The sequence below is a fragment of the Peromyscus maniculatus genome, chromosome 14 (assembly GCF_049852395.1).
Source record: "Peromyscus maniculatus bairdii isolate BWxNUB_F1_BW_parent chromosome 14, HU_Pman_BW_mat_3.1, whole genome shotgun sequence".
In the NCBI taxonomy this organism is placed as follows: Eukaryota; Metazoa; Chordata; class Mammalia; order Rodentia; family Cricetidae; genus Peromyscus; species Peromyscus maniculatus.
The window spans coordinates 38,424,461-39,380,051 of NC_134865.1; the positions used below are offsets into that span (position 1 = coordinate 38,424,461).

Consider the following 955,591-nt stretch of genomic DNA (forward strand, 5'->3'; position numbering starts at 1 on the left):
GGCTGCCCGAGTTTGACAAGATATAGAACAAAGAAATGTGAGCTCTGATAACACCATAGCTGCTGACTTTTCTTCAGAAAAGCTGGAATGAAATGGAACCTGGAGCCACACTGCTTCTGCTTCAGTACAGGCTCCTTTAAGAAAGATGGTTCCTAAGAGCTGCACAGAAAGGTTTTTCTAAGATCTTTACAGCAGCACAGTACAGTAATTACTCATGATTTGCATACTCTCTATCTTGTTGAAAGAAAATACAACAGGAACTCATTGTGCTGGGGGTGGGGGGCAATAACTGAGAGGAACTCACTGTTCTGGGGGTAGTAACTGAGAGGAACTCCCTGTGCTGTTGGGGAGGTGGCAACAGTACCTGAGAAGAACTCACTGTGCTGGGGGCAGTGACTGAGATGAACTCACTGTGCTAGAGAGGAACTCAGTATCTGAGAAGAAACTATGTGACTTGGCAGGGATTATTTGCTCAAAATAACATTGACTTTCCATCCAGAGTGCAGCTCTCCCATGATCAGGAATCTACTTCTCAGAGTCACATGACCCCATCAGGGCCCTATTGACATAGTGTGATCATGGCAAGCCTCTTTACAGAAATGAAGATCTATAAAGAAATCTGCTCACTATGCTAAGGTCAGAGAGGTTACTCAAGGGAATAAATCCTGCCCTTTTCTCAACAAGCTAATCTAGGACTTTAGAAAATTCAGGTCCTCAGCTGGGCTTCCTGCTGTTTACCTCTTAAACTGGGAATGATATTACCTTAAGTCTGTTAAACAAGCTTCATGTTTTTGACTGGTTTTGCTTTTACTAGGCATCTCCTTGAGTTTTTTTAGTGATTAGGTTAGGCGCTGTGTCTTCAAGACTCAATTTTTCTAACTAGTTTCTATTGAAAGCCTTGTCTTTGGAAGTACAGGTTTTGGATTAGGGATTGCTTCATGTTATGAAGGAAACAATCACATCAATAATTTAACTTCAAAAACTGACAATAATAAAACTAAACAGAAGATACAAGACCTGTGGTTTATAAATCTATCTTTAATATGTCTATACAAAATTTATTATCTACATATACTTATGTTTTATATTGTTTACATGGTACCAAACTGACTTATGAGTGAGTAGTCTCACGGACTGAAATTGTTAAATTAGCCCAAATTCATTTTGGTCCATCATGTAACTGGAGTTTTAGGGCAAAAGTCCTGGCTGTGACAGCTCCCACAGGTTAAGTTTGGCCAACAGTTCCAATGGACAAAGATGACTGTTTAATCATTGTTACCATGCTGCCAGAGCCAAAGAGAGATCTGACGGCTCAGGTCTGTCTTCAGGGTACTGACATACTGCAGGAGATCATTGCTCCTGCTCCAAAGCAGAGTCTCATCTCACGGATAATCGCCCTCAGCTGGGGGTAGTCTCACTAGTTTCTGTTATTCCTGGAATTCAAAGATGGGGAAAGGACTTATCTTTGCGCTCTAACATGCCTTTGTAGAGAAAAGCAGAAACCAAAGAAAGAACAGAAGTAAGATGAAGGAATAGCCCCTACACATTCACTCTGCCTTCAGTAGAACAGAAATAGGGATATCTGGAGGACTGTGTTTCATTGGAATACTCTAAAGATAAATAAGACAAAGGTACCATCACATAATATAAAAAAATGTTTTAGTATTAAAAAAATAAAATGTTAAAAAATGTTTTAGTATGAAATACATTTTTGGTTTAAAAAAAGGTTAAAGAGAAAGAGTAATGCTTTTAGAACTGTATGTGGTAGTTGTGTATAAAAATAAAGTATTATTCCAAAATGAAATTAGAAAGAACTAAGAACAAAACCAGAAAGCTAAAGATGTTACAGAAGGCCAGAGTAATACACACACACACACACACACACACACACACACACACACACGCATGCATGCACTCATGCACACACCCACATGCACACACACACAGTTATTAAAGATAAAACTTAAGAAGGTATGTATATAATAAAGTTTATTATGGTTAAAGATTAATAAATTATTTTCTAAGGATATTGTTAGATGTTCATTTCATCAGCCAATCTGCTTAAGACCTAAGAAGAAAAGTGTAAAAGTAAGCAGCAGGACTCCAGGCACTCCAAGTTTATTTTTAAATTTGTGTTTGGGGTATTCAACAACAGAGATAACGTATAAACAATCCAAAATGCCCAGGAAAAGTGACTACAGACATAAGAATAAGACCAAATAATAACCTTAGCCCTGAAAACAACACATCTTCCAGACAAAGAAACTTAGAGAAATCCTGGGCTGAAGAGGAATCTTAACAACAACAAATGAAGAAGAGTCTCAAAGCAGTACCAGTCACAGCTGTGGGAACCCTGGGACCTGGAAAAATAACAACAACAGGATTTTGCCCTTCTTATGAAGAGGAAAACCGTGGTAAAGTATGATGTCCTCCCCACCCCTGTGAAGAGAAGTTGGGTCTTCAGCTCCAGTGATGCTTGCCCTTGAAGGTTGATGCTCTCTAAGGATCCCTATGAAGTCTCCATCTAGTGTGGTGGTTCTCAATCTGAAAGTCGTGATCCATTGGGGTGGAATGACCCTCTCAGGGGTAGCCTAAGACCATCGGGAAACAGAGATTTACATTACAATTCATAACAGTAGCAAAATTACAGTTATGAAGTAGCAGTGAAAATAATTTCATGATTGGGGGTCATCACAACCTGAGGAACTTTGTTAAAAGGATGCAGTGTTAGGAAGGTTGAGAAGCACTGCTCTAGAGAACTCAAACATGACCTCCCTCTCTCTCTGAAACGCCTACTTCCCGGGTGTATACACCCATTATTGAAGCATTGATTTTTACCAAGTTCATCAGAAACACTTGGGGGAACCTATAAAACATACATTTCTGGATTGTACTTCATGATGTTTTGATTCTACTTGGGTGGATCCAGTTACCTCAGATGCAAGTAGACAAGAACCTTGAGGGATCCTGATGAAATTTGTCTCCAGACAACAATGGAGTAAAGCTTCATCAGTGACTGAATTATGATTCATCATGCAGCATTCATCAGTCCATTGAGGACCCTTCAGCCACATTATAGGTCTCTCTCCACAGGCTTCAGGCATTTTCCTCTGGTTGTAGCTCAGTCTCCAGTATAAGGCAAGAAAGGATGAGCTCTTGCCTTTGGGTTTACATGTTTCTGTGATGCCTGGTTTTGGGTGTTGATTTGAGACAATGTAGAGTCATCTGAAAAGGGAGTTTCACTAGAGAATTGTCTAGATAGATTAAAGCCTTTAGGTATGTATGTGGGGAATTGTTTTATTTGGAACAGAGGTGCTGGTGGTTTTCTAGGGGATTGTCATTCCCTGACATGGGCAAAGAATTGAATACTGGGGGAAAACAGCTTTATCCTTAGGGATGGTGGAACAGCTTTATCTTTAGGGGTAGGGGAGCAGCTTTATCTTTAGGGATGGAGGAGCAGCTTTATCTTTAGGGATGGAGGAGCAGCTTTATCTTTAGGGATGGAGGAACAGCTTTATCTTTAGGGGTAGGGGAGCAGCTTTATCTTTAGGGATGGAGGAACAGCTTTATCTTTAGGGGTGGGGGAGCAGCTTTATCTTTAGGGATGGAGGAGCAGCTTTATCTTTAGGGATGGAGGATCAGCTTTATCCTTAGGGATGGAGGAGCAGCTTTATCTTTAGGGATGGAGGAGCAGCTTTATCTTTAGGGATGGAGGGGCAGCTTTATCCTTAGGGATGGATGAACAGCTTTATCCTTAGGGATGGAGGAGCAGCTTTTTCCTTAGGAATGGACAGGTCTAAGGCTGAAAGTCCAGAAGTTGGAACAGAACAGAAGCTGGTTTGGGTGTTTTATAGAGCCCTTAGGTCCTTCCCTTTACCCTATCAGTCCTCTTTGGGTAACTGCTCTGCCTCCACCACACACACACACACATCCATCCCACCTAACCCCCCCCCTCCTTTCTGCAGTTTTCTCATGGAAATGCCTTCTAGGAATAAGATACTGCTGTTTCAACCCTGTCCACCTGTATCCCTCTAACTCTCTGCCGTTAGAAATATGCCTGGGTGCTGGCCATCTAGCAGATTACCAAGTTTGTTCCCTGGTATAAACAAAGGATTGAATTAGGAAAGACATGTTGCGAGGAAGGGAAAATAACTCCATCCCTTCTGGATGGGGTTGGGGAAGCCTAAGACTGTATGTCCTCTAAGCAAATTACTGGCTTGGGTATTTTATGGTCCTCCCTGAGTCCTCCCCTTTTCTTATTGTTCCTGTTTAAATCCATGCCCCCTCCTCTGTGTTCTGGCTGTTTCTCCTCAAATTGTCTTCTGGGGACAAGAAGCTGCCATTTCAGGGAGCCTGCTTTCACTTTCCCTTCCTCCCATGTCCTTTTTACTCTCCTTTACATCGAGATGAGAAGGCCTGCTGTGAGGGCTGCCACTCCCTGAGTTTGTGTGCAGAACTACCTGAGAGTGCAGACAGTGTACTGAGAATTAGTAAGTGTAGTAGGACAGGTCCATAGCGTCAGGGAAATTGGCTCAGACCAGTTCCAAGGCGTGTACTCCTTAAGAGCCAACCTGGAGTCTGCCTGAGGGCCTAGCAACAGGAGCTATCAGAGTTCCTGATCATGCCCAGCCAATGAGGAATGACCACACAGCCTGGGTGCTGGGAGTGGGGTAAATAAGGCCTTCCCTGTTATTGACTGAAGGAGTTTGTTGTTTGCCTTGAATGGACTCCTGGTGTCTGTGCCATAGACACCGTGCCTTCTCACCCCCTCCCCCGAGGGAGCAGTCATGATCCAAGCTACATCTGGCACCCAACATGGGGCTTCTGTTTATTTGTTTCTCCCAGCACAGGTTCTGATCTCCCTCTCTTAACTCTTGGTTTCTTGACAGTGCCCCCAAGATGGTGTGTTTCAGTGAGAAGGCCCCTCAGCGTTGTGTTCTTTTGGTCCCTTTGGCAGGTAAGCACTGGAACCCCCATTTCTTTCCTTCTTTTGTGTTGTCTGCCATGTTTGTCTGCCCATCCTGTTAGGAAGGCACAATTTTTGTTTTGGTTCACCCAGCACCTCCACGTAAGGATTGACTCTCCCCCTCCAGGAGGTGGAACCAAGTCTTGGCTCCCAATCGCCATCCCTTGTCCAAAGAAACCATGTGGGCATACCATCATGGCCTAAAAAAAAACCATGAAAGTCCCCCTCGATACAAATTTTTACCCCATTGAAAAGATGGGTAATCTTTTCATCACTTCCCTGTCAGATATCTGGACGATATCCAATAAAGAGAAGACAGACAGTTTGGTCCTCAAGAAATCTGTCAGTTTAGGCCCCACAAAATCTGTCAAGGAGAACATAGCTGTCAGTTTGGGCTCTGGGAAATCTGTCAGTTTAGGCCCAGCAAAATTCATCAAGGATAAGTAAAGTAGCTATCAGTTTGGGCCCTGTGAAATGTGCCAAGCAGAACGTAACTGTCAGTTTGGCCCTGAGAAATCTGTCAGTTTGGCTCCTGAGATATCCATCAATTTGGGCCCCCTGAAATCTCTCAAGGAGTATGTAGCTGTCAATTTGGGCCCCACAAAGTCTGTAAATGAGAACATAGCTGTCAGTTTGGGTCCTGTCAAATCTGAGCTGTCATTAAGTCATGTGCAGCTACCCCCGCCCCTGCTGGCAGCTACCCCTCCGCTGCAGTATGCTTGGGTCAATCTACCCCAATACCAGCCTGCCTCAGGAGCTGTCAACTCTCCCACAGTGCCAGGCATCTTACAGCCCTCACAGCCTGCACCACTGTCAGTCCACAGGCACATAGAAGCCTTCCCAGTCAATGTGAGCCCAAATGCCCAAGCTATAAGGAAGCAAGCATGTATTTCTTCATGCTCTCTGGTCTCTTGACTGTGGTCTAGCCTCTTCAGGTTCTTGCAGCCTTGACTTCCCTGAAATGAGACACTGCAACCTGAGAGAGCTTATTAAACCCTAGGATAGTTTCCTGTATGGTTTTCTCTTGAGTAGCCATTTTTATGATGTAATTTGATGGGGATTTAGAGTTATATAAATTTTCCCATAAAGACTTTAAACTGTTCATATGATAAGAATTTTTCCTTTCTCATATGCTTGATTTAAAGGTACAAATTCGAAAATTATTAGAAAATTAAAAAGCTACTAAAGTGGGTAACAAATTTAGAATATATGTTTATGAATACCTTTTCAGTTTAAGAACAAAACAAACTAGAAAAACCTTAAGGACTGTGATCAGTTTGATCAGTTACCTCTTGAAAACAAAACCAAAGCCAAAACCAGCTTTGGGGAGTGGGGAGATGGCCACGCAAGCCTGATGACCTGAGTTTGGACTGGCAGGACCTAAGCAAAAGCTAGATGTGGCAGCATATTCTCAGTGCTACTGTAGCAGAGCAGGGGAGTACAGACAGAAGAGTCCTTGGAAGCTCATTTGCCGGCTAGCCTGCTGTGTACAGAGGTCAACAATGAAAAAGACTCTGATCTCAAACAAGGTGGAAGGCAAGGACTGGGTCCCAGTCGTCCTCCAAGCCAAGGACTGGGTCCCAGTCATCCTCCAAGGCAAGGACTGGGTCCCAGTCATCCTCTAAGCCAATGACTGGGTCCCAGTTGTCCTCCAAGCCAAGAATTGGCTCCGAGGTTGTCCTCTGACCTCCTTATACATGTCACATAAGTGTGTGTGAGCAGCTACAAGGAAAGCAAAATCAGGTAAGATTTCATCTTAGGTATGCCATGTGTCAGGCAAGCCTCTCAAGAGTCTCCACTGGTTTTATGACTGTACCTTCTCCCCACCAGAAGTAATGCCTAATACTGATAGTGTTGGAAGTTTAGCCCGTTTTATATCTGCAATATAGGAATTAAAATGATTCAAAGAAAGTACAGTGGCTTCATTAAACCAAAATCTTCCATGTTTTCTTGTTTCCAAATGTTTTTCAATCATTCTTTTGTGAAGATGTGGTCCATTAAGATATCTGAAATGTGTGTCCCTTAGGTGTGCTTAGACAAACTCTGCATGGCTGCCCTGCCAGACACTGCCTCTGTGAATGAAGTAGAATATACTCGAATAAGCAATAGTGTGTAGGGACCAGCACCAGTGGCAGAGCTCCAGCCCCATTGTGAACACTGAACACTTCAGCATGCAGTAGAGCAAATTCTGCCTCCTCAGATGCAAACACATATATAGACAGTGGGATCTACTTAAACAGCCAGAAGGTACATGCCTGTGATAGGCTTACAGTGCACCCTTAAGAAAAAGAAGAGTCAAGTTAGGAAGTATTTAGTAGGCATCCTCAGAGAGGAAGAGTATTGATGCAAATGTTTATCTCACAGCAGGCCCAAAAAAAGCTATTTTGTTCACTGAGATATATTTAGCTTCTAGGGTAGGCCCCAGATACCTTGAAGGAGGTTGCCTGGTCCAGTGTAAGTTGGACTTGCCTGCACTACCCTTAAACATCTTCCAGCACAGCTGTCCCAATATCAGTACTGAGTGGGAGTCAGGAAGCGTTCTTGATGTCCATAACATCAACTATTTGGACTGGATTAGTATCTTTCAAATGATAGGTCACTAAATCAATTAGTAAGACACAACCCACATAGTTTCTTAAAATGATTAATAGAAAAGGAATGTGTAGGTTTTTTTCAAAAGATCATATCAGTAAACCTAAGGGTTGTTTTGTGAAATATATATTATGACATTCAAGGGTGAGAAATAGTAAGAGAGTTAGAGAGGTGGGGGGGAATAAGTTGATGGTCTTATATAGAATATTGTATTTATTAGTGACTACCAAAGAATGTGCGGTCTAACATTTTTCAAAGAGGTTCTATAGTTCTCAGATTTTCCAACTTCTGCATGAATTTTAAGTTAATTTGTACTGGTTATGCTTTCATGTTTTAATAGACTTGCAATCACAGGATTTAGGTTCCCAAAATTGAGAGAGAAGTCCAGGGATTTTCCTGCATACTGACTGCCTCTACACATGCACAGCCTCTCCTGTTCAACATCTTTCTTCAGGGTGGTATCTTTGTTATATTGACATTTCATCACCACTCAAAGTCCATAATGTACATTAGAGCTCACTCAGTATTACACATTTTATGTATTTAGAAAAAACATATTTCCAGCAAAATATCTCATTTGGGTGTGCTAATATAAGTGGTAATATATTTTTAATCTTAAATACCACTTGTTCATTCTTACTACATAGTGAAATGGTTGGGCTTTGGATATTAACATTACATCCTACAATCTCAGCATAATTTCTTATTAATTCCAGAAAATATTTATTTCTTTCAGATTTTCTACATAGCTATTATGTCACTGATGAACAAGACACTTTTATCCTTCCCATTTATACACCTTTTGTTTCCTTTTCTTGCTGTGTTGCCTGGGATTTCTGGTACAATTCTGAAAGGCAATGGTATAAGAAAATACCTTTCCTTGCTCCTTCTCTTAGTAGAAAAACTTTCCCAAGTGTCTTACCATTGATTATGACATTAGCTATAGGATTTTGGAGGGTTAAGCCCAAATAATTCTATAATTCTGAATGCTGCAATCTTGAAAGACAAGAAAATCCCTGAAGTCTAAAATCCTAATTTGGATTTTAGTTTGCTCTTTTTTTCAAGTTCCTATGACTGCATACATGAAGTATGAGATAAATGGAGTTTCTTCAGCTAGGCCATTTGAATAACTTATTTTCTAATATATGCACTCAATGCTATAAATTTCTGTCAAAAAATCTTTACAAATGTGTTGTTTAATTTCCAAGTAATTGAGAATTTTCGATTTCTACCTACCTATTTCTATCTTTCTGCTGTTGATTTCTAAATTAAATCCATTGTGGTAGAACTTCTTGATACATGACTTACAGATCATAATGTGCTTTGTCATGATGTCGCATGTGAGCTGAAGAAGAGTCTGCCTTCTGCTGCTGGACAATGCAGTCTATCAATGCCCTTTACATCCAGACAATGGATGCTGCCATTAATTTGGTTCAATTATATCCTTCCTGGTTTCCTACTTACTGTAGGTGCTCACCTCTGATATGGTCCTATTGACACTTGCATCTGTAACAGCAGAGAATTAGTCTATTTCTCCTTGCCACTGTCAACTTTATCTCATATTTTGGTGCTCTGCTGTTGGGCAAATACACATTGAGGGTCTTCATATCATTCCATAATGCCTGACACCTTTTCTCATGCTTTCTAATTAGTGTTATAATAGGTATCCTTCTTTATCCTTTTTCTTTCAGGCATATGCTTTATTATATCCAAAGTGGGTTTCTGGTAGACAATACGTGGTTTGGTCTTGTCTTTGTTGTTGCTGTATTTGTTTGTTGGAGATAAGATCTTGTTATATATAGTTCAGGTTGGCCTTGAATTTGATATGGGACACAGGCTGTCCTCAAATCTGATTCTCCTGCTTTGGCCTCCCAAGAGCTGAGATCATAGTCATGTTGCACTATCATACCAAGTTGGAGGCTTGTTTTTTTTTTTTTTAATTTCTACACTGCCTTTTAATTGATACATTTAGATCACTGCTATTAAAGGTAATTATTGAGACAATTGAGTCAACAGCAAATTATTAGTCTTTTATACCTGTTGTTCATGTTTTTTCTGTTTTCATCTTTTGCTCTTTTTTTCTGCCTTTTATGATTTTAACTAAGCACTTTATATAATCTATTTTCTATCACTGTTAGCATATCAGTTACTTTTTAATGTTAGTGGTTTCTACGGAGTAGTCAACATACATTTACAATTAATCTAAGCCTACTTTCAAATAACAACGTAACAAGTACAGTTTCAGAGGCAGTACCACAGCCTTACAGCAACAAATGCATCCTGATTTCTCCATCATTCACATCATCACTGTCATTAGTGTCCTCATACAAAAGGAAACTATGCATGCATGTATCTTCACATATACAGTGCCTTGATGCTGCTGCTTAAACTATCTGCTCAGTCATTAAGAAAGAAAATACTGCATTTGCTTCACTTATTCATTCTCCATGGTCTTCCCTTAAAAACTTCTTTCAATATTTCTTGGCAGGCAGGTGTGTTAACAGCAGTTCCCCTCAATTTTATGTTTGCCTGAGAAGGTCTTGGATAATTTTAAAGAACACATACTCTTAGGTTGATAGAGGATTGGGTTTTTGGTTTGGTTGGTTCAGTTTTTGTTTATTTGTTTTTGTTTTGGTAGTGTTGTTGGGTTTTTCTTCTTCAAAACTTAACATTTCCCTAAAGTGAGCATGGTTTCTGGGAAGTCTGGAGGCACTCTTATCTGTGCTCCCCCCCACACACACACCTTTGGCTTTCTTCTGGACTTTATCATGGATTTCCTGTTGCTTACTATGACATACCTAGGCTCTGTTTGTCTGACCTTTGTCCTGCTTGATGTCCCCTGAGTTTTCTAGAGTAGTTATTTGGTGACTGACATTGGCTGACTCTCTGTTCTTGAATATTTTCTGTTTTGTTTTCAGCTTTGCACATTTGGATTGATTCATAATCAAACTCAAGGTTCTTTCCTCTGCTACACGGAATCTAAAGATAAGCCCACCCAGGGCTTCCTTCCTGTCTACCCAATGCTTCTGATCTCTAGATACATTTCCTGGTTCTTAGAATCCCCATTCTGGTTACACTGCCCATCTGCTCTTGCATGCTGTCAACTTAATCCACTTCAATAAAGTTTCTCAAAGGAACTTTTTAGTATTAGAGTCCTTAGTATTTTAATCGTAATTGTTATAAACCCCCCATCATAATTTCAACAACGTATTGAGTCTCAGTCTTTTGCTTTTTCTATCTCTTCAGTCCCCTACCCTTGGTGTCTTATAAATTATTTTGATTGTATACATGAAGTACGAGGTAAATGAAACTTCTTCAGATAGGCCATTAGAACGAAAGAGTTGGGTGGGACAGAGGAGGGATTGTTCTTTAGTCCTCTGATTAATAGTCCTCAGACCTTTGGTGTGCATGTGCCTGCAGACTCCAGACTTCACAAGCATTTGTCAGTTTTCACTCTTAGGTGGGAGATGATGAGGGTGTTTTTCTAACAGTTACTGTTGGAAACTAGTAGAAAGCAAGGAGGTGAAATGCAGAGAGCATGGAGGCTACTGATGCCTGTAGACTTTAGCTTCCAGGTTTGTGCACACACAGCCTCAAGCAGTTCTTTAGCTACAATCATGTTTCTTCACTGCGTTGCTGGTTCTCTTAATCCCTTAGAGAGGTTAGTGGGCTTTCAGACTGCCTGCTTCATCCCTTCTAGCAGAACCTGGTGGCATTCCCTGAGCGCCTACCTCTCTGTGTGTTGTACTCCCACTGGGGGTCTCCTTGGCAGAGCATGGTCAGTTGCCTCTGCCCTCTGGTCATCAGCACTGAAGCTATTCTGGGGAGTGCTTCAGGTGCTTTCATGAGAATCTGTTCCCTTTCTTTGGTAGTGCAGAGGGTACCGAGAATCTGCACAGTGGTCCCACATTAGGAGATAACTGAAAAAGATGGAATCAATTAGATAAATTAAGGAATCAGTGTTAGTGCTGAAAGATGGATTCTGGTTCTTCCAGATGTAGAAATCTGTGGTGGAAAGGGGGACATACAGGTAACAGTTGTCAGGAAATGGCTGTTGGGGAGCAAGGACTAAAGGAAGTACCACCCCAGAACTAGAATTGGAGGAGGAGTCCAGAGGGCCATTTAGGACTCTCTGGCAGGTGTGGGGAAAGGAAAGACAGAGAGGTAGGAAAGAGTGGAAGAGCAGGGGCTGGGGGGGGTACAGTGTAATAGGGGATAGGCGGAGGTAGGGAAGAACTAGATGGTGGGGTATGGGTAGGTGCAGACAGGGGAACAGAGGGAGGAGGAGGTCTTGCTCCTGTGAGTCCTGAGAGTCCTGAGAACAGTCTTTAGTGGGTCTCATTGGTCTCCTCTACAGGGCTTCAAAGGGTCCATCTGCTAACAACTAGGGCTTGGCCTTCTTGCCTGTTGTGAACCATACAAACCTTCATCCAGGGGTGTGGGTTGGAAGTTGCTTCAGCCCAAGGAAAGTTGTATCCAATCTGATCTGGATGGCTGGGCTTATTGTGGGTGACATTAATCTCTGCCCAGGCTATCTGAGAATCAGAAGTAACCAGGAGGGCCAGCTAACCCCGGATGTGGGCCATTTAATTTCACAGAATGTTTGGAAGTTGTGGGGCATTTACCCACCAACCCCACAGCTTCCCAGAGTTTTCTTGAGTGTGAGCAGCAGGAAATATTAGATAGAAGGATTTATTGCAGAGAATCTTGTGCAGAGAAACGGATAGAAAATAAAGGATAGCCTCAAGAGGGCCTGGAACCTATTCCAACGGGACCCCGACTGTCTCTACCCCAGGGTTTTTATAGAGACGGGGTGGAGCAAAAGACCTCCTCCCCCAGCACAGCCAAGTGCAGACCATCTCAGACACCTGCACTCAGGCCTGTGGTCCTAATCATCCTCTATGTGGACCTGCTGGGTAAAGCCACAAGGAACCCGAGAATGGTCTCCCACAGGAAGTGACACTTGGTGATAGGATAACCATAATCCTCCTTAACTATAGGGGGTTAAAGTTTATCAAAATTCTTTAGAACACAGGTTAGAGGACTGTTAGGCTTGCTAGTCTTATTACCTATACTGTCCATCAGTTCAGTCACCCCAAGTTCCAAATAGACCAATTAACACAGAAAGTACAAGAGGCAGCAAGAGGACAGTAAAAATGTCCCAGAGACAAGACAGATGGGACATGAAACCTGACTAAGAACCTCAGTGGGCCATGCAACATCTAGCTTTTTACCTGGATGGGAGTGTAGCCAGACTTTTCTTTCCCACCTGGCAATCCCCAAGTAACCAACACAGATACTTAATATTAAATATAAATGTGTAGTCATAAGTTTTCCTGTGTCCTGCCTGGTCCCACAGCTGCTCAGACCTAAGTAAACACATAGAGGTTTATATTATTTGCAAACTGTATGGTCTATGGGTGGCTGGTTTGCATCTCTTCCCTTATGCCTTTCTTCTTCCTGTCTATCTGCTTGTATTTCCTACCTGCCTCTAAGCTGCCATAGGCCAATACAGCTTTATTCATCAACCAATCAGAGCAACACATATTCACAGCATACAGAATGACATCCCACAGCATTTCCCCTTTTCTGTCTAATCAAAAATGAAGGTTTTAACTTTGACATAGTAAAATTACATATAATAGAACAGTTATCAAGCAAGAATTACAGTTACAATATCTAGTCTATTTGTATTTAGCAAAATTAAAGAAAATATTCTATCTATCCTATACTTGTGAGTCTAAAGTTTCATATCTAATTTATCTTTTATCATAACCAAGGAAAATTATTATAACTATTTAGTCTTCAACTACATCAAAGACTCAAGAAGGATGATATAATATTACCCAAGTAAACAGGAAGAGCATTGTAAGCAACTTCCAAAAATCTAGAATGACAGAGACAGCTGCCTGGACAGTTATCCAATGTTCCTCTGTAACATTGGGGCACCCATCTTCAGCCTACAGGCCTAGAGTCTCTCAGTCACTTCTCTCTGTGTCCTGTAGAATATCTGGCAGTCTCCTCTGCAAAGCAGGAACCTGAAGGACCATTTCACCTTGTTTTGGCAAATTCAGTGGTAATTTTTCCATGAGTCCTGCATGTCCCATTGATACATTTTGTCAAGCAGTCCAGGCAAAAACAGTCTATTTAACCAAAAGGCCATTTTGTGCCAAGAAGAAGATAAACTCTGTATAGAGCGTCTTTGATGCCCATCTTTGTCTTTGAAGTAAATGGTGCTGCCAGGAGCAGACGTGTCTCACTATCCAGAAAAGTCTGTTTTTAAAGCATTTTAAATGACATATTCTGTAGGTCTTTGAAGTATTTGAAGATAGCCTATTGAATTGAAATATATCTATGTATGCTTAGAAAACTTAACTAACATGACTGTAAATGTGATTATCATAGATGACTATTAATCTGTATTTCTTAATTATACATTATAATTTCAAATGAGCTGTACAAACATAATACCTTAAACAAGAGTAGAAATATACATACAGTATAACAAAATTAACTTTAAATTTGCAATAAACTAAAATCTATAGCAAAGTAAAACATTTTAAACAAGTTGTTGCTCTCCAAAAGTAGGTTCAATAATCTACTCTTTCATTCTATCATATCCATACCCCTTTTCTTTTTTAGAAAGAGATTGCATTTATAATCAACCCCATTTAAATAAAAATAAACATTTATAAACAATATTTTGGGGATTTGGGCATAGCTTTTCATACTACTTCCTGCTGGATGGGAGCACTGGCAATCTTTTTGGGACCCTGAGAAAATTAAGAATTATGATCAAGTCCTGACTGGAGTAGTCTGTGAGGCTGCATTGTCTGAGCCAGTTGTCTTGAAGCTGATTTTGGATGTTGGGTCATCTGGGCTGTGGTATCATCAGAGATCTTTCAGGGGGTCTTGGATGATCAAACCATATTGGCCTAGAAGCAATCCACAAGTTCTCATCTTCTGTGGAAACAAAAGCAGAACCTCTTTTCCAAAGCAACATATCCTTAGACGCAAATTTTGAAGTCAAGATACCTTTAAAATATACATATTGGTTTAACTTAGTAGCTTTTATAATCAAATGTCTTTCTGCAGTTAAAAATCCCAAAGACAATATAATTAAGACTCTCTGTGTGATTTCCATCTTTACATGGCTTATTTTTTATATTACTTTTACTATCTCTTTTAAGACTTTATTTGTTAAAACTAACTATTTCTTTATATAATGCTATATATTCATTTTCCTCTCTCTTCCAAGCCTATGTACATTTTACACACATTGTAAACTGTTTAGAGGTTTATTCTGTCTAAATTCTGTCTTATTGTGTGAATCTATTGCTTTAAACTGCCGCATGGCTAGGACAAAAGTGGCAGCTTTGCCCACCTCAGCTTCCCAACATGGCAGTAGTATGTTTACCACCAGATCCGGGAGCCTTGCTCACTGCCAGCTCTGGAAAGCAGTGGGCCTATGCTTACATCAAGGAGCATGTAACCCAGAAACCTATTTTTTTTTTTTTTTTGTACTAGCAAAAGCTAAATCCACCACACAGTGCACTACACAGCTTGGAGAAACCTCTGTGTACCATGGCAGGAATCCTCCATGCTGCACTCAAGCCCACATGCTGTGAACCCACCCACATGCTGTAGCTCAAGTCTACATGCCATGGCATCTCTGTACCTTGGCATCTCTATATCTCGGCCCATATGAGACATGAATTAGAAATCTGTTCTTAGTTCAATTTTAGAACTTCTTTTTAAGTTCTCTCAAGTTTTAGGTGGAAAGTCTTGCTACCATGTCTGGGTGCCATTTGCAGTCATAAGTTTTCCTGTGTCCTGCCTGGTCCCACAGCTGCTCAGACCCAAGTAAACACGCAAAGGTTTATATTATTTACAAACTGTATGGTCTATGGAAGGCCTCTTGCTAGCTAGCTCTTACATCTTAAATTAACCCATAACGATTAATCTATGTATCACCACATGTTCTGTAGCTTTACTTGCATCCCATTACATGTTGCTCCTTGGGTGGCTGGTTCGCATCTCTTCCCTTATGCCTTTCTTCTTCCTGTCTGTCTGCTTGTATTTCCTACCTGCCTCTAAGCTGCCTTGTCATAGGCCAATACAACTTTATTCATCAACCAATCAGAGTAACACATATTCACAGCATACAGAAAGACATCCCACAGCATAAATACTAGTCCAATAGCTCAGGATTATTACTAACTAGCTTTTATAACTTAAATTAATCCATTTTTATTCATCTATGTGCTAACATGTGGCTCATGGCTCTCCAGCTCTCCAGCATGTCTGTGTCTCCTGGTGACTCTTCTGACTCCACCCTTCTTCTTTCTAGAATTCTCCTAGTCTGGCTCTCCCACCCAATCTCTACTGCCCAGCTATTGACCAGTCAGCTCTTTATTAACCAATGAGAATAGTACATATTTACAATGTAGAAAGATTGTTCCATAGCACAGGAAAATATTGGGGTCTTGTTGAACCCCCTTCACATTCCAGATAGGGATTCCCCAAAACAGAATCAGACTGACTCACCAGGATACCTCCATAGATGCTTGCTTCTTTTCTCAGCATAAAAATTCACCCTGATAAACTGAACTGAAGGCAGCCTTGGAGCCTTGGACATGCCTCCTGAGGCAGCCCCTCAGGCCCTCAGAGTTCCAGAGTTCCAGAGTAAAAGTCAGGGTTTAGAATTTGGGTGGTTGGTCTGAATGTCTCTGGGGCTCTCCAGAAACTGTTAATCCCAATGGCAAGAATAAGACCACTACCACAATTTGAGCCAAATTTGAAGCAAGCTTGATTTTTTTATTGAGGTGCACCCAAGAGCTGGTTAAAGTCAGGTTAAAGAGAGCAGCCCTGAATCCATATCTTGAGCCCCCTTTAAGGAGTAAAATCACAAGTAGTTTTATAGAAGAGAGATAATGGGCAATAAGGAAATAAAAAAATCTCAAAAAGAAAATATCATGTGGTCACCATATGATTAAGGAGATTCAGGGAGGGTAAGGGTGTTCTCAAAAACAAGTCAAGGTTGAGGGAAGTCAGATTTCAGGAAACAGAGAGCAACTGAACCCTTAGAGTAAATAGAAACTTATTTTTTACAATAGAGCATAATGTCTCCTGCCTTCAAAATGGAGTCAGGCAGGTTCCTCAGTTCCTGTAGAAATTCCTGCCAAAGGAGGTTGTGAGTTTCTGTATCTGCCAGTCTCCCCAACTATAACCTCTATCTCCTACAGTGCTAAGGACAGAGCTATGACCTCATATCTCTTATAGTGCTAAGGACAGAACTCTGACCTCCATCTCTTAGAGCTCTAAGGACAGAACTATGATCTCACATATCTTATAGCATTAAGGACTGCCATTGAGTTTTCAGTTTGCTAACTTGTTAGGGCAACTTCCAAGCTTCTTTTGAGAAGACCAAGCAGACACCATAACAGGCTGCTCATTCTTCTCTCAGAAATCAGGCTTCAATTTCAGTTTCCTGAGACTGAGCAATCAGTTTCTGAAAGAGCCACAAACAAAAGACAATCAATCTCTAACACCTCTGACAGCAAGGACAAGGAGGCCTGGTGTATGCAATATCAGGCCAGGCCTAAGCCATAGTCAGAAAGCTCAAGGTGATAACAAAATAGGGACAAAGCCTGGGACTTGTCCAGGCTTGCCCAAAAATGGAATATCTGTACCCCTAATCAGTCCCTGACTAGTCCTGGCCAATTAGAACATACTAATATGATTGCCACTTGTTTAAGCCAATCATTTCTAAAATGACCTAACTGCCCTAGGAACTCCCCTTCAGCTGTGCTTAAAAGGAGCCTGTGGGTTGGGGATTTATCTCAGTGGTAGAGCGCTTACCTAGCAAGCGCAAGGCTCTGGGTTCAGTCCTCAGCTCCAGAAAAAGAAAGAGAGAGAGAGAGAGAGAGAGAGAGAGAGAGAGAGAGAGAATGAGAGCAGAGAGAGAACGAGAGCAGAGAGAAAGGAAAGAAAGGAAGGAAGGAGGGAAGGAAGGAAGGAAGGAAGGAAGGAAGGAAGGAAGGAAAGAAAGAAAGAAAGAAAGAAAGAAAGAAAGAAAGAAAGAAAGAAAGAAAGAAAGAAAGAAAGAAAGAAAGAAAGAAAGAAAGAAAGAAAGAAAGGGGAGCCTGTGAGCTCCTTTTGGGGTCATCTCCATTTTGCCTTTGTGTAGGATGGCCAACTCTAGCATGCTGGAATCTTTCTTGAGATAATAAACACTTTTGCCGATTGTATACATGGATAGCATTTTTTTTTGTGGGACTTCTCTAGAATCCTAACACTTCCATGATAGATGGAAGCTAGAAACTGAATGCTATAAATAACTTTAAAATCCCCATAATTGAACTAAATAGTTTCAAAAATCAAAATTTCAACAGATACCTGATTTCCCATTCAAATTTCTACCCTATATGGAAATTGGTAAAGATTTCTGTTAATTGTGAGGTGAGACAGACTAGTTGTCTGTTTTATAAATGTTATTCTAGTGGTTACTATCATATCTCTAAATAGTTATCTATTGATTTTTCTAATAAAAAAAAGAATGTAACTTTCTGTATACCCCTACACTCATTAATCCAGTATCTAATCCCACTAATATAAGTATAGCATATGTATATAACATTATATATATACATATATGTACATACATATAATATTCCATTACTATCATATGACTTTATGGCTGTTATTTCCAGATTAACCAGTAGACCAGTAGGACAATGTAATTATATTTCTTTACTCACTTGTTGTTTTTTGTTTGTTTGTTTGTTTGTCCCTGCTTTCTACATATTTCTTACTCATAAGTTCAAACAGAACAATATGTCTTCAAAATGCCAATGCATTTGGATAAATGTCAGATTTGCTACTTATTAAGGATTTCCTGCTTGGCCTTGTCATAAAGCCTCTCAAGCTAATGTGTCCCTGCTGTCACCCTGGGTTGTCCCTTTACCCCAGCCTGCATGGCCTTCATGGCTCTCCTCTGCTGGGTCCTTTGATGTCTGGATCCTGTGGCATCACCTGTTTTGGTTTTATTCTATTACTTAGTAAATACTTCCAGTGTTCTTTCTTAAATTCATTCATTCATTCATTCATTCATTGAGGGGAGGTATGCCATGTCTTACAGGTAGACACTAAGGACAAGTCCCAGGAGTATATCCTCTCTTTCTACCATGTGGATCTCAGGGTTGAACTCAGGCCACTGGGTTTGACAATTAGAACCTACCCACTGAGACATCTCACTGGCTTGCTAGAAGTTTCATGAAAAAAGTGGTGTTTGTAAGTGAATTCTTTGAGAGCTGTCCTACTCAGCAAACAGTTACAACTGATAGAAAGCTGAACTAGATACACAGTTCTGGGTTAGTCTTTCACCAAACATTATGAGAGGAGGTGCATAGGCATCATATTTCATCCATGAGGCTCCCTTAACTTTCTTCTAATAAATTCCTATCACTGAGTGAAGTTTAAAATTTTTTGCAGTTGGTAAGGCCATGCCAGAAGGCCACCTTGCTCTCCAGATCATTGGACCCTCACTGGTGAAAAGACCTAAGCACACCCCATTGTGGGGACCACCAGCCCTCCAGGCAGAGATTCCTGGCCTTGTCATTTTTGCACTGGCTTGAGAGTGTGGAACCAGGTGCAATGCAGCAGAAGCTGAACACTGTGCAACTCAATTGCTTCCTTTCTCTGCCCTTAGAAAACATGGAGCTGATGCAGCATTTTGCTGCATGTGTCCAGTAGCATCTGAGGTCACCACGAAGAGCTTTGCACTTTGTTTCCTTACACAAGTGTTCACAGTGTTACATTACTAGTGGCTCATTTTGTACTTCAGTTTCCGTTTTGAGCCTGGCCGTCCCTTTTGCTGACTGAGGCTGCCTTGTCTGTGTGTCGTGCTTGACCTTGTTTCCTGACTCTGACAGTTTTGCTGGGTGAGTTTTGTGATAGGCTGTTGATTCCACTTGCTTTTATTTCTTCTTTCTATGAGAAAGTACATGATATCCTAACTGCTGCATTTTGAAGTATAGGTTTTTTTTGACAATTATTGTAAAAGCAGAAACAGAAAAAGCTCCTTAAGTTCTCAATTCAAAAGAAATCAGCTTCTACTTCCTACTCCAGGGTCTAACCTGGTAAATAGATAAAACTGGAATAGATCATATTGAGTGAGGTAATCCAGGCCCATAAAGACAAACATTGGATGTTCTCACTCATCATAGGCTCCAAATCTTTAGATGTGAGCATATATTCTGGAATAACTTCAGAAACCAGGAAAGTACAAAGGAACCATTGCCGGGGTAAGAAGTAGAGAAGCAATGGGAGGGGAGGTAGCAGGGTGTAAATGATCTGATCAAGGAAGTGGGAAGAGGAAGCTCTAATTTGAGAGGGATGAGGTTGATAAATGCAGAGGAGAGAGGAGGGTAAAACAACAGTAAGGATATCTGGGAAGCCATGAAGAATCATACTATTAACTATTTACCAAAACAACTATATTACACATGTCTATATATAAATATACATATATAGTTTAAATGAAAATTTTTTTTATCTGGGATGACAATGCTCTTTCCAAGAGCCAAAGACCATATAACAAAAGCCCACCAGGCATGAGAAGCCTTGTCTGAGTTGTGGGTCTGGGATGTCCAAGAGACCCCCACCCCAAACATTATAGGCTATTGTTAATGCCCTTAGTTGTCCCCAAGAGATGGAATATAAGTCCCTATTGCTGAAGACACCATACATTTCAAACATAGGACTCAGAGGCCTCTAAGCTGAAACTCACCTCAATGCCTCCTCCTCATGAAAGGGGACTAGCTTTCATGGGATCAGAAGCTTCCAAATGAGGGAAGCAACAAAGAGTCAGCTACAATGTCTACGACCCACAACAACGACCAGCATGGCACCATAACCTTAAGGATGCAGTAGTGGCATGCAGACATCAGCACTAACCAGCAGCTCTCTAATTAGGCTTCAAATGTCCTCAACAAAAAAGAAGTCATGTCTGGTAATGAAAACCTAGCCAACTACCCAGGACTAGTGAAGAACCAGAAGATCAGGAAGTTTGCTTCTAGACTGTGTCTCCCGGAAATGTCAGAATCTACACCTGTGAAGTCTCATTAACATGGCTGCCCAAACATGACCTGAACCAAGAATGACACCAGTAGGCATGCTAACATGAAAGGACGAGATCTCATAGGGCCCTAACCCTAGACAAAGAACTACAGTCAACTTAAGAATGTTGATGTCTTAGTTAGGGTTTCTGTTGCTATGAAGAGACACCATGACCATGGCCACTCTTATAAAGGAAAGCATTTTATTAGTGTGGTTCATTTAACGTTCAGAGGTTTAGTCCATTATTGTCATGGCGGGAAGCAAAGCAGCATACACGTAGACATGGTGCTGAGAGTTCTTACATCTTGACTCAGAGGCAAGAGGAAGTGATCTTCTCATTGGGCATGGCTTGAGCATGTATGAGACCTCAAAGCCTACCTCCACAGTGACACACTTTCTCCAACAAGACCACACCTACTCCAACAAGGTCACAACTCTCCTTAGTGACTCCCTTTGGGGGCCATTTTCTTTCAAACCACCACAGCTGAGAATGGGAGAAATAAGTCTTCCTCAGAAAAGAACACACCAATACCAAATAGTCAGCCCTGGAAACATACATATGTATAACATTATAAAGACTGAGCAAGTTATATTTGGCAGTATGTACATATATACACATAACAGCAATCAGTGAAAAGAGAGGCCATGAAGAGGGCAAGGATGGGCATTTGGGAGGTTTCAAAGCAGGAAAGAGAAGGGAGAAATGATGTAATTATGTTGTAACCTCAAAAAGAAAAAAATCAAACCAGTTTAAAAGCTAATGAATTTGACTTGAGATTACTATCAGGAATTTTTATATGGTTACCTGTACAAGACCTGCACAAGATCAAACCAGTTAATAATTCTACCATGAAGAGAGAAGGGGTTCATGAGGCCCACACCTCGCTGATGAGTTACTGGCAATTGATGGCTGCTAGGGAATGGAGAATCACTTTCCTGTGGGGGTGTGCCCATTGGTAGGTTCCCGATGCACCAGTGCATATGGGCAGCACTAATTGGAATCAGTGGGTTAAAAATAATACATAAGCAAAATCAAAAAACAAAAATCCAGCCATCAAATGGCTTTTTAAGTACAAAATAAATATAACAAGACCACTGGTTAAATGATTCTCCTGACAACAGTGTGGAAGACAAATGGAAGGAAGCCATGCTGGCAGAAATGGCAGAGATGAAGGAGAACAAGAACCAAGTCGAGATGATGACAGTGGAAACATGAAGAGAAAGGGTCCTTTTAGTATGTTTAGACAACAGAGTCAACAATATTGGCTGAGCAAAAGCATCGAGGAGCATAAGACCACATCCAGGATTCTGACCTGTTACTGGTTCAGTGAGGCTCTGGTTAGTTACCACTCAGTTGATGGTTGGTGGACATATCATGACAGGAATGGTCACTGACTCTCCAGGTGGACAGACATGTTTCTTCTTACGGCTCATGCACCTACCCAAGAGATCAAATGGCATGACTTAGAGGCCTAATACATATATTTGCTCTAGAAAAAAAGGAAGATTTTATTTTCAAGTCAATCCCCATGAACCCCAGGGAGAAAAGAAGCCCTGGAAATTGAGAGGGGAGATAAAATACATGGCCATTGGATGGAAAAGTGTTCTTGCAGTCAAATTTTGCATCAAAGAAAGGGGTTTCCATGAAAGGCATCTCTATATCTATCCCAAGAAAGTTCCCCAAAATCGGCACAAAATTGATAAACAAATGCAACACTGTGTAGAAAATGTAGCCAAGTAAAGATTCTGACTTCTGTAGGTCACACACTGGTCCGCACAGTTAGAGCATGGCAGGGTGAGTTTAATCTACCATTACTCAGGGGTGAGAGGGGAAAGCACCAAGATGATGGGGGCCACTTGTGTTTCATTAGTTAACATGGAACAGAGAAGCCCCCCAAAGAATGTCCAGACATCAAGAGGAGATCAGGAAGGAACATGTCAGTACAAACCAAAGGAGTGTCATGGAGGAAGTGAAAAGTTAAATGCGATGAGGATTTTTCAGCACTGGAAGGTCCCTTCACTAGACTTATGGGGCCCAAGCCTTTCCAGTGAATGCAACAAAGAGGTACAAAGTGCTTATGTCCTTTCTTAGAATCTGACAACAAAGTAAGGAAGCCAGAGGTCTGTAAGGGTCACTGCACACATCACGGACAGGGTTCTTTAACTTGATAGAAGACAGAGTGTGAAGTACAATACTGAAAATAATCCAGTCTAATAGAGGACACAGGAGTGAGCAGAAACTAAGAAACACCACCAGAGACATCGCAGGCAGACTGTTGGCTCTGCTGAGTGACAAAAACAATTGCCCCAAACCAAAAGGACAGAAAATGGTCTGTTGTGCTGTGGCAATTAAACCATCAGTGTTTTTGCTTGTTTGGCTGGTTGGTTTATTTTTGTTTTTATAAGAAAGATTCAATTGACTGTTGGAGACTTAAGCCAGAACCTAGGGACCAAGAACCAAAGGCTTATGGGGAAATGAAAGTCAAAGTCTGAGACCACATTTTCCAAACATGTGGCTGAGACTTTAAGAAGACAGCAGATTCTTTTGAACAGGTCTGTGGTAAGTCATGTTCTCCTCTGAATGGACAGTCCTCCTTGGAATGGATGGGCACCAAGCTAAGAGAAGTGAGTTTTATAGACAATACTGTCAATCAGTTTAGAACAGCTAGAATAATATACAATTTTGTTTTTTCTTTCTGGCTTTTGTTATTGTAGTTTGAGATTGGGCCTTACTATGTAGCCCTGGCTAGCTTAGAGCTTGCTATGGATATGAAGCTGGCCTTGAACTCAGAGATCTGCCTGCTTCTGCCTCCTGAGTGCTGGGATTAAAGGCTTGCACTACTATACCCAGCAATTTGCATTTCCTTGATGGAAACTCTTCCCAGAAAAAATGCAAAGTACCCGTGACATATAGAGTAACGGGACTGGAGGAGATCCTCACTTGAGTTTACAGTTGTGAAGGATTTCTCTTGGAGATCAACTGTTCTCCATGGTAACTGGACAACAAAACAATGTTCAGTGACATTGTATCTGTTAGATTGCCTTTCGCAGATTATATCTTTCCCATTTGTGGTGCTTAGTGTTCATTGGCAGAAGAACAGAACCTAGTATCTCCTGGGAGACAGGCCTCTGGGCCTGCCTGTGGGGGGGTTATCATGATTACATTAATTGAGATGAAGAGACCAAGCCACTGTGTGTGGTACATCCCCAGAATGGGATTCTGGACTTCACAAGTGGAGAGACAGAGCTGGGCCACATGCACTCATTGCTCATTTCTGACTGGACATAGTGTAACCAGCTGTCGGCTGCCTTGACTTCCCCACCATAATGGACTGTACCTTGAACTGTGAGCTAAAATAAATCCTTTCTCCTTCAATTTGTTTTTGTGAAATATATTATCATGACAGCAGGAAAGGACACTAAGAACCACGTCATCATTATTGTGAGTCATGGATAGAGTAGGGAAGCAAAGAGCACAAGACTCTACAAGCCAAGTTCTCCTCCTCCTTCTGCCTTCTTCCTCTCCTCCCCTCTCTTCTTTTTCCACTCTTCTCCTTCCCCCCTTTCCCCTCTACCCACCACTTCTTTCTCATTTCTGCAGGATTAACAATTAATTGAACCCAGGGTCTCACACATGCTACACACTCTGCCACTGAGCTGTATCCCTAGACTTACAAACTAAATTCTTCATACTGTCATGACCTCAGACATGACTATTAAATAGTCAGCCAGTGTATGTTTTTTAAGTTAAAAATCATTAATCATCTAATCTCTCTCTCTCTCTCTCTCTCTCTCTCTCTCTCTCTCTCTCTCTCTCTCCAACTTATAGACATAGCTCAAATCATCTTACTCATTGTGTAAGCATAAGTACTTATAATTATGTACTCAAAGCTAACCAGGATTTTTGAAAGTCAGGTATAACCACGGGCTGTGGCATTTATTAGTCACAGCCTCCGGAAGTGTTGATTCAGCTGAACAGGAAACGATAGGATTCACTCTGACTTAGTCAATAGTCACTGTGGGGGAAGGGTATAGACTGGGTAGGGGTGAAAAATGAGGAAATATTTAAAAGAATTGCATTTTTAAAATACACCTCTTCCCATGGTTAGGAAAGTAGCACTCATGTTTCTTATGCTATGTGATTAATTATGGGGTGGAGAGCTGTGAGACCAAAGTTACATTTTAAGTTTTGATTACTATGCCTAAGAGATCCATGAAACAAAAAGACCTGTGATCTGCAAGCCCCTTGCCCAAGGACAGATATCTGGAGGCTGCTGCTTATGGGAGATAACAAGCCACATATTTTTCACTCCCCTGAACAAGTTTGTTTGACCCATCTGCACCAATGTGCATATGGATGGGAGGTTCACAGGCTGGAGGTGTATCAGGATGTATGCTTGCCCCTGAATGGACCTAATGGAAAATGCAATGAATTATGGGTTTTCCTTCTTAACTGGCTGCAAACTGTGATTCTGGGCCATTTCCCAGAAACCTGGCCAGAGCCCATCCACCTGGCCAATATTTAACTAAAGCTTGCTTCAAATTTGGCTTTAAACTGTGATGGTGGTCTTATTCTTGATCAGTGGGAATAACACAGTGCTCTGCCAATAACATCTGAACAGAGCAGGTGCAGGGAAAGAATTACTGTGCAGCTGTTGGCAGTTGGGGTCCACACTTTACACATCTGCCCATGAGAGATGAAGAACACAATTCCATCAAGGAAACATTTGCCTATCTGGAGTACCACACCTTTTGGAATATTTTAGATCATTACTAATTTTTTAAAAATAAAAACATACAAGCAAAAGTCAAACTTACAAAAATTTAGGTCTAAGAATCTCTAGGGATGTGGATTGACTTAGTATTTCTGAGAGAAAGTCTTCTGCAAAGATGAAGAAGAGGAGGAAGAAAAATGAATAAAGGAAAAAAGGGAAGGAGATCAGTGGAGAGAACTGGGGCAAGGAAGTGTAAATGGGATGAATGTGGTCAAAATGCATTATATACAAGTATAAAGCGTGATAGAACTCACTATTATGTATAATTGCTATATACTAGTAAAAACTCCAAAAGACAATAAAAGGGAGGGCTTCTATTTCTCCCCAACTCACCCACTCCATAGCCTAAAACAGTTCCTCACCTTGTTGTCTATTTCATCAGGAGAATCACCAATGTGTAACATCTATTAAAAGAATTCTCCTGTATTGTCTTTGGAATTTTCTTCCACATCATTATCTCCTCTCTACTTTGATACCGTGTCAGAAGGTGTTAATAGGAGGTTACTACACAACAATAGGACTCATAAATTTTTTTTCTCCAAATGGAGCTTCAGTGATTGTTTAATGAAACATCAAGAAATTGTAAATATCCATTCATGACACCTTAAATAACACCCAGGTTTGTGCAAGTAGAACAGTCAGAATGTAAGGATAGCTTCCTGGCTGCTAGCAAGTGGTATCATATCAGCTGAAAAGTGTATTCCTAGTTCAAACGTAATAAAATATAATTTCTTTTTATTTGAACATGCGTTTTTAAATCCAAGTGAAAAGAAGAAGAAAGATCTGGAAAAGGAACAGAAAAAGGCAATCTAGCAACCCAGACAAGAACTAAGACACCAGCAATTGGGTAACAGGTCTGGATTCATTCACAACATATTTGGAAGTTAGTGTCAGCAAGTACCAGTCATGATGAGAAGTTGGGAATAGGGACAACAAAGGAGCAGAGGATAGCACCAAAATTCCTGAGTCATAGATCTGAACAGGAAACAAGTTATTAAAAGAAAAACATTGTGTGGTTCCAAATAAACAGAGTTTGAGGTTCCATTTGATATACAGAGAGATGTAAAGCACCAATGTGAAGTCTAAACCTGAAAGAGTTGCTTCTTCTGAGGATGTGGAATTAGAAGGCCTCTGCCTACAGTTCTGTATAATATTGCTCACTGACAACCCATTGAGTTGAAATCAACAACAAAATCAGGCAAGTTTCCACTAAGACACCCTTGCCAGCACTTCAGCGAGCCCACGGCAGGGAAGGCACGAGAAGGGAACACTGAAGAAGAAAGAATGGGCTGCAGGGTCAGCAGCTGCTAAGAAGTGAAGATTCTGAACATCTAGACCAGGTTTAAAAAAGCATTTGTTGCACAACGCAAACTAAACTCCTCCAGTGACCTGGGCTGGAATGGTTTCAGTCATGTATTATTGCGAAAGACGTTTGAAATTGGTTAAAAGAAAAGGAGGGCTTGGGGAGATGTGTCAGTGGTTAAAGTGTTTGCTGCATTAAAGCAGGAAGACTTCAGTTTTGACCCTCAGAACCCACCAAAAAAGCTGGGTGTAGTAGTGTGTATCTGTAACCCTAGGGCTGGGGGACAAAGATAAGCTCACTGCCAGCCAATCTAGCTGAAACAGAGAGCTTCAGACCAGCAACAGACTCTGCCTTAAAGTAATAACAACAACAACAAGATGGTATGTGACAGAGGACACCGGACGTCAGCCTTTGGCCTCCACATGTGTATGAGAGCAAGCACACCAGCACTCATGTTCCTTAGAATTACAACATTCTCTCCAGATTGAAACGTTCCCTCTGCAGCCTCAGATGGTAAACCAAAGGTCGGGCAGTACAGCTTGGGAGAGTCATGAAGGCTGCTGCCCACAGTATGGAAGGGAGTAAACAATTGCTGGGAATGGAGACTGACCCTCAAAGGGTGGGAAGGAAGAGCCAGCTGTTCAGATGACCAAGCAGCCTACAGGCTGCTTGGAGAGCTGCAGGGTTGCAGTTGGGGGAGTCCTCACGCTTGTTGGGGTAGGCTTTCTGCTGAAGCAGCTGCTTTTGAGTTAGCCCTGCTCCTTGTTAGTAGCCCCTCACCCACACTCCAGTTAGTCTCCGAAGCCTAGCTCAACTCATGTTCACCAGACCGAGAGTGGTGCAGTCACTGCTCTGAGCTGTTACCAGCTCCGTTTCTGGAGTCAGTGGAAATAAGTGTGGCATCTACCCAGGAAAATTCTGTCACACACACACACACACACACACACACACACACACACACACACACACACATCAATAAAAATTTTTTTAAAGAAGTCAATGAAAGGATTGGTATTGGCTCAGGACACCCCAAGACCAAGTTTTCAGCACAAAGGAGATTTACTTGCCCAGAGGGACAAAGGGCAGGAATAAGAGGCAAAGACAGGAGGATGGAGGATGAGGGAGAAGGGGAAGGGAACAGGGAGATGGGGGAAGGGACACTTGCCCTGGAGGGACAAAGGACTGACTCTGAATAGAGGGAGACAGATGTGGCCCATGGGAAAATGGCAGTTTATAAAGGTAAAAGGGGAAACCCCCATATTAGGATAAGGTGTTTAATTTTAATTGGGCATGTTAATTAGGGTGGCCAAAGCGGGCTTTTGATTGCTGGACTTCAATACTTTGATAGCTGGACCTTGGTGGTCAGCCTCAGGGGAGGAAGTGGCCAAATAAAGGTATAGATCTTGGAGGCTGGCCTTAGGAGTGTAATCTAACCGTTTAGCCAGGCAGAGAGAACAGGGGAGGGTGAGGCCTGCCAGAGCCATGTTTGCCATGCTCAGGCTGGCCAGAGTCCCTTCAGTCAATGAGAAGGGTAGCCAGTGATTTCAAGGACTTTAACCTCATCTTCAAAACAAAGTAACTTCTAAGGACCTGAGGGTACTCATATGGCAGGATGGAACCACTCACTTAGCAGGCTTCTTATAAGTGGAAACCAGAAGTGCTGACCCCACTTTGCACCCAGAATCTCTCCAAGTACAGGTATCAGAGTGTTGGATAGCTCTGTTACTCACCTCCCTCACTACTTCCAGCTTCTTCTTCCAAATTGGAAACAGTTCATGAGCTGAAGGCTTTCAAATATGAGCCTTGCTAATGGTATGAGAAGAGTGAAGAACTCGGTATGAGCTTTGTGTTGGCTGGTTTGTGTTTGAAACAAGCTAGTAGTGTAGGAACTCCAATCTAGAAGATGCTTCCATCAGAGTGGCCTGCAGGCAAGTCTGTAGGGCATTTTCTTGATTAATGATTGATATGGGAGGCCAAGCCCACTGTGGGTGGTGCCACCCCTGAGCAGGTGGTCATGGGATTTATCCTAAGTTAGGCTGAACAAACCATGGAGCATTCCTCTATTCTCTGCTTCATTTCTGCTCCAGGTTCCTTCTTTGAGTTCTTGCTCTGGCTTCCTTTCATGATGGACTGTAATCTGTAAGATGAAATAAACCCTTTCCTCCCCAAGTTGCTTTTGGTCATGGTGTTCATCATAGAAGTAGATGAAGCTAGGACAAGCTTCCAATCAAAGTATTTTCCCTGAAACTGAACTCACACACCCGCTGATGTGCTCACTACATCGGTATCTCAGTTTGCTTTATGTTGCTGTGATAAAATACCATGACCAAAATAAAATTTAAAATTTTCTTAAAATTTTAAAATGTGCCATTTCTTGTCATCCAAATCAATAAGCAGTTTTCACCTTCTCTCTTCCTATAATTCCCTCACCAACTGATCAGGGAGGCAGGCTGAGCTTTTATCTCCTGATCACTTCACCAGATGTGCAATAAAGCTTTTCAAGATGGAAAAGCCCAGCACCATTGTTTCAGCTTCCATGTGTGTCAATGCGCCTCATGCTCATGGAGTAGAAGACTTAACAGTATTAAAAAGTCACCACTCTCCAAATTTATCTGCAGATTCTAGATCATGTCTTTGAAAAAACCTAGAAATCTAACCCTCAACTTCACATGGAAATACAGGAGCCCCAGGACTACAAAAGGTAAACAGAGTTAGAAGGGTAGCATTCCCGAACTTCAGAATTTACTGAGAAGCTAGTGGTCGAGATGGTGTGAGCTAGTCAAGTCAGGCTCAGAGGTCAACAGGCTAGACCTGAGAGCCTAGGAATAGACTCTCACCTCAATAGTCAACTGCTTTTCAACAAAGCCAAGAAATAAGTGGCATTGACACACTTACAGTTTTTAAAAAATGAAGTCAAATCCTACCTCATGCTATATGCAAAAATTAACTCAAATAGGATTAAAAACCCAGGTCTAGCTGGGCGGTGGTGGCGCACGCCTTTAATCCCAGCACTCGGGAGGCAGAGGCAGGCGGATCTCTGTGAGTTCGAGGCCAGCCTGGGCTACCAAGTGAGTTCCAGGAAAGGCGCAAAGCTACACAGAGAAACCCTGTCTCAAAAAACAAAAAACAAAACAAACAAACAATAAAAAAAACCCAGGTCTAAAATTATAGACTTCTTAGGAGAAAACATAGGTGTAAATATAGACCATAGATTAAGCAATGGAGTCTTAGCTATAATATCAAAAGTACAGTTATTACAAGAAAAATTTATAAATGGGAATTACAGAATTTAAAGGGGAAATGGTATGTCAATGGATTCAATAAAGAAAGTAAAAGAACTCACAGACTTGGAGGAAAAGCCTGCAAATTGCAAATCACTTAACTAGCAAAAAGAATTGTGTATGTAATATATAAAAAGCTCTTACATCTCAACAATTAAAAAGGCAAATAATCCAATTTTCAAATTAGCAAAGGTGATGAACAGATAAGTTTTCAAAGAAGATGCACGAATGGCTGATGTGGGCATGAGAGCAAGATCAACACCTTTTGTCATCAGCAAAATGGAGTCAAACTATAAGTGGTTTCTTGGACATTATGATGCTGTAACAGAAAAGTCCTGTATGTATTACTGTTCCCAGTGGGAGAAATTTTTTTCTTTCCCCCAATCAGAATTAGATGCTACTTTAACAACACATCACATAAGATACATTTTCTGTTTTTCTCATAAATATCCCAGTAAATCGGTGTTTCTAAGGGAAGCACTGAGAGCATGAAGGGGTTTTGTGTTTTATTTAACTTAAAACATTAATTTACCCAGAATGGTAGCAGGTCAGGTATCTTTAGCAAATGACCATGGCCTCAACATACCTGTCCATTCCCCCACTTTTTTTTAAAGACAGAATCTCACTATGTAAGCCAGGCTGGACTAGAACTTGCAATCCTCCTACCTCAGGCCCCTGAGTGCTGAGATTGGAGGTGTTTCCCACCATACCTGGCTATACTCCATTTTCTAAAACAGATTTTATTAAATGAGTCCAGACCATTCTATCTCTTTGTTACAGATTGTCTATAGAAATGTTTTAAGAGAACAGTGATGTTGTACATTTTAATTGTTGCTGCATTGAAGGTGCCATTCCACCTTTTGAAAGATGCATCTGGTGTGCAAGTTTGTGGAGTTCTTGAAATGATTGTTACAGGGACGTTTCAGTGACATTCTTGGGCATGTTGGCAGATGTGCCATGTGTGTAGATGTTAGTAAGGTTTTTACGTTTCTTTGTAAAGTATGTGGAACATAAGGCATTCCTCTAATCCACAATTTCCTGCTTTCCCAAATGCTCCAATGTGCTGTTTCTGCAGGTAGTTCACACTTGGTTCTTCAGAGGGCAACCATTATAACTTGAGAAGTCATTACACTATTTAAACATCTTGGTAATATCATGAATTTAACTTGCTTTCAGATTTAGTACATGTCATAACTCTTGCACTCTTAATGAATTTAGTTGAGAAAAGAATCTTTTGTTTTGGGAAGGGGGTGTGGCTCATCTGGCTCAATGCTGGCCCAGCTTATAGGAAGCCCTGGGTTCCAGTCCCAGCACCACAGAAACTGGGTGTGTGGTTCACACCTATAATTCCAGCACATGGGAGGTAGAGGCAGGAGAAACAGAAGTTCAAGACCCTTTCACTAACCTGGGATGCCTGAGACACTGCCTCAAAACTAAAAGCCTTTGTCAGTAGTTATTCCATCCCTAGCAAGGCACTGTTGTTTTTATTTGGAATAGATAATGTTTTATGACGTATTCTCAACAAGGTTCAGAATCTGTACCTTAGTTCAAGATCAATCTGTTGAACTTTAAAATATATTTGAGCTAATATTTAAGTAGGCATTCAAAATTATAAATTAGATGTTTTTAAATCTCTATATAATAATTTTGTAGTATAAAATATAGCCCTTCTACCATTTCCTTCTTCCACTCTGCTATGCTTATTAAATATTTTTGTAAACATAAAAATGTTATATATTAAAAGTAATTGGCAAAAATGTGAACAAAATGGAAACCTCTTACCTAGTATTGGAAATGTAAAATGCTATAATTATTTTGGTAAACAGTATGGCATAGCCTCAGGGGTCAATATAACATTACCATATAACTCAGCAGTTCAACTCATAGGTATAAATATAATCAAGAAAAATGAAAATACATGTCCTACACAGACCTAGTATTCGATATTGACAGTAGTGATATTCATAATTATCAAAGGTGGATACAACTGCAATGTCCATCTACTGATGGATAGGCAAAGTAAATGTAGGCTATTTCTACATTACAATATAACCCGGCATAGAAGAAATGAAGAGCTAGCCTGTTCCAGTGTGGATGGACCTTAACAACTTTATGCTAAGTAAGAGAAGCCAGTCCAAGAAGGCCACATGTTCACAGTATGAAATCAGAAAATCTACAGAGCTGAAGCAGAGTAGTATTTTCCTCAGATTAGGAACAGAGGGACCAGAGCAAGAACTAATGGGTTTCTTTTAGTGGTGATGAAAATTTCTACAAATCAATTGTGGTAATGCTTGAACAACTCCAAACATGCTTAAAACCATTGAATTGTGTTCTTTAAATGGATGTATTGTATTTAAATTATATCTCAAAAGGATCTTTTTCTTTAAAATGAACTTATTTTTAGCACATATACCTGATGTAGAATATTATTTTAAGGTGTGTTACATTTGTTTATGCTGTAGAACATTTGTTTAATGATGTAGAGATGTGTTGCGTTCTTTTATGTTGCATTTGTCTAACTCTGTGAAGCTGTGTTACTGTGCTTGTCTAAAACACCTGATGGTCTAATAAAGAGCTGAATGGCCAATAGCAAGGCAGGAGAAAGGAGAGGCGTGGCTGGCAGGCAGAGAGAATAAATAGAAGGAGAAATCTGGGAGAGAAAAAAGAAGGAGCCAGAGAAGGAGGAGGACATCAGGGGCCATCCACCTAGCTACACAGCAAGCCATGGAGTAAAAAACAAAGAAATGTATACAGGAATATAGAAAGATAAAAGCCCAGAGGCAAAAGATAGACAGGATTATTTAAGTAAGGAAAGCTGGCTAGAAATAAGCCAAGCTAAGGCTGGGCATTTATAAGAAAAAATAAAGCTCCATGTGTATTCATTTGGGAGCTGGATGCCAGGCCCCTCAAAGACCAAAAGAGCAAAAACAACCAACAACATTTTGGCATTCCAATGTGGGCCTAGAGTAAAAGAAAGTCCAACAACATATACCAATTTTGAAAATTGTTGGCTTTCAGGGTGGCCATTCACATATTGCATGTGGGTCATATTCACCCCCTTTTAGCCTTTCTTATTCCCAATTCTTCTCTCCTTTACTTGGTGTAAACCACATGGAGATCAGTACTGCTTAACAAAGTTCTAGCATGTCAACATTGTGGACCATACTTCTCTAGAGACTTCTTTCATTTTCAATGATTCTCAATATTAATGCCTTTCTCTTTGGGAAATTTTGTGTGGGCTTTGGTAAAGGATGAAAATATATACAATGGTAGCCTCTCTAAACAAAATAATTCTTTTTTAAAAAAAATCCCACTACCATGGAACCAGGAATCCCATTGTGCCCTCCTAATTACACCAAGAGCATGAAAATTAGAGATTTACTAGACACACCTGATCCCAAGGATGAAATGCCTAGAATTCAGATCCAGAGTCTGAGGCCATTAAGGGTAGAAGTTCGGTTAATAAATATAGAGAAATCAGAATGGTATGGAATAACGGAAAAGAGGGCCTTTCCTTTTGGGAGCATGTGAGGGGAACAGGCTCATATTGTAAGACTAAGACACAGTTAGGGAACAGCTCAGGGGTTATCTCCTTGAGGAAGGAAAATTGTAGTATAGTATTTGGTTCCCCAGAAGAGGTCCTTTTCCCAAGGTCAGGCATTTGGATAAAGGCCTCCATTCCCTCCAGGGCTTGAGGAAAGTTCCTGCTTGCTAAAGCAGCCATTCTTCTTATTTCTGGCAAGAGGAACGTGTGGCCCTTCCATTAACTTACAACTGGTGCATGTCTTCAAGGTCAATGCTAGATTTCTCAACCCCGATCTCAAGCCACACACCAGCTCGCATGTCCCTTTACTCCCATTTGATCCTATGTGCAACTATAGATTATAAAAGGTGTATTCTTTTTTCAATAAACACTGCTGGCAGCCATCCTGATTTACCCTGTCCCCTCCTTCCTGCCCCACCCATCTCCCACAACTCCACACATTCTCTTTGGGACCTGAAACCCACCAAAGTGGGTCTCTGACATTTACTTGTTGCTGGAGGGCTTCTCTCCAGGTTCCACCAAGCCCTGCAGTCCCACAATCCACGTATAAAATAATCACTCAGACACTTATATTACTTATAAACTGTATGGCCGTGGCAGGCTTCTTGCTAACTGTTCTTATATCTTAAATTAACCCATTTCTATAAATCTATACCTTGCCATGTCGCTTGTGGCTTACCGGCGTCTTTACATGTTGCTTATCCTGGCGGTGGCTGCAGTGTCTCCCCCTCCTTCTTCCTGTTTCCCCAATTCTCCTCTCTCCTTGTCCTGCCTACTTCCTGTTTGGTCACTGGCCATCAGTGTTTTATTTATATAGAGCGATATCCACAGCATTTACTTTTCTCCCTTCATATTCCTAGCAGTCCCACTTTACCTTCATGTCTTCTTAGTTTTCTCCTGAAGTCCACATAGAGAAAACATTGGACTTAGCTCTTGTGAACAGTGCCTCAGGAGGGTATGCAGGTCTCAGTGTTGTAGTGGACATACAGTCATGCGTGACATAGCTGGACCATCTAGTAATTCTGTTCTCAATTTCCTTGAAGAATTCCCATAGTGGCTGAATTCTACTCATACCAGGGTACCTGCCTGCCTCCTTTTCCAAAATTGAGGGGTTTTTATTTGTTTTCTTGATGACTGAAGTGATATAAAATTTCAGTATAGTTTTGACTTGCATTTCCCTGATGCCTAAAGATGCTGAACATTTTTTTCATGCATTTATTAGTCATGTATTCTAAATTATTGCTTCCTGGTACCAAGTAACAGAGATGGAAGAAGTAGTGACTATAATAATTTGAGGGGTTGAAGTAAAAACATTGTAGATTTCTGAATGTACATATCTAATTTCCCATTGAAATAGAAGCAAAGTCGTGTATAGGAAGGGGTCTACAATCATAATGGTGTCAGAAGCAAGGACTACAGAGGTTATTCAGTTACAAATGATAATAAATTCCATTTATTATCATGAGAGTGTCACAAGAGTGGGTGTCCAAGGTGGAGTAAGGGAGAGGTTCCAAAATCATAGGGTGTCATAAGTGCAACATCCATGGGAAACATTTGTGAAATTAAATCATGAAGGACTTCTGCTGTGAAATGGGCTTTATGTACACTGTGAATATGTGTTGCTACCATTGGTTAATAAAGAAGCTGCTATGGCCTATGGCATACAGAGAGATGTTTGATTGTGGGGGCTGCTAAATTAAACCAACATACATATTTTAAAGGTATCTTGACTTCAAAATTTGGGTCTAAGGATATGTTGCTTTGGAAAAGAGGTTCTGCTTTTGTTTCCACAGATGAGAAGCTGTGGATTCCTTCCAAGTTAATATGGTTCCATCAAGGAAGAAACCCCTGAAAGGTCTCCAGTGGGATCTATGGCCCGGATCATCCAACATCCAGAACAGCTTCAAGGCAACTGGCTGATATGATACAGCCTCACAGACTACTACAGCCAAGATTTAACTATAATTCTAAAATTTTCTCAGGATTCCAATAAGATTGCAAGTGCCCCAATCAGTAGGAAGTAGCATGAAATACTACACCCAAATTCCCAAAATATTGTTTATGAATGTTTGTAGTGATATTTTATTTGTGCTTTAGTAAATAAAGTTTACCTGAAGATCAGAGAAAATAGCAAACCATTTTAAGTAAACAAAAAAGTTAGGCAGCGGTAGCACACGCCCTTAATCAGATCACTTAACAGGCAGGATCTCTGTGTGTGTTCAAGGCCACACTAGGGAACAGAGCCAAGTGTGGTGACCCATGTCTTTAATTCCAGTACCAACCATAGAGGCCTGGAGGTCTGTACAGAAAGACAGAAAGTGACAGAGCTGTGTAGGAAGAGGAAGTGGCGTAGCTGGGCTAAGGGAGCCAAGAGAGGGCAGAACAGCAAGGCAATAAAGGTGTGGGTAGACAGGAAGTAACTCACATTTGGAAGCTGCAGAGTTGGTGAGGTAAGGTTAGCTATGACTTTCCCTATTTCCCTGATCTTTTTCTAAGGCTTTCACCCTATATTTGACTCTGTGTTTTGTATTTAATAAAACCACTTAGAAATTAATCTACAAATATTTGTTTTTATTTAAAGGGGCTTGATTATAAATACAATCTCTTTCTAAAGAAAAAAAGGGTAGATACAGTATAGAAATGATTTTTTAAAAGGGTAGATTATTGAATCTACTTTAATCCAAACAACTGTTTATCTCAAAATACTTTACATTGGTATGGATTTTGGTTTATTGATACAAATTTTAAGTCAATTTTGTTATACTGTATGCATATTGCTACTCTTGTTTAAGGTATTATGTTTATGCAACTCATTTAAAATTGTATAATTAAGAAATACAGATTAATAATTAGTGATATTTTATTTGTACACCTCAATAAAACTTATCTGGGAATCAGAGGATAGAGCTAGCCACTATATTAAACATAGAAGTCAGACAGTGGTAGCACACTCTTTTAATCCTAGCATTCAGGAGGCAGAGATCCATCCAGAGCTCTGTGAGTTCAAGGCCACACTGGGAACAGAGCTAGGCATGGAGGTCTGTACAAATAGACAAGAAGTGACAGAGCTGAGCAGAGAGAGGAAGTAATGTAGCTGAGCAGAAAAAGGAAGTAAGATGGCAGAAAGGTTTATAAGTATGAGTATACAGGAAGTAGCTCTCTGTTAGCTGAGGGTTTCCTAGTGGTAAGAACATGGCTGGCTTCTTTCTGCTTCTCTGATCTCTGAGTTTTCACCCCAATATCTGGCTTCAGGGTTTTTTTTTTTATTAATAAAACCATTTAGCAATTCATTTATATATGATAGTCAAACCCACAGTCATGTTAATTAGGTTTTCTAGATATGCAAAGATAGCTTTCAATTAGGTAGGTAATCTTCAAACACTTCAAAGAACTACAGAATATGGCATTTAAAATGTTTTAATAACTTAGATCTTTTTGGACAGTGAGACACGTCTGCTTCTGGCAGCACCAATTATTTCAAATAGGATGATGGGCATCAAAGAAACTACTTATGGAGTTTGCTTTCAATGTGGCAAGGCTAGCCATTTAGGCAAGAAATTGCTCTTGCCTGGACTGCTTGGAGTATGTTTTATAAACTGGACAGCTGGACCCATAGGAAAGTTACCACATACTCTGTCACAAAGCAAATATCAACAGATACAAAAAAAATTGGAATAACCTCCTGTATTTTATTGGCCCACCATGGCTTAAAGTTGGACTTCAACAACAACAAAAATTACACAAAGCCCACAAACTCATGAAAACTGAATAATGCCCAATTGAATCACCAACGGGTCAAGGAAGAAATAAAGAAATTGAAAACTTCCTAGAATTCAATGAAAATAAATGTACAATATACCCAAACTTATGGGACACTTTGAAAGCAGTGCTAAGAGGAAAATTCATAGCACTAAATGCCCACATAAGGAAATTAGAGAAATCTCACACTAGTGACTTAACAGCAACTGAAAAGCTCTAGAACAAAAAGAAGCAAACTCACTCAGGAGGAATAGACACCAGGAAATAATCAAACTGAGAGCTGAAATGAATAAAATAGAAACAAAGAGAAAAATACAAAAAGTCAATGAAACAAAGAGTTGGTTCTTTGAGAAAATGAACAAGATAGACAAACCCTTATCCAAACTAACCAAAAGGCAGAGAGAGAGCATCCAAATTAACAAAATCAGAAATGAAAAGGGAGACATAACAACAAACAATAAATCCAGAAAATCATCAGGTCATACTTCAAAAACTTGTACTCCACAAAATTGGAAAATCTAAAAGAAATGGATAGTTTTCTGGATAGGTACCACATATCAAAGTTAAATCCAGAGCAGATAAACAATTTAAATGGACCTATAACACCTAAGTAAATAGAAACAGTCATTAAAAGTCTCCCAACCAAAAAAAAAAAAAAAAAAAAAAGGATCAGATGGTTTCAACTCAGAATTCTACCAGATTTTCAAAGAAGATCTAATACCAATACTCTTCAAATTGTTCAACAGAATAGAAACAGAAATGTAACCAAACTCCTTTTATGAGACTACAGTTACTCTGATAATCAAACCACACAAAGATGCAACAAAGAGAATTACAGACCAATCTCCCTCATGAACGTTGATGCAAAAATATTCAATAAAATATTGGCAAACCCAATCCAAGAACATGTCAAAAAATAAATCATCCACCATGATCAAGTAGACTTCATCCCAGAAAGGCAGGGATGGTTCAACATATGAAAATCTGTCAATGTAATACACCATATAAACAAACTGAAAGAAAAAAAACCACATGATCATTTTATTAGATGCTAAAAAGGCCTTTGACAAAATCCAACACCCCTTCATGATAAAGGTCTTAGAGAGATCAGGAATACAAGGAACATACCTAAGCATAATAAAGGCAACTTACAGCAAGCCAACAGCCAACATCAAATTAAATGGAGAAAAACTCAAAGGGATTCCACTAAAATCAGGAACGAGACAAGGGTATCTGCTTTCCCCATATTTATTCAATATAGTACTTGAAGTTCTAGCTAGAGCAATAAAACAACAAAAGGAAATCAAGGGGATACAAATTGGAAAGGAAGATGTCAAACTTTCACTATTTGCAGACAATATTTTAATATAAAAAAGTGACCCCAAAAATTCTACGAGGGAACTCCTACAGCTGATAAACACCTTCAGTTATGTGGCAGGATACAAGATTAACTCAAAAAATCAGTAGCCCTTCTATATACAAATGATAAATTGAATGACAAAGAAATCAGAGAAACATCACCGTTTACAATATCCACAAATAATATAAAATACCTTGGGGTAACTCTAAGCAAGTGAAAGACCTGTATGACAAGAACTTTAAGTCTCTGAAGAAGAAATTGAAGAAGATATCAGAAAATGGAAAGATCTCCCATGCTCATGGATAGGTAGGATTAACATAGTAAAAATGGCAATCTTACCAAAAGCAATCTACAGATTCAATGCAATCCCCATCAAAATCCCAACACAATACTTCACAGACCTGGAAGGAACAATACTCAACTTCATTTGGAAAAATAAAAAACCCAGTATAGCTAAAACAATCCTATTACAATAAAGCAACCTCCAAAGGCATCACTATCCCTGACCTCAAGCTCTACTATAGAGCCATAGTAATAAAAACAGCTTGGTACTGGCATAAAAACTGACATGTGGACCAATGGAATCAAATTGAAGACCCTGACATTAATGTGAACACCTATGAGCACCTGATTTTTGACAAAGAAGCCAAAAATGTACCATGGAGAAAAGAAAGTATGTTCAACAAATGGTGCTGGCATAACTGGATGTCAACGTGTAGAAGGCTGCAAATAGACCCATATCTGTCACCGTGCACAAAACTTAAGTCCAAGTGGATCAAAGACCTCAATATAATTCTACTTACTCTGAAACTGATAGAAGAGAAAGTAAGAAGTAGTCTTGAATGCATTGGCACAGGAGACCACTTCTAAATATAACACCAGTAGCACAGACACTAAGAGCAACAATAAATCAATGGGACCTCCTGAAACTGAGAAGCTTCTATAAGGCAAAGGACACAGTAAATAAGACAAAATGACAGCCTACAGAATGAGAAAAGATCTTCACCAACCCTACAGCTGACAGAAGGCTAATCTCCAAAATATATAAAGAACTCAAGAGCCGGGTTGCTGTGGGATGGTCTGTATGTCAAATTGTTCTGATTGGTCAATAAATAAAACAGTGGCCAGGCAGGAAGTAGGTGGGACAAGGAGAGAGGAGAATTCTGGGAAGCGGAAGGCTGAGGCTGAGAGACACTGCCAGCTGCCGCTATGATGAGCAGCATGTAAAGACGCCAGTAAGCCACCAGCCACGTGGCAAGGCATAGATTTTGGAAATGGATTAATTTAAGCTATAAGAACAGTTAGCAAGAAGCCTGCCACGGCCATACAGTTTGTAAGCAATATAAGTCTCTGTGTTTACTTGGTTGGGTCTGAGAGGCTGTGGGACTGGTGGGTGACAAAGATTTGTCCTGACTGTGGGCAAGGCAGGAAAACTCTAGCTACACCGGGTGGCGGCGGCGGCGGCGGTGGCGGCGGCGGCGGCGGCGGCGCACGCCTTTAATCCCAGCACTTTAATCCCAGAGTCAGGTGGATCTCTGTGAGTTTGAGGCCAGCCTGGGCTACCAAGTGAGTTCCAGGAAAGGCGCAAAGCTACACAGAGAAACCCTGTCTCGAAGAAAAAAAAAAAAAAAAAAAAAAAAAAAAAAGAACTCAAGAAACTAGACATCAAAATAATGAACAATCCAATTAAAAAATGGGCTACAGATCTAAACAGAGAATTCTCAACAGAAAAATCTCAAATAGCCAAAAGACATTTAAGGAATCACTCACCATCCATAATTATCAGGGAGATGCAAATCAAAACAACTCTGAGATATCATCTTACACCTGTCATAATGGTGAAGATCAAAAACACTGAAGACAGCTTATGTTGGAGAGGATGTGGAGCAAGTAGAATACTCCTCTACTGTTGGTGGGAGTGCAAACTGCTACAGCCACTTTGGAAATCAGTATGGTGGTTTCTCAAAAAATTGGGAATCAATCTACCTCAAGACCCAGCTATATCATTCTTGGGCATATACCCAAGGAATGCTCAATCATACCACAAGGACACATGCTCATCTATGTTCATAGCAGCATTATTTGTAATAGCCAAAACCTGGAAACAACCTAGATGCCCCTCAACCAAAGAATGGATTAAGTAAATGTGGTACATACGCACAATGGAGTATTACAGCAGAGAAAAACAATGACATCATGAAACTTACAGACAAATGGATGGAACTAGAAAATATCATCCTGAGTGAGGTAACCCAGTTTTGTGGAATAATGCTTTTGTACACTAGTTTAATAAAATGGTGATTGGCCAGTAGCCAGGCAGGAAGTATAGACAGGATAAGCAGACAAGGAGAATTCTGGGAAGAGGAAGGCTGAGTCAGGAGATGCCAGCCTGTTGTTCAGGGAGCAGCATGTAATGACACACAGGTAAGGTCACAGAAGATGTGACGGTTTATAGATTAACAGAAATGAGCTGAGTTTAAGTCTAAGAGCTAGTCAGTTGTAAGCCTGAGATAATGGCCAAGTAGTTTTAATTAACATAAGCCTCTTTGTGTTTACTTGGGTCTGAGCAGCTGCAGACTGGGCAGGACACAGGAAAACTTCCAGCTACAACCCAGACTCAGAAGGACAAACATAGTATGTACTCACTCATAAGTGAATATGCAAAGGATAACCAAACTACAACCCACAACTCCAGAGAAGCTAAGTAACAAGGAAGACCCAAAGAGGGACACAAGGATTGCCCTGGGAAGCAGAAATAGATTGTATCCCCATGAGTAAATTGGGGATGAGGAGTGGGCAATGGAGGGCAGGGGATGGGAGATGAGAACATAAGGGAGCAGGATGGTCGAGCTGGAACAGGAATGGATTGGAAAGCAATGAAATAGATACCATGATAGAAGGAGACATCATGGGCATAGAGAGAAACCAGGTGCTAGGGAAGTTACCAGGAATCCCCAAAGACGACCCCAGCTTAGACTACTAGAAATAGTGGAGAGACTACCTGAACTAAACTGGCTTACCCCAGTGATCAGATCGGTGAATACCCTAACTGTCCATCATAGAGCTTCTTTCCAGTAACTGATAGAAGCAGATGCAGAGATCCATAGCCGAATACCAGGCAGAGTCCCAAGAGTCCAGTCAAAGCGAGACAAGGGATTCTGTGAGCAAGATCATTGAGATCATGATGGGGAAACCTGCAGAGATGACCAAACCAAACTAGTGGGAACTCATGATATTTGGATCAACAGCTGTGGAGCCTGCATGGGACTGGGCTAGGCCCTCTGCATAGCAAGACAATTGTGTAACTTGATCTGTTTAAGGGGCCCCCTGGAATTAGGATCAGGATCCATCCTTGATGGCTTTTTGGAGCCCACTACCTATGATGGGACACCTCACACAGCCTTGAGGCAGGGGGAGGCTTGAACTTGCCTTTACTAAATGTACCTCCCCATGGGAGGCCTTGCTTTCTTGAAGGAAAAATGGGGGAGGAGGTATGGGAGGGGGAGGCTAGAGCGGCAGGAGGAGGGAAGAGGGTGATCTTTGATTGGTATGTAAAATGAATAAAAAAATTGTTAATAAAAAAAGAAATATACATATACACCTCAATAAAAATAATTTAAAAATGCCTAATATATACCAAGCAGCCATATCCAACACAAATGTGATCACTACCACAGCTGATGAGATTATCAGACTTTTTATTATACAAAATTGTTTTGGCAATTCTAACAGGGCACAATATAAATGCCAAACATGGAAATGAAAAATTCTACAAAATTTCATAAGACTGTGGAGACTTGGCCTCAAAAGTCCCTGGCTGCTGATTTCATCTCAGAAAGGAAGCAAGCAATTGTCCTCCATGTGGCCCTAGACCTTCAGTTCTCCTGTTAGACTGGTCCACTGAAGTGCCCCAGCACTCTGTAAAAAAAGACTCTCCATTTTCTGATAGTCAACTGACCCAGGGAACATTCACATATGAGAGCCAAAGTTACATTTTAAGTTCTAATTACTATGCCTTGGAGATCCATGAAACAAAAAGACCTCTGATCTGCAAGTCCCTTGCCCAAGGACAGATAGTTTCTGAAACAAGGAGGCTATCGTTTATGGGAGATAACAAGCCACATGTTTTCACTCCTCTAAACAAGTTTGTTTGACCCATCTGCACTGGATGTGCTTGATCACATGTGGGAAGGGAGGTTCACAGGCTGGAGGTACGTCAGGATGTATGCTTGCCCCTGATTGAACCTGATGGGAAATGCAATGAATTTTTTTCTTAAGCCACTGCAAACTGTGATTCTGGGATATGGACCTGGCCAGAGCCCATCCACCTGGCCAGGATTTAATTAAAGCTTGCTTCAGATTTGAGTTTAAACTGTGGTGTGGTCTTATCTCGATCAGTGGGATTAACACACTCCCTACCACTCCCACTTCCCTTCATGCCTTACATCAGAGCAAGTGGATAAGAAAGCATGGACACACTCTTCAAAGTTCAAAGTTCAAATTATGCAAGCCTTGGCCAGCTTGAGGGAACTCTCACCCAAATCTCCATTCCCTGAACTCTCCACACCTGAGGGAACCTTCCCTGATCTTCCTAGAGAGCTTCATCAATGAGTGACAACTCTTCCATACTATCTCACATATGTGTGATTTCATGAGTCTCAACATCTGAACTGAATCTTGTGTGGGAAGTCAATCTTATCCTGAGTGCATCCACAAGGTCCTCTACTCCAGTACCTGCCATCACTTTTCACATGCCATGTTTTCTCCCCCATGACCCCTGTTCCCCACCTACAGACACCATCAAGGTATAGTGATGACTTTTTACACCATAGGAAAGTTGGCTTCTCTGCAAAACAAGACTGGGTAGGGTTCACTTGACTAGGACTCTGATTTGTCCAAGAGGGTTCCTTTCAGAGCACATGGTCCCAGGGACCACCTTAACCTTAACCAAATGCAGAGAGTTACCTTCTGCCCATGACAGCCTTCCTTATCCAGCCATTCTGCCCACACCCTCTTGCTTCTACCATTTATACCTATCCTTTCCTGTGTTCCCCTTTGGGAATCTGATGCCTGTACAGATGTCTGTCAATAGACAAATGAGCAAAAGTGTAACATATAGGTAAGAGAATATTATACAGTCTTTAAAAGGAAGGAAATCCTTAACACAGGATAAAATGAATAAGCTTGAGGATACTGCAGTAGAGATTTGAGCCAGTCAGGATAAGATGATCACCATCTGATTCTACTCTCATGAAGTCTTTTAGGTTGTCAGACTTAAAGGGAATAAAATAATGATAGTCAGGACCTCATAGAGGGAAGAAATTTGGAAACTTCTATATCAAGCATAAAAGTCCAGTTTTGTAAAACAAAAGGCTCTAGAAATCTGTCAGACAAAAATATGAAAATACTCAACACCAATAAACCATTTCAAAGTTAAGAGGGTAACTATTGTGTCCTGTGGGTTTTTAAAATGTAACTAAAAATTTAAAAATCAAAAGTCTAAAGCTCTGAATGCACTGAGAGGAATTCTCCAAATCACAAAAGGATCAACAACCTTAAGCTTATTTAGAGTTGGAATGGGCTGCCAGACCCCATAGACAATAGTGCTGAGTTTGGGACGATGGTAGAAATTTTCAAATGAATAAGATGAACTTAGAATTCTTACATAGGGTAGTAGGATTTAACAATAAGAATGATTCCTTTGTTCTCCAGACACTTATTGAATCCTACCAGCTGCTACTTGTGAGACACTGAGAATACAAAATTACTGATCCTGCCTTCAAATGTCTTATATCCTGAGTAAGGTGATTTATTTGGAGTTTAAAGAGTATTAAGATTAAGGATTGTACAGGGAAGAAGACAGACAACCCATGCAGTGTCTTCCAAATACATTTGTGTGTAAGGATTTTCTAGTGCTGCTTCTGTTAATGAGTTTTAGTCTTGTCCACTGCAGTCAGGCAAGCTTCCTGGTACGATTTTGATCTTACATTTTTGAGACTTATTTTGTGACCTCCCCTGTGATCTGTCCTAGAAAAGGGTCTCTGTGCTTAGAGCATGTGCATTCTACTCTCTTTGGGTGCAATGTCTTCTGTGTGTCTATTATGTCTTTTTGTCTATATGTGTGTTCAAGTCCCCTGTTTCCTTACTGATTTTTCTGTCTATACATTCTAGCCATTATTGAAAATGAAGTATTGAAGTTAGAAGTTAGAGACCATCCTTGTCTCCATAGTGAGTTCCAGGCCAGCCTGAGCTACAGCATGAAACTATCTCAATAGACAAATAAATAATCACAAAAATCACTCAAAATGTTCCCCAAAAAATCTCTATTACTTAGAAATACCTTTACCACACAAATTGCATATTTTTACACTTGTGCAGTTCACATTAACATTGTTAATTTAGGCTGGGCAGCCATGGCCTTTAATCCCAGCACTTGAGAAGCAGAGCCAGGATATCTCTATGAGCTCTAAGCCAGCCTGGTCTACAGAGCAAGATCCAGGACAGGCACCAAAACGACACAGAGAAACCCTGTCTCCAAAAACAAACACTGTTATTTACTGAAAGGCCTTTCCTAACTCACTGTTTTAAAGTGCTGTTTTGCACACGCTGAATTGTCGCAGTTGTTTTAGCTAGCGTTTCTCTTGCTCCGAAGAGACACCATGACCACAGCAACTCTCATAAAGGAAAACATTTAACTGGCGCTGGCTTATATTCAGAGGTTAGTCCATTGTCATCATGGCGGGAAGCATGGCGGTGTGCAGGCAGACACAGTGCTGGAGAGGTAGCTGGGCGCTCTACAGCCAGATAAGCAGGCAGCAAGAAGAGAGAGACGCTGGGCCTTGCTTGGGCACCCATACTCCTCACCCCTGAGTAACACACTTCCTCCAACAAGGTCACATCCACTTCAACAAGGCCACACCGCCTAGTGTCGTTCCCCAAGCATCCAAACATGAGTCTGTGGGGACCGTTCTTATTCAAACCACCACAATAGTTGACTCTCTTACTGCATTTATGGATCCATAACACCCATTTGTTTATTTATTCTTTCACCATTTCATTATTGCTCTTCTCTACTTTTTCCTGGGTTCTGATGAACTGGAAGTTTGAGGCTCTAGTATTCCAGACATCCCTCAGTTTGGCAGTGTCTTGCTGAACCTCAGCGTCCAGAAAGCTGAAAACTACATTTCCCATATTCCACAGTAGATAGGTTATTTGGGTTTTGTTTTGTTTTGATTTTTAAATAGGGTCTCATGTAGCCCAGGATGGCCTCAAACTTGCCCTGTAGCCAAGTATGACATTGGATCCTCATCCCCTTGCCTCAGTCTTTCAGGAGTTGGGCCTAGATTTGGTTTTAAGTGAGTCTTAGATTTAGCCGGCTGGATGCATCCATGCAAGCTTCAGCTGGCAGGCACCTCTGGAACTGGTTCTCTTTGCCTTTGAGTAGACAGCGGTCTCAGGGCCAGTCACTTCTGTTGTGGATGTCATGAGTCTACAGGGCATTGTTTTCCTGGTGCAAGGCCCGAGGAGTGGAGTAGGAAGCAGTATTGACAACTTCCTGATTACAGCAACATCCTCACCAGGACTCTGATACACAGACAAGCAGCTGCCATTCTGCAGTGTGGTTTCCAGAGTCATTTCTAGCGCCATCTAGTGTCTGGTCCTCAGCACACTCTCAGCATTTCTACAAGACTTTCAGCTTCCTGCAGTGACATCCTAAGCCGAGTGAATTCTGTTCCCTGTAACTGAACTTAATAAATTAGCAGCATGGCTTATCGTGAAGGAGGGCTGCTTACATTTGCCAGGCCCTGAATTTTAAAAACTGCTGCTATTTAAAACTTACAGCTTTAGATTTCTCTATAAACAAACAACTGAGTGGAGAATGAGAACTTGTGCCTCAGTACAAGCGTTCAGGAGGAGAGGCAGGCCAATTGTGGGTTTGAGGTCAGCCTGGGCAAACGAGTGAGACTCTGCTAAGGAAGGAAGAGAGGGAGAAAGGAGGGAAGTAGAAAGGGAGGGAGGGAGCAAGAAGTTGCCTGTCTTATTGTACAAAGCCTGGGCTGTCTGTGTGGTTTTGCTTAGCCATTCCTAAGTTAATGTCCTCATCTCTGTGGCCCAAGAGAACTAATCCCTGTGTCAAGATTGTATCCAGAAAGATGTAGAAGAAACCTGGGTATTTTGAAGTCAAACCAAAAAGTTACACCTCATTAATGGTCTCATCCAATTGGCCAGAACAGAGTCTAGTGGCCCCTCCTTGGTTGCTAGGAATGGTGAGCCCTTTTTGACTGATTCCTGCTTCTTGAAATACCTCAGAGAATGTCCTGTACTAGAAAGGAGAAACACCTCTGTCATGTTCTTACTTCTAACTTTCTAAAAATGAAAGCGATTGGAGTCTTCAGTTCTCCAGCAGCACTGACTCAGACTCCCCCATCAAGATCTGTTTCCAATGGATCTCACACAAGGCGTAGAGGCTTGGAAGCCAGAAAGTTCCCCCCACCCCCAACCCCCCCAACCCCCCAACCCCCCCTCCCACTCCCCCCCACACACACAACATTGCCGGCTAGCAAACAAGGAAGCAGGGTTGTCTAGCGAGTCAATTTCTGGAGAGTGCCACCTTGTGGTGATAATGGGGTACAAGAAAGGGAGGTGCCCTAGAACTGTTCCTGCTCACCTCCCCCGTGTAAGTTTATCAGCTTGCACGGCTCCCGTTTTCCTGTGGCCACTTTCCCTCACCCTTGCTTTCCAGTTCTCTTTTCTCTTCTTTTCGTTACTGCAAGGGCTTACATGCCCCGGCCAGGAGGGTCTTCAATGGGGACCTGAAGGGGGGGCGGCGAATGAGAGGGACAAGAGACACAAAGAACGAGAGCAAGACAGGATGTTTGATCAAGCTCCCAAATTTTATTTTCCTCTTAAGGCATCTATAGGTGGGGGCAAGGGCGGGTGCAAGCAGGAAGAGGACTTTAATCATGAGTTGTTCAGCCAGCAGAGAACATTGCTCTGGGGGTCATCTATCTACCCTTGCCTAAATGCCTGTCTAACTGCAGCGCGGTCACCTGATTTCTGAGAAGAGGTTCTGGTGCTACGGAGACTTAAAGAAGGCCTAGATCTAAGAAAAGAGGAGAGAAGCCCAAATATGGTGGCATGTGTGTCAAGGGTCACTTAGGCTTATAGCTCCGGTTACTTACAAATTGTCACCCAGTATATTTTCCTTGGTTGTGTTTTAAGAAAGTCTGTGTTTGAATGGCAGATGCTCATAGGCCAGCAAATTCTCCACCATTCTCTGAATTAATTCACCCATCACTGCTTTGGCTCCTGTGGGCACCTTGTGGGCTCTCAACCTGTGCTCTTTCTGCTTTGAGCTGTCAAAGTCTTTGAGTTGGTAAAGAATTCACAGCTCTTCCTGGCAATGAGCCTCAGAATACCCCTGCTGACCAGCTGCTTTGCTTTCTGTTTAACTGTTTATGTGTTGTGTGTTGTGTGCTCAGAGGACAACTCCAGGAGGGGATTCTCTCCTTCCACCTTGGGGGTCCTGGGGGTCAAACTCAGGTCATTGGGCTTGGAAGCAAAGGCCTTTACCAAGGGAGCCGCCTCACTGACCCTCCCTTGTTTTTATTTGGGGATTTTCATCATTTTTCCCCTTTCTTGCTGAAATTCAAGCATTACATCATCTCTAGCCCAGTCTACATTACCCCATGCGCTAGGAATGTGAACCTGATAAACCGGTGTTGCTGGGTGGTGGAAATATTTCAGCAGTCTCTGAACTAGATTCCTTACTCAGCAGAATGCGCTGTGAAATTTAATCACAGCCTTTTGTTCACTGTGTTTTATCACAGTGTTCTTTATTTTCCTGACAACCAGTTTCCCTCTCATATTCAAAATTCAAATAAGACACATAGAATGACCCAGCCATTTCCATCCTGGCTGTATGCCTCGAAAGTAATAGGGACTTCTGTCCACACAGAATCTTATTGACAAGTAGTTACAGCAAACATGACTCTCTTGTCTTATTGCTCTTGCTAAGCCTTTGTATACTGTATGGAATAAGAACATGAGTATCCTTCATGCCTTCCAGATTACAAAATAAATGCGCTGAGCTTTTCTTCTTTTAGTAACTATTGACTGCGGGTTTGTGCATATAGCCTCTATTGTGCTTAAGTCTGTTCTTTCTATTCCTAGTTTATTCTGGAATTTTATTATGAAGAGATGTCGAACTTTGCCAAAGGTCTTACTTGCATTGATTGAGATGATCATGTGATTTTTTTTTTTTTTTTTAGTCTCAAGTCTATATACATGCTGTGTTATACTTGGTTTGTATATGTTGAACCTTTCCTGCATCTCAGAATGAAAACAACTTGGTCACAGTATATGATCTTCATTTTTCTTTTTAAGCTTTTGTTGATTCCTTATGGATTTCACACCATGCATTCCAATCCTACTTATCTCCCTATCTCCTGGCATAGGCCCTCTGCCCTTGCAACTTACTCCCCAAATCAAAACTAATTTAAAAAGAAAAACCAAAAGCTAAACCAATCAAAGGAAGAGGAGAAGGGGAGGAGGAGGAGGGGAGAAAGAATAATCTTGTTGTGGAAGCTGTAGTGTGGCCTGTTGAGTCACCTAATTTACCCTTTAGCCCATTATCCTTTACTTGTAAGTGTTTATGGCCACATGTCATTATTCTGGCTTGAGACCTCTGGTTCAACACTACCAATAATGGGCTCTCACTGGGGCTCCTCTTGGACATCCTGTTGTTGTTCTATGTTGTGGAGATCCTGCTGTTTTGGATCTGTAGGTTCTTCCCCTTTACATGCTCCAACATTCATAGATGAGGTGGATGTTGGGGTGGGCCAACTCATAGCCCTGGTTCTGGGCCTGGGTGGTAGCTGGGTTGGTCAATCTGCCAGCTTTTCCTCATCATCGATATCTAAGTGAGCTCTTCAGCACTGCCTCAGCTAGCTCACCCAATGTAGCCTGCAGGAGCAAGGCCAGTTCTCCTGTTCCCTGGTCCTCAGATCTGGGTCACCCACATTCACACCACCATGGCCAGCTCTACTGCTTTGCCCAGGCAAAGTGCAGGGCCCTCTCTCTAATTGCTGCAGGGGGCATACAAGGTAAGGGGCAGAGTCGGCTCTTCCACTCTCATATCCTCAGGGCTGGCTCACTTGTACCTCCAAAAACATGGTTAGCTCTAATGTGCTGCCCAGGCAGTGTACAGGGCTCACTCTCCTGTATGCTTCAGCTGGTGTGGGACAGGGCTAGTTCTCTCACTCTTATGACCCAGGGGCCACTGAAGAGGTCAGGAAGCAACTCTGGCTGCTCCCTGTCCTCGGATCTTTCAGGTACTTACCCCAATATTTTACTCCTGATTTATTAGTGAGACGATTAATTAGATTAATACTTCATCTAACATCCAACTTTTGGGGCAAGAATTCATGAAATAGCCGCTTGCCCATGGCTTTGCAGCCACCAGCACCACCAGAGCTGGATGCAGGAGCTGCACTGCGGGAGTCACTGCACCACTGGATTTTCTTTTTTCCCCCAAGCCCTCTGAGCGAGTCTGGGGTTGTCCTGCTGCAAACTCTCTGTGGCTATCTCCACAAGTCCCAAACTCCACAAGCACCTGGGCTCCAAACAGCACCAGAGTTAGCCTGTCACCACAGGAGAGCTCTGCCTTCAGGCACCTCTGTGCTTTTGCTTCCTGCCTGTCACACATGCTGCTTTCACAGGATCCCCTGTGTCTGCCTTTCAGACCGCTGGCTGTTTGGCTCCTTTTCCCCATGGGTTGTGGCCTTTCTCAGACTGTGGACACTTGATCAGTGGCAGCTGTCTTCAGCCAGGCTGTGCACCATCTGTGTTCTCTGGCCAGATGTGCTACACAGCAACAGCCAGCCTTACACTTCATTGTCATCATCAGCAGATTTGATGAGACAACTTGGACATCTTAAAGGAGGAAATTAGTTTTAAAAAAGAGAGAGAGTTTTTTCCCCCACATTAAAAAATGGGAAACACTACTACAATGGAGGGACTTAGGTCTCTATAATGAATAGTTTAAAAATGAGACAATTAAATGAGAGGATAATTAACTTAGCTAAGTTTTATGTTATGTCAATTATAAACATTATCAGTTTGGTAATTCTTGTTTTATCCCTAAAAAAAAGGTGGTTGATATGAGCACCAAGATTCGGGCCTTAGAAAAGGTTACTAAAGAAAATAATGCAATTTTGACTGGTAAGTTACAAGACTTAGAAAAACTTACTAAAACAAATAATAGAGATATTCAAACAAAGACAGAGAAATTTAAAGGAGAACCAACCTCACCATTATGTTATAAAATTAGAGATGATCAACCCAAGATTATCAAAAACCCAACCTTAATTTATCCAGTTACCCTATAGGAATAATTGCCAAATGACAGATATCCCCAAGGTTATGTAAGAGCTGACTGGATTCCTGTGGAAATGTCACATTTGAGATTTAAAGAAGCGATAGTCTCATATGGTATACATTCACCTTTTGTGAGGCAGATGTTAAATTTATGATCAACTAGTAACAGAATTGTCCCACAAGACTGGAAAGACTTGGTTACAGCAGTATTAGAATCTGGTCCTCAATTACAGTGGAGTACCTAGTGGAAATACAAGGCTAAGACTATTGAACAATGAAGTAGAGTTAGAGGTATGGAAATTTCCCAAGAACAACTTCTCAGAGAGAGCAATTATGTGGATATACAAGACAGTCTACATATGGCATTTCCTTGATGCCTGTCATCTTCTCTGAAGTAGATTGGTGCTGCCAGGAGCAGACATGTCTCATTGTCATAAAAGGAAAGAACCTTGTGTTATTAAAACATCTTAAATGCCATATTTTGTAGATTTCTGAAGTGTTTGAAGACCAGCTGTCTATCTAAAATATATCTGTTTGACAATGAAAACATACCTAACCTGACTACAAGTTTGATTGTAATAGGTGACTATCTCCTGACTTGAATTTGTTTATTATCTTAAGTAGTTTGTAATAATGACTTTCAAGGATTGAAATTTATATTACATTGTTAAATGAGCTGCATAATGAGCTGTATAGGTACAATACCTTAAACAAAAGTAGAAACATATGTACAGTATATTCTAACAAAAATAACCTTAAATTTGTATCAATATACAAAATATCTTAAACAAGAGTAGAAATATATACACAGTATAACAATAATAACCTCAAATTTGTATCCATATACAAAAATCCATACCAATGTAAAATATTTAAGACTAGTAGTTATGCCAGACCCTTGGCATTGGTGTGGTCTTCAATGGTCTCAGGTACCACAAACATCAACACAGACCCTGGCAATAGCACAACCACAAACCCAGACATGGTCCTCCACTGCAGTCCTGGTCTGTGTGATACCATGGCCCCACTTGACAGCACTGGCCACCCAAAATCAGCCTGGCCCCGGTGGCAGCACAGCATTCAGTCACCAACATGATCAGAGGTTGTGGCCCAGATCCTGGACATCCAACTGGCCCCTAGTGACAAAATGGACCAGGGACATCAACACAGACCTTGGCCGAAGCAGAATCATGGACCCAGACATGGCCCTTGGCAGCAGCCCAGGCCAGGTTGTCGCCATGGCCTCAGGTGCTGGTGCAGGCCACCCAGATTGACATGACCCAAGTGGCAGTGTATCCCTCAGACACCAACTTGGCTCCAGATGGTAGCCCAGACCACAGGCCCCTACACGGACCCAGCAGCAACAGGAGCAACAGACATCCACACAGGCCCCCTTAGCTGCTTCAGGGCCCCAGATCAAGACCTGGCCCTTGGTCATGGCCCAGGCCCATACACCTCCCTGGACTCAGTGGCCATCTGACCTTTCATGTCAGCCCATTCCTCTCCATCCTCACCTCTCCAGATCTGCTTCTCCCCCGAGCCCACATATCATTACACCTCTCCTTCTCTTCCACCTCCCCACCCTGTGCTCTCTCACCACAATGATGCCCAACTGCCTAGCACCCAGGCTTTTGGTTGAGTCACAGGTGGAGCTTGGTTGAGTACTGCCTGTCCCATTCATAAGGGATGGTGAGAAGCTGTTGCCTTTCCTCTCTCCTGTGCCCAGGCCCAGAGACCTTGGGAAGTACTTGGTATGATGGTACCTGGTTGATTGTGAGCCCTCAGACCAAAAACTCTGGGGTAGCACCATCTGTGTCTCCTGCCACTTCAGGCCCAGGGTGTAATCTTCTTACTGCATTCTTGAATTCAGTTTGCAATAATTTGAGAACATTTGCATCAGTATTCACCAGGGAAATTCGTGTATAGATTTCTTTTTTAAAAAATGTTTATTATTCACCATTCCTTCCCTTGTTATTTTATAGAACAGCTCAGAGCATTCACATTAACTCTTTTAACCCTTGATAAAATCTAGCACTTGCTGTGGGATAATGCTTTTTTACACTGGTTCAATAAAACATCGATTGGCCAGTAGCCAGGCAGGAAGTATAGGTGGGGTGAGCAGACAAGGAGAATTCTGGGAAGAGGAAGGGTTGAGTCAGGAGTTGCCAGCCACAGAGGAAGCAAGGCAGAACTGAAAAAAGGTACCAGGCCATGTGGCTAAACATGAATAAGAATTATGGGTTAATTTAAGTGTCAGAGCTAGTCAGTAATAAGCCTGAGCTAATGGCTGAGCAGTTATAATTAATATAAGCCTCTGTGTGCTTGCTCGGGGACACAAGTGGGAAAAATTTGTTGCAACTGCTGGCCAGGTGACACACAGGAAAACTTCCAATTACAGGCACTGGATCTTTCCAGTCCTGGGCTTTCCTTTGTATGGAGACACTTCATTACTGCTTTAATTTTTGTTTATATACTCTTTGTTTTTATATGAGTATATATATGACTGCATATATATCTACACACACACACACATATATATACATATATATATATTCATATATATATGGTAGGTTATATGCATATGGGAATCTATCAGTTTCTTTCACAGTTTTCAGTCTTTTAGGATATAAGATTTTGGAGTATTTAATGTTGTCTGGATTTCATTGGAATTTTCAATACCCTTCTCCTTCTCTTGGTCACCTCTATTTTTATTAATTTAGTCTCCTCCCCTTTTTGTTGGCTTAGAGAGTTGTCAATCCAATTTATTTTTCAAAGAACCAATTGTGTTTGATTGGGTTCTACACACTGTTCTCTTGATCTCAATTTTATTAATTTCTACTCTGGTATTTTTCCTTGCTGTGTACTCCTTGGAGTTTAGTTTATTCTACTTTTTCTGCCAAGCACATTTGATCTATGGTAGAGTTTAACTGAGTTTTTTCTGATTTGTAGTTTAAGGACCTATCTGAAGTTGAATTACTCACTTATCAGTGCTTGTATGTCCTTTTATGTATATTAGTGCATATTTTGTGAAATTGGGAGCCCAAGGATTGGTGTGTGTACATCTACAGTTATATCTTCTTGACAAACTGTTTCTTTTATTAGTGTGTATACATCTACAGTTATATTCTTCTTTTGTCTTAAACTTTTTATTGATTCTTTGTGGTTTTTTCATCCCGCACATCTCCCTGTCTCCTTGCCTCCAACTTCTGCCCTTGTGACCTCCCCCAACAAACAAAATTTAAAAGTATAGCCTAAAAACAAAACAAAAAACCACAGTATACCCTTTAATGCATACATCTTTTCTTGTAAGTGTTCTTTGTAATGGATCCTTGGTCTGGCTCAAGGCCTCTGGCTTCTGCTACTCTGTTGGCAGTGGGCCCTCATGGGACCCCTGGATATCCTGGTGGTGTCCTGTGTCATGGAAATCCTGCTGTTTTGGATCTACAGATCTAGCTCCTTCACATACTCCAGCAGTTCAAAGGTGAGATGAATGCTGGGGCAAGCTAACTCATAGCCCTGGGTCTGGTAACTGCCAGCTTTCCCTCGTTGCCACCACCAAGGTGAGCTCTCCAACACTGCCTTGGCCAGCTCACCCAGTGCAGCAGGCAGCAAGGAGGAGGCCAGCTCTCCTGCTCTCAAGCCCTCAGGTCCCGCTCACCCGCAGTCACACCACTAAGGCCAGCTCTCCTGTTTTGCCCAGGTAAGGTATATAGCTGGTTCTCCCAATTGCTCCAGTTGGTGAGGGACAGGGACAGCTCTTCTGTTCTCTTGACCCAAAGGCCAGTTCTCCCACCTTCCACAGTTGGCAAGTGTAGGGGGGTGGAGGGCATATTTCTGCCACCCATGCCACCACATGGCATACAAGGGAGGGGGCAGGTGCCACGCTCCTGCTTGCATGTCCTACAGGACCGGCTCACCTGTGCCCTTGCCAACAGGGTCAGCTCTAGTATACTGCAGCCAGTGAGAGGCAGGACCAGCTCTCTCACTCTCCAGCACTGCCCCAGCTAGCTCACTGAATGAAGCAGGCGGCAAGGAGAAGGACCAGCTCTCCTGCCCACCATAGGTGGCAAGGAGTAAGGGAGAGAGGCATCTTTCCCTCATCATGCCACCACATGGCTGATGGGGGTGGGGTGGGTCAGCTCTCCTGCTTTCATGCCCTCTGGGCTGGCTCACCTGCACCGCCCACCCCCACTGAAAGGGTCAGCTCTACTGTACTGCCCAGATGACGTGCAGTATTGACTCTCCCACTCTCATGACCCCAGGGCAATTATATCTCCATGATAAACTGTTTCCTTTATTAATCTTTATCTCTTATAATTTTAGTTTAAAGTGTATAGTTTGTCAAATATCAGGATAGCCACATCACTTTGTCTTCAGCTTGACTCTCAGTCATTCATTCTTTGACTCTCAGTCTTTGAGTGCCTTTTACCATTGAGGTGTGTTTCTGTAATGATCTCTGTCTGCTGAAAAAAGAGGCTTCTTTGATTAAGGATGAGAGCTACACTTATCTGTAGGTATAAGAATAAATATTTAGAATGCAGTCAGAAACCATACTATTTAGGGAAATGGTAGTAATAGGTTCTCCTCTGGGGCCATGACCCCACTAGTCAGGGGCAGTTAAAAAAGTTTATAGTACTAGGCATGGATTCCTTCCTATTATGTGGACCTTAAGTCCAATTAGATCGCTATTGGTTATTCCCAAGATATAAGTTCCACTATTGGAGATACCTTGCTGTGCTGAATATATCTTTGCTGTTTAGGCTTCACAGCTGGATAGGACTGTAGGTTGCTTTTCTCTCTTGGCGGCTTGCATAGTGCCTCCAGATACTATGATAGAAAGTCCTCAGGGATACTTCTAGGTCAGTTCCAGCTCGAATTCTCCAAGTCCTGTGTCTAAGGAGGATGGTGTCTTCAGCAATAGGCAACCGAAGGCAGCAGCAGTAGCCTATACTGTTTGGGGAGTCTCTTGGACTCCCTTAACCAACAACTTTCCCATGCTAGGCACTGAGGATTATATTAAATAGTCTTAGAGAAAGCATTCTTACCCCCAAATGGCATAAGTTTATTTAATATATACATAATTATATGGTTTATTGGTATAATAAACATTGCATAAATTAATATAATTTAGTATAATTATATAATACAAAATATGTGTTTTATTTAAGTAAGCATCAATTAATATGTTTCTCTATGGCTTTAAAACATCCTTAGAGTCATTCACCCCTTTCCCTCCCCAGTTAAAGTGCCCCCAGTTTTCTCCAGTTCCCTTTAACAGCCCTTGTGTTCTGCCATCAGTCTCTCTCTAGAGCTCTTTCTCCTCGAATGCATGGTCCATTCTTACTTTCCAGGTGTCTGTGTGGCTTCATGTTGTATACTCCCATCTGAACATTTGGAGCTAGGATCTACAAATAAGAGGATATGCAAAACGTTTGTCTTTTGGGGTGTGGGTGAGTTAACAGGAAGTAATTCAGTTCTAAATTTGTCCTTCTTAGCCCTCTCTACCACTTTATCCTGTCAAGCTTCCTTAAACAGGGCCACTCCACATCCCTTGAGCCCCAGCCCCTAAGAACCCCTTGCGGTGGTGGGCGGTGGTGGGCCTCTGCTGTAGAACACCAGTATAATGTGCTTCCTGTCTGCTCTCAGGAGAGATGTATACTCTACTGATTCAGAACTCTGTTGGATTTGCCCTCCCAGCTCTCAAAAGTTCTACTGTTCCTATCAAGGAAGCACAGCTGTTCTATAGAACTCTGTTCCTTTTTTAAAAATTACTTATTTGTATTTTATATACATTGGTCTTTTGCCTGCAAGTATGTCTATATGTGGGAATCAGATTCCCTGGAACAGGAGTTACAGACAGCTGTGAGCTGCCATGTGGATGATGGGAATTGAACTCAGGTCCTCTAGAAGAGCAGCCAGTAAGCCATTTTAACCACTGAGCCATCCCTCCAGCCCAGCACTCTATTTTTAAACTGCAGAATCATCTTGGCCTCTCCCATCATTCAGTGATAATGAACTTACTAAAATCCAAATTAAAAATTAGGGTGTAAATTCTCATTTATATGTAAAAATATTTATACTTGACATATAATGTATCTAAATAAAAAGTGATTCTGATTTATATAAGTATATACATATGTTTATAAATCCATCTATGCTCTGCTCTTTTTAAAAATGACAAAGCTATCCATAATACTTAGGTGTTATGCACACTACTGGAGGAGAAAAGTAAAAATCAATCTTGCCCAGCTGTGAACACTGGAAGCTCTGATAATGGCTTGGAAAGATATGGTACAATAGTGTCATGAATGTTACAGGGGTAACCTACCACTTTTAATTGAATTTAAAGTCAGCTCCACCAGATGGAATTCATACCTGACCTTATTAAGGAGGCCATGAGCCTTTAAGTAGATAAAGGTAAACCTAGTACTATTTTTCTGCTAAATGGATATAACAATAAAATGATTCCTAATGACTTATTACTGTGCCCATAGATCAGTGCATCTCTCAGCTCTCATCAGAGAAGCTTCTTCTTGTAGTTATGGCAATTAACAGAGATGCACAGCTCATTTGTTCATAGAATAGAGACTTAGGAGTATTCAGCCCACTCAAGGCTTAGAGATATAAGTGGAAGAGGGGGTGTCTTAGTAAGGATTTCTATTGCTGTAATGAAAACACCATGACCAAAATGGAAGTTGGGGGGGAGGGTTTATTCAGCTTACATTTCCATATTGCTGTTCATCACCAAAGGAAGTCAGGAGAGGAACTCAAACAGGGCAGGAACCTGGAGGCAGGAGCTGATGCAGAAGCCATGGAGGGGTGTTGATTACAGGCTTGCTTCACAAGGCTTGCTCAGTATGCTTTCTTAAAGAACCCAGGACCACCAGCCCAAAGATGGCACCATCCACAATAGTCTGGGTCCTCCCCAGTTATCACTAATTGAGAAAATGAGCATTTCCTTAACTGAGGCTCCTTCCTCTCTGATGACTCTAACTTGTATCAAGTTGACACACAAAACCAGCCAATACAGTGGGTGAAGAGCGTAAGAGCTAAGGTGGTTGATGACTGCAAGGAAACAGGGTTCTCCAGACACACAGGGCAGATGCACACAGGAACCCACAGCAGTTGCGACAGCATACACAAGACAGGCACAAGTGCGAGCCAGACAAAAGTCCAGCATGGAGAAGAGGTCGGTGTGATGTCTCACCCTTAGCCAAGGAGGTATTGGCATTTAATTGCTACTGGGAGAGGGGGTGTGAGCTTTCTATAATGTTGTGACACCAGGTATATTGACCACACTCCAGGGCAGGCTCCATACCCAGGAGTAGTGAACTAACGCAATCTAGACCCAATGGGACACTGGGGGAGAAACATGAAGTTGGGTGGGTAGAAATGTGGGGGAGGATCTTGGAAGGGTTAGGGGAGGACTTGGGGGAGGGGTGTGAATATTATCAAATTACATTGTATGAAATTCTTCAAGAATTAATAAACATGTTATTTTAAAGAATAACAAAGCTGAAAATTTAAAACTAGCAGTTGTTGACCCAAAGAAATTTTTAATGTGACCTAGGTACTGAAAATGCACAGAATTAAAAAATTATTTTTTAATATTTATTTATTTAAATGTTAAGTTTATGGAGTTTTTTGTCTGCACATACATAAGTACATCATCTGTATGCCTTATACCCAGGGAGGAGGTAGAAGAGGGTGCCAGATCTCCTGGAACAGAACTCATTGACCATTACAAATGGTCATGTGGATACTGGGACCTAAACCTGAATTTGGAAGAGAAAGCCAATGCCATCTTCCAAGGCCCCAAGGCTTTTATTTTTAAAAGTTACAGTCATTCTAGACCTGAGCTACAAAACCACAGAAGTCAGCTACTCATTTCCTCCTGTGGTTCCCGTCTTTGTAGATGGTCACATCCTCACCATCTTCTCTCACAGCAGCTTGCATCCACAGTCATGAGCTCTCTCATCTTTTGGCTACACCAAAGAAAACACAAGAGCCAGGAGGACACTGACTTTCTTGTCATGTGAAGTGCAGGGCCCAGGGAAGCTTTAAGGTTTCCACCCAGGGACTGGTACACAAAGAGAATTGTGTCTAACTCTTCTTCTCTGGGGTGTTTAGTATTGAAGGACACAGTTGGCCTAACTTTCTGGCTTAGTCCATCCAAACAAAAGGCAACTCCAAAGATGAACACAACTGGAATGTGGCTCAGAACCAGACACACAGTGAAAGAAGAGCGACGGGAGCCTGCTCTGACAGACTGCGTTACTGGGATGGAAAGCGCAGACCTTGTGCTACCTTCTTCTCTAGTTTTCACCTGTCTGCTCCTGACATTCTCACCTCTACTTCTGCGGTAGTCAGTGCTGTCAACATGACAAGATCTAAAAGCAAGCCTCTTGGCATACCTGTGAGGGATTATCCAGATTTAGGTTGACTGAAGTAGGAAGACTCACCTAACTGTAGACAGTGCCATTCCATCATCTAGGATCCTAGACCTAACCCCTTCTCCCTCCTGTAAGTGGAGGTGGAAGTTCTGTCCCACCAGCAACCCCAAAAGACCCAGCAGCCGCTTCCCAAATAATTGACTCTGAGGCTTAATATTACTTATAAATACTCGACCAGCAGCTCAGGCTTATTACTGACTAGCTCTTATACTTAAATTAACCCATAATTCTTATCTATGTTTAGCCACATGGCTTGGTACCTTTTCTCAGTACACATTCTCATCTTGCTTCCTATGCATCTGGCTGGTGACTCCTGACTCCGCCCTTCCTCTTCCCAGCATTCTTGGTTTGGTCACCCCAACTACACTTCCTACCTGGCTACTGGCCAACCAGTGTTTTATTAAACCAATTCAAGTGACAAATCTTTTCAGTGTACTAGAGAATTATTCCACAGCATGTCCCCCTTTTGTCTAATTAAAAAGAAAAGTTTTAACTTTAACATACTAAGATTATATACAACAAAAACAGTTATTAAGTAAGAATTACAGTAACACTATCTAATCATTTACATTTGGCAAAATTAGAGAAAATAATTATCTATCTTATCTTGGTGAATCTAAAGTTTTGCATCTAATTTACTTTCTACTATAACTAAGAAAATTATATCTATTTAGTCTTCAAATCCATCGAAGACCCCAGAAGGATGTAATGTTATCTAAAGGACAAGGACCTCAAGCTGCTTGGACAGTCACCTGAGGTTCCTCTGCAATGTTGGGGCATCCATCTTCAGCCTACAGGCCTAGAATATCTGACAGATTTTTCTGTGAAACGGGATTTTTGAAGGACTTTCCTGCTTTGTTTTAGCAAAGTTTAGTGGTCACTTTCCTGGTGCCCAAATGTTTAGCAAGAATTTCCACATAAAACCTGAGAAAACTATTTTTTTTAAAAAAGATCCCAAACACACAAAAGAACAGAGTCAAGCATGGCTTTTTGGTAGCAGCTTTTTCTTGGGTAGGCTCTATTTGCTGGCAGCGTGCAGAGGGACAGCTCCTTTAAGAGATAGCTTCCTGACTCAGCCTTAGTGACAAAAAACACATGGCTCTTTTAAGAAGCCCTGCAACCAAACACTTAAGTGGGATTTCTGAGCAACAGCTGGCACACTACTCAGTGGCAGTATGGACCCCCAAATTCCCCAGATTTGGTGCATTAAATGTGGCCCCCGCCAGTACCTCCACCATGAAGGTAGGCACTCAGAACCAAGGAATTGGGTGGAGCCAGCTTTAGTTTCTAGCCTTGCTGCTTAGCAGATTAAAGACTCATGTGGTTAGAAAGTGCTAGAGATATGCATCAAAGACAGATTCAGATGGGGAAAAAATACTCTGAACAGTTTACAGTATGTTAAAAAAATATGCAGAGGCTCAGAAGAGTAAAGAGAATGTATAGACAGTCTTGAAAAGAAATATATAGTTTTAAATAACAAGTCCTTAAAAAGGGAGTGAAGTAATACTAAAACAACCATATAAAGATGAAAAAAACACAGAGAGTCTGGATACTGTATGTTATTGTGTTATCTTTGAATGGTTTGACTGCTGAGGAAGAAGCAACAGCTGTTAAGAGACATTTGATTATAAATGTTGCTGGATTAATCCAACCTATTTATTTTGAAAATACTTTGACTTCAAAATTTAAGTCAAAAGGCATGTTACTTTGGAGAAGACATTATGCTTTTGTTTCCACAGAAAATGAGAGGCTGTGGATTCATTCCAGGTTAAGAAAAATCAGGTTTGATTGAGGAAAACCCCCTGAAAAATCTCCAGTGTGAATAGATGGCCCAGATGATCTAATGTTTCAGACCACCTCTGTTGCAGTTTCCTCTGAGTTCTGCTTCCAGAAAGGCCTCAAAGCTGCTGGCTGAGATGATCTAGCCTCACAGACTATTCCAGTCAGGACTTGACCATAATCCTAAATTTTCTCAGGATCTCCCAAAGATTACCAGCACACCCAATCAACAGGAAGTAGTCTAGAGAACTATGCCCACATTCCCCCAAAAATGGGTTATGGATATTTTACTATCATTTAAGGGATGATTGGTTACAAATTGTTACTGGTAATGGTTAGGAAAAAAGCTGAACAAAGGAGATTAGATTCAGGGATCTCATTTTAAAAAGAAAAGGGGGATATAGAAATGATGGGATAAAAAGGTAGATTATTAAATCTTTTTAATCCAAAAAAACAACTGTTAATCTTACATATTTTACATTAGTATGAATTTTGGTTTATTGATACATATTTAAAGTTAATTTTGTTATACTGTATGTATATTTTTACTCTTGTTTAAGATATTGTGCTTATGCAGCTCAATTAAAAATGTAATGTATAGTTAAGAAATACAGATTAGCCAGGCAGTGATGGTGCACACCTTTAATCCCAGCACTCAGGAGGCAAAGCCAGGCAGATATCTGTGATTTTTGAGGCCAGTCTGTTCTACTGAGTGAGATCCAGGATAGGCACCAAAGCTACACAGGGAAACCCTGTCTTGAAAAAAAAAGAAAGAAATATTAATAATTAGTTATACATAATAGTCACCCATATCTATTAAACTTATGGTCATGTTAGTTAGGTTTTCTAGGTATATAGAGATACATTTCAGATAGATAGGCAATTTTTAAACACTTCAAACATCTACAAAATATGGCATTTAAAATGTTTTGATAACTTGGGCTTTTTATGACAGTGAGACATGTCTGCTCCTGGCAACACCATCTACTTCAGAGAAGATGATAGGCATCAAAGAAACTCCATATGGAGTTTACTTTCTTTATGCCAAAAGTTAGCCACTGGACAAGAAATTGTCCTTGCCTCAGTTGCTGACATTATCTGTCCAAACTGGTCCAGCAGGATACAATAAAGACAACTGCTGAAGTTTACCAAGATAAAGTAAGACAGTCCTTTAAATTTCTCTGCTTCACAGGAAAGTCTGTCAGACATTCTAGGCCTGTAGGCCAGAGTTGGATGCCCCAATGTTGCAGAGGAACTTTGAGTGACTGCCCAGGCAGCCTGATGTCCCTGTCATTGGGTAACATTTTACCCTTCTGGGGTCTTTGATGGAGTTGAAGACTAGATAGTTAAAGTTTTCCTTAGTCATGATAAAAAAAAAAAATTGGCATAAAACTTCAGATTCACCAAGATAAGATAGATAATAGAATGTTTTCTCTAATTTTGTCAAATACTAATAGACTAATATTGTTGTGATGGTATTCTAATTGTACTGAAATGTGATTTTGATTGTATGTTAATAAATAAAGTTGCCTGGGGGTCAGAGCTATTAGAGCCATAACAAGAGTGTGGCAGTGGTGGCACACGCCTTTAATCCCAGCACTTGGTAGAAGAGCTAGGTAGATCTCTGTGTGTTCAGGGATACAGCCAGCATTGGAGACATATGCCTTTAAGACCTGGGGGGCTGTACATAAAGACAGTGATGAGGCAATCACATGTTTGGGTTTACAACCAATGAGAAGGCAGAACAAAAGACTATGAAAAGACTTACACACAGGAAATAGGTCTCTTTCAGGAAGTAAGGAGCTCCCAGGAACAAGGGTAAGATTTTAGCTCTGAGCTCTGACCTCTCGGCTTTCTCTTTTACATTGGTTCTGTGTTTCTTATTTAATAAGACGGTCAGTTACATCTACATATTGTAACTGTTATTCTTACTTGATAGCTGCTTTTGTTGTATATAATTTTACTATGATAAAGTTAAAACCTTCCTTCCAAAAAAGGGGAAGTGCTGTGGGATGTCCTTCTATACACCGTGAATGTGTGTTGCTCTCATTGGTTGATAATACAGCAAAATAATGTTAGGTGGTTCAATCAAACTGAGGACTGGGAGGAGGAAGGGTGGATTCAGGAACTACCAGCCAGATGCAGAGGAAGCAAGATGAGAATGTTGTACTGAGGAAAGATACCAAGCCACATGGCTAAACACAGATAATATTTATGGGTTAATTTAAGTGTAAGAGTTAGTTAGTAGTAAGCCTGAGCTACCAGCTAATCATTTATAATTAATATAGGCCTCTGTGCTATAATTTGGAAAAGGGCTGCTGAGTGTTTGGAAATTGCTGGAGGGACAGAAACTTCTACCTACACCTCCCTCTGCCTCTCTTTTCTGACTGGATGCAACGTGGCCAGCTGCCTTAAGTTCATGCCAACATGGCTCCCTTGTCATGAAGGACTGAACCCTTAAACTATGAACAAAGACAAACCCTTCTTCTGTTAAGCTGTTTAGGCCAAGCAACAAAACAAGTGCTGAGTACAACTTCCTTCAGACAGCCTCATCTACAGCAAAGCCTCAAGGTGCTGAAATCTAGAAGCAGGGTTGTGAGGTGAAAGGTCAATTACTAATTAATTCTTAATAAAAACAAGGTGGAGGCTGGAAAGATGACTCCCTGGTTAAGAGTGCTGGTTGCTCTCCCAGAGGACCTGGGTTCAGTTACCAGCACACAGGGCAGGTCATAGTCTGTAAGTCCAACACCAGGGATTCTGATGCCCTCTTTTGACCTCTGAAGGAACTTCATGCACATGGTGCACAGACACTTTCTGGCAAACACAAATAGACAAAGTAAAATAAAATAAAAGGCACTCCTACCTTCAAGACAATCAGGAGCGGTCTTTCTGTCCACAGGGACCGCTGCCTCTTACCTCTTCCACAATCATCTTTCTGCTCCACCTCTTCTTCAGACCATGCTCTACATAACCAAGACTGAAATCGAGTCTGGTACACTGCGGAGAGAAACCCCAACTCCCCCAGGACTTCTTCATCATCACTGTCATCAGATCAGTGTGAAAGGAGACTGCTGCCAGCCAGGTTGCTCAAGTTCTAGTGTGGTGCCCATAGTGTGAGGATATTTATACTGAAATTGGCAGCGTTACCAATCAGGGTGCCGAGGCTGGAGGTGTTGCTCTTCCTAGGTTCATCCCCTGCACCTCCTAGGATTCTTGAGCTGGTTCCTCTCATCTCCAAGCACCAGAACTTCACTGGTCTCATACGATGCTTGACCAAAGGCCTCAAATAGCCCCAATCACTATTTCTAAATGCAGAGTTCCAAAAATCCCGCAATACAGGAAAGTGTGGAGATTATATATTATTATACTGTAAAGTTACTGGTTTAAGGATAAATCCTCTGATATTATTGTCAATTTGCAGATAAGTGAGGGGGTATCTATATTCTCATACAATTATTATTCTAATGTTTTTACAAACAAACACACTTACTAATGGAAATATTTCAAGAAATTTCTGTGTCTAGGCAAAATGCTGGACTCACCTTGCCCTTTTTCTGCTCAGTTTCCAAACTCCCCAGCACTGTCCAGGTCTGTGGAATATTCTTTCTGACTTTCCAGACAGTTTCTTTTATTCTCTAAAACATAAGCAGCATCAGCCAGAGAAATGTCTCAGTCACTAGAAGTACTTATTTCACAAGTCCACCAACTTCCATTTGATCCCAGGAACCCACGAAAAAGCCAGAGGCAGCAGAGTGCATCTGTGATCTCAGCCCTTCTACAAGATGACAGAGGCAGAAGAACCAGCCAGAAGCTCCCATACACAGCACAGCCACAGAAACAGAGGTCCTGCCCCAAAACCAACTCCTGAAGACTGGTCCTGTGACTCCCACAACTCTGCTGTGGTATTTGCAACCCCATGCACACTCTCAATAAATTATAATTTTTAAAGTGGCACAGAACATGTGTGTTATCTCACAACCTGCTTTCAACTTCATAATAAAACAGTGCAGATGTTTCTCCACTCAAACACACACAAGATTGTTTTGGTCCTTAGCACCGGAGTTTCCTAACATGAACTTCCTGTATCTCACCCAAGCATTCCTGCACCACTGCAGATTTGATTGCACCTTTATTTGTTCATCATGTTACATATACACTGGCTACCATGGCCATCCCTGTTCCCATACTCCAAGCACCTTCTGGGGAGCTCACATCTGTCTGGAGCCATGGGCATGGAGGGCCAGATAGATGGCTGGTGGTCTGGATTTCCCCACAGGAGGCAATCCCATTTCTCCCTGCATGAGAACTAAGTTCAGGCTCCTTGTCTCTGGATTTCATTAGGTTGACTCCCCTGCAAGGCCATGGTCAAGAATACCAAAGTGAGAGAATCTTGAGCAAAAAAACACTTTTAGGGGAGTTTTCTTTTCCTTCACCATTGTCATGGACACCTGGTATTAATTAGCTCCAGGTTAGTTCTGTGTATTCATCAAACTATAGCTTCCATCCATCATGCCCCTTTCCTTCTCAGCCTGATCCCCTACATTCTTCAGAGGGGAGGCTCAGATGTTTGGACACAGGGGCACATCCATGGGTCTATTTTCTTTGGGAGGAGGGGTCTGAAATCAAGCTGATCCTCTCTCTTGAATGCCCATTAATACCAGTTTATGGCCCCACGATGACTTTATAAACCACCCACTAGTCATAAATTCTGACTTTACTCCCTCCCTGGTGTCTTTGGGAAGGCTCTCCATTGTCTTTGAGCTTTGCTTGGTTTTTCTTATTCTGCTTTCTCTGTTGATTTATATATTGATCTTGTCTGATTTCTAGCTTCTGGAACTTTATAGATTATCTGGTCTAGCCCATGCTGTCTCTTCCTCTATTGCAACATTATTCTTTTATGTATTTTTCCACAAATGGAAGTTAAAACAAATGATCTCACAGGAGTAGAAAGTAAAAATGGTCACTAAAGGCCAGATGGATTGCGAGGAGAGAATACAGAGTTAGAAAAGGGGGAACATTCTCATGTTCCACAGAGCAGTGAAAAAATGCAGTTTATTTATTATATATTTCAAAATAGCTGCAGAAGAGGTTTTTAAATGCTCCACACACACACACACACATAATGACAAATGTCTAGGGGATAGAAACACTGGTTATCATGGTCTGATAATTACATATAGTAAACCATTTACATGCTTCATACTGCACCCCACAAATGTCTATAATCATTATATGCTTATTGATTTTGTTTATTTAAAGTGAATTTTTCTAAACTTTCAATAGGGACTAGAGAAAAGAGTAGCTTCTGAAAAGTCTCAGTTTGCCATCTTGAATCTGGTAGATTACTAACTTCTGATTTCAAAAATAAGAATTCACCTAAATATTTAAACAATATGTGAATCTCCTTGTAAACTTTTCTTTACCTATGCACACTAAACTTCACACATGCCTCCTTGCCTGCCAATCCTCCCTTCTAAACATATCACAAGCATTGCTGCTTTTCAAGGCCCATGAGCAGGCAGGCTGGAATGACAGCTCAGTCAGTAAGAACTCAGGCTACTCTTCTAGTGAAGCTAGGTTTGATTGACAGCACCCCCATGGCAGCTCATAGCCATCTGTAACTCCAGTCCTGGGACCTAGTTCTATTTCTGGCCTCCTTGGACACTGCAAACACATGGTGTACAGACATGTTTGCAGATTAACATTCTACATATCATAACAAAAATTAATTTAAATAGATAAAGTTCCATGAGCAGTAGTCCAGATTCTGTCTATGAATACACTCCACCTACTGGCTTGACGTAAATGGGATCCCATCGTAAGTGCTGTTTTTACATAGCTTTTCACATACAATACTTGCTAAAGGTATTTCCTTTGGTGGATACAAATTTATCTCATTTTAAATGGCTGCATGGCACTTCATAACACAAATTTCCTGGTTTTTATTGAACAATAAATGGCTACTTGCTTGTTTCTCCCTTTAAAAGTGTTATTAGTATGTATTAATTACACACAAGATGAATTTCACTGATATTTTCATGCATTCATCTTTTTTTAATCGTATTCACTTCCATTACCTTTTTGTGAGCCCCCCCACACACACTCCTTTCAATCCCTTCCCTCTTTCCAACTAGTTCCTCTTCTGTCTTCATGACTGAATGTTTGTAACTCAATGAGTTAAATTAGGGTTGCTATTACAAGAGTGGGAAAGTGGTAGGGAGGAAGGGAGAGAGGGAAGGAGGGAGGGAGGGAGGGAGGGAGGGAGGGAGGGAGGGAGGGAGGGAGGGAGGGAGGGAGGGAGGGCGAGGGTAGGAATATGGGAAACTTACCAACTTACTGAGGATACTGTAGGTCTGGCTGGCCTAGGACTCCCTTTGTAGACCAACCTTGCCTCAAACTTGCAGCACACCCCTGCTTCTGTTCCCCAAGTGCTAGGATTATAGACATGTGCCACCACCCAGGTTGGCACTGACATCTTATTCTTCCCGTTGTTATACTGTGTCCCTCCACTTACTGAGGGGTTTTTCATATTGTCCCAGTAAGTTTCAGTGTTGTCTTCATATTTCATATTAATTCTATGCTGAGATTTCAAGGTTTTGATGCCATTGTGATTTTTTTCCATTGCAATTTTATAACTATTATTGCTAATTGTGTTTTGTTTCTTGATTTTCTTTTCTTTCTTTGTGTGTGTGTGTGTGTGTGTGTGTGTGTGTGTGTGTGTGTGTGTGTGTGTGTGTTCGTTCCTTGGTTTATAATTGTTCTCATACTTTGAACTTTTATATGAATTTGAATAGCTTTGCTATTAAGCCTCTAGGATTTTCTGGGTAAGAAAATATCACGTGCAAGTGGTGACTCTTTTGACTCTTCCTTTCCAACATTATCCCTTTTTTATTTGTGTTTTATGAAGTCCAACATAGCATCAGTGGGAGCTGAGATACTAAGCTTGTGTCTAGGAGAGATCCAGGATTTCAGTGCTCATCATTGTCCACAGTGTTCACTGCATAGGTGGATTTCCATTCATTTCTGGCTTATACATAGTTATTTTTGTTGTTGTTGTTGTTGTTGTTGTTGTTGTTGTTGTTATAAGTATTATTATTATAAATGAATGTTGAGTTTTTGAAATCTTCTTTTATAGTTACTCCTTTCTCAGCCTGTTATATTAAAAGATAATTGAGATAGATAGATAGATAGATAGATAGATAGATAGATAGATAGATAGATAGATAGATAGATATAGATAGACAGACAGATGGCAGATGGCAGATCTGTCTACATATATATTATACTATCCACACTTGTAGTCACCCTGATGTCATAGTCACAAATTAACTGATATATGAGTAAACCATATATATGTATGTATTATATGTGTATATATATATATGTGTGTGTATGTATATATATATATATATTTATATATATTACACTATCTACACCTATAGTCACCTTGCTGTTATATTTACAGATTAGCTGATGTAGTATTATTGGCCCCTATTAGCTCATAGGGAGTGGCACTATTAGGAGGTGTGGCCTTATTGGAGTAGGTGTGGCCTTGTTGGAGGAAGTGTGTCATGTGGAGGCAGGCTTTGAGGTCTCATATATGCTCAAGCCATGCCCAGTGTCTCAGACCACTTCCTGTTGCCTGAGAGTCAAAATGTATAACTCTCAGCTACTTCCCCAACAACATGTCTGCCTGTATGTCACCATGTCCCACCATTATGATAACAGACTAAACTTCTCAAAATGTAAGCCCCTCCAATTAAATAGGCTTCCTTTATATGACCATGGGGTCATGGTGTCTCTTCACAGCAATAGAAACCCAACTAAGACAGAAATTGGGACCAGGGACTGGGTATTGCTATGAGAGGCCTGACCATGTTTTTGTTTTGCAGAATTTGGACTTTGGTACTTTAGGTTAGGATAGCAGTGGAATGCTTTAAGCACAACTTAATGGGCCATGTTAGAAAACAATGGTGCTGAGAATGATTTGAACTGTGGGGAGCTGGCTCAACGGGTTTCAGAGGAGAAGAATATTAGTATGTTGCCTAGAGATCGTTCTTGTGATATATTGGTGAAGAAAGTGGCTTCCTTTTGCCCATGTTGGAAGAGTCTGCCTGAGGCTACAGTGAAGAGTTTTGGATTAATTCCATTGGCAGAGGAAATCTCAAAACAGCCTAGTATTATAGACTCTGTTGTATGGTTATTAGTGGTAACTCTAATGAAGATTTATAAGGAAAAGAAGTGAGCTGAGCAGGATAAATTACAAAAAGTACACTTTGAGGAGAAAAAGAACACGAGGAAACGGAATGGAGCTAAGTCCTGTGTTCAAGGAGGTAAAAGACTAAGAAATGGAATAACAGGATTACTGACCTCAGGGCAAGGTCACACCCAGCTATGTTTCCAACTTGTGGAAAGAAATTAAAGAAAATCTTAGATCTGGGTTTGGTAGTGCACAGCTTCAATCCCAGAACTCCAGAGGCAGGGGCTGGCAGATCTCTGAGTTTGAGGTCAGCCTGGTCTATAGAACAAGTTCCAAAACAGCAAAGCTTAAGGAGTGAAGAAAACCATTGAAAAGAGAAAACTGGTAAAGATGTAATTGAGTGAGGGGCCATGTTCCAGCCCCAGCAAGCAGCAGAACTTAGGAGCTTTGGCCATGTGGTTCTGACTTTAGAGTCAAGGATAGAAGAAAGGGGTTATGGAATCTCCCTCCATGACCATGGAAAGCTGCTGAGGCCAGGCATGTGTTAGGGGTGTCCCTGAATGGAGACCTAGAAAGTCCATTTCATGAAGCTGTAAAGTTGAAGGCTGGATTGCTTTGGAGACCCTAAGATGTTGGTGATGCCAGAGTTGTGGGATATCTACTGAAGAGAGCATCTAACAGGGAGTGAAACCAGCCCAAGAGAAAGAAGTATGTTGCAGCCAACAGAGCTGAAAGAAGTTGGAGATCTGAAGAGCATTTCAACATCAGACATGATGGAGTTTGAAGTTTGCCCAGCTGGTTTTCAGTCTTGCTTTGGTCTAGTATTTCCTCACTATGCTCTATGGGCCCAGGGCAGCTTAGCCACACAACTGCTCTGACAGGCTTAATAAAAACCAGCTAAAAAGCAGGCCTGAGTTTTGGTTTACTGGCAGGCAGCACACAGATCCAGGAAAAGCCATAAACTGACCCCACTCAGGGATGAGCCAACATCTAAGGAGAAGTACCTAACATTCCAACTGTTAGATAAGATTAGATAAGAGCAACAGATGTCCCTGAGCCCAGCATATACCCCAGACAAATGTCAGCTAATCAGGGTCTTGAACCCTGGAAATCCCCTCACCCCCAACCTCTACTATGATAAAACCCCTACCCTGCCCAGGCTCAGGACTCTCCAGTCATACCTCTGTGTCAGACATACAGAGGGTCCAAGCTCAAGTGTGAAGTAAAGGCTCTTGGCTTTTGCATATGGATTCAGTCTCTGTGATGTATTTAGAAGAGACTTTGAACCCTAGACTTTTAAATAAATTTGAGACTGTCTTAAATAAGTTTGAGACTATGGGGAGTTTTGAAGTTGGACTGAATGCATTTTTGCATTATGATATGGCTATAGGCCTTTGGGGGCCAGGGAATGGAATGTAGTGGTTTGAAAGAAAATGGTCCCCAAAGGGAGTGACATTATTAGGAGGTGTGGCCCTTTTGGAGGAAGTGTGTCAATGTGGAGGTAGTCTTTAAGATCTGATATATGCTCAAGATACCACCCAGTGTCTCAGAACACTTCCTGTTGCCTGTGGGTAAGAATGTAAAAACCTTCAGCTCCTTCTCCGGCACCATGTCTGCCTGCATGCTACCCTGCTTCTCATCATGACAATAATAGACTAAACTTCTGAACTGTAAGTGAGCCCCAATTCAATGTTTTCCTTTATAAAAGTTACTGTGGTCAAAGTATCTCTTCACAGCAACAGAAACCCCAAGTAAGATATCTGATATATGTGTAGATTATATATATATATGTGTGTGTGTACATATATACACATATATAACTATATTACATATATATTACACTATCCATACCTATAGTCACCCTGCTGTTACATTTACAGATTAGCTAATATATGTATAGATGACATATATCTATATTATTCTATCCACACCTATAGTCACCCTGTTGTTAAGCAGAACTCCAGAACTTTTCCTTATCTAACTATAGCACCTCTCAGTACCCCTTAACCAGCTTCTCCTCATTCCTCCCTGCGTGCAGACCTCAAGAATATGTAATAGAGATTCAGCAATATATGATAAAGCTACACTTAGAAAGGTCAAGGAATCCTTCTAGAGCTCCCTCTAGATATCAAGAAATATTTGATGTTATTTGCCTTTTACTATATCAGCCTTATCCTATTATCAATTTCGTGTGTGCCCATAACTCCTAGGCCATAACAGCAAACAGTGTAAACTTCTCAGACCTACTGCTGACCTGGACTAGGTAACACCCCTACAGAGACAATGCCTGTCTCCTACACCTAGGAGAAAAGAAAGAACAGAGAAGAGCTGAATGTGAGGAAGGAATTGAAGCTATGTAGACAGAATTTTGTCTTATAGAAATAAAGTAAATGGATGATATAGCACAGTGTACGTGGATTCTTTTCCTTCAGAATACCCCCACACTGGCCAGAGCATCTTTCCCAGGACCCTGGTAGAACTTTTCTCATGGCAGGCCCCTGGGAGAATTCTGATACCTCCCTCCCCTTTACTCTTCTCAGCCTCTGGTATCCAACTTTCTCTGAAGGACTATGAAATCAATACTTTTAGATTCAACAGATGATGTAGAGTGATATCTGTCCACTTGCCCCTGGCTTACTGCACTTAAGGTAATGACCTCCAGCTTCATCCACACTGATGGAAATGACAAAATTCCATCCATTTTGTGTCCAAGTGTACTCCATTGTTTATATGAGCTACATCTTCATTGTCTTTGTCTATTCAGCAGTTAGTAGACACTTCAGTGTCTCCATTTCTTTGCTTTCATTAGTACAGTAAAAATGGAAGTTTGGAGCTGGGTATGGTGTTCAGAGCTGGGTGTGGTGGCATACACCTTTAATCCCAGCACTTGAGAGGCGGAGGCCAACCTGGTCTATGGGGCAAGTTCCAGGACAGCCAGAGCTACACAGAAAAACCCTGTCTCAAAAATACAAAAATAAGTAGATAAATAAATACATAAATCCATAGATAAAATATAGGGGTAGCATGCTCCAGAAGCCTAACAATACACAGTTGGGTTTATAACAGCAGCAACTACAGTTCTCATTTTCTCTTTTCTTTTTTAATTATATTAAGCAAAATTAGTCAGAATCAGAAAGAGAAGTATGACATTTTCTCATAGACATACAGCCTGAGGGGAGAGATACAAAAGGAGGAGAGGGAAGATGAGGGGTCCCTGCAGGAGGGAGAGCAAGTGTAAGAAACAAGGAGGGTGAATCTGAGCAAACCACCTAAACATATATGGAAATGTTGTGATGAACCCATTAATACAATTGTGCACACAAAAAAGAAATATATGTTTAAAACATTTAGGGTCAAAAGAGAATCATAGTTTCCTTGGGAGGAGGTAAGGAAGATGGTGGTCCTGGCAGCATGGCTCTTGCTGTGCCCCTTTCTCTCTCTCAGGGCCTTGGACACTAGAGCTGCTAAGCAGGTGCAAGCACAGGGTGGAGACATTGTCACAATCAAAAGCACTGGCCTGATCCCCATGGCACTAATCACATGGCCCTGACTGACACAGTTAGCATTGGCATACTACATTCCCTTTATTATTGAATGTTGTAACACCATAGGAAAGGGTAGTGCTTGTTTGTGAATGGTTAAAGATGAAAGTACTATCTATGCCTGTTCTATGGCCTTGACAGAAAATAATGGGGAGGGAGTTTGTTGAAACAAATGGAAAAAAGGAAGGAATTGACTATAAGTGGGAAAGAGAGAGAGAGAGAGAGAGAGAGAGAGAGAGAGAGAGAGAGAGAGAGAGAGAGAGAGAGAGAGAGAGAGAGAGAGAGACCAGCTAATGGTACTTTTAACTGAGTACATATGCTCTGGACCAAATACCTGTAATTGTTCACAATTTGAATTATTTGCTTTTATGGTGCAATGGAAATAAGTTAACTGGGAATCTGGTGACATTACTGCATTCCTTCCCTGTATGGCTTTACATCTTTAGTCTCCCAGGACAAGGAGAGGTTAGCCACCACCAGCAAGTCTTAGGCTTCTAAAACACCAGTCTACCCTTCAGAGGAGGAGAGCCATTTTACAATTGTCTTTACAATTGTCACTTGCTGAATACTCATAGATGTGGATGAATGTGTGCCTGTAAAATTACCATTAAGAAAATCATAGTATAATTGGGTTCTTGTGAATTCTTAGACTTTCCCTAGTTCATATTCCCATTCAGTGCTTTCCACACTTAAGAATGAAGGTTATCTTCCTAGGCTCTAAGATGGAGAGAACATAATACAAAACAACCAGTATAAATGTCATATTACATTTAAAGTAAAAAATCTGTTTTATATATGCATAAAAAATAAATATGGGTAAACATAATAATTCACTTATTGCCTATGAATAGAGCATCTGTGCGGTATGTGCTATCACAGAGCTGTGTAGGAGAAGCAGCCATCTTCTTCATCCCCTCAGCAGCCTCACAAATGGGTCTTTATCTTACCTGCCAAGAAAGAGCCCTTTAATAGCATGCTGCCCAAGAATGATAGAATTCGGGAGAAAAGCAGACTTTTCTGAACACAACTTTCAATATCATTATTTTACAGAATATTAGTAGTGATGCATCAGAAAAGCAAAACTAACACTAGAAAACTGATATTCTGATCCCTACTCACGGCTTCTGTTCTGCAATGCAGCCTGCTTATTCTCTTTATGGCAGATGCTATCAGTGATAACATCTTAGGTTCCCATCTCCGCCCCCGGCCTCCATTCCAGGCCTCCACCTGCATCTGCTGAGTGCTGGTGCTCTTCAGCTGTGCCCCTCCTTGCCTGATAATGCTTGTAAGAGCTGTACTTTCCCAACTACTCCTGGGCAGTCCATGGGAAGGGCACAAGGGACCCGCCTCCTTGTCACTAGGCAGGACAACTCCTCAATGCCACCTGCTCCAGAAAACCCTACAGGATCAGGTTGAAGTTCAACTTTACCAGCTTCTTCCTCTCCCTGTCCATCTTCCCTGACTCCTCCCCCTCTGTCTGGTGACTACTCCCTCCCATGATTCCTCCTGAGCTATTCTCTCAGTGAAGCACTTGCACAAGAATCTCCATTCCAGGCTCTGCCCCTAGAGACCTGACCTAAGACTCGTGAACATTCCCAGAAGCATATGGGTCAACCACACAAGCCGTGACATGCATATATTTATAGGTGCATGACATCTGTCAGCAAAATACTTCTAAGAAGAACTGGAAGAGAGTTTCAACTCCAAAAGAATGGCTGGACTTCAATATTTATCCAAGGCTCTGTCAGTTATTAACACCGTAGCAAACACTTCATTACATGACTGTGATACTCACTCACTCAAACCTGTGCAAATTCAGCAGCTGCTAGCTGAGTCATGTCTACAGAGAACATTGGCAAAGGCAGACCTAGGTTCTTGGTGCTGGCATGGTACCAATAAATGTCCCTGATCCAGGAAGAGCTTGGACTACACTGGCCTCAGTGCTTCTCCAATTTTCAGTGGTCTTTATGATTTGTTTAATTTTTTTGCATATTTTATACATTATGTAAGGTTTTCTAAGTATGCAGAGAAACCAGGTATTTAGACATCAGTGGCAGGTTCAGGGTTTGTTCTTTTTGGGTCACCAAGAACCCCAACAATGTTTCTTTTCTGCTGTTCCTTATCTGTTTGTAAATATTTCAGTTAAACAAATCCTTATGTGAGAGCAAGTAGTTGGTTCTTTGGGGGTTTAAAGACTTAAGGAAGTGGCTTTTCATTAGCAACCCCCAATTCTCTACTGCTCCTCTCCTGCAGATATGGGGGCTTTTAAGGGAGAGGTAACAGGTGCCATTCAGGAGTCTGTGAAAACAACAGAGATTTAGTCATTGACTTATATTTAAGAATACTTGTGGAGCTGGAAAGATGGCTCCATGCATAAGAGCAATAACTATTCTTCCAGAGGACCTGGGTTCAATTCCCAGCACTGACAGCTGCCTGTGACTCCAGTTTCATATCTGGCATGTGCAAGCATAGTTTTATGTACACAGACATGAATGCAGGCAAAACACCCACACACATAAATATAAATAAGTTTTCATTTAACTTTTTTGTTTTGGTTTTTTGAGACAGGCTTTGACTGTGTAGTCCCAGCTGTCCTGGACCTTGCTTTATACAGCAAGATGGACATAAACTCAGAGATCTTCCCACCTCTGCCTCCTGATTGCTGGGATTAAAATTATGTAACACCACACCCAACTTTAAATTTTAGAAGAGTAAACAACGTTCAGTTCCCCTAACAATCAAATTACACATCACCCTTTATCTAAAAAGTCTTAAACAATGTCCAGAAAAAATTCCAGGATGGCTTTTCTGTTTCTTGGCAATTTTTTTTTAACATCAAATTCACAGCCAAGTGTGTTCTGTTCCTTTTGTGAGTTGGTTTTCTTTTATTGCCTAGTTCCAACTAATTTTCCATTCACTCAACTCACCAAATACATGTTGAGGACTTACAAGGTCTAGACATATACCGGGCTCAGTGAAGAAAAAATACCACTTAAATCTTGGAACTTGCATTCTACTGGAGGGGCACTGATTAACCAATGGACATGAAAACCAATGGACATGAAAGCATCACAGCAGGAGCTTAAGGAGAGGGCAGTCTGGCCTGGTGTCGGGGAAGAAGAAGAGACCAACATGGTGTAGGAGAGATTAGGAGGAAAGGAAGCAGGAAGGAAGAGCTAAGAGGTCAAAGCATTTCCAAGATCCCATGTGGCCTCCTGGTGCTGTTAACCCTCGTTCAATGATAAACAAAAAGCCACTGGAGGGTAATAGAAGAGGAGGCATCTGAACTTATGGAAATGGCCTGCAGGTCACAATGGCTGCCACCTCTGGAACCGGCCACAGGAATGGGGAGAGTAGTTAGAGACCATGGCCTCATCAGGGTGATGGCGGGTGGACTGGGTGATCGCAATAAGGGCGGTGATGAAACAGGAGCGGGTTCAAACCTCAGACACACTCTTCCAAAGGACATGGAAAGTAAAAGACTCCAAGGTGTCTGACCCAAGCTAAAGGACAGGCAGAGCTGAAGGTGTGGCAGGCAAAACTAGCAGTTCCTCCAGGGAGGAAATGGTGGTTGGTCAAGCAGCAGGAAAAGCATGACTCTAAGGGTGGCAGTGTCCCCGATTATTAAATTTTCTATGCTAGCCTCTTTAAGTCGGAGTCTAATCTTCTCAGAACATGCATATAGTGATTTGAGATTTTAGACTTTCAAATAGAAAGTTAAGGAATAGGATGTAGTGTTCAGAAAGAGCAATTCCAGAGATATAAAATTGAGGGGTGTGTAGTATTTAAACACACAAGACTGACTGAGTTAACCAGCAGAGTGAATATGGATAGAGAAGACAAGATATTCACAGTGCACAGTCCTGGGTACTTAGAGGCTGGGAGAACAGGAGGAAACAGCAGAGGGACTCACACTGTAAATGGACATGGGAATAGTTCCAGAAAATCAGAGTAGCTTCCTGGACACTGAAAGAGGGAAGTTATTTTTAGAAGGCAAACATGATCAACTGTGGCAAACATGAGTTTCAGGCTATACACAATGAAGACAGAAACTGACCGTTAGATATCACAACTTAAAGGTCTCCAGTAACATCAACACAGGAACTTTCTGAGTAATGGTAGGAGCAGAAGTTTGTGGGGAGAGATTAAAGACAATAGGGGAGCTAAGTCTGTAGCAAACAGCCTAGAAAGCTAGCACAAGAAAAAGCCCAATCCCAGCTCCTGGCCTCTGAGCCCTTTTTCCTATGGCTAGCCTTTTTAAAGAGTGTCCTCTGGTCATTAATTGACATAACCCAAGAAATGCCCTCCTCTTAGCCACTGCTCAGCCTACAGGCATGCCCAGCAGGATGAGCTCTCCGACAGTCAGACCAGGGAAGTCCACACACTACTAGGAACCAGCTCAGAGACCATGATGGCGACTGTATGTGGTGACTTGTCTAGCCGTGGAATGGCCAGATCAAGCATTATTTCTGGTGTGCCAGTGAGGGTGTTTCTAAATTAGCTTCGAATGGATGTAAACAACAACGCAACTGCCCACCCATATGCAGATGTATGTCACCTAATCCACTGAGGGCCAGAGAAGAAGGAAAATCAGAGAAAGCAAGAATTACCGCTGCTTGCTTTCTGCCTGCCTGTTTATGCCAAGACATCTCTCCCAGGTTTCTTCTCTGGGCCCCTGACTGGGAGTTACGCCATTAGTGCTCTTGGGTCTGAGGCGTTTTGACTCACACTGAGTTATATCACCAGTTTTCCTGGGGGCGCCCAGCAGTCAGCAGGAGGTGGGACTTCTCAGCCTCTGTAATCATATGAGCCAATATCTTAAAATAAATGAAAAATGCCCTCTCCTCTTCCATTTCCTGACTTAGGATGCTAGTCACAGTCTGCACCATGCTGAGGTCCTTGAGCCCTACCTTCCTCAAATGTGGAGTATGACATGATCAGAAGAGGCCCAGAGCAGAGGGTAAGAACAGTCTGGCTTGGATTAAGGGTGGTAGTGCCCCTGATTATTAATTATGTTATTCTTGCCTTTTTAAATAGAAATCTAATCTTTAAAAATCACAGTTTAGAAAGACCCATTAGTATGATTCTCTGGATGGAGTTTCCAGGAATCTACATTATTAAACAATCGTTCTAAATGACTCCTGTTAAAATTTGAGAACTATACTAAACAACTAGAAGTAGGTAGCAAGGGTTTTCCTCTCACGTGGAGTCTTCCAACCCTATGTCCACAGGACTGACCCCTGGATGGGCTGCTCCCCGTTCTAAGGTGTCATCATCCAGACAGCCCATTGGTCCTCTTGGCCTGGACTCCTCACAATGTCACAGAAACACTGGTGACTCCTGCTCTGCAGTTCCAGGAGACCTATGACAAAATTCCTGGAAGCTGTCAGACGACTCACCATGCTGTTTCCCCAGCCACTTCCCCATCCAGCTTCCTGGAAACGCTGCAGGCTTCTGTTGGGAGACCTCTTTCAGAAACCATGGCTTCTCAACTCAAGTGGGACAGCTTTCTAATTTTTTTTTTTTACTTACTCCTGTAAAGTTCAAGGAGTTGCTTTTTTGTCTATCAACCTTTCTTTTCTCTTCCACTCAGCAGTTACAAGCACTTCTGTATACACCACCCTCAGGGTAGGATCACCAGGCAGAACAAAAGCCATGGACAACAACCTCAAAGGCTGGCTTTGAAGGAACAGAAGAGGGTTGCTTCTTTTCTTTTCTTTCTGTTTTTAAACTTCAGAGGCTAACTTTAAATATAAAGAGAATATCAGAGAATAACTTTAAATATCAAAATCTTAACCCCAGGGATTCAGAGAACCTTATAGTGTAATCCTTCTGTGGGGATTCTCCAGAGAAATAGAACCAATGAGAGATGATGGATAGATGAGTGGATGGGTGGGTGGGTGGGTGGATGGAAGGATGGATGGATGGATGGACAAATAGATAGGTTGACAGATAACAGATCCTATCTATGGAGTCAACTTAAACAAATAAGGAGAATAAGTCCCTTCATCTATAGTCTAGAATTTGGAGATTCAGGAGAGCCTGGAGAACAATTCAGATCAAGTCCAAAGTGCTAAGAACTAGAAGTTCAAAGTGAGCAGGAAAAGTAAGTGTCCTACCTCCAGAAAAGCAAACTCTACTTTCTTCCACCACTTTGGTCTATCTAGTCCTCAACAGATGTTTGATATCCACACATATGGGTGAGGATGATTTTCTTTACTGTTTCAAATTCCTTATAACACAAATATAGATTCAGAAAAGTTTCTTGACAAAATTTAACACTCCTTCAAGTAAAATCCCTAGAGACACTAGAAATAGAAGAAACATAGCATAGTAAAGGCTATATGTGACAAAACTATGGCCAACAATATTCTAATGTGGAAAAACTGAAAGTATTTCCTCTAAACTGAGGAACTAGGCAACCACGTTGTAGTTGTTTGAATAAGAATGGCACCCCATAGGCTCATATATTTGAATGTTTAGGGAGTGGCACTTTTTGAAAGGATTAGTAGGCATGTTCTTGTTGGAGGAAGTATGTCACTGAGGGTGCACTTTGAGGTTTCAGAAGCCCAAGCCAAGCCCAAGACTCTCTTCTTGCTGCCTGCAAATCCAGGTATAGAACTCTCAGCTCCTTCTCTAGCACCATGTCTGCCTGTGACACCATGATCCTTGCCGTGTTGATAATGGACTAAAACTCTGAAACTGTAAGCCAACCCTAATTAAATTATTTCTTTTATAAGAGTTACCATGGTCATGTGTCTGCTCACAGCAATAGAGCATTGACTAAGACACATGTCCAGGCAGCCCTAGCTGCAGGCCAGCAGGCAAGACCCCTGAAGGCAGACCTGCCCCCCCACCCCCCCATTGGACCCTGTAATCTACAAGCCCCACTCCACTCCCCAAGCCCACCCATTGACCAAGAAGACTGCAGCTGCTCTCTAAGACACAGACTCCACCAGCTCCAACTGGACCAAGAGGTGAGTGACTGCTCTCCCATCTGGTCAGCCCAGCCTCTAGGCCCTAGGCCCCCGGGGCACCACCCAGCCCCCACCCATTGCAACCCCAGTTGCAGGCCAGCAGGCAAGACTCCTGTGGGTAAGGCCTCCCCCCCTCATTGGACCATGCAATCTAAAAGTCCTACTTCATCCCTCAAAGCCAGCCATCCCCCAAGACCCCAGCAGCTCCCTGAGACACAAATGCCATTAGTGCTGATTGGAGAAGAGATGGGTAGATGCCAGAACAAGAATACATTCAACAACATAAAGAGCAATATGGTATCACCAGAACCTAGCAGTTCTACAACAACAAAACCTGAATACCCCAACATAGAAGAAGCAGAAGAAAATGACCTGAAAATGACTTTATGAAGATGAGAGGGGTCTTTAAAGAAGAAATGAAAAATTCCCTCAAGGAAAAGACAAAATTGGAAGAAATCAATAAATCCCGGGGGGAAAAAGCCAAGAAAAAGCAAACAGGAGATGGGATACAGATCATGACTTGAAAATTGAAATACAGACAATAAATAAGACACAACCAAGGGAGTTCTGGAAATGGAAAATCTGAGTAAATGAACAGGAACTACAAGCAAGCATAACCAGGGAATGCAAGAGGTGGAAGAGAGAATCTCTAGTGTTGAAGATATGACAGAGGAAATAGATTCATCAGTCAAAGAAAACATTAAAGCCAACAAAGTCATAACACAAAACATCCAGTAAATCTGGGACATCATGAAGAGACCAAACCTAAGAATAATAGGAATTTAAGAAGGAGAAGAATACCAGATCAAAGGCACAGCAAATATATTCAACAAAATCATAGAAGAAAACTTTCCCAACCTAAAGAAGCCTATGAAGATACAAGAAGCTTACAGAGCACCAAGTAGACTAGACCCCCCAAAAAGTCCCCTCACCACAAAATAATCAAACCACTAAACATACAGAATAGAGAAAAAAATATTAAGAGCTGCAAAGGAAAAAGGCCAAGTAACATATAAGGGAAGACTCACCAGAATAACACCTGACTTTGCAGTGGAGACTCTGAAAGCCAGATGTTATGTAGACAGTAAGATGCTGTGAAATGTCATTCTGTATGCTGTGAATGTGTGTTGCTGCTAGAGATAGAATATGAAAAGCCTGACGTGTTACCAGTGGAATCTGTGCTGGAGGTACCTGAGAATGAGGACATCAATCCCTCCAGACCTGCCCCACCGGATATTCCACTAAGCCTGCCTTCTGCAGGCCAGGGATAAAACAACCTTGTATTCTGAGGGCAGACTTTATGGTGTATGCATGTCATGGTCTCACCCATCCAACTGTTACTGGTTCTTGATCCTCCTACTCCATTTGCTCTTTATGACTTTCTCTCTCTCTCCTGCGGTGATTTCCATGATATTGAGATTGTGACAACGGCAGGAGTTAAAGCTGCTCTGCAGGTCATGGGAAAAACCCAGAAGGCCGGTGGCAGAAAACTGTAGATGGAGTGACATACAGATAGGATAGAAGACAAGAGGTGTCCAGAACTAGTTAGAAGACAGCTTGACGAATTGCAGAAAGATGAAGGACTTGAGCTGAGAGGAAGCTGACAGTCTGGCACCTTAAACCATTGCTTGTATTTCTGTGATTTCTGGGAAACTTCAAGTAGATGGCCTCTGGGGTGATCAGATGTTCTGATAATTATTAACCTGCCAAAGAATAAGCTGGCATGCTTTGGCTTTCTTCCTGGGAACTTCTATGTGCAATCAAGGGGTACGGGTATACTCTGCTGATTTCCAAAAAAGAACTTTTGAAACTATTGTGAAGAACCTAATCACCTGTTGAATTTTCTCATCCCCTATTTCCTTGTATTATTATGATAAAAGACTGAGTTTGAGTCAGATTGAGAGAAGGCAGAGAAGACTCACATCTCTAGATCTGACAAGACAAGCTTGCATCGACTCATGTGTCCAAGTCTTTTCTTGAGCCTGCCAGACATCCCTGCCCATCAAGACCCTCAAAACTGCTGAGGCTGGTCCCCAGCATGTTGCCCTGATTGGCTAATAAATAAAATGCTGACTGGCCAGTAGCCAGGCAGGAAGTATAGGTGGGAAAAACGGACAAGGACAATTCTGGGAAGAGAAAGAGTTGAATCACGAGTTGCCAGCCAGACACAGAGGAAGCAAGATGACAAGGTAGAACTGATAAAAGGTACCAAGCCACGTGGCTAAACAAAAATAAGAATTATGGGTTAATTTAAGTTTAAGAGCTATCAGTAATAAGCCTGAGCTAATGGCCATACAGTTAAAATTAGTATAAGTTTCTGAGTGATTATTTTATAAGTGGGCTGCAGGACCACAGGGATGGTGGGACCAGAGAAACTCCAGCTACAGTAAGAGATCAAGGATGTCAGCCCAGACAACTATACCCAGCAAAATTTTCAATCACCATAGATGGAGTAAACAAAGTATTCCATGATGAAACCAGATTTAAACAATACCTATCCACAAATCCAGCCCTACAGAAAGCACTAGAAGGAAAAATCCAACCTAAGGAAGTTAGATACACCCATGAAAACACAGGTAAGTAGATAAACCCACAGCAGCAAATCCCAAAGAAGGCAAATGTACATGTGTGCATGTGTGTGTGTGTGTGTGTGTGTGTGTGTGTGTGTGTGTGTGTGTGTACGTGTGTGCACGTGCACACACACACACACATACACTACCATAAAAAAATAACAGGGATACAGGGATTAACAATCTCTGGTCATTAATATCCCTTAACATCAGTGGACTCAATTCACCTATAAAAAGACATAGGCTAACAGATGGATACAAAAACAGAATCCATCCTTCTGTTGCACACAAGAAACACACCTTCACCTCAAAGACAGACATCACCTGTAAGAGTACATGGTTGGGAAAAGATTTTTCAATCAAATGGACAAAGAAACAAGCTGGTGTAGCTATCCTAATATCTAATAAAATAGACTTCGAACTAAAATTAATCAAAAGAGATTGAGAAGGGCATTTTATATTCATCACAGGAAAAATCCATCAGGATTAAGCCTCAATTCTGAACATTTATGCCCCAAATATAAGGGAACCCACATATGTAAAAGAAGCATTACTAAAGCTTAAATCACATCAAACTCCACACACTACCAGTGGGAGATTTCAATGCACCACTCTCACTAATGGATAAGTCTGCCAGACAGAAACTTCACAGAGAAATAAGGAAATGAATAGGTGTTATGACTCATATGGACTTAATAGACATCTACAGAACGTTCCACCCAAATACAAAAGAATATACCTTCTCAGCAACCCATGGAACTTTCTCTAAAATCAACAACATACTCAGTCACAAAGCAAATGTCAACAGAGAAAAAAAAAATGGAATAACCTCCTGTATTTTATCTGACCACCAAGGCTTAAAGTTAGAATTCAACAATAACACAAATTACAGAAAGTGTACAAACTCATGGAAACTGAATAATGCTGAATGGAATCACCACTGCATCAAGGAAACATAAAGAAATTAAAGACTTCCTAGAATTCAATGAAAATGAATGTACAATATACCCAAACTTATGGGCACTATGAAAGTAGTACTAAGAAGAAAGTTCATAGCACTAAATGCCTACATAAGAAAGTTGGAGAAATCTCACACTAGTGACTTAACAGCACACCTGAAAGCTCTAGAAAAAAAAGAAGCAAACTCACCCAGGAGGAACAGATGCCAGAAAATAATCAAATTGAGATCTGAAATCAATATAATAGAAACAAAGAGGACAATACAAAGAATCAATGAAACAAAAAATTGGTTCTTTGAGAAAATCAACAAGATAGATAAACTCTTATCCAAACTAACTAAAAGGCAGAGAGAGAGAGAGAGAGAGAGAGAGAGAGAGAGAGAGAGAGAGAATCCAAATTAACAAAAACAAAAATGAAAAAGGAGACATAACAACAGACAATGAGGAAATCCAGAGAATCATCAGGTCATACTTCAAAAACCTGTACTCCACAAAATTGGAAAATCTAAAAGAAATGGACAATTTTTGGACAGGTACTGCATACCCAAATTAAGTCAAGACAATATAAACAATTTAAATAGAACTATAACTCGTAAGGAAATAGAAACAGTCATTAAAAGTGTCCCAACCAAAAAAGGCTCAGGGCCAGATGGTTTTAGAGCAGAATTCTACCATAATTTCAAAGAAGAGCTAAGAATACCAATACTCCACAAATTTTTCCACACAATAGAAACAGAAGGAACATTGCCAAACTCTTTTTATGAGGCTACTGTTACCCTGATACACAATCTCCCTCATGAACATTGTTGCAAAAATAATCAATAAAATACTGGTAAATGAAATCCAAGAACACATCAAAAAATCATTTACCATGATCAAGTAGGTTCATCCCAGAGATGCAGGGATGGTTCAATATATGAAAAATCTGTCAATGTAATACACCATATAAACAAACTGAAAGAAAAAAAACACATGATCATCCTATTAGATGCTGAAAAAGCCTTTGACTAAATCCAACACGCCTTCATATTAAAGGTCTTGGAAAGATCAGGAATACAAGGAACATACCTAAACATAGTAAAGGCAATTTACAGCAAGCCAACAGCCAACATCAAATTAAATGGAGAGAAACTCAAAGGGATTCCACTAAAATCAGGCACAAAACAAGGTTGTCTACTCTCCCCATTTCTATTCAATATAGTACTTGTAGTTCAATTTAGAGTAATAAAACAACAAAAGGAGATCAAGGGGATACAAATTGGAAAGGAAGAAGTCAAACTTTCACTATTTGCAGATGATATGATAGTATACATAAGTGACCCCAAAAGTTCTACTAGGGAAGTCCTACAACTGATAAAAACATTCAGTAATGTGGCAGGACACAAGATTAACTCAGAAAAATTAGTAGCCCTCCTATATATAAATAATAAATAGGCCAAGAAAGAAGTCAGAGAAACATCACCATTTACAATAGCCACAAATATTATAAAATACCTTGGGGTAACTCTAATCAAGCAAGTAAAAGACCTACATGGCAAGAACTTTAAGTCCTTGAAGGAAGAAATTGAAAAACATATCAGAAAATGAAGAGAGCTCCCATGCTCATGAATAGGCAGAACCAACATAATAAAAATGGCAAGCTTACCAAAAGCAATTTACAGGTTCGATACAATCCCCATCAAAATCCCAACACAATTCTTCACAGACCTGAAAAGAATAATACTCAACTTCATATGGAAAAAAAAAAAACCCAGGATATCTAAAACAATCCTTTACAATAAAGCAACCTGTGGAAGCATCACCATCCCTGACTTCAAGATAAAAGTAATAAAAACAGCTTGGTATTGGCATAAAAACTGACATGTGGACCAATGGAATCGAATTGAAGACCCTGACATTAACTCACACACCTATGAACATCTGATTTTTGACAAAGAAACCAAAACTGTACAATGGAAAAGCATATTGTACAAAAGAAAGCATATTCAACAAATGGTGCTGGCATACCTGGATATCAACATGTAGAAGATTGCAAATAGTTCCATATCTATCACCATGCACAAAACTCAAGGCCAAATGGATCAAAGACCTCAACATAAATCCAGCTACACTGAACCTGATTGAAGAGAAAGTAGGAAGTAGCCTTGAATGCATTGGCACAGGAGACCACTTCCTCAATATAACACCAGTAGCACAGACACTGAGAGCTTGAGAGCAACAATTAATAAATGAGACCTCTTGAAACTGAGAAGCTTCTATAAGGCAAAGGACACAGTAAATAAGACAAAACAACAGCATACAAAATGGAACAGATCTTCACCAACCCCACATCTGACAGAGGGCTGATCTCCAAAATAAACAAAGAACTCAAGAAACTAGACATCAAAATACAAAACAATCCAATTTAAAAATGGGCTACAGATCTAAACAATTCTTAATAGAAAAATCTCAAATGGGCGAAATTTAAGTAATTGCTCAACATTCTTAGTCACCAGGAAAATGCAAATCAAAATGACACTGAGATACCATCTTACACCTGTTACAGCTTATGTTGAAGAGGATATGGAGCAAGGGGAACACTCCTCCACTGTTAGTGGGAGTGCAAACTTGTACAGTCACCTTGCAAATCAGTACGGCAACTTCTCAGTAATTTGAGAATCAATCTACCTCAAGACCCAATGATACTACTCTTGGGTATATACCCTAGGAGTGTTCAATCACACCACAAGGACACTTGCTCAGCTATATTCATAGCAGCATTATTTGTAATAGACAGAACCTGGAAACAACCTAGATGCCCCTCAACCAAAGAATGGATAAAGAAAATGTGGTATATATACACAATAGAGTATTACTCAGCTGTAAAAAGCAATGACATCATGAAATTTGCAGGTAAATAGATGGAACCATAAAATATCATCCTGAGTGAGGTAACCCAGACTCAGAAAGACAAACATGGTATGTACTCACTCATAAGTGGATACTAGATGTAAAGCAAAGGATAACCAGACTACAACCCACAGCTCCAGAGAAGCTAGGAAACAAGGAGGACCCTAAGAGGGACACATGGATCACCTTGGGAAGGGGAAATAGATGAGATCTCCATGAGTAAACTGGGGTGAGGCGTGGCAATGGAGAGGAGGGGATGAGGGATGAAAACATAAGGGAACGGGATGGTCAAGTTGGGGAAGGGACAGAGTGGGAGAGCAATGAAAGATATCTTGATAGAGGGAGACATTATGGGGTTAGGGAGAAACTTAGTGCTAAGGAAATTGCCAGGAAGAGAGGGAAGAGGGATTATATGAGCAATGGGAGTCAAGATCATGATGGGGAAATCTACAGAGACAACTGAACCAAGCTCATAGTAATTCATGAACTTTAGACTAACAGCTGTGGAACCTGCATGGGACTGGACTTGACCCTCTTCATATGGGAGACAGTTGTATAACTTGGTGGGTTTGGGGGGGCTCCTGGCAGTAGGATCAAGATCTATCCCTGGTGAATAAACTGACTTTCTGGAGCCCACTGCCTATGGTGGAACACCTTGCACAGCCTTGATGCAGGGGGAAGGGCTTGGACCTGCCTCTACTGAATGTACCAGGCTTTGCTGACTCCCCATTGGAGGCCTTACCTTTTGGAAAAGGGGATGAGGGGTCGGGGGAAGGGTGGGAGTGAGCAGAAGGAAGGATGAGAAGGGTATCCATTGTTGGTATATAAAATGGATTAAAATTTTTCTTAAATAAAAAAAGGACAGGTGACATGCAAAAAAAGACACATGCCCATTTTCAGCACTTTTTTAATTTAATTTTTTTCTTTTTACATTTACTTATTGTGCAATGTGCGTGCATGTGTGTGTGTGCATGCACATGTGCATGTGTGTTTGCATGTACACACATACATACACACACACACACACACACACACACACACACACACACACACACATTGACCAAACTTAGGCTGTCAGGCTTGGCAGTGAGGTCTTTTTTCTTTTCTTTTCTTTTTCCTTTTTATTTATTTCTTTTCTTCTCTTTTTTCTTTGTTTGTTTGTTTGATTGTTTGTTTGTTTGTTTGAGATAGGGTTTCTCTATGTAACTGCCCTGGCTGTTCTGGTTTTGTAGACCAGACTGTCCTTGAACTCTCAGAGTTTAGACCTGCCTCTGCTTCCCAAGTGCTGGGATAAAAGGTGTGTGCCACCACACCTGGCTTTGGCAGTAAGGTCTTTACTCAATGAGATTTCTCACAGGCCTCACCCTACAACTCTTTAAATATACTTCTTGAATTAATAGCCAAAGCAATAATGAAAGTGAAAGAAATACAATTGGTATAAATAGGAAAGGAAGAAGTCAAATTATCCCTGTTTGCAACTGATGTGATCCTACACTTAAAAACGCCTAGTGGCTCCACAAGGAAACCCTAGAGCTGATAAACACAATCAGTGAAATAGCATGTCTCTCAGTTAGGGTTCTATTGCTCTGAAGAGACACTGTGACCACAGCAACTCTTGTAAAGGAAACAGTTCAGAGTTTCAGTCCATTGTCATCATGGTAGGATAAAGGCAGCATGCAGGCAGACATTATGCTGAAAAGGTAGCTGAGAGTTCTACATCTTGATCTGCAGGCAGCAGCAGGAGACTGTGTGCCACACTGCTCATAGCTTGAGCATGTAAGACCTCAACCCCCAACTCCACAGTGACACACTTCCTACAACAAGACCATGCCTACTCCAACAAGACCACATCTCCTAATAGTGCCACTCCCTACAGGCCAAGCATTCAAATGCATGTTCTATAGGGGCCATTTCTATTTAAACCACCACAGCAAGACACAAAATCTGCATGCAAAAATCAGTAACTTCCCTATACTCCTATAATGATCATGCTAAGAGCAAAATCAGGAAAACAATGCCATTCATAATAACAAAAAAATAATCTAGGAATAAACCTAACCTAGTAGGTGAAAGCCCTCTACAATGAGGAAATGGAAAAACACACCAAAAGATGGAAAGATTTCCTTCATCACATATTATCAGAACTAGTATTGTGAAATAGCTATGCTACTGAAAGCAGCCTACAGATTCAATGTAATCTCCTCTAGATGCTCAATGGCACTCTTCATAGAAATAGAAAAAGTATATAAAATGAAAGCAATCACAAAACAGCCTGATTATCTAAAGAAATCCTGAGTGGAAAGAACAATGCTAAAGGTATAACAATACCTGATTTTAAATTATACTACAGAGCCATAGTGACAAAATCAGCATGGTACCAACATAGAAACAGACACATAGACTAACAGAAGAGAAGAGTCAGAAACAAGCTCATGAAGCCAACTTTTTATAAGGGTTGCTGTGGTCATGGTGACTCTTCACAGCAGTAGAAACCCTTATTGCTTTAGTTAAGACTATACTATACTGACTAAGAGTCAAGAAAATAGACATCCTCCTGATTTTAATAGCAATTTAGTATAATGATGGCTATGTTTTCAAGGCTTGAAATATAGCTTTATATGTTTTCATGGGTTTTGGGCTACCTTTTGAGAGGTCTGGTGTTATTCTGATATATCTGGCTTTGTAAATGAGTAAGCTGTTTTTCTTTTTACTGTGGCTTCTAATATTCCAATACCACAATGTGCCATGAAGAGGTTCTTCTCTTGTTATACCTATGTAAAGCTGTAATGCCTTTTGTGCTCAGAATCCTGATTATTACCCTAGATTTAGGAATTTTTGTATGATTTTATTGAATACATTTTCTATGACTTTACGTTTCATATCAGCTCTTCACACTGTATGGAATCTTGGATTTTATCTCCTGATACACCAGAGTTCTTGGAAGTTGTGGTCATCTTCATTTTATTTCTTCCATCTTATCTTTTTAACATTTTTTATTGTGTGTGTGAATGTGTTTGTGTGTTTCAGAGGAAGAAAGAGCAACAGAGAGCAAGTGCCCTGGTAAGTGTGTGCAAGTCCAGGACAACCTTAGAGAGTTAGTTCTCTCCTCTCACCAATTGGGTCTTGGAATAAAACTTAGGTCATCAAGCTTGGCAGCATGTGCCTTTACCCAATAACCATGGAATAATGGAAAGTGAAAAAACAATATACAGTGTGGTATGATGTTAAAAAATATTTAAGATAAATGTAGATACAATAAATTAATGAAATAAAGGAAGGGGAAAGGTAGAGATTCAAGTGTAATTAAATGAAAAAAGGGTTAGTGGAGAAGGATGTTAGGCTGAGGAAAGAGAAAAAGTCAAATAAATAAATTTTAAAATGATTACCTCAAAATTTTTTAAATGCATAAATAAAATTAGCTGCATATCAGAAGTGGAATAAAAAATAAAAATATATTTTAAAACTAAAAGATATCCAAAATACTATTAAAAGAATGTAACTTTGTTTTAAAAGGGTGCATCTACTGTGTCTCCAGGACACAGCAGGGTCTGCTGAGTAGCGTTTGTCTCTGCTGGTATTCTATGCACCTGCAAAGCCTGTCCTGGAGGGGTTCAGAGGTCCTCCAGAGTCCTCTTCACCTACTAGCCTCCCTTCTCTGCTGGCCTCACTTAGCTTTGCAGTTTGTGGGACTTGAGTGGCTTAAATTCTAACCTGGTGTGGGGGAGCAAAAAGCACTGATATCCTTGTGAGCAGACCCAACTCTCCTATTAGCTTACTAAGCATTGAGCCTCCACTGCTGGAGGGGTGTCTGAGGCTGCAGGTCTCATCTTCACTGCTGAAGAGTGAGTTCTCCCTCTCTACCTCAGTGAAACTCTTGGCAAGTAGGTGGCTCCAGAGGTTGATTCATGCTCTGACCACAGACTACAGCCTATCAGATTCCAAGGTGATGACATCAGCTCTTAGCTTCTGATGGTGGGCTGCCTCCGCCATGCACTTCACTGCCTAAACCCAGCCTCCTGCCTCCTGGGTCCTTTGGTTTGTCCTTGGCCAACTCTTCACAGTTGTTTCTCACCCTAGGTCTGGCCTGGGTGGTTGACTTGAGTTCTCTGACTTGTAATTGTTCCTCAAATCCAGGCCCCCAGGATATCTGTTTTAATCCAAAGATTTCCTTCACAGATGATACCTAGTCAAAGCCCTCCAAGACATGGATAGTGACAAAATTAACTTTTGACCCATCATGTGACACAGTAACTGTCTCACCAAAACTCACAATTGGACTTAAGGCCTGTGATTACTATGACCTGGTCCTGTCAGTGGGAATACCCACTTTTTTTTTTGCCAGGGCTTCCTGGATGGAACCCTTCCTCTCTCACCCGGGAGCCCTGCACCTGAAGCTGTGTGAGGCTCACACCTCACTGGGTCACCCTTCTCTCCCCATTGGTGAGCTGTCTGTCATCACTTGTGCTTTCTGATGTGCTTCTCTATCTCTTTGGAATACATTCTTTTTTTTCTTTTGAGACAGGGTCTTTCTGGGTAGTCTCAGCTGTCCTGGAACCCACTCTGTAGATCAGGCTGGCCTCAAACTCATAGCTATCCACCTGCCTCTGCCTCCCAACTGCTGGGGTTAAAGGCATGCACCACCTTGCCTGGCTGGCCACCATCATCTGGCTGGCCTATAACTTTAATCCCTGCACTCAGGAAGCACTATAAAACCTGTCTCAAAAGACCACCACCCAGTGGAATAGTCTATTCTTTATTATCCTGACTCATCTCACCTCAGCAACTTCTAATCTGCCATCTTCTAACTCTTCCCTTGTGGTATTTCTTGATATCACATCTTAGTTGCTCAAGGGAGAAGGCTTATAACCTGCTGGGCTCTACCAGTGTCCTGGGTACTCCCTTGTGCTCCAAAGAGCAGGACGGTCTTCTGTCCTTCGCCTGTCACTATGGTTTTTAGGACACAAGCCTATACCCAGGCAGCACCAGCAAGCTAGACAGTCACCCATCTTATTACAGCAATTGGAGAGACAGTGCTCATGAAAAGCAGAGACTTATGTAATGTGGCTACACTGGAAGGAGGAACAAGTAAAGCGGTCCAGTGACTCCTACCCCACCCAGTGCCCTAGAGTTTAGGATTAAATTGAGGGCAGGAGGTATGCATAAGTAAGCAGTCCTGCTCAAGAGGTATGGTCTCACCTATCATCGGCCTGTTGTCATCCAGGCTCTGGTCTAACCTGCAAGGTGATCTGACAAGTTGCGCAAACCATGGGAAATGTCTTCCTGAGAGATAGGTTCCTCCTCTGACTGACATCAACCTTTTCCTTTCCCTAGCAGAAGATTCTTGGGGAAATTGGAGTTCATTGTTTAATAGTCTAGAAGCCAAAGGGAAGGGCACAAGTGTCTCTCTTTAAAATGTCTTTCAAAAGGTCCCACCTCCCGTACCTCCTCTCCTCACCTCCATTCCTCTTCTGCCCTTCTCATGTTAGTCAAGCCTGCATCTTATTTACAGTCTCCACTCCCTCTTCCATCACAAGAAATAAAGGGGGAAGGATGAGGAAAGCCCCCATTTCTTTAGGATCCTCTAAGATCGGAGACTCCATTCCCACATGCACGTCCTCATCATCTTTGACAGGAGTGAAGGGGGCAATGTGTATGCTCCTGGCTAGGGCACAATCTACCAGTTACCCAGCTTCGCTCTCCATACCACTACCCTCCTGACACCAACAAGATCAAACTCAGTGGACTTTTAAACCTATGCATGGTACCACAAGAAATGCAGGACTCCCAGCTGAGCCCAAAGCTCTCCATGAGCATTGAGTCAGTCACCTTCCAAAACACACATGCACTCCTCTCTCTCTCTCTCTCTCTCTCTCTCTCTCTCTCTCTCTCTCTCTCTCTCTCTCTCTCTCATCTCTCTCCCTCCCCCTTCCCATCACCCTTTCTACCTTCTTTTACTTAATGAGCATTTGACAAACCATATGTTTTATTATCCTAGATTTCTGTATTCCTCATCTATAAAAGTAGGAGTTTAGACCTATTGTGTTCACTGCTCTATTTGCAGTTCTAGTACTGTACAAAAGCTGAATCAGCAAATCCCAGGACCAGTTTTAAAGTCTGGAAACAGACATATAAAGATCAAAGTGTGCCTGAGAAGGTAAGAGCAAATCACTGTCTGTGGCAAGGCATTGCAGCAAGCAGCAAGCTTGCTCAGGCCTTTCAGGATCTCTCAGAAACAGCATCCACCATTGTGAGCATGGGCAGAAGAGTGGGCCCAGGCACATGTTGGGGACCAGCACCCACTTTTTCCCCAGGGTGCTCTTGGGCAGGGAGAAGTGGGAAATATTTATATAGAAATATAGAGGGAGAGAGACAGACAGAAACACAGTATAACCTCCGGAGGGCCTGGGTCAAAACCCACCAGTCCAGAACTTTATTCAAAAGGACTTTTTATAATAATGCCAATGGTGAGGCAAAAAGACCTCCCCCTGCTAGATACAACCAAGTGTAAACCCTTCCAAACACCCAGTACTCAGGCCCATGGCCCAATCATCGTCTTATGCAGTCCTGCTGGGTAAAGCCACTAGGAAACCTTTGTAGGCTCCAACAGGTCACCCTTCTTAATACTTTAAAGGGTTCCCCATTAAGAGCTCACAGCAATCTCTATAGCTGTCACACCTCCCAGTATAGGAGTAAAGGATGATAAAGATGGAATATCCTTTGTGAAATTGGCCTAAGATGACTACAGCAGTCTTAGCAGCACCAAGCCCTTTAAAAAAAAAATCAGAAAACTCTTGATGCAACCACATCAAATAAATCAATAAATGCCTGATGCAACTGCATCAAACTTAAAGACTCTCTCAGTTTCATCATCCAAAAGCAAACTTACATCCAAAAGCAAACTCTTAATAGAACATGAACACTTTAAAGATCTTTAAAGCAATCTCTCAATAGAACTATACAAAACATAACATTAATCCACTCAAGCAACAAGAAAATATTTTTTAAATTAAATAGACTGAGGAATACTGCCATAGTAACTGAGCTGCTACAAGCTCTTCCCAAAAGCTCTCTGCACAGCAAGCAAACAGATGCTGTAAGGCTTTGGACTCCTGGCTTTCACAGTCCCGCTCTGTCTGTGCCTCCTGTAACCAGGCAGTTTCCCCCCACCCCCCACCCCTGTGTCCTGAGGCTAGAGCACTCTCAATCGCCTCACACCACACAGGCTATGGGCTGAGCCATGGCTTTCCTACAGCAACCCTGGCTCTGGGAGGAAACCCAGCTGCTACAATCTGTGGTTTCCTTGGGTCCCATTACCCTGCTTCACCAGTTGCCCCATGCTCAGCACCTCAGGTCCTGGAAACCTCCATATGCTGTCCTGCTTGCAGGACCGAATGTAGCCCCAGGGCAACTCCATGGTTCCAGCCACACCCTGCTGCTAGGAGCTCAGCCTGTATCAGTCTCAGCAGTTCCCACAGAGCCCTGGTCTGGCTGTCCAGCCTGGAGCACAGATCTCACCTCTGCAGTCTCTGCTGCTCACCACTGCTTGTTGTTCACCTACCTACGGTGTGACCTCTCTGCTGGGCTCTCCAAGCTGCTGCCTGCCATTCACCTCTCTCATGGTAGCATCTCTACTCCACTCCTCACTGCAGCTTCCTCTCGGTGGAAAGCTTGCAGATCATCACTGCTCGAACTATCTCAGGAGTGTGCCACCTGTGCTGTGCTGATGCCCCAAGGGTCTCAGCTGCTGATGCCTGGCTGCTGTGGCTTGCGCTGGCTCTAGCATCCACCATTGTTGGTGGCTTCCAGAGCTAAGCTGGAAGTTTGCTATGGATGCTACTTTCTGTGTCCCAGGTTCTGCTTGTACTCAGGAGGATAAAAAACTACTCCAAATTTTTACTAGACCTAAGTCTTATTCTACCTGATATACCTAAGCCTACCCAATATCTTTATGCATAAAGCTTATTCTATCCTAATATACCTAAACCTACATTTCTCAAACTAAACTTATAACTTAGTTGACTAGAAAGAGAGAGAAACATAGACAGAGACAGACACTTGCTGCAGCCTCAGTTGGGCATATTTCAACCTTTCATCTTCACTCCCAAGAATAAAAACTCCTGCCTTCATTTTTTTTTTTCTACAAAACTGGACTGGTCCAACTGCTTCTCACAGGGAACTCCCCAGCTTTTGCCAAGTTCCTGGTTTGTTCTTGTTTCTGGCACCATCTGTGGGGGACCAGCCCCCCACTTTTTCCCCAGGGTGCTCTTGAGCAGGGAGAAGTGGGAAATGTTTAGACAGAAATATAGAGGGAAACAGACAGACAGACAGAAACACAGGATGGCCTCGGGAGGGCCTGGGTCAGAACCCACCAGCCCAGAACTTTATTCAAAAGGGATTTTTTATGTGAAGACCCATATAGATCCAAACCCCATGTCCTTCTCTCTCCCTGAGCTGGCCTGTTCTGTCCACCTGAGGCACTTACACTACACATTTTCTTTTCTGTTTCTCAAAGCCCCAAATGACCACAGAACCCTCAAGAACCTAACAACTTCCCGCCAGAGGCTCACATGTTGAGAACTGTTTTCCTCACCAATCAACCTTTCTTTTTTCACAGAAACATCTAGAAAGTACACTTCCTGATTAAATTTATGAAATAAGCAAAAATAAAATTTATGAATGGAGTTCATCAAAATATAGCCAATTGGCACATGGTATCGCTTTTTTTGAGTACCGATTGAGTAGGACACTGACTTTAAGGAGAAACTGAAAGATGATGTGTTTAAATAGAAGCAGTCAGATTATTTGAAACAAAGTCTTATTTGGTGGCTCCCTGGAAGAACCTGCAGAAAGCTATTTCTGTGTTTTTTTGTTTGTTTTTTGTTTTTTTGTTTGTTTGTTTGTTTGTTTTCGAGGCTCTGCCCAGATCTTACAGCTTCTCGCAGTATTCGCCACCTAGATGATTCTACTATGAAGCCTGGTTCTGGACGGTTCCTTGGGCCCACTTGATTGAGTGGTGCTGAAGGGCACGCATGTGGATCTACGGCCATGTGCAACGACTGTAGCTCAGCGCTAAGCATTTAGTACATGGCATTTTTTAAGTGCTATGGACTGTATCAATAGAAATTCCACACTCCATAAACCTAAACTCTAATGCGGATCTCTGGGTTTAATAGAAGAAAGTGCTAAAGGCAAGCCTAAACCTGACAAACACAGTGGGAGATGTTTCCCTGCCTTTAGTAGGCTACAGGTACCTGTTATTCCCTACCTGTCCAGCAGGGGGCAGCATAGGACAATGTTCCTAGGACTGATAGTTTATATTAAAAAGTCTCAAATTTTAAAATAGATGAGTAAATGAAGGTGGGATGACAGAATTTCCACATGAGCCTATAAATGGGGTTTTTTTAAAGGGAGCTAGGCTCAATTCTGAGTGAGATGATAAAAGTTAGAATAAGATGGTTGAAAAACCCACCTGACTTTTACGTATATTCCTCTTCTTCCCAGGAGTTCCTGGAGCTTTGCAATGACCTAGAAGGACTCAGCATGGCCAAAATTCAGTTGTCAACACAGTAGGCACTGTTCCCCCAGGCTCCAGGAACCTTGGGTCAGAGGTGCTGGGAGAAGGTCGCACCTGCACTAAACACACACATGCTCCTTCTCTGAATGTTATGGAGATGTTAGAGTCAGGGCCTGGGAGCCCAGACAAGCTAGGTTTCAACTGCCTGTCCTCACTAGGCTGCAAGTACTATTGGAAACCAGAAAGGGAAGAACAAATAAAGAGGTCTAGTGACTCCCAAGTCTGTCCTCGGGATCTTGACATCAGGGTTAGGTTTAAATAGAGAGCAAAGGGATGCTCAACCAGGCAGTTCTGCTCAGACTGTGGTGCTGCCCATCATTGGCTCATTGTTGTCTAGGCTCCGTCTGCCATTCAAGGCGGTCTGACAAGCTGTCGGAACCATGTGGAATCTCTAGCTAGTATCAGGTTTCAGATTTCCCCAGCATGAGATTTCCGGGGAAACTGAAATTTCTTGAGATCTGTTATCTGAGGGCTGAAAAGAGGGCCATAGACAACATCTAGAACACCTTCTTTCCTGCCAGGATGGTTGCTTAAACAATGCAGTATTAGAGTTATTACATAGCGTTCACTGGTATGAAGTGTTGTACTTAAGCCAGAGATGTTAAAACATTCAACAGAATGTAAATGTTCCATTTTACAAAAGGGACTTGAATATCCACAGATGTTGGATATCACAGGGCCAGTGCCCAAGCACAGCAAGGAATGACAGAGTAATAACCAGTGACTGTCCCCAGGGAATGAGATAGCAAGTGTGTGTCTGTCCTTGGCGCCTAGCAACAGCCATCTTAGGGAGTTCGGCTGCACCCTCTGCAAATGAATTATTGTCCCAGTAGGGGGCGATGGTGTCACAAAACCCTCTCCAGAGCCACTCTCCACCACCTGTTCTTTCCCACCCTGCTTCAATTGCATGTGGCCCTGAAAGGGACTGGAGAATGCAGGTCAAGGAATCTAGGGGAGTGGGCTCCATCTGTACTCCTCCTTCAATGTCTCACATAGCATCGGCTAGAAATGGCGAAAGGCTGACAAGCCAAATATTAAACATGGGCTTTGGCTTTAATGGCAGCCTCCACACGGCCTAGAAAGGGCAATAGGAACCCACTCCCGGGGCAACAGTTGGTTCAGGCATTTGAGTTATTTGTGACAACTTAACCACTGCATGCCACACACTCACCTCACAGACTACGAGCTACAAAAGGTGCTGTTTAGGCCATATGCTGGCCTGTTGGGTACTGTAGAGAGTGCTGCTTTTCACTTGGAAATTGAGTCAGCTTATGGCTTTCTCAAAGTAGTGAGAACAGCAGAATTCCAGCCAGAGTAGCAAGAAATTTCTCGTACTTCTGCTTGGATTCAGAGAACAGCCGACTTGACAGAAGGCAGGAAGGCAGCAAGTTTAGCTCACTCCGTGACAAGAGAGCAGAAAGTAACAGCAGCTTTGAGTGTTTCAGCCCCTCTCCAGCATTGCCTGCGACAGTGAGCTGAGAGACTGCAGAAGAGGCCGCGAGGAAAGGAAGACACAGGCCTAGCAGTCTCGAAGTAGGTGGCTGATTAAAATTCAGAACCGATCTCCCTCAATGCAACAACTACTGGCCCTCTGTGCTTCTTTACCTGGTTAGCCACTCCTCCTGAATACTTCCTGGTTGCTGCCCTGCTTAATAAAAGCAGCTGAAGCCTCAGTTCAAGTTCTCCCCCATGAAACTGTCTGTCCCCGTCACCACTTGGACCAAAAGTAATTCCAATTTTAATTCACATTGCACTCACATGGAAGCAGGGATTCTCCCCATGTGAGCTGTGCATAAGAATTACTCAGTGTGCCTGGTTAAAAGACAAATGCCTTGGCTTCAGACTGTAGCCCTTCTGGACACCAGAAATGGACAGGCCCACAGTCTGCATTTCATGTCTGTGATGGCTCATCTTAGTTGGCAACTGGACACACCTGGGAAGAGGGAGTCTTGATTGAGTGATTGTCTCCATCTGATTGGCCTGTGGCCGTGTCTCTGAAGCACTTTCTTAATTGCTAATTGATGTAGGAGGGCCCAGCCCACGGTGGATGGTGCCATCCTGGGGCAGATGGCCTGGATTAAAGATAGCTGAGCGAGCCGGGGAAAGCAAGCAGTGAGTGGCTTCTTCTACGATGGTCTCTGCCCCAGCCCTTGCCCAGTCCTTGCTTTGTCTTCCCTGGATGATGGCTGTAAACTAAATGAGCCCTTTCCTCCTCCCCAGGTTGCTTTTGGCCAGTGTTTTCTCACAGTGACAGAAAGCAAACTATGACCGTGTTCATAAAACACCCCCAATGCAATTGACCTGCAAAGGGGTCTTAGGGAAGAACGGACAGGGTAAAAGTAGCATACTTTCAGCCTTGTGAGGATTCTCCAGACTGACTTCCAGAGTGGCTGCCCCAGTTTGCAATCCCACCAACAGTGAATTTGTTGTTGTTATCTTGGCCTTTTGAGGGTAAGATGAAATCTCAAGTTTGTTTTGAATTGCATTGCTCTAATTGCTAGGAATGATGAACATATTTTGAGATATTTCTTAGACACTCCTCCTCCTCTTTTCTGCTTTATCCTCATCTTCATCTAAATCTCTTCCTCCTAACTCCATTCAGATCCCAGGCCCATTTTCTGAAAGGGTTGTTCAGGTTTTGATTCATTGGTTCTTTGTGTGTCTTATATATTATGGATATTAATATTATGTCAGATGTGTATCTGGCAAAGATTCTCTCCCATTCTATGAGCTTCGTTTTTACTCAGTTTATTGTTTCTTTTGTTTCTTTAGCTGTGCAAAAGCTTTTTAGTTTTGTGAATGTACCACCTGTCAGTTGTTGGCCTTAATTCTTGGGCAAATGGAGCCCTATTCAGGAAGTTCTTTCCTATGCCAGTATCCTGTGTAAGGTACTACTGTGTTTTCTAATAGTTTCAGCACCTCAAGATTCACATTCAGATCTTTGATCTATCTACCACATGACCCAGCTCTGCCACTCCTTGGCATATGCCCAAAGTGAAGAACCAAAGCACCCCCATTTCAAGCAAGTCCCTCACCCCAGCTCGAAACAGGTCTGAGTTTCAAAATTCTCAGAGCTGCTGACATAAATTGCAGGACAAAGTCAGATATTTGAAGAGCCATCTGATAACAACTGATTAACCATAGAATGCCCCAATGCCAGAGATGGTCAAAACTACAAAGTCAGGATGTTTGAAGGACTATCTGGTAGCAATTGATTGACCACAGAATGCCCCAATGCTAGAGGTAGTCTATAAAGCTTGACAACCGGTTATTACTACAAAGTAAGATAACACAGAAATTCTGAAACGCCCCTAAAACTTGAGCCAATCAGAACTGTACCTGTACTAGCACCCCTAAATGATGTAACCTTGTGGCTTTGCCTTTAAAACAAGAACTTGCAGAGGGGCGGGCACCTCCTCCAGCCTCTACTGTGTTGGATGGCTTGACGAGGTCCCTGCTGCAGCTTGAACAGCTTCAATAAACCTTGCTTTTGCATTTGGGGAGTTCATGTCTCTGGTGGTCTCTTTGGGGGTCTTGTGCCCAGGGCACAACACAAAGGACTAGACACTCATCCCACTTCATAGATACTTGCTCAGCCATGTTTATTACTACTCTATTCACAAAATCTAGGGAATGGAAACAACCTAAATGTCCTTCAGCTGATGAGTAGATAATGAAAATGTGATATATATACACTATGGAATGCTATTTAGCTTTAGAGAAAAAAAAATTGAAATTTGTGGGTGAATGGATGGACCTATAAAAGATCATATTGAGTGAGGTAACTCAGAAATGCAAGCACCAGATATTCTCTCTCGTTGGGGGTTCCTAGCTCCACATTTTCAGATGTAAGTACATACCTGAGTAACTATAGAAACCAAGAAAGTAACAAGGAACCATATGGGGGGGACAGAGAGGGGAATAATGGAGTACAAATGATCTGAAGGGGAAAATGGGTAAAACAAGGGAACTCTAATTAGAGAGAGGGGAGAGAGATAAATACGAAAGAAGGAAAAAATATGTCTGAAAAAGTTACAAGAAAGCATACTACTAATTTTCTATCTACAAATGCTTATAATACACTTGTGTGTGTGTGTGTGTGTGTGTGTGTTGAAAATTTTCCATCTGGCCTAATAATGCTCCCTTCAAGAGCCATAGACTATCTAATAAAACCCCAGCACTAGGCATGAAAAGTCCTATTTGAGTTGTTGATCAGGGTTGTCCAAGAGACCCTCCCCCACAACATTACAGGCTATTGCTATTTCTTTGTTTTCCTCCAGAGCTAGAAAGTAAGTTCCTATTGCTGAAGATACCAACCCCAGCTGGATCTAACCTGAAAGCCTCTTCCCTAAGGACTACCAGAAGGTAGCATGCAAGCTTCCAAAGAGGAAGGCAATGTGAACCTGTGAACCACAACAGTGATAAGCATGAAGCAATCACCCTATGGGTGCAGTAGTCATGGTATAACCTGGAAGTAACCAACGGCTCTCTAATTGGACCTAAGATCCAATCAATAAAAACAAAATCGAGCCTGGTACTGGAAGCCTAGCCAACTCCTCAGGGATAGTGAACTCGTGGATCTTGAAGGAGAACCTACAGCTGCCACTTTTTACAGCCAGCATTGTTTATTCCTTTACACTGTGTGAAGATGTGTTACTGCAAATGGTTTAATAAAGAGCTGAATGGTCAATAGCTAGACAGGAAGAGGTTAGGCAGGACTTCTGAGGACAGAGAGGCCTTGGGGAAGAAGAAAGGATGGGTTGCCAGGAGGACAGAGAGGGAGCAAGACATGCAGAAGGAGAGGTAAGAGCCACAAGCCACATAGCAGCACCTGGACGAATAGAAACGGTTAGTTTAAGTTGTAAGAGTTGGTGAGAAACAAGGAAACTTCCACCCTCCACCCTTCCCTCAACATGAAACTTCTCTTTGGAAAAGACAGAGAACATTTCAGAAAACCTGAATTTATTTGGGACACAATCCAACCAAGCTATCTACAACCAGTCAAAATGCAGTTGTGGAACCCAGTCCCAAGTAATACAGCAACCAAGCGGCTCTTACACCCAAGGCTCAGGGAGCATTTCAGAAGAGGGGACAGAAAGGTAAAGGGCCAGGGGGTTGGGGAGCATTTCAGAAGAGGGGACAGAAAGGTAAAGGGCCAGGGGATTGGGGGGTTTGTCATGAGATTCTGTTTCCTACAAATGTCAGAGAAGCCATACCCGTGGTCTCATCAATATGGCTGCCTGAACAAGACTTGAACAAGGAAAACACCAAGACACGCTAACATGGAGGGGACAGGGGACATTGTATGGTGCCTCAACCCTAGACAAAGAGCTACAGTTAACTAAGGAATGCTGGGATCAGGAGAAATGGTCTTCCCCAGGGAAGAACTGGGTTTCCAATACTAATGGTCAGCCCTGAAATCACACATATTTAAGTAATATTCAGACTAATTAAGTTGTATTCATATATTTAGGTGTGTGTGTGTGTGTGTGTGTGTGTGTGTGTGTGTGTGTGTGTGTAATATTGAATAGAGGGCATGAATTTGAAAGAGCAAGGCAAGATATGTGGGAGGGTTTGGAGGCAGGAAAGGAAAGACAGAAATTCTGTAATTGCATTATAATCTCAAGAATTAAAAATGTATTCTTTAAAAAATGACCCACTGCCAGGTGGTGGTGGCACACACCTTTGATCCCAGCACTCAGGAGGCAGATGCGAACAGCTGTGAGTTTGAGGCCAGCCTGCTCTACAGAATGAGTTTCAGGATAGCCAGGAATACAACAAGAATCCCTGTCTTGAAAATATTAGTAATAATAATAACCCACTTACTGTCAGGGCCAGCTTCCCCTGTACTTTGCAAGTGGATTGAGGATGGGTACATCATCTTCATCAGAGCTAAGCATCCAGTGTCTAACAGCAATTCGCATATCACAGGTGTTCGGGTACTTGTTGGTCAGCTGAGACTATTGCTGGTGTCTGGATTTTATTTTTATTTTTTCAAATAATAGAGTTTTTCAGACCAATGTACCTCTCCCCCCTATTCCTTAGTCATCACCTCCACACGCCTCTAGGATTAGAGGATCTATTAACCCCCTCTTCATCCAATTCTGTCTATCCCTTTTGGACCCTTGATGGACACCTGTTTGGCTGGAAAGCTGAGCATGGTCTTTTATACTGGTTTTTAAAATATCTATGTCTATTGTGCATCTTCTATAAAGTTAATGTAACAAAGATACATGCATTTAAGGACTTGAGTCTGAGCAATCCCAAGGATGGCATTGCCATTAAACCGATCAGAAAGCTATTACACAAGTAATTTACAGTAGATGACCAGGAATTTGTTTGGGACATAATCCAACCAAGCTATCTACAACTATCCAAATAAGGTGTCTTACAGGAAGGAACTGAGTACTACCTGGTGGACTTGGAATCATATGATGCAGGCTAGTGCACTTTCTGCTACTCTGATAAACACCACAACCGCAGGCGATGGGGGAAGGAAGGGTTTAGCTGACTTACAAGTTACCGTCCATCGTTGAGGGAAACCAGGGCAGGAGCCTAAGCAGGAACCTGGAAACTGGAACTGAAGAAAAGACCATGGAGGAATACTGCTTACTGGCTTGTTCTTCATGGCTCACTCAGCTTGCTTTTTTAAAATACAACTGAGGACTACCTGACCGGGGGTGTCACTACCCACAGTGGGCTGGCCCTTCCACACCAACCATTAATCAAGGAAAGGGCAAATTACAAGGCAATTTGATAGAAGTGTTTTCTCAACTGAGGTTCTCTCTTTCCAGATGACTCTAGCTTGTGTCAAGTAGACAAGATCACTAACTTGAACAGCTAGATAGGCAGGCATAGAAACAAACAGGAGTTAAGCTGTGGACTGTTAGACACTGGCAGGACAGCAATGCCTTTAGGCTGGTGCCATCCACGGCCCTGTCTTTTCATTCATTATAATGCTATCTCCATATTACCAGCTGTGAAACATTTTTCCCATCATGCATCTGATAGTATGTTAAATCAAAAAACCTACTTAAAGAGAAAAAGAGAAAAAAAATCTTAAATCCAGAAAAATTCTAAGCCAATCTTTTCACCATAAAACTAGGTATCCAAATTCCTGTAGTGCAATACTCTTGAGAAGCCCAAGACCACCCTGGAGAGTTTGCCTTTGCCTTATAATAGACTGCCTACCAAGGCCTTTCTTTGTGCTGTCTCTGAATTCTTTTACACAGACAAGAACCTGGAAACACTGGATAAATAGAAGTCTCACCCTATCTGTCTTTAAGACTCCACAGCCTTCACTCCACTGGTAACACAATATCTGGACTAGACACAGATGTTTGCAAAAACATTGTCTAAGAGTTGCTATTTAAAGCTTTGAGGCAGATGTGATCATCAAGAATTGATAAAAGTAGCAGAGAAAAAGCTAGACCTGAAGCACCAACGTGAAGAATTAAGAAAGTTGAGGAACTACTGGGGGGGGGGGTGGACAAGGGTTGAGTTAACCCAGGACATTATGAAGGCCAAATGATAGCATCTTGTGGAAGGAGAGGGACCAGTTGCCTCATATCCTACTGAAGACTGATCATTTTGCCACTGATTTAATAATATGGAGGCCGCTGGGTGGCCTTGAGAAGAGCAGTGTTCGTGGATGGCAGGGAGTGGCAGCCTGCACTGGATGGACTTAGCAAATGGGTAAGACTAAAGCCTGAGGGTACAAACACTTCGAGTTTTGCTATAAAGAAGGAGAAATGACACTAGTAGGAAGTGTGGACTTAAGGGAAGCGTTTTATTTTCCCTTTAAGATGGAATACAGAGTAGCATTTTAAAAATGGCTGATTGGAGTGGATCTAGGCATCTGTAAAAATTATGTAAAAAAGGGAAAAGCCTGACTAGTGTGTAATCCTTGACAGAGGTGGATGGATGGAAGGGCGCTGCTTAGATAAGACATAGACAGATGTCTACACACAGGCAGGAAGTTTGTGCAAACCAACACTGGCACGTGTGTACAAGTGGGCAGGGAGGAGTGTGTGTCTTGCGAAAATAAAATCATCAGCTGAGAGAGCTGAGAATGAGGATTGGGGAAATTTGTTGGAAATTTGAGGTTAAAAATGTGAGGAACCACTCTGAATAAAAGACAAAAAAGTTACCGCTAATGTGTATGTGTGTGTGTGTGTGTGTGTGTGTGTGTGTGTGTGTGTGTGTGTGTGTGTGCGCGCGCGCAGCATTGGAGCCATCCAGGGCTGTGGTTTTGCTGGACAGGGAGTATGAATCAAGAGAGATTTGGAAGGAAGTGTTTGTGATGACTGATCATAGAAATTGCAGTCTCCAAAATTGCAGGCTTTATGTGGATTTTTATGTCAAATCAATTAACAGAACAGGCTGTGGCTATCAAAGGAAATCCTGGCTCGTGGCTCTGTCTTGTAATCAGCATCACCCAACCTAGAAATCATTTTTAATTTCATCTCGTTCTGCTAAATGAATTCATGTGCTCCTTGGAGTTAACCTGTGCCAAGGAAAAGGCTCTCCCTTGGGAGGACAGTCAAAATGCAGACATGTTTTCTGGCTGTCTGCCTTGGAGGCCAATAACCCACTCTGCCTTCTTGGCTTCAAATAGCAAGTTATCTTGTGTCATTTGCCAAGGCTGACCTTACTGTAGATTAAGTCAGAGCCTTAGCATGCAGTTCCAGCAGTGCAGCCAACTTATATTCCCGAGTACATACATTCTTGTCATTGTCTTAGCTAATATTCAAATGTCACCAGCATGACAATCTTCTAGCATAAAGTGTTAATCATAAATTGAAATTCAAATGGTCTTGTCAATCAACTGTACTTTACATTTGAATTTATCATATGCTAACATGCTGTCCCTCAGGTGTGCGGGATGGTGACTTTAAGATCCACATGCACTCCCACTTCAGTAGTCAAAAAATTTCAACATTCAGGTAAGATCTGAGGAGTGTGTGTGTGTGTGTGTGTATGTGGTCATGTGTGGTCAGGCACTGGAGCCCATGTGTGCATGTGGGTATGCATGCAGGGGCCAGAGATCAACCTCAAGCTTTAGATACTGTCCACCTTACTGTCTGAGACATGGTTTACTGACCTGGAACATTCTGGTTAAGCTAGACCAGTTGGCTGACAAGCCCCTGGGATGTGTCTGTTTCTGCATCCCCAGCACTAGGAATACCAGCATGCACTACCACATCTGTCTGCTTGTTTTTAATTTTGGAGATCAAACACTTACCTCATGCTTACAGGACAATCACTTAACCTATTGCGCTATCTCCCCAGGATGTTTTTTAAAATATTATTAAAGTATTATTGAAACACAGCTGTGAGCATTGATTCAGGTATTGTCTATAAGTTCCTGTCTCAATTGCTGAGTAACTGAAACAGAGAGTGCAGGACCAGAAACCTAGATACTTATTACCTGGCCCTTGATAGAAGGCTTGTCAAGCTTCCCCTATTGCTCCATTTATTTCCATCACAATATTTGCCATAATTTACATGAGTGTCTAAATCTTAGCTCTGGAATGTAAGCTCCATGAAGGTAGGGTTTTGATGATATGGTTTTTAAAAAAAACTGTCTGAGAGATAATGTCCAAAGAATAGTGGCACTTGGGAATAGCAGCATAATAAGGCTAGAGGGCTTTGCAGTGAAGATACAGCATGGGAACTGTGGGTCTATCAAAGAGGTTGAGGTACTGGGACTTTTCAGAGACAAGGGGAAGTTTGCACCGAGAGTTAGAGACAATAATCCTTGAGTACAGTGACTAGTATCAAGAGTGGTGTCAGCCCAAGGTTAAGCAAACAGTTGCTGGACAGGTGTCCTTTTGTGGAAGGATGTGGCAGTCTCCACAGGCTATGGCTAGAGCAGTCTCTTGCGAGCATTATGTCTGGCAACCATGTAGGAGCATGTCCATTACAACATCTCAGCTTTGTCTCCACATTGGGTGCTGTAGTTAGGGCTGACAGAGACTCCCTCTTGATTCTGACACCATTCACGAAAAGCTGCTTTGTCTGCAGTCTTCACCACTGGATGTACAGCACCTTGATAAGTAGGTGATCGATAAATACTTGTTAAGGGATAGCTGCCTCAATTTATTCTGACTTCACAAACCTTCAGCAATTTCCCATTTTCAAAAAGTTAGACAGACTGAAGAGGGCAGATATCTGACCCCTTTTCAGTTAGGATGTGAATGTGGGAGGTCCAGAGTTCAGGAGTTACCCATTTACAAAAAGATGAGGCCTCTAAGTGGTAGTTAGATCATGAGGCTTCTCTCTCAAGGAGGCAATTCAGGCCTGTGTACAAGAGACTCACTCTGCATTTGGCTAGCACACTTTCTGTAGCTAGAGTTTTCCTGCCTTGTCCACAGTCAGGACAAATCTTTGTCACCTGCCAGTCCCATAGCTGCTCAGACCCAACCAAGTAAACACAGAGACTTATTTTGCTTACAAACTGTATGGCCATGGCAGGCTTCTTGCTAACTGTTCTTATAGCTTAAATTAATCCATTTCCATAAATCTATACCTTGCCACGTGGCTTGTGGCTTACCGGTGTCTTCACATGCGGCTTGTCATGGCGGCGGCTGGCAGTGTCTCCCTACCTTAGCCTTCTGCTTCCCAGAATTCTCCTCTCTCCCTGTCCCACCTACTTCCTGCCTGGCCACTGGCCAATCAGTGTTTTATGTATTGACCAATCAGAGCAATTTGACATACTGACCATCCCACATCACTTCCCCTTTTCTTTTTTTAAAAAGGAAGGTTTTAACTTTTACATATCTCCAAAGCCAGCTTGGTATATTTGGGAATTTGGGAGTAGCTTCTCTTACTACTTCCTGCTGGAGGGGGGCGCTGTATCTTATGGGGACACAAAGAAAATTTTAGGATCATGGAGTAGTCCATGAGGCTGTATCATCTGAGCCAGTTGCCTTGAGACGATTCTGGATGTTGGATCATCTGGGCCATGGTGTCATCAGAAACCTTTCAGGTGGTCTTGGCTGGTCAAACCTGATGTATCCTAATCTGGAACAAATTCATAGCCTCTGGCTTTCTGTAGAAACAAAAGCAGAGCCTCTTTTCCAAAGCAACATATCCTTATATCCAAATTTTGAAGTCAAGGTACCTTTAAAATACACATTTTGGCATAACTCAACAGCTTTTGCAATCAAATGTTTTTCTTCAGTTACGAATATCAGAGAGAACATAATCCAGATTCTCTGTGTGGCAGCCATCTTTACATGGCTTATTTTTTATATTACCTTGAGCCTATTGCTTTAAACTGCAGCCTTTTAAGCCTGCTGACTCCGCCCACTTCAGCTTCCCAACATGGTGGTGGTACGTTTTTCCGCCAGCTTTGGGAGCCATCAATTCTCAGAAATAGTGGGTCTATGCTTCTTATCAAAGCAGCGTGTAGCCCAGAAACCTCTTTTCTTTTGTTTTGTACTAGCAAAGGCAAAATCCACCACGCAGCTTAATGTGCCACTTGCAGAGGCCTCATTCCCGCCATACTGCAGGTCAAGCACACACGCCAGGAACCCGCCAGGAACTCAAACCGGCAGCTGCTGCTCATTTGAGAGAGACAATTAGGAAGCTGTTTTTAGTTCCGTTTTAGAATCTTTTCTCAGGTTTTAGGTGGAAACTCTTGCCAACTCATTGGGCGCCATTTGTAGCTAGAGTTTTCCTGCCTTGCCCACAGTCAGGACAAATATTTGTCACCCGCCAGTCCCATAGCTGCTCAGACCCAACCAAGTAAACACAGAGACTTATATTGCTTACAAACTGTATGGCCGTGGCAGGCTTCTTGCTAACTGTTCTTATAGCTTAAATTAATCCATTTCCATAAATCTATACCCTGCCACATGGCTTGTGGCTTACCGGTGTCTTCACATGCGGCTTGTCATGGCGGCGGCTGGCAGTGTCTCCCTACCTCAGCCTTCTGCTTCCCAGAATTCTCCTCTCTCCCTGTCCCACCTACTTCCTGCCTGGCCACTGGCCAATTAGTGTTTTATGTATTGACCAATCAGAGCAATTTGACGTACAGACCATCCCACAGCAACTTTCTGCTTTCCATGGAAGCAGAAAGCACACCAGACAGCCAAATCTGTCAGTGCCTTTTTTTTCCTGGCTGCTCAGGCTCCCAAACTGTGGAAAAGTAAGTTTTAGTTTTGGCTTTCACTAACAACTTGGTTCAATTACTCTGTCACAGCAGCAATAATCAGAGCTGGGTACTCCTGTACATGTCAGCCTGCTTTTATTGTGACTTTTAGAATGGTTGCATTGCTTGAAAATTCCTCTCAATCTGAGGCTTGATTATTTAGATTGTTGGATGATATTTAATTTTAGAATTATGAAATACTAATATGTTGATAGTGATAATGAATTTTTGTTGATGGGGTTTAAAAACCACTTAACTATAGATATTGAGCTATCTCCCCAGGCTGAGATTTTACTTTTTGTTTTATATTATAAAGTATTATTTGGAACACAGCCATAAGCCTTCATTTCATGTGTTGTCCATAAACTATTTTCCTGCCTCAGTTGTGGAGGAGTTGAAACAGAGAGTGTTCTATAACACAATATATATGTTTAAAAAGAAAAGCTGGAAAAAGTTACCTAAGAAACATCACACAGTGGGACAGTTTTTGCCTTCCTTCATCTTCTCCCTTTCCTGCTAGAAGGGCCCTAAAGCATTTCTTATGGAGCAGAGGGGAGAGAAGAGCCAGTATCTGCCCCACTCACAAGCTCTGTTGGATCTGTCCACCACTTGCTCATCTCCCTGATCCAAAGCCAAAGAGCAATTAGGAAGTATTAAGGAAATCATTGCCTGAAGTCACCAGATATGACTTCTTGTAAAAATAATCTGGAGGAGGAAAAATATCAAATGGAACTTTGCAGTAAAATGTCCCACAAATATATCCAGAAGCTAACAGACTGGCAGTCATTTATGAGTTTTAGTAAATCACCTCTGAAATAAGATCCAAGATTGGACCTGGCTGTTACTTCTGCAACAATATACCTTTCTTAAGGTTTGGTCTGTCAATTAGACTCTTGGATTTTCAATTTAAAAACATCAAAGAGAGGGCTGGGGATTTTGTTCAGTGGGAGAGTGCTTGCCTCGTGTGCACATTGCCCTGGGTCCAACCCCCATTATGCCTCCCAAATCCCCCCCCACAATGCATGCAAAAAAAAAACCACAAAAGATATTTTTATGTTCCAAGACAGGTGAATGTATTTCCTTCCTCTTTGCTGTCTGTTGTTATTCCCTTTCACATAACACACTCTTTATGTGTTCCTAAACAGGACTGAGATGACTACCACTGTACATTTTCAGAATTTTTAACATGTTTTCTTTTTCCCTTGCTTTTCCAGATATCTAAACATTTAGAAACAAGTGTGTGTGGAGGTGAATGTTATAAATTTTATTTTTTCTATGTCAAGAATACCTATTGTGAAGGCTTTATTCAAGTGGAAGATCCATTTCCCTTCCACCATCTCTAGTGAGAGAAGTTCCCAGGGCTGAGGAGAAACAATACACAATGCTGGTACTTCCCCATGGAAGTCATGGAAGCCTGAAGCACTTTTTATAGAATTTGCTTATTTGACCTTCCCTAATTACTCTGTAATGTGGCACCTCTAGCCATCCTTTCTTCCCTCCCCTGATTGCTCGTCTCCATAGCACAGCTAGTCCTGGTGTATGTTATTCCTGTATTAAATATCACCTGCCTATTCCCACTGGCATGAGAGCTCCAGTCTTACATTCCACCAAATTCCCAGAATTTTGAGCAGTAGCCAACATATAGAAGGTGCCTGACACCATCATGCCTTAGCTCCCTTAGTGGTTAGTTCTGTGACCTCAGGCAGATATCAAAAGTTCCAGGATGCTCAAGTACCTGTATAACATGGTATGGCATTTACTTATAAACTACCTACACACATCCTCCTTTATACACATATCATTGAAGTATGATCCTAATTGATCCTATCAATAAAAACTAGGAGTCAAATATTGGGGTAATACCCTGAAAGATCAGAGAAGCAAAGGAGCAGCCACTAGTGACTTCTTACCTCTCAAGATCCTCAGATGGAAAGGGCCTGAGATTCTGTCTCCAGCTGCCTTGTATTCCTGTCTCCACTTCCCAATTGTGCTGATATTAAAGGCATGAGCCTCCCAAGTGCTGGAATCAAAGGCATGAGCCTCCCAAGCACTAGGGTTAAAGGCATGAGCCTCCCAAGCACTGGGGTTAAAGGCATGAGCCTCCCAAGCACTGGGGTTAAAGGTGTGCTCCACCACTACCCAACCTCTATGGTTAACTAGTGGCTAGCTCTGCCCTCTGATCTCCAGGCAAGCTTGGTCAGAACACAAACAAAATATCATACAACACATCATCTCTGCTTTATTTTAGTACTTAATACAATGTAAATAGCTGTATGATTTGGGGAATGGTGACAAGAAAGAGGTCTGCATATGTTCAGTACTAATGACATGTTTTGTAAGTATTTTTGGCTCAGACTGGTTAAATACAAGGGTGACAAATATATGACTGCTGAGAACTGTGTGGTTATTGACTCCAACAAATGTCTTAAGTCCTCATTCCTGATTGTCCCATGTCTTGTTTCCCTTGCAATGTCATTGTGTCGCTTTCTTCGTTATTTGCCTACAAAGTGTCCACCCATCCAGTTCATTTTAGTAACCTAGCTCTGGGGGTACTGGAACTGCTTGCTACCTCTCACAGAGTGCCAGGACACTGACATCTCCACTGGGCCACCTGCAGCCAATGGCTGATTTAGAAGTATAAGAACTCCACTCACTTGCCCACCAGTTCTGCTCTGCTTTGAGGAGCCTTGTCTGAGACACTGAATGACTGAATGAGCACATGGTCCTATTTCACACAAACTCAAATTATCCCTTGAAAATGTCTCAATAACAACAAATACTTCCATCTCATTTCTCTCATTTCTGTTCAAAGCAGTAACAGATTGATATTTACCACCTGAATTTGTGGTACAATTAAATACCAAGAGAACATTTTAGAAAGGGCTCAGCTTCATAAGTAATTTCAAAAAACAGTAATTATAAACCAGTAGGGGGAAAGATTAAGGCTTCTTTGAATTGTGCTTATGATTTGAAAAGCATTGCTCTTTTACCAACAGAACTACAACACAGGACATTTTTAAATGCATTTGTCTGCTTCTCACAATGTTTATACCTTCATTTCTCAGTCAAAATGTAGGTAAAAATAAGTTCACTTTGCATTCTTCAGAGTGTCGCTAGCAAAGCTGTACACACATTTGCATGTTGCACTGTCTCTGAATACCATGTTTGCTTTGCAAATGTCATCTCTAGGTTTGCATTGTCCCAGCAGTTCACAGTGGCTTGCACTTTAGTCAAGAGTTTCCCGGATGCTTACTATAGCTCCAGACTTCTCCAGGTAATTCCGATCATTTAAAATATCTCTCTTTGGCTTTTATTTAATCTCAGTTAAACTGCATTTCTTCTGGAAAGAACTGTCCCCATCTAGTGGGCCAATGAAGACACTTAATGGGAAGACATGATTCACAGCCAGTGAGGCTCATGGACTCCCCCATCATCAGGCAGGACAGTCTGCACTCCCTTGGGATGCAGTACTAAAGCTGGCTAAAACTGAGAACTAAAGTGAGCCAGCTTAGTAACTTCGCAGTGTTTGGGATACTGAACTAAAGGAAATGGCTTGGAAGGAAATGTTTACAATAGTATGTACAATAGTATATACATATTTTGCTTCTCTTTTTTTCTACACAATTTTCTCATGAATGCAAAAGTTATGAGCAGATCAGCCAGATAGCTGAGTGAGTATAGGCACTCCCTGCTTACACCTGACAACTTGAATTTGATCCTTTGATCCCTGGAACACATGGACAGTAAAGGGGAGAACCAACTCCACAAAGTCCTCCTTTGACATCCATATACACTCCATAGCAGGAGCAGCACCCACATATGAACACATGTGAGTGAGTGCACACACATGCAGGCACACACACACACATGCACACACGCACACACGCGCACACACACACACACACGCGCGCGCGCGCGCGCGCACACACACACACGTGTGCGCACAAACGCACTCACGCACGCACACACACACACACGCATGCACACGCACACATACACGTGCACACACGTACACATGCACGCATAAATAATGAACTAAAAGTAAAAAAGTATATCTAGAAATGATTGCTGTTTGTCACATATAGCAATCTATGCCTGCCTTTACACATATGCATACTGTATAAACAGCCATTAATAAAGCAAAAAGTAGGTAGTCACTATCCCACACTTACAGGCAATCTTACTACTACCCTTAAGACTCTCATAATTGAGTGAGCCTATAAGCAAGATATATAGATTTAAGACTTGCTGGAGGTATATTTGAAAAATTATGTCATAAGATACAGAAAGTCACCAAGATTTATTTTCATTCTTCTTGTAATTTGACAAACACTGACTAAAAATATCCAGGCCCCTCATAACCAAGTACACCACAGCTCTTAAAGCTTGTGACAAACACATTGACTCAAAAAGGACAGTAAAATATTAAGCCCCAGTGCCATATAAATGTTTTTAATCAGATTGGTTTTTTTTTAAAAAATAACAGCTGCTTAATTCTTTCATTTCTGCACACATCTTCCCTCCAGCAATAGTGACTCATGTCTACAGTGATTTTTTTTTCCTGAGGAACCCCATCTCCCTGGGAGTTATATATCTGAGGAGCAGGTTTCAGAATGGCTGAGGATGAAGGGAAAGGGAACCTATCCGCCTGCTGACAGTGTAAGCTGAGCTCAGCAAAGATGAGGAGGGCTCTGAAGAGCCAGAAAAGCTACCTGTGGCGATATTTTATTGTGCTGAATGTGGTGATATTTTATTTGTGCTTTAATAAAGCTTGTTTGGAGATCAGGGGAAAAGGCCAGCCGTTTTTAGTAAACAAAGTCAGGCAGCACACGCCCTTAATCTGATCACTTACCAGGCAGGGTCTCTGTGTGTTCAAGGCCACACTAGGAAACAGAGCCAAGCGTGGTGACACACACCTTTAATCCCAGTACCAACCATAGAGACCTGGAGGTCTATACAGACAGTGACAAGGAAGTGAGGTAGCTGGGCTAAGAGCCAATGAGAGGGCAGAACAGCAAGGCAATAAAGGAGTGGGTTAGACAGGAAGTAGCTCACATTTGGAAGCTGCAGAGTTGGTGAGGTAAGGTTGGCTGAGGGCTTTCCCTATTTCCCTGATCTCTCTAAGGCTTTCACCCCTATATTTGGCTCCTGTAGTGCATTTCTGCTGAGCTCCTGGCCTGGTCCCAGAGAGCAGTACCTGGCCCTAATCCTTCCTTTGTTTAACCACACCTTTTGTTTCTCTTACCTTTTGTTTCTCTTATCACCCTATGTGACTCTTGTTTGAGAGTCAAGGATCAGAGAGCCCACCAAGGATCAAAGGCCTATGCAAAACTTGGTTCAGGAAACCTGGAAGACCCTGGTACCTAAGAAATCAAGTAGTTTGTACTTGGCTTTTGGTCTCTGGGAGCTCCTTTTAGGGTGCTTTGAAGGTACAGAAATTAACTGGCTAAACTGTAATAGAGAGTAAATAAAAATGCTCTAGGCGAAGGGAAAGTGCTTCAGTCCCTTGAGGCTGGACCCCCCTGCAGCCATGAAAGGCTATATTCATTCTTAAGATGCCTCTGAGTCTTCATTCCACAGATCTGTGTGAACCCACACACCCGTGCCGTGACACACAGTTATAGGCTCCGTGTTTTTTATTTAGTAAGACCAATCAGAAATTCATCGGCAGCCACCCCTCCTTTTGCACCCCATTTCAGGCCCACAAATAAAAGAGGAAAATCCGTGGCACTGTGCCATGTCATGTTATCATTTAGCTATAACCTGATGACCATGAGTGCGAGTCTCCAACAAGCCCCTGTTTCCAAACGAAGGTAGGTCATAGTAACTTCTCGAGGTGATGAGTAAATACTGCAGAAGGGAAAGAAAACTGATAGGTAGGTCACAGATAACCCTAAAGCAGAGGGCAGACATGATAGATTTCTACCAACATATCTGGAAGTTTCTGCAATCGCTCCATTTTGCTTTGTTTTTAAGACAGGATCTCATATATCCTAGACTGACCTCAAATAACCACGTTTACTTTGAACTTCTGATTCTTCTGTGTCCACTTCCTAAGTAGTGGAATCACAGGCACAAATCATTAAACCCAGTTTTGTGTGTGCTGGAGACTGGAATTGGGACTTTATGCATGACAAGTGGACACTCTATGAACTATGGTATATCACCAGCTCCCAGATTCGCTATTGTAGATCTGTACATTTCAGTCAGGTGTGGGACACAAATGACCCTCCTGGAGTGAAGTGACACCAGGACCATCGGTCTGAAAAAGGGAATTGCTGACCAGCTGGAGTATTCACTCCGAACATTTCACGTGCCAGAAAATAACTCGACAGTTTCCACTGTGAACTTTCAGCATTGCTTCTGTTCTTTAGCGTAGGTATTACTATTAATGTTGCTGTGCATAATTAAATGGGGAGGGAGAAAGGACAATAAAGGAATAAAAGATGCAAGGCAATCAAGTCAGTGTGACAAAGTAGCAATCTGGGCTGGAGTTTTGACTCTGGGACACAATAAAATGGATACAGTTCAAGAATTATTTTGGAGTTATAAGCAACCAAACCTGTGGTCAGTTTGATGCAGTTTTGAGCAAAGGAAAAACCCCTGAGTTCTGCCATGTCCACCTAGACAGATGCTGATGTCATGGACTACACAAGAAACACAGGAGGAGGAGAGGGTCTAAGGGTGGGGCTTAATGCATTCAGCTCTATACCATCGAGAGGCCTGTGGGGCGCCTTGCCGTATCTCCCATGGCATGGCTGTAGACTCTCAGAACACCGCAGCAGCACAACAAAGAGCACCTGTGGACAGCTGAAGGCCAAGTTCACATCCAGCATATTCTGCAAATCAAAACTTGTCTTTCAAGTTTGTTTCTCAAGCATGAGAAACAAAGCAAAAGGGCACTCCAAGCTAAGTGATATCTGAACTCATGGACTCACCTTACCATTCATGAATCTTAGGAGGTTTCTCCTTGACAGTGTACATTAATCCACCTGCCTCTCTCAAGCTATAATGCTAAACCCTGAGCTAGGTTGAGCCTGGGTCACCTTACAGCACAAATCAGAGAAAAGATGTGGCTCAGTGTTGATTAATGAATGATGTGCATTATGTTGCATGTCACATCCTCAACAGCAATTGTCACTGTGTGTGCAAATATTCTCCCAATGGGAATTACTTCTGATAGTGTTGTACTGAGGAAGTATATCAATATTTTGGTGTTGCACCCAAGAATAGGACAATTTGATCAATCAATAACCATCAGATTAGAAGTAAGCAACAGTATCACCTCTACAAACCCACTTCAAAGTGGATGTGTTGGCACCAGATCAATTTTTCTTGTGTACAAATATTCTAGTATCAGAAGCAAAACTTGTTTACTCTGAGAAATGTCTCTGCTATTGTTGGCAATACAATTGCTTGAGAAAAAATTTAAGGCAATTTACAAGGATTTAGAAAAGGTATATAAGGTTTATCTAGACAGAGGTATTGATGAAGGGACATTATAAGCAAAAATAACACACAGGAAATGCAAAAAGGTGACATATTCAGAAAACCATAGAGAGTTCAGCACACCAATATCACAGTGTATGTTCTGAGGCAGAAAAGGAGTGAGAGATCACAAGATACCAAGAAGTATCAAGTGTGTAGCACACATCCTGAAATCTACGTAGCACAGGTAAGACTAGACCCAGGCAGGAGCAACACAGATGCAGGAGCCAAGCTACAGAGGCTCACGGGATCATTATCTCACTCAACATACACATCTTCATTTGTGACCTCATCAGAGAGGTCCTTTCTAATCAGCTCACCTGAGATAGCTTTAACATTTTCCTACAGTAGTGAGATGTGAGATATGCTATGAGATAGGCCATAGAGATACAGACACAGAGATGGCTGTAGGAAAATATTAAAGCCAATTAGGCACACCTTGGAGACATGTGGGTGGTGGGAAGGGAGAGCCTAAAAGATCATTCCAGTTTCTAGCTCAATTATCTAGGAATAGATAGTTCAGGGTTTGGGGTTTTGTTTTGTTTTGTTTTTGCTGTTGCTGGCTTAGTGTTTTGCCATGGGGTGGTGGGGTTTCACATAGCCCAGACTGACCTTGAAATCACTATGTATCAGAAAATGAGCTTAAATTCAATTGAGAACATGACCAACATTTAAGGTGCAATAGAAGCCTGTCACAGGAGAACTGATGAAGAAGTCCAAAGGTAATTCCTACAGTATCCCAGTGAGAACTCTTACTCATCACTGCACACAGTTTACAGAATTGCTAAATCTCCATATCTTGTTTACATTGAAGTTTCCTTCTGAACTTAGATAAAGAGAAAAAATTAAAAATAAAAAAGATCCATTTTGGAAGTTGTCAGCCTCTGCTGTCTCCATGAACAGACAGCACCATGTTCTGGGGGCTAATACCCAAACTGTTTTAATTACACCACACCAGCAACTCTGTGTGCAGATCATTAGTGTGTAGTCATTATCTAACGAGCTGCTGTCTTGGCTAATTAATGGGAACAGTATATGAAGTCATTGTTTTGAGCATGATTTACAGACGTGACTAGCTTGCTTGTCATTGACTGGAGTAAATGAGGCATTTCTGGATAATCATCAATGATTCCCTTGAATCCGGCTAAAGGTGATAAACTGTTTGCAGAATTGCAGCCATCTTTATATTCTCCTCTGCTCTCAAAGTCTCTCATTCACATCTACTGCTACCCAACCATGCTGAAACTGCTATCTATCCACATCAGGATGAAACACTTCCTAAGTTCAATGAACTCTGAATCTGCTTTTTTTTTTTTTCCTGATCACTCATCAGCTCTACCTTCTCTTATAGGCAGAAATTTTTCTCCCACCTATAAGTGGATTTCTCTGGTCCTGCCCAGCCCCACAGACCCCACAGCCACTTATAAAATAATCACTCAAAAGCTTATATTAATTAAAACTGCTCAGCCATTAGCTTAGGCCTACCACTGACTAGCTCTTACATTTAAATTAACCCATAATTCTTATTTATGTTTAGCCACATGGCTTGGTACCTTTTCTCAGTTCTGCTTTTACATCTTGCTTCCTCTGTGTCTGGCTGGTGACTCCTGACTCTGCTTTCCTGTTCCCAGAATTCTCTTCTCTGCTTATCCTGTCTATACTATACTTCCTGCCTGGCTACTGGCCAATCAACATTTTATTTATCAACCAAATCAGAGCAACACACATTCATAGCATACAGAAAGACATCCCCAGCACCCACCTGCCTGTTCTCAAATAATTGACTCAGAGGTTTAATCTTACTTATAAATGCTCAGCAAGTAGCTCAGGCTTATAACTAACTAGCTCTTACATTTTAATTAACCTATAATTCTTATCTATGTTTAGCCATGTGGCTCAGTACCTTTTCTCAGTACAACATTCTCATCTTGCTTCCTCTGCGGCTCACTGTTAACTCCTGACTCTGCCCTTCCTCTTCCCAGAATTCTCCAAGTCTGGTCACCCCACCCCATACTTCCTACCTGGCTACTGGCCAATCAGTGTTTTATTAAACCAATTTGAGTTATAAATCTTTACAGTGTACACGAACATTATCCCACAGTATTCTCTCTTCTTATTTTCTTAGTCAAGTACCATGGTGAATGCTGTGCCCCAAACCCCCAGCCTCTTTAGGTGAAATCCTATAATGTTAGGAGGTAGGTCCTTTGGAGGGTGCTAGGATTTGAGTGAGTGTAAATCCTTCTGAACAGTGAAAGAAATAGATTTCTCTGGTCTGTTTCAGTATGAGGTGTGGATAGAGCTCATCAAAGAGTCACAGATGGGCAGGATAGGCCCTCTCTCCCCTATCTAGCAGCTGGTGCCTTCTTGTCTCAGAACTCTGAAAGTGGGAGAGTTGTTCATTCTTTGTGAATGAGCCTATGGTCTTAAAGGTGGCAATCCCAAGCCCCAGGATATTCGTTAGACAAAGCTTTATATCCTGAAGCTGTAGAGTGGGGTAATTTAAGGAAGGGGACCTTATTAGAAGAACAAACATGAAGTTGTAATTATCTGGAGTGTCAGCCTGTGGGAAAAGAGAGTAGAAATTTCTTGAGACAAAGGACTCTAAAAACTACTTTCTCTGGGCTAGAAAGATGGTTCAATGGTTAAGAGCACTGAATGTTCTTCTAGAGGACACAGTTTCAATTCCCAGTACCCACATGGCAGCTCACAATCCTCAGTAATTCCAGTTTCGATATAATCCAGTGCCTTCTTCTGGTCTCCACAGGCACTGCATGGATATGGTGCACAGACATACATGCAGACAAAACACCCACACACACACACACAAAAAAAAAAAAAACAAGTTATTTAAAAAAAAAAAACTACTGTTCCTTGATATGTTGCACACCAGTCACTCTGCCTATTCTCTATGCTGGCATCCCTTTCTTCAGAATGAGCATTAAAAAACACTTTCACTTTCATTGGTCTCTTAAATTTGTCATTGCAGAGTGAGGGTCTTGTTTCTCACAACAAGGTTGGTGTGTGTGTGTGTGTGTGTGTGTGTGTGTGTGTGTGTATGCATACATGTGCACACATGCACACTCTTGTCAAATATTTAAGAAAAGTGTCTTCGTTCACTCCTGCCTTTTTATGACAGGTCTCTCACGGAACTAGGAGTTCACAAATTCTGTTAGAATAGCTGAACAGCAAAGCCAGGGCTCCTTCTCCTCGGCATCCCCAGCACTAGATTACATGTGCATTCTGCTCTGCTCAGCTTTGACCTTTGCACACAGGTTCTAGGGGATCAAACATTCTCTTCCTTAGGCAGTGGGCACTTTACCAACTGAGCCTTCTCCCTAGCCAGAGTGGTTCCTTTCACTGTTTAAGGACAAAGCACTTTCGATCCTCCAGCAGTCCTTACACTCTTACCTAGAACCAACCACATCTGCCACTGGCTTGATCTTTACTTCACAACCTCCATAACCATGAGAAGTAAACTTATTTCTGAAGGTTCCAAGCTAGGATGGTGTGTTGTGTGGTATCCCAGATGGATTAGATAGGGCTCTCCTGACTATTAGCTTTATCATCTCTTTGAACAGCTGGATTTTCCTACTCAACTGTTATTGTCTCATGTTCATTCTCACATCTCTCTACCAAATGTTCCTTGTTCACTGTTTCTCAAAAAATTTCCACCTCCTTTGACTATACACAGAATATACACATAATTATGTACAGAATTTTGCATGCAATGTATTGTTAAGCATCTGGCCCATTAAGTCAGTCATCATGTTAGAAGATTCTTTTACATTAGTTTTAAAGAGGATATTCTGCCTCAGGATCCATATTAGCAAAGCATTTTAAGATAAATATTTGAGGACTGGCTAATTAATTCAGATTAAGGACATTTCTGAGCCAATTTGACTAAGAAAATATTAACTCAAGTAAAGTTATATTAAAATTAAAGGCCAATTCTTTGATGGCATGCTGGGTGTGAAGGTACATACATTTAAAAAGGCAGCCATACTGAAGCTGATTAACACTATTTCCAGAGAAATCATAAAAAGGTAGAAAATTCATTATTTAGCTCAGATAATTTCTTTAATGAGACTGACACAGGCTTATTTTGTTACATGCTTGAACTTTATGTCTTTGAATGTTAAGACTTTAAAGGGATTATGTAAATATTTCAGACTCTGGAGTATAAGTAAAAATTATTCATTTCTAAGCTGAGTGAATTTTCAGTTACACCTCTGATACCAGTTTTATCCTGATACCTAGTATCACTGTCAACAAATCCTTAGAAGCACAAGAAAGCATTGACTTGTTTAAAGGAGTTTAGGATGGGTGGAGTCAGGGGAGGATGGGTGGAGTCAGGGGAGGATGGGTGGAGTCAGGGGAGGATGGGTGGAGTCAGGGGAGGATGGGTGGAGTCAGTTGAAAGCAGTTAAAAACCGTGAACAAGCTGGGTGTGGTGATACACACCTTTAATCCCAGTACTAGGGAGACAGGGGCAGGTATATCTCTGAGAATCTGAAGTCAGTCTAGTCTACATAGCAAGTTCCAGGCTAGCCAGGGAAACATAGCGAAACCATGTCTAAAATAAAACTACATTTTAAAAAGTTTAAAGTCTTAAGCACAAATGCAGTAGCCTTTCGAGGACTTTTTCCAGTTTTCCCAGTTCTGCTCAACGTGCCATAGTTTTCTTGGTCACAGGCTTAACACTTCTGTCTGCTCCATACTTCCTGATGTCCAGACTACCTGTCCTTAGTGCTTGTCCCCTCTCTCTTCAGAGCTAGCATCTGGTCTAGGCCATGAGCACTACCACATGGATGATATGGTTTTGTTAGGTACATCCCAAAGGTGTAGGGTAAAAGGGCCAGCCAAAGAAACACACCCTGACCCTGAAACCAGAGCCAAAAGGTTAAAAAGGGCCAGTGAAAGAAACATACTTTGGCCCTAAAACCAGAGCCAAAGAAACCCCCTCTGCCCCTGATCAACTCAGCACAAAAACCAACCAATCCCTAAGCAGAAAAAAACAACCAATCCCTGAGCACAAAATCCAGCCAATCTCTGAGCTTGGACAAGTTCAGGGATTGAAATCCTACCAATTCTCATCCTGAAAATCTTCACCCTGGAAAAACTCCACCCCTACAAAGCCCTATATAAGCCCTGTACCTGTTCAGTTCGGAGATGCCTTTTTCCACCCTGGCAGAGGCAGCCACTTTCCTGGATGCTTCCCTCCCAAAAAATCTCTTGAATGAGATTTGGGTGAGACCTTTATTGTGGAATGGTGGAATGGGGCAGAGCAGGGACTGGAACAACTTCGCTGGGGAAACCCTTCCCTGCCAGAGCAGTTGTTACATTGGGAAACCCTTTCCCTGGAGCATTGCTATAAGCTGCTAGGCTTACAGTGACTTTGTGGTACCCTTTGGCTCCTGACTGCCAGGATCCCTTTCCATCTGAGCTGCAATGCCTACAGTGACCACACAGTTAGGGGGAAAACCAGTTACACATGGTAATGTAACCTCAAATAATAAGAGGTAGGATGGTGAGGAGGTTGGGGGATTGCCAGTAGGAACAGAAACTGAAATTTAGAATATGAGACTTGGATTAGCTACTTTTCCAGCTACTGTAATAAAATCACCTCACAAAAGCAACCTAAGGGAGAGAGGATTTATCCGGGTTTGCAGTCCATTATGGGGGAAAAGTCAGGACAGCAAGAGCTCAAGGTGGCTCACACTCCATCTACAGTCAGGAAGCAGACAGAGATGGAGGCTGGTCCTTTGTATGCAGTCTTAAGACCAAGCTGGATGAATGGTCCATGTTGGGGTTGGTCTTCCCACCTGAATCTAATCAAGAGAACCCTCACTAGTATGCTTGGAAGCTTGAAACTTAGCTAATTCTAGGTCCTGTCAAGTTGGTAAGCCATGGCAGGGGTTAAACTGAGATGATTTCAATAACCATCTTGTTTGCGTTGGCCCTATCCCAGAAGTTTTCAAGAAATAATTTTGACCCATACCTACCATCAAGTTGTGTCTGGTGTGTAGCTCCCAGGACCTGTCTTTTTGCCCAAGGGCATGCTTCAAGTAACACAGGCAAACAGGAATAAATAATTGGTGTACCCACAAGTCACTCCAAGCCAGTGAAGGATAAACACCAGCTTCCTTACCAATCAATATGATTCTGAGACATGTTTTGCGTATTATCTTGAACTATCCCAGAAGGACTGACCCCCTCATGCCAAGAGTGGTCCTCAATACACTCTTGATGGGCTGTGACCAGTTCTCCCTTACCATCTTAGTTGTCTACAGTGTTCCCTGAAATCATCACTCAGATAAGCTGCCTCCATTCAAATCCTCCTCTGCTTTGGTCCTCCCTGTTTGGATGGAATCCAAACTAGTTCTCTAAGCCTTCCCTTCTATTTGCTCATTCCTAACCCATTTTCAGAGCTTCAGCCGAAATCAGCATGGCCTTATATCCTCCAGAGCAGCTATGAGATAGTGAAGACTCTGACCTTGCCTTTGGGGGAAGCTACCAGTTGTACGGCAGCAATTTATACAATTCTAAACCACCCAAGTCTCCATTATTCAAAGGGATACATTTCCTGTGAATACTTGAAACTGTGACTAGTACCAAACCCATTATATACTATATTTACTATATTGTTTTCCACATAAACATACCTATGATAAAGTTTAATTTATAAATCAGGCACAGTAAGAGATGAATAATAACAAAACAATCATAATAATATATTAGCATGAAAATATGAAAGGTCTTATCTCCATTCTTTCCTCTCCATTTCTACAAGGGAAGTGATGGATATGGCTTTGTTATGCTAGACAAAGGGTTGATTCATTCCCAGACAGAAAAGAGCCAGAAGGTGTACAACTTAAGATTTAGGAATTGTTTACTTCTGGAACTTTACACTGTCTTTTTCTGACCATGGTTAGCCATGAATAGCTGAAAACACAAAAAGCAAAACCACAGTTAAGTGGGGCTGTGTACATAAGCACACACACACACACACACACACACACACACACACACACACACACACACGTGGGTGGGGTGGGGTGGAGATAACCTGGAACAATGTTTTTCAAAATATATTCTAGGAAACAGTCATTCCCACAGAATTTTAATCACTCTTAAAGTATCATCCTAATGCTAAATAAATGCTGGAAACACAGGGCTGCCTGAGGAGTGAAGGAAAACCATGTGTCCCATGATTCTTTGTTTAGAGACAAAACGGCGTCTATCACTGGCCTTATCTAGCTCTTGATCCTATTGGCAGGGAAGCAGTAAATTCACTGTTAGAGAACCTCAGCCTTGGGAACCTGGAAAGAATCTTTTCTGGATATTTCACTAAAGCAAAGCTCAAATGCCCACCAGAGCTGTCCTTTCTTCTCACAGCTCCCACCACTAGGACCCCTGGTGGCTTTGGACAGAGGTGAATGTATGAATTCTAAGGGACAAAGAACTGGGGCACATGCATTCTGACTCCTGGGGGGTCTTCTGCAGCTGGTGTGGTTCTGCAGGGTTCTCCATAGCTACAGAGTTCATGTTTTACAGGTCAGCCCTCACGTAGAGCACAGGACCTTGAAGGAAGGAGCCCAATGGGAGGTCCCTGGGGTACTGAGGCCACTGACAGCCTCAGAATTGATTGGAGCAGTCCTCATAGGACCTGGACTTCACTTTCATGAAAGCCATTGTTATAAAAACCCTTTGTCCCCACTCTGAAACATTCTCTGGCTTCTTGTCATGTCATACATAGTTAAAAAGAAGGTTTATTTGGGGGGTAATTTATAGCTAGTAAAGGGGTTGGTTACAGGATCTGGCAGAGGTGAGGTGCAGTCCAGCGGGGTTCTCTGGAGAACTCTGCTCAGTCTACCATCCAGCATCCAGAATCACCATGAACAAAGAGAGCCAACACATCTGGATCTCAGGTCTTAAAGGCTCCTGTCTCAGCCCTGCCTCAGGGGTCAGTCATAGGTAGGTGTGATAGTTATAGGAAGCCTCACTGGGGGTGAGGTCAAAGCTGTAACAGCTACCAACTACCTCTCCCATTTTGTCTAAATAAGAAAGTTCTAACCTAATACAAAACTTATATACAATAGGAATGATTATCAAATATTGTCCAGGAGGAATAAAGGATAATGACCTAGACAAGATGGAACTACAACCAACATGAACAACATCAAACAAGACATACACTAAAATCCAGAGAAGTCTGGAGCATAGGTAAATGGCATGTTACAAAGATCATTCTAAAAGGTGTCCTATCCTAAATAACCTAAATCTAATACTTAATATGTTCTAGCTGAGATACAAGAAGATTGTAACTATAACTATTAGTCTTCAATCCCATCAAAGACCCAAGAAGGAATATAATAATACCTGAGAAATGGGAGAAGGATGCAAGCAACTTTTGGGAGTCTTGTGAGAGTAGACAGAGACAGCTGGCAGCCTGGACAGTCACCTAAAGTTTCTCAGCATCGCTGGTGCATTCAAATTGGCTACAGTCCTAGAGTATCTGTCAGACCATTTTACTGTCAGCAGTAGAGGCAAGGGCAGTTATTTGCCCAGTAGGCCATTTTGTGCCAAGGTGAAGACAAACTTCCAAACAGAAATGTCTCAGAAGCCCAACATTCTCTCGGGATCAGATTGGTGCTGCCAGGAGCAATTGTTAACTTGAATTCCAAGTTATTGAAACATTTAAATGCATATTCTCCAGGTCTATGAAGTATTTGAAGATTACCTATCCATCTGACCTATGCATCTGTAAATCTGGATAACCTAACTAACATAACTATAGAGATGACAATCATAGGTGACTATAAATCTATGTCTTATCTATCTAGATAACCTAAGGACTAAAGCTTCACGTAAACAGGGTAAACAGTCTGTAAGCAAATGTACAGTAAAAGGACAATGATTTCAAAATTATGACAATACACAAAATAGCTAAAGCAGAGGTAGGAATGTTATAGTACAATATGCAATATGACAATAATCCTAAATATGTATCAGTATGCCAAATATCCTAAACAGGGGTAGAACATACATACAGTATGACAAATATACCTTTACATTTGTGTCAATATACAAAACATTTCAAATAAGAGTAGAAATTATATGTACATTATAACACACACATGGTTCTGTATTTGTATCAATATACAAATTATCTGGAATAAGAATATAAACATAGTTTACACTTGTATCAATATACAATAATTCATAACAGTGCAATATATCTAAGACTGAAAGTTTACTAAGTTTACTAGTATATACAATAATCTACCTTAATATCCTATGCCTATTCATTCCCCCTTTTATCTTTCCTTAAGGGAAATACCAAGTCCAATGTTTTCTTCCACCCCCAACCCTATAACCATTATCCATAACCCTCAGAAACATGAAACCTTTCAGGAAAAAGGGCATTGTTTTAGAATTGTTTCCTGCTGTTAAGGAGGCGACGGTATCTCTGTGGGGTTCTGTAAGAAATCTCAGATAGTTAAGTCTCAGTTGGACTAACTGTAGATTCTGCAGCCAGTGTCAGAGTAATGGGTAAGATTGTCTGAGATTCTGGCTAGAGGTGTAGTATGATGATGCAATCATTCTGGACTGGGTAGAGTTGTTGTTGGGGCCCCATCTTCCTTCTGGAGACTTCAGAGATTACTATTGGAAAAACTTATTTTTTACTGTGAAAAACTTGAACATTATTAATATCAAAATGGAAAGTTTGGATGTAAAGATGACATGACATGTAAGAAAGGATTCCAAGAAATCAAGAATAAGTATGGAGAGAATTAGAATCTTGAAGACAATACTCCCTTTTTATTGGTTTTCTTCTGTCCCACATCAGATGGCTCTTCTGATATGAGACAGAAGAATCCCTCAACCTTTTCTTTTAGCAATATGCTTGGGTTTAAAGAAGGAGTGAGCCAATTCTGATTCCAAAGCAAGCTTGGTACATAATTGGAACCATAACTCTTTTCTAGAATTAAAGAGATATAGATGTTAGGCAGTGAGATTTTTTTTACCCTGTGTAGAGTGGAACCAATAGATTCTTTCCTTCTTCTGTAGATGTCTAGATATCCAAGGCTTTATGATTTCTGGAAGATGGGTATTTCTATTATCCTGGAAAGACAAAAATGGAACCCTATCCCAACCCTTATTTGTTAAATTTTTCTTACAACTTGTAGAGATGTCATATTGGTGGATGAGCTTTTACTTCTAATAATCAAGGGGTTTCTTTTTTTTTAATTGAATTTTTATTAATTTTTTTGGTATCCTGATTTGTGTCCTGCTTTCCCTGATTTATTTGCATCAGTATAGAACATGAGGACTCCAGAAGTTGGCTTTTGTCATACAACATGAGGAAGGACTCATTCAGTCATCTGTATGAATTCTGTTCTCCTGCTTTTGGTATAACAATTGTTAATCTCTCCCCAAAAGTTACTGCAGACTCTCGGCTAGTATCCATCATCTTTCCATAGTGAGGAAATTTTCTCATTAGTTAAAGGTACTACAAATTCTGGTAGGTCCATTCCTGTCAACTGGCAAAGTTTTAATTTACCTTTTTGAATCAAATCAGAGATCTTTTCTATATAAGTCTTTAACTTCTTACTCAGTTTACATGGTAGAAATATCCATTCCAATATAATATCTTCCCTCTGCACCAAATACCTGTGGGGAAGTGTCTGGAGGGGAGTATGATCAGAATGCATTTAAGTTCTGGATCCACACAATCCACATGTACTTCTCAAATTGTCTTTTCTACTAGAGCCAATCCCTCCTCAGCTTTGGCTGATAATTCTCTTGGACTATTTAATTCTTTGTCCCCTTTTAGAGTATTAGTCAAATTATGTAGTCCATCTTTGGGTATTCCCATGATACCCAGTAAGTTGGAAATGCTTCTTAACAATTTTTGAAAATCACTAAGAGTCTGCAATTGATCTCTCCTTAGCTGTACTTTTTGGGGTCTAATTTTTTTAGCTCTATCTTATATCCTAAGTAATTAATAGAATCTCCTCTTTGTATTTTTTCAGGAGCAATTTGCAGTCCCCAGAGAGGCAAGACTTTTTTTTTTACTTCTTCAAACATGCTTTCTAATGTGCCTAACTTTGGGTCAGCTGATAAGATATCATCCATATAATGATAAATTATGGATTGTGAAAATGTCACATGAATTATCTCCAATGGTTTTTGCACAAAGTATTGGCATGGGGAAGGGCTATTTAATATTCCCTGTGGGAGGACCTTCCATTGATATCTCTTGACTAGCTGGGAATTGTTATAATTAGGTACTGTGAAGGCAAATTTTTCTCTATCATTTTCTTGTAAGGGTATGGTAAAGAAACAGTCTTTTAAGTCAGTAACTATTATAGGTCATTCTTTTGGAAGCAGAGAAGGCAAGAGCATCCCAGTCTGTAGGGAGCCCATAGGCTTAATTACTTTATTAATAGCTCTCAGATCTATCAGCATTCTCCAATTACCAGACTTTTTTAAATAACAAATACAGGAGAATTCCAAGGGCTGGTAGATTCTTCAATGTGTTGAGCATTTAACTTCTCTTGAACCAGCTGTTCTAAAGCTTGTAGCTTCTCTTTTGTCAAAGGTCATTGTCCAACCCAGACAGGTTTATCAGTTAGCCATTTTAAAGGTAAGGCAGTTGGTACTTCTGAGAGTTCAACAACAGTCGTGCTCTGTTTATGTTCAGCCCAAACAGTTGGTGATTGTTTTTTATAGCATGTTATGATATTATTCCTAGAAACATTAATTTGGTCTGTATTCCTTTTCTGAGAGTATAGGAATTTTAATCTGAGTATTCCACTGTTGTAGCAGATCTCTGCCCCAAAGATTCATTGCTATATTTGCTACATATGGCTTCAACATTCTTCTCTGTCCTTCTGGCCATATACATTCAACCCACCTCGAACTCTGTTTTATCTGAGATAGGTTTCCAATCCCTAGAAATTGAACATCTACCTCTTGAAGAGGCCAATTCAGATGCCATGATTTTGGTGTAATTATAGTCACATCCACATCCATGTCTACCAGGCCCTCCAGAACAATGCCATTAATTCAAATTCTAAGTTTTGGTCTTTGTTCATTTATGGAAGTCTGCCAAAATATTCATTTTATCATGTTCTTTGGAATTTTTGATTCATCTATCAGAGCTGTTCTATTATCCAGTGCAGTATCATTCTTTACATTAGGCATTGATTTATTCAGTTGTCCTGGAGAGGAATTCCCTCCACAGTGGCTGGAAATGTTTGGACCACGTTCACTTCAGGGGCCTGCAGGAGGCCTCCTGAGGCATTTCCCACTGGTAAAGGGTTGCCTTGTATATCTATTATTGATCTTCACTCACTGGTCCAATGTTGGCCTTTGCCACATCTTCTACATAGTCCAGAAGGTTGGGGTCTCCTGTTTGGGTTATTTCTAGAAGGAGTATTACTTCTAGGAGCATCCCATGTACAGTTTTTACTTATATAACCTGGTGTACCACATTTAAAACATTTGGTATCACGGGGCCTTCTTCCACCTCTGGGAATTGACTCTCCTATCCAAGCCTCATTACTATAGTTAAGAGACTCAACACCACTAGTAGACTGAATCCATTCCTCCAAAGGAGCTGATCTGACCTTTAATGGTGCATGTATTCTTTTGAAGTCTGTATTAGCATTGTCAAATGCCAAGAACTCAGTTAATTCTTTATCTGACACACATTTTGTTATAGCTGTTGTCAGCCTTTGTAAAAAATCAGTGAAAGGTTCTTGTGGTCCCTAAAATATCTTTGTGTATACCTCGGTTGGTTTTCCTGGTTCTGGAATTTTTCCCTAAGCATTTAGAGCTGCTGTACAGCATAGGGATAGTGTATGCTCATCATAAGTGGCTTGCACATTCCTATCATCAAAACATCCCTCACCAAGAATTTGATCTTGGGAGATCTCCAAACCTCTGAGTTTACCTTGTTGCTCTAAATTTCTTGCCTCTTCTCTCAACTAGCTTTTCCACTGTAACTGCTGGCTATGTTCTAGAACAGCTGAAATTAACTGATGCCAGTCATCTGGAATGATTCTATGTGAGGCAGACCACCAATTTAACATCTGTCTTACATATGTTGGGTGTATTCCATACATGACTATCACTTCCTTCATATTTTAAGTACCTCATTGAAATCGGTTGTAATCTATATTCCACATATGGCTCAGGGCATCTATCATCTGCTGGTTTCTCATGGGTGATAACAGGATAAGCCATTGTATGAGAGCCATCTGGAGATGTTACAACCTGTATGGCCTTGCACTTCTGCTTATTAGGTCCCCTGTCGTGTTTACTGAGAGTTTCTTCCAGGGCTTGCAAACAAGCACCTAGGGTCTGTTCTAGGGAGTGAAGCTCCTCTATTGCAAGGGATTTCTCATGCAACTTCTTATGTTCTTCTGAAACACATGGTTTCATGGACCTTATCTTATCAGTTAATGATAATCTTTCTTCCTTATAAAGTGTCTGAGTAGCTACAACTTCACCCTGGAGAGTTATTGTTCTATCCATTAAATATTCATATTTATTATAAAATTTTTTCTATACATTTATTTTTTTTTACATTTAATGTTGTTACATTTTATTATAAAGTTGTACATTCCAGTTTACTTGTAAACAAGTAAAGAATTTTCATGCAAAATGGATAAGAAGAAGATGCTGCATTTTCTCATTCCATTTTTATCTATTAAAATATTTCATATATCATGTCCATGAAAATTTCTATGATTAATAAAAGATAATATCCCCCTTTCACAAATGAATCCAGTATTCTGACTAAAATGTTTTGTGGTTAGAGTGAGTTGGAAAGAAGAAAATAATAAAGGCAACCTTTGAGCTGAAACAAACAGCAATATTTTCTGGTTCCTAAAATATAGTCCTTTTAAAAAATGTTGCCGGGCGGTGGTGGCGCACGCCTTTAATCCCAGCACTCGGGAGGCAGAGCCAGGTGGATCGCTGTGAGTTCGAGGCCAGCCTGGGCTACCAAGTGAGCTCCAGGAAAGGCGCAAAACTACGCAGAGAAACCCTGTCTCGAAAAACAAAAAAAAAAAATGTATATTGCTAGTATAATTTAAAATGCAACTATAAGGAACTAACTACTGGGGTAAAACTATACATTTATTATTAATGGACTGAAGTTCTTGTGTTAAGTTAGCAGATTCCTAACTAAGAAGCCTGTCTTGTAAATCTTTATTACTATCTTGTAAATCCTGGTTAGCAGGTTCCAGAGAAAGAATCTTTTTATGAAGCCTTCATTGCTATCTTTTAAAGCCTATATCAGTCCCAATAATGACTCATCCTTGTCATTATCAGTAAATCAGTATTTGAATGCTGTGTGAATTACTATGGTAAATGCCAAAATGGTACAGGCCAGATACGCCTTAGGAAGGTCATATATTTTCAGGAAAATGTTGTTCATCATACAGGCAAAAAAAGTTTTTAAATTCTTGTGAATTAATGTTTTTGGCCATACTATAAGAATTACTCAGAATTTGTTAGTCATTTTCAAGGTGTAAAATTGTCGAATACTCTTACCTGAAATAAGACACTGGCTTGCTTGTCTTACCTTCCTTTCAATGATTTTTTGGGTGTAGCAGTGCTTTTTGGCCAGCAGGTGTCACTGGTGTAACTCTAAGGCAGGTCCCGCTGAAGGCTTTGGCTGGCAGCAGCTGCAGGCAGGAGCGGATTGTCCCGTGTGCATGAGGCAGCATCCAGCATGTGTGGTTGAGTGGCCTGAGCTCAGGGTGTGGATAGCTCCAGGCCACAAAGATGACAGCTCGCAGCCACGGCTCTGAGCCTCTCAGCATCTTTGCAGCTGCGAACCAGGCAGCCTCTGAGCAGCTTCTAAGAGAGATGGTGAGATGGTGGGCACCATGGGCTCAGGCGGGAGCCCGGTGCAGGGGGCGGGGAGGGGAGGGGACACCGACACACGACCCCACGGAGGCTTGGAGGCTTTTCACTGGTCTGGGGGCTAAGCTCGCCAAGGGAACCTGACCGGACTCAGCTGCTCCCTTGCTTTGGGAATGGAACCATGGAGGTGCTCCCTGGTTATACGGAACTCGGCAGGCAGGAAGGAGGAAGGAAGGAAGGGAAGGGAAGGAACAGTACCGTACCGGGAGGCTATGGGCTGAATGGGTAAATGCTTGGTCCCCAGGAGGGGCAGGATTTTTTTAAAAGACAGAGAAGAAGAGACAGGAAAGTGTGGTAAGTGTGGAAACCTACCACAGCAGCCACAGAGGAGCCTGAGGGCAGAAGCCACCCAGCCCTTTGGAGTTTGCCTCATGTGAGCACCAGATATTGGGGGATTATTAAGGCAACTCCACATAGTTAAACAGAAGGCTTATTGGGGGTGGGGGAGCGTGTGACTTGCAGCTAGTAAAGGGGTTGGCTACAGGATCCGGCAGAGGTGAGGTGCAGTCCAGCTGGGTTCTCTGGAGAACTCTGCTTGGTCTACCATCCAGCATCCAGGATCACCAGGAACAAAGAAAGCAGGCACATCCAGATCTCAGGTCTTAAGGGCTTCCATCTTGGCCCTGTCTCAGGGTCAGGTCATAGGTAGGTGTGGCAGTTACAGGAAGCCTCACTGGGGATAGTACTTCCAGGTCAAAGCTGAAACAGCTACCCACCTCAATACTCTCACACTCACTATCCATATGTGATTTGTACACCTGAAGACAAGGCCTCTGGACTTTCTGCAACTTGAGATAAATAAACCGCTTGGTGCAATGATAGAGCCTCAAGTATTTCATCCCAGCAATGAAAGACAGACACAATAGCCTTTCTGAGAAAGACCCAGTGTCAGCAGCCCTATCTAGACAAATCAGACCCCATAAACTTCTTCAGATGTTTTGATTTGAGACTGGAGTGAAACCTGAGACCCAGACAATTCTGTCATAACCTGAACCACTGCCATAGTCCATTCTGTCTCCTATCAAGCCTACAACTTCTTGCTGCACTATGAACACAGAAAGATTCTTGAGCTTAGTATTGTTGTCACTTGTATTGACTGGGGTCTATTGGAGTGTACAATGTAAGAAGGCATCCATCCATAATGAACCTTTGCACCATTGGCAAAGAGTAATACAGCAACTGACTTTTCCTCTGTTTTTTGACTTGACACATAAAAATTGTACATTCTAATGGGGCATCGTGTGTTGTTACTATACATATATACATTAAATCAGGTTACACATATTCATCTCCTCAAATATTTATCATCTTTCAATATGAAAATGAATCAAAATGCTTCCTCTGCTTTTTGAAATGCACAATCCTTTTCTGTAATCTACAGGCAACCTCCTACGTAACAGCTAACAACTATGGTGTAGCGTCTATTGGTAGAACTCTCTGCTTGCCTGAGCAATAGGTCTTCCAGCCTCCGGCAGTTGCCGTCCTAGTCTACACTTCTATGAGATCAGAGGTTTGAGAGTCCAGTATAAGTGAGGTAATGCAGCATGTGTCTTGTGTCTGGCTTATTTCACTCAACATAATGATTTCTAGTACCATCCATATTGTTGAAAACTATAGGACTTTATCCTTGTTTGTATTGTGTGTGTGTGTGTGTGTGTGTGTGTGTGTGTGTCTGTCTGTCTGTCTGTCTGTCTGTCTGTCTGTCTGACTGTCAGTCTGCAGGTGCATATGTGTGTGTGCCCGCATTTATGTAAACCAGAGGTCACATCAGATGCCAGTTCTTAGGAGTTTTGTTTTTGAGACAATATTTTTCAGTGGGACTAGCCAATTAGGCCAGACAGGCTGGCCAGTGAGCCCCAGCTTTTTACATTGGCTCTGATGATCAAATTCGTGACTTCATGCTTGGGTTGCAAGCATTTCATCAACAAAGCTATCTCCCCAGCTTGGGGTTTCATCCTTCTTGTGGCTGGATAATATTCCATTTTATACATATACCACACAGTGCAGACTTTGTCTGTTTATCTATTGATAAACAGGTTGATTCTGTATCTTGGCTATTATGAATGGTGTTGCACTGAACGTAGGCATGCAGATGTCTCTTTGACATACAGTTTCATTTCATGTGTGTGTGTGTGTGTGTGTGTGTGTGTGTGTGTGTAGAGGCATTGCTCAGTCATAAGATAGTTATATTTTTGATCTTTGTGGAACTTCCATACTGCTTTCCATAGCAGCTATACTAATTTCATTCCCAAAGGGTTGTAGGGCACCCTTTTCTCCATGCTTTTGCCAACATTTGTTGTCTTTTGTCTTTTTGAGAACCACCATTTTTACTGGGGTGAAATGATGTTTCATTGTGGTTTTATTTGCATTTTTTCATATACCTATTGGTTCCTTGTGTGTTTGCTTAGACCTATGCCCATTTAAAATCAAGTTTTATTAGCTTTCTGGTGAAGTTTGTAAATTCTTTACACAGTCTGGATACAAAACTCTTCTCAGAAACAGTCTGCAAATATTTTTACCCATTCACAGATCATTTATTTGCTCTTTCTGATTTCTTTTGCTGGGAGGAAGCATCGTGGTTTGATATGTTAGTTTTATCATCATTTGACCAGATACCTAACATGAAAAAAATAAAAGAGAATTTACCAGCTTGCAGTTTCAAATGTATCAGGCTGTACTTGGTGTCTCTGTCACAAAAGAGGAACATGTGGATGTGAAGGCTACTCACCTCACAGAGGACAAGAAGCAGAGAGACACACAGAAGGGACTGTTAGAGGCCTCAGTCACTTTCACCCTCTAGATACGTCCCACATCTTAGAGTTCCCAGAACTTTGCAAAACAGTACTCCCATCTTCAGGCCAAGGAGTCAGTGTACATGCATACAGGGGTAATTACACTCACACAGTAACTCATGTAAGAGGCTTCCTCCACTGTGGGAGCTGCTTTGATGAGTACTTCAAGGGTCAAGATCTGTTGGAAATCCCAGGTGGCAACTTTGAACTATTTTATGCGTGAAAACTCAGAGGAGGAGCTGCATGACCTAAACACAGCACTCCAGAGCTACTGGAACGGGTCAGGGTACTACTTGGCCCCTTAGGCTGATGACATCATGGGTGCTGCGACCACACCCTGGGGCTGCTGATCCAGATGGTGGAGGCCCAGAGTCGCGCTGGATCACTTCAGACTGAATGACGTGGACACTGAGCAGAACCTGGCGGCATGCCTCTGGCAGCTGTGCAGATACCTTCTTGCTCAGCTGAGTCTCACAGGTACAGAATAACCTGGGAATCTTGTAGTCTGAAGGAGAAGAAATGGAAACTGCACAGGGTTTTCTAGATCACCAGGAGTACTGCATAGTCAGCATATGTGAAGATCACTGGGAGACCTCCTCTTGCTCCTACTGAGCATTTTCTTCTTGAGGATAAAAACTTACAAAGGAAGAGAGAGAAAAGGGATTTCAGGAGGCTTACACACATAAACTGTGTTACCGGATCAGATCTACAAGACATGGCAATGTTTGAGAAGACTGTTCACTATTACCTTGTACACTAAATGTCAGTGTGAGCCCAGGCCTACCATCTACGTCTTATGAAAGCCAGATACTGCTTAGTGGTCATGTTATTTGTGGTTAAACTGAAAAAACCTTGCCACAGACTAAAGCTGAAAGATATATGCCAGAGCCTTGCCATCAAAGGATGAGGACAAAGATCTTCATGCCCAGTTCTATAACAGGAGAGGGATATTAAGACTGTTCCCTATGGGTGGCCTGCAAGCTTGCCAGGGGTCCAGCCAGGTTTTCATCTGATCTCTATAGGATATGGAGTTTGACCTGATCAAGCTCAGGACTCAGTGGTGCAGGGTAGTCTCTGGGTAAAAAGAGAAAAGCCACATAAGACAGGAAGTCAGCCCTCAAGTCTTCATGTCAAAAGAAGAAGTGAAACAGACAGGCTAGGTGGGAGTGAAGACTGGACTGGTGGTGGCCAAGGAGGACAAGCAGAGGAAAAGAGTACTTGTGCCAGAAGGGAAACAGGCATCTTGTAACTGGAAACACTGCTGAAGACAGAGTCCATTAGGACATGAGGCCAGTGAGATGTAAGAGGTGAACAGAGTCTTCACCAAATACCCAAAGAGCACAGAGGCATAATGGTCTCAGCGGTTGATGGAGTCCATTCCACTGATCTCTGAGGACAGTGTACTGTAGCCACAGCACTGGTTATGAATGGATGGGGATAAATGCCCCCTCTAGAGTCCCACAAAACCCCAGCAGGTGTGTCAATTCTTATGCTCCTGAAGGAGAATTCGCACTGAGACACAGGTAAAGTGAGCTGGTGGTGAAGGTCGATTTCAGCAAGTGACTGACAAGCCACTACGACCAGCTTAACACTGATTGTAAGGAAGGTTCGTGCTGGTGTGGGCTGAGGAAAACTCAATGGGTCAGTCCTTTGAAGGCAGCCACAGGTGATGCTATCTGGAATGGAAGCCTGGTAAACTGCACCTGCATATCTTCTGCTGGCCTGGATCTGTTCTGAAGTTTGGGATCCAGACATCGCTGGGAAGTGAGGCCATTAGGTTTCACCAGCCTTCACCCATTTCAGAGTAAAGCCTGGCGCTGACTGCTCTGCCCAGTGTGTGGTGTAGCTGGAGTTTTCTCCAGTCCTGCTCAGACATAGGAGATAGATAGGATAGGATAAAAGGGTGGATTGTTGAACCTACTTTTAAAGAGCAACTTGTTTAAAATGTTTTACATTGAAAAGGATTTTAGTTTATTGATACAAATTTAAAGTTAATTTTGTTATACTGTATTATATTTCTACTCTCATTGGAGGTATTATGTTTATGTAACCCATTTAAATTGTAATGTATAGTTAAGAAATACAGATTAATAGTCTTCTATGATAGTCAAACTTATGGTCATGTTAAGTTTTCTAGGTGTACATAGATTATAATTCAATTAGGTAATCTTCAAACACCTCAAAGACCTACAAAATATGGCATTTAAAATGTTTTAAAAATTTAGACTTTCTGGACAGTGAGACGTGTCTGCTCCTGGCAGCATCAATTTACTTCAAAGAGGAGGATAGGCATCGAAGACACTCTATATGGAGTTTATCTTCTTCTTGGCAAAAATAGCCATTTGGGCAAGAAACTGCTCTTGCCTGGACTGCTTGATTGACTGGATATGCAGGACACATAGGGAGGTGACCACTGAACTTTGCTTGGCAAAATGGTCCTTCAGGTTCTTGCTTTGCAGAGGAAACTGCCAGACATTCTACAGGACACAGAGAAGTGACTGAGAGACTCTAGGCCTGTGGGCTGAAGACAGATGCCCCAACTTTACAAAGGAACTTTGGATGACTGTCCAGGCTTCCAGCTGTCTCTGTCTACTCTTGCAAGACTCCCGAAAGTTGCTTGGATCCTTCTCCTATTTCTCAGGTAATATTATATCCTTCTGAGGTCTTTGATATAGTTGAAGAGTAGATAGTTATAATTTCCTTAGTCATTATAAAAGATAAGTTAGATATGAAACCTTAGACTCACAAATATAGGATAGATAGGGTATCTTCTTTAATTTTGCCAAATACAAATAGACTAGATATTATAAATAGACTGGATATTGTAACTGTAATTCTTGCTTGATAATTGTTTTGTTATATGTAATTTTACTATGTTAAAGTTAAAACCTTCCCTTTTGAAAAAAAGAAAAGGGGAAGTGCTGGGGATGCTGTGAATTTGTTGCTCTGATTGATTGATAAATAAAAAGCTGATTGGCCAGTAGCCAGGCAGGAAGTATAATGTAGGTGGGATAAGGAGAGAGGAGAATTCTGGGAGGTGGAATGCTGAGTCAGGAGATGCTGCCAGCTGCCACTGCCATGAGAAGCAAGATATAAGGTACCAGTAAGCCACAAGCCATGTGGCAACTTATAGATTAATAGAAATGGATTAATTTAACTTATAAGAACTAGATAGCAAGAAGCCTGAGCCATTAGGCCAAACATTTTAAATAATATAAGCATCTATGTGTTTACTTGGGCCCAGGTGGCTGGCCACAGGGCCACAGGAGCTGAACAGAACCAGGAAAACTTTAGCTACAGTGTGGGGTCTTGCATCATGCTGAGATTCCTGAGGTTTGGGCAGTGTTAGTGGAGGCAGTCAGTCCCTTGGCATGCTAGGCTGATCCCTGCTGGGTTATATCTGAGCCTCACAGCTCCAAGGACTTGTCCAATCACTGGGGTGCAGAGAGTCCCCATATGGCAGCTAGATGTGAGATAGGCTGAAATCAGAGTCAATTGCACTGGGCACAGGCGTCTGACCAATGCTGATGCAGTTCTAGGGTCTCGCCTAGGGATCCTAACCTGGCAATAACTGTGCAGCTTGGAGGACAGGTGGTGTAGACAACTCCTTAGCCATCAAGGCTCACACTACACTGGGTGGTTCTCGCTGTCACAGAGGTCAATGCTCTCATATGTAGAGTAGGTATGCCTCAGACTTACTCTAAAGTCAGAATTTATGAGAACAGCACTCCAGTCTGCCCTACTGGCACACGGGTCTCTGCATTATGCAGGGGAGCTGAGAGACTCCATCTGTGACGTCTACTCTGCACACAGGTCCTCAGTTTCTACTAGAACCAAGTCTCACTATAATGAGACTAGCACTGGGCTCCAAAACAAAGCATGTGCTAGCTTTAATGCCCTGCTCTCCAGATCTTCTACCAAGATAGAGGAGGCCTTATTCAGTTCCAGTGGGCCAGTTTATGGGTATCAGTCTGGTGGTAGTAGAGTTCTAGATGTCTTCCAAGTACTGAGGTAAGCCATAATGGGCAGCCTGGAACTGCATTTCAGGTGTAAGGCCTGAACTCAGTTCTCCCTCTCCCTAAGTGGCATGATGGACTGCCTATGGTTGAAGAAGGGATGATGCAGGTAATCCTTTCTGCCTTATTCTATATGTCCTTGCATTTTCTCCTACTAGAATTGAGCACTATGACCCTGATTTCCTCAGCAGAGGTCATTTGGTGCATAAGCAGATGTCGAACTTGCTGCTTCTGCGAGAGGATCTTCCTTAGCCACCGTCTTGCTCACCTCTGATACTGTAACTTTCAGGCAGTGGTAGGATTTTCCAAGCAGAACTGAGGAGACAAAAGGAGAAAGGACTGGAGGAGGACCTTCTGAGAAAAGCCACACAAAATCCTTGTAAAGAAGGGGAACAGATATCACAAAGAAAAGAAAAACCTAATTTGGTATAACTTAATTTTGCTAAAAGCTGTCAAAAACTAAAAATATTTACTCTTTTTAAAAAAGCTACTGTTAAGAGGCATTTGCTAATTATTTTTACAAAAGCATTTACCTTAAACACCACATAAATGTTTGTTTCTCCACTATAAAAAAAACAAATGATAAAGACATTTATAGCACTTTCTGATGTATTGGAAATGAGGTGCTGTATTTAATGAATAAATAAACATTTTATTGCCAATTTCTTAATGCCAATTTCAACAAACCTCCAATAAAAAGGCTTTAAATTTCACCAAGGAAAAATTAGCCATATAAAATGCCTAACATGCCAGCCTTTTTCTTAAAGAAGAAGTAACCTATTATGTCATGTTAAATTGGATCATGGGTTTAAAACAACCCAAGATTTCAGTAGTTCAACCCAATCAAATACATTTTTTTTTTTTTTGCTCATAGATGTGCTGAACATGGGCCAGCCAAGGAAGTCTGTGGATCCCTGTTTTCTAACTAAGAAAGCCACAGTTCTTGTCATGGCTTTGTCAAGAATTGGTGACCTGGACTGGAGCGATGGCTCAGTGGCTAAGAGTACATATTGCTCTTCTAGATAACCGGAGATCAGTTCCCAGAACCCATGTCAGGCAGCTTACAGGACACACAGGAGTTACAGGTGGCTGTCTGACATGTCTCCAGGGTGTCTGACTGCACAGGCAACTTCACTCATATGTACATATCCACATATACACAATAATTAAAAACATAATAATTGGCTATAGTCCAGTTTCTATTAGCTTCTCTTAGATTATTGATTTCTTACATGAATTTTGTTCTTTCAAGAACTGACTGTCTTTCAAGATTCATTCTGTCAGAACGTTTTATCCCATGACCTCTGCCCACTCATATTCTACCTGCTTTCTTTGCCTCCCCACTGAGGATTTCCCTCTGGAAGAACTGTCTGAAAAAGACACCGTCCTGCTCTGCATTCTTCAGCCCTTTCCCTGTGTCACTCCAATGACACATCTTATGTTCTACACTGGGTGGTAATGAGACCAGAGCATCTTCTCTGCCCTGCTGAGTCACGTGTTCTTTTCAAAAACATGCCAATACATTAAAAGTATTCAATAATCAATGTTAAAAGAATGAATGAACAAATGGAAATAATGCATAGGTCAATGGATAAGTGGGTGGAGCTCTATAGCATCTGCTTGAATGGAAGACCCCCTTTCCCTCCAGATGAGCCCCCAGAGCAAACCTGTTCCCTTCATGATACCCTTCTTAGCCACATGGGTCTACAGCTAATACAAAAATGGAGCAGCTATGTAGAGGTCAGAGTTGGTAAGAACTGCCCCCACTTGAAACAGGACTCATGGAGGAATTTGCAAGAACAATGGTTACTCGGGTGTTTAAGGAAGTTTAAAAGTGGCTTACTGATTAGGCAGCTGCAAGTAAAATGACTTTGTATCTAATGCTCCTAGAGAAAAGTGACCACGGTGAGTGTGGTCAGATGAATCTTAACACCAGTGAAGGCAGCGGCCCATCAAGAAACCACAGCACCAATGAGTCAGAGGGCTGTCCTTCAAGTCAGAACACACCTCTTTAAAAGTTAAGGAAGAGAAGTAACAAGGGAAGAGAAAGGAGAGTGAGCACCACAAAGAGAGAAGAGGGACTATAGCTGCAGGAGGCCAGCTCCAAGGAACTGAAGTATACTCACATGTGCACACACACACACACACACACACACACACACACACACACACACACACACACGGTATTTCCTGAGCTGCACAACTTTCTCATGTGATTAGATAGACAAAGATTATTTCCAAGCTGTGCTCCTTCTGGTACAGCACAAAATTAGCAGGTACAGACAAGGCCTTGGCCCTTAGCCACCCTTCAATGAGTAGATCCTTTGGGGTAGATCTCACTGTGTTGTCAACTGTGTTGCAGAAGGCCAAGCTAGCTATGGAATCATGGAGGAAAGGGGTTGTCACCTTCTCAAGGCCAGGAAACTGCAGCTCTGGCCAGCACCATCCTGCATACCCTAGCCCCAGCCTCATCCACTCTCTAGAGCCCCTTTTCTGAACCCCGAGAGGCTGAGTGTCCTTCTGGCTTTCTTCCAGTGGGATGTGACTCCTGCTATAATCAAAACGGAGAACTCAGGGGTTTGGAAAGAACTACACTCAGAAAGGTCTGAGCAGCAGCTGCTGTAACAATGACACCCGAGCTCTGGGAGCAGGCTCCAGCTCCATCCTGTCATCCTTCTGCCCCTGTCTATGAGCAGGAAAAACCCCACACATGAAGGAACCATAGCTGATTTGGAAACTAGAGTCCCTTCCTGCAGTTTTGTCTGTCAGGGAATGTGTGAGAGAGGGAGAGACAGGTAGGAAGTGGACTGGAGATGCATGTAAGCAGACAGATAAAATCCTTAACACTCTGCAGATGATCTTGAAGGCGAGTGTATAGGGAAGCTTTACAGGGAGAAGTAGCTCTTGCTCACAAGGATATGGGGGCAACAGTTTGGGGTCTTTAAATTCCATCATCTATAGCAGGAATCTTAAAAGTTCTTATTAATAAAATCAAACCTGAGGCCAGTTATTGGGGTGAAGGCTGGAAGATCAGAGAGACAGAACAAGCCACAGCTTCCTCACCTCGCCAAATCCTCAGCTGATCCTGTTTCCTCAAACTGGAAGCCTCTGAGTCCTCATCCAGAATGAATCTCAGCTGAACTGCTGCTCCAAAGCCTGAAAGCTTAACCAGCTAAAACTTCTAGTTCCTGGTTTTCATGCCTTATATATCTTTCTGCCCTCACTCCCTGGGATTAAAGGCATGTGTCATCATGCCTGGCTGTTTCCAATGTGGCCTTGAACTCACAGAGATCCAGAGGAATTTCTGCCTCTGGAATGCTTGGATTAAAGGTGTGAGTGCCACCATTTTCTGGCCTCTATATCTAGTGGCTGTTCTGTTCTCTGAACCCAGATAAGTTTATTAGGGTGCACAATATTTTGGGGAACACAATACCACGACATTTTCCCTTATTTTGTCTAAAATTTAAAAAAGCTTATAACTAATACAAGAAAAATTATATCCAATAAGTATATACAATATACACAGTCAAGATTACATTAATGATATCTAGTCCATTAATATTTGACAGATTCAGTCAAAAAAAGTCCATTAATATATAACAATGTCTAGTCCAGTAACATTTGACAAATTCAGACAAAAAAATTCATTACTTATCTTATTTAAAACAAGTAGTTCCTTTTTAAAAGTATTTTTTCTTCTCATAATAGATTTAGTAATCTACCTTTTGTCATTTTTATATCTTCCCCATTTTCTTTTTAGAGTAAATTCAGTCATCTACCCATTTATCCTATTATTTCTTTTTTTTCAGAACAGACTCAATGATCTACCTCATATCTATATTCTTTTTCCTTTTTCTTTTTTTTAAACAAAAACTCTGAATCTAATCTCCTTGTTCATCTTTTACTGACCATTAACAATTAACAACTTGTAGCCAACTGTCATAAACAATGACAATATTCGTAACTCGTAAAATAACCAAAAACTACCCACCTCACCTCTTGGAAATGTGGGCGTCTTTTTCTTAAAATTACTCCCTGCTTTCTGGGGGTGAAGACATCTTTAGGGGATTCTGAAAAGAAAATTTTTGGGTTAAGTCATTTGTCCTGTCGCTGCATAATGAGAAAGTGCAGGGCTTGTTTCAAGTCCTTGTTCAAGTAGTCTGTCAGGCTGGATCATCTCAGCTGATCATCTCAGCTAACCATCTCGAAACTGTCCTGAGCAGTTTGTAGTCCAAAGCAGATCTTTCCGTGGTGTTAATCAGCTTAATGGCTTTACTATAGTCCATGTGGAATCATCCTTGTGGGATCCTGTCATCTTTTTGAAGATTTCAAAGTCACTGTTAGGTGTGGTCATGGTTCCCTGCAGACTTTGTGTGTGTGTGTGTGTGTGTGTGTGTGTGTGTGTGTGTGTATGTGTGTGTGTGGTTTGGAGCAATCACAGTCTGACAAATGTCTGTCTCTCGGAACCATGAGTATTCTTCCTTAGAAGAGCAAATCTTCACAGCAATTTCTCCCCACCATTTGTCTTGCCAAACTTTTCCAAACTGGCCTTTGTCGATGGTTTCTTGTAATGCAATGGTCTTGGCAATTCTTCTCTGAACCAGCAGCAGTAAACCCTTTACCCCAGGTAGCAGCATCACTGCAGTCACCAACAAGATGAGACGAAACCAGCAACTCGGAGCAGCAGCCACTGCCTCCATGGTCCCACCACTGTTTGTGGCTCAGCCCCAACTGAAGGTTCTCCTAGGTTGGCCTCAAACTCAGGATCCTCCTGCCTCTGCTTCCTTCACTAAATCAAACCAGTGTGCTTCACCACAACTGGCTGAGGGTAGCTCAGGTCTGAGCAGGGGCCCGCAAGGTCACAGGCAAGCAGCTTTTTCATGAATTTGTAACACGAACGTTGGTGCTAGATGTAGCAGGAATCTTAAAAGTTATTAATAAAAACAAACCTGGAGCCTGGTATTGGGGTGAATGCTGGAAGATCAGAGAAGCAGAACAAGCCACAGCTTCCTCACCTCGCCAATTCCTCAATGATCTACCTCAATCGTCACTAACAAGAGAACGGCATTGAAGGCTATCAGACGGGATCAGCAGAAGGGCTCTGAGAGGTTTGTGGCTCTTCATGGTGTTAGTCCAACTGGGTTCCCGTCTAATGCCACACTCCCTTCCTGATTCCATGTTCTGACACTGGCAAGTGGGTGCCGAGTGGGGCTAGGTCAGATGGTTGGAAGGAAAGAGGGAGCTATCTGGATTTTGAGTGGTCTGAAAAGATGTAGGAATATCCCCTGGGACTTAACATTCTGTAAGAGAGAGGAGTCTGATGACCCTTCCAGAAATACGAACTATCTATTATGCAAATATTTATCTAGGTCTTTGATTGCTTTGTATCAAACCCTGGGAACAGTGATGAACACAGCACTCACTCATTTTAAAAAGCTCAAGTGTCTGGTGGAGATGAAAGGAAGGAGACGCCTTCCCACGGGAGACACAGTGACTGCCGTTGACCAGCTGCAGGCCTGGAGTGGCCACTTGACCTCTCTGTGCCAGGTTTTCATCATCAGTAAATGGAAATCAATAGAAATCCTCTCCTTGGGATGATGCAAGGGTTACATGAATGGATGTGTAAAGTGCTCAGAACTGTGCAGGACATGCACAGTCATAGAAAATTGGCCTTGTGGTGTTGGCAACCCTGTCACTGTGTCCTTCAACAGTGTGCTTTGCCCAACAAGAAAGCCCTCCCAGAGGAGCTTACCCCACCTGAGCAGCAGCAAATGGCTAGGGGGATCAGAGGACCTGGGGTTTCGGAGAAGGGAAATGAGAGAAAAGCAGGGAAGGACAGTGGTTGCACACAGGCGGAATGCGGAGGAGCCCAGCCTGTGGGAAGCAGAAAGCAGTTCCCTTTGGTTGTAGAGGTAATTATGAAGATGAGGCAAAGGGTTAAGGATAAATCTTGAAGAGGCCATGATTCTTTATGCTAAGGAATTTGGATTTTTAAAATTCCATTTACAAAGGAATTATTTCTGGATATTTCTGAAGTACTCCTTAAGCTGTGATAGCAAAACTGAACTGAACAAGGAAACAAAGGAAAGGGCATTTCGTTGTCCATTTCTGCCAATCAGAACAGAAAATTAAGTGTGATTGATGCCCATAGGCACCTGGCCTTGGCTACTGTAGATCTCTGGGGTTTGGTTGACAATAATTGCTTTCCTGTGGGTATTGTTGCTGCTGTTGGGATTTGAAGTGGTTTCCCTCAACCCACATGCCATGATGATAGTCTGCTTCTCCAGTGACATTGTCATGCATACTAATGTTCTGGGTAGCTGATCACTCAGGGGCTAGCTCCTGATTAACTCAAATTAATAATTCTCTCCACTCCCCATTGATTGGCTAAAGTATGGATGGGCACTTGCCAAAATTCTGACCAGAAGCATGAGGGAACACTTCTGGGAAAGTGTTCCTCACTAAAACAAGACAAAGATGTCATGATCTTTTCTTTCTCTCTATATTATGACTCCCAGAATCACATGTCCTCTAGCACATCCAAAATATGTAAGATATTATGTAGGTATGGTTAGATTAGTTTTGTTCTGCTGAAAATTGAAGGTTTCTAGCCACTTTCTAAGATGTAAATAGGGGGACTGTGGCATTTTGAGCAGATTAGAAAGCTAAGATAGATGAATTGGTATATATTAACCCCAAAGAATGAGCAAAAATAACACTATGTACTACAAATGTCAGTGCTTCTGTGGTGCCAGGATGATGACTGGACCACTGGACCAATGACATTGCATACATCTTTTTCTTCTGCATGATGAAAAAGAAAATGCATCTGCATGATGTTCTGCCTCTCCAACGACACTATAAATAACCTCCGAAGGTCAAGTGCAAAGAGCACTCCTCGTACTGAACAACTAATTCATAATCTGTTTCCTGATGAATGCTGCCTACTGTGTTTTTGGTTTTGAATCTATTCTGTCTTGTCATTCCTATGACAGCTGGATGTTATGTAGGATGGGGTCTCTGCATTTTTTATTTGGTGCTGGCTGCATAAGACTCACAGAATGGACAATGCAACAGCATGCTAGTAGAATAAGGAGGAAGCCTGGGGATCTGCTGACCTAAAAATTCTGAGGATAAAATACCCTTATTAGGAAAATGAGGCTGTGTGTGGAGAAGTACCCACAAGGAAGAAGGTATGAGGCATGTCTCATTCTTCTGCCTATGAACATTCACCATAGATAGTAAAATGTTAGCGGCTATATGAGGAATTGAAGAAGATCAGGGTACTTTTAATCTCAAACCACCAATAAGCCTGAAGTATTTGATAGTTTAGTCATAGAATTGACAACATTTGCACAGGTAAACTTAGCTGAATAGTCAAATGAAAGGGACCCAAGAGAGTCTAGCATTTCTGAAATTGCTCATGTGCTTGTGTATATGTGTGTGAAACCCAGGAAGTTGAGAACTAGCCGGCTGATGGTCCCCTCAGGTCAACACTCCCCCTGAAAAACCCCTGCTCACCTCCCCTGCTGCCACACGCCCTCACACATACTCTAGGTGAAGCATGGCTTGGCAAACCTTTCCTTCTGAACAAATAAGGCTACCTTGAGACTTGTAAAGACACCAGCCTCCCAAGGAAGTGTTTTTACAGGAAACACACTGTGGGAAGCTGAGACGCACCCTCTACATATCTGGAAGGCAGCCTTTGAATTTAGACTTGCCTGCTGACAGTCTCAGACCACTATTTTAAAAGCCTAAGGACCTGTACTGTACTACAGAAGCGATTTAAGGAGGAAAGTATTGGTTTGGGCTCAAGTTTGAGGTACAGTTCACCATGATGGCAGGACAATGGAGCTGCTTCTAATGTTGCATCTGCCATTAGGAAGCAGAGAGTGATAGCTGGCTGGCAATCCACTGGCTTGCTGCAATCCAGAACTGCAGCCCACGGGTGGTTCCACCCATGTTTAGAGTATGTCTTCCCACACCTCACTTAACCCAGTCTAGAGACTGGCTTATAGCCATGCCCGGAGGTTTGTCTTCTGGATTCTAGATCCTGTCAAATTAACAATCTGTATCGGCCATCACAAGGACTATGTGAGAGGAAACAACAGATCAGGGACTCATTTATCTTGTTATCAGAGTAGCTCAGAGAAACTCACTATGTTGTGCTTCTAAGGGGCTTTGTGAGGCTGCCTCTATCCTTCTCTCTGTTCTTGGGGCCCAACATGACAGTCTATTGGGGAGAGGAAGCTCTGGTATTGAGACCTCTGAGGCAGAGGGGGAGTTGGCCATGTTTATGATTCTAGAAGGAATTGAGGTTACTTTGAAAATACAGGACTGCTTTAAAACAAATTCAGAACTGATTTCCATGTTCTCTAAGCCTGTAGGAACTGGAAGCCATCTCTCAGTGATTACCACCTGATGCTGACAGTTTTCAGCTTCCCAATGTCCCCAGGATAACTGCCTCCTCCTATTTTGTCTGATTAATCAGTGCCCCACCCTCAGCATGCACCAGCACATACCCCCCAACACAACAGCAAGAGGCACATGCAAGCTACAGGACTTTCAGTTTGAGCCTGTGATATTTTGAGACCTAAATCATCTGTCAAACAGAGAGAGGAGGAGGAGGAGGAGAGAAGGAGAGAGAGAGAGAGAGAGAGAGAGAGAGAGAGAGAGAGAGAGAGAGAGAGAGAGAGAGAGAGAGAAATCTCTTACCAGTGTAAGGAGGCAGGCTCATAGACATTGCTCTTGCAAACATCCAGATTGAACCAAATAGTCCATGGGGCTCCTCCCCACCCTGCCTGCCTCAGTTAGCACACACCAGGGGTTGTATGAATTCTCAGAGGATAGCAGGTTTTACCTGGCTATTAACTCTTCGTAACAAGTTATGTAATATTGTGGCTGTGCAGCCTCTTCTGCTTATAGCTACACACATGCATGCTTCATTTGTTTATTCCTTGGGTGTATCTTTGGTTTGGATCTCCATCATTTGTCAGAGCCTCTCACAAATTTTGAAAAATTAATTCAAAGAGTGAGAAAAATAGTGAGGGAAACACTGCTCTCTGTCCTGCTCTGCTCTCTCTGTGCTGAAACAGGAAATGCATTTCTGACACTTTGAAAATGAGCAATCACATGTATAATCAACTTGGTTAAGACTTCCTTCCTGGTAACTGCAACACTTCCTTTGCATCTGGATATGAAGGGAGCCCCAGAAAAGCAGAAGAGTCAAGAGGTGCCCTGGGTAGGTTTGAATTTGTTTTGTTTTTATAAAGTAAACAAATGACCCTTCAGCATCACCACCTCCAGGGCTGTCTCAGGTACTACTGCTTTCTATTGTTTGCTCTTTGTTCGGTCTGACTCAGAACAGTCACACTTCCTTCTCAGCTAGAATATTTTTATCTGGAACCGTTGCCAGTTCAAGATGAGCCCACCCCTGAACGTCTGGGTTTCATTGTCTCGCTCAGTTTAGACTGTGTATATCCACAAGGTTCCGGCAAGGGCTAGCAGGTGCATCAACTCTTTCTGTTTTTGTTTGTGAGGAAGGGGGTGGCTTCAGAGCCCATGGCGGGCAGGGTTCATAGTCTTACAAGTACGTGCTTAAGAATTACTGTACAGGCTGTTGCTTTAAGAGGACAAAGCTGCTTCGTCCCAGCCATGAGGAAAATCAGTGAGTATTTGGTCAGTCTCTTTTCTTCTGCATCTTGTATCATGATGTAATATGAATTCTTGGTGTCACTGTGGCAGATACTGAATTATATTTATACGCTTAAATTTGGACATATTTTATTTTAAGTTCATGTCAGTATTAATGTAGCTTATGGTTCTTTTTTTGTTAGTTATTCTAAAATGTAGCTTATGGTTCTTTTTTTGTTAGTTATTCTCATGTACCAAGAGAATTCTTTAAGCTACAGAAACAGTTGTTTGGGACAGTTGGTTTCATTTATTTACTAAGTATAACTTCAATATATTTTAAGAGAAGAGAGTATTGACTTTAAAAATAACAACTCAAGAACTGAGCATAAGTTGAAATCCAATGAAACTGTCTTTTATAACTTTTCATCAAACTTTCCTTTTTGGTATATATAACAAATATTCCACTGTTCTTCAGAAAAAAACTAATTATGGATCTCATTAACATCAGTTAGAAAGTAAATGTTATTTTCTGAAATATTTTGTTTTAGTATTTGAATGTGGTTTAGAGTATAATGTAGAACCAATATAGCAATGCTTAATATTAAATTAAAATGTTTTATGAATCATTTTTCAATTTTAGTACTCTGAACATTTCAGTCATTGTTGAGTTCCTTAGTGGAAGAGGTCATATTTACTTGTAACTGCTTTGTAAATACTTGTTCATTGTTAAATATTAAATAAGGATAAATACTTACTAAATATTTGCAGAAAGAGTGGGTAACATGATGAGAATACATTTGTAAATTTTTAATACAGAGATGAAAATATTAGGACAAAAAGAAACTAAATTATTGTTTAGGGTCTAAAAATGAAAGGTCATTGGAGGGCAGAAATCGTGTCCTCTCCCCGGGGCTCCTCTTCTTAAAGCAGAGGCAGGTCAAGTCAATTGGCTCAGTTAAAATGACCTAAAAGTTCTTATTGGCAGAGTCCAGGTGTGGCGACTCCTCTACTCTAACACAGCAGTGACAGCCAGAATGCTTCACATTCCATGCTAAGTGTCTCCACAGGACTTTGATTACAACCTTTACCAAATTGCTGTTTTTGAGTTTTATGAATGAAATGACTGGCTTTCTTAAATAGAAAGAAAAAATGAAAAGGACAAAAAAAGAGAGAGGAAGTTGACTAGGGAGAAGATTCTTGGTTCAGACAGTTTGAAAATAGAGAAGATGAAGCAAGATTAGGTGTCTGAGTTAGAGAAGTGTGAGACTGAAAAAGGAAATACCTTGGCTTGTTTTCAAAGTGATGTTCAGGGCCTCACTCTACACCTTAGAAACCAGGACTTCATCCTTGACTCTATTGCTTTATGTGTTTATGTGTTCAGGATACTTAGTTACCATTTTGAGCCAGTACATGTCGGATACTAGGTGAGTGTTTTGCATGTTTTTGCGCACATGTGTGTGAATATGGTCTATGTGTACAATGTGGCCATACGTGTGTGTGGCTACAGCTGCAGAGGCCAGAGAAGGAATGCTGAACCTTCTTCCTTTCAGACAGGGTCTCACTGAACCTGGAGCTAAACTGATGACCAATAAGCCCCAGTGATTTCTCCCATCTCTGCTCTCCTCCCTTCCAACACACACACACACACACACACACACACACACACACACACACACACACACACACACAGGCAGACAGACAGACAGACGCTTGGGGTGACTGGCCCATGGGGCTTATGTGGTTGGTAGGATATAAACTGAGGACAGCAAGAGCTTTTATCCACTGAGCCATTTCCATAGTCCCATGGCATTTTTTGAATTTCTAATTAAAACATCACGCGTGTGCGCGCACAAAACCTAGAGAAAATGTGCCCACATGCATGCATCACCCAATCAAAAAAAGTACACCCCCTTATTTAACTTTTGCCTCCACGCCCTAGGTGTAAGTAACCAAATTAACAGATAAGGAACAGGCTCGGAGATTAAGTAGGCCACATCACCTAGACAGTAAGTGGCTGACCAAGAACCACGCTGTTAAAGGCAGCGCTGCCTCCGGCTTCCTTGGTCCTCTAGGCCTGGTGCTCATATCAACCCACTCCACCTTTTCTCAGCCTTTGTACAGCAATCTACAGTCTGTCTCCTGACAAAGCTGTTTCTCCACTCCCAGGTTGCTTAGGGCATGGAGCTGGAGAACTATGAACAGCCGGTGGTTCTAAGAGAGGACAACCTCCGCCGGCGCCGGAGAATGAAGCCGCGCAGCGCAGTAGGCAGCCTGTCCTCCATGGAGCTCATCCCCATTGAGTTCGTACTGCCCACCAGCCAGCGCATCAGCAAGACTCCAGAAACAGCGCTGCTGCACGTGGCTGGTCACGGCAATGTGGAGCAGATGAAAGCCCAGGTGTGGCTGCGCGCGCTGGAGACCAGTGTGGCTGCGGAATTCTACCACCGGCTGGGCCCAGACCACTTCCTCCTGCTCTACCAGAAGAAGGGACAGTGGTATGAGATCTACGACAGGTACCAGGTGGTGCAGACCCTAGACTGCCTGCGCTACTGGAAGATGATGCACAAGAGCCCCGGTCAGATCCATGTGGTACAGCGACACGCACCTTCTGAGGAGACCCTAGCTTTCCAGAAGCAGCTCACCTCCCTAATTGGATATGATGTCACTGACATTAGCAACGTGCACGATGATGAGCTAGAGTTCACTCGCCGCCGTCTGGTCACACCTCGCATGGCAGAGGTGGCTGACCGTGATGCCAAACTCTATGCTATGCACCCTTGGGTGACGTCCAAACCTCTTCCAGACTACCTGTCAAAAAAGATTGCCAACAATTGCATCTTCATCGTCATCCACCGCAGCACCACCAGTCAAACAATCAAGGTCTCTGCAGATGATACTCCTGGCGCCATCCTCCAGAGCTTCTTCACCAAGATGGCCAAGAAGAAGTCCCTAATGAACATCCCAGAAAGTCTAAGTGAGCAGGATTTTGTGTTGCGGGTCTGTGGCCGCGACGAGTACCTGGTGGGTGAAACGCCTCTCAAAAACTTCCAGTGGGTGAGGCAGTGCCTCAAGAATGGAGACGAAATACACCTGGTGCTCGACACGCCTCCAGACCCAGCCCTAGACGAGGTGAGGAAGGAAGAATGGCCACTGGTGGATGACTGCACTGGAGTCACCGGCTACCATGAGCAGCTGACCATCCATGGCAAGGACCATGAGAGTGTGTTCACAGTGTCTTTGTGGGACTGTGACCGGAAGTTCAGGGTCAAGATCAGAGGCATTGACATCCCTGTCCTGCCTCGGAACACCGACCTCACTGTTTTTGTGGAAGCAAACATCCAGCACGGACAACAAGTCCTTTGCCAAAGGAGAACCAGCCCTAAGCCCTTCGCGGAAGAGGTGCTCTGGAATGTGTGGTTGGAATTTGGCATCAAAATCAAAGACTTGCCCAAAGGGGCCCTGTTGAACCTGCAGATCTACTGCTGCAAAACACCAGCACTGTCCAGCAAGGCTTCTGCTGAGACGCCAGGCTCCGAGTCCAAGGGCAAGGCCCAGCTTCTCTACTACGTGAACCTACTGTTAATAGACCACCGGTTCCTGCTCCGCCATGGGGACTATGTGCTCCACATGTGGCAGATATCTGGGAAGGCGGAAGAACAAGGCAGTTTCAATGCTGACAAGCTCACTTCCGCAACCAATCCTGACAAGGAGAACTCAATGTCCATCTCCATCCTGCTGGATAACTACTGTCACCCCATAGCCCTGCCTAAGCATCAGCCCACCCCTGACCCGGAAGGAGATAGGGTCCGAGCTGAAATGCCCAACCAGCTTCGCAAGCAACTGGAGGCGATCATAGCCACAGATCCACTTAACCCCCTCACAGCAGAGGACAAAGAATTGCTCTGGCATTTTAGATATGAAAGCCTGAAGCATCCGAAGGCATACCCTAAACTATTCAGTTCAGTGAAGTGGGGACAGCAAGAAATTGTGGCCAAAACCTACCAGCTGTTAGCCAGAAGGGAGGTCTGGGATCAAAGTGCTTTGGACGTTGGCTTAACCATGCAGCTCCTGGACTGCAATTTTTCAGATGAAAACGTAAGAGCCATTGCAGTTCAGAAACTGGAGAGCCTGGAGGATGACGATGTTTTACATTACCTTCTCCAGCTGGTGCAGGTAGGGACTGGAGGTGTCAGCAGGAACTGCTGTCTCAGAGAACTTATTTGCATGTGTACAGGAACCCCCTTCAGTAGTCATCCCATATTCCTGGTTCAGCTTCATAATCAGACCAGAGCTGATGAAGCCACGTCAAAAGCAGTAAATGCTCCCATTGACATTTTTTTAGTGTCTTTGAGGGTTTGCCAGCAAGCATTTGAAAGACATCAGTGCTGTCCTTCACATTTTAGGAGGATTGCCCCGGTGGGAATCACACTGTCCTCATCAATCATTGTAAGGATGAACTGAACTGGTCGCAAGCTTCCTTGTGCCAAGGCTCCAAGTGATTTCCATGTTTTTGTTTACTGTGTCACTTGATTCCACCAATAACTGTGATGGTGGTCAAATTAGAATCTGGATTTGCATTTGATACATATGGAAATCGAGATACCAGGAGACTAAGTTATGTATTCAAGACCACATATTTTAAAAATAAACGAACTAGAATTGGAGGTCTCACTAGCCCCAGGCTTTATCATTTTCACATCTACCAAATACCCTGCATCAATATAGTGGCAAGATAATGCAGGTTAGAAAAATTTTAATCTCTGCCCATGTTTATTACAGTTCATAGAACAACATATCTTGGTAGAATCTCTTAAAAGATTTTCTTTATTCTTGAAAATTTTATACAGTTATATAATGAAATATGATAGTATATACCCCCTGGTTCCCCTTCAAATTAACTTCCTATCTTTATTAATATATCTCCCTCTTAGGTTCATGCCCATTTTTTCTAATAACTGATAAGTCAAATTATCACTGTCCATATATGCATGGGTGTGGGGCCATCCCCTGGAGCCACATCTTCCAGAAAGCATGACTTTTCTTCTCTTGGCAACTACCAATAGCTCCTCATTAAGAGGTGGGCCTGGAGATCCTCTGCCCTATATATGACAGTACTTTGGCTGATTTGATCATGTGCAGACTGTGTGCAGGTAACCACGGTTACTATGAGTTCATGATGACTTTGAGGCCTGCTCCTCAGGAAGAAATGTTATGCTTGGTACTGTAATCCTGGTCAAAAGTCTATGGATGGGGAAGTCATAGTTCCTAGGGTAGAACTTGCTATTGTTATTTTGCTAAATGGCTGTGCTGGGCAGAATCTTGACAGCTGCCCTCTTTAAACAGACATGGGACTATGTTTCACTCAGTTCCCATGATGCTCCCTATGGTCCTGTAGGGTCAGCGATATGCCTGAGGTTTAGCTGGGTTGTTAAAGAACTAAGGATTTGTCAGTAAGAAGGCAAATCCTCCAGGTTTGCTGTAGTACACACACACACACACACACACACACACACACACACACACAATGTATTTAATAACAAATTATGACAAGGGCTCTGGGAAAACCATAGAGTACTAGAGTAAACAGGGTCAGGTGACACTCAATTTTGATTAATGTATCTAGGGAAAGTTCTGAATAGGGAATACTTGATCTGACAATTTTTCATTGTCATTTTCTAAAGTATACTTTGCAGGATTCAAACATGAATAACATTTTTCTTGGAGATATTTTGGGTGAAAGAGGTCAGTCTTATTAATATTGGATGTGTGGGCTTAAATTTGAAGAGTAGTGTTCATTTGTGCAGCGATTTGAAACATTTCAGCTCCAACTAAATGACTCACTGTTGGTTAAAATGGTCTCCTGGTTGCGATTTGCATCATTGTTACAGAAGTGAAACACGAAGAAAGACCGGCTCCAGGGTTAGAAACTTAAAACACATTTAAAATGAGTTCATTTGACTGAGGAATCACATTCTCAGAACTCAGCTTAGATGCAGCTTCTATGGCACCTATTGACCACACCCAAGAGAAGCACTTTTGAAAGGGGGACTAAGATTGAAACATAAGATCAGTATTGATCAGATCAAACTTGGAACCAGGAGTGAGAACTGTGAACATACCAAGAAGACTTCAGGCTCCGAAATGCATGCTAGGGTGGGAATGTCTTCTGTTCTTTGTGGGAAAGAATGACTGTTCCTATTCATAAAGGAACTATTCTAAGATAGTTATTTTAGACTTATATACACTACCTACCTTCTAGCTTAATATATGCATTGGTAATTAAATAATTTTTTTTCTTTTAAAACTATTAACTATTTCAAGCTTATTGAAAAATAAAACATGAAAAATAAGCAGGTACCCACAAAGATTTAGTTTACTTTTCCCATTTTATTGTTTTTTCTTCAATAATAGAGCTGTCGTTTCCCTTGTGAATATCCACCCCAGAACCAACACTGTGAAAACAGTGAAGATCAAGCTCTGCCTGAGGGAGCAGAGACAGTCAGGGATACTTGGCACAAGCTCTGTACTGCAGTGCAGCAGGGCATGGGCTGCCTTTTCCTACAGTAAGAAGGGGGAGTTGCCCAAAAGGGAGAGTCCAGGGCTCTAGGACCTCCACACTTGGCCTGCACTGCCTCTGTCCATTTGCTCTGTAACCAGCTCCCTTACTTCCGCTCCAGATCATTATTGTAGCCCTGTCTGCTTCTCCCCTTCCAATAACTCAATTTGTTCTGACTCAGAACTTTAGCTCTGGTATGACCTTGACCACAGTACTGAGCAGCAGGAGTCCTTCAGCCCACTCAGTCCTCTTCTATTCTAGGATGCTGAGCCAGTGCTCCCACTCATATCCCCAGTGTCCACTAAACAGGGGACTGGATATGAGTGGCTTAGGAGATTCTTATCACCCATTCACACAGAACCATGCTTTTTCTCCATCTCCTTTTTCCTGACTGACCAACATAGAGTATAATCCTTCAAATGCCAATGTGCTCTTCCTTTAGGCTGTGAAATTTGAACCATACCATGACAGTGCTCTGGCCAGATTCCTGCTGAAGCGTGCCTTGAGAGTAAGTATTTCCACTTTGATAGCAGCATGACAATTTAGGCTACCAGGAATTGCCTGCTAAGTCTACAGCATTAGTCATGATCTCAACCATCTTGTACCCATCTCAGAACAAAAGAATCGGTCACTTCTTGTTCTGGTTCTTAAGAAGTGAGATAGCCCAGTCCAGACATTATCAGCAGAGGTTCGCTGTGATCCTGGAAGCGTATCTGAGGGGCTGTGGCATGGCCATGCTGCAGGACTTCACACAGCAGGTCCAAGTGATCGAGATGTTACAAAAAGTCACCATTGACATCAAATCACTCTCTGCTGAGAAGTATGACGTCAGTTCCCAAGGTACAGTGGCTGCATTTTCTCAGTTCTCTTTCTAAGTGCCATGATTGCTATGATTCTTCTTTCTGGAATTAAAGTTGTATTTTGCTAACAGTGGCCAAGAAAACACTTTTTTTGGTCTCTTGTCTGCATGGAGTAAGCAGATTTAAAGTTCTCCTTCTACAAGATGTAATGTTTTAAGATCATAAATTCATATCTTCTTAAAAATGAAGTTATACATATGAAATTTGGAGAAATTGAAGAACCATGTGTGGTTGGAAGATTTAATTTTCAAAAACAATTTCACATGTGAAAAGTTATTTCCAAATCCTCTCCTTTCCCCATTTTTGAATACATTCATGCTGATTTAAAATTGTCAGAATATTGAGAGATTAGGTTGATTTTAAAATTTTATCACATACATATGTTTATATCTCAGAGTAATATATATATGTAAATGTATGTCACCTTCACACACACACACACACACACACACACACACACACACACACATACACACACACACACACCCCTCCTCTCTGTAGCTATGTTCAATATCCTGTCTCTGCTCCAGAAAAATTAATCACTCCTGTAAGGTTTTGGTTGATACCACATTAAATTGCCATCATTGCATTGACACATCTTTCTGGCATGATAAACTATATGAAGTTTGAACCTAGAAAATATCATTTACTCACTTAATAAGCTAGTATTATAACTTAAAATAGATACTAACTTAAAATAGACACTAACATCCCTGCCCATTGATTTAAGCTTTTGAATATTTTAAATTTCTAACCTTCCCTTTGATTGTTTCCTAGTACATTAATCATGCTATCATCTAAAACTACTAATGGAAGTAATAACAATCTTACATTTGGACTGGACTCTTCCTGTTATCCAGGCAGTAATCTGTACTGTGTGTTTTGCCTTGAGAATTTTGAGGTTGCCACATCTTTTGTACATAACCTAGTTTCTTCTTTTAAGAAGAATTTACAGAACTCTAACCCAACTCTATTTAATAGTGTTCAAACATCAACTCTGAAAACCAGATGGTCATTGAAAGTCTCAGGCTGGAAAGATAAGGGCAATGTTAGTGCCTTAGACTCACGCTCAGGACATCCTCCTCTGCTGTGGTGATGGAAGTTTTCCCACTTGTGTTCACATATCACTTCTGCCTGTGAAGGGACATTTCCAATTAAGTTGATCACAGTAATCCTGACTTACTTGGTCCCTAAAATCAGAGCTCTGCTTCTAGCCCTTTTCCTACTACTACTTTCCAAACAAGTACGTAGAATACTAAGGAAATGAGACCTCAGGTTACACTGAGATAGTAGATGGGACTGATGTCTTGTGCTCACTTAACTCCTGTATGCTTTTGACAATTGCAGTTATTTCACAGCTTAAGCAAAAGCTTGAAACCCTGCAGAATTCCAGTCTCCCCAAGAGCTTCAGAGTCCCCTATGACCCTGGACTGAAAGCAGGTACCCTGGTGGTAGGTATCAGCGATGTCTCTGTGTGTCACTTATGTCTTACCAGTGTCTAGCATGCTTTCTAGAGTCAAGGCCTTCACAATGGATCTTCTGAAGACACAGGAAGCTAGAGCACCCCTGGATGAACTTCTGGCAAGCCCTTCTCTAATCACTAGCACCCAATGCCCCAATATTTAGTAATTCCCCTTCTATTGTAACAATCAGCTTATTGGTATATTCTTCACATAAAGTTGTCTGTAGTGTGAATTCAGTGAGTTTTCACACATAGTGCTTCTGTACAATCACCAGCAAAATCAAGATACTCAACATTCTAAAAATGTTACAGAAATCCTTCAAGTCAATATCAGCTGACCATATTGTAGGTGGGCCTGTGCCTCACTCTCTGATCTCTTCTATTGATCTAAGTGTCCATGAATGTCAGTACCACACACTGTAGTAACAAAACACTTTGCATGCTTATAAGAATCTTACAGAAGTATATCTCCACTAATCCACCTTTTCTGCATGTATTATAAACCCCATAATATATTATTTTTGCTTTAAACAAAATATATGTATAGCTAAATAGTTTAAGCCATTTTAAACATTTACCCACATATTATTATATTAGATACTCTCTCAATTCCTCTTTTCTTGGATCTTTAGCAATTTATCCTACAAGCTGTTGACAATACATTCTTTCAGAACCAACTTAGCTGAAAATGTTATTTTTTGAGCACTTTATTTTTTGAGCAATATTTTCACTAGACAGAGAAACCTAACTTACCATTTTTCTCTTGCCATACCATTTTCTTCTGGCTTGCCTATGTCCTGATGAGAATACTCTGACCTTGTCTTTGATGTTCTGTTTATAATACATCCTTTCCCCCCTGTTTTCAGTGGTTTGATTATGATGTGTGTTGGCACAGGTTTCTTGTATTAAGTGCCAGTCGATGTTGCTCCTTGGACTTGTGGGCATCTGTTCTATCACACTTGGAAATTGTTCCACTATTATTGTTTTCTGTCACCCTCTTCTGTCCTCTCTTTGAGACTTCAGTTACTATACTCTAGACTGTGAGGCCATAAGCTCAGCAGGGTGCCTTTTCCCTATCCTTTTACCAAGAAACAGCCCCCAACAGTAAGCTGGGGCAACTGCAAGGGTACAGTCATCTGCCTTCTTTGCTTGGGGCCACGGAGTTCCATTGTCTGCCACTTAATGTCTGACAAGGGTTGTCCATGTGTTTTTCCTGCTCTGGTTGCTTACAGGACAGAAATGCTTGTAGCAGTTAAACCTCATGAAAAGAAGGGGAAACACCTCTTTCACATCTCTAAATTTATAAACAGTTACTAGTAAGTGGCCTCATAGCAAAAGCACATACAATCTACTATCACTGTTTAGATATCAGTAGGAATTATGATATATTAATACAGCTTTCCAACTGTTTGCTTTTTAAAAAAAAAAGACATCATATTTTTATTTCTTTCTTTTTATTTTATATGTTTGAGTATTTTGCCTGCCTGCCTGCCTGCCATGTACATGCAGTGCCTGAGGAGACCAGGAGAGAATGGTGGGTCCCCTGGAATTATAGGCTGTTGTGAGCTGTCCTGTGTGGGTGCTGGGAACCGATCCTAGGTCCTCTGCAAGAGTAGTGTTCTTAACTGCTGAGCCATCTCTCCAGCCCTCTACATTGTATTTTTGACTCGTGGTGCATCACTTTTGGCTAAAACCCAGAAAAGATCTGGGTTCGGTTTTATGACTGCTTGTTTAGATATGGGGATAGGAAGGAAGAGGATAGAAGTCCTGTGTCCAAGTGCCAGATTTTCCATGTATTCATGTTAAATCTGAGTTAAGTTTAACCTATGTCTGACTCTTGAGTAATAATATTTCAGACACTGTGGTAGCTCTACAAGTCCTTTTTCAAATTAAATCTCAGGAAGGGAATGCAGAAACAGATACTAGCATAAGTGCTCTGAGCTAATGGCAGTGTGGGAGTACCAGTGTCCTGTCGGGGTAGGGGGAAGGTACCTGCTGCACCCATGGGCTTTCCACAGACCCTTAGAGTTTCTTGGGTACAGTCGGATAACCATTGTTCAAAGGATTGTGAATTTTCTCACATATAAATAGCATTTTCTGTTTAGATGAGGATACCTTCTGAATTTTTATCCAAATATTGAAAATTATTTTCCAACCAGGATTTTGCCCTGTGTACAGAAATGCTTTGCAAAAGAACCAGTGCCTCCCCAGTGTATATTCATTGTATGTGACATTATAACCATGTCCTTGCAGATCGAAAAATGTAAAGTGATGGCTTCGAAGAAAAAGCCCCTGTGGCTTGAATTTAAATGTGCAGATCCTACAGTCCTATCCAATGAAACCATTGGAATCATCTTTAAACATGGTGATGACCTTCGACAAGACATGTTGATCTTACAGGTAGGCTGATGTGAAGGTGTGGTGGTATTCTAATTGTACTGAAATGTGATTTTGATTGTATGTTAATAAATAAAGTTGCCCGGGGATCAGAGCTATTAGAGCCATAGACAGAGTATGGCGGTGGTGGCACACGCCTTTAATCCCATAGATCTCTGTGTGTTCAGGGATACAGCCAGCATTGGAGACATATGCCTTTAAGACCTAGGGGGCTGTACATTCAGATTCAGACAGTGATGAGGCAGTCACGTGTTTGGGTTTACAACCAATGAGAAGGCAGAACAATAATACTATAAAAAAGACGTACAGACAGGATATAGCTCTCTTTCGGGAAGCTGGGACAACAGAAGGAAGGGTGAGATTTTAGCTCTGAGTTCTGACCTCTTGGCTTTCTCTTTTACATTGTTTCTGTGTTTCTTATTTAATAAGACGGTTGGTTACATCAACATGAAGGAACTGGGTGTTTTGCAATTATTTGAAGAAAGAATTCTGTATTTGTCTGAAACATGCCTTCCTTTCTGTTTTTTTCCCCATATGATAAACAGCAGTCAAATGGTACTTAATAGAGAAGTTTTACTTGGTGAATGTAGCTTTGGATCATTAGACATACCATTGAAAGAGCATCATAGCTCTCGCTATCCTTTCAAAGATGTGTATTCAACATTCCCTAGTAGCCAGATACACTTGCCTCACCTAGGCTCTTTAAACACTCCATTCTGTACATGGTGGCATAGGTTATGGGATGACTTGTTGGCAGTACCCGGCTTATCCCTTTACAGACATACCAACCCACCAGTAGGCATACTCCTTAAATACATCCCTTTCGGTACTCATACACAGCTCAAGAATGACTTATACAAAGGAGAAAATGATGAGCAGATAGGTGATGGAGTGATCACACGGATGATGAGCACAGAATGTGAATGGTGAAGGTATCAACACCCATCATTTTTAGACCTTGTGTTTAAACATTTCTGTGCAGACTTTAGCTTCACAAGTCTATAAGGCTGTGATCTCCAGCTTCTAGTGCCTCATCATGGAAGAAGTAAAAAACTTCTAAAACCTAATATGATTTGCTTAGGATAGACAAAGCATACTAAGTTAAAGGCAGGCCATTTATAAAATGATATTTTCAGTTTTCCTTAAGATTCTGTTTCTTTTTTTTTCTAATATAGTATTCAGCTTTCTTTTCAAGAATAGTTTGTTTTATTGTTGTTGTCTTGTTTTTGTTTTTGTTTTCTGTCCAAGAAAGATTTTTAAAAAGAAAATAAAAGAAATAATTATTTAATCTTTTTAAAGGTGAACTTAGTTTTAAATAAATCTGTAGAGTCTTTTGAATTTGCAAAGACAAGCATTTCAAAGTCACAGAAAGTTGCTTTCCTGTCCTCTCATTCTGAAGGACAGGATGCACTTTGACTTGGCTCGATTGTTGAAGCTCACTGTTTACAACTCTCTAAGCTTTTGTTCCTTTGCCCTCTGAATGGAAACAGTAATTATATTCCCAATATAAGGTTAATACAAGAATCACACATAAAAGAGAAACCAACTAATATTTGGTATTAATATCACCATTACTGAGTTAACTGCCTTGGTGGTAGCATGGGTCTTGTGGCTATCAGAATAGAAAACACGTAAAAGGACATTGCAGTTGTTGTGGGGAAACATATATAACAAAGTGGAATGTTTGATAAAATAGTGAAACATGGCAAAAAAAAAAAAAACCCTCCCCCAAGTAAAAACGCTTTATCTCTTTCTTCAACATATACCCCAGCAGCTGAAATTAACAGATTTGCAATGGCAGGAATTTTTGAGTATCAGGCTCATCAATAAAAGTTGAGTTGCTACTATGTATTTTACATTTGCTCATATACTGTGTGTAACCGAACAAGATTCCTGACTTTTTAAGAGAGAAGAAAAATGTACTGGCCAACATCTATGTATAGTAGAAATGTCTGTGTTTTGGCTCCCAGATTCTACGCATCATGGAGTCCATTTGGGAGACTGAATCTCTGGACTTGTGCCTTCTGCCATATGGTTGCATCTCAACTGGTGATAAAATAGGTATGTAGTTACATCAGGCAATGAGCACACCACTCTCTGTGAAAGAATTCCATAGGTTGGAAGTTACAGTTAAAATCAAAAGGTGGCAATGTCCCCAGGCTGCTGAAAGTGACTCTCAGTTCATTTGTTTTTGTTTTCTGTCCAAGAAAGATTTTTAAAAGAAAATGAAAGAAATAATTATTTAATTTTTTTAAAGGTGAACTTAGTTTTAAATAAATCTGTAGAGTCTTTTGAATTTGCAAAGACGAGCATTTCAAAGTCACAGAAAGTTGTCTCAGGCCCGTGGTCCCAATCATCCTCTATGCGGACCTGCTAGGTAAAGCCATGAGGAACCCGAGAACAGGCTCCCACAGGACATACAGAACATCCCACAGCAGAAAGTTGCTTTCCTGTTCCCCTAATTCTGAGGGACAGTTTGCACGTTGACTTGGCTCAATTGTTGAAGTTCACTGTTTACTGCAACATGTTGAAGACGTGGATGCCTGACTCAGGTCTGTGACCACACCTGGGAATGATCGTCCCAAGAACTTGCTCCCTTCCCTAACTCCTCTCCATCACAGCTCATTTCATTGAACATTAAGCTTTTCTCTCGAAAATAACATTTAAAATTAGACAGAAAGAGCTGTCACTTCTTTTGAAATTCTAGAATTCACATTACTGAAGCTATTACACACTCCACTCAGGTACTTTTATAGACATTTAACATTTTAGTTTCAATCACACTTATTTTTATTCAAGGTTCTGATATGAGAACTGCACAAAACATTTGGCCATGTTACCTAAAAAGGGAAAGGTGCCAACCACCAAGCAAGAAGGCTAAGCTTGGCCTTCAGAAGTAAATATCTTTATTTGTTACTCCTCAAAAGCAGCCCTTTTCTCTCCTTATTCAGGGATATTGAGAGAGTATTCCAGTCAAATTCTGTAGTCATTGCCTGTTATTACCTTTCCTAAAAGCAAACAAACAAACAACAACAAAATAACTCAGACCTTGAAAACAGGCCTTGGGCCTAAAAACAACATCAAATAAAAGAAAAAACCTCTGCTCTACTCAGCCAAGACTTAGCATCACCAGCCTCCATTGAACTCTGTGACTCTTCACATAGGAATGATTGAGATCGTGAAGGATGCCACAACAATCGCCCAAATCCAGCAAAGCACAGTGGGTAACACGGGGGCATTCAAAGATGAAGTCCTGAGTCACTGGCTCAAAGAAAAATGCCCTATTGAAGAGAAGGTGAGTTCCTGCTCTGCCCTCCCCCCCCCCACCAGTCCACTCCTCCGTCCAGCTTGCCTTATATCTGACAGTCTTGATTTCTGGTCTGGGCAGGCTCTTCCAAAGGAAGTCTGTTTCCGGCACATTGGTGAAGTCTGTTACTCCCGAAGCAGTGGTGGTTTCAAGGGTTTTCCCCCATGACACAACTTATCTGAGAGACAGAGTGCCTGGCTCTAGACCCGGGAAACATTTGCTTCAGTATGAATTACCAGTCAGGCTTTGCATAGAATTTGTTTCTGTGAAATAGTCTGCTAGCACTTTTATGGCTATTTTTGTTGTTCAACACAAAGATTTAGTTATATACATTCTTTCATACCAAACAAAATAACTTGCAATTTACTACCGTGGATCTAAATGGTAAATTACGGATGTTGAAAATGTCCATCTTGCTGAAGAGCATTTGCTGGATCCTTCACAAACTGGTTGGTTGGTCTGTCTGGGCGCTGTTTAAAGTTCTACTGCACAGAATAGCTCTTCACATGTGCATGGCCAGCAGCCTTTGGTGGGGGGATATAATTAGTAGCCTTATTAATCTGTTATACATGAAGACTTGTGAAACCATCCACTTAAGTGATTATAAGAAAAGCATAATTGCAGAAATTTCTGAGTTCTGTCCAGTTGTAGGCAAGGAGAGGATGGGAACTTTGAATAAATTACTGTGGCCTTTTGCTTCTTGGGTCTCCCTCATGCCATGGTGTTTGGGTGACTCTTCATTGATAATACAAGCAGAACAATATGACAGTTGGCACTTCCTTGATATGAAACTAGTGAGACTGGACTCAACTTACTTGCTGTCTGAAGTGGTTCTGGAAGGCATAGCGATGCTCGGCTGCTCTCTGCAGCTGGGAAGCACTGACGTTCCTGTGCTTCTCATCAGTTTCAGGCAGCAGTGGAAAGGTTTGTTTACTCCTGTGCCGGCTACTGTGTGGCGACGTTCGTTCTTGGGATAGGTGACAGACACAATGACAACATTATGATCTCAGAGACAGGTGAGTTTGCCCACTGCAAAATGAAATCTCTATTGTAGTCAAATATACATAACATAAAATATCCTGTTTTAATTGTTCCCAAGCGTTCAGTGACGTTAAACACAGGCACATTACTTTGCAGCCGTCACTGGCGTCCATCTGAAGCACTTGTCCTCATTAAACATCATCTCCCCTCCACCCCACCCCCTGGCACAGAGTAAGAGTCTAAGCTGGAGTCCAGGTCTAGAAGTCATTGTGAATAGGGACACTGGTCACTTTAGACAGAGGGTTGATGGGAGAGGGAAGAAGGGGCAGGAAATGAGACTGAGAGAGAGAGAGAGAGAGAGAGAGAGAGAGAGAGAGAGAGAGAGAGAGAGAGAGATCCAGTGGGAGGTAGAAAGAGAGTGTGGGAAGTGTATCCTGGAAGCTGGTAATGATAGGAAGGATCAACAATGTCAAATGTAAAAAGCAACTAGAACAAATAATAAAACATATGAGATATCCTCCAGCTAAAACACCCGAGTCCCTAACTCTCTGAACTTTTCTGGTTCATGCCACTTTGAGAGTGGCTAGTACCAGGCAGTGGTGGCGCCCAGCACTTGGGAGGCAGAGGCAGGCGGATCTCTGTGAGTTCGAGGCCAGCCTGGACTACCAAGTGAGCTCCAGGAAAGGCGCAAAGCTACACAGAGAAACCCTGTCTCGAAAAACCAAAAAAAAAAAAAAAAAAAAAAAAAAAGAGTAGCTAGTAATGGCCACCAAAGCATGAGATGTTCATATATGGAATTTCAACAACAGATTTTTATACTCTTCCAGGTATGGTGGCCAATGCCTGTAAGTTCAACACTCTGGAAACTGAAGGAGAGGATTGCAAGTTCAAAGCTAGCCTGGACTACATAGACTCACAGAAAATTTTTTAAGAGTAGAGTTTAGAAAAAGCACCAGAGGTTGGAGTGAATTATTTATTCTTTGCAAGAACAGGGTTAACACAAAAGAATAGTACATTTGTGAATTAATGAAGTGATAAAAGACCAAATAAATAAAAACTAATGTGGCCTTGCTGATAATGATGGTAATAGTGATAGAAACTGACCCAAAAGAAATTCAAAATGACTTTTCTATAGTACTACTTAAAAGTAAGAAGCTAACACCCCTCCTGCTGGATGAAATACAGTATCAGTCTGTCAGTAACATGAAGGACATGGCATCTCTTAAACATGATACTAATATATTAGCGAGAGTTTGACTTATCTGCCTAAGAACACTTTGGAGAAAAGTATTTTGAATGACACTTGGTATCATCTAAAGAACAAGCCTATCAAAGGATACTCGTGGCTGCTGCTTTCACACACCTGGTTAGACGGAAAATATCAAAGGCTCATAAAAGAGTATAAAATGCTTTCATTCAAAATAGTTCATTTTCAGGCAACTGCAAAATTATTTCAAAAAACCAAAATGTTAATAAGCACTTGTGCCATGTAATAATGTCAGGCGTTTTCTTCTCTCAAGGAAACCTATTTCACATAGACTTTGGACACATTCTTGGGAATTACAAAAGTTTCCTGGGCATCAACAAAGAGAGAGTGCCATTTGTCCTGACCCCAGACTTCTTGTTTGTGATGGGGACCTCTGGGAAGAAGACGAGCCCGCACTTCCAGAAATTTCAGGTGTGTTACCCATCTTCCTAATCTACTATCAAAGCCAACAAAACACACTGTAGAACTCACCTCTTCCTGCCCTTATAATGTGACCACCCTACTTCCTCCTCCTTACCTCTGTTCATCCCCCCAAGTACATGCAAAGTGATGCTTTCAGGGACCTGCTCACAAAACCGAACAGCAAGCAAAATTGTCCCATAAGGGATGGCCCTGGGGTGGGCCTGGTACTGAGGTCAGCTTCAAGAAAGGACAGCCGTGGAGATTGGGCTACTCAAGGTTTTGACTAGAAGAGTCAAACTTCAAGTATGGTTCAGGGCTCACAAACAAGTGTGAGTTTCACATGGTTTTTGCTACTGTGTGTGCATTTATCACATTACCAACAGGGAATTCTTGTTGCACATACTAGTTTTGTTTGTATGAAGGATAGTCTCTTTTTCATTGGAAGTCTCATCAGCTTGACCACAGGTTCTTCAGTGAGTTCTGGTTCCACTTGTCTGCAAAGAAGCCCCCGCAGGAGTCTCCTTCAGAATGTTCAGATTCAAACACACAATTTTATACATGCACATTTAATAATTGTGAATGAGCACAATTCAGAAAAGTTGTAAGTACACCTATTTTATAACAATACGTATACAAAACAGAAACCAAGAGTGATTACTTGAGAAGTCCCCTTGCCTTGGGTGGTCTGCCATAGCCAGTTTCCTTAATGTACCGTTAAGGTGGTTTGAGATGCACTCCACATCTCAGGGACAAGGCTTTTCTGCGGTTTCCTAGAGTCCAGCATGACTCTTAAAAGATGCCATGAGCCTTGAACTGCAAGGGAACAGCTGCTCACATGTGCTGATCTGTAACTGGTGTCTTGATATACTGGCTGATTGTCTGGTTGATAATGATGGGATACACCCTCTCTGGTTAGATGGTTTTAGGAATGTGGATTTGTGCTTTTCTCCATATAGTCAGTTGGGTTTCAAACAGTTTCCAGGAACTGGACACATTTGAGGGGGCAGGGTGGAAGAATTTCACTATTTAAAGAAGAGAAAGCACTCAGTTATACTCTCTTGAGAGTGTGATCTGCCTAGCTTGGACAGGACATGACAACAGCAAATAGTAACTCAGAGCATTAAACAAATGCATGGAATTTTGCCTTAGTCACAGGGTCTCTTCCTTCCTATAGACACACAGCCGCTTCCTTTTACCAGTGGGTGATGTTCCCTAGAGCCTGTCCCTTTTTCCAGTTGCTGATAATGTCTTTATGGACCCACACAGAATTCATGTCACTCTACCACATCTCAGCATCTCTCCCCTTTAGCTTTCTTTGTTCCTTCCTGCCATTGTTTTTCAGTTTAAAAAATTTGCGATGAAAAGATTTTTATAATGAGGAAGCCAGGAGAGGCTCCTTGACCATCCCAGCAAAATTTACCTAATGCACTACCTGGTGGGAAGTTTCTCAAGTCTGTGCTCTTTGATCTAAGAACATTTCTTCATCCTTTGTGACCAAAGCATGTTTCTTAAGCCACTTACCCCTACCCCCTCAGTCACATGGTATCCATATAGTGTGTATCACCCAAAGCACATCTCTGTGAATTGTGCTGTACTATACACATCTGTGTTCAGAAGACTAGCCAGCATTGTACACACCTGTGAGTGTCACCCACATAACAATCATAACATAGGCATCAAAGGGTGGCCTTTGTATCAGGCAGACTTGAGTATGCTTTCCAGGATGAGAGTTACTCATCCTTTCAGAGCCTTGCTTTCTTCATCTGTAAAGAAGGAACATAGCCTATGTATGATATTTCTAGGTACTATTTATTTAGCTAGTATCATGAAGAGAAAGCTTTTATTTAGCTCACAGTTCTGAAGGTTCCAGACCAAGACCACCAGCCACATGGCTTTAGAGCACTGTGGATGCAGCAATGGTGCGAGAGCATGTCAGAGTCAGCTGCTCAGCATTAATGCAATGAAATATACAGAATGATTAGCTCTGACCACAGCAGAGACTCCATTACATTGGTTTAGGCATCAGGCAAATCTCCAGACTTTGGAAATGTCTAAGAAACTGCCTTTTAAATGAAGTCTCAGACAATATATAAAACTTGACAAAGTAGCTTGCTATGGTAAAAGGGATAGTAGAATCCCACCTCTACCTATTCTCCCGCCCCATCCCCCACTCACCCTCTTCACTCATAGCAAGAAAAAGCTGACCACTAAGCAGGAAATCATCCACATGCAAAATTCCCAGTCTTGACAAAGATGGGCAACCAAGCTTTGTCTTTAACTCTGAACTTGGGCAAATTTTCTTTTGCCTTTCTTTCCTTCTTTCCTTCTTTCTTTCTTTTTCATATTGATAATTCAGGGTTTTGTGTTTCTTTATTTTATGCTTGTTATTGGAAAAGTTCTTCTACCCCAGGAACTACATCCATAAATTCTCTCAGCAATGTTTCGAAGTCTGGTGTAAGAAAGCTATTATGTTTAGGCAAACTAAGAAATGTGCACATTTGCATTTTGAGCTAAAAGTCCCTTTGCTAGTTTTGACCACATGACAAATAACCTGTTGGGCAGGGTAGAGAAAAGCTGACCCCCTTTTTGTTAAGAGTGAGGTGAGTCTTCTCTATCTACAACACAAATATGTGAGGCCATGGGACTGGGGAAAGCAATGGGGAACCAAAGAGGATGCCTGTGCCCTGTCCCACTCTCCCCTGTCCAAATTAGCAAGCCTAGCCTGGGCTCGTATCTATCAGTTACTTCTGGGATGGGCGTGGGGCATTAGGAACAAGCTATGATTAGACAGAGACACAAAACTGAGGCTGACCATTTGAATCTGTGGAAATCTGCAGTCTTCAGGGCAGCCTCCCGCAGGCAGGGGTTAAATGTGTTTTAATGACAACAGTTTCCATCTCTCTTTGACTGAGTAGATTTTTTTAAACAAGGTAACAGTTTTAGCACATGGTGACAGTTTTATATTGGCAGCAGTGGCAAGGACAGAAGTGCAGTGCTGCGCTGAGGAGCAGCCTAAGGAATTGCCCTTAAATGTTATTTTATTCTGTTATTATTGTGTGTGTCCATGCCACAGCATGTATGGAGTTCAGAGGACAACTCCTGGGAGTCAGCTCTATCCTCCCTCATTACGTGGGTTTGGGGATCAGACTCAGGTCACCAGGCTGGCAGGGCCAGCACCTTCGCTGCTAACCATCTCTCCAGCGTTCCTTGCATCTCTCAGGGGCTGCAACTCAGACAAAGGCAGATCTTTGGCTTCACTGTAGAAAATACTTGGAGGACAAACAAGTATGAAACAGAGTTGAAGTTTATTAAAGATATTTTAATATAAATTTTAAGCGTGGCCATTAAGGAAAAGAAAGGTGCTGTAGAGAAAGATACATCCCTGAGCACAGGTTAGGGCCTCTCTAAGAGCTTACTTCATTGTCTTCATATGTGTGTGTGTGTGTGTGTGTGTGTGTGTGTGTGTGTGTGTGCACATATATGTGTGTATATATATATATGTATATATATATATATATGTGTGTGTGTGTGTGTATATATGTATGTATATATGTGTGTATATATGTATGTATGTATATGATAAATTATTCTCGAAGCTGTTGTGTTCTAAGGTTGCTAATGGACCTCAAATCACAGGATGGCTCCTGAGTTGTATGAGACAATGGATAAAGCACAAGTCTAGAATCTAAACTCTAGATCATGGGATACAGGAAAGTAGGGCATCTTCATTGTAAACAAAGTCAACAGTCTTATTTAAGATTTTCAGAAAATGTTGGTACAGCAACGAGGCTAAATCCAACACCGTGCACTGCGTCTCCAGCCTGGCTCCTTGTTTTTTAAACATAAAATGTCTGTGTATGAAAAGAATACTGCCTGTAAGTCAGTACCATTCACAGCAAATATTAGCTGTGCTATAATTCTTGCTTGTCATTTAATCAGACTCTGGGCTGAGAAGTTCCTGTTTGTTCCCATGCCCCCATAATTTTTTCTCTGTCTCTATCCTGCCTCAATATCACTAGATTTTAAATTTCAGTGAATAGACATAAACATATATAACACACAAATTTATTTAAATCAAGGGCAAATGAAATTTGGATTCCTACTTTATTTTAATAAGAATTGCATTAGCTTTTTTCTAAGCAGTAATTTTTTATTAAAAGTAAAAGCAAAAAAAACTTTAGGTTTATTCTTTTGCTTTTTTGAGACAAAGTCTCACTATGTAGACCAGGCCATCCTCGAATTCGCAGAGATATGTCTGTCTCTGTCTCCCAAGTGTTAGACTAAAGGCATGCACCATCATACCACCTAAAAGCAATTTTCTTTTAAATATCAGACATCTAAACCTCATCCTATCTTCCAGAGACAATACTGCCAGCATTTCAAGGTTTTCCCATCATTTATATTTATCTTTTCAAAGGTTGTGGGTAAGTTAGAATTTGCTTTAAAACTTAATGTAAGAGCCTGGTGGTGGTGGTGGTGGTGCACACCTTTAATCTCAGCACTTCAGAAGCAGAAGCAGGTGGATCTCAGTGAGTTTGAGGCCAGCCTGGTCTACAAATTGAGTTCCAGGAGAGCCAGGGCTACCCAAAACCCAAAACCCCAAAAACATAATATAAGAAATAGACATGGTTGGTTAGGGCAGAAGAATAATAGGTTTGAGGTCAGCCTGAACTATCTAGACTATTTACCAAGATCCTGTGCATATGTGTGCCTTCCTCTGCGTGTGTGTGTGTGTGTGTGTGTGTGTGTGTGTGTGTGTGTGTGTGTGTGTGTGTGTGTGTGAAGCAAAGCATCCATCTACATCAGAGAGCAGGCTATGGGATACATTCCTATAGGACATGTTCAATACAAGTTCATTTGGGAGCATGAGCAACTTGATCTCCTATGGACAGACCTATAGAAAGGAAGATGGTCTTTGCACATTGCAGGCACTGAGCAAATGTGTTAGATAAAGCTGGTCATCTGGAGAGCCAAACAGCACTCATTTGTGCAGAGAAGATGGTTTGAGGAGTGTCCCTAAAGGCACCTTCCCCCAGATGTCACTGTTAAGAAGCATTTCCCAGGAAGCCCAGAGTTTGTTAATTGGATCGACATTGATTGAAGTTTTCTTGCTAGTGTTACCAACCAATCTGCCCTGTTTCACCTACCTGCCATCTTGCCCCAATATCAGAGTGCACCAGACCTTCAGCCTACAGCTGCAAGCACATGGCCTGACTCAGGAAGTTGCTAAGAACCTGGAGGTTCCTGACTGAAATCCTATCTGCAAGAGTCAGGCTGACTGGCTCCGGGGTTGTTCTGTTTCTGCGTCAGCATCTCCACCAGAGGCACCTGCTCTAGGAGTGGACGGCTCACTTCTTGCTTTGCTTCTCTGGAGACACAACTGTCTTCCCCAAGCCCAGCCACAGGCATCATGGAGACCTTACCCTCTGATGGTCTTCTGAGTGGTCATCTCTTACCCTTCTTGGACTTCCTTTCTTTCCCATGGGATGTCTGACCTGTGTGTGTCTGTTGCCTGATGACTGCACTTCCCCAGCCCCTACCCCATCCTGTTGTCATCGAGCTGCATTCACCCTACGTAAGACAGGACATGGACTCAATATGCACTTCCTAAGCCCCTGCTGTGTGTGCTTCAGGGCACTGAGCCAGGCCACTATTGTTCTTGAAAGGCCATAGGGGGTCTGCCCAGTTTAATCTCATTCAAATATTCTGCTCTCTAATTGCTTATGATTTTAAAGCAGTTAATCTTGCCCAAGACCTAACTTGGCTTCTGCATAGAAATCTTTCAGCCATTTCACAAGGGCAGATTATCTGTATTGTGTTGAACATTGTGCTGGGCACAGGTGGTCCAAAGCAAAGGCACGGGAGCCTCAGAAGACAGGCTGGCACCACTCCATGCTAAGGAATACTTTGTGTGAAGAACGCACTGAGAGTGGTTTGCAGAGGAGCAATTAATCCTGCCTGGAAGACAGAAGAGGGTTATTCCTAGAAGGAAGCTTTTAGGAGTGAATTCAGTTTCATCTTATCTGGTAGATGCAGTGAGGGAAGGAACATTCAAACAGAAAAAACATCATGAGCAAGTACATACTTGGAAAAGTACACACAGTAAGTATTTAAGAATAATAAGTACAACTGCTGAGTCAGGGTGCAGCACAGGTCTCTGTGGAGTGAGTCCTGGAATCCAAGCCAGGAAAGGAAATGCGTGTCAATTGAAACAGGGCCCTGGGCTGGATAAGGAGGGGAAGAGCAGAGCAAAGAGAAGTCATTTGGAACACAATTGGTCAAGAATGAATTACCCTAATTAATGCCTAATATGGATCAAGTAGGAGATGACAAGTGTACCTATTACATTAGATGGACAGAGCTGGCAATAGATTCCTGTGCAGTAAGTATTTCCCATCTCTCCATGGAAGATGCATGCAAAAGAGGGTAAGAGTTTGAATATGTTAATATGGTATCTCCCTCAGACAAAGGAGATTTTCATAGTCTTAGGACTTGGTTTATCTGTTGAACTTAATCTGGAAAATATACAAATCTAAGAGTGAAGGCCTGGCATTGAACACCCATAAATCTGTTTATGGCTTATTCTACCCACATGGAATATTATTCAACACCCAAGATATTAGAGTTCCAGTATTTTTAAACACTACTCAGCATGTCAACAAAGTCATTCTCTAGATGTCTAGTTTCTTTTAAAGGATTGCTGTGTCTCTGTGGCAATACTATGAGGTATGTGTTTCATTATCTCCCGAGTGTGCTCTCTACAATAATCCTCTGGGGAATTTCCATTGGCCACGGTTTCTATAAAAGCACTGCTTCTTATAAATAAGGTTTGGCTTTGTTTTAACTTCTCAAAGTTGGATGGAGAAATAGATTAGATAGTCCCTTTGGCTAGAGGTGTAGTTGAAAATCACTTGGTGTAAATATATGGGATCTGTGGGAGTTCTTGTTTTGTTTGTTTTGTTTCTTTCTGTGGCCTATTAAGAGTTCTTCCCCCTTTCCACCTACCTTTGTTACATTATTTGTGCTCTTATATATCCAAATACATCACCTCAAATCTTTTTGGTACAAGGCTGAAAGATACATACATAACACACACACACACACACACACACACAGAGAGAGAGAGAGAGAGAGAGAGAGAGAGAGAGAGAGAGAGAGAGAGAGAGAGCGCTAGTCTGAGAGTCATGTTCAAGTCCGTAAATATAAAGCTACTGATTCTATCTCAATAAATGAACTGCCAAGGGTCAGACACTCTCTCCGTTTCAGACTCACCACAGAGTGCTTCTTCCTGCATTGTTAGGTCTACCGGTCAACAATCTTTTCTGGTTTGTCAAGATAAGTCCTAAGAATCTTGTCTGGCCAATGCAGTGACCTTTATTTTAAAATATATATAATGTATGCCTTGGACTGGACTATTTTTCTCTACTGTGTCCCTTTGGCAGGCAGAGACAACATTTTTTCGTTCAGTGATGAACATTTGTCAGTTCTTCCCTCCCATCCCAGCTTCAGAATCTCGCCCTGGAGTTTCTGTTTCATGGTTCTGACGTCAGTTGTTTACTTCAGTGAACACGTACAGTTCAACTCTGGGGGAGAATGGAGGGTTTGGGTTGTTAGAAAAAGTATCCATATGACCTTGAACAGTCTAGAACTACTCTTCAGTGGTTAATAATTAGTTGATGGTATGTATAAAATCAGTTGGGTTAGTGAACCAGCAGCTGGGGTGATTAATAAATCAATGCAAGGTTTAGGTTCTGAAATGGTAATGAATTTCTTTGTTTCCAAGATGTGTGGAGGTGGTAGCCTGTAAAAACATCTCTTTCTTCAGGGTTTAGATGCTATAATTAAGGCATTTAAACAACAATGAAAACAAGAGCACATGTCCTATGCAGGCCCAACCTGTTTATTAGCTACTAATGGAGTGCTCCAGCTGATGTCCTCAGTGGTAAGGAATGTTTTCCACATACACAAGTCTTCCAATCAGACTCTTCCTTCTTCACTCAATAGCACACAGCCTCTCACAGGCAGATGAGAAGAACAGTGTTTGAGTCCTGAAAGAAAAAAAAACTCACTTTCAACAGCCAGTAACTTCTGTGTTCTGGGTTTTCCCCTGAGCTCCCCAGCCACATCCTTGTACCCACTCAAGCCACAGTCCTCTGGGCTGAAGTAGTGTGACCAGGACACGTTCACAAGCATTGTCACTGAGTACAAATGACAGAAATGAACCTTCTGGGGCTTAGGTGGGTGGAGCAATATCAAACCATGACCCCCAAAGCAAAAGAACCAGCTGTAGATGCCCAGTGTGTGACATCCTATGTACCCTTCCTCAGTGGGCCAGTTTGAAGGCAGCCCTCCCATACACATTGTAAAAAATCCTAATCACCCACTCTCACACTCCTCAGCACTAACTGAATAGTCTAAGGAATCATTTTGGACAGATGGTTTGCGTAAGAAAATGATGCCCTTAGCATTGAGAAGTGTGTTCAATGATGCAACTCTTCATTGTATTTAGTAGTAAAAGTCAACCAGTTACATAGCACTTAATTCTCACCCAAGCCACATGAAATGGCTATTGCTCTTACTATTTTCCTTATCCCACAGATGAAGAAAACACTGAGGTCCAGAGAGATTCAATTACTTCTCTGATTACCAATAAGAAAGACAAAATTTGAGTTTATACAGCTAGGTGTGAACCTGCTGATAGCCACCATTCCACACTACCTTCAACAAAGAGCAGTAACATCTGCTCTCACGTTCTAAGTCTCTGCAGCCAGCCTGCCTGTGAAATCAGAGCTGGCAAACAAGCTAGAACCAACAAAGGTCATTCATGCAGGCCAGATGCAGTGTGGTATAGTGTTCACCAGGCACACGTAAGGCTCTGAGTTCCTCTTCAGCATGCACCAAAAGATGCTAACTCATCAGGGTGGGTGGCCTTCAGGAGAAGCAGCTCCTTTCCCTTTATGTATCTCTTTGGGCACAGGCATAGTTGAATCTACTTATCATCACCTGAAAGTATTTACTAAGCACCTATGGATTGGCATGGCAATAACTTTGCCTAGGGTTAATTTTCCTCCTTGAAAATATGCCATTAAAAAGAGATTGACCACACAGTGGGCTCCCATAGCAGGGGATTTGCCTGGAGCCCCAGTGTATAGAAGGATAGAAAATAATTAAAAATCAGAACGGACTCTGGTTCCAAATCAAAAGACATCTCCCTAAGTCTGTGTGAAAATCATAAGAGTTGGCAAATTAATGAGACTATAGCCTGAGGTGAAGTCTGCACTTAGCCTCTGTAATTACTAAGAAACTCGAGATGCCTCAGTGGGTTAGATGAGCAAAGAAAATGATTTCCGGACATCAGTGGCATCATTTAGAATGCAAAAGCACTAATGTACTGGAGCTGCTGCCAGGGGACAGTTGAAATCTGGACTGCAGCTGGAACAGCCAGACAAGCTTTGGGGACTGCTTGAGCCTCCTCCTTCATGGTGAGCAGAAAAGAAGTTCTGGTAGGAAAGGAAGGCAACTGGCATGCCCTGCAGCCACAGTCTGGGCAGCCTTCTGTGCCTGTATTTTATATAAATTGCCTTACTTGTGTCAAAATGAGCTGGGTCACGTCCACCCTCCACTGTCTGGGGTGACACAGGCCTGACCTCTATTATAATTGTGGTTACTGTGCCACATGCAAATGATACAGTGTTGTGGTTTGAGACTGAAAAGTCCCCCAACTGCATGTGTCTGAACACTTAGCCCCAGGTAACAGCACTGTTGGGGAAGTTGTAGAACTTAAGGACACAGGTACAGCTAGAGGACACATGTCACAGGCTCTCTGAAAATAATACCTTCTTCTGATTCCAACCTGAATTCTCTGCTTCCTGTCTACTGCAGTGTGAACAAGCAGCCACCTCAAGCTCCTGCTGTGCTGTCTTACCTGCCATGATAGACTATCACCCTGTGAAGATGTGAGCCAGAACAAGTCCTTTCTCTGCCTTTCACAGAGGATAGTAACACCTGCTCTCAAGTGCTAAGTCTATGCGGTAATGATGAGAGAGTTAATAGTAGATACAGATGAAGCCATCTTGTGTTGGTTGACAAAGATGGGAAGATACTACATACATTCTTTTGTTCCTCCATAACAGGCTGTTACATGTTTATTTACTCTCCTATAGCACCATTTTCTGAGACTCAGAACCGGTGACTTCTACTCCATCTCCTATTACAGGACACTGAGGTTGCTACCTCCTTGCATGATTTTCTCAAAAACTTTCTCTTATAGGTAAATCAATTGAAAAAGAGTCCAACTTTTTTAAAAGTTCAATTCCTAGAGGTGTCTGGGGGGAACATATAGATCCTTTTTTTTTTTTAATGAATGGCCAAGGTTGTTTGTCCACAAGCAGAATTTCTTTCTTTTTTTCTGTATCCCATTTTTTTAATTAAGAAAATTTTTTCATTCAGTTTACACACCAGTCAAAGATCCTCGTCTTCCCTCCTCCTGCCCCACCAGTCTCCCCTCCCAACCCATCCCCCACTCCCTCCCACAAGAAGGCTGCACAAGGTGTCCCATCATAGGTAGTGGGCCCCACAAAGCTCGCTCATGCACCAGAGATGGATTCTGATCCTACTGCCAGGGGGCCTCCCAAGCACCTGGGAAATCAAGTGTACTAATGTCACACATAGATTCTTTTAAAAGTTAAGTTTTTGAAACATATTTCAGACAGAAATTATCACTGACTTTATATGTACTATTCTGAGCTTTGACAAATGTGAGATGCACACCACAGTTAAGTCCTGTCACTAAAGCAGCTACATGTTATCATATGGTCTGCTGTAAAGTCACACCTGTGCCCTTTGAGCACCTGGGACAGACGAACAGGTTCTATCTGTAAGAAATTGAGAACAAAACATTTCCACTGTGTTTGTGAATGCTTCTGTCTTGCTTTATTTTTCTTTCTTTCTTCTTTCTTTCTGTCTTTATTTTTTTTTATTTTTTTGTTTTGTTTTTTGAGACAGGTTGTGATCCTACTTAGTATGGTGTGAGGGTTTGTTTGTTTTTTACTATTTCGGTATCTTATATGATATATTTATATCTATAATCATTAGCATTAGTTTTCTGTACATGCTGTCTTCCAGATCATGCTGTTAAGGTTCAGTTCTGATTATAAGAATAAGCATCTTCTACATTTACATATGCTTTAGAATGATTTAATGACATAGACCAGCCTGTTGCTTAATAGGTAGGCATGACTGTCTCCTGCTCCAAAGGTGTTTATGGAGGCAACAGCCTTTGATTGATCCTCCCTCCCCCTCCCTCCGTCCCTCCCTCCCTTTCTTCTTTCCTTCCTTCCTTCCTCCCTCCCCCTTTCTTCTTTCCTTCCTTCCTCCCCCCCTCCTTCCTTTCCTTCTTTCCTTCCTTCCTTCCTCCCTCCTTCCCTTCCTTCTTTCCTTCTTTTCTTCCTTCCTTTCTTTTGGTTTCTTGAGCACGATCTCACTCTAGGCCAGGCTTACATGGAACTTACTCTGTACCCTAGGCTTACCTCGAACTCTCCCTGCCTCAGCCTCCAGAGTGCTGGGATAGCAGGCATAAGTTGCCATGCTTGACTAGCCATCAGTTTTAAAGCACTCTCTTTCACTCACTGTTGGGAATTTGCATTAAAATTTCTAAGTTCATTCAACAATTTAGAAAATCAGATGGTGAAAAGCAAATTCATCTGTTTCTTAAAGTATAACAAAATGTAAAAGAAAAATATGAGGTCTAAATTCAACATATTTCCTGCATTTCTTTGGATTGATTTCATTAACTCTTGGCAAACATTACTTTCGCTTACATAAAGTTTATTGATTCCAATATGGTGTTCAAAAGTGACTAATTGTAGTTGGAGTTTTCCTGTCCCAACTGCCTGCTCCCAAATAACTGACCCAGAGGATTAATATCACTTATAAATGCTCAGACAGCAGCTCAGGTTTGTTACTAACTAAGTCTTATACTTAAATTAACCCATATTTCTTATCTATGCTTTGCCACATGACTCATGGCTAATTACTTCATTTTCTATATGTCCTGCTTCCTTGGCAGCTGGCTGGCATCTCCCTGACTCTACCCATCTTCCTCCCAGAGTCCTCTGTGTCTGGGTGTCCTGCATATACTCCCTGCCTGGCTACCGGACTTTCAGCTTTTTATTAACCAATGAGAGTAATACATACTCACAGTGTACAGAAGGATTATTTCACAGCATTTCTCCTTTTTGTTTAATTAAAAAGGAAGGTTTTAACCTTAACATAGTAAAACTATATATGACACAACAGTTATTAAGTAAGAATACAGGTACAATATCTAGTTTTTCTTTGTATTTGACAAAATTAAAGAAAATACTCTATCATGTATCTTAACTTTGTGAGTTCAAATTTTATCATAACTAAGGAAAACTGTAACTATAACTATCTAGTCTTCAATTCCATCAAAGACCCTGGAAAGTTGAAATGTAACCTAATGACAGGGAAATCAGGCTGTCTGGACAGTCACCTAAAGTTCCTCTGCAATGTTGGGGCATCCAACTCTGTTCTACAGGCCTAGAATGTCTGACAGACTTTCCTGTGAAGCAGGGAATTTTTAAGAACTGTCCTACCTTGTCTTGGCAAAGTTTGGCAGGTACCTTTTATGTATCCTGCTGGTCCAGTTTGGACAGTATCTGTTAGCAATTGAGGCAAGGGCAGTTTCTTTGCCCACATGGCTAGTTTTTGCCATAAAGAAAACAAATTCCATATAGAGTTTCTTTGATGCCCATCATCTTCTCTGAAGTAGATTGGTGCTGCCAAGAGCAGATATGTCTCACTGTCATGAAAAGCCTTATGTTATTGGATACATGAAATGTCATATTCTGTAAGTCTTTGAGGTATTTGAAGACCATCTACTTAAATATATCTGTGTATGACCTTGAAAACATACCTGACATGACTATAAGTTTGACTAATATAGATGACTATTAATCTGCATTTCTTAATTATACATTATATTTTTAATGAGCTGCATAAACACAAAAACTTAAACAGGAGTAGAAATATACATACAGTATAACAAAATTAACTTTAAATTTGTATCAATATACCAAAATCCATACCAATGTAAAATATTTAAGATTAATAGTTGTTTTTGGGATTAAAGTAGATTCAGTAATCTACCTTTTTATCCTATTATTTCTATATCCCCCCTTTTCTTTTTAGAACAAGATCCCTGAATTTAATCTCCTTTATTCAGCTTTTTTCTGACCATTATCAATAACAACTTGTAACCAACCCCCCTTAAATGATAATAAATATCTATAACCCATTTTTTGAGAATGTGGGCATAGTTTTCTAGACTATTTCCTGATGATTGGGGGCACTGGTAATCTTTAGGGGAACCTGAGAAAATTCAGGATTCTAGTCAAATTGTGACTGGAGTATTCTGTGAGGCTGGATCACCTCAACAAGCAGCCTTGAAGCTATTCTGGATACAGAATTCTGAGGAAACTGTAACAGAGGCATTTTGAGATGCTGGGTCACCTGGGACATTTGTTTTCATTGGTGTCTAGTCCCCTTATTCTGAAAATGCATAAACTTTTAAAGGCAACATACATATCTCTGCATTAATACAAGTATAATAGACTTGCATTATACCTAAATCAGTGAAAAATAATTTTTTGTTTTATGTTTGAGCAGGTAAAATATACATAATGTGTCTTGTAGTTCTTTTAGGTTGTTTTTCTTTATGTTTGTAGCCAAATTTTTTCAGGGGGTCTTCCTCAATCAAACTTAATTTTTCTTAACCCAGAATAAATCTATAGCCTTTCATTTCCTGTGGAGATAAAAGTATAACCTCTCCCCCAAAGTAACACACCTTTTGACTTAAATTTTGAGGTCAAAATATTTTTTAAATATATAGGTTGCTTGAATCTAGCATAATCAATGTCTTTTTCATAATCCAATGTCTCTTAACAGCCAAAAAATTTAAAGACAACACAATAACATACAGGATCCAGACTCTCTGTGTATTTCCCATCTTTATGTGGATTATTATTTTTTTATTATTCTATTCCTTTTTAAAGTACTACCCTTTTTTTCTCTCCCAAACCTACATATATTTTTAAACACACTGTAACCTGTTTAGAGGCTTTTTCCATCTGAATCTGTCTTTACTGCATATCTGTATCCTTTTTTGTCTGCATGAGAAAAAGTGCTAAACCCACCATGCATCATGCTGATAGAGCTCTCAAGCCCACAAGTAGTGGCTGGGAGAAGCTTCTCTGTACTGAGGCCCATGTGAGAGACTTCAGGAACCCACCATGTTGCTTAGCTCATGGTCATTGGTGGCCAGCTCCATATCACAGGCAGCTCTAGGGAGATGCATCTCTGCATTGCAACTGGCGTGAGACTGTAAGACTAGGAGGCCGTGTTTGTCTCTGTTTCTATGCATTTAGAAACTTTTTTAAGCTTTCTTGGGTTTCCTGTGGAAATTCTTGCCAAACATTTGAGCACCATATGTAGGTAGAGTTTTCCTGTCCTAGGAGTCACTTCCAAATTACCACACAGAGGCTTATATTAATTATAAATGCTCAGCCAATAGCTCAGGCTTGTTATTAGATAACTCTTATACTTAAATTAACCCATATTTCTACTTATGCTTTGCCACATTGCTCATGGCTTGTTACTTCATTTTCTATATATCCTGCTTCCTCAGTGGCTGGATGGTGTTCCCCTGACTCGCCCCTCATTCTCCCAGAGTCCTCTGTGTCTGGCTGTTCCACCTATACTTCCTGCCTCACTACTAGTCTGTCAGCTTTTTATTAACCAAAGAGAATAATACATATTCACAGTGTACAGAAGGATTATTTCACAGCAACTTATACCTCTTTAGATAAGACAGGTGTTTCTACCCTTAATTTCCCAAGAAAGATCTTTAATCTGAAATATACACTAACAAATAGCATGAGACTTGTTTGAACCTGTCAGTTTTCCTTGAGCACACTAGCTGTAACACACTGATGTGTTTACAAGATTATAAAAGTAGTTTATGTTCTTGCCATGTTTTTCACCTGAAGCAGAGACCTGCCTTGTTCACAAAGAGTTCTTTGCATGAACAGTAACATGTAAATTCCAGCACAGCCAGCCTAATGTTCTTCAGAAACTCCCCCTGATCACAGACAAAGGCACCATCGACCCAGAGCACTTCAGCTTCAGCTGGGACATTGATAATAGCAACTTTTTCTCCTTTGTCCAGGACGTCTGTGTCAGGGCTTATCTAGCTCTTCGCCATCACACAAACCTGCTGATCATCCTGTTCTCCATGATGCTGATGACAGGAATGCCCCAGTTAACAAGCAAGGAAGACATTGAATATATCCGGGATGCCCTCACCGTGGGGAAAAATGAGGAGGATGCTAAGAAGTATTTCCTTGATCAGATTGAAGTTTGCAGAGACAAAGGATGGACGGTGCAGTTTAACTGGTTCCTACATCTCGTTCTTGGCATCAAACAAGGAGAGAAACACTCGGCTTAATATTCGGTGCTAGAGCCAAAAGCAATTTTGTGTTCAAAAGCTTTGAAATTAGCATGTGTCAGTCATCAGACTTAAATTTAAAATGCAGTAGGACACTCTGAACACTGGCACTTTGGAAATACAGTTTTTTCCCCAGCTGAACTCTTCACCAGAGGAGAAAACGTTGGCATTGATGATGGTTTGGTTAAATATTCAGCATGCAGCTTCTTTGCTGTTTTTCTTTTCCCTCTCAGGCTCCATAATGTTGGTGAACATTCTAAGTTTAAATAGCCTGGTGACTTGCTTATTATGCCTGATGATCTTATACTGAGTGTCTCTGGAGGTTCTTTAGTAGAATAATTGGTGATACCTGTTGCCACGTGTGTTTACTATGCATTTTGGCTTTCTAGTGTTCTTTCAGCTCCTGGTAGAAAAGGGTGCAAGCACTGCTCAGCTCTGTAGCACTCTTTAAAAGATGTTTCTAAGCATCCCCTCTGCCCACAGATGCTGGGGATATGCTAGAAGCAGGGAGTGCCAGTTGCCTTCTGAGTGCCCTCAGCAATTAGTCTCACAGTGTGCAGCTGGGATGCGCAGATGCTGAAAGCACACTTTGAGCTTGAGCCTTGGCCTCCCCTGCTGGGGTAGCTCTATGGTTATGGATATGAAAAATGGAGGTAAGACCTTTTCCCAGAGTGAATAACCTAGTACAATCAGTGTCATCTCCTCTGGCACAGAAACAGGAAGTGACTAAAGGACCGTTTGATGCCTGCACACTCATCTTTCCCCTTACCCCACCTCCCTTCTTCCTGCCTTGCCATCTCCTGCACTTAGTCCTGGACTTGAGAAATCTTTAAGGACAGTTTTTCCCAACAACTCAAATGACTTGAAAAAGAAAGTCTGCTCTAGGCTTATGGGAATTATAGACACTTATTTGTGAGCTGTTCCATGGATTTTTAAAAAGTATATTACTAAAAGATGGGTTCCAGAAAATATTAGTTTCTAAATGTTTTAATTTTACATTCTGAATCTGAACAGTTTTTTATTTTTAATGGAAAAAGATAGTTGCTATCTAATGTATTCTAAGCTTATAACACACTTACTTGCATATTCATTTTCCAGCTTAAAGGACTTCTAAAAATTGAGGCATCCTGGAGACCACTGAACCATCTTCCTTTAAAGTATTTTCTCATTTCTCAACTATTATATTGTTTGTTATTAGCGTTGATCTACCTTAGAAAGAGATCAGTAAATTATTTAATCAAATATCTTTACCTGTCATTAATTCCATATAAAGAACTATGTCATTGGTGTCCATATTTGAATACAATCAGATACAACTTTTTCTGACTTTTAAATTTTCAAAATAGACACTTCACATAGATGGAGTCCAATCTTTCTTTTGTGTTTGCAGAAGCCAAGTAGCACCTAATTCTGCTTCAAATAAGAATCATCAGGGACACTTTAAAAATGCCCTTGCATTTTTAAACCATCCCACTTTCAGTACATCATAATCTCATTAGTGTGGGATGAGCCTGGGCATAGTATTCTAAGTACTTGAGTTGAATCTAATATACATGCAGGAGAAGAAGCCTTATGCAGCCCATGAAGGTACAGATAACCCTCCTTGCTCACTGGGCCTTCTGTGGCTCATAGCTATCTACAAAAATACTCCTCATTCCTGGCAGCTAACCCCTTTAAAATCTTGCTGTTTCCTGTGTAGAGGGCCATGCCCTGTGCTGAAGTTATATTCTCTCTATGAATGGAGGTTAGGTGTTTTATGGCATTTCCAGACCAAAATTCCTGCTAATCTAAGAGCAGGAAGAATGGTGCATACCAGTTCCAACCAGAAGCCATTCCTGTGCTTCCAAAGAAGAGCCATGCAGACTTTGCACAGACTTTGCCTTTCATTTGAGTTGCTGAAATGATCATCTTGATGATAAAAACAATTACAGAGTGTATCTATATTTAGCTTCTGACACACATGCATACAAATTAGTTCTTCAAACGAGCCAGCTTTTTCATAGAGCTGGAATACATGACACCACATACTGGGTTTCGTTCTTCCATTCTCCAAAGAATGTAATTTCAACTCTAGACTTGCAGATAAGCAAAATTCACCTTCACATGTTTGCTTCCTTCACGAAGTTCTTGCAAATGATCAATTCCTGTGATTTTCACACCTTTGAAAATATTCTAGACCTGGGGTCCTCCTGCCACTGGGTAAATAAATACCAATGTCTCTATCTTCAGTGCTGAAGTGCCTAGTGAAGAACACACAGATCACAGGTAGATGGGTCAGGTCAAAGCAACTTACAAGTGTATCTAAGAGAAGCCAAAAGAAGAAAAAAATACACAAAGCAGCTGTTGTAGACTTGGCCCAATATGACTGTACTTCACTAGCTTTGGTGATGCTCTAAAAAAAAGCCAGAAAGACATTATGGATAAAATATATCAATTAGAAAAAAACTCTTGATTTGCAAACAAATTAAGTATAGTAAGTATATCGTTTTCAAGAGATGGGTTGTTTTATTTTTATTAGTTATTTGAGAATTATGTACAATGAGTTTTGTAAAACGGCAAGAGAGACCTTGGTGGGTTATAGCCAAGGTGCCCCACAGCGGGTAAGAGACAGAGACATGCCATGCAGACCAAGGCCCGGTGGAGAAGGGGGAAGGGAGAAGGGAGAGAGGAAGGGAGCACAGAGCTGCCTCGTGGGGAGAGAGAAATGGAGAGGGAGAGGAAAAAAAGAGCAGGCATGTGGCTGAGGAGAGAAGAGAGAAGTGAGAGAAAGTGGGCGGGTCCCCACCTTTTATGAAGGGACTTTCAGGCACATGTGCAGAGAGACCACAATGAGCACATGACATTACCAGGACCCAGAGTGGGCCAAGGTATTGCTTGCTTATGGGCCAGGTCCCAAGGGGCGGGTCTGAATGCTGACAATGAGTTTTGGCCATAATCACCCAATGCCCCATCTTCTCCCAGATTCACCCCACTCCCCTACTCACAAAACTTGTGTCCTCTTTTTTTTTTCCGCCCATCTATGGCAACACTCCTCAAGAAAGAAAACTCTTCCTCCCCCAGCAGCTATGAATTGCTAATAGTTCCTGGCTAGGGGTGGGACTTCGGACCCACCTCTCCTCTCCATGCTGGAATTGAGCTTTCATGGAGCTTATCATAACTGCTTCGAGTCCATGTGAGCAGCTGCCCTGCTGTGAGCAGAGGACATTGTTTTCTTGTATTCATTCACCACCTCTGTCTCTTGAAGTCTCTCTGGTCCCTCTTCATATGATCACTGAGCCCAGAGAAGATGGTGCAGTATAGATGTTCCATTTAGGGCTGAGTATTGTGCAGGCTTTTATTCTCTGCACCATGGCCATTTGTGAGTCTCTGTGGTAATCATCATCTACTGCAAATAGACACTTTCTGATGTGGATTGAAAGATATACTTATCTACGGGTGTAACAACAAGTCATTAAGGGTTAGCTATGGGAATTCTGTAGCATGATTTGGAAGCTGTTAGTCCTATATTAATGGTCATTGATTGTATTTTTAAATAAATTAGAAAATAAGTTTCCGAAATTACAATTATTGTCTTTTGCAGGATAGGCTCTGTTTTCCATAACTGGCAATTACATTTAACAATAGGAAGAAAATAAAATAAGCTGGGATTTCTTAGCGATTCTGTTGACTAATTTCCAGTTTTATCCAACCTAATAATTCTGGTGAACACATTCAGTTCTACTCTTAGTGCTTGTTCACATGTTTTCAAAGGCTCATTTCAGGACAGATGCCAGGGAATTCTAAAGCACATGCATGGCAAGCCCTATCTGGCATCCAAGATGGTCTCTTGGATTTTAATTACAACTGTTAATTTAAATAAAAAAGAAGAATTTGACATCTTATGTATCTTTTCATGTTTAAACTTCCAAATGTGTCTGAAACTCAAAGTCTTTATTTTAAAAACATCATTATTGAGTGCCCATTGCCTACAAGACCCTGCCCAGTGTGCTCAGGAATCGAGTGTGCTCGGTAATCGAGTGTGCCAGCAGATGGACTGAGTCCCAGTTCTTTCTGTGTTCCTCACATGCTGGTGATACAGACACTGTGTGTGTGTGTGTGTGTGTGTGTGTGTGTGTGTGTGTGTGTGTGTGTGTGTGTGAGATTTGTGTGTGGGGGAGTGGTTCCTGTGTACGTATGCCCCTGTCTGTGCTGGTGCATGTGCATATGTGCACCTGTGTGTAGGCCAGTGGTCAACACTCGGTGCCTTCTATTACTCTCCACCTAATGTCTCAAGACAGACTCTCTCACTGAAACTGTAGCTCATGGATTGGCTAGAAGAGCTGGCCAGTAAGCCCTAGAGACCTCCTGTAACTGTGACCCATTCTGGCCTCCCTCCCTCTTGCTTACATGCTGGGATTACCCATGTAGACTACTGCACCCTGCTCTTTTTGCTGGGAATACTAACTCAAGTCTTCATTATTGTATGGCAAGCACTTTACTGACTAAACCATCTCTCTAGCCCCAAAGTTGTATTGTCAATGAATTTCAAGTCAATGGTTTCCCTTGAAGGGCAGCACTGGAGTTTACACATACAAGGCACACTCTCCATGACCAAGCAATAGCCCCAGTCTCCAGTGAGTAATCTATTTCTTAATAGGTTTGTTGTAAGTTTGATTGCGTCCCACCACAAAACATACATTGAAATACTGGCTCCAGTCTCTGTGGGTGTAACCTTATTTGGAAATAGATTATATGTATATATATGATCAAGTTAAGATGAGTCCAATGACTCATATGAGATTGAGATGAAGCTTCTGCAGGCCAGGGAACATGTGGAGGTGACAGAATCCTCCTTTAGGCCCTTCCAAGGATGCATGGGCCTGCCAACATTTTGATTTTATACTTCTGGCCTCCAGAACTGTGGCAGGATCTATTGCTGTTATTTTAAGCCACCCAGTCTGCAATACTTGGTTCTGATATGCCTAGGGTACTGATACCAAGTAGATAGCTCAACATTCCATAGAACTGTATGGGGCTGGGGAGGTTAAGTGGTAACAGAACTTACATAGCAACTTGATTGATGGTTTTTGCTGTTATAAGAAAGATTTGAACATATATAAAATGTGACAATGGTAGTAATGATGAGAAACACTAATCACTTAGTGGGTAAAAAATACTTTTGAAAATATTGAATTTCCAGAAGAATAAAATACATGTGTCTAGTAACCATAACAAGAAATCCAATATATTATTTACTAAACATGTACAATCAAGATAACTTAAATTCATCTTCCCTGTCAGCAAAGATTGGTTACTGCCCAGAACTGGTGCTGACTTGAGAGAAAGGGCACTCTGTCATATGCTGTCTCAAAAATAAATTGATTAAAAAATGTAATGGTAGTAAGAGAGTGTGCACATAACACATTTGGGAGGATATACACACACCATACTGTTTGTTTGATGGTACTAAGGAACTGAAGCTAAGTCCTCACACATGGAAGACAAGCGCTCTACCAGTAAGCTCTATCTCCAGTCATTTTTAAATGTGTGTACTTCAAGATATAACCTCATAAGTTACACAGGCTTGCTTTGAGCTCACTGTAGCCCAGGCAGGTCTTGAGATTGTGATCCTCCTGCCTCGACATCCTAAATGGCTGGAAGCTATAGCTTATACTATTAGTAGTGATTTTTGTTTTCTATACATTCACTTTTACATTTGGATTTTGGAGAACTTGAGTTTCTTAACCAGGAAGAAGGATTAATATTTTCATTTAAAAAATTATTCTGCACAACAATCATCTTTGAACTTAGATCATGCCTCACTAAAATCTCAGAAAAATGTTTCTCAAAAGAAAACTAAATTTGAAGTGCATATTATCAAGCGGTGGCATCAAAGCTATTATTGGAAATTTGGGGCATGAAAATGGCCACGTTCAAGTTTCCTTCCTTATCCAGCCCTATCTGATGGTGACCTCTTACCACTGAGACTAGCTTTGGTTTGTCTCCAACAATAGCAGTGCGCTGGAGAAGGCGGACCTGCCTGTGGCTGCCATCTCAGTCAATAATGTCCTGCCTGCTGCAGCCCCTCAGTTCTGCAAACCTGGGCTGCTCCTGGTCACATCTGAAGTCCCCCTAGGAGGTGCAAACAGCCTCATTTTCACTTCTTATGAAAGTCAGATTCTTTTCTAAGCATTTGCTCATTAACACAAGTGAGTAAATCTCCCTGCCTGCTGCTTTGAATTACTCCTTCAATGTGGTTCTGAGTCAGGCACTTGGCAGATGTCCTGGGGACAGTAGCCTACCAAGGAATGCAAGGTCCCTTTGTGGTATAGAGCAGCACTTCCGTGTGCCTCACAGCAGAGGAAGTATCCTAACAATCAAACCCAGAATCTTCTGGTCATATTTTAAAATTAAAATAGGTTCCTATTGTCTAGCAGAAAACCATCCACCATTTCCAGCCTTTGCCCGGTTTACAGCTGAACAGTGCTTTCTGTAACCAGATGTGTTTGGTGGCCAAGTCTACACTAATTCTCAGTACACACACACACACACACACACACACACACACACACGCACACGCACACGCACACGCACACGCACACGCACACGCACACGCACACATGCACACACTCACACACACACACTCACGTGCACTCACACAAGCACACACTATACCTTTTCTTTGCATCATCACCAAACACTTGTTCTATAAAGCCACCAGTCCTGTGGCTACTAAGGGCTTCCCCTGAGGAAGTCTCATAGTCACACAAGTGCCAATTCTTTCACCCTCCACCCCCACCCGGCTCTGCTCAATCCCCAGTTTCAGTTCTAGAAACTAGAGAAAACAGTCTCTCATTTTTAAAGCAGCTCCTTCCTCAGGCACAAATTGCTCAATGTGAATGGAAACATTCGTGGGCTTTCAGGAAGTAGATGGGCTTGATACCTAAATCTCCAGAAATTTAAAAGATTCTGAGACTCATAAGGTCCTAGAAGAGATCCATGTTGATCCAGCAATTTATGAACAGTCATTTTTGAGTCTGAAGAAGGGAGGCAGTGGCAGTTTAGAATAGATGGGACAGTAAAGAGAGTGAGCACAGGCTTTGCATTAGACTGTCCAAACCAAGTGCCAATTTTCACTTGAATAAGTTTTCCAATCTATTCAGTGTTGACTCTCCCACATACACAACAGTAAGAAGTAGAGACAGCAGTCCCCACTCCACAGATTTGCTGGACCAATTAAATGAAAGAACAAATGTGAGGCATTAAATTATCACTCAGTAAATGTTGTTTATTTATTGTTTCTGTTGATTTATTGTTTCTTTCAAGACTAAAGAATGGCAGAAAGCACAGTGTTTGATGGCTTCCTCCTTGGCATGTGACTCCAGGAGCTCTTGACAGATGAGAACCTTGACGGTGCCAGTATGCTAACTGATGTCTTCTCAATAAGGCTTCAAAGCAAAAATAATTTCCATTCAATATCAGAAAATAAGAAATCCTTGAAATATCATCAAACTTTTCAGAGGAACTATTCTAATCAATGTAAATTAGCTCATGGTTCTAGGCCTAACATAGATTAAATAGAGATGCTGCAATCAATTTTAAATGTTACTCTCATTCATTTTTTTATCATCTTGATGGAAGATTTATCTATGTGAAATTCACTAATTTTTAAATGTATAATTTGATGAGTGTTAATGAATCTATATGCTCATGTATTCACTACCATGGTCAGGATAAAGAACAATTTCATCATTCTGGAAGGGTCTCTCATATCTCTTTGCAGTTAATCCCCTTCCATACCTCTCTTTCTTTTTAAAGATTTCTTTACTTCTATGTGTATGTGCATGGATATTTTAACTACATGTGTGTCTGTGCATCATGTGCATACAATGCCAGTGAACACCAGAAATGAGCATTAGATCCCCTGTAACTGGAGTTACAGATGGTTATAAGGCACCGTGTAGGTTCCGGGAAAAGAACTCAAGTCCTCTGAGAGCAGCCAGCTCTTAACTGCTGAGCCATTTCTCCCACATCTCTCATCATTTGAGACCAACAACTGAAGGCTTTGCTTTGTCCAGTGTTTCCTATCAACATCCTCCTGTAACACATTGTTTTCAGTGCCCGGCTTCTTTCATATGGTGTAATGCTTTAGAGTCGTCTATGTTGCCTAAACAAAATATCATTTAGAAAAGCCCACTTTCCCACAGCTTTACTCTAGAGCCATACACCTTCAGGTTTAATTGCCTGCTGTGTGGGATAAGCCATGCCAATGGCTTGTGCTCTGTCTAAGATTATTAAGGAGGATCCCATTATTACTTTTACTTTGTTCTACTTATACAACATAGGCCATGTTCATGAACCTCCCACACTGCACAGGTCCAGTGTGATGGCTGGTTTTTATGTCAACTTGCCACAAATTAGAACCACCTGGATAGAGATCCCCATCTGAAGAATTGTCCTGATTGCCTAAATCAGCACGGGAGACCAACCCACATGTGAGCAGCATCTCTGGTAGCTGCTCAGATTTTTTTTCTCAAGACAAGGTTTCTCTGTGTTTCCCTGGCTGTCCTGGAACTTGATTTGTAGACCGGGCTGACCTTAAACTCAGAGAACTGCCTGCCTCTGCCTCCTGAGTGCTGGGATTAAAGGTGTGTACACCTGGCACAGCCCAGATTTTGCAAAGGACATGGTGAAAGGACCATTACTACCCTCTTGCTCTCTTGGCCTTCCCTCCTGATGCCCAGTTGCTTCTGAGAATGGTTCCTTCGCTGACATCATTACCAGCACTTCCAGGCTTCAATCCTTGACCAGCAGCTCTCTAGGAACTTTCCAGGTTTTCAGTCCCAAATTGGGATTGTTGAGGTACCCAGCATTGTGGACTGAGCAACTACAAGGCTGTTGACCTCTCTGGTGTAAAATGACCACTGTGTGGCTGCCAAGACACCCACTTCAAGGACCAAGCAATTTCCAGATTCTGAGCATCTTTGGTATGAAACAACTTTAATATCAAGTAGACTCTCCTCCCCCAGGTTCATTTTGGTCAGTATTTATCACAGCAAACTAGGACATCAGGGGTGAGGACTGACAAATTCCAAGAGTCTGATTTTCCACAAGTGAAGCCAAGACTACAGCTTTGCAACACACTCAGAACAGCAAAACTCTACAGATGTCTAGCAGAGTCTGTGAAGGAAGAAAGTCAAGCAAAAAGGGTGAAGAAATGAGACGTTCAATCTGTGCTTAAACACTACTCAGAGACATAGTTTTCAACATATGTGAAAAATACAGACCTCAGGCAATCCCACAGTGCCTTAGGCAGTAAGTATAAGATCTACCTCACCTTGGTGACAGGTCCTATAGTCCTTGGTGACATCTGCCTCCTGGTATGCCTGCCTTGTGTGATCCACTTGCCTTACATTTGAACCAGGCTTTGCAATATGTTCCTGGCAAATAAATGATGGTAGAAGTAACATGGGGACATTCCAAATGAGGTTTTAAGAACCTGTGCCTTTCATCCCATGGGCATTCTCTAGCTCTCTCATTCTTACATGCTCAACTTGACAGGAATCTTCAGTTGCTCTGTGGGAAGTTTGGTGTGACAAGGAATCCAAGGAGGTCTCTAGCTATTGACTAAACTCCACCAGCAGATACATCAGTGAGTAGGGACATGGACATTTTCAAGTGGGAGCCTTAAGAGGTCTAGAACCACGGCACATCTAACTCATGCATGGAGTCCTACCCCGTGGAAACAGAGGGTTGGCAGAATGGCTGAGCCTGAGGCCCTGGGTTCTCTCTGCAGCCCCACAAGTAGGTAAAAAATATAAGAAAATGGTGAAATAATATTGTGCTTTCAAACCATTAAGTTTGGAGACAATTTACTATGTGTTGATAAATAGCTAATATATTTAAGAATTGTTTTGAAGATTAAAACAAGACAAAATAATCCAGACAATGGTGGCTCACACCTTTAATCCCAGTACTCAGGAGGCAGAAGCAGGCAGAGCTCTGAGTTCAAGGCCAGCCTGGTCTACAGAGTGAGTTCCAGGACAGTTAGGGCTTCACAGAGAAACCTGTCTCCAAAAACTGAAAAAAAAAAAAAAGACAAAAGAAATCAAGGGATAGGATAGAAGCAAGAGTGGAGTCATTGCCTGGTAACGTCAATCAGAGCTGGAACTATCAGAGTCGCACAGCAGCTGCGGCCACCAACCTAGGAGGGAGCCACGTGTGGAAGGTGTGCTGGGTCACACTGTCAGGGGGCCTTCAGACTGAGAAACCTGCCTCCAGCAAATAAATATAGATACAACAAATGCCCCAAGTGTCTCAGTGCCTATGCTGACAATCCGCCTTGCCTATAAAGCCTCACACATCTTTCATGGGTTTACTTTTTCTTTGACTTTAAAGCTGGATCCTGCACCCAGCAAGCTCACAGGTGATGGTACCAGTGATGACAGCGCATAGAGGCTTGTGTTTCATAAAGTGATCATCCACTCTTTGCCAGACACAAGTTCTCTGGCAAGCGTGAAGCCACATGTAAGCTAGCAAGAAACATGTACGGGCTCCCGGTCCCCAGCTTGGAGCACTACACTTGACAAGTGTCAGCCCTTAACCTTCAATTAGAAAGAGGCAATGACAGCCTGAGCGACGTGCAGACACCTTGCACACTTGAAGAATTGTTCAATATGTTTTTGCCTTTGTCTTCCTTTTGATTTTGGTCAACACCACCACAGATCCCCCAGAGGCAGCTAGAACAGGCCGTGGGCTTATTTTAGAGGTAGCATTGAAGGGATGGAGTGCAAAGTAACAGGAATATTGAGACCAATAGCTGAAACAGGCTCAGTGTCACCAAAACCTGTATGGAAGTAGTTCCTGAGACCACAACCACTCTCCTCAGAGGACCTTAATTCATTGCCTGCTAGAAGATACTGGGAAAGAAACATAAGGCAGGACTGTCTGGTAGAGGTCAGATGCAGCACCTCTGACCAAAGGAGGGAACCTGCGACAAACCAGTGTGTTCTGATGTCTGCCCTGCTGTAACAGGGGACAGGGATACACAGACAGGTCTCTAGACCAGGAAGACAAGATAGATCATGATGCACTGAGCTTTAAATAAAAAGTCAAGGAAATACAACTGTGGCAAGAGTTCACTCTGACTAAGAGACCAGGAAAGGTTTTATAAGGAAGGTGACATTTGAATTAGCTCTTAAGATACTAATAGGATCTCAACATCCTGGAGCGATGGCAGAGGTGGCAAGACACAGGTAATTAGGCCTGAAGTGCAAACTGAGTCAACAAATACCAGTGGAGAGCCATGTCAGGAGTGTCGACTGGAGGGCAGAAGAGTGAGGCAAAGGGGAAAATCTCCGCCTCTTGGCTGAGCAGAGGAAGTTGGATTTACTTGAGAGGTAATTGGAGAGCAAGAGCAATTTCAGACATGCTGGCCATCTGCACATGTGGATGACGAAGATGCCCCCTCATTGTGAATAAACATGGTCCTGCCTAAGATCAAAAAAAAAAAAAAAGAAAGAAAGAAAAGAAAAGGGAGGAAGGAAGACAGAAGAAAGAAAGGAAAGAAAGAGAGAGGGAGGGAGGGAGGGAGGGAGGGAGGGAGGGAGGGAGGGAGGGAGGGAGGGAGGGAGGAAGAAGGAAGGAAGGAAGGAAGGAAGGAAGGAAGGAAGGAAGGAAGGAAGGAAGGAAGGAAGGAAGGAAGGAAGGAAGGAAGGAAGGAAGGAAAGCATGACCACTTTTTTAAGGCCAACAGTGATCTACTTGAATATAATTGGGAAGAGGCATGGGGTACAAGATCAGAACTCAGATTGCTGTTGCGATCATGTTCCTACCCACACTAATAAAATTTAGGTGGCCTTAGTGTGTGACCAGGGTTTGCTGTATATCAGCATAGACACAGCTTATGGTACCCTGAATTGAAGTAAAACACTCTACATCAGGATTACTAAAAGAAAAAGATCTCTTTCACCGTGGACTCATATTTTCCCTCAGTTGCTTTAAAAAATAAATGCAATTTCCTTATGTGAAATCTATAGCCTCATATGTGTCATAAGACATACTATTGCCAAAATTTAAGGCCTACATATTCTACATATTGCAGCAATAGCCCAGAGTAGAAGACCCTGGAACTCTAGACTCTTTTCATTAAGAAAATACTCAAAGCAGAATGTGGTTGGTGAAAGAACACAGAGAATAGGAGAAGACTTGTCTGTCTCCCTGGGATAAGAATAGACGGAGCTAGATTCTGCAAAAGGTTCCCTCTCTAGTGACCCAAAAGACCACCTAAGTGTGAGAGACTGTTAGGAGCTGTACAGCTAGTCACTTCTTCCCTGTCTTAGGACCTGAACCAGAGCTAAGGCTGGACCCTGGACAGGCTTTGGATCTCCTCCATGGCATCCTTGCCTGGGCAGCCTGTTCTGTGTCAGTTCTATGAAAAGCCCATGAACATTCCCATCAGAAGCCATCACATGTATAGAGAGCATTCCTATGTAGGTTACCTACCAGGTCACCTACCCATGCCCAGTGTGAAGAGCCTGACCAGTAGCCAGTACAGAAGGATGTCTTTATAACCATAAAAAGGATATTGACCACAGCACCAGTTTAAACCAGAAATGGCAGCATTAATTCACAATCCAGGGCTAGTTGGAAATAAATAGAGTAAAAGCTGATTCTGGAAAAGCTGGGTGTTTTAATGAGGGGCCTTACAAAGGGCTAGAAATACCAGAAAATCTTTCTACTAGGTATAAATCTAATACACAAAACCCTCAATCCAAAAAATATACTCAGCTCCTAGATGGAGAAATAGAAACCAGAATCCCTCAAAACCCTTTCCAAACTTTGTCCCTAGCTCATTGCCCCTCCCCCACACCACCTCATCTTTCTCTGCATGTCCCTTCCATTTTTTCCCTGCACAGTAGCTTTCCTCTTTGGGGCTGAGCAGGTAGTTTAGCATGGCTGCCTCTCAGCTCCTCTCTGGCTTGTTTACTCTTGATTTTACTTCCATCACCATTTTATTCCAATTCAAATAACCTTGACTCTACTTGGTCAGGAATCCACCTCAAGGTCATTCCATTATGATCTGGAGGTGGCTCACTGGATAGAAACACAGCTACCAAGATCTACCCACCCCCTACACTGGAAACACAGACATGGACAGACCATTTATCGCAAAATCTTTTACTATCAATGAATACATACAGAAATATTTTGGTCAAGTTTTCTTTGATATTATTTGTATATACTTACATCCCTATGCTATTGGGATATCAGTGTTTCTCTGCATGTTAAAAATTGAACATAGTCAGGCAGTGATGTTGTATGCCTTTAATCCCAGCACTCAGGAGGCAGAGGCAAGTAGATCTCTGTGAGTTTGAGGCCAGCTGGTCTACAAAGTGAGTTTTAGGACAGTTTTACACAGAGAAACCATGTATCAGACAACAACCAAAATTGAACATAAAGATATTCTCTAATAGTCACATTCTCTACTATATAGCACCTAACTGGAAAGACACAACTGCTCAATCTACGCATGACTAGCATTCATTCCAGCCCTCTTAAGAGCAAGGAAGAAGAGCAGTTCAGCCACAGGAGTCAATCCCCCTATCTTTCTTCCACAAATGAACCCAGGTCATCTAGTTCTTCCCTGCTGAGTATGCAGCTGACATTTACTGGGGGAAGGAGAAAAATGATCTCTGGGTATGTGGGTGTGTTTCAGGCAAACACTTTTTCCCAGCAGTTTCTGATTTCAAATGAAAACCCCAGGCACACAGGCACGTTTAGTGCTTAATAATATTCAGGGGGGAGAAAAGAATAGAAGTTACATGGTTTCCCTGGAAACCTTTTCTACAGGGCTTGCACATGTCTTCTCTCAAGAAGCAGGTGAGATAGCCTAGAGATGCTCCTGGGCCCTGGGTCCCTCATTGAAGGGTGAGGGCCATGGCCCTTCCACTGTCTCTACATGAGCAATAGTTGGGTTTATGTTATTCAAGGTTATTTAATATCAAGTCTCTCATACCAGTGGACTTAATGAGAAAAACATGCTCAGCTTTGTTTCAACATCTTCCAAAGTGTTTGTGAGCCCTGGCACGTAAGAGAGAAGCAGAGGAAGGCCTCCCTGTCAGTCAGTAGAAGGGGGATTCCTCAGGGAACAGAATTTGATAGCTCAGTAATTATAAAAAAACATTTTATTTTCTGTTTTATTTTGAGACAGGGTCTTTCTATGCAGTTCTGGCTGTCATGGAACTCCCTACATAGACCAGGCTGTCCTCAAACTCACATAGATCCACCTGCCTCTGCCTCCTGAGTGCTGGCATTAAAGGTGTACATCATCATGCCTCGAAAAAAATATCTTGACTTAAACTCTCACTGCAGTTATATTCAGAATGCATTACAGATCAGAATAAAAATGACATTGAATAGGGTCATACAAATAGTTATCAGTCCCAAGATCTGCTTCTTTAAAAAACATAGTATTTAATTTATATGTATGACTTTTTGTCTGTTTGTATATCTGTGAACCATATGTTTGTATTTATGTTTGTATGCCTGGTGCCCATGGAGGCTGGAAGAGGGCATTAGATTACTGGAACCGGAGTCACAGACAGTTGCGAGCCACTATGTGGGTGCTGGGCATCGAACCTAGATCCTCCATAAGAGCTGCCGGTGTTCTTAACTACGCCATTTTCCCATCCCTCCACATTTAATCCCAGCGTTCTGGAGGCAGAGGCAGGTGAATGTGAGACCAGCCGGGTCAACATAGAGAGTTACAGGCTAGGCAGAGTTACATAGTAAGGCTATCTCAAAAAAAGAAAGAATCGTACCCACCTGGGTTAAAAGTAAGTATGTCCATGAATCTGTTTAGGATACTCTAGTAAAATGCCACAGACAGGGCAGCTTACAGAAACTCAATGCTCATACTTCTGGAATCTGAGAAGTCCACAATCCAGTGAATAGTAGATTTAGAATCTGATCAGAACTCATTCTGCAGCTGGTAAATGGTACCTCTCAAAGTCTCCTCCCATGGTTGAAGAGATGAAGGGTCTCTTTGGCCCTCCTTTTTAAGGTCCTGAATTTTCCTCATGAGGGCTCCACTTTGATGACCTAATCACCACCTATGCCTCTTCTCTGACTGCCATCATTCTAAGGACTTCTTTCATCATCTGAATGCTAGGACACAAACACCGAGACCACAGCAGTAGGCAATTCCTTCTTCCGCCACACTGCATCATTCTCTCACCGTTTCCTTCTCTCAGCCTAACTCCCATGGCACTTTAGGAACCAATCCTCTAAATGCTGCAGCCCTGGCGGCTCTCTGTCTTATTTCCTTCTTCATAACAGCTAATGTTTTGATGAGGAAGAAAGCAGCCTGCCTCTGTGAGCTGTGCCTCTAACTTGGGAAGGGCCTCATCTCGGAAGGTTTGTGTTTTTATTTCATGAAATTCTGGCATTTTCAGGCATCAGCTGTAGGTCTTGGCATTGAGCTCCTCATGTCTGACATCATCAGAGCAGGTAAAAATCAGGCAAATCACATAAGAAAAGAGGGACTTCGTTCCCAGGTCTGGAAGAGACTGCCCCACACTAAACAACTCAGGACCGTCAACGCATCTAGAACATCGATACATCTCACACACGGGTTGGAAATCAGTATCAGTCCAAGCACTGTGTCACCAGGACTCCTTTATTAGCCGAATCCGTCAAAACAGGATGCTCATTTCCACTGGAAACTGTCGCCAACACTTAGGATCATGTATAGCTCCTGCTGAAGGTTCCCAACGTTTTCAGGAAAGCATCTTTTCTCTTTCATTATGACTAGAAGACTTCTGTGTGCCAGGAATCATGAGATATTTGGGACTTAGAAATAAAAGCACACAATCCCTCCAGATGTAGAGTAGTTTAGGTCTCCTGCCTGTATGCTTTCATAGCTCATTTTAGGGAAAGTTCAGTCATATTCCCTAATTAACCTGGATAAGATATTGTTTCTTTTCTTTTTTCCTTTTTTGTTTGTTTGTTTATTTGTGTTGTTGTTGTTGTTTTGAGACAGGGTTTCTCTGTGTATCCCTGGTTTTCCTGGAACTTGCTCTGTAGACTAAGCTGACCTCAAACTCATAGGTCCTCCTAACTCTACCACCCAAGTGTTGGGATTAAAGGCATGTGCCATCATGTCCAGCTAGCATTAACTTTTTCAAATCAGCTGGTCTTATTAAATTTTCTAATGATAAAATCTGAAGGCACCCAAGTGTGCATATCTGGTGACTGGTTTATACTTGCCCTTCCTGACCTGTGCTCCTCTCAGCACTAAAACTGATCTCGTCTGTGGGAACAAGAAATGCCACCAGCCTCTCTGCAAAATTCAGAACAAAGCTGCTTTTTTCCACATTGGCCCCACCATCTAGCCTCAGTCCCATTTCTGTAAATCATAAATAAAACAGCAGTGAGTTCGTAATAAAAACCTATATTTTCTTTTTCTTGAAATTCTCAGAATGTGCTCAAATGTTTTAGCTTAGTGAAGTAGTGGTGTGTATTCTGAGTACATGGAATATTTTTCTTAACAAAATCTGTCAAGTGACTTGAGGATAATTTGGAGTTGCATGAATCTAAGTGCAGAAAGTACAAGGAGATGAGAGGACCTGGGTTCAGTTCCCCACACCCACATCCAGGTGACTGGCAGTTGCCTACAACTCCAGTTTCAAGGAGACTGATGCCCTCTTTTAGTCTCCATGGCACCTGCATGCATGTGATACACATACTGATAAGAAGGCACACACATAAAAATAAATATTTTTTAAAATTCATCCATGAAGTTCAGAGTAGACAGAAAGATTTCAGAATGTTTGATTAATTGAAAATACAATCAAATCATTCATATTACTTTGAACTAGAAGTACTACAATCTAAATGTATACATTTTAAAAACCCACTCAAAAACAGACACAAGGACACATGCAGCTCTGATACCTAAGAATTTATTATTAAACAGCAACCCTTTTTATGTCCATGACTAATATAAACTGATCTATTTTTGTAGGGAAATAACTTTGAGTCTTGACTTTGAGGGTTGTGAGTGAGTCTTTCTGACCAAGAATCATAATTGTATTCTCACAATTCTTCTGTGTGTGCATTACTCCTCAATAAGTGATTTTTTTAATCAAATATTGAATGAATGAGACATTCACATACTCAATGGAGACTCTAAAAGCCAGACGGTCCTGGACAGATATTTTTGAAGACACTAAGAGACCACAGAAGCCAGCTCAGACTACTATACACAGCAAAACTTTCAATCACCATAGACAGAGAAAACAAGATATTCCATGACAAAACCAGATTTAAGCAACCTATGCACAAATCCAGCCCTACAGAAAGCACTAGAAGGAAAACTCCAACTCAAGGAAGTTAGCTGTGCCCACAAAAACACAGGCAATAAATAATCTCACACCAGCAAAACCCAAAGAAGGGAAATACACACACACACACACACACACACACACACACACACACACACACACTACCACTACCACCAACAACAACAACAACAATCCCCCCCCAAAAAAAACCCCAAGAATTAACAATCATTGGTCATTAATATCTCTTAATATCAATGGACTCAATTTGCCTCTAAAAAGACACAGACTAGCCAGGCAGTGGTGGTGTATGCCTTTAATCCCAGCACTCAGGAGGCAGAGGCAGGCAGATCTCTATGAGTTGGAGGTTAACCTGGTCTACAAAGAAAGCTCCAGGACAGACTCCTAAGCTACACAGAGAAGCCCTGTTTCAAAAAAAAAAAGACACAGGCTAACAGAATGGATACAAAAACAGGATCCATCCTTCTACTGCATACAAGAAACACACCTCAACTTCAAAGACAGACATTACCTCAGAGTAAAGGGTTGGGAAAAGATTTTCCAGTCAAATTGGCCTAAGAAGCAAGCTGGTGTAGCTATCCTAATATCTAACAAAATAGACTGCAAACTAAAATTAATCAAAAGAAATGAAGAAGGACATTTCATATTCATCACAGAAAAAATCCATCAAAATGAAGTCTCAGTCCTGAACATTTATGCCCCAAATACAAGGGCACCCCCATTTGTAAAGGAACTTTACTACAGCTTAAATCACACATCAAACCCCACACATTAATAGTGGGAGGCTTGAACACCCACTCTCACCAATGGACAGAAACTTAACAGAGAAATAAGAGAACTAATAGGTGTTAGGACTCAATGGACTTAACAGACATCTGTAGAACATTTCACCCAAACATAAAAAGAATATACCTTCTCAGCACCTCATGGAACCTTCTCTAAAATTGACCATATACACTAGGTCAGAAAGCAAATATCAACAGATACAAAAAAAAATGGAATAATCCAATTTTTCATATCAGATCACCATGGGTTAAAGTTAGAATTCAACAACAACACAAACTGCAGAAAGTCTATAAACTATGGAAACTGAACAACTCTCAACTGAATCACCACTGGATCAATGAAGAAATATGAAAGAAATTAAAGATTTTCTAGAATTCAGTGAAAATGAATGCACAACATACCCAAACTTATGGGACACTTATAAAAGCAGTGCTAAGAGGAAAGTCCACAGCACTAAGTGCCCACATAAAGAATTTGGAGAAATCTCACACTAGTGACTTAACAAAACACCTGAAAGCTCTAAAACAAAAAGAAGGAAACTCGCCTGTGGTAGCCCAGCTGGGTGACTGGCTCCCACATCTTACTACAGGGTACTCTTGAGGAGAGAGAAATAAGAGCTATCAGATAGAAGGATAGAGGGGAGAGAAACAGACAGAAACACAGGATAGCCTTGGAAGGGCCTGGATCATCATCCACTGGCTCCTCCTGTCTTTTCTAAAAAGCTATTTATAGGAATGCCAAGGAATGGAACAAAAGACCTCCCCCTAGCACAGCCAAGTGTAGACCCTTCTAATCACCTAGTAATCATGCACATGGCCAAGCAATCCTCTAATGCAACTCTGCTGGGTAAAGCAAGCTTAGATCTCACTAGGAAACCTTTGTGGGCCTCCACACTCACCCAGCAGGAGTAAATGGCAGGAAACAATCAAACTCAGGGCTGAAGTCAATAAAATAGAAACAAAGAAAACAATACAAAAAAAAATCAATGAAACAAAGAATTGGTTCTTTGAGAAAACCAACAAGATAGACAAACCCTTATTCAAACTAACCAAAAGGCAGAGAGAGAATATCCAAATTAACAAAATCAAAAATGAGAAGGGGGATATAACAACAGACACTGCAGAAATCCAGAGAATCATCAGATCATATTTCAAAAAATCTGTATTCCACAAAATTGGAAAATCTAAAAGAAATGGACAATTTTCCTGATAGGTACCACATACCAAAATCAAATCAAGACCAGATAAATAATTTAAATAGACCTATTACCCCTAATGAAATAGAAGGAGTCATTAAAAGTCTCCCAACCAAAAAAAAAAAAAAAAAAAAAAAAAAAAAAAAAAAAAAAAAAAAAAAAAAGCCCAGGGCCAGATGGTTTCAGCACAGAATTCTAAGCTAAGACCAATACTACTCAAATTGTTCCACACAATAGAAACAAAAGGAGCATTGCCAAAATCTTTTTATAAGGCTACAGTTACCCTGATACCCAAACTACATAAAGATGCAACAAAGAAAGAGGATTACAGACTGATCTCCCTCATGAACTGTAGAGACCCACAGAGGTTTCCTAGTGAGAACTTACTCAGGGTCCAAGAATCTGAGCTTGCTTTATCCGGTGGGGCTGCAAAGGGGGATGATTTGACCACGAGCGTGGTTACTAGGTATTTGGCTGTGCTTTAATCTAGCAAGGGGTTGGCATTGTTATAAAAGCCCTTTTGAATAAATGGAAAAAGCAGTTGGGTAATGACCCAGGTCCCCTCAAAGTTATCCTGTGTTTCTGTCTTTGTTCTTGTCAACTAGGTCTCTCCTTCTACCTAGTATTTTCTTATCCCTCTCTCTTTCTCATAAGAACCCTTGAAAAGCTGGGAGCTGGCCTCCCACAGATGGCACTAGAACGTGGGGCTTGGGTACAGAGGAGATAAGTAAGGGAGACAATGGGTCACCGTGGAAGCAGTTGGACATGTCCAGTTATAAATTAAAGGTTAGGCAGTGGTATTCTATTATTTGGTAGTAAAATTGTAAATATAAAGCAAAGTAAAGTGAGGCTGCAGCAAGTATCTCTCTGTGTCTCCTCTGTGTACATTTCTCTATCTCTCTCTTTCTAAAGTAAAAAAGTTTGGTGAAGTTTAGTTTGAGACGTGTAGACTTAGGCATATTGGAGTAAAATAAGCTTTAGGTCTAGGGATGTGATGAAGGTTTAATCAGAAAGTCACTTAAGGTAAGAGCAGATTTTGCCAAGTAGGACCTGGGATGCACAAAGCAGCATCCAGTACCTAGCACCCACTGCCAACTTAGCAGTCCGAGTGGCTTCAGAGGCTCCAGAAGCCACCAACAATAGCAGTCTGAGAGCAAAAAGCCACTTCAGAGATTGCCAACTTCAGAAAGCAGCAGCAGAAGAGCATGAGTGACTGCCCAACCAGGTATCTGTGGCTGAGACCCATGGGGTGTCATAACTTACTAGACAGCAGACACCAAGAGACAGCAAGAGCAACAAAGGTCTGCAAGCTTTCTGCTGAGAAGAAGCCACAGTGAGGAGCCAAGCAAAGATGCCATGCCAAGAAAGAGGCAAATGGCAGGCAGTGACAGCGGCAGCTTAGAGTGCAGCAGAGAGGGTAGATTCTATCTCATATTTTCTTATCCCTCTCTCCTCCTCATAAGAACCCTTGAAAAGATGGGAGCTGGCCTCTTACAATGAACATTGATGCCCTGCTGGGTAAAGCAAGCTTAGAGTCTATGACCTTGGGTAAGGTCTCACTAGAAAGCTTCTGTGGGTCATCACAGTTAGGGAGAAACCTGGCTCCAGAGAAACCCCCAAGGAATCCACAAGGATGACCCCAGCTAAGACTCCTAGCAATAGTGGAGAGGGTGCCTGAACTGGCCATCTACTGTAATCAGATTGGTGATGACCCTAATTGTCATCAGAGATACTCTATCCAGTAACTCATGGAAGCAGATGCAGAGGTCCACAGCCAAGCACTGGGATGAGCTTCAGGAGTCTTGCTGAAGAAAGGAAGCAATGATTGTACGAGCTGGGGTATCATGACAGGTGACCCACAGAGATAGTTGACCTGAGCTCATGGGAGCTTACCAACTCTGGACCAACAGTAATGGAGCCTGCATGGGGCCAATCTAGGCCCTCTGCATGTGTGGGACACATGTGCAGCTTGGTCTCTTTGTAAGGCTCCTAGCAGTGAGATCAGGACCTGTCCCTGGTACTTAGCTGGCTTTTGTCCCAGGCCCACAAGCTGGCTTTTGGGAACCTGTTCTCCATGCTGGATTACCTCACCCAGCCTTGATGCAAGGAGAGGAGCTTGGTCCTGTCTCAACTTGATGTGCCATGGTTTGTTCAAGCCCTGGGAAGTCTGGGCTTGGGAGGGTAAATAGAAAGAGGGGAAAGGGAGGAGAGGAGGGAGGGGAAACTTCAGTTGGTATGTAAAATACATGAAAAATTATTTAAATAGAAAAAAGACATCCACAAAAAGAATATCAAGTACTAAGGCTGCCTATAGGGGCTATAGAGGTTCACAGATAAAGTTTAAATATTTAAATAAGTATAAATATTAAATTCAGCATGGTTTCAAATGTGTGATATGAATGATCATAGTCAGTGTTCCACCATTTACATCTAGACATGCCAAAGGCTGCTCTGTCTCTTGTGAAGTGATATCTCTGAGAGACATATAGGTGCAGCTCTTCCAAAGACTGACAGGTGATGTTGTATAAGAAAGGCAGCCAAGTAATATGTGGACTTAAGCTGGCCACATTTTAAAAATGACTTATCCAAAAACAATTGCAAAACACTTTTTGACAACCTGTAAATATTTTTTTCATTTATTTATATATTAGTGTCTATGTATGAGTGAGGGTACCTGTGTGTGGCATTCTAGGGACAATAGTGGGAATAAGTTCCTTTCTTCCATCACGTGGGTCCTGGGACTTAAACTCAGATGGCAAGGATTGGTAGCAAGCACGTTAACCCACTGAGCCACTGGACCATCTTTCTGGCCCACAACCTGTAAATCTTGATGGAGGTCTGTCCATCAAAAGCATGTACAAGCATGATGTCATTGTATTTGTTTATTTCTTCATCAGGTTTTTTAGTTTTTTATGATGTGTTTTTCTCGTTAGAAAATGTATGTGTTCCCTTGCACACAAAAACTTACTGTAAGTACCCACTGTGCACTAGTCACTGGGCAAATAGTGACTAGGGAAGGTCTCCATTCTGTGCACCAGTCACTGGGCAAATAGTGAACAGGGAAGGTCTCCATTCTGTGCACCAGGCATTGGGTAAGCAGTGATTAGGGAAGGTCTCCATCCTCTGTTTTTACTCTAAGAGAGATAACAATAAAATCATAAGACAAATACCAATTTTAAGAAGTGTGCTTAAGGAAATAAACTAGTGATATATTAGCAATTAAATAGAACAATGAGAACAGATGAGGAGGAAAGAACTTCTGAGGAATCAAGTTCTGAGTTTGGATTTGAAGATATAAGGAAAATAATTCAATTTATAATACCATCACAAAGGATAAGTTCAAGTATGAAATGTGAATTTATGAAAACTCTTGAAGCTACATAGCAGTGTTGAAAGGAAATGGAAAAAAAAACTAAGTGAAAATCCATGTTCATAGATCAGAGACTTGTTGGTTAGCTGGCAGTGGTCCTCAAATAATTATGCATTTACAATATGATGCTAACACAGAGAAGCATGGACCCAGAATTCAGTCATTTGTGAGAAGTGAATTTTGAGGACTTGTACTTCTTGCTTTTAAAACCTACTACAAAGGCAAATCAAAGCCCTCTGGTACTGAAATAATAATGGGCAGATAAACCAAGGGGTTATGATCAAGAATCTAAGTGATTTCCAGTAAAGGTAGTAAGATAATTTCATGGGGAAAGAATAGTACTCTCAAAATTGTGCTCAAAAAACTATATATCCACATGAGAATAATTATCAAACCTGTCCCTCAAAAATATACCAGAATTAACTCAAATGTATCAAATCTCTAAATCTAAGAAATAAAAGCACAAAACTCGGAGGATGACACTTAACTATAACCTCATGACCTTACACCCAGCACAGGCTTTGAACTCTGACACCAAAGGAGAGAATGACAAATTTATCAAAACTAAGAATGTTTGCTTCTAATGACACCATCAAGAACTTAAAAGACAACACAGAGGAGGAGAGTAATTTTTTTGATTTTTAAGATTTATTAATTTACTTCATGTGTATTTTACCTGCATGTATGTATGTGCACCACATGCATGTTTGGTACCTGTGGAGGTCAGAAGAGGGCATTGGATCTCATGGAACTGGAGTTATTGATGGTTGTGAGCCACCATGTAGGTGCTGGGAATCAATCCCTGTGGTGATATGTTATATACCCTAATAAAAGTCACCTAAAGATCAGAGAACAGAATAAGCCACTAAATAAACATAGAAGCCAGACAGTGGTAGTTCACATCTTTAATCCCAGTACTTGGGAGTCAGAGATCCATTTGGATCTCTGTGAGTTCAAAGCCACCCTGGACTACATGAGATTGACTCAGTCTAGGAGAGAAACAGAGCTAGGCAGTGATGGCACACACCTTTAATCCCAGTACTTGGGAATCACACGCCTTTAATCCCAGTAGTTGGCAGTCACAAGCCTTTAATCCCAGCACCTGATACCTCATGCCTTTGCTTGGGAAGCACACATGCCTTTAATCCCAGGAAGTGATGGCTGGGCAGAGAAAGGTATATATGGCATGAGGAAACAGGAACTAAAGCTTTTCAGCTGAGGAACCCCTTTTGGCTAGAAAGCTTTTTCAGGCTGAGGAGTCCTAGAGGTAAGGTGTGGCTTGTTCTTTTGTCTCTCTGATCTTTCAGCATTTACCCCAATATCTGGCAATGGGTTTTTATTGTAAGATCATTTTAGAATTTGCACAACAAAGCCCATATCCTCTGGAAGAACAACAAGTGCTCTTAATCACTGAGCCATGATTTCCCTCCAGCCCCAGAAAGTAAATATGTTCAAATCATTTTTCTTATAAAGAATTTGTATCTAAGACACATAAGGATCTCTCATAACAATAATAAAAAGTAAATTCAATATTAAAATGGATCTGAATATATGTTTCTCCAAAAATTATTAAAATATCAACAAGTAAAATAGAAGATTTGAAATATAATTGGACATTGGGGAGATGTCACTCAAAACCCGATGACATAGCACTTCACACCTACCAGGATGGTGTGACAATGGAGAAGTGAGTGCGCGTGAGGATATGATGGATCTAGAGCCTATCTACTTCTGGTGGAGAATAAAACTCATGCCTACTTTGGAAGAGTTTGGCTGGTCCTTAAAAGGTTAAATATCAAGTTATCTTATGGCCTAGCAAGGTGCAGTGTTCTAACTAAAAATGCCCCCCCCCCATAAGCTCATGTCTTTGAATGTTTGGTTTCCAGTTGGTGGAGTGTTGGGAAAGACTAGGAGGTGTGACTTTGTTGGAGGAGGTGAGTGTAAGATGAATTGCTAAATGGTCTTATTAATTAAAAATGAAAAACCTGAGCCAGATATTGGGGTGAAAGATGGAAGATCAGAGAAACAGAACAAGCCACAGCCAACCTCACCTTACCAACTCCTCAGCCTCCAGAGCAAGACTTCCTGTTTACTCGGCCTTATATACCTTTCTGTGCCCTGCCTTCCTAGTGCTGGGATTGAAGGTATGAGTGCTTCCCAAATACTTGGTAGCAAAGATATGAGATCTCAAGTGCTGGGATTAAAAGAGTGTGCCACCATGCCTGGCTTTTCCAGTGTAGCCTGGAACTCACAGAGATCTTGATGGATCTCTGCCCCGCAGAGTGATAGGATTAAAGGCGGGTGTGCTACCACTCCTGACCTCTATGTCTAATTTGATGGCTGGCTCTGTTCTCTGATCCCCAGATAAGTTTTATTGGGGTGCACAAATAAAATATCAGCACAGGTATGTTGCTAGGGATGGGCAAATCAACAGTCTTTCCTAGGACCAGCCTCTTGTTAAATTTTAGGCTAAGACTAGCTGCCCTTGAAGAACAAAGATTAATATAGTAATTATTGTGTTTGCTATTTTTCTAAGTACTCTTTTCTATTCTCAGACAAACTCTAGTACTAACTTATAGTATCTCGGCTCTACTGGCGTCATTTCAGGCTTTTATTTGTTTGTTTTGTTTTTAAGCTGATACTGAATAGAAGTCTCACATTTTAATTTAAGGCAAGAATGATATTGGGACAATATGAGTTACTCTCCCCCTGCTTTTATTTTTGCCATTATTTCTAAAATGAAATTACCTGATCCTATCAATTTAATAAGATGTCATATAATAAATGAGATAATTTTCCAAAAGAGAGTATTAATCAATAGTCAAGTATTGGTTTCACCCTGATATGATATAGGGCTGGGTAGAGGGCTCTGGTATTTTAAAATCTGCTAGTAATAAAGTACCCAAGGAGTCAGACAAAGAGAAGTTAGGAACTTTCATGTAAGGCATGGAGAGGAGAAGAGGAGCTTCAGGGTCTGAAAATATTGTAAAGTAGAAATTGCCCACCAGCATGAAAATCTGAGTTCAGACACTGAGCTTGTGGAGTTTACCCACATAGAAAGCCGGGAAGTGGGTGTCTGGGGTCCCAGTGCTGGGAAATAGAGACAGGAGGACACTTGGGGCTTGATGGCTAGCTAGTTTAGTGAAATTGGTGAGTACCAATGTCATCCTATGACCTACACACACACACACACACATGCACATATATGCACATGCACCTTCATGCATGCATGCATGCACACACATTCAACATACATACATACAAATGATACACTAATTTCTACTTTACAATATTTTCAGACCCTGAAGCTCCTCTTCTCCTCTCCATGCCTTACATGAAAGTTCCTAACTTCTCTTTGTCTGACTCCTTGGGTACTTTATTACTAGCAGATTTTAAAATACCAGAGCCTCTGAAGATCTGAAGTAAGTGACTGCAATATGGAGGGAAGGGACTGCAATGGTAGATGGAGGGTCCGTAGAAGAATGGAAGACTGTGCAACGGGCTATGCGTGATTGTATGTGCTTGCAATCCCATGGGTGAAGACTGTAGGGTTATGAGTTTGAGGCAAGCTTGTGCTACATAGTAAGACCCTGTTGCAAAAAGCCAAAAACAAGCTGGGCATGGTGGTGCATGCTATAACCCCAGAACTTGGTAAAGTTAGGAGGATCAGAAGTTCAATGTCATCTTCATCTATACAGTGAGTTGGTGGCTTGCCTGAGCTACATGAGGCCTTGTCTCGAAAATACGATTTCAAAAGCTGAAGACAAACAAATAAGAAGGATTGTATGTCACTTTTTAGTTGGGGTTTGTGTTGGTAACTTTTGTATCACTGTGACCAAATACCTGACAGACAGTTTAAGTGAAGGTGTGATCGTTTTAGACTCAGGTTTTTTGAAAGGTTTCCATTCATCACAGAGAAGCCATGACAACAGGACAGTACAATACAAGGTGACAGGAGCATAGGGCCACAGCCTCATGTGATGGCTGTACCAGGAAGCAATATCAACTTCTGAAGCTAGCCCCTAAAGAGCTCCTCCCACCAGCCAGGGCTGAGCCTTCAAAACCTGGGCCTGGGGGAGTCTACTCCTCTTCCTGTCTTCCATCCAGCGTATTTAGATGCTGGTCTGCCCCTAGGTTACACTTTAATATTAGAGCCTCAGAAAGCTCCTCTAGAAAGTTTGGACTGAGCTATCTCTCTATTTAGAAAGAGTCAATAATAGATAATGGGGTAATTGTGCATTATTTTAACCCAATGAAAGCTTGTCACTTTAAGAGGCCTTTCTCTAGCCTGTTCTATGCCTCTTTCATATTTCTGGGCTGATAGGATCCTACTTCCCCTAAGAGAGTGAGGAAATTCCATTCTGGCACACGGATCACTGAATAACATGGGAAGTGCTGTGGCAGTCAGGATGGTGAGTCAGATGTGGCACCAAAGGACCTGAGACACTGGAGAGATGAAGGACACAAATGACTTGGATACAAGGCAGCATGAGCAGCGTCCATTAGCTCTGTAGTTAGCTGATGATTTACTTCCCAAGCTTGCCTTCCCTGTTTAGTAGTCCCTGTAACTCCTAAGAATTTGAATAAAATGCAAATATTAAAGCCATCACATGTGTGGTCACCCTCTATCAGGATCATTTCTTCCAGTTTCCTGATTCAGTGAAAAACATCCAAACCTGATAATGCTCCAGTATTCAAATCTTGTTTTCAGGGGTGGGGGTGCCCCCTGACAGAGAGAACAATGCAAAGCTAAAATAAAGAGGAAAATTTTAAAAAGGGAACCAGAAACTGATGACCCAAACTCTCTTTCTTTATGACCTCCCCACTTCTCCTCTATCCCCTATTTGGAAAAGTTCACACTAGAGGCTTCCCCAGCCACCCTGAATCAATAGTTCCCTTTCCCCAACTCCGGCCTACCTGTGCTTCATCCGCCCACACAGCTTTCCACATGAAGCACTGTAAACAGCAGTAGCCAATGTCCTGGTACTGACAGTGCTTGGAATGTGTGAGCCCTGAGAGCAGAAGTTCCTTCTGAGTCTAGAGGCGAGCCGGCCTATAGAAAGCCTTGGGTGAATGGTCGCACTGTGCTCCGGTCACGGCAGGTAAGTACATGCTTCCCTTTGACCAAATCTTTCTTTTGCCCTAACTTCAAGGAGCCTTGTTACTAGATCTTGAACCCACTCCAGTCTTTCCCAGCACGAGCTCCATTTTGTCATGCTAGTCTGCTCAACATTCCACTCTTCCCTCTCTCCTTGTTTCAGTCAGAATGTCCATTAATGTTTACAGTCCTTTATTTCATTCCTTCAATACAGTATTGATTTCATCAGAGTTGGTCATGTATCTTAGCACCAATGCCTAACACAATAGATGTACACTTTTTAAAGGTTCAAAGAATGCTCTGGAAGGCTTTGCAGTTTTGATTAAATTCTGTTTGATTTCCATTATTTAATTTCTGGGGTCAAACTAAATGGAAAATTCCCTAGCAGCCGCCACAGGGCTCTGCTTGTCATGTCTGTATTCATACTGGAATTTTTCCTACCCTTCCTTCCCCACATTGAGACCCTGTCCACCAAACAGCCTAGCTCAGGGGTAGTTCTGTGGGTAGCCAAGTTTGTCCTGTCAACCATGGCTGAACAGCTGAGCTGAAAGGGGAAATTTTCTCTGAGGGTTTTTAAGATGCTGTCAATTACAGACCTTCTTTCTCATGATCTGTGCCCGAGTCTAATGGGAATGACTTCCGTTATTTTGACTCGAAACCATTCAATTCCTTGTGAGGACATAGCATCTGAAGCAATTCAACTTCAGCTTGTACAAACCGAAGGAGTTACCTTCTTAAGGACACATCCTCCTGGACCAGGATTCCCTCCAGCCTCTTCTTGTATTTTAAACCTTTACATGCTCACTTATTTTGCCTTTTTGAAGTAAAATGACAAGCTAAGTTTTTACTTCTACTAATTCTATCTATTGTCAATACAAATGTGTGCAGAGCTTATGGCTTGAGTCTTCACCCCATATTACATGGACCTATGGCAATACATTTGTACCTGGCACACAGTCAGTGCTTGGTAAGTCCTTAGCATTCTTAAGTTCTTAGCATTCTTAATTTGCTGCTATTCACCCACAAATCTTTGTTTTATGAATAAAATCGACAAGCGTATATATGGTTTTGTCAATAATGCATACTTGTCTGGGACATGATGATTACCGGTAAATTACAAAGTTCTTTTGAATTTATTATTTTAATGAGTTCTCCTTTTTTAGGTGCCTTTTTAGTGACATCTTTCCTCTCTGCTTCGTCAGTTCAGTGAAAGTTCTCTTTAAGTGCAGGGCTGGCTTCGTTTGCCAGACCTGCATGGTCCCTGTGTGCTTCAGTGCAATTGCAGAAACCAACCCCCAGGGGGCAGAGTGAACAAACTAGACGCGGCTCCAGAATGTAGGCATCCACTCTGGAACCCTCAGCTCTTTCTTTGGAATGTGACCTCTTCCCATTAGGGAGAGAATTTGGCTTTTCCTCCTTACCTGGTGATGTAAGAGTGGCTCTGGACGGCAAAAGTGAAGGTAATGCCAATACTGTGCGCCAGCTTTTGTACACAGCCCGAAAGTGTCCCTGGTCTGACAGTCCTGATACCTGTTTAAAGGCCTTCCCAATCCTGTAGCAAGAAAGTTCTTCGCTGATGTTCTTAGACTAAATACTTCCTATATTCACAATGCCAATACGCATCTCTACAGAACTAATTCATTCGTTTGTGTTATTTTTTGGTTAACAATTGACCAAGATCTCTTCAGAAAACCATTTTTACAGAAGTACATTTGTATCTGACCTCAGCCCTAGATTATACTGAAGGCCAAATAGTAAATATTAATAATAATAATTATTATAATAATAATAATTACTATTATTATTATTATTATTATTATTATTATTGTTTTATGGAATGGGCTGGGGATGGCTCAGTGGATAAAGTGCTTGCTCTGAAAGCATGAAAACTGAGTTCAGGCCATGAAATGCAAGGTGTGGTAGCACATGCCTGCAATCCCACCATGGTGGGAGGCAGAGACAGGTGGGTCCTGGGGGACTGGTGGCCAATTAGTCTAGCTGAAACAGTTGACTTCGGGCTCGGTGAGAGCCTGTCTCAAAAAGTAAGGTGGCTCCCGGTGGTGCTCCAGACAGTGGTAGCACATACCTTTAATGCCAGTACTGGGAGCAGAGGCAGAAGGATCTCTCTGAGTTCAAGGTCAGCCTGATCTACAGAGTGAGTTCCAGGACAGCCAGGACTACACAGAGAAATCCTGTCTTGAAAAACAATGTGAAGAGTGATAGAGGTTAACCTCTGGCCTCCACATGCACCACATAGAACAACACACCAGCACACACACACACACACACACACACACACACACACACACACACACGCTTATGGTATTAAATTAATATCTTCTCCAACATTCTCAGAAGATATTCCTATTAGAGAGAGTTGTTTCCTTGGATTAGAGTGAAAAATTAGCTTTAAGGGACAAATATCTCAGAGTTTTCTATGACCCAATTGACTTTAGTGTTGCCCTGTGGAAGGAAGGACATACAATAACATCAGCCACCATTATGGTAAGAGGCAATCATGAGGACTAGCAAAATCCCAACTCCTATCAAAGTTCCAGCAATACCTCTGTCAGCCTAGAACACTGACCACTGTTGTGGTATTGTGTTCCCCAAAATATTGTGCATCCTAATGAACTTATCTGGGGTCAGAGACAGAACAATCACAATATTAAACACAGAGGATAAGCAGTGGTAGCACACACCTTTAATCCTAGCATTCCAGAAGCAGAAATCCATGTGTTCAAGGATATAGCCAATTATGGTGACTCACACCTTTAATCCCAGAAAGCAAGCCTTTAATCCCAGGGAGTGATGGCAGAAAGCAGAAAGGTATATAAGGCATGAAGACCAGAAACTAGAAGCATTTGGCTGGTTAAGCTTTCAGGCTTTGGAGCAGCACAGTTCAGCTGAGATTCATTCTGGATGAGGACTCAAAGGCTTCCAGTCTGAGGAAACAGGACCAGCTGAGGAATTGGCAAGGTGAGGTAGCTGTGGCTTGTTCTGCATCTGATTTACCAGCATTCACCCCAATAACTGGCCTCAGGTTTGATTTTATTAATAAGAACTTTGAAGATTCGTGCTACAGACCACCTTGTAGATCCTTCATCTATCACCTTCCACAGCCTGTTCTTCTCCTTCCTAAATCTTACTGCCATTGAATTCTTAGAGATAGCAAACAATATGTGAAATCACTTCAAAGAAAGTCCCTACCCTCCATTGTTGGAGGCACAGAGGTCTTTGTGGTCACAGTTAGCACTAGAGGAACCTGGAATGTTAAACACACAGGGCTGTTTCTTCAAATGAAGGGATAAACTGTTATCCATCCCGAAGGCTGAGAGCAGATGTAGTTAATAGCCTGGTGACCTTTGTGCTGTCTGTGTGGCCAGACCACACTGGATCCTCCCCAAGACCTTTAACATGAGCTTGTTTTTCTCAGTCAATCTATAGAACCCATCTCTACGGAGGTGTTACATGTAGTCAGTCTATAGAACCCATCTCTATGGAGGTGTCACATGTAGTCAGTCTATAGAACCCATCTCTATGGAGATGTCACATGTAGTCAGTCTATAGAACCCATCTCTACGGAGGTGTCACATGTAGTCAGTCTATAGAACCCATCTCTACGGAGGTGTCACATGTAGTCAGTCTATAGAACCCATCCCTTTGGAGGTGTCACATGAACTTCACAAAGAGTTTTTGATGTAGTCACATCTGATCTTTATTAACTTACTTTATGCTTTATTGTACACATGGGATTGAGTTAAATATCACCAGGAAAGTTTTTACCAAATTGTGCTGTGCTTAAATATGCCTAAAATAAACTGCCTTGGGTCAGACTCCAGAAGTTTGAGCCAACAGTGGCTACTGAGTCCTGCTGAGCCAAACCAAACTGCCTTCTTGCCTCCCTCAGATGGTTACTCTGCTGGCAATAGTGGTCACAGAATCCCCCTGCACTCTTGTCTTAGTTAGGATTTCTATTGCTGTGAAGAGACATCATGACCACAGCCAGTCTTATAAAGACATTTAACTGGGGCTGGCTTACAGGTTCAGAGATTTAGTCCATTATCATCATGGTGGGACATAATGGTGTGCAGGCAGGCATGGTGCTGGAGAAGGAGCTGAGAATTCTATGTCTTGATCTACAGGCAACAGGAAGTGAACTGACTTGACTTTCTGAGACCTCAAAGCCCTCCCCCACAGTGACACACTTCCTCTAGCAAGGCCACACCTACTCCAGCAAGGCCACACCTCCCAATAGTGCCACTCCCTATGGGCCAAGCATTTAGACACATATGAGTCTGTGGGGGCCATTCCTATTGAAACCACCATAGTTCTGTTCTCCCTACGCAACAGGAGACTTCGTTCTTCCAAGGATACAGCTTTCCTGAAGTCTTCTAGGACAGAGCTGTTCTGTATTTTGAAGGACTGGCGGTGTAAGGCAGAATTCTCCTGTTTCTACTTCCAAGTCCTTAACTAGACTTCCTGTTAGTCCCTCATGTCATTCTCACCTCTGACCTCACTACATGTCCACTGTAAACTCAACCACTTGAATCATCATGTCTTCCCCCCTCATGACTTTAATCTCTGTGCATCATCCACCTTTGTCATAGTACCTTGACCTCCCTGACCACAGGCAGAACTGAACTAATTACTTCCCTGAATTACTCTACTTCTGAAATCTTAGACTCCAATACTCACTCACCCCCACATCCTATTCCTCCAGATGCCAATACAGATATCATCCAATCTGACTGCTCCCTCCAGCTGGATCCTACCTGCTCCCCACAACTAGGTTGTGTCCCTTTGCTGTTCTTTTCAATCAGCTCAGACCTTTGCCTCCTACCTGCTTCCTTCATCCAATTCCTCACCTATTCATGCCCTTTCCTTCCCTCAACTCTTCCACCTCTGTCTTTCCATCACATTGTCTTCCTGAGTGACCGCTTCTACTCCCACAGCTCTAACTGCTACTGATAAGCTGATGCTGTCTAAATGAGTATCCCTAGCACAGCTTCTCTGTAAATTCCAGAGTCAATAACTGAGTGACTACTGGGCATTCCAACTCAGCTTGTCAAAACCGAGTTACTCATCAGTCCCCCGCAGAGGGAGTGGGAAATGTGGTCTTCCTCCAATATCCTTCAAGTGAGTGAATGGCATACCACCTCCATAATGTTTCCAAGGAGCACCAGGAGTCCTTCATTGGTCTCTTTCCTTTAGCAACATGCACTCTTTCAGATACTCAGTTTGGCCAGTTGTCCTCATTCCCAACTATCTGAGGAATGCACCCATTTTATGAGCCTGATTAATGTCTTATGTGATCAGAGTTCTTTGATTGTAAACAGAAAATAGCTCTCGATAATTTGGTCTGCGTGTGTGTGTGTGTGTGTGTGTGTGTGTGTGTGTGTGTGTGTGTGTTCAAAAGCACACAGTGGCTCACAGAGGTAGGAATCCTAAGGTGCACAATTAATTGATTCAGCCCCAAGTAGCTTATGACACTGTGTACCTCATGACTAATCTGTCTCAGTCCCTCCCATGTCACCTTGTCACCTTGGCAATTCAATCTACAAATACAAAAGTACTCTCTTTTTATAAAATATATATCTAGTTTTATCTCTGTCCTACTTAAATTTCTTCAGTAGCTAATCAGGCCTTTCAAAATAAAACCCCTAAATCTCCAACATTCAGGAACTGGCATCTATTGGCCCAATCTCTGCCCATACATCTGCTGTCCTTCTACCTTACACTTTATGTTAGCTAGGGCCTATGAAACAACATTCAGTCTCCAAATGTACAACCCCCCCCCCTCACGTTTGGTGCTTGTACCAATAAGGGCAGTAAAATACAACCAAGATAGTGTAAATGAAGAACTACATTCAAAAGCATGGGAAGCATTGAGTGAGAAAAAAAGCAAGGGAAGACGCAGCTCTCACAGGCCAGCAGGGATGGAAGCAATGGCTACCACAGGCTGAAGAGACAAGGGGAGAAATCCAGACAACAGAACTGCCTAGAAAGGAGACCTGCCATTAGCCATTGCTGTCGGGATGCGATGCAGGTACTCCAGAAGGCCAGGCTGTCCACCTATATCTAGAATTCCTTCCATCTTTGTCTAATGTTCTGTCATGAGATTTCCCACACTGTTTAGCATTTGGCTCACTTGTGTGACTTCTACATAATCAGAGATTTTTCCTACTTGACCATCCCAATGCGCCTAGATCTGGCCTAGAGAGTACTCAACAGATGGTTGCTGAATTGATTTTTAAAATAATTTTAAATTACTTTTACATGTCTCTAGGTAGACTCTGAAGTCAATAGGTTCATAGGCAACATAAGAGAAGCAGAATATTTCAGGTAGGGTTGGGGAGATGTTTTTAAATTTTAGTTTATTTTTATATGTATGTGCCTGAGTGTATGTTTGTGCATCACATGCAGGAGCCCATGGAGATCAAAAGTGTGTGTTAGGTGCCCTACAACTGGAGTTACTGCTGGTTGTGAGCTGCCACGTGGCTGCTGGGAACCTAACACAGGCTCCTCTCCGAGAGCAGCCACGTCTCTAAACCACTGAGCCATCTCTTCAGCCCCCAGAGATGTTTACTGAGGGAAGAAAGCCACCACTGTACTAGGTTCCCTCTGTCTGATTAGGAATCTCCTCCCCCAAGAAAACCACCTTCGTTCAGTTACAGGAACAACGGTTTCTCTGACCTTCCACAGAAACAGGGGAGAACACTGTTTAACATAAGCCAGAAGGTGAGGAGTGGCATCGGCCTGCTCACTAGACACAGGAGAGTCCCCAGACAGGAGAGTAACTGGAACAAAGAAGGAGGAAAAATCAAGCTTCATTGAGAATGTACAGTCCGCCTTTGGCCTCGTCAGTGACTCATGGAAACGACAGGAGGACATAAGAAACAAAAGTAGGTTTGCCCACTGAGAGTAAATTAAAGCCAAGATGTAAGGCATGAAATTGAAGACACAGAAATCTGATATCTCTTAGAACTGTACAATTTGACAAGAGTCTGATTATCTTTCAAACTATACAATTTAGGGGCCTGGAGATATGGCTAAGTGCTTGTTGAGTACTTGCTGCAAAGGACTTAGTTCAGTTTCCCATACCCAGGTCCAGAGATTCACAACCACTGATAACTTCAGTTCCCGAGGATCCAATGCCCTCTTCTGGCCTCCTGGGCTAACCACACTCACATGGCACATATACACATAAATACAAATAAAAGTAAACCTTTTTTTTTTTTTTTTTTTGGTGGTGCACACTTTTTTATTGTATTTTTTAAATTTTATAATTTAATTTAATTTTACATATCAGCTACAGATTCCCCTGTCCTCCCTCCTCCCCTACCTCCCCTGTCCACCCCCTATTCCCATCTCCTCCAGGGCAAGGACTCCCCTGGGGATTCAGCTCAACCTGGTAGATTTGGTCAAGGCAGGTCTAGTCCCTTCCTCCCTTCACCCAGGCTGAGCAAAGTGTCCCAGCATAGGCCCCAGGTTCCAAACAGCCAGCTCATGCACTAAGGACAGGTCCCGGTCCCACTGCCTGGATGCCTCCCAAACAGTTCAAGCTAATCAACTGTCTCACTTATCCAGAGGGCCTGATCCAGTAGGGGCTCCTGGTTGAGGAGTTTAAGTAGGGTATGTCCATCCATCAACACCTGACTATCCCTGAAACACAGACAAGACTTAACTTGTGAGCCTCAGATCCAAAGACTCACTAACTTTTTGACCAAAGTGAATTCATTAAGATATAGACTGTGCTAGGAGCCAGTATCAATATCAGCTCTAACTTGAAATTTTATCATAAACTCTAACACAATGGAGATTTTTTTAATGAAAAAATTCAGGATCACAGCTCAAGGACAAATGTGGCATCCATAATCTTGCATTTCTTCCTCTATAAAATGGATAGTTGAGACAATCACTTGCCAGAAGTCCTCCTGCAAACATGGTAGTGCCATGAAATGTGAGTGTTGTTGAGCCCTGACTAGCTTTTACCCCAAAGGAGTCTGAACATTATGAATACTGACCCCTGGTTTTCTTTTTTATGCAGGAAAAAAAATAAAACAAACAAAGGAAAAATCGGCTATCATAACTTCTGGCTGGAATAATTAAATGAGAACAGTTTTTAGCAGCAGGAAACCTTCAGACATAAGCATGGGAAGTCTCCAGTCAGACTAGCAGTAAACCCTGGAAAAACTGGAAACAGAGAAAGGGGCCCTCAAGCAAATATGCAACTGAAAAGGTGAAAAGAACCAAACATCTCAGAGAACTCCTCAAGGGAAGCAGGAGTTTTCGACTCCTGTGGCTGTGGAGGTTGCAAGGAGGCAGCTGTGGATGAGAATGGAAAGGAGAAAGCATTTCCACTGAGTCTGCACACACAGGAAAGAAACAGAGAGAGAAGAAAGGGCTGAGAGCCCGAACTTGGACTAAAGTAAATCCTGTCAGCATGATTAAATACAAACAAAGGAACAGAGCAGAAGAGGAGCCAGAACCCAGGCTTGCACAGTGAATTTGCCTGGGCGTTCAGTAAAGGGATGCCAGTCCAGGAGCCTCATGTCAACTCCAAAGCACCAGACAGAAGCAAAAATGAAATGTGAGCAAACCCCAAATGACCCCTAAGTCATCATCCACAATTCAACTCTCACTTCTTTAGTTCAAAGTCCAGACACAGATAACTGGCTTTCTTGGACCCCGGTTTTCCTCTTTATAAAATGGTTCTTAATAATACCAATTCCTCTGACCTTGCAAGGTTGTAAGGTCAAATGATGCCACAAATGGTGGAAAGGTAAAGTATTGATGTTAAGATTAAGGGCTCTACAAGTGTGTCCCTTTGCAGAAGCATGTGTGCTGTTAGATGAGCACTAGGCCTGGCTTTGGTTTTCTTCACCCCCACAGCACACAGCTTTCTTCCTTCTTTTCTGTAGCCTAATGATGGCAACTCCCTACTCATGCTTTTCTTCCTCTCTCCTCAGAGTCCTGCCCAGCAACAGCTAAATGCTAACCTTATAGGCTATGGGAGCCCAACCTGCTTCCTCATGCTGAACTGCCATCCCTGCTTCCCTATAAATCACACCACTCCCCGGAAACCTGGCCTGGTGCAGTGTCCTGGGAACATGGCACCTTACTGCACCCAGGTGCAATGGAAAGAAGGACCTCCTTCCTGTGGCCAGGGGGAAATGTGCTCCTTAATAAGGATGGTTGGCAAGGAGTCTGTGCTGGTCCAGGCCCTTGTGGAACTTTGCAGGGCTCTTTATGCCTCACAGAAGTAGGCACAAAGGCAGCTGAGCCTTTAGATGGCATCTCAGAGGAGGCCTCACCCTGTCTGTGTTCCCTTTCATCCACTTAGGTAGTTGCCATTGGCAGCTACTTGTCCTCTGTCCCAGCACGGCAATGCTCTCCTACCTTCTGCCCCTGAAACAAGACATGAACAATGACAACACCAGTTGACCTGCCATTGCAGATGGGGAGATGTCACAAGACCCCACCCCTAAATGAAGAGCTACAGGCAAGTAACAGCCATTGGGAGAGGGAGAATCAGTCTTTTCCAGGAATGAGTCCCCTGATAGGCTGACCCAAGTGGTCAGCCCTAAACACACACATACAAGCAATACTAAATGGACTTAACTGGTTGTATTTACACACACACACCCCTGCCCTTTCCACCCCTATCTCCCTTACCCTGCTCTACTTCAGCCTTTTCCTATAGCGCTAGCACCTTTAACACACATATTCTACCTGTGCCTGCTTTGTGGCTTGTTTTCTCTCTCTCCTGCTAGAACATAAGCTCCACCAAGTACGGTTTGATGTAGGCCAAATACTCAGAACAGCCTGACAGCTCTCGATGTTCCAGAACTCTTGGTGTATGGGAGAATGAACTGAAAATATGCTTTACATTCTGGATGTCCTGGTCCGCCCGTCACCCGGGATCTCCCCTGTAAACATGCACTCCTTGAGTCTTCTGCTCTGACCTCTTGCCACCATAATGTAGCCTGTTGAAGTTTTCTGACTCCTCGCTTCAACTCAAGCTTGGCTCCATGTTAAGAATGTCATTCAGCCTGTAGCCCCTTCTCAGAGAGGTGGCTCATACTCAGGTACCTGAGGTTTTTCCACAGTGACTCCTTCCCAACCACATTGTCCATTGTACAGCCAGGTCCCTGTCCACTGTTTTCCTCTTTCAGATCTTCTTTATTTCTTTTCTTTGGGCACAGGCACTTAGAGACTGCCTGGGGGGGGGGGCGGTAGAGATGAAGAGAGGAGTGAGCTACACCAAGATTTCTCCTTATGTATTCCAAACCCTCCTACTTTATTCAATGCACAGGAGAAAATGACTCCATTGGGCCTAGAGTCTAGTCTATTTTAGAAAACTAGTCAAGCTTGAGATAAGTGGGAATTGCAGGTTATAAAGAGAACACGGTACAAGATCCACTAGGAGCAGGTGGAAACTGGCTGTAGAGGAAAAGGGGTCCTGGTCAATAGGAAGAGGAAATTAGGGCCATGCCCAGCCTCACTGGTGTGCCTTTGCCCACTTGGCTAAGAGATTTGCAATGGCTAATTCCAACATTCATGCTGTGGACACAGATGGCAACCAAACATAGCTGTCCCAGTACAAATAGTGACAACACTGTCTCCCTGGCCTTCCAAACAGAGCAGGAGTATGATCTTTGGGCAAAGACAAATGCAACAGCGTTTTTCTACAATCTGAATAGCAAACTTGCTCTGGGCCCATGCTAAGTGCCAGCTCTCCCCCAAGGGCCTAATGTGCTGAAGCACTCCTACATTGTAGATCAGTGATTCTCAACCTGTGGGTCATGACCCTTTTGTGGGTCAAATGAACTTTTCATCAGGGTCACATATCAGATATCCTGCATATTGAATATTTGCATTAACAGTAGCAAAATTAACAGTAGCAAAATTAGTTTATGGAGTAGCAATGAAATAATTTTGTGGTTGGGGGTCACCACAACATGAGGAACTGTATTAAAGGGCTGCAGCAATAGGAAGGTTGAGAACCACTGCTGTAGATGAAGGAGCCTTTCAAGTGTGTGGGGGAGTGTGGATTGGTGGTCATGCAACTTAGTTCCGAGGCTTGCAGGCTTCATCACATTGGGCCTCTTCCCTGCACAGCTATTTTTCTGAGAAGAGGAATTTTTTTTGAACAGATTTCTCTGTGTATCCCTGGTTGTCCTGGAATTCACTCTGTAGACCAGGCTGGTCTTGAACTCAGAGATCCACCAGCCTCTGCCTCCTGAGTGCTGGGATTAAAGGCATGTACTACCATGCCTGCACAGCTATTTTCCTAACACTGTGTTCATTTACAAATAGCCTAGGACCTCTGCATTCAGACCCAAACTGTACCCTGTATACAGAGCTGGCCCTGCAGCTGTCAGTAACAATGAGGTCCTAGTTCACAGGTCAGTAGATATTTAAAAAACACCTGCCAGGCGGTGGTGGCGCATGCCTTTAATCCCAGCACTTGGGAGGCAAAGCCAGGCAGATCTCTGTGAGTTCGAGGCCTGCCTGGTCTACAGAGCAAGATCCAGGACAGGCACCAAAACTACACAGAGAAACCCTGTCTCGAAAAACAACAACAACAAAGAAAAAAAAAAAAACCACCTTCAACAACTGCTGCTGTCTTGGGAACCAGGCTCCTTCTTTCTTCTGATCTTGTGAAGGTGGGAAAAGCCCCCACAGCTCAGCAGCCTAGGTGGTCACCAGGTGTTCCCACTGAGTGGGGCTCTTCTAGAACCACCTGCTACAGGAAAATCAAGTAGTCAGTCAAGGATGCTCTCCCTTAGGAAGAAGTTTCTATGTTGTAAATACCAGCGCACCATTTACTTCTCCTATCCAAAAATAGAACTTTTGTTCAGTTCAACTCATTCTCCTTCAAAAAGAAACTGCATTTGAATAAAAGCTGAAGTGTCTCCTGCAGCTCTGAGGTACAGGCACACTGAAGTTCCTCTCAGATGAAGGCTGAGGGCACGAGGCAGGGTTGCTTCCTCCCCAAAGCTTCAAAGCAGGTTCACTGCAGGATACTCCTTGAGATTCAACCATATTCCTTTAATCTGTAGCCTTCTATGAAGGGGGCCCTGTCCTCCTCTAGATATTTGGACAGTAGGTGTCTTGGGGTTTCTAAACATGATAAAACACCTTGATCAAAAGCAACTGTGGAAGGAAAGAGTTTATTTCATCCTACAGCTTATAGTTCATCACTGAGAGAAGCCAGAGCAGCAACCTGGAGGCAGGAGCTGATGCAGCAGCCATGGAGAGAGCTGCTTACTGACTGGCTTGCTCCGTCTGCTTTCTCATAGAACCCAGGACTATGAGCCCAGGGGTGGCCCCACTCACAGAGAGTTGAACCTTCTTACATCAATCATTAATCATTATGTGATAGCATCTCTAGCCACGCCCCATGACCACATGCACTGACAAGATGCTTAGTCATTTCCAGGGCCTTACATCCTACGTACTCTGTGCAGGTGCTGTGTGGTCCTGTAATCTATGCTCATGCGTGGCGTAGCCACATAAGCCCATATGCACATGTGGGGGTGGGGAGGGAGGATATCCATAAAAGGTGGATCCCACATACCTTCCCCCCTCTTTCCACACATGTCTTCCAAATAGACTTAAGCACGTTCTTTTCTGACCCTTCTAATAAACTCTTACAGTGGGTCTTGTGCCTCGTCACTTTTTCTCATAGGGTGGACAGCGTTGCATAAGACTAACATTGTACACAGGCCAATATGGTGGGGTCATTTTATCAATTGAGGCTTTCTCTTCCAAAATGACTCTAGCTTGTCTTGCACTGACATAAAACTAGCTAGCACAATATGTAAAATAGGGATTCTCAGAAGCGTGTGGTCTTGTCCCTATGTGTACCTGAATCATCTAAGGATATCTAAACCCATCTCAAATCTATTGCTATAATTTGAATATTTCTTTCACATTGGAAATAATCTCTACTATTGTGTGTTAGTGGTACTTCAGAAGTGAGACCTTTGGGAGGTAACTGGGCCATGAGCATTTTGCCCTTGCAAACTAATGCATTTGCATTATCAATGTATAAAGGGGTTCTTAAGAACCCCTTTGTAAAAGTGAGCTCTCTGGCTCCTTCACACCCATGCTGCCATGTGTTGCCCTAAACTGCCTCAGAATTAAGCAGAGAACACCACATTGAGAAAGTCCTCTGTTGACCATGGACCCTCCCAGTGTCTGGAACCATGAGTTGAATAAACCTTATTCATTACAAATTACCAAATATGTAGATAGTGATAGTAACACAAAATGGACTGAGATGCCAACTAAGTCAGACTCTGTGAGGTAGGATCTGGGAAACTGAATATGCAAGATTTAGGGGATTCTGAGGCAGATTGGGGTTTGGCAGTCACTGGATTTGATAATTAAAGATTTTTAACTCTTAGGAAAAGTGTGACCCAAGTGGGATGAAAACTGTTTCAGACAGATTTTTTTCAAGTGCTTTCCTGCAATAGTATTAACAATCAGGCCCCGGGGAGATGCAGATCCATTACAGAACAAAAGGTCTTCAAGCAGAATGGTGGCAACCAGCTCACTTTTTAAATGTCTCCGCCTTGCTAATAATGCTGGCTGCTGCTTAATGGGTGTTTGCTCTGAACAAAAGGAGCAGAGAGATGAGGTGTGCAGGTGAATCTGCCGTTGCCATGGAAACAGCAGCCACTGTCTCCAGAGAGGATCCCCCTCATGGGCAATCCTGCCATTCCATTTTGAAAGTCCCTGTTTCGTTACTTCAGATTAGGCATCCTGTCTTCTTGGTGCATGACTCTGATGGTTTGTAAATAGGGAATGATAGTTTTCTACCAGTCTGGTTTCTTCCTTAGTGTGTCTTTCAAAAGCATTCTGGTATAATCCAAACAGGGTGGAAATTTTTCTCATCTTGGCAAAAATCTCCTGTGTGGTGTACAGAGGAATGAGGAGATGGAGTGAGTTTGGAGCTGAAACAATCCTCCCTTCTCCCCCTTCTTAATTAGTAAGCCCAGTGAAAATGCACCTGCATCAGGATTTTAATGAAGTTAGTATTTTTATATGGTTTTATGCTGTTAGGAGAGAAAACTTAGGTATCACATCCTAAGACACCTTCATGCTCATGTTGAACGTGCCACACCCAGTGACTCTGTGCCTTATGGAATAAACAGAGCGTTTCATCCTTGCCCCCAAATGGTCAAACAATAGCAATTAGATGCACATGTGTTTATCCCATAGGGAACAAGGCCCAATGGGTCACGTCCTTTGCAAGAGAGCTTCCCACACTCCTGACCAGGCCTTGCCTTTCTGAGCTCCGAAACCTAATGCTTCTTGAGTATATCTATCACCTCCCTCCCCAGAGTGGGGCAGCACACACCCACTAATCTCTTAAACTAAACAGCAGATTTTTTTTATATCTGCAATATCTGTTCTCACAGGAGCACGCACTCATGCACTGTATAACCACTCCTTTCCCTCCCTGAGACAAAGATGAACCCAAAGAGGAAGCTAAATAATATAGTGGTCAAAGTGCTATTTTGTTCATTTATGATGGGGGAAAACTCTCTGATTAAAAAAAGAAGAAGACTAAAAGCCCCTGTGACAGATCCATGCCCATGGGCTGCACTGTGGAAGAAATCGGGTAATGAATGGAGATGAGTGGAGGGAACTAAATCAGGACAGAGAGTCGATGCCGAGAGGCTCAGGATTAGCCTAGGGTTGGTTTAGCTGCCAGGTGGCAGTTATTCCCTCTCCCCTGATAATGTTTTGGAGGAACATGCCAAGGCCATTTGCCTCACTTCTCTGTGCTTCCATACTGGTCACCATGGCTCTGATTTCCACACTTGATCTTTGCAGTGTTGACAATTGTCCTTTAAATGGCTTTGTATCTTCTGCATTCTACGTAATGTTGTGTTGATGTGACAGTTTCACTCTGTGCCAGTTATGTTAATTTCTTCAGAACATCTTTTCTAAAGCTCCCCATAGGTAAGCAATATTGCTGAGTGCAGTGTTCTCTTTGCTCAGATTGCAAGGGACTCACTTGTACTTGGGAAGACAGCAATACTCCTATTCCATCTCTTCCTTAGCATGGGTTTGGGACCAACTGAACCAGAAGCAAGACTGAGCCCCTTTAGATGCCATTGCTAGGATGTCATTGGCTGCTCTAGGGATGAGGCCTTTTTAGTAATTGTGCCTGTCTTCTCTAGTTACCGTTCATCTGGCATCAGCCATTGAGTGAATACTTGTGCCCTGAACTAGTTAAGAAATTTGATTCTCAATTTGTTCTGTTACATTTTTGTTAGACTGAACATCTATTTCATTAATGTAATTTTGTATATAATTTATTCATTTTGAAGAAGGTTCTAGCAAAGCAAAAGAAAAGGGAGAGTAAACACTTTATGTAATCCCCAATGGCCTTTAGCCCTTTTAGTTCTTTTGAAAGCTTTAGCCTATAATGAAGCTACCACCCAGAAAAACGGGCAACAAAACAGAAAAGAAACGAAGCAAAACAGGACTATCTGCCTCTTAGATTCCAAGAGATACGGAGAACAGAGGCACCAGGGGTGTGGCTCCCTGCCTCCTGCTCTATGACATTTTCTGCTTAAGAACGGGGTTCTCACAGTGGAACTGGAACCTGTGTTCTTGGCTGCAGGGGCTTCTGCAAGAAAGTATTAGCTGAGTTTTTGTGCCCTCAGCTTTCACACTGGAGAAACAATGGACACCCAAAATGGCCACAGCTCTCCCTGGGAGGAATGTGTGGGCCTTGCAGCACACTAAGTCACAGAAATTTCTGGTCTGAGTTTCTACCATCTCCAGAAAACCAGGAGCCCAAGATGCTTCTAGAAAAGTTTGGGACTCTTTTTTCTTTTTTTGGCCCAAGTCACTGTCTGTGTAAGAACTACTTAGATCAAGGCTGAGCAAAAAGAACCAACTCCAGGGACCTCATCAGCTTGGACTATCTGTCCTCCAGATTCTACTGTTACCAAGACAAGGAAAAGAAGTTGCCTCTCAAAACTCCCTCCCCTCAAAGGGATAAACTAGGAATCAGGTACTTCTAGCAGGCAAGAAGATGGAAAGAAATTAGATGATGCTAGGTAGCATTCAGGGTTCCTGTCACGAGTTAGGAAGAACTGAATGGGCTGGTATCTCTCTGAAGCACTGTTAAGCTTCTAAAGGTAGCAAAAAGAAAGAAATGGTAACTCAGAAATATGTCATTGGAACACACCCAAGTGTTATCCCTTTTTAGAACATAATCAAGGAATCATTAAGAGTTATTCATATGTATGTATAAATTTATATATGTATATGTGTAAATTTGGGGGCATAAAAGGTCTGGCTGCCACTATATACCATGAAACAATGCCCAATAAAGATAAAGGTGGTGTGTAACTTCTTACAAAATGTCTATGGGGTGACAATAGAGCACCCTCCTTTAAAGAAGCCATTCAGCATAGCTTCTTTCTTCTCCAACCAGTACATATGGTTCAATAACTATCTGGACCAGAGAATTTATCACCAACCAACTACATCAGAGTAAACAAATGCTATCAATGTCCCTCACATCAGGAAGGAACAAGATCTAGAAAATGTAGGAAGTGGTAAAATCTAGTCAAAGTGTACTACACCGGAGTCATCTTTATATTTAGATTCAGACGCCATTTTGGTGGTAGCCATTGGTTTGGGAATGATGGGTGACTCCTGGGACTATGTAAAGAGAAATGAGCTACACACAGACTTAGAAAAAGCATGGCCTCATGTGAGAAGACAAAGACCCAAGAACAGAGGGAGGACTGGAAAGGTCAACCCTGGTGCCAGCAGAAAAGGAGCTGGAGATTGGATAGAAAGGAAAGATTGCCACAGCGTGGTCCACAACAATAGTGTTGATTCCTGAGGAGAATAATCAACCGTAGAGAATTACACAGTCAGCCATAGCATCGAGTCCACCCTGCATCTACATGCTCCAGCTAGGAAACGTTCCCTACTTAATTCATATTCAAAATTTAGAGAGTATCTTCATTTCCAGAAAAAAATAATAGTTTGAGGGGGGTTACTAATTTAGAAAGAAAACTATCAACATTGGGACCAAGCTAGATTATCAGAAAAACCAAACAGTTCTAGAAATAAAACTGTTATAATTATCCCCAAAGAGATGAGCTGTCCCTAACCCAAGGGCAAGGTGCTGCAGAAGAAAACAGAAGACAGAGGATCATTAGAAACTGATAGTTACCAATATAAAAAATACAAAAGTTAAAAAGACAAAGAGACCAGGGAACAAAAAATAAGAATTAAGACAATTTAATGCTTTGCATGGTTTATCATACTTTTTTTAAAAATTGAGAAACATGCTGGGATAGTGGTGTGTACCTATAATCCCAGTACAAGGGAGACTGAGGCAGGAGGATCATGAGTTTGAGGCCACCCTGGCAAGACTGGTCTGTCAAGTCTGTTATTGAACAAATGCAAGTGCATCTGAGACCAAAGCAACGAAGAAGCTATAATTTGCACAGACACCGTGGAATCATCAAGTCTTTACACTGAAGTACGTCCTAACTGGACAACTCAAGAACTTTAAAACACCTATTCCTAGGTACACCAAGCATAAATACAATGGTTTAAGATCCTCCAGGACACAAAGCCAACTCAAATGCAAAAGAACTAGCCAGAGCAACATCTGATTGCTTCATAGAAACCAAAAATACTGGACAAGCCGAGCAGTGCTTTCAGACATCAAAGGGATTGGGTCTGAAGAACTGTCAGTTTCCTGTGTTCCCTCCCTCTTCCCTCAGTGAACCCTGGGCCCTGTTTTCTTCCCTCCATTCTCCTCAGATGGATGTGGGTCACCCACTTAGAGGCATCAACAAAGACTATAAAATCAAAAGAATGAAGCTTTAGCTGAGCAAACCGATGGGAAGATACACTGGCAGGGCTGGTCTCACCAGTGCAGGTAGATGGGAAGATAGTCAACGGTGCTTGCAGAGCCGGCCCCACCAGTACAAAAGCCTCCTAAACTGATGCTGGGGAAGAGGAAGAAAGGCAAGAAATGAAGAAAACTCAAAATACAAGAGAGGGAAATGTGGGCTAGGGAAGGTCTTTTATCACAGGCACTCCTGATCACCTGGAAACTGTCTGCTCATCCCACCACACTGGTCCCAGTCTCCCATGAGGACCTCTACCTTCTAGCCTAGTGGTGGATCACCATCCATAGAGTGTCTGTTTTAAAGGAACCATTAGTTTTACAGGGTAATCTACTGCCTGATGGTGGACATCTGATACATTTTATGGTATGTTAGTGACATAAACACAAAGCATTTCCTTCTGATCTAAACAAGGCTGGGTAGAACCAGATGAATATTACCCTGTGAGCAATTCTTTTCCCTGACAGACTACCAAATGTGTTGGAAATACTAAAGTACTTTGAGGCATTCAAATCTTAGCGTTTTATCACTTGTAGGTTTGTGGATCTCCTCAGAAAAATCAAATGGGCAATCAGGAAAAGTGGAAGATGCAGAATTCAGCAAACAGCAGATGCAGGGAGAAAAAAAACAAAAAACATGAAAGGAAGCCCTGTATTCCCAGAATGACAGCCATAGCACAGGCCTGAAAAATACACTGTTCCTGTCGGCACAGAAGACGATGAAGTGAGAATGCCCGCAGTCAACACTTAAGGGTGAAGAGGGTATAATCTGAGTGTCAATATGATAGAAAGGATTTGCTGAAGTCAGGACTTTCAGAAAAAAAAAAAAAAAAAAAACAAGGAGAGGGAGTCATTCAGAAAGTAAATAATGAAACTGTATAAGAAAAGGCTACCCAGATGTAGCAATCTCAAATGCACAATGATTTCAAGACCTCAACAAATGAATAGTAAAGGAAGATGTGCGATGCATACACAATAGAGTATTATTCATAAAGAACAAAATTGTGTCATTTTCGGGAAAACATATGGAAGTAGATAGCATTGTACCTAGTGAAGTAAGCTGGACTCAGAGAAATGTGTTTTCTATTATATGCAAAATCTAGATTTAAAAAAAGGCATAAAAGGTTATTATTTGGGAGGAAGGACTCATGGGAGAAGGGAGGAAGACCAGGAAAGGTAAAAGAGGTGTTGAATGTGATTAAAGTCCATTGTATATGCCTGTATGAAAATGTCATAATGAAACCCGTTATTTTGTACAAATAGTCTATGCTATAATAAAAAGTAATGGAAAATGAGTGAACTAATAAACAAGTACACTTATAACATCATACAATAATTCCTATTTTAATCTAGCATCAATAAAATACAAACATGTAATGGAAAGAAATGAAGAAGCCATTTGACCTGAAAGAGGTAAAACATCCCTCGTGGATAACTGCAGTCAGTATTTGCATTACCGTAGGAAGACTAAGTAAGGTTGCTTTTGTGGCTTTCAAGGATGTTTGTGGGTGGGAGCAGGATGGAATTTGAATTGGCAGTCTTAATAGGGTAAAGGGGGAGTTGGGAAAAGGAGGGTCAGAGGAAGGGGAGAACAGGGAAGAGTGCAGGTACCAGTGTCTTTTCACAGACCCAAGGGTCTGCAGGACTGTTGAAATTTACGGCATGAGAAATAGGGGTGGCTGGGCAGCTGCTAACCCATGATGCTGGAGTTTGTGCAAATGGAAAACAGAACAGCATAGGGCTTTGTTTTTACAGTCTTTCTCTCTATACCTATCTATCTATCTATCTATCTATCTATCTATCTATCTATCTATCTATCTATCTCCGTTCTGACATAATAAAAAAATTTAAATTTCTTCGGACTGTGTTTAAGGTAAGGCCAACTTAGCTTTCTTAACTTTTGGCCCAGGAATGCAGGACTTTCCAGATAATTTTGGTATGATAAATATGTGTCAGTAGCTTCTCAAAGCAAAGAATATTAATTCTCTGAGTTGGAAACACAATGTTAATAATGTAAGATGGGTAGATAATTTTTCATGTAATTGAATTAATTCATTTTCCTTGAAACCCAAGAAGACTTTCTGTTGTAACTACACAAAGTCTAAATCGATATTTGTTAAGCTATAGCTGCTGAGAAGTTCACATCAGATGTAAAGAGGAAATCCAGTGTGGAAGTCAGTTCTGTGTGTCCGTCCTCTGCCGTCTCCCAGCGTGGCCAGCACTGTTCCCATTTGGGTCCACAGCCTTCCTATTCCTCCAGCTAAACAATGGTCCTGCTCTCGCATTTAATAAATTAGCATGAAGCACTTTATATCTAAATGCTACATAACAGACAGTTTCAGCTACCCACATGCTGCATGCATGTATGAACTTAGGGAGACTGTCAGTCACTCATTTCCATTCATCAACCAATACTTTGTTTAGTGTATTGTTGGAACACAGTCAAAGAATGGAGTCATGTGAGGAGAATTCTGTGCTTCATGCTCCTCCCCAGTGTAGCTGATAGGAGTGAGTTCATTTCAGATTATTCACTACCACTGGCTATTGTTATTGTTTATATGCCTTTATGGAAAAACATGTTTTTGCCATGTGCAGCTTGTCCTTGTGATTGTACACTTTGCTCATGTGATTCTTCTTAGCTCTCAGAGTATAAATTGTCTGGTGCTCTGAATAAAGTTAGCTATTGTACAAGACTTTGGTCCACCTTGTTTTTAGGCTCCATTCTCCTGGGTTCTACCACCTTTAGAGCTGTAAACAGTGTATGATTTATTTTTGAAATATGTAGTGACATCACACTGATGGCAATTTGCCATGGAATGGAGCAGAATAAAATAATTAGACTAAATTAGAAGGAAGGGAGGGAGGAAGGGAGGGAGGGAGGGGAGGAAAGAAGTAGGAAGAGTTAGATGAAGAACAGGCTATACACCTAACATGAATCTCATCCAGTGGCTTTTTCCTCCACTTCTGTACAGTCCATCCAAGTCCACTGTCTCACCATCACACGTGGAATTCCCACTCCTCTGATAGCATAGTACACCACATTCATTATCCTTTCCTTTCTCTGGTCCCTAAAAATGGTCATTAGCCAGATTAAGAACCAGCACTTGAGAGAGTTCTTACCACAGAAAGACATTATAACAAGACAAAAAGCATTTGTGGGGTGTGGTAAATTGTAGATGAATTTCTAAATGGTCTTATTAAATAAAAAACATGGAGCCAGATATAGGGGTGAATGCCTGGGAGAGATCAGGGAAATAGGGAAAGCTGCAGCTAACCTTACCTCACCAACTCTGCAGCTTCCAAATGCGAGTCACTTCCTGTCTACCCACACCTATATGCCTTGCTGTTCTGCCATCTGATTCGCTCTCTCTGTCCAGCTACATCACTTCTTCTTCCTGCCCAGTTCTGTCACTTCCTGTCTGTCTGTACAGACCTCCAGACCTCCATGGTTAACTAGTGTTGGAATTTACAGTGTGTGCCACCACGCCTGGCTGTTTCCAGTGTGGCCTTAAACTCACAGAGATTCAGACAGATTCCTGCCTGACAAGTGACAGGATTAAAGGCGTGTGCTACGTTGCCTGACTTCTTTGTTTACTTATAATGGCTGTTCCTATCCCTCTGATCTCCAGGCAAGCTTTATTTATTAAAGCACAAATAAAATATCACCACATTTCAGAACAAATAAAATATCACCACAGTAAACTGTCAAAGGGAGCTAAATTTTTCCATGAAGGCTTTACCAGAACAGAAGAAAAGGTAAAAACACAATATAAATATATTTCAAAGTGAGAAGCCAGCATGATCACAGGAAATCAAGACATTTGGCCCTTTACCTTACAACATCTGACTTAATCTTTGCATACATCTAAGAACTAGCATCAAAATACCCACCCCTCACAGAATTATTCCATGTAGCCTTTCTGCCTCAGCTACTGCTTGTACCCCTCTAAAACAAAGTAGGGAACCTAGGACCCAAAGACCAGGTCAGGTTCTGTGAGGGAAGGAGTCTGTCCACTGGGCATTCATGCAGTGGCGAAAGCGAGAAGGTATACAGTGCTGGTTTGGTCTGGGCAGAAGAGTCACGAGTGGAAGAGTCACGAGCCATGGTTACCAGAGTTAGAATGGGCTTTATTGGAGAGAAGAGGGATAGGACAGAGAGAGAGACGCAGAGGAAGAGCGTGGGGATGCATGTCCGGCTTTTAGGCTGAGACGCAGTTGCCGGCTGATGATGTAATAAGGCACCAGACGAGACCCCAGCTGTGAGTGTGCACCCTCAGTGTAGTTCTCTCTAGATCCAGGCGATTCTTATCTCACAGGGATGTGGACAGATGTGGGCAGGTGTTGGCAGGTGTGGGTAAACCTAGCAGTATCACAAATTATAAATATTCAAAACTGATTTTAGTAAATTAAAAACAAACATAAACTGTTTTGCGGGTTGGATAAAGGCTCATCAGCAGTACTTGCTGCTTTCACAGAGAACTGGAGTTCTGTTCCCAGAACCTACACTGAGCAGCTCATACCACCTGTAACTACAACTCTAGTGGTCCAACCCTCTCTTCTGGCCTCCTAAGGCACTTACACACATGTAGCACATACAAAGACACACATACACATAGTTGTTTTTTTTTTTAATCTTTTTAAACTGTTCTGGTTAGATTTTAAAAAACTGTCTGACTTTGGAAATAATCATAGGCCCTTAGTTTGAACCCTGTATGACAAAACAAAAACAAAAACAAAAAACACCCAATTTCATTATACAAAATTGCATTTGAGATGAGAAGGTCGAATACAAAATCCATCACCATAGAAATGCTCAGGTGTCCAGGATGCTCACATTGAGAGCATTCTAATGCAGTAGATTTCAAATCTACCATGCATGGAGACACCTGCCAGAGTCTGGGTGCTAGCATTTCCAGCATCCCCTAGCCAGCCCCAGGGTCCTACAGTCACATGCACTGTCAGTATTCAGGCAAATGCTTAGTCAGCCAAGGAGGACATACTCTATGTGCATACCCTGCAGGCTGCGTAGTCTCTATGCACATGTGCTAAATCCCCTTATTAAAGGCGAACCCCTCCCCATCTCTTTCTCTCTGCACACTAGGCCCGGTTCTTCCCATCTCGTCTCCTCCTCTCTCCTCAACTCTTATCTCCAGAGGCATACTCTGCATCTCTTCCCTCCTCTCCTCCAATGAATTCTCCACGAGAGTGGCATGACTCTCTAGGGTCCCTTGGCTCCAATCCACCAAGGTCACCTCCCACCAATCAATAACACTGGGGACATCTTTGTTTGTCACAACTGGAGGGAACATGGTAATGCTTCTGATATCTAGTGGAGAGAGGCCAGGAATAATCTACTATATTGAGAATAGCCTGAAATACTCACCTGACCAAAATGGCAATTATACGGAGGTCGACAAGCCCTGTTCCTAGGTAAAAGGGTCCCTCAAAGTGTGGACCCCAGAACAAAGCTTATATATTCTGAAAATCTTCCAGACTCAACTCTATCAATGAAGTCATCTGCTACATAATACTAGATAATGTATATTAGAAAGCTTCCCAGGTGATGTGAACGCATGCCAAAATCTGGGCACCACTGGACCAGAAATGGCAAAATTGAGTTCATTTCTACCTTGGGAACTCCCATTGTGGATTTAGCAAAACTGCACATTCAACAATAAAAACTGAAAAACTTCCACTTTTAAAAAACACTGCACAGGCCAAGCAATGGTATTGGAAGACACCACCCCCAGCAATAGCCTGCTCCAGAGACAGGGGAGGCTGTTACAGAAAGAAGGAAATCTGTTGCCGAGTCTTGGCCCCTCAGCACAAGAGGGGACGCCTTAAAGTTCTGCCGCATTTTTTAAAGCTTATCAACGGGGAAAGCAACCATGAGAATTCTAATTTTAAAGGCAGTTTACGTTCCTTGGGATCACATCCAGGCATTCCAAACAATGACACATGAAATTATAGAGAATAAATCATAGGTCTACCCACTGACACCTCTGTCTCATTGAAATTAGAGACTAGTTTAAAGCTACATCAAGTAACATGCATTGTACATTTCTTATTTTCTTTTAACACTGAAAAATATTTTAAAAGAGACACTGCCTGGAGCCCTGCCTCCTTTGGAGAGTGTATGAAATGCTTCCTGCCCCCAAAGGCCAACAGATGTCCTGTCAAGTTCCCCCGGAATGGGCCACCACTACTGACAGAAGTGCATCCCACCACCTAAAGGCAGGCACATGCTGGGGCCACCGTCCTTGGCAGGCATCACAATAGAAAACAGCCCAGAAACTTAAGTATAGATAAGGAGAACTGTATCCCAGGGCTGACACAATACAAATTTCAAGGCTGTAAAACCAGGCAGAAGAGCTTCCCGGGTAGTAAAGTCACCGCCTCATGTTCCAGTGCAAGTTGTTGGCTTTGTTTGCTCCTTTGGTTAGTTGGTTTGGTTTTCTTATTTTTCTGACTTTGCAGCCTGGTGACAGCACTGAGCTCTGGAAAGGCCTCCATAAGTCACATAAAGGGAGACATTGGGGACCCTTTCCACACTCCATCAAATGGATCACATTTTCATTGTTGTGCTTTTCTTCTCTGATTTAGGAGAAAATCAAAATGAAAATTAGTTCTATCTAAGCCATCCTGTGGCTCCTTCTCCTTGTAGCCAAATGAATATCTGTATGTGTCTAGCTCAAAGTGGGTATCTCTGAGGCACACAGCTTAACCTGAGGACACAGCAGTCGAAGGGATGCCCAGAAACAACACTGCAACCCTTGACATCACAGGAAGTCAGAACAAAGCCCCTGGGACAGAAAACACAACCTTTAAAGTCTCCCTTTGCCCTACCAATGTCACCCTTAATGACATCCTCAGGATCACAGTCAGCCAGCCTTGGCTGGTCCTTGAGATTATCACACTGATTTCTACTGGAGGCCCCTCTTATCTTTCAAGGTTTTCTGCCTCCCCTTTTACAAGGGAAGTTTAGGGTTCATTCTGCCCACTTCTTTCTGATAGACGCGACTGACGTAATAAAAGTCAATAATGTTTAAAGTTAAATATCATCTCTTCCTAGAAAGCATTTACATTTTAAAAAGTTGTTGAAAGGTAGATGCTAGATGTTCAGCCCAGTGGCAGAACATATGCTTAGTCAGCACTCACGGGCCTTGGAGTCATCCCTAACACCTAAAGGAAACAAAGAAAAAAGGTTAATATTTAATCCCAAGCAAATGATCCCTAAAGGCAACTTTTTGAGGACCCTATCTTCCACATGGACCAGATCTTACAGCCCTCAGATTGGCTTTGGTCTCTGGGACATGTACCATGGAAAGAAAGAAAACAAGGGTTATAAGGAACCTTGGGTAAAATGTAAGTCAACTCTCTACTATTCAAGTACAACAAATGGAAGTTGGACATAACAGTTTGTACCTGTAAGTAATCCCAGCATTTGGGAGGTAGAGAGGCAGAAGAAATGCCACAAGTTCTAAGACAGGCTGGTCTACATGGTAAGTTTGAAGTCAGCAAGCACTACTGCCTTAGTTAGGGTTTCTATTGCTGTGAAGAGACACCATGATCATGGCAGCTCTTGTAAAGGGACACATTTAATTGGGGTGGCTCACTTACAGTTTAGAGAATCAGTCCATTATCATCATGGCGAGACATGGCAGTGTGCAGGCAGACATGGTGCTGGAGAAGGAGCTGAGAGTCCTACATCCTATAGGCAATAGGAAAATGGTCTGAGTATCACATTGAGTGAAGCTTGAGCAAAAGAGACCTCAAAGACCACACACACGGTAACACACTTCCTCCAACAAGGCTACACCTACTTCAACAAGGCCACACCTCCTAATGGTGCCATTCTCTATGAGCTTGTGTGGGCCAATTACATTCAAACTACCACAACTACATAGCAAGACCCTGCACAAATAACAAAAGAAATGGAGATGCCCTTTCTTACACTTCTGTTAGAAGAGAGTTGAGTTGGAGAGTGGTCTACACAGACCCCTAATATAAATACCTTAGTTTTTAAAAGTGATAAATTCTCAAAGAGAGTGTGTGCTGACCTGAAAAGCAGTCATTTTTTTTCACTGCCTTTTCAAGGAGCGAAAGGAAGTAAGGATGACTCTATCATACTCGTTGTCAATGGTTACAAGCTGTAGCTTAGAATGAAAACATGTTCCAGAGGCCACCTCCTGCCCTTCGGATTGCACAGTTCCAGGAGAGACAGAAAGGGGGTAGTTACCCTTCTCAGTTAAATCCACAGGTGTGTCTCCTAGGTGATTCTAAATTCTGTCACGGATAAATCATCAGAGTATCCAGGAATGCCTCAAGAGAGAAGAGTGTGGGGTGGTGGAGGGAAGTAGGCCAAAGACACAATCTGTGTGTGTACATGTGTGTGTGCATATGTGTGTGTGTGCATATGTGTGTGTGCATATGTGTGTAAGTGCCCACAGAGATGAGAAAGAGCATTTTGATTCCCTGGACCTGCCTGATATGGGAGGAAGTATTGGAAGCAGGTCCCCTGGAAGAGCAGTATGTACTCTTAACCACCACTGAGCCATCTCTTAGCCATATTTGATTTTTTTTTTTTTGAGACAGGGTCTTGCTATGCAGCCCACACTGGCCTTGAGCTTGAGTGATTCCCCTTCCTCAGCCTCCTCAATGCAAGGATTACAGGTGTACATGTGAATCTCAAAAATCAATTTTAATCATGAGTCAAATATTAACAAGCAAAGTTAGTGATAAATAGATAAAGTTAGTGATAAAGACTGGGTGCTCTTCCCACCTTGTCAAGAGAATGAGATGCAGGGGAAGACTGCAGTGAGCAGCCGTTAGCCAAAACTCTGAGGGAGAAGCATTTGAATGTAAAGTTGTTTTGGACTTGCATATGCATAATGAAAAATCTTGAGGTTACAGCCCAAGTCTAAACATGCGATTCATTTGTAATTCATATACATGTACACACATAGCCTAAAGGCAATTTTCTAGAATGTTTGTGCACCTGCATTTTGACTGTGGATCACCACACGAAATCGGGTAAAACTTTCTATTTATAATACCATATCAGTGGTCAAAGACTTACAGATTTTGCAGTGTTTGGATTTCATATTTCCCACTGAGCATGCTTAATTTATATTTTAGTTTTTACCTGAATGTATGTTTGTATACCACTTGCATGAGGCCAGAAGGAGACATCAGAACCCCTGGGACTGGAGTTACAAACTGTTGTGAGCTACCATGTGGGTGCTGGGAATTGAACCAGGTCCTCACAAGAGCAACCAGTGCTCATAACTGCTGAGCTATCTCTCTAGCTCCTTAACCTGTATTTTAGAAGAGATGCAGTATTTGTGTCCAACCTCTGTGACTAAATTGCCATTTCCTGGACTGTAAGCCACATGTGGGCAGGAAGTTCTTCTCTGTTTCATTCAGTGGTATTTACCTAGCACCTAGAAGAAAGAGTAGCACATGTTTAGCACACAGTAAATGTTTACCAAATGAACAACTTGTAATCTTGAACAAGCCAGGCAGCCCTCTAGGACTGCTCCGCTGATCAGCTGCCCTCGTGTTTCATGGTATTACTGCTTCAATCTAAAGAGCTTGCACAAGTGACTGGTGTGACAGAAGCCCAAGTGTGTGGGGAGAGCTGCCAGGCAGAGAACACAGACAGGAAACTCAGTAGCAAGTGGAGCTAGGTCGGAAGGTCAAGAAAGGCTGAATCTGCAGGAGAGCTGTAAGAGCAGCAGTAACCACTGCCCAGCCGAAGTTGGTTTAAACGGAGCAGGAAAACTGTTTGAACAGCTCTGATTTCTTCGGCTTCTGTCGAGGGGGTGGGGCGGGGATGGGAATGCGGGAGCTAGTAAGGATGAGCCATTAGCTGTAAATGGAAGACTGACAGAGAAGGAAAATGGAAGGGGGTTGATGATGTCAACTTCAGGGTGGCCGAAAAATCAGAATAAATGTTGATAAAGGATTGGGTCTCCACCTCCAGCAGGAAGCCAGGTCAAAAAAGAAGAAGAGGAAAAGGAGGAGGAAGCTGATACTGGAGTAGTTATATGCCTTCCACTGAAATGGAGAGAAAACAATGGAGTGTGGTGGAACACACTTGTACTTCGCGCATTAGTGATGTAGGGATGGGAGGACTGTGCGCTTGAGATCAGCCTGGGTCTCATAATGAAACTCTATCTATTTCAGATTTTTAACAAAATAAAGTAGAAGGAATGAGGGGCACTGCTGGAGTCTGCATCTGAAACACTCAAGTGTTAGCCTCATGGGAGGTCTTTGGAAGGTTAGGGTCATCCTTAAGGGGCTAGAGACACCTGTGGGTCCTTCTTTTTCCTGTTTTACCTCCTAACCATGAAGTGACTGTTTGCTCAACTCTGAGTTCCCATCATGATGTGCTGCTTCTTCGCAGACCTAAAGGGATAGGGACAATTGATCATGTGTCAGAACCTATAAACTATGAGCCACAGTAAGCCTCTTCTCAAGTAACATGACATACTTGGTTATTACCATAGAAAGGTAACTAATAGACAGAGAACAAAGGCCAGCAGAGGGTCTCATCACCAAAGGAAATTCCCTGGATTTTCCTTGCTAGTCCTAACTCTATGTGGTCTCACTTAAAGGCATCTTAGCCTGAGTTGTGTTTAAAAATGAGTGAATGGTGAGCAAGTAATTTCTTCATGAATGTGATTCCAAGAGTGGTGGGACAGGGCAAGTGAAAGACAGAAGGAAGAGAGAACTGCTCACGGATGTATAATTCAGCAGGCTTTGTCAAGGACATCTGGTGCCGCATCCTGCCAGGACGTCTGAGGAGCTAATGAAAGCCTCTCTGCACTGCTTGCCGAGGGGCTAACCTGTGGTCAACTCCTCTATACATCTAGGCTGTGCACAATCACAGAGCAAGCTCTCACAGGCACCCCTTGTCTCCACAGCAGCAGAGCTAATGAAGTTCATAACATATGTTCAAGTTCATGGGTACAGAACCCATCAGAGCCTGAAGGAACTAGGTCATCACGACAGAGATGGGGCGGAGGGGGTGGACACAGAGCACAGGCCACATCTGGCCCTTTCCTGGCCTGCTGATCTTCTATCTAGGAAGCACAGACCAATACAGATACCTCTCAAGTATCTGCAGTGGTTGCAGCCCTTGTAAAGACTTAATACAGAAGATTAGTGAGACAAGCTGAAGCTGTTCCCATGGCCTTCGTTGATAGATGACTCTTTCCTCCTTTACTATGTTGTTAGACCTACTCTTAAATCTCACACATTAGGAAGCATAGCTTTAAAAAACCCAGAGGCTTCAGCTATAACCTAGACAGCAAATCAGTGCAATGATCCAAGTTAGAAAACAAATATCAATAAAGTTCTCTCCCCAGATTTCACCAGTTGTCCTCCATTGTCCTTCTTGTCCAGGATCCAGTCTAGGGTCACACTCATTTGGACATCGGTCTCTTTAATCTCATCCAGTATGCAACATTTCCTGTCTTTCCTTGTCCTTCATTACCTTGGCAGGTGTGAAGGGCCCAGTCCTTGGTACTGGTCAAGGTCAATGTTATCACAGGAGGTCCTTCTATCTGACTTTACATGATGATTTTTCATGACTAGATGGAAGCTGTAGCTTTTGCCAAGAACATCACAGAAGGAAACTGTACACTCTTGGGTGAATCATATTATGATTGCCTAATGCTATTGTTATTAATAGTGGTGCTGCTAATCTTGATTGCTAGGTTAAGGAGATGTTGTCTGGGTTTCTACAATGCACAGTTACCCATATATCTTTCGGGAAATTCTTTGAAACCACAAACATACATACACACACACATACATACATACATACTTGTTATAGTTTATCCAGCAATTTTAGCATTCGTCAATGGTTCTCAACTGCAATAATTATTATTATAGTATTTGTCCAACACTGACTTTTCTATATTCTTCACTCCTACATTTATTAACCTGGAATTATAATGTAGGAAAGAGTGCTATAATTTCCCCTGAATGGCTGTGAGAATTTAACAGGCCCAGATAAAGGAACTGGTCTGACTCTTGGAGAGAAACAGAATTGCTGGCACAAGGAAGATTAGTTAAATACTTGCTGTGTTTTTCATCTTTGAACTGATTGTTTGATTTGATACATGGGACAGCCAGTGCTGAAAGCAATAAACCATCAGAGCAAAATATGACACCAGGAAATGTTTAGGATATAAAACATAACAGAGTATCATCTTTTGTACTTTAAAAAATACATTTAGCAAGAGTGTTGGCATGTAACAGCCATGTAAAACAGGAACATGTTTTGCAAATGACCTGAGTTTGAGAAGAAAAACGAAGGGTATCAGCTGCAAAGATGGACAACAAGAGTCAAAGCGGGAGCTGAGGTGGACGTTTCTGCTTAAAGGAAAGCAGGGGTGTAAGGGGAGGGCACAGGGGAAAGTAAGCAGAGGCTTGGGAAGAAACGAGGAAGAAATGAAGACGTTACCATCGGTGAAAGCAAAGACAAAGGAAACAGCCTGGAGGAAAAAGTGAACCCAGAAGAGAAGAGAGGCAGGGTCCAGCAGCCCTCCTCACTCCTTTGTTCTAGAAAGAAGGGCACTGAAGGAAGGGAGGCAGAGGGTGAGCACAAATTCAACATGAAGGACTCAAACTGCTGTAAGCCAAGAAGGAAGTCTCGGCATCCAGACAGGGAAGGTCTGCGTAAGAGGGGCTTTAGGAATGCCAGCCCCCAAACTCTGTTATGAGGCTTTGTTCTCTTTCTGTCTTTTCCCTCGTACCACAAGGCCTCTCAGACCTTTTCTCTTTGGCTATCAGCCTCAGTAGTTCCGTTTCTGATGAGCTTGCTCTGTGCAGACAGGCAGGATGGCTGTTCTGTTGCAAGGCTTTCATTATCTCAGTGCAGCAGCAGCTGCAGAGTGCAGTCTCATGCTAGCGTCTGCTTGCCACACTGAGAGGTGCTCCAATTGGCCCTGTTTGGATCCCAGCCCCACACTTTGAACCAGTCAGCCATTGCAGAGATGAAGTATCACGATTCCCCTGCCCTGGTATCTGTGTATGACCAAGCTCAATAAAGCTACTTTTAACAGAAGTTCCCTCAAATAAAGAGACACATCATTATCAGACCAAGAGAGGGCAGGTCACAGGTACCAGTAGATTCTCACTACATCTCAATTTGAAGGAGACTCCAACAAAGCACTTCTAGAGACGTGACAGTGACTGACCCTTCTGGTGACAATAGTCCACATTCACAGTGCTTGGAGCTTTCTGCATGACAGGTACTGTCCAAAGTCTTTTACAAATACTGAGTCATTTAAAGTTCACAGGATCACTACACTGTTATTGTCACTACAATAGACAGAAAGCCACAGGCACAGGAAGTGAGGTCCTTGTCCAACGGCATGCTGTAAATGAGGAAAATGAGGGAGAACTTAAGTTTAGGCCGTCTGAATGGAGAGCAAGCAAGCAGCACCCTTAGCAGCTGACACAGACTCTCAGAGAGGAAGACCTGAGAGAGAGAAAAATGTGTGTGGTGTGTGTGTGTGTGGGGGGGGTGTTAAATGTCAACAAGGAGCTGGCCTGATGGTACACACCTGTAATCTCAGCCACTAGGGAGGTTGAGGCATGATCCCAAGTTCAAGAACTGCTTAAGCTACAGAGTAAATTCAAGCCCTCTTCCAAACAATTTAGTGAGCCCTTTCTCAAGTTTTTTTTTTTTAAAGCATTATTTCCAGAGCCGGGATCTTGGACTGTGCATACACAGCGTCACCAGATGGCTGGTGTCCCACCATTCTCCCTTCCCTGCCCTGATGGACTATACCCCCAAATTCTAAGCTGGAATGGACTCTTCCTTCCTACTCACCCCCTCCCCAGAAAAGTAAAAAGTAGGCTGGGCATGTGTGAGAACCAAAGTTACATTTTAAGTTTTAATTACTGTGCATGAAACAAAAAAGCCTCTAACCTGTAAGCCCCTTGCCTAAGGACAGATAGTTCCTGAAATGCTGGAGGCTATTGTTTATATGAGATAACAAGCCATGTGTTCTTGCTCCCCTAAAAAAGTTTGTTTGACTGAACTGAACCAGAAATGTTTGATCGCATGTAGGTGGGAGGTACGCAGGCAGGAAGCACATCAGGATGTAAGTTTGCCCCTGATCGAACTTGGTGGGAAATGCTTAATCTTATGGGTTTGCCTTTGTAAACCTTGGCAAAGTATGACTTGTTGCCATTTCCTGGGGAATCTGGGATGGACCTGGCCAGAGTCCATCATCCTGGCCAGTATTTAATTAAAGTTTGATTCAAATTTGGCTCAAAATTATGGTAGTGGTCATATTCTCATACAATGGGATCAACACATGGAGGTATAGATCACTGGTAGAGTGATTGTCAATAGTGTGAAAAACTGTGGGTTCACTCCCCAGCACCTCAAAAACAAGACAAATGCCCTAAAAACTCTGTATAAAATTATCACAATGCAGGAACAGGCACCAACGGGCCTGAGGATGTACTAAGACACTCAGGCTGTAGATGGCTGGAAACACTGCTTGGTCAAGCCAGAAGGAGAGTTCTGGGAAATAAAGAAACAGGGAGAACTTGAGAAGGCTGGTCCACTGTGTCCCTGGGGATCTTAAGTGAAAACATTGATTTGCAGTTGTTCAGGCAAGAACCTAGGGAAGATTACTGTAGTGGGCACAGCAGTAAACAGGCCTGGAGCTGCCTGAAAGATGTCTCCCCAGGCTTGCCTCACCTTAAATTAATCACAATAGCTCTAGAAGGAAAACAAATACACATATATTTTAAACCAGAGTAGCCCATGATGTAGGCAGGTGACTTGGGTGGCATATCTATCATTAGAAGACATCTGAGAGGACAAGACCAGAGAATGCCCATGACAAGCTGTTACAGATGTGCAGCTGTGAGGCTCAGCCAAGCACTGCTGTCCTAGGAAATCTGCTGCCTGAGGACTATTTGCTTTAGAAAGTGCATTTTGGAGAAGTCGGCCTGGCAAGCTGGGCAGTGATGGCCCCAGGAGGCTCTGACCCATCTGCCAGTCTCTGGAAGTTAGCCTCTGCCTTCGCCACCGGTGCCTCAGAGCCCTGTTACTCTGTGCCTCTGGTAGCATGTTGCAAGAGAGCACATACACACGAGCCCTCCATCTCGCCAGCTATTTCTTCAGCTTTGAACTTGCACCCAGTTTGCCCTTGAACTTGTCATCGGTAAATTTTCCTTGCTCTTTTCCCTATCTTCTTTAGCCTCAAGGCCTCTCTGACCTCCTTACAGGCCATTGCATTTTCTACAAAAGCCCAGAGGAACTATCGGGCAGGCATGCTGGCTTCTGCCGGACATACAGTTCTGACTGTAGCAACCTGCCCTGAGAAAGACCTTTAAACTCTCACTCGGTCCTGTCCTTTTCCCTGCTTATTTGTGAATATAAACGTTAACAGTGGAATTAAATACAAGTTGTCCCTCTTCTCAACAATGTCATTCTAAGTAAAGAGTAGTTCTAGCTTTAAGTCAGTTCTCCAAATCAATGTTACAGTGCCTAGCAACTCTAAGAGGAAGTTCTCCTGTCCACATACTAACCAAGACTGGGACCTCAGAGAAAATATATCATGCTCACATCTAAGCCTGTATGCTCAGGTTTCAGTCTGCTACCTTGAGAAGCAAGGACAATGGATGAGTTGTCCGCTGAAGTTTTACCCTCCTTTTCTGTAATAATAGAACCTCTCATTGGTAAAATAATACCATGAAGGCTCAGTATGAATACCGCATCCTCCGACCTTCTTAGAGCTACCTATGGCCATGTCACTAACAATTGGCCAATTGCATGTGAGAGAAATTGAAATGTTCACCTCTGGGATAAATCTTGACAGATGTAGATACCCAACAGGTCTTCATTTTCTACCCTCCTGCCTAGAATGTGGATGTGGGAGTTACTGTATGCCATGCTGGACCATGGAGGTCAGGGCAATGTTGTATTATAGATACAACATATATATCTATAGATAGAGATACTTGGATTTCTGAATGACCTTGTGAAATGAACACTCCTTAACCATATTTGGTATTTCTACTTCTTGACTTTAACAAGTGTTCCTTACTTAAAGCATTATTTTGAGTGTCATTTATATACATGTAACAGAACCTATATGACAGTAAGTTCATCTGCTGCTCCGTCTTTGGATCTTCTATTTTGTTTTACTTTTAATTATGCATATATTCAAGTGGGTATACAAGGAGGCCGGAAGAGGGTGTCAGATTCCCTGGAGCTGGACTTATTAAGCATTGTGAACTGTCCAATATGTCCAGTCACTGAACTCAGGTCCTCTGGAAAGCAGGAATTGCTTTTAGCCACTGAACCATCTCCAGCTTGTGTGTGTGTGTGTGTGTGTGTGTGTGTGTGTGTGTGTGTGTGTGTGTGTGTGTGTGTGTGTGAAGGTTCAGGTACCCAGAGAGGCCAGAAAAGGGCATCAGATCCCCTAAGCTGGAGTTACAGGATATTGTAAGCCACCAATGTAGGTGCTAGGAACCAAATTTGATCCTAGCCAACCAGCTACCTCTTCAGCCCCACTGGGTCATTTTTAAGGACAAGTCACATCATTCTTTAGGTCTCAAAATCAATGTCTCCTTTCCCCATCCCTTACAACTTTTTTTCCTATAACTTTCTTTGGGTAGCCTATATTTTTTTTTTCTTTATGAGTTATCCTAGATAGACCTCCTAAAAATTACAAATTATATTTAAAAGACTAGTTCTACATTTCATGCTCTATCCTTTTTCCTTCCTTCTTCCTTCTTTCCCTCCTTTCTTTCTTCTTACCCACTTGTCTTTCCAAAACCAATAGTTACTGTGTTTCCCTGGCTATCTGACAATACAGAGAGACGACACTGAAGTGTCTGCCAGTGCCACCAACTGAACCTACTGTGGCTTATTCAGACTACAAAATTAACCTGTCTGTCTCCTGACAGAACTTCATCTAAGCTCCCTATGCTTATTGGGCTGTGAAATGTGAATGCCTGGAACAGTCTAGGCTGTTACCTGCCTAGAAAGTGAAACTCTAAATAGAATCTTCCTATGTGCAGAATATGATGACTGGCAAAGCTATCCATTTACTTCTGACCTCCAGACTGAAGGGCTTATCCTCAAGCTACTGGGCCTCCCAGAGCTAGCTGGGAATCTGAAGAGCCCTCTCTGTCACATTGTCTTAGTGGAAGGGTCTGATTTGTTGTTGTTGTTGATTTTTTTTTTTTTTTTTTTTTTTTACTTTTTGCCATCCCTGGAAGTTTAGGCCCATTGTAGAGCCAGTCTTGACCAGGGAGATGCTCTTGGCTAAGCCTTCAAATTTGGCATGAGTTGAAGTTGGTAATAAGAGAACATATGTTGCCGGGCGGTGGTGGCGCACGCCTTTAATCCCAGCACTCGGGAGGCAGAGCCAGGTGGATCTCTGTGAGTTCGAGGCCAGCCTGGGCTACCAAGTGAGTTCCAGGAAAGGCGCAAAGCTACACAGAGAAACCCTGTCTCGAAAAACCAAAAAAAAAAAAAAAAAAAAAAAAAAAAAAAAAAAAAAAAAAAGAGAACATATGTTAACCCTCATCCCTCACAGCACTTCCCTTGTGCTTAACATGACTAGTCACATGAAAAATGAATTCTATCTGATGCCACACAAGTGACCAGGTGGCATGTTTAGCTCCGAGTGCTTAACTTCCCATGAGCCCATCCTGTAAACATAATGTGACTGTGGTGGAGATTTCAAACTAGGTGTCATAGACATTGGCATTTCCTATGGCTTAGAATTCCCTGTCCTATAACTGTCATGTAGGAGGCTGGGCCTTGATTTCTGCCACCTCCAAAAGTTCAGGCCTGTGTTTGCAAGCAGTCCCAGCAGCCTGACCCAAATAAAGCTGCCCCAGACAAGCTGCGCAGGAAAGGCCTATTTATATGTACAAAACAAACAGATTTTCCTTTTGTCTCCAATTATTTCCAGCTCTTCAGAAAAAGTGCTTGTCACCCTACCATGTTTTAAAGAGAATGATTTCATCACGTTTCCCTCTGTCTTGAGCTGTTCCCAGGTGCCTCCAGTTTGTTACTGTCTCCAGCTCCCACGTGCTTCTGTATCAATTAGATTAAGATGCCATCTTGACTTAGTTCATATTCAAAGTCCCAAATGCCTCCATCTATGTATGATTTAGAATTGGGCTCAGCTGTAAGAAAGAGACAGCTCCTTAAGTAACAATGGCTTCAAGCAAGATAACACATTTATTTCTCTCATTTAAACAGAGCCTAAAGGTACCACCTTATGTCAGTACGGTGATTCTGATGGTCAGAACTCAGACTCACAATGACTCCTTGCATAGCAGTGTTCACATCTATTTAATAATAATAATTTTTATCATTTTAACAGTATAAAACCTCTAACCAGCCTTTGTAATGCTGTGTATTTTATTGTACACAGCTGAAGACATTCTGCTGAAACTTCACTGAATTGCCCAAAAGAATGCATGGCAAAAAGGGAAGAAGGAAAACAGAGAAGAGCCAGGCATGGTGGTTTATACCTGTAATCTCAGCACTTAGGAGACTGAGGCAGGAGAATTGCCATGAGTTTGAAGCTATCCTGGACTACACAGTGAGTTTCAGATCACTCTGAGTGGCAGAATGAGATCCCAATATCAAGGAAACAGATCAAATTACAAATCCCTGCTTGGGGGTGGTAGAACCATCTGAGCAGAGGACCCTAGTGCCTGATGACCCTGAGCATCTCCTCAGACTCAGAGAGGACCATGATATGAGCTTACAATACACCTTCGTTATGTTGAACCATTGAGATTTCAGAGTTAATTTATCCAACTCTTCCTAGAATAGTATCTAAATAAAAGAACACATTTACACTTGGTTTTTGTTTTGTTTTGTGACAGGAGAAAATATAGGGACAAAAGCTTAGCCATGTTCTTATAGGAAGACCAGAAAGATTCTGAAAGGCCAGTGGTAATAACTGTCTCATGACCACCTTGGCCTGGGTCTGACTACTGGGATCTCTGGCCAAGCTCCACCACCCTCCCAATGCAGCCTTATTCTCCTTATCTTTCCCTCCACCCCCACACTCACCCTTGGCCTCCTCTTATCATACCCAGGTTGTCCGAGGTCTGCTGCTATTGCTCAGTGCTGACGTTGGAACACTGGCATGCGTCTCTCCTTGGCGCTGGCTCATCTCCTTGGTTTCACCCTGGGCCTCTTCCTTGGCCTTGGCCCTACCTCTACCTGGCTCCTACCCAACAAACACCCAGAGTGCCCCCTGCCCAACACCTCCAGAAGCTTCCATGTAACCCAGCCACCCTTAGGTGAATGACCTTCTCAGGGTTAGAAAAACATTCATTAGAATTGGTTTTCTTTCTCATACCTATTTGGAGCAGTTAGAAAAATGTTCACACTCCCAATTTTCAAATCATCTATTAAATGAAAAAGGGAAGCAGTATTTACTGAGCACCTTGCCAAGGGGCTAAATACTTCTAAATTTTACTTCATCATTGTCAAAGCAATTCTTGGAGGGAGGTGTCATAATTTCACTTTCTGAAGGAAAACAAACAAAACTAAGATCCTGCAGGATTGAGTTACTGCCTAAGATCACCCAGCACTAAGAAGCAGGGCTGGAGTCTGAACTAGGTTCACTTTTATCACCACCATGGAGCTATGCTCATTCACAGCGGCCTCAGAGTTCCAGGTGAGCCAGGGGAAACCGCCAAGCGTGAGAGGGAGGGATCTGATTCAGACGTGAGCACACTTAACACTTCTCTTGACAGCTCAAATCATGGAACGCACACATGCTTGCCATCTGTCAGTGACATTAACTTGAGCGTGGTTTAAAAAAATAATGTTAATAAAATAATAAGGACACGCCTTTAAATGGAAAAGTACAAATGCAAAGTTCAGAGGACTTGTCCTGGAACTCACTCTGTAGACTAGGCTGGCATCGAACTCACAGAGATCCGTCTGCCTCTGCCGCTCAATTGCTCTTATCAGAGTCATGTGCCACCATGCCTGTCAAGGGTTAATTATTTTTTAATTCTTTTTTTAACTTTCTTTTTATTTATTCTTTGTGTCTTTCACATCATGCATCTTGATCCTAGTCATTATTCTTTTTTTTAATAATTCATTTTCATTTTTATTTTGTGTTCATGGGTGTCTGTATGTCTGTCTGTGTGAGGGTGTCAGAAGCCCTGTAATTGCACTTACAGACAGGTGTGAGCTGCCATGTGGGTGCTGAGAATTGAACCTAGGAGGACTAATTATCTTTTAGTTAAAGAACACTTTAAAATTCACGGCAGGCAAATAGTTAACTGTGAACTGCAAGGCAGTCCCGACAACACATTTTGATGTTGGTGACAGGGCTAAATGTGATGCTCTTGCTTTCTGAAGCATGACTCCAGGCTTTGTGACTGAAGGCATGCAGTGGAGAAGCCATGATCCAGTCTCTGTGCTGTCTGGCTACAGTCAGGACTTCACTGGTCATTCTGGAACCATTCATCATAGGTGACAAGTGAGCATCTTGGGTATGTTTCAGAAGCAGTTACTACTCTAGGGTAAAGAACCTCAGGGACGAGGCCCAGAGGACCAGGTTTATTGAGAATCAGAAGTGCTAAAGATAAAACACTGGAGATGTAGATAGTATACAGTAGTCACATGTGCAGAAATTATGTGTGTCAGCTTCCCCTGAGAGTCATACAAGGCATGGAGAGTTGGAGCCAGGCCTGGAGGCACACACCTGTAACACTAGTATTTGGAATGGTGAGACAAGAGGACACAAACTCAGGACCAGTCTGGCTGGGAATTTAGCTCAGTGGTGGAGTATTTGCCTACCATGGATTAAGCCCTGGATTTGATCTACGATATGGGTCTGGGCAGTGGGGGAAGCAGTATCACTCCTGCTAAACCAAATTCCTGTGGAGCTGGTGAAGGCAAGCCTTGCCAAAGATTGTGCACACAGAAACTGGAGCATGGGGTTTTCAGCCTTAGCTGAGTATGGGAGTCACCTGGAATAAGCCACCTGGTAGAGTCTGAGCCCTCTGAGATGACCCCAGGGCCTCATGCTTTAGGGGGAAAAAAAATCCTCTCTTCTCTTTTTATGACTTCCAAAATATCCTCCCCCACCCCAAGTCACCCTGACAGACCACCTAAAGTGGAGACGGCTCTGTGCTAATGTAAAACCTGCCAGCAAGCAGCTGTCTGACGTCCACCACATAACCGAGAACGGACTGTCTGGGAAACACTAACCGATTTCTCCAGCACTCATTGACAGTTACCTTCCCAAGACAAACGTGTTTTTTGTAACAGTGACTCTTCTGCCCTGGTAATCCACATCTGCACATCAAAGTCACTGCGGCTAAAGTGCCATGCTTTTCCCAGGGTTCCGTGACTGTCCACTCCCTCTCCCTCTTGCCCTCAGTAGCTGTAAGGGATGAAAAATCAAATCAGTGTCAGAGGTTGACGTAGGCTCTTGGGCTCTCACTGTGGTCTTCATTTTTGCCATATGCATTCAAGGCACAAACATGGGCTTTATCTCCAGAGACTCCTAGCCCCAGAGGACAGGGAAGTAGTGTTCTTGGCAGCTGTTCAAACCGTGGGTAACTGTCCCGCAGCAGAATGAACAATAACTGGGGCTGATGTTAGTCACTTGCACTTTAGTTTCAGCTTACGCCTAGGACCAGGATCTCTAAATTCTGAGGTTAAATGACTGTACATGTAGTGTCAGTGAGTGGCCCTGCAGTATTCAGCTAGGTTTCTGGCAGAGGTGCTTTTTTTATTTTGAAATATAAGTAGATGTTTTCTCAATTTCTCTATAGATCCATAGTTGTGTATATTATCTTTGTATTGGAGTATGAGTAAAGTAAACATTTTAACCTTCTCTTTTTTGCTTTTGGTTTTTGACAGTGCTAGGTGTCTAAGCCTAGGGCCTCATGCTTACTAGTCAAGTGGCCTGCCACTCAACTGCACGGCAAACCAATCATTTTGAAGAGCACTGTGCAGTGGTGGTGTGTACATCAGCATCATTGTCCTAGCAGACACCATAACTCTTCTCAGCTTGCAAAACTGAGACTCCATACCCACTAAATCCTTCCCACCCTCACCTGCAGATTGTTTTTTAAATATAAACATTATTATTTTAATGTACTCCTTGAAAAGATGCCTTACCCAGCAGTATGGACCTATCATACCAGTTACTTTGGAAAACAGAAGCCAGAGGACTGAAAGTTCAATGGAGTCTTGGCAACTGAAGGAGCTCTTCAAAATACAAAGTGAAAAACGCTGGGCAGTGGTGGTGCATGCCTTTAATCTCAGCGCTTGGGAGGCAGAAGCAGGCAGATCTCTAAGTTCAAGGCCAGCCTGGCCTACAGGAAATTCCAGGACAGTCGGGGATAGCAAAGGCTACACAAAGAAACCCTGTCTCAAAAAACAAAAATACACACACTAAAAAATTTAATAGTAATAATAATTTTATAAGGTCTGGTGCTATGTCTCAGTGGTAGAGGGCTTGTCTAGCTTTTGTGACACCCTAGTTCAACTCCTAGCATAAAAAGATTTCAAAAAACAAACAAACAAACAAAAAACATTGATTTACAAAGCTCTACTCTTCTAGAGACATAGTAACTCTCAGTATTGGTGAGAATTAAATTCATGGAGCAAATTAGAGAATAGCCTATCAAAATTTAAAACATGGCCTTTTTTTTTTTTACAACTATGCAACGTTGAAGTCTTTATGGCTTCACTCAAAAAATTAGAAACAACTTGAAAATTCATTAATATAGAGGTTTGATCACATATATGCAATGAAGTACTTTGTAGCTACTAAAAAGAGTAAGCTAAGGGCTAGAAAGATGGCCCAGCCATTAAGAGCACACTCACTCTGTAGACTAGGCTGTCTCAAACTCACAGAGATCCACCTGGCTCTGCCTTCTGAGTGCTGTGATTAAAGGCGTGTGCCACCACTGCCTGGCACACGTTACTCTTAGAGAGGACCCTTCTGTTCTTAGCACTCATGTTAGGTAGCTCACAATTGCCTGCAACTCCAGCTCCAGGGGATCCAACACTCTCTTTTCACCTCTGTAGGTATTTCACATGCCTGTGCACAAACACACACACAGAAACAGAAACATATATACATAAAGATAAAATTAATCTTAACAAAATAAGTTATAAAAATTTTTACAAAAGAGTAGTAACCTCCTGTGTGTTGATATAAGAAACTATATTTCTAATGATACATTTAAAAATTGGATACGATTGGAAGAAATGTAAGTATATACCTGAACTCACACACACAAATAAACACACACATATGCCACTATCCAGGGAGGCAGTCCATTTTATCGTAGGGTAATCAAGCAATTACTAACAGTTTCTCCCCTTGGAAAAATGGACTGGTGATTACAAATAAAGAAAGGGGAGGGATTCATCCAGTTTTACATGTCTCCATATTATTTGAGTTTTTATTTAAAAAATATGTAATTTTCTTACTTTGAGATTTTTTTAATGTAAGCAGGATTATTGAGGGTCTCTGCAGCTCATGGCCTGTAGACTGCACAAGATCAAACACAAAATCATAAACCAACTTAAAATATTTTGAGACTTTGTATGTGGGCGGTTGTTTCAGTTTGTTTGTTTTGCAACTGCTATTTCATCCCCAAGAGTAAACTTTATAGATGACAACACCATGCTGCAAAAAGGCTGAACATACTTCTCATGAGCAGACAGTGTCCTGAGCCACTAAGATTTGATTATCTTTTTTCTTATATTTTACAAAAACAAGACACTTTTTTTAGTGTTTTATTGGTTTTTGGCAAGAGGGTTTATCTTATATAACTTTTTTCTTTTTTAAATACTTCACCCCCCCCCCTTTTTTTTTGTCTTGTTTTGTTTCTTAGTGCTTTGAAGTTACCATTATAAAAGCTTTGTGGTCCCCCCTCCCCTGGCCCCGGATTCATCATTTTTGAAAGATTGTACTTAGACTGCTGTTTACAGAGTGGAATATAGCATCCATGACCCCTGAGTGCCTAAGACACTCAGAGGCTCTTTCTTATAACAAGATATTTTCCTCCCAGTTCCCTGAGTAAAGTTTTGTTGCCCTTGAGAATGATCAACTTTTCTCAAGGTCAAGAGTCACCCAGCAGAGCAGAGCAAGAGGTCTTACCACCTCTGAGAACAGACTCAAAACATCATGCTTCAAAAGCGAGATGTCAAAACGTCTGGAGTTTTGTTGTTGTTTGTTTGTTTGTTTGTTTGTCTGATTTTATGTTGAGAATAGGAACAAATGCTGTTAACAGATTTTTCTCTGTGCATGAACATAACTGACCTTGGGAGAAAAGCATTGTTTTGGTTGAGGGGGGAGTACATTCTGAAACAAGATCTCTCTATAGAGCCTAGGGTGTTCTCAGACCTGCGATCCTTGCCTCAAACTGCTGAGATTACAGGTGTGTACAATCCCAGGTTTTAATGACATTTTAAACATAAAGCTGGAAGGATGACTAAACGGGTCAGTGCTCTTTCTGCCAAGCCTTAGCAACCTGAGTTCCATCCTGGAAGCTACACAGCAGAAGTCAAGAAGTGACTCTTGCCAGCTGTCCTATCACACACACACACACACACACACACACACACACACACACACACACACACACGTCCAGGCTACATTATATCAATGTAAAATAAAATTTTAACTAAACTCATCCCTACCACACCCGTCAGTGCAAAAATGTAGAATGTACTTAGAATTGAGTAATAGTCATTGGAAAATAATTTTCTGGCAAAGGTACAAAATATGTGTGGTTCTCATAGAATTAAACAAAAATAGATCTGGTTCAAAATAACAATAAAATTCCCCAGGGTCTGACTAATATAAGATGGCTGGCACTACTTGAACTCCATTGGAAAGACTAAAATTTTAAAACACAGTCACAGAGTAGAGGCATTAATCATCCTTTGAACTATGGCAGCCATCTTGGAAATATCCTGGTGCCCATGGCTTCAGATGGGAACTTGAACCATCAATTCTGTAGCCAACAAGTTCCAACAAAAACCAAAAGTGGTTTCTTTTATATTTTGACACTTTGAAACACTGAAAGTAGCCTGGCCCAATACCACAGGTAGGCATTTCTGATGATCACACAAAATTATCTTTAAGTTATATCCTGTGGGTTTGGTGTTCATATGTGTACTGCATCTCTAGAACATTGTCTCATTGACTGAAAATTATTTCTTGCTATCAGATTCTAAAGTAAGAATATGATCAAAATGTATAGTTCTTTAAACTTCTTCACAGAAGGATGAAAACGGCCATGTTGTGAGATTTTTAATTGTCTTTGTGTACTATAAACACAGCATATTCCCAAATGACTTCCAATTTCATACAATTTTTATTCTTTTCAATAAAAGTAGTTGATTTGAACCCATCGATAAATGATTATGCAGTCTTTCTATCTTCTTAAGATTTTTTTATATAACAGCTTTTGTAATTAAATTAACACAGAATGTGTGTCACAGAAAATGTAGCCATTTGAAACATGGCAAAAACAAAAACAAACAAAAACTCCCCAAAATGTGCATATTTTTCCTAAGAGAAGAATTCTCCTTAAAGTGCATGGTTCTAGAAAAGAGGTCATGAAACACAAACCTTTTATGTGATCTGCAAGTGTGTGTGAGCTGCTTTGCCCCTGAGAATGGTTGGATGGAATTCCAGTCTTTTCCCAGTTGGATTGGAAAAGGCCCAGCTGGCTGGGATCACTAGGTCAGGTCGGCATGTCCGGGCCCCAGGAGACTCGGGAGTGAGTCTCCACGTGGCTCTCACACCTGCTGGGCACAAGGCACCCACCTTCCCACCCTATGGCTTTTGAATGACCATGAAAAACTGTCACACGGTGATATTTTACTTGGAAAACATCCAATTTCCATATTCATTTTGGAATCATTACTATATTTAAAGTGACTATGTTATCAAAGACAATTATTCTGTACAAAGGACTTTTCCTGATGTTTTTATATGAAAATTCTATAAAAGCAATAAAAATTGCATAGATGTCACAGATTAATAGCCAGTACTGGGAAGGTGCTATCTCTAAAAATGTCATTTTGTTTTCAGAATGGCACTCTGTGTGGTAGAGTAGAAAGGACATGGATTCTGCTATAGACAGACCAAACTCAAAATCTTGGGTATACTTTTTTCTCCCTGTGTTAACTTTTCTAAGCCATGTTATATCTTAGGATAATAGTTTCTTCTTAGATTTGTATGTGGGGGGCGGGGAGGGGCGCTCTAGGTTCCCATAACAAATACCATAGACTAGGTAGTTTAAATAACGAATAGTTATTTGTCATAATTCTGGAGGCTTGAAAGTCCAAATTCAAGGCACAGGGAGACTTTAGGTCTGGTTATCCGAATCTGCCTTCTTGTTTATCATCACACTTGGAGACAGGTCAGCTCTCCTGTCCCACTAAACACATTCTAGATGGCCCCATCCTCACAGCTTTCTCACCTTCTAAAAATTCACCTAATATCAACATATTGGAAAGGAAGATTTCAATCTATAAATCTGAGGCAACACAAACATTCATAGCAAGGAGTAGAGAAAACGACATTTTAAAAAAATGTCTAGACTGCAATAGAATCTTAAAATTCTCAGCTGTCCCTGGCACTGTTGCTACTGTCAGCATAAATTCTGTCCCCAATCTTCACATTTAGACTTTGCTGTCTCTCCTCGCCAGTCCAGAACTGTAAGTCCATCACAACACTGGCATTTTGGTTAAGAATCCATGTCTTCTAGCCAGGTGTGTAGCCTTTAGTCCCAGCACTCGGGAGACAGAGGCAGGTGGATTTCTGTGAGTTCCAGGACAGCCAGAGCTACATAGTGGGATCCTGTTTCAAAAACAAAAAACAAACAAAAAAGAGTCTATGCTCCCTGCTCACCCAACTTTCTCTCTCCCTCTCCCCGATCTCCCTCTCTCTCCTCCCCTCTCCCTGTCTCTTTCCCTTTCTCCCTTTCTCCCCCTCTGCCCTCCTCCCTTATCTCTTCCCCCTCTCTCTCCAGGTTGGAAGGGCCTTTGAGAGCAAAGGTCTGTTTAACCTCATCTTTGTTTCTCTCCTCTGCCATGTCATTCCCAGCTAGAAAGATTTTCTATGCTGAACTCAGCTGAATATATCAGGGCGTAATAAAGCTTTCTTGAACTTTCCCCATCAGAAATCACTAAAAATGTGCAGTATTTCAAAAAGTCTAAATTCGCCTCCAGAAATGCTTGTGAAATGTATTTCAACACACATACCCAACACTAAGAACATGCTGACGATGTCAATCCCCATAGCTGCCCTTTATTGCGGCTTATTGCTGTTTAATCAGGAAATAGGTTATCACTTCTATGTAAGGGTTCCAGTTTGAAATTTTCTTGAACTATAAGATAAACACTCATTATGCAAATGACCACTAGTAAATTATTTACAAGAGGTGTTATTCTATCAACAGTGATGCTGTCACAGAACCTTTCTCTCCCAAATTCTCTCCCATTTAAACCAGGACATTTCCATCTCACATGAGGCGCTGGTGTATATTTGGGCCTAAGTGAGTAGTTGAATAAACAGAGCTACTGTTATTGTTACTGTGAATATAGTTTCCTTCCCCAGTTGAAACTGATTATTTCCTTTTTTCCATTTCAAAACATTTTTGTTCAAATGTTCAAATATGGCTGATTGTAAGCCATATTCCTTCTGAAGCAATGTACCTTTTAATTTTCAACCTAGAATACACAGACTGTCATCTACGAAGTAGGATGCTATTGTTAGAGAGATCAGGTGTCCCTAATTGGTGATTTTTCAGGGAGATAAGGGATTACAGGGAAGGGGTGCTTCCTGCTAATTTATGCAAAGCCAAGACAAGAAAGTCCATAGTATATAAGAGGCACTGTTACTACAACAAGAGTTATGCATTTCCTAGACACATGGACTAAAAGCAGTTCCCTACTCAATGTACTTTGCTACTTCTGCTGCAACTTACGTAACAAAATGTTGTTTTGCTTTCTTTATAACAGAAAAGACATAGACCAATGCCCCTTGCAGATAGAATGCCCTACCCCAATCCAGGATAGACATCTACTAGGAAACACCATTCTATGCCCTGGAAAATCTAATAGATCCAATCTTTGAGACAGAGTCAGACTGGAAATTAGGTAATGTCTCCTCTTCTCGGCCATTTATTGTGACACACAGCAGACATGCAAGTATGACTTCCAAGGAGGTTATGAGGGAGGCATCTTCCAGCTTATTGGAAACAAACAGGGACCAGCTTCCCTCAGAGGAAGAGCCAGCCAGAGAAATCAATAACATTTTCCCTGCTGCTCCAAATACCTCCCCACCAGGCTCACTGATATTTACCATTTTATGACTACAGTTTGTTCCTTAGTATCCTCATAAAGACACTCCTGGGCCAGGTGTGGTGGTACATTCCTGGAGTCTCAGAACTTGGAATGCTGAGGCAGGGAGAACATACATGTGTAGCCAAGACAGAGGTACATAGCCAGACCCTGTCAAAAAGAAGAAGGGGAAGGAAAAGGAGAAGGAGGGGGAGGAGGAAAGCATCCACCCTTTACTCTCACTTTGGGGAAAGAAGTTGATCAAATCCATCCTTCAGAGCACAAGAACATGGACGAAGAGGAAGAGAAAAGTTGCTGGCTAGCCACTCCCTGGCTTTGCCTCCAGCCTTGTAGATCGACCATCTTGGTCAGTCCTGGGAATGTCCCCATCATTAACAGAACAGCAAAGAGCCCCCCAACTAGTGCTTCAGAGGAACTAGTGTGGCCTTGGATATAGAAATAGAATGTCATTTTCTGCAAGTCCCCATAAGTGACTTGGCTTTCTCTTAGAATTCTGTTGTCATGAGTCATATCCTAGAGGCTTTGGGAAGGCACGGAGATCTCTCAAATGCTCACTGTGGCCAATCTATCTAAAATAAGAGCACAAACTTTTTTTTTGGAGGGGGGGATCTGGAGACACCAAGGAACAGATCCAACTCATTATGGCCACACTCAGCTGTTGTTAAGACAGGACGATGAGTCCCTTGCAGCTGCTGCCTTTTTCCTCCACCTGTCCATCAAGGCTCCAGCTCAGGCTAGTTTCCATCTGCCTGGCTTTATCAGGGCAACTGCAGCTGCAGTTACAATACCAGAAGCTTCGATAGCATCCCTCTGTCTCTGTCCCTCTTTCCCTGATTCTAAATTTGGACATAGTCTCCCCTTTTCTTTCAGAGGTGCCCAAGGGAACGTGACAACCTAGGCAGTTATTTTACTGCAAAGCTTGTTCAATCATATTTTGAGCAACTGGAAATAAACTGGTAATCTATGTCTGAAATACCCATGAAGATGTGTGAGAAAAGCCACAAAACTAAAGGTGATAGTTACTCTTTAAAAGACCACTGGCCTTTCTACTTCATCAGGAGTGAAAAAATAATAACCCAATTTCTGTTTGAAGAGCAATCTATGTGGGATGCTCTGGACTATGATCCTTAGCAGAAATATTTTTGTCACTTCCCCAATATTGTATGTAAGTGAAGTTGGCATGTTTCACAGGATGTCTGGAGCCTGCCTCTCATTCTCAGCTTACTTAATCCAGAACCCGCCTTCATTCTCCATGAGAACCATGGAAGAATACGAAAGCCCTGTTACCTCCCAGCCCTGCAGCTATGGGAAACAAGCTACACACCTGCAGCTGGACGGTCAGAGTTCTTTCCAGTTGTGCCACCTTAACTCCTGTCAATCATGCAGCTCTCTAGAAACAAAGTCACTAATGTATGACCTCACTATCTCTGGAGACGCTGTGTGCTATAGAGACGTTTCCTGGTTCAATCTGCAAGACCTCTAATAGACCTGGGGGAACATAGCCTCACTCCTGGAGCCAAGGAAACCATAAGCACAGAGCCTAAAATGTTTGCATGCCCAGTGATAAAGCTGAGGTGAGAAGCAAAGCCTAACCCATAAGTGATGATTGTCTTATTTCTTGATGACCTCTGTGTGTGTGTGTGTGTGTGTGTGTGTGTGTGTGTGTGTGTGTGTGTTCCCATGTCAGTGTTATGGTTATGAAGTATGGATAAATGTTACCAAGCACATGGGGGGAAAGCACTTGAATTTTTCTAATAAAATTCAGGAATGATTAGCTTGTCACAATTAGAACCAGTTGACTTTTCCAAAATTAGATGACCTTTTTAACTAGAGCAACTGAAGTCTAATTAAACACAAAGATGGTGAGGTTTCACTCAAGAATCAATTTCTAAGTTCAACAATTATTTTAGTGCCACGGTCCTGCTTACTTTCAATTGAAAAGAAATTGATAAACAATTGTTTAAGTATCAGCTATACCCATCAAAGCATTCTTTCGTGGTTTTCATTATCTATTTTTGAGATATCAAAGTATAAAGGCCTTGAAAAGTAAAGCTATCAATAATGCAGCCAAAATCAACTTTGCAAGACAGAGCCAGTGGCCTTGTCATGCAGGAGGTCACAATGCTCAGACTGAGCCTTTCAATGCGACAGGAAAGAGGAATGAGCATCAGCAACCATCGTTCTAGCAATGTCCAGATCTACACCAAAAGACTCACCATAGGATAATCTGGGAAGAGTCTAACATGTTCTTTCCCTTGACCTTCCAGAAGTAAATGAAAGACTGTCTTCAGGTAGGGTGTGTCAATGTTTAAATGAAATACCTGTTATTATTTTAAGGGTATTTAAAAACAATAATAACTTCTTTTCCACTTAAAGTGTTGCCAATGCATTTTTATATTCATTTTTGTTTTCTCCTCTCAACCCTACAGACAATTATGTTCAATAACAACCCATTCTCTGAAATTCAGGCTGAAAATCTCCCTGACACCATGAGATGCCATGTTGAGGTACAACTCGGAACTTGAGGATAGTCAGAGAAAAACAGGTATGTCCCACCACACCAGTGGCCCTCCAGGGCAGAAAGCAGGGCGGATACCAACAGGAAATAGTGGGGTTATTAGATATGGCTGAACAGGAAGCAGGCTTAGCTCATCTCAGTAGGGGTTCTGTAAGGGGAAAAGTCTAAGACTGTAGCTATCCTGGAGGAGGAGGAAACTTCCATGGACGTTTTCTGAACACATTAGCATCCACACAAAGATCAGGGAAGAAGCTTTGCCGTACCCATAGGTCTGAGGTACTGGGGTCCTTGACATGTTGTGCCCATGTGAAACATTCCGAATTCACTCAGGGGTTCCTCTGTTCTCCACGGTGCATGTAATCAAACCGCAGCAGAACAAAGAACACAACAATCCTTGGAGCTCATGCTGTATCAGACACTGAATGGAGAATCCACGGAGCCCTACTACAGCAAACTTGAGTCTTACTTTAAGATGTTCTGTGGAAGTTGGTTCCACTTCTGGGCTCATTAAGTGAAAACAAGACACATTGAATGTTTTTAGGCAACAAAGCATGAAAGCGTCCATTTTACAGACCAAAGAATGCCAAGTCACCAGACCAGGGAATGGATTTCGGAAGAACAGAGCCCTTATTTGAAACTGAGCCAGCATTCAAAATGGAGTTTTGCCAAAAATCACACAAAGAAAAATTTTGTTTCATTTAGAAAATTGCTAGTTTTGAGTCACAGTGTTTAAATATGAAACCTAAGTATCTATTGAAAGAAGCTACTGAAAAGAACAATGTTCTTCGATGATGGTGTTACTTCAGACAGCATCTTAGCTTCCAAATATCCCAAAGGAAATGTTTTCCCTTTGTCCACGCAGTCTAAATGTCTGCCTGTTACTGAAGCATTTCCATGTACTGTTGAAATACCATTGTCTTCTCATTTCTTATTAAAAACAAAACAAAGCACAACTATCATATGAAAAGATGCTGAGCAAATGGAGCAGGTTTGGGACTGCAGTTCTCAATTGTGGGCAGAGGATCTCTGGGTATCCCTGAAATTGCCCAGGACAGCTGCCAGGGTCTCCCTTCTCCTACCACACAGCTGTGTGAAGCTGGTCTCCCCAGGGCAACACTGTCAGTGCATGAATCCAGCTGCTTTTCCTTAGACCAGACATCAACGGGAGTTGCTAAAATGTAAAACAATGTCATTATTCTCACTAAACTAGCTTTTACTTTGCAAACATAAATTTGATGTTTTTGTTAACATGTGATAGATGTCATATTACAACCTTAAAATGGAATGCTAAAAATATTAACTTTGCTCAATTTTTCATCCTAATACATTAAATAGCAATAGATTCCATTCCAACAGAGACTCTGGCATCCTCAGAATTTCTAAAGGAATTTTGGTACTAAAAATTGTGAGACTTCAATCGAAAATAAAACATAGCATAAAAAACAAATAATAGAAATGAGTTTAGTATTATAATAAAGAGATGGTGTCTCAGTTGAAGGAATAAAGAATCAGAAAGAAAAAATATTTTTTCAACAAATTTGGAAAGGGGGCATGACATTTTAGGCAAAAGTCTTATATAAGAGACCAAAGAATATGGGAAAATACAATCCAGACAAGTGCTTTTCCTGTTGAGAGTATCATGGGAATTTGTTGAGGAGCTTTGGGTGTATTCGTTCTAGTTCACCCACAGAGAGAACTTTCTATGGAAGAGAATATTACAGTACAAGTGATGACATGGGTGGACAAAAATATTTGTAGATTTGACAAAGTTTCAGTGAAATTAATTGAAGACCCTAAGTCAACAACAAATGAATTGATTTTAATTAACAGACAATTCAAGGCACAATCTAAATTTTAAGTAATTTTGAATTGGTTACATAAATTGCTGTATCCTGATGATGCACTCTGCCAGTTACTTTCTATAATAATAATGACTTGTAAAAGTGATCACAAACGAAGCCGGGCGGTGGTGGCGCACGCCTTTAATCCCAGCACTCGGGAGGCAGAGACAGGCGGATCGCTGTGAGTTCGAGGCCAGCCTGGGCTACCAAGTGAGTCCCAGGAAAGGCGCAAAACTACGCAGAGAAACCCTGTCTCGAAAAACCAAAAAAAAAAAAAAAAAAAAAAAAAAAAAAAAAAAAAAGATGAAAAAGTGATCACAAACGAGAAACTAGTCTAGGAATAGAATATTTGGAAGTCTAGAAAAAGATGGGAAGGCTTGATAGCAATGAAACGATGCTAATATTGTTTATGTGTAAATGATGTGGTTATTATTATATTTTGTCCTTTTGTAGATTTATATTTTCCACAAATAATAATAATGATCATAACATTACAATAAAGTTGCTTTGTAGAGCTGACATTCCTGTTCCTTTGAGATGGTCCCGAGTTGGGATCCTTTCCACCCCCATCAGCCACTCCCAGGGACTCCTCTGTGGTTTCAGTAGGAAGCTAGTCTCTTCCTCTTTATTTAAACTTCATATTGCTTGTGGATTCAATGGCTCCAGGGTGTGCTAAGTGATTTTATTCTGCAAATTGAGAACCAGATAGTTTGGAGTAGCATGATGAAGCCTTCTAAGATAATGAGTGTAAATTAATGAGAAAGTATGCCCTCTAGGTTTCCCTAAGAGTCTTTTCTTCTGTGACAGGAGACTCTACAAATGCTTATCATAAATAATGTATTGCTCTGTGACATACTAGATACCTGACATGAGTGTTGCCATGGGAACATCAATGTTCATACACAGTTTAATTCTATTCCAGAAGCTGAAATGAAAGTTTGAATTATCTTTATGTTACAGATGTGGTAATGTAGGCATTGGGGATCCAAGCAGCTGGCCCAGGTCCCACAACAAATCCGAGGAAGAGCTGGAATGAGTCAGCGGATGACCAGGCCATGCCACTCCACATTTGCAGGTGTTTTGAGTGTGAGTGTGACTGGGCAGGACTCTCCACTAGGACGACATGAGGACAACATATACAAGTTCAAAGTGGGCATTGGTATCCTTGTTACCTGGAGCAGCTCCTGATTCAGCTCCACAGCTCAAAATTACTCTTAGGAGTGGAAGTCACCAAACCACCAAAATGACTCCCCTGGCCAGAGACTCTCACTGGGCAAGCAGAAGTCTGGGCTAGCAGGAAGGAAAGGAGGCAGAGTGCACCCTCCAGGGAGAAGGGCTGGAAACATCTAGAACTCTTAGTCTAACAAGTAAGCCCCATGAGGAGCACACAGTAGGGATGTAGTTGAGAAGGTTAAGAGATTTTGAAGTAGTAACCACCAAAGGCAGTAACAGCTGACTTGCTTCTCTTCTCCCCTGGGTTTTTCCTTACAAAGGAGAAGGGAACATCCAGGGTTGACTTGGTGCTAGTGTGTCTAACCACTCATTATTCATAACCCACATATGGCACTGGAAGGTAGAGCATTAACATCTTACAGGTACAAAACAGAATTGTGGGAAAGTTGACTCCATTTGTGCAATATCATCTACTGATGCCCACTTAGTTTATGAAAAAAGAGAAATGGCAAAAGATCTGACTGGAGAACAGCAGCATTTTATGTAGAGGTTGTAGGCTAGGAAAACAAAGTAACAAATAATCAAAGACTTAAAAAAAAAAGCTGAATTATTATTCCATGAAATTAATATAAACAGGGTGTCTGCCCATTCTTGGTCACATTGTAGGAAATAATACTTAATTTTTCTTCATACAAATAGCAAAGGATTAATAGGAGAAAAGACTCTAACAGCTAGGTTTCAACTGTTTGTTCTGGATCTGGAGAATGGCATAGATCTCTGGACCAAAAGTCTGCATATGTTCTACAAAGGGTCAAATGGGAGACATTCCAGGTTTTACAGGCTACAAAGGGCCTCTTCCAAAATGTAAAGTCACCCACAGCTTAGCTGCTCCAAAACATAATTTTCTGTGCTCTGCTCTGAACTATTACACCAAGGCTAAGTGCCACAAAGGGCAGCAGGGCAGGAGGGAGAGAGTGGAGCCATCAACTCCCCAGCCCTTGCTCACACTTGGGCTATGTTGCTCACACTGGTTCTCTAGCCCCTGGAACAGTGCCTGGCATGTACACTTGCTGACTAGTGAATGAGAACTGTGTTTGGAAGGCTGGGGAAATGTTACAATTTATCTCTACCTCTCTCTGCCCTCATCTTTGTAAGGTGAAACTAGGCAATGGCTTGGATTGGCTCTTCTCTGCATTCTAGAATTCACAGTAACTGGCCTTTGCTCTCCTCTTCCAGATCAATAATGAAATGACTAAATATTATGATTTGAAGACCATGTGTTTTATAGTATAGTGTCTATGTATATATTACCAGTGCTTGGGTCTAGAAATTTAGCTCAGGTTTAGCATGCCTGAGAATCTGGGCTTCTATCTCCAGCAATGAGAAGAGTGTTTGTTTATGTATACACACACAGAACTACACTGGGCGGGGGTTAACATGGTACAGAGGCTTCTTTTATGTGAAAGTGCTGTGCCTAAGGGGACCTGGGTTTTTCCTTACGAAGAAGAAGGGAACATCCAGGGTTGACTTGGTGCTAGTGTGTCTAACCACTCATTATTCATAACCCACATATGGCACTGGAAAGTAGAGCATTAACATCTTACAGGTACAAAACAGAATTGTGGGAAAGTTGACTAATTTGCTCAAGTTCCCACAATAAGTAAGTTTCAAACCAAGTCTCTCTCTCTTAACTCGGGCTCTTTAGGAGAAAGCTATGTTTGCTAGAGTTGAATTTCTGGTTCTGCCTACAACTTTCCCTGTGACCTTTGTGATGATCATATCCAATAAAAATATAAGTAGCTTCCTCCTCTGGGGCCAGTAAACTTCCCAAGTGTTATAAGATAGATCACAGCACTTCTTGGTGTTCAATAAATATTTACTGAATCTGAGTTTTGTTGACCACGTGAACTGACACTCTCAAGCAAGAAGGAAGTGTGTAGAAGAAATGCCCAGTTCATCACCCCTTGACTGTCTACCAGAGAGGATAAAGAACAGGGGAAGCATAGTTCAGTGACTGTGCTGGTGGGGCTGTCAATACAGCCAAGAGAGAACAGAGATTCGATGAGAAGGGTCCAGCTTCTGGAAGAACATTATCATTTGATCAGTGAGATCCAAAGATTGTTGGTTTCACTTTTGTTAAGAACAGAACATTAGTCTGAAATCTCATACACAAACAAATACAAAACTATTCTTAGAATAGCTCCCATGGATCCCCTCGCTTAGTGCTGGGTTTGGAATGCCTTGCTCTTTCATCTCCCTCTTGCACAGACACACAAGCTACACTGTTTGCTCTTCCTCTTCTGCTCTGCAGAGTACTTACCAGCTGAAGGTTCTCCTGTGCAGCGGTGGAGAGAACTTCAGGCATTAACTTACACGATCAGGAGTATGCATCTCTCCATTTTTGGATCCAGTGTTCTCTGAAAAGGTCCTGCTCTCATGCAGGCTCTCTCCATGTGCTGTGGAACCACCACCTGCAGTTCAGTTTGATTCATCCTGGGTACCTGCAATTTCAGGAAAAGGAAGTTGCCTTGTGGCACAAGTGCTTTCAAGGCCTTGGACTGTCATCAGCTGTGTGCCACCCTGACCTTGTGGCAATGACTGGAGTAATTAGAAGTTATGAGGCCTGTCCTGCTTCATTGGGCCAGTACTGTTCCCAGACACAATCCAAACTTCACTCCTGCAGTTCCCAAAGACAAAAGCTCTGAGGTTTAAAATCCTGAAAATAACAATCACAGAGGATCAAAATCCTGAGTATTAAAATCCTGAAGCCCTCCCTCCACCCACAATACCCATAAAAACTACACAGGAGGGCTGCAAGGCCAACAGGCCTGCACTTAGCCAAACAGCCCAGGAGTGCTGGAAGGCCTCTGCTCTAACTTCTCCATTTGTGCTAACATTCCCTCCAGCTTGATGACACTGCAGATTTTAATGAATTAAAGCTGCTTTTGCTTGAAGAATCCAGTGAAGTTCCTGGCTGGTTCAAAAGTAATTACATGCACGGGAGCATCAGAGAGCACACTGCCACGCTGCTGTTCAGTCCCCAGAGCACTTCTGTAAACCTGGGGTCTGTGTGAGAGTGCATGCTGGGCAGAGTCTGCAAACACAACACCTGCACAACACAGCACAGAAGACTGACAGCGTGCAGACTAGAGGATGCTTGTGTCAGGGCCTTAGTAGAATGTCAAACCAAGAAGAAAGCAGTTATGATTGTATTTTCTAAGGAAACACATGCCCGGAAGGAAAAAAGAAATCAGCGTTTTGTTGTCATTGTGTGAGACTGTGGCACTAAGGTAGGACTTAGCTAGGTTGCTATTGCTGTGTGAAATATTGTGGCCAAAAAGCATGTTGGAAAGGAAAGGGTGTATTTGACGTGTGCTTCCACATCACTGTTCATCACTGAAGAAGTCAGGAGAGGAACTCAGAGCAGGATCCTAGAAGCAGGAGCTGATGCGGAGGCCAAGCTGGGGCCCTGCTTGCTGACTTGCTGCTCATGCTTTGCTCAACCTGCTTTCTTATAGAACCCAGGGCCACAACCCCAGGGACAGCACCACCCACCGTGGGCTGGCCCCTCCTGCATTGATCACTAATTAATAAAATGCCAGGCGATGGGGATTTAGCTCTTGCCTATAGAGCTTAAAGCCCTGGGTTCAGTCCTCAGCTGAGGGGGTTGGGGTGAGGGGCGGGGATACCCTACAGACCTGCCTACAGCTGGATCTTATGGAGGCATTTTCTTCATCTGAGGCTCCCTCCTGGTGACTCTAGCTTATGTCATGCTGACATAGAACTAGGCAGCAGAACAGCTGTCCACTGCACAGCAAGCCTTCAGAGTAGTTTAGCTGGGGAGCATGGGGTAGCCCTCCCCTGTGCGGTTGACTATAACCTGTCTTTTTGTACATCCGATTAGCCTTTATGTGGAAGGGCTGCCCTCCCTCCCATTTTCAGTTTTATGTTTTCCATCATTTTAAATCGCCAGCTTTGTTTTTTATAATTTGCTACAATCTATCATTTCATCTTTCCATCACATTCAGTACTGGAGGTATGAAATGTGGAAAGACTTCTAGAGAGCCCTCTTGCGTTGTGTGGGTTTGTTTTACACATTAAAATTAGTGAAAATCATAATGTTACTTTTTCTATGTGATTACAATGCATGTTTCTAAAATCATTGAAACTTGGCTGGAAATATGACTCAGTGGTTAACAGCCCTGGTTGCTCTTGTAGATGACTCAGGTTTAGTTCCCAGCACCCACATGGTGGTAGCTCACACCACTCATTACTCCAGTTCCAGGGGATCCTCTTCTGACCTCTGACAGTGTGGGCCTATCTGCTACACAGACAATATACAGGCAAAACACTCATACACAACAATAAAATAAGTCTAATTTTTTTTAAAAAATTGAAATTTTTTCAAGAAATGAAGAGATTCCCTTTTTGTACATCTGTATCTTCGAAAAGCAAATTTTCCAAAATCCAAGCTCCTGGGCAACTGCATATGCAGGCTTGACCCATGGAGCCTTGTGGTGGATCTTGCCAGAAGACTCTTACTGTCAGTTGTGGTATTTTGAATGACCACAGTTACAAAGGCTGGTGCCCACAGTAATCAACTACACTGAGCTGTGTCTACACATTTCATCATCTGACCTGCTTCTGTGTGAATATGCTCTGTGAGTTATGTCAATGCAACTGTCATTAGTGCACTTGAGTGCTTCTACTTGACAACTACGCATGTTAGTGTTGCTTATTCTATGATGTAAGGTATCTAATAAAATTGTTTTTCACAGAGATTGCCAAACTCTACCTCTTGAGTTTGGGATTAAATATGTGCACTACCATGCTCAACAATACTTACTTTATTTCTGTGTCTCCGTGTGGGATGCTTTAGTTACTTTTTTATTGCTGTGATGACGAAGGCATCTTAAAAAGGAAGTGTTTAATTTGGCTTAGGGTTTCAGAGAGTTAGAGTCCACGGAGGCAGAGCAGAGGAATAGCAAAGAGCTCACATCCTGACCCACAGTTAGGATGCAGAGAGAAAGAGAGAGAACACTAGGAAGGGCACAAATCTTTTGAAACTCCAGAACCTGCCCCATCCTCTCCACACAGTGACACACTTCCTCCACTGCCTCCAACAAGGCCACACCTCCTAAAATCCTTCCCTAACAGTTCTACCAACTGGTGACCAAATATTCAAATATAGGAGCTGTACTCAAACCATTCTCCTTCAAACCACCAAATGGGGTAGGTATGTGCTCATAAGAGCAGGTGCCTACAGAGATTAGAAAAGGGTGCTGGATTCCCTGGAGCTAGAGTTTCAGGTGTTTGTGGGCTACCTGATGAGGATGCTGAGCCACCAGCTCAGAGATGACACACACATGTTGTCATACCTGTCTTTTTATATGGATGCTGGGGATATAAACTCAGGTCCTCATGCTTTGTCTTGGTCAGTGTTCTATTGCTGTGAAGAGACACCATAGCAATTCTTAAAAAGGAAAATATTTAGTTGGGGCTGGCTTGTAGCTTCAGAGGTGTAGTCCATTATCATCATGGTGGGAAGCATAACAGCGTACAGGCAGACACGGTGCTGGAGAGGCAGCAGAGAGCTCTATACCAGATCACCAGGCAACAGGAAGAGAGTAACACTGGGCCTGACTTGGGCTTTTGAAACCTCAAAGCCCCACCCCTCCCCCATAACACACGTCCTCTAACAAGGCCACACCTACTCCAACAAAGCCACACCTCCTAATCCTTCTCAAATATCGCCTCTCCCTGATGGATAAGCATTCACATAGATGAGCCTATGAGTCATTCTTATCCATGCTTGTATAACAAGCACTTTACCAATGGAGTTCCTCTATCACATTTTCATGTCTCTTAAATAAATTCTCTATTTAAAATATAAATAAATATATTTTTCAAAATTATTAAATTATTTTTCCAGAGTTTTACTTACTGAATTTTGATGTCTTGGTATTTCATCATTTGGGGTTGGAGCATTTGATACTGTATCTTTCAAGACTGTACCTCAGAGCCAGGCAAGTTTCAACCCAACATGTGGATGGAGAATGCTATACTGAAGTAATTCTGAGCACACAAAAGTTTACATCCACCCTGAGGTTACAGACATGAAGAAGTAAGCAACCCAAATGGAAAACTGAAGAGCAGATTGGCTGAGGTGACAGCATACAGAAGAGTCAGAACACTTCAGGAATGAGAGAGGAAGGGAGGAGATGGAAGATGTGATCTGTGGTGTGGACTTGTGTTTAGACAACAGTCCCCAAGGGAAGTGGGGCTAGATTGCAAAGCCATCAAAGGATTATTTATCATCAGGATAAGAGGAAAAGTCGTCAGTGAGTGCCTGCATAGGATGCTGTGTGGGAACCCAGATTACAGAGTCACTAGGGAAGACTGCAGGAGACGTTTTTGCTGTGGTCAGTGGCCAGGGGTGAACGAGTACAGCAGGACTTAAGCCTCATGAGTACAGCAATTTCTTATTTATTTTGGACAAAGTATCTAAAGGAAAAGACTTAACAATTGTTGATTGGCTACAAATAGCACAGAGCCAATCCAAGAGAAAGGCCATTTCCACCATATCAAGCTAGTAACTATAGTGGTTCGATGTTTTAGAATCAAAAAGATCCATTTATATACTGACTTCTTCATACATTGGTGATAAGATCTTGGCAAGTTATTTATTCACGTACCTTGGCTTCTTTCCTTGGAAAGTAAGGATTGTCAAGTTCAAGGTGTTTTGTGGTTTATAGTCAACAGAGATAACATTAGCAAAAGGTCTTTGTGCAAAGCCTAGCACACAAATGCCAACTCAACATTGGTTATTGTCTCAATCTGTTTTGTACTGTTATAAAAAAAAAATCTGAGGCTGAATATTTTATCTAAGAGAGAGAGATTTGTTTGGCTCACAATTCTGGTGGCTGTAATATCCAAATAAACAGCGTGGTGCTGGTGTCTATCTACCTCATAATGTGACAGGAAAGACGAGGAAGTGGGCTTTTGTCATGCAGGTGAGGAGAGATGTCACATTTGTTCATAACACATGCTGCTCTTATGGTAACCTGCCAAAGTGGGGATTCCTTGTAAGAGAAGACCATTATTCTTTCTTTCATGATCAGTATCCTCATTGTCTAATCATCTCTCATGAGGTCTGAAAAGCCCTCCATTGTGGAACCACCATACTGGGTATCAACCTTGTAACACACAACAAATATCTCACACTATAGAAGTGACAACATTACTTAGAAACAAAATTATCGCTCTATACAAATCAGTATGACATAAAAATGACACCAGAGCATGTAACATAAATCAACTGAGTAAATAGCTCTGCTGGGAGCTGGGTGTTGACATTTGTTTTATTTGTTTGTTCTTTTAAGACAGGGTCTCACCAAATAGCTCTAACTGTCCTGGAACTCAATATTTAGACCAGGCTGGCCTCAAACTCAGAGATCTGCCCCAGGATTAAAGGCATGTGTGTGCCACCGCCACCCAGCAAACTAGAACCTGAACTAGAAGTTCTTATAGCATTTTTTTTTAAAAAATTCACTCATTCAAGAACATTTGAACATTACATGCTAGCAAGCAGGTGCCAGGAGTTTCAGATACAAAGATAAGGAAGATAAAGCCTCTGCCCTTAAAGGGCCCACAAACCAGAAAAATTGCAAGGCTTCAGCATCAAGCTGAGTACTTCAGGGAGAGGTTTGCTCAGCGATGGGCCAGAGCAGTCCGCAGCCAGTCCAACTCAACTTTGCAAGGCTCAGGCGCATGGGTGTGGTCAGCTTCATCTTCCTGGTTGGAGTTAAGTAGGGGTTCCAGATCTATAATCATGGAAGGCCCCTTTGAGAAAGAAAACTGACAAATGCAAATCCAGGTGATGCAGGTGGGTGCGTCCCTACCACTCTCCTGACCTACACATCGCTTCCGAAGGTTGCACTGCAAAGCTTTTCATTTTTTATTTTTTTGATGGTGTATTTCATCTAATTTCTCAGATGGGGAAAAGAACAGCACAGAAAACAGACAGTTAGCAGCAGCCATAACCACGCTTTTAGACTGGGGGGTAGCAGAAAGGCAGGGGGAAAAAAAGGTGAATCTGCGTGGGTGGGCACGCAGTGATGGGGCAGCCTCTGGGAACAGAAATATGGTCAAAAGGGGAAAAGTAATACAAACCAGAGATTTGGCACATGCACTTACAAAACAAACAAAATGACAGAAAAAGAATTGGAAGGAAGGGAAAAGAACATCTGATCAGAGAAAGCTAGATAAAAGCAAGATCAGAAAGGACAAGCAGGAATTTAGGAGCAGACAGGAAGTTGAACTGAGCTCCAAACCCCAGAACAATCAAAAGAAACAGACAGTTGAGGACTGAGAACAAGAGTTGGAGGTGAGCCCTTCAGCAGGGTACCAGTCTACAGCGGGGACGTGACTTGGAAAAGACTACAGATACATTTGATAAGCCCTTCCATGCATTCATTTCAACAGTCACAAAGTCAGAAAGTCCCTGTCCTCACAGAGCGAGTCTGACAGCTGAGCAAGCAATTAGTACAGACTGTGGTATACCAGGACGCAGCTGGAAGGCAACTGTCCATCCAGTAAAGACTACCATTGTCCCCCTAAGCCCAGAGGTTGCTCCTGAGTCTGTTCCCAGGTTCATATCAACCAGTTTAGAGTTGTGCATACCTTAGCCAAGCTAACAATGCCCCCAGAACACAAACTTGTTAGTTTATAGTAAGAAAAATGAATATGAAAGATTTGGATATTTGTATGCTGTGATTGGTATAGTCCTTCCTGATAGACAATCTGAATGGGGGTGGATTGCTCTCGGAGGACTGTTCAGAGACAAGTTCACTAGAGAATAATGCAGATGAACTGAAGGCTCACACAGTCCAGGGCCCCTTGTGTTCCTCTATGTGCCTGCACGTCATATACCTCAGAGGAAATGCCTGTGCTCATGGCCAGGGCATCCACCCTGGGTACCATGGGTGGAGCTGTTGTGAAGTCTCTCTTAGTTTCCCTGTACCCTCTCCCACTTCAATATAACTCACTGGATAGAATTTTTCTTAGGCAGTCTTGTCCTCCTAAGGTGACATGAGGATTGTCAGGTTATATTTGGTACTCAAAACCTGTTAGAATCAGACTTTATCTAATATATAAAATATATGCTATATGTAATATCATACTTTAATAATTTCTAGGTTCATGTGTGAGATATAGTATTAAACTCATTTTGGGAGTATACTGCTTTTTTTCATTCATCAGATCTAGACTACAGTAAGTATAATTGACTTTGGCCAATAAATAGGGTAGCACAGAGAAAAGAGGAGGAAGAAACTGAGGTTGGGTATGTAGACCCTCTGTGAGGGATCTCTAGTTAGCTGTTGTTGACCGGAGCCTCCTGTGGTCGAGTTTGGCTGACAGTCATCTTCCCTTGTTCTTTTCCGTCATCAGAGTGGTAACAGCTCTTGGGTATGCACTGTCCTCAAGACTTGTACCAAGAAAGCTGGGCAGGGTAGCACTCTCCTGTAATTGCTCACTTGGAAAATTACTAGTTCAAGGTCATGCTTGAACATATACACAGAGAGAGAGAGGGGGGAGAGGGGGAGGGGGAGGGGGAGGGAGAGGATGTGTGTGTATGTATTTAGCATAGTGATGCACACTTTTAATCCTGGCACTGGGGAGGCAGAGGCTGGTGAAACTGAGTTCAAGGCCAGCCTGGTCTACAGAAGAAGAAAAAGGAAGAGGAGGAGGAGGAGGAAGAGAAGGAGGAGAAGGAGGAGGAGGAGGAGGAGGAGGAGGAGGAGGAGAAGGAGGAGAAGGAGAAGGAGAAGGAGGAGGAGGAGGAGGAGGAGGAGGAGGAGAAGGAGAAGGAGAAGGAGAAGGAGAAGGAGAAGGAGAAGGAGAAGGAGAAGGAGAAGGAGAAGGAGAAGGAGAAGGAGAAGGAGAAGGAGAAGGAGAAGGAGAAGGAGAAGAAGAAGAAGAAGAAGAAGAAGAAGAAGAAGAAGAAGAAGAAGAAGAAGAAGAAGAAGAAGAAGAAGAAGAAGAATTAAATCAAGATACTGTAGTGTAGTAGGTAGCTGTTCTAGCTATGACCTTGAATAACTGTTACACCTGCCTGTGACCTTGAAGTACATAGCCCTGGGGCATGGCCTCTCAGGATCCTTAAGACCTGGGTTGCAGGTAGGAGGCTCTCTCTTTACCTCCTCATGGTATTGGATGCTGAGACCTTGGACCAGGCAAATCAGTATGGGACATAGCTCAGCTTTCTCAGACCCTATGAGTTAACCCCCAAATAAAGTCCTTTGCTCATTAAATAGACTCTGTGGATTTCTCGAATTACTGTAGGTCTCCTTAAAGCCTGTCTAGGCATCATAAACAATGCTTCATTAAGCATTCCTCGGTTATTCACCTGAGATGGCAGCATGCTGACTTTTTAAGCATTTGTTTAACATCATCACTCTCATCTTCATATGTGGCTAACTGTATTTTACAGTGATTGAGATCCCAAAGTCTAGAAATTTCCATTTTTTACTTCAAAAATTTCCTATAATATTGACATAGAAATTAAAATCAAATGCCGGGCGGTGGTGGCGCACGCCTTTAATCCCAGCACTCGGGAGGCAGAGCCAGGCGGATCGCTGTGAGTTCGAGGCCAGCCTGGGCTACCAAGTGAGCTCCAGGAAAGGCGCAAAACTACGCAGAGAAACCCTGTCTCAAAAAAAAAAAAAAAAATTAAAATCAAATTTTGAATTGAAAAAGCATGTTAAAGAGTACCTAAGTCTGAGCAAGTAAGGCCTGTGAGTGATCGGCCTTATAGAGGCTATCCACTGTGGAACTGGAGTAAGTCAGTGTGCTGAAGAGTTTCATGTCAAGTTGACACAAGCTAGAGTTATCAGAGAGGAGGAATTGAGAAAATGCCTCCATAAGATTGGGCTGTGATGGTTCCTGTCCCTGGTGCATGAGCTGGGTTTTTGGAGCCCACTGCCTATGATGGGACACTTTGCAAAGCCTTGGTGCAGGGAGGAGGGGCTTGGACCTACCTCAACTGAATGTACCAGGCTCTGCTGACTCCCCATGGGACACCTTGCCTTGGAGGAGGTGGGAATGGGGAGGAGTGAAGGGGGAGACTGGGAGCAGGAGGAGGGAGGAGAGGGGAATCTGTGGTTGGTGTGTAAAATGAATAGAAAAATTTCATAATGACAAGGAAAGAAAGAAAGAAAGAAAGAAAGAAAGAAAGAAAGAAAGAAAGAAAGGAAGGAAGGAAGGAAGGAAGGAAGGAAGGAAGGAAGGAAGGAAGGAAGGAAGGAAGGAACAGAGAAAAAGATTGGGCTGTAGGCAAGCCTGTGGGGCATTTTCTTAGCTAGTGATTGATATGTGAGGATCTAGCCCATTGTGGTAGCACCAACCTGGGTAGATGGTCCTGGGTCCTATAAGAAAGCAGGCTGAGCAAGCCATGGGGTGCAAGCCTGTAAGCAGCACCCCTCCATGGCCCCCAGGTTCCTGTCTTGCTTGAGTTCCTGTCTGTACTTCTATTGATGATGAACAGTGATGTAGAAGTGTAAGCCAAATAAACTCTTTCCTCCCCAACCTGCTTTGGTCATGATGTTTTGTTGCAGCAATAGAAACCCTGACTAGGATAGCCAGTTATCTGATTCTTGGGCTTCTGCTACTCTCTTCTCATTGGAGGTGTTATTGTGAGGCCTTAGGTAGTAGAAAGCAATACTGGAATTACCTTATAGTTTTCTTTCATCAAATAAGAATTGATATGTGAGAGCTAGGTGTGACAGCCTGGGCCTGTAACCCCAGCTCAGGAGAGGAGGAGGCAGGAGGATCAGAAGTTGAAAGCTAATCTGAACTACAGGACACTCTAGCACAATAAATAAATAGAAATAAAACAGCAAACAACAACAAACAGAATTACTATAAAAGGAGGAAGATGGCGGTTGAAATGGTGATTTCTTTATTTTCTTTTCTTTTTTCCACTTCTTTCTGTAAGAGGAAAAGTGATGTTCTTCCCTTGAGGACAGGCTCAGTTCTCTGAGTTGCACGAAGGAGGGAATGGAGTGTAGCTCCCAAACGAGGAGATGAAATGAAACGTGACTTCCTGCTTGCTTGCTTTCAGATACATGCAGGAAAGGAAGCTGCCCTGCTGTAAGGAGACCGGAACTATCAACTATCAACTATCAACAGCTCTTGGTGGATACTGTCTTCCAACTGGGCCTTCAGCCTGCAAGTTAATGAATCCTGGGGACAGCTTGACCCTGCTGAGCCAGAGCCTGCTCCAAACTGCTCTTAAGTTCCTAAGCCCCAGAAACATTAGCAGTGGTTTAGAGTGCTGCATGTAAGGGTAACTAGTTACAGCACAATAGCTAATTGATAGAACAGGAGAGGGGAAAAAAGACAAGGCAAAGCAAGGGAAGAGAAAACAAAAACATGCTTCCTGTAAAACATTCTTACACAGCACCAGTAAAATTCACTCAAAGAGGAGTGCGGACACCTGATAAATTGCCAAAGCAACAGACGTAGAGCCCAGAATGTCATGGTTTCTGGAAGAACACAAGAAAAAAAAAATGTTTTACAGTGGAAAAAGTTTCCAAATGACACTCTGGATGAACTACGGTGTGTAGAAATCCATGAGTAAATTTGGTGAGAGGTCAGATAAAACAGGGAAGGCAAGGAGGGGAAAGGCAGGCTGGGAGGGGGATTCCTTGTGACACCCATAGGCAGCCAGGGAACCAGGATTCAACAGAGAGAAGAAATCACTGAAACTAAAGAAGAAAGGCATACAGGTTTGTGAAAGCTGAAAAAAAAATGGCACCAACTCAAGCAAGACTTCCCTCAGAGGCAATGCGGATAGAGAGCAACGCCAGTGTTATGGTTTGGAGAGGACATGGCCTCTTCATCAACGGCTCATCTCTGGAAGGCATTGGTACCCAGTGTAGTGTTCAGGGATGGTATTCTGGGAGATGTGAGCAGATTCATGAATACAGTCACTTGATCAATGGATTAATCGATTGATGTTTTCACACTGAATGGACCACTAGGGAGTGGTAGAAACCCTGCAAGGTGGGAGCTGATTGGAGGAAGTAGATCACTAAGAAAGAGCTGTGAAGGGTATGTCTTATCCTTGCTTTTCCCCTCTCTGTCTCTCTTTGTTCCCACACCAGCAGCCTCTTCTCTTACAAGCTCTTGTCACCATGATACTCTGCCCCCCTGCAGGCCCTTTGCAATAAAACTAGCTGACCATGACCCTGACACTCTGAGACCACGGGTCTACATACACCTTTCCTTCCTCAAGCCTTCCCCTCCTCAAGAATTTTGTCAGTGATGCAAAATGACTCATAGAATGAGCAAAAAGAAAATGTGGGCATAGTAGGAGAGTTTACAGGGGAAAGAGAAGTCTGCGAGAACAAACTGAGCACACCAGGCCCACGGCCACACAGTCCACCTCTAAAATGATTCTCTTGATTATGTAAGCAACTGAGATAAAATCAAGCTCCTCCTGATGCTCCAGGCTCGTGCTGTGCTGTTTCTTTTCTTAAGGGGAGGCTGTAGTTTAAGTGGCGATGGCAAATGTCTGAGCATTAGAGAATGTAATGAAGTTGAAAACAGTTCCTGGAAGGCTGGCCTACCACTCCATTTGCAGTATGTCCCCTCCTGCTGAATAAGGCTTCAGCAGACAAATTTGGTTTGATCCTGGAGAAAATGGAAATGAAATTCCTGGCACTAGTGATTTCCCATCTCAGGAAGCTAACACAGCGTTGCAGTCATAGGAGGCACTCAGGGCTTTGAATTTAGACCACTTCCTTCTCATAATTTATTAGTTTGCCAGTGTCAGGAGATACCATAGGCCTAAAATCACATGAGGAAGAAACTTGACTTTGAGGATTATAAGCCAATAATAGCACTCCTAAAAAGAGCTGGAATGAGTGCTTCTGTATTAGAAGATAATCATCAATACAATGGGGCATAAATCTCTTAAAAATAAACCCAGTCTACGAGCTGCCTTTTAACAGTGTAAATATACAAAACCTTGAGGCAAATGTGACTAGAATTCGATGCTTTACAGAGAAAGCTTGAAATAAGGCACGAATATTCATGCAACCCGGTACAATATGCATAACAATAGAAATGCTGAAAATATACTGCCTGGGAAAATGCTAATGAAACATTAATAAGCAAAAAAATTCTGTGCAGAGTCAGTGAAGGAAGAGGGCTATCAGGATGAGGAATCTAATGTTTATGGAGAAGCAAAGGTTTAGAAATGTAAAGAGGCAGAATTAGAAGTGCTCGAGGTAGTCTGTTTTATTTTAGAAAAACACCAGGAGAGAAAAAAAATAGCAGTTTACTACCTCTCAGTATTAGAAATCTGCAAAATTCTTTATGCTTTTTTTTGTTTTTGAAATACCTACAATCAACCACATCATTGTTAAAAATATCCTTTTTATAAATTGTATTTTAGGTTTAAAACCAGTATTGTGTATAAATAAGGAAAAGAGCACATGTAAGTTGTAGCCTACAAAAATAATATTATTACAAGGATGACAGGAACAGACAGATTTTGTTTTCATTTTGGTGACAAATATGTAGGTCTCGATTCATTATAAACAACTATAGAGAGAATCAGGAAGGGAAGAAGAAAAATATAAAAAGAATAAGAAAAGAAAAAAAATTCATTAGACTCACAAGAGTATGGTTTTTCAAAAGGTAAAGCAAAAACTGGCTGGGTCCTACTTCCCTGACAGAGGACACACCATGATCAGAAAGGCGGCTTCCCAGGCAAAGCTCATCCATTGCATTCCAGGTGTTCTGACCCCTGCGTTTTCCCCAGACATGGGAAACTCAACTACACAATTTGTGGTAGTGGAAAACTGCATTGGCATGCTCCCTCAAAAAAAAAAAAAAAAAAAACCTGGGCGGTGGTGGCGCACGCCTTTAATCCCACGTGGATCCCTGTGAGTTTGAAGCCAGCCTGGGCCACAGAGTGAATTCCAGGGAAGGCACCAAAGCTACACAGAGAAACCCTGTCTCAAAAAACAAAAACAAAAACAAAAAAAGTAATTGGAAAATCCACTGAATAGACTATTGGGAGAGCAGTTTACTTGTATGGAATTTTAACTTATGATGTGTATATATATACACTGCATTGATTGTGAGGTATTTCTACTGAGACACAAGTAAAACACATCTACAGGAATCTTAGAAATGGTCTAGTATCCAATTCTACTCAGAGAGGTATTGTGATCCAAGAGTAAGTCTGAAATGTGAACTTACTCTCTTATTCTCTGGCTCCTGCTATGTGGGCCTCCAAGAAGAAAAGGAGCAGTCATTAGGGTTAGCTGGGACAGATGAAGGGACGTGAGCAAGCTTTCTAAAGCTGAAGAGGATAAGTTAATTTAGAGAAAACGGGCAATGTTGGGGGCGACACGGGTGAGTTCCTGTTAACAGAATAAGGGCCAACTGAGGACCATTTTACTGGAGGGCTGGAACAGCTGGAGCATGACAGCTTTCCCAAGCGTTAGAGAAAGTGTCACTTTGGGTTTAGAGTTCAAGTTTGTAGAAAGGTAGAAACAGATTTACTTTTGTTGATGTTGTTTTAAAAAACTGACACGTTGCTTCTCTGAGCTCTAGCTTTTCCCACAAGATAAAAGTCTATTGTTCTATGATTCTTGTGCTGCTTAGGTTTTTGTCGACTTGAGACAAGTTAGAGTCATCTGGGAGATGGAATATCAATGAAGAAAATGCCTCTGGCAGACTGGCCTGTAGGCAAGTCTGTTAGGCATTCTCTGGATTAATGATTGATGTATGTGGACCCAGCCCACCGAGGGTGGTACCCCCTCTGGGCATGTGGTCCTAGATACTGTAAGAAAGCAGGTTGATGGCTGGCTCTTGGGAACCTATTCCTCATACTGGGTTGCCTTGCCCAGCCTAAATACAAAGGGAGGTGTTTAGTCTTGCCACAACTTGATATGCCTTGCTTTATTGATACCCACGGAAGGCTGCCCCTTTCTGAGGAGGAGTGGATGGAGTGGGGAAGGCCAATGAGGGAAGGAATGGGAGGAAAAGAGGGAGGGGAAACTGTGGTCCTGACATAAAATAAGCAAATAAATTAAAAAAGGAAGGAAGGAAGGCAGCGAAGGAGGGAGGGAGGGAAGAAGGAAGGGAGCAAGCAAGCAGGTTGAGCAAGCCATGGGGAGCAAGCTAGTAAGCAGCACTCCTCTGTGGCCTCTGCATCAGCTCCTGCCTTGAGTTCCTGCCCTGCTTTCTCTCAGTGATAAAGTGTGACCTGAGAGTTGTAAGATGAAATAGACTCCTTTCTTCCCCAGGTTGCCTTTGGTCATGGTGCTTATTACAGCAATAGAAAGCAATAATTCTGTTTATGTCCCAATAGGAAGAAGCTCAAATTATGGTCCATTTGTAGAAAGATGGGTAGGCTTAGAAACAGCTTTTTTTTTTTTTTTTTTTTTAGACGGTTTCTCTGTGTAGCTCTGGCTGTCCTAGAACTCACTCTGTAGACTAGGATGACCTCAAACTCACAGAGTTCCACTTGCCTCTGCCTCCTGAGTGCGGACATCAAAGGCGTGTGCTACCACCACCCAGCAAGTTTTCTGTTTTGAATGAAGAGTGGGCTTCTGGTCAAAGAAAAGTTACTTATATAAAAAGTAGGAGATGGAAAATGGATCGATGCAAACAGTTTGCAGGTGTGACAGCAAACACTACACAGGAACCCAGAAATCATTTGCTAAGGAATTGCTTGACCCAAAATAATAAAACCAGCTTTGAGAAGAAAACCTTTCTCTAATGAGTAAAAATAAAAGTTAACAATAAAAATGTATAAAATGAGTAAGTGAGGATATTAATATTTAGGTTATGTTATGTTGACAAGTGTAGATTATAAACATGAAGAGAATCTCACTGAAGATACGTATTAATATATGTCAATAATGAAAAGATTGGCATTTGATAAATACAGTTGTGAATGTTTCACATCCTCTCTCTTTTTTATATCAAACTTCTGAATGTTTTAAAAGGAAACATAAGTCTTGGGAGTAAAGCATTGTTAGCTTGAGAGTAAAAAGAAAATTGTCAACTATTTTTTTATGAGTAATGCTGACCTGTGTCCCATTTCCTGTCAGCATTAGAGGCTCTCGCCATTATGCAATTAAGGCGTCTGGGATGACCACCTGACCTTGCCAGCTGTGGGGAGATGGAGGCGCTTTAAAAGAGGCCGCCGTATGGAAAATGGCTGTTTTGCTAACTGCTTTGGCAGGTGGGGATGGTGAATCTGAGCCAGCTCTGCATAATGGTATCAGCTGCGGAGTTCCTCCTGTTCTACCTAATGAGGAATAATGGAGTGCCCAAGCCTTACCCCAGCAACCAATGGAGGAAGCGTGGCTCCTTGCCTTTCCCGGTGAAGTCTTCCAGTGTATTCTTTTATATCATCCCATTTTTCCTCATAATTTCATAATTCGTTCCTTGTTTATTTGCTTCACGCTTTTTCTCCCAACCAACTACAAAGACAGGAGAATTTTTGCTTTATCCCAATGGTCTTTCTGTGCAATGACAACTCCTAATGTGGTGCCTAGAGCTGAGTAGGTAATATACAGAATGTTGAGTTCATGGATATATTCTCTTTCAGAAAGCCCCTGCATTTATTAAAAGAAACACTCCTTAATCTGTGCCAAATAGGTAAGTCTCCACATTTTTTAATCCTGGGAAGTGGTTGCACTTCAAATATTTTCCAAGGCTTCTCTGATTCATTTTCTTGGTGCAACTTTCAGCATTAATATTTCTGACTCATAACTTGGTCCATGAGATAGTATCCTGGACAAATTGTTATTTCACTGATGACAAACTCAGGCCTTGACTACCTACCTAAAAGCTTCCCAACCTCTCTGGACTGGTGCATACCCCCAACGTCATGTTTCAAGGAGCTCTTTAAAGTGGCAGGTTCTATTTAAACAACTCAAGAAGCCAGGTCAGGCTGTGCTGCTGCTATCAAGACTGAACTGCTACTGTGCAGTAAACACTGCAGTGCAAACAATATTTTTGCCCTCACTCTACACTCCTTCAACCCTTCATTTTTTGGAGACCTTGTGAATACAAGGCATGGTTCAAGAGAAATTTCCAAGAAAAACAAGCCAAAGAGCAGCAACAGTTAGAAATACTAACATTAACTTTACAGCCAGGCCTGGTGGCAAGGCCTGTAATCATAGCTACTCCGAGTCAGGATAGAAGAATCTCAAGTTCAAGCTCTGTCTGGGCTACTGAGTGAGTTCAAGGCCATTCTAGGTAGTTCAAAGAGATCTTATCTCAAAATAAAAGGTAAAAAGGGGGTAGGGTGGGGGAAGGACAGTGCCCAGTGAAGGAATGCCTGGCTAGCACGTGTGAAGCTCTAGGTTCAGTTTCTGACACCTCACAACTTTTTAACTTAATCACACGTGCAAGCATACACAAGCACCAGATAGAGCTATTGGTATTCTAATATTGATGATCTCACCTTTATATGGTCACTGAGGAATACCACACAATAGTACTTGATCACAACCTCTCTCAGGGCTTGTCTATACTTCATAGACTTCATGTGGTTTTCTTAAAGCATCTGTCTTTCTGAGACAGCCTTATTCTATCACAATCTACTGTGAAAACCAGATCTTCCTAACAGCTGTGCTTCATATGGTCAGTGTCTGCAGGAAGGGGTTGGGACCCACGTGTCCCTCACTGAGTTGTTAGGATTCCCTGAAGTGGTTCTCTTCATTTTCTGTGTAGCAGGGCAACATCTTTGAAAAGGATGTGGACACTAAGTAGATTTCTAGTTGTTTGAGTTTGCATATATTCTACTGATCTTGTTTCTACCACTCAGTATTTGGGAACACTTAGGGAGGCCATTTTAAATTTCTATTTGTCCTCATGTACAAAATGAAGACATTGAATAAAACCAATGATTTAAAATACTTAGCAACAAAACCCCTACTTCAATAAGATGTTTTGTCAAAGCCTGAGAAATATATGACCAAAAGCTTGAAATAGATGATAATTTTAATTACCTTACACTGAAAATTTAAAAATTATTCTGTGTCCATTTGAGTATTAAATATACTAATTCCCATGTGGAAGGTATGGTTCCCTGGACATTTGTACCTGTAGGAACCCTCCTACAACCCTGAGTAAGCAGGCTAATAACTTATGGAATCCTCCTGCAACCCCCAGCAAGCCGGCTGATGAGTTTTTTCCCAGATTAGTTTCCAGAGACAGACTAAGTAATCCCACAACTAGAAATATATATAAAGTAGGAGTGAATGATTACTTCTGGTCAGAGCATCAGAAGTAATCATGAAGGTGTCTATGATACAGCACTCGTCCAAAGGTCAGATTTATAAATGGGCAAGGCAGGTGAAGATTTCCAAGTGGATAGACACAAGTGACAGCTTGGAACAAGGAAACTGAAGAGCACTGCTCAGAGAAGATACGTTTTTCTATGTGTTGGTGGCATAAATGAAGTATGGAGAATTTGAGCTAAAGCTGAGAAATTAGACATAATCAGTTTATAGTTCATAATTATGACATTGCTTTTATTCTCTAGGTAACTAGAAAGCTATTGGAGGATTTTTTGTTTGTTTGTTTTTTGTTATTGTTTTGTTTTTTTGAGACAGGGTTTCTCTGTGTGGCCCTGGCTGTCCTGAAACTCACTCTGTAGATCAGGCTGAGCTCACACTCACAGAGATCCACCTGCCACTGCCTCCCACGTGCTGGGATTAAAGGTATAAGCCACCACTGCCCATCTTAAATTTTAATTGCTCCCTCCCCCCCAGAAATGGGGTTTCTCTATGTAGCCCTAGCTGGCCACTGGAGGTTTTACTGCTGCATTTTTCTTCTTCCTTCCTTTCTCCCTCCCCCGTCTTCCTTTCCTGCCTCTTCTTCTTTTTTTTTTTTCCGGTTTGTTTGTTTTGTTTTGTTGTTGTTTAAGCCTAAAATGATGTAAAACAAAATAACTAACTTAGAAAAGATTTTTCAAGTAATGTAAAAGAGACTAGAGACAGAGGACTAACTAGGAGACCACAGTCTTGGAAAAAAGTGACAAAGACCCATTCAAGGACATGTCTTGGACCAAATAGTGTCAATTTCCACACTCCCCAAATTCACCCATTGAAACCTCATCCTTCAGTGTGGTCGTATTTGGAAATGGGCTCTTAGTGTAGAGGTGGATTAAACAAAGCTGTAAGGACCGGTCCAGTCAATAGCAGTGGCAGCCTGAGAAGAAGAGGAGACACCAGAGCGCTCTCCTTCCATGTGCATATCACATGAAAAGACCAGGTGAGCACATTGTAAGGTCACCTGCAAGGCAGAGAAGAACCCACCAGAACCTGGCAGGCAGGCCCCCTACTGCTGAACTTCCATCTTCCCAAGTGATGAGAAACCCCATGTGTGGTGTTTGCTGTACCAGACTGAGCTCATTAAGATGAACAGCGACATTAGGGGCACAGGGAGCAGACTCAGCAGGACTTGACAGTTAATTTACTCAGAAATGTGGGCCATGGACGTCTGTGACTTTGAGAGTCTAGGCCAGTGTCATGATGTCATGAGGCCATTTACAGAGCCAGAGAATAAAAGAGGGGGGAAGAATCATTCTGAGGAACAAAACTTGATTTTTATTTCAAACAAATGGGTTGTTCAATTCGAGGTGGAGGTCCTTCCAGCAGACAGAGTTAAAAGGCTGAACACAAATCTTACCTCCTCTGCACTCATCTGCCAATGTGTGCCAACACAGACTTATCATATATGGATAAAATCATCAGGGTACAATGTACCACAGATGGAAGAAGCTTTATGTCCAGTAAGAGAAGGTGGCTATTTCTGTGTGCTGGGTAGGCCTGACTTACATGTGTTTTTATGACTCTAGAACTTCCTCACTGAAGAACTGGAAAAGTTAAGTCTGGCTTGAAAATGGTAAAGAGAACAAACATGATTTAGACACCCTCAAGGACCCCCTTGTGTTCTGATACATGTTTCATTTGTTTCTGTGAATGAGAAAGACTAAACAGAGTTTAGTGGACCACACAGTTCAGCAAACAAAAGATACTATGACCTTGAAGTGGGGTAAATGGCAAACTGTTTTCCAAACAAAGTACACATTTACTCTAAAAAAGCTCAGAACACACAAAAAAGGCACATTCTACCCCACAGGAATACAGATTAGCAAGAGAATTCTACATCTAGGAATCTTGAATTTCACTAGGGCAGTGGAAATACCTCTGTTAGAGAAGTTGAGCAGAAGAGGAAACTACTGAAAGAGAACATGAGAAACAAAGGGGCGCTTCATAAACATTCGACTAAGTGAGGAAAGAAGTTGGAGTTAGAGAACGCCGTAAGGAGCCTGGCCCGTGAGAGCCTGTGTGAGCTAGCCCTCTGACACCTTCAACTTGCAGAAGCCATCAGGGATTTCCCACTCAGCAAACAGAGCAGCCTTCTCAATATAGGAGCTGCAATCCCTGTTTTATGATTTTGTAACCTGGACATGCAGTCCTTGTAACCTACTAACTACTGTAGAAATGGATTCAAGCAAACCCATTTCTCAAAGGGCCTTGCAAGCTCCTTCCATAAGCTAATTCTCCTACTGTTTAAATGGCATGTTTTTGTAGACTGTATATTGTTGTTTCTTGATTCTCCAATTTAGAATTCTCATTGACTATATATTACAGAATATCAGGATTTACTGTTTATAGTTCAAAATTCTACCGCATCTCTCTCTCTCTCTCTCTCTCTCTCTCTCACACACACACACACAGAGAGAGAGAGAGAGAGAGAGAGAGAGAGAGAGAGAGAGAGAGAGAGAGAGAGAGAGAGAGGAGTCATACTACACTTTTTGGTGGTTTCCACACTCATATTTTACATTATGACTACATGTCTAAGCCATGCAGTATTCTGTGAGAACTTGGATTTCTCCAGAGTGGACTGTAGTGTTTTCAATGTCTAGTTTTCTCTGAATCCATTATTTATTTGCTTTCCAGACTGTTTTTCAGAGATGAACACGACCAAACCCATAAGATCACTTACTGCTTCTTTTCTCTTCCTTTGAGGACTTCTTTGGATGTGTCTTCCATTTCCCACTCCACTGAACCCAGATGATATACAGACCTGCCAAGTGCAGCTAAGGTGGTCCCTCCTCACTGCCACTCCAAGAATCATCTGTACAGAAACGGTTAAAGCTACTGGGTTTGATGAGATCACTCGAAGTGTAGAGAAAGATGTCAGGGGGCTTTGACATTAGAAGTCAAGAGGGTAAAGGCATGTTCACTAAAGGAGACTGGAAAGACTAGCTTTGGAGACAGGAAAAGAACAGAGGGGGAAAAGCCCTGTGAGCTAAGAGGAAAAAGTGTTTCCCTGGGATTCTCAGCAAGGCAGCCTCCTCCATCAAGCTAACAGACAGAACCTTTTGCTTCTTAATTGCTTTCCTCTGACTAAGTCAGGCCCAAGATAATCTCCCTTTTGATTAATTGAAAACCAACTGCTCTGAGACTTTAAGTCATCTGCAGAAGCCCTTCCCCTTGTCACAAAGCAAGTTGTAGTTAGCACTCCCACGAAGGACAGGGAATTATTCAGGGCCAGACTAGGAGGGTATCTCAGTCAGCTTGCCTCAGAGAGGTTCAGTTGGAGAAGAAACTGTGAGGCCACCGAAGAGGTAACAATTGCAGGAGCAATGTCCCCGGCAGGTCAGAGGAAATGGGAGCAGTCACTGACTTGAGGGGACAGCGGTGTGAGCACCTTGCCCATTTAGCCCATTCGGTCAACTCCGTCCCCTTCCGAGGCACCCAGTGCATCTGTGCTCTGTGAGACACATATGCTCTTCCTGGTTGGCTTCTTCTTGCTGACCCCTCCACCCAGGCCCAGCTTTCTGCACTCTCTAGTTTTGTTAAGTGTGCTCAAAATTCATGCAATTTTCATTTGTTCTTGTCTCTTTTCCTGTTTCTTTTTCTTATTAAATTTTCTGTTAAAAATTAACTATAGGGAAAGAGAAGGTGTAGCCAGGTCAGGGTAGAGCAGAGGGGAGTTAAAAAGAGGAACTGAGAGTGAACAGGATCAAAATACATTGTATGACATTCTTTAAGAATTAATAATTTAAGCCGGGCGGTGGTGGCGCACGCCTTTAGTCCCAGCACTCGGGAGGCAGAGCCAGGTGGATCTCTGTGAGTTCGAGGCCAGCCTGGACTACCAAGTGAGTCCCAGGAAAGGCGCAAAGCTACACAGAGAAACCCTGTCTCGAAAAACCAAAAAAAAAAAAGAATTAATAATTTAAAAATTAACTATAAGAGGGGCTGAAGAAATGGCTCAGAGGTTAAAAACAATGACTGCCTTTCCCAAGGTCCTGAGTTCAATTCTCAGCAACCACATGGTGGCTCACAACAATCCATAATGAGATCTGATGGCCTGTTTTGGCCTGCAGGCAACATGCATATAGAACACTGTATACATAATAAGTAAGTAAATCTTTTAAAAATTAATTGTGACAAAATAAACATAATACAAAATTGTCACTTTATCCATTTTAAGAATACAATCCAACAATGTTAAATATATTCACATTGTTATACAACCAATTCAAAACTTTTTCCTTCTTAGAAAACCAAAACTCTTTCCCTGCTAAAACAAGAAGTCTACCTCCTGCTGTCCCCAGGCCCTGGCAACTGCTTCTTTCTATTTCTATGAATTTTGATGATTTAACTTACCTTGTATTTGTAGACCCAAACTGTATTATTTTATTAGAATTAGCTTATTAAAATTAGTATAATGTCTTCAAACATGTGCTAGAATTTTTTCCTTTTAAGACTGAGTAAGTTAAAAGCAATTATTTTAATTTTATTGGGGTTCTCTTATTTTTCTGCTTATGAGATCCCCCCAGTGCCTTTAATTATTTATTACTTTTGTGGGATTTTTAAAAAGCAGAGATAAATGTGTGCACAATCTGTTCTTCAAAAGGAAAATCATATTCTATTTGTGAAATGTGCTGTTTAAGAACACACTCTATGATACTTTTTAAAATCACCTTAACTTTTCAGGACCTAGAATAGAATTACAGAATAAGTTTGCATCTAGTCTGCCTTGAATCTAAGAGCATCTTATGCTTTGATGTTAAGCAAAGAACTCACTTCTGGGAGATATCTTTCAGCATGAGTATAAGCACTTGCACAAGGAATCTAGTATAGTGTTTCATATATTGGTGTTCCCAGACCCCAACATATGAAGCATCTAGGAATGTGAGCAATGCATAAACTCTTAAGGCCCACATCTTGAATCTAAAAGTCTAGTAGTGGCCCGAAGCACCAGTATTTAGCCTGGTGCTTCAGCTAGGCTAACTAGGGAATCAGATTCTTTTAGGATTTGAGAACCTCTAGTCTTTTAGACATCACCCTGCAAAACTTCATCTAGAAATTCAACATTGCTTAGGTTAGTCCAAACTCTAAGATTTATAGGCTCCAAGGTAAAAATCTTTGGCAGACATGTTGTGAGTTGCCTATGTCATTTCTAATCCAAACACTTGAGACTTTTCTTTGTAGATGAGCCAGGCCCTGTCAAGTATGTATACTGTCACATTCTCGTCCTACATGCCAGTGGCTGCACTTACTAGACCATCTTGGTCAAGGTCAGATAATCTCCAGGATGGTCAAGAGCATGTAGTTGGATTTGATTTCTTGAGAACCTTAATAGATAAAAAAAAAACCATAGTCATTGATGAAATTCTGAAGGTGTATAAAATCAAGGTCTGAGGCGAGCACAGTTCCTATATGCTTTCAACTGCTTATTTTTTGTTTCTTTTTTCCTTTTTCTATGAGTGCATATTTGTTTCTTGTACCAGATTGATTTCATTAAGATACACCCTAACTATTGATAGGACATGCTAAGTGATTGATTGACCATAGTTATTATTCTGCATTATAAAGCTTGCTCAAACCATTGGCTTATTCTTGATACTGTCTTGTCTTAGCAGTTGTATTAAAGCAATTTGATATCTCTGTGTCCAATTTTTGCATGTGGAAATAAATTTGGTAGTATTCTTATTGCATTCAATCCTGAGCACTTAAAATTCTTTTGCATCTGCTTCTAGTCTGATTATCTGAGAAACTATTGCAAATTGCTTTGTAAACCAACAACCAAAGAATCAGTAGCACTGATGTTCTTTTAAAGAATTCAAGATGAATAGTCCCTATACGACACTGTCATTCACTCAAAGGCTCAAAAGAAAGTATTTTACAATGAAAGCAAAGGAAACCATAAAATACCGTCTCAAAGGTCATGTGGTGGTGATGAAAGCCTAGAAGATGGTTTGAGAAGTAAAAATTTGTTCTGAGAATAGTTCCAGCATAACATAACAGGTACAGGGGAACGAAGCCTTTCTTTCCTGCTTATGGTTATTGACTTAAGAATTGAGCAAACAAAAGTTATCACAGCACTGATTGCAAAGATAGTTTAAACATACTTGCTCTTAATATTATACTCTTGGAAAACTTCCAGGATGATAGACCAAAAGGTCATCTAACTCAATTACTAATTTCATGCCCAAGCTACTTCTATAGCCCTAAAGAAATGAGAGCTCCTGGTGTTGTGACTCACAGGAGAGCCATCTACCATGCCTCATATAAGCAATCTATGAAATTGGGAACACATGTTGAAGGATACTTTAAAACACAGCTCTTGCTAATGTTTGCAAGAAGAGTTCCTTCTGTCCTTGGGGGAAAGGTATTGAACATCATGGCAGAGACTAATAATTGCTCCCAGACTTGGTTTTTCTTCATCTCTAAGTATTTGCATTCCCCAAATTTTCCCATTGTAGCGTTGAATTGCTATTGTTGTGCAACAAACTACCCCAAAATTTAGAGGCTAAAACAACCTTATTTTTTTTTTAATTTAATGCTCACTAACTCTGTGGACCAGAACTTTGGTCAGGCATTTATTATAGGGCTAGCGTGACTTCTAAATACACCATTGGCCAGAGTGGTCACAATCCTACTTACGTTCAGCTCCTGATTTAGGAATGGCAACACATGGGCTTCTAGGTACCATTACTTTCATTTTCAGGAAATGTAATTTGTACAACTGATAAGTCCAAGCCAAAGAAAAGATGAGGTGTGTTTGCTGTGTGTATGTGTGTGTGTGGTGGGGGGTGTTCCTGTCTCCTTCCCACTTTCCTCTCAGCTGATTTGGACTACATGACTGGAGGTGGAGCAGCCATAGGCCCAGAATTACAGAGCAATGAGCTTGAAGGAGTGTGGATTCCCAGTTACCACTGACTACCACAAAGGCTTTCAATAGGTCGCTTTACAAGATAGAGAAATACAATTCCATCTTGTTTTAACTTATATAGCTTGCGTTTTCTGCTGCATGTGAACAATGACATTCATAATTAATGTAAACATCATACATGAAGAAAGTTGATAGAAATGCATCTTAGATTATTGGATCTGTAAAACACAGTAATGCTTATATGGTAGAGAACTTGACTAATACTGTATTCCATGTGAAGATCACCACATTTTCTGTTTATTTGTTACACACTCCCCAAATACAATTTAGAAGCATTTTAAAAAACAAAACAAAACCAGCATTATTATTATGAGGTTAAGAAACTGAACTTGAGAAATGAATTCCCTTATGGGAAAAATACAAGATGCCCCTTGTAAAGATGTATTTTTTTTAAAAAGTGGTATTTCTGATTTCTAGGTTTTGGCTTTCCCGAGTCACGTAATTTGTCTTTTGTGTGGGCAGGAAGGTAAATGAGAATAACTAAAGGAAGAACAGCTAAGCGAGCTTGCGCTTGGAGTGCTTTCCGATGAAACGAGTATCTTAGAAAATGAAGTATGTGTATTTAAACAGCGTTTAATTTGGCAAAAGATAATTTTTTGTGCTTCAAACTTCTTAGAAGAGGCTCGTTTTAAAGACAAGGGCTTACTTTAAAAAGCACAAATGTAGTTCTGTTTTCTTTGTTTTGCTATATTGGAATTGAAATGAGTCAAAGTGTCAGGACAGGTTTTTTTTTTTTTTTTTTTTTTGGTTTTTTGAGACAGGGTTTCTCTGTGTAGCTTTGCGCCTTTCCTGGAACTCACTTGGTAGCCCAGGCTGGCCTCGAACTCACAGAGATCCGCCTGGCTCTGCCTCCCGAGTGCTGGGACTAAAGGCGTGCGCCACCACCGCCCGGCAGGACAGGTTTTAAAAGTAAGCGGTGAGGCTAACCATGCAACACACCTGTTGTCTGACCACCCGTCCTGAAGACCCTGTGTCCTGTCTGGAGGATATCCACTAACTTTGGTAAGTGCTTCACAATAAAAGCTGCCTTTGTCTCAGCAACCAGTAGGAAATGCACCAAGCACACCATGCAGCACATCTGTAATGCAGGCTATCACAGCCAGGTGGCTAAAAGGCGGAATAAAACCTAGTGAAAGTATGTTGTAACAAACAAGGGGCAGTATTTCTTTTATCCAAAAGAGAACCAGTACAGCTGTATGACTGTAACAAAAGATATCATGCACATTTTTCTTGCGGTTGGATTCTAGGAAAAGAAAAAGCACCACCAAGGTGGAGGCTGAAGTTTCAGAACAAATTGCGCGACACCAACTCTGAGTGGGCTTGGGCAGAATGATGTGTAGGATTTGCGCAGGGAGCTCCGGTGGAGCGCGCGGCCTCGGCCCCACGCCCTAGGTTCCCGCTGCCTCCACCCGGAGGCCACTTGCAAGGCGGCACTGCACCCGCCCTCCCGGTTGCCATGGTTTCCGGGGACCACGTGGGCGCGCGGGCGGGGGCGGGGCGCCGGGCGGGGGGCGGTGCAGCAGCCGCGGGAGAGGGAGCGGGAGGAGCTGGAGATGCTGCCAACCCTCCCGGGCTGCGCTTGCTCTGCCGCTGCCGCCGCACGGAGCAGCCGCGCCGGGGGCCCAGTGCGCCGCGCTCGCAGCCGGTAGCGCCGGGGGCGCTCGCTCGGGGGCCGCGCAGCCCGAGACCGGACCGCGGAAAGGGGGCGAGGGCGGCGCCCCGGCGTGCACAGGCAGCATGAGCATCGAGATTCCCGCGGGGCTCACGGAGCTGCTGCAGGGCTTCACGGTGGAGGTGCTGAGGCACCAGCCCGCCGACCTGCTGGAGTTCGCGCTGCAGCACTTCACGCGGCTGCAGCAGGAGAACGAGCGCAAGGGCGCCGCACGCTTCGGTCATGAGGGCAGGACCTGGGGGGACGCGGGCGCCGCCGTCGGGGGCGGCACCCCCAGTAAGGGTGTCAACTTCGCCGAGGAGCCCATGCGCTCTGACTCCGAGAACGGCGAGGAGGAGGAGGAGGCCGCGGAAGCAGGGGCGTTCAACGGTGAGGACCGGCCCCCTCGCGCCCTGAGCCCTGACCGCCGCGCCCGCCTCGCTCTCGAACCCCGCCTTGCTCTTGAACCCTGCGCTGAGCTTCCCACCTTCCCCACCTTCTCTACCTTCCTATCCCGCCCACCCCCTCAGCACCCGTTTCGGTCTCTCCCACTCGCCCACCTTCCTACTCGGCTCTCTTGTCATGCCCTCCCTGGAGGTGGAAAAATGAGAGGTTGAGCTCTCGCAGCCTCTCTGTCACCCCTCTGCTCTGGCCGATTTGGGGTGGGCATCTTGCTGGAAGGTTAACTTTCCCGTGGTTGGAGATGTCTCAGTCTCGGAGAGGACCATTGTGCATGAAGGGCGCTTGACGCCCTCTTTTCAGCCCTTAAATTTATTAATGGAGTGTTCGGGGAGAAAAGGCGAAGCGTGTAGGACTCAGAGGAGTGTGAAATCGGACTCACTAAAGTAAAACAAATTAACGATAATAGCGGTGACATCGTTGGAATACGAATAATTTATTATTTTCCAATACCATGTGGTAGAGATATTTTTGGACGCATAACAAAGGATCATATTTAGCCAGATATCTACGGGGTCTTTGGAGTGAGGAAATAGACCAATGATTTTCTTTCCTTAAAAAAAAAATCGAAACATATATTGAATGGTTTTGATTTTTTTTAAGTGTATGGGAAAAAATAACACCATAGGAAGCTCTAAGAGCATGTCGGCTGTCTTTAGAATGAAAAGCCAGTGAGTAGCTGTAAGGACCTAACCAGACACTGAGGCTAGAAAGAATGAATGAGAGAGAAAGGAATTTTCTTAAATAGCTGCTTTTGGTGAGTCCCACCCCTTGTGCTTACCAGCCTCTCCTTGACACACCAGATACACACACATGTTTACCATGACCTGTATTTACACAATGTACCAAATCCCAGGCTTTTCATGAACCCAGACTAAAATGCCATGATGTGCACAACTGTTTTCTTTGTGGTGTAAGGCAAGCACACATGCTGCTTTTGTTTATTTATACTGCTAGTGATTTGTGTGTCCACAATGCATTTCATACAACGAAAACACTTACATGCTTTTCATTTCCTTGTGTCCCTTCCTAGGAAGAGTTTTATTTCTTTGTAGAATTAATTACATGTTGCATGGGTTGTAAAATTAGTGCATTCTTAGCTTGTCTAAAACACAGAAACCCTGGACATCAGTGCTCTGTGAATGTAAAAGGGAGGATGACTATTTAAAAATCTTAATTTGGGACAATTGGGTGCTTTTGAGGTAGGGTAATCATGGTTTTAATTGTTCCCACACCAAATCAAATATGTGTCCCACCGGGAAGGAGAACTAGACAGCATTTTATGTAAATGAGAAGGGAAAGCCAGTATAGATGGTGTAGAAAGGACAGTGGCATCTATGGCTTGCATGCACATGCACTGTGCATCTGTGACATGGGGTGCACATGCAGGCCAGCCATACACAAAGGAGAAAGGGACTAGTGGCCTAGATGGCAGGCAACAAGGAGAAGCCGGCTTAGTAAAGGACCTCTGCACTTTAGAGTGGGATGTTAATACGGCCAAACCTTTTTAATTCTCTTGGAGCATGTTGCATTGATTCAGTTTCTCCTTGCAAGAGTGTGTTCTGCACATTGGAACAAAGAAGTGCGTTTGTAAGCAGTAGGAGTATTTCTTATGAAGCTTTATATTCTTTGAGTCATCTTTCCTACAAAAATGACTCAAGGTCAGTCGTAATAAATACTTAACCGGTTGCACCATTTATTCCCACCTCTACCTCCAGGTGTTTTGGAAGTTTTGACTACCCTAACACAGTTTGATCTGTGTCCAGCAGGTGTGTGTTTGGCATTAGTATAACCTCTATTGGGGACAGTTCTTTTTTATTTTTCTAACCAACACTCTCATTCTCGTGTAAGTAAATTGTGTGAAAAACAGTTTAAAAAAACAATTGTATGCTACAGAATGCTTGGCAGACTTTTTTGTGAATGGCCCTTTCTTACTGTGGACATCTTATAATCTGAATCACATTTTTTCAAATAGCCCTTTAACCAAGTGCACTCTCTGGAGCTTGAATTTATACAAGGCCATAATTTACCCAAACCTGGTCAAAGGAAGGAATGTGTGTGTGTGTGTGTGTGTGTGTGTGCATACACACACACACACACACACACACACACACACACACTTTAAGATAGAACCATTTGTGGGAAAAAAATACATGGGGAATCGCCCAAAAACCTACAAACCTATTAAGATTATGTCTATATCCAGGAGAATGCTGAAGAAAACCCCCTAGACATTGGGTCATTCTTTTGACACAGCAGAGGATAAGCGTTGGATGACCTCAGTCCTTGAGGTACAGCACAGGGTTGCAGGATCAATGCTGCTTATACTTCACATGCAGCTTGAAGTTTGATTGAGAAAATAACATTATCCAGTACCTATCTTAGAGAGCTTTCATGAGTAGGTAGGACATAGCTTTATTCTTTTCTTTATTCTTTTTTTTCTTTTTGGTCAACAAACATCTCAGGTTTTCTGACCACACTTTGAAAACACTGGTTGGTGGATCGTGCTGATCATGACCATAAAGGTAGCCTCTCTTACTAATGGTTAGAGAAAGGGCTGCCATTCGTTGACAGTTTTGGTGTTCTAGGTCCTCTGTAACTGCCTTAGTCCATCCTCCCAGCTCCCTGACACTGATGAGGCTGTCACTTCTTCTGTGTTTTATAATTAGTGTGCTGCAAACCAGAGCCGCCACCGATGAGCCTTACTTCATCCTGTACTCGTCTGCCAGGGTTATCTGGGGTCAACTTGACCTGTGCTAGTCCCTTTATATCAATTCTTCTTGATACTTAATGTATTTTCTCTAAGACTTTGTAAAATTAGCTTGTTCAAGGTCATTTGCAGAACTCATAGTAGCACTGGTTTTTTTACATGTGTTTGATCTTGAGGCCCAGATCATCAGGAAGTTCTTAAATGAAATTTGTTCCATGGGTTGACTCACAGGTCGTGTCCCAGGTTTTTTTCCAGTACTGGTAATGGGTTTGCATTGTTGGCTCTTGACTTCTCTCATGAATCATTTCATATAAGTGATAATATTATGATAGCTTGAAGGTAAGAGGCAAGCTTTTGACGATGAAACTGTTACCTGTTAGACTGATAAAGATCAAGTCTGTGACCTTGACCTCCCGTATTGTGGTGGTTTAATTAGAAAGCCAGGCCCCTGTAGTTATTGGAAAAGTGGTCTAATCCACTGTTGCAGTGATGTGGCCATCCATGGAGCCAGAAGTGTAAAGGTGGCCTTTTCCTCCTACTTGACTTTCCCATGGGTTCTTTGATTTGTTGGAAGAGTTCCTATCTATTCTTACTTATTCATGTAATGACTTTTTTTTGGAGGGGAGGTTATCCTCTGATCCTGGCTTTCAGGCAACCATAGGTAGTAGAATGTTAGTAGTTTATGGTGACTCTCTAGGGAAATTTCTAGAAGCTAGAAAGAAGCTGGAATGGAGACTGCTTGTCATCTACTCTGCCTGCTTCATCCTGATACGTCTGTCCTCTGTGCAAGGGTAGTATCCCTAAAGCTGGCACTGACTAATAGGTTTACAGTAGGCCAGATTGTTGAATCACTATTTAAATTGGAGTAAAATGAGTGGTAATTAGACAGTCATCATGGTTGGATCTTGTGTAGCTCTGAATTTCTCAGATGGTTAAAAATAAAATAAACATAGTTCAAATTACCCTGATGGATTGACAAATGGTAAAGAACAAATTACAAAGGGTCACTGGCAGAGCAGACAGCGTGGGATGAAACCTAAGCAATCTGTAGAACTAGTTTTCTGTGCTACAGGGGAAAAGAACTAAAATTAAAAATAAAAACAAAGCCAAAAATGTAGAACCATACCTTATACAGCAAGAATATCAAAGGTGTGTGTGTGTGTGTGTGTGTGTGTGTGTGTGTGTGTGCGCGCGTGCGCGCGCGCATGTGAAGGGAACTGAAATAAGCATAAGTGTGCACACATGCGCGCGCGCGCACACACACACACACACACACACCCCACCTTCCAGGTAGCAACTGATTCTCTTAAACATGTGAAGTCTTTGTCTGAAAACCTTATCTCACTTTAAGTTTTTTGGGCGGGAGTGGTGGTGGTGGTGGTGCAGGGTTCGAGACAGGCTTTGGAAAGCCTGTCCTGGAAGTCACTCTGTAGACCATGTTGGCCTTGAACTCACAGAGATCCTCCTGCCTCTGCCTCCTGAGTGCTGGGATCAAAGGCGTGCGCCACCACCTCCCAGCTCTCACTTTGATTTTTACAACTTAAAGTAGTAGGGACTATATAAGATACAGTTAGGTCTTTGTAAACTAGTTTCATAGGTATGTGCACTGCATTCCAGTGACTGCCCACTGCTCTTTCTCCCACGGCCATCGTACCTGTCAGGCTCTTGCCCATGTGTGTGACTTGCAGTTTTGTTTATAACCCATTGCATTTAACCAGGGCCATCAGTGGGAGCCTTGGGTAGAACTGTCCATTGGAGGCTGATGAGGACGCCAGGGGGAACAGCTAAAGGCAAGCACACTCCTCTCCCCGACTCTCTATATCAATTAGTTTAATGGTGAATGGTTGAGTTCTTTATGTCTTTAAGATCAAGTGAAATTAGAAAGAGTCATTGTGGTCATGGTGTGGATTCAGAGAATAAGGCTCTTTATCATGAGAAGAAATGACTAAGGAGGGGTGGGGAGTATCAGTGTGTCTGAAGAAATTCCCTCATGTAATTTTGAGCAAATGTTCTTTACTTCTGACACATGTGAGGATTTTGTAACTTGCTTAAAAGTGGAAGCCTGTCTGAATGGCCCCCGTGATTTCCCTTAAGCTAGATGGCGGAGGCAGGGGAGACAGTTCGCTAGCTTCACAAGAACGTGCAACCTGTTGAGTTCACAGTCAATTGAGGGAATCCCTGTGTGGGCTAACTCTTGGTCTGGCCTTGAGCTCCACTGTCTCTGCCTCCCAAGTGATGGGATTACAAGCCAGCACACCATGTCTACCTCCCTATACGCTTCACTCAGAACTGCTTTCTCTGGTGCCATTTGGCCGTCAGAAGATACGAGACAAAGCCAGTCATCAGCTCTTGCCTCCTAATGTGTTTCAACAACAAATGAAAAAAGACATGTATTTTTGGCTTTCTAGTTCTTTTGTACAACAGACAAAAATTATAAGAGCCTTTAAAAAATTATATTAGATGTGTTTTTATTTTAAGTGTATGAATGTTTTTCTCACATCTACATATATGCATACCACGCGTGTGACTGGTGCCATCATGGGTCAGAAGGTTTAGAATTGCCTAGAACTGGAGTTACAGATTGTTTAGAGCTACTATGTGGGTGCTGGGAACTGAACCCAGGTCCTCTGTGAAAGGAGCAAGTGCACGTAAACACTGAGCCATCTGTCCAGCCCCTTAAAAGTTTTGGATATGTTTTGGATTTTTCAAATGTGTTTAGTCAGTTTGAAAACATGTGTAAAGGTTGTATTTTGGTAGTAACTTTAAATTCAGGCATTCATGGAGAAGTACCATGCTGATTGCACTTGATGTGGCATCGCTGTGTTAGTCCAGAATTCACACAGTTGTTACAAAAACAAGTGAGTTAGTGTTTGTGGGGTCGTTAGGGCAGTGTATACAGCAAGCACTGATTACATGTTAAAAGACCTAGCTGATGGGGACCCTTGCAGAGTTATAAACTTTTATTACAGAGTAGCATTATCATTGTTTGATTTGGAAGCCAGTCTGGTCTCACTTTGTAGAAAGCTGAGGTAGAACATTTGGGGTGATTCAGTGTGAAGCTACATTGCATAGTTGTAAATGTATCCTTTCAGCTGACAATTGTAGGTAAGCGGTTTTTGTAGTTGAGGAGACTGTGTGGTCATGGGTTGTGATAGCTCCAAATCCTGAAATGGATTATAATCATTCAGCCAATCGGTAAAATGTTGAAGGCATTGTTTTAGTTGTGAGTGTAATCCAGTAGTAGTATCACAGATTTGTGATGTTCAGAGTAGAACAGTTAAAACCCAGGATTCTTTCAGTTATAAGTATTAGGGGTTGAAATTGGAACATCAATGGCCTTGAAGTAGTCTCCGTTCTCCTGTTATCCACCAGTAACTGCTTTGCAGAATGACTCAAGGGAGAAGCTGGGGGGAGGGTGAGAGGGAGAAATTTAAGAGGAACATCAGTGGGACATGTGAGAAACTGAGGCAGGGCCCTAAGAGACAGTGGTGGCTTGAGGTGCTTGCTGCCCTGTCTGCATTAAAATCGAGGTTCTTTCTGTAAGACAGTTGCGAGCTTTCCACTGAGGCTGCACTGTTCAGGTGTGGAGAGAGGAGTTAAGTGTTGCATGGTTATTTATTGTTACAAATCTCAAAATCTCACTCCATGGATTCCAGTACATTTCCAGCTGTCAAGATTTTTTTTTTTATAGTTGTGTTTAAAAAAAAAGTGTGTTTTCTTTTCAGCCTCTCAAATACCATCAGAAAAACACTGAATCAGTCTATTAGGAATTTATTTATGATGCCTTAAGCAAGCCATTTATCAGCAGTAGTAGCATTAGAGAAGGCTCCCAGTGGACATCTCAGAGTGAGGAGGGGAGGAACTGAGCACAGGAGATTGAAGTAATTGGCTAGAGAGTCTCTGTCAGGTGTCCAGAACACCGGAAGGAACCATCTGTTGGAAGGAACAAGTGGACGGGGAAAGCAGAGAGCTAGGAACTCCAGATCCCTCCTTCCCTCCCCCCTCTCCCTGCTTCCTCCCTCCCAGTCTCCTTCTCTCCGTTGGTTAATTTCTTCCTTTTAAAAAGAGACATAATAATTCTCTTAAGTTTACTCTGGATCAGTGAATTAATTCTTTTCGAGAGATTGTTCTTAGAGCTTGTGTGTGGTGCCTTTGTTTAGATGAAGCAGTTGAGAGGCAGAAGTCTCTGAGTACAGTTGGTCTAGGCTTGTAAGTTTAGCCTTGTTCATATGTCAGTTTGTGCTGTTTGTATCAACTTCTATGTTATGAGTTCTTTTTCCCTCCTTTAGGTACATTTTAAAAGCCTTGACTAAAGAAAGGAAGTATATGTTGTTTTAGAATTTCTAGGGTTTTGTTTGCTCTGACTGCTTTTCATTGCAATGAAATTTTATAATAAAATAATAATAAACCAATAATAAGTAAACAATAATAATAAATAAAATAAACCTAAGAAACATGGGAAAAGCCAGAGTGCTGGTTCTGCTCATGCTCTAGCCTTTTGCAGCCCTGTCCATACTGTCTAGTTGTGACAAACCCCACAGTAAACCCTCACTGTGATGTGATCATTAGTATAATTGTTTCATGAGACCAAATTTTTTTGTCTCAAAAATTCCAAATGACTTAGACTTTTCATTATGTAATTTTTGGAAATAACTAAAGCTAAGAATTTCAGGTCAAGCTTTAAATGAAATAAAAACAATTGTAAAATATCAGCTGTGAGTCTGAGGTCAGCCCTACAGAGGGAGTTTCAGGGCAGCCAGGGCTGCACAGAGAAACCCTGTCTCAAATTAATTGATTAATTAATTAATTAATTAATTAAAATAAATTTTAAAATTGTAACAAAAAATAGCATGTGAAAAGTCAGCTACAAACACAGTTGGTACTGCATTTATGAATGTTCTGGCAGTAGGCTTTACCATGTGTGGCTTAATATGTTTGGAAACTTTAAAAAAGTCATTCCAGTTGCTGCTGTTTAAAAATGTTTCTTAATTTAAAAAAGACAAAAGATCAAAATATAAACACACATTCCACATGAAAGTGAAGCCAAGAAGATATGCTGTGTACAGTTATTCCTGTGTCTGTTTGGTTTGGGCCTGACATTGTTTAGTTAACATCAGCTGTTCCAAGAAAGAAGAGTTCATGGTAGTGATATTGAGGGATTTTTCTTTCAGGGAAAAAAGCTTCCATTCAGTTAAGTACTAGTAGACCCCGAAAGCATCATTTCAAAAGGTCAAGTTAATTTAAAATATGACTCAGTCATTTCATTCCCAGTATTGTAAAGGGCTAATGTTAAATGGTCTCTTTTTTATTTATCAATAATTATTCTGAACATCTGGGGCTTCTTACATCCCCTTGCTAAACAAGGACTGTTAGAGACATGTTGCTTCATCTTCCCCAAAGTAAGTGGTGGAGTCAGGATTTGGAGCTGGCAGCTGTGGTCCTAACCCACCTAGGTCGTGCTGGGTGGTGCCTGTGATCCATTTTCAGCTCTCACTGAAGTAATAGAGTTTAGAGAATGGATCAAGAAATGAGCTACTGGGACTGGAGAGATGGCTCAGTGGTTAAGATCACTGGCTGTTCTTCCAGGGGACCAGGGTTCAATTCCCAGCACCCACATGGCAGCTCACAGCTGTCTGTGACTTCAGTTCCAAGGATCCAACACCCTTACACATACATACATGCAGGCAAAACACCAATGCACATTAAATAAGTAAATCAATTTTTTAATAAAAAAAAGAAAAAGAAAAAAGAAATGAGCTACCTACCCATGCCCTGGAAAGCATACAGCCCAGCCTTGCTCTGATCTCTCTCTACTTTTACAATCTAATGATTTCAATTATTCCCCCCATACTTCAGTAACATATTTTGAAAGTACGATATTTAGAAATATATGGAAATGTTCTGTTTTGCAAAAATTCACTGTATTATGCCTTAACTAGAAAAAATGTATTTGAGTGTATACTCTCAATATATATTTATAAATTTTATAAGTATACCAATACATTAACTTAATGTGTGTATGAGGAAGTGTCCCACAGTATGTGATTCAGAGAGGAGGAAGTCTCTGTAGACATGTCCTCATTTTTCCCTTTGCCTCAAAGGGTTGCTTTCTATACTGCTTCACAGTGCAGAAGCTACACTTGGAGGATTGCAGCTGTAAAGGTCACAGCTGGGACTCTGTTAGCGGGTACCTGGGGTCCACGCTGGTGTCCAGACTTAAGCGTCCAGACCACAAAGGACCCATAGAGAGCCATGGTGCTAGTTGTGTATGTGCTCTAGCCCAGAAGTTTGGTGGAATGTAGAGGGACATTTTGTCTTATAATAAAGACATAAATCACTTTACATAAAAAGCCTCTTGTAAATCTGTATTCCTATGTGTACCTTGTACTCTGAACTAACTTATAGAGTACTGCCTTTGTGGGCAAGAAGAGAGAATCATGTCATTTATGCTTAATTAGGGATCACTAAGTTGTAAGAATGCCTGTCAGTAGTGGATAGAATAAAGACAAAACTTTGAATGCAGTTTTCCTAGAAGATCTCAGAAATAACACCCTATCCCCAGCCTGTTTCCTCTCCATGTCCTGAGCCTGCTTTCTCCACACGCTGGGCCTGCCTCCCACTCTCTGTCTTTGAGCAAAATCAGATGTCACTTCAGGTTTCCTTGTTGGTTCTGATGGTGTCACCTGTCCTTAGTCACAGGGAGCTTTGCAGATTGCAAACAGCAGGAAGGGCAGGGAAACACTGTACTTTGCCAGTTGTAGGTGGTCAGTTTTTCTTTAAATTAAAATTCGGCTGAATATTAAATGCCCAATATGAAATACATGTAAATGTAAAAGGAATGAAACTTTCTGATGCATGTAAATGATGTGCCTGATGTTAGTCTGTGAATACTTATTTACATCAAAGCATTTAAAGATAATTTCATGAAATAGAAAAGCTTTAGTCTATTTTCAGTTCAGTCTCATAGATTTAGGTTTCATTATATTGAAAACAAGGCTATTTTAATCTCTGAACCTGACCTTTGATTGCTCTACAAACTACAGAGAACACAGGCACCCAGTCATGACTTGCCTGTAAAGGCTTCACATTCAGGGTAACAGTTGAGGTAACGTTTTTGTTCACACCTCAACCCCCCAAAACAGAAGAATGGTAAGAAAGCCACGAGTTAAAGCATCATTTTTATACCACCCTCTCCTTTGAGAAACAGGCTTAATTATTAGAATAAATGAGTTTGTGTTTATAAATCCCCAAGCTTTCGTTTTTACCTAAGCTTTAACAAGTCATTTTGAAACAACTTTGGACAGGGTGGATGGAAGATGAAGATCTAAAATGCTACTTTATTTAAATGACAGGAATGCATGCCTGAAATATAAAGTAATTGGGGAAATCTTTGTGCTACATTGACAGCTTGCCTCCATTTCTTCCTATTGTGGTATTTATAAAAAGAAAGCTCATTGAGGGACAGACTATTACCTCTCCAAGTTATCATGACTTCGTGGTTTATTACTAGAACCCATAATTCTATACTTACTCAACTGTAAATCACTAATATCTTGGTATTGTTTAGAATGAAATGAAAGGTCCTTCTGGGTCTTAGCTTACAGACCCAGTTGTTCACAGATGTTTGATTTTTATATTTTTGGTTTTGAGCCTACCCTTTAATGGTTGAGCCATCTCTCCAGCCCCAGATCTTTGATTTCTAAATTAACTATATTAACAAAAGGTTACACTAGGTAATATTAGGGCTTTCAGTTTTTACTAATTTTATGGTAGTTGCTTTATAATTCTTTAAAAATGATTCCAAAGGTATTTTAGTGTTTGAATTTAGCAAAAATTCATTTCCAAAAAGAGTATTTTGGGGGCTGGAGAGAAGGCTCAGAGGTTAAGAGTACTGACTGGTCTTCCAGAGGTCCTGAGTTCAATTCCCACATAATGGTTCACAACCATCTATAATGAGATCTGGTGCCCTCTTCTGGCTTCAGGCATATATGCAGGCAGAACACTATATACATAATAAATAAATAAATAAATAAATAAATAAATAAATAAATAAATAAATAAATGAAAAAAAAAGAGTATTTTATGGCTGAGTGACTTTAGCACACGCCTTTAATCCCAGCATTCGGGAGGCAGAGGCAAGTGAGTTCGAGGTCAGACTGGTCAACAGAGCAAGTTCTAGGGCACCCAGGGCTGTTACACCGAGAAACTCTGTCTCAAAAAACAAAACAAACAAACAAAAAAGTATTTTATGAAAAGACAATGTGAACTAATCTGACAGAGCTCAGGTCAGAGCATAGTGAGATATTTTACTTGCAAGAAAAGTAGAACAGAAAATTAATGTTTTTGTTGTTGTTTGTTTGTTTTAGATTATGAGATACTTCCAATACACTCAGAGAAATAAATGTATTAAGTAGCATTCACAAAATTCATCCCTTCACCCTAACAATTCTTACCATTTTGGTTTCTTTAGGTTTTTGTTGTTTTGTTTTAAAAGAATATCACATGTAGCCGGGCGTTGGTGGCGCACGCCTTTAATCCCAGCACTCGGGAGGCAGAGCCAGGCGGATCTCTGTGAGTTCGAGGCCAGCCTGGGCTACCAAGTGAGCTCCAGGAAAGGCGCAAAGCTACACAGAGAAACCCTGTCTCGAAAAACCAAAAAAAAAAAAAAAAAAAAAAAAAAAAAAAAAAAAAAAAAAAAAAAAGAAGATCACATGTATAACATTCGGTATTTTGCACCACCTAGGCATGTATCTTAGTTAGAAATAGTGCTATTATAATTTATTCCAAGTTTATTTGAACTATACACTTAGAAATTTTTTTTGCATAATTTATCACTCTTCAGCTTGTTTCTAGAGCAGTGTTTGGGAGGTTACATTGATTCATGTAGTGTCTTTAAACTGCTATGTAGTATATTCTGTGTAATAAACACTATACATTCTGAAGTGTAAATCTAAATCTTATCAATAAAAACCAAGAGTCAAAGATCGGGGTAATAACCTGAAAGATCAGAGAAGCAGAGGAACAGCCACCAGTGACTTCTTACCTCTTCAGATCCTCTGACCAGAAGGACCAAGATCCTGTCTCCGTCCCGCCTTATCACTTCCTTTCTCTGCCTCCCAAGTGCTGGGATTAAAGGCGTGAGTCACCACCACCTCCGCTTCTATGGTTAACTGGTGGCTAGCTCTGCCCTCTGATCTCCAGGCAAGCTTTATTTGTCAGAACACAAACAAAATATCACACAACAGTTCCTGGTAAATGTTGCAATTTCTTGCTAGAGTACTGTAGTGGATATTGTGTGTGTGTGTGTGTGTGTGCGTGCGCGCGTGCGCGCGCGCACCAGCTTATAAAGATAGCTTCCAATGTGATCAGGAGACCTCTACAGGACTCTTTTCTCCTACTCTCAGACCCTTTCAGCAATCACAGGATGAAAACTATCATATTAAAAATAATAATTTTTATTTTTTATTTCATACTCTTAAAATACACAGTGAAGTTCTCCTGAGGACATGTAATATCTGATTCTGCAGTAGATTGAATGCAGAGTCTATCATGCCAAATTTGGAAAAATATAAAGTAAAATCATTCTAATATTTACTAAAATTTGCTTCTTGGCTGGAGAAGTGGCTCAGCCTTTCAAGACTAGGCTCACAAGAAACATTAACATTTGCTTCTTTTGGAAAATGCAGTTTTTAAATTAAAGTATGTTATTTATAGTATGTATTTGTTTATCATTAGCTTTAATATATAAAATAGTTGTAACTTCCAGTGCAGTAAATATTGATGGACATAATCTAGATAAGCAGAATTTTTAAGTCTAAAGAACCTTTGAAATGAAGTTTTGACAAGTGTTGCCCCCAGTCTCTGCATGAGAGGAATGGTGAGGTTCCTTCTCTTCTTCCACCACTTGAGTTCCAGGGATCCAGCTCAAGTCATCAGGCTTAGTAACAAGTGCCTTGTCACACTGAACGATCTTACCAGTCTGAGAATATAATTTTCAACATGCATAATTTATTGATTCATTTTTCCCATTGTTTTTCATTGCTTTTGTTTTGAGATAGCACTTTCCTATGTTGCCTAGGCTAGTCTTGGAATTTCTGAGCTTAAGCCATCCTCCTGCCTCAGCCTCCAAAGACTACAAGCATGATGCAGCATCACCATACATAGATTTCCCATTAATTTTTAAATTCAGGTTTCCATGGATGCATAATTACAACTGAGGTCTCTTCCATTTTATTGATTTGGCTCTCTTTCCATTAATACCTCTCTTTCATAATTAGTAGGACTTTATAATGGTCTGTTGCATGATATGGTAAATAATACCACCTTTTGTCTTTCAAAATTGCTTAGTTGAAGGCCTTTATTCTATAGAAATTTTAGAACAAACTCCCATTTTGTATAAAATTTTCAGTGAGTGTTTTATTGGAGTTGCATTGAATTATATAAATTTGTAGAGAACAAATGTTTTGATTATATTGAATCTCCATCCATGAACATAGTATCTCTCTTTTTATTCTGTCATGCACTCAGATTCTTTGATTTTATTTTGTCACTAGAGGAGTTTTCTATCTTTTATTGGTTTTATTCTTAAATATCTTGTCACTATTGTTATGACATCTGGAATTCTATCTATTGCGCATTCTAACCAAAGATAGAAACTTGGGGCACATCAACAAAGAAGTCCTAAAGTAGCTGACCTAGCTGGGCGGTGGTGGTGCTTGCTCGCCTTTAATCCCAGCAGAGGCAGAGGCAGGCAGATCTCTGAGTTTGAGGCCAGCCTGGTCTACAGAGTGAGTTCCAGGACAACTAGGGCAGTTACACAGAGAAACTCTGTCTTGAAAAACAAAAACAAAACCAAAACAAATGTAGCTGACCAGCACATGGATTTGAGCCCTGTGAAGATTTAGAGTTGTGAGGAGACACCATGGCATGTGCACCAGAAGGGCTGACTAGACCGTCTGTGTTGGCTGTGATGGGGGCGGCTCAAGCCTATCTCTGTATCTGTAAGAGGACAGCAAAGTAGATAGGAAGACTGTGTGCCCATTTCACACAGTCACCTATGGCGACCCGACAGCCCCACGTCTCAGCATTTCTTCAAGAGGTACAAAATAATAGACCTATATTTTTGTGAGAATATTTACTGAAGCCTTATTTGAACTGGAAAACAACTCAATGTCCATCAACAGGACAATAGAGAAATAAAGTATGACATTCTCATTCAAAGGGGTACTACTAAGCAATAGAAACAAATGAGTTGCAGATGCCACCAGCAGCAAGAACATTCAAATGAGGTTCCCAGACAGGTAAAATGCAATGGTTGTGTGGAAATTATAATAGAGGTTCCCATGGGATGGTAGGAACTGACTAACAGGCATAGAAACTATCCAGTGTTGAAATGCTTAAATCTGCATTGGGATGTTGTGTACATGGCTTAGGACATTTGTCAAAGCTCATCAAATAGTACATGTCGTTGAATGTTAATTTTGCCTCAACTAAGAAAAGCAGAAACATGGATGGTGTTGGAATCCTGTTTTCTGGTCTTTAGCTGAGAAATGCCATTGCTGTGATGGTTCTCTTGTGAAATGTTTCATTTTTTATGTTGTAGACCAAAATCCAGGTTCCCTTTTCATAGTAATGGGGCATAAATGAGAATCCTTTTTGGTATTTGAGAGAAACAAGCCAAAGGGTTGTCAGTTTTTGCTATTTTTTAAATCTATTGAATCTTTCCAATCAGTACTGTAATGTGTGGGTTTCACTAACTTAACACTTTGAAACTATCTCCTTCATTTGTCTGAATGATCTTTAGGAGTCAGGGAGTACCTCCTTTGTTGGTAATTTCCTGTCAGCATAGTTCATTCAGACTTGTTGGTCCTAATGTGTACATGTAAGTGCTGGGGATTAGTGGCCAAGCAGACCAGGGAAGACCCTAGCCCCCTGGAGCTAATGTAGGGAGAAATGAGCAATACAAATACCAGATATCTTTAGACAGCTGTTTGCTCTGGAGGAGGTGAGATGGGGTGGCATGACAGAACAGTTAGAGGCACTGCTATACACAGTCTATTTCCGAAGGCTTCCCTGTGTTACGGCCACAGTGACAGGAACATCAACTGTGGGTATGTTCTAGGACTATTTCGAGGAGGAAGTCAGTGTCACACCCCTCCTTGTTTATGTAGCTATTCATTTCAAAGCTTTTATATTTTTCAAAATGGCCTTTGTAGTGACTTTATATATGTGGGGCAATTTGAACTCTGAACTTCTGGAATTTCTAGTCTAGTCTGGGTTATTCACCCTTCCAGATGGAAACAGCCCTTTGCAATGTTGACTTTATCTTGCCGTCCCTGCTGTATACAAGCTTGGGAGGAGGGCTGAGTGGAGGAGATGCAGAGGTTGAACTTCTGTAGTTAGACAGTGTCCTTTTCCTAAGAAGAGAGTATTTAAAATGTGGAGGTGGTTTGGAAACCTTTCCCTTGGCCTTTGTCCCTGCCTTGTGTCTGTGTGGTTAGTCTTGTTGGGACTCCCTGGCTGAAACTCTTTTCTCTGTATAAGAGAACATGGTTGGCAAGGTCCTCGTGAATTACGAAGTAAAGAATCATGTTCAATCATAAATAAAAATGTGCTTTCCTAGTTAGTTTGTTGCTTCTTATAGTGATATTTTAAAATATCAGTTATATTTGGAGGCATTTGGTTTAACAAATAGAACAAAATTGTAGGTCTTTTTAGTGATCACTCAGGTTGGATCATTCTGAAAGCTGAAGCACTGTATTTCATTTCACCCTGTCCTACTTCCAGCCATGGTCCATGTGAGTAGGTTGGATGGACACTGGTCTGAATCCTCCTGCTGTGTCAGCAACAGAAAACAGTGTTCCTCAAATGCCCACACCTTACACAGCCACCTAAGGCTAAGGCATACTTGGAGGTGTGCAGGTTATAATCCATGTCTCAGCAGTAAAGGTTTGGAGAAGCCTCTGCAATTGTGATTCTGCCCTGGTGTCCCCTCAAGAGGCCAGTTCACGGTGTTTCTGAAGTACATGGCCAGGGCTTATGGGACTGTAATGAGTATCTTCAAGTATTTTTAGGACTGATAGAGACCCACCAGCTTTCAGTAGAATAATAGAAAATAAATGCTATTTTGGGGACCAAGAATTGAACATGTACAGAGTATACATGAAAGGACCGGAATCAGCACAAGACACCCAAGACCAAGTTCTCAGCACAGAGATGAATTTGCCCCAGAGGGACAGAGGGCAGGGAATAAGAGACAAAGACAGGAGCTAGAGGACAAGGAGGAAGGGGAAGCGAACAAGGAAGAGGGGACACGGGACTGCCCCCAGATAGAGGGGACAGGCGTGGCCCATAGGCAAATGGCAGTTTATAAAGGGAAAAAGGGAAACCCCTTGTTAGGATAATTTGGTTTGTCTTGACTGGACATGTTAATTAAGGTAGTGAAAGGGGACTTTTGATTGCTGGACTTCAATACTTCCATAACTGGACCTTGGTGGTCAGCCTCAGGAGGAGGAAGTGGCCAAATAAGGGAATAGACCTTGGAGGCTGGCCTTAGGAATGTAATCTAACCGTTTAGCTAGGCAGAGAGAACAGGGGAGGGCAAGGCCTGCCAGAGCCATGTTTGCCATGTTCTGGCCACTAGAGCCCTTGAATACATACCGTGTTCTCCGTGGCAAAATATTTGTTTTGTTGCTGTTGATCTTTTAAAAATTTAATTTTTCTTGGTTCAAGGGTGAACTTTATTTAATTTTTCAAATATAGACGTAAGTTAATTTATTCTGAACTGGGTATTCTGTCAAAAACAATTAGCTTATGCATTTCCATTTACAATTTTTCCAATCTTTTATTTAGGCAGCAAACATATAAAAAGTGTTTTATTTCTTAAAAAAAAAAAAAGCAACTATTATGAGGACAGGGAAGCTAATTATTTTTGCAGAATCTAAGAGGGTTGAATGTGTTTTACTCCAGGGCATATGAACACTTTTCAGCAAAAACACCCATTCATTCAGTGTGCCTCTAGTACAGATGGTGTGTGTGTGTGTGTGTGTGTGTGTGTGTGTGTGTGTGTGTGTGTGTGTGTGTGTGTATGTATAAGAGAGAGAGAGCACGCACAAATCATGTTTTAGAATGTCTCCCGCCCCAGCATGTTCAGAGATGAAAACTGTCCATGCGTTTTGAAGACAGGTCTCATTGCTTTGTGCTTTTAACTGACTGCTTCTGTTTTGTGAACTATCTTGCTTTTCAGCCTTCACTGAACTCCTCTTCCATTTTTCTCCTAAGTTAGGTAAGCCCTGGAAGCAATTGTATGTGGAAATATGACCCAGGAATTAGGCAGAAGCAGAGGCTTGCTCTGTGTACTTTTCAGGTTATTGATCCATTTGGTGGGTATTAACTCAGCATGTCTTCCATGCCAGGGCAGCCTTGGGTACGAAGAGTAAACAGCAGTTTCTGTGGACAAAGGGAGAGCCTAGGCAGCTGTTTAGAGCGAGATGGAGACGGGCCTTCAGTTCACCTCAGGTGTGGGAACTTCTTCTCTCAAGGATGCTCCAGGGTGGAGGAGGACGTGAGTCAGTTGCCGGGTTTCCTGGGAGCACAGTGAGTCCAGTGAACATAGTGTGTCAGTAGGGGGATCTTACTGTAAATCAGAGTTAGCCGATCCATTGGTTCTGTGGTGTGATTCATCCAGCCTGCAGCACAGCCGGGCTCCTTGGTGAGGGCTTCCCACCTTCTACCACAGAGAGGTGGCCTTGCCACTCCTGCCTTCCTCCTGCTCCTTCCTGGTGGCTCCTGAGAGAGAGCGCGCGAAGGTCGTCGCTCAGCCCAGTGTACACTCTTCTTCCCTATGTTGCTAACTAGATTAAAACTCCAGAAAAAGTGTGACGTCTTAACTTCCTACAAGTGTATGTAGGAAAGACTTGTTGCTTCTCTCTCTCTCTCTCTCTCTCTCTCTCTCTCTCTCTCTCTCTCTCTCTCTCTCTCTCTCTCTCTCTCTCTCTCTCTCTCTTTCCAACACAGGGTTTCTCTGTGTAGCCCTAGCTGCCCTGGAACTCGCTCCGTGGACCAGGCTGGCCTCGAACTCACAGAGATCCGCCTGCCTCTGCCTCCTGAGTGCTGGGATTAAAGGTGTGCACCACCACCGCCCAGCCGCTTTTGTCTCTTTAAAGAGAGTGTGGGGGTATAGATGTGAGGGATTGGAATTTTGCTGATTGTCAAACACTGTTTGTATCTTGAATATTGAAAACCGCCTGCCCTGTGACGACTCATCTTGTTAACTGTCCATCCCTAGGCCCCATTTAGTGTCAAGCAGCGCTAATCATCATCATGTAGCTTAAATGCTCACGATTCAAAAGTAGGTTCAGTATCTAGAAAGCCTGTCAAGGACATACAAAGGAATGTAATTTGTGGCGTTTAAGTAGGTATATAACTTAGCATGTGAAGAAGAAGACAGCATGGTTAGATACTCCCCACTGTGTAGGACTCCAAAGAACATGAATGTTGTGGGTGGAGTCTGGTCATTTTGTTCTGGTCACTCGTGTACCTCAAATGTCAGGACAGCAATGGCATAGTTTTCTAAAACCATGTAAGAGTAAAATTCCAGACAAAACAAAACATAAGAAAGAAAGAAAACTTAATCCTGTGATCCATACTGTTGTTCTGCTGGGGAAATTAAAAAACTATTATTACTGTGCATATGTGTTCACAATGTGTGTGTGTGTGTGTGTGTGTGTGTGTGTGTGTGTGTGTGTGTGTGTGTGTCAGTGTACATATGGAAGTCGGGGCATTATGAAGTTTATTTTTTCCTCTGCCTTTACATGGTTCTGGAGATGGAACTCAGATCTCCAGGCCTGTGTAGCAAGTTCCTTTATCTACTGAGCCATCTTGACAGCCCATTACTGTTGACATCTATCAAAATTGCATGTAGCAGTCATGTGTATATGTAAACACTGTTAGGATGTAGGCTCAGGTGGTTACAAATAGACTTTTGTAGATGTGAATGTCTAGCAGGTTATTGGAAAGCTGTACAGGGGCTAGCAAGATGGCTTATTTGTGAAAGAGCTTACCATGCAAATGTGTAGACCTGAGTTTGAATCTCTGAAAACCACATAGAGTCATGTGAGATGGGTCTGGAATCCCAGTGCTCCTATGTGGAAATGGGAGGCAGAGGCAGGAGAATTCTCAGAAGCTTGTGGGCCAGCTAGCTTGGCCTATGTAGAGGGAAAAAAAACCACAGCCACCAATTCCAAGAGACTGTCTCAGACAAGGTGGAAGGTGAACATGGAAACTGAAGGTTCTCCTCTGCTATATGCAACACACATGCATGAACACACACAAAGTCATACAGAACATAGCTCTGGGATGTAGGACTTCACTTCCTGTGCAGGAGCGTTCTGGAGGTTGACTGTCAGGGTTGTGCTCTGAATTAATGTGACAAACAAAATAGTTCCCACAAATTCAGAAAACATAATCCGGTGTATAGGAGTGTGGCACATGAATAGCATGGTCAGGACCCTAGGCTTTGATCCCTCCCAAAAGGAAAAGATGTTCTAGATGATAGGACCATTGTGGGAAATCTTCCTTGAAGGAAAATGCATACCACACCAGAGGCCACAGTGGCTTCATCTTCTGAACAGGCTAGTGGGGTGGGGCACAGAGCAGGGAGTCTGCATTCTGTTGCAGGGCTGTGATGGGCCTTTTACCTTCACTGCACTCACTGTCCCTCGCCTGAATTCCTGTGGTTGGATTAATCTGTGCTGTCTTAAGTCATTGTCCTTGGAAGCCTTGAAGGGAGGCTCTGTTAGGACTCCCTTCTTAAGGATATAAAAAGGAGTTTAAAGTATTCATAAAAACCGTGGTGTGTGTGTGTGTGTGTGTGTGTGTGTGTGTGTGTGTGTACAGTTTACCTAGTTAAAGTTGTTTGCATAAATAATTTGTATCTGCTGAATTGCTGAGGTATATGCAGTATAAATAAGAATTTTGTATCTTCGATAATTTGGAGGATATAATTTTGCTACCATATACTAATTGATTGATTGAGACAAGGTCTCACTGTGTGCCCCTGGTTGACTTGAAACTCCCCATGTAGACAGGATTGGCCTTGAACTCAGAGATCTGCCTGCCTCTGCTTCCTCAGTACTGAGATGGGCACCACTACGTCCAGCTTATACATTGTTATGTATTGTACGTGAATTTTTTAGTTATTTCACAAAGTTAACCCTCTGTGTTAGTGAAGATTAGTATGGGGGGAAAAGTATTGACTTCTTACTGTGCAGTTTCAGAACTCAGTCCCTTCTCTTCCCTTCCCTCCCTCCCCTCTCCTCCCCTCCCAACTCCTTCCCCCTCCCCTCCCCTCCCCTCGCCATCCTTCTGCTCTCTCCCTCCCCTGCCCCTCCCTTCTGCTCTGGCAGTGTTTCTAGGTTTATTAGCCTCCAGCTTTGGTGCTGGGTGTGTTTGTGTGTGTGTGTGTGTGTGTGTGTGTGTGTGTGTGTGTGTGTGTGTGTGTAATCTTCCACAAGTTCATCTCTTTCTAAAAACTTCATGGTAGCATTTCCTTATCAAAAATACATAGAGATAATGATGTCTAAAGCCTGGAGCATCGGCCCCACATAGCCTTCTCCAAATCCTTGTTCCTGTACCAACATATTCTTCATGAAACCACAGTGCTAAGGAGAATTGGGTCTTCTCTGTCCCCATAGCATAAACGGCATTCATAATTGCTGCTTTAAAAGTCTTAAAGTGTTAACATGTATCACAGCAGACCATGACTCTTTGGATATACATGCTGGCCTTTCTACGTAATGTGAAACACTCATTTACCCACTTCTCGTAAGAAAGGAAATTTTTAAAAGAACATCAAACCTTTTCCATTTCTTGAGATATTTATGTCTGCAAATCCAAGAAGAAACCCAGAACTGAGTGGAATCAGGGTGTGGGCAGGTAGAGGAGTGTGGCATGCACCAGCCTGTAGCCTCCGCTTTCTGTGTGCACATCTGTATGTCGTGGACGTCTTACACATTCTTCAGTCTAAGACTGACAAGGATAGACTACCTTCACCTAAGCATGAGTTGATTTTCCATGAACATTTTCAGTTTTGTTTCCTTTCAGAACGGCTGCTGCTTAAAAGGTCTATTTATATATTGCCTTTCCCTTTCTAGGAGCACTTCGAGACCCACCTCCCAAAGCAGATTGTGAAAGGACACAGAGCTTAGTTCGCACTTGATGTCATTGCTGCATTGTTTTCTAGTGGCATTTATAGATTTATTCTGTTCCAGCTATGTGGCATCAACATACTTTAACAAAGGGTTTTTATTAAAGTCTTTAGGGGAAATTAATTTGATAGGTGAAACACTGATTTTTTTGTTTTGTTTTGTTTTTCGAGACAGGGTTTCTCTGTAGCTTTGGAGCCTGCCCTGGACTAGCTCTGTAGACCAGGCTGGCCTCAAACTCACAGAAATCTGCCTGCCTCTGCCTCCCGAGTGCTGGGATTACAGACGTGCGCCACTACCGCCTGGAGAAACACTGATTTTATGTTATGTTTCTTTAGAGACTTTCATCTCCTTTATTGGTAGCAAATGCTTTATTCTGAGCATTTAATTTTATATGGTTTATATTCTTATATTATTTATGCATTCTAATTTATATTGAAATTATGGAATTATGTAACTGATTTGAGTCTTTTGGTTTTGGGTTATATAAGATTTTTAAAAATCTAATCCTATTATTCTGCTCTTCTCTTTTAGCTCCAGTTATAAACCGGTTCACAAGGCGTGCCTCGGGTAAGTCTGACTGTCCTACGGACTTCACTCACTAATGGTGACATTTTAAAGATGATAGTTGTATTGGACAAAACTATACAAAGAATAATTAATGGGGAACAATAACCTATTTGTTCATCTTTTCTCTAAGAAGAACCCCAGTGTGATGTAACCATATATTAGGAATTAATTGAAAATTAATTAAGCCACAAGTGGCTGTGTTTAAGCCCCTCTGAGGCCCAGGCTGGAGTAGACGTCATCTCACTCTGCACATTTCTTCCTCAAGTTTGACAAAATAGCTACTTGGGTGATTTCTCATTCACCAGTAACAGTTGAGAAGCAGTGATTTAAGAAATGGGCAAAGGAGACCTGGGAACAGTGAGAAGGGAACATTTTTAACTATTATATGGAGCCCTTCAGAGTGGGGATAAGCCAGTTAACATTTTTAGTTGCTGTCTTAAATATTCCCTGGCACCCTGATACATGGCCAGAGGAGGGCTGTGTACCAAGTACCTAAATGATAATCACTGTGGACCCTGTGACCTGTGGGAAGAAGGGTATACGGTTAAAGGTGTTTCTATCCACACTAGTTTCAGTAAAAGGAGTTGGGATGTAGAAATGGATCAGTGACTTTCTGGAAAATTCACTCTGTGGAGTATCTTCTCTGAGAGAGGACTAATGAGCATACTGCCTTTACTTTGGGAGGGTTACTCTTCCTCTTAAGTACAGGTAGAATTATATTACTCAAAAATAGAAAATAAATATTTCAAACACTTCATCTTTGGAGTCAGATATTAGAAATTAGTTCTTTATTTTATAAAATGGCCTAATTTCTACTGTTGTAAAACTCAGAAAGCTTTAAGCCTGATTTTTTTTTTAATTTGCCAGCAGTTAGTGGAATAATTTACTCTTTACACAATGACCAGGTCTGTAACGAGAGAACCTAGAGAAGTGTGCTGCACTGGGACCGTGGCTCCCGTTCTTAGCTGCCGGTAATCTCAGTGCATATTTATTTTAAACAGTGAATGCAAATTTCAGGGTTTAATGCCTTCTGTGGAATAGGGTTTTGTTTATGTCTGCAAGGCAAGAGCAGAGCTGTGAAACAGGACTTTCAGAAATGGTAGAAACCAGGAAGAAACAATTGGAATCAATGTTGTGTGTCTTGTCTTTACCCGTGAAGTTCATTCAGTAGAAATGGGTCTTGGAATCATCATCCTTTCTGCCCTATGCTGTATGAGTGATACATTTATTTATGAGTAAGTTCCATTCATATTTTTATATGATTATTCATCAGTAATTGATGACTTAGTATATAGATTAGTTTTCAAACACCATTGTTTTACCTCTCCTCCCCAAATGTGTATCCACTATATCTCATTAAGACCTGGCTGGAAATGTAGAGCTGATGGAATACTAACAAAGAAATACATTTAAAATGTATTCATTTCCAGGATGACAGACAATTGGAAATGCCAGTGAAACCAATCAGAAAAAAAAGTCATTATAAAATAACAGTAAGCCAGCTGGGCAGTGGTAGCACATGCCTCTATTCCCAGCACTCAGGAGGCAGAGGCAGGCGGGGTTTGAGGCCAGCCTGGTCTACAGAGAAAGTTCTAGGACAGCCACACATACACAGAGAAACCCTGTCTCAAAAAAAAAAAAACAAAAAACCCCACAAAACAGAAAACCAAAACAATAACAGCAACAACAACAACAAAATCAACAAGCCTAAAAGGTGTAAAACCATCATAATGTATGCTGAAAACCATTGTAAGAATGACTCTTCATGTTGATTGCAAGAACCAGAGATACTCTATGGAGTGCCTGGCCAGTCTGTTACTGTGTATCTCATACAAACTTTCAGTCTTTTGACTGAGAGAAATAAAATTATATGTCTTAGGAAAACAACAGTGTTGTGTACAGGAGAATAAGGATATATTTAATCATTTACACCTCTATATTTTGCCTTCTTATAATCCTTATGAAAATTTGTGTACATAGTTCCTGGCCAAAAGCCATAGGATCAGTCTTAGGTACTCTGGAGTCTTAGAACTCTGCAGTTCTGCAGTTCTGTTAGTTTGAAGCAGTTTAGTGGAGGAGCCATGCTTCAACTCCTTATAAAGTAACAGTTTTTGGAAAAAAAAAAAAAAAAGATTGATTGTCAAAAATGTAGAAAATTGTGTGTAATTACTGAGGTTGCCTGAGGAGTCTTTTTGGTCAAATTTAATTTCAGTCATACTTTCCTTTTAGAATTAAACTGTAAAACTCTAAGAACTAGATCTAGTCCATGGGAAAGACAGTCAGATAAAATCATCCAGAAGTCTTTGAGCTTGTTTCTCATAAAATAATATTTCAGAAAAGAAACCTGTACTAGTTACAGAACAGAATAGAAACACTGTGTGTTATAACGGTGTGGGGTGCTGGTGCTCGGTCACTGCTGGTTCCATGAAAACAGTGAGATGCAGTAGTTCTCATATTCTCAGTTCCTTAAACCCTTGAGCTGCGAGCATTTAGTATTTATACTGCATCTATTACAAATAATTTTCAGACTTGAATAATATAAATAAAACATTCTTCCTTTTATATTTTATTGTTATGGTTCATGAGGATGAGAAGTATGTTTATGATAATTTACAGCAGGCACATTATTTAGGTTCATGCTTTTCTCTTACATTCACATCTTTGTGTACTAATGTATTGTGGGGTGGGGGGTGGGGGGGGCTGAATGTATGCTGTGTGTGGCGTGCCCTCAGAGGGCTTCCGAGCCCTGGAACTGGAGTTATAGAAGGTTGTAAGCCACCAAGTAGGTGCTGGGAATGGAATGCTGATACTCTGGAAGAGGAGAAAGTGCTGTTAACTGCTGAGCCACCCCTCCAGCCCCCATTTTGTGTTTTTTATTGTTCATTTTCTGATAACTTCTTGAGTCATCTTCATATAGTTTTAGTACTTACCCAGTATCTTAGTTAGGGTTTCTACTGCTGTGGAGAGACAGCGTAACCACGGCAACTCTTGTAAATGAAACATTTAATTGGGGCTGGCTTACAGTTTCAGAGGTTCAGTCTGCTATCATTATGGCAGGAAGCAGGCAGATGTGGTGCTGGAGCTGAGAGTGCTACGTCTTGCAGGCAACAGGAAGTCAACTGGCTGTCACACTGAGGGAAGCTTGAGAGAAAGACCTCAAAGCCCCCATAGTGACACACTTCCTCCAACACGCTACACCTCCCCTTCGGGGGCCATTTTCTTTCAAACCACCACACCCTTAAACCTGTCCGTTATTGGTTCTATAAGTAAAAGAGCCAGGTTTAGTCAATACTGCTAGACAGAATTCCTATGGTTTTAAGTCTTTAGTTTTCAGAAGCCAGTTCACTACTTAATGCAGAGTGAAGGCTGTGGCAGTGTCAATAATGGAATGAGGGAGATGCTGTTAGAAAACAAACTGGCCTTGTAGGCCAGTGGCTAAGTTCTGTCAGACATGGAGGTGGTTGTCATCTGTCTACTGACATGCAGCTGCAATACACGTTCGGTGTCTTCCTTGCATTGCCTCATTAAACCTATTTTAAAAACAGCATTTTATAATCCTGTTATTAAAAGATGAGGCCAGCTTTTGGTCCTTGCTTGGGGGGGGGGCATGCATTTGTAAACCCTTCTTTAAAAATATAGAGAAATGTTTTCTCTCTTCTCCTTTCCTTTCTTCCTCTTCCTTCCTCCCTCTCTCCTTCTCTCCCACCCCTCTCCCTCACTGGGAGGTTAACAGTAATATTCAAGTTTGTCCTAAGGGTTAAGTGGTTTCAAGAAAACCCACAACAGAAGTCTACTCTCTCCAAAATACTCAGTGTTATACAAGACACTGAGGCCATGGGCCAGGTAATATTTATTAAGGAATGGGATCTATAAGGTCTACTCACAACACAGAACAACAAGGTAAACGCTGTTGCTTATCCAGCTGTCACCGTCCTGCCATTCTGCCCACAGTCCATGGGAACCAAACTGCAAGCCACGCCTCTCTTCAGCTTGCTCCTGCTCCCACTACCCAAGAACACAAGAGAGCGAGCAACCCCTGCCCACATAAGGGGTCACATATCCTAGAGAAGACCATGCCCATAAAGCAAAACACACACACACACACACACACACACACACACACCACAAAGCAAAAAAAACAAACAAACAACAACAATAAAAAAAAACGCTCCATCCAATTGGTCATTGGGCCAAATGGCGGAATTCCCACAACACTCGTGTTGAGCGGTCTTTTGCAAAGAATGCTTAAATCCAACCAACAAAACCCTCAAGAGACTTTGTACCTTAGCCCATCAGAGAAGAGTGTTAGCCTTGGAGTCCTAACACTGACATCAGTCTTTAATCAGAGCATCTCTTTCTTACTGTTTGCACATTACAGGTTTCCAGTAGATACAGTGTTTTCCATGTAGTTTTATTTCTGAAGTGGGAGAGTGGGATCCAGCCAGTGCTGAGACAGGGCCTTGCATTGTGAAGACAGGTCTCTTTTGTTTTTTCTAATCACAAGATTTTATTTAGAAAAATATCATATTTATAGAAAATTTCAAAGAATGGCTGAATGAACACATTTACCCAGATTCCTTGATTGTTAATTCATTATTTTGACACATTTGCACACTCTCCCTTTTTTATACACCCCCACACATATGCACACATTTTTAGTTTTTGAGATGAAGGTCTCTGTGTAGCCCAAGCTAGCTTTGAATTCATGATTTTCCTCCCTTCCTCAGGCTCCTGAGTGCCAGCATACCCAATCACACTTTATTTTTTATTGACCCTTTCAGGAATTCTAAATACTTGAGTGTCTATCTCCTAAGACCTTCTACAAAATGTATCACTCCTGGGATTAATGGCATGTAGACTCAGTATACTATAAACTACTGTTGTTAGAGTTGGACGTTTTCTGTTGTCCTACTAAGGGCTCCCTCCCACCCCCATTAAACACTTTTGCGCCTTCATTTTTCTTCTCTTTCATAAACTGGCTTCCAAGAATTTCTAAAATTTGCTTTTTTGGAGTTTTGAAGGTTGTTCCTGGCCCATTATTAGCTGCTGTGAGGTCTTCAGTGGCACAGACTCTGCCGCTGTTGGTCAGCACGTCCCACTGATGCCCGGGAGTCTTCGCATTGATGTTCGGCATTGCTTTCAGGATCTGCAACAGAGCAATCTGTGTTAAAAAGCACTTGTTTCTTGTAAGAGAATTTCGAGAGCACGAGTGAACACACACACACACACACACACACACACACACACACACTTAAATAATGACTTTTGTTGTAAAGATAATTCATTCTTTAATGAGTGTTGAATTGTGTAATATATTTTTTTGCAATTTTTTTAAATTTTATAATTTAATTTAATTTTACATATCAGCCACAGATTACCCTGTCCTCCCTCCTCCAGCCCCCCCCTCTTCCCCCAGCCCACCCCCAATTCCCATCTCCTCCAGGGCAAGGACTCCCTGGGGATTCAGCTCAGCCTGATAGATTCAGTCGAGGCAGGTCCAGTCCCCTCCTCCCTTCACCCAGGCTGAGCAAAGTGTCCCTGCATAGGTCCCAGGTTCCAAACAGCCAGCTCATGCACTAAGGACAGGGAGAACAAAGAAAAAGAGACCATGATAAATGAAGACCCCATGGGAATAGGAAAAAGCAAAGTGCTAGAGAGGTGCCCAGAAATCCACAAAGATACCTCCACAATAGACTACTGGCGATGGTCGAGAGAAAGCCCGAACTGACCTACTCTGGTGATTGGATGGCCAAACACCCTAACTGTCGTGGTAGAACTTTCATCCAATGACTGATGGAAGTGGATGCAGAGACCCACGGCCAGGCCCCAGGTGGAGCTCCGGGAGTCCAATTGGCGAGAAAGAGGAGGGATTGTATGAGCAAGAATTGTTGAGTCCATGATTGGAAAAAGCACAGGGACAAATAGCCAAACTTGTGTAATACAGTTTTAACAAAGATAAAATTTCATTACTCTTTTTTAAAATTAGCACTAAGAAAAATTCAGAGCTGAAATTAAAAGCTTTTAAGTCTCACATAGTCAGTGTGTAAAATAATGACATTAAAAGTTCCTGTAAAGTCAGCTCAAATGGAAAAAATGGGGGGAAAAGAAAGCAAAATTCTCAAGAAAGTAGTGAAGTAGCAGAAGTTCACATCTTATCTTGAATCGGGAACTTATGTTTTGCCTTTTTTGGAAATATTTTATAGCCCGGTGTTCATTTGTGTCTCAGTGGTGAGAGCGTTTAACCCATGGTCATTATTTTCCCCCAAAGACTATTCTCATATTGTGAGTACACTCTGATGAGATGATGGAGTTAGGTTTTATATTCTGGCCTTGAAGTAAAGTCTATCCTTAAAACATTTGATGCAAGCCAAGTGGTGGTGGTGCACGCCTTTAATCCCAGCACTCAGGAGACAGAGGCAAACAGATCTCTGGGAGTTCGAGGCCAGCCTGGTCTGCAGAGCGAGCTGCAGGCAGGTACCAAAACTACACAGAGAAACCTTGTCTTGAAAAACAAAACAAAACAAAACAAAACAAAAAAAACAAAGAAGTTTTTTTTTTTTTGAGGCTGATCATCACCTGCACTCCACAGTGCATGCTGAGAAAACCCTGCTTCGTTAATTAGTTCACTAATTTATTCTGCAAATATTTACTAAGAGTCTCCTGTGTCTAAGGTGTACTGCTAAGGATGCAGGAATAAGATGCAGTCCATATGAAATTCACAGTCCAGCAGGGAAACTGGCCATGACTCACATTATGACAGATATCATAGTGTCCACATAGCGAAAGGAGAAAACATACTGTGCTGTTAGGACATGGCTCACAGGAAGATTGCCATTTGAGCTGGTCTTAAAGCTTGTGATAATATGCATTTGACAAAGAAAGTAGGGATGTTTGTGCTCTATCACCAGTCCATCTTCAGAGTCCTTAGTAGCCTTTCTAAGACTCAGTTTCTCCAGTATGTCATAGTTAGAATTTTATTGCTGTGAAGAGACACTATGACCACAGCAACTCTTATAAAGGAAAACATTGGGGCTGACTTACAGTTCTAAGACTCAGTTTCTCCAGTATATCATAGTTAGAATTTAATTGCTGTGAAGAGACACTATGACCACACCAACTCTTATAAAGGAAAACATTGGGGCTGACTTACAGTTCAGAGGTTTAGTCTGTTATCATCATGGCAGGAAACATGGCAGCCTGCAGGCAGACATGGTGCTACAGGAGCCGAGAGTTCTACATCTTGGTCCACAGGCAGCAGAAGCAGACTGTGGCACACTGGGAGTTGCTTGAGCATATGAGACCTCAAAGCCCGCCTCCATAGTGACACACATCCTTCAACAAGGCCACACCTCCTAATAGTGCCACTCCCTATGGGCCAATCATTCAAATACATGAGTCTATGGAGTCCATAACCTATTCAAACCACCATATTCCACTCCCTGGCCCCCATAGGCTTGTAGGCATAACATAATGCATGCATTTAGCCCGACTTCAAAAATCCCCATAGTCTATAGAAGTCCAAAGTTCAAAGTCTCTTCTGAGATTCATACAAAATCTCTCTCTCTCTTTCTCTGTCTCTGTCTCTCTGTCTCTGCCTGCCTTTCTGTCTCTCTCTCTCTGCCTGTCTCTGTCTCTCTGTCTCTCTCTCTGTCTCTCTCTCTCTGTTTTTGAGACAGGGTTTCAACAGCTCTAGTTATCCTGGAACTCACTTTGTATAAAAGGCCAGCATCAGACTCACAGAGATCCACCTCTGCCTCCTGAGTGCTGGGATTAAAGGCGTGCACCACCACCTTCACCAACCACCCAGTGAGATTCATGCAACCTCTTAACTATAATCACCTACAATCAAAATAGAAAACAGATCACATACTTCTAACATATAATGGCACAGGATATATTGTTTTTCCAAAATGTAGGGAAGGAAACATAGTGTGGAAACACTGGACCAAAGCAAGACTGACTACCAGCTGGGCAAACTCTGCATCTCCATGTCTGAGGTCCAAATGTTCTTCAGATCTCCAACTTCTTTCAGCTTTGTTGACTGCAACACACTTCTTTCTCTTGGGCTGGCTCCACTCCCTGTTAGCAGCTTTCCTCAGCAGGTATCCCACGGCTCTGGCATCTCTAACATGTTGGGTTCTCCAAGGCAATCCAGCTTTACACCATGACCTCTTGGGCCTCTGTCTAGGGACACTCTTGCCACACATGTGGCCTTAGCAGCTTTCCTTAGTCTCAGAGGGAGATTCTATAACCCCTTTTTGCTATCCTTGACTCTAAAGCCAGACTCATGTGGCCAAAGGTGCCAAGTTCTGCTGCTTGCTGGGGCTGAAACATGGTCCCATTGTTCAGTTACATCTGTTTTTGGTGGTTTCCTTCTGTTCTGGAACTTACTCTGTAGACCAGAGCTGGCCTTGAACTCAGAGATCCACCTGCCTCTGTCTTCTGAGTGCTGGGATTAAAGGCGTGTGCATCACACCCAGCTCTAAGCTTTTCTTTAATTCGTTTTAACCAGTTGGAACCTTAGCTGGGTTGAGTCTTGCGTTGAGGTCACTACTCCCTTTATTCCATTTAACATCAGGCTTTTCTTTAATTTCTTTAATCTATTTATCTCCTTGAACACAGGATTTAGCTACATTTTACTTCCTGGTGCCCCCCTTTCTTTTCTCAATCTGTACATTTTGTATTTTTCCCTGCTCAGCTTGCTCCTTTTCATTATGAATCTTTATAAAAGTGAACTTGAATAACTACATGACAGACTCAATACTAGGCTGTTTTGAGATTTCCTTTACAAATGCAATTAATCTAAAACTCTTCACTTTAGCCTCAGGCAGATGTTTCAGATGAGGGCAAAAAGCAGCCACATTTTTAGCCAAAGTATCACAAGACTGGTCTATAGGCCGCATACTAAAATTCTTCTCTGAAACCTCTCGAGCTGGGCTCTCCCAGTTCACATCCCCCTCAGCACCCCTGTCTTCCATGTTCCTGCTATTATGGTCCATTAAGTAGCACTTAAAGCACCCACTGCATTAAGCATTTCCTAACCCAAGGTCCCAAGGTTCACATTCCTCCAAACAAAAGCGTAATCAGGCCTATCACAACAATACCCCAGTTCCCGGTACCAACTTCTGTCTTAGTTAGGATATTATTACTATGGCGAGACACCATGGCCCTAGCAACGCTTTTAAAGAAAAATATTTAATTGGGGATGGCTTACATTTTCATAGATTTAGTCCGTTATCATCATGGCAGGACATAGCGGCATGCAGGTACACATAGTGTTAGAGAAGCTGAGAGTTCTACATTTGATCTGCAGGCAGCAGGATACTCTGTACCATTACTGAACATAGCTTGAGCATATGAGACCTCAAAGCCCATCTCCATAGTGACGTACATCCTCCAACAAGACCACATCCACTCCAACAAGGCCGTACCTTGAATAGTGCCACTCCCATGGGCCAAGCCTTCAAACACACAAGTCTATGGGAGCTATACCTATTCAAACCACCACAAGGTATAAACTAATAATGCTCCTCTTAGAAGATTTTTATAATAATTATGCAGTATATAGTCCATGAAAACATGGGACCCAGGACTTTTCCCAGTTTTGCTTTCGTTTTATAGTACCAGCCTGCTGTTCACATGTGTCCTGAGACAAGGTGGGGGCTTTCAGGAGCCTGGGCTGGGTGTCCAGATGAGTCAAAGCCGCAGACAGTTCTAGCAAGGCAACAAAATGAAACCAGAACTCTCACACTGGGAAGGGAGGTGGAGTGGGGGGGCCCAGGGGGGTTTGATGAGCTGGTGTCCAGGCCTTTCCTCAGGTGAGAGAAGTCTCTGGGGATCCTAGGACAATCTCATTCTCTGGTTACTGTGCTAGGCCCAGAGAGTAGTATTAAACATGTTCTTCCCATGTGGGTAGAGCGGGTGCTGCCTGTCTCATCTCTGGCTGCTTGCCTGATTGACTAAGAGTTCCTTAATATGTTCCCTGCATGTCTTTTTGTGATATGGAACTTGGACCCCAGTGGCATCTGGTTCATTTTTAGTAATTCTAGGAACACTGACAGACTTTCTCAAGGATATTGAGGGACTTAGTTGCATTTCTTCCAGAGTTGTTTGAGCCTCTGGAGCAGGAAGAAAGGAAGGTGACGGTAATATGACAGGATTGTCAGTGCTGTTGAGGGGAGAGGGATGAGGAGGGCTCTTCCCGTGTCCTCAGACCCTGTACATCAGTGTTTGTGCCAGGAGATGCTAAGAGCCTTGGAGGTGGCCTGGCGAGTACGTAGCCCATGGAACCCCAGCGCATCCTGGTTACTAGGACACGGCCCTGGAGCTGACCAAAATGACTCCAGGAGACAGGTGGCTTTCCAAAACATGAGTAGAGAAAACAGACCAATGGACTCAGCACAGCTCTTCTTAATATTATCAGGGTTTAGATTTCTGCTGCACAAACAGAACCATTTTTTTGTTTCTTTGTTTTGTTTTCCTAATGCATTGTAGACCAGTGCTTCTGTAAAATATAGAATTTCTATAGAAATACTCTCGTTTTTGGTTTTTATCTTATTATAGATTGCCATGGATTAGGTGACATGACCTTGGTATGACCTACAGGAGATGTGAAAGTTCTCATAGAAAACTTTCATAAAGGAAAATTACAAATTTAATCAAAGAATTCCTTATTCAGAAACCAAACATCTTATTTTTCCAGAAGGGCATTTTGTCAGCATGTCTTGCCCCGGGAGTGAGTGGAGCCCTTTGTTGTAGGTGGCACATGACACATGTAGGTTGTGATGCACACGCTGTCACTTGTGCATGGCGCACATGCCTGTTCTTGTTGGAGGTGTATCACAGGCTTCTCTTGGTTAGCTTCGCTACAGTGCACCCTTACACGCATTTCCTAGCCCTAGCATGTGGGCGCTATGATGCTGTCACTGTCACATGTCATTGATACTGTAATTTAATTATTTTTGGCCATTCACCACTTTCTAATACATGAGGTCCCTCCCTCATTAATGAACAGAGAAAAAATGTACTTCTGGATGAGGTCGAAATAAAGAAAACGTCAGATTTGTCTCTGAGGGTCCATGCTTGGCTGGCATGGGTGACACTCTAGATTCATTCTCCCCCAGCTCCTCACAGAATGTGAACTGTAAGGGAATGAGAGTGTTGGCAGGATGTGAGTGAAAGTGAGGCTTGAGATTTCTGAGGTAGAGTGTGCTGGGAAAGAATGAGCATGCCATAGTTAAGGGTCAAGAAGTCCATGTGAAGTTGCATGAAGTTTTATTGGAATTAAGGAAGCCCAGCACAGATTGAGGATTGACTCTTTTTTGTTTTTTTGAGACAGGGTTTCTCTGTGTAACAATCCTGGCTTTGTAGACCTGCCTGGCCTTGAACTCACTGAGATCTGCCTGCCTCTGCCTCCGAAGTGCTGTGATTAAAGGCGTGTGTTACCACCGCCCCCCTGAGAGTTGCATCTTAAACAGTCTTTAGTGATGATGATAGAGATGGAGTTACTCAGGAGGGTGTACCTGAATGATGTGAATCTTGGAGAAGGATGGCAGTGTAGGGAACCCTGACAGCCCCACCGCAGCATATAAGGAGTGGCACTCTCTAAGAAAAGTAATATTCTTGGTCAGAAATGTTTTATAAAAATATAGACTCTGGTTCTCTGTGGGAAAAGAATTAGAAAGGAGGGTAGGAGTAGACAGGAAGAGCCAACAGGTCAGCAGTTCTACTGAGCACTCAACATTGTTGGTGACTAAGCAGTAAGTATTCCGCATTCCTGAGGAAGTTGCAGGCAAAGGGGAAGCCCAAGGAGTGTGGAAATGAGTTTGGTGAAAAAAGATAGTTGTGGTTGGGTGGTGGTGGCGCACACCTTCAATCCCAGCACTCGGGAGGCAGAGGCAGGCAGATCTCTGTGAGTTTGAGACCAGCCTGGTCTATACAGTGAGTTCCAGGATAGTCAGGGCTGTACAGGGAAACCCTGTCTCAAAAAAAAAAAAAAAAAAAAAAAGGTCTGAAGAAGCTTCATTGTATGGATGACCAGGGGTAACAGAACAGGGCATGGTTGGACTGATGGGGTGTGGGATAGAACTGAATGTCTGTAAATGCTTGTTTAAACTGAACTTAAGGCTAGGTTTAACCTCCCAATATTTAACTGCAGAGGGCAGTAAGAAGTGAAGAGGTCCTAAGTGGGGCAATCTTTTCCACCTACTGATTATTCAGTGAGAACTTACAGTGTGTAGCTGCAGGTTCAGCCCAAGGAAGACACTGATGAGGGTCTTAGATGCATCAGTTATTAAATATGATCTGGACAAATTACTTAAGCCGTCTCCTGTAAAACTTGCTTATTGTGATGATTCATGAAGAGAATGCTTAGAAAGCTTTCAGCATAATCCCTGCCTTGTACTAAGGGCTAAGTGTACATTTATTAGTTCAATGTATCAAAATTTAATAGAACAGAATGTCCTAATGTTCATTCTGGTTTTTTTTTTCCTTCTGTATTTTTGGGTACCACTTAACACTATCCCAAATTTGGATTGACTTATCATTGTAATAGTATGTGTGGAGGATTTCTTTAGCTAAAAGCAGAAAAGCAACTTCTCTCCCTTAAATTATCAGCTGGATATATAGACTATTATTTTGAAAACAGAGATTGTCTTTTAAATTTCAGCCTGATATTTTGACTTGTATATAAATGCTGCCACACCACCTCCCCTATCCAATTTATCCAGCTGCGTCTTTTGAGCCAGTACCTAGAGAAGGAATGATAGTGTCCTTGGGTTCTGAGTCTCTGAGCTCAGTGAGCTATTTCATTCTCATTTACAATTTGATCAGGTTTTTTGATATTTAAAATATTAATGCTTCGGTTAAAAAACAAAATGTATTCAGGCTTCTCTTTCCTTTATTAGTTAAGAATCAGATTTTGCTGGTTCAGTTGTTCACACCTGTAGTTCCAACACTCGAGAAGCAGAGTTAGGTAGAGTTAGGTAGCAAGTTATAGGCCATCCTGTTTTACATGCAGGCCAGGCAGGGCTACACAGTGTGACTTTGCCTTAGAGTGGAAAACATAACCCAAAACATCCCCAACCCCTCTCCAAATCCCTGTTTCCACTTTTCTTCCTTTTTTGTGTATTTTTCTTTCTTTAGTTAGGAGTTCTTCAAAATAGAGAATGTTGATTTTATTATCTTACAGATGACTTCATAACAAGACTGCTAAAAATTTAAGACAGAAATGAGTGGTGTATTGTCTTCATAATGATGAAAAGAATGCACTTCACCTAAGAGACTTGAGTCATTGTTCCTGGGGTCCATTTCAAGGCATTATGAATGTTGTCTCCATTAACCGTCACCAGAAAAGGTGACAGTGACCTTCTTAGATGTTTTTAAAATATTTAAAAACTTAAATATTTTGTCATGTCTTTTCTTTCTAAGTAGACATAAGTAATTTAACATATCCCTCGCATGGCCCCACGTGGTAGTGAGGCGTGGACCTTGAGTGCCACAGGGGCTTTGAGCCAGGAGGTTATTTTGTGACAGCCCTGCCCAGATGCAGTGTGGGGTCTCAGGAGGCTGTGAGAGGCAGCTGCAGCAGAGGGGAGCTTCTGTCCACCATGTCTGCTCGGTGGCTTCCTAACGTAAACTGTCGCCTTCAATTGCATTTCTATTTGGTATTTGTATTTTAGATTTTGTGAATCTATTGACTACATCATTTTTGTTTTTTAAATGGCACGTTTAATACAAGGGGGATCTATTTAGTGTATTTTCAAACAAAACAAACCAGAATAACAAGAGACTTAAAATCTAGAATTACATATTATTGACTAAAACATGGATATTATCTCTTACAATTCGGAGTTAGATGAAATTAAAAATGTTTCCTTCAGTTAAGTGGTTGCTTCAGAGAGGGTTCATGATGTTCCGTTGTGGAGTTGGAAGATGTAGCTGAAGGGGTCAAAGTGAAAGACCCCCGAAGGCAGTCTTCCCTCTGGAGAGACCCTCGCCCAGAGATCACACCGAGACCACAAGTCAGATGCAAACAGCAAGAGGCTTTATTCAGGAACACAGGTACCCGGGGCAACACAGTCCCTCAAGAGGCTCAAGAGACTGGCGCCCCGACGGGCTGGAGTGGAGGGTTTTTATAGGGTCTGGCAGCAGGAGCACGAGGAGCATGGTTTACAGGGTTCTGATTGGACGATTCAAATGAGGCCAGGTTCAAACTCAGGACAGCTCGTGGTTCCCCCCCCCCCCCCCCCCCCCGAGCTTGACACGCCTGCTGTCTGGCTCCAAGTTGTTTTTCTGACCTTTAGTACCCTTTTCTGGGGCCAGGTGGCCGGCCGTAGACACCCCGTGCTTTTCAGATCTTACTCGAAATGGCGTTAGGCTAAGCTAGTATGCTGGGGTCTTTCAAAAGTATGTGTCCAAATGTGGGCAGAGATAGCTCATTAGTCACAAATTATTCACCAGTTTTCAGTTCCCAGTCTTTATTCATCTGTCATTTTGTAAAAGTAAAATTCTCTGGTAAGGATAAGGACTATTTGATGGAGGATCAGTTAGGCTGGTTTTGAACTCTAGTGGGTAATGTGAGAAAGCACCATGCTGCTGCTGTGATGAAATGATTCAGGCTGAGCGTGTGCCATCAGCTGTTCTTAATACCCCTTCCCCAACGGCAGCTAAGGAGAGTCATTGCAGTTCTTTGCAGGGGGATTTTTAGACCATCTTTATTGAATAGGTATAAAATTGAAGCACAAAGAGTGATTCGGTTCCCAAGGTTATGCCTAAGGGTCATATTCTTTTTATTTTCAATATGATTGAAATATTGAATCAAAATAGTTTCAGATATTTTATGAAACAGGAGTAGGAGAGGTAGAATTATAAAAATGTTGCACAGTTCATCGTCAAATCATGCAGGTATTTGTGAATGTTCTGCAAGAAACAAGTCAAAGCAGTTTTAGCTTTTCTTTTCTGAGACAGGGTCTCATGTAGCCTAGGCCTCAAGGATGACTTTGAACTTCAGACCCTCCTGCCTTTGCCTTCTGAGTGTGAACTCTGGTGTCTCACTGTCGTCCCCAGGTTTACACGGTGCTGGCTGGTAGCCTTGTTCTTGCTGCGCGTGCACTCTGTCCTTCCAGCTCGTTGTTACTGTTCTGTTGCGGTTTTCATCCTGAATTTTGAGATTATATTAAGTATATTTATGCTGAATTCCAACAAGTTAATTGAATTGTTGAATAATTTCTAATGCCAGCGTTGTCTTTTCTATACAGGCTCTTCTAAGTGAGGCAGTTAAATTAGTGTTATTATTAACATGGCTATAGGTATTTCTACTATTTTAAAGACATTCTTTGAATTTTATCCTATTCTTCACTAAATTTTCTGTGCTCTGAATTATAAGAGGTTACATATTTATGTTTTTAGTTCTTAATAAGTGATTCAGATTAATTTCAATCTAAATTTAACTGTTACCCATTTTTCTTTACAGTTAGAAATCTGAAAATACCACATTACCATTCAAATTATTGAAAATGTATTACGATGTTGAAATTATGATATTGATTATCTATACATAGCCTTATCTATATTTCTAGAAATTACTTGTTTGCATTTTATGCAGATTTATTATTACTCATTATTTTTCCCTGAAGAAAGCGAATAAAATCTGGAAAATTCAATTTAATTTATATACATACTCCTTTTGTTTGTTTTTAAGACAGGGTTTCACTGTAGTCTGGCTGGCCTTGAACTCACAGAGATCCACTTGGCTCTTCTTCCTGAGTGACAGAATTAAAGACTTGTGCCACCAGGCTTAGTTTGTGTACTCTTCATATTCTGCAAACCAAGCAGTAAATTAATGGTATAGGTGATGCCCAAGGATGACATTGAAAACTGAATGTGTTATGCTTGGTTGGTTTGCAGCATTGTAATTACTAAGTTTATATTCCTTTGTAATGTGGATCCTATAAAAGATGAATCAACCTGCTTCCATCTGTATAACACAGAAGCTGATGTGACAAGCCTTACAGTCCAGCAGCTGTAAATGGTAGATGTGGTCTGATGACTTGGAAAAGAGATGAGGCAAGGGGAGGGGCATAGGAGGTCAGACTCTGTGAGGGGTGGGGCTTGGCTTCTCCATGTTTTTAAATTTGAAATGATTCCCAGCTTCTATATTGTCAGAAACAGTGAGTCAGAATCTTTTTTTAAATTTAATTTTGGCCTTTTAATAATGAGGTCATATTTCCTACTATAAAGCTGAAGTATTAATGCTTTTGGAATTCCCCAGTCAGAATCCTGTGGATCAATATTGATGTTATGGTAGTTGTGATCAGTATGTGTGGCATACGGGAGACCCACTCCCCGGCACCGCTCTTAGGGAGCCCAGGTCCTTCTGATCGAGGCCCAGCCCGTGGACAGCATGCGCCACCACAACCGACTTTTTTTTTTTAATATGGTGATTTTTTAATTGTACTGAAATGTGATTTTATTTGTATGTTAATAAATAAAGTTGCCTGGGGGTCAGAGCTAATAGCAAGCCTTAGCAGAAACTGGGCTTTAATCCCAGCTCTTGGGAGGCAGAGCTAGGCGGATCTCTGTGTGTTCAAGGATACAGCCAGCATGGAGACACACGCCTTTAATCTCAACACCAACCATAGAAGACCTGGAGGTCTGTACAGACAGGCAGTGACGAGGCGGTCATGTGGTTGGGTTTACAACCGAGGAGAAGGCAGAATAGAAAGTCAATAAAAAGCACAATCACACAGGAAGTAGGTCTCTTGCAGAGAGGTAGGACAGCAGCGGCAGTGAAGGGTAAGGTTTTTAATCTCAGCTCTTAGCTATTGCTCTGACCTCTTGGCTTTCATCTCTGAAAAAAAAAAAGAAAAAGACAATTACTAAGCTGGGCGTGGTGGCGCACGCCTTTAATCCCAGCACTTGGGAGGCAGAGGCAGGTGGATCTTTGTGAGTTCGAGGCCAGCCTGGGCTACCAAGTGAGCTCCAGGAAAGGCGCAAAGCTGCAAAGCTACACAGAGAAACCCTGTCTCGAAAAAACCAAAAAAAAAAAAAAAAAAAAAAAGACAATTACTAGTTTTAAATACTTTACATTGGATTGGATTGTTTTTTATTATATACAAATTATATATATAGAAATTGATATTGTTAGAAAATATATGTATATTTCTAACTGTACTTATACCGTTCATTTAACAATGAAATGTAATTTTCTGATCCTTGAATGTTATTATTACCAACTATTAGGATATAAAGAAATGAAAGTTAGTAGTTAGGCATTATAATAGAACTTGTAGTCATATTAGGTATGTTTTCAAGATTGAGCAGATATATTTTAGATAGACAGGTCATCTTCAAACCTTTCAGAGATCTACAGAATATGGCATTTAAAGTGTTTTAATAACTTAGAAATTTTTTATTTTTTGTTATGACTATGAGACATGAGGCTCCTGGCAGTACCAATGTATTTCAGAGAAAATATGGGCATTCAAGAAACTGCATATGGAGTTAACTTTCATTGTGGCAAAAGTTAGTCACTGGACAACAAAGTATCCTCGAGTCAACTGCTGACAAACAGGACAGACAGGACATGAAACAAAGGACTACTGATTCTTGCCAAGACAAGTGTGGTTGCGGCTTTAATAACAGGCATCCTCTGAGGCCAGGACAATATGGCACCGTCCCTGAAGTGGCCTTTGCAATCCGGAAAAGGTACAGTGTCCTTTTCTTTGGAGGCAGCTGAACAGGCAGTGGGCTGGTGGCTTCTGAGGTGCAGTGGAACAGCAGCTGAAACAGTTATTCTTGAAGAGTAACTAAGCTCACACCTCTCAATAGTAGATTGGCATTTAATAGAGGGATATGGAGAACAGGATGCTGAGATGAAGCCACACACACACATAGCCAAGAAGAATGGACTGCTGAATTCAAAAAACATCAACAATTTCCAGAATTTAAAATCCTGAATCATGACAGGACACTAGTGGAATTCAGGTGTTTCTGGTACATGGACTGCTCTCACCCAATGTGAGGTCGAACTATTGACCTTGTGTACATCCTACTTCACAAATTAGTCTGTCAGATACGCTAAGCCTATAGGCTGAAGATGATGCCCCAACACTGTGGAGAAACCTCAGGTGACTGGCCAGGCAGCTGGCTGTTTCTGTCAACTCACATTTTTTTTTTTTTGGAAGCTGCTTGCATGCACTTCCTGTTTTTATTTTTTATTAGGTAATACTATTTCCTTCTTGGGTCTCGGAGGGAGTTGAAGATTAGTTATAATTGAAGGCTAATTAGTTATAGTTGAAGATTAGTTAGGATAGAAAGTAAATTAGGTACATTTTGGACTTACCAAAATAGGATAGATAATGGAATTATTTTCTCTGAATTTGTCAAATACAAGTGGACTAGACATTGTTTAGGTATTTATTACTTGTATATATGGTATATAGTTATTGAACTTTTGTATATAGTTTTTCTTATGTTAGTTATAACCTTTTTCCTTTTTATTAAAATAGAAAAGGGGAAATATGGTGATATTTTAATTGTACTGAAATGTGATTTTATTTGTATGTTAATAAATAAAGTTGCCTGGGGGTCAGAGCTAATAGCAAGCCATAGCAAAAACTGGGCAGTGGTGGTGCATACCTTTAATCCCAGCTCTTGGGAGGCAGAGCTAGGCGGATCTCTGTGTGTTCAAGGATACAGCCAGCATGGAGACACATGCCTTTAATCTCAATACCAACCATAGAAGACCTGGAGGTCTGTATAGACAGGCAGTGACGAGGAGGTCATGTGGTTGGGTTTACAATCAAGAAGAAGGCAGAACAGAAAGTCAATAAAAAGGACAATCACACAGGAAGTAGGTCTCTTGCAGAGAGGTAGGACAGCAGCGGCAGTGAAGGGTAAGGTTTTTGATCTCAGCTCTTAGCTATTGCTCTGACCTCTTGGCTTTCATCTCTGAATCGGCTCTGTTTCTTATTTAAAAAGACAGTTACATCTACAAGTATGTACACTACTAAACAGAATTTCATTAGATCAGTGTTCTGAAACTTGTTCAGTAGCAGAGTTTAGAGTGTAGACATAATACGGTCTTGCATAATTGTGCCATAAAAATGTGTTCATACATTATGTAATTACAAGTGGCATTGCTTAGTCAAAGCTGTAAGAATGTGAGGTTTGTCCAGATGTTGTCAGATGTCCTCTGAAACAGAACAGTAATTCATCTTCCTTCCTTGCATTTAATATGTGTGAGACAGCATTACAGAACATTTAAATGTTTCTAATTTTACAGGTGAGTTACTCGGTTGGTATTTCCTTATTTACCAGTACAACTTAGCCTCTGTGCATATCATTTACCACTTATATTTATCTTGAGTGGCCTGTTCAGTCTCTTTCTTCATTACTCAGTTGTGTTTGGGCTCTGAGTCCTAGACTGTGAATTCAGATTCCAGCTTTGCTGCTTACAAGGTGCTTGACCTTGAGAGGATTGCTTAGTCTCCAGACATCAGTCTAATATTGGTAAAATGTAGTAGTGGATGCACCAAGCTCACAGAGTATTGTTATTAATGAGAATACAACTGTAAAGTACTTAACACATTTCATGAAGTGTGTTGAGAGTATGATGTATGCTTGCTAAGCATTATTAATACGACTAAGCTTTTTTTTTTTTTTTTTGGTTTTTCGAGACAGGGTTTCTCTGTGTAGCTTTGCGCCTTTCCTGGAGCTCACTTGGTAGCCCAGGCTGGCCTCGAACTCACAGAGATCCGCCTGGCTCTGCCTCCCGAGTGCTGGGATTAAAGGCGTGCGCCACCAACGCCCGGCACGACTAAGCTTTTTTAAAATGAATAGAATGTCAAATGTCGTCATAATGTCCATATAATTGTTGGGCTTTCCTTCTTTACAATATAACAATCATGTTGTATGGTATTTTGTTTGTGTTCTGACAAATAAAGCTTGCCTGGAGATCAGAGGGCAGAGCTAGCTACTAGTTAACCATAGAGGCCAGGCCATGGTGGAACACACCTTTAATCCCAGCACTTGGGAAAAAGAAGCAGGAAGATCAAGAGTGCAGGGCCACCCTGGGCTATACAAGATTGATCTGGTCTAAAAGAGAAACAGAGCTGGGCTGTGGTGGTGCATGCCTTTAATCCTAGCACTAGGGAGGATCAAGCCTTTGATCCCAGCACATGGGAGGTGGAGACAGGAATATGAGGCGGGTGGAGACAGGATCTTGGGCCCAGTCAGTCTATGGATTTGTAGAGACAGGAGCCCCATTTGGTCTGAGGTTTAGTAGAGGTAAGGAGTCTCTGGCGGCTGCGGCTCTGCTTCTCTGATCTTTCAGCTTTCACCCCGATATCTGACTCCAGGTTTTTATTGTTAAGACTAATTAGGATCAGGATTCACAATCAGATAGATTATATTAATGTATTTTCTAGTATTAGAATATCCTCATATTCATATAATGAGCTGTGCTTCAAATAATTAGCTATGGTCTTAAAGTGGAAGTAACACATGATAACGGTTGTTTTAGCACACACAAGAATAAACATCTGAACCCAGAATTAAGCTCTTGAATCTTAGGCATAATTCAGAAAGCATTGTTGGATGAGCACTTCTGCCTTAGGGCTTGAAGCTAATGATTAAACAGCTAGAAACTTCTTGAAGAACCTGGTGATCACAGTAAGGGGTGTTGGTCAGATGCAAGATGTACTAGTAGTGCAGATAGCAAGCGTCATGTCTTGTAAGAGACTGCATGAAGAGTGGTATTCTGTGTCTGTCTCACAGTTTCGTGTATATTAAGGTTATGTATACCATACAGCATTTAAAATAATAGTCACAGTGTCATTTTCTAAAACTGCAAAAGAACTTTACCCAAATGTAGGAAAGTGTTGTTATAATTTGCACCTTTTAGCACCTTTGAAATCCTTGATAGCACAAATCTTTTTTTTTTTTTTTTCTTTTTGAGACAGGGTTTCTCTGTGTAGTTTTGGAGCCTGTCCTGGAACTCACGCTGTAGACCAGGCTGGCCTTGAACTCACAGAGATCCGACTGCCTCTGCCTCCCAAGTGCTGGGATTAAAGCTGTGTGCCACCACTGCCTAGTAGCAAAAATCCTTTTATGTTTGATTTCATTTTAAACTGAATATAACAGTAAAGTGAAATAATTAACCTGTACATTTGCACAAATCATGTTTGTATAAAGTGAGGACATGACTGTTCCAAGGTCTGGTTTAGGAGAAGCTTCTTATTTTTTTTCTTTCTTTTTTTTTTCTTCTTTCTTTTTTTAAATAGATATGAGGGAGTAGACAGAAACATCTGGAAGAGTCCAGAGCAGGGAGAGAAAGTGGTAGGCTAAATGTAGCCAGCAGATCGGATCAGACCAGGCCATGAGGAGAGAGGGAGAGAGCACAGGGCACTACAGAGAGTGAGCTCATGGCTGAACTGGCAGGGTTACATGGAAATGAGAAGCTGGGGACCCCTGAGCTGGAGAAGTTTGGGGTACGGGTAGAGTGAAAAGAGCCAGGATACCAACATGGACTCTCTTAAGAAGTATTCATGGTGCTGAAAGACCCAGAGGCCAGCATACACTCTGACACGCTAGTACGCACCAGGGGTAGCCATTTGTCTTCAGATTTTCCTTCAGAAAAGCATGCTCATTCATTCATCAAATACTGCCTTCTTTTTTTTTTTTTTTTTGTCTTTTTTTAAATCTCAAAACTACTAAGGGCATCAGTAATATGATATGACATGGGGTAAAGAGAGTTTCTATTGAAAATATAAGTACCTGGTTCTATACTTTGAGTACACTTTATATATAAACTCATTATATAATTAAAGCCTGGCATTTCAAAGGGAAATATTTCAAGTAACATAATAGTTAATCACTTACTGGCTGCTTACCTCAATTTGGGAACTTTTCTAAGTTTTGTGTTACTGATTTGACTTACTCTTTTTTGTTTTTTTTATCTTTTTCATTTATTTTATATACCAACCAGTTTCCCTTCCCTCCTCTCCCTCTCCTCCCATTCCCTCTCCCCACCTCCCTTTTATCCCCCCATCCTCCTCATCTACTCCTCCACTGGCTCCATTCAGAAAGGGGCAGGCTTCCCATGGGAGTCAACAAAGCATGGCACATCAAGTTGAGGCAGGACCAAGCTCCTCCCCCTGCATCAAGGCTGGGCGAGGCAACCCAGCTTGGGGAATAGGTTCCAAAAAGCCAGCTCATGTGCCAGGGACAGGCTGGAGAGATGGCTCAGTGGTTAAGAGCAATGGGTGTTCTTTCAGAGGTCCTGAGTTCAATTCACAGCAACTACATGGTGGCTCACAGCCATCTGTAATGAGATCTGGCGCCCTCTTCTGGTCTGCAAGTATACATGCAGACACAATGTTGTATACATAATAAATAAATAAATCTTTAAAAAAAAAAAAAAAGAGCCAGGGGCAGGTCCTGATCCCACTGTTAGGAGCCCCACAAACAGACCAAGCTACACAACTGTCACACACATGCATAGGGCCCAGGTCCCATGCAGGCTCCCAGCTGTTGGTCCAGAGTCAGTGAGCTCCCACGAGCTCAGGGCAGCTGGATTTGACTTATTCTTTAAAGTAACTCTGTATAACAGGCACTGTTCTAGTGTTAAAGATAAACAGATTCACTGGCCAAATCTTTGCCTTGGTTACATAGCAACCAGGGGGAGGGACAAGACTGAGATTCAGATATACTGTTTGCACAGTTGTGAACTGCATACCAAAGTTCTGTCAACACTGAGTATATACCCAAGGGTGGCTCCTTATTTTATAGATGAGCACTGGACTTATAGTGGTTAATAATGTGCCATTATTATTGAGGCCTCAGGCGGGAGGGTAAGGAGCTCAGTCTCTGTTCTGAGGTCTGACTGCTTGTTTCCCTCAAAACAAACAAAAGCCAAAAAAGTCTTGGGGAAGAGGAGGGAGTTCTCTTCAGAATGGCTGCCGCTGGGAAGGGAGATCTAAGAGTTCTTTTCAGGGGTGCTGAGCAGAGCTCAGTCCCCAAGAGGGAAGGAGCAAATGCAGGACAGAAAACACGCACAGCTGAGCAGTCTTGGTCACACTGTGGTCTGATGGGTCACGATCAGCAATTAGAAAGTTGATGTCTCTGGACGTGGTGGTGCCTGCCAGCGGTCCTAGCACTGGGAGATGGGAAAGGGAAATTGTGCGCTTGGATCCAGAGTGGCCTATTGGCCTATGCAGCAGGACCTTGTCTTGGAGACAAAAGAAATGGAACTGGCTTTGATATGGATTAGTTGTGATTCTGCCACAGGGTGTTTGTCAGTTGAGCCTGGTGTCCCCGGTGACATGACTGGGAGAAAAGTACGTATCAGAAAGGCAAGATAGAGTTAGTAAGGCCTCCAGGTTTAGGACAGTGACTTCTAGGCATTGTTCTAGTGGTCTGGAACACAGGATGTTGTGGAAATTGGCGATGGATAATGTCAGCGATGGCTGGGGAGACACAATGTCTCCAGTAGCCTGAGAAGTCTCCTCCCTCCTAGCAGGGAGTCAGTAAAGCTGGATCTTTGTGTCACAGAAAAGAACTTCAGGAAGAATCAGTGTGAAGCAAACATAGCAAAGTTATTCAACCCAAGCTCCTGGGGGAGGGAGAGGAGGACAGATGCCATGACTTAGGAGGACAGCCACACCTGACAGGGATGTGTGTGCCTGTTTGGTTTGCTCTGCTTCTTTTAAAAAAAAAATATTTTTATTTTTTGAGACAGGATTTCCATGTGTAGCTCTGGCTGTCCTGGAACTCACTCTGTAGACCAGGCTGGTCTCAAACTCAGAGATCCACCTGCCTTTGCCGGGATTAAAAGTGTGCTGGATATGTGGGCTTGTTACGAGTCTCTGCAATGGCTATGCACATAATTCTGTGGCTTTCTGACTTACATTGCTCAAAGGATGCCATTTTCGACAAAGTAAAGTTTAAATAATATGTAAAAAATATGGGCTGCTTTCCTTATTTCTCTTATCTGAAAGTTAAAAATGAAATTATAAGGTGGTTTTATGAAGTGTGTTATTTAGATTTATGGATGAAAGGAGTACTGGCCACAAACATCCTGGCCCTAAGTAAACAAGGTTTGTTGTTTTTAACTTCTCTTTTTGAGATGTCTTTAGGAAAACAAGCATCAATTTTATGCGTAATTTAGAAGTTTCTTTACCCAGGCAGCAGGTAGATAGATCCTGTTAGGTTTTAGGAAAGGGATCCGAGAGGAAAGTGCAGGTTCTAGAGAAAGGCCAGGATGAATGTCTTTCAGTTTCATTAATTCCATGAATGTAAGCGGTATGGTAAGTGGTGTGCACGCCTGTGCTCTGGAGCACCTGCCTGACTGCCTATCTATAGGTCTTTGTCATTGTCTCTGTGTGGTGGTATTGTGTTCCCCAAAATATTGTGCACCCTAATAAACTTATCTGGGGTCAGAGACAGAACAGCCACTAGATACAAAGGCTAGAAAATGGTGGCACTCACACCTTTAATCCTAGCACTCCAGAGGTAGAAATCCCTCTGGATCTCTGTGAGTTCAAGGCCACATTGGAAACAGCCAGGCATGGTGACACACACCTTTAATCCCAGAGAGTGGTGTTAGAAGGCAGAAAGGTATATAAGGTGTGAGGACCAGAAACTAGAAGCATTTGGCTGGTTAAGCTTTTAGGTTTTGAGCAGCACAGTTCAGCTGAGAGCCATTTGGATATGAGGACACAGAGGCTTCCAGTCTGAGGAAACAAGATCAGCTGAGAAGTTGGCCAGGTGAGGTTAGCTGTGGCTTGTTCTGTCTCTCTGACCATCCAGCATTTCACCCCAATACCTGGCCTGGGTTTGTTTTTATTAATAAGAACTTTTAAGATTCCTGTTACATCTCTGTTGGCACACTCACTTGCAAATGAAAGAAACTGGCAAATCCAGAGGTCCTGGTATGAAGGATGCTCACTGCACCTGTTTTATCACTTGCCAGTGTGACTGCAGGTGACCCATTTGAATGTGTATCTTTTTCTGTTGAGAAACACTGTTGTTTATAGTAGAATATCACTTCATGTAGAATGACAAGAAATAACAGTATAGGGCAGATGTCACTGTTCTTTAGAAGAATGAGACCATTATCTTGCCTATCAATTCACCCAGCTACTGAAGGAAGAATTCCCAGAAGAGAAATAGTACTGTACTTTTATGTCAGTGTCTTTAAAGAGATACAGTGGGGGACTCAAGGTCAGTCTTTCATCTTAGAAACTATCTTTTTAAGTTAAATAAAGGCTTTGTTATCTGTACTTGTGTTTGTGTTCATGCCTGCGTTCACCGTGTGTATGCAGGTCCCTCAGAGGCCAGAAGAGGGCATCAGGAAGTGAGTGGTGGGACCCAACTGAGGTCCTCTGGAATAGCAGCAAGCACGCTTAACTACTGAGCCATCTTTCCGGCCACCTTAGAATTTATTTGTAATGTTATTTTCTTAAGCAAACAACAACTTGGTTCCATTACACTATACAAAATAAAATAATTACACTTTAAAACCTGATTTTTTTAAGTTGTAAATACTTCCACTTTGTAAGAGAACTGTTGTTTTCTGCAAAAAAAAAAAAAGGTAATTATAATTGTGTGGAATAACTGTATTTTCATAACTACAGAAATGATGGCTTTATAATCTGTTTAGTTATGGTGCTGTCATTTTAGTTAAATTAACAATCACAGTATTTATTGTTTGCAAGACCCTGTCATCTGCATTTTTTAGACTGTTAGGATGAGGAAGGTCAAGCTTGTGCCCTGGAGCTTTGCTGGCCCATTCTTGAGTGCTCCTGTCCAGGCTTTACAGGTACTGTAAATGCTAGGGGATTTCCCTGTCTCTTGCTCGGATCCTCTCTCCATGTGGTAGGGATACAACCAGCCACAGTCAGTGTCTTACAGCAGTGGCGCCCGCCAGAGGAGCTGGACCTTGTGTTTTCTAAACTCCCGTAGAAAAGGCCTTCAGAGGAGGGCAGCAGGAGGGCCCATGCTCAGGAGAACAGTGCTCAGGTTTGTGTTGGGTGCAAAGGAAGTGTTTCAGACTCTGTGGAACTGTGTCTGTGGGGTTTATGAGAACAACACTGACAAGTAACCTTTTTCTTTGCATGTTGGTTACGATTTATCCCCTGTATAAAATGAGGTATGGGTACAGTACATTCTGTTTCTACAACAAAAGGTAACCCTAACCCGAACTGATTGTTCATTTAGTGGAAAGTGTCAGGGGCTGATGTGGCATTTGGGTATAGCTTTGATGGAAAACCAGGATTTTAGTAGGTTGTGAATAAGTAGTGGAAGAATAAGTTTCCAGATATGTAAATCACGTAAGGTTAACTGTGGAGTTCAGGAAGTAGTGATCTCAGGAATGTCAAGTCTGTAGACTGTTGCAGACTAAGAAGAGGAAAGCCCCAAATGAGAGCTGGACCCAGGCCAGTGGCGGGGACCTGTGAGAGCCATGGCAAGAGTTTGGGTGTGTCTTTGTTTTGTTCTTAGTTTTATAATTAATTCATCTGTCTATTTCCTGAAGGGTTTCTTTTTAAGACAGTCTTGCTCTGTCACCCACACTGGCCTTGAACTTACCGTGCATGTAGCCCAGGCTGGTCTCTAATTCATTCTTTGTGCCTCAACCTTCTGAGATCTCCAACTATATGCATACATCACCAGAGCTGCTAGTGTGTGTGGCAGACAGTGAACTTAGCAAATGAGTCAACCCCAGGATGATGGGCCTGTAATCTTAAAGTTTCAAAACAGGTCCTCTAGTCCTTCTTGTCACTGATCTGGAGGTGGTATAGGAAGCTGCTTTGAGGAGATGGCCTCTCACGTGTGTGCAGGAATCCAGCTGTCCTTCAGAAGTGGGGGTGGGCGGGGCCTGAAGCAGCAAAGAAAACAGTCCATGCTGTGTCACCTGAGTTAGAAACGCACAGCTGTGGTGTTCTAATCATTCTTTTTGAAATCTTTTAAAGAAGAGAAAAGGAAATGTATTTATGTAATCTTATGTTTACTCAAATATTTGTCATTTCACGACATTTAAATTTTTCATTGAAAAAGATTTTTTTGTGTGGCTTTTGAGACAGCATGTGTGCGTGTGTGGAGGCCATTGATCAACCTCAGCTGCAATTTTTTTTTTTTTTTTGAGATAAGTTCTCTTGCAGGGACCTGAGCCTCACCAGTGAGGCTAGCCAGGGGTCTTACCACAAGCACTGGCTTTATAAGCGCATACCACCTTGCCCAGCTTTTCACGTGGATGCTGGATATTGAACTCAGGTCCTCAAGCTTGTATGGCATACACTTTACTAGTCCCTAGCATCCCCCCAGCCCTGAGATAGGGTCTCTTAGGCCAGGTTGGTCTTGAACTTGCTAGATGACTGAGAATGACCTTGGACTTCTAATCCTCTGTCTTTACTTCCCAAGGAATGAGATTACAGGTGTGTACCACTACCCCTGATTTGTAGTACTGGGGACTGAACCTGGGGCCTTATGTGTGCTGGACAAGCATTACACCATCTAATCTACATCTCTACTCCATTTTCATTATTTTTTACAAAACAAAATTTAGTGTTTAACCATTATCAAGTATTGGGTTGCATGGCATTAAGTATTCACATTGATGTGCACCAATCACCACCATCCACCTACAGAACTTGACACCTTAAAACTGTATGCATTCAACACTGAACTCGTCATCCCCTTCCTACAGCCGCCGACAACCACCATGCCACTTTCTGTCTCTATGAGTGTCCTAGGCATCTTACTAGCTACACTCAGTCCTACTGTAACTGATTTATTTCATTTAGCATGATGTCTTTAAGGGCCATCAATACTACAGCCCATAGTAGAGCTTCCTTCATGTTAAGAGTGACTAATATCCCATTCTTTGTTTATACATTGATTTCCTGATAGACGCTGCCCCTGCATTTTGACTATTACGCTGTTATAAAAATGGATGCACGAATACCTGTTTTTGTCTCCACTTTCAGTTCTTTAGAGTATATTCTCCAAAGAGGAGTTATTGGAAGATGTAATTTTTTAAAAAACTTTTTTGGAGGAATTGTTTATTAATCCTGAAGAAAGCAACTTAGGGGAGAAAGGGTTATTTTGTCTTGTGATTCCAGAGGAGATATGGTCCACCAGAGCAGGACAGGTATGGTAGCTGCATGTGGCTGGGCTGGTCCCTCGTTGTTTCAGAAGTACAGAAGCCGAGAGCAAACAGGAGATGTGGGTAGACTATTAAAACCTCCAGACTGGTAAAGCTCCCCTGAACAGTGCCACCTACAGGGGACCACGTGTTCAAGCCTTGGTGTATGGGGGGAATTACACATCCACAGCACAGCAAAGTGTCCTGTTGGTTTCCACGGTGCCACGTGTTACCTTTCCTGCAGCAGTGTGCAAGCTTCCAGATTCCCCATAGCCTCACTCCTCACTAGTGCTTGCCTTTTTTTTTTTTTTTTTGTAAATGCCAACCTAAGATCTATGAAGTAGTGTTTTGTAGTGGTAGTGATTTGTGGTGCATGAAACATTTTTATGTGCTTATTGATAATTTTCATACTATTGAAGAAATGTCTATAAGTTCAGTCTTCATCTTTAAACTAGGCTGTTTGATTTTTTTTTCTCGTTGAGTTCTTTATATATTTTGGGTAGTAATTTCTGAAGTCATGGTTTGTAGTTTTCTATCTTTTTGTTTTGTTTTGTTTTGTTTTTTGAGACAGGGTTTCTCTTCTTTGTGTATAGCCTTGGCTGTCCTGGACCTCGCTCTGTAGACCAGGCTGTACTGGAACTCCACCTGCCTCTGCCTCCCAAGTGCTGAGATTAAAGGCATGCCCCACCACTGCCAGTGTTTTCTACCATTTTTGTGGGCCAAATATTTACCTTTTCTGGCGCTCTTCACTTTTTTCCTCTGGATTTCAGTTTCTGTCCGGTGTTACCTCCATAGCCTGAAAGACTTCCCTTGACCCCTTGTGAGGCACATGTGCTAACAGTGCTCACAGTTTTCTCCTCACTAGCTTTTTTCCCCCCTTTTGAGTCAGGGTTTCTCTATGTGCTTTTGGAACCTGTCCTGGAACTCTGTAGACCAGGCTGGCCTTAAACTCACAGAGATCCACCTGCCTCTGCCTCCTGAGTGCTGGGATTAAAGACATGTGCCACCGCTGCCCAGCTCTTACTAGTGTTTTAAAAGCAGTTTTTCTAGATACAGAGTTGGTGGAGGCAGATGTTTTTCAGTAAGCACTCAGAATACATAATATCCCTGCCCTTTGACCTCCCTTTGTTACACTATCACTTGGAAGGTTTTCCTCTGGTTTTGACTTTTAATAGTTTGGCTAAACCATGCCTAGATACAGTTTTGTGTTTTGTTTTTTGTTGTTCTTTTCTTTTCTGGTTTCTTGAGACAGGGTTTCTCTGTGGAACAGATCTGGCTGTCCTGGAACTCACTCCGTAGACCAGGCTGGCCTCCAGTTCACAGAGATCCATCTGCCTCTGCCCCCCCAGTGCTGGGATTAAAGGCGTGTACCACCACCTGGCTATTTTTCTGTTTTTCAAATAAGATTTTCTGTTGCTCTGCCTTTCAAGTTCTTTGATTCTGCTTTTGAACACTGATTGTGTTTTGTTGTTGTTGTTGTTGTTTTGTTTAGTGTCTGTGCATCTGCATGCATGTGTACACATACATATGCAGGTTTACTTGCCCGTGATGTGAGTCAGGGCCAAAGGCTGATGTCAGGTGTCTTCCTGTATCGTTTTCCTCTGTTTGTAAGATGGGGTCTCACACTGTACCTGGAGCTCACCGTTCTGCTGGTGCCGGGGTTATAAATGTGTGCCGTCACAGCTGGCTTTTACATGGGTGCTACCTCACCCACTGACCCATCTCTCTAGCCCATACCTTGATTCTTCCTTCTGTTGAGCCATCCTTTAAAAAAAAGGCAAAAAAACCAAGCCAAAACAAAAACAAAAAACGAGTTGCTACATTTTTCAGCACAATTTCCCTTTTATTCTTTCTTGTAATTTTCTCTTGAATGAGGCTGATTCTCACATCACTGTCATTATACTTTATCTGATCAAACACAGTTTCCTTTGCCTCAGTGAAGGTAACAGCCAGGCTGGCCTCGAACTCAGAAATTCGCCTGCCTCTACCTCTGGAGTACTGGAGTTAAAGGCATGAGCCACCACAGCCCAGCTACTTTTAAAATCATAATTCCTGCTTATGAAGTGAGAAAAACATAGAAGGGTACAGCTAGGGTAGTAGAATGATCATAGTCTCACGGTAGAGCAGTAGCTGCTGTGTGAACACTGGTGTGCACCTGAAGCCACCTTTCATGCAAATATGCTATGCATCCGCCTTGCAAACTACTACAAAAATAAAGACTTGGTGACCATTTTCCTGCATTATAAGATGTTCCTATCAAACATAATTCTTAATCAAAAATGAATTTTTCTTTTATTTACTTACTTTTTAAGACGGTGTCTTATGGCCTCAAATCCACCGTGTAGCCTTGAATTCCTCATCCTCCTGCTTCCAGCTCCTCAGTGCTGGATTTAGAGACATTCGCCACCACACCCAGTTGGTATGACTCTAGAAATTGAATCCAGGGTCTTGTGCTAGACAAGCGCTCTACCAACTGAGCTGCAGCCTCAGCTCCTTAAAATTTAATTTAAAAATATTAATAGCATACAGGAATACATATCTTAATTCTTTCTTGTTTATTTTGGGGGACTCTTCTTTTTAGCTATCATTCTGTAGATGAAATGACTTGAAGAGTACTTAATGAATTGAGCATGAGAATGTTCAAGGCTTTTATTTTTTGAGATAGATAGGACCTCACGTCACCCAGTCTGACCTCCAACTCAGCTAAGGATGACTTTGAACTTCTGACCTTCCTTGCTTTCATCTCTGGGGTGCAGAGATTGCAAGGGGGCACCCCTGTAACAAGTGTGTGTGGTACTGGAGGTGGAGCCCAGGGCCTTAGGCACCCAGGAGTCTCTCTCCTCACCTGAGCTACACCCTCAGCCACCTTTCCAGGTCTGTAGTAGTCTTTGAAGCTGGCTTCTCCCAGTCTGTTCCCACCTCTCAGCAGCAGTACTGAGAAAGTCCATTCTAAATAACGCATTCTTTGTAACACTTTTTTAATTAAAAAACAAAAGACCCTAACAAGTTTGCTAATTTATTTGACATAAATGTTTAGTAGTTTGTTTCTGGATTTTAATTTTTTACTCATCATATTACTTTATCTTAATTAAAAAATTCATTAGAACTTGTTTTTAATATATCGTCTTACAAATTGATTGGAGAAAAATGACAGTAAATAAAAAGAATTCCCAACAAAGGAGAAATGAAGATATATGTTTGTGGTAGTTTGAAAGAAAATGGCCCCCAAAGGAGTGCCACTATTAGGAGGTGTGGCCCTCTTGGAGTAGGTGTGGCCTTGTTGGAGGAAATGCGTCACTTTGTGGGTGGGCATTGAGGTCTCCTATGCTCAAACTATGCCCAGTGTCACACTTTCTTCCTGTTGCCTATGGATCAAGATGTAGAACTCTCACCTCCTTCTCTAGCACCATGCCTGCCTGCATGCCACTGTGTTTCCTGCCATTATGATAGTGGACTAAGCCTCTGAAACTGTAAGCCAGCCCACTTAAACATTTTCCTTTATAAAAGTTGTTGTGATCATGGTGTCTTTTCACAGCAATAGAAACCCTAAGACATGTCATTATATATTATTGCTTCCTTGGAAGCCATTTAAAAATTAGACTTTATAGAAATATGCCATGACCTACAAAGTGTCACCAAATCTTATTTTTTAAAAAGCAATTTCCATGAAATGGTGTAGTTTGAACCCACAGAAAATATGCACTTTTTAAAAAGCAAAATAAAAATGGAGTTGGGTGTGGTAGTGCAGGGCTAATAACCCTAATACTTGGCAAGGATGAAGCAAGAAGCTAGTTTATTTTGACAACTTTAATTTTTTTGTTTTAAATAATGAAGGAGCAAGATTCTTGAGTTCTGTTTTCTTTTCAACATGTTCTGTATTTTGAGTCTTTGCATCTTTATGAGCATCGTGCTGTCATGCTTTGGTAAGCAGCGGCAGTCTTGCTAGACTTCTGATAATTGCATTGAGAGTCTTGATTGGGAGAATCCCCCAGTGCTACTGTTGAACAGTTTCATTATGACATTTGTAAGGGTCCACTAAGCTCTTCTTATGACTTCCCTGCTGGGTTAAGTTCTGGTTTCCCATCCCAGGACAATCTGGTCAAATGGTACTTGTTCTGAAAATGTACTAGTGAGCTAGAAGAGTCCTGGTAGCCTCTCTCTCCTGTGTGTATGCTGGTCACCATTCATCTCAAAACCAGAAATGTCCAGGAATACTCTTCTGAGTAATAAATGAAAATATGCCTTAAGTGGTGATAGACCTACTATTTGAAGGGCAGATTTACATTGTGATAAATGCGACTATATTAGTTTATTTTATTAGAAAAGTTTTTTGGTTTTTTTTTAGTTTTTCGAGACAGGGTTTCTCTGTGTAGCTTTGCGCTTTTCCTGGGACTCAGTTGGTAGCCCAGGCTGGCCTCGAACTCACAGAGATCCACCTGGCTCTGCTGGGATTAAAGGTGTGTGCCACCACTGCCTGGCTTAGAAAAGATTTTATATCAAAATAAATGCCAAGAGATAATTATATTCTTTGAACAATGGCAGCCTTTTGATAGATTTGGGAAACTGTCAGTTGGTATTTAAACCAAAAGATCATAATTCTTTGAAAATTTCTCCTTGGCTATCAATTTAATTTTCAAGCCTGATCTTAGATTTATTTTTGTTTTTTGTGTATTAGTATTTTGCCTATATTTATGTATGTGTACTACATGTATGCCTGGTGCTGTGGAGGTCAGAAGATGGCACTGGATCCCATTGAATTGTAGTCACAGATGGTTGTGAACCATCATGTGAGTACTGGGAACCAAATCCAGGTCTTCTACAAGAGCAGTAAGGTGCCTTTACCTGACAAGCCGTCACTCCAGCTCCTCACTCCCCTTTTATGAGACAGGATCTCCCTTTGTAGCCCTCAGACTAGCAGAAATCTACCTGCTTCTGCTTCCTGAGTTCTGGGATTAAAGGCATGCACCAGCACACCTGGCTCCTTATTTAAACACGAAATAGCCATCAAATAAAATGCTCAGACATACTTACTGGACCAGTACTATTCTAGTACTGTTTTCTGGTATAAATTAATCCATTTACTGTTCACTGCTTGGTGATATTTTGGAGAGACTCCTTGACGGATTCTGGTGATTAATAGCAAACATGTCAATGGACTTTATAAAGTTAATATTAAGTGAACAAGGGATGTGGTTCAGTGGTAGACCAGTTGTCTAGCGTACTCAGTGACTTGGGTTTGATCTCTAGTACCACTAAAAGCCACAATAGTTCTTTTCCAAAAGTACTCTGATGAATTGCTCCTCAGGCTCACTTGGCTGTATCATATCTGTTATTCTTTGAATAAATAGAATGTTTGTAAAATACCCAGAAAATGGGTCCTCTAGCCACATGCATCTGTCTTTACTTGGTTTCTACATGTTGTTGTTGTTGTTGTTGTTTTATGTCTTTATATTAGCACCATTGGAAGTACAGGGGAAAGGAGTGGGACTTTTATTCTGAAGGTGGGCTTATGTAGAATATTGGAGCTTATCCTACACTGGAATCATCTCCTTAGAAATGTTCCCTGTTGATCGGAGCTGTAAAGATGTTGAATGCATGATTTTTTTTAATTATGCCACACTAAGAATCGAAATATATGAGCCTGTGGGGGACATTTTCTTTTAAACCATCAGAGTAGCCTAGACTGGCTTCAGACACAACTTCTTCCTGCCTCAGCCTCCTCTGCACTGAAATTATAGGCAGGCACCATCATACCTGGGAACTTTAAATATTTTGGTGAAGGAAATGTAAAATATTAAAAGCAAATGATTATTTAAAGCCTGAGATAAATGTAAGGAAATATTATTAATAATTTAAATCATTATTTAAATTTAATTACTCAATTTCAGAGTTTACAAGTTGTAATTCTTTATAGAATTCTATAGATGTTTTAGTTTAAAAACTTACCCTTTTATGTTCTTTTATCTTTTCCCTTCTTTCTTCCTTTTTTCCACTATAGACTGAACCGAGGCCTTGTGTCATGGTGCACTGCTGTTCTGCACCGTGCTCATCTTCATGACTTCCATTTTAAAGTAGAAGGTTGATTTCAACCCTTCTTCCACTTGCTCTGTAAACCTGTAAGAGGGAGTGAAAAAGAGAAAACAGAGAGGAGGTGGAGGCATCATGGGCGTCATCAGGGCCTAATCACAACAGACTAGTGTTCTTACCAAGACCCTGGAAATATTGCACTTCCCTGTCTCCTTGAAGTCAGCAATGCTTGTGCCTTTTATGCAATAAAATACCTTATACATTCCTTCTATACATACATCTTAGCAGAAGAGGTTTTAGGGTGAAGCTTCCAGAGCCCCTGAGCAGTATGCCACTGCTATAGGGTCTGGTGACATTCCAGATTGTGGGGACTCCCAGCCTCTGACTTCAGTAAAGACTGTTCAAAACAAAATGCTCACTGTGTTGAGGGGGATATACCTTGTGAGGAAGAAGTGAACCTGTATTGTCACTGAGATTTGAGATACCATTTCATCTTTGCAAGCCAGTCTAACTTGACATGTAGGTTCTCTATGTCCAAGGGTAAGGAATCTTATTTTTAAATCTGAGGTGGTCCCTGCTATAGTGGATGGAGGGCATGAGATACTCTAATTTTGCTTATAAGATTGATTTTTTTATAATTTATTTTTTATTGAAAATAGATTTTCTCATACAATACATTCTGATCACTGTTTCCCCTCCCCTAATTCCTTCCAGATCCTCCCCATCTCCCCACCCACCCAAATACCTTTCTCTCATTAGAAAACAGGCAACTGAATAAACAAACAAAAAGCCAGAATAGAACAGAACAAACAGGAAGGGGGAAAAAGGAGCAAAAGAAAAAGCACAAGAAACACATTAGGGACCGAGACACACATGCTTGCACATCCTGAAATCTCATAAGAATGCAAAACCAAAAATCCTAATATATAAGCAAAAGACCTGTGAGGTTTAAAAAAAAAATGCCCAGACAAAGCATTATGAAACAACCCTTCAGAAACACCGTTGAGTGAGTTTTATGTCAGCACCTTCCATCTCCACTAGCTCTTGCAATTTTCCTTCTCTTCTTCCACAGTTCCCTGAGGGGAGGGATCTGATGGAGACATGTCCTTTAGGACTGAGCAGTCCAAGATCTCCGACTCTGCACACCATCCAGTTGTGGGTGTTTGTTCCCACCTACTGCAGGAGGATGCTTCTCTGATGATGACTGAGAACGACATTGGTCTATGAATATGTCATTACAAGTCATTTTATGGCCATGTTCCTTTAGCAGAAAAATAACATTTAGGTTTTCCCCTAAGTCCATGGTCTATCTAGTCTCTCGCTCTTGGCTACCTGATAAGGAATCTTAAGAAAAGATTGGCCTGTAGGGGAAGCCCTGTAGGGCATTTTCCTGATCATGGCGGCAGTGTTGGGTAGTCCTGGATAGTATAAGAAAGCAGGCCGAGCAAGCCACCAGTAGCAAGCCAGTAAGCAGCACTCCTCCATGGTCTCTACACAAGTTCCTGACTCCAGGTTTCTGCCTTGAGTTCCTGCCCTGAAACCCTAGTGATGGACTACACGCTGTAATAAATAAACCTTTTCCTTCCCAAGTAGACTTGGTCTTGGTGTCTTAACACAGCAATAGAAACACGACCTATAAGCTGAGAGCAGATACATGCCACACTGCCTGACCCAAGATGAGACCAAAGTGAAGGGAAGCCTGGCATCACCTCACTGCTTCCCTTAGCCAGAGCGAGTACATTTTCATACTGGTGTGCTCAGTCTCTATCACCTTCCCCAGGTCTCCCCCTCCATTGCCTCAATGACATTTTACTGTAGATATACTATGCATCTGTTATGCAGTTGGTGTATATTTTGTACTTTCACTTTTTTTTTAAGTAACACTTTTTTTTTGGCCCCTGGGAACCGTTTTCTTCACTGATAATTATAAAAGTTAAAGTTTTTTCTCATGTAGGAGGGCATTTCAACTCCAGTAAGCTAAGTTTAACCATCTTGAGTGAGAACTCTGTTGTCTAATACACCTGTCCTTTTATATGCACTTTATTTTAAGCTAATTGTTATTTAAATAAGTATGCAAAAATTTGAGTGCATTGAAAACACAAAAAAAAAATCAACTTTTGTATATTGTGCAAAAGATAGTTTTTTTTCTAGATGAAAAGGTCTCTGAACCAGTCTTTGTGTAGAGGCCATATTTGCCTGTCATTCTTCCAATGAATATTTATGAAGGGCATACAGCATCAGCGTTGAGTACCCAGTGGCTCCCAGAGTTCATTACTAGTCTTTGTCAACCAAGATGCCAGTGTGGTTTTATTCTTGCCAAATATCAGGTTATCTGACTGTATTGAATCTCAAACATAACCAATGGAGTAAAGAGGGATCTTGCTTTTAAAAAAACAACAAACTTTGGAGTTGGCATAACCCTTTGTCTACCACACTATAAATAGAGTGTAGGAAGATGGAAGGCCAAATTCGACAGGATGGAAAGTCGATGCAGATCTTCTCTTGGGTCTGCTTCTGCAGTCTGTGACAGTTGTCTGGCTACACCAGTGCACACACTCAGTGTGGAGATGTGCTTCAATTCCCAGACTCTTCTCCACAGCCAGTATACTGTCCAAATATACAGATTGCAGTAGAACAGCGAAACTTAAATAGATCTTAAGACTCTCTCTCTACTGTTTAGTTTCCAAAGAGTAAAGAATTCGGTTTGAGGACGAGTTTCAGATTATCTGGAAGATAAAAGGCAACTGTGTTTCTGGTAGAAGAAGAGGCAGCACAAATTACATGAAGACTGTCTCGACAAGCCATCCATCCAGAGTCCGATACGCATTCATTTTACACAAGTATTTACCAAGTTCTTTAATCTCTGCCCTTTAGTGAGTAAAATAGAAGCCCTTATTTTCACTCACTCTCTGTGTCCCTGTTTCTTGAACAGATAACCTAGAGCAGCTTTTCTTTGTCTATTCAGAATGTGCCTGGGTGTCTGTAACACTGGTGTGCTGCTGTGGCCTAGAAGAAAGAAACAGCTTCTCCATTCTCAAGGCCCGTGGAAGACTGTTCACCTGTCAGTCTCTCACATGTGCACCAAGCCAGGCAGTGTGCCCTGTCCCCGCTAGGGAACAAGAGTACCCAGTCAGTCCCTAGAGGGTGGCAAGACAAGCAGTTTACCATGTTTGGAAGAACATCGTGTGTTAAGTGCTGACAGTGACTCCTCCCACACTCTTGGAGAAGCACAAAAGGTTCTCAGTGAAATGAACACACCTAAATTAGCTCTGTGTGGGTGAAAGGTCAAGCCCTCTCCTCCCCGTGTGTGTGTGTGTGTGTGTGTGTGTGTGTGTGTGTGTGTGTGTGTGTGTGTGTGTGTGTGTTAGGGGTGGTTGAGGTAGAGAGTAAACTCAGGGCTTCATGGGTACCATGTCCATTTGTGTGGGTGGGGTGGGTGGTAGAGAGTAAACTCAAGGCTTCATGGGTACCATGTCCATTTGTGTGGGTGGGGTGGGTGGTAGAGAGTAAACTCAGGGCTTCATTGGTACCATGTCCATTCGTGTGTGGGGGGTATGTGGTAGAGAGTAAACTCAAGGCTTCATGGGTACCATGTCCATTTGTGTGTGGGGGGGGTGGGTGGTAGAGAGTAAACTCAGGGCTTCATGGGTACCATGTCCATTTGTGTGTGGGGGGGTGGGTGGTAGAGAGTAAACTCAGGGCTTCATGGGTACCATGTCCATTTGTGTGTGGGGAGTGCATGGGTATGTGGTAGAGAGTAAACTTGGGGCTTCGTGGGTACAGTGTAAGCACCCCGTGTCCCCAACCCATGACTCTTGATCTGACTTTTACCTTGGGGCTGGGGAGAAGAAGGAAAATAAGGTAGGTTCTAATTAAAGGAAACAGTTGGGATAGCTCAGCAGACTGTAAGGCCCACCACAGTAACTCTCCAGAGTTACAAGTGTCATTGGGGTATAGGAGGTAAATTCTAGTCCAGTGAAACAACGGCAGTCCTTACAATATTGACAAAATAAAGACTTTAAAGATATTAAAATAGCCCACCACAAACACACCTTGTATGATAAAGTAGATACTCAGATTAGAGGGTTGTTAAGTAATACACGACATTGAGACAATTGGTAAGCTGCTTGGAAAATAACAGAATTTTTATTCCAAGTTGTTTTAGGTAGGGGATAGTGACCAGCAGGTTAGAAACAGAGGATCAGGATGCTTTCTGTGAACTGAAACTTAAGACAGCACCAATGAGGCAGGGCCATAGACCACAAGTCACTGGAGGACTGAGCATGTTCACTATTTCATTTCCTGTTGAATGTGTTGATCATATGAGCTTGTCACCTTCGTGGTCCTCATCCTCACAAGCACCCTCCATTTGGATTAATCTCCCTTTGTAACCCTCTGAAAAGTCAAAACCTTTAACATTGGCCCGTGCTTTCCTTTTTCACTGTACAAACGATAGAGCATCCTGTTCCCTGTCTGACTGTCGTTCACAGGAAGGAAAGGTTACAGAGCTTCACCTAGAAGAGATTTTCATGCCTGGTGGAAAGTTGTAGCCAATCTAAATAAAGTGTGGAAACCAAATTAGCCAGATGATCCATAATGTATGCGTGTGCATGTATGTTATCCAGCCTGATATCATTAGACTTTTCTTTGATAAATTCTTAACTTCCCATTTCCTGATCACCAAGCAACTTCTTAATTATGGTTTGGCTGCTTCTGTGGTTTTCTGCAGAGAGAGAACTGACTGGTCATGCTGACTTCATACTTCGTCCAGGAAGTTACTTACTAAATTCACATTTTGGTTTTATGAATCATTAGAGGTCTTTAAATCTGAGCTTGTTCCCAAGAAACCCTGTTTCTGCTGGAATTTCTGAGACAAACTGAAGTCTAGGCATTGTGCTGGCAAGTTTTCCCAAATTGTTTAGGTATAAACAGTGGTTGACAGCAAGGGTTCTGGAGTCAAGACAGACAGTCCTAGGGTCAGATATGGGTCCTGTCACTTACTAGAATGTTTGACCCTGACCTTTCTGTGTCCTGGCGTTTCATCTGTGGAGTAGCTGCCTTCTTGGAGGATTGTGAGATTGAATGGGAAAGAGTACTCTAGGTCAGGGATTCTGAGCCTCAGTACTGTTAGCGTTTGATACCAGATAATGCTGTGTTTGGAGATGGTTAATTGCAGGGGAGGGGGTTACTGTGCCTTGTAGGCTCTTTAATTAGCATCCCTGACCCAAGTCCACTATATGTCTGTGGCCTCCTCTAGCCCCTCCCACTTGGATGATCTACTAATATGGCTGCACAGACCAAGGCCTGCAGAAAGGAAGATTATGTTGTATTTTATAGTAATGATGATAAAGGTACTAAAGAGGATAGACATTATTATTGCTGCCATCCTGAGACCCTGGGGAAGGCATTTGTGATCCTTATTTTTTATTATTATTACTATTATTATTATTATTATTTTGATCTTTCAGTTTCTATATTTTAGCCAAAATAAACTCTCTATATAGACTCAAGTAAAAATTTTAAAAAACATACCTTTTTAAAAAATGAAAGAAAAGTAGCAAATCTTTAGATTTGCAACTGAGAAAATGGTGTCCAAGCTCATAAAGTGGGTATTCCTGTGATAGTTAATGTTGGAGTTAAGTCATTAAAGTTAAATATTGGGGCAGTTCCTTCCTCAACACACATTACTACATTAAGCATAAACAAACATGCATAATTTGTGAAAATTTGTAATAAACATTAACAAGTAAGTTGATTTAAATTATTTTGAGCAGTCTAAGTGTAAAATGATGTACAAAAACTGGCTATGTCCAGGTGTGGTGGTGCATGTCTTTGATCCCAGCATGTGGGAGGCAGAGGCAGGTGGATCTCTGTGTTTGAGGTCATCCTGGTCTACATAGTGGGTTCTAGGACAGCCATAGAGAGACCTTGTCCTTAAAAAAAGAAAAAGAAAAAGAGAGAAAGAAACTAGCTTTAGTCAAAAAGGAAATAACATTCCCATAAATGACAACAAAGGATATATATATATATATATATATATATATATATATATATATATATATATATTCAAAGGTATTTGGTAGTTGTTTGTATTTAATAGTTTAAATATTTAAATCCTTTTAAATTGGCAAAGATTTTAAGTGTGGGCACCCAGCTCTTTTATTGTATTCTTTGTAGAACAATGGATGGGTGCAGCCTTTTGTAATAAATATGACTTAAGATTTGTCATGCCTTTTTGGCTCCCAGAATAACATTTGGAATAGTCTAAAATGTCTACATGTATTTATGGTAAAGAAGTACAATATTGCAAAAATATTGTAATAAAAAGCCAGTTAAATGCTCAGTATTAGGAATGGAGTTAATTATAGCAAGGCAGCATAATTTGTAGTCCTTAACAATATTTACTGTTTCTGGTGACACAAACATCCTTAGTGTTAAGGGAACAGAAAGCAGATTTTCAGACTGTGTATGCAATGTAAATTCAACTCTGACAAAGACCAGGAGGAAATACTCCCAGTATTAGCAACACTTTCCTGAGAAAGTGGCTTATAAATAATTCATGAAAGTTTCTCATAGCTATATGATTAAATTGATTATTTCATGGCAAACTTAGAATTTTTTTGGTTCATGTTCTCTTAGGTAAATTTTAGGTCATAAACATTCCTTTGCCTTAGAAATACAGTTTTGAAAGGAATAAGCAAAAAGCAATCACTAGTGTCATAAAGTATGGATTTATCTTATAAAAATTTCTATAAATTAAATGTAATCAATTTTAGGGGGTAGGTTTCTGATGTAGTCAGAAGTTTTCCTGTGTCCCACCCCTCCTGCAGCCGCTTGGACCCAAGTAAACACACAGAGGTTTAGTATTATTTATAACTGCTCAGCCATTAGCTCATGCTTATTACTGATTAGCTCTTAAATTAACCTATAATTCTTACCTATATTTAGCCACGTGGCTTGGGACCTTTTCTCAGTTCTGCCTTGTCATCTTGCTTCCTCTGTGTCTGCCTGGTGACTCCTGACTCTGCCTTCCTCTTCCCAGAATTCTCCTCATCTGCTTACCCCGCCTATACTTCCTGCCTGGCTACTAGCCAATCAGCCTTTTATTAAACCAGCATACAAGAGCATTATCCCACAGCAGTTTCTTGCTCTGTAATTAATGGATTTTTTTTTTAAAACCATCATGGTACTCTTTATCATCATTAATTAAAAAAATTTCTTTTTCATTGAGATTATAATATAGTTATACCATTTCCCCTTCCTTTTCTTGCCTCTAAATGTCCCACATTTATATCTCTGCTCTCTTTCAAGTTCATAGCCTCTTTTTTCATTAATCGTCATTAACATGCATGTGTGCATGCACACATACACACATTCCTAAATAATCAAATACAACTTGCTCAGTTTGTATAACGTTACTTGTATGTATATGTTTTGTTAACCACTTGAAAGTGGTTAACCAGTTGGTGTGTTGGGGAAGACTGTTTCTCCCACTCTTGGCAGTCTTTGTTTGTCAGTAGTTCTTTGTGTAGAGTTGAGGGCTCCTGGGCTTTCCCCATCTACGTCAGCATGTCTGCTGGTGCCATTCTTGGTCACCTCATGTTTACATGTTTAGGCAGTTGTGTTGGTAAGACTGTGTGTAGCAGAGTATTATTTTAGGGTGTGTTACTTTTGTTTATGCTGCATTTGTTTAACTCTGTGAAGCTGTGTTACTGTGCCTGTCTAAAACACCTGATGGTCTAACAAAGAACTGAATGGCCAATAGCAAGGCAGGAGAGAGGATAGGTGGGGCTGGCAGGCAGAGAGAATATATGAAGGGAAAAACCTGGGAGGAGGGAACTAGAGATCTAGGAGCCAGAGGAGGAGGAGGATATCAGAGGCCAGCCACCCAGCTACACAGCAAGCCATGGAGTAAGAGTAAGATTTACAGAAGTAAGAGAATGGGAAAAGCCCAGAGTCAAAAGGATAATTTAAGTTAAGTAAAGCAAGCAAACAACAAACCAAAATAAGACTGGGAATTCATAATTAAGAATAAACCTCCATGTATGATTTATTTGGGAGCTGGGTGGCAGGCTCCCCCCAAAAGAGCCCAAAAACAAACAACAATTATGGGTGTAGCTTCTGACATTGCAAGAAGACACAGTCTCACAGCAAACTCCCTAGTCCTCTGGCTTTTACAATCTTTCCACAATGTTCCCTGAGCCTTAGGTGTGGGAGTGTTTTGTAGATGTATCCATTGTGACTGGGCTCCACAACTCTGCATTTGATTGGTTGTGATTATCTGTAATTGTCTCTGTCTGTTGCAAAGTTTCCTCGATGAAGGGTGAAGACTAGTTATACTTATCTATGGGTAAGGACAATGTTTAGAATGTAATTAGGATTTATGCTGGCTTAGTAAGGTGGTGGTTGTAGATCTCCTCCAAGATCCATGACTTCACTATCCCTTTGGCTAAATTTCCGGTACCTGGCATGATTTCCTTCCTGTGGACAGATCTTAAGTACAATTAGAGAGCTTTGGTTACTGCCAAGGTGTGCCTGTCACCACCGCACCCTTGGAGTTATCGTGCCATGCTGGTGGTTGTTGTGGTTCCTAAGTGTCATATCTGGGTAGGACTGTTGGCTGCTTCTCTCCTTTGGAAGCTTGCATGGCATCTTCTGGTTCCATGAACTCTAGTTCTTGGGGACAAGGCTTTCAAAACAGTACCAGCTCAGGGGCCTCTGGGTCCTGTGTCTGAAGTTCACAGATTATTAATTTTTAAAGATATTTATTGCATGTATTTGATGAACAGATGTTTAAAATGTCCCCTTTTATATTTGCAGTTTGTGCAGAAGCTTATAATCCTGATGAAGAAGAAGATGATGCAGAGTCCAGGGTATGTAATTTACTGAATTAGGTAATGTTTAAATGCATTTATGTAAGAAAAATAACAATGGATACACAGACTTTCAGGACAGACATTGAAATTATTTTTTTTCCTCATCTTATCTTGATAGACTATTTCTACTTCAAATTCTGTAGAATTATTTTTATCTCTCCCTACCCCCCCCCCAAAGTCTCTTTTGAATGAAATGAGACAGGAACATAAGTGCTCACTGAAGTTATGGTGTAGTTCTTCAGTAAAGGTATCCTGATGATGAAAAATGTTTTGAGCTATTTATTTTTCTTATAGCCATAGTTATTTATAAGAAGTGTTTCTACTATGGTGAGATCTAGTGAAGACCTTCTGCTCCTGTCAGTTGGTAACAGAAGGTTCCTCAGAAGCAGACAAACCTCACTAGAATCACACCATGCTTTGCGCAGACTGGTTCTTGGAGGCCCTGATGATTCTGTAGAATTTGCCTTGTACGCTTTTAAGCTGTATCCTTAGCTTACTTCTCCCATTAGTGATCCAGTAAGAAGTAAACTTAATAAGAGATCACTGTGCCTGAACATGAGTTAATGACCTCCCTCCCTCCCTCCCTCCCTCCCTCCCTCCCTCCCTCCCTCCCTCCCTCCCTCTCTCCTTCCCTCCCTCCCTCCCTTTCTTCCTTCCTTCCTTCCTTTCTTTGTATACACTTTAGAAAAATCTCTTGCATCTTCACTCTTAAAAAGAGTTTTTTAAAACCTCTATCTATAGCTCTGAAAAATGCAGAATAGCAGACAGCAGATTCGGAGTTTTTAGGCTGTTAAGCTCCTGAAGTATATTTGTACCCTCGGTGTATACCCATATACATATGCAACCAAGTTCTTCTGTTGCTACTCTAGACCATGCTGTTACTTGCTCTGTGTGTGCTCTACAAAACTACCTTGCCTATCACGTGCTTCATCTGTATATCTGCAGAAACAGTAATGCATGACAGTTGAGGAGTACACACATTCCTTTGTTTGTGGTTAGTTATATGGTAAAATTTAGCAATCAAGATAATGCAGTTTAAGGTCGTTTTAACAATCTAAAACTAAACTGGGTGGTGGTAGTGGTGGATACCTTTAATCCCAGCATTTGGGAGGCAGGAGGATCTCTGTGAGCTCAAGGCCACCCTCGTCTACAAGAGTGAGCTCCAGAACAGCCAGGGATACACAGAGAAACCTTGTCTTGAAAAACTGACAACAACTAAAAAAAAATAAATAAATAAATAAAAATAAAAACTAAAGCTAAGGAACATGGTTTGAAAGCAACATGACTCTACTCAGACCTTGAGAGGGATTTTAGATACCATTGAACCTTCGAGTTAGTTAAGTAAAATGTTTTGGCCAGTTCATTCCCATTCTAGTTAATATTCACTTAGCAACCAATCAAATGGAATTAAACATAAAAAATACCAGTGAGAGCTTATTGGATACATGTTTGGATGTATTACGAATTCCAGAAGGAGTTCAGAAGCCACACGTAGACAGGGGCTGCCTGCCTCTAGGGCAGCGGTTCCCAGCCTGTGGGTAGAGACTACCTTGGGGGTCACATATCAGATATCTTGCATATCAGATATTTACATTATGATTAATAACAGTATCAAAATTACTGTTATGAAGTAGCCATGAAAATAATTTTTTTTTTTTTTTTGGTTTTTTTAGGCAGGGTTTCTCTGTGTAGCTTTGCGCCTTTCCTGGAACTCACTTGGTAGCCCACGCTGGCCTCGAACTCACAGAGATCCGCCTGGCTCTGCCTCCCGAGTGCTGGGATTAAAGGCGTGCGCCACCACCGCCCGGCTCCATGAAAATAATTTTAAGGTAGGGTATTGTGTGGTATTTTGATCATGTTATAACAAATAGAGCTTGCTTGGCGTCAGAGGGCAGAGTTAGCCACTAACTGACCAAATTAACCACAAAGGTTTTGGAAGATTGAGGACAGATCGGACAGGAGGAAAGAAGTAAGGCAGGGTAGAGGGGGGTCTGTCTGTCTGTCTGGAGGAAGGAATGGGGCAGGTAGAGAGGACTGGTGTCTTCTCTGCTTCTCTGATCTTTCAGGCTCTTACCCCATTATCTCACTCCTGAATTTTTATTGATAAAGAATAATTAGAGTTGGTGGTCACCACGACATGAGGAACTGTAGTAAAGGATCTCAGCATTAGGAAGGTTGAGAACCACTGCTTTAGGGTTCTTCAGCGGCAAAGGTGCAGATGTTAAGGGGGGTTAGCGGTGCTCACCAGCCACACTCTCCTTATTGTTGGCTTTCAGTTCAAGATCCGGTTTCCCAGGAGCTTCTAATAAGCCCAGTGCTGGCCAGTTGGGGCAGGACCAGGAAATCAAGACTCAAAGACCAGTTATATAAATAAGGGCAGACATTTTCTATGGAAGGTGGGTGTGCTGGCTAGTTTTATGTCAGTTTGACATAAGCTAGAGTCAGTTTTGGAAGAGTGGACCTCAACTGAGAAAATGCCTCCACTAGATTGATCTTCGGGCAAGCCTGTGGTGTGTTTTCTTGATTGATGACTCATACGGGAAGGTCCAGCTCACTGTATGCAGTGTCATGCCTGGGGGCTGATGGTCCTGGGTTCTATAAGAAAGCAGGCTGCGCAAGCTGTGGGCAGCAAGCCAGTAAGCAGCACCCCTCCATGGCTTCTGCATCAGCTCTTGCCTCCAGGTTTCTACCCTGTTTGAGTTCCTGTCCTGAACTCTCTGGATGATGGACTACAGCTGTAATATAAATAAACCCTTCTCCCAAAGTTGTTTTGGTCAAAGTCTTATGGCAACAGCATCGACTCTAAGACGCACTGGGGTCTGTGGGATGGGGCCTCACTCTAAGACTTGTCCTCTCTAATACTTTAAGTTCCTATGTAATATATTAATAACATAGTAATGATTATGGTAAAATGCTTTAGGATTCTGATTAGATTGAAATGCTTTTCTGTAGCATACTAAAAATTTTCCTTGCCTTTGGCCTTAAAACTATAAGGCAAATTGTACCATAGTTTCTAGGAATGATTATTACAGATGTCAAAATTAGTTAGCTCTAGATAGATATTGAAAAACATCTGTGAGGAAGATACATACTGCATTTTGATAGAGTAACATTTCATAATATTTCTGGAATTCTTTATAATCATGAAATCTGCAAACTCCTAATAGAAATGAGTATTTATCTTCATATGAATTGAAAGAAAATCAGAATACTTAAGACTAATTTTGGAAATTAATCTGGGTTTTAGTTGAAATACCAGTAATAAATGAGAATTTAAGAGTTGTATACATCTAGCATGTGATGAGAGGGAAGCCATGTATTTCCTCATTCTCTTCGACAGACTCACTCTGAAGCACCTCTGCACAGCTGGCCAGCTGCTAGGTAGGCCGCAGTGAAGCGGGCCCCGCCCCCTTCCTCAGAGGCTAGTGGCAGATGCAAACTAGTGAATTAATGAGTAATTACAAAACATGAAGTGTCAAAGTGCAGTGAGACATTGTATAGGAATTGAAGGCTTGTCTGCTTGTCTGAAGTGAGTGGAGGTCTCTCGAGGTAAGACGTGAGACAGTACAAGAGTCTGGACTCCCTGTTGCATCTAACCATGAGCAGCCCCCATCAGTGAAGTTCTGATGGGCGCAGGTGGACTGTCAGCTCAGTGTGGGGTCTGTTAAGGTTTGTAGCTGGAGAATGGAGTGCTCTCATTGGATGGTTGATGGATCTCCTCTATGTTGTCCAGGAGAACGGAGTGGGTAGTGTGCAAGGTTGCCTCTGCAACAGAGTATGAACTATTAGTTTAGCAATTAGAACCGTATTAGTTGCTTTGCTGATTATTTTCCTTGAAAGGCAGTAGAAGTTCAGAGCAGGAGTTGGCAAATGTTTTATGTGGGGATTTTTTTTAACTGAAAATTCACTATTTCTGAACATGAATGTTTTTGTATTTAGGAGTCGGAAGCTCTTTTAAAGCTACTCAGCTATGCTGCTGTGGCTCAGAATCAGCACAGTGAACAGATGAAAGCATGTCTGGGTTCTGAGGACACTTGAATTTCATTGAATTTCCATGTGTCAGAAAGGGTGTGTGTGTGTGTGTGTGTGTGTCTGTGTCTGTGTCTGTGTGTCCGTGTGTCTGTATGTGTCTGTGTGCAGGGGTAAGGGAGAGAGAGACAGAGGGAAACAGAGAGAAGACAAAGGTAAAGCCATTCTTAGCTCAGAGACTATTCTCTACAGATGTGCTTGCAGGTGTGGTTTACTGTTCTGGGGTGTGAATGTGTTCTCATAACCAGCTTGTCAGGGATGAATCCCAGCTCTGCAGCTCATGGACTGTGAGTTGTTGAAGAAGTTAATTGAGTGAATCCACTCTCTCACCTCTAAATGACCACCTATTTCCAGGGGTCTGTTACTAGTTTAAAAAGAATTGATATTTATGGGGCCCTTAAAATACTACCTGACTCTGGGTGATGGTGGCACATGGCTTTAGTCCCAGCACTTGGAAGCAGGGGCAGGTGCATCTCTGTGAGTTCAAGGGCAGCCTGGTCTACAAAGTGAGTATACAGCCAGGGGTATACAGTAAAACCCTGTCTCGAAAAAACAAAAAACAAAACAACAATAACAAAATACTACCTGCCATACGTCAAATGCCACATAAATGCTTGTTTAACAAGATTTTTATCCTGAAATGAGAAATTTTAATAAAAATTAAGAGAGCCTATGGGCTAGCAAAAGCTCACACTTTGGGTACATTGTTAAAGCTGAAGAGTTCCAGAGACAAACCTAGTATGTAGAATGATGTCAGGCCTGATGGAAAGATGAGGCTGAGGAAGCAGGCAGCATCTTCTGAGCCATGAGAACATCAGGGGAACATTTGAGGGCTCCCAAAGCACAGAATGTAATACACCGAGGGTCTTCGGAAAGAACTGTGTCAGGGAGGGGTGGGTGATGGGCAGCTGCAGCCCTGGGGTGGGCCTGGAAAACACACTTTAGAAATGTTAATGGGTTAGAGCTAGGGGACCAGGAGAAAAAAATCAAAGGGCGCTTCCCTGTTGAGACCTCACAGGAAGAGAAAATGTGGGGAGAAAGGCGAAAGACTTGAATTGACAGAGGGTGAAGCATCACAGAGTGGAGAACAGACTGTAGGTGGCACCCCCCCACACACACACACACACCCGGCTGGCAACCCCCAACCCCCCATGGCTGGCTGGCATTTATACACACACACCCATGTGGCTGGTGGCTGCCTGGCAGGCACACCCTTGCTGTTGATCCTCAGTCCCCACCCCACCCCCTGTCCCTTGTGGCTGCCCCACAGGCACACCTTACTGTTGCTTTCAGAGTGAGAAGTAGCACTCAGCTTCATCTCTTGTATTTCAAGTAGGAAGTGAGGAACTCTGGTTAGTGTGATCTGAGGTTTGAAGGTTTCTGTGTAGCACTGGTTAGTAGCATTGTGTTCACCTGTCATCTTAGGGTCTAGGTTCAGATGAGCATGGGTCAGATAGTCAATAGGTTCACATACTTTACCCCTTACATAGTGACTTCTCATATCAAGAGAAAAAAAGCGTGGCAGAAATAATAAAAGGGAATAAGGTTTGTTTTGGATCCAGTTTCTGGGCTGTTTTAGTCCATCATGTGGGTGAGAGGTGGCTGTGACAGTGACAGGAATGTCACAGGGCACCAGCCAGGAAGAGAATGCTGGTCTGGAACTACAAGGAGTTATAAGATACCTGCACATACCTATCTGCTTATGCTAGCCAGGCTTCACCTGCCAAAGACTCCACAGCCTTCAAACACGGGATTCAGTCTGTGAGGACGTTTAGTCCCAAGTCACACACTTTTATTGAAAAACTGCTGAGACTTGTTCACTAGCTGATAGTCTTTCGTGTTATCTGTAAATCATGGAAGGCATGGTACCCATCAAGGCGATCTCCTTATACTATAACTGCCAACTCTTTCAGGCTTATATTTCATTGATTTGTTAACTGTCTCTTCGGTTGAGTTAAATGTCCCTGTGTATTGTTGGTTGTTTTTTACTCCTTTGAAGGACTCACCACCCAGCTCCCAAATAAATCACACATGGAGGCTTTTTCTTACTTATAAACGCCCGGCCTTAGCTTGGCTTGTTTCTTGCCAGCTTTCCTTAACTTTAAATTATTCCATCTACCTTTTGTCTCTGGGCATTTCCTTTTCTATTCCTGTATACCTTTCTTTGTTTCTTACTCTGTGGCTTGCTGTGTTGCTGGGTGGCTGGCCCCTGGAGTCTTCCTCCTTCTCTGCCTACTTCTTCAGCTACTTCATACCAGATTTCTCCTTCTATCTATTCTCTCTGCCTGCCAGCCCACCTACCTTTTCTCCTGCCTTGCTATTGGCCATTCAGCTCTTTATTAGACCATCAGATGTTTTAGACAGGCACTGTAACACAGCTTTACAGAGTTAAACAAATGCAACATAAACAAAAGTAACACACCTTAAAATAATATTCTACAACACCTGTGGGTGCTGATGTTTCTGTGGGCACAGATTTACTGCTGTCTGATTCTGGCTACTTTAATGAGAGAGGTGAGACATTCACTTATCAGATCCTATAGTCCTTTTTTTGTTGTTGTTGTTTTGTTTGTTTGTTTGTTTGTTTTGGTTTTTTGAGACAGTTTCTCTAGCCCTGGTTGCCCTGGAAGTCACTCTGTAGACCAGGCTGGCCTTGAACTCAGAGATTCACCTGCCTCTGCCTCCCAAGTACTGAGTTTAAAGACATGCACCACCACTGCCCGGCTATAGTCATTCTTTGAATGAACATTGGAATAGGATAAAGTCGTGTGTTGGTCTCCAGGAATCTACTCCATGGCTGCTTTAAGAAGTGTCTTTTACCACTTTTTTTTTTTTTTATTTATAAACTACCAATGTTCACAATAAAAAGAGTCTTTTGGTGTTAGGGATATAGCTTGGTGGTGGAGCATTTACTAGCATGAGCAAGGCTTTGAGTTCAATCCCCATGTCTTAAGAAAGAAACTAGCCTCGCTGGTCTGAGTCTGAGGTTAGTCAAAAGGGCCTCAGAAGTTAGCAGGCTCCTCTCAGAGGACCTTCTGACTGCTGTGTTGTCCTGGAGCAAATGTTCAGTGAGAATATGGAACACCAGCTTCTCTTAACTTAATCTTAAAATGAACGCATCAGTATTTCCTGGGCCCATTTCCTCTGAACGCACATTCTCTGGGGGCAGTACATGGTTGCTTGTCCCCTTTGTAAATTCCTTGCCGGCTATTGGGGCAGTTACCTGCAATTTTCCTAGAATCTTACTGAATTTTGATGCAGTATACACTGAAGAACTTCCTTGCTTCTGCAGACATTATCAAGTTTTAAAGGAAAGTCCTGTATCCAGAAGAGTTTGAGTCATAGCAGCGGAATGAAGGCAGGGGCTAACTATCCAGTGTAACAATAACACTTTGTCCTTTTGTACATGTCCACAGAGCCTGGGATGTTTGTTGTCTTTCTTGATGCTCATGCATCTTCTCATAATGTGCTTGCTGATCTTGGGGAGAGCTCTCTTTCCAAGAGCTTCTGAGCACAATGTTGGTGTGTTCTGTAGACCAAGGGACTGCTTATGGGCTAACACTTGTTAGCCACCCAGAGTGAATGTCATGCCAGCTGAGTGAACTTGAGTGTTAACCATTATTCTCTTTAGCACTCCTTTTTTTGTTTGGATTTTACCTGGTATTAACTGTTGTATTTGTTTTCTTGATTTTGGTGTCTTTTCAGATAATACATCCAAAAACTGATGATCAGAGAAGCAGATTGCAAGAGGCTTGCAAAGATATCCTGCTGTTTAAGAACCTGGATCCAGTAAGATAAATCATAGTAATAGAAGTGGGTTACGACCTGGGCAAGGACCTGCATTTCTTCCTTTCTAAGCTCAGATCACTCTGGGATCATGTGGAGGCAGATGGTTGCATGCACTTTCTGGTCTTGGATCTATGGATACTGGATATTCTGTGTTAGAGCTCCAAGGGAAGATAATGTCATATTCTTAGACCCAGCCCTGGGGTGGTGCAGGGGAGGAGAGGCTAGACCCCTGAATTCTCTGTGTACATCAGAGGCCCCTGGAGGAGGTCTTCCCTGCTGCTCTCAACAGCCAGTAATAGGAATCATATTTGAATGTATTTAAGCTCTGCATTGATCATATTTTAAATGTAGCATATTACTTGGCTTAAGGCAAGTGAATGTTTGCTTCTTTGAAAGAATTTTGACATCTCTAGTCTCCACGGAGGGAGTCTCTAGCGTATCACTTGGTGTGGCAAGTGTTCAGACTTACTCACACTGTTGGCTAAGTGTTCTGCTTTGTCGTCACATGTCATGTTGTTTCTATTTAGTGATTCAGGAAAGAACTTCTGCTTTGTTCCAAACATGAAGGACCAACTTTATTTATTTATTTATTTATTTTTGGTTTTTTGAGACAGGGTTTCTCTGTGTAGCTTTGGCACCTTTCCTGGAGCTCACTTGGTAGCCCACGCTGGCCTTGAACTCACAGAGATCCACCTGGCTCTGCCTCCCGAGTGCTGGGATTAAAGGCGTGCACCACCACCGCCCGGCGAAGGACCAACTTTTATAGCTTACTTCAACCTTAAATTTTTCAAACACCCACCTCTTCTAGTTTTCAGATTGATGTCTGAAAACTGGTTTCTAGATGAGGGTTTTTGTTTTGTTTTGTTTTTGTTTGGACATTTTTTGAAACATTAAGGTACTACATCATACCATTTTATATTAGGTCATGTTTATACCCTGAAATATTAAGGAAAAAAAATGCTCCATGTTTTCTAGGACTTTGGAGCACACAGTAAAAATTTGTATGTCATCCCTGAGTTCAAATTATTATTTTGACATTTTTTTTTTTTTGAGATAGGATTTTTTTCTGTAGCTTTGGCTGTCCTAGGACTCGCTCTGTAGACCAGGCTGGCTTTGAACTCACACAGATTCATCTGCCTCTGTCTCGGATTAAAGGCATAATATACCTCCACTGCCTGGCTTCGTCTTTGACATTTCTGAGTAACCAAACAAAGATCTATGTATTGCTTCATTTATTCACTTCTTGAGGGTAGGACACACCTTTTCATTCAGTTCTTTAAGTAGTGCAGGCCCCATTGTTTTCTGTTTTTGGAGACATGCATCTATGTCTCTAAAAGAAAGGATGGTCTGAAACCAGAATATTCTGAATTACTAGTTCTTATTTTTCTAGTTATGCATACTTGGCAGTAATATTTTGAATAGATTTGGTAATTTTAATAGAGTAGTGGTGTTTAAAGACTGAGTCGTGGGCGGGGGTGGGGCAGGGGCAGGAGCTCAGTGAATAAAGTGCCTACTGTGCAAGCATGAGGACCTCAGTTCAGATCCCAAGTAAGAAACCAGATGTGGCACATGTGCCTGTAACCCAGCACTGGAGGGAAGGAGGTGATGTGTGGAGACGGGTAGATTTCAGAGGCTTGCTGACAAGCTTGTCTAGCCAAATGATTCACTGCAGATTCAGTGAGAGACTGTGTCTCAAAAAATAAGATGGAGAGTGAGAGAAAGACACCAACATTGACCTTTTGGCTTCCACATGAACATTGGCATGGGCAAGTGCATCCCCACAAACACACACACACACACACACACACACACACACACACACACACACACACACACACAAAATAAATAAGGCTCAGGCTGATCTTATTGAAACTTACTGTGATCTTTGATTGCTTTGAGAAAGGTGTGTCTTTTTCCAGATGTGTAGCCACTCCATGCTCATGCTAACAACCTGAATTAAACTCAGTAGGTCACATAAAAGAAGAAGAAAAAATAGGAGGGGACTTGTTGGATATAAAGTGTTCAGAGGGAGGGAGGTAAGGGAAGGTGATTGGGGGGTGGAATTGGCCAACATTCATTATACATTTTTACATGTATCAAATCGTCAAAGAATAAAAAACACTTAATCCATTTGAAAGTTAGCAGGAACAAACAAGTGTAGCTAAAAAACGCTACAGCGACTCTTACTGCAGTTCTGCTCTTCTGGTGTGGATTCATGTGTTCAGAGTTAGTCTGCCTACACACTCAGTTCATCAACTCCATGTCTGCTGAATGCAATACTGAGCCATTTATATTTAGGAGTGGGTTTGTATTAAGTATCCTCTAGTTTTTATTAGGTCTTTACATGGGAAAATTTCAGAAGCCATTGTGAACAGTGCCTTTCAAGTTTTTAATACAACTGTGTAGCATTAAGAGGTGTTGGTAAATGTGGGGAACCTGATCCAGTAGGTCTGAGTGGAGCCCAAGAGTCTGCACTCCTCACAGGTACCCTCCCCTCCCCTCCCCTCCCCTCCCCTCCCCTCCCCTCCCCTCCCCTCCCCTCCCCTCCCCCCTTTCCCTTCTTTTTCTTTTTCATTTTGCCTGGTGCATGCTGGGCAGGTGCTCTGACACTGCTCACATACTCAGCCCACCTTTTACTTTCATTTTGAGACAGTGTCTCATGTACCAAGTTACCCAGACTGAGTTTTACCTCATTCTGTAGCCTAAGCAGGCCTTGAACTTGTAATTGATCCTCCAGACTGTTTCCCAAGTAGCTGAGATGAAAAGCCTGACCTACTAGGCATAGCTAAATGGACTCTTTTATGAAACGATTTAAAAAAGACTTGCACTGTCCTGCTAAAAGTCTTCAATGTGTAATGTAAAAGTCAGTTCATGGGAGAGAAGCAGCACCAAAATCATGAATTAACATTATTATTTACGGAAAGAATACCTTTTACTTTTTATTTAGAAAAAGTCTGTTGTTTTGAGGTAGGCTCTTTCTATATAGCCACATCTGACCTCAAACCCAGGGTCATCCTTCTCAGCCTGCCACCTGCTGGGAGCACAGGCATGGTGGGCTGTCATCACCACCTGCTGGGAGCACAGGCATGGTGGGCTGTCCTCACCACCTGCTGGGAGCACAGGCACAGGTGGGCTGTCCTCACCACCTGCTGGGAGCACAGGCACAGGTGGGCTGTCATCACCACCTGCTGGGAGCACAGGCATGGTGGGCTGTCCTCACCACCTGCTGGGAGCACAGGCACAGGTGGGCTGTCCTCACCACCTGCTGGGAGCACAGGCACAGGTGGGCTGTCCTCACCACCTGCTGGGAGCACAGGCACAGGTTGGCTGTCATCACCATCTGCTGGGAGCACAGGCATGGTGGGCTGTCATCACCACCTGCTGGGAGCACAGGCATGGTGGGCTGTCCTCACCACCTGCTGGGAGCACAGGCACAGGTGGGCTGTCCTCACCACCTGCTGGGAGCACAGGCACAGGTGGGCTGTCATCACCACCTGCTGGGAGCACAGGCATGGTGGGCTGTCCTCACCACCTGCTGGGAGCACAGGCACAGGTGGGCTGTCCTCACCACCTGCTGGGAGCACAGGCATGGTGGGCTGTCCTCACCACCTGCTGGGAGCACAGGCACAGGTGGGCTGTCATCACCACCTTCGGGGAGCACAGGCATGGTGGGTCACCGTCACTCAAAGTTTGTCTTTGAGCTCATGCCAGCTTGATCTCCCTCCTTCTCCTAAATCCTTTTCAAGATGACATAGACTATTTAAAAAACAAAAAAACCTTAAGCGTTTATGTATGCCTGCCTGCCTTCCTTCTCCTTTTCCTCTCTTTCTATTTACTGAGGCAAGTTTGTACTGCCCATATGCTCCTGGGTACAGGGTCATCCATGGGGGAACCGTCCAGTGACCCAAAGACAGTGGTTGTCAACTGCAGCAGCTTGTCTGCTAAGGACTGGGCCTCAGCGTGTGCAGTGACCACAGCTGCTGTGAGTTTATATGTGAACAGCTACATTGTGAGCAGAGGGATTTCACGGCTCTCCTCCCTTCCTTCTGTTCCTTTTTCTCTTCTTCCCCGACATCCTGGGCATAGTGGGAACAACTGACGTATTTGGAGCAGAGGATTTAACAGTCTTACTTGTTCCCCGTGGCAGATAAAGGGGGAAATGAGAGGGACATGGGGTAGAAGGAAAGGATGGAGCCCATAGAGGAACCGTCCCAGGAATCTATGGGAGAGAAGTGGGCCTGAGCTGTGGCAGGGAGATGAGTAGGCAGAAAAGGACGATTGCTGACAGGCGGGATTAACCGGCCTTGGTCCTTGACAGTTGGTCTGATTGGAGCCTGAGGTCGTCTAGGATGGCTGCCCCACTGCAGTGACCATGAAGACAGTGCCTTTCCAGACCTGGAAGAACTCCAGAGAGGAAGGGGAAACAGTAATTACCAGTCAGCACAAAGACTAATGTTGGCTTTGTAACTACTGTCTCATTTGAATTTCCTGAAGTCAGTGTTTAGTTTGAAGATTTCACACTTCCCAGACCTCTGCACACTTTTTCCCTTGGAGCACTGTATAGGCACAGATTTTCTAATTATTAATGTCTTTGAAGATATTCTTCTCATGAATATTTTAATGTTCCACTCAGTAGGCTGTTTTCCTCCTGAAATAGTTCTAATTTGAAGCTAACGGGAACACTTTTCCTTTGCTCTTTGGTAGGCGCTTCCATTAATGCAGAGTAGATTGCCACTGCCTGAATGAGTCAGAGCCTTCCTGAGCTCTGTGAGGGAGAGAAAGAGGTGTGGATTGCCTACAGTACCTGTCAGCACCACCCTCAGCCTCTGCCTGTTGTATTTCCCAAGTTCTTCTCACTCTGTGCACAGTTATGGGAATTAGATTTTTGGTTGACTAGAGCAGACACCTGTTACCATAGGTAAATCTCTCTATTTTATTAGGAAATTTTCAGATACTGGTATGAGTTCTTTAGTTTCATAATTTAAAAGTAGTGTTTCATATGTCTGCTTAAACTGGAGCTAATTCTAACATAACCAAAAATTTTATTGTAGTAATTTATTTCATTTTCTCCATTTGATATTTAGAATCAGAACTAATCAATAAAGCTGATAATTCCCCTCTGCCTTCCATAAAAGAAACAAATCATAAGTGACAAGTAAAATGCACTATTGGTAAGCCATTTAATTAACCTTCAGAGTTTTGACAGGGGACCATATGCTGCCTGAGGTAGATGAACTCATTTGGGTAAAAGGCCCCTGCAGGGCTGATTAGCGTCATGTCTGGAAATCCTTGCTTCACAGCCCTCCTGGCTCCATCTTCAGCCCTGGCTGCTGCCCATGAACAGGAGCCAGAGCTCACCCATGATGAGGAAGGAATGAAAACCACTTGCAAACCTATCACCATCATTTCCTCACGCTTCTCTTAGTCCATGAGAAGATTCAAAATTTTGTTCCTTGTATAGAGTTTTTTTTTCTTTTAAAGATTTATTTTTATTTATGTGACTATGGGGTGCATGCATGCAGATTTTCTCTGGCATCAGAAGGGAGTATCAGGTTTTTGTTTTCAAGACAGGGTTTTTCTGTGTATCCCTGACTGGTCTCAAACTCAGAGATTTGCCTGCCTCTGCCCCCGAGTGCTGATTCAAAGGTGTGCACCACCACTGCCTGGCAAGTTTTTTTTTTTTTTTTCAGTCAAGAAATTTTAATTTCACATATATTTACTAGAATTCACAATGAACAAAAGAAACTTCTACAGCTCTGTCTCCCAGGAGCCCCATCTCTTGGTAGACTTCTTTTTCCTGCCAGCCAATTCCCAAATAACCATACTGAAACTTATGTATTAATTATAAATGCTCAGTCAATAGCTCAGGCTTGTTACTAGCTAACTCTTCATTTTAAACTAACCCATATTTCTTATCTATGCTCTGCCATGTGGCTTGGTACCTTTTCTTAGTACAGCAAGCTCATCTCCTCTCTGTCTCTCTATTCTGACCTCCTCCCTTTCTTCTTTGTGCTCTGTTTTTGTCTCTAAGTCCTGCCTAACCTCTACCTGTTCAGCTATTGGCCAGTCAGCTTCTTTTTTAACCCACTCACAGAGACACATATTCACACAGTATAAAGAAGATTCCCCAGTCTTGTTCATTTCCCAGGACTGTGTAATGCATATGTGGCAGCAGTATTTATCCAGGACTTGGCTCTGTTCTTATCTTACTTAATGTATTAGATACCATAGAGATATATTTTAAGTTTTTTTTTATTAGTTCTTTGAGAGTTTCAAGTTCCCTGCACAGCATGTTTAATCACCTTTCAGCTCTTCCCAGACCTACCCTCCTTACCCTAAGTCATCCAACTTTGTGTCAAAACAAACCAACCTTTCAAGACTAGTTTGTGCTGCCCAAAATACTCTTGGAGTGTGGTTTTCTCCTACAGCGTGTCTTTTCCAACGTCTAACACCTGCCGATCACCGCACATCCAGGGGTGGGATCATGTGCCCAACCTCCCTGTCTTGCTGGGATTTGATCTGGCCTACGCTTGCACAGATTTTGCATGTGCATCAAGCTGCTGTAATTTCATCTGTGGGACTGCCCTGCTGTGTCTGGAAGTTGTTACCTGGCTTTTATATTCTTCCTGCTCCTCCTGCAATGATCTCTGAGCCTTGTGGGGATGGTGCAGTAGACATAGTCCTTTTAGTGCTGAGCATTCGAGAGTTTTTTACTGTCTGCACATTGGCTGATTATAGGTCTCTGTGCTTGTCACCATCTACTGCAAATAGAAACGTCTCAGAGGAGAGTCAGTAGATGCAGTGATCTATGGATATATCATATATATGGATATAATGATAAGTCATTAGAGTAAGTTTAGAGTAAGTTTAATACTGTGTCCATTTAGAAGCACAACAGGAAGAGGTTCTCTCCTAGGGGTTACGACTCATGCAGCTAAAAGTTCTTGGCCCCAGCAATGGTATCAGATAGGGTTTCAGTGGTTGGTTACTTCTTTGGGTAGTCTTGCTAGATGGGCTGTGAGGAGTTCACAGAGGGTATAATTGATAGTTACTGTTTACATCTAGTACCTGCCTAGCACCTGCACTGTGAAAACTAGCTGGGAGGAATGAAGTTTCTAGGTCCCTAGCATCTTGATCCTGTTCTATGTCATGTCTTCAGTATACATTCTTAATGTCAGGTTCTGGAGGGTAACCAAGAGGAAGGGTAATGCCTATAATGTTTGAGGGTCTATGTGGCCCTCAACAACTCCAGAAGAAGAAACCATTTCTGGACCTGAGCTTTTTGTTAGCATATGTTTAGTAGGGGCATTGTTGCCCTATTATAGGATAATTCCATTTCTGTATTTTACTCTCCGTGTGTGTGTGTGTGTGTGTGTGTGTGTGTGTGTGTGTGTATACATGTGTGCACTCAAGCTGCCCACACACACTTATAGTTCAAACCACCACACAAGGTTAAGTATTCACAACTTGGATTTAGCAGTGGATTTTTAGTTACCAAAATCAAGAATGAGAAAAGATATATTGAACTTTGTATTACCATAACATTTTATAAGTCACAAGGCATTACCCCCACAAAAAAGTAAAAAGACAAATGAAAAATATTTGTTGATCATATACTTGAGAAAAGATATATAGTGTTCAAGTATATAAATAATGTAAGAAGTACAACAATCAAATGAGTGAAGTACTCAAATAGCTTTCTCTGAAGAAGATAAATATTAAGCAAGCAGATAAAAAGATTCCTAGCATGGTTAGTCATTAAGAAAATGCAAATCAAGACCAAATAAAACACTACTTCATCTCTACTAGGATGGTTATAATTAAGTAAAAGAAAAACAACAAATGTTGAGGACATGAGAACATTAGAACACTCACAATTGCTAGTAGAAGGTAAGTGGTTCAGCTGCTGGGGTCTATCACTTGGGAACCCCTCAAAGTGTAGAGGTACTGTGCAGTTCAGTAATTCCTCTCATAGGCATTCAGAAGAATTGAGATCAACTATTGGTTGAGACAAGTACTAGTAGTATACAAATGTTCATAGCAGCACTTTCCACAGTAGGAGGTGGAAACAATCTAAATGTCCATTATCAGAATGTGGGACCTGAGCCCAGCATGGTGGCACATACCTTTAATCCCACCACTTAGGAGGCAGAGACAGGCAGATCTCTGTGAGTTCAAGGCCAACCTGGTCTACAAAGTGAGATCCAGGACAGCCAAGGCTGTTACACAGAGGGACCCTGTTTCAAAAAAACCAAAAAGGGAAAAACAAAAAGCATGTGAGATCTAGGGGTCATCAGGCCCATGTGCAAGTGCCTCTGAAATGGATTCTAAAATTTACATCCAAAATAGACAAATCTGGAGAGGCAAAGTCCCAGAGAAGCCTACACAGTGTTGAAAGCCAGTCAGTGAATTGACAGTGACTTCAACACACAGTAAGATATGACACCAATACTGGCAGGAAGTTGGGCAGTGGAACTGAACAGAGCCCAGGAAAAGCTCCCCGTGAATCAACTGGAAAGAGGCAGCGAGTGGCACTGGGACAAGTGAATGCACACCCCAAAGAATCTAGACAGGTTTTACACCTCTCACAAAAATGAACCCCAAATGTGTCAGAGACCTCAGTGTAAAATGTTTAAAAGTCATAAACACTACAGCTATCTAGATGATCTAGAATCTGATGGCTGTTTAGAGAGGATGCAAAGTTCAGTACATGAAAGAAGCGATAAGCTGGACCTCCTTAGAATCAAATATTTCTAAGACCAAGTGTGGTGCTTAGTCCTGTAGTCCCAGTACTAAGGACACCACGGCAGGGGGTGCGAGGTACAGGACCTGTGTGACTACACAGTGAGCTACTGCTTCAAAAGAAAAAACTGGAAGATGCTGTCAGCAAGCCTTAAGCAGAGAGAAAATATTTGCAAAAGGTACACCTGATTAAAAATAAAAAACAGCTACACAAAGTACACTAACAATTGTAAAAACATAGCAGTAAGTAAAAACCTGGTTGAAAATTAGATCAAGACTGTGAGATAGGTCAGCAGGTAAGGATGTCACATAAGATGGAATATAACTCAGGCTGGGAAATGTATATTATTTATTACGCTACCGTGGGCATAAGCCGTGAAGGCATTATGCTAAGTGAAATAAGCTAGATACAAGAAAACATATTTTATCATTCTATTGTATTGAAATATTCAGAAAATAGGAATCTACATAGAGAATGAACAGATCCATGGTTTCTAAGGAGCTAGGAGACCATGAAAATAGCAAATGACTGCTTCATAGATACAGGGTTTCCTTTGGGGCTAATGAAAATATTTTGGAAGCACATAGGAATGGTTGATGTTCAGTGTCCTATGTCTCCAGAGAAAAGCAAATCAAAATCAGAACAGTGAGATACTGCACACCCATCAAAATGGCCCAAATCAGGAACCCTGATACCCCAAATGCTGGTGAAGGCGAGGACAAGAGGAACTCTGGCTCATTGCTGGTGGGGATTCAGAGTGGTATAGCCACTTTAGAAGTGGTTTGGCAGTACCTACCACACTATTTTCCTACACGCCAACCCTTCTGCTCCTCTGTAATTACCCAGAGAGGTAAAACTTAATGTTCACACAAAAACCAGGGTACAGTTGTTCACAGCAGGTTTATTTATAATTGCCTAGTGTTGGGAGCCACCAAGATGTCCTTCAGTACATGAATGGATAAACTATGGTACATTCAGGCATCGAATAGTATGCAGTAAAAAAGGAAATGAGCTGTGAAGCCATGGAAAGACACGGAGGAAGTGTATGTGTTAGAAGTAAAAGAAGCCAGTGTGAGAAGTCTAGACCTACCTGATTCTAACCATCAGACATTCATAACAGGAAATGATGGGGTCAGTAACACAGACTCAGTGGTAACCAGGAGTTGAGGGACAGGAAGGATGAGTGACAGCTGGGTCAGAGCATTGTTGGGGTGGTGAAGCCACAGCTGTGTTGTCATGGCACCTGTAAACTTGACTGAGTGGCAGTGATGTGCCTGCGTAGGTTCAGAGCAGCAGACGGAGCTCTCTGGTGTAGTGGCTAGAGGTTTGAGGATGAGGTTTAACACAACTGATATAAATCTATTCTGGGAGAGGCTTGTCCATGTGTGGGGGCAGGGAGCATATGGGAAATCTGTGCATCCCTCACTGTTTTCTAGGAACCTACAGGCCCTCTGAAAAATAATAAAATCTGTGTATTAGTTCAAACATGCTGATTTCTGTTAGTTTTATCATTTACTAGCTGTTGTAAAGAACTAAATCATGACATTTTCAGGAAAAAGGATAAAACTGGAAATCATTATGTTGGGTAATAAAAGCCAGTCCAGATACTTCTAGAATCCATATATGGAAGGGGAGCGTTGAAAGGGGAATCAGTGGGTGAGGTGGATGTATCTTAAAGGAGAAGGGGTAAAAGAGAGGTAAGAGAGTGTGAGTGACATGAAAGCAAAGGAAAGACTGGGAGACGGGAAGGAACCAGCCGCTCAGAGGGGCCGTGGGGGAGAACAGCTGGAGTAGTGATGACACTATAGGGAAGCCACGATGAAACCCAGTTGCTTGTACTCAGCTTTAAAAACTAATATGAAAATGTAAACCAACTGTTTTCAGAGTGATGTCCTTCCTCAGGAAGCCCTGAGCGCAGCACAGTTTGAAAAGCGTTCCCTGCTCAGGAAGTCTGCATTTGAACATAGCCTGCAGCTGCGGAGCTCAGTCTTCACAGAACAGCTCTGTGATTGCCTCACGGCTCTCATTCTCTTCCTTCCTTCCTTCCTTCCTTCCTTCCTTCCTTCCTTCCTTCCTTCCTTCTTTCTTTCTTTCTTTCTTTCTTTCTTTCTCTCTCTCTCTCTTTCTCTCTTCTTTCTCTCTTTGTTCTTTCTTTCTTTTTCTCTTTCTTTCTTTCTTTCTTTCTTTCTTTCTTTCTTTCTTTCTTTCTTTCTTTCTTTCTCTTTCTTCTTTCTTTCTCTCTTTCCCTCTTTCTTTCTTTCTCTCTCTCTTTCTCTCCTTTCTTTCTTTTTTTTCTTTTCTTTTCTTTTTTGTTTTTGGAGACAGGTTTCTCTGTGTAGCTTTTGGTGCCTGTCCTGGATCTCACTCTGTAGACCAGGCTGGCCTGGAACTCACAGAGATCCTCCTGGCTCTGCCTCCTGAGTGCTGGGATTAAAGATGTGCGCCACCACAGCCCGGCTCAGCTCTCATTCTTAGGCAGGTCTTTACACTGTGTTAAAACCTCCATGACACCCTGTGGTCCCCATGCTGGCCTCTGGACCTGACCAGTGTGACAGAAGATGGATGATGTGTTCCTATGTGGGACTTCTCTCTCCTCTGAACGCCCCTCCCTCAGCCTAGTCCTCTAATGGCAGGTTTTCACGTTTCTTGTGCCCCCTTTCTGAGCGTCCCGCCACTGCCAGTGACTCCCTTGAAAGGTGGATGTAGGAGAACCCCCGCATGTGCTTTTAAAGTTGCCGAGTATATGGGAACATAGTATATGTACCCAGCACCCGTAGGGAAGCATCTGTCTTGTTTCCAGTCTTTTGTTAGGATGATGCCATAAAAAATGCTGCATTACATGCCATCTCAAAGACGTCTAAAGAGTGACTTCCTAGAGAGGGAGTAGTCAGGGTGGAGGTTGTGCATTTGAAATCTTACTAAATGTTGCCAGGTTGTGTTCTCTCTCTCTCTCTCCCCCTCTCCCCCTCTCCCTACCTCTTCCTCCCTCCCTCCCTCTTTGCCTCCCCTGCCAAGGTTTCTCTGTGTAGCCCTGGCTGTCCTGGACCTCACTTTGTAGACCAGGCCGGCCTTGAACTCACAGATCCTCCTGCTTCTGCCTCTAGAGTGCTGCTGGGCTTAAAGACGTGCACCACCACTGTGCAGCACCAGGTTACTTTCTGTGTCGTTGGTTCTCTTTACATAGAAGACAGCGGAAGTGTCTCTTCTTCATGGTGACTCCAATACAGAGTCTGAATTTTTTCAGATCTGACAAATGAATGTGTGAGAGAAGTGATCTTATTTCTGTCTTAATTTGCATTTTTCTTCATTTTGAGAGAAGCTGGGCATCCTTTTTCAGAATTATTTTAAGACACACTCCTCCCCAGAAGCACTTTGGAACCCTAGACCCAGGTTTGGGGTTTTGTTCATTGGTTTAACTGGGCTCCTTAATGCTCTCGTCCTGCCTGAAAAACTTTCCATTCTGGAAAGTTTGTTCCATTTCTGTTTTTGTTCTTCATTTTCTGTTTTCTCTGGACTCTTTCCTTTCTTTGTTGACTTTGTGGTTTAAATTTTACTCTTTCTTATTTTATTAAAATATTCAGTCAGGTGGCATTTGCCATATGCTATACCTATACCAAGAACAAACCTTAATGTAAATGCACACTTTGGGTCAGTGAGTCTCTGAGCCTTATCAGTTGTAACAAACCTACCACTGTGCTGGGGGTGTTACTAGTGGGGGAAGCTGAGGAAGTGTTAAGCTCTGTGAGACTGTCTCAGTGCACCCATAAACCTAAAACTGCTCAGGAGGTTGATTTTAAAGGGGAAAAATTAGCAGTCATGTTTTAAGTTTTTTGTCAGGATCCTTCTTTTATGCCTGTGAGTATAATATCATCCTGAGCCTTCTGTGGGTGCACAGGCTGTACTGTCTAAAAGCTCTCCTCGGCTGTGGGGACTGTCAGCCAGCAGCTGGCTAAGAGCCCTGAGGAAGTAGGGCAGCCGGTGAGCTCAGCTGCCATGCCTTGGGGGCCTCTTCCTAGCAAGTGAAGGGCTTGCATTCTGGACCCTGGCATTTGGTGTGTCTGTTCAAGCTCTCTCTGGTCTCTTGTCTAGGAAATTAAGTCACGTCTTGGCCACTAAGCTTGTGTCCAGGGTAAAGGGCTTTACAGGAAGCACCCGATCCACATTCGTCTTTGTCTCTGTGTCTTAGCTCCACCCTGATGGGCCACATAATTTTAGTCTGAATGTTTTCTGTGCTGTGCTCATTGGCCCCTCTAACACCATTAAATGCAGTTTTAATGATTTGTGAAGATCTTTCCTAGGAGATGTAGATGGTTGGTTGTTGAGGAGAAATGCACCGACAGACAGACAGACAGTGACAGAATATTCGCTGCAGTCTTCTGTTTCTGCTGTTTGACTGCCCCGCCCCAACTGCATTCTGTTCTGTCTTGTTTTGGGTACTGACATAAACTGTAAAACTGAAGTTAGGATGTAATTTCACCAGGTGTTTAGGGGACCTCCACACTAATTTTATCAATTAGTACTGGGAAGTTTTAAGAACAGATAGCTTCAGGAAATTTGAAACAGTTCTTTACCACTCTGGTTATTTTCGGTTTTTCGGTTTGGTAGTTCTTTTTCCATGTGAAGTGGTTATAGTTACAAATGTTCTAACGTATGCTGATACCATTCCTCTCATTCAGATGTTGAATATGAGAATAAATAATCATCTCGTTTGTATGTGGTGAGGGGTACTGACTTTTCTGATAAAACCCAATGATAATCATATTCTGATTTCTTTGAAATCTTTCACAAAAACTAAGATTATATGATTCCTTCAGAAACTATGTTCTAGATGCACATAAAGATATCTTATCTCTTTAAAAAATAGGAGCAGATGTCTCAAGTGTTAGATGCCATGTTTGAAAAATTGGTCAAAGAAGGGGAGCATGTAATTGATCAAGGCGATGATGGTGACAACTTCTACGTCATTGATAGGTAAGTTTTATCCAGCTTTACTACTAAAGCTTTAAAAACCTATCCTGTAAGATCTCAGCAGTCACTGTGACAACTGATAGATTAATCTGTTTGCAGTTTCCCTTCACTCTTAATACTAGATAATGGGCACTGTAAATGTCTCGTGAATATATACAATAAATATAGCCATGCTAAGTCATGCAAGGAGCCATGGTTTATAGAAGAAGTGCATCTGTAAGTCTTAGTCATTAATGTGCCTTGATTTGCTAACTTCTATTTGGTGGGTAGAAAGTAATAATATTGCCATGTGATAGATGCCTATTACAGTGAGAATAGTGCGTGGATACCTGGCTGTGGTGGCACACGCCCTCAATCCCAGCCCTCAGGAAGCAGAGGCAGGTGGATCTCTGTGAGCTCGAGGCCATCCTGGTCTACAGAGCGAGTTCCAGGACAGCCAGAGCTGTTACACAGAGAAACCCTGTCTCAAAAACAAAAACAAACACAACAACAAAAGATAAGGAGTGGAAGAATAGAAGTGGTGTGTAGTTCCCTCAGTATTGCTCCACTTTTTAAAAGTTCTTACTGTTAACCATAAAAGAACCCAGGTGCCCCAGAAGGTGTGAGATGAGGAGGAAGCCTTTTTTCTGCTGTTTTAGCATTCTTTAGTCAGTAGAGGGAGCAGCTCATGTCTCCTTACAGAAATTGTGTAGCATTTTCTTTGTCTTTTCAAATGTTTCAGGGTTTGGGTTTTTTGTGGGGAGGGGATTGTTTTGAGGAAAGTGCTAGCCTAGTATATATCCAACAGGATATAGCTAAAGAACTTCCCCTGTCTGCCTCACAGGTGTGCCAGGCAGCCTGGAAACCATGCTTTTTGTTGAAGCACAGAATTGGAGAGGGTGGTCCTGTGCAGAAGGAAGGGCTGGCTTGTATGAGTTAGGCCTGCCCCTGAGCACAGGGACTGTACAAGGAGGCTGCTGGCCCATAGAAAGCACCTTACTATGCAGACTGGGCTGGCCTTGAACTCATAGAAAATATTTTACTAAACAGAAAGTATATGCAGTTATTTGCATTGACAATCAAATTGTCAATTTGAATTGACAATTCAGAAATCTTAAACTGTGTTTTACTTTATCAGAGAACAATATGGCCTGTGTGATGAATAGATGAGCCTCAAACCATACTTTCCGCGCATGCTGGGCAGGGTATTTCTTCACCTTTGTAGAGTGAGGCAGGGTTCACGGGCAGTCCGTGTCCCTAAGCTGTCCAGTTTTGTGTGGAACACAGATCATCTCCCCACCTGATCTACTGATACAGTTTTGCTCCATTTGATAGGATTGTGGTCAGCTGATAATTAGACCTCCTCTGTCTCCTTGGGCCCCTTTCTTAACCTTGGCTCTGCTTTCTTTCATACATGAGCTATGCGTGACTTTCAGTCAGCAGCAGGTTTGCTGACTTCCCTAACCCCATCCTGGTGCCTGAGTGACCTACTGCTGCAGCTCTGCCAGGGCAGGGGTAAAGCCAAAGCATGATGTGTTCCCTTGTGTGAGGCGGAGTCATGGTTACGATGTTACAGCCTTCACCAACAAAACAGCCTATAAATACACTCAAGTGTTTTCATTGAATTGTAGGTGAGAAGACCATGTTCGGTCCAGCATTGACCTTTCTTTCAGTGGGTATTTTTGACTACAAAACCTGCTTTACGTTTGAGCATAGTACATTCTCTTTCAGTTACATCCTAATTATCCATTGACAGATGAAGCACTCTGGTTCACAGACGTGACGGGGCTTGATTGAGGTCACCCAGATAGTCAGTGCATCTGACCCACAGCCAGGTCCTCTGTCACCCACTTCTGTTCATGCTCATTGCTCTGGCCTGCACTGCCTGAAGCCTCACAGCGTCAGGGAGGGAATCAGTATGAACAGCAGTCTGCCTGTCTAACAGACTTCCCACCATGGCCCCCAGCTGGGCTGGTAGCATGTTTTACTCTCACCAGGGCATTTTGTTACTAATTTTATCCGATTCAGAATGGCAAATCTAGAAAAGAATGTCAGTGACACAATACAAGGGAATAAACTGCAAATTTTAAATTAACAGTTTAAAAATTATTATCCATGGAACAAATTCTAGGATGTATTTTCACATGTGTCATTCTATCCACGAACTATGTTTAAAAGGCAACAGTTTTCTTCCTTATTAACATCTTCTGTTTCTTTACTCTTTAATAATCCTTTTCTAGTCCTTAAAAGCTGTCCCGTTTTGCCACTGCCACATCTGTTTTCTAGGATTTAACCAACAGGATATAGCTAAAGAACTTCCCCTGTCTGCCTCACAGGTGTGCCAGGCAGCCTGGAAACCATGCTTTCTGTTGAAGCACAGAGTGGGGGAGGGTGGTCCTGTGCAGAAGGAAGGGCTGGCTTGTATGAGTTAGGCCTGCCCCTGAGCACAGGGACTGCACCCCGGGAAGCCGGCGAGAACACTACCGGAAAGGCAGCAGTTTGGGGTTGACCTAAAGTGTACAGGTCAAGGAGGGCAGGTTAAGGCTTTGTGGGCCAGTGTGGTCTAAGAATTCAATTCTGCTTATAATACAAACCAGCTGTGTATAATAAGTAAAGAACAAGTTTGTTTGTTTTCTAATAAGACTTTTTTGGGGGGCCAAAATTGGGAGCTAGCTGGGGTACCAATTCCTGCTATAGTTTATAAAAGACTTGTCAGCAAATTAATAGAGCTATATGCTTTTAAAAAGTAGTCATTTTCTTTTGATCTCAAAAGCAATATACATTTCTTTTAGAAACAAAGTATTGTTACATGGTCAGTGCCCTGGAGTGCCTCACAGTTCTTCCTGTCTGAGATAAGTACAGTAGTGTTTGACATATGTCCCACAGATGACTTACTGCACATATTCTATCACTGATTTTAACTTTTTATTGTTTAGTTCTTTCCCCATGCATTGTTCCTACCCTAGCCTAGTTGGTGGTCTTTTTCATAGGTCGCTGTTATCAGAGGGTATAGGAGGAAGGAGATCAGAGTGTACATACGGGCTCTTCTCTGCAGTAACGCCTCCTGTAATTAAATGCTACCTGAATCTCTTTGTCTCTAATTTAATATGATTTGTATATGTCCAACAGAGGAACATTTGATATTTATGTAAAATGTGACGGTGTTGGAAGATGTGTTGGTAACTATGATAATCGTGGGAGTTTTGGAGAACTGGCCTTAATGTACAATACACCCAGAGCAGCTACAATCACTGCTACCTCTCCTGGTGCTCTGTGGGGTTTGGTGAGTAAAATATTTGCTTGATCAAAATGTTATTTTTTTGAAAATTATTATGACAGTAGATAGGCAGATACCCTGAAACTATATTTTAATTTTAATCAGTAAATTTATTTGGGAATCATGAGTCATTGGCATTTATTAGATGTTGCACTGTTGGACACAAAGACTGTGCTGAATCAAAGATTTATGTCCTGTCTCTTCCCAAGTCAGGAGCTTGAATATACTGGACCTTAGAATGACATCAGATCCAAAATGCTCCTCTTGTATCCATACTTAAACTTTGAACCACAACAGCTGGTGAGATGACTCAGTCTGAGAGCACAGCAGCTTGTGCCTGTCACTCCAGAGTAAGGGAGGGGCACGGGGACCAGCATCCCCGAAGCTCATTGGCTAGCCAGTCTAGCCAGGTCAGTGAACTTCAGGTTCAGTAAGACACCTTGTCTCAAAGGTGGAGAGCAACCCAGAAAAGACATCTGGAATCAGTCTCTGGCCTCTGTATGTAGGTGTGCATAAGCATTTGGACACACATATGCGCAAAGCCTCACTAACAAGTATGAATTCGCAGGCACTCACACACACACACACACACACACACACACACACACACACACACACACACACACACACACACACACCCTTCTGTAGTTCTCTCAGCTAGCTCTCTGAGGTAAAATGGTATAGTCAGATAAATTAGTGCTTTTCCGAGTGATCAGCTGAAAGTCACAACTGGGGCCTTGTTCGAAGCACACACACTAGGCCCCTCTGTTGATTCTGACCCCTGCACCAAAAGCTCTGGAGAAGGGTCCAGCACTCCTGTGCTCCTGGAAGCTTCCATGCAATTCTGATGTTGCCACAGTTTGGAAAGCACTAAAAACGGTTCTCCTGATGGTGTCAGCTGCTTGGTAATGTGTTTGCACTCAAGAGCAGCTATGTAGAGTAAAAATATTTGGTACCTGTGCTTTTCATTTAAGATACTAAAAAAAAAAAAAAATCTTGCTTCAATTCTACATAAATCTAATCATTCTCTTTGGGTGGGACCTGGATGTTGATTTGGTGGTGTATTCCTAATCTAGAAACTTTGAAATGTCACCAATTCAGAACTTTTTGAGTACCAACACACAACTGTAAAATTCCACACATGTACAGATCAGTCAAAATGCAAGCACATTGTGAATACTTATAAATTACCTTCAGGTCATGCATATGAGATACACATGAACTATGGATTTTGTGTTTAGACTTGAGACATGCTCCCAAGCTATTTTGTTAGGAGTTTTCAATATCTGGGTGTAGTTGAGTGTGGGAGTGCTGATGTCTAAAATCTAAAACACTTCTGGTCTCAAGACAAGAGATCCTCAGTCTCTATCTTTAAATAAATGTCTTAATGGTAGAAATTCTGTTAAGCATTGGTTCATAGACACATTTGGCTGAGAGGCTAGAGGAGGCTTGGGGCCTCTTTTCACATGGTAACATAGTGCAGAACATAACAGCTGCTTCTGGAAGACTGGGTTTAAGGTCAGGTTCTCAGACTTTGTTTGGCAAGTATGCAGACTACCCTGGGAATCCACTTACCACCCTGTAGGTTGCGCAGATTACACTTCTGTGGGTCTAAGGTGAGCCAGAGCTGGCTGTATTCCAGAGCTCCCAGGAGGTATCCACACTGCCTGGGGTCGCACTTCACTTCCTGCAGCACTGATTGATGGGAGTGTTTGAAACACAAAAGCAGCACATCCCATGTTCTTGACCCACAGTTGTTAGGTTATTTCCCCAGGCCTTTGTAGAAGAGGTTGTTGTTTGTTTGTTTATTTGTTCATTTTGGGGACATCTGCTGTCCTGGAACTCAGATCCACCTGCCCTTGTCTCCCCAGTGCTGGGGTTAAAGTTGTATGCCAAAGCCTGACCAGAAGAAGGGTTTTAACTGTCCAGTTTCAAAGGGGGAAGAGTTACAGAATGTACACATTATTTCTGCATTTCACTCAGAATTTGGTTTAGCTCATAAAAACATCTCACTCAAAGATGCTGGTTACTTAGAATTCCTTTTTATTGGAGCCAAGCAGTTCCTGTATACCTATTAAACAGTTTCATGAGTTATGGGGTAGAAATGGAGATGCTTTCATGTGGAAAGAAGTGATCACTGGAGTGTGTTAAGGGCACTCAGATCTGAGTGTCCAAAGCCAACAGAGAGCAGCCACACTAGGGCAGACCTGGGCAGGAAGCATTTGCCAGTTCTCACAGTTAATCTTGTGTCCTCCATGACCTACCTATTACAGAGGGTGTAGCTAAAACTGGAGCCATCTCACTAGAGGTGCCAGTCAGGGTCAGAGTGTCAGATAGTAAGGAGGCCGCCTCACACATCCTGGTTCAAGATCACACATTTTCAAATTTGCCCTGAGCACTGATGGTTTCTGCTGTGGCATGGTCTGTATGTCAAATCTGTTGCTCTGACTGGTCAATAAATAAAACACTGATTGGCCAGTGGCCAGGCAGGAAGTATAGGCGGGACTAACAGAGAGGAGAATTGAGAGAACAGGAAGGTGGGAGGAGACACTGCCAGCCACCGCCATGACAAGCAGCATGTGAAGATGCCAGTAAGCCACGAGCCACGTGGCAAGGTATAGATTTATAGAAATGGATTAATTTAAGATACAAGAACAGTTAGCAAGAAGCCTGCCACGGCCATACAGTTTGTAAGCAATATAAGTCACTATGTTTACTTGGTTGGGTCTGAGCGGCTGTGGGACTGGCGGGTGACAGACATTTGTCCTGAGTGTGGGCCAGGCAGGAAAACTCTAGCTACAAGTTTCAGCCCCAGTGGTAATAGTAACTAACATACGAAGGCTCAGAGTTTTCATGTGCACAGTTCTTAAGCATTTAAGGAACATTTTCTGAGATTTTTTTTTTTGGTAGCTTATGCATGTTACTAACATTCATAAAAAGGGGTAGTTTCTGATTCATGTATAAATGCAATATCCTTAAAAAGTATAATCACATACTTTCATTGTATTCAAACTTGCTTTTTAGGAGCAATTTGCATAAGCAGTCCCTTCTGGGGACAGTTAGGGGGAAAGGAAACTTTTAAGATGCACAGCCCGCAGCCCTGTGGTTGTCAGTGCCGATGTAAAGAGGAGCATATTGCAGAGGGGTCCTCAGCACAGCACTCTGCTGCTGTAGGCCTGGACGTTAGCATTTGGAATTGGGCTTCCTGAACTTGTCAGGTCACAATGGGTGTGGAACAGTAGGCCATTCATAGACAGTTCTTCCTGAGAGATAGAATTCATGATTTATTTCTAAATGGCTAAACTATTTCAGGCCTTTTCTGTTTTAATGAAAACAAAAAAAGTCTGTCCATAAAAAATATACCTGATTCCCAAACCCCTCTATATATGACAGTTACATGGGACACTTTTATTGATGCAAATTATGTAGCCAGACGTAGAGATTTTGAGTTACTCAGGTCTTAGGTTTTAGAAATTACCTCAGCAAATTCTGATGTAGAGCCAGTCTTCAAAAGAACTCAGTATTTTTGTGAATTAACTCATAAAATTAAAAATAGAATTTTTCTTTTCTCTTTCTTTCTTTCTTTCTTTCTTTCTTTCTTTCTCTTTCTTTCTTTCTTCCTTCCTTCCTTCCTTCCTTTCTCTTTCTTTCTTTCTTTCTTTCTTTCTTTCTTTCTTTCTTTCTTTCTTTCTTTCTTTCTTTCTTTCTTTCTTTCTTTCTTTTTCTTCCTTCCTTCCTTCCTTCCTTCCTTCCTTCCTTCCTTCCTTCCTTCCTTCCTTCCCTCCCTCCCTCCCTCCCTCCCTCCCTCCCTCCCTCCCTCTCTCTCTCTCTTTCTTTCTTTCTTTTTTTTTTTGAGACAGGGTTTCTCTGTGTACCCCTGGCTGTCCTGGAACTTGCTTTTTGACTAGGCTGGATTCAAGCTCACAGAGATCCACCTGCCTCTGCCTCCGGAGTGCTGGGATTAAAAGCGTGCACCACCACTGCCCAGCATACATTTACTTTTTATTTTGTGTGTATTTAGGGGCATGTGTGGAGGTCATTTGTGTCCCAGTGACTGAACTTAGGTCATTAGGCTGGGTGCCTTTACCTGGTGAGTCATCTTGCTGGCCCAGGTTAAAAAAAAAAAAAAAACATTAGGAAGTACAAATCCAGAGTACAGCTGGCATCAAAATAGTAATTAACTAACTTGGAAACAGGATGTTTAATTTCCTAGTGTCTCATTCTGTCTGGCTGTTACCACAAATCACCATAGGTGGCGCAAGCATTCATGCCTCACAGTTTTGAAGGCTGAGACCCACATGAGCTTTTGGTGTCTAGGGCCAGTTCCTAGAGGGCCATGTTCTTACTCTGCCCTTGTTTGGTGGAAGGGGCAAGACAGCTTTCAAGGGTCTTTTATGAGACTTACCCAATTCTACTCATGACAGCTGCACACTCATGGCCGAATCACCTAAGGCCCATCTCTTCATACCATCATGCTGAGGTTTAGGATTGGGGCTTCAGGGAGGGGACACATGTAGTCCATCATTGTTAGAGTCATATCCATAATATATTGGCATAGTAAGGTATTAATTAAATAATACCCAGTTTCAATTTTACTAAAGTGTAATTATTCATTGGTGAATGCCAAACTATGTGATTATGAAGCTTAAGAATAAAAACACTTTGAGAATTTTTGCAACATAAATTTTTTTGAGGAAAAATAGCTTTTGAGCTGCTATGTATAAACATTTCTGTCATTCCTAAATTAAGTTCTGCCTCCTGAGTGCTGGAATTAAAGGTGTGTGCCACCACCACCCGACATAAATATGTATTTCTAAGAATGCTTACGTTATCAATTCTTTATGGATGACTTCTCCACTAGTGGTTCCTGTAGTTTTTACTTCAGTGTATATATACTTCACGAACATCACATTTAACTGAGTCTGTGTCTGACTGAAGTAAATACTTAAGGAAACAATACTACAAAGAATGTACTCCAAGACTGTCTGTCCTCCTTTATTTTTTATAAACCCAGGTCTGGTCAGGTCTGTCTAATTGATTTTGCAGCCCTGCCATCTGCAGTGAGGGAGGGTACTGGTATTTGATGGTCTGACAGTGCCCCCATGTGGGCATGAAGCCCAGTGTGCTGGTCCCAGCACGGTTGTCTAAAGCAGCACTTATCAGCCCTCCTACCACTGTGCCCTCTGATACCGCAGTGCTTCTCAGCCTTCCTGATGCTGCGACCCTCTATACAGTTCTTCGTGTTGTAGTGACCCCCAATGATAAAGCCATTTTTGTTGCCACTTAATAACCAATCTTTCTACTATTATGAATCATAATGTAAAATCTGATATGCAAGATATCTGATCTATGTGAAACCCATGTGAAAGGTCATTCAACCCCCAAAGGGGCACTACCCACAGGGTAAGAACCACTGATCTAAATAAATGCTGTCCTCCCTCTCTCTTTTTCTCTCTCCCTGTCCTTCTCCCTCCCTCTTTCCTTTCTTTTTCTTTTTTTTTTCTTTCTTTCTTTCTTTCTTTTTGTTTTTGTTTGTTTGTTTGTTTGTTTGTTTTTTTGAGACAAGGTTTCTCTTGTGTAGCTCTGGCTGTCCTGGAACTTGCTCTGTAGACCAGGCTTGTAAGATGAATTGCTAAATGCTAAATAAAAATCCCAGAGCCAGATATTGGGGTGAAAACTAAGAGCTCAGAGGAATAGGACAAGCCACAGCCAACCTCACCTCACCAAACCCTCAGCCTCCAGAAAGAGCTACTTCCTGTGTACCCACGCCTATATGCCTTTCTGTTCTGCCATCTCACTTCCTCTCTCTGCCCAGCTACATCACTTCCTGTAGGTCTGTACAGACCTCCAGACCTCTGTGGTTAGTGCTGAGATTAAAGGTGTGTGCCACCATGCCTGGCTCTGTTCCCAGTGTGGCCTTGAACTCACAGAGATCTGCCTTTCAAATGCCTTCCAAATGTGCTACCATTGCCTGACTTCTATGATTAATTGAGTGGCTGGCTTTTCCCCCTGAACCTCAGATAAGCTTTATTAGGGTGCAAAATATATTGGGGGACACAATATATCACCATACAGGCTGGCCTCGAACTCAGAGATCTTCCTGCCTCTGCCTCCTCAATGCTGAGATTAAAGATGTGTGCCACCACTGCCTGGCCAAATGCTTCTTTTTCTAAGAAAAAGACAAAATTTTATATGCTAAATTTTGTGCCCAAGGAAATAAAAATATGAAATTAATTGAGAGTATAATCATGCCATAATCTTTTACTTCAATTATTGTGTATTCCTTGTAATGAATGAAACTATTTATTCAGATTTTAACTACCTTTGTATTTGCTACTCTCTCTTTAGGACAGGGTAACCTTCAGGAGAATAATTGTAAAAAACAATGCCAAAAAGAGAAAGATGTATGAAAGCTTTATCGAGTCACTGCCATTCCTCAAGTCTCTGGAGGTGAGTTGTGCTTTACAATAGTCTGGTAAGGTGCCCAGCTGATAAAAAGGCTGACCATGCAGGGAATCCCAGTTCATACATAACGATGGAAAGGGGTCCCCTGATCTCTACACATACTGTGTGCTATAGTACCTCTGCAGTAATAATAATGATAATAATAATTTTAAAGTCTATTCGTATTTTCCTATGAAAAGAACAGATAGTGATATTAGGTCTTATTGTTATTTTTTTTACTACTGTAAGTACATTTTATTCTGGTTATTTGAAAATAAGGCTCTTATCTAAGATCTATAGCAAATTTATAGGTGCCATTTATCTGATAGCAGACTTAATCAATCAAATGTCATGAAGAACTACTGGTTATCCCTTTACTGGGGGGGGAGAGGTTATCTCAACACAGAAGGTCCTCACTGCCGCACCCCAGCCCCCAAGTCATCTTTACTGCTTGTTCCCATTTCTCTACTTTTAAAGTTGGCCTTCCTCAGCCTTAGTTTCTTCTCCACCTATACACACTTACTTGGTATGTGAACATTTGAAATATGAATCAAACCTATTTCAAATATCAGGTCCGTAAGTACTATCTACATGCCAGTACCTCCTAAAATTGTCATCACTATCCACTACTTATTTAACATCTTCTGTCAGATACCTGTGCACGTCCTAACCTGGACCAGATGCCTCAAATACTCCTCTTGGCTTTCTGTCCTACTTTTGTATCACTGTGATAAGATACCCTGACCAGGCAATTTATAAAAGAAAGCATTTAATAAATTGGGCCTGCCATTCTCGAGTCCATGATAATGGAGCAAAGACATGGCAGCAGGAACAGCTGAGAGCTTACATTTGGATCCACAGATATGAGACAGAAGGCACACAGAGAATAAATAGCCTAGTCTTTTGAAAGCTCAAAGCCTTCCCCCAATGACACTCCAGCAAGGTTAAACTTCCTAATCCTATCCAAGCAGTGCCACCAACTGGGAACCTATGGGTGTCATTCTTATTAAAATCACTAGACTTCTCTTCATCTTAGAAGGCATTGTCTTTGCCATTCTGTTGTCTCAGGGCAGAAACTTGGGAGTTAGCACCCACTCAGCTCTCCCCACCAGCGGTCAAAGTGTTGACAATCTTCTCTATCCTGTCTTCAGAATATCTGTAACACTCAGTCATTTTCCATTACCTTCACCAGTATCACCTTCTGTCTGTATCATCACTACCCCTGCATGGCTTTTATCACCCACCTACAGGGTCCTGTGAGTCTAGACCATCCCAGTCTTTCGTGATCAACCCTCCAGGACAGGATAACTTTGGAGGCCACTGAGGACCTGCCCAGTGTCCTGCCCCTAGTCTGTGTCCTTCTGACAACATTCTAACTGCTCCACATTTACCCTGCCAGCGACACTAGCCTCTTGCTGTTGCACAAACAAGCCAGCCCTCACCTCAGACCTGTGTACTTGTGTCTGCCTAGAACAACCTCCTGCACAGCTCCATGGCTCTTCCATGAATCTCCTTCATTTCTTAGCCCAATGTCTTCTCAATGAGACCAGTTGTTTCTTATTTTTAAGGGCAGACACTTATGAAAGAATTGTTACCTTAAGAATTCAGCTTTGCCATAAATTCATTGTTAATTGTTTTTTCTAGACATTTTATAAAGCCTCATTTCTGAACACTCTTGAAAGTGGTTATAGAGAAATAGGTGTGCGTACTTTGGGTTGATACCTGGGAGACCCTTGGCCGTAGTGGAATGCACAGGCAGTTGGTCTTCTCAGCAGCTCCTGTCCTCAAGTGGAACACACCAGGGAGGCAGTCTAGTCAGATGGAGGCATGGGACATGACAAAAAGCAAATTGGGAAACATGTGCTCCCTCTAGGGAACAGCTGCCGTTCCTCCATAACTTTATTGCTGCCGTATGGAGATTTGGGCTGGGAGTTTCTGAGTCTTCTGGTATTTTACAAAAAACTAGAGATACAAATTTTTCTATTTCAGAATTCTAACAGTTAATGTAATAATCAAACAAGCAAACACTGTTTAGTTTATTTAGCAGTATAGGCTACCCCTTTAAACATGTAAAATAGGTAAGGTTACCTAATTGGTCTGTGTATTACCCACGGTTCTCTAGAGGAAGAGAGAATTTATATAATACATATATTATATATGCTGATATGTAACATATTACCTATGTGCCCATGGTGAATATGTAATATATAGTACATATATTTGTATATGGCAATTTATTAGAATGGCTTACAGGCTCTGGTACCGCTAGATCAATAATAGCTGCCTACTAGTGAAAAATTTAAGACTCCAGTAGTTGTTCAATCCATGAGGCTGGGTGTCTCAGTTGGTCTTTGTCTATGACAGAGTCCTGAAGAAGCGGGTTCTAGTACCAGGGAAGGAGATGCCTTCTTCCCTGTCCTTTCTATAGGCCGCAGCAGCAGTCAGATTAAAGGTGGGTCTTCCCACTGCAAAGGATTAAAAGAGGGTCTTCCCACTTCAACTGATTTAATTAAGGAAAAAAAAAATCCCTCACAGGTGTACTCAGCCATTTCAGTTTTAGTTAATTCCAGATGTAGTTTAGTTGACAACCCAGAACAGCCATTACAGTCTGTTTCTTTCTAATATTGTATTTTCTTTGTAGGTTTCTGAACGCCTGAAGGTGGTAGATGTGATCGGCACCAAAGTTTACAATGATGGAGAACAGATCATTGCTCAGGTATGATACCATGTCAGTCAGTTTAGGGGTACATTCAGGAATGTCTTAGAAATCTTGTTAAACTTTGTTTTTATAATTAGTGTGCAATATTGGATTAGATGAATATTACTTCTACCAAACAACTTACTAAAAATCCTTTTACAGCCAGTAAGTAATTTGAATGTTTTTGTTTATATAATTTACTCCTAATGAATATGCATTAAACTGTTACCTGACTTTCTGAGTAGTTTTACAATTTGTAACATGAAATTCACATGTGTAGTAGGAATAAGATGTCATATGTAAAAGGGGGAAACTGGTGGCTATCCCATGAAATTACTAAGAATCCAGATCCATTGTTTTGCATGATCTGTTCTCGAGACCCTCTGAGGCCACTTTCAGATAACATTCACTGAGAAGATCTCACATCGCACCATATCCAAGCATTGAATATGTTAATAAAAATCTTCTAGTCCTCATGCTTTTCTGATATTTCAGTGGGAAACCAATTGTGTACAGTGCCTCAGTCAGCCAGAGAGCCTAGAGAGTAGGCTTTGTAGACAGTTGAAACATGCACATGACTTGAGGGGATTGGATTTCTAATATTCTGTGGTTGTTGTTTTTTTTAATCACAACAGTCTATGGTACTATTCTGTTTGAATTATTGTCTCTTCCTTTACATGTGAAATAAGATTCAAGTGCTGTTTGAAGAAAAGACCATTGTTTAGAAGGCAAATAAGTATCTTTCTATCCCTATCCCTACCCCATGCACACATACAGACATGTTGTCAAATGTCAGGAAAAGTAAAATCAAATTAGAGAGTGTTAAATGGGAAGTAGCAAAGTCTGGCATGCTTTTCAGATGCTTAAGTTGATTTGGGAGTTGGTTGTTGGTTGAATCCAGGATCTCATCATACATGCTAAGCATGTATGTTACCACTGAGCTACAGCCCCAGGCTCTTAAATGCTTCTTTGTAACTTTTTTATTCTGGAAAAAAAAAAGATTACAAAAAGTTGCACAAAAAGTCCTGGGAGTTTGCATAGACTCTCCACTCAGTTTCCCTGAGTCCATCTTCTGTCACTATTGCACTGAATCAGAACTAGGGAACAGACATTGGTGCAGCCCACAGACTGGACTCAGAGTTCATTGGAGTTTTCCCAACATTTGCAGCACATCTGCCCGGCAGCGGGTAGACCTATCAGGAGTCATAGAACTTCAGATTTTAGTGTGAAGCTCTTATAAAAACTTGATACGAAAATGAAAGAAGGGGCCTAGAGGTACAGCTTAAGGATAGACTGTATTGTTTGCATGTATGGGGCTCTGGGTTCATTCCCTAGCATTAAATAAATAATTAGCTATATTTTGAGTTAATTAAAGACACCATTACATACCCTGGCTTCATTCCCTAGCAAATAAATAGTTGAATTTTATTAAAGATGTCATTGCATACTGTTTTGAGCATCTGTAAATATATATCTATCCTATATTTTTAAAATGTAGGCCTAATATTTATTTTTGTGATATAATCTGTGGTTTTGTTTGAGGTCCTAGGGATAAAGGTAAAGGTCAGGCCCTTAGTGTGTTGGTTGTGATATCATCTCATGCTAAGTGTATAAATTGTACCAAAGAGGTTTGCAAATATTTGTGTTTCTCTGGATTCACAAAAATCTTCCATAATACCATTAATTTATTATAATATTTTGAGGGGGCAGCACTAGAAATCAAGAGTTTGTGCAAAATCTAGAAATACTGGGCTTTTAGTTAGACGTGGCATTAGACTTTTCAGTCTAGCAGTCTTTTCAGAGCCTGGAAGTCCATTGGCTGTGGGCATCCATTGCCTCTGAATGTTCCCAGGTTGTCTGCTCCTGGCTGGTCACTGTGCTAATGAGAGTTACTTTAGGGGGCACAGGGAGCATGTTGCTGCTTTCCAGGAAGCAGAGAATGTACTGACTGAGCTGCGGATGGAAGGTGCTGCCGGGACACACAGCTGTGCTGTCCTTCTGTGGGTACAGTTCAGCACAAAATTCAGGGCCAGATTCCTAATACAAACAACCTAGCCCAGGTTATTTGCCATATTTTCTGGTAGAGACTGTAAAAACATTATTTCAAATGGTTTTACAAATAAAAGTGTTGTTACATAATTATCAGTTGTAACCTCTGAATGTGGAAGATGAAATAGTCTCTTCAGTATGACTTTACTTACAGACTAGAATCTATAAGCTGGCTTCAGGGCACAATTTCAGGGTTGCTATGGAATTTTCATTTTCACTCTACATTTTTGTTTTCTTTTAATAGGGAGATTTGGCAGATTCTTTTTTCATTGTAGAATCTGGAGAAGTGAAAATTACTATGAAAAGAAAGGTAAACTTTTATCAGTCCTAAAATTCCTCATATTAGCAAGGAAAATAATGGATTTTTTAATGATGTTAGACTTAAATGTAATTCATTCCAATTGCCTTCTCAGGGTAAGTCAGAAGTGGAAGAGAATGGTGCCGTGGAGATTGCTCGGTGTTTTCGGGGACAGTACTTTGGGGAGCTTGCCCTGGTCACTAACAAACCACGAGCAGCGTCTGCACACGCCATCGGGACTGTCAAATGTTTAGGTGGGTCACAGTGGCGGGTCTGGTGTGTCTGTACTCCAGGCACTCAAGCCATCTGGGACATTTTATTGGATTCACAAGTGCTAAAGTCCTCACAAAATAGGACCAAGGTTTGGACTTACTTTAATTATTGAAATAAGAACTCCCAGTTAACAAGTTTTATATTTAACCTGTCAAGAAAATGCCACGTGTTGTGTCCCACAAAAGAGAAGTCTAAAACGACACTTTTTGTGAAGTTCATCATTAAGCTCTGCTGGGAAGTTGGAATGTCAGTGAAAACTGCAGTCATCCTCCTGCCGGGATGGGGTTCAGGTCGGTTGGAGCACAATCGATGGCTGTTATTCAGCTACCAGGCAGCTTGGCAGAAATGCCACTTCCAGTTGGTATATACAGAGATTTTGTGTCTGAGAAGTCACTCAAATAGTGAAAACATAGTTCAGAAAATAGTAACATAAATGACATTTAAAAAATTGATCCAACAATAATTATCCTCTGCATGTTCCTCACAATTCAAAAAGGTAAAAGTTAGTTTCAGTGATTTTTAAGATTGGCAAGGCTTGTCAGAATTAATTCTTTACAGAGTCACTTTGTAAAAGGTTTTCAATAAGTGCAATATTAGAAAAATGATACTTTGGTGAAAGAGAAGGCAAAACTGACAGATTCTTCTCACAGCTGTTGACTGTAAGATAAAGGTGATGTGAGAGAAGCTGCTTATTTTATTCTGTGGTAACTGTATTAAAGGCAGTGGGAGAAATGCAGGAAGTATAGAAAATCCGGGGAAAGCTAAGGTACACCCATGTCCTCACCATCTGCCCATGTTTCCACTGTGATAATTCCTTTTTGTTTGATTTGCATGAGTTTTCCACTATAGGAATTTTATTACTACATCAAATTTTGACATTCCATTAGGTAAATATATACACAATAAATTATCTAATCACTCACTGGTAAATGTTTATGAGCTTTGGGTCTAGTTTGTATACATATATATGCAGAGGTGATTCTTACTTTTTCCTTAGAAATGGTCTTCTGACTAGGTCTTTTAAAATGATTTTCTTTAATTAGTACGTATTACTTGTATAAAGTTGTAACATTTTCATGAGCAGCATGTGCTTTGCATATTCACCATAATTACCTTCTCCTTCTCCCTGTTGGTCCCATTCTACTTTTCAAATAGCCTCCTTCCACTTTCATTGTTGTTCTTTTTTTGTTTGTTTTTGTTTTTGGTTTTTTTTTTAGATTTTACTCCTTCAACTGAAGAAAGACATACAGTGTCTGCTTCACTTAACGTGATTTTTCCAAGCTTTGTTTTTCTGCAAATGTTACAATATCTTTTTCTTTATGGCTGAGTAACACTGCGTTGTGTATATACATTTACTCTTTCCATTTGTTGATGGACACTTAGACTGATCACATAACTTGGCTGTTGTGAATAGTGCTGCAATATACACAGGCAGGTGTATATCTCTATTGTATGCTGCTCACTTTGGCTCCTTAGACATATGCTTAGGAGGGTGGCGCCTGGAGAAAATGGTGGGTCTAGTTCTATTTAGTGAGGAATTTATATACCAATTTGCTAGTGCCTACATTAATCTGTAATCTTATCACCTGTGGACAAGGCTTCTATTCTTCAAGAGGCCTTGTCAACTTTTGTTGTTTCTTGATGTGGCTGCTTGACTGGGGTGAGATGGAAATCTCAATATAGTCATGATCTTGCATTTCTCAGATGACTGTTTTTATGTATTTATTGGTTACTTGTTTTGAAAAGTAGTTCATTTGCCTATTTAATGACTCAATACATACAGGCCACTTTTATTTTTTCTAATGTGCCTGCCTGCTATACCATGCAAGAATGGCCATAAAGCCTTATAAAACCTACCTTTTTTAACCTGTGCAAATTTGACAGAGAGATTTTAATATGTTAAGCAGTATACTATAACCTCAATTTTAAAATTTTTATGAGACAGCCAGGTCTGGTATCTCCTGTCTGTAATTCCAGTACCTGAAGTGGGATGATCATAAATTCAAGGCCAGTTTATTCAAAGTCAGTGTGAACTGCATAATCAGGCTGTCTCAAAACAAAAATTGCAAAATAGAAAATGCATGAGGCAAAGTGATGCATGTATTGGTAGGGCAGAAAAAAGCACTGTGTTGATCATGATTTTGAATTGCATAGACAATGGTATAAAAGTGTATATATAAATCTTCGCAGCATATCATACACTCTGAGAATTGGGTAAGAAACATTCTTGTACCACTTTTGAAGGTTTTGTGTTTATTTTTGAAAGCTCTGAGGCCGTACCATGTTAGGTTTTCATTTCCTCAGCATGGGTCAGGCTCCTTCCACCAACTTCACCTCAGGACTGTCATCTGTCGAAGCATCCCACACTGTAACCAGAGAAGGTCCTGTTTCCTTTCTGAAGTGGAACATTTTCACCTTTATTTTCTCTCATTTTTTTATAATATCTATCTAAAAATTCTCTTGCATTGTTAATATATCAAAACTGCAAAATCATAGTAGAATATCATAGTAGAAAGCAATAGCTTATGAATTTCTGAGTTATGCAAGGAATGGTATTTTTAATTTATTTTTTTCTTTTCTCTTAGCCATGGATGTGCAAGCATTTGAAAGGCTTTTGGGACCTTGCATGGAAATTATGAAAAGGAACATCGCCACCTATGAAGAACAATTAGTTGCACTGTTTGGAACAAACATGGATATTGTTGAGCCCACTGCATGAAGCAAAAGTACAGAGCAGAAAGAGCATTAGTGAGACAGTTATGCCTAGTGGTTAGTCCACTGAGAATGTGTTCGTGTAGATGCCAAGCATTTTCTGTGATTTCAGGTTTTTCCTTTTTTAAACAAAAAACATTTACAATGTATCAGTAAACAGTAGTGATTTAATAGTCAATAGGCTTTAACATCACTTTCTAATGGGTAGTTCATTAAAAAAATCAACATATTCATAAAAATGACTTTCAATTCCATAAAATTATTTGAAAGATTTATTCAAATGGTTATAATATATTGAAAGCATACATGTTTAAGAAGATAATTAAAAGATGTAATCATAGGCCAATCTATGTGTTTGGATTATTCAAATATCAAGTTAGTGACTATCCCATTTAAGAGGGAAGTTGGTAGTGACTCATGCGATCAAGCATGGCATCATTCTTTTTATAATTCATCATACAGTAAAATGTCAGTCATTTCATTTTCTGGCTTGATAAGTTGTGTGTTAGCCTTGGCCTATTGGTGAAATGGTATAAAACATCATATGCAATTTTAAAATTTTTTGTATTTTTGCAATAAAGTACATTTCGACTTCTTTGACAAATGTCAGTGAGTAGCCTACATAATTGAGTGCTTTTGAGGTGTGGCAACTTAGTCATTATAATTGGGCAAAGAGTCTTTTGAGATGAAAGCATAAATGCATTTTTCTGTCGTCTTTTTTTTTTTCCCCTCAAGACAAGGTTTCGCTGTGTAACCCTGGCTGTCCTGGAACTCACCCTGTAGATCATCAGGCTGGCCTCAAACTCAGAGAGATCCCGCCTGCATCTGCCTCTTGAGTGATGGGATGAAAGGTGTGTGCCACCACCGCCCAGTCCATAGATGCATTTCTCATCATCAAATATATAGTATCACTGCTTCCTTTTTTATTTTGCAACCCCTGTATTCTTTATAAATTGCTTGACATTTAGTGTGACAAAGATTTTTTAAAAGCTATTTAAACTTAATCTGACATTTTTTTTGTACTCTGAATGTTCTGAATTTTATATTTAGAAAAAGGAAAACTTTCCTATTAAAAAATCATTTGGGATTCTTATCCACATGCCCATGGGATATTCTGTGCCCATGGCCATGTTTTATTTTTATTTTTATTTTTTTTGTTCTTCCTTGTCACCAACCAGCAAGCTCATTGATCAGCAGCCAATCAAGTGTTTTATCTTTTCCAACCCTCAAAAACTACCACAGTGGTGGAAATAAGTTTATATATAAGCAAAGCCATACATAATGATTAATGAAATTTCTGTCTACACTACATATCATTAGGCCTTGTCCTTAGCTTTAAAGTCAACACAGAGTTAAAAGTACACAAAGTACAAAATTTTATTAGGTTTTCTTTGGTCACTTATATACTTATTTTTATGCCAGATAACGATGAATTCTTATGTACAACCAAAGCAATATACTTTTACATGACTTTCAGGCCCCATGACCAAATATCTAGAGACTAATTCTCACCAGTTATTCACCTTTAAATGGGTAATTTCATTTTGGGAAACGTGTTCTAAGGAACAGAGGATCTATATATGTGCAATTCATCTATGGCTGTTGTGATCTTATAAGGGAATGTTTTTAGTCCTACTTGTACATGAAAACATGGCTAGAATGTTAATTGGATAATGCATAAACAAGTTAAAGTATGTAAACTATAGCTTTAGCCATGTTTTAAAAATTTTATTTTTGCAAAAATCTGTCTTTAGGGAAAAGAGCTCTCTCTACATGAAGGTAACATGTTTTCAAAAGCCATGTGTTAAACAAGGAAAAATTCCAAAAACAGAAAAACCAGAAAAAAGCCACCCAAATTCCTGGTTCATCATTCTGTGTTCTTTATTCACTATTCTGAGTTCTCTTCTGTTGCATTGCATAAGCTAATTGTTAATGTTCATGGAACAGTAAACAAATGCCTGTTAAATAAAGAACTCCAACCAAGGCTATAAATGCCAGTTACATTATTTTCAGTATTGTCGGTTATATTTAAAATTTACTTATAATAAAGCACACTTTTATAATAAATGTTTTAAGCATTGTTTTCTTTATTGTGGCTTGTCTGGTGTATAAATGTAACAAAAATCATGAGATATGGCCTATGGAAATTATAATCCCATGGCATATAGCAGTAAGAAAGTATGGTTTTTGCATGATTGTAGGTCTCGGTAAGATTTTAAACTACTGATTAAATTTTTAACTATTGTGGTATGTTGCACATTATTTTGGTCATTTAGAGTAACCAAATACCTGGGGAATTTATGTGTAAAACTTTCTAATTAAAACAGCTCAAATTTGGCTTGTGGATGTCATTATTAAATCACCAATGAGGAATCTTACTTCTTGGGAATTCCTTGATGAAGTTTCCACTCAAAGATGGCACCTCTTAAGTACACCTGTGGCTAGGAAAGTGTTGAGAATCTGTCCTGGAGAACAAGATTCTTCATTTTGTCTTAAGTAAGATTAGAAGGGTATTGTGTTTCTTGCTTATCGTATGAATTAGGGCTTAGCCCCTATATTTTAACAAAAATACTACCTGCAATAGAAGTTGGATAAATATATTTGGGTTACTGTTAACATTGGCTACTAAGCCATGTAAAATGTTTTATGTGGAGAGTTTCAATGAAAAACTTGTGATTTTACTGAGAAGTGTAAGAATCAGAAGTATGTGGAATTGTCTTTATTTTCAAAGTATGTTTAACAATACAGATAACTTCTTTGACAAATGTTAAGATAACTTTCTGTGGTCCTAAAATACTGTAAGCATGGAGGGATTGCTCTGGGCCTTTGTTAGGCAGCTGATGAGCTTTCACAGCTAAATAAAATGCTAACACTCCAGAGAGAGACATGGAATGCTGGTTCCCAAAGTTAATAGTGAGGTGAGGCACACACTAAAGGAAGAAAACTGTATTAGGGATTTAGACAGTTTTACCTGTTCCAGAATAATTTTACAGGCAGTAAAACTGGCTAAACAAAGAAAAGTATAGTTGTATTCACAAATATTTTAAAAAATGTATTACCAGGCAGTGGTGGCGCATGCCTTTGATCCCAGCACTTGGGAGGCAGAGGCAGGCAGATCTCTGAGTTAGAGGCCAGCTTGGTCTACAGAGTGAGATCCAGGACAGCCAGAGATATACAGAGAAACCCTGTATCAGAAGGAAAAAAAAAACCTAAATAAATAAATCCTAACATTGTAACTCATGAATTGTGAAAATGTAAGCAGCCAAATATACTAGTTATTTTCAGAAGACCTGCGAGTACCCAGCAGTAACCACAAGATTATCTCTGTTCACTTTGCACACCAAGGAGAATCCATTTTCACCCAGACTGTGGTACGTCCATGGCAGACTCACGAAGAATCCTTTCTTGTCAAAATTTTGGCCTATAACCCAATTAATATCAGTTAAAAGCCTAGTCTTATATAATGTAGAGTCAATTTTGAGAGGAAAAATTTTTACTAACAAATGTGGGTCTTTATTTTTTGCATATGTTAAGTTTACAAACCTAAAACTTCCCTAGAAATCTTTAGTAAGCATCTGTCACCTAAATATGGTGGGCTGTGGTGATCTATGACACAGGATTTATCATTTATATTAAAATGAAGTGCCGTTTTAGTGTGGTTTCTTCAGATTTTGATTTAACTATAGCCTGAATCTTGCCATTCTCTTAAATATAAACATGACACTACAAAGTGGTATGTAGGTACATATGGAATACACACATAGGTGTACATACATTTATACATACATTGTTAGCACCATTTATAGTTGTGTCATAGTAGCATGTTAGTACATTTTTTACTTTTAACTGAAAACAAAAATGACCTTTTTTTCCCTATGCACAAGGAAAAGTTAAAGAACCAATAACAAGATGCGCCTTGGTCATTTCCTGTCCCTTCCATTTGCCTTTCCTTAGTAGATATATATTTATTTTAGTAGAATACAGCAAGTGTACCAATACCCATGGTGAATGGGACACAGATGCCTTTCTAGAACTCCAATCTTCTCTATGAGCTCCCATAATGTAGTTTCATCCATTTATTTATAAAGGAAGTCCTCTCTTAAATGGTGCAGGGATGAAGGTGTAGTGCTCTTAACCAGCCAAGCCTCCCCCCACCCGAAAAATTAAAATGTATGGGTGAGATGGCCTGAGTCTAATCCCTAGGACCCACAGGTGTTAGGAATAAGCCAGGCACACGAATGCACACACACAAACATGCGCACAAAAAAGAAAAAAACTGCACAGATTGAGCAAACTGGGCAACTGAGAACATTTGGTGTCCAGCTGCTAAGTTCTCAACCCTGCACTGGGTGCAACATCCTGATACAAAACCCTGAATTATCTCCATTACCTAATTTTGGCTTCTACAGACTTGATCTTGCTATGAAGCCTCAGGTGGCCCGGAACTTAAGCATCCTTCTACTTCTGCCTCCTTAGTGCTTGGGTTATGGGGCTTTATTATTGGTGAAATTATTAAGGCCACTCCACATAGTTAAAAGGAAGATTTATTTAGTGGGTGACTTACAAATGAAGGGATAGGTAGATCGTGGGGGGGTCTGGGGAAGGTGTATCGCAGTCCAGCGGTGTTCTCTGGAGCTCTGCTCGGTCAACCTCCACCGTCTAGGGTCCAGGAACAGAGAGAGCGCTCGCCCATCCAACTCTCAGGTCTCCAGATGTCTCCCCTGGCCCCGCCTCGTAGGTGTGACAGTTGCCAGAGTCTCAATGGGGGTTGGAACTTCCAGATCCAAGCTGGAACGGCTACCCACTACACTCTATCTGCCCTGCCTGACCTGACTTTTCTTTGTGAAGTGCTGGGGATCTAACCCCAGGGCAAGCACTCTACCACTTATTTCATTTCCAGCCTGTAACATTTTATATTTAGTGTGAAAAGGCTTTAAAAGAAGAGAAATTTAGTCGAAATATTGAAGTTACTTTTAATCCTTCATCTTCCTTTTCTGTCCTAACTGGACACCAACCTATATCTTTCTGATCAACAAGAGAATCAACTGCACAACTAACTGCACTGGAAGTTTACCTGCCTCTTCTAGGCTAGCATTTAGTACAAGTGTACTTTACATGACTATATTCTTGAAATGTGAACAAATAATTTCTTTCCCCCCATCTTGAGACAGCCTCACTATGCTGCTCTGTGCACTCTTGGATTCAAGCCATCTTTCCACCTCAGCCTCCCAGCAGGTGGGACTATCGACAAGCGCCACTCATCTCTATCACAAATGACAATTTTAGGACTGGCATATTTTAATTATTTTAAGATAAGTGTCCACTATAAAAATATTGTTCCTTGTTCATATCAGCATTGTTTGTAATAGCCAGAACCTGGAAACAACCTAGATGTCCTTCAACTGAAGGATGGATAAATAAAATGTGGTACATATACACAAAGGAATACTACTCAGCAGAGAAAAACAATGACATCATGAGGTTTGTAAGCAAATGGATGGATCTAGAAAAAAATCATCCTGAGTGAGGTAACCCAGACTCAGAAAGACAAACATGGTATATACTCACTCATAGGAGGATACTAGATGTAAAACAAAGATGACTAGACTGCTACTCACAACTCCAATCTAGAAAACAGGACCCCAAGAAAGACACAGGGATCACCCAATGGCAGAGAAATGGATGAGATCTACATGAACAACCTGGACGTGAGTGGGGGTAATGAAGGGCAAGGGTCAAGGGAGAGAGAGCTTAGGGGAGCGGGAGATCCCAGCTGGATCAAGAACAGAGAGGGAGAACAAGGAATAAGAGACCATGATAAATGAAGACCCCATGGGAATAGGAAGAAGCAAAGTGCTAGAGAGGTGCCCAGAAATCCACCAAGATACTTCCACAATAGACTACTGGCAATGGTCAAGAGACAGCCCGAACTGACCTACTCTGGTGATAGGATGGCCAAACACCCTAATTGTCGTGCTAGAAACCTCATCCAATGACTGAGGGAACCGGATGCAGAGATCCAGGGCCAGGCCCCAGGTGGAGCTCCAGGAATCCAACTGGCCAGAAGGAGGAGGGTTTGTATGATCGAGAATTGTTGAGACCAAGGTTGGAAAAAGCACAGGGACAAATAGCCAAATGAATGGAAACACATGAACTATGAACCAATAGCTGAGGAGCCCCCAACTGGATCAGGCCCTCTGGATAAGTAAGACAGTTGATTAGCTTGATCTGTTTGGGAGGCATCCAGGCAGTGGGACTGGGACCTGTCCTCAGGGCATGTGCTGACTGTTTGGAACCTGGGGCCTATACAGGGACACTTGGCTCAGCCTGGGAGGAGGGGACTGGACCTGCCTGGAGTGAATCTACCAAGTTAAACTCAATCCTCAGGGGAGTCTTTGCCATGGAGGAGATGGGAATGGGGGGGGGGGGGACGGGAGGGGAGAGAACAAAGGAATCTGTGGCTGATAGGTAAAATTAAATTAAATTAAATTATAAAATAAAATTTAAAAAAAGAATATTGTTCTTTAAGTGTTCTTTAAAGTGCCACTAGAATATTGTCAACACTTCAAAACTTTAGAGAATTATGACCATCTATATGATGGTGTTAAGGTGTGATAATGAGATACATATTCTGTTTGCATGATTGACATGGTGAAGGAGACAAAAACAGTATTTAACACAGCTGGAAGCTGAGTGTCTTATTAGAAATGCTGGGAACTAGAATAATTTAATTATTATATACTAACATTAGTATATAATAATATTATTAAACTATTTAAAGTTTATGATCTTTTTTGGAATTTGGAGTATTTACATGCTTTAATCATGAAGTAGTGCTAATTTGAAGATGTGAGATCCAGAAAGTGCTGGAATCTGAAAAATGAGAGCTGACATAATGCTCAGAGTTTCAGCACTTAGGAGTTGTTGATTAACGGTGTTTAGCATGTAATGGCTACACAGAGGAAGCAGCCTTTAAAGAACATAGAAAGTATTTTCAAAAGTCCATGTTCAAAACAGCACATGACATATTAGAAATCCACACTGCTTATTTCCCCTTAACTTGTTATTCATTGTTTATCAGATACCTACTTAATTGCTTATTTGCCAGACAAAAAGATGGTTACAGAGATGAAGAGTAACAGAAAAGGAAGTGATGGGGTAGCTGTGAGAGGAGGATGCACTGTTAATAAAAGTATTAGTTTATTAGTAGAATACTATGAAAGCTGTGAACATACATACACAACAGTTTGTATAAGCTATTCCTATGGTTTTAAATGTTCTTTATGAGACTTAATTATCCTTAAAATGAAGTACTTTTGGCTAGCAAATAAAAATGTATACAGAACCTCTGAACAGAACCATCAAAAATATTGTAAGAACTTCATTTTAAGTAGGTCAGAAAACAAGAATTATCCATTCTAAGCCGGGCGGTGGTGGCGCACGCCTTTAATCCCAGCACTTGGGAGGCAGAGCCAGGCGGATCTCTGTGAGTTCGAGGTCAGCCTGGGCTACCAAGTGAGTTCCAGGAAAGGTGCAAAGCTACACAGAGAAACCCTGTCTCGAAAAACCAAAAAAAAAAAGAATTATCCATTCTAGAAAATTTTCCACAAAAGACATAAGAATTGTTATTTCAGCTTGAGTTTATAAACCATATGTGAGATGAAACATTTTTTATTCACTACTCTTATTTCATTTATACCAAATTGAGCAAATATGCAAGAACTTTTGAGAGCAAATAATACCAAAAGTAGCAGTCTCCTCTATTTTCTGAGGGTACTCAACTTTATTCTTCTAGCCCAGTGGTTCTCAATCTTCCTAATGCAGAGACCCTGTAACACAGTTCCTCATATTGTGGTGACCCCCCCAATGATAAAATTATTTTTTCTTTTTAAAATTTTTAAAAAATTTTTATTTATTTATCCCCCCCCCCGCCTGCCCCGCCCCCAACCCCCAACCCCCACCCTCCCACCCCCGCCAGAGCTGAGGACCAAACTCAGGGCCTTTCACTTGCTAGGCAAGCGCTCTACCACTGAGCTAAATCCCTAACCCTATTTATTTTTCTATTATCAGTTTGATACAGTACAAATTCTTATCCTAATAGTGAAATGTTTCACTGAGGCTTTCCCAGTAATTGAGTAAAACCAAAACTTATTATAAGCCACAGTCATCCTAGGGTCCCCCCCTGCTATATAGCCTCCTTGGTTCTGTAGGTTGCAGTCTGATTGTTCTTTGCTTTATATCTAGTATCCACTTATGAGTACATACCATGTTTGTCCTTCTGGGTTTGGGCTACCTCACTCAGGATGATATTTTCTAGTTCCATCCATTTGCCTGCAAATTTCATGCTGTCATTGTTTTTCTCTGCTGAGTAGTACTCCATTGTGTATATGTACCACATTTTCTTAATCGATTCTTCAGTTGACAGGCATCTAGGTTGTTTCCAGGTTCTGGCTATTACGAATAGTGCTACCATGAACATAGTTGAGGATGTACCTTTGTGGTATGATTAAGCATTCCTTGGGTATATGCCCAAGAGTGGTATGGCTGGGTCTTGAGCTAGATCAATTCCCAATTTTCTGAGAAACCACCATACTGTTTTCCACAGTGGTTGTACAAGCTTGCATTCCCACCAACAGTGGAGGAGTGTTCCCTTTGCTCCACATCCTCTCCAACATTGACTGTCATTGGTGTTTTTGATCATAGCCATTCTGACAGATGTAAGGTGTTTTGATTTACATTTCTCTGATGATTAAGGATGTTGAGCATTTCTTTAAATGTCTTTCAGCCATTTGAGATTCTTCTTTTGAGAATTCTGTTTAGCTCTTTAGCCCATTTTTTAAATTGGATTGTTAAGTATGTTGATGTCTAGTTTCTTGAGTTGTTTTTTTTTTTTTTTTTTTTTTTTGGTTTTTTGCGACAGGGTTTCTCTGTGTAGCTTTGCACCTTTCCTGGAACTCACTTTGTAGACTAGGCTGGCCTCGAACTCACAGAGATCTGCCTGCCTCTGCCTCCCGAGTGCTAGGATTAAAGGCGTGTGCCACCACTGCCCGGCTCTTGAGTTCTTTATATACTTTGGAGATCAGTCCTCTGTAAGATGTGGGGTTGGTGAAGGTCTTTTCCCATTCTGTAGACTGTCTTTTTGTCTTATTGACTGTGTCTTTTGCCCTACAAAAGCTTCTCAGTTTCAAGAGGTCCCATTTGTTAATTGTTGTTCTCAGTGTCTTGTGCTGCTGGTGTTATATTTAGGAAGTGATCTCCTATGCCAATGTATTCAAGACTACTTCCGACTTTCTCTTCTATTAAGTTTAGTATAACTGGATTTATGTTGAGGTCTTTGATCCACTTTGACTTGAGTTTTTGCAGGGTGACACATATGGATCTATTTGTAATTTTTTTACATATTGACATCCAGTTATGCCAGCACCATTTGTTGAAGATACTTTCTTTTTTCCATTGTATAGTTTTAGCTTCTTTGTCAAAAATCAGGTGTTCATATGTGTGTGAACTAATGTCAGGGTCTTCAATTCGATTCCATTGGTCTGTATGTCAGTTTTTATGCCAGTACCAAGCTGTTTTTATTACTATATCTCTATAATAGAGCTTGAGGTCAGGGATGGTGATGCTTCCAGAGGTTGTTTTATTATACAGGATTCTTTTAGCTATCCTGGGTCTTTTGTTTTTCCATATGAAGGTGAGTATTTTTCTTTCCAAGTCTGTGAAGAATATACTATTTGAAGTTCTAGCTAGAGCAATAAGACAACAAAAAGAGATCTAGGGGATACAAATTGGAAAGGAAGAAGTCAAACTTTCACTATTTGCAGATGATATAATAGTCTACATAAGTGATGCAAAAAATTCTACCAGGAAACTCCTACAACTGATAAACACCTTCAGTAATGTGGCAGGATACAAGATCAACTCAAAAAAATCAGTAGCCCTCCTATACACAAATGATAAAAGGGCTGAAAAAGAAGTCAGAGAAACATCACTCTTTACAATAGTCACAAATAATATAAAATACCTTGAGATTACACTAACTAAACAATTGAAGGGCCTGTTTGATAAGAACTTTAAATCTCTAAAGAAAGAAATTGAAGAAGGTATCAGAAAATGGAAGGATCTCCCATGCTCATGGATAGGTGCTGTGGGATGGTCTGTATGTCAAATTGCTCTGATTGGTCAATAAATAAAACACTGATTGGCCAGTGGCCAGGCAGGAAATAGGTGGGACAAGGAGAGAGGAGAGTTCTGGGAAGGAGAAGGCTAAGGAGAGAGACACTACCAGCCGCTGCCATGACAAGAAGCATGTGAAGACACCGGTAAGCCACCAGCCACGTGGCAAGGTATAGATTTATGGAAATGGATTAATTTAAGATATAAGAACAGTTAGCAAGAAGCCTGCCACGGCCATATAGTTTGTAAGCAATATAAGTCTCTGTGTTTACTTGGTTGGGTCTGAGCGGCTGTGGGACTGGTAGGTGACAAAGAGTTGTCCTGACTGTGGGCAAGGCAAAAAAACTCTAGCTACAGATAGGTAGGATTAACATAGTAAAAATGGCAGTCTTACTAAAAGCAATCTACAGATTCAATGCAATCCCCATCAAAATCCCAACACAATTCTTCACAGACTTGGAAAGACAAAATTATTTTTATTGCAACTTCTAACTGTAATTTTTCTACTGTTGTGAATCACAATGTAAACATCTGATACGCATGATATCTGATATGTGATCCCCCAAAGGGGTTGCGACTCACAGGTTGAGAATCACTGCTTTAGACTATTAGCGCTTAAAAGTCCAAATGAAAATGAGTACATACAACTGTTATAGGATCCCTGTAATCAAATTTCTCGTGACCGTAGCAAGCTTAGCATCTAAATTTGAATCCCACTTTTCCCTACTCCCAGGACCTACATCTCTTCCACATCCCCTATTTCAATTCGAGACACAAATAATCTCAGTTATGTAAGCAAGAAACCCAACAATCTTTCTTGCTTCATCTTCTGTTGTTTCTTCTTCCCGATGGGTGTAAGGACAAGACCCTTACACATCAGCTGCCAAAGGTTTTGCCATAAAGGTCATCTGAACAAAATCTAAACTTTTAGTTGCATCATGAAGGATATGCAGTACATAATGATTCATTTCCACAATGATGCTCATTACCTTCTAGGCATTTCATTGCATGTGTTATAAGAATACTTTGAACTAAGTTAATTATAAAATAAATGTGTTTTCAAGCAGTAAGATAATATGGGGAGGCATTTGTGTGAGTTTAAATATTCTACCAAAAAGTTATCTGAAACTTTTGAACTATATGGTTTGGTCTTTTTCTCAGTTGTAGAATTTGTTGAACCGTTTGATAGTGAGAACAGTGATATCATGGATATTCAAGTAGATGTCATGTGGGCTTTCTCAGTTTTTGTTTGGCAAGTAGTAATTGTTCAAGATATGGTGGCATCCAGGGAATTTACTTATTTTCACCTCTGAATAGATGAGATAAGTTCTATGTAGAGGTTGTCTAATTTCTAAACTATTTTTAACCATCTTTAACCAACCAAAACTTGTTTATAACAATTGTTATAAATATTCAAATTGCTGATAATTTGATTTGAGATTCCCCCATATTTTTATTATATATTTTATGCATGTGTACAGTATACATACTAAGCAAGAGGAGGTATTAAAATGATTTTTAATGTTAATCTTGTCATAAAAACATCTGAAGATGACTGGCTATATATCTGTTTTAGTCAGAGCCTAACATATAAGGTTTTACTAAGGTCTTATTGGTCTTTATTTTGGTTCTTTTACTGGCTACTTTTTTTGATTGACCAAGAATTAATAATGTTCATGGTAAATATGCATAAGGTGCTCAGGTGCCCAGTCAGTTCCCCAAGGAAGTCAAAAGACAGGATTAAATATCTGCTAAAAGGTGGGGAAATTCTAGTAATTACATTTATTTATCTATGATTAAACTATCCAGATTTAACTTATATTTAAAGACTTGGACATAAGATAAAACATGACAAATTTAAATTGTATTGTTGTTAGTACAGGGGGTCAATAAATAGTACTAAATATGCCATGGGATGTTCTATATGTTAAATGTGTTGCTCTGATTGGTTAATAAATAAAACACTGATTGGCCAGTAGCCAGGCAGGAAGTATAGGTGGGACAAGGAGAGAGGAGAGGTCTAGGAAGTGGAAGGCTGAGGCTGAGAGACGCTGCCAGCTGCTGCCATGAGAAGATGTTAAGATACTGGTAAGCCATGAGCCACATGGCAACTTATAGATTAATAGAAATGGGTTGATTTAAGATATAAGAACAGTTAGCAAGAAGCCTGCCACGGCTATACAGTTTATAAGTAATATAAGTCTCTGCGTGTTTACTTGGTTGGGTTTGAGCAGCTGCGGGACTGGCGGGTGAGAGATTTGTCCTGACCGTGGGCCAGGCAGAACCAGAAAAACTCTAGCTACTCTAAATATATGAATGAATGGAAAAAAAATCTATGGAGTCAGCAAGGGGTAAGCCTTCATAATTAATGTACAGTATCTTTATCAGAGCCGAATTTATTCTTCCCACCCTGGTTACTTCCACCGCTAAGGCTTTCAAAACTTTATGCTTGTTTCCCCTTCCTTTCTTTTTGTAACATTCAGGGAAGTCGGTATTATAGTTTACATGCTCAAGAGGGACAGAGAAATCCGTGGTTCATAGCTTGTGTTGATTTAATTTTTGGAAATTACAACTTTTTACTTTCAAGAACATGCAAATCTTACAGATATTAAGTTTAAATGATTAAATATACTCCAAGGATAGAAAATAAACATTGGTATTTCAATTTTTTTTGAAGCATAAATATTTATATGTAACACCCGGAGGTGGTGGTGCATGCCTTTAATCCCAGCACTCGGGAGGCAGAGGCATGTGGATCTCTGTGAGTTCAAGGCCAGCCTGGGCTACAGAGTGAGTTCCAGGACAGACTCCAAAACTACACAGAAAAATCTTGTCTCGAAAAACAAAAAACAAAATAAAATAAAATTTATTTGTAACAAAGGAGTTTGTGTACAATGTTGAAAATCTACAAAAATCTACAACTTCTTGTTAAATTCACATTTGCCCTCTCCTTTTTAAACAAACATTTATACTCATTATTTTATACAGATATAGATATGTAAGTAAATACACCATCGAGTTCAGTGGTCCTTCAGCATTTTCCACCTAATTTTTTTTAACATAAAAACAGGTTATAATTCCAAAGTCCAGAGTTATTTGAAACTGGAAAATATTTTCTCTGTAGAAGATAGTAAAAATGATAACATTTCCCAATAAGCCCCTTTAAGCCAAATAATAGCTGAATTATACATATAAATATTGATTAGATTCTGGGATACAGGAGAAACCTATCTTCATCTGTTCAGAGAGTTATGCTTTACTTAAGTTGTGTAAGTGAGATTCCTATTTATCTTCCCCTTCACTGTTTGATTTACAGCAGACATTTTTCTATAGGCTAATCCATAATCTAAAAAGATTTTAGCCTCCCCTCCTGAAAGTACACCCAGCATACTCTTTCATCAGCTTGATATGGTACAAATTCTTATCCCAATAGTGAAATGTTTCACTAAAGCATGCCCAGTGATTGTGCAAAACCAAAACTTATTATAAGCCACAGTCATCCTAGGGTCCTCCCTGCTAGGTAGTCTCCCTGGATCTGTGGGTTGTTCTGATTGATCTGTGGGTTGTTCTGATTGTCCTTTGCTTTATATCTAGTATCCACTTATGAGTGAGTACATATCATGTTTGTCCTTCTGAGTCTGGGTTACCTCACTCAGGGTGGTATTTTCTAGTTCCATCCATTTTGGCATTTCTATTTTTAAATTATGGATCATGATCACCTTCCATTAAAAGAAAAAGAAAACAAGCACGAAATGACTGAAACACAGTCATGCTTTTTGGAATCACTCTACAGTATCTGAAAGATGTAAATTAAAATCTTTTACTTTTTTATTTAGGGAGAAAATTAGTTGGGTTTCCTCTGGATTATTTTGAAGAAAACAGTGCTTGATCACTACTATATGTGAGCACAGAATGTAAATCTCTGCTCACTTGAGAGGGCTATTTTAGAAACAGTTTCCATTTGAAGAGTCCAAATGTAGAACTCAAAGAAATTTGAAACTTTGTTTCAATCATATACAAGTTGTCTAATTTAATGATTCTCTTATTTAGCTTTTGGGTACATTTGAAAATTCAAGCAATGTGGCAGCTTTAAAGAAAGATGATTTCGAACTCTTCCCTAAATCAACTTTAGCAGAATTCTTGCTCATTCCCTTCCTCTCGATTTTCAGCACATCTCTAATAATCAAAAGAAATAAAACCTAACCCATAGCCTAAATGACGAAACACTTCAGGTTCAAAGAAAAAAAAAAAGCTCAATAATGCCTATAGAGATGCTTATAATGTGAATAGTAAAAATACAATTACAGATTAGCTGCACCCAGCTGCTATGAGCAACCTCCTTTAAAGGGAAGGTCACTAACTAAAGCAGAGAAGACATTCCCCGCTTCTGGTCAGACTGCCTTAGAAACATGGGAAGAACCCCTAGTGGAAACAGAGTGGAAAGACAGTTTTCTTTCTGAACCCTTTGGGCGGGAGACACTGTTAAAATATTCACCAAAGAAGTAATCCAGCAACTACGTAAGTCTGGACTTACCTATACCCCTTTGTGTGAACTTAAAAGAATGTAGGCCTATACGGAAATAACCGCTTCAAACGCCTCAATTTCAAAGCAATCATCCCTTTAATAGCTGTGTAAATCTCGAGACTGAGACTGTCTCATCCCTAAACCCTACAGTGCACGGCACTTGGCTGTGTCTCAACGTATCCTGGTCAAACTGAACATAATTGGTAAATTTTCCCGAGTTGTTGTGGGCGTGATGAGGCAAGGGTTGAGTCAAAGAATCTAGCTCATCGGCTTCGGGAGGGCAGTCCTGAACCAACCTTTGTCATCCCCTCGTGCATGGGCCGTGATTCGTGAGTGATCAAGTCCCTGGCGTGCCTACACTGCTTCCGCTTGTGCAGTCATCTTCTTCCCCTCGCACTAAAACAATACCTTGGCCACCCGCCAAACTTTGAGCAGCAAGCGACTCTGGCTGTTTATGGCCTGGAATGGGTGGGTGCTCGACAGACTGAGGCTGCTCTGAGTGCTCCCGGAGGCCCAGAGGAAGAGAAGAGGCCCTAGCTCTAAAACACTCCTTTCCTCCGCCCCCTCCCTTTTGTCTGAGACACCAAAACAAACGAGCTGATACACGTGTCCCTATGACTCTTGTTTACTATCAAGACTGCGCTGTACACGCACCTCTGGGATGTGTAGTTCAAGCAGCTCCTCCCACCGGCAATTTCCTGAGCTAAGGAGCAAGGCTGAGACTACCAACCCACAATCCACTTCGAGAACAAAGTTTGGCTCCGGTCCCCAGCGTCTCGGCAGCAATCCAATCCAAAGCGCTTTCTGTAGTGATTGACAGGCCACCTTCTCCAGTAAACACAACAGAAAAGTCAATACATACCCGCCCACCGAGACGGGCCACGGCACTGCCCAATGGAAAAGCGGAACCTTAGAATGGCAGTTCTTCAGACCAATTAAAGGCGAAAAAGATGAGCGAAGGCTCAGCCCCCGGGGGCTTTAGGGGAGGGGGAAGACGAAGCTTGAAAGACTTGGTAATGGCGACGGGTTTGGTAAGTAGGAAAGTTTCGGCCGAGAAGTGAACGCTGCGGCGGGAGTCGCGGCGCGCACCAGGGAAGCGGGCGGCCGTCAGGGGATGCGCAGGCGAGCTGCTGGCGGCGTTGTCGCGCCCGGCGGCCCGCGTCCCGACGGTGTGTGGTCGCTGGGTTCCGGAGGGGTGGGGGCGGGTAAGGGAGGGGCTGGCCGCTCGAGCGGGGACCCTCGGCCGCTGGGCTCGGGACTGCCTGCGGCGAGCCTGCCGGCCGGGCCCCCGCCGAGCTCTCCGGGGCTCCGGGTCGTGGCGGCCAGGCTCCCGGGGGGTGGGGGGGGGCGCTGGCGGAGGCCGCGCTCGGCCGCGCTCGCGGTGGGGGCCGGCGGGGAAGGGGCCGGGGCAGGGGAGGGGCCTGGCGCTCCGGAGGGCTCCGGAAAGTTTGACTCGCCACTCCCAGCTGCGGGGCCGAGGGGCGGATACCGGCCGCGAGCCCAAGCGGGCCGGGGGCTCCAGGGAGGCGAGGCTGCCTCCGGGACCCGGGCCGGGCGGGGGAGCTCGCAGCGCCGTCGGTCCCGGGGCTCATTGTTACGCAGTTCGAATGAATGGGCTGCGAGGCGCGTGCGCGGTGGGGCTGCGCCGAGGGGGAAAAACAAGCCTGGCGTCCAGGCTGTGGTCACATGATGGGGGGAGGGGAGGAAGCGATGAATGGCGAAAGAGGTGGGGGTGGACTTGGCCAGCTCCGGGCGGCGCTGCTCGGACTGACCCGGCGACGAGGCCTGCGGGCGAGGCCAGGCTCCTCCCTCTGCAGGCCGATTTAAACAAAACAAAAAGGAGTTCGGGCGAAGCGGGGTTTCGGAGTCTCGCTCCTCCGTGCTCCCTGCGCTGTGCACCCTGCACTTCACCCTGGACTTTTCAGCTGGGGTCGTGTGAAAGCTCTGACAGCTGGGCGGGACACGTTTACTGGCGCAGTGTACCTGATGCTGGGACTCAGTAGGGCTTAAGTGGGGTTTCAGGATGAGTTACGGTCTGAGAATTAGAGTACTTTTAACATTTATAAATACTTTAGTATTCTAACTACAACGGTGATCTCCCGAGCTGTAATTCTGTGTTTTTGTTTCCGGCGTTCAACCTCTCGAGTTAATCCTCAGCTTTGTTTTGTAACCTGAGTATTGGGAAATTTTGATTTATGTTCAAAAGAAACTTCATCAAGTTTTTGCCTTACCTGAGGGTTTTGAAGAAGAAATGGTTAAACGTTACTTCAACTCAACTAGTAAACTTAAGAATCTTTTTAACACATAATTTTATAGCTCGCTGCTTAGTTTTATAAACCTAGTTGCTGTTTCTTCCTGGGAAAGCCCTTTGTTCATTTCCCGACTGTTAGAAAGGATGCCTTCTCTGATTTTTGGTCATACCTTTCTCGGTTGTATTAAACGACAGTTGTGTTTCTCTCTTGAACACCATACCACCAAATCGTCTACTGTACTTTATCTCCGGGCTCTCCCAGTGTACAGTGAAGCAGGCATATGGCGTGAACTTAGATACTGAGCCTGAAGGCTCTTTGGTGTGCATTACAAACTGGTTTGTGTATCGGTTGAAAATAAAGATATCATAGTCACATAAGTTATCTTCAGAAGTCACTCCCTAACAGTATTAACAAGGGCAGATATTTTATGTGTTTTAAATTTCACAGTATATACTGAGAAGGGGGAAAGAAATTACAAAAATTAAAGTTAAACTGACAAATGCCTGTATATCAAACAATTAAGAAAATTTGAAACATTTTAACTTCCTGATGTTAGTAATTAATCATGTACTTTCATATTTTCATCTGTATTTGCTTTGCACGTCCAGTCACAATTCCTATTACATTTTCACTATGAAAATTAGAAAAGTTTATTTTCAGCCATGTCTGTTTGTAATCTCAAGCACCTTGGGAGGAACAAGTAGACCTCAGCTACATAGTGAGTTCCAGAACTCACTATGAGTGAGCCTGAACTATGTAAAACCATATCTTTAAAAAAAAGAAAGAAAGAAAAGAAAAAAGAAAGAGAAAATAAGAAAAATTTCCCTGTAATATGACTTTAGACAAATGGCATGGTCTTAATTGAACAAAGTTACCTGTCCTGAAGATTCTGAAGTCTTTATAGCCTAGGCTGGCCCTGGATTCTTGGCAGTCCTCCGTCCTTAGCCATTAATGCTCCTCTAGAAAGCCCCTCCCCCTTCTTTAGGCAGGGTCTCATAATCTCACTATATAGACCAGGCTAAAATGGAACCCACAGTGATCTTCCGGCCTCTTCCCCCGGAGTGCTGAGGTTTAAGTTTTCTGCCATGTCAGGACAAAAAAAAAAAAAAAAAGAAAAGAAAAGAAAAGAAAAAAAAAAAGCTCTTTTCATAGGTTGTAGAAATATGAAAATGTTTAAGAGTATAATCAAGTTAGAAACTAGGTTTCTTTCATATAAATTTTAGATTTCAACCATGCCTGGCCAGAAAGAGTTGTTGTAATAATATAAAAATGGTTAAGATTATAATTAGGTATAGGGAAATAGTTTCATTCATGTAAAATTTAGATGATTTCAAGTTTCTCATAAAAGGATGTTTAAGATTTTTTAATTTTATGTGTGTGGGTGTTTTGCCTGCCTGTATGTCTATGTACCGTGTCCATGCAGTACCCAAGCCAGCCAGAAGAGGTAGTTGGAGTTAACAGACAGTAGTGACTTGATGTAGGTGATGGGAATTGAACCCAGGGCCTCTGAAAGAGCAGTCAGTGCTTTTAGCTGCAGGACCATTTCTTCAGCCTCCAGAATACCTTGCCTTAAATATTCTTTGAATTGACAGTACTGTTCACAGAAAGTTTTATGTGATCAACATTAGTATTTCATGTTGATTGAGCATGAAAATAATTGACTTTGATTTGATTTTCAGTGTTCAGCAAAGGAAGAATGTGAGATATATTTTTATAGCTGTAATAATTTTGAGGAGTGGGTAGGTTTGATTCTGTTGACAAATAAGGAAATAGGCACCAGTGGTTAAACTGTCGAGGAGCATGAAGGTGCTGAGTCGTAAGCCACAGTTGTGCAGCTTACCAAAGCAAACCCACTATATGGCTTCTTTTTGGTTTTCGAGACAGGGTGTCCCTGTGTAGCTCTGCGCCTTTCCTGGAACTCACTTGGTAGCCCAGGCTGGCCTTGAACTCAGAGATCCACCTGGCTGTGCCTCCCGAGTGCTGGGATTAAAGGCGTGCGCCACCACTGCCCGGCCCATGTGGCTTCTTGTTTGCATGTTTTAGCTCAGCGGCAGAAACATTTGTCAAAGAAGTGACATTTAGAATATGTGATGTTATTCTAAAAGGACTTCAGTAAGACTTTCTGATTGCTTTTGATGTAAAAGTTGAATTAATATTTGTTAGTTGAGGTACATTGCCTTTTCTTCACCTCCTCTTTGAAACAAGTTGAGTAGCCTAGGAGGTGCCTGGAAGTCCTGGAGGATCGAGGGAGAGTAGAAGGAGGGTCTTTCACAAAGTTGGTAAGGACCGCTGAACAAAACGGAATCTAGAAACAAAGGCTTGAAACTTGGAGTCTAACATATTTTGGGCTAAATGTTTATGATTTTGTCTCTTCATTTTTTTAGAAAGAAAATGGTCCCATTGAGTGGTCAGAGTCCTGCCTTCCTCATGCATTATGTTCCCAGAGCTGTTTGCCTGATGACTAAAATGAGAGGAAGTATGTGGCAGTGCTCTGGAGGGCGGGAAGGAGACGGACAAGCGTTTTGAAAACCCAGTTTCTTGTCTTCTGTTCTCTTCTTTCTAGAGTTTGCACATACTTTGTTACAAAAGTTTGTAGCAAAAGCATTAAAATTTGAATTTTTGAACATATCATTTAAAGTAAAATTAGAGAATTGAAGCTTTGAAAATCATCGATTTAATGAAAAATTGACGTGCATATTTAGCTTAAATACAAGGCAAATCCTGTTGCACATTCTAATAGCAGAATAGTGTATACAGTGTGAATGAACAATAGGGTTAGCTCTACCAGGAGGTGTTTGAAAACTGAGCTTGTTTATCAGAATAATATCTAATTGCTGTCATGTATGTGGGGATTGTTTTGAGGATAGGCTGAAATGGTGTTCCTTTACATTTTCAGAGGTCTTGCTTTGCCCAGCGTGGATTGTAAGAAGACACAGACCAACATTCTGTATGTGACTTTTGTATGTGTGTGTTTTCATGTGCTTTAGTCTTATACTAGCCCCATGAAATAAGTAGCACTGTGGGAGTTTGAAGGTGAATTGCTATTTCCAGGGTATGTAACCAGAAGAGTAAAATGTGAGTCTATTGTCTTGAACTTTAGGCATTTTTTCCCTGTATAGGAAATAAAAACCTTAAAAATCAAAACTTCATAGGAAAACAAAAAACAAAACCTGTGTAATAAAAACTTTTATCTTAGCAAACCATCAGTCAAAAACCAGACTTCACCAGTGGGAAGTCCAAATGTCAAGAACAGTAAATATTTACTTGGTCTGTCAATGGTAGGTAGTTCTGCTTTGACATTAAAATTAGTGTTTGCCCCCCAAAAGTATGTCGTGATGAGATTCTAAGTGGGAGAAATTCTATGGTGAATGGTGGGCACTGCTGATTGGGAAAGGGGAAGGTCTAGATGTGCAGAATGGCAAAACCAAAGCCCTCTGCAGAGGGAGAGAAACAAGACAGCCACAGTAGATTCTGTGGCTCAGAACAGCACTGTTAGGACACAAAGGCTATTATCTGAGAATGATGGCAAAGTGGGGGTGTCTGAGGTGCAGCTAGAGTTGACAATTGACATCCAGGTCACAGTATGTGGAATGGAGTGTGGATGTTCAGGAGCTGACATGAAAATTGGATTATTTTCTTTAAGCTGTTCAATAGATTACTATAGGATGAATTAAAATCTGATCTAAACTGTTAGTGTTAGCTGTTTGAGAGAACTTGCAGAGTGACCGAATTCCTGTGTGTCTTAGGAATTGCTAAATAAGGAATCTGCATTATTACTACTTACCACCTTTTACAAGATTTTGCAAAGGAGTCTGGAAGCAGTTGGCTTATTCAGAAATTAAGAATGTGAGTGTTCTTTAAAAATAAAAAATACCAGCCGGGCAGTGGTGGCGCACGCCTTTAATCCCAGCACTCGGGAGGCAGAGGCAGGTGGATCTTTGTGAGTTCGAGACCAGCCTGGGCTACCAAGTGAGTTCCAGGAAAGGCGCAAAGCTACACAGAGAAACCCTGTCTCGAAAAAACCAAAAAAAAAAAAAAAAAAAAAAGAAGGCCGGGCGTTGGTGGCGCACGCCTTTAATCCCAGCACTCGGGAGGCAGAGGCAGGCGGATCTCTGTGAGTTCGAGGCCAGCCTGGGCTACCAAGTGAGCTCCAGGAAAGGCGCAAAGCTACACAGAGAAACCCTGTCTCGAAAAACCAAAAAAAAAAAAAAATAAAAAATACCAGCTGGGCGGTGGTGGCACAGGCCTTTAATCCCAGCACTCGGGATTAAGACTTATTCTAGCCAGCATTTGGGAGACAGAGGCAGATGGATCTCAGTGAGTTCAAGGCCAGCCTGATCTACAAAGCTAGTTCCAGAACAGCCAGAGCTGTTAACACAAGGAACCCTGTCTCAAAAAAAGATCCACTGTACTGCACCTTACAGTTTAGTATCCATGGTCACAAAGTGCTCAAGGCTGTCATGCTTCCTGGTGATAATAAATTTCTCTATATTCTCTGTTTTCCTGATCTCATCCAGTAGCACTTTGCCAGGTCTGTTAGCTGATGTGAGCTTCTCTTGTTGGGAGTCCACACCACCCCCACCCCCATTGACAGCTAAGCCTTATTCTGTACAGCGAAAGCTATTTACTTGTCTTGTTCAACTAAAGCCTAGATCCTTAGACATTCTGTTTAACTGTTGTTGCAGCTAATATGATGCCTTGTATATGATACTTGATGAAAAAGGAATGTAGTGTCCCTGTGCCCAGGACCAAGCCCTCGTTTGGCATGAGAGGCAGGTGACCTATCATTGTGTTACATTACCTCAAATTGTTAACAGTCTTTTTTGTTGTTGTTGTTTTGGTTTGGTTTTTCGAGACAGGGTTTCTCTGTGTAGCTTTGCGCCTTTCCTGGAACTCACTTGGTAGCCCAGGCTGGCCTCGAACTCACAGAGATCCGCCTGCCTCTGCCTCCCGAGTGCTGGGATTGAAGGCGTGTGCCACCACTGCCCAACAACAGTAGTTTTTTAATCTCAGTTCTTACTAACACACTTGGATTTTTTGAAAACAAAAACCAGTAAACAGGGCTGGTACAAATCATTTCCTTTTTGTTTCTAAGCATGCATCGGATTCTTTGCAGAGTTAAGTGAGAGTCACTGGTAGAGCTGAATTTACTCAATGTTTCAAGGGCTGGGCAGAGGCACAGAAAGTGTGATTTAATACTTGAGAAGGCACATTTCACTTGACCATCACATTTGTGGGAAGTTATCATATCCCAGCAGTGTTGGTAACTTATGTGCTAAAACGTTGATTCTCCAGAGTGCCTCTCTCAGTAGGTGGAATTTTTCCCACCCTGGCAGCCATTATGTGTTTGAGCAGGTAAAACACATCATGTGTTTTGTAGTTCTTTAGGTTTATTTCTTTATGTCTAGAGTCAGGATTTTAGGGGGGGTCTTTCTTAAAATCAGACATGATTTTTTTTTTAACCTGGAATGAATCCATAGTTTTTTCATTTCCCATGGAAATAAAGTATAACCTCTCCCCTGAAGTAACATATCTTTTGACTTAAATTTTAAAGTCAGGATATTTTTAAAATACATACGTTGGCTTAATCTAGCAGTTTTTATAATCCAGTGTCTCTTAGCACCCCCAAAAATTAAAAAACAACGTAATAGCATATAGGATCCAGACTTTCTGTGTTTTTTATCTTCATGTCTTTTATTTTTTATATTTACTATTTTAAAGTTACATATTTATGATTGTCTATACCTTCTCTCTTCTCTCCCAAGCATATGTGTATTCTTAAACATATTGTAACCCATTTAGAGGTTTTTTGTTTTGTTTTGTTTGGTTTTTTTTTTTGTGTGTGTGTGTGTGATGACTGGATCTGTCCTTTACTGAGCATCTGTAACCTTTTTTGTCTGTATGAGTAAAACTTAAATTGCTATGTAACTTAGACCATGGCGTGTGGCGTGTTGGTGGCTGGCTCCTCCCTTTGGTTTCCAAAGAGCCTACTCTAATGGCGGAGGCATGTTGTTTACATCCCCAACTCTGGGAAGTTTCTGGGTCCGTGTGTCCACTAAGTGGCGTGCTACCGGCTGCTCATACACCATCAAGTGTCTGATTGCAGGGCCTCTTGAGAGAGCTGCCCATTTTGGCCACTAGCATTGAGCCAGGAAGCTGCCTCTTAAAGGAGCCACGCCTCTGCTTACCGCCAGCAGACAGAGCCCATCCAAGAAAATGGGGCTACCAAGAAGCCATGCTTAAGTCCATTCTTGGGTGCCTAGAATCTTTCTTTAAGCTTTGTTAGTCTTATGTGGATATTTTGTGCCCCACGACACGTTAGGTGCCATTTGTAGGCGGAGTTTTTCTGTCCTGGCAGCTGTTTCCCAAATAACCATTCAGCGTCTTAATAATTATAAATACTTGACCGATAGCTCAGGTTTGTTACTAGCTAACTCTGACATTTAAATTAACTGATTTTTTAATCTATGTTTTGCCACATTGGTCCCCTTTTTTTAGTACAGCACGTCCATTTTGCTTCTTCCTGCATTTCCTTGTCCCTTTCTGACTCTGCCCTCCTCCCCCACTTAGTTTGGTTGTCTCACCTATGCTTCCTGCCTGGCTGCCTACCAATCAGCTTTTTATTAACAATGAGACCAGCGCATTTTCATAGAGTACAGGATTATTCCACAGCATGCCTCAGACTTAGATAAACTGTTACGTACTCCAAGTAATAGCGTGAGACATCACTGTTCCAAGGTGTGTATGGAGAGCTTGTCAGGTCTTCCAGGAAGAAATTGCCCAAACTGGATAGGTGTGTGGTTTTTTGCCTTCAGTGAGTATTATAGGACATGAAGAACCCCCACAGCATATTTTTATTGTCTCATAGTCTAGAGCTTAAAAACTTACTTCACATTTTAAAAAATTTTCATTCATAAGGACTTACGGAGAGAAAGTAGGGCAGGTTTTGTAAAATGATTTTGATAACTGAGCTACAAGTTCAGTCACTTGGTTCATAAAGTAAAATAAACTAGAATCAAAAGCCATATTTCTTAAATCTGAGGGTCCTTCCACCACAGAAACCATGTCTTCGGTTGATATGAATAAGCCTTTAAAGTAGTGCCTAGACAAGGGTCATTTTTTAAAACATTGATTTCTGTTGTATGCACATATACTGAGGTCTGCTCTAGAGAGCACATTGATTTCTGTCATATGCATTTATACCAAGGTGTGCTCGCAACTATGCCTTTCAGGAATCAAACTATTTTGAGGGAAAGAACTATAGATTGTTGAAAAATCACAATTTGTTGTTTCTTAGAATTAAAAAAAAAAAATTGGAGTAGAGCCTGAGAAGTCTTGGTTGCCATTATGTTAGTATGTTAGTTAGATCCTGATGTAACTGTTGTCAAGGCTGAGAGTGTGACAGGGATAATCACATTAGGATTTTGCTGAGAAATGCTGTGTTAATTTGTAGCCCTCTTCTTTGTGATAACTTGACCAAGGCTTTCACAAAGAATCTCTATAAAGGAAGGTAGCTAGGAATTAAAGCTGAATCTTTATCTCCAATGTGATTCAAAAATTTGTGTTTCTCTGAAAAGGAATTTTGAGTGGTACTGATTTGATTTGAAGGTAGTTTTAGTAATTGGTTAGCTAAATTTACTACAGGGTTTGCTTTTTTTTTTTTTTTTTTAATCTTTCTGGGAATAATAGTTAATATAGAATGACTCCCTTTCCCCCCTTAAGACAAGGCTCCTCTTTGTATCTGTGGCAGTTCTGGAACTCTCTCTGTAGACCAGGCTGGCCTTGAACTCAGATCCACCTGACTCTGCCTCCTGAGTACTGAGGCAAAAGGTGTGTGCCACCATGCCTGGCTTAGAATAACATATCTTTTTGTCATGCTATGTTCCAAATCTTTCAAAGAAAACATAAGAATGTATCAATTTTCATGAGAAGTATAATGTAATATAGCCATCATAAGACTCAGAAATGTTTAAATGTTCATAGAAAATATAATTTTAAGTATATTAAAATTGTTCACTTTCAGAATATGAAGAAGCAAAGTATTGAGCAATAAATGAAAAATCTTTAAAAACAGAAGAAATGGATTATTCCTCTAGGGTTGGTTTGTTTGTTTTTGTTGGGTTCTCACTAGGTATACCTGGTTGGCCTGGAATTGGCTATGTAGACCAGACTGACCTTGAACTCAGAGAAATCTTCCTGCTTCTGCCCACTGAGTTCTGGAATTAAAGGAGTATGCCACCACCCCACCCAGCTCCTTTAGTCTTTTTACATAAGGAAAGTTGGTTGGGCTTGATTTTCTTTTGATTTTGAACACAGCTGAAAAATGAATTGTTAGTATTTGTATCTGAAAAGAAAGTTACTAATTCAGAAAACTGAAAGCATATATAATTGTGCCGTTAGTGGTGAGAAAATTCTGAATTAACAATGTTAGTACTTGGAGGTGTCTGTATGATTTAGTGTTGAGCACACAGTTGTGGAGTTGTCTTGGAGGGGGTTGAGGAAAATCAAGCGGCAATGTATGAGTAAGTTGAAATGCGGCATGGTGCTGTCTCTCTCACTGACACATGTGACTGGACACTGTCCTTCTTTCATTTCCAGTCGGAGCACCATAACATGGTGTGGGAAGTGAAGACAAATCAGATGCCTAATGCAGTACAGAAACTCCTGCTGGTGATGGACAAGAGAGCGTCAGGAGTGAATGACTCGCTGGAGTTGCTGCAGTGTAATGAGAATTTGCCATCCTCTCCAGGATACAACTCCTGTGACGAGCACATGGAGCTTGGTAAACAAAATTCAAACCTATATAAGAATCTTACTTAGATTCAGATGAATTGCCGTATTTAATCACTTTCTCTGTCTTGTCTGCCTAGAAAGTATATAAAGCGCTTGTGTAATAGGAATTTTTAACTTTCTCTTCTTAATGCTTTTCTTTTTAGTATGTATGTGGTGCATGTACACTGCCTCATGTGTGTACCATGGTGGCCAGGGGTCTGTGTCAGGTGGCTTCCTCTGTCAAGTTCCACCTTACTCTTGTTTATTCAGTGAACTTAGAGGCTCATAGTTCATCTAGACGGGTGATCCAGAAGGAGCCCCCATAATCCTCTTATCTCACCACCCCAGATACCTTCAGCCACAGACAGGTCCTGGCCTGCTATCTGGCTTTTGTGAGTGGTAAAGATCCAAACTCAGGTCCTCATGCTGTGCAGCAGGCCTAGTGATCCACCCTCCCCCAACCTTATGGAGGAGATCCCTTGTTTTACAGTATAGCTGAAAACAGTGTGAGCTACTTAGGTACTCAGAGATTGAAAACTTATTGAAGTAAATAGTTTTATTTGTGTACTAAGATCAGACTAGTACACAATTTGGTTTTGAAAACCCTGCCACGTAACTTGGTACCTTCCCGGTGAGCTCATCATGGTTGATCTGATACAGAAGTGACAATACCTATAAGACATTTGTAGTGATCATTGCTGATGAGCCACTCCAGAGAGATATTTGTAGAATGTTGAGGTTTATTGAGTAATGATTTTAAATCTACTGCTTGTAGACTGCTGTTCTGGAGCAGAGTTAATGAGCGACTTTGGCTTGCTGTTCAGCTTTTCACCATGCCTTTGTCTTCCTGTAATATGTTTATAGAAACTGAGAGGGTGTGGCTCATGATCATCTTGGCTTTACAAATGATGATATTGTGGTGATGCTTGGCAATTTTGAAGTCCTGAAGGTCTCAGGACATAATGTGTAAATTCAAGTGCCACATATTTTCTGGATCCTAATACTTGTGAGTAGTGATTACTATTGAGCAAGGAGCAGTGCTTTTGGCAGTGGTTGATTGTCCATCATCATCTTCACATGTCCAGAGGAAATGAGGCCCGGGAGCTTCTATTTATTCTATTTCTATCTGGCTTCATTTTAAAAGCAGTTAATTTTCTGAATCTGAAAAACAGAAATAAACCATTCCTAATAAAGAAATGGTTCATTTAAAGGCAGAGTGTTGACAGTGAGGTAAGGGATATAGTTACAACAGCCTAAGGATTGGCAGTTGGAATTAGCATATGGTGTGCTTTATACCTCATTTATTCAATGAAATGGATACTGTGTAGTTAGTGTTAAGAATGAATGGATAACCTGAGTTACTGCTTTTAGCTAAGATACTTTAGTTTTAGAGGTCTGCTCTGGAATATTTGCCTGCATATAGGCCTTTATGGAGATACTTAGTGGAGTAGGAGAGGTTGTGTGTTTGGTTTTTTTCCCTAGTGTGGTATTGGATACTTTTTGTATTCTCCATTGTCATGTGGAAAGAAGACATCACAACATCATTAAAAACATATGGTAAAGTGTGGTCACTACTACATAGCATAAAGCAAGATAATTAGTGTTCACAGAGGAATGTCACAGAACACTTATTACTGAGATTGGAGTCTACGTTTTCAGTGGAGGATCTAAAAGAGGCGATGACACAGCTATAAAGAAACACATTTTTGGTAGGGCGGTGGTGGCACACGCCTTAATCGAGCACTCTGGAGGCAGAGGCAGGTGGATCTCTGTGGTTCGAGGCCAGCCTGGTCTAGAGTGAGTTCCAGGACAGCCAGAGCTACATAGTGAGACCCTGTCTCAAAAAAGCACAGGAAAAAAAAAGAAATGAGTTTTCTTAGCTCAATTTACTTTCATTAGTGACATTTGTAAGTAAGTTCAAATATTTTTATTTTTAAATATTTTTTATTTTTATCTTATTTTATGTGTTGTGTATGGCTGTTTTGCCTAAATATATCTCTGTGAACCAGGCGTTGGTGGTGCACATCTTTAATCCCAGCACTCAGGAGGCAAAGGTAGGCGAATCTATGAATTCGAAGCCAGCTTGGTCTACAGAGTGAGTTTCAGGACAGTCAGGGCTACACATAGAAACCTGTCTGGAAAAACCAACAGAAAAACAAAGAATGTATCTCTGTGAACCACATGTGTTCCTGGTGCCTACAGAAGCCAGAAGAGGGCATTAGATCCTTTAGGACTGGAATTACAGACAGTTCTTAGCCTCTGTGTGGATGCTTGAAATTGAACCTAGGTCCCCTGGAAGTGCTCTGAACTACTGAACTGTTTCTCCATCCCCCAGAAGATTTTCTTGATTTGTGTATTTAAGGGACCCCGCAGGTCTGTAGGGTGTGTGTATGTGAGTGCTTTATACGGGGGATTTCTGGTTTTTGTTTGTTTTGTATTTTGTCTTTTGTTTTTCTGAGACGGGGGTCTATTATGTGGCTCTGGCTGTCCTAGAACTTGCTGGGTAGACCAGGCTGGCCTTGAACTCACAGAGATCCATCGACTCTGTCTCCTGAGTGCTGGGAGAGTGCCATACCATGCTTGGCTGTTTTGTTTTTAAAAAAGGCATATGAGATCCCCTGTCTTTTAAAGAATTTCATATTTCTTTTTGGATTGTTTCCTAGTTTTTTCTTTGAAGAGCTAGGTTTTGTGATCTACTTTTGGGGAATGCATTAAGAAAAGAATACTACTAAATATATTTGAATTGAAAATTCCTGTTTTATGTTCTGTTTTGATCTAGGGTCTGTGTTGCTCAGGCTGGCCTTGAACTCAACCATAGTCTTCCTGTATCAGCTTTCCAGATGCTGGTTTACAGCCTGTGCCAGCAGCTCCAGCTAAACCAGAAACTGAAGAAAGACTTACGGAATCTATTCCATTTGTTCCTTTGTTGTTTTGAGTTAGGGTTTTGCTGTGTGGCTCAGGTTGTTCTCAAACTTGGAGTCCATCAGTCTCAACTTCCCAGATGTTGGGATTTCAAGCATGTACCGCCATACCCAACTCACAGAAATTAACATAGACTTGTGTTGTGTTACTACCTAAAACCTGATAGCACAATCTCTGGGCTCATCTTTAGAAGCTGGTTTCAATATTGCAGTTACTTGTGTGTAACAGGTTAGTAAAAAGTTTATGCATCACTAATGTACACATTAAATGCCCCTTTCTTCATTTATATAAATCATTCCTAGATGAGGTATAGAAAACAAACTGAACCTTGTTTTTTCAGGTTCTGGTCTCTTGTGATAATTGCATGGTTTAAGTAGTAAACCATATTCACATCCATTGAGTTATTTTCCTTTTTTTTTTTTTTTTTTGGTTTTTTTTTTAATTTGAAATTGTTTCTTTTGAGAAATCATTGAATTTAATTTTGAATATATTTTTCCTTGAAAATAAGTTAAATTTGTATATTCCTAACTGAAGTTACTGTAGTATTCATTATATTAATATTTAAGGAAAAATAATCTTGTACTTATTTCCAGATGACCTTCCTGAACTTCAGGCTGTTCAGAGTGATCCTGCCCAATCTGCCATATACCAGCTAAGTTCAGATGTATCTCATCAAGACTATCCAAGACCATCTTGGAGCCAGAATACCTCAGATATATCAGAAAATGCTCACCGTGAAGATGAGGTGGACTGGCTGACAGAATTAGCAAATATTGCCACAAGTCCACAAAGTCCACTGATGCAGTGCTCCTTCTACAACAGGTGGGGAGCACTGACCATGTTTGCAGTGTGAACTTGTGTCCTTAGGGCTGGCAAGTGGGCTCAGTGGGTGAAGGAGCTTGCTGCCACGCCGGTTTTCGTGCATGCTGTAGTGCATGTGCATACACACTCACGAATGCAGAAGAAATTTAAACTTAGTTTCAAAAGCTACTATTTTAAAATCTCCCAATTTTATAATAATGGGATTAGCTAATTAGCCATTAGAGGATGGTTAATTTACCATTTAAAGTCAGAATTAACATCCATATAATGATCCAAGATGATTTCATTGTTTTGAGAATTAGATAACAATGTATGGGAAAAAATACCCTAAAATATTTGTGTTTACAAATCAAAAAATTAGTCTAAGGAATACATTTTTATAAAGTTTTACTTCTAGAAATAAAAATTGTATTTATTTGAAGAACCATAGTTAAGTACTGTATTTTAAACTTTTATCAGCTGTACATTTGATTCATTGTGTTCTGTATTTTTCCACAGTGCCTGTAACCTTGTTTATCTTTGCCAATTCTAAGGTTTGTTAATCTTAAAGTAGGAGATGGAGAGGTGGCTTAGTGGTTAAGAGCACTTGTTCTTTAGAGGACCTAGGTTTGATTCCCAGTACCTACATGGTACTTTACAACCATCTCTCTATAATTCCAGTTCCAAGGGATCTGATGCCCTCTTCTGACCTCCTCAGGCACCAGGAATGCACATGATATACAGATGGACATGCAAGCAAAACACTCATATACATAATGGAAATAAATCTAAAAATAAAATAAATTAAAAAAAACCTTAAAGTAGACTTCCAGTAATAAAAATCACTTCATGTCTCAAGACCAAAGTTTAAGAAAATGGGTGAATCTGTGGTGAACCTATGGAAAATGCTAGTTGACGATCCTGGGGAGACCTTAGTGGGTATCATTTCACTAAATACAGCTTGGATAAATGCCCCACTTCACTCTGTTGGTAAGAATAGACTAGAATTTACTAGGTAAGTAGGAGGAACTCTGACTTGGGTATAGTTTCCACGTTGTAGAATACTTGGCCATAGCATAGTTGTTCTGCATCCTATTGAGGTACTCTGCTTTTCTTTTTGCAGGATATTGGTTTCGATAGAGCAGTTTGGTTCAGTTAAATTCTGTGTCAATTTCTATAGGAAAGAAAACTTTTCTTTCAGCGTATCATTTCCTTTGTATCCCTAATTTTCACAGTAATCTGTTTAACCTAGGACATTTTGCGTGCTAGGAGAGCACTTTACCAATTAGCTGCATCCCAGTCCCTTAACTGTAATCATGCGTTTTTTTAGAAAAACCCTGATTTAAGTGTTGTTCCTCCCTCTAACTAGAGTTAGAAGATGGCAGTTTTCATCTTCACATTGATGTTATAGCTTATAGAAGGGCTGGGGAGTCACAGCCCTTTGTAGAACAGTGCTTACTGGGCATGTTAAAACCTGAGTTGTATCTGATCTTGCAAAGAAAAGGGGTAGGGGGAGCTCATGGGGAGTAAGTAAACCCTCCAGAAGAAAGTGAAGGTAACGAGAGAGATGTCATTTTATTCTTGGAGGCATTTTCTATGCTGCTCATCACAGTTGTGCTCTGCTTTCCATCATTGTTAGTGGCTATTGGTGTAGAGCTTACGGAGTGTTGATTGAGTATTTTAGCTATTGAAGGTTGAATGTCTGAAGTATCCTGTAGTACTGGTTATGAGGGAAGGATCTTAGTGTGTTCTTGGGAGCCCTATGTAGTTGAAAGAGTACAGCTCAGTAGAGACTTTATTATGGGAAAGGAAAGAGAAGGGGCCAAGGTGATCCTTGTAGGAAAGGGACTGGACTATCTTAGAATGCAAGAAATAGTGTTGCCTTTTAAGAAGTGACAGTGTTTTTGCTTAAGGCAAGTCATGTCTTCCCAGTGATGCATGGCTGCTGGACAGTTTAGCATTGTTCATTTAAGCTTGTAATCCCATGCTGAATGGAAGAAATGGATGGATATTTCCTTCATGATAATATGCATATTTTTCTGTGTTGGGATAAAAGAGATGGGAATCCAGTATGGTATGCATGCCTGCAATTCCTGTCCTTGAGGCAGGAAACTACTGAGTTTTGGCTGGTTTGGACTATAGAGCTGTCTGAATTTTAAAAAGTTGTAAAAGAATGGGATGAATATGTGATAATAGCACTTTAGCATCTCTTAGTAAATTTGTATGTGAAGAGGATTTATGATAAGTTCAAGGCACAGCATGTTATTGCAATGCAATCTTGCTGTCTTTACTCCTCGTGAATAATTGTTGGCACTATGTTGTTATCAAGAGAAAAGATAATCTCTAAGGGCCTACACTGTATAGTAAAAACTGCTGCTTTATTTTAGATCATCTCCTGTACACATCATAGCTACTAGCAAAAGTTTACATTCCTATGCACGCCCACCACCAGTGTCCTCTTCTTCAAAGAGCAGGCCAGCCTTCCCTCATGACCATTGGAAGGAAGAAACACCAGTAAGACATGAAAGGGTAAGTTTCTTCATGACATTAAATTTCTACAAAGTTTATATAATAGTTGGAAAACATTACCTTTCCCCCATCTAAGAAATTCTTTTGGAGAATATACAGATGGAAAAAAATATTTCATTGTTTATTAATTATGTGCATTTGATTTTGTGTTTACTTCTTATGTTAAGAAAGTTTGTTACAGGTCTGGAGAGATGGCTCAGAGATTAAGAGGCTCTTCCTAGAGATCCTGAGTTCAATTCCCAGCACCCACATAGTGGCTCACAACCATCTGTAATGAGATCGGGCGCCCTCTTCTGGTGTCCAAGCATACATACAGGAAGAACACTGTATACATGATAAAGATTTATTTAAAAAAAGAAAGATGGCTAACAAATGACAGTATTTAACTAAAACTTAAAAAAAAAAAAAAAACTCTTCGGTATTGAAAACGTATTTTCCTTAAGCTTACAATTAAGTTATTTGAGATCTTGAGTTTAAAATAGGTATTAAAAGAGCTTTAAAAGATAACAAAATAGAGGTTTCTGTTTCTCTGTACAGGCGAACAGTGAGTCTGAGTCTGGCATTTTCTGCATGTCCTCCCTGTCAGACGACGATGACCTGGGCTGGTGCAATTCCTGGCCGGCAACTGTTTGGCACTGTTTTCTGAAAGGTAAAGAAATACTTGACTGTTCTGCAGCTGCCTTGGGTGAGATAGTAGTCATATTGTCTGATACCTTCTTTCTTAATTCAACTCTAGGCACACGACTGTGCTTCCATAAGGAAAGCAATAAGGAATGGCAAGATGTTGAAGACTTTGCTAGAGCCGAAGGCTGTGATAATGAGGAAGAGATTCAAATGGGCACTCACAAGGTTCATTCATTTCAAACCCTTCTAAAGAATTTCAGAACCAGTCAAACTTGAGCGTTATCTACAGGAAACCGCTTATATTCCTGTGTAAATGGCACCCTGTGCTCTGTAAGCTCAGTGCCTAGAGAGGGGGCTATGAAGCACGACCCAGTCAACTCCTAAGATGGGGTAGTCTCTGTTGCTTAGCAGCTTTGTGCTCTAAATGCTTATGTTCTGGAAAACTAGACTGGCATTAAACATAAATAGTAAACTAGTTAAGACTTTAAGTTCTCAGGTGTATAATGCAGTTAATTTCCTATGTAGTTAATTGGGAGTTTGTTGTTACTTTTTAAATGACTCCAGCAAACTATCATTTTATTTATTGATGAATAGAAACGGTAGTGAACAACATTAGGATAAATATCTGTCGATACATTTTACTTTTTTGTTTTGTTGTTGTTTTTTGAGACTGGGTTTCTCTGTAGCCCTGGCTGTCTTGGAACTCACTCTGTAGACCAAGTTGGCCTCAAACAGAGGAGATTTGCCTGCCTCTGCCTCCTGAGTGCTGGGATTAAAGGCACGCACCACCACTGCCCAATAACACATTTTACTTTTAAAACTTACAACTTCTGCATCTCTACTGCAGACTAAATAAAATAAATAAATATGGAAGAATATAAAATTGACTGGTTGAAATTCCTTCTTGGAGCCTACTGTCTCCTGTTGACTTTCTTGAGAAAAAGTCTTAAGTCTGTCTTGAGTATAGTGTCCTCATCTTAATGTTACTCTTCATTTAGTAAGGTGTGCAGTCTGACTTTGCCTTCTCCTACTTTCCAAAAATTGTCTTATAGTTTGAAATATGCAAGATTTGCTACATTGGATTATCCCTGACTTCCTGACATTATCTTCCCTTAGTGTGTTCAGCAGCAATACCCCAATTCCCACATCCTGACTATTGCCAGCAGTGTGAGTGTTCTTCCTCTTCAGCCCAACTGATGGTAGTACCAGTGGCACCCAAGCATCTTGTTTGTAGAGAGCATTCTGAACTTAGTCTGTCCTCCAGAAAATCTTTACGTAATTGTTGTGGCTTCCTAATCTGTAATGCAAGATCAGATAAAAATCTTATGTAGCTTTAAGGACTAGAAAATCCTGAGCTGTGGTGGTGCACGCCTTTAATCCCAGCACTCCAGGCAGAGGCAGGTGGATCTCTGAGTTCGAGGCTAGCCTGGTCTACAAAGCAAGTTCCAGGACAGTTAGGACTATTACACAGAGAAACCCTGTCTCAAAAAACCAAATAAACAAAAAGATCTAGAAGATTGATTTGACTATTGTCCAAGTCTTGTTAGACATCACTAATGCATAATGATAAATCAGTTCTTCACACTCAGCCTAATATTAGGTGGTCTACATTTATTTCACTCTTTTTTTAATTTCTACCTGTTCCTAGTTATTCTTGATGACCAGATTCAAAACCAAGGAATTGTCTTTGATTATGTTCCCTTTCATCCCTTCATGTTCAGTTTACTATTTCCATAAGGATTTTCAACATTCTTTTCTCTCACTCGTTATTTTGTTCATCCACTAGTATAAAATTGCATGCTGTAGCTAGCCATGATTATGTTTATTTTTCTATGAATGCAAGAGTAATAAGCACCATGTTTTGTTTATGTCATTTACAAGCCTGGCATGTGTTGCTCAGTAAATGCCCATTGAATTTAAATTTTATCTGGTTCTTCTATCATTAATTGTTAACTCAAGATGTATAATGGGTTTCTCATAACCTCAAATAGTTAAAATGTAGAAGCTGGAGGATGGCTTAGAGTACTTGCTGCTTTTACAGAGACTAGTACATGTACATACACAAATACACCTTTAAAAAGTAATTATCAGATTCTCCTTCTGCATCATCCTCATCATCTTAAAATTGACAACCGCATTAATCAAACTGCTTCATTGACTTCCCAACACCTCATAAGGGACATTTAATGACTTTGCCTATCTTACTCTGTAACTGGCTAGTTTTTAGCCTTATTTGCCTAAGTTTGAACTTACCTTTTATTTTTTTTTCCTCTTTTTTTTTTTAAGCAAATACTTAGATACTCAAAGAAGTTAAATGCAAACTGTTCTTGGTCTCCTTTCCATTTCACTTCAGATGAAATTGAAAGTCTTCCTTAATATATCTCAGAATAGTGTCTTTACTTATTAAATTTCATCATAGTATTTATATTTGGGTTAAAATGCATATTCCAATCTGCCATATATCCTGTGGCCATTTATAATATGTGTTTCTTTGCTACTAGGTTTGAAAGTACTTGGAAGCTGAGAGATACTAAGTTTTACATGTAGTCTTGACATACATTGGGAAATTCACTGTGTATTGAACATTTAAAATTCATTTACCCTATGCATATGATTATATGCTTTCAGGGCTATGGTTCTGATGGTCTAAAGTTGTTATCCCATGAAGAGAGTGTATCATTTGGTGAGTCTGTGCTGAAGTTGACATTTGATCCTGGTACAGTAGAAGATGGCTTGCTTACTGTGGAGTGTAAGCTGGACCACCCATTCTATGTTAAAAATAAAGGTAGGGTTCCAGTTGAATTTACAAACTTTACAATTATTTTCATGCGTGTGCGTGTTTTCTCTCCATGGATATCAGTTCCCCTCGGACTAGAGTTACTGAGCTGCCAGTTGAACCCCAGATCTCTGGAAGAGCAGCCAGTACTCTTTTAACTGCTGAGCCATCTTTAGCCCTGAGTTTTACATCTGTTTTGTAGCTTTGATGATTAAGAAAAAAATTGAAAATTGATTTCAAACCAAATAAAACTACAAAGGAAATGTTTCTAATTATATTTAATAATGTCTAAGCGTCTTGGTCATAATCAGATAAAATGTCCTTGTGTATATGAGAAATTTCATTCATACTGAAAGCTCTTAGTTTGGTATAATGTGGGGAGTGGCATCCTCAGTAGTCATGCTTTTGTTTGTAGTTATCAAGTAGGCTGTAGCGGGAGTTAGTCTTTATAGCTTTTCTTTTTGCCTCTTGATTTTTCGAGATAAGGTTTCTGTGTGTAACAGTTCTAGATGTCCTAGGACTTGCTTTGTAGACCAGGCTGGCCTTGAACTCACAGAGATCCACCTGCCTCTGCCTCCCGAGTGCTGGAATTAAAGGCGTGCACCACCGCTGCCCAGCAATCTTTAGGGCTTTACTACAGAAGTGTCATGTTAAGCATAATTTAGTAATTCATAGGCAACTACATAGTTTCACTATTTATCCCTTAACTCTCTTTGCAGATGGATAGAAGTGCTGACTGATAGAGATTTATAAATAAAACAGTGGATCAAACTAGTTTTGGGGGCTTTTACAAAGCTGAAACAAAATACTTAATCTAGTGATTTATTATTTTAAAATCACACTCGACGCGTCAGACTCAGTAGTACCTGTTCTTTCTAACGTGTTCTAATTAGGGTGCTTTTTGTCATTCCTCACTCTTTACCTATTGTTTAACTTTAGGTTGGTCATCATTCTATCCAAGCTTGACTGTGGTACAGCATGGCATTCCATGTTGTGAAATTCATATTGGTGACGTATGTCTACCTCCTGGACACCCTGATGCCATTAATTTTGATGATTCAGGTGTTTTTGATACATTTAAAAGGTAATAGTGCTTTTCTTTCATGTTAAAGTTTATTCTCTAGTGATTGCTGAGTCAAAATTGAAGCTAAGTTTTAAAGGTTTTAAAAATTTAAAAAGGGCTGGGGGAAAGGCTCAGCAGTCAAAACCACTTGCTGCACAGGCACGTCCATCCCAGAGCCTGGAACTGCTGGGGGAGAGTGGCCTACCTATAATTCTAGCACTGGGGACAGCTGGTTAGCTAGTCAGCCTGGGAGCCCTGGGTTCAAGTGAGGGATACCACCTTACGGAATAGCTAGAGAACAGTTGGGAAAGACTTTTCCATACTCAAGAAGGCAATTCTTGTAGATGAGTATAAAGTCATGTCAATGACTTTGTAACTGAATTGTTCACAGCAGCAAAAAGGCTGTGTCAGTATTGCTAATTGTGATATAAACAAACAATGGAATTCTTATCAGAAGATGAATGAACCTTAGCTACACATTTAATGAATTGGATCAATTTAGGAAATAACTTTTAGCTGGGTGGTAGTGGCACACACCTTTAATCCCAGCACTTGTGAGGCAGAGGTAGGCAGATCTCTGTGAGTTCCAGGCCAGCCTGGTCTACAGATTGAGTTCCAGGCCAGCCAGAGTGGTTACACATAGAAACCCTGTCTCAAAAAAACAAAAAGGAATAATTTTAAAGTAGAAATTAATCTGAGAAATATATATACATATATATATATACACATATATACATACATATATATATATAGTTATAGTTCCCCTAATAAACTTAGGTTTTATTAAATACTGGTGTCAGGTGTTCCCTGGGACTGTCCTACATTCAGTGATGTACTAGGAAGACTCCTGAGACACAAATGCGCTTGTGTTCATGCAAAAGGATCCAGAGCACAGTCAGGAGAGGAAACCTTCCAGCTAAGGTAAAAAGCCAGGCTCGGCCAGGAATGAGTAGTGCAAACATAAGAGATGTTTCTGCCAGAGAAGTTTGTTAGACTTTCAAGACATAGGGTTTTTATTGAGAGCCTGGCCCAATAAGATTCTCTTCTTGACATGTACCAAAATTCCGGTTTCTAAACACCAGTGCTCATAGTTCAGGGCCCGGTACGTTCTCTTCCAAGTTGTTGGAATGAAATTCAAGTTCTAGATGCCAGTCAAGGACCAGTGCTGTGGATAGATTTTTTTGAAAGTACAGTAAACAGGCCAATAGTGTGTTTTACAATAAAACCCCACTGTTATGTTATTAAAACCTAAAGGTGATTCTCTGGGGTAACAAAGGTGCTGTGTTAGTGGTGTTAGAATCTCTGTAGATTAGGAGTTCACTGCTTAGTTTTATGCTTCATAACTTAGGTTCATTTTTAATACACCAGGCATTGCATGGTATAAAACTTAATTTTTTTAAAGCAAAAAAGGGAAATTTAGCTGCCCAAGTCTTGTTTTTCTAAGATAGCAAGTTTTCATTTCTCACTCTTAGTGGGACAGTTGAGTCCATCTGGAGGACCTTAGCCATTAGTCCCATCTACTGTTGAGTGACTGTAATGTGACAGCAGTTCTTCCTCTGCTACAGTAGCTAGTTAATTTTCCCAAGGTCACATTACTAGTAAGTTGCAGAGGCGAGATTTGAATGCTGTTAACATTGTGTATCATCACATACTCTATAATTAATTTAGAGTGCACTTTAAATACTGTTGATATTGCCTCTTTGCTTCCAGTCTTCTGAAGGAAGTGGGTTGATAGGTATGGAGTGTGCTCGTGCTGACAGGCCTTGGGTCTGGTAGAAGCATGACTCCAGAGCTGGACCGCCTGCCTTCACATCCTGATACTTCACTAAGCTAGTTGTGGAAGCTTAGGTCAAGTTCATTAACTTTGCTGTAGTGGGTTTTTTTAAACCATAAAACAAAGATAGTGATTTAAATACTTATTAATTAGAAAAGACTAAATGAGCTTGATTAATAGGCTCTACATTATTGTAGTATTTGCCTTTAAGAGTAATGACTGAGGGTGTGAGAGGTGGCTCAGTGGCTCAGTGGCTAAGAGCACTTCCAGAGGACCCAAGTTCTGTTCCAAGTACCCACATCAGGTGGCTCACAACTGTCTGTAACTTCAGCCCCAGATTGCCTCTGGCCTCCATAGGCATCTGCACACAGTTAAAAGTAATAAAATAAACCTTTAAAAGAAGAGAGTAATGAAACATGAAGGTGTTTGAAGAATAACATGTACCAAGATAAAAGGTGTTTCCATGGTAGGAACAGATGCTTACTTACAAAGGGGAGGGGGTAGTAAAACTAAGCTATCTAAGAAGATACTGCCATTGCGTTAGCTGTCAAAATCCTGGCTGTTACTGAATAGTGAAACCCACTTAAGTTGTATCCACAAAGAAAGTAGATGACAGATTTCTGCCACTAGATGGTGGTGTTTTCAAATTTTAATAACTAGCTTACTCTATTGGGACTTTAAATGATAATTTCTTCAGTAAAGGTGAACAGTTATGCATCACATTCTTACACAGTGGCTATGTTTGGTAGTTTTCTAAACTTTATTTGGTAGGGGCTTCAGATGTTTTACAAAGCCTTAAGGACAGTTCTAGCTTTGCTCATTTAGCACTTTCCTGTTTTTAGATTTTCTGATCTCCTGTTTGACATTATTTCTACTTTGACGTAGTACCCAGAATTTCTCTTTTGGAGAAAGCTCAAAATAAAAGCCAAATAAAAGGTTTTGTGCTGTCAGAAAGAGTTCACAGAGTTTGAGGGTCCTTTTGGAGTCCATCTTTAGGCTGTGGTCTACATTAGCTCTGATTTTCATCTAATATTTTAATTAATATGGTGATTGCTTGATTACTCTTGAATTTGGCCATTGGTAGTATGAAGGTACTGGAATGTGGGTGAGGAAGTCTGGGCTTTGCATTCTAGCACTGTCCTAGGGTAAATTACACTTCGTATCTTTTGGCTAGCCTCTTTCTTCATATGAAAGGGGGCAGTGGACTCCACTACCCCCAGGCTTGTTGAAGACTGAGACTGTGGATAGTTTGGGTGGTTATGCAGATTGAATTTACATAACAAATTGTGTTCTTTACTGATGATAGTTTAAGATACTAGAAATATATAGGTGGACCTGTATATGTTAGAACTTTTTCTACCTATACAAATTCTCAAATTGCATTGTATTTTAAGTCAGCCACATTTAATAGCTTTTTGGAGACAGGGTCTCAGCCCAGGTTGGCCTTGAGCCCATGGTGTTGCTCAGGCTTGCCTCCACACAGCCTTCTAAATGCTGAGTTCTAGGCTGAGTGGCTACCCTTCTCAAAATGGCTTTTGTCTTTCAAAGTAGTTAGCTCTCAGGCCTGGCATGCTGCCCACTCCAGTTTAGTTTCCTAGGTCCAGAATCTTCTAGGCAAGAAATGAGATTATCAAATTCATTATTAACAAATTCATTTGTTAAAAATAATCTAGAAGAATAAAAAAGGACAGGTATGGGGTCTGGAGGAGTTACCTTCTGTGAAGGACATGCTGGTTATAACTTTCCTGGGGCTTTAGAGGTTGGCTTTTAAAAGTTTGCAATTGCATCCATGAGACTTACCTTATAAGCATCAGTGGCAGAAGTTGTGCCGGTAAAGTAGTACAGTGAAATTTTCACATGGTAGGTTTTTAAAATTTGTGTTTTAGTACTGTATACTGTCTAATTTGAACTGTGTTTTTGTTCATTTTCTAGCTATGACTTCACACCTATGGACTCTTCTGCAGTTTATGTTTTGAGTAGTATGGCTCGCCAGCGCCGTGCATCTTTGTCTTGTGGAGGACCTGGTAGCGCTCAAGAGTTTGCCGGCTCTGAATTCAGTAAAAGCTGTGGTTCACCTGGGCCATCACAGCTCTCCTCTGATTCTCTGTATGCTAAAGCTGTCAAAAGCCACAGCTCAGGGACTGTGAGTGCCACTTCTCCTAATAAGTGCAAAAGACCAATGAATGCCTTCATGCTTTTTGCCAAAAAATACAGAGTTGAATATACTCAGATGTATCCAGGGAAAGATAACAGGTAAATAGTAATAATGTAAGTACAATTACTGACATGTCAGTGCAGTTAACAGTAACTGAGGCAGCGAAAATAAACTCAAGAGCTCTTGTTGACTTCTTTCCATTTTCTTCGGTTGGCTTTAGATACATTGTTTTTATAATACATAGGTTTTACAGACTACCTTCCGGAGAAGGGTCTCCCTTTGACAGTAACAGTAAGTTTAATGTTACCTGTTAGAACATGAACAGTTCTAACAACTGATGGTTGATGTTTTTTTTAGAAAAGACTAGTATAGTACTTCCTTGTGTCAGATTTGGAAGGTTTTCTATAACCCGAGTCTCACTGTGGGAAATGAAGCATTAACGGTTTATATAAACAAGCTCTGAGATTTGTCAAAACTCAGCCAATGGAACTTGAGTCCTGTCTGCTCTTGCTTCACCTGCCTCAGCATTATGCTATCCATCCAGCTCAGTCTCGCACTCACATGCTAAAGGTACCTCTTGCAATCTTCCTATTTCTCTGAGAGTCAAAATTATTACTTCCTTTGTCTTTGGGACCATAAATCAAAAGACTATAGCTTTAATTCAGATTGTAATGTCTCAATGCACTTAACTGTAAACACTGCCTACATTTTAGAAAGACGCTTTGCACTCCAACTGCATCGGACTTGATTGTTTGTACAAAATGGCCTTGTCCTACTTAGTACTGGGTTATTTCTTTAGAATTGGAATTGAGGGCAGCCAGGGCTTAAATAGTGAGACTATAATTTTTTTAAAAAATTCATGTTGGAAATAGTCTCTGGTCAGGAGGATGTAATAGTTTAGCAGAAAACATACTTCTAAATTTGAAAAGCATTTTCAGAATACCTTAGCCCACCTCCCCTCTCCCCTTTTCTGTGATGGCCATGCAGGAGTCTTCCTGACAAGTGCAGGGTGTGTTGCTTTTTTTACACCTGGCTCCTACTTGCTTATTAGAAAGAGTACCTATGTCCTTGTACTGTATTAACAAGCCTAACAGCCGAGTGCTGATAGGTTCTCCTTATTAAAGATATCTCCCATATGGCTCATAACTCTTGCTTGGCTTTGCATTTCAGTATGGTGATTGATAGATCAGTAGTCATCTAACACGAAAGGATGACTGAAAAAAAATATTTTGGATTTTTTTCTTCTTCTATAGAGGTAGATCTTTATTCCGTGAATAAAGATGTTCTTTCTTAGGGGCAGAATGTAGACTAAAATAAATAGGTTAGAGAGATACTTAGCCAGTTGTTATAAACATTAATCGGGCTGAAAAATTGTGAACTTGTGAAAGGAGGGATTCTGGTGTTGAGCACTGTGTGCGTCACACTACCCATCATGTTTTAACTTAAGGGGAAACTAACACCCCAGAACATCCTAACTTTGGGAGACAGAGACGGGTATGTGCCAATTTCATGTCGGTTTTAAATAAAGCATGCTCGGTGGCTCTCACACACTGGATTTGACAAGACAAATAAACTGCCGTGTATTTCAGTAGGAGGCTCCTATCTATGCTTACCATCCTCCTGAAACATCTTAGTACAAAGATTGTTTACAGACTGCAGTTACCCCCAGGATTCTCTTGTTTGAGTGCCATGAAACGGTTAAAGGTTATTCATAGAAGGAAGTGATGATAGCTGTATATTCTGGGTGAGATTACTTTAATAGCTTTAGTATCAGAATGACTTGGAAAAACTAGGAAAATGTCAGCTTGGCTCCCTCTTCTTTTTTGAATTTACTCCAGTGTCTCATGTGCTAAGTACAGATCTGATCTAGTGTACTTTTTATCATTAGACATAAACTGAGGCAAAGAAGTCTTTCTCACTTGACTTGCATTTGTGTGGAGAAAAAGCTTTTATCATAACCATAATAGTTTGAGTAGCTACGCGCACAAAATAAGTTCTTAATACAAGTTGACTGTCTTATGCTGCCGATACTGAACTTTTCTTGGGAAATATCCATTTTTTTGCCATTTTGAATGTATTGGAACAAATATTAATACTGGGACTAGACACCCAAGATTCTGATAAATGTGACAGGCTTTGCTGAAATGACTGTGATTGTCCTTCTCTGTGGTTTTTGCATTTTGGGCTGAAGTAACAGCAGTCGGTACACATCTATGAAAAATTAACATGTTAGTATGTATTTTGCAGAGCCATTAGTGTGATCCTTGGTGACAGGTGGAAAAAAATGAAGAACGAGGAAAGGAGGATGTACACATTAGAAGCAAAGGCTTTGGCTGAAGAACAGAAGCGTTTAAATCCTGACTGTTGGAAAAGGAAAAGAACCAATTCAGTATGTTAGCATTAGTGCTTTTACATGGTGCTGTGTGGCCCTGTATGCCTGTGTGCGTGTTGGCACGTCAGAGCCTTTAAAGATACCTCACCATTATTATACTGCAAACCTAGTAATGTTTGCAGAACATAGCAGCAAAGTCTGCCTTTTCCCCTTTTTTTAATCATCATCAAGAACCACTTATGGCAAGCAGAAATCTCTCAAGCCAGCTTAAGAATGTCCTAAGTGCTGAGGTGGAAGATAGTTTTGGAATATAGTATTTCCAATTTGGTTAAAAGAGAGACACCAAGCTGGGCAGTGGTGGTACATGCCTTTAATCCCAGCACTCGGGAGGCAGAGGCAGATCTCTGTGAGTTCGAGGCCAGCCTGGACTACAGAGTGAGATCCAGGACAGGCACCAAAACTAAACAGAGAAACCCTGTCTCAAAAAAAAAAAAACAAAAAAAAAAAACAAAAAAAGATGGACACCAGGTTAGGCAGTGGTAGCACACTCCTTTAATCCCAGTACTCAAGGAGGCAGAGGCAGGTAGGTCTCTATGAGTTTGAGGCCATACACAGAGAAGCCCTGTCTCAAAAATCAAAAATAAATAAACAATTAAAAACCGAGGACTATTAACTTGATTAAAAACATTACAGTAGAAAATTTCTCTAGTTCTTGGTGTCTTCCCTCAGATTCATTCAGTAAGTAGTAACATCCATACAGATTTCTGCCATTGACAAAAACTGCTAGATTAGGAATCTGAAGGAATAAGCATGGTGGAAAATAAGTTTCACAGTGCTATCGTGGTTGATAAACTCCATTAGTAGAACTGCTGATTGGCATCCTTTATGTTCGGTTTTTAGGTTATTTACTAAAAAAGTACATATGATAGAATAGAATGAGCTTGTGTTTTAGTGAGGAGATGATGTGAGTAGTTAACAGAAGAGGCTTGGTGAAGGTGTGATGATCTCGTCCTGTTCACTTGTAGGGTAAATGGCTCAGAGATTTACTCTAAAGTAGTCAGCTGACAAAAGTAGTTGAACTGTAATGTACAAGTTTGCTCTGTGCTTTTTTGGGTGTGTGTGTGTGATAGAGAGAGGGGGTTCATGCTTTGTGCTTTTTTGGGGGGTGTATGTGTGAGGGGGCGGGGTTCATGTAGCCTGGGCTGGCCTCAAACTTGCTTTTGTACCCAAGAATGATCTGCAATTTGTAATCGCCCTGCTTCTAACCCCTTGAGGGATTACAGGCGTACAACACACACCCAGGTTGTGTGTGTGCATGTTTGTGTGAGTGCAGCCATGCACAGTGAAGTCACAGGACAAGCTCAAGTGTTGGTCTACCGCCTTCTGCTTTGTATGCACAGGCTTATGTAATGTAGTGCTGGGCTTTGAACCCAAGGCTTTGTGCTTGGTAGGGAAGGCCTCTACCAGCTGAGTCACATATCCGCTTCCTGCAAATTCTCTATTGTTTTGGAACTTCAGATGGGACATGATGATTTCACTTTTTTGTGCATGCTGCTCTCAAAATTTGTATAAATTTTTCAGATACATGAGCCATGAGGAAACTTGAATCTTGACCGTAAATCTGAGCTTACCCTACAGGGTTAGCATTCGTTGTTTTGTAAGCATGTACTGTTTTATTTCCACAGGGCTCTCAACAACATTGAACCTGATGCTTGCATTTTTAAATCTGTACCTGCCTAAGTACTGACTCTGGATGGAAAAGCCTGGAAGACCTTGGTCTCACTGATATCCTGAATTTGAGTGACCATAAGATACTGATAGCATTGAGTCCTGAAATGATTTAATGAGTGAGGATTTGCTTTCTCCATTAGAGCATTAAGTAAGCTACAACTATCAACATTGTAAACCAAATTGCCTTATTTTCCTTCCAAACTTCATATATGTCTATCAGGTAATATAGGCTTGAAAATTGATATCCTGTGGTGCTAAAGTACAGTAGAAAGAAAGATGTGTATACATGTTTTATTTTAAATTGTACGAAGGGGAATTAAAAAATATGTAACTGCTGTTTATACATCAGCTCCTTACTGCTTATTAATCTGTATTGTACCCACGATATCAGGAATGAAGCAGAAGCTGGCCTTTTCATGAGTAGCCATCACATGGCCCAGCATCTGTGCCAAACACAGTCGCTTCTAGTCTGGCCAGTGCCAAGAGACAATATAACATGGCAGGTAGATGGTGTCATTGTCCTAGCTAAAAGAGCCACCTGCTTCAGATACCACGGGCATGTGCTGAGTGGATGCACCAGGGGGCAGCACTCCTCCATGATTTCCAGTGGGGGCCAAACCTGACCGAGTTGGTGCAGTTGGTTAATAGCATTGGGATGGATAGTCACTGTAATGGTGCTGTTGACAGTCGACACCATTGTATTTTAACATGTTCTCTCTCCTCAGCCACACATGGACATCTGTTTGTCACCGTTCTCTATGGTGGGGCAGACTTTGCACTTACTGAAGTGCAACCCTTGCACTTTACTTCCCTCAGCTTCTAAACTAGCGCAAGGGCTGTGGCAGGACAGTTGCTGCTGCTCTGAGCTACAATCATGGCTTCTCATGTTACTTACCAAGTGGTATTTTTGGTTAGGAATCACAGCTGTAAAATTGATTTCAGTTCATTACACTTCTTCAACATGTTGCCCCTCAATTTTGCACACTATATTCTTGTATATTATTTGAAATAAAATGAAAGAAAAAACTCTCTCTGATTTCTGATTGAGTTTATGTATAACTATCAGAACAATTGGACCAGCAGATGGAAAACATTCTTGATAAAATGCATTCTGGTGTTATAATTAAGTTCCTGGTAGGATTTTAAAAATTAAAGAATGTTAATGGAGTAAAGACAATAGAAAAATAAGGACTTATATTTATAGAGAGCCTTTGTAGAAATTTTTATTTTTTAACTTGTCTTTGTTCCAAAGCCCAAGTGACTGTTTTTAATAAAATGACAAAGTATAAAGGAAACCCTGGCTTCATTTAAAGATGTAGCAACATGTCATAAGAACACTGACTGTGCATCTGTCTCAGCTTGGTTCTGCCAATCACTTGTCTTGACTGTACATCAGTATCACTTTCAGGATAGTCTTCTGTCAGGTGTTCACTCAGGGACTCCCCAGTGTTGATTCTAGAGTGAGATTTGAAAACCACGTGGTTGGGGAAAGCAGGGTGAGTGAGCTTGTCCCTTTAGAAGCAATGCAAGTGCAGGGAATCAACAGCATGATGGCACAAAAACAAAACAAAACAAAAAAAACCCCACCTAATTAATAATTTTCCTTGTTCATAAATCTAAAAAAGGAAAAAACGGGTATCTTTAGGGGGAAAAATCAGGTGTATGCAATTTAAAGTTTATGATCTATTTTGACATTGTAAAGTTAGAAGTACTGGAGGTAACAAGGAAAGATCAATAGGAAATACAGAAAATCAATTATCTTTAGTTGCTAGTTGCCATGTTTAGATGGGTTTGTGTGTGGAGCCTGCATGTCACTGAAGAGTAGACATAGCCTTTTGAAGCAGCTGGACCATAATGGGATAAACTGGTGCAAATTCTTTGCCTTCTCTGCTTCTCACTGATTGAACATAAGCTTCCAAGGCTCCCCTGAAAATGCAAAGGAAAAATGTCACATAAATCCAAGTTTCAGTAGCACCAATATGAAAATAACATGTCTGTCCCATTTCTGGAATTGCTCTGCCCAGAGCCACCGACTGGTACTTCAAAAATGCATTGGAGTTACAGTAGTTAGGCCAGCTGGGTGATTCAGCTATGGCCAAGTCAGTCTTTCACATTTCAGTATATGCTGTTCCCTGTGTCCATCCTGAAGGCATGTGAGAGAGTATGTGGGTATAGCTTGTGCTTGTTCATGGAGTTCAGCTAGGGGAGAAAGCACCTTGTACGCATGCTCAGGAGGGCCCATGGGCACACACAGTAACTACAGCATTTTAGAGCTCCCAGTCTTCGTGTGTGCCCATGGCAGAGAGGTGACAAGGAGTCTGAACTTAGGCACTGATTTGTGTGATGCCAGATGGTTACTTTGGTAATGTTCTTCTGAACTGCACTGGGAACAGTAGTCGGCAAATGGTATTTGCACCCTGGGCTAGTTCCTTTACCCCAGGGCCATTTTCCCACAACCACAGCAGAGCAGTAGGCGTGGCCACAAGTCCATAACCGGTCTCCATGGGAAAACCTGTGTATCTCCAGCCATTAAAGCTTAAAGAATGGTTTGTACTTCTTTATAAAGAGGAATAAATTACCACTGTTCTGCTCACATCTTTGTTGTTTGTTCCAAAACTCTGGAAATAGGTGTGTTCTTGCCTCTTCACCTGTTGTGGGCTGTCTCTGGTTCTGTCTGCATTCTGGACATCTGAAGTAACACTTGGCATCTACCAAATGCTTGGCACTGTTCCTTTGGTCTTTCCTTTCTGAGCCCAGGGAACCAGCTCTGAAACTCTGATTCCCATCTATGTGCAGTCAAGTACCATGGTCTCAAGTTCATCCCACCACAGTTGCCCCCTCCCAACTTTGTTTCATTTTGAATGCTTGCTATCTTTTCATATAGCTGCTGGCATTTCTGGGGTACACCCTGGTACTGGCTCTCCAACATCACCAGCTATTCCTTGTTTGCAAAAGGATAGCATCCAAACAACCCAGCCGTGTGATAAACCACTGCCCAGCACTTTATGCTTCTTGGGCTCTCAACAGTTTGATGTAGACTAAAAAGACCTGCAAATCACTCCTTTATACTTCACTCACTACTGGCTGAGCCCATTGCCCAGTCTGGGAAGAGATCGATAGTTTTCCACTCTGAAATAGGATGTCTCTCCCAAGATAGGGGTTGGCCATCCCACATATCCACAATTAAAAGAGATATGTTCTCCTTATCACCTGCACATCGCCTCTTATCCTTGGGATAAATGCCCTTTCTTGTGTTCTCCCTGGACAGCTCTTTACCATTTAGGACTTAGCTTTAAAATTTTCCTTTGGCATAAAAAGTCAGGTAGCAAAAAGCTACCCTGGGAGTCAAATAGATGTATATAAAGGCCTGACTACACAGTGTCCAGCATTCTTAAATTCCTGGCTTCATGCTGTGTTCAGGGTATGAGTGAGTCCTTTAGCCCTACAGAAGCATGGGCAAGCCATTAAGAAGCCAGATTCTCAACAGCTGGGCAGTGGTGATGCATACCGTTTAATCCCAATACTCTGGAGGCAGAGGCAGGTGAATCTCTTGAGTTTGAAGGCTGCCTGGTCATCAGAGTGAGTTCCAGGACAGCCAAAGCTACACAGCCAAAGCCTGTCTAAAAACAAAAAACAAAAAACAAAAAAACAAAAACAAAAAAACGAGCTTCTCTAATAAGATAGTACTCAGGTCTTAGGCTCAGCCTCAAGTCTCATTTAATAAGCAATTCTTAACTATTAGAGTGGAAGTCAATGCTCTTAGCAGTATTTTGTGAGATGTTTCAGTGCATATGAGAGCCAACCCTTAGTGAGTTACTTCTCTATGAAGAAAATTGTTTCTTTTCCAATTGCCATGCCCATTTAGGCAGGTGCCCCACAAATGTCCTTAGAGACTGCTGAGAGATACAGTAGAGAGTAACCTCCAAGAGCTTGGGGTGTGTGCATGCACATGTGTACACACATACATATTTGCCAGTCTAAGAAATAAGTGTGGGAAATCTTATAAATGTTACAGAGTGGACTCACTGCAACTGCTCTATTCACAAAATGCACTTTAAAAGCAACAGCAGTCTTTTGCATTTGAAGGGAGAAGGCTATGTAAATCATACAGCACATAGATGGAGACTCAAAACGAGTTTGGTTAGCTTTCTTTTCTCTTGATACCCATCAAAAACACCATCAGAACTACAGTAAGAAAACAGATTAAGCTGCCCTCCCACATACAATCAGGGCAAGGTTTTCAAGCACTTATTAAATTACTTCATTTGCTTCAGCAAAACATTAGCTTTCTTGGAAGTCAGGCCAAGCATTATGTAAGAGGTTTGTTTGTGACCACATAAGATTGCTGAAGTTCTCGTCAGTGAGGAAAGGCAATGAGTGTAAGAACTGAAGGACTGGCTTGTGTTAGTAGGGTACACTGTTACATGATACACCAAGTAGATGTTTTATAAACAGCAATTTATTTGTCAGGCATTAAAATTCATTGTGATTAGTACTGAAATCCTAAGTGATCTCTTGTACCTGTACCCCAAAAGGCATTTAGGACCCAGCCTTTCCCTGGTTTCACAGTTCATTACACATCTATCTCAGGCGCTTAGTTCCTGGAACTGGCATCTATTGGAAGGGATAGGCACAAGGAGGCACCTAACACTTTAAGACTTTTAGAAACAGACAATCTGGGAAAATAAGGTTCCAGCCTGTCCACAGATTCATGATACCAATTTTTTTTTTTTTTGTAACAGATAAATGCCATAAGCTTAATAAAGTCTAAATGGTTTCGACCTCAGTGTCCTCAAAGGGCTACAATAAGATGCATTACTTCTCTCCTACTAAGACACATAGATTTGTGGCAGATCCAACCATTTCTGCAGACCCTGGGGAATTTTTGATCCAAATGTCTGGAGCACCTTCCTGGTGGCTGAGTACTGCCGCTCCCCCTCCTCCAATTCTCCACATGGCCTGGATCAGTGATTGCAGACTTGAAAGTCAACTTCACTGTTATTGATTCAAGTTCCAGAAAAACACCTGATGTCAAAAGGCAACGAACAGGGCAGAAGAGAACTCTCCATCTGCAGTCTATTCTGCAGCAGTGCTTTACTGTTGAGCACTTTGCCCCACTTCTAACAGCCTAACAGATGACTGGGAGGAGCAGAATGAGGTTCCACCAAGGCTGAAGGAAATGCTGACATCAGACTAACACTTGCTCTACAGGGAGAGAATCATCCAAAGATGCTTTGGTAGGTGGGATCAGAATTCCATTTTGAGGTAACAGATAAGAAAGCACAACCTCTAAGACAAAGGCCTTTTCTTGCCAAGAGCCAGGCTGCTGTGGCAGTGCAGTTTCTTGCCAAGGCAGGCTGCACTTCCTGCTCGAGGCAGGAAGGTTCTGGGATCTGCACATGGAGGGCTGATGAGAGGTGGCTCTTATGAGCATGGCTTTCACTTGCTAAGTATGGACTTAGTAACAGCACTGCTGAGGGACATTTTAAACAGCAGCAGCAGAAAAACAGATCTGTGATCACCTATAGCAGGACAGCCATGTGGATGAGCTCATTCCAAGACCTTAACATGGCAAAATCCTGCTGACTCCTCTCCTATTACCAAGTATGTTGAAGCTGAGTGACTGGGACTCAGACAAAAAAGTCAGAGACATGGTAAATCAGTGAGTTAGAGGAGATCCAAACTCCCTCGCCACATCTGGAGCCTTTCCCAAAGGCATGTTTAATGAGGCCTGGGTACTGACAGGAGGCTTACCCAGCAGCCTTTCCCATTTCGGGGTCAGTTTCCTAGTGAGGAAAATAAGCCTAGGCTCAGGGCTGGGGATTTAGTAAATCTACCACTGATTTAGCTCAGTGGTAGAGCACTTGCCTAGCAAGCGCAAGGCCCTGGGTTCGATCCTCAGCTCAAAAAAAAAAAAAAAAAAAAAAAGCCTAGACTCATGCTCCTTGTCCCACACGGGTTTCCCGAGGCTCTGATGCCACACCCATGGCTTGGTGCCAGTCTCAGAAGCTGATGGGCCCTCAGCTTCTTCAATGGTGTGCTTTATCTGAAAAGTGCACTATGTCCCACTGTGACAGTGGGTGGCACCTTCTTGTGTGCACACAGCTGAGAACGACCTTCCCATATGTGCTTCATACCTACAGGATCAGATGGGCTAGCTGGCCTGCCATGTATCCACGGACCTTCAGGGGCTAAAGAGCAATGCTAGCTAGAATCAGAGAATGAGCTGGACAGGAGTTGACTCATGATGTTTCCCAGCATGGCTGGTTAGATGATGGTAACCTCTCATGACAGGGCATATAGGAAAGAAAGGTGTGTGAGGGAATGATTAAATTAAAACATTTGGGGGCTAAGATTCCTGTGGTGTATGAGTGCAGATGCTGAGAGCAAGTTTACTGGCCTAAGGCCCCATGCAAGTGAGTCCCACACCTGGGATTTATGGGAGGCGGGGGAGAGGCTACAAGAAGCATGCGTTTACACCAGCTTAACTGAGAAGGAAATGTCTATATAGACTGAGACAAAAAAGCTAGAAACAAAATGTGGACAATGACATTTAAGAAACAGATAAAAGGAAGCAATTCAGCAGATGGAATGGACGGGGAAGAGACCAGAAAAGCAGAAACAGGTGAAGCTGAGAGAAGATGGGGCCACTTAAGAGCTCGGCCTCACATGTCAGTAAAGTATGCTGAGTCAGCTGAACTAAAGGACATGCTGGCCAACTCTGGCAAAGCTATGGGGTTGGGGAGGAGGTCTCTGGTGATGTTTTCTAATGAGGGCTGAGAAGGGAGTATTGACGGAAGAAACATGGTCAAGCTGCACGCACAAATGCACCTCACCATGCTCATGGCTGGAGATGTACACACACTTGGGCACAGGTGCACACAGAAATGTATTCACAGATCACAACCAGAGAATGTGTACGGTCCTTTCCTGCCGAGAACTGTTACTGTTCAATTTTCACTCACATCTGAGTGCTACCATTTCAGTGACTGCAGCACATGAAAATGACACATGAAATACACAGCCAAAGTGAATCCTTTTATAGCTGAAGCTGTTTTAAAGCTGGAGCTCATGCTCTAGGGTTGTATCAGGCAAAGCACAAAGGAGGGTGTGAAGATCTGGAAGAACTAGACAGCCCTATGCCTCCCAGTACACTCCATAGAGACCACCACGCGAGTACCTAGCCAATGAAGGCCACTTGAAGATACACAGCTGCATGTCTGCGCCCACACAATCACTGCTCCTTTACCATCCCCAGCCCAGATGGCACTCCTAGAAAACACAGCTTTACCTGAGGAGGAGGAGCCTGTCCTTTTCCGACGGGTGATCGTCCAGCCACTGGGAGAAGCGTGCGTGGGACCACTCTGCCCTCTTCAGGGTTGCACCAGAGAAGAAAGTACATTCTTTAGCACAAGAAGCACTCCATGACTCTCAAGGTGAACTCACCTTCTAAACTTCCTGAGCTTCTTGAAGGAAGCTGAGAAGGTGGCACAGGCCTTCATGCAACTGATTACCAGAACACCTTAAGATCTGCCAACTGACATGGGCAAAAAAAAAAAAAGTAGCCTGCATCACCAGAGCTTTATGAATAGAAATTACTTGCATGCTTGTTTTGTCTGATGATGATTTTTGAGATAGGTTCTCACTCTGTAGTTCAGGATGGCAAGGAATGCATGCTAGTCCTCCAGCTTCAGCTTCCCAAATGATAAGATTACAGGCCTGTCCACCTTAGTAAGCTGAGACCTTTCTTTCTGAGGGCTAACTCTGGACTCCTGAGGTAAATTTGACTGCCTGCTGAGCAAACAATTGCGGGCACTGGAGTTTTCTTCCACCTCTGCACTTTCAGAGAGCCATCCGAGACTAAGGAAAGCAGGTTAGCCAGGACCCCACTCGTGAGGAGACTTGTTTACAAGCTGACTTGGGAGGAGTCCATGATGGTTTTTACCGTCACTTCATTACCTGGAAGGGGGATTTCAGCTCAGCCGGTGCTCTTGTGAACAGAAACTGAATAATGATGCTGAATGGAATAACATCCCCCACTGCTGGACTATCGGCCACATGTTCACTTGTCTGGAAGAGCAGGGGTCTAGAAGGAAAAGAGGAAGTTAATTCCTGTGGTTCAGCACTGAAAGGGGTAGTCTGGTAGGAGAATCACTCTGCTTGAATATTCTTCCATCTTTTTTGTGGGGAGGGGGATTCAAGACAGGGCTTCTCTGTGTAGACCTGGCTGTCAAGGAGCCAGTGAACCAGGCTGGACCTCAGAGATTTGCCTGCCTCGTCCTCCCGAGTGCTGGGATTAAAGGTGTGCACCGCTACACCCAGCCCTAGGTTAGTTTCTGAAGGCCCATTTTAAAGCCTCCATTCAGCCCAGGACACACATGCTCATAATCTTGCAGGCTGACTTACTTCATGCTCTTTCTTTGACACTTACCACTTATCAGTGGGTCCGACATTACTTCACTAAAGCAGCAAAATTCCTTCTAGGATCATTTAATGGACAAGCTACAATCAACTGAAGCACAAAGCGAAGCCTAAGTTGGTGTAAGCAGCAGGTGCTTACCTCCATTGGCGCTTGTAGCTTTCATCCTATGTAAAACCCTTCTTTAGGCTATAATCTAACACGGATGAACTCAATGTTTTCTATGCATTCTTTCTAAATAGAACTTGAGTCTTTAATGCAAAGTAATTACTTTGCTGATTATTCCAGTAATTTATGCCAGCTCCCTTCAGTCCTGAATCTTACCGTCACAGTTTCATAGGAGTGGTGTGAAGGGAAATCGACTCCACTACCAATGCCTGGCCACTCTGTGACAAAACCAGGGCAAGAATGATGTGCAGCTGCCTTGGCTCTGAGTTCTGATGGACACAGCTCGTGACTTGATGGCTGGCTGTAGAGGTTTTCCTGGTAGTGCCAGTGGCAGTCACACTTCTTGGCAGTTCAGATGACTGACATGAGCCATGGAACACAGCTCTGTATCCTGTTCTCTTTCCTCAGCCATCCAAACTACACCAATGTGTGAAGGCAGGCAGGCCTATGTGAGACAGCCCAATCCCTCCCTTCCTCTCACTAATGAACATTTATTCCAGGAGCCAGGGGAGTGTGCTCAACACACACTTGATTCTTGTTGGAAACAAAATATTAGGAAAAGATAAGGATATATATATATATATATATATATATATATATATATATATATATATACACACACATATATATACATATATATCATATAAATTGCTATAGCCCACGGCCAATGCTGTATGACTAGATGGCTTCTGGTTTCTGCCACACATATGCAGGTGCCTGTGCCTGTGGAATCTAGAAGAGGGCATCAGAGTTCTTGGAGCTGGAGTTACGGGTAGTGGTGAGGCACGTGAAGTTGGTGCTGGAAATTGAATTTAGGTCCTTTGGATGATTTATAAACATTCTTAATTGTTGAGTCTCCAAACCAGGATCCAAGGTTTTTGTTCACTACTTTTATAAAAATATTATTTCATTATTAAATATAATTTGGATTTTTAAAACTTTCATTTTTAAATCAGCAAAGGCATGTTAAATATTCCAAAAGGCATTCTACTTAGGGATAACTGTATTTTAAATTCAAGCTCTTAAAAACTCCAATAAACAAGCTGGGCAGTGGTGGCACTTGCCTTTAATCCCAGTACTTGGGTGGCAGAAACAGGGGGGGGTCTCTATGAGTTTGGGTCCAGCCTTGTGTACTGATCAAGTTCCAGGACAGCCAGAGCTATACAGAGAAACCTTGTCTTGAAAAACAAACAACATCAACAACAAAAGCCAATAAACTGTCCCTTACTAAGGAAATGGAAAAGAATTTTAACTTGGTCCAATCAATTTGATTACTATGCTTGTACTAATACTTAAAATGTTATACGAAGCCGGGCGGTGGTGGCGCACGCCTTTAATCCCAGCACTCGGGAGGCAGAGCCAGGTGGATCTCTGTGAGTTCGAGGCCAGCCTGGGCTACCAAGTGAGTTCCAGGAAAGGCGCAAAGCTACACAGAGAAACCCTGTCTCGAAAAACCAAAAAAAAAAAAAAAAAAAAAAAAAAAATGTTATACGAAATAGATTAAAGGCTCTGAAAGTTCTGGGACAGACTTCAGCCTCAGATTAAAGTAACTCTGACCTCATTTACTCTTATCAGGACACCCAAAAGTTTAGGTTAATTATTGTAATCCAAATTATAAAACAAAACAAACCTAGTCCCTAATAACAACCCTCAAGGTATTTTGTACTTAAGAATTCTATGTTTCCTGGGTTAACTTATTCTATGTACTTAAGAATTCTATGTTTCCTAGGATGCTAACTTATTCAGTAAAATGCTTGCCATGCAAGTGTGATGGTTTTAGTTCATATCCCCAAACCACATGTAAATGCCTGGCATGGTGGTACATGCCTATTATCCCAACTCTTGGAAGGCAGAGGCTGGTGGTGCATCCCTGGGGCAAGCTGGACTAGTCAAATCTGTGAGCCCTGGTTTGGGTAAGACCTTACTTACCTCAAATGATAATGTGGAGAGAAACTGAAGATGAAGAGGGCAGGCAACATCAACCAGTGGACTCCACACACATAAGCATAAAATGTGGCGCGCGTGCGTGCATACACACACACACACACACACACACACACACATAAAATGTACAAACACACATACAAGTTACACACTACTTTAGCTACTTTTTTATTGCTGTGATAAGATACTGCTGTGGGACGGTCTATATGTCAAATTGCTCTGATTGGTCAATAAATAAAACACTGGTTGGCCAGTGGCCAGGCAGGAAGTAGGTGGGACAAGGAGAGAGGAGAATTCTGGGAAGCAGAAGGCTGAGGCGGAGAGACACTGCCAGCTGCATGTGAAGACGCCGGTAAGCCACCAGCCACGTGGCAAGGTATAGATTTATGGAAATGGATTAATTTAAGCTATAAGAACAGTTAGTAAGAAGCCTGCCACGGCCATACAGTTTGTAAGCAATATAAGTCTCTGTGTTTACTTGGTTGGGTCTGAGCGGCTGTGGGACTGGCAGGTGACGAAGATTTGTCCTGACTGTGGGCAAGGCAGGAAAACTCTAGCTACAAGATACCATAACCATTGCTACTTATAGATTTTATTTGGGGCTCACAGTTTCAGAGGGTTGGAGTCCATGACCAGCATGTCAGGAAGCACTGCAGCAGGCGGGCAGACTTGGCCCTGGGGCAGTGTCTGAGAGCTCACATCTTGAGATACATGTGAGGTCGAGAGAGCTAACTGGAATGGCATGACCTTTTGAAATCTCAAAGACCTCTACCATCACAGCCACACCCTCTAGTTCTTCCAAATAGTTCCACCAACTGGGGTCCAAAAATATATGAACCTACGTGGGCCATTGTCATTCAAACCACCACACATATTCGTACACACATGCAAAAAAGTCCATGTTTCTTGATTAAATCATTATTTAAGTTATCCTATAGTATAATTGGCAGGCTTTCACATTTTAAAATATTTCTATTTTTTTTTTAAGATTTATTTATTTATTATGTATACAGCATGTATGACTGCAGGCCAGAAGAGGTCACCAGATCTCATTACAGATGGTTGTGAGCCACCATGTGGTTGCAGGGAATTGAACCCAGGACCTCTGGAAGAGCAGTCAGTGCTCTTAACCTCTGAGCCATCTCTCCAGCCCCAAAATATTTCTATTTTACCAATAAAAAGTAAACAGACTATTATACAGAGACTCCTATTGGAGTTCTATTTTTCATTCTGATAATGCCCTGAGATTTGGTTATTCCTAGACGGTGCATGAAATTCTAACTTCTTATAAGTCTGAGCTCTCTTTTTCAGCCCTGTCACCAAAAATACTTGTACATGGGAAAAGACAATTTGTATAAAAGAGAAATTAAAGGAATGCTATATATATATATCTGATTTCATCTGGAATATAAATCTCTCAAACTGAATTTGGTATAATACTGAGAAAATGAAACATATCAAATTATTACCCAAAACAAGAATTATAATTTATACTTCAGAACTCAACATTTCCTATTAGAACTATCCACCCTTCATGAGGTTACAGCTATAAAATCAAACTGATTAAAAAGGAAATCTATAATCAAAAAGTAGTAAGTCATTTTTAATAACCCAAACATCAGTTAAACCATCTTATCAAATACAAATAACTACAGACAGGGCAATGTCATCTACGCAGTTTAAATACACCATTTCTGTTTAAAATACCCTTTTCTCTTATCAGCTGCCTTCAACTCCTCAGGCCAGACCGTATTTTGATTATGCTGACATTAGGTGTAATATTCCTATTTTTACATGTCACATGTATGCCAGATACAGAGGTTGAAAAAACTTAGACCTGGATCACGACAGCTGGAAGAGTTGGTGGTGTGAACTGTTTAGTATTTACTGCTCCTGGGGACTGTGCTCCTGCCTACTCAGCCTCTCAGGCTAGGGGTGAAGGAAGTTTCCAGCACACTGGGACACAAAGTAATATTGGTTTTTGAGTGCACAAAATGTGATTGTTCGACCAAAAAAAGGAACTGTGAACTGATGATTTTAGAAAACAAACAAACCAAATGTGGTGGGTCCCAAAACAGCTTGACCACACAGCAGCCATGACAGGGTTAGGGGCCCAGACACAGCTTCTGTGAAAGGCTGACTGGCAGGCAACACCCAGATCCAGGAAAAGCCTTAAGCTGATACCACCCAGGGATGAGGAAGTACCTGACACCCCGAACATTCCAACCATTAGGTAAGGTGGCCAGATGTCCTATTTTTGTTTTACAGATACCCCTAGACAATTGTCAGCCAATCAGGGTCCTGGACCCTGGAAATCTCCTCACCCCAACCTCTGCTATGATAAAAACTCTGCCCCACCTGAGCTCAGGGCTCTCTGCTCTCACTGCTGCATCTAACAGACAGAGAGACCAAGCTCGGAGCTTGAAATCAAAGGCTCTTTGCTTTTACATGCGGGATTCAGTCTCCGTGGTGGCCTTTTGGGGGTCCCTGTGATCCGGGCCTAACACCAAACAAAACCACCAAACATGTGAAACATTCTACAAGGTTGAGGGACTGGCTCGCATGGCTGTGACAGTGGAGAGATAGAATGTTAAAGCTGGCAGACAGTCTTGGGCTACCTTTAGCCCCCTAAAGAGCCATTTATTACCTACCTACATGTGGGAACTAACATCCTCCTGACTCACAAGTCAATCCTTTCAGATTCACAAACAGCTCCCTCACTCCACCAACAAAAGGTCAAGATGTCAAGATAACCTCTGAGGCCTATAACAAAGAGTCCCTCTGTTTCAACCCACACACCTGTGTTGAACAATGCCGCCCAGCTTAATCATGCCTTGATTTATAACTTTACAGAAACTTTGTGAAATCAATAGCATGTTAGAAGATGGTATTTGTAGCAACCTGAAGCTGTGTTCTTGGACCATGGCCAGTTATACTTGGCTCTCTTATTCTCTTTGAAAATGAATTTTAAAAAATCCTACAGATGAAGAACACAAGGACTAAATAACGCCGTCAAATATAACCAGCAAACCCGAGTAAGCATAAGAAACCAGTGGCTTTAAAGACAATATTTAAAACATGAAGTTATGCCAGACAGTGGTGGCACACATCTTTAATCCCAGCACTCGGGAGGCTGTGGTAGGTAGATCTCTGTGAGTTCAAGGCCAGCCTGGTCTACAGAGTGAGTTCCAGGATAGCCGGGGCTACACAGAGAAACCCTGTCTTGAAAAACAAAACAAAAAAACAAAAAGCAAAAACCAACCAACCAAAGAAAAAACCCATGAAGTTACAGGAGCAGAACGAGAAGGAATAAAGAAAGCCGATGCAATCAGTACAGACCAACAAGGCCCTCAGGATTCATCTAATCCAAGAGGGAAGAGGAAAAGGAAGAGGGCTGGAAAATGCTTACAGAAACAAAGTTTACCATGTTAGATACCAGCCTCTAGGTACAGAAAGCAGAATGCTCTCTAATCACCCAGCCCGAAGAGAAGCACACCAAGACACACAGGAAGGTAGCTAAAGCCAAATACGAGCTCAGGGAATGAGACTCAGGAGGGTCTCAGCGCTGTCAGGAAGCAGGCAGGGTTAGGTGCTAAGAACAGACATCCTCTTCAGCTTCCATACATTTGCCTCATTTCACTCTGATATGGAGAACTAGGCAGCTGGCTTTGTTTTACCTTCAGCTACAGAAAATTTAAAGCCAAATCTGAAACTTAGTAAGGAAGTTAATTTTATGATTTGAGTATTTGTTTTTTATAATTATCCTTCAGGACATTTTCAATTCAAACTACAAAAGATATAAGGGGGAAAAGCAGGCAAGGATGGAAGATTAGAAGAAACGGAGGGACGGAGGCAGGCAGGGAGGAAGCATCCAGGCCCAGGTGCACAGGACGAGCTGTGTCTAGGCCCACAGACAGGGTAGGTGAGATGCTCATAAACCAGGCCTGGTAAAAACCAGTTGTTTTGGGGGTCAGTCACCTGTCCCTTTGGAGCTTTAAACCACAAAAGCTGTCTTTCTGACAAGACCAGTCTTCCATTGGTCACTGACAACTGTCTAAAGAGCTCTGAAAGCAGCTCTGGGTCTGCATGCGCATGGGGACCACTCACACATTACTGCCTGTCAGCTCTGGGTCTGCATGCACTGGGGACCACTCACACATTACTGCCTGTCAGCTCTGGGTCTGCATGCACTGGGGACCACTCACACATTACTGCCTGTCCACTCTGGGTCTGCATGCGCACTGGGGACCACTCACACATTACTGCCTGTCCACTCTGGGTCTGCATGCGCATGGGGACCACTCACACATTACTGCCTGTCCTCTCTGGGTCTGCATGCACTGGGGACCACTCACACATTACTGCCTGTCAGCTCTGGGTCTGCATGCACTGGGGACCACTCACACATTACTGCCTGTCAGCTCTGGGTCTGCATGCGCATGGGGACCACTCACACATTACTGCCTGTCAGCTCTGGGTCTGCATGCGCATGGGGACCACTCACACATTACTGCCTGTCAGCTCTGGGTCTGCATGCGCATGGGGACCACTCACACATTACTGCCTGTCAGCTCTGGGTCTGCATGCACTGGGGACCACTCACACATTACTGCCTGTCAGCTCTGGGTCTGCATGCACTGGGGACCACTCACACATTACTGCCTGTCAGGCAGCACAGCTTCAGCCCTCTATGCCCTGATTCCTGGTGGGACCTGAAGCACCAACAAGTTAAAAAAATAACCACCAACTAAAGTGCTTTACAAAACAAAAGAAAATTAATTAAGATGCTCTGAAAAGCAGAAATTCCATACTGTCATTCTTAGAGATTATTTTAAATATAGCAATACTTCCAAGGTTACACATTCTAGCCAGAAGGTAGAGTTAATTAGTCAAGTATTAGATCCCTTAGAAAAAAATGTCTATTTCTAGTCAGGGAAAGTCACATTGAAATGACTCACGGCTGCACAGCTGTCAGTTTCCAGACAGCCTGTTAAGGCTGATCATGAAAGGCAGGACAAGAGGTCCTGGTGCTCCTGTCGCCATATCCTGCATCAATGCTGGTCCCTTCCAAGCCATCTGCCACCAAGTCTACCCTCCCCAATTCTGAGTGAAGAGCCTGAGAAGGTAGCAAGATCACTGAGTACAATGCTCAGAAACTCCCACAGAATTGAGTCAGAGAGAGGAAACATGACCCCATTGTGGGACAGGATGCAGCACAGGACATGGGACTGCCATTGAGAGAACAGATAGCTGTCCGAAGCCTGCAGGAAGTGAGTTTCTCTAGAAGACATTTAGGGGCATGAGGGCTGCAGAAGAGAATCGATGCAGGAGGATAATGACTTGGAGTAAACAAGGACTCGAAGCAGAGGTCAGAAGGGCTCCTGTTAGAGTTTATTGTTCCTGGTTCCTGTTAGCGGCACGTATGACTCTTTCGAGAGGTCCTGCTATGGAGCACTTAAATGAGGTTTGTGGGCAATGTGCTGTAAGCTGCTTGGTGGCGGCGTGAACCCACTGCTTCCCAGAGTTGGCAGTGAACGTACCTCCGCCATGTTGAAAAGCCTAACGGGCTGGGCAGTTGTGGTGCACACCTTTAATGCCAGCACTTGGGGACAGAGGCAGAAGCAGGTGGATCTCAGTGAGTTTGAAGCCAGCCTGGTCTACAAAGAGAGTTCCAGGACAGCCAGTACTGTTACACAGAGAAACCCTGTCTTGAAAAAACAAAACAAACAAAACCCAGAAAAGCCTAACAAGGCGGAGCCAGCAGCGAAAGCTACTGCTTTGGTCCTAGCCACACAATTTAGCAGTTTAAAGCAATGGTCAAAAAAGGATTACAGATACACAATAAAGACAAATTCAGACAGAAAAAAAAACCCTCTAAATGGGTTACAGTATGTATAAAAATGTACACAGGCTTGGGAGAGAGGAGATAAAGGATCTAGATAGTCATAAAAATAAAATAAAGTGTAGCACGACTCCTAAAAGGTCTTATTAATAAAACCAAACCCAGGGCCAGGTATTGGGGTGAATGCTGGGAAGATGAGAGAAGCAGAACAAGCCACAGACACCTGACCTCACCAGTTCCTCAGCTGATCCGGTTTCCTCAGACTGGAAGCCTCTGTGCCCTCATCCGAATGGATCTCAGCTGAACTGTTGCTCAAAAGCCTAAAAGCTTAACCAGGCTCTATTTCCTTGTCCTCACACCTTAAATACTTTTCTGCTTCCTGCCATCACTTCCTGGGATTAAAGGCGTGAGTCACCATGCCTAGCTGTTTCCAGTGTGGCTTTGAACTCACAGAGATCCAGACGGTAATGGGCATTGAAGAAACCCATTAAGGAGTTTGCTTTCAATATGGCAAAAGCTAGCCATCTGGGCAAGAAACTGCTCTTGCCTGGACTGCTTGACAATATGATTTATAAACTGGACATGCAGGACATGTAGGAAAATTGACACCGAACTCTGCCACAACAAGGTGGGATGGTCCTTCAGGTTCCTGCTTCACAAAAGAAACTGCCAGACATTCTGCAGGGCACAGAGGAGAGTGACTAACGAACTTTGCCAAAATTGGCAGGATTTCAAATTTCCTGCTTCACTGAAAAGTCTGCCAGATACTCTAGTGTAGTGGGTATTTGCTCTACTCATGACCTGAGGCTATCTATCTGGCCTGATAGAGGGAGTGCATCTTGTCTGCCCATGTGACCCCTTAAAAGTGAAGGGGGAGGGGATCACGAGCTCTCTTGAATGTGGAAAGCTTCCTGATGCATAGTTCAGAGAACTGGTCTGGAGTTTTCCTCATCTTTACCTGGGAGATGAAAAGATAGTGGCGCCGCTTCATTTTGTATTCATGATTGTGTGATCCCCATTTCATTACTTAATAAATGAGTCTTCTTCCCAGACATTATTCTAGACCTATAGGCTGAAAATGGATGCCCCAACATTACAAAAGAACTTTGGGTGACTCTCCAGGCAGCCAGATCTCTTGTTATTTCTAGAGTTTTAGAAGTTGCTTACAATTCACTTCCTGTTTATTCAGGTAATAATACATCCTTCTGGGATCTTTGATGGAGTTAAAGATTAGATAGTTATAATTTTCCTTAGTTATGATAAAAGGTAAACGAGACATAAAACTTTAGATTCACTAAGATAAGATAGAGGAATGTCTTCTCTAATTTTGTCAAAAACAAATAATTATTGTAACTATAATTCTTGCTTGATAACTGTTTTGTTAATGCAATTTTACTTTAAAACCTTCCTTTTTGATTAGACAGAAAAGGGGAAATGCTGTGGTATATCTTTCTGTAGACTATGAATATGTTTTATTACCATTGGTTAATAAAGAAGCTGCTTTGGCCTATAGCAAGGCAGGATACAGCCAGGTGGGAAATCCAAGCAGAGATACAGGGAGAAGAGAGAGGAGTTGGGGAGACACCAGCGAGCTACCCAAGAAGCACTGGTAAGCCACCAGCTACATGGAGATACATAGATTAATAGAAATGGGTTAATTTAAGATGTAAGAGCTAAAAAAAACCCAAACAAACAAAAAACCCCACAACAACAACAATAAAAGAGCTAGCTAGTAGTAAGCCTGAGCAATAGGCCAAATAGTTTGTAATTAACTAAGCTTCTGAGTGATTATTTTACAAGCTGCTGTGGGACCGCGGGACAGAGAAAAGGCTCTGGAGAACAACCTGTGGAGCAGGCTCTCTCCCTCCACCATGTAGATCCCAGGCACTGAGCTCAGGTACAGGCCAGTGGCCAATGCCTTTACTAAGCCATCTTGCCAGCCTGTGGGCTCATATTTTAGGCCGTCTCTTCACAATGATGAGTATTTCTCTTGCTGTGTAGAAGCTTTCTAATTTAATGTCGAACCATGTCAACTCTGGGATTTCTGGGCTGCTAGAGTCCTTTCAGAACATCCTTCTCTGTGCCTAGCTTAAGTATTTCCACTAGTTTTCTACCAGTGTTTCAAACTTGTAGTCCCTTATGTTGATGTCTCTGACCCAGGTTGAATTGATTTTTGTGTAGGATGAAAGACAGGAATCTAGTTTCTCTATCTACAGGTAGAAATCCAGTTTTCCATTTGTTGGAGACGTTGTCTTTTTCTCTAGTACATGTTTTTGACACCCTTTTCAAAGATTAGGTGGCTAGTGTAGCTGCGTCATTGGTTTATGTATCTTTTTTCCCCACTAGTACCTTATAGTTTGTTACTATGGCTCACGATATGGATTCACAACATGCCCCCATGGTTGGGCATGGCCGCCCATGCCCGGCAGGACCTAGTCACTTCCAGGTCAAAATGTCTCGCATGGCCAGGACCCCATGTCTTTGCATGGTTGTGTAAAGCACGGGGAGCAACCATGTGATCTATGCACATGCATGGAATAGCCACATGGGCCTGTGTGTGCAGGTGCTGCACACACGTGTCTTTCTGCAAGCCTGTGTACATCTGCCCCTCTCCCTTATCTTATTAAACTCTTGTTAGTGGATTCTGTCGTGTTTCATGACTTTTCCTCGCAGGTTAAGAGCGCCGCAAGAACCAACAGCTCACTAATATAATCTCACAATCTGATAGGCAGGCTCCAATATTATTCTTTCTGCTTAGGATTGCTTTGGCAATTTGGAACTTTTTATGCTTCTATGTCAATTTTCATTATTTTTTAATAGTTCTGTGAATAATGTTACTGGAATTTTGATTAGGCTGTTGACTACAGCGACCACTTGGTAACTGGCTCATCTTTTTTTTTTTTTTTTTTGGTCAGAGCTGAGGACCGAACCCAGGGCCTTGCGCTTGTTAGGCAAGTGCTCTACCACTGAGCTAAATCCCCAACAACTGGCTCATCTTTATGATTCTACACATCTAGTTGGCATGGCAGGGCTTCCTCGATAATGTCTTCTTCAGTGTCCTCAAAAACTCAATGTCTTCTATTCAGAGGTCTTTACTTCCTTGGGTGGGTCGTTATGGATCTGTTTTATGATAAATACGGTTTTTCCCGTTATTTCTTTCTTAGGAAGTTTGCTATTATATATAGAGAAATAAACAATATTTCTGTATGTTGGTTTTATATTCTGCTATTTTGCTGAAGTGTATATTAGGTCTCAGGGTTTTCTTACTGAGTCTTTAGAATCTTTTAAATATAGGATTATGTCATCTAAACACAGGCATACTTTCTCTTTTCTATTGGTGAAATTATTAAGACCACTCCACGTAGTTAAAAGGGAGATTTATTTAGTGGGTAACTTACAAATGAAGGCATAGGTAGGTGGCAGGTTCTGGAAAGTCTGGTGGTGTTCTCTGGAGAACTCTCCTTGGTTTACCTCTAGCATCCAGGTCCAGGAAACAAGAGAGGCAGCGCATGCCGATCTGGGGTCTTCAGGGCCCTCCCTTGGCCCCGCCTTGTAGGCGTGATAGTTCCTGAAGCCTCAATGGGGGTTGGAACTTCCAGACCAAAGCTGGAATGGCTACCCACTACACTTTTCCCTTTATTACTTGTGTCCCTTTACTTCTTTCTCTTGGCTTGCAGTCCTAGTTAAAACTTTGAGTACTGTACTGATGAAGAGCAGAGAATGGGCGCCCTTGTCTTGCTCCTCATTTAGAGGAGATGCTTTCAGTTGTTTTCATTTAGTATAATGCTGACTAAAGATCTGTCATGTATAGCCTTTATTATGTTGAGATATATTCCTTTGATTCCTACTTTCTTCATTAAGGGATTCTAAGCTTTATCTAAGGCCTTTTTGCATCTGAGTTGATCATGTGGTTTATGTCCAAAAGTTTATCTCTATGCTGTATTACATTTATTGATTTGAACGCCTAGGTTGAAACCCACAAGGTTATATGACTTTCATTTTATGAAGTGTATGGATGTTTTGCCTGCATGTGTGTCTGAGCACCATATGCATGTAGAGGTCAGAAGGTGGGGACCTGCTGGAAACGGAATCACAGACATTTGTGAGCTGCCCTGTTGCTGCAAGCCGCAGGAAAGCCTATGGAGTCCAGCGACTATCACAAAAGCTACTGCTTGGAAAGGACTTTTCTGAAGGTCAAGCCATGGCTTAAGAAGTCTTGGTGATATTCTAGCTTTTGTATATATACTAGCCGGTTCCTACAATAATTTTCTTGTATGCTATGTATGCTTCCAAGAACTTCCATACCTAGTATCCTAGGCATAGCTTTGTTTCTTGTGCAAATGAAGCTCAGACCCTTCTTTCTCTCACAGCCCAAATGGCATTCCAGAGCAACTGACTCAACAAAAAGAGGTTTTTGCATACCAGGTGCAAAGTAGTTCTGAGACAGGTTTCCTAGCTCTGAGCAAAGTTACCCCTCCCTGCCAATATATGGCAGTACAGGAAAATAGAGGCAGTTTTATTTTAGTGACTTATAGACTCTTTTACCTAACCACCTGTAAGATTGTGTTTGAGCACATTAATGATAGATTCGTAATGTTTCACCTAACCACTTACAAGAATATATTTTGAGTACAAAAATTCCCTTTCTGACTTATTTGACCCCACCTCCTCTACTCACTCCCCCTTTGGATTGTAAATGAAGTTGGCTATCACAGCTCTTGTAGGGACCTTGGAGGCTTTGCTTTATATTCTAAGAGTCAGACTGATGATAAGGGAGAGACAGGTTCCAGGGGAGAGGGAGGAAGGAACCAAGATGGAGAGGAATGAGGTTGAAGATGAAAAAGTTATGAGAAGACAGGAGAACAGGGGACAGAGAGGAGCTAAATATAAGAATAGCATTAAAGCTATGTATATAGAATTTAATTTCAGAGGAATAAAATAGACGGACAAAAGAGCATGGTGTACTTAGATTATTTTCCCGCAGATTACCCCTGCCATTAGTAGCGTCTCTTCTAGGCCCCTGGGAGGGAAATTAAAGAGACTGGACCTCAATAATTTCTGAAACCATGTAGGTGCTGGGAATCGAACCCAAGTCTTCTGTAAGAACAGTGCTCTTAACTGCTGAGTCACATCTTCAGCCTCATTATTTTTTAAATGTCTCTTAAATTCAGTTTGTTAGTATTGCATCAAGAGTTTTGGAGGATGGAGAGGTAGCTCAGTGGTTAAGGCTGTTTACTATTCTTGCAGAGGACCTAGGGCTTAATACCTATACTGACGCTTACAACCACACACACATACATAAAAATAATAAATCAAACAATAAAAAAAGAATTTTTGCATGTAGGGCCTGCAGAGATAGCTTAATTTGTAAAGTGCTTGTATTGCAAGCATGAATACCTGAGTTCTATCTCCAGAAACTATTTAAAATATCTGGGCATGAAGACATGCACTTGTAATCCTAGCATCTAGAGAGAAGTTTGCTGATCTCTAGAAGCTGCTGGCTAGCCAGCCTAATAAGCAAGCCCCAGCCAGTGAGAGATATTATTTCAAAACAAAAACCTGAAGATGAACGGCACCCGAGGAATGAATGACACCCAAGGTTATTCTCTGCCACCCCAACACATGCACATGCACACACATACGCAAGTGCACACCCCCATACATGCACACACGTACACCCACACAAAAGTGCACACGCATATAGTTTTGTTTATCAAGGAGTTTGGAGTTTGGCTACAGTTCTTGTTTTTTTGTTTGTATTTACTGTGTTCTGTTTTCAGGATAATGCTGTTTACTCCGTGAAATGAGTTCAGTAATGTGCCTTCCTTTTCTAATTTGTGGGATAGTGTGACTAGCATAGGTAGAAGCTCTTCCCATCAGGTTTGTTAGTATTTGACAGTGAACTCATCTGGTCCTGGGTTGTTTTTTTTTTTTGTTGTTGGAAGCCTTTTTGTTTCTTCTTTTTTATAAATTAAAAAAAATTTATTCATATTTTATGTATGAGTGGTCTGCATGTATCCCTGCACACCAGAAGAGGACAGCAGATCACATTGTAGATGGCTGTGAGCCACCATGTGGTTACTGGGAATTGAACTCAGGACCTCTGGAAGAGCAGCCAGTGCTCTAAACCGCTGAGCCATCTCTCCAGTCCCATGTTTCTTTTTTAATTCATTGACTACTAACTATGGGTCTTTTTGAGTTATTATATCTACTTTGTTTAGTTTTAGCAGGTCATGTCTCTAGAATTCATCCATGTCTAGATTCTCTAGTCCTTGGGATGTCAGTCCTCAGAGTGTTCCCCGATGTTCTGTGCATCTCACTGGAGTCTAAAGTAAACTTCCCTTTTCACTTTCAATTTTATAAACCATGGGTCTTTTCTTTCTTTTGGTTACTTTAGCCAGGGGTTCACTTTTTCAAAGACCCAACTCTTTGTTTGATTGATTTTTTTGTTACTCTTAGTGTCTATTTCATAAATTTTTGCTCTGATCTTTCTTTTTTTGGTTTTGGTTTTGGTTTTTTGAAACAGAATTTCTCTGTGTTGCCCTGGCTATCCTGGAACTTACTCTGTAGACCAGGCTGGCCTCTGCCTCCCAAGTGCTGGGATTAAAGTCGTGCACCCACCACTGCCCAGTTCTGCTCTGATCTTGATTGCTGTTTCTCATCTGCTTTTGGCTTTGGATGGCTCTTGTTTTTCTAAGACCCTGAAGGATACTGCTGGCTTATTTATGTGGGATTTTTCTGATTTTTAATGTAGGCACTAGAGCTATAAACTTCCTGACAGAGCTACTTTAGCTAAAGCCAAAGGTTCTGGTAAACTGTGCTTTCATTTTCATTCGATTCTAGTAACTTCTAAATGTCCTCCCTAATTTCTTCAATTAGCCACTGGTCATTCAACCATGTTCTGGGAGGGGACTGGCAAGATTGCTCAGTAGGCAGTGTTACTTGCTGCCAAGCCTGATGGCCTCAGGTTAATCTCTGGGACGCATATGGTGGTAGGTGAGGACCAACTCCTCCAAGTGGCCTTCTAAGCTCCACATGCATGCTGTGGCACACACATGACCACACCTACAGAAAAATGGATGTTATATAATATGTGTGTATGTTCTATTCTAAGTCACTTCATAGCGTCTAAAATAGTTTCTAGGTTGTACCTTGCCCTGACAGACTCCAATTTACAAACAGATTTTGACTCCCATTTTGAGGATAGAAGATAATTACATGCAGGGTGGACTCATAAACACCACCATCTGTCCAGTACCACCCACATTGCACAGACAGATAATGACATTATCTTAGCAGTAGAAGTGGCGCAAACCTATAAATGTATGAAGGTGAATTGAGACTGTAGGAGCATGCGGGTGCATTAAAAGTAACCAGCAAGAACTTATCAGACATGCTAGACCAAGGAGAGGGTATAACTAACTCCTTTACCTCTACCCCATAAAATGGAAAATATCTAGCATTGTCATTGCAGGGGTCCACACCCACCTGTCATTGGTAACTAGAGTATGCACCAAGGAATGACAGGCAGAGAAGTCCCAGTGGTCCCTGGGCTGTCAGCTCAGTCCTCTATTGCTGACATGGCCATCCACATGCATGTCCCTCTGGACTTAGACCTGCTGCTCCTGTTGCAGATTGGGCTCTGCTCTTTGGTCTCTGCAGCTGGCCATATCTTCAGTCTCAACTCAGACTCTTTCATGCCTGATCTCTACAGCAATGGCTTCTTCCTTGGAGGCTGGTTTGGATTTGTTATCTTATCAATATATGCATTTAATGAGATATGAGATTCAATATGCATTTCAATCCACCAACTTCTGAAAGTTCTTGTACTACTACTGTTGTTACCTTGTATTCGATCTGTAACTCACATATACATGTGGATCTATATAGATACCTTTATTGTATCCTGTGTGTGGTATGATATGAGTTATATTAGTAAGTAAGACTGGAATTAAAAGAACCAGCATCCACCTCAGCCAGACTTTTGAGGTAGGTAATTATCTGGCAAATTGCTGCCACCAAAACCGATGCAAGTAGTAAGTATATTGTTATTCAATAAATTCTCACACTATGAAAACACACAGAGTGTCCTTTATGTTTCTGGCATAGGGTACTCTTGACAGAATCCCTACATTTGGCACAATATGTATTTACAATTGTCTACATTTTCTTGATGAATCATTCCCTTTATTAACATGTGCATGGCCTTTACCTGATCAGATATAGCAGCATTTGTATGATCAATAGATCAAGGCCTTAGAAAACCCTTAATAGCCAGGTGGTGGTGGCACACACCTTTAATCCCAGAATTTGGGAGGTAGAGGCAGATGGATCTCTGTGGGTTCGAGCCCAGCCTGTCTACAGAGTGCGTTCCAAGACAGCCAGCCAGGGCTGTTACACAGAGAAATCCTGTCTCAAAAAACCAAACAAACAAATAACCAAACAATTTCTTGGTAACCCTCAATACCCCTGCAATGAAAATCAACACATAGGAGCATTCTATTTTAGTTACTGATTTGATGATGCCCCTTTCTTGAATCTGCTCCTTCTCTCTTGCTCTTTTCTTCCCTGCTCTCTTGCTAAAAGCTTCAGCATAATGCAGTTCCATCCCCTGGCTGTTTTTACTCATCTCTGAAACCTAGATAGGAAGGTTCTGGCAAAGCAGGCAGTAGACATCCCTTCAGGAGGGAAGGTGAAGTGCTGGAAGGCAGGTTCTGCATCTCTGGCCTTCCTGTGTCAGCCCACAGATCCACACTGGATCTGCAGTGACAGTGCCAAGAGGCAGAGTTCACGACTTCTGGTGCTCAGGGGTTAATGTCATACTGCAAACAGGCAGACAAGAACAGGGTCTTGACAGTTCTGACATGTGTGCCATGTGTAGAAATACAAAGCCTCTAGGGGCAGATCAGGAATGTCAGCATTTTTCTGAGGCAGCATTCTGTCCGAGTATGAAAAGGTTCTTGCTGCCCAGGGAACTCTAATGGAGATAGCAAAATGCAAATGTATGCATGAAGCTTGCTGGCTTAATTAACTAGTCCACTGATATTACCATCAGAGAGAGTGCCCAGAAGCAGATGGCAGCATGCTGTGGAAAGGGAGAGCTTGCTAAGGCTTTAGGGGTGGGAGGAGAGAGGGATCTTAACTGGAGAAAGACTTTCTGGCTGACAAGGTCCTCCTCCTTTGCAAAAGGGTCCCTGCTGCCCTCCGCTGCTCCACTGTTTCTAATTCAGGCAGTTCAGAATGAGGCCTTCTGTGGATTCCACAATATGCCTGAGTTATTGTTTGGCTTGCCTGCCCCCCACCTTGTTAGAAAATGTTCTCATGTATGTTATATTATTCTTTAGCTCTTCTGTTATTTCTAGAAGAGAAAACAATGTGAAGAATTTAACAGTAAAATTTATTGGCTTTTCTCACTAAAAAATAAAGCTGAAGCAGGAAAACTGAAAAATAAAAAACTGACCAAATTTTGATGGCTCTTCTTTTTTCTCTTCTCCACACAAACACACACGAGTGTCAGTGTTTACAGTACAACAGAGATCACAGACACACACCAGTGTTTATAGCATAGCAGATCTCTCTCTCTCTCTCTCTCTCTCTCTCTCTCTCTCTCTCTCTCTCTCTCTCTCACACACACACACACACACACACACACACACACACACACACACACCAGTGTTTACATTACAGCAGAGGTCATAGCAATCTCCTTAGTAGCCTATTTTTTATTTTTTGGTTTGTTTTTCATTTAGTGGTGCATTAGAGAATATATTGTTTTTGTTTTACAAACTTTTAAGAGGCAATCCAAAATCCAATACATGTCCATTTACCTGGACATGGAGAAACAGTAACTTTTAGTGACCTATGAATTATAGCCAAGATCCAGCATACATATGGTTACTGGTTGATGCCTAGCTCTTGTCAGAGGGTTCAGCAACAACAGAAAAGACACAGGTTAATAACCACAGGTCCTAGGGCCTGGCTGTGGTGGCGCACAGCTTTAATCCTAGCACTCAGGAGGCAGAGGCAGGTAGATCTTTGAGTTCAAGGACAACCTGGTCTACAAAGTGAGTTCCAGGACAGCCAGAGCTACACAGAGAAACCCTGTCTCAAAAACAAAACAAAACAAAACAAAACCACCAAATAAACCAAAACCCAAACAACAACAACCTCTGGCAAGCACTGTGGTGCATGTATCCTTATAATCCTAGAACACAGGAGGCTGAGGGAGGAGGTCAGTCTGGGTTAAATAGTAGAACCAAGCCAGGAAAAACAAACACAAAAAAATTAAGAAGCCCTAAAATTTCTTACCATGCGTGATAGCCAAAAGTCTGAAAAGTCTGATTGACTATTACTCTATCAAGAGCTAGATATAAAAATTATGATTTTAAAAATGTATGCATTTATATTTTTTATTCTATAAATAGTTATAAAAAGAAGTTACCCAAGCCTGAAATTGTTCCTTTGTGGTTCTTTTTCTCAAGTGAGATTAACTGGGAGAGTTAATGGGAATTTCCTATCTTTTTTTAAAAAATAATTTATTTAACTTTATTTAACGTGCATTGGTGTGAAGATGTCAGATCCCAGGGAACTGGAGTTACAAACAGTTGTTAGCTGCCATGTGGGTGCTGGGAATTGAACCTGGGTCCTCTGGAAGAGCAGCCAGTGCTCTTAACTGCTGAGCCAACTTTCCAGCCCTGGGAATTTCCTATCTTAAATGGTTAATTAGTCTTATGTTAAACTTAGCCTCAGATTTTATATTTCTGTACTGTCATACAAATTTAAAAGTGCCGAGGGAAAAGCCATCCTACTTTTCGAATATTAAGATTAGTGCTATTTTAATATATGCACAATAAACCTCAATATGGAATTTGGAATTATCAAAAACAAGAGCCTAGTCCTACTATGGTAAATGAATGCCAGATAAATATCTTTCTCAGATCTTTATCAAAAGCTACTTGACTAATGCCCTCAGAACATTTACTGACCCAGCCATGACATCATTCTATTACATAGTACAGATTGCTATTTATAATGGTTAAATGAGAATGCCCTCCCACATAAGTTGAGATATTTGAACGTGAGGTCCCAAGTTGATGGTACTGTTTTGGAAGGTTAGGAGGGGTGGCCTTGCTGGAGGCAGGCTTTGAGTTTAAAGACTCACACCACTCCCAGTGAGCTCTCTCTGCTTCCTGTTTCGGGATATTTGATCACACTGTGAACCATGAGATTTCATTTATTTAAATAAAATCAACCATAGGTCAAGAGGTGGAGCAAGCAACCAGCTGACTGGAAGTTAACTACAGACAGTGAGGGAAGTCAGGAGGCTGGGGAGAGGCACAGGAAGTAGAAGAGTAGGGGCATCCAGTTGGAGGAGTTGTTGTTTGGGATGGATAGGAGAAAAGTCTCTTTCTGAGATGATGGCAGAGGAGGAAGGTCAGGTGGTTGCTTTCTCTGCCTCTCTGAGCTAGCAGGTTTTCATACCAGCATCTGGCTCCCAAGTCTTTATTGGTAAAACAAAAAGAGAGAAACTTAGTTAAAAGAACATTTGCCTCCCTACATGGAGGTGGCTGAGGCGGCAGAGGCAGACTTGAAGGCCTCAGCAGAGGTTGCAGCCATGAGGAGCAGGCAGCGGCTCAGGCAGTGACAGGTTCAGGTACAGCCGCTGTGCTAAAGATAAAAAAACAACAGCTTTCTGCTTGAGTTGGAAGACGTGGGCTCTAAGATTCTATCTCCTGCCACCATGTCTGCAACTTGTGTCCATGCTCCCTATTATGATGGGCTCTCTTTCCCTCTGGAGCCATACATCAAAGTAAACTCTTCCTGGTGTAAATTCCTTGGTCATGATGTTTTACCACAGCAAGAGGAAAGTAATAAACCGTATCACCATCTTGCTCAAAGAACAAGAACATGATTGGACAGTTGTTTCAATATGGCTATTTTTAAAGTTCAAGCAGATAAGTAACAGACTGGTAACCATGGGATCTTACGTTTTAACTTAGTGCAGAACTAGAATTTAATACAATACTTAGAGCTTTATCTATTTATTTTAAAGAACTCAACAGACCCAAAGAAGATATTTGAAAACTATACAAGATCTCACTTGAAGTTTTCTTGCAATCATGGACGTATGTGCAGTGATTATCCACTGCAGAAAACACAGAACCCATGCCATGTTGTTGGCAATGAAAACAAGAAAGAAACTCTGTTGACTGCAAATGGGTAGGGTAAAGTGCATGGTCTCTGTCGGCAACACCGGCTCCCTATATGGCTGTTACAACAGTTTGATGATATAAGAGAGCACACACAGCCTTCATTGGAAGGGCACACACTTATTGATTACTCAGGTTTTCAGATAGCCCATACCACCTTATTTTACAGAAACACACTCAGGGATCATTATGCTTTTGGACATTTGATTAGTTTGTGTCAAAGCCTTCTATGCAGTATGCTATACTCACAAAATTGTTATGTTTATTATGTAGATCTTTCCAGTCTGTAGAACTGGCTACATTTTTTTATGAGTATTTTCTTTGTGCTATTACATGAAAAATTTGGAAATTCTAGTTTACTGAATAAACAGCCATATGCACAATATCACCCTGTCTTCTAACATCTACTACTGAAGTCATTAAGTTACTAGATATTTTCAGAACAAAGTGTCCAGTCATAGAAAGGGCAGCTTCCTTCATTAAACTGCTATATTATTACATCATGAGTATGAACTAGTTCACTGTTGCTCTTTTTTCTTTTCTTTTCTTTTTTTCTTCCTTTCTTCCTTTCTTTCTTTCTTTCTTTCTTTCTTTCTTTCTTTCTTTCTTTCTTTCTTTCTTTCTTTCTTTCTTTCTTTCTTTCTTTCTTTCTTTCTTTCTTTCTTTCTTTTTTTTTTGGAGACAGGGTTTTTCTGTGTACCCCTGGCTGTTCTAGGACTTACTCTGTAGACCAGGCTGGCCTCAAACTCACAGAGATCCACCTGCCTCTTCCTCCCGAGTGCTGGGGTTAACTCACGGTTACTCTTTTTGAGCTGGTTAGTAAGAGGCTCAACTGCATCAGTCTCAGCTGTCTGTCTACTCCATTCCCTAAGTTCATCACCGAGCTCCATTTTAGCCAATAGTTGTGTTTGTTTATATTATATTCTATGATACTTTTAGAAGTAGGTTGGATTAAAAATATACATGAATAAATGAAATTTTCAGAAAAAAACATGCCTATATTATAAGGAATTTCTGTAAGAACGTATCCATCAGTTCAACCTGTGAGTTATAATCCAAAAAGAACCCACCCCCATGTTATTAGTTACTGCATATAATTCTAGATGGTTCTCTAAACAATACCTTTTAGGATGATTCATCACATATTGGCACTGTTATAGGGAGAAATGAATGTTGACAATTTTATAGAGCTTAACTTGAATAGGAGAAAAGGAGGAGCACCTGCTAGTAAGATGGCATATAATAACAAAAAGTTAGGTCTTACCTGAATGACCTCAGCATTCGGTAGGACTTTCCCAAATCAGACACTCTTCTGCAAAGTGGACCCACAGCCAGCTCCATCTGAAATATGAAGAGACAGACCACAGCTTTACATGGCAGACTCTGAAGGCTGAACTTGAGAAACACTCTCTATCAGTTCTTCCTTGTTGTGACAGGATACCTGATGTGAACAATCAAGAGGAAATGACTTATCTGGGCTCATGGTTTCTGAGGTTTCAGTCCATGTGAATGTCTGCTGGGGCAGAGCAGCTCCCCCGATGGGGGCAGGAAACAGGAAGAGAAGCCTGTGCTGATGGCACCCCTTTTTATCTAGGCCCCAGTTGTGGATGGCAAGACATTCAGGGCAGGACTTCTCCCTCAGTTAATTCTCTCTGGAAACACCCTCCTAGGATACCTAGAGCTGCACTTTACTAATCTCCTAGTACATTTTCAGTCTAATCCAGTTGACAGTCTAACCATTATATATAACTAACAAAGTTGTAGTCTTTGTAACCTTAATGTTAACGGGCTGTGATACAAGTTTTGGAAGTCACTTAAATTTACTAAAAGGTAAAGACTTCAATGACATTTACACTTTTTCACTAAAGAGGCCCAAGATGAGATATTTTTATGCTGTTACATAAGAGAAGGAGTTCAGGTCATGTCTGAGTTGGGAGAAGAAGGTTTTCTAGACTATGTACTTGCATTCTTCACAGGCATCACAAGGCTCTCCGTAGTCGATATAAATGATGAGAATTTTTACCAGTCAGCAAGGTCCAAGTGATTATATAAAGTTTTAGCTCTGGGGATTTCTGTGCCACATAAGTGGCAGAATTTCAAACTTTAGTCAATATAAAATGACCCTGAACAAGTAACTTAACCTTTTTCATATGTCAAATGGATATGGTAATATCTGCTTAGTATAACAACAGAAATTAAATGTAAAAGCTCTACTTATGTGGCATATAAATACTTAGTTGTAAAATTGGTGCTGCACAGATAGCTCAGGGCTTAACAACTCTAGAAGAAGACTGGGGTTCAGTTCTCAGCATCTACACGGCAGCTCATAACTGCTTGGAACTCCAGTTTCAGGGATCTGGTACCTTCTTCTGGCCTCTGCAGGTACCAGGCACACATATGATGCGTATACACACATGAAGGCAAATGCTCAAACACATAGAATTAAAATAGGTCTTTAAAAATTCTGAAATTATCAGTATTTAATTTTTTCTCATTTAAACTATTAAATTAATCTGCCCCATACAAGATACTAGCAAAGGTTGGCTTCACTTCTTTTTATTTTTCTCTTTTGACTGGAAATTCTACTTGACACAAACTGGCTCCTGGTACTTTATCTTCCACATGCTCATGCAAATTCTTTGTAATATGTGGTACTCAGAAGAAAACTGGTCCTCCATGCTCACTAAAATTGTGCTGCATGGTGAAGACCAGTTTAGAAAATGGCTGAGAGGAGATTATTCCCTGATGGTGCAGCATCTTTACTCAAACACATGGGGAAGGAACAGTCACAAGGTTCACCACCCTTAGGAAAAACTGTTCAAAGCTCCTTGCCAATGATGACCACAAACCCCTAACTAATCATTCATTTGCAAAGCAAGTCATATTCCCTACTCACAGCCAGGTACCAAACTATAGGGATAAGGTGGAGAAGTAGAAGTCTTTCCTTCAAGAATTCTCAAATTTAGTGAAGGGGATTTTAAAAAAATGCACCTTTACAATAACAAAACATGTGTAAATGTGTACATGCAGACACAAATATACATGCCCACATATCTTTACGATTTTGTTGAATGTTAATTGTGTTACTGAAATAAATGCACATATGCATATCAATTACTATTAGGCAAAATGAAAGTGCCACTGAGAATGCCTGTGCCTTCTGCGAACCGCAGGGCAGCTCCCTGAGATGCTTCAGTGTTAGCTAACAAGGCAACATCTCTTCTGGTACAGAGGTTCACAATAACACAATAACATCTTACATGGTTAGAAGACTCTAAACTACACAAGCCTAAACAAACATAATTCTAAAAAAAAAACACCAGTCTTCTTGCTGACAAACCAAACACGATGCTGGGAACCAACTACTCAACAAAAGACAGGGACGATGGGCTGCTCTTGGAGCCCTGGGTAGTTTATTCCCTTGCCAGGGAGTTCTGGTTTTCTTCTGAGCGGAACATTTATTTTACATTGAACACAAATAAATATGTAATTATAAATATGTAAACTAACTGTGGTATGCATATAAGGGTTTCCAAGCTCGTATAACCTTTGACTTAGCCCTGGAGTGAGACTAAATGTTAAAATAATTAAATAGCAATGGTAAAGTCCTATATGAGAGATTATCATCCCAAATGGTTGTGAACTCCATGATGACATATAAGATTTCTACACTACAGGGCGATTTCAAAAGGCTAAATGTTGAAGATGAATTTTTAGTCTAAAAAGGACCCCTAGGAGACTGAAAAATCATTTCCCTTTAAACAATGACGTTCATGTTTAAAGAGGGAGTGTTCTGTTAGAGGAGTCTGCAGAGCTCCAGATGGACACTCAGTGACAGGCACCTAGGCTGCTCCCTGCCCTGCTGCTGCTCTGTGTCCACCAGGAATTAGTTAACCACAGGGCTCATCTAGATGTTTCAGAGGCATTCTTGCCCTGACAATGTTCAAGATAAGAAAAGGCAAGAGGAATCAGAACCAAAATGAGAAATTTGCTTTCTTTTCTAACTTTACATCTTTGGGCAATGTGGGAAAGATAAAAATGTGTGTATTTAAAGGGTACTGGAAAATTTATGAATAGAAATTGCTACGAGTACCACTAAATAATTTAATTCCAACTTCAATAGTTATCCTTTCCCTCAGAGAAAAAAAGAGACAAGTGGGGCAGAGGGGGAGCCGGTGCTACAGCAGGGGCATCGTGAGCATGTCTGCGTGAGTGGGAACCAGCGGAGGCCTGTGGGCCTTGGACAAGCTCAGGGCTTTTTGAACTGCTGTATGATTAGTGTAGACACAGAGGCCATGTGGTCACAGCAGGAAATTAATTACCTGCAGGAAGCCACCGCATGCTCATGACCTAATTCTCCACTGGGCTGTATGAAGGCACTTCCCTCACTGTGAGCCCTCCAGATGGCAGCCTGCAACTGCTTTTCCTATGCACAGGTGCCCCTGAGGAGGTTAGAATTGTTTAAAGAACACTTAAAATGCTTCATTATTTGTCTTTATGTCTAAATGTTATGTCAAAATCTTCCCAGATTCTTTCTGCTGATCTTTTCTTGAGCTCTGCTTATGGCTAAACAGCAGATTCTTTCATCTCAAGGACCCTTTTCAAACCCACAGAGAATTGTGTGTTCTGGATTCCAGTAACCTCAGTGGCCTTGTTTAATTGTGATTACAAATTGATAAACCTTTCAACAATGAGCCAGTTCAAAGGCTATAGTCCTCAGCTGATGCCTGTCAGGCATACAAATTTCAGAGAAATGTTATTTTAGTATTTTGACTAACCCAGACAAAACATTTCCCACTAAACAGGACTCTGAAAGCTCAAGTTCAACACATAATTGCAGCTGTGGCAAGAAACAAAACCCAGTGAGATCAAAACCCCAATTCAAATTTTAATTAAAAAAAAAAAAAGAAAGAAAGAAAACAAAAACGGAGTTGCAACCATTTCCTAGTACCTGGGAAATGTTTGCTAACATTATTGGCCACAAATAGAGTGCTTTAACATGTCTTTCCTGCACCCGTGGCTAAGACCTGAGCCAGGCTAAGAGGAATGGTGGGATCTTCTAAAACTGGGACACACTGTGCAGGAGCAAACAAGGGTCGGCCACAGGTGCTGAGCCTCAGCACCTCAGCCCACTGCAGGGCTGGAGCGCATTCAGCACAGTGTGTGCCTTTTCTACACACAAGTTAGTAACAGAGAGCAGTGAGTTCCACTTATCTTAAGGGGAAATGGTTTCAGAAGGTAATGTGTCTTAAGGAAACAGGACGGCAAACACGACTCTGAGTGCTGTGTGCAGCTCTGGGCAGGTGGGAGCTCACCCTGCCACTGGAGGTTGTACACTCTGGGGCGCCAGCTGCAGGAGTGTGCCATCTTTCGAGAGAAGACACCATTAAAATAAAAGCCCAAGCGGCAAGCCTCTCTCCTCCAGCCCTCTCCTTCTGGCCATCTCCTGCTCAGCTGCCACTCTAATTGGACTTGAAGTGCTGCCTCCAGGAAAGTGACTCAAGAACCAGCTGGAGAAGAATGCAAATGAGCTGGTGCTGGAGGGAGCCCAGCAGAGGGAGGAAGACAGAAGAAAAACAAAACCTAGGAGGAGCGGAGACAGGACAGACCCACTGGAGAACAGCTTACGATATGTTTAAGGACTACAATAGGTTGTCGGACACACGGACACAACTGTTTCTGTAAGTCATTATTCACAGACAGAATAAAGGCAACAAAAATGGCCAAGGTTAAGCCAAATTAACAGGCATTTAATTATTTCTGTTCTCACATGTGGCTACTAAAGGTACCTTTCCCAAAGGAAGGCTCTTTTTGTATGCCACAGTAGTTTCACAGACATCATTTGGGGGATGAAAATAACTAACTGCTGGGTCAATAAGAAAGAGAATGGTTTTTGAAAGCCAGGTTTGGGATTGCTGTTTGTGTTGTATGTGTGCTAGGGCATGGGAGCATCTGGCAGCCATCACCCTGAACAGGCAGTTCAGGGCCTCTCCCAGACACACACTGACATTAGCATTTATCTTTATAAGCAAGGAGGATCTGGCAGGCTTATATGAAGACTCCATCTGAATAACTATTTAGATCAGTAAAGCTAACAGTTTTGAAAGGTTTAAGAAATGGATTCACCCTTGACATATAAACTGTTTCTGAATCTTCTAAGGAAACTGGGTGCTTCAAGTGTTTTTTCTTTGCCTCTGATTACTGAAAGGTAAAGGGGGAAAATCAGATAGCGTAAGTTGAAGGCTAGCCACAGAGGAAAAGGGTACTGTACTTAGTGGAGGGTCCAAATAATCAGGCTGGATCTGCCAGGCAGCCTGCCCATCTCACTGAGCAGACAAAGATGCTCTAGAAGACACTGATGGGCTAGAGTTCTTCCTCTTCTCAGAACAACAGGCTGCCCCTTTCTGGCTGTTTGAAAAGGCATCTCATTGCTACAACATTTTTGAGTAAAGTCAATCAATTATTATTATTATGGCTGTATTGGATGATAAAATAGCAAGAATGTGAATTGTTGCTTTACGGTGGCATAAGATACTCTGCCTTATTCTTGAAGGATCAAAGATGACAATTTTGTTAAAAAGAAAGGACAAAAATAAAATCTGGTAAAATATTTTAAAACTCTTCTATGTAGCAAATTAGTTTCAAGTGGGTTTTCTTTTCTTTTTATGCTGCATAAACAGGTAAGATACTGACATTTTAGGTATTCATTACATAATAGAAGACAGTGATCCTCCCTTGGAGCAATGCATCAATTTACCTGTGCAAAATCAGTAGCAAGTCGCATTTTCCCACCTTCACCAAGAGGTCTTACAAGACTGGCATTGCGGATAAAAAGTTCAATGGCTCTTTGGGCAATAGCTTCAGTGTTGTCAAACACAAAATCCAAACATTCAAAGTGCTTAAAGTAGTCATTCATAACTCTGGCAATGAAACCTTGTAGCTCTTTCATGTATAGAGAACAAGGAATATCAGGCTTTCCTGAGCTGGATAATGACCTATAAAAGAAAAAAATATTCACAGCATCAATTCATAAAGCTACAATCTTGTATATTTTCACCCCTGGTTACTATTTCAATCTTGTACAAATTTTCCCATTAGTAGTATAAAAACATTATTTTGTTTTGTTTTGCTAAGTGCTAAAGAACATAAAACAATGCTTCAATCACACACACATACACACACACACACACACACACACAATTTTGGTTTTTCAAGACAGGGTTTCCCTGTGTAGCTTTGCGTCTTTTCTGGAGCTCACTCTGTAGCCCAGGTTGGCCTCAAATTCACAGAGATCCTCCTGGCTCTGCCTCCCGAGTGCTGGGATTAAAGGTGTGCGCCACCCGGCTCACTTAAATTATATTTTTAAATTAGTGTTTAGATCCTATGAGGATGACTGAAGGAATTTCAGCATGCATTTACTTAAAATTTATTAAGAATAAAAGACAACTATCTGTCTTAGGTAAATTACACTCTGGCCTTTCAAGGGTCTCCATACATTCCCATGTTTTTGTCTGAAATGACATTTTACACTTTGCAAGGGCAGAAACTGCTTGGTGGCAATCTCTGCTCTTGTAGCTGATCACATCAGTCCAATAGCAGCGCTGTGACAGAGGGATTGGTTGTGTAACAATATGCAGCATGCAATTTCTTCCCTCCAGATGAGGGGGTTTGGAAAGGCTTTAATTTGGAAGAGCAGATGATACCAGCTGTGCTCCATGATACACTATTTATAACTTATAAATGTTTACAACTGCCCTTTAAAGAATATAGTCAAAGAATATGAAATATTTATAGGAAGGAGTTGGACCAAAATTAGACATCACCTGATCCTAGCTAATAGATGAGATCACTGACTACATAATGCTGAATCTTTTCCAAAAAGCAAGGGAAATGTTTCCAAATTCTGAGTATGATGTAGAGGAAATGGAGATGGTCTAGAGACGAATAACAGGCATGACTGAAATTCCTTGAGGAAGAGAGCAAAGTAAGATGATGACCTTCAAGTACAGCAATGGCAGTTATAAACAGAGGTGTTCCACTTCTGGAAGCAGATAGGAACAGGGAAAGAGGGCATTTGTTCTGCCAGAAAAGGGTGTAAGATATCAGAAAGACTTGCCTAATAGCAGCAATGTCAGCACCAGGTATTCAGTACAGCGTGCCCAGGCTCTGAATGATGCCAGGGTGGTGTACTTGCCTGAGCAGAGAAGCCTTGGTCAGTGATGGCAAGTGCCACATGGGATTTGACTTTGCCAGACTCAGATCACCACATGGCCTATTTTTGTTCAGGCACCAGTATGAAGGGCTAAGTTGCAAAAAAATAGAGTATTTTCATATCTATTTATTTACTGGATGAACAGTAAACACATATAATTGTGCCATATAGTGATATACAGTAACATGTATAAAATGTGAAAACATAAAAAAAACTAATGAACACGTCAATTACAGTAAATTCTTATTTATTCCTCCTATCTAGTTATAACTTTATATCATTTGACCAACATCAATGCATTATTCCAATTTCCAAGCCCTAGTAACCACTATTCTACTTTCTGATTTTTATCATTTTAGGCTCTACATATAAAAAGAGAACATGAAGTATTTGGTTTTTCTGTCTGGCTTACTTTTATATAATATGTCTTCCAGGTTCATCTGTGTTGTGGCAACCACATTCTTTAAATATCTGTTTATATTTAGGTGCGCTGATACCAGATGCATATATATATATATATATATATATATATATATATATATATATATATACATATATATATATAATCCAGTTAATGAATTGACTGCTTTTATCATTTTATAATGATCTCTGAGTTACATTTTACAATTTTTGACTTTTGATTAACTACACCTGTTCCAGTTCTCTTTTGGTTTCCATTGCATAGAGTATCTTTCCATCCCTTTGTTTTTACTTTATGTATGTTCCTAAAGCTGAGTCTCATGTGAAGGTCAAATCCACTTGGCCTCTCAAATCTTTTCATACTTTATCCAACATCACAAAAATCTTCCTATTACTCTGGAGGAGTGTGTTCATAGAAAACAGCATATTAGAACAAGTTCCAGAAGCATGTGCTGGTGTAAGGGAAATTATACTTCAGATAAAATATGAGATACAAATTATAAATCTCATTGAGGATTAAAAGTTTGATTTAAATTTACTAGAATACAAATAGACTTGGCTATTAAAGATCAATTCTCCCAAGTACTTTAAAGTCTTGAATAGCAGGTTCTCAACAAACTGTGTAGGTACTCCAGAGTCTTCAAAACAACAGTGCTATACAGGAGCTGAAGGTGAAGTGAAGATTAAGAATACATACAACTAAGAATTGGTAGATGTGCATCTTCCTATCACTAGCTTTGTATGCATTATCTTTCCTTAGAGCAGTGGTTCTCAACCTTCCTAACACTGTGACCCTTTAATACAGCTCCCCATGTTATGGTGACCCCAACCATAAAATTATTTTTGTTACTACTTCATAACTGTAATTTTGATACTGTTATGAATTATAATGTAAACTTCTGTGTTTTCTGAGGTCTTAGGCCACCCCTGTGAAAGGTCATTTGACTTCCCAAAGGGGTCATGACCCACAGATTGAGAACCGCTGCCTTAGAGGGACTCAGCCATTCCTGCAAAGGTCCAGGCCTTATCTCACTGCCTCCTCTCCCCACATAAGCTCTCATTCGTCAGGCTCTCCTCACATAAAGCACGATGAGGACTTTGAGAGGAACAGGGGTCTTAGAGGACTAAGGGAGCTTGCTCCCAAAGCTGGAGTCAGAGGAGTCCTCAAGAGGAATGTCACGACTGTGCAGGGGACCACACAGGTAAAGAAGAGGACATCTGTGAGAAGGAAGGAAAACAGGAAGAGGAAGCTGGCACACGCTACATTATCCTGAAGCACCGAGTGGAGTCCACAAACCTGTTCTGTCTCAACAAGAAGAGAGATGATGGAAACAAGAACAGAGAGAAGGTGGTAATAACATGCACAATGAAAAGGAGGTGAGGAGCTTATGCTGTCACGAGAATAAAGCCTGGCTGCCAAGGAACACAGAGAGTAGGAGGGGTAGGGAATGGAAAATAAAGGCAGCGAGGACTAGTAACAGTTCCGAGGAAATGTTTTACCCAGAAAAATCTTCCTGATGCATGGTGATGATTATGGCCTCGATCGCATCTGCCACTGAAGTCAGTAAAGGCTGGATGGCATTCCCCATAAGAGCATGAATCGTCTGAGAGAAAAAAGGAAAGAGAAGCAAAATCAGGGAAACTGACACAAAGACATTTGAGGAGATGAAGTGAGATACATTTTTGACTAATAGTTTTCATATTGTATCAGAGTCGGACCACACATAACAGAAGTCTGATTCTCCCCCAACACTTTCAGCTATGACTCATAAGCTTAAAATATGTGGAACACAGCACTGAAAGCTTCCAACCCCTCGAGCATGTCACTCTGTCAGAAGGGTTAGTGGTGAAATGCGCCCTCAGAGAAGGTGAGCGATATCAGGGAGCAGCCAGGCCACTCACAAAGTCAAGAGCAAGCCAACACAACCTTTTTTGTTTTCCTTAAAAATCAGAATATCATCAGATTTTTTTCTCCTCACCAGACGGAATAGAGCAAGAACACAGGTGATTCCTACAGGGCAGAACAATTAGGCAATTCACAAGGTAGGTTTCTGTGGAGAAGCCCATGGCAGTGATTCTCTACTGAAGGTAGTTGTACTCCTGGAGAAATCTGGCAGGGTCTGGAGACCAAGAAGCGGGGAGGAATGTGTCACCAGTATCTAGAAGCAGATGACAGTGATGCTGCTAAGCATCCTACAGGGTGGACCACACACCAGAGATCTGTAAGCCAGAGCATCTGTGCTGCTCAGGCGGAAAAGTGCTGCCCAACTGCTGATTAATCTGTGGAGGAGCGCAGGGCTTAGTTGAGGGGTTTTGGTTTTGGTGTGCAAATGCCGACTAGCATCAGGTAAACACTCCAAATAATAACTGTAGGTATACTACACATGCTTCAGTGGTAATTAAAATCACGGATGATAGATGGTCATGGCTCATAATAATTGAAGCCAATAAGAAAAGAGTAAGGGGAACACTTACTCATTAAATTTCTACATGTCACCTGCAGGCCTTAATCTGTCAAGATAATAAGCACACAGGTGTGTGTGACCCAGTCTGCAGTCTAGTGATACAGATGAAACATGATAGTAACTTAAACATTCCAACAGAGTACAGTGGCATCACATGGGGACTACCATGTCATGCTGAAAAGATATGAAAAATAAAAGGTGTTTGTTGGGATTCAATCTCTGACAGATAGAAAAGAAACAGAGAGAAAGATGGGACTAGGAACACGTATCAAACACTGATCTACCTGGGAGCCAAAGGGCACAGAACACACAGACTACACGGGCCTGACTGTGAGAGGATGCAGCTGGAGTGGCTCTGGGTGGATCTGGAAGGGATGCAGCCCAGTGACAAAACGCAGTGACGATTTCAATTCAGAAAACAATCATATTGGATAGTCGACTGAGGGATTAGACTAGAGGCAGGAAAATAATAATGAGGCTGCAGGAGATACTGATACCAAATGAACAAATCAGACACAGCAAGAAAGGAGATGAAAAGTCAGCAGGGCTTGGTAGTTAGATTTACAAAGTATGAAGAGATTTAAGAGTACATGTGTTTTCTTCTTTAATATTTAGTAACATCGTTTATTAAACGTTACATATAAAAGCAGCAAATGCTGACTTGGTGATACAAAGAAAAAGACAAGTTCAGTTAGGGATAAGAGTTAGAAATGCCCATGAGAAAATCAGCTGGGCTATTAGGTAGGTACAGAGGTATTTAAATTTGTACTTCCTGAGATGTTTTGGTTAGATTTGGCAGTTACCAGCTTTTGAGACAGGAGAAGAACCAAGAGAGTCAGTGAGCCCAGAGATTACTGCACAGATTGATGCCAAGTGCCAATCAGAGGACAAAAAGAATATGTGCCTTTGGAGGAGGTGGTGATTTTACTTACAAGTAAGTTATTACTTCTCTAAGAGTTTTTATTCTCTCCAATTTATATTCCATGCAAAATAATTTATACACAGAGAAACTCAGGCAAGTTCAGAAGACTGTCTTTGGGTGAACAAGTAGAATGGCTGAGACTCTCTACATATGTCTGCCCTATGAGCTTGGGCTGTAGACTAAGAAAAGAAAGCAAAGTGACCCTAGAAAAGTAAAGACTGTCTTTAAAAGGCTGTGTTTCTTATTCACGGTCTGAAGGAGCATCTCATACAAAACAAGAGCACCTTCTGGAGGACTCAGGGGATACACTGCAGGTAGTCTGGAGAGCTGTGGAACTCGGGTAAACGGCAGCCTCCTGTGTTTTATAGCCTTGCTCTCAGAGGACTGCAGCATAAGAATAAGTGGTTAATTCCCAAAAGAAAACTAAAACTAGGTTTTGCTTTCTGATGCCTATCCCTCTTTCTTGCTCCTTATTCTCACTGGTCCCTTCCCTGCTCCCAAATGGTCCTCTGCGGCAATGCAATATTCTGAAAATCTCTTTTACATTCTAAGAGACTAAATTTTTTGCTGGACCTTACAGCCAGGTTAATAATACATCTTGAAGTCACATAAGACTGTTCTCTTACTGTGTACTCAGTCTGTTTACTTAATCTGTCTTTAAGAGAACAATGTGACAACCAATCTTACTTGCCTTGGATTCCCCATGTAATCAGCTTTTACAACCTAAGCTAATGCATGGCTGCAATCTTAAATTATGTACTCTTCCACACCCTTGACCCAAATGATGCACGTGCATCATTTGCTAAAAGCAGCAAATACAGAAACTGAAAGCAACTTCTTAAAATCTACTATGAAGGTCAAAATCAACCATTTATGATTACTGGTTGCTAAACAGTATCTGTTGTCTGGGTCAACTGGAGCCAGTGACTTAATCCCGTGCAAAAAAAGATTTCTATAAAGGCCAGGCGGTGGTGGCTCACACCTTTTATCCTAGCACTCTGGAGGTAGAGGCACGTGGATCTCTGTGAATCTGAGGCTAGCTTGATCTACAGAGCAAGTTCTAGGATAGGAAGAGAAACCCTGACTTGAAACCACCCCCCACCCCACCCCACCCCTCAAAAAAAAAGAAAGATTTCTATAAAATACCCCCTTCCTTTCCCCATGTGATACTTTCTCTACATACAGACTGAAGCCCTCTGTCATAAGGAGATACAGACACCACTAACCCACAGACAGAAGACACACAGACAGACAGAAAGACAGACGAAAACAGATACACATAGTGTCAAACATATACACAAACAGATACCACCCACACACAGGGACAGACATACACAGTGGCACACACAGACACAGGGATAAACAGATTCACAAGACAGCCTTCAGGCAAGTACACATGTGACAGACAGACAGACAGGACAGAAGGCACAGGAAGCATGAAGTAGAACATTCAAAGATGAATTCCCTCTTGATTAAATGACTCCAAGAGGAAGTGATTTGATTTTTTCCTTAAATGTAAGAAAACACTAATATGTACATACATAACTCAAGTCTAGATTCTCCAGATAAAAAGTGCTGCATCTTGTCTTTCTTACATCTCCATTCTTCTTCTTCCTCTCACTCACCCCTCTAGAGTCTCTTCTCACTTTAGGAGCCCATGTCTACTTTCCTATGTATGCATATCTGACTCTAATTCCATACACAATAGAAAACACGCAGTATTTGATCAATTCTGGCTTATTTTGCTGGACTTGATGTTCTCCGGTTCTACCTATTTTCCCGAAAAAGTCAAATCATTTTTCTTGATGGTTGAATAAGGCAGCATTTTATTTCTCCTCTCATCTGCAGATGGCACTAAGGCTGTTCCACATCTTGGTGATGGTGCACAGTGCAGACAGGAATGCAGATGTGCACATCACTCTGAGGTTCACCACCTCATGTTCTTCTGAGTAGATGCAGGAGTGGTGCAGCTGAGTTGCATGGTAGTTCCAGTTGCAGTTTTCTTAGGAACCTGCATCTTGGTTTCCATACATGGCTGTAACAGTTGATATTTATACCTATAAGTGTATGGCGTTCATCTTTTCCTAAATCCTCATGAGTACCAGTTGTCATTTCTCTTCTTCATGATGACTATTTTGATTGGGATAGGATGGAATATAATGTAGATTTAATTTGTATTTTCCTGATGGCTAAGGATGTTGAACATTTTCATATATCCATTGGCTATTTATATTCTTTTAATTTTTTGATAATTTCACTCATATACTGAATTTTCATTTCCCCACACCCCTCCTTACCCTTACTCATTCCTTACAGGGACAATATCTGACTGAATTTTGGTTCTTCTTTTGAGAACTGTCTATTCAGTTCATTTTCTCTCAGAATGAATTTGGTAGTGTTCTTTCAGTTTCTATTTTACGGAAAGCTTGAGGGGTAGTGATGTTACATCTTTACATGTCTGAGGGAATTCAGGTGTGAATCTATATGTCTTAGAGTTTCTTTGTTGGTAGACTATTACTGTTTCAATCTTGTTGGGACCTGTTTAAGTTGTTTATATTCCTTTTACTAAATTTTAGTAAGTTATATGTATCTACAAATTTATTAATTTCTTCTATATTATTCTTCATTTTGGATTTTCAGAGTTCTCTAATGATACTTTGCATTTCATTAATACTATTTTTTCTTTGTCAATTTTTTTTCTTGATGACCTATCTATTGAGGAAAGATCATTGTTTCAGGATCAATTATTTGACTTTTATGTCCCTAGGCATTTATAATGAAGCTGAAAATCCCAAGCTTTGGTGCATATGTATTTACAACTGATATATCTTTTCAAGGGAGTGTCTTTTTATTAATGTGTTACGGCCTTCTTTACTTTTCTAATTTTGACTTGAAGTCTCTTATATCAAAGAGAGCCACCATGTCAGCTTACTTGACATACTGATTATCATGCTTCTATTTTTCAGTTTGTCTGTATTTCTGACAGGGAAGAGTGTTTCTTGGAGATAAACTATAATAATGTTGTTTTGAGACAGAGTCTCATGTAGACTGGCCTTGAACTCCCTTTGTAACTGAAGATGACCTCAGATTCCTGTCTACACCTCCTAAGTGCTAAGTGATAAGGACTGAACACTATTACAAAAGAAAAGAGTAATAAAATTTGGATCAATCTAGACTCCTAGGGTGTGAGAAGGGTATTATGGGAAGAAGAAAACTAGGAGGTGGTGAATGTCTAATTGTACGTTTAAATTCAGCACTAGTCTCCATCTGACTCATAAGCCCCATTCATGCAGAATAAACTAAATATGTCTTGCCAATACTATTTTAAGAAGTGAACTATTAAGCATAATCTCAGAACTTGGGAGATGACAGCAAGAGGACTAGCAGCTGCAGGCTATCTTGGATACACAGAAAATTTAAAGCCAACCTGGGCTACATGAGATCATGTGTTAATGGGAAAATAAGTGAGCTGAATATGGGCATGGTAGTGAATAATGACAGGTATGACATTGTACAATTTGAGTATGACCAAATTAATTTCTAATTAAGGCAAAATATCAATACTCTTAGAAGAAAAAATTTAAAACTATGTGTTTACACAATACAGTATTCACCAGGCCCAGGATATATTCAAAATGAATGCAAATATAAAAACCTAGGAAATTTTATGAAGCCTCAAGGAAACAGATGGCCTGAAATGACCCAGACTCCAAAATTATGAGGAAATATCCTCTATGAGATAAAGCAAAAAGTAAATATAAATTTTAAATAAAAAAATTGCTATTAGGTGAAGTTTAAAATTGACTGCACAGCTTTAATAAAAAATATCTGTAATAGAGGAGAAAAGTCAATGAATTGATGATGCTTTCAACAGAAACTCATCTGGAAAAGAGAAAAAGACAACTAACAAATAACTAGACTTCTGAAGCAGGTGTAGAAGATCTATATTGCTAACTAGAGTCCCATAAGAAGAGAGAGGATGAGTCATAAAATTTATTTAGAGGAGAAAAGAATGCCACAGTCCCCCAAATCATGAAAAGCATAAATTTATATATTTGGGAAACTCAGTCATCCCAAATAGAATAATTTTGAAAAGAAATATGCCTAGCTATATCAAAATCAAACCACTGAAAATCAGAGATACAGAGAAAAGTTTGAAAAGGTGCTGAGGAAGGAAGAAAATCACAAATATGGAAATCCATGGTAAAGACTGACAATATCTCTCTGGAAAGTATGGAGGGTGGGAAAATAATGGAACAGTATATGTAAAGAGCTAAAAGAAAACAAAACCCTAGTTTTTGTAAAAAACATTCTTCAACACTGAAACTACAAAGAAAGTATTCTGGGTCAAAAACAGAGGAAGTTTGTTGCTCTAAGAGTTACACATCTGTCCCAGCAGATGCTCCAGGGATGCCTAGAACAGGGTATCCCAGGTGTTCCTTCCAAATCTGCTTCCTGGAGGGCTCCAAAGCACGTAGCCCCCAAGTGGTCCTGCAGAATCTGGGCAGCAGGTTCAGATGTAAAGATGTCCTCTGACCTGTCCTTTGATCATCATTCCAGAGGGATCATTCCAGCTTGACAAAAATGCCCCAATTTAAGCCAGAAGTAGCTATAGGAGAGATTACATCATCCCCTAATCAACAACAAAAAGGCTGGAATGTCAGGTCTCCAACCCAGGACAAGGGCTAACTGAGGTGCCTATTAACAATACCAATGCTAAAACTGGCTGCCAGGTTCTCTCAGTATCCCTCAGTGTCTACCTGTTAGAGGGTCCTCCTGGCTGACATCCCAGCCTCTACCCCAAAGTTCTCCAGCCCAGGTACTAGTCTGGGCCTTCCTTTCCCCCAGCTTCTCTGATCTCTATATAACCCATCCATTTTGTTTACACAGTCCTTTTCGGTCTCTTGGCCTCTTTGCCTCCTGCCCTCCCCTTCCCCTTCTATGGCTCAGCTCAGTTTGCCGGTCATGACTCTTCTAGCTGCTTCTGGTTGATTCTCCCTCATATCTACAATAAGCCTTCTCCTCCACCATAAAATAATAATAATAATAATAATAATAATAATAATAATAATAATAATAATAATAAATAAAATAAAAAGATAAAGTAGAACATAATTTATATAAAAGGAAACTGAAGTATTCAAGAACAAATGCACAGTATAGGTAAATGTAAAAACACTGCTCATTAAAACATTTTTAGCCAGGCGGTGGTGGCACACGTTAGGATTCTGCCACTCCTCCAGCTATATGACTGCACATTCGCAGTTCAGGAGCTAAGCAAGGGGTCTAAATCTTAAATCACCAGTGCGCTGTGTGATTACGGTCACGCAATCAGGGCATTCATGGAGCTGTGCATGTGTGGCGTAGCTCCATAATCCCACCTGCACATGTGCAGGGGAATCCTTAAAAAGCCGGTCACAGACTCCTCCTCTCTGTTCTGCTCTCTCCTCTCCCCCCAACTCTCTCTCCCTCCATGCATCTTTCACAGGCCTGGTTACTCTCTTTCTCTCTTTTGTTACATCCCCCCCCCTGCCAATAAAGCTTTGATACTGGGTTTTGTTGTGCCTTGTGACCTTTCTCACATGGTAACAAGTACCGCATTTAAAACCAACAGCTTGTGCTTTTAATCCCAGCACTTGGAAGGTAGAAGCAGGTGGATCTCTGTGAGTTCAAGGATAGCCTGGTCTACAGAGTGAGTTTTAGGACAGCCAAAGCTACACAGAAAAACCCTGTCTTAAAAACAACAAAATTCCATGTCTACTGACATTTTATTTGTTTGTTCTATCAATTGCAGAGGTAGAGTCAAAATCTTCTAAGTATATACTTTACTTCTTTCTTTTATTTTTTTGTTTTGTTTTTTGAATGTGTGGCTTTTGTTGTTGTTTTTCTGAGACATGGTTTCTCTGTTATTTATTAAGTGGCACAATGTTATTCATTAAGCAGCACTGTTTAACATGCGAGGAAAGCCACGAGGTACAACAAAACCCACTATAAGAGTTTATTAAGGGAAGGGAATGGAAGGGGCATGCATAGGCCTATGGAAGTGCAGGAATAGGGGGAAGGAATAGGTGGAATCTGATTTTATAGCGCCCCCCCCAACTGTGCATATGGGTTTACTTAGCTATGCCACGTGCATAGATTACGTGACCATGCTGCATACAGATTACTTGATCATGCAGTGCACGGATGACGTAGGACATAAGACCCTAGGATGACTAAGCATCTTGCCTGGGTACTGGACAGTGCATGTGAGGTCATGTAGCTGGAGGAGTGGCTAGGAATTCTAACATTCTCTGTGTAGCCTTGGCTGTCCTGGAACTCCCTCAGGCTGGCCTCAAACTCACAGAGATCCGCCTGCCTCTACCTCCCAAATGCTGGGATTAAAAGGCGTGTGCCAGACATGAAATATTTTAACATTTGTTGTTAACCTGACAAATGACAGGACACTACAATCAACAACAGTAGATTATAAATTACTATCATGCCCACATAGTTCATTTATAAATAAACCACATTCCAAGTTAGAATGTGGACTACATGTAAGTCCATTCCTCTACCCATTCAAAATACAACACACACAGACATGTAAACTATAAGTCAGAAAACAAGACTAATTAAATTTCAAAGAACAAGCAGCCTGGTAAACCTGTTTGCTGGCATCAGTTAAATTAGGAATCCGTAAAATACATATGAAAACAAAACCCTGAAAATAGGAAAAGAAAAAGCTTCTAACTAATTCATGATTGAAGGAAAAAAAAATCACTAAATGAAATTTCAAAGTACTTGAAGCAGAATGAAGATAAAAGTATAAATGATCAAAACTGTGATGCCTCAAAGGAAGTTGTACAAGTTTAAATGTTTATTTTGGCTGTTACAGGGTCTAAAAACCATTAATACAAGGTCTCAAACAAATAAAAACAAAACAAAATAAAAACCAAAACAAAACAAAACTCTGAAAAACAAAAGTCAAAGACAGAAAGTTGAGGGCCGGGAAGAAGGGTCCATTGTTAAAACACCTGCCACATAGGGTGTGGACCTGCGTTTGGATCTCCAGTACCCATGCAAAAACTCATATGGTAGGCAGCATGTGTCCCTAACTCCACTCACTGTGAGGGGCAGGCAATCAGACCAGGGACAGTAGGAACTCGGGGCTTCCCTGGCCAGCCAGTCTACCCAATGGATGAGCTCCAGGTTCAGTGAGAGATTCTGCCTTTAAAGATAAGGTGGAGGGCCTGGGGGGACAGCTCACTGGTTAAGCACACTGGCTGCTCTTCTAAAGGACCTCAGTTTGATTCCCAGCACCCATGTGGCAGCTCACAACTGTCTGGAACTTTAGTTCTAGGAGACCTCCCAACCTCTTCTGACTGCATGTTTTTTGTTTGCTTGCTTGCTTGCTTTGTAATTTAAAAAATCAAAAAGTTGATAAAATCTTAAATAGATTAATAATAGAAAAAGAAAGCATAGCATCAATATAAAAATGAAAGAGAGGCTATTACTAAGAGTCCTACAATATTAAAGGACAACAAGTGACACTTAAGGACATTATGCTGACAAGCCAGATGACTTAGATGAATAGTCAAATACATGGCAAGTCATAGTTCAAAACTCATTAAAAGGTAAATAAATAACCTGAATAGTTATTTACCCATTAAACAGATAAATATGTAGTCATAAACCTTCCTACAAAGAAAAGTACAGCTCAGATGGCTTCAAAAATGAAACCTATCATTGGAGGAAAAAGGCATGCAATATAAAAGCCTTCTTTTAAACATTTCTTGAGACCAGTATTAAGTTCATAAAATAATAAGGTAGTGATGAAGAAAATTATATACCAATATCCTTTATGGGTAGAGATATAAGCACTCTTAACAAAATTCAAGTAAACCATACCCAGGAATATGTAACAAAGGTAATAAATACATCAAGATAGGTGTTTTGCATGAGATTTAGAATAAATTACTGTAAAGTACTTTAATAATAGAATAAAGGGACAAAACTATACTATTAATCCAATTGTTTAAGAAAAGAACTACCTAATGCAACAATACAATTGATTATTTTAAAGTACCAGTAAATTAAGAATAGATGAGAATTTGTTTAATTTGGCAAAGGTCATCTATGAAAAACTGTAAAGTAGCACCATTACATTTCAAACCTTATAGCTATTACTATACTACTACTACTAATAATAAAGTTAATTAAATTAATTCTTTTAGGTCAGGAACCAATTAGTGGAGTCCAGTTCTATTTAGTACACGACTACTAGTAATAACAAGAGAAATAATTACCAAATTACCAAAAAGGAAGAAATAAAACTCTCAGTTTAAATAACTAATAGAAACCTTCATAGCTGGGTGAGACTTCCACTTAGGACAATGAGAAAGAGGGGCAACAGAAAGCATCTGGAGACTGCCAGGATATCAAAGACAGGCATGGATAAATAATTACCAAAGGAAACAAAAGGAGATCATGTTACATTCCATAAACTCTTTAAAAACTAAGGAAGTCTGTTATACATTTTAAAAGGATTTCCTAAAATAGCTATGATTATAAAAATATCAGAGCCTCAACAATCTGGAATATTCTCTTAGAGAACATCAAACCCATACAATAAAAGAGATGTGAAGCATTGCCGTCTATAAACCAGCAACCCAGTCACTATCTACAATGAGACAAACACACCAAAAACTGTGCCAAGGTGATTAAATGCCACATGTCCCGATGCTTGTTAGAGTGCAGTGACTCCGTGTTTATTAAAAATGTCAGCTGGCTCTCATGAGAAGACAGGACAATGTGGAGCACAGAAATGATGTCCTCTGTTCCCTACTGGCATCCGGGAATTGCAGAACCTTCAGTTTGGTCATTCTGGTCCAATCTTACAGTATGATAATCAATCTTTTAAAAACTTTTACTAAAAGCAATTATTTTACGATGGCAGCATTCATAAGGTTTAGTAATGAGATAAGCACACTGGGAAACAGGAGGACAGAAAAATACGCAAGTGTCTCCTCTCATTCTCAACACATCAGATCTCTGCACACGAACTCATGTCATTGCACTGCTACCTGTTTGGATCTAGCCACAGAACTACGGACTATATTTGGTTTCCAAACTCCCCCTTTCCTTTAAGATTTGTGACATATTCTCCCAATGTTCTTAAATTCCTCTTTGAATGCAGTTGTCAAAGTGTTTATTTGTAGACCTTCATCTCTCTATCTTTTTTTTTTTTTTTTTTCCTTTTTTGGTTTTTCTCTGTGTAGTTTTGGTGCCTGTCCTCAAACTCACAGAGATCTGCCTGGCTCTGCTCCCGAGTGCTGGGATCAAAGGCGTGCGCCACCGCTGCCAGGCTCTCTATCATTTTTTAACTCTTTCTTCATGATCTAAATCCAATCAAACAGTTTACATTTGTTATCACACATAGTTATATTGATTGTAGCATTTTATAAATCTGGTGACTAAGGCAAGGAGAGCGGACTGATATAACCAAGATTATAACTGGTTAGATAGCTGAGATGGGATATACAGGTTGTCCAGTCCCAGAATCTGTTAATTGGGCATTAATTAGTAATTATGAAATAATGAATGAGTCAAGGTGGCAAAGTACAGTGGTACATATCTTCTAGGCCACTAAGATCTGTGTTTATCAGGTTTAAGACTGTGAGAAGTTTTTTGTTTCTAATACAAAATGGGCACAATACTACACAACTGGAAGGTTACTATATAATTTAAATATGTGCCTGTGCATGTATCTGGCAAGCAGTGGTGCTAAATGAAGGGCATCTATTACAGTCATAAGAATGTTTAATTTGGCTGATATTTAAAGAGTTTTCTACTGTAATGTTTATAAAACTTCTTTAAAGATAGGCATGGTGGCACATGGCTTTTGTCTTAGCAATGGGAGGAAGAAGCAGGCAGAGCTCAGTGAGTTCAAAGCTAGCCTGATCTACATAGTAATTTCCAGGCCAGTCAGGGCTACATAGTGAGACACTATTTCAAAACAAAAACAAACTAACCCCAACATCCTGAGTACTAGAAAAGAGGTATTTTCTCTTGGTATATGTTAAAATGAGAATATACTGTAACTTTACCTTTTCCTAGAAAAATAGGATTTCTAAACCTTGGTATTCCTGACATTTGGGACTAGAGCTGGGTTGTGGGGGACTATTATTTACATTACAAAATGTTTAGAACCTGGCCTCCAATCACTAGATTCCTGTAGCATCCCACCTTGAGTTATGACAACCCCAAATGTCTCCAATATTTGTCAAACATCACTTAGGGACAAGTCAATTGGTGAAGAACCACTGCTTTGGGATGTCATTAGGAACTGCTACAAGACAGGAGATACTACAAAAACTCTGCTGTATACGTGAATGTCTTAGGTCAAACACAATCTATAGAGAGCAAAAGAGCACATTTTTAAATTCTGGAAAATACAAACACATATGTATCTCTTCCCCAGAAGAATTAACAGTGTCTTACTTTGGGTATATACAGATCATAATGAATTACTTTGAAACTATCTTCTACTCAGCCAAACAACTTTAAAACTACTTTGATATCTATAAAGTCAAGGAATAAATCTACTTACCTTTAAGGCTGACATTATAGTTTGCTCAGCTGCTGATGAGAAGGAGCTCTGACTAGCAACCACCTAGAACAGAGTTTTGATGCAGTTACAATTTTGTTTAAGTCATTTATTTATTTATTTATTTTAAATAAAATGTTGTTTGTTGCTGTTGTTGTTTTTTAAAGATTTATTTATTTACTTATTATGTATACAACATGTATGACTGCAGGCCAGAAGAGGGCACCAGATCTCATTACAGTTGGTTGTGAGCCACCATGTGGTTGCTGGGAATTGAACTCAGGACCTCTGGAAGAGAAGTCAGTGCGCTTAACCTCTGAGCCATCTCTCCAGCCCTTAAGTCATTTATTTTTGTAAACACTAATTTTGACCATAATATGACAAAACTTTGCAGAAGATACATTAAAATATTATCATTACTTTATAATATCTCATACTTGCTTTAAAAATGAATTCATTGAAAAATTTGTGTACAAAGTACAGACATTTCACAGTGAAATCATTAGGAATTCAATTTTAATGTTAAGATAAAGGTCAGAACAAATATTACTTATTTCTTTAAAAACATTCACTTTTAAGTTGACCAAGGTTTTCACAAACATTTAAAATATAAAGATCAAATGTTTGCATTTCTAAAAATCAATATAAATATTAATAAAGACATTTAAATCGGGCTAACTAGAACCATACTAATGGCCTCTGATGCAATAGAGAAATGATTAAAGGAAGTGGAATGTGTACCCTTAAACATATCTTGTCATTTTATGTTTCTGAAACCTACCTGCTAATTCTTTGTTGTTGTTGTTGTTTTTCTAGACAGGGTTTCTCTATGTAGCTTTGGAGCCTGTCCTGGATCTCACTCTGTAGACCAGGCTGACCTCGAACTCACCTGGCTCTGCCTCTTGAGTGCTGGGATTAAAGTAGTGCGCCACCACAGCATGGCTGCTAATTCTTTAGAATATCTTTCATTTAATGTATGAAATACATGTTTCAGAAGTACACACTGATAAGAGAACTTTAAAAAATTACCCCAAAATATGAGATAGCGCAGGAAAATTAATGTTAAAGATTATGTTTTGATCTTTGTCGTTGTGGTTGCTCCTTTTCTCTCTTGTTTTGTTTGTCGAAAGGGTCTTGCTATGTAGCTCACACTGGCCTATCTCCCGATGCTTCTGCCTTAGCCTCCCAAGTACCGTGATTATGGGCATGCACCAACAAATATGGCTTGGAGGTTCACCATCCTTTGGGCCTTCTAAATATTTATCTTTATAAAATAAAGATAAAGGTTACCTTTGTTACTGCTTGGTGCAACTTAAACAATGAATTTACCACTCCTACATTTCTCTTCTGTCCTTCAGTGAGAGGCCCAATCACCTGGCTTGCATCTCCTTGCGTAGAGAGCTGTAAAAATTCAACATAAAAAGACATACCAAGATGGCAGATCATTATCTTCTATTATTTAATTTTTTTAACCAGGAGGAAGTGCATATCCTGATGACAAAGAAAATGTTAAATGGAAGTACTCAAGTCACGTTAGATATAAAACTTTGGACTTCAGGCACAAGAAATCTCCATAGAGATAACACCTCAATATTAACTCCAATTCGTCTTGCAAAGACCATCTCTTTTAAGACTCATGGCTGCTGAGCCCTTGAGGCATGCATGCCCCAAATGCCCCACGTGCCCTGTCATCTGACACATCACAGTAACCTCAGTAACACTGGCAACTGTCTATAGGCTTTTCTGAATTCAAACACTCAAACAAATAATAATATTGAAAGCAAGTAAAGACAGGAGAAAACCTTTTGTATTCCATAGCCATCTTAATATCCCTGGAAATGAGAGGTGGAAAGAGGCAGTCACCATCTTATTTTTGATTGTCTTTTTAAAAGAAATTGCTGGTCGGGTGGTGGTGGTGGCTCATGCATTTAATCCCAGCACTCGGGAGGAAGAGCCAGGCGGATCTCTGTGAATTCGAGGCCAACCTGGTCTATAGAGCAAGATCCAGGACAGACACCCAAACTACAAAGAGAAACCCTGTCTTGAAAAAAACAAAACAAAACAAAACAAAAAAAAAAAATGCCCATGATTATATTATGTGTGAGCAAGCAATAAGAAGTAATATTAATTTCTCTTTCTTGATCTTTACTTCTAAATACATAGTTTTAAGGAAAGGGATATGGACTACCTTATTAAATTAATCTCTATCAGTTACAGTTTAGGATTACGGGAAAAAAACCCATGCATCATCCATTCTCATGATGATCCCATTATAACCTAATTCTCTATAACATTATTATCCAAAGGCAAACCTGACCAGAACATAACGTAGCTCACTGCAGAGCTGGCACAGATCTCAAGTATATGGAATACTGACTAGCTTTTTAGGAGACAGAGCTAAATGCCTCTTCCTGCAGCTCTATAATCCAAATGAACCATGAAAAAAGCAATTGCTACTTTTTCTTTCTCCTTTCTTTTGACAAATATTCACACACACACACACACACACACACACACACACACACTCAAAATTAACTTCAACCTCTACTTTTCGATTTCTATTTGTAATAAAATAGAATTTAAAAAAGCTTTAGCAATTTTAATTTTTTATAAAAGGCAATCCTACCTTGTTAAAGTTGTAACCCATCATACAATTTATGAAGTCAACCAAAGACTTCTTGATACCAGGTTAAAGAACTCATTTATTTTGACTTACAGCAAGGGCAGATTTCTAACTTGAAATCAAGTTATGTTCTAAAACTGTCATGTGAAGTATGTGAAGTGGGGAAAAAATCCTCTTTTCCTATCCTATGTTAAACATCAATCAACACTTAGAAGAGTCCACACATCCACCTTAACCTACAAATTGGAGAGATCTCATATTAGTAACTTAACAACACACCTGAAAGCTCTAAAACAAAAAGAAGAAATCACACAAAAGAAGGAGTTAGATAGTGAGAAATAAACTGAGGGCTGAAATCAACAAGACAGAAACAACAAAAATAGTACAGAGAACCAATGAAACAAAAAGTTGGCTATTTGAGAAAATCTATAAGATGGACAAATCCTTATGCAAACTAACTAAAAAGAGAGAGAAGATCTAAATTAACAGCTAGAGATGAAAAGGGGGACATAACAACAGACATGGAGGAAATTCAGAGAATCATAAAGACATACTTTAAAACCCTGTACCCTACCAAATTTGAAAATATTAAAGAAATGGATAATTTTCTCTATACATATCACTTACCAAAGTTAAATAAAGAGCAGATAGGCAATTAAACAGACTAATAACCACCAGTGAACTAGAAGCAGTCATTAAAAGTCTCCCAACCAAAAAAGTCCCAGGGCCAGATGGTTTTAGTGCAGAATTATACCAGATTTTCAAATAAATTTGCAAATAAATATTCCTCAAATTATTACACAAAGTAGAAATAGAAGGCACATGCCCAATTCATTTTATGAGGCCACAGTTACCAGGATGCCCAGGCCACATAAAGACTCAACAAAGAAAGAGAATTACAGACCAGTTTCCCTTATGAACAGATAAAAAAAATTCTCAATAAAATACTTACAAACCAAATCTAAGAACATATAAAAAAATCATCCACCATGATCAAGTGAGCTTTATCCTAGAGATGTAGGGATGGTACAACATACACAAATTTATAAATGTAACCCACCATATAAACAAATGGAAAGACAAAGACCACATGCTCATCTCATTAGATGCAGAAAAGGCCTGTGACAAAATTCAATACCTCTTCATAATAAAAGTCTTGGAGAGATTAGGGATATAACAGCATACCTGAATATAATAAAGGCAGTTTACAAAAAGCCCACAGCCAACATCAACTTAAATGGAAAGAAACTCAAAGCAATTCCATTAACATCAGGAACAAGACAAGGTTGCCTACTCCTTCCATACCTATTCAATATAGTATTTAAAGTCTTTTTTTTTGTTTTGTTTTTAAAGATTTATTTATTTATTTATTTATTTATTTATTTATTTATTTATTTATTTATTTATTATACAGTGTAATGTCTGCATGTATCCTTGCAGGCCAGAAGAGGGCACCAGATCTCCTTACAGATGGTTGTGAGCCACCATGTGGTTGCTGGGAATTGAACTCAGAACCTCTGGAAGAACAGCCAGTGTTCTTAACCGCTGAGCCATTTCTCCAGCCCAGTATTTAAAGTCTTAGCTAGACCAATAATGAAACTGAAGGACATCAAGGGGAAACAAATTGGAAAGAAGGAAGTCAAAATATCACTACTTGCAAATGATATGGTAATATACATAAGTGACCCTAAAAGTTCTACCAGGGAACTCCTACAGGTAATAAACACTTTCAGCAAAGTAGCTCAGTACAATATTAACTCAAAAAAAAATCAGTAGTCCTCTGATATACAAATGACAAATAGACTGAGAAAGAAATCAAGGAAACTGAAGAACCAAAACACCTCCATTTCAAGCAAGCCCCTCACCTCAGCTTGAAACAGGCTTGAGTTTCAAAATTCTCAGAGCTGCTTACATAGATCCCAGGACAAATCAGGATGTTTGAAGAGCCATTTGGTAGCAACTGATTAACCACAGAATGCCCCAATGCCAGAGGTAGTCTATAAAGTTTGACAAACAACTGGTTAAAACTACAAAGTAAGATAACACAGAAATTCGGAAAAGCCCCTAAAACTTGAGCCAATCAGAACTGTACCTGTACTAGCACCCCTAAATGATGTAACCTTGTGGCTTTGCCTTTAAAACAAGAACTTGCAGAGGGGCGGGCACCTCCTCCAGCCTCTACTGTGTTGGATGGCTTGAAGAGGTCCCTGCCGTGGCTTGAACTGCTTCAATAAACCTTGCTTTTGCATTTCAGTGAGTTTGTGTCTCTGGTGGTCTCTTCGGGGGACTCGCGCCCAGGGCACAACAGAAACAACATCTTTAACAGGCCTCAATAATATAAAATATCTTGGGGTAACTCTAGCCACACAAATGAAAGACTTGTATGATAAAAATTTCAAGACACTGAAAAAAGAAATAGAAGAATATATCAGAAGATGGAAAACTCTCCTATGGTCATGGATTAGTAGGATTAATATAGTAAAAATGGTCTTTGCACCAAAAGCAATCTACAGATTCATTCAAGAACTCCCCAAGCATCATTGATGAAGTCCTCCATGATGACTTGAGGGAGTCCCAGACCTCACACCCTGAGGTAAGCCTCCTTCAGTATATGGATTAGCTCTTGATTGCTTCCAAGGATCAGGACTTTTGCCTGTAGAAAACCAGAGACTTACTACAGGCCTTAGATCAGCTAGGATATAAAGTGTCAGCTAGAAAGGCCCAGATCTGTGTCTCAGAAGTCAGACACCTGGGATACAAACAGACTATCCTGGCTATCCCAGCCCCTAAGACCCGGAGGCAGATCTGAGAATTTCTAGGCTCAGCAGGATTCTGCTGTCTCTGGATACCGGGATTTGCAGAAATGGCCAAACTCCTATAGGAGGCCACTCATGGGACTGAGGAGTCCTTCCTCTCCTTTAGGAGCCTTTAAGGCTATAAAGGAAAGTCTGCTAAAGGCCTCTGCTGGATATAAATAAGCCCTTCCAACTATTCATAGATGAAAAAGCAGTGGTGGCTAAGGGGATTCTGACTCAGTATCTTGGACCCTGGAAGCAGCCAGCAGCCTATTTATCCAAGCGATTAGACCCAGTAGTCTCTGGCTGACCCAGCTGCTTCCATATCACCACAGCTACATACAGCCCTCTTAGTCAAGGATGCTGACAGGTTGACTCTGGGGCAGCCTATAACCATAACTACCCCCAACTCGATAGAGGAGGTTCTCAAAAATTCTCTTGACTGGTGGATGACCAATGCCTGGTTGACACACTACAGGGCCTTGCTCCTCAACCCCCTCGCATTAGGTTCCTCCCATGCATCTTGCTCAACCCAGAAACCTTGCTGCCTAACCTGGAATTGGACATCATCCATGACTGCACAGAGATACTACAAGTACATGAAATTGTAGTATCTGGACTTGACTGACATTCCCTGGCCAGATAGAGATGGCAGCAGCTTCATTTGGAAAGGAATCAGGTATGCAGGGGTGGCAGGCAACAGCAACACCCTCAGAGACTATCTGGGTCACATCCTTGCTCTCTGGCACCTTAGCACAAAAGGCTGCGCTGATTGCCCTAACCAAGGACTTACAACTAGAAAAAAGACAAAAAAGCTATCAATGTTTATACGGAGAGCCACTATGCTTTTGACACAGCATATGTCAACAGGGCCATCTACAGAGAAAGAGGCTTGCTAACTGCTGAAGGAATAACTATTAAAATTAAACAAGAGATCCTAGACTTATTGTCTGCCCTCTGGCTCCCAAAAAGATTGGCCATCATCCATTGCCCAGGGCATCAGAACGGAAACTCTTATGAAGCCCAGGCAATAGCAGAGCAGACCATGCAAGCCAAGGAGGCTGCCCTGGCCACCACCAACTTACTGATAACAATACCAGATCCTGTATTGCCCAAGATGCCAGAAAACAACTGGAACTCTGTTTTAGTACAAATTGCCCCACAAATATATTATTATAATGACTCAGCTGGCAGGGAACATTTAGACTCTTCCCTAGGAGTATGACCTAAGAGATGAGCCCCAATCCTCGTCCATACAATGGTGGGTATTGCAGGTTCTGCTGCTCTGGGAGCAGCATCACTGATTACTAACCAAGCCAGTTACAACAGTCTCTCTGAGGCCATGGAAAAAGACCTATTCTGCAACCTCATACCTTGAACAACAGGTAGACTCTTTAGCACAAATGGTTCTACAAAACTAAAGGGGACTAGATTTACTATTCCTAAAGCAAGGAGCTCTATGTTCTGCCTTGGGTGAATCCTGTTGTTTCTATGCTAACCACTCAGGCATCCTTAGAAGCACCCTTCAAGAGCTGGAAGTAAGTCTTCTCAAAAGACAAAAAGAAAGACTGTTAGTTTTATGTGGCGCTATTTACCCTGAGAGGAAAAGTCAGAAGGTACAATAAAACCTACTATAAGAGTTTATTGGCCGGGCGGTGGTGGCGCACGCCTTTAATCCCAGCACTCGGGAGGCAGAGCCAGGCGGATCTCTGTGAGTTCGAGGCCAGCCTGGGCTACCAAGTGAGCTCCAGGAAAGGCGCAAAGCTACGCAGAGAAACCCTGTCTCGAAAAACCAAAAAAAAATAAAAAATAAAAAAATAAAAAAATAAAAAAATAAAAAAAGAGTTTATTAGGGGAAGGGAAGGACTGGAAAGGGTGTGCTCAGGCCTATTTGAGAGATATGTGCAAGAGAGAGCGAGAGTACATGGGATCCACCTTTTATGGACTTCCCCACTCATGTGCATATGGGCCCATGTGGCTATACCCACACATGCACATAGATTATGTTATCACATGCAAATGACGTGACCATGCAGTGCATGAATTACATAGGATGCATGGACCCAGAAATGACTAAGTGTCTCGCCAGTGCATTCACAGTCATGGGGGCGTGGCTAGAATTCCCATCAAAGACAACAATCATTTTCCTGGTTCCATAAGCTTTTGATTGGTCCCCTTGTCTAACAACCCGATTGTCCTCCATTGCTGGTCCGCTGCTTATTCTTTTGATACTCTTAATGGCTGGTCCATGTGCCGATTAGATCTGTGAAAAACTGCATTTTTTCAGTAGAACTCTTGATTCTCTCCTTTCAAAATAGAACCATTGCAGACTCAGATTGAGATTCGGACTCAGAATCAGGCTCAATATACAGATTCAGAGGAATCAAGTGTTTGATTCTGGTATAAATGCAAGGGAGGAAGGAAGACCCCAGGAATATGAGAAATTGTATAGCCTATACACATATTCTGGGAAAGTTGGAGCTGACAGCTACTGTGGACAAAGGTTAACCTTTAACAATTGCCTCTATGTGACCCTCTGTCCTGTGTTCCTTTCAGCTATATGGGAAGACAGCTGTGTCAAGACAGTCACAGGCTTTCACAAATATCTTGAACTAACACCCTGTAATCAAAAACTGTAAACCTTGGAATGATGTGACTCAAGGCCTAACCTCAAGACTGTAAACCACATTGACCCACCCCCTGCTGTTTGGCTTTTACTCTAGGAGGAGGCTTGAAACCTTCTTCTCTCAGTGTCACCAGGTCAGAAGCCCCAATTCTGGCCATGGCCCTGGCTAGCTAGAAGTTTTTTACCTTACGGTGTCTGGAATAAAGTTTGCTATGGGTCAATAGAATTCAGTGGTTTGTTCCCTCTTATTTGTGTGTCCCCAGGACACAACAAGTACAAAATTAACTCACAAAAATCAGTAGCCCTCTGATATACAAATGACAAATGGACCAGAAAGAAATCAGGGAAACAAGTTAATCATCTTTAACAAGCCTCAAATAATATAAAATATCTTGAGGTAACTCTAGCCAAGCAAATGAAAGACTGGAATGATAAAAATTTCAAGACACTAAAGAAAGAAATACAAGAATATATCAGAAGATGGAAAGATCTCCCATGGTCATGGACCAGTAGGATTATTTATAGTAAAAATGGTCTTCACACCCAAAGTAATCTACAGATTCAATTTAATCCCTATCAAAATTCCAACACAATTCTTCACAAATCTTGAAAGGACAATTTTCAGATTTATATGGAAACACACACACACACACACACACACACACACACACACACACACACACACATACCTAGGATAAACAATAAAACAATCCTGAATAATAAAAGAATTGCTGGAGGTATCACCATCTTGGTTTCAAGTTATATTACAGAGTTATAGTAATAAAAAGACATATTGGTACAAAAACAGACGCACTGATCAATGGAAAAGGACTGAAGACCCAGAAATAAGTCCACACACCTATAGATACCTGATTTTTCATAAAGAAGCCAGAAACACACACTGAAAAAAAAAAAAAGAAGAAGAAGCATCTTCAACAAATGGTGCTGTGTAGAGGGCATGAGCTCACAGATAAGCACCAGAAAAACCAGAATTGTTAAACACTCAGGCTTTTTCTCCCCAATGGAAGAAACTGACACCCATTTTCCATCCATAAAGCTGTGAATGTATGTGTGAACGCCTAGTAATCTTTCCTATTCTGTAAAGCCAGCCCCCATCAATACCCCAGAATCCTGAGTACTGTTACTCAGTCAACAGAACCCATTCTTATGCTATTACAAACCCTTCCTTCCTAGGCCTTTCTCCTGAGCACTGTTTCTCAGTCAATAGAACCCATTCATGTGGAAAAACAACACAGGCGCTTTGTTAAAGAGATGTACTTTGCAAAGGAGTTTCAAAACCTAAAGCTTTGCTGTGATAACTGTCACATGGAAACTTGTTTGTTTAAATGTGTGAAAAAAAAATAAGCCCCTTGGTGTCAAACTGTTGGCATTCAGACTCATCCCTTGGGAACCTGGCCAATACTTTGGCTGCTCAGGGTCCTGTGGTGATATATTTGTAATCTAAGAAATAACGCTTTCCTGAAGATCAGAGGACAGAGCTAACCATAGAGGTCAGGCAGTGGTGGCACACGCCTTTAATCCTAGCACTTAGGAGCAGAGGCAGAGATCTGTCTGGATTTCTGTGAGTTCAAGGCCATATTGGGCTATGTGAGATTAATCCAGTCTAAAGGAGAAACAGAGCCAGGCAGTGGTGGCACAGTCCTTTAATTCTAGCACTTGGGATCACACACCTTTAATCCCAGCACTAGGAAGGTTGAGACAGGAAGAATTCTGTCCTCACTCCAGCTGCATGACCACACATGCGCAGTTCAGGAACTAGACAAGGGGTCTTGTGTCTCATGCCATTAAATGTGCCCTGGTGATTACGTACATGCGGCATGGCCATGCAATCTATACATGTGTGGAATTGCTCTGTACGCCCACCTGTGCCTTAAAGAGCTGTGACTCAGACCCCATCCTCTCTCTGTTCTGTTCTCTCTTCCCCCACCATCTTCCTCTCTCTCTCTCTGAATGTGCTCCTTCCCCAGGCCTGGTCCCCCACCCCCCTCGTAATAAAGCTCTGATACTGGGTAGTCATGGCCATGCCTTGTGACCTTTCTGTGCGGTAACCAGTGCCGATAACTAGTGCTGCTTATCATTCTTACAGATATGGCTGGGCAGAGAAAGGAATACAAGGCGGAAGGAGACAGGAGCTCTGGCTTTCAGGCTGAGGAGTTGGTAAGGTAAGAGATGGTAGCTGTGGCTTCTTTGCTTCTCTGATCTTTCAGCTTTCACCCTGATATCTGGCTTCAGGTTTTTATTGTAAGACCATTTAGGATTTGTGCAACAGGGTCCTGACAACTTCATGAGCTCACTGCTACGTGGTCTCTCTGGGCATGCTTGAAAGTCCCCTCATAACAGGTGGGGCCCCGCCCACCTTCACTCTCTTCTCCCCCCTCCTCTTTCTCTCCCTCCCTCTGCTCCCTTTCTCTTTCCCCTCTTCCTTCCCCCTTCACCACTATTAAACTCTCCACCAGAGTGCCATCTTCATGGTGTGAGTGACTTCCCACCAAGCCCTTTGGTTCCATCTGCCAAGGCTGCTGCTGTGCCATTTTTAAAATACAGTATTGGCTCTGTGAAAACTCAGGAGGCTCTCTGGCAGTTCCTCAGTCTGAGGCACGCTGGGACCCTGACCACAACACGCCCACTTTCCAGCTCACTGATGGCTCATCACCCCATCCACCAGTAGCAATTCTGTAAGTTTCAACTGGGTTATCAAACCCCCTATGGAGCTGCCCATAACCCCACAACTCCTTTAGGCTTTTGTGGATTTTGTGACACCATTCCCAACCTTTTCCGATGGATAAGACCCCTCTTAGAGCTTGGTTTTTGTCCTTGCCTTCTGGCCTCTATGAAATACCTGGTACCAGGCACCAAGTCTCCTCTGGCTTAGTCAAGCTAAGCTCAACCCCCATTGGGTGTGATGAGGATTCTCTGAATGGATTGGTCCTTGTTTGGTCCTCCCTTAGTCCTGGGGACATCCACAATTACAGGCTGCTCCACCTGCGGCAGACCTGCTCTCTTCCACCTGTAAAAAAAATTGCTTTTTTGCTCACCGACAGCTTTGCCTTCAGTATTCTTCAGACCAGACAGTCAGTGAACCGAAAAAGAATTGTCCACTTTCTTTTTCTTTGCTCCAAAGACCTGTCTATGTCTGTTTCTTTCTCTTTAAATGTCCTGTCTGTTTGCTATAATGTGCAAGGCAGAGAAGGAGAAGCCAGCTTCATCTCACTCAGCACACACTGGTTCTCCCTTTCTTATTTACTCAACTCCTGTTTCATATATCTGTGTGTGTGTATGCATGTGACTTGGATTTAACCCATGTATAAATGTAAGCTAGCTTTAATTTTGCATGTATGTGTATATAACTTGGATTCAACTCTGTGTACATGTTTATATAACTATTATTAAACATGTTTTAAACAACAACCACCACCACAGGGCTCTCCTCCATCTTGGTTGGTGACTTCATCATGATGTAGACAGCCACGTCGCTGGCAACCATCTTTTACTAAAGTTTACTAAGGTTAAAAATACATTTAGTCCTAATGACCTCTCTGTTCATTTTATCTCCTTCTAGAGAAAGGAAGCAACAAGCCTCAAATATTTTAGATTCATATGGACTTTTTGTATGATGATAGAAAGGTAAAGCTATATTTGATTCATCTCTGGTTTATAATATACTCTATATGATAACAAAAATTTAATGTTATAAAAACTATTCAGATTAACAAAAGCTAACTTACAGATTTACACCTATGTCTTTGCCAAATGTTCAACACCAAGCTTCTAGAGAATTTAAATAAAGGATAGCATAGGTTTGATAAATAATATATAGGTATATAAAGATATATATTCTATAATGGAGTTTCTAGTCCCCTGAGAGAGTCTTTTTCTCAGAGTTGGGCCACACCCCAACTCACAAGACCTTTTTCTTAGTCTTATGAAAGCTGCTAATATATTAAAGCTTGTTAGGGAACAAAAATTGATAGTCAGTCATTCATATTTATGGACAGGCAGTCCTCAAATGCTCAGAGATCTACAGAATATGGCACTTAAAAAGTATTTTTTGTGATAGAGAGACATGCTGGCTCCTGGTAGCACCTTTATATCCTCCAAAGAAGATGGATGGGCACTGAAGAACCTCCACTTGCTTCAGAATGGCAGCACCAGCCACTGAGAAAAACTGTCTTTTGCCTCAATTGCTGCCTTCTTCAGACCATGGACAACAGGACTCGGGGAATCCATTGCTTCACTTTTGCCCAGAAAATGTAGGCTGGTTCTCCCCATAAGTTCCTACCGTACAGCTGTTAGATCTTCTGAGGCCTGGCAGCTGAAGACTGATGTTGTTACCCTGAGACCTCTGATCTCAATGACCAAGGAGGACCCTGGGATGGCTGTCTAGGTAGTCAGTAGGTAAGTCTCTGTCACTTTCAATCACTAACTCAGGTAAAATTTATCCTTCTCAGATCTCTGATGCCGTTTGATGGCTCTTCTGCTCATTTTATTTCTCCTTCTCAGATCTGATGATGTTTGATGACCAGGGACCTTTAGACTTGCCAGGTAACAGCTCTCCCCCTGCTTCTACATTAGAGAGGGTATGGAAGCCTCCCAGCCTTTTGCTATGTCACCATGATGTAAATCTGTTCTAGTTGTTTTATAGACACTTGCAAGTTCTGCACAGATCCACCCCTACTGCCAGACTCATGCCAAGGCAAACCTGCAGGGGGTCCTCCAGATAGACCTGCCCCTGTACCAGCTCTGAGGATGCCAACTGGGCAAATACTGGCAGGTTAACTTTACCCACATGCCTTCTCATCAAAGCTCCATTATCTCCTAGCTGGTTGATACTTTTACAGAATGGATAGAGGTGTTTCCCACCTCCAGAGAAATAGCAGATGTGATGGCTCAGGTACTCCTGAAGAACACATCATCCCTCAGTTTGGCATGCCATCTCACCAAGCTCCTGGGACTTCACTGCTGCTTCTACCTCTCCAGGCTCAAGCAGGCACCTACCTAGCAACTAGAACCTGGTTTTCTAAGATGTCCCAATGAAGGGCATATCTGCTCTCATATCTCACTCATTTACCCTTGCTTCTTCTGTACAACCAAGGCACTTCTGTTCCATTCTTTTAGGCAGTTATCACTCTTCCCATGGCTAGCCCCACTCATGGGGCTGATGACAACTATCTATTTTTTCTTCTAGCAACCTGCCTTCTCAGCTCCCTCAAGGAACAGATCCCTGAGGTCTCCATGTTGACACCTAACTGAATGCTCCTTCATTCACCCCTCCTGCTATGCATGCCCCTGACTTCCAACTTCCCCTGTCCCACTATAACCCCAAATCAGCAGGAAGTAGTCTCGAGAATTTAGCGCCCTTCATTCCTGCCCCACTTGCTATCAATAATTCACCCTTTTTATAATGATGAAAAGGGAGGAATGTAAGCATTTAAGAGATGCCCCTTAGGGACCTGGCCAATAAGCAGGCAATACCTTGGCTAGCTCAGTGTCCTGACAACATAATGTGCCCATTGCTATGTGGTCTCTCTGTGCCTGCTTGAAGTCTTCTCATAAAAGGTGGGGCCCCGCCTACCTTCTCTGTTCTCTCCTCAGCCCCCTGCCCATTCTCTCTCTCCCTCCCTCTCCCTCTTTCCCTCTCTCTCTCTTCCCACGAGGCAGCTCTATGCTCCCTTTCCCTCTCCCTTCTTCCTTCTCCCTTCACCACTATTAAACTCTCCACATGAGTGCTGTCTGCATGGTGTCAGTGACTTTCCATTAGCTCCTTAGCTCCACCTGCCAAGTCCACTGCAGCACCATTTTTGAAATACAACACAAATTCCAGAAGTTTGGCCCAGTACTGGCTAAATCAAGCTGACCTGAGTTTCATTCTCACTGCACCAGGACATTTTGCTGCTGGCCATTGATGCTTGCAGGGACCCCTGCATCACTGAACAAACTTGAGGGCTACATATAGAAGACCTGAAATAGATACATCTTATCACACAAAACTCAACTCCATATGGATCAAAGACCTTAACATAAGGCCAGACACACCGATTTTGGTAGAAGACAAATTGGGGAATATTCTTTAACTGGTTGTCACAGGAAAAAACTTTCTGAATAGAACACTGACAGCACAAACACTAAATGGGGTCTCATGAAACTGAAAATCTTTTGCACAGCAAAGGACACTGTCATTAGAACAAAGCAGCAATCTACAGAATACGAAAAGATTTTTTTTACCAACTGCACACTCAATAGATAGCTTATATGCAAAATATATAAAGAACTAAAAAATCCTGGACATCAAGAAAACAAAGAATCCAATATAAAAATGGGGGTACAGAGCTAAACAGAATTCTCAAAAGAGGAAACTCAAATGGCTGAGAAACACTTCAATATCCTTAGTTATCAGGGAAATGCAAATCAACATTACTTTGAGATTCCATCTTAACACTTGTCAGAACAGCTAAGATCAATAAAACAAAAGACAGCTCATGCTGGTGACGATGTGTACAGTCACTAGGGAAATCAGTCTGGCAGTTACCCAGAAAGCTGGGAATTTATCTACCTCATGATACAGCTATACCACTCTTGGAAATATATACAAAGGTCATTTCATCCTACTACAGAGACACTTGCTCAATCATGTCCACTGCTGCTGGCTATTCATAATAGCCAGAAATTGGAAACAACCTAGATGCTCCTCAACAGAAGCCTGGACAAATAAAATGTAGTACATTACACAATGGAGTATTACTCAACTGTAAAAAAAAATAATAATAACATCATGAAATTTGCAGGCAAATGGATGGAACTAGAAAAATATCCTCCTGAAGTAATCCAAACCCAGGGAGAGAAATAAGGTATGTATTCACTTATATGTGGATATTAGCCATTAAATAAATGATAACCAAGCTACAGTCTTTACAGAGAAGATAGGTATAGAAGAAGGGACTGGGAAGGGGACACATGGATTTCTCTGGCAGGGGTAAAATATAATTTATGTGTGGCCTGAGGGTGGAGGAGCAGGACTCGCAGGATCCGGTAGGGAGGGAAGATGGGGTTGAGGGAAGGGATGTGGGGAAAAGACAGATAGAATTGGGGGTGATTTGAGGGGTTGTATGAAAACTTAGTGCAGTGGAAGCTTCCTAAAATATCTGAAGGTGATCCTAAGGAAGTACACAAATAATGAGGGAGACAGAGTCCCATTGGCCTTATCATCAAATGAAGCTTCCAGTATCAAGACTGGGTTTCATCCAATTGACTTGTTGGCCAAAGGCATCCCAATGAAATCCCCAAACAACCCAGGATGTTGCCAATAAAAAAGGCTGCTCTCCACAAACTGATAACAAGGCCCCATTACTGAAGATAATACCCACACAATTTGCTGAACATGGCGGTTGAGCTGGTGCCTACATACCCCTACACTGTAGTATCTTTGGAACAGGAAGAGGACATTGCAGTCTATCAAAAGAGAAATGCAAATATCAACCCAGACACAAAACCTTTTAACTACAATCTGTCCTGCCTGCAAAATAAACTCAGGCAATGGTGGCACAAATCTTGTAACCAACCAATGTCTGAAATGACTTACGGTCTACTCCATGAAATCATGAAATCCCTAGGTAAATGGCTGGGACTAGAAAAAAATCTTCCTGAGTGAGGTAACTCAGACCCAGAAAGACAAAGATGGTATATATTCATTTATATGTGGATTTTAGCTGTTAAGTTATTGATAAACAAGCTACAAAATCATAGAGGTTAGGTGCTGTGAGGTACCTTTCTGTATGCTGTGAATCTATGTGTTGCTCCCATTGGCTAATAAATAAAGCAGTTTTGGCCTATGGCAAGGAAGCTTAAGAGGCAGGGAGAAAATTAAAGCAGAGATACAGAGAGAAGGGCAGAGTTGGGGAGGCACCAGCCCACCATCTAAGGAGCAACATGCAATGGGACACAGGTAAAGGCCGGAACACGCAGCGATACATAGATTAATAGAAATGGGTTAAGTTATAAGAGCTAGCTAACAAAAAGCTTGAGCCATAGGCCATACAGTTTGTAATTAATATTCATCCACACTGCGGGGCTGGAGAAACTTCCAGCTTCAGTTAGGTAGAAAGTAAGGGACAAGGGGGGAGGCACTGATCTTGTTAGGAAAAGAAAGTAGGATAGTTATGGATTAAACAGGGTGCTGGAATGGGAGGACCAAACAAGGAGGGAGAGGGACTAGCAAGGCAAGGGAGGGAATATAGGAAGGGGTAGTTACACTAAGGGCCATTTGAAGAGTTGTATGGAAACATAATACAGTAGAAGCTTCCTATAATATAAATACACACACACACACACACACACACACACACACACACACACACACATACACACACAAACACACATGTATATGAAAGTGATCTAAATTAAACCACTAAATAGTGGGAAATAAAGCCCCCATCTAGACATATCTTCCCACCAAATGAAGCTTCCAGTAAGTACAGGTACTGGGTTACATCTACATTACGTGTTGGTCAGAGGGGTCCCAAGAGAACCTCCAAACAACCCAGGCTATTGTCAAGGCTGAGAGTAAGGCCCTATTACTGAAGACAACACTGACATAACTCATTGAACATGGAGAAGTCAAGTTGGTACCTACTTACAGCTACCACTCTACGAACTGGCATCCATGGTACTAGAAGGCACTCTGCATGCTACCAAAGGAGAAAGATAAACATGAACCCAGCTATAAACCCTTCAATCTTTAAGAGGGATCTATCTGCAAGATATGCTAGTGCAATAATGGCAGAAAGCTTGTGAGAGTAACCAATATCTAATCTGAGTTAAGGCTCCCTCTATGGGAATCTATACCCAATATTGCTTGGGAGGGTGGGAGGGGGTAAGAACCTGAGACTAGATAGGTCATGGACCTATATCACTTACTGTTCTGCTAAAGGAATGTAGCAATAAAATGACTCCAAACAACACTCTGCTATACTTATAGATCCATGCCTTGTTCAGCCATCATCAGAGAAGCTTCCTCCTTCAGTGCATGGGAGTAAATACAGAGAAACACAAGTGGACAATGAGCAAAGAGTGAAAAAATTTAGAACACTCAGTCTTAAATGAGATGTCTCCATCAAATATCCACAAGGCTCAGGGAGCTGCACTGAATAGGAGATAGAAAGAGGGTAACTGCCAGAGTGGATTGAGGACACAAAGGAAACAAATTCTTCTATACACAGCAAGGCCAGTGCCCTTATGAACTCAGACACTGCTGCAATATGCATAGGGCCTGCATGGGTCTGAACTGGATGGGGTCTTAGAACTAAAAGGAGCAATAGACACTAGCCCCATCCCTAACCCAGAAGCTATCTCCAATTGACAGACATTTACAAATGAAAACATAGTTTTCTCCAAGGGAGTCTCACTGGGGAAACAAAGCACTCCTAGGGATAGGCTGCATGCCCAGTGGTAGATGGCCAACACAAAAGGAACTCAATAGCACCTTTGGAAGTTCTTTGTCTCATGTTAAGTCAGACCTCCCCCACACACACACCTTACAGACCTTTTGCATATATAGTATAGCTTCTGGTTTGGAGAGTGTGCAAACATGTGTATCCCTGTATCTATATGCATTTCCTGTGCTTTTTTCTATTGCTCTTTTTCTTATTCAGTTACTTTGTCATATTCCAATTTGGTTGTTTATTTTATATTATTATTACTCCTTAGATGTCGGTTTTCTAACAGAAAGGGTGTGGACCACCCTTAAAGAAAAACTACTCTCAAGCCAGGCGGTGGTGGCGCACGCCTTTAATCCCAGCACTCGGGAAGCAGAGCCAGGCGGATCTCTGTGAGTTCGAGGCCAGCCTGGGCTACCAAGTGAGTTCCAGGAAAGGCGCAAAGCTAGGCAGAGAAACCCTGTCTCAAAAAACCAAAAAGAAAAGAAAAAAGAAAAACTACTCTCACTCCTCCAGAAAACATCAGCTGTCCATAGCTTCTCAGTTTGGGGTTGGTGCTCATGAGCTACTTCCCTCCATGAGCTAGAATGCTGACTGGTTTGATTTCCAAATATACATATCTTTAAATGTCTGTCTTTTCAATTGACACTGAGGTATATAACCCTTTCAGAATAGCTCATTTTCAGTGTATGTGGGATGCATGCAATTAAGACTCTATTTAGCAGATGGATTTCACTGCCCAAGCTGGTCTCAAACTCCTGTCCCCAACAATCCACTCATCTCAGCCTTCCAAGTAAATGAGGCTTTTAGGAGTGTTCCAGTGTACTGAGTGTGATACCTCAGTAAACGCCCCCCCACACTCTATCCCCTACAGAAAAAGAGAAGCTTAAACCAGGATTCCTAAGTGTAGATAAGAACTTAGACCCCTTTTCCCCAGGTGGTTGTATCTGCTACAGGGACTTTGGAAAACACAAAAAAGGGAGGCGGGTTAAAATAAATTATATGGTCTGTGCCTTTAAGAACTAGCCTCACAAAGAAAGGGGAGCGCTCCTTCCAACCTCCCTGCTGTGAGTGAGAGACTTGGAAGAGCCTCCCTGGAGGCTTGTAAACTTAGAATACACCTTACTTTTGCATTCTGTACCTAAAGTCTCCAGTGGCAGCTTTGGGGACGCGATCTAGGCACAAGACCCTCACTCTATTGTCTCAAAAAGGGGGCCTTAGACAAAGATATCTCAATATAGATAGACCCAGGCCAGTTTCAAGTCCCCAGAAATGATGGCACCAGCCCCAGGAACTCAAAAGAACAGAGTCAGGATGTCTGATGGTAACCAATTAACCACGAGATGCCCCTCTCCAGAGATAACATGACCAAACCCCAGAGATGAGTTGTAAAACTCCTGACAGGGCAAACAGATAAGCTAGAGTAAGATAAAGTCCAGGCCTGGGAAAAACTGGACCAATCAAGGATGGACCCGTAGTAACCCCCTCCCCTCTAAGAAATTTTATGGGTTTTGCCTATAAAAACTAACTTCCCCAAGAAAGAGTAACTCTTCCCTGCCTCACTTGAGATGGCTTGAGATGAGTTCCCTGTCATGACTTGCAGCAGAAGTAAACCTTGCTTTTGCATTCTGGTATGCTCGTCCTTGGTGGTCTCTCTGGGGGTTACAATCTGGGCACAACAGCTAGGCTTTTAGGAGTGTTCCAGTGTACTAAGAACAGTAAGTTCTATGTTAATGTTAATTTTACCACGATTAAAAGTTCTTAAAATGGAGGCCAAGAGTGGTGGCCCATGCCTTTAAGTCTAGCAGTTAGGAGGTAGAGGCAGGCAGCTCTCTATGAGTTCGAGGCCAGCCTGGTCTATAGAGTAAGTTCCAGGACATCCAGGACTATACAGTGAGACCCTGTCTCAAAACAAAACAAAACAAAACAAAACAAAAAAAACACCTAAAGATGGGGCATTTTTATGATATTCAAGTTGTATTGCAAGTTAGTTATTTGAAAGAAATAACCTTTTTCCTTTGATCCATGGGCCATTTAAAAGTGTGTTGTTTAATTTCCAAACATTTGAGGTCTTTACAGATATCTTTCTATTTCTTATTTGGGAAGGAGAGTTGCATACCTCTGAAATGTACAGGAGCATTTTCCCAGAAGCAAATATATAACAGAACATTTTATAATTTCCTGGGGTTTACAGATCCTCTGAAACCTACCCACTGATTTACCAGACTAACAATTTCTATCTTATGAAAATGCTAAGATTATATGAGGGATACAGGGTGTTCTTGGTTGTTACCACAGAGATTTTTCCACATGCCACCACTTGGTATTGCTTAGATGTCTTAGCAAGTGCTCTCAAATGGCATACCTCATAGTAATGATGTGAACAGGATTCACAGCCTTGGTATATGTAATAAATCTGCTATACTAATGGATAACAAGAGAGGCATAATAGTGTTGAAAATGCAAATGTGTTCACTTATACTCAAATGCAGCAAATTTGATTGTATTCATTTTTCAAGAAAATGCTCATTTCTCCTTTCTCTCTCGTCTGTCCTTGGCATGTGTATGTGAAGCGTTCTCTTTCTACCTGCCTTCCTCCCATTACTCCTGCAGTTCTTCATTCAGAATCTGATCTTGTAACTGTGAGACATGAAGAGAAACCAAGATACCACTGACATGGCAAAGTCATCTTGCCTCAGGCTACACCACGCTTGTATCCTTCACAGCCCTAGGCAGCAAGGGTAGATTTCCTTTACAAGTTTCCTTGTAGGATACTATAACCGGTACTATTGTGTGTATCTCTGTATGTATGCTGTGAGGAAGGTGCTGACACAGCCTTGCCATGGCTCACTGCTAACAGCCCTCTCTCCCAGAAATATACTTTCTAACAGTATCATTCTAGATTGCATACATTGGAACAGGGTAGGATTTTAAAACTATACTTGATCACTAATATGTTTTTAAATGATGTTAACATTTTATAGTCTTGAGATTTCCGATTCAAGTGAAAGGCTGACTAGGTAATTCAGACTAACCCTTCCCATGACGACATCTACAGAGCCAAACTACTTTTAAAAGTCTTGTTGGGAACAATGCTATGTCTGTAATTGTATCACTCAGGAGACTGAAGCAGGAGGACAGGGAGCACAAAGGGCTGGAGGCGGTCCAAACTAAGCAGGAGGACTTCGCAAGCTCTTCTTGATGGTATTAAAACAAAATGGGAAGGATAGGGCACTGAAGAATTACAGGACAAACCCAGTATTTCCTGGGTTGGATGTGAAAGATATAGAGACTAATGAAGCCACACATTTTGGAATATGGGGGAAATCTAAAATATTTTTATTGAGAAAAATCAGGGAGAAATAAGTAAGTTGAAGACAATACATATTAAAAAAAAAACAAGGGTCAGTATATGCAGTATTACTAATGAAGCATTCATGGAGGCTCATGGTTAGGTGTCATACAGAACACTTATTGTGTGATTTGAGAGGTTAAGAAAGGAAACTCACTGAGCCCAGAAGTTCAGGGACATCCAGGGCAGTATAGTGAGATACCAGATCAAGCAAAGCTCTTTAAAAACAAAAACAAACAAACAAACTCTAATAATAAGAAATTAAGCAAATTGCCATAACAACATATTTCTTTCTTCTTTGACTTGAAGGTAGAAGCCAAATGGCACAAACTTAAAGAAACACACACTGTCAGGCTTCAAGTGTGACAGCTGGATTAGCAATCGGATTCAAGTCGTCACACGGCATAAGACAGACACACTGACCGACTTCAACTGTGGAAGAGGTTCATGACTTTTGTCTGATGCTGCTGCCATATTCCCACTTTGGTTCTGTAACATGGCTTCATCAGCATTTTGCATCTTCATTCTTTACTACTGTGTTGGGAGCACAAAGGTCATTGCACTAGGGAAATCAGGAATGTTAAACATACAGGGTGTCTTTCCAAAGGAAAAGATAGATAACCTGTTTTCCATCCAGAAGGCTGTGAGCAGAGGTATCTAAAAGGGAACATCTTTGCTGTATGTAGGGTCAGGGACTCCCCCAAACTCCCACAACCAGAAGTGGAGGTGGCTAATAGCCCAGATGACCTCTACACTCTCTGTATGATGGAGACCACACCAGATCCTTCCCCAGACCTTTAAGATAGCACATATAGCCTATCTCTAGAACATATCATAATGAAAGCAGTGACATATACTTTAAGAAGAGTTTCAATGTAATTATGCCTCCTTGTATACAGGGGATTGTGTTATACCAGGAAATGTTTTTTTTTTCCCCCAAAAATCGTACTACACTTAAACATGCCTAAAATAAACTACCCTGTGTCAGACTGGAAGTTTGAACCAACACCGGCTACTCAGTTGTGGTGAACTACATTTCCTCTTGCCTGACACAGACCCCCACACCCCTGAACTTGGCATTGTGGATGAGCTGCTTTGGTAAGTCAGGTTTATGAGAGTACTTTCTCTCCAGTGCCTCTGCCTAAGAGAGCCTGCTCCCAAACTGCAGACATCTGGAGCAATCTTACCTAAGATTAAGGCCAGCAGCCACTGTATGAGCAAGCAGCCAAGCAAAGCCACCCAGCTTACAACCCGGCTTCTGAGTAGCACAGTCTGAGTGCTGAATGCCATGCAGGCTTGTCTGTTACAGTGGTGACTAATGGAAGCTTTGGCACACTTGCACTGAAATTTCAAACAAAAAAAATTTTTTTTTTTGAGAAGGGGTCATACTTTGTTGCCTAAGCTGTGAGATCAAAGTATATTCTTGCCTTAGCCTCCTGAGCAGCTAGAACTATGAGCACAACAGTATCCAGGAAAGTTTTTGGATTGTTTCTTTCTGAAACTATTTGTATTAGTTAGGATTATCTAGAGTCACAGAACTTGTGGAATGAATCTCTCTCTCTCTCTCTCTCTCTCTCTCTCTCTCTCTCTCTCTCTCTCTCTCTCTCTCTCTCTCTCATACACACACACACACACACACACACACACACACGTGTATATATATATGTATATATGTGTGTGTATTCCCATTATATATATTCCAATAAATTACACACACATACACACGAATGGAAAGTCCAAGAACCTAGTAGCTGTTCAGTCCCGTGAGGCTGGGTGTCTCAGCTGGTCTTCTGTATATGCTGGAATCCCAAAGAGGGAGGCTCCAATGCCAGTGAAGGAAAGGATGTGCTGACAAGGTGAGGGCAAGCAGAAGAGTGAACAAACCCTTCCTTCTTCCATTGTCCTTATAGAGACTTCCAGAAGAAAGTGTGGCTTTCCAGCCTCACGCTCTGATTGAAGATGTGTGTCATCCAGCCTCGGGACCTGGATCACAACTGTGCCCTTCATTTCTGGATTGTAGTTCATTCCAGATATAGTCAAGTTGACAATCAAGAATAGCCTACTAATAATGAAAATAACCATTTCTGTCATTATTGTCTGTCAGCAGGACAGCCCTTCTGACTTTTAGAGAACCAGTCAATCCATCTACTACTGACCTGTCATAGCCTCTAGAAAATCAAGCACTTATAAATCTGGAAAGCCAGTCAGAAAGTTAGAAGGGTAGAAAAGATGGAAGGCTGTCTGATGATCAAGAGGATCATTAACCCGAAGTGACTGTGTGCTTGCACTATGGCAAAGTGCTTTTGAAATGAGGACCCATGGATATACTTCAACTGCTAATACTAAAACTCTTCCCAGTGATTTCAGACTTCTTTTGCTCTTTTATTTGACTGAATGTGACAGCTGAGATCGCTGTCAAATTATACAACATGGAATGGTATCCATGTAGATGATATTAAACGCTCCATAATCTTTTTAAAGCTATAAATAAATAAATAAATAAATGAAAGAAAGAAAGAAAGAAAGAAAGAAAGAAAGAAAGAAAGAAAGAAAGAAAGAAAACTTCTTTTTTTTTTTTTTTTGCCTTCCCCAAAACAAGGTTTCTCTGTGTAACCTTGGCTGTCCTGGAACTCACTCTGTAAATCAGGCTGGCCTTGAACTCAGAGATCCGCCTGCCTCTGTCTCTTGAATGCTGGGATTAAAGGCATGAGTCACACCTGGCTATAAACACTGTCTTTATGCCATCATTATAGTTTCTTTTCTCAAAGTGAATGAATGTCAAATCTCCAAGACACTTAAGAAATTATTCATGAAATAAAGTATATATTTACAAAGCTTTAAAATAAACCCTAGGTTCAGAACTACTGACCTTATACAAAGCTGCTGACCTGCACTAAAATGCAGACCTTCTACTAAATGTCAACCTCTTACTGCTTCAATGAGTCTACAACTTAATTACATGTCCACATACTTTTCACAGTTCAAAACATTTGACATTTACAATAAGAGTCTAGATTTCATGCCTTAAAACTACCAGGTAATAGTTTTAGTGCTGGCAAATACCCAATAATTCACCTTTTATAAGCAATACTTATTAACAGATATGCTTAAATTTTTCTTAATTACAAAACTTTACAATCTTGAGAGTATAAAAATTCTATAAAAGTTTCCTATCATAATAACACTTAAATTTCTTTTTAATACACAGGGGATAGAGAAAACATTCATTCAAACTTTATTATAAAGAACAGTGACTTTTTTCCTATTTCGGAATATACAAACAAATTTCCAGCACATAAACATTAAAGAATTTTCAATAAAACATGATGATATACACACCTAAATGAATGTATAGGTGTGAGTTTTGCTGTTTTCATTTGTTGGTTTGGCAGTGCTGGGAATCAAATCAGGACCTTGGATAAGTTAGACAGACACTCTACTTCTGAGCTACATTCTTATTTGTTTACTTGTTTCTGGATACAGGTTTCTCTATGTAGCCCCGAGTGTCCTGGAACTCTCTATGTAGAACAGGCTGGCCTCAGACTCAGAGACCCACCTGTGTCAGCCTCCCAAGTGCTGAGATTAAAGGAGTGTGGCACCAAGCCAGGCTCTGAGCTATATTCTTTTTTTTTAATTTAATTAAAATTTTTTTCTTTCCTTTTACATGCCAACCCCTTCTCCACTTCCCTCCCCTTCTTCTGTTCCTCACTCCATCTCTCCCCACCCCCTCCTAATAGAGGGTAAGGCCTCCCCTTGGGTAGTCAACACAGGCTGGCACACCAAGTTGGGGCTGGACCTAGCCCCTCTCCCTTGCATCAAGGCTGAGCAAGGCATTGTACCTTAGGGAATGGGCTCTAAAGAGCCAGTTTGTGTACCCGGGATAAGTCCTGGTCCCATTGCCAGGGGACTCACAAACACATCAAGCCATGCAACTGTCACCCACACTCAGAGGGCCTAGTGCGGTCCCATCCTGGCTCCCCAACTGTCAGTCCAGAGTCCATGAGCTCCCACTAGGTTGGGTCAATTATCCCTGTGGTTTTTCTCATCATGTTCCTGACCTCCCCGCTCCTTGCTCCTATAATCCTTCCTCCTTCTCTTCAACTGAACTCCAGGAGCTTGCCAAATGCTTGGCTGTAGGTCTCTGCATCTGCTTCCATCAGTCACTGGATATAGGTTCTATGATGACAATTAGGGTAGACACCAATCTGAGCGCAAGGGAAGGGTAGTTCAGGCACCCTCTCCACCATTGCTAGGAGTCTTTCTGGGAATAATCTTATGAGTTCCTGGGGTTTTCCCTAGCTGCAGATTTCTCCCCATCCCCTTAATGGTACATTCCTGTCAAGATATCTCTTTTATTGTTGAGCTATATTCTTAATCTGTGTGTACACATGGGTTTTAAACTCAAAATTCCACTAAGTGAATTAATCATATTTTTACAATTTTTGCCAGTGTAAAAGAATAAAAAGTTAGCCGGGCGGTGGTGGCGCACGCCTTTAATCCCAGCACTCGGGAGGCAGAGCCAGGCGGATCTCTGTGAGTTCGAGGCCAGCCTGGGCTACCAAGTGAGCTCCAGGAAAGGCGCAAAACTACGCAGAGAAACCCTGTCTCGAAAAACCAAAAAAAAAAAAAAAAAAAAAAGAATAAAAAGTTTTAAATGAAGACAACCTAAAAAGTACTACTCTCATTTTAAACAAAAGAATACCCAGGAAGCTGATATTCAGATGATGAATTCTGGAAAGCACATAATAAAGAATGTGAGGGAGATGGTTTGGCTTACAAAGTGCTTGCTGAACCAGCATGAGGACCTGAGTTCAGATACCAGATATCAACATACACAGTCAGACATGGAACCACAAGCTTACACTCTGTGGTAGTTTAATGTAATGAGTCTCCATAATCTCATGGGAATGGCACTATTAGGAGATGTGGCTTTGTGGCCTTGTTGGAGGAAGTATGTCACTGTGGGGGCAGGCTTAGAGGATTCTTGTGCTCAGGATACTGCCAAGTGTCTCAATCGACTTCCTGTTGCCTGCAAGATGTAGAACTCTCAGCTACTCCAGTACCATGTCTGCCTGCATGCTGCCATGCTCAGCATAAAGACTGAACCTCTGAAGCTATAAGCAAGCTCCCTCAATTAAATGCTTTCTTTATATGAGTTGCAGTAGTCACGGTGTCTTTTTACAGCAATAAAAATCCTAAGACACACACCTAGCACTGGAGAAGTGGAAACAGGAGGATCCTCAGGGTTTGCTGGCCAGCTTATCTTGCCAAATCAGTAAACTCAGGTTCAGCGAGAAAACCTGTCTCACAAATAAGATGGAGTGATTAAGAAAGAACCTGACATCAACCTCTGGCCTCAACCTGCATGAAACCAGACTGTGTGTTGCTGTGGAATGCCGTTCTGTATGCTGTGAATATGTGTTGCTCTGATTGGTTGATAAATAAAATGCTGACTGGCCAGTAGCTAGGCAGGAAGTATAGGTGGAATAAGCAGACAAGTAGAATTCAGGGAAGAGGAAGGCTAAGTCAAGAGTCGCCAGCCAGACACAGAGGAAGCAAGATGACAAGGCAGAACTGAGAAAAGGTACCAAACCACGTGGCTAAACATAAAAAAGAATTATGGGTTAATTTAAGTGTAAGAGCTAGTTAGTAATAAGCTTGAGCTAATGGCCAAGCAGTTATAATTAACATAAGCCTCTGTGTGTTTACTTGGGGGACATGAGTGGGAGAGATCTGTTCCAACTGCAGAGCCTGGGCAGGACCAGAGAAATTTCCAACTACAGTGTGTACCTGCACACACACATGAACAAGGTATACATGTATGCATGTGTACGTATACACACACACACACACACACACACACACACACACACACACACACACACACACACACACCATAAAAGATAAAGGGTGTGTATCTCATTGCTTAGATCTCTCATGTGAAAACTGAATGTTACTGGGCCTGGGGCAACGGCTCAGTGTTGAGCAAGCATGAAGACCACAACTCAGATACTCAGAACTATATAAAATACAGGTATGTTTTGGCTCACCTGTAACCCCAAAACTCAGGAGGCTGAGACAGGGCATCTCTGGACCATCGTGTCTAACCAGACTAGCAAAAATGGCAAGCTCTAGGTTCATGGAGACTTTGCCTTGAGATATAAGGGGAGATTGAATAAAGAAGAAACCCAGTGTCAATTTTGGGCCTCACACTGCTTACACATACACATGGGCACCTGTGACTATATACACAAACATGGTTACCACACACGTGCAAATCATTTACTATAAAATGAAACTAGTAATATTATCATCTGACTATAATTGAAACAAAGACGTAAAAACACTATGATACAGATAAGGAAAGTCATTATGAGTGCTTTAAAATACAGATCCTTATTGTACTGTAAAGTTAGTAAGTAAGCCACAGAACAGGACGGTGGTACAACCTAAAGTTTTTACACAAGATGCATGTCAGAAATGGATGCTGTTAAAGCTAGGTCTAGCCAAGTGCAGAAACTGGCTAAAACACTTGCTGACATTCCACTTTCAGCAATATTAAATGGCAAAGCCACTAACTTTTCTCAGGCTGGATTTCTAGACTGCAGTGTTAGACATTAATATTTCCATTTCATATTGGGATTGTTGTGAAATAAATAAGCTAACACATACAAATGGCTTGGCACAGCCAAGACTTTACTACAAGTGCATATTGATAGTGGTTATTTTTGTGATCCCAACTTACTCTTAAAAGTGGATTCTCAGGACTGGTAAGTTGGCTCAGCAGATAAAAGAGCTTGCTATGTAAGCATGACAATCCACACGTCAGCCCTAGGATACATGTATAGGTGAAAGGAGAGAACTGACTGCAAAGTTGTCCTCTGACTACCCCATACACACATCATGGCACATGTGTGCCTATACACACATACATGTGCACACCCAATAATAATATTAATTACAAATAGATTTTCTGAGTTGCCAGACATGGTGTCACACACCTGTAAACCCTACACTTGGAATGGTGGTTTGAATAAGAATGGCCCATAGACTTATATATTTGAATGCCTAGTCATCAGGGAGTGACATTATTTGAAAGGATTAAAAGGATTAGGACGTGTGGCCTTGTTTGAGGAAGTCAAGCCCAGAGTTTCACTCTCTGCCTACAGATCAGGATGTAGTTCTCAACTACTGCTCCAGCATCTGCCTTCATATCACCATGCTTCCTGCAATGAGGTTAACAGACTAAGCCTCTGAAACTAAGCAAGCCCCAATTAAATGTTTTCTCTTATAATAGTTGTCTTGGTCATGGAGTGGCGTGGACCACATGTCAACCACTACTGCTTGACAAAGTTCCAACATACAATTCTCCAGCATCTTTTTACTTTCACTTTTAGTGACGTTCATTATGTGTGATGGGAATTTTCTTACACCTTTTCTTTTGGGAAAATTCATGCAGGCTTTGATGGATGTACACAATGGCAGTCTCTTTAAACTGAATAATTCTTTGGAAAAAAATCCCTGCTACTATGGAAGCACATAGCATGATAAGTCTGCCTACTCCCACACAAGACTCCCACTGTGCTCCCCTGAATACACCAATAACAGAGAAGTTAAGGATTCACTGACTGAGTATGCCTGCCTCTAAGGATGACAAGCACACAATCAAGAAACGATGGACCAGATCCAGAGCCTGGAGCCATTAAGGGCAAATGTTCACTTAATAGGTATAGAATAGTGCCCAGGAGTAGTGGTTTAGTGGATGAATGGCAAAATCTGGTACGCCCCATGGGGAGCAGATTCTGTTAAGAAGTTAAACTGGCTTGCGCCCCCTCTGCCATATACAAAAGCCTACACTGAAGGATTCAGAACAGTATGGTATAATAGAAAAAGGGTAAGATGCCAGGACCGTCCCCTTTGGCGCTTATGAGGGAAACAAGCCCATATTATAGACTAAGGCACAAAGGAATGTAATTAGGAAACAGCACAATGCTTGTTGTGCTACATGGTACAAACACTGCATCATGCCACTTGAGGAATGAAAATCACTCAGTGTCTGACCTCTCCTGACCACAAAGGCTGAGACTGTGCACTGAGAAGTCTAAGAGGGCACCTGGCAGGGTTACTGAACCTTAGAGGACAAGAGGCATTTAAATTCTTTTTTGTTTTTTGGTTTTTTGAGACAGGGTTTCTACGTGTAGTTTTGGCGCCTGTCCTGGAACTCAGTTTGTAGCCCAGACTGGCCTCAAACTCACAGAGATCCACCTGCCTCTGTCTCCTGAGTGTTGGGATTAAAGGCATGCACCACCACTGCCTGGTGGCATTTAGATTCTTGCTAAACTTATTATTTTCTGCTTATAGAAAAATGGTTTAATTGATTTGATGGCCAATTTCACCCCAGATCACTAAGTCTGCTTTCAATATTGCTTGTGGTTAAACTACAATGCAATTAGAGAGCATATAGGATACAGTCTATTTTCAATAAATGGGCAGCCATCCTGACTTCCCCCAGATTGTGTTAGTCTCCTTCCTTAGCAGACTCCACACCTCCTCTTTGGGACCTGAACCCCGTTAGAGTTGGACTCTGCCAGTGGTGCCTCTTCACAGCACTAGAACTAAGACAGATGGTAAGTTTGCTAAGTTAAGGAACAGAGATCAGACTAGGTTACGTAACAAGTCAAGACAAGTGACTGTTTCAAAAATCCAAGGAAAAAAAAGAGTAAAAAGGTGGATTCTCTGGTAAAAATGGATTTAAAGACTCATCCTTATAGAGATATAGGCTTCTATTATACATACCTTTGATAATAAGAGCAGTCGTAGGGTTAAACATGTATGTACTGATAATTTATGATTATAAAAATGTAAATTATTGTGTATATATCAGTGTGTGTTGTGTATGTACTTGACTGTATTTGGGCTTGCATGTGTGGGGGTGTATGTGTGTAAATATGGAGGCCAGATGTTGACAGCAAATTTCTTCCTTGATCACTCTATGTCCCATTTGTGTCCCCCCCCACGTCCGTGTGTCCCCCCCACATCCGTGTGTCCCCCCCCCGCCTCCCCCCCCCCCCCGCCCCATGGCAGCACCTCTCACTTGAATAGTTGAATCTAGAGCTCACCAACTCAACTAGTCTAGCTAGCCAACCTGCTCCGGGATCCCTCGTCTCTTCCTCCTGCAGGTCATCATGTCCACATGAAACTTAGGTGGGTGCTGGAGACGGAACCCCAGCCCTGATGCTTGCATGGCAAGTACTTTACCTACCATCCCGCCCATGCTCTTCTAACTATTTGTTATACTCTGCGATAACACAGAATAGTAACAACCAGCGTGTAAACCCTTTTTATTAGAATTTTTCTGATATGGATTAAAGCAGAAATTCCATGCATTAAAGTATTTTGGTAGCCAAGAAAGTTGTAGTACTTAGAGAATTACACCTACATTCTGGAAAGCTACTTGCTGTCATTTCAGGGTATGTTCTGAAACCATACCGTCTGAATGTATACTCTTTAAATTTATATTTCTAGTTTGTTTTTATTTCACTGCTTCAACATTTCATCAATGAACTCATTGCTATCACTTCTCAACCTTGTAGATTAGAGCTTTAAATTTTCAACTATAAAAAGAATCCATCATTTAATAATTTTGCTTTTATCTCAAATCTCCTATCCACATTTCCATTTATACTCAGTAGATTACTTTAGTTTGGCTCTTTTCCTCTAAATGCTTCAGTGAAACTATTCTACAAGAGTATGAGAGAACTGAAGTGAGCATGTGAAATAGGTATGATGCTGACTGTCACACTCAACCAGGAGGAACACACCTGTAACTTTCACACACATACTGTGGCATGCATATGTGCCCTTAAGGGTATGCACACATACACAAATAAATCAATAAGTATAATTTCAAAGTATTATTTACTGGCAAGAAATAGTAACTAAATGCAAAATGTTACTTTAAGTTTTAGTAATATGTTTTAAAATAAATGATGTTCTTTGTAATTTTATTTAATGATTAGGCTTCCTTTAGTCAATAAAATGAAGAGTGAAAAGTAAAATTGTGGTGATATTTTGTGTACCCCAATAAAGCTTACCTGGGGATCAGAGAACAGAGCCAGCCACTAAATTAGACACAGAGGTCAGGCAGTGGTGGCACACACCTTTAATCTTATCACTCGGGAGGCAGATATCCATCTGATCTTTGTGAGTTCAAGGCCACACTGGGCTACATGAGAGAAACAGAACCAGGCAGTGGTGATACATGCCTTTAATCCCAGGAAGTAATACAGCAGGACACTGCTGTGGATATCGCTCTATATAAATAAAACACTGATGGCCAGTGACCAGACAGAAAGTATAGGCGGGACAAAGAGAGAGGAGAATTGGGGAAACAGGAAGAAGGGGGAGAGACACTGCAGCTACCGTCAGGACAAGCAACAAGTAAAGACGCCGGTAAGCCACCAGAAACGTGGCAAGGTATAGATTTATAGAAATGGGTTAATTTAAGATATAAAAACAGCAAGAAGCATGCCAAGGCCATACAGTTTGTAAGCAATGTAAGTCTCTGTGTTTACTTGGTCGGGTCTGAGCGGCTGTGGGACTGGTGGGTGACAGATTTGTCCTGACTGTGGGCCAGGCAGAAAAACTCTAGCTACAGGACACAGAAAGGTACATAAAGCGTGGGGAAACAGGAACTCTCTCTCTTGAGGCTGAGGATTTCATAGAGGTAAGCTAGTGGCTGGCTGTTCTGCTTCTCTGATCTTTGAGCTTTCACCCCAATATCTTGCTCTGGGTTTTTTATTATAAGTCTTTTTAAGGTTCGTGTTACATCTGGTGCCCAATGTTTGTGGCACAAATGCACAAAAAAGCTGCTTGACTGTGGCCTTGCAGGTCCCAGCTCAATCCTGAGCTGCACAGGGCCGGAGTCTCCATCCACATGGGCCAAGTCTCTAACCAGCTGGACCCAGATGGCTGGATCTTTCACTTCTTTGTAGATGAATTTCTAAATGATCTTATTAAATAAAAAGCACAGAGCCAAATATAGGGGTAAAAGCCTTACAGAGATTAGGAAATGGGGAAAGACACCAGCCAACCTTATCTCACCCAACTCTGTGGCTTCCAAATGCGAGCTATTTCCTGTCTACCCACATCTATATGCCTTGCTGTTCTGTCATCTGATTGGCTCTCTGTGCAGCTATATCACTTCCTCTTCCTGCCCAGCTGTGTCACTTTCTCTCTGTCTGTACAGACCTCCAGACCTTCATGGTTAACTGGTGTTGGAATTAAGGCGTGTGCCACCACCCCTGGCTCTGTTTCCAGTGTGGCTTTGAACACATGGAGATCCTGCCTAAGTGACAGGATTAAGGGAGTGTACTATCACTGTCTGACTTCTTTGTTTACTGTAACAGCTGGACTTTTTCCTCTGATCACCAGGCAAGCTTTATTTACTTACTAAAGCACAAATAAAATATCACACTTCTCATTTTTTGTTTAATAAAAAATAAAATTAAAAAAAAATAAAAGTTTTAACTAATATAAGAAAAACTATATACAATAAATAAATAACTATATACAATATATACAAGCAATAAATATATCAACAATGTCTAGTCCATTTGCATTTGACAAATTCAGAGAAAATATTCCATTATCTATTCTATCTTGATAATTGGGACACAGGAAAACTTCCAGCTACATTTGGTGTACCAACATGGGACTCTCAAATTTCCATAAGAATTTCCATTTCAAAAGGCTCTTCTAAACACACAACAATGGAGCCAAATACAGACTTCTACTTCATGTCTCACACAGGCTGAGATATAGAGATGACAAGGTACAGAGACGCCATGGCATGCGGACTTGAGCTCAGTATGGCGGGTTCATGGCATAGGGGCTTGAGTGCAGCATGGCAGATTCCTGCCTGTACACAGTGGCACCTGCAGTCCAGGCAAGAGCAGTTTCTTGCCCAAATGGCCATTTTGTGCCAAGAAGAACATAAACTTCATGTGGGGTATTTTCAATGGTCCCAGGACTTGACCATTATCTCGAATTTTCTCAGGATCTCCATAAGACTACCAGAGCGCCCTGTCAGCAGGAAGTAGCCTAGAACACTATGCCCACATTCCCAAAAAATGGATGGATGTTTGTCTTTGTTTAGGTTGTTGGTTACAAATTGTTACTGGTCAAAGTAAATTGCTATGGATATTGCTCTATATAAATAAAACACTGATGGCCAGTGACCAGGCAGGAAGTAGGTTGCCAGGCAGGAAGTAGGTGGGACAAGGAGAGAGGAGAATTCTGGGAAGTGGAAGGCTGAGGAGGGAGACACTGCAGCCACCGCCAGGACAAGCAGCATGTAAAGACTCTGGTAAGCCACCAGCCACGTGGCAAGGTATAGATTTATAAAAATGGGTTAATTTAAGATAAAAGAACAGTTAGCAAGAAGCCTGCCACGGCCATACAGTTTATAAGTGATATAAGTGTCTGAGTGATTATTTTATATGTGGATTGTGGGACTGAGGGGTTTGGTGGAACCTGGAGAGAAGCCCTCCAGCAACAAATGGCGCCCAACGGCTTGGGTTTCCACCTTAAACCTGAGAATATTTAATAACCAATTCTAAACAGAGCCAAAACCAGGTTCCTGCTTCTTGTCTCATACGGGCAGCTAGACTCCGCAAAACGCAGGTTTGAACATTGGCGGGTTCCTGGCATGTGCGTTTGACCGGCAGTATGGCGGGAATGAGGTGTCTGCCAGCGGCACATTACGCTGTGTGGTAGATTTAGTCTTTACTAATATTTAAAAAAAAAAAAAAAAAAAAAAAAAAAAAGCTTAGACCCACTATTTCTGAGACTTGATGGCTCCCAGAGCTGGCAGAAAACGTACCACACCATGTTGGGAAGCTGAAGTGGGCGGAGCCAGCAGCCACAGCGCCTTTTCAGTCTTAGAATGGTGCAGTTTAAAGCAATATGCTCAAAGTAATATAAAAAATAAGCCACGTAAAGATGGCTACCACACAGAGAATCTGGATTATGTTGTCTTTGATATTCATAACTGAAGAAAAACATCTGACTACAAAAGCTGTTGAGTTATGCCAAAATGTATATTTTAAAGGTACCTTGACTTCAAAATTTGGCTTTAAGGATATGTTGCTTTGGAAAAGAGGTTCTGCTTTTGTTTCCACAGAAAGCCAGAGGCTGTGGATTTGTTCCAGATTAAGATACATCAGGTTTCACCAGCCAAGACCCCCTGAAAGGTTTCCGATGACACCATGGCCCAGATGATCCAACATCCAGAGCGGTTTCAAGGCAACTGGTTCACACAATACAGCCTCACGGACTACCCCATAGGCCTAAAATTTTCTTTGTGTCCCCATAAGACACAGCGCCCCCCTCCAACAGGAAGTAGTAAAAGATGCTACGCCCAAATTCCCAAATATACCAAGCTGGCTTTAGAGGTGGAATTGGCTCACTTCCCATTTAAACCCAGACATATTGCTTAAAAAAAAATGGTTAAGAGATTCTTGTGTCCCAAATCAGAAGAGCCCTCTGGTGTGGGACAGAGAAAAACCAATACTTTTATTTAAAATAGGTTGATTTATAAATGTGATCTCTTTCTAAAAAAGAAAAGGGGATATGATATAGATATATAGGAGGATATGGAGATGATAAGATAAAAGGGTAGATTAATGAACCTACTTTTAAAGAACAACTTGTTTAAAATGTTTTACATTGGTATAAATTTTAGTTTATTGATACAAACTTGAAGTTAATTTTGTTATACTGTATATATATATATATATATATATATATATATATATATATATATTTCTATTCTTGTTGAGGTATTATGTTTATGTAACTCATTTAAAATTGTAATGGATAATTAAAAAATAGATTAATAATTAGTCATCTATGATAATCATATCTGTAGCCATGTTAGTTAAGTCTTCTATGTATACATAGATATATTCCAGATAGATAGGTAATCTTCAAACACTTCATAGACCCAGAGAATATGGCATTTAAATAACTTAGAATTCTGTTGACGTGAGACACAATTGCTTCTGGCTGCACCAATTGATCCCGAGAGAATGTTGGACTTCTAAGACATTTCCATTTGGAAGTTTGTCTTCATGCCACAAAATGGCCTACTGGGCAAAGAACTGCCCTTGCCTTGACAGCTGACAGTACAAATGCAATGCTGTCCTTTCTGGACAAGCGGGACACAAGGAAAGCGACCACAGTACTCTGCCAAGACAGGGTAAGATGGTCTCTCAGAATTCCTGCTTCTGAAAATGGTCTGTCAGATACTCTAGGCCTGTAGCCAATTTGAATGCACCAACAATGCTGAGAAACATTAGGTGACTGTCCAGGCTGCCAGCTGTCTTGGTCTACTCTTGCAAGATTGCCGAAAGTTGCTTACATCCATCTATCATTTCTCAGGTATCATTATGTTCCTTCTCAGGTCTTTGATGTGGCTGAAAACTAGATAGATGTAATTTCCTCAGTTATGATAAAAGATAAGTTAGATATAAAACCTTAAACTCACAAATATAAGATAGATAGGACATCTTCTTTAATATTGTAACCATAATTCTTGCTCGGTAATTGTTTTGTTATATGTAATTTTACCATGTTCAAGTTAAAACCTTCCTTTTTAAAAAAAGAAAAAAAGGGGAAGTGCTATGGATATTGCTCTATATAAATAAAACACTGATGGCCAGTGACCAGGCAGGAAGTAGGTTGCCAGGAAGGAAGTAGGTGGGACAAGGAGAGAGGAGAATTCTGGGAAGTGGATGGCTGAGGAGGGAGACACTGCAGCCACCGCCAGGACAAGCAGCATGTAAAGACTCTGGTAAGCCACCAGCCATGTGGCAAGGTATAGATTTATAAAAATGGGTTAATTTAAGATAAAAGAACAGTTAGCAAGAAGCCTGCCATGGCCATACAGTTTATAAGTGATATAAGTGTCTGAGTGATTATTTTATATGTGGATTGTGGGACTGCGGGGTTTGGTGGAACCTGGAGAGAAGCCCTCCAGCAACAGTAAATATCCTTCTAAAGAAAAAAGGGGGATAGAATATAGATATAATAGGATGAAAGGGTAGATTGTTGAATCTACTTTTAAAGAGCAACAACTTGTTTCAAATGTTTTACATTGCTATGGATTTTAGTTTATTGATACAAATTTAAAGTTAATTTTGTTATACTATATGTATATTTCTACTCTTGTTTAAGGCAAGTTAGTGTAGTTCATATGAAATTGCAATGGATAATTAAGAAATACAGATTAATAATTAGTCTTCTATGATAATCAAACTTATGGTCATGTTAGTTAAGTTTTCTAGGTATACATAGATATATTTCAATTAGTTAAATAATCTTCAAACACTTCAAAGACCTGCAGAATATGACATTTAAAATGTTTAAAAAACTTAGACTTTCTGGACAGTGAGGCATGTCTGCTCCTGGCAGCACTGATTTACTTCAAAGAGGAAGATGGGCATTGAAAATACCCCACATGGAGTTCTCCTTGGCACAAAATGGCCATTTGGGCAAGAAACTGCTCTTGCCCGGACTGCTTGACAGGATGTTATATAAACTGGACATACAGACCCATAGGAAGGTGACCACTGAACTTTGCAAGGTGAGATGGTCCTTCAGGTTCCTGCTTCTCAGAAGAAACTGACAGACATTCTACAGGACACAGGAAAAAGTGACTGAGAGACTCTAGGCCTACAAGCTGAAGATGGATACCCCAACATTGCAGAGGAACTTTGGGTGACTGTCCAGGTAGCCAGCTATCTCTGTCAATCTATATTTTTGGAAGTTGCTTACAATGTCCTTCCTGTTTACTTAGGTAATATTGTATCCTTCTGAGGTCTTTGATGTAGTTGAAGACTAGATAGGTATAATTGTAATTTTGTTTGGTTATGCTAAAAGATAAATTAGATATGAAACCTTAGACTCACAAACAGCACAGACCCTGAGCACAACAATTAATAAATGGGACCTCTCAAAATTGAGAAGCTTTTGCAGGGCAAAAGACACAGTCAATAAGACAAAAAGACAGCCAACAGAATGGGAAAAGATCTTCATCAACCCCACATCTGACAGAGGATTGATCTCCACAATATATAAAGAACTCAAGAAACTAGACATCAAAATACTGAACAGTCCAATTAAAAAATGGGCTAAAGAGCTAAACAGAGAATCCACAAAACAAGAATCACAAATGGCTGAAAGACATTTAAAGAAATGCTCAACATCCTTAATCATCAGAGAAATGCAAATCAAAACGACTCTGAGATACCACCTTACACCTGTCAGAATGGCTACGATCAAAAACACCAATGACAGTCAATGTTGGAGAGGATGTGGAGCAAAGGGAACACTCCTCCACTGTTGGTGGGAATGTAAACTTGTACAACCACTGTGGAAATCAGTATGGCGATTTCTCAGAAAATTAGGAATCGAACTACCTCAAGACCCAGCCATCCCACTCTTGGGCATATACCCAAGGAATGCTGATTCATACCATAAAGATACATGCTCAGCTACGTTCATGGCAGCACTATTTGTAATAGCCAGAACCTGGAAACAACCTAGATGCCCATCAACGGAAGAATGGATGAAAAAAATGTGGTACATATACACAATGGAGTACTACTCAGCAGAGAAAAACAATGAAAGCATGAAATTTGCAGGCAAATGGATGGAACTAGAAAAAATCATCCTGAGTGAGGTAACCCAAACCCAGAAAGACTGTCATGGTATGTACTCACTCATAAGTGGATTCTAGATATAAAATAAAGAACAATCAGACCACAACCCATATATAGCATGGAGGTCCCTAGGACGACTGTGGCTTATTACTGAAAAAAAAAAAAAAAAAAGTAGCCAAATGAATGGAAACACATGAACTATGAACCAAAGGCTGAGGGGTCCCCAGCTGGATCAGGCCCTCTGAATCGGTGAGACAGTTGATTGGCTTGATCAGTTTGGGAGGCAACTAGGCAGTGGGACCGAGTCCTATGCTCATTGTATGAGTTGGCTGTTTGAAACCTGGAGCTTATGCAGGGACACTTGGCGCAGTCTGGGAGGAGGGGACTGGACCTGCCTGGACTGAGTCTACCAGGTTGATCGCAGTCCTCAGGGGGAGGATTTGCCCTGGAGGAGGTGGGAATGGGGGGTAGGCTGGAGGTAAGGGGAGGGGGTGGGAGGGGAGAGAATAGGAGAACCCGTGGCTGATATGTAGAACTGAATGGTATTGTAAAATAAAAAAAAAATATGCCTCAAGATTGAAAAGATTTGGTTACAGTGGTCTTACAGGCTGGTCCACAGTTACAATGGAGGACCTGGTGGAAAGATGAGGCTAAAACCATTGAACAATGAAGTAGGACTAGAGGTATGGAAATTTCCCAAGATCAAGTTCTTGGACAAGGCGATTACGCTGATATACAATCTTTATACAATGACCACATCTTAGTTTTATGCTACATGGCAGCCTTGGGACAGAACTGAAGAAGTAGGAAAGAAAATTGAGTCATTTACAAAAGTTATACAGGGCCCAAAAGAAAACTTCACGGATTTCTTAAAAAGGCTGTCTTCAGGAGTAAATAGAATGATACCAAATTCAGAAGCTAGACAGACAATAATTGAATCTCTGGCTTTTGAAAATGCCAAAGCAGCATGCAAAAGGCAATCAGGCCATTAAAGGCATGATCAGCACCCTTGGAGGAATGGATCAAAGATACAATTAATATTGAATCTCATGACCATGATGACACTTGGATAAGAGAGGTTATTTCCAGAGGTCTAAAAAAAAATAGTAATGTCAGCTGTTTCAATTGTGGTACACAAGATCACCTGAAAAGGGACTGTAAACAAAGTGTTCCTAGAAACAATGTTTTTTCAAGGAACAATGGCAACAGAATGTCCTTCCCTTCTGGATTATGCAGAAGGTGTGGTAAATGCAAACATTGGACTAATGAATGTAGATCAACAAGAGACAGACAAGGTAATCCTTTGCCTTTGCCATCGCAAAAACCCCTTGTAGGCCCCCATGTCAAATTCAGTTCAGTCCTTTCCTGTTATTGTGGAAGAAACATCTCAGAACAATTAAAGAACCTAATTTCTATTGTAAAAAAACATACTGCTCTGGATGATAGAAGAGCTTTAGAAAATAAAACAAAAATTTAAGGGGAAATTATAAATCAAAACTGATAAATATTAGATAAAAATTTGGAACCTTCCCAAAGTTACGGGTGGGTAAGGCTTTTGGTTTTGTCTTGAAGAATGAAGGCTAAGGAATCTGAAGAACACTGGACAAATGAGGCATCTGAAGAAAAAGGACAAATCATCCAGAAAAATATCCCAAGAAAAATAGTAAACTAGCCTATTGGTATATCACATATCCAAGAGGATAAAATCTGATAAGTCTTCCTAAATGTTTGTTTCTGCTGTTCTCTACAGACATATAATGCAAATGGTCTTTATGTAGTCACAGTTCAATAAAAATTTAAGGTGGCTTTGGAGTTGGAGCATGGCTCTCTTCTTCTCTAAACCCAAGCACGCTTGTTAAAAGAAAATCTGATATGGGACAGAAGAAAATCAAAATTAAGGGACTATTCTGTTGCCACTAATCCCATAATTCTTTGGTTTTATTTTGACTCTTTAAAACTTTTCTTCAGGTAAGAATTTTATATCAAAATTTATAAGATTTATGTATATATATATATTAAACTTTTGTAATGATATTAATGGTCATATAGAATACTAACTAATTTTAGAAAAAAGGTTTCATCTACATTCCTGTATAGGACTTTGGGTTTGAGTCTCTATCAGTTTTCTGCAGGGAACTATGACCAAGCCTAATTGCAACTTTGAAGTCTCCAGAAGGATGATGGGACCCCACAATGATGATTCCATCAGGATGATAATAATATCACTAAGATGACAAACACCACTCAAAGATTGGTTTTGGACTACAAACTGCTCAGGACAATTTTGAGATGGCTAGCTGAGATGATCCAGCCTTACAGACTACTCCAGCAATGACAACACAAGCCCTGCATTTTCCCATTATGCAGAGACTGGACAACAAATGATACAGCTATCTCTCCCAGGACTTGACAATTAACCCAAAATTGTTCTTTTCAGCATCCCCTAAAGATGCCATCACCCACAGACAGCAGAAAGTAATTTAAGAAAATGACATCCACATTCCCAAGATGGGTGGTTTTTCGTTGTTCAATGGTTATGGATAACTGTCATTGTTTAGGATAGTTGGTTACAAGTTGTTAATTGATAATGGTCAGGAAAAAAAGCTAAACAAGAAGATTAGATTCAGGGTTCTTGTTTAAAAAGGAAAGAAAAAGAAAAAGAAAAAAGAGGATATAAATAAAAGGTAGATTATTAAATCTACTCTGAAAAAAAGAGATATAGAAATAATAGGATAAAAGAATAGATTATTGAATCTACTCTGAAAAGAGAAAGGGGAGGATATAGATATAAGATAAAAAGTAGATTACTGAATCTACTTGTAAAAGGCAATTACTAGTTTTAAATATTTTACACTGGATTGGAATTTTGTATATTGTATACAAATTATGTATACTGATACAAATTTGAGATTGATTCTGTTAGAAAATATTGTACATATATTTTTAATCTTGTTCAAGGTATTGTACCTATAAATTTCATTTAACAATGTAATGCAAATTGCTAGCCCTTGAAAGTTATTATTACTAACTAATTAGGATAGAAGAAATGCAATTTAATGGTCATTATAATCAAACTTGCAGTCATATTAGGTATGTTTTCAAGGTTAAACAGAAATTTCTTTTAGATAGGTCATCTTCAACCACTTCAGAGATCCATAAAATAGGGCATTTAAGATGTTTTAATAACATAGATTATTTTTTTCTGACTATGAGACATGTCTACTCCTGGCAGCACCAATCTACTTCAGAGAAGATGATAGGTACTGAAGAAACTCCATATGGAGTTTACTTTCTTTGTGGCAAAAATTAGGGCACTGGGCAAGCAAGTGCCCTTACATCGACTGCTGACAGTATGCTGTTCAAAATGGACAAGGAGGATACAAAACAAAGGACTGCTGATCCTTGCCAAGACAAGGAAGGAAGGCCCTTTAGAAAATCCTGCTTCACAGATGAACCTGGCAGATATGCTAGGCCTGTAGGCTGAAGATAGATACCCCAATGTAGCAGAGGAACCTCATGTCCAGGCAGCCATCTGTTTCTGTCATTTCTCACATCTTTTAGAAGTCGCTTGTTTGCACTTCCTGCTTACTCAGTTAATACTATTTTCTTCTCAGGTCTCTGAGGGAACTGAAGATTAGATAGTTATAGTTTTCCTTGTTAACAAATTCAGAAAAGAAACTCACTAAAGAGGTGTAAAGTATGTAAGTTTGAAAGACATCAAAAGATAGTTTTGAGTTGGTAATGAAAATTAGGATAGGAGGTGAGAGATACAATCCTTTGGATTCACAAAGACAGGATAGATAATGGAGTATTTTTTCTGAATTTGTCAAATGCAAATGGACTAGACAGTGTTGATGTATTTATTGCCTGTATATATAGTATATACTTATTGCATATAGTTTTTCTTACATTAGTTATTACCGTCTTTTATTATTTTAGACAATAAAGGGAAAATGTGGTGATACATCATGTACCTCAAAAAGCTTACCTGGGGATTAGAGAACAGAGCCAGCCACTAAATTAGACATAGAGGTCAGACAGTGGTGGCACCCACCATTAATCCTATGACTCTGCAGCCAGAGATCCGTCTAGATCTCTGTGAGTTCAAGGCCACACTGGGACTCTTTCTCTTGAGGCTGAGGATTTTCATAGAGGTAAGCTAGTGGCTGGCTGTTCTGCTTCTCTGATCTTTCAGCTTTCATCCCAATATCTTGCTCCGGGTTTTTTATTATAAGACCTTCTATGATTTGGTTACATAAAATTATTTCAGACAGAGAAAGAATTCTATTAAAAACAGAAAGGATGACTTTTTATTAGTCTTCACCATTGGATAGGGAGGACCAAGAGATTTCAGACCACAGATTGTCACCAATAGCACATAATCTATCATTAGTTAACACAGTTTCCATTTTCAAAACCCACCCCTCAACCTACCCTCACCAAAAATAAAGTATTTTCTAGGCAGGCCTGCTCTGTCTTATAACATTTAGCCTCTGCTAGGGCCATCTCATAGAGATTTCTTTACTGGCATTTAAGTAGCTAAACTAAATTCTACTGGACACAACATCAAATTTTATTTATGGTAATAAATCATGTTTGTGTGTATGCTTTAAGCTATGAACATCTACAAATAATAAAAATTATTCATCTCTGCCTACCAATAGCTCCTTTTCAATGAACAAAGTTTGAAAAAAAAAAGATGCCTCTAAATTATGTCAAAATTATAAGATGAATGGAAAATTACACCATATTAGCAAACACTATTTGGAACTGAAAATAGGAAGCTTCATAATATAATTACCATTGTGGGTCAGTCCACGTAAATTACTTAGCATGCTACTCTAAAAATTATTATTATTATTATTTTTAATTTATTTATTATGTACACAGTATTCTACTTGCATATATCCCTTCAGGCCAGAAGAGGGCACCAGATCTCATTACAGATGGCTGTGAGCCACGATGTGGTTGCTGGGAATTGAACTCAGGACCTCTGGAAGAACAACCGGTGCTCTTAACCTCTGAGCCATCTCTCCAGCCCCTCTAAAGATTATTATAAAACCAATGAAAACAACTCAGATATAAGTATAAATGGATTATTTAATTGTTATAATGTTAATTATAGTCACTCAAGGAGTGTATAACTAGGAATTTTTAACCAAATCATTAAAATTTATAAATAAAGGAATACCACTTACAAGCTGCTCTGATTTCACACCATATAACTGGATGGTCTTTGCCACATTTTTTGATACAGCTAGTGTGAGGTCTGCATCAACAGCAGCTACATTGAGTTCACTAGAGAAAACAAAAGCAGATTTCAATTATTAGCAACATAATTCTTCAACAAAGCAATGAGTATCATATAACCTGAAGCCCAATAAGAAACATGCTGAATCTTCATACAGATTTTGCTGATTGCTTACTGGAATTGGTTACAATATTTCATTTTTCTCCCTAAATTCAGAATTACGAAAAAGGGCTTTGAGATGGCTTTGTTAATGATCAGTTTCACATTAATAAAAAGCCAGCCACGTGTGGATTCAGTCTGTGACTAGGGGTAAGCTGTATAGAGATTTACGGGAGCACTCTTGCTACCACTGAGAAGTGCAATTAGCAGCACTGCAAGTCACAAGCATCTGCAAGGGAGTGACAGCTATTGAATGGAAATGACGACCTTGGAGGGATGTGGGCTAAACACATAAATTATGTGTGACACATACAGACACTTGTGTTCCACATAAACTATGCCAGTTAATTCTGCCTTATAAAGAATAACTTTAAATATATGGGCAGCATAAGACTATAATTTTAATATTTAAAATTTTACACTCTTAAGTATTTCTCTGAGCCTGGTCTCCAAAGCGAGTTCCAGGAAAGGCGCAAAGCTACACAGAGAAACCCTGCCTCGAAAAACCGGAAAAAAAAAAAAAAAAAGTATTTCTCTGTCATGTTCATTGTCAACTTTAACAGTGAACTGATAGGACATTTGATTTGACTATAGAAGGAAAGAGGACATTTTCCCAAAAGCCATGGGAAAAATACCAAGAGTTAAAAATCCCATGAAAACCATGAAAGAAATGCATTATCTCTGAAGTGGATGAAGTTGTGGCACTTGCTAGATTAACTTTTTAAAGAAACTAAAGAAACCACAAGGCCCTGGCTGGCTTTAAGTACTTGGGAGACAGAGGCAAGAGACTCTATGAGTTGGAGGTCCGTTTGGTCTATATAAAGAATTCTAGGACAGCCAGGGCTACAAAGAGACCCTGTCTCAAAAAAACCAAAAAACCAAAAACCAAAAAAGAAACCGAAAGAGTTTGAAACAACACTAGTATTTGATACATAAAATAAAATGCCCTTTCATCTAGTACTGAAACTCTTGCCGTTTGCATTCTATTAAACACTAGCATAGCACCCTTCTTCAAACCCCAGATGACGTTTGATTACAGCACTGTCATCCCTGATGATCAACCTCCCTAGCATTTACAGAACTAGGTAACAGAGACTAAGTTGAATATAGCACCTTGCCCACCACAAGTACGCTAAGAAGGTAAAAGCTGCTAAGGTGAAAAGCATAGTCAAGACTTATCAGGTCAAAGTACATTGTAAGAGGTGTAGGGCAGTTGAAGCATTGTACAGGTACATTCACGGCTGCAGATATGCACATATGTATTACATCTGTAAAGTGCCATCTTCAAATTTATAGACTGAAAGACCTTAAACATTTCTACCTCATGGTTCTATACTGCCCAGCCACTCACTATTTTTATTCTTCAAAATGTCAATCATGAAAGTACAGACTGACTGTTATGCCAACTTGCCAGCTATGTCAGGGCTGGAGCTCTAATCTGACTGGAATACCTTTGAAGCCATAGTGTAACTGCGTTTGTCTGCAAGTACTCAAGAAGTACCTCTGCTGGACACCTGCTGTGGGATGTCTTTCTGTATGCTATGAATATGTATTGCTCCCATTGGGTAATAAATAAAGCTGCATTGGCCTATGGCAGGGCAGGATGGAGCCAGGCGGGAAAATCCAGGGTAGACAGTGGGAGGAGAAAGGAGAGTGGGAGACACCAAGCTGCCACCCAAAGAGCAGCAAGATGCTAGCAGATCAGTAATGCCATGGCCACATGGCAAAACATAGATTAATAGAAATGCGTTAATTTAAGATGAAAGAGCTAGCTAGCAAGAAGCCTGCCATGGGCCACACAGTTTATAAATAATATTGAGCCTCTGAGTGATTATTTTATAATAATAAATATAAGGACCACAGGGCTGGGCAGGACTGGAGACATGTACTGCTGCATATACCTTCCCTTTTTAGTTTAAAAGCTATTCACATTCACTTGGAAAGCTTAAAGTAGTGAACTTAAGTATGTTGTGGAATATTAGTTTAACTATGTAAAGATGTGTTGCATTTATCTTGCCTGCCTAAGGCACCTGATTGGTGAATGGACAACAGTTAGCCAGTAGAGACACAGGCAGGGCTAGCTAGTCAAGCAGTTGAAAGCCAGCCAGCCAATGAGTAGAACATATAGAATGAAAGAAAGGTACAAAGCCTCGAGGCAAAATGTAGATGAAAAGAAACAGGTTAAATTAAGATATAAGAGCTAGTTGGACATAAGATAAGGCTGAGCATTTATAATTATTAATGAGTCTCCATGTCATGATGTGCGAGCTGGTTAGTGGCCCAAAAGACAGCCTGTTACACAAGTAGTTTAATCAGAATTATTAATACTGTTTCTTTCATGAAGTGCCTTCTACATTTCTGGGTTAAAATCTCTATGTATGTCTGAGTTTTTCAGTTTGTACAATTATTTCATATTTGTTTTTCCATGTAATACTAGGAAGTTAGTAGAGTATGAAGAGCTAGATTTAATTTCATTTTGCTAAGATGCAAAGTAATTATAACAGATCATTTTTCTTTCCTTTTTTTCTTTTTCTTTTGGTGGTGGTTTTTCAAGACAGAGTTTCTCTGTATAGCTTTGGAGTCTGTCTTGGAACTTGCCTTGTAGACCAGTCTGGCCTAGAACTCACAGTGATCCACCTGCCTCTGACTCCTGAGTGCTGGGATTAAAGACATCCATCACCACTACCAGGCCATAATAGGTGATTTCTGCACTTTACACACTGTGTCTATATTTAAATAGCTTTATTAATTGGATTCTCAAGCACTATGTGAATGCTCATTCACTACAAAACCCAACTTAATTGAAAGCCTCACTACTTAAACAATTTGAGGTAAATTAAAGTGTACTGCCACGGGCAGACATGGCAGGCAGTCTGGCAGGCTATTTCACAAGACATACATACCTTGCTATAGTTTTAATGATGCCATCAAGCTCATCAGAGGAAGGAGGATTACGCCCACCAGGGGGAAAAACCAAGTTGATGGGATCAAAGAGTCTCGATAGGGATTTGGAGAGATAAGCAGCCTCATAGGGTTGCAGTGAATCTTTCAAAGCTTTTTCTGGACTGTAAAAATAAAATATTAAAAAAGGTAAGTAATAGTTATATTTGTAGTTATAATACATTTCAAAATATATCTCCAATGAATGTAACTATTAACAAGAATTTGTTTTAAAAGCACTTTTAGAAACAGGTTTCAAAACTGAACATCTATTACGGATTATATAAGCATTTTAAGTGTAAATCTTAGCTATGTGGTATAGCATTTATTTACTGGATTGGCTATCCCCTGAAACTAAAAGAATACTGCAGGAGCCTATTAATTCTATGCTATTTATAGACTATCAAGCATACCCAAGAGAGGCAGCCAGCAGATTCCTCTCATGTTATCTCAACCCTTTTTATTCACAGCTGCTATCTTTCACAAAGCCTACAAACTTAGGGGAAGGATACAGAGGTCGGCCTTCAACAGATGTCCATTCTTGGGATACTAGCAAGAATGCAGGCAAAATGAAGAAATACTTGTGAAAGTCCTATAATTGCATAAAGGTTCTTGAGTGGGGTTCTCATTTGTTTTACAGTACTCTTCACAAAACAAAACTTCTGCTTCCCAACTCTCCTTTATTCTTCACTGGCCCCAGCAATTCCTGCAGGATCCCATTTAACAGTTAAAGACTGGATCTTACAGTGTTCTTTTAATTACTAGCAAATGCCTTTCACTATTATTAAACTGCTTTACTCCTATGATTAATTGCCTGTTTTTTCACATCCTCTGCTTACCATCCCTTCACCAACCTTTCCACTCTCTTATTCCTTAGAGAGCAAACTTCCCTTTGTCTTACACGTCAACCTTGACAACTTCTGACCTTGTCTCTGTGTACAGGCAACAGTCTCTCTCTTTCTCACCCTTCTTGTCTAACCCACAAGCCTACAGGTAGACTGCTCTTGGCTCCTGAAGCAAAATTCCAGAGTTATATCTTACTTCTTTCTCATTCAGTAAGTAGTTCACTCAACATGCACCAGGCACTTTGATAAGTAGTGAGAAGATAAAAAAAAAAAAAACAGTACTTTACAGACCAGTGAAAGGGGGGCAGGTGAAGTTCAAGCATAAAGGGGATTTTCTATATGTTCCACCCTTTCCTATCTCTTCTCTTCCCACTAATATCACTAAGTCTTTATAATCTGCCAAGTATTTCATGGACATGGAAATTTGGCAACGTGCTTGGTGAAAAAATAGTACACTGGCCATGTAAAGTTTACAAGCTAACAGAAGATACATTAAAAAGTCAAACAATAGGCTGGATAGGTAGCGTGGAGTGGTTAAGAACACTGCTGCTCTTCCAGAGGACCTGGGTTCAACTCTCAGCACCCACATGGCAGCTCACAATCTTCTGTAGCTCCAGTTTCAAGGGATCCAACACCCTCTGCTGGCCTCCATTGAGTACTAGGCATACAAATGGCATACATACACACAAAGCAGAATATTCATACACTTTTTTAAAGTAAGTCATGAGCTCAAAACAGAATGACAGTAGCAAGTGCTACAAGAAACAAAAGTGAACTATCAGGGAGGAAGCAAATGTCATTAACCATTTCTACACTGCTTCATCTCAAGAGGTCTGAAGCCCGACCCACAGTTCCCTCACTCAGCTGTTCAGTATCACCGACTAAAACCACGGACTGTAACTTTCCTCAACTGGGCATGTTCTAGTTTGTTTCATTTGCAATTTGATCTGTCTTCCATGATTTCCCCATTATTTTGATCTAAGAAGATTTAGCTTATTTATTTTAAAATAACAAGTTTTCAGAAAAATATAATGTACCTCTTTGTTTTCCACTAAAGAGCTTTATTAAAATAAATTTATATATTATGTAATTTTATTTCTTAAAGTCTATGGTTCAATAGTTTTATATTTAAGATTCCTTGCAATCATCAGTCAGCCATCAATTGATGGCTCCATGTTAAGAGCACTGGTTGTTCTTGGAGAGGACCTGAGTTGATTTCCCAGCACCTACATGTTGGCCCACAAACATCTGTAACTCCAGTTTCAGGAGAGTCAACATCTTCTGATTTCCATAGCCATGTGGTACACACACATACATGCAGGTATTCATACACATAAAACAAATAAACTTAAAGACATAGAAAAAGAAGCTGGTATGATGGCATACACTTTTAATCCCAGCACTTGAAGGCAGAGAATCTGAGTTTGAAACCAGTCTGATCTACAGCGAGTTCCAGGACAGGCAGGGCCACATAGAAACCCTGTCTCTAAACCACCCCCCAAAAACCTTGTCTATCACCTCCCTCAACCAACATACATACATACTTCATGCCCACTTGTATGACCACTCAGCTACATTCTGTTCCTCAGATACCATCATTCTAGATTTTCATATGAATAGGGTGTATGCTCTACCATTGGTTTCTTTCATTTAGCATAATGTAAAGTTTTCAAAGTTTACCTGTGTTCTCAATTTTTCACTGGCACATTTATTAGTGCGTCATTTCCTTTTATGAGTAAACAATGAATATTTAGGTTACTTCCATCTTCTAGCTCACAGCATTTGGATACAAATTTTTATGTGAACATGTTTATATTTCTCCTGGTTACAGACCCAGGAGTGAAAATATGTTATGTTTAAAAGTTTGAAGAAATGACAAACTACTTTTTTCTTCTTTCTTCTTCTTTTTAACTTTTAAAGACTTATTTATTTTATGTATATGGTGCTCTTTCTGCATGTAAATCTGCATGCCAGAAGAGGGCATCAGATCCCATTATAGATAGCTCTGAGCCACTATGTGGTTGCTTGGAATTGAACTACAGACCTCTGGAAAAACAGCCAGTGCTTTTAACCTCTGAGCCATCTCTCCAGCTTCCCAAACTACTTTTCAAAGTCCTATGTCATTTCAGATTTCCACCAGAAGCATAAATGGCTGGTTTCTCTACATACTTGCTAATATGTTTTGCTACCTCTCTCTGATTACAAGCATCCTGGTGGGCATGAAATAATTGTCTTTTAGGTTTGGCTTATTTGCCTTTTCTTATCTGATGTTTAATCTCTTTTTATGTATTTATAGGCCATCGATGTTCTTTGGAGATATGTCAATTTTGATCTTTTGTCCATTTTAAATTAGAAAATGTATTTTTTTTTTTTTTTTGGGTTTTCCGAGACAGGGTTTCTCTGTGTAGCTTTGCGCCTTTCCTGGAGCTCACTTGGTAGCCCAGGCTGGCCTCGAACTCATAGAGATCCACCTGGCTCTGCCTCCCGAGTGCTGGGATTAAACGCGTGCGCCACCACCGCCCGGCTAAGATAATGTATTTTCATTATTGAATTGAAAATATTCTTATAGTCTAGATACAAGCCAGCTGTCAGATATATGTACAAATATTTTCTACTATTGGTGATCTTGATGCAGTCATATATATGTATACACACACATATACATATATATTCTTTCACGCTTTGACTTTCAGTATCATATCTAAGAATCTTTTACCATACCTTAAGTCATGAAGATATGCCCTTATGTTCTCCTGTAATAGCATATTTATACTATATGTTAAAAATTATTTTGTGTATGAGTGTTTTTGCATGTATCTGTGTGTATATATATAGGCATATGTATATATGTATCTTGTGTATGTATATATAAACACACACACACACACACACACATATATATATGTATGTATGTATATGTATATTCCACGTGTATGGCTGGTACCTCCAGACTTCAGAAGAAGGCATGAGATCCCCTGGAACTGGAGTTATGAAGGGTTATGAGTCATCACCATGTGGGTACTGTCAACTGAACTTAGGTCCTCTGTGAGCAACAATTGCTTACAACTGCTAAGCCATCTGTTCAACTCTTAAGCTGTCCATTTAGGTCTTTGATCCACTTTTAGTTCATTTTTATATATAGTCAGAAAAAGAGTTCAACTTCATATTTTTGCATATGACTATTAATTGTTTGAGCATCATTTGTCATTATGCTCCTTTTAAAAATCAAATTAACAAACAATGCACCTTTTTCTTTTTCTTTCTTTCTTTTCTTCTTTTTCGGAGACAGAGCTTCTCTATGTATCTCTGGCTGTTCTAGAACTTACTCTTGCTCTGTAGAACAGTTCTGGCTTCGAAATCACTGAGACCCACCTGTCTATGCCCCCCAAGTCCTGGGATTTAAGGTGTGTGCCACAACTGCCCAACAATGTACCTCTTTGTCCACTTTGCATTCTAATCTATCTTTGTGCCAGTACCATTTGTTATGATTAGAATATATGATATGTCCCTCACAGAATCATATATTGAGAGCCTAACTGCCTGCTTTGGGAAGCTGCATAAACTTTTTTTGGGCTCTGACCTAATAAATAGATGAAATCCTAGATGGCTTCATCATATGGATGGATTACTGTGGGGAAAGGTAGAAAGTCGGTGGTGGTGCCCTGGGGAAGAAGTAGGTCCCTGGGAGCAAGCCCTGGAGAATTGCACCTTGCCCCTGCCCCTTCCCTCCTCTTTGGCCCTGGCCACTATGAGGTGGACTGCTTCCCTCCACCATGCTTTCCTCAGGATGTCTTTTTTTAAACTTGCCAGGATCCTAAAAGCACTGGAGCCACCAAACCATGGACAGAAACGTGGAAACGAGTCTTTCATGCTTTAGGTTGTTTCTCTCAGGTGCCACAATGATGAAAACATTGATTCTACAGACATCTTGACTAGCAAACGCACCAAGTACAAGATCAGAACTCTGTCTTCTGAAGTGTCACTCCCACTGGCCTGTGCTACTTCCAGTTCTTTCCTAGTGCATGTGTGTGGACTGAAAATAAAGCTAAGCCAGAAATACACTGGTAATGAACATGGTATTTTATATCAACCTGCTTATTAATGTATTACCACATTTCTGTAGCGTCGTCTCCTCTTGGAGACAATGGTTTAGATAGTCTGGTCTCTGGCTACTCTTCCAGCCTAACCTGGCCATGTACTTTACTAGTCAGTACTAACAGACACAACCAGCTGTTTTAGGAAAAACACTGAAAGAGAAACAAGCAGCTAACATTACACAGAACCTACCCAGTGTTTTTTCTTACTAAGTAAGTGACAAGAATCCATTGCTACTTTAGTCAGTGTTGTGAAAATAAATAGGATTTTAGAATTGAGGAAAGTTAATCACTTAATCTGGCACTCACACAGAAATGTGAAATCCTTATCAGTTTTTGTGGAAAGCTGGCAGGGTAGAATTCATAGACATAATATATTGGCTTCCAATGTAGTTCTTCAAGATGGTTATAAACTGTGCTTTGTGGTAACTGAAGGGATTTCTTGGGATAGATCTGACTGTACTTGGTATTTTCTAAAACATTGACTGAGGAACTATCACAGCATAAGATTTATTTCCCTGGCAGTTTCAGCATATACCAGATCAACTCAAAGACAAAGACTGTATCTGCTTATCATTCAGCTTCTCATTACCCAGCATAGTCTTAAACTTCAAAACCCATTCTGGCAGCAGATACAATGCTCAGCCACAGGTCAATTTAATGTTTGCAGTACAAGTTTTGCAAAATACACCAGTCATTCCAAAGATTTAGAAGCTTAGTATATTCTCAATTTCTAGTTTATTAGGAAAACAGAAAACAAAATTCCTAAAATGCCGATAACCCATTCATTCACATTAAATAAAACATACTCGTAATCTGGCCTTTTCAGTATGAACATGTCTTGTGTATCATCTTCCATGTGTGGGAGGTCAACATAAAGGTCAGCAGTTCCACTTGTACTGAAATTTCCTTGGATATTTTGACTGTACTGCTGAAGACGCTTCCATAAGTCATTATAAAGACGTAATAGTTTAGGGTATTCACCTTCAAATGCCTGTTTCAAAAACATAGAAGCTGCCAAGCAAAATATGTATTAGATAAATTGTAAGGCAATAAGAGGTAGCAAGTCAATATTTGAACAAAGAGACCACTACTAAAGAATAAAGACATGTTCCAACGACACCTTTGAAAATTATACCAATAATTATTCACTGCATTTGGTACAAAGACCACATATTCTAAAATGTTATCTACATTAAAAACACAAAATTTGGCCAGGTGGTAGTGGTGCATGCCTTGAATCATGGCAGTTGGGTGGCAGAGGCAGGAGGTGCATGCCTTGAATCATGGCAGTTGGGTGGCAGAGGCAGGAGGATCTCCGAGTTTGAGGCCAGTCTGGTCTGCAAAGCAAGTTCCAGGATAGCCAGAGCCATGCAGAGAAACCCTATTTCGAAAAACCAAAATGAAAAAAAAAAAGACAAAATTCACAATTTTAGTTGAATATATCCTTCTCTTGATAATTGATTTTTAAAAAGGTACATAGAAATATTAGATATAACTCATTTTAAAATAGTTTATGTATTTGTATTTATGTACATTGGTGTTTTGCCCACATGTGTGTCCTTGTGAGAGTGTCAGATCCCCTGGAACTGGAGTTACAGACAGTTGTGAGCCACCAACCCAGGTCCTCTGGAAGAACAGTCAGTGCTCTTAACCGCTGAGCCATCTCTCCAGGCCTACTATTTCTTTCTTAAACAGTATCTATCTAATTCTGTTGGAATGTTTTGATACCAAAACAAAAGACAGTAAGGGGGAAACAAATAAAAAGAATAACATTTCTTGGGGCTGGAGAAATGGCTCAGCAGTTAAGAGCACTGACCGTTCTTCCAGAGGACCGGGATTCAATCCCCAGCACCCACAAGGCAGCTCACAACTGTCTATAACTCCAGTTCAGGATGTCAGAAACCCTCACACAGACATACATGCAGGCAAAACACCAATGAACAAGAATAAAAAATAAATTATATATTTAAAAAAGGGTAACATTTCTCATGAATGTAGGTGAAAACATTAAAAATAAAACTTTTCCAAATTTAATCCAGCAACATTTAAAGAGGATGCAGCATGATTGAGGAGAATTACTCCAGGAATTAATCACTAGTTTTAACATTTTAGGATCAGTTAGTATTATTCATCATATTAACAAACTTCTAAGAAAAAATCACATTATCTTTTAATGGAAGAAAAATATTTGAAAATACAAAAAAAAAATTAACATTTACTCATATAACAAGGCTAAGGGGAAGTGGAGTCTGAAATGAACACCTATAATGGAAGAGAAGAGTCTAGAAACCCTTCAGCGGAATCAGCACTGTCAGCACAGTAAGTGAAAAACAGGCTTTCAGATTAGACAGCAGGGAGCACTATATAAGAGGCAGTGTGCTCATCTACATGAGTATGTAAGTTCAACAAGCAAACAATCCATGTCTATGTACAGGCAATAACCAAACAGAATTGAATTTTTAAAACAATACATTAGCAATAGCATTAATATGGGAACTTATTAGCTGCATATCTAACAAAATATGAAGACAATGTGGAAACAATGCTGAGCTGAAGAAGACCTAAATAGTTCAGTAGATTAATTGCTACATGTGGATTATGCCCAGATTTATCTACACATTAAATGCAATCTCATACAAAAATCAATGCAGACCTTTGGTAGAAATTAAGAAAATGACTAAAAATTCCTATGGAAATGGAAAAGACCTAGAATAGAAAAATTAACTTTGAGAAAATGAGAGGACTAACTCTGTATGATTTCAAGATTTGTAAAACTATGATAATAAGAACAACTGGTACTGAATAAAGATCAGCATACATGTTAACAGCAATGTAGAGCATGCAAAAGCTCATGCACAGACAAACATATGGAAGACTGATTTTGACAAAAGTGCAAAGGTAAGCTGGGGAGGATGCATGTCAAAAATGTAACAACTGAGTATTTATATGCATACCATTGCAATTTAATATCTTTGCATCTTATATAGAAATTAATTCACAAAAGATTTAACTTTGCAAAGGAAACTTTTCTTTCTGTGGATAAGACATGATCTGAAACCCCAATTACAGTACTGAAAGGAGTCACGGACAGTCTGAATCAAAAGTGTCTTTTCCTCAAGAAGCACTGCTGAGATTATGACAAGGCAATCCCAGAGTGGGAAAATGTGTCCCCACAGATCTGACAAAGCATTTATAGCTGGAGTATATAAAATCGGAAAATTTTTATAGGGACCATCATTAAAGAAGGTCTATGTATGGCAAGTAAGGACTAGAAAACATGTTCAGTAAACTGCCAAATGTAAATCAGAACTACAATGAACACAACTATATTAACTGTTCATGTCTTTAAAAAGAAACAAAATGAATGTCTATATAGAATGTTGAAGATATAAAAATGAAACTCTCAAACACATTGCTAAAGAAAAAAAGGTGTGTGTATGAGTTCTGCCATTTTATATTCCCAGATAGAAGGTACCCAAGAGAAGCCAAAAAATTGAAAAAAAAACCCAATGCTATCAACAGTTACATACATGAACCAGATTCACACACACACACACACATACACACACACACACACACACACAATCTATCCAGCAGTGAAACCACACTGAAGTATGGATAACCCTTAATAAAAGTACACACCAGAAAGAGGACAGACAAGGAAAAATACACAATCTACTCTATACCATTTAGCCTGTACAGAATGACACTGAAACATACAAATATGGAAAGCAGACCAGTGTTTGCTGGGGGAGGGAAATAAAATTATGTGGGAAGGGATCCTAAAAGGTAGTTCTGGTTGGCCTGTAACTTACTGTAAGTGGTCTAGTCTGGAATCAAACTTGCAGTAATCCTCCTTCCTTAGCCTCCAAAGTACTAGGATTCTAGGTTTGGCTTAATTTTTATTGTTGTGATAGTCTAACAAAGTTGTGTAAGAATCAAAACTTAACCAAAAAAAAAAAGTCCAATTTTACCAACTTCTATACTTTAAATATTTACAAATTAGCTGAGAAAGAACTTCTTAGGCTCCTTCCCTCTCCCCGATGAAGAAGCAATCAATCCATCATGGGCCCTTGCATGATGGATTCCTATCATATTTTCTTCCAGAGTGTGCCAATAGAACAAGTGTCTGGCTGACTGTGTACCTGTAAAAAGCAACCTTGAGAAAGCTGTCTCCCTTCTGCTGAGAGAGGCAGGTTTTGCACCGCTCACTGCTGTTGACAGTAGGTTCACCAAATCCAAGTTTCTCTACCTGGGATGCGGCTTCCAGCTGTGTAAGCACCATGCATGTAAGCCCATGCCCCTGCTTCCCCACAACCTCTGGATGTACCAGGAGCCAAGAAAACAGAAGGATACTGCTCATGCTGCTGGCTGTGCTGCGTTCTGTCTTCACACAACTCATAAAACTGTGGCAGATGAGACTTTCTAAGAGAAGATTTTTCAAGCTTTTCACAACTCTTAAGCTCCCTCAACGTAATGATATTCTCACGGTTATGTTCTAACAATGCTTTATGCTACCTTTGCACTTACTGGGCCTTGTAATCCTATCTTCTTAAAGAGCATTTCCTGTACTTGACTATATATACCCCATGCAGGTGAAGAAATGCTCATTTTCTTCAAACCATTGCTAAGTTTACATACCACAATATCAAAGCACTAGAGATTAAGCAATTTTGAGTTATATAACTTAAATTTTGTTGTCTAATGAACAGCAAATTTACTTTTTTTCATACCCATATCTTACCTTTATAGAACAAACCTCTGCTGTGGCTTTCACACAACTAAACTCTTCCTAGGTCATCTCAGTACATGTGATTACACTAAGTCTATTTAAAACTTAACAATAAGTACTGTGTACTTAAATCTTTAAGCTAAGTTTTCTTTAAAGTGTTTATATGTTCATATAACTTGATTTTAACCTAGTATTTGATAAATATAGAATAATAGAGGTAATATTATAAATATCAATACATATTTAATAAATAAAATAATAAATATAAAAGTAGTTTTTATGTCAACTTGACACAGGTAGGGTCATCTGGGAAGAAAGAATATTAATTGAGAAAATGCTTCCATATGATTGGCCTGTAGGCAAGTCTATAGGGCATTTTCTTGATTGAAGATTGATGTGAAAGGGGCCCTCTTCTGGCTTCCAGGAGCTCCTGTTTATACTTGGTGCACATAAACTCACAAAGGCACACACACATACACACAAAAATAACACATAAATACATATTTTATGAAAGAGAAATTCCAATTCTCTACAATATTATTAGAACTAGTCACTGGAGTTGAACCCATAGTACACACAATAGTCTAACTTAACAACAATAATAATGTGACTACCTACTTATTGAAGAGTTCACAGGATATAAGAGCAGCTCTTCCTGTCATCTAAGCATATTTCACAAGGCTCAACAGAGATGAACTATATTTATAAGTAAATAGGTGAATGGGGAAGTAGAAAGGAATATAAAAGACTTCTTCCTAGATGTTAAGCCTAACACACTGAGTTATTTCAATGTTGTTTGGTTTCTAGGGTTTTTTCTTGAATCTTGCATTATAACTAGACAGGGTCTCACAAGGTGGGAATTCCTAGAACCACTGAAGGGTCAATTTAGATTTACCTCAGTATTTTGTGGCTAAGGAGACAAAAATCATCCAACTTCTCAATTGAAATCCCAGGAGAAGAATGTCTAAGTAACAGGGAAAAGTGAACACTACACTGAGACATATTAAAACCACACTGCCCCCAACTCAACCTTATCAGCCAGTACAAACTCAGCAGGCAACAAGAGGAAAAAGGAAGTATACAAATAAATCCAGACAATTCCACAGTCCCGTCAGCCTGCACACACACAAACAGACTCCAGAGATAGAGTGCATGCAAATACATCAGAATATACAAATAAATCTTTTTTTAAAAAAATTATTTATTTATGATGTATACAGCATGTATGACTGCAGGCCAGAAGAGGGCACCAGATCTCATTACAGATGGTTGTGAGCCACCATGTGGTTGCTGGGAATTGAACTCAGGACCCCTGGAAGAGCTCTTAACCTCTGAGCCATCTCTCCAGCCCCCTACAAATAAACCTTATTAATCAATAAGCCTGACAATTCCACAGAGAACTATCATACACCCCATAAAAGAGAATACAGATGGTGAATGTGCACATGGAAAAGCTGTAAAAATAACATCTATAAAATATATTCAAATTAAATAAAAATGTGATTGAATGAAAACACCACAAGAATGGCTTAAAAAAAACAGTAAAAATTCTCTTTCTCTTCCGGTCCCAGGCGCTTTGGGAGCAGTGGGTTACCGTTCCGACATGGCCAAGTCCAAGAATCACACCACTCACAACCAGTCTCGAAAATGGCACCGAAATGGGATCAAGAAAGCCCGGTCACAAAGATACGAATCTCTTAAGGGAGTGGACCCCAAGTTCCTGAGGAACATGCGCTTTGCCAAGAAGCACAACAAGAAAGGCCTGAAGAAGATGCAGGCCAACAACGCAAAGGCAGTAAGTGCGCGTGCAGAGGCCATCAGGGCCCTGGTGAAGCCCAAGGCGGTGAAGCCCAAGATGCCAAAGGGCCCCAGCCACAAGCTCAGCCATCTCGCTTTCATCGCTCACCCCAAGCTCGGGAAGCGGATTAGAAGCTACATGACCAAGGGTCCTAGGCTCTGCCAACCAAAGCCCAAGCGCAAACCAAGGCAGAGGCCTCAGCTCCAGCTCAAGCTCCCAAAGGTGCCCAGGCCCCTGTGAAGGCCCCATAGAAAAGGTTTCCGTCTGCCAGACAGATGGACTGGTGTGACATACCTACACACTATTTACAGATGATCAGGACCCCATGCTGTTTTTACAAATAAACTTGAGGCAGGATCCGTTAAAAAAAAAAAAACACTAAAAATGCCTAGGGTTGACAGAAATATGAAACTTATGTATACAACCAATTGGAGTTCAAACTGACACATTACAGTGAATACCTCTTGGACAGTGTCTGCTGAAGCCAACATCCACAGCTATATGACCAACTATAGCAATCTCCTGAAGCTACTACAACAAATTATTAAAAACCTGGATGTTTACATGAATAATCTGGCAAAAGACTAAGTCAAAACTGAAATATCTGTGGGGCCCTTTCCCTCTGAAGGTTCTAGGGAAGAAAGGACTCTTGTCTTTTTCATCTACCTACACTCCTTGGTTTATGCTGCCTCTCAGCAGTAGATCCCTCTGGCCACGGATTCTCTATTATGGCTGCTCCTCTGACTCCTCTATCTTACTTTTCTCAGGACTGTATTATTACAGTGTGTCTACCCACAGGATTCAAGATAATCTCATCTCAAGATCCTAAAGTCACATTTGCAACGTCCATTCTGCTGTATGTGGCACCAGACAATTTCTGGAGATGAGGACATGTCACACTGAGAGTTATTATTCTGCCTACCAATTCTTTACTTCTGAATTTATTCCCAGTAACTGTACAGAACTGTCATGTTAATTAGCACTATCTGAACTAGCTCAGTAAGAAACTACCCAAATGTCTTATGGTAAATACCCTAAAGTACATTCACAAGCAGGATGTTTTATAAAATGGGAAATGATTTACAAGTCCATGTAATATGGAGGACTAAGAAATATGCTGAGGAAGATAAACCGAACAGCAGACACAGGAGTACAAAGACCATGATTTTATCTGAGTAAAATGAAGTAGCAATGTTTTTTGAAAAGATATTATATTAGAAATTAGAAATTGTTAAATGGGCCAGGCAAAAATTAGAAGGGAAACATCTAGGACACAGATAATGCTCTTCCGTGATCTTGGTTACAAAGAAAGTTTGAGGTTCGAAAAATTCTTCTAGGCATAAAATAGCATATATAAAATGTATATAAAATTATACTTTTGCAGGGGCATTGAGACAGGGTTTCTCTGTGTATCCCTGGTTGTCCTGGAACTCATGCTGTAGACCAGGCTGGCCTCAAACTCAGGAGATCCGCCTAACTCTGCCTCCCAAGTGCTGGGATTAAAGGAGTGCGCCACCACTGCCTGCCAAAATTATATATTTTTAAATAAAAAAAATTTGAAGAACACAGAAAGTTAGTGAAAAATTGTAATGAAAAAAATAAAATGATTAAAATCCCCCTATCAGAGCTACCAAAAGTACCCTACCAGATCCTATTAAAAATATCCTGTCAAACCTAAGCACTCACTTGACTTATTCTCTTCTAGTCACATAAACGTTTCCCAAGCCCTCACAGCAATTAGTCCTCATTTTGAAAAGACTACAAATTTTCTCTTTTATGTTTATATAGAATGTTTAGATTGAATGGTGCTTTGGCTGTCATTGTCATTGTTAAGATTTTGAGATAGGGTGTCACTTGCTATTGTTATGGCTTTCAGATAGGCCTGGAACTCCCTAAACTGCCTATGCTGGCCTCTAACTCCTAATCTTCCTCCTGAATGCCAGGATCACAGGCGTATACCTCCATGTGTGATAAACGGTGACTTATTTGCTCATTAAGACTATACAAAGCAGCTAAGCACAGTAGCATACACTGTAACACCCAGCCCTCCAGAAACCGATGCAAGGAGTTCACTAGCTCAGCCAGCATGCACAGTGAGTTTCAGGCCAGCCTGGGCTATATGGTGGGAACCTATCTCAAAAACAAACCAACAAACAAAAAATCAAAGTATCTTAGGGTTTCTATTGATGTGAAGAGACACTGTGATAACAGCAACTCTTAAAAAGGCAAACATTTAATTGCCATGGAGGCCATTTTTATTCAAACCTCTATACAAGACTCAAGGCTGTTCCTGAGTTTGATCCCCTGGCAACCCCCCCCCCCCCGACACACACACACAACAAAACACAATACTTTAAAAAAAACTATGGTAAAATGCTTTAATTGCAAGAATGAAAACTCTAAAAGGTACTTTAAATAAAAATGAGGTTACTCTTGCAGTGTGTGTGTGTCCTTAACTTTTAAGAACTATATTGTTTACATAAAGTCATAGATATATGTACACACACACACACACACACACACACACACACACACGAGATATCAGAGTAGAAGTGAAATGAAACTATCTAAGAAAATAAAGGAGACTAATAAGAGGCAGGTGGGGGAAGAAGAAAAAGATAGGAGGGTATGGAGAATGTTATCAAAATATATTATATACTTATATAAATGTCCAGATGCAACATAGGACCATATACAATGAACATATACCCCCACCCCCCAAAAAAAACCTCAAAACAAAACAAAACAAAACAAAATGTGAAAATGCATCATTTAGCTTCCTGGCCATTGTAATGTATTTGTGCTGCTGTTGTTGTTAAGATAAGGTGTAGTGTGGTCTAGGCTGGCCATAAACTCCTCAAGATCTTACTGACTCCTCCCAACCAAAGCAAAGTAAAAAAGCACTCATAAATATATACTTTATTTGTTTTATTTCTTGTAAGATTTGATTTTTTTTTTTTTAAGACAGGGTCTCACTATGTGGTTGAGGGTGGGCTGGAATTCACTGTGTAGACCAGGCTTGCCTCACAGAAATCCACCTGCCTCTGCCTCTGCTTCCTGAGTGCTAGGATTAAAGGTGTGCATCATTATTGCCAGGCATAATGGCAATAATGATGATTAAGAGTCAAATCTTGGAAGAGCAGACAGTGCTGTTAACCACTGAGCAATCTCGCTAACCACCATCCCCTCACTCATTTGTAAATACTAGGTTTTCGTGAAAGAGCACAGCATCTTTCCCCATTCCCTCCCTCTTCTTTCTGTCTGTCAGTATTTACTAAATCCCTGCTGTGGGCCAATGAGGATGCCAACTCCATGAAGGGCACTCCTTGTCTTACGAGGCTTACATTAGGTGGTGGTGGGAGTCGGACATGGCAGATAAATTATTAATATGGACTATGGAGGGTACTGAAGCATATTTATTTATGATGAGATATTCTGGGAGAAGTCTCAAATGAGAAAGAGAAATTCTGTTTTCATTTCAAATAGTTCATAATATTAGTGTTCACTTTGCTTGTTTCTGTTGAAACTTAAAAATATGGATCATAACCCAACGGGTTGCTGAATCAATATTATTATCTGGAAACTAAAAGAGAAAAAAATAGACAAAAGGCTTAAAAACCATATTTTGAAAATATTCATGACCCACAGATAATTAACAGGACTTGCTACATAAATTAACTTTATCTTCATGGTTATAGGTTTAGCCTTTTACTTTTTGAATAAAGTAAATTTAAATTTATTGTCTGTCTAATCCGTGAATTAAACTTCCTAGTAGAATATTTTTGTTAAGCATGAACACGCATAATCAGAAAGAACATGTTCCTAACTAGGAAAACTTCCCCTTAGATACATTCTGCCAAGATATTACTTAGACAATCTGTTACTTTGTCTGCAATCTTCAGCTCTGCAGATGGTTGCGTTCCTTAACACGGCTGCCTGGAATCTGAAGCAGCACCACGACAGACTACAGGGACTGTGCATGCTATAAAAATGGAAGATGCTTCACAACCAACGTACTTCGGAGTTCTCCTCAAGGAAGTCATTAAAGTCATAATGATATCAGAAGATACAGACTACAAAATGTGAAATATTAACGAGAATCTCTGCCTAAAATAATTATATTTCCTCTCAGTAGCTTCTTTGACTCACAAACAGATGGCCCCAAGAGGTAAGTATTAAAAAACATACACTGAATTTGGCAATGAAGAAGTAGGTCACTGGTTAACTTAATGAGAACAATTTCATAGAATGGTGCAAAATAGTCAGACCTATTAGTTTCACCTAGCTGAGAAATCAACAGAATGAAATGAAGGAAAAAGAAAGTACCATTCTCATGAGAAATATAGGTAAGAGCATAAAAGGAGAACAAACAGTAACTAAAGAGCACTCTTACTTTAATTTTGATTAGATTAGAAAATGGAAGTTTGCATCCAAGGAGAAGAAATTGGGAGATTTCCAAGGTAGAAAGGAAAGTACCAATATGTTGATAAGAGCTTTCTCAAAGCCAAACTGAGCAAGAATAAATGCACAGGTAGAAGAGGGGGAAACTCCATGTAGCCAAAGATGAGGGGAGGAACCAGGGCTCTAGTCTGAAAAAAAGGTACTCAGAAGCTGAGTTTCTTAATGAGAACTGTCTTGTCTCCAGAGGACTGATTATTCAGTGAACACAATGAGGGAGAGTGGGATGGCAAGTGCCAAGATCTGCAATGGCTAAAGAAAGAAGATAGGCAGACAAATCACTCACACTGCCTCCCTCCCTCCCTCCCTCCCTCCCTCCCTCCCTCCCTCTCTCTCTCACACACACACACACACACACACACACCCCGCACACCAATAGCATCATTGTTTTTGGAACTAGATTAGGAGTCCTATGAGATGGTTCAACAGGAAAACGTACTTGTCGCCAAGCTTGGAGATCTAAGCTTGGTGCCCAAGACATGGCAGGAGAGAACTAGTTCCCACAAGGCATACTTTGACCTTCACATATGTACATTGGCGTGTACACACACACACCACACCACAGACACACACACACACACACACACACACACACACACACACACACACACACCACACCACACCAATAAATGTAATAAAAATTAATAATAATAGTGGTGGTAATAAAACTAGATTAGGGACTTCTGCTTTTGATTGGTCAAGATGGTACAAAAGGGCCAGACTGATACTCTTACATGAAATATACAAATGGGTGCAACCTATGAAGAAACAGTGGTTTACAAGACATTTCATACCACAGAAAAAATGACATGATCTCTGAGAGACAGGAAACATAGGCTCCCTGCCTATTTTCTGGGAAGGAATTTCCAGGCCACAGCACAGGGAAGGAGTAACAGACCGGCACATCAGATCATGGAAGGATGTACCAGAGAGGGGAGAGATACAGAAACTCAAGAGAGCCACAAAGGGTTCACCCAGAGTATGAGGCAAAACTGTTACCAGCATGCGTGTTTTGAACCCCCCAGAGGGATAAACAGCCACCCCAAACATTAGAGAGGGAATATCTGCTAGTCACACAGAGCTGGGAATAACCAACCCTGTTGTAGAAAGCCTGGCTTAGAGCCTCACAGTGCACATAGGCATGTGGAAAGGAGCTAGAAATCCGCCTTGGGAGCAGGAACCATCAGCCCTACATCAATCACTGCTCCAATTTCGCCAAAAAATTGTAAAACAAGACACAAAGGTTCAATCTGTCTCTGAGTAGCTGCAACAGACGGCAGGAGTATTTAAAGACAGAGAAGACAACCAGCACCAAGCAAGGTGGGACTCCGTGTCTGATAAACACGAGAAACAGACTTGTAAAGAAAAAGCAGGAAAATACAATTCACAAAGAGAAGAGACTCCAGCCAGACACCCGGGAGTAAGAACAACACAGCAGCACCAGACAGGGCACTGCTAGCCAGCCTGCTGCCTAGAGCACCAACTTCTTAAGATGGGGAGTGGTTGCTGAGCCAACTTTACCTTACAGAATTGTTATATAGTTTCCATGAGAAAAATGTGCTCAGCCAATCAATATAAACAATAGCCTAAAATGTATAAGACTTTTTTTCAAAGAACAAATATATTGTATTCAACAAATTTAAGATTTTTCTGTATGCTGAAAGTTCTGGAGAGTAGATATTGTCATACTGAAAAAAATATTAAAAGATAAATTATGGCCAGGATGAAGGCTCCGTGAGTAAAAGTGCTTGCCCTACAAGACTGATAACCTGTATTTAATTCCAGGAACCCACATAGAAATGAAGAAAATCAAATTCCAAAAGTTGTTCTTGGAGCTCCAGATGTGTGCCATGGAATGCTTATATCAGAATGTTTATGCATATAAAATAAAAAGTTAAAAAAAATTAAACAGACTGATCAAAGGAAAAGAACCATGTCTAACAACCCTGTATTTTAAAGAATGTGTAAAAAGTGACAGAGTACATTTTTAATATTTGACAACAGTAGATTACAGCAGTAAATATAAAAATTCTGACTGTTCATTTTCTCTTCCTGGCATGATGATGATGGCTACCACCTTGCCAAGGAGCCTCAGAGGTGGCAAACTCTTACACACTTTCTCACTTTTTTTTTTATTAATTAATTAATTTTACACCCCAGCTGCAGTTTCCTCTCCTTCCAGCCCCCAGCCCCCATCTCTAATCCAACCACCCAATCTACTCTCCTTCTCTTTCTGTTCAGGAAAGGGCAGGTCTCCTATGGATGCCAACAAAACCCGGCATATCAAGCTGCAGTAGGAATAAGCACCTCCCCATGTACTAAGGCTGAGCAAGGAGAGTCATTATAAGAAGCAGGGTTACAAAAGACAGTAAAAGAGTCTGAAACAGCCCCTATTCTCACTGTTAGAAGCCCCACAAGAGGACCAAGCTGACTGTTGGTTCAGTCTCCGTAAGCCCTAATGAGCCCAGGGTAGTTGATTCTGTGAGTTTTCTTGTGCTGTCTTTGATCCCTCTGGCTCTTATAATCCTCTCTCCCCGTCTTCTGCAGGACTCACTGAGCTTAGTCTATGCTTGGCTGTGGGTCTGCATCTGTTTCTATCAGTTGCTGCATGAAGCCTCTGATGATAACTGGACTAGGCACCAATCCCAGCACATCCCATTGGCAGGACGGACTGTAGATCGAAGGTTATGTGGCTGGGTTGGTTTCTCACTCCCTCCTACACATCTCTTTTTATGAGGATATAAATTCCATGAGAGCAAGGCCCCACCTTATGATTTCATTTAACTTAGTTTCTTCCAGAACATCCCTTGTAGTATAGCTCTTTCCTCTACAATGGAGCAGTTGTGAGGACTTTTACTTCATTAACTTCCACTTGTGTGTGTGTTGGGGGAGGGGGAGGGGAAAAGGATAAAGATTAGAAATTTCTGAGCCCCCTTTCCTCATGGAGATTCCAATCAACCCTATAACAGTAAAACTGACTGGCATGAGATTCTTTTTTCCAACATTTTTTATCTTTTATTTTTTTTAGTGTTTCAAGACAGGGTGTCTCTGTGTAGCTTTGGAGCCTTTCCTGGAGCTCACTTGGTAGCCCAGGCTGGCCTCCAACTCACAGAGATCCACCTGGTTCTGTCTCCCGAGTGCTGGATTAAAGTCATGCACCAACACCGGCCGCCTGGCATGAGATTTTTGATGGTGCAGCTGCCAAGAGTTCTCAAGGGGACTGCTGGGTTGTGTAGCTGTGAGTCGTTCATGCTTGCATAAGCAGCCTTAATAAATTGGCTGGTTCACCAAGCTGGACTTGAATGGGAATTCTCATTGCTGTCTGTGTTCTATCTACAGTGAAAAGGCATTTATTTCTTCACATCTCCCCAGAAAAATCAAATAATAAGCTCTTTGTCCCAAGAGTCACATCGGGGATTTGGATTTCAATGTATTAATTATGTATGGGTAGGAACACACATGCAAACATTTTAGACCATAACACAGATATTTTCAACAATTCCTTGTAGGGGGAATTTTCCCTAGTCCCACCCAGCCCTGCAGTCCCATAGCCACTTATAAAATACTCACTCAGAGGCTTAATATTAATTACAAACTGTATAGCTAATGGTTCAAGCTTCTTGCTAGCTAGCTCTCACAACTTAACCCATTTTTATTAATCTATGTATTGCCACGTGTTCAATGGCTTTACCTATATCCCATTAAAATGTTGCTCCTTGGACATCAGGCTGACATCTCCCCGGACTCTGCCCTTCTTCTCTCTGTATCTCTGCTTGAATTATCAGCCTGCTTCTAAGCTGCCTTGCCATAGGCCAAAGCTGCTTTATTTATTAGCCAACAGGAGCAACACATATATTCACAGACTACAGAAAGACATCCCTTTTTAGCACTCCCTTTTTCTGTCTAATCAAAAAGGAAGGTTTTAACTTTAATATAGTAAAATTACATATAACAAAACAGGTATCAAGCAAGAATTACAGTTATAATATCTAGTCTATTTGTATTTGGCAAAATCAAAGAAAATATTTATTCTATCATCTATCCTATCTTTCATACCTAATTTACCTTTTTATGGTAACCAAGGAAACCTATAATTATAACTATCTAGTCTTCAACTCCATCAAAGACCCAGAAGGATATAATATTATGTAAGTAAACAGAAAGTGCATTGTGAGCAACTTCTAAAATTCTAGAAGTGACAGAGACATCTGGCTGCCTGGATAGTCACCCAAAGCTCCTCTGCAATGTTGGGGCATCTATCATTAACGTAGAGGCATAGAGTCTCTGGCAGACTGCTTTGTGAAGCAGGAAATTTGAAGGATTGTCTTGTCTATTGGCAAAGTTCATCAGTTGCTTCTCCCTGTATTCTTCAGAATGTCTGGCAGTCTCCTCTGCGAAGAAGGAACCTGAAGGACTATCTCACCTTGAAAGTTCAGTGGTCACCTTCCTATGGTTTCTGCATGTCCAGTTTATACAGCATCCTGTAAAGCAGTCGAGGCAAGGGCACTTTTTTGTCCAGTGGCTAACTTTTGACACAAAGAAAGCAAACTCCATAATGAGTTTCTTTGATGCCCATCATCCTCTTTGAAGTAACTGGTGCTGCGAAGAGCAGACAGGTCTTACTGTCCAGAAAAATGTAAGTTTTAAAAACATTTTAAAAGCCATATTCCATAGGTCTTTGAAGTTTTTAAAGATTATCTACCTAATTGAAATATATTTTTGTATATCTAAAAAACTCAACTAACATGACTGTAAGTTCTGACTATTAAGATGACTATTAAGTTGCATTTCTTAGTTATATATTACATTTTTAAATAAGCTATATAAACATTATACCCTAAACAAGAGTAGAAATGTACATACAATAAAATTAACCTTAAATTTATATCAATAAACCATACCAATGTAATGTATGTAAGATTAATAGTTGTTTTTTTGATTAAAGTGGATTCAATTATCTACCCTTTTATCCTATCGTTTCTATATCATATCCCCCTTTTTTCTTTTAGAAAGAGATTGATATGACCAATAACAATTTGCAACCAAACCCCTAAACGAAGACAAGCATCCATAATCCATTTCTTTGGGAATGTGGACGTACTGTTCTAGGCTACTTCCTCCTGATTGGGGGCACTGTTAATCTTATGGGGATGCTGAGAAAGTTTAGGATTATGATCAAGTCTTGGCTGTCAGCTTTGAAGCCTTTCAGGATACAGAACTCAGAGGAAACTACAACAGAGGCATTTTGAAATGCTGGATCATCTGGGCCATTTGTTTTCATTGGTGTCTGATCCTCTCATCCTGAAAATACATAAACTTTAAAGGTAACATACATATCTGCATTAATACAAGTACAGACTGTGTATTGTATTAATAGTCAGCCAAAGACAATTTCTTATTATGTGCTTGAGCAGGTAAAAAATATATATCATGTGTCTTGTAGTTGCTTTAGGTTCATTTTCCCATGTCTATAGTCAGGATTTCCGGGAGTCTTCCTCAATCAAATCTGATTTTTCTTAACATGGAATGAATCCACAGCCTCTCATTTTCTGTGGAAATAAAAACATAACCTCTCCCCCAAAGTGGCATACCTTCTGACTTAAGTTTTGGAGTCAAGATATTTTTTAAATATGTAGGTTGGTTTAATCCAGCAGCTTTTATAATCAGATGTCTCATAGCTGCAAAAAATTTTAAAGATAACACAATAATACACATAACCCAGGCTTTCTGTACATTTTCCATCCTCACATGGCTCATTTTCTTTATATTATTTTATTTCTCTTTCTAAGGACTTCATTTTATTATTTTAAAATTATATATTTCTTTTTTATGACTGCCTATACCTTCTCTTTACTTTCCCAAGCCTAGCAGTCTCCTCTACAAAGCAGAAACCTGAAGGACCATCTCACCTTGCAAAGTTCAGTGGTCTCATCTACCTATGGGTTATACATGTCCAGTTTATACAGCATTCTGTCAAGTAGTGTTAAACACATGGTAACCCATTTAGAAGTTTATTCCATCTGAATCTGTCTTACTGTGTATCTGTAACCCTTTTCTGACCAGGAGAGATTTTAAACTGCTAAGCTATGTGGCCACGATGAAAGTGTCAGTAGCCCTGGTCAGCTTTTCAACACGTCGCAGGTACCAAGGAGTCACGATTCCCTCCCCAATTCTGTGAGGCAGTATAAGCTAGTAGGCTTGTGTATTTAAGCCTGTGGCTGTGTCCCAAGCCTGCAGGCAGCACCTGGGTGAAGCCTCTTTCTATCACAGCCCAGCTTGTCAGAGACCTTGGGAGTCCACCATGTTGCTGCTGTAGCCCACCACGGCCAGGGGACATGTCTCTGTACCATGGCCCACCATGAGCGACAAGAACTAGTAGCTGCTCTTGGCTCCATGTTAGAATCCTTTTTTAAAGCTTTCTCAGGTTTTTGGGTGGAAATTTTTGCTACCACACTGGGCGCAAAATGTAGGGGGAACTTTTACACGGCCCCACAGTCCCATAGCCACTTATAAAATAATCACTCAGAGGCTTAATATTAATTACAAACTGTATGGCCTATAGCTCAAGCTTCTTCCTAGCTAGCTCTTATAACTTAACCCATTTTTATTAATCTATGTATCACCACATGTTCCGTGGCTTTACTTGTGTCCCATTACATGTTGCTCCTTGGATGGCAGGCTGACATCTCCCTGATTCCGTCCTTCTTCTCTCTGTATCTCTGCTTAGATTTCCTGCCTGCCTCTAAGCAGCCTTGACATAGGCCAAAGCTGCTTTATTTATTAGCCAATGGGAGTAACACATACATTCACAGAGTACAGAAAGACATCCCATAGCAATTCTTTATTCCGTTTCTCTCTCAGCTTTCAATTGCATGTATGTTAGATGTATAAGCCCTACAAGTGCCAAGAGTCAAAGCATTTTTTGTTTTATTTCCTTGGATCTTTATTTGGGATAATACTGATGTTTATGTCTTTAAATATCCTTAAACACCCTCCTCCTTTAGGGCAAAATCTGCCATTTTTCTCACTTATTGAAATAACTTCAGACATTGTATTTTTCTTTACACTGCCGGTTTACCTACTTGCCCCTTACATACTCAAATGCTTGTAGACAGGCTTTAAACTCTAGCTTACTCTCTCCATCGATTCTCTATTGTCTCTGCTCTTCCTTGCTATGCGTCTTAATTTCCCCTTTCTTCCAGGTGTGCACACTGTAATTACATGCTGGCTATGTGATTTTTGTATTGCAGAATGACATATTTTATTGTACTTGCTTAGTTTTAGACTCAACCAAGCAAAAGTAGTGTGATGGCTATTCTTGGTTGTCAACTTGAGTATACCTGGAATGAATTATAATCCAGAAATGGAGGGCACACCTATGAGAGATTTTTTTTGCTTGGTTTGAAGTGGGTGAATCCACTTCTAGTCTGGACCTTTGAGGTGAGAAGACATATGACTTTGATCCAGATTTTGAGGTGGAAGACACGCCTTTAATCTGGGCCATTCCTTCTGATGGAAGTCTATATAAGGGCATAGAAGAAAGAAGCTTTTGCTCCTTGCCTGCTTGCCCTCACATTGCTAGCACATCCATACCTTCACTGGCATTAGAGACATCCGGTCTCCTGGACTAAGTAACTATTGAATTATTGGACTTGCTGTTTACAGCCAGCCAAAGTTGGATTAGCTAGACAGCAGCCTGTAAATCATTCCAACAAATATATATATATATATATATATATATGTGTGTGTGTGTGTGTGTGTGTACACATACATACATATATACACACACACATATATTCTTTAAGTTCTGTTACTCTAGAGAACCCTGACTAATACAAGCAGCAAACCTTGATTCTTGTGTTTTGTACAGCTGTTTGGGAATAGTGAGATAGAAAGCTGAATACCTTGCAAGTGCAGATCTTTCCTTTCCTCATGGATCACTGAACAATGTCCAGGGTCTGGAAATGACTCTCACACACTTCATTCAGTATTTCAGTTAAAAGTTGGAGACAACTGTGTTGTAGTAGTTGCTGTGACTGATGGAAGTCAGTCTGTGTCAACCTCTCCTTGTTTTCAAGCAGTATGTGACTTTGAGTTAAAAGAAGAACTAATCCTTAGTATGTTACGTTTAATGGTAAGTTATGGTTTTCCACCAGTTTCACCAAGTATCAGCCAGTGGAGGAAACAAAGCTCATGGGTGTTGCAGGATTTGTCCTGCTGAGAACAGGCTCTGGGTGAGACAGGGGGAGCTAAGCAGGGATAGCACAGTGGACAGACAGCACAGGTGAGAGCGAGGCATCGCCCACATTTAAAGTTGGCTTTTCCAAGGAAATCTGTGTTGAAAACAGTTCAAGAGAGTTATCAGTTTAAATACAGTTACCTGAACTGAGTACACTATTTAAAAATAAGTGACAAAAGACTAGACTGTTTTATGTCAAGTTGCCACAAACTAGAGTCCATGGGGAAGAATTCTTATTGAGAAAAATGTGTCCACAGGGCTGGCCTGTGGGCAAGTCTACAGGGCATTTCCTTGACGGATGAATAACGTGGGAAGGTCTAGCTCATTGTAGGTGGTGTCACCCCTGGGCAGATGGCCTAGATAATTTAAGAAAGCAGGTTGAACAAGCATGAGTGAACATTCCACTAAGAAGCATTATTCCATGGCTTCTGATTGAGTTCCTGCCTCCAAGTTCCTTCCCTGTTTGAGTTCCTGCCCCCGGCTTTCCTGAGTAATGGACTGTAATAACCTAGACATAAGTATAAGATGAAATAAACTTTTCCTCCTCAAGTTGCTTTTGGTCATGGTCTTTTATCACAGCAGTAAAAATCCCTGGTGGTTTGAAAGAAAATGGCCCCCAGAGGGAGCGGCACTATTAGGAGATGTGGCCTTGTTTGAGTAGGTATGGTCTTGTTTGAGGAAGTGGGTCACTGTGGAGGCAGGCTTTGAGGTCTTTTTCTCAAGCTTCACTCACTGTGACAGTCAGTCGACTTCCTGCTGTCTTCTGGTCAAGGTGTAGCAAGAACCACATCTGCCTGAATGCTGCCAAGCTCCCCATCATGATGATAATGGACTGAACCTCTGGACTGTAAGCCACCACCTCAATTAAATGTTTTCTTTGTAAGAGTTGCCATGGTCATGGTGTCTCTTCACAGCAATAAAAAAACACTAACTAAACAAAACTTAACTAAGATATAGATTAATATCAACAACTGAACTTTTTAATCTGTGTTTTCATAAAGCTTTCCAAAATACAATCTAACTTTTTGATGTCCTTTCTCCTTAAAATGCCAAGGCCATTCAAACCACCATGAAGAACTGGGACAACTGTCATTCCCCTTTCACTGGAGTTGGTAGGAAAGATAATCATGTTTTGTTTTCAAAGTAGTACATTAACTGGAACAGTGAATAAGGAAACTTTGGGGAGTGTTGGAAATTCCCTACATCTTAACCATAATGATGAGAACATGAATGTAAGCACCCCCATAGTGGTGCGTTTCTCTGGTCCCACCCAGCCCCAAGGTCCTGTAGCCACTTATAAAATAATCACTCAGGGCCTTAATATTTACAAACTGTGTGGCCTATGGCAGGCTTCTTGCTAGCCAGCTCTTTCATCTTATATTAACCCACTCTATTAATCTACGTTTTGCCACATGGCCGTGGCATTACCAGTCTGCTAGTATTTTGTTGTTTCTTGGTTGGTGGCTAGGTGTCTCTCCCTATACTCCTTTCTTCTCTTCATATCTAAGCTTGGATTTCCCACCTACCTCTAAGCTGCCCTGCTATAGGCCAAAACAGCTTTATTTATCAGCCAATGGGAGCAACACATACTCAGAGCATACAGCTCCACGATGAATGCCAAGATCGCAGGGCTAGCAGGATGGGAGAAACATTTGGCATATCAACTTGGGGCTCTCGAATTTCCATAAGGCCTAAAAGAGTTTAAAAAGGGCTTCTAAACACACATTAATGGAGCCAAAAACAGCTTCCTACTTGTGTCTCATGCAGGCCACAGTACAGAGATGCCACAGCATTCAGGCTTGAGCGCAGCATTGGGGATTCCTACATCGCTACACAGAGCTGCCTCCAAGCTGCGTAGCCCACTGCATGGTGGATTTAGCTTTTACTCATATAGACATAAAGGGTTTATGAGCCAGCTGCATGCTATCTGGTGGCAGCATGGGTCCCAGAGTTGTCGGGATAAGCATGACTCTCCTGGGTACCTCCATTATGTTAGGAAGCTGAAAAGGGCAGTCAGGGCTGCCGCTTCAATCTTAGCCATGCTGCAGTTTGCAATGACCAGAAAAGGATTATAGATGCACAAAAGACAGATTCGGATGGAATAAACCACTAAATGGTTTACATTGTGTGTAAAAATGTACATAGGCTTAGAAGAGAGAGGAAAAGGAGGATAGACAGTTATATAAAGAAATAGATAATTTTAAAAAATAAAATCTTTAAAGAGACAGTAAAAGTAATATAATAAGCCATGTAAAGATGGAAATCACACAGAGAATCTGGATTGTGTTGTCTTTGGGATTTTTAACTGCAGAAAGACATTTGATTGTAAAGGCTGCTAAGATATATATATATATATATATATATATATATATATATATATATATATATATATATATATATATACATACACACATATATATACATACATACATATATATATGTATATATATATGGTATCTTGACTTCAAAATTTGTGTCTAAGGATATGTTGCTTTGGAAAAGAGGTTCTGCTTTTGTTTCCACAGAAGATGAGAATCTACAGATTGCTTCCAGGCTAATATGCTTTGATCAGCCAAGATCCCCTGAAAGGTCTCCAATAATACTATGGTCCAGATGATCCAACATCCAAAATCAACTTCAAAGCAACTGGCTAAGATGATTCATCCTCACACACTACTACAGCCAAGATTTAACTATAAGATTTAACTATAATTCTTAATTTTCTCAGGATCCCCATAAGATTACCAGTGCCTCCAATCAGCAGGAAATAGTAGGAGAAGCAACGCCCAAATTCCCAAAATATTGTTTATAAATGTTTATTTTTATTTAAAGGGGACTGATTATAAAGGTAATCTCTTTCTAAAGAAGAAGAGGGGATAGTATAGATAATGACAGGATGAAAGGGTAGATTAATGAATCTACTTTTAAAGAACAACAACTTGTTTAAAATGTTTTACACTGCTATAGATTTTAGTTTATTACAAATTGAAGGTTAATTTTGTTATACTGTATGTATATTTTTACTCTTGTAAGGTATTATGTTTATGCAGCTTATTTAAAACTGTAATATATAATTAAGAAATACAGATTAGTAGTCATCTAGGATAATCAAACTGATAGTCATGTTAGTTAAGTTTCTTAGGTATATAAAGCTATTTCAATTAGGTAAGTGTAGGAGCCCACAACTGACTCAGTTTCTCAGTTTGAATCTGAAGTCTATTCTGAGTCAATAGAGTTCAGGCTTGCTTGCTCCAGGGCTGTGAGAAAGTCCTGATTAGTCCACAGTAAGCAACAGACTGACTAGCTAAACGAAGGCTGCTGATGCCAGCCAGAGGTACATCAAGATAGAAAACGAAACTGCCTGCTCCTTGATTCAAGGACAGGACAGATAGTGGTTGAATGCCTAGGCTGTGCATTGTTCTACCTCTGTCCTTTAAAACTGTATACAGGCTGGCTGTGAAATAAACTCGGGACTGTCTAGCATTGACTGGCAATCTTCTTGACTCTTTTCTGTCTTCTTCATTGTCTCTACGAATCTGCACGCCTCTACCCAGCTACCCAGCTGACTGGTTGGCAGGCTCCGACAGGTAGGTGATCTTCAAACACTTCAAAGACTTACAGAATATAGCATTTAAAATGTTTAAAAACTCAGACTTTCTGGACAGTGAGACATGTCTGCTCCTGGCAGCACTGATTTACTTCAAAGAGGAAGATGGGCATTGAAGACACTCCATATGGAGTTTATCTTCTTTGCAGAACTGGCCATTTGGGCAAGAAACTGCTCTTGCCTGGACTGCTTGACAGTATGTTGTATAGACTGGACATGCAGGACCCATGAGAAAGTGACCACTAAATTTTGCCAAAACAAGGTAAAATGGTCCTTCAGTTTCCTGCTTTGTAGAAGAAACTGCCAGACATTAGGGAAAATCGACTAAAAAACTCTAGGTCTATAGGCTGAAGATGGATGCCCCAACATTGCAGAGGAACTCTGAATGACAGTCCAGGTAGACAGCTGTCTCTGTTATTCCAGATTTTTGGAAGTTGCTTACAACGCTCTTCCTGTTTACTTAGGTAATATTACATCCTTCTGGGGTCTTTGATGTAGCTGAAGACTAAAAGTTATAATTTTCCTTGGTTAAGGAAAAAGATAAATTAGATATGAAACCTTAGACTCACAAATATAGGATAGAATATTTTGTTTAATTTTGCCAAATACAAATAGACTAGATATTATAACTATAATTCCTGCTTGATAACTGTTCTATTAGATGTAATTTTACTATGTTAAAGTTAAAACCTTCCTTTTTGATTAGATAGAAAAGGGGAAGTGTTGTGGGATGTCTTTCTGTATGCTGTAAATATGTATTGCTCCCACTAGCTAATAAATAAAGCTTTTTTGGCCTATGTCAAGGAAGTTTAGAGGCAAGTGAGAAATCCAAGCAGAGATATGGAGAGAAGAAAGGAGAGTAGGGAGAGATGCCTAACTGCTGCCCAAGGAACAGCAAGATGCCAGCAGACCAGTAATGCCATGGGCACATGGCAAAACGTAGATTAATAGAAATGGGTTAAGATGAAAGAACTAGCGAGCAAGAAGCCTGCCATAGGTCATAAGTTTGTAAATAATATTAAGCCTCTGAGTGATTTATTTTATAAGTGGCTGCAGTACCACAGGGCTGGGTGGGACCGGGCAGGACCGGAGATACGTACCACTACATTCCCCAACATACATAGAATTTTATGTTAAAATTGGGAACTTCTACTCTATACAAATTATAGTTCAACAAAACTCACCAAAACGAGAAAACAAAGGTAGAGAGACAAACAGGACTCTCACAACAGGATTGGAGTGATTTACATCAGTCACACAGTCCTCAATGAAGTAGCTATTTAACTGTGTAGCATAATTTATGAGACACTGAAGAGGAGGCAGGAGGAAGTTCAGTAGACTGCAGCTTCAGGTGACTCAACAGTGTTCACTACATAGTAGGCCATTTCAGGAAAAGCCTGTGAATAAAAACTTAGTTACACCCCCACCCACCCCACCCCCACCTCTGCTTTTTTTTTTTTTTTTTTTTTTGAGACTGTGTAACAGTCCTGGCTGTCCTGAAACTCACTTTTGTAGACCAGGCTGGCCTTGGACTCACAGAGATCTGTCTGCCTCTGCCTCCCAGGTACTGGATTACACCTCCTGGATTACACACACACTCTTAGAGCCCTTACAACAACTTAACATTTATTGTTCTGGAATTTGGTAATTAAGCACATACTTAGTTAATTCACATATTTCATTCCTTCTAGCTACTCTACCATAGTTCAAAACCATCCTGAGCTCTATACTGAAGTGCTGTCTCAAAGAAATAAAAACAACAAGAAATGTTTTGTGAATTTTTTTTCATTAAATTTATTATTGTATGTACATATAGTGGAGCTGGAGTGTGCATGCCACAGTTGTGCATGTGGATGTCAGAGGACAATTCTGTGAAGTCAGTTCTTGTTACCTGTTTTTTCTTTAAGTAATACACTTTATTTAGTTCAGCAAATCAAAAACAGCACTTCACACAAAATCATATAAGACTTCTCTACCTTTATATGGATCCTGTAATAAAACTTAGGTCATCATTCTAGAGTGGCAAGTGCCTTGACCTGCTGAGGCATCTGATAGGCCTGAATGAATCAGATTCTAATGATCAACTTGTAATTCACAATTCAGATCTCTTTATTTATAGCAAATCTTCAATTTTATAGCTTCATTTAAAAAATAATTCACTCACGCCGGGCGTTGGTGGCGCACGCCTTTAATCCCAGCACTCGGGAGGCAGAGCCAGGCGGATCTCTGTGAGTTCGAGGCCAGCCTGGGCTACCAAGTGAGCTCCAGGAAAGGCGCAAAGCTACACAGAGAAACCCTGTCTCAAAAAACAAAAAAAAAAAAAAATTCACTCTAATAAAGAATTAACTAATTTTTTATCATCAATCGCTTTATATTATCCACACAGGAAATAATCAGCTCAATTAAGAATATTATTCTAAGCTGGATGGTAGTGGCACAGGCCTTTAATCCCAGCACTCGAGGCGGAGACAGGAGGATCTCCGTGTGTTCCAGGGTCACACAACATAGTGAAATCCTGTCTCAAAAAGTCAAAGAAGTCGAAGAGAAACAACAGGAGGGTTTTTTGTTTGTTTGCTTGGTTGGTTGGTTGTTTTTTCAAAACAGAGTTTCTCTGTGTAGTTCTCTGTGTGCTGTACTGGAATGCATTTTGTAGATCAAGCTGGCCTCTAGCTCATAGAGATCCACCTGCCTCTGCCTTCTGCATGCTGAGATTAAAGACAAGCACCACCACCCAGCCAGGAGTTTTAGAATAGTAATAAAACAGTTTTATAAAGCAATACAGCAAAATGTTTGACATCAAATTTTAAAGCAACTAAACATTTGAAATGAATCCAAATGGATGGCAAACTTACAGTTTGTTGCTGCATGAAAGTGAGAAGAAAGTGCCTGGGTAACTGCACTCCAAAAAATGTACAAAATTTCAGGCTGTCCATCCTATGAGCCAAACACAGAACAGGAGGGCATTAGTTTACTTTAAGATGTGTAACAAAGGCAGGAGAGATACTCAAAGTTAAGAGCGCTGGCTGCTCTTTGAGAGGATCCATGGTGTTCCCAGCACTCTTATCTGGGGTTCACAACTACAGGTAACTCCTGCTATAGGGTACCCACACACATGTGGCATTCACTCATTGATACTTAATCACACACATAAGTAATAAAGTAACCAAACAGAAAGAGAGAGAAGATTCAAGTTTTGTTTTACATTCAAGAAATCAGTCACTATTTCATCCTGCTCTGCTACTCATTAGCCTATGTCCTTGGGCAAGGAGTACGGACATTCTCAGCTTCATCTCCTCAGGTGTGAGAAGGGCTGGCAGTAGAGCCATCACTGCAGCACTATTATGAGGAGGACAGAAGTTAATAAAAGGCTTGGGCCAGTGCAACATATAATAAACCCTCAAGGAATGTTAGCTATTATCATCTTCATCCTTTGATAGACACAAGCAATTTGTGGGGCTATAACAAGACAAAGCATACACACAGCACACACACTCAGATGGCTAGCATTATAAAAGGCAATGTTCAAAGTTTGCATATTTAAAAAAACACAAGTGACAGCATCACTACTAATTAAAATCATCAGGGTACTTGTATTCAACTTTGAGGATGTTTTATAAATAGACACTGGAAAGGAAAGGCAAGTATTGATACACATAGAATTTGTTAGAAAAGAAAAAAGAGGGGCTGGAAAGATGGCTCAGCAGTTAAGAGCACTGGCTGCTCTTCCAGAGAACCTTGCACTGCCATGGTTGGGATTCAATGCCTTCTTCTGGCCTCCATAGACATGGCATGCACATGGTGCACACAGAACATGCAGGCAAAATATCCATTCACATGAATTTTAAAAAAATCTGAAAATAACTTCAATTAAAAATATTTTAATTTTAGAATAAAGTTACATTCTATGAAAATTTAACAACCATATTAAATTATGTATGTATGTATGTATGTATGTATGTTTGCCATATATCAAATTGCTAGTATTTCACCAGTTTTGAAGTCCAAAAATACTAACTTCATATGGTTCAAAGTAAATATAGAAAATATGTTCTAATAATGAAATACTATCAGTAAAATAAAAATTAAATCCTAATTTAAATGCTAAGCTGAAAAAAATGATGAGTGAAAAAATTCATTTGTAGATTTAGACTTAAGCACACTTGCATTTTTGTTATTATTTGCTTCTTGCTTTAATACTAATGGCTTTGCATTTATGCATATGAAAATTATATATAAGAAAAAGGAAAATCAGAGTTGATTTTACATATAATATACAATGACCAAAATCTATTCAAATTCCTAAGATTTATATATTTACATAGTCTGCTGTCTCTCATATATCATGTATTTTCTTTTTTTGAAGCAGGGTCTTTCTTCATAGCTAAACCTAATCTGTAACTCACTGTGCAGATAAGGGTGGCATCAAGTTGGAGATCCTCCTGCCTCCAATCCCTAGAGCTGTGATTACAAGAGTGAATCACCATGCTCAGCTCTCATGTATATTAAAGATGTTTTTCTATACTAAAGAAGCATGATTCATTAATTAAGAAAAAGAGACAAAAGTTGCAGGATCCTTACCCTTGGTGCACAGAAAGTATTCAACAAAACTCAATATATTTTCATAATTTAAAAAAATGCAAAACTCTAGGAATGGAAGGAAATTACATCAACATAATACAGCCCATATATGAACGCAGCACATAATACTCAGTGGCATATAACATGCAATGTTCCATCTCACATCGATCATGGCAATAGTACAAGTCCTGATGGAATAATCAGGCAAGAAAAGAAACAGATCTCCATTTGTAAAAGTCTTCTACTTATCTAGGATGCAGAAACTCTAAATAGTCCATAAAAATCTTATGAGAATAAATGAATTTCTATCATTCTAGTGTGAACTGTATAATTATTTAATCTGTAGAATAAAGTGTCAACAAGTATCCGCTGTATTTACACAGACAGCAAACAACCTGAAAGGAAAATGAACAAAACGAGGTCAAGCAAAAAATACTTAAAAAAAAATAAATTTAGCCAAAAAGGCAGAACTTGACTAACGAGAGTCAAAGAACATTGGTGAGAAAAATGAAAGACATCCTCTGTCAGTAGACTGGAAGCTTTAACACTATTTAAATGCCCACAGTATTGAAAGTGATTTACAGATTTAAGACAATCCCAATGCCTTTTTTCTTTTTTCCAGAAGCAGAAAAAAAAATCCTTAAAATAATATGGAATCTTACAGATGCCAAATATCTAAGTATCTTTTTCAAAGTCTCAAACTTCCTGACTTCAGAACATAATATAAACCTACAGTCATCAAAACTAATGGCACAGAGACAGATACAAGGCCATCAGAATAACATACACAGCCCAGAACCAAAGCTTTACAGAATAGGGTTATATGATCCAGAAGGCACCATGGCTACACAAGGAAAACATAGTCTTAGCAAAAAATGTGTTGAGAAAATTAGATATAGATGTGCTAAATAATGAAACAGAATCTGTAGCTTACCCATAATAAAAATTAACTCAAAATGAAGACTTTAACAAGACTTAAAACAGCAAAATCCCTAAAGGAAAATATGAAGCAGCTCCAAGACAATATATGTCACAATAATTACTGGACATAGTTCTGGCATCAAACTGGAAAATGTTAGTGCAGAAATGCAATCAACTCAATGGAGAGAATATTTGCCAACCACAGACACAATGAGGGTTACTGCATGGAGCACACTACTCAACAACAACAACACAAGACAAGGAAGAAGCAGCTGAAGCAGCAACAGCCTCCACTGCCAATTAAAAATCTACAAAAGGGCTCACACCTTTAATCCCAGCACTTGGGAGACAGAAGCAGGAGGATCTCAGTGAGTTCCATGCCAGCCTGGTCTACAAAGTGAGTTCCAGGACAGCCAGGACTGTTACACAGAGAAACTCTGTCTCAAAAAACAAAAAACAAAAAACAAAAAAACAAAACAAACAAAAAAAAAAAGATACAGAAATGAAACACAGCATCAACGTCAGGAACAGGAAATGTTGTAAATCAAAGTCACAGAGACACCCATTTGTATGGCCACTATCCAAACAAGGTAAAGAAGTCTGCAATTTCAGCACCTTCTTGGAGCCAGGATGATCAGGAGTTCAGAGTCATCCTCACACACCTTGGATGTTCTAGGCCCACATGGCTACATGTGACAAACAGAAATCAAAAGCAAAAACAGCAAAACCAAATATAATAAGTTTTAGCAAGGATTTTCAGAAAACGGTGCTCATGTGCACTGTTGAGGAAAGTAAAATGTAGGCATTACGTGTAACATTAGACCTTCTCAAGTTAAGAGGGCTGTGGAGATGACTCTGTGGGTAAAGTTCTCTTCACATAAACATGAGGACCTGAGATTGCAAAAATCACATAAAAGCAGGGTATGGCAGGGCACAATTGGCAATGCCAGTGCTTCTGATGGCAAGAGGGGAGGCAGGTGTGGGCAGAACTCCCAGATCCTTGTGTTATGTTTTTGCTCCATTCCCACCAAGATGTTAAAATAGAATTGCCACATGATTTACTAATCCTCCTTCTGACGACTTATCTGAAAGAGATTTTACATACCAACAGAACTCACTGCACCATTACTCACAGAAGCCCAGTGAAAGCAACCTACAAAATCCCAATCATTAGCAGATAAGTGCTCAGTGCAGACGGAGAGGGAGGACTGAAAGACAGGTCCTACCAAGGTTGTTTGATAAAGCCTTAAGGAATTATATTTACCTAAAACTATAAAAAATACACATAAGTGTGTACATACACGCACACTTTAAAGGAAGTTAAGTCACTTGGACTGACAATGCTCCCCACAAGAACCACAAAACTCCAGTACCAAGCACGAGAAATCTCCTTTCAAATAGTTGGTCAGAGTAACCAAGTAAATCCCAAACGATATAGATTATCAACGTAGCCCTCAGTTGTCTCTCAGGGTTGAGGATGAGCCCCCATCACTGGAAATGCTGCACACTTAGGACACAGGACTTGGATCATTCAGGCTGGATCTGACCTGAAAGCCGCCTCCTTGTAGTCTAGCTTCCATGGTTCCAGAAAACACTGCGTAAGCTGCCAATGGAGGTAAGCAATCAAACAGCACTACACAGCGGCAACACCTATGAACCATAGTAATCACCAGCATGGTAAGATACATAAAGGTGTGGTAAGTGGGTATTCCCGTTAGTGACAACCAACAGTGATCTAACTAGACTTAAGATCCACTCAAAAATAGGAAAATCTGCCTGGTACTGGAAACCTAGCCAGCTTCCCAGAGCTAATGAGATCTTGGACCTTAAAAGCATCTACTACCACCACATTTCTAGAGCAGCATAATTCCTTAACATGCTCTACATCTTACCTTCATATCCACAGGAAGGTGTAGTGCCAACCCTCATTTTAAAAGACTTCTCTTTGTTGTAGGTGGTGGCGTACGCCTTTAATCCCAGCACTTGCACTTGGGAGACAGAGGCAGGCAGATCCCCATGAGTTTGGGGCCAACCTGGTTTACAGAGTGAGTTCTAGAACAACCAGGGCTACACAGAGAAACTTTGTCTCAAAAAACAAACAAATGAACGAATGAACAAACAAACAAACAAACAAACAAGCCTCTCCATAGAAAATGGAGACCATCACAGAAAACCACAATGAAACAAAATGCACAGATCAACAGATCATGGAGAATCTACCTCCAACAGATACAACTATATCACAACTCCTGTATCTATAGGTCAAGGATCACCTTATCTTCAAAGACTTTAAGAGTTAGAATACCAGGAAATCTGCTGTAAGCCAGTCTCCCCCGGAAATGGCTCCATAAACAATGAAATACTATCAGTGCCATAAAAATTAAATCCTAATTTAAATGCTAGAAGTCGAAAAAAATGATCAATGATCAATACTCATTTGTAGTTTCATACTTATGCACACTTGTATTTTTGTTATTATTTGCTTCTTGCTTTAATACTAATGGCTTTGCATTTATGCATACTAAAATTACATATAAGAAAAAGGGAAATCAGAGTTGATTTCTTACACACATCTATTCCAATTCTAAGATTTCAGGTAGTTATGTAAACGAGACTGGACTAATGGCAGCATCAATGGACACGCACTTACTGTACAAGCATGAGGACCTGGGTGTGGATTCTGGGCACAGTGGCATGCATGTGTAGTTTCAGCACAGGAGGCAGAGAAACTCAGATCATGGGTATTGGTGGCAAGCAAGTCTAGCCAAAATACCTACCTCTGAATTCAGTGAAAGAGTGCCTCCCAAAACAGGTGGGAAGTGATAAACAAACACCCAAGATTGACCTCTGGCCTCCACATCTGCATGCACACATGTACACACGTTAAGTATTTACAGGAAATGGTGGTACATGCCTGCAACCCCAGCACCCAGGAGGCTGAGGCAAGAGAATCATGCATTTGAAGGCAGTCTGGGCTATACAGTAAGATCAAAATACAAATCAAACAAATAAAAACAAGAAAAAAATTTTTTTTTAAAGATTTATTTATTATGTATACATTGTTCTGTCTTATGTATCCCTACAGGCCAGAAGAGGGCACCAGATCTCATTACAGATGGTTGTGAGCCACCACGTGGTTGCTGGAAATTGAACTCAGGACCTTTGGAAGAGCAAGCAGTGCTCTTAACCTCTGAGCCATCTCTCTAGCCCACAAGAAAATATTTTATGATGAGTTTCTATAAATTTTAAAATAATAACCTTATATATTAAGCTTTGTTTCTTTTTTTTATGCAGTAAGTCAAACGTAGATATAAGTATATTCCCTTTTTGGAGACATTGAAGCATTAGTAGATTTCTTAATAGTAAATGATCCTCACATCGATGACAGGGTCCTACTGCCTATTCTAGAATAAAATATATATTGCTATTTTCATGTTATCGAACCACAAAGGACAGTATGGCCCCTGCATACACCGTGACTTCAGCCCAAAGACAGTGAGTTCAAATTTCTGACCAATCAAGAAAGGCAAGAATAAATTTTCTCTTTTTGGTTCTTTTGAGACAGGGATTCATGATGCAAACTACACTGTCCTTGAGTTCAACACAGTTCATCTACCTCAGGCTCCAGAGTGCTGTCACTGCAGGCATGGGTCACCAGGTCTGCTCTGAACATACTATAAAAGTCAACTTGCTTTGATAGCTGAAAATTTATATTTACATCCTTAAGAGTAATCCAACTTTGCCTTTTTGAGGTATGTATATATGTGGCAGAATGCAGATGTCTATTTTCAAAGTACAGTTACATGTTTCCCAATGTGAGCTACTTTTCTTGTTAGGTGAAAAAAAGAAATGGTTCAAAACATATTTTGAGGGGAAACTTTTCATAGACTGAGAAATTTTCTCTCTGTAGATAATCTGAAGAAATTTTACATGTTAAATTGAATAATAAAATATTCAACTGAAAAAAATGTGAGTAAAATTAGTATTTTAACTAGTAAGTTAATTATATTGTCTGGGAAAAGTCCATTTCATTTTACATCTCAGATTTTTGAAATTGTCTCTATTCCACAGAATATTTAATTCCACTCCTTCTACATTGTTTGCTTTTAGATGTGATCTTAAAATACAAAACTGAAATTCTATTTTTATAGCTCTGCCTTTGCTAAGAAACCATTGCAGGAGCGTGTTGGGGTAGCAGGCTGCTATGGCATTCATCATCGCCTTTTATGCTTCCTTCCATGCCCTTGTTTGCTGCATTTGTTACTTTTGTCTGCTTTCATCTCCTTCATGCATTGAGCACTACAGATCTAAAGTCCACCAAAGACTCCATTTGGGCTTTTGTTTCCCACAAAAGAGTTTTAATCTTATATGATCTCATAATCTCACTTTTCTGAAGGAAAAATGAAGATACATCTTCTGAGGCTACTGTTAAATAAATCAATTTATAACTCTAAACTTCAGGAAATGATAAATTAAATAAAAATCAACATAAAGATTTTAGCACACTATAGTTATTTCCTCAATAAGTGCTAATGCAGGGAGAGCTTTTAGGTCATCTTAAGCAACCACCATCTGTTTGTGTATTAATAGAGTGAAGAATTCTTCCATGCAGTTTACTGAATTATAGACTCTTAAGTGAGAAAACCTTGACTATAGAGTAAGGAAAAGTTGCTCTATTTTGAGCACATGGATTCATCATTCTGACATTTGTGTTCCACATGTAAGCTAGAGGTATAACAATGGGTTCCTTTTCTTATAAAGTCAGAATCTCTTGGTTTTGACCCAAAGACAAGATTGAATCCACCACATTGATATGGAAAAGAAGAGTAAACAATATTGGAGAGAGACAGATGAAAAACACCAGTGAATATATTTGGGAAAGAAAGGAAGGAAAGGATGTCAAGAAAGGCAAGGGTTATCTTGATCCAGGGTTACCTTTCATCCCAAGAGACACTAATCAGCCACTCCAGAGGCTTCACAAGAAAATATCATCATGACCTAGATTTTAGTTTAGGAAAAACAGTTTGACAATAATATGGAAGTTCGAATAATATGGGTGTGTTGAGCCTACAGATGAGTACATAAATTAGGAAGTGAATTAAAAAAAAAAAACTCTAGGTACAAGAGGAATTTTCTAAGGCCACAGTAGTAGAGTAGCAAGAGCATATGTAAGTATGTTATGACTGTATGAAAAGGTAATGTATTTATGACACATTGAGGCAAGATATACTTGAGAATGACCAGAAAGATGGAGCCTGTGCAAACAAAATGGAACTCCAGAAGGAACAGCTGGTGAGCAGAGAAAGATGAGCTCATGGAGACAATGATTCTAGAACCTGTGGGGGAACTCAAGTGAAGATCATCTACATCACCAGATATAGTTTTATAAGATATTGATTTATATAAATAAATAAAAGCCTTTTGCTTAAGAGAAAGATCCAATTAAACTGATTTGTATGATACTCCCACGTGGAGATGGCAGAACTGTTAGCATATATGAGGTATTCCCCATATACCAAATGTGGCGTGAGAAAAGAGACACACAGGGAACATTTCACATAGGAACTAAAACAGATAGGTTCGAAAGAACTAAGACAGCCGGGCGGTGGTGGCGCACGCCTTTAATCCCAGCACTCGGGAGGCAGAGGCAGGCAGATCTCTGTGAGTTTGAGGCCAGCCTGGGCTACCAAGTAAGTTCCAGGAAAGGCGCAAAGCTACACAGAGAAACCCTGTCTCAAAAAACAAAACAAAACAAAACAAAAAAAAAAAAAAAAGTCTTCCAAGGTGGGAGAGATAAAAAAGAACTAAGACAGAAGTAGATTTGCTTATCCTGCACAAAATTTTTCAGCTCCAACTATCACTGATGGACTTGCAGAATTCTTATCCACTATCACTGTATGCCACACAACATTGATTCTGACCAAGGAGCTCACTTTATAGCCAGAGAAGTACAACTGTGGGCCCACGCTCGTTGACTCTACTGATCTTATCATGCTCCCCTCCATCCTGAAGCAGCTGTCCTGAAAGAATGGTGGAATGGCCTTTTGCTTTCTTTGTTGGTTTGTTTGTTTGGTTTTTCAAGACAGGGTTTCTCTGTGTAATTTTGGTGCCTATCCTGGATCTCACTCTGTAGCCCAGGCTGGCCTCAAACTCACAGAGATCCATCTGGCTCTGCCTCCCAAGTGCTGGGATTAAAGGTATGCGTCACTGCTGCCAGGTGGACTGGCCTTTTGAAGACACAGTAATAGCACTAATTACATGACAGTAGCCTAAAGGGCTGGGGCAGGGTGTTCCAGAAGGTGGTATATGCTTTGAAACAGCATCTAATATAAAGTACAGTTTCTCTCAATAGTTGGGATTCACCAGCTCATGAATCAAAGGGGGGAAAAAAAGAAATGATTTCTTTCACTCACTGTCACCCATAGTAACAAACTAGGACAATTTTTGCTTCCTGTCCCTACAACCTTAAGTTCTATGGGCCTAGGAGTTTGGGCAGTGGAGCACTCCTGGCACAGGCAAAACAAACATTTCATTGAACTGGAAGCTTGAGACTTGCTACTGTGGCCTTCTGATGCCCTTAATCCAACAGGCAAAGAAAGGGTTAACAGTGTTAGGAAAAGTGATTGATCGAGACTGACAGGGAGAATTTGGATTGCTTCTGCACGGTGCAGGAGAACTTTTAGGGTGTCTCTTGTTACTATGTTTTGTGATTAAAGTCAATTGGAAACTACTATAAACCAATCTAAAAAGAATGACAAAAAATGCTGTGGATATCATTCTGTATAAATAAAACACTGATTGGCCAGTGGCCAGGCAGGAAGTATAGGCGGGACAAGGAGAGAGGAGAATTCTGGGAAGTGGAAGGCTGAGTGGGAGAGAGACTGCCAGCCGCCGCCGCCATGACAAGCAGCATGTGAAGATGCCAGTAAGCCACAAGCCACGTGGCAAGGTATAGATTTATGGAAATGGGTTAATTTAAGCTATAAGAACAGTTAGCAAGAAGCCTGCCACGGCCATACAGTTTGTAAGCAATATAAGTCTCTGTGTTTACTTGGTTGGGTCTGAGCAGCAGTGGGACTGGCGGGTGACAGAGATTTGTCCTGACTGTGGGCCAGGCAGGAAAACTCTAGTTACAACAAAGGGCACAGACCCTTCAGGAATAAAAGTATGGGTGACTCCTCCAGAAAAACAACCAAGGCCCGCTAAGGTGTTAGTTTACAGTAGAAGAAATATAGAATAGGTAGTAGAGGAAAACAGTTAAAAATACCAGCTAAGGCCAGTTGCAGAAATAAGGACTGTATGTGACATGAGTACTTTTGCCCTATTTTGTTAAGAATGTGTTTGTACATATATAAACATATATTAAGCAGATATTATATGTTTTCTTTATTATAAACCATTGATTGGGATAGTATCAGTGGTTATCACATTTAAATTAGGAGACATTAAAAGACCAAGCATCCTCAAGGGACATTGACACCTATTCCAAAATAAATAATCCATTTGCGTTTGCACATAAGATTGTTATATCATGCTAGAAGAATTCTGGCCTGGGGCTGGTGAGGTGGCTCAAAGGTTAAGAGCAGTTGCTGCTCTTCTAGAGGTTCAATTCCCAGCAACCACATGATGGCTCGCAACCATCAATAAAGAGATCTGGTGCCCTGTTCTGACCTGCAGGCAACATGCAGGAGGAATACTGTATACATAATAAATAAATACATCTTTAAAAAAAAATCTGTATTAAAAAAAATTCTGGCCTGGCTATTATTTTCATTTAGAAATTAAGTATGACATAAGGAGATGTGATTGCATGTCAGGTCAACAAAGGGTGAACCTGTGAGAGCTAACATTGGCTGTCAATGTGACTACATTTGTAATCAACCAAAACTTCAGCAGCAAAGCATATCTATTAGAGATTCTCTTGATTGGAACACTTGAGGTGTGAAGATCTACCCTAAATCTGGGACACATCTGCTGGTGGGAGGCCACATAAAAAGAGCATGGGAGAAGAAACCTTTTGCCTTTTCCATGTTTGTCCTCACTCTTGCTGGTAAGTTGATCTACCCTACTGCTGAGGCTTTCCTTTGCTAGTATTAGAACTTATTTCTTCAGAATTCTAATGTAGACTGAAGATCAGCAGCTTTCTAGGAGTTCTCCAGAATTCCAGCAACAGATTGGAACTGCTGAGACATCCAGTCCTGTGACCCCAACAACTACTAGCTTCCTTGCCTTTCCATCAGGAGGCAGCCATTATTAAGCTACCTGGACCACAGACTATAAACCACTTTAATACAGCCCTTTCTAATACATATGCATTCATTTGATCAGTTCTGTTCCTTTACAGAGCCCTAACACACCAGGTTTGGGAGTTTTTAGTTTTCAGATATGAACATTGAGAAAGGGGGTAAACAAAAAGCTATTATTAGAAGAGACTGAAGAGAAAGTAAGTGCCTATCAGAAGCTGACACCTGGAGCCCCCAGGTGGAGCTCCTGGGAGTCCAATCGGCGAGGGAGAGGAGGGATTGTATGAGCGAGAGATACTGAGACCATGGTTGGAAAAAGCACAGGGACAAATAGTTAAACTAGTGAAAACACATGAACTGTGAACCAATAGCTGAGGAGCCCCCATGGAACTGGAACAGGCCCTCTGGATAAGTGAGACAGTTGATTAGCTTGAACTGTATGGGAGGCCCCCAGGCAGTGGAGCCAGGACCTGTCCTTGGTACATGGGCTGGCTTTTTGGAGCCTGGGGCCTATGCTGGGAAACTTTGCTCAGCCTTGGTGTAGGGAGGAAGGGACTGGACCTGCCTCAGCTGAGTCTGCCAGGCTGGGCTGACTCCCCAAGGGAGACCTTGCCTTGGAGGAGGTGGGAATGGGGGGTGGACTGAGGGGGAGTACTGGGGGGCAGGAGGAGGGAGGACGGGGGAATCAGTGGCTGATATTTGAAGTTAATTATAAAATAAAAATATTTAAAAAAAAAAGAAGAAGAAGAAGAAGCTGAATGGCCAATAGCTGAACAGGACAAAGTTAGGCAGGAGAGCTAAACTGAGAATTCTGGAAGAAAAAAGGGCAGAGCTAGGGAGCAGCGAGCAGACGCAGAGAGAAGCGAGATGGGAATGCCATACTGAGAAAAAGTACCAAGTCACATGGCAAAGCATAGATAAGAAATATGCATTAATTGAAAATATAAGAGTTATCTAGTAACAAGCCTGAGCTATTGGCTGAGCATTTGTAATTAATACAAGCCTTGGTGTGTTTATTTGGAAACTGCTGGATGGAGAGAAACTTCTGTCAACAACAGCAAACAGAGGAGGAACCTGGGGGTGTGGGTGTGTAATGCAACCTCCTTCTGTCTTCCAGACAAAGGTATGAAGTGAGAATGATAAGGGCCACCATTTTTTTTTTGACTTTGACAAAGAGCTGACTGAGAAAAGGTCAGAGAGAAGCAGTGGAGCTAGGCTAAGATCAAAAGAAATGAGAATGCAAATGACTGAGGGAAAAGTCTGTGCCAGAGATCTCTGTGGAGAGATTGTGTCAGGAATGAGGAGGCCTGCAGACTTGATCAAAGACACCAAATGCATATGAATTTTAAATTAGTTCTTAATCATCTTCTGAATTCAAAGCAGAGAAATCCTGGCTTTGCAAATATAAGACAAAGAAAAAAGTTCTCTGTGCTGAAAAATAACCTTCAGGGGTTAAGTCTCATCTCCTCTGACAAAAACAGTGTTAAAAAATAAATAAACAGGGTGCTGCAGATGCAGCACAGGGTCACTGTGGTGGATGTGCAGCAACTCTGAGTGCAGGAGGCTGTGGACACTGTGGGGGAAGTGTGGAGGAGAGAGAATATCAGAAGATGCAGGGCCTCATCAAGCACTGCCTTGTGCCTCTGGCTCAAGCCCAGGCCTTGGTGACCACTCAGCTGGAAAGGTTCCAGGACCGCCTGGCCTGATGCACCATGCATTGCAATGAAAAAGCCAAAGACTCAATGGATGCAGAAAGTAGGGAGCTGCAGGTGAAGCAACAGCTGGACAGCTGTGTGGCCAAGTGTGTGGATGACCACAAGCACCTCATCCCAACAATGGCCAGTAAGATGAAAGGCTCTGTCATCCATTGGAAGATAAAGTTGTTCGCCAGTGGCCATGGGGTTGAGGGCAGGCTATTTAAAAGGAAGAATGGAAATTTAGTCTGTTAAGCAATGTTTATGAATGAGGAAAACTTGGGACATGGCAAGTTCCAGACAAATGTCACTCACCTCTGGACACCAGTTCTTTTGCATCTGGATCTTAGAAGGTGAAATGGAAAGAAACTGGTGCTAAAATCTGTATCACAGATAGTACAGCATTGAATTCTAGGTCCTAGAATTTCTCGTGCAAGTGCTTGTTCTGACAGTCGAGATTGCCTTTGTACCAAGGGTTCAAATTCTTACTACATGGAAGCTGGCAGGTTTCTTCAACTTGTTGGTTATTTTGAGGAGAGGGGTGTCTGTTGCCAAGCTTCTGCTTACCACAGAATCACCACAGAACCCGCACATGCTCTGAAACAACACCCAGTCGGCTAGTAATTTAAAGGGAGGAAAAGGTTTCCTTTCCAGATCTTTCCTGTTTGGTTTTGTCTTATATGCAAAGGCACAAAGTGGATTTAAGACACAGGAGGGAAAGTAATTTGAATAGTTTCTAAAAGTTTCTTGTATTTTCTGGCCATCAAGATGGGAAAGTCCTTTTCTTCAAATTCTGTTATTCTGGAAGCTCCTGCAGAAGCAGGGCAGCGTCACACTGTGCATGGGAAACAGCTTCCTTCACTGACTTCTGCCCATGAAGAGCAAAGGGGTTTGGCTGCTATTCACAGACCAGCAGCTGAAAGTAAAGAGTCAAATAGGAACTGCCGAGAAGTACCAGTTTAGGGAAAATCTAGACTTCATAGAATAAAAGTCCAAACCCATTATTACTCACTCAGCCCCTGAACTCACAGAGCCTTATAGAGGTAATCCCTAGCAACAAGGAGGCCTAAAAGTAGGCAATTTGGGCCAGGGAAGGTTAGGACTGCTATAGAGCAAGACAGGCACACACCTTAAGAAATGCCATTTTTGTCTAGGGCTCTGCAGTGCAGTGTTGCTGTCCCAACTTATCTTTTGGATAAGTACTATGTTGTATTTATACCAATTAAGTACTTGAAACAGCAATATGCTTGTTTGTTTGCTGTCAAGCCTGTGATATATTTTCCAAGTAGTTTGGTTTCTAAATAAAGTCTCATTGTCTCCAAAAATAAAATAAAATAATATTAAAAAAATAAAGACATTTCTCCAAACTCAAATTCTGTCTTTTGTCATCCACCTACTCAGGCTCCTAAAATATTGCTGGTCCTAGTCAGCACTCCATATCAGACAAGATGAAACTTAAAACAGTAATTTGGGTAGCTCCATTCACAGGCACACACATGCACACACATACACATGTCAACACATGCAAAACACAATATACACGCATGTATGTAATACATATATACACATACAGACAATAGTTAATAAAGCAAAAAGGCAAGTACAGTGGAAGAAAATATTTGCTAAGAGTCAAATGAGGAGCCAGGAATGGAGGCACACACCTTTAATCCCAGCACTCAGGAAGCAGAGGCAGGAGGACCTATGTGAGTTCCAGGCCAGCCTGGTCTACAGAGTGAGTTCCAGCACAGTCAGGGCTACACAGTGAAACTCTGTCTCGAACCTCCCACCAAAAAAAGAATCAAATGAGGAGCTGGCATTCCAAATACCTAACTGAAGAGTTCTAATGTCTCATCTTTAATGCTTTTTTTGGTTAGATATCCATATAATCAACTGTCAAATACATCTTCTGTGTCAAGATAGTGACACTGCTAAGCTCTGTTGTGGCAATTTCATAAAAATTTTTCAATGTATACTTCTGAGTAGGACTAGATTATAATTTCCCTTATCGTCTTTGTTTGTGCTTAGTATTAAGGTGTAATAGACTCACTAAATGGGCTGGGTGGGGGGGAGTATTCTTCTTTTTGAGGATATTAGAATGATCTCTTCCTTGAATTCTTCGTAAAATACATGTAAAGAAGTACCTGGGCTGACTGTTTTCTTGATGATAAGAGTTTAATCAACAGACTCAATTTCCTTAAAAGCTACAAGAACATGGATCATGCTTTCTAATTCTAAGTAGACACTTGAAAGGTTGTATCTATCTAGAAATGTGTCCATTTCTACTTGCATCTTGATATATTTTTATAGTCTTTAATCTTGATAAAATTTAAATTTGGAGATTTACTAAAATAAGAAAAAATCCACTCACTATTTGTTTGCTCAAACCAGCCACACTGACTCTATCATCTCCACTCTTTTCCTCTGATAGAGAGGAAGTAAAAGCACAGAGGAGTGGACATTTTTCACTGTGAACTGACATTGCCTGGGACTATAATACATGGAGTAGTCTGGAGACTAAAGCTAGGAATGTCTTCCTCTACCAAGGGCCTACAGCTGTTTCTGGTGGGGAAAAAGGTATTGTTAGCAAAAGATGACCTTGTTTGCTACTGTGGCATAGCTATCAGCCTAATGCAAGGATTCTCTGCTCCTTGTTTGTTTGTACTGTAGTGATAAGGTCCTTAAGAATATCTCATCTCTAGACTAGCAGTAATAGAAATCATCCAACCTGTACAGATGGAGCACTTACCGATATTAGATTGCCTGCCTAACTGGCTTATCCTGATTGAGTTGTTTCAAAACATTAAGAAGTCACAGTCAGGTTGAATATTTTACTTACAATGTTAAGATTTCAAATTTGGGTGCCTTAAACTTTTCTAATTAGAGTCTCCAATGCTATTATTGAATCATATGCTATGTCTAAAAGGGCAAAAGAAAACACATTTTTGGCATAGTTAAAATTCTCATTAGTACTATAGCAGCTTAAAATTCTGAACATCTTCCAAATTTAGCTTAATGCATCCTACACACATGATTACAAAACTCTGAAGATAAAAATTGCTGGCTTAGAAAATGAAAGTATATCTACACCCCCACACAGCTAAAATGGCTTAATTCTGTCCATGAAAATCTACAGCCTGTTTTTCACTATGTGGGTCCTAAATAATCTGTCAATAATTTGCTAACTCACTTTACAGTCAAGTGATATTACATAGTAGTGATGATTCTACAGGGACACTACAACTCTTGCTTGGCTAAAAAAATAACAAAACTGACTGAACTTCTGTTTTGTTTTCTTAAGCTTTTTTTCTCAATTTTAGATTATTTTATTTTATGGGTTATGAATGTTCTGCCTTCATGTAGGTCTGTGCATCATATGCATGCCTGGTGCTCAGAATAGGGTGTCCATAAGAGGGTGTCAGATCCCCTGGAAGTGGAGTTACAGAAAATTGTGAGATGCCAGGTGGTGATACTCGAACCTGGTTCCTCTCCAAAAGTGGTTAAGAGTCAGTGCTCTTAACTACTGAGCCATCCTTCCACCGACTGAACTTGAAAATCTAATGTCTAATAATCAACCTCAAAATTTTAATTATAAAGAAATTATTGATTTATTCATGGAAGCTATAGAAAACACACTAGAGAAAAAGAAAAATATCCAGAATTATACTGAAATATGAATTGTTAAGAGTGAACGCATTTTTTCAAATGATCATACTAAGGCAATACAAGTTAATTTTATGGGGCATTTATGAAATTACCAGAAGCAGAATTAGCCACTTCTGTTAAACAAGAGCTTTGAAATGGCTCCAAATTCCTATTGAAATATCCACAGGCTTTATTTGCTACACTAGATATAAATAGTCTAGGATCACGTTATACGCAACCCAACTTGCTGCTTCATATACATGTGTTCTTGACAACAGGTTGGACGTCTACTAAACAACCTCCCAAGTAATAAAGCATAACAGAAACTACCTCTTCAGAATACTCTAACTTTAGACTATGGATATTGATACACACTGTCCTTTTCAACACCCAGAATCAAGTGTCTTAGCAAGTACCAAGTTGAAAACTAAAAGTTTATTTATTTCTTTATTTTACTTTGGTTTTTCAAAACATGGTTTCTCTATGTGTAACCCTGACTGTTTAGGAACTCACTCTGTAGATTAGGCTGGCCTTGAACTCACAGAGATCCACCTGCCTCGGACTCTGGAGAGCTGGGATTAAAGGTGTGTGCCACCACTGCCTGGCAAAAACTAAAAGTTTTGAAGTAAACTCTACTGTTTCTTTTTGCCTGGTAAAAGAGTAAAAATGAATTATTTGAAATGAATTCTAAGTGTCATAAGATTTGCAAGAAGAAAATACAAAAACTAAGCTTGACTATTTTTATAGCTATAAAGTTACCACATATAGGATTACTTTATTGAAATGAGATATACAATCTTGACACATTCAGAATACTGTATATTATCTTATTTAAGGAAGTATAATTAATTCTTTAAACTCCTGATATTATCCAAGAATTAATACCAGGACATACTGTTTTATTGTAAGTGTTAAATAAAACTGACTTCCTCATGTGTCAGGGTTCTTTATTACCTAGCTTTTGATAAGCTTATGAGCCTTAAAAACAGCGCACTTTAAGATTTTAAAAGACTGAAATAGCAATCATCATATCATACCATTGAATCTTATTAAGTCCATTGCCTTATCATTGTTGAGCCTGGTACAACAACCTGCTCTATCTGAATCAAATCTACATTTTACTTCTCATTTCAGTGGCAGGATAACTGTTTCCACTTGATAGCTAAGGCCCTGAAAGGCATAGGATTGGTTTAGACAGAGTTTAGTGCTGGGATGCCAAGACTTAAGTTACAATCAATATATTAAATTAGCCTTCTTTTGACATTGTTTGAATTGGTATTAAGAAAGCAATAGCCAAACAAATGGAAACACATGAACTATGAACCAATAGCTGAGGAGCCCCCAACTGGATCAGGCCCTGTGGATAAGTGAGACAGTTGATTAGCTTGATCTGTTTGGGAGGCATCCAGGCAGTGGGACCGGGTCCTGTACTCAGTGCATGAGCTGGCTGTTTGAAACCTGGGACTTATACAGGGACACTTGGCTCAGCCTGGAAGGAGGGGACTGGACCTGTCTGGACTGAATCTACCAGGTTGAACTCAATCCTCAGGGGAGTCTTTGCCCTGGAGGAGATAGGAATGGGGGGTGAGCTGGGGGTAAGGTTGGGGGGGAAGGGGGAGAACAAGGGAATCCGTGGCTGATATGTAAAATTAAATTAAATTATAACAAAAAAAAAAGAAAGCAGACCTTATGCCAGGAGATGGTGACACATGTCTTTAATCTTAGTACTCAGGAGGCAGAGGCAGGTGGATCTCTGTGAGTTTGAGGCCAGCCTATCTACAAAGTGAGTTCCAGGACAGGCATCAAAACTACACAGAGAAAGCCTGTCTCAGAAAAAAACAAAACAAAACAAACAAACAAACAAAAAACTGTGTACACACACACACACACACACACACACACCAGGAGCTAGAGAGCTGGCTCAATGGGTAAGAAAGATGCATGCTTGATGCTTGAGAAGCATGAGAACCTGAGTTCAAATCCCCTGTATTCAGGTTAGGGAGTGGGCATGGCATCATTGTGGGTAACCCCAGCACTGGGGTAGAGACAGGAGGCCGCCAGCCTAGCTCCAGGTTCAATGAGAGACTCTTCCTCAAAGAAATAAGGTAGAGAGTGATAGAGCAGGACACCTGATGTCTTCCTCTGGTCTGCATGTGCCTGCATAAACATGTGCATATACCACTCACATACATATACATGCACACTCACACAGAATCAAAAAGTCTGAACTTTTAAATTAGGGAGACAGACATTATTCTAGACATAGCTAAACTTTTCATAAATTTATGTACTTAAAATTTTTCTACATATTTGGTATAAGTCCTTCTTCAAAAACCTTATGTTAGAATTCTGCCCTCACTCCATCTGCATGACCGCACATGTGCAGTTCAGGAGTTAAGCAAAGGGTCTTGCGTCTTAGGACATCAGTGTGCGCTGGCGATGCTGTGCCTGCGGCGTGGTCACACAATCAGCACATGTATGGTGTGGCTCTGTACCAGGAGCCCTGAGGAGCCAGACGCAGACCCCACCCCCTCTCTCTGCTCTGCTCTCCCCCACTCCACCATCTTCCTCTCTCTTTCCTCCCCAGGCCTGGTCCTTTTGTCCCTCCTCCCCTTCCTCCTAATAAAGCTCTCCGTTACTAAGTAACCGGGTTCTGTCGTGACCGTGACCTTTCCGCCAGTAACCAGTGCCGCCACCAGCATCATTTATCATTCATTTCACCTTAAAAAACACAAAAACTACCAGTAAAACAAGAACATGTGAAAGATACCAGAAAAAGATTTAATTTGCCAAGGCATGCAAAGATTATTATACAGGCCTCCAAATCTTCCTAAGAAGCCCGAGCTTTGTACAAAGGTTCTTCTGTCCCCTCTTAACTACAAAACCAATGCTCTTCCTAAGTAGATGTATGATTACTATTTTGTTTATGTTTTAAGATGGAATGGAAGCATGTTGGTCTCAATCCTTCCATTCCAGCCCCCTGAGTAGCTGGAACTAACCACTGCATCCAGCAGAAAATGTATGTTTACAATTATAACACAGATATACCTCAAAGAAGACATTTTTAAAAACTACATTAAACATAGGGAAACATGGGTGCTGTCTTTTAAACAAATGGTGAAAATTTTGCATTTAAGCATTTTATTTTGGCAGACAGTGGTGGTACATGCCTTTAAGCCCAGCACTTGGGAGGCAGAGTAAGGTGGATCTCTGTAGTTCAAGTCCAGCCTGGTCTACAGAGTGAGTTGCAGGACAGCCAGGGCTACACAGAGAAACTCTTGTCTTGGCAAAAACAAAACAAAACAAAACAACAAAAAAAAAAGCAAAAGAAAAAAAAATCTGAATATAAATAAAATGAGAGAGTAAAATAAAGCATATTTTAAAGTATATTAAAAGGGAATCTTTTCATAGTTAATGACATAAAAACATTAAAAATATGGCCTGTACAAACTGCCAGTGTTCATTTACTACAATTTATTGTTGATAAGAATGATTTATTTTTGGGCTAGGGAGATGGCTCAGAGGGTAAGAGCACTGGCTGCTCTTACAGAGGTCCTGAGTCCAATTCCCAGCAACCACATAGTGGCTCACACCATCTATAATGAGATCTGGTACCATCTTCTGGCGTGCAGGCATAAATGCAGGCAGAACACTATATACATAATAAATAAATAAATATTTAAAAAGACAATTACTTCACAAACATACCCTCATTCATTTAAAAAAAATGATTTATTTTTATGTGAAACTTTTCCTAAATGTAATACAATTACAAACACATATCTCTTTAATAGGGCTATTTTCAATTTTTTTAATTAAATTTCTTCATTTATTTTATATACCAACCAGTTTCCCCTCCCTCCTCTCCTCCTGTTCTCTCCTCCTATCTATCCCCACCCCAAATCTACTCCTCTTTTCGGAAAGCATGTCATATAAAGTTGAGGCAGGACCAAGCTCCTCCCCCTGCATCAAGGCTTGGCAAGGCATCCCAGCATGGGGAATAGGTTCCCAAATGCCAGATCATGATCCCCCTGTTAATTGCCCCACAAATAGGTCAATCTACACAACTGTCACACCCATGCAAAGGGCCTAGATTGGTCCCATGTAGGCTCCCTAGCTAGGTCCCCCTAGCTCAGGTCAGCTGTCTCTGTGGGTTCCCCTGTAATGACCTTGACCTCCCTGGCTTGTAAAGTCCCTCCTCCCTCTTTTCAACTGGACTCCTTGAGCTCGGCCCAGTGCTTAGCTGTGGTAACAAGGAGGACCCAAAGAGGGACACATGGATTTCCCTGGGAAGGGGAAATAGATGAGATCTCCTGGGTAAACTGGGGCAGAGGAGAGGGAGGAGAGAGATGGGAACATGAGAGAGCAGTTGGGGGAGTACAATGAAAGAGATATCTTGATGGGGGGGGGCCTTTTGGGGTTAGGGAGAAACCTGCCAGGAGAAATTGCCAGGGAAATTCCCAGGAATCCACAAGGAAGACCTCAGCTAAGACTCCCAGAGGACCCAACTCCCCACACCACATGGCAACTTAGAATTGGCTGTAACTGCAGAGGATCTGACGCTTTCTTCTGACTGCTGCATGAATGCAAACCCATACACTTAAAATAATTTTAAAAAAACACTTGAATTGCTTCACTTTAACTAATGTTGCATACATATTATTAAAATACAAAACAGAATTTTAAACATAGGGTATCAGATAGTAAAAACATAACAGGCCACTTCTTATAAAGATGAGGTAAATCAATGTGAGTGGAAAGACCAGAGCAAATGAGCACACTGCATGTAAAGTTGCTTGTAAAATGCAAAGGTCCAATACTTTGACCTCATAGCCTAGTAAATGCAAAAAATAACGAGTGGTGTGCAAACTGACAAAGCTGCATCTTCCACATGTGAAAGCAAGTAGGAAGCAGAGTAACGTCAGAGCTGGTACACCTCTTAATGCTGGATGGAAAAGCACTAGCACATACAAAGATCCTTGGAAGGTTGATCCATGGATGGAGTCTGGAGACTTGGTTCTTGAAAGGAAAATTATGGTTCTTTAGCTGATAAAAGTTGTTCCTTTAGCTAAACTATACAATGTTGCTATTTACAGAGCTCTCATTTGGTGCTCTGAAGTCCTAGACTTTTGATACACTGACCCTTTATCAATAAATAAAAACCCTGGACCAGCAGCATCATGGAGGGCTTTGTTGGAGATAGCAATTGATGTCCCCATATCAAGTACTTTTACTGACTTTGCTTCATATGAATATAGTACATCACTGGCATCAGTCGAACTACAGGCTGGGTCCTGAGACTCTAATTCAATCACCCAAATGAAGGCGGTCTTGGAGGTGCTCATCATAGTATATAAAATACTGTAATGTATGAAGTTACAAGTAAAGTTACTTAAGCCATAATAATGAAAACACACTAATTCTTTTCTTTAGCACATTCAGGATTAGGCTTTAATAATAAATAGGATTATAATTCCTTTTTCTATTAACATTTATAAAAGTACTTCACAACTGATGACTAATACATAGATATTCCCTGCCTTGGAAAGAATCCTAAGGGCCCACGAAGCTAGCAGGTTAGTAAAGGACAAAAGGGAGATTTCACAACATGAAAAGTGAACACAGCAAAGAAGATTAGGGGCAAACTAATAATGGAATGGGTTCTGTAGCCTTAAGTGAGTATGTTATCATGACTACTGTTTAAATTTCTTATACACCAACATATTTCACATTACTTTCTAGTGGAAAGTTTGAAAATGTTACAAGCCATCATTTATATGACAGAAATGGGAAGAGTGCAGTGCACATCAGAAATTAGACCAGACCCCTGCTGACATTTACCTTGCAGGAGAAATTAACAGTTGTCAATAAATACATTGCCTTTGATATACAGTTACCCTGTATGGCAGTGACCCAGATAATGCTTGCTGGTATCTTCCTACTTTCTGCATGAGCAAGATACAAAATATTCTTCTTTAGACATACCTTAACTATTTCTTCAATAAAACAAATATGAGAAACAGGATCTCTCTTCTTGGTTAGTACTTTTTGTAGATGCTGTACCTAAAGGTGGGGAAGGAGAGAGAGGAAAGTATATTTATCTGGGTATGTCCAAGGGAAACCAATGCAACACTTATGAACTGGAAAAATCAAGGTATATCTTAGAAATTCAAGACTAGCATTACTGCTAGCACAGGGGACAAGCAGACAAGGAGAGGAAAGTGCCACATGTTTCAGCCTTTGCTCACACTACAGGCAGTCAGCAGAGGTGCTGGAGTATCAGGGATGACAAGACATAAAGTCACAGGGGTTGATTATAAAGCTCTTCCCATCTTTTGAAATATTTACCTGTCCACAAGCAGCACAGATATGATCCATAAGTTTTTCCATGTTCGTCCAGAGGGAAGCACGAAAAGCTGCTGTGTTTCCTGGAGTTGGCATGGCAGCTCGCCCAGGACCTCCTGGTTAAGAGTAACAGAGAAATGGGGATAATGAAAGTTCTCAGATACAACAAAAGTACAGAGAAGACAAAAAGCAAGAGGTCTCCTCTCTCACAAATAGCTTCTTATGTACAATGTAAAAAGAATCTTTGTGTATAGTAAGAAAAGTAAATATCACACAATCACCTGAGTGGGGCTATAAAAACAAAATAAAAGTTAATGAAAACAGTTTCTTTAAAAGGGAAAGAGGGCTGGGCGGTGTTGGCGCACACCTTTAATCCCAGCACTCGGGAGGCAGATGCAGGCGGGATCTCTGAGAGTTCAAGGCCAGCCTGGTCTACAGAGTGAGTTCCAGGACAGCCAGGTCTGTTATACAGAGAAACCCTGTCTCAAAAAAACACAAAAAAAGAAAGAAAGAGGGTGAAGAGTCATGAAACAAAGTGAAATGTTTTACATATTCAAATTAAGTTTATAAGAATGACAAAGATAAGCCCTCAAACTGAATTCAAGAAAATATAGAATCAATGGAATTATCTGTGTATCAAATTAACAACACAACCATGGGGGAACCAGTTAATTCAAATAATTTAAAATCACAGAACACTTACTTTAGTAGGATACATGCTTTGGGCAAAGGAACTTCAAGGAAGTTATAAATGTAACAGTTTGCTGTGTGTGCAGTTTGGATGTAACAGACCAGCTAAGTCAGGTATATTTTCAAAAGCAGCAACCAATGTTCTCATTACAAACAGAGTAATGACGAACAATGCAGTAGAAATTAAAGGTATATCCCCAAGCCTGTGTACTGGAAGAGCAGAGTGATATTGACCCCTCAAAAATGAGAAGCCTATCTAGCATGCAAGTTTTTATTTCTACAACCATCCTTCCCCAACCCAACCAATCAAATCAGAGCTCCTCGATTAAAAACCAGGTTTCACTACTAGAATATAAAAATTCAATGCAAACCAGTTGTCAATTGTGCAAAACATTCAGAGAAAATGAATATTTATCAAACAACAACAATAAAAACTATGGACTTGACTGGAGGGGACAGCTCTTATATCACAGGCTTGCCACTTGATGTTGTTGGTCACTCTGAAAGAGCCTGGCAGTCTGCAGGCAGCAGGCTACACACTCCTGCAGCTCTCCTGCTCTCTGGGTCAGAGTCAAAAAGCTATGGTGAGCTGTGCTTTTGGAGCTCCTCCTACTTGAAGCTGAAAGACTTTACGGTCCTACCCAGTACCTGGCTCTTGTCATGTACACCATACAGACGAAAATCATGTAGTGTGGCGCTTCCTACAACTCCCTGAAAGAGCACAAAGTCAGACTATCCTACTTTGTTCAGAGGATTCCTCTGAAGCCTGGTCCCCTGCCATGCTGTCCAGGACAGCTATCTCTCCTACTCTTTTTGCTTTAAGCTAACTTTCTTAGTGTTCTCATAATGTTCCTAATTGCTCTCCCACTTCAAGATCTGATTCCAGCTCACATGGTCCTTGTTAGGTCTCAGAAACCCAGACAAATGGCTGAGGTGACTATTAACATATCAAAGTGGACTCTGGCCAGCTCTCCCACCTTTGCTCAGGACCTTTGGCTCCTCCCAGCACTTCTCACCACGCCCCCTACCCTAAACTCTCCCTCCCAGGGGCTGGGCTTCTGCTTCCCATCCTGCAGCCTGATCCCTTTATAATTTGGCCATTTAGCTACACTGGTCTCTTAGCCTCCTGGCCAGAGCCACCTCTCAGCATCTCCTCTCTTGCCCTCCCTCCCCTTCTCTTCTCTCAGAGTGCTTCAGTGGGCCGGCCATGTTCAGCCTGGACTCTTCCCCTCTGCCTGTTTTCTCCTTTTATTTCTTGTCATTCAGTCCGGAGGCTCATCTCTGAAGGGCAATTGGTCTTTGCCCCCCTCCTTTCTCAAACCAGTCATTCTCCATTTCTTTGTTGTAACAGTTTCCTCAAAACAAGTTGGGATAAATCAGGCCATCGAAAGGATACTGGTAACAATAGACTTTAAAACTGATAATAAAAAAAAATAAGTCATGAATAGAGAAAAATAAGCATTTTAAAAAAATAAAGGGACTGGCAAAATGACACAGCAGGTAAAGGAGCTTGCTGCCCAGCATGGCAGACTGAGCTTAAATCCGAGACTTCACATATTGGAAGAAGAGAAGTACTCCAATAAGTTGTTTCTAACCTCCATACATGTGCCATGGCATGCATGCACCCACATACAAACAGAAATAAATTAAAATATAATAAATATTAAAAATAAAATAAATAAAACCAAAAGTATAGAATCTGCTTTTGAAGCAATTCAGTGGGAGTTTGGAACACCAAAATCCTGTCAAGAATTCACAGTCAAGACAGGGCTTACAAGGTCACAGAAGGAAATGGGTATTTTTCCTGGGAACTGGACTAGAGGCTATTTGTGTTACAAGCTATCAAAAAATTTGTCCATGCTTTAAGGCATCAAGGAAATGCTGAATTTAAAGGTAAAAGACTAATTATTTTAGAAATGTCAAGGATTCAGACTATAGGATGATCACTGCTGCTATGGCTTAAAGTGAAAATAGGGACAAAAGCCAGTGAAAAATCATAATAAACTCATAAGTCTTGGCAGAAAACAAACAAATCACATTTAAACTGGAGGCAATGAAAGGTAAGTTTGCTGAAAACATTAGAACCACCAAAAACAAGGCAACAGGAAAGATGCCTTGAAGGTGTCTCAAGAATTGGCCAGACAAAGGCCATACAACTCTGCTTTGTGAAGCTAATTTCCCCAGGATCAAATGTCAATGATCATGTCCACCAAAGAACTCAAGAGTCCATGGCAGCCATGGTCCTAGTTACTGTTTGAGTAGGAGTTAGACTTCGGTATTGACCATTTAATACTGAGTTTGTACACGGATTTGACTTAGACTTCAAAAGAATGCCTGGAAAGTCAGTGTATGGCCAGGTCAAAATGCCTATGGATAGTCCCCAAGAACTTACTGCATTAAGCTATGAAAGTAGAGTCAAAGCTGTAACAGAGACCTTAGGAAGCTAGAGATTCTAGGATCATGGAACATCTGCAGAGGAATGCTGTAAGCAACAAACTGAGCCACCGCAAGACAGAGAGAGGCCATGCAGACTGCAGCCCCAAGACCACGGGTGGAGTACATCCTAGTAATATGTACTCCAGCTGTTGGTCATCCTGCTGGATTCTAGTCTTGGGGTAATCTCTCCTGTTGTAAATAATACAGCAGCTAAAATATTAACCCCATGTTTTGCTTTATTCAGCACTATTACATGCTGGAAACTTTAACTTTTTTTTTTTAAAACCTTTACTGATGTTCACAGGTAAGAGTTTGTCTTAAGTCTCAGTAGAGACTTTGGAATTGGACTTGAAAACAACACTGAACTGTTACAACTATGAGAACACATAGACAAGACTGAGCACTTTGCTATGTGGGATGGGTGTGGCTCTTTGGAGCCAGAGATGGGATGTAATAATTAGATTGTCCCTCAAAGGGTCATGACCTGAAAGTTTAAGCCCCTAGCACTACGGAATCAGCAGAAAAAGGTAGGCCTAATTAAAAGTACATCCCTGTGGGACATGCCTTTGCAGGACATATTTTATCCCTGGCTCCCTGTTCCTTTTTTATCTCTCCTTTTGATTCCTGGCTACCATGAGGGGAATAACCTTTTCTACCACACACTCCTGCTACCATGACATTTTTTGCATAATTGAGGTAGGCAAGGATAGAGGAAGTTTAGTATCCAGTGACTCTGCCTAGCTTGAGCTATGCACACACCTCTTTTCAAAAACAAAAGTCACTTCCCAACCTGTGACCCCCAGCTTCACTGAGCTGCATGGACAACCTGCTACAAACAATGGAATAGGTGGCTTCTTCTTGGCAACCTCTTAGTGGCTCCCCTTCTGTGGTCAATCATATCCTGGAATATCTGGAGCAATGGGTTGGTCCATCCTGGACTGGTTTTGGGCACATACACAATAAGGCAAACTGTTTCCTCTGAGTGAACTTTTAGTGAAAATCTTCTATTTACCATCTCCTATTTATACATATTCATGATTGGACATACATATGATTAAAACCAGATACATCCTGGGAAAGTGCATGCATAATAAATAAAGTAGTATGTAACCCAAGTCTATCAATCAAAATAACACCTATACCCACCCTTAGCAAATGACTAGTCTTTCTGCTGGACCTACAAAAGGAAACCCCAGATAGTAAGCAGGCTCTCCTGAACTGAATGCTTGCTCTGAGTCTGCTGCTCTCTTATTGAGACAAAACTAATATTTCTTCCTTCTTTTTCAATTATTTTTCTCATAATACATTGTTAAGGAAATACAAAGATAACAAAAAACCAGCACATAAAGATTTTTATGGTCACAAGCTACATACATTGTATTATGATAATGTAATTATGATCGAAATAACCAACTGACTAAAGAGAATGCCAACCTAAAGGAAGGAAAAGAATATTTGAAATAAATGGATGCTTTCATTGGTAAGATTTAACAGACTCAAGACACACAATAAGCTATGTCATAAATTTGGGTTTATTAAAGTAATGAAAGAAGCTAAGAGTTCCTGAAATATGGATGATTTCTAGTTAATGATATTCTCTACTTCTAAAAGCCAGCAAGATTCAGAACAAACAAAAAGTAGGAAAATAATTTACTTAGAAGAAATAAAGAATCAGATAAACCCTTCAACTTGATTATGAAACGCTCAAACCAAATGCCATTGATAAATTAAAAGGAAGAAGAGACCAGATAACTGACAAATGAGCCATTAGTGGGAAACTGCTTTAAAATCAATTGTAAGCACAACTGTGAAACAGACAAGAGATTTCCTACTTAGTGAATCTTGAGAGTGCACATAGAATCACTGAGAGGTGTGCTTCCTCTTTTAATGACTGTTAGGATTTGGTTCCAAATCAGAGTATTTCCAATGACTACAGAAAACACATAAGGGATACTGGAAGAGGTGAGTTAATAGGAGGTGCAAAGGAATTGGAAATTTTAGAGATAATGGAGAGACGATGGAAAGACAGAATGATCTAAGAAGGACAATGGTCCTCAAACTCAGGAATCCCTGGAATGATCTGAAAGGCAGGTTTGAGGATTAGCCTCCACTGTCAACTGAAAGAGAAAATAGGCAGAGATTAGTAAAGTACATCGCTGAACACACCTGTAATGATGCTTCTAGAAATGACTAGCTCATGAGGGATCTAACCTAGCCAATGATCTTATTAAATGATCTTATCCATTAATGGTTTAAGAACTCTAAGCATACAACTGGGAGCCAGAGGAGGTGGGTCACTGGGAGCATGTTTTTGAATGGGTTACCTTGGCTCTGGCTCCTTCTTGTTATTCCTCCCTACTTCCTGGCAGTCAGGAGGTGAGGGGCTTTGCTCTACCACACACTTTCTACTATGATGTTCAGCCTCACCTAAGCAATGAGGCCATCTGAGCATGGAATGAAACCTCTGAAAATATGAGTCAACATAAGAGCTTCTAAAATTGCTTTCTCTCTCTGTCTCTCTCTCCTCTCTCTCTCTCTCTCTCTCTCTCTCTCTCTCTCTCTCTCTCTCAGACATCATTCAAGTGACAAAACTCTAACATAGAAGGTAAATTATAGAATGCTAGACTCTTGTCTGAATTTTGACTTAGGAAGTCTGTATGAAGTTACATAATCCACATCTCCTTAGTGAAACAGAACTTGAGAATGACTTTCTATGAAAATAGTTAGGTCATGGGGTGATGGTGCTCGTTATTGACACTAGAAATTCATGGAAAAGATGCCAGGAATATGTGAACTTTGGCAAAGTCTAGAAGTAGAGTAAAGTGAATCTCTAAGCCATTATTCTGGCTGACTGTCCTAGTCTGCCCCTCTACTGATATGATAAAACCATGACCAAAAGCAACTTGGAGAAGAAATGGTTTATTTTAGCTCACAAGTTATAGACCATCCTGGAGGGAAGCCAAGGCAGGAACTCAAGAAAAGAATGGAAGAGAAGACCATGGAGGAGTGCTGCTTACTGCCTTGCTCCCCATAGCTTGCTCAGCCTGCTTTCTTATACAACCCAGGACTATCTGCCCAGTGTGGCACCACCCATAATGAGCTGAACTCTCCTACATCAATCATTGACTAAGCAAGAAAATGTCCTACAGACATGCCTACAGGCCAGTCTGATGGAGGCAATTCCTCAACTGAGATTCCCTCTTCCCAGGTGACTCTGTGTCAAGTCAACAGAAACCTAACCAATAAACTAACAAAGGCGTTTTCTCAATTTTCAAAGTATTGTTTAATTTTTTACAGTTTTTATTGTGTCTATGATGTGCATGAAAAAAAATACACACATGCCATGGTGTGCATGTAAAGTAAGAGGAAATCTTTGTGGTTCCACCGGGAGGTAAAGGCAGAAAGCCCTCATGGTCTTGCTGGATGGGTAGTATAGCTGAGACAGTGAGTTTCAGGTTCAGTAGGGAGCCCTGTCACAAAGAATAAGGTGGAGAAGTAACAAAAAGACTTTTCAACATCAACCTCTGGCCCTTACACATACATGCACTAGAGCATATCCACCCACATACGTACTCATACAATACACACACACACACACACACACACACACACACACACACACACACACACACGAACAAATTGTCTATGTAGGGGGACTCTCTATTTCCCAGGCCTCATCTCTTACCTGGGGAAGAAACAGACACAACATATTTTGCTTCTTTCCCTACCAATCACTTGACCTTCACATGTGAAGAGGAGTGACTCAGAGCAAAAAACCAAGCCTCTTCATATCTGCTTCTAAATCCTTGTGTGCACAAGGGTGAATTCTGACTCACACTATCAGTGTCAGTGAGGAAGGGCAGGCTAACGTTGAGCACAAAGTCATTCTGAGGTGATACAGTGATGTTATTTCCTTAGATCAGGTTTATCTCCTAAATTTCTACTTCAATTATTTTCTTAGTTCAGGAAGAAAGACAAACATTACACATTGAGCCACAAAAAGTTGCAAAATTCTAAGGGAAAGGAAATATAAGTGAAAATTTATATCTGCTCAAACTATTTAAATACAAGGACAAAAAAAAATACTACCAACCATGTGATAACTCCAAAAACAGTGTCTATAAAGCATTTTTTTTTCAAAAATCAATTATATGGTGAAATCCATAGAAGGAAGAGATGAATGTTGAAACGGAGAATTCATGTTAAAAAGACTGTAGATGAGAATCAAACCATTTAAAATATAATGAAGAAAATAAAAAAGATTCAAGAATAATAAAATATTTCAACATATGAAAAAGCATATGAGGACTGACAAGATGGCTCAGTGGGTAAATGCACTTGCCACCAAGCCTGATGAGCTGAGTTTGATCCCCAGTTCCCACATGGTAGAAGGAGAGAGCCAACCTACTTCTATAAGTTGTCCTCTGACATCAACACATACTGCAGTATGTGTGTGCCCATATACATACTCATAAACAAAATAAATAGATGTAAAAAAAATAGCACACTGAGAAAAATAATATGAATATTAGCCACAAGTTTAAGAAACACAACCAAAAATGAAATAATAGTCCATTTGTTTTAACCTAGTCTTGTTTCCTTTACTCTTTCTCAAGAGCAAAAGAACTCATAAATTTAGAATTATCATCCCACGATTTTAAGCTTTTAGTGTACATGTACATATCCAAAATAATACATAGCATAAACTGTCACAATCTGGGGCTTTAGACATGTACTTTTCTGCAACTTTCTTTCTTGGGTTCTGTTTTTGAGAATTATTTACAGTGATATATTCTTTAAAAGCTTACCTACTTTTCCATTAGAACACAGATTATTTTCACTGCTACACACAGTAATGTAACAAAAATTCTTGGACCAGTGAGGTGGACAGGTGGGTAGGAGTGCTGCTACACAAACCTGATGCCCTGATTTCAATCCCCAGAACAGAGATAAAGGAGGAAGAAGAGTATTTCATGAGTCTTCTTGATTTCCACACGCTACCAGACACGTGCACTACCACACACATCGAAAACTCACACAAAACAATCATATTTTAAAACTTACATATGTAGCAGATTCCTCTAGGACACATCCTTATAGGGGAGTTAGGAACATAAGGAACACACAATTTTAACCTGAGAAATCAAACTGCTAAGGTTGGGAGACTGAACTATTGCATTCACCCATAATATGAATACTGGGTTTTTGCTCTCCTCTAATAGCTGTGTCTTAGACTTTGGCTAACTAAATAAGAGAAAATAGTATCTTGCTTAATTTGCATGTTTCTAATCACTAGTTTATCCCCTAAAAAGATGTTGAATGTCTTTCTTATGTTTACTGAATGTGGTCCTGTAATATGTCTTATTCATAGCTATATAGCTATCTTCCAAGTTTGCTTGCAAACTTGAGTTTTGTTTTTTCCTGAGACAGGATCTCACCATGAAGCCTAGGAAGTCTCAAACATGAACTATCTTCCTGCCTCAGTCTCATATGATTTGAGATGTTCTCTGTATTCTGCGAATATGTGTTGCTTTGTTGTTGTTGTTGTTGTTTTTTCTCTGTGTAGCAATACTGGCTGTCCTGGAATTCACTCTGTAGCCCAGACTGGCCTCGAACTCACAGAGATCCACCTGGCTCTGCCTCCCGAGTGCTGGGATTAAAGGCATGCGCCACCAATGCCCGGCTTATGTGTTGCTTTTATTGGTTGATGAATAAAGTTGCTTTGGCCTATGGCAGGGCAGAATATAGCTAGGCGGGAAAACCATACTGAATACATGGAGAAAGAAGGGTAGAATCGAGAGAGACCTGGCCAGCTGCCCAAAGAACAAAATGCCAGCCAGCTAGTAATGCCACAGCCATGTGGCAATACATAGATTAATAGAAATGGGTTAATTTAAGTTGTAAGAGCTAGTTAGTAATAACCCTAAGCAATAGGCCAAGCATTTATATCAAGTCTCTGAGTAATTATTTACAAGTGCCCTCAAGAGAGGGCAGGACAGAAAAAGGCCTCCATTTACAAATGGTGCCCAACATGCCACAGAAAACCAGAGAAAGCTTTAAAAAGGTTCTAATACACAGAAATGGTGCCACACTGGGCTTCCTAGTCTCTCATGCCAGCTGTGGTTCCCTTGAAATAGAGCTGGTCACCATCCACCATGAGCCAAGCCACACAGCAGGCCTCCGCAGTAGAGAGCCTTCTCCCGGCTGATCCCTGCAGGCTTAAGCTATCAGCGCAAGCTCTGGAAGCTGCTGTGGGGCGGGTTAAGGTTTGTGCTCATATAGACGAAGGGTTAAGAAACACAGTAAAAACAGATTCAGCATGGGTCACTGTGTGTTTAAAAGAAGTGCTAAGGTTTGACAGAAAAAAGAGAAAATATATATACAAGCCCTATATTAAAATATAGAAATAAAATAGTAAAATAAAGTCCTTAGAAAGGGGAGTAAAGTAACATAAAGAAAATGAGCCAGGTGGGGATACAAAATGCACAGAAAGTCTGGATTATGTATATTATTATGCTGTCTTTGAGATTTTTTTTTTAACTGCTACAAGACATTTGATTGCAGAGGCTGCTAAATTAAATCAATCTGCATATCTTGAGTCCAAGGTTTAAGTCAGAAGATAGGTTACTTTGTAAAGGAGGTTTTGCTTTTGTTTACACAGGAAATGAGAGGCTAAGGAAAATCAGGTTTGATTGAACAAGACCCCCACCCCCCCCACCCCCGCCCCAAGGGTCTCCAATGGAAACGATGGCCCAGGTGATCCAACATCCACAACAGCTTCAAGGCTTCTGGCTGTGATGAACAACCACAAAAAATACCAGTCAGGACTTGACTATAATTCTAAATTTTCTCAGGATCTCCCAATCAGCAGGAAGTAGTATAGAAAACTACACCCAAGTTCCCAAAATATCATTTATAAATGTTTGTTTTCATTTAAAGGGGGCTAGTTACAAATTTAATAGTCTTAGTCGATCTCTTTCTAAAGAAGGGGGATATGATACATAAATGATGGGGAAAAGGGTAAATTATTATGATAATATAAAGAGGTAATTGTTGAATCTACTTTAATCCAAAAAACAACTATTAATCTCAAAATACTTTACATTGATATGAATTTTGGTTCACTGAAACAAATTTAAGGTCAATTTTGTTATACTATATGTATATTTCTACCCTTGTTTATGGTATTATGTTTATGCAGATCATTTTAAAATGTAAAGTATAGTTAAGAAATACAAATTAATAGTCATCTATAGTAGTCAAACTTGTAGTCATGTTAGTTAGGTTTTCAAGATATGCAGAGATATATTTCAGATGGATAGATAATCTTCAAACACTTCAAAGACCTACAGAATATGGCATTTAAAATATTTTAAGAATTTAGACTTTTCTCGACTGTGAGACAAATCTGCTCCTGACAACATCAATTACTTCAAGAGAATGATGGGCATCGGAGAAGCTCCTTATGAAGTTTGCTTTCAATGTGGCAAGGCTAGCCATTTGGGCAAGAAACTGTTCTTGCCTGGACTGCTTGACAATATGCTGTATAAATGGGCATGCCTGACCCACAGGAAAGTGACTGCTGAACTCTGTCAAAACAAGGTGGAACAGTCCTTCAGGTTCCTGCTTCACAGAAGAAACTGCCAGATAGTTTGCAGGACAGAGAAGAAAGCAACTGACGAATTTTGCTAAAATAGGTGGGGCAGTTCTTCAAATTTCCTGCTTCACTGAGAATCCTGCCAGACACTCTAGGCCTGTAGGCTGAAGATAGATGCCTCAATGTTACAGAAGAAATTTGGGTGACTGTCCAGGCAGCCAGATGTCTCTATCATTTCTAGATTTTTGAAGCTGGCTACAATGCACTTCCTGTTTACTCAGGTAATATTATATCCTTCTGAGGTCTTTGATGGAGTTGAAGACTATATAGTTATTATTACAGTTTTCCTTAGTTATGATAAAAGGTAAATTAGAGATGAAACTTCAGACTCATGATGATAGAATAGATGATAGAATATTTTCTTTAATTTTGTCAAATACAAATACACTATTATTATTATTCTTGATACCTGTTTTGTTATATATAATTTTATAATGTTAAAGTTAAAACCTTCCTTTTTAATTAGACAGAGAAGTGGAAATGATGTGGGATGTCCTTCTGTATGCTGTGAATATGTGTTGCTTTTACTCGTTGATGAATAAAGCTGCTTTGACCTACGGCAAGGCAGAATATAGCTAGGTGGGAAAAGCAAACTGAATGCAGGGAAAAAGAAGGGTGGAGTCAAGGCAGATGCCACCCAGCTGCCCATGGGGCAAGATACCAGCAGACCAGTAATGCCACAGCCATGTGGCAATACATAGATTAACAGAAATGGGCTAATTTAAGTTGTAAGAGTTAGTTTGTAATAAGCCTGAGCAATAAGCCAAGCATTTATAACTGATATCAAGCCTCTGAGTGATTTTTTTTAGAAGTGGCCTTGGGACAGGGCAGGACAGAAAAAAGCCTCTGTTTACACTCATGGATGCTAGATCTAAATGCATCCAACACTATGCTATCTTTATGCATTCTGTGTTCTTTATATATTCAAAGTAATATTTTAAAAATATTATTTGATATTAAACCTATAGAATATTTATAGTATAAAAATCTTTGCCCTAAACTATGTACAAGAGCTGTAATGCTCCACCATACTTGATGACTTCAATGGGTATTTAAAATAACTCCAACATATGAGAATATTAACAAGAAAACCGTTTCATATTAAAAATAATAACAATACTTATTCTTTAAGAAGATGAAGAACAAGTGCTTATAGTTTTTACATTATGTCATGATATCCACTTTTCAATTGATGACAAAAAGGCAACTTTAAAACCCTTTATTCTTTCTATAAAACAGGCTTACATTAAGATTGACAATATGTGAATAATTGCTTTCATTTTTTCCCTGTTTTTGACAACAAAAGAGGGAATAAGATTAAACAGCTCCTGGAAATTTAAACATTATATCAAACTTTCTGAAAATAATTGGTAGCAAAATTTGAGAGGAAAATCTCCTTTGGTGATTTCTTTCCAATAAACTCCCTTGGTAATTGTATGAATATGAACCTATTCAGAGGCTGAAGCATACCTTTAAAAATCTAGTTGAGATTTAAGATTCTTGTGTTCCTTTTCATTGGTATAATTGATTCAGGAGCTATGAGTTCAGTTTTGCTTAAGGTCATGTACAAAAATGAAATTTTTTTGTTTGTGTGTTTTTCAAGCAGGTTTCTCTGTGTAGCTCTGGCTGTCCAGGGGCTTACTCTGTAGATAAGACTAAAGTGTGCTTCATCACTACCCAGCAAAGATGAAATTCTTTTGTATTATTTATGCAGTAGAAGTATCATTAATCTACATGGTCATTTTTGTTTAATTCCAGGACTACTCTGCAATTGTCAGAGTGCCTTCAATAAAAATATGGAGGAAAATGATGCAGTTACTACAGATAATAATGTGGGAAATTTTTTGGTAGAGTAGTAAAATGAGATAGCAGAGTCAAAGAAAGGGAAGTTGAAAAGGTAAGTAACTCTTCTCCCACCTTTAGGACCTAGGCTGTGGGACACAACCTGTTTCCAGGAACCCTCAACCATCACTGTCCCAGTTGCTGGCCAGCAGGGAAGACTCATGCGGGCTAGCTTCCCCACCAACAGCCCCCACTGGACCCTGCAATCTACCAGACCCATGCCCTACCCCACATTCACCCATGCCCCTGCGACCTCAGTGGCTTCCTGAAACATAAAATTCGTCAGCTCTGATTTAAACCAAGAGCAGCTCCCTGAGACAAAGAATCTGTCAGTACCAATTACACCAAGAGCTAAGATTGGACCAAGAAAGGCAGCCTGAGATACAGACACGGCAAGAACAGAGTGGACCAAGAGCAGCTTTCTCAGACACAGGCACCTCTTGCACCTATTGGAGGAAGAGATGGGTTAGACGCCAGTGCAAAAATACATCAATAGGATAAAGAGCAACATGGCACCACCAGAACCTAGCAGTTTTACAATAGTAAGACCTAAACATCACAACATAAAAGAAGCAGAAAAAAGTGACCTTAAAAATAACGTTATGAAGATGATAGAGGCCTTTAAAGGAAATGAAAAATTCCCTTAATGAAACTGAGGAAAAGACAAACAAAAAAAATGGGAAGAAATTAATAAATCCCTTAAAGAAAGCCAATAAAATAAAGAAAAAGCAATTAAACAGGTGAAGGCAACAATTCAAGACCTGAAAATTGAAACAGAAGAAATGAAGAAGACACAAACCGAGGGAATGCTGGAAATAGAAAATCTAAGTAAACGAACAGGAAGTACAGATGCAAGTATAACCAACAGAATACAAGAGATGGAAGAGAGAATCTCTGGCGTGGAGGATACAATAGAGGAAATAGATTTGTCAGTCAAAGAAAATACTAAAGGCAAAAAAGTTGTAACACAAAACATCCAGGAAATCTGGGACACCATGAAAAGACCAAACCTAAGAATAATTGGGATAGAAGAAAGAGAAGAACACCAACTCAAAGGCATAGAAAATATATCCAACAAAATCATACAAGAAAACATTCCCAATTTAAAGAAGGAAATACCCATGAAGATGCAAGAAGCTTATAGAACACCAAATAGACTAGACTCCCCCAAAAGTCCACGTAATAATTAAACCACTAAGCATACAGAATAAAGAGCAGCAAAGGAAAAAGGCCAAGTGACTTATAAAGGCAGATCCATCAGAATAACACACGACTTCTCAATGGAGACTCTGAAAGCCAGAAGGTCCTGGACAGACATAATGTAGACACTAGGAGACCACAGATGCCAGCCCAGACTACTATACCCAGCAAAACTTTAGTTACCAAAGACGGAGTGAACAAGACATTTCAAGACAAAACCAGATTTAAACAATACCTATCAACAAATTCAGCACTACGGAAAGCACCAGAAGGAAATCGCCAACCTAAGGAAGTTAGATGCACCAATGAAAACACAGGCAATAGATAACCACACAGCAGCAAATCCCAAAGAAGGCAAATACACACACTACCACCAAAAGATAACAGGAATTAACAATCACTCACCATTAATATCCTTTAATATCAATGGACTCAATATAAAAAGACATAGGTGAACAGAATGGATATGAAAACAGGATCCATCCTTCTGCTGCATATAAGAAACATGCTTCAACTTCAAAGACAGACACTACCTGAGAGCAAAAGGTGGAGAGAAGACTTTCCAATTAAGAAGAAAGCTGGTGTAGCTATCCTAATAGCTAACAAAATATATTTCAAATTAAAATCAATCAAAAGAGATCAGGAAGGACATTACATATTCATCACAGAAAAAATCCACCAAGATAAAGTCTAAATTCTGAATATTTAAGCCCCAAATACAAGGACAAACATGTATGTAAAAGAAACATTACTAAAGCTTAAACCATGCATCAAACACCACACACCCCATTCTGACCAATGGACAGATTTGCCAGACTGAAACTTAACAGAGAAATAAGGGATCTAACAGATGTTATTACTCATACAACTGATAAACACCTTTAGCAATGTGGCATGATACAAGATTAACTCAAAAAAATCAGTAGCTCTCCTATATACAAATGATAAATGGGCTGAAAAAGAAATCAGAGAAACATCGCTCTTTACAATAGCCACAAATAACATAAAATACCTTGGGGTAACTCTAAGCATGTGGAAGACCTATATGACAAGAACTTTAAGTCTCTGAAGAAAGAAATTGAAGAAGACATCAGGAAATGGAAAGATCTCCCATACTCATAGATAGGTAGGATTAACATAGTAAAAACGACAATCTTATCAAAAACAATCTACAGATTCAATGCAATGCCAATACAATTCTTCACAGACCTTGAAAGAACAATACTCAACTTCATATGGAAAAACAAAAACCCAGGATAGCTAAAACAACCCTGTACAACAAAGCAACCTCTGGAGGCATTACCATCTCTGACCTCAAGCTCTACCATAGAGCTATAGTAATAAAAACAACTTGGTACAGACATAAAAACCGACATGTGGACTAATGGAATTTAACTGAAGACCCTGACATTAATTCACACACCTATGAACACCTGATTTTTTAATGAAGGAGCCAAAACTGTACCATGGAGAAAGGAAAGCATCTTCAACAAATGGTGCTGGCATAACTGAACGTCAACATGTAGAAGATTGCAAATAGATCCATATCTGTCACCATGCACAAAACTTAAATCCAAGTGGAAAAAGACCTCAACATAAATCCAGTTACTCTGAACCTACTAGAAGAGAAAGTAGGAAGTGGTCTTGAACACATTGGCACAGGAGATTACTTCCTCAATATAACACCAGTAGCACAGACACTGAGAGCAATAATTAATAAATGGGACCTCCTGAAACTGAAAAGCTTCTGGAAGGCTAAGGACACTGTCAACAAGACAAAATGAAAGCCTACAGAATGGGAAAAGATCTTCACCACATCTGACAGAGGGCTGATCTCCAAAATATATCAAGAATTCAAGAAACTAAACATCAAAATACCAAACAATCCTAGTAAAAAATGGGCTACAGACTAAACAGAATTCTTAACAGAAAAATCTCAAATGGCGGAAAGGCATTTAAGGAATTGCTCAACATCCTTAGCCATCAGGGAAATGCAAATCAAAATGACTCTGAGCTACCATCTTACACCTGTCAGAATGGCTAAGATAAAAAACACTGATGACAGCTTATGTTGGAGAGGATACAGAGCAAGGGGAACACTCCTCCACTCTTGGTAAGAGTGCAAATTTGTATCAGTATGGTGGTTTCTCAGAAAATTGGGATCAATCTTCCTCAAGACCTAGCTATACCACTCTTGGGCATATACCCAAGGAATGCTCAACCATACCACAAGGACTCATTCTCAACTACGTTCATAGTAGCATTATTTATAATAGCCAGAACCTGGAAACAACCTAGATGCCCCTCCACCAAAGAATGGATAAAAAAAAAAAAATGTGGTACATATACACAATGGAGTACTACTCAGCAGAGAAAAACAATGACATCATGAAATTTGCAGGCAAATGGAATAAACTAGAAAATATCATCCTGAGTGAGGTAACTCAGACTCAGAAGGACAAACATGGTATGTACTCACTCTTAAGTGGATAACAGATGTAAAGCAAAGGATAACCAGACCACAACCCACAGCTCCAGAGAAGCTAGCTAACAAGCCGGACCCTAAGAGGTACGCATAGATCACCCTGGGAAGGAGAAATAGATGAGATCCCAATGAGTAAACTGGCGATGAGGGGTGGCAATGGAGGGAATGGGAAGGGGGATGAGAACATAAGGGAATGGGATGGTTGAGCTGGAACAGGGATGGAGTGGGAGAGCAATGAAAGAGATACCATTATAGAGGGATCCATCTTGGGGATAGGGAGGAACTGGGTGCTAGGGAAGTTCCCAGAAATCTACAAGGATGACCCCAGCTGAGACTACTAGCAATAGTGGAGAGGGTGCCTGAACTGGCTTACCCCAGTAATCAGATCAGTGAATACCTTAACTGTCACCACAGAGACTTTATCCAGTAACTGATGGAAGCCGATGCAGAGATCACTCCAAGCACCAGGCTGAGGTCCAGGAGTCCAGTCAAAGAGAGGGAAGAGGGATTCTATGAACAAGGAGCATCAAGATCATGACGGGAAAACCTACAGAGACAACCAAGCTAGTGGGACTGGAGCCTCCAGGGGACTGGACTAAGCCCTTTGTGTAAGTGAGACAGTTGTGTAGCCTGATCTGCTTAAGGGCCCCTGGCAGTAGGATCAGGATCCATCCCTGGTGCATAAGCTGGCTTTCTGGAGCCCATTACGTATGGTGGGACACCTTGCATAGCCTTGATGCAGGGGAAGGGGCTTTGACCTGTACCTACTGAATGTACCAGGCTCTGCTGACTCCCCATGGGCCTTACCTTTTTGGAGGAGGTATTGGTGGGGTGGGTTGAGGAGGGAAGGCTGGAAGGGTGGGGTGAGGGAAGAGAGGGGAATCTGTGGTTGGTAGGTAAAATGAATAAAAAATTCCTTAATTAAAAAAAGGAAAGTCATGCCGGGCGGTGGTGGCGCACGCCTTTAATCCCAGCACTCGGGAGGCAGAGGCAGGCGGATCTCTGTGAGTTCGAGGCCAGCCTGGGCTACCAAGTGAGTCCCAGGAAAGGCACAAAGCTACACAGAGAAACCCTGTCTCGAAAAACCAAAAAAAAACAAAACAAAAAAAAAAAAAAAAAAAAAGGAAAGTCAAGATATATTTGACTCTCTGCTAAAGATGACACAATAGGACAATTGTGTGATGAAAATGAAAGTCAGAGAAGGGAAAATTCTCTGTTAGAGCTGAGCAAAACCGAGAAGGGATAGAATTTAATGACAAGCTGAGCACTCTTTTCTTCTAGACTACATGGTAAGAAATGGAAGACGAAACGAAGTACAGGCAGGAAGAAACACATACAATGAGCGGTCTTTCACCTTCTATGAAGAAGTGTGCTGTGCCTATGAGTGACACTACACATTGCAGCAGGAAGAAGGTCAGAGTATTAAGTTAGGGCTGTGGGCCACCTAAAGTCTACCTTTCAGTAGCTGTTTTCTTTACACCTTGTCATTGCTGTCAGTCTCCCAAGGGTTTTCTCCATTTTGACTACTTTAACCACTGTTTTATTAAATAGGAAAATTATAAGGAAAAGTCCAGAAAGCTAATATAGAAAAGGCATTCCTTAAAGATGTTTTCCTTCCCAATAAAAAGCACATCAGGATAGGGACTTTAGGAAGAAAAATATGATCTGTTCTTTTTCATATCTGTTTCCTTCCAACTAAATGATGCCACATCTTAGACATCTTTATCTAGAGGTTCTGAATATACCAAGTGGCCAATTCAATTCACTGACTATACACAAAACTTATAAATAAGTTCTGAAACATAATTTCTCCTCTCATTTTTTGTCTACTAAAAAATGAGTCATTAGATTGCTTTGAAACACGAGTGCCTGACATACTATTCAAAGAACTTCTCAGTTATAAATAAATAAAGGAGCTAAATATAAACCATCCCCATACCTCTCACAGCTGACTGGGAAGGCTGAGTCAAAACTTTGACATCCAATGCATTGTTGATACTGTCTTCCAAAGCAGCGCAATAACCATCCACAACATTGGTAACAGTGTCCTTCAAAGTCCCCAGATTATGGAAAACCTGAAGAGCTGTTCCAACTTGAGTTGGATTCTGAAACATAGTTGAAATGGGGGTGAAAACAGATATGAATAGGAAATAAGAAAAACTAATATAAATCTTAAGAAAAAAAATCAAAAACTTTAACTGGCATTTTAGCAGTTACTACTGTATTTCCAGGTTAACAAAGGTAAGGGTAAAGGCAGTTTGCGGTGAGTTTTATTTACATACATATACTGTTGTGCCATAAGTTCTTGATAGAATATTTAATTTGAAATGATATTCATTTGCTTTTCTTCTTGTTCAATGAAAACAATAAATCTCAAACCCATTTCCTGTTATTTTTTAAGGCTTACTGTGATTTACCTCTTTGTCTACCCCGCCTCATGTATGTGTGTGTGTTTGTTTGTGTGTTTGTGTGTGTGTGTGTGTGTGTGTGTGTGTGTGTGTGTGCGCACGCATACACTCATGCAGGGTGTAGTTTGATTTTATAGTAATGCCAGTAGATTTCAGAAGTAATTTCTGAAATTATTTGTTAACTTAGTTTGAAATAAAAACTAATGAGGTAATTTAATTTATAGATACTGAATCATGTTGAATGATAAAGTAATTTGAATGAAGCATTTTAGCTCCTGAGTTCACACACACACATGGGATGGGGTGGTGTAGAAGCAGAAGTAAATCACAGTAAGCCTTTAAAAAAAAAAAAAAAAAAAAAACAAGAAATGGGTTTGAGATTAATTTTTTTCATTGAACAAGAAAAAAAAAGCAAATGAATACTATTTCAAATTAAGTGTTCTATCATGAAGATAGGGCACAACATTTAAAGTATGAGTTGCCTGTATGTAACGACTGGAGTCTAGATTCCCAGATATCTGAGTGAGCATGGCAGCTCACCTGTAATCTCAGCTTCCCAGGAAGGAAATGGGGGATCCCTAGAGCAAGCGTAGAGAGCCAGCAAGACTAGACATAGCATAAGTTCTGAGTGTGACTGAGAGATCCAGCCTGAATGAATAAGGTGCAAAAACATGAAGAATAATGTCCTGACATCAGCCTTTGGGCTTCTATATCTTACACATCACTACATACTAGTGCATACATACACAGGTACACCCTTAATACATGTGTGTACACACAGTCACATGAAGCATACATCATAACTCTAAATATTGCCAGCACCTCTGAACTGTCTCTGGTTACCCAAATTGTACCCCTCCAAATATTATCACAATCATAACTTTTGACACAAGATTAATTCTGTTTGTCACCTTGATGTTACATGATTTTTTAATCTGGCTCTCTTTGCTCACTGTCTTATGTGTGGAATGCTTTTGTGTTGTTTCATGTAACAGAAGTTGATTCATGTTTATTGCTGTTTAGTAATGTCTGCGTATTCTATTGTGGACATACATTTGGGTTGTTTCAATTGTAGGCATTATAATTAATACTGGGATAAACATTTGGACACTCAACACTTGGTTAATAAATACACAGAGGTGTCTCTGCTGTGTGAAAGCAGAGTGGAGTCACAAGGCACTACAATTTTGTGTTAAGGGACAAGGTATACTTCCCAAAGACACTGCAAAAGCTGCAGATACCCCATCAGCTTATCCACAACCAGACAGCCATGCCGCTAATGTGGTCACTGCTTTCTGTAAGCACTATGGTTGTCACTGTCTGTTCTGTAATAGCTGGGGAAGCTGCTTTTGCCATGCATGGGAGGCATTTAATTTTTTGTTTGTTTGTTTGTGGGGGTTTTTTTGGTGTGTATATAAAATATATATTCCTTATTGTCCATGTTTAACTGGTTGTTTTATTGTCATTTATATATTTGTATAAACTGTATATTTTAGGTATAATCACTCTGATAATTGTTTCTATTGTAGAATGTCCTCTCTTATGAAATCTTTTAAGGACAATAAATTCTTAGTCTGAAGAAGTCTTTCATTAAATGAAAAGACATTACTAATCTGAAGGCATTCTCTACAGTTAGCACTTTGGGCATCTTATTTTGTGAATATTTCTTATTCGTTAAAAGTTCCATACATTTACACTGATTAGTCATCCACTGCTACCTCCCTCCAGCTCCCTCCAGTGCTCCTGGTCTTCGCTCCCTCCCAGCTCCATGTCCTCTTTTTACCTTTTTGTTATTAATAACTCTGAGTTCACATAGTACTACCAACATGTACATGGGTATGTGGCCCTCTCTCCAGGCATGAGCATCCTACAACATGCACATGGGTACGTGGCCCTCTGTCCAGAGCATGAGCATCCTACAACATGCACAGGGGTACGTGGCCCTCTGTCCAGGCATGAGCATCCTACAACATGCACAGGGGTATACGGCTCTCTGTCCAGAGCATGAGCATCCTACAACATGCATAGGGGTACATGGCCCTCTGTCCAGAGCATGAGCATCCTACAACATGCACATGGGTACATGACCCTCTGTCCAGGCATGAGCATCCTACAACATGCACAGGGGTACATGGCCCTCTGTCCAGGCATGAGCATCCTACAACATGCACAGGGGTACACGGCCCTCTGTCCAGAGCATGAACATCCTACAACATGCACATGGTACGTGGCCCTCTGTCCAGAGCATGAGCATCCTACAACATGCACAGGGGTACATGGCCCTCTGTCCAGGCATGAGCATCCTACAAGTTAACAAAGTATATATGTGGTTTATAAATAAAGGTTTTCAGCACATATTAATGGAGATTTGCGTCATTCATAGATGATCTAACAGAAATTCTACTGTTTTTTCATGACTACATATAAAATATCATGAAATTAATTTCTATACAGTGGGAGGTAGAAGTCAGTTTCAGCATTTTTCTACATGATTATTGACTGACCCGACAGTATTCACTCACAAAAGCGCACGCACAGCATGTGCACACTACCCCACCCCCTCCCTTTCAAAAGCCACCTGCGCAGTAAGCCAAGTGTCCGTATGTGTGATTCCTTCTGGATCCTCAACTTTCTCCTCAAAATTTAGCCATCTGAATTATTAGCCTAGCTTCAAAATGCTTTTTAATCCTAGTTCATGATATTTATATACATCTCAGAATTGGCCTAGCAATTTCTGTTTTTAAAAAACCTCGGATTACATCAGTGAAATTAGAATTGACATCTGTGTCATGATGGACTCTCCAACTCACAAAGATAGTATTTCTATCTATCTATCTATCTATTTATTTATTTATTTATTTATTTATTTATTTATTTATTTATTTATTTATTTATGTCTTCATTAAGTTCTTCCAATAAGGTTTGGAGGTTTTCTATGAAGAACATATATATGTTTTCTCATTTATGGAACTAAGAATTAAATGGTTTTAACATTGTAACTTTATATTTTTTGTGTGCTGTTAACATATTAAAAGTGATATATTAAAATTGCAACCTAACAAGCTTTCTCCAATTAATTTTTTTGTTTGTTTTGTTCTTTTATTTTTTGGGACATGGTTGCTCCATGTAACCCTGGCTGTTCTAGATCTCACTCTATAGAGCTGGCCTCGAACTCTGTAATTAATTTTAGCAGCTTATCTCCTTTAGCAGGAGCATGCAGCCCATTAACCCTTGACACATATTTCCTAGCCAACCTAACAGGGCTATCTCACAGCCTGTCAACAGCCAGCAGGCAGCAGAGTATAGCCCAAATATCACTGAGATACTAAGAAAGACATTTAATGATCTATCTACCAGAACTCAACCTTATTTCAGCATTTACTTTAAAGAGAGGCAAAAAAAAAAAAATGGGTGGAGAATATATAAAACAAATAAAGAAATAAGAGAAAGATGAAAAAAAACAAAGATGAACATGAATTTAAAAAAGAAAATTCTACAAGAAGAGATGCAATAACACCTAGGCAGTCTAAGAAAATGAGAAACAGAAGAGAGATAGAAAAGGAAAAAATGGGTCATTTTAACTTCTAAATTTTTTACCTAGTAAGTCTGAAGAATATATCTACAAGAATCTATAATCAGTCATTAAATAAAAGATTTTGGTTTGTTTTGAGACAGGGTCTTGCTATGTAGCCTAGGCTGGCCTTGAACTCAAAATTATCCTGCATAGCTTCTCAAGGGCTAAGACTGTGTACACCCAGTTCAAATAAAAGTTCTTAAGATGATTTGAAATATAGTCAAGAATGAAATGAATTTCTTTACATATATTTATTTTATTTTTATGTGCATTTGTGTTTTTGCCATGGGTGTTGGAGTTCCCTGAAACAGGAGTTTCAGACAAGTGTGAGCTGCCATGTGGGTGCTAGGAATTGAACTTGGGTCCTCTGGAAGAAGAGTCAGCACTGTTAACCCCTGAGCCATCTCTCCAGCCCAATAAAATGAATTTCATAGAGAAAAATAATCATGACAAATTAAGGTAGCAAATCCACATAAGGCCCTTACTGTCTTATAAAATTTTAAATTAAATACGTAAGCAGAGGTTACTTTAGAAATAAAGTAATACAGTTAGACCTCTAATTCATGCATTTAACATACTCAGATTCAATCAACTACAGATTGATACTATAAAAAAGATGTGTGTCTATAATTGAACATGGACAGTTTTTTTCATGTCATTATTCTCTAAACAATATGAAGTACAATTATTTGCACAGCATTTATATTGAGTCATGCATCAGTAATCTAGACTTGTTAAAGCATAGAGGAGAAAGTTAAATGTCAGTGCTATTGCATCGTATGTAAGGAGCCAAGTGCTTGGAGTTTCAGTATTTTCCCCTAAGTCCTCTAACAGACCCCAAAGAACACCAACAAATGACTATATGAAATCACAATTCTAGCTACTCTGTTTTTCTGAAAATATTTATTACAAATGCCATCAGCTATGGTCCTAGATGCATTTATCCCTCCTTCCTTCTGTTCCTCCAGTCTCACTAGTAAACACCTCTAGAAGCATCTGTTTGTATTGTTCAAATCCTCCTCAGCATCCTCCTACAGCTGGAGTTACCATGTAGCAGAAACATAGTGAGATATAAGAACATATCTGCTATAACAGTTTTGGGAAAAGGTTTTTATAGCACTGTCATCTTGACTGGCAGCTAGCCATGTCCCACTCTGACATCCTCAACACAGACTTACAGCCTAGAGGTAACAGTTATCCTGTAATCACAATGAGACACTAGCAAAAGGACAATACAGCTAATGAAACAGGGAGAAAAACTGTCGGAGAGATGAAGCAATGCCAGCACCCCCCCCACACACACACACACACGCTACCTTTTTAAACCCCTGCTAAGCTAGCTCACTATTACAGCTCCAGCTATTTACTCCAGGACAGAATTGAGGAAGGCAGGGAGGAAGGTTTTAGGCAAGAATCAGTAGCAGGTGTTCAAACAATTAGCAGGAAGACTGACGAGAAATTAAATAGTCTCAAGATGACAAAGATATCAAAAAGGTGACAATGATGTGGTTCAGGGGAAGAAAAACAACCTTTTTGAATAAAAGGTATCTGAACACCTATATCTCTTTATAGAAAAATAATGAATTTTGTACTTTACCAAAAAAAAAATATGAAAACCGCAAGATAAAATTATATAACTTAAGAAAACACAATGATAAAAATTATAACGAGTCTGAAAAAACTGAAGTCTTTAATTTGGGGATACAGAAAATGTTCTTTTCTCATATATAAAAGAAAACATGGAGAATATGGACTTTATCAAAACTGAAGTTTACTTTTCAAAAAAACAATGACAAGGCATGGTGGTAGGTAACATTACTACTAATAGGCAAAGAACCATAAGCCAACGTCCATCAACCTATCAGCACACATGATTAATAATCCACAGACTATGGCTATTCAAAACACAGGTTTATTCCTAAAGTAGTATAAACACAATGGCACATCATACTATGAGAGCAACAAGATATACAATATTATCTTTCCCTTTATTTTATTATAATAAATTTTTAGTAAAACGCAAGTCTACTGAGATTTGTAATTGTGCTGGTGACAAAAGGAGGTGCTGACTATAAACAGGCATATAAACATATAAACAGAAAGCAGACTTTCTGTGGTTTGTGTAATATTCTAAAGCTAGGTTGTAAAACTACATAAACTCAGCTGGGGTGGTAGTGGCATACACCTTTAATCCAAGCAGAAGGCAGAGGCAGGTGATTCAATTAGTTCAAGGCCAACCTGTTATACAGAGTGAGCTCCAGGACAGTCAGGGCTACACAGAGAAGCCTCATCTGGAAAAAAACTAAAATCAAAAAACTAACCAAGCAAACAAACAAACACCCACCCAAAATGTGGCGAGCCACAGGAATATGAAATAGAAGTCCAGCTGTATATTATAAGCTATACTTTGATCAGACCAAGGGTCACTCGAGTGGGAAGCCAATCAGCAAGGTCTATTGGTGTTATGCAGCTTAATATTCAGTTGTGCCTTGCTATGAATTCCTTGTGCTCATAATTCTCCTAAAATGTCTATGTGTGTGAATCTCCAGTTCACAGCACCTGGACAGTCAGTAGACAGAACCTTCTGCTCTGAGCTCCAGGCCTCTCTTTAGCATTTGTTTTGGGTACCTGCCTTTTGCAAACACCCTCCTTGAGCTACTTCCTAAGATAGAGTCAACCCCAAAGAAAGTCTTAAAAGACAAGCAAGGAACAGATAGCTACCAGGCCATCTGTTAGATCCCTGAACACTCCCACCCACCCCCTCAACCACCCCCCATCCCACCCTCCACACTCTGCCATCCCTCCCACCCCCTACCCCTGCCCCGAACTAAGGTAACCTCTTAGATCAAAAGGGTTTTCTTGCCTAGCAGTGGTGGTGCACACATTTAATCCCAACACTTGGGAGGCAGAGGCATGTGGATCTCTGTGAGTTGGAGGCCAGCTTGGACTACAGAGTGAATTCCAGGAAAGGCACAAAGCTACACAGAGAAACCCTGTCTTGAAAAACCAAAAAAAAAAAAAAAAAAAGAAAAGAAAAGAAAAAAGAAAACAAAGGGTTTCCTCTCAACAGGTGTGAAAGCTGTGATGCAGACTGACTAGCTATCAGTTCTCTTCCCCTGCCCTGTCAGAAAACTGGCAGCAGAGGAAAAAAGTGACAGTTTTAACTTTTAGTGACCTACAGACCTTCTCTACCCTATTACCCTAAGTTTATAGTTGAACACATTTATGACAGATTCATAATGCTTTCACCTAACCACAGTAAGGATATATTTCTGGCACATAAATTCCTTTTCTAATTTATTTCAACTACTAACTGACTCCATTCTTATCTCTCCCCTTTTAGGTTGCAAATAAAATTGCCAGGAAGCCTCTAGAGGGGACCCCTACAATCTTTTGCTATATACAAAATATGAGGTGTTGCTGCTTGGGATAGGATATAGGCCAGTCCTGGGAGAAGGGGGTTAGAATGAAAGGAACCAAGGAAATGAAGAGATTTGAGAGAGTTGAACTGGTGACTGAATGATGGTGAATGACAAATAAAAAATTGAACAAAAGAGCTCTGAGCAGCTGGATTCATTCCCACACCAATAGTAGCTTCTCTCTTGAGCCCCTGGAATTGTATGATATTAGGGTTGAACCCTTAAATATTATACAAAACCAAAACAAACAAAAACTACATAAACTAACTAAAACTATATACTTAAAGTACATGAATGTTATGATTTATGTAAGTTACATCTAATGGGGAAATGAAGAAAGCCATACAATGGGAGAAAACATATATAATACATACATATATATGACAAATGATTTGTACTAGAATATATTAAGAATTATTCCAACTTGAGCATACAGTAAGTTCTTTAAAACTGTAAAAAAAAAAAAAAACTTCACTTTTATCATTTGAAAAGTTAAGTTACAATATTCATTCTAAAAAGGAAATTATACCTACAAGAATCTTCCAAACACCCACTAAAATGTTTACAATCAAAACAACTGCCAACATGAATTTGGAGGAGCCAGAATTCTAAACTACTGATGTGGTACAGAAAGCAACAGAACCACTTCAGAAAATGGATATCCTCTTCAAAAAGCAATCACGCCAGGGCTGCACTGGCTCAGCATCTGTAAAATCTCAGGTTCACTTTAGAACACTAGGGGATGGGTAGCCATAAATATATTTTTAAAACCTAACAACTTTTGCCATACAAATTCACCTTACAGAGACAGAAAGTTCCACAGATGGGAAGCTGTGAACTCGTAAGCTTTACTTAACATGGGCCTAACATAACTTATAGCAACACATGAATGGGTAAATGTTGTTTTTATAAAATGAAAGAAACAAAAGAGGAACAAACTACCAAGACATACAACATAGATTGATTTCAACCATGCTGAATTAATAAAGCCAAGCATATAAAAGAATATACTGTATGACTCCCATTGTAAAAACCTATGGAAAACACAAAACAATGATTCTAAATGTCTGCCTGATTCTATGACACTGTTTTTGAATCACAAAATAAAAATACTGGTATTTTCCTATCATTATAAAAGTCTAATAGTGCATAAACTAAATAAAATCATATACAGTTATCCAAATTCAAACAAATTTTTAAGAAACAAAAAAGAAGTATACACACATTCAAGAGTAAGTATCAAATTTTAATCAAAGAGAAGCGAGAAAATTCTATATTTAAATTAAATTAAATTACTAAGTTATTAAAAATTTCAAAGAGCCAAGTGTAAATGAAGTATTACTCACTGAACTGGAAAACTATGAAAAGCAATAATGTTAGAAGAGCTTGGGGCTAATAGTAGCTAGTTACATAGGAATGTATACTTCAAGATGGCAGTAAAATTAGAATGATGAACACTTCTTGGATTATTCATGAAAAAGAATTTTACCAAAACTAAGAAAAATATATGTGTGTATAATCTAACACTTGGAATAACAGGGCTACTTCACATTTGGTATAAAACAACAGCAAAGGTATGTATCATTAGGTAACTATACAAGAGAAAGGAGCAGACAGGAAGAATGGGGGAAGAAGGGAAGAATTTGAAGAATGAACAGACAGAATGATTTAAAGCAGGGACCAATGTGCTTTAAACAGCAAGATAATAAATATTTTCAGTTTTCATGGTCTCTGTTTCATGTCCTTGTTTTTTTTTTTTTTTTTTTTCCTGAAGTCACTCAAAAGTGAGTCTAGAATGGTGGTTACCAGGATGAGGGTTGAAAGGGGCAGTGATTAATGAACACTTAATTGCAAAAACACAGAAGCAAGACTTTCTAGCATGATGTTTCATGGTAGAGTGAATAGTCACACAGACAAAATACATCTCAAAAAGTAAGGATTATGAACTCAAACCATTAAGAAATGGTAAATGTTTGAGATCTGTATGTCTACTCTAACTTACTACCCAATGTAACAAATCATCATGTGTAATCCAATAAATATATACAATTTTTATATTTTATCATTTAAATATATATTTAACTGTACATATACAACAAAGTGGCAGCTAACCAGTAAAGTAAAATTCAAAGGCAGCCAAGCCATAATCTTCCAGTTTGTAATTATGAATGATAAGAGGTCAAATTTAATTTTCCAGCAAATTTAAGGATAAGACAGTAAATGTATAAAAGTAGTTAAGGTTAAGCTTTAAGAAATTTAAATTAATTAGTTTAAAATTATGAAGTGCTATGTAAATACAAAAACTGTGGAAGAATTACTCTTTTTATTTTTTTTTTTGGTTTTTTGAGACAGGGTTTCTCTGTGTAGCTTTGCACCTTTCCTGGCTGGCCTCAAACTCACAGGGATCCGCCTGGCTCTGCCTCCCAAGTGCTGGGATTAAAGGCGTGCGCCACCACCGCCCAGCCAAGAATTACACTTAAAACTAGTATTTTCCACATGTCAGAAAGTTTAACTGGAAAAGAAGTACGCCATATGCAAAGTCTGCATGTAATCTAAAGAGAGTTGTTTTAGAACAACAAAAGACTTATCAGTTTAAGGTTTGCAAAATTAATTTTGAAATCCTTAGCCATGTTTAACTTGAAGAACTATTATTCCTAGTTATCCGCCAAGTTGTTTACTGCGTGCAAAGAAAAAAACTATGCAGGAAAGCTAAAAAAAATTATACCAAAGGTAGAACTGAGAGGGAATCTGTTGTAACACAGACAGGACTCAAATAGGCAATGCTAACTATGCATTTCAAGGACTAAGGAAACCGGAAAGAGGAAGGGCAGACGGCTCAGTGGGAAAAGCGTCTGACCTCCAGAAACCCAGACAAAGAGCCAGACATGGCCATGGTTTATATTTCTAGCACTAGGGGGAAGAGAGGCAAATTCCTTGGTATTCACTGGCTAATCACTCTAGGCAAAACAGTGAGTTCCAGGTTACTGACAGAACCTGTCTCAAAAAATAAGGTAGAGACTGTAAAACCTGGATTAATGCTTCTCTTTCTAGACTCTTGACAGATTGGATAATTAAGTATCCCAATGAACTGAAGAAATGGAAATTTTAAGCTTAAATTACTTAAGTGAATACTGCTCACTACAGTTTACATAGAAAATGTGCTTACTGATTCTAGTAACTGCAATTTCTTTTTTCAGTTAGATGAGTAATGGGAAATTTTTGTTGTATTTCAAAATTTAAATAAACTAAAAACATTAATCTTTAAAAAAAAGAAAAGAATAATGCAGAGAAGTAAAGATAACACGATGTCATCTTCGGGTTGCCATGAATAACTACACAGTGAGCATACCCACACACTTGCTGAATAATCTTTTTGTACACTGTGAAGATGTCTCACTCTGATTGGTTTAATATGAAGCTGAATGGCCAATAGCTAGGCAGGCACACAGGATGCTGGGAAGAAGGGGGAGTTGCTAGCCAGCAGCAGATGGAGCAGTAAAGGCACTATGGAGATGAGGTAATCAAGCCATGAGGCAGAAAGTCAATTAATAGAAACAGGTTAATTTGAGTTATTAGAGCTAGTTAGAAACTAGCCTATACTATGGGCCAAGCTTCCATAATTAATAATAAGTCTTCATTTCATGATTTGGGAGCTGGCTGGGAGGACAGAATAATCCACCTACAAAAGGTGCCCAATGTGAGGCCAAGCACATCCACGTGAAACCTGAGAAAGCTTTAAGAAAAAGTTCTAAACACACAAGAATGGAGCCAAACACAGCTTCCTAAGTCTCCTGTCTCTTATGTGGGCTGTGGTACAGAGACCCGTCTCCCAGCAGCTGCCTGTGTGCTTGAGCTGCCAGTGCGCCATGAGCTAGTAAGCTAAATGGCAGGTTTTGCTCATGCAGAAAAAGGTTACAGATATGCAGTAGAGCAGGTTCAGATGGGAAAAAAAAAAAACAAAAAAAAAAAACCTTTAAACAGGTTACAGTTGTGTTTAACAATGTGTGTAGACTTAAGAAAAAAAAGGTACAGACAGTCACAGAAAAAATAAATAGCTTAAAAATAATAAAATCTTTAGAGAGTAAAGGAAGAAAAAAAATAAGCCACATAAGAATGGAAAATACACAGGGAGTCTGAATCCTATATGGTGTCTTATTAACTTTGAATTTGTTAAATACCAATATACAAAAACAATAGCTGCTAAGAGACACCGGATTATGGAAACTGCTAGATTAAACCAACCTACATATTTTTAAAATGTCTTAACTTCAAAATGGAAGTCAGACAACATGTTGCATTGGGGGAGAGGTTATACTTCTGTTTTCACAGGAAATGAAAGGCTGTGGATTCCTTCTAGGTTAATAGAGATCAGATTTGACCAGCAGAGACTCCTGAGTATCTTGTCTACAGACATGGGGGAGGAAACCAAAAAAAGATTACAGGACAGGTAACATGTAGGCTGAACACTTGACATAAGAACAGCTCTGATGCCGGGCGGTGGTGGCGCACGCCTTTAATCCCAGCACTCGGGAGGCAGAGCCAGGCGGATCTCTGTGAGTTCGAGGCCAGCCTGGGCTACCAAGTGAGCTCCAGGAAAGGCGCAAAGCTACACAGAGAAACCCTGTCTCGAAAAACCAAAAAAAAAAAAAAAAAAAAAAAAGAACAGCTCTGAGACTGGATGAGCCATGATAAGTCCTGTAGGCTACAGAGTCCTCGTGACTTATTTTTACAAGCCATCTTTTCATAAGGCATGGACAGAGATTTATATTATAGTTTGATTATACAGTCCAAATGGACTTATAAAGTTGACAGATGCCTTTTACTTGCTCAAACACACACACACACACACACACACACACACACACACACACACACACAAAAAAAAAAAAAAATTTAAAAGCACATTTCATGCTTGTGTTAATACAGATATGTATGTTACCTTTGGAAGTTTATGTGTTTTCAGAGCAAGAGGACCAGACACCAATGAAAACAGGCAGCCCAGGTGATCCAACCTCTTAAGAGTGCCTCTGTTACAGTTACCAAAGAGTTCGGCATCCAGAACAGCTTCAAGGCTGCTGGCTGAGATAGTCTAGCCTCACGGACAGTACTCTAGCCAGGATGTCAATAAGCCTTGCACTTTGCCATTGCACAGAGACTGACAACAAATAATACAACTAACTCTCCCAAGACTTGACCATTATCCTAATTTTCTCAGGACAAAGATGCCAACACCCTCAGAGAGGAGGAAGCAGTCTAAAGAACATGACGCCCACATTCCCAAGAGGTGGGATGGATGGTTTTTGGCTGTTCAAAACGTTATTGATGGATGTTTGTCATCATTTAGGAGGGTTGGTTACAAATTGTTACTGGTCATGGTCAGGGAGAAAGCTGAATAAAGGATTCAGGGATCTCTTTTTGAAAGGAAAAAGGGGGGGTATAGTATAGAAATGATGGAATAAAAGAGTGGATTGTTAATTCTACTTTTGAACAACCACTAGCCTCAAATACTTTACATTTTTGTAACTTGATACAAATTTAAGGTTATTTTTGTTATACTATATTTGTTTCTATTCTTGTTTAAGGTATTGTTTCTATGCAGCTCATTTAGAAAGGTTATGTAAAGTTTTAGTTTTTGGAAGCTATTTAGGATAATAAATACTGGTTAATAGTCATCTATAGATATCAAACTTATACTCATATTACATACGTTTTCAAGGTCATACAGAGATATATTTTAAATAGATAGGTGATCTTCAAACATTTTAAAGCCCTACAGATATGGCATTTAGAATGTTTTGGGTTTTTTTGGTTTTGTTGTTGTTGTTGTTGTTGTTTTCAAGACAGGGTTTCTCTGTGTAGTTTTGGTGAATGTCCAGGATCTATATAGCATAAGGCTTTTCAAGACAGTGATACATATCTGTTCCTGGCAGTACCAATTTACTTCACAAAAGGATGATGGGTATCAGAGAACCTCCGTATGGAGTTTGCTTTCTTTATGACAAAAGCTAGCCATTTGGGCAAGAAACTGCCCTTGCCTCGACTGCTGACAGTATGCTGTCCAAACTGAACCAGTAGGATACAAAGAAAAGTGATTGCCGAACTTAGCCAAGATAGGGTAGGACAGTCCTTCAAAAGTCTATTAGATATTCTAGGCCTGCAGGCCAAAGGTGGATGCCCCAGCGTTGCAGAGGAACCTTGGTTGACTGTCCAGGCAGACAGGTGTCTCTGTCATTTCTTTTAGCTTTAGAAGATGCTTACTCTATACTTCCTCTGGGGTCTTTGATGGAGCTGAAGACTAGATAGTCACAGTTATAGTTTTCCTTAGTTATAACAGAAGATAAATTAGGTACAGCATTTTGGACTCACCAAGATAAGATAAATTATAAAGTATTTTCTCCAAAATTGCCAAATACAAATGGACTACACATTGTAAATGTAATTCTTACCTGATAATTGTTCTTATTATATATAGCTTTGCTGTCTTAGAGTTAAACCCTTTCCTTTTCATTTAGACAAAAAGGGGGAAATATTGTAGAATAATCTTTTTGTACACTATGAAGCTGTCATTCTGATTGTTTTAATAAAAGTTGAATGGCCAATAGCTAGGCATGATTTTCAGGACACAGGAAGCTGGGAAGTAGAAGGGGGGAGTCGCCAGCTAGCAGAAGAAGAAGTGGCATGCACAGTAGAAAGTAAAGGTAATAAAGCCATGAGACAAAAAGAGGTAGTTAGTAATAATAAGCCTAAGCTATTGGCAGATCTTCTATAATTAATAATAAGTCTCTATGTCATTATTGGGGAGCCAGCAGTCATGAAGAAAAGGCTTGACTAAATCCCCCCACCCCCCACACACAACAAAAAAAAGAAAGAAGTAGGAAAAAAACAACATAAAACTGGGAGGGGGGAATAAGAAAGGTCAAAGCAGAAACAAAGAAAACTTGAAACTAGAAATATATATAAAGATCAAAGAAACAAAGGGTTGGATTTGTTTTCTGTTTTCTTATTGTGTGGTGTGTAAGTGTATGCACATGTGTCTGGGCATGTTCATAGATGTGAGTGTACATGTGATACATCAAAAGATAACCAATGATGTTGTGCCTTCTCCTTTTTTTTTTTTTTTTTTTTTTTTTTATTTTTCGAGACAGGGTTTCTCTGTGTAGCTTTGCGCCTTTCCTGGGACTCACTTGGTAGCCCAGGCTGGCCTCGAACTCACAGAGATCCGCCTGGCTCTGCCTCCCGAGTGCTGGGATTAAAGGCGTGCGCCACCACCGCCCGGCTGCCTTCTCCTTTTTGTATGAAACAGCATCTCTCATTGGTCTAGAATTTTGCCACACAGGCAGGCCAGATGGCCAGCTCCAGAGATCTGCTGTATCAATCTCCTATCACACCATCACTGAGATTATAAGCCACACCCAGGGTTCTGGGACCCTATCCAAGTCCTCACAATTGCATAGTAGGTACTTACTAACTAAACCATCTCCTCAGCCCAAAGAACTTAATTTTTTAAAAGGTTGATCAAGTTGACAAACCAAGTAAAAACAGAACACCCAAATTAATAAAATCAGAGATAAAAAAGAACGTATTATAACTGATTCCACAGGAATATAGTGATTTTAAGAAACTATGAATAACGTTAGGTTTCTGAAAGAAGAAATGGACCAATTCCTAAACACATACAACTTACTGAAATGGAATCATGTAGAAATAGAAAATAAATAATAAATAATAAGATTCAGATAGCAATTTGAAGTCATCTAAGAAAAGTGCAGAATGCAGTGCTTCTACTGATCTGATAAATTCTCCAAAATAAAGAAAAGTAACTTCAATTCTTCTTAAATGATTTTAAAGAAATGAAGTGGAAGGAATTAGTTTTATGAACCTAGCAATGCTAATATAGCCAGATACAACAATGTGGAAGGAAGCAAGGAAGAAAGGAGGATAAGTCTTAGTTTCTTTTCAGGCTGCTGTGATAAAATACCCAGATAATAGCAAATTAATGGAGAAAGGATTTATTCTGCCTCACAGTTCAAGGTACAGTCTATCATGGAAGGAAAGCCAGTTACCAAAGCTTTAACTGCAAGAGAGAGGGGAATCCGTGCTGCTGCTCAATTCCTTTTTTTCATTGTATTGTTCAGGAGCCTGGTACTGGGCTGGCACCTAGAGAAAATCAGTCTTCCCAACTCAAGGCAATCAAGAACATGTGGCACACTGGCATGCATGTACAGGGGCCAAACTCCCAGGTGGTTCTTGATGATCAGGTTGACAATTCACACTAACCAGAACACCATGATATACAATTTCTTAATAGATATTAGCAAACTAAATTCAACAGTATATGGCAACGATATGCACCATGATGAAGGTGGATGTATTCCAAGGACACAAGCATAGTTCAACATATGAAAATAAGATAAAACATCTTAATAAGATGAAGAACAAAAAGCACATGATCATCTCAGTAAACGGAAAGAACAAAAAAGAGGTGATAAGATTGAACATCCCTTAAGAATGCAAACTCTCGGGCCGGGCGGTGGTGGCGCACGCCTTTAATCCCAGCACTCGGGAGGCAGAGCCAGGTGGATCTCTGTGAGTTCGAGGCCAGCCTGGGCTACCAAGTGAGCTCCAGGAAAGGCGCAAAGTTACGCAGAGAAACCCTGTCTCGAAAAAGAAAAAAAAAAAAAAAAAAAAAAGAATGCAAACTCTCACCAAGTTAAGTATAGAAGGATGATATCTCAAAATTCTAAAGGCAATACACATGAATACCAGCCAGAATTATGCTAACTAGAAAGACTAAAAACATTCCTTCTGAAGTCAGAAGGAGAATAGTAACAACTTTCATCATTCTCATTTGATATACCTGGCCAAAACTAGTCAAGAGAAAGAAATAAAGGGTATCCAAATAGGAAATAAGAAACTAAATTGTCTGTTTGCACATAGCATGTTTTTTAAAAATTCCTAAAAACCCTAAATATTCCTCGATGAATCTGTGAGCTCCATGTTCCTTATGAGATTATGCTCAAAACAAACAAACAAACAAACAAACAAACAAACAAAAACTGTAGTGTGGTCAAGAAAGACACCAGACATTGAAATCTGACTTCCACAGGCACACACATGCATCTGTACACATGTGTATATGCATGAATACACATACACATGCTAAAACTAAAATCAAACTCAGGCTTAGCAGTGCACACCTATAATCTCAGGATTCAGGAGGCTAGGACAGGAGGATCACTGAAACTTTTAGTTCCGTGTGGGCTACATAGTGAGTTCAAGGCTAGCCTGGACTTCATAGAAAGAGTGTTTCTCAAAAGAAATCAAAACTGTGGGCTAGAAAGATACATAATGGTAACAACACTTGCTATATTAGCTTGAAGACCAAAGTTCAGATCCTGGCACCAAAGTAAAAAGCTAGGTACAGCTGGCCACACTCACATATAACCCAAGCTTATAAAGGGCAAATGCTGGGGCTTGGAGACCACTAGCCCAGGGCTATGTTCAATGAGACCATGTTCTTAAAAATAAGGCAGAGAGAGTAAAAGGATACCCAGTGGCCTCATGCCACACATACAAATGCAACATAAGATTAATACAAAGAAAAAAGAAAAATCCTAAAAACAGTACTACCATATGATTTAGTGATTGTACTCCCAGGTATACATTCAAAGACGATACAATCACTACACAAAAGAATATGTACAATTTCATTTATTGCAATACTATTCACAATATCAAAAATGTTGAAAACAATTTAGGTGCCAATCAGTAATGAATGAATAAAATGTGGCAAATATTACAGTGTAAAATACTACTTAGCCATAAAAAAGAATGGAATGCCATTGGCAGCACTGTGACTCAAAATGCAAGTCATAATGTTAAACAAGCCAAACAGAGAAAACCGATTTCTACATACATGGGCTCATTCATTTGCATAAACTGAAAAGTCACTCTCAGAATGGAATAGAATACTGGTCACCAAGACTAGGAATGGGAAGAGGAAGATGGGAGCAAAGAATTTTTTATAGGAACATCAAGAAACACCAAGAATATTCATAGTATAGCAGGGAAACTATTAGTTAAAACAATCTGTTGGACTTCAAAATTACTAGAAGAGTAAGAAATTCTCAGCACATATTAGAATGATTATTTCAGTCTTTGGGATACTGAGGCAGCCAGATCTGAGTTCCAGACCAGCCTGATCTATACAGCAAATATCAAGTCAGCCAAAGCTACTTAGTGAGTCCCTTTCACAAAAAGATTATTTAAAAGAGATTTAAATGGGTATTGTCATGATCTGACTATGTAGCCCATAAACATCTGGAACCGATGTCTCTTTACAGATGAGATGAAAAGGAAAAGACACCAGAACTTGGTTAACTGGCAAAAGCAACATTGGATCAAATATGTAAAGCACATTTCTATAGACTCAAATGGTGAGATCTGTTCTGCAGCTTCTTATAGGGTAAGCCCAAATAGAATGAATTCTAGTCAGGAAATACAAGAAAGCTTCTCTAAAATGCCTTTGAGCTTGACAAGCAACTGATAGTGGCTACTGTTGATGTTTATTAGGCCCCATTTAAGAGAAGAAAAAAATTTAACAACAACAACAAAAGTTGCTTAATGAGGTATATATATCACTACTATGTTTAACATTTCCAGGAATTTATTTTTAAAGCTAAAGAAAGTGGTTAACTTACACAGACTCCATTCAACTCAGAAATCAATTTTCAATCATGAGAGTAAACCGACTAGCTGCACACTGTGCACTCTGCGGACATCTTTCTGATGGCCTGCAGTCCTACACTGCCGTTTTCAGAAACCTGTTTGGAAGACATTCTCGAAGCACTTCTGTTTGGCAACTGATTACACCAGGACCCCAGACTTAACCAAGGAGGTTCCTGCCTTGGAGATAAAGCAAGTATGTGGCTGTTCAGGGTGGTCACTAGGGATCATGGCCAGGTACTAATTTCTGAAAGAACTGAATGCAGATGATGAGTCCTTTCTGATGACCTCTGAAGACAAGAACATCTGCTTCCTCCACCCAGAGTCTCCATAAGCTCTGTGCTTGTTTACTGGGAAAGCTTAGAATTCACAAGTTAAACCCTTCTTGCTAATTAAAATGTCATCATTTTCCTGTGGGGGACTGGTATCTATGGTGATGCAGGAACTCATCCAAATCAAAATCTCCATCACCTATTTTTGAAAGCTAGTTAAAGCTTGAAGTAATGGAGCCTGCTTAAATGCTATTTTCTCTCCCGATCCCCCATCACTGAAAGATTCTTAGGATCAACAACAAAGAGTAAAGTACTAAAGATGACTGGCAGATTTTGCCCCATGCCTGAAACAGAGACATCTATAGTTTTGCCCTAATATTGGGATCTATTACACTTCCCCAGAAAATGGGCCAGTCCTTCCAAAAATTTTGTCAAGTATCAGTGAAAGCACTATAAATTGCTTGTATATAGAAATGATACGCCTTTACTATAAGGCTTATTCATGTTAAACAAAACTGTTGACATTATAAGCTTCTTTATATATGTTTCTGTTTTTTATTTAGAGAGAAATAACATATTTATTTGTACCTACATGATTTATGACTTTGAAAATAGAAATGGTGTAAAACAGTAGTAGGGATGTAGTAATGCTACCAAACTATACTAACCTACACATGAACAACTGACTAGGGAAAACAAAAAGATCAAATTGGTCACCTATATTTACTAAAAAAATAACTTGCACTTTTTGTTAAACAGTTATTTCAGACAATAAAGGAATGGCTATTGTCTTAGTTTCTTCCTATTGCTATTAGACAGACAGACAGACAGATGGACAGATGGATTGATACATAGATAGATAAAGGGAGGGAGAGAGAAACTGGGCAGCTTATGGGCAATAGAAGTTTATTTCCAGCAGTTCTGTTGGCTGGAAGGTCTAAATCAGTGGTTTTCAACCTTCCAAATAACTTGACCTTTTAATACAGTTCCTCATGTTATGGTGACCATTCCCCAAACATAAAATTATTTTTGTTGCTACTTCATAACTATAATTTTTCTACTGTTATGAATCATAATGTAAATATCTATATTTTCTGATGCTCTTAGGTGACCCCTGTGAAAGGAACATTCAACTCCCAAAGGAGTTGTGAATCCATAGGTTGAGAACTGCTGATCTAAATGAAGGAGCAGCAGATGGGACAGGTGGCGAGGGCACACCTTCTATTCATACAAGTCTGTCTTTTTACTATAATCATATGTGACAAAAGGCATAAGTGCAAACTCTCCATGAAGTCAGAACAGGTAAGAAAGCACTCTCCATGCAGTGAAGTTTGAAATAAGAAACTGCTCTCCAAGAAGTCAGGGGTGGGATAAGAGAGCAATCTCCATCAAGTAAAGGGCAAGATAAGAGAGAGTTCTCCATGAAGCGTATGTTGGGGTAGATATGATAACAGAATGCTCTTCATGAAGTTAGAGAGGATGCAAAAGCATTCTCCATGAAGTGAGGGGTGGGATAAGGGACATGGGAGCATTAATCCCATTGATAAGGACTCTACCCACAACACTTAACCATTTCCTCAAGGTCTCACCTCCTCTATAGTATAACAACTATTAAAAAAATGACCACAACATATCTGAATGTCATAGCTGAGTCAAGCTGACTAGTATTATTTAAGGTTGGATACAGTGAAGTGGTGAGACAATAACTGTTTAAGTTGATTGCATTATGCAATAACAGACACACACGAAGAAAGAGAGAGAGAGAGAGAGAGAGAGAGAGAGAGAGAGAGAGAGAGAGAGAGAGAATATGATTTGACTTATCTCCCCATAGCTAAATCATCTAAATCCTTGAAAATAACAAAGGTAGAAATTTTCTGGTAATCTTAAACGATGACAGAGGTCACAACTGATAAAGACAGCACTGATACTGAAATTGTGGTTCTCAATTACATAAATAAAAAGGTAAGCACTTTCTTGAAAGTAACTTCAAATTGACTACCAAATACAATAATGGCAAATGTGACAGTTAATTTTCAGTCAACTTGATTAGATTTAGAACTGCCTAAGACACAGTACCTCTGGGTACATCTGTGAGGACAGTAGAGGTGTAATTATAGGACATGCAAAGAGTTGTAAATGGGGAGCGAAGAGACACCCTAAATGTGGACAGCCATTATCCAATGAGCTAGGGTCACTCCTGCATTATCTGTGTCTCTTTCTGACTGGATACAGCCCCTCATGTTCCCATTGCCATGAAGCAGAATGAGCCTTGTATCCTTAATTTGCTTTTTGTCAGGTATTTGGCATAGCAAGAGAAAAGAAGCTATAATGTACTACAAGTTTTCAAAAGTTACTTGTTTACTGAATATCTATTCAGGTTTTAAATCTACAAAGTCCTTAATATACTAACTTATGACTACAGCAGCACTTCAGTACTGAAGTACTACTACTCTAAAAGCAGTCACTACTTAAAACAAAGCTTAGTTATACAGGTAACTATTTTAGTGATTTGAGGATGAAATAGATGAAAACTGCAAGATGTGTTCTAATAAAAAGGGAGAGAGCACTCAGGCAGATAGACAGCATAAAGGCCTTGGTGAAGTGAGGAAGATAGGGCATGTCTGAGTGCTGAGGAGAAGGATTTAGTAAATGAGAGGCAACGACGGCACAAGAGTGGAAATAATGAAATAAGAGAGAGGCGGGGAGCTGGGGGGGGGGGGAACTGCGTCTCTTTCCCTCCCTTTCCCACCTGTCTGCAGATCAGGATGTAGTTCTTGGCTACTGTTCAAGGATGATAGCCTGACTGATGTCATGTTTCCTGCCATGATGAGAATAGATTAACCTCTGAAACTGTAAGCAAGCCCTCAACTAAATATTTTCTTTGATAAGAGTTGCTGTGTTATGGTGTCTCTTCACAGCAAGAGAACAGTAACTGAGACAGAGGGAAAAGTTAGTGAGAATGGAAAAACTGAAGTAGTAATTTAGAAGTTGGAAAACTAAGCGGGTCAGTGAGTAAAATCTTTGAAGAAATACTGAGGGAATTAGGGTTACATTAGGAGTTAGTCACAGTCTGGGGACTTCCTAAAGAAATACTTGTACTATATAAGTTTCCTTTCCCATAGGAACTAGTCAGCAAAGTGAAAAGCCAATTTTAGTACGCTTACATAACAAAATCAAAATGGACATGGTGGTCTTATTAAAGAAACATGAAATAAGCTCCAGACAGCAACTTTCCTGCGCCTTGACAGCGATGGAAACCTTAGTTTGCTCACTTTACCATGTCTGTCTCCTTCACTATACATCATCTCCTCACAGCTTTGTTACTGTGACTGAGATAACTAAAACAGAGCCTAGCAGAGCCCACCCATCCAATACGGGCTAGTTTCATTTCCAACTCCTAAACCGTATACTGGGATAGTGGATGACAACTCTGTCTGCTTCTCTCTAAGAACAGGAGTAGCTGCACTAAGATACCCTGCTTCCTAACAATGACCTTATTGATCAAGGCCTTAATTTCATCAATTCTGCCAAGCCTGAAAGCAGACTTTGTGAGATTAACAGAGAGAGCCAAGTCTGAGGAGGTCAGACATGTAACTAAATCCAGAAATACACGATTTTATAAACATAAGCATCAGTTTACAGTAAACTCTGTGAACTGAAGCAGAATGTCAACATTAGCTATCTCTTTAGAAAAATTATCTAGAAAGCTGAGTTGGTCTAAATACTATATGTCTCTCCAAATTCATGTTGAAATCCTGGAATTTAAGGTGACACTATTAGGAACGGGGTATCTGAGAGGTGACGAGGTTGGAACACTCATTACAGGACACCCAGGTCCTTATTACAGAATTCTAGGTGCACATTAGCTCCTTCCACCACACACAGAGAAGAGACTATCCGAAGAACAGGAAGTTGGACCTTACCAAACATCCAGTTGCTAGCACTCCCATTTTCGATTTCCCAACCTCCTAAAATTCTGTTGCTTGTAAGTCATGCAGTTCATAGTTTTCTTATCACAGCTTAAACACAGAGACAGCAACCAAATAATAGTCAGAAAGATACTTAATATAAATCTAAACAAGACAAGTAAATTCGGCATTACTGGCCAACGTCAATCAACTGTGACACCATGATCTTCCACAGCCCTGCAGAGACAGCACTGCCTTCATGAGCAGGGCCCACCCTCTGTGAACCACGCCGACTTCTGCATTTCTGAGATTCATGCAGATAATTTCACATGAACACACACAGGTGTCCACATGTAGATGAGTATGTGTGTTGTTGAGGATCAAACCTAGGAATCAAATATGTTAGCCAAGCAATCACCACTGAGCTCTATGCACATTTTTTCTTTATCTTTTTTTTTTTTAAACTAAATTTCATTGACTAAACACAGGGTTTGGCTACAAAACAAGAACTATCTAGTTCAAGCTCTTTTGATTAACTTTACACATTATGGATATAATAAAACTATCAATATTTAAGGAAGGGAAGTTTCTTAATGTTGTTAGTTCCTCTTTAATTTTATATGAATTCAAAAACTGAAGGAGGCTGGGTAGTGGTGGTGCACATCTTTAATGTTTGAAGCCAGCCTGGTCTACAAAGTTCCAGGACAGCCAGGGATACACAGAGAAGCCCTGTCTTAAAGAAAATAAATAAATAAATAAATAGATAGATAGATAGATAGATAGATAGATAGATAGATAGATAAATAGATAAATAAGAAAGAACAAAACAAGAACAAAAACTGAAGCAAAAAAATTATATAACTATTAAAATGTATATATACAATTGAGCAATATCAAAAATATTTTATTACCCTAGGAAAATACTACTGTTAAGCATAGAATTTCTTAAATACACATTCCTTTACAAAATGTTAAAACGCCTATGCCTAATGAAAGTAGTACTTCAATTTTACAATCCTTGACATTTATTACTATTCTAAAATTATTTATCTCTCAATTCCTCTATAGTAAAATATTAAGAGTTACAAGAACTGAAGATATACACATGTGGAATAATCTTTTTGTACACTGTGAAGATATATCTTTGCCAAGTGCCTTCTGATTGGTTTAAAAAAGAGCTAAATGCCCAATAGCTAAACAGGAGTTATAGGCGGGACTTGCGAGCAGAAAGTGAGGAAGTAGGAGATGAATCAAGGTTCGGGGGACACCAAGGACATGCAGAATGAGTGGGACACACAGAATCAGAGAGAGGTAAATGCCAAGTGGCAGAACGTAGATTAATATAAATGGGTTGCCAGGCGGTGGTGGCGCACGCCTTTAATCCCAGCACCTGGGAGGCAGAGGTAGGCGGATCTTTGTGAGTTCGAGGCCAGCCTGGTATACAGAGCGAGATCCAGGAAAGTCGCAAAGCTACACAGAGAAACCCTGTCTTGAAAAACATATATATGTTAAGTTATAAGAGCTAGTTGAGATAAGCCTAAGCTAAAGGCCAAGCTTTCACAATTAATATAAGTCTCCATGTCATTATTTGGGAGCTGACTGGAGGGACAGAGAAAGACTCATTACATACACAGACATATAGATATACCTCAGCATCTACTGGGTACTTCTTCTTTCTCTACAAGTTCCCAACAAAAATTCAAAGATGCCCATGCCTTGTATATAAAGTGAGGTAGGACTTGCTAACATTCACAAACCTCCACTATACTCATTATCTTCATATAACTTACCATGCCTAATACAATGTAAACAGGGGATATATTGCATTGTGCAGCAAACAATCATGGCGGGATCTATATATGTTGAAATACAGATACAACCATCACATTCATGGCTTTACAGCACTCAGAAAAGACAAAAGCAAACCATGGTGAAACACTGAGTGCTGGCAAGGTTAAGGGTCTATGAAACGGTATAAAGCTACAATAGTAAATGTCAATATATTACTTCATTTGCATAACATGGTGGTTTGAAAGAAAATGGCCCCCAAGGGGAGTGACACTATTAGGAGGTGTAGCTTTGTTGGAGGAAGTATCGGGGCGGGTTTTGAGGTCTCTTTTCTCAAGTTTCACTCAGTGTGACAACCAGTTGCCTTCCTGTTGCCTGCAAGATGTAGCACTCTTAGCTGCCTGCACACTGCCATGCTCCCCTTCATGATCATAATGGAGTGAACCTCTAAAACTGTAAGTGAGCCACCCTCAATTAAATGTTTTTGTTATAAAAGGTCATAGTGTCTCTTCACAGCAATAAAAACCCAAACTAAAACACATGGATATAGCATAGTGGCAAAGTTGTGGAAAGTTAAATTTTGAGTTTTGAAACTTCCTCAATTTTTTTCTCAATGTTTGATCAGCAGTTGTTTGAATCTGCAACCGTTGAACCTACAGATAAGAAACTTAGCTCTCTTCCCTGTTGTCTCTGTCTTTCTCTCTGTCTCGTGTGTGTGTGTGTGTGTGTGTGTGTGTGTGTGTGTGTGTGTGTGTGTGTGAGAGAGAGAGAGAGAGAGAGAGAGAGAGAGAGAGAGAGAGAGAGAGAGAGAGAGAGAGAGAGAGAGAGATAACAATGGATTCAATAGTTTTAAAACACTAAGTGCCAAGAAGCACTGAATTACAAAAACAGAAAGGCTTATGATGGTGCACTTCTGAAATGCTAATAGCAGTTTTCCTGGACTACTCAGATTTCAAAAGTATCCATTTTCTGTAGATTGGAAAGTAAAATAGCACAGCCACTGTGGAAATCAACGTGGAGGTCTACAAAAAAACAAAAACACACTATAATCTGATTCATCTACATCACTGTGGTTACTACATTCCTGAAAAATACTAATTTGGTGTACCACAGAGATACTTGCACATCCATGTTTATGACATTTGCTGCTAACAATTGTCATGATTTGGAACCAGTCAAGATGTCAATTAACAGGTAAATAGATAAAGAAAATGTGGTACATATACACAATTCAATTTTATTTATCTATGAAGAAATAAATTATGACATTTGCAGAAAAATGAATGGAACTGGAGATCATAATATTTAGTGAAATAAGTCAGACACAAAAACTAATACCAGGTTTTCTCTCATATACAGACTCTGATTTAAATTTAGATATGTATATGCATGTATGCATTTGTATATGTAGATATATGCCCATATTGTGTAGAAGAAACTCAAAGTAATAGAACTGATATTAATAGATTTTCCTTTTAAATTTTATTTATTTTTGTTTTACATGTTTGGGTGCTCTGTCTGCACATGTATGTCTGTGCTCCACATGTGTGACTGATACCAAAAGAAGTCAGAAGAAAGCATCAGATCCTCTAGAACTAGATGGTTCTGAGAAACCATGTGTGTGCTGAGAGTCAAACTCAGGTCCTCTGGAAGAGCAGCACATAAAAATGTATTTTATACATGTCATATAGTAGAAATCTCAAGTGTATTTCAGAATTAAATACATAAAGATATGGTTAACCTTCCCTATGCTTAAACATGCTTAAACATGTGAACTTTGTAACACAGTTCTTCCATATTAAATTTAGCTTATTACTTTTTAAATCCAAAATCAAACGTGCATTGATATCCCAACAGATTGTTCCCATTTCTTACCTGAGTCTCCACACCTTGCTCCAGCAGACGCTTAGCTTGATTTTCCACTTCAAGTCGTGCTCTTGCAATAAAGAGTAGATCATTTTCTATTACTTCTATTCCAGAAAGATCTATTCCTTGTGAAAGATAATCTATTAAAAAATACAGAAGTCAATATTAATTAAAAATGACAGAATCAAAACAACATGTATAACTTCTTCAAAACCAATATGGATTTGCTGAGGAACACAGTTCCTTCTTCAAACCTATATTCTAAAACATAACAACTCCCAAATATCTCCTATTTAATAATGTACCTTGGGAGTTGAATGTCCCAAGTAAAATAAAGAAATAACAAAAAAATATTATAAGTTCAGCCAGGTAATGGTGGCACACACCTTTAATCCCAGCCCTCTGGAGGCAGAGGCAAGCAGATCTCTGAGTTCGGAGCTAGCCTGGTCTACAGAGTTCAGGACAGCCAGGGCAACAGAGAACCCCTGAATCAAAAAACAAAAAAGAAAAACAACAACAACAAAATAATACTATAAGTTCAAAGCAATGTCAACAAATTAAAGAGTGTCTTTTTTCCACAAAAGAGGCTTTTGCTGTGCAGATCAGTATTTCTTAGAACTCACTATGTAGCCCAGGTGGGCCTGAAACTTACAAGCCTCCTTCCTCTGCCTCCCAAATGCTGAGATTGCATGTCTGGGCAGCAGGCCCAGATTCTATTTTAATTTAAATAAATATACTAATAGTCACAGAAATTTCTCAAGCTCTACCTACAGCTTCAAAAATTATTCTGTAATAACAAAGCATTGGAAACAAATGTTTTTAGAGCAACAGTTAATAATTCACAAATAAACCTTAGCATTTTGCCATTTATGTGATTGTACTGACTTGAAGAACATTATTTTACCAAATGAAAAACTGTGGAATAATTATTATACACAAACTTTCACAATAAGAACTATTGCAAGATTACGAGGCAGGTAAGAGCTTGGTCAGTGGAGGACTTCCTGTCACTCCCCTGCACTCACATACAACACTGGGTATGGTAGCACATGCTTGCAATCTCAGTGCTGCAGAGGCAAGGCAGGAAGATCCCCAGAGCTCCCTCTCTCCCTAGAAAAGACTAGCAGAAAGCACAAGCCCCAGGTCTCAGTGAGAGATCTCATCTTAAAAGTCAAGGAGGATGGTTCCTAATAAATGGGGATAGGGGTTTAAAATGGTTGAAAAGCAAGCAGATTTTATATGATAGCAGGGTTGGGTCTTTAAGATGATACAAGCAGTTGACTGACAAAATGCCCTTGCAGGAGGTAGCTGACCTTTGAGGCCAGGAATTAAAGGAAGTTCCTGGCACAAAAACCTATTAAAAGTAAAAGTAAAATATATTATCTGACATACAAGATGGGTGACACAATGTGTTTTTAGTAAGAAGTCCACAAATTTGGTAGGCAGTATTTGTTACTTACATATTAAAAAAGTGTTCTGGCATGTTTTTCTTTAAGTATTATAACATTATTGGATAAGTACATTCAAGTTATTAGAACTGTATTTCATTTGTTCAAACACCAAAGGCTGAATCTATTAGGCCAAGTCCTAGATAAGACAGACAGGAGCAGCACACCAGAGGTCTGGCTGGCATTCGCAGATTCTCTCACATTGTTAAGAGGGAAATTATCACCTTACAAGGGAAGGCTCAATGCAAAGACATTAACTGCCAACTAGATGAAGCCTTTAGAAACACCATGCTCATCAAGAAATTTTCTAAAGTCACAGAACTATTTAAAAAAAAAAAAGAAAAAGAAAAAAGAAATTACATAATACCATAATACAGAGGCAACCACAGTGGAGCAGATAAGTGGATTTGCATGGGTATGATTGAATCCCGATATTCTCAACCAGCGCCAAAATAGCACAGAGCCTCCCCCTAGATGTTTATGTGAGAAAAAGCAGAGGAATCAAAACCTGACATAGTGACTGGGCAGCTGGCTATAGTCACCAATCAACAAAAGTTACTTCCTCCTACACATTTACTTTTCAAATGCATGCCTCAGAAAATGCACACATAACCTTCATGTGCTCCAAAATAATAAGATATAGACTGAGCATTCTCTTCTAAAGTTTAGCCTCTTTTTTAACCTACCTGTGCATTAAATTGTTCTTGTTTTAGTTGAAGTTACACATAATTACTTTTGACAGTGGTGTTGGTGCTGGAGATGGAACCTATATATGTATGTGCACTCCACTGAACTAGCTCCAGAACAACAGGACCTTTATACTTTAGTTGTAAGCACTTAGCCACACCACTACTGTTCATACAAATACCAAACATTTCCCAATATTTTATCAAGTGAATGAAACAAAAATTTACTTAGCCTTCTGCATAAGATAGAATATTGGCTATCACAAGCAACTACTCTAAACATTTCCAAGCATAAAATGTTATCTAGAATTATTTCTGTGAGAAAGTAACAAAGAGGGAATTGCTTGTTTCACAGAGGAAGAATCAAAGCAATACCCATTCAAAGAAATACTTTTAAGTTTTATATAAATTATCAAACTACTTACATTTTTACAAGTTACATAAGTAGCCTTCAAAGCAGCTATCAGATTATATATATTTTACATTCTAATAGACATGTCACGTCTAACCACACACAATACAAAATTACCAGTGTTTAAAAATCACGTATGCTAACAGGGAGGTGGTGGTGCACGCCTTTAATCCCAGCACTCAGGAGGCAGAGGCAGGTGAATCTCTGTCAGTTCAAGGCCAGTCTGGTCCTCAGAGCGAGTTCCAGGACTCCAAAGCTACACAGAGAAACCCTATCTCGAAAAAAAAAATGCATATGCTGGCCTAAGAAAATATATGTTTATACTATTATGATACACACTTTAAGTAATGAGCTAGATATTATTAATTACATTTTGTCTTGAGTATGACATATAAATTTTATTTCCTTTGCTTATATCACTTTGTTTCAATTATAACTGTTCATTACATTTGCATTGATTATTTTACCAATCTATTTTTTAATTTAGTTATACCTTCTATATTACTTCCTAAACCCATTCTTGGAACATATGGTAAAATTATCTAAGTAGTTCTACATTAGATTCTTTAAACACCTGATCAAGAAGCTCAGTCAAGGGAGCCGGAGAGTTGGCTCAGCAGTTGTTGCTCTTGCAGAGGACCCAAGTTCAATTCCCTACATCTACATGGTGGCTCACAACTATACACAGCTCTAGTCCAAGGGGATCCAGCTCACTTTTCTGAACTTCTCAGGCACCAGGCAGGTATATGCTCTACAGACATACATGCAACACTCATACACACAAAATAATAAACTGAATCTTAAAATTAAAAAGAAAGAAAGAAACTCGGGCTTTGGTCAGTATGATGCCTCAGCAGGTAAAGGCACTTGCTACATGATGACTTGAAGTTCAATTCCCAGGACCCTCATAAAGAGATGAGAGAACTGACTCTCATAAGTTGTCCTCTGGACTCCACAAACATACCATGGCATACACATGCTCCCACAAATACCCATAAAAATAAATAAATGTAATTTAAAAGGAATTCAGCCTAAAGCTTATTTTGTACAAAAATAGGTAACATATAAAACTGACTTATACAAGATTATCTTGAAGATTGATAATAATCTAGAGAGAGAAGATACTACCATCTGAGATACTGCATAAACAAGTTATTTGAGAATTTTCAAATAACAAAACAACCAATAACCACAAAACAATACCAAACATCATAGATACCAGATTATGAAATTGATATAACTACAGTTTAGTATCAAGTTGATATTATGATTTAAGCCAAATCAAGAGATTAATTAAAGCTAAGGTATTTCCATTCCTTTTTGTTTCTTTCTTCTTCTTTTTTTTTTTTTTTCAAAGATGAAGCCTTGATATATTGCTTCAGCTGATTTTGATGTTGGACCAATCCTCCTGCCTCTGTCTCTTGTGTGCTGAGATTACAGGTATATACCACCATGCTCATCTTTCAGGATGTCTTTTCCCCCTCGCCTTTTGAGAAAGGGCCTCTCTAAGTATCTCTTGCTGTCCTGGAACTCACTATGTAGACCAGGTTGGCCTCAAACTCACAGAGATCTGCCTGCCTCTGCCTCCCAAATGCTAAGAATGAAGATGTGTGCCACTGAACACAAAGGAACCAAAGATTTCTCGTTAGACCATGTGACACCTGAGGACAAGATCCTCAATTGGCCTTGACAGTCAGAAACAGTTAAATTTTGCCACCTCCATAGTCTTAAACACCCACAGCAAAGTTTAACAAAGACTAAGGTGACTGGTATGTTTTGTGTTTAATGGTCCAAAGAATGATCACATTTCACAAACATTAGACAACTATATATTTTATTATATATATTAGACAACTATATATTTTCTTTTTGATAAATATCACCCAGATATAACACTACAGACCTTGGCTCACTGCAGTACCTACAGCCAAATGAGACAGGCCCACTGTTATTTAAACCTGCAAGTTAAAGTATGGTTAGTTTTCTCTTCTTTCTCTATCTAAAAGGAACATGGGAAGGTCATCATGCTAACTGTTAGCCAATCCAACAGCTATTAAAAATCAGGAAAGCAGATCTTGTCCTCAGGTGTCACATGGTCTAACGAGAAATCTTTGGTTCCTCTGTGTTCAGTGGCATACATCTTTATTTCTCAACTTTAGAGGCTAGAGAAAAACAAGGAAGAGCCCAATAGATCCTGTGAGCCCAGAAAAAGACTGTAACAGAATTTCATTTGGACATCTTAAAACATCCTTGTTCTTCCTTCACCTAGTTCTCTCCTTATGACTGGTAATGTTAACATTTGCATTTACTTTTCCCTCACATCTCCTTCCAGACACTACCCAAGTACTTCCTTTACTCCCTAGTCTGACAGCCCTCTGAAGGGCTACCCCAAAACTGCCACAACTGATACCCCCAATACAATACTCAGACACTCCCTTCCTATTGCAGTACTTATTCCTAGAAAGGACAGAAAGAGAGCCAACTTTTCTTCTCTTTTCCTCCCTTTTATTGAAAACAGATATTTTTTCTCCTACAGTATATTCTGACTAGAGTTTCCTCTCCCTCTGCTCCTCCCAGTTCCTCCCCGCCTCCCCTCCCATCCAGACTACCTCTCATTAGAAAAGAACAGGCTTCTAAGAGATAACAACAAGAACAATAAAATAAGACATTATAAGATAAAACAAAAATCATTATATCCAAGTTGGATGATGGAAACCAATAATAGAAGGAAAAGAGCTTAAGAGAAACATAAGAATCAGAGACTCACTCGTTCACACACTCAGGAGTCCCATACAAACACTAAACTAAAAGAGGATTGGTGTGGTCTGGTACAGGCCCTGTGCATGCTGCTTCATTCTCTGAGTTCATATGAGCTTTGCTTAGTTCATTTGGAGGCTCTTGCTATTCTGGTGTCTTCCAACCCCTCTGCCTCTTACACTCTTTCCACTCTTCTTCTGAGATGATAAATGCCATGGTCATGTGATGCCGTCCTCCTCGTTGTTCTGTTTTTATATTCTTCCCATCTCCTTCTTGCATAATGTTCCCTGAGCCTTGCAGGAGGTGATAATGAATGAGCACTCAAGAATCACTTGTTCTCAGCAACTTGACCTGACATGAGGCTTCCTATTAACGATCATTTACTATAAAGAGAAGCTTCTTTGATAAAGGCCAAAGGCAGCACTAATCTATGGATCTACTCACAAATATTTAGGAGGCAATTTTACAAGGTATCCATTCACCAAAACAGAAGTAGGTTCATCCTTAATGCCTATGACCTCCTTAGTCATGGGTCTCTGACCAGGTCCATAGAACTGGAGAAGGCCTCAGAGCCAATCAGAAATCAGTTGTTTACCACTTAACAGTTGTGACACTACTGCACCATTAAGACCTGCTTTTCTGGAGTTTGTGTTGTAGCATGCAAGGTCCAACCAAAGCTGGGAGGGAACACTGGTGACTTTTCCCCTAGCATACTGCACAGCAACTTCCAAAATGAAGACTAGAGCAGAGCTCAGTTATAACATGTTTTGTCTATATTATGCTACAAAATCATGTAGTGCCTTCAACAATAAGTTCTTAAAATCCAGTTCTGGTAGGAACTACAAGCAATGGCCATAAACTTGTATGGTCTAGGGGACTTCTGGGGCTTTTCTGGCCAATAGCTCCTAGGGAAGTATTCAACATCGGGCACTAAGATTTCCATTTAAAACCTACAGCTTTGGCATTATCTATTCATGCATGGTGTCTCTGTTCAAAGTCCTTTTTGTTTGAGACAGGGTCTCACTATGGAGCCATGGCTGACATGGCAACTCACAATGAAATTAGGCTGGCCTCAAACTCACAGAGATCTGCCTGCCTTAGCTTTCCAAGTACTATGATTAAAGGCACATATCAATCTATATAGTTCTCAAAGTCTTTTTAAATTACATATATTTTTTAATTCATATATTTTTAAATTTATGTTCATTGGTGTTTTTGTTATGGGTGTTGGGTCCCCTGGAACTGGAATTATAGACAGTTGTGAGCTGCCATGTGGGAGCTAGGAATTGAACCTGGGTTCTCTGGAAGAGCAGTCAGTGCTCTTAACCACGGAACCATCGCTCCAGCCCCTTAAATTATATTTTAATTAGCATATAAAATATTTCCAAACTGGCTGTACTCCCACCATCAGTGTATGAAGTTTCCCCTTCCCACATGTTGCATTTAATCATTTGCATTCTTAATAATGGCCACTCTGAGTGGGGTGAGATGGAATCTTAATTTTAATCTGCATTTCCCTCACGGCTAAAGTTGCTGAACATTTTTCAAGTGTTTACTGACCATTTTGTTTCTTCTTTTGAGAACTCTGTATTCAGTTCATAGCCCATTTTTAATTGGGTAGGGTTTTTTTTCTTGATGTTTATTTTTGTAGTTATTCTTTGCATATCCTAGAAACTAACACTCTGTTAGATCTACAACTGACAAAGATTTTCTCCCATTCTGAGGGTTTCCTCTTGACTCACCTGACAGTTTCCTTTACTCTACAGAAGTTTTTTACTTACTGGCATTTGTCGATTGTTGACCTTATTTCCTGTGCTACTAGAATCCTATTAAGAAAGCCCTTACCTTCCCCTATATGTATAAATGAAGTACTTCAACTATTTAAAATTTAAAATTGCTTTAAAGACAGACAGAGAGACAAAGAAAGAATATGAATGGATGAATGTCTAAATGTCATGGTTCTTCTTTTTTTTTTTTTTTGGCTGTGGAAGAGGAGGCAAAAAGATTGTAAACAGCCACAGGAACAGCAAGTGTGCTGTCTCCTAGGAATGTCAGAAGCTATACTCCTAAAGTCTCACCAACCTGACTGCCTAAACATGAGTGAACAAAAACAACAACAGACATGCTAAAGTGGACAGGGAAGAGAAAGCCCATGAGTGCTCAACCCTACACAAAGAACTACAGACAAAGGATGCTGAGAGAGGAAGAAACAGTCTTTCCCAAAGAAGGGCATACCTTATCCAAAACCAAATGATCATCCCTGAAAACATATACATTCAAGTAATATTATATGGACTGAGCAGGTTGTGTGTGTGTGTGTGTGTGTGTGTGTGTGTGTGTGTGTGTGTGTGTGTGTGTAACAACAATTAATGGAAAAAGAGGCCATGAATTTGAAAAAGAGCAAAAAGGGCTATATGGGAGGACTTAGAGGAAGGAAAAGGAAGGGAAAATGATTTATTTATATTATAATCTCAAAATATAGAAATTTCTTTAAAAAGAAAAATGTTATCTCACTACAGAAATCTTGAGAAAACACAAACCTAAAGAAAAATTATGTCACCTAAAACACCATCAAAGTCAATTAAATACACATTTTTATTTTAATTTCCTTATTCTAGATATGAACAGCATTTTACTTTTATGTTCAGTATATTTTTAATCTTTTTTTTTTTTTTTTTTTTTTTTGGTTTTTTGAGACAGGGTTTCTCTATGTAGCTTTGCGCCTTTCCTGGAACTCACTTGGTAGCCCAGGCTGGCCTCGAACTCACAGAGATCCGCCTGCCTCTGCCTCCCAAGTGCTGGGATTAAAGGCGTGCGCCACCACCGCCCGGCTATATTTTTAATCTTAAATAGTTTTCCTGAATATAATAATAGACTATGTCTACAGAAGAAAATATTTTAATATTATGTGTAATTACAGGAAATTTCTAGTAACATATAATATTACTGAAAGAATAATAAAATTATGGAGCTAATGTTTTTAAAGTTGTGAGGTATTTGCACAAATAAATAATGACAAAAAGAACACAAAACATATAGCACTAAAGTAAATAAGATTTTAATACATGAGAACCTAAGCATAACTAGATAAATAGAAATAATTATAAATAAGTTCTTTCAATAAAAACAAATCAGAAAAAATCTTTAATATGGAATAGAGTATGTATTCAAGCTATTGAAGAAAGATAATTTCATACCCTTCAAAGTGCATAAGAAATACATCATAGCTAAATTTCTAATTGTTACTAATCAAAAAATGGCAAATTTCACATTAGAAGAAAGCATAGAGGGAATAATTGTAATCAATGGAAGATTAAAGTATTACCATCACTCTACCTAATGTTTCCTGAACATGACCTACAAAAGATGCTGTCCTTTAACATTCCAGCAGAGAATGGGGGTAGGCTCAGAAGGTCCACTGTCCTGAGTAGCTACTGACAGAAAATAGTTACTGTGTAAAGGGGGACCTCATTTTCTTCAAATGGCACAGCCATTGAAGTTGCCATGTTCCAGTAAAAAAACTCTCTGGCTCATGCTCATGCAAGCAACCTTAATTAAACCAGGGATCACAAAAAAAAAAAAAAAAAAAAAAAACAAACCCACACCAAAACAAAAGACATAAAAATGGGAGCAGGATGATCTTAGAAGAAGGGGTTAAGCAGAAGTGGAAGAAAGATCATAAGGACAACAGAGATAAGACATTATATGCAAGTATGAAACTGTCCACGAATTTTCAAAAAAGGGTATTACCATCAAAACATAAATAAGTCATATTATCTAATAGGTAAACAGCAAAAAATATTAAATAAGTTCATTAAGAGGACATTGACAAGCCGGTGCATGAAAACATATTGAAATATTATTTTGAAATTGACCTTTATGTAAAATGAAATAGTAAATATCCACTAAAACATTTGAAATCTTCAAAATCCCTTTAAATTCTTTCTGGTACTTAGAACAAAACCCAGAGCCTTGTACACGCTACTTCAACTATCACTGAGCTACAATCTTGGCACTCACTACACTAAGATATCTTTAACTAGGAGTTAATTCTTACTTCTACAAAAAACATGTACATCCTTTAAGAACTGGAACATGAATGAAGGAATGCTAAACTAGGAATAACAAGATCTGGACTTTAATACTATTTGCTTGTATGACTGTAGGAAAATGACTGCCCTTTCTGAGACTCTAAGAATGAAGAATAAAGAAAGCACCTATGTTCACAAGGTGGCTACACAACTATTGAGATAGATGAAGGAAATGTGTTTCCTAACTATGAAAATATATCACTGCTAGGGGCTGACTTAGTGGTAACGTACCTGCACAAGGATGAGGGCCTGAACTCAAACCCCTAAGACCCATATAAATAAAGCTTAGGCAGTAGCACACATCTGTAATCCCAACACTCTAAAACAGGGAAACAGGAAGTGGAGACAGCAGAATCCCCAGCTCAGAGGCTAACTAGCCTGGTAAAGGAAGTATACAAAAACAAGAGATCCTGCTTCCAACAAGGTGGAAAGCAAGGGCCAAACACCAACCTTCCATATGCATACATCAAACATAAAGATTAAAAAAAATACACCAAATGAACTATTATTTTCAAGATAGGGTATTAGTTCCTAACTCTTGGCCTTCTGACAAAATTTAGAAGAAAAGGGATCCTGGAGATGAACATAGGCTAAATTTTGTACTTTTCCAGTCAATTATTTTTTAATAATTTATTTAACTTTATTTAATGTGCATTGGTGTGAAGGTGTCAGATCACCTGGAACCGGAGTTACAGACAGCTGTGAGCTGCCATGTGGGTGCTGGGAATTGAACCCAGGTCTTCTGGAAGAGCAGCCAGTGCTCTTAACCACTAAGCCAGCTCTTCAATCCTTTAAAGATATTCTTTTTTAAAATATTTATTTATTTTATGTGCATTGGTGTTTTGTCTACATGTATGCCTGTGTGGGTGTCAGATCCTCTAAAACTGGAGTTACAGGCAGTTATGAGCTGCTGTGTGGGTGCTAGGACTTGAAACCAGGTCCTCTGGACCACTGAGCCATCTTTCCAGCCCCTCCAGTTAATTCTTAATTAATATGACCATATAAACTACGCACAGAATAGCCTAAGTCAGATAAGTAAACCCTATCTGAAACATTATTATTTCAAGTCTAAAATACTTCTCCAGGCAAGTTTAATCACCCTATTCTTCAAAGCTTTGGGAAAACTTAGTATCAAAAGCCTGTTCTTTTTTTCTGTCTCATTCAGGGTGGAGGAAAACATAATTTCTCTTCTTCACACCATCAGTATAATTTATTACAGCAATTCTAGCAAACTGATATACAAAGAAGCTGATATATAAAGAAAGCATTATAAGAACCTCTGTGTTTTCTATATAATAGATTGACTACAAAGAGTTTTATCTACTCATTCCACTTTACAGATAAAAGTGGGTGACAAAACAATTTCCCATTATTAAGTGGTAAAGGCAAGAAATACTATTTGTGTTATTCCAGGTGGCTATCATAAAAAAATATAACCCGGATATATTAAAAACAAACAAACAAAAACATCAAAGATTTCTCCTAGCTCTGGAGGTAGGCCTCCAGACTAGAGTACGGCTGGGCTCTGATAAGGTCCCTTCTGTGTATTTTCAGACTTGTACCATCACAAGAGGACAAGAAAGCTATCCCAAATTCCTATTAAAGAGCACTAATGTCATTTCTGAGATTACTTGCCAAAAGCCTCACTTCTTAAAATCGCATTGGAAATTATGATTCCAACCCATAAATCTGAGTCAGAAGCAACACAAACGCTGACCCCTTGCAGCTACTAGAACGGCCCTGCTATCACTCTGTTTCGACAAACTAGGTCATTCCCAGCACCAATATCAGTTCTGGATATCTAGAACTTCATTCTCATCACAGTCTTCTCAAATATTTTAGTGAATTTTCTCTACTTAAAGTAGCTATGTCAAATTCACTTGGTCTGAAGTAGGAGCCCTGGATGACAAATTAGGAACTCTGTTACACATGAAATGGAGGATTGAGGAAAAGTTCAATACCTACAGAAAGTGACTACAGTCACAGACTCAAGAAGATTGCCTAGGAGATGTCTAACTTCTACTTGCTACGTGTATTTTCAGTTCTGTTCTGTGGTAATAAGGAGCCAGTCTGACATTGCTGTCCACAAAAATTAATTCCTCTGACTGTCAGATCTGATGAACACTTCCAGTTTGAAACAGCAGGACACAAAATCAAAAGTCAGTAGTTTTTCTATTAATCAATGATGAACATGCTGAGGAAGAAAACAGGAAAAAAATGCATCTCCAATATCATCAAATGAATAAATGAAACTTTTTAAACCTAGTAAGAAATTTAACCAAAGAGGAGAAAGACCGCTACATTGAAAATTTAAAGCACTAAAGGAAGAAACTGAAGACAACACTAGAAAATGGAAAACTTCCCTCCTCATGGACAGGAAGAATTAATATTGTGAAAATGGCTATATTACCAAAAGAGACAAACAGTCTCAATGTAATACCCATCAAAATTTCAATGCAATCTTTCACAAACATAGGAAAAAAAAAACAAAAAACAAAAAAAACAAAAACAAAAACAAAAACTCCCAGACAGTCAAAGCAATCCTGAGGAAAAAGAACAACACCAACAGTATCAGAATTTCTGTACTATAGCGCCATAGCAACAAAAAAAGCAAGGTGCTGGTGTGTGTACACACCCACAAAACAGACATGTACACCAATGGAATAGAATGAGACACAGAAATAAAACCATCCAACTACAGCCACAGTTTTTGTTATTTTTGTTGTTTTACTAAGATGTCTCCACCAATGGTGCTGGGAAAACTGGATATCCATACATAAAAGACTGAAACTAGAGTCTCATTTCTTACAATGTACAAAAACTCAAAGTGGACCAACAACCCTCACATAAGACTCTAAAACTGCTAAAGGAAAATACTTTAGGTACAGGCTAAACAAGGATTTTCTGAAAAGTGCTCCCACAGTCCAGAAAATAACATCAAGAACCAAAAAATAGTGGTGGCTCATGCTTTTAATCCCAGCACTCAGGAGGCAGAGCCAGGTGGATCTCTTGAGTTCGAGGCCAGCCTGGTCTACAGAGTAAGTTCCAGACCAGGCAGTGATACACAAGAGAAACCCTGTCCCAAACAATAACAACACCCTAAAGCTAGAACTCCCATATGACCCTAGCTATATCATTTTCAGGAAACCTTAGCATACTGCAGAGTTACCTGCATCTGGCACATCCATGTTTACTGCAGCACTGTTCACAACATGTACATCATGGAATTAGTGGAGGTACTAAAAACATGGGTAGGTAAAGAAAACACAACATATATACAATGAAGTTTTACTCATCTATAAAAAGTATAAAATTATGTCCAGTTTCCAGGAAAAGGAATGGAACTGGAGATGATCAGATAAAGAAAAGTAATCAAGAATCAGAGAGACAAAAGCCACGTCTTCTCTCATACAATGAGGAATGAATAGGGTCAAAGTACATGATATACTTGAATGAAATATTATTATGAAACTCATCATTTCATATAATGAAAATACATTAATAAACTTTAAGAACAACATAATTTCTCTGAAATTAAAGGCCATCCTGACTATAAACATGTATGACCTCTTTCCAAAGGCAGTTGTATGCATAAACCATACTACAGAACAGTTAAGACATGGCAGTGTGATGTAAAGAAAACTATGGGGGATGTCAAACAATTGTGGTTTTCAAGAGCAGCAACCTGAGACCATACGTCAAACTGACAATGGCTATTACAAATAAAGCTGCTATGAACATAGTTCAGCAAGTGTCCTGGTAGGCTGGAGCATCCTTTGGGTATGTGTGCAGGAATGGTATTGCTGGGTCTTGAGGTACATCAATTCCCAATTTTTCAAGAAACTGTCATATTGCTTTCAAAATTGACTGTACAAGTTTGCACTCCCACCAGCAATGGAAGAGTGTTCCCCTTGCTCCACATCCTCTCCAGCATGAGCGGTCACTTGTGTTTTTGATCTTAGCCATTCTGACAGGTGTAAGATGGAATCACAAAATCATTTTGCTTTGCATTTCTCATACAGTTAAGGATGTTGAACATTTCTTGAAGTGTTTCTCAGCCATTTGAGATTCCTCTTGAGAATTTTCTGTTTAGATCTGTACCCCATTTTTAATTGGATTATTTGGTTTGCTGATAACTAGTTTCTTGAGTTACTTATATATTTTGGATATCAGTCCTCTGTCAGATGTGGGATTGGTGACGAACTTTTCCCATTCTGTGGGCTGCCATTTTGTCCTATAGATGGTGTCCTTTGCCTTACAGAAACTTTTCAATTTCTTGAGGTCTCATTTGTAGTCAATTTTAGTGCCTATGGTATTGGTGTTCTGTTCAGGAGTTGTCTCTTGTGCCAATGCGTTTGAGATTATTTCCCACTTTCTCTTCTATCAGGGTCAGTGTAACTGGATTTATGTTTGATCTACCTCAACTTGAGGTTTTTTGCAGGGTGATATAGATTGATTTACTTCCTACATGCAGACATCCAGTTGGGCCAGGACCATTTGTTGAGGATGCTTTCTTTTTTCAAAACATTGTATAAATTTGGCTTCTTTGTCAAAAATCTAGTTTCCACAGGTATGTGGATTTACATCTGGGTCTTCAATTCGATCCCACTGATCCACCTATCTGTTTTTATGTCAATACTGTGTGGTTTTTATTATTATAGCTCTGTAGTAGAGGTTGAGATTAGGGATGGTGATGACTCCAGAAGTTCCTTTATTGTACAAGATTCTCTTAGCTATGCTGGGTTTTTTTTCCCCCCATATGAAGTTGAGTACTGTTCTTTCAAGGTCTGTGAAGAATTGTGCTGGAATTTTGATAGGGATTGCACTGAATCTGTACATTGCTTTTGGGAGAGTGGCCCTTTTTACTATGTTAATTCTTCCTGACCATGAGCACGGGAGATCTTTCCAACTTCTGATGTCTTCTCCAATTTCTTTCTTCAAAGACTTGAAGTTCTTGTCATCCAGGTGTTTCACTGGTTTGGTAAGAGTTAAACCAAGATATTTTACATTATTTGTGGCTATTGTGACAGGTGTTGTTTCCCTGATTTCTTTCTCAGCCCATTTATTGTTTATATAAAGAAGGGCTACAGATAATGTTTTTTAAGTTAATCTTGTAACCAGCCACTTCACTAAAGGTGTTTAGCATCTGTAGGAGTTCCCTGATAGAATTTTGGGGGTCATTTATGTATACTATTATATCATCTGCAAATAGTGGTATGTTGACTTCTTCCTTTAGAATTTGTATCCCATGATCTCCTTAAGTTGTTATATTGCTCTAGCTAAAATTTCAAGTAGTATATTGAATAGGTATGGACAGTGTGGACAGCCATGTCTTGTTCCTGGTTTTAGTGAAATTATTTTGAGTTTCTTTCCATTTAATTTGGTGTTGGCTATCAGCTTGCTGTATATTGCCTTTATTATATTTAGTATGTCCCTTTTATCCCTGATCTCTCCAAGACTGTCATCATGAAGGGGTGCTGGATTTTGTCAAAGGCTTTTTCAAGCATCTAATGATATGATCATGATGTGTTTTTTTTTTCTTTCTGTTTGCTTATATGGTGGATTACAATGACAGATTTTTTCATATGTTGAGCCATTCCTGAATCTCTGGGATTAAGCTGACTTGATCATGGTGGATGATCTTTTTGATGTGTTCTTAGATTCAGTTTGCAAGTATTTTATTGATTCTTTTTATATCAATGTTTATGAGGGAAATTGTTCTGTAATCCTCTTTCTGAGTCTTTGTAAGGTTTGGGTATCAGGATGACAATGACCTCATAAAATGATTTTGACAATGTTTCTTCTGTTTCTATTTTGTAAAATAATTTGAGGAGTATTTGTATTAGCACTTCTTTGAAGGTCTCGTAGAATTCTGCACTAAAACCACCAGACACTGGGCTTTTTTTGGTTGGGAGACTTTTAATGGCTGCTTCTATTTCCATAGGTACTATAAGTCTATTTAAATTATTTATCTGATCTAGATTTAACTTTGGTAAGTGGTATCTATCAAGAAATTTGTCCATTTCTTTTAGATTTTCCAATTTTGTGGAGTACAAGTTTTCGAAGTATAACCTACAGATTTTTTGAATTTTCTTGTCTATTGTTATGCCCCCCTTTTCATTTCTGATTTTGTTAATATAGATATTCTCTCTCTGCCTTCATAAACCCAGAAACTGCAAACAATCAAGATGTCCCTCAACCTAAGAATGGATTGAGGTACATTTACACAGTTTGAACTTGAATATTATTAAGTTATTTAAAAAAAAAATGGCACCATGAAATTTACAGGCAAATGGATGAAACTACAAAAATATCATCCTGAGTGAGGCAACCCAGACCCAGAAAGACAAACACAGTATGTACTCACTAAAAAGTGGATATTAGCTGTAAAGAATAACCATGCTACAATCTACAGTATACCTGGAATGTTTCTCAGTTCTGCCCGGCCCTGCGGTCCCGCAGACACTTATAAAATAATCACTGAGGCTTATATTGATTATGAACTATATGGCCTATGGCTTCAGCTTCTGGCTAGCTAGTTCTTTAATCTTAAATTAACCCATTCCTATAAATCTATATCTTGCCACGTGGCTGTGGTGTTACCGTTCTGCTGGCATCTTACTGCTTGTTTGGTAGCAGGCTGGCGTCTCCTCTCAGTCTCCTTTCTTCTCCTGTCTCTTCAGTTCGAATGTCCTGCCTAACCTTATTCTGCCTTGCCATTGGACAAACAGCTTTATTTATCAACCAATCAGAGCAACACATATTCATAGTATACAGAAAGACATAATATCTGCCTATACCACAGACCCAGAGAAGTTAAGTAACAAGGAGAACTTGGGGGAGGGGAGATATGAATCTCGCTGGGGATGGGAAATAGAAGAGACATTGTGGGTAGAGGGGGGTGGCAGAAACAAGAATCAGGTTTGGGGGGAGAATAGATGTTGAGAGTAGTGGGATTGGGAGGCATCTCAGGGATGAGCTAGAACCTAGTGCAAGGGAAATTCCTAGGAATCTACAAAAGTGATCCTACTTAAGATACCTACCAATGGGGGATACAGACCCTGAATTGGCCATCTCCTGTAACCAGGCAAAACTTCCAGTGGAGGAATTTGGACACCAAACCAGCCACATAACCTTCAACCTACAACTTGCCGGCCCTACAAGATGTGCTGGGGTATAGATGATGTAGAAATTTTGAGAGTGGCCAACCAATGACTGGTCCGGCTTGAGATCCACTCCACGAGGGAACCCACCCTTGACACTGCCTGGAGGGCCAGGACCCAAAGGGTGGATAGCCCAGAGACCTAGGATAGAACCAAACAGGACTGGCAAAGAGAAAAAAAGGTCAATAAAATGATTCCTAATGATATTCTGCTATACTCATAGATTGGTGCTCCAGCCGTCGCCTGACTCCCAAGTGGCCAGGATACCTCTCCCCAGAGTTGCAGCAAATTTACTTACACTTCCCAAAAATGATGCGTTGAAATCCTAACTCTTAGCTTGTATAATGTGATCTTACTTGTAAGTAGGGTCATTCAGATAGAGCTCAGGTAAAATGAGATCATATTCTATTAATATGTAGTTTAATCTGATGAAGAGAATCATAGAATAAGAGACATGTGGACACAAACACAGAGAAAATTCCATGTAAAGACGAGAGACAGAAATGGAAGGATCCATCCATAAGTCAAGGAATACCAAAGGTTGCCAGAGTCATACAAGCTAAAAGTGACAAGGAAGGAAGGAAGATGTCTCCAAGAGTAGCTGCATCCCCAGCCAGCACCGTTTTTGCAAAACCTCAGCTCTGTGAAACAGTATCTCGTTTGCTTTAGGGAACTCAGTTTGTAAAAAACTAAAACATCTTCTCTCTACTATGTTCACTACTTTCCATCTTCAGTCAATCTCCTATTTAAGCCTAAAGCTATTTACCAAAGGAGACAATTGAGAATTAAAGCCCATGGAAGTTCCACATACACAGCTGCCACAGTCCAAGCCATTTAATTTTCTACACAATAAATGTTCCCTGGCATATTACCAGCAAGTTCCCAGATTCTCTTAGCTGAAGAGCTCCTCAGCTACTGAACAGGACTTTTGCAACTAATGAATGTTTGTAAAGAGGAGTCAGGGAAACAGACCCCTCCCCCCCAAAAAAAAACCCAAAAACTATTTGGACTTGAAATGCAGGCATCAGATAGTTTGCTAAATAAAATAGAGGTTAATATGTCAACTCAAACATTAGTACTTCTCTTGCACCCTCTCCTTGTTTCTAAAAGATTCAAAAGTTCATGCATGACAGACCAACTGCACAATAAATGATACTAAAGTAGAACATTACTAAGAGTGTCATTCAAATTTTTACCTTAAAAACCTTGGCTGTCCCTTACTATAGAATAGCTTTATAGAATATTTTAATCTTTCAAAGGAATTAAATGAACTGTGACCTTGCAAAAAGCTCTTTGAATATCACATATTAGCAAAGAGTAAGTGGAATGTTATTGTAGGGCCTTTTTATTTCAGCTCTTCTAGATATAAATTGGTACACTGTCACTGAATTAATTTGCATTTCCCTAGTGACTAATAAGGCTGACAATTTTCCATGAAATTATTGGCTACCTTTCTATCTCTTTGAAAGGGTGTCTATTCAAATTCTTTCCATTTCAGTTGGATTATTGTAAGTACCTTGTGACTGCCATAAGACTAGAGCAAATCTTCTTCTATTTGGTGGGTTGCCAATGAGGTCCTATGATATACAGTTTATTTAGCTGTGATGAAGTACATGTTATTCTTTTCTTTTGGAATCTATTCTTCTAGTGTTATTTAAGAACTAGACTACAAAAATCTGCTTTTATGTTTTCTTTTGTAAGCACAGAATTAGGCTTTACACTTAGTACAGAATCTTTTTTTTTTTGTATGCTGTGATGATGTGATACACACTTCTTTTATTTGTATGTATTATTTGTCCTAGCACCATTTGTTCAAAAGTCGAAATTGCCTGGTTGAAGATGCCACTCAGTTGATAGAGTGCTTGCCTAGCATGCATAAGACCCTGTATTCAATCCTAGTACCACAAAAACTTGGCATGGTGGTATATACCTATAATCCCACTTGGAAAGTAGAGACAAGAAGATCAGAGGTTCAAGGGCATCCTCAGCAATACTGTTGAGTTCCAGGCCAGCCTGGGGTACAAGAGACCCTGTCTCAAAAACTCAAAATAAAAATACTATTAACTACTAAGCAAACTGTCATGGCAGGCATAGTAGCTCACTGTAGTGGGTAGCTGCTTTCGCTATGACCTTGAAGCACCGCCCCTAGTGAGGTAACAGGTAACTGTTACACCTGCCTATGACCTTGAAGTATATGCCCCTGGGGCATGGCCACCTGGGACCCTTAGGATCTGGGATATATGCATGTGGCTCTCTGTTTGCCTCCCTGTGGTATTGGATGCTGAGACCTTGGACCAGGCAAGTCAGCCTGGGACATAGCTTACCTTTCCTGGACCCTTTGATAAATCTTGCATGGTAGTGAGTCAACCCCCAAATAAATTTCTTTTCTCATTACCTAGACTCTGTGGATTTCTCACATTATCTGGCGCCCCCACACGGGAGCATGGGTAGGTCATCCTCGGCCTTTTACCCACCGCTCCCACCCACAGGCTGCTCAGCGCAGATTCCTGCATTCTAACTGCGTGGGTACCGCTCCTTCACTCCCAGTTCCTGTGCAGTTTTCCCAGGGTCCTGGGCTTAGTGGCCATCCCTTCCCTGAGTGAGGGAGTGCACCTCCACTCAACTTTAATCCTAGCACTTGGGAGGCAGATGCGGGATTTAAGTATGAGGACTTATTTCTAGATTGTCAGTTCTAGTCCACTGATATACATACATCTATCCTTATGCTAATACCAGCCTTAACTGTGATAGTTCTGTACTAGGTTTTAAAATGACTAAGTATAATTACCTTGCTTTTATTGCAGTATATGAATTTTAGGATCACCTTACCAATTCTATACCCTACACTTGTTTGGATTCTGAAAGGGGCTGCATTAAATTTATATATCAAGTTGGGGAGTGTTGCCATCTGTGATAGGCAGAATATAGGACCTCAGTATCTTAACCATCAGAATTTCTGAGGTATTATGATAAAGTTAAAAGTGTCATACAGATCTGATTAAATTATGGCTCTTGAAAGTCATCCTGGATTATAAGAGTTACATATTTTTTACTTGGAACTTGACTGAATTTGATCATCTTACCATAAATATGTTTTTACTATAAAAATTTTATCATTTGCAATATATGCACATATAAAGAAAATAAAGAACTACTATTTTATTATAGAGATTTTTACTATTTTATTATAAAAGAGTCATAAAAACAAGGGGGATGGTAATCTATTGTACCTACCACAGAATTTTAACAATTATATTGTTTTTCCAATTGTTAAAAAATGTATATCCAGTCTCATTTCCTGGCTCTACTGGAGCATTAAATCAAACCTCAGACAAAAGGCTATTTTCCTCATATATACTTCAGCACCCTCACTAAATCTAGTGTCTGTGTGTTGATGTGTTCATGTACATGCAAGCATCAGTATGTGTAAGTCTATGTGTAGATGTAAGTGCACATGTAGACCCAAGTGCACATGCATGAAGAGGCAAAGGTACATCTGAGCTATCACTCCACATGTACTAATCACATTGGTTTGGGGGTTCTCTCCCTGGCATGGAAAGGGCCAAGTAGGATTTCTGGCCATGGAGTCCATCAGGTCTGCCTCGCTCTCCTTCCCTAATGCTAGTGTCACAAGCACATACTACCATACACAGCATTTCGTTTTGTTTTGTTTTAGTATGGGTTCTGGAGAATGGAACTCAAGCCTCATGGTTGTAAAACAAGCACTTTACCACCTGAGTTACCACTCAACCCCCTAAATCTTAAATATAATAAGATATTCAGAGAAATAATTCACAATGTAATAAAAAAAAACTGCCTTCTAGTTATTGAAGTTGAAAAGTTAAATACAAGGCTAGTCAAAGCACTGACAGATTAAAATGATATATTTAATCTGTGTTTAGAACAGGCTTTCACTATGTTACCCAGGCTAGTTTCAAACTCACTAGTGATTAATGATGTGGTTCAGTGGTAGAGCAGATACCTAGACTATGCAAGGTCCCGGGTTTGATCCCCAGCACTGAAAACAAATGTGTGTGTATGTACATATACACATATGATAAAATATTTTTTGCAGTAAAAGTTTTTTTAACTATATTTTTAAATTCAGGCTAGCCCTACAAAACCTAACTCCAAGTATCAGGCAAAAACAACAAATAAAAAGCACCCAACTTGAAAAGCAAGATGTAAAACTATCTATGATCTTATATAAATATATAAAACATTTATGGCTTCTACACACATGAAAACTGTAAAAAAAAAAAGTCATGAATAGATTGTAAAACACAAAAAGTTTTTTTGTAATCCTATATACTAGCAGTGAATTGTGCAAAAATTAAATTAAGGAAATAATTCCAAAAATAACAGCAATAAAAACAGTAAGAATCCCATATAGTGACACATGCCTCTAATTCCAGTAGGAGGGTTGTGGGTTTGAACCAGCCTTGCCCACATAACAAGCCCCCTTTCTCAAAGAAACCAAAATACTAATGCTAGTATTAGTAATCATATACTTAGGAATAATCATATACTTAGGAATAAATTTAACCAAGGAGAGGAAAGACTTATAGTCTAAATACTATAAAACATGGCTGAAATAAGTTAAAGATGATGTTCATACACAGGAAGAGATCCACTGTTCAGATTTAAAGACTATTGCTGGATGCCATGCTACTCAAAGTGGTCTACAGAGTTGATGTTTAATTCAAACCACCCTACCAAATAACAGAATTTTTGTAAAAATTGGGAAAGCCATCCTGAAATTCAGCTCATGAGACCCTGAATAGTGAAAACAGACTTGACGAACAATGTGAGAGCAAACAGTGTAAGGGAGGAGAGGTTTGTTCCAGCTCTTGGTTTCAGAACACTGTCAGCTATAGCCATTACTTTGGGGACCCAGACAAGGCAGAAACATCACAGAGGAAGGGCATGGTAAAAGAAAGCTGTTCCTCTCATGACTACAAGAAGGTGAAGAGAGCTAGGGAAGGGACAAGATCCCTTTAAAAGGAACATCTCTCCAGTGACCTTCTTCCAACAACTAGGCCCAGCTTTCAAGAATTTCCATTCCTTTCCCAGTAATGCCATCAAATTAGAAAGCCACCAATAAATCAGTCCACTGCTGAAGGTAGAGCCCCAAGGTTCACTCATTCTCTGTGATTGGATCCATCTGCTGAGGACAAGGTCTATAACACACAGGTCTTCAGAGGTCCATGACAGCGAGGAAAGAAGCCAAGGACAGGGGCCCTGCAGATGGGTCTATGCTTCTGCTCCAGAGTAGCTTAGCTTCCTCAGCATTACCACAACCATTGGGCTGTGTCCTAAAACTCAAAGTCAAGTCCTCTTACCTTAATTTGCTTCTTGGCAGGTATTTGATCACAGCAACAAGAAAAACAATAAATACAAATTCCTAAAATTTTGGATCTGTGATAACAATAACATTTGTGGGGCTACAGCTGTAGCTCAGTGGAGAATATATACTTCATGTGTGTAAGGCCCTGGATTCAATCTCCAACACACATAACTAGATAGATATAGCGACAGATACAGATACCCTTTCAGGTTCCAGGACAGCCAGGGCTACACACAGAAACCCTGTCTCAAAACAAACAAAGAATATCCCATTACGTATATGTAGCACATTTTTAAAAATCCATTCATGACCTGATAGACATGGGGTGGTTACATTTCTTAGCTTCTGAGAATAGTGCTGCAAAAAGCATGGCAGAGCAGATGTCTCAACATATTGACTTTATTTTCTTTTTAATCATGGCATTGCTGGATCATAAGGCAGTTCTATTTTTAGTTTTCTGGGAACTTCCAGACGGTCGCCCACAATGTCTATACTAATTCACATTCCCACCAGCAGTGTCCGCAAAGTTCCTCTCTGCAGGTCAGTTAGCACTTGCTGTCCTTGGTCTTTTTAAGGTATTCTAAGTGGAAGAGGCAGTAACTGTCTGTCTGATAATTAGTAACTTGGAGCATTGTCCCATACATCTGCTGACCACTTATATCTTATTTTTAAAAATTTCTATTTGAATCTATTGTACATTTATTAATCATATTGTTTGAATTTTTGTTGGGTTGAATTCCATTTCATTCCACAAGCTAATCCTTCACCAGATGTGTGGCTGTAAATATATTCTCTTATTCTCTAACAAACTTTTAGAGCAAACAGAAACTCTGGTTTTGTAATACAGCATGTAGTTCAAAGTATTGGTTATGATGACTGATTAGTGTGTGTGGAAAAACATTTTTTGTTTTTTTTTTGTTTTGTTTTGTTTTGTTTTGGGGGGGGTGGGTTTCAAGACAGGGTTTCTCTGCGTAGCTTTGCGCCTTTCCTGGAGCTCACTTAGTAGCCCAGGCTGGCCTTGAACTCACAGAGATCCGCCTGGTTCTGTCTCCCGAGTGCTGGGATTAAAGGCGTGCGCCGCCACCACTGCCCGGCGTGGAAAAACATTTTTAAGTGGAACCAGTGGTGACACAGCTATGTCAGCTACTCACTTAACAGTATCTAGTGAGCAATCATGTGCTAGACACAGCAATGAAGAAACACACTTATTGTGGGGATTAATAAGGCAACTCCACATAGTTAAAAAGGAGGTTTATTTTAAGGTAACTTACAGGCAGTAAAGAGATAGGTTACAGGATCTGGGAGAGGTGAGGTGCAGTCCAGCAGGGTTCTCTGGACAACTCTGCTAGGTCTACCATCCAGCATCCAGGATCACGAGGAACCAAGAGAGCCGGCACGTCCAGATCTCAGGTCTTAAGGGCTCTTTCCTGTCTTGGTCCCGCTCCAGAGGTGGGTCATAGCTAGGCGCAGCATTTACCAGAAGCCTCACTAGGGGTAGTAATTACAGGTCAAAGCTGGAACAGCTCCCCACTACACACACTGCATAGGTACAAATCCTCAAACTGTCACGAGCACATACAACAGCACTTCTGTGAACACCTACAAGCAGCCTTCAGGAGACCCCTCCCCTAAATTTATATAATTGCAAATTGAGAAGACATATCCATAAGATAGGACCAAACCTGACAGCTTTAAGAATGATCATCTATGTGGAGATAAGGCAGTGACAGTCTATTTTCAAGTACTCCTTAAAATATCTTAAAATTCTTAAATCAAAAGTGGCAAGTGCTAGCTATGATATATATTTTTAAAAAATCCTTTATTGGTCTGGGATGTACCTAGGTGATTGAGTACTTAATTGAGCATGCACAAGACCCAGGATCTATGTCTACTACGGGAACAAAAACAAAAACAGAAAGAAATCCTTTATTTGCTTAAACTAGCTAAAGTTGATTGTAAGTAAGAAAATGTAAAACTTCAGTTTTGAATGAGTAACCTCAGTGTAAAGATACTCAATAATTAGTTTAAAATGACACTGCGGACTGAGACCAGCTGTATCTAATGAGATCATGTATAAGCTGGTAGTTGACATCTGAAGCACACACATCCCTGTCATCTATCATGCCCTCCCAGAAACTCTGACTTCTGGTAACATTCTGTGTAAGTTATATATGATGGTAAATCATAGCTGAGATATAAAAACACCAGCTTCTACTTTGTATATCAACGTGTTCTCCTTCTCTCTTGACCCTACTTAACTCATCCCGGGAAAGCTGCCATGCTATTAAGCAGTCTTATAGAGAACTCAGGGTAAAAAAATGACGCCTAACCACAACCACCAATGAAGCAGTATTTTCTCCAGCCCTGGACACGATTCTTGACTGACAGCTTCGCTGCAACATCATGAGACCCTGAGCTAGACCCACTGAAATAACATTTCTGAGTTCCCTGACCTGTATATTAACTATTAGTACTAAATATAACAAAATAAATACCCAAAACAATACAACTTAACCATCTTACAGCTTCATAGGTGGACTCAACCTCTTTATTTGCTCTAGGCATCAAAGGACAGGAAAGGTGTCAGCGATATCCATTATTTACTAAAGTTCCTCCTGGGAAGACTATGTGCCTTCATGTTTCTGATAGAATTAAGTCCCACATAGCTGTAAGTCTGCCTTCTCTAATTCTGAGCTAGCTTCATGCAAAGGATTGTCAGTTTCTGAAGGCCACCCACATTCCTTGGCTCACAGCCCCCTACTCCATCTCACACTCTGAATCTCTCTGAACATTCTTCTGCCTCATCTCTCTGACTCATTTCTTCTGATGTCTGCTGAAAATGATTCCCATTTTTATGAGCTCCTGTATTGGGCTAAGCCACATAGATAGCCCTTGTCTGTATTTGTAATCTTACTTTCAACTTTTCTTTTTTAATACATCATGCTCACAGATTTTAGGAAACAAGGCAAGGATGTCTTTGGGACCATTATTATCCCTACTACACCTGCAAAAAGAAGGGAACAGGTTCCTGTGGACACAGAAGCACAGCTGTACACAGAAACTCATAACTGTTGTGACAGTACATACAAGCCTGGGGAAGCCCAAGCCAGACCAAATCCCAACATGAAGAGGGAAGGTAAGCACACATTCCCACCCACAGCTCAGAAACTACTGGCAACTAGTAGCTGCTGGGAGAGAAAGAGATCATTTTCTCAAAAATTATAACCCCTGCTAAGTCAACCACTCTCCAGTGTTAAGACCACACATCCAAGGACACGTGAACAGCATAAACTGGTCTAAAGAACTGTTTAAAGTTGGATGGATAGGGAAGGGGATGTGAACCAGGAAAGAGCTGGAAGAGGAAGGGTACAAATGACCAAAACACCTTGCATGAAACTCTCAGAGCACTAGTTTTAAAAAAAACAAAGTGGCATGGATCGCCCTAGGAAGGGGAAATAGATGAGATCTCTATTAGTAAACTGGGAATGAAGGGGGACAATAGAGGGAAGGGGATGGGGGATGGGAACATAAGGGAATGGGATGGTCGAGCTGGAACAGGGATGGAATGGAAGAGTAAGGACAGAAATACCTTGATAGAGGGAGACATCATGGGGATAGGGAGGAACTGGGTACCAGGGAAGATCCCAGGAATCCACAAGGATGACCCCAGATTAGACTACTAGCAATAGTGGAGAGGGTGCCAGAACTGGCTTACCCCAGTAATCAGATCGGTGAATGCCCTAAATGGCATCATAGAGCCTTCATCCAGTAACTGATGGAAGCAGATGCAGACATCCACAGTCAAGCACCAGGCTAAGCTCCAGGAGTCCAGTGAAAGAGAGGGAAGAGGGATTCTATGAATAAGGGACATCAAGATCATGATGGGGAAACCTAGAGAGATAATCAAACCAAGCTAATGGGAACTCATAAACTTTAGACCAAGGCTGTAGAGCCTCCATGGGACTGGAATAGGCCCTCTGCATAAGTGAGACAGTTGTGTAGCTTGATCTGTTTAAGGGTCCCTGGCATTAGGATCAGGACCCATCCCTGGTGCATGAGCTGGCTTTTTGGAGCCCATTACCTATGGTGGGACACCTTGCACAGCCCTGATGCCGAGGGAGGGGCTTGAATCTTCCTCAACTAAATGTACCAGGCTCTACTGACTCCCCATGGGAGGCCTTACCTTTTTGGAGGGGGGAATAGAGGATGGGTTGAGGGGAAATGCTGAAGGGGGAGGGAGGAGGGAAAAGAAGGAGGAACTGTGATTGGTATGTAAAATGAATTAAAAATTTCTTAACAAAAAAAATCAGTGTAATTGTGAAGACACTTTATGCTGGAGAGGATGTGGAACTAGGGGAACTCTCCTCCACTGCTGGTGGGAATGCAAGCTTGTACAACCACTTTGGAAATCAATATGGCACTTTCTTAGAAAATTGGGAATCAATCTCCCCCAAGATCCAGCTATACCACTCTTGGGCATACACCCAAGAAATGCTCAATCATACCACAAGAGCACTTGCTCAGCTATGTTCATATCAGCATTGTTTGTAATAGCCAAAACCTGGAAACAACCTAGATGCCCTTCAACTGAAGAATGTATAAATAAATTGTGGCACATATACACAATGGAATACTACTCAGCAGAGAAAAACAATGACATCATGAGGTTTACAGGCAAATGGATGGATCTAGATCCTGAGTGAGGTAACCCAGACTCAGAAAGACAAATATGGTATGTACTCACTCATAGGAGGATACTAGAGGTGGAACAAGGTTGACTGGACTGCTACTCACATCACCAGGGAGGCTACCTGGAAAACAGGACTCCAAGAAAGACACGAGGATCGCCCAAGGACGGAGAAATGGCTGAGATCTACATGAACAGCCTGGACATGAGTGGGAGAAATGCAGGGCAAGGGTCGAGGGAAAGAGAGCCTGTGGGAGTGGGAGATCCCAGCTGGATCAAGAACAGAGAGGGAGAACAAGGAATAGGAGACCATGGTAAATGAAGACCACATGAGAAAAGGAAGAAACAAAGTGCTAGAGAGGGCCACAGAAATCCACAAAGATACCCCCACAAAAGACTGCTGGCAATGGCCGAGAGACAGCCAGAACTGACCTACTCTGGTGATGGGATAGCCAAACACCCTAATAGTCATGCCAGAAACCCCATCCAAGGACTGAGGAATCTGGATGCAGAGATACACAGCTAGGCCCCGGGTGGAGCTCCGGGAGTCTAATTAGCGAGAAAGAGGAGGGTTTATATGAGCGAGAATTGTTGAAACCAAGGTTGGATAAAGCACAGGGACAAATAGCCAAACAAATGGAAACACATGAACTATGAACCAAAGGCTGAGGGGCCCCCAACTGGATCAGGCCCTCTGAATAGGTGAGACAGTTGATTGGCTTGATCTGACTGGTTGGCATCTAGGCCGTGGTACCGGGTCCTGTGCTCACTGCATGAGTTGGCTGTTTGAAACCTGGGACTTATGCAGGGACGCTTGGCTCAGGCTGGGAGGAGGGGACTGGACCTGCCTGGACTGAGTCTACCAGGTCAATCCCAGTCCTCAGGGGAGGCTTTGCCATGGAGGAGGTGGGAATAGGGGGTGGGCTGGGGGAAAGGGGAAGGGGACAGGAGGGGGGAGAACAAGGGAATCCGTGGCTGATATGTAGAACTGAATGGTATTGTAAAATAAAATAAAAGGAAAAAAAATCAGTGTAATTGAATAAATGTTTGTTTTAAACTTTTAATTTGTTATACAATAAATAACTAATGTACACACACAGGGGGAAACTGCTAAAATCATTTCTAGTATATGCAGTTATATACAAGGTATACAAAACATTGGAGATTTACACATTTAACACACATACTCATTTTTATGTAGTATCTCAATCACAATATGTTATTACCCACATGATGAAACCTATAGACACTGGTAAAAGCTTGCACTGAATCTCAGTTATTTCACATTCATACTATATAGCACCTATTTCCTTTTCTCTTATAATCTAAACTTGTAGTTATCACATTTGAGAATAATTTCACAGTCAAAACTAATTGCCCTTCAATTAACTTTATTAATTACATTGCTTCCTCTTAGCCCCCACCCCCACACACACAAAGGTAATATTTCAAAGTTCAGCAAGTGGAATCATTTCATTACTAAAAGGGTCATATATAAGAAGTACTCATGTGATTATTTCTGGTGCTGTTTTGCTGAGATTTGAAAAAGAAAACATTCATTGACTAAATCCTAAATCCACTTTAAAATTCTTATTTTCTTTGGTATCTCATAATCTATGGCAAGACTAACCGTCTCTTCTTGGCTTCTATCACATCATGACTTTCCAACCTTCCTAGCTGCTACCTTCAGTAGATCTCTACAGTCTCTCCCTGTACTCATCCACTGAGAACTACAGCTGCTCAAAAAGATCACCATTTTTACCTCCTTAGAGGTATGAACATCACACTGATGCATATTCAGTCCCCATCCACATGAGACAGCTTTCAAATCTGTCTCTCCTCATCTTTTTTATTGGACTCCAAATCCTCAGATACAGATCACTACTAGAGCTTAAGTGTCCAATACGCACCTGAAATCCATCACAAACCAAGGGACACTCAATCATCCCTCGCAAAACCACTTCTCTTAAGAGCTGGAACTCAGAGATCAGTGGTAAGCCACTTATTCTGCCAAGTAAGCCATACTTTTCTCAGAAAACCCAACTGCTTCTGCTGGGAAGAAGAAGGGTGGAGATGCAAGGAGTCACCAGCAGACAATGAGGGAACAGACATGCATGAGAAGAACTTAAGCACAAGTCACATGGTAATACTTAGATGAATGGAAATGGGTCAATTTAAGCTATAAGGGCTAGTTAGAAACGAGCCTAAGCTATCAGCTTAGTTTTCATAATTAAGTTTCAAAGTCACATTTTGTGAGCAGGCGACCCAAAGAACAATCCATCTGCATATGGCACCCAACACGTGGCACATACATCCACATAAGGGCTGAGAAAGCTTTTTTTTAAAAAAAAAGTTTAGAACATAGGAGTCAAGTGCGGCTTCGTGGTGACCCTGGTCTCTCAGGCTCAGCAACAGAGACCGTGTGTGGGCTAGAACCATCTGCCAGCACCATGCACCAGTGCCATGAACTAAGCTGAGCCGTACCCAAGACTAACATAACAATTTAAGGTCTGTTTCATGCAATCAGAGAACATCACAGATGCTCAATAAAGACAGATCCAGAGGGAATAAACCTCTAAACAGGTTATACTGTGTTTAAAAATGTGTGTAGGTAAGCCGGGCGTGGTGGCGCACGCCTTTAATCCCAGCACTCGGGAGGCAGAGCCAGGCGGATCTTTGTGAGTTCGAGGCCAGCCTGGGCTACCAAGTGAGCTCCAGGAAAGGCGCAAAGCTACACAGAGAAACCCTGTCTCGAAAAAACCAAAAAAAAAAAAAAAAAAATGTGTGTAGGCTTTTCAAAAAAAAAAAATGGATATAGACAGTCATAGAACAGTTCATAAATAATCAGATAAAGTCTTTAAAAAGAAAAGAAAAGAAAGGATAAGCTATGTAGAGATGGAAAATACACAGGAAGTATGGATCCTGTATGGTGTTGTACTGACTTTGAATTTTTTGATTGCTGATGAGTGAACAATAGCTGCTGAGAGATACTGGATTATAGAAACTGATAAATTCAACCAACCTATATATTTTTAAAATGTCTTAACTTCAGAATGGAAGTTAAATATTTTTGTTGTATTGGGGAAGAGGTTATGCTTTCATTTCCACAGAAAGCAGAAGGCTGTGGATTCATTCAAGGTTGATTTGATCAAGGAAGACCTGTGGTATTGTATTCCTCCAAATTTTGTGCATGTTAATAAACTTATCTGGGGTCAGAGACAGAAGAGCCACAATATTAAACAAAAAGGATAGGCAGTGGTGGCACACGCCTTTAATCCTAGCATTCCAGAGGCAGAAATCCATGTGTTCAAGGATACAGACAGGCATAGTGACTCATCACGCCTTTAATCCCAGAAAGCAAGCCTTTAATCCCAGGGAGTGGTGGTAGAAGGCAGAAAGATATATAAGGTGTGAGGACCAGAAACTAGAAGCATTTGGCTGGTTAAGCTTTTGGCTGGTTAAGTATTCAGGCTTCGGAGCACATTTCAGCTGAGAGCCATTCGGATATGAGGACACAGAGAGGCCTCCAGTCTGAGGAAACAAAACCAGCTGAGAAGTTGGCCAGGTGAGGTTAGCTGTAGCTTGTTCTGTCTCTCTGACCAGCCAGCATTTTAACCCAATAACTGGCCCCAGGTTTGATTTAATTAATAAGACCTTTTAAGATTTCTGCTACAAAGACCCCCCTGAAAATCCTGGCTACAGACATAAAGAAATAAAACTAAAAAAGAACTACAAGACAAGTAACGTATATTTTACTTAGTCAAATATGAAACAAAAAATCATCTTTGGCTGGCTTGTGTACAATGTACAGTCATTACTTGTGTTAACGCATATGTATGTAACTTTTAAAAGTTTGTGTGTTTTCAGAGCAAGGAGACGAGATACCAATGAAAACAGGTGACCCAAGTGATCTAGCCTCTCAGAATGCCCCTACTGCAGTTTCCTCAGAGTTCTGTAGCTGGAAAGTTTCTCTCCAGCTCCCGCCTAACTCCACCAGTCCCGAAGCCCACTTATAAAATAAACACACAGACTCTTATATTATTTAAACTGTTTGGCCTAATGGCTCAGGCTTCTAGCTATCTAGTTTTTACATCTTAAATTAACCCATTTCTATTAATCTAAGGCTCATGGCTTACCGGTACCTTACATGTTCCTTGTCATGGCGGCGGCTGACAGTGACTCTCTGCCTCTGCCTTCCACTTCTCCCAATTCTCTTCTCTGCTTGTTCCACCTATACTGCCTGCCTGGCTACTGGCCAATCAGTGTTTTATTTATTAACCAATCAGAGCAACACATATGACATACAGAACATCCCACAGCAGAGTTCTGCATCCAGAACAGCTGCTGGTTGCTGGCTGAGATGGTCCATCCTCACAGATATTTTAGCCAGGACTTCACCATTATCCTAATTTTCTCAGGATCTCCCAAAGATGCCAGTGCCCCCAGACAACAGGAAGCAGTCTAGAGAACATAACATCCACAATCCCAAGAGGTGGGGTGGGTGTTTTTGTGGTCATTGGTGGGGGAGGCTATTGATGTTTGTCATTGTTTAGGGGGATTGGTTACAAATTGTTATAGTCAGAAAAAAGAACTGATCACAGGAGATTAGATTCAGGGATCTTTTTCTGAAGAGAGAAAGGGGGAATGAAAAAGGGAGATATAGTATAAAAATGATGAGATAAAACGGTAAATTGTTGAGTTTTGAACAACTATTAGTCTCAAATATTTTACATTCATATGGATTTTTGTGTATTGATAAAATTTAAAGTTTTTTTGTTATACTGAATGTATGTTTCTACTCTTGTTTGGGGCATTGTACTTATGCAGCTAATTTAAAAATATAATATATAATTTAACAATACAGGTTAGTAGTTAGTCAGCTACAACAAACTTGTAGTCATGTTAGGTATGTTTTCAAGGTCATACAGAGATATATTTTAGATAGATAGGTGATCTCCAAATACTTCAAAGACCTACAGAATATGACATTTAAGATGTTTAATAACCTAAAGTTTTTCATGACAGTGAGACTCATTTGCTCCTGGCAGCATCAATTTACTTCAGAAAGGATAATGGGCAATGAAGAACCTCCATATGGAGTTTGCTTTCATTGTGGAAAGACAAGCCATTTGAGCAAGAAACTGTTCTTGCCTTGACTGCTGACAATATGCTATACAAACCAGACAAGCAGAACATAAAGGAAAGTGACTGCTGAACTTTGCCAAAACAAGGTGGGGCAGTCCTTCAAAATTCCTGCTTCACAGAAGTCTGCCAGATATTCTAAGCATATAGAACAAAGATGGATGCCCCAACATTGCAGAGAAACTTTAGGTGACTGTCCAGGCAGCCAGATGTCTCTATCATTTCTATAGTTTTGGAAGTGGCTTTGCACTGCACTTCCTTTTTACTCAGGTAGTATTATATCCTTCTGGGGTCCTTGGTGGAGTTGAAGACTAGATAGTTAGTTATCCTTTTCCTTAGTTATGATAGAAGGTAAATTAGGTACAAAACTTTGTACTCACCAAGATAGGTTTAATAACAGAGTATTTTCTCTCTGTATTGCCAAATACAAATGGACTGGATATAGTAAATGTAATCCTTACTGGATAATTGTTCTTGTTGTATATAGTCTTAACTATGTTAAACTAACTTTCTTATTTAGACAAAGAGGGAAATGTTGTGGAATAATCTTTTTTTACACTGTGAAGATGTGTCTCTGTTACTGGTTTAATAAAAAGCTGAATGGCCAATAGCTAAGCAGAATTTCCAGGCACAGAGGATGCTGGGAAGAAGCACAGACATGTGAGGTGTTGCCAGTGGACAGAGAAGGAACAGACATGTAGAAGGAGAGGTAAAACCACAAGTCATGTGGTAACACATAGATGAATAGAAACAGGTTAATTTAAGTTACAAGAGCTAGTTAGAAACAAGTCTAAGCTATCAGCTGAGCTTTCATAATTAACAATAAGTCTCCATGTCACTTTTTTTGATCTGATAGCCCAAAAAAAAAAAAATGTGTGGATAGGAGAGAGAGAAGAGAATGAGAGGAGAGAACAAGGGAGAAAAAGAGAGAGAGATACCTGGGGCCAGCCAGTCAGGCAGTCACTAGCCAGACAGACATGGAGTAGAACGAGAGAGAGAGAGAGAGAGAGAGAGAGAGAGAGAGAGAGAGAGAGAGAGAGAGAGAGAGAGGAGGAGGAGGAGGAGGAGGAGGAGGAGGAGGAGGAGGAGGAGGAGGAGGAGGAGGAGAAGAAGAAGAAGAAGAAGAAGAAGAAGAAGAAGAAGAAGAAGAAGAAGAAGAAGAAGAAGAAGAAGAAGAAGAAGAGGAGAAGAGAGAAAGGTACAACATAGATGAATAGAAACACGTTAAAGTAAGTTATAATACCCAGTGGGACAAGCGTAAGATAAGGCCGAGCAGTCATAATTAATGATAAGTCTTTGTGTCTTGATTTGGGAGCTGGTTGGTGGCCCAAAAGAAAGCCTGCTACAGTGTGGGGGACCAGCCCCCACTTTTCCCAGGGTACTCTTGAGGAACGAGGGATAAGAAATTTGTAGATAGAAAGAGAGTGGAGAGGAGAGAGACAGAAAACACAGGATAGCTTTGGGAGGACCTGGGACAATACCCAGCGGCCCAGAACTTTATTCAATAGGGTTTTTTATAACAATGCTATGAGGTGAGGCAAAAGACCTCCCCCCTTGCTAGATACAGCCAAGTGTAGACCCTTCCAAATACCTGGTAACCATGGCTATGGTCGAATCATCTCCTTATGCAGCCCTGCTGAGTAAAGCAAGCTCAGATTCTCTGACCTTGAGTAATTTGGGCCTCCACACTACAGCCATCATGGCAAGTTTGTCTAACTAAACTACAAAGTCATTATTTCCCTTTTTTCCCTAGTACCTTATAAACAAGGAGACAAAGAATGTACTAAATAATGGTTGAAGGTCTAGCCACACAGACAGACATTTCTAGAGTAATTTTTCTAGCACTTAAAATAATGTCCTCACAACATCACAGTCCCACAACATGGAAGTGAGTAAGAATTACAGCTTATAGTGATATACTATTCATAAAAACTAAAATGATAGGAAGTACAAGAATTCTCCAACTTTTATATGAGTCTTGAGAGTTACATATAGTATCAATAACAAACTGAGGAGTAGAGAAAATTAAAAGAGACTAAGAGGCAGGGTTATAGTAACCCATTACCTAAATGACTTCCTTCCTAAACATTGGTAACACCAAAATGTGTTCTATGTTCTTGTCATAGCAAATAAATCACTACAAATTAAGGATCTTTCTAAGACAAATGAGAATTAGTCCAAACTTCCAACATTAAATTACTTAATGTTTTCAGAGTAATTTCCTGTGAAATTACTGTGGTTCTCTAAAATTAGTGCATCAATTATATTTTATAAGTTTATCTGAAATATCCCTGCTATATCACATGTTCAAAAATTTACAATATATCATAAATTTTTATTCTAATAGAATGAGTTTTTTTATTCACCAGGCTAAAGTAATTGACACCACTATTATATACCAATAAAGTTTATTGGTTAAACTGAGCTAACAATTCTTAAATTCACTGACAATATCAAGAAAGTATTTCAAAGTATTAACCTACTCTATTATTAATTCTTCAAGGTTATGTATAACACCATTATTAAACTGTGAATGTTCTGAATTACACATAGATTTCAATCTGCCAATTCAAAACTAATTTTAAGACTTTACTCAAACAGTATTCACTAACAATACAATTTTAAGTGTGTCAAAAAGAGAAAGAAGGAAGCTCAAGGGTAAATGTAATGATGAGCTAGTGTTTAAATGGCGGCCACATCTAGGGTAGCAAAGTAACAGTGGTGGGATGGTAGAGTTAAGGAGAGGATGGTAGAGATGTTGTTGGTACAAATGATTTTAATGACACATTGTCTTCACAGAAGTGATGGTGGTGACACTTACTTGTCTTAGTTTGTGACCTCTATATCTCAGATATGCGACCCCTCCCCAAGTTGATCAGGGCTTTAATCCTCAAATCATGTCAGTGAATTTGGAGGCAGGGCCTATGGGAGGTAATAAGGATTAGATGATATCTAGAGAATGAAGCCACATGGTGGTGCTGTAGCTTAATAAGAAGAGGAAGGGATCTGTCAGGTGTAAGGACACACACCTGTAATCTTAGCAGTTGGAGGCAGGAAGATGATGAATTTAAGTCAAACTTTGGCTACACAGTGAGTATGAGAACAGTTTAACATGAGCCTCTGACCCAAGTGAGAGGAGCAGCATGAGGAGGAGGAAGAGTGAGAAGTGAGTTAGTACAAGCCTTACTGTACCATGATGCAGTAGGAGGGCCCTCACATGATACCCAGCAGATGTCAGTGCCTTATTCTTGGACTTGCTAGCCTCCAGAACTGGACCCAAATAAACTTGATAGATATTCTTTATAAATGATCCTGCCTCATATGTTTCATTACAGCAATGAAAATACTGAATGACATTGATCAAAGTATTAGCAATGTGGGTGTCCATGATAATGGTGAATTGAATGGTAAGTCTTGCTATTAGGAATGATGTCAGTGGCATCACATAATCCCAGAACTTTAGAGGCAGAGGCAGGAGTTTGAGATCAAGTTGGTCTACAAAGCAAGTTCCAGGCTTACCAGGAATGCATACATAGTAAGATCTTGTCTCCAAAAAAAGAGAGTAAGCAATCATTTTAAAGCTAATCAAATAAGATAAAAGTAAGCAATTTAAATTTAAGGCACAAAGTAACTTCCAAGTTATAGTGTATATAGTTAAATAGAAATGACCAAGGATACCCCTATCCACTCCTCAGAGTGGGTAAGGCGTCCCGTGGGGAGTCAACAAAAGTCTGGCATACTAAGTGGAGGCAGGACCAAGCCCCTCCCTCCTGTGTCAAGGCTGAGCAAGGTATCCCACCATAGGGAATGGGCTCCAGAAATCCATATAGTGACAACCCTATTTGTCATCATAGAACCTACATCCAGTAACTGATGGAAGCAGATGCAGTGATCCACAGCCAAGCACTGGGCAGAGCTCCTAGAATTCAGTTGAAGAGAGGGAGAGGGAGAAGGGACCACAGGAGCAAGTGAGGTCAAGATCATGATGGGGAAAACCACAGAGACAGCTGACCCAAGCTGATGGGAGCTCGTGGACTCTGGCCTGTCAGCTGGGGGACATGCATGGGGCCTTCTCTTTTTTTTATTCAGTCCAAGATCCACTTTAAGAAAGGGTCTTCTCAGTTGATTGGCTTGATCTGTTTGGGAGACATCTAGGCAGTGGTACCAGGTCCTGGGCTCATTGCATGAGTTGGCTGTTTGAAACCTGGGACTTATGCAGGAACGCTTAGCTCAGTCTGGGAGAAGGGGACTGGACCTGCCTGGACTGAGTCTACCAGGTCGATCTCAGTCCTGGGGGAGGCCTTGCTCTGGAGGAGGTGGGAATGGGGGGTAGGGGGGGAAGGGGAGGGGGGCAGGAAGGGGGAGAACAAGGGAATCTGTGGCTGTTATGTAGAACTGAATAGTATTGTAAATTAAATAATAAAAAAAAGAAAAAAAAATGACCAAGGATTAATTGTATGTAACAAAATAACTAACCTAACTACAGAGTAACTAATGAGTATACTATGGAACTACTTAAGAAAATAAACCAATGGAGATTCAGTCCTTGAAAGCTTAAAATCATTTTGAATTTGACTTTAACTCAGAAAATGACATGAAATATGAAAACTAAAATCTACAGATGGAAATTTAGTACTGTGTGTTTTACCTCTGGGAGTTACAGCCTGCACCATGATGCTATTCTTACAGTACAAATCTGTTGTGTGGGGAGCGGGGGAGGAGTAACTGTGTTACAGGAAAAAAGAATGGAACAGACTGTTGTAAGAACATGTAGTTTTTCTCAAGTATCTTTAGTCTTCATAAGTAATCTTATTCTTCAAGATTTTATATGTATTAATATGTAAATAGCTCGTCTATATTTAAAAGACCTATTGCCTTTCATGGTTCTTAGTATAAAAATTGTCCTTAAGAAGCCACTGCTACTTAGTTCAATTGATAGCTTTTTTAAACTCTATAATAATAACAAGAAAAATAATAAAATTCTTTCAGTTTTTTTTTCTTTTATTCTCCAAGACAAACCAAATCATCAATACAACACCAAGGAGAGATGGGGGAGCTCGGTCGGGGCGATGGCTGCATTGTACTTGAAGAGCCTCGCATCGGCAGATGTGAGGTGAGGCTGCACCACTGTGCCTAAACCTTACCTGATTCCAAAGTTAAAAATATAGAAAATACTTGACATTTTGCCTTTTAGAAAGCAGTCTTCCACCCTAGTGCAGACTATTTGTATTTAAAATGTTCTATTTCATTAGTTTTTATACATTGTCAGTGAGGAAAACATTATGAAAAGGAAAAACAGCCAAAGTACACATAAAAATGAGTATTCATCATAGAAACACTTGATAGCCATGGTCTTTATTACAGTTTAAAGCTTGTTTTCTACTTTGCAATTAAACCCAATTAAAAGCATTTTAGACAAAGAGTTGGGGTTTTGTATTTTTTATGATAATCACCAATTTTGAATAGCATAAGCACAGAATTTGAATCACCAGGAAGTGAGATCTCTGTACAGCTTCGACATAGTACAATAGTATGTGGTAAAGATAATGCATGCAAGAGTACAATCAACAAAGTACGAATGAAGCTGCAGAGAACAAAAGCAGGCGGGAAGCCAGAGGAAGTCTGGCTTAAATTAAAAAAAAGCATTTATCTTTGATTAACACAGAAGTAAAGGATGAATAAATGACTGAGGAAATAAATGTGTTGCTAGGTGAAAGATACAGAAAGTACCAATATACGCGCATATACTTGTTTGTACTCCCAGCACTGGCGAAGTCCTGCACGGGTTCAAAGCCAACTCGATCTACATTACAAGATCCAAGACAGCCAGAGCTACCTGGTGTGTCAAAACAGACCAAATAAACAACAACAAAAATGTCTGAGAATTTGGGATGCAGAATTTACTCCATTTAAAAAAAAACCAAACACCCAGATGGAGGGAGTGTCATTGAACAAAGTGGTGCCGATCTATACTAAGGGTCACCACATTAAAGCCTGTGAGCAAAACTAAACCCTTAGACCTAAGAATGTTTTTGTTAACATTTACCTAGCTATTTGAAATGTATTTTGATCCAATGTACCACCCATTAAGGCTCCTCTAATTCCTTCCCTATCCCCCTACCACTTTCCCCTCCTAATTTAATGTGCTTTGTTTTTAAGTCCACCGAGACCACTTAATGCCCTCTATAGATGGCGGGTATGTAGGATCATTTACTAGAGCATAATGCTGCTTCCCTGAAGAAAACTTACTTTCCCTCCCCTGACAGCTGCCAATAGCTCCTCAGCTAAGAGTGGGACTTCATGAGCCCCTTCCCTTCCACATGGGGATTCTAGCTGGTCTGATCTTACGCAGTTCTGTGTATGTAGTCTCAAATGCTGTGCAATGGCCCTGTTGTGTCCAGCAATTACTACTACTCTGTGTTCTTATATTTTTAAATGACCAAAAAAGAAGACAATGTGATAAATCTATATAGGACCCACTAAATCAAAACAATTTTGGGGGGTTTATGTTTGTTTGTTTTGTTTTCTTTGAGACAGGGTTTCTCTGTGTAACCATCCTGGCTGTACTGGAACTTGCTTTGTAGACCAGGCTGGCCTCACTCACAAAGACTGGCCTGCCTCTGCCTCCTGAATGCTGGGATTAAAGGTGTGCACCACCATCACCCAGCTCAAAATGATTTCTTTTTTTAGAGGAAAAGTTTGCTAACCCTCATCTATATAATATATTACCTATTAGGAAGAATAAATTTACTACCAGTTAAAAGGAATAAACTTGAAAAGACATAAATCTATACAGATATGTACGTGCTATCTCTTCTCCAGTCATGAGATCTTTTCCTCTAACAATGGGGTAGTAGAGGAATAAGAATATTCATGGTCAAAAACTGCTCAGGAACTCATAGCAGCTGTGGTTACCTGCACAAGATTGAGCCAGTCAACCTGCCAGCATGGGTGAAGGAGAGACACACAAGCAGTTATATAGCAGTTTCTGCCCAGGATAAAATCTTCCACCTTGGAAGGAAACTTAAGCCGGATAGTAAACAGAAAGTGGAAAAAACAGGTTATTTTAGGAGAGAATGTTTATAGGGAGGTAAAACAACAGAATGTCATAGGGCAGTGGTTCTCAACCCTCCTAACACTGTGACCTTTTAATACAGTTCTCCATGTTGTGGAAACCCCCAACCATGAAATTATTTCATTGCTACTTCGTAACTGTAATTTTGCTACTGTTATGAATCGTAAGGTAAATATCTGAAATGCAGGCTACCTGATAAGTGACCCACAAGGTGTGAACCACTGTTCTAGGGGAAGGTGAAATTTCATGCTGCAGGAAAACTCCATTAGGACAGGAAGCAAACAATGCAAAATAGCTTCAGGAAGTCCCTGAAACAGATTCACTAAAGCCTTCCTTCCCAAAGAGTGTATAAGCAATGAAGGCTGCTTTGATGAACTCAGATGAGCCAAGATGTAAAGACTCAGACAAGCCCAGCTGCCTGGAAAAAAGAAAGAATAGCTGAGCTGCCTAGAAGCTCACATCAATTGAGACACCTGGCTGTGAAGTATGCTCCAGATTTCTAGCTTGTGAACTGTCACTCATACTGGGATGGGCTTTGATGATGTAGCTATCTTTGAGTCATTTCACTTCTGTATGTAACTCTTCCCCCCAGTCCGATAAGAAACTCCAATAAAATTCATTGGTTCACCAAGTTAGACTTCAGTGGCATCCCTATTGTGGTCTGTCATAGGCTCCCTTTCTGGGGTGAGTAGACATAGGTATGTTTTTATCTCCCCACGAAAAGTCTATCACACAACACAAACATAAACCTCTAACTACAGAACTATTAACAGTTGATGGCTGCTAGGAAGAGACAGTTTTCTTTAGAGATGTGAGCCCTGGTAGGTTGACCATGCTCCAGTGTGTGGTCCCATATCCATTTGCATATAGGAAGCACCAATTTGGACTTGGTGGTGTGCCGACTAGTTTTATGTCAACTTGACACAGGCTAGAGTCATCTGAAAGGAGGGAAACTCAATTGAGAAAAATGCCTCCATAAGACCTGGTCATGGGGTATTTTCTTAGTGATTGATGGGGAAGGGCCCAGCCCATTGTGGGTGGTATCATCCCTTGGCTAGCGGTCCTGGGTTCTATGAGAAAGCAGGATGAGCAAGCAAGCCACAATGAACAAGCCAGCAAGCAGACCTCCTCCATGGCCTCTGAATCAGCTCCTGCCTCCAGGTTTCTGCCCTGTTTGAGTTCCTGTTCTGATTCCCTTCAATGATGAACAGGGATATGGAATTGTAGGCCAAATAAACCCTTCCTTCCCCAAGTTGCTTTGGTCATGGTGTTTCATCACAGCAATAGTAACCCTAAAACATGGGTTATTTTTTTAAAAAGACATGAAGTTTGGGGATGTGGAGGGAAGACCAGGAGATGTTCAATGAAGGAAGATTGAAATTACAGGGAAAGAATGGGATTGTATGCATCTCTGAAATTTTCAGAGAATGAATAAATATATTTTAAAAATTATTCAAGGTAAGTATTTTAAATAAAAATAATGTGAGTTGTAGGACATATACTGCTAGCTTATCATTAAGCTTTAACACAAGAAATAAGGCGTAAGAATTAAAACAATTAGATTTTAATAACATTAAGACAATTTTAAGACACTAAGATAGTAATGTAAGAAATACCACATTGTAGCTCATAATAAATTACTAAAAAATATCCATGATAATTAAGTTTTTAAGAATTAGAATGTCTGCTAACCTAACAGAGTAATTGAAGTAGGACTTACCAAGTAAATAGAACCTCCCTCTCAAAAAACAAAAACACAAAACTGCCCCTTCCACCCTGGATAGCAAGAAAGGCTGTGATGTGACATTAAAGCTGTTGGAGTTTGAGACAAGGTCTCTTCTAGCCTAGCCTAACCTTGGAACTCCTGGTTCTCTCACCTCTAAAGTGCTTGCACCCCCGCCATGCACCATGACACCTGACAATAAACGGAGCTTTATGACATAATTATCTAGCTTGCTGCCAAACACAGTTTGAGAAACTATCATGTGAGAGAGAAAACCCAGTAGATAAAGTAAGTACAATGAGTTTACGAGACAGTTTTAAGGAAACCTGAGGAAGATTGAGTTCTATGACTAGGTTAAACAGAAAGAGAAATTTTAAAAAATTCCAGAAAATTTGATATGGTACTTTTTAGGGGGAAAAAAAACACAGTTTCATAAATTTCTATATAGGACCTCTTAAATATTCAAATGAATATGAAGTTATAAATTCATATAGAGAGACTCAGAAAGGCTGGGCAAAGAACCATCAGGAAGCTTACTATCAGGTAGGCATCTGAATGCACAGAACACTGAGAAATGTTCCAGTGAAAGCCAACAGGGCCATTGAACAGGGGCAGTCAAGAACTACATTTAATAATAAGGTTAAAATAAATAAGTAAGTAAACAATAATAAAAATAAAAACTAGTAAAGCAAAACTAATTTTGGTAAAGGTCCCTCTAGAGCTGACTCTCATGTTACTTAAACACAATCATGAAAAGAGAAAGCTTGGTCCACAATATTAGGACTGACAAAGTATAACATTCAATACAAGAAGACAAAATTCTATTTATAGTGTTCAAACACAAACACCAATATCTATCTAAACATTAACAGAAATACCAACATGCAAAAAGATGAAATATTTAGGAGAGAAAGAAATTAAATCATATATTACAATTAGTTCATAAAGAAAACTATAAATGAACTATAAAATCCTTATTAAGGATTAAGGAAATGGCTCAGTGAGTAAAGTGCTTTCCATTAAAGCATGAGGAACCAAGTTTGGATCCCCAGACTCACATAAAAACCAGGCATGGTGGCAATTATCTGTAATTCCAGCACTAGGGAGGCAGAGACAGGTGGATCCCTGGAGCTCAGTGGCCATCCCATCTAGCCAAATCAGTGAGTTCCAGGTTCAAGGAGATCCTCCCTCAAAAAGTTAGGTAGAGAGGGGCTGGAGAGACTGCTCAAAAGTAAAGAGCACTGGCTGTTTTTGCAGAGGACTCAGGTTCAGTTCCCATAACTCCCTTGGCAACTCACAAGTGCCTGCAACTCGTTCTAGGAGAACTGATGCCCTTGTCTGGCCTCTGTGGGTACTAGACACACAGCACACATATATACAGGCAGGCAAAACATGTATACACATTAAAAAAAATCTTGAAAAGTTGGAGGAGACTGAAGAATTTTACACACACACACACACACACACACACACACACACACACACACACACACAAACACAGAGAGAGAGAGAGAGAGAGAGAGACAGACAGACAGACAGACAGACAGACAGACAGGATAAATTTCTTGAGCTGAAAAGTAAATATTTAAACTGAGTAATTAATACAAGACTTTAGCATACACTAAACTCTGTAAAACAGAAATTTTGTAAGTCCAGACCCAGAAGTAAAAGCACCCAAACTAATCTTCCCTTCCTCAGAAAAGAAAAATCAGAACAGATTTTAAAAAGGAAAAAAAAGCCATTCATGTGTAGGAAAAAAATACCATAAAGTTACACAGATAATACATTAACTCTAAGTATTGCAAACCACACAGAACAAACCTGAAGCTGATACCAGGAATACTACTAGAGGAAACAGTTGTATGACAACCCTAAATGTGAATGTGCTGTGTACAAAACACGGAGCTAAAGCTGGGAAAAGTGAAAAAAGAAAGCAACAAATCAACAGTCAAGACTTCACAACTCCTCCTTCATTAAAAGTTAGTGTTCAATAAAAAGCTAATAGAAGTATAAACTGAGACTCAGTACAGCTAGACCTTAAGGCACTGTCATCCATTGGCCTTTTACAGGCCAATATGGTGATATTTTATTTATACTGAAATGTGATTTTATTTGTATGTTAATAAATAAAGTTGCCTGGAGGTCAGAGCTAAAAGAAAGCCATTTAGCAGAAGTCTGGCAGTGGTGGCACATGCCCTTAATCCAATCACATGGCAGGTAGAGTCTCTGTGTGTTCAAGGACACAGACAAGCGGTGACCCAAACCTTTAATCTCAGTACGAACCTTAGAGACCTGGAGGTCTGTATAGACAGGCAGTGACAAGGAAAGCATGTGGTTGGGTTTAAAGCCAATGAGAAGGTAGAACAGAAAGGCAATAAAAAGACGGGTCACACAGGAGAATGGCTCTCTCTTAGGGGAAGGACGGCAGCGACTGGTAAGCTAAAGGCTTCGCTAGTGCTCTGATCTTTTGGCTCTGTGTTTCTTATTTAATAAGACCATTTAGAATTTCATCTACAGGCCAATAGGGGAAACGCACTATCTTTAAAACTACTCACACAGAGCATGATGGAGCATGCCTTTAATCCCAGCACTCTGGCTTCTTCATTAGCTTTAGTTCTTTTCCCCTTTAACATGTGCTTAATGCTACATTACCTACTTCTCACAAAATTGGATTTTTTTTTATATCACCTATTTCAGTGTGTTTTCTGATTTCCTTGCTATCATTGTCTAATGTTGGTTATTTTAAAGATGTTTTCCTATTTCCAAGTAATGATTTTTTCAATTTTTATTATTGTTTTCTAATTTAATTCCATTATAGTCAAAGAGAATATTTTAGGCAATATCCATTTTCTTCCTCCCCCCACCAAAATGTAAAAGCAAAGAGCCTTTATTTTGAAGCTCAGAGTTTGGACTCTCTGTCTGAGACAGCAGTGACAGCAGAGAGCTAGCAATATCCATTTTCAAAACAAGCATATAGTTGCCAGGAGTGGTGGTTCATGTCTTTAATCCCAGCACCCAGTAGGCAGAGGCAGGTGGTTTCTTATGAGTTCAAGGTCAGCCTGGTCTACAGAGTGAGTTCTGTGAGAAAACACACTGAAATAAGTGATATAAAATAAAACATAGCCAAATTTGTGAGAAATAGGTAATGTAGTATTAAGCACATACTAAGGGGAAAAAGAATTAAAGTTAATGAAAGAAGTTTTCACTAAAAGAGGAAACATGAATGGAGCAGAAATTAATAAAATATAATTTTACACTGAAATAAGTGATATAAAATAAAACATAGCCAAATTTGTGAGAAATAGGTAATGTAGTATTAAGCACATACTAAGGGGAAAAAGAATTAAAGTTAATGAAAGAAGTTTTCACTAAAAGAGGAAACATGAATGGAGCAGAAATTAATAAAATATAATTTTATTTTATTAATAACTGCCCATATTCAGAGTGAAAGTGTTGACAGCAGTACAGATATTAAAACATTAAAAAATGATGAGGAAATACTTAAAAGGAATGTTGATAATATTGGTAACTCAAATAACATGACTGAATTATTTAAAAGATACATATTACCAAAACAGTGACAGGGAAAATTAAAAGTATTATCTGTTAAATAACTGAATTTATAAACATCACCCAATATAAGGGATTCAACTAATCATTACAAGCTTTTTCATATTTAAGGAAAAAGGAACATTTTTTAATTCATTTTATAAACTCAGAATTCTAAAACTAGATAAAGCATTAAAATAAATGAAAAACGACAGACCAAAGTCTCTCATGAACACACAGGCAAAGACTATCAGAATAATCTCAAATGAAATTATACAATATCAAAAAAGGTAATTTGTCAGGACCAAGTGGGGCATAGCTCAGAAATGCCTGGTTAGTTTAACATTCAAAACTCAATTTGTCAAGTTTTCCATGTTTATAGATTAAATGAGGAAAATCAGAGTTTTCAACAAATGGAAAAGGTCATTCAAAACATGTAATATACATTTCTGATACAAGCCAAATACTCTTTAGAGTAATATCAAAAAAACAGAAATTCAGAATGATCCAACCTGACATCCATGATATTGTAAAATACAAGCTGTGAGAGATTAAAGGCAATCTATGTAAAGTTAGAGACAAAGTGTTGGTAGGTCAGAAGACTTAACATAAGGATCTACGGATTCCATACAAATCAAAATGAAATCCCAGCAGGTGTTATTCCAGCTTCCAGACGGATGAAAAGAACTGGAAAGAACACAGCTCACACTTAAAACAGAAAGAAAAGCTCTCTACAGATACAACCTTCCTCAGAACTGTCAGAGCAAAGGTTAGAGTACCCATCAGCCCAGACTCTCAGAAAAGACGCTGGCTTGAGGGACACACTGGACAGGTACAGACAGCTAAGTACCCAGAAAGTCAAAAGCAAAACCCAGGAAGACTATTTAGGTAATATTTTTATTGATTTACTAAAGGCTAAGTGAGTGTGTGCTAACAAGAAGATAAGAATCTGTGGAGAATACATATGCAAAAGCAATCATACCCATCTGTAGGTCCTTCTTCACAGACTTCACTACATGGTCGCAAAGAGCACAGGAAAAGCCAATGTCTAAGCTTAGGGAAGGAAAACATCAGGCACTGAGGGTACAGTATGAAGCATATCTTGAATCCTTCCAGCAACTTTGATATGAGTGTAGGGATGCTTAAACCACTGTGAAAAGGGTAACAACTCTGCCACTCTCTGAACACAACTGAAAACACTCATAGACCTAAGAAAAGGAACTGGAGATGTGGCAGGGGGTGGGATAAGATGAGGGATGATCCTAGAGTCCTAAGGCTGAAAAACAGAATCCATGTTCACAAGTGAAAGCTAGTAGGAATATTGAAAATTCCCATTTCCAAAAATCACCACACAGCGGCTGCCAGTCTATCATGTGGTTTTGTTGCCGTATCAAGTGTCATAACTGACCCAGGTAGAGCTAAAAATTTGCAAACTGCAGGCTTTATAAGCCAAACTGTCTTATTGGCAGCTGCAACTTGTTTTCATAGCTTAAAGTCCAAGGAAATGATTTAACCTGTCAGCCCTCTAAAGGGCAGACCTGAAGATTAGACTGGCAAGAGGCCAGGATTTAAAGGAAAAAAAAAATAAAACAAAACAAAAACCAGACATTTTAAGCCCTAAAAAGGCTAGTCTAAACAAGTATTGGTTGGAGTCATGAAAGCTGAACAATAATATCCACTTCACAGTTGGTAGACACAGTGACACTAAACGATGACATCAGCTTCACTTAGCCAAGAAAGAGGTCAATCAAGCCAGCTGTTCTTGGGAACTTACATGAATAGAGGGTTCGTATGAGCCAGGGGCTGTTTTAGGTGGTAAACTGAGAAATGCTTTTGTTCCACCCACCCTTCATACAAAACCAGAATTGACACTTAGGCCAGATCAGCTACGTCTGTGGACAAACTATTTTCATTTATGTATGAGGTCCAACTGGTCACTTCTACTTGAGAATCATGAAGCCCAAGTCAGCCTACTGCCAAACAGGGGCACCATGCCATAGAGCCATAAGGCGTATCTATGGGTCAGGTAGTTCATCTTAACAAAAGCTATCAGTAGGCAACTGGCACATTTCAAAAGCCATGCACTTGAAGGGGTGTTATTAATGGCAGAGTACCTGCCTGTTGTGGCAGGAAAGCCTACTTCTATTTTTAGCACTGGAACAAACAGAACTATTGGAAAATAGTTCAAGTTTAGTGCTTTAGTGCTAAGAGTTACAAGCCATTGTGACCAGCACAATGAAACTATCTCAAATAAAGGGAGAGAGCTTTACAATTCATAGCTCAATGATACTTGCCTAGTATGTGTGAGATTCAATGTTCAATCCCTAGTACAGCATTAAAACTGTGAGAGAAAGAGATCGGAAGGGGAGGGAGGAAGGGGGGGGAGGTGCACGTGGTAGCTGGGTCAGGCAGGTGGCACTGCTGCACTGGGAAACAGACTGAGTTCTCCAGCAGTCACAAGGCTGTTAACTAGCTGTGATTTCTTGTCTTTTTTTGGGGGGGAGGGGAGTTGTAAATTCCTCTTGACATGTAGCAAACCAGGACTGTGACAGTCACCTTTAAAATCCAAAAGTATCCATACTATATAAGACCACCAAAACCACAGCATTAAATATTCATCTAGCAGAGCTATCAGAATATCAGAATAACAGCAATGGGTAGGTCCAGAAGCCCCACCCACACTTCAGCTTCTTAGAATTTGAGCAGCTGCTCCCTGCCTGCAAATCATAGAACAAGAAATTGAACAGAGTAACTATAGCCAGAGCCTCTAGGAGGCGACATTACTGTCTGGCCAGGGGTCTGAGGAGTGGGAGACTTTCAGGGAGAGCTGTGATGTGGGAAGGTTTTTCTTTCCCTTTGGCTCCTCACACCATGAGGGACATACTCCCTCCTCTACCCCAACCTCCTACAGGAGTCAAATGTCGCTGGTTTGCCCCTGTGCCTCCTGCTACAGCTCTAGCCTACCTCAGTGCCTCTTCTTTGCCACCTACTGAGCTTTCCCCCATAAAACCTGTAGGATTCAACAGCCATCTCTGTCCTCAGCTACAAAAGTTCATTCTTTCCTCTTCAGGAGGCTCCTCTCACCTGGATTTTACCTAGGCAGCTGGGCATGGAATAAAAGGAAAGAAGGGAATCTCAGAGTGAAGGCACAAAGAACAGCTGAACCAATACAAAATCTTTATATCTACATCCAAATTCCATGGTGACTGCTCAACAAATGAATGTAAAATATCTAAGTCTACTCAGCTCTGTATCTTCACTGATGCCCTCTTTGTCCCTGCGGCTTGCTGTCTCTCTCACTCAGGAACTAACATTTTCCCTTCCTTTCCAGACTAGAGAATGAGCAACAACCAAAGCACCATTCCAGCAGCTCTGTTCACCGCATCTTTCACTGCTGAAAAACAGTTCATTAGCAAGTAGGGTAATAGCTTTGAAGATTTATTCTCTGCAACTACCCTACCTTAAACAGATTTGCTTCTGTACCTCATGAAATTTAGCCCACTAAAGGAATCCAAAGAAGCCCTGTCCTTTCTTGTAAAGGTAAAGCTCTGTGCTTTACCTTTGTCAATATTCATGTCCTTGAACCAAAAATATCAAAAATTGTTAAGGGTCTGGGATATTATCCATTCTGCTTATAAGTCACAATGCTAGCCTGCTACTGTTTCACAGATACAAACAGAAGGTATATAATACAAAAACTAGTTCGAGCACCATGTTGCTGACAATTCACCTTGCCCTACATGGCGCTTTACCAGAGGGCTCTGAGGCGATTGATGCTCTATATCATATAGGAGTCTATCACAGCTCAAGAACACCAATTGGAAATGGATCATTTTCAGAACAAGCAGAGCAAATCTATCCATCTGTTCTTTGTCTGGGGAGTCATTACTTCATCCCTCAAGGGAGAACAACCCTGGGAAAGAGATCAGATAAAGAACAGTCAGAGCCTGCATTCTTGTCAAATTCAGCAAAAAGATTCAGGGATGCTTGGGACTCATGACAGACTGCTGCCAAATATACTCCTATCCAATCTAAAATCAGAGATGCTAAGAAAATAAATAAATATGACATGTATGTTTCTGGGAGAAGCAAACAGTATCTCTGTGTATTGACATTATTGTCTATATAGAGAAAAGTCTATGTAATTTATTTCAAAAGCTCTAAGATTAACATATGAATTTAGTAAAGTTGTAGGATACAAGATTGTCTTAGTTAGGGTTTCTATTGCTGTAAAGAGACACCATGACCATGGCAACTCTTATAAAAGGAAAACATTTACTTGGGGCTGGCTTGGAGTTCAGAGGTTCAGTCCATTATCATCATGGTGGGAAGTATGGCATCGGCATGCAGGCAGACATGGTGCTAGAGAAAATGCCTACATCTGAATTGGCAAGCAACAGAAACACACAGAGAGATACTGAGGCTGGCTTGAGCATTTGAAACCTCAAAGCCCACTCCCAGTGACACACTTCCTCCAACAAGGCCACACCTCTTGATAGTGCCTTTCCCTATGAACCTATAGGGGCCCTTTTCATTTCATTCACCAAGATCAATAAACAAAAAATGACTTCTATCATATACCCTAGCAACAAGGAATTGGAATTCTTTTAACTAAGTATTGTTTTGATAACATTAAATATAAAATAATAATACACAAATCTAACAAAATATGTACAGGACATATAAGAACTTAAAAAATGATAAAAGAATCCACAAATGAACACATAAAAAAAAAAAAAAAACACAGACACTATACCCATGACATTAATGATTCAATACTCCTGTCAATTTTTTCCCAAGTTTAAAAACAAATTCTCTGTAGCAACAATCCAAATACTAGTGACTTAATATTAAGGTAATATCCCTAATCAGATACAAGAAAACAGCATCAACTGGACATATATCCATAAATGTAACTACCACAAGGTTACTGGGAAATGTTTACAATGAATCCCTTTATTCAATGACCCAAGGAGTGTTGTTGGAGGGCTTCTCTCCAGGTTCCCCAAGCCCCGCAGTCCCACAATCCACGTATAAAATAATCACTCAGATGCTTATATCACTTATAAACTGTATGGCCGTGGCAGGCTTCTTGCTAACTGTTCTTATATCTTAAATTAACCCATTTCTATAAATCTATACCTTGCCACATGGCTGGTGGCTTACCAGCATCTTTATATACTGCTTGTCCTGGCGGTGGCTGCAGTGTCTCCCTCCTTCCTGTTTCCCCAATTCTCCTCTTTCTTTGTCCCGCCTATACTTCCTGCGTGGTCACTGGCCATCAGTGTTTTATTTATATAGAGTGATATCCACAGCACTTCCCCTTTGCTTCTTTTTTTAAAAAGGAAGGTTTTAATTTTAACATAGTAAAATTACATATAACAAAACAATTATCAAGCAAGAATTACAGTTACAATATTAAAGAAGATGTTCTATCTATCTTATATTTGTGAGTTTAAGGTTTTATATCTAACTTATCTTTTATCATAACTGAGGAAATTACAACTATCTAGTCTTCAACCACATCAAAGACCTGAGAAGGAACATAATGGTACCTGAGAAATGGTAGATGGATGCAAGCAACTTTCGGGAATCTTGCAAGAGTAGACCAAGACAGCTGGCAGCCTGGACAGTCACCTGATGTTTCTCAGCATTGTTGGTGCATTCAAATTGGCTACAGGCCTAGAGTATCTGACAGACCATTTTCAGAAGCAGGAATTCTGAGAGACCATCTTACCCTGTCTTGGCAGAGTACAGTGGTCTCTTTCCTTGTGTCCCGCTTGTCCAGGAAGGACAGCATTGCATTTGTACTGTCAGCCGTCAAGACAAGGGAAGTTCTTTGCCCAGTAGGCCATTTTGTGCCAAGAAGACAAACTTCCAAATGGAAATGTCTTAGAAGCCCAACATTCTCTCGGGATCAAATTAGTGCATCCAGGAGCAATTGTGTCTCATGTCAACAGAATTCTAAGTTATTTAAATGCCATATTCTCTGGGTCTATGAAGTGTTTGAAGATTACCTATCTATTTGAAATATATCTATGTATACCTAGAAGACTTAACTAATATGGCTACAAATATGATTATCATAAATGACTAATTATTAATCTATTTTTAATTATCCATTATAATTTTAAATGAGTTACATAAACATAATACCTCAAACAAGAATAGAAATATATATATACAGTATAACAAAATTAACTTTAAGTTTGTATCAATAAACTAAAATTTATACCAATGTAAAACATTTTAAACATAAACTAAAATCTATACCAATGTAAAACATTTTAAACAAGTTGTTCTTTAAAAGTAGGTTGATTAATCTATCCTTTTATCTTATCATCTCTATATCCTCCTATATATCTATATCAAAGGAGGACAATGCATGTTCCTGAACCTGAAGCAGAATGACAGCCTACAAGAGAATTCCCACCCTCCAACTCTAGACACAAAGAATGGGAGCTTTCTGATAGCTTCAATCACATAACATCTGGATCATAAGCAACCATTCAGCTTTGTCACTCAACAGAACATAAGAATTCAAACAGCACAGAAAACAAAAGCTGACATAGTTTTGTTAAATATATAATCCAGCTGTTCAAACTGACTTAGCCTCAAGATAGGAATGAATTTGATACTGTATAATATCTTAAAGTAGACAAATTATGAAAAGAAAATAAAGCAACAGAAAAAAGCCAATGGGGAACAACAAGCACCTGTCTGTATAACTGGTTAAAAATCATCAATAGGCTGGAGAGATGGCACAGCATTAAGCACACATGTTGCTCTTCAGAGGACCTGGGCTCATTCCTGGCACCTCCATGGCAGCTAACAACTATCTATAACTCCTGTCCCAGGAAATCCAATATCTTCTTCTGGCCTTTTGTGGGCTGCACACACATTGCATATAGAAACACAGGCAGACAAAACTTCCATACATATAAAAACTAATAAATTAAAAAAATATATAATAGTCACCAACAAAACCTATGTAGAAGGGGTCTTATGTAGCCCAGGATGGTCTCAAATTTATCATGTCACTAAGTAATGGAGGCTAGCCTTGATTATCTGGCAGCTACCTCCCAGGTCAGGAATTACTGGCATGCAGCACCTAAACCCCATATTTAAGAGATACAAAGAGGTATGTATGGTACTTTTTAATTGTTCTAACAGATAATAAATTATAGTATTCTTACTGCCCTGGCTACTTCTTCCTAGACTGAGGTCTCAGAGAATGGTCTGTTTCTATTTGGTTGACAAAGTATTTGTTGTGTAAGAATTAAAGTTGACAAGCCAAATGAAATCTCTGAACTGGCTTTACATAGAAAACTCCACTCCTCCCTGAGCTCCAGTATCAGAAACGGAGTTAACAATGTTAAGTATTCTGTGAAAAAGCACTCTTTCTGAAGCAATACAGCTTCAGGAGTGATTTGCTGTGGTTAGAAAATACATATACACAGATTTTTTTTTTCCAAAATACTTTCAGATATGGTTAATTAAAATATTTCACTAAGTTAAATTTTTTACTTACAAACTCATCAAAAGTATAGTATCATAACTACCCACAAACTTTTAGGAATTAAGACCTATACAATAAAAATATTTATAACTAAAAGGGAAAAATATAACTTCTGAAAAACAATTTTGAGCTATATTTGGAGGTTAGAGTTACATATGCTGCTCAATTATCATTAGAACAGCCAAATTGTATTCTCAGTTTATAAGGTAAAAAAAAAAAATTAACCTGTGAAATTACTTGATAACATAAAATTTTATTTAAATTACCAGTTGTTGCAGGTTGGATTGGGTGAGCTATCTGAGGCAGTGCTGGAGAGCTGGCCCAGACAGTAACAATGAGGGAAATAGGGAGGGCTGACCAACCCAGTTACAACCTAGAACCAGGGCTATGAGTTAGCCCACTGCAACATTCACTGAATCTATGAACTGTTGGAGCATGTGAAAGGGATGAACCTTCAGATTCAAAACAGCAGGATTTCCATGACACAGGACAGCAACAGGAGGAGCCCCAGTGAGAGCCCATTATCCCTGGTGTAGCAGCGGCCAGAGGCCTCCAGCCAGATCAATGAATGCCATGTGGCAATGAAGAGTTGCAAATAAAGATGAATGGACTAAAGAGTAAACTGTGTGACTCAATGGGCCACACTACAGCTTCCACGACAAGATTCTTTTTGTTGTTGTTTTGTTTTGCTTTGCTTCTTTGTTTTGTTTGTTTTTGGTTTTACTTTTAAATTTGGTTTTGTCTTGCGGGGGTGGGGTGGGGTGGGGGTTGCAAGGGCAGAGGAGGATTCAAGAGGGCAGGTGGTATCAGAAGGCATCCTGTGAAATCCACAAAGAATCAATAAAAGTTTTTTTAAAAAAATGGAAAAAGAGTCTTTTGCCTATTAAAAAAAAACCAAATCACCAGCTGTAGCATTTTTCAAAATTAGTATCTTATATGAATACTTGTATTAAGTGCACAAGTGTGGAAAAAAAGCCTGTTCCCATGGAAACAAGAATCTTCACAAATTCTAAAATATGTAATTTGATATGCAATTTTTCATAAAAATAATATAATCTGAATCTCTGTTTCTTCAGACAGGGTTTCTCTGTGTATTCCTGGCTGTCCTGGAACTCACTCTGTAGACCAGGCTGGCCTCAAACTCAGATACCCAACCTGCCTTTGCCTCTGAGTTCTGGGATTAAAGGTATATAACATCACAAAATATGTATTATTACTATTATTAGTTTCTCTGTTAAAACTAGAGGATTTTAAATTATCTTGTGAAAAATTTTAGTAACATTCAAGTACCAAGTCAATTTGTGGCTTTAATAATGCAAAAAATATTAGACTAAGTATTATATTTTAAAAACTGCTATTTGTGGATTCTCATGTATCTTTAGTCACAACTCAGTTGTACAAGGAATGTACTGAAATGTCCACACTTGAGCTTTTTTAGAAAAGTTTTTCCATTAAGAGAGTAGAGAGCCGGGCGGTGGTGGCGCACGCCTTTAATCCCAGCACTCTGGAGGCAGAGCCAGGCGGATCTCTGTGAGTTAGAGGCCAGCCTGGGCTACCAAGTGAGCTCCAGGAAAGGCGCAAAGCTACGCAGAGAAACCCTGTCTCGAAAAACCAAAAAAAAAAAAAAGAGAGAGAGTAGAGAATCACAGAAATATCCTTCAACAACAACAAAAACCAAAGCTATACTGTTACTTGAACTGGAGAGTGAACTTAGGTTCACTCAGCCAGGGTTAAGTGGACATACTTTTCTAATTCAAAGGAGTCAGGCCCATAGCTCCAACAGCAGGCTCACAAGGCTCTAACAGACTGGAACAACACAGCCACACACTGGCAAGTCAACACTTTCTCTTCGCCTTTGTTTCTTCTACTTAATCAGGACATTTTGATAATAAACCTAAGCAAACAATTAACTCTCTGGCAGGAGAACACTATATAGATTTTTTATTATGTTAATAATTTTCATATTCCAATCATAATTCTCAGCTGATGCTAACATGTTCCCTCTGACTTTAGTTTTTAGTTTAAAATAACATTTTTTATCATCTGTCTTTAACATATCTGGCATTCTAGCAAGATCTTTTTCCATAACTTTGAAAATGCATGAATAATAAATAGCACAACATTTTCATTTTTAGCATCACCAAAACCTTACGACACAAAGCTATGCAGAAATTTTTCAAAATTCACAACAAAATGTCCATGTTACTTTCAATTTCTAAAGAAATGCAATTCAAACCTTATGTACTTTTCAGCTACTCCCCAATAAAACTTGAACACTGACCATAAAAGATCATAAAAATGCATTTCCCTTTTTAAAATTATAAAAGACAAATATAATTATAATGACAAATTTTTCACGCCCATCCCCACCCCTTAGAGCTGAGGACAGACCCTAGGGCCTTAAGCACTCTACCACTGAACTAAATCCCAAGCCCCACCCCCACGCTTTTTTTGTTTTGTTTTGTTTTGTTTTGTTTTTCAAGACAGGGTTTCTCTATATATCAGCTCTGGCTGCCCTTGAATTCTCTTTGAAGACCACTTGGCCTTGAACTCACAGAGATCTGCAGTCTCTGCCTCCTTGAGTGCCACCATACCCAGCTTCTTTAACAACAAATTTTTTAAAAATTTAGGATACAAAATTTTGAAAACTCAAGACTATTTCTAAAATATTGAAAATAGGTAATGATTAATATTCTAATAGTGCAGCCATCAGCAATGTGTTCCTCTTTGGCTCAGTGGGTAACGTCACTCACTGGCAAGCCTGACAACCTGAGTTCCATCCCAAGAACCCATGAAGGAAAGTACCAATTCCTGAGAAGTGTCCTCTGACCATGACATGTGCACCATGGCACGTACACACACACACACACACACACACACACACACACACACACACACCAAGTGTAATTTTAAAAAGAATCTAGTCACTAGATATATTTTGACCTTAAAAAGTATGTATCCTCACTAACACAAATAGAAATGTATTTAAAAGTACCCACAAATCATAGAAATTTAATTTTAAATTAATGTATTTTGTTTTTATACATTCTTTTGTTTGTTTTTACATCTTAAAATAGTTTAGCTTTATAGCCTATGAGGGCACATACCCTTTCCTTTACCATATATATACTTACCAGCAGTATTAGCAATCACCATGTACAATATTTAAGAAAGATACCCATTTCAAAAATAGAAATAGCCCAGTGAGATCAAATATTAAGAGCAAATAGTCTGTACACATAAAAATAACAGGACAAGCGAGGACTGAGATTACCCATTCCCAAAACTAAAACAAAATTACTCATATTTATGCTCTACCACCATGCAAGCAATGGAATATTTACAAATGTTTATGGTATAACCACCTTACATCAATGTGACTAATAATATGAACAAATGGATAAAATTAAGGAATATTTGAGTGAATGAATATTTAAGACAAGATGACATTTAATACCATGAGATGGCCATAATTTGAAATACAAAGAGATGATTTGAATACAAATAAACTAACTGAAATCAAACCTAGGCTTTCTATCTATAGAACAAAGAACCTCAACCCAAAGCACACACAGCTACTGAAATAGTCAAATCCAGTTATCCAGACTTAAAAATACATTATTTTTACTATGTAACCCCCACAGCACACGCGCGTGCACACACACACACACAATATTTTCTTAGTGTTTGGCATTGGGGGAATCAATGAGCCAGAACAAAATACACATTTTTAAAAGACTAATTTACTCATATTCCACTTAAGAGCAACAAACAACCACTTAAAAACTTAGCCTTTTAAAACAGCATCCTTATATAAAACAGTGGGGGGGGGACCCCTTCCATACATATGAAGCAGTTTCAGCCAATACAACTGGCCAATCAAAATTAGTGAATGCACTGCATCTCTCTGCAGTGGAGAGAAACGACAAGGTAGGCTGTCACTCTGCAAAAGCTGCTCAGAGCAGGCTTTCCTCTGAAAAAGCAGAGCCGTTCCTTCCTTTTCAGAAAGACTGGATCTAAAAGCTGCCTCTGGAGACAAGAAGCCTTCAGTATGCTAAATTACTTTCATTACGTATTTTCAAATGCTTATTGACTCCACAGTAGGAAGAGTGAGAGACTGCAGCCGCGAAGCAGCACTACACGGTCCATACGTTAGCAGGACTGCTCAAACAATGGCACAGTACAGACACATTTTCATTAAGGTCATTTTGAAGAGATTTTTATGAGCCTCTTCCCTGAGCCCTCTACTAACAAATGAACAAAATGAAACAATCAAAATTGGAAATGCTTCAGCTACATCAAGAACTGGTCAAATCTTTAACAGAGGTAAGATGTGTTCCTTATTATAGTAGAGAGCTGCTTTTGAAACAGCAGAGTGGGGTAAAATTACTTTGGAATTTTTAGTCTAATATTTTAAGTTTGCTTGTTTTTCTCTATTTATTGGTAAATATGGAATTTTTAAATTTACTTCTTTTAAGATGTGATCTATTTCAAATGCAATCTTTAGATTGCACTGTTAAATCAAAAACTACTCTGATCTCTATAATTTATTCCAAAGACATCAGCTCTTAAGTCATTTCTGGTATACCAAATATTTTTAATGTCACTAGTGTAACCATTTGTCAAGTGCTAAAAAAACGTTTATATTTCTTATAAGAAGCCAGTTTACTATTTAGCTGTTTTATGTTAAGATTATGACCAGGCATGTTCACTGAAAATTATTAATTTGCACTTAAGACTTTTTTTACTACCGTTTACATTTCACCCACATGAGCATATCATCAAAAAGAAATTGATAGTGTCTTATCACAGAATCTGTTTTAGTGAGTTAAAGTTCAAGCCATGTGTTAATAATTAAGCAAGGTACAATATTTCCCAGCATGCAGGCAATGTTAAATTTATTATCAGGGGGTAATGGAAGTATGTTTAGTAAATACTAACTGTTCATAATCTCTAAATATTCAGGTTAGCTTGTAAAAGAGAAAAGAAATTAGTTTAAAATTTCAGTCTTTCTCATGGTTATATTTCAATGCTAACTCTGCTGCTAAATAGGGTAATATATGCCATTTTATGAAAAAGGGATTAACATGAAGAAACTTCATTTTATGACTATAGCTATGCCTATAGCAATACACTTGGCTTATTTTTAGAACAAATGCTACATGGTTTTAATTCTTTAACTAAAATAATAAGTAATTAGTTCAAAATTATTAGGAATCCTATTCTTTAATCATTTTCACCTTTTTCACAAGGGCCCACAACTAACTCAATATAGACAACTGACGATATGAAGAACGCAACTGCCTAAGAAGCTCCCTAGCTCTCTGAATCACAAACTGCTAGATATCCTTGTAATGCATGACTTTAAGAAACTAAGGAGTTAAAGCCTTGGATTAGCTCTGCTGGAACGTAACAAGCTGACAGCATCCCAAGAAGATGCTACATAGAATAAGCACAAAAAGAAAAAATAGAGCTGTAAAAAGCCTGCAGATCATCGGGTGAGCATTTTTAAAGAAAGATCTAACACTTTAACACGGCAGAGTTATGGACACGATTGATTCTATAAGAAACAGTGAAGCAAAAACTTGGAAAATGGCATGATAGACCAGCAAGCAAAATGAAGCATTAGCAGACATTTTCTGTACTATTCAGATATTCATATCAATTGATATGACTAATAAGTTTTCCATCTGAGCTTTATGACCAATTATGTATCTTCTTCTAATGAGAACAAACCAAATTAAATAGCAGATGGTTTTTATCAAAAGAGCATGCACTGGATTTATAATATAAAGCAAATTATGTGATCAAGAAATCATTTCAAAATAATGAGAACTGCTGCAGAAACAGACTGCAAACAAATGGATATCTAAATGCATTTTAGAAGCTAGAGACATTATGTTTCTTTTTTCTGTTTTCACATATTCTGGAAAACAAGGAGACACAATCTTACATTCATTCAAAAAGGAAGTACAATTTCTATCATTTGATGAAGTTTCATTTACCCATGTCTTTCTGAGGGGGAAAAAAACCACGAAAATTATGTGCTGTTCTTCAGAAACCCATCAGCCAACTAAATTCCACAATTTGTACAGCTAAAGTACTCAAATAGCAAAAGAATGAGTTCCTACAAGACATGAAATAAAACACAACTACTTCACTGTTGTCAGGAAAAAAATTCGTGTCAAAACTGTCAATGACATCATGTATCAGTTTGTGGAAAACTACCATGGTGAGCCAAAAGGCCCGTAAGAGGCCACAGCAAGCAGGTAGGTCAGAGGACGCATGCACCCCTGGGGAGAAAACAAATGGGGTTTCTTTCTTTGCTGCCTTACCTGACGTGTCTGCTTTACTAATCATAAATGTGATGTGCCAAAACAAAAACCTGAAGTCCAGTCTGTCAGTTCAGAAAATTTGGCACTCTTAAACTTTGCCATTTTTATAGGATTTCAGTAAGCTAAGCCATTTTATATGAGTAAATATGTATCTAGTAATACCCATCCTGACTCAAATGATGTTGTCACGTTTCCAAAGTAGTAGCCTAAAATAACATGCATAAAGTTGTCAAAGGTAACATGAATTGAAATGTCATTATGAATTTTGAAAGTTATTACTTTTTATACTTCAGGTTGGAATATTTTGAAGTTCGAATGCTATACCTAAAATGTGAAATATACTTGGATGTATAAATTCATCTTTTAAGTTGCTCACTGTAGACATTCTAGGCCAGAAAAACCAGATTATAATTTTTTATAAATGACTCTAAACTCTTAAAATATTTATTCACATGAATTAGCAAAAATGTTCATTTCAGACTTTTTCTTCAAAATTATTCACTGGCTGATTGTGAACAAAACATCTCACAGGTAAAGTGAAAATTAAAAGTTTCCTCAAAAATGGATGTCAGAATATTCTTTTGAATTTCATTTTTACCTCATAAATTAAACAAAGTAACTGGATACATTAATAAAATCACTTCAAAAGCATCTACTTCTTAATACATATCAAATTTCAATTTCCTCTTTCTATAGCACACAAGAGGGTGTGGTTGCTAAATACATCAGTCATAGGAATACTTTTTATTATGCTTGTGGTTTTTTACTTTAGCATACTGTCTTTTTTTTCCCCAAATTTTTGTAAGTCTATTGTAAAAATTCAGTGGGCATATTTACATGATATACAAACTTCCCATCATTTGTCTCTTCCTTGGGAAAGAACCTCATTGTCCACACTGTTGACTTCTCAGAAACTCAACTAGAGTTGGTAAGGCAGTGGAGTGATAGAGATTAATCAGCACTGTGTGCTGGTATCCTTTCAAATGAGCACTTGTCCCCTTCACTGGAAATCTCACAGGAATAATTACAACTACACTAATCATGCTAGAGCATATTAAAATAGCATTTACGTTCCATCTATTCACAATACCATTTAAATGAAATCTTAAACCATTAGACCAAATTAGTTTTGCACACTAAGTAGTCTTCTTTTTCAGAAGCATATGTTCTCGAAAAATAAACACCTCAGTTATTTCCAATGAAGTAAACCCTTGTAGTATGGATAGTAATTCTGCACTACAGAGGAACAATTCTCATAGGGTTATTTCTTCAAAAAGAGAAAACAATTTCTCTTAACACCAAAAGCAATGCAACCTTGATGTTTCCCAATTCTATATTTTGCATCAATAGTTTACAAAATAAAAAATTAAACTAAGTACATGATAAAAAGATATTTTGTTGTTTACAAAAAATACCATGTCTTATATGTCACTTAAATTGCCAAATATCAAATATTCTATTTCATTTTCTAGGGGAAACACCAACTGCTCCAAAAGAATGTGTTTTTCTCCTGCTGTGGAAATCAACATGCAGTCTGATTCAAACATTACAGTGCGAGATGACATGGATGACATCGACACCAACATGTACCAACCACTATCATACCCATTAAGCTTTCAAGTATCTCTCACTGGATTTCTCATGTTAGAAATTGTGTTGGGACTTGGCAGCAACCTTACTGTATTGGTACTTTACTGTATGAAATCCAACTTAATCAACTCTGTCAGTAACATTATTACAATGAATCTCCATGTACTTGATGTAATAATTTGTGTGGGATGCATTCCTCTAACTATAGTGATCCTTCTGCTCTCACTGGAGAGTAACACTGCACTCATCTGCTGTTTCCATGAAGCTTGTGTTTCCTTTGCAAGTGTTTCGACAGCAATCAATGTTTTTGCTATCACTCTGGACAGATATGACATCTCTGTAAAACCTGCAAACAGAATTCTGACAATGGGCAGAGCCGTAATGCTAATGACATCCATTTGGATTTTTTCTTTCTTCTCATTCCTGATTCCCTTCATTGAAGTAAATTTCTTTAGTCTTCAAAGTGGAAATCCATGGGAAAACAAGACATTGTTGTGTGTCAGTACAAGTGAGTACTACACTGAGCTGGGGATGTATTACCATCTTCTAGTTCAGATCCCCATTTTCTTCTTCACGGTTATAGTGATGTTGATCACATACACCAAGATACTTCAGGCTCTTAACATCCGGATAGGCACCAGATTCTCAACAGGGCAGAAGAAGAAAGCTCGGAAGAAAAAGACAATCTCTCTAACCACACATGAGACCACAGACATGTCACACAGCAGTGGTGGGAGAAACGTCGTCTTTGGTGTGAGAACTTCAGTTTCTGTAATAATAGCCCTCCGGCGTGCTGTGAAACGCCACCGGGAACGACGAGAAAGGCAGAAAAGAGTCTTCAGAATGTCGTTATTGATTATTTCTACATTTCTTCTCTGTTGGACACCAATTTCTGTTTTAAATACCACCATTTTGTGTTTAGGCCCAAGTGACCTTTTAGTAAAATTAAGATTGTGTTTTCTAGTCATGGCTTATGGAACGACTATATTCCACCCTCTCTTGTATGCATTCACCAGACAAAAATTTCAAAAGGTCTTAAAAAGCAAAATGAAAAAACGAGTTGTTTCCATAGTTGAAGCTGATCCCATGCCTAATAATGCTGTAATACACAACTCATGGATAGATCCTAAAAGAAACAAAAAGGTTACCTATGAAGACAGTGAAATAAGAGAGAAATGTTTAGTACCTCAGGTTGTTACAGACTAGGGAGAAGTCTAAGTTTCACCAAATCTACATTCAGAAGAGTTTTAAATTTAAATTGTAAAAACTGATTACTGCCAAATGTAAGAGAAAAACATTATCAGTACTGGTTATGTTGTAAATTTTTAATGTGAATGTCAATTAGATTAGGTCATATATACTCAATTTCCTCATTATTAATGTATTTGTTGCATGGCAGTTTGTTAAAAGTAATCCATGTGTATATTCTGTCAATATTATGTCCATCAGAAGACACTCATGTAAGTCATATTTTCTAAAGAATAAATACATAGCCTTAAAACAGTGTATAACTTTAAAATGTAACGGACATAGGTATCTACGTTTTTTAAGACAATGTACGAAGTCTATTATTTCTAAACCACGAACTAGATATATTTATACGAGAAGTTGCATAATATTTAACACAAAAATTATAGTCTCAAAACAATCAAAGCAAGATTTTCTGTACCACTATGCTATATTTCTGGTATGATGAACTTGTTATAATGTTTTAACAACAAAATAATGAACTATATATAAACCTTATTCTTTGTTATATATAGCCCTTATGTGGGAAACCACAGACTATATTAGCATTTTAAAACCATGAACCAAGAATAAATAAACCCTGTATATGGACACAAAATTAGGGATACTTCAAATTCAAGCTTATTATATAAAAAGATTGAACTCTGTTACAAGGGTAATATGCCTGAAATACAAATGAACCAACAATAAAGGGAGGGAAGAAAGCTACCTAACACCAGCCCTGTCCCTTCGTCCTCATTTTGCCTGAATCTATGCCAAATGTTCTAAGTTCAAAGAAAATACTAGTTTTAAAAAAACTGCAATAAAATAATTTTTCATTTTTAATTTAATAGCAATTCTACCATTTAATAAGAGAAGTTAACCACATAAATCAGAAGGCTGGGCAGAAGAAAGGGGATCTCTTCTGTCCTTGTAGAAAAGGCTAACAAAGGCAGCTGTTTCTACTTTTAAATCCATTGCAACTTACATGTGCTAGAATTTACATAACGTTCCTACTCAGCCTTCAAAATACAGCAGCTCTGTTTCCACTCTCCAGGTGATTAAAGCAACAGTAAATTGTGTCACATTTCTATTCCACCACCATGTAACTTAAGCATTTTTCTCTCAAATCCTCAATTCATGTTAGAAAATTATAATTACAGATTGTAAGGATTATGAATACTTTCATAGCAAACAAGAATTTCTCACTTGCTATAATAATCTGGCAATATGTAGCAATAACAAAAACTTGGCAACAACTTATTTAAAATAGGTAAGTACCTGCTATCTATATTACAACTGGTTAGCTTAAGAATAATTATTCCCTATTTTAAATACTATATTCAATAAATGAAGTAACATTTTAAAATTTAAAACCTCATGTTAAACAACTCAGTATCTATCACTTTTAGACAAATAAATGAGATTCATTTAATCAACTTTACTGACTAGCTTAATCCCTGGGGAAACGAGCATGATACAGGAGCTTGAAGTCACTAAGGTTTCTGGCAAACTAAACTGATTTATTTCTGATAATAATGCTAGTGTATCAAAAGTTAGCAAAGGCCTGCTTTCCTCCTGCTTTATGAAATTAAAGAAATGCTGCAGTTTAACAAAATGTAGCATAATCAAGTAAAATTAATTTTTTGAAACCCTAAAATTAAGACTTAATGGTGTTAAAAAAATTCACTCAATAAATGCATTTGGCCTACAATATCTCCTAACACCTTAACTAAAACTTTTAATGCATTTTGTACTTGGACATCTAAGCATAAGTTAAAATATTAGCACTCAGATTTATAATCTTAATTTTAAAAACTAGACTACTTTTATAGAGTTCATGTTAAGAAATACCTCCACCGTGTTTTCACTACTTTTATCATGAGGTTTAATAAGCACTCCAATGAATTTAGTATAAAAGTAAGTTTCTACCATGTTGGCCTAATAGTTTTTATGCATTCTGATCTTCTGTACCAGGAAAAAAATAAATAGTAAATATTATAACTTTGCCCTGTAAGCTGCTGTTTGTGCATTGGACATCAGAGTAAACAATTAAGCATTTTGCCCTACAATAATGAATTTTTTAAGGATACAAAAGTCCATCTACTGATTTACAACAAACAAAATCTATACTTCCCAGCCGGGCGGTGGTGGCGCACGCCTTTAATCCCAGCACTCGGGAGGCAGAGCCAGGCAGATCTCTGTGAGTTTGAGGCCAGCCTGGTCTCCAAAGCGAGTTCCAGGAAAGGCACAAAGCTACACAGAGAAACCCTGTCTCGAAAAACCAAAAAAAAAAAAAAAAAAAAAAAAAAAATCTATACTTCTCATACCTCACCAGAAACCTCAAGTAGCTTTTAATGTGTTAAATACATAGTGTGTGAAAAACTGTGTTAAAAACAAAGCACAAGCATCTGCAACTGTAGATCTCTTGGTAAATGAGAGTTTAGACGAGTTTTCCTTGATTTCCATTCACTCTATGGACAAACAAAAGCATTGTTTTCCTCCGAATGTCTTTTGCTTCAGTGTGCAAATTTTTTACTTTTTCACTAGTAATTTTACCCCCAAAAAACATTTTTGCTAACTTTCCCTTTTATAATGAAAACTTGCTTTGTAAATGCAACAGAGGCAGGAGTGAATCTGGTATGGACAACGTCTTACAATTCGACTATTATATCCATGTGCTTTCAAGCATAGATGATACCTTCTATAGTGGAGTTGAGTCAACTATTCCAGGCGTAAAGTCCATAAAGTTCAGAAATTTGTATTAGCTTTCTTGTTTTGTTTGAGAATTTAGGGAATTTAGTACTCTATCAAAAAGATATTCAAACCTATAATGAAGATTAAATTCTTTACAATCATTCTTTTTAAAAGACTCTATTCTGCCGGGTGGTGGTGGCGCACGCCTTTAATCCCAGCACTCGGGAGGCAGAGGTAGGCGGATCTCTGTGAGTTCGAGGCCAGCCTGGGCTACCAAGTGAGTTCCAGGAAAGGCGCAAAGCTACACAAGAGAAACCCTGTCTCGAAAAAAAAAAAAAAAAAAAAAAAGACTCTATTCTATACTTTACAACAATGGCAGCCATATTCATATAAGTAATCAAATTTTCATCTCAAAAAAGGCAAAACATTAGTTCTCCAGGTTTAAACTCTGACTTTTCCAGCCAGTCAGGTGCTTCCATGGAAAATCACTTGCTACACAAAGCCTAGTTTGATCCCTGGAACCCACTAGGTAGGAGGAGAAGAGTGACTCCACAAAGCTGTCTTTTGACCTCCAAACATACAGCTTGGTCCTTGAACATATGTATACACACACTCAAAATATACTTTTTTAATCAGACTCAAGAGCAAAAATAATCTAAGATTTAAGAAAACAGGAGGATTTTATTACACACAGTAATTTTGAGGCTAAATTTCAAGGTCAACAATATTTTTAATTTTATTATGTTTTGTGGTTACATAATTGTTTTGTACTTCAATTGGCCTGTGAGTTTTTACGATACACAAGCATTATGGCAGAGATGTTGAATTATAGAAAAAGGGTCATGACCCACAGGAGTGTAAATCCCCATAATCAAGGTATACATCAAGCACTGCTTATTAGAAATGCTTAGAATGGAGTGTTTCAGATCAAAATGCGGGTATTTTGGAATATCTGTATATACTTAATGATACAACTTACAGATAGATCCAACTCTAATTAAGAGTTTCATCTATTCCATATACACATAATCTAAAGGAAATTTTATGCCGTATTGTTAATGTGCTTACATCTGAACTGAAACCATCTATGTGAGTTAACTTGTAATAAGTGTTACATGGAAAAAACAGCATCTAGGTACTATCATAAGAGAGGAAAATAAGGAGATATGGCTAGTCAAAGACCTAAATTAAGGGGCTGCAGGCAGGCAGTTCAGTGGTTAACAGGACTGGCTGCTCCTCCAGAGGACTTAAGTTCTTTTCCCAGCACCCACATCCGGAAGCTCATAACCTCCTGTAACTCCAGTTCCAAGGAATCCAATACATTCTTCTGGCATCTGCAAACTCCTGCACACATGTGGCATTCACACACACACACACACACACACACACACACACACAAAAGTAGTAATAAAAACACATTTCTTTAAAAGACTTAAAATACTCAAGGATACTCAGCTCCTAGGGAAATACAAACAGAATTGTGGGTTAGAGTTAACAAAAGAAAACTAATTTGAAAACCGACCTTTCTCTAAAAGCTATTCAAACAATGAAAGATACACCAGCTGACTGGGTGGATATATCTGAAATATAGTTAGACATTGTACTATTAAAGTATAATAACTATTAGAATATTAAAATAATTTGCACATATTTGGGAAAAGTGGTATCATGATTAGAAATGAAACAGTGGGCTTATTACTAATACAAAAGCTATCATCTCTTAAGAAAAATTCATTTTTACACCTGAGGAAAGCTGAGGAAACTCAATAAAAATATTTCTTCCCTTTCTCATTAAAAAAAAAAAAAAAAAAGTGAAGATAATCCTAAGTGTCTCTACCACTCTCGTCACAGGCCCTAAGCATGACAGCTTTGTACTTCCACCAGCAGGTGGTAAAAGGAGCTGTCATTCATGTCACTGTCACCAATATCAACTCTTCCACTATCAAACCCTGCAGCATCACTAAGATAAAAGCTGAGTCTGCTGGGAGCAAGGTCATTTTCCTCACCCTGCTTCCACGAAAGCAATGTTTCATATTTCCCTGAAAGATGTTAACAAGGCAGACTACAAAACATATCTACCGCATTTTCAAGATGAAACAAAAACGTGGCAGAAGACAGAACAATAACATTATGAAGAAATTACTTTCCCTTTAGAGAATTAAAGACATCTAATACTCAAAGTAGGTGGAAATTTTTAATTTAATATAAAAATTTTCATGTTAGTGCTAACAAAATGAGGACTCTGGGCACACAAAAAAACAGACCGGGAATGCAGAGATAAAGACAAATACATCAGCCCATATATTACTCATGATTCCATGCTACATCCTATATATGGGCTATTTTTATTGGTATACAATAGTATATGTTGACTGGATAGAGAAGATTATTGTACTACTCATTCCATAGGGCCGGCTAAAATGGAAAAATTAGCTAAGCATGATGGTGCACATCTTCAATCCACGTAGTCAGACAACAGAGGCAAGTAGATTACTCTGAGTTTAGGCCATCCTAGTCTACACATAGTTCCAGATCAGCTAATATTATATAGCGAGATTATGACTCCAAAAAAAGAAAGAAAGAAGCCAGGCATTGGTGGCACATACTTTTAATGCCAGCACTCAGGAGGCAGAGGCACACAGATCTCTGCGAATTCAAGGCCAGCCTAGTTACAGAGTGATCTCCAGGACAGCCAAGGCTACACAAAGAAACTCTGTCTCCAAAAGCCAAAACCAAACAAATAAACAAAATTAAATTTACCCACTCCTTGCTCTAAAGGTTTTCTTCCCATGTGTTTTTATTTGGTTACTCAACAAAATTCTAGCAAACTAGAGCTATCTTACTGTATAAAGCTGCCATAACTATATATACTACAATAAGTCAATTGTAAAAACAAAAACTTTAATAATGTCTCCCAAAAAAAAGTGCTTGACACACACTAACTCATCAGAAAATAGTAGAGGAATTGAAAGCAAACAAGTTTTTAGTTTCTGATCTTACTCCTGTATCCTAATTCAAACAATGTTACTCAAAATGTAGCCAACCTATATCAGAATTCTCTATAATGCTGGTTTAAAATGTCTTTTCCTCCTGGTCAGCAAGGTGGCTCTGTGGGTAAGGGTACTTGACACCAAGCCTGAAGACCAAGTTCAATACTCAGGACCCACGTAATAGAAGGAGAAGATCAACCTTCACAAGTTGTCCTCTGACCTTTCTACAGGTGTGCATGACACATGCATAAACACACACACACACACACACACACACACACACACACACACACACAAATAAATAAATAAAAATAAACATTGGGGTCCTTCTGACTTTCTCAATCAAAGCCTCTAGGGTTTCAGCTGACTTACAATCACCACAGCAGCTCACAGTGGAATTCTGAGCACTGCAGAGCTGGGAAGAACAATCACTGACTCAGGGCTGCAGTGTCACCCTGAGCAACACAGCACAAAGCCTTCTCAGAGAAAGGAGAAGAGAACCACTAATTTGATTATCAGAAGACTAAAGGTTCCGGATATTCAGGTTTCTAATAAATTAAAAGTTACAGATGCAGCTGACACTGAATTCAATTGATATCAAACTACCATCTTGAAGAAAAAAAATAAACTTATTGACCTTAAATACTTAACCGTACATACAACACAATCAATCCACCAACACATGAGCTTTCTAGGGACATAAATTTTGTTTTTATAAATAAGTCACTGATAAAACATTTCCATTGAAAACCAAATATTCATTAGACATAGTAGCACAGGTCTGTCATCCCAGTTGGAAGGCTGAGCTGAAGAAGGATCACAATTTCAAGGCATTCAAAGTTTGGATGGATTAGTGAGACCCTGTCTCAAAATAAATAAAAGGGCTGGGTGATATGGCTCAATTGTTGCCTATCAAACAATATGTGGCTGTGTGGGGGTGTGAGTGTGTGCACATGTGTACTGAGAATATAAAATGGTACCACTATAAAACATGACATAAGCCACTATGCTATTCAGTAATATATACCATTCAGACAAAATAGTTAATTATAAAAATCTCATGACCACTGTTTGTCACTAAATTATGTTATTCTGACCATAAAATGCTATTCTTGAATATCTTTACTCTTTTCAACAAAACTATTAAAATATATTGAACATCAAGAATAAGAATTACCTCTGGAAAAATAAAATAATTATCTCTCCAAATGGGGGAAGGGGGAGGCTAGGGGATGTGGAGTGGCTGGAGTGACGGCTCTTCAGAAAGAGTACTGGCTGCTGTTGCAGTGGATTCAGGTTTGGTTCCCAGCACCCACATGGTAGCTCGCAAGCATCTATAACTCCGGTTCAGAAGATCCAACACCCTCTTCTGGCCTCTATGGCTACTAGATGCAAATACATATGTTATGCAAACAACAATACACAATATAGAGATAGACTTAGAAAAAAAAAGAATTACTCAAAAGCAACAACAACAAAACAAAAAGCAGCAGTCTCCCGTTCTTAAAATCATGGGTAAAACTGGCTTAATTCAAGAATTGTAAAATATTACAACAGAAGATCTTGACTGACTTATAACACAATAAGGGATCAGTCAATCAAGCAGAATGATACTTTCAACTGAATAAAAGGATATGTTCCTAAGAATAAAAAGGGTCCCAAGGCCAGATCCTTCCTCTTCTTCCCTTACCTCTTAACCTTCAAATATTTATTATTTATGAGAAATACATGGACTGACTGGCCTTAAAAAATATTACCCAGACATCTTCCCTCTCAAAATTCAGAAGCAGATTACTGGCAAAGATACAATTAAACATGAATCAAGTTGTGCAAAAACACCTAAGTTTAGAGACCTAACATTCTAGAATGTCACTCTACCCTCACACAGAGTTGGCTGCAAGGAAATTGTGAAATGACAAGCAGAAGAATTCAACTGTCATTATTAACTAACTTGAAAAATCTACTTGCCTAAAACTTAAGATTCTCATTCATCTGTACCCTGAGAATGAATGATGGAGTACATGCAATCAGCGCAAAGACAGAGAAAAAAACTGTTCTCATCTATCTGGTAATACATCACAGAAATAATTTTGTAGCCTCTGAAATACTGTTTCTTTTAAATATAATGACCTATCAATAACCATTTATATTAACAAAAACGTTTATTGGTTTCACAATATAATTTCTCAAGGTGCATAACTGATTCTAAGAGCTCAATACTAACATATGCCACTAGATCCCGTAGGTAGAGTCACAAACCACCAACACTGTCAAACAGCAGCAGCTATCAGTCCTAGTTACTGCTGCATCCAGGTCTGCTAGCTTGTAAGTGCTCATAAAAGCATTCCATAAACCATAGATCCTAGATAGCAGCACATACAAATCCATTATCTCACAAGCACAAAAAAATGGAAATTCTTTTAAATGGTCCATTATGATAGCATTCAGCCCTCAAACCAAATTTGAACATTACATAAAACATTTGATTCCTATGTGCTTACAAAGGTGACAGAGATAAAACAAATATGTCAACCTCAGTATCACAAGGCAAAATATAATAAAAGTTAAAAAAAAAAAACAAAAAAACAACCAGAGCAATGGGGCTTAAAGGAAAAAGATCACATGTCCCAAAGAAGCTGTACAAAGAACTAGCACTGGAACTTTAAGATGACAAGGATCACACAAGACAACAACATCAACAAGTACATGAAGCAGGAAGCAAAGCTTTTAGCTCAGAAGTCTGAGTGACACCTAAACTGAATATAAAGACAGAGAGAATTCAGGAAACTAGGTAATAATCTCATTTTATCACACACAAAAAAGAAAATTAACTTTTTAATGTTCTTAAACATTTTGCTGTCTTTGTATTTTCAGCCTTCTGGTATTGATGCATACAATTAATTATTTTTCATAAATTTTCATAAATTTTTCTTTTTCTTTTCCACACGACAAAGTTTCTCTGTGTAGCCCTGGCTGTCCCGGAACTCACTCTGTAGACAGGCTGGCCTCAACCTCAGAGATCAGCCTGCTGCTGCCTCCCCAGAGCTAGGATTAAAGGTGTGTTCCACTACTGTCTTACTTCATAAACATTTCTAATGATGGCATTTCGGTTTTAAACAAGAGTTTCTCCACCTGGTGGTGATTTTTCTGATCCAGTCACATCTGCTACTCAGGATATTGTTCAGCTATTTATTTCCTTATGTCTCTCCCCATCTGCCAACCCAAGTTATTCTAGCATTATTTAAATCATCATGAAATATTTACTTTAGTTACTAAAGAATTAGTAGCAATAAGAGTGTTTTAATAGCATCCGTAACATTGGGAGTTTAATACATTTTGTTTTTTCTTCATTCTTAATAGATTTATAATAAATGCAATATATGCAGAAAACAGATACAGGTAGTAAAGTTTTATTCATAGTAGAAGTATTCTTTTATTTTTGTTTTAGTTCTGTGAGAGTTTTAAGTTTCATACGATCTGTTTTGATCATATTCACATACCCCTAACTCTTCCCAGATCCATCTCCACTTCTCTATCCATCTAGCTTTGTGTTCTTCTTTTCTTTTTAAATCCTTTAAGATCAAATCAATCCCTAAGCCCAGCAAATATCTTTCTAGATTTAAACACATATGAGGGCACCTAAAAAAAAGTATTTTCTTTCTATTTCTATTACCAAGTTTAGACCCTCAGTATCTAGATCACTTTAATGTGAGAAACCAAATTAAGGTTAGCAATCTCTTATAAATTTCATTTTTGTCTTCTTAAAGTACAATTCCACTTATTTTCATCCACCAGTTATACTATTTATAGCTACATTTTACTGAAACCTAAAAGAACAAAGTAATATTCAACAGAAAATCATAGAATGCCATATATCATGGTACACATCTATAGTCCTATAACTAGGGAGGTAGAGACAAAATAAGGAGTCCAAAGCCAGTCAAATTTGTAAGACATCTGTCTCAAAAACAAAACAAACAAGTAAAATAGAAAACAAAGAAGTAAAAGAAAATAATAGAAATGCTGCAGCAAAGGCTCTGCATTTTTCTAATGTAGAATCGGAGATATCTTACAAGTTACATAACATTTCAAAAATACAACTATAGAAAAAATATTTATATATAATTGTTTTTCAACGTAAAAAATATAAAACACTTGGAAATCTAACTACAAATAGTTGTAAGTAAAAAAATGACAAAAATGCAGTAACAAATTCAGTTCTAAGATTTGAAAAAGAAAAAGACAACTGGAGCAAGAAAAACCACATTCAAAACTCCAGCCAATAAGAAAAGTGCTATCAAATACAGGACATTTCAAACCTAGAAGGAAGGGATATTCACAAAATAACTACGGTGTGAAACACTGAAGTTAAATGCTCATTGGTTCCCAGAGTCAGGAAGTAAAGCCTCGTTCTTTTCCAGGTGACAGTAAACGGTACTGCGTGGAGTGCAATGTGGTTGCTATGTGAGCAAGCTGGACCCAAATAACTTACAGATGGATAAAAAGGAAGCCATAAAAATATCTGAAGAATACCAAGGAGAATTTTTTTTTTTTTTTTAAGTTTTTCAAGGCAGGATTTCTCTGTGTAGCCCTGGCTGTCCTAGAACTCACTCTGTAGAACAAGTTGGCCACAAACTCACAGATCTGCCTGCCTCTGCCTCCCCTTAAAGTCATGTGTCACCAACCGCCTGGCCAAGAATAAATTTTAAATACTGTAATAAGAAGCAAAAGTAACCCAGTAGGTAAAAGAGTACCATGTGTAATTAGAAAAAAAGTTAAATAAGACACTTAAAAAATAACAAAATGAGTAAATGTCTAGTCTAAATAATATAGAAAATAAACCTCTCTTAGCAAGAGTATTTACAATCAACATGGAAAAGAACACAGCTAACTTACCAGTACAAAACAATGACAAATACAAAGGTATGCAGCCACAGACATTAAGAACACATTCAAATCAGAATTAAAGGGATGTGTGTGCGTGTGTGTGTGTGTGTGTGTGTGTGTGTGTGCGCGTGCGTGCGTGCGTGTGTGTGTGTGTGTGTGTGTATTTCACGTTATTTAAAAAGTAACTTTTAAGATGCATTTTATTTCCATAAGAGAGAGAGGAAGGAGGAGAGGGGCAAGGGCAAGGGTGTGCATGTTTGGTGAAAAGCAGACCACAACTTTCAGAAATCAATCCCATCCTATTCAGGTTGGAGAAATCAAACTCAGGTTGTCAGGCTGGACAACAGCTGCTACACACTAAGTCATCCACCATCCTAGAAAATAATTTTAAATGCCAATGACTATTAATTTTGACAAAGTTATATGTATGCTTCTTCAAATTGCTATTAGTAACATATTTTGTTTTAAAATATTAAAACAAACCTTAAAAATGATCTCTAACCAAGATATTTATTTTCTAAAATTTACCCTAAGAAAACAATGTAACAGGTCTTCAAGGATGGTCATCAAAATAAAGGTAATAACAAAAAATATAAATAATCAAAAGAGGTAACAATAGTCGACTATTTATAAAATTACTGGATAGTTTACAAGTAACTATCACTTAGCTGTTAGTCTATATTCTGTTGCTGTAACAGAATATTTAAGACTGGGTAATTTATAAAGGAAAAAACTTGGTTTCTCATGACTATAGAGCCTAGGAGTCCAACAGCAAAAAAAAAAAAGTCTCACACTTCATCACAACATGATAAAAAGTACAAGGAAAAGAATTATATCCCCTATGTGAAAAACCATGTTCCCAGGAAGTGAGGTATGCCCATGCATTAATTCTTCTAAAGTAGCTAATCCTCTTACAAGTCCAGATCCCCAGCACTGCCACAAAAGCAATCAAATTTCAATCTGAATTGGGAAAGAGAAACCAAGTTTAAGTCGCAGCACTAGCAGTTAAAATGAGGACACACAGTCATGTGGACTAAAATGGAAGTGTGTCCACAATGCAAAGCCCAAGATGGTGTGTGTGACAAACACCTCAGTCTACAGGCAGACAGACAGACAGGAAGCTAAAACTCTCCAAAATACCAATAACGAATCCATTTAGAAATCAACATATATCTCAATTTTCTAGTTTTCACAGCATATCATTATTTGATAATTTAAAAGGTTTTATGAAATATCAGTAGGGCCAGCAAGATGAATCACTAGGTAATGACATTTGCTACCAAACCTCACAATCTGAGTTTGATTACCCAGGACTTCTACAAGTTGTCCTCTGAACTCCTTATGTGTACCATGCCACAAGTGTGGCGCACGCACACGCGCGCGCACACACACACACACACACAAATAAATACCTTTTAAATTGCAATGCTCTATAGGCAAAAAATAATGAAGAAAATGAAGGTAACATCCGTGAAAAAGGGTATCAATCTTAACATTAAAGATTTTTAAGTGGTAAAGAGCATAACTTTCACTGGAAAACCTACTGCACTTAAATTTATAAAATTCACAAATTCATATGCTCTTTGGTCTCAGAGAGCACAAGTTGTAAAACTCTAGGAAAACAGTTTTAGTTTTGGTAAAGGAGAGAACATCTATATTTAATGAATAAAGGTGCTCAAACTGTCACCTTAAATATATATTTGAGAATAACTATAGACTTCAATTGTATGCTTTAGATTATTTATTTTAGAAGAAGAATGAACATAAAGGAAAAGAGTATTTCAGTCATACACAAAACTTAAAAGCCTGTGGATTCTACAGTAAATTTGCAACATGACACATAAGTGACCAGACATATTTCAGGTTGGGGAGGATGTTATATGGAATGAAGGCCATAGGTCAAACGTGGGTGTTGTTCCTCAGGAAGCATCTACTATGTTCTTTGAGATAAAGCCTTTTGCTGGGACCTGGAACACACCTATTAACACAGGCTGGCTGGCCAGCAAGCCTAGGGACCCTCCTGTCTCAGCCTCTCTAGCACTGGAATTACATGCGCAAGCCATCAGTTCTGGCTTTTGGGGGTAATCTAGCTCAGGTCTTCACACTTGTGTGGCAAGCACTTTACTGACTCAGCGATCTCCACAGCCCTCGGAAATCCAACCCCTCATTCTAGTTCTGTGATCATGAGACTGCTGCCTCATCTCAAGAATCTCTGTCCATCTCTAAAGTGACATTACTTCAAAAGGCTGCTGGAACGTTTCATGATGTAAGGCTTAGGACTTGGCACCTAGGATCAATACAACACTTACCACATTATTGTAGAATTTGTTTAAAAACAATTAACAATGGCATTTCAATTCAATTATGTGACATAGTCATTTTTCAAAGGAATAAATTATAAAAAGAAATTCACTGTGACTTCTCCCCTTAATAGGTACATTGGGAACTTGGTTTTCGATTTTCTTAAGTTTTTTTTTTGTTGTTGTTGTTGTTGTTGTTGTTTTTGTTTTTGTTTTTTTAATTTTGTGTGCATTGGTGTTTTGCCTGCATGTATGTCTGTGTGAGGGCTTCAGATCTTGGAGTTACAGACAGTTGTGAGCTGCCATGTGGTTGCTGAGAATTGAGCCCAGGTCCTTTGGAAGACCAGCCAGTGCTGTTAACCACTGAATCATTTCCCTAGCCCTCTTAAGTATTTGTTATTATCCTTTGGTACCCATCTCTAACTTGAAAATCTGTGGAGTAAGACTTGTAGGGGCCCACAAGGGCTCCCTAGTAAGACCTTACTCAAGGTCAGAGAATCTGAGCTTGCTTTACCCAGCAGGGCTGCACAATAAGATGATTTGGCCACAGGTGTGGTCACTAGGTGTTTTGAAGGATCTACACTTGGCTGTACATTGTGCTTTGATCTTGAAAGGAGAGGTCTTTTGCCTCACCCATTGGCATTGTATAAAATGTCCTGTGGAATAAACCTCTAGGCGACTGGGTAAATGCACATTTGAATGCAGAGAGGTAGAACACAACCACAAAGTATGACATGTGCCCAAAGTGACTGTTAAAATGTGACAAAAAAAAATTTTTTTATTTCAGTCCTAAAGAAAAAAGGATGAGAGAAAAGCAATCTTTGGGGGCCCTTTTATATACCAGACAAAAGCAAAAGCAGTCTATAAATTCTGTCTCAGTAAATCTCAACACTCTTTAGAAATGGGAAAGAAGTTCTTCAAATCCAGCCATCAATCAGAATAAATTGGAATTTAAACCATAACCTAAATGGTTCCAAAGCTCATCTCTTCCTGTCTCAATCTAAATTTCACAGCAGAAATGTTTGTAATCATTTCTGGTATAATTTTATGATAGTTTCAAGTCTCTAAAGTGTTAGCAATGTATCACTTGGATGAAAGAAGAATTTCTGAACACTCTGTTGTTCTGACCATTATGTTAAAATAACTAGGTTAAAGTACATATTCAACAAGATTTATTCAGTCATTTACTCTCAGTGAAAATCTCTCTAATCCTTTTTGGCTTTTATTTTTCATTACTACAGTTGAACTCACTTTAAAACATTAATTTCACTACTCAGTGTTATGCAGTAATTTTGGTACATCAATTAATTAGGTGGCTATTCTTAATGATTCTCAAACTTTGTCAGTAGACAGTATGTCAGCAAAGTGACTTTTATCTATGCAATACCCCATAATTACCACATGTAGTATATATATGAAAGACTGGGATGTTTCTTGTTTTATTTTTCAAAGAAGAGATCACCCTGGGTATACTTTCAGCCCTGATCAAGCTGGAGAATCTAGGTTACCATATGGGGAATCCCAAATAAACACTAACTCTCCTACTCAATTGAAACTGGTTATACAAATCTGTTCCCAAATAAAGCTTTAGAGCCTATGACTGCCTCAATGAGTTAATATATCTACTAAGAAACAATATCCAATCCCATCTCTTTTTCTACGTGTGCAGGAGTACATGCATGAGCCCGTGGAAGTTGGAAGTGAACAGTGAGCCGCAAGCACTCTCCATCCACCTTAGTTTTAGTGGCAAGACCTCTTGATAAACCTGGAACTTAGGCTGACCAGCAATGCTCCTATCTCTGGCCCCCTAGCACTGGGATCACAGGCACATGCTGCCATGCCCACCTTTTGACATGGGAGCTGGGGATCTAAACTCAGACACTCATGCTTGTGTGACAAACACTTTACTGACTGGGCCTTCTCCCCAATCCTCAAGACTTAGACATCTTCAAACTTCTTTTGGAATAGATTGGGGAGGGGGAAGCTGGACAGATGGTTCAGTGGTTAAAAGCACTGGTTGCTCTTCCAGAAGATGTAGGTTCAATTCCCAGCACACAAATGATAACAGCCATCTGCAATTACAGTTCCAGGAGATCCAAAACCCTCTTCTGGCCTCCATGAGCACTGTACACATGTGGTACATAGACATACATGAAGGCAAAACACTTATACACATAAGTTGGAGGCCAGTCTGGTCTACAGAGCGAGATCCAGGACAGACACAAAAACTATACAGAGAATCCCTGTCTCAAAAAAAAAAAAAAAAAAAAAAAAAGTATAAAACTAGAATAGTTTCTCAAACAAAGCCTAAATTTATAAACAAGGCAAAGCCAACTAATTTCAATTAAGCAAATTAGGAGACCAAAGTTAAACAGCTAACATTCTCTTCATCTAAATCACAAGATTTCTTTAGAGTTTGTACTAAACAAATACAAATGTTGAACTACTAGCCTCAACAGGAAACTCAATGGGAAATTTACTGCTCACTGCAATGAAATCTTGACTAAATATATTCTTATTTCCATTAGGTCCTGGCTTGATCCCTAGTACCCCAAAATGAGCTATAACCCAAAAGTTAACAAACTGGAGTTTGCTTTTAAAAGGCTCTAGAGTAGAACCGTTTTCTTGCTCATTTAGGTAGTGACAGAGTTTAGTTCCTTGTGGTTGTGAGACAACTAGCAAGTCCCATTTCTTTCCTGGCTATCAGTTGGGAGCAGTTGCCAACTTCTAATCACATCTATCTGACTTGATTCTCAGTCCCTTTCTTTTACCTTCAACACCAACAACAGCAGATCACATATTCCTCATGCTTCAATTTCCTGTCTTCATCCAGCATCCAGCATTTGATACAGTCTTTTGCCTTTCTCTTCCATTTTTTTAAAGAAGTTAATGGCTGACAGTGAAACCACAAGAATAACCTATAATAACCTTGTCTGAAAGCCCATACCTGTAACGGCAAAGTCCTTTTTGCCATTCAAAGTAACGTATTTCCATGAATTTGGGCATGGACATCTTTGAGGTGGTCATTATGGTGCTTAGGGTACTATTTTTATTGAACTTTGCTCATCTGAAGTCAGAAATTAAACCAGAGAGCATGACAACTGCTATAACATGAATTTATGTTAATCCCCAATGCAATAGTGTTGGTAGGCAAGGCCTTTGGGTATATAATATTTAGACACAGATTTTCAATTATTATCTATTGCAGAATATTATTTTAACTGGGCAAAGATGTGTTGCATTTGTTTATAATATAGAATATTACTTTAACTGTAATATTTAAAGTAAAGGTCTGTTACTTTTGTTTATGCTGCATTTGTTTAACAATATAAGGATGTGTGCTTAAATATGTAAAGGTATGTTGCATTTCTTTCACCTTGCCTGCCTAAGGCACCTAATAAAAAGCTTAACAGCCAATAGCTACGCTGAGAAAGGATAGGCAGTGCTGGCAGGTAGAAAGAATGAATGGGAGAAATCTAGGCTCAGAGAGGAACAAGAGGAGGAGGGGGAAGAGAGAACAAGGGACATACCTGGGCCAGAAGCTAGGCCAGCCAGCCATGGCAAGCAGTGAGAGTAAGATATGTAAAATAAAATACAGTAAAAAGCGGCAAGGCAGAAAGCAGATAAAGAGAAACAAGTTAGTTTAAGTTAAAAGAGCTAGAAAGAAACAAGCCTGAGCTAGGTGGAGCATTCATAACTAATAAAAAGTGTCTGTGTTATGATTGCGGAGCTGGTTGGTAGCCTAAACAAAATAACCTGGTACAATTACCTTTTACAATATCTTAACTTGTGTAAAGTAAGTGACAGAACTCTGGACCATTTCATTCTGAGCATCATACCTTCTTGATGCATGTACTAAAATAAATAAGCCACAAGATGTATCTGTGGATAACTAACTTGAGGTTTTTTGTTTTTCCTTTTTTTTTTTTTAAGTTCAATCCTTTAAAAAACAGGTTCCAGTGACTGGTTTTGCCACGTATAATTTTCAGGAATTATTTTCCAAAGTGAATTTGTGTTTATTTTACCATAATCAATATGGGAAAAAAAATCTGAATTGCCACTCCTGAACTCTGAATAGGATCCTAGCTGTGAAAAACAAAACAAAACAAAACAAAACAAACAAACAAAAAAAAACAACCAAAAAAAAAAAAACCCACACACACAACACCTTTCATTCATCAAAAAGCATTTGAAGCTCCTATCACACAAACTAAAACAAATGAATAAATCTGGATGCTATTTTACTAAACATTTCTCAGAAAGTCATACCTGTTGTTCACATGACACTAACTTGCCAATTTAAATATCTATAATGACAATCATAAATTGATATTAAAGCCTTCTAACTTAATCCTAAGCTATTTTCATTTCAACAAACCCAACTGTTTCATACTATATGTTCTACTCACAAAGTAATGAAGCATAAGAGTGATGAGAAGTAGAGCAACACGCCTACACACCTGTACAATATTATAGAGACTCCCGGCTGCACCTACACACCTGTACAATATTATAGAGACTCCAGGCTGCACCTACACATCTGTACAATATTATAGAGACTCAAGGCTACACCTACACACCTGTACAATATTATAGAGACTCAAGGCTGCACCTACACATCTGTACAATATTATAGAGACTCAAGGCTGCACCTACACATCTGTACAATATTATAGAGACTCAAGGCTGCACCTACACACCTGTACAATATTATATAGACTCAAGGATGCACCTACACACCTGTACAATATTATAAAGACTCAAGGCTGCACCTACACACCTGTACACTACTATAGAGACTCAAGGCTGCACCTACACACCAGTACACTATTATAGAGACTCAAGGCTGCATTTCATTAACAAGCTGATGTCATTTAAAAGGAATAAACAGCAAATAACCCATAATTATGGGTACTGCTTCTACACATTCAAGTCATACTTTAACAAGTTTTTAATAACAATATTTGTTTAACATTATGAATTATACATGCTACAATGGAAATGAGTAGTGGCTTCAGCATCCAAACAAGAAAACATACACACAAAGAAGGAAGAAATGAAAATCTTCCCTAATTACTTTGAAGAAACATTTACTAAATAATTTGCTTTCAACTATAAGTGTTCCAGCAAGGGATGATAATAGTTAAAAGTATACAGCTTCCATAGCATTATTAATCAGTCATATTAATAAAACATAAAAAGGGCTGTTGTAAATGTGAAAGAGAAGGAAAACAGTAGAGTAATGTGCACAATAAGTGAGCTGCTTGTTATTTTCTGTATGCCATTCTGAATTCTGACACCACAATAAATGATAAAACAAATTCAATAGGATTTTAAGTGATGTTATTTAAATAAGAGTTTTATTTGAGTGTGTGCTACTTTACTATGCTGCCTACATCACAGCAAACCCATAGTAAGACTTTTAGATCATTTGTATTTGAGAATAGCATCACCTCCACCTGATGGTAGCTGAACCATAGTTCCAAAAGTAATTTAGAAACATAGAAATCTAAATCAAGCATATTTGTCCTTTGTTAAATTTATCTATGTCAAAACACCAGTGTAAAACTGCAGAATGACTTACCCATACCAAAGTTTTTTGTGACACACAAAATGCATCTGCTGTACATCATAAATAACGCATATTAATATCTTATATCTGATTTGAAAAAGCCATTCTCTCATTTTCACCTAAGAGGTCTTCATTTAGATTTAGTTTATATTCAAGGTAATCTTATAATGTGGAATAAAATTGTGAATTTTTTTCATGGGTTTTAAAAAAAGGAGACATTTAGAGACCTAACAATGACAGCAATCTTTCTGACAAATCAATAAATGCTGCCAAAGACTTTAAGGAAAAGCATTGGTGGTTTAAGAGCACAGACTCTGGAGTCAGAATTTTCCAGGAACACTATATGTGCAACTTCAGAACCCATTAAAATATAGCTATAAAAAGAAAGGGGACTTTGTGTTTTGTTTTGGGACATATTGTTAATGTCTAAAAGAGCACAAGGCATGTGCAGTAGACAGGCATTCAATAAATATTTATAGAAGGGATTAATAATTTTGCCTAAGTTTTATAAGAATAAAATGACAAGTTTTTTCTTACTGCTTCATGGGAAGTAAAGATGAGTCCAGAGATTTTGAAAAGCAGGAGAAAACTTTGTCTCCTGGAAACCACATCAGCAGCATTGTTAGCATCAGATTTATGATTCCAATACAGAGACAGTGACAGACTTGAACTTCTCAAACACAAAACCTGTATCTATTCACTAAATTTATACTGGGTTCCTAACAAGCTTATTTATGCTGAAATAATCATTTGATAAGTATATGAATTACAAATCTTGATTTTCATAAACAGACCAGAGTACACATGAAAGTACTGTCTGGCTTGTTTTTAATGGAAAAATTTTCTTCCTTTAAATTCTACTTGTAGAAAAACTCAACAATAGAGTAAATAAAAATAAAATTAAAAGTTAACTACAAATATACCTTTGTAAGCTATAGTAGTCAGTTCATAGATACATTATTTTCAAAAACTAAAAAATATTGAAGATAAAGCCAGTACTACATTAGAGAAAAGGTTTAAAGAACACAACTCTAGCCAGGCCGTTGTGGCACATGCCTTTAATCCCAGCACTTGGGAGGTAGAGCCAGGTGGATCTCTGTGAGTTCAAGGCCAGCCTGGTCTACAGAGCGAGATCCAGGGCAGGCACCAAAACTACATAGAGAAACCCTGTCTTGAAAAAAAAAAAAAAGAAAAGAAAGAATACAACTCTATGTGTATTACTACATCTATTGGTTCTAGAACATAATAATCATAATAAAATATTTGCTATTTTTAAATATACTGGACTGTCATTGAGGATAAATGCATACACTAAACCTTGAAATAGTTTTTATCTATGGTTAATTACTACTACAGATAAATTTTGCTGCTTAAAAAATGAGAATTATTAAATAAAGCTCATAGCTGATACTAGAACTTTTACACCCATAAGTAAGAATACACTATGAAAACAATACTCAGTGCCTTCCTCAGCCATTATCAGAAACACTTCCTCCTGCCACACACTGGGAATAAACACAGAGACCCACAGGCAGACATAATGAAGAGAGTGACAGGCACTGGAACATAGCCCTAGATGTAATATCTCCATCAAATACCTCCCCTCGGGGCTCAAGAAACCTTGCAGAAGAGGAAAGGGTGTATGAGACAAAAGGGAAGGAGGACACCAAGAAAACAAGGATGAAAGCACGTATGAACTCACAGAAATTGAAGCAGCATGTACAAGACCTGTACAGTTCTGTGCCAGATGGAGTCCTAGAGCTGAAAGGAAAAACAGACACATGACCCCATCCCTCACCCAGAAGCTGTCTCCAATTGATAACCATTTTGTGGAGGCCCACAAAGGTTTTCTAGTGAGATATGAGCTTGCTTTACCCAGCAGGGCTGCATTCAGAAGATTGTTTGACCATGTGTATGGTTACTAGATGATTGGAAGGGTCTACAGTTGGCTGAGGTAGGGGGAGGACTTTTGCTCCACCCCTTGGCATTTCCATAAATAGCCCTTTAGAAGAGACAGAAGGAGCCACTGGATATTGATCCAGGCTCTCTCCAGGCTATCCTTTGTTTCTATCTGTTTCTCTCCCCTCTATCTTTCTACCTAATATCTCTTATTCCTCTCTCCTCAAGAGTATCCTGGGGAAAAAAGTGGGGGAGGATTCCCCCACACCATCTGCAAATGAAAATGAAAATTTAGTTTTCTCCAAGGGGAAACAAACTACTCTTAAGGGTAGGCTGCATGCCTAGCAGTATATGGCTAATAGAAAATGAACACAATGGTATCTTTGGAAGTTCCTTGTCTCATAATGTCTTGACAGCTTTTTATTATTATTATTATTTATTTTTATTTTTTTTATTTAATTTATATATTTTTTTCTCTCTCTCTTTTTACCTTATAGGTCCTGTAGTGGTTTGAATAGTTATGGCCCCCACAGACTCATGTGTTTGAATGTTTGGCCCATAAGGAGTAGCAGTATTAGGAGGTGTGGCCTTGTTGGAGGAAGTGTCTCACTGTGGAGGTTGGCTTTGAGGTCTCATATAAGCTCAAGCCACACCCAGTGAGACTACCCACTTCCTATTGCCTATGGGTCAAGACAGAACTCCAGCACCAGAACCAGCCTCAATATTATACATCCCAGGGGCTCAGGAGAGAGAACTACTAAGGCGAGGACTAATATTTGGAAATAGAATCTCAGCACACCGAGCTCTATAGTCCACTTGCTTTAATTCCTCTGGCATAACATCCTTTATACACAGTTCTGTTCTTGTGTCTAGCTCCTTTCTTGCCTGATTTCTCTCTATATTTATCTACTGCTTCCTCTAAGTTCTATCTTAATTCTCTTGTCTTAACTCTGCCTCAACTAGGTCCTTTTCATCTTGTTCTTACCCAGCTAGTACTTCCCCATCTGACTCTTCCTCATCTTCCATCTCGTTCCTCTGGTACTCTCTTCTAGCCCTACAACCTAGTTCTTCCCCATCTCAGTTTGTTCCTCTCAAGTTCTTACCCGTCTAGTTCTTCCATTCTCTTTTCTCTTCTCTTCCCCTGTGCCCTGGAAGTCCCGGTATATAAAGGGAGGGTCCGAGCTAAATTGTGTAAAGCTATTACTTAATGTCCACCTGACCTAGGCGGTGTCCCCCTGTAGAATTTACCTTAAGTCCCCTGAATTGGGCGACCACCTGGGTGGTGTCTCCTTGTGAAATTTACCTTAAGTCAGGAGACTTGCCTGTGGATTGTTATCACTGTTAGTCCTCAGAAATTGGGCGACCACCTGGGTGGTGTCTCCTTTAGTCCTTGAAAGTGGCTAGGGGAGATATCTGATTCCAAAGAAACCTTCCTGAGGCTGTTCTCCAAATGCCTGGAATGTGTATGTCTCGAGAGTGATCAATCCACATTGTTAGCCTTTCTTAGGGAAAAGTCAATTGGGAAAGCTATGAAGGCACACATGATTTTCACAACAGAAGACAGCTGATATATAACAAGCCAAGTAACACCAAAAACTCCTTGGGATTTGGCTTCCTCTGGAGGAATTCCCTGATTCCTCCAGGTAGTGACTTTGCCATAACCAGCTGAGTTCTTAGGATAGATTCCTGCGGCCCGCAGCACATGCCACCATGCTTTTCACTATGATGATAATGGACTATACCTCTGTAACTGTCAGCCAGCCCAATTAAATATTTTCCTTTATAAGAGTTGCCAAGGTCATGGTGTGTCTTCACAGCAATGGAAACCCTAACTAAGATCAGGTCCTTTGTGTAGATATTATGGCTTCCAGTTTAGTGTTTTTATAGGATTCCTTTCCCTCTGTTTGTTTTGTCCTATTCTGATGTTAGTTTATGTTTTATCTCATTTTATTTTATCATTATCCCTTAGAATCCTATTTATTTGCTAATGAGAGACAGAAGCAAGGTGGAGGGAGGTATCCAGATAAGATGGGAGGTAGTGAGGAACTAGGAGGAGCAAAGGAATGAGAAATCTTACATAATCAAGACATATTATGTGAGGAAAAAAAAAACTATTTTCAATAAAAGGAAGAAAGCAAGGAATAGTTTGGGAAAAGGAAAATATGGTAAACAAAAACAAATTCAAAACCAGTGTTTCCCAGGAAAGAGTAACTTCCACTGAATAATGTAAAGCAGTGTGAGGGCTGTTGATAGAGTGCTACCATGGTCTCATAGCGGGGCTCTCTTGAAGGAAGCCTTGTCACATCACACGAAGTTTCTACTCTGCTGTTAGGTCTGCACAGTGCCTGAGACTGCTCTGTCCCCTGACGTTTGTCTAAATCATCACTAATCCCACTGTAGTCTCTAGCCTCTTACCCCGCTGTGCCACATAGCATTATCTGACAAAATACATACTTATTGTATCACTTCTTTAGTGAAAGCCAGAGGGAGTGGAAGATTCCAAGGAAAGAATTGATATACACAGAACTCACAGAGACTGTAATAAGACCTATACATGTCCAAACCGGACAAAATCCCAGAACTGAGACATAGAAAAGAACATAAAGTTCTTCCCCTAAACAAGAAGAGACTTGCAATCGATAACTACTAGAAAAAGAAAAATTAGCTTTGCCAATGGCTTGTCACTGGGTATATCAACCATACTACAGGGCAGACCCCACGCCCAGGAGTAGCTGGTAAACACAAAAGACTCCACGCTTATTTTTCATTCTCCTTATTTCATTTTGGCCTTTTTTTTCTTACTGGATTTTGTTGTTGTTTTTTTTAATTTTCACTCTTTGAAAGAAAGAAAGAATATGAACTTGGGTGAGTAGGGAGGTAGGAAGGACTAAGAATGACGGTAAAGAATAAAACCAAAAGTTGAAAAAAAAATTAAAAGAAAAACAGCACAAATGATAAATTAACAAATTTAAGAGCATTACACATATATACAATGCACTATTTTTCAATTTTTAATTGAAATAGAATTGCATCACTTTCCCTTTCTCTTCTCCCCCCAGACCTGCCCTCCCTCCAACTCCTCTCCTGCTTCCCCCACTCTCAAGTTGATAGCCACTTATTTCTTTGATTATTAGTTACACACAGGTATATGTGTATATGTATAGGCACAGATGTATAATTATAAAATTCCAAATTAAAAAAAAATCAAGAAAGTAACATACATGAGAATAAATTTTAAAATAAAAATATATATCTTTAAAAAAGAAAGAAACACTCAAATATTACTCACTGCTTAATAACTTTTAAGTCCAGCATACTAAATAGCATATTGCCAAGATGAGTCTAACCAATGTCTATACTTAAGCATCACACAATTGAAATGTTAAAGCATGATTTGTGAAAATTACTGTATTTCTTTGATCAGTAAAAATATAAACATCAGAGCAGTGGTTCTCAGCCTTCCTAATGCTGTGACCCCTTAATACTTCCTCATGTTGTGGTAACCCTTAACCATAAAATTATTTCATTGCTACTTAATAACTGTAATTTTTCTGTTATGAATTGTAATGTAAACATCTAATATGTAGGATATCTGACACGTTACCCCACCAGGGTCACAACCCACAAGCGGAGAACTACTGCAACAGAGCAAGACTTTACGACAGAAATATCAAAAACGGAAAAACTCAAAAGAACATGTCAAATACATTTTTCTAGTGTTACTCTGGCATAATCATGCCTTCAAGAGTAAGCAAACCAGCAATGTTAAAGACATATATAATCGGCCGGGTGGTGGTGTTGCAAACCTTTAATCCCAGCACTTAGGAGGTAGAGGCAGGTGGATCTCTCTGAGTTCGAGGCCAGCCTGGTCTACAAAGGAAGTTCCAGGATAGCCAAGATTGTTTCACAGAGAAACTCTGTCTCACAAAAAAAAAAAAAAAAGACATATAATCAAAGGCCTTCTAAATCTATAAAAGAATAAATATCACCAAATATTTTCACTTCTAAAAAAATTACTGGGTACCCAATGAAAACAAGAAACCCACAAAGTCTCATCAAAACCCAGGTGTTGGCATTTTCTATGTGTACTCACTAGTTATTCAAACTTTCTCCTGAAAAAATTATGGAACTTGAAGCTTTTTAGCCAGCAAAACCATCAACTCTAAACCTTGAATGTCAAGAGCCTATTTCAAATATCTAAGAAAAGAATGAATAAAGACATCTAGACACCACAAAACATGGGATTTATCACCTAAATAAACAGCATTTCTCCTGGATATTTACTCCATAGAAACTACAACAAAACCTACACACAAGTGTTTACACCCACTCTATTCATAATCACAAAAAGCTAGAAAAAACTCGAATTCTCCTTCAACTAGTGACTCAAAGGACAAGACCCATGACAGCACAGAATGTATTCTAACAAACTGCTAGTATTCCCACCAATTTGAATAAATCTCAAAGGTACTAAAAGCTAGGTACGAGAAGCCAGCCTCAAAAAGGTATGGACTTTATGATTCCATTTATGTGTCATTATTAATAGACAAAACTATAATGATAGAAAAATTATGATGGCTGTCAGGTTAGAGGACAAGGATAGTTCTGATCATCAACCAATGATAGGCATATTTTCAAGAGTGATAAAGGTGTTTTGTATCATGACTGTGATTGCAGTTACTCAAATATTTACATGTTAAAGTGTATATAACAGTTCATGAAAAAAAAAGCCAGTTTTATTATATGATCACTTTTAAAGTAAACAAGATTTTCAAGAAATCTAGTTTTATTCACCCTTTCTGGAGAGAAACATTGCTATAAACAGCCATTTTAAAAAATTTTAGTAATATTTGTTAATAGTGATAACAAATGTCAATAAATCAACTGAGTTAAAACTGTCAAACTTCTACCAATTTTTAATCATGAAGGACTTACCAAGTTCATTGAGACTCTGAGCAGCTTTGGTTATCTCTCTACTTCCTCCTTGCAGTTGTCCCTGGAGTCTCTTACTGAGATATAAGATGCGAATTATTCTCCGAAGCAAATCACAGGCGACCTGTTCAAGTGACACAGTATTAAGAAAGTACGGTAGCTCCATGAAGTTTCACTGTGATTATGGTCAGTTCATCTGTGAGGCTTTCCAATTCTTCAGATGTGAAAAAAAATTGTTTATCCTTTTTGTTCCCCAGTGGACACCCTAAATAACCACATATCTTTAACAAGAACATCCACAATCCCATATTTAACCTTTACAAAAAACTTCAACTTATCCCAAATAGAGCAAATTTGAAATTGAGATACTATGGAGTCAAAGATTCTTTTCAACCCTGTTCTAGGCTGATTGCTGTTTAACTTCACATTAATTCAAATGGAAAGGTTCAAAAAGCTCCAATGCTAAGACTATATTTCTATACAATTAACTCGGAATCTGTAGGAGTGATGACCACACATCAGCTCTGCTTGCTTAAAGGCCCAGGTAATGGGAGTGTGCAACCAATTGCTGCACTGGCTGCCCACTGTGGCCTCCACTCTAGGTTCTCTTTTCTCAATGTCCAGTTTTTTTCTCAACTTCACTAGTCCTTAAAGGATAAATTATGTGTATCTGCTTGAATTTTCCTAATAGATCTAATCAATAAATTACAGAAGAGAAAATTAGTAAAACAAAACTCAAAAAACTATTACTTACTTTTATGTCACTTCCTAGCTCTTTTTCTTTCCCAAATGCAACCGAGATTTAAAAAAAAAAAAAAAAAAAAGATTCAAACATGTACATGCTGTGATGCAGAAACTGGGTGCAGAACCATTGCCATTGCCTTTAGAGTGAGGTGAAAGAGCAGAATGAGGTCATCATCTCATTTCCAGCCTCCACAGTGATAATGAAACACAGGTGATGTATGCTGCTCATCACTAATAAGCCCAAGGCTACTTGAAAAGCAAGAATTTTTTACTGAGGAAAACCCTAAAAGGTAGCTCTTTGCCCCAGGTCAGGAAGAGAAAACAGGAGCCTGCCCAGCACCATGAAGACAAAGATTCACAAGCCCACTCACTCATCAGGTTGTTATGACAAGCAAATAGACAAGCAAAAAGAGAAAGACAGAAGGCTCACGTCCTGTAGAGAGAGGCAGATTCAAAGAGGTGAAGGTGGTGAGGAGTGGACTGAGGTGGGTGGCCTGCTTACCACCAAGGGCCATGGTGATGTCCAGGCCTGGGCTGCTGCAAGGGCCATGTATGCCCATGACCCGGCCACACCTGTGGTCTGTGTTCATGTCTGTGGCTCCGGTTACTACCTAAGACCAAGAGGATAGGGTTGCACAGAGTTGGCCCCACCCCCTCACTGGTTGCAAGAAGAGGGAGAACTGGCCTTGCCCCTCATGGCTACAGCACTCGAGAGGGAGTCCTGCACCTTGCCTGAGCAGCAAAACAGAGCTGGCCCTGTTGGTGGGGGTGAACGCCTTCTGATGCCCCCACCCCCGTCTGCCATGTGGTGGTGTGGGTGAGAGAAAGATACTCTCCCCACCCTCCCCCTGGACACCACCCCTGCAGCAGGTGGGAAAGCTGACCCAGTCCCTCACCAACTGCAGCACTAGGGAGAGCAGGCCCTGCACTCACCTGGGCAGCCTGTTGACAAGGATACAGGGAAGCCAGCCCAAAGAATGTGCATGCAGGAGATTTTTCTTTTCTTTTAAATTTTATTTTGTTTTATCTTGTGGGGGAGGTTGCAAGGGCAGAGGGTGGGTGAGAAGGGACGGAGAGATGAGTTAGATGGAGATAGATGATGTGAAATCCACAAAAAAAAAAATTTAAATAAAAAATTCCAAGGGACAGGAAAGATAACACAGCAGTTAGGTGCTTGCTGCACAAGCTTGAAGGCCTGAATTTGGATCCCCTATCACTATCAACTCATAAAAACCCAGGTTCAGCACACATCTGTAACCACCCGCCCTTGCACTGTGCAAGTGGAGACAGAATTCCTCGGAGTTGCTGGCTCTTGCAAAAGGAGTAAGCCCCAGGTTCAGTAAGACCCTGTCTCAAAAATGTAAGGGGACAGGGATCAAGGAAAACACCAGATACCTCTGGCCTCATGTTCACATACATACATGTACACATCCCTACACACACACACACACACACACACACACACACACAAGAATTAAGAGCTCCAGAAAAACATCACTAAATGACCAGGTATAAATATTCCTTTATAGGCAAACATGGTACATACTACAGCCATCCCAGTCACACTCAAACACTCCTCTAGCACATACACACAAACAGACAATGTTTACAAACATACATAGCCAAAGACACACATGTTTGTTAACTGTTTTTCATAGTGACCACATGATGAGAAATAAGAATTTCCATCAAAAAACCAAATGCTTAGCATGCTTATTTATTTATTTATTTATTTATTTATTTATTTATTTATTTAATTGGAGACAGGATCTCACTTTGTAGCTCTGGCTGGCCTAAACTCACTATGTAGACCAGGGTGGCTTTAAACTCAAATCTCTGCATTCTGAGTGCTGAGATTAAAGGATGCATCATGACGGCCAGCTAAATTCTCCATCTTTTAATTAAATGTTATTTTCTAAGTATATAACATAAGCACAATTTAAAATTCAAAACATGAGGGTTGGGGATTTAGCTCAGTGGTAGAGCGCTTGCCTAGCAAGCGCAAGGCCCTGGGTTCAGTCCTCAGCTCAGGGGAGGAAAAAATTCAAAACATGAAAAGAAGCAATGCTGAAAAATCATCCTCATATCTCTATGCTCCAAATTATGCTCTGAGTTAAAATCAGTATTACTAGTTCCTTGATGAACAGAAGTGGTTTTTGTTATTGTTTGTTTGAACTTACTTATTATTTTTGGAGACAGTGGCAGTACCCACCTGGCCTGGAACTCACTACATCACACAGGCTGGATGCAACTCTTCCAGCCCTGCCTCTCTCTACCTTTCAAGTGCTAGGATTCCAGGAAGCAATTCCTACCACCTAGGGCTGCAGCACAGAGCCCAAAGCTGTTTGTTTCCATGAACAATGTGGAATTTAGAATCTTTTGAAACCATTCTGAGACTCTACATACATCATGGGAAGAACTATCAGGCCTTACTCTTGATCACCTAAACCTGTCCATCCAAAATTATTCAGTCTTACCCAATAAAAGGAATGCCTTCAAACAATAATTTCAAGTTCATTTCTAGTGCTTTACTCTTAATAATCTTATTCACTGCCTACTACATAACAAGCTGCTCTTAACTCCATTCCTGCAAGGATTGCCTCAAGTCAATCCTCATCAGTTCCAATTTCACACAATGGTCTCTCAATGAAATCCACCTTCAAAGATTTACCTTCTTACAGTTTTCAACACTCAAGCCCCTTTTTAATAAACTTTGATGCCTCTCCACTTAAAGACTAGTTAAATTTTCTAAGAATAGCATTAATAAAATCTTCATTCAACAAGTCTTAGCTAATCTAAAAGCCATCAATTCTCACCATTTCTCAACACACAACTCTCTCCTATAATCAATTTCCTTTCCTTTTATTTTACTTTCACTAATCATAAAACGTTTTAAGCCACATTCACAGATTTATAACTAACTATACTTAGAAGCACTACACAGAAGAAAGAATATCAGCCATCACAAACACTGCAACATTCATCTCATTCTCCATCTGAAACAAACCACTATTCTGGTTTGTTCTTGCTTGTTTTTCGAAACAGGGTTTCTTTGTGTAGCAACCCTGGCTGTTCTGGAACCCACTCTGTAGACAAGCTGTCCTCACACTCACAGAGATCTGCCTCCTGAGTGCTGGGATTAAAGGGGTGCACCACCACACCTGCTAACCACAATTCTCTTTTATGGTAACAACATCCCCACCTTTATCCATGGATTTGTTACAGAAAAAACAGATATTCTCTCTCTCTCTCTCTCTCTCTCTCTCTCTCTCTCTCTCTCTCTCTCTCATATGTTTGTGTGTGTACATATACACATACATATGCAAGTTACAGATTTTATGTCCTTTCTAGTCAACAGATTTCCTCAGCTTTTCTCTGGGAATGTGTGAAACACATTGAATCAACTATCAACAAGGCATCCCAAACTGCAGTGTGATGACAACATCATCATAGTGTACTTTAACAAGTTCTTCTGCCTTCTACATTTCCTATAAAAAAGGTGGATGTAGGCGACTTCATCAGATCCAGATTCTGTATTGTTGGCAAAGGTCTGAAGATGGCTCAGCAGTGAAGAGCACCTGCTGCACAATCATGAGGACAGTGTTCAGATTCCAGCACCCACATAACAGGCAGAAATTAACAGGACGACATCTGATGTTCTCCTCTGACCTCCATGTGTGTGCACACACATGTGCACGCACATGCACAAATAAATCTCTTTAAAGAACTTAGGCAAGATCATTAGGTGGTAGTATATCCATATAGCAGGTATGATTGTCTCTTTCTGATATTAAGTATCAAAATCCATTAAAATCTAAGAGATTACAAAATCACTCCAATTCTACTGTTTTATCTTTATTTGTTGGCACATAAAATTTCTATCTCCTCTATTATTTGTTAGAGTCAGGTGCCTAGAAATAAGAATATTTCATCTTACTTTGGGTTATCAGTTTCAAAAGGCAGTGTTTCTTTTTTAAGATCTTATTGTTTTTAGTGTGTGTGTGCCTGCCTGTAGGTATGTATGCATAAGTACAGGAGCATGAAGAGGCACTGGATCAATCTAGAGCTGGAGCTACAGTGTATGTGTAGTGGAGGGACACCTAACTCAGGTCCTCTGGAAAAGCAGTACATTCTCTTCTTCCAATCCAAAGGCAGGATTAACATCCACTAATGACAGTCAATGTGAGATGGGGGGGGGGGGTGCTGATTTTGTGAGGTTATTTTTTCCATTATGAAAATAGGTATTAAGCATCAAGAGGGGTTGTCAATTCACTGTAACTTTAATCCTTATCGATGCCCAAATGGAACAATTTGACCTAGTAGAAACACCTAACAGCAAGCAACTATATCATTCTGCCTAAAACTAAGAGATTTCTCACTTTCATAATCTATGACTTTGGCACTAAAATGAAATAACTGGTCACCAAAAAACATTTCTGAATTGGCTCTGAAGCTCCTTTGTCATGGACCTGGTAGTTATGGTGTCTGGTATAAAATTTTTCAAGATCACTTTATATATTTTCTTTCTCCAACCTGAATCAAAGATTTCTCAAAGAAGCCTTAGTTTCTTTGAAGAGGAAACAGTATTTCAAGATCATTTTGGAAACGAGGCTTGCTCATTGCTGAACTTTCTCCATAGACATGGGCAGCAAATGCCAGAACTAAAATATAGTATAAATATTCACTTGATTTATTTGAGAATAGAAATAAAGCATTCTGATTAAAATTATGCATATACACACCTACATTTATAAGGCTTATGATATTTTAAAATTCAAACATCTCAACTTCACACTGATACTTCCAATTCAGGATCAAAAGTACAGGGTGTTTAAACTCTATCTTCCATCTTATATCTTAGACATTAAGAGTTGTGGCTCTTAAGGACACAGCAGATAATATAATTAGAGTAAAATAAGATAATTCACTTGTTTGATTACACAACACACAAAAAGTAGTATCTAATTAAAGAAAGCAATACATGATAAAGAATGACTACTGAACGTACCTAAATACTGCATATGATTTTATCACATTTTTCATAGTTACATTCTATTTTTTTTTTTGCCAAACCATAAAATTGTTATTTCCTATACTTTACAGTCCTTGTTTAAACTCAATTCTATGCTCATTACAAATCTTTACATTAGTATTTCTCTAGTCAGTTTGGTTGACTGAAGTAGTTTGTCTATTAAGATTCATAAGGAAATGTCATGAGAACAATAATCTCTGCTTTCTTTTATGCTGATGTGAGTCCCTACTTGAAAAACAGCTCAATTGATATATCAATTATCTATTAGTCTTTAAGAAACCAGCACAAACCTCAGTGGCTGAAAATTATTTCACACTCTGTGGCTTGAGAATTAAGGAAGAATTAACAATGTGTCATGTGAGACCACCACTCTCTCTGCTGTACTGAGGTAACAATTAGGCTGGTCTCAACAACAGAAGAAAGCATCACTGATACATCAGGTACAACAATGCTTCCCTGCTTATTAGACCCATACAGCTAATTTGAGCTTCCTTGGAGCGTGATCGATCTAGCTTTTATAGAGTAGAAATCAAAGCTGCTGTGCTCCCTAAAAAGTAAGCCTCAAATTAGCTTTCCTAGTACCAGAAGGTGTCTTGCAAGCTTCCATAAGAAAGAGACAACCAACTGATCCTATCCAGCAATGACATGTATGGACCAAAACAACAAACACCATGGAGCAATACACCTACAGGTGCAGCAGTGGCACACAAATCTTGGCGATAACCAACAGCTCTCTAATTGTACTTAAGACCCACTAAACAAGAGGGATATCCATGCCTGGTATTGGAAACCTAGCTAACGATTCAGTGCTAGTGAAATCATAATTATTGGAGAATCTACAACCACTAACTTCTTAAACCAGCATAATCCCTAACAACAATCTATAAACATTTATCCTTATGTCTTAGGATTTCTAATTCTATGAAGAGACACCATGATTACACAACTCTTATAAAGGACAATGTTTAATTGTGGTGGCTCACTTAAGTTTCAGAGGTTCAGTCCATTATCATCATGGTGGGACATGGCTGTATGCAGGCAAACATGGTGCTGGGGAGATAGCTGAGAATCCTACATCTTGCAGGCAAGAGAAATCGACTGAAATGCTGGGAATGTATAGGAAACCTCAAAGCCTGCTCCCACAGTGACATACTTCCTCCAACAAGGCCATACCTATGTCAACAAAGCCACACCTCCTAAGAGTGGCACTTCTTATGAGCCTATGGGGGCCAATGACATTCAAGTTATCACATCTTATAAACACACGTAAGTGTAATTTTCACCCATCATCAAGGAAAAGTCTCTTTTCAACAGATGGAAATGACTACAGAAAACCACAACCAATAAAAATGCAAAGTTGTACACCCATTCCCAAATGGACACAGTTACAAAACACTATGGTATAAATGGGACCTCTCAAAACTGAGAAGCTTTTGCAGGGCAAAAGACACAGTCAATAAGACAAAAAGACAGCCAACAGAATGGGAAAAGATCTTCACCAACCCCACATCTAACAGAAGATTGATCTCCACAGTATATAAAGAACTCAAGAAACTAGACATCAAAATACTGAACAATCCAATTAAAAAATGGGCTAAAGAGCTAAACAGAGAATTCACAAAAGAACTACAAATGGCTGAAAGACATTTAAAGAAATGCTCAACATCCTTAATCATCAGAGAAATGCAAATCAAAACAACTGAGATGCCACCTTACACCTGTCAGAATGGCTACGATCAAAAACACCAATGACAGTCAATGTTGGAGAGGATGTGGAGCAAAGGGAACACTCCTCCACTGTTGGTGGAAATGTAAACTTTTACAACCACTGTGGAAATCAGTATGGCGGTTTCTCAGAAAATTAGGAATCGAACTACCTCAAGACCCAGCCATCCCACTCTTGGGCATATACCCAAGGAATGCTGATTCATACCATAAAGATACATGCTCAGCTATGTTCATAGCAGCACTATTTGTAATAGCCAGAACCTGGAAACAACCTAGATGCCCGTCAATGGAAGAATGGATGAAAAAAAATATGGTACATATACACAATGGAGTACTACTCAGCAGAGAAAAACAATGAAAGCATGAAATTTGCAGGCAAATGGATGGAACTAGAAAAAATCATCCTGAGTGAGGTAACCCAAACCCAGAAAGACTGTCATGGTATGTACTCATTCATAAGTGGATTCTAGATATAAAATAAAGAACAATCAGACCATAACCCATAGAACCATGGAGGCTATATATATAGCATGGAGGTCCCTAGGACGACTGTGGCTTATAATAAATTTCAGTTTTACTCAATTATTGGAAAAAAAATAGCCAAATGAATGGAAACACATGAACTATGAACCAAAGGCTGAGGGGCCCCCAGCTGGATCAGGCCCTCTGAATAGGTGTGATAGTTGATTGGCTTGATCAGTTTGGGAGGCAACTAGGCAGTGGGACCAAGTCCTGTGCTCATTGCATGAGTTAGCTGTTTGAAACCTGGAGCTTATGCAGGGACGCTTGGCTCAGTCTGGGAGGAAGGGACTGGACCTCCCTGGACTGAGTCTACCAGGTTGATCGCAGTCCTCGGGGGAGGATTTGCCCTGGAGGAGGTGGGAATGGGGGGTGGGCTGGGGATAAGGGGAGGGGTTGGGAGGGGGGAGAATAGGGGAACCCGTGGCTGATATGTAGAACTGAATGGTATTGTAAAATAAAACAAAAATTTAAAAAAAAAAACAAAACACTATGGTATCTAAGGCTCAGAGAACATTGCAGAAGAGGGGGCAAAAAGACTGTAAGGGCCAGTGGGTCAGAGAACTTGCTGTGGGATTGTCTTGTAATATCAGAAGCTATGCCCATAAAGTCTTACCAATATGACTGTCCAAACATGAGCCAAATAAGAGTAACACATAAATGAATGTGCCAAACTGTACATGGAAAAGCCCACAAGGCTTCAACTCTACACAAAGAACTACAGGTAATTAAGAAAGGCTGGAACAGGAAAAGTGGTCTTCCTTGGAGAAAAGCATACCAATTGGTTGTCCAGTTCCAAATGGTCAGCCCTCAAATCATACATATAAGTAACATTGTATGGGTGCAACAGGTTATATTTAGGAATATGTAGGTATATGAAAATACATATATGCATGCAATAACAATTAATGAAAAAGAGGCCATCAATTTGACGGAGAGTAATGAGGGGTATATGGAAGGTATGGAGGGAAGAAAGGGAAGGAAGAAATATTGTACTTAAATTATAATCTCAGCCGGGCGTGGTGGCGCACGCCTTTAATCCCAGCACTCGGGAGGCAGAGGCAGGCGGATCTCTGTGAGTTCGAGGCCAGCCTGGGCTACCAAGTGAGCTCCAGGAAAGGCGCAAAGCTACACAGAGAAACCCTGTCTCGGAAAAAAAAAAAAAAAAAAAAAAAGAAAAAAAAAAAATTATAATCTCAAAAATAAAGAACAACAATAAAAAGTAAGCCTCAAACTAGCACCAAATCTCTTACATCAGCATCGGTTTTTCATGGTTTTCCTATACTAATCGCTCTATATGTTATTAGATTGTTTACAGAGCTTGGAATTTCTATGCTATTACTTCTTCATTTGCTTCTTGATATATTTCCTTGCTCATAAACTAATTATAAAGCCAGTAAAGTAGATTTATACTCTTTAGAACTATAGAATAGAAGATAGAATTAAGCTCAAGAACTAATGCCATTGGTATATCACTTGCCTAGGATACACAAGACCCAGGGTTTAATCTCCAACATGCACAGCACCAAATGACAAGTGCAGGCTGGAGGAGTTCAAGGTCATTCTCAGCTACATAGTAAGTAAGCTTCAGGTCAGTTTGGGCTATGTGAAACTGTACCTCCAAAAAAAAAAGGAAATAAAATAATGTAGCTAGAGTTTGCCCACAGTCAGGACAAATCTTTGTCACCCACCAGTCCCACAGCCGCTCAGACCCAACAAAGTAAACACAGAGACTTCTATTGCTTACAAACTGTATGGCCGTGGCAGGCTTCTTGCCAACTGTTCTTATAGCTTAAATTAATCCATTTCTATAAATCTATACCTTGCCACGTGGCTCATGGCTTACCTGCGTCTTCACATGCTGCTTGTCAGGGTGGCTGCTGGCAGTGACTCCTTCCGCCTTCCTGTTCTTTCTTTTCTCCTCTCTGTTAGTCCCGCCTATACTTCCTGCCTAGCCACTGGTCAATCAGTGTTTTATTTATTGACCAATCAGAGCAACAGATTTGACATACAGACCATCCCACAGCAAAATAATTTTGTAATATTAACTAAAAGGAAAAAGAATTCAGCTAAGTATTGGTACAAAAAGTATATACAAAGCATATATGATAAAACAAATGGTTTCAGGGATAATGTCTATCTTTGTTCTAGACTTTTTCATCTCAGGGATGCAAGGATGGTTCAACATATGAAAATCTATCAATGTAATACACCATATAAACAAACTGAAAGAAAAAATAAAACACACATGATCATCTCATTAGATGCTGAAAAAGCCTTTGAAAAAATCAAACACCCCTTCATGATAAAGGTCCTAGAGAGATCAGGAATATAAGGAACATACCTAAACATAATAAAGGAAACTGACAGAAAGCCAACAGCCAACATCAAATTAAATGGAGAGAAACTCAAAGTGATTCCACTAAAATCAGAAACAAGACAACGCTGTCTACTCTTCCCATATTTATTCAATATAGTACTTGAAGTTCTAGCTAGAGCAATAAAACAAAGGGAGATCAAAGGGATAGAAATTGGAAATAAAGTCAAACTTTCACTATTTGCAAACGATATGATAGTGTACATAAGTGACCCAAAATTCCTACAGCTGACAAACTCCTTCAGTAATGTGGCAGGATACAAGATGAACTAAAAAAAAATCAGTAGCCTTCCTATATACAAATGATAAAAGGGCTGAGAAAGAAATCAGAGAAACATCAACCTTTACAATAGCCACAAATAATATAAAATACCTTGGGATAACACTAACTAAACAAGTGAAGGACCTGTATGACAAGAACTTTAAGTCTCTGAAGAAAGAAATTAAAGAAGATATCAGAAAATGGAAACATCTCCCATGCTCATGGATAGGTAGGATTAACATAATAAAAATGGCAATCTTACCAAAAGCAATCTACAGATTCAAAGCAATCCCCATCAAAATCCCAACACAATTCTTCACAGATCTAGAAAGAACAATACTCAACTTCATAAGGAAAAACAAAAAACCAAGGATAGCTAAAAGAATCTTGTACAATAAAGCAACCTCTGAAAGAATCACTATCCCTGACTTCAAGCTCTACTATAGAGCTACAGTAATAAAAACAGCTTGGTACTGGCATAAAAACTGACATGTGGACCAATGGAATAGAACTGAAGACCCTGACATTAATCCTCACATGTATGAACACCTAATTTTTGACAAAGAAGCCAAAATTGAACAATGGAAAAAAGAAAGCATCTTCAACAAATGGTGTTGGCATAACTAGATGTCGACATGTAGAAGATTGCAAATAGATGCATATCTGTCACCGTGCACAAAACTTAAGTCCAAGTGGATCAAAGACCTCAACACAAATCCAGTTACACTGAACTGCATAGAAGAGAAAGTAGGAAGTAGTCTTGAATGCATTGGCACCAGAGATCATTTCCTAATTATAACACCAGTGGCACAGACACTGAGAGCAACAATTAATAAATGGGACCTCTTGAAACTGAGAAGCTTTTGTAGGGCAAAAGACATGGTCAATAAAACAAAATAACAGCCTACAGAATGGGAAAAGATCTTCACCAACCCCACATCTGACAGAGGGCTGATCTCCAGAATATATAAAAAACTCAAGAAACTAAACATCAAAAGACTTTTTCATTTTTCTTATATACTTTTAATATTAAAAATTAGACTTAAAAGCTAAAATGTATGATTTTAAGTTTAAAACTAAAATGATTAATAGCTCAAAATTATAAATATTGAAGAATTTATGAATTATCTCAGTAAACCCTATTACATTTTAAAGCATGGTTAGTTTTAAAAATGTTTAAGTGTTGAAAGTTATAAAACTTAAATTTTCATTGACTTTAAAATGTAAATGTTCTATGTAATAGATTATAAGCTCTTCAAATTTTTTCTGAAAAAATTGAAGCAATTCATAAGCAAACAATATTACTAAATGAATTAAGATGTAGTCCTTGGAGTGATAATTAAATTCAACTGATGTATTCGTGTATATAATGAAGCCAGAAACTTCTACTTTAGGAAAGAAAAGGTTTTCTGGGAAAAGACTGAAATGGAAGTAGGGGCAGGGGAGAAAGATGTAAAAAGGTACTTATTTCTAATTGGAGACATAATCACAGAATTTTATGTTTAAAGCAAAAAGCATCCTTTATAGCTATTTCCTTCTTACTTTCTGTCTTAGTTAGGATTTCTATTGCTGTGACGACACAATATGATCACAGCAACTCTTTTAAAAGAAAACATTAATTGGGGCTGGCTTACAGTTCAGAGATCCAGTCTATCATCATCATGGTGGGAAGCATGATAGCATGTGGTTAGACACAGTACTAGAGAAGGAACTGAGAGTTCTACATCTGGATCCACAGGCATCCGAAAGTGACTGCCACACCGGGCATGGCTTGAGCATATGAGACCTCAAAGCCCACCCCAGTGACCACTTCCTCCAACAAGGCCACACCTACTGCAACAAGGCCACACTTCCGACGAGTGCTAGTGTCTATGGGCTTATGGAGGCCAATTCATTCAAACTACCACATTTCACTCCCTGGCCCCCAGAGGCCTGTAGCCATATCATAATGCAGAAATGCATTAAGTCCAATTTTAAAAGTCCCCAAAGTCTTTAACAGGCTCAGCACTGTTTAAAAGTCCAAAGTTCAAAGTCTCTTCTGAGACTCATGCAGTCTCTTAACTATAATTCCCTATAAAAAACAAAATGAAAAAGCAGATCACATACTTCCAACACACACAGTGTTATGGATTATTTTCACTAGGCAAAGATGTGTTACATTTGTTTATGCTGCAGAACATTATTTTAACTGTGTAAAGGTGTGTTACATTTGTTTAACGATGTAAGGATGTGTGTATAATTATGTAAAGATGTGTTGCATTTCTTTCACCTTGCCTGCCTAAGGCACCTGATTGGTCTAATAAAGAGCTAAGTGGCCTAGGCAGAGAAAGGATTGGCAAGGCTGCCAGGCAGAGAGAATACCTAGGAGGAGAAATCTAGGCTCAAAAGGAGAGAAAAGAAGAACCAGAGAAGGAGGAGGAAAAAATGAGGGACACTCCTGGGACAAGAAGCCAGGCAGATGCCAGACAGACAGACATAGAGAAGCAGTGAAAGTAAGATACACAGAAGTAAGAAAGGTAATATGCCCTGAGGCAAAAGGTAGATAAAGAGAAACAGGTTAGTTTAGGTTAAAAGAGCTAGGCCGAACATTCGAAACTAATAAAATGTCTCTGTGTCATGATTTTGGAGCTGGCTGGTAGCCCAAAAGAAAAAGCCTGGTACAACACAGGATATATATTACCATTCCAAAGGGGAGCACAGTAAGGAAATGCTCAACCAAAGTAAGACCAAAAACCAGCTGGGCTAATTCCAAACTCGGCATCTCCATTTCAGCTCTCCAACTCCATTCAGCTTTGTTGACTGCAACACACTTCTTTCACTTGGGCTGGTTCCACTCCCTGTTAGCAGCTTTTCTCTGCTGGTATCCATGGCTCTATTTTCTCCAATATAGTGGAGTACCCAAGGCAATCTAGGCTTCACCTTTACAACTTCACACAAGGGCCTCTCTGGGCCTCCATCCATGGACACCCTGACATATGCCTGGCCTCAGCTTTCCTTAGTCATGGAGGAGATTCTATAACCCCTTCCTTGTATCCTTGACTTTAAAGCCAGAACTACATGTCCAAAGCTGCCAGGTTCTGCTGCTTACTAGGGCTGGAACATGGACCCTCACTCAATTATATCTTTCCCAGCTTCCTGTTTTCAATAGTTTGTTTCCTTCATTGACTAAGCTTGGCTGTCCTGAAACTCACTCTGTAGAACAGGCTGGCCTCAAACTTAGAAATACGCCTGCCTCAGGCTTAAAGGTGTGCACCACCACACCCAGCTCTAAGCTTCTCTTTAGTTCCTTTTCACAAGTTGGAAGCTTAGATGGGTAGTATCTTGCCCTGAGGTCATCACTCCCTTTGTTCTATTTAACATCAGAATTTGCTTTAATCTGTTTATCTCCTTGAACACAGCACTTGGCTCCAGTATACTTCTTGGTGTCCCTTTTTTTCTCAAATTGTACAATTTGTATTGTTTCTTGCTCAGTTTGCTCTTTTTCATTATAAATCTAATAACAACACAACAGAGTCAATATTAGGTTGTTTGGAGATTTCCTCTGCCAACCCAATTAATCCAACTCTTCAATTTAGCCTCAAGCAGACTTTTAAGACCAGGGTATCATAAGAATTGTCTCTAGGCCATATAATAAAATTCTTCTTCTCTGAAACCTCTTGAGCCAGGCTCCCTCAGTTCAAATCACCCTCAGCACCAGTCATCCATCTCCTACTAGGATGGCCCCAGTAAGCCCCACTTAAAGTATTCAACTGCTTTTTAATCCAAAGTCCCAAAGTTCACATTCCTCCAAAGAAAAGCATGGTTGGACCTATCACAATGCCCAGTCCCTGGTACCAATTTCTGCCTTAGTTAGGATTTTATTACTGTGAAGAGACACCATGACCACTGCAACTCCTTTAAAGGAAAATATTTAATTGAGGCTGGCTTACATTTCAGAGGTTTAGTCCATTATTATCATGACAGGAAGCATGGATGCATGGTGCTAGATAAGGAGCTGAGAGTTCCATATCTGGGTCCATAGGAAACAGGAAGTGACTGCCACACAGGGCATGGCTTGAGCATCTGTGACCTCAAAGCCCATCCCCAGTGACCACTTCCTCCAACAAGACCACACCTATTCCATTTAGCAAGACCAACTTCCTAATAGTACCACTCCGTATAGGCCTATAGGGGCCATTTTCTTTCAAACCACCATATTTTCCTATCTCATATACACTTAAATTACCTTGGAGCTCAATGAAGAACAGGTTAATAGAAACATCAGTTTTCCCAATGTTTAAAATGTAAAGAAAGTAAACAGAATAATAATGATTAAAAACCTAAGTAAGCTCAGGAAGAGCACCCAAGAACACAGAGAAATTTAAATGGCAACACATTTCTAAGACAAGACTTAGCATAGGCATTATTTAGGTTTGGTTTGATGTCAACTTTTTTTTTTAAGATTTATTTATTATGTATATAGTGTTCTGTCTGCATATATGCCTGCATGCCAGAAGAGGACACCAGATCTCACTATAGACGGTTGTGAGCCATCTTATAATTGCTGGGAATTGAACCCAGGACCTCTGGAAGAGCAGTCATTGCTCTTAACCTCTGAGTCATCTCTCTAGCCCTGATGTCAAGCTTTTCAAGCATCTATAAGTACTTTCTTTCCTTATTCATGATGATCTGAAAGTTATCTATATCAGTGTCTATCATCACTCTCTCCTTACTCCAGCTACACATGCACAGTTCAGGGTCTTGCATCTTATGTCATCAGTATGCGCTGTGACTACGTGTGCACGTGTGGTCACACAATCAGCGCATGTGTGGTGTAGCTCCGAACTGGGAGCCCTTAAAAAGCCAGATGCAGACCCCACTCTCTCTCTGCTCTCTTCCCCTACTCCATCTTACTCTCTGCCCTCTGCATGTGCTCTTTCCCAGGCCTGGTCTTTTTGCTCCTGGCCCCCTTCCTCCTAATAAAGCTCTCTGCAACTAAGTAACCAGGTTCTGTTGTGACCGTGACCTTTCCGCCAGTAACCAGCGCCATTTATCATTCATTTCATTGGTTCTGTGATTTGGATGGGCTCTTCCGCTGCTCTGCAAGTGTTGGAAACCTATACTGAGGTTCACTGGCCCTGTAACTGCCCACCCACTCCACTTTTTTCATTTGCCCAACCACCAGACCCACACACCACACCCACCAACGAGATTGGTGAGTTCTTCCTCTTTCTGACCCCCGCAATTTCCTGCGACTGTAGCCTGAGATATATTCCTAGCACCAGACTCCCCCCCAGGGGGGTCCTTGGGCTGCGCTGCTACCAACTCATTCTCTCTCTTGATGAAGAGGTCAATGCTGTTGGACCCCTGGGGGATCCTCTTGCTGCGTATGCTCCCAGCCCTTACTCCTCTCTTGACGAAGGAGGGGCAACCTGTGCTGATTCATAGATCCTTCTCCAACCTCAAGGATGCCTGGGACTGGAGTATGATCCCATTTCTTTATTTTAATTTTTTATTTTTCTCTCTTGGCGATGCAGCCATGGGACATAGGGCTTCCTTCTCATGGTTCCATTCCTCCTTTGACAAATGCCTTATATATCCCCAGATACCAGTAAATGTGGTTGTTTCAACCCCAATATTTCACAGGAATTACCTAACTTCTGCCAGCAAATGGGCAAATGAAAAGAGTTACCTTATCCCCACTTTTACCTAAGCTATGTCCCTCTCCCTTTCTGACTCTCTCTCTCTCTCTCCTGACCACGTGTATTCCTAAACCTAAGGAATCTCTGACTCTAAAGAACCTTATCTTACCTGTTCTCCGCTCCGTGCTCTGTGCTCTGCTCTCCACTCTCCGGTATTGGGCAGGCTCTCTCATATTGGATGGGCTCTCTGGTATCGGGCGGGCCGCTTCTGCCCAACCCTAGCTCTCACCTTAACTCCTCCCACTCGTTCTCAAGCTGTCTTGAGAAGCACAGACGGGTCTGAAAGCAGGCTAGGATGCATCAAAATAAGTTTACGATCAAGGCCCACATGGGAATCACAGTAATCAGTATGGCTCTTTAGCCACAGATCAGTTTACACCCCGCCTCCTGGCTGATATTCCTAACGCTGTCCTGAAGCCAGCAGACATGAAGAAAAAAAAAAATTCAAGACACGGAATAAAATCTGTCTCTTGTCTGTCTCCCAGACCACCCCAACATAAGGGCTAAAACTTAAGCATCTGGAGAGCAAGGCTCCTGACTCCACAGGTGGAAGCTTCAGCTGTGGGGTCCCTGTTTTAAGTGTGGGGGGGGGGCACGCCACGCGGGCTAGTGCATGCCCTGCCAGGCCATCAATTGAACCTTGTTCAAAGTGCCACCTAGAAAGACAGCTGGTCAGCTGACTGCACCCAGGCACCAAGGAGCAAGGGAGCATCAAACTACGACCTTCAGCAGATCAAGGCTTGGCCACAGGCTTGCTTGCAGGGAACCCAGAATGCAGCATGGAAACGATCCATTTCCTTCCTTCTGGATACCAGACTCACTAACCCAGTCCTGGGAGTTTTGGAGTCTTCTTGTTTCCCTATTATTGGGGTAGGGAGGACAGCCTTACCCAGATTTAATTGCACTTTCAGGGTTACTTAATGGGAAAAGATTTTCCAGCTAATGTAAGAGCTTTCATTTCACTGCTCCCTCCATGTGCCTCACTCCAGACCTGTCAGAAGCGCTTCTCCTCCTCATGCACAGTGACAGACAGGGCCCTGCTCTCTGCCTTGTCCCTAAATCCAAGAGAATGAGTTCTCACCCCACAAGCTTTTCTCTTCCTGGTTCCCTCTTCTAATTAACTGCTCAGCTACTGGCTGCTTCAGACCACAACAGAACTGGAGTCCAGGGATAATCAAGTAAGAAATTGCAACAGCTAAAAGGTATTTATATCCCCAGACCCAAAAGTGTCTGGGCTCTACAAAAACAGACTTTAATATAACCATCTATTACTGTTAAATGCTCTCAACAATTGATCAGCTTCGTCTCCTGAATGCTAAACTAATAAAGGAAACAGGTGCCTTAAATAATCTACCTCTAATAAAGCTTATCTTAGGTAAAAATTAAGCAGAGTACTAAATACTACAGTGGTTACTAATTTTCTCATGGCTGCTTCCTAACGTGTTCAAAATTTTTCCAAAGTTCCAGAAACCAGCTTAAATCTATCTGGACAGGTCATATCTACTTCAGATAAGTGCCAAACACAAACTCCCCTGGTCTGGAAATACTCCAAAGAAAATAAAAATAATAATGATTCTTTTTCTCTAAGCTTTCTCTATCTCACCAGCATCGTGTCAGACACAAAAGTGGCCAGAGTGCCCAGCCAAGAGGGATGGATGGTGCCGAGGCAGCAGGACAGCCCACCGTCCCAGGACGCCATCCCCCACCAGAGCCAACCGAAGCCCACTAAGAAAGCTGGTAGCAGTTTTTCTGGGAGAAACGACACCCCTATTCCTATTCACTCCCTTTTTATAATAAGCAAAAAATCTGGAATGTTAGAATTCTGCCCTTACTCCAGCTACACATGCGCAGTTCAGGATCTTGCATCTTACATCATCAGTGTGTGCTAGCAACTACATGCACGTGGTGTGGTCACACAATCAGCATATGCTCCATACCAGGAGCCCCTAAAAAGCTGGATGCAGACTCCACCCTCTCTCTGCTTTCTCTCTCCCCTCTACCCCATCTTTCTCTCTGCCCTCTGCATGTGCTCTTTCCCAGGCCTGGTCCTTTTGTCCCTGCCTCTCCTTCCTCCTAATAAAGCTCTCTGCTATTAAGTAACCAGGTTCTGACCTTTCCGCCAGTAGCCAGTGCTGCTGCCAGTAGCATTTATCATTCATTTCACTAGCATCCCAGTATTGTCTCTGTGTACGTGCCCACCCTCTTAAGTATATCTGTCTCTTCTCCTCTTCCTGGCCCACCAGATACTTCCTTTACTATTTCTCATTTAAGGGAAATACTCCTAGCTTTACAAAAGACCTTCTACTTGGGTGCCCAATTGATAACTGGGGAAAATTTAAGTTATAGAGTTTTAAGAAGAAAGTTGACTTTGCTTTGCCCAGCCTCAATATAAATTAAGACACTGAAGAATGGGTCTTTAAACTGTTAATTCTCCAGCTCAATCTGTTCTCTAAATGGAGGGACAGTAGTGGGAAATCCTCTATGTCCGAGCTTTTATATCTAGATTTCAAACTAAAAAGCTGCTTCTAGGTCTGTATGGCTATAGTAGATAAGCCCAGTCTAGACCTATAGAATTGGATTCAGATATACTGAATGATTCCCATCTCCAATCAATACTGTCAGCAAATTTTCTATACCTCTTCCTACTACAAAGACAGGGAACCCAATGAGACCATCCACTGTCCCCTGACCAACAGACCACTCTCAGTTGCTCTCTTCAAACTCTCTCCCTCCTCTCCTCTCTCCGGACCATTCATTCCCACACGAGGACAACACCTTTTCCTCTCTGCCCTCCAGACCAACCATCTAGCCAATCTCATAAGACCATCCTCAGTCCAAGAGAATGAGGTTAGGAAAGTTAGCCAAACCCAATCAAGGAAATCTGTTCTCATCACAGGACATATTCAATGGGCATACAGACAATATCAGAATGTATGCCCCCTTTATAGTAACAGACATGGTCCAGTTTAAGGACAGTTTTGGTGACTTCTCATAAAACCATAATGAATTCCAGGATGAATTCCTTCATATGAGCTTCATGTCTGTTCCTGTCTTAACAGGAGGTTATATCAGTATTGATTTGTTGACACTTCTGTGAAAGGAGTGGATTCTTCAGGTTACTAAAGTAGCTGGTGGGCTACCAGCCAACATCCTAATCCATGATATCCAAACACCTGGGGGGAAAAATGGCCCACACACAGACCCCAGTTGGAACCCTGAGAACCTTATTCATAGGTAGTACAGAAACTTCTTAACTTGCCTCGAAACAGAAAAAGAAATGCCTACTTAAGGCTGTCAGCTCTAACGGGGTCAAAGAAAAGAAAAAGAATATTGTGAATTTCTCCAACCACCTATTAAGTTCTTCTGAAAATCAACAATATCAAATCAGAATCGATGGAAACATGATCCTTAATAGCTATCAATTTTATGAAACAAACTGCCCCAGATATTTAGAGAATGCTACAAAACTGAACTAAGGCATCTAACACCATTTTTAAATATAATACAGGAGGCCTTTGAGGTTACACCAGCAGAAAACATAACAGTGGGGGAGGCAAAGAAGAAGAGGGGGGCGATTAGGGAAGAAAAGCAAGTATGGACTGCTTTAATTCAACCACCATCTCACAGTAACCCACAAAACCCCAGAAAATATACCCAGTGAGAATTATGGCACCTGAATCACAACCAATGAATATGTAGCTGAAAGGTAGGGCATTGAAAAGGAACTGTTCTGAGTGGCCCAGAAAGGACCAGCTAGAAAGGATTCACTTAGAGCAAAATTCTGGACACTGTCTTCCAAGAGGGACAATTCACATTTGAACTGTAAAGGCACAAACACTCTCTGGCTCCACTCTAAGTACAGTATCATAGTAGTGAAGACTCAGTAACAGGTGATCAGTAGGCAGGAGGAAAGAATACTTACTAGATACAGAAGCTGCTTTATCTAGCCTGACCCAACTTGTTGGCCATTTGCCCAATGCCTACTGCCCAGTACCAGAAACAGATGGGCAGCCTAGGGAAGAAGACTCACTTTTCTCCTACATTGTGACACAGGTTCAACCACCATTGCCCATTCCTTCGAGTACCCCTGCTGGTGGAGATCTCCTTAATACACTGGGTATCTCTGTCTCCCTGAAGGAAGAACAGGGGCATGTTTCGATGGAACAAGAACACAGTATCACCTAGCTGCTTTCCTCAGTAACTCTGGCACAGAACTTCAGCATGTCCCTGAAAACACAAAGGAATCCAAGGGATGGCTCCACCCTCCTGTGCAGGCAGGCAGTACAAACTGGACTCAGTGAGTTATTTTTACAAAGGAGGATAAGGATATCTGTTAGGCAAGTATAAGGAAAAGAAGGGAAAGTGGGAGTGAATATAATCAAGGCACCTTGTATGCATGTGTTAAATCATCAAAGAATAACTTCCACAGAGAGACACTTAACACCAACCTCTGGTCTACCCTTTCATGCACAAGAACAGCCACCCATACATACCATAGGCACAACAAATTTTCTCCACTTATAAAACAATGTGAAAAATAAAGAACCAGACGTGATTACCTACCTGAAGTCTTGCTAGTTGTGCAGTACGGGATACTATTTTATTATATGGCTCAACAATTTTTGATTTCATCCTAAGGCCAAAAAAAAAAAAAAAGGAAAAATCATTTTCAAAGTAATCAATGGGGGACTAGAGAGATGGCTCAGTGGGTAAGAATACTTAATATACAAGCATAAAAATCTGAGTTCAGACACCAGCACCTATGTAAAAAGTTGGGCATGGCTAGGCTTGAACCTGTGACCCCATGCTATCAGGGGAGGAGACAGGAGGATCTCTGGGACTTGCTGGTCACCAGCCTCACTCCAAGTTCAATGAGAGTGTCTCTCTCTCTCTCTCTCTCTCTCTCTCTCTCTCTCTCTCTCTCTCTCTCTCTCTCTCTCATAGGTAGAGAGTGATAGTAGATACCCAACAGCTACCTTTGACCTCTGCACACACCCATAAACACATATATGCCATATGCCACATGCACACACATACATCACATTCAAACACAAGCATACACAAATAAGTAAATCTAAAAACAGTTACATGTGCACACATATTAATGGTTAGAAATAGTTCCATCTCATATATTTATAAAGTAAACAACAGTACCTATCAACAGCTCCTTGTAAAGCTCCAATTCTTGTCTGCATCATCTGAAGAACACCTAGGAAAGATAACAACTCATATAGGCTTTATAAATTTGTAAGTCTCACACTGGACCAAAATAATCAAACACAAAAATATACATAAATACAATCTTAATGCTTTTCTGCCATCATCCTGATGCAGGCAACCAATATAACTTCTATAGTTATAAAAGCCTGCAACTAGCCTCCCCCTCCAATACCTGGTCCATGACAGAAGCCTGACAGGAAACTAGATATGGCTACTTACTGCTGACAGGTTTCCACTTGGCATGGTGTAGAAATTTTAAAACTATACAGTGCTGAGGGCTGCGTAACACTGAAAACATATGCGGCACTGCTCAATCACACACTTGAAACTTGTTTAAAATTTAAGCTGCAATGGTAAAATTATACATATTTGTTACAATTATTTTCTAAACCTTTGAGTGGTGTTTAAAGTTCCAGCTGAATTCTCTATTTAGTATCCTTCTGTGGTGTCATCTCCACGCCTGCAGTAAAGCTAACGTCCAAAGTTGTGCTCTTGATGCCAGAGTCAATGCACTCCCTAGGCTTCCACTGGTCTCTAGTTGCTCCTGAGCTCAAGTCTCTTAAGACTTCAGCTTCACTCATTATCTTCTCACCTACGTCCTTTCAAGGGTTCATTCAATCCAGCATTTAAATGCTTCCTTTTCCATAAACACTGATTTACTTATACACATGTATATAGAAAGGGGTAAGTAATATCCTCTTTACATCTTCCTGTATACAGACATCTTCCCCTCCATCCCTAAATTCTGGCCTGTCAAATTTAGTATGTCGAAGGTGACTTCTGCGATATCCCAACCTTGCCAAGTCACAATCCTTTGAATTATCCCACTTCAATAATCGCATCCAGTTTAGCAGACCAAAATCTACGGAATCACTGGTGACTTAGCGCACCACTTTCAAGCCCCGCAAGGAATCCTTTCAGTTCTGTTTCCATTTGACTCCCATCAACTGCTCTCTATTTACCACACTACTCGGAAGCACCACCAACGTCAACTACTCTACCAGTGCTGTCACCCTGTGGAGCAGCAGGAAAAATGACTTACAACACTCACCTTGTCTTCCAACACTGACTATCAAACTCTCTAATGGTTAACACCTGCATTCAGAATGAAATCAAAATTCCCTTCCAGCAAATTCATCTGTGATTCTCTCCCTTGTTCACATACTCATTCACAAAAGTGACTCTGGCCTTCCTTTTCACCCTGAAGCACATCAGGTGAACTCCTGCTCCCTCCCACTGACTATTCCCTATGCTTTCAACAGTTCCTCTCCAGATCTCCACAGGACAGTTCCTTCTTCTCCAGGGTTTTCTTTGTAGGACTTAAAAATGTCTGAGTTTCTATTTGTACATGTTCTTCCTTCCTTCCTTCCTTCCTTCCTTCCTTCCTTCCTTCCTTCCTTCCTTCCTCCCTCCCTCCCTCCCTCCCTCCCTCCCTCTCCCTCCCTCCCTCCCTCTCTCTCTCTCTTTTTTTTTTTTTTGTTTTGTTTTGTTTTTCCAGACAAAGTTTCTCTGTGCAGCCTTGGCTGTCCTCGACTCACTCTATAGACCAGGCTGACCTTGAACTCACAGAGATCCACCTGCCTCTGCCTCCCAAGTGCTGGGATTAAAGGCATGTGCCATCACCACCCAGCTACCTGTACATTTTTTAATTGACTTTACCATCTGAAAGAAAGATTGTTTTATAAGGATACTGTGGTTTTGTCTATTCCTCAAATACCTGATATCAAACAAGTTCGCAACTGCTCCTTAATTGACTAAATGAACAGTGGAAAAAAATGGGAATAAATTCTCTTTAAAAATAGGCTGGTGGTGGGGCATACCTTTAATCCCAGCACTCAGGAGGCAGAGCCAGGTGGATCTCTGTGAGTTTGAGGCTAGCCTGGTCTACATAGTGAGAGCCAGGACAGGTACCAAAACTACACAGAGAAACCCTGTCTCATGTTGAATGAATGTACCTCCAAACTACTTACAAAAGTTTTTCAAATACAAGGGGGAAAGATGAAGAAGTTAAGATTAAGGATTAAATTTTCTAAGTGTAGTACACTTTTTGGCATTTCAAAATAACATTCTAATAAGTGTTTTGAAATACACCCTATGATAATATACAAATACATACATACATATGTAGATATATGAGATATAGATATGGATATAGGGCTTCACAATGCCAGGAATTAAACTCAGGTGTGGTGGTAATCTAATTGTATTGAAATATTATTTTGATTTGTACTGAAATATTAATTTGATTGTATGTTAATAAATAAAGTTGTCTGGGGGTCAGAGCTATTAGAGCCATAGCAAGAGTGTGGCGGTGGTGGCACACGCCTTTAATCCCATAGATATCTGTGTGTTCAGGGTCAGAGCTATTAGAGCCATAGCAAGAGTGTGGCGGTGGTGGCACACGCCTTTAATCCCATAAGATCTCTGTGTTCAGGGATACAGCCAGCATTGGAGACATATGCCTTTAAGACCTAGGGGGCTGTACATTCAGACAGTGACGAGGCAGTCATGTGTTTGGGTTTACAACCAATGAGAAGGCAGAACAACATACTTTAAAAATACGAACCGACAGGAAGTAGGTCTCTTTTCGCGAAGCTGGGACAGCAGGAGGAAGGGTGAGATTTTAGCTCTGAGCTCTGACCTCTCGGCTTTCTCTTTTACATTGTTTCTGTGTTTCTTATTTAATAAGACGGTTGGTTACATCAACATCTGGCGCCCAACGTGACAAGAATCCATTAAAAACTGCTTGGCTTGGCGGCAGGTCCGCTTTCCCGCAAGGGCGGCAGGCGGCCGGCGGCGGCGGCGGCAGCAGCGGCACACGGCGGCCGGCGGCGATCGGCTTCTTAGTCCGAGCTGCTGGCGTCCTAGTCCGGGTAGCAACTTCTAGCCCGGGCCTAGGTCTGTGAGCAGCTTGCCTAAAGCCGGTGCTACAAACAACTCAGACCTGCCCTGCCGAACAGGGCCCTGCCTGTAAACGCACGTGGTCGGAGCTTAAGGAAGCCAGACCCAAGCCTTGACTCGGCACAAGAGGGAACACGTGGCTGCATTTAAGCTTTAGCCGGCTACGCTTTCTTGTGCGTTCTCTCTCTCTCTCTCTCTCTCTCTCTCTTTCTCTTTGGATTTACACCTGGGACACTAGGTGGCTGCTTTGAAAATCCCCTCGGATTTCTACTGTTCTACGCAGATTTGGTAAGTCATAATATATCAGATATTTTAAAGGAAACTATCTAAAAGAGAATTTTTTTCCACATTAAAAAACAAATGGGTTTTATGTGTACATTGGAAGAAAATTGGTTTTTGTTCGAAATTTTAGGCAGTCTGGCAATGGAACAACTATATAATATTAGTATTGGTGGAATTATGCACCTCATCACTATAATAATCCACATTTTAATATTTAAAAAGATAGTCAATTTAAGTGCCAGGATAACAGCGTTAGAAGAACTTGTTAAACCTGTAAAAATTCAGACAGAAGAAATTAACAGTGAAGTTGTTTCAAGTCGGGATCATAAGGTTGCAGAAAGAAAGCCTGTTTTCACACAGTCACCCTTAATTTATCCTGTAACAGTACAGCAGATGCCTGATCAAATGGCTACACAAAATACTTGGGCTCCAATTGAAATGTTGGATTTAAAAAGGTTTAAGGAGGCAATAGTATCTTATGGCATGCATTCCCCATATGTAAAGCAAATGTTAAACACTTGGTCAACATATAATAGGATAGTACCACAGGACTGGCGGGACCTCGCACAAGGTGTTCTGGAACCCAGCCAGAGACTTCAATTTCTGACTTGGTTTAAGGAGGAGGCTAAAAACATAGAAAAACAATGGAGGGATAAAGGAGTACAAGTTTGCCAGGATCAGCTTATGGGCGAAGGCCAATATGCTTCAGCACAAGCACAATGTTTATATGATGTCCAAACCCTAATTTTATGTCGAACGGCAGCCTTGAATGCATGGGACAAAGTTGAGGAACCAGGAAAAAAATCTGAGTCATTTACAAAGGTGAAGCAAGGCCCAAAAGAGTCTTTTACAGATTTTTTACAAAGACTGGCTTCAGCAGTAAAGAGAACAGTCTCGGATTCAGAAGCTGGTAAGGCAATAATTGAATCTTTGGCCTTTGAGAATGCGAATGCAGCATGCAAAAGAATAATCAGGCCATTAAGGGCAAGATCTGCACCTATGGAAGATTGGATTAGAGAAACAATTAATGTTGAAGCTGATGAGCATGATGATACATGGGTAGGAGAAGTAATTTCAAAAGGTTTGAGGAGTGTTAGATGTTTTGGATGTGGAAAGCAAGGACATTTGAAAAGGGACTGTAGACAGGTCATTCCCAGAAACAATGTTTCTTCAAGGAACAATGGCAACAGAATGCCCCTTCCTTCTGGAGTATGCAGAAGGTGTGGTAAGGGAAAACACTGGACCAACGAATGTAGATCAACAAAGGACAGACAGGGTAATCCTTTGCCTCAGTCTTCGGGAAACTCCCAGAGGGGCCTCAGGCAGGCCCCCAGTGCAAATCCAGTTCAAACCTTTCCGGCAGCCATAGAGGAAATGCCTGCTCTGGAGAGCGATTAAATAACCAAATGCCTATTGGAATAAATCATGCTGGTCAGAATGATGAAACAGAGAGAATAGAAAATTCAGGAGAAAACATAAAGAAAATTTTTTGGCAAACTTCTATTAATGAACAAAGACCAAAATTAACGATAAAAATAAATGGTGTTTTGTTGTCTGGTCTGGTAGACACAGGTGCGGACGTTACCATAATTGCACCAGAATTTTGGCATCCAACTTGGCCTCTTCAGGAGGTAAACGTTCAACTGTTAGGAATTGGGACATTATCTCAGGTGAAACAGAGTGCAAGATGGCTCGAATGTATAGGTCCAGAAGGACAGAGAGGAAAATTAAAACCATATGTGGCTAACATAACTATGAACCTGTGGGGTCGAGACTTGTTGCAACAATGGAATACTCAGATTAACATCCCTCCAATCTCAGAAACAAATCATAAACTAGCACATGTTACTGAGAGAAATATTAGAAGATATTGTTCTAATGAGTGGTCACCAGCCATCCATATTATACAAGAACAGGGCACAATAACTGATGATCTTCCAAAGACACCAACAGCTCTACCTTTAAAATGGTTAACAGACAAGCCTGTATGTGTCCAGCAATGGCCTTTAACAACAGAGAAACTCCAGGCTCTAGAAGAGCTGGTAGAAGAACAGTTAAATGCTCAGCATATTGAAGAATCAACCAGCCCTTGGAATTCTCCTGTATTTGTTATTAAAAAGAAATCTGGTAAATGGAGAATGGTAACAGACCTTAGGGCAATTAACAAAGTAATTCAGCCAATGGGTTCTCTACAATCTGGGATGCCTTTGCCTACTCTGTTACCAAAAGGATGGCCTCTCATAGTTATTGATTTAAAAGACTGTTTCTTTTCAATACCCTTACAAGAAAAAGACAGAGAAAGATTTGCTTTTACAGTGCCTACTTATAATAATTCTCAACCGGTTAAAAGATTTCAATGGAGGGTCCTCCCACAGGGAATGTTGAATAGCCCAACTCTGTGCCAATATTTTGTACAACAGCCATTGGAAGTGATACGTAAAAAATTTCCTAAATCTATAATTTATTATTATATGGACGATATTTTACTAGCTGACTCAAATGCAGATACTTTAGAAATAATGTTTGAAGAAGTAAAGAAAATTTTGCCTCGCTGGGGATTACAAATTGCTCCTGAAAAGATACAAAGAGGAGATTCTATTAATTATTTAGGATATAAAATAGAGCTACAAAAAATTAGACCCCAAAAGGTGCAAATTCGGAGAGATAGACTACAGACTCTTAATGACTTTCAAAGATTATTTGGAGATATTTCTCATCTACGAACTATTGTTGGGGTAAAAAATGATGAACTGACTAATTTGTTCAAAACCTTAGAAGGTGACAAGGACTTAAATAGTCCAAGAGAATTATCACCTGAAGCTGAGAAAGAATTAGCCTTGGTAGAAAAGAAAGTGCATGAAGGACACGTGAATCGTATTGATCCAAAGCTGGATTGCATTTTGGTTATCTTACCTTCTAGGCGTTCTCCTACTGGAATATTAATGCAGAGGGAAGATATTATATTGGAATGGATATTTTTACCAAATAAACCAAATAAAAAATTAAAAACTTATGTGGAAAAAATCTCTGACTTGATTTACAAAGGAAAATTGAGACTTCGTCAATTAGCAGGCATAGACCCAGCAGAAATTGTCGTACCATTAACTAAGGAGGACATTGAAAAATTATGGACAGAAAGTGAACCTTGGCAAAGAGCTTGCAGTAATTTTTTGGGAGAAATTAACAGCAAATATCCCAAAAGCAATAGAATTGATCTTATAAAGAGAGCTGAATGGATCTTGCCTCGAATTGTACGGCAAAAACCCATATCTGGAGTTCGTACATTTTATACAGATGCCAACAAAGAAGGAAAGGCAGGTTACAAATCAGAAAATTTAAGTAAAGTGGTTCAAAGTCCGTATAATTCAGTGCAAAAATCAGAATTGTATGCTATTCTGTTGGTATTAATGGATTTTTCAGAACCTCTCAACATAGTAACTGACTCTCAGTATGCTGAAAGAGTGGTGTTACATATTGAGACTGCAGAATTTATCCCTGATGCTTCAGAATTAACTTCACTATTTATTCAATTACAAGATACAATCAGGAAAAGGAATCATCCTTTATATATAACTCACATTCGATCCCATACTGGTCTGCCAGGCCCTCTAGCACAAGGCAATGAAGAGATTGATAAATTATTGATAGGAAATGTGCTGGAGGCCTCAGAATTTCATAAAAAACATCACGTTAATAGTAAAGGTTTAAAAAAGGATTTTTCCATAACCTGGCAACAAGCCAAAGAAATAATAAAGAAATGTCCTACTTGTTCCTTCTACAATCAGACGCCATTACCAGCAGGATGTAACCCAAAGGGTACTCAGAGAAATGAAATCTGGCAGATGGACGTGTTTCACTTTGCAGAATTTGGAAAATTGAAATATGTACACCACACTATCGATACTTATTCAGGATTTCAATGGGCAACTGCTTTGAGTTCTGAAAAAGCTGATTCTGTAATCACTCATTTGCTAGAAGTTATGGCCATCATGGGTATACCTGCACAAATCAAAACTGACAATGCTCCATCATATGTCTCTGTTAAAATGAAACAGTTTTTTGCTTATTACAATATAAAGCATATTACAGGCATACCACATAATCCTACAGGTCAAGCAGTTATAGAAAGATCAAACAGAACTCTAAAGGATATGCTAAATAAACAGAAATGGGTAACAAAAACCCCCAGAAATAGACTGCATAATGCTCTTCTAACTTTGAATTTTCTGAATGCCAATGAGAAAGGAACAACAGCTGCAGAGAGACATTGGATAATAGAAAAAACTACAGAATTAAATCAGCCTATATACTTTAAGGATGTGCTGACCTCAGAATGGAAACCAGGGTATGTATTACATTGGGGACGTGGTTTTGCTTTTGTTTCTACAGGAGAAGATAAGCTGTGGGTACCATCAAAAATGATAAAGGTTCGATTTGAACAAGAGAGACCTCTTAATTAGAGGAGGTGATAGTTCATCAACCAGCATGAACATCCAATTTAAACTAACTTGTATCAATAACACATGCCTTTTCATTTAATCAGATAATAACTTGTCAAAAGGAAACATCCCCAAAATTAGTCTTGGGGAAAGGTTTTTGTTTTTGTCTTTTAGGAGAATGAAGATTAAGGAATCTGAAGAACACTGGACAAATGAGACAACTGAAGAAAAGGGACAAATCATCTATCCCAAGAAACAGAGTGAAACGGTGTATGGGTATATATTATCTAAAAAAATTTTATGTCTTTCTAAATGTTTGTTTCTGCTTTTCTCTAAAGATTTAACACTATTGGTCTTCTAACAGTCCCAGTTCAATTAAAATTTAAAGCTGACTTTGGAGTTGGAGAATGGCTCTCTCCTTCTTTAAAATCAAGCATGTTGTTAAAAGGAAAATGCAAACTCCCTGTATCATGCCAGAATAAGAGCCATTTCTGCTATGGTACAGGACAAAAGCAAAATTAATTAAGGGACTATTCTATTACTAATCTCAACTCTTTGATTCTATTCTGATTCTTTAAACTGTTCTCAAAGTATAAATTTTATATCAAAATTTACAAGATTAATATATATATATACATTTTAAACTTTGTTAAGATATGAATGGTCACATAGAGTACTAACTAATTCTAGAAAAAAGGCTAGCTGCATATATATGTTTTTGTGTTCGAGTCTCTTATCAGTTTTCTGCAGGAAATCATGGCCAGGCCTAACATCAACTGAAGTCTCCAGAAAGAAGATGGGGCCCCACAACAACAACAATTCCACGTGGACAATAATAATATCATTAAGCTGACAAACATCATCCACAGATCAGCTTTGAACTACAAGGTGCTCAGAGCAATTTTGAGATGACTAGCTGAGATGATCCAGTCTCAAAGACTACTTGAATAAGGACTTGAGATAAACCCTGAACTTTGGCATTATACACAGACTGGATAGTGAAGGATATAGTTACCTCTCTTAGAATTTGACAATTAACCTAAAATTTTTCTTTCAGGATAAAGAAAACTTCGCCCATACCCAGCAGGAAGCAATTTTAAGAATACGACGCCCACATTCCCAAAGAGGTGGTGTGGGGCAGGTGGTTTTTTGGTCTTTTTAATGGGTTCTGGGTCTGGGATAATTTTCAGTATTTAGGGGGGTTGGTTACAAGTTATTGTCAAGGGTTAGGAAAAAGGCTAAGCAAAGGAGATTAGATTTAAGGTTCTTGTTTAAAAAAAAAAAGAAAGAAAGAAAGAAAGAAGGAAAGAAAGAAAGAAAGGAAAAAAAAAGAAAGAAAAGAGAAAGACAATTACTAGTTTTAAATACTTTACATTGGATTGAATTGTTTTATATTGTACACAAATTTGAAACTGATATTGTTAGAAAATGCTATATGTATATTTCTAATTGTATTTATTCCATCCATTTAACAATGTAATGCAAATTTCTGATCCTTGAATGTTATTATTATCAACTATTAGGATATAAAGAAATGAAAGCTAGTAGTTAGACATTATCATAGAACTTGTAGTCATATTAGATATGTTTTAAAAATTGAGCAGAGATGTTTTAGACAGGTCATCTTCAAACCCTTCAGAGATCTACAGAATATGGCATTTAAAATGTTTTAATAACTTAGAAAATTTTTCTTTTTTGAGACATGTCGGCTCCTGGCAGTACCAATCTACTTTAGAGAAAATATGGGCATTGAAGAAACTGCATATGGAGTCAACTTTCATTCTGGCAAAAGTTAGCCACTGGACAACAAAGTATCCTTGAATCAACAGGACAAAATGGACAGACAGATCACGAAACAAGGGACTACTGATTCTTGCCAAAACAAGTGTGGTTATGGCTTTATCAAAAGGCATCTTCTGAGGCCAGGACAATATGGCCCCATCCCTGAAGTGGCCTTCGCATCCGGAAAAGGTACGGTGCCCTTTTCTTCGAAGGCAGCTTAACAGGCAGAGGGCCGATGGATTCTGTTGTACAATGGAACAGCAGCTGAAAGCTCATGCCTCTCAAAAGTAGACTGGCATTTAATAGAGGGATGTGGAGAAGAAGGGGATGCTGAGATGAAGCCATATATACACAGCCAAGAAGAATGGACAGCTGAATTAAAAAACTGTCAACAATTTCCAGAATTTAAAATCCTGAATCATGACAGGACACTAGTGGAATTCAGGTGTTTCTGGTACGTGGACTGCTCTCACCCAATGTGAGGTTGAACTGTTGACCTTGTGTACATCCTACTTCACAAATGAGTCTGTCAGATACACTAAGCCTATAGGCTGAAGATGATACCCCAACACTGCGGAGAAACCTCAGGTGACTGCCCAGGCAGCTGGCTGTTTCTGTCAACTCACAAAATTTTTTTGGAAGTTGCTTGCATGCACTTCCTGTTTTTATTTTTGTTAGCTAATATTATTCCCTTCTTGGGTCTCTGAGGGAGTTGAAGATTAGTTAGTTATGGTTGAAGATTAGTTAGTTATAGTTGAAAATTAATTAGGATAGAAAGTACATTAGATACATCTTGGAATTATCAAAATAGGATAGATAATGGAATTATTTTCTCTGATTCGTCAAATACCTGTTTAGGTATTTATTACTTGTATATATTGTATATAGTTATTGTACTTTTGTATATAGTTTTTCTTTTGTTAGTCATAACCTTTTGCTTTTTTTCTTTTTATTAAAATAGAAAAGGGGAAATGTGGTGGTAATCTAATTGTATTGAAATATTATTTTGATTTGTACTGAAATATTAATTTGATTGTATGTTAATAAATAAAGTTGTCTGGGGGTCAGAGCTATTAGAGCCATAGCAAGAGTGTGGCGGTGGTGGCACACGCCTTTAATCCCATAGATATCTGTGTGTTCAGGGTCAGAGCTATTAGAGCCATAGCAAGAGTGTGGCGGTGGTGGCACACGCCTTTAATCCCATAAGATCTCTGTGTTCAGGGATACAGCCAGCATTGGAGACATATGCCTTTAAGACCTAGGGGGCTGTACATTCAGACAGTGACGAGGCAGTCATGTGTTTGGGTTTACAACCAATGAGAAGGCAGAACAACATACTTTAAAAATACGAACCGACAGGAAGTAGGTCTCTTTTCGCGAAGCTGGGACAGCAGGAGGAAGGGTGAGATTTTAGCTCTGAGCTCTGACCTCTCGGCTTTCTCTTTTACATTGTTTCTGTGTTTCTTATTTAATAAGACGGTTGGTTACATCTACACTCAGGGCCTCATACATGTTAGGCAAGCTGTTTAACACTGACTTACAACCCAGCCCTAACAGTGTTTTAAATGTTGTAACCCTAAAAAGTATTCTGGGAAAGGGACTGGAGAGTTGGCTCAGCCTTTAAAGGCTCAGACTCACAACTAGAAGGACAAAAAGTATCCTGGGAAAAACAAGTACATTTTAAGAATATGCAGATAGAAAAAACATAATGAGGCTGAATATGGCAACCCACTCCTTTAATCCCAGCACTCTGGAGGCAGAGGCAGGTGGATTTCTGGGAGTTTGAGGTGAACAGGGTCTGAACAGTTAGTTTCAGGCCAGCCAGGGCTAAAATGTGAGACCATCTCAAAAAAAATATTAAGAGGAGCTGGGCATGTGGTGTATACCTTTAATCCCAGCACTTGGTAGGCAGAAGCAGGGAAATCTCTGAGTTAGAAGCCAGCATGGTACAGAGTGAGTTCCAGGACAGCCAAGGCTACACAGGGAAATCCTGCCTCAGAAAACCAAAATAAACAAATAAACAAACAAATAAGAGACGAAAGATTTATAAATGAATGAAGACATAATGAGAAGTATTTCTACTATAATGATGACTCATCTAATCAATGCACTACATCACTTCACAAGTGAAGATTATATTATTTGCTTTCAAAGTTATCATTAAAATATTACTGTTCTTAGAAACTCATTAAAAACATTAAGAGATTAAAAAATAATTAGGGCTATCAATACTTAGAGACTCTTAACTTCTTCACATTTTCAAGTTAACAATCAAAATACCACTTCCCAGAATGCTAAGCTCTTTCCCAGGATGCTTCAGAAACAGGGATTCTGAGGTAAAAGCTCATTCCTTTGACACCATGAGAAATAGTTAGACAAAACCAAGGATATTGCTTCACAGAAAACAAAACCCCTTTCCTTAAGAATTTGATCAACATAGAAAATAAAATCACTTAACTTTCTGTGGATGTGGTTAATAATAGTAATCAAAACACAAGGGTCATAATTTGGCACAAGCTAGAGTTATCTGGGAAGAAGAACCTGGGGTGAAAAAATGCCTCCATCCAGATTGCCTACAGGAACTCTGAAGGGCATTTTCTTGATTAAGGCATAATGTGGGAGAGCTCAGCCCACAGTGGGTGGTACCATGCTAGGGCAAGTGGTCCTGAGGTTGATAAGAAAGCACATTGAGTCAGCCACGAAGAACAAGGTGAACTACTGAAATACTTTAATAATTGAATAGCACTCCTCCATGACCTCTGCTTCAAAACCTGCCTCGAGTTTCTGTCCTGACTTTCCTTAGGGATAGAGTGTAAAATGGAAGTTATAAGCTGAAATAAACCCTTCCTCCCCAAATTACTTTTGGTCATGGTCTTTTATCACAGCAATTGAAACTCTTAACTGAGAGAGCAAGTAATAATGAAAAACATAATAGTAACATTTCATACTTATAAAATGTAATCAAGAAAAAATGAAAAATTCATAAAAGTATTAGTCAAACATGAATCACACAAATAAAACTCTAATCTGTTATTATTCTACTATACTGATAAGAATGTCAAAGAAAGGAAAAAATACATAAAATTCCACACCTACTTCTACTACTACCTATTCTAACAATACTAATTTTTTATTGTTTTAATAAAATTTATAGGAATTCTCATATATGCAAACCTGTTTTGACCATTTTCCTCAATCATTTAATCCTTAAGATAATATTTAGGTATACATTAGTATATCTGTTACAAATAACTGCATCAGAGCAAAGTTAACTTGATCAAGAAGTGATCTGAACCCAGATGGTTTAACTCAAGGCTCAGTTAATGAAGTTTTAAGTTTTCCTAGTACACAGCTACCTTGTCTATTATCACATTATGTGTTGGTTGCTTTAGATCTTTCTAATAAAGCTCAGTAGCTACAACACAGTCTGTATTGACAACAAAATTTAAAAGTACCTTCTAGCCAGCCCTCAAGCTCAAAAAAGTTTGTGGGTACCTAACCTAGCTCCATCTAACAGATAGATAATGAAAATATACCTTCCAAAGACTCAATCCCAGTTGCTTGTGCCAGCAAATCTTCATGTCTGGCAACAACCTGAAAAATCAAGAATGAAAAATTAGCATTTGCTCTGATTAACTATCTTTATCACCACAGGGTACAATCCAATGTCTCCCTTCGTATATAAAGGAAACAGACACTATACATACACACACATATGCATATACACATGCAAGTTATGAGGTGTGCTTAAGATGGGTTGTAACGAACACATAAATCATTTATAGTTGAATATAGAGCAAAAGGAAATAGTGCTAACTCTACCTTAGTATTTGGGGTACTGACAAAGTACTATATCATAGCCTAGATAATACACAAGAAATTCATCATCATAGTTCTGAGGGCTGAGGTCCAAGGTCAAGTATAAGCAACCAGTATCCATTCATCATCAGTGGTGCCTTCTTGTCCTGACATGGAGGAAAGATGAACAACCTTCTGTGGAGCTCTGGCAGTTTGGCAAGGTACTAACCACCTCCCCAAAACCCACCTCTACAAATTATCACATTGGCGATTGTTTCAATATATGAACTGCAGAGTAAAAAGGGCCAAGGGAAAAAACACCCTGCCTCTGACTATACCTCAGACCTGGGCCAAGGAAAAACACCCCCTGACCCTGACTTGACCCCAAGACCAGGGCTTGAAATCCCACCAATCCCTGAGCTTGCCCCCAGAGTCAGGCTGCAGAATTTCACCAATCCTTCAGCACAGAATCCCACCAATCCCTGAGGTCCCTGAGCACAGAATCCCACCAATTCCTGAGGTCCCTGAGCACAGAATCCTACCAATTCCTGAGGTCCCTGAGCACAGAATCCCACCAATCCCTGAGGTCCCTGAGCACAGAATCCCACCAATCCCTGAGCATGAAATCCTACCAATCCCTGAGCTTGCCCCACAATCAGGCTACAAAAATCCACCAATCCCAAGCCACCCTAGAAAGTGCCCCCAAGAAATCATATATAAGGTCTGTACCCTGCTCAGTTTGCTGCTGTTTCTCAACCAAGGCAGCCACCCTTCTGGATTCTTCCTTCCCAATAAATGTCTTGAGTGAGGTTTCTTGTGTGGTGTGACCTTTTCACCAGAGCAGAGCCCAGCTGTAACAACTTTCACTGGAGCGCAGCAGAGCCGTAACACTTTCCCTGGGGAAACTATCCCCTAGCAGAGTAGAGTTGTTATACTTCAGGGCTCTGAGCAGAACTAGAACACTTTGCTGGAGCAGAACACAGGGAGCAGAGCAGAACAGAGCCGTAACACTTTCACTGGGGAAACTTCCCTTAGTAGAGAAGAGCTATAACACTTCTCAAGAGCAGTAGTAACAACTTCTCTAGAGAAAAACCTCCTTCCCCTGCAGGAAGAGAGTTGGTATACTTTCACTGGGGAATCCCTTCCCTGGAGCAGGGTATAAGCTGCTATGCTTACAGTGACTTTGTGGTATTCCTTGCTCCCGACTGCCAGGATACCTTTCCATCCCAGCTGCAATGCTTACATGAATATATGAATGCATGCAGTTGCGGCTTAATAGGAAAAATGTGTGTCTACTATGCATGAAGCCCTGGGTTCAATTCCCAGCAGTTAATAAAATCCAATATATGAATCTTGGGGAAATGCAAACTTGGGTCATGGCATACTCTCCACTTTCCTAACTATGTAAGTAGAATTGTGCAAACAATGATATAATCTCTGCTGATTTTTGTGCTTTACCTCTAAAGAATTCTTTCAAAATCAAGTTTTTCTTTATTCTTAGACTTAATTCAGCACCATCAAGGGCACATCCTGAAAACTAAACCACTCAGTACTTATCTAACCCTGAACAGATCCCTGTGTCAAGTCCCCTGTGTAAGTCCCAAGTGGCCAGGCCCCTTCCTTAAGGATCTGCCAGGCACTGCCCACAGAACACTCTAAAGGCCATAACAGCCTAATCAGCCCCTTGAGACACAAGTAGCCAAGCTCTGCCCTACAGAGCAATAAGCCCAAACTCAGGACTTCAAAACCCACTGTGGTTGATATATTGTGTACCCCAATAAACTTATCTGGGGGTCAGAGAACAGAACAGCCACAATATTAAACACAGAGGTTAGGCAGTGGTAGCACACGCCTTTAATCCTAGCATTCCAGAGGCAGAGATCCATCCAGATCTCTGTGATTTCAAAGCCTGGAAACAGCCAGGCCTGGTGACACATGCCTTTTATCCCAGGAAGTGATGGCAGTAAGCAGAGAGGTATATAAGGCATGAGGACCAGGAACTAGAGCTCTTTTTAAGCTTTTAGCTTTTAGCAGCAGTTCAGCTGAGATCAATTCGGGTGAGGACTCCAGAAGCTTTCAGTCTGAAGGTTCATGAAAACAGGATCAACTGAGAAGTTATGGAGGTGAGGTTAGCTGTGGCTTGTTCTGTTTCTCTGATCTTTCAGCATTCACCCCAATACCTGGCTCTGGGTTTGTTTTTATAATAAGACTTTTTAAAATTCGTGTTACAACCACCAACCCCTGCCCTAGAAAACTCCACCCCCAAGAAACCCTATATAAGCCTGTCTCCTACTCAGTTCCCTGCTCTTCTCGCCTGAGCAGAGGTAGCCATTCTCCTGTGTTTTTCCCAATAAATCTCTTCTGTGAGGTTTGTTGTGCAGTGTGACTTTGTGGTGTTCCTTGGCTGACAACTGCCAGGATATATTTCTCCTCAGAGCTGTAACACTTACACTGGGGATATCTTTTCCCTTGAAGCTATAATACTTACACACTGTATTGCAAAGAACCCTCTTCCCCATGAAACACAGATATTTTTGTGGAAATTAGGGCAAAGGAGGGAGGGAGCATGAGTTAAAGAGCACATGTAAGAAGTTCCTTGTTACATTAAAAATCATGCGATGGGTTGGAAGAGATGGCTCAGTGGATAAGAGCATTGATTGCCCTTATAGAAGACCTGTGTTCAATTCCCAGCAACCATACAGAGGCTAACAACTGTGTGTAACTCCAGTTCCAGAGAAGCCAAGACCTTCTTCTGGCCTCCACAGATACCAGGCACACACATGGTACACATAAATACATGCAAGCAAAAGCATACACATAAAATAAAGGTAAATAAAATAAAAAGAAATCATGCAAATAATAACAATACTGTGGAATTCCTTACGATTTTGCATCCTTTCTCAGTGTAAGAAAGCTCTCCATCTAGCCTAAGTACTAAAGTTCCTCATCAGCAAAGAATCATTCATGGGTGCCTTCACTTTGGCCTCTTCTGGAAATTACTGTCATTCTATCACCTCCTTTATCCTGCATTTTGTACTATTTTAAATATAAAATTTGTTGTATCAAGTCTTTTCCTATCATGCCACCTCATATAAGTATTACATTTATTCTGCCTTTTATCACTAAAGTTGCATGGCAGTTTGAATGAGAATGACCCCTATAGGTTCATATATTTGAATACTTAGTTCCCTGCTATGGGATGTCTTTTTTTTTTTTTTTTTTTTTGGTTTTTTGAGACAGGGTTTCTTTGTGTAGCTTTGCGCCTTTCCTGGAACTCACTCTGTAGTCCAGGCTGGCCTCGAACTCACAAACATCCGCCTGCCTCTGCCTCCCAAGTGCTGGGATTAAAGGCGTGTGCCGCTGCCACCACCACCACCCGGCACGATGTCTTTCTGTATGCTGTGAATATGTGTTGCTCTGATTGGTTAATAAATAAAGCTGCATTGGCCTATGGCAAGGCAGCTTAAGAGGCAGGCAGGCAATACAAGCAGAGAGACAGGAAGAAGAAAGGAGAGGAGGGAGAGACACCAGCCTGCTGCCCAAGAAACAGCATGCCAGCAGACCGGTAAGCCACAGAACATGTGGCAAAACACAGATTAATAGAAATGGGTTGATTTAAGATATAAGAGCTAACAAAGGCCTGAGCCATTAGGCCATACATTTTGTAAATAACATAAGCCTGTGTGTTTTATGTGTTTATTTGGGTCTGAGTGGTTGCAGGACCACAGGTGAGAGATTTGGCTGGACCATTGGGGGAAGGGGGGGGCAAAAGAAACCTCCCAACTACAGTTCCCAATTAATGGAACTGATGGGAAGGATTGGGGGGTGTAGCCTTGTTGGAGGAGGTGTGTCACTAGGGGTGGGCTTTGAGGTTTCAAAAGCCCACACAATTCCCAGTTAGCTTTCTGCCTCATGCTTGTGAAGCAGATGTAAGCTCTCAGCTACTGCTCCAATGCCATGCCCTACTGTAGCCCACTGCCATGCTCCCCGCCATGATGGTCACAGACTCTTAGCCCTCTGGAACCATGAGCACCAAATTAAATGCTTTCTATTATCAATTGCCTTCCTTGGTCATGGTGTTTTGTCACAGCAATAGAAAAGTAACTAAGATGTGTTGCCACTGGAAGACTGAATTTTCTCCAGATTATTGATGTGATCATCAATGTATCTGTCTTAACAAGAATAATTTTCTATTCTCCTTTATCTCTCATGACACTTTGAAAAGGCTGAAAAACTAAAAACTACTTTTTCACACACTCCTTGCTGCTAATCAGATCACTTTCTGAAAGATGTAGAAGATGAAAGAAAGGTGAAAGTGTAAGTCCCTTGGATGTGGAGTGGCAAGGCCCCTTCCCTGAGGACATCCAACTATCAGGTCCCAAACACAGAACACTAACTATCCTAGTGCCCAGACCCAGCCTTTGTCCTACAGAGTAAAGCCCAAGTTCAGGACATGAAATCCCACCCATGGAAATCTCCACCCTGGAAAGCTCTGTGCCTTCTCCCCCAAGAAATCCTATATAAACCCTGTAGGGTCAAAAAGGCCAGTGAAAGAACACCCTGGCCCTGAGACCAGAGCCAAGGAAATATACACTATCACTAACTAATTCAGGACTATAATCTAACCAATCCCTGAGCATGAAAACCAACCAATCCCTGAACACAAAATCCAACCAATCTATGAGCTTCTCCCAAGCTCAGGACTTGAGATCCTACCAATTCCTACCCTGAAAAAATCTTCACCCTGGAAAGCTCTACCCCTAAGAAACTATATAAATCAGTTTGGGGCTGTTCAGTTTGGAGCTGCCTTTTTCCACCCTGGCAGAGACAGCCACTCTCCTGGATTCCTCCCTCCCAATAACTCTCTTGAGTGAGGTTTATTGTAATGACTTTCCATTTGCTGGAGTGGAACAGAGCAGACAGAGCTATAATAACTTTCACTGGAGCAGAGCAGAGCCATAAGGGCTTTCGCTGGAGTGGAACAAACTGCTAGACGACATCCGTGGGGAAACTTCCTTAGCAGAGAACTGCTGTCACACTCTGGCTGGGGACACTCCCCCTGCCAGAGCAGAGCTGTTACTCTGTAACACTTCTCCTGAGCAGAGCACAACAGAGCTGTGACAGCCTCACTCAGGACACCCACCCTGCTGGAGCAGAGTTGTCACACTTGAATTAGGGAAACCTTGCCTGGAGCAAGGACTGTAGCACTTTGCTGGCGAAACCCTTCCTGGCTGGAACAGAGCTATAATACTTATATTGGAATACCTTTCCCTTCATAACTGTATGTATTCCTCAGCTTCCAAATGCCAGCCTACTTTTCCCTTCAGAGCTGTAACACAGAAAGCTACTTTCCTGTTTGTTTCAGCTAGTAAACAGTAACCTGCAGATTCATAAACACCTGAGGAAACCATATTGATTATTCCAGTATTTAGTCACAATCAAACTGTTAGCAGTAACCCAGGAGACAACACTCTGTCCTGCAACTATATTTCCTTCAGTTCAACCCCTTCTGGTCACCAATAACTCCATAGACAACTATCTGCTAGGTACCTTTCTGCTTTCAATACCTACTGTCAATTCTAGTTCGTGTGTTAAGCTACAACAGATAATAACTCTTAGAACTTTAATCATGTCACTGATGCTTCAATTATTTTAATTGCATTCTTTTATTTGGCTAGCATTATCTAAATTTTGATTCTGAAAAAAAATTGTAGTAGGTTCAGCCTCATACTAGAACTCAGAAACTTTGATCTCACATATCTATAGTATAGGTATAGATATATAGATATAACTTGTCCTCCTAAGGAGTGTTAATTTAAAATTCTCATCAATTCCTACCAAAGAAATAATGCATGAAATGAGAAATATACCAAGTATACAAGTGAGACAAAATTTCAGGTTTCTTGCAAAAATGTATCCCCTGAAACTCTGCAGAGTTTAAAGACATTCTCCTCTGCTCCTATAAAAACACCCTGTACCATTCTATGTAAAACATGCTTCACTTGACAGTTATTTCTGTCGGTATCTGTCACTAATCCTTGGAGTCCTTGGAGAATCAAGGCATATGTTCTCATGTGTCTACTCTACAGCCTAACACAAAGCCTGGCATTAAGTGGCTTCTAAATATTTGTATTTTAAACATGTAATCAGAATTTTAAAGTAGAAGTGACCTTATAAGTCATCTCAATCCTTCTAAGCTGTTCTTTTCATTAATAAAGAAACTTAGATACAAAAAGTTCAATGAATATGTCTCACAATATGATAGATGTAGATTTCCCGGTAAAGAGTTCATCTATTTACACACTTATCATTCATCTAAGTATTTCTTCAATAACTACTCAGATGAAAAGCAATGTGAGTATTTGGAGACCTGGGGATATAGCTCAGTTGGTAGGTGCTTGCCTGGCATGTGTAAATCCCTGTGTCAGTTTCCAGTGCTACAAAACAAACCAACCAACAAATAAGTAGATCATAGAACAAGCCTACAAAAGTTATCAATTATAGAAGAAGGAACCTTTAAGTTTATCTATAGCAATATCTTCTTAGTCACTAAAGGATATATATTTTTTTTTTAAATGGGATTTTTTCTTTTAATTTTTTTTAAAGATTTATTTATTTATTTATTATGTATACAGAAAGAGGTGCCAGATCTCATTACAGATGGTTGTGAGCCACCATGTGGTTGCTGGGAATTGAACTCAGGACCTCTGGAAGAGCAGCCAGTGCTCCTAACCGCTGAGCCATCTCTCCAGGCCAAGGATATATATTTTTTTAAGACTCAAAGAATGCAGTGGTAAGAAAGTCAATTGTAACAGCACACCTAAGCTTGGGGACTTATCTCCTAATGCTTATATGTGCTCTACCTATCACAACATTTATTGAGTTTCTATAATTTCAGCAAATGTTATACTTTGTACTTAACAAGGCAGAAACACTTCCTGTGCAACATTCCAAAATTACTTATTCAAATTATTCTACTTCCAAAATTCCATTCCATTTTCTGTTATCATTATCAAAGGTGTCTTTTTCTGCCCAAAACATTCACTGTAAACTAATAATAATAATAATAATAATAATAATAAATAATTCAGGTAATAAACAGAAAGCAAATGATTCCAGAAAGTAGGTCAATATGTTTTCAAGTAATAAAGAGTAGTTTACAGAAGACATCACAAAAATGTAATTAAGTGATACTGGTAAATTAAGCATTTGTTTATGGACATACACATTTGTTTTAACAATGATGAGATAACAAAGGGATAAACTGTCACTTTCTGCTGAATAATCTCTATGACCCAGAAGATTGACATTACCTGTAGGTGTAGTTCTTTATCCAACTGACTGATCCCTTGGGCAAGTTTTGCTAGTTGCTCAGCAATTACAGCTTGATGAATAGATTGAGAAGTATAAGCTTTTACATCAAAGTCTTCATTTAAAAAGTCACTATAACAGTCTAGGGGGGGAAACAGAAAACTTATCAACTCTGCATTGTATCAGTTATCAAACAATAGATAAATTACAATCATATCATAATTAGCATGCTTTGAGACCTTCTATGCACTAGAAACTGTGGTACAAGCTACCTAGAACAATGTGGAGGAATTGGAGCAGGCAGTAGCAGACAGAAAAGATAATACTCATGAGAGAATACTATGTACTTGGTGGTGCTCTAAATCCAAGTACTGACTCCTTCAATCCCCACAGTCCTGATGTTTGGGAAAACGTCATTTGCCCCACTTCACAGGTGCAGATAAGTCATGCAACTTGTCCATTGTTACTATCTGGGACTCCAATGCAGAAAGTATAGATGCAGAGTCCAGAGGTCTGAATCGCTCTGTTTCTTTTTTGTTGGTGTGTGTGTGGTTTTTTTTGTTTGTTTGTTTCGTTTGTTTGTTTTGTTTGTTTGTTTTGGTTTTTCGAGACAAGGTTTCTCCGGGTACTTTTGGTGCCTGTCCTGGATCTCACTCTGTAGACCAGGCTGGCCTCGAACTCACAGAGATCCTCCTGGCTCTGTTTCCCCGAGTGCTGGGATCAAAGGCATGTGCCACTGCCGCCCGGCTTGTTGTTGTTTTGTTTTTCTTTTTGGTTTTTCATTTAAGGATTTGTGGATTTCATAGATAGATAGATAGATAGATAGATAGATAGATAGATAGATAGATAGATAGATAGATAGATAGATAGACAGACAGGTAGATAGATAGATAGACAGATAGATATATGTATGCATATATTTTAAAAAATACATCATTTCTTTTTCCAGTCTATTTTAATACAATTTTTATATCTATTTATTTTACCTTTAAGTCTTAAATTTCAATACTATCTGTAAGTTTGTGTTTGCCTATTTCTATTCATAATTTAGATTCAATTTTTATAATATTATTTATGCACTGAGTAAAGATTCAGGAAGCAATAAGTATTATCAGTAGTCAGTTTTCCTTAAGCATTGTTCCTAGCAATAATCTCACTTTCTTGGAATAAAGGTTAGAGTTGATAGTTGTGATTAATCTTTTATTCAGTGTTTTCCTTCCCTGTGTTTTTTTTTTTTTTTTTTTTTGGTTTTTTTTCGAGACAGGGTTTCTCTGTGTAGCTTTGCGCCTTTCCTGGAGCTCACTTGGTAGCCCAGGCTGGCCTCGAACTCACAGAGATCCGCCTGGCTCTGCCTCCCGAGTGCTGGGATTAAAGGCGTGCGCCACCAACGCCCGGCTCCTTCCCTGTGTTTTATTCACCTGTGTTTTATTAGTCTACATTCATTACAAGTTCCACCAAGGGAAGCTAATTGTTCTGTCTACTACCACATCTCTAGGGCTTGAGCATGGCCAGAAAACAGCAGGCACTCTATATATGCCTGAAAGTATCACTGTGGTAAGAGCAAAGGTCTTAATTATTCTCACAGTCTAATTACTCTCAAACTAAAGTAACAGAATGACTACTTTGGCCCTAATTCTGAAAATTATATTTTCTTCCAGTTTCCAAGTTTTTCTCAGAATTAAGAATCCTACCAGACATGCCGGGCGGTGGTGGCGCACGCCTTTAATCCCAGCACTCGGGAGGCAGAGGCAGGCGGATCTCTGTGAGTTCGAGGCCAGCCTGGGCTACCAAGTGAGCTCCAGGAAAGGCGCAAAGCTACACAGAGAAACCTTGTCTCGAAAAGCCAAAAAAAAAAAAAAAAAAAAAAAAAAGAATCCTACCAGACAAATATAACAGTTATTCCCCACAGAAAGTTTACCACCAGTAAATGTCAAAATGGCATGTTTTGACAAGGGTAATAATAATTTTAGCAATACTAGATGACAGAATCATATATTAGGCAGAAAATGTAAAGATGAAATTTTAAAGGAAGGCTGGAGGGCAGTTTGATAAAATACCTATAAGATGTGCAAACTATTCAACTTATATGCTACTGATAGTTCTAAAGTCAAACAAGAGCACTATCAGTTTTGTATTCTACAACAATAATTCTAGCTGGAACAGAGAATAACTAAAATGGGATTTGTTATACAGCAGTGTACTTGAGTTAGTATCCACTAGCTTTTAGCAGCTAAAGTATGATATTTTCAGGAGTTCTTTGAGCCAAACAGTATTATATATATGTAGGTGCCTTTAAACCAGCCAGGATAGGGGTATTTATACCATGAAATACACAAATACTAACAAAACAAGGAAGGCCTTTTCTTATTTTCCAAGAAAATTGGTTTACTAACATATCTTCTCATGGAGTAGAATCGGAGAGGTCACAAAAGCACAGCACTGTGTTAACAGCCCAAGTGACATAAGGAAGATCCAAATAAGAGAGTGTCACTTAAGAATGTCAAGCAAGTATCATATTTGGCAAGTATCAAATGTTTGGACATGATAATGGGTAGGACTTGATAAGCTGAAATGGTGATTAGGTAGAATAAACCAAATTAATTGGTGGAATATTCTTTATCTGATAAAAGGAATTCAATTCTGCATTAAGCTGGATTCCCTAGGCATTAAATATAGTAAGTTAAGAAACAAACTTCCTCCAAGAGCTCCACAACCTACTAAAGTCAAACTACCAACAGTAAGTAGTAACAATGACAATAAGAAAAAAAGACTCAAGAATAAGAAAAAAAATTACTTTGCTTAATGTTTTCCTAAATATGTACTATTTGTTCATATGTTGCTTACTATCAACACAGGAATTCCAGTAGGCAGCTAAAAATATAGTTCTATAATTTAAAAGTAAGGATAACTTGTCTTACTTTGCTTTTCTGTTGTGATAAAACAGTGATCCTTGTAGAGGAAAGAGTTTATTTTAGCTTACAAATAACAGTCCATAATCAAGAAAAGCAAAGGTAGGAAGTCAAAGCAAGAACCCTGAAGTAGGAACTGAAGCAGAAGCCATAAAGGAGCACTAATTAATGGCTTGCTCCCCTGGGCTTTATCAGCTACCTTTTTTATTTAATGCTCACCTGTCTAGGAATGGCACCACCCAAAGTGAGCTAGACCCTCCTGCATCAACTAGTAATTAAGAAAATGCCCCAACCTGTGGCCTTGTTGGAGTCTGGGGACCATGTGCAGCCAGGGCTATACAGATCTGGGTGGCTTGTGCTGCCACCTTCGGCCATGATGTTGTCCAGGCCCAGGCTACTGCCAAGGGCCATGTCTGGGTCTGTAGCCCTATAGCAGCCAGGGTCTGGGTGGACTTCAAGGCTCCTGCTGCCACCAAGAGCCATGTAGATGCCCAGGGTCAGGTTAGCCACCTGAGTCCATGACGGTATCCAAGGGCCATACTGCAGTAAGGGCCATACGTATCTGAGTAGCCTACACTGCTACCCAACGTGATGGTGACATCCAGGCCAGAGCTGCAGCTGAGGGCCATGTCTGGGTCTATGGCCCTACTGTGGCCAGGGTCTATGTTGATGTCCAAGGCTCCTGTTGCCATCAAAGGCCATGCAAAGGTCCAGGGCCATGTTAGTGACCGAGAGCCATGCTGCCACTGGACACATGCCCAACTGAGTGGCCTGCACTGCCACCTGGGGCAACAGTGACATCCAGATCCGGCTGCTGCCAAGGATCATGTCTGGGTCCATGGTCCAGCTGCAGATGGAGCCTGTGTTGATATCTGTGGTCCATGTCACCTCAGGGGGCCAATAGGAACCATGCATGATGAAATCAGAGGGCCATGAGCCAGCCCTACCCTTTACTGGCTCTGGGAAAGCTGGCCCTGCCTTTTGCTGGACATTGCAGAAAGAAGCTGCCCCTTCCCCCTCTCCACTCCCACCCCCACACACTTGGAAGAGCTGGCCCCACACCTTGCTACAGGCAAGAGAGAACTGACCCAGATGGTATAGGGATACGGGAGCTGACTCCACCCCCTTGCCTGAGGTGAGTGACCCCAGTGACCCAGACTGACCAGCTTTGCTATCACCCAGGCCCAGAGCTGGGCCTTGAGTTGGCCCACCCTAACATCTACCCATCTAGGACCTTCTAGAGCTCATGAAAGGACTGATCCTGTGGAACAACACTCACAGGATCTCCATGACTCAGGGCAGCCACTGGATATCCCAGAGGAGTTCCAGTGAGGATCAAGTGATGATGGTGTACCAGAAACCAGAGGCCTTGAATCAACCAATGACTCATTGTAATGAACATTTGCTAGTAAAGGTGATTGGACAAAAGAGTCTACTGTGTGACACACAAGCTCCCAATGCCACCAGGATGAACGGAGAGGTGTTGGAGAGGCAGGAAAGATGGGGAGGTGAAGAGGTTTGGTTTGGTTTCGTTTTGATTTGTTTGCTTGCTTTGTTTTACTTTGGTTTGATTCTTTAAAATTTTCTTGGGGGGGACACTACAGGGATGAGTTAAGGATATGGGGGGACTAGGAGGTGAGCAGAATTAGGGTGCATAATGTGAAATTCCCTAAGAATCAATAAGGAAATTATGTTGAGAGAGAGAAATGCCCCACAGGTAGATATGTCCATAGGTCAATCAAATGGAGGCAATTCCTCGATTGAGATTCTCACTTCCCAGCTTACTCTAGATGATTTAGAAAAAAATTTTAGAATAAAAAAGAAAAAAATAAATAGAAATGGACAATATAGGGTTCAGAACCCAGGAAGACACCAAAACCTAGGAAGCTGTGTAAAAAAAATACTGAAGACTGCTTGGGGCACGAGGGACAGAAAGAATGATTAAGTCAAAAGAAATAACAATTGAAAGGAAGTGTCAACTGTAACCATGATCTCCAAAGATGAACAATAGAAGATGAACATGGCTATTAGATTATTTGATGATTCCTATTCTGGAATAAATCACATAATTTTCCCCTTTTATGATCTTCTTACCAGAGGCAAATAAACTGCTCACAAATTTTCCAACTATGCATCTGTGTGTTCACCAAGTTTATCTATCCTATCCTTGGGCAAATGCTCAACACAGAGAACAAAGTGAATCAGTTACTGAGCGGAATGCTCAATCTTTCAGGTACATCTAGGAAAACTGGAGAAGAGCACCTACAGATTTAGGGAAAAAAGAACAGCCCTATACCATATTAGAAGAATTATTTGAAGACAGGAGCCAAGCCCTTTACAAATTTAAATGGGATAAGAACCAAAAGTTCTGATTTCTCTCCCAGGAACCACCAGGACCTTAGCAACATGATTTTAAGGTTAAAGAGTGGGAGTGTTTGGATTCTAGACAAGGATAAACTCCAGAGCACAAAAGGAGGGGCTGTCCATAAAAGAAAGTAGAGCCATTATGTTGTTATATTTGAAACTAAAAAAGGAAAAAAAAAGCAAGCAAGCATGATTTTAAGTTTAGGATAAGCTCAAGGGCTGGACCTCAATTAAAAAATAAAGTTCACATCTAACAAATTCCAGGGGTTTGAAAGAAGAGATTGTTCAAGAGTAAATGTAGATTTAAATAATCACTGTGGAGGATGACAAAGAGAATTTTTGTAAGTAGGAAAATATAGGATATACATTAACTATTTACTATCCAAAACCTAATTACAATTCTTGGAATGTATCCTATAAAACATATATTCATTGTTTAAAATGTGACGTCAAGGGATATAAACGGGGCAGTCTTAGTTCGACTTCAAAACTAACAATACCTGGAAAAGCATTATTGATGCTCCCTAACCAAGCTACAACATCCTTAACTATCATCCTCTGTATTGCAGTTTGGCTGTGTACACACAAACCTACTATACTCTTCCAACGCTATTACAGGAGCTACCTTTCTTTATAGCTCTACATGGTAAGGTATTTGAGAGTGGAAACTTTGTATATATTTCAGGAATTTGAAATTTGGTTAAATTTGAATTTCAGTTAAGACACAAAGATAAGGCAAAACAGGCAGAAACTCTAAAGGATCCACAAAGACCTAGTTCAGAAAACATCACTAGTTTTGACAAAATATACATCACAAAAAGACAAATAATTAAGGCAATATAAAATATTCACCAGTCAAGGAAAACACAGTAATTTAAAACTTTATTAGTCTGATCCTTTACAAGCCACACTTAGAGTGGTGTTCAAGTTAATAAAAAAAATCCGAACCTATTGTATGCGCAGCTCTGTGGATTATAAAAAGGTGTTGTTTGTTTGTTTTTTGCCGGTTTTCGTGGTAGCCTACGCCTTTGATCCCTTGCACTAGGAAGGCAGTTCAAGAACAGCAGGGCTAGGTAGAGAGACTCAATCTCAAAAAAAGTGGTAGTGGGGTGTCCCACCACCTTGGAATCAATTTAAGTGATTAGTCCAAATGCTTTTAATACATGAAAGAATGGGGGAAAGGAGGGGGAAGGGGCTTAATACCTTTTGCAATCTGAATTTTGTTCCGCCTTTCAGATTGAGCATTAATACAAGTGGATTCTTCAAGACTATAATAGTAGTCATATAAAGTTATATAGCTAACTTACTTGGGACAATTCTTCTCCAAACCACCAATAAATATAACTTCGACACACATGGATAATACACTGTAAGAGGCACCTGCACAACCCAAAAATTTAACGCAGGTGTTTTCAACTCCCCTTTTCATGCCCCCCACCCCTTTCCTTAAGCGTCGGTTTGTCACCTAGGGTGAGTTTACACTTCTGGATGAAGACACTACACTCTCTGGTCAGGAACAGCGCAGGGACTGTCAGCCCAGACCATGGCGTACAGGGTCCTGGAACCTAAAGAGAAGCCCTGGACGCGTCAGAACCGAGTTCAAGCGCGAGCAATTAGAAACCAGGTATCCCCCAGACACCCACTGGAAGAGAGGAGCCCGTCCCCGGGGAAACGAGTGGACCAGGGCAATCCCTGACGCCAAGGGGCCGGGCGGAGGGGAGTGGCCACGTCCAGACTGGAAAACTTTGTGCAAAGCGACCGATGGAGTCCTCAGCCTCCGCGCAGGGCACAACGACCCGGGTCCGGCCCGCGCCCGACACCTTACCGTCCTGAAGGAGCTCCCGCACGGTCACGACCACTGCTGCGGAACCCGGAGCCCCACGGCCTGCCACGGAAACAGCAGCATCTCCACCTTCCATGTTGGCAAGTGCCGGATTGATGACGTCTGCGATAGCCCCGCCCTCCTAATGACGCAGAATCAAGGCGCCGCCCGTCTGGCCATCCCGGGGCGAGGTTTTGGGTCCCCGGGGCTGCAGTTCCGGCACGCGAGGAAGAAAAGCCTGCCGCACTGGCCTTCTCCCATTCCGCTTGAGACGTGGCCACCGCGCCTACCTCTAACGCAAGTATTGGCCTGAGAACGGGCCCCCGGCGTAGGGAAGAAGGCAGGCTCCTGGGTGCTTCACGGCCCCCCTCGCTCAGCACGTGGGAGCAGGCGGGATATGCTGGGAAAGGAAGAAAGTTGCTAAACGCTGCCCTAAGCACCTGAGACGTCCAAACGTTTAAATATCCGTTACTTAGGTGAGCGGGTCTCGAACTACACTGCATTTTGCATTCCTTTAGCAGCGTCTCAGATTTTCCCTTTTGTGGTTGACCTCAGTTGTGATACAAATAGGATTGCTCGGTTTGCCAGAGGCAGCATGCCCAGATTCACATTAGATTTCAGTATTCATATTATACAAAACTAGTTTAAAATCATAAACGACGAACAGCATTATCTGAGTTACAGTATTTTTTTATTTTTTACACTAAAAGATTTTAGTCAGTGCGTATTAATATGCAATTAAATTTTAAACCTCCACTGTACATACTAGCATACACACAAGAATTTACAAACACAACTAAAAGAAATTCTAGGTGTAAAAGCATATTAAGCACAATATTGTGCCTGGTGCTATTCAGTTTAAGCATAATTATTCTGGTACTTTGAAGCATGGCTGCAAGCTTTGGAGAACTTTAAAGCAAAATATTAATACCTTCTTTTCATAAGCCCAGAGAGTCATTTAATTGATTTCTCTAAGAGTGACTGATAAAGGATCAAAATAAAGTTTTAAATACTGTGTTTCCCCTGACTGTTGAATAATTTATATTGCCTTAATTACTTGTCTTTTGTGATATATATTTTATCAAAACTACTGATGTTTTCTAAACTAGGTTGAGAGAGTTGTGGGTTTTTTGTTTTGTTTTGTTTTTTGCCATTTAGCCTAACCACATGAATGAGCAAAAGCAAAATCATGATTGACAAAGTCAGTAACAACATCATTGCCACTCAACATCTCATGGTTTTTTATCATTTCTTTAATGTTTGAGACTCTTTCCTCCTTTGTCATGAACTTCTCTTAGAGTTTATTTCCCTTAGCACTACAGACCATCTCTGATGAAGTTTATTTACACTCCCTTTCCTCTGTTACTTGAATGTTGATGCTTCCCAAGATTTCTTGCAAGCTACAACATCCTTAACTATTGGCCGTGTTTTTTTAGCTTACTGCCAAAGGTTAAAGACTGAATTTTGAATAATTAGCATTTTATAGGGATAGCTTTTATCTGGCTATAGATTACAGAGGCAAAAATATAAAAAGCAACAAGCACTACGGAATCAGAGTTTTAAATCCATTCTTTTTTTGTTTTGTTTTGTTTTGTTTTTTTTTCGAGACAGGGTTTCTTTGTGTAGCTTTGCGCCTTTCCTGGAACTCACTTGGTAGACCAGGCTGGCCTCGAACTCACAGAGATCCGCCTGCCTCTGCCTCCCGAGTGCTGGGATTAAAGGCGTGCGCCACCACCGCCCGGCTCAGAGTTTTAAGTACCAACATGGAATATAAACAATTTTATCACTTGTACTTTGGGTTTGAAAGTTATTTATTTGGTGATAACAAAACTTCACTGATAATAACATTTAAATTTTTAAAATAAAGTTTTGTCTGCCTTCTGATTCACCAAAAATTAGAAATAAAAGTATCAAGATTTTTTTTTTAATTGTGTGTGTGTGTGTGTGTGTGTGTGTGTGTGTGTGTGTGTGTGTATCTGTAGGTGGGTATATGCATGTGAGTGCAAGTGCCCTCAGAGGCCAGAGGTGTTGGATCCCAGAAGTTGGAAATACGAGTGGCTGTGATCCTCCCAACCTGGGTGCTAGGAATTGAACTCAGGTCCTCTGTAAGAACACTATGTGTGCTTAACCCCTGAGCCATCTCTCTAGCCCCAAAATACCAGGATTTATTTTGCAATACAGATGTTCTGTTAATGCCACCTAACTTTCCTGAATGAAATATTTCAGATTGTCCATATACACAGTATTTTATGGGAAGTAATTCAAGTCAAATTCCTTGGTTTATCAAGAAAATAAAATGGATAAAATGAAAACTAATATGAGGTTGGACATGGAGGCACACCAATGTAATTGCAATACCCCAGAGGCTGTGGCAAGAGAATTAGCAGTTCAAAGCTAACCTGGCTACATAGCAAAACCCTGTCTCAAACTGCAAGCAAAAAAGTAATAAGCAAAATCATAACATGATATACACTGGAGGGAAAATCTAAAGGTCTTCCCTATTTTATTTCTCTAAAATTACCATGCTCAGTGTCTGCATTTATTGATCCTATAAGTAGAGGCAGAATTTGGCAAGATTCTCTGACTCTGCAAGCCCCATGAAAAATATTGGTGAATGAAATTGCTAGAATAATAGTTTTTTGTTTTTCTAATACTGAGAATTAAACCCAGAGTCTGCCACATGCTAAACAAACACCCAACCATACAACAGAGCCATGTGACTAGCCCAGTGACAGGATTTCATGTAGTGAAATACATATTCTCTTTGCAAACTGTCTTTTTCAGATTTTAAACTAATTTGTATACATGAGAAGTGACTCAATACCAATCACAATATGTCAAGAAAGAAAAAAAGACCCAATAGAAATGTTTCATTCTGGACAGCTGGTAAAAATCTGTGCCCCAATGGTTCGATATTCAAAGTAAGTATTGATAAATCATTAATGAGCCAATATTTAATTTTCTTTATATATACTAATTTTTTTGAATTTTCCCCCCAAGTAATAGTCACTCAACTGCAAAGGCCTTCAAACTCCTATCTTTGGAATCATGATTTAGAATTGAGTCCTGGTGATAACACACTCAACTGGTATGTTTCTGACCACGGTCTCATGTACCTCTGGCCACCTAAAACTTTAGTGGTTGAAGGCCTAATCCTTCTGCCTTCATATCCCAAATACTGGGATTACAGGTGTATCCCACTGTGACTAGTTTAAATAATGCTGGAGACAAACCCAGGGCCTCATGAATGCTAAGCAAGCACTGTACCAACTGAGCTACATCCTCAGCCTAATATCTATAAAAATGATAATGTATTAGGAATGCAGCCGGACGGTGGTGGCGTATGCCTTTAATCCCAGCACTCATGAGGCAGAGCCAGGCGGATCTCTGTGAGTTCGAGGCCAGCCTGGTCTGTAGAGGGAGATCCAGGACAGGCACCAAAACTACACAGAGAAACTCTTGTCTCGAAAAACATACATACATACATACATACATGTATGTATGTATGTATGTATGTGTGTGTGTATGTATGTATATGGGATTCAGTAGATATTAAACGGATATAAATATCACATCCTCAGATTTTTATGTGAATGTGCATTTTGGAACCAAAGCACAGTAGTAGAATTGCCAGGCCTGAGGTGATTTCATGAGTGAGTTTGTTTTGTTTTTTCTAACTACTACACTTTTCTAGAATGGAGATTACACTTTTACACTTTGACCAAATACTTGCTTACCATATAAGTAGTCTAGTTTCTCATCCTCAGCAACTTTTAATAATGACACTTTTTATTTTTACCATTTTATAAATCAGTAGAGTTGTGTCATTGTGGTTTTAATTTTTTATTTCCTATGTTACTAGAGATGTCAAATATCATTATCTGTCTGTTTGCCATCCACATATTTTTTAAAAAATGTTTCTTGATATCTTTGCCCATGTTCTAATTATTGCTGTTTAACTATTGAGGGTTTTTCGCAGGTTTCTTATGGTTGTAAAATACACATAATAGGCACAATGAGCTAAGACAGGAGAACTGTTGAGTTTCAGGGCCAGCCTGGGCTACATACTGAGACCTTATCTCAAAAAAATAAAAAATTTTAAAAAAAAGACAAAAACCAATAAATAAAGATGAAATTTGCCTGGTAGTGATTCTTAACTGTACAGGATTATGTACAGTTAAATGTTGAGTGCCTGACCTTTAAATCTCTGGACCTATTAAGCAATAATTCTTCATTCCTAATACCCCCTAACTCCTAGTAACCATTATTTTGCTTCCTTTCTCTATGAATTTGCCTATTCTAAATGCATCATGTAGCTTGTCTTTTTGAGAAGTTTAGTTCACTTAGCATTTTAAGAATACTTATTTCAAGATTCGTTCATATAATACCATATGCCCGCCTTTCCTTTCTTGGTAGTCTGTTAGGTATACATACTACATTTGTTTCTCTTTTCATCAGTTGGTAGACAGACATTTGGATTGTTTCCACTTTTGGGCAATTTTAGATAATGCTGCTATGAATATGGGTGTTTAAATATCTCGTACCATTTTAGCTCTTTGGGGCTATAGAGTCAAATGGGTCACATGTTAATTCTGTGTTGTCTTTTCAGAGGAAATACACTGTTTTCCATCAATGAAGCACCTTTACCTACTCCCCAGCAACATACAAGTGTTCCAGTTCCTCCCACCTTTGACAATACTTGTCATTTTATTCTGTTTTTTAATCATTATGTCCATTCCACTGGGTGTAGAGTAGAACCCCTTGTGGTTGGGTTTGCATCCCTTAATACCTAGTGGTGTTGAACATCTTTTTGCTTCTTGACTTTTTTTTTTTATTTTCATTATAGAAATATTCAAATGCTCAGCCCATTCTGAATAGGTTTTGAGGTGTCTCATTTTTTGCTATGGACTGTTATCTTTACATTATCCCAGAAGCTACTCCTATGTGGTTTGCAAATGTTTCCTCCCAGTATGTAGTTTGTCTTTACATCTTTTATTCTGTTTTGGTTTAGTTTTTCTGTTTTTCAGCTCACATGGTTTCTCTGTATGGCCTTGGCTGTCCTAGAATTAGCTCTTTAGACTAGGCTGGCCTCAAACTCACAAAGATCTGCCTGCCTCTTCCTCCCAAGTGCTGGAATTAAAGGCGTGCACCACCACTGCCCAACTCATCTTTTCATCTTAATGGTATTTTTGAAGCCCAGCTTATTATTTATATTTGTGTAAATAGTGTTTTGGATGTAAAGCATAAAAAAATTGTTGTAGAGTGTGTATAAAAGAGGGGTGGGAGCCTGCCAGTGGTGGCGCACACCTTAATCCCAGCACTTAGTGAGGCAGAGGCAGGCAGATCTCTGTGAGTTCACGGCCAGCCTGGTCTACAGAGTGAGTTCTGAAACAGCCAGAGCTACACAGAGAAAGCCAATCTCAAAAAACAAGAAAAAAAAAAAGGAAGAAGAAGGATGGGATCATGGGGTGGCATGTGTGCTACTTCTCATTCTCTCATGAGGTCAGAGGTCAGCTTACATGTCAGCTCTGGGGACTGGATCTGAGTTGTCAGGCTTCTGTAGCAAGCACTCTTACCCACCGAGCTATCCCACTAGCCCCTAGTATTATATTTTTAATTTTATATCTTAATTAAAAGTTTTTAAAAGATCCTTTTTCGTGCTTTTCTGCACTTTTCAGTGCCCACTGTGTTAGCAAGAGGTGCAAACAGACATCCTTTTCTTACTCCTGTCTTGGAGAAGATGTTCATATGATATCTTATGAATGGTCTTCATCAAATGAAGGAAGCGGCTTACAATTCTGTTTTTGAGACTTTTTAATATTCTATAGGGATTATTTTGTCTAATGTTATTTCTGTATCAGTTGATACAGTCAGCATTTTTACATTCATCAGTATATTCTTTAGTATATAATGGATTATACTTCTGATACAGTCAGCTGTCCTGATGCAGCTTCATCAGAGAGAAAGGAGAGACATCACGTCTTACTATGAGCATTATGTCTTGATTCTCAGCTTGCCTTCTGTGTACATCTAGGAGATAAGGAGTCCCTTGGTAATATTGACAGAAGTGAGAGTTCTGCCTCAGAAGCTACTAGGCAGTACTGCAGTCCTGGCTTTCCCCAAGGCCTCCTTTCACAACATCCAGCAAGAGAGGAACGGGTGCCTTGTTACTATGCAGTACCATATACATGGAATGTATGCTCTATATGTCATCTCCACTGATAGCAGTGGAAAGGGTAGTCTTGGTAGTCAATAGGAATGAAGGCTTCATGTACCTACCAGGCCTGATTGAACACTATCACCATGAGATATTAGGGGAGTGAAAATCTAGGCTCCCCACCCAATATTTCCTAATAGAGATAAGTCCCTATTGTTTTTGTATTGTGTTGTTACTTTGTAAGTTTTCAGTCTTTCAAAGATTCCCTTTTCCTGATAATTTATATGGTAGAAGACTTGCATTGGGCCCTTTTTGTCTTCAATCACTGCTGATTCCAGATGGCCAGCTACTTCAGCCCCAAGTTTTGTGTATTTAAAGCAAAAAGAAAATTCACAGGACTTGCAAGGCTACTAGCCTGGCTTCCCTTTCTCTCTCTCTTTTATGATTTTTCTATAATTGTTTTATAAATAGTTTTGAAACTTTAGCCTGGTACACACCATTATTCCCCAGAGGCAAAGTAAAGATCTCTGTGAGTTCCAGGCTGGCCTGAGCTATGTAGTGAGACTCGGTCTCAAAAACACAAGTACTGGGGATTTTGGTCATACTTAGCAGGTAGACTAGATAAAAGTACATCTCTTTAATGCAAGGAAAAGTTACTCTAATAAATATTTATTAACTAAATTGAACTTGCAATTACATGTGCATCAAGGATTTTCTTAAATTCATCATTAAAGTTTTATATGTTTCACAGGTTGGCTTTTAGAACACTAGTAAGAAAATACTCTTGTGATCTGTGTTATACACCAATGATAGTTGCCGCTGATTTTGTCAGATCTGTAAAAGCCAGAGACAGTGAATTTACCACAAACCAAGGTATGTAAAACTTGGAGTTTTATGACTTTACAGGGGAGAGGGGAATGTGTTTTGAGTGCCTTTAGTATTTTATAAATCACAATATGGACTGTCTTTTACACTGTCGATAATCTATTAAAATGTAAAGTCAGCAGCTCTTAAGACCACCAGCCTTTCTGTCCTCATTTATTGGAATAATTCCCTGTCTTGTTGTCTGTGGTCTTTTTCTCATTCAGACTATATCCTCTAATAGCCCAAAATGACTTGTCTAAGCTACAAATTTGATCATGGCCCTTCCCTGCTCTTAGTCCTTCTTTTGCCAAAAATAATGGCTCCAATATGATTCCCAGGCCAGCGGTGACTTCATCAGTGGAAACTTGTTGGAAATGAATGTTTCCAGGCTCCACTTTAAGCCTTCTGAATTAGAAACTCTTTATGTTTTGAAAAGCAATACAAGTACTCTCATCTTGCTAACAGTTGAGAATTGCTGATGTAGGGGCTAGAATCCAACATCTGAGGCCAATAAGCAAAGTCCTTCATGAGCCAGCCACTGAATACATCTATAGCCTCGCTTTCCATAAATTCCTAGAGTTTGAACAGTCCTTGTTCTTGAACTTCCTTACCTAGAATATCTTTCCATCATGCAGTCTCTCCTCTCTCTCTCTCTCTCTCTCTCTCTCTCTCTCTCTCTCTCTCTCTCTCTCTCAACACACAAACACCTGGCAAACTACAGTTCATAGTTTTTGTAAAACGGCTTGAGAGAGGCCTTGGCGGGTTGGTGGGTTGGCAGGTGAGGGAGACATGCCATGCAAGGGTGGCAGGCAGTGGCATGGGACAGTAGAAAGTTACACACACCATGTAGACATGGCATCCATGTGGAAAGTTTTATTAATTAAAGGGAGAGGGGAGGGGAAATAGAGGGAAGGAGAGGGAGAGGGAGAAAGAGAAAAAGAAAAAGAGGGAAAAGGGGAAAGCAGAGGTGTGCACTACCTTATGAAGAAAAAAGAAGAAGAGGGGAGGAGTTTTTTCTTCTTAATGGCTGATTTATGTAAGATGGCGGGAGGACACTGGGCAGGTTCCTAAGGGGCGGGCCTGAATGCTAACATTTCTCTGTTTTTGATTTTTATAAAAAGGTGAGTTATGGACAGCAAGTGGGGAGCAGGAATGATGGCCCCAAATTCTTCAGGCTGCTTCTTGCTGATTTGGGGGCAAAGTGGGGAGGGGGAAGTTGGGATTCATGCACAGCAGGAGGTGTGAGTGAAGAAGCATTCAGTTAGCTGTCATCCTGGAGAGCCCTTGAGGGAGCTGAGAAGGCAGGGTGCAGCAGTGATGTGCTAGGAGCTTGGGGGAATGGCACGCCAAATCGGGAGTACAGGAGCCATCGCATCTGCTGTTTCTGTGGAGTGGGAAATGCTCCCATCCATCCTGTAAAAGTGTCAACGAATCAGGAGATAACAGAGTTTTTATGAGTGGCCATGTGGGTGAATGCAACCTGCCAGTGTTCATCCGGTTGGTGTCCTCAGTTGGTGCAGCAGCTGGTGGTGTATCTGGAGGGCCTTTGCAGGTCTGGCCTTGGCATGAGGCAGGAGGGGTAGGTCTGTGCAGGAACCTGTGTCTGTAAAACAACTGGAACAGACCTATATCTTGGTGTCATAGCAAAAGCTATGGCTTTGGGTTAAAAGGTATGAACATTTTCTAGGTCCTGGTTTCAACCCAATGAAATCTTTAAATCTATAACCAGAGGAAATTTACTGAATTGGAGTGGTTGAGTGAGTGAAGGAGGAGGAGGGAGGCTTCCATACCCTCTCCAATGCTAACCTGCCTCTTAAAGCTGGGACCAGTAAAGTCCACAGAAATTTAAGGACTCTCAAGACTGTAGTCAGTGTTCTATCCGTTTATCAAAACTGCATTTATCAGTGAAAATTTTGAACCTCTCAAGTTACATCTGAAACTGGCTTATCTTGTACCATGAAGTCTGTGAATTGAAAAGGCAGCTGAAGCCTTGGTTGCTGCTGTTGAACTGATAAAGCCTGGTTGTCAAATACATGAGAGATCTGAGAAGGATAAATTCACCTGAGTTAGGGCTTGAAAGTGACAGAGACTTACCTGGTGGCTACCTAGACAGCCACCCCAGGGTCCTCTGTTGAGGGCAGAGGTGTCAAGGCAAGAACATCAGTCTTCGGCTGCCAGGTCTCAGAAGATCAGAAAGTTGTGGGGTAGGAACTTGTGGGAAGGACCAGTCTACCTTATCTAGGCAAAAGTGAGGAAGTGGATTCCTAGAGTCCTGCTGCCCATGGTCTGAAGAAGGCCCTGGCAGCAGTTGAGGTTCTTCTGTGCCCATCTCAGAGGCTGGTGCTACCATTCTGAAGCAAGTTCTGGGTGGAGGCTCTTCTGTGCCCAGCCATCTTCGGAGGAAATATAGGTGCTGCCAGGAGCAAGCATATCTCTCTATCATGAAAAGCTTTCTAATTAAACATTTTAAATGCCATATTCTGCAGATCTCTGAAAATTTGAGGTCTGTCCATTAGGTATGAATGGCTGACTATCAGCTTATGTTCCCTAGCAGTCTCCAATATGTTAGCAGTTTTGATAAGACTAGGACTTACTGTCAACTGAGAAGGCAAAGAAGAGTGATGGGGGAACGATCCCAGGGCCACGTGGGAACAGGAGAAATGGGCCTTGGAGTTTGGATGTGGCCCATCTCTGAGAAAAGGACCCTCTTGAGGGAGCAGAAACTCCATCATAGAATATATGTCTTATCAGCTACCCCATTTATCAATCATATGACGTTATTTATTTAAATTCTCTAGAAGCTTGGTGTTGAACATTTGACAAAGACATAGGTGTAAATCCCTAAGTCAGCTTTTGTTAATCTGAATAGATCTTTATAAATTTAAATTTCTATTATCATATAGGGTGTACTAAGTGTTGAATCGCTTTAAATCTCTATCATCATACAAAAACTCCATACCAATCCCAAGTATTTCAGGCTTGTTGCTTCCTTACTGTAGAAAGAGATAAAATGAACAGAGAGGTGATCAGGGCTAAATGTGTTTTTTAACCTTAGTAAACTTTAGTAAAAGATGGCTGCCAGCCATGTGTCCATCTCCATCATGATGAGGTCACCAGTCAAGATGGAGGAAAGCCATGTGGTTGCTGCTCAAAACATGTTTTTTTTAATAAGTCAATCCAAGTCACATGTATATACACATAGATAATATTAAACAGGAGTTGAGTAAATATGAAGAAAGGGAGAAGAAAGAAGATGTAGAATTTTTTCTCAGTTCCCCCACTGTCTGGCCCACAAAATATTGAGGCCAGTCTCCCATGCACAGGGATAGTCAGAGGTGAGTAGCTCGCCAGAATGGTGGTATTGAATGGAGGGCAAAGCCACCAGTGAACAGGAAAGCAGACTTGTTACAGGCGGGAGGGAGCAGATCTGCAGTGGGTGGAGGCAAGTAAGTGGGTACCTTTGGCTGGCCCTGCCAAGGCATGCCACCCAGCAGACACGCCACCCAGCAGAGTTAGTGGAAGAGGATTGAAGGAGCAGGAAAGCAAGAGTGAAAGACCATATCAGAGTGGGGGCTTGGGATGGGCAGGCCCTGATCTCTCACCTTAGCCATAGATGTCCTAAAAAATATAGCATGGTTCCCATGGATAAGATGGGGGAAAGGAGTCACTACAGCCTGTAATCCTGGGGGCCCCCAGCACTAAAGGGAGGATTAAGGAGGACCAAACCATTAAAGAGGGCTGTCACCACACTCAACAGGGGTGAAGCTTAGCCTGACTAAGCCAGAGGAGTCACAGCACCTAGTATTGGGCTCTTCAAAGAGGCCAGGAGGCAAGAACAAAAACTGAGTCCGGAGAGGGATTTCATCCATAAGAAAAGGTCAGGAACCATGTCCCAAAAACCAGAAGGGCCTAAAGGAGCTTTGGGATTGTGGGCAGCACCCACAAAGTTGAAACTTTACAAGGTTGTCACTGGTGTTGAGCAGTCGGTGAGGTGGAGGGGGAGAGGGGTGCCGGTAGACAGTGCCGTCCAGGGCCCCAGCGCTCCTCCAATGGAGGAACTGCCGGAGGAACCTGCCTAGTTTTCACAGCGCCAGTTCTGTACAGGAGAGGCCTTGGCGAGTTGGGAGGAGTGAGGGAGATACTCCATACAGACGTGGGGGGCGGGGGGCAGTGGTGTAGTGGAAGGTTACTCACACTATGCAGTCATGGCATCTACATGGGGAGTTTTCTTATTAAGGGGGCAGGGAAAGAGAAAAAGGGGAAGCGGAGGTGTGCCATGCCTCATGGCTAGAGAGAGAGAGGAAGAAGGGGAAGGGGATTTTTCCTCTTAAAGGAGGTTGATGATGTCAGGATGCTGGGCAGGTCCCCAAGGGGCAGGCCTGAATATCAAAAATGGTTCCTAATCCATCATTCAGAGCTTGTAACCAAGGAACCTTCCTTGATCACTGTGCATCCATATCCTTGCTCATAAGCATGGGCTCTTTTATTGTACTTACTCCTACTGTTTTGTTTTCTTCTTACATGCCCCTCTCTCCCACTAAATTATAGGTTCCTAGAAGGCATGAGTTATAGAAATAACTTGATTTTTATGTTCAACTGCTAACAGTGTTGAAAATATATGAGAGCAATACATGGTTGTTAAAGTTGAATACTGTAACTAAGGTCCCAACTGGGGAATGCACCCTACATGCCAATGAATAACAAAAGAATATTCTTTCTCATCAATTCCAAGACCAGTGAATTGCTATAGAAATCTGTAATCAATGTAAAGGAGGTAATGTCCTGAAATGTGCCTTTTATAACAAACATCCCGTGAATTTCATAGGAAATCCTCATAAAAGCCTTTGAAATGTTAAAATACATCTTTTCAGAATTGTAACACCATCCAAAGATGTGAAAAAATGTTAAGACCTAGGAAAGCTGATACATTTGACTAACCTAAAATTTAAACTTCTCCATGTAAGTATAGACATGTACTTTAAGATACACAGAAATTATATATAATTTATATACACACACATACATACATACATACATACATACATACATACGGCACATGCAAGGACAAGAAGTCTAATTTCTTTTTCAAAAAAAAAAATCATCAAATCACAAACACAGCTAGGTATGGTAGAAAATGCCTTTAATCTTACACTTGGAACACAGAGCCAGGGAGATCTCAAACTCTGGAGTTTGAAGCTAGCCAGGTCTACATAGTGAATTCCAGGCCAGCCAGGACAACAGAATGAGACCCAGTCTCAAATGAATAAATAATAAAAGAAGCAAATAACAAAAATAGAAAAATGTGGAAAATACAAATGAAAATACAAAAAGATTGTGTGTTCAGCATGGATGAGTTGAATGAAAATAAAGACCTTTTATATTAATATGCATGTGCATCTATAAACCCTTAGAAGATAATTTAATAGTATCTATATTAAATACCTAGGCAGTGTTAAATGCTTATTCAACAGTTAAACTTCTAGGTAATTATCTAGGAATAGACTTATAAAAGCATGAATGCAGTTTAGACAATAGTATATAGACCATCCATATAGGAGAATATGCCACTAAATAGAAGAAAATACATCTGAGTGCTTTTCCCAGATACATAAAGAAGAGCAGAAGGCATAGGAGTGTGTATAGAATGTTCACATTCACGTCCATGGAACAGGTATGTATATACTATCATTTTGGAATAGTTTTCATTTCATAAGTTTTGCACTGTTTCATTTGATTTTTGGCTGTGTGAATGTTTCTTCTATGAAGTTTAATGTTGGACTGCCTTTTTTGTGTGTGAATGTTTCTTCTATGAAGTTTAATGATGGACTTCCTTTTTTTTAAACAGGTGATTGGCCATTGATTGTTCAATTTGCTGCTAACGATGCAAGACTTTTATCTGATGCTGCTCAAATAGTCTGCCCCTATGCAAATGGAATAGATATTAACTGTGGTTGTCCTCAAAGGTAAAGGTCAAAGAAATTAGAACAGTATTCAAAAAAATTAGAAAAAAAAAAAAAACTATAGTAACATGGTAAAATATCTTTCTAGTTTTCCAAAAGTTAACAAGGACAACCTGAGTTCCCTCCCTAGAGCCCATATGATGGAAGGAGAGAACTGACTCCACAGAGTTGTCCTCCTACCCCACATGCACACTATCCCCCCCCCACATGCACACTATCCCACCCCTACACACACACACTAATAATAATAATAATTAGTTAAATAATGAAATTCTAAGAGGAAAGCTATAGAATTAAAGGACTATGGTTCTAAACAAGAATTTTGAAAAAGAAAAAGTTATTTAGAAACATAACTGCAAAGGTCTTTTACAAGGGCTGAAATGATTTATAGACTCTTGACTAGTTTTTGACACACCTCCTTAAACAAAGCTGCACCTCCTAGTCCTTCCTAAATATTTCCACAAACTGGAGAACCAAGCATTCAAATATATGACCCTAGGGGAACCATTCTCATTCAAACGCCCACATTCCACTGCCTGCTCTCCATAGGCTTGTATCCATATCATAATGCAAAAATGCATTTAGTCAAACTTCAAAACTCTGTTGTTAGTGGTTGTTTTTTACTCTTTTTGGGGGGCCCGCCACCCAGCTCCCAAATAAATTCACATGGAGGCTTATTATTACTTATGAAAGCCCGGCTTTAGCTTGTCTTAGTTTCTAGCCAGCTTTCCTTAACTTGTCCTGGGTACCTTTTGTCTCTCGACTTTTCCTGGTCTCTTACTTCCATAAATCTTACTCTTACTCCGTGGCTTGCTGTGTATCTGGCCCCTGGAGTCCTCTTCTTCCTCTGGCTGCTAGATCTTAGATCTCTCCTCCTAGTTTCTCCTATATATACTCTCTGCCTGCCAGCCCTGCCTGTCTTTTCTCCTGCCCTGCTATTGGCCAGTTCTTTATTAAACTATCAGATGTTTTACACAGGCACAGTAACACAGCTTCACAGAGCTAAATAAATACAACATAAGCAAAAGTAACACACCTTCAAAGAAATATTCTACTACATCTTGTAGTCTTTCACAGTCTCAAAACTTGTAAAATTAAAACATTCTTCTGAGACACAAGGCAATCTCTTAATTGTAACCTGTAAAGTTACAAAGCAGACTACATGCTTCCAACATACATTGGCTCAGAATATACATTATCATTTCAAAAGGGAGGAAAGGGAGCATAGTGAGGAAATACTGGACCAAAGCTGACCGAAACCCAGCAGGGCAAACTCCAAATTCTGTAGCTCCATGTCCAATATCAAAGGACTTAGATGGCACCCCCTTCAGATTGGCTGACTGCAGTGCTCTTCTCTCCTTTGGGTGGGTTCCACTCCATGTCTGCACTTCTCCCTGGCGGACATCCTATGGCTCTGGCATCTCCATCCCAATCCAGACTTCATTTTCACAACTCCACAGAATGGCCTTTCAGGGCCTCCATGTGGGGACTCCTCTGCCACACACCTGGCCTCAGAGGCTCTCCTTAACTACAGAGCGAGTTTCCACGTGCCTTTTCTCTGATATTTTTCATGATGCTGAAGCCAGAGCTTCATGGCTAAAGCTGCCCAGTCCAGTGGCCATCTTGGGATGGAATCTGCCCCTCTTCTTGAAGTACATTTGCATAATTGTTGAGCTTCAGTTGTTTTTTGGGTATAGAAATTTTCTTAGGCCTTTTCCTTTCACAAGTTACAGGATTAGCTGGGTGGAATCTCCCACTAAGGGCGCTACTCCGTTTATTCCATCTATTACCTCTGCCCTCCTCATCTTTTTCATCAGGCCTTGACTCCAACATTAAATTTCCAGGCACTCTTTTTCTCCTCAAAGTGTGAATTTTGTACTTCTTCATGCCCTGCTTGTTCTTTTTCTCTGTAGATCTGCATAAGAGTTATTACTAGTGATTAAATTACTAATGACTAAAGCAAGAGTGTCAGTATTGGCTGTCTTGAAATCTCCTCTGCCAACAACATTAATCAAAGACTCTTTAGTTTAGCCTCAGTCAGATACTAGGACAAATGTGAAAAGTAGCCACATTCTTGACCTAAATATCACAAGAATGGTCTCTAGCCCAGTTGCTAATAGAGCCCTCTGAAACCTCTTGGACTCTATAATCCACTTGTTCTCATTGTATTTCAAGCTACTACTAGGATGCTCTGTTAAGCTTCTCTTACAGCATTCTACCACTTTTCCTAGTCCAAAGTCCCAAAGTCTTCCACATTCCTCCAAAGAACAGCATGATCAGGCCTTTCACCTGTTTTAGTTACTTTTCTGTTTTTGTGACAAAACACCATGACCGAGGCAACATATAAGAGTTTGTTGGGGCCTTACAATTTCAGCGGGTGAGTAATGGCCACCATGGCAGGGAGCATGACAGCAGGCAGAAAGGTGTGGTACTAGAGCAGTAGCTGAGAGTTTTCATCTGATCCAGCAGCGTAAGGCAGAAATAGGTAACTAGAAATATGGTAGGCTTTTGAAACCTCATAGCCCACCTCCAGTGACATGTCTCCTTCAAAAAGGCCACACCTCCTAATCCTTCCCAAACAGTTCCACTGATTGGGGACCAAGCATTCAAATATGTGAGCTTTTGGGGGGACAGTCTCATTTAAACCATCACATTCAACATTTTATTATACAACCCAGGGGTAACACAGCCCACAGTAGGATGGGCCTTTGCACATCAATCATTAAACAAGAAAATGTCTCACAGAGATGTCTACAGACCAATCTGGTAGAGACAATTCCTCAATGGAGGTTCCCTGTTCCCAGATGACTAGTTTATGTCAAGCTGATAAAACGAACAAGCACACTGTGTGTGACTCTGCCTTCAACCTCATCCATAGCTAATTCTATGAGAATATAATGTTAGCAATCCCAGGAATGTGTTTTTAGTGCCATGTCAAATATACTGTCTGAAAGCTGATTGTGTGATGTAAAACATACTGTTGACTTTCTCCTAATTAATTACCTACTATAGTCACCTTTTCTTTTCTGTATCACAGCTACTTGGTTGGGCTTAAGTAAGTGAGTTTGAATGGGATGTACTTAATAAACTACTGTTCTGGCAGTGTACTAGGTTATCTGCTAGTAGCCAGAATGTGCCCAAAGGATAAGTCACAGTTTTAAATGTAGCATAAGCCAAATCAGATTAGACATTTGTATACTCATTAGGAGAATTAGATACACTATTTATTAGTTTTGGAATGCAGTGAGCAAAAAATATCTTTCTACTCTTGAGACTGATAAAAAAAAAAAACCTCTTGTTATGCACAATAAACATCAAATTTGGAATTTTAAAAATTTGAAGTAATTGCAGTTAATATGAACACCTAATCTGTTTTGGTTGAATGAATTCTAATTTAATACTCTCACTTAGCTAGTGAAAAACCATTTCCTTGTACTTTTTGGTCTAGGCAAGTGTTTTCCTGATCTCATGAAACCACTTGGAAACGTTGATCTATGAATTTTATTTAGGACCACAGTCTAGCCAACTAAGCTAACTGGCCTCCTGTAGATCCATGAACTGTAAACGTGTGCTTCATTCCAGATAAGATCATTGGATAGAGGAAAGATTGATACAGTACATTTAGAGTTTTATCTTCCCTTCTGGTTGTTTACAATCTATCTGTTGTGCTTGCTTTATCAAGGTGGGCAGTGGCAGAAGGTTATGGAGCTTGCTTAATAAACAAGCCAGAGCTCATTCGAGATATGGTGAAACAAGTAAAAAATCAAGTGGAAAATCCTAGATTTTCAGTTTCAATTAAAATAAGGTAAACACAATATTTCAATTTACTAACAAGTTAATATATTACTTGGAAATTTTAAAAATATTCCTTTTGTCTAGTGATGTGGTAGTGTCTATCCTAAATAAATTAGAACCTGATATGTGGAAATATTGAAAGATATTTGTCTAGCAAACAAACATAAACACCATTCTTTTTTGTTTGTTTGTTTTTGGGGTTTTGTTTGTTTGTTTGTTTTGGTTTGTTTTGGTTTTTCAAGACAGGATTTCTCTGTGTAGCTTTGCGCCTTTCCTGGGACTCACTTGGTAGCCCAGGCTGGCCTCGAACTCACAGAGATCCGCCTGGCTCTGCCTCCTGAGTGCTGGAATTAAAGGTGTGCGCCACCACCGCCCAGCTAAATCTTGTTTCTTAACAAAAAGTAATATGTTCTTATTAAAAAGACCTCGCCAACCCCACAACTTTCTCCAGATACTATTTAGCTAATGCTAAGAAACATCTCTGGCAACAGCTAGAAAATAGGAAAGATATTTGCACTAAATTTTAAAAATTAAAAGAAACCAAGATTCTAATTTGAGAGGCATGCACATCATGTATTAGAATAACCTCTTTGTGTTCCTCTGTGGCAGTGTGCTGATGGCTCTTAATTTCTTGGAGCTAGTAAGGAAAAGCAGTGGAGAAGGGAAACACATTTGTCACCATTTTGTTTCTATAGTCAAATAACTAAAGCGAAGGTCTTCAATGGAAACCATCTCTCAACAAAACCTTATTAATAGTGGTGTGAAGTGATAATACAAATGGTGAAGTTAAGTAATGTAGCAGATGAAGTATCTTAGTTATTTTAGCATTAAAATCTGTGTGCTCTGAACAGCTGCAATTTTGAAATTATAGGATCCATGATGACCTTACAAGAACCGTAGATCTTTGCCAGAAGGCTGAAGCAACAGGAGTGTCCTGGATTACAGTTCATGGAAGAACCATTGAGGAAAGACACCAACCAGTCCACTATGATGCCATTAAAATGATAAAGGAAAGTGTGTCTATACCTGTAGTTGCTAATGGAGACATAAGAAACTTGAAAGAAGCAGAAAATGTGTGGCAGATGACTGGGACAGATGGTAAGAAATAAATACTGAGTTTTTTTTATCATTTAATAAGGATGGAAAAGTGAGGGTGATGTTAATTTGATTTTGTGTTTCAAACTGAGCCATATTTTCCTATTGTACTAATTTAAGCTTAGTATTTTATTATAATGTTGTCAGCTCTTTTCCTTAGAAACAGTAGATCATTTTAGATGAGGTAATGACAGCATTTTGCTGCCACCATCATGTCTAGTGACCAGGAAAGTCATCTACAGATAGCCTATTTATTTATTTTTTGTTTTGTTTCATTTTATCTTTAAAAAGCATCTAAAATATCAGACTAGAGATGAGAATTAGTGAACGTGGTTGGCCACAGGAGCCTCAGAACTGTCATGTATTGTCATTGCCCCTCATATAATTAACAAGCAGTCCTATGGTAACTGTTCCTAGATGAAAGCAAATAGATTCAACTTTAAGCAGCCCAATTTATGACAACATGGATGTCTCCTAAAGAAAGTCAATTAATATAGATGTCTTTTTACAGTTAGTTGTATAAATACAGTTGGTTTATCAGTGGCACCAGAATCAACTTATTTCTTGTTGAATTTCATTAATTTGTAGTAAGGGTATTCTGAAACCTCAAAATAATACTTTTTGATAAATACTCTTGCACTGTTTGAACTGATAACCATGGATTCTTAGTTTACGGACAGATATGTTGTGCTTTAATTTGCAGGTGTGATGGTTGCAAGGGGACTTTTGTCAAACCCAGCTATGTTTGCTGGATATGAAGAAACCCCACTGAAATGTATCTGGGACTGGGTTGACATCGCTCTTGAACTTGGAACTCCTTTTATGTGTTTCCATCAACATTTAATGTACATGATGGAGAAGATAACATCAAGGCAGGAAAAAAGAGTATTTAACGCTCTGTCAAGCACATCAGCTGTCCTGGATTACCTTACAGACAATTACGGTGTTTGACTCCACTTTTTTAACCATTGTAGTATAAATGTTATATCTACATGGAACCATATGAGGTCACATCCTGGTATTTCTTTTAAGTCTGTGTTGAAGGCTTTCAACTTCAGTACAACAGTGGTCGCTGGGGCCAGACATGGTGGCACATGTCTCTAATCCAAGCACTCAGAAGCTAAAGGAAAAAGATTGGAAGCTCTAGGCCATCAAGTCTTTGTCTCCAAGAACAAATGGAAATTTTCCCAGAATTTTAAAGATTCAGAACTGGGGCTGAAGAGATTGCTCACGGTTAAAAGCACTGGCTGTTCTTTCAGAGGACCTAGATCAGATTCCCAGCTCTCAGTGGCTGCTCACTACTGTCTGGAACTCCATTTCCAGGGGATCCAACCCCTTCTTCAGGCCTCCTCAGGCACCTGCCAAGCATATTGTGCACAGACAACATTCAGCCAAAACACATCACTTTTTACACTAAAATTTAAAAAAGAAAAAATCAGTTCCTATACCCTTCCTCATGCATTCCAGTTGAGTAAATTTTGAATGGACCCAGAAGTTTAGTTTTAAAGAATCCAGGAGATTCAGACATCCCACAGTCCCAAATCACATACTGAATCTTTATGAATTGTGGTGTGTGTGTGTGTGTGTGTGTAGAATTTTTACTAAAGATACTCTATTTTTAGCATTTTTAAATAAAACTTCTTTAATATCCACAAGTTACGACTCTTCTGTAAGTTAACAAGTATGTTTTGAATTTTTTGAAAGTTCAGGAAGTAGAACAAATGTCTACATAAAATGAGAAAACATGGAATTCTGGGTAGAATTATATTCAGACTGTACATTAAAATTTTAAATTGGAAAATCAACTAGTATATTTCTAATTGAATATATACCTCAAAGTTTTTAAGTTGTATCTGACTGAATTTAATCCAGTGTTAGAACTCTGGTTAGTGTAAGTCTGGGAAGCGTGGGTTCTCCAACCTTTGACAGCAGCTCTACAGCTTTTGAGTACCGTGATTCTCAAGCCCAGGATGTTAGAAGTTCCCTACCCTTGACTAATGGCCACTCGACAACTCTCTGGAACTCTACCAGCAGACAGACTCTTACAGGCTTCTGTCCAGCCGCAGAGTCTTGACCACCTCTGTTTCCACTGTTCATGTACCAACCCCAGTCCCTGGCCCATCTGGTCGGCCACTTCCTGTTGCTGGCCTTGCAGCCTGCATTTCCTGAGGCACCACTTCTGCACCTGTACTGTCACCACAGCTGCCTTATTAGTTCATCCCACCCAACCATTGGTTGGTATCAGCAGAGGGCAAGAAGGGATCGGGAGATAGCTGTGTTGGTAAAGAGCTTATAGCACAATCAAGAAGTTGATGAGGTCCTAATGCGATCTCCAGCATCCTCGTAAAAATGCAGGTGTGGGGACTGGAGAGATGACTCAGTAGTTAAGAGCACTTGCTCTTACAGAGGACTTAGGTTCAGTTCTCAGCACCCACATGGCTTACAGCCATCTGTAACATCAGTTCTAGAGGATCTGACAACCTCTTCTCTGTAGGCACCAGGCATGCATGTGGTACTCGTACATACATGTAAGCACTCACATGTAAACATAAATCTTTTTTTTTTAAAAAAATCCAGTTGCCTTGGCATACCCTTGTGATCCCGGTGCTGGGGAGGCAGAGACAGCTCTTGGAGCTCACTGTCTAGCCAGCCTAGCTTAATCTGCAGCCAATGAGAGACTTCCTCTCAAAGAGAAGCTGGACAGCTCCTAAATATTAGCACCCAAGGTTGACCTCTGGCATATACAAGGCATATGAATACACACACCATATTTATATTCTGTGGGAATTATTTTCAGGGACCTCAACTTGGCTGAAACCAGGATTCTTGGCTGTGCCACAAAAAAAAAAAAAAAAAATCTCAGGGACTTAGTAGGAAGCAGAATTAGAGTTTGTTATTTTTTGAGTTGGGGTCTCATGTAGTCACAGGCAGGCTTCAGACTCTCTATAGAGCTGTGTATGGCCTTGAACTTTTATCCTTCTGTTTTTACTCCCTGAGTGATAGGATTATAGGTATATGCCACACATAAAGAGATGGAGGTGCTGGAGATCAAAGCCAGGGTGAACACTACCAACTGAACCACACATCTCTAGCCAAAGCTAGAGTTCATCAAGAAGAGATTGTGTTTTTGCTTTGTTTTTGGGTTTGTTGTTGTTGTTTAAGCATTAGAGGTGCAATCCTTAGGATCAGAGTTCACATCCCCAGCACCCACGTAAAAGCCAGTGTGGTAGTATGCCCTTGGAGTCCCAATGCCAAGGAAGTTGAGTCAGGAGGATCTTGGGGTCTCCATGGCCAGCCAGTCTAGATAATCAGTTAAGGCTGCGTTCAGTAAGAAACCCTCTCCAAAAAAAAAAGAAAAAAGAAAAAGTGGGCAAGTATAGAGGAAGACATTTGACATCTACCTCTGATATACGCAAAAAGATGTTTTAAAATTTTTAACATAGATTTAAGCACAGACATTTATAATAGACCCTTAGCAAAAGGACAATGCAAACCCAATTATAGGCATGGGCTACTCAAATAAAGTGACAAGTAATTGTCTTAACAACCTTATAGATGATTTTGACGCTTCCTGAAATTGCTGTTTTTGGTAAATGAGCTCAGAGTGGTTCTAAAGTCCATTGGATGATAAAGTACAAGGAAAACAGGTTTCACAGGAGTGTAGGTGAGGTCTTTCACTACAAAGTTAGAAGAATTCTTTCTGAGACATCCAGGAACTTGCAGGTTTACAGCTAGAAAAGGGGAAAGACCATACGTGGTCAGATACAGTCAGGCTTTAAGTGTGGTTCACTGCCATTTCATAATCATTTAAATTTTTCTAATTGAAGTAATTTTGTTACTCACAGCAAATTTTGTTAACTTTACTGGAATTCTTGTCAGTGGTGTGAGACTTCTACCAGACTCCAAAGAAGCTCCTTTGCCTTCCTAGGTCATCTTAATTTTTTTCTTTGTATCTGCCCCACTTTGTGTTACATTCCTGAGATGTTACAAATATTTAAAAAATATGTATTTTAAGTGTATTCACACATGTTGAAAACATGGAAATGTTCAGAGTTCCCTTTTAAATTCTTGCACTTGTTAATAAGAGAATGACAAAGCTTTTTTTCAAGGACAATTTTATTAGTTTGAAATAAAAAACTAACAGGGTAGGCAAGGAGATAGAGAAGAGGAAGAAACAAAGTTGTGCCTTTTGAGTTAGGATCCAGTAGTTAACTGCCTTGTTCAGAATAGAGGCCACCAGCAGTTGCAGGAGGGGACAGTGGCAGGGAAAGCATGCTTAGGCTTTTGGCTATCGACTAAAGAAAAACAAAACAAACAAAAGGCAGGTGTTACATTTTTCTTAATTAAAACACAGAAAAGCAAGCTTAGCACTGCTACATGACAGAAGGAAGCTCTAAAGGAGCTCATCTTGGGAAGTCCAGTAAGTACAGTATTTTATTAAAGGGATAATTTTCTCTCCCACCTCTTTAACACGTCTCCAAATAAATCCGATTTCTGGAAGTGGACTCTTGGCCAGCTTAAGGTAGAAGATAATAGTATGTAATGTTATAATCTTTGGAGCAGATCGGGATGCCAAGTCTCCACCTAGAGCAGGGGTATTCCATTTTGGCCAGGTGGTATGGGGGAGGGGGGCAGTTGTTAGCTTTTCCTTTCTTATGTCACCAGGGAAACAGGAGTTCGAATGCAGTGTTAACCAAGAGGGAGTCCACCCTCATTGTTTTCCAGGACCTATTTAGCTAGCTAACAGAATATGGTTAGGTAACACCCATGCCCATCTTCCTAGCAATCCCCAAGCAGCTCCTTTAAGTTGCCTGGTCCCACCGATGGACAAGAGCAGGAAAACAGGACGCAAAACGCGTCCGGACGATACAAATTCTGCCGTCTCAAGAACAAAATGCTGCACAAAACCCCAGGCCTGGGCCTTCACTTAAATTTAGTTTAATTAGGGGCAGGGAGGCAGGTTTCCACCTTGGAGCGCCTGGCTGGATTTGAACCCAGCCCCAGCCCTGGCCCCGCCACTCGGCGTCAGTGGCCTCGTGGAGAAGCCTGCGTCACCTCGCGTCCTGCACGCCGCGTACCAGGAAACGCGGTCGCGTCAGTGTGACCTCAGCCGGGCCCGGCGCGCTCCGGGCGGCGTGTGACGTGCGCGCGCGGGGCGACCGGCGGCCGGTAAGCCGGACGGGCCGGGGTTCTCCCGTGGAGCGCGGCCGGCGGCGGCGCCAGGCTGCCCGGGCGCTGGACCGGGGACCGCCGGGGCCGCTCCTGCGCGGCCGCGTCACGTGGGGCTGGGCGAACTCCCAGCGGGCCCCGCGCCTCGTGGGGCCGTTCACCCGGGCTTGTGTGAAAGTGAGACTCTCTCTGTTTAGGTGTGAAGAAAGAGCCATGACAATCCAGTGGGCGGCGGTTGCCAGCTTCCTCTATGCTGAAATAGGACTCATTTTAATCTTCTGTCTGCCCTTTATTCCTCCTCAGAGGTAGGAAACCTTCAAATCTTTAGCAGTTCCTAATGTTGGATTGGCTTCTTCAGCCTCCTGCGAGAGACGCTTGTCGTAGGGTTAGCAAGTTTTGAGAGTGCCTGCAGGGTGGCTCGGTGGGCAAAGGGCGCTTGAGGCCAAGTCAGAGAATTTCAGTTCGATCCCCGGAAACCACATGGTGGAAAGGGAACCGACTCTACAAAGTTGTCTTCTGACCTCCACACATCCACCCTGAGATACACTGAAACACGTGTGGGGGCCTGGGGGAGGTGAAATAAAGAAAAAGAAAAGTTTAAGAGCCAGTTATATAAAATATAATATTATATTACATATATATAAACTACATGTGTAAAAGTTTACCAATATATATACTTAAGGGATTTTTTCCCCTCACTTTACATATATGTCATATCTCAGTTTTTTTGTATTCCCTTTTGGTTAAAGAAAGAAATTGTTTTACTGAGAGTAGACGATAGAAGCATACCGTATAAAAATAGACCTGCAGAAGCCAAATACAGTAGTAATTTCCATGCCACCATGGTGAGACTGTCTCAAATAAGTAGAGAATTAGATGTTGCAAATGGTTAGATCAAAAGACACCATTTCTGAGACATTGCTCTAACTAGGGAAAAAGAAATAGCATCCATTAAAAATATGACATTTTAGTTTAAGAATTTCTTTTTGGGCTATTGAGATAGTTCAGTTGGTAAAGTGCTTAGCATACAAGCTTGAGCATCTGAGTCTGATCCTGGAGCCTGTGCGAAAGCCAGGGATGGTTGCGTAGGTTTATAATCCCAGTGCTAGAGGCAAAAGTAGGCAGATTCTGTAGCCAGCCTCTCCTAACCAGTGAATCCCAGGGAGACTGTCTAAAGGAAGCTAGGAACATATCAGATTAACCCTACTTTACAGGCATGACTCATGCACACAAACCCATGCCCACATTTCTTTTTGAGGTTTTGCTCATGTATGTTTACTTTAAAAGTTATTTTCGCCAGGTGGTGGTGGAGCACACCTTTAATACCAACACTTGGGGGGCAGAGGCAGGTAGATCTCAGTGGGTTCGAGGCCAGCCTGGTCTACAAAGCAAGTTCCAGGACAGCCAGGAATGTTACACAGAAAAACTGTGACTCAAAAAAAAAAAAAAAAAAAAAAAAAAAGTTGTTTTCATTTTAGAATATATAAACCATCAGACAAAAGATAATCAAATGTCTTTAATTAAAAATAATTATTTCTATTTCATGTCATGTCAGAGGATTAATAGCTTTTACAATTAAATTTCTCTAATTTTTGCCACACTAGAAAAATATTATTTCAGTATTTACAAAAAATTTCAAAACCTGCTCTTGGTTTGTTTGTTGTTTCTGTTGTTATTTTTTGTTTGTTTGTTTGGTTTTTTAACTAATCTAATTGTATTGCTTTACAGATGGCAGAGGATTTTCTCATTTAGTGTCTGGGGTAAAATTGCAAGTTTTTGGAACAAAGCTTTTCTTACTATTATAATCCTATTAATCGTTCTATTTTTAGGTAAGTAAGTACTAGATTCCTCCTTTGAATCCAGTTCAGTAAATTATTTGGATTTTGATTGTTTAAGTTGATGATATTGATATATTGAAAGACAAATCATTTTATATATTGATATTAAGGTAATTTTGACTATTTTGATACATATTTGGTACTATTTTATATACACAAATTTCAGGTGCAGTGATTCTTAACCTCTTGTAGTTTAGTTACTCTGAAGTTTCAATGGAATGAGTGGCCTTCTTTCCAGCTGCCAGATTTAATTACCAGTTGCAGTCTTTGCTATTGTCCTGGGCACCCAGGGACTTGGCCTGTATGCAACAAAGGAACGGAATTCCAAGATCCTTAGGAAAGTATGAGTTTTCACTGAATCCTGATGGAAAAACAGCTTTGGGGGCTGCTGCAAATTTTTCTTAATACTAAGTGGTTATTAGGTAGTGTTGGGATTTTGCTCTCCTGATGGCAGTGCATCTTAAAGTCTGTGGCTCAGAGGCCTGTTGTAAGGATGGTTTTACTGAAGCATCACCATTCTTGCTTCTGCATATGGTCTCTACCTCCTTCCACAGACATCTCCAGAGTGTAGTATTGCAGCTGGTAAGCCCTAAAAACATCCATTGCCTTTCCCTTTGTCTAAAACATCTATCCCTTTGTTTAAAAAAAAAAAAAAAGTTACTAACAGTTTTTATGTAGGTATATGTCTTTAATCTGAGAAGATGCATACTGAAATATTTAAGGGAAAGTATCAATGAGACTGTAGATTGAAAAACATTGAGCAATATATGACAAATTTCACAGTTTGAATCCATATGGTGGAATTAAAGATGTGTACTGGACAGATTGAACATCCCTAACTGAAAATTCTAAATCTAAAAATTTGAATTCAAAGAATCGGAAACATGTTAGCACCAGCAGGCTAGCATAGGTGGAAAATTCCACCCCTCATTCTGTGTGGTAGATCACAGGCCAAACCCAAGAAAAGTAAAAGACGTTATCTGAAATTAACTGCAGGTTCACATCTATAAACTATGTATAAAATGTAATGAGTTTCATGATTGTATTTGGAAGAGTCACTCTTTGCCACTTCAGCTTTTAATATACATTGCAAAATACATTTTCCCTAGGAACCCCTCACAACTCTCCTTATGGATTAAGTGGGTTCATTGGCAGCAACTTGGAATTTTTACCACTGTGTTTGACGTTTTATGCAAAAATGTTTTATGTTCCAGACACCAACCTTTGAAATAAAGTTGATCTTCTTCATAAAATTGAGAACATCTATTGTGAAGGGGTATAAAATTGTTAAAAACAAGAAGGGAAGCCAGGCATGATGGTACACACCTTTAATCCCAGCACTGAGGAGCTAGAAGTTGAGGCTGATAGATAGATAGATCTCTGAGTTCCAGGACACCCAGCCCCACATAGTGAGACCCTGTCTCAAAACAATAACAAATCAAGAAGGGAATTGTATCAAGTTTTAATGAATTTGTATCACATTCCTATAATATTGGGTCTAGTTAAGGCAGACAGATAAGACTTATCCCAACATGTTGGTGTCTTCATCTCAAATGGGCTATTGCCTACATTACTAAAGTGATGTAAATAGTGCATAACCCAGTAGATTACTCGACCTTAATTCATTTCTTACTTTGGAACTTGTTTCCTTTTTCTTGTTGTCATGTAGCTATTATGTAGTATTTATATTTCTGCAGCCAAAACTTGAGTATTTATCATATGTGTGTGGGTTAGGGTAATAAATAACAGACATCAAAGTAGCAAAACCAAGAACATATGTCTTTCCACAGAAGTACATTCCAGAAATTAGAAAAATTTAAAACTTACCCTCCAAAAGACTCTTCATACATTTGATTTATAGAAAATTAGGCTCTATCACGTTATTCCCTTATTGTTGGCCCTAGTCCATTTTCAACATACTCTAGAATTGAAAACAAACCAGAATAAATGAACTAAATAGTATATTAGATAGCATGTTGCAGAGAAAAGAATAATTTCAAGCAGCAAATATATTTTATGAACACAAAGAATTGTAATGAAATCTGAAGCTTCATTCACGAGCAATTTAAAAAATACTTTGTGTATGTTACAACACAGAGCAAATGAGCAAGTATGCTTAATGGTATTGGAAATAAAGTTTTTCAGTAAAAGAAATGCCATACAAATGTAAAGTAATAAAATGAGCAAATGAGCCTCTTTTTTTTTTTTTTTTTTTTTTAATTTATTGTGGAATGCTTTGTTGGGGTTTTATTTTGAAGTGATAGAAATGTGGCACTCTTTAGAGATCATGGCTATGAACTATTGTGAAGTAAATACAATTTATTTTAACCAATCTATACAAGTAGAAATTTCAATGCAATGAAATAGTTCTGGTCTCAATTATTTAAAGTAGTAGTGAATATAATAGGATTCTGGGATTATATCTGTTGCTGACAGCAGGTTGAATTTTAGTCGTGCATAAAAGTAGAAAGAGTAAGAGATAATGTTTCACATTAGATCAAGATTTGGCAGTGAGATGATAAGTAAACCATAGAGGAATGATTTTAAAATACTGTAGTAGTGATCCTTAAATTGCCACTACTATCCATCTTTGTGCACAGTACCCTCTCAGGTACTAAAGAGGGACAAACAGAAAGAAAGCCATATCTAAAATCCATTATTATAAAGGTTGGTAAGTTATTCTACAACTACTTGTTGTTTAAAATATTTTTACTTGAAAACCAAAAGTAATGTTTTTTCTCCTGTAATAGATGCTGTGAGAGAAGTAAGGAAGTACTCCTCCACTCAAGTCACTGAGAAGAACTCAGCCGGCAGGCCTGGTGCCTATGAGCACACACAGATGAAGCTCTTTAGGTCCCAAAGAAATCTTTATATTTCTGGATTCTCTTTATTTTTTTGGCTGTAAGTAAAAATCTGTACAAGCACAGCTTTAACACTCGTAGAATTCTCTTTCTGCTTTCTCCCCCCACTTACACCTTAGTTTTTTGTTGACATCTTCATAAAAGAATGCAGATGATATACTCAAATAACAAATAATTGTTGCACTGAAGAAGGCTGGGAATGGAAGACATGGCCTTCCCCAGGGAAGAGCACAACAATTGGTTATCCAGTGCCAAACGTTCAGCCCTGAAAACATACATTCAGGTAGCATTATACGGACTGAACAGGTTATATTTAGGAATATATATGTATATACATGCAATAACAATTAGAAAAAAGAAAGAAAGAGAAGCCATCAATTTGAAGGAGAATAAGTAGAGGTATATGGAAGGATTTGGAGAGAGGAAAGGGAAAGGAGAAATGTTATAAATAAAAAGGGACAAAAGTTACAACTCATAGATCTGCTGGTTGCAAAGGGCCTTGAATGATTTGGGTGCCGACTTTCTGGATCCTTCTCATACTGTTCTGCAATACACAGAGTACATTGCATTCCCACTCTTCTTCACTATTCTTTTGAAAAAGTTACCGAGTTTATCAGATATCTTTGTCCTTCCTACCTGAGTCATCATACAAGCTATTCTTCTCCTGGACTACGCTTCCCTCCCTGCATCTTTTTTGTTTGTTTTTCCGGTGGCTGAAGAACTGCTTTTATTAGGGGGTGAGGGAACACAGAGATAAAGACCCTCCAAACAGCAGGGCGTGGGGCTTGGGAAGCTGAAGCCCTGTTCTTTTCTTTTTGAGACAGAGTCTCACTATGTAACCCTGACTGGCCTGGAGCTTGCTATGGAAGGCAGACTGACCTTGAACTCACAGAGATCTGCCCACCTCTGCCTATCAAGTGTCAGAATTAAAGGCTAACCTGACCATACCTGGCCTTCTCTTATTAACTTTTGCCTATCCTTTAGCCGCTTTCTCCAAGAAGCCCTGTCACCGCCATTTCCTCCAAAGTAGATTGGTCTGTTAAAGTTCTCAGACCGTGTCTAGACTTCAACTTCTGGTGCCTTTCACAATTAAATATTGTTTATATCTCCAACTAGAGGCCCAGGGTAGTGTTACACCTTTAATCCCAGCATTCAGGTGGAAGATGCAGGCAGATTTCTTGGAGTTCCTGGACAGCCTGGTCTACAGAGCAAGGTCCAGGACAGCTAGAGCTGTTATACAGAGAAACCCTGTCTCGGGGGAATATATATATATATATATATATATATATATATATATATATATATATATATATATATATATAATATCTCCAGTTAGAACTTAAACTTCAAGGCAAAAACTAAGTTCATTTTCAGCTGTGACCCCAGTGCCTTAGTAAATAGCTGCTGAAAAAGATAACTGAAGAGATTAATTATAATATCTAGCAAAGGGGGTTACCTATAAACATGAAAATGTTCATTTTTTAGACTTAGCCACCCTTACAAAATGATCTTTAAACTGTAAATTTCAAACTAGACCAAAAGGGAGCGGGGAGAGATTGATTTTCCTGCTAGTCTTACAGTACCATCTAAAATTCCATCTTACTCCTTTAGGCTAAAGGCCTGTAGAGGAAAAATGAATACCACTGTGTGTGTGAGGCCCTGAGGTGCCGCCACATCTGTGTGTTGCGATGCTTGTCGTCCAGCAGAGGATGCGAAGGAGGGAAGCGCAGTGTGATTGAACTGCCAGGCTTGGATGGTAAAGAGGAGATGTTCTGTTTAAACATCCTCTCCACGACCGTTTCTCTAGACATAGCAGGGGTCATTTGACAATGGCTATTTGTGTTAAAGTCAGAGTTCCCGATGAGTAATCTAGTTATGCATTATTCTGAACTTCATTTGTTTTTTCCTCAGAGTGTTGAGACGTCTGGTCACGCTTATTACTCAGCTGGCAAAAGAAATAACAAACAAAGGAGTGCTTAAAACTCAAGCAGAAAATACTAGTAAGGCTGCCAAGAAATTCATGGAAGAGAATGAAAAACTAAAATTGGTATTTAATTTTCTTTATAGAAAATTGTTTAAATGCTGTTGATGTTCACAAGGAGTAATGTACTATTTTTTAGCATCAAAAGTAGTATTTTCATAATTTATCAGGAGAAAGTGGCACAAACCAGAGCATTGTTCTGTGATTACATTTATTTATTTATTTACTTACTTAGAATTTCTGAGAAACACTTTGTAGATGAGGCTGGCCTTGAACTGGAAGATCTGCCTGCCTCTGTCCCCTGAGTGCTGGGATTAAAGGCATGCCCAGCTGATTACTATTCTTTAGGGTTGCTTGCTCCCACACTTTCCCTCAATATAAACTGATACCAGTGTCCCATTTCTGTGATTCCAAGAGGAAACATTATTGGAGCACACATTTTTTAATAGTTTTTTGGTAATTAAACTTTTTCTTTAACAAATTCATACATGTATGTAGTGCATTCGATTTACTCTCATCCCCTGACCCCTCTTATCCCTTTCTCCTCTCCCCTACAGCCCCCCCCCACACACACACACACACAGGTCCCCTTTCCATGTTCCTATCTTTTGTTTTGCTTTGTAGTGCCCTGGGCTTAACTAAAGCCTTCTGTGACCATGGCATAGCACTATCTATTGTAGCTGGGTGGGCTCCCCAGTGCATACACAGCTAATGACTCCCTCGCTTCCAGAATCGCTCAGTAGTCAGGAGTTCAGCAGGGATGGATGGCCCCATGACCAACCGACCATGGCTGACTGTTGACAGGGGCCCAATGAAAGTAACTACAGCTGCTGTGAGTTAAGATGACAGTGGCTGTCATACCCAGAATATGTCCATTCTTGGAATACAAATTTACAGTCCTCTATTACCATTAATTTTACTTCATAACTTGAATTAAATCTTTATAGTTCTCTGTGTGCATTTCTCTTTCAGTTAAAGTATGATTTGTTGTATATGAAGTAGTGAGATATTATTGAGACATTGATATTTCTCCTAATTTTTAAATCTTTTTACAAATCTTATGCTGCTTATATCTTCTGATATCCAGGGAATACATATGTCTGTCAAATACTGAGGTTTGCCCTATTGACAAATAAATAGAAAAATGAAACACAAAATTAATTTGATTTTTAAAATCTGATGATCTCATAGATTCAGTATTTCAGTTCATACAAATTCCCTGAGTTTTACCGAATCTAATTCTTAGAGAAAAGATTCACTGGAACTTCTAGTAAATGAAACACATTTTCTTGAGGAAAGTGTTTTTAGAATCATACATTAAGATTATTTCTCGGCCGGGTGGTGGTGGCGCACGCCTTTAATCCCAGCACTCAGGAGGCAGAGGCAGGCGGATCTTTGTGAGTTCGAGGCCAGCCTGGGCTACCAAGTGAGTTCCAGGAAAGGCGCAAAGCTACACAGAGAAACCCTGTCTCGAAAAACCAAAAAAAGAAAAAAAAAAGATTATTTCTCAAAGCCGGGTGTGGTGGTACACACCTTTATTCCCAGCACTCGGGAAACAGAGGCAGGCAGATCTCTGAGTTTGAGGCTAGCCTGAGTGAGTTCCAAGACAGCCAGAACTACATAGAGAAACTCCTATCTTGAAAACAGCAACAACAAAAAGATTCAAATATAGTCTTCACATTATACCAAGTTAATGTCATGTTCAGCAGTAGAAAGAGAAAATCCTGAGCTCAGTCTTGAAGCTTAGCCTTTATTTAAAAAAAAAAAAAAAAAAAAAAAAAAAAAAAAGACCTGCCTGCAAGCACTGCCTTCCATTGGTTGTAAGCTAGGCAGCTATCATATGGACAATAGGAAGAGTTCTGTGACCTTGTAAATTAGGCAAAATTCATTATCACCTACTTAAAACTTCTGTTTCGCTTTTTATGATATTTGCCTCACTTATATGGTAACAAAAAAGGTAGGGAAAGACCTCTTTTCATAGAAACATAATTTTAAAAATGCGTGTTTATGAATAGGTTATTAGCATCTTTTATGGAAACAGCATGTTAAAAACAGTTTACTTTTTTTTGTTTTGTTCTTGTTTTTAAAAATTTATTGTCACATATGCATGATGTGTGGAGAGGGTATGCATGCCACATTACAACTCTTGGGAATCGGTTCTCCCTGTCTGTCTTCACATGAGTCACAGGGGTTGAACTCAGGTCACCAGACTCACACAGCCAATGCTTTTACCCACTGAGCCATCTCCCAAACCTGTGTTCTGTTTTGAAAAAGCATTGATCATTGATGTCTTCTGTACTTCCTCTTAAAGTAGTATTCTCTAGAAATCAAGATGTAGGTGTGATCTGTATTAAAGGCCAGTAGTCAGTACTTTCTGCTTTCGCAGGAGAGGTGTTTGTTTCAACAGGACAATCAATTTCATTTTGTCCTCGATGTTTGCGTGATTGTCTACCTTTTGATCTCATTTCACAATGGTAAAATCAAACCTTGTATATATTGATTAAATTCAAAAGCCCAGCTTTGTATCTATGGGAAGACTTTCATTAATCTTTATTGCTTTGAAATTGGGCACAACATCTTAGAGTAGTTATAACTATTGTTGGGGCACACACATACCCTTTTATTTGTTGTCCTCTTAATCTTGAACTATAAGCAAAAAGTATTTTTACAGAGTTTTTGATAACATAATTCTTCACATATGCAGCATAACCAATGGAATTAATTTAGTCTTGTCCGTCAAAGCATCACTTCCTCAAGAGAACTTTGGAACTCTTCTTTTGGAATTATTTTCAAAGCACTCATGGTTGGAAATTTATTACTTGCTTGCTGGTTCCTGGGCCTCCCTCAATTTCAGCCTTTTTTCTGGTTTCCTGCTTGCTGTATAGCTCTGACCCAGTCAGTGGTCCGAGATCATCAGATATGCTATACCAAAGCTAGTATGCAGTGAGAAGGAAATTTGTGAACTGGATAAATTCTGTCAATATACTCAGAGTATAACTAATAGACTGATAAAGTGATCAATAAAATCCATAGGTAAAAATATAAAAAAATGTTTTTATTTTATGTGGGCTTTGAAATATTAGTGAAAGAATGATAAAATTGCTAAAAAATACTTCTTTATTCTGTATACTGAATATTCTGTATATTATCTAGCAGAAAACACACAATCCTGGGATTCAGAGACGTTCAACTGGGTACTAATGTCAGCACTATAGTAACTGGCAGTGTGACCTAGGGCAACTCCTCATAGGTTCTGAATTTCAAGGTTCTGTGGCTTTAAATAATAGTTAATGCTATGCCAAATATTACTTCAGGTGCTTCACAGTAAGATATTAACTCTTTTAATTCTTGAACAATCCCATGAGGTTTGTATTGTCTGCATTTTATAGCTGAGAAAACAGGGAGAGAATGGGTAATAGTAAAAATAAATGATACAGTTACGGGATGTTTGAGGCCATGCAGCCTTACTGTGGTACCCACATTTACAACCACATATTTTGTCCCCTCAACTACTATAATGTTCTATAAAAATGATGCCTCTTTGGTGCCCAAGGTCAGTTTCTCTTATGATAATTCAGTTGAAGTTAACTTTTGTTTGTGTTTCAAGGCAGATTCTCTTTAAGTAGCCAAAGCTGGTCTTGAAATCACAATATTCAGGGTAGAGAGATGACTCAGAGGTTAAGAGCACTTGCTGCTCCATCTTCCACAGGACCCTGGATTCAGGTCCCGGCACCTACACAGTGGCTTACAGCTGTCTGTAACTCTAGTTCCAGGGGATCTGATGACCACTATTGGCCTCCATGGGCACCAAGCACACATGGTACACAGATATACATAAAAATAAATACAACTTTAAAAAGAAAAAGAAATCAAAATCCTCCTTCCTCAGCTTGTTACCCAAATACTGGTAATTCCGATGTGTGCTTCCATACCTTGCTCTCAGTTAATTTTAACTGAACTGCTTTAAAATGGCAGCATGGAGCTCTCTACCTCTCACTGACCTTTACTCCCACCAGCTTCCAGGGTGGATGAGAGTGGGTGGGCTGGTGAAGACAAGTGTTCCTCCTGTAGCTGGGAGCTGTCGAGTTGCAGACTCCAGAGCTCTTGGTCTTTCTCCAACATGAAATTAGGGATAATAAATTGGAGCAGTTTTACAGGTGCAGTAATGAAAGCTTATTTACAAGACTGCCACAAATCCAGCTTTTCCAAGTCGGTGGCATAAATAATTCAAGCAGTCACTGTAAACATTCCTGCAGCTCAGTGGTTCCTTTCCAATTTTGGTAATCACCCTAGTGCAGTAATCCTCTACAGTGAGCTTTTTAAGTTTTTAAATCTGCCCTGACTTTACAAATGTAGCTCTTCTTTTCTAGGCTAAAATTGTTTTGATCTTGAAGTAAGTAACAAATTGAAAGAGGCTTAGAGAAGTTCTTATCCTGCTTTTTCAGACAAGTTTTTTGATTCTAAAAGGTCTGATGCTCTCTCCGTTTCAGAGTATGCTCCGAGACTCTGCTCTCTTAAAAGCTATTTAAGAGATAGTGTGTTCACTGGAGCTTTAATCTCTCCTCAGAGCTGCCTACTCCTGTCCTACTCCAACATGGTGGTGCCATGTTTGTGCTTATTCCAGCCTTATGCTCCTGCTTTTCCTTTCTACCAAGTGAAAGTTACCAAAGAAAGAGTATAGGCCATGGTTCTCTTACACTGTCTTTCATGCTAAAATGTTTGCATCCACTCACTAGATTTTCTGAGTGTTGTCTGTTAAATGTATCCCTTTGATGTAGAAGTTCTTAAATTATGTTTTCCTAACCATGGAAGCCACCAGAATTAAGCTGCTGCCACTGTTTAATCTACTGGCCCATGCTTATGAATACATAAATTTATTTTCTATTTATCTTGTGTGTGTTGAGGAGAGGGATACTAGTCCATGTGCATGTGTGTGCACATGAGCACGGAGGTCAGCGGTCAACCTCAGGTGTCATTCTTCAGGTACTGTTCAGTTTGTTTTTTGAGACAAGATCTCTGGTTGGCCCATAAGCTCCTGGAGTCAACTAGGCTGATTGGCAAAGAAGCCTCAGGATTTCTCCTGTCTCTCTCTCCCCAGTGTTCGAATTGTAGTAGGCAGGCTTCGCCATGCCTACCTGGTTTCTTTTTGTGGATTCTGGGGATCAGAGTCAGTGTGATAACTACTTTATTGACTGAGCTATTTCATTTTTTTTATTATTTTGTATGTATGTATGTATGTATGTATGTATTTACTTTTTGTTTTTTCAATACAGGGTTTCTCTGTGTAACTTTGGTTCCTGTCCTGGATCTCGCTCTATAGACCAGGCTGGCCTCGAACTCACAGAGATCTGCCTGGTTCTGCCTCCCGAGTGCTGGGATTAGAGGTGTGGGCCACCACCGCCCGGCTCATTTTTATTTTTAAAATAGTTTTAAAATATAATTTATCTTTCTTTGTAACTTAAATATTTTATGTTTCTTTTAATATACTTCTAGTTTCTAGTAACAGTGATGATTTCTATGTAGGCATGCAAGTTAGGAAATTTTTATTCTATGATGTTTACTGTTAGTTATTTTACTGTTCAGGTCTTTATTGTTTTACCTAGAAAGGACAAGCTACAAACATTATTATATCCAGAATTGATTTTGAAATATAAAGAGCAATTTAAATGATCAACTAAATTAAAGATTAATTTGGTACTGTTTAATGAAAACCAGAATTTTCCTACCTTAGAGATCACCTTACCATTTTCCATTTACCCATCTTCATCCTGGCAACTAGTGTAAAAGTAGTCTTGAGTAGACAAGACAGTGCAATTATAGCATGATTTGTACAACTAATATCAAACCTGGAACTGATTTTTTTTTAACATTAAATGTATATCACATCTTTAACTGAGGAAGGCAGTCACATTGAGTTAATTTTGAAAGCATAATTATAATTATAGCCCAATCAGAAATTCTTCCTTTGATTTCAGAAACGTCATCCATAATAATAACAAATCATTTTTTTAAATATTTTTAAATTATGTGTTTATGTGTGTGTGTCTGTGTGTGGTTTTATGCATGTGAGAAGTCAGAAGCATTGGATTCCCCTGGAGCTAGATTTATAGGGGGTTGTTGTACCAGGATTTTTTTTTTTAGGACCACCAACCAGCTCCCAAGTCATGACGAGGAGACTTATTATTAGTTATGAATGCTTGTCCTAGTTTAAGCTCATTTCTAGCTAGCTCTTTTAGCTTAAATTAACCTGTTATTCTTTAGCTACCTTTTTGCCTGGGGGCTTTTTACTTTTCTTTCTATGTATATTACTTTCACTGCTTCTCATGTCTAGCTGGCCCCAGGCTTCTCCCTCATTCTCCCCTTCTCCTTTGGTTCCTCTTCTCTCTTGAGCCTATATTTCTCCTCCTTATTCTTTCTGCCTGCCAGCCCCACCTATCCTTTCTCTGCCTAGCTATTGGCCAGTCATCTCTTTATTAGACCAATCAGGAGCTTTAAGCAGGCAAAGTGAAACAGATGCAACACATCTTTACATAATTAAACACACATCCTTACATCGTTAAACAGATGCAGCATAAACAAATGTAACACACCTTTACACAGTTAAAGTAATATTCCACGGCAGGTTGTGAGCTGCTGAACGTGGATGTTGGGAACCAAACTCAGGTCCTCTGGAAAAGCAGTATGTCTTCTTAACAGCTGAGCTGTCTCTCCAGCTCCACAATATCAATTTTGTGTGTTTGCTTGCTATATCAGGTTTCTATTAGCAAAAGCACTTTATAAAAAAATTATTAAATACTTAAAAAGACAAATTAATAAAAACCAATAATTTTAATTTATTTAAAAAATATCCAACTGTTGCAATATAAGCTTATTTCTTCATATAACTCTTTTATGATAGGTACTAAAAAACCATGGCAAAGATGAAGAAAACATTTTGGAAACTGAAAATAAAAAACTAGTAGAAGACCAGGAAAAATTGAAAACTGAATTGAAGAAGGCTTCGGATGGTGAGTTTGTGTGCATGTGAAAGGGGAAGGACTAGCAGACATTGTATGCTGTCCCATATGCCTTACTGTTTTACCTTAAACAAAACTAATAGCTAATGCCCTCGGGCCAAGCACTAATAATGACCTATTTGTAAATTTCTGTTCAAATAAGAGATTAAAACATTGTGCCAAGAGAAACATGTTCTGTTATGCAGAAACACAGGTAGGTGTTTCAGATCTGTGTTGTAAATACAAATGTCCTTACCTCAGCGAAAGAGCTGTGAGCCTGAAAACTTTCTTGTAAGCATATTTTTATAAAATGAGTCACCTTTTTTGTCATCATGTATTTCTTCTTTTATAGAAATAATCACAAGGAGACAGGCTTGGTACAATAATACATATCTTATCTTAAGCCCTAGTATTTCCAATACACTAAATTTAAATTTTTAAGAATTTTTGAAACAGACTGAAAGTAAACATCAATCTGGGATATCAGCTGAGAAATTGAGGCTTTGTGCCAAAGTACATTGCATTGTAAGTTCCAAGTGGAACGTCCTAAATCTAAATCCATGAAGGCAACTGTTTCTGCACTTAAAAAGTCCGGATTGTTCTTAGTCATACTTGCTACATATATAGTAAAGCATATACCCCAAATCTACTGTCATTCTGAAAAACTCTTTGAGTGTGTGTAGCTTGACCCCTGGCAATGTATCTGCATGTGGAGACAGTTAATGCTTGATGTTGGCCAGACACAAGGAAACCTATTAAGTATTCATGATTAAAGTTATTGGGTTAAGGTGATGATAAATGCATGGGTCTTCTCCAATTTTAGATCTCTTCTAATACTTTAAATGAAAGTAAAAAGGATTCAGTGGCTAAATTAAAGACCTACTTGATCATTGAGTTTAGGTTTAAGTTGCTCTCAGAATATTAGAAGTTCTCTGAAATATAACTTGCTATTTTAAATATCTACTTACATTATTTGGTTAGGATTTATTTTATGAAAGTATGTTTGGGTTTTAAATTGAAATTCCAAAAATAAAAGCTAATTCTATAAATAAAAACTCAGATTAGAACATTTCATGTGATAAAAATTCTTTAGTCATTTTACTATTTCTTTTATTTATTTTTTTTATGTGTGTGGGTGTCTTGCCTGCATGCATGTGTGTGCACCACGTATGTGTGCCTGGTGTCCTCAGAGGCCAGAACAGAGGGCATCAGATCCCCTGGAAATGGAGTTACAGACAATTGTGAGCTGCCATGTAGGTGCTATGAACTGAACCCAAGTCCTCTGGAAAAGCAGCCAGTGCCCTTAATCACTGAGACATCTCATTAACCTCTAGTTTCTTATTTAAATTTAAATGGTAAAATAAAAACAGCAGACAAAGGTAGTTTAGAATTAGTGAATTAAAAATTCAGAGTACCCTTCTAAACAAGGTTATTTGGTATAGTCACAAACTCAAATGTCTTGTTATAATTTAGTATTGTTACATTCATTTACTGTAATTCCAAAAGATTTAGACAGTCAAGAAATTTTATATAAAAATTAATTTAGTAGTCCCCTATTCTCTGCAGTGGTGGTTCTATCTTTTTTGTTTGTTTGCTTAATTTATACAATGTTGGTGTTAATCCTTTTAGAGAATGTAAGGATTTCAAAAGTACATTTAATTAGTAAAAATAAAGTTATAAATTTTTTTTAATATTTGACAAGGATCTCTTTTATGTTGTGAATATGTAATATAAAATTTAAAGAAATGAAAGCAGAGAATGTAACTCAATATAGTGTTTGCGTAACATGTACAGTAACCTGTATTCATTCCCTAACACTTTGTAAACCAGCCATGGTTCACCCATAACTCAGAACATTTATGTAAAAGGGATCAGAAGTTCAAGGTCATCTTAACCTACAGAATAGATTTCAGACCAGCCTTTGCAGCATAAAACTGTCTCAAAAAAATTTTTTTAAGGATATCAGTCAATAAAGTGCTTGTCAAGCAAGGAGGAGAATTTGAAGCTGGGCATGGTGGCTCATGCCTTAAATCCCAGCACTTGGGAGGAAGAGGCAGGCAGATCTCTGTGAGTTTGAGGCCAATGTGGTCTACAGAGCGAGATCCAGGATAAACAGAGCTACATAGTGAGATTCTATCTTGAAAACAAACAGAGGATGAGGCCCTTTTGAGTTCAGTCCCCAGCAGCCATGTAAAAGGCAGCATGGTGACAATCAATTGTAGTCACAGCCCTAGAAAAGCAAAGACTGGAGGATCACGGTTAACACTAGGTTCAGTGAAGAGAAAATACCTAGTGTTGACCTCTTGGCTTCCATGTGCACGCACCTACTCATGCACATACAGATAAGTAAGTAAGTAAATAAATAAATGTAAAAAAGACAAGATCTGGCAAGATGGCTCAGCAGTGAAAATATTTGCTGCCACCACTGACTACCTGAGATGGATCCCCAAGACCCATACTAAAAGGTGAGGACCAGTTCCATCAGGTTGTCCTGTGACCTCCACATCTATGCTTATGTGTGTGCACATTCTCCTCTCTCTCTCTCTCTCTCTCTCTCTCTCTCTCTCTCTCTCTCTCTCTCTCTCTCTCTCTCTCTCTCTCCCTCCCTCCTTCCCTCCCTCCCTCCCTTCCTCTCTCTCTCTCTCTCTCTCTCCCCACTCTCTCCCCCTCTCTCTTTTTCTCTCTTTTTGCCTCTCTCTCCCCTCCCTCCCTCCTTCCCTTTTCCCTCTCCCACATTAAATAAAAATAAATGAATGTAATATTTTTCAAAGGCGAGAATAGAGGGTATTCTTATTCCTCTCCAAACAATTTAGTTTCTTCTTCTTTGCCTTTCAAAATTTACAATTCTGAGATATTTTGAACTTTTACTTCTTAATCCTGACGTAAAACCAAACTTAGCATTACTTCAGTATTTATTTAATAGAAAACTTGGGTGTTTGGAGAAAATGAACTCTTTAATAATATAGGCATTGTGTTTATAATCTGATAACAAGATATGCCAGTCCTGCTTGTGTTTGAAATGTAGACTGACTGACTACTTTCAGAGGGAGTCAGGGGTGAAGTCAAAGCAGACTTGACCTGTTTGAGTGTGTCCTGTTTGGTTCCTTCAAGAGGTGCAATATTTTATGAACACATTCCATTTACCTGGAGTCCTTTTTTAGGTGACAGTCTTAATGACCTTGAGAAACTCAAAAGTTCTGTTTCCAGAGATGTTTCTTTGGCTTTTTCTTGACTTACACCAGACAAATTCATGTAGGCAAGACTAAGAAATTGTGTCAGTTGATAGAAAAAGTGTTGTGATTTTAACAATACAATGTTTGACATACAAATTCATTAAATGCTCGTTTATTTCTAGAAATTGAAGATATTAGGATGGCATTGCTTGAGAGCTTTTCAGAATGATCTTTTCGGTTTGAAACCCAAGTAAAAGCAATGTCATTTTTATTTTATAGTATGTTTTCCAAAGGAATTTTTTTAATTTTGTGCTTCTGTGATCCACCCTAAGGATTTTCTCCATATTTTATTAGTGAAAATAAAGTATTACAGATAAAGGTTTACTTAAATTAATATTAGCACCAAATTTGAAAAGTAGCCTTCTTTAGGCAGTTATTTAGAACACTGCCAGAGGCTGGAGAGATGGCTCAGCAGTTAAGAGCACTTGTTGCTCTTCCAGAGGACCAGAGTTTGATTCCTAGCACCTACATGGTGGCTCACAATTGTGTGTAATTCCAGTTCTAAGGGACCCTTTTCTAACATCTACCCAGGGCCATTCACTTGCTAGGCAAGCTCTCTACCACTGAGCTAAATCCCCAACCCCAAACTTTTTTCTTTTTGGTTTTTTTTGAGACAGGGTTTATTTGTATAGCTTTGGAGCCTATCCTGGAACTCGCTCTATAGACCCAGATGGCCTCAAACTCACAGAGATCCACCTGCCTCTACCTCCCAAGCACTGAGATTAAAGGTGTGGGCCAATCCTGCCTTATGATAATCTTTTTGAAACAGCATCTCATGTAGCTAAAGCTGGTCCATAATTCCTGATCCTCGTGCCCCAACCCTCCCAAGTCCAGGGATTGCAGCTATGAGCCACTATGCCTTACAAACTTAGTCTTTCACCTGCATTTGTACCAAAGCCACCATCTTGTTTTTAAATTGTCAGTGCTGTAAACAGTTTGTTGGTACTGGCTTTAGTCTTTCTTTATTACCTTTCAATGAGATTTTATTATTTGAATAAGAAAAGACATGCTTTTTTCCTAAAAATTTACATATCTGGAAGTTTATATAATGTGTGTGTATATAATTGACATTACTAGCAAGTAAAATTATCTATACCAAGGAAATATGCTACAGGCTGCAGGAATATGAAATAAAGATTCAGCTGTATATGGTAAAACTATACCTAGAAGGATCAAGGAATTCTTCCAGAGGAAAAAGCCAAATCTCAAGAAGTATTTAGTGTTATCTGGCTTTTAATATATCAGCTTTTTTTGCTATGAATTTCTTGTGCATTCTCATAATTTCCCCAAGAACTTTTATCAGTGTGGATGGATCATTTCTTGAGCATATTCTTTAAAGTACTTGGATAAGGTCACATAGACAAGGCTTTCAGCCTGCAGGCTTCCAGCTCCCTTTTTAGCATTTGAACTGGATATCTGCCTTCTGCAAATATCCCCCTTTAGCAAGCATCCAAATATAAGGCCAGCTCCAGACTAGGACAAACAACAGATAGAATAGCCGCTGGGTGCCTGACGCCCCTGAATGAAGGTAAACACCCTCGCACAGACACAGCCTGTCTCCTAGGTGCATAGCTTTGCTTCTTGTGCAAATCAAGCTCAGATCTCCCCTTCTCTCATAGCCCTAGGGCAACTTCTTAGAACAAAAGGGTTTTCTTCATACCAGGTGTTTCAAGCTGTGATACAAATTGACTGGCTATCAAGTACTCCTCCCCTGCCCTGTCAGAAAATGGCAGCATAGGAAAGTAGAGGCAGTTTTATTTTAGTGACTTAGAGACTTCTTTACCTAACCACCTGTAAGATTGTAGTTTGAGCACATTTGTGATAGACTTGTAATGTTTCACCTAACCACTTTTAAGAATATATTTTGAGCACATAAATTCCTTTTCCAATTTATTCCAGGCCTTATCTGACCCCACCTCCTCTATTCACTCCCCTTTAGCGTTGCAAATGAAGCTGACATTGATGGCTTTGCTGGGGATCTTGAAAGCCTTGTGTTGTATTGTAAAAGACTTACTGTTGATGAGGTTGTAGACTGGTTCTCCGAGAGAGCATTAAGCAAGAAAAAGCAATTTAATGAAGTTTATAGTCCAGATGGATGCATCAAATATATATATATATATATATATATATATATACATAAAACAATATTTTCACTTCTTCTGAACAATACATGAGTTAGTCTATACCCCTCCCCCGACCAAAATGCTTGAGTAAAGATAGCTAAATGCATACTAAATAAAGAAATGTTCTAAGGGATAAGGATGTAATCAATGAACACAGTTCTCTAAATGTGCTGATAAACTTAAATTGGCAGAAAAATGGATGAAATGGTATTACTGTTTTGAGTGGGGCAGAGCATCTGACTGATAGGTTTGTTAGTTGATATATCATCCTAGGAAACAGTGAGTGATGGTGAGAAAATGTTGGGTCCCCTAAGAAACAAAGAATGATTTAATAACTTAGTGTTTGTTTTGTTGTTTTCCTACCTAGGTATACATGTTTACTAAAGACCTTCATGGTCTTAATCAATATATCACCTTATAAAAGACTTATTTTTATTGCAAATATATGTACAATGAATGACTTTTTTTTTGTTTAAAGATTTATTTATTTATTTATTTTGTATACAGCATGTATGACTACAGGTCAGAAGATCTCATTACAGATGGTTGTGAGCCACCATGTGGTTGCTGGGAATTGAACTTAGGACCTCTGGAAGAGCAGTCAGTGCTCTTAACCTCTGAGCCATCTCTCCAGCCCCAATGAATGACTTTTTAGTTTAAATTATTCTCTATAGTAATTTTATTTATACAATGAAAAGTTGAAAGCTTTGTGGGTGGGTTTTTTGGTTGTTTTCTTCTTGTTTGTTGTTTGTTTTAATTCTTTTTGGAGACCCTGGTAAGATAACCATTCTTTGCTTGAATTATTTGACCAATTGACTCCATTCCTAACTTCACCTAGAAAGTAGATTTTTATTATTAGAAGTTGTTTAACTTTGGAAATGTTTGAGGAAGGACAGGGTAATCTTGGTCAAGTTGTTAAATCTCTTTAGGGAACAATTTTCTCTCCTGTAAAATTAGGTAATAAACTAATCTATAATGTCTGTTATGTGGGTCCAAATAATGTAATTAAATAAGAAAGAATATGGGAAATATCTTCATTGTTATCCTTTTGACCTTTAAGTTGTTTTTTTTTTCATGAGAGAAAGCTTCACAGTGACTTCCCTTTCTCCAAAACATAAATCCTGCAGGTGGTTAATTAAATATTTATGACTTCAGAAAGATGTTTCAAGCAATCATTAGGGCAGGACCTGGCATGTTTGATCCATCTGTTAGCTATTAAATCTTCAATGTTGAACTCTCTTGGGTGGAGTGTTAGGAGAAGGAAGAGGATGTGTGCCAGAAAACAAAATGACTTCTTATTACTGTATGGTTGCTTATGTAGAACATCTGCTGAACCCACTGACTTGGAATGATACAAGTTCATGAGAGGAGAATTGATTTGAAAAAATAATCAGCATGTTCTTTTTATTATTCTATTAGGAAAATAAAATTGAAATGATCTATTCGGCCATTTCCAGGTTTTAAGAGTGTTTGCTTTTACAAAAAAAAACATAAGACCTGTATCTGAACATATTGCCTAGCATATCTACATATTTCTAGTACTCTATAAAATATTATTCACCTAGCATACCTGTTTTTAACCCTTCTTTCTAACTTTAATTTATCCAAGTTTTGCATATACATCAATTTAAATGGTAATTAGAAGAAGCTTACCATAAAAAAAAACCAAAAAACAAAAAACACAAGGAACAAGTCCTTTTTGTTCTTTGATCCCTTTCTTGTGATACTTGCTTCATGTTCTTAAATGATTATGGTGGTTATTTTTGATCTTTCTGTGTGGAATATCATCTTCTGCTTTCTTATGAAAAGGACGCATGTCTTCCTTTGTTTTTTTTGAAATGGGGTTTCACTGTGTTGCTCTGGCTATCCTTGGAACTCTCTCTCTAGACCAGGCTGGACTTGAACTCAAGAGATGCAGCTGCCTCTGCTTCCTGAGCACTGGGATTAAAGGTATGCACCACCACTGCCCGACTTGTGCCTTTTATTTCAAAAAAATCTGTTTCTAACTTCTACTTTCATGAAAAACATTATAATTTGTACTATATTGCATTATTATAACTAATAACTATTCATCATCATTCTGAGCGTTCTCCTAAGCTCTTTTTTAGATTCCATGTTTTCTATTTTTGTTTACTCTCTTTTTGGTGGAGTATATCATCTAAAAGCTCTCTGCAGAAAAAAATAGTTAAGGGGTAAATAATTTAATGAATGAGTCAAATTGAATGAAATATTGCTTTGGTTATAAACTGTTTAATCTTAGAATTTTGAAGGTGTTGTGCCTCTAGTTCTGATAGCCATTGTTTCTATTAATTGTAGCTAGATTTCATCCACTCCCTGGACTTTTTGTATATAGCTTGTTGTTGTTATTGCTCAATTTTGTTTTGTGAGAACTTTAGCTGTTTTGTTTTCTTCTGTGATGCTGGCAATCAACTAGGCACTTGCTCTTACCACTGAGCAACATCCTCAAACCTTGTTTTGTTTTGCCTTCAGGAGACTTGTGAAATCTTTTCAATGTCTCCAAAGATACAGAATTCCATCTGGAGTGATCTAGAGGAAGCAGAATCAACCAGACTTGGGGTATAAGTAAAGAGTTAGGAAGACTCTGGGTGTTGTTCGAATCTTAGGTGGTCTTTTAATAAAATACCCAAAGCCAGATATCAGGGTGAAAGCTGAAAGATCAGAGAAGCAGAACAGCCAGCCACTAGTTCTTACCTCTACAAATTCCTCAGCCTAAAGAGAGTGAGTTTCTGTTTCCTCACACCTTATATACCTTTCTTTGCCCTGCCATATTACTTCCTGGGATTAAAGGCATGTGTGCTTCCCAAGCAAGAGCATGAGATCTCAAGTGCTGGGATTAAGAGTCTGTGCCACCACTGACTGACCTCTGTGTCTAATCTAATGGCTGGCTCTGTCCTCTGATCCTCAGGAAAGTTTATTAGGGTACACCACATTTCACCTTTTTTGTCTAAAATAATAAAAGAAGGTTATAACTAATATAAGAAAAACTTTATAAAATATGTACAATAATTATATACAATATATACAGTAAAGAATTACATTAACAATATCTAGTCCATTAACATTAGACAGAGAAAATACTCCATTATTTATCCTATTTTGGTGAGTCCACAGTGTTGTACCTAATTGACTTTCTATCCTAACTTGTATTACCAACTGAAAACTATCTTTTGATGCCTGTCAAACTTACACACTTTATACATCTCTAGTGAGTTTCTTTTCTGAATTTGTTAACAAGGAAAACTATATCTAATCTTCAACACCTTCAGAGACCTGAGAAGGAAATAATATTACCTAATTAAGCAGGAAGTACAAACAAGCAACTTGCAAAAAATGTGAGAAATGACAGAAACAGCTGGCTGCCTAGACAGTCACCAAAGATTTCTCCGCAACATTGGGGCATCCATCTTCGGCCTACAGGCCTAGCATATCTGACAGACTCATCTGTGAAGCAAGATTTTCTAAAGGGCCTTCTTACCTCGTCTTGGCAAGGTTCATCAGTCCTTTCTTTTGTGTCCTGCTTGTCCATTTTGGACAGCATACTGTCAGCAGTCAAAGCAAGGGTACTTTTTTGTCCAGTGGCTAACTTTTGCCACAAAGAAAGTAAACTCCATATGGAGTTTCTTCATTGCCCATTATGTTCTCTGAAGTAGATTGGTGCTGCCAGGGGCAGACATGTCTCATAGTGAGAAAAAAAAATAAGAATCTGTTATTAAAACATCTTAAATGCCATATTCTGTAGATCTCTGAAGTTTTTGAAGATGACTTCTATCTAAAATATATTTCTGTTTGACATTGAAAACATACCTAATATGACTACAAGTTCGATTGTAATGACTAACTAATAACTTGCATTTCTTTATATACTAATTAGTTGATAATAACTTTCAAGGACTAGAAAACTACATTACATTGTTAAATGAGTTGTATAGGAACAAAACCTTGAACAAGATTAGAAGTATATGTACAGTATTTTCTAGCAAAATCAATCTCAAATTTGTATAATATACATAATTTGTGTATAGTATACAAAAATCCAATCCAATGAAAAATATTTAAAACTAGTTGCTTTCTAAAAGTAGATTCAATAATCTACCTTTTTATTTTATCTCTATATCCTCTTTTTTTTCTTTTCAGAGTAGATTCAATAATCTACCTTTTATCTTATATCTATATCCTCTTTTTTCTTTTTTTTCAAACAAGAACTCTAAATCTAATCTCCTTTGTTTAGACTTTTTCCTGACCATTAACAATAACTTGTAACCAACTATTTTAAACAATGACAATTATCCATAACCCATTGAATGACCAAAAACCAACCATCCCACCTCTTGGGAATGTAGGTGTCATGTTCTTAAAATTACTTCCTGCTGTCTGGGGGCAAAGGCATCTTTAGGGAATCCTGAAAAGAAAATTTTTGGGTTAATTGTCAAGTCCTGGGAGACTTAGCTGTATCATTTGTTATCCAGTCACTGCATAATAGGAAAGTGTAGGACTTGTCTCAGGTCCTTGCTCAAGTAGTCTGTGAGGCTGGATCATCTCAGCTAGCCATCTCAAAATTGTCCTGAGCAGTTTGTAGTCCAAAGCTGATCTTTGGGTGGTGTTTGTCATCTTAGTGGCATTATAATTGTCCTGATGAAATCATCCTTGTGGGATCCTATCATCTCTTTGGAGACTTCAAAGATCACATTGGGTCAGATTATTCCTGTTCTTGGTAATTTTTTTTTCTGAGTAGTTCTCTTCTTCTTTGGATGCTTACTTGTCCAAAGGTCTTTAAATTCTTCAAGGTGGTTATTTTTCTTTACCTGAAAAGACATAAACAAAACCCTTCTCCAACCCTAACCTTGGGGAATTTCCAAATCTAATCCTTATCAAATTTCTTTGCCCAGACATCACTTTCTAGGATTAAGACATGTATACTTCCCAAACAAAGGCATGAGATTTCAAGTGCTGGGATTAAAGGTGTGTGCCACCACTGCCTAATCTTGTTGCTGACTCTGTCCTCTGATCCTCAGGAAAGTTTATTAGGGTACACAGTATATCACCACACTGGCTTTTTAGTTTATTGACCAAGATTATTTTTAACCAAGGTAAGGATCAGAGGATTAGTAGAGTCCTTTATTTTTCTAAGCAGGGAAGAAGAAATAATGTGTTTGGTTATAAATATGCTGAGTTTGAAGGATTGAAGGACCATCTGGATACTGTAGTGAAAGTTCCCAAAAGAGTTGAAATTACTAGTTTGAGGCTCAGAAGAAAGGCCATCTCATATTAGAATCTAGACCATCATGTATCCTTACAGCTAATAGCTAAATTGGGCAATTGATAGGAAAGCCAAGACGGCTTTGAGTGAAAAGAAGTCTGAATGTAGAACTCTGGCACATAAATTGAAGATTGCACTGAGAAGACAGGAGAACTTTTACATAGTGACTGTTCCACTTAGATCACTTAAATACTTTCTTTTGTAACTAACCTTGCTCATGGTGTTTTGTCACAGCAATAGAAAAGTAAGACAAGTGAAGCACAATAGAGAGTATAGTTGATTCCTATTGACACCATTGGGGGAAAATTTAAAGGAAAGAGTTATCATTTTACCTGAGTTATCAGGATGGGAAGGATTTGATAAGCAGAAATAGCCTAGGAATAGCTTCCCCTGGTTTCAAAACTTTTCATTAGGTCAAGTTGAAAGCCCTTATGACCAAGCATATAGTTTATGTCTGAGTAGGAATGTTTGCTCTGTAGTGTAATTTTTTGTGTAGCTTTGTCTCTATTTCAGTAATGTCTGGCTCTTCTTGCCAAGGAAGCAGTCTGCTAAAGAATGTTCACTTTAATCTCTCTGCCATTAGTTGGGCTTCTCACATTGCTGCTAAGAACAGGGGTTTTGTTGTTGCTGGTGGATGTGGTTTTGTTTGTTTAACCATGATTATGCCTCTGCACTGTTTCAAACTGTTGGCTGCTTGTCACCTAGGCAGCAGTTCAAGTTGTACAATGTGGTGTGCAGTGATCTGACCACCAGTACATCTCCAGTCTTATCATTTAAACTTTACATTCCTTCATTGTTATCTTAGCTTGTAGTTACAACAGGGGCATCTAATTAGTTTTTAACTTTTGCTCAGTTTTGCAGGTCTATCTGCCTGGAACTCTAAGCACAAGCATAAATTAATTGATGCTCATCATTCTGTCCCAAAGTTGCCATGTCTATGAAATGTCCCCTAAAGTCTCTCCCTTTAAGCACAGTAGACTGCCTTCCTTCCGTGGCATCCATTCCTACACAGTTACCAATAGTGCACTCTGGAGAAATTACTGATTTTATTTTATTTATTTGTTTCTTTGTTTATTTCTTTGTTTGTTTATTTATTTATTTATTTATTTATTTATTTATTTATTTATTTATTTTGTGTGTATACGTGTTTTGTCTTCATGTATGCACCACATGCATGCCTGGTGGCTTCAGAAGCCAGGAGAGGGTATCAGATCCCTGGAACCTAGAGTAACAGATGGTTGTAAGCTGCAATTTGGGTGCTTCAAATTGAACCTGGGTCCTCTGGAAGAGCAGACAGTGCTCTTAATCACTAACCTATCTCTTCAGTCCTTTACTTCACTTTTTAATAAAGGAGTTTATTATAGGCTTTGGAGTAAGAGCTTAAGAGGTTGGAAACAAGTAGAACCCCTGCATAGGAAGTGTGAGTCCCAAAAAAGGTGTGCCACTGAGGGTTGTTGTCCAGGAGTCAATAAGGATTTTCTGACTTGAGGAATGGGACATGAGCTGGTCAATGCAGTTGATCCACCTATGAAGTGTTTTTATCACTCTATCCCAGGTGTCTCAACTGATGATTCAGTTGCATACTCACATATCTTCCAGGCAGTTGGCAAATTGTAAATGTTTCTCCTGAAGACAAGTTCAATCTGTAACTGCAAGTTCTTCCTCTGGCTGCCCACCCCGCCTCCTACCTAGGGTTTCTTTCATTCAGCCTTTTTCTCTAAGGACATTACTGGGGGTATTTCTTGGGGGCCCATTGTTTGAATAGTCTATGCCTTGAACTAATAAAATAGATACTCTCTTTTTCATTTGTAATATCATTCAAAACTATAGAAAACTTGATGCAACATTTTATTTAAAAATTCTTTTTTTTAACAAAGAAATTCAGGTCATTTTGATACATTTTAGTAGCCCATGGTGATGGCATATGCCTTTAATCACAGCGCTAGGGAGGTGTATCTCTGAGTTCATCCTGGTCTACAGAGCAAGTTCCAGGAGAGCCAGGGATACACAGATAAACCTTCTCTCAAAAAACCAAATAAAATAAAATAAAGATAAATTCTTAGTTTCTTAGTACTTACAGCCTACTGACGTCTAGACAGTCCTATATATATGGTATAGTGGATAAAGACACTTGCTGCCAAGCCTGAGGACCTGAGTTCAATTCCCAAGATCCACATGGTAGAAGGAGAGAACACACTCCTACAAATTATCTTCTGACTTCCACATGTGAGTAGTGGCACATAGGCCCCCTCCTCCCATTACACACACAAACAAAGTTAATAAATTAAATTTTTTGATATGTTTTTTCTCTGTGTGTATGTGTGCTTTTGTATACTATGAAACGTGGGAAGATCAGAGGACAACTTTGAAAAGAGAATTCTCTCTTTCCGCTCAGGCATCAAACTTGACAGAGAGCATCTTTACCCAATGAACCATCTTGCTGGCTTTATTACACACATTATTTCAATAGTATATGCTATAATGTGATTTGTCACTTTTGATGCTAAACTGGAATACCTGGCTGAGAAAAGTGTCTGTTGGGTCTGTCTACTCTAAAAGCACTACTCCTGTTCTCTCACCATAGAGTAGTCTTCGAAAGGAAACCACCGTTAACAGACCACATTTAAATGAGGGATTGTAAGTATTGTATCATTTTGAGACAATCAACATAGTCTAGTCTTAATTACTCTCTATAGTGTCTGTCTCTTCTCTCCATTTATCTATTATGTCAGTGACCTCATGAGTAGTCATGTCATTCTCTGAGGTATACTTTAATGCTACTTTTTTGTTGATCAAGTTGTCTTTTCAGAGCCATTGAAGACTCTTTGGATTAGCTCCTATGTCCCACTGTACATATTCCACTATGGAAGGCTATTTGTTTTGATTTGATTTTTAGAGCTTTTCCTTACTTTCTGTACTCTGATACTCAAACACAATCTTAAGAATGTTTTGCTTCAGTACATTTCCATCAAAATATTTCAAATATTTCTGTTTGCTTTGTGGTTCACCAGCTCTTCTGAATGTCTTGGTTTTTGATTGAAGGGGACAGTTGTGCTTATCTTTTTGAAACCTAGATGCCCATCAGATGACTAAAGTAGCCTGTTATATTATTTGCCTGACATTTCTCATTTGTACACAAAATAATACCTCAGATGCTTATCCTCCTCACTTATCTGTGTGGAAGCACCTACCAGGTGGTAGGCAGTGTTCTGGATGTTCAGTGGGTAGTTCCCAGGCTAGTGAGGACACAGTCATCCTCCAGGAATAAGTGCTGTGGTGGAGCTTGCTGTGCATTAGAAGAAGGATAACTTCTTGATGTTTTAAGGATGATATTAATCAGCCAAATAATGTAGGAAACAGTAAGTAAGGCAGGGCAGTAATGGGTAAAGGTCATGGGGATGCTTGAATAAAACATGCAGCTGTAACAAAGAAAGTGGCACTTTGGAGGTATAGCAAGGAGTTCATTGCAACTGGAGCATAAAATAAGATAGAGGAGGTGAGAGGTGAGCATCAGCAAAGAAACCACCATGAAAGTTAACTGTTGGAGGGTTTGAAAGCATGAGAGAAGCATGAGAGTGGCCACTTTTGTTAGCACTGTAGACAGTGAATTAAAGCAGCTAAGCAACCAGATGAGGAATCCATTCCAGTAATGTAAGAGATAAGGAGAGTGGTCACAGTGATGAAATAGAAACCTTATCAACAGATGGGTGTGAGGGTGAGAGGACTGGTGGTCACTGAAACAATGACTAAAACAGACCTCACCTGTACAGACCTGACAAATAAGTTACATTCAAAAAATAACTGCAAAAAAACTGCATTAAATCCAGCAATTGTTCATTGATAAAAATAGTACATGTGAATGTCAAATAGTAAATAGCTCCAGGATATCATATGCACAAGTTCTTAAAAACAGAACTAAAGAAACCAGCACTAAATATATAGAATTTTTTTTCCAAATAAAATGTTCTCCTCTGGCTCAGATCTTATAATTCTTGTACAACAGCCCAACTTTATCTGTTTTGCGAGTGCCTCCAAAAATATTTTCTTCCATTTCCTGGCAGTGCTTAGCTGGTGGTATCTGTTATCTCTGGTAGAAATCATAGTGATATACATTTGTGCCATTCATTAGTGTAATCTCCTCCCAGTGTGCAAATAGCTGTAAGTTCAATACTTAGACAGATCACAAATGTTCTGACCTACTTATGTCAGTTTATACAAACATGTTGACTTATCAATGCCACTGTAACACTAGTTATTTTCTCTGCTAATGGTAAATGTACTTTAAAGGGTTTTAGTGACTAGAATATACTCCAGCTTCTAATTGAATCTGGCCATTGTTGGGAAATATCTCAGCATTTCTTTAAAGCTACAAATGATAGCCCATTTTGTAGATAAGAAAATTGAAACAGCAACTTAGATATATTGCCTCAAACCTCTGAGGCTGATAATACATATGTCTTTCATATATATTCTATTTCAAAACTGATACAGCTTAAAACAAGCACATTCACATGTCATATGAAAAGTTTATATAATTCCTTGTTTACAGAACGTTCTAGAAGAAGGGGAAAAGCATCTGAAACATAGCATTGTTATTTTTATAAAACGAGATAAAGAAATTGGAAGCTATCTAAGAGGCCTCAAGACAGTAACAGCCTTCCCTAATTAGAGTGAATTTGATTTTTAAAAAGTAATTATCAGGGCTATTGATGTCCACTGAGATACAAAACATAGTAAGAAACATGTTCACATATTGGCTTGATCAGTAGCAGTGAAAACTCTTTGCCTACTATTGTTTTGTTAGAAGTTCATATCAGTAATAAGCAGAAGAAACTCCTGGATTGGCTGTGTAAGTGGTTACCTAGTGTCTTAATAATGAACTCAGGGTGACACAGCTTCAGAATAACTATTCTAACTGTATAGAAATTCACTGAGTCTATAGAGTTTGAGTCTGGTTAATTTCATTGTCTAATGTTTTTATTTCCAAGGGGTTTTTTTTGCAATAAAGTTAATTAAAAATTTAAAAATAATAAGGAACTGATGAGTTGATCTCTCAGATGTAGTATATATTCTAAATAATCTATTCAAGTGGTTAAGTATAAATCATTTTTACATTAAAACTAGCCCTGTGTAGTACACGCTCCTGGCCAACTGTCCCAGTCCATTTTGGCTGGCACAACAAGGTACTGTAAATCCAGTAGCTTATAAGCAACATAAATTCATTTCTCACAGTTTTGGAGGTTGGGAAATCTGATGCCAGGAAATGAAGGTGCCAGAAGATACAGTGTCATTCAGTGGCCTTTTTCCTGGCTCATGGATGTGCTTTCTCACTGTCCTCACAGTATGCAGAGGAAGGCAGCCCTCTGGAATCTCTTTTGTTATGACACAATCTCATATATGAGGGTTTTGCCTTCATGACTTATTTCCCAGCTTCACCTTCTAATGCTACCACTTTGGTGATTAAGTTTCAGTATATAAATTTTAGGGAGTAAAAAATCATCCAGACCATAGTATCTTTTTTAAAAAAAAAACTACCATTGTAAGCTAGTCAGATATTATTAGTCTGTGGAATCTATCTTGATTTTTATATACCAGAAATACAGGTTCCTAAACATTTTTAGTAAGATCTGAAGATAACACTAACCATGCTTCATATTTTCAATGTCTTTTTGGTTGAACTCAAGTTTAAAACTAAGGCATAACTCTTTATGTTGTGATTGCAATCCCAATGAAATCTAACTACCACCAAAAATAATAATAATCACCTCCTTCATACATTTACCAGGTAGTAGCATATTAAATTTGTCAAAAACAGTCTTTAATATCAAATTTAGAATGATGGATCCAATGAAAGGAAATTATATATAAAGTTGTGCCCAGCTTTTAATATGGGTATTGGAGGTCCTTTACAGCAAACACTTTACCAACGCTACAGGTTTCTAGAAGTAGACCTTTTGATGACTGTTTTATAATGCCTGAGCACCACCCTGTGCTAGGGAAGTTTAGGGTGAGCCTGGAACATGTGCCAAAAAGTAAAGAAATACCTTTTAAGCCGGGCGGTGGTGGCGCACGCCTTTAATCCCAGCACTCGGGAGGCAGAGGCAGGCGGATCTCTGTGAGTTTGAGGCCAGCCTGGGCTACCAAGTGAGTTCCAGGAAAGGCGCAAAGCTACACAAGAGAAACCCCGTCTCAAAAAAGCAAAAAAAAAAAAAAAAAAAGAAATACCTTTTAAAAAGAATGAAAAAGAAGATGGGAGCATAGTCATTAGAAGTATGAGCCAGCCTGAAGTTCTGACTGACCAAATGTAGGGAAATTGGAACCTCGATTAAACAAGTTATTGAAAAAATAGGAGCCAGGTAGTGGTAGTACATGCCTTTATTTCCAGCACTTGGGAGGCAGAAGCAGGCAGATCTGAGTTCAAGGCCAACCTGGTCTAAAGAATGAATTCCAGGACAGCCAAGGCTACACAGAGGGATTCTGTCTCCAAAAACAACAACAAAACAAAGAAAAAGAAAAAAATAGGAATTTACGATTTATATTGATTCATAGATGACAGATGTGCCAATAGGTGGATGGGAAAGAAGTTCTAACTGAATAACATAGATAAAATGATAAAGTAAGAAAAATTACTAGTTTGCAACTATCACAGTGATTGTTTTAGGCAAGAATTATAAGCAGATGCTCAATAGAGGTAGGCAGGCTGGCATTTTGACAGAGCAGGATTTTTTTCATAATCTAATTTATCTTCCCACATATCACTGCTCTGGCTACAGGGGCAAACAACAAAAATGAAATGAGTAAAAGGTAAAAGATCTTTGGAAGTGGTTGTTCTATGTATGCACTGGGAAATAGTAAATGTCATTTTTATCATGTTCATATGTATGTGGAATAGATGACCTGAATTCTGTCGTAAGGAACCACTAGACAAGCCCAAATGAAGATCATCCTATTTTAAAGTGGCCTGTATTCTTTAAAATGTCAGGTCACAAAAGAGGAGGTTGGAGTAAGATAAAGAACTAGTCTAGACTAAAGAAAACTAAAGAAGCATGGAAATGAAATGTAAGTGTGGTCCACTACTATATCTTAAAGTAGACGTGAAGAACAACATATAAAAGGACATAATAATGACTGTTGTCACTATTAAAATATGGGTGGTAGACTGCATTAAATGTATTAATATTAAATTTCTCAAATTTAGTAATTACACTGTGGTAGTGTTAGAGAATGCCGTCTTGTTAGAAAATACACAATGAAGATACAAAGAGAAGGGCTGGAGTGATGACTCATTGGGTAAGAGCACTGGCTGTTCTTCCAGAGGACCCAGGTTCAATTCCCAACACCTACATGGCAGCTCACAGCTGTCTGTAACTTTAGTTTCAGGGGATTTGACATCCTCACATACGGTCAAAACACCAAGCACATAAAAAGAAAAAAGAGACATGTTTTTGAAACTATCAAATGTGTATGTAGAAAGTGTGATAACAATATGTAGCATGACATTAACAGTTGGAGATTGAAGTGTATACTATATAGGAGTTCTCTACTTGAGTCTTATAGCTTTTCTAATTGATATTTTTAGCCCTTTTTAAGGCACAAAACGATGTGATGACTATGAAGATACAGTCAGAGAGACTTTCAAAAGAATATGATCGACTCCTGAAAGAACACTCAGAACTTCAGGTTGGTGACATGTATTTATAGATTTAAAGATTTTTTAAATAATAATTCCTTAAATGAACTATTTGGATTGCATGCCTTTCACAAATTCAAATAGTGTGCTTAATCCTGGCTTTATTAAATAACCAGAGAAGCCAGACATTTCTAAAGGGTAAAGATTGACCATTACAGCCAATGCAAAACAGCTATACTATAAAGAATTGCTGACATGCTGATTCAAAAACATTCCACATGTGGTGAAGTTTTAAAGAAAAGAATTGAGCTATAAAATAACAGCATTAAAAAACTGGTTCTGGAAAAATATGTGTTTCACCATCTGGAATGTTTACCATATTTGTACCAAAGTGAGGCTAAATTTTGAAGTTTCATATCACATTACTCCAGTCTTTGTTTTCAGTATCTTAAGGCAAAGAACTATGGCATTCAAATACCTGATTTATATCTCCAAAGTTGTATCACGAATTCTAATTGGTCAGATCACACTACAAAAGTTGATTTATAAAGATGGCGGAAAATTTTGGTTAAAGTAGCTCTCTAATCTAAGCCATGGGTTTTCTTTCTCTGTCTCCAATTTAGCAAGAATCAGTTCTGAACATTCATCCATATTAGATAGGTTTGTCTCTTTTCTCTTCAGTTGTCAACCACCAGCTTGAATTTATTTCCCAGCCACTCTTTTTTGAGGGGTACCAGAGATCAAATCCAAGGCCTAGTAAATGATAGGTAAGTGTTGTAGTACATTTTTGGGGCAAGTGTAGGAAGAACTGATATAGAAGCAGCCTTGGCACGTGACAAATGGGCATCATCCCCATGTACTCTGGAATCAGTCTTGGAATACCTGTGTCAGTCTTCATGATAGCTTCATAGTAGCTTTATGATCCTAAGAGGTAATGTCATCCATCTGAATGAAATTCACTGTCTTCACTATAACACTGAAACAATAATAATGCCTTGCTCGCTGGAGTGTTGAGAGAGCTAAGTAAAATGCAGGGTGCTTGGTACTGCTCCTGGCTGATATAAATACTTAAGAAACATAGATAGCTGCTAGCTAAGCATGGTGGCACACACCTTTAACTCCAGCATTTAGATCTGTCTCGAAGAAAAGAAGGGAGAGAGGAAAGAAGGAATGAATGAACAAATAAGAATGAACTGTCATCATTGTTGTCATCAGTATTACTTCCTTTGTAGTTTTACTGAAAGACTTAGGATGTCTCAAATAGCTGCTTCAGCCTTCAGTTACTCAGTCAAGAAGCAATCTAAAACGTAAATAATCTTGTTCCCAATATGTAATCTAGTCTTGGGACACTAAAGGCTAAATGTATATGGTCTAGAGTAGATGTTTATTTCCACTGGTAGAGATCCTGAAATTGTTGACCTCCTCAGGGCATGACAAGAACTACTCCATGACATACTCAGCATTCATCATGGGAAGACCTCTTGTCTGTCTAAGTAGACTTTACTCCTTCCTATTTGTAAGACTAGGGTCTTCTCAGCCATCATATTTTTCCACACATTTTGAGAGGAAAGAGTTTGCAAGATACCAGAATTGTTTAGGCCCTTAAATGGAAAAAGGAAAACAAAGAATATACCCTCAACCTTTCAGGTCAGTGTCCATAGCTTAATGTCTCCGTTATGGTAACAGTTAATGGTAACAATTCGATAGGGGTAACTCCTTAACCCTGAAGAATATTTAACAGTTAAGATTTCCTCCAATCTCCTCACTATCCCCCCCCCCAAAAAAAAACCACTTTAAGCTTGGAGATTCTTTGTTCTTAGCAAAAGATGTGGAAAGCTTTTGTAGGTATACTCTGCCTAAGAAAATATGCCGCAATATATACAAATGTAGATGCTGTACCTGCTTTGGAAAAGAATCCCATCCTAGATAGACTAAGTGCCATGTAGTGCAGATTGGAGCCTTATTGGAGCACATGTAACCCTTAGTACCTGTCTGTATTCTGTTTATGAAATACCAACATTTATTCAGTGTACTCTGGACAAAGCACCTGGCTAATGGTCTTATATATGTCCCTTGGCAACTCAGTAAGCTAAAATATTTTAGTATCTCTGTTTAGTGGGCAAAGATGTCAAGAATCAATTTTTTTTATGTGATTTGCTCCCAAGTTACTGAACTAGAAAGAACATTTAAAGCTAGGCGTCAAAGTCAGGAAATCTTTCTCTACAACCTCCATCATTAACTGGGTTCTTCAGCCTGTGCTGGTCATCAGTCTGTGTATTCTTGGATCCATTCTCTTTCTACCCCTGCCCTATCCCATGTGGAAACGTGCATTTCCAGAACCTTGCTTTCTGACTCCTGAGCAAATTTAGCTAGTGAGAGGCATTAGTAGAACACTGAAAACAGAGAAAGCCACTGATTTCTCCTATTTTCTGCTCTAGGTGACATTTCCTTCCTGGCCTCCAACTCTTCTCTCCCTGGTCACAGTTGCAATGGGCAGCTTCCATTTGCTGACCTTTACCCATCATCCACTCGCACCCTCCAACCAAGAGTGGTTGTGGTTTTGTGCTGTTGTTAATGTTTGGGCTAAACCTTACCACTGTTTTGTGTGCCTACTGTGTTATCACCTGTAATTCTAACTTCCTGAAGTGTCTGTTTAAAGGGTTAAGTTGCTCCTGTTGTAACCCTCTAAGTCATTTGACATCCAGGTGCCTTGGCTACTTCATCACTTACATGAGAGATAGGGTACCTTAATGAGCACCAAACCAGATCCTGTTTCAAAACAGAACTTCAAATATTTTTAAATAGGAAAGTCTCTGTATAGCCATAGCCATAAGATGCTTAGTTGATTTATTACATTTTTTCTCCTATCCACCCACCTCCCCATTGTCCACTATGAAAACTTAAAAATCACGCTGAAGTTTAGATGTCATTCCATGGACCCATCTTCTCACAAGTGACTCTTTAATATCTACAGTCTGAACAAGCAAAGAGAGTGGAAACTGTTCTAGAGTATAAAGCTGAACTTAGCTTGTCCTCATGAATTTTACTTCTATTTTCACATCAGTCTTAGTAATTTAATTGTATCCTAAGCTTCCTTGGGAAAACTTAAGTTTTTCTCAATTTTATAAAATTGTGATAGTGTGAATGAAACAAGTATGAACAGTTGTTTAAACATTAAAATGGTGGAAAAACTGGTTTCTTTTCCGTAATCAAATCTCATTTTGCAGCTTTTAAATACAGCTGGGGCCCCTCCTAGTTAAAAGCATTAAATGAATATTAGAAAATGGTCCCTTTAAAACATACATAGTCTTTTTTTCTTCTTTGGCCTGGCTGTCTTCTAGAAAAGGAAAAAAAAATGACTAGGTATTATATGTAGCACAAACCATCAACACTTGCTAATTTTTAAATCCATTTTAGAAAATCACCTTTCACATTGAGATTTGCTCTGAGCATAATAGCATTTTTATTAAAACTTTGATTTATTTCTAAAGTGCTCATGTATGTATAAAAGTGTAGAAGTAACATGTCATTCAAAATACCTCCTCTCATACTTAATTGCTTACTGTTCTTATAAAAGCATTAATTCTCAGCCTTAACAAGAGGTAGTGGGCTTTCTGTGTAAATGCAGTAACATTCTGCAGTTCCATTCTCTGAGATTTCTTTCTTGATATAAACATTTATTTTCTTAATCCAACTCTCCTTTTAAGGTTAATTCCTATTTCATATCTCATTGTTTTTTGTTTTACTTTCCTTCATCTTTTCCTTGCCAAAAATCTTAATTGGGTCTGCCATAGGGGAATTTGAAAAATTTTGTTTTCCTGGGGTAGCTGTGAAGTGAGAGCAAAACAGATTAATATATGAAAAAAATGAACCTATCAGGAGACTTTACTTTCCCCGCCTCTGAATATTTTTTCAAACAAAACTCAGATTTTATAGTGTTTTCATTTTTTTTTACTTTCTCAATCCATATTTTAAATATTTAATTCTCTAAAAACTAGACAAAAGACAAATTTTTGTAAGTCATTGTCTCTATGAACTTGTTTATTAATCCATCTTTTTGTTGTTGTTGTTATTACAGAACCGTTTAGAAAAAGACAATAAGAAAGGCCTGTGAATTAACTTCGTAAAAGAAGATTGTGATACACCTTGTCAAGAAAATAAATTTGTTATCATGGTAGTCACTAAAACTTTCAAAATTCAGCCAAAAAAAAAGCTCTGCTAGCAGCCACAGGTGCACATAGGCTATATAGTACTGATGTTACCAATCTTTTGAAAAAATATAAGCATGTTAAATGCCATATTTACATATTGCTAATAGCATTTGTATATGGTGGTTCTTTACCCATAAAAGGAAACATTCATTAGCCATTTACTTCCCAAAATGGATCTGAAGTTGCATGAAACCATTATTAGCCTTGAAAGCTTTGATGGGTTTTCAGTAATAATCAGTGGTGGTGGTGAAATGATGTTTGAAAGTAGTACTCAGTCAGAAAATTTGTTCACAGGGAAATAAGGAGAAGTAACCACATAGCCACTATGTTTATAGAAGAGAGTCAGAGAGAACAATGAAAACAATGGCCTTAGGGTTTCTTAAGCCTGGTGAGTCTACGATTTACTGTACATACAACAGCACTGTTGTGAGCTGTGTTTTTGTCACTGTGCTTCTATACACATTAGACTGTTTTTATTGATACATGTTTAGTCATATAATCAATATTCTACCTTTTTAAGTTCATCTCGTAACGGAATTTTTGTCCATTAGTGTAACTGTCATAACATTGAACTGAACTTATGTTGCGTTGTGGAATTATCCACTTACAAAGCTCATTTATGACATCCAAAAAGCCGTGTATTTTATGCTTGTGAAAGTTACTGATTATATAGGTATTACCTCAGTATACATGCACTGGTATCATACAGATCTCTCTACAATGTTCTATGTTTTCAAAGTTAAATGCTGGTTTTCTTGCAAATATTCATGTAGAGGTAGTAATTACAGTAATATGATATAGATTATTTCAGTGTTTAACTATGAAAAGCCACTTGTCTTAAAATGACAAATATAAAAAATAAAATAATAATTAGAGTTTTTACTTCTCTAGTCTTTGTTTTATCTTTTGTTGTTCATTATAATTTTAATGCCAATTTCAGATAAAGGTAAGGAGTTAGTGTTAGTTTTACGCGGTGCTGTTTCCTACTAGGAAAAATCACGAGGCACAACAAAATCCACTATAAGAGTTTATTAGGCCACGTGGTGGTGGTGCACACCTTTAATCCCAGCACTTGGGAGGCAGAGCCAGAAGGATTTCTGTGAGTTTGAGAGGCCAGCCTGGTCTACAGAGTGAGTTCCAGGCACCAAAACTACACAGAGAAACCCTGTCTGGGGTGGGGGGGCTTATTAGGAAAAGGGTCGGACAGGAAAGGGTGTGCTCAGGCCTGTTTGAGAGACATGTGCAGAAGAGAGGGGAGGGTACATGGGATCTGCCTTTTATGAACTCCCCCCGCACATGCGCATATGGGCCCATGTGGCTACACCACTCATGCACATGGATTATGTGACCATGCTGCCCACTGATTATGTAGGACATGCGGTCCCAGAAATGACTAGGTGTCTGGCCAGTGCATGCACAGTCATGAGGGTGTGATAGAATTCCTATCATCAGGACTCTTTGTTCTTATAAAAAGAGAGTGGATGAGTGGGGATGGGGGCATTGTGTCCCCCGAAACTGCTTCCAGCTGACTTGGTGGGTGCCGGTTAACTCTTGGGGAGTAGGGAAGGGGCTTCTGAGGTAGCCAGACGTCCTGGGGTAGGGGATTGTCGTCTGCTGCTTTGGAGTCATCTATCATCTTTCTCAGCTTGGGACTCTGTGGCTGTTTGGGTCTGAGAAGGTGCTGGTGAGACAGAAGAAGCTTAGAAAAACAGTTTTACCTTGGGGGGCTCCCAGGGTGAGGGAGGAGGTCCCAGGACCAGGAAAGTTTGGGTTATACTTATCTGAAGTAGATCCAACCTGTCCAGGTGGATTCAAGCTGGTTCTAGAGCTCAGAAGAATTCTTAAACATATTAAGAAGCAGCCATGGGGAATTCAAAATCTTGACCTGGTAGCCATGATACTGTAATGTTTAGTACTCTGCTATCAAATTTTTATTGGTTAATGTTAGCAAGAGTGAGAGAAAGAGATTTGGAATATTTTTTAATTTTTAATTTTTACCTGAGATAAGTCTTATCTGAGACAGATTTTAAGGCACCTGTTTCATTTACTAGTTTAGCATCCAGGAGACACAGGTGATCAACTGCTGAGAGCATTTAACAGTAATAGACTGTTATATTAAAGTCTGTTTTTGCAGAGACCAGACCTTTTTGTGTCTGGGGGTGTAAATACCTCTGGACTGTTACTGTTCCTTCCTGCCTGGGTATATTTGATGGTCCTTGGCCTCCAGCTCTATGGTGATCCTGTAATGATTAGCTGAGTAGTTAATTAGGAGAGGGAACCAGAAAAGAAGAACTTGTGGGGTGAGACCTCATTCTTCTGGAATTGGTGACAAGGCAGTGGATCCTGGTGTCCTCTGAAACAGGGTCCCCTGTCTGTGTCACTGTGTATGAAGTGAGATTTTTCTGGGGTGAGGGTGAAATGAAAGGCTTCAGGTGGGACAGGTAAATCCAGTGAGGAAAGCCCTCAAGCTTAGCAGCTGTGGGGGTTACAAGAATTACCTTGAAGGGTCCCTGCCATTTAAGGGAAAGGGGTGAGGGGTGCTGGCCTGGAGGAGAAAGGAGAACCTGATCCCAATGTGGGTTGAGGGTGGGCATGAATTACCACATGGCTGAGGTAAGGAATGGTCTGCAAAATTCCACAGGATAGACAGGAGATGGCAGAGTAGGAGAGTCAACAGATAGTCTGGGAGGGGTAAAGGTTTGGATACAAGGCTCAGTGGAGAAATTGAAAGAGGCCTTTTGAGAAGGGCTCAGAGCCTAAAAAGAGCTAGAGGTAATAATTTTACCCAGTCGAGGGGAAGTTCCTGTGACATCTTAATAAGAATGGATTTTAAGGACTGGTTGGTGCACTGCACCTTTCCTGAGGACTGAGGACGGTATGGGATAGGAAAATGCCAAGGAATATTAAGAGCCTTAGCTAGTGTCTAGGAAATCTGAGAGGTGAACTCCCAGACCATTATCGTACTGACGAGAGGCAGGAATCCCAAATCAAGGAATAATTTCCAGGAGAAGGAAATCTGGACTGTCTGAGCCCACTTATTAGAAACTAGATATGCCTCCACCCAATTTGAAAATGAGTCCACCATCATGAGGAGATACTTAATTCTTTTGACAGTGGACGTACGGGTAAAATGGAGCTGCCAGTCAGTGCCTGGAAGGGAACCTCTAGCCTGGTGGGTGGGAAAAGGCTGGCTTCAGTATCTAGTGTTGGGATTTGTCTTTTGGCAAATTTCACAAGAAGCAGTAATAGTTCTTTAGAACTGTAAGTCCTCAGAGGTGGGCTGCAAGTGGGCTTTTATGAATTGAGACAGGGCAAGACTACTAGGGTGAAAGAGCTGATGTAAATAAGACAGAATTTGCCTAGTGTCAGGAGCTGCCTGTGAGGGTGTGGGCTGCACTGTATGAATTCCCTGTAGTGTTTGAGGTGAGACTTGGCCCTGGAGGGCCACTGTCCTGGCTGCCTGGTCAGCACGGTTAGTTCCCTTAGAGATGATGGAGCTGTTGGTCTGATGAGACCGCCAGTGGATAACTCCTATAGCCTTGGAGAGGTGGGAAGCTTTTAGCATGGCCATTATTTGGCCTGAGTTAGACATGAATCCTCCCTTTGCTGTGAGGAGCCCATGCTCTCTCCAAATAGCAGCGAGACAGGAGGATATGGAAAGCATATTTGGAGTCTATGTAAACATTTAGGGATTGCCCCTATGCCAAATGGAAGGCACGGGTGAGGGCTATCAGCTCAGCCTGTTGGTTAGTGGTGTGTGCGGGTAATGCCTGTGCTTCTATTACCTCTGTATCTGACACTATGGCATAGCCCACTTTACGGGTCCCCTCATGTAAAAAGGAGCTGCCGTCTGTGTACCAGGTATAAGTAGCCTGAGGTAATGTGCCCTCCTGTATGTGTGAAGGGTGAGGTAACAGTTCCTCTAAGGTTTCAGTGCAGGAATGAGAAGGCAGCATTAGGTTGAGGGAGGAGGCTTGAAATGTTAAGGGGTGGGCAAGTCTGGAAAGGAAGTGTGGCAACTTCCAGTAATGCCACCTGGAGAGAAAGAACCCAGGAGGGAGGTAAAGTTTGTAAGACTTTATAAGTTAAGAGATGGGACAGGTTATGGTGAGAGAAGACAGTGGTGGGTGACCCAAAGGTTAACTTCTTTAATTCCTGAATAAGGAGCTCAGCAGCTGCTGAGGCACGAATACAGGGTGCCCGTCCCTGAGTGGTAAGATCTAGTTTCTTTGACAGATATGCTATGGGTGCAAAGGAGGGTCCCAGCTGATGCCTAGGGTTCCAAGGGCAAATCCCTCCTCTGCTACATAGAGGGAGAAGGGACAGGTTGAGTCTGGGAGGTGAAGCGCTGGGGCCTGGAGAAGAGCCTGTTGGAGCTTCTGGAAAGGTTTAGTAATGGGGTGAAGGAGGGGCTCACGTGGGGAGACCTGAGCTGCCTCATATAAGGGGCGAGCAAGGAGAGAAAAAGATGGAACCCAAGACCATAGGAAGCCAGCTATTCCTAGGAAAGACAGAATCTCCTGTTTAGTAGAAGGGACTGCAAGAGACTGGATTAGATGCTTTCTATCTACAGTAATAGCCTTGCGGGTTGGAGTAATGGCTAGACCCAAACAGGTGACCTGAGGAGTGGACAGCTGAACTTTGGAGGGGGATACCTGGCTGGATAAGAAATTTAGGAGAGCAGAGGTGTTAGTTTGGCTAAGTTGCAGTGACAGGCTGCAGAGTAGAATGTCATCTACATACTGTATGAGTTTAGAGCCAAGCAGAAACAGAGAGAGCAGGTCAGAGGCCAGAGCCTGACCAAATAGGAGGTGTGGACTCTTCCTGAATCCCTGTGGCAGAATAGTCCAGGTCAGCTGTGTGGACAGGTGAGTGTCAGGGTCAGTCCAGGTGAAAGCAAAGATATTTTGAGACTGAGGACTGAGAGGAATAGAAAAGAAGGCATCCTTGAAGTCTAGAACTGAGAAGTGAGAGGTTCCTGAAGGGATAGTGGACAGGAGAATATAAGCACTACCGGATGGAAAGAGACCACTGCAGAGTTAATGAGTCGGAGGTCTTGAACCAGGCGGTAGGTTCCATTAGACTTTTTAACTGCAAGCATGGGGGTGTTAAAAGGCGAAGAGGCTGGGCAGAGCAGCCTTTCCCTGAGAAGGTCAGAAATGATAGGTGTAAGTCCTCTTAGGCTCTGGAGTGAGAAAGGGTACTGAGCTTGGGTAATATAAATGGCAGGGTCCTGCAACTGGATAATAATAGGGCGGGGTGGTGCCTAGTGATAGAAGGTTCTGGGTATCCCAGACTTTGGGGTCCACCTAAGAGGCTGGCAAGGGAAATGATCTGTTAGTGCTAGTAGGCTGGGTGGCTAGGAGGAGGAGGAGGAGAGGAGCTGCTGACGAGTCTGGAGTGAGGCAAATGGGGGAGCAAATGAAATAAAAGCTCCTACCTTAGCTGGAAAATCTCTTCCCATTAGGGGAACAGGGCCATTTAGTTAGTACCACTAAGAAATGTGTAGAAATGTGAGAGGGATGCTCCTGAAAATACAATTAAGTTGTGGGATCTGATGAGGTAGGTAAGGCTGTCCCCCTACCCTGACAATAGGGAGATGAGGAGAGGTAGGACCCCAAAACTCCCTCAGGACTGAGTTAGTGGCTCCGGTGTCCAAAAGGAAGGAAATGGGTCTCCCCAATATAATTATGACTACCCTGGGTTCCCTGTGTGAGATGAGTGTGGTCAGGCTGGGAACCAGGCAGCTTCAGTCATCGCTGAAGGCCAAGCCTAGGAGGTTGGCTGGAGGGTGGTGTTGATTTGATGCCCCCGTGCCACGAGGTGCACAAGGGCAGTCAGCTGACCAGTGTCCCTGTCGGTAGCACTTCAGACAAGACCCATTTGGTGGTCCACATGTGGCAGGGCATGCCTGAGCCCAGAAACCCTCTCTATCACATTTAAAACGGACTTTTGAGAAGAAGATAGTGTGTGCCAGCATTTGGCAGTTCTGTTTATGGGCTTTCTCATCTCTCCCATGGTACACCTTAAATGCCACCACTAACACTTCTGTCTGTGTGGTTAGGGGTCCCCTCTCCAGGGGCTTAAGTTTAGCCCTGATGTTAGGGAAGCTCTGTGAGACAAAGTGGGTCATAAGAAGCTGCCTGCCCTCTGGGTTCTAGGGATCTAAGCTAGTATATTGAAGGAGATCTTTTGTAAGCTGTTCTAAGAAATGAGACAGATTTTCGTCCTTATCTTGAATTATGTTTTTTTAGCTTTTCATAGTTTACTGGTTTGAGGGAAACCTTACAGAGGCCCACTGGAGGCAGGCGATAAACCTATCCCTAGCTAGAGATCAACCCTGAGTGTTAAAATCCCAATGTAGGCCCTGATCAGGAACTGCCTCTGCCCCCGCACATGGATGGGTGGGGTTGGTTTGATGAACCACATCTGCATGTATTCTTGCCTGTTCCCAGACTCACCTGCATTCCTCAGGAAGTAGCAAGTATCATATATACATCATGAAAGGTGAGACTATAAGATTGGGTAATAAATTGAAATTGTTTAATAAAGGAAACAGAATTAGAGGTATAGGAACCCAGTTTTTTGTTTGTTTGTTTGTTTGTTTTCTATCTGAGAGAGTTCTGTGAGAGAGAATGGAACATGAACTTTAACCAGTCCATCCACCCCAGCCACCTCTTGCAAAGGGAAAATGGTTGGTGGGTTGGCAAGGCTGGGTCAGATCCCTTAGCAGTCTGAGAGTTGATGGTGGGAGGTGTGGAGATTGGAGCCCGAGTCAGGCATTTGGAGCAGTCCAGTACCGGAGAGAAGGAGGAAGCTAGAGGGGGAGCTGAAAGGGCAGCAGGCACCCTGGGAGTGGGAGCAGGAGGTCAGAAAGGCAGAGGTTCATTTGCAGGGTACAGAGCAGTAGTCAGAGATTCCTAGGGTTCAGGGTGTATAGCTAGGAGCGCGTGGGCAGGAGAGAAGGAACCGAGAAGGGAAGGTTAGAGCTTAAATAGAAAAAAAAATAAGCCTGAATATAAGGCAACTCTTTCCATTTGCCTGTTCACTGGCAGAAGTTAGATAATTCCTGTAAAATATCAGGGTCTAAAGAGCCATTAGGCAGCCATTTTTTATTGTTATATAAGGGATATTTGGGTCATTTCTTAGTACAGAGGTAGACAAGTTTAGAGGATCTTTAAGTAAGGCATTAAGCTGAGAGGTTTTAGAGTTTCCAGAAGGCATCCCAGAGGTAGGACTGAAGGGATTGGAGGCCTTATTTCCCATGTCTGTAGCAGAGAAAAAAAAAAAATGTGATCCAAGACCAAAATCCCAGGTGTCCCTGAGATCAAGGAAGGGTCTGGGAATCGGTGCAAGTCACCTTAAGGCTTTGTCAAGCAGAGGGTGGGGACCCTGTGGGAGTCTAACAGCATTCGATGTTTGTTGAAGCGAGAGAATGAGTCAGCCTGAGGACGCAGCCCAAGGATGGCAGTCCAACGGCAAGAATTCTGTCTCAAACTGCAGACATGGGAAATGGCTAGAAATTTTAGCTTGCGAGGGGGTCTGACTGTAGCCAGTAGTCCATGCATGGATGGGGGTACCCCCAGCCCCAGGGACACCAGAGGGGTGCTGGAGGGTCAACAGTCATTCCCACGAGTCCAGGGGACTGTTTACGCTGGTTGGAAAGAGGGAACTCACCAACGAAGCAGCCAGTGTTGTGCGAAGAGGTCCAGCAGCCAGGCAAATAGAAAGTGGGCTGTCATAGATGAAGCAAAACCTCAGTACAGGTTCCTGGGCACAGAGTGCCAGGAGGGCCTGCTTGGTCTTGGCACCAATGTTAGTTTTATGTGGTACTGTTTACCCAGCGAGGAAAAGTCACAAGGTACAACAAAACCCACTGTAAGAGTTTATTAGCGGCCAGGCGGTGGTGGCGCAAACCTTTAATCGCAGCACTGGGGAGGCAGAGCCTAGGTGGATCTCTATGTGTTCAAGGCCAGCCTGGTCTACAGAGAGAGTTCCAGGACAGGCACCAAAACTACACAGAGAAAACCTGTCTCGAAAAACCCCAAATAAATAAATAAATAAATAAATAAATAAATAAATAAATAAATAAATAAATAAATAAATACATAAAAAAGAGAGAGAGATATTTTTATAACCACTTTCTTGTATTCTTGACTCTAAAGCCAGAACCATGCAGCTGAAGCTGCCAAGTTCTGCTGCTTTTTGGGGCTAGAACTTGGCCTGTTGATTCAACTAGCTCTCTGTTTTTTGATGCTTTCCTTAACTAAAACTTTTCTTTAATTCCTTTTCATAAGTTGGAAGCTTAACTGGGTAGGTTCTTACCCTAAGGTCACCACTTCCTTTATTCCATTTCTCATCAGGCTTTTCTTTAAACTTTTTATCTCCTTGAGCACAGGATTTAGCTCCATTAAACTTCCTGGTGCTTCTGGAAGAAAGCTATTTAGGAAGCAATGCTATCCCTAGATGCCCCTCTCCTTCAGACTGCTGGGTTTCTCCCCTCCCAGGCCCAGCAGAAGACAGAAGTTTATTTTAAGAGAAATAAAGAAGTTAATGATGCATTCATTCTAAGTTTAGAATTTCTATCTCAACCAGAATGATGGTAGTCAGTCCCCACCTCCAAGCTCAAGACCAAATGAATGTTTCTAGTGGGGATTTAGTAGGCCCAAGAGGAGATACCTAGAGATATTCACATCTATGTTGATATTGGGAGTTCCCAGCAACAGGCCTCAGGCGGTTCACCCTACTGGAAATCTCACCATGAGCAAGCACTCATTTGGAACTTCCAGGAAGCTCTTGAAGCTCTCATTTTAAATATGAGTAGGAAGAAATTCAAGCCTGAAGAGATTGGAGAAAAGCTGGTGCAGTTTTTGTTGTTGTTGTTGTTTTTTAATGTGCTAAAAATAGAGTATAAGAAGAAAAAGTTCCCAGTGTTTTTAGAAACTGTGGGTTTTTATTTCAATGTACTCATAAATTCAAATTTTCAAACATTTATCAGGGGACACAAAAGAACTTAGGGAAAGGGTGGAAGGCCCAGAGGCCTTGGCATAAATGTCTAAAACATAGAGTATCTCAGGCCATCTGTCCTCTGTGGTAGTGATTTTCAACCTGGGGGCTCAAACGACCCTTTCACGGGGGTCGCCGAAGGCCATCAGAAAACACAGATATTTACATCATCATTCATAATAGTAGCAAAATAGTTATGAGGTAGCAACAAAATAATTTTCTAGTTGGGGGTCACCACAATATGAGAAAGTGTATTAAAGGGTCACAGGGTGAATTTGGGAGAAGAAACATTCAAACCATAAAATAGAACCACACTAAGTGAAAAAGATTCAATGAGAATGTTCTACAAGAATCCAGGAAACTTGAAAAGCTTAAAGGATATGTAAGTTCATATATTTCAAAGGAAGCTTGAAAGGCAGAAGACATTAAGTAATGCTTTCAAGATTATGAAGAAAAAAAGTAACAACTTTATATTCTACAGTTGGTCAAACTACAAATCAAGTATGAGTGAAGAATAAAGAAAAATTTTAGACCTACAAGTTCACAAAACTTTTACCTCCCATGATCCAAACTCAAGACAAAACTTTATGTTCTCCCTACTGCAGACTCTATCCTATAAAATTTGTATACATGTATATATGTAAACAGACATAGTATAGGTGAAGTCTAAAAGATCTAGAAAGACCAGAGAGGGTAAAATCAGGTAAAGAGGAAGGATGAGGGGTAGGCAGAAAGGCATATGGAACATGAAAGAGGAAAGAAGTGGGTGGCTACCAGGTGGTTGGGGGGGCAGCCAGGAGTAGCAGGGGGTGGAGAGAGATGGGGGGAAGGAGAACCATGAAAATAGTTTGAAAATGTTAGAATGTATCTAACATGTTATATGCTGATTTTAAACTGTGTGTGTGTGTGTGTGTGTGTGTGTGTGTGTGTGTGTGTGTGTGTGTGTGTGTGTGTGTGTGTATAAACTTTTACCTCCCATATAGCCAGTGGATGGAAGGTGTCCTCCATCTAAAAGATGAATAAACCAAGAAAGAGGAACATTGAAACTAGGAAAAAGGAAATCCACACAGGTGAGAGGCAAATGGTCTCATGGGATTTGGGTAATGGGAAGTCATTAGTTAGAAGCAGCTCAGGTAACTCCTCCAGAAGATGTTGATCAAACACCTGATAAGAATGTGTGGGGAAAAGACAAGTGCAATCAGGAAGAGTCCAGGTGAGGCAACAGACAAAGGAAGCACAGAGACACAAAATATCTAGTAAGCAAAATGTATGAGCAGTTTACATACGCTCCATTCTGAGTAGGAAATAGAATTACAATAATGTGACTATTATTGATCTAGGCAGAATTGTGATCCTCATGGAGAAGAGATAAGCACTCAGAGGTTTGGCAGTGACGGAAGCACAGGTGAAGAGCTAGCCTCATGTCACAAGGAAAACGAAAGTGTATTATTTAGAGATACTAAATCAGCGGAAGGATTTTGAAGTGGGTGTCTTCGGGAAGAGGAACTGAGAAAAGGAGCTACAGACTGTGATGTAGCTCATCCACTCTTGCAGAGATCCTTCATTCTGTATGTTGTAAGACTGAACATTTCTCTATATTCTTTTTATAAAGCAGTGAGTGTTTCTCAATTAAGTACCTTACACTTTTCTTGAAACATTTCACAGAATAATGATATATTTATCATATGAGCTCTTTAGAAAAAACAAAACCCTATTTACATTTCTGTATATTCATTTCCAGCCTGTATCAGCATTTCTGTTTGTTCCTAATGCAATTACATCAACATTACATTATCACTAGATTTTGACTTTTTGGAACTCCAAGATTTGATTAAGATATATACCAGTATGAATCTCTCACTCACATTATATACCTTTCTTCTGATTATAATTGACTTAATACTATCTTCTGGCTTTTCCTTTAATTTTTATATGTTACAACTTGAATAGTTGGACCTATTCTAGTGAGTCATTCACAAGATCAAGATCCAAATATAAGATAACTATATAACCAAATATAAATAAGGAAGACAACCACTGGGTAGAGAGCAATGACCAAAGCTATGTTTTTTTTTTCCAATTATATATGTGCCCTATATATATGCCCAATATATGTTATATATCTAATTATATATATACATATGTATATATAATGTATATACACTAGGTATCTACTATACACTGAGCATTGAGATAGTAACAGTCGAAATTCCTGGAATACTCAACATGTATCACATTCTAATTGCTTTACCTATTCTTATTTAATTATTGCAGCAACACTATGAAGTAAGGTCTAATGTCAGCTCCAATTTGCAGGCAAAGAACATGAGTCATAGAGGAGTTATGTTTTCTGCATTCCTTAGGGAGTGGTTGAACAGGAAATCAAAACAATACCCTATACTCTGAATCTCTGTTATGTATCACCTCCCATCTCTCAGTGAGAGACCATGGAAGAAACATGAGAATAAAGAAGAGAAAGGGATTAATTAGCTGTATTGAACACTTTACTACAGTGCAGAGAGTTTGTCATTGTGTTAAATTACCAATATGCCATAACAAATAACTATTATTTTATTATTATTGTGAGAGAGGATAGAGTCAAAAGTCACAGAGATGATAATGATCTTTTTCTTTGGTTTTGGTTTTTGGTTTTTGGAAACAGGGTTTCTTTGTGTAGTCCTGGCTGTCCTGGAACTCACCCTGTAGACCAGTTTGGCCTCAAACTCAAAGATCTGCCTGCCTCTGCCTTCCAAGTACTGGGATTAAAGGCACGATCCACCACCACCCAACTAACAAAGATAATCTTTGACCCAAAGAAACATATTTCTTTCTTTTTAAAATTTGTGTGTGTGTGTGTGTGTGTGTGTGTGTGTGTGTGTGTGTGTGTGTGTGTGTGTGTGTTTTGTACCTGCAGAGGCCAAAAAAGGTTGTTGGATTCCATGGAGCTGTAGTTACAAGTGGCAATAAGCTACCTGTTGTGGATGCTGGGAACTGACTTCAGGTTCTCTGGAAGAGTAGTAGGTACTTTTAATCACTCAACTATTTCTCCAGTCCAAGAAACATATTTGTATTGGAAATTGACACAGAGAAGTAATCAATGATGTGAAGTCTGCAGTAGACATAAAACACAGAAAGATCTCCAAGGAAACGTGTTCAGCCCAAAGGATGTATTGCTATGGGATTCACTGGGAGAGAAGATTCCTGATCTTAGTCCCAGTGCATAGAATTTAGGTAAACAGCACTTTCCCCCTTTTTGTTAAGAGTTTTATAAGATATAGGTTTTAGAGCTGACAAAAAGCATTTCCAGATTCACCTCTTTTTATAGGAATTTCAAAGCAAGAATAAGTACTTACATGTAGAAAACCATTACAGATATAGTTGTGTTAAGCTACTTTTCCAGGAAATTATTTTTCTAGTCATCTCTGATAGAACAGACCAAAGAAGTAACTCCATCCACATCTAGCTTCCTAGGGTGAGGAGCTATTTACCAGAGTGTGATCAGCTTACACCACCAGGAAATTTTCAGGTCCTTCTCCCAGAAATGTTACACATCTTTGTAGAGAGAGGGCCCTCTGGGTCTGAGGAGCCTTAGGAGCCCTCCCTCCTTTCAGGAAGGAATGTGATTTTGTGTCTCCTACAGACAATGGCAATTTCTCAAATTTCAGAACAATAATGTCTAGGCGTGCCCAGAGGATAATCCCATGATACCCCATCCCCCAGCTCCTGTATTTCTTCCCCACCTTCTTCCATGTTCCTTGAGCTTTGATAAGGATGATATTGACACATGATTATCTCTGAGCATCAGGCTGTCGTGCCAAGCGATATTACAACCCACAGCAACACTTATTCTCAATAGTTTGACTAATTGTGAGTCACCACAGTAACTACCCCCCACTGTAAAAGAAGTTTCCTTCCATTAATGTTGACAGGAGCAGTAATCTATGCGTGTAAATACACATATTTAGAAGGCATTTTGACAGGCATATCACATCCATTTAATAAAACAATAGCAGTTAGCCTCCCTCTGGAGCCTTTGGTTTTCCCAGCCATAGGCCTTTGCTTTGACTTGTGGTACCAGAACTACATTCTCACCTGCAGAACAGGTCTTAAGCCCAGTTGGAAAATAGTTGATTGTGCCCACAACCTTTGTCTGCTATTGTACAAGTGGGTACATTTTACCTGATTAACATACAAGGTCTATAGCCAAGAAAGATCATTAGCAATAATTCTTTGGCAACCTTCATAGAGTCTAAGCAAAATGGGAGTGTATAGAGCAGTCCCAGCCTGATTTCCCTGTCCTACAATAGGGTTTTGCCAACAGCAGTGGCCATGACTTATATTGTGGTAGGGGGGCCTCTTTGGGTGTGGCCTCCTTAACCAGTAACTTATAGGGAGGTAAAACACCCTGGCATGAATGGCCTTGTTTCATCGCCTTCTTATCTAATATCTCAGAGAAGTAAATCATCCCTGGTATCAACAACCTGTCTTTGTGAATATGTCTTTCCCCCACCCATGCAGAGTACCTTCTGAATTTGTATTTCTAACATATTTTTACAGCTACAAACACAGGCTGTTGTAGGATTTTTATTTATTTTATTTTTTTAGTTACCTTGTCAGGTATCATATGTACCTTACAAACCATAATTTCCCCAAGAGTTTCACAGTTGTGCCTGGCTCCTGCACCCTTCATAGACTGATTCTCCATCTTTGCTCCTTTAGATGTGCTTGTACCTATTTCAAATGTTTTTCTAAATCTGTGAAACATAGGTTGGCATTATGTAATAAAATCTGTTTTACAGAAGGTGTGTAGGATCTTTGAAGGCCTACCATCATTTGTTACAAGCAAATGCCAATTGGTCTTGGGATTCAGTAGCTAAGGGAATGCTGGGGTCTGAGGGCTTAGGTCATTTGTTCTCTCAAATGAGCAGAGTTGGGTACAGCAGCAGAGCTATTTTACTTGGCTCGTTGTAAACCACAGTCATTCTCCTTTGAGTCTTTCTGCCTCCTCATTCTGCAATGCTACGTGTTTCCCTGTCTCCATGGAGAACAGTGAAGTTAGATTGTACTGGTTGGCTGAACTCAGGCCAGAAGAAAGCATGCATGCTGTGGCCTGCTGTACCCCCTATGGAGATGGTTGATTGGGTCCAACAAGCTCTGTGCCTGTGCTGTGGCTGCTGCTTCAGCACTGACCACATTTGGCTGCTGAAAGAGCCCTGGTAGGCAGTCTCCACCACCAGTCTGCTTTCTTGAAGGAGAGATGTATACAGCATACTCTGGAGAGATAAATGTTTACCTGTGGGACAAACATGGTCTTTTTCAACTATACTGTGAATCACTGTTTGTGCTTTAAAGCAGTGGTTCTCAACCTGTGGATCATGACCCCCTTGGGGTCGCATATCAGATATTTACATTATGATTCATAACAGTAGCAAAATTACAGTTATAAAGTAGCAATGAATTTTACAGTGTTTAAAGGATTCCCAAGGCTCACATTTACTGAACTTGGCAGGTTATAATTTTTTCCCATAGGAATTACAGCTCAACACAAATTTTGCCACATTTACATTTAAGTGACCTGAACAGGACTCTTTTTTTGTGTGGGGGGGGTTTGTTGTTGTTTATTTGTTTGTTGTTCCTTATCTCCTATTGATTGCTTTAGCATTTTGTAAACGTAATTTACATGCTGGTTTAAGTAATTCAGTTCTACATTAGCTTCTCCGGTCTTACAAAGATATGAACTACCATAAAGCTCGGGAAAACTACTGAGACTTCAAACTAGCTAGTGCTGAGGCCCCTGCTGAGTTCATTCATTTTCTTCTCAGCTCCCCTGTGAACACAGTTCTGTCTGGCCAGTAAACTGGGTATGAAACATTACCTCTCACAGTCCTGGCTCTCTGTACATCCTGTTTTTTCTCTGTTGCCTTCCAGTCTGATACTGGTGGGAAAGTCAAGCAATGATAACAATGGTCCCTAATGGTTCACAGGATCTGGCCAATCAGGACACTCTACTCCTTGTATTAACACAAACTATGAAGTCTTCATCTCCAGGAAGGATGAGTACTGCTTCCATGGCACTCATCCATCCTTTGTCCTACAGCCTCATGAGCCTGGCTGTGAGATACTCTTTATGTTTTAAAAATTTTTCCAATCCAAGAATTTTAAAGGGTCTACACTTGGTTGTACATCGTGCTTTGATCTTGAAAAGGGGAAGTCTTTGTGTGTAAAAATCCCATTAGAAATAAACTCGAGATAGCTGGGTATTGACCCAGGACCCTCCCAAAGCTATCCTGTGTTTCTGTTTTTCTTGTCATCTTTCCATCTAATACTTCCTCATTTCTCATTCCTCCCCGCCCCCCCAAGAATCCTCTGACAGGTTGGAGCTGGTCTCCTGCAATGGAGGAAGAAAGGAAAGAAAGGAAGGGAAGGAAGAAAAAGATTGCTCAGTGGGTAGAGGCACTTGCTTATAGGGTCAGTGACCTGTGTTAAGTCCTTGAATCTCTCAAGGTAGGAGAAGAGAACTGACTCCAGTTGTCTAAGTTTTCATGGCACTGCAGGTCATCAGTCTGTAACCTCTAAAAGATCAGGCAAGATTGCTCAGTGGTTAAGAGCATGTACTGCTCTCACAGATCTGAGTTCTGTTCCCAGCATGTGTCAGGCTGTAACAGGCCTGAGCATGGCAAACACGGCTCTGGCAGGCCTTGCCCTTGCTCCATTCCCTCTGCCTGGCTAAATGGTTGGATTACATTCTAAGGCCAGCCACCAAGGTCTGTTCTCTTATTTGGCCACTTCCTTCTCCTGAGACTGACCACCAAGGTCCAGCTATCAAAGTATTGAAGTCCAGTAATCAAAAGTCCCCTTTTGGCTACCTTAATTAACATGTCCAATCAAGACAAACCAAATCATACTAACAAGGGGTTTCCCCTTTTCTCTTTATAAACTGTCATTAGTCTGTGGGCTATGCCTTTGTCCCTCCAGGGCAAATATCTCTTCTTCCTCTCCCTTGTTCTTTTTCTTCCCTCTTCTTTGTCTCCTATCTCCTGTCTTTGTCCCTCTGGGGCAAATGAATCCCCTTTGTGCTGAGAACTTGGTCTCGGTCTGGTCCTTTCCTCAGGTAGCTCATGACCACCTGTAACTTCAGCTTCACAGGATATCCAGTGCCTATGGCCTCCTCGGCACCTGCACTTACGTGCACATATGCACACATAGACACATATACATAATTAAACATGAAATAAATACTTTTTAAAACCAAACAAACAAAAGGTTTCTTTAAAACTAGATGCTGCTCCATGCTTTTTTCTTTAATTTTTAAAATTTCAGGGGTATCTCTGAGAAAAGAAGCTTGTTTAAAACTTTGCCAGAAGCTTTAGATCAGTGATATGGGCAATCATGGGCTCCACCCATGGGCTGAAGCCTATAGCAGGCTTGGGCTCCATACACTTGAAAGTCATTTTCATCCTGTGACATCTTGGTTTCTGCAATGAAAATAAATTATAATCCCTTTGGGTGGGAGAGACTAAATTAGGAAGAAAAGTGATTAGAAACAGAAGGCAGCTTGAAGTTTATGCTGCCAGATTTGTTCAATATGTGACTCAGAAGCTGTGGGTAAGTTTTCTTGGCTGTTCTCCCAATTATCAACCTTTAGCTTACTTAAAAGCCAAATCAGTGACTCAAAAGAGCGTGCTAGGAAGAAATGTTTGACAGATAGAAGTAGCTATTCCTGGCAATATCAAATAACATATATACATACACTTATGTACCTTTTTCTGGAATGAAGCTCAAAATACCCCAACACCTAACTTATACAGCCCATGGGGCTCTAGAACACAGCTTTAGTAGCTAACATTTATCAAGCGCTTACTATGTGCCAGGCATTTCATTTAATTCTCATACCAGCATTATGAGATAAGCACTATTCTCACATAATCTTATTTTAGAGATGATGAAATTAAGGCCAAAGGAAGCTAAATAACTTCTCTGAGGTTATAAATATAGAAATAACAGAGCCATGACTAAAACTCAGTCAGTCTGACTCTGAAACACTCTTTTTTTCTCTGTTTAGAAGCTTTTATTTATTCATCACACTTACATACATGTATCTGTTGTTGTTTGGTCATATTCCTCCCCATTATCACCTTATCCTCTCCCCTCTCCCCTGAATCCCTGTTCTGCCCAACAAATCCCCTCTTGCTTTCTTCTCTCCTCTCTCTCTCTCTCTCTCTCTCTCTCTCTCTCTCTCTCTATCTCTATCTCTATCTCTATCTCTATCTCTCTGCAACATTCATCTTTTTCTGTCTTTGTCTCTCTGTCTGTTTGTCTGTCTGTCTTTGTCTCTGTCTCTGTCTCTGTCTCTGTCTCTCTCTCTCTCTCTCTCTCTCTGTGTGTGTGTGTGTGTGTGTGTGTGTGTGTGTGTGTGTGTGTGTGTATGTGTGTGTGTAAAAGATGTGTATTTGAGCAAGGGTGAATTACCAGTGGCCACACCACTGAGGAATATGACTTCTCCTTCTCCAATAACCATTAACTACCTGTTACTACTCAGAGAACTACTTGTGAGCCCCTCCCCCATCCATCCATGATAGAATGTTAATGGGCCTAGTATTACCTAGGCTAGGGTGGATCACCACTGCTGCTCTCAGTTTTATGTGTGCAACAGCCATATCCAGAGGACAGCCTTTCACAGAACTATTGACATTTTTTTAGCTCTTACATTCTTTCTGTCTCCTCTTTCATTGTTTCCTGGACTTTGGGAGGGAGGATACAGATGCTCTGTTTAGACTGAGCTCTCAGCAGTCACTTATTCTCAGTGTTTTGATCAGTTATGCATCTCTGCATTGTCACCCACTGTAAACAGAAACTTTTCTGACCAATGCTGACAGCAGTAACAATCTACATATATAAATATAAGCATTTAGAAGGCAGTTTGACACCATGCTCATTTTTAAAGACAAGGTCTCAATATGTAGATCAAGCTTGCCTCAAACTCACAAAGATCGGCCTGTCTCTGCCTCCTGAGTGCTAGGATTAAAGGTGTACCACCACTCCTGGCTATCATGATCATTTTAATAAAACAATAGTAGTAGGCTCCCCGTTAGGGAATATGACCCAGTCGTGGACTTTTGGCAGGCTTTGCAGTACTATGTAGATGTAACCAATCGTATTATTAAAATAAGAAACACAGAGCCAAGGTAAAAGAGAAAAGCCGAGAGGTCAGAGCTCAGAGATAAAATCTTACCTCCTCCAGTGCTCCTAGCTTCCCCGAGAGAGGGAGGTACTTCCTGTGTCCCTGTTTAAATAATCTTTCTGTTCTGCCTTCTCATTGGTTGTAAACCCAACCACATGACTGCCTCATCACTGCCTGTAAGCACCGCCCTCCAGGTCTTAAAGGCGTATGTCTCCAATACTGGCTGTATCCCTGAACACACAGAAATCTACCTAGCTCTTCTAACCACCATGCTCTTACTATGGCTCTAATAGCTCTGACCCCAGGGCAACTTTATTTATTAACATAAAATTAAAATAACATTTTAATACAAATAAAATATCACCACAGTACTAGGCATGAACAGACATCAAATCTAATCAGAAAGTAGTTGGTTGTGCTAATAACAGTGATGCCACTATGACACCACCAAGCATATATTCCCTGAAAGGTTGGTATTATAGCTTGCAGGACTAGGTAAGATTATTGATAACTATCTTAGTTACTTTACTATTACTGTGACAAAAGCACCAGGATCAAGGCAAATGATAAAGCATTTAATTTTGTAGCTCACAGTTTCAGAGAGTTGGAGTCCATGTCCACCATGGGGAGCAGGCAGTAGGGCATGGTACTGAAACAGTAGATGAGAGCTTACCTCTAATCTATTAATATGAAACAGAGATAGCTAGCTAACTGGGTATGGAGTGAACTTTTGAAACCATAAATCCCACCTCCAGTGACACACCTCCTCCATTAATGCAGCACCTCCTAATCCCTCCCAAACAGTTCTATCAACTGGGGACCAAGTATTTAAATATATGAGCCTATGAGAGCTGTTGTCATTCAAACCACCACAATGACTTTCCCCAAGTAGTACCTTCAGCCACTGTGAAAGCTAGCCAACAGACAAGAAGTTTCCAGGTCAGTTCCTGCTCAATTCTCTATGCTCTGCAGCCAAAGTACGTGATGTTCTCAGCAATAGATCCATCTCAGTACTGAGAGACAGCCAGAAGTAATAGCAAATCCCTACATTGTTTTGGGAACTGCTGAACTCCCTGCACAACAACTCTAAGAATGTATCATACCGAGCAGTGGGATTTGGTGAATAATCTGTAGCTTCTAGGATTATTGTCATTCACTTATGAGGGATACTGCCCTAAAATTCTTATATCACATATGATCTGCTATCCCACTTCCTCCTAAGGACTCTCTTTAACCCCAGGGGCCCACTCTATTTCCTGCCCTTCACAGGCACTCGAAGTCAAACAAACAAATCTAAAAATTTGAAGTTTATATCCACATATGAGAGATAATTTCTGACATCTGTCTTTTATGGTCTGGGTTACTTCACTCAGTGTAATGTTTGCTAGTTTCATCTATTTTCTTCTAAATTTTATAATTTCATTTGTCTTTACACTAAATACCACATTGTCATTATGCATCATATGATGGGCATTCCATTTCCTAACTATTGTGAACAGAGTGCAATGAACATGGATTTGCAAGTATCTTTATAATAGGATAGTATGTTAGTTACCTTTTTGTTGACTTGACACAAGCTAGAGTCATTTGGGAAGAAGGAAACTCAAATGAAAAATTGCTTACACCAGATTGAACTGTGGGCAATCCTGTGTGGGCATTTTCTCAATTAATGATTGATGGGGGCAGGGGCAGATTACTCTGGGTGGTGCCACCTCTCTGCAGGTGGTTTTTAGTTATATAAAAATCAAGTTGAGCAAGCCATTGGGAATAAGCACATAAGCAGCATTCCTTCATGGTGTCTGCTTCAGTTCCTGCCTCCAAGTTCCTGCCTTGACTCCCTTCCGTTATGGACTATAAAGTGGAACTGTAAGCCAAATAAACCTTTTCCTTCCCAAGTTGTATTTGGTCATGGGATTTTACCACAGAAATAGAAACCCTGACTACTAGGTTCATGTGATATTTCTGTGACTGATGTGGTCATGTTTTGGGCAAGACTTTAGAACTTTGAACTAGAAAAGCCATTGAGTATTCAGAGTTTAATGAGTGATTGTGGGAACTTAGGAGATAATGCTGAAGGCAGTGCCAGAGATGGAGGCCTGCCTTGTGAAGTTTCAGGGGGAAATTTGAGAATCCCATAAAGACTCTATCAGGACCATTCACATTTTTGAATTAAGACTCTGTGGTCAGCTGGGACAGAAGAATCAGCTATGATTGAGAAGAGACTAGAACCATTAAAGTCAAACCTTTGCTTTGCTGGGACAATCAATACTGATTAGCTGGGGATGAAGACTTAGCTATGATTAAGAAATGATCAGAATCTCTGAGGCCAAATATCTAGGAAGTGTTTCCTCAGGGTCAGCACACAGAAGTTGTGGTCCAAAGGCTATACCTAGCAGTAGAGCTTGGTAATATGAGTTCCCCTTATGACATTAGTTTTGAAAACATGAAGCGATCATGGAGAGCAGCTGAGGCTTGGTACTATAAGAAGCCAAGAGATGCCATTGGTGAAGGTACAGTATGTAGAATATTGTTTTAAGATGTGTTACACTTGTTTATGCTGTGGAACACTTGTTTAAAAATGTGTTGCATTCTTTTTGTTGCATTTGTTTAACTCTGTGAAGCTGTGTTACTGTGCCTGTCTAAAACACCTGATGGTCTAATAAAGTGCTGAACGGCCAACAGTGAGGCAGGAGAAAGGATAGGCAGGTCTGGCAGGCAGAGAGAATTAATAGAAGGAGAAGTCTGGAAGGAAAAGAAGAAAGAGCAAGATAGATCAAGGAGAGAGAGGAGGAGGAGGAGGATGCATGGGGCCAACCATCTAGCCACACAACCAGCAATGGTGTAAGAAAGACAAAAAGATTACAGAAATGGAAAATGGTAAAATCCCAGAGGCAAAAGATAGATGGGCTAATATAGGTTAAGAAAAGCTGTCAAGAAACAAGCCGAAGCATTCATAAGTAAAAATATGCTTCAGTGTGTGATTTATTTGGCAGCTGGGTGGTGGAACTCCCAAAGAACAAAGAATAAAAGGGTAAAAAAAAAATACCAACAGCAACAGTACAGCCTCAATTGCAGTAAAAGCCCCAGGACTGAAGGAGTCATAGTAAGAAGTTGAGGTTTGGCACCATGTAGCAGGATCAGAGTCCCTGAAGAGAACCAAGGAGTAGTTGTTAAAGGTACAGCCTAGCTGAGGCGAATAACCTAGCTTATTTGAGATACCAATATCTAGGGATGGCCGCAAAGTATGAGCTATCTCTCTAGTGCCCTGAGTTATATAGGAAAGTAGGGGGAGCAAGCCATGTGGGGCAAGCCAGGAAGCAGCACTCCTCCATGGCCTCTGATTCAGCTTTGCCTCCAGGCTTGACTTCCTGCCCTGACTTCCTTTAGTGACAGACTGTTACCTGGAAATGGAAGATGAAACAAACCCTTTCCTCTCTGTCTTAGTTAGGGTTACTATTGCTGTGATGAAATACCATGCAAAGCAACTTGGGGAGGAAAGGGATTTTTTGGCTTATATTTCCATGTCACTGTTCATCATTGAAGGAAGTCAGGACAGACACTCTAATAGGGGAGGACCCTGGAGGCAGGAACTGATGCAGACAACATGAAGGAGTATAGCTTACTGGCTTGATTCCCATGCATGGCTTGCTGAGCCTGCTTTTTTATAGAACCCAGGAGCACCAGCCCAGGGATGTCACTACCTTTAATGGGTTGGGTCCTCCCACATCAATAACTAATTAAGAAAATGTCCTACAGGCTTGCCTACAGCCCAGTCTTATGGAAACGTTTTGTCAACTGGGGTTCCCTACTCTCAGATGATTCTAGCCTGTGACATAAAATTAGCCAACATACTCTCCAAGTTGTTTTTGGTCATGGTGTTTTATCACAATCATAGAAACCCAAACTAAGATAGATATAAAGTCCTTTGAGTCAGAGGTCAAATGGTAATTCTATTTTTACCTTTTTTATTACACACCACTTCAATAAAGTCTTTATCTTTAAGCATTTTCTAGTCTAATACTGGATATAGAAAAGTAACTTTCAGTGTGGCAAGTGTTGAATACATCTGTAGGAGGAACATTTACCCTGCTTGACTATAAGGGAAGCCACTATCACTGGAATACTTAAAGCAAGTCAGGAAGAGTAGGGATAGATAAGATGGGGTCACCAGTTCCCCCAAACAAAAGAAACATAGTCCCATAAGTCCAGATAAAGAGAGTGCCAGTGAAAATGGAGACCATTTTGAAAGATTTAAAAGCTAAGGGGCTGGGAGGTGGTGGCGCACGCCTTTAATCCCAGCACTCAGGAGGCAGAGGCAGGCAGATCTTTGTGAGGCCAGAGTGAGATCCAGGAAAGGCACAAAGTTACACAGAGAAACCCTGTCTCAAAAAAACAAAACAAAACAAAAAACCAAGGAGAGAATGGAAGACACATTTCTTTTGTTTGTTATTGTTTTTGACAGGATCTTCCTCCCAGACTTCAGCAGTCCTCCTCCCTCAGACTTCTGAGTACTGACACTGTAGGCATTCGTATTCTAAAACTTTGGGGGACGACTTCAGAGCATAAATGGTGAGCAGAGCTTTTCTGTGGTCCTTGCTTGCACCCTGGCAGTGTCAATGGGATGGAAGCCCTGGGGATGGGGTTGCTGTGGTCGGGATAGTGGGTTAGTGCAGAGCACTTACAGAGCGCACATTCCTATGTGACCCTGACCTCGTCCCCAGCACTGTAAGAACAAAGTGGACTTGACTGCAGAGCCATCTCTGCAGCCCTAACGTATGCACCTTTTCAATAGAGCATTATTACTATTGCATCTAGCAATCTACAACTGTCAAGATAGACATATATACAATTTTTCATGTAAGTTTGCCATTTAAAGCATCATGGTCATTCTTTTTCAATTATAGAACATACAGAGAGAGTACAGATAAACAATTTAAAATATATTAGGATGTCTTTTCATTAGTACAAGTTTATATTTAGCTTAGTAAATAGTTGGGGTGGCAAGATGGCTCAGTGGAAAAAAGGTACTCAATGGGCAAGTCTGAGTTTGATCCCTGGAACCTACATAAAGGGATAAGGAGAGAACCAATTTCTCTGACTTCCATGTGCATGTCATAGCATGCATGCATGAATATCTAAAGCATCATCATCACCATTCATGCACACACATATATAATTATAATAAAAATTAAGAACAAATAGTCATGATCATATATAGAAAATACAGCCATAAGTATATAAATATTGGCCAACACACACACACACACACACACACACACACACACACACACTTCTTGGGTTAATCACTGGAGAGGGCTTAAAGCAACAACTCTTGAGTAGTAAGGAGTGTGTCCAGCAGTCAGCACTTGTGGAGAAAGAACTCACTCTTGGACCAGTACGAGAAATATGCAGGGTAGGTCTGGAATATCATATAGTGCCAGAACACGAGGAAGTGCCGCCCTCCCCCAGACTCAGAACAAACATACTACTTCCTGCACTGGTGGAGTACCCAAAGGAGCTGACCAAGAAGCTCCTAGTGAGCAAAGCTAGAACAATATGAGTTCAGTTTTGTTTTTCAATTATACTAAGTCATCATTTAAAATATTGAAACAATATGCTCATGATTCCCTAGTGACATAAATGATTGAATAAATCAAGAAATGAGAAAAAAGAAACAAATTTCCCATGGAGAAGAATTCCAAAAATTTCATGTAGACATTCTGCCCTCAAGGATGTGCCGTTTAAACCCCTGCTCCTTAAGCATGAGCTACATATGATGACTTCTTCAAAGATGGCAGAATGGAAAGAAGGGTGGGGAAGGGAAAACCACTTTACAGTAGAAAACTCTCCTAAACCTTGCCCAAACCGAGGCCCGACGGTCAGTTTCAACAGTGATAAGCCTGTTGACTGTATCCCTGTGCTTTGTGATGAAAATGGCACCTTACCTCTGTGATTTTTTTCATCCAAGAGAATAGAACCGCCGTCTATCCATATGAAGTGTCAGATCCCAACCGAGTAGCAGCCTACAAGATATTGGTGAGTTCTCAGATTTGTTAATATCACTGAAAATGGGGACATTCTGAGAAACTAACAGTCCAGAGGAGCCTAAGAAATCTCACTGACCAAATGTGATGTGGTATCTTGGGTAGGTTCATGGAGCTGGGACATTATGTTAGGTAAGAGCTAAAGAAGTCTAAACAACCATGTATACATACTGTTTCTGAGTTGGGGCAAATGTAGCATGCAGATTTAGGAGGTTAATGTAAAGTATAGCATAAAAGGGCTGTGTGGTCTTTTTTTTTTTTAAGACAGGGTCTGGAACTGGCTATGTAGACCAGACGAACCTCAAAATTATAGAGATCAGCTTGTCTCTGCTTCCTGAGTGCAATTTTCTTGATTGCTCTATGAATCTAACACTGTTCCAAAATAAATGGTGTATTTTTAAAAGTCTTATGTCCATCCAAAACTAGTTTCATGAGAACATTTCCAGAAAAATACTCTGCTTCTATGTCTGGATATTCCCATTCAGTCCTCCTTCCCTTCTGCTCAGTTTCTCTACTGAGCTCTTGACCAGAAGGCTGACCTTACACACAACATCAATAGGCCCCTTCCAGGAGCACAAGAGCAGTACAGGGAAGAGGAACTGCAACAGAAGATGAAGGAGAGAGAATTTTCAGTGTGCCCCGGACTCCTTCCTTGCTGAATGTGAAATTATTAATAGCTCTGGTTCTCTGCCTGAGTGAGTGATCTGATGGGCAGTCTTCTGCAGTAACACGGTCCTGGCGACAGCTCCCTCCTTCTGCCCTCTCAGATTGGGACATTTAGGGGTTGACAGCTCCGTGAAGTCACTCCTGAAGAACTTTGCCCTGTTTTCATGTTCCTTTACCGGCCTACCCTTTTGTAAGCAAGCCATTGGTTAACTCCATCTGAATATGCCATCTTTTTTAACTTTTTTAAGTAATATACAAGTATATATCCCTCCATCTACATAAACATTAGTATACTGTACACTTTTCTGGCTTCTTTTTTTCCATCTCAGCATAGTTTGAGTTTCTTTCTGTCTATATATACTGGTTACCTTATGAGTGTCCCATTTCTGTGTATAATATACTTGTAAACTTTGTATAAAAAATGTGAACGGAAAAATGAAAGTAGGTGAGTGTTGTCTGTTTATTTTTTTACTCTAACCCCACATTGGAATGCCAAAAATGTAGTTGGTTGTTTTTTTTACTCTTTGGCTCTTTGCTCTTTGGGGCTGCCACCCAGCTCCCAAGTAAATCACACAGAGGTTTATTCTTTCTTATAAATGCCGGGCCTTAGCTTGGCTTATTTCTTGCCAGCTTTTCTTAACTTAAATTAGCCCATCTATCTTTTGCCTCTGGGCCTTTACCTTTCTTTATTTCTGTATATCTTGTCTTTCCTTCTTATGCCCTGTCTGGCTGTGTGGCTGGTCCCTTCTTTTCTCACTCCTTTATCTCTTCTCCCAAGATTTCTCAAATTTATTCTATCTGCCAGCCGGCCCTGCCTATCCTTTCTCCTACCTGGCTATTAGCCATTCAGCTCTTTTTTTTTTAAATTTTAAAACCTCCTTTAATCCTGTTATCCTGTAACAATAATAATAAATGGCCTTTTATCATTTCCAGCAAATAAAGATACTTTATTTATGGTACATTCAGTTGAGGCAGGTCCAAGCCCCTCCTCCCTGCACCAAGGCTGCACAAAGTGTCTCACCATAGGGCTCCAAAAAGCCGGCTCATGCACTAGGGACAGGCCCTGATCCCACTGCCTGGGGCCCCCCTAAACAATTCAAGCTAAACAACTGTCTTGCTTATCGAGAGGGACTGTTCTAGTACCATAGGGGCTCCTCATTCAGCTCTTTATTAGACCAATCAGGTGTCCCATTTAGACAGGCACAGTAACACAGCTTCACAGAGTTAAACAAATGTAACAAAAAGAATGACACATATCTTTGCATCATTAAACAAATGTTCCACAGCATAAACAAATGTAACACATCTTAAAATAATATTCCACAATAGATGAGGGATCATTAATCAGATGAAGTGATGAGATAATGGTGAGGTGAGCTGATGCTATGATACCCTGGTTTCATAGTAGTTAAGTTGGCTATGGAGTCAAACTGCTTGGCTTCACGTTCCAGCTTGGCCAAACCATAGACAAATTATTACTTATCATTTCTACATATGTTTCCTCAAATGTAAATTGAGAATTATAACACCTATCTCTGCAATATTTATGCTTTCTAGAGTCTTAATTTCCAAGTCACCTTTCAAGTCCAACTATACAGGACAATGTGGCATGTGACTTACCTTACTTAACATTAGAGAAGACCTAATTGGTATAAGATGCAATTCTACCCTGAAATCTATTAATGATCTATGAGATAATTAGAAATAATTAAATAATGTAGTGGTATTTGGTTCACCCATGACCTTGGGCTATACAGTCCAAAGGAGGTGATGCTTCTTGCTGTTGTATGTGACATCTTAAAAAGAAAGGGAGAGGGGTTACAAGGCCTGCTTCTTGCTTTCTGGCATAATCAGACAGTCAGGTAGATTCACTCGCAGTCAGAACAGAGGATAACTTCGGCTGTTTACTCAGTTCTGTATTCATGAGTGTATTTCCTCAATTTATATTCTAATAAATTCCCTAACACTCTTTAAGCAGACTCCTATGAATTTCTTGCTTTATCTGGCACCCAACCATGTGGATCTGAGCCCCACATGCCCCTCCTGGGGCTACTCGGTGACCAAACTCTAACCCTATGGGTGGCTGCTAGTGAGTTTCTCCACACTGCAGAGCCCCCATGCAGCCCAAACCCCCCAGGAGCTGCCTGATCCCTGCTCAGGTGACCACCTGCATACAACAGCCATGTGGGGAGCCTGTAGGCCAGGCTGCTCATGCAGTGTGTGAACCAGGCACTCCCAGGCAAGGCAGCTCATGCACAGTGGTTCTTGTAACCACTGCCAGAAGCACATACATCAGCAGTGGATAGAGCACTGTGTCAGAGAGAAAGGTGCCCATGATAGGTACCTTTCCAGTTCTGTGGCTGTTGTGGCTGGATCAGATCACAGCCTTCCACCTGATACCAGTGGCACTGATCCTTCAGCAAAGCATGCCTGCTCTGCAGTCTGAGCACATAGGCAGTGTTCCTCCCACTGGCCCCTGCCCAGCTCTGAGTGAGTTCCAGTGGCTGCCAGGAGACCACTGTGGGAATTGCTGGTACATTCCGCTTGCCCGCCAGCGACTACACTGCAAGTGGGAGTGCCAGCAGGCTGCTCCCTTCTTTTAAATCTATTCCACGTAATTGCTTATGCTCAAAGGTCAAACAACTTCAGAGCTCGAGCCAGAGTACAGTGCTTCAGGACCTGCCTTGGCACCACACCTGTAACACCTGCTGGCCAAACATCTCTACTATATCCAAAAATCATTGCCCAAACCAGCCATTCACCCTACCTGGTTAATTAAGAGCCTGGGACATCAGGAACATGTAGGACTCCTAGAAGAATCTCTCGAGGATCTTATCTATGGTAAATCACTTGATAATTTTACACTTTAAACTGATTAATAAATAATATTTTTTCTTTCCTTTTCAAATTTTAAGTATTTCTTATACCATGGTGGATAATATAACCATTCAGGAATTTAAAAACTTCTTTGTTAATACTATGGATGAAATTTTGCAAGACACATATGACCTTCCTGGGATGTATACAATTTTTGCCATAATGGTGATTAGCAAGTAATTGTAGCAGGAATCTTAAAAGTTCTTATTAATAAAATCAAACCCGAGGACAGTTATTGGGGTGAATACTGGAAGGTCAGAGAGACAGAACAAGCCACAGCTATCTCACCTTGCCAATTCCTCAGCTGGTCCTGTTTCCTCAGACTGGAAGCTTCTGTGTCTTTATCCCGAATGAATCTTAGCTGAACTGTGTTGCTCCAAAGCCTGAATGCTTAACCAGCCAAATGCTGAACCAGCCAAATGCCTCTAGTTTCTGGTCCTCACGCCTTATATATATCTTTCTGCTTTCTACCACCACTCTCTGGGATTAAAGGCTGGCTTTCTGGGATTAAAGGCGTGTGTTACCATGCTTGGCTGTTTCCAATGTGGCCTTGAACTCACAGAGATCCAGAGGGATTTCTATCTCTGGAATGCTAGGATTAAAGGTGTGAGTGCCACCATTTTCTAGCCTTTGTATTTAGTGGCTGTCTGTTCTCTGACCCCAGATAAATTTATTAGAGTACACAATATTTTGGGGAACACAATACCACCACAAGTAATTCATATCATATTATTAAAAAGCTGGTTTAATAACAGCACCAAATATGAGACATTAATAGGACTGATACAGACTTTGCAAATGAGAATGAGAACTTAAATCAAAGGAGTCATTCTGCTAAATTACCACATGAACTTCAGTCCACTAATAATATATGGAAAACCAGATTTAATTCTATTGAAAATAAATGTGAAAAATTATTGGGTAAAACATTAAGTCTGAAAGGCAATCTTAATGCCATACAGATAATTTCTAAGGAGGAATGGTCATCATTAATTGATAGAATGAAATCTTTGGAATCATATATTTATGATGAATATAAAAATTTTTTTGATTCCATGAAGTCACTGGAATCACTTATGGTACAGGAGGTACAGAATTTAGAAAAAGACTGTGGTTAATCAATTTCAAGCTTTATAGGACTCTGTTAGAATTGATAATAAAAGTGTTAACATGCAGAAGGAAGAGGTTAGAGAGGTTATAACATAGCCAGTGCCTTACAGAGTTAGAGATGACTTACCAAAAGTCACAAGCCATGCTATATATTCAGTTACTATTTATGACAAGCCAGCAACTGATAAATATCCTGAAGGATATGTAGAATATAAATGGGAGTCTATACATATGAGAGATTTAAAGAGCATCAAGGAAGCATTCAACATATGTGAAACAGATGTTAAATGTATGGTCTTCTAGAAACAGGATCACATCAAATGACTGGAATCAGTTAATATCAGCTGTATTAGAATATAGCCAGAAGTTACAATGGATAGAAGAGGTGATTTCCAAAGGTATAAAGAGGCATCAAAGTGCCAAATGTTTCAACTGTGGTACACCAGGCCATATAAGAAGAAAATTTTACACAAGGTGCTCCTAAAAGCAATACTTCTTCTAGAAATGATCCAAACAGGAGACCCCCAACCTTCTGGATTATGCAGAAGATTCAGCAAAGACCAACATTGGACCAATGAATGCAGATCAACAAGAGACATACGAGGCAACCCTTTACCATCAGGAAATACCTTGGGGGGCCTCTTACAGGCCCCCAAATCAAATGTGGTCCAGTCATTTCCAGTCCCTCTGGAGGAAACTCCTTCCTAGGACAATTGAATAATCCAGTGCTTAACATAAAAAAGCATACTATACTGGATGATAGAACAGCTTTGGTAGACAGATCACAAATTCCAAAAACCCCATAAAATGAATATTTTGGCAGATTTCCATAAATGAACAAAGACCAAAGCTTAGGGTATGAATTAATAACCTTATACTTGAAGACTTAGTGGACACAGGTGCAAATGTGACTATAATTATGTCAAAATCATGGCATCCACATTGGCCTCTTCAAGAGGTAGATACCCAGTTTCTAGGGATTAGAACCCTATCTCAGGTAAAACAAAAAAGATGGATTGAATGCCCAGGGCCAGAAGGACAGAGAGGAAGACTGAAGCTATATGTGGCTAATATAGCAGTGAATCCATGGGGCCATGATCTGTTACAGCAATGGATTGCCCAGATTAATATTCCTCCAATTTCAGAAGCTGACCATAGAACAATTTATGTTTCTGGGAATAATATTATATGACACTATAAACAGCCACCAACCATTCAGTCTGTACATAAACAGAGCACAATGGCCCTACCTTTAAAATGGCTAACTGATAAACCTGTCTGGGTTGGGCAATGGCCTATAACACAAGAGAAACTACAAGCCTTAGAACAACTGGTTCAGGAGCAGTTAAACACTCGATGTATTGAAGAATCTATCAGCCCTTGGAATTCTCCTGTTATTAAAAAGAAATCTGGTAAATGGAGGATGCTGACAGATCTGAGAGGCATTAATAAAGTAGTTCAGCCTATGGATTTCCTACAGAATGGGATGCCCTTGCCCTCTCTGTTACCTAAGGAATGATATATTATAGTTATTAACTTAAAACACTTGTTTTTTTAAAAATCTTACTTCTACAAGAAAAGGATAGAGAAAAATTTGCCTTCACAGTACCTACTTATAATAATTCCCAGCCAGTCAAGAGATATCAATGGAAGGTCCTCCCATGGGGAATGTTAAATAGCCCCACCCTGTGCCAATATTTTGTGCAAACGTCATTGAAAATAATTTGTGCACAATTTCCACAATCTATAATTTACCATTATATGGATGATATCTTATTAGCTGATTTGAAGTTAGGTACTTTAGAAAGCATGTTTGAACAAGTAAAGTTTTGCCTTGCTGGGGATTACAAATTGCTCCCAAAAAAATACAGAGAGGAGATTCTATTAATTACTTAATATATAAGATAAATCTACAAAAAAATTAGATCCCAATAGGTACAACTCAGGAGAAATTGGTTGCAGACGTTTAATGATTTTCAAAGGTTGTTAGGAAGCATTTCCAATTTACAGACTATCATTGGAATACCTGAAGATGGACTAATAAATTTGGCCAATACTCTGAAAGGGTACAAGGTCTTAAATAGTCCAAGAGAATTATCAGCTGAAGCTGAGAATGAATTGGCCCTAGTAGAAAAGAGAATACAAGAGGCATATGTGGAACATGTGAATCCAGAGCTTATCTGCATTCTGGTCATATTACCCTCCAGACATTCCCCTACAGGGATTTTGATGCAGAGGGGAGATATTATATTGGAATGGATATTTCTACCATGTACACAGCATGAAATTAAAGACAGATGTGTGGTGATATGCTGTGTCCCCCAATATATTGTGCACCCTAATAAAGCTTATCTGAGGATCAGAAGAAAAAGCCAGCCACTGTATTAAACATAGAAGTCAGGCAACGATAACACACACCTTTAATCCTAGCCTTTGAGAGGCAGAGATCCATTCTGATCTCTGTGAATTCAAGGCCACACTGGGAACAGAGCCAGGCATGGTGGCACATGCCTTTAACCCCAGTACTAACCATAGAGGTCTAGAGGTCTGTACTGACAGACAGGAAGTGATGTAGTGGGGCGGAGAGAGGCAGAACACAAAAGGCATATAGGCATGGGTATACAAGAAGTAGGTCTCTTTGGAAGCTGAGGAGTCAGTAAGATGAGTTTGGCTATGGCTTGTCCTATTCCTCTGATCTCTCAGTTTTTACCCCAATATCTGTCTCTGGGTTTTTTCTTTTATTAATAAGACCATTTAGGCATGGGTATACAGGAAGTAGGTCTCTTTGGAAGCTGAGGAGTTGATGAAGTGAGGTTGGCTGTGGCTTGTCCTATTCTTCGGATCTCTCAGTTTTCACCCCAATATCTGGCTCTGTTTATTAATGTGCAAGATGAACAGGAGAAACCCCTTGATGAGGAGAAGTGATTGTTCATGCGACAATTCTACAAGTTATGAGAAAAACTCAAAAAACAAGGGTCAGGGTAGGGTCTTTTGTCTTTACAGGATACTAGGAATACCCATCTTCAGGAAATCAAAAGGCCTTGGACACCCAGACATCCACGGCAGAAGGGAAGGACCTATTAGTACCAATACACCCTACAGGGTAATATCTTACTGCCTAACATCAGTATCTCTTTAACTCTAGAATAGTTGTGGTCCCAATTCAATTATAAATCAAGCTGGCTTTGGAGTTGGAATGTGGCTCTCTCCTTCTCTAAACCCAAGAATATTGCTAAAAGAAACATTAGGAGATTCTGTCTCATATTAGAAGATCCAACTTGTGTAGCACAGAAGAAAACCAATGATCTAGGGACCATTGTTGTCAAGATTCTATTTCTCTCTATACTTATTCTTGATTCCTGGGAATCCTTCCTTACATGTCATGTCATCCTAAAGTTCAAACTTTATGTTTTGATATCAATAATGTTCAAGTCTTCCATAGTGAAAAATAAAACTTTCCAATCCCTGAAGTCTCCAGAAGGAAGATAAAGCCCTATAACAACAACTGTACCCAGTCCATAATGATGCCATTGAACCAGAAATCACCACTCAATGATCAGCTTTGGACTGCAAACTCTTCAGGACAGTTCCAAGAGGAGATTGGTCCATCATATTACACTGCTAGCCAGAACTTCAGATAACCTTACCCATTACTCTGAGACTGGCTACAAATGTTACAGCTTTTGAGATTTAACCATTTAGCTTTCTTACAGGATCCCACAGAGATACCATCACTCCCTAGACAGCAGGAAGCAGTTTTAAGAAAATGACGCCCCCTTTCCCAAAAGTTTATATTGTCTTAGTGTTATGGATAAGCTGTAATAGGGTTGGGTGTAGAACAAAAAAATTTAGACTCAGGATTCTCTTTGGGAAAAGAAAAAAGGGGGAATAGATAGGATATGTTATTAAGGTATAAGATATTAAGGTAGATTTTTATATCTATTAGTAAACTAATTTTGCAAACTCTCAGCCTTACATAATTTGCACTGATTTGGATTCTTGTATATTGATACAAATGTGAACTATTTTTCTATTTTCTATTCTTATTTAAGATAATTTGTATATTAATACAAATTCAAAACTATAATTGTCATATTGTACACAAGTTCCTACTCCTATTTGAAATACTTTGTATATTGATACAAATGTAAAATTATGTTTGTCATACTTTCTGTATGTTCTACCTTTGTTTAGAATATTTTGTATATTGATACATATTAAGGATATTGTTGTCATATTGCACTATACATTTCTACCTCCATTTAAGATATATTGTATATCTTCACAATTTTGAGGTCATTGACCTTATACTGTACATCTGTTTATAGATTGTTTACCTTGTTAATGTGAAGCCTTAGTCCTTAGGTTATTTAGGTAAATAAGACTTACAGACTAATAGCCACTCCTGCTTGTCATATCTATAGTTATGTTAGTTAGGTTTTCCAAATTTACAGAAACATATGTCAGATGGATAGGTATTCTTCAAACACTTGATAGACTTGAAGAATATGGCATTTAAGTGTTTTGATACCTTAGAATTCTATTGACATGAGATATAATTGCTCCTGGCAGCACTGATCTACTCCTGAGAGAATGTTGGGCTTCAAAGACATTCCATATGGAAGTTTGTCTTCTTCTTGGCAAAAAATAGCCTGTTGGGCAAAGAATACCCTTGCTTCAACTGCTGACAGTATGCATGCTGTCCTTTCTGGATGAGCAGGACACAAGGAAAAGTGACTGCTGAATCTTTCCAAGACAGGGTAAGACAGGCTTTCAAAATTCCTGCTTCTGTCTGTCAGATACTCTAGGCCTGTAGCCAAACACTGATGCCCAACACTGCTGAGAAACACTAGGTGACTTCTGCCCGCTGTCTCTGCCAATTCTTGCAATTTTTTAGAAATTGCTTGCTTGTACTTCCTGTTTTCTCAGGTAATATTATTTTCCTTGCCAGGTGGTGGTAGCACACGCCTTTAATCCCAGCACTCGGGAGGCAGAGGAAGGCAGATCTTTGTGAGTTTGCGGCCAGCCTGGTCTACATAGTGAGATCCAGGAAAGGTGCAAAGCTACACAGAGAAACCCTGTCTCAGAAAAAAACAAAAAAACTAAAAGAAAAAAATTATTTTCCTTTTCAGGTCTTTGATTGAGTTGAAGACTAGATAGTTACAGTTACAATCTCCTTGTATCTTAGAACATATTATACTAGAATCTGAATCTTCAAGATAGGACAGCTATTGGAGTAATCTTGGTAATTTGCCATTTACCTATGATCTGGACATTTCTGAACATTTAGCATGTCTTTCTTGTTTGATGTTCTTTTGGTTGTAGTTCCATTTTTGTTTATGTTATTACCCTTTGTTTCTCCTGGACAATACTTGATAATCATTCTTATTGTATATAGTTTGCATTAGGTTTAGAGCCTTCTTATTTAGACAAAAAGGGGAAATGTAGTATTATTTGCTCTGCCTGTGACCTTAGGCTATACAGTCCAAAGGAGGCAGTGCTTCTTAAAAAGAAAGGGAGGGGGTTACGAGGCCTGCTTCTTGCTTCCTGGAGTGATCAGACTTGCCAGGTGGATTTGCTCCTGGTCAGAACAGAGGATGATTTCAGCTGTTTACTCGGTTCTGTATTCATGAGTGTATTTCTTCAATTTATATCCTAATAAACTCCCTAATACTCCTTAAGCAGACTCCCATGGATTTTTTGCTTTAAAAGAAAGTTTAATATTTATTTGTTTTTATTTTATATATATGAGTGATTTCCTGCATGTATGTTTGTGTACCATGTGTAACTCCCCTCAAGGATATACCTCCAATTTATTTCTGAAGACAAACTACTGGGCCCTACCCCTTCAAGCATTTCCTAATAGCATTACCAAAGACCAAACCTAACACATAAGGCTTTGGAAGGTGTTGGACTACTCAAGAACTTAGTGGATGCTTACCTCCCTCTCTACTCTCTCTCTTAAATGCCTGGTTCTCATGGCCACATACATTCAAAGGACATCTGGCTGCCATCTCCAGGTCTCATATATGTAAATTCCACTCACTCTGCCACTCAGTTTATTTCTCTTTCCTGACTCAGTGTTTTTAGCCTTTCTGTACCTTTTTCCAAGAGGACTGTCTCCTCATCCTTCTAATATTTCTTCAAATGTCACCTCCACACACACACACAAAAAAGGTCTTCCCTGACCACTCATTCTAAAGCAGCCCTTCTTCACTGCATATTACACACTTGCTTCAACAAGAATTCTATGTGGGGCCAGGGAGATGCTCAGTGGTAAAAATCACTCACTGTTCTTCCACATGACCTGTGTCTGAATCCTAGAACCCATGTTGGGAAGCTCACAGACACCTGTTTGTTTTTGTTTGTCAAGACAGGGTTTCTCTCTGTTGCCCTGGCTATCCTGGAATTTGCTTTTTTAGGCCAGGCTGTCCTTGATCTCAGAGATATGCCTTCTTCTGTCTCCTGAGTGTTGGGCCTAAAGATGTGCACCACCATGCCCACCTCTGAATTTTTTTTTTTTTTTTTGATGACTGACAGCCACTGCCCTATTAGAATACAAGTCCTCTGAGGGCATTAACTTTGTCAGACATGTTCATTACTGTATATCCAATACTTATAAGTGTGTCTCATACAAGTAGGGGGCTCAATAAATACTCATGGAGTGTATGGATGAATGGACAGAATAAGTTAATGAGCAGAATGCTCCAATATTCAACCAGCACTGTACAGTATTTAAGCAACATTCCCCTGTCTCCCTCCACAACACGCTATAGGATTTATGGGATAAGATTGGCGAGGATAAAGGCTGGGCGGTGGTGGCGCACGCCTTTAATCCCAGCACTCGGGAGGCAGAGGCAGGCGGATCTTTGTGAGTTCGAGGCCAGCCTGGGCTACCAAGTGAGTTCCAGGAAAGGCGCAAAGCTACACAGAGAAACCCTGTCTTGAAAAACCAAAAAAAAAAAAAAAAAAAAAAAAAAAAAAAGATTGGCGAGGATAATTATGAAAGTTAAATACAATTAAAATAAACTTGGAAGGGTTCTCAAATTGTTTGTTGCTTAGATAAACTATGCCATTATTTCATGATAGCAAAAGACAAATACAAATTAATTCAAACACTTATCAAATATGTGGTCTGAGAAATGTAGTGAATTATATTGTTATTGACATTAAAAATGTTTTTAAGTTGATGGGCTACCATATAAAATTTACCAAGAATTTAAAAAATTCTCTCTCTGTCTATGACTTTCTTCCCGTGTCTCTTTCTGCATCTGTCTCTCCCTCGTATGTCCGTGTGTGTCCGTGTGTCCGTGTGTCCGTGTGTGTGTGTGTGTGTGTGTGTGTGTGTGTGTGTGTGTGTGTAGGCCAGAGGGCACTTTTAGGTGCTATTTTTTAATTTTTGAGTCAAGATCTTTCATTGGCCTGGAACTCACAAGTGGGCTAGGCTGACTGGCCACTGAGCCCAGGGGATCCGCTTTACACTTTAGAGGCACCATACAAACTGAGCTATCTTCCCAGCTTAACCATGTCCCCATTTTAGTATCACAAAAGACATAATTCATTAAGGAACATAGCTTGTAAGCAGCAAGAGAAAAAAGTAATGGACAGGAGACTGAAACAAGTCTGAAATTGTCTGGCTACAAAATAAACGCAGAAAGTTACTCAGAGAAGGTGATCAGAAACATTAGAAGTTTAAGTTCTCTTCTTGTATAAAAATGGCAGAATTTAACATCCAGTGAGAAAATTAACAGGAATTTGTGGTGGTATTGTGTTCCCCAAAATATTGTGCACCCTAATAAACTTATCTGGGGTCAGAGAACAGAACAGCCACTAGATACAGAGGCTAGAAAATGGCGGCACTCACACCTTTAATCCTAGCATTCCAGAGGCAGAAATCCCTCTGGATCTCTGTGAGTTCAGGACCACATTGGAAACAGCCAGGCATGGTGACACACACCTTTAATCCCAAGAAGTGAGCCTTTAATCCCAGTGAGTGATGGCAGATAGCAGAAAGGTATATAAGGCATGAAGACCAGGAACTAGTAGCATTTGGCTGGTTAAGCTTTTAGGCTTCTAGCAGCAGTTCAGCTGAGACCCATTCTGATATGAGGACTCAGAGGCTTCCAGTCTGAGGAAACAGGATCAGCTGAGGAACTAGCGAGATGAGGAAGCTGTGGCTTGTTCTGCTTCTCTGATCTTCCAGCATTCACCCCAATACCTGGCTTGGGTTTGATTTTATTAATAAGACCATTTAAGATTCATGCTATAGGAATTAAAAAGTAAAAATTCAGAATTATAGTTGAACTCCCTGGTTATTGTTTCTTCAGGGTATCTGTTGATCATCAGAGCCAGTCCGAAGTGTGAGCAGTGCTGACAGTGGGAATCACCATGATTTCCAAATGTGGTCTCTTGACAGAAATGATTCAACGGAAGTCCACCTTAAAATAATAAATAAGCTATGATACACTTCAAACATGAACAGTCATAAAAATCAGAATCAAGGTTTCTTTTAAAAACAGGACTTGTAGGGCTGGCGAGATGGCTCAGTGGTTAAGAGCACTGACTGCTCTTCCAGAGGTTCTGAGTTCAATTCCCAGCAACCACATGGTGGCTCACAACCATATGTAATGAGATCTGGTGCCCTCTTCTGGCGTGCAGGCAAACATGCTGTATACATAATAAATAAATCTTTAAAAAATCTTTAAAAAAAATAAAATAAAAACAGGACTCTTAGTGGACATGGTGGTGCATGCCTCTAATCCCAGCACTTGGGAGGCAGAGGCAGGAATATTTCTGAGTTTGAGGCCAGTATTTTATGAATCACTAATACAGAAAATGCTGCCATCCAGGCAGTGGTGGCGCACGCCTTTAATCCCAGCACTTGGGAGGCAGAGCCAGGCGGATCTCTGTGAGTTCAAGGCCAGCATGGTCTACAGAGTGAGATCCAGGACAGGCACCAAAACTACACAGAGAAACCCTGTCTCGAAAAACAAAAAACAAACAAACAAACTAATGCTGCCAATTGGTATTTGCCTTACTGTACATTTACATCATTTTCAGAAGGATTCAAAGGGTTATAGTTGGAGAGAATATGTGGATTAGAGCCCAGTGTGGGGTGCACACCTGTAAGCTAGCATTTGGGAAGTGGAAGCAGGAGGATTTAAGAGTTTGAGGCTAGCTTGGGCTATATGAGAACTGGTGTCAAATAAAAGAATGAATGAATGAATGACATGTGCCTTAAGGCTTTTGTGACATTTAAGATGTAAAGAAGGAAATTAAAATGCAAAACACTAGGCAGTATCTCTTGGCAATAATTTCAGTGAACCTGACTCTGTTACAGAGAAAATCAAGAGTCGGTGCAGTACACACAATTATCACTTTATGCCAAGGGAACATATCTTGTGTTGGCAACAGTATACGTCCTGCTGACAGAATTCTAGGTGGCTGATAGATTTTATTAACCATGTTGGTATACAGGCCTCTTTCACTGAAAAATGTCCAGGAGAGATGAAGAGAACATACCCAAAATTAAGAGGGAGAGGCCAGGAACTGTGTTCAGGAGGCATTCTCTAAGGTCCCTGTGCCTGGGACTCAGAACTTGAGGGGAATGACAGGTCAGTACTCAGGCTGTTTTTGTCATAGTACTTGTCAAACCCCGGCTGCATAGCAACCTCCATGGCCAGGACCTTGGGAGCACTACCCCTATACAAGCACTTCATATTGCTCTCCGGGCTTCTCAGATGGGGGCTCCACAGACCAGGGGTGGTTGCAGGACAGGCCACGGTCAGCATTCACTTAGTCATCCAGGCCATCAGTATCCAGCTGCTGTCACCCTTCCTTCTCTGTGCCTCAGTCTCTACGAAGCACTGGCAGAGCTCCTTGGTGATTTCCATACTTCGCAGCTCACATTCTACTTCGTCATTTAAATCCAGCTCCAGCTCTTCCTCTTCATGTAGTGCTCACTTTCTTTTGTGGATGCCTGGGTTCTGCTGTCATGCAGAGGCTGCCAGGCTCCAAGGATGCCTCGCCTCATAAGCAAGAGAGCTCCAGAGAAGAACTCCATATGGGGAGAACCATGGGAAAGTGAAATAGGAATCCCTAAACTTTCTGTAGGCATTCTGTGATTTTGAATCCAAACCACTGCATGATGATAATGTCACCAGTATCTTGTACATACTCTGTGAGAATACCACAGTACAGTAGCTCTCCATTTTGATGCCATTACTGCCCTCTCCAATTGCAAAAGTTCAATTGCAGCTTGAAGATCTCAGGCAGTGGGCAACCACAGGCCTAGTTCTCAGTGTGTGTGTGTGTGTGTGTGTGTGTGTGTGTGTGTGTGTGTGTGTGTGTGTGTGTGTAGGGTGGTGGTGAATTCTTAATAAGCTCTTGAATAAATGATATATAGATCTAATAGTAGGATGGTCTTAAACTCCAAAAGTCTGAGAGACAATGCTTTTTTTGCTGTTTGTTTTTTAGGATTGTTGTTGTTTATTTGTTTTTGAGACAGGATTCTGTAGCTGGAGAGTTCTCCACTCCTGCCTGGCCCACGGTCAGGACAAAGCTCTCTCACCCACCAATCCCACAGCTGCTCAGACCCAACCAAGTAAACACATAGAGACTTATATTACTTATAAACTGTATAGCCATGGCAGGCTTCTTGCTAACTGTTCTTATATCTTAAGTCAACCCATTTCTATTAATCTATAAGTTGCCATGTGGCTCATGGCTTACCGGTATCTTAACATCTTCTCATGGCCTCAGCCTTCCACTTCCCAGAATTTTCTATTTTTCTTGTCCCGCCTATACTTTCTGCCTGGCTACTGGCCAATCAGTATTTTATTTATACAGAGCGATATCCACAGCAGGATTCAGGACCTTATGTAGCTCCAGTTGGTCTGGAACTTCTTTGTTTTATTTTATGTGCATTAAGTTTGCCTACATGTATGTCTGTGTGAAGGTGCTGGATCCCCTGTAATTATGGTTACAGACAGTTGTGAGCTGCCATGTGGGTGCTGGGAATTGAACCCAGGTCCTCTGGAAGAGGAGCCAGTGCTCTTAACCTCTAAGCCATTTCTCCAGCCCAGCCCTGGAACTTTCTATGTAAACCAGGCTGACCCTGAAATTCTGGCCCTGTTCCTGCCTCTGCCTCCTGAGTGCTAGGATGACGGCAGTGTGCTACCTCACCTGGCCTTTAAATCAACAATAACTGAGAAGTATCATAAGGTAGCAACATTGCCCTCTGATGTCTATTTTGAAGTGACACACTCACTTCTTTGGAAAAAAAAAAACTCTGGATGTGATTAAATTCTGGCAAAGACCCACCGACTTCTATGTGAAACAGGTGAGACTTGATTTGTAAAGCCAATGTGAGTAATCTGAGGAGGTTAATGTAACCAGTGAGATGGAGAGCAGCTGTGTTTACCTCACACTCCTCCCTGGTTTTGTGTTTTATTTATTCATTTATTTTTACTTTACTTACTTATTTTGTGTAGGGGCATATGGAGATCAGATGACAACTTGTAGGAGGCGGTTCTTTTTTTCTTGTAGGTCCCAAGGACTAAACTCAGGTCATCGGGCTTGGCAGCAAGTGCCTTTTACCCAGTGAACCATATGGCTGACCCACTCAGCTGTTTAAAAGATAGCCAAAGTCTTTTAGCTATGAGAAAAGTAATTCTGTGGTCTTATCAAATCCTATAATGCAGATGCTATTCTGTTCATGGATGTTAATTTTTGCTATAGAAAATACTTTTTAATGGGATGGGGAAAGCAGTATCAATGTTCAGATACAGGACATAATACACAGTGGTGCTTAAACCAAATTCTAAAAAAAGTTTTATTGCATTCTATTTATTTTTTTTTTGTGAGTATAAAAGTAACACAAAATGCTGTGGGAGTCAGAGAATAACTCATAGGAGCAGGTTCTCTGCTGAGAATTGAACTCAGGTCGGCAGGGCAGTCTTGGTGGCAAGTTCCTTATTCACTGAGCGATCTCACAACTCCCCAAATTCTTTCTCAGTATTATTAATTTTCTACACTAGTACACAAAATATTACATTTCATCAATACATCTTCACACGTATCATTATTATCACTGAACCAAATTCTTACAGCGTGTCAGCTACTTCTGTTTCTATGACCAAAAGCAATTTAGAGAGGAAAATTATTTTTGGCTGATGGTTCCAGAGGGTCAAAGTCCATAATGGTGGTAAGGCTTGACAACAGGTAGGAAGCTGGACAGTCACATTTTGACTGTGTACAGGCAGCAGAGAGCAGATTGGAAGCAGGACAAGGTTTCTTCCATCTTTAATAGTTTTAAAATCTCTCTCTCTCTCTCTCTCTCTCTCTCTCTCTCTCTCTCTCTCTCTCTCTCCCTCCCTCTCTCCCTCCCTCTCTCTCTCTCCTCCCTCTCTGTTGCACAACCTGGTCTCAAACTCATGGACTCAAGTGACCCTCCCATCTCTGCCTCCCAAGTCGCCTGAGACTATAGGTGCATGCCACCGTGCCTGGCTGGTTCTTGACCTCTTTGGGTCAAGTAATCCTTTGAAAATCTGTTGAAAGCTGGTGACTCATTCATCCCTCATGGGGGGGAAACCACACATGCTTGCAACATATTGACTAGGGGATTTACACTAGAGTTCTCCAAGGAGAAATTTTATTTCCGGGAATTTATAAAATTGTCATGGTCTGTGTTTCCCAAGTGAGTGTCTGAACTTGGTGTCCAGAGCGTCCATACTTTTGAGCCTCTTCTGCATTTGCTTCAGAATACTAACCAGGCACGAATGATCTGAAGTTCCAAACCCTTCTGGCTTTATTTTAACCATGCATTAGTTTCAGCCAGATTCCCAATAGAATACAAAACAGAATAGATTGGAATCCCCCACTCTTCCTTGTCTTGATTCTTGCTCGTCCCAGTGGATCACCTTCTGATTATCTAGTTGGAGGAGAACAAATCAAAGAGTCAACGAGGCAGGTGAGAGCCGGACCGCCTACACACCCGAGTTTGTGCATTAGATACATGCACAAAAGTGAAAAGAATCTGCGTCTAAAATCAGTGAGTAGACAATAGCCTCTTCAGCACACCCTGTTCTTTCCTTGGTGTAAGTGAGCCTGGACCAGGCTGTGGATTCTAACAGCCTAGGAACCAGGGTCCCCCAACATGGAAGCTCTGGCCTGTCCCTGACTTCACAGCCCTAGTAGTTGTGGTATGAATGAAGATCTGGTGGCCCCTGTGAGACAAGCGTTAAGAGTCACAGCCCGCTGGGTTTGGGAAAGGGAAAGAACGCAGGAGAGGTAGGATTTTTTTTTTTTTTTCCTGGTTAAGATTCATGGGGAAAGATTGCTCTCTCTGCGTCCTTCCGTTCGACCAAGGTGTCTGTTGCTCCATAAATAAAGCGTCCTACTGCTTTGGTGAGCACTATAAAGGCAGCAGGAAGACTGTTCCCAGGGCATTCCGGGCAGGCAGAGAGCACCGGAGCCCAAACAGGTGAGTTCATCGCAGAAGATGCAGTAGGCTGCACCCCGCCCTGTTGTAACTCTCTAGGGATGGGACTGGTCAGGCGCCTGCGGGCAAGGCAGGAGAGGCATCAGAAAAGGCGAGACAAAAGGAAACTAGGGATAGGACCAGGAAAGTCGCTGTACCTTTCCTCAAGCGGGACCGCACTGCTGCAGCCCCGAGTGTGCGTGGAGCTGCCTCTCCTACCGAGTGCAGGGAGTACGGGACCCTTTCCCTGTCTCACAGGCCCGGGTCCGGTCCAGGGGAGATTTCAGAACACGGACAGCGCCCTGACTGCCCAGGGAGGGCACCCAGTCCAACACCCCAAGTCCCGAAAATGAGGCTCACTCCCTGGACATTCTCGGGTATCTAGTTTGGGAGACACTGGAGTCCTCAGTTGCTGTCCTTCAGGTGGCCGTAGGGGCGGTTTGTCGCCAGCGCCAAGAACCGCAGGATCAGACCAGCTCTCTAGCGCGGCTACAACAGGTGTCACCCGCGGCTGCTCCCAGGTGCCAGCTGCGGACTGCTTGCCCGGTGCTTCCGAGTGTCTTTTCTCATCGCCTCCCTCCTGACCCGTGGTCGCAGGCCATGGCAGCGCCGAGCAGCAGGTCGGAGCCGCAGCAGCTCGCCGAGTACAGCTGCAGCTACGTGGTGTCGCGGCCAGTGTACAGCGAGCTCGCCTTCCAGCATCAGCGCGAGCGGCGCCTGCAGGAGCGCAGGACGCTGCGGGACAGCCTGGTGCGGAGCTGCAGGTACAGGGGCAGCCGGCAGGTGCCGGGGCGACCCTCCCGGGAAAGAAGCGCAAGCCCGGCGGTGGGGTGCGGCATAGCTCCGCGCTTGCTCTTCTCGCACAGTTCCCAGACAGAGGCGGAATTAGTCCAACTTTGTCTGGAGAAACTCCCTATTGGTGAAGGCGGTGTCCGGTCACGACACCACTCCAGTTTCACTTTTTCTCTTTTTCTCCTTTCAATGAAATCTGAAAGGCACCTTGGGGTCCAGTGGCTGTGTGCTTCCTTCTTGTGAAGGCCAGGCTAGGGGAAAGCGGTAGGAAAGGAGCTCATAGCAACCGATGATGGACAAGCCTGGTCACACCAGGGTCAGGGTCGCTTTCAGAGACCTGGAATTAAAGCTAGGAGACAGGTGTTCCAAGTGCTTCAGGAAGCAGTGGGTCCCCAAACCCCAATGAGCCCCAGAATCAGACACCATAAACTTAAAAAACTTGGCAGACACTCAAATAATCGCCAGATTTTCTTCATTTAAAAAAAAAAACAAAACACTCTAACTACCTAATATTTAAAGTATATGCAAAATAGACGGGTATTAATACCCGAGATTTTACTATCATCCCCTTCAGTAATGATCATTATGGGATTAGTTCAACTTATCTCACTCACCGCCACTCACTTGCTTCCTCTAGCATTATTTTAACATACTATTGTGTTAATTCTTTGAAGTTTGTTTTGTTTTGTTTTTCGAGACAGGATTTCTCTGTTCAGTCCTGGCAGTACTGGAATTCACTCTGTAAACCAGGCTGGCCTCGAACTCAGAGATCTGCCTGCCTCTGCCTCCCAAATGCTAGGATTAAAGGCATGGGCTCCAGCATGATTTTTTAAAATCCCATGTATTGAATTTTTGTTCTGTTACCATTCTCCCTTGGTATCTATAAGGGATTGGTTTTTAGGAACCCCATAGCAGACCACTCAAATTTCCAACTTCCATATATATAATAGCTTAATGTTTGCATATAATCCATACACCCTCCAGTAGTTTCATCTATCTCTAGACTATTTATAATACCTAATACCATGTAACTGCACTGTTAACCACTGTCACACTGTAAAGTTTAGGAAATAAGGGGGAAACCCCTTCATATGTTCAGCACATTTTTCTTATGTTTTTCTGTAATAGGTTGAAGTCACAAAACTTATACAAATTTATACTTTGTACCATGTGTCAGATAAGGAGGGACCACCATACCTTTTTTTACTGTGTACCTCCAAGGATTTAAAAATATATAATTATGTCTTATTATCCACCTAAAATAATCCCTTAATATCAAACTTGGATGACCTATTAAACTTTGCAATTATTTCATAAATATAATTTTAAAAAATACTTTTAAAAATGGAAGTCTATCTATTGGCATTTTTCTTCTTATCTATAGGTTGTCAAATTTACAATTGCTAACTGACACATGGTACAAAGTATAAATTCATCACACTGCAAGTTTTGTTAAAAGTGGCTCTAAGCTTGTATTGCCAAAACAGCTCTGTGTTTATTTTTCTTTAAAGAAGGCAATGCCCGTGTTAGGAGCCTAAAACTTAATCTCACACAGAGACTCCACACTGATCATTTTCTGGCTGGGTCAGAAAATGGGTTCTTGTGTAGGGATATTTTCTCAGAGGATTAAAAGTGTGGATGAAGTGGGAGACATTTAATCCTCTGTCTGTTTCTTAGAACAGTCCATTTGAAAGGACAGATGCAGCTCTTGGCAAAACTATGGCAAGCACTTCAGTGTCAGTATTTTCCTCATACAACTAATTATTTTTCTGACTAGTTATTTTTTTAAAAGCTGCAGAATTTGGTTCATGACTTTGTGATTTGCAACTGGTTATGGTCAAAACTGGATCAGACATCCTATTTTCCTGATTTTTGACAGTTGCTCAAGAAAGAGAGCCTTTGGTATACTGAAGACTCTCCTGCCCATATTGGACTGGCTCCCCAAATACAGAGTCAAGGAATGGTTGCTGAGTGACATCATCTCTGGAGTTAGCACTGGGCTAGTGGGTACCCTACAAGGTAAGATGCTGGTGGACAGGTCTCAAGTGATGGTGAGTTACTGTCTCTTCCCCACTCCTCCCACCGTGGACCCAGTGCTCACTCTCCTCTCAGGACCTCACCCTTTCTCTAAGGTGCCTTAGCAGAGTCACCTATCTTCTCCTCTTTCATAAAGATATTTTCCTAGGAAAGATTGTTGTTTCTCTAGTTGTGTGGCTCCAGGTTACAGAGATGTCCCAAGCCAGAGATCCCTAAAGATACTGACCACAGTACACAGAAAGAAATGTGCATTGCATCGTGGTATGTACTCACATAGCTAAAGTTTTGTAAAGTAATACAAATAATATGTTCTGATATTCTCTATTATGTTCTGATGGTTTTTAAAAACTAATTCTTTAAGCTCATTGGATAACTTTATTTCCGTTCCCTGCACAGATCTTGACCTGCAGTGTGAAAGCACTCTAAAGGAAAGAAAGAAGTATCTTAGCTTGGATTTTTACTCCCAGTTCTCCAAAGTTTCCAAATCATGACAACAGAACTCATTTATTTGGTATAATTTACAGACTACCTAGTGGGTAGAACTAGGTAAATTATCAAGACTAAGATGCAATGAAGGAGCTCATAGCCCATTGAAAAATGAATGCTCATAGTTCAGTGTGCTAAGAACTGTGGCAGGAGAGATGTCCTCTACTAGGATAATGGCAGTGAGGTGTATTTTACCCCCTCTTATAGGATTGGGGGTAGCTTCCTGGAAGTAGAGTGATCAAAGAGTTCTCCTGAAGGTGACAGATGAGTCTGCCAAGAAATGGGAAGTGGTGTAGGGGGTGGGCATGTGGAGAAATAGCTTGAAAATAGACTATTTTAGAAGCTTGTAATAAATATTAGGCAATGTTGTGCATTAAAATCTGGCTGTGGCCAGGCAGTGGTGGCACATGTTTTTAATCCCAGCACTCAGGGGGCAGAGGCAGGTGGATCTCTATGAGTTCCAGGCCAGACTATAAAGAGAGTTCCAGAACAGTCAGGGCTACACAGAGAGACCCCTGTCACACACACACACACACACACACACACACACAGAACAAAAAATAAAAACATGTGCATCACTGCTGCCCAGCTGCAGAATTCTTTACTTGGTGCTTTTTTTTATGGCACAAAGGCTACTAATACTTGACAAGCTAAGGATTACTCAAGTTTACTCAGAGCAGGCACAGGGACATCCCCACAGAGAAGGAAAAGGCTCTGCAGCCCCAGTGTAGAGCCTCAGTTGGACCCAGTGTGCTCTATATCCCAAAGGTGAGGGGTGGGGTATGTTCTATACTGTGGCTCTAAAGTCTGTAAAGTGAGTTGGCTGTGATGGTGCACGCCTTCAATCCTAGCACTTGTGAGGCAGAGGCAGGTGGGTCTTGAAGTTTGAAGTCAGCCTGGTCTACACAGAGAAATCCTGTCTCAAAAAACCACTAAATAAATGCCATAAAGTGGCAGCATCCAGGGCTCCTGGGGAATAGGAGCCTTCTCCATCCCATGGCTGTTGAGGCTCTGTCTTCCACAGAGATCAGCTATAGTAGGTAGCTCAATCAATATTTAGTAAAAAGGACTGAACTTCATTCCTGGCAATAAATCATTTGTATACATGAAAAATGTGGAGTTTTTTAAGGGCCCAGGCATTCTCAGTTGTCATAGACAAGTGTGTTATGAAGATAAATTTTACCACTGGGAGATGGAATTCAGTGGCAGAGTGGAATCCCAGTGGTTTTCCCCAGCAGAGGGAAAAAAGATAAATTTTGCTTAATATGTATCAGAAACATTTCCTTTCATTCTCATAGGAACTCCGAGAGAGGGGTACTATTACCATAGTCCCTTTAACAATAAGAAATTTGTTAATTCTTGCCCAGATCTTGGTGTGGGTGAGTGCTAGTGCTGGGACTTGAATGCTGTCTGACCCTACATTCTTAACTTGTACACTGTAGTTCCTCATTTTACAGATGGCTTGTTTTCCAGAAATAATGCTATAAACTTATCTTTGCTAGGTATGTTTCTGGAAGGTAAATTTGGCTCACACACACTTGCTTATTGATCATGCACAGAATAAACTTCTATGGCTCATTCTGTACTTCAGCAATTCAGCCATCACTAACAGACACAGACCTTGTGGATCAAGTCCAATGGTAAAGGTAGGAATATAGAGCATGATAGGTGCTCATTTGGGAAGGAAGGGCTATTTTATAGACTGTGGTAAGGAAGGCCTAAACGAAGAGAAGAGATTTAGACAGAGCCAGGAGATGACTGGGAGCCACCCATGTGATAGCTGAACTAAGACTACCACGTAAAGATGCAAAGGACCTGAGGACAAACAGGGAGGAAAAGGACTGGACAAGGCCAGGGTCTGGGTGAAGCAAGGACACACTCTCAGGGGCCTGATTAAATAATGTTCCCAAGGCAGCTCATTGCTTCCTCCTAAACCCAGCCCTGAGGGTAGCTTTGCCGCCTTGAGCTGAGTCACACAGGACTTAGAGAGCGCTGCAAGATATGAAACACATTCTGCAGCAGCCATCATCATGTTCTGCTAAGTGCAGCTGAAAACCGGGCAGCTCGGCCAGGCAGTGGGAAGGCACACTCGCAAGGAAATGCAACTGCCTCACCAGGCCGAGCTCAGTTCCTGCTGGGGCTTGGGAGCATTGGTTAGTCTTGGTGCAACGCTTCCATCTAGATTATGTACTTGCTTGAAAGCTATTCTGGAGCACATGAATGTCTGGGGAGGTGGGCAGGCGGTTCCAGGTGAAAGGAAGGAATTGGGGTGAAGGCAAGGGAACATTTGTGAAATCCCATGGGCTGAGCTGACCCAGGATAGAAGTGAGGGCAAGATGGCTCAGTGGTGTGGACAGAGTGGTTGGTTCAGAGTAGAAGTCTTATGATGATAAAGCAATGGATGCCCCAGTAAAGATTCCAGAGTGTGTAGGCTGGAGGGCTCCAGGCCACAGCTAACGAGAGCTAGGCTCAAATGGGGACTTTGGAGGCTATACTGCAACTCCAGTGGTGACAGAGTCTATGACTTGCTTGCTAGCTGGCCCCTTGAAATGCTGGGAGAAGAGTCTGGGTTTGCTCAGGGTATGGGGTCTTTTGATTCCTAATATTAAAAAGTAAATTCCTATTAAGCAACAAAAGACCTACAAGCCCTTTTATTGGAGTCTTTACTCATAGCTATAGGGAGTTTCCTGTCTGGTTTTTATCTTGGACATTAATTGATTTATTTAATACATAATAGGAATTTATTTCTCAGTTTTTAAAGCTAAGGAGTCTGAAGTCATGACCTGTTGGGTTGTATCCTCACATGGTGGAAAGCCTTTCCTTTCAGATGGTTTCAATTTAGCTTACATGCCACTGTCCTATCCAGCCTATGCACCAGCAGAGAGTTCACACTTTCAATCAACAGTTTAGGTTTCTTTACAAGCCATATTATATCAAAAATGTTGTACCTAATTCCTTTGTAACAAAGATAACTATGTTGTTTGTACATGAATAAAAGTTACCCTAAATTGACAGTGTGTGAGAACTGAAAACGTCCCTGTTTCCCAGGCATATTAAGACGTGTAGGCAGAAGCACAGAGAAGAGAAATGAAGAGATCCAGCACCTTGTTCAGGGAGCGCCCAGTTTGAGGACTTGAAAACTGTCCATAGGAAACAGGCGGGCTGTGCCTTCATGCTCTGTTCCTTTTCCTATTGTGTCTTGGCGAATCGGCCTCTTCTGTTCCTGGGAGAGCTGATTATTGCACTTCCTAAAAGTGCACGGGGGTGGGGTGGGGTGTGTGTGTGGGGTGTGGTGGTGGTGGTGGTGGTGGTGGTGGAGGAGGAGGAGGAGGAGGAGGAGGAGGAGGAGGAGGAGGAGGAGGAGGATAGCTCAGCAGTGAAGAGCCCTTGCTGCCCAAGGGCTGAGGGTCTGAGTGTGAGTCCCCAGGGTTGAATTTTCACTCCTAAAGTGTGAATTATGCAGATATACCATGTGTTAAGGCATGCTGACTACTGAAATGTTTAACTAGGAAAGAATATGTCATTATCCTTTTCCAACTCCTATGTCCACTGAAATGTTGGTTTCTCCATAGCCTGAGATCCATAGCCCAGAGGCTGCCTGGCATAGCCCACTGGTGGGTCAGCCTCCCTCATCAGGGTAGAGTTGTCTTGTTGTTGTTTTTTTTGTTGTTGTTGTTTTTTTTTTATCTAACTTCTGTTCTTTAGCAAAGAAAGATAAAGTGCAATGGTGCCTGCATCCTTCAGAACATAGAGAAATATGAGTTCATAGAGAACTATTCACATAAGCTGGTCTGGGCTTTGGGACTGGATTAACCAAATTATACCGGAACTGATTTAATTATTTTCCAACTGATATCATCAGCCAGTGACTGAATTACTGAGCAATGGAGTCAGTTCATCTGAGCAGGGGATGGGTGTAGAAAGCCTCATTACCCCAGCCAAGTCATATTTCACATCTTAGCATAGCCAAGGTCTGCATGCAAAACAAGAAAACCACACAGGACCAGCTGATATTTTGAATCCATGAACTGAGAATGTCTATTAAAAAGCATTTCTTTGTGTGGTAAAAACATGCTGTAATTTTTGTTTGTGACTCTTACTGTGTTGGTTGTACCTTAGGGATGGCTTATGCCCTGCTAGCTGCAGTTCCTGTTGAATACGGTCTCTACTCTGCCTTTTTTCCTATCCTGACGTATTTTGTCTTTGGGACATCAAGACACATCTCAGTTGGTAATTACAAGCATATTTTACAGCTATATTTGTTCATCTGTAAATGTTTCTGCTATGATATATATATATATATACAATGCCTCCAGACCTTTGCCAATGAGTCCTAGAGGAACCAAACTTCAGGGTTTTGCCACTTTCTTTATTAAATGGCATTGTTAGCTTTATACATAACTGTGCTTTTAAAAAATGCAATTGAAAGACTGAAAATTAAAGCTTACTTTTGAGTTTTATCACGGCTTAAAATTTGTAAATGTAATGAAATTGACTCTATATTTAAAAGTGATCTATCTTTTCCAACATATGACAGAGAAAAAAAGTCTTTACCAGATCTAAATCCACTTATATTACTAGGTTAAATTTGTATTTACTGGCCCGGTGGTGGTGACGCACACCTTTAATCCCAGCACTGGGAGGCAGAGGCAGGCGGATCTTTGTAAGTTCAAGGCCAGCCTGGTTTACAGAGCGAGATCCAGGAAAGGCGCAAAGTTACACAGAGAAACCCTGTCTCAAAAAATCAAAAAAAAAAAATTGTATTTACTGAATTATGGTCACCAAATACACATTTGTTATTTTATAAAGGAACATAATTATTTCAGTAAGGAATATTGGAAGACTGGCAAAATCCTGCCAACACAATTTAGAAAAAGCTTTGTATTACTTCTTGACATGACTCACAGAGTTTTCCTTTTATTCCTAACATTCAAGGTAGTTTTTTTTTTTTCTGGAATATTCTAGAAAATAAATGTTTTGATATAATTTTATGTGACTTTGGCATCAGCAATGAAGATAATTTTGCTTCTACATCCATGTGCTGGTGAGGTATGTTTTCTGGATGGCCCTCTTGAGACAACAAAGGTAGTCCCATCCTCAGGGGCGCCCTGTACCCTTGTGCAGGATGCTGCCTCTCACAGACTCTAGCCTCTGACCTATCTGCAGAAGCAGGTCAGGAGATGCCTACTGATTGAAACAACTTTTTTGGAGAACCAGTCAATAAGAGACAAATGGATTTGCCTCTGGCATTCACTACATGTAGATTTTCCTGGTTACCAGGTTTGGGTATTGAGGCCTCTCAAGCATAATACCTTTTATAACCAAAGGATAGGATCATCATCAACATGGAAAAAAAATGTAAGTAGTAAATAGAAGAAATCAATAAAGTAAAGTTTTAAAAATAGGATGTTATTAACTGGCATATGATAAAAAAGAAATCACATTCCAATCCTTTGTCAATTTGGACACTTGACGTTGATATTGATGGAGGTACTTGTGTCTGGAGATCAGGATTTTGGACACTCTAAAAGATGAGATCATAGAGGATAAATACTAAATTGAATAAGTAAGGATTCAGTTTATGTGTGTCTCTGACAGGAAATCTTTCCTGATAACTCCCATACACTGTGACATGAGGATCCCACACAGAAGGGCCTGGTACCCTCCCTACACACTCACGAAGTATGCTCAATACTGCTTTACTACCATCTGCCTACATCTTGTCTTCTCTGAGTCAGGAATGCCTTGAGATTCTCAGCTTCCTCCAACAGTAATTCTTAGTTGCAGCCAACTACCACACACCTTTCTAATAGTACATAGACATATTGAGTCTAAATGTCTGTGATTCACTACTGATTAGTTGTTTTAGCTAACTACCACACACCTTTCTAATAGTACATAGACATGTTGAGTCTAAATGTCTGTGATTCACTATTGATTAGTTGTTTTAGCTAACTACCACACACCTTTCTAATTGTACATAGACATGTTGAATCTAAATGTCTGTGATTCATTATTGGCTAGTTGACAAAGCCTTTTTCCCCAGGACCTTTCCCCGTGGTCAGTTTAATGGTGGGATCTGTTGTTCTGAGCATGGCTCCAGATGACCACTTTCTTGTGCCCAGTGGTAATGGAAGTGCATCAAACATGACCACGTTAGATACCGGAACCAGAGATGCGGCCAGAGTACTAATTGCAAGCACCCTCACTCTTCTAGTAGGAATAATACAGGTAATAAATAGGCTTACACAGATGAGTGTAATTCTTATTTGAAATAATTAATTTTAAAATGTGGAGATTTAAAGATGCATCTAACTGCAAGACAAACTCCTTGAACTAAAACTTATTTTGAGTTCTAATGTTATTTTCTAAATAACATTGTTTTTGTCAGATTGTAAAATGACTTTGAAAACAAAAACCAAACAAATAAACAAACAGAAACCAGAATCACTTGTTACCAAAGTCTGAGAAAAGAAAGCAAACAGAACACAAGTGATTGCGAGTGTGTGGGGCAGTGGAGCAAGTGTTTTCACTGACACAATGTTTAATTCGTTACTATTTCCAGAGAATTGTTCCTTCTCTCAGGCAAACATCTAACTTTTTCCTTTCATCTTACCCTAGCTGATATTTGGAGGTCTGCAGATTGGATTCATAGTGAGGTACTTGGCAGACCCTTTGGTTGGTGGATTCACAACAGCTGCTGCCTTCCAAGTGCTGGTCTCACAGCTAAAGATCGTGCTCAATGTTTCAACCAAAAACTACAATGGCATCCTTTCCATTATCTATGTAAGTGCTGCATTATCACTGCAGAGACATCATGTTTCCTCTCTCCAGATTGAACCTGGAGAATCCATTTTCTGGGTACACTTGGAACCATCAAAACACACTTTTATGAAATCAGCAAACCATCATTTTTCAGCTGCTCCAAACCTTTCCCGATACTTTCGCCCTCAGAAACATGAAGGAATCTGAGGTAGCGTAGCAATAAAGATGACAGGGCTGAGATGTTATAGACTTGCATTCTGGTCCTGCATTGCCTCTGATAAACTAAGTGACCCCCTAGACAGATCATATAGGGTAGTGGCTGAAAGTTCAGGTTTGCAGTTGGGTGAGTCTGGATTCAAACTTTGACTTTACTACTTACTAGTCTCATGAACAAACCACAATGCCTCAGTTTCTGCAGAAACTGCAGAATGGAGTTACAAATAGTAGCTACCTCACTGGATTGTTAGAGGAGGATTGTTGGATAATTGATTCAGGGGATGGCATATAGCAAGTTCCAGAAAAGTTATCATTATGGAGTTATTATTTCAAGCCTTTCTTTTTCTTTCTTGTTTTTAAAATGAAATGATTGGAGATGTGTCTCTCAAGCCCTTTCTAACTATGACCATCCATAATGCATAATGTAAATGTTTCAGCAATTATAAATGAAAACGGAACATTAGATTTAAAGCTGATTCAACATGCAAAAGATATGCAAAAGAAAGGGTCTAGATCATACAAAGTAGATTTGAAGTTCTTAGATCTAAGTATATGTTCTATATAAAGTATGTTACAGATGCTTGGGAAATGGTGATAATAGTAACATGATGTCACTCTGGCTTGGAGAAATGAAGCCATGCAAAAGTGCATTTAAAAAACAAACAGGAACTGGGGCTATAGCTTAGTTGGTAGACTGCTTGCCAAGCATATATGAGACCCTAGGTTCAATTCCCACCACTGAATTCATGTCTATAATCCTAACACTTGGGTGTTGAAGGCAGGAAGATCAGAAGTGCTGAGTTATCTTCACCTACACAGTGGTTTGAAGCCGGCCTGAGCTAAAAGATAAAAATTAGCATCTGAAAACAATATATGACCATACACACATTTAAAAGAGCAAGGTTGTAAAAAAAATGTTCTCCGTTTCAGTACCATAATCCCTCATTACTCAGTGTACACTCCATCCTTTAGCAAATGTTGCCAAGAGCTCACTCAGGCTGTGTACTAGGCTAGCAGTTAGAATAGATGGAGGAAGAGTAACACCATCGCTAACAGTCACATTTGAACATCGACAGACTGGAGTGAGAGTCTACTTGTATGGCCTTGAATATTGTGTGGCCCTGGGGCTAGAGAAATGGATCAGCATTTATGAGCACTTGTTCTTTCAGAAGATCTGGTTTCAGATCCCAGCCCCCACATGGTGGTTCCCAACAATTTGTAACTACTTTTAAGGGATCTGATACCATCTTCTGACCTCTACAGGTACCAAGCATATACATGGTGCACAAACATACATGTAGACAAAACACTTGCACATAAAAAATGGAATAAACTTAATGAAATTAAAAAAGAAATAATTCGCTAATACCCTGGGTCCTATGTTTTTTTTTTGTTTTTTTTTTTTTTTTTTTTTTTTTTTTTTTTTTTTTTTTTGTTGTTGTTGTTGTTGTTGTTTGGTTTTTGGTTTTTCAAGACAGGGTTTCTCTGTGTAGCTTTGAAGCCTGTCCTGGAACTCACTCTGTAGCCCAGGCTGGCCTCAAACTCACAGAGATCCGCCTGCCTCTGCCTCCCGAGTGTGGGATTAAAGGCGTGTGCCACCACCACCACCACCACCACCACCACCACCACCACCACCACCACCACCACCACCACCACCAGGTGGTCCTAAGTTTTAAAATCAGGGTAATGATAATGGTCACTTCTTAGAGTAGCAATGTTAAGGAAATTTACATCAGGCACATGACACATAAGCCCAGAACATGGGAAGCTAAGGCAGGAGGATCTCAAATTTGAGGCTACCCAGGTTTAATAAATAGTGAGACCCTGTCTTGAAAACTTTAAACATATTTTGTTAATCTTATGTGTGTTTTGTCTGCATGTATATCTGTGTACTATGTACATGTTTGATGCTAAGGCTAGAAGAAGGTGTTGGATCCCCAGGAACTGGAATTACAAATGGTTCTGAGCCCCTGTGTGGATTCTGGGAACTGAACCCAGCTCCTATGGAAGAGTGGTCATCTCTCCAGCCATAAAAAGCAATAAGTACAGTATCTGGCTGCATAGAGCTCAATTTATTAATGTTGTTTCATTGTCATAGAATGGACCTCACTGAACCTACTGTCTGCTTTGATGAGGCCCAGCCCATCAGAGACATCAGCACAGGCCATTTTCTTCCTTTTTAGATATAGTATTTTTACTAATTTTTGAGAATTTCATACAATGTATTTTACATATATTCAGCTTCCATTCCTCCCCCTAACTCCTCCCAGATCCATCCTCACAGCCTCACCTACTGTGCACTTCATTTCCTCTTTTTAATTTTTTGAGACAGGGTCTCACTATGTAGCCCTGTCTGGCCTGGAACTTGCTATGTTTTTTTTGTTTGTTTGTTTTTTTCAAGACAGGGTTTCTCTGTTGCAAAGGTGTAGCTTTGTGCCTTTCCTGGAACTCACTTGGTAGCTCAGGAACTCACAGAGATCCGCCTGCCTCTGCCTCCTGAGTGCTGGGATTAAAGGCATGCACCACCACTGCCAGGCCGTGATTAGGCTGACTTTGAACTCACAGAGGTCTATGGGTCTCTGCCAAAGTGTGAACTACCATGCCCAGTTATTTTTTATTTTTTACTTTTAAATAACTGACCAAGTCCACTTTGTGCTGCCCATGTACTCACGGGTGCAGAGGTGTCTGCTGGAGCAAGGCTGACCTGCCAGGGCCACACCCTTAAAGAAAATCAGCTCTCTTCCAGCATCCATCTGCTGCCAGCAGCTTTTCAGTCAAGGGTGAGGAATCCTAAGCTCCTTACTTCGTGCCAGAATTTTGACTGACTTAAATATATAGGTCTTATTCAAGCAGCCACAGTTGCTGTGAGGTCAGGGGTGAAATGGTCCTGTCACTTCCAGAAGACACTGTTTCACTGCCTGATTTCTGCCCCTTTTCTGTAATAGTCACTGAGCCTTGTGGGAGGTGATATAGACATCCAATTTGCAGCTGAGCACTCCTCTGACACTTATTCTCTGCTCTTTGGTCACTTGTGAGTTTCTGAGTTAACCACTATACTGCGCACAGAAACTTCTCTGATGAGGTGTACCTCAGAGATGAATCCAGAGGACAGTTTGCTATTATGTCCACTTAGCAGAGTGATTGTAATAGGCTCACCTTTGGGGCCTAACACAGGCTGGTTTTTGATTCAGCATGATTTATGGTTATTTTTGCTTTCTCCCCGATCATCAGTTCTTATTTATTTACTTTGTATGCATGCATGACACTGGATGCACAGGGAGCTCAGAAAACAACTTTTAGAAGTTGGTTCTCATCTTCCACCTTGTTGTGGCAGAGTTTCTTTTGATGTTTCTGTGGGTGAGTTGTGCACTCCAGGCTAGCTGGCTCCTGAGCTTCTGGGTGAGTGTTTTGTCTGTGTCTCCCTTCTCCGGGTAACAGCTCTGGGATTACAGACACGGGTCACACACCCAGACTTTTACATGAGTTCTGGGGACCAGACCCAGGTCTGCAGGCTTGCATGGCTAGGACCTTTCCCCGCCGAGCCTTTTTTGTACATGGAAGTTTCTCTGGTCTTGCCTGGTCTCACGGTCAGGACAAATCTCTCCCACCTGCATCCTGCAGCCACTTAGTCCCAAGTAAACACACAGAGGCTTGTATTATTTACAAACTGTATAGCCTATTGGTCAGACTTCTTGCTAGCTAGCTCTTATAACTTAACTCAACTCATTTCTATTAATCTATATGTTGCCACATGGCCGTGACATTACCAGTCTGCTGGCATCTTGTTGCTCCTTGGGTGGCGGGCTGGCGTCTCCTCCCACTCTCCTTTTTCCTCCCACTTTCTCTCTTAGATTTTCTGGCCTGGCTCCATCCTGCCTTGCCATAGGCCAATGCAGCTTTATTTATTATCCAATGGGCACCACACATATTCACAGCATACAGAAAAACCTCCCACAGCACTTCTTCCTGGCCCTCAGGAATTCTTCTCAATACTGCCAGGCTTCCCAATTTTGATACAGGTTCTGTTACTTTTTGCATCCCTGACACATCTTGTTTTTATACTTTATCAACTCTTGATTTAGTCCTTCATTTTTATTCATTCACTTCACCTATTCAATAAATACTGACACCATGGCAGGAACTGAAGTAGAGATCATGAGGAACACTGCTTACTAGCTTGTTCTCCATGGCTTGTTCAGCTTGTTCTCTTATACAGTGCAAGCCCACCATCTGAGGAATGGTACAGCCCACAGTGGGCTGTGCCTTCCCACATCAGTCAGAAATCAAGAAAATGTCCCACAGATCAATTTGATGGAGGCAATTCTCAAACTGAGATTACCTCTTCCCAGGTATGTCCAAGTTTGTGTCAAGGTGACAAAAACTAACCATGACAAGTTGTTTTTGTGCACAAGTGGGGTTAGGGTTAGGGTTAGGGTTTCTATCACTGTGAAGAGACACCATGACTATGGAAACTCTTTTTTTTTTTTTACTTTCTCAAGAATTTTATTATCTATTACAACTCTGTGCCCACAGCTTTAGCTTGTATTGTGCTGATGATTAATGAATTACCCAAAAAGAAAGTAAACAAACAGTCTAACATCACAGGATCCATGGGATAAAAAAATATAGTAAAATGGAAGGTTGTGGAAACTCTTATAAAGGAAAACATTTCATTGGGACTGGCTTAAAGTTCAGAAGTTTAGTCCATTATCATCATGGTGGGAAGCACAGCAGTATGCAGGCAGACATGGTGATAGAGAAGGAGCCATGAGTTCTACATTTCCATCAGTAGGCAGCAGGAAGGAGAGAGGGAGAGGGAGAGAGAGGAGAGAGAGAGAGAGAGAGAGAGAGAGAGAGAGAGAGAGAGAGAGAGAGAGAGAGAGAGAGACTGGGATTGGCTTGAGTATCTGAGACCTGAGACCTCAAAGCCTACTTCCTAATAGTGCCACTCCCCATGGGCCAAGCATTCAAACACATGAATCTATGGGGACCATGCCTATTGAAACCACCACAACAAGGGTGGTTTTTTGTTTTTTGTTTTTTTGCTTGGTTGTTAATTGATGGTACCTATACCACTGCCTCCTCTAAAAGTAAGACTTCCCTGAAAAAAGTTCTGCCCAAAGTTGAGATTTTAATTGTGTGTGAGGGCAGACAACCTAAGGTGTTGTTCCTTCAGAGCCATCTCCTGAAAAAGTGAGTTTTGAAAGTAAAGCTTAGCATGATGGAATTGTTAGTTTTAACTCATTTCTGTGTGCAAAATTTACACCATTATAATAAAGAAAGTAATGCTGAGGGGGCAATCTATTTATACAGTGTCTGGAGCAGGGAAGGCTGGATGGATGGTGACGGTGACTGTAAAAGGTTGTCACCGTCATACAGAGAAGAACTAGAAGAAAGTCAGCTCTAAAGTTACCCGGGCATTTTCCCAGATACATACTAAGCATATGTTTTCCCTTATGGCTTCATGCTTGGTGAGAACTATTATCCGCATAAAGTGGTCTTAAAATTCTTCAAACATCATAATAAATAAAATATTATCCATAGCTGATATCTCCATTTGACCTGTATTTAGAATACTAGGCTAAACTACAGAATTAGATTTATCTATAATTTTAGAACTCTGACAAAAAATTAAGTTATAATTACTGTTCAGTGCATTTTTGGAAATTGTTTCTATTGACAGCTATCAGGCCATTTTCATTTATATAGCCAAGATTTATTCCTATACAGATTAAACTTTCTATTGTAGAGCTTTCCACAAGAAACGCTGAACTCACAATGCAGGCAACTATAAGTCAAATGCTTTGCTCAGCACAGGTGTGTGATTTTGCTTCTTGTAGCATTTAAAATATACCAGGGATTCTTTACAATTTTTTCACTTTTATTTTATGTCTATTTTATATCTATGAATGGGTGCTTTGCCTACACCTGTGGGCAGTACACCAAATCTATGCAATGTCTATGGAGGCCAGTGACAGCACTGGATCCTCTGGGACTGGGTTACAAATCGTTTTAAGTCACCATGTGGGTGCTGAAAATCAAACCCAAGTCTCTGGTACAGCAGCCAGTGCTCTTAACCTCTGAGACATCTTTCTAGCCCCCAGAGGTTCTTCTTATTCAAAGATTTAACTAATTCTGTGCTGGTTTTTGCCAATTTGGCACAAACTAGAATCACCCAAGAAGAAGGAACCTCAACTGAGGAATTGCCTTCATCAAATTAGCCTGTGAGCATATGTGTGGCCATTTTCTTGCTTAATGTTTAATATGGGGAGGGCACAACCCATTGTAGGTGGTACCGTTCCTGGGCTGGTGTGTGGGCTGCATATGAAATCAAGCTGAGCAAGCCAGTAAGTAGTGTTCCTCAGTGGTTTCTACATCAGTCCCTACCTTGGCTTCCCCCAGTGGTGGACATGTAAGCCAAATAAACTTTTTCCTTCCCAAGTATCTTTTGCCTAGAACATTTTATCATAGTAACAGAAACCAAACTAGGAAAGCTTTCAAAATTAAGTAAGAATCATGGAGTGATTTTAAAAATGTGTGTGTGTGTGTGTGTGTGTGTGTGTGTGTGTGTGTGTGTGTGTACACGTGTACATATTCATGTGAGTGTGTGCACAAATACACGTTTGCACATGTGTAGAGGCCAAGGCTGATGTCAGATGTCTTCCTGGATCACTGTCCACCTTGTTTTTCGAGACGGGGTTTCTTGCTGAATTCGTTGATTTGCCTAGGCTGGCTGGTCAATGAGCTCCAGGGATCCACCCACCTCAGCTTCCCTAGTGCTGGGTTATGAACAGACATTGCAGCGCTGTTTTTTATCTGGGTGCTGAGGGTCTGAACTCAGGTGTTTATATTTGAGTGTCTGACTCTTCACTGACTGAGCCATTTCCCCAGCCACTGTAGTGATTTTTTAAAGCTTTATTGATTGATTGATTGATTGATTATGTAGACAGTGTCTGTCTGCATGTATGTTTCCAGGCCAGAAGAAGATGCCAAATCTCATTACAGATGGTTGTGAACCACTGTGTGGTTGCTGGGAATTGAACTCAGGACCTCTGGAAGAGCAGCCAGTGCTCTTAACTGCTGAGCCATCTCTCCAGCTCCCCCTGTAGTGATTTTTGTAAAGTGAAATATTTTTGTGATCCGGATAGTTGGTCCAAATGGAGAAAGAGAAGTGGGGGAAGGGGAGAGAGAGAAAGGGGGAAGGGGAGAGAGGGAAGTGGGGGAAGGGAGGGAGGTGGAGGGAGGTGGAGAGAGAGGTGGGGAGGGAGGAAGAGAGAGAGGGAGGGAGAGAGAGAGAGGAGAGAGAGACAGACAGAGAGAGAGAGAGAGAGAGAGAGAGAGAGAGAGAGAGAGAGAGAGAGAGATTTGAGACAGGCTGTTCTTGAACTCTGTTGTACTCTATTGTAAAGAGTCAGTCCAGGCAGGCTTTGAACTCAAGATTCTCTTGCCTCTGCCTCCTGAGTGCTAGGATAGCAGTCAGACAAATGAGTTCCACATTAACTTTCCTGTTTCAAGTTGAAAAGTAAACCTTCATTGTATAAACTGCCAAAACATTATACCTAGCTCATGAATTGATAAGAGTTCTCATTAGAAACTTGATTACATAAGGGCAGGCCCTGCACCCAAGAGTGTTTGTGCAACACAATTTGGGGTGGGGAAAGAACACAAAGTTGGGTGGATAGCGAGATGGGAGTGGATCTGGGAATCGTTTCAAGGCAACTGGCTCAGACAATACAGCCTCACGGACTACTCCATAATCCTAAAATTTTCTTTGTGTCCCCATAAGATACAGCGCCCCCCTCTAGCAGGAAGTAGTAAGAGAAGCTACGCCCAAATTCCCAAATATACCAAGCTGGCTTTGGAGATGTGTAAAAGTTAAAACCTTCCTTTTTGAAAAAAAAAAAAAAATAGGGGAAGTGCTGTGGGATGGTCTGTATGTCAAATCTGTTGCTCTGATTGATCAATAAATAAAACACTGATTGGCCAGTGGCTAGGCAGGAAGTATAGGCAGGACTAACGGAGGAGAAAAAGAACAGGAAGGCAGAAGGAGTCACTGCCAGCCACCACCATGACAAGCCACATATGAAGACACTGGTAAGCCACAAGCCACATGGCAAGGTATAGATTTATGGAAATGGATTAATTTAAGATATAAGAACAGTTAGCAAGAAGCCTGCCATGGCCATACAGTTTGTAAGCAATATAAGTCTCTGTGTTTACTTGGTTGGGTCTGAGCAGCTATGGGACTGGCGGGTGACAGAGATTTGTCCTGACTGTGGGCAAGGCAGGAAAACTCTAGCTACAGGTGAGTATGATCAAAACACATTGTATGAATTTCTCAAATAATTGATATTTTTAAAAAAGCAAATTCATTATGTAAAGAGCCAACTGGCCACAATGACACAAGCCTCTGGAGTAGGCAGCAGGGTTACCGCCTCCTGTGTGAGGCATCCTGGGACTCTGCTGTTGCAGTCTTTCTCCCAGTTTTTCTTTCCTTCTGTGGCCACCTATTTCATTTTGTTGCCCGATGTATCTGTCTCTAACGATTTTATGTGTCTTTGGAAAGCAGAGTTAACATGATATATTGGGTTTAATGTGAAAGTGGAAAAGGCTTCCTCCAAATTAAATTCCTAAATCCTAGCCCAAACACTTGCTGAAATAAGTTTTGCTTGTAAAAGACCCTCCATCCCCTTACTCCTGAAGCACTCCAGACAGGCAAGGCTGCTGGCAAAATAAATTGATATTCCTTATATGCATGACACCAGATTATAATGATAATTATTTACAGCATTTCACTTATCTGTAAAAACAAACCAAGATGCATGTCTTAACTCCTAAGATGCACCATTCCTTTATGTCAAATTAAAACCTGGCTATAAACAGATTTATTCAAAGGAAAGTCGCCACTGGCAAGACTTGTCGCACAGAACTGAGAGACGCCTCCTTGAGACATGACTTACCTAAGAGATGCAACAGAACAAAGATGCCAGTGTTCTGCCTTGGAGTCTCCCTGCTGACTCCCTTAAAGGAGACTCTGGTTTCCAGGGACCTTGTGTTTACAAAACAAAATGAATTTCCTTGAGCTGGCTCTTCTGCCCACTTGGAGAAAATAGATTTTAGTGTTAAGCTAATTTCTAAACAATATATACTTGGCCTATGTACCCATTCAGTGATTTTAATTTACCACAAAGAATTGATCAGTACCACTTGGATTTCCATATGGAACACTTTTGGGTTTTTTTTTTGTTGTTGTTATTTTCCACATCATTCAGGTTGGGAGAAGAACATTACTTAGGATGCTGGCTGGGACCAAAGAAAATTACCTTGTCAGATGTCAGCTTCTGTAGCCCTCCTGTCTACAAAGATCCCACCTAATAGCATGATACAACCTCCTTAAGATAAACATTGATTTATTTTTCTGTAAGTTAAAGATAGCATTCCACTGTTTTCCTTGAAAAATTCTCCATTTTACCCTAAAAAATACAGATAAACAAACACAAGAATGAAAAATCACCTCTCCAAGTTAATCACTATTAGTAACTTTGTATATGTGTGTATATGTTAGAAATTGCATGTTCTTAATGTTCCTTGTATTAGTCGATACATTTTTACAATTTTAATAATAGCTTTATATTATTTATTTATGCATATGTATATTTTAGAAATTTTATGTGCTTAATGGTCCCTGTATTAGCCAATACTCTTTTAAATAATAATTTCATTCATTTGTGTATGTGTACGTGTACGTGTACGTGTACATGTACGTGTGTGTGTGTGTGTGTGTGTGTGTGTTTTCTTTCATGTGGGCAACAGCAAAGGTATGGAGGTCAGGGAACAATTTTCAGGAGCCAGTTTTCTCCTTCATCATATGGATTGTGGGGATGAAACTCATACCATCAGCCTTGTCAGTGATCACCTTAACCCACTGAGCATCTTGCCAGTCCCATTTTTAAGATTTTTTTGCCAGTCCCGTTTTTTAAGACTCACATGTGCTCTTTGATGTGATGTGGCTGTTCATGTTGGAGGATTGTTCTTATGTATATGTCTGTATAGCATATGTCATATACACTCATTTTCTCTTTACAGACACTAATTGAGATTTTTCAAAATATCAGTGATACCAACATTGCAGATTTCATTGCTGGGTTACTCACCATCATCATCTGTATGGCTGTTAAGGAATTAAATGATCGATTTAAGCACAAAATCCCAGTCCCTATTCCTATAGAAGTGATCGTGGTAAGTAGAATAAATGGTCAGAAAATTCAATACGAATTAGGTTGACAAGCAAGGAATTGCCAAGGCCAGTGGAGTTGGTTTTTTACATTTTTTTCTTTTCTTTTATTTCAGACAATAATTGCCACTGCCATTTCCTACGGGGCCAACTTGGAAAAAAATTACAATGCTGGCATTGTTAAGTCCATCCCAAGTGGGTGAGTGTGGTGTTCCTCTCAGATAGCGCTAATAAACTAAGGCAGTACTTTGTTAAATGAAACTTTTTATTGCCAGTTTCGCTTCACCATTGATAGTCTTACTTTCATGTGATCTTGAAGAAATGCGATGTGCACAAAACATCAGATGAACAGTGCATGTGGAGATCAAGTTCAGGCTTGTTAAAAGCAGACCTTACATGCTCCATTTTCTTAAAGTGTGGCAGGACATGAACATTCAGTCAGACTCCTGATTAAAACATGTATGTATAATTACAGTGTAATATGAACATATCACAATTAGCATTGATTACATTATAAACAATTTGTTTAAGGAATCTCAGATGTCTGGCTTAAATTCTCTACAATGTAATCAACCACAGATAAAAATGCTATCTTTCATACCTATAAATAAGTTGCATTATTTTTGTGTAAATTATACATATATTTAGACATTTTTGTGAATTAGAAGAGTAAAAGGCCAAGGTCCTTAATCCCTCTATGTCACTGTCAACTTGTACACAGAGGAAGCTTCAACTCAAGCTTGTGAAATGTCACTGAGAGGTCTCATAAAAATGCAGAGCAAATGAAGCGGTTCACACTACAGTTAAGAGGAAGCCCACATATTTGCCACATCTACAACACTGACTACAGTGTTTGTAAGCAGATGGGGTCAATCAATAAGCTGTAGTTTCTCTTCCTTCTAATGAGGGTGGGCCCCACATTGTCCTAGCGTTTCCATGCTTGTAATGTAAACTCCTCAGTGCTTCCACAGCAAATGATCTCATTTGAGTAAATATCTTACAATTTTTCCAATAACAATTTAAAGATATCTTTAAAACAACTAGTACATGAAACTTGTATTACATATTGCCCATTCCAGTGTTACAAATGTACCCTTTGTAACACCTAAATTGTGTGTTACCTTCCTGCTTTCCACCTCAAACCTGTGGATTCAGGCTGTCTGGAGGAGGCCTGGAAACAATTCTTTTTCAAAAGTGTCTCAAGTGATTCTTCTGATCAGGTAAATTTGAGAACTTTTACACTAGAAAACTATATTTAGGTAGTAAAGGTTGTAAAAGACTGGAGGATGAAACGTGAGCTGTGGAATTTCCACCCTGAAGACCGAGTTGTTTTGTAGTCACAAATGCTTATGTAGAAACGTGTAAATGCAGAACTCTTTCCTAAGCTTCTGGTATGCACAGACCAGGGATGGACTGAAGCCCAGGCCTGTGAATCCCTGCTCCAGTGCTTGCAGTGGGGACTCACTTTTCCTCACATTGAAATTCCTAGCTGCTCCCCTTTGCAGGATCTTTAGCTTCCTGCCCTTTGGTTTAGTCATGCTTGCTCCTCTGATTGCTAACTTAGCTTTAGGGGACACTTTGTGGTAGTGTCCCCATTTGTGGCATTCATCTCTGTCTCCCTAGTATAATATCTATCTTACAGTGGGCTCTCTGAAAACAGTGGCTGAGGGAATAACCCCCCTAAGCCATGCCATTACAAATAAGGCACAAGAAAGGTTCTGGCTGTCTAATTTGGTGGTCCAGAAACAATTCTAAAGATATTAACACATCTGCAAAGGAAAGGGTGACATGGAAAGATGAGAAACCAGAGTGGGAATGAGAATGCTCTGGTGACTGAGTTCATCACCAGAGAAGGAAAAGGAACCTTCTTCCTGTGTCTCCAGTCAGAATGCTACTGGCAGCTTCCTTTTGTCTCTCCAAAGGTCATGGTGACATTCAGTCCCCAGAACAAGAACAACCTCCCATTGCATAGCTCCAAACAGTGACTGTCTTGTCTACTTAAGCTTGTTTCTTCTCTCCATTTATCTATTATGTCAGTGATCTCATGAGTAGTCATGTCATTCTCTGAGGTATACTTTAATGCTACTTTTTTGTTGATCAAGTTGTCTTTTCAGAGCCATTGAAGACTCTTTGGATTAGCTCCTATGTCCCACTGTACATTTTCCACTATGGAAGGCTATTTGTTTTGATTTGATTTTTAGAGCTTTTCCTTACTTTCTGTACTCTGATATTCAAACACAATCTTAAGAATATTACATTTCCATCAAAATATTTCAAATATTTCTGTTTGCTTTGTAGTTCACCAGCTCTTCTGAATGTCTTGGTTTTTGATTGAAGAGACAGTTGTGCTTATCTTTTTGAAACCTAGATGCCCATCAGATGACTAAAGTAGCCTGTTATATTATTTGCCTGACATTTCTCATTTGTACACAAAATAATACCTCAGATGCTTATCCTCCTCACTTATCTGTGTGGAAGCACCTACCAGGTGGTAGGCAGTGTTCTGGATGTTCAGTGGGTAGTTCCCAGGCTCGTGAGGACACAGTCATCCTCCAGGAATAAGTGCTGTGGTGGAGCTTGCTGTGCATTAGAAGAAGGATAACTTCTTGATGTTTTAAGGATGATATTAATCAGCCAAATAATGTAGGAAACAGTAAGTAAGGCAGGGCAGTAATGGGTAAAGGTCATGGGGATGCTTGAATAAAACATGCAGCTGTAACAAAGAAAGTGGCACTTTGGAGGTATAGCAAGGAGTTCATTGCAACTGGAGCATAAAATAAGATAGAGGAGGTGAGAGGTGAGCATCAGCAAAGAAACCACCATGAAAGTTAACTGTTGGAGGGTTTGAAAGCATGAGAGAAGCATGAGAGTGGCCACTTTTGTTAGCACTGTAGACAGTGAATTAAAGCAGCTAAGCAACCAGATGAGGAATCCATTCCAGTAATGTAAGAGATAAGGAGAGTGGTCACAGTGATGAAATAGAAACCTTATCAACAGATGGGTGTGAGGGTGAGAGGACTAGTGGTCAGCAGGGTGGCTCTGTCCACCTCTCTACTCCTTATTGGTTAAAAAACACAACCTATCTTTGTCTAGTCAGTGTCTTAGTGTCTCCAGGGATTCACTCACACCTGGAGCCTTCTCTGTCCCACAGTCACAGCCTGCCACTCTCCTGATGCTGCTGGTCCTCATCCTGCAGTTCTTGGTGTGTCCAGTTTTTCATTCATTTCAACATGTGCTTCTCTTCCAGCCTACCTGTCTCCACTGTGTGTGTGTGTGTGTGTGTGTGTGTGTGTGTGTGTGTGAGAGAGAGAGAGAGAGAGAGAGAGAGAGAGAGAGAGCGAGAGAGAGAGCGAGCATTTGTGCTTTGAATGTCATTCCCTTTACTACCCTAGTCTGTCTCTGCTCTCAGTGACTGGTTCCTCTCTTACCAGTCTGTACCTGATGTGCTCTTTGTCATATTAATTGCCACTGTTTTCACATGGTGTCATTTGCAGTGAACTTGGAAGTATGGCCCAGGAAAGATAGCATGATAGAATGGAGATGGCTGTTTCCTGTGGATTCCTGCCCTTGTTTAGCTGGGTTGGGGAACATTTGCCAAACATGCACAACCAACCTGAAGTGAAACATCCAATTAGCATGTTTACCACATGTGACCCCCCCTTTGTGTATTATTGGGCTCTTTGGGAAGCACCATTCCCCATACTCATGTCTTCAGGATAAGGATGTATTCATATGCTCCTTTCTCTGCATGACTGGGTCAGACTGGGTTGGCTAGGGCTAACAAGCCCATGGGATGATCATGTAGTTTAGGAAGTGTTAAGTCAGGTAATAGAATATATTCTTAATTCGGTCGTTAGAAGATGGGCAGATAGAGCCTCCCCTAATTTACTTTGGACAAATGATTGACACCCTTGAAGTACAGCAAGGAAGCAGAAGCAGTGATGAGAATGTGGCAAGTTTAGCTTCTTCCAGCCTAGGCTGAGCACCACTAGTAAAAAGGAGTTAACTAGTTACACAATAATATCTCATTAAATTTTATGAAAAGAGGGCATAGTCATTCTATGACAGTCAATGAAACAATTTAGTAGGTTTAAACAATGTGCCCAAAGTCATAAAGTCACTCAATAACTGAAGTCCTTTGACTTCATACCTCACAATTTTTAACCTTAGTAATTAAGGATTGGGTAATATTTGGAGAACACTACAGTCATGGAGGCAGTGAGCATCATGCTACTATCAAAACTAAAACCTTTTCACAGTTTAGCTTTTATAGAGTCCTAGTGACCTGAAGTAGACTTGACTGGGTCTTGGAAGCATCCTATTAAGTGAGATCTAAGGTCAGAGATACTGAGTCACTCACTCAAGTATGGGTTGTTTCTAACATGCTGACTGTCTATAGCTGGAGTCCATTCTGGAGTCTACACACAGGACAGGAGAAGGGATGAGGGATGAGGGAGAAGTCTGAAAATTGACCCTGTTGGGGGAAAGTCTTCACAACAGCAGAGCCCTGGCAGGTCTTACTACCCAATTATCCAATCTCCAACATGGACCCACTAAAACTTCAAGCCACTCATTTCTCTCTTCTGGGTTGCAGTTCTCATATCAAAATGAGAGAGACAGGTTCAACAGCACTCTAGAGAGCTCACTAGCTCAAAACTTCGCTACAGTTTGTCTCTAAAACTTCCATTCCCACTTTATTTAATTACAAGATGCACAGGTGGTGGGATTTGTTTTAATGACTGGGGACTTTCAGGATTGCACAATATGGATATTCTATAGGTAAATGAAGCTCTTCCTCCAAGCTTTTACATTTGGGGACAAATTTCATAATCATGTTCATATGTTTCATTTTTGAATAGTTTATAGAAAAACTTTGGCTTTGTTGAATAGTGAAAACACACAATCAGTGTGTTATTTTACTGACTGTGGGGGATGATTATAATCATATACATTTAATGTGGGATGAGGGTTTTTTTCCGTCTTAAAATTAAGATTTAAATGTCATGGTTCTTTAGAACTTTCTGCTGAGTTCTTTCAGTGTCATATAGTCTTTGTTCCTTCAACAGAATTGACATCTTTTCACACAGACTAAATTTATAACATACCTAGAATCTCTTGTATTGCCAAAGAACCTTGAAGGTGAAATTATGTGAGGAAAAATGTTACATGTGAAGTGGCATGGATGGAGTTGTATTAAAGAATCCATAGTGACAGATTTATTCATGTCAGAGTATAAAAACAAAACAAAAAATCCTCTCCAACAGCCAGTGAGCTAACACTAACTTCTGGTTAAAAACTAGGAAAGCAGATGTTCTTATTTATGTATCCCATGTGCTTTTGTTTGCTTGGGCCATGTCCTTGCGTGTGTACCACGTGACTGAGTAGACACAGCATTTGGTAAAGCTGGGGAAAAGCTGTGAAATCTTCACAAGATTTTTTCACTTTCTAGGTTCTTGCCTCCTGCACTTCCGTCTGTGGGCCTGTTTTCTGATATGCTGGCTGCATCCTTTTCCATTGCTGTGGTGGCTTATGCTATTGCCGTGTCTGTAGGAAAAGTCTATGCCACCAAGCATGATTATAAAATCGATGGAAACCAGGTATGGTCACCTATTTGTTGAGCTAAGTTTATAAGGCTAAAAACAAGTAGAGAAAACACAACTGGGAGAGATTTTTGGTATCCCCTAAGGAAACTGATGTTTTCTTTCACTGGCCTTTATTGAGTTGATATCTCTCCTGTACTTACTAATTAAAAAATTTTTTTAATATGCCTGTAACACAAATTGCTAAACGGTCTTATTAATAAAAAACCCAGAGCCAGATATTGGGGTAAAAGCTGAAAGATCAGAGAGGCAGAGAGCAAGCCACTAGCTCTTACCCCTATGAAATCCTCCACTGAAAGAGAGAGTGAGTTCCTGTTTCCTTACACCTTATATACCTTTCTCTGCCCTGACGTCACTTCTTGGGATTAAAGGCGTGTCTGCTTCCCAGTACTGGGATAAAAGGTATGTGCCTCCACTGCCTGGCTTTGTTTCCAGTGTGGCCTTGAACTCACAGAGATCCAGACAGATCTCTGCCTCCCGAGTGATAAAATTAAGGGTGTGTGCCACCACTGTCTGGCTTCTATGTCTAATCTAGTGGCTGGCTCAGTCCTCTGATCCCCAGATAAGTTTATTAGGGTACACAACATATCACCACATATGCAAGCTAAGTCATCCTGCTTCTTAAGAAATAAGCTAAAGTGACATTGTCTTGGTCAGAGTTTCTGTTGCTTTGATAAAACATCATGACCAAAAAGCAACCTAAGGAGGAAAGGGTTTTATTTCAGTCTACAGCTTGCAGTCTACCATCCAGGGAAGTCAGGACAGGAACTCAAGGCAGGAAGCTGGAGACTGATGCAGAGGCCATAGAGGAGTATGGCTTACTGTTTTGCTCCCCATGACTTGCTCAGTCTGCTTTCTTATAGCATCCAGGACCACCAGCCCAAGGATGTCACTTCTACAGTAAGCTGAGCCCTCCAATTAATCATTAATCGAGAAAATGCCCTACAAGCTGGGCAGTAGTGGTGCACACCTTTAATCACAACTCTTGGGAGGCAGAGGCAAGCAGATCTGTGAGTTCGAGGCCAGCCTAAGCTCCTCTGTCTAAGGAGCTAGATCCAGGATAGCCAAGGCTACACAGAGAAACCTTGTCTAGAAGAAAGAAAGGAAGAGAGAGAGAGAGAGAGAGAGAGAGAGAGAGAGAGAGAGAGAGAGAGAGAGAGAGAGAGGAAGGAAGGAAGGAAGGAAGGAAGGAAGGAAGGAAGGAAGGAAGGAAGGAAGGAAGGAAGGAAGGAAGGAAGGAAGGAAGGAAAAATAAATGCCTTACATGTTTGGCCACAGGCCACTCTGGTGTAGGTATTTTCTCAAATGAGTTTCCTTCTTCCAAAATGACTCTAGCTTGTGTCAAGTTGACATAAAACTAACCAGCACAGCACTAATTAAAAAAATGCTAATTCAGTCAGGTCAAAGGCAATATAAAAGTTAACTATTACGCTAGACAAGGAGCTTTGCATGTGGCCAAGTAACTCTTGGTAATTTATTTCCCTTTTAAATGATTGCTATGTGATTACACATGATGTGTGTGTGCATGTGTGCCACAGACCAGATGTGGAGGTCAGAGTACAGCTTTGTGGAGTCAGGTCTCTCTCTTCACCTCTGCATGGTGCTGGAACTTGATCTCACGTCACCAAATTTGCAGAGCAGGCACCCGTATCCACCAAGCCTTCTGACGAGCACTTGGTGAGGGTCTGGCAAGCACCCTCTTTGCAACAGCACTGCAACCTAGTCTCTTTCTTAGGAATTCATCGCCTTTGGGGTAAGCAACGTCTTCTCTGGATTCTTCTCCTGTTTTGTGGCTACCACTGCTCTGTCTCGAACGGCTGTCCAGGAGAGCACTGGGGGAAAGACACAGGTATGTAGTGACAGCGGGTAACACTGGGAACAGGGAACAGAAAGTGGGTGGCTGAGAGAGGCTTCCACAAGACTAAACAGGACCATTAGCCTTCAAGAGAGAGGGACTTGTGCTGCCTCATCTGGTACAATTTGGGCCTCATCTCTTTGACTTGCCCAACCCTTATCAAAAACTTCTTTAAAAGCAACATCTATAGTCTCCTGAAACTGTGATTGCCAAATCCTAATGTGTCAGTGTTCACCTGGCTGATAACTACACTCACCTGGTTAACCAGGGACAGTCACATTCATAAGTAAAAAAGAATGATGCTGTTTATTAGTTTGTTATCTAGGGAGAGCAAGAGCCTGGTAAAAAAGCATTTCCCAAAGCTTAGCCTGGTGGCACAGGCCAGTAAGTCCAGCTACTTGGGAGTCTGAGGCAGGATTGATCCCAAGTACAAGAAATCTCTGTTTGGGTTATGGGATGAATTTGAGACCAGCTGGGACAATGATGTGAAACCTTGTCTCAGAAGAAAAAGGGAGAAGAAGGTTGAGGATACAGTTCAGTGTATCTGAATGCTTGCCCTGCATGTCTGAGGTCCTGAGTCTCATCCCCAGTACCACCATGGGAAAATGAAGCTCTTTGCAGCTTTGCAAGCTGTAATATATTCCTTTAAATTTATGTGTGTGGGTGTTTTACCTGCACATATATATGAGCACCACATATATGCAGTGGAAGAGGGTTGGATGCCCCAGGACTGGAGTTACAGATAGCTGTGAGCCACCTTGTGGGTGCTTAGAGTGGAATCTAGGTTCTTGGGAAGAGCAGCCAGAGCTCTTAACCACTGAGCTCTCTCTAGCCCGAGTTATTGTACTTTCTATTCATATTTCCTTTTCAAAAGTCAGGAACTTCCTCTGGAGGCTTTTAGAGGAATGATTTATTAGACAAGAATTTTTTTACTGTAACATTTTGGCACTTCTTCCTGAGTAATATTTCTGTTCTTGGAGTTCTGAATATGGCTTTAATTTTGCCTCTTAAATATGTCTTTTGGTTGTTGCTTTCATAAGGTAACCATAAAACCAGCTAATTCCTCCTGAGGCTGGTGAGAAAGGCCAGGAAACACTCTCAGAGTTTGCTTGAAGGTAGACTCAGCTCCACACAGAGCAAAGCCAAAGCCTTAGACCAGGACTGTATTTCTGTGGAGGCTCAGAAGGCTTTAGCTTCCTGACATAGGAAAGAACATTGTTTAAGGAACAAAAAGAAAAAGAAAGAAAGAAAACTCCAAGAGTATAAAAGAGAATAAGCCCAAACTGCCATAAAATACAAGTCTTCAAGGGTTTTGTTAAGGCAGAGACATAAGAATGAAAGCAAATACCAAGAAAACAATGACTTGCTCAGGGAGAACTGTAAATGTTCTCACAGCACATTTGATGTCCCCACAATATGGATGACGTTACCACAATACAGATGATGTCACCATAGTACAGATGACATCACGACATATATGTGATGTTCCTCTCCTATTAAAATGGCCTCTCCCAATTTTTTGGCTACATTAAAGCAAAATTTAATTTTAATTCTTAGAGAGTTTTTAAAGCTTTTATTTTAAGCAATTATTTCTAGCTTGGAGGAAACAGGTAAAGGAACCCAGTATGCACGAAAAAGCAAAAGCAGGGCTCTGTTGTCAAGGGGAAGTGCATTAGAGCTCAATTCCAAAGCTGTGCCTGTTGCAGCTGAAGCTGTTAGCAGCTGGAGACCCTGCTGCTTGCTGTAGTGGTGGGCAGCTCCCCAGGACATGTGGTCCCAAGTGGGTGCAGCTGGATCCAAGCTACTCACGGCCATTCTCCTGCTGTTATCTGCCTGCCCCAGTAATAATGTGTAAAGTGACCTCCTTGGCAAAGGGCTCCGGGATAATAGTGTTCTGGTAAGTTAATATCCTCTGCCACACACTGGCCTGTATTATATTTAGGAGGGAAGGGTGCCAGGAGTTCAACATTGAAGAAGAAAACAAGCAGAAATGGCTTGATATTTAATTACTGGAAAGCATATAAAGTTCTAGGGTTAAAAGTCTAAGATCGTGGACTGAAATCCAGGGACCTGTGACCAAACAAATGATCAAGTCCTCTTGTGTGGCTTCTCATACTTTATGCCAGAGCCTCAACTTCAGCATAAATGGGACTACTAATTATATCCACCTCAAAGGGATGCTGTGAGGATTAAGTACCACAATGGAAAGTCTTAGCACACACTGACTACTAAATGCTGATTAGTCTACACCTTGAGGGAGGAAGGCCTCTTAGAATCTGTGACACACATGCTGGGCCTGGCACCGAAGGAGTACCACGCATACCGTTGTTGAAGAACAAATAGAAGAATGCGTGTTGGTAGACTTGAGCTGTGTTCTGTGCATCTGCAGGCTGTAGAGAGCTCAACCTTTCGTGTCCTTTCTCTTACTCCTACCCCGACCTCTGCTGGCTCATAGAAAGGTAATTAACACAAATTACTCCATAGCTCTAATTACCCTTTCCCTTAACAATAATTAACTTGCCAAGAATTGAATCTTCTCAAAAATAGAAAATCTACATTTTCCCACAAACCAGCCTTATACAGTAAATTCAAATAATTAATCCCTTATAGGTTTTAATACTATGATCAAACTTAGACTTGGCTCTATAATTAGAGACTTACTATCCTTGGTGAATGGTGGCCAATCTCCCACTCAGAGTTGTGCAGACAGTTGTCCCTGTCTCCAAATATACCTTTTACCAATCCCTAGAGTCTGTATGTAAGTGGCTCAATAATATGGATCAAGTAACAGAAGGAGAAGAAGGACATGAAGGGAGGAGGGAGGAGTGGAGGGAAGGGAGGGAGGCAGGAGGAGGCTAGCTCCTTAGACAAAAGAGGAAAGTGTTCACCATGGTGCTGGGATCCTGGACCATGGAGTCAGAAGATGACAGAAAAAAGAAGTTAGACTTCTGCAAAGTGAGATTTTTATACCTATAGTCATGATATTGCCCGGGCTGACCCATATATAAACATAAATGACCAGTGTACCGGATGGAATGAATGCTTTCCTCTTACATGTGCGGTGCCGGCTTTCTTTAGCTAGGACCCCATGCACAGGGAGTGCTTGTGTTTGGTTGTCTCTCCCCTTCCTCTCTCTGTCTGCTTCTGGTTCCCTCTTCTTTCTCCTTTGTTTCAGAGGCTCTAGTCTTCTCAGCTATGCCCCACGATGTCTCAGCAGAGCATTCACTGACCAAGCCAACTGATCATACATGAATAGGCCCACCCCCTCAGCCTCTCTCTAACTATTTATGGATCTTAGCAGAGCTTTTTTTTGTCAGCGAAGGTAAAGATTCTGAGCTTCCTTTACCCTGTGATTGCTCCACTGCCTCAGCCAATGTTTGGAACCTGTGCTACAACTGTTAGAGGAGACAGGAGCTGTGGTGTGCCAATGTGACACTGTGAATTTGTAACAAGATGGCTTAATTTATTTTCTCTGGGTTGTTCATGGCAATTATAAGCTATAGGTACAACATGAGTAACCATTATGGCTGCTGCTTCCACAATGCAGAAGAATCTACTAAATGCCATAAGGATTCATTCCCAAGAATGTGAGGGTCTGTGTCTCATGGCATGGCACACAACCAGAAGGTTGCCCTCCTAAATCACACTCATAGGCATCAGCCACTCAAATGAAATTCAAGACAAATTAGCCTTACTTTATCAGGGTTAGTTTTCATATTTTCTTTAATTTCTCAGCAATAGTGGGTTATATTGCTCTGGTTTTTTTTTTTAATTTTGCATGGGCTTAACAAATAATGCTCATATTTCTAAATACTGAGCAGAAAGGGAGGGATGAGGAAGTGCTAAATGTGTCTGTGCACAGGTTTCTGTGCACACCTGTGGTGAGCAGGGTGAGCCCACCTCATGGAAAGTGTCTTTCAGGTTGCTGGCATCATCTCAGCTGGGATTGTAATGATTGCCATTGTTGCCCTAGGGAAGCTTCTGGAACCCTTGCAGAAGGTAAAACCCTGCTTTTCTGTGCACCAATTTCTCTTTACTAGACTGTTATTAGGGAAAGAGTGGAAAAGTAGAGATCAGCACATGGAAACCTCTGCCTCCACTCTCTCTGTGCAGTCAGTGCTGGCAGCTGTCGTCATCGCCAATCTGAAAGGGATGTTCATGCAGGTGTGCGATGTTCCTTGTCTGTGGAAGCAGAATAAGACTGATGCCGTAAGTGACCCAACACGTCTGTCTTTAAAGAGCTCAGTCCTGGCTTCTCCTCTCATATCATCATGCTCCGTTTCCAAAGGCTAGCCTGAAATTTTAGAACTCCAGAGCAGAATTAGAGTAGTGTCGGGAAGCCAGAGCCTTGATGTCTTCTATGTGACAATCCTAGATCTCTGGGACGATTTGTTTTCAATCACTTGATTGGTATCTGGTGAACTAATGTAATTCTTTTCATTTCCATTCCCCTCTAGGTTATCTGGGTGTTTACATGCATAATGTCCATCATTCTGGGGCTGGACCTGGGTTTGCTAGCTGGCCTTTTATTTGGACTACTGACTGTGGTCCTGAGAGTTCAGTTGTAAGTACAAACCAAACCAAACAAACAAACAAACAAACAAACAAGCAAGCAAACAAAAGAAAAACAGGTTTCTCATAGACAGCACAGCCTGAATTTTTCTAGGTTGTTTTTCTAAGCATACAGATATTACTTATTTTTATAAAATTATATATTGAATGAGTGTATGATTTACACACACAACACTTTACAATGTCGAATAGCTCTGATTAGTCTTACTCTACAGGTGAGAAAGTTTAAGCTCAGAAAATTTAAAGACTTTTCTTAATGCTTACAGTTAGTTACTAATTGGCAGACTTAAATCCCAGTGCAGCTCACTCCTGAATCTATGCCCTTACTCACATGCGCCACCCTTTGGCTGTGCTAAAGTGAAGGATAGACAGCTCAACCAAAGACTGAACTTGCTTTGTTTGCATCATTTTTAAATCAGGTGAGTATTAGAGGCACTGGGCACCAGGCACAGAACTGGGCACCAGGCACAGAACTGGACACCAGCAGAGAACTGGACACCAGCAGAGAACTGGGCACCAGCACAGAACTGGACACCAGGCACAGAACTGGGCACCAGCAGAGAACTGGACACCAGCAGAGAACTGGACACCAGCACAGAACTGGGCACCAGCACAGAACTGGGCACCAGGCACAGAACTGGGCACCAGGCACAGAACTGGGCACCAGCACAGAACTGGACACCAGGCACAGAACTGGGCACCAGCACAGAACTGGACACCAGGCACAGAACTGGACACCAGGCACAGAACTGGGCACCAGCACAGAACTGAGCACCAGCAGAGAACTGGACACCAGCACAGAACTGGGCACCAGCACAGAACTGGACACCAGCACAGAACTGGGCACCAGCACAGAACTGGGCACCAGCACAGAACTGGACACCAGGCACAGAACTGGGCACCAGCAGAGAACTGGACACCAGCAGAGAACTGGACACCAGGCACAGAACTGGACACCAGCACAGAACTGGGCACCAGGCACAGAACTGGGCACCAGCACAGAACTGGACACCAGGCAGAGAACTGGACACCAGGCACAGAACTGGGCACCAGCACAGAACTGGACACCAGCACAGAACTGGACACCAGGCACAGAACTGGACACTAGGCACAGAACTGGGCACCAGCAGAGAACTGGACACCAGGCACAGAACTGGGCACCAGCACAGAACTGGGCAGCAGCACAGAACTGGACACCAGCACAGAACTGGGCACCAGCACAGAACTGGGCACCAGCAGAGAACTGGACACCAGCAGAGAACTGGACACCAGGCACAGAACTGGGCACCAGCAGAGAACTGGGCACCAGCAGAGAACTGGGCACCAGCAGAGAACTGGGCACCAGCACAGAACTGAGCACCAGGCAGAGAACTGGGCACCAGGCACAGAACTGGACACCAGCACAGAACTGGGCACCAGCACAGAACAAGTCAACTCCTTAGTATACTCTCACCCATTTTACTTATTTGAAGCTAGTGACTCATTATGCAACTGGGAGCTTTAAAACAGTTATTACAGCCAGGATTCATTCAAATCTGACAAATGAGGCACGTACCCAATTATGTAAAGGTAAATAAGATTAGTTCGTATGCTCAGTGGGAGCAGCAGAGCTATGAATCATATGGTGGAACAGCCCATTAGGGCAGACAAGCTGAAGGCAGACGAGCTGTGGTGGTGACGGTTCTGTTCTGACTTTGGTTTTAGTTATGTATGTGTCCACCGGGACTTGGGGGAGCACAGAACCCACCCATTTAGTTTTTCCTTGCCTCTCCAGACATCTGGCTTCTTCTCTGCCTGTGCTTGGGCAGTGACAGAAAAGACACCTGGGAAGACACCAGCATGAGTATCTTCAGTTTAGCATGAGCTCACCTCTCCTAACCCACCCACCAACTCTGCCCTCCATCCCTCCTCTGGCTTGGTGGTGCCTTCCTGAAAGGCCTGTGGCTGTCTCCCTCAGCACTCTAGGAGCACAGGATCCTGAAAGGTTCATTAGCTTCCAGAGGGCCCAGTTTGCTACTAGGGAACAGTGAAGAAAGTGTAGACAACATTGCCTCCTGTGCTGAGTATGCTCAGTGCCCGCTTTTTTTTTTTTTTTTTTTTTTTTTTGAGTCTGCTTAAGAAGGAAGTTGTTTTGTTTTGTTTTTGTTTGTTTGTTGTTGTTGTTTAAGAGATAAAGACTAACTTACGAGGTTTAACTTAAAAATGAGCCCAGTATTGTGAGCCAAGGGAAAATTTGGTGGTACAATTTAGTTGGTGGTTTGGTAACCAGGATCCCACCTAAAGAAAAGCAGTACTTTTCACAGTATTTAATTTCTGGTAGTTATAATGTGGATCTAGAGAGCACAATGCTGAGAGGACCTCAAACAGATAGTCCTCCTCCAGGGGCTGCATTCAGCATATGTCACCAGTCACAGTTCGAGAAACATGGAGTTTATCTGATTGCACCAGGAACAGGAACTCAGTGGTCTGGTTAGCGAGCAGGACTCCTTTCTCCCAGGCTGCTGTTTCTAAAACAAGAGACTAATCTGATCACTTGCAGACACAGTACTCGATCAAGAGGTTGCCATCAGTCATAAAGAAGTGGAAGGAGCCACAGACCCATACGTTAAAGATGAAGGCTGTGTGTCCTATACTCAGTGGCTTCTCTAACTCCTCTGAGCATCATTTTACCAACTAATAAAAATAAGGATAATAGTTCTGGCCATTAATAGTTATGGTCAGGCTTCCAGATGATTTACATGTGAGAAAGCTTGCCGCTTTCCCTATAATTGTTATGCAAGCGGAAGTGCTCATTATCTCACAGCCGTCAGAAGAGGCTCACAGTTACTTCCTCTTTCTCCAGTTCCACGCAAACACCAGCTGTTCATTTCAGAGTTAAATACAGGAAAATGTCATCAGCAATAAAGACAAAAGTCCAAAACACCAGATACCAGAATGATGTTCTCTTTCATATTTTTAACTTTTTAGTTGAAAAAGTGACTGTTAAAAAAAACAAAAAACAAAAAAACAACAACAAAAAAAAAACAACAACAACAACAAAAAAAAAACTCACCTGATGTTCATTTTCCTTCTTGCAGCCCATCATGGACCGGCCTTGGAAGTGTCCCCAGCACAGACATCTATAAAAGTATCATACATTATAAAAATGTAAGTGCCTTTGTGAGACACTTGTCACAGGGGGCTTGCTGGAATTCAAGGAGTCAACAGATTCCTCTTTTAGCCTGCTAAGTGCATGCAAGCCATGAAGATGTCTGTTGGGAAAGTTCATCAGCACACTGGGAGTGTCTTGAGAACTTTCAATTCAATGTGCCTTTCATTATAAATTGATTACAGGAATTTTAACCATACTAGTTGAATGTTATTTTGGTGTAAAATGAGGGATAATCATGAGGTATTAAATATAACAGGCATTTAATAAAAGTTATATTTCTGTCTGTAATCCATAGCCTTTATGAAATGGCCTGAAGTCTCTGTAAGATTTCTTTACTCAGCTTTACAAGAGATCTATACAGCTCTCAATCGCCAAAGCTTTATTTGATTTTTTTTTAAATCATTGGAATTAGAAGAAATAATATATGAACAAGGAAATGAAAAACAAAGAAACTATGCATTACAATGATGGTCAGATGCTGCTCGCAAACAAAACTGTGAGTGGCTACTAGGAGAAAAAAAGAGGCAAGAGCAGAGGGAGTTAAGAAAATGCAAATTTACCTTTAAAAAAAGTGAATCAAGTGGTGTTGGTGGTGCGTGCCTTTAATCCCAGCACTTGGGAGGCAGAGAGTTAGAGGCCAGCCTACTATATAGAGCTACAGAGCAAATTCCAGGGCAACCAAGGCTACACAGAAAAACCCTGTCTCAAAAAAATCCAGAAGAAAGAAAGAATAAAATGGATATATGTTATGTAATTTTATATATATAATGAATACTCTAGGAAGTCATAGTCTGATTTTTACCTTAATATTAAAAAACATTGCTATAAGGACAAGGGATGGTGGTACATGCCTTTAATCCCAGCACTCTGGAAGCAGAGGCAGATGGATCTCTGAGTCAGGGCCAGCCCAATCTACACAGTGAGCTCCAGGATAGCTAGGACTACATAAAGAAACCCTATCTCCAGAAAAAAAAAAAAAAAAAAAAAAGATTACTGTATATTCAACCTGGAATTCTAGTAGTTGTTACTTAGTTTATTTCCATAACCTTTCTGTAATTTTGACCCAATTATCATCTAGAGCTGAAAAGTTAGTTCAGGTGTTGGAGATGAGGAGGCCATGTAAAATATACCACAGTAACAGAGCAGTGTGCCCTCAGAAGCACATGCAAGAATCTAGTTTGTAAACCAGACTGTAAAGAGGTGCAACTGCACCACTCAGCGCCACTGTTGAGCTTTGCTGCTTAATAGGGAAACCTAGCTTCTAGTTTGGGAGCTCCAGATTCTAAGCTCTGTCTTGACAGAGCTTTGCCCAAGTCACTCAACCCCAGGGCCAAGGTGTTCCATATGCAAGGGGTAGACTGATATGGCTGTGACTGCTTAAGACCAGAAGACTCTGGTTGTGTGGGATTCACTCTTGGAGTGGCCACTCTGGGTTAGGGTATAAACAAACAAAAAACACGGTGGGGCAAAGTTTCTGAAACACAACCTCCAGATCCCTTTTGTCAGCCCCACCCCACCCCATGCCAAAGAAGTTCAGCAAAATGAAAACTGGAGGCTGGAGACCAGTCACATTGCCTTTAGAGACACTTTTCTTCACATGGGTAGCAGCAGCCAATGAGATTCAGCCTATGAGATCCTGATTCTGGTTCTGACTGATTCCATGGCCTCTGATTCTGGGCATCTTATCTCGTCATCCCCATCTCAGAGGAGCCAGGAGCCAGCAGTACTGCTGTCCAGCGCCTGTGAGTAACCACGTCATCACAACAGGCAGAACATCAGGTGAGGATCTGAGGTGCAGATTCATTTAACACTCTCTCTCTCTCTCTCTCTCTCTCTCTCTCTCTCTCTCTCTCTCTCTCTCTCTCTCCTCTTTCTCCCTTTCTCCTTTTTTAAAATACCAGCTTGAAGAGCCTGAAGGAGTGAAGATTCTGAGATTTTCTAGTCCTATTTTTTATGGCAATGTTGATGGTTTTAAAAAATGTGTCAAGTCCACAGTAAGTATTTTATTCCTAAAAGTTTGACTTTTTAAACTTATTTTCTGATTTGACTTATTTATTGGGACCAACTAGAAATAAGGCCTTAGGCTTGGTTCTCTGTGTGGCATTAAAAACTATATTGTGGCATAGTGTGGTAATACACACCTGTAATCCCAGGATTTAAGAAACTGAGGCAGGAGGATTGCTGTAAGTTTGAAACCAGCTTGATTTACGTAGGCTAGGCAGGGCTACAGACTTAGACCTAGTCTCACAAAAGCAAACTACATAATGAACAAACAACTATATTATAACATCTATTCTCCATATAACCTACAATGTGGGAGGGAGAGGAGGGGGAGGGAGAGGAGAGGAGAGGAGAGGGAGATAGACAGACAGGGATTTGGAGTTGGGTCTGAGGCATGCAGGTAGGAAGCACAGAGTCAGAGGCTGGGATTTGCTGAGTTCCAGAGGCTGAGTGAACTGGTTGCTCCAGCAGAGACAGGTAAGAGAATCCAGCTACCTTTCATAAATAGCTACAGCTATTCAAAACAACACCATGCCTTGAAGACTTTTATTTTAAAAATAGTTTCATTCATAAAATATACATTTTTGCTGACATGTAGTAAGTTTATTACTTTAAGAAATAGTTTTAAATGTTTAAAAAATACAAGAGGGGCTGAAAGACGGCTCAGCTGTTAAGAATATTTCCTGACCTAGCAAAGGAAAGGCATTTGGATCCTACCCCCACATCAAGTGGCTCATAAATACAGCTTGAAGGAATCTGGCTTCCCTTCTGGCCCCTGTGGGCACCTGCACACATGTGCACATCCACACACACATAAATACAATATTTAAAAAAGAAGCCAATAGAAGAAGTTTTAGTTGCAGACACTGGGTGTCTCTTAGGTGTCTATTGCTGAGATAAAACACCATGGCCAAAAGCAACTTGGGGAGGGAAGGGTTGATTTCATCTCAGAACTCCCAGGTCACTTTCATCACTGAGGGAAGTCAGGGCAGAAGCTGATGCAGAGGCCATGGAGGATGGCTGCTTCCTAGCTTGCTCCTCCTGGCTTTCTCGGCTTTTCTTACACAACTGAGGACCTCCTGGCCTGGGGTGGCTGTGTCCTCTCACGTGAATCATTAATCATGGAAATTCCTGACAGATTCTCTACAGGCCAATCATAGGGAAGCACTTTCTCAGTTGAGAGTCCCTCTTCCCAAGTGTCTCTAGCCTGTGTCAAGTTGACATAAAACTTTCCAATCAAATAGTGTGAGGAAGGTGGTGTGCTGGGTGTTGGGGAAGGATGTTAACTGAGAGAGGTGAGCACAGAGGAGTGGACAGGGGCTGCGCTGCCTGCCGGAGTAGAGAGTGAAAAGCATCGATGTGGTAAGGGAGTGAAAGGCTCCTGTCTCCAGTGCCGTGCTAGCCTTGCAATTTGGGATTTGCCAGAGTGCTGTTGTCCTGTTTCCAGAGTAAACCAGCTCAAAGGGAAGCTAACAGACCTCCCCCCTCCCCCGACAACAAAGTGGCTTTGTGACATCAAGAAAATACAGACTTAAATATATATAAATGGTTCCCCCCCACCCCGATTTTGTCTTTTTTTACTGGCTTAGAGCCTTTAACCTGCTAGTCTTCCCTCCTCATCTCTAGTGGAGTAGGGTGCCTGGTGATAAAGAGGAGTCTACTCCCTTAGACCTCATAATTTTTTTTTTTATTCCGGCAGGGGTTCTTTCAAAATAGTACCTTTTAAGAAATAGCCATTCTGGGGTCTGGAGAGATGGCTCAGCAGTTAGGAGAGCTTACTGTTCTTTGAAGCACCAAGTCTGAATTCAGTAGGGGAGTTCACAATCCCCTGTTACTCCTCAGGACTCCTTGGACATCAGCACCCACATGTGCACATACCCACATACAGACACATAAGTAACAATAAAAGAGAAACAATCCCTCAGATAACAAATGCCATGGAACATTAAGAACCAGACATTTTAAGTAACTGACATTTATTTCCAAAGGTTGGATTTGATGCCATTAGAGTTTATAACAAAAGGCTGAAAGCACTGCGGAGAATACAGAAACTCATCAAAAAAGGACAACTAAGGGCAACAAAGGTGAGACAACATCTTTCTCCCCCTCTAGGCCCTTCCTCTGACGAAAGCAGTTAGATGGTCTAAAATTAAAACCACCCCATTTGGTGTCCAGATGCACAAGAGCAGATGACAGACGTGCATCCCAGAACAACCTATCTGTTGTAGGCTCCAGGGGAAGGGTGTGGTAATGAGACCAGTAGAGCTCCCTCAAAACAGAGGCAGCCCCATTAAAAAATGAGCATCTGTACTATTTTTAAACATTATTTTTACTGAAAAGAACAAGGTACAAATTCAGTGCCAGAAAACTACAATAGTAATTTCATGAACTTTCACAGTTTTTGCTGTGACTTTTCTGTATCTCTTGAAAAAGTCCCACAATCATCCAGAAATCCAATTTCTTGGCTCCTTGGTCTTCCATTTTCTTCTTAGAGAGTAGCAAAGTATAGATGGTAGTAAAATTCATTCTCAAGACTGCATTCCCTTGCTATATTGGTTTTCTAAGTGGTCCATGCAGGACTTTTGAACAGTTTGGGGTGAACTGATGAAAGGTATTTTGTATTATTGACAATAAAGTTGGTGGTGTTTTCTTTGTTAGAACGGGATCATAAGTGATGTTGGTTCATCAAATAATGCTTTTGAACCTGATGAAGATATTGAAGAGCCAGAGGAAATTGATATTCCAACCAAAGAAATTGAGATTCAAGTGGACTGGAACTCTGAACTCCCGGTTAAAGTGAATGTCCCCAAAGTGCCAATCCACAGCCTGGTGCTGGACTGTGGAGCTGTGTCCTTCCTGGATGTGGTAGGAGTGAGGTCATTGCGAATGGTGAGGTTCTGGTTGTTTGTACTGTAGACTTGGGGTATTGGTTCACTCGGCTGTGTGAAAGGGCTCTGTAATTTGTCTAAGTGAATTTTCTTCTCTCTTCTTCTTCCTCCTCTCCCTCCTCCTTTTTGGCAATAGAGTATAAGCTCTGGAGTCAGGCTCTGTGAAGCGAATCCTGCCTCCACTACCAAGAACAAGTTTCTTAATGGGCCTTTGTCTTGGCTTCTTCTTTTGTAATATAACCAGAATGATGGTATTTACTACACAGGTATCATGAAGATCAAGTGAGCAGCACATATAAGTAATACAGACGAGTATCCGGCACACAGACGTCTCTTAGAAGATGTTAATACTTAGTATGTTTATTTTTCAGAGAATGTAAATGTTTTCCATGAAAACAAGGAAAAGTGGTACAGCTTGTGTTAAGTATTATATTCTACTTGTTATGGAACAGCAATAGGACTGAACTAGAAGAGGCAGGCATTGTTAAGAAGCAAGGGCAGGCCTTGGGTCATACCCAGGAAGTCAGGGCAAGATTAAGCAACATGCTGGACAGAAGCACTCACAGAACCAAGAGCAACAGCAGAATCTCAAGTTCATTCATTCGATGCTTCAATGTGTGCTAATTGCTCCACCTAGCAGAAGACTCGTGATGCGGTAGGCACAGTGTCTCTACTAAAGAGGAAGGTAAACATTCAGTCATCGTACAAACAACTGCAGTAGGTGCTTCAATGTACTTTAAATAGGTGTTATCCCAAGTGTTAAATTTAGATGAAGCTTCAGGTAGGTACCAAGAGGGTCAGACAGAGAGGCCAGCAGGGTAAGGCACCAACAAGAGATATAATTACAGGAAATGGGCTTCTGTCTAGTTTTAGCTTAGCTGAGGGCTACCACTGCAGGAGCAGAAACTGATGCCAGGGTCTGGCTGCTAGATAGGTGAGTATTTACACTTGGCAAAAGACTATGAGAATATGCTGTGAGGCTCTGCTCTCTCAGCAGGTCTGTTAGCTCATTTGAGAACACATGCTGGCTCTTTGTTGTTTATCTCCTCCTGCGCAGTGATATCTCTTGGCGTATAGATTATACTGGCCCCTTGGTTTAATGGTTTTATAGAGTCCTAATGCCAGAATATGTTCCACACTTGAATAGCTGTTTATGTTCTAGTGACAATTAGTCTGGATTTTTAAAAAAAAAATCAAACTTTTAATGGTCATTGTAAATTCACACTTAGTTTTGAGGGATATTAGAGAAATTCTATGTGCCTCCTTCCTAATTTCTCCCAATAGTTATATGGCATAAAAAACTATAGTACAAAAGTGAAATCAAGATAATTGGCATTGGTACATTTAAAACAAAGACCTGGATGTTTAGTGAGATTTGACTTTTTGGTAAGTCTTATACTTTTTGTTACAATGAGCAAGAACTATTTGGGAGCCTAACTACTTCATTGTTTCTTTCCTTCTACAAATATTTATTGAGTACCTCTGTGTTATGAATTGCTGGCTAATACACACTGGATGTTGTTTTTCCTCTGTCTTTTTAAAAACAGGTCTTGCTATGTAACCCTTGAATTAAAAGGCCCTTGCTTCAGCCTTTTGAGTGACAGCATTACCAGCGCAAGCTACCTTACTTGGTGTGCTGTTTCTTAAGATACATCACATACTTTTTTTTGTTGTTGTTTGTTTTGTTTTTTGAGATAGGGTTTCTCTGTGTAGTTTTGGTGCCTGTCCTGGATCTCACCCTGTAGATCAGCCTGGCCCCGAACTCAGAGATCCGCCTGGCTCTGCCTCCCTAGTGCTGGGATTAAAGGCGTGAGCCACCACCACCCGGCCCATCACATACATCTTTATCTACAGCATTATGTCAGGCTGAAAATATCTATGGTTTTCCAGTAATAAACTCTCCTGAAAGTCTTGATTAACCATAGAAATGTTGACATTTCTCCTGAGCAAATGTTTAAATATGACTGAATTCTTTTCTATTTTTAGATTGTCAAAGAATTTCAGAGAATTGATGTGAATGTGTACTTTGCTTTGCTTCAAGGTAAATGCCTATGTGCACATATATCAAACTTGCCCCACATCTCCTTCCTTGGAATGTGAATATATAATGTCTGAAGACCTTTTAAAAAAATCAAACAAAATTAAAAGAAAACTATTTTGTATTATAGTACAGAATGTCTAAGAAAATATCATCGTAGTAACCTTTAAATATGCAGTTAATCACAACATTAAATAATTGTGTGCTATTTCCAAAACTTTTCATCACCACAAATAACTGTGTACCTATTACAGTAGCTTAGGGCATTTTTGAGCTTTGAAAGAGATTTCTTCCGATTTGTGCCATAGAGCCAGCAAAGTATTGAAACTTGTTTCCTGATAGTGGTGGTAGTGACTGTGGGGACATTGTTTCTGGGGAGAGCAGAGGTGAGACAACGAAGATCTTTTGGAACAGGAGAAATGCCAAGTATGAGTCTCTGTGACTTGTCTATAAGTAGAGGAGGGTACTGGTGCTTGGGATGAGTTCTCTGAGGGAGCCTGAGATGGAGATTTATTCACAAGTGATTGAGGGCATGAGGGAAGAGGGACAGGGCAGGAGATGAGGCTGGTCAAGCGCCTGATGTCAGAAGTTTGACTACACAAGTGGCTGTAGTCAGGGGTGGTTATGCAGGGTCCTACTTTATACCTTCATCTGTCAGTCAGTGGATGCAGGCCAGGTATGTGGGGGGGAGCTCCCCAGGCCTCTTCAAGTTATACAGCTCCCAGTGGCCAGAGAAATTCTCTGAAAAGGGCACAGATGTGAACCAGCAGCCAGGTTCACAGCAACTGGGGGATGGGAACATTGGCTTGGCAAAAGGGTCACCAAGACAGACTGCAAGCAACTGTGGGCTGACCATGCTGTGTGCTTCTGGTAAAGAAAGACAGCTATGTTAGAGCAGGGTCACAATTTAGAAATGAGAAAATAATGAAAAGGTGCTACCAAATTAAAAAAAAAAAAACCTGATATCATTTGATGTTATAAAAATCCTTTTTCTAGCAACTAAACATCTTTTTTCATTTGCAGATGATGTGCTAGAGAAGATGGAGCAGTGTGGGTTCTTTGATGACAACATTAGAAAGGACAGATTCTTTCTGACGGTTCATGATGCTATACTCTATCTGAAGAACCAGGTTAAATCCAGGGAGGGCCAGGATTCTCTTCTAGAGACGGTAAGCATTCACCTAACTCTAGTCTGAAAGCCAGGCTAACCTCTGGCTTTTAGGCCATCTGTTGAACTTCTAAGAGCCAGTTTCTCCTGGGTGAAGTGGGGATAAAACCACTTACTGCTGGAAAGACTGGAGGACTGAAGTAGTTTTTAGGAAGGTTGGTGCTCAAGACTTAAGAGTTCTGCAGTGTGCACGTTCACTGACAAATGTGGCATCAGCTGTAATGCTTTTTTAGAAGACAGCACTGAATCTTGGATTTTCTGTGACGCGTGTGCATAAATGTAGTATATATTATACCAATGTGGAATCCTTAATTTACAAAGTTAAGATTCAATTCATAAGTGATCTTTGGAAAACAAACAAAGAGCAAAAAATGAGGAGCTTGGAAGACTGAAGGCTAACTAACTCAGAAACTATTGCATTATTCTTTTTAGCTGTCAGTACAGAGGATGTTCTGCCAATGTTCCTGGTGAAAAGAGCAGCCGAAGCTATTGAAAGTGTCCATCTCAAATACACAAGTGTCCATACCTACTAAAAAGAAAAGCTGGGGGCTGGAGAGATGGCTCAGTGGTTAAGAGCACTGGGTGCTTCTCCGGAGGACCCAGATTCAGTTTCTAGCACCCCCATGGTGGCTTACAACCCTCTGTAACTCCAGTCAAAGGGCAATCTGATACCCTCTTCTGGCCTTTGTGGGTACCAGGCACACACTTGGCATACAGACGTATGTGTAGACAAAACACTCATACACATAAAATAAATAAAAAATTTTTCTTTAAAAAAGAAAAGCTACATGTAAGATGCTAATCTAAAATTCACCACCTTTGTTTCCTATCCAACTTAAAAATCTCTAACCCAGGCTGGAGAGTAGCTCAGAGGTTAGGAGCACTGGCTGCTCTTCCAGAAGTCCTGAGTTCAATTCCCAGCAACCACATGGTGGCTCATAACCATCTGTAATGAGATCTGGTGCCCTCTTCTGGCCTGCAGCGATACAAGCAAACAGAACACTGTAATAAATAATTCTTTTTTTTTTTTTTAAATATTCTAATCCTAGATTAAAAACAAAGCTGGCTCATATAGCTTTTTGAGATCACACATCAAAAGTAAAACAAAACCACGGCACCAAGTTCCTTCTCAACAGGAAAGCAGTTCTGTGATTTGTTAGCACCTATTCTGATGTAAAATCTTAGGCCACAAATGTGATAAAGCTGAATGATGAACAGTGCACTCACTATATCAGACTAGACTGATTCAGTCAGTGAGGTGCTGTGAGTGGCTGGCCTAGATTTTCACTTTCAGTCTATGTTAGCTAGAGTATAAATGATTGCTTGCAAGGTGGGCAGAGCATTTCTGGCTCCAGTGAGACTGGGAAACTTGCCTGTCTCCATAGGGTCCATTGTGAAACTTGACCCATCCTCACCAAGTGGTTTCCTTTCCTTCAGATAGTCACTTGCTCAGATATTAGATGCAGAGATTTATTACAAGATTTATCCTAGTATAGCCACAGTCTGCATCCACCATTCCATCATATTAAGACCATTTGTACAGGGACTTGGCCTTCTAACTGACTTTCACATAAATAAAGAGCACTGGGCTATTTGTGAGACAAAAAGTAGAAAACTAGTACTATAGGATGACATTTTAGCTTTGGTATATACTTGGTATTACTTTAGAAATGTCCTCAACGAACAAGAAAAATGCAAGTTATATTGTGTTGGGGGATGTCTTTCTGTACACTGTGAATATATGTTGTTCCCATTGGTTAATAAATAAGCTGCTCTGACCTATGGTGAGTCAGGTTATAGCCAGGCAGGAAATCCAAGAGAGAGACAGGAAGAAGAAAGGCAGAGGCAGAGGAAACACAAGCCAGCTGCCCAAGGAGCAACACGTAATGTGACACAGGTAAAGCCAAGGAACACGTGGTGGTACATAGATTAATAGTTATGGGTTAAGTTCAGTTGTAAGAGCTAGCTAGTGAGAAGCCTGAGCCAATAGGCCATACGGTTTGTAAATAATATTAAACATCTGAGTGATTATTTTATAAGCGGCTGCAGGACCTCAGGGCTGGAAGGGACTGGAGAAATCTGGCTACATGATATCCTCCATGGAAAGGATTAAATTATACATACATTATCCCTGAGAAGCAGAAATGTCCTAAACAGCCAACTCTTCCTCCAATAAAATTAAATTCCACTAAATTCAGGTTGGGACCCTATATTGTCCTGAGTCACCAGCCCACTGTGGTATAATCAAAATATTCTCAAAGCTGTATTAAGTGTTCTTAGCTTAGCTGTCAAAAGACAAGCACTATTGACTGCCTGTTGGGGGTGTCTTGTTAAGAGGTATATACTTCAGAGGTAGAGAAGAAAGCTGTTAAAGGAGTTTACACAGGGGAAAACTGGACCAGTTTGAATGTTTTTAAAAAATGGTAGAGGGAAACTCCTAAGATGAGAAATATGAAGGAGCAGGAAATTAGAAGAGGATTCTGAAATCCATAGATTACAGATGACAGTATCAGAAAAGCTTCAGATCATTTCAGTGGTATGTGCTATATTTGATGTTATTGTATTTCCAATAAATACTGTGTATGTTCTTTGTCAAGATCACCCTCATTCAAGACTGTAAAGATCCTCTTGAACTGATGGAAGCAGAGAAGAACGAGGAAGAACTTGATGTTCAGGATGAGGTATGGTCATCATTTTATGTAGAAAATAATTGGATTTAATATTGAATAAATGGAGTGAACAAGCAGTGAATCATTTAAGAGCAATCCAGGGAAAATCCAAAAACATCCTGAAAGGTATAGCTTTATAGGAGGAGAAATGGAAAGAGGAAATTCCCTCAAGGATGACAAAGACTTGGGGAACTTTAATTTTGGGCACAGAGAGATGACCAGTGACTGGTCGCCATAGGCTAGTTCTGATTTTATATTGAACTCAAAGCACACTTCTTCCTAGAGACCTAAGGCTATGGGGTAGGGAAAGGGGACAGGGATTTCTAACGTAGGGCCACAGTCAGTCTTCACTGGCTTACACACTTCCTTTGCACCAGGCTGAGGCTGTTTCAGGTGATCATGCCATCAGATTGTTTCTAGGACAGTTGACTGAATTTGAAGGATCTGAGTAAACTTTAGGGTTTTACTTCGAAGCAAAATGAGAGCAACCATGGAAGATCAGATAATTTTTTATCATTAAATTACCAAAGGATATAAATAAAAATAAGATAACTTTATACTTGATCTTAGCCAAAAGGTTGAGAATTAAAAGAATTTTAAATTGAAAGTTTTCTTGGAAACCAATACTGTGATATTCCAGCCCGTGCAGAAATCCCTCCTACACCAACCTGATTCACTTAATTTAGATTCTCTGTGAAAATTTCCAGAACTGGTAACCAGTGACTTCTCAAGGGAAGTTTCCATGGATAGAAATCCCAGTTAATTGTGCCTATGAAAGTGAGCTTGGCCTTTCTGTAATAACTACCAGTTATGCTTTCCCTAGCAACACAGGCCTTCCCTTGGGCCAGGCTATCACTCTTTGATAGCACCTCTGTTTCCAACAGACTCCCAGGGCAGCTTTTTCCAATTCCTTCTGTCAGTCTTCACAGATAAGCAGTCTATCAATGTTTTGCTGGCCAACAAGGGAACTACCAGCAGTTAGGTTGCCATGGAAACCATGCAACCATGACCATTTTGAGCTCATCGAGATATTTAAAGAACATATGTCTGTTTTTATTATAGCTACACTAAAATCTTGGGCTCTATTTAACAGGAGTCAAATAAAGACAGGTGCATTTTCACACAAACTATGATAGACCTGGGTTCTCCGTTCATACTTAGGCAATTGGTTTCTGTCTCAAATGCAAGATCATATTCAGTTCTGCTAGACTGCATTTTGGACCCAGTTTATTAACAGTTTTGGTTTTGACTGTCATCTCACATACTTACTTCAAGTCTGATAAGCAAACTATGATGACTTTCCAGGTCCTGATGGAAAGCACTAGGTAACATTCAAGCCCCGGTAGTAAAATTAGGCAGAGAATTTCGTGGAAGAAAGTAATGTTAGAATGAAAATCACAAGCCTGGTGTCTTGGCCCCCTAATAAGCCTATAAAAGTCATTATTAAACCAAGAAGTCTTTCCAGCTTTGGTAATTTATGACTCTATGAGGTCCTGGGTTCGATTCCCAGCACAAAATAAATGGATTCCTGTAATCCCAACACTTCGGAGGTAAAGGCAAGGAAGATCAGAAGTTGAAGTGTATCTGAAGCTACCTCTGGGGCTTGATGTCAACCTGGGCTAGAGATCTTATCCCCAAGAAATGAATGAATGAATGAAGAAATAAATAAATAAAGGAACTTGAGTGACTACCACACTGTGGAATAGATTGTTACTAATTTCCACATAAAGCGATCATTCAGCCAAGGCTTCTAAGGTTATGAAGCATTGTAGCAGTTGGGATTTGAAACCAGACAGACCTGTTGAGCTACTCCTGAATCTGGTTCTTACTGGCTGTTCAGCCAGCACAACCCTCTTTCATTTAATCAGTTGAAGGGTGCATATGAAGAGTAGGGTTTTGTACTTAGTGTCCAATGAACAGTAATCGCTGCTTTACATAAACCCAATTAGAAGTATAATGAGAATTGAAATTGTCTTCTCTCCTTTTTTTTTTATGATACATATCTGGGAACAATCAAGCAACCAATACTAGAAAAACATATTTTAAAAAAAGATAACGTAGCCCTAAAGAGAACTAAGTTGGTCAATATTTTGTTTCCCCTTTTCTTTCACAGGCCATGCGTAGACTTGCTTCCTGAGAGTGGGTTCAGGGGTCACTGTCAGCAAGGACTCCTAGACAGACTTGGCCATCAGGTCATTCTCTGCAAGTGTTCTCTGCACTGATTATTTCTTCGTACTTAAACAGCCATCCTTTTACTGCTATGTTAGAAATATTTACATTTTTAGCTGGGCCGTGGTGGCACACGCCTTTAATCCCAGCACTTGGGAGGCAGAAGCAGGTGGATCTCAGTGAGTTCAAGGCCAGCCTGGTCTACAAAGTGAGTTCCAGGACAGCCAGGACTGTTACACAAAGAAAACCTGTCTCGAAAAACAAAACAACAAAAAAAAACAAAAAAAAAAAAAAAGAAAGAAAATTTACATTTTTAAACTTCTTAGGTATTACACAAGAAACACTTGCCATTTCTATGTCTTAATGTAGAAAATAAGCAGCTTAGCTCTAAAATATCCAAAACCATGAGAATTATCCCTGAAAATCAGCAATGTCCGGTGACTGTGCTCAATGCTACTAACACCAAAACAGGTTTGCTGTCTGTGCCCACAGGGTAGGCTCTATCCTTGTTAAGTTGCAGTAAGTGTTGACGCAACACAGACTTTATGGGCTAGTGAGTCAGGAAGGACTAATCAAAAAGAAAGATGATTCCCTGATTGACCCTGAAATCTATGTGTTGTGTTGATCGCAGTGAGAAAGGTAAAACAGAATTACTAATGCACTCATTACTGAGCTTAAAAAAATAAAATCAATCTCTGAAACATAATTTTGTTTAGATTTATTTTGTGTATGAGTGTCTTGTTCATGTATGTGTCTGTGTACCATGTATGTGCCTGGTGCCCAAGAGGTTAGAAAAGAGTATCAGATAGCCTGGGTGTGGAGTTATAGATGGTTGTGAGCTGCTGTATAGGTACTGGGAACTGAACCCAGGTTCTCTGCAAGAGCAACAAGTGCTCTTAACCACTGAGCCATCTCTCTATAACCTATAATCTTTATTTTTAAAACGCAGCTTTGGGTTATCTTTTTGTGTATAAGTGCTCCTTGTATAAGGGCAGATAAGCTCTCTTCTACTTAAGGTCTGGCATGAGAGCCAGGCATAGTGGTTCAGATCTACAATCCTAGACCTTGAGAGGCTGGGGCAAGAGGAGCAAGAGCTCATGGTCTACTGCACTGCACAGTGAGACCACGTCTTAAAAAATCTAACATGAAGACAATTTTGACCAAACCCTTTTTTTATAGAAGACCACGGTGATGAGAACAATCTTTTCTCTAACTATTCAATAGTACTCAGAGGAAACAGTCATAAATGGAATTCTAACCACTTTAAAAATAATCTAAGGCAGAGTGGTGGTGGCACACATCATTAGTCCTAGCACTTGGCAGGCAGATCTCTGTAAGTTTGAGGCCAGCCTGGTCTACAGAGCAAATTCCAGGACAGGCTCCAAAGCTACACAGAGAAACCCTGTCTCGAAACAAACAAACAAAACCCCCTACCCCCACACCCCCGCAAAAAAAAAAAAAAAAAAAAAACCAAAAAACTAAAAAATAAATTATCTATAGTAGTTATGTTTAAAGTGAGCTTTTAAATACAAAGCATTCTAAATGGAGTCAATACAAAAATAAAAATAGTTTTGAATATACACATCAGAAATGTGCATTAAAAAATACACATTTCAAGCCAGAATATTTCCTACTTTTTAAATTTTTTTACTTGATATTTTCTGAGTACCAACAATTTCTAGGTATCCATGTAATATACAGTCTTTCGTTTCCTGCACTAACTACATAGTTCATACTGGAGTAAAATTGCATTTTATTTCTAGAGAAAAACAAGTATGTAGCCTCAGCTGAGATGCTCTGCTTGAGAACCATAGGGTTCTCTGGCTCAGATGTGTGCAATTCCTAAATGTCCTTGGTATTCTAAAGGCATAATGTTCTATTCTAGTCCTGGTTTCTTCTTAAATACAGTTAGAAGCCATGTGTTGACTTCTGAAGGAAGATGATAGCTGCCCCATGAAGGCAGCTGACCATGCATTCTAGTTGTAGCTGACCAGGGCATACCAGAATCATACTGCTATCTCATCCTCATTGTGGCACTTGCCTATAATGGAACAATAGTATCTCTAAAGACTATGTAATAATAGTCTTGCAGAAAATGGATGAATACTTCTGTTTAAAAGAGTAAAATACTGCTTTTTTTTTCTTTAAAGGAAATACCAAAGTTCCATGTTATAATAAAGCTAGTCTTATAAAATCTTGGGTCCATGGTGACTATAAAAGATTATGTCACAGCACACTCTGGGAATACTGTTTTCTTTCATGCATTTTATGAATAACAAGAATACTGTATAGTGTGTTTAATTTGAAATTAAAATTTTCCTTTGTTATATTCCTAACCTATAAGATGATTCCACTAGTGTATATGAAATTCAATAGCAAATGAAAAACAAAACCAATATATTTAAATCTGGAAATGTATTATTTAATAAATGTAAAGTTATCTTTTGTTTTGGATTTGGTGTTTTCATCCCCAAGACAGGGTCTTGCTTTATCCTGGCTAGTCTCAAGCTTGTAACACTCCAACCTCAGCTTCCTCAGTGCTGAGCTCAACAGGTGTGTGTTACCAAATCTGACCCCATGTTACCTTTTTTACTACTTATTTGTGTCCTCTCTCAGAAGAGCTATTAAACATATTTTAAATCCGACATTCCAGGTTTGCCACTGCTCATCATTATTTTGATGTTCTCTTTATCCCACTTCTATTCTATGTGTAAGCATATGATTTCATGTGGTAGTCGGTGTGGTAAACATCAGTGTGGTAAACAATGTCCCACAAGTTCGAGTCTCTCTTCTCACCCAAATATATATTAGTGTTCATCATTCTAAGCAAAATTTTCAACCCAGTACCATATGTGTGTGTACACGCACATATACATACACACAGACACACTGTATAAAGAATTTTCACAAAACAAGTGCATTCCTGTTAGTCATACCTATATTAACACACAAGCATACCCCGCTCCCGGAAAACTTTCACTCCTAGCCATTGACACTAGAATGACAGCTGTTTTAATTTCTAAAACCTGTTTTGTAGTTGTTTTGAGACCTGGGTTATGTAGCTATGGCTGTCCTTGAACTTGTAATTCTCCCATCTCACTCTCTTGGGTGCTGGGATTATGGATATGTATCACCATACCTGCTACAACCTGTTTTATTTGAACTGCAATAAATATAACTATTATTTCTTTTTTTCTTTGTGTATTTGTCTTACTTCATTGTTAGAATTATGAGGATTCACCTGTCTCTGCAGCAGCAGCCATTTACTGGTTCTCCTGTTATGTAATGTTCTACTGTTCAAGTATTTAGCCATTCAACTGGTTTTCATTATTTGTACTGTTTGTAGTTTTGGTTTTTATGAATAGTGCTGTGCTATGGGCATTCCTGTGAGGTATTTGTCCATGTTTCAGAAATATTGAGATACTGTATTGGAGACTTAGGTCTCCAAGATGACAGTTAATAAAATTAAAGTTATTCTGCATCTGTGTCAAGCGAGCTACATAAAGTGTCTGGCTTCGGGAAGAACAGGACTTACCATGCAAATAACACTGAAACAATGAAATTCCAGGCCCTTGTAGTTTAATTATATAAACTCTACCCACAAGCAAGCCATATGAATGATGTGTCTAGAAAGAATGGAAGAAACAGAAATAAATACAGTTAGGGGAGAAAGTCAGAGGAACAAAAGAGATAGTTAAAAAAAAAAAATGACAGAACCACAAATGGCCCTGATGCAGAGAAATGATGGAGAACCAATAAGCAGAACCAGGTAAGCAAGAAGTTGAGTTGTAGTAGAGCTTAACTGTAGTCCTGAAAGTTCAGGAAACACTGGCTGTCTTGGAAGACTGCCATTCTCTATCCATGTTAGCCTTAGTCAATGTCACTAATTGTCACTTAACTCAGCCATCTAGAAATACTTACTAAAAAATCTAATGTGTGTCACCACTCATTCTTCTTGGTGCTTGAAATTTGTACAGGAACAAAATAAAGAACCTGCTGTGCTGGGGCGTATGTTCTAGAATGGCAAAGAAGTGGAAGGAGAAAATAAAGGGTATGTGACTCTTACAGGAAGAAGACACAGGGCCAAGGAAGGAGGCCAAGAACTCAGGAGATGCCGTGGTGTGTAGTATGAGAGAATCTTGCTCATTTCGGTGAATTCTAAAGGATACAAATAGAGATCAGTCTTCTAGTTTGAGTTTTTTTTTCCTGATATCTCATTATCCCAGCATTCTTTTCTGCTTTCTGTTTTCTTCCCTCTACCCTGCCTTCAGCTTTCCCCTTTGCTCATGCTCATCAGAACAGCGTAACCACTTGGAAACAACCCCCAAATTGGATGTGTTGTTTGTTGGTTGCTGCCACATAGGAGGAAGTGGATCATCATCTGAGGTCTTGTTCACTTACTCCTGCTCCTCTCTCTGCTATTTGCATGTAATGCCACACTTAGTTGCAAATGGCCCTGAGGCTAGTGTATATAAACCACAGAAGGTCGACTGAAGTTGTGTGTGGGGGTTGAGAGTGCTCCTGCAGTCCACACTAACCCAAACATAAAGGTAATCCAATTGGAGCAGTTAATCACTGAATTAAGGGACCAGTTCTTGGAAGATTGATTCACCTAAAGCCTGGGAGAAATAACTATCCTTTAAATGACATAATGTACTTTTTTTTTTTGAGATAATGTACTTTTCCTGGTATAATCACTTATGGAGATATAACCCTGTTAAGCATATCTGCTTTTCTAAGTACTTACTCAAAAAAGTGTAACTTTTCCTTTCCTTTTTCCTCTTCCTAAGCATGCTTTCTCTAACACTGTGGGCTTCCTTACTCTTTCTCTGAAGCTCCCCACACTCTTTTATTAGGTGGCTTCTCATCTACCATATGGCTTGGCCTCCATTACTGAACATATATGCTTAATTCAAACTGCATGGTTTTCTCTCTTACTCTTCTTCATCTTCTGCCTCAGAACAGCAGCTGAGATTTAAGCTTGCCGGCCATTGCTGTGATTGGTATAATAAAAAGTGGAATGGCCAATAGCTAGGCAGGAGGTATAGACAGGATTTCAGGTCAGAGAGAGGAAGTAGGAGGAGATAATCGAGGCACAAATGAGATGCCAACAAGACATGGAGGAAGTTGGACATACAGAATGAAAGAAAGGTAAAAAGACATGTGGTAGAACGTAGATTAACAAAACTAGGTTAATTTAAGTTATAAGAGCTAGTTAGAAACAAGCCTAAGCTATAGGCCAGGCTTTCATAATTAATAAGTCTCCATGTCAGTTTTTTTTTTTTTTTTTTTTTTTTTGTGAGCTGGTTGTCCAAAGAAAACTCTATCTACAGAGGTCTTTCTTTTAAACACTGATAAAATTATCCTCAAGCATTCTTCTTAGTCAGTTTTTACATTCTTTTACTAGCAAGTCTAGGAAACCTGAGAGAGGATCTCAACACCCTGGTAACATGTGGCACTCCAAAGTTTCTGTTAGAGTAGGAAAGGTCTGGACACATTCAAGACTTGTGAGTCCATGGCCTTTATCTGTAAGCTCCCAACTGAGTCAGGGAAGGAAGTGGTGAGAAAGGCTGGAAGCAGGACAGGAGCCAGATAATGAAGGGACTCACATACTAAATTAAGGAGCTTAGATTTTAATCTCATCTGGTAAAAGATAAAGGCAAAATGGTGGGTTATATTACCTGGCTAATCCAATCAGCTGACCTAGGTACCTAGAAATAGATTCAGAGGAAATTAAAGTGGAGATGAATGAGACTTTTGTTTTTCTTTTCTTTTTTTTGTTCCCAAGGAGAGAGTAGGAGATGAAAGGAGACATAGTAGCTTTTGTGATTTAGAAATTAAAGCCAGTTCCATTGATGTGATTGTTTCCATAGTTTATCTTTGCAAGATTTTAGTATTAAATTATATAAAATTATATGAAGTCTTATTTTTATCATCAAGAAAAGAAAAATGTACTATTTTAAAACATGGAGGAGAGAATAGATACTGATTTGAGATTGTAGAGTTACACTTTCCTTTTAATGTGTGAGAGCTTGCATTTTACTGACTTTTTGTGGTTTTACTTGCTCGTAAAAAAGGAACATTTAGTCTCTAAAACAAAGAAGAGATTGCTTAATATTTTTTGTTTAAACCAGTTATTAAGTGTCTGTGGCAAAATAACAAGCTTTAGTAAATGAGGGCTCTATGTTTCTGCTTCCTCCCAAGGAATTAAAGCACTGGGAGTGTGGTATGTCTGCTCTCCTGCACACTGGGTGGCTGGTGTATCCACACAGCTAGTCACATGGTGTGAGGAAACTTGGGCCAAGGAGCTACTCTGGAGAAATGTGAGATCAATTTTGCTCAAGAAGTCCAGGCTATCTTCTTCTTGTTTCATCAGCTTCTCCTGCCTTTAGCCCAGGCACTAGACTTTTCATCAGATCCTCATTCATTTATTCATCAAACCTTACTGTGTACCCATTTTATAATTGGCACAAGACTAGGGACTAGGCATCCAGCGAATGGTAAACAAAACAGATACACTCTCTGTTCTAATTAAATTAATAGTTTAATGTGGGAAATGACTAACAGAGAGGCAAATATACCACGAAAAGCAGTATCACAGAGGTGTGGTCACAGGAATTACAGGTGTGCACCACCATACCTGTATGTACTATACATTTCAAATCATCTTTGTATTAGTTACAAGAACCAATAAAGTGTACATATTGTGAGATTAGTTACATTGCATTTTTAAGGAATACTGACAAGTATACATGGATTGAATACAGATACAAGGGTTTTTGTTGTTGTTGTTGTTTTCCCTGAGACAGGGTTTCTCTGTGCAGCTTTGGCTGTCCTGGAATTCGCTCTGTAGACCAGGCTGGCCTTGAACTCAGCGATCTGCCTGCCCCTGCCTCCAGAGTGCTGAGGCTATCACATCCAGCCAGATTTACATTTTAAAAAGGTTCTTCTAAGAAATGTAGATTTGTTTATTTTTGTGTACAAGACATTTTCCCCAAAGGCTCAAAAGGATCTATCATTTTAGTTTTCACACGAACAAACAAGATGGCAAGGGGCAAGAGCAGGGGACAGAATTCTTGTGGTAGAACCTTTATCACCTTCTGACTGTGTAGAATGGAAGGCATATTTATCCCAAGTCTGGAAGTTGGAAAAGGAAGAAGGCTATTGCAGAGGTTCAGGATGTATGAGAGACAGATTTAGAAAAACTTACTGATCAGGCTTAATATTGAGGGAGAAGAGGAATTAAGATAATTGCTTCTTGTTTTGGGATTCTGACTGAGTAACTTAATGCATGATGATAATTACTGAAATTGAAGAGGGTTGGCATGGGACACTGCAGTTCCAGAATTTCTGTTTAGGGAGACATGGATGGCTAGGCAGTAAGAAATAAGGGCTGAGAGAGATGTTTCCTAAATGTATAGTCACATAGCATTTATATCAGTCTGGATGGGTTTGCTCAGGTTACAGCAGGAAACACACACACATGGCGAGGGTGGGGTGGGGGGTTGTTTTGTCCTTGCTGAAAGTTCACAGCAGGTCCAAATGACTGTTGAGGCAGGTTTCCTCCATGTCATGCGTCAGCATTCCAGGCTATTTTAATCTTAGATATCCACATTTCAACACATGATCACTTTGGTATGGGATAAGGGAAGATGATTGAGGGAATGAAGGGGCAGGTGCAATATGAAGCTAAAGTGAAGGATGTGTAAATGCACTCGTTCAAATGTTCTGGGAAAGAGGAACTAGGAGTCTTAATAAGCATAAATAATGTTAACCATGATACTTTATGTATCAAATAACAAGGTAGAGATTATGATTAACCCCAATAGAGGCCCATGCTTCAGTTTCTGTGTTATATAAAGGGGCAGGGGGCTCAAAACCCCAAATCCCAATTTTGGATGTGTTAAATTCAAGGTGTGTTTATACAAAGTGTCAAATAAGCAGCTAAAGAAAAATGCTAATAGAGATGTGAATTTGGAAGATTAAAAAATATCTGGAGTTGGAGAGGAGGGTGTAGTCTAGTGGTCTATTTTGAATAATATTGTTATGGGAAAACATTCAGTGGGTGATTAGAAGAGTAGTGTGGACAGAGCCCCGCAGAAAAGCCTAACTAAAGAATGGTCTGGAAAGGAGATGGAAGGAACACTCAGATGGATTGAAGGAATCAAAAGAACACTATTGAAACTAAGAAAAAGAACGGTAAGGTATGTGTTTCAGCTCCCTCAAAGGAAACCCCTCTATTTGTGTAAGGGGTCGCCCTCCTTTCCTGTGACTTAACTGAATTAAACCTGTATCTCTCCTCTTTTAAAACAAGGCTGGCATTTTCCATCTAACCATCAGGATGTCATGAAACTCGAGGTATACAGGTGTCACACAGTTCTTCCACCACTCCACAGCCTTCAGCACTTGTGCATTTAGTTTTTTCTTGCCTAATTTCCCCAAGGGTTTAGCAAAGACCATGGCTTTATTTCCCAGGTCTTTTCTTCCCAACAAGGTAGTCTTTGCCCAGAGCATATAGATGTTCTCTCCATCCTGTGCCACTGGTGCTTTATAGCACATGCCCTGCTTTAAGCACTTTAGAGCATTTGCAACTATCTGAAATTATTGTTTAATTGTTGTGTGTATTCTGTCAATTTTACCACACCAGAAAGCAAGTTCCAAACTAGGTGTGATACTGTACATCTTTAATTCCAAAATGAGGCAGGTGAAGGCTTGAGAATCATGAGTTTGAGGTCAGCCTGGGGGCTACATGATGAGATCCTATCTCAAAAACAAACCAAAATGAAAGCCAGTTCCAAGAAGCTTATAAAGCTTAATTGTGGATAGAAGATGAAAGTTGGGAGCATAAGCAGTGGCTCTTCCTCCCAGGGTGGAGTTACCATTTCAGAAATTCTGAGATGGTATGTTGGTAGAAGGGTTGTGGACACCATGATAAAAAGAACATTTGAAGCTATGGCAGCAGTGGCGCACACTTTTAATCTCAGCACTTGGGATGCAGAGGCAGGCAGATCTCTGGGTTCAAGGCCAACCTGGTCTACAGAGTGAGTTCCAGGATAGCCAGGGCTACACAGAGAAAAATATAATACTGATTTCTTTAATTATGTGTCTCAAAAAAATAAATAAATAAATAATAAATAAATAACATTTGAGTGAGCTAGCAAAGTTCAGACTGGGACATAAACAGCATAGTCAAAGGGGGTGCTTTTATAACACACACCCCAATCCTGGTCCTAGGCCAGGCAACTCTGGTTACAACCTGTCTATTCATCTGGAACAGCTCCTTATCTATCCAGAGTTCTATTACAGTGCCCACAAGTGTCAAACACACAGCAAATACTCAATAGTTATTGAGTGATTGACAGTGTAAAGCAATAGTCTGTGAAGACAATGGTTGTACAAAATCACTGGTTTTCAAGAGGGTACTTTTCCAAATCACATCCTATTAAGAAAAGTCTTGGAATCACAATTTGGAGCACATTTGACTGTCCAATGTTATGCACTTTGTGTTACACGCTTAGTTTGGGGGGCACAGTATGCTTACATTGAGATATGTACATTGATTATTACTACAGCGGTTTTGTTTCTTTATAACTTCCAATTTTTTGACCAAGGATACCAGGGTATTTTATTTAATGTGGCTGGTGCCACCTACTGGACATCATCTCCTTAAACAAGTTTGAATCTAGGATTTTTTTTTTTTTTTTTTTTTTTTTTTTTTTTTTTTTTTTTTTGGTTTTTCGAGACAGGGTTTCTCTGTGTAGCTTTGCGCCTTTCCTGGAACTCCCTTGGTAGCCCAGGCTGGCCTCGAACTCACAGAGATCCACCTGGCTCTGCCTCCCGAGTGCTGGGATTAAAGGCATGCGCCACCACCGCCCGGCTGAATCTAGGATTTTTATTTACCTGGGAAAGGAAAAGGTGAGGATGGTTGTTACAAGTGCTGGCTTTGAGGCTAGTTAATTTCACTGGCCAATTTCATCTCCTAAAGACTACTGCAGGCTGAGACAAGCATCCCTTTTTGACAGACAAAGGATACTAAGACAAGGAGAGATTTTGGAAGTTTCCAAGGACAGTCAGAGAGTAAATTGCAGAGCCAAACATTCAGTGCCCTACCCTGTAACTACTGTTCTAAAACGTGAAGTCACCTGTATAATTAAAGAAATGTGTTATGTGTTTGTATACTGAGAGGTGAGAAGATGATCGTGTGCCTTAGTACCCTGTAGATAATACAACTTAAATGCCAACAGGTTTCCATGGAAGCAGTTTGATTATTTCCTGGAACATTATTTAACCCCCACTTATATGCCCTCATCTAATTCTAATTACCTACTGAAGGCGCCATCTCCTAATACCATAAAAAGTGGAGATTGGGGCTGGCAAGATGGCTTAGTGGGTAAAGGTTCTTATTTGCCCTTCAACCCTGGAGACCTGAGTTTGATCCCTATAAGTCACATTAAGGTCCAAAGAGAACCAATTTACTCCACAAGTTGTTCTCTGGCTTCCATACATGACCTGTGGATTTCATACACACATATAATAATGAATAATTTTTTAAGCTGGGGGCAAAGATATCAACATATAGAATTGGAGAAACCATAAAAATTCAGTCTTTAATACAAGAGTTTTAATTTTTTGTTTGCACTTGTATTTATTTCAAATAAATCTAAAATTATTTCCAATGTTTTATTATACAGTATTTTAGATGCCAGAAAACTTGAAAGAACAGTACACTAGTACAATCACCAACAGAAGGTTCTATCTGCCTTACCTATACACTTGTCTCCATAGCTACACTTGCATTGTTATACTTTATCCTAACTACATCAGTATGCATCTTCTAACTCAAGCACCATTATTACTCAGAAAAATAATGCCTTCTGCTATTTTTTTTTAGTATATATGTGTTAAAAAGGTCTCCAATGTTTTCATGCCCATTTCCTTCTGCATCTGGAGACCAAGTTTAAGTATTGCATTTGTTTCTAAATCTCTTAGTTTCATTAACCCAGAAAAGTCTCCTATCTCTTTTCCTCCATAAAACCAGATTTTTGAAAAACTAAGATGTGATAATGGCATGCAACTAGATTATCCTTTAGAGATTCACAGTGAAGTATTTACCAATGAAACAGGAAAGGATGTTACAAAAGTACAAGGCAGGACTACTTAATCTCAGCTGTAATTTAAATTTACCTAAGCAGAATAATACATTAGACTGATTTACATGATACTTCTGAAAACTGTATGCTCATAATTCTAGACATATGCTTAAATTTTGCTTATTTTTAAAAACTTCAATCAAGTCCATGTGATGAGTTCATCTCACCAAAATATATGAATGAAAAGGTTTAAAAAATCCAATTTAAAAGCCAGCTGTGTATACCTTTAATCCCAGGATTTGGGAAGCTGAGGCAGGCGAATCTCTTGAGTTCAAGGCCAGTCTGGTCTACAGAGTGAGTTTCAGGACAGCCAGGACGACACAGAGAAACCCCGAGTCAAAAAACAAACAATCCAACCTACAACATTCAAGTAGTGCACAATAATACAAGGACAGTATTCTAAGAATCCCAGTGTGGTGGGTGGGTATGGTGTTGCATGCCTATAATCTCAGCACCCAGAGGGGGAGGCAGATGGTCAAAGTCAACCTTGGCCATAAAGCAAGTTTGATGGAGAACAGCCTGACTATGTGAGATCCTATCTCCAAAACAAAATATGTTAGGTACCTTAACTCAGTTTATCCAGAAACATTTGCTGTGGTCTGAATGCTTGTGTCTCTCCTAAATTCTTATGTCAAAACCCAATTGCCACTATGCCAGTATTAGGAGGTCAGGATATGGTTATGACAATATTAAGTTATGACAATATTACAGTGACCCCAAAAAGACGCCTTTCCCCCTTCTACAATGGTAAAAACAATTAGCAGATCCCATCTATGAACCTATGCTCTAACCAGTCACTGAATCTTGGAATTTCTAGCCTTTAGAACTTCAAGAAATAAATGTAAGTTTATATTTTGTGACAACACCAAATAGATAAGATAATTATCATTAGTACCACACGGGTAGAGAAGCAGTAACATTTCTATGGCAGAGGATGCACTACAACCACAGCTGTCTCCGCCCCACCTCTATTCTAGCAATACAAGGAGCCTGGCTCTCCCTACTGCACTCTCCTGGCTCCTGTCAGCTGACAACTAAATAGGCTACACAGCTGGAGATTAGTGAGAGACTGCAAGGACTGAAGAGAAAAGCTAAGAGTGAAATTTTTTATGGCAGCTATGTTTGTTGTCTTTGGTTTCCTGTGTCTCAGGTACTTTCTCCACTCTTGTTCCTTAAAACAAAGGGCTGAGTGGCTTCTGGCTGGGAGGGAGACCTGGAGAGAGGCATCTGAAGGAGTAAAAGGAAAGTAAAGGGGGACATTGTGGGTTAAGGTTGAAGCAGGTAGAGTGGTGAGAAGCAGATTGCAGCGATGACGTGGGAAGGATTACCTGGGACAAAGGGAATATAAAGAAACCATATGGAATACCACTATCTTGTAACCCAAATAAAAAACACAAGAGACACTGAAGAGAGTTACAATACAGGCTCCTGTTAGTCCTCTTGGTTGCCCACAAGATCATATTGCATAAGATATCACACATCTTGATTGCAAGATATGAAAAACACAATATGGAACTGAACTGGAAACCTCCTCCCTGCTAGCTAGCTTTCAAAGTGCTAGGTGGGAGCTGTGCTGGCCTCTGGGGGGTGTGGGAGGTGGGAGGACCACAGGGAACTGTATGAACTAAAATGTCAACCTGCAGGGCTTTTACTTACCTGTGAAATAGTGGTATGACTGTTGTTTAGGTAACCAACTGCCTTCTGATTGTATTTGAGGCCTGCTTCACAAGGGAAGGGAGTAACCCATGCCTGGCACTATAAAACCCACTAATGACTCAGGCCTGTAGAGGTCACAGGCTCAGAGGACGAACTTAGTATTGTCACTTAAGGAAGCTGACATAGCATTAACTTACATTCTAAATATGTGTTTATACCTATAGATAAAAGCTACTCTCAGCCTTAATCAGAGAACCCTCTCCTCACAGTGAATGACAATGAATGCAAAGACCCATGGCTGCCCAAAATGCTGAGAATAAGTCACGGTTGTGGACTTAGGCCTAAGCAAGATATTTACACCACCCATTCTAAGACTCAGCAAATTTGCAGAAGGGGTAAGAATTATCTAAGAGCTGGAAGACAGGGTGAGGGCTGTGAAATGCTATTCTCTAGATGATACAACCATAGTGGTTACTTACATTGGGCTCAGACAAGACTAGTCCTGTCTATAATCAGGCATGGAATGGGGAGGGGCTCATGAGGTCTTACCTTTTACTGCTGAACTGCTGGAGAGTGATAGATTCTGGGAAAGGAAGAATTAATTGTCTTCAGTTGTGTGTGTACTGCTGAACCCATCAGACCTACAGCTCCAAGTCCATGGTCACAGAGACAACCCTGGTTAAACCCAATGGGTCACAAACAAAATACATGGACATGAATGTTAGAAATTTGTGGAGAGCAGGGGGACGGACAGGAATGGTAGAAAGATGTGTGAGGTTGGGAGTGGGAATGGTCTGTAATTGTTATGCATATAAATGAATAATATATGCATAAGAATATATGTAAATAATGACAATGAAAATTTTTCTAATATCAATTTATTCAAATTACAATAAAATGATATTTAGTACATTTTTTCTTTATATGACTAGTGTTTGTTCTATGAGCATTATATTTTAAGCTACTTCCAACTTGAAATATTAGATAATTAGTGAAAAATTAATACATACTATTCTTCCCCTTTATAATTTTCCTGTGATTGGCTACCATGATCTGATAAGGCATATATTTAGCCAGTACATTCCACTCCCCCGCAAACCCTCTTCAGAGTAATGTTTCGGTATTTGTATTGCAGGGCATGTGGGTGCTTTGGTTCTGGCTTCTTTGATGGCTATTCTTGATTGTCAACTTGACTACATCTGAAATTTATTAAAACCCAAAAATAGAATGGCGTATCTGTGAGAGATTTTTGCTTAATTTGAAATGGGAAGATCCACTTCTAATCCAGATTCTTGAGGTAGGAAGACCATACCTTTAGTCTAGATCTTTAGGGTTGGGAAAACCTACCTCTTAACCTGGGCCACATCTTCTGCTGGAAGACTATATAAGGACATGGGAAAGGGAAGCTTTTGTTCTTTGCCTTCTTGCTCTCTCCTCATAAGCATTCTCTGACTGGCATTTAAGTCTACTTCTTTGGGATTCCAGCATATATCGACAACCAGCTGAGATGTCCAGGCTCATGGACTGAACAACTACTGGATTCCTGGACTTTTCATTCACAGCCAGCCATTGTTGGATTAGCTGGACCACAGCCTATAAGTCATTCTAGGAAATCCCCCAAGATTAATTCTGTAAATTCTGTTACTACAGAGAACCCTAATACAATCTTTTAGCTTCTTTAAGGACTTTCTGACAACATATTGGCAGACATCAGTTTCTTTAGTGAGACTGAAAAGCTTTCAGATTCTGCTGGCCCTTTTAGGGCTAAAGTGACAAGGCACAGTAGATCTGTCAACCTAGGAACATCCTTCTCTCTCTCTCTCTTTACAAAAACCATTGGCATCCACGATACACCTGTAAACAGATTTTACCTCTTTCCAGTTCTCTTTGGTCTATAATTCTTAGCCTCTTATTTAACAGCAGGTGCACTCTGCTGTGGATCTGGAAATCTTCCTTTATGGGAAAACCTTGTTTGTCATTCCTACCACTGATTAGAACCACATAACCCTTCCACTCGTTACCCAGGGAATCAGTATCTACTTCTGTGGCTAGGTGCTTCTCACAACATACTAATCTTTCGTTCTTCATCCACTTCAACGAGTTTCTGACAGCCAGTGACTGGGAAGGAGATATTCAGCTTCATCTTGACACAGCCAACCACCTAGAAGGTGCCACAAAAAAGAGCCTTGTTTTCCTTTTCAATACTGAGAACTGAATCTAGAGTTTTGTATGTGTTAAATAAGCATTCTGTGTATGTATGTGTGTGTGTGTATATATATATATACATATATATGTATATATATATATATATAAGCTATATCATCAGACCTTTAAATTTTCTTATTTTGAGGTCTCATTAAATTGCCCAAGAAGGCATTGAATTTGTGTCCCTTCCTGCCTCAGCCTCCTAAGTAGCCCCAGGTCTGGTTAAGATCAATTCTTTCCTTACAGTTAATTCATACTTGCCTTGACTGGGACTGTCACTGGGATCTCTGGCCTCTTGGTCCACTGTCCTATCAGGCACAACATTTTTCCCAATGTAAGAATTTTTTTTTTAATATATCTTGCTAGATTGTGTCATTTATATTTGTTATAGGTCTTTTTTTTTAGTCTAAAATTTTAATTTTACAGCTTTTTTTCAAGGTTCCCTATATTTATACTTTTTTAGCTCTCAAATATGGATCACCAGTACAAGTCAAGCTGATCACTGTCTCTTACATAAGCCACACATTTTACCTGGTTTAGCTTAAGTCACTCTACAAAGTTTAACAACTCTCAGCCTCAATTCTCAGTAGCATCCCTGAATGCAGGTAACAACACTTAAGGCTACCAAAGTATCTTGACAATCATTAGCTTATGATTCAGAGGCTAGTGGTCTGGCAGTAACAAGAAAATACACACTTTAAGCTAAGCCATTGGGACATGACTATATCTCTGCATTTGAGATAAAAGGCAGGGTAATTGTCAAGTTTGATTCCAGTATGGGCTACAGGGAAAGACCCTGTCTCAAAAGAGCAAATCAAATCAAAACATCAAAACTCTTATGTATGGATGTGTATGTACACACACTCAAACAAAGCACACACACACACTAGTTGCTTTAGGTTGTCCATTAAAATGACCTCTCACATTTATAAACTTTGGGTTAGCACCGTTCTATATAAATATTAATGTTGACTCTTTTTAAGTTTTTTCTTTTATGTTCATCTGTGTGTGTGTGCCATGGTACATGTGGAGAAAAATAAAAATCAGCTCAAAATCAACCCCAAGCCTTAAATCTTAAAACTGGAATCCTTGAAATGATTATAGGAAAATACAGATGCAGGCAACAACTTTCTGGATAGGATTCCAATAGATCATGAAATGATAGTGAGAATTGACAAATGGGATTGCTTAAAGTAAAAAGCTGCATAGCAAAGAAAACAATCATTTGAGTCAAGAGACTCCAATCTCTGTAACTAATCTGACAAGGGAGCTGTTATCCAGAACACATAAAGTGAAACAAACATACATTAAAACAACAAACAGTAAGTAGGCAAATGAACTAAATACAAACTTTTCAAATGGTTAATAAACACAGAGGGAGCTAAAGAGCTGGTTCAGGAGGTAAGAGCATTAAGTCCTTTTACAGAGGACCTCGGTATTCTTGTGGTAGCTCACAATTGTCTGTAACTCCAGTCTCAGAAGTTCTGATGCCCTCTTCTGGCCTTCAAGGATACTGCATGTACATTGTGCATAGACATATGTGCAGGCAATACACTCATGCCCGTAAATACAATAAAATGTTCAAAATATATATGAAAAATGTCGAAAATCTTTAGCTACTAGAGAAGAGAAAATTTCCCCAGTCATAATGGGTATCAAGAAAACAAGAAGCAACAAATGTGGGGAGGGGAGGAAACTTATACATCACTGTTTGGAATGTAAAATAGAGCCACTATGAGAAACAGTATGGAGGTTCCTCAAAAAAACAACAGAATTCCCACATGACCTAGCTATACCACTTCTGGGACAATGCCTAGAAGAATTAGTCATCTTACTACACAGATATTTGCACATCCATTTTCCTTGTGGCATTATTCACTGCCAACACAGCCTAGGTGTCCAACAACAGATGGGTGATTAAAAAATGTAGTATATTTACACATGGAATACTATTCAATTATAAAAAAAAACAAAGTTATGTAATTTACAGGAAAATGGATGAAACTGGAAATCATGTTAAATGAAAATCAGTCTCATAAAGATAAGTATCACATAGTTCCTCTCATGTGGAATGTAGGGGACATGGAAATAAAAGAGGAACTATTGGGAAGGTGGAAGGGGGAACTGGAAAAAGAAATTATAATAGAAGGGGTAAGTATGGTCAAAGTACATTTTAAAGGAATGGAAATGTCACAGGAAAACACAGTAGTTTGTACAGCTAATAAAAATGAAAATAAAAAGTACCATATAAGTCTTTGTACAATCTAACTCACAAATTAAGAGACCATTTTGTCACACCGCTACTGCATTGATAAAGTATGGCAACTACAGTAAGTACAGCCGCTGAAGCAGTGCATGGAAGTAACAGGCCAAATCAAGTAAGAGTCCAGATTTTACTAAAGTGAGCCTTTAGCAAATTTTCTATGTAACCCAGGTTGCCTTCAAACTTGCAATCTTCCTGTCTCAGCCTCCCAAGGGCTAGGATTACAAGCATATTCCATCATGCTTGGACACCCCAATAAATTTTCCTAATGATACACCATAAAATACTGACAAAACTATCAAAGTCTTAATATAATTTCAAAGCCCTATTTAATTCTAATCCTCTAGCAGCACTAGACATTATTATTCTATATTTTCATTAATCTGAAGTTTGATGGGGGGGACATTTCCTTGGTAAAAACATCTCTCAGGCAACTCTAAAAGTTCTTGTACAAAGTGAAGGTTTAGGCACCAGAGATATAAAGTGAGGACATGACCCCTCCAAAGTTGAGGGGAGTTTTTTTTTTTTTTTTTCCCAGATATGAGAGTATAGCCAGAGGCATTTGAAGGAGTGCAGAGCAGGGAGAGAGAATAGTAGGTTAAATATGGCCAGCAGGCTGGACCTAGCCATGAGAGGAGAAAGGGGCAAGGCTGAAACAGCTGGATTATATAGGAAAGAGAAGCTGGGGGCGGGGTGGGTGTGGAGGTGTCCATGAGTTGGAGAAGTTTAGGGGAGTGAGGTGAGAAGAGCCACAGGTAGTTGTGAAATTGAGGAAGTCTGAAGGCCAGCATGTGTTGGTATGCTAATAGGCACCACAATTAGCCATTGGTCCCAAGTTTCTTTTGGACCAGACAGTTGTTAAAAAAAATACCACATCAGCACTGTATTTAGAGAACTATCAAGAGTGTAGCAAAAGATTCAACAGACCCATTGTATCTGCCATGAATTCTGGAGTAATAGCACCTGGTTCTAAAGTAACCTCTTGTAAATAGTGACTGTTATCTGAGTTGCTCTATAGAAGGAATTTCAGAGCCTTTTGCATAACTTAAGTCTCCAGACTTCCTGGCAAACCAGGAAGTTTTGTGTGGTTGAGAATTGCTTAGGAAATGATTCCTTCAAACAATTCCAGATAAAAGGTTTTGGTATTGGGAAACTGATTTGCTAAAGGTGCCTTTTGTGTAACAATAAAGAGGATTTTGTGAAGCCAGGAGGCAGTCAGTTTATCAGAAGTTGACTTTCCTGCTGCTGCAAAGCCATAAAACATGCTGGAGTGACTCTCTTCCTTCGACTGACCTGAATAATACAGAACACCAACATCAGAGAAAGGTTAAGCTTCATGTACCTAACACTTCTTCACTCCCCAATAATACCAGCAACTGAAAGCATTCTGAAGACCACCCAGTAGTTTAACAAAAAATAGACATTGTTTCAGAAATGTCCTTAGTTGTGAGTGTACCTACAACCTTGTTTGTAAAGCCGCGATGAGTTGGAGTCTTTAAAAAGACCACAATTAAGACAACCACTAAATAACATGGTACACTTACACTATGATCTCGACAGTGTTAGTCACAGCTGTTACTGTGCAACACACAGGACACATTGCTACACATACTTTATTTGGAATCGAGTACCGTGAAAACATTTTAAGAAGAGGCCGATATAATATTTTATTGAACTAGGAACTCTGGCACTGAAAGCGTGAACAACCCAAGGTAACGATGTCGTCACCAAGGGACGACCATAGAGCCCAAATCCCTTGACTCCTGGGCTGATGTTTTCCACTAATTGTGCTCCTTTCTACTCATCTGAGAGCTTCAAGTGTAAAGGGCTGGAGAAGGCAGAAGACCTACATGAGCCAAATCTGCGAGGTGGGGATGCTCTGAAGATCCACAGCAACCGCCTTTGACACTTTCTTTTGTTTTGGCTGAGCAAGATGAAAACAGCAACCACAGACCCCAGGGACCAAGAACTGGAACTAGGTACTGACTGTTGTGGTAACTCTCTCTTCCTCGGTCCGGGCCTGTCCTTTCTCACTTCTCCCTCCCGGCCAAGCCTTAACGCGCCCCACTCTCCAGTCCCTCGGTCCCCATCTTCATCCCTTCACCCCCTCTGCACACCATTGTTCGACGCCGCCGTCGGACAGGGACTCCCTCCAGGCTTAGCAGGGGTTCGCGGCGCCTGTGGTAGTCAGCACGAGTCTCAGCTGAGAAACTTGGGTAGGAGTCAGGGAAAGCCCGCCTGCCGGGTGGGTGTTGGGACTCGTCAGGACAAAGCATGATTAGACAATTGAGAGCCTTGCCTCCCTCCCGGGCGGAGGGCCCCGCTGTCTCAGCTTCCCTCGGGCTCCTACGGAGCGCGCGTGTTTACACTTTCTTACACCCAGCGGCGGACTCAGGGGCCATTCTAAACCGTTACTCCGCCTGCTGGGGTGGGACCAGCCCAACGGCTGAGCCTGCGCTCTGGGCCGGCCGGCATCGGCAAGACTACAAGTCCCAGAAGGCCTCGCGCCTCGGGGGCGGGCAGCGGCTCACCTACCCGCCGCGCTTCCCTCCGGTTCCTGTTGCTTTCCAACAGCAATAGGTGTCCTTCATACTGCCGAAGGCTGCCTCCTCCAGGGAGCATTATCAGTCTCGACACCGAAGTCCTCGCGTCCCTACTCTTTTTGCCTCAGTTCTGGCTATGGCTGACTCCCTCACCGGAGCCGGGCGGCAGCGGCGGCGAGGGAGGGAAGCCCATGCAAGCGACCCGAGCGCACTTCCGCCTTTGGGCTCCGGAAGGTAGAGCGCACGCGCTTGATGCGACTCTGGAGCGACTCACTTCCGCTCCCACTGTGCCCTGCGAGCCGAATCATGGATCACACTGGTAAGGAGGCGGAGGCAGCGGGGGTCCTGGTTTCGTGCCCCCTTGGTTCGTGTGGGACTGGTCTCCCAGCTGGCACAAGGGGCTACTCTTGCCCCACTGCGCCGGGACGTGGCGGAGAGGAAGCAAGCTTACAGACCCGGTCCCGGGCTGGGCCTCCTGCTCCCCGGCCTACCTTTCGGAGCGGTGCCTCCATCCTCGAGACCGGCAGCACTGCTTCTGCGGTGCTGCTGAGCTCGCTTTGCGGACACTGCTCCGCGCAGGCTTGTTGGAAACGGGATGGTGCCAGTTCTTTCTTTCTTTCTTTCTTTTTTTTTTCTCTTCTCATTCCGGTTGCTCTGCACTTTGTGCTGAGGAAATTAGCGGGTGGATCCCACTTTCGGAATTGGAGAAGCGTCCGGACCCATAGAGAGAGTGGGTTGGAGACTTCCTGCTGCCTCTCAGCTTCGGGTAGCTGCTGCAGTGGTCACCCTCTGTGGTTATTGTCTCTTTGGGTTTTCACGAACTAGAGGCTAGAGAAAAGAGTCGGGTATAGTTTTCGAAGTTTTAAGCGGAGCATCTTTTCTAAACCCAAAGCATGCCCCGCCCTTCGGCCTTGCCCTTTCGCATCTTTTGGGGAAATAAAAAAAAAAAAATTTAACATCAAGACATTTCCATCGCATATTCCAAGAAATAGTGGCTTCAAAGTTTTTTTCTGCGGGCTTCGATTTCTTGTTCTTAGTTATTGAATGAGTGCACTTGGCTTTGAGTGCTTCCGACAAGCAGGAGGAAAAGGCTTTTTCTTGTAAGAGTTGACAGAGATGCCCTCAGCCCTCAAATAACTACTTGATTATATAATTGCCTGCAGATACTCGTAGGCTTGGAGATAGAATGATGAGCTGGTAAACAATAGGACTGCGTCCTTGCCTTCGAGTTTACATTCTATCAAAAGGGGCAGGCAGGTTAGTTTCTTTTTAAAAAAAAACAAAAAAAAAAACCGCTTACAAATTGTGGTGAGTACTTTAAGAAAATAGGTGCTTATGGAGTAGAAATTTCAGAGAGTGCCAGGGAAAGGTGTTTTGAAATGGTAAAAGATGTAGAGAAGGCCAAATATCTGTGATCTAGTTAGCAAGAGGGAGAGCCCTCAGTTGAGAAGGGAAGGAAAACACAAGTTATCTTGTTTGTGAATTTGAGAATCATGGTAAAGGGTTGTTGAATTTTAAGTGGTTACGAAGCAATTGAATAAAACTAGGAGCATAATATTTTAAAAATGATCCCAGCTCTTCTATGGAGAGTGGTGTAGGAGAGGAAGAAGAACAGGAATAAATAAATAGTTTAGGCAATGGTTGCAGTGGCCCAGGGGGAGGCTCAGTTTAGTGAAAGGGTAGCTCAGTGGTAGAACACCTACCTCGCTAGTACAGGTCCCTAGTTCAATCCCCAGCAAGGCTGCGGAGGGAAAACTGGAGGCAGAGCACAGACAATGGGCAATTTCAAATATTTTGGTGGAGAGTCCAACAGCTGCTAATGGATTGGTTTGTGGAAGTATGTGAGAAAAATGAGAAAAACTGAGTTTCTCATTAGAGCATCTTGGTACTGCATATATAAAATATCTCAGTTTCTAAGTTATTAATGAAAGGTTGCCTGGGGAGATAGAAATCATTCTAACAGAAAAAAAAATCACTAGTTATAAGCTAGCTAGATTTTTTTTTAAAAAAAATTTCTGCTTAAATCAGCAGTTTTAAATTACTTATGAGACAGTCATCTTAATGTCTTAGTGTTGATTGCTGCACATTTTGAGGGAAAAAAATCAAACAAAGCAAAAGACTCAAACTTTCACAAGACTCATAAATACAAATTTGAAAACTATTTGAATCACAGAGCCTTTGGCAAATCCAGAAATGCCAGTTAGCTAGTTATTTGATGATTTCCTGACTGAATAGACTTCTCAGAATAATAATTTTTTAATTTTTAAAAATTTGTATATGCATTGGTATTTGACCTGCATGTCTTTGTGAGGAAGTTGGATCCACTGGAACTTGAGTTACAGGCCCTTGTGAGCTGCCATGTAGGTGCTGGGAATCGAACCCAGGTCCTCTGGAAGAGCAGCCAGTATATTGTTTTGAAACTATTACCACATTTAAAGTTAGATTCACATCAAATGGCCAATTAACCGCTGAGCCATCTCTCCAGCCCAGAATAATGATTTTAATGTCAAAGGATCAAGAGGTCTTGTAAATGGAAGTATTGAAATAGAATTTTGTCAGGAAAAAAAAAACAACTCTATAAATCAATCTCCCTCCCTCCCTCCCTCCCTCCCTCCCTCTCTCTCTCCCTCTCTCCCTCCCTCTCTCTCTCCTCCTTCCTCCCCCTCTTTTTCCCTGCAAACAAGTATTGCTTTATTTAGTGTTTCTCTGGATTGCAGAAGTGTCAGCACTGGGCTGAGAGCACAGAGGAAGCCAGGCAAACCCAAGGCCCTCAGGGGAGGATGAAAGCAGAGAAAGGTGATGCCCCTGAAACTCCTCCAAGGGCTGCCCTGTCCACATGATTCCAGGTCACAGAAGTGCTCAGGTCAATAAGACCCTACCTACACTTGATTCATTCTTTGGTCATTATGAGAGTTAGTTAGCACTTAGGTAAAAGTAACACAAATTTTGTAAAATGCTGTTTCATTCTTTTTTGGGAGGTGTTTGCTGGTGACCTGAACTCAGGATCTTCAGTATCTCAGACAGTTTCTACCACTAATACCTTGGCTCTTTTTTTAAAATCTTTTCCCTTTTTTTTTTCTTTTTTCTTATGTACATTGGTGTTTTGCCTGCACGGATGTCTGTGTGAGAGTATCAGATTTCCTGGAATTAGAGTTACAGACAGTTGTAAGCTGCCATGCTGGGTGCTGGGAATCGAACCTAGGTCCTCTGGAAGAGCAGCCAGTGTATTGTTTTTGAAACTATATAATGAAGTGTTACCACATTTAAAGGTAGATTCACATTAAATGGCCAGTTATTCTTTTTATCCCTTATGTAATATCCAGACATTTCTTTTTTTTTTTTTTTAAAGATTTATTTATTTATTATGTATACAACATTCTGCCTCCATGTAATCTTGCACACCAGAAGAGGGCATCAGATCTCATTACAGATGGCTGTGAGCCACCATGTGGGTGCCGGGAATTGAACTCAGGACCTCTAGAAGAGCAGAGATGGCTCTTAACCTCTGAGCCATCTCTCCAGCCCCAGACATTTCTTTATTATTGTGTGTTGTTGTTTTGATACTATATATATTCAACAATGTGTATGTTACGTTTTTATTTTTAAAAAAGCCCCAGAATGTTGTCACTTGAAATCTTTGAAGCAAACAGTAGCTTTAAGAAACAGCAGGCTCTACAAAGAGAGTTCCAGGACAGCCAGGGCTACACAGAGAAACCTTGTCTCAAAAAACAAAAACAAAAGAAAGCAGACTCTGGACTTTAGTCTCTTTAGAGATGGCTCAGCAGTTAAGAGCACTGGCTGCTCTTCCACAAGACCCAGGTTCAGTTCCCAGGACCCAGATAGCAGCTCCTAACTGCCTCTAGTTTCAAGGGGATCAGACACCTTCACACAGACATACATGCAGGCAAAACACAAATGCACATGAAATAAAAATTATATATAAACAGCAGGCTCTTGAAAGGGCTAGGCTGGCTGTTCAAATAATGGAGAACTCAGTTGTGTGAGGTAGTTGAAAGATGCAGATAAAGTGTTCTATTTTCATTCACTAAGGTAGCATCACTAAGATATCCGAAGGGCAACAACTTAGTTTTCATGCAAGGGAAAAGGGTCATCTGTCATATCTCTACAGCTGGTAGGTACTTCTATATGAATGAGCAAATGCAGTGAAGACTGCTGAAATACATAAACAGACATTCCATTTTAGTGCAGTCTTGAAGATTGATCAAATTGGGTTTATTTTATTCAAGATTGTAGCTATTCATGTAATCCCCTTTCCATGAAAAATTTTAAGAGGAGTTCCCTGTTACAAGAGTAGAAAGTAGACAGATGTTTAATCATTGAAACCCATTTTGAATTACATTTGGCTTTACCAAATTTAATGTGGACGGTTTGGCTGTAAGTTTTGATTGTAATTCTTGCAGGAATTCTGTTCATTTATTGTGTTATAGTACAGTTTTAAAGTTACATTTGCATTTCCTATTTTTAAGTATTTCCCTTTTTGTCTTAAGGTAAAATTGAATATCTTGTGTTACATATCTTTATGTACTTGAAAAAGTAAAGTTTTATATGAGTCAGTCCGTGAAATAATATACATATTATTCATGGACAAGAATTCTTTTTTATTCCATAGATTATAAGATTTTTAAAGACCAGAAAGTTTCAGTTGTCGAGACCTAAGTCTAAATACAGTTTTCCATCGCAGTGTTGACTTCTTAACTAAGGATATCAGTTACCCATGTCTCTAGAAATGTTACAACACAAGTAATGCAATATGTGTTCTATTAAGTGGTATAATTTTGTAGATTTCTTGAATACTTTTTATAAAAAAAAATGTTATGCTTAAAGGAATAATTACCTGTTTAAAACCAACGCATAGACCAGCAAGATGACTTAGCAGGTAAAGAAAGACCTGCGAAGGACTGGAATTCAGCATCTGGGCTTCATATGGTAGGAAGGGAGAACCAACTCCCACAGTTGTCTTCTGACCTGCACACATCCACTGTGGCTCCAACTGCACTCACAGGCACATGCCCATGTGCACACACACCAAAATTAAAACAATTTTCAAATACATATCAGATATCAGATTGAATATTGGATTTCTAATTTTATTATTTGTCTTTATTACTAAGTTTACTGAGTGGCCACTTTGCATGTTTAATTATTGGACACATATTTTGTTTTTTCTCCTTTATAATTAAAAAAATCTATTAAAATTTGTGTCAGAGGTTTCTTTCCTTGCATTTTTATTTTATTTATTGTATGTACATTTGTATGAGTGTGTCAGATACCCTAAAACTGGAGTTTCAGCAGTTATGAGCTGCTATGTGGGTGCTAGGAATTGAATCCGGGTCCTCTGGAAGAACAGCTAGTACTCTTAACTGCTGAACCATCTCTCCAGCTCCTTCATGCATATTTTGTTTCTGTAAACTACTATGGAATTATATGGGAATTTTTATTGTTCAAAGTTCTAGAAAGTGATAAAGATTCTTTAACTTTTATCAACTTTTGAAAGGGTTCCATGTCTCAAAAAAGGGTAACCAAAATCATTGCTTTAAAGGTTTATCTTAAATGAAGAACATTAGCAGAGTTACACTTAGGTCAGTCTGGTATTTAAAATCATAACCAAGATCTTTAATTTATTGTTTGATGTTGATTTATCTTTATACTTGTAGAACACTTTTCAAGAAGAAAAGTAAAAGAAATTACAACTTCTTTTTTTCCATTCATATAGACAATGAGTTACAAGGCACTAATAGTTCTGGATCCTTGGGTGGTCTTGATGTTCGCAGAAGAATTCCTATAAAACTCATCTCCAAACAAGCCAACAAAGTTAAACCTGCACCTCGAACTCAAAGGAATATTAGCAGGATGCCTGCAAAGGCCCCACCAGGTGATGAAGGTAACTTGTTTAAACCAAGACGTTTTTTAACAGTTGTGTTGTTTTATCTGAGTGCACCAATTAATCTATTTGATTTTATTTACTTAAACCTATTTTAAAGTTTTAACCTTACACATTCTTTATTTAAACTTTTTTTCTCCCTTTATAAGCCCCCTTATGACCTTTCCAAAGAATCTAATCAATATTGCAGAGAGCATTACATTAAAAGTAAAATTTGTTTGTACAGCCCTCTCCAAAGCTAATGTCTATTAAGATTTTTTTTTAAGTAAAATGGGTAGTGATGGCCCATGCCTTTAATCCCAGCACTTAGGAAGCAGAGGCAGGCAGATCTCTGAGTTTGAGGTACACAGTGAGTTCCAGGAAAGCCAGGGCTACACAGAATCTTTGTCTAGAATAAACAAAAATAAAAAGGGGTTTGGGGAGTGGTGCATAGTTTAGTCAGGTGTGGTGACTCATGCTAGCAATCCCAGCACGGAAGAAGCTGAGGCAAGAGGATTGTAGTTTGATGCCAGACCCTGTCTCAAACAAATGAATAGTCTCAGGTGTTTTAACTTTTTTCTAGTTATTTGTTTGACTGTAACTGTTGTAGTATGAACATTAAAAACTTAACTTGGGGAATGGCAAGATTAGTGAGTAAGGGCAATTGCCACATAAGCCTGGTGACTTATGTCCATCCCTAGAACTAATATAAAAGAGGAAGGTGAGAACTGATGTCCAGAAGTTGTTTTCTGACTTTCACTGGCACACTGTGCAAACCTATGCCCCCATATCATGTCCACAACAAATAAAAAAAAATTTAAAGACTTGACTTGTACATTTTAGAATTTATCAGATCTTGCTAAATTACTCTTCAGAAAGGATTTGTTGGTTTATACTCACAGACATCAATATTTCTTATTATTGACAAACATTTTTTTGGGGCAGGGCCTTTGTCCTTGAACTTGAGCAGTTTTACTGCCTCAGCCTTCTGAGTGCTGTTATCACAGGCAAGAGCCACTGTGCCCATGACAGAAACTTAAGTGTAAGGATGCCTTTTTGCAGTATTAGCCATTTCTTGTCTGAGTTCCGTCATCTGGTTTGATTGGTGCCTTTCTCTTAGCTTTTGAGTTCTTTGTAAAAGTGGCAATGTTAAATGTCTATAGTTCATTTATCTTTTGAATTTTATATATAAAATATTACTGTAAATAACTTGAACATTCTAAGTAGTCAGTTGAGTTTGCTCTTTCACTTTCCTGTCTTCTCATTTATTAGAAGTCAGCAAACTGGCCTATGAGTCAAATTTGATTCCTTTAAAAAAAAAAAGTAAAGTTACCATTCAGTTGAGTATTAATAGCCTATGGCTGCTTTCCCATTATCATGGCAAAATAGAGTAGCTATAGCAACAGTTTATTGACCCATGTTTTAGAATATTTATGGATTTTTTTTAATGAAGTCTTGCTTTTTTAATTTTTATCCAAAACAGTTCACTAGCTCCCCAAATACTGGGTAATCTGTTTTTCCTTCCAGAATGGAAATCTTGTTGTTAGCATGCATTCAAGTTCTAGGAAGACTTGTCTTACTCCTAAATTCTGTTCTTTTCAGAACCAAACTGCTTTCATTGTACTTTATAACATATCTTTACTGTATACTAAAGTAGTAGAGTTGAAGTTAAAATGTTATAAATTGCAGTAGTGAGTTGGGATATGTTCAGCTGAGCAAAGGCCGAGTACAGGAGTTGACGTGGCTGCTGCACTAGTGTAATCTAGGCTTCCCCACCCATGTTGGCCTTTTGTAAATTATTTTTTAACTACATACAATATACTCTTATGATCAAAGTGCAAAAAAAAAAAAAGGCCAAATTCTCCTTTCTACACTTCTTCCTGTAGGCGGAGATTTTTGTTGGGACTGTTGGCTCCCAAATAACCACTCAGAGACTTATTATTAATTATAAACGCTCAGCCGATAGCTCAGGCTTATTATAACTAGCTCTTACAACTTAAATTAACCCATTTCTGTTAATCTACGTGCCGTTCCAAGGCTCGTGGCTTTTACCTCCTGCATGTCCTGCTTCCTTTCTGCCTGGCTGGCAACTCCCTGACTCTGCCTTCCTTCCCAGCAATCTCTCTGCCCCCACATCCTGCCTAGCTGTCAGCCAATAGCTCTTTATTAACAGTGAGAGCAACACATATTTACTGTGTACAAAGATTGTTCCACAGCATTTTCCTCTAGGCATCTCACCCACATCCCAAAGCCATACAGCCCCTTTTATAGGGAACTACTATTGCTCTCATAAAAGAGCAAACTGAAAAGATAATTTTTGAATTTTGAATTTAAAAAATACTCTCTTATTCTAAAATTGATCAAAATGGAGTTTCAGATACAGGTATGATAACTGTAAATACATGCTTAATGATAAGAGAACAGCTTGTTCCACTCTGAAAAGTAGTCATGTGTGCTACGTTTCCTTAGACTGCTGACCTCAATAATTTCTGGGTTTGACATGTTGATTTTCCTTAGCTTGAATTTTAATGACCCCAGTTTTATGAAGTTTAAATGTGTCATATGAGAGCTTAGGGGCACTCAGTTATCACTGATAAGAACTTCATGACTTTGAACTGTATAGTTTTGTTGGGATTAATTAAAAAGTGTAGTGCAGCTGGGTAATGGTGGCACATGCCTTTAATCCCAGCACTCTGGAAGCAGAGGCAGGTGGATCTCTGTGAGTTCCAGGACAGCCAGGGCTACACAGGGAAATCTTGTCTTGGAAGTAAAAATAGTGCTATGTCAGCCTTAAAAACTGGCTTGACTTTCTGTGTGTGGATCTATGTGTACACACTAGTAGCTGTGCACAAAATATGTGTGCTTTGGCCACTCTGTTTACCAGTTCTAGAGCCAAAAAGAGTCATGAGAACCTTGGCACCTTAGAGAGATACTTTTATCTTTTTGTTTTTGTTTGTTTGTTTTATGAGACAGGATTTCTCTGTGTAACCATGGCTTGCCTGGAACTTGCTCTGTAGACCAGGCCAGCCTCGAATTCAGAGATGTACCTGCCTCTGCCTCCCAAGTGCTAGGATTAAAGGTGTGTGCCACCACTGCCCAGTGGTATTTTTGTCTTCTTAGCTTTACTTAGATAATTGGATGGTACTGGACTTCCCATTAGACTGTTCATTGGTTTATGTTATTTTGCTTGAGAGGCTTGCCATCAACTTTTTAATTAGACTAGAGATATCCAGACCATTTGATCTTCCTAGTGTCCTGTTACATGATATATATGCTCCAAAGGAACAGATACTGGTATTTTACTCCTGCGGTTTGGGTTGTTGACTAGGGAGAGGCTTTAGCTAAAAGGATCAAGTGTATTCATCTGTTATTTCTGAAACCATTCTCACTTTGAGCCGGAGGTCATAAAAAGGCTGCAGAATTCATTATGTCCTTTGGCAATCAAATCAGTCTCTTGTAGCCTGATACCACTTTTGTAGGTGGTTTAGAATAGATGATGATACTATCTTTAAAATTTGTGCAGTAAACATGATGGTGGTAATTGGTGAGGTTTTATAATACAGACAGTGTTGGGAGTTGATTAGAGCATTGAATAAGAGACTCTTACAAGTCTGTTCTTGGCCCTGCCACTAAGCTTATATGGTGGTTTCCATATCCAGTGTATATTGTCCTCTGTAAAATACTAGAGATGGACTAGATGATCAACAGGATCAGCTGGCATTTTAAACTAGTTTTGATTTTTATGTTCTTAGATCATCAGAAACATTTTTCAGTAAATAGGTCTATTTTGTCATGTAAATATACTTTAAAAATGAAATTTGAAGTTGGAAAAATGTAACATAATTTTTTTCTCTCAGAAGGATTTGATTACAATGAAGAACAGCGGTATGACTGTAAGGGAGGCGAACTCTTTGGAAATCAGCGAAGATTTCCAGGACACCTTTTTTGGGATTTTAAGGTATAACTAAAAATGAAAAATTAAGCATTAAGTACTAGTATGAATTTTTAGTGTGTCTGTAACTTTTAGCACACATAAGGCCACTTGCTTGTTTCTACATCTCCAAAAATAATTTAAGGTAATTTTCAGTAAACCAAGTAAAATCAACAGCCACTATTTAAGAAGGAAAATAAGCAGAGTTACACTAAGCAGCTTTTATTTCTGTTTGTAGTAACAACTGTTATAAAATTCTAACCATTTCACTGTGTGAATTGATGAATTACAATTTTCAGAATTGCTTTAAGAGGAAATTTTAATTATCATTTTAACAGATAAACATCTTAGGTGAAAAGGATGATACGCCAGTTCATTTCTGTGACAAATGTGGATTGCCTATTAAAGTCTATGGAAGAATGGTAAGTACAAATAAAGTATAGCTTACTATTTTTTATAACTAATTTTAAAACATAATATGTACAAAAAGGCTAAGAGAAGTTTTATAACACAGTGAATTTAATGTAGTTATTCTTTACTTTTTTTGGATAGTTTCAGGAGAAACACTGTAAGATAAAATACATTTAGTGTTCTTTCTCAGGAGCTTTTAACTTGCAGGGACTCTAGTCAACATCGATAGGTTCACATATCTATCTGAAAATAGAAGCAGGTGCCAGGCAAGAGGAGTAATCCTAGCACTCTGAAGGTTGAGGCAGAAGGATCATAAGATCAAGGCCTGCCTCAGATACATCAGAGTTTAAGGCCAACCTGAGGTACACATGAAATCCTATCTCTAGAAATACAGAGTAAAGCATTAACAGATACACACATATTTACTTATTGGGAAAAGAGCTAAAGTTTTTAAAACATTTTCAAAAAACTTGTTATTAACCCAGGCATTGGTACACATCTTTAATCCCAGCACCCAGGAGGCAGAGGCAGGCAGATCTGTAGCTGGAGAGTTTCTCTCCAGCTCCCACCAAGCTCCACCAGTCCCAGAGCCCACTTATAAAATAAACACACCAACTCTTACATTATTTAAACTGCTTGGCCATTAGCTCAGGCCTACCATTGTCTAGCTCTTACTCTTATACTAAGCCCATTTTTGTTAATCTATATGTCGCTATGTGCTCCCTGGAACCCCCCCCCCTCCTGTCCTTTTCCTTTCTCCTCTTTGCTAGTCCTGCCTATACTTCCTGCCTGGCTACTGGCCAATCAGTGTTTTATTTATCAAACAATCATCCACGTCACAGATCTCTGAGTTTGAGGCTAGCCTGGTCTACAGAGTGAGTTCCAGGACAGCCATGGCTACACGGAGAAACTTTGCCAAAAAAAAAAAAAATCTAAATTAATTGTTAACTGCTACTGGTATATAATCATAAGTCCTCATTTAAATATTTCCTGTGTGCCTTCTATCTGTAGATGATGGTACTATTATTGAAATATTCTAAGTTGTTCTAGGATGCCTAACTATGGTATTTTCATCTACAGATTCCATGCAAGCATGTCTTTTGCTATGACTGTGCTATTTTACATGAAAAAAAAGGAGATAAGATGTGCCCAGGGTAAGATATGGTTGTCTTTAAATTACCTAATAGTAGTGGTGGTTTAAAGGTTATGGAGTGATGGAAATAGACAAGGATGCAGATGTGCGGGCTGAGTTGGTTTTAGCCTTCTCTGCAAGATGGAGCTAACCATTGTTTGTTATTCAGAGTAGCTAAAATGATGAAATCTCTTTGGCACCATAGGAATGGTGTTGGAAACTAGAACCATTGTTTTTGTTTGTTTGAATGGGACATGGAAGCAAGTATAGTATGGTTGGTGATTGAGAACAGTCTCTTTCCAAAATCAGAATTAACATTTTTTTAAATTGCTAATTGTATGTGAGTAATGTGTGGAGGTATAAGCATGTGTAAGGGTCAGAAGGCAACTTTGTGGAGTCAATTCCCTGCTTCCAACTTTACATATGTTCTGGGGATAGAACTTGGATTAGCAGGCTTGCTTAGCAAAGCACTCTACCTGCTGAGCTATCTCACTGGCCCCAGGATTAGAATGCTTGAGTCCTGTGTTGCTATTTATTAGCTATATGATGTAAGCTGGGTTTTATGTCTATAAGCTCCCTGGTTGGGTTATTTTTAAGATTAAGAGGATGAATGGATAGATAGATGGAACAGTAGAATCTGGCATATAATAAACACTATGCCTATATAAGTTCTTACTATATACAAAACAAATATGTCTTGAATGATATGACATTATGATAGACTTGAAGTTAGGCAGCACAATGTCTATTTGGGGATGGCTCTAGAAAATGGAATTTATATTAATTTAGAACCTCTGATAAGGAAGCCTTGAGAAAAATGGAGTGAAACTTCCTTGGGTTAACTTGAAGCATCCCAGTTTTTCTCTAAACCCATACTTGAAAGTACCCCAAGCAGTAGTAATTGCTAATGAAGGTATAAGGAAAGATTTCCCCATTATGGTGTAGGAAATGGATGTTGCTAGGATATAAAGGGATGATTTGTTAGACCCAATGACAACTGATTTTCTTGGCATATTTCATTGGATTTTTAAAGTTACAGATTATAAAATATATGCTGTGTTAAAAGGAATGGTTCTATAGAATTCTAATTCTAATTGGAAGTTTGTATTATAGCCTTTGTTGGTTGTTTTCTCTAATGCCTACTTCCCAACCCAGTGTATATTCATTTTAAAATTAGGTAGCAAATATGCTTGAAAATGTGATGAAACATTACATGTAGTGAACATTAAAAGATTTTCTCTTTTACATAGATGTTCTAATATTAATATTTAAAAGCAAAATTTAGTTTTTAAATAACTAAATGTGTTCCAGTATGCACCTCACCTATGTAATCCTCAGCTGTTTAGAGAGAAACCTGTTCAGACCCAGTTCAGGAAATAAAGTTAGCAACCAGAATTAGTATAAATAGTATATACTACTGCTTTTAAGCATCATTCAAAAGACAAGAAGACTTCAACCTATTTAACATGGAGATGTTTCTGAGTGTATAGTGAATTAGATGGCGGAAAAGCAAGGAATACACACAATGGCCACAAATGAGTGGCACACTAGCATCAAGAGCACTAGCCCTACAGTGAGGGTGGGCAAAGAGACAACTGAACTTTGAATTCCGTAGTTGTGAGTGACAGATCCCTTACCATTCTTGAATACAGATCATAGTATAGTTAGAAAATTAATGAGTTCTAAGTTTGGGAAAATAGGTCTTTAAGTCATTCTCTTTGGTGGTACAATTCAGAGTTTTGAGGTAAAAAATATTCTCAGGTTGGTAGAAATGCAAATGATTAATGTGTGAGGCAAATAGGGAAGATTAAAGGTTCATAGTAATTAAATATTTTTTTAACTTTTGCAAATGTGTAACATTTTTAAAGTAAGCAAAACGTTTAAAATAAATGTGCTCTTTTGTATCTGTTTTTAGTTAATCAACTTTTTCCCCTTTCTGTTCAGCTGTAGTGATCCTGTGCAGCGGATTGAGCAGTGTACACGAGGCTCTCTCTTCATGTGTAGCATTGTTCAAGGTTGCAAGAGAACATATCTGTCTCAGAGAGACTTACAAGCTCATATCAACCATCGCCATATGAGAGCTGGAAAGCCAGTTACCCGTGCTTCACTTGAGAATGTTCATCCTCCTATTGCCCCACCACCAGCTGAAATCCCTGATCGTTTCATAATGCCACCAGACAAGCATCATCTGAGCCATATTCCTCCAAAGCAGCACATCATGATGCCACCACCTCCTTTGCAGCATGTGCCACATGAGCACTATAATCAGCCACATGAGGATATTCGTGCTCCTCCAGCAGAATTGTCTATGGCTCCACCTCCACCTCGTTCAGTCAGTCAGGAAACCTTTCGTATTTCAACAAGAAAACACAGCAATTTAATAACTGTCCCTATTCAGGATGACTCAAGTTCAGGTGCTAGAGAACCACCACCTCCTGCCCCAGCACCTGCTCACCATCATCCTGAATATCAGGGCCAACCAGTGGTATCGCACCCTCATCATATTATGCCTCCACAGCAACATTATGCACCTCCCCCACCTCCTCCACCACCAATAAGCCATCCAATGCCACATCCTCCCCAGGCTGCAGGTACTCCTCACTTGGTATATAGCCAAGCTCCACCTCCACCAATGACCTCTGCTCCACCACCAATAACCCCTCCCCCTGGACATATTATTGCCCAGATGCCACCTTATATGAATCATCCTCCTCCAGGACCCCCCCCACCTCAGCATGGTGGTCCACCTGTAACTGCACCCCCTCCTCACCATTACAATCCTAACTCTTTACCCCAGTTTACTGAAGATCAAGGAACTCTGAGCCCTCCATTTACACAACCAGGAGGAATGAGTCCTGGTATATGGCCTGCACCAAGAGGGCCGCCACCACCTCCACGAATGCAGGGCCCGCCTTCTCAAACCCCACTACCTGGACCACATCATCCAGATCAAACAAGATACAGACCATATTACCAGTGATAATAGTGCTTTGAACTGAAGATATGACAAGGAAAAAGATTAAATTAGTCAATCTTTTAATTTAGCTTTGACTGTTGGGGGAAGGAAAAATACCTCTTTTGAAATGGCTATAAAACACAGTCTTATCCCTTAAAATGGTTTTAAATCTTGACCTTAGGATTGCTTTCAAATACTATACTGTAGTGCAGATAAGTGGCTCAGGGGAGCACACATGTATCTTAGCAGCTGTTACTTTGGTGTGGTAAATTGACCCAGAAATGACCATTTGTATAAAATTTAAAAATTTTTCACTGTTCCATTTTCAAAAATACTGCTTTTATTAAACCCAATGTTTAGTTTTTCTTGTGATGCATTTTGTTAACCTATATAAAAGGATTAAATTTCAAGATGGTTGTAAAAATGCTGTTTTTATGTGAATTTAAGTACAACCACATAATTTTTTTTTTTTAAACCATGTTTTACCACTAATTTTCCAAAGTTAAAGTCCTAAAAGTAAAAATCTAGAATTGTTACCAGGCAGACTGTTACAAGATAGGGAATTACTTCACATTTTAGGCACTGAAATTTCAAGGGGTAGTAATTATGTACTTGGATTCATTTTTGTCTTTGGACTGCCTCAGGAGTGCCAGAATACATCAGAATTCCTGTAATGGTGTAGTTTGACATGCCCCGGGGCATTCTAATCATTTGGAAAATGACTGGCTTTACAGGCTCTAAGCTGTGGATGAGATACTGTCCTCATTGATGCTTTTTTCCTGAGTGGTTAGAATCACATGATCCATCACACTCTTAAATTATATCACTTTATAGGATTGCTGGAATGGTGTTATTTGGATGAGATGTGTTCTATGTTCACTGTCTTTACCTACATATTTAGGGCTGACTAGGCTTTATTTAAATCTGCATTTCTTCATAGTAGTTTGATTCTGTGTTTTAGTGTGTTCTTGTTTATGGGGTTATAAACTGCAACTTGAGTGCTGTGGAGGAATTTGACTGATGTATTAGCAAAGGGTGTTTCTTATAAAACCACAACCTACTCAGGTTTCATTGCTGTGGTGAGTTTTTCCTCTAAGTTGAAATTTTAAAACTTATTATTTTTTCTTCCTCCTCCTCCTCCTTTTGTAAAACATTCTAACATTGTAGCACAGACTCAATAGTGAGGACAACCAGATAATTTTGAATTGGACAGAAGAAAAGTAATAATTAGATTGTGAGTTTCAGTGCCATGTAAGGTGCCTTTGGAGTCAGTGTTTGCATTATAGGGGCTTGTTAGAATCCACTGAAGATAACCACTCAGTTTATACAGCTTTCCTATGTATAAGTCAGCATTCTTAGGATATTATTATATATCCTTTGAATTGACTAAACCCTTATGAAGCTTTTCTTTCCTCCTTAAAATGGTGCATAATATAAACATGGTGTGTAGTATGCAGATAACATTTATTAGATAGTGTGTAGTATATAAATTTAGAACATTGGTTTTTGACAAAGTACTGATTGGTAATTCACCCTTTTATTCTGTCAGGTACAGGAACATTCTCATGTTGGACGATCAGATCCAAAATCATTTCTGAACTTAGCACAGAAGTAAATAATATAAATGGCCATTTCAGCCTTGGCTGGCCAAAAATAACTAATGCAGCTTTTATTGAACAAGTGATTTTTTCCCCCACGTATAGCAGTGAGACTCTGGTTTGCTCATGCACTATTTCTACTGAGAAATTTTTGTTATTATAAGCATGGGAGTGAAATAGTGTGACATGGTGGTGAGTGTTTCTATTATATTACTGTAGGTACTTGGATTGGTGCAAACTTGATTCCTTTTCATATCCCTGTTTAGGAGCTATTTAAATATTAACTGTTACAATCCAAATAACTCTTTGTTTCATGTAATTAGAAAATAGCCAGATTCATGTAAGAGCTTCTTAACTGTTTATGAGAAGCTCTTGTATTGAGATTTACTGAGGTTGGATGTGGTAAGAAACCACCTAGCCTGTATTTTGGACCAAAAAAATCAATATCATGAAAAAAATCCCACATTATGAGAATTCTTGTAGGTTTAAATGACAATTTTAGTTATGTTAATAAGTGTTATACTGGGAGGCAGGTCAGATGAGTGACTTGTAATAGACAGAATTTTAAGTGTTGGACTTGAATTCATCAGCTGATTGTTTGAATGAGGGTGGGTGGGTAGACAATTAACAGGATTAAAAGTTGTGAATCCCAGTGCATTTCAGGGAAGCCTTTGAAGCTATCTATGACGGACATAAGTCTAAATGTATGTATGTTTCATTAATTGCTCTTAAGACTACTGAGGTGGCAGTTCAATTCTTAAAAACAATAAAATGGAAGCATAAATACTGTTTTGCTGAGATGAGTTTTTAACCTAATGGTGACATGTTTGGGAGATTGCAGAACTTTCCGCAGCGCCACAGTAAAATTAGATTCATTTTTTAAATGCTTATAACCAAAGTTGGCTGGTGTATTTCTTTGGCATATTCGTTCAGAGTTTGTGAGTACTTTCAATATTTGGAGAAAGATCTATTTCTGAGATTGTAAAGAGCTGTTCTCCTTTTCCCTATAAGAGCTGCTTGCTCAAAATTGTGTAAATACTAGTCAGATATAATAGAAATATAAATAGAAAAGATTGGAGTGTTTTTATAATTTTTAAGTAGTAGCTGTTTACTGTGTGAGGCACACAGAACTGCTTAAAGAGTGTCATACAGGTTTTAGAAAAAGACCTACTTTTCTGTTTCAGATAATTTAACATCAAAGTATGTGATAATTATAAGTACCTAAAACAAACGTTTCTCAGATTGGCCATCAAATTATCAGATTGATATTAAAGAAGTTTAACACAGTCATATTCAAATGTACTCTATTCTGATTGAAATTAATTTATTTTTATTCATTGGTTTATGATGTTAAAGTCTGACCTAGGAACCAAGCAGAATTTGCTTATTAGAATAGTTGTACAATATAATAAAGCAATGCTGGCTATAGTAAGCTTAGAGAGGAGTGCTGGATAAGCTAGGCAACTATTCTGAAGTACCCCTAATAAAAACTGACTTGGTTTTTTAAAACTCCTTCAGTTTTCCATCATTGAAGAGAGCTCTTGATGGAGAATGCGAAACGTACATAGTAATTCTCAAGTATCACTGTCTCATACTCTTAATTTTCAGGCATCAAAATGACAGGATCGCAACAAACAGGTCACGGTTGAGTTCTCACACATGGGCAGAACCTTCATTTTGGAGAAGTAAAGTCAAGGTCTCGCCCCCCTCCCACGGTGGTCAGCTCCCCTGATGAGTAGTTAACTTGGATCTGCATCTAGTTTTAGTTACAAATATAACAAGTAAATAGGCTCCATGACCTAGTAAACATTTTAAGCCCTGCTAAATGTATTTCATAAGCTGTATTCACTAATTTTATACTGAGCTATTGTGGGATATATAGGTTCATTTATTGAAATACTCACTGTACAGTATTAAGCACTTGGGATGCAGAGTCTTTAGAGACTGCCAATCATAAGTACAAATTATGCACCATGTTAGACAGGTTTGTCAGAATCCTGTGAGGAAACCAGTTAGTATAATTGGGTAGTTTGTAGCTTTAGTGGGAATGACATTGAAAAGATGGCATTTGAGCTAACGTGAAAGTCATGTTGAATAGGAGCAGAGCTTTACAAGTAGTAATAGATGAGTAGAAAGGTGAGGTCAAAGGCAGAATTGGCTTAGGTAGAAAGAACACTTGGCTAGCATTCACACACCCATAGGTTTGGCCCCCAAGACTTGACAAAGAAATTCAAGACAAAGTTATTAGCAATAAGGGTCTTACTCTGATGACAAGAGAAGCTTTCGTGGCATCCCAAATAAAGGAGTAGGATGACCTGGCTCTTTGTAAAAGAATTGATTATTCTGGCTGTATGTTAAGGAAAGACTAGTGAGGCAAAGATGGAAGCAGAAACCAGTCAGTGTTTTAGTTATTCTAGGGATGATGGTGGTAGCTTTGCAGGTATTAACTGGGTAACTTGACTCTTTATGTGTGTGTATGCACAGAAAGCAAACATCTATAGTGTTAGATGTGGATACATAAAGAATTTACAAAGTAGATGTGGTCACTGCTATTTAGCAGCTTACATTTTAATTCAAAAGATTTTGTAAGTATTTGTTTTCAAGGTATAGTGGTCAGAAAAAGAATTTCCCCCTTAAAAATGAATTACCAGGGCTGGAGAGAGCGCTCAATTAAAGATCACTGGCTGTTCTTCCAGAGGACTCAGGTTTGATTCCATAACTCCAGTCCCAAAGGATCTGATGCCTTCTGGCACAGATGTACATGCAGCCCAAACACCCATACATAAAAAATATTTTTAAAAATGAATTACTACTAGGCGGGGCAGGGAGGGATAAAAAAATGAATTACTAGATTATAAACACAAAAATCATAATGTAAAATTATAAAAATAATAAAATTCATAATAGCTTTGTAGATTGTGTTTAATTGTACAATGTTAAATTAGTAACTTCGGAATAAATAGCATGTACTATTTCTGAGTTAAGACCTGCCTGTAATCAGTTTTTAGACATTTTAATTTCTTTTGGGAGTTAATGTTTCCTAAAAACTGTACAGTGAAAACTGCACAGAACAGTCTGACAACTATGTCACCTGCCCTTTTTGAATCCTGTTTTAGTTTGCTTTCTAAAATGTGAAGCTGAGCTGGGGTGAGGGACGGTAGCACACTCATTCCTGTAGTCCCAGCGTTGGAGATTTAAGAGAATCAGGAGATGAAGGTCATCCTCAGCCACATAGTTCCAGGCTAGCCTAGGATGCAAGAGTTCTCGTCTCAGAAAACTGGAGGTAAACAAACATTAGAACTAGGGTGTATTGCAGCAGCAGTGTGTGTAAGGCTCTGAACTCAGCCCTGGCCCCAAGAATCTTTATTATGTAAGGGCTACTTTGAGAATTAAAGGATTGTGTGTTGTATAGGTTCTAGTCAGGATTCCTGACAGATTTTGTTTTGTTTTTTTTTTCCTTTGGAGCTTGCAGAATAGAGTCATTCACAGAGGAGAAAAGATGAAAAATTGGATCTTCAGGGCAGTTTCAACAGAAATACACGGAGATGCTAAAAAACCAAAAACCAAAACAAACAACCCGGAATTCTCCCTTTCTCTGTTCATGCATTGTAGAGTCAGGCTCCTGTTCAAAACATTTGTAAGTGCTGTGCAACTCCTTAGACAATAACGCTTATCAAGGCTAAATGATAAGATCATTTTGGCAGGTATTATCTCCAGCTAATTTCTTACTTTGAGTAATGTATCTGTCCCTGGCTCTTTAGTTTCCTTTTCAATGTTGCTCTGCTTTCTCAAAGTTTTATTTTTATCTCTACCAACACACTATCTTATCTTCTCTTTCTCTCTCTCTGA

The 955,591-nt window shown here is 40.5% G+C and overlaps 11 protein-coding genes, 3 long non-coding RNA genes and 3 pseudogenes across 63 annotated transcripts; 11 read left to right on the forward strand and 6 right to left on the reverse strand.

Moving 5' to 3' along the window:
- Positions 1-56,171: 56,171 nt before the first annotated feature.
- On the reverse strand, positions 56,172-73,255 carry LOC121822223 (uncharacterized). Its single transcript, XR_013044345.1, has 5 exons — positions 67,639-73,255; positions 64,852-64,944; positions 64,173-64,272; positions 57,800-62,065; positions 56,172-56,482 (listed from the first exon to the last, which is right to left on the reverse strand). It is a non-coding gene; the product is annotated as an uncharacterized LOC121822223 (long non-coding RNA).
- A 73,302-nt stretch (positions 73,256-146,557) lies between these two features.
- On the forward strand, positions 146,558-183,681 carry Pik3cg (phosphatidylinositol-4,5-bisphosphate 3-kinase catalytic subunit gamma). Of its 5 annotated transcripts, XR_013044346.1 has the most exons (12): positions 146,764-147,094; positions 149,216-151,222; positions 154,048-154,113; positions 154,220-154,445; positions 155,813-155,916; positions 158,181-158,327; positions 160,295-160,385; positions 161,489-161,619; positions 162,536-162,647; positions 164,133-164,290; positions 174,164-174,312; positions 179,529-179,634. XR_013044346.1 is itself a non-coding variant. In XM_076550806.1 (11 exons), exons 2-11 carry the CDS (start codon positions 149,228-149,230, stop codon positions 179,805-179,807), a joined length of 3,309 nt encoding a protein of 1,102 aa, XP_076406921.1. In that variant the 5' UTR covers positions 146,558-146,657; positions 149,216-149,227; the 3' UTR covers positions 179,808-183,681. The 5 variants fall into 5 exon arrangements, 4 of the variants coding, with proteins under 4 accessions (XP_076406921.1, XP_076406920.1, XP_015863406.1 ...); XM_076550806.1 differs by lacking the exons at positions 146,764-147,094; positions 174,164-174,312 and adding an exon at positions 146,558-146,657 and having other exon boundaries at positions 179,529-183,681; XM_076550805.1 differs by lacking the exons at positions 146,764-147,094; positions 174,164-174,312 and adding an exon at positions 146,593-146,733 and having other exon boundaries at positions 179,529-183,681.
- A 45,098-nt stretch (positions 183,682-228,779) lies between these two features.
- LOC121822365 (uncharacterized) lies at positions 228,780-299,705 on the reverse strand. 2 transcript variants are annotated; one of them, XR_006063409.2, is made up of 5 exons: positions 299,581-299,705; positions 261,743-261,923; positions 234,863-234,952; positions 233,130-233,220; positions 228,780-232,691 (listed from the first exon to the last, which is right to left on the reverse strand). It is a non-coding gene; the product is annotated as an uncharacterized LOC121822365 (long non-coding RNA). The 2 variants fall into 2 exon arrangements; XR_006063413.2 differs by lacking the exon at positions 234,863-234,952 and having other exon boundaries at positions 228,781-232,691.
- On the forward strand, positions 256,317-261,826 carry LOC143268440 (uncharacterized). The gene is made up of 3 exons (XR_013044347.1): positions 256,317-256,435; positions 259,210-259,324; positions 261,734-261,826. It is a non-coding gene; the product is annotated as an uncharacterized LOC143268440 (long non-coding RNA).
- Prkar2b (protein kinase cAMP-dependent type II regulatory subunit beta) lies at positions 287,287-393,683 on the forward strand. 4 transcript variants are annotated; one of them, XM_006989527.4, is made up of 11 exons: positions 287,287-287,758; positions 309,275-309,310; positions 352,302-352,354; positions 360,092-360,175; positions 373,783-373,889; positions 376,995-377,148; positions 383,491-383,592; positions 386,228-386,302; positions 388,578-388,643; positions 388,747-388,885; positions 391,490-393,683. In XM_006989527.4, the coding sequence occupies exons 1-11, from the start codon at positions 287,455-287,457 to the stop codon at positions 391,621-391,623; spliced, it is 1,254 nt and encodes a 417-aa protein (XP_006989589.1). In that variant the 5' UTR covers positions 287,287-287,454; the 3' UTR covers positions 391,624-393,683. The 4 variants fall into 4 exon arrangements, with proteins under 4 accessions (XP_006989589.1, XP_042116666.1, XP_042116667.1 ...); XM_042260732.2 differs by lacking the exon at positions 287,287-287,758 and adding an exon at positions 304,951-305,054; XM_042260733.2 differs by lacking the exon at positions 287,287-287,758 and adding an exon at positions 304,974-305,100.
- A 13,065-nt stretch (positions 393,684-406,748) lies between these two features.
- Positions 406,749-437,074, forward strand: Hbp1 (HMG-box transcription factor 1). Of its 6 annotated transcripts, XM_076550825.1 has the most exons (14): positions 407,326-407,345; positions 410,951-411,042; positions 411,463-411,513; positions 412,313-412,412; positions 417,165-417,348; positions 420,854-421,082; positions 423,449-423,590; positions 424,128-424,239; positions 424,327-424,439; positions 426,843-426,999; positions 427,930-428,074; positions 431,760-432,080; positions 434,230-434,371; positions 436,000-437,074. In XM_076550825.1, the coding sequence occupies exons 5-14, from the start codon at positions 417,180-417,182 to the stop codon at positions 436,015-436,017; spliced, it is 1,548 nt and encodes a 515-aa protein (XP_076406940.1). In that variant the 5' UTR covers positions 407,326-407,345; positions 410,951-411,042; positions 411,463-411,513; positions 412,313-412,412; positions 417,165-417,179; the 3' UTR covers positions 436,018-437,074. The 6 variants fall into 6 exon arrangements, with proteins under 6 accessions (XP_006989588.1, XP_076406938.1, XP_042116670.1 ...); XM_042260736.2 differs by lacking the exon at positions 412,313-412,412 and having other exon boundaries at positions 407,301-407,345; XM_076550823.1 differs by lacking the exons at positions 410,951-411,042; positions 412,313-412,412 and having other exon boundaries at positions 407,009-407,345.
- A 163-nt stretch (positions 437,075-437,237) lies between these two features.
- Positions 437,238-766,084, reverse strand: Cog5 (component of oligomeric golgi complex 5). Of its 2 annotated transcripts, XM_006989525.4 has the most exons (22): positions 765,825-766,084; positions 758,729-758,868; positions 751,154-751,211; positions 738,148-738,202; positions 737,557-737,626; positions 716,654-716,774; positions 630,632-630,762; positions 604,602-604,767; positions 586,356-586,468; positions 585,993-586,070; positions 563,782-563,863; positions 538,902-539,106; positions 533,117-533,278; positions 530,002-530,101; positions 488,525-488,635; positions 487,238-487,300; positions 474,760-474,863; positions 471,385-471,622; positions 465,892-465,968; positions 444,005-444,131; positions 443,337-443,416; positions 437,238-437,971 (listed from the first exon to the last, which is right to left on the reverse strand). In XM_006989525.4, the coding sequence occupies exons 1-22, from the start codon at positions 765,916-765,918 to the stop codon at positions 437,857-437,859; spliced, it is 2,490 nt and encodes an 829-aa protein (XP_006989587.1). In that variant the 5' UTR covers positions 765,919-766,084; the 3' UTR covers positions 437,238-437,856. The 2 variants fall into 2 exon arrangements, with proteins under 2 accessions (XP_006989587.1, XP_076406937.1); XM_076550822.1 differs by lacking the exon at positions 758,729-758,868 and having other exon boundaries at positions 765,825-765,945.
- On the forward strand, positions 544,382-545,008 carry LOC107402759 (large ribosomal subunit protein eL29 pseudogene; annotated as a pseudogene).
- Positions 576,184-576,620, forward strand: LOC121822524 (protein FAM136A pseudogene; annotated as a pseudogene).
- Gpr22 (G protein-coupled receptor 22) lies at positions 686,121-694,039 on the forward strand. 3 transcript variants are annotated; one of them, XM_076550835.1, is made up of 4 exons: positions 686,122-686,547; positions 687,474-687,719; positions 688,160-688,490; positions 690,029-694,037. In XM_076550835.1, the coding sequence occupies exon 4, from the start codon at positions 690,054-690,056 to the stop codon at positions 691,350-691,352; it is 1,299 nt and encodes a 432-aa protein (XP_076406950.1). In that variant the 5' UTR covers positions 686,122-686,547; positions 687,474-687,719; positions 688,160-688,490; positions 690,029-690,053; the 3' UTR covers positions 691,353-694,037. The 3 variants fall into 3 exon arrangements, with proteins under 3 accessions (XP_076406949.1, XP_042116680.1, XP_076406950.1); XM_076550834.1 differs by lacking the exon at positions 688,160-688,490 and having other exon boundaries at positions 686,121-686,547; positions 690,029-694,039; XM_042260746.2 differs by lacking the exons at positions 687,474-687,719; positions 688,160-688,490 and having other exon boundaries at positions 686,121-686,547; positions 690,029-694,038.
- Positions 766,085-766,158: 74 nt separating the features above from the next.
- On the forward strand, positions 766,159-785,493 carry Dus4l (dihydrouridine synthase 4 like). 2 transcript variants are annotated; one of them, XM_016007892.3, is made up of 7 exons: positions 766,159-766,297; positions 768,606-768,742; positions 772,730-772,851; positions 778,688-778,805; positions 782,485-782,607; positions 783,469-783,695; positions 784,396-785,493. In XM_016007892.3, exons 2-7 carry the CDS (start codon positions 768,627-768,629, stop codon positions 784,641-784,643), a joined length of 954 nt encoding a protein of 317 aa, XP_015863378.1. In that variant the 5' UTR covers positions 766,159-766,297; positions 768,606-768,626; the 3' UTR covers positions 784,644-785,493. The 2 variants fall into 2 exon arrangements, with proteins under 2 accessions (XP_015863378.1, XP_042116682.1); XM_042260748.2 differs by lacking the exon at positions 768,606-768,742 and having other exon boundaries at positions 766,162-766,297.
- A 2,295-nt stretch (positions 785,494-787,788) lies between these two features.
- LOC143268442 (uncharacterized) lies at positions 787,789-789,076 on the reverse strand. The gene is made up of 2 exons (XM_076550846.1): positions 788,771-789,076; positions 787,789-787,987 (listed from the first exon to the last, which is right to left on the reverse strand). The coding sequence occupies exons 1-2, from the start codon at positions 789,074-789,076 to the stop codon at positions 787,901-787,903; spliced, it is 393 nt and encodes a 130-aa protein (XP_076406961.1). The 3' UTR covers positions 787,789-787,900.
- Bcap29 (B cell receptor associated protein 29) lies at positions 789,033-825,893 on the forward strand. 3 transcript variants are annotated; one of them, XM_016007900.3, is made up of 7 exons: positions 789,033-789,166; positions 790,590-790,690; positions 793,450-793,600; positions 795,472-795,607; positions 802,440-802,548; positions 820,750-820,850; positions 824,879-825,893. In XM_016007900.3, the coding sequence occupies exons 1-7, from the start codon at positions 789,075-789,077 to the stop codon at positions 824,912-824,914; spliced, it is 726 nt and encodes a 241-aa protein (XP_015863386.1). In that variant the 5' UTR covers positions 789,033-789,074; the 3' UTR covers positions 824,915-825,893. The 3 variants fall into 3 exon arrangements, with proteins under 3 accessions (XP_015863386.1, XP_076406951.1, XP_076406952.1); XM_076550836.1 differs by lacking the exon at positions 824,879-825,893 and adding an exon at positions 821,482-821,586; XM_076550837.1 differs by lacking the exon at positions 820,750-820,850.
- Positions 789,148-935,962, reverse strand: LOC143268441 (uncharacterized). Of its 14 annotated transcripts, XM_076550838.1 has the most exons (6): positions 935,408-935,566; positions 930,893-930,983; positions 929,372-929,405; positions 902,985-903,051; positions 792,527-792,620; positions 789,148-789,426 (listed from the first exon to the last, which is right to left on the reverse strand). In XM_076550838.1, the coding sequence occupies exons 1-5, from the start codon at positions 935,564-935,566 to the stop codon at positions 792,600-792,602; spliced, it is 372 nt and encodes a 123-aa protein (XP_076406953.1). In that variant the 3' UTR covers positions 789,148-789,426; positions 792,527-792,599. The 14 variants fall into 14 exon arrangements, 7 of the variants coding, with proteins under 7 accessions (XP_076406953.1, XP_076406959.1, XP_076406956.1 ...); XR_013044348.1 differs by lacking the exons at positions 789,148-789,426; positions 792,527-792,620; positions 935,408-935,566 and adding exons at positions 894,950-895,337; positions 935,822-935,957 and having other exon boundaries at positions 929,372-929,497; XR_013044350.1 differs by lacking the exons at positions 789,148-789,426; positions 792,527-792,620; positions 935,408-935,566 and adding exons at positions 894,950-895,337; positions 935,826-935,947 and having other exon boundaries at positions 929,372-929,497.
- Positions 863,487-864,117, reverse strand: LOC121822366 (gem-associated protein 8 pseudogene; annotated as a pseudogene).
- Positions 867,117-916,722, forward strand: Slc26a4 (solute carrier family 26 member 4). 4 transcript variants are annotated; one of them, XM_076550807.1, is made up of 21 exons: positions 867,117-867,378; positions 867,897-868,139; positions 870,047-870,186; positions 874,810-874,920; positions 876,737-876,921; positions 877,312-877,476; positions 887,758-887,910; positions 888,022-888,104; positions 893,355-893,502; positions 895,241-895,354; positions 899,282-899,359; positions 899,474-899,569; positions 899,818-899,924; positions 903,010-903,079; positions 904,985-905,077; positions 907,073-907,168; positions 907,743-907,973; positions 909,959-910,013; positions 911,034-911,179; positions 913,776-913,859; positions 915,961-916,722. In XM_076550807.1, the coding sequence occupies exons 1-21, from the start codon at positions 867,221-867,223 to the stop codon at positions 915,982-915,984; spliced, it is 2,580 nt and encodes an 859-aa protein (XP_076406922.1). In that variant the 5' UTR covers positions 867,117-867,220; the 3' UTR covers positions 915,985-916,722. The 4 variants fall into 4 exon arrangements, with proteins under 4 accessions (XP_076406922.1, XP_076406923.1, XP_076406924.1 ...); XM_076550808.1 differs by having other exon boundaries at positions 867,259-867,378; positions 867,799-868,139; XM_076550809.1 differs by having other exon boundaries at positions 867,328-867,378; positions 867,973-868,139.
- On the forward strand, positions 935,061-952,526 carry Cbll1 (Cbl proto-oncogene like 1). Of its 15 annotated transcripts, none has more exons than XM_076550829.1 (6): positions 935,061-935,269; positions 941,568-941,735; positions 945,575-945,672; positions 945,984-946,067; positions 947,137-947,210; positions 949,133-952,526. In XM_076550829.1, exons 1-6 carry the CDS (start codon positions 935,224-935,226, stop codon positions 950,166-950,168), a joined length of 1,506 nt encoding a protein of 501 aa, XP_076406944.1. In that variant the 5' UTR covers positions 935,061-935,223; the 3' UTR covers positions 950,169-952,526. The 15 variants fall into 15 exon arrangements, with proteins under 15 accessions (XP_076406944.1, XP_042116676.1, XP_006989581.1 ...); XM_042260742.2 differs by having other exon boundaries at positions 935,105-935,269; positions 945,572-945,672; XM_006989519.4 differs by lacking the exon at positions 935,061-935,269 and adding an exon at positions 936,018-936,152 and having other exon boundaries at positions 945,572-945,672.
- The last annotated feature ends 3,065 nt before the right edge of the window (positions 952,527-955,591 follow it).

Bases quoted from the DNA above. Each gene is read 5' to 3' on its own strand.
- Pik3cg (XM_076550806.1), top strand. From the start codon at position 149,228: ATGGAGCTGGAGAACTATGAACAGCCGGTGGTTCTAAGAGAGGACAAC. The intron at 154,114-154,219 runs GTAAGTATTTCC...TACCCATCTCAG, and splicing joins TGCTGAAGCGTGCCTTGAGA to AACAAAAGAATCGGTCACTT. The intron at 161,620-162,535 runs GTGAGTTCCTGC...GCTTCTCATCAG, and splicing joins AATGCCCTATTGAAGAGAAG to TTTCAGGCAGCAGTGGAAAG.
- Prkar2b (XM_006989527.4), top strand. From the start codon at position 287,455: ATGAGCATCGAGATTCCCGCGGGGCTCACGGAGCTGCTGCAGGGCTTC. The intron at 352,355-360,091 runs GTATGTAATTTA...GTGTCTTTTCAG, and splicing joins AAGATGATGCAGAGTCCAGG to ATAATACATCCAAAAACTGA. The intron at 360,176-373,782 runs GTAAGATAAATC...TTTAAAAAATAG, and splicing joins TGTTTAAGAACCTGGATCCA to GAGCAGATGTCTCAAGTGTT.
- Hbp1 (XM_006989526.4), top strand. From the start codon at position 407,265: ATGAGCGAAGGCTCAGCCCCCGGGGGCTTTAGGGGAGGGGGAAGACGA. The intron at 417,349-420,853 runs GTAAACAAAATT...ACTTATTTCCAG, and splicing joins TGACGAGCACATGGAGCTTG to ATGACCTTCCTGAACTTCAG. The intron at 432,081-434,229 runs GTAAATAGTAAT...TGTATTTTGCAG, and splicing joins TATCCAGGGAAAGATAACAG to AGCCATTAGTGTGATCCTTG.
- Gpr22 (XM_076550834.1), top strand. From the start codon at position 687,658: ATGCTACATAGAATAAGCACAAAAAGAAAAAATAGAGCTGTAAAAAGC. The intron at 687,720-690,028 runs GTGAGCATTTTT...TTCATTTTCTAG, and splicing joins AAAAGCCTGCAGATCATCGG to GGGAAACACCAACTGCTCCA.
- Cog5 (XM_006989525.4), bottom strand. From the start codon at position 765,918: ATGGAAGGTGGAGATGCTGCTGTTTCCGTGGCAGGCCGTGGGGCTCCG. The intron at 530,102-533,116 runs GTATGTATGTCT...TGTTTTCTCTAG, and splicing joins ATCATTAAAACTATAGCAAG to TGAACTCAATGTAGCTGCTG. The intron at 443,417-444,004 runs GTAATGAAGTGA...GCAACCCTGAAG, and splicing joins AGCTGAAATCCCCCTTCCAG to AGGGCAGAGTGGTCCCACGC.
- Dus4l (XM_016007892.3), top strand. From the start codon at position 768,627: ATGAGAAGTGACTCAATACCAATCACAATATGTCAAGAAAGAAAAAAA. The intron at 772,852-778,687 runs GTATGTAAAACT...TTTTTTAAACAG, and splicing joins TGAATTTACCACAAACCAAG to GTGATTGGCCATTGATTGTT. The intron at 782,608-783,468 runs GTAAACACAATA...TTGAAATTATAG, and splicing joins TCAGTTTCAATTAAAATAAG to GATCCATGATGACCTTACAA.
- Bcap29 (XM_076550836.1), top strand. From the start codon at position 789,075: ATGACAATCCAGTGGGCGGCGGTTGCCAGCTTCCTCTATGCTGAAATA. The intron at 795,608-802,439 runs GTATTTAATTTT...CTTTTATGATAG, and splicing joins AGAATGAAAAACTAAAATTG to GTACTAAAAAACCATGGCAA. The intron at 820,851-821,481 runs GTTGGTGACATG...TTTTCTCTTCAG, and splicing joins AAGAACACTCAGAACTTCAG to TTGTCAACCACCAGCTTGAA.
- LOC143268442 (XM_076550846.1), bottom strand. From the start codon at position 789,076: ATGGCTCTTTCTTCACACCTAAACAGAGAGAGTCTCACTTTCACACAA. The intron at 787,988-788,770 runs GTACGCGGCGTG...GTTTTTCTTTAG, and splicing joins TGACGCGACCGCGTTTCCTG to TCGATAGCCAAAAGCCTAAG.
- Slc26a4 (XM_076550807.1), top strand. From the start codon at position 867,221: ATGGGGAAAGATTGCTCTCTCTGCGTCCTTCCGTTCGACCAAGGTGTC. The intron at 899,570-899,817 runs GTAAGTGACCCA...ATTCCCCTCTAG, and splicing joins AGCAGAATAAGACTGATGCC to GTTATCTGGGTGTTTACATG. The intron at 899,925-903,009 runs GTAAGTACAAAC...TCCTTCTTGCAG, and splicing joins GTGGTCCTGAGAGTTCAGTT to CCCATCATGGACCGGCCTTG.
- LOC143268441 (XM_076550838.1), bottom strand. From the start codon at position 935,566: ATGCTTTGTCCTGACGAGTCCCAACACCCACCCGGCAGGCGGGCTTTC. The intron at 930,984-935,407 runs GTGTGCAGAGGG...GGCACCTTCTAG, and splicing joins GACGGCGGCGTCGAACAATG to GTGGTTGGCTGTGTCAAGAT. The intron at 929,406-930,892 runs GTATGTTGTGAG...TTCCTTTCCCAG, and splicing joins GGATGAAGAACGAAAGATTA to AATCTATCACTCTCCAGCAG.
- Cbll1 (XM_006989519.4), top strand. From the start codon at position 936,086: ATGCGACTCTGGAGCGACTCACTTCCGCTCCCACTGTGCCCTGCGAGC. The intron at 936,153-941,567 runs GTAAGGAGGCGG...CCATTCATATAG, and splicing joins CCGAATCATGGATCACACTG to ACAATGAGTTACAAGGCACT. The intron at 947,211-949,132 runs GTAAGATATGGT...CTTTCTGTTCAG, and splicing joins GGAGATAAGATGTGCCCAGG to CTGTAGTGATCCTGTGCAGC.